The sequence below is a fragment of the Drechmeria coniospora genome, chromosome 01, assembly GCF_001625195.1.
Source record: "Drechmeria coniospora strain ARSEF 6962 chromosome 01, whole genome shotgun sequence".
In the NCBI taxonomy this organism is placed as follows: Eukaryota; Fungi; Ascomycota; class Sordariomycetes; order Hypocreales; family Ophiocordycipitaceae; genus Drechmeria; species Drechmeria coniospora.
Genome location: NC_054389.1, coordinates 626,700 through 1,704,057, shown reverse-complemented (window position 1 = coordinate 1,704,057; position 1,077,358 = coordinate 626,700). Strand labels below are relative to the sequence as shown.

Sequence of the window (1,077,358 nt, the reverse complement as noted above, 5' to 3'; positions counted from 1 at the left end):
TTGGAAAACTCCGTACCAGTGGGATGCGCCGTGCCAAGTGACCAGGAACCCATGACGCATGGCGCGTCGCATAGTGCGCAGAAACGTCGTGGCAGCCGGCCGTGTCAGCCTGGGGGGCGACGACAAGCACGACGCTCGGTAATCATGGCGTGCAGCACGGAGTGCGTACGCATCACGAGCTCGCACTCGTACTTCTCCATACCTGTATATGTAGATTGCGCTTGACGAGCGGGCCAGAACCTTGGTCGGCTGATGTGCCGGCTGCGTCTATAGCTCGCCCTTGGAGTAGGCCAGTCCAGGGCGACCGAGACTGCGCCGTCCATCGCAAGTTGCAGCCAACAGCTCCACGACAGGAGGTTTGGACAGGCAACGGCGTCACCTACGGAGCAGGGCGTGTTCGAGTTCCTGTACGCTGCACCCGTCAGGCTTACCTGGAAGCCCAGGGAGTCGAGGATGTGCACTCACAAGCGTACGCCGTCCGGAAATGTCGACGCCGTGCCCGAACCTTCTTCCTCCTTGCACGATGCAGCAATAGCTGTAAGCCTTCGGGCCTTGAGTAGCATTCCGGCCCATGCATTGCTGCTGACCCCCTCGTCATGGTCATTTCAAAATCTTCATCTCGTGTGCAACCCAGGCGGTCCGGAAAATTAAATCACCAGTAGCTCGGCGGTCATTGGCGGCCCAAACGGAGGCCGCCCGGACCCATGTCGCCTGAGGATGCTCCCGCCTCCATCGGTCCTGTCCCAAGCCAACCAATTGCTTCCTGCAACGTCGAGTTCCGCCAGGGGCACTCTGTCGTAACTTCGAGTTCCGACCGCCTGCCGCCACCTGCCCAATCTGGCAAATTGCAGGTGCGGCATCTGCGTCGAACGTGCTTCAGACCGTCTACCTCTAGCAGCGATTTGGCGCCACGGGCATCGCCACTTGCTTCCTTTCCCTCTCTGCCGGCATGCATGCCGCCTGAGCGGCAGTTGGTTGACTGTCGGTGACTTGATCACGGGCAGCGTCTCCGGATCGGAGATGGGTGGAAGGAAATCCCCGGCTTGCCACCCAGACTCGGGGCCCTAGGCTTAGAGTTGAAAGCCTTCTTGAGCCGGCATCACGCACACCCTCGTTCGGCATCGATGGCAGGGGGGCATGGTCCGGCACCGGGCTTCGACTGTTGACAAATTGCGACATCGTGCAGACGACGCTCGATGACGGCGTGTTGCATCTCGACGGCAGGTACCGCTGCTATGTGTTAGGCGGGCTGGATGAAGAAGCGACATGCGTCAAGTTGCGCCCGTGCGACCCTTCGTTCGCGAACTTGAGTCGTACTGCTTTCTCCAGCGCCGGCAATCCTCCATTACTCATGCGCCTCATTGCATGGTTTCAAGCCGTCATCAAGTGTGGATCGGATCCTGGTCCGGCCCAGTAGCGCCTCGTACGTCGTAGCTTTCTGAGGTCAAAGCTCCGATGGACGGGCATTCTGGTCGCAAAATTGCGGCATCCAAATCCAATCCCACAAGTCAGGGAGCAGCCCCCTTGAGGGCACGCCGAGTCCATGGCCCTCGAGTCTCGACACACCCTGGCTACGGGCTCATGGAAATCGCCGTCGTCCTTGGACAGCCTTGTCACGGAATTTCGCCGAGAGTTCGCTGCCACAGCACACACCGTGTACCAAATACATCACAGCACAGGTCAAGGCAATTATGCGGACGCGACTCCAACCCGATGCTCGTGTAAGTGCCCATGTTGGGGCGCTTTGGAGCCGTGTCGGTCGATGAACCTGCCTTGACCCGATGAAAGCGATTGATGCGGCAAACTTGGCAGAGAGCTGTCATGTTCTGTCAGCAAACGGATGCGAGAAACGGCCGGTGTATTGTACCGAGACATGCAAGCGGAACTCCCGTTTCTTGTTCCTCCTTGCTGTGTGCTAATCCGTGGCAGTGAGCACATGTATGCATGTACGTATCCCGTGCCATGTTTCGTTCGTCTTTGTCCCGAAACTTGGCAGTTGTGACAGCTCGGCAACAGCTTCTCCGTAGAGTGCAACCGGCCAAATAACTCGCCGCCCATTCAATGCAGAGAGACTGCCATCGAACGACGGGACGACGAGCCACGATGTGACTCCTCCATCGGGCCCCTCGGCCAGCGAACAAAATCCCGTGCACGAGACTGTCACAAGCTCCAGCATGCCAAGGATCCAGAGTGGCCCGTCAATGCAATCCGGTACGTGTATGGGTACTCATACTGTAGCCGTCGATGGTGGCGCCTAGAAGCTCCAGCTGCAACTTTCCGTTTCTGCATCAGCCAGAGTGGACCGAGATCCGAAATCGCACCGGTTGCATTCTGGGAGTTGCATTCTGAGGGGAGTCCCTCCCTCCGTAAATGTGCTCGTATGTTGTACCGGTGGACGAGATGGAAAAGTAAAAAGTCCCGAAGCCTGATGAAGGCTGCCACTTAACCACCGCCAGGGGCTTGTCTGCACTCGCCGTCGGTATTGACGAACTTTGCAATCGACCCTGCTCACATCGCGACGCATAAACGTTCGGTCGAGGCTTCCCAACGATTGGAGGGGGAGGGCCCGGGGCCCAAGACATCGAATCGCCGTGAGGGAGGCAGGAAAATGGAGATGACCACAATGCTGGCCGAGTCAAAGTGGCCGGAGAATTTGCTCGCCAGGTAAAACGGCAAAACGCCTAAGTTCGTTTGACCTGGTCAATCGTTGCTTGTAAGGCGAGGCAGGGGTGGCCAGGGACGTCAGCATTACTGTTCGTGGATCCTCGTGTTCGTGCACCATAGCAGGACCATCAGGCATTCCTTGGGCTTGTGGGGGATGGGGGGATGAGGGGGGGGATGAGGGGGGGGGGGGGGTGCCAGATGGCGATTCGATTCTGCCCCAACCAGTTCCTGCATGCATACCGAGCAGGCGCAGTTCAGACTTGGTACCTGAAAACTAAGGCGTTGAAGCTGGTAGCTGGGTGCCTTCCCCGTGAAGTGGCTCAAACTATTGCACAGGATGGGAGAGTAACCAGGGGTGCAACTTGAATGATTTCCAACTCTCCTCGCTTTGCAAGGGAAGACAGCCCTTCAGCATGAGACAGTCCAACATATGTCGCCTCGCTCACGGCGGCCCCATTTGGGGTGAGGCTTGCGATGACGATGATACCATTCCTTGACATATGAACACACCACGTTCAATATAACCAATGCAGTTAGTGGTTTCTGCTCAGGCTTCCGGGGTAAAAGACCCTCACACATTCGACCTCGTACAGTATACGAAGCTGTACTTGAGAATCGTGCAAAGTACACATTATCGCGCCAACGTTCAATATTGTGTCTCCCATCCACGTGCCGATCTCCGAGGAAGTCCTAGCCGAGCAAGATATGCACAAGTGCTCCGTACACGAAAACTTAATGCAAAAGAGGAGTCTTGGGGGGTGGAGCTACCTGGCCGCTCCGGATCTCGAATGTTCTGCGTCGACCCCGTGGTGCGTGTCACGACAACGTTAGCATCGTCGAGTCACAGTGCCAACGACGGTCGCCGAAATGCCCGCCATATTTCCGAAGGGAGAAGTCGTCCGGGTTGTTCAGCAAAGCAGAGAGACTCTCCATGGTCAGGGCTCATGCACCCAAGTCCCGGAACGGCATGTCTCCGTTGCATCGTATCCAACCTCGTCAGTCCTTAGCAGCCCGAAAAGCAGGCTGATCAGCCTGGCAACAATCTTCCAACCCTTGACGAGTCGTGCTCGTACTCGGATGCAGAAAGCTTTTTTAACAAGGATGGATATCGACGCAGGGTTATGGCAAGCAGAGACATAATCAGCAGAGGTGAAGCGATCGGAGAGGGGAAGCGGCTGGACACATGGCCTTGACCAGAATCGAAAATGATGGCCCGTCAGCATCATCATTGACATCGACTTGTTGGACCGTTGACCTCATTCTGGGTTCCATCCAAGTCATGTCTGATTGGCAAGATTGTGCAGATCCAACACCTCAACGAAAACGCAGCCGTTGCTCGCAGCCTCGACGAGCGATGATTCTCTGCCCCGGTGTCAACGCAAGGCCAAAGCTTGCGGGTAATGCGACGTCATTCATGGTTTACAAGTGCTGCGAGCTTGAAGCTACATACAATCTCGGCGGCATCCGGATTCCGCGTTCGAGCAGGAAAACAGCGCGGGAAGAGCCAGGCAGTTGGATGTACTGGTTTATTGGATGAATACGCCTTACAGAATTTGAGTCCTGGATTGCGTGGCAGACTGGACACCCATGCGCAACTGCTGCTCCATCGAATCACACATACAGTACGGAGTACGGAGTACAATCATCAGGTTACCCACGCGCACAAAGCCCCAAGTGGTGTACATGCAAAGTGTGACGCAGGAATGTTCCGGGTATGATCAGCTACCGCCACTGGAGGATGTTTGACGAATGAATTCATACTGGGCTGGCCGCAGCGCAACACCCCTGCACCTATCCGCCGCATGCCCTGCTTGCCACTTCTCGCCGGGGACGGGCGGGGAAGGCATGGGTGTTGCAGGGTCGCACCGGTCAGCTTTACCCGCGGACCGCCCGTTGGCTGGTTCGTCGACCCCGTCGGTGCTTCAAACCCTGGGCCCTTGGGACGGCGCGCCGGATCTTAAATGGCGGGTGGATCTTGGATTCCCGTCGTCGGGACCGCCCTTTGTGCGGTTGCGTTGCGTACAATCCAACTTACACATGCGCCTACCTACAACCTACGTGTAAGTGCTAATTACTACACTACTGCACACTCGTACCCAAGTACATGTATCTGCACGGTACGGAGTGCTATGCGTACACCTAGCACGAAATTGAAGGGTTGCTTTGATAGCTGACGGATCATGACCGACGGGGATGCCGTCAGTCGTCCTCGAGCCAGCTGTCAATCCAGAGACGTGGGCCGTCTTTGCAAATCACCAGTGTTATTACCTACCACTCCATCGACGAGCGCAACGCTGTACATGTGCGAACAAGGTGTCGCTGGCCAATACTCCTTTTCCCTGCCGCCCATGGTTGCGCCTAAACGTTTACCATTCTCATCCTATCTGGGCCAATTTAGGAGGTAATTACGGACTGGGGAGTATCCATAATACTCCTCATCAATCCACCGGAGGCTTGTGGCGTCGAGGGAGTCGGAAAAATATAGCCATACAAACACTCAAATTCGATGGATTGGCGCCCGTCCTTTTTCATACCCGCACAGGCGTTCATTCGGCACGGCTCCTGGCGTGACCATCTGCCGCAGCGTCTGCGTCGTGGCTGGCACCAGGTTGTGCAGGTTGAGCAGGAACCGAGCATGACTGACAGCGTGCTGAGCCGAGGAAACACAAAACTGCCAAGCAATTCTCCCGGGATAAGCGCAACTCCATGCTGCGACGCAGAGAGACGCGAATCTGAGGGGACAAGCCCCCAAACTTTCCTCACCACCTGAACATCTCCGAAACATTCATGCCAAGCTGGACGCGGAGTTTTATAGCAAGCTGCCGGGCCCTGTATCGAGCATGCCACCTCCTGATGCCAATTCGAGACCGTGCTGCCGGGAGCCACGATCATCAGCAACGAGCTCGTCGAAGAAGAAAAAAAAGATCCCTGGTGGAATCGCTCGCCAAATCCGTTGCGTCCAACGTCCCAAACGACACCAGCCTGGAGCCCACCGTGCTGCTCGTTTGTTGGTGTTAGCAAAGGACTGTGCTGTATCATACGTTTTCGCGACTCGGTAAATCCCGTAACACGTCGGTGGCCATTCCACCCAGACTCATTCATCCGTGGAACGAGCTCACACCCCCCCTTCATGTCTTTTCCTTCAGCCGCAAGCCATTCAAGAATAGATAACAGAGTCCAAGCCAACGAGTGGGTTGTGGCACGCAGCCTCGTTCTGGCCCAGATCTACTTACACCTGGTTGAGCAGAATGCCTGCGATTGCCTGAAAGCCACCTGCTTGCTTGACTTTATCATCGCTGGCTGGTTGGCTACCTCGGTTTGTTTGTCGAGGCCAACCCGCGGGAGAGGAGTGGTATGCCGACTGGGCCCGACACACATCGTTCGCAATGTCCACTACCCATGTCCAGGACATCTTTCCTGACTCCTGACTCCATCCTCACGACTCCCCCCCCCCCCGGACCTAGGCCGTCACGCCGATACCTAATTGCCCACCGGATCGCTCCACCAACGGCTGGCGGGTTCAAGGTCCCCTCGGGTCGACGTTTCCCGAATTGACTGTGTCTGTGACAGCCCAAGGCTCTCGAGACGCGTTTTGCAGTGCCGTGATTGGGCTTGTTTGCTTTTGCCAGCCATGGGCGAGCCACGAGTGGGAGTTTGAGTGGACCTTCATCTGAGATGTCTTGTGCTTACTCGGGCAGCCCTGGCTTGAACCTTCATCCACGTCATCTTTTCATCATGTGTGCCGGCCGGTTTGAGCTCGGTGTATCCCACACTTACATACAACTTTGCCTTGGAGAGGCATCCCTGTCGGCACCTACAGTACAAGTACACCTACCGGAGTACATGTATTGTAGACAGACACCTTGCCCCTTGCACGCGCAGCAGCGGCCGCGTCGAGGGCAGTGCGCTGCCAACGCATTGGTAAGGCGAACAAGACGCCGCTGCCAAGCGCATAAGACGGCTGGATGGGCGGGAGATGACTCCAATCACGTCCGCCTTCCAGAATCATTCTCTTCACTTCACCATATCCATTCGGTCCCGGTACTCGTACATGGTCCCGGCATGAGTCTCTGCGACTACCCACCCGGTCGGCAGCCACACCACTTTCCTACATGCGTATCCCGGGACCCCTAGCATGGCAATTCCAACCCATCCATCTACCTGTGCGGAGTACTTGTACTTGCATTCTGCAGATACAATTACTCCGTACACCTCCTTTGCTTCTCGGCTCCTTTGCGGGAGACGTCCGCCGCCGCGATACCTGCTCGGCTCCCGATCCCGAAACTGACACCAGCCGGATCTTTTACGAGCGAGGTGACGCACCTGCACGCGCTCACCCATCTGCTGGGAGCACCTACTTGTCCCGTACGCGGCTCTCTCGTACAGTCTGTGCTCATCCTCGTTTCTATCCACCACGCACACACGCCCCCAGTCATAGCCGCTGCCGCGTGTCTTATTGCAAGCCCCAAATCTCACACCCCAAATTCATCCAACCAACCCATCATCCACGCCCTTTGCTCGAGACAAAACGGAGAATTGTCTGATGGGACGGGCAAGGTATCTCCGTGGCATAACACACTCAATCCTTGGCCATAACCCACTCTGCAGACTGCGACCGGGGCTATCGTTGGCAATTCCGGCGGCCCATGACTAGACTACCTTGCTCGTTCTTCATACAGAAGTCGCACAAAATCCGACCGCGAGCCTCCAGGTCCGAACCGTCGCCTTGACACTTTGTGTTTCGCTGTCCGACTGTCGTCTGATTCGCAGTTTCCGTCGACTCAAGCCATCGTTTCGCCTCCATCCCCGTGAGTTCTCGCCAACTTGCGGTAGTTGTCGTTCTTCGGCAACGCTCAACCGCTTCCTTCTCGCCCCCCGACATCTCGGCAACCACCGACAGGACCGCATGCCGTATCACGACAGTTGTGAAATCCGTTCGCGGTAGTAATACTGTGCTGCATTTTGTTTCACACCAGCTACCGCCAGGCCGGAGTCCGACCTCATCCTATATTCGCTTCGCTGCTGCCCGAGTACTCAACCATCGGTTCTCACTCTTGGCCGTCTTTTCGCTTCGTCCTTCGTCGACTGCGCACAATCTGGTCGAATCGTCTTTGCTCGTACCCTGCATACGAAGCTACTGGGGTCGGGGTGAAGTTCTGCCCAACGAGCCTGGCATTGGAGGTGAGGCGTCCTTGCCTACCAACTCTACTTCCTACACTGCCTCGACTTTTCGATCCTCAATATTCGGACTATTGCATCTACATACGACTTGGGTCGGAGTGCAACGCCTTGGGCTTCCCGCAGGATTATTTTTTCCCTTGGAATCCTATCGCAGCACATCGAGAGAGAGGACACAAGGAAGGATCAAATCAGCATTTCGCACAAAAGCCTAGAACGAACGTTTTGCAGGACTGACATCGTGATCGTGTCGTAACACGCAGCCAAACGACGGAAGAACGGCGGCCGCCAGCGGGGACGAGGGGAGCGCGCAAACCCACCCTGAAGACTTACAGAAACGTTCCATCCATGCTGTCCGTAAGCCAGTCTCTCGATTCCACCTCGCTTCCCCTCGGCCAGCGTCCGGGCTTATCCAACCTGGCTAGCAGTCTGGGCTGGGATATCAAACGAACAGAGTCGGAGGCGCCTGTTCGCTTTCGGGCGTATCCCTCTCCGCCCATGTCAGGCTCGCCCCCTCCTCCGCCCCAGTCTGGTCGAGAAGCAAACGATCGGGGCCAGGGTACGATTCTGTACCCTAGTCCACTCCGTCAGGATGCCTACCGAGAGAGGGCGGTACGGCAACCACAGCTCGACGGCCGACAACAGCTGCCACCGCCACTTCCACCATCGCACCCCTATCCCCGAGAGCCATCACGAAGGCATTTCGACTCTCACAGGCCAGCGGAACCGATGACGCGAGAGTCGTTGTATTCTTCACCGGAACAGCACGGGATGCAGCAGGGAGGCTATCAACAACAGTACGCAGCCATGACTGGACATGTCCCTGAAGGCGCTTATTCGATCACGGCCAGAGCCACGTCGCTCGAAAACCAATCATTCCCCTCCCCAAAGTCTCAGAGGAAAACCAAAGGCCATGTTGCCTCTGCCTGCGTGCCTTGCAAACGGGCTCATCTTCGGTAAGCCACACCGAATTTTCCTCTCATGATTGCCACCTATCCTAACGACATGTCTACTAGATGTGATGGTACGTACTTCTCGTTCGGCTGAGCCTGATTTTATTTTGTTGCATGACGATCTTTTGTCGCCATATTCGTCTTTGCTGTAGACAGGGCACTGGCCAAGCACAGGCCTTAACCGGGTGTTCCGACACCTTTCAGAGCAGGTGCAACAATGTCCCAATCGTTGCCACCAGCCGGCGAGGGTTTTGAGCCATGCGATTTTGTTGAATTGGGATGCCTGGCACAAGCTTGACGTTTTCAGCTGGTACAGAACAGTGTTGCGGTTTGCTGACCACTTGACAGCTCAAAGACCTTGTTCTAGATGCTTGAGCAATGGCAAGGAGGACGCATGCGTGGATGTTCAGCACAAAAAAAGAGGCAGACCCCGGCTGAGAGAGGATCGAGACGCTCGCTACGATCCGCTACGTCCTCATTACCCGGATATATCACATCGAAGACCACCAAACATCTATCCCTCTGGCGCTTCCGGGACGCCGCGGCTCGATGATGGCCAACAACGACAGCAGCTGTATCGACCGCTTGACATGCCCACCGCTGACCAGCTTGTGCACGAACAGCTGGAAAGGGGACAGGGTGCGAACCGCTACGAGTCACAGACTTATACGGCTGGGCCACCGGAACCTGTTGCGTACCTGACGATGGGGATGGAGTTTGCCAAGGCTTCCTCGACATTTCTTGACGCCATTGGCTCCGTGAGCGTACTGGGCAGAAAGCTGAGTGACCTTATCGTTCATGACGAGGTTGAACGGATCTTCCACCTTCAGAACCAACTTTCTGGAGAGCAGAAACGGAGAGAGCCAAACTATCTACCGCCCATACTCGGACACAGCGGCCAGGCAATTCAGGGGGTGGGCTTCAGCACGACCGAGGTGACGCGATTTCCGATGATCATTCAGGAGCAGCTGACGTTTATCGGACCCGACGGATATGCAAGGCCGCATACGCTCCGCCTAGGTCTCGGAAAGGAAGGATCCTTCTTCTTCGTGATCATGCTGCTGAATAAACAACATCGAAATTCGTATCCGCAGACGTTGAATCTTGCAGCGACGTCGTATCACGCGCCTCCGAGTCCTCGAACAGCGCTTGCGCGCGCCCCTAGCTCTGCACACTTCAATCCGGTTCGAAACCGGCTCGGCGAGAGTTTTTCGCAGGGGCGGTCGCCTTTGAGCCTGCAGGACCAGAGGAACCGGCCGACAGGTAATGCGGGTATGGGCGGCCAGACGCATGCGGCAGCTACCGCGTATGGCCCATCGACCGACCGGAATGCATATCAAGGGCCATCTCCGGGCCAGCCATTTCGGGATGTTGGCCGAAGCGAAACATCATGCTCGGTGGGCCAAATGCTATCCCAAAACTATCAGCTACCTCCCATTCGACGGCACTCGGAAAATGAGGCCTTTCAAGGCCAGCAAGGGCGGCCACGGGATGACCGGTATTGTCGAGTCGATATCAGAGGGTTGATTGATAAACCTGAAGAGTCCGATGAGCCTCGATAACAGCCATCGTCTCCTTTTTCGGCTCGCTGAGTTACAAACACGCATGCCTGCGTGAGAGGACGGGCGATTTTGTGCTTGCATTCGAGCTAGGGCGCTTGCGTGTGTCTGATAGACCTGGGCCTACGAATTTGGATTTTACAGCAGCATGAGTCGGACTCAGACCTGCGCATACCGGGCAGCAGCAGCTAGTTCGACCATGAAGCGAGGCGGGCATGACCTGAAACAGTTGACCAGGAATACGATGGTTGGTGCCCTCGATAATTCGCCCGCGTCGATGAGGAGAACATCAAGCCTCAGGCTAGGAGTGCGGTGTCAAGCTACATTACATCCTGGGCATTGGCAGACATTCGGCATCCGTTCGTCTGTGTGATTGTGCAATTGGGTGGTGCAGGGAGGTGTGTTGCGCATTCAGCTATGTAGGTCAAGGCATTGTATTTTCCAAAGCAACATCCTGAAATTGGCAAGCCGCCGCCGCCCATTGGCGCAAGGTTTGGTTGACAGCTCAAGCAACCTCAGTCAGACCCTCCTCCCCTCATATTTGAACTAATGCTTGAATGAGCCTGTAGGCCGCTGCGTAGCCGCCGAGTTCCACTGCAATGACGTGCCCAATCCGTTGGCCGATCGATCTCCAATTCCCCTGAAACGATCGATCGCAGTTGGCAATGTAGCGGCGGTCCCGGCACGGTTAAAACCAACAATCAACTGGAGCCAGTCTACAGATTGGAACTTTATGAGTGCGAACTCTCAACGACATTGTCCTATATCGCCGCTATCCACTGAGTAAATGAGTTGCCATGCGTGATGGGACGAACGACCAAGCTTTCCTCCCCCATCAACCGCCCAATGTACATGTTCGAGTGCGTACCGTAAAACAACTCCGTTTCAACTGCGATGACGGCCAAGTTGTCTGTGCAATAATTTCTGCCTGCTGGTATGTCGCCCGTATCGAAGAGCCAGCATGCCGGCCGACCTCGCCGCACCTTCTCTGTAAGAACTTGCAGCGCTTCCACCCGTACCGCCTCCATTGTTTCACTTGCCGCCGAGCCTGTGCTACGGGGTTGCTGACAATCAAGATCTCTGACAAGCCGTTTGGAATATGCACCTACCTATACGGCTTGAACACCCCATATAAGGACTCTTTCACTCTCCCCAGATGGGGGGAAATTTCAACAGATCTTTCCAATACTTTAACCTCCTTATAACAACACGTATACTTAAATTCACCGAGACAACTGTTACTATGTGTCAGAGCTTCTTTGAACTAACGTACTACCTCTGCATCCACCCCTCCGTATCTGATCCCATACGGCGCTATATATACTGTCCAGGAGTTGAGCAAGGTACGACGAAGATATGTGACCCAATAATTGCCGACCATGATAAAGTCAAAATTGAGGAGACCATGTGTCCTGAATGTCTTCAGGTGAAGTCAGTTTTATATCATAGATCTGGCTTGCACAGTCATGACTAACATCTTCCAGCGGATCCTAATGCTGGTCTTCGATATTACGAGTACTCCATTGTCAGAATTTGAATACGTCTAGAGGCACGCCACTATATCGTGAGCTCTTCGTATAGGCGGACTATTATGACAACCGTTCAGGAAACGCTTGGGAGGACGCCATGTGGGTGGGAAGTAATATACTCTCGTTGAGGACAACTATGCACGTGCAAGATTCAATGTTTCAAACATCTCATCCTCTCAAGTGACTCACGGTCGATGGGGGATCACGTCATACTTTGTCCCCACCGCTTTCCCCTTTGCCAGTCACCCTCACGAATATTGCGTTCTTCCTGTCGTGTAAGCTGTCTAGTCCGGCAACGACCGGAACCCTGACTGGCGATTGATAAAGCAATCTGCTCTACCGCTCAAGATTTACACCAAGCATATAATCGAAATGCTTCGCTAGAGACTTTCGACACAAACTTCAACAAATGTAAATAATGATTCGGCAACTTCCAGCAGAACGGGGAAAATTTATCGTTCGGACACGCCCCTGGTAGGACGAGCCAGGGTAGCGAGCGATTCTCCCGCCTGCGCAGTATTCAGTAATTAGCCATACTGACCGACCGACGAGGAATGCCGTGTTGACTGTGATGATATTCCTCGCACCCCTATTCCGGGGGAGTTTCAGAGTGTTGAATTCTTTCATAATGTCGTTGATAACATCGGCGCAATTGGTTGAATGCTGTCTCGCTCCTCAATACTGATGAATTTGGCCGCAACAAGTTGTCCAGGCTTTCCCGTAGCCTTGTACACATCACCAAGGCTTCCCTTGCCGAGAAGCCCCGATATATGCCTGGAGCGGGCTCTTGGTCAACTTGAGAGAATTATGCGATACGTGCCTGCATCTTTTATGCCAGTGACTGTCCTAGTTTGGTCGATCGGTTTGCGGCATCACGCTGCTGCTGCAACACTCCTGTCGACGTCAAGTGGTTGGGAGTTCGAGCCAATTTGCAAGTATAAATGGCAATGAGATTCAAAGGCAGTGCCGCATCAATGTCGGGCCCGGTATCAAAATCTGATGTGTTCAGTAACGCATACATGTAAAGAGGTATTAGTTGCAAGCATGCCCATGCTCGCTGCAGTTTCATCAGTACGGGTACTGTTGTGCCGGCCTTTTGGCACATTCATTGTACATTCACATTTGCACCTTGAAAGAAGGTACTTAGTGGTTGGAGTGCGCTGTACTCCGTAAATCAGTACCTACCTAGTAGTACACAGTATTACTCCCTACTAGGTGCTATTATGAAGTAAGTACAAGTACATACTTATGTGGGCGTTTAAGCGCAGTAAGTATTCATGTTCTTAATCCGTACTCTCCGTACGTACAAGTACTTGTACTTACAGTACGTACACTTACCTGTACTTATGTAGTTAGTGTTTGTACGGAGTACACCTAAGTACTCCGTAGATTCTACTGTATTACTGTACGTCCTCTGCTTGTACATGTACAGGCTCATTAGACATAATCACGTGACTCCGCGAATGCTTCGTGTCGTTCTACGTTTGGGACTTGTCTCACGAACAACGACAGCTGACGACGTCGCCACATCCGGTTTGCCTCTGCCGTTCGATGAGGTTTGCGTCACCCGATTCACTTGTCATTGTGCTGTGTTCTTGTCCCAGATCACTTGGGCAACTGAAGAGGCAACATCAACCTATTCTGCGTCAAGCTTCGGTACCCAGACTGAGCTGGCACGTCTCGAAGAATGCTATCGAAATAGAATGGTCGACAGCATGGATATCGACAGCCCAGGTGGCAAGAGAAAGGCAGAAGATGAGCCGGAGGATCCCCGGCCCGCACGTCGGATAAGAGTAAAGCTCCTCCGTCTGTCGTTGTGCGATATCGGCGATACTAAATCCCAATTCACAGGCGCTAGACCCCGACGTTGTCAACAAGATTGCCGCAGGAGAAATCATTGTTGCACCCGTCCATGCGCTCAAGGAGCTCATAGAAAACGCCGTAGATGCTGGCTCGACGGCTTTGGATATTGTGGTCAAGGATGGCGGCTTGAAGCTGCTGCAGCTCACCGACAATGGCTGTGGAATTCAGGTGAGGATTGCCTGACATAAATCAAAAGTGTAGCCTCGACGGTGGTTAATAGCGCAAAAGAAAGAAGATCTGTCGATTTTATGCGAACGCCACACGACGTCAAAGATCACCGCCTTCGAAGACCTCACCGCCATCGGCACCTACGGTTTCCGCGGCGAGGCCCTGGCAAGTATTAGCCACATTGCCCATCTGAGCGTCACCACGAAGACAAAAGATTCCGACTCCGCCTGGCGTGCCCATTACCTGGACGGTATGCTCTCACCACCCAAGCCCGGACAACCCACGGACCCGAAACGGGTCGCTGGTCGGCCGGGGACGAAGATTACCGTCGAGGACTTGTTCTTCAACATGCCCACACGACGTAGAGCTTTTCGGTCCTACAGCGATGAGTTTAACAAAATCATCGACATGGTTGGCCGCTACGCCGTCCATTGCGCAGGCGTCGGCTTCACCTGCAAGAAGGCGACCGAATCGTACAGCCTATCGATACCAGCCCAGGCCACGCCTACCGATAGAATACGGCAGATATACGGCGGCAGCGTCGCGAATGAGCTTGTTCAGTTTTCAACATCAGACGACCGCTGGGGGTACAGTGTTCACGCCCTCGTCACCAATGCAAACTATCACATCAAAAAGACGATATTCTTGCTCTTCATCAACCACCGCGCCGTGGAATCGACCAACATGAAGAAAGCCATCGAGCTGGTCTACGCCAGCTATCTGCCCAAGGGCGGTCACCCATTCATATACCTGAGCCTGGAGATTGACCCGGCGAGGGTGGATGTGAATGTCCATCCCACCAAGAGGGAGGTGCATTTTCTGAACGAGGATGAGATTACTCAGCACCTATGTGGCCGGATCGAGGACGAGCTCGCGGCTGTTGACACGAGCCGCACCTTCAAGACCCAAATGCTTCTACCTGGTGCTAAGCCGGTGGATGATTCTCCCGCGGACGATTCCACGACGCCCAAGGTCATGGTCACAGGCAAGCGGAGGAGGAACTCAAACGAACTTGTCCGGACGGACCAGTCTCTACGAAAGATCACAAGCATGCTACACGTCGAACCGGGGGATGGCTTCAAGCCCAGCGTGGGCGATGAGCTGCCGCCTTCGGCCCCCGAAGACATCAAATATGGAGTCAGCGATCGCGAGCCAATCAACTGTCGCCTCCGGAGCGTCAAGGAGCTTCGAAGCGAGGTTCGCGAAGATACGCACCCCGAGCTTTGCGAAATTATTGGATCTCATTCCTTTGTCGGTGTGGTGGATGAAAGGAGAAGACTGGCAGCGATACAAAGCGGTGTCAAGCTGTATCTGATTGATTATGGACATGCCTGCTACGACTACCTGTATCAACTATGCCTCACCGATTTTGGAAACTTCGGCACCATCCGGTTTAGCCCCCCGCTGGCGCTGCGGGACCTCCTGACCATGGCGGCCGAGACGGAGAAGACGATGCTAGGGGCGGCGGACGAAGAGTTTGATGTCGAAGCCGTCGTGGAGAGGGTGCTAGGACGGCTCGTCGAGCGGCGGGAGATGCTCCAGGAGTACTTCTCGCTCGAGATCTCTCCGGCAGGGGAGCTCATCTCCATCCCCCTCCTGGTCAAGGGCTACACGCCGTCCATGGCAAAAATGCCCCAGTTCCTCCTCCGGCTGGGTCCGAACGTCGACTGGGCGGACGAGAAAGGATGCTTTGCTACATTCCTGAAGGAACTCGCGACCTTTTACGTCCCCGAGCAACTCCCGACGGAGTCGGGCGAGGGGTCTGCACCAGACGTAGAGCTCGCGAACGACACCAGGACGAGGAGACAGCATGTTCGCTGGGCCGTCGAGCACATTTTCTTCCCTGCCTTTAAGGCGCGACTGGTGGCGACCAAGGCGCTCATGGAGGACGGCATTCTTGAAGTGGCCGATTTGAAAGGGCTATATCGGGTGTTTGAGAGATGCTGATGTTGCTTCTTAGCGCTGAGCTGTCACGATAGGCATGCCGAATATAGTTTGTGTCATTGAATTGCTACCTAGTAGCGAGAGCAGTTTTTCTTTCCTCCCAACAGGGGAACGCCTAGATTTTGTTTCTCACAGCCCGACCGGTTCGTGTCCTTGTAGCAAGCATCGTTACATCATGGATGGTTTGTGCTTCTTCTTGTACGCCAAGAAGCGATCCAAGTTCTTCAACACCTCGTCGGCTCTGCTTCTCAACTCTGCATTCTTGACCCGGTCGACGGACTTTACCATCGCGCGGACCTTGGGCAGCGCCTCCTCGAGACGCGACATAAAGTTGTCCTTCCAGAAGACATCCTTGTCACAGGCGTGGTTCTCGTCGGCGTAGATGTCCAGCATCTGGTTCAGGGCTTCGACGGCATCGGCGGCGGGCGCGCGGGGCAGATGACCGAGGAGAGTGAGGTAAAAATTGCCGATGTCGCGGTTCCGGCTCGCCGGGGCGGGATCGAGGGCGAGTTGGCCAAGGACGCCAATGCACTTGACGCCGAGGCTTTGGAGGGGGTCTGCTTTGTTGTTGGCCTCGTCCTGAGCCGCTCGATAGTCGGCGGAGCCAGACATGTAGAGGGAGATGAACTTTTTGTGCTCATCGGCGGCAACGGGGGCTTCGGCCCCCAAACTGCGCGAGAGGGCCCATGCAAGGCTCGTCGCCTCCGTCGCGCGTTCGAGGTCGGCCGTATCTCTGGACAAGATAGTCGTGACGGCATGGACCCAGATATTATGGCCGGAGGGCGTCCAGGCCTTTTTGATACCAGCATTCTGCTCGTCCGTGAAGTCAAAGAGAGAGACGGACCAGGCGAGGTTGGTGAGGACGGTGAGGGCGTGACCCTGCAGTCTCATGGTGCGTTCATCGACATCGGACAGGTTGATGATGGAAAGCAGCCCCGATACAGTTTCCTGCAACAAGGCTTTCAGCGCCGGGAAGTCATTGATGCCGTCGTCGTCGTCGTCGTCGTCAGCACCGGTGACCATGGCCATATCGGCTTCCATCTCGTCCTCGTCCATCTCGTCGTCGTCGTCATCCTCGCCCATCTCGTCGTCCTCATCCATCATGTCGTCCTCATCCTCGTCCTCGTCCATGCCGCCGTCGGCCTCGGCCTCCTCGGAGGCATTGCCCCCGTTGGCCTCCCGAGATCCGCCGGGGTTCGCGCTGAGGTTCGCGCAGATTGACGCCAGAGTTTCCAGGGCGAGCTCTTGCTGCTCGACGATGTTGGGCCAATCGGTGCCTGCTGGGGGCTCGGTAATGCTGCTGACAGAGTTTGTGAGGGTGGGTATCAGGGCTGCGTCATCGGCGTTGGGAATGCGAGGAGGGTGTTCCAACGTGTTCAAGGAGGCAAATATGTTGTGCAGGACGGCGCAGGCACGGACACCATCATTTCCTCGGTCGTTTTTCATCGCCATCATGGTCTCGAAGCACTGGTGGCCTCCGGAGGCGATCATCTTCTCCGCAAGCTGCACGTTGTCTTCGCAGAGAACGATGAGGCATCCCAGAGAGTCAGCACGAAGGTTTCGATGGCCGCCACCACGACAGACGAGAGTGAAGAGCAGCTGCAAAATGGTGTCGGTGGTGCCGATGACTTCGAGCATCTCGTCGCCTGCCTCGGCGAGGGCGGTCAAGAGGGAGACGATGGAGGCGGTCATGCGAAGCATAAAGCCGTTCTCTTCGCCTGAGGCTTCGAAGAGCGACGTTCCGCTCGACGGGACCCTTTTCACGAGCTGGTAGGGGCATGGTCAACATTGGGGTCGCCCGAGAATTGGGAGGGAAAGGTAAGGGCGAACTCACAATCTCGGCAGCAGAGGCGATGGCGGTCATAATTTCTTGCCTGAAGAGGTGAACGCAGAAGTCTTCCTCCTCCTCCATGGCAAGCAGCTTGAGTATTTCCCATCCGGCGGCGCGACTTTCGACAGCGGGATGGGCGAGGGTCTGGGTCAAGATGGTGTGGACGACCTGCTCACGCAGAAGCAGCTTTCGGCATTTTGTCTCCCGGACGAAGTTGGAGACGGCGACGGCGGCGGCCGTTCGGGCACCGGCATCGTCACTCTGAAGTTGCCTCATGACGGGCACTATTTTGCTCTCACGCAGAGCAATGAGCTCAGGATCCGACGGCGGTTTGACCTGCCTCGCTTCGAGGCGGTCGCCGTGTGCTCCCCTGCTGCGCCTGGACTTGGCCATGACGGCTGGCTGTGAAATTGGGACCGTGGTCTGTCACAAGTCCCGTCTTGTCGACGGTTGCCCGCGGCGACTTGGGGTTGCCGTTAGGGGGGGGGGGGCAAAGTAGGTACAGGTGCAGGTGGTTGTGCGTGTGCAGGTACGTATGGATGCAGATCTTCGTGCTTGTATCTGTATGTGTAGAGATGCAAACAAGCGTATGTGGAAATAAATGCCGTGTACTCCGTACAAGTAGATGTATTTAAACTCCCTTTCAGAGATGAGGGACCGGAGTTGGAGAAGTTGGTGAGAAGAATGAAATTTTATGGGCCGCCGACGTAAGTAAACAATGCCAGGGACGACGAGCGGGGACAATGTGTAGTTGCAGTTGTGGATACAGTGCAAGTACAGTAGGTATTTAAATCTATTATGGTGTTGAGAATTAATACTGGGCACCAAGTCGTGTACTAGGTAATAATATCCATCCGTTTACTCCGTACTCCGTACACTATTACTCGTACGTACAGTAGTTGTACTGTACTCCGTACTCCGTACAGAGTACTTAGTTAATTACGGAATACTTACTCTACCTGTACAAATAATAAGCAAGTACACGTACGGAGCACTTGTGATGAGGCCTATTGTCCGGTATTTTATTATCGTGCCCCACCTTAGCTCTCGGGCGGTCATGTGTCAAGTCAGTACGGAGTATTAATACTTACTTAGTTGTACTTGGTAGTACATCTTAGTTGGTGTACAGTAAGTACAGGCTTGACGTCGGTGGCTCGCAACGTCGCTGACTGCAGCATGCAGCTACAAGCAATTACTACTTACAGTACTCCGTACTCCGTACGTGCATTGAGGTTGGTAATGGGCCATGCAGGATACATGTACCCTTTACAACGAGAAGGTATTCGGAAGTCTAGGTACAAGTACATTTACAGTACACACATCTACACACATGCCCCTTGAACCTTATGTAACCGCGGGCAGCTAATTAAGGCGTCATCAGCGCTCCATGCTGCAACGCCGTATGGGCGGTTAGCGCGCACCTACTCTGTTCTTGTACATGGATGTGAGGCTGCGATTACAAGCAAGTACTGTACAGTAAGTACCTACACCGTGCACTTGCAGCGCTGCCTACGGCATTCAGTACTTGCATGTAATAGTTGCAACATTGAACTGATACCGAATGGTTTCTCTCTGAAAGCTCAGATGAAGCCAGTTCAGTAGTATTCCTACTCCATGCCGATAATACACGATACTCCGTACATCCATCTCATTGTAGAAACATGTAGTCTTCGTCATATCCAAGCTCCCTCGCTCCGTCTATTGGTCGCATGAAGGCCTATCAATCAATCGCCCGTTCCTGGCCACATCCTGTCCAGCTTTGCCTGCCAACAACTTGCTGTCGTTGTATGGCAATACTTCTGCCCATCAACCACTCCGTCTGCATGTGCCGAGAGTATGAGGTAACATTCCGTAGAAGGCCTGGGTTTCGCTGGTGCGACTGCTGTAGGTGAATGGATGTACTTTCTACGGAGTCATGTGAACAAGTACAATACTGGCACTGTCTAAGGGGTATCTGAAACGTACCTAGCCTACCGCACTCGGTTAGAGAGCTCAAAGAGAGCTCCAAACACCAAACGGAGTACCTACGCCTACGACTTTAGATGTACCAACATATCATTTCTCAAGTACATGTACTAAAGTCGTTATAATGAGAGTGACTTATGCGGGATACTAGGTACATCCATTTTGCCCCCTCGGCCCGCTGTAACTGTTAGGTCAGAAATAATTCACCTACAAGTAAGTACTTGTACGCTACGGAGAACAGCTGCTGAGAAGTAAGTACTATGCGGAGTACATGTACAGTACTTCAGTTAGAATACAGAGTACAGTACTCCGTACTCCGTACAACTACCTCCCAAGGTAGGTACCTCAAGCTACCATCTTCAGCATAGAATAAGTACCATACGGAGTATTATTACACTACGCACCGTATCCGTAGCCATATCCGTCTTCGTCCCTCGGACCTCGTGCTGCACACCTCCTTCTTGCCCAGCAGCCATCATCCTCTGCAACGTCTGTGACTCTCCGTCCAGCCGGAACGCCATCTCTCTCACCTCGTCTCCCACCCGAGCTCGTCCATTTTCGAACCGTCCTCGCTTCCATCCTCTTGCCTCATTCCTTGCGACAGCAACCGCGTCGCGCGATCCCGGCCTCTCGTCTCCCCCAAGACGAAAGCCGAAATGTGACGACGACCTGCCTCGCCGACGCCGCTCTTCTCTCCCCTATTTCTCTTCTTCTCTCCCCTCCTCCTCCCCTCCCCTTCTCCTCCCCTCTTCCCCTCCCCACTTCTTCCCCCCCCCGCCAGGGGGCTATCTGTCCCATGCCGCCCTGGTTGACTCGAAAGTTTTGGCCACGCGCCGACGAAGAAATGGCCAAGAAGGATGATGACCTGAGAGTAACAAGGTTCTCGAAGCGTCCTCCCACTTCCGCCTCATGGAAGGCCGCCCGCATGCCTCGTCGGCGCTGGGTTGTGCGCCTCGTCGCTCTCGCCTTGATTGTTGCCTTCGCCATCTACCTCCTCGGCAGCGCCCTTCGCTTCGGCATCTCCTCCCTTACTTTTCTTCTTCATGGACGGAACAGCCTGGGCGATCCTTTCCAGGAACTGCTCGTCTCGAATGTGCATCCAGAAACGACCGAGCCCGATGCCGCTGGCAAGAGGGGCAACTACAATGGGCCACCGACATTTCCGGAACTGGCCACCTCCCTCCAGTCGCTGTCGACATCGTTTGAGAGGTTCAACGGGAAAGGTGATGTCCTGTTCATCGCTGCGAGCCTCTCCAGTGCAGCGACCTTGCTGCCTGTCGCTTGCCTGATGGCCTTGGAGGACCAAAGCAATGTTCATTTCGCCTTCATGGGGAGAACTTCCATCCCCGTGAAGGAGCTGCTCAAGATTAACGGCATCGACGACACATGCCCAATAAAGATGCACGGTACGAACCCTGGCCGAGCTGAAGCCCTCGACACGCACTAACGCAACTTCCAGATGCCAGGCCTGACCATGCCGACTCCTCAAGCGACGCTCGCATGTCAAACGCCGCCACCCGCGCCTTGCGTAAGCTTCATTCTTATCTTGACTTGCCCTGCCCTGCCCTGCCCTGCCCTGCCCTGCCCTGCCCTGCCTTGAAGTTCTTTGTCTAGGCGCAATTGGTAGTGCGGGTTCATATACGTATTACAGCGCTGACGTCCTTGCCGCAGATCACATTCACAGATACACCCAACCAGCCGCCATCCTCGTCGACTCCACCGCCGCAGAATATGCCTATTTCCTGCAAGCAGCACGTTTCCACGTCCGATCCATGTCGACGACGCTCATCGAGCTCCCAGAGAGACCAGGAAAGCGCCTGTCCTGGATCACAAAGTTGGACGCTTCGGCGCTGGCAGGTGGGAAAAGGCGTCCCGTAATTCCTACCAGAACCGGCTCCTAACCACCTCGCAGCTTGGAACAAAGTTCATTTTGATATTCTCATTCATGCTCCTGCCACCGGAACCGGAAACCTGAGGAGACTGCTTCGGTCCATATCCTATGCAGACCTAGGCGGTCATGAGGTGCCGCATATCACTCTCGAACTTCCGAGTGCCGTCGAAGCACCGCTGGAGTCCTTCTTGGCTACGTACCAATGGCCGCCAGTGGCCCCCGGTAGCAAGCCCGCGCGACAGATGATCACCTTGCGACGCCGCATTCCGCAGCAAAGGCTGACTCCGGAGCAGAGCTCGGTCCGGTTCCTCGAGTCGTTCTGGCCCCTGGACCCTGCTCATACTCACGTCCTCGTCCTGTCGCCCCACACGGAAATAACGCCCCAGTTCTTCCATTGTACGTCGCTCGCCAGTCTCCCAAGCCACTTGCCAGTGACTCTAACGTGCGCCCAGATGTCAAATTCGCGCTCCTATCCCGACGACATTCCAAAAATGCGATAAAACAGGGCTATGTGAACAAGATGATGGGGCTGAGTTTGTCGGTACCAAGCACCTTGCTCGATGGCGTGGAGCGATTCACACCCCCCAAGCCTACGTGGAAGGACCAGAAAGAGGCAGAGGAGACGGCCTTCCTCTGGCAGGCGCCGATCAGTGATGCCGTCGTCTTCATGGGCGAGGCCTGGATTGAGCTCCACGGCTACATCTCGCAGGTGATTGACAGGCAGAGCTCAAGCTCGCCGTTGCCAGCCATGCTGGCCAAGAAGGAGGTTGGCGTAAAATACCCCGCATGGATGGAATACGCGCTGCAGCTGTCACGTATCCGGGGTTACGTTACCCTGTACCCAAGCAAGAAAACGGCGGTCGCTCTGGTCGGCGTCCACACCGACTTACCCGATATCCCAGAGGAGCACCTAGGGAAGGCTGCGGCGAAAAGGAAGGGGGCCAAGGGTCTGACAGACGAGGCCAGCGACATGTACTTCGATGCCGAGTCGCCCGTCGACATGTTAGAAACGCTGCCGAAGAAGGATGAGCAACAGGTGGTCATGAATCTGCCCGTGCTTTCGTGGGATGGAAGTCAAAAGAGCATGGACGTTCTCGGCGTGGATGCGAGCCAATACGCCGAGGAGTTTCGTCGCGAGGTTGGGCATTGTTCCGGAAAGGAAAGCCAAGGAAGCTCGGTCAAGACGGCGGACAAGAAGCTTGCCCGGGATCTGTTTTGTGATTTCCAGGGCAAGACATAGACTGCGCTGTCGAGAGCCGGGTTTGCCATGGCAGCTCGCCTGGCTGGCGCTGTTAAATATTTCTCACTTGTAAATTTTCTCTCCTTTAGGGTGTATTTCGGTATGAGCGCATCATATGGGTCGAGCTCCTAGACACCAGCATGTTTCGTGTTGCGTATTGCGTCTGCCGAGCTGAGTCGGCAAAAGGCGTCGTGTATTCATAATATGTACAAATACTCATCGTCATGGGAGGGCCGAAGTTTGGTGACCACGAGCAGTACGATGCATGTACCAATGATGCACGTGGCCAGCAAGGCCAGAACCTGGACAGGACGTTCGTGCCAGTTAGTGCTTGCTCTCCTTGAGGCTGCACGAGCAAACTCACCAGCTGGGTCCTCCACCCCGACTGGACAATCGCCATCCTCTGGCTGTACTTGTGCATCGTTTCTAAGGGCATACGCCTCGGTCAGCATTCCTGGCTCGCGACAGGCCGCACAAGCAGGTGGTCGTCGACGCGCTCGCTCACTGATGTAGTTCCCGAAGCCCATGAAGAGGGTGACGACGCTCAGAGCCCAGAATATAGCGCCGAGGGGTTTAGCCATGCGGCGTTCGAGGTCGGTGGGCTGGTGCGTGAGGTGGAAGGAGAGAGTGATGGCGATGGCGACAACGGCCATGTAGAGGGCGAGCCGGAGCGAGGAGAGAAACGCTTCGCCAGCACCCGGGTCAGCATCGCTTCTCGCTTCAATCATTACGAAATTTTATTCCCTCCTCCTCCTCATCCTCCTCGTATTCGGGCTTGCAGCTTCAAGCAAGGGGGGGTGAAAACGGGGTGGCATACTTCGCTCATTGGCACAGTGATCACGCGCATCACTAGACGCGTTCTCGACGATCAACGGCGACGCTGCTGGCCATCGCAGATACTCGTAGATGAACGAGGACGGACGACCAGTGGTGGCATCATGGGTGAGAGAGCTGGCTCTGGTTGCGGGTGCGTCGGTTAGCATGAGCTCCTACAGCGTGTAGCCGGCGACCTTGACATTTTGGAGGGGGGGGGGGGCGGCGCGGTACACTACCTACCGTGGCACCGCGTCGGACGAGGTGCGCCCCGTGCGCAGGGAATGTGTGACATCCTCACCCTCGACACAGCCGGTTCGTGACATGGTCCGTCGGCTGGAGCGAGGGAGGGGACTTTGATGTTTGAGGAATGAGGTTGTTGATGATGCACCCAGTTGCGGTGGGTTAGAGAGAGCGAATGGCTGGCTGGCTGGCTTGGCGAGCTGTTACGCGAACACGTGCTTCCTTGGTACTCGGCTCCAACACAATTGTTTTCTGACCGAAATAATTCATTCATTCAAACGAACGAAGGCATCGATGTTGATACTGGGTTCACAAGCGACGAGTTGAACCAGGTATCGCCTGAAGCGGCAGGGTTGAACCCGCCAATCTATATACCAATCCAGTGACCCTCAATGAACATATGCATGCCATGCCAGGTCCTACAATATATGCAGCCACGATATCAACAAAAACGGACCAGATCAAGTCCTTCCTCAGGAAAATGCCCCTCGCAGCCACCTAGGTGGCTCAGAAGAGCCCCAAGCATCCAAGCTCTAAGCTTCATATCTACTTCTGGCTGCTCAGCTAGTCCGGAATCCCCAAACGTCAGACCACCGTCGCTCGCCCTCTCGCAGCGGTCCCTCCAACCGACCAAACCTCGCCGGTCGCCCGGTGTTCGCCTCGGGGAGGCACACCCACTCCCGAACACAATCGGGAACCTCCTCCTTGACATGGGCGATGCAGATGAGTGCTTGCCGATCCGTAAGACCGTGCACAACGGCGGTGCCTGAGCGGCCCAACTCGCTATCCACGACGACGCCGGCGCGGTGCGTTTTCGTCTCGCCTTCGGTGAGGAACAAGGTGCACTTGTCCCGGACGGCATCGTCCATGCCACTGAAGGCCTCGTCAAGGACGACAATTTCGGGGCTCTTGATGACGGACCGGAGGAAGAGTGCGACCCGCTGGGCGGAAAAGGAGACCTCGCCGAAGAGGTAGTCGTCCGCCCAGCGTAGATCCAGAGCATCTCCGCCCGCCGACGCCGACGCAGATGCCGACGCCGACGCAGATGCCGACGCCGACTCTGCCGGGTTCGGGCACAGCTCCGGCGCAAACCAACGCAGGGCCGCGTCAACTCTCTGTCTCGCCACGGCGTCAAGCTTGGGACGGGCCCCAAAGGTATCCGCCCAGGCGTTCTCGACTACCTGTCGGAGGCTATGGCCGCGCGGCATGTGCTCGTGAACCTCGGGACTGGAGTGGCCGATGCGGGATTGGATATCCCAAAACGTTAGCGGCCGGATGCCGGAACCCGGCTCGGGAAGACGATGACGACCGAAGAGCTTGATGGGCATCGAATACGTCTGCGGGTGGTCGGAGCTCAACAACGAGACGATCGTCGTTTTGCCTGAGCCGTTTGGTCCGAAGACACCCCATCGCTCGCCTCGGCGAACTGTCCATACCATGCCCAATTTCGTGCCCTGGCTTGTCTGTTGCGACCAGTTGCCGAGAGCAATCTTGTCGCCGTACCGGACCTGGCAGCCGTCCATCTCCACCAAAGGCTCCGCGTCAGTATTTGTCACGCTAGAGACTTGCGAGAATGATTGTTCTGTCGTCTTCGTTTCGATGTGCGAACCTTTGGTCGACAGGACACGACCAACTTCGTGAAGGGCTTGGCACGGTAGCTTCTCATCCTCGAGGAGCTCTCCCTTGTCAACGCCGCGAAGGTACTTTTTCAGTCCATCGAGCACTTGCTGCTTGGGGCCCATTGATGCCACCTGGCAATCTGTTCTGAGATATACGAGATGCGTGATCCATTCAGGCAATGGGTCTTGGGGTCTTGCACTCAGTATCAGCCGCGGGTTCGCCTTCTGGGCCAGCGACTTGAGCAGAGGGCTGAGGCCGGAGACTGTCGGGGGGTCGAGTCCCATGAAGGGCTCGTCCAGCAACAAAACTTCCGGCCTCGTCAGCAGCGCGCGCGCAATCCGTGCTCGCCTTCCCTGGCCGTTGCTGAGAAAAGAGACGGGCAGGTCGAGCAGATGGTGAAGGTGCAGGTCCTTGACGACCCGTTCCAGGAGCTCCGTCGAGATGGCTTCTTCGTCATTCTCCGGAGGCACCTTGAGCGGGTTGAGCTCCGTATTCCCCACGAGAAAGTCCCGCAGCGAGAAGTCGGTTATCTCTCGCCTCGACTCATACCTCGCAGAAAGGTACGCCGACCCGGTGACGCCTCCACCCGCCAGCCCGCCAGCGCCATTCTCGGCAGAGAATCCAACATAACGCACTGCTTTCTGGGGGATCCTCAGCCGCGGCGCAATCTCGCCCTGGGACAGGTAGGGGAAGGACCTCGCCGTCGGGGGTTCACAGAGCAAACGTCCGCGCAGGAGCTGAAGGAAAGTGGTCTTGCCGGAGAGCGAAGGACCGACGACACACCAGTTGTGCGGCACCGGTGAATGCGACGGAATCTCAAAGGAGAGGTCACTAAAGAGCGGAGGATTCGGGTGAGACGAGGGTTGGGAGCTGGGGTGGTGCCTGTAAAAGGTGCCGTGGGCGATGCGGATGATGGGGAGGCGGGCCATGGTGCTGATAGCGTGCCCGACGTGAGAGGAGTTTTTCACACATAACCATACATGGCGCAGGCCTGCTATCTTGATCAAGTCATGGATGGAAAAGCAAGCAAAGAGCAATGGAGATAAGAATGGTTTGGATGGGCGTTTCAGGAGTGATGATGACTTCACCAGCCTCGTCGGCGTCGTGGGTTGAGGTGGAGCAGAGAGGTTCCAGTGGAGCAAGTAACTACAGTACATGTGCTTGTACTCCGTACATAGGTACGTAAGGAAGTACAGTACTTACAGTAGCTGTATCTGACCCCATCCAAGCAAGTATCCAAGTACTTGTACCCTACCTGGTTAGACGCTATCCTGACGTGGGCCATTGGCAGCCTGGCTCACGACGCGGCCAGCTTCCAGCTTCACCACCAAGGCTATCAACACCATCACCACCACCAACCCCATCTACAGACCATCCATACCCAGCGCTGCATCGCCAAAGCAGGCGCGACGTCCGGTCTCTCCTTACAGTCAATAAACAACGCCCGCTGTCAATTCCTCTGCCTCGCCGCCGTCGACCGCCAAGATGGTAAGCGACGTTCCCCCAATTGCACCGAGTGCTCGCAGCGGCTGACCAAGTCCATCAGTCCATGCGGATCGTCCCCTCGCACGATAACCCGTCCTCCTTCTCGCACAACTCGTCGGCCCCCTCTGCCCCGGGCATCCACGACACTCTCCGCCACGGCGTCGGCCCCTCGCCTCATGACGCGGCCGCCAACAAGCCCGCCTCGGCCCACCCCCTCGAGGCCCGACTCAAGAACTGGGAGGCCACGCAGGAGGCGGTCCGAATGGAGACCCTTCGACGGACCTTTGGCATCGCCGAGCCGGTCCGCCGCGGAATGGAACTGAAGATTGTCCGCGACGGCGAGTGGCGGCCCATGGCCCTCGGCGGCCGTCTGCCCAGCGTCCACGAGGACATCCTGAGGGGAAGGGAGGATACAATCACGTGGGAGGATGTCTTTACCGGTGACGAGATGAGGGGTGTCGTTGGCGTCCACGATGAGATGGAGAAGAAGCTCAAGATATGATGCAGAGCGACACGCTCAGTAACAGTAGTGGCAACAACCAGCGGTTGAAAAGGCAGCCCATGCATACCTGCACATGATCATGCATGTATATCATACAACGAGAATAAGAACCATGGACGGAGCCAATACGATGACGAGAGGCAAAGGGACACTCGGACAGTTCGATGGAATGGTCGGTAGAAACGTGTAAGCGTGATTCTATCCTGCTATGGACATGACTGTCATTTGTCGACAACACCAACCTCCCCTCGGCCCAAAAAAAACCCATTCATGACCGCAAGGGCCTCCAAGAAGAGGCAAAAATGGACATGGTGAAATACATTTGTACAAATCGAGTAGGCGCATATACTGTAGACTCGGCTTCCCTCCGTTCTCGGCGGTCATGCGTGCGTGCGTGCGCCCGCGTGCAAGTGCGGTGCGTGATTCTGACGGTTCCTGTCCATGGCCGTGGCCTTGGTGATTGTGGACCAAAGGAAACTGATGGTATGCATTAGTGAATGCATCGTGGGGTGGCCGCCGTCCGTGTCGCCAGCGTCTCTGTGGTGAAGGGACATTCATTGCTCTCGGCCGTTTTTTCTGCCTTGTCAACGACCCGCCGACGGCCGGGGGGGGGGGGGGTAGAGCCGCGAGGGGTCGAGCTCGAGGTTTGATGAGGTGATTTCGCTTCGGCGGGCAAGGCATCACTTGTCGCGCCAGTGCCCGTGTGAGCGTATGCCACCAGGGGGGGCAACGGCTCATAATATGACGCAGCAGCGGCTCCCCCCGCCAGCACGCTGGCCGTCGGCGCTACCGGCGGCGAGACTCTTGCTGCCGGACTTTGGCTCTTCGTCGTCGAGGTCGGCAGGGCGAATGCTCATGTGGATGACGTTGGGGCTCTCGGTGCCGAACTGATATTCTGCAGGCTCATCAGCACACGAAGGGAAAGATGAAAGCAGGAAGGAGGAGGAAAGCGGGTGCAACGATGGAGGGTCGGGCGGACACTCACTCTTGAGCTGCTCCTTGTCGTCCAACAGTTTTCCGAAGTGGATGAGGCGAATGCTGCTGGGACTCGCCGGCTTGGCCTCCCAGTCGCTCCGCCACTCTCGCAAGATGAGCTCCTTCAAGGTGTAGACGCTGATGCTGAAGGGGTCCGGCCGGCCGCTCTCCGTCTCGTCCGGCACCACGACGTTTCTCCTGGCAAGGTATTTGGCGTCGAGCTTGTACGGGTGACGGCCGCCCGACGTCAGCAGGAGCGTGATGTTGCAGACGGGGCCGCCATCGGTTCCGCCCGGGGCGACGGCTCTGACGTCGTCTTGGGCCGGGCCGATGGCCATGGAATCGCTCGCCTCCTTGGACGGCGGTGGCGGCACAGGCTCGTCCCAGGCGTCGGTCGCCACCGACGGTTGCGATCGTCCGTCCGTCTCCACCTTGACGGGCAGCTCGGAATGACGGGGGGAGCTCCGGTGAGGATTCGCCGTCGACTCGGGTGGCGGTTGTCGGTCGGCGGCGGCGGCGGCGGCGTCGTCGTCGTCCACGTCCACGTCAGGGCGAGCCGGGTCTTGTCGGTTGTCCGTCGACTGGGTCATGTTTTCCATGGGGACGGCATCGGTGGGTTGGCCGAGGCAAGGAGGGCGGCTGGAGGTGGTGTTGCCACCGATGGTTGTCGGTTCCATCGCTTTCGGTGCTCACGAGACCGCCGTGACGGGTTCGCACCAGCGAGGAGGCCGAGGTGGAGGGGGAGGGAGGGGAGGGAACTAAGCGGGCAGACCCGACTCAATTCATGCGTAGCGACGGCAAAACGAAAAGCGGCCGATGCGGAAGAAGGCGACAGGTTACGAAGGAAAGAAAGAGAGAGAGAGAGGAGGATGACGGACGCGGCTGGAAGGGACTCTGCAGCGGAACGAGCATGTATGCACCAGGGCGGACGAGGAGACCTGTCGGTCGTGGATCTCGGCGACGGCACCAGGCAGGCCAGAAGGGAGCCGTACTGGTAGCAGTACGCACAGCACTCGTCGTCGTATCGGGAGCGGCAGGGCGATTGTCAGGTTCTGGCGCATGTAGGTGTAGGCGCAGTGAAGGCAAGTACGTAGGTGTTGGCGTACTAATACCACAGGATGTGTGCAACCTGAACTAATACGTAGGATGTGTCGCAGGGCGAGTCCGTCCAGCAGGACGCCTGGGGCACTTGTTTTGGACTGTTAACAGCCTGCACAGGAGTGGGGAAGATGCACGGGTAGGAACCAAGGTTGGTACCTACTAGTCAGTAGGTACTTGTTACTACTTACTAGGTAGGTAGGTAATACTACCTACTAGGTATCAGTCCAGACTACTAGGGAGGTTGGGTGGTGGAACCACACAGCACCACACACCTAGGCACTGCTGCAGTAGCTGCAAGTACCACACCTACAAGTGCCTGTAGGTACAGAGTACGAGTACAGGCAGTACTTGGGTACAACGTCTTGCAGGGAATAACACCAAGAAAAACACAATTCGCAGGTACTAAGTAAGTAGGTACCTAGTAAGAAAGTACAGCATGCACGCACGTGTTGTCCTTGTACCCCGTCTGCGGATTAAGGTAGAATAACTATTGCAGCACAGTACCTATCTGTACTGTAAGTACACCTACCTGTAGTACTGTCTATGGCTGTCCACCTATAAGTAAGCGGTACTTGACCAATACTTGTATTCCATGCAATACTATTGATGGAGTGCATGTACAACTGCTTCAGCATCAGAACGAACGGCAAAGAGTAGTAGTAACGCGTGCCCGCACCGCCGCAAGTTTGGCGCTACCATTCGGGAGGGCCGCCACAGCGGTTAATGCGTACCATTACCGGTAGGCAGACGTGCCTGCACAGCACTACCCCCTCCATGCATGGACATGTAAGTACATGTGCATGTGTATGTGTTGGTGCAAGGACAAGTGCCGTACATATAGCGGGTGCCCGCACTTTCCACAGGTGTAAGTACGGAGTACATGCAAGACAAATACTTGATAATAGCACATTGAACGACATTTGTACATGTACTGTCCAGTACAACTCCATAGTACAGCACAGTACTTACTTACTACCTAATAGGCACTTATTTACTGTAGTGCAGTACTTACATACTAGGTTAGTACTTACTAGGCACTTAAGTACTTACTTACAGTAGTACAGTATTTGTAATGCATGTATTATTATTATAGTACTCCGTACTCCGTACCTAGGTATGTGAGGATACTACTCCGTAGTACTGTACGAGTACTGCAAGTGCCTTAGGTACTTGTAGTTTTGGGACCCGTCCTGAATGGGGCCGCCGAAGATTGCGAATTAAAGCAGTGATGTGACAAGAACTTGTCCCCTCAAAAGGAGACGAGCATGGCAGGTCATCTTTCGAACAAGACTACAACTACGGAGTACATGCACAGGATGCGTCGGCAAATTTTGAAGGAAAGATGGAAGTCGAGCGATCGAACCAGCAGCCAAGGTCAGGGGGCCGTGTTGCTGGCTGACCTGCTTGTTACTCTCAGCCTCATTGCTCGCGCCTGCTCAAGGCCTCCTAACCGCCTGCAGCGAGGCCCGCCTGCAGCGAGGCCCGCCTTTGTTGCTCGCAGGCGGGTCGGGACGCCGCGTCCAGCCATCCCTGCTTGGTTGAGCGGCTCAAGCACATCGCGACAAGGTGTAGCCGTGCTTGTAGATGCACATATAGGGTGCCTGAGACTTGTTTCGATCCGAATACGGATACAGAAACGGATGGAGGATTGGCGAAATGATGCAGGCAGTAGGGCGAATGGACGGAGGGACGGGAAGGGCGGTGGAGGTTGGGTGGTGTGGGTTGCTGGCACAGGAGAGCGTGGGAAGTGGCAGGTGCTGAAGATTCAACTTGCTCACAGAGCGAGCTAGGGGAGATTAGGCCACCCGTCTCAACTAAATCAAGTATTAATGCAGCTGATGGTAAGGACGGAGTGTTCCGTCCATTTTGACTTGCCATCTGTGCACCTAGCTGTAGGTCTAGTTGTGCATGTACCGTACTCTACCCGTACGTACTTGTAAGCCTACTTGCCTGTGTTTTTAGAAGTCAAGTACAGTAAGTAATACTTAAGTACTGTACTCTGTAAGTACTCCGTACTTGCACTCGCTTTTACCAGCCCTGCGATGAGTGTACAGTACACTCACTGTGCACAGGTATGTACGGAATAGGTGATTAGTACAAATGACAAGGTGTATATTGCTACAGGTAGCTTCCCAGCGCACGTAAATACAAGTATTACACTACGGAGTAAATACGTGTTGGTTTTCTCTGTACTTTAGGTATAGTTGAACTGTAAGTACTGCAAGTAAATACTTACAGTACTTGCAAGTTATACAAGACAGTGCACACCTGCAGGTGCAGTTACATGTACATGTACACCCTTCGACGACCTTGTTCAGTGACCAGTGCATGCTTGGAATGAATACGGAGTAAAACATGCAGGGCTACAATACATCAACTACAGTGTGCTCTGTGTGCTCTGTACTGTACGAGTATGCCGCATGTGTGCGCAATACGTACAACGAAGTGCTCCGTGCACCTCGTCGACTTCCTTCCACCGTCATGGTGCTGAATGGCCTTTTGCATCTCTACGCGAGCCGTCTGCCTTTTCACCATCCATGCCCACCGTGCCGGCCATGCAGCGGCGGCGACCACGATCAAGGTCGGGCGAGGGCTTTGGCCATCATCACGTCGCACGCGCCGCCTCTCCTTCTTCATCCGCCAGCATCAGCACGACGAGGAGCATCCTGGTCTTCGTAATACTCCGTCCGCCCTCAGATACGGACGAACAAATGTGCTTGCCACCTGCATGCACCTGCACGCCTGCTAATGACAAGTCCTGGTATTACTCGTACCTCCCCCTCATCGCCACCCGCCCCTCCCAGTGACGGCGCGTCAGCCACCGAGGGGGAAAAAGGAAAAAGCACGATATCGGTCATCACGAGTCCGTCGTCGCCACCGTCCCACGGCTGGGCGGGCTGGGCGGGCGGCGGGCACCTGAACACATCCTCGTTGCCGCCATCCGCAGCCTGCAGCTAGCGAGGCCATGAGGCCAGCCTGACAAGGGAATGACCGGACCACTTTTGTTTCCTTGCCTATTCCGACGAGCCTTGCAGCGATCGGCCAGGCGGCCAGCCGTGTCTGTCTTCTCCACCGCCCCCGTGCGCGGACGATGGCGCCCCCGTGATGGCTGTTGGCCAAAACGAATCTTCCGCTTCGTCCAATACCGATGGCATTACGTGCATGGGGAGATCGTGCTTGGAACCACAGTCTCCAAGTGTACGTGCAGCACGCCGAGCTGGGTCCTGGTACGTGATGTGATGATGGGATGCGTGCACCAACATCCGCCGCGGCTGACGGTGCCGCACCAGGAACTCGTTTCGACCGCTCTCGCAAGCCGCCACGAGCAAGGAAGCAGCACGTCACCTCACGCTGCCCCCTGGCCTGGTGGAGATTCACCTTCTGGGGATATTTGGAATCGTGGTTGTCTACGTCTCCATCTGCCGTCCGTCGTCACCCGCGCTAAACCTAGGCGAAACCGCTGCTGCTGAAGTGCCGACTTCCATTGTGCAGCAAGCAACATTCAACAAGTTTCGTGAACGTCCTTCCTCTTGGGGACTCCCAGGCCGGGAGCGGCCTTCTTCCCTGACCAAAATTGACTTGCTTCCCAACAAACAACTGCCTTCACCGCACCAGAGGAATCTTCACACTCCCTCGGATGCACCTGTACCCAACCTCACGGCGCTCTGCATGCAGACATGCAAGCATGCATAAGTGTGCAGTACATGGTAATATTCGCAGGGATTCCGCCATCTTGCCTGTTGCGAAAACACCACGCGGGAAAGATGGCCCTCGCTGTCGAGTCCGAACCCTGGCCTTTCTGCCGCCCTTGGCTATAGTTGCCCTGACCGCCACGGAATACGAGCAAGTGCTGTATGTTGGCTGCTGGGCCTACTACTTTGCCTGTAAGGAGCCCACACCAAGTGCGTGTACCGCATCCAGCGAAGACTACGGAGCAGCTGCTCGGAACACGGCGTGAGACGACTGCCATGTATGTTGTCCTTGTCCATGAAGCTTTCGGTGCCGGGGTCGGGAGGAAGGGAACAAAATTGGAACCAGCTCAGAACGTGGACGCCGGGCACGCACGCCGACGGGTATGCCAATCAGCTTCGCTGGCATTCGAATCTCGAATGGCGGACGACGCATCGTGCATCGCACAGAACGAGTGTGCCGTGCGCAAGTATTCCCGCAGCGTTTTAGTATGCATGGTATTGGCAGACGCTGTCCCCCTTCGGCCAGCACTCCATTTTGCATACGCACGTCGTCCGTCGTGCCGCCCGCTCGCTACAGTGTGCTCCTTTCTTTCGACCCCGCGAGAGCGCCGTCTCCTCGTCATCCTCCATCACCCGGAGCCAACCGAAACGTGGCCCCACGGAGATGATCCGGGAACCCCAACAGAAGCGCCATACCGGCAGATGGTGGTGGATGGATAGTCCACGCCGCAGCTCGTCCCCATCGACATCGTGGCCGTTCGGGGTCCCATGCAAGGCCCATGTCACCTTGCGCGCAACAGGCGTGTAGGTGTACACGTACGCGAGTACGTCGTCGAAAGCGGACGAGCCTCGGGTTGCATCCATCGAGCGAGCCCCGCTCTGGGCGCGACCTCGAATCTCCTCTAGCATCGTTTGGCCTCTGCATCCGTCGTGCCGTATCCGTGCCCCGTACGAGCACATGTGCATGTAAGTAGGTGCTCCCCCGTACAGACGAAACCTGCGCGTACCCCACTCGGGACGGCAGCTCCTGATCCATCGCGACGCTCACAACGCCACCAGATCGCCGTTGCTGCCTCCACCCTGGGCCGGCGGAAGGACAGGCTGCGGTGCATGAGCGCTCACGACGTAGCCCGTGCCGTTGCCTCCGCCGCCGCCGAACGCGCCATCGCCCTGATCGATCTGCATCGCCGCCGTCTGCTGCGTGCCGACGGTCGAAAAGTAGGCGTCGGCGTCGCTCACCGCCTGCGAAAGGTTGCCTCCGTCGCTCGACCGGTTGGCGTCGTGGCTCCGCAAGTCCATGTCGGTCGGCTGGCCGCCCAGGCCGAACATGCTGATGCTCTTCTGGTTGTCCCTGTCCGCCAGCGTGTTCGGCTCCTGCAGGGCCGGCGAGTGCTGCAGCTTCCGCGGTCTCGCCGATCGAAAGACGGTCTGGACCGGCTTCAGGTAGACCGTCGCAAGCGTTCCGACGTTGAGGCACATCTCCTCCAACGTCGGAGCCTCGAGTCGTTCCGCTTCCGCCGTGATCGGCGGCTTCTCGCCCATGACAATCTCCTTCGCCGCAGGCATGTCCGTCGACAGCAGCCGCCAGTACATGTAGGCCCGGTCGCGCAGGTCGGGGTTGTCCGTCTCCTCCGTCGCCCACTTCAGCACCTTGGGCACCAGGTCTTGACCTTTGGTCGGCCGTTGGATGAACAGCTTGACCGTCGCCGTCAGGAGTGCCAGCTGGACCTCGACCGGCTCCTCGGCAAAGGTGTAGAGGAAGTCCTCGAGCAGCACGTCGCTGTTCTCGATGCGATCCGCGTACTGGCCGATGACCCAGACCATGGCCGCCTTGGCTTCGGGCTCGTCCAGGGAATCCAAATGCTCGCACAGCGTGCCGATGATGGATTCGTACTGGTTGGGGTACTTTCGGAAGATGTTGCGGATCACGACCGTGGCCTCCTGCACGATGTACGTCACCTTGGTCGAGACGAGCTCCAGCAGCAGGTCGATGCACCGCCGCGCCGCCGGCTCGATCTTAATGGCCAGCTTGCCGATGGCGCGGACCGCTTTGCGGACGAAATGCACGTCAATCTCGGTCGCGTACTCCCTCAGCTCCGTCAAGACCTCCTCGATGTTCGTCTCGTTGGCGAGCATGAAAATGAGCTCCAGCTTGGTGACCTTGACGTAGATGGGATCGTTGTACTTGCAGAAGAAGACGCGAATGTCGTTCTTGAGCACCTCGGGCCGTCGTTGCAGGATGAGCAACGCGTTCCTCAGCGCGAGGTATTGCACCTCCGGACCCTTGGCGAGGAGGGTGACCAATGGGGGCGAGAGCTTCTTGCACAGAGCCGAGATCTGCTTCTCGTCGGCTATGTAGTTCATGAGGTACAGGATAACCCGGATGCAAGTCAGGACGACCGAAGAGTTCGAGTGAGATAGTCGAGGGGAAATTCGCTCCGCCAGCAGCGCGGCCTCGCTGGTTTCCTGCGGCACGTAGGACATCAAGGCCTCGAGGATGTACGTCTGGCCCCATCTGGGGAATCGGTCAGCACGCTAGGACGACGGCGGTGGGGATGTTCCGAGGTACGGTACGCACTCGGAGCAGTCGGGGAGGATGGCCACCATCTTGGAGGCGTTGTTGTAGTCGATGGTGAGCTTGATGGTGTCGCTGCGCTCCCAGATGTCCATCAAGGCGGCGAGGGCGCTGGCGACGACGGTGGGGTTGTCGTCGCGGAGCAAGGAGTTGAGGCGGTCGATCAAGTCGGATCGCTCGACCATCTGCCGGTCGTGATCGTACAGCTTGGCGACGCAGAAAGCGGCCGTTTTGCGCACGTACGGATCGCCATCTTTCAGCATGTGCTTCACTATGGGCACCGTGGCCTGGACGAATTCCTTGACGTGAATGTACGACATGGTCCGCAGGGCCAACGCACGCATCAGGGGGTTGGCGTCGTCCATGTCCTGGGATCCATCGTCAGCGGTGGCGTCGTCGACCGTCGCGTCGGCCGGGACGGACTCACGCGTTCGAGTATGGGAATTGCCTGGGCGGCGATGTCGGGTCGGGCGCGCGCATAGTTGACGAGGTAGAGGAAGCACCTTTCTCCGCGTTATTGACTCGTCTTCTCTCCTCTCCCCTTTCCTTTGCCACTTACATCTTCTTGATCTCGAGGCTCGGGAGGTGCATGCAGGCGATGATGTCGGGGAAGAGGGCAACCATGTCGTTGTTGCTCATCGTCATGTTGGCGACGATCCTCTTGAGGGCCACCTTTTTCATCGCATGGTTCTTGTCCTTCTTTCCGCCGCTGTTCAGCTCGATCCGTAGCTCGGCCACTTTGCCCTGGCGAGTTCTTAGCTTGTCGAACGCCAGCGCCGGCGTGTAGACGGGAAACACGCTCATCATACTATCACACGGTTGGGCCGGACGGCTGAGGAAGTTTCATGTTGGGGTTTGGAGAGCAGAGGGGCGGGGAGGACGACGAGGAGGACGACGGGGAGGACGACGGGGAGGGTGAGGGCACAGTGGCTGGCGAGGGAAAGGGCAAGGCGTGAGGGGAGATGAAATCAGCGGCGAGACGTTTCGGCGAGGTTTGGGCGAGGTTTGGGTGAGGTTCGGAAGAGGAGGTACCGCCAGGTGACGAGCCCATGGAAGGTTTGCGATGACATATGACTTACCCGAGCGAACAGCTTCGAATCCCCTCCACCCTCTTTGGCCGACATTGTCACGGCAAGGTCGTAGCAGGCTCAGAGCTCGGCCGCAGTCTTGCCGTTCGTCTGCCCAGGTAGGATGCTCACCACACGAGGTAACGCTGGTACTAGACGAGCTTTCCGGAATCAGGGACACCTAAACCCCCACCTCGATGTGCTTTCTTTTATCGCCTGCGGATTTGTGAGAGTTTGGCTGCTGGGGTGGTGGCGTGCGTGTAGGTGCGCCCAGGTGCTTGTAGGTGCGTGTACGGTGTGCCCCTCACGCAAGCTAATTGGACGGCAGCAACGTCTATGGTGCGTAGGGTGTGTGGTGTGTGCCCGAGGAGGACTCTCGTCCCGAGGTCCCGAGGAGGGAATCCGTTGCATGAAATGCGAGAAACCGGCAGGCCAACCGTTGCGCCACGGCCAACGAGTCGTGCTGGAGGTGCCGTCGATGGAGAGTCAGCCTCCAGCGCTCGGCTGCCGGGTGGCTTTCCCGCGCACCGACGTCGTTTCGCGAATGGCTGTGGGGTTGTCGACGATGCGATGGAAATGCTTGTCGTGGCGAATGGTGGTGCTGCTTGACAGTGGTTGAAAGGGGAGGTTGATGATTCAGGCTTGTAGGATCGCAGCAGGGGCACATGCTCGCACCAGGAGGAAGGGGGGGGGGGTTCAGCCAAGTCCCGCGAGGAGCTTATCGATGAGACCAGATAAAGATCAGAGGACATGCATTGATAGTGGGCGTGCTCGTAAGTATACAGGTACACACCCAGTAATAGTAGCAGAGAGCTACGCCTGTATAATAGTGCCGAGAGCGTTGTCGACGAGTAGTAGTAGGTACAAGTTTCAGCGTACATGTACTCCGTATTACCTCGTACGCGTCAACACACTGTACCTGAACGGAAGGTTAGCACTCCGTCCATACTAGGTACTAGTATAAGGACTGCCCCAGTGTCCGTACCTAGTACCTAGGTAGTAGGTACTAGTACGCTGCAGCACGTTTACAGTTCAAATGCAAGGCATCACAGCGCAGTTCCTACAGTACTACCTAGTACCTACTCGGTACCTAGTAATTGTATGTGCACATAGCACTTGCACAGTACTCTGCACTGCGGGGAGAAGCCCGTAATAGAACGAGGTACCTAGTAACCTACTAGGTACCTAGTACAGTACTTACTTCTTGCACTCTACCTTAGTACCTACAGTAAGTACCTGTGGTAGGAACCTGGCCATTCAAGTGGGCCAAACGAACGAGCCACTCCCATCATCACCAACTACGTGCACCAGCAAGAACACGATACCCCAACAGCGAACCGTCAAACCTACACCTGACCCGGCCAGACACCGCCGGCCAAGATCAGAATGGCATCCCCCAGCACGCGCGTCCCTGTATGGGTCGCACAGCTAGAATCCCCGGCCCCGGCCCGCAGCAAGGTCCCTGGCATCCCCGATCCCGTCGGCTTCTCTGGTGCCCTCGTCCCCGGCAAGGTGAACGACGCTCTACGGCTTGGCCGCGAAGCAGCTCCGAACGATGGCTGACAGCCGCCGCAGAAGAAGGACGGCAAGCCGCAGGCCCGAAAAGCCCCGACAGCCGATGAGATGGAGACGCTCAAGCTGAAGAAGGCGTGGGAGGTGGCACTCGCTCCCGTCAAGTCCCTGCCGATGACGGCCATCATGATGTACATGTCGGGCAACTCGCTTCAAATCTTCAGCATCATGATGGTTTTCATGGCCTTCAAGAACCCATTGGTGGGTTTGATGAACACCAACCAAGCATTCGAGAGATTCGAGACGGTCGGCGACTCGTCCAAGCTCCTCCAAACAAAGCTCGTCTACGTCGCCATGCAACTCGTCGCCCTGGCTGTCGGCGTCTGGAAAATCAACGCCATGGGTCTTTTACCGTACGTACGCCCATCCTGCCGGTAGGCGCGCGCATCTGCTGACGTGACTGACGCAGAACGACGCGGTCGGATTGGTTGATGTGGGAATCCCAGAGGGAGTCGATAGATCAGGCCTTCACGGCTCTATGAAGCTAATCATATCCTCGTTCCGCGAGTTCGAGAAGTCGCTCACAAAAAGGTGCCTCTCTACCTCCATTCTGCCCAACGCCCTCGCCACACCTGTGCCGTTGTGTAATTGAGCGTAACGTGCGTCCACCGGCTGCGGGCCATTCCGAAACCCCCTCACTTCTCCTGGCAAGTCGCCTTCTTTTCTCTTTGAGACCGCCAACGAGGGCCCCATGTTTCCAGAATCCTCAGCCCTGCAAAGCAGGCTAGCATGACGAGTGCCAGAAAGGTGAAACACCAGCCTTTCCCCATGGCATCGAGCATGTGGTCAACAATGGCCGTCCCGACGGCTCCGAAAGTGCAGCGCACCAGATTGTTGGCAGCTGCGGCCGTTGCCGGAGCATCCGGGTTGAGGTCGACGAGGAGAGTGTTGAGAACGCTAAAGGACGTGGGCACAAGCATGCCGACGATGAAGAGGAGCACCAACGGCACCGCCACGGTGACCTCGGCCTCGAGGGTCCATCCCCAACCGATGAGCGCGGCGCCTCCGACAAGCAGGGCCGGATATACCGGCTGGATGCGAGCCGTTTCAATCGGAAAGTTTCTCAAGTCGTTGCCTGTCGTTTGTCGTATCGGCAGCCCTAGCTTTGCCGCGAGTCTACGGTAGTTCCAGTCGACAACGTACCCCGACACCAGGCTGGCGGCGCAGCAACCAATGCCGTATGGCAAGAAGCAAAGCCCGGTCTGCAGCTGCCCAGGGTCATAAATTTCTTGGAGCAGAGTCGACATGGTGGCCGAGACCAAGATGAAGTTGAGGTAGATGATGGCCGATATGACCAGGATCAGACCCTCTTCCTTCCGAAACACTATGTAGAGGGTCCGCAGCGGATTTGGCATGCGCATCTTGACCTTTGGCGCCGACTCCGGTCGACGGTGGACTCCCTTGGACCGAACAAAGTCAATCAAGGTCATGTTCCGTTTCGGCGGCGGTATCGCGCCGTTACCAACGACGGCACGACAGGTCTCGGGCACGGCAAGAATCCACGGCACGAGCCAGAGGGCGACAAAGACGGCGAGGAAGCAGAAGACGGAGGGCCAGTCGAAGAACCAGGTGAGGACTCCACCAATTACGGGACCGGCGGCCGGGCCAAAGTTGACTCCGGCATTGATGAAGCCCATGTATCGCCCCCTCTCGTCGCTCGAGGCGATATCCGCGACGACCGCGTAGCTCAGGGCAAGCGTGCCGCTGCTGCCAGCCGACTGCAAGCAACGGAGTATCATCAAGGCGGCATAATCTCGCTGCAACGCCAGGCCAACGTTGGCGACCAAGTAGATGGTGAACGCCAGGATGAAGGCTGGACGGCGTCCAGCCATGTCGCCAAAGTCGCCAAATATTGTCGGCGACAGCCCCTGGAAAACCATGTACGTCGTCAGGGTCAAATTGATGAGCGCGACGGAAACATGGAGGCCCTGGGCAACATCGTCCAAGGCAGGGTAGTAGATGTTGGCCGTCATGGGAGACATAATGCTTGCTATGGTGACCATGACCATGATCCACGCTTTGGTTCCCCCAGAGAAGATGGAGTATGCAGGGCTGAAGGAGAGTCTGGGAGCGAGATCAACTGCTTCACCGCACACGGCCAGCACTGCAGGGGCCGTTTCATGTCTCTGGGTGACAGTCGAGTCTCTTCTAGGTGGAATCCGTTCTAGCTCAGTCAGATGGCCCGCGAGTCGGTCAAGGGCTCTCGCTGGCATGGCTATGTTTTGCCCTTCAGGAAGTTGGCCGGTCTCGGCGGCGTCATCTTTCGCCTTCATACTGCTCTGGGTCGAGGCACGGGAGTCGTCGGTCACGAATACGCTGATTACTGACGAGGAACAGGAAAGGGGTACATGGTGTTTCTGACGGGAAGATGCGGCTCGAACGGTGTTGGCGACATCAGGATGACTTGTTGATATGTTGCTTCACGATGAGAGACGACGGCAGGCAGTAAACAGGCCATGCCATCCATCACTCAGGCTTGACAGCGAGAAACGACGGCATTTCGTGGCACTCTTACTCCGTACTACGAGTGCTGATGCGATGAGCTTGTTGCAAAAATAGGTCTCGGTCGACTTCCGCACCCGACGTTGAACGATGTCGACCGGGTGGAGTGGAGTTCGGTCATCAGGGCGGCGTCGGCCTGGACGCACGGTCAGTTTCCGAGCCAGCGATCTTGCTCTATGCGTACTCCGTAGCATGGACCGGAACTGGGGCCAATGCACGGCACTCTCGAAAGCCGTCGAGCGAGTGAGTAGACGAGTGAGCGAATGAAGAGATGACAGCCGAATACCTACGCCGGTAAGCAACAGGGGACAGCAATGTGATTGGGGGAGGAGTTCTTGATGAGGCAACAAGGCTACTGCAAGGTGGCAGTGGGCTTCGGTCGAGTCGGGGCCCCTCGGTCGAGATGGTTGCAAGAGGACAACGATAATGGGTGGCAGAAGCATCATGGAATGGGAATGGAGTCAGCTGGTTACTCTCTGAACGATGAACAGCTTCCCCTTCCCCTCCGCCGCGTCCTCCTCCCTCCCTGGAATGAGCAAGTTTGATGAAGAAGGAGCACACGTGCAGTTCTTTCCCCGCGCTGTCTTGGCTTGGCATTCAACCGTCTACATGTACGTTGTAAGTCGCACCTTCTCGCACCTTCCATCGTAAGGTAGGTATTACGCTTCGATCGGCACCAGCTGGTGGTGGGTGGATGGAGGGACGATTAGACGTAAACAATGCCACGGATATGCCATATCTTCCTTTTCCTCCGGCTGCCTGCCTGCCAATGCATGCGCGTGCCACTATGCAGCCTGTCTCGTCCGACCCCGAGTGGGCAGCACGTCTACCGATTCGCGTGCATATACAGAGGTGAGTGTATGTGAAGTCCTGCGGTGAGGTGATGGCCTGATACCTTCTTTTTCCACGGCGCAGATACGATATACGTGTACGGGAGAGTGAGAATCAATATGTGATTATTGCTCTCATCACCAAACAGCTCTCTCTGACCGCCGGCTGAGTGGCTCGATTGGGGAGAAACGGTTTGCACAGGCTGTCGTGATTCCGAAAAGAAGTCTCATCTGCAGAGGGTTAGGCTGCATTTTCCCTTCCGCTTCCGTTGATCCCCAAGTCGATGCTCCTGTCGCATCGAAGATGCTAGAGAAATTCGTGTAAAGTTCCAGATGCCGAGGCAAATGAGGAGGGTGAGGAACAGCTTTCCCAATGTTGGAGCAGATCGAATCCGAGCGGGACGAGCTGACTACCACCAGAAAATCTCGATACCATGACCGATACCTGCCTCATAATGGCGCTTGAATATTCCATCGTCTGGCCGACGGGTGTCTTGCATCTTGCCAGAAAGACGGAATTGAGCATGTGTCATCCCAGCCTGTTCGAAAGCAGAGCATCATCACCTGATTACCTCATTCTCGAGAAGAAGTGGACGATGAGGCTGGATGGATGTGCAAGATGACTATGGAGACGAATGAGCTTCCTATCAGTAGTCACGGTTCGCAAGGTCATAGCTTGGCCAGGAATTAAGTATGCATCATTTGGGTGCGTAAAGCCTGTATTACCAGGAGCATGAAGTTGGCAAAGTACCTATTGCCCACCAATCCAATCCGCCGAGGCACGTCCAGTACCTGCGCTAGATGGGTGGAGGCGAGGCAAGCTGTGCGAGTGCTCGCGGCAGCGGAAAAGGGGTACACCCGCCGCCGACGAATCATTGGATGGATGCCACGACTGCCATAGCTGGGCTTCGAGCCGAACACCGCAACTTGCGCGACAGCAAACAGGTCAACCCGAGCGCCGTCCCATCCAGCACCGACAAGCTATGGCCCATACACGACCCGCCATCCTGTCGTCGGTCAACATTACATCAGAGTTCAATGACCTCTTGAGCAAACACGGTGCGCCCACTACCCGGGGGAGGGTTGTCCTCGACGTCGACGCCCTCGATGGTTTCCTCAAGGAAGCATACCGCATCGTGAGCTGCCATGCCAACAAGCCGCCCGCGGTGATGGCCGTCACTGACCGTTCTGTCTGTTTCTCAAGAATTCCCACATCGCGAGCCTGCACGAGGAGCTCAGAGATGTGCGGCAAGCGTACCTGTCCACGGCGCAACCCCGAAAGGTTCACGCTGGACATGCAGCCGGCCAACCGCGAGTTCTGACGGACCGCGAACGCGAAGATGTCGACGCCAACGCGAAGCAGATGCTTCGCGAGCTCAACGCGAGCATACGAGCTCTCGACGACGCCGAGCAGCTGCGACGGGAGACGGAATCGGCCATCATCCGGAAAAAATACGCGAGCGGCTTGAGCGCCCTCAGCTCGTGGGCTTCCGGCAGCGACGCGATGAACAAGACGGCGGATCATGCGGCAGCCGAGTCGGGGGCCCAGCAAACTGAGATCCACCGAGACGGCTTGCTCTGGTTCTTGCGGAAGCGGCTGGAGCTCTGCTGTCGAACGCAGCAAGACATGATGGAAGCCAGGCTGTCGCGTGAACTGGAAAGGTCCCGCTCGTTTCGACCCCCGCCGTCGGCAGACTTTGCCGAATTTGTCCCCATGTCAAGCAAGGCACAGCCGGCGGCAAGGTCGTCGGGCGCCGGCGGGTTCAACGAGGCGGCATCCGCGTACCAGGACCTGACCGAGGAGCAGGTCCAGATGTTCGAGGAGGGAAACCAAGATATGATGAAGCACTACGAAAGCACGCTGGACAAAGTCAGGTACGTTTCCTGCAGCGAGGACTTGGGCTCGGTCAGCTCCTGGCGATGCTAACGACGCAATCCAGGACGGCGGAAAAGTCCCTCGTCGAGATATCCGAGCTGCAATCACTTCTCGTCAACAACCTTGCCACGCAGGCGGCACACATCGAGCAGCTGGTCACGGATTCGATGTCGACGACGGAAAATGTCGGAGGCGGCAACAAGGAGCTGAAGAAGGCGGCGAAACGGCCGAGCGCGGCGAGGTACACTTTCTTCGCCGCCAGCGGGCTGTGCGCCTTTCTGGTGATTTGGGACTTGATTATCTGACGGCCAATCATCATCCCCGTCTTGGTCTTGGTCTTGGGGAGGGACAGCAGTGGAAGCAGTTCTGGGGAGGAACCTAGGAGGCTGAGAAAGCGACGGCCGGGACGGCGCAGCATGTGACAGGAGTCGGTTGTACTTTGTTGGCCTGGTCTTTGCGAGACATCCTACTTGACGCCATTGGATCAGTACGGAGTACCGATTCCGACTCTTGCCGTAGAGTACATCATGCATGTAGGTTTATGGGGCAATAGTGCGAATGCAGAAACGAGACGCACTATATTCTTGCACATGTACCCGTGGAGTTTTCTATTTTTTGTGCAAGTATCCGTGGAGTTCTCCTCTGTGCGTGTATTTGTTTGGCTTCGGCGCGGTCCGGCCGGAAAGCCGCGGGGACCGTCCCCCTGGTGAGCGTACGGTACAGTAGAGACGGGCAATAGCTGGCCTTGGGCGAGTTGGCGGTTCCTTGCGTTCACGATAGTACCACTAGGATGCGAACATGAGCAGGTGCGTCGTATTCATGGTGGGCGGCCAGGGGCGGCTTGCTGCCGCTGCACGCCCAAGGAAGGTTGCAAGCAGAGGAAACACAGTGCTAGTATCGACAGTTCCGTCACGGCGACGACGGCACACGAGACAAGGATGTCGCAAGGACAGCTTGTGTCGGAGCAACCACGTACTGTGACGGTGGCCGTGACCACATTGCTGGCCATGTGAAGACCTAGGGCCTCGGTCAGCTGTGCCGAACTTCTCAGTGGCCCGAGGCGCCATGGCAGGGCAGGGCACCATCCAGTACGCAGATGGAATACTTATAAGCCGATGGCCACCAGTAGCCACACACTGCGCACAGGCACTGCGCAGCAGCCGCTGAACTTTGGTGTCCCGACAGTCCAGACGGGAAACTTTCATTGCCCAACGTCAACAAAGAAGGCGGCAAGTCCTATTCGTTACACGCGTCGAGCAACATGTGTTATTAATCCCGAAATCAGTGAAATATCATAATATAAAGCACATAGTTGTACGCAAGCTTCTCCGATTACGCGCTGCACACTGCCATTGTCCCTCTGCGACACCAGACGAAGGAAGGCCTGGAAGACCTGGAGAGTTAGCGGCACGACGGCGTAGCAGGCTATAACAAGGTACCTGTACCTGTTCCCCCACCTACAGTGCAGTACACCTACGTAGTGCCGAGCACCTAGGCCGCCACCATTCCTCGCCCCTGCACAATCGGAGCCAGTAACCGTTGCCGAATTACGAGCGCCGGTTAATACTCTATTATCACTTTCGACAACAACGCTCTCCTTGCCCCACCATCATCCCACCTTGTCTCTCGAATCACTCAACTGGCACACCACCATGCCTCCAGCTTCCTCGTTACCTTCGTCCTCCTCCCTTCAGCGGCTCAATAACATCGCAAGTCACATCTCGCCCGCCATGCCCTTCACCACCAACTTCACCGCGGACCTTGTTCCCCAGGCGCCCGAGGATCCTCTCTTCGGTCTCGCCAGAGAATACAGGGCGGACACGAGCCCGCAAAAGGTCGACTTGGTACGTCTGCCCTGCCCTCGATTCCATCTGCCATTCTCTTCCCTCGTGCGGCAGGACATGCGGAAATCGAGCTAACCATTTCTTGTTTTGATCAAAAGGGAATCGGTGCTTACCGTACTAATGATGCGAAGCCTTGGGTCCTGCCCGTGGTCAAGAAGGTGCGTGCGTAGTGGATGATTGGTGACGTCCCGGGATCGGCGAGGACGAGGTGGTGCGTGACGAGACGGCCAAAGTCCACAGCCGCTCGTCCATGGCACCTCCTCCGCCAAGGTGGAAGCTGACTGGCATCGATCGCAGGCTGATGAGGTTCTGCGAAACAATCCCGAGTTGAACCACGAATATGCGCCCATCGCCGGCCTTCCTGAATTCACCTCCAAAGCGGCCGAGCTGATCCTCGGCGCCGACTCCCCAGCGCTCCGGGAGAAGCGGGCGGCGTCGATGCAAACCATCTCCGGCACCGGTGCCGTCCATCTCGGTGCCCTCTTCCTCGCCAAGTTCTACAAGGGCAACCGAACGGTCTACCTGTCCAACCCGACGTGGGCAAACCACAAGCAAATCTTCGGCAACGTCGGCTTGCAGGTTGCCGAGTACCCGTACTTCTCCAAGGAGACCAAGGGACTCGACTTTGAGGGTATGAAGGCATCCATCCAGGCGGCACCCGAAGGTTCCATCATCCTGCTTCATGCCTGCGCCCACAACCCGACGGGCGTCGACCCCAGCATGGACCAGTGGAAGGAGATTGCCACCATCATGGCCCAGAAGAAGCACTTCCCCTTCTTCGACTGCGCCTACCAGGGCTTTGCCTCGGGCAACCTCGCTCGCGACGCCGCCGCCATCCACCACTTCATCGAGAAAGGATTCGAGCTCCTCGTCTGCCAGAGTTTCGCCAAGAACTTTGGCCTGTACGGTGAACGGGCCGGATGCTTCCACTTTGTGACGAGCCCTGGATCCGATGCCTCTGCGACGATTACGAGGATCGCCTCTCAGCTCGCCATTCTCCAGCGATCGGAAATTTCCAACCCTCCCCTGTACGGCGCCAGAATCGTCAGCACCGTCCTGGGCGACGCCAAGCTGCGCGCCGAATGGGAGGGGAACCTGGAGGAGATGTCTGGCCGCATCATGAGCATGCGCAAAGCCCTGCGCTCGAAGCTCGAGGCGCTCGGCACACCCGGCACCTGGAACCACGTCACGGACCAAATCGGCATGTTCAGCTTCACCGGGCTGACGGAGGCACAGGTTCTCCGCTTGCGTGAGGAGCACCACATCTACATGACCAAGAACGGCCGCATCAGCATGGCTGGTCTGAATACCAACAACATTGATCATGTGGCCAACTCGATTAGAAAGGTGGTGGCGGAGACGCAGTGAATGTTGCCCTGTAGGGCCCTGCCTGCTCACCTAGCATCGACTTTCGTTTGTCCTTGTCCTTTTTGTTGTTCTCGAGGGCCCGAGAATGCAACGGACTGTATTCCACCTGCAAGTTTGACGGATCGGAGGGAGGAAAGGGTACCAAAAATACATGAATCGCAATAAACCAACGGCATGATAGAAATGCTGCGTGCGATAAAACTATGTGCCAATTCCCATCATTGTCTTGGCCGAGTGCTGTTGAATTCCGGCAGTTAGCTTGCAGCACTTGAACTTGCTCTGCGTTTCAGTGGGGCTCACCGCCAACCATCTGGTGACATTTCCCATCTCGACGAGCCCTGCTCTGTTTCTCTCCCCGCTTGCAACACGCCGACGGATATTTCACACGGCCGACGATGGCAAGGCGCCTGCCATGGAAGACAGAGGGGCCAAGCGAAAATGCAAGTCCGAGGCGGACGCCAAAATGCGAGCCCAGTCCGAGGCCGGCCACCACGACACCGGCGCGAGCCTCGATGCCGCCAACAACACCTGCGACGAGCAAGCAAGAACCGCGTAGGCTATGATCCCCTGCGAGCCGCAACCGCGAAGAAGACATGCTAACCGTGCGTTTCACAGGCCCAGACCCCTTCAGCAGTCCCCCAGACTCGTCGCCGCCCGCACCACCACCTCCAGAGCAGTGCGTTCATCCTCCGATCCCCCGTCATTCCCCAGAATTCCATGGGCACAAGGGGAACGAGAGAGGAAGGGGAGGGGTGAAGGAAGGTCAGGCTAACGGCGGGCACAGGCTCATGCGTGCTGGTGAAGACGACCGGTATCGAATGGTCGAGGACGAGCTCCTCCGGACGGCGCAATGCTTCACGACGCGCCTTCACCGTGCCGAGTACGATCGGCTCCGACGTCTCGCCCGGACGCGAAACGCCGCCGCTATCCACGCCATGGAGCGTCCTGTGGTCGTCACCTCGACGCCCGTAGCGGCTGTGGCCCGGCGCCGACGCGACAGACAGCGCGCCCTCGCCATCGCGGCATCCAACGCCGACCCCGACCCCGACCTCGAGCTGCCCTGGGTAGGGACCAGCCTACACGGCCTGATGGAGCGGTCATCGAGTGAGGACCCCCTGGCGTTACCGCCAAGTGCTCCCTCCTCCAGTACGGTGATGCGTGTCAGGCCCGGATCCCGACTGGATTCGATCACGAGCGTAGGCCGCAGCAAAGGTTCGAGCCTCAGAGGCTTGGCGCCTGCGGCCTCTTCCCGAAAGCCACCCGTTCGCGGTGGACTCGTTCCACATCTGTTTTCTATACCGGCTACGGAGAGGACCAGTGCTGCTGCGAGTGATACCGGCAGTGACAACGGCAGCGCTTCGGTCACCCCGGCTCGCAGCACGCGTGCTCTGAACCGACAGCGAGACGGCTCACCGGGAACCAGACACCGACAAGTCCGTCTCTCGGCTGAGGGTCATGAAAGTGATGACGAGGATGACGGCGATGGCGAAGATGGCGTTGAAGATGACCCGTTTGGACTATGCAGGCGCAGGATCCGGCGAGCCAAGTCCAGAATGCAGCCGTGCCGGCCGCCGCCAAAGGCGAAGAAATTGACCCCCGACACGATACCGTCTTTCTTATGAGATCATGATCAAGGAGCAGGCTTTGAACTCGGTCATGGTCCCCAACAAGGTCTACAGAGTCTAAAAGGCTCGGTTCCCGCGTAAGCAACGCAGGCTTCACCCACGCATTCTCACCTACGTGTGCACACACGGCGAGAGCACAAACGGCGAGGGAGAGAGGGAGAGGGAGAGCGGCACAGTTGGGAAGATGATATCCGATGCAACTATTGCCCGCATCGTGCGTGGTTGCAGACTATTTATTGGTCCTGCATCGTGAGTTCGTCAAAGTCATCCAGCAACTCGTCCATGTTCACCTGCGGAGCGCCGTCTTGCTCGTCATCCTCCGTCTCCGCTATGCTCATCTCCTCCTCCTCCCGGGCCTTCTTCTCGCTCTTATACAGCGCCATGGCGGCACGAAGCTCGTCGTCTTCCTCGACGTCCCGCAGGAACATCTCATACTCCTGATCCATGCGATCCTGGTCCGCCTTCTTCGGCAGCAGCTCACCCTCGTCCTTGCCCATGCGCTTCAGCTTCCAGTTGCGGTGGCGGTTCTTCCTCTTGCGAGGGTAGTGCTTCTTGACGAGGACGACGTCCGGGATGGTCGAAGAGTACGTGTGCGACTCTTCGATGGCCTCGAACTCGGGGTTGTTGAACATGGTGCCCGTCAGCAGGTAGCCCATGGCCGAATCACCGGGCTGCAGGTAGTGGCCGAGGTGGGTGCGGGTGAAGTAGGTCCTGTCGTTGGTGCCGAGGTCGGAGGCGCGCGCGACCGTCGCCTCGGACAGGACCCATTTTCCTCTCCTCGTCGGCGTCTGCTCAATGTCCATGACGACAAACTCGACGAGTTCGCGGGCGTCGGCGAGGGAGGTGAAGGGGGCGCGCCAGTAGATGGGCGCGCTGATGTCGGCCGTCTGGAGCGTCTGGGGGTCCATGAGGGACACGGACGTGCCGATCCTGTGGCACAGGACGAGCGGGGAGATGTTTCCCGACTGCTTGGCGAGCCGTATCGGCATGGCGACGATGTCGTCCCTGCATATGGGCACCAGCTCGGCCGAGTAGGAGAATTTGAACTGCTTCTTGGACGTGTGGACGTCTTGCGAGATGAGCTCCTGGGATGCCTTGACCTTGACGGGCACGACCGAGTTGAGGAAGTCGATGAACTTTTCGGCCTGGTTCCTTTGCGAAAAGAAGAAGTCGATGCCGTCCTTGGCCTCCTTGATGTTGAGCGTGTCCCGGTGGGCGTTGTGCTTCATGATGAGCTGTTCGAGGAAGAGAAAGGTGCGCTTGTGCAGCACCTTTTGCCGGACCTGGACGCAGGCCCTCCAAACGTTGGCCGTGTACGACTTGGCGCACTCGGGGCACTGCTGGGTGGCGACGACGTAGACGACCTCGAAGGTCTGCTGGAGCAGCATGCCCTCCTGGACCTCGTCCTGGACCGTGAGCTTGACCTTTATCCGGCGAGAGTGGGGCTCGGTCCAGATGAAGCTCGCGTCGACGATGCGGGCCTTGTTGAGGCCCCTCAGCTTCTTGAGGCACAGCGCCAGCATCTCGCGAGACTCGGGCGTGGCGACGACCCAGCTGGTCGGCGGCATGAGCCATCGGTCGCAGTCGCGGCAGAAGTTGAGCGTCGCCTCACGCTGGATGCCTTTTGAGATGTCGACCGTCGACTTGACGCAGGCGAAGCAGAGGGCACCCGTCGCCGTCGTTCCATCGATGGCGGCGCCGCAGTTGCAGCAGAGAATGCTGTCGAGTCGAAGCCATGGTCAGCAGGCACGTACGGCGGGCATCGAGGTGCATCGATGGCGTATACTTACGTTGCGCGCGTCGGTTGCGACGAAGCCTCGATGGCCATGGGCGCATCATCAAGATCCATGGACATTGTGTCGGCGATGAATCAGGCGCTTTGAGACAATGTTCAAGGTCGAGCGAGTCGTCTCGCCAAAGGCCTGCTGGAGAACTTATGGAAAGTCGGTCGGCGGCCGGCCATATGCGGGGGGTCGAAAAATGTTTACCCCACTGGTTGATAAGCAGCAATCAGGGAAATCTTATCGCCGCACGCCACAGTGAGTCAGCGCCATCAGCCTTGGCAAGAAGTCCACACTAAGGCAGCCGGAGAGACTTTGGTGCGCGGCGATTGGACAGCCCCGTCGGCAGTGGTGACGCCTTGCGACTGTGCGCTATGAGCCTTGCGTCGATGGACGTTATTGGTTATTGGCAGGTGGGATTCTAGCAACCTGCAACGGTCCATACAGTGTACATGTACTGTAAGTACGGAGTACAATACCATTACTTGTAAGTACTTACAGTACTTACTGTACAGTATACAAGTACACTTCAGTGTACAGAGTACGGAGTACAAGTAAGTATTAATACAGTACATGCAGGATACATGGGCGTACTTTGTACGTGCACTGTAAGTACCAACTCCGTACTTGTTGATTTCACGTCGTGCTGGACAACGTACTAGAAATTCTTTGTGATATCATTGATGATACGACAAGTATTGCAAGTGCTCGTAGGCAACCGTTGATGGCTACGGACTTGTCCACAAATCGAACCCAAGACCTGTGCTGCCCCTGTACAAGTAGACACCACACCACCAGACGACAGGAGCATCGCGGCGTGGCCAATGCCACAAGGAGGGACGGAAAACGAGCAAAGTGATCCCCAACACCATGCCATGCCAAATAAAAACAACCTCGGTCGGCGGCTAGAAAATCTTGCTGAGAGCCCTCGTGACGCGGTCCGACTGGTCCTCCAGGCCGGACGCCTTCTGGACCTGCGGCACCTGCTGAAATGTCCGCGGCCTCTCCTCGTTCGGCTTCTCCTCCCCATCGGCAGCCTTTCTCTTCTTCGATTTGGCCTGCATGCCGTCGAGCATCTTGGCGCGCTCCACGTTTCGCACAAAGTCCTTGTTCTCCCTCGTCGCCTTGCTTATCTCGGCCCTCATCCGACTCGTCCTCTCGGCATTCTCCGACGCGATCTGGTCCGTCAGGTGGTGCCACTTGAAGCCCTTGAGGTAGAGCAAATTCCAGAGGTCGTCGTGGTAGTAGCTGCCCTTCTTGCCGCCGATGACGCGGGCGTTGAGCAGCTCGCAGACGGCCTTGGCGTCCTTTTTTCTCACAAACTCGACCCATCCCTCGGTGTAGAGCTTCTTCTTGTTGCCGCCGGCGCGGACGCGGCGTGCATGCGCGGTTGGGTCTTGGGGTGCGAGGAATATGCGGTTGATGGTCCCGTACGGCTGGAGAAGAGACCGCACCTTGTTGGGCTTCATGAAAGGGGGGACGCGGGAGAGGAAGACGACGCCGGATTTTTTTATCGCCTTGTCAGTCGCCACCAGGTTCTTCTTTCCGGCAGGCTTGTTCATGCTCGGCAGCTCGGCCTCGAGCTTCGGCGGCTTCGTCTTCGACTTGTCTGCTTTGGACGCGGCCGCATCCACTTTCGTCTCCTCGCTCCCGCCATCCTGACTGCCGTCGGCGCCTCCGACTTCTCCGTCGGAATCGGTGGCGTCACGGCCCGCGTCGCTGGCTGCGTCGTCCTCGTCCTGGTCACTGTCCACTCTCCGTCGCTTCGCGGTGCGGCCGCCCTTGGCAATCTCGTTGTCGGAGTTGTATCCGTCGGCCTGGTCGTCCTCACTATCCGACGCATCGAGGAACTCGTTTCGCTTTGGCGGTGCCATGATGCCTTGGCCGTGGCAGGCTCCAACACAATCAACAGCGAGTTGGACAAGGCGGGGAAGGTGCTCTTGGTGGACGCAAGGAGCACGTCAAGGAGCCAGGAAGAGCCAAGGTCGAGATACCGCGGCGCGACACGTGCAGATCCTCCGTACAGATGTGGACGATGCAAAAAAAATCCGATGGCTCTATCAACAACGCATACGCTGAAGGAGGTGTTTGACGAAGACGCCGAAATAGTTCGCTACGGAGTTGCTAGGAGTGGAATCTCCCAGCTGCTGAGTAGAATTCATGAAGGGAATTCTGCCCAGTGGGTCCTGCCGGCTTCCTCCATGCAGGGACGGAAGGCGGTGAACGATTGTGGAAGGCGGTGTAACGGCGGACTTGATTGTGCAGCCTGTGAAGATGTCGGCAATACAAAGTATCAGTACGGATACTTACAACATACAATACTTATACATGTGTTGCGGGAGTCATGAGTGCCAATGATGGTTCACCGCTCCATTGATTGGTTTTTCTTGTCGTATATGGAGAGTGATGTCACGCTTTACTTCCACGTTGTCTGCCAACTGCCGGCATTCAAGCCATTGGAAGGGAGCGGGGTATGGAGTGCGCTGTAATACTGAGTAGCCTGCTTAAAAATACAGTATAATATTGCAGATTAGAGGTAGGCACTGCAGCTCATGCCATATTCTCCGAGCTTGCATGCCACAATCGTCTTGCAATATTCAGTTCCAGGAATTCGGATAACCCAAGCTTCGGCCTTGACTTGATGTCGTGTGAATGGTGTGGAGGCTTTCGTCAATGGTCATGCCGTAGGCGTACATGTAGGTGCTACAGATGCTTTTGGCATGTCCGCCGAGCAATGTCAGACATCTAGCCCCAAGAGAAGCAGTGGCAATGCCATCGCAGTAGTCTTCCTCAAGTACACTGCACTTGCCCCCATGCACAAACATTCACATGTGCGACACCTCGGACGAAGTTTGCTGGTGGGCGGCATCTGCTTGGGCGCCGAGGACGGAGCGCGGTCGCGGCAGGCGGCTAAAGGCGACGCTGTGCGTCCAGCGCAGAGCCGAAGGAGCCTGCCGGAGTATGTGACGTGGGGCTGTCGCGACTCCTTCGCTCCATGCCTCCATCAGCTTCGCTAGCTCCCCAACTCCCCTCACCCAGGACCAGGACCGCTTGATCTGAATCCGAAGCTCATCCGCCCCAGGCAAGGCCCTTTTTCTCATCCACCGCCGTCCGCCGTCTTCATCATGTCTGTCGAAGTCATCACGACCATATCGCCCACCACCAACGAGGCCATCCTCACCCGCAATGGCATCTCCGAGGCCGACCTGGAGGCCCTCCCCCGCATCGCCACCGAGGCCTTTCAAAAGTTCCGGAAGACGACTCTCGGGGAGCGGCAGGAAATCGTCAAAAAATTCCTCAAGGGCCTCCTGGAGCACGAGGGCGAGCTCGCCGAGGAACTGACGGAACAGATGGGCCGCCCAATCGCCTACACGGGCAAGGAGGTGGCGACGGCCGTCAAGCGTGGCGAGTATCTTCTCAAGATCAGCGACGAAGCTCTCAAGGACACGGACGGCGAACCGGAGAAGGGATTCAAGCGCTTCATCCGCAAGGTGCCCGTAGGACCCGTCCTCGTCATCTTTGCGTGGAATGTGAGTGGCCGCCACACCCTCGACACGCATGGGTCGCGCCCATGAATGAACAAACGAACGAGCGAATGAATGAATGATGAAGCAACGATATAAATTGCACATCCACTCGTTGCTCGATGCGCGTGCGCATGCGCAGCACGCAACGGACCGCACGTGCCGAGCTTGAACGCTAACTGCCGGCTCGTCTCACCCAGTACCCCTACCTCATCCTCGTCAACTCTCTCATCCCCGCCATCCTCGCCGGCAACACCGTCATCCTCAAGCCCTCTCCGCAGACTCCCACCATCGTGGAGCGAGTCGCCGGCATCTTCTCGGATGCCGGCCTTCCCGAGGGCGTGCTGCAGTACTTTCACTGCGGCTCGCCGACCGTCATGGAGACGATGGTGCGGGATCCCAGGATCGCCCTCGTCTGCTTCACGGGCTCCGTCGCCGGCGGACTGGCGGTCCAGAAGGCGGCGGCCGACCGCATCGTCAACGTCGGCCTCGAGCTCGGCGGCAAGGACCCGGCCTACATCCGGGGCGACGTGGACATTGACTGGGTCGCCGAGGAGATCGTCGACGGCGCCGTCTTCAACTCGGGCCAGAGCTGCTGCTCGCTCGAGAGGGTCTACGTGGACGAGAAAATCCACGACGCCTTCGTCGAGGCGGTGCAAAAGGTGCTCAAGGGCTACAGGCTGGGCGATCCCTCCGACAAGAGCACGCACCTCGGGCCCGTCATCTCGACGCGTTCGAAGCAGATGATCGAGCGGCACATCAAGGACGCCTTGGACAAGGGCGCCAAGGACGCGACGCCGGACAACGAGAGCTTCGCGAACCCCCCTGCCAAGGGCAACTTTGTGAAGCCGACGCTGCTGACGGGCGTCGATCACTCCATGGCCGTCATGACGGAGGAGACGTTTGGTCCCGTCATTCCCGTCATGAAGGTCAAGACCGACGCCGAGGCGGTCAAGCTCATGAACGACAGCGAGTTTGGCCTGACGGCGAGCATCTGGACCAAGGACACGGCGAGGGGGTTCGAGCTCACCGACGAGGTGGAAGCGGGTACCGTCTTCGTCAACAGATGCGACTACCCAAGCCCGGTACGTCAGCTGCGGTGCCGACGAGGACGAAGGAGCGCTAACGGGACCGACTGAACTAGGATCTCGCCTGGACCGGCTACAAGAACTCGGGCAAGGGACAGACCCTGGGCCGATTCGGCTTCGAGCAGTTTGTCAAGTCCAAGAGCTTCCACGTCAAGGATTACCCGAAATAAAGCAAGCGGGAGGGAGACAGGTCACACAGGGAGGGAGGTGCCGCCGTGCGGGTTGGCGCCTGTGCACTGACCTGGCCAGGTGACGGACGGGCTGGCTACCTGGACGGGCTGACGTCTTTTTTTATTGAGACCTTTTTTTTTATTTATTCGACGATTGGCGAGCACCGATGGTCACCTTTTGGCCCACCAGCGGTCCAGCACCCATGGCAGCTTCTTGGAACGTCGTGGGAGGGCGATGCCGAGATCGCGGGGTGCATGCGGCTCGATGAAGCTACGCGGCGGCCGCCTTGCTTTTTCGCCGCCGCCTTGTGCGGTTCATGTGCTGTTCATGCTCCCTCGGGCACCTGGACCCTCGACGCGCCGCCAGCCAGTGATGGAATGAATGAGTGAATGAATGCACGGCGCGCCGAGGCAAATCATGGAGACGGGCATGCTAGTCAGTCGGTACTCGGAAGTAGACGGGTATGATGCATGCTACGGAAGAGTACCAGGTGCCGTACGTGAATGCTGTGACAACTGTCACGAACTGTTCGCTAGTTCGAACACGGGGTGAGACAGAACTGGTTCGTTGGACCCCGGCTCGAACGCAAGGGAGCCAGCTCTCCGTGCCGTACTAATAACTAGTAGGTACGGAGTCCCATACGGGGAGGTAATACCAGCTAGGTACTAGGTAATAGTAGGCAGTGTCTGGTATCGATGTCCGTCGGTCATCAGGGAGTAGGAACGGCCGGCCTGTCGAGTGCCGACGAGCCCATGTAAGTACGAGTACCTACTTACTAGGTACCTACCGTAGTAGTACATACATACAGTATTACAGTGCCTCTACCTCGGAGGATGTATCAGGCACAAACTACAGGTAGCCTGGTGGGGTGGTGCCTGCTAGACTCCGAGAACCCATATGCATTAGCGGGTGCTTGGCGTTTATGGTTCGAGGACATGTGCAAGCAGGTACATGTTCACCCAAGTACAGTAATACATGAACGTGCTGTAGTTTCATGTACAAAGTACATAAATCTAGTCAGTTAAGCATTGTCACGGGCGAGTACTCAATACTACGAATCACTAGTGCCACGGTACGGAGTACTTTGCTGCTCATTCGCTCTACCACCCTCCCGCTCGTAGCCGCTGGTGCTAGCACGAGTACGTCGTCATACTCGGGTGCGTGCAGCAGTCCCTCTGTAATTACCGGGACAACGCACCGACGAGCCCCAGGACCCTGCACAGCAGACCACCCGACTGGCCGTCTAGAAGAGCTCCGTCGCCCTGCAGGCGATGCACGCGCGCGGGTACCGTGAATTGTCTCATCAGCAGGCAAGCAAACGATGCCCCGTTGTTTGTGCAGGTAATCGCGCGTTCCCGACGCCTCTGCCACCCGTTGAAACGACTGCGACTGCCAACGGGCTGCTGCTGCATGACGCATGTGTGGCGGCAACGGCTTGTCTTCTCCCCTTCCTTCCTTCCCAATCTCGTCTCGTGCGGCGTACGTACCTCCCTCGGGACCAGAGCAACCGTACGGAGTACTTACTTACGTGCACCTGCAGGACGGCGCTCTTGTACACGCATGTACTTGCGGTTGTAAGTACTTGTTCGCACTTGCCACCGCATACGTACACCAATACAAGTGCATACATTCATGTTCTCGCACATTCAAAGGACACCTTCTCCATACTCCTCAGCATGCTCAGCACGTGAATTCGACACTGGCAGATTGGATTCCAGCCAGGCCCACCGTGCAGTTGCCATTCCAGCAACGCGAGCTCGTAGGTTTCAACTTTTCATGGCATGGCGCCTCTTGGGGTCTTCCCGGGGCCCTTCCTGCCCTCCCTTCGCGCGTCACTTCCGAAACAAGGCAGCAACAGGCACACCCATTCGTGTCATCGGCCGCCCTTGCCTTGGTCTGCAGAATGGCCAAGGACCATGACCATTGGTCGCTCCTCGCCGCCGTCCCTCCGTTTCCATCGCTGCTGCCCTGCCAGCCCTGCCTGTCCTGCCAACACGCCAGGCGCAGCTGCCTTGCCCGACGCACTAGCAACGTGCAGCAACCCACACGTCGCTCTTTCCTCTACTCCGAAGGACCATGTCTCGCCAACAATGGCGCTTTCCAACATCGCCTTGGCGTCTCCAGGTCGATGCTAGTGGTCCGTACCTGGTTCGTGAACTGTTCTATCGGTGTTACCCAAGAGTGCTGTACGTATTCTACGTACCCTACGCACTCTTGTGTGTGCTGTAGTCTGTACCCGAGTCCATGTATATCCATCCATCGCCTAGGTGTCCTGGTGGTGGCAACCAATGTACAAGTGGACGTCGAGACATATATGATACACGCTCTCGCCGCCTCCAACCGGGTGCCTCACCACCTCGCCGCATCCTCCTCCTCACCTCGTGCGAACAACTGTCTCTCTCTTTCTCCTAGCCAGGCTCTTCGCAGGTCATTGGCGTCCCGCTCTTTACGCAATCCGAGATTCGCTTTTGTCTTCAACCTTCGTTTCCATCGTCGTCATCATCGCTATCGCTTCATCTGAGCCTTCGTCTGAGCCCCATCGTCCGCCTCGTTCGCTGCCCGTTCCTCGCTCATCTCGACCCTTCTCCGTCTCGCATCCCTATTCATCATCTCAGTCATCTCTCCACACGATCGACGCCATCTCCATCGCCTACTTTGTTCTCCCTCGTTTCCCTAGCCCCTCGGCACCACTACATCTCCGTGCCCAGGGTGCTGCTACATCCCCTCATCAGCACAGGCACCCAACGCATCGACCTCTGTCAGGCTTCAGCGACTGATTAGGCAACAATCCATCATCGAACAAGCGTCGTCCATTACATTTATATTTTGCGCGGGCGAAAATATATATTAAAAAAGCACAACCTGTCGATTTCTCATCGAGAGCCTCCCTGTCGTTGCTATCTGGAATAAGCAACAATAGCGGCGGCCTCGTGAACCCGAACCCTTCTTGCGACCATATACGTACGATATCACATAGCCTGCGAGAAGACGCAACTCTACAGAAGCCTCTCTCCTGCCTCGTGAAGAGACAGGGACATGGAGGACAACGTCAAGATGCTCTACTCTCGTGTCCAAACCCTGCTCCAGCGCCGGCGCAAGCAGAAGAGGGCGTTGCAAATCGTATGTTGCTGTTCAACCTACCCCATGCTTCCTCCCCCGCAACGCCACAGTTGACTAACATCGTGGTCCGTCTAGTCTGCTCCTTTCGACTTGAAGCTTGAGCCAGTCTCCCTGCCAGGCGTCTCCGAGGACGAGTACGAATTCCAGCACCATCGGTCATTCCCCTTTGCATGCTAACGATCCGTGGCCAGAATTTCTATGCTCCGCGAAAAGGCAGTAGCGAGCCGCCTCGGCGTCTACGAAACCATGTCCCCTCGAAACCGCACCTTGAACGTGCACAAAATCTCGCGCCCGAAGCGTCCCACATTGCCCACATACCCTGCCATGACTGCTCGATCGGCGTGGTGAAGGGACGTCATCCTCGGCATCGTTCTAGTCGTCTCAGCCGAGAATTGGCCATGACACCTTTGCCGTTCCGTCACTCCTTGGATGGGTTTTCGCGTCTGGCCCAGGACCCTGTACGATGTATGGTTTGCAACTAGGTTGAAAGTTGTTGATGGGATGGATGAATACTGGGCGAGGTACTCGACTTCGGCCACGGCTACCAATGGCAGTGAAAATCGATCTGTAAAAACTGGTCGGACAAAGGCCAGGAAGAAAAAAAGGGAACGCCCTAGATAGATAATAGAAAGCTCAATGCGGCCACTGAATGATGGCGTGAGTTGGCAAAGCCAGTTGGCCCACTCGGTTCATGATGTATTGTCGGTCGTCATCAATGACAACGGAAGCTTACAGCCATCCGGAATAAATATCTAGTTGCTCTTCCCGGACGCCTTCCATTTCGCCGACGACCTCCAGCAGCCTCACAACCGATCCCTTCTCTCGACTCCACTCGGCGAGGCGTGACTCGACACGACGCTTCGTCTCCTCGTCGTCTCGCATGAGCAAGGCGAGGGCGTCGAAGCCGCCGGCACCGGGAACGACTCCGCCGTAGACACCCTCGACGGCGCTGACGGCATCCAGCAACTCCGTCTGGGACTCCGGCTCGATAGGCACTTTGCTGCTCTTGCTCATGTCGCGAACGAGCTCCCGGACGGCAAGGATGGCCGTCGGGAGCGCGTCCAGTTTGCCGTCCCGCAGCGTCGCCGCAAGACTGTCGTTCTTCCGCTGGAGATGGTCCCAGAGCTCCTTGGACCGCTGAGGGTCCTCGCTCCTCCAGGAGAGCACTTTCTTGACCATGCCCACCGTCTGGCTGCCACAGTCGACGTCACACATGCGCAACGCCAGACCTTTGGGAACGCGCAGACCGTCGGTCCGTACCTCGACGTCCCACGCCGGCGTTGGACCGTTGACGACGGCTGCGAGTCGTTCGCCGAAGCCTGGCGACCCGGGTGCGGGGAGCCCCTGGAGGATCTCGGGGGAGAACCTTCTGTAGGTGCAGGAGCCGTAGACGGCGGCGGCGACGTCGAAGCCGGAACCAACCTTGCCCTGGGCCGCGCAGTGGGCCGCCTGTGCGAGGTTGTGCAGCGTACGCTTGCCGTCGGCCGTCGCCATATCGAATGACTCCCTGCTCAGATAGTAGCCGAGCAGGGCGGCGGTGAGGGCGGTGACGAGGGCAGCCGAGGAGCCGAGCCCCGTCTTGTTGGCGCCGCTCAGGGGCACCGAGAACTTTGCGAAGCGGCCGGGCCTCGGGTCGGCACGGGCGGATGGGGAGTAGTAGTCGTTGTCGGCGAGGATGACGAGGCGCACCGAGCTGATCTTGCCGTGCGCCGCCGACTTGGTCGTCATGTGGTCGATGTAGCTGAGCACGTAGCTGAGCGTTGTCTCGACGAAGCTGTTGGCGCTGATTTTGTCGCCCCTGCAATGGAAGAAGACATGGAGGTGAGCGAAGGAGGCGAGACAGGTGTCTGGGCGGAACCGTTACGTACACCTGCAGCTGCGTGACCTTGATGCCGCCGCCGTGGGGAGCGAGGTGATATCCATATCGCCACTGGGCTTCTAGGAACTGTGGGCTCTCGACTACAATCTCGTTCAACTGGACGCCCTCGCTCGTCTCGATCCCGCTGCCGACGATGTTGATCCTGGCGCTCAGCCCCAAGACGAGACCCGTGTGCTGCCGGTCGAGGACAAGATACCCTCCCGCGAGCAGCACCTTGCCCGGGGCGGAAACGGCGACGGTGCGGTTTTGGTGGCCAGCCATGTGCCGATGTTCTCCGAGATCGTCTCAAGTATGGCAAAGAAGATGTGCAACTAGGCGTGAGGTGCGACGTGAAGAAGGCTGCTCGGGAAGTGGACGTTGGTGGTGAGCGAGATGAACGTGGGGTGTACCGTAGGAGAAATGGTGGGGGAGGGGCAAAGCAAGCCTGTAGCTTCTGGAAGCTCCGTGACCGCCAACTGCAGTGCTGCGCTAGAAGGTACGGGGTACTTCCGCTAGACAGTACAGTGTACGCTTCACCCAAACTGTGCTCTGAATACTCGGCACGACTCTCCGTGTCATCGACGGGAAATTGCGTTACATGGACAAGTGTCGACACCTTCACATGGCGGTCGTCATCATGGACTAGTGGCAAACTGTTCGATCGATATGCGTGGTATTATTCCTACACTCGTACAGTACAGCCAGCAGGCTTCCTTGCTGCTCTCGAGACAGCCACCGCCGCCGCCGCCACCGTTCGTTCCGCTTCCATCTGCCATCTGCCCCAGATGCTGATGTTGCTTTTGCTTTTTATGTTATGCCGAGAGGGGATGTGTCTATCGGTGGCCAAACAGCCCATGAATCCATCGCAGCCAAAGCCGGTCGTCGAGGCTGACAAACACCTCGCTCAAAAACTCCCTCAAAAAGGTATGCGCCGAGCAGCATGCAACAAACATGGAAATCTCAAAAGGGTCTCTCGTAGCACGCCCAGCTCCCCCAATCTCATCCAATCGGGTTCCAACCCAGAATAATCAAGAAAGCAAAAAAAACGAGGAAAAAGGGACTGGGTATCACACAATGGGGTTCGCAAAGACAAACACGTGCTCTTCGCCATGCCAATATCGCGCCATCCATGGCCGCGATGCCACCTTAGGACGTGGCCGCTTCCTGCCCACCACCAAGGAGTTCCAGCACCCTGTTGACGACGGCGCTGGGGTATCCGCGGGTGAGCATCTCGGCGACGACGCCCTTCGCTCGCTCCCTTTCGTCGACGGCAAGGGAAGCCCTGGTCATGGCCTCGTACGTGCTCGGCTCGCGATCCTCGCGCGCCACGGCGTCGTAAATCTCCTGCGCCTTGTCGATCTTCCCCTGCCCGGCCCAGCCGTGGATGAGCGTGTTGGCAATGTAGGGCGTCAGCTCGACGCGCATCGCGCGCATTCGCGCCAGTAGAGCCTCGGTATCCGCAACCTCGTGGTTGGCAACCATGGATTCGAAGAGCGCCTGGAACAAGCTCGCGTTGACGGGCACCAATCGGTCCCGGACGACGGCATCGAAGAGCTTGCGCGCACCCTCCATGTCGTGGAGGACGCAGCCCCGGGCGTGGATGAGGGACGCGTAGTGCACCGGCTCCGGTCGCAGGCCCGACGTTCGAATCGCGTCGAGCACCTTCTCGGCGGCCGTCATGTCGACCGGGTCGAGCGTCGCGTGCGTGTCGACCAAAAGCTTGTACGTGTGCGACGTCGGGGCGATGCCCTTGGCCAACATGCGGTCGTAGTAGGCAAGCACCTTGCCCTTGTCCCGCTTCGTCGTCAGGAAGAACTGCATCATGCTGTTGTAAGGCGCAGGCCGGGCCTTGTAGTTCGCCATCGCCTCCATCTCGTCAAACAGCTCCTCGGCAAACTTCTCATCGCTCACGCGGCACAGCGCGTTGACAATGGTCCCGTACGTCACCGAGGTCGGCTTGATCCCCAGCGCCCTCATCTCGGCAAAGTAGAAGAGGCAGTCGTCGATGCGGCGAGCCTTGCCGAGCTTGCCGATGAGCGCGTTGTACAGGAAGGAGCTCGGCTCCACGCCTTCGGTCTTGGCCCGGTGAAAGATGCGGACGGCCTCGGAAGCCTCGTCGAACGTCTTGGTCGAATCTTTGAGCGTCGTGATGTAGAGGCCAAACGTGTTCGCCGAGGGCGTCGCGCCGATTTCCAGAAGCTTCCCATGAAATTCTTCTGCGCGTCCGCGGTTGCCCGTCGTCAGACAGGCACCGACCATGGCGTCGAGAATCGAGGACCAGCCATATCGGACCGTCGCGTACTGAGCCATCAGCGGCATGTCCGTGCGGGCCATGGCGTATATCTCGTTGCACAGCTCCATCTTGCCGTCCCGAGCAGCCGCCGAAATGAGCTTGGCGTACGTCACGTACCGAGGGTGTCGTCCAGCACGGCGAATGTTTCGAAACCGACCGAGCGCCTCGTCGAGGCGGGAGCCCTTGCGGCCGTGGCTGCCTTCGAGATCGCCGGCGATGAGAGACGAGCCCTTGAAGTCGGTGCTCTGAGCGTAAGGGTCGAAGCTGTCCTCGAAGCTAGATACCGTCGGCGTCGACGGGAAGGGTGAGTCGCTCAGGGATTGCGAGCGCATCGTCGAGAGCGGCGATGCCAGCTCGCGAGGATCCGCCAGTTCACGCGTCTCCATGTAACGACGAATGAAGTCGACGCCTTCCTCAATCTCCTCAGCAAGCTGCGTTCGCGACTCGACATCGGAGGCCCGTATGCGCTGGAACATGGCTTCGGACTGGGCCAGTCCTTCGGCCACCTGACCAGAGCCAATCAACGCCACGGCATACATGGCCGTGGGTTCGATGAAGGAGGCCGTGGCGCGAACCTCGGGACGAGTGAGCGTGTGCCAGTACTTTGTCGCGGCAGCAACGTCGCCCTTGCGGATGTTCATGGCGAGAAGGGCAATCGTCGGGCCGACCAGGGCTTGAGCATCCGAGTCGGGCAGGCTGGAGTAGGCTTCGGTGGCCGTCCCCGGCTCATCGTTGTCGGCGGCGACGATGGCTATCCGGGAGAAGGCGTCGGATCGAGCTTCGGCCTCGACTGATTGCGCCCAGTGGAAGGCTTCCTGGTAGATGCCTCGGGATATGAAGCCCTGAACGAAGCCGCCGCCGACGAGGGCATCTTTGACGTCGACGGCTCGGACGCCGTACTCGCTGACAATCTTCTTGAAAAACTTCATGGCGCCCTCGATCTTGTCCGAGATGACGTAGGCATTGATGACGGCGGCGTAGACTTGGTCGTCGAGGCGGTCGTGGAGAGCTGCTCGGCCGTCGTCGTGCGCGACGGCGAGGCTGCGATACTCATTGTAGCACTCCACGGCGCTGACGAGGTCCCCGCGGCGAGCAAAGGCAGTGATCATGGTCGGGAATATGGCGGCAAAGGGAACGCTCTTGCTCGACTCCATGTGCTCAAACAGTCGAAGCATGTCCGACACGCGGCCAGCCTGGCCGCAGGCCGAGATGAGTCGCTGGTAGGTCTCGGCAGAGTAGTCGGCCGCGTCTGCATCGTTGGACTGGTCGAACAGCTTCATGGCCAGGTCCAGCCTATCGTCCTCGCAGAGGATGGCGTGCTCCAGTTCGTGCGAGGCGAACATGAACTTTCCAGGCTGGTCCATGCCGCCGAATCGCAGACGCTTCTGGTCGAGAACGGCCTTCATTTCGGCCACCTCGAGGGATCGCGAGGCCAGAAGGCCGACGATGATGTTGTACGTGTCGCCGTCGGGCGACACTCGACGGCGGACCATGTCAGCATACACATCCAGTGCCTTGGAGACAACCTCGCTCTTCTTGGAGGGGATGTGTATGGCGGCCATGAGCAAGGCGTTGTACGACCTCGCCATGGGCTTCACACCCGTCACCAGCATGGCCTCGAAAACGGCGGGGATTTCCGAGTATCGGGAAGCGGCAGAGAGCTTCGCCAGATGGTCAGAGTACGACTGCGACTGGCTGTCGACCGACGGCGGCGGGGTGCGAACGTCGACTCCGGGAGTCTGCGAGCGCGAGACGGGGACGGACCCCGGTAGGGAAGACGGCGGCACATTGCGAGCCTCAATCTCCTTCTCCAGCGCCGCGTCGATGTGCGCGAGGGCGGCGGCCTCCTCTTCCGAGAAGGCAGCAACAGCCTCCGATGGCTCATCGGCGACAAGTTCCTCGCCAGGGCCGGCGTCCTCTTCCCCGTTGAGGACGGTGGATGAGCTCGGCTTCCATTCTATCCGCTTCTGGAACTCGAACTGTGTCCATTCGCCGTCGACTTCGCCGTCGGCCTCCTGATTCTGCAGGGCTTCAAAGTAGGCATCCAGGCCTCCGTGAAGGTGCCCATGACGCTGGTCAGACGAGAGGCCAGCTCCTGTCCGTTCGGTGAGGAAGGCAGAGTGAAGGTTTAGGCTCGCGAGGCGATTGAGTCGGCTGGCATGCGGCCGGCCGAAGACCGGACGGTTCTGCGAATTTAGAACATGGGGATGGGTGGCCGCTACGACGGATTGTGCGTAGCCGTGGGTGGTGATGGATTTGGCAAAGGTAGATCCTTGGCGGATGAAATTCGTGTATAGTGACGAGTATATGGTGGGCATTTAGATGGCACCTGGAGAGGAAAGGTTCTGCAAGGCCATGTTAAGCAAAAGGTTCCATCATCGCCGCGGCACGCATAATGACGCTTCCAACGTCGAAACAACGAAGAGGCAATTGGTGGTGGAAAGGCGCAGGGCGAAAAGGCGAAGGGTGAGGCAGCCGGTTACTCACGGGGAAAGGAAAGAGTGAATTCGAATGCAGGTTCATTTGACAGCACCGGAGTCCGTCAAACAAACGCGCTGTTCTAGAGGGTAGACGAAGTATGCTGAAGGAAAGGTTGGTGTTCGTGGAAGCAACCAGCAATGCAATGCTGGCAAAGTGACGAAAATGTAATCGGTAGCTTCAGGAGTTGTAGAACATGATGGACCATGAGGGAACGGGACTAGGGGGGAGTCGCTGGTTTTCACAGGACGGGAGATAGGGCCTTGGCAGTGGGCAAGGTACGACGAGGGGCACTCATTACGAGTCATCGGGCAGTTGCGGCTCCGGACGCCAACGGAATTCGGTACAGGGAGGTGGTGGCTGCCGTGGTGCGATGCGATATACCTAAGTACTGATACTTGCTCGGGGCACAAGCAATTGATTGTAGAAGGGTACCTAGTACTCTGTACTCTGTACGGAGTACCTCCCCCTGTAATCCGCACGTTCACTAGTAATACTTGAGTGCACAGCCCATGTACCTACATAGACCAGTACCAACGCCAGCACGCTACAGCTTGGCACTTGAGTTTTCTGCTGCGGGAAAATTCCTCCAATGTACTTGCAAGGACAAGAAAGGTCGCCCGCGCTCATTCTGCTCATTCTGCTGTGCTGGAGGACGATGTACTTGATTTTGATACACGAACGGAGTACACTCAAGTACTTGCAATATATGATATACAGTACTTTGTACGAGTACTGTATGGAGTGCTCCGTACTTGCTTACGTATACTTGCTTACATCTGCTCCCGCAACTACACGTTTCTGTCAGGTCTTACAACACCCTTGCTGCTGACGCGACTCAGCTCATGCAGGTGCGGTATGCAGCTTTCCTACGCAAAGGGAGAGTAGCAGCAGGTAGGTAAGTTGTATGTGCTTTTTGCAGAAACGTCTAGGTATATCTTTCACAATACTCTTTCTGATGGGGGGTTACTGCATGTGAACAATGGTTCCGCACGAGGCCGACTTTGCCGGTGACTGGACGACATGTGCGCAGTTGCTGGATATTAGCGATAACTACTAGGTACCTAGTAGGTTTTACTTGCTCCGTACAGCTTCAGTACTCCGTCACTAGGCGTTCTAGGTGCCGCATGCGCCAGTAGGAGGTACTGTACCTAGGTACTATGCTCCATTATCGTGACGAGGGGAAACCGGTACGGGAACGTCGACTGCTGTCACCTCCTGAGCCATGCGAATGTACTGTACTTACTAGTATTAAGTACAACTACATATAGGTGCTGTAATTACTTGTACGGAGTAATACCCGTCGCTGTATTGCAGTGGAGTCAATGGGCGAAGCCGGAAACATTAGCGGCATCCCCACTCCATTACAACAGCCTGTAACTTTCCCCCCCGCCCCCTCCGAAAAAAGAAGGCAAAGGGCCAGATGCATATTACGAGTTTACCCGACAGGGCGACAAGGATAGGACAATCTAATTACAGTACTCCGTACTTGGAGCGCATACAAGCGCATGTAACTTGTACCCACAGTACAAAAGTAGTATCAGTCTCTGTTCTCGTACGGTGTACCCGTACACTTTTATTACTTCTAGGCGTCATGGATGAGCAACTAGCAAGGTCGTGCAGTACTTGTCAAGTACCCTGCAGCTACCCAGTACAGTAGGCGATACCTAACATGCTTTTTTTTTCAACCATCAACAGGGCTTCATGTTCAACAAACCGCTCAAGCAATAGGAGTATGGGCCCATCAGATCAAGATGCAAGTCGCCTCCTGCTGGACATACATGTACTGTAGACCACATGTTATTCATGTTACTAGAATGCCAACCCACCACCACGGAAGTGATCGGGTGGCGAATGCTCATTTGGCGAATCAACAATCAGCGTCAGCGCGCCCGGCCCGCTCTGGAGGCTGACTGCGCCGTACTGGAGCAATTCCATGTACCGACGGATATCTGTCATTTGGCGTTTGCTCGACGCTCGGGTGAAGCGGAACGTCATCCACCCGTGCCCGACTTTCTCCTCCAGAAGACGGCACGGCACATGTACGGAGTATTGCTCGGCATTATCACGACCCCGGAACCCGATGATTGCTGCTAATTCCCCTGCCAAATTATCCGCATTCCCACAGCGACATAACCCATTAGGCATGATGCAAATACTTGCACCTACTCCTTGCAAGTACGCCAATACGAGCGTATACTTGTACTTGCAATTATGTGTGCTCCGAATGTTCGACTACGTGTCCTCAGAACACAGGAAATGCGGACGCCAGTCGAGATGTGTAGCCGAGCAGATGGATAGGTGTGCACTTACAATACTCGCCTGTCCAAGTCCTCTCTCAAGGCAATTCCACGGAAGATGGATGCACAAGGATTGCGAATACTTCGAGAGTAAGACGAGAAAGTAACCGTAAGAAGTGCCGATGCTTGAATTGAATATTCTTCGTGGGGGGATCAAAAAGTCATGCTGCATTCCACCTTGCGTCATCCAGTGCGTGGTACGAAGTGCCTCGTGCGGCAAGGAAAGGCGCGACAGTGCACACTTCGTTATCGGACTTATCGATACGTGATCCGCCGATAACGATGCTCCTCCAAAAAAAAAAACGCTGCACCAGCAATACGGTTTGCAGCAACCAGCCCCACCATCAATCCCAATTCCGACATCAGCAGCAGCACAGCATCAACGCTTGCTTGCTTTTCACCATGGCCGACGATGGCATGCTGTTGAATTTCGAACTCTCCTCCGAACCCTACAAGGCCGGTGTCAAGTTCAAAGGCGGTCGGTGGCGAGAGAGGAAGCGTGCGGAACGAGTGGCCCGGAATGGACCTTCGATTCCGGCAACCGCGTACAGCGGCGGGGACGAAGAACTGAGGTCGACGAAGCGTCGTCGGGTTGATGAAGATTCTGGTCATCACCAGTCCCACACACCGGGAACCCAATCCAAGAGATTCGAGTCTCTCGCACACGACGGCGGTCCTTCCTCGCACTCCTCACGACCTCACAAGCCGGCCCGAGCCGATGGAGACGCAAGCCGAGGCCCGCGCCAGGTTATTTCACGACTTTTCTCCTTCAACCCAACACAGGCGACCGCGGCCGAGGACGAAGTAGAATGGGTTGCACCAGAGGCGACGAATGCACCGCTCGCCGACGTGGCCAACTTTGGCTCCCTCACACTGTCGTCCCGGCTCGTCGACGAACTGACGAAAATGAAGCTCGAACGGCCGACGGCGATCCAGCAGAAAGTGATACCGCACCTGCTCACCAGCAGCTCGGACGCCTTTGTGCAAGCGGAAACCGGCTCCGGCAAGACATTCTCCTACCTGCTACCCATGATTCATCGAATTCTGCTCCTCAGCAATTCCGGCAAGCAAATCCATCGAGACTCTGGCGTCTTTGCCATCATCGTCTCGCCCACCCGCGAACTGGCGAGGCAGGTTCACACGGTCCTCGAGCAGCTCATACGGCCCTTCCCCTGGCTCGTCTCCACCGCCATCACCGGTGGAGAGTCCAAGAAAGCGGAAAAGGCAAGAATACGAAAGGGCGTCAACTTTCTCGTCGCGACCCCCGGTCGGCTCGCCGATCATATTGACAACACAAAGGCCCTCAACCTGGGCACCGTACGCTGGCTCATCATGGACGAAGGTGACCGTCTGATGGATCTCGGCTTCGAGGAAGACCTGAAAAAGGCCATAACTCGCCTCCGGGACATTCCCATCGTGCAGAGGACGGAGGACGGAACGCCTCTCGACAAGCTGCCAGAGAGGCGTGTCACCGTTCTCTGCTCGGCCACGATGAAGATGAATGTGCAGAAGCTCGGAGAGATGAGTCTGGCGGACGCGACATTTCTGGCGGCCGAAAAGGGCGACGAGGATCCGACCATCGAAATGGCAGTCCACAAGGCTCCCGCGCAGCTGCATCAATACTACACCGTGGTTCCCTCCAAGCTCCGCTTGGTCACCCTCATCGCCTACCTCAAGTCCGTCTTTTCCCGTCGAGGGCGCACGATGAAGGCCGTCATCTTCATGTCTTGCGCCGATTCCGTCGATTTTCACTACGAGATGTTGAGGGATCCGGCCGTGACGGACCCGCCGGCATCGGCGACAAAGGAAGCGGAGCTCGTTTCCAAGACCGTGTCCAAGGCAGCTTACTTTACGACCGCGGCGAGTCCGGAAGTCATGATGCACAGGATGCATGGCTCGCTCAGCCAACCGGTCCGCACGGCAACCATCCGTTCGTTTTCCGAGTGCAAGACGCCGTCGCTGCTCGTCACGACGGACGTTTCGTCGCGAGGATTGGATATTCCGGCGGTCGATCTCGTCATCGAGTACGATCCGGCCTTTAGCTTTTCCGATCACATCCATCGCGTAGGTCGAACCGCGCGTGCCGGCCGTCCCGGTGACGCCTTGTTGTTTCTCCTTCCGGGCCCAGAAGAAGGGTATATCGAGCTCCTAAAGTCGTCGACGCCGCCGTCGTCCCAATCACACGAGTCCATACTGAAGAAGGGTTTCATGGCGAAGTTGGAGTTTCCGGTGACGACGCAAGCAAAGCCTGAAGATGATGAATCATACCACGGCAAGGCAGAGACGCTGCAGCTTCACCTCGAGCAACGGTTGCTCATCGACAGCAAGCGGCTCGAATTGGCACGCAACGGATTCAAATCGCACATCAGGGCATACGCAACCCATGTCAAGGATGAGCGAGTCCATTTTGACATGACGCAGATGCACCTAGGGCACGTGGCCAAAAGCTTCGGCCTTCGAGAGGCACCCGGTGGCATCGGGTCGGGCATCGAACGCAAGTCCAAGAAGGGTCGCCGGGACTCCTCCAAGGCCGACGACACGACGAAGGAGCAAAAGCCAGGAGGAGACGTCATCAAGCGCAAGAGCGCCATGCTGATGCGCGCAGTTGCCGACGAGTTCAACATTGGCTAAGGGAGGGGTCCTTCAGGTCACATCGTAGCGAAGGGTTTGCCTTTGAGGGATGCTAGATATACATTCTAGTTGCTCAAGCAAGTTTGGGGTATTTTTAAGCCTTGATTTCTCGATGAATCTAATCAGAAAGGTCATTCATTCTCTCTTCATCTGTGCACCACCGTCCCTCGTCCATGAGAAGTCTTGTTATGTGCGGGGGTTGAGCTCGTTGGTCGAAACGCACTTGTAGGCCAGCCATGGATGCCTGGTTGCTATTGGCCACGACAGTCGTTGCGTCCCCGTGCTCCGAAATCTGTCATTCCTTGCCTGGCCCGACTTGCGTACCTGATATCCCGAGTGGCTAGGCGACTATGCCGGTCGGCAGAGTATGATTCCCCTGTTTGATTTCGCGAAGCTTGAGGCACATACGACGAAGTTGGCAAGATACAATACAAGGCTACCCCGATCGGAGAGTTTCAAGGGTATCTACAAGGCGGGCTCGGTTTCGCGATGAGCTCCCTCGGCAACACCATCGGCGTCGTCACTGGCGTGGAGTGGGCATCATCGGCATGGGCGATGTACCCCCGAGTTGATGGAGATTGATTCGACGCTCCTCGTGTGATGCATTCTTCGGGGACGGGGGAGGCCATTCTGTGCGGAGCAAAATTGTGTCTCACTCTTACACTATACTGGCACAATACGTCCATGCTGTCGTTTTTTCTCTCCTTCGTCCACACTCCTAGCCATTCCACCTTGACCGATCGATGCTCGCTTCATCAACTCCAAGGCGCCTTCAACAAGGTAGCCCTTTGCTGGCGATGTTGTCAGTTCCAGCTTGCGCCGGCAGCCCCATGCGGTCTCGCGACTGGGGCTGGTCTCGCAGGGGCAATGCACTCGCGGGTTGAAGCCGCTCTGGAGAAGATGCCTAAACCTGCTCGGCGCCCCAGCCGGCGACATCGGCCTCGCGCATGTTGCTCGGGGGCTCTATGGAGGCGACGAACTCGAGTGCAACGTAGCCGATGCCGACGATGCCGACGATGCCGCCGGCAATGTTCTGGAGGATGCTCTTGCCGAGGATCAGGCACCCGATGAAGATGTAGACTGGCAACCGGTTAGGGGATTCTCCATCGTCCTCCGATGCAGAGGGGAATACGTACAGGCGCCTCGCCCGAGGAACGAGAAAAGGAAGGACGCATATCGGGGCAGTTGGGGGGGGATTTGGAACTCTGCGATGCATTAGCCCGGCGCGCCTTCGGTCACGAACCGGCGTAGGGGGGGGATGTTGCTAACCGAGCAAGGCGATGGCGAGACCGAAGACGACCATGTAGGAACCGACGACAATTTTCTGGCTGTCGCGGGTGTCAACGAAGCTCCTCGCGAGAGGGAACAAGGCCATGTCAAGCTCGAGGCGACGCGACGAGGAGGCGGCATGGACCTTGCGGAGCATACGTACAGCTCCAGGCCAAAGATGGAGACGATACCACCGAGGACGGTGATGGCGCCGACGGCGAGGTTAACGATGCGGCTGTAGAGGCAAGGCACATGGCAGGTCAGCTTGCGAAGCTTGGACGCGCGGGTCTCACGGGGCACCTGCGGCACGTACAAGATGTCGGAGAACTCCATGGTCGGCAAATGGTACGCTTCGCCGAGGGGCGGGAGCAAGGTCGGACGAAGAATGGAAGGATAGGGGTTTCGATGGTGCGGCGATGCGGGTGGTGCAGATTGATTCGGATGGACGCGGATTGATGCTGGTTGATGCCGCCGTTTCCAGATTGATGGGAGGTTGGGAAGCTGGCGAAGCGTGTTGCGTGTCGTGTTGCGATAGCAGGGTCGTTGCTCGAGCCCAGCTCCCCAGCTGGCGCCAGGCGGGACGGACGTCGCTGTAGGGCGGCGGCAGCCAGGGCAAGGTTCGCCAAAACCTTGTACCTGCAGGTGCTGCATGTGCTAAATCTAGTGCCTGGTGGCTAGTGCTCAGTGCCTGGAGGTTAGTGCTCCGTGCCTGATGGCCATTGGTTCGAACCTCGTGGCGGCGCTGGAAGCACAACGACCAGTGCTACCCTGCAGTAAACCTAGCACTGACGATGGCGGAAACAGCAGATGGAAGCAATGAACGGAATCGACTGGAGAAGACCAAATATGATTAATTATATCAACATAAAGACGGCCTTTCCCACCAGATATATGCTAGTAGCTGGTGGTTCCGTCATCAATCAACGCATGTGTTTGTTCATCTTCAAACGACAACAACAATGACATGACGATTCCCTGGCAGGCTGCTCGTGATTACTTTTTCACAGCCATGCTAGAACCTAAGTCGCAAATGAAACTTCAACAACAGTCAACCCGAGGTCCCTCGTCATCTCCGATCCAGAAGATTCCGATAGCCGGTCAACAGTTTACGCTGCCATGTTCTCGAAGCTGGATCGCGGAATTCTTTCCACGCATTGTGCATGCGAACAATCTGACCGGGCGTAAATTTCGAGTAGCATTCACTATTGTCTCCGTTAGTCACTTCCCTTTTCTGCTCTTCGTTCATACGAGGGTGACAGACTCCCATAAAATATTCATGAAATTATGCGTAGGGTCCATTCCGGCCTGGCCTGGACAAGAGTCCTGGACTGCCTTGCACCCAACATTGGGATGGAGATGAGCGGGAGTGTCGTCAATCTGATCGCCCTTTCCCGTGCAGTTGTTGCCTTCAAACGTATGCAGCAGGCCCAGCCAGTGTCCAACCTCATGGGTGAGGGTATGACCGAGAGCCTGGTCGACCAAGGCCCTGCGCGGGCCAGGAATGGTTTTGGGGATAAAATCCGCCCTTGGAGTCGTGCTCGCCGTGACGATGGCGCCATCGCGGTTTCCGTTGAGATGACCGGGTAGGGGGCAGTGGCCACGAACACGCTCGTTGCTGGCATCCGTCTGCTCCACGAAATATACGTTTAGGCTATCGTGGTCTCCCTGGTAGAGGGCTCGCTGCATATCTCGTCTGTCGCGTCCCTTTGCCCAGGCGGCGTTGAATGTCCAATCCGCATGCTTTAGGTGAAAGGAGAAACCAGTGGGAGCGAAATCCTTGGAAAGGACGGCCAACTGCTTATCGATCCTAGGTAGCTATGGGGAGGCTAGTTGAATGCTGTCCTCGCCAGTTGCGGGACCCGACCTACATTCATGTTGGCGTAGCTATCAGGCGACGACGCGACGACGTGCACCCACACACCCACCTTGATCCTCGGAGGACGGGTTCTGCGGCGAGCAATGGCCTCGTACCTAGAGGACTCCTCGTGGAAGGCGACAAGTTCGTTCGAAAGGCCTTCCGTGACGCAGGTGAGGTCTGTTGGTTGGCTTGAAATAGTCGTGGCCGTGGCCGTTGCCGCACAAGCCAGTGCGAGGAAAAGTGACGGTACACACGAGAACATGATGAAGGAGGCGAGCAAGACAAAATTGAGCAGGACCTTGCTGGGCCGTAGGACTGGGCCGTAGGAATTTGGGAAAGCAGCCTCGGCTTAAGTATGCACTCATACTTGATTGCATCCAGGTACATACTGTTCTGTCCGTAGGTGCAGGTGGACATGCAAGTCGGTAGTTGTACGCAACGACTTTTACATCCTTACATATAATATGCGCTCATCTGTACGCTTCAGAGAAGGTGTAATACAACCACTGCCAGTAGGTGGAAGGTTAGCACAGTACATGCACTGGACATGTCCAACTAATACAAGGACTACTCCGTCCAAGGTATATTACAAGTATTAGTTGTACGTTGAACGTGCAAGAAGGTCGAAGCCGGCATGCCGAAGTGGTCTTGTCGTGGGTATTAATATTACTACTACCTAGTAGTTATCGCACGGAGGGAGTACACCTAAAGTACGGAGTACGGAATAGTACTTGTGGTTATTCAAGCAGGTAAGTAACTACTTAATTACATGTAATAATTTTAGTTGTAAGCAATTGGAGGTGTACAACTGCTGCAAGTACGTGCAGATACAGTACATCTAAGTAGTAGTGGACATGGCATGGGGATCTTTTTTGAAGTAATTACGTACATGCATGTATTTATTGCGCGGGTATTATTCGTTTGAAACACAGCATGTGCTTCAAAATTTCGGTCAATTGGACCCAAGCACTGCATCTATGCCGGAAAATTGGTTGCAAGGCTACAAACGTGCTGGGCGCTGTATTCATGGGTGAATGGAGCACAATACGGAGTGCAGAAAATGTAGGTGCGAATTGTGCCAGGCTTTTATGCCACCATTGAGTCGCAGTTGTTATGATATGATGTTGATGTATTGTTATATTCATGTACTTTACTTACATGTACTTACTTACCTGTAAGTACTTACTTGCGTGGTGTACATGTACTCGATTACGGGTACTGCACTTACCTACGGAGTACTTACTACAGTATACTGAGTACACTTAAACGCCCTTGTACGGAGTACTGTACGCCTACTGCACAAGTAAGTACAGTAGAAACAACAGATACAAGTACTGTACATGTTCATACCCTGCACGGAGTACAAGTAGGTGTACATGCACTTACGTGTACTCTCAAGGACGAGGTCCCTGTTGGCTACCTATTAATACGAGTGTTGTATACGGAGTAATAGTGCCTAGTATGCACCTGTATGTACAGTACGGAGAGTGTACGGAGTACCATGTACGGAGTACGGAGTACAGTACTGTACTGTAGTCGTACTGTACTGTAATTACTGCACCTACTTAAGTTGTTGTACAGTAATTACCTCATTCCAAGTATTTATGGCTCAATGCGACGGTAATTATTGGACCACTCCACTTCGGAAAGTCTTGCGCTGGCAATGCTTGTACGTTTTTCTCTAATCACAGGACAACCCCCATTGTTCACAAGGCGCCGTATAATTATCCGGCCTCTGGCGGAGCAGCGGCAGCAAGAGTTTATACCCACACCGCCTGCCAAAAGCAGCATTGATGATTCATCATGAGCTTGATTAATTTCATCTCCTGTCCATTCTGCCACATCGTAACTCGGCAACATATGAGTGCTTGCTTGCATGTACGGCGACGGCGGAAGCTTTCTTGCGCATTGCAGCTCGTTTCATGCCCCTCTCTGGCTGGTAATCCAAACCCAGGAGACTCGTGCTTGTTGCTGGCGACATGCGGCGTTCCCGTCCACGCAGAACAACCCCGAGGAGCACACCGTGAGCTCGAGCCGTCCGAGGCATCATGATTCTTTCGCTCTTCCGCACGGCATCCCCTGCGGCGAGGTGCCTCTCGGCCGTCTCCAAATCTCGTCTGGCGTCGCAAGCCTCTCGCGGCCGAAGATGTCTGCACGGCGAACCGGCGGCCGGCCAGGACGGCCAGCTGGAGAGCATCCGCAACATCGGCATCATTGCCCACGTTGATGCCGTGCGCTCCCCCTACCGTCCACGCATCAAGGCCCCCGCTTACGATTGCAGGGGAAAACGACGACGACCGAGCGGATGCTGTACTACAGCGGCGTCACCCAGAGAGTCGGAGGTGGGTGCGAACGAGCAGGAGACGTCGAAAGGGCAGAAAGACGACGCGCTCTGCTGACCCGCCCGGCGTAGATGTCGACTCGGGAAACACCGTCACCGACTTCCTCGAACTCGAGAGGGAGCGCGGCATCACCATCCAATCGGCCGCCATCACCTTCCATTGGCCGCTGCCGCAAAACTGCCGACCTGGGGAGGGACCGAAGACGGTCAACTTGATCGACACGCCGGGGCATCAAGACTTTCGCTTCGAGGTCGACCGATGCCTCCCCATCCTCGACGGCGCCGTCTGCATCATCGACTCCGTCAAGGGGGTCGAAGCCCACACCGAACGAGTCTGGACCTCGGCCCGCGACCTCCGCATCCCCTCCATCGTCTTCTGCAACAAGCTGGACCGCGAAGGTGCCTCGTTCAAAAAGGCCATTCTCGAGATTGGCGCCAAGCTCAAGGGCTGGCCGCTCGTCTGCCAGATACCGTGGTGGGACAGGGAACAGTTCGTCGGCGTCATCGACGTCATCGACCGCGTCGGCTACCGGTGGAGGTCGGAAAGGGACAAGACTCGCTACGGCCCCGCCGAGCTGAGCGATGCGCTCTCGGCATGCAACCGGCCGCTCTGGGAGGAGATGGAGCGGGCGAGACGACGCTTGATCGAAGGCTTGGCCGAAGTCGACGACGCCGTCATGGACGAGTTCCTGGCCGAGAACCCGGCGATTCCGGCGCCGCTGCTGAAGCAGGCCATCCGACGGGCCATCCGGACCGGAGACGGCCGCGTCATCCCCGTCTTCGCGGGCTCCAGCTTCCGTCACATCGGCGTCGAGCTCCTCATGGACGCCATGACGGACTACTTGCCCAACCCGTCGGAGCGGCCCGACGTCGAAGTACGGCTCGGTCCGAGCAGGACCGGACTGGAGAGGCTCCTCGCGGAAAAGGACGAAAGGGGGGGCGGCGGGCGTGGCAACGTGGCCTCGGTCGCCTCCGTGTTCAAGGTGTCGGACCATCCGAAGGAGGGGCTCATCAGCTTCGTGCGCGTCTATCACGGGACGCTCACTCGCAACGCCTCGACGCACAACACGAACCTGCTCGGCCAGGAACGTTCGATGGGCATCGTGCAGGTGTCGGCCTCCAAGGTCGAAGACGTGCACGAGCTTTCCACAGGCCAGATCGGGGCGCTGCGGGGGCTCAAGAAGGCGCGGAGCGGCGACACGCTGGTGACGACGACCAACGGCAAGGCCGTCGTCGAGAGGCTCCGCCACCTGCAGATCCGGCCGCCCGAGATCCCGCCCCCGGTCGCGTTCCTCCAGGTCGACCCGTACGGCAACGTGGCGGCGCAGCAGCTGCAGGCGGCGCTGGAGAACGCGTCGCGCGAGGATCCCAGCCTGCGATGGAGCCGGAACCCGAAGACGGACCAGTTCACCATCCAGGGCATGGGCAAGCTCCACCTCGACGTGTCGGTGCACAACATGAGGCGGAAGCACAAGTTGGACGCCGAGTTTGGGCAGATCGAGGTCGACTACAAGGAGTGCGTGACGAGCCCGACACGGCCGCAGCACGCAGTCTTTGACCGCCCGGTCGCCGGCAAGGCCGGGCGGGCCGCCTGCACGGTCGTGCTGGAGCCGATGGAGGAGCCGCTCGAGCAGGAGGAGGAGGAGAACGGGCGTCGCGGCGGCGGCATCGAGCGAGACGGCAACCTGTTCGAGATCACGGTGCCTGCCTCGGGGGGGTCGGGCGGCGCGGCCGTCGACGTCGAGGAGGCGCGGCACCAGCTCCTGAACGGCGCCATCGCCGGCCTCGCACGGGGCCCGCGGCGGGCCTCCCCGATGCACGGGTGCCTCGTCAAGGTGACGCTCGACACGTCCGAGGGTGCGCTCGAGAACGCCAGCGGGGGCCACCTGAGCGGCGCGGCGCGGGCCGGGGTGCAGGCCGCTCTCCGCGACGCCTTTGACAGGCGGCAGATTGGCGTGCTGGAGCCCATGATGCTGGCGCACATCACATGCCCGGAGGCGGCGGCGGGGACGGTGCAGCACGACATCACGGCCGGCGCCGGCGGTCACATCCTCGAGGTCAAGGACCGATCGGCCGAGTCGGCGGGGGACGCGCTCATCGACGTGTCCAAGATTTACGCGCCGTCGGACCCGTACGATGCGGTGACGTCGCTGCGCGGGAAGACGTCGACGGCGCGCACCGTCGAGATTGTGGCCAAGGTGCCGTACAAGGAGATGCTGGATTACGACGATCACCTGCGCAGCAAGACGGCGGGACGGCATTCGATGACCATGGCCTTTGACTCGTTTGCGAGAGTCGTCGGGCACAGACAAAAGGGGCTGTAGACGACGGAGCAGATGGCGGCGCAGATGGGCGCAGATGGGCACACATGGACACAGATAGGGGTAATCACGTGCACTGCACGGAGTGCGGAGTGCCGTGTGTGCGCGGAGTACCATGCAGCACGTGTGCTCACGCGTCGCACAAGTACACGCACAGCATGACAAGCAAGTAACAATATCCAGGTACCGCACGCGGGTGCAAGTACGGAGCATTGATACATGGTATGCAGAGCAAGGTTTACGGAATACCGAGGGCACGCACTCAGAAGCACGCACGGCCAAGCCAGGCAGCATGACATGCACCGAGGCCGACCTTCCATTGGCCGCGTGGTTGATGAGATGAGATGAATTTCCCGTCGCCCGCCACGACCCGCCACGGCTCGAACCCGAACCCTATGCTTCGGGATGCTCGTCGCATTTTTTTTCTTTTTCTTTCTCGGTTCTGCGGTTCGTCAGGCGCGAGGGTAGCCAGCTCGGCAGCATCCTCGGATGGGTTTGTGTTTTGGGGGTTTGGGGGCGACGAGAGGGAGACGCGGTTCACCGTGAAACAAGCGCTGCTTGGCCTTGGTTTCACCGCGGCCTTGACGAAGGCGCCCGCCCCCCGAGCCGGTCAGCACTCGACCTTTGTCGTCGGACGGGCTCGCCGTGCAGGTCCGGTTACGAGTAGAGAGACTCACGTGCGGCACGGGGACGGCGTTTGCGAAGTCGACGACGCGGCCCGGTCGCTCGGCCAATGGCTGAGGCGGAGCAGAGACGAAGGGGAGCTGAAGGTCTGCTCGGCATCGGAAACTTCCAGAAATCATTGTTTGGGGCGGCCCTTTCGGCGCGTCAGATCGCCTAGCACCGACGCCACGGCAGACAGCCACGGGGGGTGGCAATGGCATTAAGCTTCCCCCGGACAACTGGAGGCGTCCTTGACAGCGGCGGCACAGGTGGCCCAGGCCTTCTGCCTCGGATACAGCGGGACCTCTGGCATGCCCATCGGATCAGATGGGATGACGATGACATGACGCCGCCCGCCAGCAGGTACGCGATGTGGTTTAAGTACATCATGGACGTATGAGTAATAATTTCTTTCATGTAAACGAGCGAGGAGCAAGCGACGCGGACACGTAGGCAAAAGTGGTGCTCGTCGCCCCCCGTAGCGTCCACTGCCAGGACAACTCATTCGTGCTGTAAAGTCAGTAATTTAGTACTGGACAAGTAGGGAGTACTGGACAAGTAGGGAGTACTGGACAAGTACGGAGTACTTGGAGCGTGACCTGCCGCTGGGTTCGTTGGCGCAACGTTGTACGTGCAGGCGGGCAAATATGCGACGCTGCGGGAACCGTACGCGTTACGAGTAGGCAGGTCTACACTGTTGGCAGCGCTCTCTTGTTTGACTTGCACAGAGGGCAACGACACTTGCAGACGCGCGAGTCATGCATCACGGCTCCCGTTGCCACAGCCAAGTGCGTTCACTGACGGTCGAGGAATGGAGCGTTGCCGGGACACGGCGGCCACAGGCCACAACCGCCCCAAAGTACGGAGTACGGAACACTGCACTCTGTAAACGCGCACCTAAGCGGCACCTAGGCAAATTGCTCCGTACCAGTGGCTTGCGGACGACGTTCTACTTACAAAGTACTCCATACAGAGTACATGTACTTGCACCGCGTACTCCGTTCATGTGGTGCTGGTAGGGAGCAAGTACAGATACACTTACTAACGTACACCTGCACTGCCCACCCACTGTACGTTGTACATGTGCAGTATACTGTAAGCAATACTGACAGTACAGTACGGTGCATGCCCTGTAAGTGCTCATGTTGTGCGTGGTCTTAGCACGAACCGTGCTGCTGCGTGTGTCTGCCTGCCACCACCTACAGGTCCAGGCACGTACAGTACGCGTGTGTAAGCAAGCAGGCGTGCATGCTCGTCGTCGCGGCCTTTTGTAGTACCTTTGCAAGGTTGGTTGGCGCGATCCGGCGACGCTTCCGCTGAATTGACAGATGACTGAAGAGCACACAAGCGTACTGTAATTTCCTGTGCACGCCTACAGGTACGTTGGTGCACGTGTACCAAGCATGTGTATGCTGTGGGTTCGTGGACGCTGTGCATACCAGCAACTGACCGTCCAGCAACGGCACAGGCATGATCAAGGTTTCTCGCGAACAAGGCACCCACTTGGCAACGGCGCCAACAGCAGCCAACAACAGCCAACAGCAGCCAACAGCAGCCAACAGCAGCCAAGGGTACCCCCAACCAAGTAATACAACCACTAATTACGGAGCAAGGCGTGCCAAAAAAAACCTACATGTAATACGGAGCACTCCGTACTTCGTACAGGCAAGTAAGTACAGGAACTTGACTTGTACAGAACAGTTCTGGCCCGGCTCGTATGGGTGGGTGTGCCATGGAGGTGCCGGCTGTACCCTGCGCACAGTGCATGCCTTTCCCTCTCGACACTGTGAACCGTCGGCACGTTGGCTCGCACAGCCAGCGCAGCAGCGGGGGGACGCGGCCAGGGGTTGCGTCCTTTCTGATTCCTCGCTAGAGGCCAAGCCAAGAGCCAAGCCAGTTTGCCAAGCGGCGGCCTTGTCGACGACCCAGCCAGCTCGACCGAGACTGTTTGGCCGCCATTCGTCACTCCCGTCCGGCGTGAAGCGTCCCACCAAGAGTGCACAGCCTGGTTGCTGCTCGAACCCCACCGATCGGGTACGATGCAACGCTTAGTCGATTCGTCCCCCCCTCAGCTGCATGGAAGTGCAGTGCATGTACTTACCTGGACTTCGTACAGCGCAGCAAGCACTTGGTATTAATGCGGCTGCATGCCTGGCATAGCAACCAACTAAGTACCTTGGTACTGTACTCGCACGGCTAGGTGCCACACCGTCGGTGTAGCGCAAGTGCTGTAATTAATTACTGTACACGCAAACCTACGGTACCTTGTACAGTGTATGCCAAGTATTACTCCGTACTGCCGATTACAACTACACCACGGCAAGTGACACGTACTTGTACATGTACAGTACATAATACTGGCACCAACGCCGCCGTGCAAGCAAGTATTCACTACGCGTACCGCACCTCCTGGTAGGAATTAGCACGCGCCGCTCTTCCATTTCTGCATCGGCGGCGGTCAAAACACGGACCGTGAGGAACTAGCTCCTCGTCTGGATGTGCTCGCAGATCAGGCTGCCTGTGGAGTTGCTTATTTCGAAGAATGCCAGGTTTCTTGTACCGTGTACGTACTCTGTACTGTAATTGAGTAGGCGTGGGGGAATCTGTACCGAGTAATTACCCGCAGGAGGTGTTCTCGTAGGTGCGCCCGTCTATGGGGTGGTGCCTGGGGAGGGTGGCAGCATCGCGCTCTACTTTACGTGCAATTAATAAACGGAAACTCGTTTGCGTTGGTTGCGGCCATGAAATCCAAATACAGATGCCTCCATGGGGTATTACCGCACCACTGTTTGCCATTCGTCCACACCTGCCCGGCCTGCCAGCGCACACACACACCTGCCAAACGTCACCGCCAGACGGCAGCGCCGAGGTGCCATTGGTGTACGTACTGTAGTTGTACATGTACTTACTCTGTACTCCGTACAGTGCTCCGTAGGTGTGCTCCGCATCCATACCGTCCGGTACTATGTACAAGTACTTACGCTCGCATGTTCCGATACACATCAACATGTACTTTGCTGTATTGCGCGCGACACTCTGCGATGTAAGTACCGTCTGTACTGTACTTAGGTGTAGGAGTTCTTATGTGCGCTATGCCGACCTGTGCCATTCGTCAACTCTGCCGAGAAGCGGCCGATGCAAGTACAGTACGGTACGAGTACTGTACTACAAGTACTCACAGTGCCATAGGTGCAAGTACAAGTACTTGTTCGTTTGTGTCTACCTCGTACTCCGTACTCCGTACTCGCGCAAGTACTTGCCCACTTATACTGCCCGCACATACTTGCCCACTTATACTGCCCGCACATAATACTTACTTACTTGTTATACCTGTCAGCAAAGTACTCCGCACGAGTACGCACAAGCATTTGTTCTTTGAGTTCCCGGTGGAGACTGTTCATTTCGTTTCCACCGACGAGGCACGCTGGATTGGTGGGAGGCAGAGTAGGGGGGGAGGCGGTCGAATGTTGTGTGATGAGCCGCGATTGGGAGACGCAGCCTCTCATTGGGCCGACACCCCCCCCATGATCGACACTAGTACCTTGCATAAAGGGCTAGTCTAACCGTATTCGATCCCTCCTCATTGACATGTTACCCAGGAGGTACTCCTACTTCAGGGAGTTCCGCCGAGAGGGGAATTCTTCCCATCCCGTCCGTCAAAAACTTCCCCCCCTCCTGGCCCGGCGGCTTGTTTCTGACAACAGCATCAACCTCGCTCTCGTTTGACATTCGTTGCTTTTCAGTCGCTCATTCTGGCACCTCGTCGTCCACCACGTACATGCAACAACGCCGCGAGACTCCGGCTCGCCTACCCTCGTTTCGAATAACCCCCTCTGCCGCCGACGTGTCCATCGATATTCGCGCCGAGTTCCTGTCCTTCAAGACGTAAACACCCGCACGCTCTCTCGCCCCGGCCGGTTCGACCGCGCTCCCTCACAACACAACACAAGACGACACAAGACGACACGACACGACGAGACGCATCGCATCCCCGTCGCATCGCATCGCATCACCGCACCTCGCATCTCCTCCCGTCCTGGGAACCAAGCACGATGAAGATCTCCTCTCTCCAGGCCCTCGCCGGCCCGACCGCCATCATCCTCTCCGCCGCCGGCTGCGACGCCTCCTCGGGCCATCAAAGACTACACCAGCTCGAGCGCAGGCTCGACGCTCAGCATGCCCACGGACACGCTCGCGCTCACGTCCGCTCCGAGGGTGGCCTCGTCGTCGAGAAGCGTGGCGGCGGAACCTGCGCCTTCCCGACCAATGACCGCAATCTCCACGCCGTGACGACGGACGCCATGAATGCTGGATGGGCTATGAGCCCCGACCAGCCGTGCAAGCCGGGCAGCTACTGCCCCTACGCATGCCAATCGGGCATGGTCATGGCCCAGTGGCAACCCGGCTCCGTCTACCAGCCCGGGTCGTCCATGGTACGACACCCCTCGCGCGCGCCGACGGCCGCTGCATCGTATGGGCGCTAACATGGCTGCAGAATGGCGGACTCTTCTGCGACGAAAGCGGCGTCATACACAAGCCCTTCGACGACAAGGAAAACTGCGTCCAAGGAACCGGCGCCGTCGTGGCCGTCAACGATGCCAACCGCGTGCTGTCCTGGTGCCAAACTGTCCTGCCAGGCAACGAGGCCATGCTCATCCCGACCGAAATCAAGGCCAAGAGCACCAAGGTCGTTGCCGTGCCCGACCACACCTACTGGCAAGGCACCGCCGCGCAGTAAGTCGCCACCTCCCTCCCTGCTCCGTCCTGAAGGGACGCCCCGGCTGACGCTCGTATCCTAGCTACTACATCAACCCACCCGGTGTCGGCACCGAGGGATGCATCTGGGGCGACGAGAGCAAGCCAGTTGGAAACTGGAGCCCGTATGTCGCCGGTGCCAACACGGTTGCGAACGGCCAAACCTTTGTCAAGATTGGCTGGAACCCCATCTGGATGAACACTCTCGCGCTTAAGAGCCAGGGCGCCGGCTTCAGCCTCAAGATCGAGTGCCCGGACGGTGGCTGCAGCGGCTTGCCCTGCGAGATCGACGGCTCCAATACCGGAGTCGTCAAGGCCAACACGGCTCCTGTCGGCGCCGGAGGTTCTGCCTTCTGCGTCGTCACCGTCGACAAGGGCAAGACGGCCAACATTGTTGCCTATGACGGCTCCGGCGGCAGCGTCAACTATGGCCAAGTCGGCGATGACAGCGCCAGCTCGAAGCCCGTCGACTCCAGCCCCGCGCCTGTGCCGACGACTTCGATGCAGCCGACGACGACGTCGACGACGTCGACACCTACCTCGACCCCGACCCCGACCCCGACCACGACGTCTAGCTCCAGTTCCACCACGACCTATGTGGCGCCGACAACGCACACCACGGCCCTGATGAACTCGACGACCATCCTGCTCTCGACAGGCTCGCCCAAGAAGAATACGACCCGTCCGTCGGTCATGCCTGGCATCTTCCACGAGGACAGCAGCAACAGCACGCACGACCACATGCCCAGCGCCTCTGGCCCCTCCTCGTTGGCTCCCACGGCGACCGGCTCGTCCAACTACGCCATCGTCTCAAACATGCAAGGAGGCGCTGGCCGGCAACACGGCAGCGTCACCCTCGCCGGGCTGCTTGCCCTCTTCGTCGCGACGGCCGTTCTGCTGTGAGCACACCGGCTGTCGTGACGAAATTCTCCTGTCCTATACTTCCTGCGGCGTGACGGCTCGCCATTCCACCGAGCTGAGCCGCCATTGCACTACATTCTTCAACAGTCGGCTCCTTTCCTGAGCCAGACGACGAACATATTGTTTCTCCCGAACCCGTTCGGCTTGGGATCCATGTACCCATTCCGACACTCATCCACGCAACCGATGGCAGCTTCGAGACATGTTCCGTCTATCAATGTCCATCGAGATGAGCTACATTGACGAAACTGTCTGTCGCATCACCACACACGGTCCGTCCAGCCGGCTCTTTGTGCCGATGCTGCGGAGCCTCCAGTTGACCACTTCTGGTTTCCCCTTTTTTTTTTTTTTTTTGGCTACTTGTTCACTGTTGATACCCTGCGCGCAGGACTGGAGTGGTGCCGGCATCGCTAAAACCCTCCGCACCCCGGATGCTTCCTGGAGAGGCTGACGTGCGATGCTTCCAATCATCCAGGTCTCTGCGCCAGGGCAATTGGGTCGTCTCTCGTACGGGGGGCGACCCGTCCGTCTTGGATAGTTTTCTTTTGTCTTTTTTTTTTTTTTTTGATAGATGAGTTTACACGTTCACGAGACATGCTTCCTGTCAAGGAGCATTTTGATCGCGGGCGGTACACGAGCAAGATCGATTAAACGAGGTTGATTGAACCCAATGTCCTCCGTATTCGGTCTCGTGAAAGGAATGTTGTATGTATATTCTGGTAATATAACAATTTCATGTTAACATCACATGGGTATCACAATCTCTTGTTGGTACACAATCGGTTTCCTTCCTATGCTCTTTCAACCTGCCAAGCCGAAGATGACGTGAAGGAAAGAAATGCAATCAGGTCTTGACCCATCCAGGGACTTCGTTGGGGTCGTAGGGCTGATCGTATTTGTGCTCGCAGATGGCCTGCCACACCCCTGGCCAGCCGGCGAGGAGCGGGCCCTTCGCCTTGGCCCCGATGATGGCGAACCTGCCCTGAACGTGGGCGATGAAGCCGTGCATGAAATCCCGCTGTATGAGGGTGGCCACCATCATCTCGACGTCGAGGAGCCTGACGGGCATGTTGCCGCAGACCAGGCCCTCGTTGGCGCGCAGCTTCCGGGGTCCACCGGGGGGTGGGACGAGCGTCGTTTCCGCCGGGACCTGAACGTTGCTCGTGATGGCCTGCATGAAGACGGCGTTGACGTTGGACGGGCGTCGGTCGCGGACGATGCGGTTGGAGGGAAGCCAACCCTCGAGCTGTCGCTGGACGAAGACGGCGACGGCATGCAGGCAGGCGAGGTCGAGGGTGGCGGCCTTGCGCGAGTCGGCCTCGGTCGGCGGCACGTACGTCAGCAGGAACGTCTTGCGCGCGAGGGAGCGCCAGAGGAGAGGGCGAAGACGGTAGCAGAGCTGGGCGTAAAGGCCCTTGGCCCAGAGCCAACGACGGTGGAGTTCCAGATGGCTCTGGAACGCCATGAAGTTGGCGGACCGGACGGCGTGGCAGAGGGGCAGGAAGATGGGTGTCAACGTTTGCGCTTCCGGGCGCTGGGTCAGGACGGCCGAGGGGAAGCGGCCGAGGAGCATGTTGCAGGGTATGAGGAAGGTCAGGATCTTGGTGCGGTGGGACGCGAGCTGCGGCGGCGTCTGGAGATACGCCTGCTCGAGGCAGAGGGAGGCGCGAAGGTAGTGGTTCATGGAGAAGTTGAAACGGCCGAGGTAGTAGAGGTAGGTGACGCGCTGCGAGGCCGGGTAGAGACGCAAGGGTGGGCAGCTGGCCGACATGTTGCGAAAGATCATGGTCGCGAGGTTCGTCCTCTTGCACTGGACGGTTCACGTGCTCGTCAGCACCCCCATCAGGAGAAGCAAGACGAGGAAGGCATGGAGGAACGCACGGCAAAGAGCAGCTTGAGAACAAGGTTGGCAAACATGTAGACGCAGGCCTTCTTGCCCTCGGGTGTCCGGCCAGCGGTGCGGTCCATCAGGCAGACCTTGAAGATCTTCTGGATGATCTCGGCCGAGGACTCGGCGACCGACTTGGAGCCGCCATCGTCGTCGCGGACCCTCAGGCGACGCGTGAGGTCGGGCCGGCGGTTGAGCTCGAGGGTGAAGCGGGCAAGGGACTCGGAGAGGGATTTGCAGACTTGAATGAGCATGGCACCGTACTGAGGGTGCGAGAAGGCCGTGCTGGAGGCGCTGTTTGGGTGGCCTGCGTTAGCCAGCCTTCTTTGGCTCTCGCCACGAGCTCGTCCAATTCTCAGCGCGAGGCGGAGGGATATGGGCATGAAAGAGGAGCAGCATGGGGAGAAGAAGGGGCGAGAGAGGGGAGAGGAGAAAGGGGAGAGGAGAAAGGGGAGAGGAGAAAGGAGATGCTGACTTGACGAGGGCCGACAGCAGTTCGTGGGCGCCGAGCAGGTCATCGTGGTCAATGTCTCGCCACAGGACGAGGTATTCCTTCACAAAAGCCTGAAAGCCGGGCCAGACGGTGGCCTGCCCGTCGGGGACGTCGTCCTCTATGGGAAGATGCGAGTCGATGGCATTGTCGAGTGCCTTGGAGTCGGCAAAGGCGGTCCGAAGCTCGTCGGCGAGGACATGGTACTGCCGTGGTGCGCTGGGCTCGACCTGCAGCCAGGCGGCGAGTCGATCACCCTGCTGTTCACGGACCTGCTGCCGGATTTCGGAAAGGAAACGTTTGAGGAGGGACATGGGGCGAGAGGGAAGGGAAGAGGAGGAAGAGAAGAGGAGGAAGAGAGGAGGAGAAGGGGAGGGGGAGGAGGAGAGGAGGAGAAGGGGAGGGGGAGGAGGGGAGGAGGCGGCGTCGTCCTGGCAGAAACGCAGGAAGGAAGGTGTGTGATGATGTGAGGCTGCGATGGGACAAAGTCCGTGGTGCTGGATGCTACCTACTGTACTAGGTACTGTGTTAGTACTGAATGGTTCTTGAACCACAGGGGAGTACAGTATTATCTACTAGGTACCAGGTACTGTACTCCGTACGTAGTACCGTATTGCTGTCAACCTACCAGCAGCCGTACTGCTAATTGATGGCTCCATCAGTCCCTAACAATATTGGCGGATCAGGACGGCGAAGTATCAGAGCCTGAGTACACTAGAGAGTACATGTACAACAGCGGCCAGCACTACAGTGAGCATTGCAATAGCGCGGCATCCGTTCTCAAGTATAGGTACTCGGTAGGTACGGAGCACGGTACTCCGTACGGAGTACTTGTACTCGCAGTCCAACCCTGCTCCGCACCGTCCATACAAGTAGTACGGAGCACAAGCAATAATAATAAAGACTCATGCTACAACCTCGCTCAGCTTCTTTGCGGAGCGTTTTGAGACCGCTGTTACTTGGGTACGAGAGAATAAAGAGGAGGCCTACCAAGTGTATACTGCACGCGGAAAAGCAAAGGTGTAAAATAGAGGTTTGCTCTCTCGTCGGGAGCGGAGCCAGGTAGATTTTCTTTTTCGTTCTGGAGGGAGTTCTTTCTCTGGAATCAAAGCGAACTGCTTCGTGTTGGTTGTCACCCATGCTGCGGTCGAAGTCAGAATCAGTCACCGCTTTCGGCTACTTCAGCGTACAGGTATCAAGCAACGGACGGACAGGTGGCATCCATCATGCTCCATGACGCTCGAATTGTCAACAAATCAAATGCCCGCTCCCCTACTCGTACCCCGTGCACATGGCGACGCTATACATTGTTGATGCGCTGCACAACCATGGCCGTCGCAGCACCGCCGCCGTTGCAGATGGCCGCCACGCCGTACTCGCCCGGCTTCAGCTGGTGCAGCAGCGTCGTCAGGATGCGCGATCCCGAGCTGCCGAGCGCGTGGCCGAGGGAAATGGCGCCGCCGAGAGGGTTCACCACGGCGCCCTCGAGGCCGAGAATCTTCTGGTTGGCGAGGATGACGGCGGCAAAGGCCTCGTTGAACTCCCAGACGGCGACCTGGTCCTTGGTGATGCCCGCGCGCTCGAGAGCGATGGGAACGGCCTTGGCGGGCGCGACGGGGAAGTCGACGGGCGCGACGGCGGCGTCGGCGTAGCTGCAGATCTTGGCCAGCACGCGAGAGCCGGAGCCGTAACGCTCGGCGATGGCCTTGCTGCCGAGGACGAGGGCGCTGGCGCCGTCGTTGAGCGTCGACGAGTTGGCCGCCGTGACGGTGCCGGTGCCGTCGCGGACAAAGGCAGGCTTCAAGGTCGGGATCTTTTCCATCTTGACGTCGAGGAAGCCCTCGTCCGTGTCGATGATCTTGTCGCCCTTCTTGCCCGAGACGGTGACGGGAACGATTTCGTCGGCAAAGGCCTTGCTCGCCCACGCCTTCTGCGCGTTCTCGTACGACCGGATGGCGTACGCATCCTGCTGCTCTCGCGTGACCGAGTGCGCCTTGGCCGTGTTCTCGGCGCAGTTGCCCATGTGGAACTGCTCGTAGACATCCGTCAGCCCGTCCTTGATCAGCCCGTCCTCCATCTTGACGTGACCAAAGGCGGGGAGGCCGCTGGCGCGAGGCAGAAAGTAGGGAACGCGCGACATGTTCTCCATGCCGCCGGCAACCTGGGCCTCGGCCAGACCCAGCTGGATGTTCTGGGCCGCGAGGGCGACGGCCTTGAGACCGGAGGCGCAGACTTTGTTGACCGTCATGGACTCGACCGACTGCGGGAGGCCGGCGAAGAGGGTCGCTTGACGGGCCGGCGCCTGACCGACGGAACCCTGCAGGACGTTGCCCATGTAGACGTCGGTGATGTGGTCGACGGGCACCTTGGACTTTTCGACCGCCGCCTTGATGGCGACGGCGCCGAGCTTGGGAGCAGGAACCGAGAGGAAGGAGCCGTTGAACTGCCGGGCGAGTCAGCAGCCGCCTTGCCGGACGCCCGTTCGCACGACCATGGGGGGAGGGGGTCGGAACTTGCCTTGGTCGTCGGCGTTCGAGCCGCGCTCAGAATGTAGGCATCCCGAATCTCCCTTCGCAGCGTAGGTCCGGAGGAGAAGTGGCGGGCCGCGTTGACATGCCGCGCAAGCTGTCCAGGCAGCGTGGCAAGCCTGCCCTGGGCAACAGGCATCTTGCAGTTGGTCGAGGGGGCGGCGCTGGGGGAGTCGACGAGGAGGGAGAGGTTGACACGCAGGAGTGCAAGATCTGAGCCGGTGCAGGTCCAGTGATTGGTACTGCTAGGTAGGCAGGTATGCACGGAGTAGTTGTGATAAGTAGTAGGTGTAGTAGGGACGGTATGTTTAAGTACTATTACTACAGTACGTAGTTGGTCGGAGTGATTCAGTAAGTAGGTTGGAGCGAATGCGTACAGTACATGTACTTACTTGCATGGGGAGGAACCAGCTCGGTACGCCTCGGCTATGAGCGGGGTTTGTAACGGCACACGGCAGACGTGGAAGGGGAAGGGAGGGCGACCCGGAGAATTACTAAGGCACCGAACAGTTCGTGGAACCAAGTATTACTGACGGAGTATTACTTACTTACGGAGAAAGTACTAGGTAGTTGTAAGTAAGTACATGTAAGTAAGTACTGTAAGTAAGTAATACTGTAGGTACAAGTAAAGCTTGCGTGCACAAGTAAGTAAATACAGTGTACGGCTACGGAGTAATACAGTCTTGTAATAGCAACCACAAGTACATGTTCAAGTACGCGTACTGTAGATGCATCACTGTGTACTAACACAACAAGCATGCAAAACATTGGTACCCAGAAAAGAGAGCTGCAGCAAGTATCTTCATATTGCGGAGCACTCCTATATTGCATGTGCATACGTACATCTGCGAACATCATGGCTTCTTGGTACAAAGTTAAAGGTATTTGCCAGCAAGTAGGTGTACTCCGCAGGTACGATGCGACAACCACCCGTACTCCTATAAACTACGAGCCACGAGCGTCCAAGATACGGACTTGGGATGCAAGGCACGGCAAGTATGTATTGTCGAGAGTTTGTAATTACCACCTGCACATGCACCACTTCGATTCGACAACCGCCTGGATGGGGTGTCTTCCAGTAGCCGTCAATACACACACTACGCTGGTCCGGCCTTTGCTGTATGCCGAACCTTTCGACATTCACGCTCCCGGCTGATGGTGGATTTTACCAAACCACGTACTGTAGGCACGTTGCTGTCGTCAGACAAAGTCTGCAGTACTCCGTGCAGGACATCGTTCAGTGATGCCATGCTCGAGCTGCAGAACCGACCGAGTCACGTGAGGAGATGACGACCATGAGGCTTCGACTCGTCACTTTGGCTTGCGGCTCGATGATTGGTCGGTATTTTTGCAGCACCGTCATTGGCGGTGGGTGCCCTTTGGCTCCAGTCCATTTAATCCACACCAACATTGCGCACCTCGACGTCGATGACCAAACCCATCCATTGCAACTCCTGCACGTCGCTGGCCACCGGTCTACCATCCGACCTTCCGGAAAGACAGATAGTAGCTCTTCTCGCCAAGATAAAAAGCATCATAAACCGGGAGGAAGCGATTCACTCCTTCCATCCTTGCTCTCAAGACATCCCTCGGCGCGGCAACTCTCGCCACAACCGCCAGCCATCAATCGTCAACCGCAACCCCCGATAGCACCATGTCTACCGCTGCCCGGCGCCGCTTGATGCGCGACTTCAAGGTGCGCGGCCGCCCTGATTTCTGCGCCTTGCCTCGCCGCTAACCGTCTGACCGTCCTGCAGCGCATGCAGACGGACCCCCCCGCCGGCGTGTCCGCGTCGCCGATTCCCGACAACGTCATGACTTGGTTCGCCTTTCCCCTCGGCCCTCGTGCGGTGAAGTCGTGAGCTGACTTTTCGCCGTCAAGGAATGCCGTCATCATCGGTCCGGCCGACACGCCCTTTGAGGATGGCACGTTCAGGCTGGTGATGCAGTTCGAGGAGCAGTACCCCAACAAGCCGCCCCAGGTCAAGTTCATCAGTCAAATGTTCCACCCCAACGTCTATGCCACCGGCGAGCTCTGCCTGGACATTCTACAAAATCGATGGAGCCCCACCTACGACGTCGCCGCCGTCCTGACCAGTATCCAGAGGTGCGCAGCCGCAACCGCCGCGGACTCGTCGCCCCCCCGCCGCATGGTCGCTGACGTTGACGCAGTTTACTTAACGACCCGAACACTGGATCCCCGGCCAACGTCGAAGCCTCGAACCTATACAAGGACAACCGAAAGGAGTACACGAAACGGGTCCGCGAGACGGTGGAGAAAAGCTGGGAGGATTAGGCAGCCAGGAATGCAGCTTGAGTTCTTCGCCGCCGATCTCGGAGTCACGTGGTCTGGCTTTCGTGGGTGCCGACGCGCTTACAGTAGAGGTTGCAGATGTCCCGGGGAAATGGGACCTGGCCAAATGTGGACGCATTGGTAGAGGAGTTGCTGGCGTTTTGGTGCAATTGTTGGACTGATTATACCATGGGTTGCGCTTAGTAGAAAGTCGCCATGTTGATGGTATTGATTTCGAATTTGAGTTCGGCAAGACTTGCCATTGTTCACGAATAATCTGTCGTGCTCGCCCCGTGTGCTCGTGCCTTAGTACTATACTTCAAGTACACGTATACACGTATTTGTTCTTGCACGGCACACCGGTAATGTACTTGTACTTCGTAGTAGGTAATTAGCTGACAACGTCTCATTGCCGTATTATTGCAGACTACTCAATAACTAACCGCAGCATTTGGCTGGCATGCTGTGGTTCCACGTGATAAAACTACGATCCCTGCCCTGCCAAATACCTACTCGGCACCGAATGCCTTGGACCCAGTCCTGCATAGCATAATGCTCTCAAGGATATATTGCTGAAAATGTACCGGAGTAGGTGTAGGTGTATTCGTTGTAATTGTACAAGTACTTAAGCACGAAGTAATAATACACCGTTCGGATTTGAGGAAAGGCGAATGTTTATACAATGTACGGAGTACAGAGTAACTGTACAGTAAGCACACGTAGGGGAGACAATTTGCAGTCTCAACGTGGTCAACCGGACTATTGGCATGTGGGGGTGACGTAAGAAGACTTGATATGACGAAGACGTACTGTAAGTACTCCGTACATGTACTCCGTACGTACTACTAGTATTATTACTTAGTAATTGCTTGTTATTACTTCTTTACAGCGCCTGACACTTGACTTGAGTGGAGGTCCCGTACTGGACGAGAACTGTACACGTACACTTACTTGTACATGTACTGCAGGAACATGTATTACTTGTCCTGCATTTACAGCGAACCTTAGAATACAGGCTACAAGTACGGAGTGCAAGTACATACTGTACTTACCTTAATAGTACGTAGGTACTGCATACAGTATAACTCTTCTCCTACTGGTGCTTGACACCGCGTTGGAAGGGTCCACGAGATTAGCTTTCAAAGCCTTTGTGTACTGTGGGGGTCATTCATGCAAACCGGTAAGACCAACGCACCGTGCAGTGCTGTGCCGCTGTAAGTACTAAGACACGTACGGCACATGTACTTTCAGCACACTGGACAACATCACACTGCACCAATTCACTCTACAAGTGTACGTACATGTACAGTGTACATCCAAGTGTCAAGGTAAAAACATGACTGACAGTCGGAAACCATTTTCTTCCAACGCTTCGCGACATCGTTGCTGTGTTCGATCCTTCAACTCGTGAAGCCATTCCGCAGCTACGAGAGAAACACTGTTGAAACGAGGCATGGGCACCTACGGGTGGTAAAATGGTACGAATCAGGTGCCTGAGACGCGCTGCGGGTTCGTTCCGGTACGTGCGCGGGGAGTACCGATCCTGTACTCCGAGTCACGGGCGCCCTATGATTTTAGTACGACGTGGTACTTGAAAGATACCAAGGCAGAGGTATCGAATCCGAGGTCAAGAGTGCCAGCGCTAGTTCGTAAATAAGCCCCAGGCACTCAATAATATGTACTTGGCCGTTTGGCGGCGGCACATCCCTCCGCAACATCACCTCAATCTGCATCACCAACGCTTCAAGGGTCGCACGCCTTGCTCCTGTCCCGCACCTCCAAGTTTTGCTTTTTCCGCGAGAGAGCGACGGCAGCGGCAGCTTACTTGTGCACAATCGTCGACGGGAGCCATCAATCGATTTTCGTGCCGCCTTTCACAGCTCCCAAACAACCCCCCCTCCCCCCCCCCCCCCCTTCCCCACCCTCCGAGGCTTCACCGTGTTCATCGCGCTGCCTGGTGGCTGGTGTTGGGCTCGTTCCCTCCCCCATCCTCGCGGGCTTCGCGTCCGTACCTCCGGCCATCTCGCTCGTCGACGTCTCGCCGAACTTGACGTCCCTCGATTGCCGGCTCGAACCGCACCTCATGATCGCGACGTCGCTGCCGAACCCACAGCGCCATCATGTCTGCTAATAGTATCAAGGTCGTGGCCCGGTTCCGGCCCCAGAACCGGATCGAGCTGGAGTCTGGCGGCAAACCGATCGTGTCATTCAGCTCGGATGACTCTTGCACCCTTGATGTATGGAACTCTCCGTCCCGGCCTTTCGCGCCCCGGCGGTAGCCTGGCTAACGTTTGCTCGCTCCTCTTCCAGTCCAGGGAGGCCCAAGGTTCCTTCACCTTCGACAAGGTCTTTGACATGGGATGCAAGCAGCAGGACATCTTCGACTTCTCCATTCGACCCACCGTCGACGACATCCTCAATGGCTACAACGGCACCGTCTTCGCCTACGGCCAGACGGGCGCCGGAAAGTCGTACACCATGATGGGCACCAACATCGACGACGACGAGGGCCGAGGTGTCATACCGCGCATCGTCGAGCAGATATTCGCCAGCATCATGTCGAGCCCCAGCACGATAGAGTATACCGTCCGCGTGAGCTACATGGAAATCTACATGGAGCGAATTCGAGATCTGCTGGCGCCGCAAAACGATAACCTGCCCGTGCACGAGGAGAAAAACCGTGGAGTCTACGTCAAGGGCTTGCTCGAAATCTACGTCTCGAGCGTGCAGGAGGTCTACGAGGTCATGAGAAGGGGAGGCAACGCGCGTGCCGTTGCCGCCACCAACATGAACCAGGAGTCGTCCCGGTCGCATTCCATCTTCGTCATCACCATCACGCAGAAGAACGTCGAGACCGGCTCGGCCAAGAGCGGCCAGCTGTTCCTCGTCGACTTGGCCGGCAGCGAAAAGGTCGGCAAGACGGGCGCCAGCGGCCAGACGCTCGAGGAAGCAAAGAAGATCAACAAGAGCTTGAGCGCGCTCGGCATGGTCATCAACGCCCTGACCGACGGGAAATCTTCGCACATCCCGTACCGAGATTCCAAGCTGACGCGGATCCTGCAAGAATCGCTCGGAGGCAACAGCCGGACGACGCTCATCATCAACTGCTCCCCCAGCAGCTACAACGACGCCGAGACGCTGAGCACGCTGAGGTTCGGCACCCGTGCCAAGTCCATCAAGAACAAGGCCAAGGTCAACGCCGAGCTGAGCCCGGCCGAGCTCAAATCGCTGCTGAAGAAGGCCCAGGGCCAGGTGACCAACTTTGAAAGCTACATCCAGAATCTCGAGGGCGAAATCCAGCTCTGGCGCGCCGGAGAAGCCGTTCCCAAGGACAGGTGGGCCCAGCCAGCCGCCGCCGACGGCGTGGCGGGCGCCCGGGCCGATGCGAGATTCCATCGTCCGGCCACCCCATCCCGGCTGATGCCCGACAGCCGATCGGAGACGCCCGGCTTCTCCGATCGTTCGGCCACGCCCAGCCTGCTGCTGGAGAAGGACGAGCGCGAGGAGTTCCTGCGACGGGAAAACGAACTGCAGGATCAGCTCGCCGAGAAAGAAACGATGGCGACGGCGGCCGAGAAGAGTCTCTGCGAGACCAAGGAGGAGATGGCCTATCTCAAGGATCACGACAGCAAGCTGGGCAAGGAGAATGAGCGGCTCACGACGGAGGTGAACGAGTTCAAAATGCAGCTCGAACGGTTGACGTTTGAGAGCAAGGAGGCACAGATCACGACGGATGCGCTCAAGGAGGCCAACTCGGAGCTCACCACCGAGCTGGACGACGTCAAGCAGCAATTCTTGAACGTCACCATGAGCGCCAAGGAGACCGGGGCGGCGATTGGCGAGAAGGAGAAGAAGAAGGCGGAGAAGATGGCGGAGATGATGGCAGGCTTCGACCTCGGCGGCGACGTCTTTGGCGACAACGAGCGCTCGCTTCAGCAGGCGATCCAGCACATCGACGCTCTCCACGAGCACAGCAAGCTCGGCGAGAGCATCGCGCCCGACCAGTTCGACACCCTCCGAGCCAAGTTGGTCGAGACGCAGGGCATCGTCCGGCAGGCAGAGCTGTCCATGTACGGCGCCTCCACCGGTGACATGCATGCCCTGCGGAGACGAGAGCTCGAGGATAGGCTCGAGGCGGTCCAGCGGCAGTACGAGGACGTGTTGACGCGCAACCTCGACGAGAGCGACGTCGAGGAGGTCAAGTCGCGTCTCGAGAATGCGTACACCGACCGCCTGGCGGCACAGGTGCAGCTTGTCGAGCAGCTCAAGGCGGAGATGGCGCAGAAGGCGTCGGAAAACGCACGGATGAGGACGTTGATGGAGGGCCTCCAGCAGCGCATCAAGTCCGGCACCTCGACGCCGACGGCCAACGGCAAGACGGTTCATCAGCAGATTGCCGAGTTCGACATCATGAAGAAGAGCCTCATGCGCGACCTTCAAAACCGGTGCGAGCGTGTGGTGGAGCTGGAAATATCGCTCGACGAGACGCGTGAGCAGTACAACAACGTGCTGAGGTCGTCCAACAACCGTGCCCAGCAGAAGAAGATGGCCTTTTTGGAAAGGAACCTGGAGCAGCTTACCCAGGTGCAGCGGCAACTGGTCGAGCAGAACTCGGCTCTTAAGAAAGAGGTTGCCATCGCCGAGCGCAAGCTCATCGCGAGGAACGAGCGCATCCAGAGCCTGGAGAGCCTCCTCCAAGACAGTCAAGAGAAGATGGCAGCTGCCAACCACAAGTATGCATCACGCCCACCGTAGGTGCGAGCACTCACTGACCGTGTCCCACTAGGTTTGAGGTCCAGCTCGCCTCGGTCAAGGAACGCTTGGAAGCGGCCAAGGCGGGCACCAGCACTCGCGGACTTGGCATCGGCGGCACCGGCTTCAACTTTGCCAGCGCTGGTAGCCGGATCGCGAAACCCCTGCGGGGCGGCGGCGGCGACAACGCGCCAACCGTTCCGACGATCCAAGGCCTCCAGAACGAAGGAGCGTCGAACAAACGGAGCAGCTGGTTCTTCAACAAGGCGTAGATATCCAAGCGTCGTTGCATTGGCATCAATGCCATTTAGACAGCCACATGCCTCACGGTCCGGCTTCCTGTTGTACATCTCTCACCTCCAACAGCCCCGTTTCGCAGGCTCCTTTATACCCGAAAACGGCAGAACAATCTCCCACCGCTCCCCCTCCTTACCCTCCGGCTGTGCCTCTGCTTGCGAGGGTCCGGTGGAACGAGCCATCCCCTACGCTGAAATGGTTGACGACGATTGGATTTACGACTACCTCGAGAAGCGAGACGAAGGCGCTGGGAAAAGACGACGCGTACATACGGGATGTTCATTACGACATGGCGATGACGGAACCGTGCCAAGGGATTACAAGTTATGCGCGCGTTGAGGATGATTTTTAATGTCGCTTGGTCACGGTCCGATGGGGTGCGGAGGTTGTCTGGTGTGGCAGTTACGATTGTAGAGCTCACGCATCCATTAGAAATAGGTCATTTCAAGGCAGTATATTGACGGACAACGAACGTTGCGTTGATGTGGTGAATTGATCTTGCTTGGAAAGCACGAGCTTGCTCTGCATTTCCCGTCTACAGTCTTGACAAATCGCTGGCCGATCAATCAGCTTAAATGGCAACCATGTACAGAAATCTCTCATCGACCGAAGGATAGAGACGCGCCTCCCAAAGCATTCATCAAGGGGGAAGCTATTTCTATCGAACGAAAAGGCATGCTACGGCCGAATGCCATTTGAGCAGGACTCAGTCCACGCGGGTTGAGTGCCTGGCCAGCATGATGGCTTGGGGCACGAGGAGGGTGGCGATGAGAAGCAGGCTGGTCATGGTGACGAAGAAAATCTTGACGTAGAGGAGAAGGAGGCGGCGCCAGGCGGCCTTGCTAAAGGTGGCCCAGGCATCGGTCATGGAAACGTAGCCGACGCCGCTGACGACGACGGGCTCGACCTTGCCCCCGAAGGATCGGTCAAAGGGAATGGTGGTGTCGGCATCGACGGGGAGCAGCGAGGCCTGGACACGGACGAGGATGACGTTGGCGGGGATCATGACGAACAGGGAGCAGACGACGGTGATGAGCATGATGACGGCGCCCTTGGCGACGAAGGCGCCGTTGAGCTCGTCCATGTTCAGGTGCTTGCAGCCGTTCATATTAGGAATGCGTAGACCCATGGCGGCGGCCAGGCCGAGAGGAATCCATCGAGACAGCTCGGCGGCGAACCAGTAGCAGGTGACGGGCCTCCAAGTGGCATGGAAGGTACGCTTGAAGGGTGGGAGGCGCTGCCAGAAGTGGCTGGGCGAAGGCTCGGAGATGACGATGTGAACCCAGGCGGTACTGAGCTGAACGAGGGCGAGGGCGGCGAGGAGGTTGGCGACGGGGGTGAAGCGACGACCGAGGGCGCCGGCGAAGACGCTCATCAGGGCGGAGGTTGTGACAGATTGGGCGAGTGCGCAGCTGAGGCCGCGAAAGTTGGCGAAGAAGCCACCGGAGGCCCTGAGGAGGCGGTTGATGGCCCGCATGGACGAGGTGACGGCGCGGGAGTCTCCGACGGCGGGTTTTTGCGGCTGGGAAATCTCACTGGCGGCAGCGGGTGACTCCTCGTCGAGGCTGGCCACGGGTTCGTAGGCGGGAGGGTTCTCGTTCTCAACCATGGCGAAGACGGGATAGACGGCCTTGAACGTGTAGTTGAGCTTAAGGAGAGATTCGTCAGTAGGTTTTCCCAGGGCAGTGTGCAAGCGGCGACGGCAAACAAGAAGGGCACCGGAGAAGAGGTCATGGCGAAGGAAGAAGAAATGGAGAAGGGCGAGGATGAGGAGTAAACTCACGACAAGGTAGACGGGGACGAGGATGATGAGATCGACGAGGAGGACGAGCAAAGTCCAGCTTGGGAGCTCGTACACGGGGGTGCCATCGCCGACGCCGTTGCCGACGATGGCACGTTGGATGTTCGTGAGCTCCATGGTGTTGGTTTTTTAGTTCACGGGGTTCTGAAGTTCGATGCTACTTTGATTCTATGTCGCCAAGAGTCGCCCGTCGGTCAGTATGGCATCGATGCTACCGGTGGATGGAAGGAAAGCGAAGGTGAATGGAGGATGAGGTGGGATGGGATGGCGAGTATTGGGATGGGATGGTAAGTAAATATACACCCAGACTCCTGTATAATTGCCTGTAAAGTGGTAGCATGAAGCGGCGGACGATGAGGCAGCAGTGGGGTTGCCGCCTGACGTATGAGAATGACGCAGTTCCTGGGAGGCTGAGGGGCAAGCTGACTCGTCCCATCCGACGGGGCGCGTTTCGAATGAGAGGACAATGATTACTAGGTACTTACCTAGTACTGTACTTACAGTACTCGCCCTCGGTACAGGGTACAAGTACTAGCAAGTATGTCAAGATGGAAGCTTGCAGGTGCATGCTAGTACTTTATATCACTTGGTACTTGCTGCACCTGCGAGATGGAGTACCTCGCCGGCACAAACCTGTGAACAGTTCGGAGTACAGTGCAAGTACGCCTAGAATGAAGCCGCAAGGGACTTTGCACCATCGCTGGTGATATACCGGTACAGACACGGGGAAGAAAATAGTAGCATATCATTCGTACTTTCCGACAACATACCGGCAGGCACTTGGAGCAGATGCCTCGTATGTACGCAGTGCGTCCACCTACATGCAGACGTAGGCAGTAGTAGTTGTGTTCAATCAGGAATCTGGCCTCCCTATTCCGTCAAGATACAGCACTGAATCTGAGTCGGCCCACCATTGTCCGTACCCCTACTTTGTTACGTAGCGGTCCGAAAGTAGTGTAAGTTTACCCCCAAGTACTCCGTAATTACAGCACTATAACGCAGCATGTAGGGTGCTGTTCTGGTTCCGTACTAGTGCAGTGCCCTGCTGGTACGTACGTGTGCATGAACTCCCTCCCTAACCCACTGTGTGTCGTACAAGTAATGAACCCCAAACCCGTATCGCGTTCCATGTTCACCTCAGGGTAATGGCCAATCCATTTACCATTTTGAGAGCGTAAACCGTACTGTACATGTATAGCCGGGATTTCATTACGCCTAGGCATTCCACGGATAGGATGCTTGTTATTTCTGGTGTGCAGCTGCAACTTTTGCTAGGTTAGGGCGCCTAGAAACCACTGATGGAGGGACATTGCCCACCTAAAAGTATGTATACTTACAGCACAAGTACTACTAGGTATCCAAGATACCTGCTTATAATACCAACTCCGATAGGACTTATTAGGTACTCCGTACAAGTAAAACCTCCTAATCATCACCTCTGTACCTACCTAGTATTAGCATTAGTACGTGCTCACTAGGTGACAGGTACTAATGCACTCCGTCCTCCGTACAGTGCAGCAGCTGTGCAACTAGCGATGATGTAAGTACTCCGTACGGAGTACATGTACAGTACATGTCCTGCTTGTAGTTGTGCTTACTGTATCTGCGGCACATGTGGGCCTGGGCACTTGTTCAACCAACACGAGCATGGTGCCTAATGTGAAGGTTCCTTGCAATTAATTACCTTGTAGTTGTACTGGAAGTACTCCGTACACGCTCTAAACACCCACTCGACGTCATCTACAGCTCATAGGCGTCCTCTGTAACGCGTCGAGCTTCCCATCCGTGACAACTGCTGCTCTCAGCCTCGCCTTTGCCCGCACCTGGACTCCCCCAAAGGACTGCATCGCTGACCTCGGCTTCAATCACCGATCCGGATCTTCTGCTGCATCCGTTTTGGCGTCCTCGGCATGGCTGCGGCGTCGATACCGAATCTCCTCAGCATGCGAGGCCGCGGAGGCGGAGGCGGACGAGGTGCCAGAGGGCCTCGAGGTGCCGGCCCGAGAGGCGACAGGCCAGACGGTGCCGAGAGTCTCGCCTCCACCGATGCCATTGTCCAGGACACGGACACGGATGCTGCCATGTCCAGGATGAGCGCCGTCGCCGCCGGCTACCTGAAGGATGTGTACGCCAACCATTTCGTCTCGGGGCCATTGACGAGGCGGCTGCCCATCATCAACCGAGGTAGGCGACAACGTCATCGAAGCCAGCCTTGCTTTCTTCTCTCGTCGCTCACTCTCCCTCCCAAGGCACGTACATGCGCACGACCGCGTTGGACATGATCGTCAAGGCCTTCCTTCAAGCGACACCCGACGGCTCGACCGACAAGGCGAGGCAGATAATATCACTCGGCGCCGGCACCGACACGAGACCGTTTCGGATGCTCGACTGGCCTCCCCAAACGCAGTCGTTTGTATACCACGAAATCGACTTCGCACCCACCTGTCGAAGAAAGCTGCAGATTGTTCGATCGACGACGGCCATCGCCAGCAAGATGCAAGACTTTGATGTGGCCGAGAACGGCTCGTGGTCCGCTCTGCCCGTGCGGGGGGGCGAGTATCACTGTCACGCGGCCGACATTCGCAAGCTCGACGACATTTTCGCCTCCGACATGCCGCCGTCGATTCGCACCGACCTGCCCACGCTCGTCCTCTCCGAATGCTGCCTATGCTACCTCACACAGGAAGACTCTGATCGGGTCCTCGCCGTCTTTCACTCCAAGATTCCCCAACTGGCCATTGCCATCTACGAGCCGATGCCGCTGGACGACGCCTTCGGCCAGGTCATGGTCTCCAACTTGAAGGCGCGAAGGATACACATGCCCAGCTTGGCACGGTACAAGGACGCCGACGGCCAAGAGGACCGGCTGCGGACCGCCGGCTTCGAAACGGTTGGCCACGCAACCATCAAGGACAGCTGGGACCGCTGGATCGACGGCGATGAAAAGAAGAGGCTCGACAGACTAGAAGGCCTCGACGAAGTCGAGGAGTGGCAGCTGTTGGCAGCGCACTACGTCGTCGTATGGGGCGCAAAGGGACACGGGCTCGAGTGTTTTGCCCAAGGTATCGACGAGGCAAAGGCGAGGGCACGCGGTGACAATGACGGTGACAACGGCACTGAAAGGGACCGGACCGGACAGGACCGGAGCCAATCGGGCCAGAGGACGGTAACCAAAGGAACCGACGCGCCCATGACGCCGTGAAAGCTCGGGCCCGAAGAGGCAGGGAATGCATGCTTTGTAGCGGAGCCCAAGTACATCACTGATGCCCACATATGTGAGAGTCTATCTGGAGCAGGTGGAGGTGAGGAAACACCTCCTACCAATGCTCCCTTGGCCGTGACGAAAACCACTTCAGTCATCTGTGGCAGTTCTCGTGTTCGCGTTGACCAACGCTGCATCGTGGGCCAACTCGTCTCGCCGGCAGCGCGTGGAGAGAAGCTCGTTTGAAAATGGCTGCGACGCATGCTTCCTTGATTGCCCATCGACAACGTGCGCGAGGACCGGTGCCGGGCAAGTGCAGTTCCCTAAAGTACACTCTTTGCCGGAAGCCAGACACGGCATGACTCGGCTCAGATGATGTTGAGCGCCGAGTGGTAAGTCTGCCTGGTTCCGTTAAGCATCGCCCGCAGCTTCTTGGGCCGCTGCTGGAAGCGCCGGAAGGCCTCCTGCACGTGGCGCGGTTCTACCGGCGTCTTGCCCTCGCTGGGTGGGTCGAAGAGGGCCTGCTGATGCTTTCTTTTCTTGGTGCCGGAGTCGCCGGCGCCGCTCTGCGCGCGCGCCAGGTCTTCCTGTTCCTTCACCTTCAGGGCCACCTCGGTGAGGGTGGCGACCATCTCAAAGGTTAGGAAGCCGAGGATGTCGACAATGTCGTCCGAAGGTTTGCTGTCCGTGACGATGCCGAACCCTGCCCACTCGCGGAATCGCTTGCCCTTGCGCCAGGTGAAGGATGCCTGCCGGTATTCCGACCAGGTGACGTACTCCTCGCGCGTCATTACCTTGGTGCGCTCGTCGGCCTTGCGCAGTCGCTGGAGGGTCATGTAGTTCATCTCGTCCTCCTCCTCGTCATCCTCATCGTCTCGCTCGGGTACCTCGACGGCGAAAAACGAGGCCGGCTCCCAGGGCAGGCCGACCTTGGCCTTCTTGTTCTTCTTCGCCGCCTCATCCACCGGGCCGCCGCCGCCGACGACGCCGCCGACCGAGTCGTCGCCTGCCGCAAGGTCGGCGTCGGCCCCCTTGTCGTCCGAGTCCTTGACGTTTTTTCGCACATCTTTCCACGAGAGAAAGGTGCGGAGACGGGAGACCTTGGCCTGGTCGTGGCGGATCTGAAAGATGAGATCGTTTGTGCTGATGGACTTGGATCCACGTCGAGAGGCGAGTTCGGTACAGTTGCGAAGCTGCCGGACCGTCAACGGACATGCACCGAGGTCAGGTCACGTCGGGCAAGGTGAGTTCAGGTCCAAGGACAAGGGCAGGCAGGGGCAGGTAGTGCGTACCAACTCAATTACCTGCTGGCGCACGATGTCCTCGATGATGCTCGTTGTTTCCACTGGTGCCTCGCCCGTTTCGCCCGACACGTACATCATCTATCCAGAAATCTTAGTGAACTAGCTCTCAAACATGATTATTGGCCATGGGCATGCGCGTGCGTGTACGAGAGTGAGAGGCTTGCCTGGCTAATTTCTTGACGATACTTGTACGCCTTGCTATCCTTGGAATCGGCCATCTTGCCCTACGTCGTTGGGATCGCTCGTCCCACTGACCCTGGGCCACGACAACCGCACTCGTCCCGGCCGAGGGGAAAAGGAGCTGTGCCCAATAATTGAGCCCTGCGAGATGCTGAGGAGTTGTCGTTCAACACGCAGACTTTCTGCAAACCTGAGAAATCAGAGTCGGCGGTCGGTCGGGGGAGTATCGTGTCCAGGTCGATTGCTTCCAGCAGGACCAAAGGCCAACAGAAAAAAAATGTTGAATAATATGACTTTAAAATAGTACACGTAAATATGTATGGATCCGAGGCCTTGAAGTGATGCACGACGCGATTCGCGAGAACAAGCAAGAAAGGCGCCAATGAGTTGAGCGTTGCCAACCAAGGACCGAGTACTCTGTACTGTGTGTATGCGTAGGTGTGCCGGTAAACTTGGTAGTATGTCGTATCAGTTGAGGACCAGCGGAATTGGAGCTACTGATAAGGAGATGAATCGCGAGATGCGGACCTCTTGGTGATCCTATTGATGTTGTTGCATGCAAGTGTGTCGAAGGAGGTCACAGGTGTCCATCGTCCCCGCTGAATCTGGGCGTAAAACGGTCAAAGTGATCAGGCTAGCAAGTACCCGAGCTTTAACCCTTGTCGCTAGGGGCTACTTGGCTCAACACACCGTGCCTGTACTGGAGTGCTGAGTGCTGACGGTAGGTATAAATGGAAAGTGTCATGACAATTAATAATAGTACTTATTTGCATACTGTACATGTAACTTGCACACTACACGAAAGTATAACACCTACTCGTACACATAAGTACGTTGATGCTGAGAATGGTCGATGTGGAAATGGCATTTGGTAGAGTACTTGGATGACATGAGCACCATTTTCGAGCAATACAACTATAAGATGTCACCAAAAAATGCCGGTGACCACCACATCCTTCTGCAAGGAGCCCATGGACTTACTTACATGTATGCTTACTAGGTACTTACATTGTACATGTAAATGTAAGTACTGGACGGAGTACCTGAAGTACTTGAGTATGTCGGTCTGTAGCCTAGTGAAGGTAGAAACTAATACTGGTGCCTACCTAGGTAGTAATTAGAAAGTATGAGTACCATTACTGGACAGAGTACTCCGTACTGTGCAGAGTACTTCGTACTCTACAGTAATTATTACTACTAGTAGTAAGTACAAGTGCACTTTGGTTAGACTACTGCATCTGCTTGCAAAAACCCCCATATTATAATAGTGCCTTGCCAACACTGGGCTGAACGGCACGGGATTGGCCAAAACTTTTGCAATACTGCATGCTGAACGGAGTATTACACTTAGGTCTACCCCGTACGGAGTACAATTGAATAGTACAGTGCATTGATACCTGGTAGTATTACTACCAACTTCAGATCACTCCTTGCGAGCGTCCATGTCATTTCAGCATCATGAATCTGCATGTGCTAGCAGAGTTCATTCGATGAGCATCTGGCTGGGTGCTCATCATTTTGAATCTTGATGACCCCAGGGGTGTTCGCCACTCACTGACCGGTCCATCCCCTTGCCAGCGCCTCCCAAGCATTCTTCGACGCGCCCTCTGGATAGGGATGATTGGGTATGAACAAGCCGGCCCCTGCATGGGCCATGGATGCCTGGTACCGAGCTGCATGCGAGCAAACCGACGAAGCATCTCGCTTGCTTATCGTCACAAGACGTCCAGGGCCCGTTGGAAGACCCTGTACCACGGTTCATGTGGTAACCAAGATGCACGGCAGCAGCGGCAAGTTTGACTGGTGCCTAGCAGTGGCTCCTACTGCCAAGGTAGGGTACGAGCCAGTAACCAGCGCTGCACCGCTGGCTTCGTGTTCGTACGGACATGACTGACTGTATGCACTGTAAGCAGAGTCATACTTGTTATCGCCTGCGACTGCACGGAGTACCATGCAAGTGTGATGATGGCGAGTGTTGTTCAGCTCGGTCGAAAAATTGCGGAGTCGCCCATTCATTGTGACCAACCCCTGGGCTGGGAATGGTTGTAGAGGTACGGAGTGCAGGCTGCAGCACGGTGCAGGTACAAGTACGCGGAACTCCGTGGCAAGTACCCACACCTCCAAGAAACGGCCTGTTGGTGTACTCCGTACACCGTACAGTACATGTCTGTACATGTACTGTAAGTAAGTATGTGTACGAGTACTTGTCCGTGCCTAAAGTTGCACCCGTTTCCGTTTTTCCCAACACTCAACTATCATCACATGGCCTTCCTGTCCATCCACCCCCCCTCGACCTTTTAATTACCCGGCTACAGTCTCTCACTTGCGAAATATCCCCTCCCGTCGCATCTGGATGCGCTGCTACCCTCCGTCACGAGCCCGTTGACGAAGCTGCCGCTTGCTCGTTCAGCCTGGCGAGGCGCATGGAAGAAGATCCCGCATTCACTTGACATATATATATTAAGAGAATCACCGTTCTTTCGTCATCACTCATCTCGCAAGGACGTCCAGCACATTGCTAACCCATCATCTGTCCCTCCCACTCTCGTCATACAACGCATCCGCCATGAATGGTTCGCGAGCCGCCGTCGCGGGCAAGCGAAAGGCACCCACCTCGCCCGACCAGGTGCCGCCTCGGAAACGTCCCGTCAACGGCAAGCTGTCGGCCGACGACAACACCCCCGACGCCGAGGAGATGGACTACGACGATGACTCGGAGCTCGACGAAGACCTCCACGAACCCCTATACATCGGTACCCCGACGAGCTTGGGGGAGTGGCAAGATACGATCCAGAAAGTCGTCCGCAACGTCGTCGCCATCCGCTTCTGCCAGACGTGTTCTTTCGATACCGACCCAGCCTTGACGAGCGAGGCCACCGGCTTCGTTGTCGATTCGGAACGAGGGTTCGCCTCCCCCACCCCTGCGATGCGAGCGCCGTCTATATGTCGTTTGCAGCTGACGTGAGCCCGCCCTCCAGGTACATCCTGACGAACCGTCACGTCGTCGGCGCAGGTCCCTTTTGGGGTCACTGTGTCTTTGACAATCACGAAGAAGTCGATTGCTACCCCGTCTACCGCGATCCCGTCCACGACTTTGGCATCCTTCGCTACGATCCCAAGGCGATCAAGTACATGCAGGTCGAAGGCCTCACTCTGAGCCCCGACCAGGCGAAGGGTACGTTTGAAGAACGAAGAACAGATCATTGTTGCCCCCATCCCCCATCCCCCATCCCTCATCTCCCTCCCCCCCTGCCCCTTTTTTTTCCTTGTTTATTTTCCATCCTGTTCTTGGGCTAACAGGCCCCTGCCGCAGTTGGTGTCGAGATTCGAGTGGTCGGCAACGATGCCGGCGAAAAGCTCAGCATCCTTTCCGGCGTCATCAGCCGCCTCGATCGAAACGCGCCCGAGTACGGAGAAGGGTACAGCGACTTCAACACGTGCTACTACCAGGCAAACGCCGCCGCCAGCGGGGGCAGCTCTGGCAGTCCCGTCGTCGGCAAGGATGGTTCCGCCGTCGCCTTGCAGGCCGGCGGACGCTCCGACGGTGCCTCGACCGACTACTTCCTCCCCCTCGACCGTCCTCTCCGTGCCCTCCAGTGCATCCAAAACGGCCAACCCGTCACCCGTGGCGACATCCAATGCCAGTTCCTGCTCAAGCCCTTTGACGAGTGCCGTCGACTCGGCCTCTCGCCCGAGTGGGAGGCGGCCATGCGGGAAGCCTTCCCGGACGAGACGAACATGCTCGTCGCCGAGATCGTGCTTCCTTCCGGTCCCTCGCACGGCAAGGTTGAGGAAGGTGACGTCGTCATCAAGGTCAACGGAGAGCTCATCACCCGGTTCATCCGTCTGGACGACATCCTCGACTCCAACGTCGGCAAGCCCGTCAAGCTCCACCTGCAGCGTGGCGGCGAGGACGTCGAGGTCGAGATCGAGGTCGGAGACCTTCACAGCATCACGCCCGACCGATTCGTCACCGTCGCCGGCGCGAGCTTTCACAACCTTTCCTACCAGCAGGCGAGGCTCTACGCCGTTCCCGTCCAGGGTGTCTACGTTTGCGAATCGGCCGGCTCGTTTCGGTTTGAGAACACGGACAACGGATGGATGATCCAGATGATCGACCACAAGAAGATAACCGACCTCGACACCTTCATCGACGTCATGAAGGCCGTTCCGGACAGGGCGAGGATCGTCGTCACCTACAAGCACCTGCGGGATCTGCACACCCTCAACACGACCGTCATGTACGTCGACCGCCACTGGTCCTCCAAGATGAAGATGGCCATCCGAAACGACGAGACGGGCCTCTGGGACTTTTCCGATCTCGGCGACCCGCTGCCTCCCGTGCCTCCCGTCCGACGATCGGCCTCCTTCATCGAGCTCGACCACCTGCCGCACACGGGCATCGCCGACCTCATCAGGAGCTTCGTCCACGTGAACTGCACCATGCCCATGAAGCTCGACGGATTCCCCAAGAACCGACGCTGGGGCATGGGTCTCGTCATCGACGCCGAAAAGGGCCTCGTTCTCATCTCGAGGGCCGTCGTCCCCTACGACCTCTGCGACATCAACGTCACCATTGCCGACTCCGTCATCGTCGAGGGCAAGGTCGTCTTCCTCCATCCGCTGCAGAACTATGCCGTCATCAAGTACGACCCCTCGCTCGTCGACGCGCCCGTCCACACGGCGAGGCTGAGCAGCGAGCACCTGACGCAAGGTGCCAAGACCTTCTTCCTCGGCTACAACAGGATCGGCCGAGTCGTGCACGGCGCCACCACGGTGACGGAAATCACAGCCGTCGCGATCCCCGCCAATTCGGGCGCGCCCCGGTACCGCGCCATCAACGTCGACGCCATCACCATCGACAGCAACCTCGGCTCGACCTGCAACAGCGGTGTCCTCGTCGCGCCCGACGGCACCGTGCAGGCCCTTTGGCTCAACTACCTCGGCGAGCGGTCGCCCTGCAGCCAGCGGGACGAGGAGTACTACCTCGGCCTCGGCACGCCCACCCTGCTGCCCGTTCTCGAGACCATCCAGCGAGGCGAGGTGCCCCAGCTGCGCATCCTCTCGGTCGAGCTGCGATCGGTGCAAATGTCGCAGGCACGCGTCATGGGCGTGTCGGATGAGTGGATCAAGAAGGTGACGCAGGCCAACCGGTCGCACCACCAGCTCTTCATGGTCAGCAAGAGGACCTTTGAGCGCGTCGAGCATCCAGTCTCGCTGCTCGAGGGCGACATCATCCTGACGCTCAACGGCAAGATCTGCACCACGATATCCGACTTTGACGTCATGTATTCCAACGAGGTCCTGGACGCCGTCGTCGTCCGCGAGTGCGAGGAGCTCGCCCTGCAGCTACCCACCGTGGCCGCCAAGGACATGGAGACGGACCACGCCGTCTCCTTCTGCGGCGCCGTCCTGCATCGCCCTCACCAGGCCGTTCGGCAGCAGATTAGCAAGCTGCACAGCGAGGTGTACGTCTCGAGCCGAATCCGGGGGTCGCCGGCTTACCAGTACGGCTTGGCGCCGACAAACTTCATCACCCACGTCAACGGACAGCCGACGCCGGACCTCAAGTCGTTCATCGAGGCAACGCGGAGGATCCCGGACAATACTTGTAAGTTGCCCTCGAGAGGACCCGCCGCTGACGGTAGACGCCAGAGCTCGAGCTGACGCAGGATGGGACATGCAGACTTCCGATTGAAGGCGGTGACGTTTGACAGCGTGCCGTGGGTGGTGACGATGAAGAAGAACGACCACTACTTCCCAACCATGGAGTGGAGCCAGGACATGAACGAGCCCTGCGGGTGGCGGCGAGTCACGTACGAGGGCACGAGAGTGTTTGAGGGAGAGGCGACCGACGGCATTCCCCCCGTCATCGAGGAGGCCGAGGCGGAGTAGCTGCCGAGGGCGACTTGACGACTCCCCTCCGGGCCCTCCGGGACCCTTACGACCTGTCCAAATTGTGGTTTTACGACGGAAATTGAGCCGAAAATGCGGGCTTGGCATTGGATTGGGGCGTTTTATGGCTATGAAGGATTTCGTTGATTTTCTGGAGCCGGTTTGCGGCGGCGGCGGCGGCAGCGGCGGCGGTGGGAATACATGCAAGTGCACCTACGAGTCGGCTCGGTGTTGGGCACGACCCTGGAAGGATACCGGCAACGTCGGCAACGGGACAGCCTTGAGTTGAACCGACCAAGGAGGCTGAAGCTGATGATATGAAGAAGCATCGAGAGCCCTCGGCTTCGGGGCGGCGACTGTTGTTTGCTCCTTTGATGAGGCTGCCATACCCTTTTCAGATGAGCATCGCGAGATGTCTCGGAAGCAACATGCTGGGTAGGTAATTCGCAGGTAATTCTGTATCGACTACTACATAGCATATAGACGTATTATGAGACCGTGAACACGATGCAACGAGGTCTACCAGTGTAGCCAGTGCACTGTAGCGCACGTAAGTAAGTACACTTTCATGGTCATACTGTAATAATAATGTATTAATTACAGTATACTAGAGCGGCGGTTGTGCTGATGTTCTGTCGGTGTCAAGATGTGGGTCGGATTACAGGTACCAAGGTCCCAATCGCCAAAGTACATGTACCTACAAAGGAACTATTCTCCCTACAATTACCTATATGAAGCGTTAAGTATGGTGTATGGCGTACAAAAACACCTACATACTGTAGTGGTAGAGTTTGGTGGTATCGGTACTCCGCACCAATGCCGGCTCCATTGGTGCCAAGGTGTCACCTCCATACCTACTTACAGTGCTATAAGTACTTACTTGCAAGCAGTCGGAGGGATTGAACAATGCCATAAACGGCTTGGCTGTCACTGGCCTCGTCGTCCGCTCTTGACAACAACTGTCAACAACAGGTCCCCCAGCAGTCACCCACCGTCTCGTCACATCGCCTTCCACTGCGACCTCAAGAACTCAGGCCAGCATGGCTCCGCAGGCGACTCTCGTGGTACGTCGACGGTCCCTTGGGGGCCAACCCCGCGGTGCTGGGAGACGAGGGAGTGACGCAACAGGCGCTAACGACGTCAACGACGCAGACGAAGCTCAAGGTGCAGCTCAAGCTCGCCATCGCCCGTCTGCGAATGGTCCAGCAGCGCGATGAGCAGCTCGGGAAAACACATCGGAGGGCCATGGCCCAGCTCCTCGAGGCGGGCAAGATCGATTCGGCGACGATCCGGGTGGAGAACATCATCCGCTCCGACATCACGAGCGAGCTGCACGAGCTGCTCGAGCTCTACTGCGAGCTGCTTCTCGCCCGCGCGGGCCTGCTGGAGGGGCCCGTGTGCGACCCCGGACTGGAAGAGGCCATCAAGAGCATCATCTACGCGGCGCCCGGCACGGAGATCAAGGAGCTGGGCACCGTGAGGCTGCTCCTGGCGGACAAGTACGGCAAGGAATTCGTCCTCGCCGCCATGGACAACACGGACGGCAAGGTCAGCGAAAAGGTCATCAAGAAGCTCAGCGTCGAGCCGCCGCGGCAAGAGCTGGTGCAAGGATACCTGGAAGAGATTGCCAAGACGTACGGGGTCGACTGGCCGAAGCGCGAGATGTCGACGCCGCCGCCACCGGACCTCGTCGACGAGGACGACGGCGGCGGCAACAAACCCTCGGGAGGACAGGCGCAGAGGGTGCTGCCGGCGCCAATCACCACGGCGGCGCAACGGAAGCTTTCGAGGGACGAGGAGGAGCTGAGCAAGGCGACGGCACCTCGGGACCTGCTGGGCGAGCCCAAGAGCCCCTTGACGGTGACGCCTCCGCGCATGACGACGGACAACGTGCATCCCAAGGTGACGCTGGGGTCGGTGGAGCTGAAGTCGATGAAGAACATGGATGATGCGTCGGCGAGGACGAAGAAGGCTGCGCCCGACGGGGCCGTGCCAGACATCAGCGACCTGGAAAGGCGGTTTGCTGCCCTCAAGAAGAGGTGATGCCTGAATAGCCTCGCACGCGGGGGGGGGGGATACTAATGGAATTTATTACACTATCGGCCCGCTCACACTCCCTGGTACTTCGAGCGTACTCGTCTCCGGGCGAGACATCAACCGCTGCCTGCCACGGCAGAGCGGTTGGCTGCTGGAGACGCATTTCCATTCTTGCCACCTTGATGCCACCTCTCACGGAGAGGAGGAGACGAGGGCGAGGTGGCCAGTGGTGCCTACGACTCGATACGCTGAATGCACCTTCGCTCAGTACCTCAGGTGACGGGTACTTGGTTGTAGGTGTTTGGTACGGGCACTTGGGAGTACCTGCTCCTTCTAAGAGTCAGTCCATGGCCACGACGAAACAAGCAGATTCGCTACAGTCCGGCTCCCATGCGATGCCTTGTTCTGCATCTTCGTTTTGATGACAAAGTTTCTTGTTGCCTGGGTGCTCCATCTTCCTCACGCACAATCGCGAGCATCGGTACTTAACCATTGTCTCCAACGCAACGTCCTCGCCGAGCATTGTACGCAAACCCCCTCTCTACCCCTCTCTCCTCGTCGTCGGAGACACATCGTCGTTGCCTCTTCCATATCTCTGCATCGCCTCGCTGCCTTTGCCGATTTTGACAAGTGCGTGTTACTGCTTGTTTTCACCACAAGAGACGACGTTTGTTAAGGTTTCGTCCTGCATCGCCCCAAAAATCTTCCATCTTCCTCGGCCGTTGCCAGCATCGAGCCGAGCTCTTCTCTCTTCCCTCCCGCTGAAGGGAAGACGCTTTCGCACACGCACACTCACACACACATACACACACGCACACATACACGTGTACACGCACACGCGCACACGCACACGCACACGCACACGCACAAGACAAAGGCGTCTTCAACCGAGGACGTTTGCAGCGTCTCGCCTTCCGTCACGTCGAGATGGAGTCGTACGAAGCGATACTCGACAATGTTCGCACCGTTGTCGGCTGCAACGGCGTACGCACGCTCGAGGAGATTGCACCGATGCGCCAGTGCACCATCGAGCGTCGTCTCACGGCAGCCCAAGATCGGCTTTCCCCCGATAGCCTCGCTGCCATTTATACCGTCTGGCTCCATGAGCAGATCCTCCGCATCCAAAGCATGCCCCCTCGTCACATCGTCCAGCGCTGGGTGTACTTTCTAGCCCACAGAGGCTATGGTCCCGAGTCGCTTCGGCGCCTCTGGATGCATGCTGCCTTTATCGAGTTGAGGAGATGGACCTCGGCCATGCTCCCCGCCCAGTCTCGCGACATCAGCGAGACGGTTGTCGCCGTCATCAGGGACGACTACCCACCCGGGCTGTGCGGCCCAGCCATCACCGGGCATCTTATGCCTCTGCCTCGCACGCCGAGCCCGCTTGCTCTCAGCTCTCGAGAAGATTGGGCCTCGGCACGCGTTCCCACATCTCGCCAGGTGAGTGACGTGGTCGAGACGCCCCTGACACCTTGTGACAGTGCGGGGGCCGACGAATGTCATGCTTCCGCACGAGCCGACATCGAGTGCGAACTTTGCAGAGCCAGTGGTAAGCACGAACCCAACCCACCCGTCGCTGCGATGCTGCCACCCAAGGACTAATGCGAGCATGGAGCAGACCATCATGCTTCCCACTGTCCGCTCTGGAGGCTGACCGGCCAGGTTCCCGCGGAGGAGTCGGTGGAATGCCGCATCTGTCGCACCTCGGGACAGCACTCGACCGAGAAATGCCCTGAAAATTTGGATCGCTACAGTCCACGTCTGTCCCTTGCGCCCAGAATCCTCGGAGATGGCGACCTCTCACACCTGTCTCTAGAACCGCACCCACCCTCGAGGGGTCCCTACGGAGATGGCTACCACCCGCCACCGCGAGCCACCATGACGCTGCCGCGGAGGTGGGAGGATGTACCCATGAGTGGTGTGCTGGATTCTGCCCTCGAATCCTCCGCCGATGGTTCAGCAGGAAGTGGGCTCTGGCGTGCCGCCGAAAACTGCCGAGCCGGCTTCTTCCAGCGTGAGTCGGGAGATGGAGCTGCGGGAGACGACCGGGTGCACCGCCCAAGACCAGACTTGTCGGCGGGTCGTCTGTCGCCTTAGAAGGACGTCAGTCGGCCGGCCCATTTCGGACAACGAGAGGAGGCAGCTGACATGAGAGCAGGGAGATGATGGTGACCGCAAGACGCATCGGATAAACGACGACGAGAAGGAGGCCCTGCGGCAAGCCGACGAATTCCTCGCGCAACTCTCCGAAGAGATTGCACAGAGGGAGATGCGTGATGGACCTTCACTCCCGCCGCAAGTCCCCCCAACCGAGCTGGCCATCGAGAAGGCGCCGAAGAGGCAGAAATCCCTCGCTGGTGCCCGAATCGACATGCTCGAATCAAGGCATGCCAGTCCTGTCACCCCGAGGAGCTTTTTCGAAGCCACTGAGCCTATCAAAGCCACTGAGCCTACCAAAGCCACCTCGGAGCCAGTCGCGCCAACGGAGGCGGCTCCGGTCGAGATCAAGCTCGGCAAAACTACCAAAGCCGTGGCCGACGACTCGCAGTACTCTGTCGTGGTCGAGACCCTGTTCCGGAACCGGGCCAACGTCTGGGTCAACAACGTAAAAAGGCCAACGGCGCTCGATATGTGGGACAGGCTGCACGGGGACAAGGTCGTAGGGGAGCCGCAGAACGCCGCCGTGGACAAGACTGCGGAGGAGATGCAGCACCGGACGCTTGTGGTGACAAGGCGGTGGGGTGAGAAAGGACAGTCAGATGCCCGAGTGGACAGATGATTGACGATTTGCGTGAGTAAGTGAAGAAAAAAAAGGACAATGCAACTGATTTTGTTCCGCAACGCCCGACGCCGGCCCCCTATAATATGCCTGCCTACCCATGAGTGTACGTTTTTGTCATGGCAATGTTCAAACGCCGCCGCCATTGCTCCGAACTGGTTTCCCCAGCATTTCCCTAGTCGAGCTTGTCGAGGTGCTCTAGCCTCGTCAGAACGACCTGCTTGCTCGTCTCCTCGATCTCGCCAGCCAGGAAGACCTCGTCCAGGATGGCGTAGACTTTGTAAAAGTTGAATACGAGATCGAGCTCGCAGACATTGCCGAAGAAGGCGTCGAGCACCTCGACGAAGAAGTGGATGGCCTCGAGAAAGGCGAGCTCGTTGTCGTTGGTGTCGACGCAGGCGCAGAAGAAGAGGCCGGCGTAGCGACGGTAGACAATCTTGTTGTTGCGGAACTCGACGAAATTGGACTGGTACTTTTGGTCGCGGGGAGCGACGAGCCGGTGGACCTCGCCCTTGAGCTTGATCTTTTGCTCGTCGCTGTAGGGGGCGTACCACTTGGCGAGCCGGGTCTTTCCTCTGTGCAGGCTGTTAGGATCGGCCATGCGTTCACGTAGGGGCTTGGGCGGGTGACGTACTGACGGTTCTGTATGAGGATGAATGATAGCATCGTTGGCCTGGGTGTTCTCCACGTGTCTCGTCCGTCGGTGGTTCTGCAGGGGAGGGACCTTTACGTGCCGTCACGACGAGCGTATTGGGCAGTATGGGAAGCCGGGTGAGAAGGCGAGAGAAGGGCAAAAGGCCCGTGCTGCGTTTGTAGTTGATGGATGAGGCAGGGTGGAGGCTTGTGATGATCGCAACCAAGGTATGGAGTATTATTAATTCTGTAATTACCGACTGATGAGGTTAAAGTGTACATGATAGTGCTGAAGGTGCTGATATGTACTCCGTAAGTACCACTGAGTAGGATGGATTTACAGTGCACTTACGGCGGTAGCGGGGTTCGACGCCACGGTTAAAGTACTTACTTACTGTTGTATGTAAGTACAAGTACTCCGTATTGATGGGAAGTTACCTCATATGGAACACGCTTGAAGTGCACCGAGTACGGATAGTGTTGAAAGATTATTACAGTACATGTACTCCGTAAAGTTGCACTGAATGTACTTGCTAGTACTCCGTACCACTAGACGGTATGTACTTACTGTACTGTACATGTAGACTGTACTTAGGTACTTTGGTGTGTTTGTACTTGTACTTACTTGCACTGTCACCAAACAGGTGCCCACTCTCTCGTGCCCCACCATCCAGCATTTGAACGATTGCGTCAAAATCAAGTCGTCAAAAGTTCACATCGTGCCAACGCCGAAGCGGGCCTTGATGATTTCCTCTCTCATCTCAGAAGCTGCCGCCTTTGACTGCATGTTATGCCTATGCGCATACGCAGGTCATTCATCCGACCATGCATTCATCCAACTACCGTCTCGTCTTCCGGAACGGCTGACATGAAACCCCACGGCGTTCGATTCACCTCCCATCGAGATTCGAATCCCGAGCGTTGATGGAATCGGCCGCATCACAGTACCCGTCATGGCGCCTTCGAATCCCCTTCGGAGGCTCGTGGCCATCATATGGGGTGACGTGCAGGCAAACGCCCCCTGGCAGCGCATCGTCAAAACGTCAATCGGATGCACCGTTGCCATGACCATCGCCATACTTCCAGCCCTCAAAGCCAAGGCTGTCGTCCTCATCCCCATGGTCGCCGTCTTGGCCCACCCCGGCCAGCGCATGGGTGTCATGGTCGAGTCCTTGCTGATGATCTTCTTCGGCGCTCTCCTTGGCCTATCTTGGGCCCTGCTCGGACTGTTCCTTTCGAGCCTCGTTGAGACCAACCCGGCGGCCTCGTACACCATCCGCGCCATTTTCCTCCTCGTCTCCGCACTCGCCCACGGCTTCATCAGGTCGTCGACGCCTCGCCTGTTCCCTTTTGCGTTCTTCCTTCTTATCATCTCCTTGATGACGATTCAGCTCCCGAGCGATGCGACCACGTCGCTCTTCACGGCCTTGTACATCCCCATCCTCCTCGGCGGTGGTGTTGTGCTCGTCGTCAACCTTTCAATCTTCCCCGAGCTCTCCAGCAGCTACCTGGGTTCCTCCACAATCGATGCGTTGTCCGAGACCATCGAGACCTTAACCCGCGCGACCCACTGGTTCGTGACCCCTGGCGGTGACGCCGAGGAGGCCAGGCTGGCCAAGGACCTGCAAGCCGGACTCGGCGCCGCCTTGACGAGTGTGAGCAGCAGGGGAGGCTACGAACGCAGGCTGCACGGGACCTGGCGCAGTGTCCGAAGCTTTCTCTCCCAACTCCCCAGTCCGTTTACGACGCCCAAAAGTCCATCCGCCTATGCCAATGTGCCTCCTCTTCTCACCACATTGGCTCACATGACAGCCCAGAAATCGGTGCTGCGAACGCAGCTCTCTCGCTGCAAAGCTGCCCAGGACGAGATCAACTTCGAGGTGTCTGTATCAGCCTTGCCGCCCATCGGCATGAGACCCATCAGCACGCAGCACATGTCAGGCATGGTGAAAAACACCATAATCCTCATCGGTGCCTGCGAAAACAAGTTCATCGTCATCGGAAAGGGCGAAGACGACGTGGGAGACGACCTTCATTTGGAAAAAGGTCATGAAGCAGGAACGAAGACACCACCCCCGACGCCCATCACGAGACCCAAGTTCAGCAAAAGCGAGAGCTACGCGGCCAAGGTGAACAGTGTGAGACCCGTAAAGGAAATAGAGACGGGCAGCGCGCAGCTCCTCGAATCCATCCTAGCACGCATCAGACCGCCTGTGCAAGACTTTGAGGCCTCCCTGGGCGATGCCGTCAACCTCGTTACGTCCTGCCTTGCCTACTGCTACGACGTACCCAAGCTGCCCTCTGGCGCATTTGCTCCCAAGGGGATTCTACTGGAGGAGGTCGACCTGCGCATCGACCAGTTCACCAACGCCATCGCCGTCTTCGACGCAAGGTCCGCCGAGGAACTGAAGCAAGCTGCCATGGAAACGGGCCAGACCGTGGACTTTATGCCACGCATGGAAACCTTTCTGGTCTCCTCTTTCATACTTGCATTTCGAGACGCCGCCATACAAGTTCTCAACATGCTCCGGCACGCCCGGTACCTCGTCGACAAGAGGCAACGGCATCACGGCCGATCACGACTCTGGCTGCCTCAGTACACGAGCTTTCGCCGCTGGCTCTCCACTGGTGGTGAGTCGGATGGCATGGTCCTTCCGGACAGCGCCAAGAAAGCGGCCCGTACCGGCAAACGCGATCGTTCGTCACCGTCGCAGCATGATGAAACCGCGCCGCCTTACGACGAGAGCGGTGAAAAGAGGACGACGGATGAGGAGTCCTTGACCGGCCGGGACGGAAAATCGGAGGAAAGAAAGGCGGCTCCGACCAAGTTGTCGCGGAAAAAGGCCGAGGCAACAAATTTGGCCTTGCTACCGAGGGTCCGTTCGATGGCTGCCGACGGCATCGAGTGGACGCAGCAGTCGGAAGACCTGCACTACGCGCTCAAGCTTTCCATCGCCCTGTTCCTCGTCACCTGGCCGGCATTTGTATCGTCGTGGAACGCGTGGTACACGAGCGTCAACGGCATCTGGGCCCCGTTGCAGCTCATCCTGGTGTTCGAGGTGGCCATCGGCACCTCGATGTACTCGTTTGTCATTCGACTCATCGGCGTCCTGTTTGGCTGCATAATCGGCTTTCTTGCCGCCGAGATTGGGAACGGCAATCGAATTGCGGTCGTTGCCTTCTTGGTGCTTGGCATCGTTCCGTCCGTCTACGTTCAAGTCGCAACGAAATATGTCAAGGCGGGCATTGTCTCCACCTTCTCCATGAGCGTGGTCGCGCTTGGTACGTTTTCGCATTGTTCGCCTCCTCGACTGATACTGACGTCGCCGTAGCGGCCGTCAACCAGAGCACCCCTGCGTACAAGGTCTTCTACATGCGCCTCGCCGCCTTTCTGATCGGCGGATGTGTCGCCGTCTTGGTCGAGGTTGCCATCGCCCCGGTGCGTGCGAGGGACCGACTGGTCGAATCTCTCTCTGCGTCGGTTCGTCAAGTTCAAAGGATGCAAACCTCCATGGCCGTCGGCATCGACACACCCGATCGTCTCGACATCCGGTCGCATGCACGCCTTGTCCGCTTCAATCACGCCCGAGACAAGGCACAAGGCGCCCTCACGGCTGCGGAAACGTTCCTCCCGTTTTGCCTCAACGAGCCTCGGCTCAAAGGAAGCTTCAAGCCGCTGGCTCCGATATACAAGGAGATTATATACGTGCTGCATCAGATCATCGACCGCATGGACAACGTCGTCCAGCTTCGCAGAGCGTACGGATCGTCGATCCTCGAGGATCTGAATACCCAAGTGTATGCGTACCGGCGAAATGTCGCCGCCAGCTGCGTCTTGATTCTCTTTTCCGTCAACGAGGCCTTGACGACGTGGCTGCCGCTCCCACAGTTCATCCCATCCGCTCGCGTGGCTCTACTGCGGTTGATCAACCGCGTCCGCTTGGTTCTCATGTCGCAAGGCTCGGCTTCCTCCGCCGACGATGACGCCGACCAGCGTCGCGAGACGATGGGCGAACTGGACGAGGAGACGGCGAGCCTCATCACCAAACGCAAGTTCTTGTCGTGGAACGCCAGCACGGCCGGCATGATGGAAATTATTGAATATCAGGAGGAACTCATGGAGCTCGTCAAGCTCCTCGTCGGCGTCAACGCCTTTCGAAGCGGCATGCTCGAACGGCCCGACTACAGGCACTACGTGCGAAGTATCGAATCGAACCAAGCGAAGCTGGGAAAGGTTCGATCGGACGGCACGGATGGGTCGGCGAACGAGCAAGGAGAAAGCAGGACTTCCTCCGAGACGGGCGTGAGGGCTGACCGACTGAGGAAGTTTGCCACCGCCGAGCAGGCAGCGAATCGACCCCTGCAGGCAGGGCCTGCGGACGGCGGTACTGGTGAGGAAGAGGAGGACGGTATCCCGCACAGTTTGCAGCGGATCGGGTCGAGACTCAGGCGAGATAACACCGTCGTTCGGCGAAGAGCCTTGACAGTCGGGGGGGGATTCAGCCGACGATGATGCTGAGACGTCTGGAGTCGCAAGTGTGTTCCCGTTTGCCAGATGGTGCCATAGTTGCTCGATTGATACCAAACATTGCCCGTCACGGCTGTCAAGTGCACCAAAATGACACCGCAAGAACCGCGATGCAAATACTCCGTACTCCGTGCGGTGTGCTGTACAAAGTACATGCAAGTACTTTGTACACATGCATTCTACAACTACAGTCCAGCACATACATGTACACCTACGAGTACAGTTACGCACTGAACATAATCGACACTGAATAAATCTTACAAGACTTTTTCTCGCAACACGTAAGCATCAAAAAATGTGTTCTTTTTTCAGTCACTGCGTGGCCCCAGTGACTGGCCGCCCCTGTCTGTGCCTCCCAGAAGTACCGTACGGAGCAGGTAGGTAATAATAATACAAAGACCAACCAACACAGCCCACTTAGGCAACAGTTGCTGAGCTCCACCTTGACTTCCTCCCAGCAACAACATCGATCGACACCCAAGGTTGGATTGCTCTGATTTCACGGCACAACACACCCGGCTTTGCCTCTCTCCCGCTGCAGAATCAACGTCATTACTGTATACTTGGAAGTCATCCTCCTTCCGGTACGCATTTGGCGAGCTCGCATCATTTGGTAAGCACGACTTCTTCCATACTCTGATTGGGACGAAATGCGGAAGACATGATCTAGAATGTTGCCACACGAGAACTTCTACAACTACTCGTTGCAACGCAATGCTTTCATCTTACCCCTCGAACATGGATGCGCCGAGGTGCCTGCAAGGTGGCCTGCCCGCTTGTTGAAAACAAAACTTTCACCTGATTGTAGAGCGTCCCCGCGACGGGAGCGGTAATCGTTGGTTTCGTCCACGGCCCTCCTGCCGCGAATCGTCTCGACTTGCCCTCGAAATTTGCTTGCTCTTTTTCTTTCCTTCTCAGTTCAGAGCGAGCGCCATTGTCTCGTGTTCTTGCGGCTAACATGCTCGCTAGACAGCCCGTCACTCACTTCGTCGAGAAGAGACTCTTCGATTCACTCTATTCCCACACGAGTCAAAACGACTTCGACGAATCTGACCCCCCCCCCCCCCCCCGGCCATCCACCAATCTCGGACGCGCAAGCCACGTTTCATGACAATCGCCCTGCCTTGATATGGTACTCTGCACGAGGTAGCTGGACGTTTCTTGCGCGCATCCTGTTCCGCCGTCGCTGGGGCCGTGCTATTTTCCCCTAGCCCAGCGATGGCACCTACGAGGGACTACTACGCCGATCTAGAACTGCCGACTACGGCAGACATTCAAGATGTGAAGAAACAGTTCCGAAAGCTGGGTATGTCCTCTTCATCAGCCGCCTAGATTTCTCTAACCATGAGATGGCAGCTCTGAAATATCATCCGGACCGCAATCCTGGCCGGGAGCAGGAAGTCAACTCCAAATTTCAAGTCATACAGTCGGCACACGAGATCCTGTCGGACCCTACACAAAAACAAAAGTACGATGCGACCCTCAGTCGATCGAGAGGGCCTGGCGCCTCCGGTGTCAAAGGCAACCCGTGGGCGAACGTCGGCCAACACTTCCCGCCTCCGCCACGACGCAACACGGCCGCCCGAAATGCCACCTCCGGCACGTCCGGGGCGCAGCGATGGCAAACCCGCTTCTCCCACGGTGTCCCCCCCACGGCGAAGCAGCCTGCGGGATCCGATCCGGAGGCAAAGAAAAATGCCGCCCGGGCATTCGAGAACATGCGGAAGACGCACTCGCAAGGCACTGCCAAGAACCCGCCGCAAGACGGTCGACCTTCGCAGACGCCTCCTGCCCCACCGCCTCGGACGGAGTCTCAAAAACAGCGTGCTCAGGCCTCGTTCGGGGCCCGAAAAACCGGCTATCAGCCACGGTCAGGCGTATCGGGGGACGAACCCCCCGTCTCAGCTTCCAACTACTACTCGAAGATGAACGCGGAGCAGTCGAATCCTCCGCGACCGCCTCCTCGCCCAGCCCAATCCGGCACGATGCCCGACCCCCTGAGCCAATTCAGGGATCGAGACCACTTTTCCGATTCCAGGCAAAGGTCCCCCTACAGTTCCCACGGCGGCGAGAAGACGGACCCGTTTGATGGAGTCCCATTGAGCCGCGCCAAGAGCACCAAAGAGTCATATCGTCGTGACGACTCATCCAGCTCCGACAATGGGTCTTTCGACAAGCATAAGCATCGAAGCTCGAGTGTTCCCAAAGCTAGACGGCAAGATGATGCCGCCTACGGCGTGAATGCTGCACGGGAAAAGGATGGTCGGTCTCGGTCGGCCAACGAGAACACTGATGGCGTGAGCGACACGTCCTTCAAGCACCGCGATGAACCCGCAGATCGATCCAGCTCCGGTCAAAGCCAATGGCAAGATAGTACGAATCATGCCCCCCCCCCCCATCTGACCCTTCTCTTTCTAGCACCACTAACCGGTCGCCGCAGAACGAAATGCGCAAAACAAAAGTGACACTGGACCCTCCATGTATGGCACACCTTGCGATCAGCCGTCTTTGCCTTCCGTTTTTGCTTCGTATCGCAACCATGACGATGGTTGCCTTTCGTCTTGGCAGACGCTTCATGAGTATGACGCCGGCCGTGTGTACAGATCGAGAGAGGACTCGAGTCCCGAACTGGCTCCCAGTGGAAACCAGGATGCACTTCGATCTCTCGCTCCTTTTGAGCTGCGGCAGCACCTGATTCTTGATCGATTGATCAGCAACAAGGGGGCTGGCGTTCCGCCCGATTTGACGACGAAGAATGCTCACGTCATGACTGATTTTTGCCATGGGGACAAGCTTGCTGACATGGACCTCCACGACAGCTTCAGTTACTCGACGGACGATGATGCTTTTCAGAAAGCCTCCTACTCGCCTGAGCCGAAAGGGTTTTCCAGGAGCAGCATCGACGACATCAACACCAAGTTTGGTCACGACAAGGGACCCAGCACATGGCAGTTTAGCGCCAGCAACGGGGAGCAGGATGGCTACACACCTGGTCGATCCCCTTCCGGCAGCCGCGGCAGTCGTTGCTCGCCTCTGAGGTCCGCTGCAACGCCTCGGTCTGATGCTTCCAATCTCGAGCCGCAGCGAGAGGGCACCGCTACCGGCTTCAACGCCGATGGTTGGAGCGACAAGTTTGGTCCGCAGACCTTTGTCCCGCAGCCGACGGCCGGTGTCTCGACTTCGCCCATGCGGCCGAACCGCACCAACTCTAGGAGAGTGAAAAGGGCGACGACGGGAAACGCCGCCATGGTCGATGACGAAAGCAGCGACGGCGAAACGTACGAATGGCGCGGGCGAAACTCGCAGGTGCCACCGCGAGGAACAGACAGCCCGCAGGCGATGGACATTGACTCGCCGCCTTCCGACACGCCGGAGTCTCCTGTCGAGGCCAACGGTGTGAGAAACATTCCGGTAGAGCCTTCCCGACCGGAATGGCGCTCCGGAAATGTCAACGCCTTCACCGGCGACGCCAAGCCGCCTGAGCGACCGGCCAAGATTCACATGGACGCTAACGCCGTCGGTTCGGAAGACTGCGAAGAGTTCAGGGCCACACTCGCCGATCTCAAGAACGTAGCTCCCTTCGCCCACCAGCCGTCCGGACTGCGGTCCATGGACGACCTGAAGGAGAATCTCCCTTTCGACAGCAAGGCATCAGATCAGCTGCCGATGGAGCTGCCCAAAGTGCAGCCTTTGCTCTTCCCGGCGTCGCCTGAAGCACCACGACTACCCTCGGCCATTGGCATGAGCGGCGTCAAGCCTAGCGTCGAAGTTTGGAGCAAATACCTAGACGAGTTCAAGATCTATCTCCAGAAGTGGGATGAGTTCAATGGTCAGGTGGTGGATCATTTTGCCACCCGCAAGGCCCACGTCGCTCGAACACGAGGCTCGAAAGGATACGGCTTCCTGGGCGCTCGCAGCGACGGCGACGTGCAAGAATACTACAACTGGGTCCAGCAAGACGGCGATGTTCGACGGCGTTGGAACGCCGCTTGCGAGGAACACGAGCGGCATTTGCGCGAGTTTATGGCGTTTCGAGAAAAGATGAAGTGAAACGTTTGGCTGCCTTTGCACCTTCTCGAGAACGGTTGCTGGGTAGGACGAAAGCTGGCTGATGAAGTGAGCTGTTTTCATTCATCTTGCCGGCTTAACCCAATCACCTCATCTCCGGCGATGACGATGAGAAGCCATACCCATGGAACGGCTAAGTTATGACGATTGCATGCTGTTTGGACCAGGGGTTTTCGTCTGCAGGAGGCGAAGCAGATCGAATGGAGCATGCAGGCAATGCGACGATTTGAGGCGGGCCATGAAAATCGTGTCGGATTGGGCCTCGAATCGGTTGGAGAGCCTTGCGCGATCCTGGGTACGCGCATCTTCGAAGGGGATTGGGACTCGATTTCTTTCTGATCCATGCCATGGCTGAGTTCTCGCCTCATGTCTCTGCTGGACCGAGATGGATCGGATGGAGGCATGACAGCGGGCGGTCGGTTCATCGTTGGCTGGGCGGCACCGAGGGGAGAGGTTTGAAGGTCACGAGTGCGATCACGGCGACGAAGGAGAAGAAGGTGGCATGAAAATTGTCGGAGACGCATCATAATTTCCAACCGAGAAGCATGACAGGGCAAACACTACGTTGCGATAGCATAATAGGCAGACATTTGGGTTCGAGGTCTCCTTTCTGGGATTGCGGTTCCAAGTGTTCCAAATATCTCGATTTATATCTCTCATAAGTAGATCGAACGTATATTCCAGGAATAACTATAAACACCACACAAAAACCAAATGCGGGTTCGAACGTACCTTATATCGTCGTAGGCACATCAACTTTTGCTCGAATGTCCGCCATTGCCTAGGGAGGTTCTGCCCTTACCGCTATCGTTGCTGTGAGTGTTGCTGGCTGAACAGAACAAGTGCCCCTGCTCTCATTATGAGGCACGCGAGCGGTGGAAATAACTTTCTGTTTCTCTCTCGCTCATCCCCCCCCCTCTCTTCTCTTCTCTGCTTCTCTCTGATTTTTATTCTCCACCGCGACTCTGGCTGTTGTTTTCCAACGACTGCTTCATCCTGCTCTGACTTGCACTTGGCTTCCCTTTCTTTCCATTCCTCGACTTTCTCACTTCCATCATTGCTTCTCGGACTTGAGAATTCACCATGTCTGACGTCGAAGCAACACCCACCACCAAGATCATGGCCTGGACTGATGAGGCCAAGGTGCGTCACCCCTTTTCCTCGCTTCCTCATGAAACGAGGGGGGAGGAGGAGTAACATAGTGGCATGTCTAAGTCGCTTCCAAATCAGGTCCAATTTCTCCTCCGCATCATCGCTCAACTTCGCGAGGACGGCAGGTGCATCAACTGGAACCGCATAAACATCCCCGGCCGCACCATCAAGTCTATGCAGAACATGTGGACGAAGGTGAACAAAGAAATCGCCGAGATCGAGACCAGCGAGGGAACAGTGTCAACCCCAACCAAACGTAAGGCAGCTCGTGAGTCTCACATGCGACACTGTAGACGTTCCCTGCTGACACCAAGGCAGCGCGCAGAGGTCGACCCAAAGCCTCCCAGGCGGATAAGTCCCAGAAGTTCTACAAGTCGGAGGCGTTCGTCCGCCCCGGCGACAGCGACGACGACGATGAAGCAAAAGGGCTGAAAAAAAGGGCCTTGTCAAATACCCCTGTGAAGAGGGAACGCAGTGGTAGGTGGTCTTCCTGGCATGCTAGGATGCTCGCCCATAGACATGATGCTGACAAGCGAATCAGCAGTTCGTGTCGCCAACACCCACGCCTCGAAGAGGATCAAGAAGAATCTTTCCGACGATGACGGTGGCGATGACGAAGCTGCCGTCTCCGTCGATTCGGACAGCAACAGCGCCGAGGTGTAGCGTTGCCCGTGAGGTCAATTTTGCTGTTGATTTCAGTGGGGGGGCTGTGCAATGCTGCTTGCTTGGAAGTGGTCATCCTGACCATGCGGACCGCGTGGTTTAGTTTTTTTGCTTTGCTTTCCTGCCTGTGATTGCTCGAGGACATCGTGGATGGTCTTTGGGGAGTTATGGTGTGTTCTGCAGCTTCCATCTCAGCATGGCGGTGACATCGTTTTGCATTTGTATCAGCAGAGCAGACACATGGAATCTGGAGAGCAATAACTGCTTCGCAACGTCGCTCTGCAGTTTGTTTCGTTGCCACAGTAAAATCAAATGCCAGCCTCTGGCGTGACTGCTTTCTGCATGTGCGCACAATCATCTTCCATGCTCGCGTCCATTATCCTCGCTGGGTCGGTTCGCAGATATGTTTCCGTACGCGCTTCATTAAACTCAGTATGCGTACCTTGGTTCCCGATGATGCAAAGAACGGAGACCCAATCAATTGGCCCTTGCCAGAGGGGGTGAGGGAGGGAGGGAGGGAGGAGGTCAAAGAGTCGGTAAATCCACCATCACCGTCATCACGTGCGATTTAAACGCCACGCAGAGGTAGGTCACAATATATCCCATTAGCAAGCAATCAGCCGCCCAGCGTCGCCTTCTCGGCCGCCATCTTGGCCTCCATCCGCCTTCGCGCCGCGAGAATCATGTCGTCCCGTCTTTGCTTTAGGGCCGCTTGCCGCTCGTCCCGGTCGGAGCTCCACCCCTTGGCCTTTTTCCCGTGCCCCTCGTCGGAGTCCGAAGCAGTCGCGCCAGAGGTGCCGAGCTTGCTCTTCAGATCGTACCGTGCAATAAGATCAGGCTGCGCCGGTTTCTCGGGCTGTCTCATCGCCGACGTTGCGCTACTTCCCGACGTCGCCCGGTCTTGCGGAGGTGGCGGCGGCTGGAAGGAGATGGGGGGCTGCGACGAGGTATATTAGCAGGTTTGGTGCATTGCCCTAGTCCTTGCCCTGTCCTTCCATGCTCATCCATGTCCAGCGAGGAGGGAAAGGGGGTGAAGGGAGTCTTACAGTATCTAATCGACCGGTGAGGATCCGCTCCGTCGTGTTCTGGACGTTCCCGCCGTTTCGTTGAAGATCCCATAGGATGCTCCGCCTCTCGGCCTGAGGAAACATCTGCTGTATCCTCTCGACGGCGGCCTCCCTTGATCGCAGTAAGGCCTCGGTAGACATAGTCGACCGTCGAACAGGAGGCCCCGAGAAGAAGAGATACCGAATAATCAGCCCCGAGATGACAAGGATGACGGCCAGGTACGGCAGCGAGATCTGTTCGTCGGACATTGTGTCCCGTCCGGAGCTGCCGGGTCTGGGATGGATGAAGACGAATAATCGACTATGTCGAGGTGAACACGGTGATTGCAGTGTTTTAAATAACAACTATGGGGACCGGATGGGTGTCCAAGCCTGTTGGCGTTGCACGGTGGCAAGAGGCAGGGTCGTTTCAATGTCGTGAGGTCGCAATCGGCGTTGCCTCATCTCGTGACAACAGCGGAGAGCTGAACCGCTAAGTACTTACTGTCGGCGGGGCATCCTCGGATAAACTATCACCAGGCCCATTCAGGCACAAGTACGGAGTATTACTTGCAGTACAATATACATGTACTTACGGAGCACAGTACGGTGCACATACAGTACAGTTACTTAACTATACATGTACGGAGTACTCCGTAAGTATGTGCTGACTGTATCACCGAGTACTGTACTTACTTGCGGTTCTGTATTAAATATGCACATACTTACGTGCAAGTAAGTATTAATACTCCGTACGGAGTACATGCTCCTGGTTTGGAGCAGTGCAACAAATACCAATACGGATACCGAGCCTTCCACACCTACAAGTAGTGCTACAAGCCACAGCACATGCGAACACCACAGCTCACCAAGGATGTCGCATGTGACAACCTGCTCCCCCTCCGCCCGAAATTCCATGCACATGAAATGAATATACCGTGCATCCTACTCGGCGCAGGGTGCTGGGTTCGGGCAACAACGTTACTGTTTGCAAAGCAGCTCGCCTCGATTTGATGCGCCACACTATCGCGGTGCTGTCGGCCGGCCTGCCGCAAGGTTGATATAAGATGCGTGCATTCCAATGTCCTCTGGCCGCCGGGCCCATTCGTAACGCCGCAAGCGTGCCAGCTTCCCTGCCCCTGAAGGCCGAAGATGCCCATTAGCTCAGAAGGCGGCATCAAGACATCTGTTCGACAAGCCCTGCAAATGCAAACACCTAGAAAGAGGAGCCCAGCCGGTACGAGGAGACAAAGGATGCATCTACGCTCCTTGTCCCAACGACGTATCCAGCTCGACGTAATGCAACGTGAACTCTCTCTGCATCGACACCGTCAGCAGCCGTCAAGCCGGTCAATTGAGCGAGTGAATGAGTGAAAGGCTGGTCCTACCCTATCTTTCCGCCAATTGTTGGTGTCCCACACGATATAGTACCCTCGCTCGTGGCTTTGACTCAGAATTTGGGGCGTCATGTGCTCGTCCTTGGTAAGCCAAACTTGGAGCTTCTTGTGCCACCGCCAGTTCCGCGAATGCCTAGAAAATGAAACAAAAAAAATCAGCGGCCAGCTTCGAGCATCATTCGGGCGTCTTTAACCGTCCACTCACAATTCTACTGCTGCCAGTTGCTGCTTCGTGTCGGCTGGGCAGCTGTAAAATATCCAGAAGAGAGTCTCTTCGTTGAAACTTTGGATTTTGGAGTTGATCGACTGGACGTTGGTGACGCAGTAACAGTCCGGTAACCGAATCCTACTGGACGTCACTGTCGGCCTGGGGGGTTGGTCGTCGAAGAGGGAGTAGATCTGAGGGGAGATGAGTCTGTGGTCGTCAGTACACGCCGACGTCGTGCCCTTCACCTTCAAGATCTTCACAAATTCTTACTCTTGGGATGTCATGTCGAGCCCGAGTGTGTTTGGGTCCATTCCCACCACCATTGCGTGGAAGTCGGGGTAGTTGTTCATCAGTGTCCGCAGGCCCTTTATCCCCCATTTGTCCACCGACGCCATGCCCGCAAGAGGGTCGACGGCGTCCGGTGATTGGCGCGTCTTGCGCAACTTCAACGATTCGCCCGAGCCATCGTGTCCCGCAACACCCAAGGGCAACTCGCCACCGGCTGGTTGGGTCGTCGATTCGCCTGCCGCAGACGTCTTGTTGCTGAAGCCACCGTCTCGAAGCAGCGCAGATTTCTGCTTGGTATCCTGCGTCCGCGAAGGATCTGGCTACGTCAGCGGCCTGGCTAGGTAGCGCGAGGACGGAACGGATTTTACCAGATGCCCCCACTGCGGGTGGTGACCGCGCTTCGTTCGCTCGGCTGTTTGCAGAGAGTGCGTTCAGAAGGCCATTGCCTCTGTGGGCCTGAGCGGGCACCGAGTCGAATCCTAATAACGGCATTGAGTTGGCATCATGCTCCATCGCATTCTCACCGTCGCTGAAAGCGTTCTTTCATGAGGTTGGGGGAGTGGGCGGAGACATTCATCCGAGGTGATTATGACGAACCTTGGTTGGATGGCATCCGTGATGCCCCAGGGTTGAATAAATCATCTTGTTCCGTTTGTTGGGAGGAAACCGAGGTCCCCTGGTTGCGCTGAACAGCCCCGCTGGGATTTCGGGATCCGGCCACCGACCACATCGACGCTTGGTTCGCCGTGTTCTGTTGCGAACTGTTTGATAACGAGGGGAACTCCCTGTCAAGAAATCAGCTGCCCGGTTCCCCCGTAAGATGAGTGTGGGTGGACCATCGGAATGTGAAGTGGGAGCACGGAAAGTCAAGAGCCTTGACCCTCGTGGGAATCGCGGCCATCGATGTGACGGTTGGTGGGGCAGGGAATGAAGCTGGCACATACGAGGGATCCAGGGAAGTCGCAGCTTGTGACCCGCCTAAGCTCTGAGCAAAGCTGACGTTGCCACCCATCTGTCGCGCCTGGCTCTGAAATCCAGCACCTCCCATGGGGATGCCACCTCCGAAAGCCCAGCCGGAACTATTATTTGCTGTCCTCCATGCACCGTCAGCGGCTGTTGACGATCCACCGGGCCAGCTCGATTGCCCCGTTCGATCCCGTACCTATCTTCCCGTTCGGTAACCGGTTTGATGATGATCGGCCTGATTGTTGCTGGGGCGGTTGCTGGCCTCCGAAGCTGCCAGGCATCCCCCGTATCGTTTGCGGTACTGCACCTGCGGACAAAGCACCCAGTCAGCGCCAAAGGTTCGACAACATGAAAGCGGCTGAGCGCAAAGAGGCACGGCAAAAGCAGTGCAATGATTGTCGCATGTCCATGTTCTCAATAATTCCCTGCTCAGATGCCATTTTCGAACGACGGACTGGAGACTGAAGGGCGCTGCGTTACGTAGCTGGGCGATCTGAAATGGTAGGATGGTAACGATAGTCGTGGATTCGTAGTTGACCTTTTAGAGATGGTTCCCTGAATATCGAGCGAATCCGCGTAGTTGCTCATCGCTAGGATGCGTGCCATGCATCTGCGGATGCCATCCAAGTCGCTCGAATCGATTCGTTTTGACGGAATGGCAGTTGAGGGCCGATGACAGAGCACAACGAAGCAAGCCGAATGGGACCTACCTGAACGATTCATGTTTGCTCTGGATTGCGCGAGCGCCGGACCAGTCTCTCTGTGCCGCAGGTTTCGATGGTACGTGGGTATTGTAGGCTATAAGTCGTATTTCGTCGTCGTCGCCGTTATCGTCAGTGGAGTTTCGATGCTGGATACTCTGGTTGGTCGTTGAGGAAGGCTGGTTTGGTAAGGCTCTAATAAGCCAACCAACTGATATTACTTGCTGTCCGGATTCAAGTGGGTCCGTCCCGAAGGGGATTATTTGACCAATCACGTCCACGCGTCATCAACCACTGTCTGTCATTGCTCTCCCAACTACTCCGTACGGAGTATTACTGTACTGTGCAGTGTGTACTTAATTAAGCACCTTGATACTTCAATCGTAGGGAGCATTGAACAGGAACTTGCTACTGCACGTCTACTATGTATGTGCTCCAATTCCATTTAAATAATTATCTAGTTCTCGCTTGTCCCAAGGCCGCTTCCTTGAAAGTTTTTTATGTCCTGAAATCCGAGAGCCTATGTCGACGAGGTCGCACAGATATTCGATGCATGCACTTTGTATCTTTTATTTATTCCATCGCTCTCCGCAAACTTGCCTCAAAATCCACACCCTTCACCTTCCTCCCGATGAAGATGATCTTCCCCTCCAAGGCATCCGTCCCTTCACCATTTGGGGAATCGATAAGTTCAAATATTTCTCTCACACCTTGCAAAATTTTGACGTCGCCATTCTGGAATATCAGGCGACCCTTGCATCGATGAATCTCAAAGTCGCCCTCCTCATCTGCATGAGGAATCTTGCTGTCCCAAAGGACGGATCGTAGCCAGCGGTCGACATGCTCGAGCTGATCTAGGCGAAGACGTGGAACCGGGATAGATATGGTGGATATTGTCTGCAGGCTGTCAGACGAACGGGGAAAAAAGGACATCTACGACAGGCAGGAAGGCTCACCGGATCAAGGTGGCTATGTCCCTTGACTTCGAACTCGGCCTCTTTGACCTGGTCGTAGGCATGCAGATCGAGCAAGAAGCCCTCGAGTTGAGGAACGACGCTCTTCTCTGTCACGTGCACCTTGGCGAGTCCGTTGATGGACTCGATCCTCGCTGTGACTTGTCTCAGCTCTTCATCGCTCACCAAGTCAGACTTGTTGAGGACGATGACGTCGGCGTGCGAGATCTGCAAGTGCGCCGTTGTCATCAGTGGGCCATGGTCATCGTGATGCTCATTCGTCCCGGATTTCCCGCTGGAATCATCAAGACTGCGCAGAATGTTCTTTGCGTCGACCAAGGTCACAATTCCGTCAAGGTAAATGGTGCTACCCAAGCCGTCGTCGACCCAGAACAGCGGTGCAAGGTTGCCGGGATCGGCGAGGCCGGTCGTTTCGAGGAGAATGTAATCAAAGGCGCCCTTCTTCGCCATGAGTGACTCGATGGCGTTGACCCCCGTGTCCCTGGCCATGACCAGTCAGCTCAGGGCATGCGAACATTGCCGGTGACGCACTTGACCGAGCAGCAGATGCAACCGTTGCCAACTTCAAGCCACTCCTCGACTTTCTCATCGCCCGTGTTGACCGTCAGGGACTTTTCGATGTCGAGCGCTACACTTGCCTCAGAACCCTCTTCCCGTGGACATGGACATGGTCCGAAACTCACAGTCTCCAAATTCTGGTCAAGATGTTATCACACGCATTCGGCGACGGCATCACGGACATGCAAACCATTCATAATGACGGCGATTCTCTTGCCATGTTGTGCTGTGAGAATGTAGTTCAACAGCGTCGTCTTGCCTGCGCCCAGATATCCTTTGTGATTAGGTATGCATGTTAGCATTAGGTGCTCTTTCTAGACAGCAGGTCCAAAGAGACTTTATGCATACCTGTCACGATGGTGATGGGCACCTTGACCTTTACTTCTTCATCCTGCAGTCGCTGCGCGGTCTCAACCAGCTCCGGCGGGGCATCGTCATCAAAATCCATACTACTATTGTACCTTGACGACGGTGAGTCAGAGGCACGTCGAATAGACAGGCACAAGGAGCAGCGAATTTCTATTCGTCAGTGTAACAGTACATGGGAGGGGAGAGGTCGCAGACGTTCAAGTTCCCACGCGCGACGAGGCCTGTCGTGAATGTAGATGTACAGTAATTACTGGCAATAGCTACTCCGTACATTTAGTTGTACTCCGCACCTTGTGTGGGTTAATATTTGAACTGCAGTGTGAGGGAGGATACAGTGGGGGGGCTACAAGTACTGTACATGTACTGCACTTAAGAACTTGTACTGGAAGTACATGTACCTACCAAAGGTAAGTACCTACCCATACTTGTACCTCTAGAGAGACGTACTGTACTTGCATGCAATACACCTCGTGTACTCTGTACCGTACACCTACTGTAAGTACAGTACAGTAGAGTACTCCGTACACGTATGTAACTCAAGTACAAGTAATAAGCGCTCCGTGCCTGTACCGGGTTATGCTGCCTGTGCCTGCCTGCTGTGGCATTCCATCGACTCTAGCACGAAACAGGTCAAGATCCGCCCCCGTTAAGCCGATAGAAGGAGTTCGCATGCATACTTCTACCAGGAATTAGTACAACATCTACAGCACAACCACGTACCAAAACGCCCTCCATGCTTGTGCTTGCACATGACTGTCGTGGTATCAGGCACTCGACCAAGATCCCTTCGTACAATCGACCTGCGACAACTCAACCCGAGCCAGCTGTAGCTGGATCAACTCCAACGCACCACAGTCCAGCCTCTTGCGGCCCAAGATCACCGCCCCCTCAGCCATGGCACTGGCTCCGAGCTCACCTCGTTTGCCGAGCCCGCCGCCGCCGGCCGAGATTCAAATCGGCCCCAAATCCCCCTCGGGAAGCGGCAGCACGGTGAACGCGCAGAGCACGCAGGCTGAGCTTACGGCGCTCGATGCCTTGTCCAACAGGCGCATACATCCCGGCACCAAGGCCGCCGACATGGCTGCCGGGCCGCCTCTTGTTCCCCTGAACGAGGTACGTTGACCCTTGACCCGCGACCCTCCCTCTACCTTGGACCTTCTACCGCCCTCGGCCGTCGGTTCTTGACACCGAATCTTCTCCCGTGTCGGCCGTGGGCGATGTGCGAAGGGGGAAGAAGCAGCGCTAACCCAGGCACCACAGCTTGACTCGGCCTTCCAGCTGCAGGAACATCTCGCCGCGTTGCACTATCACCATACGGGGACTGGCACGCATGCTCTCACGCGCGCGACGGCGATGCAGCTCGCACAGCCGCCGGCCGGCATCGATCGAACTCTTTGGCTGTACGAGCTCTGCCGATTCCTCATTTCCAAGTGCAACTCCCTCATCGTCGGCTTCCTCTTCGACTTCCCGCCCTGCAGCGCAATCACGTGCCCCGAGATGCGAGCGTCCGAGTGGCAGTTTCTCTGCGCCGTGCATGAGCAGCCGAAGAGCTGCTGCGCGATCGACTACAGCTGCCACACGCTCGACTGGGCCGCCAACGTGGTGTCCGACCAGAAGATCTTTCCGAGCCGCTTCGCCGTCTTGAACGACACGCAGAGCAACAACATTGGCGTCAAGAACCTCGTCAACGTATTCCGAAGGCTGCACCGCATTTTCGCCCACGCTTGGTTCCAGCACCGTGCCGTCTTTTGGACGGTCGAGGGGCAGACGGGGCTCTACGTCCTCTTCAAAACAGTCTGCGACCTCTACGACTTGCTGCCCGCCGAGAATTACAAACTTCCACCCGAGGCCGAGGGTTTGGAGGGTCCGGTTGCTGAACCGGAGCCAGAGGCGGTGCCTCCGACGATTCTCAAACCGTTGGCACAGCAGCGCGGCAACGAAGACGACGGATTCCACCCTGCACGGACGAACACTCGGCGGCACATCAGGAGCAGCCCTTCGACGGGAAGTGCGGTGACGACGGTGTTGGAAGCTGACGAGGATGAAACGGATCTCGTCTCGAATAGGATGCGGAGTCTCGACATTGCCACCGAGCGGGCCGCCGCCCCGGCGGAGGAGGAGCTGAAAATGACGGAGATGCCGATCCTTGTCGAGGACCTCATTCCGGAGCCAGTGACGCCCCATGCCATATCGACGCCGGTAGCCGCTGGCGCGGGAGAAGTGCCGGGGGAAGTCTTGGGTGACGATAAGACGACGACGATTTTCGACCAGAAACAGGAGGGGGGGAACAAGGAAGTGACCAACAATACGATCAAAGATGACGTCACCGATACAGTGGAAGCCATCGGGCTTGTTGAAAAAGCGAGTCTATCTGACGCTCCCTCTGCCGCTGCAGAATCGAATCCGTACGCGGACCCGGTTCCGAAGTCTGCGCCCGTCTCCGAGACAGATGAGTGGCCCAATGCCAAGTCGACTCCGGCGGGAACAACGGCAAAGGCCGACGAGATGGTGAAAGCCGATCCGGCCGGCAACGACAGCGACAAGTTGAAGGAGCCAATGGCGGCAGAAGAGTTGGCAGAGATACTGTAACGAAGAAACGAATCATACCCCTTATGAACCCCAGCGATGGTTTGGCAAATTCAGGCGAAGGAGTCGTTTGCCACGCCTTTTGTCTCGGTCTCTGGATGAGGCTGCTTTGTATAATACAATTTATTGGACAAGCTTCCTCATGGCTCAGTTTATTCTTTTCGTTTATTTCATGTACCCATAGGACCATTTTGAGGACGAGGAAGCGATAACGTCGGGCTATCCGGGTGCGAGGTTGCCTGCCATGTTGGCGAGATGCAACGGCGATTATTACGTCCACGTTGCAAATTCGAGTTTGCGAGTCGAGCCTTACAGTGCACGATTTCCCCATTGTGACGTCGGTAGGCAGTCATGATAGTTCAAGATTATGTTGTAGGTGCCTGTTGAGCAATGTACTTACAGGTACCCTCTGATGTCATGATTGGATAGCTCCTCATACCGCCGCCACCTCAACTCTTCACATCATGACCTACCCGTGAGCTATTTTCTCTGCCACTGTTTTCTTACTCACGTCGGCTGCTTCAGTCATTCCATCTCCACGCCCGTGCCATTGGGTTTTTTTCCCTTTCTCTTCCGGGAGGACAAGGAAGAGAGTGGCTCCAAGTCAAGCGACTCTGGTTTATCGTTGATCCGTTGTCCATTTCCGAAATCAATGGCTGGCAATGGTGAGGTCAAGACTGAGCCCGAGCACCGACCGAGCACCGAGCCAAGACTCAATGCTGACAGGGGAGTCGATCGTGCCGGGTTACTTGTCAACACCTGTACGTTTCAGGTGGCATGAATTGATAACCGAATCGCGGACAGGGAGAGTCGATAGAGCGAAGCTGTTTATCCACACCTACACCTGTCGGATGCTTTGAATTCATCGATGCCTTCTCCTTTCCGTCTTTGCCACCACCACGAGGCCAGGACTCATCGGCGACGAAAGAACAAGAGCAGGGCCGGAGACAAAGAGGCCGGATAGGGAGGGAGATCGTTTCCCCGCTTGCCATGGCACAACTTCAAGCACCACCGGCCGGCACACCGCTCGACTTCGGCTCCGTCTTCGTCGTACTCGTTACCATCATCGTCTTTTCCATCCCCATATTCATCTTGTTCCCCCCAGTTCCGGTTGAGCGAAGCGACGCCTTGCGACAGACGCACTCCAAACTCGGTGTGCCTTGCCCGAACTGCAGCGACGGCCAGGTTGCCGCTTCGCAACGCCCCGTCATTCACCCTATCGCCTCCTGTCGGGGCATTGAGCTGCCCGACTCCGACACGCGCGCCGGCCACGAGCATGACAGGCTGTACGTCTTCGCCCAGCGCAAACCGGCCGGCGCCGAGGATGCGTGGGAGCTTCTCACCAATGGAGAGGCCCCGCGCCTGGCCAGCATCAAGGTTGATATCTGGTGTCCCGATACGGCCAAGACCAGTCGGCTGCTAGGCCGGGTCGACGGTGGCTTTGTGACCGCCCGCTTCCCTTGGACGGCGACCACGGGCCTGCGAGGCCTTGCATTGCGAGCCGCCGCGAAGTTGAGCCGTGGCTTGCGTGCTGTGCCCGAGAAGGATATCATGCTGCCGCTCGAGCTCCCTTCTCCCGCCGACATAACTGCCCAGGGCTACCAGCTCGTCGACGTCGACGTCGACGTCGGAAAAGACGCATCCCTCGCCCTAAGCATGGATCTCGACCTGCCGCCCGAGTTGGCCTTGTATCTAGGCGTCAAGCATCCACTGGGCTTGTTTCGTCTTCTCCCTGCGTCCAGTGAGAAGCAGGGGACGTTGCCAACTGGTCAATCAATGTAACTGGTACGCCGGTGACGAGTTGAGGCGTACCGCATGCCTCTCCGCTTACCCTGTACCCACGTCAAACTTGTCATGGTATCAGACAATGCGGTTACCGATGTGGGTTTCAGGATATCGAGAGTGTGTCACGCTGGGTGATAACCCTCCACCAGAGGACTGTCTGCATCAAGTTTCTTCTCCAACGGGATGGCCTTGACGGCAACTTGACTCGATTATCACCGTCATCATCGGGGACATCGACTGTCACTTCCTCTCCCGCTCTGGCAACGGTGGCAAGTCCCTCTGGCACAAGTCCAGCCAAACTGCGACTAGCGATGCTCGATATACGCAAATATAAGTACAAAATTCATTCATCCATCATGCCGAGTCATGAACTAAGCCGAATATTCACACCCAAAAACACGATTGCGCGCTCCCTCTCATGCCCGTCAAACCAGTACCAAACACCAATTCGTTCATGCCAGCCTTGGGGTAGCTCATGCATTCGATTTCCCAAGAAAACTTCATCGCCTAGCCTTCAACTCTAGAGTTCGGTGCGACGCCCCGTCCTTTCCGCATGCTTACTTCAGGTCTGCCGGAGTCAAGGCCTGGACCATGCTGGTGCCCTCGCTGAAGCGCGTGCGGAAGATGCGGTTGGCGTTCTGGAACATGCCGTCCTTGAGACTGACGACGATAAACTGTGACCCCTTGAAGCGCGTCTTGATGAGCCGTCCAATGTTTTGCGTATGCGAAAGATCGAGTGCGGCGTCGACCTCGTCCAGGATATACATCGGCGCTGGCTTGAACTGCAGTAGGGCCATGATGAGTGACAGGGCGACGAGAGATCTGCTTCTTGTTAGATGGATTTCATATAAGTGGAGATCGTTCGCGCCTACCGTTGGCCACCGCTCAGCTCCGTCAAGCTCTGCTTCCACACCTTACCAAGACAAACCTTGACCTCGAGGCCGTCGCTGATCGTCTTGTCCTCGGGCGGATCGAGCTTCGCAAAGCTCCCCCCAGGCAGGAGTTCGGAGAAAATGTTACCGAAATCTCCGTTGACCTTCTGCCACGTCTCGTGGAGCGCCTTCTTCTTGTAGTCGTCGAGGCTGACAATCGTCTCCTCAATCTTGCGCTTGTCGCGGATGACCGTCTTGATCATGTGCTTCAGCGTCACCTCTTTCTTTTCGACGCTGTCAATCATGTTCATGACCTTGGGGTTGATCTTCTTCTTCATCCCCTGGAAGCGCTCCGTCAAGTTGCGCAGGGTTGACTTGCATTCGCCAATGTTTTGGCCTTGGAAGTCGTATGGAGTACCGCCCCGGCCAAACTTGTCCTTCTCGTCCTCTATCCATTCGTGATCGGCCTCGAGCCGTGCGACATTCTCCACTGCCCCTTGCTGTTCTTTATGGAAACGCTCGATCTGATGGCCGAGCTTCTGCATCTCGAGACCTTCTTCGGCGATGCGCGCATTCTTGGACCGGGTCGCCTCCTCTAAAGCCCGAAGCTCGTCGTCAAACAGATGCAGCTTGGCTCGCTCGTCGTCGAGCTGTGCCTGGACCTTGTTGTGCGTCTCGCCGAGTTCTACTTGCTGCGCCGCGAGCCCTTCAATGTCCTGCTTCTGTGCCGTTATTCCAAGCTCAACCTCTTGAACCTGGTCCCGGGCACTCGACAGATCGCCGCCGACCTGTTCCAGATCCAACTGCGCGCCTTGAAGCTCTTTCTGCAGCGACTTGACCGCCGCCGAGTTCTTCTCCAGGGTAGATCGGAGCTTGTCGAGCGACTTCTGCAGTTCAACTAGCTTGGCGTCCTTGTTGGTATCAAAGTCCTTCATGTCCTTCTCGATGCGCTTGATGTCTACGCTAGCCTCCGATTGGCGCTTCTTCGCGTCAGATATACTCTCCTGCAGCTCGGCAATCGTCGACTTCATGTTCTCAACTTCCTGAATGATCGACGAGGACGAGTTTCCGCTAATCTGCTCTTCGGCCAGTTTGATCTCGTGCGTCTTCAAGTCGAGGTCCTGCTTGACCCGGCGAGCTTGGTCCAACTTGGACCGCTCCTTGGCGATAATCGCTTGGACTTTCTGCAACGAATGCTCCGCTTCATGCAGCTGCATCGTAATGCTGTTTAGCTTTTGCAGAGTGACCAGGACGCCGCTCGAGTTGGGTGAGCTGCCGCCTGATAGCGTCCCGGAAGGGTCGTAGGCGTCTCCCTCAAGAGTAATGCTCCTCATCCTCACATTAGGGTCGAACGTGACCTGTTTCGCCGTTTCCGCGTCCGCGCAGATCAGCGTGTTGCCAAAGACGTACTCCATCGCCGCGGAGATCTCCTCATCGTAGCCAACCAGAGACAGCGCAAGGTCGACCTTGCCGGGCGCGATGTTTTGTGCTGTCGCAACTGTCTCGGCTGACGCCTTGAACGCTGCAATCTTGTTGAGAGGAATGATGGTCACTCGCTTCCTCAGCTTGCCCTTCTGAAGCAGTTGTGTGCCGGTAACCTCGGAATCGACCACGACATTGTACAGACGTCCTCCAGCACAAATCTCGAGTGCGGTGCCGGCTTTGGTGTGCTCCTTGTCAAGCGTGAACAGCTGCGCTACCAAGCCCTTGACTTTGGATCGATCAAATCCGGGAACGGGATCTGCGTAGTTAAAGTCGATATTGGCAACTTGGCGCTTCAGCTTGTCCGAGTCTTGTCGCAAGTTCCGTACCGATTCTTGCAACGTCGACTCCCGCTTGTACATCTCTTCTTCTTGACCAGGTTCGAAGCCGAGCTTGTTCAGCTCCTTCTCTAGCCGCTGAGCCTGCGATTTGAGACCGTCCAAGTCGCGAAGCAGTCCCGCGTTCTGCTCCTTGGCCTTTTTGGCCCGCGGCTCTTCCTCTTTCAACCGGCTCTGTAGATGAGTAATCTTGAGCTTGGCTTGCTCCTGCTCAGTTGCCGCCGTGGTAGCACGATTCCGCGCGTCCTGCAGCTGACCCTGATACCCATTCTCCTGGCCGTCCTTGGATGCAACTCCTGTTTGCAACGTTTGCAGAAGCTCTTCCTTGGATTCGGCATCCTGGCTCTGCTTTGCAAGTTCGTCCTTGGCAACGTCATATGCCGTCTTGGCGTTCTGGAAGGCCGTTGTTTTGTCTTTCAGAGTCGCTTCCAGTTCGGTGACGGCCTTCTCCACGACCGCCTTCTTTTCCCGTTCCTCTGCCAAACTCGTGTTCTTCAAATCCATGACGGTGGCAAGACGAACAAGTTCATTGGCGTGCTTCTTGACCATTTCTTCAAGCGCCTGAGCTTTGCCGCCCTTTTTGACCTCCTTATCCCGCTGAGCTCGGACCTTGTTGACGTCCTCCTCAAGGTGGGAAATCTCGCCCTTAAGACGGGCCGAGGAATCCTCCAAAGTCTTGTGTCGTTGCTTCTTACCCTCCAGATCCGCCGCAGACTGCTTCACCTTTTCCTGACACCTGATGTAGTCATATGCAACTACCAGTCTCGTGAGGCGCTCGAGATCGTTCTGTGTTTGCTGGAAATCCAGGAACGCCCGTTTTTCTGTGCGAAGCTTCTCGAGCTTGGGCTCGATCTCATCCTTCAGCAGCTCCCTGAGCTCCTGCAGCTTCAGCTCTTTCTTGGCCATCGTCTTCAGCGCCTTGTCTCTCCGATCCTCAAACATTCTCGTTCCTGCCGCTTCCTCGATCATGGCTAATATTTCAACAGGCTTCATGTTCAGGACCTTGGTGATTCGTCCCTGCATGATGAGGAAGTTTGGGTTGTTAATGTTCAGTTGAACAGACTGGAACAGATTCTGGACTGTTTGCTGCTGCGCTCGATGTCCGTTGATGAGGTATTTGGAGGTGCCGCCCAGGACAATTTGGCGGGTGACACTAATTGTGGCATATTCCTCAAAACCGATAGGTGACTTCTTCTTGTCTCGGTTGTCGAACACAATCGTCACGCTGGCCTTGGTGACACCAGCTTGACCGCGCTTGTAGATGAGATCCTACAAAAATTAACCTTGAACCGCGTTGTGAATGCGCGCAGTGGCCTGCCTACCTGAAGGTTCTGCGCTCGAACCGTGGACATGTTGGTGATACCAAGAACAAAACATATTGAGTCGAGAATATTCGACTTGCCACTGCCATTCAGACCAGTGATGGAATTGAAACTCTCGTCCCTGAAGCAAAGCAGGTCAGAATTTGATGCTCATACTCTGGGTAAGCAATGCTGAGCGACTTACCATCCTGAGATCACTGTCCGAACGGCATACGACTTGAAGCCCTGTGCCCCAGATAAGTCAGAGAGGTGACAGCTCACGCAGGGCAGACGAACGTACGTCGATGATAACTTCAATCACCCTCATGGCGACCGCACTCGATGCGCTGATGGTGCCGCTTGTGGTTTGACTGATGCCGGAATTCGTCGTTGGTTGCTCACATGGAGACGCGCGCTGAAGTAAACAGAGGGGGGTTCGTGTTTGGATTCTGATAAGCACCTTATCGGCACGTGCGAGGCTGTTACGGGGTCCCTAGCACATCACGTGCTTACCACCACTACGCGATCTGCAGGGAGATTGAGGACGATTTGACGCTAACCTGATTTGGCCTCAATCAAAACAATACCATGGAATGGCTTGGTGAGAACATTGAAGCTCTCCACCCTCAGCGTTCGTCCTACCTAGCAGTCTGCGCACAGGCACTTCACGGCTTTCCTCATCGCACATTTCCTTGCATTTCCTGATCGAACGGCGGCTTAGATGCTTTTATGATACAACCTGATTTGAGCGAGGCCTTCCGGACACTCTCGGAACACAGGCTGCGCAGCCACTGACAATTCACGCATCATGGCAGCCATGAGAGGACCGCGATTGCAGGTCGGTTCTGCAGCATGGATCGCGGAGGAACGATCTTCGGCTCTGCAGATTGTTCAATCTGAAGTGGAAGAGTTCTCCTTTTCGGCGAGAAATGAGCTGGAGTGGCTCAACGAGCACATGGCAAGCATTTTCGATGAGAACGAAACGTACGCGTCGCCAATCCCTTGAACGAGAGCAACCGAACGCTGATGCTTTGCAGGAATATTGCCGAAACCTTCAAGACCCCCGGAAAACTGCGTGGGAAGACTCCCCGAACGGTACGGAGGAACCCAGATGAAAGTAGAGTTGTAAGCCAAATTGATTCGAGATCACATTGGATGATGCTTACAGCCAGCAGCCTCTTTCAGACGTTTTCGCCCCTACCCTCAATGGAACGACGAATGCTACGGGGTACACTAGTTATGCTCAGTCAAGAACCTTGCCGAGCACAGTCCCGCCGACCATTGCCAGAAAGCCGGTCCCTTCGGAGAGACATCCGGTGACCCACGATTCAGGATATTTTGGAAGTCAGGAGGTTGCTCCCATGAACATTCATCTGGACTCAGACTTTAGCGATACCCAAGATATGCGCAACGACGCCAACTGGCGTGCCGTAACCAATGTACCAACACGAGACAGCCCGGTCCGATCACCCAAAAAGACCTCTCAAATGGCTCGGGAGGAAGTCAAGACGCGAATCCTTGATGAGGCCGCGACCAACTCGACAGAATCTTCCGCACAAGCACACGCAGAAGGTCCCGAAGAAGAGGTAGATGTGATTTTCACGTCAACACCGGCAGCGGTGAACACAGTTGCTCGGCCCGAGGCCATTCAACCGCAACCGCAGGCATCCGAATCCAACGTCGATCAGCATATGGAAGAAGCGCAATCGCCATCAGATTTGTCCAGCCCGGTGAGAACGATGGTTCGAAAAAGCAGCCTCAATTTTGCGTCACTTCCTGCCAGAGAACCGCTCGCAGCTGGAAAGAGTACTGGGGCACGCGCATCAAGAACGAGCCATTTGGACCACATCAGGACAAGCTACTACAGCAGACCAACGGGAGAAAAGAGCTTGGGCAGCCTTGCGAAACCTGAAAACGGCGAGAGTGGAAATGCAGACAAGATGGATGTTGACGAGGAAATACCTGCAGAGCAAAACAGCTTGGTGACGAGCCACACGAAGACTTATACGCAAAGGCTCCAGGATCAGATCAATATGCTCGGCAAGTCACAGCCAACCAACACGAGCCAGTTGAAACCAGTGTCCATTGCATCAGCATCGCAACAACCAAAGACCCCCGCTTTCCAATCCCCATCCCACGTTCAAAGGCCAGCTGTTCAGACCACTCCTGGCGCGTTTCCGGTAGACGATGACGACGACGATTGGATTGAGCCTCCTGCGACAGTCGGTGGCCATTCCGAAGCTCGACGTGGGCTTCCGAAGAGCTACTCTGCAGATGTGATGGAGGATATCCAAGGCAAAGATACGATTGGGGGGGACGACTTTTGCGAGCGCCCCGCGCAGCATCCTTACAGCCTTGGACTCAGCAAGTCTGTATCTGTGTTGACCGTCCCGACCATGCACTCAGCGGTAGATCCAGATTTGCAACTCGCTCCAAGGGCTATCTCTGTTTCCAACCCGACCTTGGTAACGCAATCGGAAATGCCGCAAATCCGATCTGAATCACCGTCCCGACCCTTCCGCGAGAGTCCGCTTAAGCAAGTCAAGAATAAGCTGTCTTCAATACTGAAGATGAAGAGCGCACGAGGTGTGGTTCCTACCGAGGGAAAATTGATGATGTCTCCATCCGTGAAGCGTTCCGGAGTCCAACAAGACGCTCCATCGGCATCGGCTCTCTCCCAGGCGCCACATTCTCACGGTCTGACCGGACCGGCTAGCCCTACAAAGCCGGTCGCGCGACGGACTAGAGCTTCTGTGGAAAAGGAGAAGGAAGAAAAACGTCGCGAGAAAGAAGCGAAGCGTGCAGAAGAGCAGAATGACAAGCTTGAGAGGGTCCGCGAAAAGGAAAGGGAGAAAGCGCACATATTTGTCCAAGAGCAGGAGAAGATTGCGGAGATGGAGCAGCAAGTTGCCTCGAAGAAGAATGGAGAAAAGCCAGTGATACGGGAGACACCGAAGCCGACACGGACGAGCCCCCGAAAAGCCAAGGCGGACGAGGACGAGGCTCCCAGAGCTGTTGACAAGGAGATAGAGATGGAAGATGCACCCCCTACAGTGCCTCTGCCGAGTGCATCTCGGTCTGTCGGACCCAGCCAAGCTGCTGCTCGGAGCAAGGAAATCAAGCGACCTATCAAGCCAAGCAAGGAGGCCCAGACCAGAACCAGGCAGGCCCCCACAGTCATCAGGGTCAACACTGGTTCTCTTCACTCTCAGTACCACCCTTCCAGTAGGGTCTCGGCTGTCTCCCACGAATCTGCAAGTTCCTCCAGTACCCAATCGCAGCATCAATCAGTCAGCAAGTCGAGCAAAGCATCGTTGCACGGGAAGCCATCGACACAAGGTCTGCGTCATGCCATGTCTGTCAGTCGACCCAAAGTTTTGGATTTGGCCGCGAAGAAGAAGGAGCAAGATGAGCGCGAAGCCCAGCGTCGACGCGAAGCCAAAGCTGAAATGGAGCGAAAACGGGCGGCAGCGCAGGAAGAGCAACGGAAACAAGAGCAGCAGCGCCGTCAGGAGGCAGAAAGGCAGAAGCAGCAGCAGGAGCGCGAATTATCCTCTTCCCAGACCGACAGCAAGACTGCCGCCCAGAGGAAAGCGGCGATCGAGAAGGCGAAGCAGACGAGAGCTCCCCCACCTGCGGTTCGACCGCCGTCTCGGATGACATCCAACCTGCAGCGTTCGCAGGATGAGACGAGCCGGCCGGTCAATGCTGTTCTTTCCAACGCCGGAAAAACGGGCACGAAGCGCGCGCTTGGACCGGAGCGAGACGAGCACCAGACGGCCAAGCGTGCCCCGTCGCGAGGGGGTCCGGCGTACCAAGCGACTGAAGCCAAGCGACGTCGGACAAGCGAAGGGTTCGACGGCGATGGCGAAACTGGACACACGCGCAACATAAAGGGACCTCCAGTGCGACCATCCGGTGGCTACATGAAGGTAACCCCCCCTTTTTTGCACCCCCTTGACAAGCAGCGCTAATCGTCTCGTTAGGATATGCCGGCAAAGTCTTTGTACGGCTACACCAATGCACCACCCAGCGCGACCCGAGACTTGTTCAAAGCTACCGTCACTGCGCAGCACAACAGTCATATCAAGGCGGCGCACCCGTTGGACATGGCGCAGATCTCCAAGGGTGCCATTCCATTCGCACCCAGCGCTCCTGCCACTGGCTCCTTCAAGACTCCCGCTCGGGCCGGGGCGTACACGGCAAACACGGCGAAGTCAACAGCCAAGGCGGCACCTCGGTCGTCGCCGCGGTTTCAAAATGGCGAGTCCATTGAGCTTCCCGAGATTGAAACGGATGACGATGACGAGGACGAGGACGAGTCCCACGGCTTGGTGGCTGCGTGGGCAGATTCCCCCGACCTTCGACGGGCCCTCATGCGCCAGGAGACTATGGATCCATCTCAGGTATTTGGGCCACCGGCACCGCTGAACATGGAGGAGGTCTTCAGCAAGAGCAAGGACAAGTGGCACAAGTTCCGTGCCAGGACGTCCAGCGCGAACTGGAGCGGCGCCGATCGACTGACGGAAGAGGATATCAGAAAGGACTTGGCAGCGCGCGACAAGCTGCGACGCGAGGGAGGGTGGTCCTACGATATGAGCCGGGAATTGTTATAAACAGAGTGCCAGCTGTGTGGCGCAAGTGTATTTTTTCTTAGTTGGGCGTCAACGGCCATCTGGGGACATGCTGGAGTCTGCGTAGACGGACGGATCGATTGCAAAGCTGGTTGGTTTTCTGGGCATTCCCATCATCATGATTATCTATTCATTAGCTACACAAACGATGCACATTGAGTGCCAAGCGTCTTTCCAGGGGACTGATGAGATGGTGTAACCTTTCAAATAGAACTTGCTGTATGATGGGGCAAGCAAGCGATATACGTTGTCGCTGTTGCCGTCGGGTCTGCGGTTGATTGGGGAACGGAAGAACCAGAGCGACGTAGATGGGAGAGAAGACTCTCCAATCTCATCGAGCCACTAAACTACTCCGTATATCACTACTTGTAATTACATGTATCGCTCCCTACACCTACCCATTATGGGACAGCTATGCAACATGGCCTCTTTCGATGCTCCATGGACCCTGGCTCGCTACAATTACCCCCTGTCCGTTGCATCCGTGAAATACCTCCCGGGATCCTCCTCTCCACAGCACCATTAAGTAAATGGGGAGCATTAAGTAATGGGGAGAACCTTGTGCGGGCAGCACGCAGAAACGGATCATGGAGCTGGTATGGCTGATGGATCGCCGATTGACCTGGTTCCAACTCGAGCTCCAAGGCAGGGAACTCGAGTTGGTGTAAAACGACATCGGTAGGTGTTTGGCCCAGCGGAGAATCACTTCGACTATCGGCTAGCAGTTGATCGAAGTCATGATACCCAATGGCAAATTCGTTCCTTCAGGCTAGGCATGGCCCCCCCATTTGTTGATCGTCTGCTGCAGCACCAGCCGGCCGATTTACTGCAAATCCCTCCGCGGCGCAGGTCTTGAGCATGGTATGCTGCCTACTAAATTCTACGCTGGCGCGTCTTGTGTCGGCAAGCCAGTCGGCTGCCATACTAATCATGAGGCGTACCATCCGGATTCTGAAACCGTTCTAGATTTATTTCATATGTATCAACGAATAACTGGAAAAAGTGCAACCTGGGAGCATTGATACGCTTACTTGCTATCCGGAACGAAGCAACAGATACTGTATACCCGAAAACAACGACCAAGTGACCTTTAAGGGGTCTTCAGCCGATGGCAATAAAGAAGCTGCTGAAATAGCAGCAGTTATGAAGCCCTCACGAAGCTCTCTCCTGCATCGTCATCTCGAAGGATCTCCTTGTGGGCCTTGTCCCGAGTGCAGTTCCGATGTAATCCTAGTCGGCGATAATATAGCTCTCTAGGTTGTGTGTAGAGGGAGGTAAGAGATGAAGAAAGTGCTGAATGGCCCGGACGGACCAAAAACAAGGGATCTAATCGTGAAGGATGTGGCTTTCGTCCCAGGGTTTCATACGTAACTTGATCAGTGGAAGCAAGCTGCGATCCCTTGGTCTGTCGCACTGTGGTGTTGATGATACCCTCAGATTTGGCACTCTGCCAACATAATCCCCAACTGTCTGTTGCAATATAATCTCTGTACTCCGTACCCTTACAGTAAATTCGTGTACATTCGTGTATTGAGTCTGAAGTGTACGGAGTTCACAAACAACGATTCGAACTTATGCTGAAAGTACTGTACAACTGCAGTACTCTGTACTGTATTGATGGGGTACAAGGTACTTGCTTACTTAAGTACACACCTTACAGTAAAACTCCGGCCGGAATAATAGTCCGTTTACTCCGTACTTAACTGCGCGCTGGTGGGTGGAGACCTGTACTGTACATGTACTCCGTACATGCATAGGAACGAGGTGCAGCTAAGTACTTACATGTAGTACTTGGCTCTACTGTACAGTAATTGTACTAACGTGCGGAGTACGGAGTACTCACTACAAGTACTTACAGTACAACTAAGTACATGTACATGAGGGACTGCCGATGGCCTAGCCCAACTGGGCCAGGTAGTAGGTACCACCGTACCTCCTACTCGACCTAGTAGCGCAACATTCAACATGTGCAGCAAGAAAAGTTCTCCAATCCGTCCTCGCCATCACAATCTTCCCGTCCTGACCCTGCACCATCGCCGTTCTTTTCCTCCCCATCTATTCGGCCCGTGTTCTTTCGCATTCACGTATTCGGCAGTTTTCTTCTTCAATCTTCCTTTAATTATGCTCAGACAAGGATTCCGGCGGTGCGCCGGCCTTGTTGGCAGCGCTGCGTCGACTTCGGTCGTCCGCAGTTGTGCAACATTACCAGCAGCGCGACATGGCATCGCCTTGCTGTCCCGCAACCGTATCCCCTTGAGGAGCATCGCCATAGTTTCCCGAGGATATGGCACTCAAGCTGCCGATGCAGAAGTTCAGTCGAATGAGGCTACCTCGACGACGACGGCGCCAACCGACGCCGAAGAAGTAACGAGATTCGCCGACCTTGGGGAGCTTGGCGTTCACAACAACTTGCTCAACGCCATCATCGACGATATGGGATACGATGTCATGACACCCGTCCAGGCAAAGACGATCAAGCCCGCCCTCAAAGGCACCGACATGTTGGTTGCCTCTTCCTTTGCGCCTCCGTCCGCTCCTGCTGACTCCCCGTAGCGTTGCTCAAGCCAAGACGGGAACCGGCAAGACCATAGCTTTCCTGCTGCCTCTCTTGCAGCGAATGATCGAGGAAGATCCCTCCCTGGCGTTGAGAAAGGCTTCGCGGGCCGCCCGATCCGACGATATTCGGGGCATTGTCCTGTCTCCCACCCGAGAGCTCGCCGAGCAGATCGCGACCGAGGCCAAGCGCCTTGTGCAAAAAACTGGCCTCGTCGTCCAGTCCGCCGTCGGAGGAACACACAAAGGTGGCATGCTGCGCCAGACACAGCGCGAAGGCTGCCATCTCCTCGTTGCCACGCCGGGGCGCCTGGATGACTTGCTGCGCGATCCCGCGAGCGGCATCGACGCCCCGAACCTGGCCGCCCTGGTGTTGGACGAGGCCGACCGCATGCTGGACGTTGGCTTCGAAAAGGAGTTGAACGACATCATCGACCGCCTCCCCAGCCGGGATGAAAAGGTTCGCCAGACCGTGCTGGTGTCGGCGACCATTCCCGACAACGTCATCCGCCTCGCACGTGCCATGGTTCGGCCCGATGATTTTGAGTTTGTCCAGACGATTTCCGAGAACGACACTCTCACCCACGACCGAGTCCCCCAGCACATCGTCCCCGTCACGTCGTGGGCCAACGTTTTCCCCAGCCTGTTCGAGTTCATCGATCGGGAGGATGCCAAGAGACGCGAGGACCGCAGCATGAAGCCCTTCAAGGCCATCGTTTACTTCAACACAACCGCCCTCGTGGAACTCGCAGGCGAGTTGGGATTTCAGAGACGACGCGCCAACCTCATGAAGCTCCCCACCTTCTCCATCCAATCCCAGCTCAGCCAGGTCCAGCGAACGAGAGCCGCCGACATGTTCCGGAAGACACGAGCCGGCGTCCTCTTCTCCTCCGACGTCACCGCCCGCGGCATGGATTTCCCCGACGTGACCCACGTCATCCAAGTCGACACTCCCCGCGACCGCGAGTCGTACATTCACCGTCTGGGCCGTACTGGCAGACAGCAAAAGGAGGGCGAGGGCTGGCTCCTCGTCCCGCCCATGTCGCTGACCAGCGCGAGGAGGCTCCTGAGAGGTCTTCCCCTCCAGCCCGACAAGACGCTCGAGGGTGCCGAAGCCGACATCGAGACGGGCGAGCTGCCCAAGTACCACCAGGAGACGCTCGAGCTTATCCAGTCCATCGGCAAGAAGTCGATTCTAAACAACGCGTACACGTCCCTCTTTGGAGGACAGAAGATGCACCGGGAAGAGCTCCTCGATGACCTGAACATGTGCACTACCCGCGGCTGGGGTTTGAGCATGCCTCCGGCCGTGTCCTCGTCGTGGGCACGCAACCAGGGCTTGCCGCCGTCGAAGCTGAACATCCAAGACGGCCGTCGCGACGACGCAGAGGGTGGTGATTTTGGGCGCGGAAGGCGTTTCAGCTCCGGCTCTCGTTGGTCCGACGACAGGCGGTCGGGTGACAGGCGGTCGGGTGAGAGGCGGTCGTCGGATCCCTTCGCCGAGATGAGTCGCCAGGCCCATCGGGACACCCCTCCCCGCTCCGGCGGCTCCAGCCGCCACTTTGGGCGATCAAGGTGGTAGATCAGCTTGCCACGACCCGCTACGAACGACAGCGCAAGGATCGCTATCGTGAATGGCACGTCGCATTTTGGTTGGATCCTACACCTGTGGCCCTCCAGGTTTCATCGGTGGGATAATCTCGTGTATAATTACGTGAAAATGGGTTGTGTACAACAGGACAGAGGCATCGGATCGGAAGTACTACAGGAGGCGTTTTGCGACAAATCTCCCAGCGGATGGATTTATGACCAGCTATGCAAAATCGTAGCAAAAACAGAACGATTGTCAGGCTTCGAGTACGTTACTCCCATGAGCCGTGTGCTAAAAAAACATGGCGTCGTACATCAGCAGCTTTGTTCAAAAAAATAAATAAGTTCAGTCCCAACCAAAACACCTGCTGTGATGATGCCCCAAATTTCACCGTCGAGAACGAGCTTGCGAGGCACAGCGATTCGTATGCCGAGATGGGATAAACTCAATGCCCTCTCAAGAAGCCGTTGGCGTCCCAGAGCAGGACTCGCTCGTCCCAGCCGACGGTGGCGACCCAACCGCCGGCTCCAAACAGACACCAGTCGAGGCCGGTTACAAACTCGGTATGCCGATTCATGAGGCCAAGCTGGTGGCCTGCTCTGGGACCGACGGCGGGTCCTTGGTTTTGCAGAGAGCCATCGTTCCACAGCCGTACCGTCATGTCGTAGCTGGCGCTGATCAGCACGTCACTCGCGTGCGGGCTCCACGCTAAGCGGCGCACGGCATAATCGTGGCCCTGCATGACGGAGATGGGGCCGGCGGCGGGACTTCTGATGTCAAAGGTCCGTATGAGCCTGTCGACGCCGCCGGTGGCAACGACGGTGCCGTTGTACTTGTTCCAGTCGTGCGTCAGGACCTCTGCCGGAGGGCTCATCGCCGGTTGGCCACCGGACGCATGGACCGGGATGACGGATACTAGATGGTACTTGGCCGAAGGTGGTGTTCGGAGGTCGAAGATTCGAAGGTGGGAGTCGGAGGAGACGGCGGAGACGAGGGCGGGGTTCGAGGGGCAGAAGGCGGCGCTGTACGTGCAGTTGCCGACGGGCAGAGTCTTGATGGAATGGTTCCGCGTCGGCGACCACTGCGAGCATGTTAGCTGAATCTTCTGGCGTCGAGATGGCGGCCGGTGCATGGCAACGTACAATCTTGACCGTCCCGTCCCACGAGCTCGACAGGAAGCTGTCTTTTGTGACGGGGTTCCAGCAGACGGCAAATGCCTCCCGCTTATGTTCGTGAAAGTTCATGACGGGGAAGTCGTGGACACCCAGGTCAAAGAGCTTGAGAGACCCGTCGCCGGCTGCGACGACCAGCTGGTTTTCGTTGATCTCGGACCAGGCCAGATCGTAGAGCGCATCGTTGGTGTTGAACCTGGCAAGCGCATTAGCCGCCGTCGTCCCCGGGGCCACGCGACCGCGTACGTCTTCTCTACCTGAATGCCTTGGGCGGTCAAGCCGAGGGCAAAGAGGCAGCCGTTTCCGACGATGCCAAAGTTGGACGAGGCGGCAACGGCGACGCGGGCGTCGCAATATGGCGAGTACTTGACCGCGTAGGGATTAAACCCTTGGGTGCGGAATTCGAGCATCGCGGCCATGGCTGCGGGCAGGAGCACGCACGGCTCCGCGCTGCGCCCGAGATCGAAGGGAGATGAGAGAGGTGAAGAGGAGGGCGAGGGCAAGCTGTAAACTGCCTACGGAGCTCTAAACATTGTCTTCGCGAAAGTGGTGCTATGCGTCATGTCGCATCGTGTCTTGCGAGAACTGGCATGTGCCTCGGTAATTGAGGGTCCGCTGCGGTGTGGAGAACTTGAGAGGCACGGAGCAAGGACCGTCAAAACGGCCGGCATTCGAGCTGGAGTGGGGTTGTGCAGCTATCGGGATCATTCATCTCATCAGAATCATCACGTGATATCGCGCGTTGTTCGTGCCCTCAACCAAGTATGACAAATACGTCATGAATGTGTGCCGCCACGGGCGTGAAGTCGGGCTTCAAAATATTTGATGCAGTTTTGATTCAGTGAGTTGTACAAGTTGGTCCATGAACACGCTGGTACTGGAAACGAGACAAGCAGAGGAGTACCGCCGCCGACAATCAGCTCAGTCCGTCCTTGGCCAAAACTTCACGCTGGGTGACGGAGCGCTCGGCAATGAACAAGCCGTACGAACAAGCCATGGAGTCGTTCCTGTCGAGGCCAAAGAGAAAACATGAACCGGAAGCGGATTCATGCCGTGATGATGAAGAGGGTGACGAACCCACCGAAGTCAAGCTCGCTCTCTTATCGTCACTGCACCCCGTCGTTGGGCAAGACACCCTCCTGGACGTGTTGCTGGCCCATGACGGATCGGTTCGACTAGCTTCGGCTGCGCTTCAGACTCGGCCAGAGAGCAGGAAGAGGGATGGCATTGTTGGCCATCAAACATCACTGAAACAATACGCGCTTCCCAGCGATGCGGCCTCGCCAGCAACGAAGAAACCGAAAGTGAAAAAGGGCAGGACCCTTCACCTGTACGACCCCGAAGACATAGCGGAGCATACGCCTTGCACGATTGTGCACAATTTCCTGCCTGCCGAGGATGCGGATAGGTTATTGAGAGAGCTTCTAGAAGAGGCAAAGACATTTGAGAAGATCACCTTCAAGTTGTTCGACAATGTCGTGTCCAGCCCACATACGTCGAGCTTCTTCGTCGAGAGCGGCGATGCGATGCAGCAGCAAAAAGCCGACTACTACTATAACGGCTCCAAACTGACGGCAAGCTTCCGCGTAGCGAGCGCATGGGTGCGACTGATCATATGACTAACGCATTTCCAGGACATTCGACGAATCACGCCCGAATTGCAGAGAGTCAAGCCGATTGTGCAGGAGGCGGTCAACAACGAGGTAGCGGAGAGAATCAAGACTCGCTACCCCGGCGGCAAAAAGCTCAAGTACCAGTCCCCTCACGTCTGGGTTCCCAACTCGGCCTTTGTAAACTGCTACGGCGGCGGGCAGGAAAGCGTCGGATGGCACAGTGATCAGCTCACATACCTCGGCCCTCGCGCCATCATCGGGTCCATCTCGCTAGGCGTGGCCCGCGAGTTTCGCGTGCGTCGCGTCCTCCCAAAAGACAAGGAAAAGAGTACAGAGGGTGACGGCTCCGGCTCCGGCGGCAGCAACACGGCGGCCGACGCGGATGCCGAGGGCCAGATCTCGATCCACCTGCCGCACAACTCGTTGCTGGTGATGCACGCCGAGATGCAGGAGGAGTGGAAGCACTGCATCGCACCGGCAGCGTCCATAGACCCACACCCGATCGCGGGCAACAAACGCATCAACATCACGTACCGCGACTACCGGCGGAATATGCACCCTCGACGGACGCCGCGATGTGGATGTCGCGTTCCTTGCGTGCTGCGCGTTGTGCAGCGAACGAAGGAAAACTTTGGAAAGTATTTTTGGATGTGCCACGCCAGCAACGTACCAGGCAAGGCTGGATGCTCATTTTTCCAATGGGCCAATTTCACCGATGACGGGGATCCGATTCTGACAGCTGGGAGCGAGCAAGTCGGCGTTCGTCGCTCTGGTGCAATACCTGGTGACGACGGGGAATGAAGCCCGATGGGCAAACCCTTGCAGCATACGAGGTTCGAGCCTGACGAGATGCCGATACAGACACGCACGATGACGAGAAATCTTTCAGGTTGGTGCAATCGCGTATTTGACTCCGTCCAGGACGAGAGGTTGAGTCGAGGTGAAATGAGGTGGTGACAGAAACGGACGCCGGCAAGCAAAGGCACTAGACACAAGATCGCCTCATTCGCCAGCCGACCCACGGTTTTCCGATTTCTCCTCAAAAATTTACAACGTTCACCATCACCTGCTTGACCACGTTGCCATTTCCGTTGCAGCCTATGCGCAGTTGGACAGAGCCATCGAAACGCTCGAGTCTGCATCGAACCGATTCCAGTCCCACGGTGCCATCGCAGGCGACGAGGGAACAGATCAACATGGCGGAGAAGCTTTCATTCCCCGCCGCCTCGGCCGCAGTCCTCGAGCCTCATCTGCCCCCTCGGAGGAAGGAGTCCGCGGTAACGATGAATGGCCTGCCCTTTGTGACGCTGACGTTTGCGACATCTCTCGACTCGACGCTGTCACTCGCGCCCGGCCTCCGCACCCGTCTATCGGGCGCCGAGTCCAAGGCCATGACACACTACTTGCGGTCCCGTCACGACGCCATCCTCGTCGGCGTCTCGACGGTCCTCGCCGACGACCCAGGACTGAACTGCCGCATCGCCGGCGCCGCGACCCAACCGCGTCCCATCGTCCTGGACCCACACCTTCGTTGGACACCGCACCGCGACCACAAGATCTTGGAGGTGTCTCGCCGCGATGCCGGTCTGGCCCCCTTTGTTCTCACCGGCGTCGCAGCGTCGGCAATCCCAGAGGAGAGCGCTGCGCTGTTGCGGGAGCATGGGGGCAAGTATATTCACCTGACGCCAAGTCGTCGTGACCATGATCGAACGCGCTTTGACTGGCGACACATCTTGGTGGCGCTGCGAGACGAGGGTTTATCGAGCGTCATGGTCGAGGGCGGCGGCACCGTCATCAACACCTTGCTCGCCCCAGTACACCATGAGTTGGTCGACTCGGTTATTGTCACGGTGGCACCCACCTGGCTGGGTCAGGGCGGCGTCGTCGTCTCGCCCGAAAGAGTCACCGATCAAGCCGGGAGCCCTGTGCCGGCTGCGAGGCTCTCCGGCGTTTCATGGCATCCGTTTGGCGAGGACATGGTGCTGTGCGGGAGCCTGCGCGCCTGAGGATTTGCATGCTGGACACACAAGCGCCGCCCGACTGCCGTGCAATTGATCCTTATTCTACGTTTGAACTGGTCATCAGGGGATCGATCTTGTTTACTGTGCGTATCATGACGTACATGCTACGATTGTTTGTGGCCTTCGAACCGCCCTCGAGATCCGTCGACGAGAGACCGCCCGAGGCGATTTCACCCGCTTGTCGGCAGATGAGGATGACCTATTGAATGGATGCATTGCTGGTCGGTACGACAGATGTTGGGTTCCAGCTCGGTGCCCGCCGACGGCCGGATGGGTCCGTCTTGGAGGAACGGGTGCTGACGTGAAGGAAGTGTGGACCGCCAACACCACAACCACCATCACCCGCAGCAGCGTATGCACCTAAAAGTACATCGTCACCCCACTAACGATCACCAGCTGACGACCATCACCAAATCATCATCATATCATCACGACGACCTGCCTTCGCTACGACTTCAATCCGGCACCAGCCAAGCGAAGAAACGGCAACATTTTCATTCACATAGGCGGGCGACACACACACACACACACACATACACCATGGCGCGCCCCCGCATCACCGTTCTCGGCTCCTTGAACATGGACCTCGTCTCGTACGTGCCGCATCACCCGTTGCCCGGCGAGACGCTCACCTCGAGCCACTTTGCCACCTCGCCCGGCGGCAAGGGTGCCAACCAGGCGGTCGCCTGCGCCAAGCTCTCGCGTTCCTCATCCCTCGCCGACCCCTCCGCCGACGTTGCCATGCTCGGTGCCGTCGGCGCCGATGCCTACGGTCCCGTCCTCACATCGAGCCTTGTCTCCTACGGCGTTGACGTCGCCGGCGTCCAGGTCCGCGACGCCACCAGCACGGGCGTAGCCGTCATCATCGTCGATGAACCCTCGGGCCAGAACCGCATCATCCTCTCCCCCGAGGCCAACCATGCTCTGCGTCCCACCGACTTCGCCGCCCTCCCCTCCCCGCGGCCCGACCTCCTCATCATGCAGCTCGAGATCCCTCTCGACACCGTCCTGCAGGCCCTCGCCACTGCCAAGGCCGCCAACGTCCCCGTCCTCCTCAACCCAGCTCCCGCCCAGGCGCTCCCCGATGCCGCCTACCGCGGTCTCACCCACCTCGTCGTCAACGAGACCGAGGCCGCCTTGCTCTCCGGCTCCGACGAGTCCGTCCTCGATGACCTCTCCGGCCTCGAACGCATTGGCGCCCTCTTTGTCGACAAGGGTGTCACAAACGTCATCATCACACTCGGCGGCCGCGGCGTCTACTACCGCACCAGCTCCGGCAAGAGCGCGCTGCTGCCGGCCCTCAAGGCCAACGTCGTCGATACCACCGCCGCCGGCGACACCTTTGTCGGGTCCTATGCGCTTGCAGCCGTTCGCGCTGGCACGGCCGAGTTTGACGTTGACACCGCCGTCAAGGCCGCCAATCGCGCTTCCGCCATTACCGTTTCTAGAAAAGGAGCTCAAGTGTCTATTCCGTGGAAGGATGAACTAGAATAGAGTCGAGATAAAAACAAACCAAAAGACAATCCCTCCATCTGTCGGACGCCACGCCCGCGCACAACTGTGCTACTACTCACACGCAAGGTACCTAAAACCACAAGCCCCAATGCCAGCCCGTCCCCCCCTTGGCCTTGGCCTGGACGGACTCATACTGTTCACCTTCTCCCGTGTCCGTTGATCCGTCTTTGCATGAGGCTGCAGATGCAGATTGTCCTCCGAATCCTACCAGTTCGAACAAGCTGCGCTTGAGACCGACGCTATCCATTGCAGACAGACGAGCTTGCGATTTCATGCCGTTGATGGATCCGTCAAGGCTTGCTTCGCTCGGGGGCGACGGCAATTTTGACTGTCCCGGAGGATAGAGCAGTCTCTGTGCCTTCCTGCCGATCGCCCTTCCCAAAGTAGACGCTTTCGCCGTGCTATCCTTTCCAATGGACGCGTTGGACGCCCATGAACGACAGGTCGATTGCTTTTCGGCGATACTCTGTTCTCGTATGGCACAGGTCGACCGCGCCTTAAGCAACCTCCTCGGAGGCGGTTGATGATCATCGGCTCGTTCCTCCATCATCGACTGCTTCTCGGCGAGACTCTGCTCTCGGATGGCACAGGCCGACCGCGCCATCTTCGACCTCCTCGAAGGCTCCTGATGGTCGCCGATTTGCTCCGCTACCATCGCCGCCTTTTCGGCCCCCCAATAGCGCTCAATGACTTGCAAGAACTGGTCTCGCGATTGACCAGGATACGGTGACCACGGAGAAAGTGCATCGCGCCGCTTCAAAGTCGCCGTTGCCGTTGTTTGCAGACTGCTCCGCATGCTCGACACTCCAGTCGCTTCCGCCTCGGACCCTGCGCGTTTAGGAAAGGCAGAGTGAGAATACGACACGCGCACGTGCATGTGTCCGGCAACACAGCTCCCTAGTTGCAGCTCTAAATCCTCCATCAGCTCGTCCGACTGGTGACGTATGTGTCCGGGCCCACTGCTCCGCCCCGTCATGCCACAGTCGACGCGGATGTGAGCGAGGAGAAAGACGCTTGATCCAGCATAGATTGTCCTGCAAGCTGTCAGTGGAAAGAAATTGTGCGATGTATGCTCGGCTTCGACTCACGTTGGAAAGGCCTGTTCCTCGAACGATTGGACGATACTCGTTCCTGCAGTCGGCACGATCTCGACTGTTAGGTCGTATAGGCATCCATATTCGAAAAATCTATCTGTTCATATTGTTAGCATAGCTGGCCTGAGAGGCTGCCTCCAGAACAAACCTAGCTGATGATGGATAAATGTGCCCGTAGAGGGCTGGCATGTAGAGCTGCTGTCTGACGGTGTCCTGGACGAGGGGATCCGAGACAAGCGCCCCGATACCTCAATCGTTGCCCATATGAACTCGTAGCCCTGTTGCCGACCTGCTGATTCCGACGTGACAGAAATACAAGGGGATAGTACAAACGGTAGCGTAATCCGCCGGTCGCTTGAAGCTGTGGAATAAATGGGAGAAAATGGAGATTTTGCCTGAGTAGGACTGCCATCGAAGGCACGTGGCTTGCTGAACAGGTGCATGCGCTGGTTGATCGCCGGTGCGTCGGACGAGGCCCGTGATGACGCCTGCGTACTCGCGGTGTTCGTGACGAACTCCTCGGTTTCCTGAAAAGCAGAGCCGGTAGAGGGTGTGCGAAAATTGGACGGCCTCCGCAAAGACCACTGATGGCGATCGCCCCCCGACGGCGGCGTCGATTTTGCGAGCAGTCCCCGGCATCGAGTGAAAGTGCCCTCCCACGCTCGTCCCCGAGGTCGGCCGAGGTCGGCAGCGCCGGCCCAAGAATTAGGACGATATCCGGGATTCGAGTCCTAGTCGTTCGAACCGCCGTCATCGTCTTGGGTCAAACGGGGGCTCATACGCCGATTGTGTATCTTGCCAAGCTTCAAGCGAATGTTTCCGTCAAGCGGTGGCTCGGGCGTGCCTTGTGCAGAAATCGGGGCATCCTCCACTGAAATTCCATCGCTGTATTTGTGCTCATCAGGCTCTTTGACGATTCGTAACGGGCTGGGCTGGTCCCTCCTTGCCGCGTGGGAAACGGGGGTAAAGAATTCGAGGACGGGAGAGTCCATTTCGCAGGCGCCGAAACAGCAGCCCAAAACTGTGCTTGCGCTTTCTCGCCGGTGATGGAATCCGTGGTCCAAAAGGTGACCAGCGTCAGTTCGGTGCAGTGCGTATGTCTGGAAAAGTACTGTGTAAAGTTTGGACTCGTTGTCATGCAGAGGGATGCCTCAATGAGCCCCGTGATGCCGTGTCAGACGTGCTGCCGCGCCAGCGAGTGATGCAGGGTTTCACGATGAGCAGGGCGACGAGAGTAGCAACAGAAGATGCAACTATACAAATGGCAAGTACTGCGACGGGATTGTGCAGGATCTCGAGACGATTGTGACCTGTTCCGGGGGGGTTATGCATTGCTGGCTTGAGGCAGTATGGATTGGATGGGATTTGGATGGAAGACGGATGGGAGATTGATGAGAGACGGGCTAGTTTTCAATGGAAAGGGGTCATGAGACGTTGAAGCGGATGCTGTGCGTTCCCACCTCCTCCTGATTCACCGGGTCACGAGGCAGGTAGGCTCGAGGGGAAATATGCTGGGCATGGACGGGCTTGGCAGAACATGGCAGGACCAATCCCATATATGATCTCCTGATGCCATGCAGAAACAAAGGGCGACCTTGTGCTGCAGCTGCCCAAACACGCAACGACCCAGGAAGCCGTCAGGCAGGCGACCCGAATCCGTTGGCTGGAGTTGTCGATAGACTGCGGCGCAAGTTGTCCTTGATCGCTTCCACCTCACCATCCTCCATGGCGAGGAAGGATATCTGTGCAGCACATGTCAGTTGCGTGCGCTCTGCAGCGCAGGAAGCAGCTACGCAATGGGAGAGGGGATGCATCGAGGGAAGGGAAGCTCACAAGTTCGTCGGTTGCGCCTGCACCGCCAAAGAGGACTGGCTCCGAGAGGCTGGCGGCGATGCCCTTCTTTACCCTCGTCTCCCAGACACCATCCCAGCTCCATGCTCCCGGCGGCCTCGCCGTCGCTGGTGGCATGTCGCTCGACACGGACGGCTCACCCTTCTCCAACCCCTTCTCCAGCCCCTTTTCCAGGCCGGTGGCTTCGGGTGCTTCTTCGCACAGCGTACCGCGCCTGCGTCGGTGTGTTTGCCAGGCGTGCCAAGCGCCTGCATTCCCGGCGGCGTCGAGCGGGACGGAGTCGAGGACGTCCGGATCGTCAAAGGTGCTTCGCAGGTACGCCAGGACGTGATAGATTGTCACCTTTCGCTTGCTCGTCTGCTTGTGGCTAGAGAATGTCTCGATGTTGTCCAGCACGGGAGACAGGATGCGTGAAGGCGGTTGCTCCGGGTCGTCCGGACGACGAGCTTGGTCCCCGCTCACCTGTCTGCTACTTGCGGCGGTGCGCTTGCCGGGTCGAAACCAGTCCGGAAAGCCGTGGCGCAGGCTGAAAGCTCCGGGAGGGAGCGGTTCCCCGTCGCGGTCATTGGCGGCTCCGGCGTCTTGGGTGTCGGCGGTTTGCATGTTGGTCGTCAGCGGCGAGATGAGGGGATGGAAAATGTCGGTCGAGAAGAGGATGAGAGGTGGTAGCTCGGGGAAGGAGTCGGGAAAGGACATCTGGAAGCGAAGGATGGCTTGCGAGTATGGCCCTGAAGTCCGGTGAGACGGATGGTTCAAATTCACGCTTGAGGACAGGTTGCTTGCCCACCATGGCGAACGAAGAGGATCGCAGACCACAGAGAGACGTCCCCCGGAGTCAGGGTGACGAAGATGCCCTCCGGACAGGCCTGCTTCAGCCCAGCACTGTCGACTGTGTAAGTGATTGGGGGAGGAACTCTATCAAAGGGGACAGGACAAAGGGTGGGCGTACAATTCGGATAAGAGATGCTGCTTCTGAAGCGACGGCAGCCGGTATTCGAACGGGGACATGGTTGAGGCCAGTGTTGGTAGCGTGCACTGGCGGATCAAAGGAAACGGATAAAGAGTGGCAATGGATGCTGAAGGGCTGCTATGAAGCCCCTTGACATTTCCACTGGTTCATCGTAGCTTGGAAGACGAACGGACAGCTCAGCGAGAAATGCATGAACTCGCCGATGTTGTCATTGAGACGAACCGGTTGGGTTACTTTGTGGAGGTGCAGAGTGGGTGGGGTGGTGTGGGTGGATTGGAGGTGAGGCTACTCCGTAGAGGGGAGGGAGCCGTGGGGTCACGAATTGGGCGGTGAGTGATTCTGCCGGCCCCACCCCAACCTACAGCAAGCACTTGCACAGTAATCGTGCCACGCCCCACTTTTCTGGCCCTCGGATTCCTCGCACCACCAAAGGTGTGGTGCGAGGAATCCGAGGGCCAGAAAAGTGGGGCGTGGCACGATTACAGTACTTACTTCACTGTACAGGAGCACGGAGCGATATTAATACAGTAAGAAATACAGTACAGCACTTCACAGCATGGCGGGGTATGTTTGTCGGTGGTTGGAGTCATCCGTACAGCACTTGTGCACTGAGCAACACGGTAAGAAATACGGCACTTCACAGCATGGCGGGGTAATTGAGTCGGTAATGGGAGTCATCCGTACAGCACTTGTGCACTGTATTTAGGGATGCATCATCGGCGCAGGGATTCGTGCGGCGTAGTTGGCGCACAGCGGCGTCATGGAACTGCCCATCATGCTTGTTTTACATGTACACGAATTGAATTGTCCGCCGCGCTGCATGCTCATACCTCTCTGCGTTCATGGCGGCTCGGAGGCAATCAGTGAGGTCGTGACAATGGCCGACGGTATAGGCAGGCTCCCACCCCATCGAGCACGCGCCATTGTCTCGGCCGGCCAGCGTGTGCGTCAAGACAATCTTATTTGCCCAGCCGGCTCTCAATCTTGGCCTTCTCCTGTGAGCGGAGCTCGCTCATCTCGTCCCTCGTCGCGTTGTAGGCGGCCGTGACTTGATTGAAAGGGTTGTCGGGGTGCTTGTCAAACTCCTTTCGGATCCGCTGCTTGCGCTGGTCCAGGCGCAGTCCGACACCGCTGCCGTCGGCCTTCATTTCCTGCAGCCGCCTCTCCTCGTACTTGGCAAAGGCGGCGGGGAAGCGCCTCTCGGGATGCTTGTCGATCTTGCCGTCGTCCGTCGCCGTCGTCAGCGAGAGCGCGTCGAGGGCGTTGTCGATGCCCGACGCGTTAAGGGCCGTGGCCGGGCCGTGGCTGTCGAGCTGCGACAGATCCAAGCCTCGGGACTTCTTCACCGGCGCCTTGGACTTTTTCGGTTCGGCGCGACCGCCCATGCTGGCCTCCTCCTCCTTCAGCAGCGCATCCTTCTCGGCCTTTTTCCTCGCCGCCTCGGCCTTTTTCGCCTCTTCAGCCTCCCTGCGAGGCCACGGTGGTCAGCACGAGCTGATCGGGTGCAGGCAGGATACTCGCTCACTTCTTTGCGTTGCTCTTGGAACCCTTCTGCCACTTTTCCGCCTCGGCGGCTGCCAGCTTGGCGTCTTCGGCAGCCGACTTTTGGGCCGCCGCCTCGGCCTTGCGAGCGTTGCCCGCCACCTTTTTCGTGTTCTCTTTCTTGCCGGCCATGGTTTGCAGGTCTAGGCCGGTGGTCGGCGCGTGGCTGCTGGATCGACCGTTGTCTTCCCTTGTGGCAGGGAGTCTGTTGTCGCGAAGGTTTCGTCTTGTATCTGCGCAACGGGTCAAATCAAGAACTCGTCTCGAATGCGTTTGCGGCTAATGTCTGGCGGGGCGTTAGGGAACTACTGCGGCGAGTCAGTTTACCAGTCAAACTACAGGTACTTGTGGGTGTTGGTGTATGTACATTTACTTAAGTACTGTAGGTGTGCAAGGGCAGCACTATCTGATCCCGTATTACCTCATGGTATTCGTGAGTCGGTGGATACCTCTACTGAGAGGACATTATTGCCCCTTGCTTGTGCTGTTGAGTAGAAGTGAGTGGCAATAAGAAATAGCAAAATTTCTCCTACCAGTACTGAGTGTTTGACTGGGAGGTGCTGTCACCCTCAAGATACTGGAAACCTGATCGACCCTTCTGGAATGGGCATCATTTTTGTCCAACCCGTTGAGAGCATACTAACTTTGAGCCATCGTCCAGAGGATCAGGTCCTTGTCCATCGATGAGGACCTGATGGTACAGAAACGAGGAGAGGCGTCACTTGAAATCGATGTCTGCAATGCACGAATGTCTGTATATCGTTGTCGACCGGCTACTTAACATCGATGGAGTCAGCAAGAGCAAGGGCCATTGACATGCGATCCAAAGTGTGCACCACCGCGTGGAAGCGATATAATATGTAGGTACCTAGTACGTAGTAAGGGTACTTTTTCAAGAGTTATTGCTTGGCAATTACCTGTAAGTACTCCGTACTGTACAAGCATGTAATATTAGGTACTCGGAACCTACTGTACAAGTATTTACAGTAAGTAGGTGTGCTGTGCGGCGGCGGAGTATTTTAGGTGTAAGTTACGGAGTAGAACTTGCAGTATTATGTACGTTCTCCATAGGCGCATAGGTTAGGTACCTGTATATACTGTTGAATACTGTTGTGTACTGTCATCTATTGTTGTACTCCGTACCTAGTACTTGAACACCTAAGTAGGTACTAAGGTACCTAGTAGCCAGCCAAGGTACTAGGTACCTAAGTTGGTGCCTGGTAATTAGTATGCCCTTCAACACGCCCGTCGCCCAAACGGCCTCCGTCATTGCAATTACTGTAGTTGCAAGTAAGTACTCCGTATGTGTTTTCTGTATACTAGGTATATCAGTACAAGTACTGTACAGAACGCGGGTGTAAGGATCCCTAGTAATTGATTATGTCCGTAGTGCATCTACAGTACTTGTACATACTTGTAGTACGGAGTGGCATGTAATTACTTGGTACTCTGTACTCTGTACTCCGTACACGAACTGCATTGCGTCACCCCACCATCCCCTTTCAAGTAATTAACGCGTTACGTAGCTTCGCAGATACCGAGGTAGTGCAAGCAGCAGTAATATTCATAACATCCTCGGATGCAAACATGCATGTCCTTGCGCATCCTTGCACAACGAAACCTGCAACAACCTTCAACGCAGCAACCATCTGCCGATGGCATCACCCCTCTGCCGCCTGTGAGAATATCCACCCTAGGCAGCCTTCCCTCGCGCCGCCGGAGACGCATCCAATCCAGACCCCTTCCTCCCACCGAGGGACGCACCAAGATGGGAGGCGATTCCTCAGATCCCGAAAGCCGGCGCACGGCCGAGGGAAAGATTAGGGAATGGCTCGAGCTCACGCGGAGCGAAGACGGCCATTACAAGGCAGGTGTATGACCTCGTCTCCGTCACCATTCCCACGGCGATCCGATCCCTCTCCCGCGATGGAGCGTCGTCTCTAAAACGATGGCAGGACTGGATGGCCACCCTCGTGCCCTTCCTCGACGTTGACTCGGCGAGCGCCGCATTCCCCCATCCCTCCGTCACCTTCACCTACACGGTCCAGCCGGACCACTGCAACCGCCTGGGCAATCTCCACGGTGGCGCGGCCGCCACTCTCTTCGACTTCTGCACAACCATGCCGCTTGCCATCATCAACCGGCCTGGCTTCTGGCAGTATCTCGGCGTCAGCCGCTCCCTCAACGTCACCTACCTGCGGCCCGTGCCCGCCGGCGAGGAGGTCCTCATCGAGTGCCAAATCGTTCAGGTCGGCAAGAAGCTCGCCTCCCTGCGCGGCGTCATGATGAGGAAGCGCGACGGTCTGCTGCTGTGCATGTGTGACCACGGAAAGGTGAATGTCGACCCGGACGCAAACTTATAGGCACGGCCGCGCACGTGGGAATGGAACGCGCGAGGAATGGGAAAGGTCCGCCAGGCAGGCAGGCATCGTCGTCGCCCATCTTGTCTCTCCTGTCCATTTCGCCGTCATGGCACGTATGATACACCCCCTGCTTGACAATCGATACTCATCATGGAAATGAAACACACCCATCATCAATCACCCTCGCTTAGCTCCAGCCGTCCGAATGGTCTGCCTGCTGCACCATGTCGGCCACCTCGCGCTCGGCATCCATGAGCAGCCCCGGCAACTCGTTGGAGATGGGTTCCATGTCGAGCTCGTCGTCCATGTCGAGCTCGTCGTCGAGCTCGTCGTCTTCGTAGTCCATCTCGGCCTCGGGGTCGGAATCGTCCATGGACGCGATGGCGCTGTACGTCAGCAGGAAGTCGCTCGACAGCAGGCCCTGTATCGTGTCGGTGGTGCCCTCGGCGTCGCCGGCCTTCCAGAATGCCGTCGGGCCGACGGGACCTTGCGGATCGTAATCCCTATGACGGCGTCAGCTCGGTTCCGAGACTTTCCGTCGTCGTCGTGGAGCGGGCGGCCGGTCGTCGGGGGACGCACTTGTCGAACCAGTGTCCGACGACACCCCGCGCCGATTGGACGCCGCCGATCTGGACGCCCTCGCTTCTCCACCGTTCCTCGCCGTGGAAGATGGAAACCGTCGTCCACCTCACCTCGCCTTCCTTGGTCAGACGCACGGTGCCTTTGGATGTGAATTCTTCGGCATTAGTTAACGCGGCCTGCACCGCCGTGGGGGGGGGGGGGGGGGGGGTCCGTCGCAAGCGATGCTCTCACCTCGGAGGTCGGAACTGGCATTGTCGTCCCAGGAATCGTCGAGGGATCGGGAGGCGCCGACGAAGCGCACCACCGGCATCCCTTGCCCGTCCTCGGGGCCCGGCGGCTCGATGGCCGTGATGTGCGTCCTCATGATGATGAGGCGCGTCGCCTCGCCGACGTTGAAGGCCGGCCTCGGCGTGTCGTCGAGCACGTCGTCGTTGACGGGAAAGTTGAAGTGGAAGAAGTCGTTGTAGTCGAGGAAGCAGACGATCTGGCCTCGGTCAGCACGGGCGCACGCGGCCGTCGGCGGCGAAGCGGCCTGCTCACGCGATACCAGGTGCCCGTGACGCCAAAGGGATCCTCGGCATCGAGGGGCGGGAGAGGCGCTCTCGGCGCCGGCATGTAGCTCTTGGGCCACGAGCCGGAGAATGGAGTGTCCCACACGTCGGCGAAGAGCTTCGTCAGACGCCTCATGGTGATGTTGTATCCCAGGACGATGAGGATGGCCTCGACCCTCTCCCAGTCGACGCGATCGGTGGCGTCGTCCATGAAGGGACCCCACCTCGTCCGGTCCGTGTACTGTCGCAGGTCGTAAACCTTGGAGACGGCGTAGGGATAGGTTCGCGTCGACCGGAGGCGGCCGATGTTGAGGATGGGTTTGCCGTAGAGGCAGTGAAGCTTGGCGCTCTGCTGGTGGTGGAAGGCGGGCGTCGACCCGCGCAGCTTGGGCAGGTGGTGCTCGTTCCGGACCCGTTCGAAGAGAGAGGAGCGCTGGAGGAAGGCTTCGCACGTGCTTTGATCGGCAAAGAGCTCGGCGAGGAAGCTCGCGTTGCGGGATTCGCAGTGCGTGTACGAGTTGTCCGTCGTTTGCCCCTGGGAGGAGGCGTGCCGGAGCAGGCGGTTGACGGTTCGCGATACGAAGTCGAGTTCGGCCACCTGACGGAGCGGGCAGGGCAAGTAAGCGTCGACGAGCGAGAGGCAACGATGGCACGGAACTACCTTTTCTGCCGCCGTGTCGCGGTGGCAAATCGCCTCGAGCTTGGTCAGGTCGTCGAGGGCCGTCTCCCAGTCCGGCTGGGCATCGGCCGGTGCATCCTACGGTTCATCATGATGCCGTCAGCCGCCATCAACAACACCAGGTCTCGTGGCACGCGAGCGACGGAATGGTGGCCAGGGTACGCACGTAGGTGAGCAGATACACATCGCGATGGAGCTTTACGTTTCCTCGAACGTTTCCGTAGAACAGGCGGCAAACGCGGGGTAGCAGGAGAAGATCACGCGGGCAGAGCCAGCGGAAGATGTGATGAAGGATCTCGGGCGGAAGCGACGTCAATGCCGTCATGTCCACTCTCTGTCTGTCTTTGATGCTTTTCGTTGCTGTTCTGGCTCGGTGAACAGGAAAAAGGACACTCTTGCCGTGACGGGGATGGGGGTGGATGGATGAATGGCCTCTCCGACTCGCTCGTCACAGTATGCCAACTACTGTACGGAGCACTGACACGGTGAAGGGACCGTGGACGTAGGAGCCGCTCTCTGCAGCTCCGATCGCGCCGCGCCAGGCCGGCTAGGGAATGGGCCATCCTTGGTGGGTGGACACGGCGAGGTTGCATTGGCCGCCACAGTGCCGATTGCGCTGCAGCTCCCGCCGTCATCAGGGGCTGCGTGCTGTAAGCAAGGTGCTATAATGGCCACCAAGGGGCTGAACCATGCTAATTCGTGCCTCGTTCGCCTGCAGGTGACGCACGAATCGTGACGCGCAAACCCGCCGTCCTTGAGTCTCTCCCCTTTGCATGCACGAGTGCTTGTGCTCCCCAATCCTGTCTCGATGGTATGAAACGTCGGCGTCGGCGACGACGGCGCTGCACGGCGCGCTCATCGTCAGCCAAGCGGACGGCCACAGGGGACGATGGGGACGGCGAAGCAACCGCCCAAGTGGCTCGGCGTGACTCTGCTGATGACCGACAGGTTCAACTATGGGATCAACGATGGGCTCAACTATGGGCTCAACGATGGGCTCAACTATGGGTTCAACTATGGGTTCAACTATGGGTTCAACTATGGGTTCAACGATGGGTCCGTGCAGCAAGTAGCTGCATGATCGGTGATGGCAAGGGGACAAAAGGATGCTTCTCGCTGGTGCGTCTGACGATGCTTGTGCAGGATACCCCCATCGTGACGCCACGTCACGATGCTGCCTTCATCGTCCACCTTGGGCTTGCATCCAGCCATGTCTGATGCTCGCCTCCTACATTGCCTGCAGGCTGGGAAGAAGGGCATGGGAAGAGGGGGTGGGGGGCGATTTTCTTCCAACGGCTCTTGTGAATATCTCGTGCGGTGCTTACATCACTGGGATGGGACATGCTCCCGCCGATGCCATTGCACAAGGGACACGGCAGTGTCAGCAACGGGGCTCTATCGGCACGCTTCCCACGTACATGTGCTTACTTATTATTATCGTACCATGCAGTACGTGAAAGCACTTGACCATTTGTGTGCTGTAGATGCATGTACACTGTAGTTACATATCCCTGTATAGCAGTAAGGTGAGCAGGCCATGTACATGTTTGCACGGGCAAGTGCCTCGGCGAGGGGACAAGACGATGCAGGCAAAAGTACGGAGTACAGAGTACTTCGTACTTATGTAGCTTGAATTTCGACGAGTACTGCAAGTACAGACAAGTTCAGTACGGAGCAAGTACAGTACTTGTATATCCAAGTACATGTAGTTGTACTGTACTGCACAACGTTGTCATGGCTGGGCGGCTACAGCCGCGACGGGCCCGCAGGGTTGCAGATGCTGGCAGGTCAATAGTGCGTCTGCTGTGCCTTAGCGGACGTTCGGAGTATTACTCCGTATTCTTAGTACATGCATTATTAGTACGGAGTACATGTTCTGTACATGTAGGTGTATGGAGTGCCTGCGCGCCGGGATACTGTACGTGTGCCTGTGCAGGTACAGAGTACATGTGCGCTCAGTTGTATACCTAATTACTACAGTAAGTACTCCGTAATGCAGCAAGTAATATTACACCGCAAGTACTTACTGTATGTGTGCTGTAGCCTGTACTCCGTAGATACCCTACGATACACATAAGTACAGCACTCAATACGATACATGTACTCGATACATGCGGGTATAGTCGCAAGTACATGCAAGTGCATGCATGTCATCAAGAACGCGTCAAGGAGGGGTTGGCGGGACCTGTTGCTTATTCGTCGTCACACTGTAATTACTCCGTGCCTGGGCCAAACACTCCGCATCACCAAGCTCCCTGATGCGTACAACTACAGTGCCTCGGCCATCAGGTACGGCCAACGGCATGACGTGATGACAATGGACGAGTGCATCCTCTACACATCTGCATCTTCTACTGTTCGCGATGCGCCCCTCCGATTGCGAAACAAATATTGCCTCTCGTCTCTCCCGCAACTTCTGCCCCGGCACCTCGCACGCAAGGACGGCATTCGGTCACGGTGGAGAGTGATGGGTGGCCGATACTGTGTCATCATTCAACAGTCTATAGTCTCCATCCGGAGGACCGAGCTTCGACCGCTTGTGACGAAATGCTGACCGCTTCGAGACCCTGGCATGCCAGCATTCGATCTCGGCGCCGACTACCTTCCCTCTATGGGGCAAAGACGTATCCGGCAACGCCCTCGTCGCTGTAGCCCAGGCTTCGGACCGCGTTCGCCTTCTCCGCCCCGTCGATGGTGTAAAAGTGATCCCTCGCTCCCGGGCTGTAGGTGCGGTAGAGCGGCACCACCCTCTGGGACCGGGCCCGCGGGTAGATGTAGCCGGCGATGCCCTCGTCGTTGTACCCGAGGTTGCGAATGGCGTTGTCCCGCTCCGGCAGCGACGTGGTGTAGAAGTGGTCGGTTGCGGAAGGCGAGTACATGCGGTAGAGGGCGACGGTGTCGTGGGCCTGCGATGAAAAGATGCGGCAGGCGACTCCCTCGGCTTTGTAACCGAGCCGGTGAATGGCCGTCTCGTACTCGTGGAAGTTGGTCGTGTAGAAGTGGTCGCTCGCCCCGGGGCTGTAGGCCCTGTAGAGGTCGACGAGATCCCGGTGGTGCTGCGGAGCCTGTTAGGAATGCCATCAAGAGCAGAGGGAAAGCAGCGTCCTGCGGTCCCTACCGATGCCGTCTCGGACGGAGCAGCCAGTGCCGCCGCACAGAGCGTGACGAGGGTGGTCAAGAAACGCATGGTGAAGTGTAAACTGTTGATTTTTCCGAACGAGATGTATTCCTTGCGCCTTGTGCGATGGCAAATATCAGCTTGTTCCTTTCCCATGCCTCGAGGAGGCGGCGCATTATATCTTGAATCTTTGGACGCCTCAGGCAGATGCTCGTCCTGAGCTCTACTCGACTAGCCGCGCATCATGCGAGCATGGTTGCAGTCGTATGCACCACCTCCGCGGCAATACGATGCGTTATTTATGTACCTGTCATCTTCAGCCTCTCTTGGCCCGGAGCCTTCGAGCTGCGCCGTAAGCGAGGCATTTCGTCACAGGTTTGAATAGGTCCCAACCCATTGTCCTTCGAGGACGACTCCAAGTGCCCCGAGCAAGATGGCGAAGAGAAGAAGACGACGGTATGGGTACGGAGTCTAACATGTTGCTACACATGTGTATAGTACTATTTCCCATCATGTCCCCGAGTACGTCTAGCGAACACTACATGTACGCAGTGATGGCCATGCTGATGTTGCTTCGCCACAACTGTTGAGATGCCGTCGAACGCACAGATCGATAACTGCCTGTACAATTCCCAGCTTGTACTAGCCTACAAGCATATCTGACTCAAGCATTCGGCATACGAGGACAATACTCCGTGCACCTTTCCAGAATCAATCCTTGCTCCACTGCGCCTTGGCAGAAGACGTGATGAAAGGTGATGAAAGAGAATCCACTTGAGAAATGTGTCGATATGGTCATGGCAGGCTCAAGATCCGGAAATCGATCCTGCCTCGTCAATCTAGTTAGCTATGCCCATTGATACTCGGACCTTTCTCCATCGTCAAAGTCTTTACAATCAAGTACGTCTACAGGGAATGGAGGCAAACCAACCGCAGGTGCAAATGGTGATGGCCGACTCATTGAATTGCGCTCGTAATTGACCACTTTGTTCGAGAATCAGAGCCCGGCCAAAGAGACGCCGATCCCAACCGCGGAGTCTTCCTTGGGCCCGATTCTGGCAGGCCCGGCCAAAGAGACGCCGATCCCAACCGCGGAGTCTTCCTTGGACCCGATTCTGGCAGGCCCGGTAGAAGTGTAAGACGTGCCGTGCCGTCTCTTGGTGCTGTTGATGGTACGACATCAGTGCATTTCGTAATCCTGGCCAGATCTGGGCCTCTACTCAGGGCGCGGAAACTGTCGGAGATGGAAGTGCATCTAACCCAGGGGGGAAGGTATAAGACTACTCCCTGCTTAGTGGAATATAATATTGATAACCCCTGTCCTGTAGCCACCGTGATGATGTCGTGTCGGGACTTGCGGCGGCGGCACCAGACTGCACGCCAACGTGTATAGTGCTTAATAATCAGATTCCTCACTGATCAAGTACAGTATGGAGCAGTAATACTCCGTAGTACCTATCTAGATGTAGTGCATGACTGTGTGTTGCTATCAAGTTATGCCCGCACATTTTCACATTACCACGAGCCATTGCGCAACACGCCCAACATAATCAGCGCTGATACTTTGAAATTATCATCCAACTTTCTCGTGGCATAATGAGGACGCAGCCAGAACGTCTGGATTTTATTCTGTCCAAGTTTGGAACGCCAATATATTGCAATGCTCGTTACACACAAAGACGTTGGCGGTAACACAAGTACCGGCAACCAAGCACACTTACTTTGGTATCGAGGCTGTACCCTATTCTGGCAATGCGGCAACAAGCCATACCGGCAACGAGTCTACAAGCAATGCGGCAACCATTCTCCTTCTTTTATTATTGTTGTTCTTTTTTTTCTTCTCTTTTTCTCTTTTTCTTTTTGGTTTTTATTCATCATGCTATGGAAGACGCTTCGGCATCCATAGTGCCTGAATAATAGGCATGAAAGTAGCTGCATGTACGTACATATCTGCATCGACTCAAGTGCTCGTGGCTAATCATCGCGACACTGCACAGGTACTAGCTCCTTACAAACCAAGTATCTAGACATCATTTTTGTCGAGGATATCGCCAGCAGAACGCCACAACGTCTTCTCTCAATCTCCTCCGCCGTCGGCCACTTGGGTATGCCGTTCAACTGCCACTCCCCTCCCCTCCCCTTCTCTCGCTCCACAACGCGCAGAAAATAAAACAGTCTCCTTTCAGAATACGTTACCCTTGGTCTGCTTCCTGTCGATCGGCCGGTTCTTCCATACGACGACGCAAGCGATGACGAGGGGTAGGATGGCGCAGCCGGCAATCACCATCTCGCGCTGGACGGTGCCGTACGCGCGGATGACGGCGTCCCGGATGGGCGTCCCGATAGGATCCGCCTTTTGCTTCTTCAGATCCCCGTACAGCTGCGCCGTTTGGTTCTTGGCAGCATCCGGCAGCTCCCTGTACAGCTCCCTCGGCAGATGGTTCGTCCACAGCGCACCCGAGATGCCGAAGCCGATCGAGGCGCCGATCGAGGCGAACATGCTGTGCACGGCGAGCACCACGGCCACCTCCCGATGGCTCACCGCGGCCATGAGAGCGAGAGGACCGGTCATGCCCCAGAACGCGCCCGAGATGCCGTGGAAGACCTGGCACATGACGAGGTAGCCAATGTCCTCACCAGGGTGACGGAAGTGGTAGAGAAGGGCGGTGCCGAGGACGCTGAAAGGGATGCCCGAGATGGCGACCCAGTAGTATCGGCCGTACCAACGAAGGAACCTAGGTAGTCTTTTGTCAGTGTCCGGCACGGGCCTCCTGCGTCGACGACGTCGGACTCACAAGCCGACAAAGGGCGAGAGAACCGTCGATGTCAGTGAGTAGGCGTTGAGGGTGTATCCCGAAGTCGATATGCTGAGGTCGTGAACGACCTGGAGATACGAGCCGTAATACGTGTCCCAGCAACTTGCAGCATCATCGCTCAGTCAGCCGCGTCCTCTCGGCATGCCTTCCGCCCAGCCCAACTTACAAGATGGATATGAAGAGGAAAAACTCCAACAGACAGGCCCCGAGAATCGTCCTGTCTCGGAGGTACTTGAAGGGTAGGTAGGGCACCTTGGCGAACCACTTCTCCCACACGCCGAAGCCGACAAGGCACAGGACGCCGAGAACGAGCATGGCGATGATGTACCCGCTTTTCCATCCGTTGGGCGCCATTTTGGCAATCTGAAGCGGCAGGAGTACCAGGGAGAAGCCGGCGATGGTCAGCATCATGCCGATAACTGCACGACCCGTTAGCATCGACAGTCCCTCGAGAATCATGGGCGAACAGCGCGCTGTGAGTACCGTCAAACTCGATAAAATAGTATTTGGTCGCCTCCCAAGCAGTCCTGCTTTCCCTCTGCTCGATGATATGCAGCTTCTTGGCCTTCCTTTCGTAAAAGACGAGGACGGCGGCGACAGGAATGGAGAAGGCAACGAGAATGATGACAAAGGCGCCAAAGGCCCATCGGAAGGAAGACTGCTCGAAGAAGAGCTGGGCGATGCGAGGACCGCCAAAGCTGGCGGCGATGCGAGGGCTCATGTAGATGCCCCACATAATCATGCGGTTGCGGAGAGAGGTCATGTCGGCAAGTATGACGTGAACGACGTATCCGAGGCCAAAATGGCCGATCCAGTAGAATGTCTCGCCGGCGGCGTATGTTTCAACGTTTCTGCACAGGGCTTTCATGAGGATGCCGACGACGATGAGGCCAATCATGAGGAGGAAGCCCTCGCATCGGCCGCGAATATCGATGACCTTGGCGATGGCGAGCTTGCAGGCGCCACCGACGATGCTGGGGAGGATGCGGACGATGGCGAGGAGGCCATGCTTGCCAAAGGACGAGGTGACATAGGGATCGAGATTTCCCGTGACGCTCTGGAATAAGGTGTCGATGAAGGACACCAGGTAGAGACTGGCGTCTCCGTCAGTCCAGCCCACATTACTCGCTTTGAAAAAAAAAACAAAGAGCACGGCCCGTCGGCCCGTCTCTCATTCTCCCCGAGGGTAGAGTTTGACGTACAGAAAAAAGACGCTCCAGAGGGCCGTCTTGGACCAGACCTGGGTCACGGCCTCGACGCGGCGAACACCATCCTGCGTGTACTGGGAGCTGTCATCCGAGTCTTCGCCCTTGTTGGAAACGTCCGTTGCCTTGCGGCCATCCGGACCGAGCTTCTCGGGATCAGGCTGGATTTCGCGCTGGCCCGTCGGCTTGAGAATCGTCGCCATGTCTCGCAGAAGACGGAATGCACCAGGCGAGAAACCGAAGAGGGGACGATCGAGGAGGAAGACTGAGTGCTGCTTCGGCCCGAGATCGGGATGGGATGGCAAGGCAAAGCTTTATACGCAAATCCGTTCCTGTATGCGCCGAGCGAGCCTGCAGGGGGTGTCCCATGCTGGTGTGCAAGCGACGGATATGCAAGCAGCAGACAAGACCCATGCCCATGCCCAGAGCTGTCCGAGCCATGACTGCCGAGCCATGAGTCTACATGCACTTTCTACAGTATGTAGATGTACTTGTACCTTGACCCGTTCCGGGCTGCCGTCGGCGGATTGGATGTGGAGTAGGCCGCCGGAGAAGCAGGCGAAGTGGCAGGCAGAGGCTGGGTATCGACAAGATCGGTGGGCGCGAGGTGAGCCCTATTTGAGGCCCGCAGCCGGTTCATTCCTTTCGAAATCCGCACCGTCCAAAGTATCCAAAGTATGCGTCGGAACGCGGAGTCGGATGAGGGGTAGGGCGTGATAAGGGGAGCGAGGCGGGCCTGACGACGGAAAAGAGGCCAAGGTGATGCCGTTTGCGAGGGTCGCCGTTGTCCATCACTCACCGTCCCCTCAGCAGCTTGTTCGGCGAGCACAAGTAGGTTCGAGGACGAGGACGGTACGGGTACGGCCACTAATGCTTGTCGACGCGGGAAGGGGACGACCGAAAATGGCGCGTCAAGGGCCGGGCTGCCGAGATCAAACTTTTCACCGACGCACAGAGTGAGCGAGGAAGACGGATGGCACATGGCGGGGACAGCACGGGATAGGATGATACCTACCGGATTCGGGCCGCAAATCCCACTCTCCAAGAGTGGAGTAGAACGGACGATTGGTGGTGAGCAGCCGGTTTCTGGGTTGCTTGGTGGGAATCGGCCGAAAGGGCTGGGCGAGCAACCAACAAGGCCACCCGCCAAGATGCTCGTTCTCCGGTCGCTTCGCCATGCCTCCGTACCATCTCATCACTTGGCTGGGCTGGTTGGTCGGCACTCGAAGATCCGGACCAGACTCGGCAGACGAAGGACCCTCGGCGAACCGGACGAGATTTCCAGCCACTATTTCAACTCGGTCGTAGGCACGGGTGCACTCGCAAGATGCGGGGACCTACCGTCGATGCTAGTCGCGGATTGAGCCGGATTCCGGAACAGATTTATGCTGTCTCGGATCGACAGCTTTTGCCACATTTTGTCACCCGCCGTCTGATTGTTGTCTGTCTGGTTAGACATGGGAACTGCAAACCGAGATCCGACGAGGGGGGTTGGCCCTCGCAGGCTGCGAATGCTACCGTCACATCGTCACCAGCCCTTTTGTGAATCCGAGTTACACGTGGTCGGTGCCTGTAGGCAGCAGGAAAATAGAACATGGAAATGAATTTCCTTTGGGAAAATGGTGAGGCGCGGCTTGGAGTGATGCTGCTGCGGTTGCCTGACTTTTATCCATGTTTGATTCGGAGCCAGCAGATGTTGAGGACGCAGGTGGATGGATGGGTGGGCGATTTGCTCGAGAAAGGTACTTTAACTCCGTACTCCGTACAGGTTACTCACGGATACTGTACTGTAGATGCAGTATGCATGTACACCAAGTACTAACGTGTACACACAGGCACCCCTACTACCAGAGCATCATTGATATTGCTTGCATACGTCCTGCTCGTATGCGAGTATCAGTACGTCACTTTCTGCACTGTACACTGCAAACTCCGTACTTTGTACTCCGTACTCCGTATACATGCCATAATACTGCGTATAGTGCTCCATGCTCGGTTATTGCACTGTAAATTATTGTAATCAAGCACATCCTATGCGCATTGCTTCATGCTGAACTCGCTCACGGAAACCATGACAAAAACCGTCATCTGGCTACCAGGTACCTACTGTGAGTCTATGGCTCAAAAAAAAAAAAAGGCTGGCGATGGCGGCTGAATTGTTACCGTCGCTCGCCAGAAAAAGAGCATTGGCGTCCTCATCTTCAGGAAACAGAGGATAGGCGAAACATGGCATCTGCAAATTGCTGTTGAACGGAGCGGGACGACGGCATTCCGAGCTGTCCCGATCAGGTTAGCTTTCTGGCCGTATTCACATAAAACGTTATATTATTTCAGAACGCCATGCCATGTTGGCTCCACTAGCGGAAAATCGGGGTCCACTTCATGGTGGGTATTTTTTACCTTTCACCGAGAATCGGATCAGATAAGGAGCTGGGCCCACCCGCCTGTAAACACCCTTCACATGTCTCTCGTTAATACAGCACCTACAGCACCTACTTACTTAAGTATACAGTGCTGCACCGTAGTGTAGTGTACCGTAGTGTAGTGTACCGTAGTGTAGTGTACCGTAGTGTAGTGTACCGTAGTGTAGTGTACCGTAGTGTAGTGTACCGTACGGAGTAGTGTACTAGGTATTGTAGTGTAGTGTGGTGTGGTGTACTGTGCTATGCCGCTCGGGGCCACTGTGCCTGTGCTGTACAAAGTAATGCATGTAAGCTACCTACTAATACGGTCTCCGAACCCTGGCCAGCAAGCAGCTGACGTTCCACCCACCCTCCCGACTCTCAGCGGTGGTACAGGCCAGGGTCTCAGGGGAGTGTCGTTCGATGCGAGCTCTTCGTTTGCTCCTTTCGGAACCGGTGACCTGAAATATTATTCCCGCATTCACCAGCGTGCACTTTCTCGGCAGAGGAGAATCTACCCACCGCCACTGCGACACGAGTGCTGAAGGGGTTCGTGATGCTGCATGGACTGCGAGTCCAAGTACATGCATCCAAACATGTGGAAGTAAAGGGTATTGCAGCTGCATTCGGGCCTGCACGGGGCATGCTCGTTCGTGCTGTACATGGTACTGCGTGAGGTGCTGTATATAATGACCGGCTTTGGCCCGAATGTGCTGGCCGTGAGATCGGTGCGTCCATACGCATTGGCATCCCTACGGTTCCGCCGTCGCCTTCGCCACCATGATGCGCGCCATCATCGCCATCGCCACCCTCTTCGTGCCCTTCCTTGCCCACCCGTCGCTTGCCCTCGCCGGCTCCAACCCGGCGGCACACGACGATGATCCCGAAAGCTTCGACTTCATCGTCGTCGGCTCCGGCCCCGGCGGCGGTCCGCTCGCCGTCAACCTCGCCGAGGCCGGCTATTCCGTCTTGCTCCTCGAGGCAGGTCGCAACCGCACGGACAAGGTGTCGCAGCAGATACCGGCCTACTTTGGCGCCGCGCAGTTTGACGAGGAGCAAGTCTGGTCCTTCTACGTCAAACACTACACCAACGAGACCCAGGCGGCGAGGGACAGCAAGATGGTGTGGACGAAGCCCGACGGCGCGTACTACGTCGGCAAGACACCCCCGAGAGGATCCCGCCAGCTCGGCATCTGGTACCCTCGGGCCGGCACCTTTGGAGGCTGCGACACCCACAACGGCGGCGTCACCGTATACCCGTCCGAGTGGGACTGGGACAACATCGCCAACGTGACGGGCGACGACAGCTGGCGCCACCGTCCCATGCGAAGGTACTTTGAGAAGATGGAGAGGAACCTCGTCACGCCGTCGGCCACCCCCGGACACGGATACGTCGGATACCAGCCCGTCCGGCTCGGGGACAGGTCAAACTTCGAAAAGGACCCTCAGATGGTCGCCGTCGCGCAGGGGACGTCGGCCGCGTTCGGATTCGACGAGCGAAGCAGGAGCAGTGACTGGGACGTCCTTCTCCACAGGGACTCCAATGGCGCCGTCGAGGGGCGTGATTTCCAAAACGATGCCTACCAGATCTCCTTCAAGATGGACGAGCGCGGCCGGCGATACAGCGCGGCAAACAGGGTCAGCGACGCCGTCGGCAGGCGCCTGCCCCTCACCGTCCGATTCGACAGCCTCGTCACCAAGATCGTCGTCGACCGACACCGCCGCGCCACGGGCGTCGAGTACCTCGAAGGCGAGATGCTCTACGGCGCAGACCCGCGCACGCAGAGGAGAAACGCGACTCGCCGTGCGGGCGTGCCCAGGGCAGCCGCGGCCAAGCACGAAGTCATCGTCGCCGGCGGCACCTTCAACACGCCGCAGATGCTCATGCTCAGCGGCATCGGACCGGGCGAGCACCTCCGACAGTTGGGCATCCCCGTCATCGCCGACCTGCCCGGTGTCGGCAGGAACCTTCAGGACCACTACGAAGTGCCCGTCATCCAGGAGTTCCCCCGCAACTTCACCCTCTTCGACGGCTGCGACGAGACGGCCGAGGGCTCCTTGCCTTGCTTCGAGCGCTGGGCGGCCAACGGGACGGGGCCGTACGCGACCCTCGGCTTCACCCACGTCGCCCTCGTCACGTCGAGCGTCGCGCCCCGTCGAGAGCGGGACTTGATCCTCTACGGGTCGCCCGATGCCATCCGCGGCCACCTGCCGCCCTACACAAACTTCTCCGACTTCAAGACGGGCTCCAACAAGTTTGCCTTGACCGTCTCCGAGTCGCACTCGCGCAACCGGGCGGGGCGCGTCACCCTCGCATCGGCCGATGCTCGCGACATGCCCGACATCAATTTCGAGTACTTTGCCGACGGCGGCGACGACGACATCCAGGGCTTGGTCGACGGCGTCACCTTTGCTCGTCGCATCTTCGACTCCGTGCCAGGGTCAAAGGTGGGCAACCGGGAATGGTTCCCCGGCCGGACCGTGAGCTCGCCCGAGAGCCTCAGGCAGTACGTCAAGGATGAGGCCTACGGCCATCACCCGACGGGAACGGCGTCGATTGGACGGGACGGCGATCCCATGGCTGTGCTCGATTCCCGCTTCCGCGTTCGGGGCATCAGGGGACTGCGCGTTGTCGACGCCTCCGTCTTTCCCGTCGTGCCGGGTACCTTTCCGCTGATTGCTGTCTTCATGATCAGCGAGAAGGCGAGCGAAGTCATTCTGCACGATGCCAAGCAACAGTGCGCTTAGCGAGTGACATGTATGTGGATGGCTAGCATCTGATCCGGAGACGAGCCACGGGAGGTGGACGACGTGGACTTTGGGCCGTCCAAGTGAGCACTGTTGTGCGAGTGCGTAGATGGCCGAGTCCAATACAATTGAGGCACAAAAAGAAGGAAAGGTTGCAGCAGCCATCACCGAGCGAGGAATATTGTGTGTGTGTGTGTGTGTGTGTGCATGAAATCCGTACTTGTATTGTATCATGTATGTATGGAGTACATGTATAATATCTCTGGCACGTAGCACATACTACCACTTGATGCTTGTTGTTCTTGCCAGTACGTGTAAAAGGGCAGACTATTCTCTGTATTACTGTTATCCCAGTACAATGTGCACAAGTATCAAGTACGAGCAATATCTTGTAATAATACTTGCTCTCCGCACAACTTGCTCTCCGCATAATAGTAAGTACTTCCGTCCTCTGGATACACCTGCTTGTACGGAGTGCTCCACACAAGTACATGTACTTGTATTGTACTCTGTACATTCTACAATAGTTGCCTCGGCACCTTGCTTGTTGGTGCAAGTTCAAGTAGGCGCGTCTCAAAGTCATTGACCAATGAAAATCACGCCCGCCGCGGCCACCACTCGTAAGCACTTACGAGTGCTTGTATTCTGCCAAGCGCCCCATTGCAATACTCGGCTCCTCGTCCCTTTCTTTGCCCCTTCAACGGAACGCCAACATCGTCACGGCACAAAACAAGCTCTCGCCATGGCGCCTCCAAAGTCCTCTCGCACCGCCGAGGATGGAAAGCCGGAGCTCGGCAGCTCCAAGGAAAAGACCGGCGGTCCATCGTCGACCAAGATGCGCCGCGGTGCCAGCCACAACGGAGCCGCCCAGAACCTCAAGGTCGCCAGCGCTCCCACGTCTGCTCCTGCACAGAGCACCACCGAAACACCCACCCCCACGGTCCGTCCATGTCGTCGTCTTCTTTTCTGCCCAAGAATTTGACGATTATTTTGCTAACGCTGCGGTGCCGTGCTCTAGCTGCAATGGAACGCCTTCGACCGCAACCACCTCCACTCCTACAGCCGCCAACACCGGCTCAACACCCCTTCCTCCTTCTCCAGCGTGTACCACCAGTGGGTGCTATCCAATCCGGGAAGCATAGGCATATACTCTCCAACCATGGTCCGCAAGCGTTCGGCCCAGAGGCAGAATAAGGAGCAGCTCGCCATGGTGGTGCGGAAACACTTCAACGGCATGGGCGTCCAGGAGAATGACGTCATTGTCGATTTTCTCTACAAGATCCGCAGCGACAAGACCTCAAAAGCCACGGGACCGAACAAGAAGGCTGTTTTTCTGAGAAAGTAGAGCAGGCTCCGCATCTGACGTGGTGGAGATTATCTGACATTGGACGGCGTTTGGCGCGATATAATACCACGGCATCGTGATGCCACCATGGGCACTAGCCCCACGTCTTGGGTTGTTTCTGGGAGCCGGTTGATTAACATCATGTCGAATTTATGGACATCATTGGATACAGTTTGCTTCATCGCGATACACGTCTCCTCGTCGAATGCAAGTCCGCCAGCGAATATCTGGTTGGAGGTGTGAACCCAGCATGCAGTGTCCGGTCTCACACCGAGCCAAAGTATAAATGCTTCCGGCTCTCCGCCTCTGCGCAGTGCCCAGCGTGAGCGCGCAATTCCGGAGCTGGGGTCCTTAAATCAAGGAACATTGTCGCGTCTGTCATCCTCCAACTGAGCCTTCCCGAAGTCGCATCTTCGTCACAAAGTCCATGACAGGGCTGCTTGGCAATCACGAGTCATCTGGTCAAGATACTCATACCCCAATCCTAGTGCTTGGCTAAGAATTTTCTTGCCAAGAGTCAACCCGCTTGAATGTCTTCATCGACGTCGCGGGGGTCATACATCCAACGTGATAATCATCAACACGATTACGAGTTTCAATCTTGAACAGGTTCCCGCACAGTGGACAGGCACACCTCGCCAAGCTCGAAAGACAGCAAAGATGACAGCACCGGCGTCGGCATGCGAATTCTATTTCTATACCTTCGTTGCAGATGAGTGGCTGGAACCCGGGCAATGGAAAGGCGGAGGAAGGCGTATGTGCAGGAATATTCCGGGTCTGGCGAACTGGTCCATTGATTATAAATACATTTGCACAGTAGAACTCGCCCCACTGTCGCGAACGAGCGTCCGGAACCAGATTGGGGTGCGATGATGCGGTATGCAACGCTGCTGAAAATGTCTTCTAGATTTGGTACGGGCTTCTGCTAATTGGCGGTGAAGGTCGTGAGAGCCGATCTAGGGAGGGCATCGATAGTGTCATGCGTGCGCGATTGGATCGAGTCTGAGCTGAAACTCGAGGGAATTCGTCATGATCCGCCCCGACTCTGGAGAAGAACAAACCGGCGCGCAGAGAGCAGTTTCTTAAGATAGAGAAGTGGTGATGTGGTGAGCTCTATACAAATACGTACGCAAACCTTCATTTTGAGTACTGGCAACTCTGTCGCCTTGACCTCTTTATTGGTGGCTCCGATCACGCAGTGTGCGTTGTACTTTTTGTAGTAGCAGGGGTGGGGTTGTCGCCTGAGGCAGAGAGGACTAGCTAATGCTGGCTGGCTAAGACTTGGCAGGAAAAGTCCAGAGCCATCTCGGCCTCCATCGACAGTTATAACGTCAAAACCAAGCGGCAAGAATTTGAATCAGACCCAGACACCTCGACTGCCTTGCAAGCTCTCGAGGCCTGCGCTGTACCAGATGAATTCCATTGCATCACAATGAACTCCAGCCTTCTCACCAAGGCTGCCGCCCCAGTGCGGGCTCTTGCGCAGTGCAAGTTCGCCAGCCATTCCAAGGTCCGAAAATGCGTCGGCAACGGCGCCTTCGTCCATACGACCGCTTCTTTTCAAGCTTCTATCCCAAGGCGCCGACCGGCCAGCACCAGACGGCACACGATTCCGTCGGAGCGACGGGTACGTCGGAGATAGATGTGGCAAGGCCCCTCCGTTCAGTGCTCTACTGACCAGAGGTCGCAGTCATTCCATGCCACCAATTCACTCGCTCAGAAAGACCCGTACAATGCCCTCGGCGTGAGCAAAAGCGCAACGGCCGCCGAGATCAAAAAGGCTTACTACGGCCTGGCCAAAAAGTACCACCCCGACACCAACAAGGACGCGACCGCCAAGGACAAGTTCGCCGATATCCAGTCTGCCTACGAGATTCTCTCGGACCCGAAGAAGAAGGAGCAGTTTGACCAGTTTGGCACCGCCGGTTTCGATCCCAGCGGAGGCGGTGCGCCCGGTGGCGATCCCTTTGGCGGCGCCGGCGGCCCCTTTGGCGGCTTCGGTGCTCAGGGTGGATTTGGAGGGGGCATCAACTTCGAAGACATCTTCTCCGCCTTCACCGGTCAGCAGGGGCCCTTCGGGGGGCGTCGGGGCGGACGGGCGAATCCGTTTCAGCAGGAAATTCTCGTGGGCGAAAATATCGAGGTACAAGCCAGCATCACCTTCATGGAGGCCGCCAAGGGCACGAGCAAGACCATCTCCATCACCCCCCAGGTCGCCTGTGGAACCTGCACAGGGAGCGGCTTGAAGGCGGGCACCCAAAAGTCGCCCTGCAAGGCATGCAACGGTACAGGCACCAGGCTGCACTTCATGCAGGGTGGTTTCCAGATGGCCTCGACTTGCGGCACGTGCGACGGAACCGGCTCCACCATCCCCAAGGGTTCGGAGTGTCGCACATGTTCCGGCAACGGTGTCGTCAGGGAGCGAAGGACCATAACCGTCGATATTCCGGCAGGCATCGAGGATGGCATGCGATTGCGAGTCGACGGCGCCGGTGACGCCCCTCCCACAGGTCGCACGGCGGAGAGCAACGCCAGGGTCCAGCGCGGCGATCTTTACGTCTTTGTTCGCGTCGCCAAGGACCCCAGGTTCACCAGAGAGGGCTCCAACATCCTGTACACAGCCAGCATTCCCTTGACGACCGCCCTCCTCGGCGGCCAGGTCTCCATCCCCACCCTGGACGGGGCCGTCAACGTCAAGGTTGCCACCGGCACGAACACGGGCGACAAGATAACCATGTCAGGAATGGGCATGAAGAGACTTGGTTCCCGAAGGGGCGGCTCCGGCGATCTGAGGGTCGAATTCAAGGTCAATATGCCAAAGTACCTGAGCGCGAATCAGCGGACCATTGTTGAGATGCTAGCCGACGAAATGGACGACAAGAGCGCCAGGCGGGTCATGAACGTCTCGTCAAAGGGGTGAGTGGAATTGTGATGCAAACAACGACCGTCGCTCTAGGCTTGTTTGTTCTAACAACGCATTTGCAGTTCCAGCGTGGACCCATCCAGCCAAGGCTCGCACAAGGACGAGGGATTCCTCAAGTCCATGTGGCATAACCTGACAAACCACCCTGCGCATCAACAAGACGCCGAGAGTCAATCCAGCACCGGTGCAGACCAAGAGAAGCGGGACAAGCCCAGTGGTGACGCCAAGAAATCCGACCCTGCTTCCAGCTGAGGAGTTGGGTGCTCAACTCACATCTTCCGAAAAGATGTCTCTGTATCATAGCGATGGAGGCGGTCATGCTTATAGATGTTGCATCTGGAACGGGATTGCCAGGGGGTGGGTGTTCAAAATTGGGGGCCATCATTTTCACGGCGTTTTTGGTGGATGGACAGCATCCTGAGATTCTTGTGCACATTTCCTTGTTGGCTTTCATGTTCCCGCTGCGCTACTGGTGCAGACGAGAGGCCCGCAGAGCCAACGCATCTCCTCACACATCAATTTCTCGGCAGGAATTCGAACAAGTTTTCGGAATTTCAATTTCAATATTCTGTGACAGCAAAACACACAAGGCAGCCAGTGCACTTGGGTTGCCAGTCGGGGTATTTCAAACTCATTGCCAGCTGTAATGGTTAGATCCCGGACGTCTTGAAGAGCTCATCTCATCAACTCACAAGCCAGTAACGCGCGGCAAATGTATGTGTGGTGAAGAGCGTCCGCAGAGGGGCGTGCCATCCGTCTTTCCGTTGTAGCGAGCATAGCAGCTTGTCTCCTCAGCCAATTGGCTTCAGCTTCTTTTTCTTCTTCTTTTCCGAATCACCCGTCTTGCCCTTCTGGAACGACCTCCAGCTGGAGATGCGTTGATCTCTTGTCGCCTCCCAGTCCTGGTCGTGCTGCCTCTTGCGCTTGCGTTCCTCTACCTCGGTATCCGCCTTGCGCTGCTCGCGACCCTCCTCCTGCATTTGGGCCTTCATCTGCCGACGACGGCGGTGTTCGTTATCGATGAGAACCTCCTTGGCCTTCTCGCGCCACTTCTTGGCAAAGTCGTCCGTTTTGAGCTCCTCACTATCGACAGTCCACTTGTACTGGCGAATGAGGAGCATGCGCGCGTCGGCAATGGCTTCGTCCAGGATCGCGCGTTTCTTCTCGTCCATGAGCTCCGTCTGCGCCTTTTTGAGCCGGTCAAAGGCCTCGGGTGCCTGTGGGTTTTTTGTCTTGTCGGGATGGATCAGAAGCGACTTTTTGCGATAAGTGATTTTGATGTCGGATTCGGGCACTCCGGGCTGAAGATCGAGGATCGCATAACTAGAATTGGAAAGTCAGTGGATGGTGGCTGTCATGGTATAGAGTCAGGCGAAGCGTACGCATCGAGGCGGAAGGCTTTCAGGATTCGATCAATCTCGGCGTCCTGCAAGAAAGCTCAGAGGTCAGCTCGCGAGCGTAGGAAGCCAGAACACAAACCCACCTTGTCGAACTCCTTCGCCTCCAGCTCGAGGGCATTCAAGGCATCTCGATCGTCGATGGAGTCCTCTACCGCCATGGTTCCAGGTGCGCTGCCAACCGCTCGAACGTTTGCCTATGTGGGTTGCGGAGAGGAAGAGAGATCGCGGGTCAATTTGTGGGTAGGCAACGGTATGTCGTGAGTGGTTGTTCGACGTGTCTTTGCTCGTAGTGAGTGGTGATAGTGGTGTCGGCTGAAGCCTCAGGCGAGACGCTAGCGGGTTAGCATTAGCGTCTCGGTGCAATCCGAATCCGACCCACAGACCCCGCATAGATAAGATAAGGATAGTTGGGTCGCCAAAAAAATCATTCAGCGGCGACATCACGCCGACACACACTCACGGCTCATTCCACGTACTCTAAACGTCGAGAGCAAAGCAGCCAACGATGCCCCGACGAGAAGCTTCTCCCGCTCCATCGGAGCCGGAGCTTGATATCCTGGGTTCTCTGTACCCCGGGGGAGATGACAATGGCGGCCCTGATTTTTCCGCAAACAAGGATTTGGATTTTGGTGATATTCTCGATGCTCCTCGGCTGGAGGACGATGGGGATGAGGCCTTTATCGCCCTGCAGCAAGCGGCGGCCAACCGAAAGACCACCAACCTGAAAGGTCGGACGGTGAAGAAGGGGGGCGGCTTTCAGGCCATGGGTATGCAGCTTGATCGACGTGGTAGGAGAATGAAACTGGTCGCTAACTCGTTCGGCAGGACTCAACGCGAACTTGCTCAAAGCCATCACGCGAAAAGGGTTTTCGGTTCCGACACCTATCCAAAGAAAAACCATACCTTTGGTCCTTGACAGAAAAGATGTCGTAGGCATGGCCAGAACGGGTTCCGGAAAGACGGCAGCATTTGTCATTCCGATGATTGAGAAGCTGCGAGCCCACAGTGCTCGATTCGGCAGCCGAGCCCTCATCCTATCTCCCTCTCGAGAACTAGCGATCCAAACGCTCAAGGTTGTAAAGGAGTTTTCTCGAGGAACCGACCTCAAAGCGGTGCTCCTTGTGGGTGGTGACAGCTTGGAGGAGCAGTTCGGATCCATGTCTTCGAACCCCGACATCGTCATCGCCACACCTGGTCGGTTTCTGCATCTCAAGGTTGAGATGAACTTGGATCTCTCATCAATCAAATATGTCGTCTTTGACGAAGCAGATCGACTCTTTGAAATGGGATTTGCCGCGCAGCTGACCGAAATCCTACACGCCCTACCGCCGTCGAGACAGACGCTCCTGTTCTCCGCCACCCTCCCCGAGTCGTTGTACGAGTTTGCGCGCGCCGGTCTTCAAGATCCTGAGCTTGTTCGCCTAGACGTCGAGACCAAGGTGTCCCCCGACTTGGAGAGTGCTTTCTTTTCCGTCAAGGGTGCTGAGAAAGAAGGCTCCCTGCTACATATCCTACACGACGTCATCAAGGTCCCCATTGGCTCTCCGATGGAAGGCCAACAGGACGCTGAAAAGGGGTCAAAGAAACGGAAACGCGGACCTGACTCTGCCGGCGGAAAGCCTACGGAGTACTCTACCATCATCTTCACAGCTACGAAACACCACGTGGAGTACCTGGCCAACCTGTTGCAGCATGCCGGGTTTGCTGTGTCATATGTCTACGGTGCACTCGATCAACTTGCACGTCGCATCCAGGTTGAGGACTTCAGGGGAGGCAAGACGCATATCCTGGTCGTCACGGATGTTGCCGCAAGAGGTATCGACATCCCGATTCTGGCCAACGTCATCAACTTCGACTTTCCTCCCCAGCCCAAGGTATTTGTCCACCGCGTTGGTCGAACAGCTCGAGCGGGCAAAAGGGGCTGGAGTTATAGTCTCGTCAAGGATGTCGACGCACCCTACCTTCTCGATTTGCAATTGTTTCTGGGAAGGGGCTTGTCCGTCGGTCAAGAAGGTCCTGAACCCTCTTTCGCTACCGACGTTGTGGTAGGAGCTCTCAAGAGAGATTCTGTGGAATCTTATGTGGAGTGGATGAACAAGACGCTTGGTGATAGCGAAGACATCGACGCTCTGCGAAAGGTCGCCGCGAAGGCTGAGAAGCTGTACATGAAGACGCGAAACTCGGCCTCTAGCCAAAGCGCAAAGCGTTCCCGAGAGATTGTGGCCTCGGATGCATGGATGCAACTGCACCGTCTCTTTGGCCAAGATGTTGATGGTACCGAGCGCGCCCGTGCCGCCATGCTGGCGCGAATCAGTGGCTATAAACCTTCCGAAACGATTTTCGAGGTTGGCCATGCTGACAAGTCGACATCGGAAGCTGCAGAGGTTATGAAACACATTCGAAAGAGGATCACCCCGAGGAACAGGCAGGTCAAGGCCGATGAGGAGGAGAAGCGAATGGAAGAATCTGGCGGCATGCATGATGGAGAAGACATCATGGTGGATGCCAACGAATCAGCAGATGAAGACGATGACGACGAGATGGAAGTGACAGTCTCCAACACGGGCCGAAAAAGCAAGAACGAGACCAACTGGCAAGATCCGGAGCTGTTCATGTCATACACGCCGAGGAACACCAATGCTGCGGAAGAACGAGGCTACGGCGTGCACTCCGGTGGCGGTTCCAACTTCGTCGAGGCCGCTCGTGACGCCACGATGGATCTGACCAACGACGACTCCGCCAAGTCGTTTGGTATGCCCTCCCGACAAAAGATGCGCTGGGACAAAAAGTCCAAGAATTACGTGTCTCGCGACAATGATGACGACGGCTCCAAGGGCGCCAAGATGGTTGTCGGCGAGAGCGGCGTCAAGATAGCCGCCTCCTTCAAGAGCGGCCGTTTCGACAAGTGGAGGCGCGCCCAGCGACTTGGTCGCCTGCCGCAGATCGGCGAGGCGGAACGGCCAGGCGCTTCCAGGGGAATTCCTTCTGGTCAACGCTACAAGCACAACCAGGAGAAGGCGCCGAGGGAGGCGGACAAGTACAGAGACGACTTCCACGTGCGGAAAAAGCGAGTCGCCGAGGCGAGAGAGAAGCGCATGGGCAGGTTCCGGGATGGCATGGGCAGCAAGAAGGAACTAAAGGGCATGGACGATATGCGCAAAGGCAGAGAGGAAAAGGAAAAGAAGATGGCCAAGAACGCGAGGCCAGCGCGGAAGAAGTAACGGCAGGCCAATGGAGGCGCGCCACCCAATCAATGCATCGCATCATCAAAACCGCCCGTGACTGACTGAAAAGTTTCAAGTTACTGCTTGCCATCAAGTAATACGTCTCTACTCTACCCTATCCATTCTCAACCATCCTGCAGGCCTTGTCTTGCCGCCAGCCATGGGCAAAGGCAAATGAAATAGAGAACCATCCGGTATTCGCTATCAAAGTTAAAGGACAATGCGCGAGGGGTCAAAACTTCCTTTCCCCGCCTTGACAAGTACTGCGTCAGATTGCTGCGCTTGTTGGGTATCGTTGTTGCTCGCAAAGCAAGGAAGAAAAACAAGTAACAGGAAAAGCATAGATGGTACAGTCGTAAGACGAATCGTTGCATGAGATTAGGAGTGGACTGAAGAAAACCGAAGCTCAACGAGTCGTTCAATCGTGCATGTTTCATTCCATCGAATCGAGATTCATCACCCACTGCCGAATCGCGTCGCGCAGCAGATTCGGCCGGCGATGACGACCGTGCCTGTAACTGCCGCTACCTTCGCCATTAAGGTCGCGAGAATCGATGGCCTCGCGAATCATCTCCTCCAGAGTCGACAGAATGACTGTCTTGCACTGCACTCGAGGTATCTCCGGAGGCAGCTCTGCCAGCTGAGTAGATTGCGACAACGTGTCTGGTATTGTCCTGCCGCTACCGGTGCTGCCTTGATCGTTACTGGGGGCTTGGGATGACACGGCCGAGTTGTCCTTGCTGGCCTCGGGGGTGAAATGGACGACCCTTTCGATGGCGTCCCGCAGGGCATCATCGGGACCGGAAATGTCGTCCTGAATCCACTCCTCCTCCAGTTGATGCTCGTAGGGTAAGATGGACGGGGTCAGAAGGATGGAGCCGTTGAAGTTTGACGCGGCCGCATTGCTCGAGCCTGCCTTTTCCGTCGAAGTCGAGGCTTTGGGTCGAACCAGTCGACGGTAGACGAATCGCTTGATGGTGTTGGTGACGGTATTGGCGACGACGACGGAGCTGACGTCGACCCAACGCTCGGACACATCGCCGCACAGGGGAGAGTCCGGAGCCGGAGTGGGCTCGGCCTGAAGAGCGGCCTTGACCTTCTCCAGCAGGTTCTCCTGCGGCGGGAGAGCTTGCAGGGCAAAATCCGGGTGAAAGCGATTGAGCCACCCGGCCGCGTTCAGCGGCAAGTCTCCGTCGATGGCAAAGCGAGCGGCCTGATCAAAGGCCTCGAGGCTGCTAGGCATGCCCGGGGTGGACAAGTATCCGCTGCTGGAGGGCGAGCTGATGGCCGATTCGAAGGAGGCGATGTAGTCGGGGAACGGGATGTCGACCTCGATGACGCCATCGTCGGCATTGATCGACGTCTTCACGGGAGACTCGAAGGCGCCCGTGGGATCAGGCGTCCTGTCCACGACCGGAACGAAGGCCCCCTGGCCGCGGACGGAATCCTCCCGCGAAGCGCCGAAGCTCCGGACGTCGTCCGACGCGGCTCCTTCCAACCGGTCGGACGCTGCGCCGGCAGCCTCCTCGGCGAAGGAGACCTCCTGCACCATCTCGGACAGCTTGTCGGGACGACTAAAGGTCGACTTGACGGGCGATCGGAGTTCGCTGCCTTGGCCAGCGGTTCCGTTGTCGATCGACTCCCTCCGGCGAGAGCTCCAGAGGCCGCTCATGAGAGTGCCCCACTTCAAGCCCTGGCTCGGGACTCTCGTGCCCGTCGAAGGTATCTGCCCGTGGCTCTCGCTGCGCTTCAGGGAACGCTTGAGGTCGTCGGCGGCGATGCTCTCGCAGCTCGGCCGTCGTCTCCGAAGGCTGTCGCGCTGCTGCTGGGCGACGGAGAAGTGAGGGGTCGTGATGGTCTCGGGAATGATGGTCGTCGTCGTCGCGGCGCCGCTCTTGCGGTTGATAAAATCCTGGCCCGGCATCGGATGATTGGTCCGGACGGACGCGGCATCTGACGCTCGCCGCTGGTGCTGGTTCGCGTTCAGCTGGGCAAACTGGGGCGAGACGGCGGCGCTTCTGGCGCTCTGGCTGGCCGTTCTCGAATGGGACGCTCGCCTCAGACCGGTTCGCCTGTTAATCTTGCGGCGCAGAGACTCTTCCCTCAGGATGGGAACGACAACGGTCGGCGGTGAGTTGGGATGCCCCCCCAGCGAGGCCGACGTGCTCGGACGGTGTCCCCTCGCGGCGGCGGCGACCTGCTGGTTCGCCGGCAGGAAGGCGGAGAGGAGAAAGATCATGCGTCGAGCCGCCATCTTGTCATCCGAGACGACAATGGTACGCGCCGGCAACGACAGGTCCTCCTCATTCCTGTTGCGGCGAGCGGCCGCGGCTCGTCTCCTGTGCGAGGGGCCGCAAAGAGCCTGCAGCCAGTCGGTGTGAGTGGCGAGGAAGGCGGTGAGAAGGGTGCAGAAGAATGAATCGCGGTCGACGGATGCGGCCCATCGAGATGTCCAAATGGCTTCGTCGCGCCAGATGCCCCAACGGCCCTGTCCGGTGACGACCCTCGCGGCACCGAGGCCCATGACCACGCGACTCCTCGCGAGCGCCACCTCGGACGCGATATTGACATCCTCGGCGAGGCGGTTCGGCGGGAGGGAGACGAGCTTGGTGGTGCTCTTGGACGGCTTGGGACGTTGCGTTTCCACCCGCCTGTCGGTCCAGGAAGGTGTTCGAGGGACAAGATTTGACGATGTTGCCGAAGTCGAGTGGGGTCCCGAAGAGGCAACATCGGCCTTCCTCAGCAAGGCGTGAATGGTGGTGGCAACGATGGACTGAAGGTGGGTCAAGGTCCTCATGATGATATCCCAGTGCTGGGTGAGAGAGTCGATGCGGTCCTCGATGTCGATGGAACACGCCGAGTCGGCCACGTCGGCGTACGCGCCAGGCCCCGGCGTGTTCCATCCAGCCTTGGAGGAGCTGTAGGAGGACGAGAAGAAATCTTGGTCGCTGTACGATCCAGGCTCGCGGAAGACGGATCGAAGCGGGGTGGAGGAGGCGACCCGGGACGAGGTGCGAGGCAGCTGCACGACGAGGACGACGGCATACATGGGTGTGCGACGCTGCCTCGGTTGGGGCTTTCTCTTCTTCGGCGGCGCCGCATCGTCACCGGCGGCGGGGAAGGGAAAGCTGGGGTTGTCGTCGGACAATCGACCGTGGGCGGCAAGGTTGGCGTCGGCGTCGTCGACGACGACATTGACGGGGAAGAGCCTCGTGATGAGCACCTTTTTCTTGTCCGACTGCCGCGAGGAGGTGCCGGTCGTCGACGGGGGCGGTGGTGGTCCGAGAATCGGCGAGACGGTCTGAGAGGAGAAGGACTGCGACAGCTTGCTCGAGCGGGCGCTCGAACGACCGATGGAACTTCGTCCGTCGCCGACGACGGACGGCGGCGCGTGGTCGGTAGGGCGGGAATCGGTCGGGACGACGTGGACTTTGGTGGACGTGCCTTTGTAGGCCATGAGCTCGGAGTTGCCAAAGATGCAGCTCGAAAAGGTGGCTAGCTCCTCGCGATATTCACGGGCGGCCCGCTGGGCATCGGTCTCGGCGTAGCTGTGGCTCCTGCTGTGCACGGATGCCCGACGGTCAAAGGCGCCCTGGCGAGCTTGCGAGCTGTCCGACTGGATGACGAGCGGGCGGGTAGACTGGGTCTGGCTACCCCTCCGCGGCGACAGGGGCGCCTTCCGGGGCTCCTGACGAGGCGGCGAGCGGTCGGGTAGCGTCTCGGGAAGGGGATGGCTGTCGAACAGGAGGGAGGCATTGGTCGGCCCCAAGGCATCCTGCAGGACGATGACGCGAACGTCGCGGACGTCGAGCTCGATGTCGTCGTTGTAGTCGAAGGCGTTGGTGGAGGCGGCCGAGGGCGTGGCCGGCTCCGATGAGAGGGGAAAGACTTGGTCGTTTCGGTGCTGGTAGAGAGCGTGGGCATCCGGGAAGAGCAGGTTTCGCGTGTGGATGTCCTCCTGCACAGACTCGAGGGAGAGGATGGGGTGAGAGGAGCCGGTGCTGCTGGCCGAAGCTTGAAGGGTCGCCGAGCCTCCGGAGCCCAGGTGGAGGAGGCGGCCGAGCATGCCGGCGGGGAGGGGAGAGGGCAGCGACGAGATGGGGTTGGGGCGCCGTTGCATTTATTAAAGAAAAAATGGGCGAAATCAGTTGAGCCGATTTGCCGTCATCGGCGGCTGCGGGAGCAAATGAACTCGCGCCAAACGCATAGTCGAGCAAGAGGGTGGAAACGAGAGGTCGCAACGGCGGTCTGGGGACGAAGGCACGGCGACGCGAGAGGGATGTTTCCGTCGTCGCAAGGCAGCCAGATGACGGAGACAAAAGGGCGGCCGGACCGGAGCGGTTCGTATGACGATGGCCGGGCAGAAAACGACGGGTTCGACGCACGGCGGCACCAAGACGGGCGACGCAGGCTGCTCGGTGAAGAAGAGTAGGGAGGACAGACTGTCCTCGGGCCGGGTGGCGATGACGGGGCGCGAGGCACAAGGGTCGGATGGATCCAGGCAGTCGAAGGCGAGAGGATGGCGTTGCACAGGTGACGGGAATCGTCCGTCGACGACGGCACACGGCAGGAGTCCAGGATCGTCGTGGAGGAGAAACGGCGGGTGGCGTGACGGTGGCGGGCGGTGGGAGGGCGAGGACAGAGAGGCTCGACAGAGAGGCTCGACAGAGAGGCTCGCGGCGAGAAGGGCAGGGCGACTGAGGAGAGCAGGGAGAGGGCGAGGCGCCAGGTCGAGCTTGGCGGCCGAGGCTCGAAGTGCACGAGGGAATTCGACTGCTCGTGCCGTCGGCCTGCGTCTGGCGGGACAGGCAGACGAACGGGTGGCGGACCGAGGGAGGAGGGCGGTTGTGTGGACGAGAAGCGTAGGAGGAGAGTTGTGGCGGGTGATGGATGGGTCTGGCAGGTGGCAACTCGAGTGCGAGAGCGAGAGCGTCTTCACCGTGAGTACCTACAGTGCAGTACTTGCACCGTACAGCAGTAGCGGCTGCAAACTCGCCATCGGCGGCCGGCGTGATGGATCATTCGCCCCCGGGCGCTAGCGCACTCGTTAATGGGTAGGTAGTAGGCAGGGTCCGAGATCGTGGACACCGGCCCAAGCTGGTCAGGCCCAACGACAAGGCCGGAAGCAGGACGGTAGGTATTATTCCAGCCATCAAGGGGGAGGCAGAAGACCAAGAGCACAGGTAGCCGCCGCGCACGCGCACGTTGGTCGGTAGGCGCATGGGCGAATGGGCAGCCGGATGCAGGAGAACAGAGGTGAGAAGGATCTAGGGAGCACCGGCAGCTGATTCAGAGACGGAGGTTCAGCGGCATCATTCGTTCCAGGGACGGAAACAGGTGCCTGCGCACGGAGCCAGAAGCCAGCAGGACCAGGGCCAGAGTCACGACCAGAAAGCCGGGTCAACGAGGCATGTCGGTGGCACCGAATGAGCAGGCGAGCCAACAGCATTTTGCATTCGTGCTACCGATGCGCACTAGTACTGGGTTAAGGAGTACATGGACTTGGCTGCTGGGGAGTACTTACGTTGCGGTACTTGAGGTACATGTAGGTACTTACAATCACAACCACAACCAAGTACGTGCAGGAAGCGCACCGGCGGTGGAATTTACGGGCATCAAATACCGCGGAGCGCAACACGACTGATGCGTGCCTCGGAGTAACACCAGGTACCAATAGTAGTAACCGTAGTTGTGCGTTGTACGTCGGTGTCATGCTTGCTGTATCCGTACCCGTACAAGTAAGTTTGTGCTTGTATTACGGAGTACCGTACTTGTAAATGTACTTGGGTGCGCACAGAAGTACAACTAAGTACTGTAGCTATTACTACGGAGTACAGTACTGTCAGTACGGAGTAGATGTACTGTAATTGCTAGGTACTACGTAGGTACTTAGTCGCAGTACTGCTTACAGGTCGTTGTAGTTGTAGGTACCTGAGTAGGTACTAATGTACTGTACTTGAGTACATGTAGGTGCACATGAAAGTAGGGCTCCGTACTTGGATTGGACGACACTGTAAATACAACTACTCCGTTCAAGTACCAAGTCCAGCACACCCAAATACTTTGCACGTACGGAGCAAGTACCGGTACACTTGCATGCATAGCAACGCAAGTACTTGCAAGTGTACAAGTACGTTGGAATCTGGTGGCAATACCAGCCATGTTCTGCGAGTCCGGTCCGGAGGGAGCATTACCGAGGTACCATTTCACATCCTGGAACGAAGGATGGTTCTCGGAGTGGAGGGGGCGGCCAGGACCCTGGCAGCGGGGACGTGTCACAGGCCGAAGCTACTACTTACTAGGTACTTGCATGTATTCCCATGATGGCACGGAGAACAAGTACGGAGTTCTCCGTACACCTACCTACCTGTCCATGTACGATTGTTATTACTTGTACAGTAATTACTGGATGGTGTGCCGGTGGCTCCGTGCGTTCTCCGTACACCTATCCACCTGTCCATGTACGATTATTATTACTTGTACAGTATGGTGTGCAGGTGTCTCCGTGCAAGTAAAGCGGTAATTACATGCACGCATATACAAGTATGAGATGTAGTCGTACAGCACTTGCAACCACTGCACTTACAACTACACGTACTTGCAACTAATTACTTGCATGTAAGTACATGTACGGAGTACAAGTAGGTCCAATGTACGGAGTACTCCGTACTAAGTTGTAATTACTCCGTACTCCGTACAGCGAATACCTACTTACAGTACTTAGAGTACCTACCTACCTAGTAGGTAGTGAGGGTGGAGTATTACCTACTGGTACGACAGCGTTCATTGGCACCTGTAGCGATGAAATCGGACCTAATCCACACACATGAGTAATAGTAGGTACGGAGCACAGTACCGTGCATGTGCTCGACAAACCGCTGAGCACGATTACTCTCAGCAGCACCGTGCAGCTGGTGAACACGGTGGGCGTGCACAGCAGCGCAAAGCCAAGTAGGTGCACTCGCAGGGTAGTGGCGACATATGGAGGCACGTATAAGACTCGTACTCGTGCTGAGTACCACAAGAGGACGGTTGCCGCTCCTCGCCAACCCGCACCCATCGGTGCCTGCACACAGCAGGAACTAATTAGCTGTAGGTACCGATTCGGCGAGGTCAACAAGGGAAGGGGGCGTTTCCAGCCATGCGGGATCCTTTGCACCGAAGAACGAGATTGTGCCCACAGCATGCTTGCGTGAGCGAGTGCAGCACTTCCGGTAGGTGTTAGTGCAAGTACACATACTCCGTACTTTGGTGGTACGAAGCACAGGCGCATCTCGTGACAACGACGCCGACGCGGGGACATTCATGCGGTACTCCCACTCATGGATCTGGGGTCCATGGAGGTTGCAGGGATCTACCCAGCAACAACCTTGCCGACTCAGCACCTGTGCTTGTGCTTGTACTTGGGATACGACAACCGGCTGACCGAGGTGCGGACTGCATGCACCGTGCTGTGAGTAAGTACGTGCAAATACAAGCACTGTCGGTGCCCGAAGCAGGAGAGCAATATTGATGAATTACAGTACAGTACCGTAGTTGTACGCTGGCAGCATACGGTAGGTACCTACTAGGTAGGCAAGTATGTACTTGTACGTAGGTGTACTCGTGTGTGTACGTGTGCTGGCATGCTTACAGTACTTAAGTACCGATTCAGCCCTTGAGTACACCCAAGTACAGTAAATACTAGCACGTCATGTTCACTCCCCAGTGACACACTTGCATGTACAGTATGAGCGCCCATGCAGCTGTGCGAGCGTGTACATCCCTTCCTTTGGGGGTGTCTGACGCGCTTCGCGCCTTTGCACCGTCGAAAATGCGGTGAAGAGCTGCAGCGGCTGACCTGAGCCCGTTGGGGGCTGACAGCACGATGCCTGCCATCAGCACAAGCGTTCGGTTGCAGGTCAGCACTCGCGTCCGGCGCAGTGGGAGCTCGCTCAAGGCGCACGCGTGACCCGCCTCGCTCGGAAGGAGGGCCGGGTGGGAGGCACGGCGCCACCAACAGGAGCCACGGCATGGACTGTAGAAGCAAGCAAGCACAAGTGCATGGACGGAGTGGTCCGGCTCTGGTAGGACGGAATGTAATACAGCAGGAATCACGAGTTCGTGGAGTGCCTGCATGGCTCATGTCTGTAAGCATGTGCTGCTCATATGGATGTACAGTACCTTTAGCTTGAAGTACTATTCATCCATGCAAACGACGCACTCTGAGTACCTTGGCGTGCAATGCCTACCAAGCAATAGGTACAGGTAATAATTAGTACCTCTTACTTGTTAGTAGGCTGCAGTGCCTACCGTACCTGGTGTGGCTGTAGGTGCACTTGCAAGTACTGTACTCTAGGGTGCCAACACCATGTACGGACGGCATTGGCTCGCCACCGCGCACGTACAAGTACAGTACTTCCTTGCTTCAAACCTGCAATGCAGCAAGTACCATGGCTGCCCCCACGGGGCAACATGATTTCATTCTCCAGCACAAGGTACTTGTACAAGTACATTCACCCTGCTCATACTGTACGTTCATGTAGGTGTGCATGTGCTCTCGTACGAGGAACGACAAGTGCATCATGCTCCAAAACGAGTAGTTGCACGAGTATTTCGTACAATGATCAGACATTTTTCTTCCGGTGGGCTTAGGCCTGCTGCCAAGTCATGTCACAAGGAAACCTCATGCCACCTTCCCCGCAATGTACTCGATACGGAGGATGCTCGCGAAAGTGCCTACGCTTCCAGGTACACGGTACACCTGCTCGCCGTGATGGGTAAGTACCTACTGCTAGGTACTATACAGTAGGTGCACCTACGAGCACTTGCGCTGTACCTCGACCCATGGTCTTAGTACCGGCACGTTGGCACTCCGCCCTGCCAACGCCAGTCAACACGCCAAGGGTGGAGGAAGCTCGGTCCATGGCCCGCCCATAGGGTCCTCTGCAATGGAAAGTCGGTACGATGCACCTTTGTCGACGGAAGTCGGAGCGACACGGCCATCGAGCTGCCAAGTCGGATGATGGCTTGCGGTGCTGGTACTTTTTGTACTCTCTACACCGTCCCATCTTCCGATGGCTGCAAGTGTGAAGGTGGGAAATACTGTATGCAGATCTGGCTCGTCAAGCTGACCAGTCGCCATCAGCGAAGCCTTTGTCGGCGACTACTTGTACACCTACAAGTACTGCAATACTGAACATGTACTTGCTCGTACAGTACAGTAATACACCGCACGCCAAAGCACATGTACAATTACTACCTACATGTACAGTACACCGTTCCTTGCAGGTAGCACTTTCGCGTTCAAGCACAGTAGTACTCCGTAGGTGTACAGTAATTACAGGCAAGTATATTTACTTTCATTTACAGCACGTTCATGCGCGTATGGAGTGTTGCGCACACCGAGGGCACATCCAAAGTACTGCACTTACATGTGCTTCGACAAACAGCACAAGATTCCGGCGGTCGCGTCGCCTTTATTTCAGAACAAGGAAAACCTTTGCTGCGGCTGCGGCTTGCCATCTACGTACACGTAATTACCTGCACGTAAAGTGCTAAGCTAAGGAATCTGTTAGAGCCAATGGTACGAACGCGCTCGGGCATGATTGGCCAGATTGGAAACCTGGCAAGGCCTCCATCGCACATGTGGTTCATGGCCATTGGTAAGTGGACGTCCAGGTACGAGGCAAGTACTAGTACCAAGTGCACGTACAAGTACTGTAGTCATAACACGACCAAGAACGACGTGGCAACTATTCCTCAACGATTCGCCTGAACCGCGAAAAATTAGTGGCGGATAGCCAAGTCGCTGCTCGAAGCGGCACTGGGACAACTTGCAACGTCTGGCCAAGGTGCCGCGTTGTCGGTCCCTGGCTCTAGAGGACGACCGAAAATCGGCACGTCTTGGTGACGAGCCATCGCCATTCCGGACCCCTATATCAGCCGAGTTGTGTAGAGTACTAACGGGGTACGGAGTATACTGCTCGATCATTGCCACAGTACTACGGCAATAGTAGGCATGCACTTGCGTCCTGGCACCCCTATACGTAGGTGTACTGTACATACATGTACTGTAGAATAATTTGGTGCACCAATTTCCTCAAGTACAGGGACACCCAACTCCACTGAAATAATACTCCATCACATCAGTACGGGGTTGCGGGAATGACGGCACGGCCTTTACAACGCCAAGGGCCAATTTGCAGTGCAAGTAAAAGCACTTACTTAATACTTCCTTCGCAGATAACGATGCCGTAACCTAGTGTATACGAGACTCCTTGGTACCAGTGGGGTGGCAAAGGTGACGATTCAGACTGTGGTTTTAGCGCTGCCCAAACTGAATCGTCAAGTGGCCAGATACAACTACACACACTGTAAGTACAGTATACTGCAAGTACATTCAAGTGTACTGTACTGTAAGCAATTAATACGGAGTACTTACTGTACGTGGTGCACTTACTCTGGAATACTCACTGTATTATGACCAGCAGAACCAAGTACATGTGCTTGACTTGCAAGTAATTGCACGAACTAATAAGCGTACATGTCTCCGTACAGGTACTCACTTACTTACTGTACACTCGCCCTAAGCCACCCCATCACCACTAAAGCGAGCAAGCTATTTCCGAGGTCAATAGTGCAAGTACAGTAAGTACTAGGTAGTCGGAATTATACAGTACATGTAGTTGTGCACGTCCAATTACTTGCTGAGTACTCCGTACCGTATTATTACTTGCAACTCCTATACAGTACGCATGCGCACCCCGACTCAATCTACTTACTGAAGTATCACTGGGACAATCGCACCAATCATGCTCATCGGCCTTTGGTTCCAGGGTGATGGGCCGTTGGAAGAAATGAGAACTCTGCCCGGGGCGCCCGCCGTCTCCTCCGCGTTCAGTTGCGTTGCCGCGCAAAACCCACACCCAGATGCCGGAATACTGTATTAATATGTGGACGGATACTGTACAGACGTAGGAACCAGATGCCTTTGTTGCGGGATTTGTTCAGTCTTCGTCAAGAGCAAATCACACGAACCATGACGTGCAAGTCTGCAGCAAGTTGGCATCTCATTTTGACGATTACCGTTCAATTGAAATTGAAATAGGCAAAAAGTAGCCCTCCCGAGCGATCCCTCGCAGAAGCACGTGTACCTCGTCGAGCAATGCCATGAACCGGAAGAGGTGCAGCGGGCCTGCGTGAGACGCCGAGCAGCCAAGGCAGAATCAAAGCATGCGTTGGAGCAAGTCGAGCGCATCAACCGGGTGCCGCCAACGAACAATGCGCATCCATCGATGCGCGACAACCAACATGCGGCGAGTGGCAATGCCGGCTCGGCTTACGTTGCCGTCGTGTCCATGGATCAGCGGTCCGACAGGTGTTCGACAGCCTCTATTCTCGGCGGGCAGCACCGCATCTCGCCACACGTCGTACCGCAGCCGAGCGCGCAATCCGGCCGAACTCTCCGCATGTGTGCCGGTACGGGAATTTCTGAACCTTGCGCCTCGTATCCATGGCGAGAAGACGAAGCCCAAGTGTGCCCATGTGCGCACCGACGCCGAGCATCCTCGGACGCTGGCAACCCCTCGGGCTGCAATGTGGCCGAGTGGATGCCGTACGCGTGCAGGCACTCCATCATGATCGTCGCCTTGTCCGCGAAGCTCTGTACGTGTCCCTCTTCGAGCACGACGTGGGCCGTGGCCATGGACTTGTGCTGGCTGAGGCGCCAGACGTGCAGTTCGTGGACCGAGTCGACGCCGGGAATCTGCTCGTCTCGCGTCAGCGCTGACCTCTTCCCACCCTGCCGTGCGCCGTACCGATTCCAGGTCGTGCCGCACATCGCGCAAGTCGATGTCGCTCGGCGCCGTCTCCATGAGAATCGCCCCGCTGCGCTTCGTCAACGGAATCGCCGTCAAGAGTATCGTCATGGCGATGAATACCCCCATGGTCGGATCGACGTAGAATCGGCCATCACCTTCCACCTTCCACACGATGACGGCGGCAACGATGACCCCGACATTGTTGACGGCGTCTCCGAGCACGTGAACCAAAACGCCCAGCATGCCGAGGTCTCGACCGGCCTTGGGAGGGACGACGGCGCCGTGCTTGTGCTCGCAGTGGCTCTTGACCGCCATCAGCGTCCTTTGCTTTGATGGGGGAGCCTTGTGACGTACGATTTGAACGCGAGGCTTCCTGTCGCTCATGGAAATGGCCGCCTCTTCCGTGCAGTCGCTTGCATCTTCGCGTCCGCGCCTGTGGCCGGGTCCGTGCTCGCCTTCATGTTCTTCGTCCTTGTCAGCGACGAGGTCGATCCGCAAGTCTTGTCCCGTTGACGCACCGTGGAGAAAGGACATGACCAGGACGTTCAAGACGAACCCGACACAGCCCACGACGAGGACAACCATGGGTTTTTCCATTGCTATCGGGCACGTGTCAGCGTCTTGTAGCACGAGCTTCGAGGCCTTGACCTGCACTCGACCTACGGCTGATGTTGGCGAAGCGCTCGATGGCCTGCACGAGGATGGTGACGCCGAGGGCGAGCAAGAACACGCCGTTGAAAAAAGCGCCGAGAAGAGTGGCTCGCTGCCATCCAAACGTGTACTCCTTCGGTGGCGGCTGTGGTCTCTCGGAAACCTAGTCCGTCATCGTGAGCCTCAGGCCGACCCCTCTGTAGGACAAGCGGGCAACGCACCACGAGTGCGACCAGAGCGACGGCGAATCCGATCAAGTCGCTCAGCTAAGCATTGTTCCGTACGTTAGGACAAGGCCTGCGTCCGGCATTTTGCCACTTGCATCCTTACGTAGTGAAAGGCGTCCGCCACCAACGCGAGCGAATTGGTATACACGCCGGCTGGGCTCGTGTCAGCCGAAGTTCTGACCAAGCGCGAAGCGTCCGACTGACCAACGAGCTCTGCTATGAAGAAGCAGAACGAAACGACAATGGTAGCAATCAGACGCTGCTTGCGCGTGAAGTGGCCCCAGGCCATTTTGTCAAGAGTCGGCCGAGAGGTCCGGTGGAAAGAGTAGTAATAGTCGCTTGGAGGCAAAACAAGTGCAAGGACGGCAACGCAACACTGGCACGTGTACAATTAGCATCGAGGAAAGCTACATCGCATCGGCCGTTGGGCCCGTATCCTTCACGACGTGACCGAGAAGGCCGGGAGGTGGGGGTTCGACCGTGGTCATATCCGAATCATGGAGCATGTTCGTACCGACAGGAAATGCAAGTCCCAAAGACCGTGACTTTCGAGTGTCGTTCGCCGGCCCGGTGCTGATGTTCTCCGTTGATGATGCAGAAGCATGCAATGTCGCGCTTTCGTGAGCTGGGCACCAGTAGGGGTGCATCCTCGGCTGGGAGCAGTTCGTGGCCAGGTCATGTAGTTTGCGAAACGGCCGTCGAAACGAAATGACAAGCATCGCATCGTCGGGGCATGAATTCGTTCAAGTGGCACGAGCTGAAGCTCTCATCCGGATCCAGGGTGACCGCTTCCGTGTCCCAGGCGCGGCTCACCATCGGCGTCTCTTCCAGCACAGCAAGCTGCAATTCGGAGTAGGGACTATCAATCGTTGATCCTCTGTGGTTCGCGAGCTCAACGGGAGTCGAGGTTTGATAATGTCACGTCCCCTTTCGGAGCAATGTCGCCAGTTGCGGCATCACAAGCCGAGGATGTCGCCAAGAATTGGACTTCTCAAGCCGCAGCGAGGGCCCAACGGCCTCTTTCGCGCGTCACGTCGAGCGGTCATTCGACCGTATCCTTGTCGTTCTCGACACACAATAGTCCTTGGCAGCAAACACGGACAAAATTGCACCCGTGCTTGTCCGGGCGCCAGACCATAGGCGATGGAAGCGACATCATTTCCTTCCGCCGTCGTGATGCTTCACCGTTTCCTCGCAGACGTCCGATTCGTTCGTCACGGCTGATGAAGATGCAGCCGCGGCCCAGAGAGGCAAAGTTTGCCGCGTCTCCGCGGGCCAGCACGAAACGAGGCACCTTCACATCTTGCTGCAACGCTCGCAGAGTTGCCGTCGTTCGTGTGACGTAATTGCATCATATTTCATCACTTGAACCGAAACGGAAACGACCTGCCGTGCCTCCATGGTGCATTGTTTCAGGCTTCGCTTCCGTGTATAGTTGTCAAAACAGGCAAGAAGATGAGGCGGCCAAGGGAAATTGCCAAAAGGTTGGAAAGCCTCTGATGATGTTTCGCGTTGTGCCGTCCAGGGATCAATGGTTGCTCCGCGATCCAAGCAAGCTACCACACAGGGCAGGCGGTGTAACCCCACCACCTACCGTTGGTGTACGTGCCGCAGTAGCCTGCCATGCCGCAACTTCATCAAGCAAATCAGTCGTGTTCCTTCACCGAAACTACGACCCTCCCTTGCTTGATCATACCGGCCGACGACGACGAAGAAACTTTGGGAGGCGTCTTGCCCATCCGATTGCCGATCCGACCCCCCTCTGCCTCTGTGAAGCTTCACAATGTGCCAGAAATGAGCCAGCCATCGGATCCATGGCTCGAAATGCCGGAGCAACGCCGTCGGGTCCTCGCAGGAGACCGCGATGGTCTCACCTTCGACAGTTGAGTGCGGCCAGTGCAGGCAGCCATGACCGTCCCGTCCCGGACTTGCTCGGTTCGCCGGGCAGCACCTCGGCGCACTCCACCATCAAAGACGGCAGCCGTTGTCACCGGGAACGGTACTGCCATGCTGCCGTCAACGAGGGCTATGCCCGAGACGAGGTCCTCCTCAACCTCGACCTCCTCGACGGCGAAGTCGTACCCGGCTCCCTCATGTCCATCACGCCGGTGCCAAAGGGTGACTCGTCGAGGTCCAATTCTAGCGCGTACGGCAGCATCAGCAAGCAACCTCATGATCGCTCCGAAGGCTCAAAGGTTGCTTCCGCCAGCCATGCCGATCTCGACTGCCGCCACAATCGATACATCTTCGTTGCCAAGGATATGCCCAAGGAGATCAAGGCCCGCCAACCGGACGTCGAGGTCTACGTCGTCAAGCACATTGCCGATGCTTTTGGCATCAAGAGGGGCACTCAACTCTTGCTTGCCCCGGTCGACAAGGACCACCCGGCCATCGAGGCGACGCACGTGGAGATGACGTTCAAGGATCAATATCTGTCCCGAGCAGACATGTGGAGGTTGACGGTTGGCGAGCTGACGCAGAAAACCGTCTACAAAGGACAATCGATCCTCTTCATGGGTACCATCAAGGCCCAAATCACCGCCGTCTTCGTTTCCGGCCAAAACGTCCATTCCGCCTTCTTCGTCCGGGATACCCGGCCCATCTTTCGCAGCGAGTCGGCTCGATATGTTCTCTTCATCCAAATGTCCCGCGAGATGTGGGATTTCGACTCGGAAAGCTCCGGCGAGATCATGTTCACCAAGGTCGTCAACGGCTTCCTTCCCGCCTTGTTCAAGCGTTGGGCCTTGTTGAAGGTAAAGCATCTCGTCAGCATCGTCCTCTTCGCCCGCGTCGAGTACGACACCGGCCTGTCGAGCGAGCTGGCCAGCACCGCCTTGCAGGCCGACTACTATACCGGCATCCAGCCCTCCGACGGCCGCCGACCCTACAAGGACTTTTATCGCGTCGTGGTCAGCCAGATGGCCAGTGGGGAGTGGACAAAGATCCTCTACCAGCTGAAGCGGGAGCTAAACTTTTTCCGCCGAGACATAAGTCTGCATCATCAAACCGTCGGTGCCTTCCCCGACCTCTGCTGCGACGAACAGAAATTCAAAGATGGGCCCCTCAGTCGCGTCGTGGCCGAATCGTCACTCTCCATCCACGGAAATGTTCTCGAGGCCATCAACCTCGCCGCCTCTCAGTTCTCGCATGACTACATTGACAGGGACCTCATGCGAACGGGCGTCTCCATCGCCGTCATCACACCGGGACCCGGTGTGTTTGAAGTCGACTACCAAACGTTGCGGAGGACCACCGAGGCATTAGTTGGCAACGGCATTGGCATTGACCTCATCTGCATGCCCCGGATGCCTCTGCACTCCGTTCCCCTTTTCAAGTACAAGAACCCGCAGTTTTCCGATGAGAACCCTCTCGGTCACGGTCCGCCTCTCGCCCATCCGTTCCAAACCCACGACAGCACCCCAAACCAGCCGACGCCAGTTGTGGGCAGCTACCAGTCCGTTGTTGAATCCTTCTCCCCGACCAAAGCCTCCGCCGTCGTCCGTCCCGTCGACGCTCCGGCCTCTCTGCCCACCAATGAGGAGTGGTGTTACGCCCTTCCTCAATGGCTGCATGTGTCGTTCTGGACTGGCGAGTCGGACGAAGCCCTATCGTACGCGGGCATCGCTCACTCGGTGTCGAAAAAGGTAAGCCAGGAAAGCGAGGATGAATTCACCGTCAGGTGTCGCATGTACGACCTGCAGATGCGAAGCGTGCTCGATGCCAACGAGATCGAGGCAGCACCTCTGCAATCGGATCCGCACTATCCAATTCACGCCATGGATGGCAGTCCAAATGGCACGAAACGTCGTCAGGATCGTATCGGTGACATCCTGTATCTACCAAATCGGCGTGTCCCGGAAGGTCTGGTGGACAACGTTATTGGATTTCAGAAATTTTCCCCGGACCGGCCTCGGTCCACGGACAAGTCGCTTTGGAAACAGCTGGAAGAGTTTGACGACTCGAGGAGTCGCTATTCGGTAGCCAGGCATCACTCGTCAAAGCACAAGTCGGAGCTGGACACCGTTTCGCGGAGGAATGCAGATGATTCCAATGTCCTTGGAACATCCCTTCCGGAGCGAAGAGCCGTCGGGCACACGATGACTTCCCGGAAGTTCTCCTTGACCACGGCTGAAGTGGAGAAGCCCAGCATGGATGCGACGGAACAGAAACGCAGCCGGCCAGCGATTGCACCAAAGGTTCCCGTGGCTGCAGCGCCGCCAAAGGCGCCGAAGCCATCGAAGCTCATGAGACACATTAGCCTCGGCCATCGTGGTTTTGGTATTGCCGCCCCAAAGGTGGCAGCGGCCGAAGTCAAGGCGGAAACGGTCAGCGCTGCGGTTGTCCCGGCTGGTGTCCTACGCCCACCTTCCACCGCCCGATCCATCTCGGAATTCAGACCGACAACCCCCCGTGCGACCGAGAGTCACTCGGACAACGTTTCCGCGAGGAAGAGTCAATCGGATCTTCGCGATCGCGCCCCCGCGGGTCTGTCATCAACGCCGAGCATCCCTATATCGAGACAAGAAGGTCACCGCAAGTCGGACTCCAAAACCAGCCGGCCGATGCCACTACCTGTCACCGGTCTGCAGCCTGGTTCCTCCCGACGGGAGAGGCGGTTGGACGATCATGACGTCCGGTACTCCACCGTACTTCGGGCGGAAGATGCGCAGAAGGTGTATACAAACAAGCTGCGAGCAGGCGTGTCCGAGCTGCCAACCACCTTGTCCCCTATGACGGCCATTACGCCCTGGTTGACTCTCCTGAACCCGTCGAACCCCGAGAATCACCGGATTGACGATACTGTATTGTATAGCCGATGGCAGCACGTGTTCCCCCGGACGTCGGATATGAAGGTTCAGAAATGGAAGACTCTTTGCTGCCCGGCCGCGGTGCCGCTGACGACGGAGTACTTCCCCTCCAAGGCTCAGTTCGATGCGGAATACCAGAGACATCCGTACAGCGTCGACCAGAATGCCGACGACGACTTGGCCGAAGAACCAAAATCGCGGCAAGAGTTCATGAAGGAGCTCATCAGCATGCGTTTCTCGCAAGGCTTCCAAGTCATCGTCGGACCGCTCGTTGCCAAGGCATTCGGCCAAAAGATCATCAAGGTCGCCGACGTCTTTGCCCGAGATCAAACGCTGGATGACGGCACAAGCGTGTTCATGTCTGTCGGCAACACCATCCATCAGCTCTCCTGCGTCAACGGCACCGAGGTCGAGGTCAACATTTACCTACGGAAGCCGACGGAGCCATCCGCCTCGGCTCAGGGCTTCCCCGCCGTGTACAAACCCGCGATACGGACAGACCTGGACGGCGAGTATGAAACGAGACATATTGACATACTTACGCCAAGGCCGGAGCGAAATTGGAACATGATCGATTCCTACCTCGCCGGTCATCATGAGCAAATGATGGAAAGTCTGAGATTCTGGCGTGCGAGATTCGTCCTCATTCCTCTCGGCCCAAAACACCCATCGATTTCGAGGTGTCAGAGCGGGGACAATCCAGAGGAGCTACGGATCGAAGGCATCAAGCGCCTAACTCAACTCTGGCAGAAGAATCGCTATCTGTCTCCGTACGAGAAGCGTTTTCAATCGTATGATAACCGGCGCAACCCATTGGATATCATCTACAAGACCGACGATCCATCCGTCGTCATTGCGGCCGAGCTTGGAACACTGCCGTTGCTGGAAGGCCAAGACGGTGTTCAAAGAAGGGGCAAGCTCGTGACGAGAAAAGAGCGGTTTCAGAAAAGTCATCTGAATCTTGCGGCGTTGGCAGAGGCCATCCAACAGCCGGTGGAGAATGGCGGCGTCCCGTTGCGAAACCGCAGGTGGCATCTTCGCATGCACAACGCCGCCTTCATTGGCTCGGACATGACCACCTGGCTTCTCGACAATTTTGAAGACTTGGAGGATCGCGAAGAGGCAGAGCAGCTCGGAAATGCTCTGATGATGCAGGACGACGCCAAGGGCAAGCCCAAAGAAGGCACGGACGGCAACAGGGGAGACAAAGAACGCGGCTTGTTTGTCCATGTGGAGAGGCGTCACAAGTTCCGCGATGGAAACTACTTTTACCAGATTGTACCCGAGTTTGCCAAGCTCCAGCCGGGCTGGTTCAGCTCGAGACGGCGTGAAGCTTCAGCGCCGTTGGCGCAAATGTCAGACGGCAGTCGGGGCTCGCCGCACATGGGCTTCTCACGGAAAGCGGACTCCTTCGAGGAGCAAGCGCCCGACTCTCTGTCGGCGACACCCACAATGTCGGCATCGTACGGAGGCAAGAACCGTCCGAGGGTCCATCTTAGCAAGATGATCAAGTACGACGTGGATCCCCGAAGGAGGTCATATCGCCCTGAGCGGATCGACCTGCACTACGACCGCCTACACAACCCAGACAGCTGCTTCCACATACGGATAGACTGGATGAACGCAACCTCAAAGCTCGTCTTGGATGTGATTGAAAGCTGGGAACGTGAAGCGGGACAGTACGGCTTGCGGCTGGTCGAAGTGCCCATCAATGAAGCCAGCATGGTGACGTCCTCTAATCCGTTCCGCAAGCCGTATCTGATCAAGCTTGCGGCACGTCCGCCGGACGAGAAACCGGACGCATTGTACGATCCGAGCTCGCTGGGGTTGCAGACGGCGCCTAGTAAGCATTTCTACCAAACGGCTATTCTGAAAAGCTTCGATTTCGTCCTCGACTTTGAGGCCGCGTCCAACTTCCCCGGCAACGTCGACGTGCGCTACTCTTGGGGAAGGCCCGATTTCAAGTACACGCAGTACATACACCGATCTGGATCGCTTATCGCCCAGATCACCGATGACGGCAACTTCCTAGTCCTCGAAAACCGGCTCCTCAGCAAGGGCCCGACTACCGGTCGTGACAAGGAGTTTCGGTCGCAGGGCTTCGCGGATCAACCCCATCTTGACCGCGCAGGCCGCCTGATGAGCATCGGCGGCGCTCATGGGGCCTACGGTCGCCCCGATCCTGCGGCGGGCGTCTCGCCCACCGTCTGGCCCGCATTCCCTTATTTCTCGCCCGCCGTTCGACCGGCCGATGCTGCGAGCAAGCAGTCACGTCGGGCAAGCGAAGCGAAGGATGTCAAGGATGGGCTCGAAACGCTCTGCCACGACGCCGCCGCTCTCGAGGCCTTCTACGGCGAGACTTTTGACAAGGGTCAGCACGTGCACGATACGCCCTCTTCGGTGTCCACGGCGCCGCATCTCGAGCCCGTTCCCGAGGCAAGCATCCCGTCGCTCGGACTTCCGCCAGGCGTGCTGGGCAACCTCGATGGTGGAGCTGGGGCAGCTGCCACAACCGCTGCGGCGGCACGACTCGGAAGCCCCATGGTGTTTTTGCGGAGGGGAAGCGTTCAGTATGATGGGATGGGTCTGGGGTCTCGGGGCAAGTAGACACCAGCATCAAGTGTGGCCGGGCTGGCTGTGCCTATAACCCCGCCGGAATTTCTGGATTCACAAACACATTGAACACCAGGAATTGAACGAACCAGCGGTGGCATGTAGTGGCGATGGGGCGTATCTCGAGCAGGCTGAAAGGGAGTCGGATGACGCGATAGGATTGACGTTGCCTGCTTCAAAACTTGTGTAAGTACGCGATGGGGTCATCGCCGGAGTACTCGCATGGAAATAAATGACATCAGATGCAATTGCAAGTCTTGGCAAAGCTCCGCTCCACAGATCAGGACAGGATCGTGACATGTTTGGTGTGTTGGAATTATACACGCGTATAAAGATACAGATAATTGTAGATGCATTTGTTGCGCAACTTTCGTTTCCCTAGCCGCAAAGATCAGAAAATCGGAGAAAATCGGAGAAAATCCAGATCGCCATTTTCTCCCACGAACACCTAACACCCCCAGTGAATTAACATGGGCAGATATCCAGATGCGAGATTCTGCAGAGCGATGCCCACATCGGGTAGCGAGGATAAATACAGGGGACTCGGGTTGTCTACAATGTGCGGCAGGGGTTGGGGGAAACCCTCAGCAAGATATATTATTTTGCATCCCAAAGGATGCGAGGAGCGCGATAGAAGCATGCCTGGTGGCTCTGGCACGACGTTAAAAGCCGCCCGTTTGTGAATCGGGATAGTCTATCATGCAGTCAGTTAGCAGCCGAGGGTGAGGGGTGGATTGCGAACGAAGCAACATACAAAAGGAGCAAACGGCGATGATGGCGTAGAGGCAGATGAGCAAGAAGCCCTCGAGCCAGTGGCTCTTTCCGTCGCCAATGAGGTAGTTGGTCAACAAGACGGAGACAAACATGACGGCGACCTGGAAATTGTCGAAACTCAGGTTCATTTCGTCCTTGCCCATGCCCCAGCCGACGACGACGAGCAGGGGGATGAGGAACAGGGCGACCTGCATGCTAGAGCCGATGGCAACGCCGATGGCGAGGTCCATCTTGTCCTTGATGGCAACGGTGACGGCCGTCGCGTGCTCGGCCGCGTTCCCGACGATGGGCAAAAGGATGAGACCGACAAACTCGACAGACAAGGAGCCGTCGCGGGTGATGGCATCGATGGCGTCGACCATGTACTCGGCGCAAAAGGCGATGACCACGGTGGAGCCGGCCAAGGTGCAGAGGGCAACGATGAAATTGAGCTGCGGCTCCTCGTCCTCGTCATCCTCCACGACGTGGCCATCCTTGTTGATGCGCGGCGTGGTCATGAGCATCTTGGACAACCGTTCATTCTCGCTCTGGTCGGGCAAGGCGTGACCCATGAGCGATCCCGGCATTGCAAATCCCTGCTTGACCGCGCCGGGCTTGACGCCCGATTTCCAGGGCTTCGCGGGCACTTTTTGACTCGACTCGCTGAAGACGGCTTGATGGGTCTTGAGCTGGAAGAAGAGGTAGGCGGCGTAGACGACGAGGAGGATGACGGCGGTGCCTCGCGACAGGGCGGCGACCTTGTTCAGGGGCGTATCCTGGACGGAGTCAAAGACGGTGGGGACGATGACGGAGGCGGCGGCGAGGGCGAGCAGGGAGGCGGCGGTTTGGGCGACGGTGGTGTTGAAGAACTGCTCGGATCGTCGTAGGCCGCCAAAGAAGAAGCAGCAGCCCATGACGAGCAGCAGGTTGGAGAGGATGGACCCGATGAGGGAGGTCTTGACGATGCTGATCTTGTTGTCTATGAGGGCGATGAGGGCGACGATGAGCTCGACGGCGTTGCCAAAGGTGGCGTTGAGGAGTCCACCGAGCGTCTCTCCCGTTCGGAGGGCGATTTCCTCGGTGGCGAAGCCGAGCATGGCAGCCAAGGGGATGATGGCGATGAAGTTGATGACGAAGACGATCTTTTTGTCCACCGAGCTCACCTGGGCGAGAGCGATGCCGACGGGGGCGGCGAAGAGCAGCACGTTGATCCACGAGTTGAGAAAGGTCCGCTGCAACTGGTTGGCGACGGTGAAGGGCTCCGTCGGATAGACATGACGGATGATGCCGTTCTGGTAGTTCTTCTTCTGCTTCTTGCCATCCTTGGCATCGCCATCGCCGGGCGTGCTGTCGAGGGCCGCGGCGTCGGGCCTCCTGTTTCGCAGGGACCCGGCCCGGGACCCGGCACCGATGCCTTCGTCGACAGATCTCGTGGCCATCGCCTCATCCTCGGCGCCAGTTCCGCTGAACCGGGGTGCCGATGGCCCCGTCTCCCCACCAGGACCGGCGGCGCCGAGCATGGCGGCTGCGGCGGGCGGGTCGGTCGAGTTGTTGGCCGTGGCCGTCGATGACGATGTCGGTGCCGTGGCGGCGTGTGAGAGACGCTCGCCGCCGGGCTGCTCCTGCTCCTCGTGTCCGGCGTTCCACGTCTCCGCCCGGCCGTGCCTCTGCCCCCAGGCGACGTGTCGGAAAGGGTTCCAGGCTTGTTCGTAACTCGAGCGGCTGACGGTATGCGCCTGGCGCTTGTTTCGAAATTGATTGTCTAGCATTTCCATTCACGAGTCAGCAAATGGTAGCTTCCACCTGCCCCGTGGCATCAGCGACCGGGGCGAACGGGCATCAGAGGTGAGGCTTGGGTATTGGCGAGTGAATGAAGCATGAGCAGGATGAGCATCGACAACCAAGAGCAGCACTTTGCTCCGTCGCTCAGGGACTAGGTTCGTGCACCAGCGTGTCACCGGGCGAGAGACGGGGAGATGGAGGAGGCGACGGGAACGAGGGACAGAAGGGCCAATGTAGGTCCGCACGACGAGGTGTGATGTTGAAAGCAAGCGGCGTCGTTCGTCGCGGATTGAAGGCATCGCCCGCTGCCATGGCATGATCCGTTCAGGCATGGCCGGTATGCATGTCATGAACAGACGGGCTATCCAGGTTGAGGCGGGGGGAGGGGGAAGGGGGGGGACGAGAAGTGACAGAGTCTCAAGACGTGGCCAAGACGTGCTACTCACAGGTCGACATCCCAATGGTGCTTCAGAAGACAGGCCCCCAATCCTTGGACGGCAAGCTGACGACGAGATTTCGGTTTCGGAGGAAGCCAACCAAACCACCGACGATGTTGTCGGCTTGCAGGACGAGCTTTGAATTCGCGAGAGGCAACGGCGGCAGCGGCGTCGTCGATGCCAACTGCTCTGGGTGCCGAGGCTCAATTTACGCTGCAAGGTCGTCAGACTAGTTTTTCATCTCGGCCGACGAGGCCAACAAGGGCAGATGCCAACTCCCGACCAGCCGTCACGTCATGGCGACGAGAAGGACTCCTGGAGGGATGTGCAGAGTCGCAGAGGGCACGAGCTCGTACGTACCTGGAGCTGCCGAATCCAATCAGACTCGTACGAATAGGCCGAGATGGGATGGCCTCTCTCGTGCAAGTTGATGGAGGATGGTGAAGTCGAAGTGGGCGAGCAATCCCCCTGCGGTTGGTTGCCTTCACGGAGGAAGAGATTGGCAAGTTGTCATGCACAAAGGGGCGAAGCGGGCCCCAAACATGCTCGAGAAGCCAGCCGACCACGCGGGCTAGTACGCAGGCACTTGAATTTCGAGGGGACGAGGGGCAGAAAGGAGGACGCGCCGCCGCATGAAACGAGGGCCGCCGGCTCTTGACCGTCACAGCCGAGGGCACACCTACAGCAGTAGCAGGAGGCAAGTAAATTGCCCGAGTGCCAACCAGCCTCGTCAAAAACGATGGCGCTACAGAGCATGGTGGCAAGTACAGCATAGTAAGTACGTCTTGCTAGGGGAAACCCCGTGCACTAAATACCGCCAAGCTGGGTTAGGGTAGCCGTGAATGGCGGGCAAGATGAGATCGAGCAATTCTCCAGCCCATCTGGCGTACCACAAGTACAAGTACCAACCAGGTACAAACACAACTACAGCACAGCAAGTACAGTGTTGTACAGTGAATCAGGCCAGTAATTAATACACCAGCCCCGGCATAGAGAAGTATCGAGCTTGTATTGGACGGTTGGCATGAATACGTGCGGCGTACCAAGCAGCGCCTGTTTGTGACAAACAAGATACTTGTATGCATGGACTCCGGCCTGCAGCACGGTTCAGCAGCCCTTGAAGCCGCCGGCCGAGGCCCCGACTCGTGCGGATCGATGCGTCTTGCTCATTTCCCTCGATTCATGCCACGGCAAAAATCAAACAAACAACGGGGCCGCCAACAGTACGTACAAGCAAGAGAAGGATACACATACGTTGAGCACTGCCCTGCCCCCCCAAGTACCGATCATCGATCGGGACTCGGCACCCGATGCCAAGAAGTACTCGGTACCCAACGCGCCAAGGCACTATTCCCGGCCCGCCATTGGCCATCTCTTGGCCATCTCTTGGCAGACACTTGGCTCCAGGGACACGATTCACACCACGGCCACGGTAGGGAGTACTTGTACAAAGCAAGTACAAGTACTGTAGTTGTACGGAGTACAGTACAGTACAGTACACCGCCTGCTTGCTTACAGTACTGTTGTACGCCAGTACACCTACTGTACTGTATTAGTAGGTACCTAGTACTTAGTGATTACTCCGTACTTGCAAGTAGGCATGCGTGCCAGCACAAATCAGACACAGCCAAGGAAACGTGTTTGTGAAACATTAGAAAATGAAACAAGACCACGCCTCCTCTCGCGCTTCTCACCCCTGCCACCTCGTCCCATCCGCTCGGTCTCGCTTATCGAATGTTGCCGCCGACGAGTTCGTGGCTTGCACTACGTCATGCGCTCATCGGCATGCTGCGTGGTGTTGCTGGCGTTCATGTTGCCAACAGCGGTTGACAGTCGTTCCACGGCATGCTCATACGTCCGATCCATGCCCATATGTTGCGAGTTGGCGCCCATCATGATGGCAGGTCGAAGGCATGTACGGGGTATCTGTACTTGTACTCTGTATTGCTTTGAGTGTGTTCTGTATTGCTCTGGGTGTGCTCTGTATTGCTCTGGGTGTACTCTGTATTGCTCTGCATGTGCCCTGTATTGCTCTGGGTGTACTCTGTATTGCTCTGCATGTGCCCTGTATTGCTCTGGGTGTACTCTGTATTACGTTGTATGTGCCCTGTATTGCTCTCTATGTGCCCTGTATTACTTTGTATGTGCCCCGTTTACTCTCTATATACTCTGTATTACTTTGTATGTGCCCTGTATGTGCTCTGTACGTGCAGAGTACTCCGTGTCCATTAGCTCCCCGATGCTGCCGACAATGACAGCCAGCCAACAGGCACCCCAGGTGAAGCATGCTGGTGCATGCTTGCCAGCCTCGCTTCCCTACTGCTCGGCGTTTCAGGGCTCCACGGCCACTTCCGCACTACCCTGTACCTGTGACAAAGCGCTACCCGGGGCGTCATGCCCACGCCAACACCACCATCTGCCATTCCTCGTTTTCATCAGCCCTCACGTCACGCATCTGTCGCACCGACCATCTCGTAATACTAGCATTATATTCATGTGTATCAATGTCATCTAGCCTGTCTAGCTCATCATATGCGCCGATGCCATCTGGAGGCGATCCTTTCTCTATCCTGACCCCGTCGTGCAGGGTAGCAACAGCCCAGATACGCGTATGCTTCGTCGTCGTCCCGAGTGGGAGACGTTCCAAAACGAGCCCTCCCGTCATGCCGTCGTCGTGCCCGCGCACCAATAACCGTGTGTGAAAGGCCGTCATGACCGACCGTGCCGAAATGTCCGCTGGCGTTAGATCCAGTCCCCGTCGAGCTCGGCGTCCTCGCTCATGTCCACGCTCTGCTTGCGCGGCCGTCCCCGTTTACGCGCCTGCGAGCCGGACCGCGCGCGCTTCCTGCGACCGCCAGGGGGGGCACCGCCCTTCCTCTTCCTGCCTCGATCCGCGGCGTCGTCGTCGCCCTCCCCGCCGCTCGGCGTCGACGCCTCCATCTCCTCGTCCTCGTCGGCCACCTTGAACTCCTTGTCGATGCTCATGAGCTCGACAAACGCCTTGCACTTCTGCCCCATGCTCCCCTCGCTCCGCAGCCCGCTCATGTGGGACGACAGCTCGTCCCAGAGCTTGTCCCCGTGCACGCCCTGCACCTTGGTCGGCGTCCTGTTGAGGTCCTTCGCGAGCGCCTTGGCCTTGCTGTCGTGCCGACTCGTGCCCATGCCGTAGAGCTTGCGGATGTGCGTCCGCGTCTCCCACAGCAGGAGCAGGACGATCGACGCCGTCGTGAGCTGCCGCAGCCTTTGCGCGCTGGAGTCGTCGAGCCGCCGATGGCCGGGCTGGCCGTCCACCGTGGCCGCCACCGTCGCCTCGCCCGAGGCCGCCGGCTGCCCGTCGTCCAGCTCGTCCAGGTCCAAGCGAACGTGAAAGATGTCCGACTCGATGGCCTGCGCCACCGTCGCGCCGGTGCCTGCCACGATCTTTTCCATGGTGCCGACGACCGTCTGCAGCTCGCCGACCGTCTGATACTCGATAAAGGCCAAGTTCTCGACGACGAAGCGTGAGAACTCCATGTGCGGTGGCACGTCGCCCGTGCTGTCGAGCGTGCCGAGGTCGAAGTCGACCTGGTTGCACAGCTTCTCCAGGAACCGCTGCCGATTCTTCATCTTGCTGATCTTGAGCACCTCCATCAGCAGGTGAAGCTTGGGCTGGAACGGGTCCGTCGTCGCGCCGTGCGAGTCCTTCACGACGTCTCGTTGGTAGTTGTACGCCGCCTGGACCGCCTTGATGTACTCCCGCTCCAGCACAGTCTCGTGCTTCTCGTGCAGCGACCGATGCTCCGTGAAGGCGAGCTCGGCAATCTTCCGGTTGGCCGACGTCTCCAGCGTGATGAGCGTCACCCCCGTCTCCTTCGGGTGGGTCAGCCCTTGCCGGTTGATGCTGCCCAGAACTTCCATGGCGAGGAACGCATGCTCGTCTTGGCTTCCCAGCGCGATTCTCGTAATGTTTCCCAGGAATCGCTGCGTCGTGGCGCTCGCGACGTCGTCAAACGACGTCCCGCCCATCACCGTGAGCTCCTTCTTCTTGCCTTCGCCGCCGTCGGCTCCCGCCTCCGATCGTCTTTCCTCCGTCAGGAGAAACTCCTTGAAGGACCGGAGGATCATCGTCTCCAGCATCGGCACTCGGTCCTGGAACACCTGCTGGAAGGCCGTGTAGACCTTGGCCAGCACGTAGTTTCGAGGCCACGACTGGCACACGAGCCCGATGGCCTCGATGCCGGCCTTTCGAGCTTCCAGCGGCTGCGAGGGCACCGTGAACGGCGAGAGGATGTCGATGATCAGCCGGGGAACGGAATCGCCCTGCCATCGCGGAAACTTTTCCTTGAATATGCGCAGCTGCTTGTCCAGGTCGCAATGCTTCCCGACACTCCCCACGATGATGGCGTACGCGGCGAGATGATTCAACCGCTTGCCGTCCAGCGGCACCTTGCTCAACTTCTGGGTGCCCATCAGGCTCGAAGCCACGAGGTTGGCCAAGGGGTTGAAGTCGTTGAGGAGTTCGCAGACGGTGTGGGCGCACGCGATGAGGTCGTCCAACGCTCCGCGGGAGGAAATCTTGCCGATGCTCTTCAGAAGCTGCAGTCGAACTTCGGCAAGGAATTCGGAGTGCACCGCCGGCAGCTGAGGGAGCACTCGCTTGTAGATGATGGTCACGGCTCGGAAGGCCGAGAGCTCGTCGCGGCCCGTGAAGCTGGCCAACTGCGGCTTGAGGAGCCGAATCTGCTCGAAATTGAAAAGCTTCGGATCGGCCTTGGCGAAGATGGTGAGAACTTGGAGCGCATCGCGCCCGGTGGGAATCGTCGTGTCTTCGGAGTCTGGGTCATCTATGAGCCCAAACATGATGCCAACCAGCCGTGAGCAGACGGCAAACGGTCCTTCCAGGGACTTGTTATGGGGCCTCAGTATCGTCTGGAAGACCTTGTCGAGGATTTCCGTCACCGTGCCCGTCTTCACCGTCTGAATGATGAGGGAGACATGCTCCGTGAGGGCCGTCTCGAAGGCGGCGGTATTTTCGTTGGAGTAAAAGGGCGCGAACCAGATCTCTTCTATCATCTGCCTAGCAAGATCGCGCACGCCTTCGTCCGGATCCTGGACGCGGCGGAGCAAGCCGCTGGCTATGGCGCTTCGCAAGCCCTTGTTTCGATTGCGAAGGTAGATGTCTCGAGCGAGCTTCATCGCTCTCTTTCTCACCCCGACGCCGGCGTCCTGAAACCTGTCGATGATCTTCGGCGTCAACGACGGCTCCAGCGCCGGTCGCATGCCGATGCAGTTGCCCAACAAGCCGAGGGCCGAGTCTCTGACTTGTGTCGACGAGTCACTCGAACAATCCAATATGAGCTGGATCACCGTCGAGTCGCCGTCCAATATGGAGGGGTCCGTCTCGAGAACTTGGTTGATGCTCTTGAGGCTCTTGCTTCGAACCGTCGCCTGGTCGCTCGCCATGGAACCCAGCAGAATGTCCAGTATTTTCCCAAACGACTCGCAGAGAGGCGATCGCAGCAGGAGGATGGAGAAGGCAAACTTGGCCTGGCTCGCCGTCACGGCCTTGAAAGAGTACTCGTTGGCGAGCCACTTCCTGTCGTCGACCATCATGCGGAGGCGATAGGCCAAGCGACCTAGTTCCTGGTCTCGCTCGCTGTCGTCCTCCTGGATGGAGTCGTAACCGCTGTGGATTTTGCTCGCCCAGTCCGTGATGAGGTAGGAGACGGCGCTGGACAGATGATGATCCTCGACGCAGCGATCTTGAAGGTACTCCAACGTTGCGCGATACGGCCCGGACCACGCAACCATCTGCTCCACCTGGCTCTTCTGCTCGAGGACATGTGCTGCCAAGTCGGAGAGGTATGGAGACAGCCCGCCGGCTTCGCCTCCCTCGAGGGAGCTGGTGGCCGTTCGCTTCACGTGCGATCGGAGGCGAGAGATGGCAGCGCTCATGGAGCCGAGCAGTTCCAGCGCCATGTTCTTGGCTGGTGCGGCGGTTTTACCCGCCTCGAAGAGCTGCACCATCATGACCATCAAAAGGCGGAGGAGCAGCTCGGCCGACGGCCAATCCGGCAAATCCAGGCACGTCGTAAAATCTTCGACGAAGAGGTCGAGGAGGTTGCGGTAGGGCGTGTCGCCAGACTTTGTGGAGCCGATGGCACGCTTGACGATGAAGTTGATGACGTAGGACGCGTTGCGGCTTGCCGAGTCGTTGAGGGGGGCCGTGGCGGCTTCCAGCTCTTGGATGGCAACCGCGTGCTGCTCCGCGCCCTGCTCCTCGCTCGTAATGGTAGGGATGGCCTGGATTCGCTTCTGGGATAGCACCTCCTCGCCTTCGGCATCCTCATCGCCGTCGATGCTGCGGAGAACGGCTTCGCGGCCGCCGGCGTCATTGCTGTCGACCCTGCCGGAGCTCGCTTGAACCAAGCGCATGATGAGGGCGGAGACGGGCTGGATGCTACCGCCATCGGATAATTTGAACTGTCGAGAGCTCTGCTTTCCAACAGGGAGCTTCTCGAGGGAAGTCAAGATGTCGTCGATGATGCCTTGCCTCTGCTCCGGTCTGATCAAGAAAATCTGACTGAGCATGCCCATGGCGGCCGACCGGATGCCGTCAAACCTCTGAACGCCAATGGCCGAGTCTCTCTCGAAATAGGCATTCTCGACAAAGATGAGCTTGGATGCGCTAAACTCCAGCGTGTTGATGACCGACTCGGAGAGCGTGATCCTCGTGACGAGCTCGGCAAGAACGGAAGAGAACTTTTGGCAGCAGACAAAGACGGAGGCGACGACCTTTTTGTGCTTGTGCACCATCCGGAAGAGGCCGGCGGTCGGACCCGAGTTGCGCAGCTCGACCAACGGCATGATGAAGTCTTCCGTGACGCACTTGAAGAGGGAGACGCACCGGTTGATGACCGCCTCGGAATACAGCTGCCTGTCTTCCCGGCCGCCGGAGAGCACGCGCAGGCAGGTTCGCGCCGCCTTGAGGGCCGTCTCGACTTCGGGCAGCTGTTGGACCCAGGTCTCGACGGCGGCTTCGTCCCAGCCTTCGTCGGCGCGGATTTCTAGCCCGTCGACTTGCTTCAGACCGGCCTCGCTGAGCTTCATGACCTGGACGAGTCCTTCCAGCGGAACGCAGTGAAAGCATTTGAGCCCGATGACCTTTTGGATGGCGCCATGCATCTTCTGCTGCATGGCGGCGGTCATGGTGGGCTCCTGGTCGGTCGTCAACGTCACGACATGCTCCGACCCAGGTTGGTGCGCCAGCGCATCTCCGACGGCGGTGAAGACGGTGCGCATGAGCGAGTCGAGCGCATCCAGGGACGCCTCTCCTCTCTGGCGCTGGTCAAGACTTGTGACGGCGAAGCCTTGACTGTCGGTGGGGTTCTGACCGTCAGTTCGCCGCGTCGAGAGGATCGAGGCATCGGGCGCATCGGCAATCGGCAGGTACTCATCCCTCTTTATGCTCACGGGAGGCAGCTCGACGCTGAAAGATGATGAAGAGGGTTGATTTGGCGTCGCAGGGGACTGCTGCGAAGCCTGTGCCGCGGCGACGCCGGCAGATTTGGGAGTGTGCTCCTGCAACTCGTCGACTCCCGTGGTATCGAGGTAGGATGTCGGGTCGAAGGTCCTCTTCGAGGGAATCGCCACCTCTATCCTGACTGACGGTGATTTTTGTGAAGCGTGGGCTTCCGGGAGACCGTCGTGCGGTTGCGGCGGGAGGCTGGATCTTGATGAGGCATCATCTCCCGTGACCTTTGCAGGCAAGGGTGGGTCGCCATTCGAGAGCTTGGGGGTGGACGTGTTGGACTTTGTCGACTTGAAGAAACTTCCCACTCTATCATATACGCTTTTAGTCAACGGCGAGAGGCCTTGCGCAAGACTGTTGCCGGCGCCGGCGGTGGAAGCTGCGGCGGGCACCGTGGGAAACTTGCTACGGAGGATTAGCACGGCCGGCACCTTCAGACAAAGGAAAATAGGGAAACATACTAGTGTGTCCGTTGTGAAGGCTTCAAATTGTGCAACACATAGTCGGTTGTCTGCTTCAACACGCGAGACCCTTGCGGCTGGTTGGCAGACTCGCTGTTCAACTTGTCGAACTCGTCTCGGGGGAATAGATCGGTGATGGTCATGGCCGGCGAGCCGGACCCGAGGCTCGGGTTCGGTATGATATCTGCCAAGGCAAGGTTAGAAGCTGAGCTCCCGGTGCGGCCACGGCGGCGGCCGGTGCGAGCAGGGACGGACCTGGGAGGAAAGGAACGGTTGATGTCTGAGGAGAGAAGGGCAAGGACTCCTGCAAGGTGAGTGGGCGTGAGATGGACTGGAGGGAAGCTGGATCATGAGCAACGCCGGCTCCATTTCTGGGGCCATTCGCATTGTGATACTGCGCGTGTGCCATATTGTCGCTCACACAATGCAGCCCGCTTCAGAGGGGGGAGTGACGGAGCTGGTCGGACTGCGCATCGAAGGCCTTGGGATGGGGTGAATGACACCGGTCGTCCGACGCAGGGTGTGGGGAGGGCGAAGGAGTCGGAGGCGAGTATCGAAGCACCAGTCGCTTGAGACGACTCTACGCTAGCGATGCGATGTGGGAAATGAATGTTGTCGGTCGCATCCTGTGGATGGCGGTCGGTCGTGAAGATTCGACGAACCATCTGGGGAACCGCAGCCTTGCGTGCCTACCTGGTCGAGCATGCATCAATGTCGAAGTGGGTCTCCATGGCAACACGCAGCCAGTCAACGGTTTTCCCGGAGTGGACACTAGATGGCATGCAAGTTTTCCCGTTTTCGTCTCCGGCAGCCTTCCCCCCATCAGTCCCGCCCACGGCACCGTGGCATTATTCGTGCTCGCACTGTACTCGTGCTGGGGGACGAGGCTACGCGGACCGACGAGACAAAATTCTGGCCATCCTCGCCATCCCGGGTTGACCTCTAGAATCTCAAAAACGCGGATTCCAAGGAGCAACGATGGCTGCCGTAGGGTCCATGGTGTTCTGCACCGACTGCGGAAACCTCCTACCGTCGACAAAGGGAACGGAGAAGAATATTCTCCAGTGCGAATGCTGCGGCCAGTGGAATAAAGGTACGCCGAGCGTCACGGAGCAGCCGGGCTTCCGCAGCGTCGTTTGCTGACGCAGGGTGCCGCCAGACACGGGGTCGAAAACGATTGTGACGAAATCAAAGCCATCGGATTTCCCATCAGCCCTCCGACAGAAACTACACTCGAGCGTGCAGACGGTCGAGCGGCACAACATCCAGACGGAAACCAGCGTTTTCGAGAGGTGCCCCAGCTGCGGCAGGGAAGAGGTCAAATACACAACAGTGCAGCTGCGCGGCGCCGACGAAGGCTCAACAGTCATCTACAGTTGCGAATGCGGCAATTCGTACGTCGTCCGGACTCCACGGCGCCTCCTCCTCCCCCTCCGCTAACAAGTCATCAGGTGGAACGAGAATAACTGAGGCGACGCCAACTCGGCCTCGTTTGACATTTATTCTACGAAGCGGCGGCGCTGGCGGCTTCCGGGATCAACGCGTACTCGGCGTCGGCGCTCTTCTCATAGTCTGCCATGTCGAGGGCGACGATGACGCTCTCCCGAACGACGGTCTCCTTGTCTTGAAGAAAGGCCTTCAAGATGTCCTCGACACCCTCCTCCCCGCCCAAGCTGCCCAGCGCCTCGGCGGCCTCGTGCCTGACCATGCTCGCTTCGTTGACGTCGCTCAGGGCTCCCGTCAGCGCGGGGATGGAGGCAGGATGCGACAGCTGGCCGAAGACGAAGGCGATCTCGTGACGGAAGAGGGCCGACTCGTCCTTGAAACCTTTGGCCAGGGCGAGGACGGCAGGCACGGCGGTGTGGCAGTCTGGCGGCGAGGCGAGGTCGCGCAGAGCGAACATGGCTCGGTACCGCATGAAGAGCGGCTGCTGAACGTCGAGCATTGTCTTCTCGAGCTCGTCGACGCTCCTTTCGGACTCGGGCATGGGGGGGGCGGGGTCGATGGAGGCAAAGTCACTGATGGGCCGTTAGTTCCACCTGCAGCTCCGAGCCAATAGAAGAACAATGTCCTTGCCTCTGTCGCAACTTTTCCTGCAGCCTCTCCTTGGAGTTTTCCCACTCTATGCGGTCGATGGCAATTTCACACGTCTCGGTCACGACAACCTCTTCGCCCTCGCGATCGCGAAAGTGCCGGAGGAGTTGGAGGTTTTCGGCCTTGCCCAGCGCGCCCAGAGCCTCGGCGGCCTCGTGCCTGCACATGGGGTCCTCTTGAAGGTCGGACAGAACCCGGCGCAGAGGCTGGATTGCGGCATCGTTTTTCGTTTGCCCCAAGCAGTAGGCCAGCTCGTGCTTGAGCAAGGCAGACGGCGAAGAGAAGGCGGCGGCGATGGCCTCGACGGCGGCGATGGCGGAGCTAGACTCGGCCGTCGTCGCCACGTGCTTGAGGGAGAAGAGAGCTCGGAAGCGGACGGCGAGGGCGGTCTCTTCGGAGCAGAGAGTCTCTCGCAGACTCGCAACCGAGGCGTTTTCCATGGCGGCTTGCTGCAGCGTACCGTACAAGTTGTGGGAGGAGACTATCGTTGGGCACGCTCTACACGCTCAGCAATTGTTGCACCGTGGGGCGGCGAGAGAAAAATTTAGGTGCGATGACATGCGATAGCATATGGGGACCCCACCAGCTCACCGAAAGTTTTGACCGACCCACCCCAACATCACTGGAAAGGTGATGTGAGTACTCCGTATTCCGTGCGAGTATTCCGTACTGAGTATTACAGTACATGAAGTAAGTACTTGTGCACTTACTGTACAAGTACATGTACAACTAAACATGTACAACTATACTGTGCATGCACTTGTAAGCACTGTAAGTACTTACTTAGGTACCTAGTAAGTAAGTAAGTACCTACAGTAGCACCAAGGTGTGTAGGTATCCGGAGTACTTGTACTTATTGCACCGCTGTGCCGTAAATGCCGGCATTCCAACATCCTTCCATGGAAAATGGTCAGCCGCCGTATCCCTAGTGAGTTTATCGATGAGCGAGCCGTTACTTGTCAGGGGGGCGAGAGTCAGGGAATTGCAACGTAATGTGGGATGCGGAAACCACTCATTCTTTGTCGTCCATAAGTGTTGTTTCTCGATTCGACGGCGGAGATGGGCGACTATTACTGTACAGTAGGTGCTTGTGGAAGCATTGTATACAAGAACTGTACTCTTCTACTAGGTACTAGGTACTAGGTACCTACTAGGTAGGTAGCGAATAACTTGTAATACTTGTGCGTACAGGTGCTAATTACTGTGCTCCTACTAGGTATTATTACTTTAGTACTTCGTTGCAAGTACAGTAAGTATGTGCTCCTCCGTACTCGATATCATGTTCCAAGTACTGTAGATGCTCTTGTAAGTACATGTACTTACGGTACGTTTTCCATGCTGTACAGTCCAAGTATGTACCTTATGGAGTACAGAGTGCAGCAGTACCTGTAAAGAGCAGAGTGCAGCAGTACTTTGTATTAGAGAGTGCATAGTGCAGTACGGAGTAGTACTAAGTAATATTGGAGAGTACCCCATACAGTACTTGTACACCTACAGTACTTACTTGTACTTGAGGCGTGAGTACACTTAATATTACTGCAGAACATGCCGCAGTAAATTGCGTACAGTACAGTACACAAGTACAGTTCAAGTACTGCTTAGATAAGTATTTCCAAGTACGGAGTACAAGTATTACAAGTACTTGTTCTTACTCGAAGTACTCCGTACTCCGTGTTAACCATTACTATTACTTGTAATGCGCCGTGATTGGTAATACTTCTACTTGTACTTTATGACTTCCAGGTTTGATAGCCTTCCGTTTTCCCTTGCACCTAACCAAGCCTGATTCGACGACGACGTTCCATATTTCAAAGAGGCTTCCCTCAGACTCGCGCACTCGCGCACTCGCGCCGAAATCGCGACCATGGCACCCTCTCTCGAGGAGCCGGAGCCGGTGGCTGATGTGCTCGCCAACCCGACGAGGCAGAAACCACAGCTCGTGGCGCCGGAGCCCGAGCACTGCCCCGGTCCCGAGTCGCAGCAGGCTGGCCAGGCCGACTCGTGCGCCGGATGCCCGAACCAGGCAATCTGCGCGTCGGCGCCGAAAGGTCCCGATCCCGACATCCCGCTGATATCCGCACGCCTCGCCGGCGTCAAGCACAAGATCCTCGTCCTCAGCGGCAAGGGCGGCGTCGGCAAGAGCACCTTCACCTCGCTGCTGGCGCACGCCTTCGCCACCAACCCGGACAGCACGGTGGGCATCATGGACACGGACATATGCGGACCGAGCATCCCCAAGATGATGGGCGTCGAGCACGAGACGATCCACGTCAGCGGCTCCGGCTGGTCGCCCGTCTGGGTCATGGACAACCTCGGCGTCATGAGCATCCAGTTCATGCTGCCGAACCGAGACGACGCCGTCATCTGGAGGGGCCCCAAGAAGAACGGCCTGATCAAAAAGTTCCTCAAGGACGTCGAGTGGGGCGAGCTGGACTTTCTGCTCGTCGACACGCCCCCGGGCACGAGCGACGAGCATCTCAGCGTCAACTCGTTCCTCAAGGAGAGCGGCATCGACGGCGCCGTCGTCGTCACAACCCCGCAGGAGGTGGCCCTGCTCGACGTGCGCAAGGAAATAGACTTTTGCAACAAGGCGGGCATCAGGATACTCGGTCTCGCCGAGAACATGAGCGCCTTCGTCTGCCCCAACTGTACCGAGGAGAGCCAGATCTTTCGACCGAGCACCGGCGGCGGCAGGGCCCTCGCCGAGGAGATGGGCATCAAGTTTCTCGGCGCCGTGCCGCTCGACCCGAGGATTCGGATGGCGTGCGACTACGGCGAGAGTTTTTTCGACTCGTTCCCCGACAGCCCGGCATGCCAGGCCTTCAGGAAGGTGGTCACGGGCGTCGCGGAACAGCTGGGACTGGATGCCGACGACGTCTTGCCGGATGCCCATGTATAGACGACACATGATTTACGCCCCGATGAATCCAATATACCGACCCCCTTCCCCCTCTTTTCGTGCCCTGCGTGCTTGTCACTTCACTCGGATGCCAGCCGCGTCGGAAGCTGCTCGAGGTCGTCGACCGACTCGATGTCGAAAATCCTTCCGACCTCGCTCGTGTTCCGCATCAGCTCCTTGGCGCCGGCGTAGAGCATTCGGACGGCGGCGTTGCAGGTGTCGGGAAGGTAGTAGAGCATGACGTAAGGCACCGATGTCCGGCCGTCGGCCTAGTATCGGATCCATCAGTCGAGCCATGTGCAGGACGAACGCACCGCCCAGCGCCGAGGCAGAACGCACCATGGTGAGGGGGTAGCTCAGCAGAACATAGCGTGGGGAGTGGTCCGGTAGATCCTCGGCAAGCTCCTCGAGAGACTTGTACACCGTCTTGTCTTCGTCTTGGCGGATCTCGTGCGTGTTCTTGTCGATCATATCTAGGCATCGAACGAGTCAGGAGGGGCTCACGACGTGACGGCAACCTGCCTCGGGACGGCGACGCCTCGGCGCGGAAAGGACGTACAGATGACTGCTTGGGGTTCCTTGGCGCGCGAGGTCGACAAGCGAAACTTCCGGAGGTGCTCCTTGGTCTCGCCAGAGAATGTGAATAACCTCGACTCGGAAGCCTACAGCCGTGTGTCAACGACGGCGGAATCGCGTGCGGCCACGGTTGGGATTGCCCCACCATTTTCGGACGGAATTTGGATCCGACGGTCGGGTCGATGGAGAGGATGTAGATGTTGGACTACCGGGAGCTCGACGGCGTTGAATCGAAGCTCCTCACCTGATTGCGTTGTCCAAGGTACGAGTACTATTTGTCGCAGCGACAAACAGCTGGCGATGCACACCTGGACGTGAGGAGGTGTAATTACTGTACTAGTCCTCGCGGAGCGGTCAGTCATCAGCCTGTCGTCGAGGCCCCACAGCGAGAGTGCATCCCCCGCCTCGAATGGACTGTTAAGTACTAGGTACTTAATACTTACTGTACTGTACTGTACTTGCAGTAAACCGATTTCAAGTACTCCGTACTCAAGTACATGTACTGTAACGGTGATGTACTGTACGGAGTACTCTGCAGTAAGGAAGTACACCTTTGAAAGGACACAAAAGTACGTACTTAAGTACATTACAGCAAGTACTCAGTACCTAGCACTCGCTGTGTGTGCGAGTGTTATCGCTGTAATATAGCCTACACCGTATAGTAATACACCGTACTCCGCCAGGACCGCACCTGGTAATACAACTCGGAATGGTTTCGTCATGAACCGTTCGGCACACTCACTGACGGGTATTCTCATGTGCACGCTCCCCATTAGTTCCTGCACGTAATTACCTCCCAGGTACCTTCAGGCCTCCATGCTCCCGAGGCTGTCCCAGATTGCCAGACATCTCTCGACGCCGCCCTTGTCCAGCCTTCGCTCCCCTCGAGGTCCCTCGGCCATTGCGAGAATGGCTCCCTCGGGCGAGCGCAACGCGCGAATGATTCATACGGCCGCCTGCCTCGTCATTGGGGACGAGGTCTTGGGCGGTAAGGTATAGCTTTCATCCTCCTCCTCCTCCTCCTCCTCCTCCTCCGTCGGCGGTGCCAGATGGAGCCCGTGCTGACGTATCGCAAGACTGTCGACGTGAGTTTCGTGCGCTCCGGTCGCTCCTCCTGCTGGGCCCGCAATGACTGTGCTAGACAAACTCGGCATACATGGCCAAGTGGTGTTTCTCTCTCGGAATTGTACGTGTCACGCCGCCACTGCCTCGGGCGCACGCCCTCTCGATCCATACCTGCTCATGCCGAGGCAGAACTTGAAGCGCATCGAAGTCATCGAGGATGACGAAGGCGAGATCGTCGAGGCAGTCCGCCGGCTGAGCGGCTCCTACGATTTTGTCGTCACCAGGTGGGGCTCAGTTGCACCGGCGGCAAGAGGAGACGAGATACTGACGACAGTCCATGCAGCGGAGGCATCGGTCCGACGTAAGCAGGACCACGGGAGCTCCGTCGGACCCGCCATGCGTGCTCACGATTCCCAGGCACGACGACATCACGTACCAGTCGATTGCGAAAGCGTTCAACCTGCCGCTCAAGCTGCACGAGGAGGCGCTCGAGAGGATGAAAAGGCTATCCAAGCCTCATCCGTCGCAGCCAACGTTTAGCTACGACGATGCCGAGTCCCCCGCCGTCAAGGCGAAGCTGAGAATGGTTGAACTGCCAACCGACGACTCTCGGGACTTGAGCGCGCAGTGCATCTTCCCGCACGACGAGCTCTGGGTTCCCGTCTCGGTGGTGAACGGGAACGTGCACATTCTACCGGGCGTGCCCAGGTTGTGTAAGTTTGTCCGTTCAAGAACGCGACGGTACATGGTCTGAGACGCCATCGAATCCTAGTCGTGACGCTGCTCGACGGCCTGAAACCGCACGTACTTCCCAGGCTCGTCGACCCAGAGGGCAAAGGGATAACGAGAATACTGATATCGACGCCCTTGGCCGAGAGTGAGGTCGCCGCCTATCTCACCCATCTGGCAGCCCAGGTGGAGCCCAAAGGCGTCAAGGTTGGCAGCTATCCTCGCTGGGGCGAGCTGCGAAATACAGTCACTCTCGTGGGCAGGTAGGAACGGCCCGTCTTCCTTTTCGGCCGAGGGAATACGCCGGTGCTGATGTCAGGTCGCAGAGACGAAGCCTTTCTCGAGAGCCTCGTTGCCGAAGTTGAGACCAATGTCCAGGGCAAGCGCGTCGCGACGGAAGGCGAGGATGACGTCGTTGTGGCGGACAAGGATGCGTAGCACGGCGGAGCGGGCTCCTCCAAACAGTCTGCCGTCCGAAGTGGAATGAGTTCGCACTGCATGAAGGAGCGGGAAGAGACGCCGTCCACGTCGCATGGCCGCATAGGCCATGTACGTGACGACTCCGTAGCGGGGACAACGGCCTCCCAACCCGGCCAACAAGCGGAGAAGCGCCACGGACGGTTTCCTGTCTCTGCCATATGGCCGAACTGATATTTGGCGGCGCAGGAGCCATAGCCCAAGCCTGGCAGTGATGGATGACACACGCATGTGCTCCGTACATGTACATGTAGAGTTGTTTATGCGTCGTGTACGGTGAAGCGGTCGGCTTGGCGAACGGGCAAAAAGGCCGCCGTGTTCTGATATGCCGAGCTTCGTCAGTACCAAGTATCTACCGTGCATGTACGTGCATGTACGTGCATGGTAATACTCAGCAGCATGCTCTTGTGTGGTCCATTGCGGAAATGACGATCATCCACGTTCCGGCGCTCATAGACACACGAGGTCGATCAGCAGGCGTGACATTGAACCGTGCCCTCGTTGCGTTGGTTGGGTCGGAAGCATGCCAGAGGGCTGTGGTGATGAAAATTTCACCGCCGCAGACTGGTTCAGGCAGGAGTGTTCACAAGTACGGACGGATAGGTGCACCTACAGCACAGCAATACTATTTATTAGGTTAGCAGAGTACATGTACTCCGTAGGTAGGTGAATGGAACTTTCGTACCTACCACCTCTAATATCTACTTGTAGTACTCGTCGTTTATCAGCTGCATGGGGCATTCAAGATCCCCCCCTACCCACAAGCAGGTGCATGCATGGTTCGGGTCGCCGAGGTTGACAGGGCCCAGCACTTGCCATGGGCTATGTGTGCATGTGGTGGCCGTTACCACCCAGCACCTGGTAATTAGCGGTGAGTGGACGGACGGGGACGAGTGTCACCTACAGTATACATTTATGAGGATGGAGTACTCATCTCATCTCGTACGAGTGCATGCCCCTCGAGGGTGCTCGAGATCCGTCGTCAGAGCGTCGACTGCTGGTTTCCAACGGGCCGAACAGGTACAGCAGGGGCGAGACGGGTGTGAATTGCCGCCACCGCCGACACAACCAACACAGTGGCAGAGGGTGGACCTGTGTGACAGTCGATTGATCGCAAGTGACGGGTGAAGAGCCGAAATGAAACAGGCAATTTTCAAGCTTCCCACAGGTGTACTCCCTACTCCGGGCAGAATGTCATATTTGATGTAATTGCTGCACTGCACTGGCATGGCTGCACATGCGAGTCCCAGCATGTTGGTGTGCATGTCCTCATTCTCGGTCCGTTCTGACCTGACGAGGAGCTCCGTTGTCGATAGGTTCCAGGTTCCATGCCGTCGATACGACGGCGGAGTCGGACAGACAGTGGAGGGACGTGACATACAGTACTCCGTACAGGCAAGTCCATGCAAGTATGGAGTACTTACTGTACAGTTAATAAAGCAAGTATTATTAATATGCGTAGATGTACTGAAGCAGTGGAGAGCACCATTCTGGAAGGAACCCGGCTGCCCGACTCTTGGCGGGAGAATATTGCACCAATGCTGGTAGCCTGCAGTTGCACCGACCTGGTGCCAAAGACTCTCCGCACAGGCAGCATCATGAGTAGGATCGCCGGCGATTGTGATGCTCGTCAAAGTCAAAAACGGAGAAAAAAAGACGAATCCACACTGGTGGCGACGAAACGGCAGCAGCCAAGCGAGGGTGGCGGTGACCAAGGCCGCCCAGGGCGACTTCTCGTGCACATGCCTGAAAGCTTAGTACATTGCATTCTCTCGGCTGGCCGGTTGCTTGCTGGCTTGCCGTGATAAATACGGGTGCGACGACACGCCGACCTGAACGAGGACGGACGGATGCATCTATGAGGCGGAGGGGCCATACCACGCCGAGCCTGCATAGGTGCGCTGGCCAGTCCGATATCGATCTGGCAAACGCTCGCCGCCCGGTGTGATGTGACGACGACCCCTGAGGGAAACACGAGCACGCGGCCGTGTGCATTGTACCATGCATCCAGGGGCGATGTTCTTGAAGGATACGACCGGGAGCGCAAACGGGGACGTACAGGCCGCAGCAGCGCCAGGGGACCTGCATGGCCAATGTACTCGTCCGCAGCAGCATGGGTTTCTCGTTGCCGAAAGCCAACATTTGGCTGCCGATTCGCCTGCCTGTACGAGCAGCATCAGTAGCAGCATCAGTAGCAGCATCAGCAGCAGGAGTAAACGGCGGCGGCGGCGATCGAGCGAGGACGGCATTAGGCAACAGGGCCATCAACGACAAGGCTGTTACCACTTCATCATCAGGCGACCACGTGGTGCGTGCTGCATCGGATGCATGCCGCCCTCCATCTGCGGGCTTGTGATATTGGGGTGCTGGTAGCATGCAGACACGAGAGCAGGTATGGAGCGAAATACGGAGCGAGGCAAAGCGCTGGCCCGTGTCCCTGTGCATCCCCGTAGTAGTACGAAACCATGACTGCGTTGGGGCACCACCCCCTCCCTCCTGTCTGGTTACCTACCTGTGTCGGTAGGCCATCAGTACTGTAGGCATGGAGCAAGCGGCATGCAGGACAGGACGTAGACAGGCAGGCAGTTGTGGGTGCATACGTAAGCAGTTCAGTTCACCTTCAGGCCGTCTGCCGAGTGCGAATGCCCTGACGAGGCGTTCGAATGAACGAGCACCTACGGAGTATGGAGTGCATGTACTCCGCCTACCGACACCTAGTATTACTCGTTCGCAGACGCGAACTCGTATTGCAACAGCCCTCTCCCCGGGCCACCCCCCCCCAGCGCTTGGAGGGGCATTGGCGAGGGGATGGTGAAGACCCGTTCCGACCCGGCCGATGGAGTCCTCGTCGTTCGTCCCCTATTGCACGTGTACTTGAGTAGGTAGTTGCACCTGCACGTGTCTCCACACTCGTGTGCGATGCTGGCGATACTCTCCTCGTTGTTGGACTGGGATCCAACGAGTGCCGCCGAGATGGAAACTAGTCGTTGTTGTAATGCGAGTGCGTGCGGCGGCACTAAGCGCAGTGCCGTGTGCGTGCACACCAATGTTGTCCACGCACCCTTCTCATCCCACGCGATGGTGGCGTGGCGTGACGCGACGAGCAGTGGTCAGGAGACGGGATGAGAGATGAGCGGACGAGGGGTAACGGCTTGCTTCCTTGCGGGTCGAGGCATGCGCCTCTCCTGCCACTGCCATCTGCAACGGTGATGGGCCAAAGAAAGAAAAGGCCTTGGCCTCGAGAAAAACACTCGCTGGCGAAACGAGTTCCTTCGCGTGCTGTAAGTAGGTGGACGGTGCATGCTCTGTATTCGTTTGACGGGAACGATGCCCCTGGTAGTGCGATAATTAATACTGCGAGTAAGTACAAACAAGTGCACGTGGTAGCTGTAAGTACAAGCAAAGCAAGTACAGTAGTTGTAACAGTAATTAAGTACTTAGTACTCCGTACTCCGTACTTCTTTGAACTGTTTGTGAATGCAATTACCGTGTTCTCGTGCAGGCACTGCACATGTACAAGAACCTAGTAGGTAATTAGCAGTTACAGTGAATGCAGAAAGGCATTCTAGGCCGTATTACAGTATACAAGTAAACTACTTCGTGGCTCGCCTCTCAAAAGTCCATTCAGCGCCGCCAAAATCCGTTCAACTCTCGCCAAGTCCACCAGACGCCCCTCGGACACGCCCCGCGCGCACACCCCAAGGAATGCGCATCGAGGATTCAAGGGAGGACCATCTCGTGGGACACGTTACTCCATCGTGCCGCGATCGATCAGCACCTTACTCGGTTGCACCCGCGCAAGCCGAGCACAGAACACACGAGCGCTTGCAGTACGGACTCATGTCGCGAAGCAGGTGCTGAATTGTACCGTGGTTATATAGGTATGTATGTGTGGTACGGAGCAGTCTAGGTTAATTGGCAGACGCCTACGTCGTACTATGGTCGGGCACAGATGCATTGGCTCCCAATTATTCCCTTCAATTTCTACATTACTTACAGTGCATCTGGAGCCTACCAGGTACTAACCTAATAGTAAATACAAGGGACCTAGTACTCCGTACTAACTTACGTGCAAGTACAGCAAGTAGTGGGGGGTACCGCATTACTTACTAGGTACTACCGACTGTACCTAAGTAGTACAGTACTGTGCAGTAATTACAGTAAAGAATAATACCTTCATACCTGTACGGGGTAGTACTTAGGGAGTAATACAGCGTACAAGTACAACTACTAACTTACTACCCTAGTAGGTATGTAGTCCTTGCTATGCCTGTACATACAAGTACACCAACAGAGAGCCGTCAAGAACCCTTGGAGCATCTGCATGCAAGTGCAAGTAGACTAAGCATGTACCTGTACACCTGCAGAGTAATTACATGTGAGTACCATTTGGAGCTCCTGCATACTTACATGCACATAACAAAACACCAGCATCGAACCTAGTAATAGTGAGTAGCACTTCGTAAGTACTCTGAAACTACATACTGCTGTCAAAACTAGCAGTGCGGGACCCGCAAGTGTTGTGCTGGAGGAGCGAAAGCCTTCCAACTGGAGACGACGTTGATGTTGTTCCCAGGAGACGTTGGAAAAAGCACGGAACAAAGACAAACTACCGTCAAAAGAAGCACGCATGCGCATGCATGCCAGCCTCGTCATCACCACCGTTTCCATCCCTCTCCTCCACCCTGGCCCTCTGGTAGGCGCCGACTTCTTTCTTCCCCTTCTCCGGTGGGACACCGTAGGTACTTGCAGTTCCTACCGTGCTGGCTGGCTCCGACAGGTTCTGGGCAAAAAAAAAAAGCACGGCTGGTGAGGTGCCGACCGTGTCCCTGGGAAATTGCTGTTTTGGGACTAGCCTCTCGCTTGTGAGGTTCTGTTTTGGGTCGCCCCCACTCCCCAGAGAGCGGCACCGAGTATTTGTAGTGCGCATGTACGCTAACTGAATAGGAGTCAGTCATGTAATCGGTACGTACACAAACAAAGTTGCCGTTCTCCCCAAACCCATTGGACAGCTGGTTGGACGGTTGCTTGGACGGTTGGATGTTTGGTTGTAGTTGTATACATGTACTGTACTAGAAGATAACACCAGCAGGAGGTACCTTGGGTAGGTAGCTTGCTGCCAGCGGCATCACCGTGGCGCCACGACAGCCCACCCCCCCCCCCATATTCTCTCCAGCCGCCCAGCTTAACTCCCGCCTTCCACTCTTCCTCGTCCACTCGATTCCGCTATCCCACTTCCGCAGCTCGACTTCTCACCTGTCACCATTCTCGTTTTTCTCCTTCTCCCTGCTCCACGGACACGACAGCTCGACTCTCATCGAGCTCCGCCCTTCTCGGCACCCTCCTTGCCCGGCTGCCATTCAGCGTCGACCTCTCCTCGTCCTTGCAGCGGATTCGAGAGCGCCCCCGATTCGCCGACCCCCATTAGCCAGTTCTTGCGCGAGCCAAGATTGATTTTGTCCCGACTTGAACTGAACCCCTTGACCACCTCCTACGATACCCTCCCCGCGAAGCATCTCCCATCGCCAAGCTTTCACAACGTCGCCCACGATGGCTTCATCGACCAAGGTAAAATCATGACTTGCACAACCATCCCTTCACCTCGACCCCCCCTCCCCCCCTCCCCGGCGTGGACGCTTCGTGTCGCACCTTGTTGCTGACCTCGAATGCTCATCCATTTTAGTTTCTGAGAGAGTACAAGCTCGTAGTCGTCGGCGGAGGTGGTGTCGGTAAATCTTGCTTGACCATTCAATTGATCCAAAGCCACTTCGTCGACGAGTATGATCCCACGATTGAAGGTTTGTCCGCCGCGGCCCGCCGCTCCCTTTCTGCCTAGCTCCCACCCACGTGCCATGGCTATGAATGCCGACTGATACCGGCATTGTCTTGCAGATTCATACCGTAAGCAGTGCGTCATTGACGACGAGGTCGCTCTGCTCGATGTCCTCGATACTGCCGGTCAGGAAGAGTACAGCGCCATGCGCGAGCAGTACATGCGAACCGGAGAGGGCTTCTTGCTAGTCTACTCCATCACCTCCCGCCAGAGCTTCGAGGAAATCACGACATTCCAGCAACAGATTCTACGAGTCAAGGACAAGGACTATTTCCCCATGGTCGTCGTCGGCAACAAATGCGATTTGGAGAGCGAGCGAGAGGTCTCCCGACAGGGTACGATGAATCATTGATGCACCATTCTTGAATGCAATCGCCCGATGGTTACTAACACGCTTGGCTTTTTTGCAGAGGGAGAGGCCCTGGCGAGGTCCTTCAACTGCAAGTTCATCGAGACGTCGGCCAAGTCCCGCATCAACGTCGACAAGGCATTCTACGACATTGTCCGCGAGATTCGGAGGTTCAATCGCGAAATGCAGGGCTATTCCACCGGCAGCGGCGGCAACTCGGGCCTCAATGGCCCTCCGAAGCCCATGGACATGGACGATGGCGACAGAGCATCCCGGTGCTGCTCCAAGTGCGTCCTCATGTAGACTGTCGAACACGGGGAAGACGGCTGGGCGATCAAACACATGCCGGGACGATGTTGGCCAGATGAAAGACACGTCGTACGAGCTCGCCGAATCGAGCGAGGTAGGCGGCGGATGATATTTTTTATTCTTTGGAACCGCCCTTGGCCATCGGCCAGGCTCTGGGAGGGAAGGAAGGGAGACGAGGAAGGGAGGGGGAGGGGTGGAAGGGTCAAAGGTGATCGGCAGCAACGATCGAATATTCCAATAATGGATCGGACGGGAAACTTGGCTGCACACGATACTTTGGCGTTTTACGAAGCGCCGCTGGTAGCGCAGGCGACATCAATCAGGCCAGGAGCCAGCCAAGCAGCTACCTTCGACCGCTGTTCGGCTGCTAGATGGCTGTCGCTTGGCGGTCTGCACAGACCGAGACTTGTCGTGCCACGCGGACAACCCGCTCTGAAGGAGTAAGTAAGAATCATTACGGGGAGGGTTGGGAACGAGCCTGTTTGCGCACGTTGACTGTTTGAGCGAGCGAGACTCGTCAGTCGGAAATATTCGACGAAAGTAGTGGAAATGGACAAGTTGAGAGTATAGGGCCCTGTCGCTGCAGATATCGTATATGCAGACATTTCATCATGTCGAGATCGCTGTTTTCCCTGGGGCGGAGCAGGCAATCATCATTTCCCATCATCTTTATTTTTGGGAGAGGGGGGATGTGAGGGGGGGGATGAGGGAGGGGGGTGTGAGACATGGTCGGGTGTCTGTCACGAGCATTGTGGCTTCCTCGTCGAGGTCGACGGCAACCTTCCGTCGTCGTATCTTGGTGCTGCATTTTCAATCATTGATTCCACCAGGTCCTCCCTCCGATGGCAAAGTCGCCGGCAGTTCACCAGGCTACGGTATCCGATTTGCGAAACGACGTCTACAGTATACGAGGGGATAGATTGCTTGACATCTAGATCTCGCCCGTCATTCCGAACAACAAGGACGTCAAGAGGCCTGCTTTTACTCATATATTTTGCGAATGCGTCTTGCTCGAAGCCGAGTGACTTGGTTGTCACCGCCAGCTTTGCTTCTTCTCTGGCTTGGCGCCAGATAATGCTTGCCTGATCATGATTTCTCCTCCTCCGACGGGAAGCGGACTTGATCATGAGCGCAAGACAGTACCAAGAGGCTCGCGTAACCATCGCCAGGCCATGGTGGAAATAGAGGTGGTCTCGGAGACGGCCATCACAACACGCTGCCTCGGCCCTTTGCGGCAATGGTCTTCAATATCTGCTCCATCGCATCCCACCGCATATCCAGCACCGTGTCGTGCTCTGCGCTCTCCATTGTTGCGCAACTCACCTTGAGCCCCCCATGACCGCCTCCCCTCTCTTCCCGCCGGAAGCATTCCTCCAGCCAGCACGGCCCCTTGCTTCCTACATTTCCGATCATGCTGTCCTTGGCGGCGAAGAAGATGTCGACGCGCAGCTGGGCCGTGATACCAGCGTCCCTCAGCGCAGGCACCAGCCGTGGCACCGCAGCGTCAACGTCTCCCCAGTCGGACCAGCCCACGGCGCCGTCGACACGTCGCAGCAGCAGTTTCGCCTCCTCCGAGATGCCAACCACACCCTCGGCAAAGACGGCCTGGAACATGGTCATGGTAGAGCTCTCCTCGAAGCGCGCCTCGGCCGTGTCGTTCCCGGCTCCGGGAGGATGGTTCGCCACCAGGTCGCCCAGGACCCACCGCTTCGCCTTGTCGAAGAGGTTGATGCTGGAGCCCATGAGGGGAATTACACGGGCGTTGATGAAGCTGGCCAACTTGTCGGTCTGGCCGAGCAGCGAGATGGGCAGGCCACTGACGAAGCCCATGGTGGAGACTGAGGTGTGCGACGGGTGCACCCAGGGACCGCCCATGGCGAGGTACGGCCGGGACGGGTGCAGGATCTGCGGGTTGTGCAAGATAGCATCCAGGGCGTAAATGATGCCGCCGCTCTGGCAGACGATGGAAACATGGCGAATGCCCAGGTGCTGCAAGAGGGCCGGGATGACGTCTGCTGACGGTTAGTTGACAATGGCACTTTGTTGTTCTGACGAGGTACTTGAGCATACCTCGCCAGGTCTCGAGGAGCTTATCGGCCGGCACTGCGTCTGTGCCCCCAATACCGGGCCGGTCCAGGTTCACGATGCGAACGTGATGTCTCTTGGCCATGGCGTCCTTGGTGACGTGTAACATCCTCGTCGCCAGCAGCGGGCCGAAGAACAACAGCACATTTTCTTCCTCGTCCATTTTCTCTTTCTTGTCCCCTTCGTTCTTGTCGCGATCGTCCTTCCCCTCTTCTACCCGTTGCTCCTGGGAGGCTCCGCTGCGCTGGTGGAAGCCAAAGTCGGCATATTTGACGGCGAAGGGCGCATGACGACCACGAGAGGGATCGGCAGGAAGCTGGAAAGTCTGATGGAAGCGAGCATCGGCAAAATACTTCTTGAACTGTAGAATCGTGCGAGGGACGCCTTCCTCCGAAGCGGGCGGGGGCGAGTCTGGCTGGCAAGCGTCAGAAGTCATCTCTCACGGGAAGGCGACGATACTCTAGGTCAAGTCGGCGTAGTGCTGTCTGTCCCAGTAGTAGACGATACTGCCCTCGGCCATGAGTGATGAGTTGCATGAGATTTGGAGAGCAGTGAAGCGAGCCAAAGGAACAAAACTGCGGGGATATCCTTTCCGCCCGGCCAGTGGTTGATGATGTTGGTCAGCTCATCAATTCGCTTGCCAGGCTCCACGGCATTCTGCCTAACGAGGCTATTCCGTCCCGACAGTCAAGTGAACCCTCGACCGTTGTGCCACGTTTGCTCGTGATACTTGCTGCCTGCCTGATACGCCGATCAGACGGCCAGGCGTACAATTTTATTATCATCGTCAATTATCGTCAATCGTCGTTGATCGTCATCGATCGTAATCAAATCTCGTCATATTATTATCCCAAAATGCCGCCAGCTTAGGCGTGACTATCTCTAATTTTTCTGCCATGGTTTTTTTTTGGTTTTGCAAAAATCTCTAATGATAAAGCGATGACCCGTTCCCCCAAAAGAAATAAATATGTTGAGGCCTTGCCTGGCTCCTCCCAACTCCAACAGTCGTAGTACGCCACTAAATCAGACCGCCTCCGAGCAAAGACACCCAAGGCTGGCTTCAAGTTCCATCCACCTTCGATATCGCATACAACTCCATGAAGAAAGTGGAAAAAAGCCAAGAAAAATACACGTCAAACTCAGAGGGGCCAGCTGCGGAATACTTGATTTTCGTCATCTTCTCCTCCCGGTATTGGTATTTCCTCGACGCCTGGCTTCCTGCTGCTGCCGAACGATGGTGTCGAGCTCGCCGGCTTCCAGCACCTCCCCTGAAGCGTCATCTTCGCTCGACGTCTGCTTTGCTTTGCGGGCCTCGGAACTGCTGCGGGCATAGAGGCTCGTGTCCGAGTGGAACCATTCGGAAGGATTGAATGCATCCGTCGTCGGTAGCTCGCGGGAAACCGCTTGCTCGACTGCTGGAGGGATCATCCCCGATGGATGGACCCCCAGTGCCGCATTGTTTCCAGCACCATAACCTATGGCAGGATCGATGGTCATGGTGTTCTGCGCGTCAAAAATGCCGTGTGGCAGGCCACCGAACTGTTCGTATGCGCCCCACGCAGTTGGCCAGGTCGACACCCCTGGCAACTGTCCCTGTGCCGGATCGAGGCCCGGATTGAGGGCCGCGTTGAGCACCGCATCGAGCCCCGTATCGAGCCCCGTGCCGATGCCGGTGTCGAGCGGATAGTATCCTAGCGTCGAGCCATCATGGGCCTGCTGGAAGGGGCCCATGTATAGCGAGGGGGGGTTGAGAATCGGCCTCATCGGTTCGTGGACTTGAAAAGCAGGGCCGACACCATACATCCGTTCCACCGGTTGCCCGTACTCGGCCTCGACTACACCTCGAGCATTGGCTCTCGGTTCAGGAGGGGGCGTGGCGTCATAGATGTCCTCCTCCTCGACCATGTCTAGCACGTTGGCGTCACCGTCACCGTCATCCTCGCCGCCGGCGCCGCCGTCGTCGTCGTCGTCATCGTCGTCACCGTCGTCGTCACTCTCGATGTCGTCTTCAATCTCAATCACACGACCGCTGTCTTGGCTCCTCGTCGCAGATCCTGCCGCCGTCGCCTGGCTTTGGCCCCTGCTCCTGTTTCGATTCGGTCTTGGCTGCCCCAGTCTCGCGCCGCCGCGCAACCTGGCCCTCACCCTCTCCGCTTCCTCGATGGCATCGTAGTAGGACGGGTGAAGGTTGGGCACCGTCGGTCGGCCCACCCAGTTGCGCAGGATCATGGCATCCAACTCTTCGGCCGTGAAGCTGCTGGGCGGTCGCAGCGCCAAATCTCCGCCTGGCCCGCCGTGAGGGGGCACACCGGTCGGCCGAGCCGCCTTCCCGAGCGCCTCGGCAACGGCGAGGATTCCTTTGGCGTTGTCGTCGTGCGTCTCGGTCGCCTCGCGAACGCCAACCATGGAGTATAGCGGAATGGCCGGGCCGATCCAGTGGCACATCCGGCTGCCGTCCTTGACGTCGTTCACACCGTTCGGTCCGTAGCCGAGCCCAAGGTAGTAGAGGCATCCGGGCCAACCGGGAAGACGCCCCGGCAGGCAGTTGGTGTTGCCGGCCGTCTTGTCGCTGTAGTCGTCACATTCATCACCGTTGTCGACGCAGGAATCGCATGGTCGTTGCCGGTCGCAGTTTCGTCCATGCGCAATGCACTTCGAACAGGCCTTGAAGGGCAGGAAGTTACCGAAGCCAACCCGGCTCAGATCAAATTGAGGATACACCGACGTCACCGTGCCATCACCTTGCTCCACCCGGCAGTCGATGCCCAGCTGGAGGCATCGGTTGCACGAAAACAAGGCCGAAGTTCCCAGTGCCCGGCAGTGCGACTTGGCCGCCTGGCAGGTTACGCAGCTCTTCCTCCAAGGCGTGCACCCTCGCAGCTCCGACCAGCCTCCGTCCAGCTTGTGCGTCACGCTCCAGACGGTTGGCACCTTCAGCACCGTCGGGTGCTCGACCACGTAGCTGGAACCCAAGCATGTCAGTTGATTCGCCGAGCACCGTTGGCATGCCCGGTCCCAGGAAAACCGGTCCTGAAGCCAGCTGCAGCCGGGCTGGTTCTTGCTTGGCGTCAAGTTACGACACGTATCACAAGCGTGACGGAACCAGCGGAGCTCGCCTTGTCGAGGGTTTGGCCGCTTTTCAACCAACTGGCCGTTTACACGACATCCGTCGAGCTTGGCGCTCTTGCAGTGGTCGCAAGAGTATCCCAAGGTCATGTCGACGTCGCAGCAGCCCGCGATGCCCTTGGATACGCACCTGTCGCAAGCGGTAATCTCGTAGCCTGCCGGGTGGTTGTCCGCATACCTTCGCCATACCGGTGATTCCAAGTCCCCCTTACCCGAGATATTACACACATGGTCCTTTTCACCATGGTCATGGCGGTAATTTGCGCAATTGGTGCACTCTAGAATGTGAGTACCGTTAACCCAATCGCACTCACGCTTTTCATTCATTGCCTTTCCGATCGGATGGTTCAGGCAGAAGTCGCATTTCTTTCCGACATCGCTTGCTCTCCTGGTCTGCTTTCTTCTCCGGCGAGCCGGCTTCTTGATCGCATCACCATCGTCGTCGCCTGCTAAAGGTTTAATTTGGTCAGCAACATGTCATATGTCGACCGTAAGGAGAACAGATCACTGGCTGTGCGGAGCTTGTTGCCGCCGTTCTGGAAGCTTACCGTCACCTTCCTCTCCGATATTTTCACCTGCTCGCTCCCTCTTCCTCCCCTTGAGCGTTGCTGGTGCCGCTGCCGCCTTTTTTTTTGTCGTTTTCGTGCCCTTGGATTTGGTCCCAGCTGCCACCTTCGTCCGCTTTGTCGACCGACCAGAATTGGCATGGTTATTGATACCGCTATCGCCATTCTCGCCTGTATGATTCTTACATGAGTACCACCACGCCAATTGGAGGAAGATATGACGAGATTCACTTACCGCTTTCTCCTTCGTCCCTCGCCCGCTTCTGTCCTTTAGGCCCTGGCCTTGTCCGTCCGATAGTATTCCTCGTCGCTGTCCCCGCGGTCCGACTATTTGCCGCGTTGACGTTGACGTTTTGACCGTTCAATTTCCCCGGCAACACTACGTAGCACCAGTGTAAGTATGCGGGAAACAGTTGTAGACTCAATTGGGAAGCAAAAGGGTTCAGGGGCTAGTTCGTGACGGGCCACGACGTACAACTATTTTCACCTCTGGCTTTATTCCGGTTTCTATCCTCGACAGTTGGCTTGGACGGTGCGTTGTTCGTGGCTCGCCGAGCGGGAGCTGCGGTCGTTCTTCGGCTTTTGACTGCCCGAGAAACAACTTCGGAACTAGGCTCGTCCTCTTCTCCCTGTCGTCTCTTGCGTTTGCCATCTTTGGGAGGTGGACCCATATGAGTCGCTACCCTCGACGAAGCTTGAGTTGGTCTGGCATTCGCACTGTCAATGACTTCCTGAGCCTCGAGCATAGCCATAAAGCACTCCAATGATTCGGTTGGAAGCTCGGGCACAGCAGGTGCTTCTGTCCTAGCTCGTGTGTTGCGAGGCATATCGAGATTGCCGAACAAGGACTCTGATCTTCGTGGCTATTTCACAGAGATATAAGGGGGCCGGCGTGAACGAGGACCGTCCTGAGAGCACCGAAAATAGAACGGAACAGGGGGAGCACCGTCGACTTGTACAAACTAACGAAGGGTTTCGGAGGCTAGCACAACACCTATCCAATATCAAAGAGAGCGAAGAAAGCTGTCTCAAGAATCAAGAGAGACGAAAATATTGCTTGCCATGCAGGATTCTAATTCGATGAAGAAAAAAAGAGGGAGAGTACAAGTCTCCAGTATCTATGGGATCACGTCAATTTATGGGAGTTTGCCCATAGTGATGAGAGCGCGATGAATTTTGCATTGTTGTGTGTTCTATGATTCCCGCAAAGTTGAAAGGTTGTTGGGGCACGCTCCTTCAACATTCAGGGGCACTCGAATTCGAGTGAATGCGGGCTTTGGACTTCATATTGGCAGTCAAACGACGGTGAATACAGGACGAGGAGTGAAAGAGAACGAAATTTCATAGGTTACTAGCAAATTGGTCTTGTTCGCTGATTTCTTCCACGGGAGCTTGCTTAAGGGGGGGGTGGGGGGGGAGGTTGGGTAAATGTAGGAACGCTTTACATGGTCTTTGCCAGAGAATCTTTGATATTCCTGGGAGGAAGATGGCATTGAGGAGCAAAAGCGAGGGCAAGTTGAAAGACGAAATCGACGCTTCGTACTCGTCCATACTTGGAATTCATGTCCCGAATCTACGACGGCCGCAAAGGAGATTTCGGCTTGCAGATTCCACATATTGTGGCAAACATGCGAACTGGCATGTTCGTTACTATTTCCTATGGACATTGTTATTTGTCTTGCATCCTTTTTTACAGAGGGTGCTTTGTTCATTTTCACTCCCTTTATCGTAGCCTCCCATCTCCAAGCAGCCACGATGCCACTAAGAATGATACGGCCCAAGCGCCGATTTCTCCATCTATTATCCGATCCAGGCGTCAAGCGGCTTCAGGACAGCAGTGCCGTGAAGATTTCCTTGTCTCCGGCGTGAGGCTCATGCCACTCGCTCAGCAATATGCCCAACACCAAGGGCCGATTCTTCTGGAACTTTGCAGGCCCTCGCTGCTCGATCATCCATGTTCCTCGCCTCATCACTCTCGGCTTCATCTCGCATCCAGCCGGGGCGCGTTGTTGCCTCATGAATTCTTCCCATCGCCGTGACGTCTTTCTCATGAAGAGATAGAACCGTCAGTCGGAGCTGTGAGATCCGATCGTTGTCTTGCCCGGCACGCGGCAGGGCACGCCCTATTCCGGCTACATGCAGATCAACATACCTACACCCCTATCTGGAGCGTGTTACCGAGCGACGAATCGGTGCTGTTCATTCAAATGTTTCGTTTTACCCCCAGATCAGATGCCCCCTTTCACCACCCCCCCCCCCCCCCCCCCTGCTGTCAGGATATACTTCTTTCATTGCATTCCATAGCCTCATCTCCGAGGAATTCCGAGTACCGAACCCCCCTGCCTCTCTGTCTGGGTTTGAAATGCTACGTAGTAAACGATATAATCAATCCTCATAGTCGCATGCGACAGGGGAAGGGGAGGGGATCTATTGGAACATAAACAATCTCCAGCGCAACGTCGATCATCTCAGCAGCCCTGTTCACACACCACATGCCGCCTGCAAGTATGACTGCTTCAAGATGCTTCATCAGCACCACGTCCTCTCCTGTACGGTGCTGTGATTCTCTCTCGGCTCGATATATTCTTGGCCAGCGACCCGTTACCCAGCAAACCGGCCTGCCGTCCATCGCTCTCCGTTGTCCGGGCGGCCTATGATTTCGCCTCCAACACCCTGCAATGGTTCGCTTAATCTTTATGACGTCCCTCTCCTCCAAATGTATCTCTGTCGTTTTTTTTTTTCATTCCTGCGCCAGGGAACCAGTTCCCTCACTCATGGTATTCTTGCCCTCACTCAGCCGGAAAACTGGAAGCGGGTGGCCTCCAGCTGGCCGAGGCCATCACGAGGAGCCACGTTCCGTCGACGGTACGAGTTTGTAAAGTCCTGCAGCAGCACCCTGACGTGCCGGAGGCCGCTGGAGTCACCAGATTGCAGCCGTTCCCTGATCTTCGTCACCAATCTCTGGGCTTCCGCTGCCGTCACGGTTCCCGGGGGCAGCAGCTGAATCGTGTGGGACACCCACTCCGTCGTCTCCGCCGGCAGGAGCTCGAACATGGCCAGGAGGACCCCGCTACCGTCGGCGAAGCAGTCTCGCGGGAAGGTGATCATCATTCCGGCCATGACCTGCTTCGTCAGGTTTGTGCCGTGGCTCATCAGGAGGTTCTTGATGATGCCCCGGATCTCTCCCGCGGTCGGCTCCGGTAGGCCCTCGCTGCTGGCCGGATTGTTGCCTCCATACGACAACAAATCTCGCACAAAGTGCAACGTCGACGACAGAGGATCCCGCTGCTCCAGCGTTAGCGCATAGATGGCAGCTTCGAGAACCGGCACCAAGAGGTGCGAGGGCACCAGTCTCTGTGGACAGTACAGCAGCGCATCGATCACGAGGCGGAAGAAGTCGTCAATGACATCCGGCAGCTCCTTAGGCTGGAGTTCCGTCATGACGCGAAGAAAGGCCGTTGTCTGAGCCTCGAAGAAGGTATAAATGTTGTCCCTCGTCGCCTGGTTGACATTCTCGCGATCCTCCGAAAACTCGCGCAGGATGGCCGAGGTGACCCAAAGGAAGCAACCTTCCCGAGCGACGTTGAAGCTGCTTGCCAGCTTATTCGCCATGTCCGGCAGCAGCGGAGCCATGGCGGTGCGGTACGAGATGATCATATTGCGCCAGCATCGGCAAATCCGCTCGCAGATGGGACCAAAGTCCAGGAAGTTGTCTAGGACCGTCGACAGGATGGGGAATACCTCTTGCCAGTACTTGACCGCAGGGTTCTCCTCTCCCGGGTTGACCGATGGCGTCACGTTCTGGGTGAAGATGGTGATGAGTTGAAGGTGGTCTACATTCCTCGGGTCAGCGGTGCCTCTTCGGCTCTGGAAGGAGCTCATGCTTACCTGCGACGGCCAGCTTTCCTTCCTCATCCGTTGCACCGTTGGCCTTGGACATCAGCCTCTGCACAAGAGGGTCGCAGTAAAGCTTCAGGAGCCGATACGTCTCGGCCACAGGCTGGACGGCGACGACATTCGCGACGCCCTCGGTCATCTCCTCCTTGCTGACGTCCGGAAGCTTGTCCAAGGTCTGGTCGTAAAACGCCTGCAGCTGGACGACTTGACCGCTCAGCAGATGCTTGCAGTCGGTGCAGAAGAACTTGATGGACAGTGCGGCAGCTCGCATGATCTCCCTCGAGTCGGACTGGAACGAGCTGACAATATAGTTGAACTGCGGCTCCAGATACTCGGGGTGCGCCGCCGTCCACTCCGTATACCTCCCCAGGACCATGATGGTCGCGAAGCGCAACTTTTCGTGGGTGGGCATCTGGACAAGCAGCGGCATGAGTTGAGGAATGACGATGCTTTCGTCCTTGTCGACCATACGGCCAAGGGCGCGCATGGCAAACAGGGGAGCCTCAAGCTCCTGCCAGTGGGGGACGCTGGTGCCCGAGACGTGACCGGCATACTTTTGCATCCAGAGCTGGACGGCATGGAGCACCTTGGTTAGGCAATCGGTGACGCCCATGACGTCGCAGGCATCCTTCAGGGCATCGCCCATTTGGTGACGGAATTCCCGGAACTTTTCCTCCTGCTCGCGGTCCCCGTCGAACAGGTCTGCTTCATTGCCGGAATCCGGCGTCGGGTATTGCAGGTGTTTCAGGAGGATGTCCACCAACTTTGAATAGACGTCGACCATTTCCAGGCGGCCTTGCATGTATATTTCGAGAACGAGGTACTGCTTGAGATCATACCAGAAGGTAAATGTGTGCTCGATGACGTCTCGATCCGTATCCCGGGCGGCGCATTCGAGAACGGCGTCGACCAGGGGCTTGAACTGAGCCGGTTGACGGGCGATTCCGACGACCCAGCTCTCGGCAGAAGCGGCAAAGACCTTTGTCAAGGACTTGAGCTTTTCCGTATCCTCCTCCTCCGCCGCCTTTGCGATCTGAGGTCGAAGGGCGAGGACGCGGGGGAAGAGGGCGTGAACGACATCTTGACTTTCATCAACGTCGCTCGCTTCCCTGAGAAGAACGCAAAGGCATTCGGACGCTTCCTGGCCACATTCGTCGCTGGAAACACCATCAAATATGACGTTCAGCAAGGGCGAGTTGACGATGTCGGCGACGGGCACCTCCCTCAACCAGGAGGTGATGCATTCCATCAGCTGGGGGTTGCGGGCGGCGGCGGCTGCGAAGTTGACGTCAGCGTCGAGGTCGACAGGAAAAAGCCGGACCAAGCGATTCACAAGCACTTACGCGAGGACTGGGCGTAGTTGATGAGGAGCTGCACAACTTGTCTCGTGCTGTCTCCTAGCAGGGCCTGTGAACGTGCGGCAAGGTCATCTTCCTACATCGAAAACAAGTTAGACCATGCCGAATGACGGTGCCTCGCAGTCGAGAACCTGGTGACTCGAGACGGCGTGCCGGGCCGGAGGTCGCTGGATCCACGTACAGAAAGGGTGATTTTTCGACCTTCGGTCACCTCCTCGGGAAGGACTCGCAGGAAGTCAAGAATGCATGCATGGCTCTCGGGACCGTCGCCAAACGACTGCACGACGGACGCAAGGACATCGTGCCAGTCTTTCATTTGTATAGCCAAGATGGCGAGGCAAACGCAGAGCTGCACTCGGATGGGCTTCGGGCCTGGCGCAAAGTGCTTCAGGAGGAGCAGGATCTGGGTCCGGAGTGCGGGAAGTTCGTCGACGGAGACTTGAGCTGAAAGGTCGTATGTCAACTAGAAGGATAGTTAGCCGCTGGTGCGCACGTCGAGGCAAGATTCTGCGCAGGCGCGACTTGCCTTGCCCCGAAGTGTGATGGCGGCAAAGAGCGTGGCCTCGGGCTCGGCCTTGGCCTGGAGTATCCCCATGACGGTGGCCCATGAAGCTTTCTGAATGCGCAACATGTCAGCGTCTATAGAGGCAGTGCAGTATGGGAATGGCGACGAACGGATTTCTGAAAGCGTTCCAGATATTGATGAGCGTTGATCTTGCTGTGTTGTTCCCCGGTTCTCATGGTCATGACAGCCTCCAAGACATCCGATGGCACAAACGCCTCGTGCGCACCGTTTGTAGCCATCGTGGGAAAGCGGCAAAACTGAGAAGGGAAGCCGGCGATAGCAGGGGAGGTGATGGAGACGGCGTGCGAGCTTCAGCGCAGAGTCGACGAGGCGACACACATGGACCGGACTGGACCCTAGGCGATGGGGGAAGACGTCGTGAGGCGGGCAGGAGGGTGGTGCCAGGAAATGATGCCGTGCGTGGGTGAGTACTTGGCGTGAGTTGGTTTCTGGAAGACTTTGGCCCGAGGCCGAAAAGATGAGCGAGCCGGCTTTTCGTAGATGGCAGACAACCAGGACTGACACTGTTTGAGGAAGCAAAAAGCGTCGACAGAGTCCAGGTCGAAAGTATTTGGGTTTGATGATGGATGCCATGGGGCCGTGGCGTCCTTTGGCGGGGCAATCCTGGGAACGGATGAGGTCCGCCGTCGTTTTTCCGCTCCGGCGCCCAGACCAGATCAGATCAGACCAACCAGACCCAAGCTTGACCAACCATGGTCCGTCGGTTCGCCCGCAACGGCCGCCTGGAGATTTGTCCCTCTGGTTGCGCTTTCATCCGAGAGGCATTTCGATTGGGATAACGGTAACGGTGCGAAGGGAGGTGTCTCGAGGGACATGACCTCAACGGTAGCATCAGCACAATGGCCCACCTCCAGAATGAACAGGGGCAGAATGGGAGAGGGCAGGCAAGCAGGCCGGGCGGTGATTCATTTGTTATTTACGTAGTACCCTCTCCCATGTCATGGAATCCTTTGTTCGTCTCTCGGCTGCTCTTGTTTTCCCGTATCCCAGGGACCGTCTCGTGTTTGTCTCCTCTAACGCCGGCGAGTCGCCTCGGGTTGCGGACTGCACATTTGTACCGCATGTGCCGGCCTTGCAAACAGAGTGATTGCGTGCGCAGTTGTACATTACTAAGCAACTGTGGTGCGGCACTCCGTGTGCTGACCTTGGATATTGGAGACCGGATGGAAGCACGAACTGTGTTGCCTGCAAATTCATACAAGGACCGACAATGGATACCAAGGGACGGCCGGCCTAGTCGGACAATGAGCGGTGTGAGTGCCGATGACATGAGAGATGGCGACGGTTTTGCCTTGGTACATGTTACAAGCTATGGGTAGGAGACTCCCGAATCTCTCCGGTGCCAAGCACGAGGCCATGCAGCCTCCGATCGTGGGGGCCCATGGGGACCTGCTCAGCGGAGGAAGCAGACAAGAGCTGCTCGGTGAGGGCCAGGCCGTAGACGAGCAATGGTGGGTTGTCGACGGCGGCGCCGACCTGGGCCAGATACCTGTTCAGGAAGAAGTCGTAGAACCCTTTGCCGTGGCCGAGTCTCCGGACGGAGCCGGCGGGGTCGAGGTCAAAAGCGACGCCCGGCATGAGCATCAGGTCCAGGGCAGAGCGGTCACCGTCGGAGCCAGGATGACGAGGGGGGCCTCCCAGGATGCGCTGTCGCTCGTGGACGGTGGCGGGGTCTATGCTGGGAATAGACCACCGGTCGAGTTTGAGGCCTTCGTAATCTTCAACGCTGGCGAGCAGGACCATATCCATGACGCGCACGGGCGCATCTGCCTTGGCCAGCTCCGGCGGCGGCGTGTGAAGGTAGGGGACGTAGACCTGCTTTCCGGCGCCGAGGGCGTGACGGACGATGGCGTCGGTCTGGACCTCGCCCGCCGGCATGGAGAGATATACGCTGATGCGGCTCGCATGTTTGTAGGGCGGGAAGTCCTTGAGAGACTCGAATATCTTGCGGCCTGTTCTTGGGCGGTGAGCAGGTGGGATATTTTGCTGCCGTCACGAGGTGCTGTCCGTCATACTTTGAGCGGTGATGGAGTCTGGGGACACCGACGATAGCCTCTCCTTCACCACCATCCTCAACTGCTGCTTGGCAGCGGCGAGCGACGAGGCGGCCATGGTGAGGGCCCGGCGAGGCACGGCAAGGCAAAGATTTGAGGCTGAACGTCGCCAGCGGCGTGTGAGGGACGAGCGTGACCGTCAGGTCGTGCAAGGACAATTGTGGAGAAACTGTGAGGAGGGAAGAATGGCCAACTCTTGAGGTCGGTACCACTACAGTTGGTGCATAGGTGCGCCAGATCCGTACATGATTACTTTCATTGACAGCATAAACGCGTGCCGCAGAAAGGAGGACTATCTATAATAATAATCAGACTTGCAAGTAAGTATGCCAGGAGCTTTATCGTTGGTGTTTTTGAAGCCTCAGGCACAGTAATGCACGTACTTGGTACTCCGTACGCTGAATGTAATCCTCTCTCCGTACAAAGTACAAGTGCTGTACTTGCAACGTTCAGTACTCGCACCCGCACTGTAAGTACTTGTCGGGGTAATGAGTACTTACATGTACGTATTGGGTATCGTATCTACAGTATTGTTCCTATTCCTACATACTGTTCTCCGTACTCCGTGCAGTACAAGCAATGCTACTCCGTAAAAGCACTTCCATGTATTACTAACTTATTGCCAGTTCATGAATGTACAGGAGTCGCTAGGCCTGGTGCGAGCACTTGAGCGCTCACTACGGTGAACGGAGTACTGAGTAATAGTTACTACGTACCTAGTACTTAGATACCTAGTAATTACTATTAACCAATACCCCTGCTGTACATGTACACCGAGGTACGGATAGTACATGATGTGCACCAAACCCACCCAACACATATTAAGTACAGCCAAGTGCTTGCAGTACCACCAACGGCGTTGGCGGCGGTTGGAACACGTAAGTACCTACCTAGTAGTAATTACTAACAGAACGACCAAATCAGTGCCGTAGGTACTTACGCTCTACCCGCCCATGAAAATGCACATCTACCCTACGGACAGTGCAGTGCACATGTACATGTACCTACTTGGTAACAATGTCTTGCCTGAGGCAATGATCTGTTCCGCTTCGGCGGGCCATTCAAGCTGGTAGTTGGCAGGCATATTACCATATGTCTGAAAGTCCCTGTACATGAATACGTACAAGCATAAGTACCTAAGTAAGTGCCTCAAATTTGCATGAACTACAGCAGTACGGAGTAGAACAGCGATTCATCAGGCCTTGCCCCCCCCTCGGCCCCCCTCCCAAATGTAGGTTCCTGCATGTATTATTGTACGTACACGTACAAGTGCTCTGCGTCATTCATCCCTCCGTCAACTCCGAGATTCGGACATGCGACTGCAGGACGCACTGATCAGGTACATGCTACACGTAGCATGTTGCAGCATGACGCTCCGCTTCATCATGGTGCTCGTGACTCCGAAGGTAGTGCTTCTGTTCTGAAACCCCTCATGGCTCTTCATCTAGCAACTCGGGGTCTTGGAAAGGGGAAAAGATGCTGGGGGGGGGCAGACATGGCAAGTCTGGCCGAACATGTGCTGCAAGTAGGTGTACTTGGGTGTACAGTATTTACTACTCACTCGTAACGCATGTGTACATGCACAGGTAGGTAGCCTAAAGTATTGGATACCATACCACGGAGTAATACTAGCATTTCTTCCGTACTCCGTACCTAACCATGTATTGCATGTTTGGCCTCGTCGTTGTCTCATCACTGCAGCACTTCTGCATGATTCACATCATCATTCAGCAGGCCAGACCACCTTCCCGCTTGGATTCGACCCCCTTCGTGGGCCTCGTCCATCGTCACCGCCACCTCCAACCAACCATGCACCCATCGACGCCCGAGCCCCGCCATGAGCCGTCGCCGCACCGAGTCCTATGACAAGCGGTCCAATTCCGGATCCAAGCCCACAACCACCTCCTCCACCTCGACCCTCACCGTAACCTCTACTTCCAACTCTGCCTCCACCTCCTCCCCCAACTCTGCCTCCGCCTTCACCTCCCTTGCCTGCGACGCTGGGGCCTCGGTTGGTGTCGAATCTCAGCGGCAGGAGCACCAGGCAGAGCTCCTAGAGGAGCACCAGGGGAGCTACCAGGAGCAGCACCAGGAGCAGCACCAGGAGCAGCACCAGGAGCAGCACCAAGAGGAGCACCAAGAGGAGCACCAAGAGGAGCACCAAGAGGAGCACCAAGAGGAGCACCAAGAGGAGCACCAAGAGGAGCACCAAGAAAAACGCCCGCCTCGAGAGCAGCAGCAGCAGCAGCAGCAGCAGTACAGGCGGCATCGGGAGCACCGACATCGACCGAGCCATCTCGACGACATCCCGCTTCAACCCCTCGCATCCGCCACCGCCGACGGCGAGGCTCAGGAAACGCCCGAGCCGACGACGGCCGCCGCCCCTGCCCGTACACCTCCTTCTCACCATGCCCACGACGACGGTGCCGAAACCACCGAGGCCGTAGCCGACCTCCCTTTGTTCCTCGATACCATGGCCTCCAAAAAGACGCCGTTCCTGCGGCCGGCCGACGGCTTGGATGGCTCGCCCTACGGCTCCGTCACCCACTCCGTCCCCGCCCGCGTTTCCCCCTCCCCCGATCGAACGCCCGCCGACAGCGACAGCGATCTCGACTCGGATGGACCCCATCGCTTTCGGCTCCTCCGCGCCGCCTCCCGCAGCCAGCGCAGCCTCAACTCCAAGCGCTCCCTCGTCTCGAGGCCCTCGTCCCGCATGTCGGAAGATCTCGACGGTGTCGCCCTCGCCTCTGGCCTCGAGGGACGCTTTGGACTCGCCGACGCCCCCTTTCCAGGCGAGATGCTTGACCGCGTCCAGGACGGTGACGAGACGACGGAGCGTGACGATGACTCGGCCCAGTCCGAACCCGAGTTCCCCGACAACTCCCCCCACGAAGCCGTCCGCGCCTCCGTCCCCCCGACCGACAACACGGCACTTTCCATAAACACCCCGCGCATGTGGTGTCTCTCCGTCCTCTTCTCCGTCCTCGGATCTTCGACGAATCTCTTCTTCTCCTTGCGATATCCCAGCGTTGCCATCACCCCCGTCATCGCCCTGCTCCTCGTCCATCCCCTCGGCCACCTGTGGGACTACCTCCTCAAGCGGACCGACGACCCCGACGAGGAATTCGTCGACGGCCTCCGGACGCCATCCATCCGGGAGCGAGACGACCCCCACGAACCCCTCAACTCCCGTCACGCCCGCACCAGGCTCGCCTCCTGCCGCCTCTGGCTGTCACAAGGGAGGTGGAACGAAAAGGAACACACGTGCGTCTACGTGAGCAGCAACGTCGCCTTCGGCTTTGCCTTTGCCACCGACGTCATCGTCGAGCAGACCAAGTTCTACAACCAAGAGGCCCCCATTCTCTACCAGCTCCTCTTGACCATTTCCACCCAGATCCTCGGCTACGGCTTTGCCGGCATGGCCCGCCGCTTCTTGGTTCGCCCCAGCGGCATGATCTGGCCCGGCACGCTCATGTCGGCCGCCATGTTTTCCACTCTCCACACGCAGGACAACAAGCCTGCCAACGGCTGGACCATCAGCCGCTGGCAGTTCTTCTACATCGTCTGGGCCGTCGCCTTCGCCTTTTACTTCCTGCCAGGCCTGCTTTTCCCCGCCCTCAGCTACTTCAGCATCATCACTTGGTTCGCCCCGCGAAACGTCATCATCTCCAACTTGTTTGGCGTCTCCTCCGGCCTCGGTCTCTTCCCCGTGACCTTTGACTGGGCCCAGATCACCTACGTCGGCTCGCCCCTGCTTGTGCCCTTCTGGGCCGCCATGAACGTCATCGGTGGCCTGGCCGTCATCATGTGGATTATCGCGCCCCTTCTCTACTACTCAAACGTCCTCTACTCCTCGTACATGCCCATCCTCTCGTCCGGTGTCTTTGACAACACGGGCCACATCTACAACGTCACCAAGATTCTGACGCCCGACTTTCTCTTCGACAGGGAAGCCTACGCCAACTACAGCCGCGTCTTCTTGCCCGTCACCTACATGCTCAGCTACGGCGTCCAGTTCGCCGGTCTCGCCGCCCTCCTGACTCATACCCTCTGCTGGCATGGACCTGACATTTGGCGCACGTGGAAACGGTCGCTCGAGGAGGCCCGCCAGGATGGCAAGCCCGTCTACCAACCCGTCAACCCATCCGTCAACGAGTCACGAGCCGCCTCGGGCATCTCGGTCGCCAGCGAGGCCTACACGGCCATGTCGGGATCCGTTCCCAACTTCGAGAACTTGCTGAGCCGCGAGGACGTCCACTGCCGTCTCATGAACCGCTACAAGGATGCCCCGGCCAGTTGGTACCTGCTGACCTTTGTCTCCATGGCCGCCATCGGCATGTTTGTTGTCGAATAGTGAGTTGCCGCCCATCCCCACCCTCTCTCATACCATGCAGAACGTCACCTGCCGCATCTCGAGTACTGACGTTGTTCAGCTACCCCGTTCACCTACCGTGGTACGGTCTCCTCCTGGCCCTTGCCATCGGTGCCGTCTTCTTCATCCCCAACGGCATCATCATGGCCGTCACAAACCAGCACAGCAGCATCTACCTCATCTGCCAGCTCATCTGCGGCGTTGCCTTCCCCGGCCGACCCATTGCAAACATGGCCTTTGTCACCTACGGTTACATCTCCTCGGCCCAAGGCATCAAGTTCGCCTCCGATCTCAAGCTCGGCCACTACATGAAGATTCCACCCCGCATCATGTTTCTTGTCCAGGTCGTTGCCACGCTCGTCTCGTCCATCACGCAAATCGGCGTCCTCAACTGGATGTTTGCCAACGTCAAGGGCATCTGTACCACCGACGCCGTGAATGGCTTCACCTGCCCCATCGCCCGTGTCCACTTCAACGGCTCTATCCTTTGGGGCGTCGTCGGCCCTGGCGAGTTCTTCGGCCCGACCGCCATCTACCGCGCCCTCATCTGGTGCTTCCCCCTCGGCGCCTTGCTCCCTATCCCGCTGTGGCTATACGCCCGCCACCGCCGTAACAGCATCCTACGTAAAGTCAACCTGCCCGTCATATTCGGCGCCATGAGCTGGATCCCCCCGGCCACGGGGCTCAACTTTTCTGTCTGGGCCCTCGTCTGTTACCTCTTCAATTTCCTCATCAAGCGTCGCGCCAGCGCTTGGTGGAGCAAGTACACCATGACCCTCAGCGCCGCCCTCGACTCGGGCCTAGCTTTCGGTATCGTCGTCGTCTTCTTTGGCTTCATATACCCCGGCTGGATGAAAGACTTTCGCTGGTGGGGAACCGAGATCTACAAGCAGGGCTGCGATTGGCAAGCTTGTCCGTACAAGACAGTACCCGAAGGTGGGAAGTTCGGGCCGGATACGTGGTAGGTGTTTGACATGGTTTGACATGGGTATCCATATCTTCAAAGTCACATCGGAGAATGCATAGACAGGAGTTCTTGGGCATATTGATAGGCGTCTGCATTGTTTCATGGTTTTGTTGTTCTTTCTATGCATAGCAGTTTCCAATCACATATGACATGGCCATCATCGTCTTACGTCCCGCCCAATACACGATGCAGTTTCGAATCGCGTAGTGATTACACGCTTGACGATGGACGCCTATCAATGTACACCTCTGGCAGCGGATCCCGTGTCTGGCTTGCGGCGGATTGTATCTTTGCACAAACCGAAACGAAGAGCGCTTGTCACAGGTCGTAGCCACAATTCTAGTCAAGTCACCCGCCTGACTTATTTTCCATCTTCCCATTCGGGGTTCTGTCCATGGCTCGTTAGCACAATTCAACAAAAGAGTCGGCGATTGAAAGCAGGCTGTACTGACCTTCCGCAGGATAACCAAGCCCTCCAAGGTGCTGTTCAAGCTGATGTACTGCTCGTCTTCCAGTTCAGCGCGTTCTCCGTGGCCCAGCAGCACTGGCGTACTCTGCGTTTGCCATCCAGTGATAGTCTTGGGTCGGCCAGCCTGACCAACAACGTCCACGGCTTGGCCAACCCGGACATTCACCTTGAGAGGCGTCAGGTCCTCGTTCAGAGTGACGAGGAAGCGCGGGTGCATGGCGGGAACGAGGAAGTAGAGGAGGTAGTGTGAAGATCCGCAAACAAATTCTTTGGGGTCAATCAAGGCGACAAGCGTGGCCAGCAGGCCAGCAGCGGCCACATGTGAGAGGACTTGGCGGTCTGTGTGGAACGGGTTGATGGACAGCGTGCCCTTGCCCATGTGAAGGAGGCCCTGGGCGATGCGGACCATGAAGAGAGCATCCTGATCGCGGTGGTAGTAGCTCGCCAACTGTCGGAGCAGTTGAGCAAGTCTGGCGTTGTTTGTTCCGGCTCCAAGCATGCCCATGGCGAAGATGGCGTTGATGGCAACCTCGGGGTCGTTGTCGTGGCTGTATCTGGAAAGCGTGTCGTAGACTTTCATCTGAGGGTTGCTCGGGCTTATCAAACCCAGCGCCAATGGCACGGCCTTTCTGATGTTGGCTTCACCGTAGTGCATGAGATGACCAAACTGCCGCAGGACCATCTCCTGTCCCACATCCTCACCCATCGCCACCAATGCAATGCCGATGACGGCGTATGCTTGCAGCAACTCGTCTCCTTTCTTATCTTCGGATTCCTCTTGGTGTTCGTTACAGATATGCAGGAGCTCTTGAATCTTGAGGACGGCGCCTGTGCCGGCCCAAGCACAGATTTCAGCCAGCACCGCGGTGGCCTTGGCCATGGGGTGATCCACAGCCTTGAGCGTCTCTAGGATGACATCGACCTCTTCTTGACGACCAAAGAACAGCAAGCCTAGGCCAAGAGCGAGGAAGCGGGTCCATTTGTCCGTCAACTGACTCTTGCGGTCGTCGTCCATCAACGTCGTCACGATGGCCTCCGATACGTCAGGGTGGGATGAGCCGACAAAGATCAAGCCGCAGGCCAGGGCAGCCATGGCCGAGACCTGCATCTCTTGGGAAGAGTCGCTGATTATGGGAAGTAGGAGTTCCAACAGCTCCTCACGGTTAGAGCCAGCGTACGACAGGCCGAGGCCCATGATGCATGCCGTCCTAATCATAGGGTTCGAGTGGTGAAGCTTGTCTGCATCTCCGAGAAGGGCCATGGCAGGGTCGGAATCCAAGCGAACACCCGAGTTCATGATGCCAATGGCAAGCATTGCACCGGCCGAGATCTCCGGTTCTGCCGAGTAAGTATACTTGTCGATCTTGTCGAGGCCATTCTCGATGTCCCATAGCAGCAGCGTGCCCATGGAAGCAACCGTCGACATCATACCCTCCGCCTTCGTCTTCCACACCCATGCCTCTTTCTCGCCCTCCACCAGCATCATCTTATCGTTGCCGAACCCGGCATTGACGAAAGCGTTGACAAAACCTGCGGCGAGGTTATGCCTGGCGGAGTCCAGGTTCGTCATGCCGGCCACTCGACTGCTTTCCAGGTGGCTCTTGTAGATATCCTCCGTCGTCTTCGGGTCCAGGATATTCAGTTCCTTGGCAAGAGATTTGAAATGTTCAGACAACTTAAGATTCGCGAGGCATTCCGATCGCTCCTGCTCTTCAACTGAAGACTCGGGCATGCTCATGACTATCCTTTGACGCGCAATCAAGAATGCTAGCTGCTTCTTAAGCGCAGGATCCTTGGCTTTGTCAAAGTCGGCCTCGATCAGCTCGACGTCGTGCAACCGAATTGCCAGCACCATGGCCTGTGTAAACTGTTTGTGCTGCATGTATATGTTGTGTGCGGTCCGTAGGAAGGTTTCGTTGTCGGGGTACGTAAGCAGGTTGACCATGCTGACCATGTACAAGCATACTCTGGGATACGTCTCCTCGTCGACAAATTTTGGTATCTCCTCGATAATTTCAAGCTCGCTCATGAGATCAACAGCATCTGCCTCAGCGTTACTCTTGATAAAGAGAGGGACGAGAACCGTGGCCAAGTCGACCAAGTCTTCGGTAGGTTCCTCTGACGTAATCCGCTTGCCGTACACCTCCCCAATTTCGAGGGCAAGATGCCTGACATACTCATGACCCCACGAGCCAATATCGGACGTGGGCGCGAGCAATCTGTATTTCAGGGTGTCTTGTCTGTCCTCGTCCGAGTATGTCATGCCAATCACCGAGAGAACATCTGCCAGCGAAGTCCGGTTGTCGCCATCCGACCAATCGTCGTAAAGCTTTGTCAAGACTTCATAGTGCGGTCGAAGGAATTTGAGGGGCTTTGGCACAGCCGTCATGGACGATGTCGAGGTCTTGATCGACGTCTTCATGGATTCGAGCGCCGTTTTGTGAAGTTCCGTGTTGGACTCCTGCGAGAAAGCACTTAGGACCACATCGTCAAGAACGGAAATTTTGCAAGGCTTACAGTCAACCGTTCCACTATCATGTCCAAATCGTTCTTGAGCTGCTGGTCCTCTTCATTAAGCTCTTCTTCCGTAGCTGCAAGCTGCATCAGTATTTGCTTAGAAGAAGATACGGTGAGACTTGAGTACCATCCTTGTTGGCGTCCTCCTTCGTGCCATTGGCGGCCTGCTTTTCACCTTTAGGCTCATCAGCGACCTTCCCTTTGCCCTTGTCCACCGCCTTCGGGGCGTCGCTGTCTTGGGCCATGATGACGGATGCCGAGCCCAAAAGAACTCAGATGGTGTGGGAACGAAAGAACGTCAACAAGGTTGCACAAAAATCGACTTCCGGTCTTGATTATAATTGAGATTTGCCGTATGGAGTTGGAGAAAAGGATTCGCGTATTTGGCGTCGCGTGTCGTCGAGGGCGATGGATTGGTGTGACAAAGCTCCAAGAGTAACGGTTCTAGCAGTTGTATTGTACGTAGCTCTCCCCCCGTTACGTGAGACGCTGTCGCCTACAGCGACCCGTCCCACTTGGCTCGCATCACGTGCAACAGCCACCCTTGCGCTTTCCGAATGGTTATTCCGCTCTTCGATATTACTCGGCACTCCGTATCGATTGCCACTTATCGATAGATGAAGTCTTATCGGCCTAAATTTCTCGATTCACTCCCCTCCCCCACCTTCACGAACCTCCATGTCCCTGCGTATCCGGCGTTCGGTATCATTCTGGATGTTTCCAAAGGCTAGACGCCAAGAGTGAATTAAATCTATTTGCCATGAAGTTGGATACACGGGCAATGCGCCATTTGGCGTCCGAGGACTGGCGGGTTCTCACGGCGGTAAGTCATGGCACACCCGCAAGCGGAGACGAGATGCCAATTAATGGTCGTCACTTAGGTCGAGTTGGGATCCAAGAATCACGAAATCGTTCCCACGCCGCTGATCGAAAAGCTTTCCCGACTTCGAGGCGGAGTTAGCGGCGTCCACAGGTCTATATCGGCCCTCGCAAAGGTCGGCCTTATCGCCAGGGTCAAAGAGGCAAAGTACGATGGGTATCGACTTACCTACGGCGGGCTCGACTATCTCGCGCTGCATACCTATTCTTCTCGCAAAACTGTGTACAGTGTTGGAAGCCGGATCGGCGTGGGCAAAGAGAGTGATATCATGGTTGTCGCGGACCACACGGGAACACAGCAAGTGTTGAAGATCCACCGACTGGGCAGGATATCGTTTCGGACCGTCAAATCGAACCGAGACTACCTCAAGAACCGCGCTTCGGGCTCCTGGATGTACCTGTCAAAGCTGGCTGCCATGAAGGAATTTGCATTCATGAAAGCCTTGTACGACGAGGGGTTTCCGGTTCCAGTGCCTCTTGCGCAATCCCGCCACACCATCGTCATGACCTTGATCGATGCTTTCCCTCTTCGACAAATATCCGCAATCCCGGATCCTGCATCGCTATACGGCGATCTTATTGCCCTAATCCTCCGACTTGCCAGCCACGGGCTGATCCATGGTGATTTCAACGAGTTCAACATCCTCATCAAGGAAGAAACGATTGTCGAGGACGGCAAGGATTCGATGAAGCTATCGCCTGTCGTCATCGATTTCCCTCAAATGGTGTCGATGGAACACCAAAATGCCGAAATGTACTTTGACAGAGATGTTGAATGCATCAAACGTTTCTTCAACCGTCGATTTCATTTCACCAGTACACAGCATGGACCCTTCTTCAAGGACGCTAAAAAGAGCATGGTGAAGGGCGGTCTAACAAGATTAGATGCATCCGTTGAAGCCTCTGGATTCACGAAGAAAATGCTCAAGGACCTGGAGGCCGCGATCAAGGAGAAGGCTGCGAAGCTTGAGGAGGCTGGAAGGGCTACGGACGAGAGCGATGACGATGAGTTGGACGACGAGGACGACGAAGACGAAGGGGACGACGAGGGTAACGTCGATGAACACGGCCACGTTGTGCTTGGATCTTCAGCGGATGAGACAGGCGAGGGTTCAGGGGAAGGAAACGAATCCAGTGGAAAGAACAGCAACGACACGGCAGCTATCGCGAACGAAGCTCTCTCACAAGATGTGTCCGCGTTAGCCATTTAGTCAACTTTAGCGACAATGATCCGGAATAATTGGTGATGCCCAGTTGCAGGCCAACGGGAAGTCACAATTCAATTTACCTGGCATGGCAGGAGTCTTCTGGAAATGGCTTTCGGGCGTGATTGCATATGAGTTGACCTTCATTACCATGCATGCAGCATACCGCCCTGTCCGCTACAATCACCTTCCCTAAACCTAAAGTACAAAGTGTGTAAAATGGGACCCTTCTGCTCACGCAACTCATCAATAGTATCAGCTATCTCAGACGGACCATAAAAATGATCCGCGACGGCATAACACGGCTATGATGTTTGGGGCGGTCAGGTTCCAAGAAGCGGCATGGGCTAAGAAAGCGGCATATAGTGCATGGCGCAATAGGCCCACGAGGCAATACAAGACAAACGAAACTCATACGACAGTTACTTGATCTCCTTGGACGCATCCTTCTTCGCCGACGGAGACAACTGGACACTCTCGACAGCGACGGCGACGGCGGTGGGATCTGCATGAATCGTAATGCCCTCGTCATACTCCGATGAGTTGGGGGTAGAAACAGCGGCGTCCGTACTTGAGCTCGTAGCCGTCCTGAAGCGAGGTCAGTATGTACTGAAGATGCTTAGACGTGGAGCATACTCGGACATTCCACGACGGGTTCCCGAGTGTCTCATCACGTTGGCGTCGTCCATGGATGACATGGTGATGCCGCTGCAGATCTCGGTCAGCAGGCGACGTTGCCACGTAGCAGCATCACGTACCTGCGCGAAGTGGGCAACGTGCGTCGCCACTGCGACTGCTGGCCGTACAATGTCGGACTCATCCCGACGAGGGGGGTACCATAGGCGCCGATGTTGTATTCGTTGGTGCGGAACTGACGGCGCTCGGCCGTCACGCGCTTGAGTTCCTTCTGCGCCGGGGTATCGGCGTAGCGAATGTTCATAAGAAGGCCTTCCTCTCCAATGCTGACGCCGTTGAACTTGCGGATGACTTCGTCGCAGATGTCACGACCCTCAAATCTAGCATCATTTCTCGGTCAACACCTTGGAGAGGGTGGGTTGTGGTGGGCTACGAAAGGGGGGGGGGGGGGGGGGATTGAAGCTTACCGAGCAAAGCCAACGCCGCGGCTGTTGCCCATGCTGTCGCGGAGAATCTTGCTCGATAGAATGGTGTATCCGAGGAAGATGGTGGCAAGCTCCTGTCGGGATACGGGTGAGCAGGTAATCTTCCCATCGGAGATGGAGGAACCGTCTCACCACTTCAGTCAAGCTCTTGGGCAAGTTGGAAATGTACAGGTTGGTGGATCCGTCATCCCCCTCTGCCTTGAGGCGCGAGTTGAAGGACTCCTGTGGGCAGGTAAGCTTTTTGCCCTGGAGCGAAAGGGACGCTCGCACTCACGCGTGCAAATCCAACCTCATAGCCCAGGCGGTGGAATCCCCGAATGCACAACTCGGAATCATGGACTTCAACGAATTTGGCAAAGCCGAAGCTGAGCTTGTCAGCTTAGTTGTGCCAATGGAGAGATGCAGGTACAGCATACCCTTTGCACGCGCCTGTGTTGGTGTCAATAATCGCCTTGGAAGTCTCGACAGGTCCAAAGCGAGAAGCGAACTCGTAGAGCAAGGTATCGTCCGTTGTCGGGTGAAGTCCACGGATGTAGACGTTGCGGTTGCCGGGTATTCGGTTCTCCAGACTCTGCTCCAGGCTCTTCATCTGACCTGGAGGGGTGAAGACGGCGGGGACGGCACGGGGAACGGCAGGCTCTTTTTTTAGAAGCTCATCAATGGTACGGTCGGATACCGTGGAAATGGCTGGCTTGGCAGGCTCAGCATGGAGGGATGTGAGACCCAGCTGTTGGGGAGATGGCGTCGTGTAGGCGGAGCGATCGAGGCTGGCGACTCGAGGGCCGCCATCGCGGTGAGACACTGCACCATAGAATGGGGTCGCCGGGGTAGACTCCGTCGTCGAATAAGAACCTCGGCGGTTTTCAAGACCTGGCACCTCGGAATTGCCACGGTCGGCACGAGGCTGACTCGCGTTGGTTCGACCGGGAGTGAAAGGCATGAGCGGCATCGGTAGGCCGACGTAGGGGGGGGCATAGCCTCCGGCAGGCATTGTGTAATTGCCGTAGTGGTGATCTTGCGAGTGGCCCATGCCCATGGGCGGAACTGCGGGCATGGGGGCGAGAACGAACTGTCCCTCGGAACCGACGACGAAGTGACCTGGACCAAACGGAAGCGGAGCGGTGTTGCTATGCATGCCCATGCTTCCCAGACTGAGACCGGCAAACTGGCTCATGACTGGGCCCGCGTCAGCGCCAGCATGAGGGCCATGGCCATGGATGTTGCGTCCGGGGTGGAGGTAGGGGGGCGCAAGGCCGGCGCCCGCGTCCATGTTGACGTCGGTGAAAGTCTGATGTTGATAAGACTTGTGCGAGGTGCCTGCGTCAGATTGTCATCAGCGAGGGGTTCCTATGTGTGAATGAATCTATATCGTCATCACGACTGCTGGGGGGGGGGGGGGGGGAGGGAGGGAGCAAACGTCGGTGTTGACTTTGAAACAAATCAGAATGAGGTGGTCACCCTCGGCATTGAATCCATTACCGTCCCATATAATCAGGTAGACCATTTGACGAAGACATGAGCGCGGAACTTACTCCGAGAGCCAGAGATTCGCTTCGAATTTTGGTTGGAGATGGAAACGATCCGATGCTGGAACAGAGATCTGCGTGTATGCTGTCAGCGAGATTCAAGATGCCCGAAAATGCAAGATGGAAGCCCGGACGACGAAAGGGGATGGAAGATAGCCCAAGACGAAAGGTCACATTGTTGAATCGATGCAGAGTTGGGTGAGAGCTGCAGACTCGTGGGCAGTCGACACCAATGGGATGAAGATGCAGAGCAAGTGCAGGAAAAGGCATGCTGCGGAACACCGGATGAAACCAAGCAGAGAATAGGGCAGCCCGACTCACTTTGTCCTGTCTTCCGACTACCTGGCGTGATGGTGCAAACAGGCTCGTAGCCAATGGAGGCAAATGTTTGGTACCAAGACACTTGAGATGAGCGAGAGTAAGTTAAGGTGCAACAAGTTATCGAGCAAGATGAGGAGGCTGCGAAAGAGATTGATCGATCGGCCTGGCCAAAGAATCGAGAGAGCTGGATCTGGGTCGAGTGTCTGATGCTGTGAAGAAAGAAAAGGAAACGAGAAGAGAGGCAGAGGAGAGGAGAAGGGAAGACAAGAAAAGAGAGGGAAAGCCAGCAGAGCAGAGACGAGGGGAGGAGTGAAAGTGCGGAGGCAAGGGGCGGGTGGTGTTGACGGGAGCGAAAGGCTTCGGCGAGGAAGCGAGACGACTTACCTAATGGTGTAAGGCTGCTCTTGAAAAGGTAATTGCGATGATGCGTCGTCCAAAGAGAAGAGGCAGGAGTGGGAAAGCGCGGCTCCAAGGTCTGATGCGAAGTGTTTGATGAGGCAAGCTCGTGCGCGTTCGTTCCGACGTCAAGGTGTAGGTGCGTTGTGAGTGAAGCAAGAGTTGAGCAGAGCGCAGATGGGAGGCAGAGAAGGACAAGGAGAGGGAGAGGGAGAGGGAGAAGGAGGAGAGGCGCGAGCCGAGAAGTGATCAAGCTGGCGGCAAAGGCTTCCCGATTCCCAGCTGGTACCTTCAGGGCCTTCTTGTTCAGTTGCCCCCAGCGGCGCAGTGCAGTGCTGGTGAGGAATCGCAGTTGCAGTGGCCGAACAGCAACGTCCTTCCGCCTTTTCGCTCGGCTCTAGGGTTTCCTACTGGTAAGTATTTGGCTCAACCCAGAAGGCAGTTGCCCTAGAGTTCTTACCCAACCTCGTCGTCACGAGGGAGCAAACAACGATTCACTGTTCGAAACTCGACCTTCAAAGCTTGACCCTGCGAGCTCGATCTCCAGCAGCCACCCCAACGACAGCCTCGTCCTTGCCAACGGATCGTGCCGATGATGCACTTCAAATGCTGGCCAGGGCTCGGAGTCGTTAGATGAAAGTCCAGCGGCTTCTGCAGCAAGGAAAGTCGGGCAAGTTGCTTTGGCGATGCGTCGACGATGGATGCTTGCTCGGTTCCGCAGAACGGATGGTGCGTGCCTGTCTGAATCTGGTCTTCCGCCAGCAGAAAATGTTGGAGATTCGATGAAGCGTTCGAGAAAGCAAATTGGCGTCCCTGCTTTACCAAGGCTTCGAGTCAGTTGCCCACACGGTCGGGTCTTCTTGTCTGGTCTGGATATGGAACCGACCCGAAGGAACCGTCAAGATTCGAATGCGAATGAGGATAAAGACTACGCTGCCACCAGATGCGATTGCCGAACAAGTGCTGGATGAAGGTCCCCCAAACGACACCGGTTGATAACACTGCTGGCCTATCGGCGAATTGCCGTCCCTTCGTCCCGGCGGTCTGGCGAGCGACGATGGATCAACAAAGCCAAGATCGAACCCAGCAACGTTGGGCAGAAAATAGAGGTAAGTATACTAGAAAGAATCGGTGAAGACGATAGAGATGATGGGCTACCCAACTGCCATCTGGTACACGTTGATTTTGCAACGCTCATGATATGATGCGATGCAGGATACGGGGGATGCGTCGCTTCTAAATGGGGCACAACGCGAATCTGTTGCTTCCCACGCCCCCGGCGCCATTCTTTACTTTTTCTGCCTCCCAGACACTGCCGTCCATGATTCGCCTTTCTGCCAAGCTGTCCACATGCAACGTGCAATTCGTTGGGGCGAGTCGGGAGAATGACTTCCCACACCACCCAATCTGGCAGGGGTCCTGATGTTGCTCGAAGTCGAAGAAAGTCAAGACTCTCGGGCCGGCAACTGTCCAGCTCTAGCATGGCCGTGCTTCCGTGGCGCGCACGGTGACTGGGTTGCGTTGAACATGACGGACTTGGCAAGTAATCGCCTTCTTCGTTGCCTCATCGTCTGGACCATGGAACTCCGTTCACTTACAAGCGTTTGAACGCAGGCACACTCGCATCCGTCAGTAACTGTCCCCAAGGGGGTGGGCGAGAGAATGGCTTTCTTTTGCCGTGCTTCAGCACAATGTACGGACGGCATCGTCATGATAACATGACGTTTGACTCCTGAGAACCCGCTCGGGGCATTCCTCCCATGAGACATGATCCAACGTTTGCCGAAGAGCGCCGGCCGGGCGGGACACGGGCATCAGGTCGGCATGCGGAGTGTGGATGGGGTTGCGGAGTAGTTGCCCCTCTGGATGCCGCTGAAACAGAGGCCATTCCCGAATCGAGTCGGTCAGGGCCGCAAGAAGCAACAAGGAACCTCTCGACACCCTTGGATGATGATACGGGTCGATCACGCCTACTCCGTACGTTCCATGCCCATGCTCAAGCCCATGCCCATGGCTGGCGTCGTCCTCTCGGCTGCTTCACGAAGTGCAAGTTGGTGGGGCCGATTGTGGGAAAGTCGGGCATCGAGAAGCCAAAGAGGAGAAGATCTTGCGTCTTTCCCGCGTCGCAAGGGAGATTCTGAGCCCGATTGAGATTGGGATGACCAGCATGACGGAAAAAAGCAATGACGACGGTAGCATAGCGGTCTGGAACTGCTACCCTGAATGACCCGGTACAGAGCAGATTGGGGCCGAGGACAGACGAAGCCACGCGCTTGAGGACTGCATTGAAGCGGCCGGCCTTTGGAATCGGCGAACGAATGCAGTCTTCATTCTGAGTGGTATGACTAGATGTCGGCATCTTGGCATGAATCCATTTCTGTACGATGATGCTGGGGTTGCCGGGATTCTTCTTGAGTGGTCTGGTCTGTGTTATCCTTGTCCGACCCACCACCAACCAATCTGGTTGATATGTGACAATTGGCTGCGGAATAATTAAGGGGACAACGCGCTCAAGACGGGTTACATGTACACCTACATGTACAACTCCTGACGCTGGACAAAAAATCGCCGGTATTAAAAGCCGATTCAGATACGACCAGACTATAGTGTGTCGGGAACTAAAAAATCCATGTGCCGCATGAAGTTGGTCGAACCAAGGACTGCCTCTGCCTGCCACGGTTGAGCAAAAATGCCAGTGTCTACGAATGACTTGTTAATTCTACTCACGGAGTACTCCGTAATTACTTGGTATCAATATCTGCGAGGTGCACGGAGTACACAGCACCCGGGCAGTAAGCTGACATTTGACATGTCAGCGTGCCCACCCAGAGCTGAAAGAAATACTGCCGAGGAACGGAGAGTGTTTATCTGCACTCCGTATTATGTGTAATTACGCTTCCAGTTCTCTTTACCCAACGAGAAAATGATCAAACTCTATTCTGAGACATCAAGACTCATGACAAGTTGCACAAGTTGTACAAAAAGTATGCGCAAGGCGCAGAGCCGTGAGCACGTCACTCCCCTGCAGTTGCCCGACCGCCTCTTTCTCGTCGTAGGTGCATCGTCGTTCTATGTAAATCAGGTGTACAGTACGCATTCGGAATCAGGAATGCCCACCGCCCAGCCTCTCCTCGCCTGGCAGAAACGATGGCTGCCCACTCGGTCGTCAAATTATCCGCTATGTTGGCTACTCAGCCGCGGAGAAAAAATATCGATGTCGTGAATGCATACTTTGGGTTTTCTGTTTCCCGCTCTCTATCGTGCTCTTTATCATCTATGACCAGACATCCTCCTGTGACGCGCCACGTTAGCCTGCGGCGGAAGGTCGGGGGGTTGGGGATGCAAAGGGTACGCACCTGGTACTGGTTGGCCGATCTCATGTGCTTGACAACCTCTTCGCCCTTTTGCTCCGATACGCCGCGTCCCTCGGCGATGATGCGGGCCAGGACGGCGTTGACCTCGCGGGCCATGTTGGCGGCATCACCGCAGACGTAGAAGTAGGCCTTTTGTTGAAGCAGCTCGTTGACCTCCTTGGCCCGCTCCTTGAGTCGGTGCTGGACGTAGACCTTCTTGTTCGATTCCCGAGAGAATGCGGTGATCATCTCGAACTTGTCGCCCAACGCCTTCTTGTATTCCTGTGCAAGCGGATGAGAATCGCTTCAAGCGGCCACCGAGGAGGGTGCTTGGATTGATTGACTTACCGCCCACTCTGACTCGTACATGAAGTCATCGGTTCGCTTGCGGCAACCGAAGAACAGCATGGTTCGGCCCACCTCGACACCGTCGAGAGCCTGGCGGGCTCGCTCCTGAATGAAGCCCCTGAAGGGCGCGACGCCAGTGCCCGGCCCGATCATGATGATGGGCTTGCCCGGGTCGGACGGCAGCTTGAAGTTGGAGTGGCGCACATGGACGGGCACGTGGATGCCGTCGTACTTGTGGCGGGGCCCGCTCAGCGCATAGCTGAGGCCGAAGGATTCGGGTTTGGGGTCTGCGTTCTGCTTCTGCTTCAAGGCAAACAGGTAGTTGGTCGCCACACCTCGGAACGGCTCATCGCGGCCGGGAATCAGCTGAGACTCTACGATGGCGGTGATGGAAATCTTCTTTGGCTGCACGAGCGAGGACGAGGAGATGGAATAGTAGCGGGGTTGAAGCTTGTTGAGGCCTTCGATGAAAGCCGAAAAGGGAATATTAGTCCACTTCGCGCCCTTGCCAACAGAGGCCAGGAGGCGGGCAATGTTGAAGAAGTGAGGGGCAGTCTTGTCGTGGAAGTAATCCTTGTCGTTGCCGAGCCTCATCATCTCGGCCTTGATCTCGTCGCTGGGCGCGAAGGCGGCGAGGGACGAGACAAACTGGCGCGAGACGGGGGCGCAGACCTCGAGGTGGTAGCGGACAATGGCGTCGTACGTCGTGGGGGTCGGAAAGGGAACCTTGGCGGTAGGCTCGAGGGCCTTGACGCTGACGACGTCGTTTCTCCTCTCGGTCAAACCGACGATGTCGAGGAAGCGGTCGACCTCATGACCGGGGTTGGTGGGCCAAACGGCGATGTGATCACCCGTCTGGTAAGTTAGGTTGGAGCCGCTGACGTCGATCTCCAGGTGGATGCAGTTCCTATCCTTGGTGGAGAAAAGCTCGCGCGACTCGCCGATGGGGGCAATGTAGGGGTTGTGGGAGTTGAAGGGACCCTTGGCGGTGCCTTCGAGGTGCATCCTGTTCGGCTCTCCGAGGTAGACCTCGGCGGAGTCGGGGGTCAGGCCCTCGCGCGCGACGAGACCAAAGATGGGCTCGTAGACGCCCTCGCGCTCTTCGAGGCCCATCTTGGAAGCGAGTGCGGCCCACATGGGATCCTTCCAGGCCAGAAAGTCCTCCTCCATGGTGCCGGCACCGTCGTCTCCCTCGCCGGCGTCGCCGATGCGGTGGGCGCCGAGCTTCCGGAGAGCCTTGTCCACGTTCCTCACCATGGAATTGTAATGCTCGTACGTGTTGTTGCCGAGGCCAAAGGCGACGTAGTTGAGGTTGCCGAGGGCAGGGTCGTTGCCTTCGGACAGGGTGACGTCGTCGGCGTTGATGAACTCGTAGAAGTCGACGGCGTTGTCGGTCGGTTCGCCTTCGCCGTAGGTGGCGAGGACGAACATGATGATCTTGTCGGCGGGGACGGTGTCGAGGTTGTCGAAGTCGTAGTCCTCCAGGTCAGCGACCATGGTGTCTAGGCCGAAGCGGCTCTTGCCCTCCTTGGCGAGGCGGGAAGCGTAGTCTTCGGCCGTGCCGGTCTGGGAGCCGTAGAAGATGACGCAGTTCTTGCCGGACTCTTCCATCTTCTCGACGATATTCCTCGTGCGGCCGGCCCTCGCATCGTTGGCATTGGCAAAGGCGGTGGCGTAGGGGTCCTTGACGATGCCCCAATACTTGCCCTTGGTAAAGTAGGCGACAGTACCGAGAAGAATGGCAGCGAGGACGACGAGATCGAGGGTGTCGATCTCGGCCATGATGACGCTTTCACCTCGGAGAGGCTGGTTCGGCGCCGGTTCGGAGCGAGTGGAGATGTAGGAGAGGAAGAAGAGCAAGGAGGAGAAGAGGAGAGGGGAGAGGAGGGGAGAAGAGGGAGGAGAGGGGAGAAGAGGAGAGGGGAGGAGAGGAGAGGGAAGGGGAGGAGAGGGGAGGAGAGGAGGATAGGAGAGGGAGGGGAGGAGAGGAGAGGGGAGGGGAGGAGAGGAGAGGAGGAGAGGAGGATAGGAGAGGAGAGGGGAGGGTGTATTCTCGAAGCCCGGAGTCGCCAGGCCGACAAAAGTCGTGAGTCGCTGACGCGGCGGATGAAACTCTCGTCGGTCGGCAGGAGGAGGAGGAGGAGGAGGAGGCGGCGGAGGAGGAGGAGGTGAAAGGTGGAAAGCGAGAAGTAGTCCGAAGTGGTGCGATGCCGACCACTTTTCGGAGGGGCGGCGGCCGTTGCGGAATCGATCAGTCGAGTGCCTGAAAAATTGGAGCACGTGGAGCTGGCGTGGACGGGCGGGTCACGACTCACCGGCCGGATGACGGAACGAAGCGAAGCGCCCAATTCCGACCCAGCCTTGTGCAGCCGATGAGAGACAGTGATTACTGTACATGTAAGCGGGGGTGGCGGTGAGCGTGATCGCTTCAATTCCGAACACTCCATGCGCATCCGGGAAACGAGGCCTGTATCGAGATCAACAACTCGATCTCTCGCCTCTGGACCATGAAGTTGTTCAATTGACATACTAAACCTACACCCAATGAAGGTGTGCGTACTATGCACGTACGGGGTAGTACCGAGTACATGTACTACAGGTAAATAATACTTTGTTCTTACGTGTTGCCTCCTGCAGATACTACTGGTACTTGAGTCCAAGTACTTTATCCTGCTCCGTAGGTGTGCGGAGTACATGTACTGTAACACATGAATTAATTAGTGCATCTTGAGTGCAAGTACTTACTCCGTACTCCGTACAGAGTACTTGCATGCACAAGGAAGAATCTCTGTTTGGCAGAGCCTGGCTGTGTTTCCAGGGGCGTGGCAGTCCCGACGGCGGCTGACTTGCCGCACGAATAGTCCCAATATGGCTTAGTTGGAAGCATCGTTTCCACCAGCCGAGAGTCCGCTGCGACTGGGGTCGGACTTGTCAACAGGTTTGTGGAGGTACTGTATTTCTGGGGCCCGTGCAAGTTTTTGTACACTTAATTACTTGTACAACTACTTACGGAGTGCGGAAGTCTACTAAACAGTAAACAAACTATGCTTACAAGTAAGTACATTTATAGTACGATTAGTAACACGGCAAGTACCTGTACATGGTTCATTCGTCGCTAGCAGGCACCTACATACAGTAGGTAATAAGTACAGTATAGTCGTAGTAATATTCGTTCGAGGTTGTATTACCTAGGACTAGGGAGCAGTTCCACTGCATACTTTGTGCATGAACAGTTATCCCAACTGGAGTACCTGCTAGTACGGAGTCCATGTACATGTACTCCGTACTTGTACAATACTCCGTACTGTTCGGAGTACCTCCTCCATGCATCTGCCAATAATACATGCAAGTACAGTAGGTGCTGCTTTGCACACCTACAAGTAAGCACTCCCGGGAACAAGCAAGAACCGACAAAAATCCCTTCAACAGGTGCGACGATGCAATGTGGTGTGCTGTGTCCATGATGCTTTGCCATGGTCAATGTCGTCATGAAGGACGGGTTCCTTCGGAGCCGAGCATGCTGGCTCGGGGGCCTACCGGGTTAGCAGCAGTACAAGTGCTACAGGTACTCTACTAGTACTCCATACCCGCAAGCAGGTAAGCAAGGAACCTCAGGAGTACTTGTACCACCTTGGTACGATGCTCCCCGAACTCCTCGAAGCACTGTACTTGGAGCACTCCGTACATGTGCGAAGGTTGACCAACCTGCGGTTCTACATAGGGTATGTATTTAATCTAGTACTTAAGTACAAGTACATGCAGGTATGGGGTCACACGGCGTCGAGAACGAATAGTAATATTCTGCAAGTGTGCTGTAAGTATGTGTTGCTCAGCTGCTGAAGAGCCAGCTGCCATTCCATGATGCCATGTTTGCGGGCCGGCAGCGAACAGGGCAGGCGACTTCTCCAACGCCCGACAACTGGTCATCACTACGTAAGTAGGCGTTACTAGATTATTACCTAACATGTTTCGAATTACGACTTGTGACGTACGAGTACGAGTACGACTACGAGTACGACTACGAGTACGAGTACACATACTGTCACCACAACTTTCTTCGCACCAAATCACGTCAGGGGCAAAGGACGGCAGGTGCTACGTAATGCACGAGTCCCAGCCTAAATTTGGTCATTTATGGACAAACAGCTGTACATGCGCTGCCTTTCTGCATCTACATGTACACCCAAGCACAGTAATACTTGTAGCTGGTTCAGTTGTTGGCTGGGTGGCGGGTTGTATTGATTCGGGTCAGCTTGCGAGCCAGGAGAATCAGTGCCTGACCGGAGATGTGTCTCGGACCAACGCTGACTTTGTAGTAAGTAGCCCAAGGTCAGATCATAACTCGTGCACGTACGGGTGCTGTGCATCCAAGTACACCTACTACGGTGCATGGACATAAAAGTACCGTAGTAATATATACTCCGTGTTTGCACAGATAAGAAGTACTACCGTGGTACCTACTTGTGCTGTACAGTACTCCGTTGTCGTATGTACTGTAAGCAGCGGAACACTGAGGGGAAGGAGGGGCTGGCAGGGTACCTTGTACATGCAATGCATCGCAAGCTATTCCGCAGGTGAGTACGGTATTATTATAGTAATATGCATTATTCCCCGCGTCCTTCCGGGAGTACTTGTACTGTACTTGTCTGTACGAGTACGCGAGTACGTGTATTTGGCCGAGGTCTTGCATGCACCGTGTTACGATCCTTTCAGATCCCTCCCATATGACGCCCCGAGGAGGGCCGCATCCTCGCTTCTCCTGTTCTTGTCGATCCATACCTGCTCCCTCTCAGGTGTGAGCCCTGACTGTTGTGCGCACCGAGGCGCAATGGCATTGCGTACAAACTTGGATCGACGCCAAACAGCCCGATCATTCCGATGGAATGGTCCGAAGGAGTCGTCCATACATCGTGGGCTGACAGGGACAGCAAGAGCCAATCGCTTCTACCGAGACGCTTACTCGGGCAACCCTCCAAATAGTCGCCCGTTCGCTCCGTACAGGAACCTGCTATCCCGCAAACAAGTATACTAGGTATGAAAAAGGTCCGCAGCAGCAGGAAGACGTAAGGAAAATGAATGAACTGATACTAGAAGCAATGAGTTGGTTGACACCTTATTCGAAACAATGTTGACACGGAAGAATATTCCGCAGCCCGCCAAGTTGATCGACGGAGCTGCCCCTGTCCACTGCGCATGAACGCAAAGCGCCGATTCACCACTGAAACTCGGCATAGACAGTGAGGGCAGCCAAGTTATGGCCGTCGGCTGAACTACTTGTACAGTTTGGTGTAGGTGTACAAGTAAATAGAGTTAGCCAAGTCCTAGCTGCGCAGTACGCAGTAGTACCTGGCCTAGCTTCGATTGCGCTAGCCCACCGACGTTCCAGACAGGTACTTGCTATCGTCCTTATGTACTTACAACTACGGAGTACTGTAAGTAAAAGTACCTACCTACTAAGGTAGTAGTAATTAATAACTGCTACAGTAGCCTTTTCGATACCTAGTAAATAGGTACCTAGCTACTACCTAGTACTAAGGTAGGCGCACCATGTTGTACATCCCTGCAGCACCAACAGCGACACGCCGCATCTTGGGACTCGCAACGTCTGCTATTGCTTCGTCCACTGCTACGACTACACCTCGACCTGGCCTTCCTCGCTCGAGGTTTCTCGCCCAACATCAAACGACGTCGCCGCCGCTATTGATATTTCTCATCCGCTGCGATGCAACAGCGTTAGCGGCGAATGCCTAGCCCCATACCATCGGGAGCAGCGCCCCGGCCGGATTCGAGATGGGTACGTGATCTTACCCGTTCGCATCAAGCATCGGTCGTCGAAGTCGCGTCATGCCTTCCGCCGAGCCCTCCCCTCCCTTCCGTCGCTGCCCACCACTGCTGAGAGAACCCATCATCTGTTGGCTACGTCTGATGGATCGCCGTGTTTCCTCCAAACTACGGTCGTCCGTCGCTGACCAAAGTCAGCTCCATCTCAACCGCTGCCGGAGAACGTCCAGGATTCGCAAAAGGTTACCATTCGGTCCGTGTCGCGACTTGAAGATTTAGAGGAACCTGCTTGGGATCTCACGATCCGGCCCCCATTTGCTGCTGGCTCATCACGCTATCCACCACACTCCCGAGAGTCGTCGATCGAAAACCTCCAACCGACGCTGGCGTCGCCTCGAACCCATGGCCCCGGTCCGCGTCAGCCCGTTGCCGGAGGAGGCGTCGAGCCGAACAAGAACACAGTCTATAGCCATCACCGACAGACTTCCATCGTTCACGGTTTCCAGCATTCGAGAAATGGCAGTGCCACGAGCTCGGCCGGCCCCCTCAGCCCCCAGATGATTGCTGCCGCAGGCGCTGGAATCGATCGAGCCGAAGCCCATTCTGCTGCTGCCCGTCTGGATGCCGAATCGGGCAATCCCCCGCGTCCCACGACAGCCTTGGGTGCCCCCTTGCCCAACCACAATGGCATTCCCATGGAGAGGTCGGCCTCGGCCATGGAAATGTCTCCCCAAGCCTCCACCCAGCGCAAGATCGACGCCCGCTCACGCCGCGACCAGCCGGCCCATCAGTCGCACTCCTCCCGTATGCATAGGGATGAGCAAAAGACTGTGGGCGAGTATGCGCTTCACGTCCTCTTCACTTCGGTACGTAGTCCTCATCGCCTCCTTGGACCGTCTGGCCCTCGCTGACTGGCTGGCTCCCAGTTCATTGCCCAAGCCGAAGAGAAGCTTAACGAGTGCATCACCATGCCGTTTGAGCCGGAGCCGCAGATTGACAAGATATGCGGGCCTGGCGTGGATCCGGCCTTTGATCAGCTAATCGTCGCCCTCGGTCACATTGCCAGTCCGAAGCCGAAGGCCTTGATCGACTCCATGATGCTCTGGAGGAAGAGCAAAAGCGACGCTGCCAGCGAGGCCCGAAGCCAACTTCATCAGATACGAGGAAACCACCCTGGCGGCCCGTTGCTACGCAGAAACACCGAGCCATCGCAGGGAGTCTTTTCGGACGCCTCGTCGAGCGGCGCCGTATCCTCGAGACAGGAATACGTCGCCCAGCAGGAGCGTCGATCGACCGTCTCCATATACATTCTCTGCCGAGTCCTGCTCGAGGTCATCTGCCAGAGCAACTTGGCTTCCATCACTCCCGAGATGGAAGACAAACTCGAAAGCATCATATTCGGCCAGCTGAAAATTGCAGACTCGGACCAGCTCATGACTTCGCCCCTGAAAATGGCCAACTGGAATCTGTTCGCCCAGCTGCTGGGGTACATGAGCGAAATCAACTTTTCCGGCGTCACCCGCCGCTTCATCGAAGACCTCGAAGGTTCTGTGCCGGAGCGGATAGTCAAGAGCCCGACCTTGTCCACCGCCCGGGAGGCCGAGAACAAGATCGACCTCGTGCTCGGCGGCATGAAGCATCTGCGGATCAAGATAGCCCCCGAGAGCGCTTGGGAGGAGTCGTGCGACTTTCTCGTCTCCTTTGGCCGCTTGTTTCACAAGGCCCACGGTCCAAGGGTCAAGACGGCCTTCAGCACCGTCATTGACATGCTTATCATGCCCATCGCCGCGAAAGCGAGCAACAGCCATCTCATGCACCCGAAATGGGCCGACGTCCTTTCCGCCATCGGCCCACGCCTCGCGCAAATGTTCATCAAGCCTCGTCACTGGACGACGGCGTTTCCCCTGACCGCGACGATGCTTTGCGTCTCATCGCCCGAGACCTTTGCCTCCCAGTGGTTGCAGCTGGTCCTGTCCTTGCAGGCAAAGGCGAAAGATCGTGTCGCCAAGCCGCTCTGCTTTCAGGTCTTCTCCCGACTCATCTGGACCTATCTCTACCGCACCAACGACAGCTTCCAGGCATCCGTCAGGAAGATGGACGATGTCATGAAGCTGGTTCTGCCATCCTCCAAGCGGAGCCTCGTATCCGTCGACCCGGCAGTGACGGAGCCTTTGATACAGATTATCCGCATCATCGGCTTCAAGTATCCCGAGTACTGTTTTAGGGCCATCATATTTCCCCTCATCAACGCCGAGCTGTTTGGGGCCAGCAAGGAACTGCGGGTGGAGCAGCTGGATCCCGATCGCATCGTCGTCGGCATCCGGGCCTTCCTATGCATCATGTCGGATCTTGAGAAGGGGGAGCAGGGACGGCCGCCTTTCCCTCAATCCTACGACACGCCGGCATCGAACGAGAAGCTACCAGCGTCTCCCATGTGGCCATCACCTAGGCATGGCCCGCTGTCGAACCCTGCGTCAAGCGTCAAGCACGAAAACGTCTCGCGCCCAGTTCTCACTCACGTGTTGAGTGACGGGGTCCGCGAGTACTACTTGCAATTCTGCAAGGTCCTTGGGAAAATCACCATCGTATGCGACAACACCTTTGGCGGTCAGGCGGCCTTGGACGAAAAGTTCAGCAGCACGGGGCCGAAGACGCCAATCACGGACACGTTCAACTTCTCCCGTCGGGATGAGCACCAGAATGCGTCGGACCAGAAGCAGGCTTTCTACGAGCTGCTGCACGTTGCCGTTGAAGCGCTACCACGTTGCCTGTCGGTCGATATCCCCTTTAACTCGCTCATCAATCTTCTCTGCACCGGCACAGCCCATGTTCAGTACAACATTGCCGAGTCTTCGGCAAATTCGTTAAAGTCCATCGCTCGTTATTCTCACGCCCAGCAGGTGACCATGGGCTTTGCCCGCTTCATTTTCAACTTTGACGACCGATACTCCACAATGTCGGACGGTGGCATGCTCGGCCCCGGACACATCGAGAACACGCTGCGGCTCTATGTCGAGCTCCTGCAGATCTGGATAGAGGAGATACGGCAGAAGATTCGAGATGCCGCTTCGAACCAGGCGGATTCGAGTGCTTCGGATAAACGAGCCCTGAACCTGGACTTGTCCAGCATTTGGGCCGAGGTGGATCAGGCCGAGGCCCATGGTCTGTTCTTCCTCTGCTCGCAGTCTCGTCGGGTCCGCCACTTTGCCGTCACGGTTCTGCGTCTCATCACCGCCTTCGACAAGGCTCTCGGGAAGGATGGCGAGGAGAAGGAGTCGCCCCGGCTCATCAACATTCTTGAGAATGAATCGATTCAGGTCATGGACTTCAACGATGAGAACCTCTCTGTGGCCGAGCGCAGCAGGCTTCAGCGAGGATTGCAGACGTCGAACAGCAAAGGCGTCGTTGTCGAGCTTTGCACAAGCGATCTTACATACGACACCACCCTGTGGTATAAGATATTTCCCAACCTCATTCGCATCGCCTTCGACAAATGTCCCTTTGCTGTTGCCATCTGTCGGGACCTCATCTGCAACCGCATTCTTCAGCTGTACAAGCCCATTGTTCTCCTCTCGGAGCCAACCAGAGGCCTGCATTTTGGATCCGATCAGGGCAATGGCCGCTCGCAGACGCGTTCACCAGCAACGCAGCCCGAAGTGTTAATCGAGCAATGGAAGCTGTACCTCATCTTCGCCTGCACGACCCTCGCGGATGCGGGGACCCCGGCACCGAACCCCCCCAAGGATGCGCAGCACACACGCAAGACGTCGAAGCCAGGGTCGACCGACAAGATTGTCACGGCCAGAACTCTGTTCAAGTACTTGATTCCTCTGTTGTCCTCGACATCGGCCTCCGTGCGGGACGCTGTAGTGGTTGCCATGGGCTCCATCAATGTCCACATATACAGGACCCTTCTGGAGGAGCTCCAGGGCCAGGCCTCCCGATGCAACGACGACGCACGCGCCCGAATTCACCAGCGAACCAACAGCGCTCCGAGGAGGAATCGCAAGATGGACTTGCTCCGCACCGAGATAACGCACGTGTTCAAGCTGACGTCGCACTTTCTGAAAGACCCGCAAGTGTATCAATCAGAGTTCTTCCTCAACACGCTCACGTCGTACTCCAAGGATCTGAAGCTATTCCTCATGGATGGGGAGGTGCAGATGGACTGGGAGTTTCAGAGGCTCAGGCGACACTACTGCGGCCTGATGGAAGCCCTGTTCGAGGGAATCAACCGGACCAAGGACCCGTCCCGTTGGATGACATTCGAGTCTCGCAAGTCCGCCTTCTCGCTCATGGAGGATTGGTGTGGTTTCTCCCCGAACCAACCCCAGATACGAGCGAGGGAGGATAGCATGCGGCAATCGCTCATAGATCAGCAGTCGATGGGCGAGCGCGGGACTGTCACTGCTGCCATGGAAATCGAAAAGCGCAACTTGCGATCGGCGGCCCTCAGCGCCATGGCCGCACTTTGCGGCGGCCCCATCAGCGTCACGACGGAAAGCGGCGTCACGCTGCAATTCGATGTTCGTCGGATGCTTGCTTGGATAGAGGCCATCTTCAACTCGGGTAGCGACCGGATGAATGTCACGGGGCGGAGGGCCCTCAGGAACTTGGTCGTGCACAACCAAGAGTACCCCTACCTTCTCGAGCACTGCGTCGCCCGATGCTACTCGGCAGATGTGCCCAAGGTGCTCGAGAGTTACTTCACCGTCACGATCGAGGTGCTGCAGGAGTACAGCTCGTACCCTTGCCCGTTCTGGAAAGCCCTATGCCTCTGCCTCTACACCCTTGGCAACGACCAGAGCGAAATCAGGTCAAAGTCCTCGACGGTCCTCCGCTCGTTGGAGGCACGCCATCAGAGGAACTCTAGGATCCAAGACTTTGACATAAGCATCTCGGACAAGACCCAGGCTGTTTACAAGCTCGCCCAGTTCGAAATCTCCACGCGCTTGGCCAAGCAGCACCCTGAGCTTGCGTTCCACACCTTCTCCGAGTTCACGTACTACTTCAAGGATCTCCAACCGGTGGCACAGAGAAACGTCATCGCCGTTGTCCTCCCTTGGATCCAAACGATAGAGTTGAAGCTGGATCCGAACGGAGGACCCACGGCCCATTCGTATGTCCTGCTGGCCAATCTGCTGGAGCTCACCATCCGGTCCAGCGGCGCGCTTCACAACGAGGTCCAGGCATTATGGCAGGCGCTGGCCGCGGGGCCGTATCCTGGAAATGTTCGCCTCGTGTTGGACTTTATCATGCAGCTCTGCCTTGAGCGACGGGAACAGAACTTTGTCGAATACGCCAAGCAGATCGTCGTCTTCTTATCGACGACAAATAGCACTCCCGGAATCAAAGTTGTCGAGTTCTTGCTCCTGCAAATCACCCCCAAGGCCATGGTTCCCAACGAAAAGAGGGTTGCCATGCCGCCTCCGCCAGACACCAGCAATCTCCCTTACTGCGCCGACCTGAACGAGGCCTTGCCGGTGGGGACCAAGCAAGCCGGTTTTTCGCTTGGCCAGCTTTCGTTGATTCTGCTGGTCGATTTGATGGTATCACCTGTGCATCTGACGCCGGACGGCGTACCGTTACTCCTCCAGGTCGTCACCGTCCTGTGGGATCATTATACGCCGCTGGTGCAAGAACAAGCGCGCGAGATGCTCGTGCACCTGGTCCACGAGCTTGTCATATCTCGCATGGACGACGAATCGCAGAGCGTGCAGAAGAGAAGCATCGAAAATTTGGTCGATCTGATTCGGCGACATGATCGATCTGTCGTCTGGGGATACGAAGACAGCAACGGAAAGGTCGACGACGAGGATAACAAGGTACCCCCAAGCATGGAATTTCTCACGACAGAAGTTGTGAAGACCTTTGAGACAGCTTTCCCTGGCATCAAAGAGCAATGGGGCCGCTTGTCCTTGACCTGGGCAACCTCCTGTCCCGTTCGACACCTGGCCTGTCGATCCTTCCAGATATACCGCTGCGTCCTCACGTCGCTTGACCAGTACATGCTCGGCGATATGCTCGCCAGGCTGTCCAACACCATTGCCGATGAGGATGCCGAGATTCAGTCATTTTCTATGGAAATTTTGACGACACTAAAAACCCTGATTGTCAAGCTCGACCCCGACAAGCTCCTGACCTTTCCCCAGCTTTTCTGGACCGCATGTGCGTGCTTGGAGTCCATCAACGAGCGGGAGTTTCTCGAAGCGACGGAAATGCTCAACCAGCTGGTACAAAAGCTTGATTTTAGGTCGCCGAGCGTGCGGAGGTTGTTGGCGGATGGGCAGCCCGATCGTTGGGAAGGCCCGTTTGAGGGAATCCAGCCCTTGCTTTACAAGGGTCTCAGGTCGTCGTTATGTTGGCAGGCGACACTCGACACCTTGGACAAGGTTGTGAGTTTGCCTGCCGATGGCCTGATCGGCAACGACCATCGGCTCTTCTTTACATTATTAGCAAACATGCCTCGCTTCTTGAACGAGCTGGAACGCGGAACGCCGAGCGAAGAGACGCTTCATTCTGCCAAAATACTCTTGGCCGAGACGGACAAGCAGGGCTTGGAGACGCTGGGATTGGTCCTGGACGACTACATCTCCGGCAAGCACGGAGACAGTGAAGAATTTTTGAACCACCTCTTCATGGCCATGAAAGAATACTACCTGCCCCGGCTGGAGTTCAAAATGATAACCTTCCTTATCGGCTTGCTGACGAACTCGTTGTCGTGGGTCAAAGTTCAAACGATGCGAATTCTCTGCATCGCCATCCCAGAGGTCGATATGCGGAACCCCGAGCTCGCCGGGCACGGGTCGGATCTCATCTCGCCCTTGCTGCGCCTCCTGCAAACCGAGTTCTGCATGGGTGCCCTGGAGGTGCTGGACAACATCATGACCATGTCGGGAAGCCACATGGACAAGCATCATTTGCGAATGAGCATGACTCGGTCGAGCAAGGCTGTGCGAAAGGAGTATGAACGAACGCAAAGCCTGTTTGGCATTCCGGAAGCGTCCGGCTGGGCCATTCCCGTTCCTGCGAAGAAGACGGAAGCTACTCGATCGAACATCCATGCTGCTTTTTACATGTGCCAAAGCACCGAAGGGTCGCACGCAGAGCCGACGCCGACGGCGGAGGTCGAGTTCCACAACGACGATTTCGCCTACGGGTACTTTGACGCCCACGACCGGACGGAGACGATGCTCTCGGACGAAGGGCGCGTCGATATCGGCGGCGGCGATGTGATGACCAAGCTGGACAGTCTCGATGACTTCTTCGACGAACCGTCGAGCCCTCACACGGACGACGATGGGCATTCATCCCGGACGGTGACCGAGTATGCTCCCGAGTCGTTCGAATCGGGCACGCAACTGTATGACGAGCAGATCCTCCCCATCCTTCACGAGGCATCCAGCACCAATTTTTTTCAGAACGGGTTCACGGACCGGCCGGTTGCGATTCCGAGAGACATGCCCTCCAACACGATGAACCCCGGGGCCTTTACTGCAGCGATGCCATCGCGTCCTGGCTTGCATTCACGATCCATCACGTCACCGTCGGCGCCTGCTTCGTACCAAGCACACATGGAGATGACATCGGATGACGAGTACCTATCCGGTGGGTTTTCGGATGCCGATGACGAGCGGCCGGATGGTCGAATGGCCGATATGTCCTTTTCCCTTGCGAGCGTGGGCAAGCTACCTACGCTTCTGTCGCGAAAAGGTACCAGAAGATACACGAGCAAATCGCGGGATGAGAGCCAACGAGAGAGGTCTCTGGCGCCAGCGACGCCCAAGATTCCAACGAATCTACCGCAGCCAAAAGTGTCTGGGCCGGGAGAGGGGCATTAATGGGGAAAGCAAAACATCGGGCAAGCGACGGGTTGTACTGTTTGATTTTGCCTGAACTCAACTATTGAATGATGACATGGAGGGCACCAGCCTCGAACATGCCGAAGAGGGACGTTAGGCTGAAAGTTGACGCCGCATGAAATTATACCCCGGACGACGAGAAGATTTCGGAGGAGGGCAACTCGTAGTGAAGGGGTTTTTACGTCCATAGATAGGCCTCTAGGGGGGGGGGCGGGGTCTGTCTCCTTCCCTGGACAAAGAAGCCGACAGGCTGATAAGATATTTTCTGGCGGATAGGGAGTAGCATAATACGCCTCTCAATATCATGAAACCACCGCCTTGCTCCGAGACTGACGTGTTATTCGTCGTATGATGTCGAGAAGGGCAGCAGAGTGGGAAGGTATAGCGGCGGTACGGTTGCTCTGCTTTAGCGGCGAGAGTCGGGTATCAGGGTGGCAGTCAGTTTCCTGTGCTTCCCAGACGCTGGGGTGTGCTATGTCGTCGACTAGTATCGGTGTCTGGTGGAGTAGTCTAGAAACATGCTGATCAGATGTCTGCCTAGCTCGAGTGGCAGAACTGCATACCTTTGGGGCTGACAACGAGACCACGACCCTTTTTGGCACCACGATATATGGTCTCGATAATATCGATGAGCTCTTGCTTATCCTCCAGTACCCAGTTCAGCTTGTTGTTGTTACCAGTTCCGAAATCGCACATGATGTGTTTGTTTCTGTAAAAGAACATGATGGTACAGGCGTCGTAGAGCTCTGCAGGAGCCGTTGATTGGTTAGTACGCGGTACCGGAGTTGTCGGAGAGGTCAAAGTCAAGGTGTGAAGAGGGGGAGAGGGGGGGAGGCTGGCGAGGATACGCACCGTACATCTGGTTGAAGTCGGGCACCTGGTCAATATCGCAAACATAGATGACTGCAAAGCTCTTGACCTTGTCCGCGATCTTGTAGAGGACCTCGTCTTGTTGCATACACTGGGTATCCCAGTCACGACCGAATCGAATCACACAAATGCGATCCTCCTCGCCGAGGATGGCCTGGTCGACGTGCCATCCCGACTTAAGATGGGGGATGACGACGGAGCCCATGTTCGCTCTATTTGTGGTTCGTGAAGATGAAAGGTGGGATGGCACAGAAAAGCATCGAGGCAGGCGGCGGATGGTGGGGCAGTGTCATGCCAAAGTGCTTATAACGGGGTTAAACTCCGGATAATTGGGTGCTCAATAATGTCCCACTGTCCCACCTGTTTAAGCGGGCCCAGCGGAAACCCTTATACTGTACGGAGTACTCCGTACGGAATACTGCACTGTACGGATTACGGAATACTGCACTGTACTCCGTAGTGGTACTCCGTAGTGGTGTTTGGTTTGCTCACTGCCTGCGAATCCCCAGCACTGTCTGGGAAACAGTGAAGGGATCGGCCATGACGTTGCTTATACCCCGCCACAGGAATGACCGCTTTGATGCATGTACACCTACGGAGTACAGTGCAACTCAATGATATATACCGTACGGAGTACTTTCTCCGTACGCCGTACTGCACAAGTACTTACGGAAAACTCCGTACTCGTATGTCATTTGGTCGCACCTCAACCTACCATCTATCACGAGCAAATAGCAGGGACGGCGGCATGGCAGAGCAATGAAATGCAGTCACATCTGGGGAACCCAAAAAGCACACAAAAATGCCATGCCAGATCCGATACACACAACAGGTGATGTTTCGAATACGCTCAGGTTTTCCTCTGGCGCGCGGCGGCTACCAAGCGAGATGGCGGAGCGAGGGCCAACGTCGACATCAAGGGCCTAAGCTCACAGACGAGGAGCCTCTCCTATACCCAGACTCGCCATCGACTCACCATTCAGATCTTGCCACCTTTCTTGCTCATGCGAAGCGTAGCGGGCTGAACGAAAAGTCGACGGTCTACGTTGGCACCCACTACGAATACACGGTCGCGGCCGCCGTGTCCAAGTACGGCTTCGCCCTCAGGCGCGTAGGCGGCGCATCCGACCACGGAACGGACCTCATCGGCACCTGGGCGCTGCCCACGCTGTCACGGCCGTGGAGGACGCTGGTCCAGTGCAAAGGCGGTGCTGCGCAAAAGGTTGGCCCTCAGCATGTCCGTGAGCTCGAAGGCGCCTTCGTGGGGGCTCCCGTGGGATGGCGAGGCCATGGCGTCTTGGGCATGCTCGTGAGCGAGAGGGCGGCGACGAAAGGTGTGCGAGATTCGCTCGGGAGGAGCCGGTGGCCGATGGCGTACGTTTGCTGCTCCAAGGGCGGCACGGTGAAGCAGATGCTGTGGAATCAACAAGCCGAGGACGGGGGGCTTGCGGGCTATGCCGTTGCGCCTAAATATGCCGCCGATGGCAAGGAACCGGAGCTTGTGCTCCTGCACAATGGGAACATCGTGCCGCCCAAACAAGCGACATGAACGTGTCGGGTGTCGGTTGAAGTCCGAATCTTTCCATGCGCAGTATGTCGGTCGCCGGAGACCTTTCTGTCGACCGTGACTGGCGGCGAGTGCAGGTTACGGGTTGACGGCGGCGCCGCCTCCACGCCGTGGCCCAGCCAACCAAGGGTTTCTCCGGGGGGTTCGCGAGGATTTATCAATTCGGACGCACGAGGTTGGGCGTACGTGTGCGCGTCGTCCACCGAATCGATGGAAGGGTGCGGCAGCCGCACTTGCATAGGACCCCAAATCCGCCTCCCCGCATCATCATTGTTTAACCTCGTCCCCCTCTCCTCCAAGGCTTATGCGGCGGTACCGAGGACCAGCCTGCTAGCTGGCTCGACGATGCCGAAACGATGTAGTCTTGATCGACCCTTTGCTTCACTACCCAGCCGTCGCCATGTCTGTCCTGCGGTCCATAACTCCGACGGGGGATAGGTGTACGTACGAACCGGCGGCGACGAGGAGCCTACCGTCATGCGTGGTGGATGAAGCTAAGCTCGAGGTGGAGGGACTTGTCGGAGGAGGCTGACCTGGTTCCCATACTTGGTTCACGTCGTTGCCGCAGCATCCGAGATGGGCGGTACGGCTCGTGTGAGGGGTCGAAGCGTTCCCCTCCCCCGCAGTGCGCCGTCGACGATGGTCGAGTCGAAGCTGCTCCTCCGTACTCCCTACACTCTCTGGCGTTGGGGCGCTCGTTTGCTTACGGGTCCTCATTCCGGTTCTCGAGCCTGCTTATGCAATTTTTGACGTGTCAGACGTCGAAAAGTAAGGTGAGTCGACCACGGTAACCCTTCTCCTGATTTGGTCGTCTCGGAACGGGTGGTGGAGGTGAGGATGAATAAAGCATCGACGCTATCCCGGGCTGGGCAGAGAGTTGATGCGGCGCCGCAGCCACCAGCGACCCCTCACAGATATTAGTCATTTACCGCGCGCTGCCACGATGGCGCCGTCCATGTCAACTTTACAAATCAACGTCAAATCAAGACCCGGCTTGCTTAGCCCGTCGAGCTCCTCGAGCCAATTCAGCTAGCCGCTCCAATCCATCTCTCTCTGCTTTGTGGAGCTTAACTATGGCAACCTGGATCGATTGTCACGGCACCTTGAGGTATAAAGACGGGAGCCTGCCCGCCTACCCCGCCTACGAGGGGTCAAACCAAGAGTTGGAATAACGAAAGGTGGCATCATCAGTTGAATCGAAGCAGTTCCGAGCAACTTTCCCATCTTGTCCGCGCCATCCATCCATACCGTCATCTGCAGCAACAATGTCTCAAGGCCTGAAGCCGTTCACGGTTTGGATCCATGGTATGCCGGAGTCGCCTGGGCCCCCCTCCTGCGTTTCCATGCTTCGATGCCGTCTTTCTGTCTCACTGGCAAGTTCTAATTCGAATGTGAACGACTAGCGCAGGGTCCCAACCCGAAGAAAGTCCTCATCGCGCTCGAAGAGCTTGGTCTCAAGTACGAAGCCCTGACGGTAAAGGATCCCAAGGACGCAAGCTATCTGGCCATCAACCCGAACGGCCGCCTGCCCAGCATCAAGGATCCCAACAACAATGATTTTATCCTCTGGGAGTCGGGTGCCATCCTCGAGTATCTCGTCGAGAAATACGACAAGGACAACAAGTTGAACGTGACGGACGCGAACGAGAAGTGGCAGGTGAAACAGTACTTGCACTTCCAGATGTCGGGCCAGGTATGCCGCGACACTTGCCTCTACATAGGCGCCGCCTTGTCCCTTGCGAGAGGCTGACAGCGTCGGTAGGGACCGTACTTTGGCCAGGCCGTCTGGTTCCGCCACTACCACCCCGAGGACGTGGCTAGTGCGAAGGCGCGGTACGGGGAGCAGACGGCGCGCGTCTTCGGCGTCCTCGACACCATCCTCAAGGGAAAGACGTATCTCGTGGGTGACAAATTGTAAGTTCAGGCGCCGACGCTCTGCTTGCCGTCCTTCCTGACGAATTACCCGGCAGCACGTACGCCGACTTGGCCTTTATTCCTTGGGATGAGCTGGTCAGGACCTTCATCTCGGACGTTTGGAAGGAGTATGATGTGGATAACAAGTACCCCAACTTTGTCGCTTGGCACAAACGTCTCATGGAGCGGCCTTCGGTCAAGAAGATCTACGGCGCTTAGAGGATGCCCCCTCTGCGTCCAGCCGCCCGTCCATGTCGCGTGGCAACAAGGCACGCACCCTCGGACGCCGGAGATGTATCCGTCATTGCATGGTCGGGACCCCTTGAGGCGGGCCTTGATCCCATGTAGGCATGCCATAGCTAGCTGTCGTCGCTTGCATATAATCGTTGTTCAGTCGTCCCAAACGGCCGCCTTGGCTCTTTCCGCCTCCTCGCGCCGCTTCCGCTCCTGCTCCCTCTCCTGCTCGCGCCGCTTCTTTTCCTGTTCGCGGACGGATCGTTGGTACGCCCTCTGCTCCTCCGTCTGCTTGGGTGCTTTCAGGCCGAGGCCGGCGGCGATCATGCGCCTCGCCACGGCGTCCGTCTTCTCCGGTCTTCTGTCCGCCTTGTCGTCTCTCCGTCCTCCCGCCGCGGGGGCGAGGGACGAGTTCCAATCGGGAACGTCGCTGCCGTCGTACGCGGACGCCGCCGTCGGCCGTGATGGCGCGCTCGGGAGGATTGATTCGGAGCCTGCCGTGGGAGTTTCCGTTCCGGACCCGGCTGTCGCTCTCTTCTCGTCGCCGCGGCAGTCGCGGTCGTCCTTTTCGTCGTCCTCGTTGTCCTCATTGTCCTCGTCGTCCTCGTCGTCCTCGTCTTCCCAGGAGTCGGCCACCTCCATTTTGGCCAGTCGCTCGCCTGCCCTCTTCGGATCTCTGCCTCGGGCCAAGCTGAGACTGGCGAGCTCGGACACGACGTCGTCTTTGGACGTTGCCGACGAGGACATTGTTCGTTCGTGCCGGGTGGAGAGGTCGTTGATGAATACAATGTCGGGGGTGGTGTATGTACTCTCTATCTGGGTCACGACCAGCTGCTATCACCACGTATGACGAGTTAGGTGTAATGACGAGCAATCATGATGCACGAGCAGCACGCCGTCCTATGCTCCGGAAAAGGTGAACGCGTCATTCACTGAGCGTTTCGGCACGTCCACTACTCTCTCTGCGGGGGTGGGGCAATAACTAGAATGCAGACGCTAGAGTGCTATAGTAAGTATGTAAGTACAGTAAGTACTTGCAGCATTTTCTTGCTTGTATGCAATTACCAAGTACAACTACTCCGTACGTACTGCAGATACAGTACGGAGTACGTAATGTCGATTAAGTAGATATGTTCCCGTGCTTGAATACTGTACTTGAATAAGACGTTGTACTTACTTACTTACTTACATGTATCTTATGATAATTACCACATACTCCGTACTTGCGTCTTACTGTATTACAAGTACTGTTCACCTACGGAGTAACTGTGCGGTACTTACATGTACTACTTTACACCTACAGTACATGTACAAGAACGGATATAAAAAAGTATTACTGTTATTTCTTATCTACAGTAGCTGTGCACCTCCTGTACTGGGCGCCACGCCGTCTGGAGCACTTTTTTCTTACCAAAGTTGTACGGCTCTTACTTGTACTTCTCCATGCTTAAGTACAAGTACAAGTACTTACAGTACATACTTACTGGGCTTACTCCGTACTGTAGACTTCATACTCCGTCTTTACAAAGTACTTACTTACACCTAGTGTTATAATAGGTGTACTTACCTGCTTACGGAGTATACTGTACTGACTTGCACTGTACGTGAATGTTCTCTCATGATGAATAATACTCCGTACTGTACTATTGCTCTGTACTTGCATGTACGCCTTACTTGCATTTTACTGCACACCCAAGTTGGCGGGGTGCAGTAACCGTGATGGCAGCCTTGATACTTCACACGACACTTCACACGACACCAATCGTACCACAATTCTTCCCCCCATTCAGACGACTGCAAGCAGCATGGGATAAGACCAAACGGATGACGGGGCAGAAAGGCGACCACGGCTCCTCATCGCCAAACAAGGTGGCAGCGGCCGTTTCGATGGTCTGGTAAGGTTTTAGGGTTTTTTTTTTTTTTACCTAACTATACTGTATGTTGCACAATGGATCGAGGCAGCTGAGCCGGTCATGTTGATTCTCGCCATGGATGAATGCATCTCCACCGGTGCATCGCATGCCGTGCCATCCTTTGTGTCAGGGGAATGTTGAGCTATAGGTGTGTGGACAGTACACGTGTGTCTAGGATTCGAACAAGTACCGGTTGCTTTCGGGCAGACGTAGTACGCAACGTCGGATGAGGCGTGGCAATGAACTCTCGTCCACCACGATGTTCTCGCTGAGATCGACTTCAACCATGGGCCACGATCCACGTCCGTAGTCGCCCCACTGGTCGCCGACGTCGAAAAACCGATGCCTCTCCCGGGGCTCTATCAGCTTCAGCGTAGAGCCCTTCAGTTCTCGGAGTGCAGCAACCGGTCCGAGGGTGAGATATGAAGGCCAATGGGCAAGGGTGCAAAAGAATTCGCCATAGTCCAAGGGCACGTCGGCGATGATGACGAGGCACTTGGTACGATGGCTCAGGTGCGACCACGATCTGTCGATCAAACTGCGTCCACTGGACTCCCACATGGCGTCGGAATCGTACAAGATGAGCCTTTTCAGGTGAGTGAAGGATTTCAACCACGGTTCGGAAGTGACGCTGTCGCGCGAGCAGGGCCTGAATTCATAGGGGTTGATGGAAAGGTTGAACACTTGGTACTGAAACAAGGGGATGGGCAAGTCGGTGTTGTAGGCAGTAACCTGCTCATGGTCGGCCACGCGCAGCATGACAACGTCCAGATACCTGTTGAACCGAACGCTGGCAGCGTTATCAGTCGTTCCCGGACAGAGAGTATGCGGCCAAATGCGCGTTGCCAAGGCGCGTGTTTCCTGGTTGATGGCGAGCAAGAGCCGGCTCTGCATCGTCATCTCCACCAGGGCAATGGAAGGATAGATTCCGAGCAGCACCCGGTTCGACGCACGCGGCAGCCAGAGTCCACTGTAGCCTAGGACGACGTAGAATTCAAGAACACGCGGCGCTCCGGACAGTTGCGGAAAGGCCAACTCCCAGATCGTGAGCCTCAGCTCATAAGGCAAGGAGCTGAAGGGAAAGGTTCTCGAATCAACCTCGCGACTCTCTGCGTCGGCAATTACCGATTCGTCAGCGGCCACTCCGTTCAAGGACGCAACATCCGTCAGTCACCATACCTTTGCGGGGCCAGCTGGAGTTGTGCTGGGGAAGTGGGATGGCATCGAGGGCTTGAAGGCAGATGATGGCAGCGTCCCAGACATCCAGATCGAACCTTTTCCTGTCTCTGATGCACCGGATGAGATGAGCAAAATGTTGAAGCTCTACCATGCCATGCAGCACATGATGCCGCACGTTGTAGAAACGGCGTGCCAGGGTACGGCTGGTGGGAGAGGTGACGCTACGCTCAACGGAGCGCGATAATGCATAAAAAAGTTGGGCGACATCTTGACGTCGTAGCTCAACGGACTCCCTAGTGTCCCACGGTAAGTCTCGGAAGTAGCCAAGGTCATCGTCGGCCGGCATGCGTCCGGGGTTCCGATTTGGGAGAGCCATGAGCCTAGAGAGCCACGAGCCTAGACTCGCATTCCGCCACATCGGAAGAAGGAGGAAAACTGCAAGCAGGCGGAGAGGGAGAAGGAGTTTTATATTATTTCAAGGGACCTTCCCCCGAGGCCGCATCCTGCATGCCCATGGTTCCTTGAGTTTCTTCGCACCTCGGCAGGAGCCGCTTGGCCGAGGTCGAAGCAGTCGGTGAGGAAGCATACATGGCATTCCCACCCATGCAGACGGTCTACTGCCGCGGATTTCATGCGCTCGTGGAGCGAAACATTCTCCATCGCCATCGTAGCGTATACACGCGCCCTTGCGGACAGGATGCTGAAGTAGATGCTCACCCTACCGCAGCGGAGCAGAACTGTTTGCGGCAACATCCAATCCAGGAGACGACAGCCAATGCGGTCGGTCGGATAGGCAAAAATTTCAAAATCACAAAGAGACCTCTCGCTAACCCATCTACCGAGACTCTTGGCAAAGCATGGAGTATTCCACGAAGAAGAAAGCGTTTCAAAGGGCTTGTGCCGGCATCGCGATTGTGACTATGCCATGCTCTGGACGACCGCATGCGTGCCGTATAATATTATTAGTATACCTTGACGCAATTACATGGAGTAACAAATATGCCGAATAGGAACCCAAGTCCTACCCCAACTACGCAAAGTTGTCTATTGCATTCATGAAGACGTTTGCATCTCCCAGGGGCCCTCTGGGGACACCTAACTCTACCCCTGCCTGCCTGTCTGTCTGTCTGCCTGCCTACCTGTCTGCCTGTCTGCCTGCCTGTCCTGCCTGTCCTGCCGGGTACTTTCTCATAGACAGATCCCTTATCTTGTTGATTTTCCATCGACACACTTTCTTCTTGGCCTCATAGGGCACTAAGAGGCACGCACCTTGCAGCGGGAAGCGGCCCACGATTCATTCACTTCATGGACTCCGTACAATGGCTTGATGTAACCGAAAGTATTTGAGAGGAAGGAGACAGTTTTCACGTTCTGGCCACTGGTGTAGGACGTAAGCGCCAAACCTGCTTTGCGCCATTGATAATGAGTCAGGCTGCAACGCTCCTTCATACCTTCGGGTCACCGTGACGCCTCACTAGCTGGAAATTACATACTGGAGGTACATTGCATGCAAGTCCTTTTCTTACATTTGTAGGTGTACTGTATAAGTAGATATAAAGCATTGATACTTTATATCTACTTGCTTATTCAGTACACCTTAGGTCTGCGGAGTCTCCGTACTTGTGCATGTACTCGTTGACATGATAATGGGCAATAATACGGAGCCAACAATTACTCCGTTCTCCGTACTTTGTAAGCAATACTGCATGCGAAGAAGAACATGTCGGTATAGTATTGTGCTTCACATTACTTGAACAGGCACTTAGACTGGGCCACCCTAATCCCACGGCGTCTCATGGCCCAATTTGGCAAAAGCAACTCGAGGTACTTGTAGGCTCTGCAATTGTTTTTGTAAACACAAGTACCTCCCATCCATGAACATTACCGACAATAGACGTACTACAGTACATACATACAGTACGGACGGAGGACTCCGTATAGTACAGGCAATTCAAGAGAGCCGCGTTATACCAACGCAAATCCTCCATAAGCAACAAGACCAACGTCATCAGTCAACGCTTTCCATCTACACCACCAACACTGTCCAATTCGATATCCCAAAGCTTTTCAACTAATTTTGCCGTAGTTGCAATTCTCCTGCAGGAAAGTATGGACGAAATTCGGGAAGGAAATGCGCCTTTCATTCGTCCCGTCCTGCAGTTACAGGGGTCACATGATGCCTCCTAGGTGACATGGCCTACAGTACGGAGTAAGTACGTAAGTACTGTATATAAGTACTGTACTTAAGTACTGTAAGTGCTGTACAGAAGTTGTACAGTGCGGAGTATAGCTGTACTTATTACTGTACTCCGAACTCCGTACAGGTACTTACATGTACTTACAGCACTCCGTATTACTAGCTTAGCAACGAATGTCGCTCCTCCGAAGATTTGCCGCTGAAAGCTCCTTGTCGGCCTTTTTCCTGGCATGTCGTCGTGAAGTTTGCTTCGAAGCTCATGCTTTGCTGCTTGCCTGCCCTCCCCCCCCCCTCCTCCTTACCTCCCCATCGTTCTGCTGCAGCGCAGCGGCGATGCTCCCAATTGGCGATACGACGACACGCAAAACTCTGCCATCGTAAGCTCTCCAACTCAACCACCATTTTCCGCCGGTCCCTTCTCCAGCTCGCCACCATCCTGTGCTTCGGCCGAGCCTCGGCCATCGCGTTGCCGCCTCTCGTTGCCGCCTCCGCCACCCACGTCCCTCTCATCGCTGTCATCCATCCTCAGTCGCTCCCGCCATGATACCTCGGTCCCGTGTTGCCGGGCGTCTACTGGAACGCTCCGCTTCCCGAGCGAATAAACTGCCGCCAGCGCCTACGTCGACCGCGTGGCCGCTGTTGTCACAGACGTCCCGTCACCACGTTTGCTCCCGCCGGCTGCCCGTCCTTCGCCCGCCATTCGCTTCCGCCGTCTTCTCTACGAGCACGAGGCTAAGAAAGGAAAAGGATGATAAAGGAAAGGACAACTTTTTCGACTCGGCCGTCGAGCTACCTACCGAACCCCTATCCGAGGAGGAGGTGAAGGCGAACTCGGAGCGGAAGAAAAAAGAAGCCCCAGAGGCTTGCGGCGCCGACTCGCCCGCCGCCGCCAAGACCGAAGGCGGTGCCCAGTCTCCGGATGGCAAGGCCTCGGCATCGTCGCCCGCCTCCGGCTCCGGCTCGGCGGCGGGAGGCGACGGCGGCGACGGTGGGAAGAAGGGTCGTAAGCCGGCGGAGAGGGCCCTCCAGAAACCCGTCGTGCCCGAAGTGTACCCGCAAGTGCTTGCCATCCCCATCGCGCGCCGGCCACTCTTCCCTGGTTTCTACAAGGCCATCACCATCAAGGACCCCGACGTCGCCACGGCCATCACCGAGTCCATCAAGCGCGGACAGCCCTACGTTGGAGCCTTCCTGTTCAAGGACGAAAACGAAGACCAAGACGTCATCCGGAACGTCGACGATGTCTACGACGTCGGTGTCTTTGCCCAAATCACGAGCGCGTTCCCCATACACGGCCAGGAAGGCGCCTTGACCGCCATCCTATACCCGCATCGCCGAATCCGACTCTCGAGCCTCGTGCCGCCCGGCGGTCACGACGCCAAGAAGGCGGACGAAACGCCGGAGCCCGAGGCGCCGCTGCCGATACCCCAAAAGTCGGCCGAGGAGACGCAGCACGAGAGGAAGGGCGACGTCGTCGCCAGTTTCGAAGAGGGCGCCGTCGAGCGGAAGCCCGACCAGGTGGCGGAAAAGTACGAGCCGACGTCGTTCCTCAAGCGGTATCCCGTGAGCCTCGTCAACGTGGAAAACCTGGTGGACAGTCCCTACGACCCAAAGAGCCCGGTGGTGCGCGCCGTGACCAACGAAATCGTCAACGTCTTCAAGGAGGTTGCCACCATGAACAACCTGTTCCGCGACCAAATATCCACCTTCTCCATGAGCCAGTCCACCGGCAATGTCACCTCCGAACCCGGCAAGCTCGCCGATTTTGCCGCCGCCGTGTCGTCGGGTGAGCAGAAGGAACTGCAGGAGGTCTTGGCTTGCATGAACGTCGAGGAGCGGATGCAGAAAGCGCTCGTCGTCCTCAAGAAGGAGCTGATGAACGCTCAGCTCCAGTCCAAGATCACCAAGGACGTCGAAAACAAGATAAGCAAACGTCAGCGCGAGTACTGGCTCATGGAGCAGATGAAGGGCATTCGCCGCGAGCTCGGTCTGGAATCCGACGGCAAGGACAAGCTCGTCGAGAAGTTCAAGGAGAAGGCGGCCAAGCTGGCCATGCCCGATGCCGTCCGCAAGGTTTTCGACGAGGAGCTCAACAAACTGGCCCATCTGGAAACGGCCGCGTCCGAGTTCAACGTGACGCGAAACTACCTCGACTGGCTCACCCAGGTTCCTTGGGGCCAGCGGAGCGCCGAGAACTTTTCCATCCCGCACGCGACCAAGGTTCTGAACGAGGACCACTACGGCCTGCAGGACGTCAAGGACCGCATACTCGAGTTCATCGCCGTGGGAAAGCTGCGCGGCACCGTCGAGGGCAAGATACTCTGCTTCGTCGGCCCGCCGGGCGTCGGCAAGACGAGCATCGGCAAGTCCATCGCCCGAGCCCTCAATCGACAGTACTACCGCTTCAGCGTCGGTGGCTTGACCGACGTGGCCGAGATCAAGGGCCACCGAAGGACCTACGTTGGTGCCCTGCCCGGCCGCATCATCCAAGCGTTGAAGAAGTGTCAGACGGAAAACCCGCTCATCCTGATCGACGAGGTCGACAAGATCGGACGAGGATACCAGGGGGACCCGTCCTCGGCCCTGCTGGAGCTTCTCGACCCGGAACAGAACAGCTCGTTCCTGGATCACTACATGGATGTGCCGGTGGATCTGTCCAAGGTGCTCTTCGTGTGCACCGCCAACATGACGGACACCATCCCTAGGCCGTTGCTGGATCGCATGGAGTTGATCACCCTGTCGGGTTACGTCGCGGATGAGAAGAAGGCCATCGCCAACACGTATCTGGGCCCCGCCGCCAAGGAAGCGGCCGGCCTCAAGAATGCAGACGTGAACCTCACGGACGAGGCGATCGAGGAGCTGATCAAGTCGTACTGTCGAGAATCGGGTGTTCGCAACCTCAAGAAGCAGATAGAAAAGGTCTATCGAAAGTCGGCCCTCAAAATCGTCAAGGATCTGGGTGAGGAAGCCCTGCCCGAGGAAGAGGCCTTGACGGACGAAGGCAAGGCGGCGGTGGAAGAAGGCCACAAGAAGGCCGAGGAAGCCGCCAGCGGCTCCGTCGACGATGGAAAGGGCTCGGCCGCGAGCGAGATGGGCGAGGCAGAGACGACGGAGAAGCCGCGGAAGGCACTGGACGTTCCCGACAGCGTCCACGTCGAGATTGGCAAGGACAACCTGACGGACTACATCGGACCGCCCGTCTTCACCTCCGACCGTCTCTACGACGTCAGCCCGCCCGGTGTGTCGATGGGCCTCGCTTGGACGCAGATGGGCGGTGCCGCCATGTACATCGAATCCATCCTGCAGGCACCGTTGCGGCCGAGCACTCGACCCAGCTTGGAGATCACGGGCAATCTCAAGTCGGTCATGAAGGAGTCGACGACCATTGCCTACTCGTTCGCCAAGTCGTTCATGGTCAAGCAATTCCCCGACAACCACTTCTTCGACAAGGCCAAGATGCACCTGCACGTGCCGGACGGGGCGGTGTCCAAGGACGGCCCCTCGGCGGGAATCACCATGGCTACCTCTCTCCTCTCGCTCGCGCTGGAGACACCCGTCAACCCCGCCATGGCCATGACGGGCGAGCTCACGCTGACCGGAAAGGTGCTGAGGATCGGAGGCCTCAGGGAGAAGACGGTGGCGGCGCGCCGAGCAGGGTGCAAGACCATCATCTTCCCGGCCGACAACATGTCGGACTGGCTGGAGCTGCCACAGGTAGGTGACTGACTTGACGAAGCCGACATGCCCCGCCCCTCCCTGCTCGGACCAAGGAACGGCGCTGACGATGGAGGTTACAGAACATCAAAGAGGGCATCGAGGGCCACGCCGTCGGGTGGTACAGCGAGGTGTTTGACCTCGTCTTCCCGCACGTCGACCGCGAGCAGGCCAACAAGTGCAAGATTTGCGAGTGGAAACTTCAGCAAAAGAAGGAGGCGCACGAGCGATCCGAGGACGACGATTAGACGAAGCTTTTGCTTGGAGAGAGGGCGGGACGATGGAATGACCGACTGCATGCGAACGGCGCTGCCGGACCTGTGACGTCCCCTTCCTCCTATTCCCGAGGCAGCGGAGTGCGGCATCATTTGGCGTTTTGAATTTTCTGGACATTGGGAGGCGGAGCAGACGCGCTGCTGCCGGCCGGAACACCAAGGGCAACAAACCTCTCCTATTCTCATTTGCGACCCGTTGGTGGCCGCTTGGTAGATTCTGTACTTGTAGATACTGCTGTTCTGGTGCGGACGAGCATGAAGGGCAGGACAGCGTTGGAGCATACATGGAGGATTACGATAGGGGTACTCCGTAGAGACATGCACGATCGACCCGCCACAATGGACATGATTCGCAGCTACCTTGGAGTTCACCATGACGCAGCGCTCACGCGTTCTCTGCGACGTATGTCGAACAGACGCACCAAGGCCATCCAGCTGACGGAGCAGTCGTTCGGTTTGGACATGTGGAAGCCGTTGCCGTGCCCCGTCATTTTGGGACCGGCCTGTAAAGTCGGTTAGGCGGGTAACGGAGTATTGCAAAGAGTACAGCACAAGGGCTGTATGCTACAGAGCATAAGTAGTACAGACAGGGTACAGACAGGGTACAGACAGGGTACGGATAGGGTACGGATAGGACACAGATAGGGTACAAATAGGGTACAGATAGGGTACAGGGTAGGGCGGAGCATGGTGCAGAACATAGTGCAGAGAATAGGTAGTTCAGAAATATCACCGAATAGTACCGAATAAAGTGCAGAGTATAGTGCAGAGATTGCTCAGTACAGAGTGTCGTACAGAGTATAGTGGAGACGCAGTGCAGATATAGTACAGAATAGCAGCGTTTGTGTACAGAGAGGGGGGTCCACGAGTCGCTGATCGTCACCAGTCACCCGCGATCGATGACGACAGCTCGCACGCAGCGCTCCAGTGCCGATAGTACCGACAAGCACCCGCTCGCCGACTTCGGACGTTGGACATTGAGACGGTCAGTTCAAATGAACATCGCCCGTCCAATGAGCCTGGGTCCTGGCTCGGGCATGCGGAATGAAGCCAAAAGTCGGATCCGCCCGGCCCACCCCGTTGGTGCGGGACGGGTCAACGGCTTTTCAGCATGGTGGGGCACGGGATGCGGGACGAGCCTAGCTGAGCCCCGCTGAATGGTTGGCTACCCGTTGCCCGTTCGGACCAGCCGAGGGCAGCGGACTCCGGCTGTGGCTGGGGAATCAACAGCAGCACGGAGCGAGTTCCACGGCTCCATCTGCAAGTTGACGTTGTATTCGGCAACTTCCATATACATGCCTACACCGAAACGTGTTTGACCGTTGTTGGAGTGCCACACACGTACTGTACGAGCACGCCAAAGTACGACGAGCAACAGCACGGGAGGGAGGGGAGGCAACGGGGGTGCGAGTGCGGCTGATGCAGGATGAGCAACCCCCCGGCCAGCATCAAGGTGTGCGTCGCTGGGTTGGAGCCCTGGGTTGGAGCCCAACCTGATGGTATGGAGTCGATGCCTGCCACCCAAGACTCGGGATTCACGCGGCATGACCCATCATTCACGGTCGATGGCTGTAGGCAATCGTGGCCCTGCAGGCTTGAAATGATGCCGGATAGTTGGCCGCTCTTGGAGCTTCCGACACGTACGGACATGCTGCGGAGCCATGCGGCCGCCATGGTGCGCTTTTGTGCTGCAACTGTGCCTAAATCTAGGTGTACGGAGCAAGGGCGTAGCGTGCGCGAGTGCCGTGGCCACCGTGCGACGCCGTCGGCATCACTGGACCGAATGCAGGGTTCGGCGGGGGGTGGACGGCTGCCTATGGGATTTCAGCACAAGAACATCCTCCAGAACGACGGAGCATGAGTGGACAGCAGCACGCCGTGACCGGCGTGCGAGGTTGCCGGGCACGAAGGAGCGGTGCGCACGGAAGGGTTGATGTGCTGGCCCATTCGCTCTTCGTGCCCCGGCGATCCGATTCCCCTCTTATTTGTTACGGACGTCGATGCGGCAGGTGCCGGCTGATTCCCAAGATGATGTTGGCGAATGCAGGTAGGTGGGCGTCGGACGTCAAGTTTGCTGTCGCTTGCCTCGCCATCCTCGTGTCCGTGCCAGTGGGAGACGGACAGAATTAGGCGCCTAGCCTCGTTCGCTCGCGGCCAATTGCGCTTCCACACGTGCTCGTCGGAGGATGATGCCTGCTAGTGCCCATTCGTTTGCCTCATGGATCGAAGGCTGCCGGCCTGTCATCATGGTGCGAGTACACGCACAAAGACACGGACGACGGCGACGACGTGTCAAGGAGTTGAACCGCGCTGCGAGACGGCAAAGGGTACGGATAGGAGAAGCAACTTTTCGATCATGGTCGCGTGATGACGATACGAATAGCATCTGCCGCGAGATGATCATATGACGGACGGGCCAACTTGACAAAGGCATTGAGGGCTTCTGAGGAGATGCGAGCGAGCAGCAGGGGGGATGAATGGGATCGGCATGAAAATTTTCACTTGAGGGGCTTTGTTGGGACCGCCAGTTCTATCCGAGGGGCGAGGGGCGAGGGGCGACGGCAGGAAGCCACGGGTATTATGAGCGGCTACGTATTATTATTAGTATATTAACACTGTACGGAGTACGGGTTTGGTACTACATGTACTCCGTACATGTAGATAACTAAGTAGGTCCTTGAGAAAGTAGATGTAGTTGTACATGTACGTGTTACTCCGTACCGGAAGTCGAAGTGTTCAAGAAGGATGAAACCTTGGTGCTTGCCTCCCAGTGCTAGGCCGGTATATTGGGAGGCACTGTACTACGTACGGAGTACTTGTACAACTACTCATACTAAGTAGGTGCCTGCGGCACAGCTGGCAAGTCTTAAGTACATGTACCTGTACATCTATTAGCGCCGTCTACTTGTACTTACATGTTCATCGTGCTTGGTAATACCTGAGACGTCGTGGTTACCCGACGTTGCCATCACGGTACTTGCTTCGTGGCCGGTACGAAATAAAGAAGCTGCCACTGGAGGTGTGATTGGCACCTCGCTTGGTTCTGCGCTTCGTGTGCCGGCAGGAGGGCCGCAGGAGCGACCAGTTTCGCCGGCCAGCCAGCGGTACGTGGGATGGATGCGGCGCGTGGATTGGCCGCCTTCATAGTCAAGAAACGCCGCGGACCCACCGACTGTTGAATGCGAAGCAACGCTCCTTCCCTGACGATGGGTAATGCTTTTCATCGCTTGTTGTGCCTCGATCCTCCCTCCTGTCCGCCGTGGCTCCTCAACTTGTACGGAGTCTACTTAGTCACCCATCGATGTGGTTCGACATCGATGTGGTTCGAGTGCTTCTCGAGTGATGCTAGCATTTTGTCGAGGTATTTCACAAGCAGCACACTTTTGTCCTGTATGTGCATTGCAAGGCCGCCGCCTGTGCTCGCCTGCCACGTCGTTCGGGAAGGGCGGAGGCGGACGACTGGATGGTTTGGTTCCTGCCGCGAGTAAATGGGAAGAATTGCCTTGACAGTCTTGTTTCAGGTAGGTACAATGCATGCAAGTACACGTAAGGTACACATAAGGTACAAGTACCGTAGGTAAGTAAATCCAAGTAGCTCGGTACAAACTCCGAGACATTGCAACCTGTTAGGTACCTTGATGCCCAACTTCGTCCTCGTCCCTGCAAGTGTACGGAGTCCTTGTGGGTGGCATGTAATCATCGGTGCAAGTACAGTAAGTAATAATTACAGCGTACGGAGTACTTACGTGCATGCAGGTGTACGGAGTACTGTACTTGTGTGTACGGAGTACTGTACTTGTGTGTACGGAGTACTGTACTTGTGTGTACGGAGTGATACTTGCGTGCGAGCCCTTTCGTCCAAAGGTACCGCTAACCTACTTGGCACCCAGGTACTAGTCCGACGTAGCCGCACACCGCAACGTGCCACAGCCGCCAACGCCTGCCGCTAACGCTACGGAGCACAACCGTCGTAATTCCAAGCGTATCGCACATGTAGGGGTACGAGGTACCTGTACGTACCGTCAAGATGCCGACGGCTGGAGCCAGTCACGGCTCACGAACCGCACAGCCCAGGCAGAGTCCGACCACTCTCGTCGACCACTCTCTCATGATCTCCTCCACCTGCCAAGGTGCTTCATGCCTTCTCTCTCCCGCGTGTCACTACCTTTCACTCTCTGTCCTCCCCTCCTGCCGCCGCTCACTTGACCTGAACCGTCATCGCGTCCGAATCCTCCCACCCAAGCCTCTGGCAATTCGCTGCCTCGCGCCGTTCGGAGAAGCTCACTCCCGAACCTGAGGCTGATGTGACCGATCCGCACTCGCACGCGCACCTCGCCTCGTTCCTTGACATCTCCGGAGCCACGACGCGAGACCGGGATTCGTACCGGCCGTTCGATGCCTCCGGTCTCGCTCCTGCAGAGCGCCAGGCCATCGGACGCACCAAGCAAACAAACCGCAAGCCAGGACCGACAGCCTCACCAACACTGACTGAACTCACCTCGTCTCCCTTCACCTCGCCTCGCGTCGCCTCACCTGACCTCACCTCAAGGCTCACACCACCAGCCTTCGAGGACACGCCCCTTGCGTTGGCTCGAGTCCTCGTCGTCATTTCGTGGCCGCCGCCCTATATGTACATGGCCACATCCCCACCTCCTTGAGCGTCCGCCTCTACTTGCTGCTCCATTTCTTGCCTTCTTCTGCGCAACTTCCACCCTCGACTCATTTTCTCGCCCGGTACCAGCCTTGCTGTGAATCATCTTTGTCGTGGTCGTGCTCTTCAGCGCCGTCCCGATTGCATCCGTTCAGTTGCACCCCCAGCTACTCCATCAATCCCGAAATCTGTCAATCCGTCAATCCGTCAATCCGTCAATCCGTCAATCCGTCAATCCGTCAATCCGTCACGACTTTGTTTCATCCTGACGCTTCTTGTCCTGCAGCGTTTGCCCGGGGTCCTGCTATCCATCAAAAATCGCTTGTTTCGCCGCTTCTCACCTGAACTTGCCGCTCGGCCGTCCAGCATGGCTCCATCGGACGGCTCCGATTCCGAGCCTCCTCCTCCTCCTCCTCCTCCACCACCACCACCACCCGGGAGGCCTGCTTTTTGGCGTAAGCTTCTCAGGAAGCAAAGCCCTGCCATTCCTGCGACCGCCACGAAGCTGGATTCGCAGCACGCCTTGGAATGCCAGGAGCAGTCACGGCCAACAGCAGCACCGCCCGGGCGAAAGGTCGTCACCGGTCTCCCCCGTTCGCAGACTTTCCGGAGACAGGTGTCCGAACAGCGGGCCCATCTGTGTCCCACAAAGCCTTCGGCGGATGAACGACGAGCAGCCTCGGTCGACAGGCGTTCTCAGAGTCGACACAAGCGAGCCTCCAACCTAGACCCGCGTGCCAGCGCGCCAGGTCTACTCGCCGCCTCGCAAAACGGCCGCTTCCCAGCCGAGCCGTCGTCTCTCGCGGCCGAAACGTTCGGCAATGTGCCGATTGTGCGGGCGGAAGACGCCGGAACTGCTGCCGAAGGCTACCAGGATTTCGGGAACCCGCTACCTGACGTCGACGCGGCGCTTGATTCGCAATCCGTATCCGCTTCGCAGCTTGAAGCCATCATCAATGACGAGCTGGAGAATAAATGGATTCTCAATCTCAGCATGCACTTTCGAGACCGCTCAAAAAGGGAAAAGTTCTTCGTCACGTATCGTGAGAAGGAACATGTCTGGCGCCGAGTCACCATTTCGCTCGACTACCGTGATGCCCCGCCCAACTCGCTCGAGAGGGACCTCGCCCACACTCGATACCAGAGAGAGAAGAGTGCCAAGATCTACGAAGCGATCCGCGAAAGCCTTCCTGACATTAAATTCTACGATACTGCGACGAACCTGAAACTGGAGACGACGGATGGACGACTTCACGTGCACGTTGTTGAGGATGGCAACGTAAGTTTGCCCTTTTTCCCGTTGATGCATGTTCCAGCACACCTTGTCCGCACCACCTTGGCCGTTGACCACTCTTCGCGCCATTTCCTCTCTCCGCCAGGAGGACTGGGAGCCTTGGTGCCCTGCTGACCCTCGTCAGGAAATCATCGCGTATCCGCACGTGAGCGAGGTGCGACATTTGGGTTGCAGGCGGATTCGAGAACGAGACATCGTCTTTGACTCGCACATGTCTGGCTTCGTGTACAAGGTCAAGGTGCGGGGCGACATGCTCATCAAGAAAGAGATTCCCAGCCACGACACGATTGGAGAGTTCCTTTACGAGGTGAACGCCCTCAACAGCTTGCGTTATTCTCGCCACGTTGTCCGATTCCGCGGCGTCGTCGTCGACGACGACGACAAGGTGGTCAAGGGTCTCCTCATAGACTACGCCTCGCAAGGCGCCCTCATCGACGTCATTTACGAACGCTGCAAGGAACGGGGCGTCGGACTCTCTTGGGCCACCAAGGAACGGTGGGCTCGCCAAATCGTTCAAGGGCTGGCAGACATACACGAATCCGGCTTCGTCCAAGGCGATTTTACACTGTCCAACATCGTCATCGACGACGCCGACGACGCCAAGATTATAGACATCAACAGACGGGGTTGTCCCGTTGGCTGGGAACCCCCCGAAGCGACGCCGCTGGTCGACGCCGGCCACGGCATCACCATGTACATCGGCGTCAAGTCGGACCTGTACCAGCTAGGCATGGTCCTGTGGAGCGTTGCCATGGAAGACGACGAGCCCGAAGCCCTCGGAAGGCCGTTGATTATGGGACCCGAAACCAAGATTCCTGACTGGTACCGGCACATGACGCGAATATGCCTTAGTTCCGATCCTAGAGAGCGCATGCAGGCGACGGCCCTGATGCAGATGTTCCCACCGGAGGTGGTCAACGAGGGAGGAACCGGCGCTCAAGGGCACGCAGTTTTGGTCGACGATGGACATTCGACGACCGAATATCTCGTCGATGGCGGCCGTGCCGATGAGCGGCCCTTTGTCGACACGGTCGAGACGCAAGCCGACTTTGCTTACACGGGCCGACCGTTTGTGGAATCCGGTTTCGTGCCGTACGAGCAGTACTACCCGCTCCGTGGACGCTCTCCGCCGAGCCCCCTCCCCAGCGATTACGATGTATGCGAGTCGTCACGAGACCCCTTTGGCGGCACGTCATGGGCTGCAAACAGGAGCGTCAGACCGTCGTACACGGACGTCGGGGCGGACGAGACGATGGCTGGCGAGGTGCCACCACACGAGTACGAGGAAACGGCGCCGAATCCGACGGCAGCCGGCAGGACCCTTGGGGTTGTCCAGGACGACCGATTGTCGGAACGCATGACTGCCGATGATGCAGGCGCTCTGGACCGGGTCGAAGGACCGACGAATCGCGACGCAGCAGTTCCAGACGATGCGGATCCGCGAGCACAGCCCGCTGCCGTGCCACAGGATCGTGGTTTCACCGAGCTCGACGTGACACCAGCCCCGAACCATGCCAGCGAACAAAGCGTCATGGGGAGGACGCTGCTTGGCATTCCACAAGCCGGTCCAGCGGCCGACGCGCCACGGCCTGCCTTTGATGCAGCAACGGAGCCGAGGTCAACTCGATTGGTCAACGGTGACAAAATTGAACAGGTCGAATCGTCGACGATGTTCGATGTCGACAAGACCACCGAAACGCTCACATCGGCCATCGTCCGCCGACTGGCAGGGCCGCCGTCGAATGATGCAGTTGGCAAAGACGGCGAACATGGGAAAGATTCTCCGACAGCGCTTGAGCATGCGGCCATGCAGATTTCGGCGAAGCCAGCACTCGTGTCGGCCATGGACACGGGCAAGGGAAACGGGCCGGCCGAGTCGGCATTCCGGACCGACCGTGCTGAGAGCACCTTGACGAACGGGAACCACGGTCCAAGTGCGGTTCTCACACACTTCGCCGAGCCCCCACGGGTAGAATGCTTACGGAAGTCGAAGGAGGCAAGCTGTCTGCGGCAGAGCACGCTTCCCGTCTCACTGACAGGAATTGGCGCCGCGCACATGGGCATCGACGAGGAGATGATACGAGAGCAGAGCATCAGTGACGACGACTTCATGACGACGACGGCACCAATGATGGTTTCGGCAGTACTGATAACGACGGATTCAAAAACATGAGCATGCTCTTTGTTGTTGTTTTATCTTTGCCTGTGATTGATTTCATGGCGACGGTTTGCTCGCTTCAAGATTGATGTACTACGTACTTGTAAGGGTAGCGTGCAAGCAAATGATACAACCATTGTTCCGCTCGTGGGCAGCGTGGATACGACGTTTTGAGTTCATGAACCCGTTTTGGAAGCATTGGAATAACCCTTGAGAGAGATTTTGACGGGAATAATGGAAATGATGCGAGTACATGCATGCTGAAAACAACGTCATCCACACCTGCAGGTTATTGTGTTTGTGCGTTTGTGCGTGTGTGTTATTATCCTCTGCACCGGTGGTCGGCATCCGAGGTACAGTGTGGGAGCCGAGAGGCAGCGTCTTGCTACCAAAGCCTCAGGCTTCGACAAGCGGCGACGAATTCCAACTGGGAAATTACTTATTTTGGGTGCTTGTTGCAGAATGATTCGCATATCATGCACGCTGTCCTCTGTACGTACAGGATGACACGAGTACTTGTACGAAGCACACCTATTACCTGTACTTGCAGTGCAGTACAGCACGCTGGTACTGAAGCACTATTGGCACAAGTATACGAAGTAAGTACTTGCACATTCACAAATCGTGGCGGATTGACGGATATTTGCCGGGAAAAATCATCCCGGGTTCTAGAAACCCGGAAGAAGGTTCGGGTCGGCAAGCGGGAGGCGTGGCGGGGATTGGTTGCCAGACGATACACGTGATCTCGGCATCAGTTCAAAGCATGATTGGCCGAGCACATTCATGTTTGTAGGTGTAATTAAGTAAGCCCAGCACAAGTACTCCGTACAGTCCTAAGTACTCCGTACTCCGCACTGTACTCGCGGTTTCTGTTGGGGAGTGAGCAACCACAAGTACTTACCTGTAAGACAACAGGCAGCAGACAACGAGCATGTGACTTATCTTGTACGACCTTGGACAGCTGTCAGCAAGGATACTCATGGACCATGATACATTCATACTCGTGAATTGGGGAGGCGGCTATTGAATCGTTGCAGAAGGAAAGGGGTTTTTTTTTTGGCCACACTGCTGCGATTCAACATAGCAAGCTTGATTCGTTTTCAACTGTACTTGTACTTGGACGAGTAACGGCGGTACATGCACACTTGCTTGAAGTGCTGTAAGTATTATACTGCCAAATGCTTCGGCGTGCAGCAAGTACCTATGTATCAGCATCCATGTACGGAGTACTCCGTAATACTCCATACTTGCTTGCAAGCAAGTACCTACAAGTACTCAACTATATGCTTGTAAGGGTGCATCTACAAGCAAGTACGGAGTAAGCCGTACTTGCATTCGCCCACAACGTATAAAGTACGACCAAGCAAGTATAAGTACTTGAGTACGGAGCACCTACCTAGTAGAGTGATTACAGTGCATTGCCTACTCCGTACTTACCGTATGAATGGATTGTGAATGACACGGTGGCAGGGACATGCAACCGGTGACCATCGCATCATACGAACCGGCGTCCGATGACGAGCCCGGTTTCGCGTCACGAAAACGACTCGGACGCAAATGTTGAATTTCCCAACAGTCGGCACCTTCACGAGTACTATCAACGTGAGCAGTTGCTGGGCATTTGTGTGTGTTGGGCCATGGGTGACGTGACTGACGGACGAATGACAACGACGAGCGGTGTGACTGGCGGATGACAACAGCCGAGGCTTGATGTGACGTAGGTGCACTAATATAGTCTACACCTACGGAGTATACAGTAAGTACCGTACTTAAGTAGATGGATGGCAAGTGGGTTGGTGACGACGTTCCAGCTCCTGGGATGATGTATCAGTACTCACCATCGCCTACAGCACGTACGGAGCACATGCGTACCGTATACGTACACTTGAGTACATGTAGGTGGGCATGCACTACGGAGTACTAAAGGAGGTATTACTATACTTGCATGTACATGTAGATGTACAAGTAGTCCGTCCAATTCACTCTCCTCATTCTGTGTATACCTAGTACTTAGCTGCACCTACCTACGACAGGTACTTGTAAGTGAAAATGCAGTCTTCATGATCCCTACTTGTACGTGAGGACATGTACAGCGCAACGGAGAGCGTGTGCCATACTAGTAGCAGGGTGGGGGCCGAGCCCTGGTCGCTTTTCATTCTCGATCTGAAGAGTCACTCCGGGAAGCAGAAAGCTCAATGAATTCCTGCCTGTTGCTGCGGTTTCGACTGTGCTGCTAGATGGCTTGTGACATGACAAGACGGCTCACCCACATGCGGTCTAGTACCTACATGTACATGTACTTGCCTGCTTGCCTGGTGGCGCAGATACGAGCAATACTCAATACTACTCCGTTCTCCGTACTTTGATTGAATATTGCTGTCAAAGTACCTACAGTACACCTACAGTACAAGTACTATTACGGAGTACAGTACGGAGTACTTACTTACTTACAACTACTCCGTACCTACGGAGTACTAGGTACGTATTGACACCTACATGTGCAGCACAGTAAGGAATTACAGTCTTGCTGCTCTGTCAAGCACGGAGGTGGAAGGTGCAATATTAGTAAGTAGGTGCACGGAGTACATGTACCTACATGTAAGTACAAGCACCTGTACTGTACTTGCGTCAACAGCAGGGCTCTGGTGCCTCGTCTGGCATGCACTACGGAGTCTTACTTGCACAGTACTGTGGACACTAGCATCTTCACCAAATCGCAGGCACACAAACACATTGACCCCATGCTCTTTGCCTGTCGACAAAGTAAGTACGTGCTCAAGAGCAGTAGTATAGTGTTGCTCGTTGCGGAACATTTTCTTCTACAAATAGTTCCCCGGTACTCCGTACGCTCACTTGTAAGTACCAAGTACCTGGATGGCGTCCCGCGAAATGGCACCTTAGCTCGTGTGCCAATCGCCACCCGCTCCTTGGCTCGGCAGGTACGTACTGTTGGCCGTCGCACTAGTACCCGAACAAGGAGGGGCTGCCGGCGCGGCTCTGCCAAATCCAGCAGGCCAAAAAAGTTGTTGGGGAAGAATTAGGTTGGGTCGGAAGAAATTGGACCACTCAGACGCCGGCAATTGCTGAATCGCCGCCAGCACGACGGAGTGCGACTCGCTTCATCCCAAACCCGTTCCGAGTACACGTACATGTACATGTGTGCCGTGATGGAAGAGTTCCGTCGAGAGAGCATCAAGCAAACTGGGAATTCTTCTTCGTGATGCCCAATCGATGTGCGGGGCCCGGAAGGAGGGAGAGAGGCATGTTGAACGAGAGCCAGGCACAATGGAGCGCACGAGCGAGGTAGTCTGAGCAGCAAGTACACACTTGAATTAGCATGGTACAGTAGACGTTCAATGCGCAAAGTCAGGGGATTCAACAATCCCTCTCCCCCCCCCCCCCCCTCTCCTCCCATCAACAAGCGCATGATGCCACCAGACTCCGAGTTTTCCGCTCGACCTGACCTGAGGATCAGGAGACTCGAGAAAAAAAACGGCTGAGGAAGAAACAAATGGATGGGCAGGGAAAATGCTTTCGAGCGGCTTGCACCGGGTGGCGGCGCTGTGCTGTCTCTCTCGATCAGTCTGTTATAGGTACCTACAGTATTAATTACTCCATGAACGGAGTACGCAGCACCAAACTGTAAGTACTTACTGCCTTGCTACATGTACAAGTACTCGCCAGTAGTAATTGATAGACGTGGTACATGTACAAAAAGTCCAACGTTCAACTCAAAGCTTTGGGCCCGCCTCCGTCCGCCCCAACACACAGGCATTCCCCATCCCTACTACGGACGAGTACTTCACATGTACCTCGTTTCGCATACTTGCTACTACCAATGCACTAATACTTACTTACTATTACTGCGAGCAAACTGCTGCTGCTACTTCAACCTTCCTTTCCTTGCCTACTAATTCATCCTTCACCATCCTTTCACCTCCTCCCTCCTCTCCATCCTCCCTCCTCTCCCTCCTCCTCCTCTCCCTCGCATGCCCGTTCTTCCTCAATCGTCCTTTATCCTCGAATTAACCTCCTGTTCACCGCCCTCTCCTCAACGTTAATCGTCTTGGTGCTGCTAGTCGGACCTGTAGCACCTTGGCCGGCACGAGTCCACGTCGTTCCAAGGCAGCATCGAAGTCTCTAGCCACTCTTCCCTCCTCTCGCTCGCCATGTCAGAACCTTCGTCTGCGGCCGCCAAGGCCCAGGCAGAGGCCTTCCCGGACGGGACGACGGAGTACAAGCCTCTCCGGAAGGCCAATTACGCCCTCGACAAAGTTCACATCTCCGACACGCCCATGACCTTGTCGAACTGGCACAAGCACGTCGACTGGCTGAACACGACCTTTATCATCTTCATCCCCATGATTGGCTTCATCTCCGCCTACTGGATCCCTCTTCAGTTCTACACGGCCATCTTCTCCGTCATCTATTACTTCAACACCGGTCTCGGCATCACCGCCGGTACGTAGCGGCGGCCCGGCCGACTCGGTCGATTCGATGCTCAACGCTGACCCTTCTCAGGCTACCATCGCCTCTGGGCTCACACGTCGTACAAGGCCACGACGCCCCTCAAGATCTACCTCGCCGCCGTCGGCGCCGGCGCCGTCGAGGGCTCCATCCGCTGGTGGTCCAAGGAGCACCGCGCCCACCACCGTTACACCGACACGGTCAAGGATCCCTACTCGGTCCGCAAGGGACTCCTCTACTCGCACATCGGCTGGATGGTCTTCAAGCAGAACCCCAAGCGCAAGGGCCGCACCGACATCACGGACCTCAACGAGGACCCCATCGTCGTCTGGCAGCACCGCAACTACCTCAAGTCGGTCATCTCCATGGCCCTCGTCTTCCCCACGCTCGTCTGCGGTCTCGGCTGGGGCGACTGGCTCGGCGGCTTCATCTACGGCGGCATCCTGCGCATCTGCTTCGTCCAGCAGGCCACGTTCTGCGTCAACTCGCTCGCCCACTGGCTCGGCGACCAGCCCTTTGACGACCGCAACTCGCCCCGCGACCACGTCATCACGGCCCTCGTCACCCTCGGCGAGGGCTACCACAACTTCCACCACGAGTTCCCTTCGGACTTCCGAAACGCCATTGAGTGGTGGCAGTACGACCCGACCAAGTGGATGATCTGCCTCTGGAAGTACACGGGCTTGGCCTATGACCTCAAGCAGTTCCGTGCCAACGAGATCGAGAAGGGCCGCGTCCAGCAGATGCAGAAGAAGCTCGACCAGAAGCGCTCCACGCTCGACTGGGGAACCCCTCTCGAGCAGCTTCCCGTCATCAGCTGGGACGACTTCGTCGACGACGCCAAGAACAAGGGCAAGGCCCTCATCGCCATCGCCGGTGTCATCCACGACGTGGGCGACTTCATCAAGGACCACCCCGGCGGCAAGGCCCTCATCACGTCGGCCATCGGCAAGGACGCCACGGCCATCTTCAACGGCGGCGTCTACAACCACTCCAACGCCGCCCACAACCTGCTCTCGACGATGCGCGTCGGCGTCCTCCGAGGCGGCTGCGAGGTGGAGATTTGGAAGCGCGCCCAGTTCGAGAACAAGGACGTCACCTACACCAACGACTCGTCCGGCCAGCGCATCGTCCGCGCCGGCGCCCAGGTCACCAAGCTCGTCCAGCCTGGTGCGAGCGCCGATGCGGCGTAGGGGGTCGATCTCCGACCCTCGCGTGCATTCGAGCACAGCACCTTGAGAGGGTCACGGGGGAAGGCGGATGGCTGGTCGTCCCGTCACGACGTGAGGGGGGGTGAGTGCGGCCCGTGCCGCCGTCACCTATCAACCCACCTCCCCGCTTTCCGCCGCCCTTGACCCCTCTGCGCGCCTCGACCAGACGTCGTGGCCGCTCGTGCGTGTGGCAACCCTACGGCCCCATGCGCAACCCCCCCCCCCCCCCCTAAAATAAAAAATCGTCATGACTGGCGTTGGCTTGGAGTTTGCTTGCTACTTGCTACTTGATTGTTGAATTGGAGCGTCGGGTTTTATGGAGGAAACATTATGACAAGGAAGAATGGGACTATCAGTGGGCAAAACACTTGCCGTGGTTTGATTAGAAATCCCCCCGTATGAAATACATTATTAGTACAGACCGATGCATCACGCACACGTCGTCGCTGCGCGTCATATGTGATGCCGGCGTCTCCTGGTGAAGGCATGGACAGAAACTATGGGTTCATGCTCCTTCGCGCAGTTATCCTTTTGCTTGATGTGGTTCGGCGGCTCCAGTGACGAATCGTGTGGCATTGCCCATGATGGGGTGGCCGATTCGACGATGACCTTTTCGACGATGACCTTGTCTGTCCGCTTGCAAGCCTACGTCGACATCAGGTCAAGTCATCCTTCACACGCCCGATATGCCGCGAGGCAACGTACCAGCCATCAAAGGGCGGCGCATCCATGCCACGCATCAACACGACGCATCACGCACGCGGGGTATCGTCAGGAGCCGCAAAGTCGGCCCCCCATCCGCTCCCCCTCTCCGCTCAAGGGGCCGCCATTCGAGCCTTCATCATGACCAGCTCGGAGCTCTTGGCCCAGGCACCATCGGGCGTCTGGCGATAGCAGAGCAGGCGGCCGTCATCGCCGGTGCTGCCTAGGATCTGGCCGTCATCGTCGAAGCCCACGCGCCAGACGGGCGTACGGTGGCTGTCGAGGCGCGAGATCTCCCGGAAGACGTGCTCGACCTGTCCCGGCTGGCCGGTCCACTGGCGTTCGGTCTGGGCGCCCGACTTGGCGAGACTGGCGCTCAGGGTCGAGGGGTGCTGGTGCTGGTGCTGCTTCTCGTCGTCGTCCTGGCCGACCAAGCCGTCCTTGGCGGGCGGGACGACGGCGGGCTTGAGGAGGTCGGCGGCCGACCAGGACTTGCCGTCGGCGTCCGAGTACGGGGTGTCGAGGCGGAAAACGCGGGCGTAGCCGTCCTGGCAGGCGGTGGCAACCATGTCGTAGCCCCTGATGTTCCCCGGCGCCCAGACGACGTCTCGGACGAGGCCGCGGTGGCCGGGAATCTCCACGGCGAGGTAAAATTCCTTCTGGGTGGAGGAGACGCCGTACGAGGTGGTGACGACGTCGCGCGACCTGTAGACCTTGACGACATCCATGGCGGCGACGACGAGGCCGAGGGCATCCGAGGTGACGCCCGCGCGCAGGGCGGCGTAGCACGGCTCCGGGTTCGGGTCGAAGCGGACCCGATAGGAGACCTCCTCGCCGCGGCTCGGCTTCGGGCCGACGGAGAACTCGTCGATGGACGTGTACTCGGACAGGTTCTCGGGCTGGTCATTCTCGTAGATGGTCAGGCGGCCGTCGGTGGCGAGCAGGGCGAGGTGCGTCTGCCTCGTCTCCTCGTTGTGCTTCATGGAAAAGGACCGGTACGGCGCCCGGCTCGAGCGGGTGTCGAAGGCAGGGCGACCGGTGACGGAGCGGCCGGAGCAGAAGCGGCGCCCCGGGGGGGCCGAGGGGTTCTCGGCCCAGAGCCTGAACCAACCTTCGATGCCGAGGGAGGCGACGAGGTTGGGGTATATGGTGGAAGGCAGCCATTGCAGCTGCGTGCGAGGTGGACGAGCATCACGGTCAGCCGAGGGGAGCAAGATCAGGTCGGGCGTGCTAGCGGGCGAGGGCGGCGCCAACCTCGAGAACTTCGCCACCGTGGGCGGTCCAAGTGTCGCACAGGCGCCAGACGCCGTCCTTGTGCCGGTTGAAGACGCGAATGCGGCCGTCGACGGAACCGGTTGCGCATCGGTCGCCGTAGGTGTTGAAGGCGACCGCTTGGACGAGGTCCCTGTGGCCGTGTTGAAGGTTGAGCTCGAAGGGGGATTTGTCGTCGATGGGCGGCGAGTGCGGCAGCGGGGCCGTCATGGTGCGAGTGACGGACGCAGGTCAAGCTGTCATCGAAGTGAGAACGGGTGCGGCGTGCTGCTCATTGCTGTCGATGACGGCGATGATTCATTCGCACGGCATGCGAGGTTGGGGGAGCTTCAAGCGGGGTGAGGTGTGGGTGATGTGGTGTGTGGTGGACCGTGGAAGTCCTGATTCAGTGCATGTACTCGGCAAAGTGCTGTAGGGTAGCCTGCAGGTGGCTAGGCTTACGCGTGGGTGTGCTGTAATCCGTACCTACTTAGCATTACTTTAAGGACAGTATGTACTGTAAGTACTAGGTACTAGGTACTGTAGTTGCAGTTGTAGGTGTACGGAGTACTTGCACTGTACTTTGAAATACTCCGTAGGTAGTATTACTCCTTACAGGACGAAGTATTACTCCGTACCTGAGTCGATATTGTAAGTAAGTACAATTACATGTAAGTACACCAATGGATGGCTGGTAATTGTTCTCATTCTTGTACTTGCTGTAGTTGTACACCTGTGGAGTTTCATTCAGTACATTCATAAGCGCCTGTCATGTACTCCGTACTTGCGAGAGTACTAGGCACTGTACGGAGTACTGTACTCCGTATTACATGTACAGGTACACATCCAAGTGCACCCTCAGTAATACAGTACATGTACTGTACCAAGTAAGTACTGTACACATCCAAGTGCACCTTCAGTAATACATGTATTACAAGCAAGAAATAATTGGCATCAGACTAGTACGTAAACGTACTAGAGTGTGCTGTATCATACCCGATCTTTACTCCGTAATTACTTAGTGTCGGCATTGCAGTTTATTCGCAGGCAATAAAGCATATTACAGCATTATTTACTTCCCGAACGGGTCGTCTTTTAACTGGTGCGACCGACTCCCGACCACAGCATCACTGCCATGCAAGACGCAGCGGAGTAGGTCAACCCGGGATATCCAACGTAGCCGGCCATCCTTGCGCACGGCTAACTTGGATCGGCAGCTTGATCAATTGATAAGAAGAGTGGTCGCCCGGAAAGGCGAATCATGCCACCATGCGAGCGTGCGGGGGAAGCTCAGGGTGCAGGGTCACCGCGCTGTGCGATGGCTGTCACCAATAGAATGAACGACAGACATCGGTGACGTCCTCTGGCCGAAGCTTCACCTTCCGCTTCTCTCCTCTCTCTTCCATCTCCTCCCCTTGCCGCCGGTTCTGCCGCCGCCGCCACCGCTACTCTGCCCATCACGTCGGCCAAGCACTGTCCCCATCACGGCAAGATCCCCATCACGGCAAATATTTTGCCGCAGAGCTCAGACGGCAGAGCGAGACAAAGTCAGGCGACCGTAGGCACACACCAGCTTTCATCCGATGCCGCTCGTCAACGGCACGGACCTCGGCAAGCCCAATACACTCTTGCCGTTGGCCTGTCATCTCTGCCTCGGGCAGAACGGGAACCTCCACCGCTGCTCGGCTTGCCGAACGGTCTACTACTGCGGGAAGGAATGTCAGGTCTCGGACCGAAGAGCGCACAAGAAGGCGTGCAAGTCGGTCCAGAGGGCACGCGCCTACCACGAGGACGAGGAGAAGAAGCTGCGGTGGATCCCCGGCGACTTCCCTTCGCCCGACAGAGTCTTCGACGCCCACGTCGGCCGCTTCTGGGCCATCACGGAGACGCGCCCCTACATGCGGGCCCGCTACCTTCTCGTCGACGTTCTGCTTCTGTGCTTCGGCCGCGTCGGCGGCAGCGTCCTCGTCGTCGAGGAGGCGCTCGCTCACCTGCTGGATCTCATGCGGCTCGCACGCAAGGACCAGATGCTCCTGCGCCAGCAGGTGCCCAGCCTGTACATCCGCCTCGGCAGGGACCAGGAGGCCTACGACTTCATGAAGTGGTTCGCCACGACGGTCGAGGACCCGGACTACGACTGGACCGACTTGGACCGACCGTTCCTCGACGTCGAAAACGCCGACGTGTTCGAGCCTCTCGAGATGCCGTGGACGAGGACGAGGGATCTGGACCTCGGCCAGGCTGTGGCCATGACGCTCATCAAGATGCGCCTGCTGCTCGACCTTGAGGCGCTGCAGAACGTTCGAGTCGCCCTGCGAGGCACGCTGCCGGCCGAAATCATCGAGATGATCCGCGACAACCTCGTCGGCCGCATTGTCGGCGCGAGGCCCGGCCTTCTCCTCGCCCCGCCCGAGGTGACGGTGGGCCTGGCTCGAACGATGAAGGGCCAGGTCAGGGAGCTGCACGCGGCCGTCCAGGCGAACAGCCCGCATCTGTGGAAGCTTCTGGCCGCCGATCCGGACTCTTGCAAGCTCGAGATGCCGAGGATGCTGCACATGTATCACAAGCACGGGTCCAGGGACGAGGCCATGACGACGTGCTGGTTCAGCTCGGCGGCATGGCACGAGACGCCGGGGGCCGTTGCCATGCTTCGTCGTCTAATTCAGGCCGGCTGACGACGATCGAGTGCACCGTCTTGGAGACCAACCAAAGGCCTGGCAGACTGGCTTGACGGGTTGGCGGCGGAGCGAGCGATTCTCAGTATGACGTTGCCCTTTCAGCACGAGCATTTCCTAATCACGAGAGGGAGTTGTCGGTCAGTTGGTATCGGTGTGCACTCATGGCGTTAAGCTTGTATTCCAGGAGTCATCACGAGAATGTACATGTACATGGATACATGAGCATAAATTATTCCTACGCAGAAAGCAGTTGTATTCGATACTTGTTGCCCGTAAGTATGCACAGCATCCTATTGTATGGTGATTTGTCGACGTAGCAAGTATACTGTACTTGTTGCATCGCTTGTGCACGAATCAAGGGCGATCGAGTGCTTGTAGTTGTACTTGCATGTACTTAAGTAAGTAAGTGATTACAACCAAGTAATTACAACACGGAGTACTCCGTACGAAGTACTCGCAAGTACTTAATTCCATGAACCCCGACCAACAGCAGCGGTGGATGTGCAACGTCGAAACGCCACGACGCCACGCCAACTTGGTATCCGCCAGCCACAGTTCTCAACTTCATGCCCGTCATCTTGACCTCTCACCTTTGGCTTCGCATCGGCAGAGAAACAGCACAGCACCTCTGCGTGCCGGCGCAAGCACCATGTCGCACCTCGCCAACCCGCTGGCGACAAGATCGCAGCTCTACCTCCGGTCCGAGCTCTCGCCGCTTCCGCAGGACGTGGAGGAGTCCGTCTTCATCGCGACCCAATGCCTCACGCAAGCAGCCGGCCAGCTGCTTCGCTACTCGCAGGCCGTGACGGCGCAAGCCAACGTCATCCTCGCGCGGTACTGGCTCGTCGCCTCGCCGATGGAGCACGAGTTCAGCGTGCGTCTCCCCGCCCTCCTGGCTCCGCAGTTCCGTGCCTGCCATGCGCTCTACCCTGCCTCCGAACCCCACGATGCCGTGGCCTTGGGCTTACGTGGCAGCAGGATCTCTCGGCCGCGGCCATCTATCTCATCGGAAAGTTGGGCCCGAAGCCGCGAGCGCCCCGCGATGTCGCCAACGTCTACGCCTACCTTCTCTCCGACGCGCCGGACTCGGCCCTGTTCCGGACGGACCAGTCGGCCAAGGCCGTCGACGCGGAATCCTGCTACTGCGCCGAGGCCGACTACTTTGACTTCTCCAAGAGGCTGATGGCGCTCGAGCACCGCATCTGCGTCGCCCTGTCCTTTGACACGCACGTCTCGCTGCCGCACCCCATCGCCATCACCTACCTCCAGACCTTCCACTTCTTCTCGAGACCAAAGTCGGAGGCGTCGCTGCGCACGATGCAGTACCTCAACACGGCCCTGCTCTCGCCCCAGATGCTGTACCTGACCCACCAGCCGCACGCGCTCGCCGTGGCGGCCATCTACAACGCCGCGCGCGATCTCGGCGCCAAGCTGCCCGAGTGCGCCTGGTGGGAGGTCTTCGACGTCGACCGGGAAGAATTGGGCTTCCTCGTCGTCGCCATGAGGAGCCTCGAGGGATTGCTGCGGAAACGCAAGGAAGAGTTTCCGGAATTCCGGCAACGCATGCTCACCCGCGACATGGTGGAGAAGAAACTCGAGCAGGACGGCCGGCCGCTGCCGAGGAAGGAGGGCGCCATGGCGGACGAGGAAGCTGCCATTATGAGACGGATGGATCAGCGGTAGGGGGTAACCCGTCTTCCTCGCTCGCACTCTCACCCATGCCAATGCCCGATGCGGCGCAGATGCAGTCGACGGGAATCGCCATCGGATGTCGAGATCGTCCTGGTCATGTCCAGTGGCACTGCGGCATGGCTGGCCGCCGAAGGGACGTCTTCGCACTGTACGCCTTCAAGTCTCTCGAACGCCTTTTGGAGTCTGGCGGACGAAAAAAAAACAGGCGGCGAGGGCGGGGGTCAAGGCTTGTTGTTGCCGTCGGAGGCGCGACGGAAAAAAAGAATATCCTCTTCACTCACCATGCGCCTTCGGCGGACCAGTAGTTCGAGGGCACTTGGGTGGGGGTGACGACCTGCAAGCGTTTTCATGGCTTGCTGGCCTGCTTGCTTTTTGCTTGCTTGGTTGCTCAGGTCCTCAACCGATTGATGCGATCCCAACTCAACCCCTAATCGGCCTCCGCTGAAAAGCCAATGTCTGGAGATGCTCGGTGGTGGGCATTTGGGGCTTGTCGATGCCTCGCACGAAATGACATGGAAGCAGAAGAAAACGACGAGGCCTAAATGGTGCGGGCCAGTCGAGTCGGCGTGGACAGAGCTGAACAGAGGGTCGGGAGATGCACGCGTCATGACCTGGGGCAGGGTGGCCGTCCAGCGTGTCCTCGGACCTGGCACTCGCATCGACGCGCAAGTCGCCATGGAGGCGGCATTCAGGGATATGCCGAGTAAGGACGGCCGGCACATGCAACGACTTCGAGGCAGCATTCAGGTCGTTGACTAGGCCGGTGGAGCCGTGGCGTGCGTGCCTCTCCATGTGATGTAGAGACGCTGCGTGGCAGATGCTCGCGTACGTTCGCACCGCGCGGCTTGATGCGTATGGATCACGGCGACCGTGGACTCGAAGAACCAAACGAGATGGCGAGCTGCGTCGAGCGGACGGCCGTGGGTGAGGAGGTGGTCCAACCATTCATGCGAGCTGCCGATGGGCAGACACGACAACCACCCGCTCCTGACGACCACTGCCAAGCCAAGGGAACGAAAAAATGGGCAGAACCGTCGGTCGCCCTGTGTCGCCACCGCAAGGCTACCCAGGCACTTGGTTTCATCGTGGAGGCAGGGCCCGGATGCACGGAGTTGCCAGCCGTGTGCAGTGCAGTTTGCGGCGCCCGACGAGCCTCGAAAATCTCTGCTGTACGCTCGCAGGGGAAATGGCGGTCACGGGTGTTGAGGGCGCTGATGGTGTTGCCTCATGCCCCAGTGCCATCAGTGTGCAGCGTCTACTTGGTAATGGCGTGCAGCGTGCAGCGTGCAGCTCGCGGCGTGCTATGCAGGGGGCGACATGGCCGCCAGGGTGGTGTCGGTGTCGGCACATGAGCCGCCGACCTCGGGGATGAATCATGTTCGACGGAGGGATGCGGCATGTTGGCCCGTACCGCCTGTGAAGTGGAAGCTAAAATAAAACAAAATGCCTGAAACCAAACGAAAAACCCACGTTTGATCGACGGCGGGTTGGCTGGATCGAGCAAACGGCTCGGTACATGGCACGACGTAGCATGCAAGGCATGACTTGACATTGGCATTGTCCGATCGTGATGGTGCCACGTTTTATTCCAAGGACGTGTTCCGATTGAACAAGAGTACGCGGCGAATCGATGGACCCAACGAGTCGCTCGTCATCCCATCTCCGGCATCTACTTGTACACCTGCCCTGCACCGCATGTCTTCGTCTTCATCTTTACTTTTCTTCCCCTTTCTTTTGCACGCCATCCACGCGTTGTCGATTGACGAAAAGCCGTCAAGAGACGGATGCGCAAGGCACGCAGCGACGAGGGAGCAAGCATTTCGTCGTACCTGCCGCTTCGCAGCTCCATCATGAGTCTCTCACGAGTCCCTCACCATCGCCAAGCGAACGGGTGAAGCGAGGGGTAGAAGGTTCTCGGATCGTGGTGACGGCCGTCTCTGCCACCCACCCACCGCACCACTCAACGCGGGCGTCGACGCGTCTGCTCTCGCGCGTCCGCCAGAGCCTATTATAGCATGCCGCAGGGGCAATCCGGCAGCCGGCAAGCAAGGGAGGACGCAGTCGCTCGTTGGCATTCGGCGCACGGGAGGGTGGACTATCGAAAGGCCAAGGTACCTGCTCGGTACAAGGAAATGTACCGGTACCTGCGCATGGCTAAAGTACTCCCAATGTCCTACCCTCTGCGTGTCCTGTCCTGGCTGGAGAACCTTCCCTGGCTGGCTGTATCCTTCCTCGTCTTGGTTGGCCATCCTCGGTAGGGTCTTTCCTCGACTCCAAATGCGAGATGGCGCACCTGCCATCCGACATCCCTTACCTCGCCGCAATTGGCATTCACTCTGCATCCCTCTTGCCTTCTGCCAAGTCGTAGATGCACAGCTGCATGGGGGCTATTCTCCCCCCCCCCCCCCCCCCCCCCCCGTAAAGCAGGTACCTACTACCATGGTGCTCGTAGTCGCCGGCATTACCGGTACTGGGGACCTCGCCTCTGCGAGCTCGACACGCTGGCCTCGTCAACCTTGATAAAATCCCTTCATCGAGGAGGAGACCGACCTTTCTCCTCTAACCCTTGAGCCCTCTCCTGATGTGATGGGGCCATCATATTCCCCGCCCTCTTCATCTATCCATCCCTCTGCCACCACCACCACCGCCGCCCACCACCACCACGTTCGCCCCGACGCGCGACGCGGCCACGATGGCTAGCAGTAGCCTCTACTGACACCACCCTTGACTCGGTCTGGCCCAGCTGGAATGCAATCTCTGGCGGCGTCCGCCAAGCAACGGCCTCGAGTCGTCGCCACCAACGCAAATCGACAATGACGGCCGCTGGGGGTCCAGAACTGGCCATTGTCCGTCTGCACTGCATGTGCATGCAAGCTACTTGGTGCAAGTTGCATTTGCGGTGCAGGCCCATGGTGGTGTTCTGCGCCGGCCACTATACGCGTACACGTCCTTCACACCCCTTCTCACGCCCCTTCTCACGTCCCTGCCCTGTTCTATCGTTCCATCGTCGAACAGCAAGCGGCTCGTCATCCGTTCCTTTCTTACCCTGCCTAGTGCCATGCAACATCGCCCCATGCGGCGTGGCATTTTCCTTCTGGCCCATCTAGATGTGCTGCTGCGAATCGACTGCCTTCTTTTCTTTTGCCTATCTATGACGATTCGGCATCCTTGTCTTTCAACGCCGTTGTCTAGTCGATTTCATCCTTCTTCGTCTTCATCCCATCTCCTCCTCGCTCCTCCACAAACACCGTCTCGCCCCTATTGCTCCATCCAAGCAACAGTCAACGACCCTCCTCCTCCTCCTCCTCCTCCTCCTCCTCCTCCTCCTCCTCCTTCTCCTCTTGTTCTTCTACTTCTCCTCCTCTCCTCCTCTTCCTACCGCTCCTCGGCAAAGCTCAGAGTATTCTTCGGACCGCGGTCCTTTCCGCTTTTCGTCTACCTCAGCTCTCTACAGTTCGCTGGCTCGGGTCCTGTGCTGTGCCTGACCGAATCCACATCCACTGGGGCCTGGATGACTGGCCGGCTTCCTCTCCTCCTTTGGCCATTTCATCCCATCGAGCCTTTCGTCCAAATCCCTTACCATGGATTGCCACCTTCACAGTCCCGCCCCGGTGGCCAGACCGCCGCCGGTGTATTCCCCGGAAAAGTCGGCATACCTGAACTACGTCACTTCCGAATCCTCGACACCCGAACATACCTTCGCCTCGCTTTCATCTTTCCCAAGCCATCACAAGGCCATAAAGTTCGGCCGAGGAAGGTACTCCGATATAGAGCTGGTACCCCAGCCGAGCGATGACCCGCGTGATCCCTTGGTACGTTTTCTCGTCGGCCCCGTCGCCGTTGCCGCCACAATTCTGACCTGCGGCATAGAACTGGTCGCAGTTGAGGAAAAACCTGAGCCTGGCTCCTCTTCTCATCATCGTTGGACTCGTCGGCGCTATGAAGACGGCATTTGTCACGACAGGCGGAGCCATGGCCGCCCACTATCGCGTGTCCTACACGGCCATCGCCGCACTGACGGCCGTTCCCGTCATCATCGCTTCCTTGACCGGCTTCCTGAGCTCGGTGGCTGCGAAGCTATGGGGCAAGAGACCGGTGTACATGGCTTCGACGGTGCTGCTCGTCATCGGTTCCATCTGGAACTGTACGGCTACCAACAGCTATTCCTCGTGCATGGGAGCTCGCGCCCTCCAAGGCCTTGGCTGGGGTGCCTTCGACACCTTGGTCATGGCCTCGATCCGAGACATGTACTATGTAAGCCCATTTGAACATACTCCGCAGCCTCTGCATGCATTCTGACTTGATGTTTTCGCACAGGAGCACGAGCGAAACATGCCCATGTCTGTCTACAACATAGTTTCCATCACCACGACCTGGGGCTTCCCTCTTATTGGAGGCGTTGCTTCACGCAACACCACGTCTTTTACTGTCCAGTTCATCATCATCAGCGCCTTCTTCCTGCCCGCCATTCCGCTTTTCGCCCTCTGCGCCTCGGAGACAGCCTTTGACAGGTCTATGGCCGTAACACCTCCTCCACCTGCCCCTGGATTCGGCGGCGGTCCACCCTGGCGCCCCTGGCGCTTCCGTCACAGGTTCAACAGGGAAACCATCGCTCAGTATGTCAGAGACAACGTGAGACCGTTCTCTTTTGCCGGTCCTAAGACGCTGCCGACGCTACTACAAACCCCGCGCGCCCTCTTCGCCCCCACCACCTGCCTCCTCTTCCTCCTGTCTTCCATCTCTCATGGAACGCTCTGGGGACTGTCCATGTCGAATGCTCTTCTTGTCACCCCCCTCCCCCTTGCTCTGGATGCTGCCAATATCGGAACGCTCATGACAGGCCCTTGGATGGTTGGTGCAGCTGTTGTTGGTGGCTTCTGCTTCTACAACGTGTACTTCCACAAGTTCACTGGCAAGGTCACTTACGCCATTGTCGCTGCCGGCACTTTTCTCGTTCTCATCGGCCTGCTCACATTCGGCCTCGGACTCGACAACTTCATGACGCACCAGGCTTCAAGTCCGAATCGCTTCTTCATATCCGAAGCTGCGAGCCAGATCAGCCTCCCTCTGCTCTCCCTTCAGCTGGGCACTCTTGCGGGCGGCTTGTACACATTCGATGCTGCAATCCGACCGCTGCTCGCCCGCTCGGCATCGTTTACCTCATCCAGCATCGCCGTCGCACAACGCAGCATTGGGGACATGCACGCCGGTGTCGTCGTCTTGCGCGGTATCGCCGCCGGCATCTTTATTTTGTGCATGCCCACTGCCATTGCCCAAGCTGGCGGGCTCAAGGCAGCCACGCTCGCGCTTGCCATTGCGCAGGTTCTGATTGCCGCTGCCGCCGTCTGTCTATGGCGATTCTGCGACGAGACAATCTGGAGAGCCGATGGCAAGGCGATGGGCCTGGTGGATTTGCGCTTGTTGAAGCAGAGCACCAGTTTCTTTGATCACGATTGAAAAAAACCGTCATCACTCGCATCCTCGAATTAGAAGCAACTCATGATCTTCGAAAAATTAGGCGCCGAAGGTCACCCACACTTACTTGCATGAAGGAATTAGGCAGCGGACGAGACCCCCCGCTCGCTCTTTTTCCTTTGGTTGTCAATACCTTGTCACGATGTTATGACGTACATTGCGCATGCTTGTCACAAAAATCAAAAAGTCATATCAATGATTGCATGAATGTATATAGTCTCTGTCACGATAACGAATGAAGATCATGCCCATTTTATTACTTGATTAGCATCGTAACGCTTCGACATCTTCGACATCGTGTTCATTGTTTTATCTGCTTTATTTATTTTTGATATGGCTGACGGTGAACCAGGCTCTTTTTCTCACCATGGGGCAGATGATAAACAAGAGCGTCAACCTCCCGCCGCACCGGAACGAACCTAGTGCGCGGAAGCGAGGCAAACATTGCATCAACTCAGATAGCAGAAACCCCCTGACAAACATTTGCATACTGCCATTCCCTTAAGGCGACGTGAATCCTAACATCTTGGTGGATCGATCTGCCACACGCTGCAACTCGACATCGCTACCCAAGGTTCCAGAATCCGCCTCACCAAATTCCGTCTCGGAGCTGGGGTGGCGCAGATGGTTGTTGGTCCCTCGGTCGCGGTCGATGGTCCTGTCGGCACTGACGTGACCATCTTGTCCCGAGACATCGGTGTTGGATCTACCGCGCATACGCTGCTTGACGACGCTCCAGCTTGTGATGAAGAAGATGAGGAAGTTCCAAAGCCCCTGCAAGGGCAGCACGGCAGCAGTGGCGACGTGGAACTCGTAGGGAGATGTGCCGTCGAGCCAACTATGGATGCGATTGAGGCTGCTGGGGATCCAGGTGACGAGGACGCTGAGTGCAAATAGAAAGCTCGTGCGAAGGTAGGCACGCTTGATTGGATCATCGATGACAAACTTGGAAGCGGCGAGGTGAACGACCGGGACGATGCGTTTCATGGATGAGAGGAAACTGCGGCGGCGAGGTGCCGAAGCCGTAACCGTTGAGTAGTACATGGCAGGGGTGCTCGTAGGCGGCCGTGGAAGCGACGGGGACGAGTCGTTATCAAAGCCGACGGTATGAGCACGCTTGGGCTCCGAGAGGGTGTTTATGGCACTGGAGCGGACAACATGAACCTCGGTAACGACGGTGCCGTAGAAGCCATCGCCGGTCGGGGGATCTACCGTGGCCTGTAGTGAGGTGAAACTAGTGGTCAACTCCCAGCGAAGGTAAAAGGGCGGGAGATGATGGGCGGGAGGGGGTGCGGTTACCTGCTCGCAGTGGGTAGCCTCACGGCTTTTGGAGGCAGGGAAGCTGCGCAGCTGGTTTCGAGAGCGGAAGACATGGTATCCGACCAAGAAATAGCAGAGAATGGAGCCGATGATGCAGATCCAGATGAGCATGTAGTACGTGTAGATGCGGATGCCATCCCACTTAGGGTCGATCCAGCACCATATCTAGCCAGCGGCGGCAACTTAGCCCCGAGTCCGCAGGTAGGAAGTTTAAAGTAAGAGATAAATGCAAACGTACCGTAGCCTCACCGTAAACTGGACCGCGCTTGCTGTTCTTGACTAGGAGCAAGCTGAGGGCAATGACGAAGGGGCCGCCGTAGCAGATCAGGCAGTACACCCACCACCAGCGACGGAACGAGTCGGGGCTTGCGCGGTAGTAGAAGACGAGGAAAACATTGATTGCCATGGCGAGCGACCACCAGGGGTCTGACTGCATGAACCTGTGACGATTTAGCTACGAGTTGGTCGACGCCCGAGGGGTGTTCGAATACATTATTCATTCACTCCCCAGAAGCGACCTACATTTGAAACATGAAGCTTTGCGCTTGGCAAAGAGCCGTCTCTTTACCCGCCTGTAACCCGTCGAGAGCGATGATGCTGGCAACACTGGCGCCGATGTTGGAGACGCTCGCAAAAACGATAAATGTATTCTGAACGTTGCGCACACGGCGAATGAATGCGTAGGCGACGAAGATTAACAAGACGGCAATGAGGCTGACGGACCCTCCTATACGCTCGAGCGTGACCAAGACGTCAATTTGCCTCTGCGTGAGGCGCTCTGCGATGGGCAACGAGCTCGCTGACGGAGTTGAGGGCATCGCGGGTGGTGGGTTGAGTCCTCTTTCGATTGTTGATTCCCTCGAGCACCCTCTTCTGGAGGTTTCCCGACGTGTGCGAGGTAGATAAGCGGTCTGGGATGTGCGAGACTTTGGATGGAGGAAACGATAAGACTGGGCTGCGAGGCACTGTAGAGACGGTGAACAAGATATGCAGCATGTCTAGAGGAGCACTCTCCTGCAACGAAAGCCCATCCCCTCACTCTGCGGTCGGCTAGGAAGAGACGGAGATGGTAGAGAGTGGCGTGAAAAAAGATAATTTCCCGTTGCACACAAGGTCTCTCGTCGGTGCAACCGGCGGCGAAGAACTAGCGAGAAGTTGAGTGAGTATAAAACCAGAGAGAGAAGGGAGAAAGGCTCGTGCTGCACGACCAGGGGAGGACTGATGCAGGAAGCCGTAATGCGCGACAGGGGATGGCGAATATCAGCATAGAAAACGACGGCAACGCCAAAGAAACAAGAGGTGAGGAGCAAAAGCAGATTGCAACGAAGAAAGGACTTTTTGTCCTCGAGGGCGAGTGAGTGTTGGCCACCCCCCCTTCAACAAGACCGACCCGTTGCCGTGCTACACCACACATGTCGCTCTCCCCCCTCCCCTCTGTTTTCAGCGCATGGACTCTCCAATACGTGACCGAGTTTGGACGAAAATTCTCCAGCCAAGTGCTCTAGAAAGGAAAGAAATATACCTGTGCGTTGGTCAAGGTGCACGTGAGAAGGGGTTCAAGGTTGGCTTGACAGTCGGCCTCATCCGCCTCTTGACTCTGCCGACAGCCGCCCTATCTAGGGTTGAAGTTGGACGTCTAAAGGAAAACCTTAAAAAAATAAGAAGAAATACGGGTGGCTACAGTGCGTTCATTTGATTAAAGATCCGGTTGCCCGTCCTGGCGGGCGAAGTTGGCCGTAGCCATTGCGTGCGTCACCTACTCGAGCGGCAGGTCAGTCAGCTACTCAAGGAAGCGAAATGTTACGGCGTAAATTATACATTAAAGTGTACAAACAGTGGTCCAGTGCAATTTTATCGGTCAGTGCGGGACTTTGATGCACCGGGAGTCATCGTTGCACAATTGATGTGAATGGCCCGTTCCGAAGCACAGGTCCATGACATTTTCTCGACAGGGCGAGGACGATAGCCGTGGAATGCGTGTACGAGTATGTTCTGTACATAGTGTGCGTGTATTCACTCACAGGAACGGATGTAGTGCTCATTGATCGTATTCACTGATGGGTTCGATCGATCATCTTGTGTCGCCGAGCCCGTCGCTGAGGTAATGTTTCGCAAACATGGCTATATGGACCGCCAATGGCACAAATTAGTTTCTGGGTACCAGATTTCATAAGGGGCATACCATCGAATGATTCATGTATTGTACATGGATAGAGATCGATCATCGTCCACGGGGCCACCGACCCATGGACAGTGCAATTGCAGTGCACAGGGCAGGGACGGGAACCTTGGCTGCATCACGGCCCACCTCCTCGATCACATGCCCTTGTATTTTCTTGACTCTTGCGTCAGCTTTCCGAGCCTAGAGATGTCGTTTCGTGACTTGCCTTTGCACGCCTGTGCCTACGCCAGTGAAGAACGTTGTGTCGTAAGGAGGAGGCCAAGGAAGCGCGGCCATTCGACAACAATCAGCTGACCAACCACTCGATCCGCTGGCAAGCGGAAGGGCCATCGTTCTTTCCAATGCAGCGACCAGCCTCATCAATCAACCACCTACGGTCTACGGACTAGTCCGTACTTTATTAATTAAATCATATATTGAGCCAACTAGACTGTATTATTTCTTGCCTGAGATGGCTGCTGCCTTCGCTGCGATAGCCTTACATGGATGGCCAGTGCCAGCCGGCGTCCCGTCCCTTGTCTCCTTTCAGGCTACCACACGTCCCCCCCCCCTCTCCCATCATCAGCTCGTCGTGGTGTCTTTTTTTTTCATCATGCTTGAGTGTAAACGCACAGCCGCCAGCAGCATTTTGAGCCGCGAGCCCTGTCACCTCGGTGGGGATAGGCACTTTGTGTTACAACATGTCAATGGCAATAACGCGGTATATATATCTGGACTATTACTCTCCGATATATGCCTTGCCTCTGTCCTTGCCTTTAAGTACAAGCTTCCAATGTTGTGAGTTGAGTCTCTATAATGTGAAGAAAAATCACCACACATCCCAGGGTCGTTCTCTTCGATATAAACTCCTTTTACAAAAGTAAACCACCGCGCCGTCTACGGCTCTATCTTCGACATATAGCTCGGCCCGCGTCCACCGCCCACTTCACTATCGCCATCTCGCTTCGTTATTGCCACCTGTGCCGCCTTGACTGATACAGCCGTGCACCTTCCAACATCACCAGCAAAGCGCCTAGCCAGCTAGAGTAGGTGACGGCACAACACCCTCCCCCCCCCTCCAGCTCAGGGTGCTCCAATGTGGCAGTTGACAGGTGCTGGCATGGTAGTGGCTAAAGCGCGAACCGTCCCCGCAAGACCTTTTCCTGGCCAAGTCACATGATGGATGCAACCGTCTGTCACCCAGACAAGTCGATCATGCCCATGGCCTGTGTTTCCGTCTTGAGAAGCGTGAGAATCAATTGGATACAACACGCAGCCGAGCCTCCTCGGCAAACACGCCTATGGAATAATGCAACACATCCCCTCAAGGCACGCAAGTTTGGTGTTTGAAACCGGCTGGTTCCTCCTCTTCGCATGCTGCCTACAGCCATTTCCTATGTACGTATGCCTCATCGGACAATAAAAAGTACGCCTTCATGAAACGTATGCTCGCTCCCTTGACCCACATTCTCACCCTCGGCGCTCAGAGGGTATAGATGAAGTCGGGTCGCTTGTCGCCGAGCGCGTTGATCTCAGCGTCCGTCTTGCCCTCGATCCAATGATCCCGCTCCCCATTCCGCCGTTTCCTGTTCTCCCTCCCGAGCAGCACCCACATCAGTGCGCTGCCTCCAAACATGCAGACGAACAGATATGCCACGACGGTGCCGTGACCGGCAAAGTACCGGGGCGGGTTGCGGTAGATGTTACTGCTCACCACGCCGTTGAGGTTGCCCCATCCGATGACGAATCCGAGGACGATGCCTCTCTTGTAGACGCCCTCGACGTTGTTGGCCACCCAGGCGATGGTGAGGGAGATGCTGGGGTAAATGCCGCACGCGCCGAGGAAGGTACCCGCGTACTGGACCCCCGGCTTCGTCGTCGCCATGAGCATGATGAAGCCGGTGATGCCGATGGCGGCGCATCCCATGTTGAAAACGCCGCGCCTCTGGCACTTGTCGGACCAGAAACCGACGACAACGGTGAGCAGTGCGGCGAGGGCATAGGGCGGCACGCTCAGGAGTTGATTCTTGACGATCTGCTCCTTGTCGGTGAAGCTCATGTTCTGGATGATGCTGGGAAGGAAGGTGCTGAAGGCATAGAGGGGCATGAGCGGGCCCATGTAGATGAGCATGCCGGCGTACGTCTTCCAGTCCTTGAAGGCAGCCCAGAGGTAGTCCCACTTGAAGTCCTCGTGCTCGGCCGAGTGTTGACCGTCGCGCTTGAGGCGCAGGATAACGCGGGCACGGTCATCCTCGGAGAGAAACTTGGCCTCGTCGGGGAAGTCGTGCACCATCCAAAAGGAAGCCAAGGCGATGATGATGGTGAGCATACCCTCGATGATGAAGATCCAAGCCCAGCCCTGCAGGCCGGCGAGGCCGTCCATCTTTTGGATGGCGGCGGCGAGCAGGCCTCCAAAGGAACCGGAGATGGCGGCGGCCGAGAAGAAGATGGCGGCGCGGACGCCAAACTCGTCGCGCCGATACCAGCAGGACAGGTAGTAGTTGATTCCGGGAAAGAGGCCGGCCTCGCAGACGCCCAAGAACCATCTGCCTGCCATCAGGCCAGACCAGTTTTTCACGAAGCCCATGCCGAGCATGCAGGAACCCCAGAGGATCCTTGCCGTCGGTCAGTCGAATGGGGAAGCCGTCGGGGGGAGGCGGCACCTACATGATGACGGGGATGAAGATGGAAGGACGGAACTTTTTGAGGAGAAAATTGCACAGGGCCTCAAAGAGGGCATACGAGACGAAAAAGATGGTGAGAGTGGCGGGAAACTTTTCCGTGTCCGTCGCGGGATCGATGCCTATGCTCCTTTCGAGGTGGGCCACCTTGGCGTTCCCGATGTTGGTGCGGTCCAGGAAGCACATGAGATACAGGAGAGAAAGCTGACCAAGGTCAGCAACTGGTAGACGGGCGAGCAGTAGCCCCTTGACGGCGTCGGCCTGCGTGCCCGTCGGTGCCATCGTGGTTCATACCCAGGGAATGAGCTGAAGGTCGAGTTTCCAGAGCAGCTTGCGTTCCTGCGCGCTTCCACATCAGTACGCGACACTCGGTCGACGTCACCGCCGACAGGTGGAAAACTAACAGCCTCCTTCCTCTCCTCTTCGGAGAGTCCTGCATCGGGGTCAAGCGTGTGACCGACGTCAGAATTAGACGAGTTGTCGATGCTTTTGTCCATGTGGTCGACGGCGCCCATCTTCTCTGCATCGACGCCCATGGCGACGGCCTCGACCGCGGGACGGGCGAAGAACGGTAGCAGGACGAAATGCTCGGGAAGGATGAGGGGAGCGAGGCGTCAAACGGGCCGGATGCGCAATGGTCCAAAACAGGCGGCAGGTCCGGCGTCGTCTAGACCAAGGCCGACGGGGTCGGGGGGGGCCGGTCGATACGATGCAAGGCCAGCTCGAGAGTCGGAATAGTTGAGACGGAATGAATCACGTCGAAAGGATGTAAGAATGTTTGGAATCCAGAATTCGAGGGACGGGAGGCCCGTGACGGAAAGCGTACGGTCGTTGCCGGCAGGGACCCCAAGTGGTGAGGGTGGCACTGGCTCTGCACTATCCGCATTCAACGGATACAGGCGACAGGAAGGGGAGCACACCTCCAGAACGAGTACGAACATGAGCATGGACGGATGGGTGCGCTGGCCGGCACTCCGTATTAATACGCCATGTGCGGTCTCAACCGTAGCCTGGGGGGGCCCGGGGTGATGGAAGCTGCGGGCAAGGTGAGAAAGCCATACAGTACGGAGAATACGACGCACCTGGACCTATGACCCCATACTGTCGATGCAGATGCGGGGGGAAGGAATTGGGAGGTCGCTCGTCTGCCAGCCAGGCCACCCTAGGACCCAGTAGGGAGCCGGAACGTGCGGGCTTGCATCGTGGGGAGCCAGGGATGTTTTGGGAGGATGGATGGGGATGGGGGGGAGGGATGGGGGCGGATGGGGATGGACGGGGATGAACGAGGATGGACGGGGATGGACGGGGATGGACGGGGATGGACGGGGATGGACGGGGGGATGGGATGGGATGGGATGGGAGGGATGGATGGATGGGTGCCAGGGGGGGCGCCATATAGGCAATGATCATTACTCGTACACGCCGTCATCAGCTCGACGAAGGAGCCCACCTCGGCCGAGACATACAAGTACTGAACAGGAAGCAAGCTGATCCATTCGATTCGTGGGGTTGGTGCAGAGAAGCAAGTATGTCAGAGTCGGTAGGTGTTCCTGTGGGTAGATGGGTTTTCTGCACCAAACTCGGGCGTGTGTCGCCTTGCGATTCTTCCCGCAACGTATTAATACTGCTACGCTGCATTTCGTATTGGCAGTGCCTTCGCACCTGCAGGGGAACGCTCGTAGACGGGCATGTAATGTAAGCATCCACTGCTCTGCGCTACTACGTGCCTGTAGTATGTACCGACAGCGTCCGCCCCAAGCTCGGGGACACCAGACAAGGTTGACGCACGAGCGACACCAGGTAAGCGAGAAGTCGGCTCAGCATTGTCCTTTCCTTTCTTGCGATGGCGTCCGCCTGGCAAACACGAGGCGCCGGAAGGAGTGGAAGGCAGGGAAGTTGCGACGGACTTGGAGAGGAAGGCGTATTGCACACAGTATTGGCACACGACTCTAGGCCTTGATCAACACTTCACCTGGCCCTCGCATGGGGGGGGGGGTTCCGTTGGCCTGCCACAAACAACCAAGTTTGTTGATGCACCGGCCGTTGTACACGTTGGCGCTCTGGGGCAGGGCAGCTGGACGACGCCGGGATCTGCAAGTTGGAGTCGGCGAGGCGGCGATGAAGAGGAAAAATGGCCAAATCAAATGCGCAGCTACCATGCCGTGATGATGTCTTTTCTCTCGGGCAAGGCAGGCCAAAGGTTGGGAGGCGCCGACTCGGTTCAGACACAACCTTCTCGATGCAGCGCGCCAACCAGCTGTTGGTGGCCGCATGCACCTCCCATTCGCCATTCTCGGTGGCCAGCCTGACCGGTCCAGACAGGCAAGTGCTTCTTCTGTATTTTTTCTGGCATCAGCGTTGTTGGAAGCACAACGATGCTTTCGAATCGTCGGACAGATTGGAGGGCTCTTTTAGCGACATGCCCAGGCGGTCGAGGAAATCGTTGCCGTACCGATCCCCACTCGATCAATCCTTCCGGTAATCCTTCCGTCTCTTGACTCGCTTGGCACCTTTCGCAGCATCAGTACCTTCCAGGTGGCACAATGCCTCTTCTTTCTTCTTCCTGCTTCGCTGCCGACAAGTAGGTGTACTTACTTGCATGCACAGGATTCACGTCGGGTTGAATGTGGTTAGAACTCCTCGGGGGCTCTCACCGTACAGGCACGCAAAGTACCACATCATCCACAGTGCTTGCACGGCGTCGCAACGTCCTCGAAGAAATAGAAAAGCGGCGAGGCGGGACTCTTGGCGACCGTCATGTGCGTCGGTGGACGGTTGTGTATTGTACATGTGCCGTCCATGTCTTGCAAGCGTGACTTGCCATGGCAGATTCCACCGCGGGCAGCCTTCCTTGCTGGGCCATCCGAGAAGGAGCAACAATTGCTGCGAGTATTATTACTTGTCCATGCTTGCTACTGTACACGTAATACCTGTAGAATGATGCATACAAGCAATACTCGTACGTGCACATGTAGTTGTACATGTTTCAAGTCGTCACTTCCCTGTTCTTACGTACAGTATGAGCACTATCCAAGACGAGTAGGTGCAATACGAGTAGGTGCATGCACGGGTACGTAAGTACAACTGCAACTATGCTCGTACTCACGGCTATACCTGTAGCTGCATTTTGGATTCAAAGTCACAGGACTTTCCGCTCCGGCGCCGCCTGTCGTTCTGTCCGTCCCATCTCCTAATCAGCTTCTCTTCAGCGGATGCGTCGTCGTATCCGCTGCGCCATTCGCAGTCCATGGTTTCCGGCCCCAAGTCAACTTCCCTGCTCGTAGTTGGATCAACAACAATCCGAGCCGTTGCTCAACTTGGCCACCTTTGGCCAGTGCACGCCCGGGTTGGCATGTTTCTTGGGGTTCGAACCCATCGCAACAATTTACCCAGGCAAAACACCACAGGCAAAAGGTTCGCCGAGCCGGTGGTACGGGGCGGCTGGTCGCAGCGCCATCGCGAGCGATCGATACCGACGCGGTCGATCGGATGAGACCGGGAGGCAGGATAGGGAGCGGCCGAATGAATAAAGGACAGGTTCGTTCGATTCCCAAAGTGACGGATGGGGAGTGCGCTTATGCCGCCAGCCAGGGTGACGTGTTTTTGGTCCCATCAGCTCTGCGCCATTGCGAACCCCGGCCTCTGTGAACGCGGCCGCCGCAAGGACGGCGGACGATACACCTGCAGACGAGTGTCTGTCGAAGTAATTAGACGATACTTGCCTGCACGGCTTGTGCGAGCACTGTGCATGCACATGCTTGCGCGACGATTCGCGAAGTGGGTGGAACTCGCTGCGGCGGCGAGCGGGCATGCATACGGCATCGTCGACGGCCGTGAGAGGCCATTGAACTGAGGTCCTGGACACTCCTATCGAGTGCTCGACTCCTCATCCAAGGAACAAGACTCGCAAGGCGGATCCGCACGGCAACAAAACTCCCACCACGGTCGTTCTAGAGCCCCGACGATTGAGCCCGGCTCCATCACAACACATCACCGTCGAGTCAACCAGACAAGGAAAGGGAAAGGGCGCCACCCCGACACCCCGGGTCTTTCTGGGGTCCTGCTGGGTCGTCCCTCTGGGTCTCTCTGGGCCTCGGTGCCCCCCCTTCCACCGCTAGCATGGTTGCAGCATCCATGTCCTGAACTTGCGTCCCGACCGGGAGGCGTCGTCCTCATCCGTTCAGTTCAGTGGCTGACTCGGAAGCGTTTGCCGCCCACACGCGCCGCTCATTCTCGGCATCAGCCTGCAGGGTTACTGTAGGACTACTCCAAGTACTGACCGTTAACCATACTTACATGTACTCCGCAGTCGGCAGTCGTACAGTGCATGACAGGTGCGTCTGGCCGGTTAGTTGTTGGTTCCCACCGTCCTTCCACTGGAGTGAGGGGGCGAGTGGAGGAAAAACAACGTGCTGCAAGTCGGCAAGAAAACCAGTGACACACCCAGCATTAATAATACCATTACTCATACAGGTAAGTACAGTGCAGTACGGAGTAAGAGCACAACTAAGTAAGTACATGTACAGAGTACTCCGTAGGGATACAAGCAATTCAGAAATAATTACTCCGTACTATACTGTACAACTATACTGTACAACTACACCTAACTACACCTACTTGTACGGAGTACAGGTAAGTACGTGTATAAGTATACTCCGTGCTTACTTACTGTACGTTGTAATAGTTGTACGACGTACTTGCACCTCCACCTTTGACCCGTACACCCACATGCATGCGTACCATAATATATGTGTACATGTAAGTGGGTGTACTTACGCGGGTGTAAGTAGGTGTACAGCAAGTAGTACGTTATTCCTTCTTCACTTTGCTGGCTCACCAGACCGTAGGTTGGTTCGTGTCTTTACTCTTCATCCAAACCGGCCTCGGGCCTTCAGCAGGTGAAGCCCAAGGTGTGGCATGAAGACAGAGTACAATTACACCTTGGTAGCTGTACATGTAGGATGAAGTGCTACTTGAGCATGAGAACTCCGTACCGGCACACTACTTAGGTGTGCATGTAGAAAGCACCCGACACTGCATCCGATGATTCCCTCCGCTCCACTCTACGGCGTGCCAAGAAGGTGTAAGTATTACTTACTTGCATGTACTTACGTACTGTAAGTGCACCTACGGAGCAAGTACAACTTCTTACAAGTACTTGCAGCGAGCGCACTTTCACACCTATTGTACGGACTGCAGTGCTCCATCTACGAACATCAAATGTCAGTGTGCTTGTGAAATTAATACATGTACAACTACTTGTGCATGCTTACACTACAGTACGCTCCGCACTCCGACGTAGTGCATGCATACAAATACAGCGTACGCCATTTGTACATGTACACAACTACTTACACATCATTCATATAATTACCCTGCCAACCCATGACCCTCTATACCTCCGCAGCGGCATAGCACACGACTCGTCACCTTTTCCCCTCCGTCACCTCGGCCGCGACGACGTCATGTAACCGTTTTGGTCGTCTCCAACATGAACCTCCAGCCTTCACATCTCCAGCCCTTGATGCCGGCGTACCTCTTGCCGCCCTTCTACTGAGAAATGCCCAGTAGTTGGGAAAATGCGTCCGACTTGGGCTCGCGACCCAGAAATTCTTTCAGAATCGACATCTCATCCATGCTGCCGCCACGCTCGAGCACAATCTGGCGATACCTGCGGCCCTCGGTGCGGTTCATGGGGTTCGCCTTGAATTTCGCGTCGAACATGTCGGCGGAAAAGACTTTGGAATAGAGGTATCCGTAGTAGCCGGCATCGTAGCTGTGGAAGAATTGACCGATGGCGCCGAACCTGTTGGACCACTCCCTGGACACGTCATGTCAGCACTCGTCAAGATTCGAAAGGGCCATCATGGGGTGACGACGGGAGTGGCAGGAGTCGTGGGAGAAGCGTACTTGGGCTCCACGATGCTCGAGGTTCCCTTCCGTAGATCGAACCAAAGCTTGGGAATGTCCATCTTCTCCAGCTCCTCGGCCGACTGGGGCGTATAAACGGCCATGTCGAAGAGGCTGAGGAAGAGCTGCTGCTGGTGGCCGATCACCGAGTTGAATTCTCTCGACTTGACGAGGCGCTCCGTCATGGCATCGGGGATCTGCGCCTTCGTTTCCCAGTGAGAGGACAGACGGCGGAGGACGCTCTGGTCCCAGCACCAGTTCTCGAGCATCTGCGACGGCGTTTCGAGAAAGTCTTCGGACACGCGGTTGCCGTGGACTTCGCTGTAGCGAGTTTGGCTGACGAGATCCGTGATGCCGTGGCCAAGTTCGTGGAACAGGGTGACGACTTCTCGATGTTTGAGGAGCGCCGGTGTGCTCCTGGTCGGGCCGCTGAAGTTGCAGATGAGCACCGTCACGGGGTAGTTTCTAGCCTTCGTCTTGCCCTCCCCAAGGCTGAAGCCAGGGATGATGCCGGCGTTTGCGTTGTTGCCGTACTTGTGGGGGCGGGGGTGCAGGTCCATGTACAGGTAGCCCAGGAAGTCGCCGCCTGCCTCCTCGTCGTTCCAAACGGCGTACAGGGCAACGTCTGGGTGCCAGACAATGTCTTCGGCCTTGCCCGTCGGGCTCAGCACCGCTCGGTCCCCGGCCTCGACTCGGACAAAGCGGAGGCCGAAGAGATCCTCGAAAATGCTTAGCATGCCGGTCAGGGTAGAGTTGAGGGGAAAGTACTCGGCGATCTCCTGATCGCTGACGTCGTACTCCTCTTCCTTCATGATTCGCGAGTAATACGCGATGTCCCAGACGTAAAACGTGCCATCAAAGGTTTCGTTCCGGCGCTCAAAGTCACGTCGTTTGCACTCGAGGAGACGGTTGGCCTCCTCGGCACTCCCCGGTGCCAGCTTCTTTCGTAGGTCGTTCAAGAAGTCGTAGACGTGCTGCGTCGTCTTGGCCATCTTCGACTCGATCCGCAGGCTGGCATAGTTGACGTATCCGAGCGAGCGAGCCATCTTGTCCCGGATCACGACCATTTCCCGGAAAAGGGGTACGTTGGCGATGGCCTGGTGCGAGTCGAGTGTTAGCATGACGCGCGCTCGCACGTCCAGGCGTGATGCGGGACACGACAGACCTTGTTCGCATCGGCCATGCTGTACCGCCGCCGAGTGTCTTCGCGAGTGGCATACTTCATCAGGGGGACGGAATGGGGGTGCTTGAACGTCAGCCTGAATTTACCCTCGTTCTCTCCGGTGCCATTCTGGAGTTGGCCGAGGTCAATTTCGGCCGCGGGCACGCCCTCGAGCTCCTCTCGCGTGAACCAGATTTCTTTGTTGTCCCCGCCAAGGTTTTTGTGCGCGTCGACCCTCAACTTGGTCAAACGATTCTCCTGCTCTTCCAATTCGAGGCGCTGACGGTCGGAAGGCAGGAGGAGGCCTTTGTAGACACGCTTCAAGTACTCCCTTTCCAGCACGCGGTGCTGCTCCAGCGTCAGATTCTCCGACGACTTCCTGCTGTTCACGGCATCGACGAGCTTGAAGACGTCGACGCGCATCACCATTTCGAGGTGGAACTTGGCCACCAGCTTCTCGGCCTTGCTCGACGCTTCGCGTAGAGAGGCATTGGTGGAGATGTGCTGGTACAGGCACAGCGGTATGGTCCCCTCACGCCAAAGGTTTTGGCTCTGCAGCATCGGCTCCATGACATTGCCAAAGTTGGCATGGTCAGGGTGCACCTCGGCAACGATCTTGTCGTAGACGCCCCTCACCAAGCTCTTGAGCTTCTCCACGTCGGCCAAGATGGATTCGGCCGTCGCGTTGAAGACGGGGGGGCGCTGGGGCGGAACGACAAACCTGGACTCGGCCGATCTCTTGTTCGCCATCGGCGAGCGAGCGACTTGTCCATCTCCGAACGGCCGCCGTCCTGTTTGGGACGCCGCGACCGTTGCGGTGGCGAGGAGGGGGCACAGGAGGGAGAGGAAGAGGAAGAGGAGGGACTTTACGGCACGACGGCTGTCCATTCCGGCTGAACGATTCGGCACCGACCCGGTACCAGGGCGAGTCAAGGAGGGTAGCACTGCAGGCGGCAAGGCTACGCCGTGCGTGCTGTAAGCGTGCCGGCACCTAACAAGCACCAAGGCACAGTAGGGAGGGCTAATGCTGGAAACTGTTAGCGCCGAGAAAATGCAACGCCGTGGCTGGCGACTGTATTTAAGTACTAAGCAGGATGAGTACCATACCGTACAGTGCGTCACCGTGGCCGCGGCTGGCCAGCTCGTTCCCGGCAGGCACCTGTATCGATCTAGTAGTACTTAGTGTTAATAGCGGCGGCGGTGTTCCGTTCGCATGCGCTCGAGCTTGCGAAATAAGCAACGAAGGTAATTTTCGGAACGCTGCCGTGTGGTCGAGTGCCTGAACGGCGAGGCTGGGGGGGGTGGAAGGGGAGCGGGAGGGGAGCGGGAGGGGCGGTTAGGGCTTCGGAGTCCTGGAGTGGGAACTGGTTGAGGAGCCGGCGGGGCATTTTCATCCTCTTGAATCATGTCACCTGCACGGGAGTCCATGTACTTGAACGCAGCAGGTACGCAGCAAGCACTGTAGGTAACTGTACAAGACTTTCTTACACCCCAATGGCCAGGTGATGGTTAACGAGCGGGTCAACCATGCTGTACTGTACAGTACTGATTGGTTGTCCGGTTACTGTTTATACATGTACACCTGCTGTACAAGTGCAACTACTTGGTACCTGTAACGGTGTGTTTCTATTGCACAATTATTACTTTAAGGACTGCTAACTTGTACTGCTAGTACTTGCTGTGCAGTAAGTATTTACGGAGTACTGTACGGAGTACGGAGTAATAGGTACATGTATGTTCTACAGTACTTGGAAAAAGAACTCCTGTACATGTACTTGGTGAAGTCGCATTCGCATGTTGCACAAGTCAGTATGGAGCACGGAGTAAGTACTTCGTATAGTAAGTACACTTGCTTAAGTACTTGCATGTACTTGTTGGCGTAAGGACAGTACTTACAATGCAAGTAGCCTAACCTACAACCAACTGTACTTCAGCACTTCGCATGCAATAGAAGAGAACAGTGGCATGCTACATTCTGGTTACAAGCAGATGTTTAGGGACCTACTTCAATTGGAAACTTGTCATTTTCGTCGTTAAGCAACATCCCCTCGTTAACAATCCTTATACCTTGGGTGTTACTCCTAGTACTGTAGATGTAAATACTTGCAAGACATGTACAATGTACTCCGTAGTGGGATAATACACTGTGCCCCCCACTTACAGTAATGTAAGCGGTGAACATGAACAAGTAATCCTCCGTACTTGATCACAGACATGCGATATTACTGCACTTGTACTGTAAATACTTGTACTTGGGTGCACTCGTACTTGTGCTCAGTACAGTAAGTACTATACAGTACAGTACAGTACGTTCTCCAGTACATGTAGGTACAAGTACAAGTACTTGTACTGTAAGTAGCTGCTGCTGTACAGTACAGCAAGGAAGGAAGCTATTATTAGTATTTATTGCTTATCCGTAATTTCGGAGTACTTGTACATTAATAGCACTTGCATGTAAGTACCGTACGGAGTATTGTATGGAACGTCATTAGGCCTGCAAGAGGGGAATGAGTGAATGTTAATGGTACGCAGAGTATTACTTGTAGCGATACTTTTGCCGTCTGGTCCCTCAAAAGAGCGCGTTAACGATTCATCGCCGCGCGTTAATGGCAATGAAATTCAACGTCTGTCGCAGCGGCTACGACTGTCTCTAGAGCTGGGCATGGCAGTCGCTCAACAATCACAACCATGACTGGCGGCAGCACGGGTCTCCCGCAGCAGAACCTACTCGTACGCTCCTTTGCCTTCCTGTGGCTTGCCGCGGTCGCGAGGGACAACAGAGTCCATCGTCGTGCACGCTGGTGAATGCACGCTGGTAAAGGCAACAAACACAAATGACAACACACCATCGGCCCAGTCCGCATACGACTCTGTTCCGACTCCGTCTCCCGTCGTTGACAACAAAGGTCATCTTCCGTCCGTTCTACCAGAGTGAAGCAGTCAAACACAGCTCCAATTCCTGCTGCAGTGTAAATGTTCATTTCAATTCAAATCAATTCATCTCCGAGGCAGCCAGCCAGCCAAATCATATCCATACACGCGCAAGCCTGCATCGTACCGAGACTGGCTTCCGCTCGTCTCGTCCCCCGAAACATATTCATGTACTTGTGTACGTGCGCAAAAAAAAAAACTCGCCAAACAACGCAAGCAGAGCGCGCCGTACCGTCCCGCAGATGCAAAATAACCGAGAGAGTGTGTGCAGCTCGCTTAATTGGCGAGAATGGTCCGGACAAGTTCTGGTAAAGCGACGGTCATCAGCAGCCCGTTCGCACCTCTGCCGGTGGCGGCAAGCAACGATGCTGCCAGCAGAGAGCGAGGGATGCTCCCCCACCCCCCAAAGCAGGAACGGAAAAGGACAAACGGAAGGCGGCATCTTGCAACGTACCGGTGTAGTTGACCTGGCCGGAGCTCGTATCGACGGCCTTGAGTAGCTCGTCCACCTCCTCGTCCGTCATCTTCTCGCCGAGGTTCGTCAGGATGTACTTGAGCTGGCCGACGCCGATGAAGCCCGTCATGTCCTTGTCAAAGACCTGGAAGCCGCGGCAGTACTCTTCGGGTTCGCCAGGTTCGCGGAAACCGCCGGGGCGGTTGAGGATGCGCTGGAAGGATTCGAAATCAACTATCGCCCAGCGCGAGGCAGTCAGTCATCCGTCAGCGGCGGCTCCGATCCGCCCCCCTTTCGAGAGGCCGGCCACTCACAATCACTGCCCGCATTCTTCTCGAGCTCTTGGATCTCGGCGAGCGTCGGGTTCTGGCCGCAGGCGCGCAGCAGGTCGCCGAGGCTGTCCACCGTGACGCGGCCATTGCCGCGCTTGTCGAAGAGGGCAAAGGCCTCCTTGTAGTTGGTCGAGGCCTGCGAATCGTATTGGTTAGAAGACATGGTCATTGCTCCTCGCTCCAACGGCGGCGTTGCGAGGCGTGCAGAGGCGGAACGAGAGGCGTGGTGCGGCGGCGCGGAGCAGAAAGGAGCAGAGCAGAACGGAGCAGAGCGTTGGGGGTTCGGGGGCTGCGTGCTGCGTGTTGGGCTGTCGGGCGCGGCGCAGGTGGATGACGACGGTTCGTGCGAGGAAATCCGTGGCCAGCAGTTGCATGAGGATGAGGCGTGGGATGGGCGAATTGGGAGGAGGGACGGCGTTGGCGAATCAAGTCGCCGGGCGCCAACTCGCGGGGCACATTGTTTACTGCCTGCTGCTGCGCTGGGCACCGGGTGCTAGGGCAACTCACCATTTCCAGATCGCTGCGGGAAAGGGGGGGGGCCGGCAGGCGACGAAGACGCTAGTTCTCCCTTGGGGTCGAGGGCAACTACCGGTACTTGCTCTCGGGGCGCGCTGGCGAAGGGAGAGGAGCTTGGCCGAGGGTGCGTACCGACAGGTTGAGGCAATGTCGATGATGGAATTGCGGTGTTGCGAGAGGGGAAAAGGAGTTTCCCTTCGGTTACCGCTACGGAAGCAGTGTCCTGGTCAACAACAGAAGCGTAAGTATAGGCAAGTATCGCTTAGTCCCTGCCCAGGTCCCCCGAGTCGCTGGGCCCCACGTCCCTCCTGCCACTGAGCGACCGCCTCGCAGCTTGGCCAGTGGTTGCCAATTTCCCCCCTTGGGTGGGCGGTGCCGTGCTGGGTCCGGAGCTGACGGGGCAACGGAAGAAGCAACGCCGGTACCTTTGGGTACTTGCTTGTACCAACGGCAGCCAACAGTACAGTCGGTGTACGGAGCACTTGCGCATTTAATTGTTCACCACGTCTGCATGCGCATGCATACAAGTAATTATACTTGTGACACAGTACTTGTTCGGAGTATGGATAGTACTCCGTACATGCACTCAGTATTAATCCGTACTTGCATGATATAATCCAGTAGGTTTTCATGTACGAAGCATTGCGGAGCGGAGTATCTGTTTGGTTTCAGGTAATAATTAATGCAGGCTTGGCCCTGGTGCGCTTGGCTTGTATTCAGCCGCCACCACCACCGTGCACAATGTACTTGTACAGAAGTGCACCTACTGCACAATATGAGCAAGCTCCGTCCAAAGGTAAGCCGACGATTTCATTATTCACATGTACACTTTTGTGCATGCTTTCTGCACATGTCTTCACAAAGTAACACAGCTAAGCACATGCACTTGTGCTCTGTTGTCATACGTACTTGCACTCCGTACTGAAACGAAATTTGCTGTACGGAGTAATGCTTGATACTTGGACACTGCATGCAAAGTACTTAAGTAAGTACTGTAAACACTTGGTATTCACAATAGACCTAAGCATTTGTACGGAATAGTAATACGAGACTACGAGTGCACGCTTGGGTGTACAAGTACCTATACACGTAGGTAAGGGTACAGTACGGAGTCCTGAGCCCGCACGAGCTGAGCATAAGTACTGTATGTCGGTTACGAATCGGTTACGAAAGCTGAGCAGTCGGTTTCAAGGACTTGTACTACAACCAGTCATGGAATGAACGAATCATACCGTCCCTCTCGTGCTCGATCCCTTCGGTGCCAAGTGCAGGTACAGCAAGCACATTCGAGGCCGCAAGGCAGTTGCCCTGCCCAACTCAACTGTGTCGCGCCTCGGCACAATCGACAGTATCAAGTCGTCCGTCGGCAGCAGCCTCATTTTCTCGCCTCCCCCCTCCCCCTTCTCCTCACCTCTCCTCGCTCCTTCTCGCCAAGAGAATGTAGGTGCCCCAGACCGTCTCGGCTTCGGCCTCCCTCCACCGCGCCCCCATGGCCTTCCATTCCGGCTCCGACTCGACGATGCGATCCATGAGCATGTCGGCAATGTCTCCCTCGCCACCCTCGTCCCGGCTTCTCGCCTCGGGATGCGCGTCCCGCCAGCCCTGGAAGGCGCTAAAGGTGCGCACGTACGCCTCCAAGGCACCCAGGTTGAGCCGCATCCGCATCCACGCCCTCTCGCCGTCGGGAATCTCTGTCGTGTCGGCGCCGACGTCGTACAGGATACGCTTCACCTCCTGCCACTCCTTCGCCGGCGGCTCCACATCCCGCAGCAGGTTGCGGACCTTGTCGCGCCCCGGCTGCTCCCAGTAGCGATTCAGGCTTTCGACGCCAGCGGCGACGTCGCCATCGCCGTAGCAGAACTGGTCGAATATCCTGTTGGCGCGAGCGTGGCCGACGAGGATGTTGTCCTTGTAGCCCCAGAAGGCGAGCGACCCGCCGGGCTTGACCACCCGAGCGAGCTCCGGCCAGGCCTTGGCGTAATCGAACCAGTGGGCAGCCTGGCCCGAGACGACCATGTCGACGGCCTTGTCAGGCAGGAACGAGAGGTCCTCGCTGCCGCCTTGACGAAACGTGACGTTGGCCTCGTGCGTCGTCGAAGATGCTTGCTCGATCATGCCGGCGCTGGGGTCGAGTCCGACGACCTGGCCGAAATGGGCGCTCATCTCTCTCGCAATCAGCCCGTGGCCGCAACCGAGGTCCAAGAGCAAGCCGGTATCGGTGCGTCGTTGGCCCTGATGATGTGCTAAAATCGCCTTGAAGAGACTGGCCGGATACGCCGGTCTTGCAGCTGCGTAGCCCGCCGCCGAGAAGGTTGCTCTTCTGCCGTATGTCAGAATCCTCTGCAAGCTGTAGGCTCTTGGTCATTGTCCAGCGAGGGGGGGGGAAGGCGGGGGGAGGGAGGCTACAACTTCAAACGGACTGCCCAAGAAATTAGAGACGTACCCAAACAGAGACATTGTGCAGTGGCAATTTGTGACTATGCTGTATGCAATACTACTGACACTGCTACCTGGCCGGTGTAAGTACTACGCAGGTAGTATGTAGATTGTACGATTTCTCTGTTTTGCGTTGTGGTCTTGTCAGGAGTTTATATTGACATGATGATTCAATCATGATGGTCAATTAATCCGCAGGTGAAGTTGGGCTCGCTCGGCCGGTCTCGGGTTTAATTACGCCATCGCGTCGGCGTCGGCAGTAGGCTCGCTGTGCCGTGCCATGCCACCATGCCATGCCATGCTGGGCCATGCCATGCTACGCTCGGAACAATAAACCCCGCCAGTATGACGGAGGTAGTTGGTATTGTCGGAGCGGAGGATGACGTGTGCGCGAACTCACTCATGTGCTCCCACTCCGCACGTACTACGGAAACCGTACTTCAAATCCCTCCTCCTCATCTGACTTTCAACCGTAAAGTTGGCCACGACGGAGGTGTCGTCTACAGTACACTGTACTGTACTATACACGTACTTACAGTGAGTGGTAATTAGTGGTGCATCTGCAATTATTTCTTGCTTACCTTACCTAGCGTCCCACCGTCCGTCCCAGCAGCGCCCAATATATAATACGGGTACAGCACAGCACGCCGTACCGAGTACAAATACATCATCTCCCTGCTTCACAGTCACCCCCCGCGCGACCAACAACCACAATGACCATGGTCAAGGCGACGGATGCCGCGGCACGCAAATTCTTTGCCACGCCCGCGTTCGCCGTGGTGGGAGCCAGCTCCAACCCGGCCAAGTTCGGTCACAAAGGTAACGAATGATGGACAATTATCCAGAATGAATGGCCGCGGCGGCGGAAAAGTCGAGCCCCATTACGCTGACAAGGGCGGCCCAAGTCTACGCATGGTATCTCCATCACAAACTCGACGTGACGCCCATCAACCCGGGCTCGTCTCATGTGACGGTAGGGACCGAAGAGTACCCGACGCTTCCGAACCTGTCGGCCCTGCCGAACCCCGAGAAGACGGCGGTGTCCATCATCACCCACCCAGCAGTCACCCTCGGCGTCCTGGAGGAGGCGAAGAAGGTCGGCGTCCGGTCGCTCTGGATGCAGCCGGGCACGTTTGACGAAGCCGTCCTCGAGGTGGCGCTGGCCGATGGCGCCTTCGACTCCGTCGTTTACGGGGATGGCGGACGGGGGACCGAGGGTTGGTGCGTCCTCGTCGACGGCGAGAGAGCGTTGAAGGATGCGGGGAGGCTGTGACCGTTGCGACGACGAGCGAGAAAACGGAACGCATTGCATTCGTCGCATAGCTTGATGTACCGAGTACAAGTAGCGTGTCTGCCCTTACTAGCAGTTGGACGAGCTCGCAGCCAGCATTGGAAGAATCCATCGTCCCCTACGTGTACATTGCACATGATGCATACCTAGGTAAGTAGGTACTTTGCTCCGTACTCCGTACATGTACGGTACTTGATGGGACATGCCTCACGGCCAATTACTACCAACACTGTACTAAGCGATTCGTATGTATAACAGAAATCTACTGCATGTACAACACCTGGTCCATCGCCTCCTGTTTGGCTGCATTCCTAACCTGCAATGCACCCGTACATACACCGTTTGTCGACTTCAACCAAGCACAGTACTCCGTACTCCTTAATACCTAGTAATAGTACCTTGAGTTACGGCGTGCTGATGCTAATAATAGTAGGAACCTATTTGTACTTGTATCGAATCGTGCCTGCTAACCTAGTGCTGTACTCCGAACTCCGTACTTGTACCTAGTACTTATACAGTAAGCACTTACTTACAGTCGGTGCTTGTGCAGCGCTGTACTTGCAGTACCTGCCGACCCCCCCTTCGTTCTCGCAGGTATTGGTCAGTGCAGGCCAAGGTACTACCCTTAGCACTTGTGCCTACTGTACTGTGCTGTGCAGAAAAGTTCATGCAGATTGTTGCGCATACTTAGGTACTAGGTACCTAGTACGGATACACCTACAGTGCTTGTACCATCAGCCTGGCAGATACAGCTTCTATGGCATGCACATGTACTCAAGCACAGCATGTATTATTACAGTGTACCTGAGTAGGTAGGTATACCTACAAGTACGTACAAGTGCCTAAGTAAGTGCCTCCGTATACTCCGTACAGTTGTGATACTCCGGAATTACTCCGTGCAGACTAAGCACTTACTATAAGTACTTGCACCAAGAAATCGTGCCACGCCCTACCTAAAGGTAATACTCTGTCGCGCCGACGCGCTAACGGGCCTGCAAGGGGGTTAAAGCCCGGGTAGTTAGTTACGTAAGGGGGTCTATTACATCTACGCCTATTTAAGCAGGCGCAGAGGACACCTACAGGCAATAATATCATTAAGAAGAACATTAATAGATTGATTCTGCCCTATCTTACGATCCATAATTCGTTATAGCCCTAGTCCGGGCTTACCCCCTCTTTCCTCTATTGCATCATACTCATGACCGCACCGGGCACATTACTGCTATAGCCACTTTAACAATAGATTTAAATCTAATATCGTTTTATAGTATAAAGACCGCCATTTTTATCGCAGACCTATAGGCACAGGTTAACTACAAACTTTCGCTACCAAAGACTATGCGAATTCATCCAATCTTTTGTATCTTATTATTGGAGCCAGCACGAAAGGATACGGACCGGAAGAAAACACTTGGGAACCGCTCGAAAACCTAACGCCTTGTCGTACACTGCTGCGACAATTCCACCAACAGCGCCTCCACCACTGATCCGGCATTGAGATCTGCGCCCAAACTTTGATCTTGTTATACGAGCCCCTTACTCACAACTGCAACATAGCCTGTTTCGGAATCAGCCACTCAATTCAAAGGATAAGCCCTCAGCGCCTTGGCAGCTCCTTGCGAGTCATTTCCCCTGACAGGGTCCTTCATAAAAGGAAGATCCCGGCAAGGCATTCTTACCAAAAAAGAGAAGGAGAAGAAAGAATATCAATTCTATACATCGAAATGCGATCAACAATTACTGTACTGGTGGCTTCCGCCGCCCTCGCCGCCGCCGCCGATCGCACTACCGTCTCGGTGTTTATTCCCCAGAGTCGTCCCCAGCCGTGCGACGGATCCGTCGTCAATGTCGGTGCCGAGGCCACAACCTACTCTTTCAAGTGCTATCTCGCCGGTACTAGCATTACGGATTACGGAGTGCAGACCTGGCATGTGGCGCAAGGTCCCTCGACATGGGTGTTAAGCGACGACGCAGGTCTAACGGAGGAAGGCAATTGCAAGCTGGACGCCGGTAAAGATGTTGCCAGCTGCCAAGCCACGAGGTCCGGAACTGTCTCCTCGACGGAGATGTTCGGCTATAAGTCGTCTATATACCCCGTAACCATTACCGCCGGTGCCAATAAACTCCCCGCCGCCGGTGCCACCGTTACTGGTGCAACAGCGACTGCGGGGAGTACAGCTAGCACAACGGCCAAGAGTAATGCAGCTGGCATTTTGGCCATACCGGGCGCCGTTATTGTTGGCGTCGCTGCCGTTGCCCGTGCCATAATGCTGTGAGAAAATCGGGACGAGCAAAGGGAGCAGGGAATGATGTCAGACCAAAGGCGTTGATGAAATTTGACAAACTAGCGGCTGAACAACTCGGAAACATTATCACAAATCGCAACAAACCCTTTACGAATTCGACAAGCCGCCTGCCGTCGTTTGAGCGGTATCACCAGGGCTAGGACCGAGAATGAACTCCTCCGGAAGCTCGAGAGAAGCCCAGTCGATGCTCGATAAAGTATCTGTCGGCAGTGCGTTCACTGCCGCTTCGACCTCTCGACGTTCCTCCGCATCCAACTCATCCATACTCTCAACACTACGGGCAACCATTTCAGCGAAGATTTCTTGTTTTCGGATACACTGCAAACGAGCCATAGCCTCCTCTAGGGCCTCTTCGACCTGCTTATATTGACGAGCGAGACGATCCTTCTCTCGGATCACACGATTGTCTAAAAACCCATCAGCAGGGCACGGCAGCCGCCGTGTCTATTCCGCCGACATTGCAACGAGTGTAGCCCCGCGCAACACACTCGCCGCACCGACTTTTCCCTTCCGCAACGAGACAAGTACGTCGATTAACGCGGCAGGATGAGCAAGAGGGCATTTCAAACCCAAATTCTTCGATGAATATCGCTAGGGCTCGACGCGCAAGAGTCTTCCTTGAAGAACCAGACTTCGTTTTCTCGACGCGACTAGACATGATGTGAGCAGGACATCGTGGAAATGAGGGGCTGTCGCACCTTACAGATCAGCGATACATGACTGTATAACGCAAGCAAGGATCTTGAGGACAAGACCAATGGAGAAGGGACATCATGTTACGTCCCTGGCAACGTAGGCCGCATTATGGGTCGTTGCCACCGCACGTAACGGCGCCATCACGGAACAATGGTCGGAGCGATGCGCATGCAGCCGGATCGGATGGGATCAACTGATCCTGTAAGGAGCAACAACCACGCTCAGCCTGAGCAGGACTGGTCCATAACATACAGTCATATATATAAATCTCCTCCATAGTCACTCCTTTAGATAGCTAGCCAGCGTTCAATACAAGTGTCAACTACACGCTTACTTGGTTACGGTTTATTATAACCTATCACCAACGTTCAACTTATTGCTCAGAGACGCCCTGATCTTTCTGCCAACATAAACCCGATCCTAGGTTTATCCCTTGGGAAAGCCCGGACGTCACACCCGGATAGTATAAGGAAGGCAGGTATATATCGACTATCGGCCGGGATAGTCTTAATAGCTATTGCTAATTCCTTGTTCTCAGGCATACTAAATAGATGGGCTCTGTAACACCGTTGTGGTATAATGAGCACCACCTTTAGGTGGGGCGTGGCACGATTACATGTACAACCTATTACCTAAGTACTGTGATGACCACTGTTGCAGCTTGCCCCATAAAAATCCGAAAGTAAACAAACGCGGTCCCCAGTCATGGCTGGCCGTTCAATGGTCAACGGCACTGAAGCCAATGAAGTAGCGCCTGTGGTGCCTGCACGCACGCTGGCGACGTTGCAGCCTCATCGTCAGCTTCATCCTCACCAGCTTCGTGGCCAGCTGCGCACGCCAATCGCTCCCGACACGAGCCTCGACCAAGGCCCAGCCTGCGCTTGCTTGCTCTCCTGCAGTCCCCATCCCGCGTCACAACCCGAAATGCCCGTTTGCATGTCCCTCTGAAAAGGAAATCCCGCCATCGCCAGGGTCGTCGCGTCGCGCCTGCCGCGTCCACATCAGCTTCGACGCCAGCAACAGCCAGGCAGACAGGCAGCCGCATATACACTCGAGCCGATCCAGCGGCCGCGCCCCGTCGATATGGCCCCTTCAAATGCAGATGCTGGCAAATATTTTGCCCATGACGCTCGTCTCGCCTCCTTCCAGAAGTCGCACAAGAAGCGAGGTTCGACAGCTGGCGGCCGAGGCAAGGCACTTCACTGGCCGCACAAGCAGATTGCTCCCGAAAGTGTGCGTCCTCCTCCCTCCTTCCAAGTCGTCCATTTTCCGTCCTCGCTTTCCTCGCTCTTCCCCCCCCCCACGATCCGAGCTGACGGCTTGTCGTTGCCTCTTCACAGCTTGCGAGGGCCGGCTTCTACTTCGACCCGAGACCTGAGAGCACCGACCATGTCGTCTGCTTCCTCTGCGACAAAGGTCTAGACGGCTGGGAGTCGGGTGACGACCCGCTCCTGGAGCATCTCAATCACGTCTCCCACTGCGGCTGGGCCATCGTGGCTGCCATCGAGGCCGAGATCGGTGACCACGCCGAGCAGGACCCCAACCAGCCCTACATGGTCGAGGCCCGCAAGGCGACCTTTGCCGGCAGGTGGCCGCACGAAGGCAAGAAGGGATGGAAGTGCAAGACGAAGCAGGTCAGTTTTCATGAACCCACGCGTCGCAGCTTCTATCCGAATCTAAAGTTTCACGTCCTTGCCTTTCACGTCCTTGCCGCTGACTGAGCCCTGCCCCCCAGCTTGCCGAGTCGGGATGGAAGTACACACCGACAGCCGAATCGGATGACATGGCGACCTGCACCTACTGTCAGCTGGCACTCGATGGCTGGGAACCGTCCGACAAGCCCTAGTGAGTTTCGCTGCGGCTCCGATGCGCATGCCGCCGAGCTTGGCTAACATTGCCGAAGTGACGAGCACTACAGTCGGGCTCCGGGCTGTGCCTTCTTCGCCCTCTCGGCTCGCTTCGGAGTCAACAAGAAGAAGACGGGTCGAGGAAAGGCTGCTCGCGGATCGAAGGCGTCCCGTCTGTCCGTGCAATCCGTCGGCACCGTTGCTTCCGAGACATATTCGCTCGCCGACACGACCGCGCAATTGGACGACAGCATTCTCACCACCGCCTCCATCATGACACAAGGAGGAGGAAAGAAGACAAAGGCCAAGAAGGGAACCGCCAAGGCCAGAGGCAAGTCAAAGAAGAAGGAGCCGGCGGAGACGGCCGCTGTCGAGCAAGCCGAGCAACTCGAAAGCCAGACGTCACCCCCGAAACAAGCAAAGGCGACGCGCGGAAGAAAACGAGGCAGCGAGGCCATGGACGACTCGTCTGTCATGTCGATTTCCCAGGAACCAGTCCCGAAGAGGCGCGCCACACGGACGCGGAGCAGCACCATGACAAATGCTTCTACCGTCATCCCGGACGACGCCGAGATGGTCACCACATCCGACCTATCTGGCCAAACCAGCAGCCAGCCACTAAACTCCAAGTCCCGCGTCATATCGACCGTCTCCACCGCTTCCATGGCCTCCTTGCGCGGCCCCGCGAACGGCTTTCCCGACGACGAGGAAATTGAACGCCAGTTGGAGGCAGACCTCGAGCGTGACTGGTCCGACGACGAGTTTGCTCACGGATCCGGATCCGACTTGGATAGGTCGAGATCCGAACTCGGCGACACCCACAAATCTGCCGACTACGCCATGTTCGACCCGGCTGCGGCCGAGATGGATGATGCCGCCGTGGACGAGGAACTTCGAGCGTTGCAAGAGGAGATGTTGGTCCACGAACCCGAGCCACAACCGCAAGAGTCTGAGCCGGATCAGATCCACGTCCCCAAGAAGGGCCGCAAAGCAGCAACCGGCAAAGTGTCGAAGCAGACAAAATCGAAAAAGGCCAAGTTTGTATCGCCGATGCCCGAGCTGGAGCCTGATGCTCAGTCCGGGGAGGCGCTTGTGGAGTGCATCGACGACTTTGTGAAAGTGTCTCTCGACGAGCGGCAGCCGGTAGATGAAGCGCCTGCCGAGCTCGACGATGCGGGCACCGGAAGCACCGACACCATGGTCGAAAACGCCAATGCAGAGCCCATGCAAACCGCTGCGCCTAAGCGAGGCCGCGGTCGCCCTCGAAAGGTGTCACGGGACTCGCGGGTATCTCTAGATTCTGTTGATGTCTTGTCGGAACCTGCTCCTCTTCCGGCCTTTAGAAAAGGTGCGGGTGCGGGTACACGTCGCTCGTCCCAGTCATCACGGCCCTCTCGGGTTGCTGCCAAGTCTGTGGAGGCGGACGAGGTAGCAGAAGCAGCGCAGCCGACTGAAATGAACACGTCCGAGGCTGCGGTGGTTGGGCCGCCCAAGCGTGGCCGCGGCCGTCCTTCCAAAGCATCCTTGGCTTCCCGGCCTTCCAATACGGCCGATGAAGCGAAACCTGCTGATGCGCCGGTGAAGCGAGGTCGCGGACGGCCTCCCAAGAAACCTAGAGAGTTGCCGGATACCTCACAGCCGCGACAACGACAGGCTTCGAAATCTAACGCCGGCGTGCAGGGAGAGATCGAGATGTCTGACGTTGTCGCTCCTACCCATCAGCCTTCGGCCGATGCCGGGACTCCGTCCACGCCGGCCAAAATGTCATCGCCAGTGGCCTCGGCCAAGCGACCAGCGTTGTCACCCTCGCCCTCGCCCTCTCCGCAGTCATCCGATGCAGAGAATCAGCCTCCTTCGTCGAAACCGGCGACGAGCGCGAAGCCGAAGAGAGTTGCCCTCGCACCGGTTGCAGCCACACCGGTGCGCAGTTCTCCTTCGAAACGCAACGTCTTGGCCGGCCTCCAGAGCAGCACCCCGTGGACGGCGGTGAACCTCGACTCGGTCTTTGGCACGCCGCGCGAGGGAGTGGACAAGGAGAACGTCGTCCGCCGTTTGCTGCACAAGGGCAAGGAGCTGACAAGCCCCGAAAAGCGAATGACCGTCGAGGAGTGGATCTACTTCAACGCCGGCGAGGCGGAGAAGGAGCTGAAGCACGAATGCGAGGCCATGGTGAGCCAGTTTGAGAGGGAGGGCACGAAGGCGATGAACGTCCTCGAGGGACTCTCTGTGGACTGATTTTTTCCTGGAACGGAGCAATACCATCGGCGCTCGGCTGTGGTGGGTGAGCGAGCAAAATTTACGTGGTATGCAGGGTTGAATTGCTTGTTTGGGTACGGAGTATTGGAAGGTCGCTGGCGTCGATCGTCTTGCATTTCTCGTAGAGAAGAAGCCTCAGTGATGTCGACAACTGACAATGCTTGATAGTAACATTGGCTGCCTCTCTCCTTGATCTCATCTGTGTTGTCGGCCCATTCCTGTCCAGCTCCTTGGCAAGGAAGGGATCGACCAGGCGCCCCGTTGCTCGACGTCGGGATCCTGCGCCCAGTTCATCGTGAGATGAATCAGGGCGTTTCTGCCCGCGTTTTCATTTTCATTTAATTTTGTAGTTACGTAGTACAATGATGTTTTCCTTCTGAAAGAGAAGAAATAACATTAAAGTGAAGCCATTTCCAGCCTGACATTATGGCAATGACAACGACCTCTCTCATGGGTCGCCAATTATCTCCAGCCCAGGCCCGTCATCTCGCTCGTTAAGCACCCTTTTCACTACAACTACACAGAGGTAGGTGATTAGGGACATCTACATCTACCATGCCTGTAGTGGTAATTTGTTCACTCGAGAATATGGGCGCCGTTAACGTAGCCAACCCTGCGTTTCTGGTCCATGCCATCCATGGCGTCGCTTTCTAGTCCTCACCGTCTGCGATCCGTCGAAGCATCAATCTTGTGTCTCATGCATATGCATTCATCGCTTTTCCAAGGTCCTATAAGCCTTCGAGTGATCTGCGTTGGTGCGAGATCCGACATAAGCACCTTTAGGAGAGATTGGCGAGCTGGCAAGGGGTCATCAGGTATTACTGAAGAATAAAAGGATGCGTTCCGCCAGTACTGTCGATCGACGTCTGCATGGATGGCGCCCGCCCAAGACCCTCTTCTAGCCTCTTGTAATCTGCTGGTCACACGACACTCTATCAGTTAATGGCATGACTGTAGCAGCCGTTGAGCATTCTGTATGCGATGGAAGGTCTACAATGTTGTATAGTTTCATTCGTCGTGTCCGAGGCCGAGGAAGGCCCATCGATTGTTAGCAAGCACAACGGACGGCAATGCCAGGGCGCCCCAATAGCCTAATTCTGTAGAAATGGTTCAAGCTCAGGCCGAATTTGAGGGCATGTAGGTCCCTAGGATGCAAGGCCAATGGAGGTATTGGGAGCGGAGAAGTGGTCAACTCCCTTGGGAAAGGGGGCAAGAAATTCTCGTCGAAACTCCTAACCATCAAAGCTCCAGAGGCATCTTAAATAAAGGTATCTGCCTCAAGAGAAGAGCTTTCGATATTTCTCTGAGGGTCGCAGGTGAGATGGTCCTGAGGGGAAGAAGAGAAGCGAGGTTCTATATGCAATCAAAGGGGGGCGAGGATGGGTATTTATAGGTAGGAAAATGATGACAGACCCGGCCAACCATGTGCATAGACGATCTCGTGCGTACGACATATAAACACCATGTGTACATGTACTCTTAATATATTGGCGACTAGGAAGTAAGAATAATTCACGCAGGCCGGGGTTCGCTTCTGACGACGGAAGTCGGAAACGGAGCGAGACGTCTGCTCACTCCGAGAGAATCTTGCTCGGGGTGGGAAGCAACGCTGGTGCATTTCAGCTCATGCAGGTATCTGAGACAGCAACCGGGTAACAGAGAATTTAATATGCGTGCCGAATCAAAGGAAAGGAAATATGCATGTTTCATCGTCGAACCGACAACCAAACACAGCCAATTATTTCCATGCGATCCAATCTAAACCAAGCTTCCATTCATGAGGCTGAGGATAAATGTTTTATCTTTTTTCGTCATTCTTCCATACTGTCGAACTGTTCTCGAGAGTCGATCGTGAACTGCTTGCATGCTCGCCATGGGGCAGCAGAGATATGCGCTATTCAGAGCACAATGGCCGCGACGGTCAAAAGCGAGACTACCATGTAGCAGTCGATAGCCATGCCGGAACCAGTTGAGGAAACGACGGTAGGATGAGCTGGGATGGAGGGGCTCTCAGTCCTAGTAACGACTCTCGAGCTGGCGGCATTGTCCAGACCTTGGGGGGCTGAGTGCACGCCGCCCCTTGAACTGCTCCTCGGCCCACCCCCAGTTTGGGTAACACCACTTGAACCTAAAGTAGCCGTTGCATCGCCTCCATTAATTTCCCTTGAGCTTCGGTCACCTCCAGCAGTTGGCGATGACAGTGATTGGGAAACGGTTCCGGATTTGGACACTGATACGGGCCCCGAGGCTGAGGCGGATGCAGAGTTGGACCCTGGGCCAGAGCCAGAACTAGGACCTGGTTCAGAGACCGATATAGAAGGTGCTCCAGTCGCGAGCGCGGTCTCGGTCTCGACGGCATAGGCGGATCTGGACGCTGAGCCTATCGAGCGGGCAGTTTGGGCCAAGGATGGCACGGCTGCAGGAGAGGTTCTGACTGTCAAGTCCGGCCGGACGGAAGTGGGCTCGCGAGATTCCACAACTGTGGTACCTGCCAAAGTGTTAATGTCCATAGTCGGCCCATTCGAACTGGGCATGGTTGATCCGATGAGGGCGAATCCGTTGCGGCTAGTCTGTCCTTGACTGGCCGTTCCCACAGCAGGCTGCGAGCTGACGATGCGCTCAGGCGCAATGACGGACGCGATCGTTGCTGCCGGGCTATTGCCTGCGCAATATTCTAGAAACTGAGAGAACTCGGGACCGACGTAGTCCCGAATGGTGGTCTTCGTCGACTTCTCGTTCTTGGTGATACATTCTGTGCACTGACTCCAGCTGGTCTGGAATGAAGTGCCAGCCTTGCATAAGGCATCTGTTTTTCCAACAGATTGAGCAATTCCAAATGCATTATTACAGTCGTCAAAGCATATTCCAGGTGTGATGTCACGCTTTCCAAAGGTGTGGAGTTTACGGCGCCGACGCTGGCTGCCGTACGGCGGTGGGAAATGTGCAGGGGTAGCGCTGGTGGAGGAACGTGGCCACTCCGACAGGCTGGCCTGCGACTTCCAGTTTCCCGTCGTGATGGTAGTGGCGTGGCCATCCTTGACGTCTTCGTAGACGTAATAGTCGAATATATCATACGACAAGCCAAAAGCCTCCGGGTTCAAGTTGAAGTATCCCCACGACGGAGGGTAGTAGCCTGTCTCATTCTGGCCCCACGCAACGTTTTTAAATGGAGGCGACGGGATGCATAACTGGTATTCGCAGAGGAAATCTTTCGACGGAGGTCCTGGCCATAGCTTGCACCCATTTGGCTTCGGAAGACTGCAAACGAATCCCGGCTTGCAGCCAAACGTGAGGTTGGAGTCAGGTGACAGCGGTGACATTGCGCCCGTTGGTGACGGACAGATCGTGACCGTGACGGATTCTGGAGGCGCGGTGACGGTCGTGATGGCAGGCGTAGCTGTGACGGTGATGACGACATTCTCGCCAGGAATTGCTGTTGTGAAGACTGCCCCATCCTTGGTCACAGTAACGGTTTGCGCCGGGAGCTCCTTCGTGTAAGTTGAGACTACCAGTTTCCCGGGCAATGTTCTCGTCTCCCCGGGAAGGCTCAACGTCGTCTGCTTTCCCGGCAATGTGACTGTATTCCCTGGTATGGTGATGGCCTCGCCAGGTAGTGAAATGGTGTCAGTGACTCTAACTCCTGGCGCAGTTGCAGTGACCGTATTTCCGGGCAGAGAAACAGTGTCCGTGACTGTTTCTCGTGGTGCAGTGACCGTTTCTCCAGGTAGAGAAATAGTGTCTGTGACGGTATTTCCAGGTGCAGTAATTGTGGCTACCTGAGTGACCAGTCTGGTAACCTCGGAAATCACCGGGAAACTCGTCGTCAAGGTAGAGACGGTCGTCTGGTATGCAGTGCTAATGCTAGTCGCGACGACGGTGTGGTCTGAAGTGACGGTTATCGAATATTGGGTCGTCAATGTCGCAATCGTTGTGTACGTCGTTGACGACCAAATGGTCGTGAACGAGGTACGTACGAGTGTCAGTGTTTGAGTCTCTTGCACGGTTGTAGGCAACAATGACACGGTTGGCACCATGACCGTCTTTGTCGTGATAGATGACTCGATGACTGTTACTGGTTTGGTGGCCGTCGTGGTGATCCACTCGGTCGTGGTTATCGTCTCGCACACGCCGTCTCCAACTGTTGGGTAGGCAACGTTCGAAGACGGTCTAGGAGCACAACTGCGGCAGGTCATATTTAGCCCGGGCAAGAAGCATTGGATCAGTTTGTTGGATACATCTCCCTTACCTTTGCACTTTTGTGACCGTTATTGGGTACGACTAAGGGAAGAGATTCAGAAATGAAGTACTGGACTGTCTCCCAAGGATCATTCCTTACCGTCTCGAATGTCAAGGTAGAGGTGGAGGTGACGAATTCGGTCGTATACTCCAGCTTGGTGGAGACGAGATGCTGCGTAGCTGTGACCTGTTCCAAGCCACGATAAGTACATACTCTTTGTCATATGCCGATGGGTCAAGGCAACGAACCGTTTCCGTGACGGTATCCGTAACACTGGAGCAAAATTAGAAGGTCCAACATGACGAATGGTTCAAGCGTACCGGATGACCTGAGGCGTGCACGAGTAGGTGCGAGTGCAACACTGGACACATGGGGCGCTGTATGTTTCCATCAGCGTCGTTTGTGAATAGATTGTGGTGGTCACCAGACTGGTCACCAAGCTGGAGCTGGAGTCTGGCGATACGGGATACGGGCTATTGGTGAGGGAGGCTGAAGGAGTTGGCATAGTGGTCACGGGACCGGAGCTAGCAGCCGGCGGAGCAGGATACGTATCATGGGTGAGCGTGGCCGTGGTAGTCGAAAGGCAGGTTTCCGGACTGGAACTGGGCATCGGTAGGACAGAATACGGGTTGTCGGTGAGGGAGGTCGAGGCAGCTGCCAACGCCGAGGCCCAAAGGGCGAGGTAGCATCGCATCTTGATGCGGTCCAGAGGAGAAACGAATGGCAGTGGACGATCGTCGACGAATGTGCGAGACGCCTGGTCGTGCGTACCATATCAAGAGCTAGTGAGGACGACGTGTGTCGGCAGAGCAGAGGCAGATAGGTGACAAGTGGGTTAGAAGCTCGCACAGGCGGCATGTGCTTCCTAATTTCGTGAGGTCCGAGCTGTGCCTCGCGCAAGATTTGCTATCTGGCTTGGATGCTTGTAGGGCAATACGCAGCCATGCCTGGGGAGGGGGGGATAGAGAATGGAATAGTGCCCAGATAAGTATTTGCCACAACTTGGGGGTTCCCTATTTGAGGAGGCTGGACAGTTTTCCGTCTATCAGGCTTGGGTGTGAGGCTCAAGGAGCTCGTATGGGAACGGTGCAGATCTGCCGACAGGGGGATCGGTCCACCTGGGGGGTTCTTAGGAGTCCAGGCCAGGTCGTTGCGTTGAATGCCGACCAATGGAGTGGATGGAGGCCAGCTTGAGCTTCATAGAAGTCTTCAGATAAACGTCTCTTACGCTCCCTTCTTCATCAGCGAGTATTTCTTCAACAAAAAAGAGGCGCCCGGTCAACTGCCTCGAAATGTGCCTCTGACCTTGACAGAGCACAGCCGCTTGACAGGTGGCAGAATAATCGCGCCTCCATCTCCAGCTGTTGTAGGTTCTTGATATATTTCATCTGGTAGCTACCCATTCACCAAAAATAGACTTTCGACGGGTAAGAAATGGGCGTGCCAGGGATACAAGGGAACGAGAGATGGCATACAGGGAAGGGAGGGCGTCGCTTCGTGGCTACATGGCCATACGGGGCAACCAGAAGGCAAACGCATCGGCTCTCAAATGCGACTGCAACGGCGGCTCTCATGGTGTCCCGTGTTCCATCCTGTTAGTATCAGTGCTGGTGCATGTTTGTGAGCTGGCACCGTTGCAGCGGCTGTGCCGTTGGCCCGGGTGGCTCGGCCTCTTGCACACAGCCAAGGCACATCCGTTGGACAGCCTCGTAGGCAAGATTAACTGCATCGATATGCGCCATGCATGCTCCGTGGTTCTGGAAAAACTGCTGCGGCTGCAGCAAAGACATGCCTGTCATTCAGGTAAGGTTGCCCACAGACGCGCGTGTGACGGCGCAGTGAGAACGCATGGGAGGCAGTTGGCAACAACCTTAGCCATAGCTGCGGCATGGACCCGTATATGCAACCGGCGGCGGCAAGGCATCTTTTCGGACATGGAAGCACCAAGGCTAAACCATCGGGCCATGGAGGCAGCTATGGCGTGTGCAGATGAGGATTAGCCGTGTCCGAAGTGGTTGGTCGGCCTGGGGAGGAGTTGGTCATCACTGGATACATCATGGTTCCACGAACCAAAAGCTGAAGGAGGGAACGCCCGCACTGCACCAGCTCGCAGCAGGCAGTGCTAGCCGTATATATGCACGACGAAAACTGGGGAGATATTTTTGAGGCATGCTGCCTGTGAAGGTTGTTTGGCCATGATGCCAACGACTATGGGGGAGATGAGATTGGATCAGACATTGGCAGATGATCCGAAAGGTGGTCTTCATTGTACCTTCCTTGTTACACACAGTACGCGAACAGGTCACTGCGAAACGATCACCTGTGCATGTACGGAGTACTCCGTATTGCAAGTAAATGTAAGTACAGATACATTACACATACACGTAGGTGTGCATGTAAGTATGTGTACTGTACAAAGAATGGAGAGTAATGCACTCAAGCACGGAGTAACAAGTACTTACAGTAATCCAGGTTCTCGCACTTGCCTGGTTGAGCCGTCCCAGTCTCTGCTGGGCGAGACTGGCAAGAGGTGGCGAAACGAGCATCGTTCGTCGATCGCGAGTTCCACAAATGGTAGTCATGGCGCGCCTGGTATCCTCATTCGTCGGCCTCAACGCGGCATTCCTTGCCGTACGCCGTAACTCGTAAACGCACATGCACGTACGGATACATATGCTGTAGTACAGCGATGGGCTCCTAGGTACATGTACACGTCAACCACCTCCCGCCCGCTCACCCATGATGCACCCATCATGAACAAGCTCCTTCACGTCCGCCTCGACGCAGGCTGACAGGGTGGCAATGCATCAACCTGGTCGAGCACTTGAGATTCTCCCTACGAATACGATTGGCGAGCAGGATTGGGGGCTGCGAACGGAACATTGAACGTTGCCATCCGCAATCCAAATCTCCAGAATCACGCTCAGCCCCCCGCACGCTCACTTGAGCGTTCGCGCTTTCGTCACGGGCCAACACACACTCGTGCAGTACTCATACGAGCTACAGTTTGAAGTGCCTGCCTATCCACATGTGCAGAGGCAAACCATCGGTCCACCCCAGCCCGCTCTTGTTTGGTCTGCTGGCTCCCTCGTCAAGCAGCAACACGAAGGCCAACGACCAGCAGTGAGGTTTCTGCTTTCTGCTTTCTTGGTTCTGGGTGGGTGCCCCATGATGCCCACCGACAAACCCATAGACCCAAGAGCGGCCCGGGCAGCGGAGATGGTCCTTCTTCAAATCAGCAGCCGGCGAATCGACATGCCTTGTCCTCGCCCATCTCCGACTTGCAGCATGTCGGTCTTCGTCACTCTCGAGCGCGGACCAAGTGCTGCAGCCCATCCAACGTTCATGTTGGGGCATCGTGCTGATGCCTGCTTTTCGGTTATACAAAAAGACAAGCATCATGGACGACCTGGTCAGTGCGAGACACGTCTGCCAACCCCCGCAACTACCTAGCAACAACTAGGGTCCCAGCCATCAACAATACAATGAGGCAGTCAATATGCGGTCAGACCCGAATCGGGACCACCCTTCGTCCTTGGGCGCAACGGTCCATCCATCCATCCATACATTCGCTCCTACTTGTCGTACCATGTACGGACGTGCCAACGCCCTCCCGCTTTGGCTGGATGCGGCCGTCGGGTTAAACAGTGCGTTGTTTGCTATCGCACGAGGTCTCGGACATCCGTCCAGTCGGTATTCATCCAGCCCTCTCACGGCAGTGCAGATCACCTCACCATCCAACATAGCACCGTTCTACGCCGTTGCGTCGTCGAAGTCACGCGCTGGCGTAGCATGCGTCTCCGTGCGGTGGCAGGACGCCTCAATTCTGTCATCGGCCGCTCCGGTGCCCCGAAGCTTTCTGGAGAACGTGGATGGCCATCGTCGATGGACGCTTGGCCTTGATCGCCTACCTGTTTTCGTTTTTGTGTAACCGCTGGTCTCGGGGATCATCTACGCTATATACGTCTGGAGTATGGCCGCCAGGGAGGACTGGTGATGGCCAGCCCTCTCCGCATCCTCTGTATTGATTGCCGTGTGACGAGAAACGCACGAGAGCATTTCTCTGCAAACAACTCTCCGGTCAACCTCTTGCGCATGGCTCTGTTCTACCGGCCTGAGTATGCGTGGGGGGCTTCCGAGACGCCAGCTTAGTGGCGACGCCAGCTAGCTCGAACGGCGGATGGCTGTTGCGGGCGAGACAAGGCTCCGGGACGCTGATGACACTCGGTGTGGTGGTCATCATTGGCATCCCACTCCCTTCTTTACTCGCCGCTTTCTGCATGGTGCTTCCACCATCTTCTCGGATCTCACATCCTAGGTCTCTGCCCACCTGTTGTGTGCCCAGTCACGAATGGGGCTGTACTGAGTGCATTATGGTGGCCAGCTCTCGCTCGTCAGCTTTCTTTCACTCGCTGAGGGCGGAGAAGGCAGAGCTGGTATCGTTTGTCTCAGCCCATGATGAACGCCAGGCGGTAGGCGGGGCCCGGAGGTGCCAACACGGATACGACTCTCTGCTTGCTCCAACCAAGCCCTGCACGTCCGTGCCTCCCCTTCCCAAATTTTCACTGCTGGTTTGCATTCGCTCACATCGTACTGTTTATCCATCGCCTCATATCTGTGCCGCATTGTGCATGTTTTTGTGTAGTGTAAGGTAGTCGGCCGTGGCTTTCATGATAGCGAACAGGAACGGGGTTCTCGTCCTCACAGCGGCCTCCCAGCAACATTGGCCGTCGATCTTGGCCATTGATACTCCTTACGTGCCATACTGTTACGACACTTTATCTGGACTGGAATATACAAAATTCGATCCGCGGCACATGGATGGCACGCACTGGTTGTAGGCAACTTGCAACACGCTTTCTACACTTCACACCATACCACACCATACCACAGCAACACCCGAGGCAATGCCAGCCCTGTACCTGTTTCAAGACATCAGCGCCGGATAGGTACTTCAATTATTACGTTGCAGTCTAATACGCTATGTCTTTTTGCTTCGGTTTCCTCTTGGGCCTCTGTATCTTGCTAAGGACTCCGTGTGTTGCTCAACTCAGCAATTGGAAGTCGCATCAGATAAACACGACAATATGCTACTGGAAACAACCGCGCGGTGCGTTTTTCTTTCGTCTTTTCCTGTTGTGGAGAAAGAAATTATACGATAAACTCATGCTGTCAATCATCGATAGCGGCCTTGATACGCGATATCGTTTATCTGGACGGAGGCTCTCTCTGGTGGGTGCCTGGCCTCGACTCAGGGGAACTCGGGGCCATCGTCAACGATGGTATGCACCCCTATCTGCCACTGTCAATGAGGCATGAGACAGACGCCAAATTAAGTCTGCTTAGGAAACCCTGGAGGCATCGTTCTCGCCTACAATCTCAGCGAGCCTTTCTTATCAGACACAAATGTCACCGGCATCCTTCTCAAGCAGAAAATGTCCAAGGCCATCGGTGGCCAGCCGAACGGCCTCAGTTCGAAACCAAACTTTTACGATGGAGCCATGCTGGCAAATGATGCTGAGTTTTACCTATACGGCGGCGTGTACACGAAAAACCCAGAGCTGTACATCAACCCTGCCGCAGACTCCGTTCTCAAGTACCAGGCATACCAGACTTATATGCCTACCGACGACAAGCCCCGTTTCCACCAGGGTTTCCAGGACGCACATCTCGATGACGGCGTCACTCGATACATTTCCTACGGCGCGGCCGCGAATGCCCCCTCTGAAAATAAAGCATGGTACTTCTCAGGCATGACATCGGCAACCCATGGGCCGCTGTATTGGGCTGGTGGCAACGCGTCCGAAAGGGCCGTGAACATGTCCAACACGCTTATTACTTTGGACATGAGTACGCAAATGAGAGAGAAATGGAGCAATTCAACACTTCCGGTCGATATTAAGGCGAGATCCGCCGCTGAAATCGTTTGGGTTCCCGTTGGCAAGCAAGGAATTCTTGTAGTCCTGGGTGGTGTGACATTCCCCGAGTGGGCAACTGTTGGCCACGAGTCAGAGAATGCCAAAGCAGGCGTGAGTGAAGCTTTCCACTGCGTGTTCTTTCCTGTTCTCGCTTCAAACCCTTGAGTCAAACTTCGTGCCCAAAGCTAACAGACGGGGAAGAAAGAGGATGGCGACGAGTTCATGCGTGTCGTGGACATATATGACGTCGCCAGCGGTAAGTGGTACAGGCAACCGACAAAGCAGAGTCCAGGAGGGCGCGCAAGAGGTTGTGCCGTCGTAGCCGTCGCCTTGGATCGTTCGAGCTTCAACATTTATTATTATGGTGGTTTCGATGGGGTTTTGCCAAAGGAAGACTTTTATGATGACGTCTGGGTTCTCTCCATGCCTTCCTTTACCTGGACGCAAATCAACAACGGCACGACGCTGCATGCCCGATCAGGACACAAGTGTTTCATGCCGTATCCGGACCAGATGATGGCGTTTGGTGGCTACGCCGCCGAGGCGGGAGCGATCCCCTCCTGCTTAGACAAGGGGCCGGTTGTCATCTTCAACCTGACAAGTGGCGAATGGATGGACTCGTACGATCCCTTGAAGCACGGTCAGTATGGTGTCCACCAGAAGGTGCAGTCCGTCATCGGAGGTGGTTCCACGGGCGGCGCGACCTTGACGACGCCGGTGCCTTCGGGATGGGCCACGAGTGCGCTTGCCGACGTGTTTGAGGAGAAATATGACATGAAGAAGATGACGACACACTGGCCATACGTCGCCGCCACGTCCACCGGACGGCCTGCACTTGTTAGTGGTAGGAGAGGGGGGGCGGGCGATGACAAGAACTCAGTCATCATCCCAGCCGTGGTCGTGCCCACCGTTTTTCTCCTCGGTGTCGGCCTCATCGCCTGGCTCTGTCTCGTGCGGAAGCGGAGGAGGTCGGACGAAACTACGTCACATGGCTCCAGCCCAGATGATGCTACATTGCACATTCGATCTTGGATTACGGGTCAGCATGCCAAGAAGCCATCGACGGTGACGAGTTCAGAGGCTATCATCCCAAGTCCAGACCTGGCCAAGGCCGATCCAGATGTTGCCATCTCCCCCGAGGCACCCGTTCAACAGCACGAGATGGCGGATACGCAAGTTGTGGAGTTAGGAGGTGATTCCCTCTCCATTCCTTTCATTCCTTCCCCTTCCCTTTCCGCTCTCTTGCTTTTTTTCTCCATATCGATACTTGTCACACACAACCTAACGAGCACCCAACTGCAGACACATCACCACCAGCCGAGCTCCACGATACGGGACTTTCGTCTTTAGATGTGATTCAGAAGCATTCTAGCTTCGCACCGAGCAGCATGCGCTCCCCGACCGAACTCTCGCGTAGCCCCGGATCTGGCACATTTGACAACGCCAGCTTTGTGTCGGGGAATTCTGGGCTGGCTGGCAGTCCCTGCCTAGACTCGCCGTTGCTCGGGGACACGTCCCCGGTTGTTGGCTTCTCGAGGTTTACAGCGGTATCTGCTCTGAAATGCCCCGTTCATGAGCATGGAACGAATCAAGGGAACTCCGGAACGGTACTTTCGATGTCGCCATCGGCTGACGTCGAGGCGGCAAGCTCTGGAGACCAAGACGCGTCGAAGACGAAAAATCGTAATCTGAACTAATATGCCATGCTTATTGTATTTATCTAGCTGCAGAAAATGTCGATATGTGTTGGATTGTTTTGCGAGAACTGCAGAGCTTGGTCTGAGGACGACCCTCCACCTACCTCACTCGACGCAACGTTTTCAGCACGAACAGACACCTGCCCTCTTGCCCATGACGAGCCGATGGAACTAAAACCTCGAAGGCCTCAGCGTCCTACTCCGACGTATAGGTGCAGCATCGTCATCATGGCCAACCGCTCGCCATTTAAAATATTGATCGCCGTTGCGGAAAGTCCCTCTCCCTTCATGTTCCCCGATCCTCATCCGATCTTCCCTTGTCGACGCACATACAAGTACGCATCCCTGCACTCGTCCGGGATTTCGAAGGATCCATCCAAGTAGGGGACGAGGTGCAATACACCACGGTGACGAACCCGCAACGTACTTCCAAGCCAGGTCCATGTTCGGTCGTGCCATGACCCCCCCCCCTCTCTCATGCCCGACACAGGTTGAGTTTCGATTCCGTGTCCCAGCTGCTTACATTTCAACAATCTCATCCTCCTCGTCGGCTTCAATTTCTTTCACTCGCTCATTGATGTCAATATCTTGCCCCTCACCTTCCTCATCTCGCATCAGAACCTGTACCAGCCTGTCGCAGGCCTCCTGGACGCCCTCGTCTCTGACTCGCAGGTGCGTCTCTCGAATGATGGGGTACACCTTGATCTCGCGCATCAGATCACGGCCCTCACGAGTCGTCGTCAGGATAGTTAGGGTCTCGACATGCGTTTGAACGATGCTGACGTCCGAATCGCGTTGCTTATCTGGTGGGAGGAACTGCAGCTCCGGGAGCATGGACATCGTCTCCTCCACATCGTACTCCTCGCTACCGGTGATGGGTAGCAGCACATACGGAAGTAGGTTCACGCCTGTTGACGAAAGGAACTCGCCATGTTTTCCGATGTCAAACGCCACATTTTTGATGGTGCTCGCGACCCCCTTTCGCCGCACGTGAGACTTGTGGTCGGTAAAGACCAGGATCTTGGACAACGGAATCACTCCATCGTAGCCCTGCGCCGTAGAGAAGTGCTGGCGGATCTCTGCGTGCTTGGACAGATCGGCAAAGACGTAGGCGAGGTAGTCAAAGTCGGCCTTTTCGTTGTACGTGCCATCCTGGCCCTTGACGAAGAGGTCCATGAGCTGGTTGAGAACCATATCGTCGGAGCCAAGACCTTCCGGAGCTGGTTGCCGGCGGTCGATGACAGATTGAAAGGCGTCTGATTTGGATATGTTGGCGAGGAGCATGGCCTGAAGATTGGCATTGGGCTCGTCGGCTTTCTGAAAGAACACATCCCGTGAGCATCCCAACGGCAATAAATGAAGGACACGGTACGCACAATAATGTACGAGAGCAGCACGTCGAGAAACTTCTCGTCCTTGGCCAGTTCTTCCAATACCTCCGGATCACCGGACAAATTTATCAGGAGTGTGAGGACATGCTCTGCTATTTTCTGAAAGCTCAACCTTGTTAGCAATCTCAACAACTCAGCCGCGACCATTTGGTCAGACGAATCTCACAGGGTGGTCCTTGATGAGGAACTTGAGGTTCTTGATCGGTTTCAGTCCCTCGGTCTTGAAGATGGCCGGTTGCGTTTCTGCATAAGGCACCAAATGCTCGGCTGCCGCGAGCCGAATCTGAGCGTTTGGGTGGGCGATGAAGCCGACGAGCTGGATCAGGCATTCGCCATGATTAGCTAACTCTGTAATACATCACCGGCTCATCTCGTCACCGACACATCTCGTCATTGCGCCTCACACACCTCTTCGAGTTCCGTCGGCATTTTTCTCCGATTCTCTGTATGATGATATTGATTTCCCTTCTTATAAACCGCTGATGAGGCAGTTGGAGGTCTGTAATTCAGTTGAAGTAATGGGGTTGTCGATTTTTTTATCATGCCTTTTGTGTTAGACACTGGTGAGTGGATCGCAAAGTCTGAAGCCATCGGCGGCGGCGGTGGTGGTCACTGTCACTGTTTGCTGTCACTGGTCACTCACTGGCCACTCGCTGGTTTGGTTCCCACACCATGTACTTGCAGTACTTGCGAGTATTGAATACAGGACTTGATGCTGATTGTTCCCATTCCAATCTCGTTCGCCCAATAAGTATGTCTGCACAACACGGGAACAGGCTCAAACTCCTCCATAAAATTCTCACATCAACATCTTCAAGACAAAAAAATTCCCGATTTCACACAAGAAAGTGACTGACGGGGCGATGGACCTTGGCGACTTCCAGGTACATGTACGTACTTAGTATCCGTTCTCCGTACAGGCTACTGTACTTACAGTAATTAGTACTTACTAGTATGCTGCACGGAGTACAGCAAGTACTTTACTTATGTACTTATTGTACTCACCCAAAGGCGGTGAGCCCTTACTTATGGCATTTTTGTACGCCGTTTGTCGGACCTTGCTGCGCAAATGTCCAGAATGGTGACTTCCCGGCGCTAAACCCTAATGGGTCGGAGGGGTGGCAGATCGATAAGACTCAAATTTTGATTTTCATACCTACGGTCCGCTCTCGAGCTGCCTACGCTTCAGCAAAAGCACGGTGATGGCATGACCATCGGTCGATTTCCATACCACCCGCCGACCTACTACCCATTCCGACGACGAGATGCCCAAGAACGTCACCCCAACGGTCGCCCGTCAAGGAGGCAGGCGCCATAACCCCCTCGAGGATGATATTGTTGCCACCGGCGTTTTGCGCAATAAGCCTGGCAAGAGAAAAGCGAAGAGTGGAGAGGACGCCGACGAGACCTTTGTCGATTCCAAGGCATCCAAGAATATCCTGCGGATAGGCCGCGAGCTGGAAGAGGAAGAAAACTCCGAGAGGGCGGCCTTGGCGCCGAAGGCCACGGTCGATACATTCGGATACGACTCTCGCTTCGACGACGCCGTCGAAGACGGGCCAAAGACCTACGACGACGACGAAGACGGCTGGGGGGACGAGGATGAGGTGGTCGAGGAGATCGAGGTTGACCCCGAAGACCTTGAGACGTATAAAAAGTTCTTGCCCGATGAAGAGGATGATTTGTTGAAGCACGGTTGGGATCGCAAGCCGTCGGCCGACGACCAGCCGGAGGGCGAGAGCCGCAACCTGGCCGACCTCATCCTCGAAAAGATTGCCGCCCACGAGGCTTCCGAGGCAAGGAAGGAAGCCGGTCTCCCCACCGATGACTACGAGCTTCCGCCCAAGGTCGTCGAGGCCTACACAAAGTGAGCATCGCCATGCGCGTCACCAAACCGGTACTCCTCTTGTGCTGACTCACGCTGGCTAGAATCGGGCAGATCCTGTCGCGATACAAATCGGGGCCGCTTCCCAAACCCTTCAAAATCCTGCCCACAATCCCCCACTGGGAGGATATTCTCAGCATCACCAACCCCGAGAAATGGACGCCCAACGCCTGCTTCCAAGCAACTAGGATCTTCGTCTCTCACAAGCCGTTTGTCGTCCAGCGATTTCTCGAAATGGTCATTCTGGAAAAGGTGCGCGAGGACATTTACGAAACGAAGAAGCTCAACATCCACCTTTTCAACGCGCTCAAGAAGGCTCTCTACAAGCCCGCCGCATTCTTCAAGGGCTTCCTCTTTCCCCTCATCGGAAGCGGCACCTGCACCCTGCGAGAAGCACACATCATCTCGGCCGTCTTGACTCGCGTTTCCATCCCTGTGCTTCACTCCGCCGCCGCTCTCAAGGGTCTGTGCGACATCGCCGCCCAGGAGGCGTCCCAGGGGAGCGAGGGCGGTGGAGCGACCAACATCTTCATCAAGACGCTTCTGGAGAAGAAGTACGCCCTGCCGTACCAGGTCATCGACGCCCTCGTCTTCCATTTCCTCCGCTTCCGCAGCGTCGACCCCGCAAGCGTGCTGCAGGGAGATGACGTCGCCATGGAGCTTGCCGAAGGCGACGTGAAGACGAAGCTGCCCGTCATCTGGCATCAAAGTCTGCTGGCGTTTGCGCAGAGGTACAAGGGCGACGTCACGGAGGATCAGCGCGAGGCACTGCTGGACCTCCTCCTCAGCCACGGCCACTCGGCCATCGGTCCCGAGGTCCGAAGGGAGCTGTTGGCCGGCCGAGGTCGCGGCGTGCCCCTCGAGTCGCAGGATCTGGGCCTCGATGGAGATGACACCATGGTCATCGACTCTTGATCCCATGCCGTAGAGCATCGTGAGACGTGATACGAGCATGAAAACCAGTCAGGTCATGAATGGCGTTTTGGCGAAGCGGTGACATCATCACCTTGGTAGCTTTTTCCGTTCGACGAGGATGCGGAGGGATGGATATTCGACGAACATATCTCGAGACAGGCACAATGCGGGAGCGCGCGAGCATTCAGGTATTCGGTTCCATCTAGTTCTGTTTGTGCAACGAAACGATGCTGCTCGTCCTTGCCCGGTTCCGTCCGCCGTCCCTGCCGAAATTGTGTGCCGCGGCGCCTCCTTCCCCCATGCTCATGATGTCAGCTGATGGGTGGTCAGCAGCCGTAGATACAAGGCAGGTGTGGTCAATGTCAAGAGATAGCGGGAATGACGAGTCGATTGAGCCTCAAACCCGTCGCCTCAACACACCCCATCGACCTTACATCTCACCACTCGCATTCTTTCACCATTGAACCTAGTAACAAATGAATTGTCATTGCTTCCCCTACGGGTACGTCCCCTTCCTTGCGAATGAGGGATTGTACTTCCTTGTTATCTACATCTCCCTCGAATACATCATCCGCCTATTCTCACCTCTCACCATTTTCACCCGTAATGTTACCTTCTCGCCAACTTCTCTGTTGCCGTTGTCACGGGCCAAGGAAGCACTGAAGCTGCCGGTACGCCGCCGCCTCCCCAGCAACACGGCCATGTCGGATTCGTTGTTCCAAACGGCCATGCTGAACAATGCGGTGGCGGGCCCTGGTGATAACAGGTGAGTTGAGACGACTCGATCGGGTGCTTGTCCAACTGGCTTTCATTTCATGTCATTAGTGACGTTCGCACCCCTTCCCCTCGCCTCGCTCGTCAGCTCACTCACCCCCTCACTGTGACTTGAAAGGGGGATAAATGTCACGAACATGATTTGCTGATGGCAAACAATGGCCGGTGTAGCCACCACAGCCTCCCCTTGCGCTCCCTTACGCCGCCGCTCCTCCATCTCAACGTCCATACTTCTCCACTACCAGCCAGCTCGACAACGAACTTCGCGGCCGACACAGGCGCCGGGCTCAAGTCTGAGTGGCAACAGCTGATTCTCGAAAACAATGCTGCAAACTCGACGCCTTCTCTCCTTAATGAGGCACGCGCCCATTCGAATCGGCATCAGCACGGTAGCAACATCAGCCCAAGGGGCAGCTCGATTGTTGCTTCCACCACCGCCACCGCCACGATGTCGTTACAAGAAGCGTCCCGAGTATACAGCATCGATCCGCCTCGCCCCGCTTACAAGGGTTCTGAGTAGGTCTGGGATACAACGGGATACTGGGCGGAACGTCAGATTGCCCACCCGATGACGAGCACCGAGGCAGGTTCCGCCTCGTCGTGCCAGGAGAGTCCCTCCAGCATCATCATCAAGGCCTTGAAATGGCGCCCACTATCGGCAAAACCAGGGAGTCACTTTGGCGCTCGCGAAACCTCGTCTTCACTGCCCATGGAAGGTGTCGCCAAGGAGGCGCGTGGCATCGAATCAGCCTTTCACCAGCAGCCAGCGCCGAACCCTTATTTGTCCGAGTGGGCCCATGTGCGTTCACTCCAGAACCCTGAATACACATACACCAAGCCGTCGACGGAGAGTCTCGTTGTCCATCCGCGGCCGAACAAGAGATGGATGAAGCGTTCTGCAGTGCCTGGCTCGAATGAAACTGCACTCAGGACAACATCCACCCAGGCACCTCCCGCACAATCGGCCAACATCTCTCAAAAGACGACCAAGGCTTGGTTCACCCGGGCAATGAAAGAGTTCGAATCCAAATTAATCAGGCACAAGAACCGCAGAGAGGTACGTCTTAGCAGCAGCCCTCTCCTGCGGGCGAGTTATTTTGGTCGCTCACCTTTTTCAAAGCAGAAAAGGCAACGGCGGTCGGTTATCAGCGACGTGGCTGCGCCGCAGAACACGGTGGACGAGGTTTGCAAATACCTCGCATCGCAGAAGAATGCAGGCAAGACCGGGACCTGGGCCGGAGATGAGAAGGCGACCAAATTATCGCGCAAGCGTTTTGGCAAGGCGCCCTGGCAGCAGAATGACTCCGGAAGCTCGTTCATTTCGGTTGACAGCTCGGTTCGAGACCTGTTACTAGGCCCCACGCCGCCTGTTACGCCCACTTCAAGTCATGGCCCAGACCGTAAGTAATCGACCCGTCGGAACCTTGCGTTTCTCTGGGGCATTCCGGTCCGGCCTGACGGCGATGAACGAGGGCAGATAGCTTGAAGTCAGCAAGCAGTCAATTTCCTGGTGGCGTATGTCAACTTCATTCGTTGTATGTCGACATCCATGCGGCTGGCCACAAACGCTGACAATATGCGCACAGGAGGCCGTCCGGATCATGACGCCTACTCCGATGATGAAAACTGATGGTAGTAAGGCGCCTAAATCCTTGGCCCGTACGGAAGCGCCGCGCCTGAAATCCATCAAACCCCGCCATAGCGAGACGAAGCCGCCGCCTAGACCGCCATCTATTCGGCACAATCCACGCCACGGCTGTCGAAGAGCCAGCATCTCAGCCCCGTATCACGAAACACGAAAGTGTTGGGAGCCCATACCCCAGCGTATCAACAGACGGACTGCTATGGCCCTAGAGTCAGACAACCCTCAGTTTGACGTTCCGGGGCATATGTCGGCTTGCACGCTTTGCACAGGGCAGTGTGTCCATGACGAACAGAGGAGACGCCTAGTCCATGCTTCGACCTGGAGCCGGCCAGGGCGTCAGGTAGCAGGGGCGGCTACTGGTAGATAATGAGACAGGCTGAGGAACGATCATCAGGAGGCAATAATTTGCAGTAATCATTAGTATAGAGCTTGAGGTAAATTTTATGCAGTATTATTTAAGTAAGCTTCTTTTTACATGGCCACGCATCGTTCCATTCGAGTCTGAGAATTGTACGCGATATGCGCGAGTCCAGTCGCGCCAAGGCCTTTTTTATACAGGGGATTCTCCATTTTTCTCCGTCGACGGATTGATCGTATTGTAGCTAGTCGGAGGCAGTTCAGATACGCCGCCGATGGTGTCATCACCAATGGCGGGGCGCGCGCGTAGAGCCGCGGATTGCTCTGCTCCGGCGACTTCAACATCGTGTGCGGACGCGACATGCCGCTGCGACTCGCGGTCCAAGCTGTCTTGCTCTCCCTCGCCGGGGGCCCACTTGGACGTCGATGTCCGAGGGAGCGAACCACTTTCGTTTGACCGGTCACCTTGCCGGCGGCGCTTGAAGCGGTACGCGTTGCGCTTGACGCCCTCGCCGTTGATGTGGGTGATGATGAGCACTATGGTCCAGACAAAAGTGATGGTGGGCATTACCCAGGGGCTGGTGAGGAACTGATCGAGCTTGTCTGGACTATACCAGAGCAGGGAGACCAGAGCTGTTCCGAGGGCGAGGAGGAAGATGATGACGAGCCTAATAATGGGCCAAGCCTTCAGGGGCGTGGTACGGGAAACGATGGCAAGTAGTAGCATGAAGATTATGGTGCAGCCGGTCGAAACGTAGCCAGTGACAAACTGCAGGTCATCAAGGTTAGCGTCAATGATGCTACCGGCGTGCGGAGCTCACACGTACCACCAGCCTGTAGCGGCTCTGCGTCTTATCCGTGACTTCAAACTGCAGGCCACTTCCCTTGAGGTCCTTCGCGGGGTCAGTGTTCTTGTTGGCGATTTCGCCATGGACTTCGATTCCAAAAGCTCCAAAGAGCGCGTTGGCCATGGCTGAGACGAGGACGGAAACGATGGCGACAAAGTCGTTGAAGGCGCTCTCGAAGCCCACGGGCAGGTTGGTCAAATCCAACTGGTCAACACCGTTGAGCTTGGGCCAAAAGGCGTCGGGTATTTTGGTTACGTTTTGAAGCGCCTCGTTCACCGTATCCATGGTATTCGCAATCTTGGGGGGGTAGTCGGCGAAGAACGACAGGACCGACTGGTTCAGAAAGTCTCGGACGGCTATGCTCGAGGAAGGGTCGACGATGTTGCCGGCGGCATCTCTAGGATCTCCCAACGCGTTCAACCGGCTGAACTGAACCATGATCTTGGACCAAAGCAGGTATTGGGTAAAGCCCTGCATGAACAAGACGAGGGAGAGGTGGAAGGGCAAGTGCAGGAAGGTCCAGAGTTGCTGCCGCAGCGCGGGCAGGTAGAAGGAGTTCCTCAACCAGTCGAAATAGATCAGAAAGACGAAATAGATTGTCGCCGCCGCCGCAGTCACGAGCCCGATTGTGGTGGAGTCTAAGGGGGTAAGGGGAACAACCACGTCAGCATGTTGTGAACGACTGGGGAGCAGGAGGGGATGGAGGAGAACGCGACCTACCCCACGCATTTGGGTTCTTGACGATGATGACGACTTCCTTGGCCACCTGGACGATGCCATCACCCATGATCATAATGGTCATGAGGGTCATCCGCTTCATGATGTGTGTTTTGGTGATGCTCAGGACGGGAGAAAAATTGGTCAGAAGGAGGGTAGCCAAGGACTCGATTCCCGAGACGATGTACCAGGTCATGTACACTCGGCTCCTCGAGTTCGACGTGAAGGCAAAGGTAACGCCGAGATAGATGGCGGACGCGATGGCGTGGAGGGCAATCTGCAGGTACAGCGGCAGGCGAGCTTTCTTGTACTTTCTGACATGCCACAAGGTGGTGCCATACTCAAAGGCAAGACAGAGGCGCGAGAAGCAGAGGATGAGGGCTGGGAGGGGTTCGGAGCCAGCGTCAGCGTGAGCGTCGATGACCATCGGGCGGGGTGGATTCGAGAGGAGGATGGCACATACACATGGCCTGCATCGTTTCCTGATGCTGCTCCTCCGACGGATTAAAATTCGGCACGACGACGGTGAAGCCGACCAAGACGCCAAGCTGGATGGCCCTCGTTACGCGGGCTCGTCGGCAGTCAGTCAAAGTCGGGTGAGTGGGCAACTTGGCCGAGGTCAGGTGGCCTACAGAAGATGCTGTCGGTGACGTAGCGAACGTCGAACATGGTGACGAGGAACCAGGTCAGCCAGAGGAGGCTAGGGCGCAAGGATGGACCGTCAGCGGCGGTAGAAGGCGAGGCGGCGCTGGGGAAACAAGGTACCAGAAGTAGCCGACGTAGGCCTTGAACTTGCCATGGCTCGTGACGTGCTGGGTGTCGGAAAAGACGTTGTAGTTGGCAGCGAAGAAGAGATCGTAGAATATTTCGAGCAGAGTAGGCTCGAGGTACTGGTGCCGGAGCAAGGGTCAGGACGGAAACATGCACGGATGCCTCCGACACGATGAGGGGCTCCTCGCTCGAGGACAGAGGGGGCAGGCACGTACTCTCTTGAACTTGGGGAGGTCGTCGTCGACGCGACGATGGTCAATCCTGGTTTCGCCTTGGTGGTTGTCGGCAGAATGAACCGAGCTTGGGGACTTGTCGCCGAGACTGCTGCCGGTGTGGCTCATGACGGGGCTCGCGAAGATGCGCAGCTTGTCGGCCGACGGCGGGTGGCCATGTTCTCCATAGTCCGACATGGACATGATGCGGTGCCGTCTGGCTGCCGGTCGGGGGCAGGCGAATGCTTTTCCGCTGCGTCAGGCGAAGTGCGTCTCGGCCGCGACGTGGGGGAGAAGCCGACGGCGAGCGGTGCAACTATGGACACTTTGACCAGAGAATGCTACCATACACAGAGGAATGGTCCGCCTCGAACGAGAGGGCGCGCTCTTGCTGTTGCCCGGCGATGTTGTCTCTTGCCACCGACTCTTTCATGGCATGGCCACGACGAGCCCGGACCACAGGGGTAGGGGTGGTATCGGTAGCGATGGCCGAGACGTCGGGGCCGAATGCAGACGGAGGCCTGACCAGGGTTGGGTCGATGTGAATTGGGTGCGTCAACCCCACCGACGATGTGGGCGAAGAGGAGCGATACGGCGGTCGACGGTACTTTTTTGAAAAGCGTCGATGACGGCTACTTGCCTACCTACCTAAAGAGTAGCAGTGGGTAGGAAAGGCAAGGTAAGGTAAGGCAAGGCAAGGCGAGGCAAGGTCGTGGTGATGCCGATTGACCTGCTCGTTCGTTCGGCAACTGCCGAGACAGAAGCGGCCGGCTGCGGGCTGCGAGTCAAACAACGACTTGGACGGGGGATGTCGTTGTGTTGCATTCCCTGGCCGTCACTGTCCCTGTCGCCGCCGCTGTCGCTGTCGGTTGTTCGGTAGGTGGGTTGCGGTGTGGCGATCTGACGTGAGGAAGGTCGAACTCGAGAGCATTCGTAACCCCCCTGGTTCATCCCAGAACAGTGGAGTGCTGGTGTAATTAGAACGGAGTAGCGTAGCACATGTAAGTACGGCAGGTAGCCCGAGGCGGCTGGAGAGAGACGACGGACGAGAGAGAGAGGGGGTTGGAAAGCTGGATTGGATGGGTTGAATGGACGGATGGGCTGAATGGACGGATGGGTCGAATGGACGGATTGAATGGATGCTTTCGTTCTCGGACACATTGACCGTACATGTACGGAGTACGGAGTACATGCACCTGATCTGGCATGGAGTGAGTATTCGTACGTACAGTAATTACTCCGTACGGAGTATTAATACCTGTCAGTAATGGAGTGAGTGTACTTTGCTGTATTCGTACTTGGATAGCAGGTGTAAAGGTGGACAACTAGGTGTACATGTACAGTACAGTACAGAAAGCACTTGGATTCTGGATCAATCGGCCAATTTGGGAAGCGTTCCTCAGAGTCGCCCCCGCCAGATCGACAGCCGGAACCGTAAGGAGAACAGGGGTACCTACTTGGGCACTAACCTTGTCGCCGCCAAAGAAGAGCCAGAGAGCCGAGAAAAGGGGCCCAGAGCTTTCGAGTGGCGTACCTGTCCATGTGCAGTACGTTGAGCCCGCTGAACTCGTCGCGTAATTGGTCCGATAGGAGGGAGGCCAGCAAACGCACGTACAGTACTTGCAGTACTTGGTTGGTTGTACAACGACAGTACCTACCATTGGTGTACCACACCTAGGTAAGTAGGATGAAGCAAAACAGTACGGCGTGGCATCACGAGTCCCAGCTACAGTAAACGAGCATGAGCAGGAGCACGAGTCCTACCGGTGCCTGACACAATAACGTGAATTCGAAGAGTTGGACGGCGGAGCACGACCCGCCAGGTTCGACGCTGGAGGGCGGCAGTTGAAGTATGGAGGCATCGCGGTCTCGACAGAGGCATGAAGTGCAGGACAAGTACCTACTAGGTAGTAATTAACAATTACTTGCACCTGTTCGAACACGGGCGGCCGTGCAGAGTACTAACGGAGTACTTATGTGTGCTTGAGCAAGGGTACTTGGGGAGTACGGGTGGGCTAATACTTGCGTTACTTGGTGCAGGCGCGGCACGACCTGTACGGAGTAATAGGGTCTGGGGACAAAAATAGGTCGTGTACGGAGTAGAGGTGCAAGGTGTTAGGCACCAAGTCAATACTCCGTAATTACTGTACTTGCATTAATACCCCTGCTCCGCACTCGGGTACGTGTGCAGTCTTGGTACCTACATGTAAGTAAGAACTCGCTGCACTCCACTGCGCGGTCCGGAAGTGGACATGGTGCTAGCAGGTTCAGATGAATGCAACGAACGTCCTTGGTCCGCAAAAGTCGCCTCTCCCGTCGCGCAACCGTGGAACGGTGGATTGTCGCTCCGGTTCCTGATTCCCCTCGTACAAGTTGTACTTTGTAGGTGGCTGTACACGACGAGGCTGGCACAAGGCAGCAAGGCATCAGGGTCTCCCTTGGGCGGCCTCTCCAGCCAAGTCTCTCCAGCCAAGTCTCTCCAGCCCAGGCCATGTCACTACGCGTACCTCTGTAATAGTGCTCCGTACTCCGCTTACACCTACTTACTTACAGTACACTTCAGCCATAAGAATGGCGGAGGTCCTCCGTACTCTGTGCGAGTACAAGTACAACTATGTACTCTAGTCCATGTCGACAATTAAGGACGAGCAGTATGTTACAATTGTCAGCACATGGAACGAAGCATACGGCACTGCAGCATGTGAGCAAGCATCATCGGTTTACCATTTCTAGCTGCCATGGCAATGTACCTGCATGTACTGCAACGCACCGTCGCTCGAGAAGATCCCTCGCCGTTTATCCTACTTTGGTATTACGCTGGACACTCAAGCCTCAGCGCTGCCACGCAGCCAGTGCTCTAGGCCGTAATTGGTGGTACGGAGCACTGCGCACCGTTTCCTGCAGCATGAACTGTGCAGCACACACTTGCATGTACTCACATGGACTAGCGCCTTCAAAGCCTGCGCGCACAGGAACTGCTCAAGTATCACAGTACAGTACCTACAGTACAGTACCTACAGTGCAGTGCCTACAGTGCAGTGCCTACAGTGCAGTGCCTCCTCAGTGCAGTACCTACAGTGCAGTACCGACAGTGCAGTACAACGAAGCAAGCAAGTACAAGCACCGCGTAAAGCGCCAGGTCACGCAGCGACGCGTCGGCCTCGACCTGCTGCGGCTTGTCGTTCTCCACCGTCAATGTACCGTGGACGCGCTAGTGAATTCATCTCCGTTCATTTTCACCCCCTTTGAACCTGGGGCAGCAACGACGCTTCGCTTACCGAGCTCAACCTCAAAGGCTTGGCCACCCACGCATCACGACGGACACACCGCCGACGATGCTACTCATCCCGTGCGAATCCCCCTGACCCCTCTGCCCCTCTGCCGATGGCAATGGATCAGGCGGCCAGCACGCCCGCGAATCGAAAGCGATCCTTGACGGAAGCCGATGTCGAACCCGTTCCGACGCCAGCATCTCTGAAGCGGCAAAGACTAGAGGATGCCGGCGCCGGTGCCGATGCCGGTGCCGCATCGCCGTCGACTCCGAGTGCATTGACCGCCATTGCCTCGGCCATCTCTGGCGTCTTCGGCATCGGCCGCCAGCAGCAGAAGCCAGCGGCTGTCGGCAACGAGGCGGCAACGCTGCCATCGCAGAGGCCCAACGCACCCCCTCCCGCACCGCTTTTTGCCAAGGCACGGCCGGCGATAAAGCTGGCTGCCCTCCGAGGGACTAAATGGGACAAGGGGGATATCGTCGCGCCCAAGCTGCCGAGGAGGCCCTCGACGACGCCGAAGCGGCCGTCGGGTCAACCCCGTGGCCGGGGAGTCGACGGCGAGCTAGATTCGCCCTCCAAGCCGCAGGCGGACGGCGTCGGGACCGGCGACGATCGATTGGCCGCCCGTGAGGCCGCGACCGTCGACCCAACCCCCAACACGCCGACAAAGGGCGGAAAGGCGGCGAGAAAAGGGCCGTCTGCCTCTGCCGGAAAACCGCCGGCTCCCAAGGGAATCCTGACACCTACCAAGAGACGCGGCCGCCCGCCGAAGAGCGTCACCTTCAACCGAGGCCTCGACGGCGAGGTCCACTTCGAGCCTCTCGCCAAGACGCCCACCGGCCGCAAGGGACGAGCACCGAGAGCGAGAAAGGTGGACGAGGACGAGGATGACGACGAGATTCGGTGTGCGATATGCAGCAAGCCCGACTCGAAGGCGCCCAACGAGATCATCCTCTGCGACCTGTGCGACTTTGCCGTCCATCAGGAGTGCTACGACGTTCCGGAAATTCCAACGGGTGATTGGCTGTGCAAGTCCTGCGCGCAGGAAGACGTTATCAAGACGCCGAGCAAGGCGGTCGACGCGGCCGACGCGGCAGCCACGCCTGTGGCCGAGATTCCCGAGATTGCCAACCTCGACCGGCACTTGCGGTCGTTTCAACGAGTGCTCCTGGACCGCTGCCTGGGCCGCCGCCGGATACGGATGTTCGGCCAGGAGGAGACGTACGACAAGGTCCGGCAGCTCGTGGGCCAGACCGTCATCGCCGGCGAGGGCAACTCGATGCTCCTGATAGGATCCCGCGGCTGCGGCAAGACGACGGTGAGCGGCGGCGCGTGATGCCCCCCCCCCCCCCCCCCCCGCTGGACGATGCGACCGGCTAACGCGATCAGATGGTGGAAAACGTCCTCCTCGACCTGTCACGGGAGCATGGCCACCTTTTTCACGTCGTGAGGCTCAACGGCTTCATCCACACCGACGACAAGCTCGCGCTCAAGGAGATATGGCGCCAGCTGGGCAAGGAGATGGACGTCGACGACGAGCTGGTCAAGCGGGTTCGTCATGGCTGCCCCTCCCCACCGGATCATTCATTCACCGGCCACGGGATGGATGGATGGATGGATGGCAAGGCTAACCTCGGGGCAGGCCAACTACGCCGACACCATGGCTTCTCTCCTGGCCGTGCTCTCGCACCCGTCGGAAATCATGGCGACGGAGGAAGGCGTGACGTCGCAGGCCGTCGTCTTCGTCATGGACGAGTTCGACATGTTTGCGGCCCATCCGCGACAGACGCTCCTGTACAATCTCTTCGACATTGCGCAGTCCAAGAAGGCGCCGATCGCGGTGCTGGGGTGCACCACCCGGCTCAACGTGGTCGAGATGCTGGAGAAGCGAGTCAAGAGCCGGTTCAGCCACCGATACGTCTACCTCTCCCAGCCGAGGGCGCTGCCGGCGTACTGGCAGATCTGCCGCCAAGGCTTGATGATTGACCGGCCGGACGTTGCCGGGGAGGGCATCGACGTGAACCTCGAGGGGTACGACGACTTTCACCGCTTCTGGACGCGAAGCATCGAGGTAAGCGGAGCCGGGGCCGGGCGGCGAGGGAGAGACGACGGCGGCGGGCTAACGAGCGTGGGACGCAGGAGCTCTACAAGCAGCGGCCGTTCCAGAACCTGCTGCAGTACCACTTTTACTCGACCAAGTCGGTGTCGGCATTCTTGACCGAGTGGATACTGCCGCTGTCGTCGCTCTCCGACAAGGATCCGACGCCGAAATGGCCGTCGGCGGCGTCGGGGCCGACGTCGCTGGCACCGCCCGACTCTCGTCTCCAGCTCCTGTCGACGCTGTCCGATCTGGATCTCGGCCTGCTCATCGCCGCGGCGCGGCTCGACATTGTGGCCCACACGGACACGGTCAACTTTGCCATGGCGTACGACGAGTACAGCTCCCTCGTGGGGAGGCAGAGGGTCCAGTCGTCGACGTCGGGCATGCTGGCCCTGGGCGGCAGCGCGAGGGTGTGGAGCCGCGGCGTCGCGGCCGTCGCGTGGGAGCGGCTCATCTCGCTGGGGATACTCGTGCCTGCCGGCATCGGCGGCGGTCGCGGCCTAGGGCACGGCGGTCTCGACGGCAAGATGTGGAAGGTCGACGTCGTGCTGGAGGAGATTCCGGCGGCGGTGAAGCTGAGCAACGTGCTGGCCCGGTGGTGCCGCGAGATGTAGAGGGCGGCAGCTGGAAGCCTCTCCCGTGTGCCCCGGCTGCACCAAAGTCGGTCGTCGTTGCAGGAGGCAGGCAGCCAAGCCATCTCTGCCCATCAATGCATCATCACCTTTTGCTATGCGGTGCGGCGGCTCCTTGAGCCTCCTACTCGGGTGTCGGCCAGCTGCCGTAGGACCATCTGGCTGGCGTCTCGGCCGCTTGTTCCTCCACTGGTGATGGGCAGCAGCAGCAACCGACGAGGCGATGGGGGTGGCGAAGAGGCAAGAGAACCCTGGTGGTCTGACGGTTCGGCTCGCCGTGCGCCATTCATTCTTTGGGCCGGGGGCAGGGGGTTCCATTTGCCATTGTTGGTTTGGTCTCGGGGTGCATGGTGCATCTCAGCCCGCCGCCGGCAGGACAGCCGGGGCTCAGGCCGATGAGAGGCTATTCGGGGCAGATGCTGCGGCATGTTCCACTGGAGTGTCCCATGTGCACGATGCATCCCGGAGACGGAAGCACTGGCAAAGCTGCGAGGGCTGTGGATGTCGCAGCCAAGCCGAGCGAACCGGGTCTCGCTGGGGCTCATGAGGAACTGGACCGGCAACTTGAGGCCTGCGTGAAGGCCCTGGCAAATTGTCATGACGATGCCATCTTTGCCGTCGATGATGTCCAATAGAAATTCTTCTCAACACGAGTAGCCGTCTAGCAGGTCGCGTGCCTTTCCTTTGGTGAGGAATGTTCCCTCTCGGTACACGGACCAATCGTTCCAAGTTCGAATGGCGCGCTCCTTGTGGAATGTCTGGATGCGAGAAAAGGGATGGATGATAATAATAGAGTGGCGCCGCGTACGTGGGAGAGTTCTCCTATTACATGTCATCAATATTTGCAGGTAATAAACTCGAGTACACATCTGTGCATCTATGAAGGCTGGACGCGAGCACCATGTATGGCAAGTGCTAGTACGAGTGATGGCCAACGGGCATGGTTCGATGACGAAACGGAGTATGGGAATGCTGGCAATGGTGAGAGTGAAGGCGATGGATAATCCATGCGAATGTATCATTCATTGATTGTCGGGTTCGATTGGCTATGAAGAGCTGTGATTATTGAGAGCTGTCGATTTTGTTGAATTGTTCAAGTATCATGTGAAGAATCCTACAGTGAGTGGGTGTACAAGATACGAGGTATTTTGTCAATATACACATCCAATGATTAACATGATATTCTCCGACTCGTAGAATAAATGAAATAACGCGACACAAAGTACCAGGATTTCACAACAGCATCGTCAATATCCATGTTCATATTTCCGATCACTGCATACCATTCAGCACGAGAGCGAAGCGAATTGAAAATGGCAAATTACGTTGGCAGAGGAGAGAAGATGACGAGACGGTCGCATATAAAAGTGCTACCCTATACCCCAACATTGGAGTACCCTGAGGGCCAGTGCGGGGTAACAGGCAGAATGATAAGGAGGAGCAGGCATGTTCAAGGTACATACTCAGCACATAAGTATTATATATAATACGGAGTACTCAGTACGAAGTACATATAGTATACGGAGCACTCCGTACTGTAAGTATGTAAGGGATGATATCTGAAGGCGCACGTGACCTGATCTACATTCGATGACATGCCGTTGAATGGCAGTCATCCTGTCCATTCCTGGCGCACTTGGCAGTGATACAGAGGCCACGGCATGCATTCGCTGCGCATCACGGAGCAAGCACATACGTACCGGTGGTACGAGTAGATTGGTCGGACCTCCTCCCCGACGGTTACCCGGCCTGCGCCCGATCCCGTCGCCATGTCGAAGCGGACCGTCTTCACGAGCATCACGCCTCTGCCGGCGGGCATCTCTCGCGAGACGGCCATCGGCTTCCTCCACGACCACGTCGAGATGATCGACCTCAACCCGCTCATCATCCGGCGCGAGCGGATCGAGCCACCGGCGCACGCGGCCCCCGAGGAGCGCGGCTGCGTCTGGTACCAGCTCACCGACAGGGTCGCCTACCTGCCGGGGGGCCTCGTCACGAGCGAAGTCTCGTACACGTGCGCCTTCCACGACCTGCCGACGGGCCTGCAGACGCACTGCTACGCCCCGCTCGGCCTCGAGATTCGCGACCGCTGGTCCGTCGCCGGGTCCCTGCCGGGCGAGCCTCACGAGCCGGTCGAGCTCGGCCTCGGGGCTCCGGCCAGCGGCCTGTACCTGCGCGAGGACGTAGACATGCGTTGCAACTTTGTCATGGCCGCCTTTGTCAAGAGGACGCTGAAGAAATCGCACGGCGCCCTCGTCGACCAGCTCGCCGACAAGGCCAGGCGCAGCGACGCCGACAAGGCCACCGCCGGCACCGACGACGGCCAGGCCCCTCGAGAGGCGACATCGTCCCCGGTCGCAGCGGCAGAGATGGCGTCGAACCCGAGCCAGAGTCCTGCGCTGAGAGCGGAGCTGGAATGAGAATAAAATAAAAACAAAAAGAGGACAAGAGGACAAAAAGTCAAGTCAAGTCACAGGCCAGCGATGCTTCGGACACGAGATTCATCTTCGCATGTTTGCATTTTTCCTCGTCGAAATCAAAGTCACGCACCATCACCACCGTCATCCTCCGGTTCGGCCGTGTTTATGCAGTAAATTCAACGCCGCAAAACTCCCGGTTGCCCTCCTCGGGCAGCGTCACCATCCACCGCCATCCAAGGATTATCGTGAATACATGTGCCGGGAACCCAATAAATAGTAAGACCATGGGGGAACGAATCGAAGACTGCGCCTGTGCCCCCCACTCACACACACAGAGGGGGGCGAACAACGAAACTCCCAAGCTCCTTTACAGGATGAAGTATCCGGCGGCGCCGGCGATGGCGACGGCCAGTCCGTAGGCGACGGTGCGGCCATCGCTGCCGGCGACGACGGGAACGTCGACGTCGTGTGCCTTGGAGCCGGACGTGACCTGGGCGGCCGCGGGAGCTCCGTTGTACGCCTTGGTAGGATGAGCTCGGCAGGTGGAGCACTCCTGGGGAGGGGGAGGTGAGCGACGGACGACGAGAAGGCGGCACGCGGCACGGGCGAGAGAAGCAAGCATACCTCGGTGATGGTGCAGGGGCAGTCGGTGATGGTCAGGGTCGTGGCCTTGGTGACGGTGTAGGTCTTGGTGCCGATGCAGACGGTCGTCGGCTCGGGGCAGTAGGTCTCGTACTTGTCGACGACGCGGGTGACGACGGTGTTGTTGTGGTTGGGGGGCCACCGGCCGCCACCCGTGGCCATGGGCCAGTTGGCATCGGCGGCGACGAAGCCGGCCATGGCGGCGACGAGGAGAGTCTGGGCGGAGAGCATCTTGACGGTTGGGGTCGGGTGACGGGAAGTCGTGAGGGAGGGCGAGCGAGTTCTACGACGGCGAGGGTAGATGCTAGCGAGCGACTTTGGAAGCGAATGTGTCTTGTGCGTCGGGAGCGAGTAAAAGAGTGTGAGTGTGTGTGTGAGTGTGGGTGAGGAGAGAGCGTTGGTCCTTGCCGGGCGCCGGACGGCCCTCTTTATCTCCCTCGCCGACGGCGTCACGTCGTCGACAATCACTTGACCGTCGACGGCGGCGGGGGAATAACAAAAGGATGATTCAGACGGACGGGGGAACGGTTCGCGTGCGGCGATCCAATCACGGGCTCGAGCTGGGCGGCGAAGAATGGGAAAGAATGGTAAACAGGCGGCCGACTTGACGTCGAGCATTCCAAGCCGGCGGCCGACCGTGCCAAAACGGCGCCATCAATTCCGCGGATGGGAAGCTAGATGGCTGGACGTGGTACCATCACGACCAAGCCTCGCATTCCCGGGCCCAGCCTGCGCGCACTAGATACGGCAAGGCGGCAACCGGTTGGTGCTGGAGCGGCCGAGAGGGCATACGTCGATCGTCGAGAAGCCGGCGGTTTCGCTGCCGTCGAGAGGTCGGGAGCCAATAGTCTCGCTTCCTCGCTCCGCGCTGGCCATATCTCCCGGCCGCGACCCATGGTCAATAGTGCCTGGCCCATGCTCGACGCTCGATGCACCGTCGTGCCATGCTCCGTCGTCTCCGATCTCTGATGCGTTTGCTCATGCCACGGATGCGCGGCCGGCGATTGTGACGAAGGTGGATGACGGAGGGCCCTGGATGTCGAGTCCCTGTATTGCGGCACACGCGGTACGTGTTACTTGTAGGCTCCAGGGAGCGCTTGGTACGTACCTAGTAGTAATAGGTACTAGGTAGGTACTTAGTCGGACCTCGTGCTAGCCAGTACCGAGCAGCAACCATCTCTACTAGATGCAGCAACTGGGCGGCCACTACAACTTTGAATTCATAGTACTTGGCAATCCTCACCGCGCGCCAATACGATTGTACAGCAGGCTCGTAGGTGCCTACGACCACCGCCAGGCACCAAGGTACTAGGCAGGTACGTAATCAACTGCCAGGCACCATTGCTTAGTGTGCTTGTAGTGTCTAGCATCAACACCTTGGTACCTGTAGTGGAACCCGTAGTGCAAGCTAGCACACATGGCTGCCATGTAGAGTCCTACTAGGCACTAGACCTAGTACCTAGGTAAGTACATGTAGGCCTGTGAGGTATGAACCTGAACAGCCAGCCACTTTGGCACTTGCCGTACACCCACTGTATGAGCAGCGTCCTCCCTGAAAGTGCCTGCAGTACCGAGTACCTACAGTAGTAGTAGGTGAGCACTTGATACCTGAAACGCACTCCGTACTCCGTACCTCCATCATTATTACAAGTACTGGAACGTGGAGGCTACGGTACGAAGAACATGTACAGACAGCACGGAGGCAGCTGGCTAATGCCACCTAAGTGTACTCCGTACTTGCTGCTAGGTAGGTTAGTACTGTACATGCCCGATACATCCATCCATAGTTCTCGCAGGTATTCGTCGTTCCCAACATCCATGCCTGCCAAGGCGGCTCGGCCGCTCAGATCCGCCCCCATCTGGGCCATCTGGTCTCAGCGTATGGAGTATGGAGTAATGCAATAATACGAGCGAGCACTCCATGCTACGAAGCGTACAGGCAATTGCAGTCAACGTTGCCGCATGTACACTTACGGAGTATTACTCTGTATTACTGCGAATGCATGTAAAGTGGGGTGGCAGAAATGTCAATTCAATTTGTAGGAGTAGCGCTACCAAAACTGAACCGTCACTTTTGTCTAGTGACTGCGCATGTATAACTACAACTAGGTACATAATGTACTTTGCACAGTCAGCAGTGTACTTGCTCGTACTTTGCAGGCACGAATGCACACGCGGGCTGCTAGCAGCGTGGGAAAAATGGTGCGCCGACCATGGCCATCATCTAGTCCGTCTACAGTCAGTCAATCCATCTCGTCCATCTCATCCGTCTCATCCGTCTCGTCCATCAAAGTCCATTCAGTTCTACTAGTCCCTCTAGCCCATCTAGGCTCCATTTCTGACGGCGTCGCCCCGGCTCTCTCGCCATCACTCCCTCCCCTCCGTCCACCCAGCCAAGTACATGTAGACCCGCCGCGCACATGTGCCGTACAAGTATGTTTGTGTACCTGCGCACATGTGTTTGTATTTGTGTTTGTATTTGTGTTTGTATTTGTGTTTGTACTTGTGTTTGTATTTGTGTTTGTATTTATGTTTATGTTTGTGCCTCTCTGTGCCCTTGTGCGTGCGGCAAACCCCCAATTCCCTCCCTCCCTCCCTTCCCCTCCCTCCCCTCTCCTCTCATCCCCTCCCCTCTCATCCCATCCCACCCCATCCCATCCCCTCCCATCCACTCCCATCCCCTCCCGTCCACTCCCATCCACTCCCATCCCCTCTGATCCCCTCCCCTCCGATCCCCTCCCTCGCTCCCTTTGCATGCCACCGACGTGGGCGCACGACGACTGCTGTGACCGCCGAGTAGCATAACCCGTCGCTCAAGGCCCGCCACGCTGCCTTTTCAAGTCCCGTGTGCCGGGAAACGGTGTCATCCGAGAGGCACGCAACGTGCCACCGTCGGCCGACAAGCGAGGAGGTGCCGCACGGACGCAGGGAGCGCGGTGCTGCCGCTGCGGCTTGCTGACGGACGGACGCTGTCGAGCATCAAGATCGGAACCGATCGAGGGGCCAAAGCACGGAGATGAAGGAGCCAACGAATCGACGTGTCGGTGAGCGGGGGAGTGTTTGATGGATGCTGGCTGATTTCTTGTCAACCATGTCTCGTAAATGAACCGTCGGGCAACGGACGGCGGAACGGACGAATGATGCAAGAATCAACGAGGTACGATTCGCAGCACATGACGCAAAACACCGGTTGATGCCAAGGTAGGTAAGTGGTATAGGGTGCAGAGCTATGGTGTGTAATCTACCACCTCTCGACGACGCAACGCGGCCAAAGGCAATGCAAACCCGACCAAGGGGAAGGAAAGACGTCATGGTCGGCACGTTCGACTGCTCGAATCTCCGCCTCCGTTCTCTACTCGCACGTATGCATGCACCGTAGGCATCCGTTCACGCATCGGGGCATGCGTCCGTCCAATCGCGGGCTCGTGTCCGAGTCGGGTCGGCCTCGCGCCGCCGTCCCATCCTGACTCGCGACAGGACCGGCCGCTGGCTCGCGGGCTACCGACCGTCTCGCTGGCTCGCTGGCTCGGCCCCCTGCCCCCTGTTCCGCCTCCCTCCTCTGGCCCTGCATGTAACACAGGCCGGCCGTGGTGTGCGTCCGGCCTTTGCGCAGTCGGACGCACCGTCAAACGCGCGCGCGCGCACGCGGAACCGACCCCGGGCACGCCGCCGCCCTACGCACGCTTCGTCGAGGCTGGCGCCAGCAGGTCCGCCACCTTGTCGCCTCGGTTCGATCGGCTCTGGCTCCGCTCGGGTCCGCGCCCCGTCGTGTCGAGCTCGCAACTCCGCAGCTGGTGCTCGTACTTGGCGTTGCGCAGAAACTTGGGCACCGAATCCTGCAGCGGCACGCGTCAGTCAACTTGGTCCCGCCGACGTCTCCCGAGGGTCGCGCCACTTACGCTGGCCATGAGCTTAAAGACGGCGTTCTGCGCATCCTCAAACAGCGCCGTCACCTCCTGCAGCGTGTCGATCATGGTGTGGTCCTGGCCGACGGCCTTGGTCATGCGCGTCGCGAGGCTGTTCCGCAGCTGGTGGTCGATGTTGAGCTCGCACGGCGACCCGGGCGCGAGGAAGGCGTTGTAGATGCCGTACGCCTGGGCCATGATCTCCTTGATGCTGTCCATCGAGGCGGCCGTCGGCGCCTTGCGCGCCTGCCGGATGGCCGTCTTGCAGCCGCCGACAAACTCGACGACGTCCTGGTAAAAGGACAGGTTCTCCTCGCAGTGCGTCTCCCGCAGGTTCTCCCGGAACAGCAGGCGCAGCGCCGGGTCGGCGAGGATCTTGTCGAGCCTCTGCGTGTTGGAGTCGCGCGAGCTGATGCCGTTGCGGTGCGAGCTCGCGCCGCCCTCGCTCTCCGAGGCGCGGCCCCGCGAGGCGGTGCCGTTGATGAGGTCCTTGCCGCGCGGCGAGAGCTGGTAGATGGCGTTCTTGGTCGGCTGGAACAGGCCGAGGCCGGGGTTCTGCAGGGCAAAGGTCCGGTCCGGCAGGATCGCCTCCATCAGCCCGTTCTCGACGAAGAGCGTGGCGATCTCGAGCGTCTCCCGGCGGTCGACGATGGTCGAGCAGTCCATGAGCCAGTCCGTCGCCGCCTTGCCGGTGAAGGAGTCGCGGAAGATGCGCCCGTTGACCTTGCGCTCGGCCGCCATCTTGACGCCCGTGAGGCCGTCGCGGTAGTCGAGCAGCGACTCCGAGTCGGCCGCCGCCGCCGACGGCTTGACGTTGCGCCGGTCGGAGCCGACGAAGCGGCGGAAGATGACCTCGACCGTGGCCGGGTCGCTGAGGAGCTTGTCCGTCAGCATGTCGCGCTCGAGGATGACGAGCTGGGCGGCGTTCATGCTCGACAGCTCGGCCACCTGCTTCTGCTGGATGCCGTTGCGCGCGCAGAAGCGATCCAGCACGGTGACGCCCTTGGCCGTCAGCTGCCACACCGAGCCCTTCATGCTGTACACCTGCTGGTACTTGCCGTCGGCCGACTCGATGAAGCGGGCCTCGACGAAGCGCTGGCAGATGGACCTCGCCATGTCCTTGGCCATGGAGAAGGTGGTGGTGGTGGTGGTGGTCACTATCCTCGACGGGTCCTTGGGATCCGGCATGCGGTTGGACTGGGAGAACTTGAGCGACCCGAGGTTGTTGATGGCGTCCTCGGACAGGAACGTGTGCTCCACCTTGGACAGGCGCACCCGGTGGGCCGAGAGCGGCAGGAGACTGACGATGAGGGTCGAGAAGAGATCTTTGAAGTCCTTGGGCGCAGGTCAGCAGGAGGACGAGGACGAGGATGAGGATGAGGATGAGGATGAGGATGAGGATGAGGATGAGGATGAGGATGAGGATGAGGATGAGGATGAGGATGAGGATGAGGATGAGGATGAGGATGAGGATGAGGATGAGGATGAGGATGAGGATGAGGATGAGGATGAGGATGAGGATGAGGATGAGGACGACAGAGGCGGCAGCCACCTCGAGGCACGAGGAGCGAGGCACGAGGCATGAGGGCATTCGTTGCGCAAACGATGGGAACAACCGATTGCACTCTCGAGGAAAGGTGACAAGGGAAAACGGCCGACGTACCCTCGTGAACGGACGATCATCGTCCGTCATGCGCAGCAGGCGCGATGATGTTTGATGCATCTTGTCGGGGCAGGATGCCTTGATGGCTAGGGGATAGCCGGACAGGGTGTCGGTGATGGACTGGATCGACAGGTCTTTCACCGACTGCCCGTCGTCGACCTTGATGGCGGAACCCAGAGACTGGCTGGACGAGCTCCTGAAGCGAGCGCTGCTTCCCGGGCTCGTCGGCTCCGACGCTGGGTCGTCGACGGTTTGGACGACGGAGAGCCGCGTGAGGGCCGAGTTGGATGACCGGTGGCGGATGACGGGTTCGGAGAAGCTCGCCAAGGCGTTTTGGGTCCTGTCCAGCACGGCAGCCGCTCGGTTGAAGAAGCTCTGCGTCTTGCTCGACGGGCTCGGATGCGTGCTCGTTTGCGTGTGCGTGTGCGTGTGCGTTTGCGTGTGCGTCGGCGCGTGTGCGTGACGCTGCGGGGCAAAGTGAGAGAGGGCCGTCAGGTCGTCGGACGTGGGTTCCGATATCGACGAGGAGCGCGGGATCGAGCGGTGGTGATGAAAGCTCGACGAGGGCGAGAGCGGCGGCAGCTGGTTGTTTGCTTGCAACTGTGTATCAGCAGAGGTTGGCGGAGGTTCCGAGAGAGCGGCCATCTGAAAGTTAAAAAGTTCAGCAGCAACGGGCAACTATTAGTACGGGCAGTTTCAAGAAAAAGGCAAACGAACGAGCAGAAACGGCGTGGGACGAGCTTGAGATGGAGAGAGGGGGGGGTACAATGCAATTACTCGCAGCGGGAAGAAGTCTTTCAGGCGGCGGGGGGGGGGAAGGAGGAGAGGAGGGGGGGTGTGGCTCGAGCATCTTCAGCACGGCAAGTACAGTACGTACAAGTGTTGCACCCTCCGCACGGAGTACGGTGTGTCAGTACTGAAGCACAGCTACGGAGGACAAGCACAGGTACAAGGTACATGTGGGAATGCCAAGGTGGCCGGAACCTCGAGGGGTGTAGGTGTGGATGCAGTGCGGATGGGTGAGGGTCTCGGGGGTGGTTATAGCATTCGTTTGCCGAGCCGATATTTTTTAGCGTACAAAGAATGTACAGTAGTACAGCGTACAACACATGTACAGTACTGTACAGCGTACAACACATGTGCAGTACTGTACAGCGTACAACACATGTACAGCGTACAACACATGTACAGCGTACAACACATGTACAGCGTACAATACATGGACAGCGTACAACTACTCCGTACTGTGTGCGAATGATGTGAAAAGTACTGATTGTTCACGGTACCGAGCAAGTACAAGTCCCTGTACAAGTACTCGTCTCGGCTCGAGTATCAATTACGTGTACAACTACAGCACGTGTACTTTACGGAGTACTCTTGCAGTACTCCGTACCTGTACGGAACAATCAACCGAACTGAACTTTACCCAAGCACAGTAATAAGCTGCACCATCCTGTACGTGCACCGGTGCTTGAAGGCATCAGCAACCACAAGCACGAGCGCTCGCTGTACAGCGCTCGTACAGCGCACCTACTTGTGCCTGGACACCCGCTTGCAAGTACCTTGGGTGTTGGTACTTGCAAGTACCTGTACACATCAACCACGACGTCCACGAATAGACATGGTACCCGCTCGCCGAAGAGGGAATGCTTCTAGTAGCGAGCCAGTGGGGCGAAAGAAGGGGGGGGTGAGAATTCGTAGGGTAGCGCGCCAGGATGCACCGTGGAAGCTTGGAGAGAAGAACACGACCCCAGGACGGCTGGATCAAGAAGAGAAGCTTGCCGTGGAAGACTCGGTGCTCGCGCACATGCCAGCCGCCGTCAAGCCGCTCGCCTGCCTCGCCCGCCCGTGTCGGGCCACGTGCAGGGTGGAATGGGCCGAAGGAGAATGCGAACGATGCGACGGGGAACTCGGTGCGACCGCGGACGAAATCGAGGCGAGGTCCAAGGCGCCGCACGCTCTCCGCGCACAGTCGTGGGGCAGAGAGGGAATTGGGCAGCGGAGCGACGAGGACGAGCCACGACGAGGACGGGGCTCCCTCTCAAGGGGCGAGGAGAGGGCTGGTATGGGGTTTGCCATTGCGGTCGCCTAAGAGGCCGAGCTCGCCGCTCGCAGGTGACGCGATGACGGTGAGAAGGGGGAAGCTCTGCTTCACACCAACTGTGATGCAAGCGTTAATACACCACCTAAGTCTAGTACCTAGTAGTAACTTGAGTGCCTTAGTAGGCAGTAGTACACCTACCCTTTCATGTACTGTGCTCGCACCCTGCAACTGCAGCGCGCAAGTATTATTAATACTTGCCAACCACGCTGGGAATACCATGGGTCGTGCAAACCACGGCACCACGCCCAGGCTGTTCAGGGCCAGTGGATAGGCAAGTACCTAGTACCTACCGTCCCACCACCCACCTACCCGACGGAACACGTACACTGTACATGCAAGTCCTCGCGCATGTCCGTGTGAGTCCTGCAAGTACTTGCAGTGCATGTACTTTGACAGGCTCGTGCACATCCACCCACCGTACATGTACAGTACTCTTGGGTGCGTTTGAGTGCTCGTGCTCGACTCTCGTGCCTACGAATCCGCCATCCCAGGTGCTCGTCCTAGGTGCTCATGGTCCTCCACGTCGTCACGGTCATGATCAGGCCTTGGGGTGTCGGCCGCGGCGCAGCATCCGTACTCGTCGTGGCGGGCAGTCGTGCGGAGCTTGTCCGAGGCCGAAGCGGCCGGGGGCCTTTTTGCTGCGGGCGACGGCTGGCGGCCTGCGAGCTGTCGAAGCCGCCAGAGGGTGGCCCGCGCTGACGTCCAACTCCCACGAGGCAGAGGCGCACGAGCGTCACGGCGCGGCCGTCGTGCCACCGTTTGCCGAGCGCGCTCCTCTGCTCAGCCCGACGGCACTGGGAGCCTGCGCACGCCGAGTTCCGATGGCTCACGATGCGAGGTCGGGCGACCGCAAGGCAAAGTAGGTGCGGCGAGTGCGCATGCCATGATTGCCCGGCGTGCGAGGAACGTGTGCGGGAGCAGGCTCGTCGGCACGCACGCATCGCACGCCGTGCTTGTGCTGCGCATGCTGGGACGGTGTCTTGCCTAGGTCACGGCGCCCTGCCCAGGTCACGGCGCCCTGCCCTTGCGGCGGAGGGACAAGCATGGCGGCGCCGCCGTACGTGGCCACGCGAGCGCCAGCGAATAGCTTCCGGCTCCACGCCTGGTACCTTGGCTGAGCAGGCACCAATTCGGCAGCAGCCGCCGCTTGATATTTCGTCGGTTGAGCGTGGCCCGACGACTGCTCGCATCGGCACCGTCGTGCCGAGAGACGGCCGCCACGGCGTGCAGGGAACCGAGCAGGCCGTCCCTCGCGTCTGCTTCGCAGCGGCTCCCCTGCCGGAGAGGACCGTGATGGATTACCAGGCGAGGGAAGCGGAGGCGAATTCCGTGACGTGCCCCTACTGCGGTCCCACCTCGGTGCCGGCTCGGCGCACCCTGAACTTGAGGCGACAGCACAGCTACAGTACGGGCCTACCGACGGAGCGCGGTGCGGCGGCGGCACAGGTGTCCACCGCAGGCCGCAGGCGGCATCGGGTGGGAGAGGCCGAAGGCTGCACCGCATGTCGCAGCCGCCAAGAGCGCTCCCTCGTGGCGCACGTGTTTCGTCCAGATCAGCATCTAGCTCCAGGCACCCAACCCCGGACGACGACTTTTTCTGGCGTTTTGGCGGTCGAGTCGATGCCGTCGCCGATTCGCCGGGGCGCTGCAGCAGTGCGCTTACCGAACTCGCTCAATGCACCTACACCTCTGCACCCCTACCAAGTGCCAAGTACTATTAGTAGGTACCAAGGTATGTGCTGCGGCTGTACTGTAGTTGTACCGTAGTTGTAGGTGTACGGGGTGCATGCACAGGCACTTGCACCGGCCTCTGCGTCCGTCTTCGGCGCCCCGAACAAAGGCAGCATCCGTTCGCGTCCCGGCGCCGATTCCCATGTTCGTCCGTGACCTCTGCGCTCGCGCTCGCGACAGAGTTCCTGGCCGACGCACCGCGTCGACGCTCCGCTCCATGAATGCACGACGAGCTTCACCGAGCGAGCCGGGCGGGCACACCACTGGGTCATGCGGGCGAGCGAGCATTCCCTGCTCCCTCACGTGCGGTACAAGATTACGAGGTTACGAGCATACAGTAATTATTACATGGAAAACAAAAGGGACCCGTGGCCTGTCTTATCGATCGGATGCGGAAGCTGCAGGCGGAGCCACGGCGTGTCCCCGTTTGTGCGTCCCCGTTGCGCCCACCGTGCTTCGATGCTGCCAACGAAAGCGACACGCACAGTGAACCGAGCCCCGTCCGGTACGTACAGTAATGCAGTGCAGTAATACAGTACAGTACTTACAGTACAGAGCAGTACAGTGCAGCACTTGTGCATGCACGCAGGCGGATATGGACCTCGCCGTCCGTTGCTGCGTCTCCCCGCTCGCAGGCGTCCAAGCCGACGCGAAAACACCATCGGCCAGGCAACTCCAAGGCATGCAACACGGCGCAAGCACCGCGGGTGCACTCGGGCCCGGCACATCGGCTGGCCTACTGTGTGTCTCGTCGGCGTTGAGAATTCCCGCCGCATTTTCAAAGACACGTACAGGGTTACATTCACCATGCAGGTGTAGGCGTACTGTACTTGTGTGTGTGTGTGTGTGCGTGTGCGTGTGTGTGTGTGCGTGCGTGTGCGTGTGTGTGTGTGTGTGCGTACGTGCGTGCGTGCAAGCATCCATACCAGCACTGTACGTGGACTAGCAGTTCGTAGCACCACGGAATACCCAGGCTGAAAGAGGGTCGTTGCCTGCCATTGCACAAGGTACATGTGCGCGGGCGGGTGTATGCTTGCAAGCACAGGTCGAGTAATAGGGCGTGTCCTTACGGCCAAAAGCCTCGTGGGCTGTGGCTCCCGGCATCCCGGCGCTGTCCCGGACGGCACCCCTTTGCGCCTTGACCTCCGCGAAGCCGACTGATGGGCTGGCGCCATGGCGCTGCTCTGCCTCGTCTGCATTTCGGCGCGCACCACAACATGGCTGTCGACCCGAAAAACGACGGAGCCGGCTCGACTCGGTGCCGTCGCTCCTGAATCGACTCGGATGCGCAGGAAATGCGGCGAATCGATGACCAGCGGGTGGCCCCTACGCAAGTGCTTGCGTGCAGAGCATTCCGGTACGTGTGCATCGGCGACTGCGCGTAATTGCGCCGCAGCTCTTGGTCAAGCGAGTCTCCTCTCCTCGTCGGTCGTCGGCATCCCTCCTCATCGCTGGCGGGCATCCGCTCACGCACCTGCACACGTACATAGCATTGCAGCTGCACTCGCCACATGTCAGTACTCGTACTTGCATGTGCTCAAGAATGGTGATGCATGTGCAAGTTCACGTACATGCACATGCATGTCTGGTACGTCGCACGTGTAGGAATCCCTACGGAGTGCGGAGTACAGCGAAAGTAATGATGCTTGCTGCGTGCTCCGCAAGTACGGTACAGTACCTGTAGAGTACAGTGCCTGTCGCCCACAGCACCTGTAGGTGTAGCCATCTGTTTCAAAGAAGCAACACGATTCCCTGCCACGGCGGCCCCCACGCTGGGTTGTCCGACGGGCAACGTGGGCAAGCTCCGTCATTCTCGACTCTTTTCCCCAGCATGCGTGGCTGCACCGTTGGCGAGTAAGCATGCGCCGCACGCACGAGTTGGATGGCGAGCACCAGCAGTGCCTCGCTCGCACGTCGCTTCCTGCGCGCGTAGGGCATTGCAGGCCCTCGTTCTTCTCGGCGCAGGGGTTGAGCTCGAATCAATATTCGTCGGGGGCATGTGTGCGCTTGCATCCCGAGGCGAGAATGACAGGTTACTTTCGACGCGCGACGAAGCACGCATCTGGTGGCTGCCACGAGCGCCGATGTACCGTCGTCTGCAGTCGGTCCCTGGCATCGGTGCAGTGGGGTGGCAAAAATGTCGATTCAATTTGTACGAGTAGCACCAGCAAAGCTGAATCGTCACTTTTGTCGAGTCACTGCACAAGTACAAGGAAGGCCTGCTGGTGCGCATGTGCTCTGTACCGCTGCCGGGCATGCTGATGCAGTGGGGTGGCAAAATTGTCGATTCAATTTGTACGAGTAGCACCACCAAAGCTGAATCGCCACTTTTGTCGAGTCAATGTAGCAGGACCGCGGGAGAAGTACATGTAGTTGTAGGTGCAGGTACTGTAAGTACTTGCGCCTTGCAGTCGGTGGTGCTCGTCCTCGTAATGATTGTACCTACGGAGCACCTGGTAGTAATTACTCCGTAATTGCCCTGTACTTACTCTGCAGAGTCCAGTACAAGAACGTGCCCGGCACAGCGTCCGTGTTCCTATCCGCCGCCGCCCCGCTTCATGGCAGGCCTGTAAAACGGACCAACGCGGCGTGCTGTTGATGCAGCACGAGGTATTGCCGAGTACGGAGCACGACGGCACACCAACATGCCACAAGCATCTCGTACATGCACGTAGGTGCACACGCACAAGCACGAGGGGGTGCCGCGGGCGGGCCCGGCAAGGGATTCGTTCGGCCGTCGTGCCACGTTCGGCGCCCGCCGTAATTTCGCCATGCATCCGCCATGCCCGGACGGACAGGCATGCGACGCAGCGCACGCGGCGGAAAATGGGGGACGCGGCCGAGGGCGTCTTCGTCTCCGGCGGCCTGGGCGCCGCCCGCGTCACCAGCCGGTGCTTGCTCTCGCCGTGCGGAGGCGGCAAGCCACCCAACCACGTGCCGTACCTGCGCTCCTCGTGGCGAGTGCTAGCGGTGCAGAAGAAGGAAAGCTTTCTGCCGCCTCGCGCCGGCGTCGACCTGGGGACGGGCCTCTGATGCGAGGCGGACGAGCACAGGAGCGGCCGAGCTTACGGCCCCGTGATTGTCCAATAGTCAAAACGCCATACGCCAAGGATGCAGCGTGCATCGGGCTGCTTCCACCAAGCCGTCAGGGGCCCATGGCTTGGAGCTACTGTACTGCAAGTAGCTTACAACCAGCGACGAGGGAGGGCAGTCGGACGGGACTTTTGTCGGGCGAACACATGCACTGCACGCGTGCGCCGTGCTCGGTACGCTCGAGGGTAATTTACCGGCACAACGGCATCATTTCGAGCTTTCGATTATCCGTACGGGAGGACGGAGCACCGTACGGAGTAATTGGAGCAAGTAATATCATGGTGCACACCGACATGTACATGTACGCGCAAGCAAAGATACAGGTGAACGGTACGGGGCACGTGAGCGTGCATGTTCCTGGGCAATAGCTGAGCTGGTTGGTTCTAGTCGTTTGCCGACTCCGTACTGTGCCCTGCACATGTACAGTGCTGTAATTGGTTGTAGGAGTTGGTACGTCTGCACTGTCGGTGTGCATGTAATTACAGTAGTAGTACTCCGTACAACGTACTAAGGCACTTCCTTGATCGTTCCTTGGGGGTTCCATTCGTTCTAGCCGTGGGGGAGTTGGGGTTGGTACCTTAGTACCTGGTACTTACTTTAGTACCCAAGTACAGTACCAATGGAGCGTGCACAAGCGGGTAGCACCCGAATGGAAGTGGGAGCACATGTAATTACTGGTACCCCGTACTGCGCAGGTTACTGTACCTACAACTCCTGTGCTCGTTCAGAAACTCTGCTTGCCACGGCGGAAAAGGTTGGTTAAAGGCGCGTGCGTGGAGCGTCCCGATGAAGCAAGCAACGGCAGGGTCGGAAGGTTGAAATCGCCAAGCTCGCTGCGACGAGTGCGCAGAGGTGCTCGATCTAGGGTAGCAGCATCGACAGGGCGGGAATGGACTCGTGGCCGCACTGCTTTCTTGTCGCATGTACGAGTATGTGCGATGTATGCATGTACAAGTACACGTGCGATGTATGCGCGCAGCATTCTGGCATGCCGCTTGGCCGTGCCGCGAGCAAGTACTTGTATGCACGTACTGTACACTGGTTGTACTTGTTTGCCCGTTGCCATGGCCGGCCGAAGCGATAAGACAGCGTCGTGCACCCAATAAAAAACCAATCAGTCACTGGTGAATCTCGTCCACCGGCACCGACTTGACATCCCCGTAGCAGGAACATGCACTGCACTGTACGGCGCTACTGCGTGCACTCCACACTAGCTGCTGACCACTCGCACAACAACAGAGGAGCAAAACCGCCCATGGCTGCTGGCCGGCAAGCAAAGGCATGGACAGCCTGCGGGAATCGACGCATTGCTTCGCGTCCTCCTGCCACGACGGCCGCAAGAGGCTACGGAATGCGCAATGCCCTCCACTCTCTCCTCTCCAGCGACGGCAGCCGTCGACGGAGCGAGCTGACGGGTCCGTCGACAACAGGGTACACAGCATGCAAGTACAGGTATTTGTCAAGTGCAAGTATTAGTTGCAAGTACAGTACATGTTATGTACAGAGTACGCAGAGGCGGGTACCTGCGAGTACAGTACTTACAGTACGAGCTCTACCTCGCCATGCCAACAATGACTACTAACGTCCTTGCACTCGCACACAACTTGTCGCTGATCCCGTTTGGTGCCGACTGGCCCTCGTGGCAAGAGGGTACGGGGTGCGCGCCGCACGTGGTTTGCCGACGCCATGCTATCGCATCCCCTGGCAATAAAGGCGCTTCCATGCCCTTCGTTTGACTCCCCGCGGCAAACCTTTGCGGCATGACCGTGCAGCCCAGCGTCGGTGAGCAGCTCATTCCTCGCGAGGTGGGCTTGCCTGCGCGGAAAAACACACGGTAATTCTCATTATTATTACGTCCTTGCACTGCTCCGCGCCGTGCATGTGCCGCATGCCACTCCGTGCCACCCACGACGCATCCGAGGACGGACGTTGGCGCATTGTCCGGTGTCTCGTTTGCCATGCGCCCAAGGCTCCGCGGTGTTGTGATGGCCGGCAAGGGTCGGAGCCAACGTGCCGGTCCATGCACCGACAAGCCCTCGTCATCACAACCACGCCGTCGACGACGCCGGCGAGTGCACATGCCGCATACCGTTCGTCGGGGTGCGCCTGCACGCGCCGAAGCTTGTCTCGGATCAGCGTGCGTCCATTCGCCGTGGACGCCAGCTCGAGCCCCTCGGCCGTCTCGACGGGGGCCGCCTCATGCGATGGGCGCGCACCATACACCGTCGCAGCGCCGCCCGTCGCGCCCGTCACTCGGCTCACCTTTCCGCTTGCTCAGCGACGCCCTCGTCCAGCCCAAGCACGGTTCCCTTGGGCGCGCGAGCATTTTCCCGCCGCCGTCGGCGCCGTCGGCGTGCACCCGAGCAAAGCATGCTTGCTCTTGCAGGGGCGGCAAGGGACGTGATGACGGTCGTGCGGCGCAGCCTGTGGGCACGACGAGCAGGGGGTGGGCGTGCGTCGAGCGGCACCGCCATGGTCCGGACCGACGAGGCGTGTGCGCCGGCCAGGGGACCCCGCCGGCCTGGGAGCATGCTGGGCGGAGGGGCGTGGCCGGAGGGGGGTCTCGTGGCGCCGGACTGCCCGAGGCGCTCCACCGGACGGAAGTAATGCCACGTGGATTTTGCGGGCCACGCGCATTCTTGCGCCCGTGGCCCGCTGCTGGGTGCAGGGGGTGATGCTCTCCGCTAGAAGTGTGTGGAAGAATGGAAGCATTTGGGAAGCCCACCTATACCCGGCACGGACATGTTGTCGCACGAGCGCTGGAGGAATGTGAGCATTGTAGGGAGTGCAAGTCGACGCACGACGGGCGCAGCGTAGGCGTAGCATACTAGGTACCTACTGCACTTGTTACTTGAGTATAACATGACCACAGTACTTGCACAGTACTTGCTCTGTGGTGGTACCTGGCACATGCACCGAGTACTTGCGGCACGAGTCCATGTAGGCGTGCATGCCAGCATTTGCAAGTACTCCGTGCCCCTTTTTGCGTACCGAGCATGCACTAGACGACGGTTCCAAGCTCGAGGTGGCAGCAACGACCAGATCCGGCACGACAGCGCTTGCCCAATTCCCGTCTCGGCGTGCGGCGTGCTGAAAGGGAAGGAGCGTCCTCTCCTGGTACTCGCGCACGCCTGCTCGCTCCTGCTTCGGAACTGGTCTCCGCCTAGCCGTCTCGGCCTAGCCGCGCGGCGTTTGAGGCAGGCGAGACCGCATGGCAGCAGGAGAGCTGGAAGGAAGTTCCCGAGAGGCAGGGGCAGGTACGACCGGCCGGGTAGGGGGTGAGTGCTGGGCAGATGCCATCGTACTATCTATATCTAATATCTACTAGGTATCTAGTATTGCGCAGCACGGCACTCGTACCGCATTGCACGTGGACTCTTGGAGATGCTCGTACGAGTTCCAGCAAGCACCCGACGGTCCCCTTCACCTCATGTGCCTTGTCCTTGTACTTGTATGGCAATGTCGGCGATGCCGATGACGGCGGCACCACAGCGTCTGGTGCTCTCGGCCATTCGCTCCTTCGTCCTCGTGGTATTATTACCTGGCATGATTTGGCCAAGACGACGGAAAAGTCTCTCCCTGCTTGGGTGGAATGCCGGCATGCGCGGGTGCGAGCCAGGGTCGAGCTCGAATGCGACCCAGCTCTTGTTTTGCTTCTTTGTTCTGGCACTCTGGGATGGACGACGCGGCGCCAGTCCCAGGTCCGGTCGACAGCCACGTCGCGTGGTCGCCCATCGGGATCTGAAACACGACGCAGGGCGGCGATAGGCAGCCGAAGCAGCATTGGCTGTCGGCGCCGCGTCGCTGGGTCGCCGACCGACGGGGGGGTGGCCATGGTCGGCGACGGCGACGGTCATGGTTGCACATCAGCCGCGGCGAAAGCCATGGGCTGTGTCGCATTCAATGTCGACCCTGGCTCGCACGCGGCCACATCTGGTGAGACTGTCGCGGTCGCTGGACACGGTGCGAGTAGTTGTGCCTGTAGGTGGTGAATAGTTAGCCCTCAAGTACAAGCATGGACATGTTGGAGCCAGCACTACTCCGTACTATGTAGGTAGTACCTACCTAGTAGTTAGGTACTAATGCAGGTTTCTTGAGCTTGTGCTTGCGGTGCGGAGTACGTACAAGTATTATTGCAGTACCTGCTACTCCCTAGTCCCTACCGAGCCGCAGTTCGCGTGCGTGCAAGCAAGTACAGTACATGTACAGTACTTGCGGTGCTTGGAAGTGGTTCCCGTGTGCACACGTCCTTGGCAGAGCACTCGTTGCACGACGGCAGATGGCCAGTGTCTGACTCGTCGCTATTCATATCCCGACATGGGCGGAGACTGACAAAGATGGATGATGCATTGGTCATGGATCAAAGTCGATGCTGCGATGTGATGGGTGTCGAGTCGGGGTTGAGATGTGACGGCAGTCGTACGAGCACTGCTCCGCTGCAGCAGGTACCTGTGTAGATGTGCAATGCAAGTTTGAGAAGATCTGCCAGTACGGAGTACAGTGTTTCGTTCGTACCTACTAGGTACTAGAGGTAGGTACTTAGGCAAGTACTAGGTTAGTAGTAGGCTGCTTGTACTGTAGGGAGCCCGGAGTTGTCGCGAGACACCTACAGTACAACTACAGAGTGCTGGTCGCACATTGCTGCCTGGTACGACCCAGGTATGGCCGATTCGACGCGCCAACACAGACAACCAGCTTTGCCATGTGTCCGACATGGTCGGCGCCACGCGGACAAACGCACACACCACCACCCGTGCCGTCCCACGACATGGCACGCACGCATGCCGGCCGCTGGGGGACCCTGGCCGGCATCTTTGGGCCTTGTCATGGCGGCGACGCCACAGGCTGTCGAGGCGGTCTGCGGCGGAGCGTTGCAAGCCAGCGACTGCGATGGTTTGTGCGTACTTGCGAGGACGGGTGCGGTATTACAGCACCTCTACGGCGACACTCTGTGCGTGGCGAGGAGCACTGTATTGCTAACTTACGGAGGTGCTGTACGGAGGGAGCGAGCATAGCTGAGGATGTACTAGGTACCTAGTACTCAGTAATAGTTGCACTCTATACTCCGTGCAGTATATTACTTACGCACTCGATTGGGTCGTCACACCCCAGTGATTCCCACGCACTCACAGGAGCACCTGCTGCCTGCCGGTGCACCCGAGAACCCCGTTTCGTCCGTCTCGGAGCTTGGCAGCAGCTCGGTGCAGGGGAGAAAACTTTGTTGGTGAAGGGAGTGCGGTGCGTGCTTGCGGAGGGGGAAGTGTATGAATAGCTGTACAGCCGATGCACCAGGACATTGGTATGTGCTTGGGTGTGCAGAGTACGGCTGGGTACGAAGCGTAAGCAGTGCCGCGACCGTGTATTTGTACATGCAAGTACATGTGATTGTGCAAGCCGGTGCAAGTTGGCGTCCGAGTACAAGTACTGTACTGTGCTGTGCTGTGATTGCTCCGGACCGTCGTGCACATGCATGTACTTGTATTAATACATGTGCTTGTAATAGAGGTGCAGGTATGGAGTGCTCTCGCGTAGCTGTACCGTACATTTACGGCAAACTTGCAGCATTGGACTTATGCACACCTCCATTTCAGTGTGGGCCAGCTTGCTTACACGCCTACGGACACTGTAAAAGTGCATCACGGCTCGAAATCATTGTGCACGCGCGCGCTGTCATTCCCCACAGGCACTTTGCACACCTACAGTCCGTGCGGGTACAAGTAATAATACTTGCGCATGTATCCGTAATAATACTTGTGCATGTATCCGTACTCCGAACTTAAGTACATTACCTACTAGGTACAACAAGTACATGCACCTACAGTACTTGAGCACTTGCAAGTAACAAGCACATGCACATGCACACGTACAACTACGTGGACGAATGTGCCTCCATCATCGACGTCTCAGTACTCTGCAGTCGCCGTAGTCATGCCCTGTCCATCAGTAGCCTTTACCTCGAAAGATTTCAACCCCTGTTGCGTCTGACAAACGAACCTCGCGCACAGCTGCGTACTGTACCTAGGCATCGAACTCGCCAGGCGTTTGTGACGACGCCTGTGTGCACACAGTACATGTACGGAGTACGGGCAAGTACATCGGGTCGGCCGCAGATGAGCAAGTACTTGGCTGGGTCTCTATCGATTTTCTCGCCAGTTGCCGGGCCCCGACCTGGAGAGCCGTGGTGTTATCGAAGGACGTGCGCGACGCCATGTCCCCGGGGAGGCCGGCTCGAGGGCCGGTGGTATTTTGCGACGTGTAATCCGTATCCATGTGGAAGCAGGTGTACGGTACGGAGCACAACTACTTACGGAGTGCAGTGTTGTTGCTGCACCCTTAAGTATTACATAGACAAAGTACATGGACGGAGAACGGAGTGCCTGTCTTTGTCTCCGCAGCTCCGTGCTGCTGTACTGTAAGTAGGTACAAGTACTCCGTACCCCACGTACTTTAATTACTTCATTACAGTACTTGTACGGAGTACAACTATACTTGCAACTATTACCTTAGTAGTATACAGTACAGTACTTACACCTGCACTTACACATACACTGTACGCCGCTCATCCTCGTGCGCAAGCACGATACTTGTACTCCGTATGCTTGCGCTTGTAACATGTACATGCATGAATGCGTTCAGTACTCCGTACTTGCTCAGCTTCTTCGTCCGCAGCTGTGCCGTGCCTCGTGTTGGCCGCCGATGGCAACCGAGCAAGTACTCTGTACAGCAAGTGCTTAGTAGCATCGCCACTCACCCGCAACGTCTACCCTACTGTACACCTTCATGTCATGTGACCTTGCGACCTTCTTCGCCTCTTGGTGCGACCTCTGCGGCCGCTGGCCACGACGAGCCCAAGTGCGCGGCACTGACCCTCGTCCGCCATGACCGTGTCGATGCCTGCGTCGAGCCCGTCCAACCGTAGCCCGGGTCTCGATAGGTCCAAGGTCCGAGCCGGCGGCGTTGCATCGTCCTGCAGGAACGAAAAAAAAATTAAAAAAGGACGAGCGACGGCCTGGCTCGCCGCTCTGTTCGCTTTCCAGCTTCCCAGAGGGAGAGCACTGCCCACTCGTCAGCAAGTAATACAGCGCAAGCACCGTGCAGGACAGAGATGCCCGGCCCGCCCAGGCCAGGACCTACGGCCTCGGCACCCTTACAGTGCATTTGCAGCACTCAACCCGTACATGCATGCACTGTAAGTCGCTGCACTCGTATGGCACTCGTGCGGCCACGGTGAACATGAACGGAGATGTAGCAATAGATATTAATACCTACCTACCTAGTACGTAAGTTAGCAATAGATACCTACCTAGTACTCCGCAGTACGCAAGTACGTGTTCTCCCCGCTGCCCTCGCTGTATTGCCCCCGTGCGAGCGCCCAAGAGCGCGTATACAGGCACTTTCGATGCCCGCATTCACGCGGCGCCGACGGATTCATGCGCACGTTGCACACCTGCATCGTCGGGTCTCCCTCACTCGCCTCCTTCTTGGCTCCATCATTGTGCTTGCATTCCGAGACGCACCACTATTGACATTTTTATACATACGTACCGGGGACCCGTACATCCTGCGGTGATGCGTCGGCCAGTGCGAAACTGTGACCATCAGCTACAAACCCTCCATCGTCTCCTGCATCCTTTCGTCTCTTGCTTCCGTCCACCTCCTGATTCCGTCCGTCTCCTGCTTCCGTCCGTCTCCTGCTTCCGTCCGTCTCCTGCTACCGTCCGTCTCCTGCTACCGTCCGTCTCCTGCTACCGTCCGTCTCCTGCTTCCGTCTGTCCCCTGCCCCCCCCAAGAGGAAATAAATCATGTCCCAACGCCGTCGCTAGTCTCTCAGTGTCTACCAAAACTCATCGCGAAAAGTAGGGCAGACGAATGGGCATGCGAAGCCGGACGCTCGGTCGGCAGTCTGCGGTTCCCTGCTCTCGCCCCTCTCACGTCGACGTGGGCGCGCGTTTGCCTCTCACGTCGACGCCGGCGCGGCGTTTGCCCTCCAGCCCCTGCCGCGCATGCTGGCCTCGATCGACTTCCAGACCTGCTCGACGACCTCCTTGTCCCTGAAGCGCGAGGCGTCGTCCCCGAGGCCGCCCCGCCAGCGGTCGACGCCCGTCGAGAGCACGCGGTGGCCCCAGGCGCGAACGTTGTCCGGCGCCTGCTCGCCCCGCCAGCCGACAAAGATGCCGAGCGTGTGCTTGAAGAGGTCGTTGGCGTTGCTCCACTTGTAGTTTTTGAACTGCCACGTCTGGCCCGTCGTGAACACGGCCACCACGCGGTTCCAGTACTCGGGCTTGAACTGCTCCGAGCCCTCGACGAGGATGAAGCGGATCGGCCGGTGCGCGTCGATGGAGCCCATGGCGCGCTGCACGTGGAGCATGCTCGCCGTCGACGCCTGCGCGTCCGGCGGCACGAACTTGCCGTCCTCGAGGAACGACCGGGCGTTGGACATGCGGAGCAGGGACGAGGCCGACGGCGACAGCAGGATGATGGGGTCCGGCCGCCGCGCGGGACCCTTTTGGGACGACGAGAGGGCCGCGTGCCCGCCGACGGCCGACGCCGACGCCGACTTCTTCTGGAGGAAGGGGATGGCGAGCGTTCGCACGTGGGAAAAGTCCTGACGGAGAAGCGGTCACTGTCAGCCGAGCCGAGCGCCGCCGCGGGAGGAGGACGGGTCGGTGCCTACCGTGGGCTTGACGCCCCTCAGGATCGTGTTGCGGTCGCCCATGCGCCGTTCGGCGTCGTAGACGCTCGCGAGCCGCGGGTCCAGCGTGCCCTTGGCCGCCCTCGCCTTGGCCGCGACCGAGACGGCCCCGGTCTTGGCCGCCGGGGCGGCGGCGGCGGCGGCGTCGCCGTCCTGCGGTTTGATGTACTCGCTCTCGTCGCTGGCACCCTCGAGCCAGGTGATGAGATCCAGCCGCTCGATGAAGCCGAGGTTCTGCACCTTGGCCGTCGAGTCCTCGTCGGCGTCGGCGTCGGCCGCCGCCGCGAGCTGCTCGTTGAGCGTCGTGGCAGAGGCATTGTACTCGGGGATGGCGAGCTCGCGGTTGAGCCAGGCAAAGTAGATGCTGCGCAGGTCGACGGCCCTTTCGTTGGAGATGAAGCGCGTCGGCACCGTCAGGGGCAGCGCCGTCTCGTGGCCCGCAAAGTGCAGGTGCGTCGCCTCGGCGAGCGGCACCTCGGACGCCCCGGCGTCGCCCGATGGGCAGGGGACCAAGGCTTTGCCGGAGGAGATGGTCAGCCGGAGGAGGAGGAGAGGATCCTGATCGGCAAGGGCCATGGCGACGGATGTGCCGACGGGCGGAGGATGATGTTGGATCCGCCGGCCTTTTGATCGATGGTTGACTCGACCTCTTTGTGCTGCCGCGGGTTGGCCAAGGAGGCAAGTCGGGGTGGGATCGTGGGCGACGTTGGCTGCGAGGAAGAAAAGGCCAAAGAAGAGGACGTCGTCGTCGTTGCTTCAGGAGAGGAGAAGGAGAGGAGAGGAGGGAGGGGAGGAGGAGGAGGAGGAGGAGGAAGAGGAGGAGGACGGTGAGGAAACTGGGGCAATCTGAGCAGCAAAACGCGAGGTGGTTGACGATGCTTCTTGGCCAGTGATGGTACCTAACTGCCAAGGTGTACTCCGTACATGCAAGTACTTGCTACCATTCGTTAGTATTAGTCTACACCTACGAGTACAAGCAAGTACTTGGGCATCTAGGGTCCTGGTACCAAGTTCTTGCACAGTACTGTGAGTAGTTGCAAGTACAACTACATTACATGTACATGTACTCCGTACTTGCACAGCATTGTGCTCTTATCGATAACCGATTACATATGGCGTTGAAAAGGTGCACAAAACTTGTGTGGGGAACTCGAGGCCCACCAGCCAATCAGCATTGCGACTCAAGCTAGCTTTGCAGACCTGCGCCATTTTGCTTTGTGCTCTACTTATCAAGAACTATGCAAGAATTGGGCAAAATTGTGTAGGAAATAGTCTAATACAGTACAGGAAATAGTGCAAAATAGTACAGGAAATATTTTTCAAAGTACAGGAAACATTCTAAAATAGTACAGGTAACAGTCGAAACAGTACAGGAAATAGTTAAAAATGTACAATCCCCCATGCTTTGACGTGCCAGGAGCGACGTGCTTTACGGGAATACGGAGGAACAAGTAATATCAAGAGTTCGCATCGAGCAAGGCGGGTGAGCGGCGTATTTCGAGACGCCATATTTATTCGCATCTTGACTCTATTCGCGATACATGATGCACGCACGCGCAAACGTACGCCCCCGTCACAGCCTCTCTCCCACACGCAAGTGCAAGTATATCCCAAACATGCCGCCCAATGGGTCGTTCACTTTCATGCATGCATCCTCTCGCGCCACCAACGCCGGAATCAAAGACATGGAAAAACATGCCGAGGGCACTGGCGAGACTCGGCCCTCCCAGCTCAAGCCCGAGGCGCTCTAATTAGATGCCCAGAACGAGCTTCATGCGCTCGTAGGTGTAGAAGCTGACGGCGACCATGGGAATGACCTTGACGTAGCCGATGGTGAGGCCGACAAAGAAGCCGCGGATGCCGCGCTCGCGGAAGATGGTCCTCGCCGTCTCGCCGAGCTTCAACCTGCGGCCGTCGCCGACGGCGCCGCCGACCTGCATCCGGCGCCGGATGACTTCGAGCGGGTACGACGCCGTTTGCGATATCAGCCCGGCGATGCCGCCCGCGCTCAGCTCGGCCCAGGAACGCAACGGCGCCGGCTTGTCGGCCGGCCAGCTCGTCGTCCGCGGCAGCGTCGTGCGCTCGGCGATGGAGGGGTGGCGCAGGAGGTCGCTGACGGTGTCGTGCGTCAGGAAGGACATGCCGGCGTAGGGCAGCATGCCGAGGAGGGTCGGCAAGAAGCCGCGGTAAAAGTTGACGAGGCCGGCCTGCCGACTGGTCGCCGTCGTCGTCGTCGCCGCCGCCCCTGACGCCGTCTTTTCGACGGCCGCAGGATGCTCGCGGTAGATCTGCCGGCAGATGGACGTCAGCGACGAGCGACCGTCGCGCTTCGTCTCGAATGCAAGCCGCACGCGGACCACCTCGAGCGGGTACGTGAAGAAGACCGAGGTGACGCCGGCGAGGCTGCCGCTCAGGAGCCGTCGCAGGGGCGTCTCGTGATGCTTGTCGGGGATGAGAAGGGAGCGGATCTGTTCGTAGGCGAGAAACTTGATGCCGGCGTAGGGGAAGATGCGGAGGAGCGTGGCCGAGTGGCCGCGGTAGAGCCCCCGGCCGCCTTCGGAGTGGTAAATGTCCTTGATGGCCGTCGCCACGCCAAAGGATGAACCGGAATATTTGGCAAACTGCGGATTGCTCGCCTGGAAGAGAATCTTGACACGGTCGAGGGGCGCAACCATGGTCTTGGCCTGTCATGGGACCGACCGTCAGCTCGGCCCTCCCCAAAAAGGTACGTGGCCCGCCACGAGGGACGGAGGGGGAACGCACCGCACAACCGGCGAAGCCGCCGGCCAGACCGGACCTCCAAATGTAATCCCAGGTCCTCGTCGTCTTCCTGCGCGGCGTCAGCGCCTCGTCGTCGGTCGGGCAGACGGCCGGGTCCTTGGCGGCGGCGGGCGTCGTCGTCATGGCGGCGCCGACATGCTGCCGTACGTGCTGCACCTGGTCGCGCGCAATGTCCGACATGGAGGCGGCATGATCCACGACGGCCGAGGATGAGGGCATCCCGGGTTTGTCGCCTTTCCCTGGCTGCCGATGGACGCCTGGCTGCTGATGGACGTCGGCGTTGGAGGGAGTCGCTTGATGGGAGTCGTTTCAGGGAACCCTAGGCATTCCGGCGCGGCTCCTTGGCAATCTTTCCCGAAGCTCTCTGTCCGCTCGTACACGTCGAGCGGCGATGCGTCCACGAGGCGGAGGAGGAGGAGGAGAGAGGGCGAGTTTAGTTTCTGGCGAAAAGAATGGGATCGTCACACGTCGATCGTGGTGTCTTGGGGGATGAGAAATGGAGCAAGTTGAAAGTTCCAGCTTAGCCGCATCCGAGGCGCATGCAGGGCATGGCGGCGTGAAACGTCATATCCGGTCAGTGGGGGTCACGTCGGCGGTGATCCACTGATCACACGAGCATCACTGGAAATTCAGTGGCCGCGAGCGCTGGAAACTGGAGGAGCCCCGCCGCTGTTTGACGTGTGCTGCGCCTAAAGGCCTTGTGCTGCGCCTAAAGGCCGTGTCCACGCCCCTAGCAATAGGGCGCCAAGCCGTCAAAGATTGGCCCGGCTGGTGGGTGCACACGCAAGCCGAGGATTGCCGACACCGTAAGCCGAACTTTTGTCACCCTGTGCTGGTTTCGGAGGTACGTCTCTCGCCCTGACCGTCTTAAGCCGAACCAAGTCTACAGTACTTACCACGCGTGCGAGCAGCAGCAGCAGCAGCAGCAGCAGCAGCCAGCCAGCCAGCCAGCCAGAGGAACAAACACTCGGCGTTTTGAGCCGCCCAGGCTGCGACGTCCCGATCCCCCCCATCATGACCGGCCGGGACGAGGCCTCCCGGCTCGGCAGCGGTGACGCGGGCGGTGGCAGCATTCTGTTCGAGACGGCAGACAAGTCCGTCGTCCTCCTCGACATCCCCCGGACCCTCGAGGAGAGCCAGGGGAGGCCGGGCCAAGTACCGGAGCGACGGATCTACTCGGCGCCTCCACCTTTGGAGCCGTTCCCGACGCCGGAGCCGAGGCGGCAGCGACGTGGCGGCCGCTCCGGAGCCGCAGGCGCCGCTCACGCAGCGTCGCATCAGACCCCGGCCGCCCGCATCGCCGATTTGATGACGGCCGCCGTCGTGCGGGACGCGCTGCAACGGCTCGCCGATCAGTACGTCGGCCCGTTCCATCTCGCCCGACGACCGGCACCCCTGGACCCTCTCGGCGAGGACAGCCAAGACGACCTGGCCCCCCTCATCGTCCCTCCTGGAGCCCACCCTCTCCACGGGTCGATCGAGGAACTGCGACCGTGCTTGCTCGCGGACGCGCCGACGTTTGACCTCGTCGTCCTCGACCCTCCGTGGCCCAACCGGTCCGCTCGCCGTCGCGCCGACGGGTACCGGACCGCCGCCACCCTGCCGGCCATGCGCCGCCTGCTGACGAGCATCCCCTTGGCCGGCCGGCTCGGCCCCGACGGGCTGGTCGCCGTCTGGATCACCAACAAGCCCGGCATCCCCGACCTCCTCACCGGCCCGTCGGGCGTCTTTGCCTCGTGGGGCCTCGACCTCGCCGCCGAGTGGATCTGGGTCAAGGTCACGGCCTCGGGCGAGCCGCTCTACGACGTCGACTCCCAGTGGCGGAAGCCGTGGGAGAAGCTCCTCGTGGCGAAGCGGCGTGGCGTGCGCGCGCCCGCTCCGCTGCGGTCCATGGTCATCGTCGCCGCCCCGGATGTGCACTCCCGAAAGCCCAACCTGCGAGGCCTGTTTCGGCACGTGCTGGGCAAGGACGGCGTCGGCCTGGAGGTCTTTGCCCGCAACTTGACGGCTGGCTGGTGGAGCTGGGGCGATGACGTTTTCCGCTTCCAGCACGAATCTCACTGGCAGCCCCCCGAGGAAGTAGACGACTCTCAACGTTGACGTCGGGCGACCGATGCGTATTGGTCATGCCCTGTTGCACACCTGCCGGCCCTGGCCAGTGTGGCTTCATCGCTGGTCTCCGTTGCTCGCTCGCCCTCGTGCGTGCGTGCGCATGATGCTATGATACAATGGTTCAACTCCTCACCCTCGCCGACGTGTGCGTGCCTGCGTGCGCCGTATCTCCCTTGGTGGATGGCGCATCCCCGTCCCGTCCCGTCTGTCCGACCCTTCGCCGCGGCCAAAACTCTTACGGCGGCGGGGCCTCGTCCTTGGCGGCCCTCGTCGCGTCCTTCTTCGCGTCCGTATCCTCCGCCACGGCGGCAGCGACGGGCGTCTTGCTCTTCGCCACCACGTGCTCCCACTTGGGATCCAGCACCACGTCGTTGGACCACTTGACCTCGCCCGAGAGCATCTGCTGGGCCAAGCTCGCCAGCGCCTTCCTGTCCTTTGACGGCGGTTCGTCGCTCTTCATGGGCGTCTTGAAGCTGTGCATGTCCAGCTGCTCTTGGTTGCGCTTCTCCGTGAGCTCCTCGCGCATCTTCCACAGATCGTTGCTCCACGGCTGCAGGTCCGCCGGCAGCTCGGGCCACTGGAAGGGCTTGGCCAGCTCGACCGTCATGATCTTGAGCGACTGCGGCCGATACCACGAGCGCGAGTGCGAGTCGCGCTGCGTCAGCGGCTGCTGCTTCACGTATGACCGCACCTTCTTGACCTCGACGTTGTACAGGTTCCACAGGTAGTCGCGCAGATCGAACTTTGTGAACCGCAGGGGCACCTGGAAGCAGGCTTCGTTCGGCGGGAGGTGCTCCTTTCGCAGGAGAGTGATGACGTGATTCGGCCTTTTTCGGGGGAAACGGATTAGCCGGCATCTCGCGCGGCGGCCGGGCTGCCATTGATTCGCTCGGCATGGGGGCACCGGACTCACAGAAAGACCTGCTTCCTTCCGAGCCTGAAGGCGGGCAATTGGCGTGCAGCTGCCTTGGCTGCTTCCGCCATGATTGTGGTGGTGCGGTGCGGTACGATCAAGTACGGTACGTGACGTGCGCGGCCGGCCGGAAGACGGAGGAGGGAGGAGAGGGCGAGCTTGTGGTGATGAATATGATGAATGGCCTTGACGGACCGAGGCGAAGAATTTCTGGCCCCATTGATGGTGCTTGGATGGCTTTTGGCGGTGTTGCAACGCCAGTCGGACCCTTGCGTGTTTACGTAAGCCAATAGCTCACTTGACTGGGAACGACGACGACGCCCACAGTCAAAGGCCCATGAACTTGACAAGATCATATGCCAATTGTGCCTTTACGCCATGACGATAATAAAAACCCGCTTTGAAATTATCGGGATAAATCACGCATGGTACATGATGAGCTTGCAACTATAAAAATTAGGCAAATGGTGACCTTGGGATGCGAAGCTTACCTTGCCTCGCGGCACCTGCACAGACGACGACTTATGTACTTACTTACTAGGTACTTTTGCAGTAAGTATCTAGTACAGTACAAGTGCTAACTAGCATGTACTGTAATTACATGTATTGATGTGAACTTTCTCCGTACTTACTTACAATCAAGTGAATGTACTCCCTAAATTACTTATTGCTGCTGCTGGCTGGGAGCTTGCACTTGCAAGTTCCGTACAGAGGAATATGATTACAAATAATTATATGATCACGGTACTTGTATTACGGAGGAGGTGTACAAGTACAAGTACGCTTATCACTGTGAGTAAATACATAGCAATTGTCCAATATGGAGCTTGCACGACAATTGCAAGCAGCCGCTTGATAATGCTCCTATTTATGAGAGAGACTCTGCCACCAACTTAAAGGCAACAACTGTGTGCTGCGCCTTCCTCGGCTTCCAGGACACAAAACGTGCTCCAAGACTGATTCTCGGGGCCATTGCACCTTCCCACTTCGTACGCGTACCTACATACTTGCATAGTACTTTGTCTCCTCCCCATCTACCTACTGCCGAGCACCGTTTGGTGCATGTACCTGCCAGGTAGTGTAGACCTGGCACCCCGTGTTCACACTTGTGCAGGGAGTGGAGAGTCATTTTTACCTGGCGACGACGACTTCTTCACTCTTCAATCTGTCTTCCCTCCCCCCCTGATGACCTGAGCAAACGGAGCAGTTCGCGGGTCGGGTGGGGTCTCATCCAGTCTCTTCTGCGTGTTTGCCTCTTCTTCGAATTTTGCCTGCTTGTTCTTGCGTGTTCCGTAACGCTGCCGTTTGCCGTCAACGCCTCTTCTCTTCGTGAGCTCAGTGCCGTGTGCAGATTCCTGGCAGCGAACGAACCTGAACCTGAACCGAAAAGGCGCACCGCTCTGTCAACTCAACAATCCGCGACCGCCCTGCGTCCTCGGCATCATGGACGAACCACCGCTCGAATGCACAGCTTCGGCGGCCTTGCTGAGCCCACCGCCGGCCGCCGCAAGCGACCTGCTAGCTTCTCGCCCCCCGCAGGGTCACGGCGAGCTCGACTCCAAGGATCTCGTGCCAGCCCAGAGCATCGAGCAAGCAGACAAGCACCAATTCAAGTACGATTCGGACGACTCGCCTGAAGACTTGATCGTGGCCCACCCGCCGATAAACTCTGATGACGACAAGTCTATCAGGCAACGCCCTCTCAACCTCGCGGAGCAGCTCGAGAGCGAGAAGCGTCGATATCCCGGCGCGAGCACCTGGGCTGCCGCGGAGGAGCGTCTGTTTGAGATTTTGTTTCTGAGGCAGGACCTGCCCCTGCTGCCGCCGCACTGGGATGTCGACTTTCGCGGCGTGCCCATGGTGGAGAGCATCTTCCAGGCGCAGGAGAATTGCCGACCCATCATCTTTGCCCACTCGAGCAAGGAGTTTCAGGGTATGTTGCATTTCCAACGGAGAGCCGGCCGTGAGAGGGAGAAGCTGTGATGACTGAATGCATGAAACAGCAACCATGGCCCTGCTGAGGCTCATCGATCTCACGGCCAACGTCAGGACGACCTGCCAGTCGGGCCTGCGCCACAAGGCCCCGTCGCTGATCAAGAAGAGCATATCGAAGTTTATCAGCTGGGCCGCCGAGGACGGCGGCTACAGGCACCTGCGCTTCATTCCCAACATTGTCGTCGACACCATCGACGCGGACATGGGGGAGGGCGACATCACCAAGACTATGGAGCGGCGCATGCGCGCCCTCGCCCGTGTCCAGCGCGAGTTCCTGCGGCTCGACGGCGACGGCGAATTCTGGAAAGTCGACGAGCAGCGGGAGAGGCATCCTGGATACTCGCTACGTGAGCTGCTGATCGAAAAGTACATGGCACGCGATGATGAAGGGGAGCATGCCAGCCCGCCGTCGTGCTCACCGTCCGCCGAATGGGCAGCGGACGAGGGCCGGGTGTCTTCCAAGGCTCCAGAGGAGCCCGGGACCTCGCAGGTTGCCGGAGAGCCCCCCAAAGCAGACCTGGACGACGGCACTCGCGTCAAGACCGAGCCAGACCTCGGCGAGGAGGTGCCGCTGCTCATGAGTGACAAAGGTCACGTCCAGCCCGGGCCCCAAGACATGCAGAGCGAAGCAAGATACCGCCGCACGCCACCCGTCGTCTACGGGCTCTTCATCCTTCGCACTGCCGTCTTCCTTCTCACCGTCGACGCCGCCAAAGGCCCGACCGCCTACGTCAGTTATCACGTCGACGTGCACCTCATGGATCGCCACCAAAGCGTCTGGAACGCGCTGACGATTGCCCTCGCCGTCTGCCTCGCGCGAGACGAGATGATGACGCGCGTGGAAGACTTTGAGCCCGAGGACTTGGCCGACGAAAGCGATCCCGATGTCTGACGTGGGTCCTCTGAACCAACGTTGGCACTCGCTCGTGTAGAGTCGTGATTTCAATGCCACCAGCTCCGGCCGCCGAAGCGCCGTCGAGTGGAAATGCACCGTGGATTGACGTCCGACTCCCGTCATGCTGTCTAAACATCTCCCAGGACCAACAGGCATCAGCACCGCCGGTCCGTTCGTCCTGCCCCAACGCCGAATATGCTTGGCCCTGCCGCCGACATGAAAATCCATCTTGTCGCATGCGCGCGCGCTCTCTCTATTTGTCCATGACATATGCATCCCCGGACCGCTCTGGCCGTCGTCTACTTAATACAAGACATGCAAAGGAAAACAAGACAATTACAGATGATCCTTGTCGGGCGGCGAGAGCAGCTCCAGCTGGTGCAGCAGCCTTTGGTACAGGAAGAGCATGCAGCCGCTCTGGATAAAGGTCCAAACGCCACGGGGGCCGACACCGCGAAACCAGCCGGCGAGCCCTTCGGTGCGGTAGATGACCTTGAGCCCGGTGGTGACGGATGACGTCTCGAGGGCGATGGCGCCCGGTTTGGGGCGGTGCGTGCTCGGCGACGAGGTCGATATGTGGCGCTTCTGCGCGTTCACCTCCTTGCTGCGGTTCGCCTGCTCCGCCGGCGGATTGACCTGGGTCTGAAGCCGCGTCTTGACCACGTCGAGCGGGCACGTGATGATGCCGGCCAGGCCACCGGCGGCGGCGCCCGTCAGCAGCTCGAGCGGCACGCCTATCTCGCGGCTCTGCTTGTACGTTCTCGCCCAGGCGTGGAACTGCTCCCAGAACATGAACTGAAGGGCCGAGAAGGGCAGGTCTCGGTAGAGGGTGGCCTTGTAGCCGTAGAAGAGGGCCGAGGCGCCCTCGGTGCGGACGATGGTGCGGGCGGCGTCGACGGTGCCGCGGTAGTTGTAGCCGGAGCGGAAGTGCGGGTTGTTGTAGCGGCCCTGGAGCTGGAGACGAGTCTTGAGCACCTCGGACGGAACGTAGACGACGGAAGCGGCGAGGTCGCCGAGGAAGCCTGTGAGCCGTCAGATGGCGGCGCTTCGGAGGCAGAGCATGCGGGGGACGGGGGGGGACGGGAGACGGGGGACCAGGGGAATCGCACCGGCAGACAGATAGGCGAGATGATGTTGCAAGCCATGGTCGATGAGGAATCTCTTGCTCCACTCGTACGTGCCAAAGAAGAGGACGGTGCCGGGGAATGAGCCCGACAAGGCAGGTATCCAGCCTCCGTACAGGCCTCTCCTGATGCCTTCCTGCCTCCATATTGTGTAGTACGACTGCCCGAGAGAAGGGTACCTCGTGGGTATGTTCGGATCGCCTTGCTGCCGCGTCTTGACGGTATCCAAGGAGTGCATGAGCAAATCACCCGTCGAGCCTCCGATGCCGCCGGCGATCATCGACTGCAAGACGTCAGCTCAGAACGTTGGCCGGGATGGGCGAGCGCAACGAACGTGGAGGTAGGGCGGCCGGTCCTCGACCTGGATATCATCGGGCTTCATGATACGAGCCGGATCGTTGGATTCCGGCAGGACGTGCGGCCGCCTGGGAGCATGGCGAGGGGCCGCTGGATCCGGCGCGAGGGCGACGACGTCGTCGAGGGCGAGGCCAGCGCCCGGAGGGGATGTCGTCGACACCGCCGAGGACGGCGTACTCTCTGCTGATTCGGCGGAGGGGAAGGAGGAGGTCGAGGAGAGCTGGGAGGCCAAGGGCATCGCCTTGTTGTCGGGTCCCTGTTTGCGTCGTGGGCGATCCGCTCGACGACGAACGGGGCGGCGGTGACGAGTGAGAGGAGGAGCAAGGCCGCAATCAACGGGGTGAATGGGGGGGATGGGCTCTCTGCTTGCTGCACCCGCGGGCGTGCGGAAAATGAGTGGTGCGGAGTGGGTAGATGGCGGTGATGGAGGCCCCTGGAATGGCGGATGGAGGAAGTTGGCGAGAACTTTTTGTGATGCTCCGACATAATCCCCGAATCGCAACAGCGCGCGGAAGGGGTGGGCCCGGTTGCCGTTGGCCCGTGCGGGTCTCGCTGTTGGGCACTGTAGGTGCTGTAAGGACGCTGTACTTGCAGTACATGCACTTGTGCGGAGTGCCCAACAGGTATAAGTACTTAGTTGTACAAGCACTCCATACTGAACATGTGCTGTACAACAGAAATACGTACAACTACAGTAAATACGGTGCTGGATACTCCGTATACTTGGGCGTACTTAGAGTACTCACTGTACTGTAAGTAGTTGTAGGAATTAGTACCTATTGGCTACTTGTTCATTACCCCGTACTTTGTATCTGTAACATGTACTGTACTTACTGGCATCTATGATTACTTACGGAGTACTGGCACCTATGAATACTTACCTAGTACAGTATAACCTGTAAGAACTCCATAGGGAGTACTCCGTACTGCATGGCGAATAACAAGTAATGCAACGTGTGGGTAGGTGTGCTTCTGTTCTCTGCGGCGTACTCAAGAAATGTATTACTCCGTAGTTGTACTTTGTTCAACACTTGTGCATGAGCTGAGGTACTATTATTGCTAGCATAATGTATACAGCAAGTATCAATACTTACACTGCACCTGACGCAGGCCAAAGCGTCGAATATTATTAAATACCACATACTCCGTACTCGTCGTCGACTCTATAACCTACGGTATTGTCAACTGCATGTAATGGCAAAACTCCTCTCTGTTCTCCGTACGCATGTGCATGCGTACGTAGCTGTACTTGCACCAAACGGTGACTTGGTCAAGTCAAGGCACGATTCGGAATGACTACTCCTACTCACAGGTAGAGCAGCTGCCGACGTGCATCTACCGGCTTATTGCGGACCAACAAGTACATCTGCCTACGACTTGAAATTATCGTGTCCTAGCACTATTAGTGTCGTCGTCAGCCATCATTGGCAACGTCCGAATTGCCTCATCAGCTCCCAGCCGTGGCCGTGTCTTCTCCTTCCAAACTGGCGCAAAGTTCGAGGTCCTGTGGTCGGTTGAAGAGAACCTGTTCTCCGTCCTTCAAAGCCAATTCGGATGCACAGGGCAGCCGCCGTTCATCTCTCGGCATAGTCGCACCCGCCCAATGGATGGAGCTTGAAATCACTGCGTCGACGCATGAGGAGGTCCCGTGCTTGCATGAAGCGGTGGCAACGGAGAACGGCTCGGCACCTGGGGAAAAGTGTCCTCTCTTGGATGAGGACCTTCCATATCACGACGCGAAGCAGAGGCGCCGGCAACCCATCTCCACGTTCGATAGTCGCTGTGCACATCGCCGTGCTGCCATCCTGTCGACCATCCATTCCTTCGCCGCCTGCTCAAGCTGCCCTGCCGGTGGGACTCAAAGGTGAGCAACGGTCGATGGAGCGAACCGCCGACAAACATGATTGGCAGCGCGGATGGCTACCGTCACCGTTCGGATGCACCGACGCTACGCTTCGCTCGACCAGTCATCGGCCTCTCCCCGTCTCTCTTTTCTTTCCTGTGGCGGTGGCGGCTGTGATGGTTTTGACGGTCATGTAATCGTTCCGTCCCGTCCCGTCGTTGGCACGGCTCGCGCAACGAGTGGACGCCGGATCGGGAAAGGGCATCAAGATCTCTGGTTGAACTTTGCAGACAGATATGTAAGTATGTACAATGAAAAAAAAAAACCATGGCGATGCCCTGTGGCGGGACCAACATCAAGCGGGCCTGGTTGCATGTACATCATGTGCCCTACCCAAGCATGTCCGTGCCGTGTCGTCCGGCGTCGCGCACGCCGTCGCCTCGCTCGTCGACGGTCTACTTGCCGTGCAGCGCGCTCTGGTTGTAGTTCAAGTCGCACGCGTGCGGGTGCTGGAGGCAGTACTTGGGCAGCAGCGGCGTCGCGCCGACGCCGTTGGCCACCAGGTACTCCCGGAAATTCAGGATTCGCTGCGTAAACGTCGTCGTCCTCTTCAGGCCCGTCGCCGGATCCCGGTTGCCGGACCAGGTCAGCTCGGCGAGGGCGGCGGCCCGGGGCCACATCTTGCCGCTGATGACGGTGTCGTCCACCTGCTCGGACCAGAGGGGGGCGACGGCGCCGAGGACGCGCTCGGCCTCGGCCTCGGTCAGGTTGGCGGCAAAGTCGTAGTCGTAGATGCGCTGCCACGTCTTGTAGGGCGCGCACCACGAGCCGCCGGCGCCGCCGTAGTTGAACGAGGGCGTGTTCGGGTCGGGGTTCCGCTGCACGTTGTAGCGGGCGTCGTTGGTCACGTAGCCGCCGAAGCCGCAGTCGAGGTAGAGGAAGTCGGAGCTCGAGACGATGACGTCGAAGCCGGCGCGGACGAGCTTCTTGACGTTGTCGACGCCGTAGCTCCACGACTGCATGATGATGTTCCTCGACACGTTGCGGGCACCGGCGTCGGTCGAGAGGAAGACGTCCTCCCACATGATCAGCCGGCGGTCCTTCTTGCCCGTGACGGCGGCCGACGTGAATATGGGCATGGCGCGGTCGAGCCAGTGCTGGTTCAGGTCAAAGTAGGTGCGCGACGGGTCCTCGGCGAACCAGTGCCGGATGCGGCTGCTAAAGTTGAAGCAGTTGGTCTGGAGCTCGTCGCCGCCGACGTGGAAGAAGTCGTCGGCGAAGCGTCGGGAGAGCTCCGAGTAGACGTTCTTGACGGCCTCGTACGTCGCCGGGTTGAGCACGTCCAGCTGGCCGGGGTTCGGCTGCACGGCCGTGTGCAGCGGCCAGTCGTCGTTGGACCACCAGCTGTTCTGGCAGGTGACGATGTCCTTGTCGATCTGCTGCCAGCCCGAGGCCGAGTGGCCGGGCATGTCGATCTCGGGAACGACGCGGACGGCCCGCCGGCGCGCGTAGCGGATGATGTCCCGCACCTGCGCGGGCGAGTACGTCTCGCGGGCCGAGTAGGCGTCCCTGGTGAGCAGGTCTCGATAGTGGTCGATCTGGATGGGCCAGGACTGGCTGTCGGTGATGTGCCAGTGCAGGATGTTCATCTTGGAGAGGGCGAGCCCGTCGATCTGCTCCTTGATCTTCTCGACCGAGATGAAGTTTCGCGCCGTGTCGATCATGACGCCGCGGTAGGGGTACAGGGGCTCGTCCTTGACGGCGACGGGCTGCTCGACCATGAGCCCGCCGCGGCCGTCGGAGATGACCAGCTGCTGCAGGGTGGTGAAGGCGTGCAGGGCGCCCCACGGCGTGACGGCCGCGATCTTGATGGTCGACGACGACGCCGAGATGGTGAGGTTGTAGCTCTCGTCGACGCCATGCTGCAGGTCGCACGACCAATCGGACACGTCGACGGCGACGGCCGTGAGGACCGCACCTCGACGAGCGGCCGTCGTAGGCATCTTGCCCGCATCTCGTCTGCTCACGCCGCCGCCGGCGGCCGACTTTGGGAAGGGCTCGAACGTCGGGATGGGAAGCTCGATGGCCTGGGGCACCCACTGCAAGGACTTCATGGCCGAGTAGGCCCGCTTCCAGCCATCGGAGACGAGCTTGGACGCGGCACCCGAACGGCTTCCCGCGTTGGCGTGGTAGCTGAGCGAGCCGGAGAGACACTTGGGGCCCGTCGTGCCCCAGGAGATCTCCCGAGGCGCGGGCAGGGGATTGACCTTGACGGTGACGGCCGAGCTGTTGCCGGCAGCACTGGCGAGGCCGAGGATGGCGGCCGAGAGAGGAAGCTGGAAACGCATATTGCCCGGTCCCGTCTGGGGGGGAGGTGCCTGGGCTGCGTGCTGGACGAGAGGAGTGTTGTGAGGATGCCGGCAGCGTGACGTCTCACGTGCCAACCTGTTCACTCCGTATCTGGGCCTCCCGCCAGAGAAGGAGCGGGCGGGAGGCGGGAGACTATGTACTTGCCGAGACAAAGAAGGCGGTCGAGGACGCGAGGGACGGAGGGACGGACGCGCGCGGAGCGGCGGTACGCAGAGGTTACCTGCCTAACTACGAGGAGGCCCTCGGAGAAGCATGTACAGGCAAGTACCGTACGGAGAGCGGCGGCGGCATCCCTACTCTGCCGGCGATGCTACGTGTGACCTTCATTACGCGTGCGAGGTACGGAGTAATTAGTGCGTACGGCAAAGTGCGACTTGTCTTGTCTCGCCTGACTTTAATAATGCCAATGTGGCCTGGCCCTTTGAACCAGGCCTGGTGGTGGCCTGGTGGTGGCCTGCTGGTTGACAATACCACGTCGGGCACTCCCATGCGCCGCTCGCTGTCTCGATGCGAGGGAAATGTAACCCCAACGCTCATATAGTAGGTAAAAGTACGTGGAAGTAGGCATGTACGGTAGCAATATATCGTACTTGCATGCAAGCCCACGGCGAGGGATTGGCGAACAAGGTCGTACCAGCGAACGAGCGCGGGCCGTATGCAGGCTTCGGCAGCACGAGCTGCCTTCAATGCACGCATTCCCATTTGGATCCAGAGCGGAAGTGGTCTTCATTAACAGCGATGCATGTGCAGAGTACATTTACAGCTTCATCCGAGCAGGGGAGCCGTCCGATGTCTTTACTGGTCACGGCTCACGATGATGCACTTGAGGCGGTCATGTTGAGTTGTCCTGCGACGGATGCCACAGCGGGCTCGCGGCGCCACTGGATGCGACCAGGAACGATTATTGAGGTGCCGAGAAAGAGGTACACACAAGCAAGTACTGCAAGTACACCTGTTCCGTATCGTACTGTGTGTGTACTTTTATTTGATGGACGTACAGTACTGTAGCACAGCGGAGATGGCCATGAGTACTTGCACGGGCCATGCACGCAAGTATGGGCACAATACAGTGGCGGTCACCCCCTTTGCCCACGACCGAGTTCCATGTGCAAGTACTTACTCGAGTGCAAGCAGGTTCACTCCGTACAGAAACTGCACTCCGTGCGCAGTACAGACAGGAGCACATGTCCTGCTGGAGAGGCTGTAAAAAGGTCTACTGCAGAGGCGGGACGTTGGGTATCAACGATCGTACTTACTAGTACTTACTCCGTACGGAGTCAGTAGAGTGTACTCCGTAATCATTAGCCCACTTGCTTATAGGCAAGTACAGTACGTACACGGTTAGGTGCGGAGCACTGAGTAATTACCTGGGTACGGAGTACGGAGTACTCATAATCAATACGAGCCACCACGCAGTAATAATAGCAATAATTACGGAATACGGCGTAAGTACAGAGTACGGAGTATATGTACAGTATGGAGTACAGTAAGTACAGCGTTTATCCATGCACATGCACAGGTATTACAGAAATTACACTGTACGGAATACGGAGCACAGCACGGAGGATGGCGAATTGCATACGTAAGTACTTACCTACAGTACAAGCAAGTACTGTACTTGCATGGAATAGTTGTACAGTGGGGTGGCAAAAATGTCGATTCAATTGTACGAGTATTGCCACCAAAGCTGAATCGTCACTTTTGTCGACTGACTGTAGGCTGGGAATGACCCACCTCCCCCGCCCTTGCGACATAAACCGTCAACGTTACTCCGTACTTTATCCATTTTTCCTATAATACTATACTCGCAGCGCTGTGGTTCTGGCCAGCCATTCACTAAACCTTTGCCCGCTGGTTCATCACAACAGGTAGGCGCAGGACGACTTCTTTGGCAGGGCTCGCCTTCGCCACACCCTGCTCTCAAAACGACGTTTGCCGCCTGAACCAGTGGTGGGGGGGCCAGGGGGGGAGGCATCAGGGCGAGAGCGCCTGGAGCCCTAGTCGGGACGGGCCGCGGACAGCCAGTTGGCCACTGCAGATCTACCATCGCTGTGCGCTGCTGACACGCCACCTTCGGGGGGACTTGCTCGTCACAACCTTTGTCACTCTTGCCGTCTGCTTCTCTCAAGGGCCAAGAGGAGAAGAAATAAGATGACAATCTATTCGTTGCCGTCCTCGTGATGTGATGAGTCCAGGAGACGCGGCCTTCCACATGCCATGCCATTCTGCACGCGTAATGCCCAACCCGACGACTCAATTGCATCGCGATGCCTCCGAGCAAGTCGTCTGAGAGTCGGGGATGCCGCGATGGAATCGTGGTGGATGGCGTCCCTGTACAGTATGCCTGCTATATAGCTGTGTTTCGTATTCGCTTGTGCTGTGCTCGCTCGCAACGCCCTTGCGCAACGGATGTGCCGTCGCCTCTCCGTGAGGGCATGTGCCACTCGCATCTTCGACCTCCTGATGAACCATGAGCAGCAACAAGGAGCACGGAGTGCTGGGGTACTGATAGGTGCTAGGTTCTTATTCGATGGTGCACCGGGAACAGACATGCACCTACTGTAGGTAAACCGAGCATCTGTTGTGTTAGCACGTACCTGCACTGCAGGTGCACTGTAGGTGGTTGATGATAACTCTAGCACCCGTCATCCACTACCTTGTAGCACCTGCCGAGTGCATGCAAGTACGTGCCAGCACACGGCGTACCATGCCTGCGTAGCACTACAGTGTGCGGTGGAACCGGACTGGTCATTACGCGTCTTGATGAACACTGGTTGATTCAGCAGCCCACCCAAAATCCGGCCAGTCTGCGGGCCACAAGATGGAATTACGCTTCCTGTCCCGACGCTTTCCCTCCTCTTTGGACGTCGACCTCTCCCTCTTGCCCCTCGCCTGCCGTGGTCCATGTCGATGATGGATGTGTGCTTACATAGGCCTGCGTCCTGGTCGGGAGGCCTTGGCAGCAGTACTGGGCTCACCTTTTTCTCGACACACTGGCTTCTTGGCCGCCGACGACGCTGCTGTCAGACTACCCTTGGCAAGGAGAGATCACTCTTCCGGTCCATGGTACCCGAGCGATGTCCTTGAGGTCACGCGTCACCTCGGACCAATGAGTCCCGCATGGACCTCGATGGGACGATGCCCCAGTCGTCTCCGAGAGGTCGAAAAGCCATGTCCAATGCCCACCCGGTTCTCTCGAGATGACATAAAGCCTTCGTCAGCGACATGTATTGGCGATGGACAAAGTATGGCGTCGTGTTGCTGTCACCAACGCCGCCTGCCCGTCAAGCCTCGCATTCCCATCATGTACGCCAGAAACATCATATTGAATTGGCCATCCGTCGCCACCCAAAGGCTTCTGTGTGGAAGCCGCGGCATTGGATATTGGCAAAGGCCAAGGTCTGGTGATGAATGGGGGGAGAAGATGGACGAGAGAAACAATAGGGGCAGAGTGTGTGGCCTGCGGCACATCGTGCACGGGGCCAGCGGGTATGAGTGTATTCGGAGGAATCAACCTGATTCGCGTCCGTGTCCGGATGGTCCAGGTGGCATCAGAATCTGCCAGAGACGCCCGCGGCTGATTGTATCGTGCATTCCTCATGTCGCCGACGCTCGTCTGGTAGGTTGCCCGAAACGAACGCAAGACGGGCTGACTCGCTCTCGTCTCTCGATAATATCTAGCCGAAAATTCTCCGCTCAGGCGTTGGAGAGAGCCAGTGTTGGATGGGTAGACCGTGGTGAGGGGAGAGTTTGCTCATTCGACCAGCGGCCTCGTTCGATGCTCCCACCACCTCACGGGCCCAAACTTGCGGAACGGGTAGACAATGTGCGTGACCCTCCCCGTGAGCAACCTTTTCGACACCGGGCCGTACGTGTTGCTATCCAGGCTCGATCCCGGCGGTCCATCCCCCTCCACCCAGACGTGACCCTGCGGTATCCTCACCGTCGGCACGGGATACGGCTGCTTCGTCCTCACAACGTCGCCCTCCACGGCGACGACCCTCTTCACGGCCACCGTGTCCGGGTGCGTCGGGCTCCTGTACGCGTGACAACGCCGCCAATGGTGAGCAATCCGTCCCCGTCCGTCGCGTCCGCGCAAGCACGCCGAGGTCCAAGGAAGAGGGAACAGCAGACACACGCACCTCAGCGTCACCACCATGCCCCTCTCGAGCCCCTTCTGCGGCGCCCACTTGTAGTTGAGGATGACATCCCTCCGCAGCGTCGAGTCCCTTTCCTCGTTCATGAACGGATACATCGAAGCTCCGTCCACAATCGTCAGCTCCGCCACGTGCAGGTTGAACCACGCGACGACGGGGATCCAGGTCGCGAACCCGAGCAGCTGCAGCCCGACCGTCCTAGCAGCGCTCTTCTGCCGTCCCTGGCTTCGTAGTCGCGCCCATAGCGACCCGAGAGCCATGAGCCTACGTCGGGGCCGGTTTTCGCGACCGAGTGTTGGGAGGTGTGATGTGGTTGTGCTGTGCCGAGACGTGTTCTGCTTTCGCATGCACGCCTGACGGACGGGTGGGTTGAGTGAGGCCTGGCAAGCTGGAGCCTACCCTACCCTACCCACCTACCTTCTGAACCAGACCGCCTGGAGACCCGCAACCCCCACCTTGGCCGAGTTTCCGACGTCAACGAGCTGTGCTTCCATTACAGTCCTACGCTTAGAAGGACCACTACGACGTCCTTCAGAGTGTCTACCAAGAAGCGAACCCCGAATTTACGGCATAAATGACACCAATGGTCCCATACTGTAGAGTGCGTCAACACGAACAAGCTGCAAAGTTGGCAAAGTTGGCCATGGGAAAAAAAATGCCACCTTATTCCTCGACGCTGGTTCGCGTACACGTGCCACGGAAGTGATGGTGCCAGCATGATTCGGTCCTGCATCTTCATTCGGGCCACGCCCCTTCCAAGAACCTGTTTTCTAGAGAGGCCGAATATGGTGACCTCATCGATGAGGGGTTTGGATCCCGGGACCTCCCAGTCCCTCCCTCGGAAATGGAGTCGAGCGGACGGTTTCGACGACATTTGCCGCTGCCTTAGATGGTCTCGGGAATGTTGTCGTCGCTGTCGCTCATGCTCTCGTCGCCGCTCACCTCGGCATTCTCGCGCTCTCGCTTCTCCATGAGCGCCTGCAGCTCGGCGTCGTCGCTCTCCGTCACGGCCTTGGGCTCCATCTTGACAATCAGGTTTCCGCCCGCCCCCTCGATGCTCTTCCGGATGTCCGCGATGGCCTCCTGCAGCCGGGAGATGCCCAGGCTCTTGTCGAGACAGGTGCTGGTGAGCACGTACAGAGGCGGCGACACGAGCTTGACCTTGACCTCCGTGCCCGAGTTGTCGCTCTCGGCAATGGCGGCGTTGCCCGCCTCGGCGGTGCGCAGGGCGGCCTTGACGGCATCGATGCCCTCGTATCCGAAGCAGGTGACTTCAATGTCCGCTCGGATCTTGGTCTTCTGTGGAGTGAGGCGCTTGCTGATGTAGAGCTTCAGCTCGTCGGATACAGCCTGGCTGTGAAACGTAATGTCGTTCCAGACCTCGGGGTTTCTGCATCCTGTCAGCCGACGAGACCGTCGAACCAAGAAAAAAGGCGCACGCACGTGATGGAAAGCTTGAAGGCATCGATGGCGTGGCCGAATTTTCGGTTCAAAGGCCAAGCAATCGTCTCGTAGAGGGTTTCAATCGGCACCTGCGTCTTCTCGGCAACGTGTCGCATGATCAGGTGCACAGTCTTGCTCTTGTTGTATCGCTCCTCGCACTTGACCATGTCCTCGGGAGACACTCGTCGTTTTGAGAGATCAATGTATCCTGCCAGCCATGGCGCATTAGCGACCCAAGAATCTCGTCGCCGCCGCGAGGCAAGACGTACCCTTCTCCTTGTCGACACGAAGCACGACGACGACCTCGTTGCGCCCGACCCTAATGAGCTTCTGGATGGATCGAATACGTCTTCGGGAAAGTTCGGAGAGGAGAATCATGCCGTCGATGTTGTCGTACTCGAGAAGCTTGACGTAGGCACCCATCTCGGCGATCTGCCGAGGTTAGACGGACGCATCCCACCGTGTGCTGCCGTTGCCGTGACGAACCTGCTTCACGTTGACCATGACGAAGCTATCAATCTCCGGATACTTCTCCTCATAGAAGCGACAGTTTGTTAGAGACATGTTGGCGGTATTTTGGTGGCGGAATCGGAGGTGGAGGATCGTTCGGTTCGGAAAGGAGAGTGACGATGGAGCCCGGGGCAAGCGACTTCTCCGAACGCGATGGCCGGCCTTTGACTGCGATGGAACCCGGGTGCGTTGATGCCGTGGTGGCGGAGCTGGCGGCGCGAAAAACTCGTCACAAGGCCGTATGTCACGTCACGATCGAGAAAGGTCTGGGGTTGAGTTTGAGGGGAACACGCAGTCATTCTCATAATTTTGACATTTTGCACTGGAGCCTCGATGGTGGTGGGGTGTGGCGGGGTGTGGCTGGTTTGCGGGAGCGGTCGGCGACGGCAGAACTCGCGCCAGCTTGACCAGCGATCAATGTACTTACTCAAGTTCCGTACTGACTGTATGAACGAATAGTAGGTCCATTTATCCTGTCCGTCCGTCCATCTCCACGTGACTTGTAGCCTGCCTTGAGCAAGCAAGTACAGTAAACAATTGAAGCTTCCACTACACCTCGTCGCCTTCGACAGCAAATTGGCGATGGCTCCCGGTACGTCCCCTGCCTTTCTGAAGCTCCATGATATGAACATGTTTGCTGACGTGAATTTTTTCCTCAAGCGGTACAATACGAGCTTTCCCCGCCCCCAGGGGACGCGATATCTGCGCTGGCCTTTGCGCCGACAACGTCCACGAAGCTCCTCGTCTCGTCCTGGGACAGGAAGGTCTACAGTTACGATGTCTCCAACACGGACGGCGCGAACATGACGAACACATACGAGCATAGAGCTCCTGTCCTTGATGTGTGCTTCGGCGCCGACGACAACACAGCGTTCACTGCCGGCATGGATTGGGGCGTCAACAAGTACCATCTCTGCCCCCCTACCCCCCACTAGCCGGTTCGGCTTCTGACAGCCCCCCTCAGGATAAACCTCGAAACGGGAGAGATGATGCTGGTGACAAAGCATGAAGCGCCCGTTCGTTGCGTCGTCTATAGCAGCAAGCATTGTGAGACGCCCATCTTGCCCCCGTCGCCATGGGTTCTAATGCCAGGTCCTCAGCTATCCTCGTGTCGGCCTCTTGGGACTGCACATTGCACATTTGCAACATGAAGGACGATTCGAGCGAGCCGATAAAGATTGCACTGCCAGGAAAACCCCACTCGCTCGCCGCCAGTCCGACCAAGGTCGTTGTGGCGATGACGGGCCGAATCATAAACATTTACGATTTCAACACCATCTCGGACCTGTTCGCTTCCGGCAGCTGGGAGTTGAAGCCTTGGCAGCAGCGGGAGTCTTCTCTGCGATTCCTCACTCGTGCGGTGGCCTGCATGCCCAACGACGCCGGCTACGCTACTAGCAGTATCGAAGGCCGAGTTGCGGTGGAGTGGTTCGAAGACACCGACGAGTCTCAGGCGCGAAAATTTGCATTCAAATGCCATCGACAACCTGCGGCTGATGGGGACGGCGACATGGTCTACCCGGTCAACGCACTGGCCTTTCATCCCATACACGGAACCTTTGCCTCGGGCGGTGGCGATGGGACGGTGGCCTTGTGGGATGCCGTGGCGAAGCGAAGGCTGAAGCAGTACCAAAAATTCCCCAACAGCGTCGCGTCACTAGCCTTCTCCAACGATGGAAAGTATCTGGCCATTGGAGTTTGTCCAGGATTCGAAACCGGACAGGAAGACTACAATGGCGAGGGTCAGACATTCATTTTGATTCGGGAGCTTGGGGACAACGAGGCAAAAGGCAAGGCCGCCAAATAATGGCGCACTATGTTGAAGGGATTTCGATTTCCTTCGGGCGTTTGGGTTGCAAAGGGGACTGTTGTACTTGTGAAAATGGCATGTGGCCGCTCGAGGGCAAAAGCTGGCTTGTAGATACCCCGACTATGAACTAGACGTCGATGATAGTACAGGAATCTGCTTGGCGAAGCACATGCTGTGGTTCTATATCACCGACTATCATGCGTCGATCCATGGCTGGAGCTCGGCGTCGATGTCCTCGTTGATATTCCGTTCACTGCTATTGATTTGGCGCCGGCACGCATGGGCTGATTGATTGACTGGTGATGGCTGGGGCAGCTCACCGCCAACGACGGCAGCGGACGTAAAGGAGACGCATTTCGTCGTTGTCGTTTGGACATTGGCCGAGGAGATGAGAGGGTAGTCTCATGGCGTTCAAAGCCATCACGAGCCTGGAATGACATGCTATCGGGAGGCGACGGGCTTCGTTGACGAGGGAGCTTGTAGTCGGCGATGCGCACTCCTCGCCGAAACGTGTATTTTCCTACAATCTCGATGGTACGGGGGGCCTCCCGAGGGACTGTTTTGAACCTCGATACTTGCTCCGGTGGGAAGGTTGCAGCTCGCATGGGTTGATCCGTTCCCATACATTGATTCCGGCGAATGTCATTGCTGCGGGATCGGTGCGCTGGAAAGTCGACCACGCCATCGTCATCGCCATCATCCTCATCGTCATCTTCGTCATCGTCCCCGCACTCCGTGTCAATTATCTGAGTGTTGCTAACCCTGAGCATTGATTAGAGGTGTGCAGGATTCAGGAAACGGAGCGAAGTCTTACGCATCAACGTGCTCGAAGTCGTCGATGGGCGTAAGCGGAATTACCTCCTGGTCCTCGAGGCCGGCTTCTTCAATGCTTGGAGCGCAGCTCTCTCTCTCTCCGTGATAAGGGCTTAATCTGAGATGCGGAAGACTCCACGGCTTCAGCTTCGGAAGAGCCCGTGGTGTAGCTGCCCTCCTTTTTTGTGTGATGAACTTGGGAGGCAGGCTCATTCCGAAGGAAGCACGCGCCTGTTGACTTTGTTCAATTCAAGTGACGAGGGCTTCGAAAGCATATAGGCAAGGCTCAGATTTGTTCCACTGCCATTGGAGAAGATGAAAGAACACAGTATGTTCGGGGCTCTTGGGGGACCGATTCGGCGGCTGCTTCTGAATTGCAGGAGCATTGACGCACCTTCCACAATATCTCAGATCGACGAGTATTTGCCCGGTTGGATTGCCACTGCCGTGAAGTCGAAACACTGAGACCGGCCTTTGCCTTTCAGAGTTGATGCAGTAGCACTATACAAGCCTTACGGCCGCATCTCTCAACCCATCCCATCGGTGGCGATGTTTGACGTCTCGATCGCAATCCGTCACCAAATTGGTCTTGGCGGCAACGCATTCATGTATCCGATGATTCCAAAGAGCCATCAGGTGCAACATTACGGAGGACGTGTGGTTGACGAAAACCGGTTGGATCCAGCTGGCTTGATGATGAACTTGGCATGTTCTAGGCTGATTTTGAAGCATGAAGCTGGATGCTACGAGCTGCTAGCTACGACTCCGTTGCCGAAACGCACCCCCGAGTCCTTCTGAGCTGAAGGTGACGACGACTTCTGCGGGTCAGTGCCTAAATCTCCTGTTTGACGCAGCAAAAGACTCGCTTCCAGGATCCCGCGGTTGGGACTGCGGACGGGAGCGGTACCGAAGCCACCGCCAACGATACGTTCTGAGGTGGGTGCCCTACTCCCCTGACTCCTGCGGCGTAATAGGCTGGGTGTGTGGTCAGCGATGAGGCCGAGGTAACAAACGGAATTGTGGCAGGCAGGGTTGGTGTGAGCTACGAACCTTGGGTTCCTTGACATAGTCATAGGTTGCCGCCGAATTCAGCAACCAGATGTCTTGCGGAGACTCCGGAACATTGCCGCCGATCCAGAGGAAGTTGTGTGGGAATCCCAGATCAAAGGGAACCGCGTCCTCGATCTCCTTGATTTCCTCGTCACTGAGGCGAATCGTGAGCGCCTCGATGTTGCCCCGGAGATGATCGATTTTTCGACCGCCGACGATGGGGAAAACATAAGGCGTCTTGTGCATGACATAGGCGAGTGCGATACTAGTGATGGCCGTGTTCTTGCGTCTGGCGATGGCCTCGAGAGCGGCGCTGGCCTTGATGTCCGTCTCGGCGTAATCCGTCTGGCGGCCTTCCTTGGATTGCCGCTGCTGCTCCGTTTTGAATTTGCCTCCGCCGAGAGCACCCCAGGGGCAGATGCCCATGCCCTCCGACTTACACATGGGGATGATGTCACGCTCAAAGTCTCGAGAAGCGGCAGACCAACGCCCCTGATAGACGCAGAACTGACGAAGGCCATGGTTGCGAGCGTACTCGTTTGCTTTGCTGGAGCGGGCCAGTCAGTCACAAAACGGCAGGCAGAAGGGTGCCGGTTCATCTTGACGAACCTGACGACCCAGGCAGGGGTGTCGCTGATGCCCAAGTAGAGTACTTTTCCGCTGCAAACGAGCTGATTGAGTGACTGCATCATCTCGGCTGCAGAGGAGACGTTAGGAATGAGAAAACATCCGGCCCACCAGATGCGGCCGTTGGGCGGCAACAACGAACCGATGGAGGTGCTGTAGTCCCACCAGTGGACATAGAGCAAGTCGATGTAATCGGTCTGCAGCTTCTCGAGGCTCGCATTCACCGACGTGAACAAGCTCTTGGTGCCGTTTCCGGTATAGTTTGCCATGACGCTGGGTTGGTCAGGGCCGGCCGTGAAGTTGGTGGTGAACTTGGTAGCGATGACTAGGAGGCAGGCAACGGTTAGGCAACGTTCGGGTCATGGTCAGGCAATGGTCATGATATGAAGCTGCTGCCTTCTGCAAGAAGGCAAAGGGCCGACGTACCCATCTGATCACGGTTGCCACGCTTCTTCATCCACTGACCGAGCCATTTCTCCGACTCTCCGAATTGGTAGTTATTGGCCGTGTCGATGAAGTTGCCTATTCGGAACGTATCGTCTTGCTTAACGGCGGCACCTTGCGGCATTTCGGCGAGGGGTAGTAAACAAACCTCCCTGGAACACAGATCAGCACACCGCGGCTACTCATCTGGAGGAGCTGCCCTTGCTCACCTGCTCGTAGAAAAAGTCGAGGATTCCTTCGGCGGTAGCCTGATCACACTGTCCCAAATAGTCGATCCTAGCCGCGTCAATCAAGACGTGTCGTGCTGAAGGGAGGCGCATGCGCATCGAGTTCTGAAAGCTTACCAGGCGTCCCCAAAGTTCATGGCCCCGAGGCAAACGGGGCTGACACGAACGGAAGCAGAGGGCGAGAGGAGGCGGTATCGAGCCAGGGGGGACTTGGCTGGGGGCGCTAGGGGGAGTGCTATACGGCTCATGATGGCGAGACCTTTGATGGTGATAATTCTGCTTGAGGAGGAGGGGATATTCTCGGGTCATACAGCGGTGTGAGTTGTGCTGCGTAGTATATTGGCGATGCGGGAGGCAGTGTTGTGTGACGGTCGGTCAAGAAGAGACGAAGAATCGAGTGTCGAGGGTCCGCGGAAGCTACCTCAAGGCCCGTTGCTCTTACTTTGTCTGAATTTCGGTTGCCGGGTGGCGAAACTGGAGAGCTTCCACCCAACAGCCAAACGCGTGGGTGATGGCGACGGTGATGTTGATTGGTAATGACGGCCTACTCGATTCACCACCATAGCAATCAAAGTTGGTGGCGTCTGGCGTCGGCGTCATACCATCAAGGGAGGCAACGGCGATATCCATTACCGATGATGGAATGGATGCTCGGCCTAAAGACCTCTCACCGCCTGCGAGCCGCCCTTGCCGACCTTCCCGACCTTCCCGGCGTGGGCGGTAGGGAGAGGTCAGCAGCACTCGTGCAGATATCTACAGCATCCCAATGCCTATCTAAGCCAGCTCCTCTCGGCAGTCGTCTGTCCGGGCCTCGATTCTGCGAGCAAGAGGTAGGAGAGGGCGAGAGGATGGAAGCAACGGTGGGACAGCAAGTTGGCAGCGCACCAGTCGTGGAAACTGACTGCTACAGCAGTAGTAGGTGCCGTGTCACTAATTGTGGTGACAAACGCGTCGGACCGATCGAACTGTGCTCAATTGATGGGTCATGGTGTTGAAGCCCTGGCAGAGAAGGCCACAGGGCCTAGGGTTCGGATATGGCCGCCTTTATTGCGTAGCATGCAGCTCGACTTCACTCGTCACCTCGCGTCTAATTGCCTCCGTCTTGCGTGACCTGGAACTGACGATCGATCAGTAATTGCTATATTTTCCTGCAACCGCGCTTTCCACGGCATCTATAACCTCCCCTCTTTCACGTTTGCGCCGTCTGCGGACGCGGAGATATGCTAGCGAGATGCCGTGATGCATCGCGGACGATGTTTGGACTGTTGATGCGCTCAAATGTTGGAGGGCGAGTCTCGCCTCTCTTGCTCAGTCCGAGGCTGGATTAGCGCTGACAGCAATGAATTGCAGTACTTGTTGCACCAAACTACTAAGTACTAGGTACCTAGCATGCATGGAGTACGGAGTAGACCATAACAAATGGGCGCCATAGTCAATGGGGACTTGGTATTAAGTGTTATACTGAATGTTGCGGCAGTACTCCGTACTGTCCTTGTACTGCGTACTCCGTACAGTGCCAAGTGTATGCCCTTCGGTTAAGTGCATACATTAAACTGAATCCATATACGGAGTATACTTTGAGCATACCCAACGGCGCTCAAAGCTGGACACGCTGCGGTCATTCTGAGGCCATTTAACCTACAAGATTGTCGTAATTGGCACCGAAAAGGCGTGTAGAGGTCTCAGAAACCAGTCGGCAATTTTCTTTCCACCATGATGAGTCGGACGTCGTCATGACCTTTGATCTACGACGTCGGCCCCCTGCCCATATGCGTTCCGGATAGGTACATAAGCGCCCGACCAGCCAACCATAGCTGCACATGTGTGTACAGTACTTGTACTGTATAGTAGTAAGCTCTGTACTTACTTAAGTACTTGCAAGTACGGAGAACCGTACGACAGACACATGCGCACCGTACAGTAATTGCCAATGTACCTCTTGATTCGGAAATCTTCAACCTCAGCAGCATCATCAACGCACCTCGCCTCACTCCATCCGCCGCACCGTTGACCGATTGCCAATTGCATATCATATCGCTGCGATCGCCCTGTAGGTCGTCCGCCAGAAAGCATCTCCGACGGTGCTTGGCAACGATGGCCACGCAAGATGCCATCGCCAAAGCCCGTCCCGTCTAGGGCAACTCTCAATGCCCTCCGCGGCGTCGTTCTCACCACCTCCTGTTCCGTCATCGTCCTCGCCGAAGAACGAAGACGCCGACTTCAGATGGCGCGAGCAGCCATCGACAATGCGCGGAAGCTGCATACCGTCAGGAGCAACCGCGGCCCGATCGCGCTGGCGGACGGTCTCGCTACCTGGGAGGCCAACTTCGCCGACGTGGGCGACGGCGTCATGTCCATGCCGTCCCTTCCACGCCCGAGGACGTCGACTCGCCGCCGTCGCCACGGCGCTCTGACAAACGCATCCCCCCCCGATGTCGAGAAATCCAAGAATGCTCGCGATTTGCCGAATGCACCTGCTCGCCAATCGGTTTCAGCCATGCCAACCAACTCCGAGCTGCATTCGCTGCTCTCTGACATGGTCAACCTGAAATCCTTGTTCCAATTCGACCAATCGCATCCGGAAACCAAACATCACAATGCAGGTTGGAAGACGTCGGCGAGATTCACGAAATCCGAACCCGTCGCTCTGGCCAAATCATCTCCGACCGACTTCGGCATCGCTGCTCGACCATCCGATCCGAAAGCCCATTCCAGCAACGTGCTAGAATCCGTCACCAACCATGACACGGCTCAGGTTCCAGATGCTCTTGAGACCGCTCGCTCGTATCTTGCCCGATCGGTGCAAGGCGCCTCGACCTCACCGCCTCGACCTTTCCACAACGACGCGCTGGCCGCCCTGGAGGGCTTGGCTTATCACCTCGAAACTCATCTTGTCGATGGGGCAAAAGTTTCTGAAGGAGTTGACATGGCTACTGCCATTTTTCAGAGACTGGCCTCTTTCGGATCCTCCATTCCTGACGTTGGAGGGCCGACAAGGTCCACGGCGCTGCATCTGCTGAGGCTCACCCTCGAGGCCGATGCGTCCAAAGCAACCGTGCTTCTGGATGCGATTCTTCCCATGTGCAAGGATCCGTCGAAGATTGTAGTGCCCTTCCTCCGCTTCATGCAAGAAAACGAGGCAAGCGAATGCATCATGGCACAGCTGCTTGACCTTCTCTCCGGCCGACAACGCGCACCATTTTGGAGGCATGGTATGCTTGTGCACAGAATACTCAGAAGACACGGCAGCTCCTACGGCAGCTTTCAAGACACCAAGAAGCTGTACAAAGCCATGCAAACCGCCGGCCTCTTTCAGCATTTTGGCATTTCGCATGCCTCGCAATACAACATTCGGCGCATGATGGTTGCCGCGGCCGCCGATCAAGGCGATGACGTCTTCATCGACCTCGAGATGGCGGCCATTCGACAGCTTGAACCGGATGCCAGCCGCTTCGACATGAAGTTGCAGAGCAAGCTGGTGGTCCGGGATGCCGTCCTCGGGAAGTGGAACAGTGTCCATGACCAGATTCGGAGGCTCATGACCGTGGTCGACGTAGCCTGCGTCGAGTTTCAGCGAATGGTCACGAGAGTCACGGACGCCTTCGCGCAAGCACACGCGCCCGATGAGCTGGAAAACTTCCTGCGCACCTTTATGCGAGAATACGGCATCAAGCCGAGGCCTCGATGGGTGTACCTTGTCCTTGACGGGCATGCGGCTCGGCACCAGGTCGATGCCGTTTTTTCGTGGCTGCAGGTGTGCAGCGACGGCGGCTTGTCCATGGACGAAGCCTTCATTCAGCGCTTCTACGGCCGGTGCCGCAAGTTTTGGAGCTTCTCCGACAAGAGCATCGCCAAGCTGCAGATGGCCTTGCCGTCATTAGTGCCGGCGACATCGCGTTCTGGGCCCAACAACGTCGACTCCTGCGGAGGTTCGAATTTAACTAGCACGCGGCAGAGAAGGCGGAGGCACGGCGAGGGGAGCGCTGTCAACGAAGCTCACGCAAAGGGCCCCACGCCATCCGACGACGGCTTGCGTTTGGCCGTCGTCGAGCAGCTGCGGTCCAATGATGGGCCGCAGATAGACCGAGCCATCGCTCTCGTTTGCGCGGCTGACAAAGGGGGGATCGACGTCAGCGCAGCTCTGACGCCATTGCTGCTGGCACGCCTCGAGAGGAGGGAGGAGCCTCGAAGGCTGATCGACGACGCGCTGCGCATGGGGGTCGAGATCCACGACAGTGTGTACAACAAGGCGTCGCAGGCGTTGTCGGCGAGGGGCGACCTCGCCGCGGCGGTGGACATGTGCACGCTCGCGGCGCGAGAAAACGGCGACGGACGGCTGTCGTACAACGAGTTCAACTTTGCCAACCTCGTCTTTGCCTACACCGGTTCGGGGCGCTACAAGCCCCTTCGGTCCCTCCTGTGCGACTTTACGTCGGAGGAGCGGTGGTGGCACGGCAGCCGCACGTGCAAGGAGAGCATCAAGCTCGCCATGAAAACAGCCGCGATGCGAACGGTGGTGCGGACACGAGACAGGGCCTCGCACCGGCAGGCGCTGGACCAGTTGGACGCGGCTCTCGTCCACGTCAAGAGGTGCCGGTCCAACAACGAACACCGGCGAGCGGTGGCGGAAGGGTTCTTGCAAATCATGAGGGCTCCCTCGACGGCCGAGCTGCGAAGCGATGCGGCTCGGGGCGAGGATCACGGCAACAAGCGTCAACATGTCGACGGGCGGTCGTCGGAACGTTTAGTGGCGCCGCCGGAGCCCGCCGGCCCTCTCATCATGGTGGCTGAGGGTTGACGAGGCTAGGTTGGAGCAGATGATGGATCGTGGATTGGATGACTACGGACCGGCTGAGGACACGCCGTCGACGGCATTCTTTCCGAGACGAGAGCACGCCCTGCCGGTAGATGGCATGTCACGATGGGTGCGGATAGAGAAAGCAGGGCCGCATCTTGCAGAAAAACGTTGACCTTGTGTGACGGTGTGTGGTATCGCGTATTCTCTTTGGCGCTGCCCGGCATGGGTCCATTGCGTGTACATGCACGGAGTAGGTGCGCAAGTAATTGTTCCGAGTGTAAACCGGACGAAGGACTCCGTGAATTAATGCTCGGCAACTGCTACTTCGTTGGTGGTCATGCATACGAAGCATACTGTCATTGCACACAATGCACCCGTAAAGCAATAATACCTGTAGAGAAGTTGTTGCTCATATCTGTCTTGCTCGTGGGTGAGCTTGAGTTGTTGTTTACGAATACGAGTACGAGTACGACGACGCGAAATGTTAGTGCACCTGCTGCAAGTCTGCTAGTAGGTACCAGTCCAAGTACTACTTGTAGGTACATGTACAAGTAGTACTTGTACTAATGGCACTCTATGGCAAATACTTGCCGTACTTGTAAGTACCTACTGAAGTATACTTACTTACTGTGCATGTAGAGTACTAATGCAACACGCTATAGTGCAGATATTGCATGTGAAATAAGGCGCTTTTAGGTGGCCATCATCCGATTCGAGTGGTGAGATCTGCGCCGTGCCCATTGGCTACAGGGGTCTCGCGAGGAGCCACAGTGGTACGGTTAGCGGTTGGGAGCCGTAAGACGGTCAGGGCAGGGCAGCGACCTTCCTCTGCGGCACGCCCGCAGCCACCCGTACAGGCATTGCCAGACCCCTGTCGTAGCCGCTTTTTCGCCCCTCGTGGATTTTGATCCTGCATCACGGAAAACTCACCTGTTGACATCCATCTCCACCGCCGGCTTGGCTTCGATTATACTTGCACCGTAATACTTCTATGCGATCGAAGCAGACGTCAGAATGACGTGAGACTGTACGACAGGTGTCGGGCTCCTTAATTTTTATTGCATTTTTTGGGTTCATGGAATCAAACGCCTAGGCCAACGCTTCGTCCATTCATCCTACCGCCGTCTCCTACCGTCGTCTCCTACCGTCGCCTCCTGTCTCGCCATCATCTCGCTTCTCCTCGCCTCACCTCCCTCGCCCGTCCGTCCTCCCACGAGCACCCTCCCGCCGACTCTTCCGCCCACCGAGACCGATGACGACGACTGCCGTGTCTGCCGCGGCCGACGCGCGCGTCCGGCGTGAGACGTACCACGAGGCCGACGTCGTCGTCGTCGGCGCCGGCGTCTTCGGCTGCGCCGCCGCCTACGCGCTCGCCAACCAGGGCCGATCCGTCCTCCTTCTCGAGCGTTGGATGAAGGAGCCCGACCGCATCGTCGGCGAGCTGCTCCAGCCCGGCGGTCTCGCGGCCCTCCGGAAGCTCGGCCTCGGACACTGCGTCGACGACATCGACTCGGTGCCCTGCAAGGGATACAACGTCATCTACCACGGCGAGCCGTCCCTCATCCCCTACCCACCCGTCGACGCCGACGGCGACGTCCCCCACAAGTGGTCCGGCGCCGGCCAGGAGGGCAAGCGGCCCGAGGGAAGGAGTTTCCACCACGGTCGCTTCGTCGGCCGCCTGCGCCGGTCGTGCCTCGCGCACGAGAACATCACCGTCGTCGAGACCGAGGTGACCAAGACGGTCCGCGGCGAGTTCTCGGACGAGGTGCTCGGCGTCGAGTCGCGGACGACGGACCGGCGCACGGGCGAGAAGAAGAGCGACTACTTCTTCGGCCACCTCACCATCATCGCCGACGGCTACGCCTCCATCTTCCGCAAGCAACTCCTCGGCAGCGTGCCCGTGGTCAAGAGCAAGTTTTACGCCCTCGAGCTCGTCGACTGCCCCCTGCCGCAGCAGCACTTTGGCCACGTCATCATCGGCAACGCCTTCCCCGTCCTCCTCTACCAGATCGGCTCCAGGGAGACGCGCGCGCTCTTCGACGTCCCCCAGGGCATCCCCGAGGCAGCGCCCGCCGCCGGCGGCGTCCGCGGCTACATCGCCAACGTCGCCATACCGGCCCTGCCCGACTCGGTCCAGGCCGCCGCCCGGCGCGCCCTCGACGACGGCAAGATCCCGCGCAGCATGCCCAACAGCTGGCTGCCGCCGACGAAGCAGGCGCCGCGGGGCGTCATCCTCCTCGGCGACGCCTTCAACATGCGCCACCCGCTGACCGGCGGCGGCATGACGGTCGCCTTCAACGACGCCCTCGTCCTCGCCGAGCTGCTCCACCCCGACCGCGTGCGCAACCTCGAGGACGGGCGGGCCGTTCGCTCGGCCGTCGACGCCTTCTACTGGCGCCGCAAGAGCTACACGTCCATCATCAACGTCCTCGCCCAGGCCCTCTACACCCTCTTCGCCGCCGACGACCGCCAGCTCAAGGCCCTGCAGCTCGGATGCTTCGAGTACTTTCGCCGCGGCATCACCGACGGGCCCTGCGGCCTGCTCGGCGGCATCATCCACATGCCCTCGGTCCTCGCCTACCACTTCTTCTCCGTCGCCTTTGTCGCCATCTGGCTCAACGGCCTGTCGGTCATGAGCGGCCCCCTCGGCCCCCTGAAGCTACCGCTCGCCATGGTCGACGCCGTCCTGATCCTGCTCAAGGCCGCCGGCGTCTTCCTGCCCCTCCTCTTCCGCGAGGGCTTTCGGTGAAGACCCGACCGTCACCTTTGCGTCCCTTGGCCTCTGGCGCGGGCAAGGGCGATGAAGGAGCAGAGAGGTTGCAGCGACATATGCACCGTGCTGTGCCTGCTGCTCCGCATCGACCGTGATGAATCCTGGTGCTCCCCTCCCCTCCCCTCCCCTCCCACGTCGACGAGGGTTGCCAACGCCACTCCATGTACATAGATAGATGATGACGCGCACAAACGGCCGAAGTGGAAGCTGCAGTTGGTCTGGGAGTTCGATGGCAGCACGACCATCCGTTCAGGCTGTTTGTCGATGGTGACTGCGGCTTGGGATTAAACCTTGTCTGGCCCACGGGCGCGAGATGAAGTCATGTATAATTAAGGAATGAGGGAGCACTACCGGCTTGCTTGCCTCTGTAATACCACGACGCGGCCAGGTCGTCAAATTTGCCCGCTTTCGCGTACAGCCAGTCATCTGTGACCACCGTATCAGTTGCTCGTTGCAAACATGAACATGGGTAGAATGCGCGAAAGGTGCACGCTGCACACGAACTCGTACAGTACATGCATGGGATTAATATCCTCCATGTAAGTACAACTAGTACTACAAGGTTTATAGGTTGCACGAGCAAGTACATACTTGCAATAGGTGTTATTACTGTACTTACAACAGTTGCTAGTACTAAGTACAAGTACTACGAAGAAGCAGCAATCATGCAAGTAATTATTATACATACAACTACTATACAACTACAGCACAACTACAGCACAACTACTGTACAACTACGGAGTACTGTACAACTACTGTACAACTACTATACAACTACTGTACAACTACTGTACAACTACTGTACAACTACTGTACAACTACTATACAACTACTGTACAGCTACTGTACAACTACTGTACAACTACTGTGCAACTACTGTGCAACTACTATACAACTACACAACTACAGTACTTGTCTAATAAGGGCACGTCCCCCATAATCTTCTAAATACTTGCGCTTCCAGGTCACAAGTACTCCGTACAATACATGTACTCCGTACGGAATAGAGTATGCAAGTACAACTACAACTACAACTACCTACAGTACTTGTCTGATACGTGCATGTCCCCAATAATATTCCAATTATTGCTCTTCCAGGTCACAACTACATGTGTACTCATGACTGCATGCAAGTACATATAAGTACTGTACAGTATTTTCAAATAAGTACTTACTGCACTTGCACGAGTAAGTTGGCCTACTTACTACTTGTACATGTACAGTACATACTTGGTTGTGGTTGCAAGTATTAGTTGTAAGCGTTACACGAATTTACGGGAACAACCGGAAGCAATATTTGACATTACGTACTCCGTACTCCGTGTCAGTACTTGTACATACTTCCGTTGCTACAGTACATTACCAACGGTGCAGGTGTACTACTACCGAGTGTACAGTGCACTTGCAGTAAGTACTTACTGTAAGTAAGTAGGTGAATGTTGGATGAGTACGGAGTACTCCGTAAGCACTTCTACGAACAAGTAGAGTAATACTAAGTAGGTGTACGGAGTACATGTACTGTAATAACTTGTACTTATGTCGAATTGATATGACAGGTAACGGTCCGACATCCACTTGGCTACAGAGTATTACATATACTTTTTCTTTCAATTGCCGCCGCTATTATCGGCCCCAAGTCGAAACTGGGAGGGTTTCGTTTTGATTCCATCATCACTGGGTATGATAGCTTTGTGTTGCTCGGAAAGCTTGAGAGCCACGCTGAAGGCGTAGTATAATGGCACCTGGTCTTCATTGCCTCATCCGGTTAGAGCGTTGGCTAGGAGCCTACAGTACTCTAAGTAGACGGTTGGCAAGAAAGTAGAACCCTTTACACTACAGTACTCGGCGTCCTTGAATATCGATAGGACAATCACGACCCAAGAGAATACCAGAATAGAACACGGCAACGGAAGGCTGCTGTTAGGGTTATGCTAGGTGTACAGTATGCCGTTCACTTACGACTCTGGCTGGCCACTTTCACAACGTATAACACGTACTTCATGCATACTGTACTTACAGTCGAATCCATATACAGTGGGATGGCAACAATGTCGATGCAGTTTGCAGGAGTGGTGCTACCTACAGTAAGTAGTTGTAAACTGAATCATCGCTATTGTCAACTGACTGTACGGAGTGCAAGTAGACTATATTACTTGTAATATACTGTGCAAGTACGGTACCGAGAACATGCACACCTACTTACGGCGTACTCCGCATTGCCAATACTGTATGTTTCCTTGCCCAAGTATGCACTTCCCAAGATTGAATCGCCTGTCCCACTTACGGCTACGTACCATTCGAACATGCCAGGTCAGAACTAATAATACATACTGCAAGTACTCGTACGGAGTACATGTAAGCTCTGCACACGCCCAAGTATACTGTAAGTGCAAGTGCTGTGGTTGTGCAGTACAACTAAGTAGGTGTACGGAGTATTACTTACTTAAGTACTTACACTATACTATACACTTAAATAAGTGGAATGCATGCCCTCCGTACTTGGACAGTTGGCAGCAATATTTGCCATTACGTATTCTGTACACCTGAATAAGCTGTCCTAAATTTGCCAACCAACGGTCCTGTGTCCACTACTAGGGCTCTGGAACATGTTTCTGCGAGGGATTTGTCATGGTTCCGAGCACTTGGCTTGCTGAACTGACAGGACTTCAACAGTAAGTAAGCACAACTCTTGGATTGGCCAGGACGAGTGAGTACTGTAAGTACAAGTAAGGACGGTATACATGCAAGTATATAAGTATGATCCTTTAACCACTTGCAGAGAAAAACTATATCTTTCTTCCCGAAATTGTGCAAGTACCTGCTTTTCAATCGGCTACCCTTGACAATGAAGTTCACCAGCGCCATCATATTCGCCACGGTCGCCTCCGTTACGGTCGCTTCCCCCACGGTGGCTCCCCCTACTGTCGCTCCCCCCGAGGTCGCCTCTGCTGGCGTTTCCGAATCAAGCAACTATGCCGTCGTCAAGGAGGCCGTAATGCATATCCACTCCAGGATGAAAATTCTCTCAAGGCAAACAAATGCTTTTAGCAGCGAGAGTGGCAGTCTTACCAATATGTTTCTTACATTTCAGATGTCTATCTATGATAGCATGCTGAAGATTGCTAACACAACCGCTCCTAAGCTTGGACTTGACGATGCCAAAAGCCTTACGCAGGTTTCCGAACTTATCCTGCTAGACAGGGGCAGGACCGTTTTGAATCCTCTGGAAACCAAAATGGCATCTATTATAGCCGCCGAAAATTGCTGCTATATTAACCAAGTTCTCAACCTCTTTGGCGAATGCATCGACGCATTCTATAAGGCTGTTGACTCCAGGCTGGTGAGCTACTATGCTGTTGGCTCTACGGAGGCCAGGAATGAGCCGAAACGTATCCTAAAGATTCAGTACGAAGATTTCAACAGCTACTTGGGTGACATGAAGCAGAAATTCTTGCCCAGCTGCGCATCCGGTCGATTGGAGTACAATGTTGTGGAGAAGAGAGACACTTAGTTTGAGACTTAGTTTGAGTGTCCCGGAATATTTAGATGACGCCTGCAAGTATATTCTCATGGAATCCCAAGACGAATTCTTCACAGAAGGATACTGTACTTAGGGTTCGGATACATGGCAATTCCACACAGCATGTTTGGCTCCTGTACTCCGTGCGCTTAAATGCTCGTATGCACATGAACGGCGTGAGGAAGAAGGGAATACTGCATCTGCGACATGTGCACCAAAACGCTACATGGCAGCCCAAGTCGTGCCAAAGTGCGCAAAGCATCATGTTCATTTCATGAGAGATTTAAATATTTGACTGTCATCAACGGCTCCTTCCATACAATGAGCTGAAGCCAAATGTAATCGAGGGAAAGAAACCAGATTTCAGATTATGACTAGTCGCCGGGGAAGTCGAGCGAGGGATCTTGCCGTCGGCTTGGGCGACGCTCCTTTATCCCTCCCGTGTACATGTACGTCGACGGTTTCGCTGGCTGCTTTGCAACGAAGCCAGGGGTATAGGCGCACACATGACAGCCCTCGAAGTGCATTCACAAGGGGAAGAACATAAAAAGGATATGTTCTCAGATGGTTCATAACTTCCTTTCTGACCATTGTTGAGCCATCTCTGCTTCCAAGTCTACCATCCTTCGTGATGAATGCACTTCAGAATTCCCTTCCTATTCGCCTCGGTCGCTTCCGCTTAAAACGTAGTTCTTATTTCGTTCCGGACGCAGCACAATGACCACTCCACGTCGATGATCATGATACAATGTAGGAAAATGAGGAATTTTGAGAATTCAAGCAAAAAAATCCCACCAGACCTCGTTCAAACGTTTTGTTCTTTAAGTTGAGAACATCGGCCGACGGGTCAAGACATGACGCCTACTCGGTGATACGGAAGCTGTCAAGCTCCAAGAGATTAATACCATGCCCGTCCTTTACTAAGCGCGCAAAGTCACCGTCGTTCTAGAGCCCATGGGCACTAAGTTGTGTCCTGTGGGAATGATATCCAACAGCCCTTTTCCCATCTCAGAACTACATGTGTTGGCCCTTTGAATCTTGTACCAGGCCGCGAATGAGCGGCAAGATGAGACGAGTTATTTTGTTTGGTAAAGTGGGCAGAGGATTCAGTGGGTTATACGGAGTATTACATGATCGAATAACTTACGTTATGCATACCACTTGTACGTGCCCCGTACTTACTTGTCAGGACTGTAAGTACTTGCACAACTACTATAAAGTGTACACCTACAAGAAGATATAGAAAGAAACCAATTACAAGCATTAATACTCTGTATCCAGTAATTACATACAAGATGTTAGGACCATCCCAAAACAGATACAGATACCACATAAAAGATTAACAGGACAGTACGGAGTACGGAGTACCGTGATTGAAATGCCAAATCCTACTGTATACTTACTTGTACTGTACAGTACACGTAGTTGTTACGTACTCGATTATTTTGCAGGCATGTAAAGTATTTGCGCGTACGCAATGGAAACAATTATCCCTACAGTATTACCCTAGGTCTATATCGGTACATGGATTCCTAGTGTTGCTGTGCATGTGCTGCAAGTACTGGGCACTGTAGGGACGCAGTTCTGAACAAGTCTGGGCTTAAGTAGGCATGCGACCCTCGAAACGGATTCATTATTCTGCAAACGATATCTGTACTTGGCACGGTAATCATTATCATCATTGTACAGTACTCTCTTCTCTTAACATCTTTTACAATGAAGTTCACAAACGCCATCATCTTCGCTACAATCGCTTCCTCTGCTAGCATTCCTGATTCGGGCAGCTTAAGCATCTTCAGAAATGCCCTGGCCAGCATCGACTCCGGAATGCAGCTCCATATTGAGAAAACCAGCCCCTTCCAGGGCACAAATAGCACTCTCTTGGGCTTCATGAATGAGTTTGTCTTGTCTGTCAAGCAGAGCACGGAAAAGATGTTGGAGGCCAGCACGCTCGGATACGACGACTCCGTTGCGCTCAAGGCCTTGACCAAGCCCGTTCTGCTAGAAAAGGGCAGGCTCGTTCTCAACACTCTGGATGAAACCTGGTTCTCCATCGTGGAGGCCTGTGACTGCAGAGAAATTCAACAGCTCTTCGACGCCTATGGCGGATCCATCTCGGATGTCTACCAGGCCATTGACGATAGGCTTGTTACGTACGACGTCCAGGTCGAGCCGAAGAATGTCATTCGCCAACAGTACCAAGAGTTTCAGAGCCGTCTGAGTGGCGTCAAGCACGTGTTCTTGAACGTTTGCGTAGATGGCTAGTCAGTATCGAATCGATCATACGCCGTGAAGCAGGCCTCGGCTCTTGGCTTGGAAGTGGGAGGATTCAGAGATGAAGACGGGAGCAGGTAGACTCGGCACTCAGGATTCAATTCAATTTACAACGCTGTAACTAGGAAAGTAGGGGGAGTGCCGGATATCAATGCAGTTTCCGTCAGCGTCCTCGCTGCTAGGTAGTGGTGAACGTGCCCGGCATCCGGATTCGCACGCGTCAACGATGGCCGTGTCTCTACCAGGCGCATGCCTACCTACGGCATGGCCATGATCGGAATGTCGCGTGGCCATGGGCCCATGGCCCACCCATCTCGGCTTCTCATCGCCCCACGAACACACGAACAGAGGGGACGGGCTCTCAGGTCAAGCGGCGACGGTAGACGCCCAACATCCAGCTCGCACGCAGGACGGCGAGGCCGAGGGCCATCTTAAGGCTGTCCTGAATGACGTTGAGCTTGCTGCCGCCGACCTCGTGCCACTGGATGGGAACCTCGGCAACTTTGATGCCGGGGCTCTCACCGATGACGGTGCCGTCGCTGCTCAGGACTGGCGTGGCCGGGGCCGATTCGGCGAGCATGAGCATCTCGATGTCGAAGATCCAACCTTCGGTGTGCATGTACGGGACTATGTGGGGGAGAGCGGAACGCGAAAAGAGCTTGAAGCCGCACTGGGTGTCGCGGATGCGCGACGTGGCCGGCGGAGTGAGGATGGTGAGGACTAGGTGAAAGGAGCGCATGAGGAAGTTTCGCAGCGCCGATCGCTTGCAGAGACATGTCGGTCAGCGTCGCCTTGTCAGACACTTGCGCAGTGGCGGGTGAAGGCGGCGGAGGGGAGGGGAGGGACGACGGACCTTGACGACGGCCTCGCTGCCGACGAGGTGGGCGCGGCTGCCGATGGCGACGCCTCGGTGCGAGCCGTCGACGACCTCCTCGCAGCCCTCGATCAGCTTGGCGACGTCGCTGAAGCGCGAGGCTCCGTCGGCGTCGGCGAAGAGGACGTACTCGCCCCTGACGTGACGCAGCCCATGCGTCACGCCGCCACCCTTGCCCCTGTTCTGGGCGAGGGTCACGACGCGCAGGATGTCGTGGAGCTCGTGCTTGTTGGCAAAATCGAGGGCGACATCGACAGTTCTGTCGCGGCTACCGTCGTTGATGATGAGGATCTCGTATCCGCCGAGGTCGAGGTTCGGTTCGGAACCGTTCGAGTAGTTGCGCGTGTGACGTCGTATCGCAGGGCTGCCCGAGGCCGGGAGGCTCTTGGACCGGCCGACGTGCTCGTCGAGGTAGGCGACAGCCTCCTCGAGCGTGGGCAGGATCCGATCCTCCTCGTCGTAGGCCGGGAAAACGACGCTGAGGCGGACCTCGGCAGGCTCGATGGAGCTGATGTCCGTGCTGGCAGGGTATCCGCGGTGGACTTGGTCTCGCGGGTCCTGCGGCTCGTCGAGACGGCGTTCGGCCAGCCAGCGGTCGTACCAGCACGGAAGCTGCCTCGGGGCCGTCGGCGTCCCGGACGGACTGGACGTGACGTACGTCTTCTCCGACGGAAAGGCAGGCCGCGGCTTGGGGGCGATGACGCGGAGGAGCAGGTAGAGCTGTGAGGGTGCGAGGCGTCAGCAAGTGGACGTGGTCCAAGAGTCGACGGCGAGAGATCATACGGAGAGCAGTCCGAGCGGGACGAGGGCCATGAACAAGACGACAAAGACATGCCACGGCGCCGCGTCAACCCATGCGAGCAAGGGCCCGACGAAGCGAGCCCCGAGATCGGCAAGCTGATCCATCTCCGGCACCGGGACGAGCCTGACTGGCTCTCCGGGGTTTCGTCAAGGCGCTCGCTCTCTCGGGCTTTATGTGCGAGAAAAGGTTTGATTAATTTTGTAATCCAGGCAAAGACCCGGGGATGAGAGAACGAGTGAGCGGCCTTTTGTATTGATAAATTCTTTGCGAGGGAGCCTGACGAGGCAGAGAAGTTGAGCGCCAATGGTGAAGTTGGCGAAGCCACATGTCATGTGAATTCATCGACTAAGTACTAATACGTAACTGCTACAGAGAGAAACTGTGGCGCACGCGGCGGCAGGGGACTTTGGACAGGCACCACCACTTCAACGTGGGACCTACCCCTGACCACTGACGCAATTGACGACACCTCCGGCACAACATGGTAACAATAATTAGGATTCATTCTAGAGTGCATTCAAGTACGCTTGCACCATCTTACTTGCTGTACCGTTTTCGTTACTCGTGCGATAGATGCACACTGCACGTATGCATGTGCGAAATAAAAAGTACAAGTATCTGCAGCAGACTGGACGTACTGTAAGACCCTGCAATACTGTACGTACACTGTGAGTCAGAACAGCACTACAGTACTAGTAGGTGCACTTTGAGTACGGCATCATGCTGCTGGCCTTCTCTACAGTACAGCCGTGTAGACGAACCGTACAGTATCTACTCATCTATTCGTTGCCATGCCAAGTGTCAAATGTAAAAATCGGATCCGTCTCACTACGGCGGCAGAAAAGAAAAAGGGAGCCCCCCCCCCCCAAACAGGCGGCTCCTGTTCATGTCTCCCGAGGCGCCATGACGAAAAGATTGGTCAGCAAAAGGGATCCATGAGCTGCCAACTCGGCATTCCTTGGCCAAGCTTCCAGGCACGGCCTTGTGAAAGGCCAAAAGAGAGGCGAATGGACAAATGCGCAAAAGTCATACAGCGACGGCCGAGGCTTTGGAACTCAACCACCGGCTCCTCTTGACCAGCTTCCCCTCCCTCTTGGACAGCTTCTTGCTCTTGCTGCTCGATGATAAAAACGAACCATCCACTGCCGCTGGTTCGGGAAATGCGTTGAGTATCCCTTCGCCCGGCGCGCTCGGTGGTGTTGGGCCATCTCGACACCGCGGCTCCACGCCGGTGGGCATGGTGCGCTCCGGAGCAGAGAATCGAGTCGTCTTCTCGGCGGGCTCGTCCGTGGCCCTTCTTTTCACCGGATCGCGCCGACTCACCGACGAATTTCTGGATCGTGTGGCGCCAGGTTCGGACGGTGCACCGACGGACCAGCCGACATCCGGGGTTGCCACCGCTACCGAGGCGAGACCGGGTAGCGTGGTGGCAGAGCAGGCGCGTGTGTTCTTTGGGTTCATGCTCGATTGGCATGGGCCATCCATGCTCGGTTGCTTCCACGACGTAGGAGAGGGTATGCTCGTCGTCGGAGGCAGGGCACCGATGTGCATGGTTGGCGTCGCCGCCACCCGGTTGATGGAGGCGAATCCCCTCATCGAGGGAGGGGGGCGAGAATCTTGGCCGTAGCAGGCAGGCGGAGGAGGCCTCGCGGAGGCTGGCTTGTCCGAAGCACCGTCGGATATTCGACGGCGATGGCTCGGATGCAGTCGATGGACCGATTCCGTCGGTGGCACCGCTGGATGGGTAGGCTTGATCTCGAGGTCATCTTGGGAGCTGCTCGAGCCGGTCGAGCTATCCACCGGCGACGGCTCTCCTGTTCCACCATGGTGCTGCAAGTCAGGCAATGGAAAAGCGAGAGATGACGGCGTGGCTGTCGTTGACCAACCTTTGCTAGGGCATGGGCTGATTCGCTGCGGCGAGTCCACCCCTCTGCAAATCTCCTTGCCCTTCCACGATGCCGGCTGCAGGTAGTAGCCATCGTGAACCGAGTAGACGACCTCTTGGCTACGTTGTGACGGGGACGAGATGCCACTGTAGCTGTACGTCCTCGGAAAGCGAGCGACCGGGTCGGCGCCATCGCCGGGGTAGGAGACGTGAGAGAGGCTGCTGCCAACCCGAGGCGCACCGGGCATGTTCATGTGGTGGCCGCTGGCCGCCATGGCGCTTCTCCGCCGGTTGTGCTCGAGGATCCGCGGTCGATCTGCTTCTCTCCAGCCCGGCGGAGCGCTGGCAATGGCGTCGGTGGCGGCATGCGTGGGCACATGCTTGTACGGCACCTTTTCCTCCTCCTCCTTTTTCCTCCGTTCGGCCACCATGGCACTGTGCTCCTTGGCCTGCTGCCGACTCTTCCTGATGTGAGAAAATATGGACATGGCGGGGTTTGCGTAGGTGGAGGAGGCGGAGAAGGAGGAGGCGGAGAAGGAGGAGGCGGAGCAGCAGCAAGAGCAGCAGCAGCAGCAGCAGCAGGAGGAGGAGGAGGAGGAGGAGGAGGGTCGGTCCGCCGCCGCTCGTCGCTAGGAATCACTTCCTGCCGAGGTCGGGCAGGATGGAGCAGTCGTCGGTCGGGCCAAATCGAAGTCGTTGATTGTCGCCAGGGTCAGGTTCTTTGCGAGAGAGGAGGCTCGGTGTCGACGAGGCGACGAGGCAAGCCACGCCGAGGAGCAGCGAGAAGCAAGGCAGCACGAGGAGGGGCCAAGAATGGCATCGAGGCCTGCCTGTTTCCACCACCCAAAGGACAAGCAGGTGAGGGATTCGTGAGGGCAACGGCCGTACAGTGGCGGGTCAAGCGTGGCCGATGCTTGAGAGCGGGTGGAGGGCGTTGTATATGTACCGCACCAACGGGTGCGCCCGTAGGTACGAGGGGCGGCACGGCCTTCGGGTCAGCCTGGATGGGCCCCTAACCGTCCACGATGAAACCCGGCTTGGCTCAGGCCGTCAGACGCCCGACGAGCAGGAAACCTTGCCCCGAGGAGCGAACGAAGGGTACAAGTGAAGATGGACAGTGGACTGCGCCGCGGAGGAGAAAGATGGCTGCGAGGCAGAAAGCACGACAAGCGGGATCGGCTACAATCCTCCGCTGCCTCGGTCAGCTCGAACCCGGAAGTGGGTGGGGGGTGGGACGATCGAGATCCCCTGCTGGCACCGGGATGGAGCCAGCGATATCAATAACTACCAAAGTACGGAGGTGCCCCGTATTGGGATTCCTGGGGCACAGGGTGAAGTGTACTTGAACGTACATGCCCGTGCTGCACCGTACACTTGCTCGTGACGAGTGAAGCAAAGGATCAAACGTCTGTGTGCACGAGTACTCGCAGGCGGTTGGAACAGCTTAATTATGCCCTCGATGGACACTACAGATTGTAGCACTACTAACATGCACTCCGTACAAGTACTTGCAAAAAATGTACCAGGTAATAATACACTCACCCGTACGACGATGAGCAAGTACTGCATTGGTAGGTACCTACAGATAGGTAGGTACCTAGTAGGTACGAATGCAATGAGATAATGCCTAGAACCTCCGCCGAGGGTTCTACGAACGAGCTGACGGCGCCTACACCAGGGGTACGGAGTATAGGGCACGTACATTTATTCTGTGAGAGAAGTGTATCCTATGACAAGGGAGAAGGGGAAAAGGGGAGGGAGGGGGGGGGGGGGGGGGCGGAGGGTGCGCGTCAACGTGCCTACCGATTCTGGAACTCTAGAATTGGTAGGTGCGATGAGGCCGGAAGCCGGAGTAGGTAGGTACCAATGGATAAATAGCAAGTGCCTTCGTATGCAAGGCAGGTAGGGGTAGCACAGAGTATCTGTACATGACTGTTCTCGGTATTTGAGAGTAATCCGAGGTAAGTATACTTGTGCTCGTCAGCGCACACGTGCGTACTTGGGAGTAGGGATGCTGAGTGAAGAGTGCACTACTGTACGGTACAGCTCCGCGCTCGCACTCGATGGTGCGGTGGGCGGACTTCCATGCATGCTTCGATTGTGATTCCGACGCAACTCGACGCCCGTACCACCAGCTGGCCGCGTACGAGCAAACCCAGACATTTCCGAACACGGCCCAAGCTACGTGTCGGCCGGCCCGTCCTTGGGCGAGCCCGACGGACAGGAACCGAAAGTACATGACTGCATGGTGGGCGGATGGGAGACGAGCAGAGAAGACGTCCCAGCCCACTCGCGACTCGACAGCCCGAGGGCCCCTTCATGGTGTGCTCCATTCTACGGTCTCACGGCTCGGGGCCGAACCTGTCCATGCCGAGGCGGATTGGCTTGACGGGATCCCCCTGGACCCTGTGAAGATTGGCATGCCAGAGGTTGTGACGCCAGGCATCGTTGGAGAAAAGGCAGCTTCCAGCCAGTTCATCGCTTGGGCCTTGGCACCTTGGCAACACCGACAGGCGGCCCCCAAACGGGGGCACAGGCAGAGGCTGTCGATGGTGGGTGCGCCGGTGCGCCGATGCGTGGGTGTGGGATCATGGATATTCGACCGGGATCCCTCGAGGCTGGAAAAGAGTCGTCAGGCAGCTAGGCAGGGAATCGTTGGCGGCCGTCGTTCGAAGCTGGGCTTGGCCGTAGCACGACGATACGAGTGCGAGCAGGAGAAACGGCAGGCGTGTGCTGAGTTTGAGTGGCCGCTCGTGCTCGGACCACTACTGTATTACAGTACAAAGCAAGTACTTGCAGTCAATGCATGCGGCAGTGAAAAACGGCATTCATAGATGGCATCGTACGCACCATCCGAGTACCGCATGCACACGCACTCGCACTACTACCACCACGGTGCTCGTACCCGGAAGTGCGTCGATGCGATCAAGAATATTGAAGCGCATGGACCGAGGACGGCGCTGACGACTTGGCAATCAGGGTGCCGCAGCCACGTTTCTCGCATTTTTGCTTGCTTCCCGTTGCGGCGCTAGCGCCCTGCAAAATGCAAGCTACTGCCTGCGTGTAGCGGGCTGTAGCGGGCACTTTGGGGGGACCACGGGCTGCTGGGCTGGGCGGCCGTCACAACAATGGCGCCTCCATCTCGTATTTGGGGCCGACAGCTCGCCAAGGGCCCCGTCAGATCTAGGTACTGACCTGGTGATGCTAACTGAGAAGCTCCTAGTGGATTGGGCCCGCCGATGGAATGGATCGTCCCGTCGGTTCAGTGCTGCCCTGAGTCCTCCCGAGGCTCCACGCCGTCGGTGGCTTGGCCCGTTGGCGGTGGCTTCGCCCAACATCCGCCCACAGCAGGGCTGCCACCTTGACATTCTCGCCCGGATGACGGAGGATTGACATTCTCGCCCGAACGACGGAGGATTGGCGAGCGAGAGGCTCGTTTCAACAAATCAAGCAAACACGGGCGCGCCGTTTGTGTGCCGTGCTGTGATCGTACTGCGATCGTACTGCGAGCGAGCGTGAGGAAAACCCATGTGGCGCACCACGGCCACCGATGGGCTGGGCGTCGAAATCAACCGTCAACGAGAGATGCATACAGCCATCGGGCATCCGACCCCAAGTGTTCATGTACTTTTTGCCCACGCGTATGCACCGAGTGCTGAAAGGAATGCAGATTCAGGTCGGGCCATGCGTCACTCGCCCCCGCCAATCCAGCGTGTCCATTCGCATGCTACGAGCTATTACTGCATACCCAATCGGTACTTTGTTGTAAGCGTGCAACTGAATGGAGGCGGTACACGTACTCGTCGCTTTCGTGGGAATGTGACGAGCATGCACATGAACAGACAAGCAACGACGAGAGAAAAAAAAGGACCAGGATTCAACATGACGACGACTGCTAATGTCGAGCCTCGCCGCCGCCCTTCTCTCGCCGATCGACCAAGAGGAGACGGCAACGTCATCATCTCCGACGTATGACGCCCTCCACCGCTTGGCCGTGAACGCCACAGCGGGACGCATAATGGTGAGGCGCATCATGGTCAGCAGAGTCGACAGGCGCACCGTACAATAGCGACGATTCAATTTTGGTAGCGCTACTGCTACAAAGTGAATCGACACCTTTGCCATCCCACCATGGGAAGCGAGGCACTTTTTTCAGGGGCACTCGCGTCCGTGTCCGTCGTCGAGCGACATCTGAAAGAGCACGAGCCCTGAACAAAGGAAAATCATCCAGGGCCTCGCAAAGGCCAAGGATGCCAAAAAGATGCCTTTCTCTGACGATGCTGAGGTATGCCTCATGTCTACCAGCAGTTGCACTTGGGCCAATCATGGTACTTGTCGTATCGTGGCACACTCCTAATGCTGGCTCACCCTATTCGAGTAGATGGGAGCGACACGCCAGCACAGCACAAGCGGCCAGCGGAATTTACCTTGTGCGAATCAAGGCTGTAGTGAATGCCAGTGAGGAAGAGCAGAAACATATATGTGCATCCTTACCATCGATTCATGCACAGAGTGCAGTGCGTTCCAGCGTACATTGACGCTTGTCTTTGGAAACTTGGTGTATTAATACGTGTGCATGCACTTGTCCTTGCTCGTACCGCAAGTACTGTAAGTAGGGTGTAAGTACTGTAATAATTACCTTCCATGCCCACGAGCTGTACTGTACTTGTACAACGCAAATACTTATTTTCAGAGTGTACTCCGTCCAGTACTGTCCGTTGTACTCCGCTCAGTTAGTACTTAAGCAAGTACTGTAAGTACTTATGTTGTTGCAATCGCACGCTGACGGCAGAGTGGGGCGGAATGAACCAAGATTTGAACAGTGGACACGTGACTACATCGAATGTGTGGCTTGTTTCAACTTGTACAAGTACAAGCGATAACATGTACAGTACGGAGTACGGAGTGCAGATAAGCATCTCAGTACGGAGTACGGAGTACTTGCTGTAATTACAACGTTAGTACTTGCACTTACAGTATGCAAGTGTGGATGGCACATGTACTCCGAAGCTACTGTAGTCAGGTCAGCACATGCACTTGTACTCTGACAAGTACGTACTTAGTTGTACTTCATCCGTGCTACTACAGTAAGTACTTCGTACACAAGTTCAATAGAACAACGTACTCCGTCCAAACTGAGCATGGCGACGAAACTAGCGAATATCGGAAGTGCTTTTGCACATGGGCTCATGTCCTGCACACTGGGTATTAATAATCCAAAGTTCTGGCGCATTTTTCGGATGCCTGCAATGATACAGAGAGTACTGTAGTACATGCACTACTGTACATGGGCAAGCACGCTCCCATCATACTGCAAGTACAAGTACGGAGTACTCAAGTACAGACAAGTATGCATGTGGTACAGTTACTGTGTACTTACTTGTACATGTCCTGCATGTACTGCATGTACAAGGACGAGCACACCGACAAGTGTGGCCGAAAAAGTTTGCACCAGCCACATGCAGCGGGAGTGGCAAGGATTTCATTCATGCTGGAGAAGGAGCGAGTACAAGCAAAGATGTACTCGCTCTCTTGCATGCACGTACAGTCCTCCGTACAGCATCTATGATCCCTTACCTGCTCGCAGCCTACGTACATGTACTACTTGCGGTTCTGGGTGTAAATTCGCATGCAAGCACTTGTAGGCCATGGCATGCTGGTACTGGCTCCGTACGGCACTCCGTAGACACAGACGTGGTACGTCGGAACGAACAGCCCGCGCAAGCACGAACGGGGCGATTGGGCGATTGGGCGATTGGGCGGCCGATTGCACCTGCCCTGCCCCGGCTGCCAAGGGCCGCCCCTCCCCAGCAAGGAAGCCTGCTCCTTCCCCCTCCCTCCCGCGGGCGACTAATCGCTAAAATTAATGCCAACTTCTCCAAACCGGGCACCTTGCGCGTTTTGCCCACCTCTCCCGTCATCAATCCTCACCACCCACCCCAGTCGGTCTCGACAAAACGTCACGCCGGCAGCCGAGTTGCATCCGCGTCCGCGTCCGCAGCCGCCTCTGCGAGCGCCCCGACTCCGTCTCTCCGGCCCCTTCTCCCTCCTTCCCTTCTCCCTCCGACAAGATTGTCCCTTCGCCTGCGAGCCTGGACGCTGCGTTGCGTTGCGTTGCCGTTGCGTCGCGCTGCTGCGCTGCGTCGTGGCCCGTGCGCTTGACCGACCGCCGAGTCCCCCGACCCATCCTCGCCCGAGCCAGGTGTCGGGAACGGTGAACCGCTGCTGCTGCTGCTGCTGCTGCTGCTGCATGGCGCGCTGGGTCTCGTCGTATCCCGTCAACCTCTCCCGCCCGCCCGCCCGCCCAGCAGGCCCGTCGTCGCGCGCAACGCCCGCCGCCGCCTCGTTCGCTCGACGGCCCGTCGATCCCGCCCGTCGCCCGCGTCAGAGTCCTCGTCGTCGTCACCCTCGCCGTCGGCCCCTCTGCCTCGACGCGCCCGGCCTTGCTTCGGGCGCATCGCCGACGAAACCGTGGCGGCGCTCACCGTCCTCGCCCGCAACGAGACCTCGTCGTCCTCCGAACTATCCCTTCAGCAGCATCTCGAACTTGCCCCGGACCTGGTCGCCTATCGCCAGCTCGTCACGGAGGGGGACTCCGAGCCGTCGATGATGGCGCAGCCCGTACCCCATCAGCCGACGGACAGGAAGCGCGTCAAGGTCTACGAGCTGCGCAACAATGACTGGTTCGATCGCGGCACTGGCTTCTGCACCGCCGCCTTCACCACCGTACGTCTCCCTAGTTCTTGCCTTGCCTTGCCTTGCCTTGCCTTGCATCGTCTCCCGCGCCGACCTTGACCTTGCCCTTCCCGCGACGGACAGAACGCTGACCGGCCCTGCTTGCCCATCGACAGACCGAGGACGGCCGCAAAGACCCGCGCGTCATTGTGGAATCCGAGGACCAGCCGGAACGCCTGCTGCTGGAAACGAAAATCCTCAAGGAAGATGGATTCCAGAAGCAGCAAGGCAAGTCTCGCCGTCGGTGGAACCCCTTGCCGCAACCCTTCGCTGACCGTCCGTCTGCCCTGCGCAGAAACACTCATCGTCTGGCAGGAGCCCACGAGCGGCGTTGACATGGCCCTGAGCTTCCAGGAAGCCGAAGGCTGCGCGTCGATATGGTTTGTCAACCTCTCACGAGCTCGAGCAGCGGCTGACCCGTCGCAGGCGATTCGTCAGCAACGTGCAGCAGGCCTTGCTGAACAACACGGCCATCGTGGGTGCGTACAGTACATCCGTCCGTTGCCGTCGAGGAAGACGCGTTCGCCTGGCTGACCTACCTCGCCCTGCCCTCCAGACGATGGCCTCTCCGACGACCTTGCCATGGACGCGCCCGCCCCGATCGCCCTGCCCGCCGCCGAGCTGGGAAACCTGCCGGAAATCGAATCCAGCATGCACATGATGGCGACGAGCCCGAGCGGGCGAGACGCCCTCGCCAAGGCCATCATGGCCGAGGACTACATCGGCAAGCTCATCCCCCTCGTCGAGATGGCCGAGGACCTCGAGAGCCTCCCGGACCTGCATCGCCTCTGCAACATCATGAAGACCATCCTCCTCCTCAACGACACCACCATCATCGAGCATGCCGTCTCGGACGAGTGCGTCCTCGGCGTCGTCGGCGCCCTCGAGTACGACCCGGACTTCCCGAGCCACAAGGCCAACCACCGGCACTGGCTCGACAACCAGGGCCGCTACAAGGAGGTGGTGCCCATCGAGGACCTCCAGACGCGCCAGAAGATCCACCAGACGTACCGCCTGCAGTACCTCAAGGACGTCGTCCTCGCCCGCATCCTCGACGATCCCACCTTCTCCGTCCTCAACTCCCTCATCTTCTTCAACCAGGTCGAGATCGTCCAGCACCTGCAGTCCAACGCCGCCTTCCTGAGCGAGCTCTTCGCCGTCTTCAGCCCCCGCCGCCGGGACGCGAGGAAGCGCAAGGAGGCCGTCCTCTTCATCCAGCAGTGCTGCGCCATCGCCAAGAACATCCAGGCTCCGGCCCGCCAGACGCTCTACAACAACTTCATCGCCCACGGCCTGCTTCAGGTCATCCACTACGGCTTGCGCCACAGCGACGTCGCCGTCCGCGTCGGCGCCACCGACATCATGGTGTCCATCATCGACCACGACCCGCACATGATCCGCCAGACCATCTATCGCCAGATGCACGAGAACCAGCCGTCGCTGACCGACTCCCTCATCGACCTGCTGCTCGTCGAGGTCGACCTCGGCGTCAAGTGTCAAATCTCCGAGGCCCTCCGCGTCCTCCTCGACCAGGGCGTTCCCCTCGACCACTTTGCCAAGGTGAATGGGGAGTACGTCAGACGACCTCAGCAGCCCCAGTCGGCGCTCGATCCGCAGCAGGAGCTCTTCCTCACCCGCTTCTACGAACGATCCGCCGTCAAGCTCTTCAAGCCCCTTCTCGAGCTCGAGGGCCGCGCCGACATGAAGCTGTCGGTCCAGCAAGCCTCCATGTTCACCTACCTGGTCGAGATCCTGAGCTTCTTCATCCGCCAGCACCACCGCTTCAGCAAGCACTTCGTCCTCAACAACAACATCGCCGAACGCGTCTGTCAGCTTCTCAAGAATCCCGAGAAGTACCTGCGACTAGGTAGGCGCCACCGCCACCGCCGAGGCCGATGCTCCGGTCCCCCCTGTCGTACCTGCGAGCGCTGACACGAGCATGATGCAGTTTCGATCCGATTCATCCGATACCTCGTTGCCCTGCAGGATGATTTCTACTGCAAGCAGCTGACGGAGAAGAAGGTGTTCGGCCCCATACTCGACGTCCTCACCGACACCCTGCCGAGGGACAACCTCGTCAGCTCGGCCTCGCTCGACCTCTTCGAGCTCATCAGGAAGGAGAACATCAAAGAGCTCGTCAAGCACCTCGGCTCCACCTACAGAGAACGCTTGGTCGGCTTGAGCTACCTGCCGACGTTTCGGGATCTCGTCCTGAAGTATGACGGAACCCAGGAGTTCCCCACCAACGTGGAGTACTTCCTCGAGAGCGAGGAGGATTCGGCTCGGAAACCGGCGCCGAACGCGAGACTCTTGGAGCCCATCGCCGTCGACCCCGTCGAGGAAGAGTACTGGAACGCCCCGGACCCGGACGACGCGGGGGAGCCGCAGGAGGCGGGCGGCAAGCCGGTCTCGACGAACGGCGCCGCCACCCCTGCGAAGCCTCTGGTCGACTACCCGTCGGACGAGGAGAGCGACGAGAACGCCAACGCGGAGGAAGGAAGCGCGAAGAGCACGGAAGATGCGACGGCCGAGCCTAGCACGTCGACCCAAGACGCCGTCGATGCCGCCGCGAGCGCCGCCGCCGCCGCGGCTCCCCCGCTCGAGAGGCTGGCCGAGAAGCGACGGCGCGAAGACGATGAGGAGGACGAGCTGGACAAGCTCGCGCGTAACAAGCGTCGAAACAGCAGCTCGTCCGAATCCAACACCAGCGCCTCATCTCAACTCAACTCGCGCCGGAAGACGTTTCCCGGTTCGGGGGGGAGCGTCACTCCTAGGAAGATTTCCATCAGCCTGCCCGCTGCGGTGAAGACGGGCAGTGAATCCCGACCGGACGAAGAGCACTGAGCCGGTTCATGCAGGAGTATTCTTTTCGGCGACGGCGTACGGTCATGGCGCTCATTTCGATTCGGTTTCGAGAGGGAGCATGCGGTGGTGACATGAATGGCAACCGCAGGGCTCGGCTGCGCTTCCCCGGCCCGTGCATGCGTCCCCATGGTGATTGGGGGAACCGAGGCGGCGCGCCCATGGGATATGGATGGAACGGCCGCGGGCTAATGTTGTCGTCAGGGGACCCTTGTGAGTGGCGAGCTCGACGGGTCGCCCCGGACGGCAGGAATGCGTTGTTGAGGGCCATGCCTCTTGGATGAGGTTCGTGACGCGCTTAAAAATGGATGATGGTGGATGGCCAGCAGGCACTGTATAATGATGAGTCCATGTACGGACGGTCAACCCCTGGGAGGCATCGGCCGAGGGCTGCGTCCCTGCTGAGGCGCGATGAGAGCGACAGTCGAGGCATCTGCGGTGATGACGACAGTTTTCAGATACCCTGTTGAAATGTTACGCGCGAGTCGAAATACGTGTCATGATGTCTCGCGTGCAAGAGAATATCGAGCCATCTGCTGCGGAACTAAATGATTCCGCATCGGAAGCGAGTTGTTTTATTTATCCGTCACCCTTCTTTAGCCCTCTCACCCTATTTCAACCGGCTTGTAAATTGTAGGTGCCAATCCTCGTAGCTTTCTACCATCTCCCTCGTGATCCTCCTCGGCGTCTTGTCCATGGCGGCGATCAGGTCATCCATGGCGAGCTCGAACCTGGCAGTGCCTGTCTCGTCGTCGTCGTACCTTTCCTCGACGGCCAAGCCGGCCTCGTTTATGATGGCCTTGATCTCAGCGCCCGAGTAGCCGTCGGCGCGGCGAGCGAGCTCGGGAATGTCAATATCGTCCGCGACGGCAAGACCGCGCAGGTGGACGGTGAAGACGGCCTCGCGGGCGACACCATCGGGCGGGCCCACGTACACCACCTGGTCAAAGCGGCCGGGCCGGATGAGGGCCGGGTCGATGGCCTCGGGCCGGTTCGTGGCCGCGAGGACGAGGACGCCCGTGAGAGCCTCGAAGCCGTCCATCTCGGTCAGCAGGGTGGTCAGCATGTTGACGGCGCCGGTGCTTCGAGAAGCAGCCGAGGCGCCGCCGGGCCCGCCACCCCTCTGGCCGCCGATGGAGTCGATCTCGTCAAAGAAGATGATGGACGGGCTGGCGGCTCTCGCGCGCTCAAAAAGAGTGCGGACGGCGCGCTCTGACTCGCCGACATACATGTTGAGCAGCTCGGCACCCTTGACGGCGAAGAAGTTGAAGCCCGACTCCGTGGCCATGGCCTGGGCCGAAAGCGTCTTGGAGCAGCCTGGTGGGCCGTAGAGCAGCAAGCCCTTGGGTGGGTGGCGGAGGACGGGAAGCGCTGCCGGCTGGGTGCCCTTGGTCTTCTTGATCATGCGCTGGAGGACCCTCTTGAGCGGTTCTTGGCCGCCCACGTCCTTCCAGTGTATCGTCGGTGGTTTGAGGTTAATGTCGTGCATGGCGGTGGGACGGGTGATGCGCAGGGCGGCCTCCATATCGATCGTGGTAAGAAGGTGCTCCTGTTTCGCATCGTCCGCCAGCTCCATGTCATCCAGTCGTCGCCGAAGGCATTTGGCTGCATCCTCGATCAGATTGACAAGGTCGTCACCGCTGTAGGCATGCGTCTTCTGGGAGATGCCCACGAGACAGGCTTCCTTCTCCTCGGGCCTGATGGCAGGGTTGTAAAAGCGGAGGATCTCGAGGCGCTCGGAGGCACGAGGGATGGGGAGGGCGATGTTTGTGCGGAAGTAGGGCCTCCTCTGAAGGTCTTCGGGAACCTCGAGCATATAGTCCCGGCAGGTAGCGATGACCACGACCTGCGGAAGGGCCTGAGTGCTCTGTATCTCGGCGGACAGGGAACCGAGCTCCTTGGCGAGAATGTCGATGACAAACTCGCGGTTGGAGCGGTCCTTTCCCGTAATCTTTTCAAGGCCATCGATGAAGATGATACTTGGCGCCGAGGCGCGCGCTAGCTTGAACGTCTCCCGCATGGTCGACATCTTGTCCGTCGGCTCGACCCAGTACGTCTTGCCCCATCTCGTAGCCTCAAGCCGTTTGAGAATCAAGGTTTTCCCCGTGCCGGGCCCGCCGTGTATGACGAGACCGCAGGAGGATCGCTCATCGGGGAGGAGAAAGGGGCGTGTGAATCCGCGGAGGAAGCTGTTGAGGGTGCTAATCTGGGCAGCCAAGCCGGGGATTCCCGTGACGGTGAGTTCGCCGGCCGGCAATGCAGCCTCGTCGACCTCTTCTTCGGCCGGTAACGAGGAAATACGCAAAGCTGTGGACGAGAGCTTGAACTTGGCCACGTTGTTCGTTTGTGCATTGACGGTGAGGACTTTGTAGTTGCGGCGGAATTTATTGATATTTACGCCCTCAAACACCATTCCAGGAAACACAATCTCGGCGCGATCTGCGGGCTGTCAGCGAGAACGGCAAGAGAGCAAGAATAATATGCAATCCACCATCGGCGACGTACTCATGGAGATGCTCAGGGAATGCTCCCAGCATGGAGCATACTTTGTACCAAGCGAGGACTTGTCGTCCTCGTCCGAGACGTCCTCGACAACCACCTCGTCGGCGTCCGGCACCGAGGCGGCAGCGGTCAGGCAGATGCTCAGCTGGTCACCGAGCTTGAAGCCCGAGGCCTCGAGGAAGGCACGGGTCATGAGGACGACGTGAGCACTCATACCCTGGGGGTTGGCGCAGAGGAGGGCTTCCCTCTTGGGCAAGGGTGGCTCCCCGCCATCACCGGGAATCTTGTCGAGAATGCATGGCCTGCTCTCGAGACCGTTGGACAGCGAGAGGAGGGCGTCTTTGGTAACGTAGACGCGGGCGGCGCCGGCCAGGGACGCCTTTTCGAGGCCTGTGTTGTTGGCGAGAGGCCGGACCTTGACGTCGATGCTCTTCTTGACCATGATCCGCGAGGGATTGCCCACTCGCACGGGAGGGAATCGATCAGTCAGGGAGTCGTCCTCGTCGAAGAATGGTAGCGGGCGGAGAAAAGAAGAGAGAGGACAGGAGGGGGGCGTTTCAAAGATTGGATGTTGACGTGTAGATGGGAGCTTCCCAGCAGGCTTCTAGAATTTTTGTCTCTACAGCGCGGGCAGCACCTAGTGGTCTGGCGGCATAAGGATGAGCGGGAGGCACGGCAACCACTGGGGCCCGCACCGGCAGAAAGCGAAGACAGGCCCACGATCGACGCCGTCGTTTTCGAGATGCACCATGGCAGAAGAACGAGGGGGAGCAGTTCAACCCTAGCAGATGATATTGGCGATGAGCGAGAATGTTGGACATTGCTGTCCGTCCTGGAAGTACTTGCCGCAAGTGCAGGACGTACTATACAGTACGGCGTACCTGTAAGTACGGCATTACGGAGTATTGTTGTCGCTGTTCCACTGGGGAATACAGTACAGTGAGCACACAGAGCACGTGGAGGGAACGTCGAAGTGCCGTCCATGGTGGGGCCGCCACAGCAGATGTACGTGCGCCCCAAGTATTAGTACATGCAAGTACTTTTGGGCAATACCGCGAGTAGGGTCGCGGCACTCTGTACTTGCTCACTCTCAAGTACCACCATGGGGGATGTTTTGTATCTGTACTTGCACTTACTTGTATACATGCGCTTGCATGTACGGAGTACGTACAGTAATACAGCACTGTAAGTACTGTAAGTACAGAACATCCACCTGCTGCATTCAGAGAGCAGGCACTGGCCCGAAATCAGGGTCATCAGCGCACCAGCGCCGACCGGTAGCGTAAGAACAACTAAACTGCCAGCATCTGACATCGTGCTATACGTAGTTAGTGCTGTACTCCGTATGCTCGCTGGGAATTTATCATCGTCCTGTCTACACTCCACTGTATATTCGTTTCAAGCTCCATCCTAAGCCTGCTACTACGCCGTCACCATCATTCCTCTCCAGCGCCCAAACTTCCGACGACCTCAATTCCCTTCCACCCGATCGATCGTATGATTTGCCCTCGCGCGTGCGCGTTGCTCTCGGCCACCAAGGCCACGACGATAGCAAAACCGACTGCACCAGCTCGACGTCGCCGCTGCATCTCGACGACGGCCCGGGATGGGACTAGTGACGACGCGCCGTCGAGTCGCCAGACGGCAAGGGCCCGCGGTTCGCGGGAGACGGCGGCCGACTGCGAGGAGGCAAGGCCGCTTCTCGACTCACTCAGCGAGCCCAATGCCTCCCTCAAGGCCGCCTTTGCACCAACCAGCCTGCGAAGCCCGGACGCGGCGACGGCGAGGAAGCGAGACTCCCGCGTCATGCTCATCCTGCACGGCCTCAGCCCCAACCTCAACGCCAGCGACTTTTACCGACTCGCCCCCAACGACCTCTCCGACTGGCGGAGCGTCATCAAGCAGGGCATGCCTCCCCTCCCGACCGGTGATGCGAGACTCGAAGCAGCTCCCTCCCTCCGGCTGACACGTGCGCGCACCATCAGTTCAGCAGCAGCGTAACCCGTCGACGCTCGAACCCCTCGGTCGATACCACGTCTCCTTCTCCACCGCCCAGGCGGCCATCTCGTACCGTGACCGCCTCGTCCGTCTGCACCGGCTGGCGCGCCACAAGCTGAGCGCCCCCAACGACCTTTGGGAGAGCTCCATCCCCGCCCATCTAAAGTCCAGCGCGGGCGCAGACCCGGCCGCCGAGCTCGAGGCCTTTACGCTCGTCCCGGCGTCGCAGCCGACGGTCGACGTCGATCGCAAACGCGTGTCGACGAGGAACGCGTGGGCCAAGGGCCTGGCCGACCGAGTTGGCGGCCTCGGCTACGGCGACAAGCCGCCGGTTGTGCTGCTGGACGTGTACCCGCCTACGCTCTCGGCCGATGACTTGTCCCGCTTCATCCGCGAGGATGGCATCGAGCGGGATTGCGAATGGGAGCTCAGTCCACCGCAGCATCTGGCAAGTCCAGGCATTCACGGCCGTCCGGAGGAAGGGTGCGGTGCCGGGTCAGGGTTCGGATCCGTCACCAAGGATGTACCGTCGTCTTCCGAGTACAGGGACTTTGACACGATGGAGAAGCGCAGGAGCCGGTTCGTCGTCGCCTGCGCGACCGAGGAGGAGGCCCGGCGCTTCCACCGGCACTGGAACGAGCGAGAACTCATCATCGAAGGCGGCGACGAGGACCGTCGCGGGGTGGCAAAATGCATAGTCCATGCGTCAATAATAAACTGGTAGCCGTTCACAACCAACCCTCTGTCCACGTCCATTTGTCCACGCCACGGCGGAAACGTCGTTCTGTGCGAGCGCGGTGACTCGCCGCTCGATCCTCCTGCCCATTCCCCTCCCTCACGTTTCCTCGGCCCTCCAACCTCTCCGCTCGCCGCCAGTCACCTAGGTCCGTCGAGGCCCCCCAAGGTAATAAAGAAAAAAGAAGGCTCGCGAGCTGGGTTTGCCTCGTGTCGCTCGACTCGTTTCCGCATTGGTATCAAGTCCTCCAAGCCGGCCGCGCGCACTGGCACACGGCGAGGATTGTATTAGAAGCCATTTGAAAGTGCAAAATCAAAACTCCGACCGCCATCGCTCCTCATCTTGGTGGCCGGAAAGTGTTGGGGTCGAGGGCGTGATTGGCAAAGGCGGCAAAATAAAAATTGGTAGAGAGGAGCATCGCTCTCGTCGTCGTCGTCGTCGTCGTCGTCGTCGTGCCATGCTGTCGTTCCCCAGCCTGGTGTTTGTCAAAGCACCAGGCGTCCGGTATGTCGTCGTCGCCGCCGCCGCTCTTGCCCCCGACCACGGGCGCCCAGGATCGGAGGGATGGGCCGGTCGAGTGGACGGAGCGATGGGCGCCGCCGGCTCAGCAGCACTTGCCGCCCATGCCGCCGTCGCCCTTGTCGCCGACGTTGATGCCCGAGCCGGCCGACGGGTCGTTCTTGGAGCTGTCGATGAGCCGCTTCTTGATGTCGGCGGCGAGGTTGTAGAAGGCCTTGTCGATGTTGATGTTGCTCTTGGCCGAGACTTCGAGGAAGGGGATGCCCAGCTCGTCGGCGAGCGCCTGGCCTTGTTCTTGCGAGACGACCCTCTTGTCCTCCCAGTCACACTTGTTGCCGATGAGGATCTTGTTGACGCCCTCGGTGGCGTGTTGCTCGACGTTTTGGAACCAGGTTCGGATGTCTGCGGTCCCGTCAGCGTCAGGCCGTCCGCCTCCAGCCTCGGCCCGTCCGTGCATCGTCGGCACGGCTCGGAGGGATACGAACTGTTAAAGGATCGCTCGTCGGTGACGTCGTATACTAGCAGGATGCCCATGGCGCCGCGGTAGTAGGCGGTTGTGATGGTGCGGAAGCGCTCCTGGCCGGCCGTGTCCCAGATCTGCAGCTTGACGCGCTTCCCATCGAGCTCGATGGTCCGGATCTTGAAGTCGATGCCGATGGTGGTGATGAAGGAGGGTGTGAAGGAGTCCTCGCTGAAGCGAAGCAGGCAGCACGACTTCCCGACGCCGGAGTCGCCTATCAGCAACAGCTTGATCTGCGGGTCGTCAGCGTCAGCCGCCGTCGTTGGGGGCCGGGGCGAGGGCGTCAGAGGGCGCCTCCGCCTCCGCCGCCGCCGCCGTCGAGAGGAGGACGGTCGCGGAGGAGGACGGACTTTGTGGCCATCGACGCTGCCACGCACGTGCAGGGAGGGAAGCGGGCGACGTACCAGGAAGTCATAATTGCGATTATTGGGCATCATTGGAGCGGAGGGCTCGGCGTCACCCAGCAGGTGGCGGGACAAGTCTCGTGCGTGGAACGTCGGCCGGTCTGGCGATGGGAGGGGATTGCGATGGCGGAGGAGAGAAAAGGAAGAGGACGGAGGAAAGGTCTCGTCTCTCGGGGAGGGGGGATGTGATTGACGAGATGGTGGCTGCGATCGATCAATCAACTTTCTTCGCTCGTCGGGTTGGCGTTGGCGTGCTTGGGTGGTGCACAGTCGATGATGGGAGGTGGTGTGCACGAGCAGCAATGTGTGAAGTGTGTGTACTCCGTACTCCGTACTTGCTGGCCGTACAGTATGTTGCGAGTACTTGCATGGCGTACAGCGGCACTAGTACCGTACGCACTGTACAGTAAGTACTTACAGGCACACCTAGCAGGTACTTGCAGCACTGTAAGTAGGTACAGGTAGGTACCTACTTAGTACGCAGTGCTCCGTACTGCTCGTAGCCACAGAAGGAAGTTTGGACGGATTCGGTGGTCTCTGGATGCCGTTGACAACGTGGCGGCCGTCGCTTCCCCTGTCGGCCTAGAGCGCGTTCAGTGGGAACAGTGGAGCTTCAGGGGACATGGCGGGGCAGGGGTGCTAGGCAGTGGCGGGCACAAGAAAGTACACCGTACTGAGTGAAGTGCGCTGCAGTGCTCCGTACTGCAAGTAAGTACGGCAGGTAAGTACCTAGAACCTAGTCGCACTCGTAAGCACGCCCCGTATGCCTACAGGCGACAGTAAGTACACTTGCGGCAAGCATCTAATACTACTAGTAGGAGCTGGTACTAGCCACTACAGTAGGTATAGTAAGTACTCGGTAGGTAGAAGGTGTACGACTAAGTGCTTTGTTCATACTACCTAGTACTTAATTAGTGCATTGGTGCCCAGTACTGACACTCGCTAGCAGATTAGCAGTAGTCATTTACAGGTACAGAGTGCTGTGCTGCACACACTCCGTTAACTCCGTAATATTATGGGGAAGCGCGGGCGATGTTATGGGATCATGGGATCATGGGATCATGTTACCGCTACTACTGGCTACGCCCAGCGCTCCTCCGCTGCACCTGGTCGCTTGGTTCCTGGACCCGAGAAAGGGCGGGCGATGGCACGGTAAAGGCCTGGCTTTGTGCCAAGAGGCAGGCTGGGGACTGGACAAAGATCGAGGTCCCGGATCGGTTGGTGCTTTCGTCTGGCGTTCGTAGCCGTTTGTTGCCCAGGGAAGTCGAGCAAAGACTGACAACCAGTGGAGAAGCGAGCGAGAGAAGGGAGGAGGCGCGGCAACACGGTATTAGCGGGTGGGGTGGCTCAGCCATTCCGTGGCTGGAGAACGGGGGAGGATGGGATGACGACGTTCCGCAGACAGGCGAGACCGGCCCGGAGCTGAGCCGGAGCAGGCCTGGAACAGGGCGCGCACTCACGCATGCCACCTATCCGCATTCGGCCAGCGGTGCCTGATGATGGCGCTGAGGCAAAATGGACCCGAGGATATACGGAGTACATGGATAGTACATGTACTGAACGTGTGCGCTTGTGTGCACCCAAGTACAAGTATTAGATCATCGGCGGGGGCACAGTTTGTTGCAAATCGCATCCATGATTGAAGCGAAACGAGGCCATGTCCGTGTGCGACCTATTCGGAGGACGCATAACTATGGGTGCCTTGAAGTTCCTAAGATGGCCCAAGAAAGTCATAATACATAAGTGTATTACTGTGCAGTAAGACGTGCAGCAAAATCAAGATCCAGGAGTGTCGTGGAAGCTCTGGGGATCGTTGTCGTGAGGGGGACACGCTCTGGCTGAGCCCACTATGAACAGGGTGTAGGGCCATTCCCTACAGGCTTCCCTACAGGCTGCAGTGCAGTAATACGGAGTACTATTAATGGAGTACACCGTACAGTACTCCGCACATGCACACGTAGTTGCTTGTATTGATCAATCACGGTCCTTACAGCAAGTAGGTACGGAGTAATTACTCCGTTACTCCGTACAAGTACTGCAGCAGTATTACTCCGTACTCTGTTTGTACTTGCAACTACTTGTACTGTATTGTATGTAGTATGAGCCTACAAGTAAGTCCATGCTCATACCATGCTTGCACAAGTTCTAGTATACAATCAGGTACGGGAGTGGTGCCAGAAGTCCAGTATTACCTCACATGGCACAGCAATATAACTTCGCTGTGCAACAACCTCCTAGCTCGCCGACACATCACCGGTTGCATCGTCGACTCCCTTCTCGACCGTCCTGCGGAAATTGAACGTCGCTTCTCGGTTTGGCGTGCCAGCCGCTGACACGCACACAGTGGCCAGAATGATAGATTGCTACGCTGATGGCGGTGGCGAACAAACATCTCCATGCAATATTTACGAGTAGATGCTGCTTGGAGGAGAGTGAAATTTGATCGAAAAGGGGAGAGAGAAGTAAAAAACGAAGAGAGAGACCCCTTCCTGATCGTAATCGCGCGCTCAAACCTTTTCAGATACCCTGCAATCATCGTCGGAGTGCAAATATCGAACGTCGCCTTTCGCCTTGGACCTCCGCTTGTCGATCGAGATGGCGGCTGCGGCGATTGTCCTTCACCGAGCACCTTGCTTCGGACAGTCTCCAAAACCCGGCTGGCATCCGCAGCCGCAGTATCTTGTTGTCCTCCCACACCAGCCCTTGCTCGAGCAGCAATTGCCATGCACGCTGCCCTTGCACGTCTGCCCCGACGAACCGCCGCACCTCCCGTCCACCGACACCTTGACAGGGTCTGTCTCGGACTCGACAGGAACGGCAGAGGAGAATCCTCCGGTCGAAGACGAACCCGCGACATCGGGGGGAGCAGGGTAGACTGCCGTCGGAAGTGTGCCCACGTATGTGGCCGTCACCGTCCTCGTAGGCTTAGGCGCCGTCTCGTCCTCGCCACCTGGCACGCCAGTGGCCTCTTCCTCTCCGCCCGCGACGCCAGTGGTCTCCTCCTCGCCGCCTGGCACGCTGGTGGAGGTGACTTTGACCAATGTGGTCGCCATCGGCGACGGCGTCGAGGCGACACTCTTCACTCCGTCGCCTGCTCCAGACTGCCCCTTGAACACGTCGTTCCACGGCTGAAGCATCTCGGCCGACACGGGAGTCGTCTTCTCGACACCATCAAACTTGGGTGGGCCCTGCGTCTTCCGAGCCTGGCACGCCCCCTCGATCGTCTTGCAGTAATCCTGCCACAGTTTGCAGTTTGCATCGCCGCTCGGTGGCGCGCTGTCCCAGCACGTCTGGCCCTGGTCGTAGCACGCCTTCGTCGCGGCCCAGCATCCGTCCTCCGTCTCGTATGCCGGCAGCGGCTTGGCGCACCAGTTGGCGTTCTTGACAACGCAGTCGTTGGGCACCTTGCCCTGCTTCTGCTCCTGCTTCGCTCCGGCGCCGCCGTCCCCGCTGGCTTCCGACTTCGCATCCTTCCCGTCGTAGCCTCCGGGAATGTAGACTTTCGGGCCGGGGATCAGGTATTCTCCCTGGCCCTTTTCGTAGATGTTGTAAGTGAGTCCCGGCGTGGACGCGTTGACGTGTCCGGGGATGCTGGCTTCGTGGCCGCTCGGGATCTGGAGCTCCGTCTGCGGACCATCCTGCACAAAGATCTGGGCGCAGCCGAGGTAGAACTGCGGATCACCCTGCGGAACGTTTTGCAGCGCGAGAATCTCCGGCCGCACGAGGTAGTACCCGGAAGGCAATCCGGCCGGGAGCTTGACGGACAGGAGGCCTTTGTTGTCGATGAGCCGGTTGACGCACCATTGACCCGTCTTGGTGTCCAGCCCATCCTCCCAGATCTTGAACCAGCCCGAGCCTGCAGGCTTGTCCTTGTACATGTCCGTGACCTTTTTGAGGTAGACCGCGCAGGGGCCGAGATGGCTTTTGTCTATCACGCCTGGCTTCTCTCCGTTGGACCAGATCCGGAACTGGAACGTGAGCGTCGACGCCCGGGGTGCCGGGCAGGTGAACTTGACGGCGTCACCACCGTTTCGCCCTGCATCATGTCAGTGCCGAGCCATCTTTCCCGTCGTCGCTTTCGATCCGACGATGCCGAGGCACGACGCTTACCGCAAGCCATGTCGTCACCCGTGATGGGATACACCGGTCCGGTCGAAGTGGCCCCGTCAAGGGGCATCCGCACGCATGTGCCATCGCCCTGACTCTTGCCGTTGACGAAGAGGGTCGTAAAGATGGTGTGGGCACTCGCCAGCGAGCTGAGGCCAAAAGCAGTGACTATGAATTTCATTGTGTGCGTTTCTGTGTTTGACGTCGCGCCTTGGCTTCGGCCTCCTGAGCAAGTTCGAATGATGGAGGAGTGTGCGTACGTGCACAAGCGAGAGGAGAGGTAGGGTGTAGGAGAAAGGTGGCCGGAAGCGTCAAACGAAAGAGTGAGCGAGGGAGAGGGAAAATGGAAAGAGAGTTGGTTGTTACAGAATTGAACAAGTCAGTGTCGTCCGGTCAAGGGCAGACGAACCGTTGCTCCCACTTTGTCAGAGGACGTGAAAGAAAGTGAACGGATTGCTGTTCAGTGATTTGAGAAGGAATGTCTTCGACAACGTGCCGAGGCCAGGAAGATGGAAAACAGAGCGGCAAAAAAAAGAGAAAAGCAAAGCGGTATGAATCCACGCGAATGAATGGAACTGTAGTTGCAAGGCTTGAGAGCGGCCATGGCGATTATATACACGCCGAGCCATCACCGTCTTGACCAATATCTGTCGTCACAACGTCTTCTTACCTCGCAGGGCTACTGACCATCAAGTGACGGGACGAGAATCGTCTCATTTCACACAGCCAACTCACCCGGCAATTGACTCGAGCAAGATGAATGTATTGGCACCGACGACCAACCATCCGTCTCGCCCCCACCATTCATCAAACACGAAACGAGTTCCTAGGGTCCGTAATGAATCGGCCAAACGCAACTCGGTCGTCAAAGCGGGCCGGCCTGCATGGGCACGGGCTGACAAGGCGCTTCAGTGCGTGCGACTGGTGAAGTGAATAAAGGCTGCGGCCACGAGTAAGCGCTTGGCCCCTGGAAGCATCTTCCTCCACTATTGGCTCCCGCTCCGATCCGTGCCCCGGTGGAAGTCGTGTCGGCCGAGCTTTGGCCTGCTGATGAAAGGTCCTTGAATGTCTCGGGAGCCAACGAGGAGGAGTCGACAGCCAGTGGAATGGCCCTCAGCTTTCCCCATCTGCCTGTTGCCAAATGGCTGGTGCTATATCCGACACAAATCCTTCGGCGCAATAAACTGCTCTCCATGGAGCAGTCGGAACTCGAATCACCCCCATGTTGTGATACACGACCGCAACACTACTCGACCCGTGGTCAGCCAAGGGAAGGAAGCCTACAGGCAAAGGCCATAGGGGATCGGCCCTGCCTCGAGCCGTGAGCCATCCAGGTCCAATGCTTCCATGTATGCAAACAGGGCCATCGATATCAACAAGGACGGTTGATTGGAGATTGAACATGAACTTGCTGCGAGACTTTTGAGCCCACCCGCGAGCTCACAAAGCTGCCTCGTACATACACAACCGCCCCACGAAGCCTTGCAGTACGTCGCCCTCCCCCTGGTCCATGGAAGAAACCCACACCCATCGCTTAATCTCGACCGTCGGGTTTTCGTATGGTACATTATGGTACAGTCGTTTTTTTTTCGTCGCTTCGACATCTTACTCGTTGATCTTGGCCAGGATCCTGTGAGGCTGTCAGTTTCCCGCCGCACGTAAACGATCGGATCCCACTTACTCGCTGTCGCGGAACAGCTGGTACTCCTCCTCGCCGGCCTTGACGGGCGAACCACCAAACTACCGTTCCGGTCAGTACATGGCCCGGCGAGAGACGGCGGGTCGAGCCAGCTTACCTGGGGGATCAGGACACGGTCGCCGACGCTGACGCCCATCGGCAGCCGGTTGCCCTTCTTGTCCAGGGCACCGGGGCCGACCGCCATGACCTTGGCCTCGTTGAGCTTCTCGACGCTCGACTCGGGAAGAAAGATGCCGCTGGCCGTCTTGGCCTCGGCCTTGACGCGCTGGACCAGGACACGGTCCAGGAGGGGAGCAAGGCTGCGGATCGATCGGATGGAGGTGGCCTGTCACGTTCACGCGTCAGCTCTGCGTCACGGCGTCCAGCACACACTCCGTCTTGCCGGGTACTTGGTGCATCACAATCACCAGTCGGGTGCCACCAGCAGCGTTTGTCGCCGGGAGGAAGGAGAACGGCCTCCACCCTGGGGTTGGCTTGGAAGCAGCAATGAGGGCTTACCATTGTGATTATTTATCGTACAGTTTCGAGGAGGTTGTACGGTTTTTCGAGGAGAGTTGATTAAATGGATGAAGGGGTATGAACAGCTGCCGGGGGTGTTGTTTGTTAATACCTGGAATTGCGAGAGGTGGATCTCTCGATCTTCGAACAGCTTCCATACAGCCCAGCAATTTTTTCGGGAGGTTTCCTCACCGACACGCAGCACCCGGCACCAGATTTCCCCGATTCCGATGCCCATCCAGCACGCTGCTCCTCCAGCTCCACTCACTCTCATTGGGCGCTGTACTTGCGTCTGAGTACTACTCAAGTATTACTTACTTAAGCACTGTAATAGTTGCAAGTACATCTAAGTACTGCTGTAAGCTGTAAGTACGGAGTACAGTGCACTGTACGGAGTACGGAGTACACGTATTATTATTATGTGCCCCGTACCTGTACAAGTTCCCCTCAGTGCAATTTTCACGTATTAATTTTACCTTACTATCAGTACTCCGTACAGTAAACGAACTTGCTTGCAGTTACTGATATTTGTCGGTTAATACAGTATGAGTGAGTGCTGTGGTCTGAGAGGAAATCATCGCTTGGGCGATGTATATTTATTGCAACTATGTACAAATCTCTACAGGCAAAGAGTCTTTTGTCTCGATATGTCACTTGGCCCTGCGACCTTTCTCTAATTGATCGTCAACTGCACTCGCTTCTGCGCCCCTGCAAAGTGTCATGATTCCATCCCCAATGTACGTTGCCCAACAAGTCGCTCCGTCCGTCCTATTCAAACGCCGAGAGGAGAGGAAAATAAAGAAAATGATCCAACGGATCTACATATCGATCGCTTCTCATTCAGCTTTTATTTTGCGGCTGAGAAGCAGGCGGCTCCAGGACATGCGTGTGATCCTCGGCGGATATAACATCGCCATTCTCAAGCTGCTGGCAGATGACCGTATCCGCTATCCATGACTCCTGGAGGATCTCGTCCATCTTTGCACGGGTCTCGGGGTTGATGTCAAGCATGCGGTGAGTAATGTGCCGGCTCTCGCGTGGCAAGAGACGAAGAATTCGCCAAGGGCCACGGATAACCTCCTTTCGCTCTTTCGAAGCGCCCTCCTTCTGCGCCTGGCCGTCATCAGTGGCGGTGGCCGCCGTCGCTTGCTCCGAGTTGTGCGGCTTGCTGTGGTCCTTGGGCCCTTTTGTTTCATCCGCCGGCTTCTCCGCCGGCTTCTCCGCCGACTTTTCCTTGGGAACCTCGTCTTCGGTCAGAAAGTCCCGCGCCGGCGTGCCGGCTAGCTGGCTTGTTGATTTTGACTTCCGAATGAGCTGAACTGGGTCGTGACCGGGCGTCGGGTCGGCGGCGAACAGCTTGTAGGAGTTGTCCGTCAATCGAGGAATCTTCCAGGGAAACCGGCGCAGGGACATGCAGCAAAAGATGATGGCGAGGGACCAAATATCGACAGACGCGCCGTCGTACTCCTTCACGTCGTAGACCTCCGGAGCCAGATAGGGGTCCGAGCCCACAATGCCTGCCGCATGTGTCAGCAAAGCCAAGGTGCAGGGGAGAGCAGAAGCGAAGCGGGAGAGGGAAAAAAACACGCACCTTTGGCCGGGACCATGCCGTTCTCGAACGGATACCTGAAAACGTGGGCGCTTCCGAAATCAATGATTTTCATGATGCCGTTGCCGCTCACGACGACATTATCCAGCTTGAGATCGCGGTGGGCAAGGCCGACGCTGTGCAGGTAGGTGACGCCGTTCAGGATTTGCAGGAAGCAGCAGCGAACTTCCTCTCGAGACATCTTGCCCGTCATGACAATGGCAAACAGGTCAAAGGGCGCATACTCCATGACCTCGAACCACCTGCCCTTTTCCTGCAGGATATCCAACGTCTCGATGATGTTGCCGTGATGCAGAGTCGAGCCGACACAAAACTCGGCCGTCACCTTCTTGTTGTACTCCTTCTCGGTCTCGTACGTATGGCGGGCGCGGAACTCCTTGACGGCAAACACCGTCGCGTCCTCCTTGCGGCGCATGAGCCTGACGGAACCGCCAGCGCCCGAGCCCAAGACCTTGCCGAGCTTGCCATACTTGGAGCTGAGTCCGTGATCGTCGCCAAAGGGAAGCTGCGGAGTCGAGCGCAAGATGGGCGTTATCTTCATTCCCGCCTTGATCGAGGCCGCCGGCGACGCGTCCCTCTTCTTGGTGTGACTGTTCTGTCCCTGCTTTCGGAAGAAGCGCTTCAAGTCGACCATGGATCCGGACTGATGGGCGTGCCCCCCATCGCTCGCCTGATCCTCGCTTGCGTTCTTGGCTCCGAAGAAGCCAGAGGCCCGCTTCTCCGGGAGGCACGTCTTGGATCCACCGGGGGAGCCATGCTTCTTCTTGCGAGAGAAGACGAACCTGGGATCGATGGAATGTCGGTTCGGATGCTGCTGCAGCGGCGGGCGAAGGCCCTTGGCGTAGGGGTCGTTGGCGTCGCCGGTTGGCGTCATGGGCTTCGAGTAGAAGTTGGAAGCCGAGCTCCTCGACGGACTCGATTCCCTCGAGACTGGCACGGAGCCGCCGCCAGCCTTGCCGCCGCCGCCGAACATGCCTCGCCGATGAGACTTGTGGTCCTCTGCCGAGGTTGTCCTCCTCATGACGTGCTCTTCGGAGGCCGGGCGGTGAGCGAGAGGCTTCCTCGCAGCATGGGCCGGCTGCTTCTCGCGAGACGAAGTAGGCTGGGGGGTGATGGGTTGAGGTTCGACGACGGACAAAGATTGGTCTGCGATCACCTTGCCGGGAAGCTTTCTCTCCCCCTTGACCTCCCCCGCGGCCGCCGTCGGGCTCGATTCCGAGGGCGTGAGAGGAGGCGACGTCAAGGCGGATAGGCGGGGACTGCCATGGGGCGACTGGACGCGCGACGAGATTGGCGTGGCAAGTCGGGAAGAGGTGGGGGATCCTTCGTCGCGAGAAGGGACCTGCGACGAAAAAAGTCAGCGAGTGAATCGACGACAGGCGCAGGGTGCAAGACGCATTCGGGTGCGTCGTGTCCGACGTACCCTCGACGGCGGCAGGGAAAAGGCCTCGAACTGAAAGGTGGACATGCGGCGTTCCTGCAGCGGCATGCCGCGCATCGAGTTCCTAAAGGCCTTGATCTGATCGGCGGTGACTTCGGTGAAGCTTAGGTCTTTGCCGGCCATCGGCTGGGTAACGGTGGCGGTGGGTGACATTTCGTCAATGGCGGGGGAGAAGCGGACGGCGGGAACCAGGTTGGCCGGTGCCGGAGCGGCGACCACCTCGTGGGCGGCCCCTCGAGCTGCAAAGGGAGGACAAGGTCAGCCGGGCGTGCCAATGACGTCTCGGTCACGACGGTCGAAGCAGCGTTGCAGCAGCAGGACGGCGAGGTCGGGTCAATGGAGTTGCGCAACACTCTCGTGGGCAAACGATGATTCACGGCGAGGGGCCGGATGGATCGGAGCCAGCCTCGGTGCATGGAACGTACCGTCATTGCCTTGGCTCAGACTCGGCTCCTCCTTGGACGTCGTCGAAGCCATGGGGTGCGGAGGATATCGATATTGGCTGCGACGTTGGTCGATGGGGTTGACGTGAGGAACCGGTAGAGCAAACGACACATGGATCGGGAAGAGAAGTCGGCCAAGGTGAATGTCAACGTGCTGCTACTGTGGTGGGGCAAGCAGTCGAAACGGATCGTACCTACCGCATGGCAGTACAAGCCTTGGTTGGCGTTGAATGGCGGCCGGCAGGAGGCGCGGCTTCACGGAGGCCGTCAGGTTGGCCGGCCATGTGGGGCACGAGAGTACATGGTCTGTCGGCGGACTCTGTAGCAAGTATTGCGTACTGAACAGTACTTTGCACGTACTGTACTTACACCTACGGTACGGAGTAAGTACTTACAGGTCGGAGTACTTGATAAGTACAGCAAAATGCTTTGTACCGAACCGTGCCTAGTGCCCTCTTCAGGTATCGCACACCTACAACTGCAAGTACTTGCACTTAATTACATGAAGTGCATTGCAAGTACCACACCAAATATTAGTGACCTACTTGAACTTGTGCAAGTACAGCAGGTATCTCGTAGAATACTAGGTACTAGGTAGGTACTAATGGAGAGAGAGATAAGACGCAGACATGTACTCCGTAAGTAAGCATGGCAACCAACGGCGGCCCCGCTTCCTACAGCCAGGCCATCCCGACCTTCTACACCTACAGTACTCCGTAGTACTTACAACTACAAGCAATAGTGCAAGTACAAGTAAGTACTTGGATGTACACACACGTCCGTCCGCCTTCCCATCGACAGCGCGCGCCAACAAGGTACACCTCCGCAACGGCAAGGTTCTTACACTATTACTCTGTGAAACAGTCAAGTTTCGAATGTTGGGACACAGTTCTCAAGTAGCTGATGTCTTCCTTACATCTGATCATCATCATCATCATCGAGCTCGAATAGCCGACGGCTGGACGATGCTCATCGGCCGTCTGTTTCCGTCCTTCATCCTCGCCGCCTTGGGAATAGGTGTCCTTGAAAAGGTCTAGGGCCGCCTACCAACGCGAGCCTTTGATCATTAGCCGTCCGTAGTGCTAGTGTTCACGAGTACAAGTGCTGTACTTGTGCGACTTGTCGCGAGTACCAGTGTACATGGTTGAAGGACAGTGAAGAAACCCGTCCGCAGTCGCCCAATCTGCACTCCGTTCATGTCCGCTCAAGTACAAGTATTATTACTGTACATGTACAGTGCTGTACTCCGTACTCCGTAGAGGGGCCAACAATCGCTGTACTTGCAAGTACTTACAACAAAGTGCGCTTAAGCACCTGTTCAAGTACAGTACTTCCGTTACACTTGTACTTACAACAAAGTGCAAGTACCTGTACAAGTACTTCCGCTACTAGCATGCTTACGGATGCAAATGGCCGTTTACCAATGTTGTAGACTTAGACAATGAAAGCAAGTACGTTTACCAATGTTGTATAGACAATGAAAGCAAGTACACACACTATTACTACTAGGCAGCCGGCTTCTTATGCTGTGAAAAAAACGCCCGGCAAAATATGTTCAAAGCCCCGGCCTCTTGCTCCGCGCTGTTGCCGTTGCCGAGTCTCTTGTCCCTGGCGCGCCCTCCATCACCCCAACAACCAACCATGGCCGATACTTTCGATGCAGCCCGGCAGGGTTCCTGGCTCTTGGTCCACCAAAGAGAGCCGTGGGGCCGTCAACACTACAGTACACGTACTTACAGTACAAGTACTTGTACACGCCAGGGAGCCGTATAATTACTTGTACATACGCACAAAGTGCTCACAGCTATTACATGTAAGTACACTATTCCGTGGAGTACTGGAAATGCAAGTAAAACTGTAAGTACTATACTTATAATTACAAACAGTAATACTTCCTGCGCTAGAGCAGTACTGTAGGTTGTAATTACAGTACAATACTTCCGTCTCCATCTCGCACGTGCAGTACAGATTCGTAGGTGTACTGTAGCATACGTCTACCTCCAAGTGCATCTACGACAGATGACTTTCAGTTCACCACGCTCCCTAACTTCTCATCTCCATCTCATCACACGCCACGGTGATTCGCATGTCCGAATGGAAACCCAATCTGTTGGCAGCCATTCTCCATACCATTGTCATGCAAGTAGTTATTTGGTTACGAGAACAAGTGCTTGTACACTTACATGCGCACTGCCGCATGTACGGTATGTACTGTACTTGAACAAAGTTCTGTTCATGTATAGCACTGTACTTACTTATAGTCCTGCCTATGATATACTTGATCCGTCCCATCTATAGTTGGCAATTTTAATCCACCGACTAGTTACCCGACAACCCGATTCCAGCCGGCTTTGACTCAACGTGACGTGTAGCTCGGGCGGCTACTACCCCTCCTAAACGGCGACAATTGCTAACATTGGCCATTGAATTGGTAACGAGAATCTAGCTAGCATTGCCGGCGAATGGCCTGGAAAATTTCCATCCATCATTTGATCCATCATGGGCTCGATATCGCATTGCCCCCGCCCACGTCACCCAAGTTTTGTGCAAGTGTTCAAACAGATGCGCAAAATCATCATGGTACACAATCCGCCTAGGAGTGCGGTGCACCCATGGGTGCCTTGCCGCTCTGGCTTCCGTAGTTGGGTAGGTGGATACATGGCACGGCGGTTGCCTGTTCCGATGGTCCCCTCGGTATCGGACCACCACATGTCATGCCTGGCGAATGGTTGCAGCCAAGATGTGGTCAAGACGATTCCGAGACCGCCACCGTCATACGTCGGCGTGTCCCTTTCGTGCATGAACAAGAAAATTAAAGGCCCTCATGATTTGTACCGAGATGTCATCATCGTGCAACATCTCCTCCAAGCGGCATCGAGTCTCGACACCTCTCCTGGTTGTTCCAGCGACTGTTGTACAAGTAGGTCTGTCTACACATGACCGTGGCCATGGGAGCATCCTCCCGGCCCGCCACCTCACGAGCGGCACGCCTCCTCGGTTCAGGCCACGACGTTGATGCCAATCGACTTGGCTTGGAAAATGACCGACCTACACAGGCCCTCGAGAGACAGGCCGGACAGCCGGAGCTCTTTCTGCTTAATCTTGGCAATCTCGTACACGTGCTTGAGGCTGATGTCGCCGATCGTCTCGTGACCCGGGCTGCTCGCTCCCCTTCTGTTACCCTTCTTGTTCTTGGGCGCATCCACGGCGTTGAGCAGAAGCCAGGATGTTTGCGGTGTCCGGACTTCGAAGTGGAATGTCCTGTCGGGTCGGACCGTCACCCGACAGGGCGTCGGCGTGCCGGGGATGAAATTCGCCGTCCTGGCATTGAACTCCTGCTCCGTGTCCCCGTCAGCTGTCAAGACACGATACTCCTCCTTCTCGGCACCCACGCCCGTGCGGGAGATTGGTCGGTACCTTGCAAAAGTCCATCGACTTGACACCTTTGCTACCCAGCGCGGGACCGACCGGAGGGCTGGGGCTCGCCTGGCCAGCGCCGACGATGAGCTTGACAATCTGGTCCACACCGCCGGCACCCCTTGCCTTGGACATGATGTCGTCTTGTCGTGCTTGCGACCGTGGAGCGACGACGAGGTTGGTGCTTGCGCTGGAGCTCTGCCGCGTCGTTGGAGTCGTACGGTGAGAGAAATTCGGAGCTCGACCCTGACTGGACGGCCATTGGATCGACCCACATCAGCCTCGCCATACCCCTAGAACCTTTGCCATCGCCGGCTGCCCCACATTTCTTGGTGTAGCCCCGCCGGTCTGCTACCAGTAATTTTTTTGATGCTGAAGAATCAAAGAATCCAAGATATCTTCCTTTCATCCGCATCCCATACATTCAACATTCGACATCCGTCATTCGCCACAACGACACAGTTCTGCTGCCAGATCTGGAAAACCTCTCTCTGCCACAAGACTGTCTTGTTGCACGGCTGCCTAGCGTCTAGCGGTTGTCGCTCGTAAAAGGTCAACCAGCGCCCACCATGTCGGCCAAGCAGGCGTCGGACAAGCCGTGGGACACGGACGACGTGGACAAATGGAAGGCTGAGCAGTTCACGGCCAAGGACAACCTCGGCGGCGTCCTCACCGAGGAGTCCTCCTTTGCGACGCTATTCCCCAAGTACCGTGAAGTCTACCTCAAGGAGGCGTGGCCGCTCGTCACCAAGGCTCTCGAGAAGCGCGGCATCGCCTGCACGCTCGATTTGGTCCAAGGCTCCATGACGGTCAAGACGACGCGAAAGACGTACGATCCCGCCGCCATTCTCGACGCCCGCGACCTCATCAAGCTTCTCGCCCGAAGCGTGCCTGCGCCGCAAGCCGTCAAGATCCTCGACGACGGGGTGGCGTGCGACGTCGTCAAGATCCGCAACCTCGTCGGCAGCAAGGAGAGATTCGTCAAGCGGCGGCAAAGAATCCTCGGCCCCAACGGCTCGACGCTCAAGGCTCTCGAGCTGATGACGGAGACGTACATCCTCGTGCACGGAAACACCGTCTCCGCCATGGGACCCTACAAGGGTCTGAAGGAGGTCCGCCGCGTCGTCGAGGACTGCATGGCCAACATCCACCCCATTTACCACATCAAGGAGATGATGATCAAGCGCGAGCTGGCCAAGGACCCCGACCTGGCCAAGGAGAGCTGGGATCGCTTCCTTCCCAACTTCAGGAGGAAGACGCTGAGCAAGCGGCGGGTACCGCACAAGGTGGCGGACAAGAGCAAGAAGGTCTACACGCCCTTCCCGCCGGCGCCGGAGAAGAGCAAGGTGGACAAGCAGATCGAGTCGGGCGAGTACTTCCTCGGCAAGCAGGCCAAGGAAAGGGCAGCCCAGGACGAGCGCAGGGAGAAGCAAAAGGAGCGCAAGGACGAGAAGAAAAAGGAGCGCGAGGCGGAATTCGTGCCGCCCGAGGAGGGCCGGCCCAAGAAGAAGCGCAAGAAGACGTCGGAGGAGTAGCGAGCGAGCGTTTTGCTTCGCTCGCAGCACGGCAGGGTTGGCATGGGAGGCGTTCTTGATACCTCGGAGTTTCGCTCGGTCTGCCGCTGGCGCTTCGCACAGGGCAGATGTTGAATTCAACCGTTCTTGTTTCCGCTCCCCGCTCTCGCCCGTTCGGATGCGCGCGATGCACCATCAAGCGACGCGAACCGTCCCATCCATCACAGCTTCGGCGACGCCCCGCCGTCGTCAATTTCGATGACAAGCTTCCCGAACTGCCTGCCGGCGGCCATGTCGGCAAACAGCTCGTCGATGCCCTCCGTGTTCGCCAGCCCCTTGACGGTCCTGCTGACGACGGGCCGAATCTCCTTTTCCCGGACAAACTCGATCATGTCCCGGAACTCCCGCCTGGACCCCATGGTCGAGCCCTTGAGGTCGACGTTTGCCAGCACCGCCTGCATGAGCCAGTCCATCTTGGGCCCGACCGTCATGCCGTACTGCACGATGACGCCGCCTTGGCGTAGCAACCGCACCGACTTGGCGACGATGCTGCCGCCGGCACCATCGATGACGGCATCGAGGTACGGCCTGTCGGCGGGGAGCATGGCGGCGAGGTCCTTTTCCCAGCCGTCGTTCTTGTAGAGGACGCCGCCGACGGCGCCGAGCTGCTTCGCCTTGTCGACCTTGCCTTGGTCGCCGGAGGAAACGAAGACGCGGCAGCCAAAGGCAACGGCGAACTGCAGCGCCTGCAAGGCGACGCCGCCGCCGATGCCGGTCAAAAGGACGTTTTTGCCGGCCGACGTGCAGGCGGCCTTGGTGACGAGGGCGCGCCAGGCAGTCAGTCCGACGAGCGGAAGGGCAGCGGCTTCGACGGGCGACAGGTGGGCCGGCGCGAGGGCGACCTCGTCTTCGTGCACGACGATGTAGTCCTGGGCGGTACCGACGTCGCACAGCTTGCTGCTGCCAGTGACGGTGAAGATGGAGTCGGGCTCGGGGCCTGCGGGATCCGAGAGCCAGCCGCGCATGGGTGTGAGGACGACAGGCTTGTGGAGGAGGGCGAGGCCGGCGCTCGAGACGGCGGAGCCGGCCTTTTCGACGACGCCGTAGCCGTCGGCAAGCATGGGGTTGCCAAAGGAGATGGCCGGGTACTGGTGGCGACGGATGAAGAGATCGCGGTGGTTCAGGGCCGCCGCTTTGAGCCGCACCAGGAGCTCGCGGGGCCCGGGCTCCGGCATCGCAACGTCGGTAATCTGGAGCCTGCGCGGAAATAGTGCACGTCAGGATCGGTGTCCTGGTTTGGAGAGGTTCGATGAAAACAAACGACGGGTCCGCTTACGGGTAGTAGACCTCACCAGGCTTGCCCTCCGTCCGCCGGAGGGTGAGCGCACGGGGCATGGTGTCGAGAAATTCTGCGTTGAGTCCTGCGTCTCTGTCTTGGAATCGCGTGCGCCGTACAGAGTATTGCGTCGTGTGCTGTGTTGTTCGTGCTGGATGATTCCTTGATCTGATCTGAAGTTTTGACGACGTCGGCAAGTTATGACGTCGGTTCATTGGCTCCTTGATCGGCACGCGGCACAAAGACGCTCCGATGGAAGTGCGGCCCCGCCTTGATAATAATACCTCGGTCCCGGATCGGAATCCCTCCCAACATCCGGATGGCCGGAACGCGCGTCGAATCTACGGACCCATGGGCGGTCGAATGGACGCCTGCTTGTGGAAATAGTCACTTGGGCTCACCATTCATCAGGAATACACATCCCAAACGGCCATGCTCATAGTAAAGCCTCAACGGGCAAGCCGATGGTGTGGAGCGAGGCCTACAACGCATCACCGTCTCATCACACCGCAACCCCTCTTGGCCGTCACCTCGATTTCAATCTTCATCTCCTCCTTCATAAGCCCCGACTCGACCATCGTCGCCGCCGGGCGGACCTCGCCAAACCACTTTCTCAGCACCGGCCACGTCGTAGGGAAATCATTGCGGTCGGGCAACATGTACCTGACGCGGACGACGTCGCCGATGCTGGAGCCCGCCGGAGGGCAGCGTCGATGTTTTGGAGCGCCTGCTCGGCCTGCTCTGCAACGTCTGGTGAGATGGCCCCTGTCTGGTAGTTGTAGCTACGGCGAACGCGTACGTCGTGTCAGCCATTCGACCGGTCGGAAGCGAGCCAAATGGTAGAGAGATACCCTGTAGTTCCAGAGATCTCGATCCAATCGTCGACGATGACCGCTCTGGAGTACCCAATGTCCGCCTCAAATGCAGACCCCGAACTGATGTTGCGCGCCATTTGACCGATGAGTTGTGCTGTCTGTGTGGAATTCGAATACGCAATGCAATCAGCAGCTCGGATCAGACAACGATGCTGTCGAGTGACGAACTGTGTGAGACGAACTGTGTGAGTCACGTAGCAGCTCTGACCTTGTGCTGCGGCGGGGTTGAAGCTCCCGATCACTTGTACTTACTCTTCGCCAGGTGGGGCTTCGGCGAAGAGGCCATGATGAGTCCACCACTCTCAGGTTGGGAGGCTGCGATGAGAAAGCATTCACACCAAGCAAGATAGCCAGGCCCCCACTCCCCGTCTCCAATTCAAAGTGCCTCGAACTCGCCACAGGAGCATGGCCATCGTGACTGGGTTCGTGGAACATCTGAAGCCGCTCTTCCTTGTCCTTGAGCCATCCGCATAGACATTGCGCAGCACAATTACGCGGGAAGATTAAATCTAGAGCAGTGGTCGGGAAGGCTCCATCATACTTGTACAGCGTTGCCATATTCATACACAGGACGACACCAAGGTGCCTTTGACGCTCACGGGCTTGTCAGCTCCTTGACTAGCTTGGCCACCCGTTTCCTGTCCACGTCTTTGCCCTCGAGGGCACTCGTCAGCCGCTTCATGACGTCTCCGACGAGCGACTTGGCCGCAGTGCCGGCGCTCACGGATGCCTCGACGGCATTCTCGACGAGACCCTTGAGCTCAGCCTCGCCCAGCGACTGGACGCCGCTCTCCGAGATGTATGCTTCCAGGATTCGCGCCTGCTCGTTCTCCTTGTCGACAAGATCCTGCCTTCCGACGGCCTTTGCCTCGGCGGCGGCGTCGTGGGCGGCCTTTTGAATTTTTCGTACAAGCGCGACGAGCTGGACGTCTGTCGAAATCGGCGTCGCCGTCTTGGAGGCATTGAGATTGGCAGACATGATGGCCCGAAGGACCGACAACCGGGGCGCATCCTTGGCTCGCATCGCCGCTTTGAGGTCACCCTTGAGCTTCTGGAGGAAGGGAGGCGCCCCATCTTGGGACGCGGTCGAGTAGAGTCGCCATCGTTGCGTCGGTCCTCGTGAGGTAGTCTGTGCCGAGCAGTGGAGCTGCCTCGTCGGCTGGGTCCAGCGCAGGGCCTTCAAGACGGTTTGCGACGGCCGAGGAGCCATCGATTCGTTTGGGCAGGGAAACTGTCGAAAAGATGTCGAGATGGGGTGGCGAGTGGGAATCTGTACAGTACGGACGAGGATGAATGAACCCGAACCAGCTGAGGTTTTTCTGTGAAGCTCCTGATTGGCTTGCGGAGCTACAAGAAGGCTTGGCTGGAAGGGGATCTGGCCGAGCTGTATCAAAAGTACGGAATACGAAGTATGGAGTAATACTCCGTACTCCGTACACTGTACAAGTATTACATCTACACCACCCGTACGGTACTAGTACAGTACGGAGTATAATAGTGGGGTGGCAAAAGTGACCATTCACTTCGTAGCAGTAGCCCTACCAACATTGACTCGTCATTTTTGTCTAGTGACTGTACTTACTTACAGCAGGTGTACAGCAGCCTCAGCAGGTGTGCAGCAGAGTATTACTATGGTTGTTGTACGGTACAGTAGATGTACGGAGTATTACTCCGTGCTCCGTAAATCAATAATAATGCCGTTGGACGCAGCTGGGTCGGTCACCAAAGATACTACTTAGTACACGCAATACTCCGTACGAAGCATGCTGTACACCTGCAGTGCCTGCTACAGTACAGTGCCTACCAAGTACTGTAGGTGCACCTGTCCACATCACATGTACATGTAAATGATGCCCCAACTGTACTACGTACAGAGTACTAGATTAGTACGTAAACTCCATGAGATAGAGCTGTCAAGCGCCGAGTACAAGGCAAGGGAACAAGTACAAGCCTTGAGATCAGTGGAGGGCGTATCCTTCATGGGCGAACAAGTCACTGCAGCGCAGCAAAGTGCGTTCAACACATGCCTCGAAATCGAAGAATGCTGCATCATCTCCCTGTTGGTCCCAGGCCATCGTCATATATTTGATGCTTTTGCTGACCCTCGCTCCGACGCTAACTCGGCGTATACAATACATTTTCCCATGCTATGATCCATCTTTTTTGGATGTTCTTTGTCGCGCGGCAGCCATCACAATGTCGCAAGTATCCCGTGGACAACACCTCCTGATATCTGCAGCTGTTGGAGTTGATGCAATCTTCGTCACGCGATTCCCATGCACCACCAAGTCTGCCGTACGGTCCAGGTCCGCCGTAGATCTCCTTTGGCCTCTGAGCTTGGTAAGCTGCGGGACACTGGAACTGGACCCCAAATCCCCAGAACGGAGCCGTTGACCTCGACCTCCGTCCGAAGCTGCGTCGATCCGTCAACATTACGCCCATGGATGGGTGGTGCTAGAATTTTGTCGTCGTAGTCCTTCATCGTCTGTTTAGGTCGCGCTTCGTCCGTGGCGAGGATGACGATACTGCTCCAGAATGCAACGTTTCCACTCCTTTCTTTCTCTTCCCATACTCGTTTCTGCTCTCCCCACAGCCTACCAGCTCGTTCTGTGACTACCTATTTTCTCATGTTGCGTCACCCACGCCCCTTCAAAGTACGTACCCTGCGAAGATGGACATCTTTCGTTGGCGGCAAGAGCCGTACACCATCACTGCCACTTCCTCGAAACCCTTTCGGACCGTTCGCCACCAGCCCACCCCTCTCTTATTTCCTTGTATTATTCACTTGATTCGAATCTCGACCGACGTTGGCATTTAATTCCACCCCAGAATCCCGGCTTCATGACATCGGACCTTCTCCATAATCAATGGTACGCGGAATCCGTCGACCACGGTCGCTTGAAGTTGCACGGCTGCGGCTCCGCCGCCGCGGTTCGTCTCGTCGGCCTGCGTGGCTCTTATCGCTGGGGCTTTCTACCGATGCAAACGTATCTGAAGGCATGTTTTCAGTGCTTCTGTTGCCGACGTCCCTTCTCGCCAGCCCATTGCCGGATCGATGGTGGAGCACCTACAGTGGAAAGTATGCCTGTGAATGACAAAGCGTCAGCCAACGTCGACAGTCGTCCTCTCCTACTACTTTTTCTGAGTTGCATGAAATTCTCGTGCCTTGAATGAGGGGTCGTGGGCCTCGGCAATGGCCTGCTCGATGAGAGCCTCGAAATCTTCCTTCGTCATGCTGCGGGCGGCCACTCGTCAGCTGCTTTCACCACATCAACGCGACCTGGCTGCGAGGACGTCTCTGACAGACCCTTTCATCTGGGTGAACGGATACAAAGCCAGCGAGCGCAGAAGCCGAGCCACGTTCTCACCGTTGGCCTCGCCGATGGCATGGTCTCGCGCGGCTACGACACCGTCAGCATCACCGTCGAATCCTTAGACGACGTCTCAGCCGAGGGAAGAGTGTGCTACCTTTTGGCCACGCGCACATTGGCATCGTCAGCAGTCTTGATTCGACATCCGTGAACCCGGCGCTCCTCATCCAGTTTGGGATTTGCATCGGCGCTCGAGGGTCCTTTCGAGGATGCAGAGCGCCGAGATAGAGGCTCGACCATTTCGAAAGCGCGTGATCTATCCCTTGCACGTCATCAGCAGCCGTCTTCCTCCCTTCATCAAGTCTTCATCACTGCTCGCCTCGTTCCAGTCTTCCGTTGTCCGACTGAGCGTTGTAGTATATCTCGACTGTCTGGCACCATCCTCCGGGCTGGAGAACGCGAAGAATGTCTCCTATATAATTCCTCCACCGATCCGCGTGGATCCCACCAACCACCATCTGGCTATGTACGAGGTCGAAGTGGTCGGGAGGAAAGGTGAACCTGTCAAGACACAATTAGCCAAACGGCCGTCGTGGCAGCGGACGGGAGGATGCTTTGCTTTTTGTTCAGATCGTCAATTTGTATTTCGAGATTGTTGGGCGTATCGTCTGGAACCATGTGAGGGCTAACGTCGATCCCTAGAACCTGCTTTCGAATCTCAACAAGCTGACGAGCACAACACACAGTCACGAGCCTGGCTTTCTCCCTCGCCGCCCAGCACTTGGTTTTTTCTCTGCCAAGCTAAGGAGTATCTTGAGAGCTTGGCCAGGGAAAGACCCTCGGCGCTGCGGTGGGAGGAGACGCCCAAACCGACCCACGGAACGTACCTCACATTTGGGAAATTTTCTCGCCACCTCAACTGCCCAGCCGCCAGCTCCACAGCCGCAATCGAGTATTCTTCTCGGTGACAAGATGGGTGGAAATAACAGTCGGTTATCGAAGACTCCTCTGAGCGTAGCGTGCATTAGCTCCAGTCGTTCGATCTCATCCTAAAATCCCATCATCAGTTGCCATGTCGACAACGACATTTCGGAAACCGCCTGCAACCGACCTCATCAATTGGCGCAAAGTAGACGTCGTTTTTCAAGGCGTACTTCTGGAATATTCGACCGGAGAATGCGACAGTTTCTGCAAAGGACTCGTCGAGAGGAGCAGTTCCATCTCTGCCTTGATGTCAGCCCCATCGTTCGTTTGGTTCCGCGGAGCCATTTCGAACCCCAAATCCATGTCAATCACGTCTTTGACCTGCAAAAAAAATATGCTGCAAGCTCGGGGGCTGTATTCTTTCGAGGAATGGGCCAAGAAGAGAAACCAGATGTGGTCCTGTCAACGAGTTATTAGCTCTAAACCTTGTTTCGGACGAACCAAATGCTACCCAACCGGCAACCCCAGCACAACAACTCCCCCAGTTCCCGGAACGATTCGAAAATATTGTACGGATGCGACGCTCTGGCTGGAAAACAATCTGCTCTGCGGACTGAAAGAGACTTTCTCGATGAAATACAACGAGAGAATAGGGATAGGCAGGAACCCGAGGGGAAAAAAAAACAGAAACGGAACGGGTCAACTGTGGAAAGTCAAGGCGATGTATTCCGAAAACCACTTCGACTATAAATGGCTCCCTATCTTTGATCCGACAACGTTGCCTCTGGAGACTGCGTTCCCTTCAGAACCACTTCCCAATCAAGCTTGTGTGGTGCTTCAAGCCTGTGGAAAAGATCAACTGGATGTTGGTGACGCATGCATGGGTCTGGTAAGTCCTGTGGTACGAGAGAGCATCGGTGTGTGTAACCAGTGCTGACGAAAGAAGTATCCTTGTACAGATCTGTTGCTGATAACCATGAGTTACGCGCGAGAGGCCCCAGTGTTGACAATGTTGGCCATTGCTGCGGCTAACCGCAGCGACGCTCGATTGCGTGCGATACTGCGCAAAGACCACGAGCTGGCACTCACGGAATAGTCCCCACTCCGGGTTCAATGCACCACCGTTAAGTAACCTGAAACTATGCACGTCAGGCACGTCAGGCATTCAGGCATGCCACCACGTCAGGCACGTCAGGCACGTCAGGCATGCCTCGGGGGTTTCCAAGCTGCAAATTTGGCCCGTGGGCGAGAGAATAACAAGGAAGCCAGGCGTCTCACGCTCAAGACCGCCGTGCCCCATGAACATGGGAAGATCATTCAGGCACAGAAGCCAGCAGGGTATGCAACTTTGGTGTCATGCAGCCTCACACACGGGTGTCCACGTCCAACTCAGCTTGGGCTAAAGAAAACTCCGCTTGGGTTCTGAATTTTTGATTGATACTGTCGATGCCGAAGAACAACGGAACCCAAAACTCCATATCATGATGGATGCTTGGCTGCGTCTGCAATGACGCGCTCAACGACTAGCAAGGACATGCAAACGTTGTGCTGTTCCAAGTTTTGGAACAAAACAACCTGCTCCTTCGCACGATAGCTCATCCCAAATACTAAGAGTGTAGATGGACACTTTCTGAAGGGACATGATCTGATATTCGACTCAGACGACGAATGAACAAAGACTTGAATGCGGAATATTGACGGGGTTGTGTACAGTACAGTACCCGGTCTCGCCATGTCGACCCACTGGTGGGAACTGGCAGTCCTCTACAGCATTGATCCTGACCAGCATCACACCTATGGCAATCTTCTAAACGTACACGCCTTCACACAAAGTTGGAGAGTAGACAAGCCTGAAGTGTCGACAGGCAACACAACCGTACTGTACAGGTGCCCTACAGCCCCCCCCCCCCCCCAACGTTTACCTGAGAGGCGGGCTTCTAGGTTGACAGAGGGTTTTGGTTCAGGGACACCATGATACGATTTTGTTGCCCTGGCCTGTAAAAGGCCCTGTGGTATACCGTATAGGAGAGACGATTACGAAGTATACAGTAAGTAATTACGGAGTACTAATAACTAATACGCCGCCCATCCCCTCCGCACCCCCTGCTAGTGTTTGGAAGTCATGCACGACGGGCAAGGTTCACGTTCAATACTGGAAATGGAATTGCGCGTCGTTGCATGGCACGGTGCGGGGCACACATAGGAACAGCCGTCATTCTTGGCACACGTAGGTGCCCGCTCCGTACCTGTCATTTTTCTTCGGCATTCGATTGTCTAACAGAACAAACAAACGACGGTGTCATAAGTCATGAGCAACAAGTGATCAACCACGTCGTTTTGTCTTACTTGGGGCAAACAAATAAGTGCCATACCGGATAGAACCCATGTTTCTCAGACCCAGCTGGCATTTCAGCCATGTGTCATGTACTCGGCGGGGAAATGCCGGAAATGATTCAGAACTCCGCCGAGCGGTGCTCCTTCGAGAATGCAAGTACGTACGTTATACCCCCCCCCCCCCCCCCGAATGACTACAACGGGTATGTTATGGCACGAGAGCCTGCAACATAGCAAGTGGCTTCCTGGAGCGCAACTAAACGGAGGTTGTGTGAGAATTGCAAATCGCAATATTGCCTGACATAGGGAGGATCCTAGATCTTTTGAGGGACTGATAGCCACCCAGGGCTAGGCAACACTTGGAAGAGTGTGTGGGAGGGCACTGAATACCTAATACAGGGGGAGGGGGGCCTTGTCCAGCCATGTTGTTTTGTCCACCTGGCACCCAAGCTGTCAGGCTCCAGTGCGTGGGGGCCAGAAAGCCAGCTCCGGAGTTTTTAAGCATGGAAGAATCCGCACCAATACCGGAAGTTGCGCTGAAATATCACCGAGGCAAGGGAAGGAGGGTAACAACGCTGCTCGGTTCCGGGAGGGTCGAGACCATGACTGGACTGGAAGTGGAACTCAGCCGGCCATGCTGTGATGAGCCACAGGGAATCAGACGTGTCGCACGATGCTCCTTGGGCGGATTTCTTCGTTGCCCTCATGAGTGATGATGCAAGATACTCCGTATTGACAACCGATCTTGAGCACAATGCGACCACGGTGTTGCACCCCCACAGCAGGCGGTACGACAGTATCGTCACTTCCGGATGTACAAAAGCTCAACGAATGACCAATGGTCACGCCGCTCGTTCTATGAACTTCTGAAAGATGAAAACCCAAACACCTGGCACGCCGACCACAAAGAGGAGGAAACAAGGCGGCCGATTGGCAGATTTTATAATTCCCCATTGGTCTATTGGTCGGGCACGAAAACACCTTGGAAAGGAACGAACTGCCACGTAACGGAAGGAAAGGTGGCTGACGAGTCACATTCCGTCATGCAACTGTTGCCGGAGCCGGATGAACAGTGCCGAAACGAGAGGCAAGTGAGCTCATTTTGTAGAGGAATGCGGGCGGGTAGAGGGCCGCACCGTCGCCGCATCGCATGACGAACGGCGTTGTGACTGGTTGTGAGAGCGGGCGCCGTCGCGGAACTCGGAACCGAGGCCGGGCAGCTGGGGAGGAGGGAGGGAGGAGGGCGAACGACTTTTGCGTCACTAGCACCATGTGAAGACAGGGTTCCTGCTCTTGACGGCCTCGAGTCGCTCGACGATGACTTTGCGCTGGTGATCCATCTGGCCCTCTGCGGCTGCATAGCCGAGGTCTCCCTCAAGGTCGTCGGTGTAGTGGTGATCGTGCGAGTCGGCGCCGTGGAGCTGCTGCGCGATGCTGCCACTGGTGCGACGGGTGGCTGTGGTGGCATACGAGTACCGCCGCTGCTGGCGATTATTGTTTCGGTCAGGCTCGTACACGTTGAGAGCGCGTGAAGGATCCAGCATGCCCGATGGAATCTTGGGCGGCGCGACGAGCTGATCGGCGCCCGCTTGGGCATTGGAGCCGATGTCCGTCGAGTGTTGCTGGGCCTGGGGCGCGTCCAACCCACCGGGACCGAGCGTTTCGAACCGCCCCGAGTGCGGCATGCCAACGGGGGAGTTGGCGAGGCCGAGGAGATCCTCGACCGGGACGTGGCTGGAAGGGGCCGAGCTGGCAATATCAGCCTCGTCCATCGACGGACGCATGTTCCGCGCCCGTCGGAGCTCCGACGACGTCACGCGCATGGGCACGGCGACGGGCACGTCGACAAGGTCGTCCCAGACGCAGACCCTCGGCCGACGCGTGAGCTCGAGAGGTCCGTGGTCGGGCGTCTTGAGCGCCTCAACCACGTTCCACGCCTGGCCTTTCATGACTGCGATCTGCTTTGCAAACATGCGATCCTGAAAGTCCTCATCCATCTGGAAGACCTTCTTGAGCGCCATCTGCGTTTGGCTCCACCATGCGGTGGAGGTGAGGAGTGGGAGGAAGTGGTCTCGCGTCTTTTGAGAGAACGGGCGGCCGATGAGATCGACGGGGAGGAAGAGCCAGCCAAAGGGGAAGCTATCTCACGTTAGAAATTGAATCCCTCCTGGCACGGGACGATGAGAGCCGGAAACTCACCTCCGCCAAGCATCGGGATGCTTCCACGGCCACGACAGCGAGTTGTCGATGGCACCCACCTCGATCTGGGGCACGTTCTTCGCCGTCCGCCCGCTGGAGGCATTCATGGGTTTCTGCGTCTTGTACGGACCTGAGGCCCGCATGGGGGGGGAGGATAGAGGGGACAATTGAACGGGTCGAACACTGTCCTGTTCCGATGCAGGGCCCACGTTCATGTGCACTGGCTCCGACGCGAGCGAGACGGTGCCAGCCTCCCAGTCAACCTTGACCATCCAGTTGTCGAGTCCACGGTCCGTGTTCCTCATGATGTAATCCAGGATGACCAGCTTCTCGAGCTCTTCTCTAAAGGCCTGCTTGAGAGGTTCTGTCCAGGAAAAACGGGGAGGCCCGACCGGCTCGTCTGCCGGGCTCGCCTGCTCGTTCTCGCTGAGATCCGGGTCCTCGGGCGTCCCCGACGTCGAGGGTCGGCAGTTTTCCGTCCACCGTGTTTTCTTGCTCCGATGCGTCTCGTTGGTCCTGAAGCCGGACCAGTACTGGTCCGGCCACGGGTTCTCCCGAAGGAAAACGTTGGCATCTTTGAAACCACGGAGGAAAACTTGAAAACTGCCCGGCTTGGCAGGTAGAGGCTTCTTCTTGCGGGAGAAGCCTCGCCGGTCCCAGAAAGGGTAGTGGAAGGACTTTGACGATAGCCAGACGACCTCGGTGTACGGCACGAGATGGGTTCGAAGCTGGCAGTCTAGTACGTAGGCGGCCGCTTCGCTGACGTAGGACAGATTGGGAATGAGGCTTCGGATGCAGTTAGCAGCCGTCGAGGGGCAAAGGTGAAGGCTGGATCTCGGGCGGGGGATGCATCGTGGACGTAGACTTACCATGCTCTCCCGAAGCAGCATGGAAACAGATTCCGATGTATCCACTTGTTCCATTTGGGATTTCCGGCGGCGTACGGCTCCTCGTCCTTGGGCTTGAAGACACCAACGATCTTACCGTCCGGGTTGCGGGCAAAGTAACTGCCGGAGCTCCCCTGGGATATCATGCTGGGATGAATCTCCTGGCGGATGGCAGACCGTACGCTTTCCACAATCACCTCAAACTCGGCTTTGTTCATGTAGCCATCTTGCGGTTCGGCCAGGGCCTCGGCGGTGATGGGATGGACGCCGTCGGGAGTCTGGAAGACGGAGTGATGGATTTCCAATCGTTCCTCCTCGGCAGCGTGATGCCTGCCCTTGCCACGCTTGAAGCGCGAGGCGATCTCGTCGGCCCAACGCTCGAGGCGAGCGTTGATGGCCTTGAGGTCGACGCCAGCATTGCTGCCGAGCCGCTTACGGAACTTGGGCTTGGTAGCGATGGGACGGGGACTGACCATGCCGGATCGGTGGCGAGGCTGGGAGATGGGCGCGAAGCGAGGAGCAGAGGCGGGTTGGAGCGAGAGGGAGGACTCGGCGAGGGCGTCGTCGTCGGAATCATCGCTGAGCCGGTCAGCCTGAGCGAGTCGCTCGTAGCCCGTTGTCGTGTGCCGATCGCGCGGCATGGTGGCGTGATGGCGGATTGGCGGGAGGATTGTGGTGCTTAGAACAGTTGGCAGTCCATCACTTTGCTCGGTCCCGGTGAAGCAAGCTCGCGGTACGGGAATCCGTGGGAGGATTGTGAAGAAATGAGGCCAACGAGGCGATGGTGGTGCAGGCGAGCTGCCGGCGCGCTGACAGTGGAGAGGCGACAAAGAAGGTGCCCAAGAGGTGCAGGGACGAAAGATGATGCCAGCCGACAGGTGGCAGCGAGATCAATTTTGTTTCCGGGATGCGGGTAAGCACAAGGCCGAACGAAGGAGAAGACACCAGCTCGGAGGCTCGAGGACGAGAGGTTCGCGATGACACGCTGTGACTTGTGATGGCAGTTGACGATTCGTCGGGCCGGCTGAACGCTAAGGAATACTAGTGGAACTGCTTCCCAAGGTGGGTTAGGTAAGCAATTCGCCCTAATGTGCCTCGACGCTAGGGAGCTCCCCATAGTTCCCGGGTTCCCGCGAAGGCCAAGGTGGGAGAATGAATGATATTATCGTCGCCAGCTGCAAATGAGCAGCTGCCATTGAGCATGGTTGAAAATTGGGGGCGATGCATCTAGCGCTGCTTTTAAGCAAAAGGATTAACTACAGAAATATATGGGATTCTCTTCTCTGGGCTGAATTTATGCATGGCATTCCGAAAGTCTACCACAATACCCAATCAAGTGCATCGTCGTCGGGAAGGCTACGTGACAAGTTACACCTAGGCCATCCATCCAAGTTCTCAAGCTCTACAAAGACTACGCAGGTCGCGTCGGGAAAGTTCGCAAATGATGCATGCCACCAGCACAGAAGGCGGCGAAGAATTCACACTCGGCGATGCATTTCGACCAGGGTCGAAGGCGTACCGACTCGACGCGTACCACGAAACGACTTGGCTCCGATTATTCCGGCTTCCAGGCTACGGCGTGAAAGTTTAATAAAATAATTATCAGGCGTCGGCTGTAGGCGCCACTGTCCACTCGGACATGGCTTGCAATTTCTCCAACGACACAGAGGTACGCCTGTCCTGTAGCAGTTCTGAGGCGGCCGGAACAAAGATCAAAGCTCAAACGCCCTTCGCATGGGAACAGAGGCTAAAGATATCGGTGGATTGCAGCCCGCGCTGGAACGAGGCCATTCCTTTCGTCTTCGACTCATCGATGCATGTTGAGCGGAGCCACCCGGCGGCAGCGAATGCGAGTTTCTAGGCACGAGAACGAACAGACCTCGGTGCAGGCGGAAGGCTGAGTGCATGCGCAGAAGAAATAATACGACAAGTGCGGAGTATCTGTACCGTGTATGTCTTTCCCGAGGCCGTACGGTAGTAATACCACGTCAATCCGATCCGTGCAAAGCAAGATGAAAAATACGGATACGATTCCATAGCTCGACAAGAGCACGCCGCCTACGGAGTAACATGCACTCCGTAAGTATAGTGCGTGTGATCCTCCACGAGGTTTCAGGGCCAGTCGACCAGGATCATCCACGTTTTGTCGGTCTCCTTCCAGCCCCAGAATGGGACACGAGCGCACTCCATACGTACTCCGCACAGGACCTAAGAATAACACATAATACCAAAACAGCAGCACCCAGGTACAGTTCTGCTGCTTGTGTATACAGCCACATGTGGCCTTCGGACCCCGAGAGGCCAAAAAAAATCGACACCGAGGCCTTGGCAGCGAGTCGGATGGAAGCCTTCGTTCCGTCCTAGTGCTTTCTTCGGCTGCGAGGTGACGCAGAATCTTTTTCACCATGAACGTGTGGTAGTATCGTGATTACGGTATAGATCCAACGGGGTGAGAAGCGGCAGGGCGACGGAGAGAACGGAGCAAGTCCGTCGGAAGAGACGGACCCATGCGTGCGATGCTCCAACCGTGGAGCCTCGGCATGATGGCATTCTCGGACTTGTGCCGATAGTACGGATTACGGACAAGGATACAACGTACTTACATTCGAGTACGCCATTCTGTGCTTGCATGTAATTACTTACAAGCACTCGTATGCTTACTTACTACACACCCAAGTGCACCTAAGTATGCCTACTGTACTGTACAGTACATGCACACCTCGATGCAGAGTACAGAGTAACACCCCTTGGTGGATTTCGCCGTGAGGCAGGGAAATGCCTGCCTGCCCACCATCCCTGCATGTACAGTATGTGTCCGGACGTGCTTGACATGTACAGTACCGTCGTGTTCTGCAAGTAGGCAAGCATGCGAGCATGGCTGGCTATAATTAGGAGTGCTTACGGAGTACACGTGGGCATGGACGAGTACGTGTGCAGAGGTGCGGATACTGGCAATTCCAGCACACTACGGAGTACTCCGTACACCCATCCGCGATTAGGTGGCCACGCCTGTGTTTGGACATGGCGCACATGTACGTATAAAGAGCACGTAGGGTCGCCGATGCAAACGGAGGCGAGAAGCCATCGCAAGCTGCACACCTCGCCTTCGTCACATCATGTCGCCTTCACTGTTGCAAGATCCTCTTCCGAAGCAGACCATGGATTCGGTCGTCGCCGTCGCCAAGACCGCCTTCCAGTCGGCTCGACTCAAGTACATCAAGATCGACGAGGCAGACGAGCACATCAAGGCCTTCATACCCGACGTCGATGATGACCCGCTCATGCAAGTGCTCGCCTCGCCCGACATGCTGCGACCCAAGGGCAAAAAGGACATCGACCACTACATGGAGCAGCAATCCAAGTCCTTTCTCGGCGTCGCCGTATGCCTGCTGCCCGAGGAGGAGTCGAAGCATGCCGACGAGGAAAGGCGCTCCGGAAGCGACGACGGCGACGAGAACGGCGTCCGGGAGGGCGGCAAGGAGAACAAGACGGAGACGACGACGGCCGGGCCGACCATCATCGGCACCATGTGCCTCGGCTGGGGCGGGCAGCCGCAGTCCATGTCGCACCACCGCAACTCGTCCATCGGCATCACGCTGGCCACCAAGTACCAGAACAAGGGATACGGGCGCGAGGCCATCAACTGGATGCTCGACTGGGCCTTTCGACACGCCGGCATGCACACCGTGAGCATCGTGACCTACTCCTTTAACGAGCGGGGCGCCCATCTCTACCGCGACATTGGCTTCCAGCTCGAGGGGCGCCGAAGGCAGGTTGCCTGGTTCGACCGCAAGTGGTACGATGAGCTGTGGTTCGGCATGATGGAAGGCGAATGGGAGAAGCTGCGCGGGTTGGTCTAGGTCATCTCGACCTGAAGCTGCGCGGGTTGGTCTAGATCATCTCGGCCTGAAGCTGCGAGGGTTGGACTAGATCATCTCGACCTGAAGCTGCACGGGTTGGTCTAGATCATCTCGGCCTGAAGCTGCGCGGTTTGGTCCAGATCATCTCGGCCTGTCGACTGGCGAACTCGGAGTGGAGGGAGAGGGAGAGGAGAAGACATCAGAAAGGTACTGATCGGCAAGCGGTGTGGAATCAGTACTAAGCAAGTACTTGGACGAGTGCGGGCGTTTGGAGTTTGTATCGGTACCTTGCCGTACCAGGTATTGGGTTGCACGAATGTATAGCACCTGCGAGTCCCTTGCCAGTCGGTACCAGAGCAAATAACAGAAACATGTACACCTTACCCCTAGGTACCTATTGTACCTGCACATGACATCTACTTCGTCGGCCGGGACACCATCGCCTGTGGCCAGGGCCTGTTCCACGCCTGAATTCTCTCAGCGAACTGTGCAAGGGCAGGCAGGCAGGCAGGCGGTGGAAGCAAGGGCAAGCTGCCACTGATGACCAACCAGGAACAATGTATGATGAGGCATCTGCAGTTGCTGCACATTGCACGCGTGCGGGTAAGTGAGTGCAGTTTCCGCGGTAGGTGATCGCCTGCATTTCGTACATGTGCGAACAAAGCAACGCGCGAGCGAGTTTGGCGCCGCCCCGGTGCAAGTCCAGCTAGGCGTGAGGAGTGAGCAGGCAGACAGTGAACCGGCGGCGTCGGCCCTCGATGACGCTCGCCCTCGCCCGGTCGGGCTCGTGAATGGCAGCATCGTTGGCGCGACATGGGCATCGTCGGCATCGCTGGCTTCGCCGGTGCGTTTCGTGAAATGAAGCTCTTGCTTGGCATCGGCAGCCAACGTTGCCTCGTCCGATCAGCGTCATGGCGCCGTGGATTTGTCGACTTGGGCCTTGCTTGGCGCACTCGCGCTTACGCTTGACGTCAGCTAGCAGGTAATCAACGGAAGCGTGCCGAGTTCTTACAGGGCATGTATTAGCTGTTGCTGGGGTCTCTGCTTGCCCATCCACCACGAGGCCATCAAGAGGCGCCAGCCCAAGGAACTCCCGCGGCGCCTCCTTCAGCACCCCAACCAACCAGCAGGTTCGTCCGACGCCCCAAGCGCTCCCTGCGACGCCATCGACGAGTCCCCCATTAGCGCACTACAGTTGGGTGGTAGCAGCGCTAAGCAGTTGGGAATTAATGCTCCGTACTCCGTACAGCAGGTACTTGCAACCTCGTATACCAAGATGAATGCCAGTAACCGCATATTTTGCTGCCGAGCTGCCGCACAGTACTTGCACCTACATGTATTTGCGCTGCAGCAGGTGGGTACCCGGCGCCTAGGTACAGTACTAGCTTTCCAGCTTGGCCTAGGTTCCCGTCAGTGCACTGCCCAGGTGACCCTCGTCTGGTGGCTTGTCGAGGTCCAGGAACTGACCTTGAACTGCTGCCGCCCGTTCTCTTGGGGTATTTTCCTGTCTCACATCCTCGTCATTCTTTGTTTTGATTCCTCGTCCGTTCGGATCTCATGTCGTGCATATAACGAACCGAGCTCCCATCGCCATCCCGGCCTGGTCCTCGCCCCGTTCGGATCATCTCCTCACCTGCTCCGACCAACGACCGACGGCCACGCACGCCTCAGCCAACATCGCACATTCCATTGTACCACCACCCCGCACCTTCAAAACATCCCTCCCATCCCATCCCATCACCACGACCGTCGACCGGCCCACGAGCTCTTCCACAATCCATCCACTCTGCAAGCACGCCGCTGCACCTTCATACCATGACGGGACCGGCAGACTTTGAACCCTCCTTCCGACAGCCGACCATCATGCTCACGCCCCCGGTCGACCACGATCTCGGCCGCGGCCGCAAGAGGTACCGAAGCACCACTCGATCGACCGTCAAGGGTCTTCGGCCGGAAGAGTCGAGCACCCTTCGAGGCCGCTCTCCTCGACGGGCCACCTCCCCCTTCCCACCCGCCTCCCGCAATTCCTCTCCCTCGATGCTTTCGTCGGCAACGCAGATGCTCCACGACAACCAGCTGCGAAGCGCCCGCCGCGAGCACTGCCCGTCTCGGACCGGGGGGACTCGCTCCGAGCAGCAACCCCCTCGACGACGGCAGCAGCGCACCCGCAGCCGTAGTCGGGGACCACCACGCGCAGAGCTGCATCGCCATCGCTTGGCCGACATGCCGTCGAGTTCGTTCCGAAACAAGCTGCTGCAGGAGCATCCCTACAACAACGAGGGAGGGGAATGAGCTGCATCGAGCCGAGTTGGACCATTTATATGGCTATATGCATATGAACATGATCATGGACACGGATATGAATATAACCCTACGAGACCCACGGCGTGCGCTTTGTGCATGACCCATGGTCCATGGGCAGGATTGTCAGCTGAAGCAAGCATCGGACCACCTAGGGGCGTTTTTCTCTTTCTGCTTTGTATTATTAACTGAGCTCCAACGGAGTTCAAAAGGGAGCGCCCTCTCAATTTGAATGCCTCGAGAACAGCTATTTCTCTTCCTTTGGATGAAGTGTCGAGACATCCTGCTAGATCCATCGTATCGTCCTACGTAAGTAGAAAGCCATGAACATGCCCCGCCCCACTCCTTTCTCATTCACTCTCAGGAACAAACCGTACAGTATTTGTAAGTAATAATAATTGGGGGCTGGCACGGAAGCCATGAGCGCCCCACAGCCACATGTGTGGCCGCACCTCTACAGTACAGTAGCTGCGCTGAGCACCAAGTACTTGTACGTACCCGAACCGTACAGTACAGTACAGTACTTACTGTACTAACAACTGGAACGAGTACATGTACAAGTACTTATGTACGGAGTACTGTACTTATGTACTGAGTAATTGAACAATTTATTTATTACTCGATTGTCCTGCGTATGGGCAGCGCAGTCGCATCTGTGGACTGCAGCACTGCAGCACAACTTGCTGCACAAGTACTGAAGTACTTTACTGATGTACTCTGTACTTGCTTAGGCGACCCGACCTAACAATTTCTGACCGCTTGCCTTTTTTAGAGTCAACTTTTTCGACCACTCCCATCATGATGCCACTTTCGACCGACTCAAACAACCACCATCCAAAGTCGTTATTCTGCTCTCCCACGCCCTGTACTTTTTCTCCTACCGGCGGCATAGACAAGACAACGCTACCTGTTGAACTATAGCCGGCCCTGCGATCCAAATTCCTCGCAACCAACGCGGTCAACCTTGCACCTGTTTTGGCCATCTGTCAAAGGCAACATCTTTCAAGCATCTGCTGCTGCTCGACGCGAGCATGCGAAGCTAATCGCCACGGCAGCTTTGGTCTAGGAGCTGGCAGCCCGCCTCCTCGTTTACCTCAAGAGGACCAATGCTCGAAAGAACGGCAGCCAGCCTGGAAACATGCAACCTTCACCGCGTTCTCTCCCGACCAGCCCCCCCGTCCAAACTGTGCAAGCCTCTTCGCACAGGCTTCTGGCAGCATGGTGCCTCGGCCATAGAGCTGTCTACTCTATGGCCGCTACCCGCCCGAGCTTCCGATGCCGTTCCTGCTGAGCCCCCCTCCTACCCAACCCAGACAGGCCTCGTGGCCTCTGCCTTCCTCCTCGACTTTCTGTACCCGAAAGATACCCACGCACTGCTCCGTCGCTTGTATCAAACGCTGCCTCGGCCCCAAGTTGGTGGGAGATCGACCGCATCGACGACGAATCGCAACTTCGCATCGTCTCCGGCTGTCGCCGAGTCGCCATCTCAAAAATCCACGATTCGTCTTCCGACTCCAGACGCGAGAGATAGACGACGGGTTGGACGATTGATCGAACAGGCGCAAGCCCTCCGGTGTGATGACAGGAATCTCGTATCCCTGTCCCCCGAAACCGATACCGAGTTTCGCTCATCCTCCGTGGTCGAAAAAAATGAAGCCCAAACAACCCACGCCGGCGACATTGATGGGCCTCGACCTTGTCCGACAGGAAAAGGTGAAATGCTGCAAGACCTGCTGTTGCGGCCAATGCAAGAACGATATCGTGATATCTGGGACGCATACTGCAACCTGAATGCCGGTCAGCAAACAATGTTCCGTCGCGAAGTCATCCTGTACCTATCCAGATCGCGAAGCAGCATCGACACCGAACGAGTGCTGTCCCTTTTGCGACAAATTCCTGGGGATGCCTTGGACAATGACCTTCAGGCTGCTGCAGTGCTCGCCCCGATACGTCTCGGTGATATCGACGCGGCTGTTGCCAAGTTCAAGACCGGACTGGCGCAAAAGGGCCTATCGGGCGGTCTCCATTACCTCATGGCCGACCTGGTTTCCCATGGCCGCTGGTCAGTTTTGCTCAGCGTCTGGTTGGAGCATTTTGCGGCCGTTGGCGAAAAGTCTACCGATGCGACCTCGTTGTGCCAACTGCAGTCCATCCCAGGGCTTGGCATGCTCTATCTATCCTTTGAGAAATACGTCGAGGCACAGGAGCTTGGTTCGATCAGCAACATGATCAAAAACGTCGGCATACACTCTAAACCGAAACCTGGACTTCACGCTCTGCGACGAAAGCTGGTCGAGGCAGCTCTGAGGCAGCCGTGTCCTCCCAAGCAAGCGGCAGTCATGCTGGCGAAATGGGCCGATTGTCAGCTCTACGAATGCTACATCCTCCGAATGCTCGACAAGTGGAAAATCGGATCCGAGTCCAAGGCCAACTTGGTGATGCTTTCCGAGATTTACCAAAAGTACGGGGCTCTGCCTGGCGCCAAACCTTCCATACCTCTCCTTCGGGGCATGTTTGACCTGTACTTTCCTGCAAATGCAGCTGGCCTTGAAGGTATATATCGCGACTGGCACATGGCTTGGGGCGATCTCGACCAGTGGGGGTTTGAAAGGTTTCTCAAGTTTTATGCTCGGGCGGGAGATGAGCAAGCCGTCAGAGACCTTTGGGCGCGGTACGTCACCTGCTTCCCCGACGTCCTCAAGCAGCCACGTGCATTCAGAAGTACGATGAATGTATTTGCTCAGACGGGGAACGTCGACAAGGCCGAAGAGGAGCTCGAGATGATGATGAAGCGATACGGAGTCAAGCCCGACATTGACATCTGGAACACGCTCCTCAAATGCTACACGAGAGCAGAGGACTTTTCGCGCGTCCTCCGTTGCTTCGAAGAGATACGAGCCATTCATCGACCGAACTCGTTCACTTATGCGCATGTCATGGCCATGGCTGCCAAGAAGGGCGACCTCGAGACGACTCTCGATTTCTTCAAGAGATCTCAGAACGATCAGGTTCAAGTGACCAAGGAAATGGCCATGGCACTCGTCATGGCCTACTGCCGCAACGACCGGCTGACGGATGCCGAGAGGATATGCACTGAGCTCGCCGAACGAAAGGCCACAAGCACTGGCATCTGGAATCAACTACTACACTTCAACGGCGTGCATGGCAAACTGAGCAAGTGCTACGAGCTGCTCCAGGCCATGAAGACGTACGGCGTCGAGTGGGATCACCAGACGCACGAGTTCCTTCTTCAGGCTCTAGTCCGTGTCGATCAGATACAACCCGCCTACCACCTCCTGCGAAGCGCGTACGAGGACAAGTTCTTTCCTCTCGGCCCGGAGCACTATGCCGTCGTCATGGCCGGCGCCGTTCGAACCGGAGAGCTTGCCCTAGTCGAAACGCTCCTCTGGCACATGCAGCGCGCCGGGCTGCCCGTGTCCTTCAATGCCCACGTGTCACTCGTCGAAGCGGCCTTCCGGCAGAACCCATCGGCCGAACGCACTAGGAGGCTCGGCAAGGAGTTTGTTGAGCACTTGCGTGCCCTGCTCCCCACGCGGGCAGCAGGCTCGCCCAAGGCATACGGCGACGTGGTGGAGATTCGGAGGCAGACGCAAGGAATTGGCCGTGCCATCATGCTTCTCGTCGAACTGCGTGATTTTGGCACTGCCGAGGAGCTCGTCAACATCTACTCCGAACTGTTCGCCAACCACAAGGGCCAGGCAGGATTCCCGCCAGCGGTCGCCTCCGCCTTGATGTTGGGCTATCTCAAGGACGCCAGGCTCGGCCAGGTTCAAACGATGTGGGAGCGGACTTGGGAGAGCGTACTGGCCCGCAGTCATCGCGTGGGGAAAGGCGCCATCTATCCGGCGCATCAATACGACCTTGCCCGACCGTTTGGAATAGTAGTCAGAGCATTTCGAGAGGCAAACGACGGCATCGGCTTGGTCCGCTGCGTTGAGAAGGTCACGTCCGCGGGTTTCAAGCTGACTCGTAGCAACTGGAACATGGCCGTTCGCTACCTCGCCGAGATGGGCCACTGGGAGCAGGCCATGAACTGGTGCGAGACAATGCTGATGCCCCAATGGCGAGGCTGGAACGCCAAGGGCACATCGCTCCAGGAGAGGAGGGACATGAAGAACACGCGCATTCTTCAAGCATCGAAACCGGCTATTTACGGCCTGCAGAAGGAGTGGCTGAAGCTGCGCAAGCTGGCTGCGTGGTCTGCCCAGATCTCACGCAAGCTTAAGCAAATCGAGCTGCGGCATCCCATGCTTCACTACGCATTCATCACCTCCGACCACGACCAACTCGCGGCGACCTGGGTCCTGCCGAAGAAGGAGAGCCTCACGCAGGCCATCAAGGAATTGTTGAAGCCCATCTCGTACGCCGAGCTCAAGGTTATGAGGAAGGCGCTGGAGAGGCAGTTGCGCCTCCTTCAGACGAAGAGTAATCGGCCACGAAAGTCGCACGGTCCATTTCATGTCGTTACGGGCGGTTCGAGCACGGATGTGCGCACAAGACCCGTCGTGCATCGCGACCTGAGGCACCTCGATGCTGCAGTGCGGAGCAGGTTGATGGAGATCGAGATGGGTGCGAGGCCGCCTGCGGCCGATGCCGATGCTCATGCTGCGGAGAAGGACAAGAAGTGAAGAGCTCATGCGCAATGAATTGCACGCACGGAACGAATGAGTGCGACGTCAACGAGCCCAACGAGAACTCTGGATAGAACTTCGACCCAGCAACTGGCCTGCTGCGCCATGCAAGTTCAACAAGCACCACCGCGCAAGGCATCAGGTACCCCGGGACGGCAAGTCGCTGGCATCAATTATCTACTTGAAGCGGCGAATGGAAGAAGCGAGCAGGTCACGGCAACAGTGTGCACCGCTGCAAATCCTTTCAGCATGCATGGCTTTTTGATTATCGAGAAGGTGGTTGTCTATATACAAAAAGCTTGAACTCAACAAGTCGAAATCTAGGTAGCCGGCGCCCTCCCAGCCAGCAGAAAAGAGAAGCAATTTATCAGGCCCATCGAGACTCCGGTTCCCGAGTGACCCAATTCTATAAATATGTGCGTGATGAGATGGACAATCGGGCGCTTATCCAGCAAACAGCCCGGACCCATGTCAAATTTCATGCCGTAGCATCTCGCAAGACCACCTGTGATGCAAGTCGTCCCGACAGGGTGGCAAGAAGACAGGACAGACTGGAGTGCTCCCCGTCATGCCGGCGTTGGGGCGGCGAGACTTGATGGCCAGAGACCCCGTCTCCACAAGGCTGTCGGTGTGAGATTGCCAGCAGCGAAATCATCGAGGGCAAGTCGGAGAGCAAGGGTCAGCGGTAATGATGTCATCAATTGGAATCGTGAACATGGCCATTACTACCCGAGCCGTGGGGTAGCAGCCGAAACGGAATTCAGCGCTGCGGGGGTGGCGTTGCTGCTTGCGTAGTCTCTCACTCTGACGGGCATTAACCCCATGTCGGCGACGTTGGCCGCGTCAAATGCGCGGGAAGACGCTCCGCCAAATGCTACACCGAGACTCCTCCTTCGAAAGGCCTTCTCGGCAGCCAGGGTGGCGCCAGGTCCAGTGGATGATGAAGCGGGCGGGTGCATGGCCCGGATCGGCTTGTACGGCGTGAAGCGCGGCTCAGGCCAAGTCGTCTCGTTCCGGAGTTTCTCTTTTCCTTCAGGCACTCGGTTCGCGAAGACAACCCGAATGCTCTTGTACAGGTAGAATCTGCCCCTAGACGGACAACACATGTGCAGATGAACGAGATATCGCAACATCGGACGGCTCATGCCATCCGTCTCGCTCGGGTTGGGGATGTTATCAATGATCGGTCCGGCCGAGTAGCTGCGCTGGCGGATGAAGGTCTTTGTGCCCGGCTCCATGCCAGAGAGGTCATAAGGTACCAAGAAGAGCTTGACGGCTGTCTTGTTCTGATTTTTGATTATGATTTGGATCTGACCCTTTTCCGGGATCCTGTAGCTGCCACCAGGAGGTGCTTTCGGGGACACAAACCTCTGCTTAGGGCTCATGCGCCAGCGATCCAACCCGCCACCAGGGCCATTCATCAAGTTCATGTCCATGTCCGTGTCGTCGCCGAGCATCGTTCTGTCACAGTTCCGGTCTCGGGGATCATTCCTGGGCATGGTCTCCTCGTCCGAGGTTACAAGCCCGTTTTCGAGATCAATCTGCCCTACGTACGGGCTTGGTCCGTCATCGGACCGTGACCTCAGGTGCGGCGTGCCGCCGTAGTTGTAGTAGACGGCCGGGAACGGCAGCGTGACATGAGGAGGACACCGCAGGCTAGGCTTACATTTTCCTCTTCCCAAAACGCCAATCTGTGCGAGGAAATCAAACGGCTGAGAAGGCGTCGTCGACATGCGTCCACGGAGAATACTCTCCTCGTACGATCCTACCATGGAAGCGTGCTGGATGGGCGACATGTCCGAGCTCAAGGACGGCCTCCTGGACCGCACCATGGCAGCCGTCTGTGGCGATGTTCCATGCGGCAAGAAACTCGGCGTTGACGTTAACGATCGACGGGGTTGGTGGGCTTGGTACGGTAAAGAGCCATCGCGGCGCTGAGGGGTCCATGAGGCGATCGAATGGCGCGAGGACGGGGACGGAGAGGGTGATGATTTGGACGAGTGAAGGGAATCATCTCCTCGCCGGCCGAAAGGTTCTGTCGAGAGGCTGATGGCCTCGGGAGGCATGGGAAACTCCAGCTCATCGTTCGACTCGGACTGGACGAGTGGGCTGGTTGGTGGTTGAAAGACGAAGTTGGACAACGACGTCGAAAGTGGAGATGCCGCTGCCTGGAAGCTGCGGGCACATTCCTGTAGGGGCGAGCTCTTCCCGTAGTGAAACGAGGTGAAATTCCTAGGGGGGCTGGTCGCAATCCATGGGATTGTCTCGACCGAACCAAACGACTGCCGGGACGGACCACTGCTCGCTTGTCGCTCCGCAGGCCTGTGGCTATGGGCGAAATCTCCACTGTGAAGAGCGGATCCGGGCCTTTCGATGTTGAGGCCGTCCTGCAACCGATCCTCCTTGAAGCCTTGTGCAGGGCTGTCACTCTCCGGCGTGATCTGGGCCGGAGGTAGCAAGCCCGGAGGGTGAGACGGGGAGCGTGGTGGACGGGCGATGTCGACGGTGCCGCCTTGATGAAGCATCGACTCAAGCTATGGAGGCGGATAAAATAAGCATGGAACCAAAAGATGGACCGAAACCATCGGCAAGGCCAATGTACGCACATGTCGGTTGGGGATCCATGTGGGACTCTCCCCTCGCTTCAGTCTCTCGATCAGCTCGCCCCTATCCGACGTGGCACCGTCACCTTCGGCTCGCATGGTCGATGCATGATCCGGCGTATCCAGGACGGGCCCCTCGCAAAGATCGGTGCGGACACTTTCCTCCGAAAGACGCCTGGGAATCGGGAAAGCCCGTTGGGTCGGGACGGCGACGGGGACTGGAGCGGGTGAGCGGGAGCAACGCTCGTGCCCGTGCTCGTGCTCAAGATCAGTCTGGAAGATGGGCATGGTTGAAATGTGGAAAGAACCGCAGCACAGGGCCGCGGCTCCGTATGATTGCTGGTCAAAATGGCGAGCTGTCGAGGAGGCGGGAAGCCGGAATCGTCGTTGATGGGCCTGTCACCGGTCTCGATCTCGGGCTTCGTGGATTGGCAGGAGAGGAGAGCGTCGGTCGTTGGTCGCTCCTCCATGCAGCTCGGCGGCTTGCAGTAACTCTGCAGGTCCGGTGGACTGCATGCGGGAGGTTCTCGTCGGGAGGTGTTTAGAGATGAAGGGTATCGGATGCCATCCTCGGGAACTTTGTTCGGTTGGGCTGGGCGATGGGGTTGTCACAGAATTGTGCCAAACCCGGGACGGAACAATCAGCAGTCGCAGGTGCCATTACGTACTCGAACTAGCACAGTTCGAGGTGGTTCAGTGCAGTGGAGCGCAATCGTCATGGGGCTTGATCAGTCGGGTGTGGGGGGAGGACGGTTGATTACGAGCCCAAGTACGGAGTACGGTGTACGGAGTACGGAGTACATTCTGTAGATACGGAATAGAGTACGGAGTACTCCGTACGGAGTACAACCAAGTAAGTTCAGTACTTGCTGATATGGAGAATGGAGTATTGAGAAGTATTACGGACCGTTTGCACCTAGTGGTACGCCTACACCCACTGTACGGCAGCGATGCCTGTTATTAGTTGTTCCTACGGGTACTAGCACCGCGGCTAACACGTACAACGTTAAGTTGTCTACCCCGATCCCACTAGCACAATCGGCTGTAAGTACCTAGTAGTTGTAGGGTACCAAATTACTAATACAGGTATGTTGGAAGATAGTATGCGTATTAGCCTGCCTACAAGGTTTTTACATGTAATGCACTTGGCATCAGGTATTTGCATGGGTGCACTGTCGGCGAATGGGCAGAGTAATGTACCAGTACTTATACGTCATGTTACTTTATTTACTAAGTGCCAGTATTAGGTGTAGAGCCGGACATTCTCGGACAAGTTAGTACTTACGGAGTACCGTTCAGTACTACGCTGTACTCCCTGATACCTCGCCCCCACAGTGTGCAGTGTGCCTTGTGCCGCTGATTCAACTCCCCCGCTTCAGTCAAAGCAGTGGTAAGGTTCTGGTATCAAAATGCTCCTCGGCAAAGGGACAATCAGAGCTGGTGACGTCTTTTGTGCGTCGTTTGTTTTGGCCCTTGCAAGATGCCACATGATTCTCATAGAGCACCTGCATATCTACGACGGGAACCCGGTGAATGCTATAATTCCCTTGTGTGCTTGTACATGCACTGTCAAGTACTGGCACGTGTGCACGTAGCGTGCTTGCATGTTTGAGTAGTACCAAGTCACACCAACGCTAGCACATCTGGACCCCACCAGCCAGCAAAGTTCAAACCTCGCCTCGAGCAATCGAGGCCAGCACTCCGCGAACGCACAGGCAGAGAACGAGGGTTGTATCGGCTCGGCCTCTGCAACACCATGGCTCCCAAACGGCCGCTCGAGTCGAAGGATCAGGAATCTGTATCCAAAAAGCCAAAGCGCGGCTTCCGAGTTGGCCCGGACAATCTGCCGGACGGCCCCTGGCGACGGAAAGGTTTGTCCACGCTTCTTGCAATGAATCAACAGTGTCAGATAGCTCACACGACAGCAAATGCAGTGACGAAGATCAAGAAGGATCTCATTCACAAGGCCAAGGTGAAGAAAGAATATGCCAAGATCAAGGCGCGGGAGGAGCTAGTAACGACGGCGCCCAGAACTGGGCATGCGGACGACAGCGACAATGACACGGGCGAGAATGGACATGAGGCCGCCGAAGACGAGGAGCCTGCGGCGGCGATCCACCCGACGCGAGAACTCATGCTCAAGGACGAAGAAATGGCCCAGGTTGGCGCCAACGCCGACGGCGCGGAAATGAACATGGCGAGCGACGGTCATCGCCGCAGGACACGACGTCCGGGCTATTACGACAAGCAGTTGAAGAAGGCGGACCAGCTGCGGATGGAAGCTGAGGAGCGAGCCAAGGAGATGCAGCGCCGACGCGAGGAGAGAGAGCGGAAGCTGGCCGAGAGGGAACGCTTCAAGAGAGCGATGGCCAAGACACGGGGCAAGGACGGCAAAAAGAAGCTCGGGCGTGAAAGCACCATCTTGCTGGACAAGGTGAAGCGGCTTGTCGGTGAGGGGCGATAATGGGGGATCAAGGTTGGGGATTCCGTTTGCATCCGCCATGGGGGTGGATGTAATGGGTCGCCTTGACCTTATGGTCACTGGTGCCATGCCGTTATAACGGCCAGTTCAATGGGCGGCATTGGAGCTGGAGATTGGCGCCCATGAGGTACCCATTTCCGCCTCTCCACTCCAGGCACTGGGGTGTTGCCTCTGTCGATTCCCAGCACGATGATCGGTCACAATTGCGTCAAAAAGGCCAAGGCTCGAAGGTTCGACGCAGCGTCATTCACCACCAACTGGCGATGCTTCACCAGTGTCTCGCTGAGGATTACAGACGGAACAAGTTCGAGTTGAGTCGAGTCTGAGTACACCCAAGCGAAAAAGTTAATGGATGAAGAGGGAGAGTGCAGGCGTTGAATCTCCGTCGGCAAAGCGTTGTGTATGATATTGGTAGCACAAGATGGGCACCAGAGGTCGAAAGAGGTCACAACAGCAGTCAACTGCTGTAGAGTTTAGTGTAGAATTCGGTCACACAGCATCAAGCAATGCACTCTTAGGCGCGGTTAAGGAATATTCTGCTACATACGACCATAGGCAGTGGAATATACTGGATCCCGTCTGCTCTCCACACGTCAAGCCACTGACCGGCAGATTAGTAGTTGAGTCGGTGACGATCAGCGAACACCGGCTGTTGTATGTCTCCATCTTTTTTTTGACCTTTTTTTCCCTTTGATGCAGAGCTTTCCAATACAATCCAGAATAGAAGCCTTGCATGTCACGTACGACCATAGGCAGTGGAAAATACTGGATCCCGTCTGCTCTCCACACGTCAAGCCACTGACCGGCAGATTAGTAGTTGAGTCGGTGACGATCAGCGAACACCGGCTGTTGTATGTTCTCTCTTTTTTTGTTTGCCTCTTGCCTCTGCCTGTCTTTGTGTCTCTCAAGCATGCGAGAAAGTACTTGTATTGTTTGCGAATTTGTGCAGTCTGTGTGTGTTGTACGGAGTACGGGTAACAGAATCCATACTGAACGTGGGCATCTTACTCGAATGTTGTATTATCGTATCGACCGAGCCCGCAAAACAAGGAGTTCAACGCAGCATCGCTAGATTACTAATCAGGAAGTAATTGTTTTTTTAAAACTGTACTTGAACAGTTCTACGCAGTACGCTTAGAGCCCCAGTGAGAAATAAGTGTGCAAGGACGAAGCAAGTGTCATAGAGCTCGGGGAGTCCTTCGTTGCGTGGTGGAATGGAGTTCTCGTGAAAGGAGAGTGACTCATGTCTCACCGCTGGTGCTCCACGCGCTCTTGTTCCTCATTGTCAGCCCACGCCTTGGCAGCTGCCACTATGACGCTCAATCCGCAAGGAGAAATAGTCTCGTTCGTCCTCTTGCACAAGCAGGTGTATTCGAACAAATATACTCCGTCCTGCACAGGCCAGGTCAACATGCCCTGCTACCAGCAGCGCAAGACGCAAGTGAAAACGAGGTTGTAGAGAGAACTAGGTAAGTACAGGCGTACAAATGCAGTGAACAAGTATTATTATTAATTAGTATTTTTACGTACTTGCAAGTACCTACTCCGTACACCTACCTACGCACCTAGCATTTTTTTAATACTCAGTTTTGAACGTCGGGTATCATACTGTACCCCTATAGCAATACCGTTTGCGTGTGCAATGATACAGTAAGTACTTACAGTACATGTGCGGGCACATCGCACGTTGATTACAGTACACCACCTAAGTACAAGTACGGAGTACAGAATAGCAAGTATATTCCGCAGAGCAGCAGCTTCCGCGTACCAGAAGCCCTCCGTCATCCACGTCGGCTGCAGGATGACCCCTGCAAGGTCTTCCTTCCGTGGTCCCTACCGTTTGAACCCCTTGTTTCGTCCCTTGAGTGCCCCATCTAGCTGAAACACCAAGGCAATAACATCCAAGTACAGTACTACCTTTGTGAATACTTGGGCCTGGTACTCCGTACTCCGTACCTAAGTATACATGCACTTGCAGGTACTTGCATGTACATGTGAGAGCCCGTACATGTCGGGTAAGTACCAAACAGGTACCTGCGGTAGTGCGAAGGGGAACTAGAAGTACTGTCTGGACATCAGATTACGTTGTAGCCGTTTCCAGCACAAGCACTCACACATCGATGTAGAAATACAACCGATTACTGCGGTAGAAACTTGAACAGGTACCAAGCACTTTAGTACTTTCTTAGGCGCGCGATCTACTGTAGAGCCGTGCTGCATGTTTGATCCTGTTGCAACCATCGGTGGGGCGGTCCTACGCGGGCTGAGTCCAAATATACATTTGCACTACTTGTACGGGGTAGGCTGGTACATGTGGGTGAACATAAGTAAGTACAGCAAGTAGGAGTAGGAGATACATGCCTCCAAGTTGTACGGACTAATACTGCAGGTAGTATGACGGCAAAGGTACTCTGTACCTGCTTTGCTATTTGGTACCTGCAGGATTACTAACCTCGGTACGGCACTGGACTAACAGTACTGAGGGACTGCCGATAATCGTTCGTTGAGCTGCTGACAGCCGAACAATACCGCCCAAGTTCGTAGGTTGCACTGTAATTACTCCGTACTTGTACTGTACTGTACGTGTATTACAGTACTCCGTATGTAAAGCACCCATGGTAAAAGGAGTTTGTGTACCAATCACTGCCCGCCACCCACACTGCAAGTCTTGGCATTAACCGGAGACTCAGCCCTTCGGGTATTTTACTTGCCGCGACTCGCCAATTACTCCGCAATAATCCAAGGTGGCAACCCCAAAAAGTAGTGCACTGTTCTCCTGTCCACTTGCTGCTACCTACCTAAGTACTACCTTTAGTACTTTGTTCATGTACTTGGGTGGTTGCGTGTAATTACGTGTACGACTCGTACCCCGTATTGCAAGTACATGCCGTGCGGCTCTATTCCTCCACTCCAACTTCAAGTAGTTGTAAAGCACTCGTACTGTACACGCACAATCCATGCATAGTAAGTAATGAGTCGGCACGTTTGGAGTGCACCGGCCTACTGTGCTCGAGGAGTGCAAGTCTTCTTGTCAGTGAGTGCAAGTACCTGTATTGACTACAAGTATTCTAGTCAGTGAGTGCAAGTACCTGTATTGTTTCCAAGGCTCCGCACGAATGCACAGGACCAATGCGCACTGCCCAATAATGACGGACATGAGGGAGGGCCACGCTCGCATCTGATACAGAGCGTCTCTGGACTCCCTGGATCCTGGCCCGTGTTCTACTGCGCGTCTCTCGGCTTGTAACACGCTTGTGCAGTAACTGTTGTGCACGTACAGTACACGTGCAAGTGTATGTGCAAGTAATTACTCCGTACGTTCTTACACCGACACGGATGGTACTCCGTACAAGTATCGACAATTAGGTGTACTTGCGGTACTTACTTACTTGTACTCCGTACAGTCCTTGTACTTGCAGCACAGTAGTATATTAGTTATGGAACATTGGAAATGGAGAGGGAGGGGGGCAAGCACCCAGAGAAGCACGGCTACCCTCCCTGTCAGCAAGCCACGTCCCGCCGTTCATCGCGCTTGTGCTTCTGCAGACTGGCGCGGGAGAGAAAGCGGCGCAATGGGACATCGTCAGTAACCGACCAGCATCTCGCAACCAAGGCCATTCGAGCGCTCGTATGATGGCGTGCCCATGCAGGTGGCGTCGCCGATTGATGAGGGGACCGAGCAAGTTGCTCTCATCTACCCGAGTGGCATGCGTACGTAGGCCTACATGTACGGTACACGTATGTGGCAATCTGCGCTGCATGCACCCTCGAAAAATGTCGCGCATTTGGGCTGCCGCCGAGCGCATTAGTTATCATACTAACGTAGCGTTACGACAGCGTATGAGTAAGTAAGCGTAATTCCGTGTGCTCCTACGCGTGCCGTACATGTCGGCGTACGAGTCCTCGTATTATGTGTACTAGGTATCATGTGTACAACTCCATGTACGCATGATGCATCTCCTTGGCTGTCGCGTTACTGGTTGGAGGGTACTGAAGCGATTAGTCCAGGCACCATAATAGTCCTTACACCGAGCGCAGAGAACAACTGTACTGTACTCCCCGCGCACCTGACAGTTCCGTACTCGGTACTAGGTAATACCTACCTAGGTAGTTATATATAACATAAGAAGTACATGCACCGAGTCCAGCATGCAGGCCCAACTACCTTCATGAATGGAGCCAGGAGGCCAAACGCTTCATTCCAGAGCGCGGCGCCCTGGAACTGCTACGAGCATGACAGCAGTCGTTTGAACCTACTAGCCTAGTATAATACTGGCCCGCCGGCAGTGCGAACAAGGGATTCGCGGTAGTGACGCCTAGCGCAGGATGAAATAGCCACCCGAATTGCTGCACATTTTCGCCACCTCCAGCACGAGTTGTCTGTACGCGTACTGCGAGTGCCGTGCACTGATGGGTGCTTTCTAGCGAGGCGCCGGAAGAGCGCAGATGTGCCGTCTGCTGATGCCTACCTAGGCGTGCATGTATCGCCTGTCGGTGGCTTTCTTGCTCGCTGTTCATCGTCCCGGTCGTCGACGAGGCCTCCTCTGGTGAAGGACGGACCTGGCGACTCTGACCCGTGTCCGCCCAGCGCTGTCGACGTGCAACTCACCACCCTTATTTGATTCTTAACCTGCTAGCTGGAATAATCGTCGTGCTTTTGGAGCGCATGTACTCTGTACTTTGCGCTACGAACCCACTGTGGCCAGTTCGCTCCCGCTGCCGCCTGTTCGCCTACACCAAAGTAAGTACTGTAATTGAAGTACCAGGTACCGCCCGTACATGGAACCCGCACGCTAACAAAAGGTACTTGTCCTCCTACAGCACTCGGTCGCGGCACCCCGTGCAATTGGACCCCCGACTCCCGTACCATTCCAAGCTGAACCTTTTCGCGCCTCCCTCACGGTGCATGTACGATTCGTGCCGGTACATGTACATGTACGGAGGCCATATCACTGGTTCTAGTACTCCGTACTCCGTAGGTACAGGACTAATCCTGCTCTGTACCGCACCGCACCAGTCCCTACCTCCCTACTACCTATTATCCAACCATCCAACTTCCAACCATCAACCACCATTTGCCAACAATCCCAGCGCCTCCCGACGAGCAACCTCACAGGCTTCGCTGCTGGTCGACATCACCAGCGTCCTCCAGCCATCGAAGGTCCCCCAGGCCGCTGTCCTTAGGGACGTCGCCTTGCTCACTCGCGTGCCCACCCAAGGGCCTTTCTCTCTGACGAGACCATCCTCCGCCGCTGTCAAAGTCGACCACCACGAGCAGTCACTCCTCCTGCTCCCCTCCTCCCCCCTCCCTCCCTCCTCTTCCCTCTCCCCATCGTCTCGTCCGAATCCGACTTCGTCCTCTCTCCGACCGACAAGTCTCCCTCCCTCCCCCCCCTCTGGCGCGCGCGCGGTCTGCGCTACGCAACCGCCACATCTCCTGCATCGCTGGATTCGTCGGCTTTCCTTCGACTGCCTCGCGCGTCTGTCGGCGAATGCCCTCCTCTCCCAGTCTCTGTACAGCGTTGCTTTCATCATCACGCATCGGGCTCCGACCTTCTGTGTTCTGCCCCATCGCCTCCGCCGAGAGTTGCTGTCGATGACACGGGGAGTCGAACCTCGTCCCACAGATCCGCCCGCCGTCGTACGAATCATCAACGACCCTCCGTTCGCCCCTAGACTTCGAATCCCGCCCGGTTACCTTGACGTCTTGTGACCCCAACGCGCCTTGTGCTGCATCGTGCCCCAATCACCATGACGAGTATAGTCGACGAGTATTTGGACGGTCCCATGGAGAATGACGATGTCTTCCCCTGCAAGGGATGCGGAGAAGTTTGTGCCCTTCACGTTCGCTGCACCGGGTGCACTGGCTGACATGTCTGTCGCCCAGATTCTGGAGGAAGGCAAGGCTTTCGAATTAGGTACGTCGCGTCCATGTCGTCTGCACCTCCGACGAAGCCCTGGGGAGGAGCCGTGGCAAACCGTGCCCTCTGCGAGGCCCTGCACTCGTCCACCTCCCAGCTTTGCTCACCACCACCCCGAAAACACACCAGGATGCTGACAACCACGTCTCCGCAGCGGGCAACCGATGGCACCTCGACTGCTTCCGCTGCAACAGCTGCAGCACCCTCCTCGACTCCGATGCCAACCTGCTCCTCCTCGGCGATGGCTCGCTCATCTGCAACAACTGCACCTACAGCTGCAGTGCCTGCGGTAACAAGATTGAAGACCTCGCCATTCTCACGGGCGACCAGGCCTTCTGTGCCACCTGCTTCCGGTGCCGAAACTGCAAACGAAAGATCGAGAACCTGCGATACGCAAGAACCTCGCAAGGCATCTTCTGCATGGGATGTCACGAGACTCTGATGGCCAGGCGCAGGAAGAAATCCAAAGCGTCGAGCACATCCAAATCCCGCGAAAAAGAACACTCGCCCATGTCGGCGGACAAGATGACGGACAAGTCCCTCCCCGCCTTGCCTCCCACCGCCTCGGCGAGCAACATCCCCCCCCACGCCGATTCCGATGCCCAAGCGCCCCACGCTCATCACAGACACAATGGCTCGTCCTCCAGGGGCAGCTCACGTCCTGCTCCCTCGCCCGAGCGCGACCCCATCCGTGCCGATTCCTTGAGCCTGCCCGCCAGCACCTACCGGAAGAACCGCAACTCGGGCATGTTTGCCATCGCCGACGCCGGCACGGGAGACGCATCCGAGACTTTCTTCATACCCGTCGCGCTCGATCCCAGCCCTGGCTCCCACGGAACGCCGAGGTCCACGACGGAGAGTACGGGTCCGAGGGATTATTTCAGCGTCTCCAAATCGGGTGCCTCCTCCGATAAGCAGCGGAGCGACTCGCATGCCTCGACGCCGCACATCGCTTTCCAGGACAAGGGCCGCCAGCTGTCCATCGACCCCGAGGCCTCCCAAGCCAAGTCGCCGCACCTCCGCAAGGTGTCCAAGGCGTTCGAGCAGGATCCGAGCAAGGCGTCTCCTGACGCATCCAAGCTTCATCATGATACCCCCAACGCCAAGAGAGATCTTGTGTCGCGAAGCAACAGCTCTCACTCCTTCTCCGTGCCGCCAGACGCCACGCCTGTCAGGGCTTCCAACGGCGCTCTTCGAAAAGATCAACCACCCAACTTGTCGGACCTGCGGAGGGCGACCGAAAATACGCCGCTGCCACGTGCGTCGCAAGATTCGAGATGGCAAGAAGACGACGATACGGCCGCTTCGCACGATGCCGGCTCCAAACCCCCCATGCGCTCGGACACAACCAAGTCGATTCCGCGAAAGGAGCTCCCTTCTAGCGCCGCCACCCGAAGCAGTAAGTGTCCATGCACACACATGCTGGGGAGCATCACTAACCTTCACCGGTAGTAAAAGAAGCGACGAGCAGCACCTCGCTGCAGGCCCCCGCGTCCGAGAAGAAGGATAGCCCGGTGGAGGGTCAGCGCCGCCCACGGGTGATTCCAGCACCTATCGACAGCAGCCGTGGCGTGGACGACATCAGCCCCAAGGACACGTCCCCACCCCAGAAGCACTCTCCGAAGCTGCCTAGGTGGAGCAACGGAGGTGAATTCAGTATGGATGAGGACATGGCTAGGATCCTCGGCACCGATGAAGATTCATCCTCCATCATGCGGCGAGTCTCCAACGCCGTTCGCCACGGTCGCACGGCCAGCATCGATTCAAGCTACGGCACCCAGCGGGTTGGGCATACCCGAAGCATCAGCGAGTCGACTCGTGGAATGGCCTCCCCTAGGTGGCCCAAGACGCCCCTGGTGGAGGATCCCAGCGGCCACCCCGGCATCAGCAGCCCTGTCTCGCTCTCGTCCGTCGACGACCCCGGGGTGCTCAAGCGACAGCTTCGGAACTCGGAGCTACGCGTTGCCGAGCTGGAGCGGCAGTTCAACACGGAAAAGGACCTGAAGAATCTCAACAAGAGGCTCATCGAGAAGCGCAAGACCGTGTCCGTTCTGGACACCCAAACCGAGGTTATGATTCGACAGCTCGAGGTCCTAGCCGGGTACGTCGAGCGCGCAAAGGAGACAAAGACGCCGGTTGATCCGCGTGAGTTGGAAGACTCTGCCGTGAAAGAGTTTGTTCAAAAACTCGACAAAGTGAAGATGGCCATGGCGGCATCCATTGAGCAGCTCCACGAAGAGCGGGACCAGTTGGTGGAAGAGAAGAACCTGGCCGTCGCCCACAGAGACAGGGCCCTCATGGAGTTTGAGCAGCTGTCGTCCAAGAATGCGCAGCTTGCCGACATGAACAACGACCTCACCCATCAGATCCAGGAGCGATTCAGGTCTCAAATAAGCGTCGACACCAAGGCTCACAACGGACTCGGCATTTACCCCCAAACCAAGGGGGGTGCCGGATCGTCGCTGAACCTCGATTCCGCCAGCGTGGCGACAACCGGTGCCACCACCTTGGTTCCCGACGAGGAGCCGATTGTCGAATCTGGCCCGACCGTTGTCCATGTCCGCAAGGGCCAGGTCAAGAAGTTCAACTGGAAGAAGGGTTCCAAGACGATGGCGCAGAATGTCGCCAAGGGGGTCAACAGAGCCGTCGTTGCCTTCCAGCAGAATGATCGGGAACGAATGCACCACCCGGTCGGCGACAACATTGGCCTGCCCTACAACATGACCGTTTCGCAAGTGGAAGCCCCCGTCACGACGGTGCCGAACACGCAAGGGAAACAGCACCCGGATGGGCGGCAGCCGTTTGGCTTCTTTGGGAAGAAGAATTCCATGCCAAAGTCGATCTCGGCCAACGCCGTAATGGCCCCTGCTGTCGCCGAACCCCCCTCAACGCTATTCGGATCCGAGCTTGTTGAGAGGACTGAATACGAGCGTCGGCAGATTCCAACCGTCGTCTCGCGTTGCATCGAGGAGGTCGAGCTCAGAGGCATGGATCAGGAGGGCATCTACCGGAAGACCGGCGGCAACTCGCAGGTCAACATGATCAAGGATGGCTTCGACAAGGACGACAACTTCGACATTTCCGACCCTGATATGGACATTACCGCTGTTACCAGTGTTCTGAAACAATATTTCCGCAAGTTGCCAACCCCCCTGCTCACCTTTGACGTGTATGAGAAGGTTTTGGAGTCCAACGGTACGGTAGATCCCTCCCCCCAGGCTGAGCCATCTCTGCTAACGCTCGTTTGTAGCTGTGTCCGATGATACGGAGAGGTGCGATCATTTACGAAAGTCTTTTTCGTTGATGCCCCAGCCACATAGGGACTGCCTGGAGTTCCTGATGTTCCACCTTGCACGTGTTGCGAAGCGAGAGCCCGAAAATCTGGTAAGATGTCGTTGTGCCTGTGCCTTTGGGTGAGCAGCGGCTAACGAATGACGCCTCTAGATGTCCCCGAAAAATCTGGCTGTCGTCTTCGCGCCTACCATCATGCGCGACTTCAGTATTGAACGAGAAATGACCGACATGCACGCCAAGAACATTGCCATGCAGTTTGTTATCGAGAATAGCCACAGGATTTTCGACGATGCATGAAGTTGCTGACGTCACGGCTGTCCGCGGAGTTCATTTGATTCGCTTATTTCCAAGCTCGACCTCTCTCAGCTTTGGCATCTCTCTTGATTGCAAGCGAGTTGCACACCTTGGCTTTTTTCAGTTGAATTTTTCAAAACGGCTTGCCAACGAATCGATATGCTGGAGTGCGACCCGGAATCATCATCTCGGCACCACTCGCATGGATTGTACTTCGGTCACGAGCCTTGTGAACCCTTTGGGGTAAACCGCCGCGCGGTTCATCTCGTGAGGGCGAAGAAAAGTGCTCTGGATCGATCACCTATATGTTTGATCTCGTTGATGTTTTTCTCTTGCGTGGCTTCTGCGTTTGTTTTGCCATCATACTATTCATATTGTGCAGTTTTCAACCATGCCATTGCTGCGGAGTTAGCACCGTCCTGAAGGGGAAGAAGGGAGATGTGTTGAAAACTGATGGCTCTTTTGCCTCCCGGCGCTCCCCTCGGGGGCCGGCACCTGCAGAACTGTGTCATCATTCACTCGTGTACGTAGCGGCTGCGGAGATGGGTGTTTTCTTTCGCGTCAAGGCTGAAGAGGCTGAAGAAACCCGCGATTGGGTCGGCGAGTACGATTTCATGACTGCGACGGACGCTGGCAGAAGGATTTGTGCCGGCAACTGTCGAGATGAGGTCGAAATTGCTTCTTTGCTCTTTCCAGGGGATCATGATACGGAAGGGACAGTGCGTCGATATCCTGTAATTCAAGTCGAATGGAGGCATAGATGCTGTGGCCCAGCCACATCCATTACATATATATAAGTACATGCATACGAGGAACACGTCTCTTTTTTCTCTCAAATCTGACACCACCTCCAAGATTACATCCAAGCGCTATTCATCATCAGTCGTGTACAGCGTGAGGGTCGTCTGCTAGATGCGTAGACGGTTCACGAAGTCGTCGGGGGATTCAGGACGGGCGTGCTGCTGCTGGGCTGCTCGCGCTGCTTCTTGACAATATAATACGTAATCAGGCTTTTGGGGTCCTCCTTGACGTCGCGGAGGGCATCCCAAAAGCTCGCCTCGCCGACACGATCGTGCAGGGAGACGCAAAACTTGACAGCATCCATTCGAACGCCCGAGTCAGCCGACTCGAGGCAACGGGAGGCGAGGGCGGTGAGCTGGGCTAGCTCGCCGTCGGCTGGGGCGAAGTCGGCGCGCTTGTCGAGCATCTCCTTGAGAACATGGAGGCCCATGCTGAGAGTGCGGCAGCCCTCGACAGCGTTGTCGTCACAGGCCTGCAGTTGGCGAGTGAGAACAACGACGGTCTCGGTGCCGTCAGCAATGGTGATGAGCTCATCGGCAAGGAGCTCAAGGCCGCTGACGACGTGCGCGCGTGTGTCGTAGGCGCTGCGCGTTTGGAGGAGAGACTCGAGGCCCCTGGAGACGTGGGGCTGAAAGTTCTCGCGCTCCCTCTTGAGGAGAAGCTTGATGGTGGTGAGAATCTGGGCCTTGAGATCCTGCGCCTTGTCGGCCGTCAAGCTGGGCAGTGGATCCTCGAGGAAGCGGAAGAGGCCGATTAAAAACGCGTCAAACTTGTCATCGGCGAAGACGGTCCTGCTGTCGCGAATGAGGGACTGGAGCTTCCGGAATCCATGGACCTCGAGCGTCTTGGTCTTGATTTTGGCAATTCCGCTGTCGAGCAAGCGCGAGTTCTGCCGGGTTTTCTCTGGGGAATCCATCTGGTCGAGACTCTGCTCCTGGCCGTTGGCCTTTTGCAGGTGCGCAGCGTCCTCGTTGACGGGTTTGTCCTCCAAGACGGGCACGGCAAACGTTGGCTTGGGCGTCGGCTGATCTTCCGTGAAGGGGTCCTCGAATACCTTGAGCGGGCGAGAAGGCGAGTCCGCCTTGACCTCTGACGGGACGGGTACCGGTGATGTTGGCACGTCCACGGGCATCTTTGGCGGGCTTGCCGGCTTCGGCGAAGGTGACCTCAAACTGGATATCTGCGGGACAAGGAGTGTAATGTCCTCGTTTCTAGATGGACTGGACGATGGCATAGCCGATTGGGACTGCTTGAATCTGGCAGGACTTCCACTCGGTGAATCAGCTCTGGCCAACGCGCTCGCCGCCGGCGACATGACCTTGGAGTCGCTGTCGTGGGAAGGATGGCCTGGTCGGGGCCGCGGGGCCGTCCTCCTGGGCGTCGTCTCCTTGGCCTTTGGCGTGACGGTCGTCGACTTGATGCTCTCGGGGCTGTGGACCTCGGCAGCACCCGGGTGGTCGCGAGCAGAGTAGGGACCAGCGGTGGCGGGGCGGGCCGCCATCTCGGGTCGTCGCCGGGCAGGCCGCATGGGAGCGACGGACATGCCTCCGGCGTTGACGGAAATTGTAGGCTCGGGACGAGCTCTCGTTCCGAGTGGCTTTGCGGCCGAAGTGCTGGAGTGGCTAGAGGAAGTGGTGGAGGAGCTTGTCGTCGATCGGACAGGGGAGAGGTGAGCCATGGCGGAACCGGGGCGAAGAGGAAGGTTCCTCGAGGCCATGGCGGTTGCCTTCTTCTGGGCCATCATGGTTTCACGGAGGCTGGGCTTGCCGGCTGCGGTGGTGCTCTTGGAGAAACCGAGACCGGGTCTAGGTGCCGCGGGAGCCGTCCTTTTCGGGGAGTTGGGATTGTTGGGGTCCTTGTTCAGGAGCTTCTGGGCGGTCAAGTCGAGGTCGGCCATGATGCTACGTCGATGTCAGCGACGAGGGCGAGGGAGGTGAGGGGGAGCCGGCGTCTTACGCATCGGCCCTCGCTGGCCAGAGGCCCCAGAATGCCCAATAGGTCGGTCTCATCTTTTCTCTCACGCCAGGGTTGACATCGCCGAGACCTTTCTTGATGCACTTTTCCATCAGGTCAACGCCGCCGGTGTGCTCGACATGGCTCTTGTGATGGGCCTCCTTCTTCAGCATCGTCTTGAGCCAGCCGGTGGCGTAGGTCCTCGGGGCTACGTTCTTGTCCTGGCTGGCGAGCCAGATGTGCTGCATCACTCGGGTGTTGTAGGTGACGCGGCTGACGATGGTGTCGACGGTGACGTTTGCCTGCTGCGAGCTTATCTTCTTCGTGCCGGCCGAGAGCTTGACGAGGGTCTGGAGGAGCAGCTCGACCATGGGGTCGATGGCGGGACCGAGGGTGGCGGCGACATCCTGGACGAGGCCGCAGCCCTCCTTGGACAAGCTCGTTCGCAACGAGGTCATGGCCTTGATGATGCCGTCGAGCATGCCACGCAAGCCGGCAACGAAGGTATCGGCAAAGTCGGTCGAGGCGTTGCCCGCATTCAGCTTGCGCAGGGTGGCCATGCTCTGCTCTCGCTTCAACCAGTTCTGTTCCGTCTCCTTGCCTTCGAAGTAGGAGGCCATGCCGCGGAAGACGTCCTCGAGCTCGCGGTGGGTGTTGACGTACATTGGCTCGATCGGCTCGGCTGGCGTCTCGACCATGGGCGTGGTCGGACGGTCGGTCAAGGAGGAGACGCTGGTGGATAGGTGAGGGCGGCTCGCGAGAGGCGCATCGGCGCCTGCCGTGTCGGTCGGGCCGGCGGCGGTAGCGGTGGGGACGAGGGCCTTGACGATGGACTGTTCGATGGCGGGGCGGACTTTGAAGTTCTTGAGCTGTCTCTTGAGATCCGACTTGGCGGCGTTCGGGGCGGTGCTAGAGCGAGGCGTCAGCGACGGACCGGGCAAGCAGCATGGGGGGAGCATCTGGGTACCTGAACAGCTCGATGACGGTGCTCTTGGCCACGTCCCGGACCATGCCGTCGGCGTCTTCGAGAAGCTCCATGAGGGCCGGGACGTAGCTCCGGAACTGCAGGCCCTGCTCCTTGTGCATCTGTCCCCCGAGGTCAGCGCGGCCGCTCCATCGGGCGAGTCCCCGGGCGGTCATACCTGCAGCAGCCAGTGCATGCCGGCTTCCTTGGCCCGCGGGTTCTTGCCCGTCATGGCCGAGTTCCTGATGGCACGCTCGACATCCTGGGGGGCGACGGCGTAGAGGGTGCCGAGGGCCTGGCCGGCGAGGGCGCGAAACTTGTCCTTTTGGTCGCCGAGCTTGTCGACGACGACGGGCAGGGTGCGGGGCGCCTCCTTGGCGAGCAGCTTGGGGTCCTGGCGGGAGAGGCGGGTGAGGAGGTGGTTGAGGGCGGTGAAGCCGGCGTTGGCGAGGGCGGGATGGGGCGACGACGAGGCGGAGCGAAGGCCGTCGAAGAGCTGGGCGGCGCTCGTGTCGGGGACGTTGTGCTGCTTGATGGCCGACTTGACGACGGTGACGAACTGAACCTTGGCGTCGAGGGAGGAATCGCCGCGCAGCGTGGTCAGCAGGTCGGCGACCTGGTCATCCGAGAGCTTGTTGTCGGCCATGAGCTCGATGCCCATCGAGGGAGGGCGGGGAGGCGAGACGGAGGTAGGTCGTCGGTGGACTGGAGGGTACCGTCCGTCTCTGGTGCGACGAAGCTCGTCAGCCAACCGTTGCCATCGGCAGGCCAGGGTCCCACGGACGAATGGCGGAGGAGGAGGGGAGGGGAGAAGGAGGGGAGGGGGGGAGTCGATGGAGGCCCACGATGTCGTCGTCCGACGTCTCGTGGGGGATGCCAGGAGAAGGAAAGGAGACGGATGCACCCGGCGACTCGCGACGTACCTTTTGAATTTCAGTCACGGGAGAAGGGCGTGATGCGCGCTCGCACGAGCTTGCGATGTCCCGCAGAGAGCGAGGGGGGTGGGTGCGAGAGCGTTGGGGTCGACGAGAAGGACGAGCTCGACAAAGGTAGAATGGCATCGGGATCGACTCTGGGCTGTTGTTTTTCCGCTCTCCGCCTGCCAACTGCTTATCGCCGGTACGCGTTGCTGGTGCGGGGGATGGAAGAAAACAATTGGCAACAATTGCACATATACAGTACGGCGTAGGTGTGCCAGCAACTACAACAGTTTACTGGGTAGGCGGGGAGGAAATAACGCAGGGCTCGACCAGCGATCCGCTCACTGGCGGGCGGGTTGCCGTGGTAAACGTGCGGACGGGGCAGCCTCCCTGCAGCAGCCGGTGGGTGCAACGGTGGGGTTCCCACTCGGGGGGTTCGCTGCGCCGTCGGCCATCGATCCAGCAGCGCCGTGGCGGCACTCCGGCAGCGTTGCAGGGGTTCATCCAGCCTGGGATCGAACCTCGTCCAGGCGTGGCGCACGGGACGTAGCGGACCTACCAGTCGCTAGCGGGTTGGGGCGGACAATTTAGTGCGCGACAGTGCACGGAGGACATGCACAGCGCAGCCAGCGGTAGGTGCCCACCTACTACCTGCTAGGTAGGTACCTAGTACAGTAGGGCCTAGTACTGCAGTAACTGAAGGTACAAGTCGATGCCGTGATGTTACGTGTTCGTACTAGGTGCCTAACCTATCTCAACGCCGTCCAAGTACCGCCTTTGGAGCATGCGCACCTCGACTAAGCATGGGTCGCGTACCTTGCTTGGTCCGCCACTAGGTAAGGCTGCTCTCAACCAAATATGGATCTGGGTATGTAGGTCGGCAGAGTCAAGGTGGCAATAGTTGGTAGCTGGAGAGAGAAGGCAGGGCAGGTATATTCTTGAGAATTTACATGTATGTTGGCGGTGATTATGTAGGCTTGGTACATGGTCGTAGGCTAGGTACATGGTCGGTACGCGAGACGCTGTAGCGCAGTGCGAGCCGATGTGACGTCAAATCACGGCTAGGATGGACGAGGGAAATCAAGTTTATAAGTACTATGGTGTCGGGAAGGGGAGAAAATGAAGTTGATCAATCTAGTGACAGGGCTCTCTCCCCGTCATGGTTCCGTTGTATACTGTATGATGTACTCTGTTCATGTACCCTACCCTAGCAACTATCAAGTACAGTACAGTACAGTATACATGGACGGAGAGTACTTGCATGCTCATAGGACTGACTTGAGTAGTATGCGGCACACAACCCTCGCTCAGAGCCCTACCCGGGACTTTGTCATAGCCTGCGTCATGAACTATTGAATCGATCGATTCCAACACAAGTCTTTGGCCAATCATTCATCCATCGCCTGGAAGCGTCGAGATGGTGAGGCAGATTTCCCATCATTGTGGGACTACTCGGAGGCCAGAGCATGTCTAGTACCTACCTGCCTTGACAGTATCCCCTAGCATGGAATAGTCCCTACAGTATACTGTAGGAGGCCTTGTCACTGACCCATCACCCATTCGTCGCCCAAGGATGGATACAAGTAGCGCAGTATTCATTCCAGTACAGTGTAAGTTCAAGCTGGTAAGGTTCTTAGGTGTGTAAAGGAAGTACTGTAAGTACTGTAAGTACAGTTTTAAGCAGGAATACGGAGTACCTATGACTGTCTGCTAGGCTGCCAGGGTACGTTGCCTTGTGACGTGCTGCTCAATCGGCCCCCCAAAATGCTCGTGATGGGTACAGACGACCGACGACGGATGACGGACGTCCATCGACAAGCCTCAGATGGCATCGTCATCTCTGCCGGCGTCGTCCATCATGGGCAGAAGCTGGAGAGCAACCTTCCAGTTCAAGAAGATCAAGACAGCTGACAGGCTCAGCAAACCCACCACCGACCATGCCAGATGCGGCCGCCGTGCCCCTCCCCCTCCCCTCCCCCCCCCCTCAGGCCACTCGTGCCACTGCAATAATGCAATTCGTGATGGTGTCCTCAACGGTCCCGAGTCCGGAATCGGCCTCGACCGGCCAGCTCGCCACGGCTTAATAGTACGTCGTCGGCCCCCGCCTCCTCCGTTAACCGCGAATTGGTGGCACATCGACGCGTTCCTTGAGCTACCGATAGACACACAGGCAGACGGACAGTCAGGCAGACAGACAGACGGGCAAGACAGACAGACGGGCAAGACAGACAGGAAGGCAACCTTCTGCTTCCACTCGGCTCACCCGTTCGAATCCTTCGTCAATGGCTGTCACGCCCCCGAAAAGCACGCCGACACCGACACCGACGCCGACGCCGACACCGACGGCCACGACCCTCCCGTCCCCAATGCCTCCCGCCATCCGTCCCGCCTCCTTCAAGCCGCAGCACCCCTGCACCGGCGGCAAGTCGGACGACGCGCACGAGGATGCCGCCCACGTCAAGTTCGCCCTCCCGAAGCTGCGGCTCGAGATCCGCGACCTCTCGCACCCCGGCGCCCGCCTCTTCCTGAACTCGATCAACGCGTCCGAGTGCGTGGCCACGGCGGTGACGAACCTCCTTCGCCTCCTCTACACGTCCCCCAAGACGGCGACGACGACGGTGCCGCCCACGCGCTCCGTCACCTTCATCCTCCGCGACGTGCCCGGCGTCGCCTACACCACCGGCTCCGAGCTCGACGACGACCACAAGGAGATTCACTTCTCGCTCGCCTACCTCGAGGGCATCCCCACCGCCCGCGCCACCGACGAGGTGGCCGGCGTCATCACCCACGAGCTCGTCCACTGCTACCAGTACAACGGCCTCGGCACCTGCCCCGGCGGCCTCATCGAGGGCATCGCCGACTGGGTCCGCATGCACTGCGGCCTCTGCCCGCCCCACTGGAAGGCCGACCCCTCGGGCGAGTGGGACAGCGGCTACGAGAGGACCGCCTTCTTCCTCGACTATCTCGAGAGGCGCTTCCAGGGGAAGCTCGTCCAGCGCATCAACGAGAAGCTGCGCATTCAAAAGTACGAGCCGCGCGCCTTCTGGGCCGAGCTGACGGGCCACACCGTCGAAGACCTGTGGAGGGACTACGGCGAGAGCCTCAAGGCCGCCGCTCACGACGAGGGCGTCAAGGCGGCCCACGACGAGGCCTCCCAGACGAACGACGTCGAGATGTAGTCGTCTTTCCGCCACGAGGGGCGAGGGGCACACGCCATGGCGCCGTCGCGTACGTGCAACGCACGGCAGCGTGGGGTTCGTGCTTGTGCGACGGCGAGTGTGAGTGTGCGAGTGCGCTCGCGTGAGGGAGAGTGTGCGTGTCTGTTTGTGCTCGTCTGTGCTCGCGTGCATTCGTGCGTGCATTCATTCATTTCGGTTTCGTACATGGATGGATGGTACTCATAGAAAGACAATGGTTCGAAGTGACAGGACGGTGGGCTGCTAGTAGCCCCAAGAATTCATCATGCGCCAATTTCCGCACCCAAACCTCCCCGTGCCCATGCCATTCATTGATGCCGGGGAATCGGGGGACCGCAACGCCGGGGAGAAACATGTTGGAAGCAGGAGCGGAGCGGCGGCCGGCTCGCTATAGGCGCGCGGGGCCGTAGCTCTCGTTCTCGCTGATGACGCTGCCGACCTCGGACCAGCTCGCGGGCGTGAGCATGCCCTCGCTCACGCTCAGCACGTCGTACGGTCGTCCCGTCTCGGCGGCGCGCGCCGACTCGGCGTCGCCGGCCAAGTCCTCGCCGGACCCGACGAGCGAGATGGAATCCGTCGGCGTCATCTGTCCCTCGTCGAGCAGCTCCGGCTCCGACACGGGCGCCGCCGGCGTCTCCGGCAGCGGCGAGTAAAAGTTGTGGCTCGAGTTTTGCGCCCAAGCCTGGATCGAGGCGTAGGCTTCGTTCTGGTAGTCCTGGCCGGCCGTCACGTACTCGTCGTCGGCGAGCTCGCGCTCGAGCGTGCCGGATGCTCGCGAGCCGGCCGCTTCGGCCACGGCCACGGCCACGGCCACGGCCCTCGGGGAGGGTTCCAGCGTCACGCTGCCGAGGTCGTCGGCGTCGCGCGTCGTGGCGCTATAAATGTCCGACATTTCCTCCTGCCTCTCGTCCGCCGCCGGCACCGCCAAGGGCATGACCGTGGGCCGCCGTTCGGCCGCTCCGTCGTTGTCGATCCCGTACTCGTCGGCGAACGGATTGACGTACTCTTGCCTGGGAAACCAGCGGGCACCGTCGGCGCGGTTTCGCAGGCCCGTCGGGATGGTACCCACGTCGGCGCCCGAGTTGAAAACGTAGGCACCTTGCTCGGCGCCCGCGTCGCGGTGCAGGAAATCATCAAACGACGACCCCCGGTGAGCGGGCAACGGCCGTGGCGGGTCGGCCGACGGCTGCCGCGCACCGTCGGAGGCTTCCCGCCTCTCGAGCATGCGTTGATTCCAATAGAGCAGCTCTTCGCGCTGCCTCCGTCGCGTCTCGTCGTCGGCGTCGACGCCGGGCATGGCCCCTTGGCCGCGACGGGATTGCATGAAGCCATCGGCGTCTTCCGGTCGGTTGAAGCGCGGTTCGCGGTACGGCGGATCGATGCCGTCGCCGATGCAGTGGAGGGCTATGGCGATGCGGCGGCGGATGTCATCGGCGTAGCGCCGCAGCTCGGGATTCTCGTACACGGCGGCGGCGGCGAGGACGACGGAGACGGCGACGACGGCGCCCGAGGCGAGAACGACATGGTTCACGATGGGCATCGTGCTCGCTGATGACTTGGCCGATGACCTTGGCTGATGTCCTCGCTGATGTCTGACGTCAGACAAAGGCGGGGAGGCGGAGGAATGGAGCTGCGGGGGGGGGGGGGGGGGCGAAGGCAGGCGGGAAGACGACAAGTGAGCGAGGCGATGGCGTGCGAAAGGCAACGTCGGGATATGAAGGCGAGTCGACGTCTCAATCACGGAACAGGCTGTAGGATGGAGGAGCTCGAGGGTGGGCGCCGTGACGAGGAGGCCTCATGGCGACGGTCGTTTCGCAGGCCCGACACTTCCTCGTAGGTTTGCCGGTGCGGTTCGCCTTCGCCACAGTCATCAGACGCCTCGTCCCGAAGCGGACAAGACTGAAACTGCCACGTACAGTATCTGCACGGCCACAGCCACGTGACTTTCCCTGCTGCCTGGGCTCGGCAGCGCGCACCGCTCCATCGAGGCCACGGCCGTGGTGAAATGAAGTCTGTTTACGTCGATGCGGAGGTCATATCTCGGAGATGAAGAATGGTTCCGTTTGGAAAGAGAAAAAATTTTTGAAAGAGAAGGAACATGCAGGTCAGCGAGATGGAGGATCAGCAGAATACGCGGGAGATTCGCTAGCTGCAGAAGCCACCGTCTCCCTTGTGGGACGGGGAACTCGTTACCAACCGCAAAGAGGGTTACCTTCCGAAACCCGAGGCCAGGCGCGAGAGTCGAGACTGAGCAAATGCTACGTCGGTCATGGTCAGTGTCGCGAGGGCTGCAGGGACGGAAAACATCGGAGCGGGGAAAGCCACGGGGTCGGCGACGGCAGAATTCGCGCCGCCTGCGTGTCTACCTAGTAATTACCCCGTGGAGAAGAGAGGCTTGCTGGGGCAGAAAAAGCCGCTGGGCGGTAGCGCTGGCTGTACTGAGCTTACGGAATACTCTGAGAGTACGGAGTAATACAACTACAACTACGGAGTAAGTACTGCACAGTATCTACAGTACTAGGTACCTAGGTAATTAGTACTGTACTGTAGTAAGAAACAGTCAAGTAATACTTGGCGAGGAAAAGCGGTGACCGTGTTTCGTACTTACTGTACATGCAAGTACAGTACTTACAGTGCCGAGCAGCGCCTCTGGCTAGTTGCAACCAAGTACAGCTACCTGGTACTGAAAAGTGCAACTACAGTACGGAGCACTTTGCATATTACTTACTGGACTGCACTCATGCAGTACTAGGTACTTACTTACTCGTACCAAGTACACGTTCACTAGGAGGGAGGAACCGAATGATACATCCGTTTGGGCTTGGCTTGGCAGTCCAGCAAATGGACCTTGCGTCGAACCTGGCAAAAATCAACCCATCAGATCAGTGCCGACGCCTCCGCGGTCCGTTTGGTCGACTGTGAACGTGAGCTGATCCTCCAGTACCAAGTAGGTACAGTACTGTAGGTTGGAGTCGGGACGGACGCTCGCTGACCACTAGAGGGGCATGGCAACTGAATCACAACTGGTACGGAGCACAGGACAAAAGAAATACGGAGAACTTGTACTTGCACGTGCAGTGTACGGAGTAAGTACTTGCACCCAAGTACCCCTGCTCCCTACAGTACAAGCGCCTGCACACCTACAGAGTACATGGACAACTAATTGCCATGGCCATCAGCGCAAGAGGGGCCAGCGAGGTCCAACACAAGGTGGGAAGCCGAGGTGGCAAAGAAAAGCTTCAATTGGTATTCGCCTAAACCGAACCGATGATGGGGGAAATAATCAAGGCGCGCCGTGTACTGTACTTGGATGACATCGCTCATTGCAAATGAAAAGGGCATGTCCCTGTCGGCGCGGAAAAGTCCGGCGCGGAGGCAGAGGACAAGGAATCTCCGGAGGGCCGGCGATAAGCAAACTGCTCGGGCTTTTCGCGGCAAGTTGCCTGATGGTGGAGGGGGTGACGGGGCAAGGGGGGGTGCCGCGAAGCCGGAGGGACCACCGAGGCGGCCGTCCGGGGGAAAAGAAGCAAAACGCCACATGGAGGGCCAACGCCGTGTCGGTACGTGTTTGTCATTACCAATCCATGGCACCGGACGCCGGCGCCCATGACAGGTCTCCACGAGGCTGGCGCCAGCGGTGACGAGTGTCCTTTTTTTTCTGTCGAGCGTCTATGCGCTGCCGGAGGAGCTGGACGAGGCGCTCGAGTCGACCGAGTCGACCGAGTCGACCGAGCTGGTGCGGGCAGCCTTCATGCGCTCGCTGTACGCTGTCAGAACACTGCCGGCGCGGAGGAGACGGCATGGGGGCGACAAACTAGGAGACACGGTCCTGCAGGGTGCAGGCCCAGCGGCCGTTGCCAGTCTTGATGTGGAATTTGATGCCCTTGTTGTCACCGAGGCCGAAAGCCGCCGCGGGCTGCGGCTGGACAGGAGAGACGGCGGCGGAGGCGGACGAGCCAGGCATTGTGGTGGTTGTGGTTGTGGTTGTGGGCGTGGGCTTGGGCTTGGAGGTGGTCGTCGAAGAGAGGACACGGAGGACGTGGAGATGGACTGGCTGCGACTGAGAGGGCGAGCGGTTGAAGTAAGAAGAAGAAGAAGAAGAAGAAGAGAAGAGGAGGGCGGTAGACTTGGATGACGAGATTTGTTGAGAGGCAGCTGGGCGAGAGGAGAGGCAAGTCGACGGGGAGGTGGCCTGCGTCTTTATACGGGCGAGCGGCATTCGGTGCGGTGCCAAGTGCATATCGGCTTACCTGGCTCGCCTAGTTGCCGACATTCATTACCTTCCTCCTGGGTTACTCCTGTGCTCGTACTGTACGGGCAAGTACTGGTACGGGCAGGTGTACCTGGGCTGGCGTACTAGTCAGTCGCCGATAGGATTGCTGCTAGTCGGTCAGGACGTAACAATCCGGTACCGATTGCGCTCTGCACGGCGACACGCGTAAACCCGTAGGCAGGGGAGTGCTAGTGCAGCTCGGAGTACCAACAGTACCTCTGTACTTGCCAATGCCGTGCAGAGCAGATGCGAATACTGTACGGCGCAAGAACGGCGCAAAAACGGCGCAAGGACAGCACAGTACCTCCCATGGCAGCCATTACATGTGCACTCGCCAGTACAGGTACTTGCTACTGTACATTCGCACTACAAGTAATCTGTAAGTGCAGTAGCACGACGCTCAGCTTTACAATGTCCGAGTGGTGGGTGAGACCTGCCATTCAGGGCTCCGTCACGGCACGCCCGGACAAAGATGCCATTCGTTCCCATGTCTTGGCCACCCGGTTCAATCCAAGCCCGCCCTTTTCATGACACGCCAAGCAGACAGAGGCGATGGCGAGGACTCGGACTCGATTGATGACGCTTCCTGCAGGACTGCACGTAGCTCGCTGCGAGAGCGAATGGACCGTACGCGAACGTCCACGACGACGAGTTGTGTGCGAACACTCGGGCGTGCGAGAACAATGTTGCATCATCACCAGGTACTAGTAAGTATACCTGCAGAGTACGGAGTACCGCAAGTACAGCACAGTACAGTACAACCCATGCAGGTACCACCACCAAGCCCCTAGGTCCCTAATTACAGCACACACACTTAGGGCAGTGGGAGGCGGGGGGTCGCCTGGGGAAGGCCAAAAAAAAACCGCCCTCGCACCGCACGCCGACGACGAACGCTTCGTATTGAGATGGGATCCGGCGGCGAGCGCGCGTCTGCCCCACGATCTTGGGAGGCCAACCCCTCCCTCCCCCCCAATTCCGTTGGCCCCTCTCCAAGCTCCCCATGGGATGGGCCCCCGGAAATTGGCAAAATACGGATCCTACACCGGCCATGACGACGCTGATTCCATGGTAGCCATCGCTCAACACGACCGACTCGAGCGCCGCCGGGGCCACGGCTATGCGGCAACGGGTTTCTACGACGAGCATTGCGTCATAGGCCCGCGTGCCGCATTCGCATTGATACCTGCGCCCTGGCAAAACCGCCGCGGCGCCGTCCTCGCACGACGTCCCCGGCACCAACGCGCCGTGACCTTTGTGCCCGCTCTCCTTTGGCCATGCTGCAGGGCCGAAGGGGGGGGATGCGATGGCGCGGATGATGCGTGGGCGGATGGGACGGCGACGGCCGACGGGCGCTCGCCTTGCCTGCCTCGCTCGCCCGCCGGCTGCCAGCGTTGCGCGAAAGTGCCTCGACGCATGCCGCACGCCGCACGCCGCACGCCGCACGCTGCCACCTGCACTTGCAGGTGTGCGCCTACTGTACAGTACAAGTGCAACAAGACCTTGTGCCTGCTGCCGTGCTTGTGCTGCAAGCACGCTGCACGCGTCCTCGGGCTGCATGATGCATCCCTGTCGAAATTCCTGCAGCGCCCCGCCTCGACGCACAGAAGGGCTGGCCGCGCTTCTAGAAGGCACCGGGGCGCAACAGGGGCATGGGCATATCATATCGTTGCCTGGTGATTGGCGCGACGTTGCCGGCCAATCTTTTGGCTCTCGGCGCGCACGGGTTGCTGGTGTCGTCCTGCGGCCTCCAGGTACACCTGGTTGTACTTGTGCGTACAAAGTAAGTACTGTACATGCAAGTGCAGTACATGCCGTGCTGGAGGTCCTATGAAGGCAGCAAGTATGGAGCACTCCGTGCAGTGTCTGCACCTGTACTTGTACTGGCACGTATTGCCACCTGCTGTACTTGCTTGTGCTGCGCATTACCTCGTACCAAGTCCGTATTACTGCTTGTACTGTACCTACAACTACTGGTACAGTACTTGTACAATGCTCGTTGAAGGAGGTAATTTAGTGCTGGATCCACCGCACGTTATCTGTTGTCTGTGCTATACATAGGTAGCATACCAGCAAGCGCATGTACCTGTACGGAGTACTCATGCTCGCTTTTACTTGCATGCAAGTGCAAGTGCGTACAATTATTGTACATATACACATCACGGTCCTTGGCAGGTACGGAGCAAATACGTACTTGTACAAGTAATAGTACTTACTGTACTTGAGTACTCGTGGTATCAGCTACCTAGTACTCCGTAGTTGGTATTTTTCAAGTACTCAAGTGCCTACAGTACTCCGTACATGTACCGTATTGCTTGTACGAACTGCAAGTACAGGCAAGTATTACGACCTGTACGGACCCCTACTTGCACACCACATGCCCTCGTACAGCGGCCTAGTGCTAAGCACCTGCTGTGGCTCTGCAATGCTAGCTACTAGGCACCAGTAGCAGGTTCCTGGTAGCAAAAGGCAGTGCGGCTCGGGAAATGTGCCGACAAACCCACCGCTAGGTTTCAAGTCAGGAGGCTTCGCACCTCGTCCGACCAACTCCCTCCAGCAAGGGACGACTGCATAGTACGGAGTGCACTTGTCGCCGCGAGGACAAGGTGAAACGCCCTCCAGCTGGCGGCGACCACCACGTGCTACGTGTGACTACAGCACGAGTGGTCGTTGCCATTTCGTGACGGGTGCCCCGATTTCACGCAGCTGTGCTTATGGTGACACGATGGCCGCGTAGGATCCTTGGTCAAGGCACGCAGGATCCGCCCTGAACCCTGGACCCCGGCGCCGTTGCGTCGGCAGTTGTACTAAACACCTAAGTACTGTAAGTACTGTACAGTAAGTACGTACAGTACGGAGTATGGAGTACGGAGTATGGAGTACGGAGTACAGTAAGTACTAATTATACTGTACGCGTACGGAGCACTTACTTGCTACTGCTTCTTGTGCTGGTGCAAGTACTGCGAGTATTCCTTCGTACAGCACCTGTAGCCCTTCTCCAGTAGCCCTTCTCCCGTCTATGGAGCGTCCTGCGAAGAAAGAAAAAAAGGAGGGCCAAGCGGCGGCGGTGTGACAAAATACTGCACCAAAGCACTTACTTAAGTACTTACGTACTTGATAGCCGTAATTCGTAATGCTATTTTGCTGACCGGCTGGCGTGGCGAATATTGCTGCTGCCGCTTTCCCAATCACTGTGCGTACTTACAGTACGGTGCATGTACCTGAGAACCCATACAGGTCCAGCTGTGTGCGGCAAGGGAAAGATGCCTTCATAGCCGGTCAAGTATCTTCCCACGTCGACAACGAGGAAAGTGACTTCTGGCAGGAGGTATGCCTTTTGCACCCACGGCACTCGTCTTTGCCTCCTCGCACGTACCGTCGGGCCGCGGTGCAGTGCAAGTCCGAGGGTGCAGGTCCTCGCCATTGCGGAACATTTCTTGTCGCATCATTCGTGCACGAGTATTGTTGGATGCCTGTCGGACGACGCCGTCATATGTGACCAGCCTCGGAGTTTACTTTTCTTATTTCCCACTTGCCGTCGCCATTTGGCCTCATTACGAGTACTGTGCGGAGTGCATGTACAACCAAGTACGCCGCACTCTCCCTACTACATAGGTACTTATACTTGGTGGTTGACGACCCCTAGCCCAGCTCGCTGTTGAGCCGTGACCCGCTCGATACTAGGTAACCACCGAGCCAGCGCCTTTTCCGCCTGCATGCTGCACGGGGCGAGCCTTGGCCGGTGCCGGATCTGTCTGGAGGTGCATGTAATTGTACGTTGTAATACGGAGTACTGTACATGTATTACTGTACTTGCAGTACTTGGTTGCATGCCGACAAACTTCGCCTCCGTGCTTGAAACGGTCCATGCCAAGCACGGCCGCTGCTTGGCAAAAATCTTGTTCTCCTTGGCGGATCTCGTCAGTCGACGAAGCTCAGCATGGCCAACACGAGTCCTTTCGGAAGTGCATGTTTTACGGCACAGGTAATTACTCCGTACAAGCACAAGTACTGTACGGAGTAAGTATACTTAAGTACTTGCTTAGAAGTAAGTCGTTGTACTTGCACATGGTGGTACACGTGCCATGAAATTACCGCACACAATATGGAGCACTTGCACGAGTGCGCAGAATGCCAAGAGTGGGATCAAGGTATGGACAATAACGCATCGAGCGTGGACTACAGTTTGTATTTACTTGCTGGACATTTACATGTAATTAAATGTACAGTACAGTACAGCAACGTAAAGTACAGCGACGTACAGTAAGTACAGCAACGTAAAGTACAGCGACGTACAGTAAGTACAGCAACGTAAAGTACAGCTACGTACAGTAAGTACAGCAACGTACAGTACAGCTACGTACAGTACAGCTACGTACAGTACAGCTACGTACAGTACAGCTACGTACAGCACAAATACATACTTACAAGTACCGTACTATGGTCTCCTTGAAGAAAAAGCACCTGTACTCCGTACAGTGTACTGCATTGCTTGTGCAGTACTTGCATGCGCAGAGCATGGCACACGAGACCAACAACACCGTGCTGCAGAAACGGCCACTGTGCTCACCCAATCTCAAGTCGCACGACACGAAGCGTCAGCAAACTCGCTTGCCCCCTTTCTCCTCGAGGCCATACCAAGCCCAAGCCTGCAGGGCTGCGCCTCAAACGTGCCCTGCACGCGACACCCAAAGGTAACCGTGCATGCTGCCAAGGCTCGGCGTGAACGAGTGAACGAGGGAACGAGCTGTCCGGTAAGCCGCCACGCCAGGGATCCACCCCGGCGGACACGGCCATGGGCGGACGGCCCGCCGGTCCCGGTATCCACTCTTTGTCCGGACGGCCCGCCGGCTTTCGGACTGTCAAATGGCCCATGGTCGATCTGCACCGCATTCGGCATCATGGGACTTGTGCGTCGGTCAAGAAGGTTGACGGCCGAGTCGAGTCTCGCTCCGCAAGCGTTCTCGCCCATCGGCAGCCATCGGTGACCAGCACAGCTCCCCCCCTTCCTCCCCGCCGCTCTTGGCGGTGTTCACCGTTTCGCCGCCACCTTCCATGGAAGCCGGCGAATGGTTCAAGTATCCTCGACTCTGGGGTTCCACGTCAGATGGCTTCTCCAAGGAATTGGGGCATCCATCGTCATGATTTCATTGGTGTGGCACTCGCTCGTGCGGCAGCCTGTTGAGTGGCGGCCTACCCTGGAGTGGGCGTTGTCAATCTGGATAGCATCCTACCGAGTTTACGTTGGTGAAAAAAGGGTCGCTCGTAGGAGGAACCCGAATGAGCGATGCCCTGACGCAAACCATTCGTAGGCACCGAGGTGCATTTGCAACGAAAGAAATGGAAAGCCCGTTGTCGTCGCCAAGAGAGGACAGGTAGCAAGAGGGTGTCGTGGAATTGAGCAAGTCAACGCCAAACACAGAACAAGTCGGCATGGCGACGCCACAACCTACCTGCTGGTCGAGGTGACGTAAACCCTGCGCTGCTGCAATACGGACAAGCCACGCGTCCTCACCGACGGCGTATTTCGGCCACCCATTCGACACGCTTCCCTTGCTGAACCATTCGGCCTGGCAACCTACAACGTGCGGTCGAGACCGCCGAGTCCATGACTGCTTTTGTTTGCATATGCATCGTCACCTACCCTCCGCTCTTCTACGTGCATGGCAGTTGCTGAATAGCATGGGAAAGCCCGCGTTGGTTGATGCAAATATTTTCCTTCTTTTCCCTCCTGATGGATTCACAACGGGACTGGCCCTGATGTCGCCACTGGGCATGCAACCGCCCGTAGCTTGATCTCGAGCAGTCATCAGTGCGCATCGACACGCAGCTCCGAGAGGCGGCAGGAAAGGAGGAGAAAACACGGCAATCGACAAGACCAAGAAAAGAGCATCAGCACATGTCTGCCGTTTGAAAAGCATCAAACTCAAAATGCAGGGTGTGCTCGTCGACGCAGGTAAAATTCATCTAGTAGATGTTCTCCGACCGTCGTCGCCGTGCAAGCGGCTCATGGCCACGGCAAACGTGAGGCCGGTGACGAGAAGATGCCAATGGTTGCTCAAATTGTATTGCAACACCTCAATGCAAATAACGCACAGCAAACTCACAAGCGGGTCACTTGAGCGATCAAGGTCGCCCATCAACCATGCGTAATTGGTTTAGTGGTAAAATTCTCCGTTGCCATCCGTGCAACGTCGGGGAGCCCTGGGTTCGATTCCCAGATTACGCAAATGCCGTTCCACTTGGCGTAATTGGTTTAGTGGTAAAATTCTCCGTTGCCATCCGTGTAACGTCGGGGAGCCCTGGGTTCGATTCCCAGATTACGCAAGCAATACATCGCGGACGCATCGTTTTTTTGCATCCCTCGTCCATGTTCCTCCTGACGTGTGGGGGGACGCTCTCTTTTTGCCGCCGCAACTTGGTCGGTTCCTCTGCTCGTTGGGAGCAAGTACAATTAATCACGGAGCACTCCATACAGTGGGTAATATTTCTTGTAGTTGTACGGAGTAGTTGTACTTGCTTGTAATACAGTACTCCCTCCGTACGCGCAAAGGGGGAAATCGACCCACCAACTAATGGATCGGCTGATGTGAAGCTTGCTGTCATGCCATCCACCAACTCGGCCAATGGCAGCTCGGGTGAGAGCGGAATTGGGCAAGGAATTCACGGAGCACAAACACATACCTACCGTATTGCAAGTACTTGTGCCTTTCTCTACTCCCTACGACTCTATGCAAACATGCGTACAAGTACATCTTAATATGGTAGCAGTGGTACTCTCCCGTTGCAATTCAAGACAGCGGCTGGACCACGTGCCTGTAGAACTCGTTGGAATGTCATCCGATGCATCCTTCCAATGGGGTGCGTTCCATACAGCGGCCTGGGCCGTCGCTAACAAACTAAATCCTGCCACACCTTATCTGAACTCGACGAATCGTTTTCTGGTCCGTTGTTGAGTGCCATGGTCGTCCAGCTCGGAGCGGCGGGCACAGCCCACGCACGGGTGGGTGACGTGTGACAGTTCCTTCATCGCCGTAAGCTTGTCGCTATGCTTAAATGCCCACGGTCAAAGAGGGAACCTCCACATGCACGTCATCGCTTTGGCCCCCAAGGCTCTCGGGTGAAGTCGAGTCGAACGGAGCACGCACCACCTTCCCCGTTCGAGTCTAGAGCGGGAGGACAGTCTGGCCGGGGGCGAGACGGCAGCAGATGCATGACGTTGACCCGAGGGGATGCCGACGACGGTCAATGCCCGACTCCCCCCTCTGCCGCGTGACAAAACGACAAGGCCGAGGTGGGCTGCGGCTCGATGAAGGGGGGCCTTGGCGGCGGTGCCCTCGGTACGATTTCTCGCCATCCAAGGTTGAGTTGGTGGGTAGGTGGGTGTCGGGAGGAGGATGGAGGCGGTTGATGGGCATGACGAGGTCGGTGCTGGCCTCTGGACTGACCACGGGTGGCGGTGCAGGTGGCGAGGTAGCCGTGGCGGCTCGCTGTGAGGCCAATGCCCAAGCAGTACCTGCTAACTACCTAGTAGTAGGCAAGTCAGCAACACCTACAAGTAATACCTACAAGTACCAGTAGCGTGGCCAAGCACCTACAAGTACAGCAGTAGCAGCCTGTAGGTATTGATGCCAAAGTAGTCCGCCGAGAAACGAATCTCCATACATGCGAGTCGCTCTGCGGAAGGGGGACTCTCCGGTGCGAACGACGTGAGTCGTCGTGCTGGCCATCGGCTCTTTGCAGCGAGGATCTTGTGTTGCTCGAACAACCGAGATGCGTACGTGCCGTACGGAGCACTCGCAGCATCGAGGTGCCGGTTAGTGCTGCCAATGGTACCGGTAACACGCTGATCGCCGGCACCGTCGTGGCACCCACTCGCCGTTGAAACGTGCGAGTCGGCCCCCTTGCATCTTTCCACACGAACTCGGCAGAAATTGCTTTTCGCCAGCGCGCCGAGGACCAGTGCGATCTAGCACCAGCCCAGGTCCAACCCCCTGCGCTCGCATCCCACGGACGAGGGGGCAAAAGACAAAAAAAAGGACAAGTTCGACAGAAGCTGAATCGTCTCGCGTCTCACTTCGGATCGGCTCCCGCCCAGGCAGCCTCGGCAAGCTCTGTGCCCCAAAGGGCGGCTCGAAGAGCTTCCTTCCATTCCATCGGGCGATGCGAATCATCGGAACGTATCATGCGTCCCGGCCCCGTTTTGTGACGTCCACGTCGAGACGCACGACGGAAGCAACAGAGCTGGCTGGCGGGTGTATGCTCGATGGATGACGTGTTCGCCCAAGAATGGCCCATCCGCTCTGGTATGCGCAAAGAGCAGAGCTTCCGGCCGCATCGATGAGGTGCGGAGAACCGGTGAAGGGAGTTGGGTCAATGGGTGCCGAGAGGAACGTCTGTGTCTCCCTTGTGACGTTGGTTGGACGTTGCGGTCAAGCAGAAGCTGAGGCTGCCGTCCGTAGATGATGAAAGGCGAGAGAGCTGGCCAATTAAGGATGCAGCAGATTGCCTTTTCGAGCCCAATCCATGCCCTCCCACTTGTCGGCGTCGTCTGGATACGTGTAAGCACCTCCCAGGCAGGTACTGAGGAATTCGTAGGTGATGCGTTGGTGAGCAGCCAGAATGATGGGAATGCCAGGGAGGCAAGTAAGTGCAAGTACGGCAGATGTACTCTTTACGTAGTACAGTATTACTTGGTTCTCTGCACTCGGTACTAAGACTTACCACCGAGGTATTGCACTTGTAAGCATTAATAGGTAGCAAGTACCCGAGCAGCAGCAAGTACATTTAATACTACCTACCTAGTAGGTAGTACTCAGTCCTCCCTACGCCTACATGTACTCTAGGTGTAGGACGTACAAGTACAGTATTAGTTGCAGGGCATAAGTTAAAGTACTAGGTACTAACGTAAGTATGTTCACCAGCGCGTGCCAGTACATGTGACTCCATACATTTCCATCAATCATCAAGTACTGTACTCCGTACTCCGTACATACAGACAGTACTTGCAAGTATGCATGTACAATCCCCATCTACCCCCATCGCACTTTGTACAACCATAGCAGTACGCCTACAGATAATGCACCGCAGGCTACTAGGTACCTAGTAATTACTTACCTAGTATACACACTCCGTGCGCAATTTCAGGGAGGTCAGGGAGTGGCGTAGCATCAAGTTGTCATGCGCCCGACAAGGAAGGCATCCGTTGCTCTTCTCAAACCGCGGGCGGGGACAAAAGCATGGCCAGATGGTGACCATTCATGGTGCTGCCTTGATGGGATCGTCCTGTGACGGGAACAAAGAAACACGTCGGAATGGAGCACGTATTCCATGTCCACGTTCAAGACCATTTGCACGAGTGCTGTATGGGCAGAGTGCTCCATCAAGTGGTGCCTGCGATGCGTGCTGGCATGTGCGTGCAAGTGCATGCTCGCCCCCGAGAATGCACGCGCATCGTATTTTTGGCCCATGCTCCTTTGCTTTCCAATTATACTTCATCTCGCATCGGAGCTTCATTTACCGGATGAGATGAGGTCAGATTCTGTTCGCGTGCACCTGCTGCCAGTCCCTCCTCTGGCACTGCCTGGACTTGCATGGCTGTGCAGCGCTGCTGCGAGGTGTGCTGCACCGTACGCCAGTGGAGGCAAGTACAAGTACAACTACGTGTGCATGCACTGTACTTGGCTGTGCTGCCCTGTACAACTACTGTATTGTAGCGTCCAAGTACTCCGTACAGCAGGTACATATGCTGTAGGCTCCGGCTCGGTACCTGACGGGACGGGGTAGGGGTGATGCCCGCCACTACCTCAGTCAGCCCAGCCACGTCCGTGCGCAAGCTTGGGTTTGACATGTACATGTATGGAGCTCGGCACCCCTACGGCGCCGCAGGTACCCTTGATTCGCATGGCAGCCATGGCCAGCGAGGCCGATGGCCCCTTCGTTCGTGCTACCTCGTAGGAGAGGCTGCATTAAATAAACCTCGAGGCCTACTTTGTCGGGCACACGAACCGAAGGGCGCCGTCCGAGATCTTTCCTCCCTTTTCAACCCTCCTCCCCCTCTGCTGTTGGCGGGACAATCAACCCACGCAGCCGGGGCAAGCACAAGCTCGCTTCGCTCGAGGTCCGTCGCCAGCTCTCGTGCGATATCGCCCAGCCTCGATCCGACGCCCGCCTGCTCTTCTCTCATCCTTCCCATCAAACCCCCCTTGACGGTGAAGACGGTGGCAGACGGCGGCAGACGACGCCCGCTTGTTCGTTCTTCTTCTGCCTTTTCCCACCGCAAAGACGACGACGAGCATGCCGCTCGTCTCCTCTGCTTCTCGGACAGTCCCATCCTAACACACCCTGCTCGTCACGCCTCCTCCTCCTCCTCCGACCAAGCACCCGTCATCCCGCAATGAACGCCCGAGGCCTCTCCTCGACGTGTCGACGGCCGCCTTCGGTGTCCGTGGTCGTCCTGTTGGCCCTGCAACTCGCTGCTGGAAATGCCATCCCCCGAGAGACGGGAGCGGTCGAGTGGCCTCGGACGGCCCCGTGCCCGTCGCCGACGCCCACCTGGACACCAAAACTCGGCCGCCGCGCTCTCTCCAACACCGTCTGCGGCTACATTGGAGGAGATCCTGCGCTGCCCGCGACCTGCAGGGAAGGCTCGTACTGCGCCGTCGACGTTCGGCACGGAGCGGTGGGCTGCTGCCCCGATGGCGGAGCGTGCACCACCGGCATCTTTACCGGCTGCGTCGACGGCAACAGCGGGCCCCAGACTGTCCGCAACCCTTACCTCTACACCTGTGCTGGTGGTGACGTCTGTTACAAGAACAACTTCGACGGTGGCTTCTTCCAGTACGGCTGCGGCACGGCGTCCAACCTTGCCACCAACGTTGCCACCGCCGCCCCTGGCCGCCCACCCTTGCGCTTGAGCTACATCACCCTCTCCTTCACGGCTGCGGCGACGTCCACGGCTCCCTCCACGACCGGCGGCTCCTCCGACTCGGCCGTCAAGTCGGATTCGGGCCTTCAAAGCACGCCGCTCTCGCCGCCGGCTTCTGCCACCGACGAACCGACGGCACCCGACAAGGACGGCGGCTCCGTCAACACGGCCGTCATCGTCGGAGGCATCGTCGGAGGCATCGTTCTGTTGGCGGCACTCTTTGCCCTCGCCGCTCTTTTCATGCGTCGGAGGAAGCAAAATGCACGCAACGGACCTGGATCCTCGCAGGACACCAGCTACATCAGGTAAGCCTCCCTGCTGCACCCTCGAGATCCCCTGCTCGTCTGACGCGGGAGAGTAGCAGCCCGATGGCCCAACCTGGACACAACTTTTTGCCTCTGCAGTCGTCCTACCAGGCGCAAGAAGCCGACACGCGGCAGCAAGGCCCTCTGGAATACGGCCACGGCCTTGGGGCCAGCCGCAGCCATGATGACGCCTCGCGCTGGCAAGCACATCTTCACCATAAACCCCTTCCCCAGGTCGGTGTAGAATCCACAAATCGCTACCAAGGCCCGGACCCCGACTGCGTTCCCCTGACACGGGAAGCCTACGACTTCCCTGGGGCCTACAACGCACCGATGCCAGACGTTCGGGACGACATGCATCAACGGGCCAACATGGACGACATGGGAACACATCCCGCATCTCGGAGGAAACGAACCGTGGAAGGAATTTTATGGCAGCAGAATCGACGAAACACTCGCAACGTTTCGTGGCTTTGAGCCGCCCGACTGTCTTGTTTTCACTCTCAATTGCCGCAAGGAGTCTTCTGGCGAGGGGTCTCATTCCAAGCAGTAGCAAGCGTGGAGTTGATTATCATTTTTTTGAGCATTCATCCCCTTATGCCTTTTCTTTTTCTTCTTTTTTCTTCTTTTTTTTGCTTGTTCGATACCCTAGAAAAGGATGGTGGAATGGAAAGGATGTCCTGGTGTGGCCTGGTGCGGTATGAAGAGGTTGAGGTAGCGCTTTGTAGCACAGCTGACTTGGCTTCGACGAGGTCCAGGGTAGTCCCTGGCACATGTATAAGTAATTAGTCAGATAGCTCGCCTCAATGGCAGAGCTTGCCGAAGAGCGAGCGTTGTATTGAGACATGTTACCCGACGACGCAACAATGCATGTACAATTCTCCCTGACAGTCGTAGAGTCTTGATTGCTTATACAATGATGGCGCAATGGACTCCCATCCAGTCATGCTGCACGAAGCGCAGCGGAACCCAGTCTACTTCGCCAAAGCTACCGATGAAAAAGCAGTTCCAGAGAACGGGAGCAGGGCAAAAAGGTCGAGCCGTTTCCAGTCTCGTTCTGGGTCGAAAGACCTCGCCGTCGAGCGCAAGGTGCCGTAGCGTCGCTCACGGCGCTGCCTGTGTTCCGATGGACCATATCTTCAACGACGACTCGTCAAGCGTCCTGGTGGTATGACGACCCGGATGGCGAGCTGGAATGGCACCGTCGTCGGGCGTCTCGGGCGAGTGCACCCATGCTCCGGAGCAGGTGGCGACCACCGACCCGCAGCTGTGCAGAGCGGTGCCCCCAACGGGCGATTGATGCGCATGCCAGTCCCACAAAGGCTGCGCGAGCCCGTACCGAGCCCCGACATCTTCCCACACGAGCACCGAGCCGTCCTGAGAGCCCGCCCAGACCTCGAAGCGGCCGTCGCCGGAGACGTCCCCTTGAAAGACGTCGCACATGAGCTTCTGCTGCGTCGTCGACTGGCGACCGCACAATGCCGCCAAGAGCTGGCCTGTGCTGCGGATATCGTAGACGAGAAGACTGTTGGCGTTCCTTTCGTTGATGACGAGATATCGTCCGCACGGACTCCAAACAACCTGGACGATGCCTTGACCGACCAAGTCAACCTTGAACTCGCCTTCGGCCGCACGGGCTATGCTCCAGTTGGCGACGATCCTATCGGTGCGACCGAGGTCGTAGAGCCCCATCCATCGCGTCCAGGTGCCCGCGGCCACCATGGAACCACCGTCCGCTGCCGGCGGCGACGCGGCGAGCGCGGCGACGGTCCCCCGCATGCCCACGCCGTTGCCCTTGGACACGTGTCGCTTGGAGGGAATGGTCGGCACGGTGAGCATGGGGCCATCGGAGCCATGCCGGGAGACGTCAAAGTAGTCGATGCGATTGGACGAGCCGCAGAGGAAGTGAGTGCCGGGATAGGTCCAGAGGAGCGAGGCCGGCGTGATGTACTGCTCCGTCTCCTTCCTGATGAGTTTATACGTGCCCAGGGGCGTTGGTCGATGCCCCGGACGAGGAAAGGCATGATAGATGTGCAGAGGGTGGTCACGGCAGCCGACAAGATATGTCTGGGTTGCTGGGTCTGCGAGAGAGAAGTAGGGCGCCGGCGCCATGGCCTGGGTCGGTTCCGGAAGTTTCGTCCTCGCCTGCGACTCCAGGAGTCGGTTTGCATCACCAGACTGAAGGAGGTCGGCGGGAAGAACAAAGGAGGAAACGGTGTTGTCGGAGGCCCCTGCGAGAATCGTCGTTCCATCAGCAGTCCATTGGACAGACGAGTAAAAGGGCTGCTGGTCTTCACCGCCAGCAAGCCTCTTGTCGTCGTCGTTTGCCGTCGGCAAGCTTTCCTTCACAGCCGGCGGCGGCGGCTCGCGCCATGCAGGCCATTGAGCCAGGAGCTTCATGTGTGGTGCCTGGCGAGGAGGCTGCTCGTCAACGGCCCCCGAAATGGCCTCCATCGTCGACGCTGGCTCGATGTCTGGCTCCCTGTCGGTCCTCTCGCTGGGGCCAGAGGTGCCAAGATTCTCGACACTCCCCTCGCACGAAAACTGCGGCATCCGCATCGAGCGTCATGGTCTGCCTTCCATTTCTCGTCTTTGGAAGAAAGGATTCAGGCAGTGCCCATGACCTGCTTCGACCTGTCGCTGCGTGAAGGAGTCGTGAACGAAAAGCTAGCGAGTACGTACAGTATTAGTAGCTGGAGGGTTGATGGGGAATTCCGCACTAGGTTACCTTTGTAGTAGCGTGGATCGCCTACCTAAGTACAGTACTTAAGTAGCTGTACGGAGTACTCCGTATGCAAGTACAGTATTAATACGTGTAGTGGCAGTACAGTAGGCACCAAGGCGGGTCGTCCTGATGGCGGCCAGGGTGTCAGTTGATGTTGATTCAGTGCTCAAGAACGGAGTACGGCGTACTGTACTTGGGTAGAATACTGTACTGTACTTGGGTAGTACAAGTACTTGGGTGTGCACGTATAGGGAGGGCGACGTCATGGAGCAGAAGCCAAAAGGCACTTTCATCCTCGCGCATTCCGCTAGTCCCGATCCACTGTCCAGGTACTCTGCCCGCAATTTCTGGCATTGGAGTGACTTGTTGCCCTATTCGCAACTATCAATGCCCGCTGCGCGCCCAGGTTCCTCCCAGACTCACTCGGCCAGTATATGGAGAACGTACAGGTACGTGTACCTCGCCATCCCTCCAACTCCACCACCACCACCACCACCACAAGTACGCCATCACCTGCTTCGCTTTGCACCAGCTGCAGCAGTTCACGCAGTCTACCAAGGCCCTTCCTGCCATCCGTCACCTCCGGTTCTGCTGTCCCGCCCAAGGGCTCGATCATGATGACCCTCCTGTAACCGCTTGCTGACGCCGTCGCCCCGACCAACGACTGTTCGTTTGTGCCTCGCCTTGCCCTTGGCAATTTCCATCGCCCCAGCGGCCGGAACAGAAACTGCGCAGCAACGGCGCACCCTTGACCTGACGTCGACGTCCTTTCCCCGACATATCCGAAAGAAGAGATGGATATCTGGGAGTCGGTCGGCGGCCAATGCGAGAAGCTCAGGACGCCGTCGTATCTGGAGCTCTCCGTTTCCATGTACGACATGTCCCTTCCCCCTTTCCGTCCCAAACGACATGCCGACTAAGCCATGCCGACAGATTCATCCTCATAGGGCTCTTGATATCGTACCTTCCCCAGCACTACCGCATCATATCCAGAGGAACTGCCGAGGGCATATCGCCGTACTTTGTCCTCCTCGGCACGACCTCGGCGACGGCGGGCTTCGCCAACATCCTCACCGTGCCGCCTTCTCGCGAAGTCATCGGCTGTTGCAAAGAGATTGAGGCCTTTGGATGCGTCGCTGGCCTGCTGGGTGTTGCCCAGCTCGGCGTGCAGTGGCTGTGCTTCTGCCTCATGTGGGTTGCCGACGGACCGGTTGTCGCAGGGTGCCCGATGACTGACCATCTCCAGCCTCGTCTTGTTCCTCGTCTTCTTCCGATACAGAGAGGCCAACGTGCCGCAGGAGGAGCTCGGGGGAGAGTCACCTAGATGGCAGACGGCCATCGTGGTCGGTCTCGTCTGCGTGCTCCACGGGCTGATAACCATCATCGTCACCGGCTTCTTCGCCATTGCCCTCCCGACCCACCTCACGACATGGGCCAACTCTATGGGAGTCATGGCCGCCGCCCTCGCGGCCATCCAGTACGTGCCGCAGATCTGGATGACGTACCACCTGAAGCACGTCGGAAGCCTGAGCATTCCGATGATGTGCATCCAGACCCCCGGCGGCTTCATCTTTGCCGCCAGCCTGTATGCGAGGCTCGGCCCGGCGGGTTGGAGCACGTGGGCCATATATCTCCTCACGGCATCGATGCAAGGCGCCGTGCTTGTCATGGGAGTGTACTACGAGATTGCCGCTCGGCGACTCGACGGCGCCGAGCAGGGCGTACACGGTGGCCGTTCGTCGGCGAGCGTCCCGCGCCGGCCGTCGGCCAACAGAACCTACTCCGAGGGTTGGGAACGCGGACTGCCGGGTCCCTTTACGGGACACCCAGAGCGCTATGCGGATACCGAGGAAGATCTAGACCAGATACAGGCTCGCGAGGAGCGGGCAATTGCGCGGGAGAATCAGCCACTGCTGCGACCGGGCGGAATTGGAAATCCCCACAGGAACTACGATGCGACCCGCGATTGATGTAGTTTCTTGTTTGGATCGGCAGGGCCTCGCGAATGGAGGTATTTTTTGCTCAATAGCGAGTTTTGAGGCGACGGTAGTGTACCAATTCATCGGCGCTAGGAAACCGTCGTTTCTCATCAGGCCCTCTTCGCTCACGAAGCCCTTCTCGCACAAAGTACAGCTTTGGTCCATTTTGACGTCCCTTGAAGATGACACTCGCCAACATGCTCGGTGCGGTGGTGCCTTCTGCTCAGTCCACTGCGAGAATATTTTGCGGCAGCTTCGACTGGGACTCTTCTGCGTACATATCGATCAAACAGACACCCATTTTTTTTTTTGGAATTTTTCTCTCGACAAATTCATCCAAGGCGGCGACTGGACTGCCTCTCCATGAACCATTCCCACCGTTCCCGAAGACACGGTTGTCGAAGATCCTCCAGAGATGGCGGCAAAAGCCGAGGACTTGCGTGCTGCGTAGGCGACACAAAAATCAACCGCCTCCCAGCTGCGGCGCATGTGCGTCGACAGTATTTGGCCCTTCTTGAGCAGGCCTCTCTCTATTCATTTCATTTCCAGGGCCTCCATGGCCCGAAGAAAGGTCATAAGTCTGCAGCGCCATTCTCCACGTTATCGCGCCCATCACCGCGCTCAATCCATTCACCTCTAGTCAAGGAATATGTAATAATACATGTGAGGGACATGAGAAACCCTATCCATGCGGGTGTAGCTGGACTGCAGACCTTCGGGCAAGTTTCCTACGCAGTAGAGCAGCTCGCGGCGCCGATCTTCCCGTCTGATAGTAAGCGCGAAAAAAAAAGAAGCGCGGAAGAGAGCGAGAGGCGTGACAGGTGATAAAGAGCTTCCTGTATGCGTAAGCGCAAGGGGGGCACATGCATGGCGTTGTGCAATCGGCCAAAGCCTTGAGAGTCATCATTCATCCCGCAAGTCGTAGAACCTTCCGCCGACTTTGAGCTTAGATATGGTTAATTCTCCCCAAACCATGAATTTCTGGCCATGGGAGCACGGGAAATTCGCAATGTGGCATCGAAAAAGCCGTTGGAGAGTCGTGTGAACGAGGAGGAGATGGATAGAGTAGCAGTTTGTAGCAGACCGACAGGATCATGCGTTGGGTTACATGGCGGCAGCGTCCACGGCCCACGGGATGACACAACCCCGACCGTGTCAGTGGTAGCGGTGAGAGAAAGGAGGATCCTGCTTCGTCATGGATGAGAGCTGCCATGAAAACGGGCAATTTCACGAATAGGTAGCATGGCTCGGGCCGGCTTCGTATGAGGTGGCTATTAAATCAACGACCCGTCGTCCCGCCCCGGAAAAGTCGACATGGTGTGAAGCAAGTATATGGCTGTGCCGGTTCGAGAAAGCAACATCATCAGAATAACATTGGTGCTCGAACCCCCGTCGCCATGGTTTCTTTCCGACTGCACTTGGCGGCGTTCCTGGCCTACTCGTTCTCCTTCGCAGCCTCGGTCTCGCGTGCGGCCCCTCCTTTCGCAGAGCTTCTCGACCGAGCAACGGGCGTCCTGCCCAGCAAGGACTCCTTCTACGCGTTGCCAGAGGACCTCGAAAGCGTCAAGGCCGGAACAGTGCTGCGGCACCGGCCGCCGCCAAATCCCATCGCCGCCTTTGGCGTGCTCCCGGCCAACGTCAAGGCGAGCCACCAGATTCTCTATCGCACGACCGACAGCCTCGGCAACGCGACGGCCACGGTGCTGACGGTGCTCGTGCCGCACAAAGCCGACCTCTCCAAAGTGCTCTCGTACCAGGTGGCCGAGGATGCGGCCTCGATCGACTGCGCGCCCTCGTACGCCTTCCAGCTCGACCATCAGACGGGGCCGGACAAGGGAACGATGCTGACGCAGGCGGAGTTGCTTCTCGTCGGCGCGGCGCTCGAACGGGGCTGGGTCGTCATCGTGCCCGACTTCCTCGGTCCCAAGGGTGCCTTCTTGGCCAACGGGATGGCGGGATACGCAACCCTCGACGGGATCCGGGCGGCCATCAACTCGGGCTCCTTCACCGGCATCGTCAAGAATCCAACCGTCAGCATGTGGGGCTACTCGGGAGGCAGTCTCGCCTCCTTGTGGGCCGCCGAACTGCAGCCCTCGTACGCGCCCGAGCTGGAGATTGCCGGCGCTGCCGTCGGCGGGACGGTGCCGAACATCACGACGGCCGTCATGAGCGTCAACGGCAAGGGCGCCGCAGGGCTCATCCCCTCGGGCGTCGTCGGCCTGATGAATCAGTATCCGGAGCTCGTTCCGGTGGTGGACAAGCATTTGCGGCCGCGGTTCCGCGACGCCTTCTACAAGGTCCGTCGTCAGTGCCTGCGTGCGACGACGGCCCAGTTCCGAAACCTCGACGTCGTGGGCATGTTTGACGACCGCAACCTCATGTACACGAATCCGACGGTCGTGAAGATACTCGAAGCGAACGGATTGGGAAAAGGCGCCATTCCCAAGATCCCCTTGTTCGTATACAAGTCGCTCAAGGACGAGATAAGCCCGATCGGCGAGACGGACGCGCTCGTCGGCCACTACTGCGCAGGGGGGGGCCGGATCGAGTACCAGCGCGACGAGCAGTCGATGCACAACAATCTGGCCATCATTGCCGTCCCCAAGGCGCTTTCTTGGCTCATCGCCACCATGGAGGGAAAGAATCAGACAGGGGAATGTGTGACTCGAACCGTTTTTTCCTCCTTGCTGGATCGGGCGGCGCTCGGGGTACTTCCGAAAATTCTGCTGGATGTGCTGCTTGATCTGCTTGGAAAGCCGGTCGGCCCCCTTATGGAGGAGACGCCCGATTCAGCATAGCATTTGGCCTGTCTGCGAAGAGGTGGGAGGGGGATTGTCGGTCAGCGATGACTCAACCGCTCAACGGAGAGGGAGCTACCAAACCCGTTGGTTCCCTCACCGAGCATTGACGTTCATCTGGACTTTGAGCTGCATGCCGCCCGTGCCCCGCAGTATTTGTCTTGTACCCAGATGCGAGTGTGCAAGAAATAATAGTAATACGGTGCAATGGTATGATGTGACAAACATGTAACTTGACGGAGCAAAATGCCCCTCACGATGTGGTCGAGGTGGAGGAGTGTTTGATGGAGGGAGCATTGGCTGAAAGGATATCCGGATCATGCGTCATAGCTAGTGGAGGGGAGGTCTCAGTACTCGATACAAGTAAGACTACTAGGTAGGCAAGCAAGTACAAGTACTTCGCACAGTAAATCTAGTTGTAAGCGAGTACTGTACTTGTACTTACAGTGGCGACGGAGTATGGACTGCAACTACTCCGCACTATTACAGTACGTACATGCACAATACTAGGTAATACAGTACTGTAAGTACAGACTGTATTGGTTATACTGTAGAGTACAGTACAGTACCTGGCTAGGTCTTGCTATCTCCAGTAGTGACCCACCTCCACTGTGACCAGTCGCATGGGTACCAATATCAGCTTAACGCGCCCCGCGACCCCTCCACCTTTCGTCCCAACCATGTGAATCATCGTCGCCAACCTTCGTCGTCTGCCTGGACGCCATTGTCCCCTCCGCCTCCTCCCCCTCCCTTGCTCCCTTTCATCCTTATTCCTCTTGCTTTTTGGTGACGAATTCTTCCTGCCGCTGCGAAACTGAGGGCCGAGGACGAAAGACTGTCCCTCTCGCGGAGCGTAGCTTCACCTTCGCCCTCCCCCGCCGTCCCATCTCCGTTGTCGTCGAATGGCCATACTCCGCGCCGCCCCTCCCCCCGGGGGCTTATCATCGAGCCAGAGCACGCATCAGAATCAATCATCGGCCGCGGCCCCCACAACCGTCACCAACGGCGCCATCGACATCGATGCCTGGACCGTCTCGGCCCTTCAATCCCTCAGCGTTTCGCCCGTCGCCCGCGGCACCGGCACGCCCTTGGCCATTCCCATCGACGAGCACACACCCGTCAGACACCAGGTCCGCGCTGTTGCTTTGGATACGCCCCAGACGCCAGAGACTCCTCGTCGCCCGCCGTCTCGCCGCGATAGTCAGCGTCACCGTGAGGCGCTCCTGAAAGGGAACGAGGGCAGTCGGCAGCGTCGTCGATGGGAGAATGGTGCGTCTCTGGTGCTTCATGACAGATACGGCCTCCGTCATGGCTGACTTCCCAAACCGAACAGATCGACTCGTCGGCGTGCCCAATGTGCAACCCCCGCTGCCGAGTGACTGGGAGGTTCACCCCAGCCACCCGGTCCATTGCGTCCCGTATCAGGTGGCCCAGTTTTGGGATCGTGGCATCCGCGAACGGGTCCAAGAAAAGACTGTCTCGTTGCAGGCGGCTCGCAAGAAGCAGCAGCGCACGACCGGCAGCGCCACGGGTCTCGGCGCCGGCGAGGTCCCGCGCGACCTGCGCGAGTCGGCCAAGCGCAGTCCCGTAATCCGGGGCTGGGTTCGTGCTCTGGAGGAGCCGGTGAGGCAGTTCATCGTCGGCGAACGGAAGCGCCGGGTGGACATGGAAACTGCCCGACGGAACGACGACAGCGCCGCCGAGGAGATGGACTCGGACGATGAGGAGATCGTCTTCGTCGGCCGCAGCGGCGCCATGCGGGAGCTGAAGGAGAAGAAGGAAGCCATGTACAAGATGGCGAGACGCGAGGTCGAGCAGGAGATTGTCGACTCGGGCATGGTCTTTGACTCGTTTGGCGACGGCGAAAATGCCGCTTTCAAGTGGGATTTCATCTCCTTTGACCTCTTGGCTGGAAATGCTGACCGGGACGACAGGCGCTGGCTTGCCCATTCCATCTCCGACTACTACGGCCTCGCATCTCGATCCGTCACCAAGACCAATTCGTCAAGGGTCGTCTATGTCGGCCTTCCGACAGCCCATCAGCTCACACAGTTGCCTCGGCCTCTATGGGAGCTCTGCTGACGAGTAGGTCTGGCTGAATACCATCAATGCAAGCATACATTCGGCCTACATTATTGCGGGCGTGTGAACCGGCAAGTGACGATGTAGAAGCTGTCAGACGGCTGCCGTGTCGTGTAGAGCTAAAGCCATGGTCATGGCAATACTGTCAGTACCGCGAGCGGCAAAGGGACAAGGGCATGCTGATCCTCACCCAACGATGCGCATGTACGTACGTACCATGGCACCCATGCCTCGAGCAGCCAAGGCACCCTGCACATCAAGTCACTTGGCACGCCCCGATCTCTGTCAATGTAGGCAGCTTCGAAGAGGAGCTTTATTTTGCTGCAGTAGTTGGTGGTAATTCCTGGCCACCTTGGCAATGACGGGGTAGGTAGCGTTGAAGCTGCCGCCGTAGAAATGCAAGTGCAGGTACAAAGTAGTTGAACAGTAATTACACGCTGTAATTACAGTGTGTACCTTAAGTAATTACAGTACGTAATTACTGCACCCATCGCCGGCAAATCCTAGCGCCGGTACCCACGTTTCCCAGTTCTAGGCTAAACTCCTTGAAGAACTCGACCATCACCAAAGCTTCCTCCATGACGCACCGACACATTGCTCATGCCGTGCCGCCGTGGAGGGATGAAGCTGTTTCGATAGCTCTCCTCGAGAGCATCCCGCCCCCCTTCACCTGTCGACTCTGCCTCTCGCGAGGTGGCAGTTAATCGTCATCATGGCCTACGTGGCGCCCGTCCACAAACCGACAAGTATTCGGCATGCGTTGCGCATCCGGTTCCTGTCCCCAGACCATGAAGATCTCGTCGTTGCGTGAGTCCCTCGACCTCCTAACCCTCTCGACCACCCTTCCTGACACTTCATGGCCAGCAAGGTCAACCGGCTCGAGATTTGGCGTCTCAATGAGGATGGCAACGGCATGACTTGCCTCCACACCAAGTTTGTCTTCGGCACCATCTCGATGCTCCAGCGGCTGCAGCCCAAGGATTCCAACGTCGATCTCCTCTTCGTCGGCACCGACCGCTTTCAGTACTTCAACGTCGCCTGGAACCCCGAGACAAACCAGCTGGACACGGTCGAGCAGACGATAGCAGACACGGCCGAGCACTACATGCGTAATTCCCAGAGCCAGAATCAATGCCTTGTCGACCCGACGGGCATGTTCATGGCCATGCATCTGTGGGAAGGAGTCATGAATGTCTTCCGCCTGCCGACTCGAAAGGGTGCCACCACCAAGCTGGTTGCCCTTGACCAAGTTCGCCTCACCGAGCTCTGGATGAAGACGAGCACATTCCTCCACAGCCGAACGGGCCATCCGCGAATCGCCTTCCTGTACAAGACCCAGCTGGACCATGAAGAATCCCGCATCGCCGTCTATCGCCTCACCAAGGATGACAAGGGAGGCGAGGTCTCCAAGTTTGACCCCCACAAGGACCGGGAGCTCGATCAGTTGATCCAAGACCCCTACGCGTCCATGCTGATCCCCGTCCCGGTCGTCGAGGAGAAGAGGTATCATGTGCGCAACAACGAAGGCGCCAAGGCTCACCTCGGTGGGCTCTTGGTCGTCGGGGAGACTCTCTTGACCTACTTTGACAGCCTCAACTATTCGACCGTGTCCGCCCCGCTCCGGCAGCCTAAGATCTACGTCGCCTGGGCCCAGTATGACAGCACCGGCTACTTCCTCTCCGACGATTACGGCCGCATGGACCTGTTGACGATAAAAACGGCTTCGGAATCCACCGGTGTCGTCGTCACGGGCATGAGCGTGTCCCCCATCAAGTTCCCGGACGGCACGACCGTCACGTCGCGTGCCTCGAGCCTTGTCTACATGGGCCGTGATCTGCTCTTCCTTGCCTCGCATCACGGCGACTCGCAGCTGCTCCGCGTTGACGTCGCCTCCAAAACCATGACTCTCGTGCAGACGCTGTCCAACAACGGGCCCATCTTGGACTTTGCCCTCATGGACATGGGGAACAGGGAGGGCGATCGACAGCAGGGGAACGAATTCTCCTCCGGCCAGGCCCGCGTCGTCGCCGGCTGCGGTGCATACCACGACGGGAGCCTGAGAAGTATCCGCAGCGGCGTTGGGCTCGAATCTGTCGGCATCCTTGATGAGATCGGGGGGACAAAGGCCCTCTTTGCACTCCGGTCGTATGACTCGCCCAATGTGGACACTCTGATAGCATCGTCCATCTCGGAGACGAGGGTCCTGCGATTCGACCCGGAAGGTGGCATCGAGGAGGTGTACGCCTTTCAAGGCATGGCGCTCGACAGGGAGACTTTGGTCGTCTCCAACCTTGCCGGTGGACGGATGCTGCAGATATCACCGCAGTCCGTCACCCTGCTGGACGCCGAAAGCCACATCACCGTGACTTCTTGGCATGTACCAGAAGGCAGCACCATCACGGCCGCGTCCGCCAACGAGAAATGGGCGTTGCTGGCCGTGGACGGCACAACGCTTGTGTCGCTGGACCTGTGCAACGACTTGGCTGCGGTGACTAAAGATGCGGCGTCGGATGCGACCACAGGCCAGCCAGATCAGATTTCGTGCCTCCACGCCGCGCGAGATCCTCACAACATTGGCGTCGTCGGACGGTGGTCCTCTGGTGCGATATCTGTCGTGGACCTGTCGTCGTTGCAGCCGATACTTGACGAGGCCCTGAGGCAAGCCGAGGACAGCACCTCCGTTCCTAGAGACATCACCCTGGTGCAGCTATACCCGACGCACATCTCTGGGCCTACGCTGCTCGTCGCATTGGATGACGGAAACGTCGTCAGCTTCCAGCTGTCTAGTGAACCGTTCGCTCTCTCCGGACGGAGGTGCGTCATCCTCGGTAGCAGCCCGGCTCGGTTGCACGCCCTCGCACAGGATGACGGCACGTGCAAAGTATTTGCCACTACGGAACACGCCAGCATCATCCACGCCGAAGAGGGTAGGATCATCTACTCGGCCACGACGGCGGATGACGCGACATTTGTCGTACCTTTCGACGCCGAGGCCTACCCAGGATCGATCGCGGTGTCCACGGACGCACATGTTCGGCTCTGCCGCGTGGAAGAGGGACGACTGACGCATGTGACGTCACTCCCGGTGCAGGAAACGGTTCGCCGGCTGGCCTACTCTCCAGGATTGAAGGCCTTTGGCCTCGGCTGCGTCAAGAAGGAGCTGGTGGGCAACGAAGAAGTCATCACGAGCACGTTTAAACTGGTAGATGAAGTCGTCTTCCGCCAGCTCGGCAAGCCGGTAGTCATGAAAGCCTCTGCTGCGCTCGAGATTGTCGAATGCGTCATTCGTGCAGAGCTACCTGACAGCAACGGCTGCCCAGCCGAGCGATTCATCGTCGGCACAAGTTTCGTTGCCGGAGACGACGTGGCCGATGACAAGGACGTTGGTGGTCGAATCCTCGTGCTCGGTGTCGGCAAGGATCGTCAAGCGTACGAGATCGTTTCGCACAGCCTTCGGGGTGCATGCCGTTGCCTGGGCACCATGGGCGACTACGTCGTCGCCGGTCTGAACAAGACGATTGTCGTGTATCGCTACGACGAAGAGACGACCGTGTCCGGGTCCTTGCACAAGGTTGCCATGCATCGGCCTGCGTCGTTCCCGGTGGATCTGGACATCACCGGGAACGTGATCGGGGTCGTCGACCTGATGCAGTCGCTCTCCTTGCTCGAGTTTGTGCCATCGCAGGCCGACTCTCCGGCAACGTTGGTGGAGAGAGCGAGCCATTGCGAGGTGGCGTGGGCGACGGCCGTGTGCCACCTGGACAGCAACAGGTGGCTCGAGGCAGACGCGCAAGGAAACATCATTGTCTTGCAGAGAAACATGGAGGAGACCCCGAAAGTGCAGGGCCGGGGTGGCCTTGAGGTTGTGAGCGAGATGAACATCGGCGAGCAAATCAACCGGATACGGAGGTTGCATGTTGCCACCGACGACAATGCCGTCGTATCCCCCAAGGCATTTCTCGGATCGGTACGCCGGCCGACCTCCCACTTTGCTGCAGTGACGCTGACGGTTCGACAGATTGACGGCACCCTATTTCTCTTTGGTGAGATTGCTCCAGCGTACCACAAGCTGCTCTTTACCTTCCAGACGAGGCTCAAAGACTACGTGCACGCGCCAGGAAACGTCGACTTTGATGTGTGGCGGTCGTTCAGAAACGAGACCAGAGAAGGAGAAGGACCCTACCGGTTCGTCGACGGGGAGATGGTCGAGCGGTTTTTGGATCTCGACCAGGGGAAACAGGAGCTCGTGTGCGAAGGACTTGGGACGAGCGCGGAGGAGATGAGAAGCATCGTCGAAGCGCTGAGGAGGCTGCACTAACGCCTGCCTGCTGGTCTCTCGACAACCCTTCATCGATGACCAGAACAATTCGTCCTGGTAGACGGCACACCTGACACGGGGCATGCACACAGAGAAGCACACGTTACTCACCAATACTGGGCACCGAAAGAAGCATTCCTTACCGAACTGAGCTCGCACAATTGCGGAGCAGCACATGAACTGTAAGTGGGCGACTGCCAACTCGATGCTGCTCGACAATGAGGGGGCTTTGTTCGTGCCTGCACCGTATCCGCAGCTCGACTCCCCGTACAAAGCAAGAGTATATAGTTACACGTAAGTAGGCGTGCATATGATAATATCCATGTGCCTACATACGGGGTACGACGACGGGCAGCAGGTGAGAGGAAGCACTAATACTTGCACAGCGAGCAAAGAAGTAATACCACCATTATTACATTTACTGTACGGAGTACGGAGTAGATGTAATTACTCCGTACGTAAGCACGTACTATTGCATCCTAGCAGTTGGTCAGGCTGACCCCCAAGAAAAGGGTACGTACCGCGAGTGAGTTCGGGAGAGTACCCACTCACCAATCAGCGCTCGCCAATTTCCGAGCTGTGAGCTGGTTGGCAGCCTGAGGCCACGACCGTCCGCCAAATCTTTCGGTAAAGCATCTCGCAGCCGATCGAGCCACGGAAACAAGTGGTTAAAGTCCTCAACTCCATCAACCACTCTCGCAGCCGCCCCCCCACCAACCCACACGATGACGATGGCGACGTTCTCGACCGCTTCTCGCGTGTGCCTGCGCTCCGCCGTCCGGCAGCCAATCGTGCCGGCGGTGCGTTCGCTCAGCACCACGGCCGTCCGGGCCGACAACAGCGCCACGACTTCGTACACGAGCCCCTTCAAGGGCAGCGAGCACAAGGGCAACAAGATCCCCGACTTTGGAAAGTACATTTCCAAGAGCGCCCCGGCGAACAACAAGCTGTTTTCCTACTTCATGGTCGGCGCCATGGGTGCCTTGACGGCCGCCGGCGCGAAGAGCACCGTTCAAGGTACGTCCGCGTCCGAGGTCGAGTGCATCTGCCATTGAGCTGCTGGGAGGACCGCAGAGTCCCCCGGCTGTGATGGGCGTCACTTGGGGGCGATGGAGGAGATGGTGGACGTGCGCATGGATAGGCTTGCTGACGCGTGAGCAGAATTCCTTGTCAGCATGTCGGCGTCGTCCGATGTCCTAGCCATGGCCAAGGTCGAGGTTGACCTGAACGCCATCCCCGAGGGCAAGAATGTGAGTGCCAGGCCGGTGATGGTGGTGGATGGAACTATTTCTAACGCCCCTCAGGTAATCATCAAGTGGCGTGGCAAGCCCGTCTTCATCCGACACCGAACCCAGAGCGAGATCGACCAGGCCAACGCGGTCAATGTGTCGTCTCTTCGTGACCCCCAGGCCGACGACGACCGTGTCAAGAAGCCCGAGTGGCTGATCATGTTGGGTATGGTCCCCTTGGGCTCTCGGCGCCATGCGCCGTTGATGATCAATGCTGACAATTCTAGGCGTCTGCACGCACTTGGGTTGCGTTCCCATCGGCGAGGCCGGCGACTTTGGCGGCTGGTTCTGCCCCTGCCACGGCTCTCACTACGACATCTCCGGCCGGATAAGAAAGGGACCTGCTCCCCTCAACCTCGAGATTCCCGAGTACGACTTCCCCGAGGACGGTCTGCTGATCATCGGCTAAAGCGGGGGCTACGTACGGGTGTATGAATACGACGGCCGGTTCGGCGCGATAGAGTGTCGAGGATGACAAGCCGGAAAGTTCGTCGGAGGAGAAGAGCAAGAGTCATGTCTTTGGTGGATGCCACTCCTGAATCTCCCATGGGGGGTTATGCGCATTGTATAAAATACAACGTTCTATCAAGCCTACGGCGGAGGAATCCCCGTGTCCGTGTCTCCAGAGCGTTGCCCATGGCCCGGTCTTCGTCACATGCCAAGTGTCCCCATGCCTCCTTTACATGGCCGTGTGCAGGAGAGTGCGCGAATTTTTGCGCGAGTTCTACTGTGCATGCCGCCTAAATACAACCGCCCCATCTCTAATGGTCGTGGCCGTCATCCTGCCTCTGCTCCGGGTCCAGCTTGATGAGGGTATCGATCCGCATGATGCTGATGCAAGCCTCGACGGCGCTCTTGAGCTGCCGCACCTTGCTCATGCTGGGCTCGAGCACGCCGAGCTTCAGCTCGTCCACCACCTTTCCGCGCATCAGGTCGAGGCCGTAGTTCTTGTAGCCCTTCTTCTTGGCGATGATCTTCTCGTCCTCGCTGCCGTCGCCCTCCTGGGTTCGTTGTGAGAGGGCGTGCCGGGATCGCAGCTGGGCGACGAGCTCGGCGCTGTCCTTGGCCGCGTTGACGGCGAGAGTCTTGGGGATGACGAGGAGGGACTGTGCGAACTCGCCGATGGCCAGCTGCTCGCGGGAGCCGACGGTGCCGGCAAACTCCTCGAGGTAGATGTGCAGGGCCGTCTCGACGGCACCGCCGCCGGGAACTATGCTGCCGCTCTCCAGCGTCCTCTTGACGGCGCAGAGCGAGTCGTGGATGGACCGCTCCATCTCGTCGAGCGTAAAGTCGTTGGGCCCGCGCAGGATGCAAGAGGCCGAGGAGAAGGCCTTGGTTCCCTTGACGAGGATGCACTCGTCATCCGAGATGCGCTCCTGGACGACTTCCTCGGCATGGCCCAGGTAGGAGGGGTCAAACTTCTCGTCGCCGTTGAGGTCGGACAGAGTGCTGAGGAGGGTGCCGCCCGTGGCTCTCGCGATGCGTCGCAGGTCCTCCTTCTTGCATCTCCTCACGCCCATGGCGCCGCGCTCGACAAACATCTTCAGGCACAAGTCGTCGATGCCCTTGGTCGTCAGGATGACGTTGGCGCCGGCCTTGAGGATCATGTCGACCCTCTCGAGGACCATGCCGGACTCGCGCGCGCGAATCTGCTCCAGTTGTTGGGGGTCGTCGACGGTGATCTGAACGCCCATCTTCATCCTCTCCTTCTGCAGGTTCATGTCCAGGAGGGCGATTTTCGCGTCCTTGACGATGGTCGGCATGGCTTGCGAGGCGACGGTGCAGTTGAGAGCGTAGCCCTTGATCAAGGTCGACTCGCGGACGCCCTTGCCGTGGGCCTTGAGGATGTTGATGGCCTTGACGGGGTACTTGGTCTCGTTTCGATTGTTGGTCGATTTGACCGCCAGCATGGCATCGACCACCATGCTCGCGAAGAAGTCGGAATCGGCGCCGATGATCTTGCTGGACATGGACGTCTTGGCGATGTTCATGAGCGAGTCCCGCCCGAGGTTCTCGACCTTGATGCTGATGTTTTCGTTGAGGTACTTGACGGCCTCTCGCAGGGCTAATCGGTAGCCGGTGATGATGGTTGTCGGGTGGATGCGGTTCTTCATCAGCTCGTTGCCCCTTCGCAGAAGCTCGGCGGCGATGAGCACGACCGACGTCGTGCCGTCGCCCACTTCCTTGTCCTGCTGCTGGGCGAGGTCGACGAGGATCTTGCCGGCGGGATCCTCGACGTCGAGGAGGCTGAGGATCGTGGCGCCATCGTTGGTCACGGTCACGTCCTGGTCATGTATCAGCACCGTTCATGCCGATCGAGGGAGGGAGGGGAGGAGGGGAGGGTAGGGTAGGGTAGGATAGGGTAGGAGAGGGAGCGGAGGGTAGGAGAGGGAGGGGAGGGGCCTACACCGATGTCGTCGACCATCATCTTGTCGAGGCCGCTGGGGCCGAAAGAACTTTTCACCACATTGGCAATCGCTTGGGTAGCCAGCACTGTGGAGTACAAGGTCAGTGACGGGCCATCCGGCAGAGTTCATGCTGGGTGCCGGTACCGTTTTGGTCGCGAATGTCGGAGCCGGAGATCTTTTGGCCGCCGAGGAACAAGGTGCCGTTCCGAGGCTGCTCAAACATGGACGCCATCACGCAGAGTGTCCAACGCGTCGAGCGACTTGTGCGATGCGGCGACGATGGGGAGCTTGAAAAGGAAGGCGATGATGGTACTGTTTGCTGAGGAATATCGCGGATGCCTCCACAGCTCGTAGCTTCAGGCCGCTTTCTGGAGTTGCACGTTGACACTTTTTCGCCGGAAGCTGAGATTCTTCCAGCTCCGTGGGCCAAATAGACGTGCGTACCGCATTGTCGCTGCAAGTACGGAGTAGCGCAGGTACCTGTACAGCTTATCGTCGTAACGCAGGTACAAGTACACTTACCGTCGTGCTCGTACTTTAGGCTAGACCTGCTGGCGCGACGCCAATCTGGTAAGGGGTACGGGGCGCAATGTACCTGTACTTGCATCCACTGTAGGCGCGCCAGCGACGGTCTTCAGGCACGCCGTCCTGGAGGCTTCCCTGGCCCTGATTGGCCGGTGTTGCTTGTTGCTTCTGAAAATTGTCACTGTGCTTGTGCGCCATCCGCTCCAAGTGCCCCTCCTGACCTCCGATAGGGGGGGTAGCAGGATGGCGGGGCAGAAAACGGCCACAACAACATCGATCTCAATAAGAGTCAGACCTCTCTACCTCCTCCACGCTTGCTCGCGACGACAATTTTCCGTCACTCCAAGGCGTGGCTCTCCTCGGCAAGCTCTTCGACTTGGTCATTTCCCCGATTTCCGTAGAAACGAAGGACCGCAAGAATGGAGGGTGCTGCTGAGCCATCCAAGAGTGCCTTGAAGAAGGCCGAGAAGCAGGCCAAGCTGGCGGCCGAGAAGGCTGCCAAAGCGGCGAAGAAGGCCACCCTTCCGGTCGTCGGCGGCAAGAAGACGGAGGACATCATCGGCATCACCGTGTCCAAGTCGGAAAACTTTCCGGCATGGTACCAGGAGGTCGTCCTCAAGGCCGACATGGTCGAGTACTACCAGGAAATCTCGGGCTTCTTCGTCCTGCGCCCCCTGGCCATGCACATATGGACCGTCATCCGCAAGTGGTTCTCGGAGAACATCGAGGAGCTGGGCGTCGACGAGGTCAGCTTCCCCCTCTTCCTGTCCTCCAAGTCGCTGGAGAAGGAAAAGGACCACGTCGACGGCTTCGCCCCTGAGCTCGCGTGGGTCACCAAGGCGTACGTTTCCAGCTCTCCCCCCGCCCCTCCTGATTGTCGGTGGACATCCTTCTCACCCTCACCCTCGGCAGCGGCGACAAGGACCTCGAAGTCCCCGTGGCGATCCGTCCGACGTCCGAGGCCGTCATGTACCCGTACTACTCCAAGTGGATCCGCAGCCACCGCGACCTCCCCCTTCGACTGAACCAGTGGAACTCGGTGGTGCGGTGGGAAGCCAAGCAGACGACTCCGTTCCTCCGAACGCGCGAGTTTCTGTGGCAGGAGGGTCACACGGCGCACTTGACGGAGAAGCTCGCCGGCGAGGAGGTGCTGCAGATCCTGGAGCTCTACGCCGGCGTGTACGAGCAGCTCCTCGCCCTCCCCGTCGTCCGCGGACGCAAGACGGAGAACGAAAAGTTTGCCGGCGGCTACTACACCACCACGGTCGAGGGCTACGTCCCCGCCAACGGCCGAGGCATCCAGGGCGCCACGTCGCACTGCTTGGGCCAGAACTTCAGCAAGATGTTCGACATCACGGTCGAGGACCCGAGCAACAAGGGCACCCACATGCACGTGTGGCAGAACTCGTGGGGCCTTTCCACCCGTGTCATCGGCGTCATGGTCATGGTCCACGGCGATGACAAGGGACTCGTGCTCCCTCCCCGCGTCGCCAAGGTGCAGGCCATCCTGATCCCCGTCGGCATCAACAAGAGCACGACGGCCGAGGACAGGAAAAAGCACGAGGACCAGATGGACGAGATCAAGCAGACGCTCAGGAAGGCCGGCGTCCGGTCCGATACCGACTGGAGGGAAGGCTACACGCCCGCCTGGAAGTTTAACGACTGGGAGCTCAAGGGTGTTCCGCTGCGGATCGAGTTCGGTCCCAAGGACGCCTCCAAGGAGGTCATCAGCTGGGCGCGACGGGACACGGGCGAAAAGGGCACCTTCCCCATCGCCGAAGTCGGCACCAAGGTGCCCGAGCTGTTGGAGACGATCCAGAAGGACATGTACACCAAGGCCGAGGCCTCCTTCCGGGAGCATCGTCGCAAGATCACCAGCTGGGACGACGTCCTCCCCGCGCTCGACGACAAGAATGTCGTTCTCATCCCCTTCTGCCTCGACGGCAAGTGCGAGGACCGGATGAAGGAGCTGACGACGCGAGTCGACGACCAGCGTGACGTGCCCGAGAACCAGAAGCTCCCGTCGATGGGCATGAAGAGCCTCTGCATCCCGTTCGAGCAGCCGGAAGGAAGCGAGCTCGTGCCGGGCGAAACGGCATGCCTCAACCCCGAGTGCAAGGGCAAGGCGCAGAAGTGGGTCATGTTTGGACGAAGTTACTAGGCGGCCGCGTATGCCGGCGTTTCCAGGCGGCGGAATCACGAGAAGCCTAGGCCCTGTAACTATCTGTCAAATTTTAGCCGCACAGGTTGGGGAGGAGGATGAAGATGGAATGAATGGGACGATGACGATGACGACGACGATGACGGTCTGATGTCTTTTTTTATCTATGCAAGTGATATGATATGGATGGTGGTGATGGTGGTGATGGTGGTGATGATGGTGATGTTGATGGGGGTGATGGTGAAGTATGGATGGTGTACTAGCACCATTCGAAGCGTTCGTTCGCAAGCCACTCGATGTCCGATGCGGACGCATCTCCAAGCCATCGCAAACTGGGGATGTTGTCGTTTTCTCTGACGACCAACTTGGCCTGCAAGTCAGCCATGCCGGAAACGAGGGCCTTGATCCTCTCGTCCGGGTTCCACATGTCGATGGAGGTGCAGAGCCACTCTCGGGCCTCACGCTTCGCCACGTTGACAATGTTCTTGAAGGCGACGGATAGCTCCTCGTCGGAAATGCGCTGGTCCTCGACGACGAACCGCAGAATGTACATGACGTTCTTTTCCGGCTTCTCCTTGCCGCCGTTCTGGGTGGAGGACCAAACAGCCCAGACGCGCTGACCATCAGATGCCCCCCCTGGCGGCGTGTATATGGCACCATGGACGGTGGGCGCCCGAGAGAAGTGGTGCTGGCACATGTGAACCTCACGAGCAAAGTGCCATTGGAATGTGTCGAGATCCGGAATGATGGCGACCCTGGTCTTACTCGGGTCGTGCGGTGGACGGGAGAGCTTCTGATGCAGCAGCTCTTCATCCCGTGCAGCAAGAGCAGGAAGATTATCGTCGGTGATGAGAGTCAGCGCGGTCCGCGAAGCGGAGTCGTCGCCGGTCGTGGTGTTGGTCGCCATGACGGGTAAGGACAGGTGGGCGCTCTCGTATGGTTTCCACCCGAGCGCCGCATAGTACGTTTTTCCGATGTCGGAGAAGAGGATGGAAAAGGCAGCATCTCCGGGGAGTTCGGACTCCTCCCGGGTGAGACGTTGAGTGATGAGCTCGAGCATCGTCCTGGCGTACCCCTGGCTTCGAAATTCGGGATAGGTAAAAACGCTGGCGACGCCGTGGGCCCAGACGCGTTGTACGACACCATCGGCACCTCTGACGAAGGCTGCCTTGCGCAGAGTCTCGCACGACGATAGCACGGGACGCTGGTCGTCAGCGTGGGAGAGGGAAGGATCGGTGAGGATCCACTGGGTGATTCCGCCATCACGGGCGAGGGGCACGTCGAGGAGATGGCGCTCACGCTCGAGGTACTTGTCGAGCGGATACGAGGCTCCCCAGGCAGGATGTGTGCGCGTCCAAGTGCGGATCTGCTCGTCAGCGCTGGGCTGGTCGAGGGTGAGAGTGAGGGACATGGCGGTGCGCCTTGACGTCTAGACCGGGTCGGTTCTGGAAGTGAACTTGCGCACGAACTATGATCTATGACTCTTCGACGAGGTGAAGAGTCGAAGGGAAGAGAGCGTGTGTGTGCGTGTGAGCGAGAGTAGGGAGAGAGCGTACGAGAGAGGAGGGTGTACGCGAGAGAGGGCACGAGAGAGAGGGCATGAGAGATTGAGAGAGCAGAGTGCGGGAGAGCATGGACAGGACCGAGTGCAACCCCATGACGGGGAAGCCAAGACGTCGCTGGATGGGCTCCACTAACGGGCCGCGAGGAAGCCGGCGTCGGTCGGAAGTTCCCGCCCGGTTCATGGGGTTCATGGGACAAGCCCTCCGAACAGAGTGTGGCTATAGGCCGATGAGACGTTGAAAAGGTGGAAAGATTTTGAAAAGAAAAAAAATTGGGAAGATGAGTAGAATAGAATTGATGAGCGGCATGTCTTCTTTCGTGTGCATCATGTCCCGCGTGCCGACTCTACCATGACACATGGCTAGCCTTTTCACCCGTCATTATCATACCCTCATGATATCGCTCCACTCTCCCCATGCGAAAGCGCAATCATTCGTCGAGAAACTCGTCCAGCGGAATCCCGAACCAGAGATGGTCGGCATAGTCCAGTTGACGAGCCTGGTTGGCGACGCACTGCAGCACCCGACGCAGCATCGTCCGCAGCCTCGGCGTCTCGCCCGTGACGTGACGGGGACCAAGCTCGTCCAGGACGCGCTGGCCGCTCTGCAGATGCGCCTCGGCCGCGGCCTCGTCCTCGTTGATGGTCTCGAAGATGACGAAGAACATGGAGCACAAGACGGCCTCGCGCACATCCGTCGGTTTGACGCTCGCCTGCTGTCGCGCAATGCGGAGGGCGCGGCCGTAGCAGGCGAGGGCGCGCTCGTAGCGATCGCTCCAGTCGCTCGCGCAGCCGGCGGCGGGAGCAGGGTCCTTGGCGAAGAGGAGGGCGTGGACGGCCATGTTGGCGCACCGGACGGCGGCGCTGTCGCGGACCAGCCGCGGTAGCGTTTGCTTCCAGAAGACGTCGTCGAAGCCGGCGGCAGACACCGAGGCCGAGACAGGCTCGTCGGCGTGACTCGGCGGGCTCAAGGACATGGTGCTGGCGACGGAGGAGGCGTCGTCTGCCGTGCTCGACGAATCGCCGCAGCAGGCTTGCGCCGCCGGCTCGGCGCGCTTATTCTTGGCAACCTTGGGAGACCGGCTCTGAAGGCTCTCGGCGCTCTCGTAACCGCTGCAGAAGCCGGCCCATTTGAGGCAGTTCTTACAGCACGGCTTCGCTTCGTCGCACTTGACGTGGCGGCGTCTGCGGGGGAGGGTATCAGCAAGGGACCAAGGCCGTCGTAGCGTCCGTCGTCGACTCACTTGCCTTTATCGACGGGTCAGCCAAGACGATTCCCCAGGAGCATCAGGCACTTACACGTTATGCAGCCGGTGCGGACTTTGGCAAACTTGGCCCGCGTCGCCCGCTTCTGCTTGGTCACGGCAAACGTCGTCATCATGTGTTCTCCCGGCTGGGGTCTAGACATGAAAGGTCCGTCAGTGTCATGTTTCGTCCTGCCACGTCATGTCATGCCACGCCACGACTCGTCTCGTCTCGTCGGGTATCAGGGTGCGGTTTGGCCGACTTACAGACCGCCCGTCGTGGGCGGAAACAACCTGCTGCTCGTCATGGTCTATGATTCGACCGACGAGGAAAGATTCTAGTAGGAAGAAGGACGAGTTGGGCCGCGAAGCGGAGGTACACGCAGGCGAGGGTCCTGGATGATGACGATCGGACGAATAGGCAGAGGGATGATCGGGTTGAGACGGATGAAGCCGCGGAGGAGGATGTCGACAATGGCATGGAGGGATGGGTGGCGGTATGATGTCAATATTTGCGTGCAAGAAACAAGCGGCGAGACGAGGCTCTTGTACTTGTATTTACCTTGCTTCATTTCCATGTACTCCGTACCCAGTACACGGATGGCCAAGGCGATGACGGATGGGTCCATCAGCATGAGCGGAGACGATCGGTTCTCGGTAGCAAGGAGGGATGCTTGCTGGTGGAAACGAGTCCTGCTCGACGTACGAATAGGCACCTATTGGTAGGTAAATTGCCTTGTTGGGACGCGTGTAAGAGTAAGACAAGCCGGGTTAGTTCGAGTCGGCAGGTGCTCCGTAATTACACGTACTTGACGGTTCGGTCCTGTATGACCTCCCACCTCCCCCCGGCCCGGAGGGGGCTGAGCCAGCCACGGTCAGGGGAGTCGGAAGGGGGGGGGGGACACACCGACGAAGGCGGCCGTGGTCGTGTGCGAGGGAGAAGAGGCTCGAATCGGCGATACTGGCGGGGTGAGTGGAAGCGGCAGGTAACGTAGCTTTGAGTGACGGCGACGGGCTCGCCGTGGGTGCCGTTCCTGATTGGGCGTGCCGGCGAGGAGCTGGACGCAAAATGCTGTGCTGCAAGAACGGCCGCCCCGGTCAGCCCTACGAGGCGCATCCGGCCCGGTCAGCAGGAAGCAAAGGGTCCCCCGTGCTCGCGAGTACGTACGTGCTTGTCTGAGACCGGATGACGACGAGGGCGGCGGCGGCGGCGTCGTCGGTGGTTGAGTGGTGAGTGGTGAGAGCGGTGATGGTGGTTGGCGATGGCCACCGGTGATGGTGACTCGAGGGACATGAGGCCTGGTGGCGATGGCCAAGTCGTCATCCCTTCCCGGCCTTGAATCAAGCCCCAACTCCGGCAAGCGTTTCGACGGCAACGTTTCGGAGGCAGCATGGCTAATATTCCCAGTAGTCAATCCGGCGGTCGGTCGGTGAAGGTGACGGTGACGGGTGATGCAGCAAAGGACGAGGATGAAGTGCATCCATCCCTGACTGGCAGGCGCACCCGTGAGCTGGGAGCACTTTCCTTGGACGCCTCCGTCGCCCTCTGCGCCTTCCATACAATGGACTTGCCTCGCCGTTGGTACCAAACACTACGGAGTGGCAATAATACCTGACATTGTTCTCCGCCAAACCCCTCCCTGCACAGCACAGTATGGACGGAGCACGGAATACTTGATGCTTGCTCGCCTAGGAATCATGGAGCATTTCCATTGCGTTTCCGCGGCCATTTTTTTTGTCTTTCGTCATTTTCTTCTTCGTTTTTTTTCCTTTTTTTTCTCACCCTTCCCGCGCCCCAGACGGTGCTGATGACATTTTTTCGATTCCTCGTCGGCGCTCCTCGGTCCTGGCCAGGCACGACGGAATTACGACGATGACACGAGATGATGATGCACGACACAGGACAGAGCGGGAGGTGTAGGACGGTCCTGGGCCGTGAAAAAGAGCGGCAACGCTGCCGCCGTCTTGGGGCACGTCAGCTTCCGGTCAGGCCTGCACCCGGCGATGAGCACCTACCTACACCTACAACTACGCCCGTCGTCGGATCCGGTACCTACAGGCAGGTGTGTGCGGGCAGGTGTAGGTGTAGGTACTTGGATGCACACACCCATCCATGCGACCCCTGCCGAAGCAGCGACGCAGCAACGACGACGCAGCCATGGGTGGGATGGCCTCGCTGGCTTCCGGATCGCGTCTGCAGCTCGACGGCTCGACGGACCGTCACCCCGTCCGCCGTTTTGCAGGCCACCAGGGCGCTACCCCGCCGCGGCAGAGCGGTGAGCACTTGTGACTCGTTGACGCAGTGAGCGACCGCTCAGAACCCGCTCAGCAGCCGCTCGCGACCCACCAGACGACGCAGACCACAGGCGTCGGGGACGACGGGACTCGGTAACCCGTTCACGCCGCCTGCGCCCTGCCCTCACTCCCCTCACGGACGGCGACGGCGGTTCGGCATGGCCGATGAACTAGCGCGTGCATGCCCAAGCCCAAGGCCCAAGGCCACGGCGGCGCGTGCTCTACGGTACATGGCAATGATGTTGGCGACGCATCCTCGAGGACCTTGTCGCGCGTGCCGTTTCTCTGCGTGCGCGCCACCGGCTCGTCCTTGCTCGCCTCCATTCCCGATGTGGACGCAACATTCAACTCCCCAGCCGAAAGGAGACGGCGGCCTGTTCCCGAACAGGCACGGTATCAGACACGAGTGTGAGTCTACCGGTGCAGAAGGGAGTGCACCCACGGACCGGACCGGCTCTGCCCGTGGCCGCTCGTGTGCCTGCCATTCGATAAGACATGCTGCACAGTTCCATACGCGGTTCATACACCAGGTCGAAGCTGTACCGTATGCTACTAGGTAGGCACATGTCCAAGTGCTGGGTACCAAGGTGCCTCCAGTAGTGGTCCACGACTACATGTGCTTTTACTGCACTGCCAGCAGTACAAGTCCTGTAACAAGTAAGCAGTGCAGCACTCCGTACCTGCGTAAGAACTGTACGGGGTACGGAGTACACGTCCATGTGTTGTCAATACTACAAGGGGAGTATCAGTGTACGTACTGTCCTCTGTAAAGTACATATTGTTGTGTTACAAGAACTCCGTACTTGGTATTCCGTAATTACTAGTACCTACTAGCTAGGTAAGTAAGTTAGTAGGCATGTACTCCGTACTACTTGCTGTAGAACACTGGCGGTACGCAACTGGGTGCCGCTGCTAGCCTGGCCCGCGGGGCATTCACCGGGGTCCGTGGGGGATCCGAGGCCGTCCGCCCGTCCGCCCGTCCCCCGTCCTAGGACACGTGCGCTCTAGAACGCGAATCCTATTCATCTGCAACGCTGCACAGGTGTTCATATCATGAGCTACTTTGCTGCGAAGCAAGACCGTCGTGGACGGCGACCTGGCTTGCATGGGAAGCAGCAAATCCCGGAATGGACACCGAACCCCGGACATCTGCGTTGCATCGTCGGCCCACCACGACGGGTACTGTACGTGCTGCAAGAAGTACAGTACATGTATCCGACAGCACTGCACAAGTCGTGGTATGGCGCCTTTGCGCTTCGGCAGGCGCCCAATCTTCCCTGCTGACGTCTCTCCATCTACAAGTACACCGCAATCGTACTTGCAGGCACTAGGTCGGTCGGTTCCAGCTACCCTTGCCGTCCAGACGCAGTAATGCACCAACCACATGTAGATATCGTATACTATAGTGGCGTGAGGTATCGTATAGCAACCTTTGCCTTTTATTCTTTACAACTGCCCAAGTACATAAACAGAAGTGTGCTCCGTACTCGCTCTTACTATGAGTGGACGCGCTACTCCAGCGAGTAATTTTACCATGTAATACAAGTATTCATTCGCCGTACTTGAGACGGAAAACGCGGCTTGGCGGAGCTGATTTAGTCTCCGTATTATTACTCTATTCTTCATTGTACCCCGTACGCACTACTCCGTACTGTACATGTAGTACGGAGTACCTACCGAGCCCGTCCATGTAAGTAAGTACTCGTGTAATTACTTAAGACTCTGTGCATCTACGCCGTCCACGGGCTTATACTCGTACGTGACGTGTATGTACATGTGCAGTTCGTACTCGGGAGCAGTGGACAGCAAGTCTAGGTACTGGGGTATTATTCGAAATACCTACTCGGCATTTCCATTGAAACATGAACCGACGAATCCAGTACTCCGTACGGAACACATGCAGGTGTGCCTGTACGTGTACTTGGCTGGTTGTAGTACGGAGTCCCGGGACGGTAGTAATCCGCACGGAGCTCATGTAAGTAGATGTACGTGCAAGTCGGCGTACGTAAATGGAACTCCCCGCACGAAAAAGTACCTACGTGTGACCCCGGTTTTTAGGGTATTGTTTTGGGGGCAGCTGCCAACGAGCCCGAGATCCGGGTCAAGGAGCAAAGGTTCGAACCGTGTGCGCATACGACGTCGCCAAGGTCCATTGCGGAAAGGCTACATACAGCACTTACAGTGAGCGGTCAGTTGGTCGCCGGGAGTCGCCGAATACTAACTTGCACTAATGGCATCAGCACGGATGCATCCATCTACAGTACATGTACTCCATACCTCCATACAGTCCCGTTACATGGGCATGAACTAGGTATATGTAGGTAATTCCGGTACTCGTGATAACATCGGAATGTAATTATAGAAACATTTCCTCTCCCCAAGTCTCCATATCTCAAAAGGGCCTTCGGCAAGTTTCCAACTCGAGCGCAGCATCCACCCAACTGCATGCATTATTACCTAAAATCCAGCGTATTCCTCGTAATACTCGCAAGTGCTCGCGAGCTCTACAGAGGTGTACCATGTTCAATACAAGCCACCACGAGTATTGGCTTACTTGTGCTGAAGTAGATACAAGTACGGAGTACTGTAAGTAAGTATTAATGATAGTTACTTGTGCTTGTACTTGTACTTGTAAGTACTTACTTACTTGTGAGCTCTCCTGTGCTGAGTACCTGTAGCGGATGGTGGGTGGTGGGTCAGCTGTTCGCTCACACAGTTTTTGCTCTCCGCCAAGTCGCTGACCAACCAACCATGGCCCTTTCTCGACGTTCGCGAATAAGGAGTGTGCGTGCCATCACGCGTTGGGACTTTGTGTACATGGTACCTTGTGCAGTATAGCTTCACTTTGCCCCCCTCAACCTCACCTCATCCCGTCTCGCCTCGCCTAGCCTCGCCTCCCTCCGCTCCGCGCCGGTTGAGAACTTTTGTTACCCGCCGAGACCCAGCGCGGCTCTCGCCATGGCGCTGCCTCTTCCGCCGGGCCTCGTTCCTTCAGAGGTCGCCTTCCTCTGCGACATGGAGCTCGTCACCGTCCTTCCTCGTCAGCGCCTCGAGAGCATCGACCTTCTCGCCGTGAGCCCATCTCCTCCCCTCCCGTCCCCCGTCCCCCATCCCCCGTCCCCCGTCCCCGTCCCCCTTGCACCTTGCCCCGTGCCCCGTGCCGTGAGGCTCGCCCCGGCCCATTCCCCATGCTGGCCGCTCCCACGCCTGTGCTGCTGCTGCCCAATGTTCCGTCCTCACCTCCCTCGCCGTGGCGCCTCGGCTGACGCAAACATGATCCGTCCCGGCAGGGCACCACGCCCACGCTCCGACCGCCGCACCGGAGCAACCTGCCTCTCTGGCTCGCCATCTTGCTCAAGAAGCAGCGCCGCGCCAGCATCGTCCCGCCACCCTGGCTCCACCCGGACTCGCTGCGGGAAGTCATCCACCACGAGACCAACGTCGACACGAGGGGGTGGGCTCCTCCGCCGCCCCCGCCCGTCCGCGCCGACGGCAAGGGGAACGCGAGCCGGTACGGTGCCGGCCCCGACCCAGAGGTCGTCCTGTCGCCACCCTTTCTGCCCTCCTGCACCTCCGACGCGCCCGCTGGTGCCCTGCCCTACCATTGGTTCGAGCTCGCCGAGATGCTGCTCGCCCACGCCGCCGACGATGTCCCCTCCGCCTCGGACGTCCGCTCGCTCCTGCGCGACCTGCAAGAGGTCCGCGCCGCCAAGATGCGGGCGAGCACCCAGCAGCTCGAGACGGGCGTCGACGGCGTCATGAGCCTGCGAGGCGTCGGCGCCATGGAGCTGGCCGAGAGCAGGGGCTTCGTCACCGGCGTCGTCGAGGGCGTGCGCAAGATTGGAGCGAGCGCCGAGGCCGCACGTCGCGAGGAGGAGGAGGAGGGTGGAGGACGGGATGACGACGACGACGCGCCCAGCGACGACGACATGGGTCTGTGACGAGGCCACCCCGGACCCCAAAATCGACAGACGGCACAACCCAGTGAGCGACGAGCGAAGGAATAGACAAGGTCAGTGCTATCTTGGCATAATGACCCAGCCATCCTTCGAGTTTCCCTCCCGCCATTACACGTCGGCGCCGATCCTGGCCTCTTCCTTCCGCTGGTCATTGCTCATCTCGTGGCGCACAATGGCATCCCCAACCAAGCCATGATCCCGACGCCGACACTCTCCACTGCCTTTGCCGTCGACTGCGCCTGGCATGCATCGCCGCCGCCGCCAATCACCCACTCTCGCCTCCCATCGGATCGGACGGTTGGCCATCTCCATGGTGCCCCGGGTCCTGCCCGCTCGCCCAGCCTGCGTCGCCCGCTCACTCTCGCCTTGTTCTCCTCAGGATCCGACTGTGGTGGGAAGAGCTACCTGCGGGCGAGGGAGCAGTCGACTTTTTCGTTGCCTTCATCCTCGGACCAGCCGTCGTCGTCCTTCACGTCGACGTTGACGTTGGCATTCACGCTGCCGCCACCCTTGGTTTTTCTGGCCTCAACCTTTGAGCTGTTTCTGTCATGGTCTTTCACCTCGACTTTGGTGTCTTTCGTGTCGACTTCGATGGCCGCCATTGTCGCGCCGCCGTGGTCCACCACGCCTCTCGGAGCCCTGGCTGCGGCGGCGGCCGAGGCCCCATTCCTCCTCCTGCCGACCTGCCGCGCCATCGCTCTCTCCCTGGCGATGCGACCGACGACCTTGAAGAGGGAGAGGCGCTGCGGGTCGCCGACGGGGAGCAGGCGCCGGATCGCCATGGTCGTCAAAGGCTGCGGGTCCATGGGCAGCGGTTCGACCGCTCGCTCCCGATGGTCGAGACCCGACATGATGGGCGGTGCGCCCGTGATCTTGGCCCGGAGGCGAGTGAGACGAACGCTCGTCCTCGTACCCGCCGACTCCTTGGCCATTTCTTTGGCCCTTCGCGACCCCCTCAACTTTGTGCCACGCATCCGAATGGAAGGGAGGCAGGGCCGTGGAAGAGAGACAGCGTCCAGTCGGCACCGTTGCCTTGCGTTGGCTGCTATGGATGGGATGGATTGGGAACGGCAGTGGATGGCTACAGTCGATCCAGGTTGCAGCGGGTGTGGTATGCCTGGAAACCCAAGATGCAAACGGATATTCTGGCTGGAGAGCCAAAGATGGAATGCCTGGAGAGGATGGGCAAACGGTTAACGGTAACAGAGAACGAGGCGGCCAGAGACAGACAGCCTGTTGCTCTCCTTGTCTTGTATGGTATGCCCGTAAATTGGTGCTAGTCGGAATGATTCCTGGGTTCGTAAAGGACCAGAAGAAGTGAGTAACTTGGTCGGAGACCGCCGCTCGTCAACGAATGGCGGACTTGACTTGTCGCTCTTGGAAAGGAGACTCTGCTTACAACCGCACTACAGCAGGAAAGCAAGCGAATGCCACGAATGAAAATGAGCAAAAATGCTGGGATTGATTTTGATTTTGCGACTGATCAAGCAAATGTCGAATCGACTCGGACTGGTCACGGCTAAAAGTCGACCCAGTCTCACGGTTCTCGACGACTCGTCGACGGTGGAACTCGATGGAATTTTGGCCGCTGCTGCCTGCTAGGTTTCGTTGGCCCTTGCCCTTGCCTTGGTTGCGATGATGCATATGCATGTCCTTCCGCATCATCTTCCGAGGAGCGACGTGCGTGTGTTCTCGAGAAGGAGATTTGTTCGCCGTTGAATCTGCATTCGACTCGCCTACCATCGTTGTCGTCCGTCGTCCATATTTGTCTACCCTACCTTTCAATTTCCTTCCTATTTCCGCCTGCCTCGATGCCAGGTTCGTTCCATCTATTCTCTCGTTGTAATGCCTTCTGAAGTGCCGCCTTGCTCAACCTAGTCTTGCTCGGAGCTGTGCCCTCGGGAGACGGCGGACGGCTTTGATTTTCAACCAGCCTACGGACGAACGCAACTTAATGGATGCCTTTCATCGTACTTTCGCTAGCATTCTTGCCTTTGCTTCTGCAGTATTTACCCTCCTGGCCTTTGCGAAGTGTGGCCAGCACGGTTGGGCAGTATTCCATCATGATGGAACGTCCATTGTCAGACAGCCATCGCAAATGATGTCAAATCCTGATGCAACAAATCAAGACCCTATTCTACGCAGATTCGACTTTGCAAGGCGGTCGCCATCACCACTGTGCCAGCATCATCAGCTGTAGATTATCAACAGTCGCTGGATTTTGCTCCAGCCGTCATAGATCAGAATCCAAGAGCGCTCACTAATGTACTTCTCTGATTAGACACAAGCCTTCACTTTTCTCCGCTTCCCATCTGCAAAAGCAGGTTCACACCTGCATGAACCGAGTATTGGTTGCATTCAACAGCTTGGATGCAATGACTGAACCTACTCCGCCACACCGAGTTCCCAACCATGGTTGGTCGCTGTCTTCGTTCAGCCCGACGCTACTCGATGCTGCCAATCCACACGAGGCCGCCCATACGACTAGGACACCTACTGCTGCACGAGCAGGCTGCGGTTCCCACGTTTGCTACCCCTTACCCCCCCTGGTCATCGTCGATGCCGAAGGCAGCCATGCCTGGAGTCCAATGTTATCGGTGCAAAGGCGCCCTGCGCCGTTCTCTTCCAGCACTCTCCTTCTACGTGGTCAAGTGGCGACTGAAGCCTTTTATAGCGAAATCCTTCGGGCGAGTTGGAGAAGAAAGTCAAACCTTTGTTCTATTTTCGACACGCCTCGACGTCTCGCGCTGCAAGAGTTCGGAATCCCTGCGTAAACCCGTCTCGCCTTTGCCGTAAACCCGTCTCGCCTTCTCCGTAGACCCTGCTCCCGCGGCACTCTCCTGCCAACACGCTACAGGCTGCTTGAAGGACGCAATGGTGGACTCACTGCTTCACGAATCGTTCCGAGTGAGACTTGTACAGCGTCGAGCGGTCCAGCAGCTCGCCCGTCGACGACCTCGTGAAGTCGACCTGCAACCTGTTCGCGTCGAGGAAGCGGATCGTCGCGTAGCTAAAGTCCTTGGCGTAGGCAAAGGCGGTGAACTGTGGCCGGCTCACGACGGCGCTGAGGCCCTCGATGTTGCCGGCGCCGCCAGCCACGATGTACATGGGCGCCTTGGGGTTGTTCATGCCCGCGGGGTCGGCCTTGCCGTTGAGGACGGGCATGAAGCGCTGCGAGTTGTGGATGTGTCCGAAGACGGCGAGGTCGACGCCGTACTTGTACAGGAGGCCCTCGAACGCCTCCTGGCAGGGGCGGCAGCCGCCGCCGTCGCCGCCCGTCGTGTACCAGGGCCGGTGGCCGGCGACGACGAGCCACGGGGTGACGGTGCGGTCGACCGAGGCGAGGTCGGCCTCGAGAAAGGCCAGCTGCTGGCCCGGCAAGCCAAAGGGCCCGCCGTTGAGACCGGCGGCGCCGCCGGGTTGGTCGGGCGCGTTGGCAAAGTCGGTCTCGGTGTTGATCATGGTGACGTGCACCATGCCGTACTCGAACGAGTACCAGAACGGCGGCTTCGCCAGCATCCGTGCCTTGTTGGCGAGGATGCGGCCGATGACGCTCTCCGACGTCGAGGGAAAGGCCGTGGGCATGACGCCGCCGAAGCGGTTCATGAAGTCGGTAAAGTTCTTCTGGCCTTCGGGGCAGAGGCCCGTGAGGTTCGGGATCTCCTGGCAGGCCGCCTCGTGGTTTCCCGGGCTCGCCATGTACGGCTTGCGGCCCGAGACGGGCGCCAGCTGGCCGTAGAACTGCTCGAGGATGGCCTGGAAGGCGTTGGCGCCGTCGAACAGGTTGCCAATGTTCAGGATCCAGTTGTCGGCGTAGGCGAGATCGCCCGGGTGGATGATGAACTCGTAGTCGCCGGCCGTCCGGGCGAGCCGCGCGATCGTCGTGTGGTTGAGCGAGGGTGGGATGCCGGGGATGGTGTCACGCTTGGACGCGTCCATGGCGATGGTGTAGCCATCCTTGCCGTAGACGCCGAGGTCGATGATGGCGTTCATGGCAAAGGGCGTCTTGTCGCCGGCCGTGCGGGGGCTCAGGAAGCGCTGCGTCGTCGTGTTGGACGAGTCGATCCGGTAGTGGTACGTCGTCGCCGCCGACAGGTTGCCGAGGGCGACCGAGTGGTACCACGTGCGCGACGTCGGGTACGTGACCGAGCTCGTCGAGCAGACCCTCTGGGTGAGGGCCGTGGCCGAAGTGCCGTACAGGACACATGCCTTGTCGAGTTTGGCGTACGTGTTCCATCCAACAGAGATGGCTGCGAGCACACACGTGAGCATGGGAAGCTTGTATACGGCACCGCCACCCCTTGACCCCTGCGCCGTCATGAGATGGCTGGATATGGAATCACTGACTGTTGGGCCCGTGGATGGCGATACGCTGCTGCACCGGCGTCGTCAAGTCGACCGGCTTGGGCGGGTAGTTGGCGGCCCCGAGAGCGCCACCCGCCAGCAGCGTCGAGAGAAGACAGAGAGAGGCGTGCCAGGAGGCCATTGGGAGATTGGTATCGTATCGTGAGTGGCAGAGTATGCTATGTATTCCTCCTTTGGCGAATCGTCGAAGGCAGAGTCATGGCCCCGGCAACGGATTTGTATCCCAGGCAGTGGACGCCGGTCCATGGCAATCATGCCCGTGGGCTGACTCCGTCCCAACGAACGCAGACGGAGGACAGGACAGGGACCCCTCACCGACCAGCTGTGACCTCGTTGGACGGATTCCCGCACCTGCGAGCAGACGGGGTTGGTTACATTGCTGTTGGCCAAGACAGAGGGACCGACGGTGCCCAGGATGAGAGGTGTGAATATCGTCTTCTCCATTGGACCACACAACCTGCCTAAATGGGCATGAATAGGCCGGCCAGCGATGCTGATGCAGCGTCGACGGTTCCGAGGCTAAGCGTGCGAGGGTCGGAAAAGCCGGGTGCGTGATGAGAGGGATGGAGGATGGAGATTTGGAATGATTGAAATTGGAATTAAGAGTGGCAGTGAGGTCGGAAGTGGAATCGATATTGGAATCGGGCAGAGGCCGTGTCCGCGGGAAGGCTGGAGACTAGTCCTCTCCTCCTGGTTGTCTGTAGGGGGGTAGTAACGATGCAGGCATCTCCAGACGCTTGTTGATATCGGACAGGGCATCGGTCCGGCCTGAGGTGGCGAAGCTTCGTCGGCAGTGTCGTCATCGAAGGATGGGGTGCCGTGGACATGGTGAAACCCGCGTCACGGGGTTGGCTCCGACGTATTTGAAAGAGGAATGTGCGTCGGATACGGCACTGTCTGCAAGGCCAGGTGGGAGCCAAAGCGGGATGCCGTCTTCCCTGTCCAATGTCTCGCTTCATCCATCGGAGAGCGATTTGTAATAAATACTCAAATACTAGAAAAGGGTGTGTCTACCCACGCACGACGAGGCACACCGTCTTGCGCTGTGGTTACCGTCTACTTTCCGGAGGCGATCGTTGCGAGGACCGGCCGGCGAGAAACCGTCATCGCAGGGAGGCAAGTGGAGGGATTCGAAAGGACGGCTGGGCGTTGTACGACTTGATCACACGAATCTCGAAGAGGAATCGGATGCAGTTGCAGAAATCGACAATGTCTGGAACATGATCAGAGAGTGTACCTCGACCGCGATTACTGTTCTGCCGTGCCCCGAGTTGGCTGTCAAGGTGTACTTAAATAAGTACAGAGTACCATGTACAGTAATGATTTACATGGAGTTGGAGAATGTGGGTGGGTGTGACTCCCTACGGTAATACCAGTAAGTACCTGTAAGGATGGAGGAGTATACTGTACAGTAACTACTAGGTACGGAGTACTGTATGCATTAAATACTTATTGTATACTCCGTACTCTGTACTTGTACTGACATGTTCGGAGCAAGTACAGTACAAGTAAGCGTCCTCCGTGAGGTAGTAGTATACGGCACGGAGAACTGAGTACTTGCTTTGTCGATGTCACGGGTAGGCACTACTTTACTTACAAGTACTCCGTACTCCGTACATGTATAGTACTTATGTACGCTAAATACCGAGAACGAGTACTGTACGGAGTATTACTCCATACCCTGTATTACTCCGTACAGTGCTTGTACTTGCAAGTACTGTAGACATGACTAGAGCGCCTCGGCTACACGTGTGGCGGTGTCATCCGGTGTTGGCGCCAGTCACCAGTGATAAACGCCATGAGCCTAGCGCATCTACGCTTACCCGATGGAGCAGCTGTGACGCCGCTCCCGGAAGCATTGTTCACACACGCCGATATAATACTAGCCCTCCTTGTGCTCTGCGTGCCTGCGGTGAGCTGTAATTGCGAGTTCGGAGCCCCTGCTTGATGGATAAAGGTCCAGCTTCCTCACCGTCCTCTTCCATCACCACCACCCTCACTCACCATCGTCGTCGACGTCGTACCATCTCCATCAAACCTCCCTCTGCCTGGCCCTCGGATCGTCCATCGATCTTGCAATGAAATTCTCTCGGGCGTCCCTGCTCGCGGCTTGCGTGCCCGCCGTCTCGGCCCGCTACATCGAACGGGCCGAGGTAAACAGCGTCAACCTCGAGCCCGGCGAGGAACGGTTCCTCGTCGAGACGGCGCCGGGCAAGACGCAATGGATCACCGAGGATGAAAAGTGGGAGATGCGGAGGGTAAGCGACGACGTCGAGCCAGCCGCCGTCCCCGCCATGCTGACGAGACGTAGAATGGCCAGAACTTCATGGACATTACCGAAACGCGCGAGCTCGGCACCCAGCACTTTGCCAGCCAGGCGTCGGTCACGTACCCCAGCAAATGCGTCCACAAGGACGCCGTCGGCAAGCTCGCCCATAGTCTCGACAAGACGCAGATGAAGGCCAACCTCGAGAAGCTCTCGGGCTTCCACACTCGCTACTTCAAGTCCGACTACGGCCTGCAGTCGTCCGACTGGATCCTCGCCAAGGTGAACGAGATGATCAAGGAGGCCGGCGCCGACAAGACGGTCCACGCCAAGTCCTTCCCCCACACGTGGAAGCAGCACTCGGTCATCGCCACCATCCCGGGCCGCGGAAACGACACCATCGTCATCGGCGCCCACCAGGACTCCATCAACCTCTGGATGCCCTCGGTCCTCGCCGCTCCCGGCGCCGACGACGACGGCAGCGGCACCGTCACCATCATGGACGTCTTCCGCACCCTGCTCAAGTCCAAGGACCTCGTCGACGGCCAGGCCCCCAACACCATCGAGTTTCACTGGTACAGCGCCGAGGAGGGCGGCTTGCTCGGGAGCCAGGCCATCTTCCAGTCGTACGAGAAGAGCAGGCGCAAGGTCAAGGCCATGCTGCAGCAGGACATGACGGGCTACATCCAGACGACGCTGGACAAGGGCCTCCCCGAGAGCGTCGGCGTCATCGTCGACTATGTCAACCCCGCCCTGACCAAGTTCATCAAGACCGTCATCGAGGAGGTGAGTCGGTCCCGCGCGGCCATTCCAACCACCCCACCCGACTTGGCCGTCACTAACATGCCTGTCCCTCCAGTACTGCACCATCCCCTGGGTCGAAACAAAGTGCGGCTACGCCTGCTCCGACCACGCGTCCGCCTCCAAGGCCGGCTTCCCCGCCGCCTTTGTCATCGAATCCGCCTTTGGGGACTCGAACAAGCACATTCACACCGCCGAAGACCTCATCAAGTACCTGTCGTTTGACCACATGCTCCAGCACGCTCGCATGACCCTTGGCCTGGTCTACGAGCTGGCCTTTCACAAGTTTGACGACACAACCCTGCAGTTGCCAGGCGATCTCTAGAGTCCTGGTCAATTGATTTTCAGTTTCTCACCCTCCTTGTTTTTACTTTGTTTTGCGTTTCATCTTTCTTCATTTTTTTTGCTTCGTGACATGTCCTGGTTCACTGTCATTCGATGTAGCTGCATAGCAATTCCTAGCATCTTTTATTCAACAAGACATGTGCTGTGCAAATGCCATCTCTTGCTAGCCTCCTAGGGTATCGTGACATGTGACAGTGCATGCCGCTCTATTCGACACAAACCTTTGTGCGTCTCCTGCGCGTGCCGTGGACCGACGCTACCTTCCGCACTACAGGTGATCCTCCAGTACTCCGTACCGAAAATGACGACGGAGAGCCAAACAAGGCGAAAAGCAAACCGAGGCAAGCATCAGGATGACGGAGGGGGCTGCCCACCCCACGGCCGCTGACCGCTTTGCGCCTGCATTTGACTCATCAACGCCGCCAAAAGAGCGGGATCCATAAAGGTGCCGCCGCTCTGCTGGCCTTGTGCCTGTCCGCCCTGAGCAGGCCACATCGGAGGCGGAGGAGGCGGAGGAACCGGCATGCCTTGTCCCTGCTGCGGCCAGCCAGGAAACTGGAAGCCAAAGTTTGGCATCGCCGGGGGCGAGGGCCCGGATGGGTTCGCCCACGAGTTCCCGCCGGCAGGTTGATGCTGCGGCTGTGGGGGGTATTGCTGCTGATATCCTTGAGGGGGAAGGGAGTAACCGTCCCTCGGCTGGCCGTGTCCGCCGCGAGCGCCCCCTCGAAGGTCGCCTCTTCCTCTGCTCCCCCTACCTCCCCTACCTCCCCTGTTCCCCCTATCGCCCCTGTCGCCCCGTCGGCCGCCGCGTTGGGAGCCGGAGCGGGGTGGAAGTTCGATCGAGTCGCCGGACGCGCCACCGATTCCATACCCGGGCGGCCGGGCCAGCGGCTTGTACGGCCCGTCGTCGTCGTAGTTCAAGTCGCCGTCCGGCACCGCCTCCTGCCGCAGCGGATGGGGCCCCCTGGCGCCCCTCGTGCCGCCGTCGGCCGGAGCCTTGTTCCGGTTGCGCTTCTGCTTGAGCGACCGCTTGTGCTCGGCTTCCTTCTCGTCGTCGGAAAACTCCATGTCATCGTCGCCGACCTCTTCGTCGTGGATGTTGCTGGCGTCGGATCCTTTGAGGTTCTTGAGCGGCTCGGTGAATACGAACGAGGCGTGGTCGGGCGGGTAAAAGACCTTTGTGCCGATTTCGATGCCGAGCTCCTTGATCTCGTCTTCCGTGTTGAAGCGCACCGTGTACATGGGCTGCAGGACTTTGCCAATCGTTTCCGCCACGGCACCAATGACGGTGCGCTCGGCGGTGCAGAGGACGGAACCGGTGTCGAGCACCTGGTACTCGCCGGGGGTGAAGGCCTTGACGAGCATTGTGTTTTCCACGACGAACTCCACCACGCCCAGCTCTTCGATTTTCATCTCGGCCGTGATGCTGACGTCGGGTTTCGGGATGACCTCGTCGAGAATCTCATTCTTCGTCCGCAGCTGCGTCGCCGTCGCCGACCGGCCTGCCTTGTCACCCTCGTCATCGGACCCGCCCTCGGACTGCATCAGAAGCCGGACCGTCTCCTCGATGCCGAGTGGCTCGTAGCCCTCATTGTCGGAGTCGGAGTCGGACGAGTCGGAGCTGCTCGAGTCTGACGAGGACTCATACGGCGACGAGTCAATCTCCCACTCGGGGTTTTCTCCCACGTCCGCTTGCAGTTCCGTCGACGCCGTCGGCTCCGTCGCTTCTTGTTCCTGTGCCGGTGCCGCCGTCGTCGTCGCTTCATCGAGTCCGCCGATGGCCGCCTCGAGGGCGTGCGTCAATGACGGAGTGCTGTCGGTTCCGTCGACGAGCATGGCATCCTCTGTCGTGACGGCATCCTCGGTCGCCTTTTCACCCTCGGTAGACTCCAGTCCGTCCCCCGTTCCCACGATTACCCTCGCCGTTGTTGGTTCAGCAGACACTGGGTTCGGCGGGGGCAAGTCCGGTGTCGGCGGATTGGCATCTTGCATCTGCTCATCGGCGGCAAGCGGCGGTAACCTTTCGTTGGGTTTGGCCTGACCAAGGCCGGGAATCTGAAAGCCTGACATGCCTGCCCTCTGCTTGCTCCGGCCGGCCCGCAGCAGTTGGCGGCAACGCGATGCTTGGGGCACTGGTCGACAATGTGCAGTCGGGACGAGGATATTAGTCGGCTTGTTTGTTTGAAACAATACACAGAGTGAAGTTCAAGGAGGCGACTCCCGCAACGTTGATATCTGCCGGGAGAGTGGACGGTCTGAATCCGATAGTCGGAGGGAAAAGGGCATGAAGAAGAAATTTGGGTTGCGCTTCGCTGCAGAAAATTCGAGATCAGAGGCACCAGGCAAGTGGATCTCGGGCCACCCTAGTCCCCAGGGTCTCGGTGACCATCCCACAGTGTCATGATCAAGTCTGCTTATGTAAATTTTCTACTGTAATTTAGCAAGCGACTCCTGCTCCCCGACTATTAATACTCCATGGATAGTTGTCATGATCTCGGGCAATGCTCGAGCAGAAGTGATTAGTCAGGCCCGAAGTGTTGGGGGCCTGACTACAATGGACTCTCATACTGTAGGTTTGGCCAACTGCCTAAAGTGCTGCTTCGTGAAGAAGCTCCCTTGGCCGACCAAGTACTTACAAAAGGGCAGGGCTGCTGGCGCAACGGAGAGTACTGTAGCATGACCACTGCTTTGGCTCTTCTGGGGTCAGCCCGTTACATTGATATACTTATTACCTTTATCCTCATAGCTAGCTACCTATTTCTAACCTTCTAGCTACTAGACCTTATTACTCTCTCTCAAGTAAACCTATCGTGTCTGTCAGGAGTCATATACGGGTCATGTGACGAGGCTGCCTATGCAAAGGGACAGTTTCTCGCCAGAGGACGAGGGGCTCCTGAGAGATCAGCTTCAACACCCCAACAGTCCTACAGCGATTCCCCCGCGCCATAGCCACTATTATTGATAGCACCCATACCTCACTCTACCTCGTATCCCTACCCTACAAAAGTGGTGTCTGTGTTGTCTGACACTGTCTATACAGCCAATCAGCCAATCTCCCCATACAATGCTCTTTAATCCAACGGCATGCTCATAGCAACTAGACTATCCATCAAGGCAAAATCTGCTGCAAATACTACACGGTACATCTCAGGCTCCCACTGTCAGCTGAATCTAGATGTCGCCCAATTGAATCCGATTAGTGCTGGTCCATAGCGGTCAACACTCCAGTGTAAATGAATAATGACGTTGACCGCTTGAGCCGACAACGCAGATTTATCGCTTGACCATTCTTTTTTCCATTTACAAACTTTCTTTTTCCCGCCACAAGGCTTGGGCATCGTCGCGCGTGAGGGGTCCCTGTCCGTCGAAAAGGCGGCGGCGATTGATCCGCTGTAGCCTGTAGGTACAGCGCTGTAGGTGCAGTGGCAGTGCGGTGCACAAGTACTCCGTACTACAGCCAGGCAACAACCTGCCAGCCGCCTCCACGGCATGGCAGCCAGGATCGCGGCGCTTGCCTCGCGCGCTTGGACATCACCAGACCAGACCTGGTCCGTTCTCCACCTGAAACGTCCAACTCCCATTCTATCCCCTCTTCATACCATCTTTCTTCGCCCATGTGCGTGCAAATAATGTCGTCTGGCAGCATCGTTGCATAACGTCGGATCCATCATTTCACTTCGTGATGCCTGTTCGTGTGAAGGTGAAGGCGCAGCTCGCACGAGACCATAGTCCGGTCTCGTCACGGCTCGACTTTGACCTCCCAGACATTGCCGAGGACGATTCGTTCCGCCATGTCATCCGGAAGCTATCTTGGTGCGTCCTCCGTCGACAATCCGAGGTTATGCTGCATCGTTGACTGATGACGCGAGGCAGCTACTTTGTCGATGCCGTGGACCTGCCCAGCACCTTTGAGCAGCTCAGGACGACGTCCGCCGGGAACTGCATTCGCGTCCTCGTCAACCATCTGAACGACACATGCACCAACCCTGCCATCGTCAACGCACTTCTGTACGTTTGTTGCATCGACTCGTGCCCACCTTCCCCTGTGCTTATTTCGTCGACAGTGCTCTCAAGTGGCACTATGCCGCAGAGACGCGCGAATTCTCGGGCTTGGCCGAGACTCGTTCCAACGCCTGCGAGATTGTCGCATGGCGCTTTCTCTCCCGCCTCACCGAGCGGGAGGTGATGAACTACTGTCTCTACGAAATACCGGAACGCCGAGAGGACCAGCTGGATGCACTGTCGCCGTACGACCATGAAGCGGCCGAAACGTCGCCCCTGCTTCCGCGCGTCCTGCCCACTCCCCGACGCCAGCTCGTGGTCGTCGGCAGTTCCTCGACCAAGGCCAATCTGCTCAGCTCCCTCTCGCGACTGACGAGCTCGACGGATGAGGATGCTCCCGAGGAGCTCGATCCCACCATGGCCTTCAAGAACCTCAACGCGCTGGAGATTGCCGCCATCGCCGGCGCCAAGCGCTTTCTCAGCCAGCACGTCGTCCAACGAACCATCAGCGGCATCTGGAACGGTGACATCATTTTCTGGGACAGCTTATCGGTCCAGGCGAGCAAGAAGCATCGATTCTATCACCCGCAGACTTCGGATCCTTACTCGCGCCTTCGCGTCCCCAAGTATCTCAAGTGCTGGGAGGTTCTCTTCTTCGCCGTCTTCCTGTGCCTCTACTACACCGTTCTCATCGTCCGGGATGAGGACCACATTACGAGCACGGAAATTGTGCTCTTCGTCTGGATTGCCGCCTTTTTTTACGACGAATTGAGCGAATGGATGGATGCCGGCTCCGTCTTCTACGCAACCGACATGTGGAACCTGTTCGACATGATCATGATCCTCATCGGCTTCATATTTGCCGTTCTCCGGATCATCGGCATCACTCAGGGTAACGAGCAGATAAACGATCTCGCCTTTGACGTTCTCGCTCTCGAGGCGCTGTTTATGATGCCGCGCATCTGTTCCATCCTGAGTCTGAGCCCGTACTGGGGCACGCTGATCCCTTGCCTGAAGGAGATGGGCAAGGATTTCATCAAGTTCATGGTCTTTGTCGTCATCATCTACTTTGGCTTCCTCACCAGCTTTTCTCTCGTCGGCCGCGACACGTTTAGCCTAGCCAAGATGACGGGCATCTTGACAAAGATATTCTTCGGATCAAGCTACGTCGGATTCGAGATTATGCACCAGATCAACCCGATATTCGGACCGCCGCTGATGATCATCTTCATCACCCTGACGTCCATCCTGCTCATGGGCTCCCTCACCGGTATGCTGTCCAACAGCTTCTCTCGCGTCATCACCCACGCCAAGGAGGAGTATCTCTACGTCTACAGCGTATACGTCCTGGAAGCGTCGACGAGCAACAGGCTCACTCACTTCTACCCGCCCTTTAACCTCCTCGCCTTTGCCATCTTCCGACCCCTGCGCCTCATTTTCCCGCGCCACGAGAAGTTCCGTGCCGGTCGGATCGTTCTTTTGAAGCTGACGCACATGCCTATCGTGGCTGCCATTCAGCTGTACGAGCTCATCCGGCAAAGGATCAACCCGGCCGCGACGTTCAAGGGACCTAGAGAGCCAGATAGAAGAAGGACGCTCTACGAGCTTGGCCGGCCGACATCAGGATACGACCGGCAGTTGTGGCCCCGCGAGGCGAGTGTGCATGACGACGGTCAAGGGGTTGACGATGACGGGGAAGCACCTAGTGCTGTCGAGATTCAAATTGCCGAGCTGAGTGCCAAGATTGACAAGCTGATGGCGATGCAGGAGAAGAGCCTACAGGCCAAAGTTTCCGATGAGCCGAGCGCTTCTTCGTCTTGAGCGAACTGTCGGCGTTGATGCGCGAACAATATTGGAGGGCGGTATGCAAAATCTTTGATGGACCCTGGCATTGTTTCGATTGTTGATGGCAGATGACGAGAAACCGCCAAGCCGGAATTGGTAGTCGATGAGAAGCAGAGGCCGAAACCATAGCAATACATGATGTCTTTTGTGCTTTTGAGGCCTCGAAAAGAGATGCCTTTTTCGCCTCCCTGACTGTGTTCGATACTCTGTGATGGAAAAGTGGCTCGATGGCAGATCTGATCGTCTTCACATTAAATGAATGTCCAATAGGACTGGCACTGTCGCAGGGACTTGTCATTGTATTACCTCCTGCTGGGTTACTTGCATTTTCGCCGTCAAGGTATTATGCCAGCCGATTTCGGAGCCTTGGACTCGGGTATGGCTGACAGCGACTCGGCAGCCGACATGGGGTCTCATATCGACAGAGGGCGTGGGACGATACTCCGTCACCTGCGACACCGTTGGAGTTTTTGCCAATTCGGTCGAAGACCTGGACATGCTCACCAAAGTCTTTCGCCTTGACCCTGATGACCGCCCGCCGCTGAAGGCGGTTTGTCTCAAGGGTGCCAAGGTGGCCATGATCAAGACTCATGTTTCGAACGATGCCGGACCGGGCACACGGGGCGCATGGGAGAAAGCGGGAGCGTTGCTAGAGGGCGCCGGGGCCGTTGTCGAAGATGTCGAGCTGCCCGAGGTGTTCAAAAGATGCCATGAGTGGCAAGATATAATCGTGTCATCCGAGGTCCGAGTGGCCTTTCTGTCCAGTACGTGGCCCCTCGCGGCCCCCCCTCGTAGCCGCATGGTGCTCGTGCGGGTAGTGCTGCGCGGCGTCGGCATGGTCCAACAGTCGACCTAACTCGGCCGTGGTGCCATAAAACTTGTCGAGATTGGCGAGTCACTTCATCCATTTATCAAGGCCTTTGTTCTGAATCAGACGACTCCGAGGGAGGTTTGGAAGCACACGAAATTGGCCGTCTCCGCCGCCAGTGGCATGAGACGACTAGCCGATACAACGTCGTCATCACTCCTAGTGTTGTTGATGTAGCACCGGAAGGGCTGGGTGATACCGGAAGGCTGAGTGATACCGGAAGGGCTGGGCGATAACGGAAGGGCTGGGTGAAACCGGAAGTGCGGTGAGAGACCAGGGCATGGGCATGGCATGTTGGTGCGAGGACAGGACTGACGGTTGCCAAGCAGGTGTTTAACCTCACGTGGACGGTCCTTTATTCGCCGACGCTCAACGTCCGCGGCTTCCTGGGGAACGACGATCTGCTCGTGGGATTGACGGTGGTGGAGGGCCGATATGCAGACATGGAGGTCCTCCGGATCGGTCGAGCCCTTGACGCTCTCTTTTGCGGCCGCGAGGAGAAATGACATGGCGAGCACGCGGGGTTGAGTGCCGGGCATTCTTGGATCGAGCACGATGGAACAAATCAGCGTTTGAGAAGGCGTTTGCTGGCAAATATGACGGATGGCCATCTGACGCTGGTGGGTGATGCTTGTCCCAGGAGGTTATTTCCACGAAACAGTAGCTTGCCCAGCAAGAACCAGCACCTGCCAGACTGCCATGTTGAAGATGGGGAGGTGAGCGAACGGGGAGGGACGGAACGTACATACGCCGACAGCAGCAGACGGCCGATTGTCATCTCTTTTCGTGCCCGTTGTGGTATGCTTCATGGCCTCCCTTGCCGATGAACCAAAGCAGCAATGAATCTTGTGTCGGGTGACTGTCTTGAACAGAAAGCATGGTCAGACGAAGCGGCAAGGGAGAAAGCGCAAGCGATGCGCCTTCCGAAGCATGATATCCACGGCGAGCGGCGGAAGGTACAGCCTGGACGGAGTGGCTGGACGCATGTGGCGCTGTCTCGATGCTGCCACAGCCACTCCTCCGATGTGAGTAGGTGTTGGTACAAGGAGGTGTAAGTAAGTGCAAGTAGGTGTAAGTACAAGTAGGTGTAAGTAGAAGTAGGTGCAAGTAGAAGTAGGTGCAAGTAGAAGTAGGTGCAAGTAGAAGTAGGTGCAAGTACAAGTAGGTGCAAGTACAAGTAGGTGTAAGCACAAGTAGGTGTAAGTTTAGTAGGTGTAAGTACAAGTAGTTGTAAGTTAAGTACTGTAGGTGTATTAACAAGCAGGTGTAAGTACGAGCAGGTGTACAAGTACTCCGTAGTTGTACTCCGTACGTTTACATACACACCGTGCACGTTGGCGAACCAGTACTTGTAAGCGAGTGTACTCCGTACATGTAAATAATATTGTACTTACAGTACATGCGGCCAAGTACATGCTGTAAGTGCTCTGTCGGTGCGTGGATGTCCAGTATATTAGCATCCATTGCCGTGTTCCGTATACCCTAGAGTCCGGCGGGAGGCAAGCGATGGGAACTGCTCAAGGACACCCGCCAAGCATTAATGAGCGGCGACGACTTTGTGAAACACCCCAAGTACGGAGCACTTGTCGCCATGATCAAATACACTTACATGTGCTAGCTCAGCCTTCCTCCAGGTGCTCGGCATTATTGTTCTTACTTGTACGGAGTACAGCGAGTACGGGTTGCAGTATGTACAGTACGGAGCAGGCGCAGCATGAGCTAGGACATCTTCATCCTTGGCCACGTTTGCGCCTGCGCTCCTGTTTCGCAAGCATGCTTCGGCCGCACTCGAAGGCGACAAAGGCTCCGTGCCGGCATGCCAGTGCCAGTGCCCCATGCCCTCGAACAGTTTGGACTCGGGGAGCAAGCGGGGGGCGCACCCTTGGCGGACGACGATCCATCGACACCGCTTCTCTTTTCCTTCCTTTGCACTGGAGCTTGATGGCCTCGGGAATGGACCTGCGCACATGCAAGCATGGGTCCTTGGGTACACTTACTTACAGTACGGAGTACGTAAGTACGCATTATTGCAAGTGCTCCATACTTGCGCGTGGCTAGGTACTTATGTCGGTGACGCCTGCGTCAAAAGACATCATTTTGAAGAATCTTCTTACGAGCCTTACTTACGGAGCGGGGCCGACGTCGTTTCTTGGAGTGTGCGAGGGGAGTCTGCTGGAAATTAATTTCGATGCCGGCCGCTCCACATCTCGTATTGAACACCACCGCGACGAAGTGCGTCCCGAGCAGATTTCTCGACCACGTACGGAGTACTCCGTATCACAGCATACGAATACGTACTGTACTTAGGGCGCAGTGCATATTCCCCAAGTACGGAGTTAGTAAGTACGGGTATTTTGGCAAGTGCAGTACGGAGTACTCTGTGAAATATGCACATGTCCTTGCTGAACACGAAGTAATAACGAGTCAACAAAAGTACGTAGTACAGAGTAATCCTTGCGTAAGTACGGAGCAATAATTAAATATCCGTACTTACGTGGTATTCCAAATGCGCAGGATAAATCGGAGTAGATGGACTCCCTACACCAGCTGCACGCAGAACAGCACGCTGTACTCCGTACAAGTACTCCAATACTACTCTATACGGAGTACTACAGTAATTACTAGGTAGGTACCTACTAGTATTGTAAGTACGGAGTACTAGGTAGGTAACAATGCGTACATGCACTGTACATGTACAGCAATACGGAGTACACCCACCTGTAAGATACAAGCACTCCGTACATCTCCGGAGTATTACTGTACAGCACATGAACACCACTGCATTTACAAGTAGAAATAATACTGCACACTTGCCGTTTTCTTGTGCGCAAACTCTTACACATACAAGTATTTGTACAAGTGACATCTTAGTGGCACACCGAACAACAAGATGGATGCATCACTGACGGGTTGGAATACGGTGCATGGGTTGACAGGGCAGCGAGTATTCTCGAATCCGTGTGTGCCGACACTGCACCCGCTTGCTTGTCGGGGATAGTTGCTCGGCTAGGGTCGTCGACTCCATCCAGTACATGCTCGGTAGCTGCTGCAGGTAATATATTACAAGCACTTTTACGCGAACATACGCTCAATCGTACTTGCATGATCATACCTGATGCATTTGCCTCGTCGTTTACTTGTCGAGTTCCATGTAATAATTTAATTATCCACACCAGAAGTCCTCCGTATTACGGAGTACTCCGTACTTCAATTCAGTACACCTAGTACCTACTACCCAGTGCAAGTACTTACTAGTACTGTAGCTGACTGACTTGCTAGGTACTTTTACGCACGTGTAATAATCAAGTGCTGTAAGCAAGTACTTGTACAGCTCGTCGTACCAATACTTACACCGTTGCACATGTACACCTACATGTACATAGTGCGTCTACTTGGCGGCTACAGTGCTCTGCGGTGCGGAGTGTTGTACTTGTACAAGTACCGGGATCAGTACTCCGTACCACTTACTTACTTACCTAGTACCTAGTAGTAGGTAAGTACCTATACTTGTACTGGAGGCGCTCCGTAATTACAGTACTTATAGTGCTGTACAAGCAATAACCAAGCACTGTCAGTACTCCGTACTCCGTACACTAATTCTTATTATTAATTGCGACGCCAAATTGCTATTGCAGCAACACTCCAGGAGCCAAAAAATGGCCCAATCTCTTTGCTTGGCTCACCTCAAATGATCCTCTCGCCTACGAATCCGCCATTCCTTGTGCAACATCAACTGACCGCGCAGCCACATGTGCGGACTTGAGCTCGCAGCATTCGCGAGAATGTCGGTGTACAATTACTCGCATGCGCACCTGAGGGTGGGCCGGGTTTTCGAAAGTCGAGTCTGTGGACCCGTGATCTGTCTCCATATTCATATCAATATCCATACTTATATCCATTATCCATACCACCATCTCCATACCCATACCCATGCCCATAACTATAATCACAACCATAACCATATACATCCCCATGCTACCTCCTACTTACTTACACGCACGTAAGTACTTACAGCACACCTACCTGTGCAAGTACGGTGCTTGTCGTTCGTACAAGTACTGTGCATGTATATTTCACACGTATAAGTACATGGACGTCGAGCGTGCCCTGCTGAAAAGCCGTCCCATCAGCACGTCGCTCGTCTCCTTGCCAGACTCTCCGTCAGCATGGCATTCATCATTGGCCTTCTCCGGCTCCTCTGCTTCCTCGGCCTGCTGCCATCGTACGAGTATTCATTCGCCGTCGCGGGGCCTGTGGCGGTACGCACCAACGTCACCGATGCCTCCTCGTCACCGCCACGGCCGCTGTTCGTCATCGCCCACCGCGTTCACACCTCCCAAGGCCTCGAGGATGCCCTCCGCCACGGCGCCAACGCCATCGAGATGGACGCCACGGCTTGGCCGGACGGCTGGATTGCTTGCCACGACGAGGGCGTCGTCGAGTCCCGAGGCGACAGCATGAAGGCCATGTTCCGTGCCGTTGCCGACCAGCGAAGGGCGGGCAAGAACATGATCTTTGTCTGGCTCGACATCAAGAATGCCGATCGCTACAGCCCGACCGACAGCAGCAATGGCGACTCGACCATCCTCGCCCTGCGGCAACTTGCCCGTGAAATCCTCGAACCGGCCCAGGTGCGGGTCCTCTACGGCTTTCAGTACCCCGGCGGCGTTGCCTACGACCTGATCCGTGCCGGCCTCGACGACAATGAAGCCATCAACCTCAACGGCAACGCCACCGTCGTCAACCACAGGTTCGAGACGCACGGTCATGTGGACATCAAGCAGCGCATCATGTCCTACGGCTGGAGCGACCTACCGTTCGAGTTTGGCAACTGCTTCGAGCACGCCTACTTCACCTGCACCGAGCTTCGTCAGGCCGAGGAGTCCAAGCGCTTCGGCCAGGTCTACGGCTGGACCCTCGACGCCGGCCAGGAAGAGTACGCGAAGCACATGCTCGGCGATGCCAACGTCGACGGCATCATCTACGGTTTCCGCCAAACCCACTACTACGACCACGAAGATACCCGCTCCGCCATCCGGGACATTACTAGGTGGCTGGAGAATAACCCGGCGCGGCGATATCTGGCGACGGCGCGTGACATGCCGTGGTAGTTTACCCATGGGACCACTCATCCATCTGCCGGCCGGCCGAACATGCATACCCGTAGACACCGGCCCATGTTTTGTTCATTGATACCAATTTCTTTGGCATTGCCAAGCCAAAAAATCGATAAATGACCCATTTGCATCCTGTGCTCGGCTGTGCTGTGTGACTGGTGCGACTGGTGCGACTGGGCGACTGATTGGCGGCCCCGCACCCCCGATCAAACGCCGCTGTCTCCACGTTTAGGCCGGCCGTCGGGTGGCGGCCCCCGGTCCTCCACGGCCCCACTTATGCCCCGTGTCGGTGTCGCCAGATCCGGCCACACCGCCATGCCATATGGCCATCTCGAGCCTCGTTCCTCTCCACAAACGTGCATCTGTCACGAATGACGCTCCGAAAATTCTCTACCGAAAAAGCTGGAAATATCACTGGCCGTGTATGCAGGGAGTGCTTTTTGTGCATTCGTCGCTATCCGGGCCCCGGAGATGTCCTGCATGCGAGAAACATGACTTGGACGACCGTCCGGCAGGGCCATCCCGACGCTCCCGGGAAAGCATTGGCAAAAGTCGCACGTGGGTGGCCGAAGAGCCGGTTGGAGTCTCCCGAATCATGGCCATCGTGTCCGTCCTTTCTTGGCAGGCTTCTGCTGCGAGCCAGAGGACACCTCCGAAGCAATGATGTCGTGACGCAACGACCGACGGAGCAGAATTCTTCCGATGTTCCTCGCCGTACTCCGTACAAGACGATGCCTGTCCTGAGTCGCCGGTTTGTCATCATTGCATGACCGGTTGGGCTACAAGGAAGGAGCGATCGCACCTCCAGGTCAACGGCAGGAGCCTCGGGAGGAGCCTTCCAATTTCCAAAAAGGACTCAACACCTCATGAGAGCGACTTTATGAGGCATATTCTGTTCTTATCTGGCATGCATTCTCTGCCTTCTCTTCCCCTCTCATGCCCGCTCATCGCGCTGCCAAACCGACCCATGTCCAACTCACCCGACCAGACGACGGCGGGCAAATGCTGTTGGCACCCGACACCCGTCCATTCTGTCCAGTCCCAGGACGCAGGTCGCTACCGCAACGTCACGCGGCCACGCGCATTTCAGCCTGCAGCGACGACGGCGGCAACGGGAAGCTGCCTCTACACCGACGCATGCCCGTGCAACATGCTTCTCCCCTTGGGTCGCAATACTCCTCCACCAACCCCCGCCAAAGTCTCGAATCCACACGCGCTCGTGTCCTGCTGATGGGCCCACCGGGATGCTGCGAATGCATGGAAGGCCCTTCGAGTCGTACGGCACGCCAGATGCAAGGGTTAAGCCTGGTCGCCACTTACCGCCGACTTTTTCCGGCCTCGTGAAATAACAAAGTGTGCGCCTCTGCCGTGGACGATTCGCAAGCGAAATATCCGCCTCGTTATCGCACCGGTCAGTGATGGAGCAAAAACCATCATGATGATGACCACGAATATGACTCTGACCGTCGTCCGCACCACCCTGCTTCTGGCGGCCTTGGCGGCCGTGTCCGTCTCCCAGCCGGCGCCGCCTCTGCCTGTCAAAAGCCCGAAGCGATGCCGCAGTCTCGACTGCGCCACGAAACCCCTGACCTTTGGCTTGGACGGCACCTTTCAGCTTTCCATTTTCGAAGACCTCCATTTTGGCGAGAGTATGTCCTTGCACCCTCGCACCATCACTCCTTGCGTATTGGCAGATGGAAACCCCAGCCCAAGCTCCCACTGGCGTCCACTGGCGTTTTCGGAGCATCCAAGTGGTCGGAGGGAACGTTTGCCTGGCCGTCGGCTGATCACACTTCTGACCAGATGCCTGGGACTTTCGGGGACCGGAGAAGGATCGCAAGTCCGTTAGAGCCATGGACAGAGTCCTCGATCGAGAGTCTCCCGATCTCGTCGTTCTGAATGGCGATCTCATCGCGGGCGAGAACGCCTTCCTCGAAAACAGCACCGTCTACGTCGATCAAATCGTCGCCCCCCTACTTCGACGCCACCTCCCTTGGGCCTCCGCCTACGGCAACCACGATCACGAATTCAACCTTTCTGCCGCCGCCATCCTGGAGCGGGAGAGGAAGTGGCCCAATTCCCGGACGGGAAGCATGGTCGCCGGCCGCGAAGCCGGCGTCTCCAACTACTTCCTGCCCGTCTACCCACCGGGCTGCAGCCAAGACGGCTGCGTCCCCGAACTGATCCTCTGGTTCTTCGACAGTCGCGGCGGCTGGTATTTCCAGGAACGAAATCCTGCCGGCCGTCGACGGGCCCAGCCGAACTGGGTCGACGCCACCGTTGCCACCTGGTTCCGTCAAACGAGCGCCGCCATGGCAGCCCGCTTCGGCCGCACCATCCCGTCCCTCGCCTTCGTCCATATCCCCACCAATGCCTCTCGCGCCCTGCAGACGGTGAACGGAAGGGCCAGCGTCAATCCAAACTTGCAGCCGGGCACCAACGACGACTACCCGCTCGCCCAGCAAGGCCGCGACTGGTGCTCCGACGGGCGCAACGGCCCCTGCGCCTACGGAGGCCAGGATGTGCCCTTTATGCAGGCTTTGGCCTCGACCCCTGGCCTCATCGCCGTCTTCTCTGGCCACGATCACGGAAACACGTGGTGCTATAAGTGGGACCGGCGGGTTCCCGGCATGAGCGTCGCCGGCAACGGTGTCAACCTTTGCTTCGGTCAGCATTCGGGTTATGGCGGCTACGGGAACTGGCCCCGAGGCGCACGCCAGGTCCGTCTCTCGCGTGAGAAGCTACGCACGAGCTTAGAGGTCGACACTTGGATCCGGCTTGAGAGCGGTACCGTCGTAGGCTCCGTGAGCCTCAACGCCACGTACGGGAAGGACGTGTATCCATCTACTAAATAGCGTTAGTACGTGAAAGCATGCTCTACAGCACGCATAATCCTGATATCAACCATGCAAACCATATCGCAATGGCATCGGAGAATTTCCCATCCCTCAACGTCCAACGATTCCACGGCATAGATGGCGGCTACATCAGTGCGACTCTTCTTGGTGCATCTCGCGAACTGTCTGATCTTACCTGCCCAGGCACCTAGCCGCTATGGACACGAACCATCCCAAGTCTGTTTGAACAGTCATCCTCACTACTGATACATGTACAGTAGGGATAGCAGCACTAAGATATCTACTTACTGAGGTACAGTACTTGGTGAACCGGCTGGAAAGCACGCACAGCTATTCATAGTGAAGCAGTTCACACTACAACGCTTAGATGCGAACACTAATACCTTTTCCCCCTGTTGATATGATATCGACACTTCAGACGCAGTTGTATAAGGAGATTGCCACCGCACACAGTATCAATACGCAACATTTCACGAGCCCGGCCAAACTTCGGTGTGAGGCACACGCCCGGTGAACTCGGGGTCTGTGCTGCCGATACTCCCCGTGAATATAGCCTACTCTCAACAGAAAGTCGTCTTGTCCGCGCCCGCTGCAGATAGGTTTGGCACCGGCAAACAGTGAAATGGATGCAAAGAATTTTCACTGATTCAACACTATGCTGAAATATCCAACATCTGTATCCGGTTCCGTGAAAGGGGAACTTGTTTTTTATGCCATATTATTTCCCTTTCACATCATGCAAACGGCATGAACAGTGAACACCATAATCAACCAAGCTGAACAGCTTATTTTACAACCTGCCGGCCATTGTCTTCATTCATGATCGCCAGCTATCCATCCAATTGTGCCGGCTATTGGATATTTCAGGAGCATTAAATCAGAAAATCTGAGCTGGGAATTTCGTTGCACGCTGCCCTGGAGCACGAACCAACAGAACCAGCGAGAGTACCAGGTGGGCATGCCATCACGGACGGTGAGTACTGTCAAAGGGCAAGAAACTTATTCGACAGAGTTCAGGTCATTTCGAGCCTCGTATTCGTCTGGTTACCTAACTGCAGATCGACGATCGCTGTCTGCGTTTTGCTCACCGCCTCAGTCGTGTGCTGTTCTCTAGAAATTCTGCTCAACTCTCTGCCCTCGGACCACCAAGGGGATATAACCGTTCTCCTTGAGCAGCAGGTATGAAATAAAAAGTGGACCAGATGGTCATCGATGAATTCGTCACCTGCTGTGTGAGGCGAATGTGCCAGGGATCGACAAGGTGCTGTGATATACCTTTATTGTTACCAACCGCGAGGTAAAGTTCATCATTGATCTGCCAAGTTTGACAGAGTGGCCGAGTCCGATATTGCAGTTGTCAGTGCGCCTCGACTGCTTCCAACATGCACAAGTGGCAAGAATTTCAAGTTGAAAGGATTCTTCACTTTCATCAACCGTGAACAATAAATGTTGGTAGAAATGAAATGGACTTGGGATAACTGCATTACCATGCACAATAAGGCTATAATGGCTTCACGCACATGAACGGAACATGACGACTGTTCATTTATTCCATGGAACGAAGACTAATTCTTTCAGGCCTCACTTCTACCCTGACATGATTCATCCAGCCAAGCTCACGAACCTGTTGCATCCGGTTACTTATAGCCAAGGGGGGAGCTAGCACCATCCGAATCGGTCCTGTCGCGTTCTCACCAGTTGCCTCCCTACTCTTGTTGCTATCTGTCTACCTACTGCTACGCCCCTGCAAAGGCCATCATGGAATCCATGATAGACGCCGACGATGTCGGACTGGACAATGTTCGCAACTATCCTTACTCAACCGTCTGCTGTGCCATATGCGGCACCTACTTGACGTCCAATACGGTCAGCATCTACGCCGAGACCAACGCATCTTCCAACGAAATCGACTTTCTAGCAGGCCGCGAGGATGAAACGAGCTGGCTCGGGCGAGCCTTGGTTGTCGGTAGCAATCCAAGCAGCGAAAAACCACTACAGTGAGTGAGCCTGATCGTGAGCAATCCTCAGCCGGCCAAGCATCTAACCTGGATTCAGTGTCTGGTCTTCAAAAACCGACGACAGGTTCCCAATTGAAGGAAGCTACTTTGTGCTTCCCGAAGCCACACTGGAAGCACTCGGTATACCGGCTCCCCTACGCATGTTTCGAATGTGAGGCACCTCACCGTCGACTCGCCAAAGGGCCCAAGTGCTCAAGTGCTAACCGTATTCACAGTTTCAGTCGCGTCTACGGAAGGCCATTCATCATCCCCATGCACGATGAGTGCCACTACATGCTATCCCGGTACCTTGGCGAGCAGGTACCCGACCCGGAAGTCCTTCATGACACGCTCGCCGGCTTGGCCCTGGACAGTGACGACTTTTCCCTCAGGGATCTCGCCATCTCATACGCCCAGAGCGATTATTCGTGTGCTTTGGGGGACAACGAGTTCCTATCAAAGTACAAACACCTTGCGCTTTCACCCGTCAATATTCCCGAGCTGGATAGGTACTACAAAGACCTACCAAAGCCAGGGAGATGGTCTACTTTCCTGCTGCCGAGCCCGTCCCGGCTGGCAAAGCACAAAGACCCCTTCCGCCGCTTGCCACCCGAGCTCACGCTCATGGTTTCCGACTATCTGGACGTGAACTCTTTGATCAACTGGCGGGCCGCCTCCCAGGTTGCGTTGAGGGTCGTTTTGACCAACGGCTTCTGGAGGCGCCGCGTGCAATGGGAGATGCCATGGCTGTACGACCTCTCCGAGCTTTGGTGCGGCGAGGATGCAGATGCCGTCGCCTGGGCCCAGCTGTTCAGGGAGATGCGGCGGGCGACGAAAGCGGAGGGACCCGACTGCATGCACGCGCTACGCAACCGCAAGTACATCTGGCTGATGCAGTGTCGGATGATTGCAGGCTCCTATCTCTTCAAGAAGGCCAGCAAGAACGTCGCCTTTAGACGACTGATGCCACAGCTGGAGAAGGCGACGGTCGTCAGGACAGCATGCATGACCCGGCCTCGGCCGGTCAAGTCGTCGAGCTACTCGGTGACATTCGTCAACGCCATGTCCGACCTGGCCAAGATGGAGCCGACGCTGGTCACGTCCTGGACGGAGAACGGCGAGCTGCATTCGATCGACGTGCTCAAGGACAATCACATGGAACAGACGGACCACCTATTCATCGACGATCATGTCTTCGCAGGTGGAATCGCCAAGCAGGATTACGTGCTCGTGCCGGCCGACGATTGGATCACGGGCTTCGCCTTTTCCGTTCGCGACGAGGCGTTTGAGCAGCATCCATCGTGCCACGGGGGGTTGATAGTGATGCGTCACGTGGACGACGAATGGGACCGCGAACTGATCTCGATGGACATTCCCGACGATGGCATAGCCTTTGGTCCGACCAAGACGTTTGAGCTCGGTCGCTTGCAGCGCGTCATCACCGGTGTGGAAGTGCGCTTTGCAAAGTCGCCGCCTACGTGGTTGGGCCACTATACGTGGGAAAACCACAGTGTCTCCGTGGCCGAGGGTCATTTCGCCGTCGGCCTAACCATGAACCGCGAGACGAAAACGACAACGGTGGCAGACGTGGGGATTGTCCAGATCCCCCTGGAGGACTATCCATCCATTCGGCGCCTTGTCGACGAATGGACATGAAAGCCAAGGTGGATGGATGGCCACAGGGCAGACAAGAAATCGTCAGGCATTTGCATTTGCATATGCGGACGTCCGCCAGCGAGGAATCAACGTTTCAGCTCGCTCGCTCCGTCTCACGGACGAATGATGGCAAAAGATGCATGGTAATAGATTGGAGACAAGGATTCAACGGCCCTGCCGATCTCGACCAACCCTGGGTAACAGTCCGCTTCGCATGATAATTCCTTTCATTCCATTCATCACAGCCGTCCGGCTAGCCTCAAGTCTCAGCCGCGCCCATCTCGACAGCACCATCTACAACATCAGCCCTCCCGCAACGACGGCGCCGGCGACGTAGAGGACGCCGGCCCCCCGCGTCGGGGCGGCATTGCGACTCGACGTCGTCGACTTTGACGTCTGGACGGCGCCCGCCGAGGTGCCGCCCGCCATGGTCGTCGTCAGCTGATTAGAATCGGTGACGGGCGTTGCCGAGACGCTGATGCTCGAGACGAGACCGGTGGCGGTTGGTGCGTACGTGGTACTGGAGAAACTGCAGGTGGCCAGCAGGCCGTCGATGTCTAGGCATCCAACGTCAGCATTCTCATGGCAGCGCTCGGCAGTCACTCCTCGGCTCGGATGGGGCTGCCTTACCACCGAGGTCGTCCCGGCTGGCGTTGTTCTGGTGCATGCAGGCGGCGCAGAGGGCGGCGACCTTGGCGACGTCGAAGCTCTTGTTGGTGCAGACGCACTGGGCCTCGAGGAGGTCGTTGTCGCGGTCCGAGGTGCCCTTGGCGTCCGTCTCGCAGACCCTCGCCAGCTGGCTGACGGGCCGGCAGATGGATTGACACGCGTTGGGAACGTCGTCGAGATCGAGGTCGACATCGGCACGAACGGCGAGGAGGAGAGGTGCTATGGCGCAGAGGACTCGGAGGGGGAACATTTTTATTTCAGGATGATTGTTGTATCAGGATGATTGTTGTATGTCGAGAAGGACTATCTTAGCCGTTGGGAGAGGCCGGCCTGGGGCGGTATTGATATAGGATGACTTGGAAGTGACTGTTGCGAACGTTCTGCGGGAGCCGAGGTTTGTGGGTTGCGAAGTTGTCGGCACGAGCCAGGGTGAACCATGATAAGGCGGTTGAAGCTGGCATTATATATGCGAGGCAGAGAGGGAGTCTGGCGTTGCATTGCCATGGTTTCACAGCCCCCGTCCCCCGTCCCCCCCCCCCCCCCCCCCCGGTCTTGGCAAAGGAAGGAGAATATGTCGTGCAGCAGCAAGAACGGTAGAGTGGCTCGTGGGGAGCGAGCAGGGAATAGCGGCCCGGTCGTCTTGGCGATCATGGGCTGACTCTCGGGAGGGCGCAATGCAGGAGTCGTGGTTGTGAAGCATGGGCAACGGCGACGGCCAAGGTAGGCGCAGCTGGTACCGCATCGAGGAAGTCCTAGCCAATGATGGTTCATGCGATGTTAATACATTTATTTCATTTTACGCCGAGTCTATATATTCCGACGCTACGCTAACGCTATGAAGCAAATGTTCTACTCAATACGGAGTCTGTCGCAACCGAAATGAGGTGCTGGTGCGCTGGTGTACGCCGACGGACGGTGGCAAAGGAAGTCGCCTCAGGTATCAATCCAGAGTGCCTTCGTGTACGGAGTACTGAGCTGGGTGCATCAGCTGCGGCGAGCCGTCTCGTGCCGCCGCAGCAACGACCAAAATTTTCCTGCTTCGAAAGGACAAATGCGTGCGTGCCGACGAAGAAGAAAGAAAAGTGCATGGAGAAAAGGCCGTGTGATTCACGTCCGCCGCGGCATCGGCTAACTCGGTGCTAGGTGCCCACGACGGTGATCGGGTTCTCGTTGGCGTACCGTCAGCCAGCTCGATCGACCAGCACGACCTGCTCGACCAAATGCATCGCCACTCGCCATGTCATCATCCCGTCCTGCTGCATCTTGTTCGTCATCACTCGTCGCACCGTCCGGCACGCTACCAAGTCGTACCTCCCTTGCAGCACCAGTAATGTCCTCAGCCACCGTGAATTACGTCCTATGCCGGGGCTGCAGACGTCAAAGGCGAATCTGCACGGCCATCCAGCGTTGCCGCCTGTCGTCTGGAGCAGGGAATCGAACAGAAATGGCCAGGTTCGACAAGGCGACGTCGTCCCCGCGATGCAGCCGTCGAGGGGCTGGCGGCACAGACGAATGAGAGCGACGATGGGCACGCAGTACGTACGCGTAGCTTGCTTGCTTCGCTTGTCCCTCCGTCCTACCCGAGCCGCGCCGTGAGCCCACGAGCGAACCGGCCTGCGCTGGCCAGCAACCCCCGTCCGAGACAGCAGCGGCAACACGAGGCAGTGCCCGCGACCCGACGTCGAGCCGCGCTTCTGACGTCAAGCTGCATGTCCACGTACTTGCCGACTGCCTGCACAGAAGAAAGTGGTGACGCAGACGTATGTGGCCGCGTCCCCGTACGCCGAGGCAGGGATGCTGAAACGTGGGCAACAGCTGCAGCAACTCGCGCACTAGTTCGACGTCCTGTGAAGCCGGCGTTTGGGGTAACTGACATTGGATGCCCCTGCCAAGGCCAAGATCAAGATGAAAATATTATGCTCGCCGTCATGATGGCCCATATACTGCCAACCTGATACTGGCCCAATCCGCAGGACGCCGCGATGGCTTGGGAGTTTGGTCAATCATTCGTCGTTTCTGCCATGCTCTTTGCCTCGCATTGCCCATTGAGAGGATGGGGAACCAAAGCCAATCCGTACCATGGAACGAACAGATGATATATTGATGGATGCCCGCATCATTTGCGTCGACGGAGAATTGAACGGCATTCTGCACAGAAAAAAAGGCTAGTTCGTCATCTATTTCGGTATGCCTCTATTTCGGCATGTCTTGTTCAGCACTCGTGGTACGTCTGCATTGCGGAGGACACTGTTGCAGCAGATATCAGGGGATCCGCTCGATAGACCGCACCAACTAGTCAACCATCGTCCCAGGGGTCAGACTTGGTCTCTTGGTGTTCTTCTCCGGCCGGGTTGTTGCTGGGATCACCCTACTCCCACGGTGTCTCGGTGACGATCCCACGGACATGACCCAATTTGGCGAAAGCGACATGCTTCATTTATTGTCTCAGCAGATTTATTAATAGTACATCCAAGACCTTCCATCCATCAACTTCACCGACAATAGCCGCAGTACTTGGTTCTTGCACCGTGCGTTTTACCAACGCAAATCCTCCACAAGCAACCAGATCAACGTCATCAGTCAATGCTTTCTATCTGCAGTACGCAGTCAACACTACCCAACCCGATATTCCTAAGATTTTCTACCATTTTCTTACTAGTTGCAATTGGGAGGCGAAATGTGGGAAGGAAATCGCCGTATGGTGCAGTGCTGCTGTACAGTACGGTGCAGTGCTGCTGTACGGTGCAATGCTGCTGTATGGTGCAATGCTGCTGTACGGTGCAGTGCTGCTGTGGCAATATGCTTCTTGCATGTACTCCTTGACCATGCATACCTATACAGTTGCTGCACATGCACTCTATGCCAAAGGTAAGGCAAATCCATCCCGGGAAGGTCGAGGCTTCTTTGGCAATGTGGTCCTTTTTTAAACGACAGCGCAGGCAGCACAGGAAGCGCAGGCCGCAATGGATTACAGTAGGGCAGCCCGTGGATTTTAGCCTGCTAGCGCTAAAGTTCACCAAACCTCACCAGCCGGAGTGCTAAAGGGTCAGTCAACCACTGTAGGCTATGATCACTATAGTATACTACAGGGACGGGTCCTAACCACCGAATAGTCCGACTATTACTTAATGGCAGTAAAACAGACTGGCGCCATGAACCAACGCAATGACATAATGCCAACCATTACCGACTTAACGCCGGCAACGCCAGCTTGCTCCCCGCAACGACGTATGCAACGATGCCTACGATGCCTCCGAAAGCTGCATCGAAGTGGACGAAGAAGTGGACGAAATGGCCTGTCCGAGCGCCTAGTTGCTTCCTACGCCAAGATGAGGTAGGACATGGCTTTCTCTCGGATACGCACATGCTGGCCAATGCAATTTACCTTTGTCGTCGCAGACCGACAGGGCCGTGCCCCATCGAGCAGGGTTCGATTTGACAATATGATCCTCTCTAAAAGGGCAGCGCAGGCAGCAAAGGCAACGCAGGCAGCGCCGGCAGCAGCAGGATTCGGATAGCCTGTAGGTGTCCACGCACTGTAGATCTCGCTGATGGCGCCAAAGTTCGCCAAGCCAAGCATCACCGGCCAGAGTGCTAAAGCCATATTAATATTAACACAGGATGGACACTAGGCACTTTGATTAGTCACACTTACATGGTAGGTGGGGACGGGTCCTCATACCTGATTGTCCAATCAAGTATTTAATAGCAGTTAACCAGACCAAGGCAATGACAACATACCAACTAAATAATATCACCAGCGGTACGCCGGCAGCGCCAGCTTGCTTCCCGCAACCACGTGTACCACGATGCCTCCGAAAGCTGCGTCGAAGAAGGGGGCGGAAAAGGGTCAATTCGAGCACCCGGTCGCTTCCCACGCCAAGAAGAAGTAGGCGGTCGCTCTCCCTCGGATACGCTCGCATGCTGGCTAATGCATTTCACCTTTGTCGTCACAGACCGAGAGGGCCGTACCCCATCGAGCCCGTCAAAGCTCTGTACATCTTCTTGGCTGCCAACGCCGTGGCGGCCCAGTTCGCGCCAATCCAGGATTGCGATGAGACCTTCAACTACTGGGAGCCTGCCCACTACCTCTCCCACGGCTATGGCCTTCAGACGTGGGAGTACTCGCCCAAGTACACCATCCGCAGCTGGCTGTACGTGGCGCTGCACGCCGTGGTCGGCAGTCTTCGCCGGCTGCTGCCGCAGTCGTCCAAGGTGAGGACATGTCGTTGGCTCCTCTGCTGGCCTTGGCTTACTGGGTCAAGGTGGCCGAGTTCTACTACGTTCGTTTCGTCCTCGGGCTCCTTTGCGCCTTCTGCCAGACTCTCCTGTACAAGTCCATCTCGACGGCGTTGAACGGGAGGATCGCCATCATCTTCTTGATAGCCACAGTCACAAGCCCCGGAAACTTTCACGCGAGCGCGGCGTTTCTGCCGTCCAGCTTCGCCATGTACATGTGCATGCTCGGTGCGGCCTCGTTCATGAACTGGCGTGGTGGCTTGAAGACGTCCCGAGGCATCTTCTGGTTTGCCGTGGGGAGCATTCTCGGCTGGCCCTTTGCGGCCGCTCTTTGCGCGCCCTTTGTTCTGGAAGACGCCGTGCTCAACTTGCTCGGCGACAAGAATGCGTTTTCGGATTTCCTCATCCGCCTCGCTCGGGGCATCGTGTCGGCGCTCCTCATTCTGGTACGTGTGCCGAGACGAAGACTGCACTGCACATTGGTTGACGAGCCTAGCTGTTGGACTCTTTGGTCAACCTCTACTTCTACAAAAAGGTCGCCGTCGTTACCTGGAACATCATCAAGTACAACATCTTTTCGTCCAACGGCGGCCCCGATCTGTACGGCACGGAGCCCTGGACGTTTTACGTTAAGAATTTGGCCTTGAACTTCAACATCTGGTTCCTGCTCGCCTTGCTCGCCTTTCCACTATTCGTCGCGCAGAAATTCATGGCACCATCCGGGCACGCCGGTCCGACGGGACTGCGCACCGTCGTCTTTGTCGCCCCTTTCTACCTGTGGTTGGCCATCTTCACCGCCCAGCCCCATAAGGAGGAGAGATTCATGTACCCGGCCTACCCGTTTCTCGCCTTGAACGCGGCGTTGTCCGTGCACACGATCCTTTCCGCCATCGGCAACGCGGATCCGAAGACGCTCATGGGCAAGATTCCCGCGCGGCTGAAGCTACTCGCCGTCACCGCCGTCGTCCTTTTGTCACTCAACATGGGCCTCGCGCGCATGTATGGCGTCTACTCCGCATACCGGGCCCCGTTCAGCATCTACGAACCCTTGTGGGGGGACGACGACAAGAACATCAAGGCTGTTGGTGGAGAGGGGGACTTTGTCTGCTATGGAAAGGAGTGGTATCGCTTCCCCTCCTCCTACTTTTTGCCACGCCACATGCACGCGAAATTCATCCGCTCCGAGTTCCGTGGTCTGCTGCCCGGTGAGTTCTCCGAGGCCAAGACTGGATTCGGTTTCTGGAGCGGCACCTGGCTGCCGACAAGCGGCTTGAACGACCGCAACGAGGAGGACGCGAGCAAGTACGTCGAGCCCAGCACGTGCTCCTTTCTGGTGGACACGCAGTATCCTGAGCGACAGGATGAGCTGCCGCCCAACGAACCCGATTACATGGAGGATTACGACACTTGGCAAGTTGTCAAGTGTGAGCCGTTTCTTGACGTCGCATCGACACATATTCTGGCTAGGATTATTTGGATCCCTGATTGGGACCTTGTTCCCGAAATGTTCCAGAGAAAATGGGGCCGGCATTGCCTGCTGCAGAAAAGGGCGTGAGAAGCTGTCCCGCCAAAGGCCGCACTTGTCTGCGTCATTGACCGTCATGAGCTCAACAAGACACCGGTGCGAGAAGTCTGATGTCAATAGCTCCGGTCGACCCTGCGCATGACGAAATCGATACACCATACCCTAAACTTACCTTTCAATGTACATTATAGTACCAGTACTTGTACATAGTTGATTATAACATTATACAATGGTCCATCCTTGTCTTGTCAGACAACACTTGTGGGGTAGGATAGGAGGTAGATTGAGGAGGTCTGGGTGCTAGCAGCTATATTGATCCCTGAAGAGCCCCTATTCCTCGAAACTGACTCCTACTAGGGCCTTATATGGGCAGCCTGGTCACATGGCCGGTATATGTCTCCTGACAGCTTTGCCATCACTCTCACGAATAGACGACGGTCACGAGGTAGGCCCGGGCAGAGGACGCGCCACTGTCGGAGCGGCCATGGCTACATGATGCACAGGCATACGCAACTCGAACGACGGAGTCGGAGACGAGGCTGCCTGCTCGTCGGCATCGAGGTGGTGCGGATACAGATGCGGGCGCGGGCTCAGGGACGTCGCTATGGCACCGGCACCGGCACCGGCACCGGCTGCTTCTATTCATGCTCATGCGCTCGACGGCGATAGCTGATCCCTCATCTCGCGTTTGATCCTCGTCACCGTGCCGGCGCCGCCGTAGACGAGCCCCGTGTACACCATGGCGACGCTGGCGCCTGCGTTCAGAACCTGCAAGGCCTGCTCGCCGTTGGTGATGCCCCCCGTGGCGAAGAGGACTTTGCGTCCGCCCTCCCTTCCGGAGAACTGGGGAGAGTCGAGCAGCCGACGGTACCGGCCGACGAGGTCGAGCGTGCGGTCGAACATGGCCGGCCCCGAGTAGCCGCCCGTCTCCATCAGGGCGGACCGCTCCCTCGACGTCAGCTCGACGCCCCGCGGCACCAGGCCGGTCCGTCTCTTGGTCGTGTTTCCGACGATGATGCCGTCCACGCCGCTCGCCTGGACGGCCTGGACGATGCCCTCGAGCTGCGTCTGCTCCTCCTCGTCGGGCGACACCTTGACCATGACCCGCGGCCGCGTCTTCCTGTCGGCGCGGGCCGCCTCGTCGACGACGGCGCTCAGCAGCCGCGTCAGGGGCTCCGTCGCCTGCAGATCGCGCAGCCCGGGCGTGTTGGGGCTGCTGACGTTGACGACGAGCACGTCGGCGTAGGGCGCCAGCCTCCGGACGCAGTAGACGTAGTCGGCCGCCACCGCCTTCTCGTCCCGTTCGTCCGTCTCCTTGTTCTTGGCCATCTGCACCGCCAGCAGCCGGCCCGACTGCAGGCTGCCCGGGGGCACGCCGGCCTCGCCGTCGAGGACGGCGGCCTCGGTGAGGTCGAGCGAGCGGGCGAAGCGGCGGACGCGGTCGCGGAGCCGGATGGCGACGCTGTCGGCACCCTGCGAGTTGAGACCGTACCGGTTCACCATGCCGTCGAGCGCCGGCACGCGGAAGACGCGCGGCTGCGGGTTGCCGGCCTGCGGGAGGGGCGTGATGCCGCCGATCTCGACGACGCCGGCGCCCAGGGCGAAGAGCGGGTCGGGGATCTCGCCATCCTTGTCGAGGCCGGCCGAGATGCCGATGGGGTTCTGCAGCCGCGTGCCGAAGACCGAGGCCGACAGCTCCGAGCAGTCGAGCGAGGGATCGCGCTCGCGGATGTGGAGGTTGAACTGGTGCAGGAACTTCATCCAGCTCGTGCCGGCGTGGTGCGCGTCTTCGGCGTCGGGGAAAGCGGCCCGAAGCACGCGCGGCACGATCCACCGGTGGACCGACGAGCGAGTGTCGGTCGCGTAGAGGTAGGCGACGTAGAGCGAGGCCGCCATGGCGCTTCCGTAGAGAACCAACTTTGCCCGGCCTCCCTCGACGGAACCCTTGGTAGTCGACGCATCTCGGCGTTGACACCAGGGCACGCGTCGTTGGGCGCGCAATCGGGGGCCGGCGCAGAGGCCCTCAAGTCCGGCTCTCCATCGAAGGATTGAGACCGACATGGTGACCGTCTCTCGGCAGCGATTGCGGTGCGAAGGCGGGTGATGGGATGCCGATGGGCGACAAATTTGTCCATAGTTTGGCCGTCAAGCCTAGCACTGTGATGTTGCTGAAGGGCAAGGATGGACGTACAGTGCTAATTGACCGTCACACCGTCCCTTTCACACTGTGGCCACATGTTCACGACGCCGCATGAAGCAAGAAGGCGTTTGTGCACAATCATCAGCCTGCAACGCACCTCCATCTGTCATCTTGTGCCCTTTCTCTGGCGAAATCGTCATGATGTCATTCGAGCTCCCTGGAAGCTCGATTCCTCTCCATCAGCCATGGACAGGTTGCCGCCGCAGAAATCGAGACGACATGGCCGATGAGTGATGGTTGAGGCCACGTGTGAGTTGAAATCGATAGGCCTGCCAGCGTTGACAACCGCCGACGAGCACGCCCTCTTTGCAGGGGAAGAAGAAAATCACGATACGGGAGAAAGCAGGCTGCAAAGAGAAACGAAGACGCTTGTCGTACATGCAGGCATACTGTACGTCCACTCTGTACGGATCGTCGAATCCCGCAACGCATCGTTTCCTCGTTTCAAGTTCCGTACGGATGGGGCCGAGGTCTCGCTATCACGCTCTTCGAATTTGGCAGTGTCGATGCTCATCTATTCCCTCTCATTACAGTCAAGCACATCCTCTCGCCAAAGACCCAGCGCGGATGGGGATAATTACACAGAGACTCGCTCCTCGACGGCCACGCCACGAGGTTGTCTACCTCGACAGCTGCCACGTACCCCAGACGGCGAGACCGATGGCAAGCAGGATGCCCGTCCACACAAGGCCTGCAGTGACAACGATCCTCCTCGCATACGCTTCAAATGCCTGCGCATCATTGGCGCGCGGAAACGGCTCCTTGGGCACCGGCGCGTCCAAGAACTTGGCCAGTGGATCCCAGCCCTCCTTGAGCTCCATGGTGAGCAGCTTCTCCGGCTGGACGTGGGCGCGTACATATTCGTTGTACTTTGGCAGGTACTCTGCATCATGCGTCGTCAACGACTAGCACCGAGGAGAACGGGACTGGCTTGTCGGCGCTCTCAACATACCTGGGCCTAGCTTGATACCGAGTCGTTCACTTTCCCTGCGGAAAGGACAGCACCAGTCAGCGCTCAGCCCACGGCACCGACAACACGCACGTTTGTTCGTCTTTGGGGCCACGTACTTTTCTCCCATCTGACCGAGAACGGTCGGGGTCCAGCGCCAGGTCGGGCACGGAAACAGCAGGGCCTCGAGGACCCACGGTTTCATGCCAATGTTGCGCATGATGAGCTCCATGCTCCGAAGCCAGCGGTGCGGGTCGCGCGTGACGAGCACCACCTTGGCTTCGGGGTACAGCTCGAGCAGCTCCGGCAGGAACATGGTGCCGGGTGCGTCGGTGAGGCCGACGAAGCCGGCCGTGGCCTCGCGCAGGAGCTTCATCAGCACCGGCTTGTTGTTGCGCTGGCGGAAGATTTCGCACCACAACTTGGGGTACGCTGACGACGGCGACGGGTTAGCGCCGTTGGTTCTTCGTTTCGAAGAGTGCACCGTCCGTCACGACGCCGCCGCCGCCGCCGCTGCGGTGCAGAGGAGAGGAGCGGAACCTACCGTCTTCGCGGCCAAAGAGGTGAGTGCCGCCGTGCATGACGGGCCCGTCGAGAAGCTTCTCGAGAGCGAGTGCCATGGATACGGTGCCGGTTCTGGAGTATCCGGCGCCGATGACCTGGAGAGTCCGCGTCCGGTCGGACGGCATCGATGGTACGCCGCCCATTCTTCTTCCTCTCCAAGACTGGTAGAGTCAAGCTTGACGGGGGAAGAACGGAGTGGTGATGGTGAGGCGGCTGCGAAGGCGAATACGCAGGCGCATAGGGTGGTGGTATTCCTCTGTAATCAAGTCGTATTCATACGACTCACCGCTGGTGGGTTGACGGGGACGGGGGCTTGCAAGGCCAGGATCAGGACATCTGGCGGCCCTGTACTTGCACCTGAGACATGGGTGACATGCAGCATGAACCACGGCACCACAACATCACCTTGACTCGGATCGGGCGGGATGGACAAGACGACGGTGAATCAGGAGTCTCATGGAGATGACGATGCGTGCACAAGGGTCGCCATGCCCGTAGGCTCGGCAGCGACTGATATAAGTATACACCGTACTGATATTATGTCCACTTGAGATGATACCCTTGATGATACCCTTGCTCGGATGTGTGCGCAATACTATTATACGGGCTGCTGCGTTCGGATACTGACATCTCCGTACTGCACGATACTCCTCTCGCACTTGTACGGGTAGGGGGCGGGCCGATGCATCCATTCCCCGCGTTAACGGCGCTTGGCTCGTCGACTAGCTCCGGAACTTGGGCTTCCGGGGAGGCGCGGGATGAGATCATGCGTTCCAGCGCACAAGTAGACTGTACATGCGCATTGTACAGGTACTCGAAACGGCGTGCGGGGCGTGTACCTTGTAACTTGGCCTTGTATACGGAGTTCACTTGTACACATAATGCTAGGCTAGTGTAAGTACTTACGGACGGAGTACATGTACTGTAAGTACTAGGTAGGTGAAAGGTGAGCAACTGTCACTCCCTATCATCACCAACAACTACAGTACAGGTAGATACTCCGTACTCCGTACGACATCACAACTACCTGCATTCACCCATGGATATTGAACAAGTACTGTACTTACTACGCAACTCCACTGAGGTACCGGTACGGTGCAGAGTACAAGCGATTCTATCCTGTAACCAATTCGTCATGCCCCGTGCCGGCATTCACCAACTTGCGCACGGATATTGAACAAGTACTATACTTACAAAACGGCCGATGTACAAGTTATCGGCACAGCACTTGTATCAAGTACTTCAAGGACATGTACGGAGTACTTACGTGATGTTGCAGGTACTGTACTCCGTATTCTCCCACCAATACCCCTCCAATGCCCACGAGGATGCGCCACGCCACCGTCTCGATCCACCACCATCATGAGTAACGAAACCGCCGATGTAGGTGTGCCGATTTGTCGTGATGTTGTCATATCCTTCAATGCCCATTTGTCATGAAGCAAGGTACCCACGCCTCACTCTTAGTCAATGGGAATGAAGGTCATCAAGCAAGGTGCCCGTCAATGGGAATCAAGGCCATCAAGCAAGTTGCCCTCGCCTCGCTCCTCGTCAAGAAGGTCATCTCACTTTTTTTTCCACTCTTCATCGGGCAAGGTACAAGCTCAAGATGCCATTAGATTGAATATAGCATGGTAGGTAAAATACAAAGCCATGGTGCAGCAAACGCTTCTATTGCTTTCCAACGTAAAGTGCAAATCCCATCAAACGCCATGTGCCATAAACCCCTTCGACAGCCAAGACGAACATCCTGACACGACCGAAGCAAAAGAACAACGACAAGCACCACCCACTCCTATACAATCGTTCAGAGAGGATTGTTCACCTGGATGAGGGCGGGCCCGGCGAGGGCGCAATCGACGACGGCGTTGGGGTTCGCAATGTTGTTGGCCGTCGTCAGCGCCGCGTGGGAGAAGCCCTGCATGACATGCTCGGTGTAGGGGAAGTTGGCCTTGAAGCTGATGGTGCACCCGTCCCACTTGACGTCGGTGATGGGCACGCTGATGGGCATCTGCTGGCCCGTCGTGTAGGTGAGGAAGAGGCTGCTGCTGCCGACGTACTTCTTGGCCGCCTCGGAGCTCGACAGGTCGGCGCTGAAGCTGAGGGTCTGGTCCTTGGGCTCGAGCGCCGCGACGGCACCGCCGTTGGTCATGAGGCCCGGGAAGATGGGCAGGGCGATGTCGCTCAGGGCGTAGGGGCAGGAGCCGGGCACGATAAAGGCCTGCAGGGCCGACCAGGCAAAGGGCGCGGGCACGGCGGTGAGGAAGGGCGACTCGGACGGAACCTTGTCGAGGAAGACGCGGTAGAAGCCGTTCTGGGCGCCCTCCTGGCCGATGACGGAGGAGACGATCTGGATCGGCGGCACGTTTCCGTCCTGGCCGAAGATGACGTTGGCGCCCTGGAGCGCGCCGAGGACGGCGGCGGTGAAGGTCTCGGCGAGGTTGATGGCATCCTTGAGGTTCGAGACGGGAAACTGGTACTGGCAGGCCGAGGGGGCGAAGGCGTTGACGCCCTTGAGCGTCGCGACGGCCGCGATGGCGTGCTGCTCCTCTTGCTGTCGAGGGGAATCTCTGTCAGCCAGGGACGATGGACGTTGGACGGGGAGAAGGACGATGGTGATGATGGTGGGTGAGTGTGGATGGGTGGATGGGTGGATGGGTGGATGGGTGGGTGAAATGGGTGGATGGGTGGGTGAAATGGGTGGAGATGGGTGGATGGGAGGATGGATCAAGGCCATCAAGGACGATTGCTTCGTGTGCAAGGGGGGGGGGGGGCGGTGCATCGATCGTGACTTACAGCGAGCACGGTGGTGAAAATCTTGATGAGCTCATCCTTGTTCTCGGCCTCGTAGCCGGCCGCGCCGGAGGTGATGTTTGCGAGCAGCGAGCTGAAGTAGGCCGTCTCGAAGAGTTCGTTGAAGGCGATGAGCTGGAAGGCGGTGATGCTGTTGGCGCCGAGCGACGTTGGCGCCGGTCCGTTCGGCAACAAGCCGCCCGCCTGCTGGGCTATGCTGAGCTCCTGCTGCGCGCTTGGGCTCGGGAAGCCGTCATTGGTCGGGATGGCCGCGCCAGCCGCGAGGCCGAGCAGCGCCGAGAGGGGAAGAAGTTGGCCGATCATGATTGAATTGCCAAAGAGCCTGGATCAACCGATCGAGGCAGCGTATTGTGTGTAATGTGCGAGGAAAAGTGCAGTAAGACGAAGAGTGATGTGATGATGGAGTGATGCGATGATGAAGTGAGATGCGATGGTGAGTGAGATGCGATGGTGAGAGAGATGCGATGGTTGCTGGGAGATGTATCAGACCGATCCGATTGTGCGGATGAGGCGGAATTTATCCATCTTGCGAATTCCCACTGGCAGGCGGACGAAAACGAGAGGCAGAAACGTGCAACATGACTCTGACGCATGCATCGTGCGCCACGAGGAAGAGGGCAGAGGACGGATGACAGCTGGTCGACGTCAGACCGGCTCGGATGAGGCGCTCTCCGGAAATCGCATGGCAACGACTATTTTCGGCAGCGCGACGCTGACAGCGCGGCCGGTCCCCTGAAGGGAGGCCCTATGAGATGGCCGCCGTCCCTGTGGCCGCCGAGCCTAGCGCCGTCGCGCCCTGTGGCCCGGCGACGCTCGCGCCCTGTAAGCATGTAAACAGCGTAGCCCTGCGGCGGCTCCGTCGTCGAGGAAGCTGTGGCGTGGTCGAGGGAAGATTCCATCCGGCTGCTAGCGGGTACCTCGTCGGTACCTAGCCGTCACCGGCGGCATCAACCTACTCGCAGGTGCCTTGGCGGTACCTCGCAGCAGCGGGGCTAGCACCATGACGGGTGCTGGCAGGCCAAAGTTGGCTGGTGCCGGTCAAGTCCGGAATGCTGCCGGGGGAAGATGCGCCGAACGGAGCGACGCCACAGGCTCAACGGCCGCAAGCATGTTAGTGACGCTGCCATCCATCAGCAAGGCCGCATCGCCCAAGTGCAGTAACAGCACAGTAACAGCACGCCCGCTAATACCACCACAACCTACCTGTCGGACCTACGCCGGAACCAACAAGGCCGCCGACGCGCAGGTCAGCACGGATGAGCGAGATGCCGGCACGAATGTCGGAGGGGGGCCTATCATACGACGACGACGACGACGAGGAGGAGCTGCACGACGGCATCGACGGCATCCGCAACTGCACCTGCATTCTTGCCTGCTCGAACATGCTGCTGGATGACTGCCATGGTGAGAAATGGCGATGCGACGTGCCGCGGGAAGCCGGTATGATGTCACGTGCACGAGGCCCGTCGACGTCCGCAACCCCCGCCGCCTTGCTGCCTATGGAACTCGTACATCGTCCATCATGGGGTCATGACGCCATTGCGACGGATTCCATCGAACGCGAAGGGGTGTCCCGCGTTGTCCGAACGGGCCTTGGATGGAGACCCTTGGATGGAGACCCTTGGATGGAGACCCTTGGATGGAGACCCTTGGATGAAGGACCCTTGAATGAAGGATCCTTGGATGAGGGACCCTTGGATGAAGGACCCCTTGATGAAAGTGGTACTTGCCGTCAACACCATCCCAGTAGCGTCAATACAGCGCCAGCACCAGTGCAGTGCCAGTGACAGCGCCAGTATCGGTGCCTGACAGACAGGAATGCAGCCGCCTTGTCTCTGCCGAGTGAGCCCGGACAGTCGAGCAAAAGGAAGACAATGGATCGTTCCGAGCAAAAGAACTGGCGCCGACGTCAACGGCGCGATGGCCGGTTGAATGAAGCCGTGGCCATCATCTCATCGGTTCCTCCGGAGTCCGCCTGTTCCGTAGGTGCTTCCGTCCAACGTCTGACGTCGACGCCGCTTTCGGCGAATCCATCAACCTGGTCACGTTCGGAAGATGGCGAGCGACGGCCGGCAACAAGCAACAACGAAGCCTCGCTGCGTGCTAGCGTGCACGGGGTTGGCTTGGTTCAGGCACGCGACCCCGACAAGCACATGGCGTGCAAACTCATCGCGTCGGCCGTCCTTGGCCATGCTGTTGGTGTTGCGCCGCGTGGGAAGGTCGATGATGTAAGAGCAGGAAAGGTGGAGAGAGTGGGCGGCGTGGATGGAGGAGTACTTACAGACGTACTCACGATTACAGCTGCGTACAGTGCGGGATGGGTCAGTGTACAGTATGGCAGCAACCTAGCAAGTATTACTATGAATGCTTGCATGTAGTTGTACTTACTGTAGTAATATTGACATGAATACTCTACAAGTACGGACTGCGAAATACAGACAGTGTGTGTTTGGCTGTAGACGAACTGTACCATAAGTACGGAGTACAGCTAAAGTACAAGTACTGCCATGTTGTACTCCATGCTCCACACGTGTTCCAGGTGTTGGGTATCCCCCAACGGACGACTATTTCTCCGCTGCCGTCAGTTACAGACGGCCGCGTCACAAGGCACTTACAGCACACCTACTGTAGATACCTACTTGCGGGAGAGGGCATCAATACCAAGGCCAGCGCCAGCGCCAGCGCCCGTGCCAGTGCAAGCAGTACCGGTGCCGGCAGTACCAGTGCCAGCAGTACCAGTGCCAGCAGTACCAGTGCCAGCAGTACCAGTGCCAGCAGTACCATTGCTAGCAGTACCAGTGCCAGCAATACCAGTGCCAGCGCCAGTGCCAGTGCCAGCAGTACCAGTGCCAGCGCCAGTGCCAGTGCCAGCAGTATCAGTGCCAGCGCGCCAGCGGTACCAGTGCCAGCGCCAGTGCCAGCAGTACCAGTGCCAGCGCCAGTGTCAGTGCCAGTAGCACCAGTGCCGGCAGCAGCGCCACGGAGCATGCACCCCGTCGACGATCCCATCATCGCCTTCCGAGCCCATCACCCATCACCAGCCGGGCCGTCACGGCCTTTGCCCGTCTCAATTAAAACGTGGTATATTACTCAATCGACAGCAGACAACCATGGACGCAAAACACCTTGCCCGTCGTCGCCCTCCCCGCTCCGCTTCGCTCCCCGCCGGCCGCGCGCCCTCCCTCACTCGAGCGCCGGCTGCAGGCGCGGGCTCGCCATGAGAATCGTCACCGCCTCCTCCCAGCGGCGCGAGATGGCAATCTCCGTCACGGAGCGGCCGAGCTCGTCCCTGACGTCCAGGTTGACGCCCTTCTTGCACATCTTCTTCAGCATCGCCGCGTCGCCGTTCTCGAGCGCCTGCATGATGCCGTTCCAGCCGCGGTAGACCTTGTTCGGGTCGGCGCCGCTCTCGAGCAGCAGGTCGATGATCTCGGTGCTGTCCTCCTGCAGCCGCCGGAGCGACTTGACGATGGGCAGGTGCTCGCCCGGCGCGTTGACGTCGGCGCCGCCCTCGCGGATGAGGTACGAGACGATGTCGGTGCGGTACTCGCGGATGGCCGTCGTCAGCGGCGAGAAGACGCCGCCGTTGCGGTCCTCGACCGAGACGCCGGCGGCGAGCAGCAGCTTGACCGACTCGAGCTGGTTGGCGACGACGGCCATCTCCATGACGCCCTTGAAGGCGCGCGGCTCGGGCAGGACCGAGAGCACGCGCCGCAGGATGTCGGGGTTGCGCACCGCCATGCAGACGGGCCAGTCCTGGCCGCGGACGTTGGGGTTGGCGCCGCGGCCGAGCAGCAGCTCGACGAACTCGACGCGGTTGTCGCGGATGGCGCTCGTCAGCGGCGTGTGGCCCTTGGCGCTCTTCTCGTCCGGGTCGAGGCCGCGGTCGAGCAGCCAGCGCAGCGCCTCGGGGTTGTTGGACGTCACCGCCGTCTCGAGGATGCCCTTGGGCGACGTGAGCTTGGCGCCGGCGGCGACGAGCGCCGGCAGGAAGTGGACCCGGTGGTGCGTCACGCACTTGAAGGCCGGGTACTCGCTCGCCGGGCAGTTGGGGTCGGCGCCGTTGCTCAGCAGCAGCTGGAAGATGTCGCTGCGGTCGTCGCGGATCGACGAGCACAGCGGCGTGTAGACGCCGTCCTTCTTGGCGTTGGGGTCGACGCCGGCCTTGAGCAGGATGCGGATCGACTCGATGTTGTTGATGCTCGTCGCAAGCTCCATGACGCCCGGCGCCTTCTTGAAGTCGGCGCCGTGCTCGAGCAGCGTCTTGAGGATGGGCGGCTGGTACGTCGACGGCCAGAGCATGTGCTTGGGGCCCGGCAGGTTCGGGTTCGCGCCGTGGTCGAGGAGGCTGCCGACGAGGTCGAGCCGGCCGGCCGTGATGGCCTCGAAGAGGGCCGTCTTGCCCTCGCGGTTCTTCTTGTTCGCGTCGGCGCCGTAGTCGAGCAGCAGGTCGACGAGCTTCTTGGGCGTCTTCTTGTTGATGCAGCCGACGAGCAGCGTGTCGCCGTCGGCCGTCGACTGGTTCGCGCTGCCGCCGTACATGAGCAGCAGATGGCCGAGGCGCAGGTTGTTGGCCACGACGGCCACGACGAGCGGCGTCTCGAGCTCGGGGCCCGACGACTGGTTCGGGTCGGCGCCGTACTTGAGCAGGGCCATGGCGCCCGTGAGGAACGACTTCTCCGCCGCGGCCACGAGCGGGCTGACGCCGTCCTGGTCCGTCTCGTTGGCGTCGGCGCCGTAGAGGAGCAGCAGGCGGACGCTCTCGGCGTCCTGGGCGAGCACCGCCTCGTTGAGCGCGTGCAGCTCCGGCCCCGTGTTGGGCGAGACGCCGCGGTCGAGGAGCTGGCCGATGAGCTTGTGGTCGCGCGCGCGGATGGCCGAGACGAGCGCGTGCTTGACGTTGACTTTGTCGGCGTCGGCCGTGGTGCGCGGCCGCTTGCGCGGCATCGTGTACGGCTCGCTCTTGACGTGCACCACCTTGGAGCTGTCGAGGTCGAGGTTGGCGATGTCGGCGAGGAGCGCGTCGAGCTCGCGGCTCGACTCGCGGCTCGGCTCGGCCGCCGCGCTCCGGTGGCTCTCCTCGTAGCCGCCGGCCGTCTTGCGCGACACCGAGTGCGACTGCCGGCCGTCGTACGAGCTGCCGGCCGAGCTGCCCGTGTAGCGCGTGTTGGGGCTCTCCTGGCCGACGTGGCCGGCGTGGCCGACGTGGCCGTGGCCGCCGAAGGCGCTGTCGCCGCTGACCGACTCGTGGCCGAAGGGCGAGCCCTTGGGCTGCATCAGCGGCGGCTGGAGGAGCGTCGGCGACTGCGACGACAGGTCGGCGAGGCGCGTGTTCTCGAGGCTCCGCTGGTGGCGCACGTACGACGTCCGCTCCTCCGACGCCACCGAGACGGCGCGCTTGCGGCGGAGGTCCGACGTCTCGAGCGCCGCGGCGAGGCCGATGTAGCCGATGCCGAGGGCGCTCTCGACCTTGTCGGCGCCGACGCTCCACTGGAACATGTAGGCGCTCATCTTGAGGTCCTCGCGCGACCGCGAGAGGGCGAGGGCGACGCGCTCGACGCTGTTGTCGCCGAACATCTTGCCGAAGCCGCGGCGCATGCGGCCCATGGCGCCCTGGCGCTCGTAGTCGAGCTGCTTGCCGACGATCTGGTCGAGCACCTTGAAGTCGGCCTGGGCGGTGCGGAACTTCTTGTCGAGCACCGTGATCATGTCGAGCGGCAGCGACTGGCCGTTGCGCGCCGCCTCGTTGAGGCCGGCCTCGATGAGGAAGAGCACCTGGCACATGTCGAGCAGGTCGTTGGCGAGGGCGTCGAAGCCGTGGGGGAGGTGCTTGGCGAGCGTCGCGTACTCGGCGAGCCGCTCGGCGACGCGGTCACCGGCGGCGGCCACGTCGCTGCAGAGCTGCAGGCACTGCGTGTGCGCCTTGGACGACTGGGCCATGGCGACGGTCCGCTGCGGGAACGCGTGCGGGACGAGGTGCGGCGCGTGCGGGACGAGGTACGGCGCGTGCGCCGACGAGGGGGCCGAGAGGGGAGGCTGCCGCGGCCAGGCGGACGGGGACAGCGGCGGCGGCGGCGGCGGCGGCGGCGGCGACGTCAGCACCGACACGGACACGGGCTCTTGGTAATGGCTGCGAGGAGGCGAGGCGGCCCGGATCGAGGCGGACCGGGCTGTGTTGGCGGTTGAAGGTGGCAGGCCGAGGGCTTCCTTCAGGTCGAGGACGAGAGGCTCCTTGGGGGGCACGGAGGGCGGCGGTCCCGACAGGGAGTATTCTGACCGGTCGTCGGCCGAGTCATTGAGACGATACGGGTTCATGATGGCAGGTTGCGAGGGACGGCACCCCACTTGAAATATAGAGATGGGCACCCGGAGACTGTGTAATAAAGGAGAAAATTGGCGTCGAGCGAGTACGAGAGGGTGGGCGTTGATGAGCGGACCCGTGGCACCGTCCTTGCCCTTTGACCGATGTCGCCCGTCGTCGTCGTCCGGCGCGAGGACATTATGAAGTTGGCCAGCGGCGACGTGGTATTTTTACCTCGAAAAAGAAACACGCCTTCATCTGGACCAACGTCCGTGCCATCATGCAGACGTCTGCTTTTTCGCTGGAAAGGGCCTAGAAACGGAAGAGACCTCGCGTCTCCGTGGCGGGCGTGAGGCGGGAAGGGGACGGGGAGCGTGGGGAGGGGGGGTTGGAGACTCGACGACGGGTTCAATAGCAGGGTCTCGGGCTGCGAGGCCACCTTGCTAGCGCCCAGATGGCACATTGTCGAGGCGAGGTACGGGGTCGAGGAAGTTTGTCTCCATTCCGGCGGAAGGGTATCGACGGCAAGTCGTCCATGCGTGACTCGTAGCGTCGGGATCCCTGTTGACGATGATGAAGGACGCATCCTTGCCTGGCGCGGTGAAGAGCGCGGGATGAAGTGAAGCAAAAGTACGGAGCACAACGACAAGTACCAGTACTTGGGAGCGGAGAAATCAAGTAAGTACTTGCAGGTAAGTACGGAGTAATTACTTACAGTACAGCAGACGTACATGTAGAGTACTTGCTCGTAATTACTTGAGCACTTGCCAGTTGGTGCGAGTACATGTATCGCACCTGCCCGTAGGCGACATGGAGCGTGCCATATCTGTACCGGTACACGGTGCTGTGCAGTGCGGTGGTAGGAAACCAAGTACGAGTACTTGGATCGTCGATCACCCTCGCTCGGACCTTTTCACGACCAAGTTCACCTACGTCTCCGCTCAGACGTCAGACGGGGTCCAAGCCAAGGAAGGCACCTGGACTCGAGAAGTACGTACCCAGTGTGCCTAGCTAACTATGCAAGTACTGCAGTCGAAGTGCCGTCGAAGAATGCGGGCAAAGCGTGCGTATCTGTGTACGTTCTTTTACTGGCCCGTATTTGATGTATGCGTGTGTACTTGCAAGTACACGGTCGGTTTGCTGTTTGCCGGGGGCAGGAAACGAGACGCCACACCACCAAGTTTCCTTCCCTGCCTCTTTGCCATATTATTCCTTGCTCGCGCACATGCTGTGCCCTACATGTAAGTAATGTAAGTAATGCACATGTACAGTACATGCAGTTGTGCTCCGTACAGTACTCTCTGCACGCAAGTACAGTACAGAATAAGTACCCAAGTACACGTATGGTAACGTGCAGGTACTTTAGTAAGTACTCCTTCATGTACAGTACATGTAAGTAGTTGCACAACTACTATACCCCCAAGTAAGTACTGTAAGTACAGTAGGTACGGAGAACTCCGTACATGTGCTTGTGCACTTATGAATATTAGAGTACAGTACTCCGTACTTGTACTCCGTACTTTCTTATACGGAGTAAGTATGGAGTGCGAAGGGAGTTCTAATTAAATGCGAGTACTTGCTCGTTCTCTCACGTAAGTAGGCGGAGTGCATGCTCCTCACTCACCCATGAGCAGTCATGCGATACCTATATCTCAACATCCTCTCCGCAGCGGAGTTGAAATGAGCAAGCAAATTGAGCCTCTGCATGTGCCCTCCCGCGTCGGCCCTGTTTCGCTCATTCATTTGCTCTGCACTCCGTAGCCGTCTGCGAGATGTCCCATCGTTCTCTTGCAAGTGGCCGACTTGTGGACACAAAAAAGTACGGCCAAGACGGAAACGCCGCGTCAAAGGAAGGGCACTAATTATTAGCAAGACCCCTGCGTCGTCTGGCGCCCGAAAGTTGTCATGGGTTGGTTGTTAGTGGCCAAGAGTTGCTTTTTTGCTCCCGCAGGTACAGCGCCTGTACTCCATGCTCGCAAAGAACTGCGTACATGTAATTACTCCGTAGTGGTACACGAGAGGTAATACCAGCGACGGGTTATTATTACCTCATGCCCCCGTACGGTTGCTCCGTACGGAGACGGAGTACCTCGTTCGTAGGCAGGGATCTTTCGTGGAGGCCAAAAAATCTAGCCGTCATGCAAAGGTGTGACTCAGAAGTAATATCGCGTTCGTTCCCCGTATTCGCTCGTCTGTTCCACGAATTTCCGTCGCAGAAGGTGCATGGAAAGCCGGCGAAAGTCTCTTCTCCCCCGTCGCTCGCATGCCAACGACGGCGCTGGACCGGGATTTGTTTCGCGTCCGGAACATTTCTGACTCGAGGGAACAGATGGCGTGGGTAACGACTTGGTTAGGTTCTGCGCTGTTCTTGCGGGACGGAGCCTTGGACTCCAAGCAGCACTGGTGCAGGTGAGTATTACAACGTTACGGAGTAGTAATGCTGTACAATAATAGTTGCACAGTAAATACTCGCAAGTATACGGATACTTACATGAAAGTAAGTACTTACTTACTTACAGAGGACCCTCGTCCGTACCCCTGATGGTGTGTTGCCGTAACAGTTCAGCAAGTACAGTAAGCAAGTACTTACATGAACATACTTGAATGCAAGTCAGTACGTGCACGAGCACCCTGTCGCGCTGCAGTTGTACGTTGTCCTGTAGGTAGCCTGTTGTTTGGTCTGCGTCTGCATGCAGGCAAGGCAAGTAATAATACTTGCGTGCACAGTACGGACAGTCAAGGCGGACAAAGGCAACCAAGCCGAGCCGCCATGCCATGCCACCGTTGCTTCTTTCTTCCTGCTTCCTGCATGCATCCTGCGGCCGAGGCACGACGCCGGTTGGTTGGCTCGCTGGCCGGCCGCATGCGCTACCATCAGTCAAGGTCAAGAGAAGGGGACGGCCAGAAAGCGGCCTTCATGGCCCTCTTCCACTTCCGCCCGAAGGGGGTTTCGCTTTCGGTTTGTATTTTGTTTGTTTTTCTTTGCTGCCGTACTCTCAACGCCGCGCCGCGGCCAGCCTAGCAGGCTCCATCCGATCCGCGCTTGTTCTCAGCCCTGTGTGCCGCCCGGTTGCTTCGACAAAGGGGGGCCGGTAAAAGGGGCTCGCTTCGTCGAGTTGGTCGGCCCAAGGTCGCATGCCTCGCATCATGCCGCTGCTGCGCAGGCAAGTACAGTACTTGCCTGTACCGAAGGACGCACTGGTACAGTAAGTAGATCCTTGGGTGTATAGGCACGGCAAGTACGGAGCATTACGGTGCTTGTACATCGACATGCCTGCATGTGCATGTGCATGGCCGAGCAGGCCGATCCCATCGACGTGCTTCCTGTCGTCTCGTCTCGGATGCATGCATGGTGCAGCGACGGCGTCGGCATCTCGAGCTGTGACGGTGACATGTCAATTGCAGCTTTTGCCACATGGTTCCCATGCGATGGCGACCATGGTGGACGTGCCGTGCGGCGTGCTCGTACATTGTGCGGCGTTCTCGCGCAGCGGTCACCTGCAGCGTCTGCTCGTCCGAATGCCGTGCCGTACAGCATAGACGAGCACCATAGACGAGCACCGACAAGCGATGGCGTAGGCGGACTGCAACTTCTGTTTGCATGTTCGCCCACGGTACCCCCGTACCGACCGACGCGAAAAAGGATGTCTGCTGGGAAGACATCGAGTGCGCCGACGGACAGACGCACACGGCTATGCTGTCCGCCAGCCTCGCCGAGCTATTCCTCCCATCCTCCCACTGCCCAGGGCCACGGGAGGGAAGGCGACGAGCTCGCTCGGCGGACGGATCGAGCGCATTTGAGCTTCACACGTCTCGCATCGCGTCTCGGCATCCGCTGGTGGCGGGCGCGAGCACTTCAGCCGCGGCCGTTGCTTCTTGCGACCGGCCTGCCTGTTGCACCTTCCATCGCCATTCGCCGGAGAGGTCGGATTGGAAACAGTAGTGCACGAGAAGGCGTGCCGGGCCTGTATCCGGCATCCCGTCTCAGCCGCCCCGGGGTTGCTTGGGGGTCGGCATGTACTTTTGTACCTGCTGCAGGTCGCAGCTGTGCTGCACATGCACTGGCAAGTGCAGTATCGGCACCGCATACATGTGCAGTGCCAATGGCCGCGTGCCGTGTGCGAGCAAGTAATGATCAAGTACTTGGGTGAGCTTGGATGCTGGCCCGGTCTCCGGTCCGACGGGGCCGAGATGGACTGTCGCGACGGGCGGAGCACTAGCAAGTCCTTGGGCGCTTGGGTGCTGATACATGTGCCAAAGGCCATGCGTCGGCCGGCCGTCTCGATGCCGCCTCAGACGACCGACCAGCCGGAAGGCATCCCCGCATCCATGGGCCGCGGACTCCCATGGGGCCGAATATTGTGGCGTCCTCAGCCGTGACTCGTGCCCGCGACACGATGACGCCCTCGGCAGGGATCATGACCGAGGCTATCGCATCGTCGAGGCAAGACAAGCCAAGCCGGGGCAAGCCAAGACAAGACAGGCCAGCCAGCCTCGTCGTGGAAAAGGGGGCCTCTTTCTAGCGTCGAAGAGTGCGTGCACGCAAGTACCGTAGTTGCGTCGCCGCGACGCCGTTGCAGGTGCTGTTTGTCGAAAGTTGGCCCGTCCACTCCCGTCGCCGTCGTCGCTCGACAACCAACCACAGCGTTCTCCGTCGTGGCAGGTGTGCCGTGTGCCCAGGCGTCGACGTGCTGCGCTCGTACGCGTGCTGCGCTCGTACGCATGCTGCACATGCACGCATGAGTATACACGCCTTTCGCTACCCGGCCTTTGCACGTGCGCGGCGGAGCCCATCATGGAACCCATGCAAGTTCGGGTTCACGTCCGTACACGCGGCGAATCGTCCGCTCTGTTCTCTCGAGCGCAGGGGTTCGTCGCCAACCTCGCCAAGCGTGTGGGGAGCAGTCTTCGCAAAGGTCCGGCGACACGGTCCTCCGACCGGCTTGGCTCTCGTCGGCCGAGCCGGGAACGAGCCGATTGATTTTCGGACGGCGCAGGCCAGCCCCCGAGCAGGCATCCTTCAGCCTGAAGGCGAAGAGAGGGAGGATCGAGGTGATGGGGAGACGGATGGTCGGGCCCGTGAGTGTGATGAGTTTGCGTGATCAAAGTCTTCTCGTCGACGGGATGCCATGGTCACCATGTTGCGCGGCGTGCTGCCTGTTATATCGCACGAGCAGACGCACCGCGGACGGTGCCGGCGGGGAACGAGGGAGGCTGCATTGGCCATCGTATGGCCTTTGTTAGACGGAACAAGACGACATGTGACGGGTCAGGTAGAAGTGGTGTGATCTGACTGCATTGGAAGCATTCCACAGGCACATCGAACGGACAAGGCGGATACCATGCCGTGGTTGTCGAGCGAGGCGGCAAACGGGGCAGCGACAGCCGACTCGACACGACTCGAAGGCAAGCTGAAAGCGAGCTGGCAAGGGTGGATGACGAAGCGGTCATGGGTGCCCTCGCCATCGCTCTCCGTCGCTCATCCTTGGAGGGAATGGTGACGACGTGGAAAATGACGAAACGAGCATGTTGACAGGTGTGCGTGGCAATCTGCCGAGGGAAGCATGCGCCTAAGCGGGCAATACACCAGACTTGGTGGCCAACACTGTGCTCGCTCATCCATATTCGCCTCCCCCATACGTACATACATGCCTCTTACATGCACTCTTGCATACAGTACAGTGCACTCTTGCTGCCACTATTAGTACTTATGCCAAGTATGCAATACACCGTATCGGTTGGTGTACGTAAGTACATTATCATTGCAGTACTGCAGTGAAGTACATGTACAGCAGTTGTATGTACTCGATTACCAGCTGATGGTAGCAGTTGGTACTCCGTTCCGGTTACTTGTTCCGCTGTAGGAGCATTGGGAAGCAAACTCGCAGAGGAACACACTTGCACCAAGTATTTCACCATTCGCTGCTATATTGAAGCTGCTACTCCGTACTCCGTACACTCCTATAAGTAGTAGCAGCGGATACCAGGCTGCACACGACAATACGGAGCGCAGTACGGAGGACCAGTTGCGAATAGCATACAAGGACTGTACTGTAGGCGCCGTACTTTGGAACAACTACTACTGTCGATTAGTACGGGGTACTCTGTACTGGGCGCTAGGTAGTAGGTCTAGTACCTAGAATTGTAAATTACAGCGGGTGCACTGCATGTACTTGTGCTGCAGGTGCATGTGCTTCAGGTGCATGTGCTGTGATCCTTTTCATTCATGAGTACTCCGTACTCCGTACTTAATAGGTACAGTACTTACAGTACATGCATGTAAGTACCAACTACAACTGCATCCGCCCCCTAATAAGCACAGTATGCAGGCAAATGTGCAGTTACATACTGTAGTTGTACTGACACATGCAGTACGGAGTACACTTGCATGCATGCATTAACACACGTGCATGTGCAGTCCTCCGTGTGCTATTACTATTTTCATTCGCCATCACATGTGCTCCGTACACTGACACGACACGCAGTTCGCAGTGCATCGTCGGTACCATAATTACCCCTTCTCCCTCACCCTCATGCCAGTCTCTGCCGTCTGCCGACTCCGAGTGCCGTGCCTTGCCCGCTTTGACTCGAAACTTGCCAAAGGACGGGGCGCAACTCGGTGCACGTCCAGCGTGCCGGATGCTCGAGCCGTCCTCCTCGCCCCGTGGCCGTCCGACGGGACACGTGCCGGTGACGGCCTGCTGCCACCCAGGATAGTCGTCGGACGGGCCAGGAAATTGGTGCACCAGGCTCCATCCATGCGACCGGTTCTCGGCATCAGGCCACGGGAGCGGCAGCACTCGACTATTGGATGCCCATCATGACCCCTTGTCGCGTCGGCCGTCTTGTCGTCGGCAGACGGCTGCGCTCGCCGTGGATCATGCTTGTTGTCGGCGTCGGTAACAATCCATCTCCAGCACCCGCTCGCCGCACATGTCAGCTCTCCGTGTCAGGGCAAAGTAAAATGAACCGCTACCATCATGCTTCATGAGCCGCGACGAACGCGGCAGGGCGAACACGGCAGGCACGTGGATCCGTGAGGCGAGCAATGGAAATGATGCGGCAGCGCAAACGGCTGCCAAGCTGATCATGATGGTTTTATGGTGACCGGTAATAATACGTAAATGCTGCATCCGTGTACCCGTCGCTTCCCTCGACTGCCCATCCCACGCTGTGCCGCTTCTGACGTCTGCATCTCGTCGTCCTTGTGTGGTCGAGTATGCCCCCTGTCCTTGAGCAAAAAGGAAAGAAAAAAAAGTCGATGCCGTGTCTGTCCATCGGGGGACGTCAAAGGCGCTCGAGAGGCGAAACAATGTCTAGAATTCCATTCGAGTGAGGTCGCTGAGGGACATGAACTCGGGTCCGGGAATGTACGGCAGCTGTCTCAGCGGGTACGTTCGGACTTTCGGCGGCTGCGTGCGAGCACCAGGCATCGGCGACACCGAGCGCGAGGTGAGGACGGCCGAGACGCCTGATTCGCTCCAGACGGACCCTTCTCGCGTCGTCGCGTACGCGTTCGGCGCCGGTGGTCTGCCGGTGTAGAAGCTCTCCAGCTGGGGCAGGTTTAGGTCGTGATCGAGGAAGCTGTTGCTGCCGACCGAGTCAGGCCGAAGCCCCTGCGAGACGGAGCTCATGGCCGACTTCGTGTCCGCGCTCTGCCCCTCGGCCTCCTTCTTCCTCTTCGATCGTCTGCGGAGACAGAGTGCGACGATGATGGCGACGACGGCGACGAGCACCGCGACACCGCCGACGATGGCCCCGACGATGGTCCCCATGCTCATGCCGCCGTCGTTTTCCTTGGCTTTGGCTTTGGCTTTGGGCGTCGCCGTCGACCGATCCTTGGGCGACGTCACGGATGCCGAGACCGAGGCCAACGCAGAGGGCGTCGCAGCTTCCTCGACGGCCGCCGAGGTCGATTCCGAATCGGGCTCCGCCGAGGTCGGCTCGGAGGAGGAGGAGGAGGAGGTGGTGGTGGCGGTGGTGATGGTGGTGTTATTGGTGGTGGTGGAGGGGGGCGAAGCGGAGGCGGGCTCGGGGGTTTTAGCGGCCGGCGTGCTCTCGGCTCGAGTGGTCGCCGCATCGCCGGTGATGAGCGCCGACGATGTCGTCTTGGGCACCATCCTCGACTTTTGCGTCGGTGTCAGCGTTTTGGTGGAACCGAGAAAGGTGGTGCCGTTCGAGACGTGTGCCGTGCACGTCTCGTCGGTGCAGCACATGGGCTTCCCTCCGGCCGAAGGGATCGTGTAGCAGCGGTTGCCGGCCTCGCAGTTGGTCCCGTCGGGGCAGCAGTCTCCCCCGTCCGGATAGCAGTGCGAGTCTCCGCAGCATTGGGAGCCGGCCGGACAGGCACCGCTCGGACAACAGGCGGCGCCCTTCTTGAGGCAGTAGCCGTGCTGGCAGCAGGAAGTGGTCTCGTCGCAGCATTTGCCAAAGTCTTCAAGCGTTCGTTCCTCGTCAGCCGATGGCAAAAGGGAGAGCAAGAGCGAGGTGGAGCAGGGTCAAGGTGGGAGGGGGATAGACCAGGTCGGCGACGTACCCGCGCAGTAATTCGAACCTGATTGGCATTGCTGCCGACCGCGTAGGAGCACATCGCGTGCCCGCAGGTCCCCGGACCCGGCCGAGGAGCTGTTCATGAAGGTGGCCGCGAGGCCCGCTCCTCCGTACGCCATCTCGACCTTGCCGTGGACGGCGTCATGGTGGGCGTCGGCCTCGGGCTCGCTTGCGGCGGCCAGGGGCGTGAGGAGCAGCAGAATGGTCTCGAGAACGAAGCCGCCCATGGCTCCTCCTCGCAAGCACGTCGTCCTCGTCGTCCCGGTGGTCGACCGAGGCCGGGAGAGGCCGCGAAGCGTTTCCGGCGCCGGTGATGGGGAGGGCCGTCGCTGGCTGCCTGCGCGTCGTGCGGAACCGCCGGCTGCTGAACTGGACACGCAACGGTTACGAGGAGGCGGGGAGCATCGCACAGGGGCAAGGGCGGGCGTCGTCGGCGGCCGGAGTGTCGCTCAAGGATGGAGAGCCTCTTGAATCTTGCTCGAGTCTCGTCTTCGCATCGCCGGGTGCCCGTCGATATGTAAGCACATGGGTGGGAGGAGGCGAGAGGGAAGCCTGCGGCGCGTGCGGCCCATGCAGCTGAGCCAACGTGGGAGGGCCGGCATCTTGTGAAGGCGGCCGAGGGCCGGTGAAGGCTGACGGTTAGTCAACTGATAGTTTGACATACGGAGAGTCCGTCGAAGCTCGCGATTCACGTTCTTGGAGGCAATAATACCGTGGCCTCTGGATTTAGAGTGCGAGCCTAAGCCTCGAAGCGTTAGTGACGGCTACGTGTCATCAGACGCGGACGAATCGGCGCCAGCCGACGGGGTGCTATCGGACGGGTATCGACCGAAGCGGCAAGGCGAAGTGGTGTCGAGCTCGAGCTTCCCTCTCGGCCGGTGCGGTGGCCGGAGCTGGAGGTGATCGTGCCACCGCCATCTCGAAGCCCTAGTTTAGCTCCCACCTTGGCGGGCAAGGTAGCAGAGGCAGCAGCATTCGGAGGGCAGACGGTGGGTGGCGGTTGATGGGGCTAATTCCCAGCAGCACGGAGTGCCTCGGACGCGTGAATGTGCAGTCGTCGACGGAGGCGGCTGGGCGCCGGTTTTGGAAAGAGTTTGGATGCGTGATATCACATCATGCGTGATGCAGGAGTAGAAAAGGATGCCCATGTACGTACATGTGATGATGAAGGTACGGAGTAATTACGGCACGTGGTTAGTGGCCGTTCGTGGTGGTGCCGCGAGTGCTTACGTGCCACTTGTACCTTTGTGCAGGCATGGCCATGTAAGTACATGTACAAGCACAGTAATTACTGTACTGTACACATGGGCTACAAGAATGTGCCGTAACTCGTAGGTGTACTGTACAGTAATTACTGTACTGTACACACACATGTGCTACAAGAATGTGCCGTAGCTCGTAGGTGTACTGTACAGTAATTACTGTACTGTACACACACATGTGCTACAAGAATGTGCCGTAGCTCGTAGGTGTACTGTACAGTAAGTACTTCGTCCTGTTGCGGAGCACATGTACATGTACATGGACGTGCTCTAGGGGAAACGACAACGCGACTCTGGGGTTTCGCAGGGTGGGGGCCGGCAGTTGACCTTGGTCTGCCGGTATTGTGGTTCGTGCCGGGCACGTACTTGTACAAGTACAGTATAGTATAGGTACTTTAGTTGTGCTGTAGTTGTGCTTCAAGCACTCCGCACAGTACCTAAGGTACAACCACTCCGTACGTACTCGTACTAAGTGTTCTGTACATGTACTTGTACCGTGACTAATACTCGGCAGTCTCTAGCTGGGTTCCTTTACTTCGGTAAGTACTGCAAGTACAGTAGTTGTGGTACTTGGTACTCCGTATGTAAGTACTTCTTTGAGTACAGTATGTGCATGTACTCCGTACAGTACAGAGTACTTACTTGCAGTACAGTAAGTACCTAGTACCTAGTAGTTCTAAGAAAGCACAACCAGAACATGTCACAAACACCATTAGGTTCTAATCCTTGCAGTTAACAGCTAGAATATCTCACAAACACCATTAGGTACTAATCCTTGCAGGTATTAAAACTACCTACTTACCTAGTACCTAGTACCTAAGTGATTACTCCGTAGACAACCACTGTAATGCAGAGTACTTACGCGGTCCGTAACCGCGTTACCAACCCAAGCAGTTGACGTCCTCAGCTCGTGCGTGCTAGGCAGATGTACAGCAAGTATCAAGTACAAGTATTTACTTGTACACCTACATTACAGTACACCTACATTACAGTATGCGTGCATGAACTCGGCTGGACAGTGTACATGTGCACCTAGTCGCAGCCCGAACGGAGTACAGGATGTGGAAATACATGTACGCTTCATCGCCCATCAAGTATTATCTTCCTCACGGTAGAGGCAAAAAAGGTGACTTTTGCATTTGGTGGCATAAATCCTTTTTGCCCGCCACTGTACCGCAAGTACATGTTATTACTGTACGTCGTTGTGCGAGACAAGACCTCGCAGTAAATTACAGTACTCACCCTTACTGGTACTTTCAAGTGTACTGTAAAGAACTGCGCACTGTACAGAGTACGAGGAGATGCCTCGTCGTCCACTTCATCACCACTGTCAAGGTTGCGCTTGGAATGGCGACAAACACGCGCAGGGTTACGGAGTGCTATGATCCATGCACACGTGCATCATGTATACTAATAATACTTGCACTCCGTACAGAGTATGTGCAAGTACCATCGGTGCATGCCGTCCTACTGTACGGATAGACCACTGCCGCATGGCGGGTGCTGGGCGCCGCTTCGTCGACACTCGCGACTCCAACCAACCTCCTCGCCGCACTAGGCACTCGGAGCAAGAGGAATGGGCATCCAAGGTGCGAGTACGGCCGAGCCAAAGCCCGAGCGGCGCTTTCGTGTGAGTTCCATGGGCATCGCCATCGCCATCGGCGTCCGCATCCCCCGCTGCAATCTGGTCTTGGCCCGCTCCGCTATGATGGCCGATCGATCGGCCATGCTGAAACGCGCTCTGCGTCAAACCGTCGCTCGGTGCCAAAGTCGCGACCGGGGCACGGATAGGCCCTGCCTCGTTCTACCGAGATTCCAAAACAACGCACAGAGTGCACATGAGGCCCGAATGCAGCACCAAACTCTGAATCTGTGCGCCCCGAGGCCACCCGTACAGCGCTCATTCTGTTATAAGCCCCCAGGACGCGGCCGTCGTGGGGATGCTTCTTGGCTCTCGTCTACTTGCGCGTTGCCACTAGTCGTCGCAGCAGGCTGCCATCCTTCTCTTCTCCATCTTCCATTTTCGCGGCAGGCCTAGATGGCCTCGTCATCATCATGAGTCCACATCGGAGGATATCGGCAACGGGACTGCGGCAGGATCCGAGGTGGCTCAAACCCGATCGAAACAGGACGAGGCTCCGCACTAACATCTGCCTTCTCCCGTCAGGTCATGGAAAGGAGAGGATCGGCAAGGCGCGATTCGCTCTCCAAACCATCGAGGGGATCATGCGACCCACGATGGGCCGGTCAAGAGAATGGCTAGGCCGACGACGACGACGAATCCGTCCGTCGACGGGCTTCAACCTGCCAACACCAGGCCCGCGGCGGCGGCGACGAGTGCTCAGCATTGGGCGCAGTTCTCCGACTTGCCTCACGCCATCCCATCCGAGATCCTCAACACGCGGCCACTGGCGTCGCCGTCGGATCCTTCTCGGTCGGTCCCACCCCTGCCCGAGGCCTTGGTCGTGGCCCCCGACCTTCCCACGCGCCAGGGCATCCCGACCGCCACCGCATCCGCCTCCCCTTTCCCTTCCCGGACACCGACGGCGCAGTCGAGGCAGTCGAACGAGTCCAAAGACACCAAGGCGGGAACGAGCGGGGCCAACGTCGGCGACGGCATCGCGGCCGGCAGCGAGTCGAGCGAACTAAGCCGTGCGGTCGATGTCATCGTCATCCTGGGCGGCTGTCTCGGTAGGTACCTGGACGTGGCCGAGGCGAGAGGGGTTCGACTGAGCTTACCGCCGGATAGGCTTCGTCCTTTTGATCCTCGCCGCTGCCTATCTCTGCCATCGCCGACGTCGACAAAAGAAGCGGCGCATCATGGACTCCGAGAAAGCGGCTCCGCCGCCAGAGGAAGTGGCGGCATCGCACCAGACGTGGCCTCGAACGCAATCGAGCATCCTCGATGATGTCATGACCGCCGCCTACTCGGACAACCCGAGCCGGCCGTGGCTCGAAGCACGAGCCGTCCCCGAGCCGACGCAGGCCCGTTCGCACCTCCACCCGCAGCCCCCTTCCGACGGCCGTTCTGGGAGGATGGCATCTGTCCACCTCGCTCCCGATCGACTGAGCATATACCCCTCCGGTCAGGTCCCTCTCCATCGGCTCCGCAAGCTGTCGGTGGCATCGACGGCCATGACGGACGCCACCGCCTCCTCGTGGCGTACCTGGCAGGTCGATCAAGGGCAGGCGAGCCGTAAGAAGGGTTGGAAGCAGACCATCTTCCGCTGAGTTTCGGCACCGCGTTCGCCTCTCGGCGGCTGCGCTCCACCATTCATGTCCATGTCCATGTCCATGTCCATAGTACGCATCATTTGCCTCGATATTTCGGCTAGCCGGGGGCAGGGGGAGGGGGGGAGGGAGAGGGTGCGATTCGTCGAGGCGTGGAAGCAAACGGCGACGAGCGAGCTTGTTGGTGGCTGCGAGTTAGGAGTTCATTCCGATCGATGCCCACGCGTTCTCTCACCAATGCATCAGCCTTCCGGCAAAGCCACTGTCCGATTCTCTCTCGTCGTGCCACAGCCACGTCTGTTCCACACCGATCGTGGCGCGCTCTTGTGAAGCGAAGCGGCGCGTGGCGCCTGTCAAAGGTACGTAAGCGCAGGTTCCCGCCAGCGCGGATACACCAGGACTCGCGAGGAATAGCCCCTAACGTGCACCGAGGTACAGGGTATGCAGGGCCTCGAAACAGTACTACTGTAATGGTCGGCGGCGGCGGCGTAAACTCTGTAAATTGCTCGCGGTAGAAAGCAAATTGCCGCAACGCCATGCCAAACGGAAGCCCCGTCGTGAGCATGACAAACTCTCTCTCTCCGCCGCTGCGTGTAGTGCAACAGGTGACGCCGTCGAGGCTCGAGCCAATAACGAGAGGGCTCGCTTGGACTTGAAAGCATCCATCGGCGGACGTGGATATGGTTTGACGACCATGGTCGCATCGCTCGCCGCGGGTGCGCCGGCCATGGTGATTGGTGTCACTGTCGGTGATGGCATCGGTTGTCGTGTCATCCATCGTGCCACCGGTCGCGTCATTCATCGTGCGCGAGATGGTCAACGTCGAGACCATGCCATCGGCCGTCATGTCGGCATTGGCCAACAGGTAGGTAGCCGCGTCGGTTGCTGTTGCGCTCGCGAGGTAAAGGCACCCTCTGTCCCGCCCTTTGTAGGAACTGTGTCTCTCTATCCGCGCTTTCGGTTCTGTTCTGCGTATCACGCATCGGTTCCACCGTTGGCATGCGTAGCGGTGCCATTGTCTCTCGCTCTCGCTCTGGCTCCAAACCTGTAGCACAGTTGCCAGCCTCGCCAACTGGCGCCAACCTCACTCGCTCCGGTGCATGCCGCTGGCAATCGTGTCGAAGCACCAGAACCCTGTCCACTTGACCACCTTTCCCTGCCCTTTCCTGGTCATTTGGCTACCGGATGGCCTGCTGTTTAGCAGACTGACCCCCACAAGGACTGACCGCTGCTGGCACCTTGGCCGGACCGGAAGTGGAGCCGCTCGCGCTCGGTGGTATCCGCGTATCGGTCTGTCTGACCTTCAAGCCAGATCATCATTCGTGCAATGACCGCCAGCCAGCCCGCTACCAGTCGACGGCCCAGCCGTTTTCTTCCAGATACTCGTTGCAGGCTTGGCGGAGGGCAAGATTGGGTCGAATTTCCGAAGCCAGCAAGGGCTCGCGGGTCAGGGGGTCGGTAGGATGGCGACGAAGGTGCTCCATGATCGAGGCGCGTTCGTACGACTTCCCCGTCTTGGTCTGGGCAAAGACGCATCAGTTAGCGTTCGACGGCCAATCGGGCGGCCATGATGATTCGGACGCCACCGTGCCGGCCTCGACTTACGACGACGGGGTCAACCATGACGCCGAACGATATGTCGTCAATGGCCCAGTCCGGGACCTGCCTTTCCTGATCCGACCGGCTTCGGGCGCGCTCAAACACGTCTCGGAGGAGGGCGAGCTTGCGGGAGCCCTCCTCCCGGATGGTGTCCCGTTCGACCTCGTCCCCGCTCTCGGCGACGAGCATCTCGTCCGTCCTCGCGGCCAGCAAGTCGAGCAGCTCTCGTTCGAGGTCTTGGGCCTCCCTCTTCCGGGCCTTTTCCCGCTGCTCCCATCGCTTCTTCTTGCAGCGCAGAACGATGCCGGTGACGGCGGCGAGCGAGCGGTCGTTGGTGCTGACGCATATCTCGTGGGCCTTGAGCGCGTTCTCGACGGCCGCGTCGTAGTCGCCGATGCCAAGCTGGGCCTGGCAGAGGTAGTAGTGGGCTTTCATGCTGCTCGGGGCCAGGACGAGGCAGGTGTTGCAGTCCGAGGCGGCCGAGTCCCACAAGCTGAGCTTCAGCCGGGCCATGGCGCGGTTCGTGAAGAGGATGGGGTTCTTAGGGTCGGCGAGGATGCTACCGTCCGTTCCTCGCCGTCAGTATTGATCATGGCGACGGGGATGGAGATGGGCATGAGGCACAGGGTTGGTGGGCGTGGATGGGCGTGGATGAGTATGGAGCTGGAGACGACCACGGGGCAGGAGACGGAGTAAGAGACGGAGAGAGAGGCGGAGCTCACGTACGCCTTGGAATAGAAGCCTTCGGCGCCGATATAGTCGCCCGAGAGGAAGTGGCGATTGCCGTCTTCCTTGAGCTGCATGGACCGAGACATGGCGTCGTGGGTGGTTGCGGTTGCGGCTTGTGCCTCTCTCAGCGTCGACGGTCCGGCTCGCGCGCCTCTGGCCGTAGGATTTCAGTACTCATTCAGGGGGAAAATAGGAGGGCGTCAGGAAGAGTTCAGGCGTGCCATCGCATGGCACGAGGAGTGCGGCAGTACGGACTGGACTGAGCAAGGATCTCGAGGCTGATGTAAAAATCGAAACCGGAACTGTTTGGGCGAAGTTGTGTCAGCGCCCGCACCTGCGCTGGAGTAATGCCTGTTGGGCAAGTGTGTTGCTACTGGAGGTGGCGTGGGCCACTATTACAGAGCACAGCAGCAACCAAGTCTACCTACTAGGTACTATTACCGAGAGGAAGACGGTATGGGGAGCATTTACACCGTACAGTACGGTGCCAAGTTAGCGCTTCTACCAGGGTGACTCACATGTACTGTACTGTACTGGGCAGCGGCATTGCCTGTGCATGTACTGTAATACAGGCGCGGAGTACCTGTACAAGTACCCCCATTTGCGGCCGCGTTCGTATCATTAGTACCAAGGTCGTTGACAATATCAGTCAGTACTACGCACTGTAAAGTCCAAGTCTTTACATGAGCCGTGCATGCCATCTCATTACATGAGCCGCACATGCACACCTTGCAATTGTTACAAGTTCGTGAAATGTACTTGCACTTGTGCGTGCGAGCTCAAGCAAGATGCCACCGCCCTTTGACGAATCTGGCCAGACCAAACGGCCGTACTCTGTATTCAGGCGCCTCTCGCCATAGGTCAGTGAACCAGCCAGCGAGGCTGGAAAAATGGCATCATGATTGGCCCATCGTATTCGCATCCGGGTGGCGTGAAGGGGGACAAAAACGGAGGAACAACAGCGTCTCTCCCATGGGGCAGTGGGCATTGAAACCACCATGGTACGGCAAGACCCCGAATCCCCGCTTGTTCAATGAATCGGAGCGCTCCGAATCTTCCTGATTCATTTCAGGTTTGAAGAATGGAAGATGGAGACTTCAGATTGTCCTTTGGATGCTTGCGACATACTTGGTAGTATTTTCCTCGCCTCCGACCTAGCTAGGTGCACTCATATGCACATGTATGTACTGTAAGTATAAAGTGCAGTACGAAGATGAGCAGTAATACTCCGTAATTACTTTTGCTTTGTACTTAGGTGAAAGTACATGTACTGTACTGCGTGCTACAGTGTGTTGGAGTGTCTGTACGCACTGTACGTACTGAATACAGCAAGTACAGTACTTACCTGCGGAAGTGCGAGCAGCGCTGTACGGAGTAATGGAACAAGCGTGAGAACGAGGTTGGAGCCTGCAGGGTATTTGCGTAGGTGGCATTAACGGAGTAAGTACGTATAGAGTACAAATACAGAGCACGCATTCATGTACTACAACACGTGTTGCACAGTGCGTAGTTACACAGTACGCTCTTCTCTGTGTTGACGAGCTCGTACCAGCCCCACACCAACCTATTGTGAACCCGCCATTTGTCACCCCCGCCACGAGACCCCATCCGTACCCCGGCTTTTGCCGAGAGGCGGCCGGAAGGCCCATCGTCACCAGCTTTCGACGTCACGACAACTTCATTCCTACTCCTCTCCAAACCAATCTCCTCCTGCGACCCAACCTCAAGCGTCACAACTGTACAGAGATCTCCTGGGTATTCGGACCGCAAAGCGTTGCTCCGACGTCCTGTGCTTTCGCGGCCACCATCGTTCACGACGACCACCCGTCCCCACCGCCATCAGATAAGCCGAGCCGACAGGGAGTGTCGACGTCCGCTCGTCCGGCCGGTGCTACCTTGCCGGCACCGTGCTCCTCACGTCATCCTCTCCATCGATACATGTCGTTTTCTGAGCGTGAATTTGTCACGCCCGAGTCGACAATAGACAACGTACACCCCTGACCAGGCTGGACGCCTCGTCCTCCCCTCGTCCTCCCCCTCTCGGGTGCCAGGCCGTCACAGCCGCAACCGACCCTCGCGATGCCGTCCCAACGACCATACTTCCTCTCCTCCTTCCTCTCCTCCTTTCGACAGCAAGGACCGTCGATTCAAACCACCCAACAGCCAAATAAGCACAGCACGCAGGCGCCATCGGCATCCACCGCCGCCGCCGCAGCCGCCGCGGCGTCCGCAACCTACACGCACCACCCGTCCGGCGCTGCGCCGCGTAGCCTATCGACCAACAATTCTGCGTCTGCTTCAGTCTCCGCCTCCGCCTCCGCCTCCGTCCAGAACATCAACCGCTCGTCGCCCATGCACGCCTCCCGCGCCGCCACCACGACCCCGACGACGGCCGTCGGCAACATCCCCATCCCAAACGCCTCAGGCCGTCGTCGTGGCAGCGATAGCAGCAGCGAGGGTTTCCGCGAAGCCTTTGGCGCCGATAAGTGGTACATAGGCGGTCGGACCGCCGCCGGTGATGAGACGTTCTTCAAGCTCGGCGTCGTCCGCCGCGTGAGGAGCAACGACGGCCTGAGCCTCGATCGACTAAGTCTATAGGTGGCCGAGAAAGAAAAGGCGGAATCGCGGTTGTCTTTATGGATATATATATATATATATATATTGCCCTACCTAGTTTACTTTTTGGGGTTGGTTTTGGGCTGCCAACATATTTTGCGTCCTGATTCGCAAGTACATAACATTCATCCCGCATAATGTGCGGGGGTAATTTAGGCGTTTCCGCGGCTGATTACGTCGCCGACATAGGGCGAGGCGAAGCCGAGAATAGTACGCCAGGTATTATCTCGAACTGAATTTTTTTTTTGGATGCGTGCCATCTGTGGCCATCTGTCGACCCCTTCCGGCTTACCACATGAATCGCTGCAGGCGTCCGTCGTCGAGGATAGTCCAGTCCTCGGCCCTCCAAATGTACGGCTTCGCGACGAAGATGTAGCACGTTACCAAGTTGATGGCAACGAACCACAGTGTCTCAAGAACGAGCCGCAAATCATGATGCTTGCATTGTTCCGCCAGCCTCCCAGGTACCGAACTGGCCTTGGTTGCTTCCGAGAGTTTACGGTAAATGCCTTGATCTTGCGGTTGCCATGCTGGAACCAAAAGCCGCCACATAACCCAGGGGACGATAAAGTACCTGGGCTCGACAAGAGGGGCAGATACCAAGGACAGCGCGGTGGCGAGAAGCAGTATCAGGCCGGTGGATGTTGATGCCGGCTCGGACGAGTGCTGAAGGGGGCTGACGGACAACTCCTCCTTCAAGCCTTGATCAACGGAACCCCTTGGGATCGAGGACTCTTTCTGCTCCTTCTTGTCGCCGCAGGATCCTTGGAGTGTGTGACCGCTGGATGGAGTATGGTGCGCCAAGGTCGAGTTGCAGGCTTCGGCCATCCACCCGCTCGACCCTGCCAAGGTGCCCCAGATCATGCAGCGGCTGACGGTATACGGAACGATGAGCAAGTATCGTACCCACTTCCCTCGACGGATGGTGTACCTGAAGACGTAAAACATGTAGTGGCGGTTGTCGGCGAGGGTGAAAGGATGAATTATTGTGTTGTACCGCACCACGACACCGGAGAGGGCGATGGTGCCGAGCAGAGAGAGTATCCAAGCAAAGTACTTTGCGCTCTTGGAAAACCGCAGCGGAGTAGAAGCATTGTGGAATAGAGTACGTGCTGCGAGCTGGTCCGGCTTGGCGTCCGTTGGCTCCAATCCCTTGCTGCTTCCCTGTTGCTTCGATGTTCGACGTTCCAAAGTTTGCTCGTCACGGGCTGGTGCTTTCTTAGACTGCGATGCCGTTGGCGATGCCGCACTCCAGAGGATATTCACCAGCGAGAGCGCATATGGCAACAGTAGTGGCAGAGAAAAAAAGGCGAAAAATGGCCAGATGTAGAGCAGCTGAGCTAGGTGAATGGTGGCGACATGGTTCGACTTGTCGCCGAGAACGACGCCTCCGTTCCACATCACAAACGAGACAAACGAGGCCAGCACCGTCCCGTAGGGCCACACCTGTCGTGCGACGCGGACAGGGTTGCAGATGGCCGCGATGATCAGACTGACGGCGGTGAAAAGCACGTCTGTCCCAGGTCAGGATGAGTTCTATCAACGAGCAGCGATCGTGCTTACCGTCCGGCCAGGCTCGATCCAGCGGTAGGTCATGAACATCTCCAACCGAGTACCTCCAGCAAAAGAATTTGCAACGCTCCCACAAGGTCGTCATCTGTGGCTGATCAACGCCTCGAGGCTTAAGCGTTTTCACAGCATGCACGGCTTCGAGGCCGCCCATGAACACGACGGTCCAAAACACATTCGTTTGCCGCATGAAAAGGGACACGACCCCTAGACCGACAGTGATGAAATCGCTGGGAATGGAGCTTCCATCATGTTCCATACGCTTCAGATGGTTCAGGAATGCTCCGACCACGACGGCGGTGGACACAACGTCGGTGTAGTAAAGGCCCGAGAAGAAGAACAGCAGGGGGAATAGGCCGATGTTAAGGGCGGTATGCAACGCGTAGCCTGAAAGGAGCCTGCCTCGGGTCGAAGAGCGCTTCTCCTGCATTCGCTCCTCAATCTCACGACGACAGAGCAGAGCCAGGTATACCAAAGTGAACAAGGCGGCGACGTTGAAAGCACGGAGGCTGTTGGCGTCACATTCGAATGATCCGTACACACGGCTAGCTATTTGCTGCAGTGTCACGGACAAGAGATATCTGCTTCGTCAGCATCAGACGAACTTGGGCGATTTGATGAAAGGCCTCGACGTACAGCCCCGGAGGAGTCGTAATCTTATCATCCCATTCACGATACTTTCCTTGGCAATACTTTTGCGCCTGCGGGATGTGAAAAACTTCGTCCTGCTTGGATTAGCTGATGAATATCATCGGCATGGTCTACACCTACGAGATATGGCTCCGGCACGGCTCGTTCAACTGCTCCAAGCCAAAGAAGGCAGGCAGATGTCGAGAATGCTGTGAGCGGAACGACCCACTTGTTCGACATCACCGTATGCTTGTGAACCATTGCCAAGAGAGAGAGAAAGAAGACAGGGATGGCGCATATCGCCCAGTAGTTGGATCCAAACTGGCCGAGCCTCGCCCGCGGCACCTCAGATGACGCCTCGTTGACCGTCATCGTGCTCGTCGACGGGAACCAAAGGGGAGGGGATATGTACGGCTGGCTGAGGGCCCCTCCGCACTGGTTCCCGTATGCAAAAAAGTGAAACGATAGATTCAAAACAGTGAAATGATGGACGAAAAATATTTCATATCATGCCGATATTTATTAGGGTCAAGGCACAATAAGTTGTGTTTAGAAGTGAGCCTTGGGAAGGGATGCGTCCTCCACATGGCACTTACTAAATAGCTCCTTCCTCAGCAAAGCCATGGAAAAACACGGAAAAACACGACAGTGCAGTTAACACTGTGTAAACTGTGCTTAGCCTCTCAATCATCTCACTACGAACAGTGTGGGCCATCATCATAAGGGCACAACAGTTGGTCTAGATCTCTATTTCGAGCATCCTATACATGGGGAAATCCCTGTCGCCGGCAAGAGCATTGTACACATTCCACCATCCATCGCCATCGACGCCTAGAAGGGCTGCGAATCGTTAGTCACCGGCACGGCTCCTGGAACTTCCGACCGCAATCACTTACGTTGTCGGACGCAGGAACCTCCTCCTTGATAAAGAACTTTCCGAAGAAGGGGATAGGCTGATGGCAAGTCAACGACGTTTATGCAGTTAACCCGTATCGCAACGTACCTGAAGGATGTCGCGCTGGATGCGGGGAATTCCAGAGGTGTAGAAAATGGCAGCAATAGCGGCGGCACCACCAAACGAAGCGGTCCTGAGGCCTCTGCAACGATGCGTTAGCCCTCATGTTCCTCGAATCCATTGCGTCCGCATCTGCCCTCCCAGACATGCAATCCATCGTAAGCACGGATCTGCCCTCCCAGATATGCAACTGGTCGTAAGCCATATCGCCCACACGACCCTCTCCTCTCCATCGATCTCGTCAAAGTGTGCTGGTCCCACTGGCAATGGGAGGTCGAAATCGTTGGCTGGCGGCCCGAGAAGGCGAAAGGGTTGCCGAATCCAGCCAACGTAATTCCGACCGTCCTAGCCGCTCGCCCATCTCGCCCATTGTACACCCGTTTCTGAAAAGTTCGGAAAGAAAGGAGGTCGCTTACAGTCTGAATAGAGTCGTCTTGTTCAAGCCATTCAGGTTGGGCTCATAGTGATACCTGAATTCCCGTTAACCCATGCCTTCGTGGGGCCTGCGTGGCCGAGAATCGATGATAAACGCTTGCTATCGATTCGATTCGAAAGATCCTCGGCTCGACTCGGGATTTCAAACATACTTGGGGCCGTAGGCGCTCTTGAAGCTCGCAGCGCGGCCGGAGTTCTGCTACAAGGAATCAGCCAATGTCCCATACGCGGCATCAGGCGGCTGGTGACGCGCAGCGCCGGACCGCTCCGTGCCGAGCACTGGAATATTCCATAGGCGTACATTAAAGACCATCTTGACAAGGGAATAGGGGTGGCGGCCGTCAGTGTCCTCAATTGCTTGTCGGGGGCGGAGGGAGGAGTATTATGATGTCGTTTCGTTGCGCTTTGATGAGCGGGAATGTCCGGATCATGGTGGCCTGAGGCGCTACGGGTGAGCTTGAAAATTTCGACCAATTGCGAAGCCCCAATCGCGCCCCACCCAAGCTGCTTCGACAATTCGATCAGCCTCGTGCCGACCTTCTCAATCCAACTCTGACCACTTCTTTCGTCTGTCTGTCCCATTTCATTACGCGAGCCCGCATTGACTTGTTCTGTGTGATGTCATGGACAAGTATATTGATAATCGTTTCGAGAGGCTGGAGAAAGCGCTCTCGAATCTGATCGACTCTGTCACGAAATATCATCCTTCCATCGCACAAGCGCAGGAGCTCAAGGCCGCCGACGATGACTTGACCAGCGGACTCGAGGAAGGTTTGTGCGCTCCTCTGGACGGACAGACGGGCACCGCGCTGACGGTTCAGTTCAAATACATCAAAACAACCACCTTCGCATCCTGCAGCTGCGGCAATCGTCGGCCGCTCTCGACTCTCAAATCCGCGAAACGTTGACGTCCCTTGCCGCGACGCGCAAGGACATCGTCACCACGCACACGACCGACTATCCGGCGCTGCCGAACTATGCCATCAGATACGAAGAACTCCTCAGCTATGCCCGCCGCATCAGCAAGACCACCTTGCCTCCCGCCGCCACCATCAGCGCCGCCGCCGACGTCGCCGCCGCAACGGGCGCGTCTCCCACCCCAGACGCGCAGACGCCCGCCCCGGACTCCCAACCGCAATCTGCCGTGACACCCTCCGCAGGCACGCCCTCGCGGCTGCAGAGCCCCGTAACGAACGGCCCATCGCAGCCGCAGACGCAGCAGACCATGACGTCGACGAACACGACCCTCCCAGAGGGCATGAGCCAGTACCTCAACCCCCTCTCCGGCCAGCTATTTTTCCCCTGGCCCCTCGAGGAAAAGATCCGCTCCGGCGCGCTGGCATCGAACCAGATCTTGGCGGAGCAGGGCATCGACCCCAAAGGCTACGATCCCGTCACGGAAGAGGAGCGGAAGCGCAGCGAGGAAGAGGAGCGCAAGGCAAAGGAGGAGCAGGAGAACAGGGAACGGGAAGTGCGCGAGAAGCAGATGCGCGAGGAGAGAGAAAAGCTTCGACTGGAGCGGGAACGGCAGAGGGAGAGGGAGCAGGAAGCGTGGCGACGAGCCAGCGTCATCGGCCAGGCACGGTCCGACGGCACGAGCCTGGCACGGCCCAAGGCTGGCGCGGGGGAGAAGAAGCAGTTTCAGTTCACGAACTTGGACGACCTAGATGATGACGATGACGACGAGGAAAATTAGATTAGGCACCTCGACAGGAACATGCGAGTACCCGTCGACACGTGCAACTCCTGTCCGTAGCCGATAGGCTCTACGACTGTTGGGGGTTTGACAGCCTTGGTGGCATATCTATTCATTTTCGCTTTTCAACCTCGAAGGCGTCGCCTTCCATCGCGTGAGTGGTACAACATGCACAGCTGGCTCATCGTGTTCAGACCTTGGCCCCGATGAGAGAGCGGTGGATGCAGCTGGTTGAACGAGCATGCTTGTCCGACGCACCAGCTCGGGGGCCGACGAGATGGCGACTCCACGACACCCGCGGTCCAGCAAGACGATGGGCTTAATCGATCTTGAGGGACGCGTAAATCCTTCGGACAAACCACCAACTGGCAAAGTACCCAATGGAACCTGAGGCGCGTTAGACCGGGGTTGATGCGGGGGCCGGGCCGGGAGCAGAACTTACCGGCAAGGATGAAGAACAGGGAGGATATGAGGGCGCTGTAGCCTAGGTACAGCACAATGCCGGCGAAGCCGCTGAGCTTGACCTTGGTGATGAGGTAGAGAAGGCAGTTCAGGAAGATGTAGCCACCGCTCGCGCCGGCGGCGAGGAAGGATCTCCACTGCCAGTTGTAGTTTTCGGCGCAGAGCAAGAAGTAGGTCATCAGGATGGTGACGGCGGCGCAGACGACGATCATGAGGCCGTAGCAGAGGAAGAGAAAGCCGAACATGTAGTAGATGCGGCTGAACCAGATGGAGCTCATGATGAAGTAGAGCTCGACGAAGATGGCACCGAAAGGTAGGAGACCGACGATCAGCATGCAAGGTATCGGCTTCAGATAGGCGGTCGGGGTGGGGATCTGGCGGGGGATCTGGTTCGTCCGCACGGGAGCCTCGATGAGGGGACTGCGGAAGCCAAGCCAGGAGCCGGCGATGGAGAGAGGGATGGAGATGATGAACCAGATGAGGATGATGACGAGCATCGTGGTGAAGGGAACGGCACCCGACGAGCCCTTGGCCCAGAGGAAGAGATCGAGGAGGAGGAAGGCGGCAAAGACGGTGCCGGGGACGAGGATGGGCGTGAGCGCGATGTTCGTCTTCCACTGCTCTCCCTGCAAAGACTTGTAGACCCTGGCGGAGGCGTAGCCTCCGACGAAGCTGAAGATGGTGTAGAGCAGGATCATGAGCGTGCCGAGGGAGCCGCGGTTGGACGGTGAGAGGAAGCCTAGGAGGGCAAAGATGATGGTGGCGCCCGTCATGACGAAGAGCTGGGCGCCGTTGCCGAGCAGCACCGACAGCAGCAAGGGCTGAGAAGGCATGCGGAAGACGTCGCCGTGGACGAGCTTCCAGCCCGAGTCCTCCTGCACGCCGTCCTCGATGGCCGACGTGCCGTTGAGGTCATCCAGACTGATCTGGTCCAGGCGGTTGTATCGCGCGATATCCTTCTTCAAGGTCCTGACGAGCACGGACATGACGGTGAGGACGAGGATGACGACGATGATGGCCGTGTCGACGAGCCAGAACCAGTGGATCTTGGGATCGAAGACGTGGAGGTACTTGTCCCACCGGGTGGCCCAAGCAGTGTTGGACTTCTTCCAGTAGACGCTGTAGGTGAACTGGACCTCTTCATCCCTGCCGCCTTCCTTGAAGAGGATGGGCGGGTGGCCTTCGGCACAGTCAGGCTCGTTGGGGTACGCCTTGGAGCTCGGCTGGACGACGACGTCGACGACGCGGAGCTGGTTCGGGTTGCCGCTGAGCTCGTGGTACTCGATCCAGATCTCGTAGTGGTTGTTGAAGAAGATCTCCTCCTCGTTGAACTCTTCGCCGTAGAAGCCGCCGAGCATGAAGCCTGGGCTGTAGAAGGTGGTGCCGGTCAAGTCATCGATGAGCTTCTGTCCGGCAGGAAGGCCGTCGACGAGCCAGTTCAAGCTGTAACCCTCCTCGATCTTGTCGTTGATGAACGCGCGTGCCTTTTCCGGGTACGAGGCTTTGCAGAGGGTCTTGCACGTCTCGTTCTTGCCCATGTGCAGCTCGAAGGGGGACGTCATTATCCGGTCGCCGAAGAGGATGCTCCCCAGGCTCTCCGAGACATATTTGGGGCCACCGGGGGGCTGGCAGAACTGAAAGGCCGGGTGATAGTAGTCGTAGGAGACGATCGAGTGCAGCCGATAATCGTGCAGGGCGGCGACGGGTTTGATGCTGTTGACGTACAGGGGCACCGAGTCGCCAGGTTTGTAGGAAGTCGGTGCGACACCGGGAAGGTAGAAGGCTGATGCCAGCTGGGGAGCGGCGAGTATCGTCGCAAGAAGCGCCGACGGCGCGGTATCTCTGAACATCATGGTCGACGTCGACGTTTTATACCATGCCAGTCGTCGGCAATGCTGGGGGCAACGTCGCGACGCGTCACACGACTCGATGGCGCCGATGCAGCGCTGGAACTCGGGGTGCCTGGATGGTGAAGTGGAATCTCGAAGACGTTTGGGATGTCGTCAGGACCAAGCACAGCGACCGGGCTGGCAGAATATGGCGGCCTTGGTGAGGTTGTTGGACAGCAATGATGCAAAAAGGACAGCTCTTGCGAGGCGGCGGCCGACGTGCCGTAGGTGTGTGTGTACAGTGAGTAAGAGTGTACGTACAGTATTTGTACTGTACTGTACTGTACTGTACGTGCCGGCAAGTACTTACAGTAAGTACCTAAGTACTTACAAGTCCATTTGTACACCAACCAGTGGCGGGCAGGTGGAGATTTGTCGAGTTGTCCCTCAAGTCCTCGACACAGTGTGGCGTGGCTTCCGCTGCCAAAGGGGTAATTGGTTCAGGTACTAGTCCGCAAAGTCAGACAGGTTGCGCCCCTGCTGAGTACTGTAGGTACATGTATTACCTGTACCTGTACTGCACAGTTCAGGGTTACAGGTACATGCCGTTGTACGGAGTAGGAAGTACAGTTCATGTACAACTACTTATCTCTGGGCAGCTGCACGGAGTACTGTACATGTACTTGTGTCTCCGTACCCGCCGTACAGTACTCCGGAATAACGCCTTAATACTTGTACTGTACTGTACTTACTAGGTACCTGCGTGGTATTAATTCATTCTCGATACTAACCTAGTACTAATCTAGTACTCTGTGCGCCTACTTACTTGTACGCCTGCTGTATAATATTATTTGCCAGCCGTGTGCTACAGAGTGTTCAGCACTGTAGAGTACCTACGGAGTACTCTCCGTACTAGGCAGTGTCCAGTACAACGCTTGTAAGTATAATTCTGTACAGTACTGTAAGTGCTCCGTGCATGTACTTATTCACGTCAGTACTGCATAAGTACAGTAAGTACGGAGTACCTAGAATTGCTTCGCACCGATTTACCAAGTAATACAGTGTTAGTGCGGAGTGCAAGTACTGTACCCTCCGCTTTACGCTATTGACGCAACAAAAACGATCACGGCGACGGTCCTGGGTGATCCCCACTAAAAAAAAAAAAAGTTCACCCAGCGAGCAAGAAGTAAAGGTCGGGCAAGTTTTGCGCCAACGGCTGGAACTTCCATAAGCACAACCTCACAGCAAACCAGGATGGCGGCGCCAACGACCTTGTCGGCTTTGCTGACCTCTCTGACGCAATCTCTGACTCTCGCTCAAGAATCCGCTCCCAAGATTGCCTCGATTGAGCATCCCAAAGATGGCATCTCCCTTCTCGATGTCAAGAACGAGCTGCTCCTCTCGTACCTCCAAAACCTCGTCTTCCTCATCCTCCTCAAGCTCCGAAACGCAAAGTCAGCGTCGGACAGCGATGGACTGGGTGAATCGGTGCGGCTCAAACTCGTCGAGCTGCGATTGTATCTCGAAAGGGGAACGCGGCCGCTGGAGGAGAAGCTGAAGTTCTCCATCGAGCGCTTCCTTCGCACGGCCAACGACGCGCAGCGAGAAGAACAGAACACGATGCCAAATTCGGAGAAGAAGGGAGGAACTGGCGGCGATTCCGACTCGGATTCGGGTTCCGGGTCGGACGAGTCCGAGAAAGAGGCCAGCGCGCGGCCGATGCAACGCAGACCTGGCGGCAAGTCAGCCGGTCCGAATCTCGGCAACATGGTCGACGACGTCACCGTCAGCAGGGCGAAGCATGATGCCGACCCATCCGGCGTCTACCGCGCTCCCAAGCGAGACCGCGTCGTCATGGAGACGACGCGTCCCCGGGAGAAGGCGGAACGTCGGCCAGGCCGATCCCACACGATGGAGGAGTTTGTCCAGTCCGAGCTCTCGACGGCACCCATGGCCGAGCCCAGCATCGGCACGACCATCGTCCAGGGCGGCCGCAAGATGAAGACGGTGCAGGAGCGCAAGGAGGAGGATGAGAGGCGCGAGTACGAAGAGGCGAACCTCGTGCGCCTCCCAAAACTGAGCAAAAAGGAACTTGCCAAGAAGGGCAGGGAGGCGGGCCGCAGGAGCCACATGCAGTTTGGTGGCGAGGAGTGGCACGATCTGGGCGAGGGTGCGGACCGGATCGACCGGCTGACGAAGCGAAAGGGCCCGGCTGGCGGCAAGGTGCAGGCGATGCTGGAGAAGAGCCGGAAACGAGGCTTCGACACGGCCGATGGGCCGCGGGGCAGCGGTCACGGCCCTGCCATCGGAGAGCGGTTCCAGAAGAAGGTGAGGGTTATGGAAGCCGGTCGGCGCGACCGAGGGAAGGGGAGGTAGATTAGGCGTGCTTCGCACCAGAGTAGCGTCAAAGACTAGACGATTTTCATCTTCTTCATGAAGATGGTCGAGGTGTCTCAAGACGCTATGCGGATACAGTGCTCTGTTCCGTTTGCAAGCGATTCTATTGATGGTACATGAAGCGTATCCATTCACCCCCCAAGGCGGACTGTTTGGCAGGGATATCACTCGAAGCTGCGGCCGTGATGCATTATGATGCCGATGTCATAGACAGTAGCGATACCCCTTGCAGGTCTACATCTTCCACTGCGCTTCTCTATTATCCTGGGGAATTGCACGCCGTCATGCCAGCATGACTAAGTATTCGTGGGCGACGAGGGGCCACTTCAGACACGAAGTGGGGAAGGATATTCTGTCGCCGAGATCCGCCGTGCCCGATATTCGCTTCCACCGAGCGGGTTTGATGGCTTCCCTCCCCAGGGCATGGGTCTGCGTCACTGATGGAAGGCCTTCTGATTGAGCAGAAATTTCCAGCGGGAGGCAGAGGCACCTATGCAACGGCGGCGGCAGGCGCAGCAGCAGCAGGAAGAGGAGGGGGAGGAGGAGTAGAAGGAGGAGGGGGAGGAGGAGGAGGAGGAGAAGGAGGAGGAGGAGGAGAAGGAGGAGGAGGAGGAGAAGGGGGAGGAGAAGGTGGAGGAAAAGGTGGAGGAGAAGGAGGCGGAGGAGGAGGATCGTCCACGTCACGAAACAGCTCCTTTTCATACTCGCGCGGGCACAGCTTGTTCCATTGCAGCGTCAACCCCTTGTCCGTGGGGATCCCCTCGACCAGAAGCGGTGCCCCCTCGGAGCGTCTGGCGTCGAGGAGGGCACGTGCCGTGCCGTTCCACCAAGTTTTATCCCACTGGTGTTCGCGCCACCACTTATCGACCGAGTTGTGATGGATCATGACGGGGACGGCGCCGACGCAAAACTCCGTGTACAGCGGCATGGACGACCACCTCGTGTTGGTCGACGGACCGAACGGCGTCTGCTCGGGCAAGTCGTCGGGCATGCGAGCCTTTGGCCGGCAGTTCCACATGTTCAGGGTGCCCATCTGGGGTCCGAGGGGCGCATCGTGGCGGAGGTAGCGATAGTCGAACTCTGCGTTGGAGGTCTGGTGGCCCAGGAGGGACCAGTAATCGAGGGTGATGCCATGCTCAAAGGGCTTCCCGGGCAGGTACGTCTTGTCGTTCCGCTGATGGGTAAACGACGGTTCCAAGAAATCGTCGACGGGGATGTTCTGGATGTGCGACGGCGGAGGTCTCGCACCGGGCCGGCCGGGCTTCAGCCTGTCGAGCCAATCGTCGGCCGAGGTGCGATGATGGCGACGCATGACCTCGCGGTGAAACTCCTGCGCGCCCCACATCTCGTGAAAGATGCTCTGGTCGCTTCCCTTGTAGCAGTTGTCCGACGTGTGCTGGCCGTTGTCCCACTCGGCGTCGGTCCGGTTCCAGCACTCGGCGAGCTTCGAGCTTGCCGTTTCCAAGAGCGGCCTCATGGCGCCGACGGGCCCCATGATGTACCCCGAGTTGAGGTAGCGCGTGCGAAAGCTGCTGAAGGCATTGTAGCCCAGGATGGTGTCCGTGTTGCCGCCGTACAGGTCGTGGGGCAGGGGCGAGTCGGGGATGGGGTAGCAGGCCAAGGTATGGAGCTGATTGGGGCCGCAACGTTTCCCGGCACCGAAGACGACGCGCGAACGGATTCCCTCCCGATGGAAAGCGCGGCCCATGCGGTGGGCGACTCGAGCGTTGTCTTCGGCGAGGATGGCGTGGTAGCGTGCCATCAGGACCTCGACGGGAAGCTGGAACCAGATGTCGTAGCTGTCGATCATGAGAATGAGCTGGTCGTCGAAGCCCGGCTGCCGTCGACGGTCCTCGTCGTTGAGGTAGGCCAGGACGCCCGTGATCTTGCCGAAGTGAGAGCCTCCACCGAGAAGTTTGGCGTCGCCGTCCTGCGTCTTCCACGAGACGACGTGCGGGTTGGGATAGCCGAGGATGGCCAGCGTGAGGAGTGTCTTGCACAAATTGACGTTGCCGTTGGTGGCGGGGAGAAGCAGGTGAAGTTTCTCCTTCGAGCCCGAGCCCACGAACGGCTTGCTTGAGGGAAACAGAGGCTCAAAGTCGTAGGCGCCATTCGACTCGACCAAAGGCTGGCCCGGCCCGGAGAAGACGGGTCTAGATTTGTCTTGGGCGACGCTGCCGTTGGGGGCCATCCGGGTCGAGTTTGTCCGGAGAGGGGGCATCCATGGGCGAAGGAGAAGCCTGGCACTCCTCTCCCGGACGGGCTTGTCAGGCAATGTCAGTGCGCTTCCTTCTCCGCCCTGTTCTTTGGCGCTCGGATGGCATGAGCCACGGCCATGGGGGGGGGGGGGGGGGGGCATGGGACGGGACCTACAGTGACAAGGACGCAGAAGAGAATGGAGCCGACGACGAAGGCAATGACGCCCAAGTTCCACGACCGCCGTAGGAAGCGGCCCAGCAGGGGGGTCATTGTCGGCTAAGGAGACGAATGTCCGGATGATGAAGAGGAAGAGGAGGAGGAAGTGGAAGAGGAAGAAGAAGAAGAAGAAGAAAATGCTGTCAACAGAACGGACGGGATGTGGCCAAGGAGCGAGGCCGGCGGCGAATCTGCCACATGTGCAGGTGCGGACAGGATACAGCACACAGAGTTGCTGCCAATGAGCGTAATGGTCGATGGTGGACGAGGCAAGACAACGGAGGCCGAAGAAATCGAGCGATGGATAGGGGACGAGAGTGGACTGGCGTAGCCAGCTGGTGGATTGGTGGGCAAAAGGAAATCTCGGGCGAGGATGACATTGTCATTTGGTGGCAGCATGGACCGAGTGGCCAACCATTGTATTCGACGTAAGCACTCCGTCCTCTGTACAAGTATTGTGCATGTACGTGCACACATGCACAATGCACGGCAAGTACATATTACTTGCAGCAATCATGGGGAATATACTCGCAGCACTCCGTACACGTACTTGCGTGTCATGTACGCACGCATCCAAGCCTTCTTCGACCGTTCTCGCAGTGACATCCCATTGATTCAGAGTCGGTGCACCTCCAGTAAAGACGCCCCATGCCCATCATGCCCATCATGCCCATCGTGCCCCTCATGCCCCTCATGCCTCTCATGCCCCTCATGCCCCTCATCCTCATGCCCCTCATCCTCATGCCCCTCATGTCCCTTCAGCAATGGGTCAGTGCCAGGCCTGACCATGACCTCTTCCCCGAAACACATCCCCTGCTTCAGAGGTAGGGAGTCCTCCGTACGGTGTCGTGCGTCTCTACATGCACCTCCACCTCCTGCATGGGTGCTGATGGACCATACACCAACGAGGTGAGTGCGGCTTTGTTGAAGAATCATGGTGCCCTTTCCCTTGGCTACCTTCCGAGTCGATGCGCAGAATAACCCGTCCTTTGACTTTCATCCATCTTGATCCCTTTCCCTCTGGAACGAGGGCACCTGCAAAGTGAGCCTTGCACCATTTGGCTATCCCCCCGGTGTAATATCTCCTATCATCGTCATCCGCTGCGCTGCTGCATGCAATCAAACCCCCCTCGCTTCCTAGGGTACCCGAGCATTCACCGCCACGTGCGCGTACATGTACGACGATGAACTGGCGGATACATTCAATATCCTGGGTCCTGTGTGTCCGCCTACCGAAAGGCTGGTATCTCGATACGAGTGGAAATGACCGGCAGCCATAATATGTCTCGTTAATCACTGTGGACGAGGTTTTGGCGGGTACTCGTACAGCGATATGATACGAAGTAATACTCTGTACTCCGTACGTATAGCTACCTAGTACCTAATACTTGGTACATGTGTACTCCTTCCATGTCATCCATCGCCAGGCCTTGACCACGCCACTCCGACGGTGACGAAACATCACTCAATGATCGTTGTGTCCGAGGGTGAAGTGGCACAGTCAACAGGCTGGACAAGACGTGGAAAGCAAGATCGTCGTAAGTAGGCTGACCAAGGTCGAAGTTGCTGTGAGTAATGCGTCGTGGCAGGTGAGTTGTGTGTACCTGTGGCACATACTGTACAAGTATGCCGAACCGTCACTAATGCCCAGACGGATTGTACTGTACGGTGCAGTACTTGGGTGTAACCACTATTCATACTGAGCTGTAACTACAACTAATTCGGAGTACAGTGCGGAATACGGTCAGTACTTAAGTACATGTTCCATGGTATGCAAGTACTAGGTACTTACATTTACTAAGAGGCAAACCATGAGGTACTGTACATAAATAAGTACCTGCGAAGGGTCCTTGCAGTGTTGAGTGTACTAGGTACTGTACTTATTATTATTACTTGCACCGGGGACGGAGTGCCCTTATTATTACTCCGTACTTGTACTGTAAGTATTAGTGCTGTACATTATTAGCTGCATGGAATAAGTACATGTACTTACTTGTGCATATACTGTACTCTGCCATTGTACTCTGTCCGTACCAATCCATAGACTCCTGGACCTGATGGCCGCGCTACCCCACGAACGATAAGATAAGGGGAGCTGCGTCCATCTCCGGAATTTTTACCACCCCTCGTCGTCACAGACCTTTCTCTCTTGCTGGCCGTGATGAATGCCTTTCGTTGAAAAACCCTCAACCGCTCCAACCAGCCATTCCTTGGTGCCCGGTTCAAGTCTGGTTCCGTCCGTCGCGCCCATTCATTCAACGAACCCAGTCAGCAGCGATACAGCATGGCGTCCCCTTCGCCCGACGACACTGTCGAGCGGATGGATATGGATATCGACCCCAACCTGCTGCCGTCGAAAGACGAAGCGGACGACGAAGACGACCCCATCACGGCATCCTACTCCATCTTCCTCAACCCCGCACCACCCCTCGGTCGCCGTCTCCTCGTCCTGCAGCACCCCAACCGCACCGACGACACGCCGCGCCCGCCGCCGACGGAGATGCGCCTCAAGGCTCACTCGGGCATGGTCGAGGTCGACATGCCCATCGACACCGCCGCCGCTTACGACCGCGAAAAGGGCCTCAAATGGGGCCGCACCCTCCACTCTTCCATGGCCACCAAGAACGGTGGCAGCCACGGTCTTGCCGGCGGCTTCGGCTTCGGCGCCGTCCAGCAGCGAGGCCCCGGGCGGAAGAAGACGGCGGCCGACGACGACGACGAGGGCGTGCTGGACTGGAACGACGCCGTGAGGCAGGACAAGGTGCTGAGAATGCAGACGCTTGGAGGACAGTATCCCGACATCGAGGAGGTCCAGTACATGGTCGGCGTCTTTCAAGGCAGTACGTCGACCCCCCCCCCATTCTCTCCCGTCGCCTGCCCTCCCTCGGCTAATCCGCCCCTGAAGAGGAACTGCACCTCACGCCCGTCTCCTCGCTCGTTCACCTCCGTCCCCAGCTCCATCACATCGACGCAACCACCCAACAGGAGCGCAATGCCGCATCGTCCGCCGCCAAGGAGGCCGCGCCCCCTGGCCCCGCTGCTCGTGCCATTCACATGACCATCAAGACCACCACCGACGGGGACACCATCACCACCGAAACCATGGCCGACCGTCTGCGCTACGTCCAGACCGAGCCCTGGCGCAAGCTGCGCTATACCGATGAGAACGATGAGGCCTCTTGGGAGGTCTACAACGACACCCTGTTCCTGAAGCCCAAGCCCGACGCCGACGGTGCCGACGTCCCCGTGGCCGATGCCAAAGGAGACCTCGAGGAAGCCGTTTCCACCTTTGCTTCCAAGTGGGGGAGCAAGCAGATGCTCGAGGCTGTCAGTGACATTGTCTTGCCGGAGCCCGGACCACGGCCGCAAATCAAGCCTGAGCTCTCCGACAAGCAGCAGGGCAGCGGGCTTCATGAGCAAAACGAGACGCCGAAACTCAAGGGCAAGGCCCGAAGTGGAAGCACAGCAGCACCCCCGCGGAAAGGCTCGCGATCCAAGGCGTCCTCTTCAAAAGCTGCCGTCAGCATGGACTGACCGTCCACATCATCGCGTACAATCATCGTTTGTTGGGAAAATTGCATGGGTGGTGTATGGCGTCACGGTAGAGAATCGTCGAATTCTCGTGGAATACATTTCATTGTGCTTTATGGCGCGCTGCATCGTCGTTGCATCGCCTCCGTCATCTGTCTGGACCCCCCTCGCCCTTCCGTTGACGTCACGTGAGCACGTGTATTGCCAGGTCAGACGAGCTCGGGTGGTGCCAATGAGTGTACGCTGTGCTGCGCAGTACGTTTGTCCCACCCTTCCTGGTCATCCAGTAGGCCCATGAGGGGAAACGGAGACGGCAAATCTCCTTCAACGCCGCTGTTCAAGTCTGGATTCCTTTCTCAATGCTAGGGCCGTCTTGTCTCTCGAAACTGGTCCTGTCCAAGTTGTGGTACAAGCGCTTTCACCTTGCCGTTTACTGCTGCTGATGCTGCTGCTGCCGCCGCCGTAGCTTGCTCGCTATGGCATGGAGGAGGGGACGTGACGCCATCGAAATATGCGACGTCTTTGCAAATAGAAGTCTATACGAATACTCATATCAAAACAAGCATCGCCGCGTGTCCAGCAGTGTACATCGCGGCTCGGGCAATCATGCTGTCCCTCAAGCAAGACCAAGATCCGCCAACCAGCATGCTTCCCGATTATCCACCTCGTCATCGCCTGCAGTTTTCCAGGCACAGCCATCGCATGCCCAGAAACCCCGAGATAAGCACTGATATGTAGGTATGCAATTCCGATAGCAACCAGGGTTCCATTACTGAAGCAGCTCCACGTCCAAGCCGATGGAGCGCATGAAGAGGTTGACGCTGCCGAGTCGCTCGGCGGCCATGGCGGGCGGGAGAGTCTTGGACAGCGTAACCGTGTCGAGGACGCGGTCCTTGACGGCGAGGACAAGGCGCGTCTGCTGGTCGTGCGTCGCGCTGACCCCCATGGCGGCCAGCAGCTGCCAGACATAGACGTCGACGCCGGCGTTGACGCTGCCCGGGAACATGGCCGGCAGCGATGGCTCAAGCTTGCTAAACAAAATCTCAAACGTTTGGTCCCTGCACGAGTTAGCGGTCGATGCGGCACCTCGGCGAGGGTGTCGTCGTACCATTTCTCCCACTGCTCGGGGCTGCCGGCGCCGGTTTGCTTCAGAAGCACGGCGCGGCTCAAGATCAAGGTGAGCATGGAGACTCCAATCCTCGTCCTCACAATCAGGTCCACGTTCAGCTTGGTCGCCATCAAGTTGAGGACGCCGTCGACAATGTCCAGGCCCGTGTCGTTGAAGTACTGCATCAGCGACGGCATGACGGTCGAGATGAACAGCTCTATGTTTTCTCGCATCCTCGAGTTGAGATGCGTCTCCCCGTTGCTGACGGCGGCCCCGTCAACGACGTCCAACTGGTCAAGATGATAGACGATCATGGTCAAAATCGTCGTGCGCTGCTCGAAACTGAGGTGCGGGAAGATGCGCGGGATGGCCTTCTTGCCCTTGGCGCAAGACAAGAACGCGATGAAGGGATGGAGTGCCGTCGCGCCGATCGGCTCGTGAACCTTTAGTTCGCTCCAGAGCTTCGCGTTGAACGCCTCGAGCGCGGCGGCCCACTCCTCGTGCTTCTTCTGCAACTCCGCATCCGGGCCGGAAAGCGGCGGCGGAAGCAGACGGACGTGGTCCTCAATCTTCATGAGCGTCGTGTAGACCATCTCCACGTTGCGCAGGATCCTCTTGCGGTCGAGGCCGTTTTGGGCAGCGGGCTTCTTGTTGCCGACCGGTCGGCCCGTCTCGCTCTCGGGTCGTTTGATGTTGAGGAGCGGCTTGGGAGTCTTGGCGTTGCTGAAGGAAATCTTGCCCAAACTGCCGGCGATGACGAGCTGCGGGTTCTTGGGCTTGTTCTTGGCCGCCTCGACGGCCCTCTGGACCTGCTGCTCCATCCTCTGCATGTGGGTCTGCGCCGGTCGACCGTGTCTGCGCATGCCGCTCTGGCGCTTTCCCGTCTGGAGGAGGTACGTCTGGGCAAAGTTGCTCAACGGCTGGCCAGGATTCTGTCGCTGTCCCGCACGGATATGGCTGTACACCTGGAAGTAAAAGTCCTCGGCGAGGGAGTCGTCGATGCCCCGCTCTCCGGAATTTCCCGTGGCCGAAACGAGTTGCTGAAGCTGGATGCGGGTGATGAAATTCTTGTCGTGGGGCGTCATGAAGCCGTTGTCCTTGGACAGCAGCCAGATCTTGTGGTTTCGCTTCGCGCGCTTCATCTCTTGGTCGAGAAAGGCAGCCTTTTCGTCCTCGGACATGTGCATGAGCTGCGGGTGCGCATGCATCTGCTGCATGAGGGGGCCCAACCCCTGAGACTGGCTTGGCTGCTGGTCCAAGCCTACGCGCGCAGCATCCCCAGGAGTGCGGTTCGGGTTCTGGAGAATTTGCATCGGCTGCATGGGGCCCTGCTGGCGTTGCTGCTGCGTCTGCTGCAGAGGCGGCGTCGCCGTCTTGGCGGGGCTGGCCGAAGGCTTCGGCTGCAGGCTTTGAGGGCGCTGCAGAATGGTGACGGGATGGCCGTGGCCAGGATGCGGCTGCGGCTGCTGCTGCTGATGAGCAGCTTGGTACCCCGCCGCATCTTGAAAGTACATGGCCGGCTCGGGCACCGGATGCTGGACAGGGTCTTTCTGGACCGATTGGGCTTGCATGGCCGCTTCAACTTCCTCCAGGCTCATCATCTTCCTGCCCGCGGGGGCGGGGGCGGGGACGACGTGGGTGGCCGGCTGGGCAGCAGGCGCGGCGGTTTTGGCCGGGCCCATTCCCCAGATGCTTTGGTCAACGTGCAGGTCGGGCATGGGCTCGTCGCGATACTTTTCGTACCCCGTACGAGCGGGTCGCTGCTGCTGCTGCTGGTCATAGTATTGATTCTGCTGATAGGCAGCCATCGGATGGGCCATCGGATGGGCCTCAACATGGGCATGGGCATGGGCATGGGCATGGGCCTGGGGATGGGCCTGAGCGACACTGCCCTTGGGGGGCTGTAGGTGGTACCGAAGTTGTTCCTCCTCAATCGCGTCGGATACCTTGGCCGTCTGGCCGAAAAAATCAAAGTCTTTGCCGACCTTGCCGGTGACGGCGGTGTCGCCACCAAAGGTGTCGTCGTTAAAGGCATCGTCAGTCTCGTCCAGCTGGTCGCCGAGCCCGTCGTAGGTATCTTCGAACTCGAGTGCTTCGTCAACAAGATCGCCGCGACCAGCAAGGCTGGCAAAAGGATCGTGAGATTGGGAGAAGCCAGGGGCCGTCGTGTTGTGACGACCACCTGTGGCGTCGAAGCCAAAAAAGGACATTTTGGCTATCGCCGAGAATGCTGTTCACGCTGAGCCCGTTAGCTTGCGCGCAACGAAATGCTCCACAGAAGAAGGTAGATTCGGCGCCATGGGGTGTCGCCCATGGCGGATGGTCACCTAGCTCTTGTGTTCAACGTCCTCGGCCCCGCTCTGCTGGCAGGCAAGCAAAGCTTTCGTGCACGCAGGCTGCCATGGGTCAAGAAGCTCGTCTCGACGCGGCACCGTGGAGACGGGAGACGGGAGGGGAGGGGAGGGGAGGGGAGAGGAGAGGGTACGAGCAGCTTCGCAGGATACTCACCACTAGAAGGATATCAGTTTCGGGAGAGGTGGCAAAGCGCACAAATCTATCATGGTGGCCTCAGATGAGCTCCGAAATACCAAAAAAAGATGAGCAGCACTCGGGGTCCAAAGCCGGTCGAGAGCTTGCAGGCGTTACGCCCCCGCGTTTAGAGGAGACGAGAGAAGCCGGCGTGTCGGAAGACGGGGCGCCGTGGGGATGAAAGCTCCAACTTGATGCGACTTGGGGGAAGTGCGCAGAGGAGTAACTGAGGTCATGACGATCCCCACCACCTTGGAGACAAATCGAGGCCGATCCAGGTTGGGTACATCACGTGACACGAGGGACTGTCAGCTTTGGCTGGCGTTGGCGTGAACCTTGCCAAGTATTTTGCTTGTACGGAATAATACTGTTGTGCATGTACAGTTCCTCCGTGAGAGTATTACTTAATACTCCGTGTAGAGTAAGTTACTTAGTATTCCGTACTCCGAACAGAGTATTTGTGCAAGTGTGCGGACACTATTACAGTACTCCGTACGGAGTACTCCGTAGGGAAATAGCTCTCCATTTGCAGGTAATACAGCTACATGTATCCGTACTCCGTACGGAGTACGGAGTTCATGTACAGCACAGTCCTTGCATTTCCGTAGGAATTACTCCGTACGCCTCCTTGTATAATTACCTGATAGCCGCTGATGCACAGTACATTCATGAGGAGGTAACAGCTAAGTACCTACTATTGCGATAAACACCCGGATTAAGCACCCGGAATAAATGTACATACTTGCACCTACTGTACAGTACATCTACATGCTCGCGAATGCAATTGCGGATAACGGGACTGGCTGTTATGGTCTTGGGCTTTGCCCAAGTACAATGGTTAAGAAGAGCAGCAACGGTCCTTGTAAGCGTGGCCATCAGCTTTGTCAATACGTACCCTTTTGCTGGATGCAATAAGGGCGCGCCGTATGGCGCAACGGCTAGTAGTATGGCCACTGCTTATGCCCTACTGGGGTCAGTCCGTAACACTGGCACTCGTTGACTTGCCATGGAAGCCCAGAATACTGTTTTTGGCTCATGATGCATCCACTCAATTCTGTAGGGAACACAAGGATCAAAGGATAGTATACCGGGTATCTACTTACATATATCAATAGGTGTGCCTCTCAAGGTACTTTGCAGGTAATAATACCCCTAGATGCCTACTTTCTTGGTACTCTTCGGGGTAATATTACTAAGTACAGCTCCGCACGCCATACTGAAAGAACCAATTGTGACAGTGCTGCTCCGTACTCCGTACAGTACATATAGGCCATTATTTGTGAGTAAACTCAAGGATTGGCCCTCGCACAATTTTTCGTAGTGCGCTCTGCCACTTCACGAGACGGCGCTTCTAGAACCATGAGAATACTGTCTGGTACCAAGTATCAGAGGCATGGCAGCTGCCGTTTGCTTCCGCGGCGGCCCTAGTTGGATCGGTGAGGTCTGTGAACGCAATGCATGTCACAACCGGAGTTCAGGCGACACGCTGGAATGTCTCGCATGCGCCCTTCTGAGGGAGGTAGCAGCATGTGTTGTATCGTATAAGTACGGAGTACCCATACTCCGTACATACTCCGTACACCTAAGTAAGTACAGTATGGCTAATACGGAGTACTACTGTAAGTACCCCGTACACCTACAGTATGGCTAATGCGGAGTATGTACTCCGTACACATCGCTCACTGATCGCAAGCGCCCGCGTGTAGCTAGCCGTCAAGGGAGGCGTAAAACCGCACTGGGATGTGCGTACGAGTCTACGGAGTACGATGCCCATGTCCACAATGCGACTTGACTGGAGACTTTCTCGCCCTTTCTTGTAACCAAGTAAGTAGTCACGTTGCAGTCCTGCCGCAAGAAGTACCTCTGCAGTAAGTGCTTGCAAGTACAGTAGGTGTACGGAGTATTACTTACAGAACTGATGCAGTATGGCAGATCCACTTACTTGTACAGTAAGTACATGTGTCCTATGCCGGACTTCTCGCATGAGTGGGGGAACCATGATCATACCATGAGGTGAGTCTCGCATCGAATCAAAGACGGCAATCTACGGTACACTTACAGAGGCCGCCAACAGCTACAATACTGACTCAAGAAGTGTGGGAAGTGCCCAAGTTTCCATGCAGTGTAGCCATCTCTCATCGCCGTGCTCCAAAGGAGACCTTGTTGGTGTTCAAATCTGGTCTCAAGTCAGGGATGCAATTTGGTCGCTCGGTGGCATATTCACCCTGCCAAGGACGCTGGGCCAGGGAGCTTCGCCGTAGAATTGCCCCTGAAACTTTGTAGTTGTACTCCGTACATGCAATACTTACGGATACACCACATTGTGCCTGAGTACTTACTCTGTACTAACCAATCAGTACTTACGAGTGAGTACTAGGTAGTATACCTAAGTACACGTACTTGCTACGGGTCCTCGTGCCGAGCATTACGTTGCAAGTACTCCGTACTGTTACATGTGCTTAGGTGTACTTAAGTTTGCGCTCGAATCAGCTGCACCTGTACTCCGTACAAGTACATTTATGTAATAATTGTACCGACTTGGTGTCGTAGCGAGGCTGTCGTTGATTGGTTCTTTTGACAGTAGGGGGCCAACTTGAAGTACACCCAAGTAAGGACAGATACAAGTGTCAAGCGAGTGCGGAGTACCAGTACATGCAACATGGTGGTTGATACGGACACGGGACAGCTAACAGTCGCCTGCGCTGTAGAAGACGTGACCCGCCAATCTCCTGTGCAAGTCAGTACTGTGCTTACTAGGTGAGCAAGTAATACTCCGTACAGTACTCCGTAGTATCCAAGTGCAATAATATCCAGGTACTTGAGGTGGACGCATAAGTAGTATTACTACTTATTAGTATGTAAGTAATTTGTATGGTACCCTGTACTGTACGAAAGTGAGCGCTTAAGTGGTGTCATTCAACACTCGTAATGTATCGATCGATCCTCGTATGTACATGTACATGAAAAGTACTCCGTACTTGTACTTGAACTAGGAACCCACCGATCCCTGGATTGCAAGGGCGGTTCGTTCAGGCCCCGAGCAGGAGCCCAGGTACGGAGATACCCCCTGCAGCGAGGGCTCGCATTCCACCTCATGTCACTCGTCCAATACGTTCCATCCTTCCACCACCTCTCTGCTCCGCTCCGTTCCGTTCGAGCTCACAGTTCCTGATCAGAGTCATCATCTTCCATCAACGCCGTCGCCACCTTACCTCTAGCTTGTCCGACCTGCTTTTCGGGAAACAAACCATGCTTGTGTACACCTAGAAAGGATTCGAACCTCGTCCCGAGTCGCTGCACTCAGTTTACCGCCATCACCGAAACATCCATCCCCCTCAGGTGCGGCGTCGGTCGGTGCGTTTCGTTCGAAACGGGCTCCCTCGGTCCAGCTTTCCATTCATCGTCGGCCGAACCAAGACGTCGTTTTTCTTCTTTCCCCCGACTCGTCAACTTCTCCTCTCCCCATCCCCATCCCCTTCCCCATCCTTATTCCGTATCCTTTCCGTGACGGGGGACGCGCTCCTCACGCACAGTCACCATGGTTGGAAGTAACGCACGCTATGCGCGTTACGTCGCCATCGCAGTCTTCGTACGTCGCTCGCCTCGATGCAATGCCTTGGCCTCATCCGATGCTTCTGACTGACCCAAAGCCTCGATGAAAGACGCTCGCCATCTTCTACTTCATGACCAGCCCCGATCATGAGACGATCCCCCTTCAGCGCCCGCCCTCGCACCCGGCCAGCCGGCCACCAGGGTCCGAAGTGCCCCCGTCTCACTCGCCGGCCGACGAGATCAGCCCTCCGCACAGAAAGGAGTCGGACGATCAAGTGACGCTTCAGAAGCCGAGTCACGACGACGAAAAGGACTTCCCGCTGGCCATGTCCCCGATGGACCCCAACTGGGACGATGATATCGTCGGCCTCGCGCGCGGCCCTCGCATGAACGCCACCTTCGTGACGCTCGCGCGCAACAGCGATGTCTGGGAAATTGCTCGATCGATCCGCCAGGTCGAGGACCGCTTCAACCGCCGATACAACTACGACTGGGTCTTCCTCAACGACCAGCCGTTCGACGACACCTTCAAAGAGGTGACGACGTCGCTCGTCTCCGGCAAGACGCACTATGGGCAGATTCCGCAGGAGCACTGGTCCTTCCCCGAGTGGATCGACCAAGAGAGGGCCAAGAAGACGCGCGAGGACATGTCGGCGCGAAAGATCATCTACGGCGACTCGGTCAGCTACCGCCACATGTGCCGATTCGAGTCGGGCTTCTTCTTTCGCCAACCACTCATGATGAACTACGATTACTACTGGCGCGTCGAGCCATCCATCGAGCTCTACTGTGACATCCACTACGATCCCTTCCGCGTCCTGCACGAGAACGGCAAGAAGTACAGCTTCGTCCTGAGCCTGTACGAGTACGTCGAGACCATCAAGACGCTGTGGGACAGCACCAAGAAGTTTATGAAGAACCACCCCGAGTACATTGCGGCCGACAACTCGATGAAGTTTCTGAGCGACGACGGCGGCGAGACGTACAACCGGTGCCATTTCGTACGCGCGCCCCCCCTCCCCCTCCCCCTCCCGACAAACGGATGCGGCTCGAAGCGGCGGCTAACGTGGGTGCAGTGGTCCAACTTTGAAGTAGGCAGCCTCAACTGGCTTCGCAGCAAGCCTTACATCGACTATTTCGAGTCCCTCGACAAGGACGGCGGCTTCTTCTACGAGCGCTGGGGTGACGCGCCCGTCCATTCCATCGCTGCTGGCCTGCTCCTGAACAAGAGCGAGATTCACTTCTTCAACGACATCGCCTACTATCACGTCCCCTTCACCCACTGCCCGACGGGCGAAAAACATAGACGGGACCTCCGCTGCCACTGCAACCCCAAGGAGAACTTTGACTGGAAGGGCTACTCTTGTACGTGATCCTTGACCGAGGTGAATGCTCGACGTGGAAACCATCTGACCAGCCACAGGCACCAGCCGATACTTTGAGGTCAACGACATGGAAAAGCCCGACGGCTACAAGGATCAGACAAAGTAAAGGTCACAAGGGCAAGGCCTACCTGGTGTCCATCGACGGAGAAAGGGGAAACGGCAGCCGCCCCGGGGACTGTGGGATAGCGTATCGTGTATATCATTTCCCAGGCTATCTATTGTCTTGGTGCACGATTGGCTACAGAGTCTGTCGCCCTGGCTGGACAAACGGATTGGTCGCAGGACGGAACATGAACATGAGGGATGAACACGAAGGCCTGGTCAACGGTGGACGATGGTTATTCTATCAAGAGAGCAGCAGCTCTCACGGATCAGGAAGCTCGAGCGAGTTCCGTGCGCAAATGTATAGCACCCACTCTTGTTACGTTGCAAGATTTCCTCCCTATGCATACATGGTTCCTTGCCGTCCCGTGATTCATAACATAATGGTATAGTATATAGTACAGTCCCGAGTGCGGTGCCGTGGTGCTGAGGTGGGTAACGAGGCGGGCAGACAGGTGGCAGGTAGGTAGGGCCGTTGCCTCGGCGCTCAGTTGGTGCAAGTGGTAGGAGTTATTCCAGCTCTGCAGCTGATTCTTCGAATGTGTAGTGTAGGTGCCTCCGCCTACGCGTTCGCCTAACCGACGGTGGCTTTCTTTGGCTTTTTCGTACCGTACTTGCTCCGACTCGTCGTCCTGTTCGCCACGCCGCCCTATTATTCCCGGTTAGCCTCGGACGCAGCAGCTTGACGGGCAGTCAACGACGCGGTGCAAGCATGCAGCATGGGTGTGCGTACCAAATCCAGCGCGCCGCGGACCAAATGATACCGCACACCGGGGCAATCCTGGGCCCTGCCGCCGCGGACGAGGACGACGCTGTGTTGCTGAATGTTGTGACCTTCACCGGGAATGTAGGCGGTGACGACGGCGCCGGTCGAGAGCTTGACACGAGCCGTCTTTCGCTCGCCCGAGTTGGGCTTCTTGGGGCGTACGACACCGACGCGGAGGCAGACGCCCTTGAGCGCGGGGCAGCGTGTGTTGGAGAGCGCCGGCGAGACGGCGTGACGGGCGCGCTTGCCCTTGCGGATGCCACGGAGCACCTGGTTGAGCGTCGCGGAGCGGGCGGGCGTGGTCGAGAAGCAGGCAACTTGACGAAGGATGGTGCTGCTCGCGCGTGAGGCTGGTGGTCTCGAGCCCGGCCTCGGTGCTGTTGTCGCCGGTCTCGCCACGACGGCGAGGAGGCTCCGCCTTGCTGGAGGGGACCAAACGTGTCGCAGGATAGAGCCAACCATGGTTGCGGAATTGAGTCGCAAAATGGCCGCCAGCTTCAAATCTACCTGCTTGCGTGGCGATGGCCGACATGAGCTTCGGGACGAAAATCCACCAGGAGCATCGACGGATGGAAGTCACGTGCAGATGCAGGGAGCATCGAACCAACTTGCTTTGGGTCCGGGGTTCTGCCGTTTCGAACAGCGAGACATGTTCACATGCATGGCCTCATTGCTGCCCCACCTAAGTATGTGTTGGAGTGATTTACGGCAATAATTAGGTACTTCGTACTCTGTAAGTAATATAAGTAGGAGGTATTACGGAGTACTGGGTACCTCCTCCGTAAGTACAGTACTTGCAGTACTCCGTACATACAGTATGTATTCGTACTGCACCCGTGCTCCATAGAGCACGGGAAAACACCGGGGAGCCGAGCTCCAGTGCGCGAGCTGGTTATCCTCGGCCCAACGCCACAAGAGTTCGGCCGGCCGTCTCCCGAGCAGCCACGGCGGCGGCCAAGCCGGGGATTGAGGCAAGGGAAGGAAGGGTGTGGTGGCATCTCTCACCTGCCGCCTCACCACCAGCAACCCGAAACTCCCATCAACACGATCCAGCTTCTCTTCCCCTTTCTCGTCCCTTCCCCGAGTGCGTAGCGGTCCGGTTTACGAGTACACAATCATGTCGTCCTTTACAAGGGTTCTGCGCCCTGCCATCCGCAGCGGACGGGGTTTCGCCCAGAGAGCATCGGTCAGCACCGGTGGCGGCATCGGCATCGCGAGACAAGCTCCCAGGATACACTCGTAAGATCTTCCACCCCTCCTCCCTTCGTCGCTTCGGCCGCGATGCTTACAGCTTCAGTGCCAATGCCCGGCCCCTATCGACGTCGACGCCCCGCCGTTCCGATGGCCAACATGCAGACATTTCAGATATCCCCCCCACGCCCATCAGTCATCTCTCCGAGGTCGAGACGGCCATGGCCGAGTCCGTCTCCAAGTTCGCGACCGACGTCATCCTCCCTCGGGCACGCGACATGGACGAGGCCGAGTCCATGGACCCCGCCATTGTCGAGCAGCTGTTCGAGCAGGGCCTCATGGCCGTCGAGATCCCCGAGGAATACGGCGGCGCCGGCATGAACTTCACCTCGGCCATCATCGGCATCGAAGAGCTTGCCCGCGCCGACCCTTCCGTCAGCGTCCTCGTCGATGTTCACAACACGCTCTGCAACACGGCCATCATCAAGTACGCCTCGCCCGCGCTCAAGAAGAAGTGGCTGCCGAAGCTGGCGACCAACACCGTCGCCTCTTTCTGCCTCTCCGAGCCCGTTTCCGGCTCCGACGCCTTCGCCATGGCCACCAAGGCCACCGAGACGGCTGATGGCTTCCGCATCTCCGGCAGCAAGATGTGGATCACCAACTCGATCGAGGCCAATCTCTTCATCGTCTTCGCCAACCTCGACCCCAGCAAAGGCTACCGCGGCATCACCGCCTTCGTCGTCGAGAAGGGCACCAAGGGCTTTTCCATCGCCAAGAAGGAGAAGAAGCTCGGGATTCGCGCCAGCAGCACCTGCGTTCTCAACTTTGACGACGTCGACATCCCCAAGGAGAACCTCCTCGGCGAGCGCGGCCACGGCTACAAGTACGCCATCAGCCTCCTCAACGAGGGCCGCATCGGCATCGCCGCCCAGATGACGGGCCTCGCCCTTGGAGCCTTTGAGAATGCCGTCAAGTACGTCTGGAACGACCGCCGCCAGTTCGGCTCCCTCGTCGGCGAGTTCCAGGGCATGCAGCACCAAATCGCCCAGAGCTGGACCGAGATCCAGGCCGCCCGCGCCCTCGTCTACAACGCCTCCCGCAAGAAGGAGGCCGGCGAGGACTTTGTCGCCGACGCCGCCATGGCCAAGCTTTACTCCTCGCAGGTCGCCGGCAGGGTGAGCGGCCTCGCCGTTGAGTGGATGGGTGGCATGGGCTTCGTTCGTGAGGGCCTCGCCGAGAAGTACTGGCGGGATAGCAAAATTGGCGCCATCTACGAGGGCACGAGCAACATTCAGTAGGTCCCCTTCCTCGCCGTCCGCCTGGATCATGGTGCTAATGAATTTGCAGGCTCAACACGATTGCCAAGATACTGCAAAAACAGTACACCAACTAGACGCCCACGCTCGGTCGGGAAGGGAGGGCGGTGAGAGGTAATAGCAGGCCGGCACGCCCCCCCATTTTCCTATGTACACGCAAAAATACAACACATACCTATTGCGCGCGCATCCCTTGACGACGCATCTTGACTTCAAACAGAATCACGGATCGCCTCGCTCATTGTGTAGATGAATGAGACGGATTATTCTGCATGCTGTTGTCAATCATTGCCCTTTATATTCCTCTTTGGACTGCAGTAACAACTAGACAAGGTCTGACTATTCGGAACCGCTGTTTTCATAACAAAACATCCATATCAACAAAGGTAGCGAGCGGAAAGAACGTTCCCAAGACAGATCCGGTCCCACGGCCCGACAACAAGTGCCAGTTCAACTGCTCCCCACGGTGGCTGGCATGACTCTCTTCAGACGATGAATGTGAGCTCCCTGTCGGATGCGGCCTCGCTGGCAGAAGTCACTACGTGAGTCGGCTTGGCCTCCCTTCGCCTCAGCTTCGCCGGACTCATCGCCGACGTTGAACTCGAGCCCGCTGCCCCCTCCCCCAACAACTGCTCGGATTTGCTGTCTATCTCGTCTCCACGGTCCTTGACCTTTTTCTGCCGGCAAAATCTCCGCCATGAACGGCGGAGGGATGTTCGCCAAGTCCAAATCCTATTCAAAGTCTGCTGTGTAGGAGAATCCGCGGAATTCTTCCTGCATGGCTTGCGACAATACTATTCAAGATCAGCACGGGCCGTGGCAGTAGTGAGAGCATCACACGATACGTACCCGATTGGACGGGCGTGAGCACCGGAGTGACGCTGGTAAATTCCGAGTCAAAGTTGCTCGTGTCGGTCGCGTTCTTGATCGTCGGCTTGAACGGCGGCTGCACACGCTTGTAGTATATATCGTCCCAATTGATGTTTCTGAAGAAAGGCTGGCTCATGACTTCCTGCGCATCCGTCGGTCCGCTTCCCAGCCGCTGGTCAGGCTCTCGGGTAAGCAGCTTCTGAAGGATCGACACCGAGTCTCGAGGCATGTGAATCGGGTACAGAGGCTCATCGGCAAGAATTGCGTCGTAGATCTCGTCCTCGTCTTCGCCTCGGAATGGAGACTGTTGCAGAAGCATCTGGTAAATCAAGACGCCAAAGGCCCACCAGTCAACGGCCCGGCCATACTTCTTATCCAGAAGAATCTAGAAGACGCGTCAGCAACAAACGACGGCAGGCTTCTTGCCACAAATCATCATCGACATACCTCCGGCGCCATGAACTCGGGAGTTCCGCAGAAGGTGCTGGTTGTCGATCCGTACCACATGTCCTCTTTGCAGAGACCGTAATCAGCAACCTTGATGTGTCCGTCAAGCGTCAGCATGATGTTGTCGAGCTTCAGATCACGATAGATGACGCCGTTCTCGTGAAAGTACTTGAGTGCCAGGCACACCTCAGCGGCATAGAACCTAGTCGAGTTAGTGTCAGACTCCCAGTCAATCCTCCCCCAGGGGTGGTTACGCACTGGGCTCGCTTGGTGCCAAACTGGCCTCGCTGGATATGCAGCATCAAATCACCACCGCTGACATACTCCATGACAAAGTACACACGCGTTTCCGTCTGGAAGCAGGCGTGCAAGTTTGTCAGGAACGGGTGCCTCTCCTTGTTTGCGATCAAGAAGACGCGCTTCTCGGATTTTATGCTTTCCACCTCGTCATTCTCAATGATGAACTCCTTCTTGAGGACCTTGATGGCGTAGAGACGCCTCGACCGTTTCGTCTCTGCAAGCATGACTTTTCCGAAGTTGCCTTTACCGAGCACGGCGAGGAAGTTGAAGTGATCCAAGCCGATGCGCTGGCCAGTGCCGGGATCCTGCGCCGAGGGCAGCTGTTTCCGCTGTCCGGAGACTGGTAACGAGGTAGGTCTCTGGACCAGCGGTTCCTGCGCTTGCGGCTTCATCGCGGGAGCAAGCGAGGGGTATGCCTGCTGCTGCTGCGGCGGCGGTTGTTGCTGCTGTTGCTGCTGAGGCACCATCTGCGCAGGCTGTTGCTGCTGAGGCCGCATTTGGGCGGGAGGCTGGCCGCCATAGGGCGCGTTGAGGTTCGCGTAGTCGGCAGGATTGTACTTGCGCTGCTGCGGTTGCCCTGGTCCGTACTGTCCGGCCTGCGCGTAGGGGTCCTCTTGCTGCTGCTGTTGCTGCTGCTGCTGCTGGGGTGGCGGTTGATCGTAGGTGCCGCCATAACGTCCGTAGTCTGATGCCCGGTGGGGATACCCTCCGGCGGCGCCCGACATGGCTGCCGTCGCCGCGGCAGCCGCTGCGGGGGTCGAGGAGATTCGACCGGGGCCGGCTGGACGCTGAGACGAAGGCAGGTTCGCGTACATGAGCTTGGCTGCCTCGGTCGCGTCGGAAGACACGGGGCTGACGTTTGCGGGAGAGGTGAAGCTGGACAAGGAGGCCGAGGCCGAGTGCGTAGTGCCCGACGAGTTCAACTTGTTTGCTCCCGGTCGCAGGGTCCTGTCCGTGAGGGATGTCGCCTTCGCCTGCCGCTGCTTCTGGACCCGTATGCCCTCGAGAATCTGGTTCGCGACAGCCATGGACATGCCACAGAAGTCGGGAACGAGGTGGACGCACTGGGCGTGCGACGTGAGGCCGCACTCTAGGTTGCATTAGCACCAGCGTCTCCGACGGCGCGAGAGAGGAGGATGGTCTTGGCGATGGGGAGGCGGGCATACCTGTGCACTTTCTGCAGTTTTTCTTGCCAAAGGGCAGGATGTAGCCGCAGTGGCAGCACCAGTTGGCCGTCATGTTGGAGAAGGGCTGGAACCTGTGCGGGATGCGGTGGTTGATCTTCTCCTCCTCGGGGTCCGTCTCCGCATTGCTCTTGCTGATGCATTTGGTGACGACGCTCGGGTAACACTTGTTGTGACAAGTGTACTTGCAGTCCTCGCACTGCATGCCGGCCGAGTACTTGAGAAAATCTCCGCAGAGGGCGCAGCGCATGATGTTGTAGAACTGGTGCTGGACAAACTTGTGGCCGTACATTTCGTGGACCTCCTCCTTGCGCTGGCGGACGGCGCCCTTGCGTCCGAGACCCAGGTCGACGTGGCGCGTGTCCTTGTTCTGCTTGACGAAGCTCATCTGGAGCTGTATCTGACCGGTGGGCTCCAGGTTGAACCAGCCGTCGATGGGACCGACGTTGACCTGAGGCTGGGGACCCGGGGCGCCGTACTGGCCGGGCTGCTGCTGCGGGCCCGAGGCGCCGGGGCCAAAGGACGCCTGGGAAGGGCTCATGGGAAACTGGGTGGGGGGCGAGGTCGGATGGCCCATCTGGTCGGCGGAAACCCAGCCGGAAAAGTTCATCTCGGCCTCGATCCTCTTGCGGCGCATCTCCTCGACGATGTCCGATATCCTGATCCAGAGCAGGCCGATGGGGATGGGATGCTCGGCAGGCTTATCGTAGACGGTCACCTCGATCTCGTTGGCCTTGTCAACATCAATCGCATGCTGCTCGTTTTCCCAGCGGTCGTTGCGGGAGACCTTGGTCCGTGCCATGACGGTGTCTTCCACCTTGACGGCGACGAAGGATTCGGGCCCGCGGGCGAAGCGGCCGGTGGCTGCATGATCGACGCCCTTGACGCCCGTGACGCGAATGGCGAGCCGGCCGCTGAGGGGCTTGCGAAGATTGGGCGAGTTGATGGAGTCATCTGGAAGTGCAGGACGTAGGGGTGTCAGCGCAACGGGCAGGTCACGAACGGGGCGGCGCGCGAAGGGACAGGATACGGAGACAGTGAACAAGGAACAGGTGACAGGGGACATGGGGGAGGGAGAGAGGGAAGGGGGGAACTGGGGGAGGTGGGGGGCATTACCATCCTGAGTGTCGGATGTTTCCATGTCGATGTGCAGTTCCTCGTATCTCTTCAACGCCTGCTTCAAAAGCACAATCTTCTGCTTGCTCTCGACCCTACGGGCGGCGGCGTCGGCCTTGCTCTTGCGATCGCCCTCCATGCCATACAGCTGCACCATTTTCTCGACGCCCTTGAGATACTGCTCCTCGACGTTGAGCTTGAACTGGATCTGGGACAGCATGAGCTGGATGCGGGGACCGAGGTAGGGAGTGTCATATTTGATGAGGTCTGGCAGGTCGGTCAGTCAGCATGGATTTATCGTCATCGACCAGCCGGGTCGCTCGCCACCACCGCTCAGAAGCGAGGTAGGAGTGTTTCAAAGGCACAAACCTAGCTTTGTGAAGTTTGGCCGCGCCTTGGGCATGCCCGAACCGGCATCGGGGGATGCATAGGGGTGTCGCGGCGGCGCCAGGTCACCGCCGTACTGGCCGCCGCCTGGACCGTAGGAACCCTCCTGCCAGTTGGCGTTTGAGTCCTTTGGCGGAGGGTGCGGGGCGGAGGCGCCGTCTTCGCCAAGCGACATGCGGTCCATGGATTGCTGAGCCTGGCGTTGCTGGATGGCGTCGAGACGCTCCTTGAAGAACTTGATGTTGCGCTCGTTGTCGCGCAGCTCGCTGTCGATTCTCGAGCGGTGGCCCTCGTTGATGGGCAGGTTCCGCATGCTGATGGCCGCGTTCATCAAGGCCTCCTCCCGCTCGATCTTGGCCTTGATGCTTCGGATGGCCTCGTCATCGTTCATGATGGGCGAGCGGCGCACGCGACTCGCACGCGCACGACGACTCTGGGCGGAGGAAGAGGGGGGAGGGAGGAGGGAGGAGGGAGGGGAAGAGCAACGGGGGGGAGAGCAACGGGGGGAAGAGAGAGGGGTAGGCAGGCTTCACCGAGCGATCCTCGAACGAACGCCGGTGGTGAAGGGAATAATGATACGGGGATGCTGCGGAGGGAGGTCCCCTGTGTGGGTGATTCCGGGGGAGGGGGGGGGGGGGGGGGAGGGGAGGAAACGAGCGAGCGTCCTTTGCCCACGGTGATGGGAGAGGTTTTGGGTAGGGTTGGGGAGATGTCGTCAGTGATGGAGGGGGGAGCTAAAGGCTAGCTAGCTTGGGGCCGTGGCGGGTTTTTTTTGTCGTCTGCATGCCTTGGACAGGCAGAAACACCAACCCCGCGGCGCGCGGCAAGGCGACTTGGCAGGGCAGGTGATGGGGTGGACGGACCAGGTGCGAGGTACCTATACACGTGGCGCAAGCAGCGGGAGGGTTGCTCACATGTACATTTACTTTGTGCCTGCACTTTGTACCACGTGATGTGCATGTACAACTACCTGTATGGCGCAGCAGAGTATTATTGCCAAAGTACGGAGTACTCCGAACTCTGTTCGCCTGCTCAACTGTTTGCACACTACGAGCCTAAAGTACTCTGCTGTACTGTACGGAGTATGTACGGAGTAATTACAGTACCTGTACTGGGTTGATACAAGTATTACACCTAATATCTGCTTGTTATCATACCTGCTTGTTATCATGCCTGCTTGCTATCATACCTGCTTGCTATCATACCTGCTTGTTATCATGCCTGCTTGCTATCATACCTGCTTGCTATCATACCTGCTTGCTATCATACCTGCTTGTTATCATGCCTGATTGTCATCTCCAACGACTTTCCTCGGTTGGAGGGCACGCCAAACGCGTCCCATTTCGGCCCTTCGACACAACAAAGGCAGCAAGAGTGTCTTGACTCTCCGTCCCGTCTGGCACACAGGCATCCAACCAACACAAGTTGGTTGCAGGGGGAGAAAAAAAAACGCCACGGCCATGCCCTGACATGATGTGGGATCGGTGACGCCGAAGGGGATGACGAAAGCCGCCCTCACTCCTCCGCCCACGCATGGCTCACCGAGGCGGATCTACGCTACTAGCAGGTAAATATTGCTGCACCCGTATTCGTCCCAAGTGATTACGACGCCGTCCCGCGCGCTGTACCCGACCGGGCCGGACCGAATCGGACGTGGACAGCGTTGACCGTTGGGCGTTGGAGATGGAAAATTCGTCCCGGACTCGCCGTCGAACATGCATATGCATGTCCACTTTTCCCTGTGCCGTGCCGTCGACGTGCCCTTCTCGTCTCAACGCATGCTGATAGGCGAACCGGCCCCATCTCCACGCAAGATGGTGCGCAAGATGGCCATTTTCAGCGTGAGAGGCTGCAGGATCTCGAGACAAGCGAAGACGAGCAAGAATCCTCGGGAATCGGGCCGGTTGGCAGATCTGATGTCGGTTGTTGCCGTGTGGCCGTGATGGATATTGGAGCTTGATCCGGTTTCTAATGCAAGTATTGTACATGAGCAAATCGAGAGGCTAGGCAAGGTACAAGTACAGGAGAAATTCCACTATTCGCTCGCTGCACAATGCCGTATTTTCAGGTCCTCCGTACATATAACGTGGTCAACCCGCCGGCGATGGCGGCGCCCGCCAAGGCGGCCTCGAGCGCGAGCAGGGAGGCATCCTTCATGCGCACGTCTATCCTCCGTTCGCTGCAGAGGTCTGCCACCACAAGCTGCCACCGCCTCGGGTCGAGCAGCAGGTCCTGCCAGGGGCCCTCGAGCGCGCCGTTGAGGGCCGGTGCCGGCCGCGACTCGGCGTCGTGGGCCGTCGCGGGAAGCGACGCCGGCGCCTCGGCTGCCGTCGTTTGCTGCTCCAGTCTCAGCTTGACGGCCTCGAGCCCGTTGCGGACCTCTTCGAGGACGGCCATCTCCTCGGCGACGACGCCCTTTACGAGCTTCTCCCGTTTCCACGGCTCGGCGACGAAATGCAAGACGATGAAGAGCAAAAAGTTCATGCCCATGAGGCCAAGTGTCGACCACCGGCTGGCCCTCCGTATGCGGTCGCTCCATATCTGCTCCTCGTGATACCTCTTTTGTATGCCCGAGTTGAGCCTCTTGGCAAGCTTCTGCTCCTCGGCCTCGGCCTCGCTCAGCATGTCCTGGGCCTTGGTCGCCTCCGCCTGCAGCACATGGTCCGTCTTGTAGAGGTCCGTGAACCGTTCCAGATCCTGCGGGGACCATGAGTCCTGCCGGGCGAGCAGGGTGGCCACCTCGCGCTTCGCCTTGTCCCGCTTCGTGTAGGCGGTCGTGTGGGCGGCGCGGGCGGCGCGGACCCGGGACTGCGCATCCGCGAGCTTGCCTTCGAGAGCCTCGTTCTCGGCCTTGATGCCCTCGATGTCGGAGTAGCCGGTGATGTCGTTGAAGGTCGTCGCCGCGTTGAGGACGCGTGATTGAATGTCGCCGATGATGTCGTTTACTCTTTGGTTGAGGTTGTTTCGCGTCAGTCTGGACGTCAGCTCCGATGACGGAGACGACCTTTCGGGGGGTTCCTCCAGCCGTGAAGGATTGCCCTCTGTCGCTTCGGAGCCACCAGCTGCACCTTTGCCACCTTTTCCCGCGTCCTCTGGCGGGGGGTTCGTCGAGCCAGGCGTCGAGTACGCTCTCGAATATGGACTCGAAAAGGGCTTTGGCGGGGATGCAATTGGCCGTCGGCGGCGAGAGCAAGAAGCCGGCTTCAGGGCCATCGAGCTTGTGCCGATGGCTGGTAGAAACAACCGGCTGCCGTTTGCCCGCACGGCCATCGCAGCCGAGCGACCCAAGGGCTGCATCGCACTTCCTCTGGTTGCCGTTGTTGGTATGATGTCGGAATTTTTGACCCTTTGCCGTTCTGTTTTGGCCCCCCGCGTAAACAGCGGGGCGGCGTAGCAATTCGGCGAGCGAGAGAGGACTGAACTTGGGCACCGCATTGAATACAGTACAAATACTCCTATTTCTGAAATACGCGATGAGGGCATTGAAAATACAGTACAGTTCTCAGACTACTGTACAGTACTGACGTACTTGCACCTGCAAGTACATGTACAAATACGTATAATAGAGTCTTTCGTACTAGTTACTCGCAGTACGTGTGCTCGCAAGGTCCGGAAAGAGAGTGCACTGTTCGCCGACGATGCGATGCTCAAAGTACAGCATACTGTAAATCCCCCAAGTACTAAATTATCCACCATCGAACTTCAGTTCTAGTGACTACCAACATTGCACCACACATCTTTATCAGCACAGGTCGAACTATGGCACGAATGCAACTGCCTGTACGAGTACCAAGGACAACGGGAATTTCTCGCTCGAGGGCGATGAACAGCATACAAGTTCGGGTGCTCTTGGCTCCCACATGCCAGTATTCCGTACTCCAAACTCTCACGCCGATTACGGACAATAGAGTTGGGAGGCTGAGCACAGGCACCTACGGAATATTGATGCTCAGTGCCTGCTAGGCACCTACAAGCAGGACTGATAGTGGAAGTTGGAGTGGTCATTGCCCTGTATCGCTCACTGTGGCGCCCTTTGCACGTCAGTGTTCCAACCCCAACCTAGTACCATTGAACCCTGTCACGACTCGGGATCAGTGGGGCTAACCTCTTCCCAGGGGCTTCCGCATCCACCCACAGCACAGCCCGACCCTCCATGACGACACGGACGAGGGCGACCAACAGACGACCACAACGGTGAATGGAAGACGTTTGGACCCTGAACATGAGACGCGTAAAGCTTAGTCGGGATGAGAGTCGTCGCAATCCGTTGTGGGAACCGCTCGTGCATCAATTGATGCTTCAGACGGGGAATATACCGCTCTGCCTCGTCATGCTCCATCGACCACTTCATTCCCGAGCGCCTGTTTTATCTGTTTGCTTTTAGCTGGCTCTTTCTGCCCCTCCTTCGTTGCCCCTCATTGCCATTACGCGATACCCTCATCCACCGTCCAGCAGGCCACCAAAGATCGAGCAGCCAACGAAAAGCCAACGAAAAGCCAACGAAAACCCAGCGAACCCCCAGAGAACCCCCCAGAGAACCCCCAGAGAACCCCCAGCCATAACCTGGCGAAAACCTGGCGAAAAGTCATAGAGAACCATCGAAAAGCCATCATGGGCTCCATCAGCAACACGCCAGCGCTCGCCACGAACCCCCAGTTCATCTTCTTCACCGATTTCGATGGCACCATCACGACGGCCGATTCCAACGACTACATGACCGACAATGTCGGCTTCGGGCCCGAGAAGCGCTTCCAGCTCAGCCAGGACGTCCTCCACCGCGGCCGGCCCTTCCGTGACGCATTCCAGGACATGATGGACAGCATCGAGCTGCCCTTGAGCGAATGCATCGCCCTCCTGCTGCGCGAGGTCAAGCTCGACCCGGGCTTCAAGGAGTTCTACGACTGGTCTCGCGAGAACAACGTGCCCATCGTCATCCTCAGCGGCGGCATGGAGCCCATCATTCGCGCTCTGCTCGACAGCCTGCTCGGCCCCGGCTGGGACATTCAGCTCGTGAGCAACCACGTCCAGGCGCGCTCCGGCAAGACGCTCGACGACGTCGCCGGTTGGCGAATCCAGTTCCGCGACGACAGCAGCCACGGCCACGACAAGTCGATCGAGCTTCGCAAGTACTCGTCCCTGTCCCACCGGCCAACCATGTTCTACGCCGGCGACGGCATCTCGGATCTCTCAGCCGCCAAGGAGACGGACCTGCTGTTTGCCAAGGCCGACAAGGGTACGTGTTCCGACAAGTGCGCCGGCCCAACGCCGAGCCATCGTGTGGTTGTTGATTTTGACACTCCTTGCTGCAGATCTCGTCACCTACTGCGAAAACGAAGGCGTGCCCTTTGTCACCTTTCGCGATTGGACGACCATCACGCAGACCTGCAAAGACATCGCGGCCGGCCACCTGACCGTCCAAAAGGCCGCCCTGGGACGGATCTGAGGAGGAAGCATCTTGCCCATTCGCAATGACGGATAGAAGGACACAATCAACCTTTGACGATAGATTCGGACCGAGATGGAGGTGTATGGAATGTATACTTTCTTGTACAGATGGACATTTTTGTGTATTATTCGCCATAGTTTCGGCACCTACATCCGGCATCCAAGCCTCCATTCACAGTCGCCCTCGCTCACTTCACTCGTCCCTCTTGCTCTCCGACGGGATGCCCCACCAGCACAGAAGCATGACGAAAAAGAGGGCAATCACAATCGGATGCAGCACGTACGTGCCGACGGCCTCGGCCAGCAGTCCCGTGACGAACGGCGCCACCGCTCCGCCCAAGCTGCCGCAGGCGCTGATGGTGCTGATGCCGCTCAGGGCGTCGCGCCTCGACATGCCGCGCATGAAGACGGCGGCGGCGCAGGGGTAGACGGGGCCCAGCAGCAAGCCGACGATGGACACGGCAACGGCGTCGCCGACAATGTTGGGCACGAGCCAGACGAGCATCTCAAACGCCACGGCGCCGACGACGAGCCCGTAGACGAAAGTCTTCTCGCCGATCCGCTGCGCCGGCGCCGACAGGCAGAAGCGGCCGAGGGTGATGCCCGCCCAGAAGCCGGCGGAGACGTAGCCGACGGAGCCGGGGTCGCCGCCGCGGGTGTTGATGAGGAAGGAGATGACCCAGCCCGAGATGGAAACCTCGGCTCCTTGGTAGGCAAAGATGAAGACGGCGCCGAGCAAGACGACGCGCAGGCGGAGGGCCGAGAACATGCCCAGCAGCAGGGAAGAGTCGTTCGCCCGGGCCCCACGTTCGCTCGCGGCGGCATCTTGCTCTCGCTCAAAGTGCCAAAAGGACCACAGCGACAGCGCGAGCGTCACCACGCCGATGCCGAGCGTGAGCAGGTAGTAGCGGCTCCAGACGGCGCCTGCGACGGTGACGAGCGCCGTCGCGATCAGCGGGCCCGTCGTGCCGCCGAGGCCGTAGCTTCCGTGCAGCAGGCCGAGCATGAAAGTGCCGTTCTGCAGGCCGCCGCAAAAGGTGTTGCCCATGGCGACGTTGATGGCGATGCCGAAGCCGACCAAGGAGAAGCAGCAGACGACGACGGCAAAGGGTGCCGTGGCGATGAGAGGCACGTAGGCACACGTCATGAGCGTCTGGCCGAGACCCAGCAACTTCGCCCGTCTCAGCTTGGCGTGCAGCAGGTCGAGGACTACGGCGGCGACGACGAAGCCAACGGCTTGGCCGACAAATATGAGAGACACGACGCCGTAGCCGATATCGTACGTTCTGACGCCGTCAGTCCCATCCATCTTGAAGCTTGACCGCGGCGGGACGAGGGACGAGTCGAGAGGGCAATGCCTACTTTTCCATGTACGGGATCAAGGCACCGGCGGCGCTGTCGTTTAGCGCATTCGCCATGTTGGCCAGACACACGGCAAGAAGCCGGAAGCGGTTCATGTACGGATGCCAGACGCTCGACAGCGCTTCGACGGCATCCGGGCTCGACAGAGGCGAAGAACCGGGGCCGCTCCTCTCGAGGTCTTCATCATCGTCCGTCTGCGGCGTGGCCGCCCCCGAGCCGGCGGCGGCCTCGACAAGGGTCGGTGCTCGCCAAAGGTCAATCGAATCTCCGCGCTGAGGTGCCCCGGGATACGTCCTCCTGACAGCCCTGGCGGGCGCTGCGAGAGCAATGGCAGCCTCGTCGGTAGCCTCATCAGTCGACGGCCCAGATGGAGGCGGCACTTGGAGGAGAGTCCGCAGCACGACAGACTCCATGGTGGGTGATGAATCACGGTCGGCGAGGTGGATGTACCGAAATCAAGGTCGGAGACATTGCGCGTAACACGAGAGGCGAGGAGACCATCGTATTCGATTAAATACAGCTAGGTGTACGCAAGTAGGATGAGCGCGAGATATCATGGGTATAATAACTGCGAGGACGATCGAGACGCCATGTCAGATACGAGTGCGCCAGTGGCATATTTCTAAGCAGCGGAATGACCCTTTTAGGCAATCCCAAACAGGCAATTGCGGGCACAGTACTCGCAACGCGCGTACTTCCCCTCCAGATAAGTCTAGGAGAGCATCGTTTACGGGCCGATACAGGAGGCCAGCCATCTCGTTTGGGCGCTACATTGCTCGTTGCACGGCCTCGTGAGCGACCGGAGGGAGTATGGAGCTCGGAAACTGCGGATGTGGCTTTCAACCCGTTCTTTAGTCCATATGGCCCGAGCCAATAATCAATACACCTTGGCGTCTCGAGGGTGAGCCACCCCGTCTGCCGTGTCCCATCGCGGGCGCACTTCAATGCAAGGTCGGGAGAGGGCCGGTCAGCGGTCAGTTGTCGATGGGTGTCGTCGAGGAGGATGATTTCAAGTACCGACACATCTCGTAAAGGTTGGCTGCGCCTGTGGGGACTCGATAGCCACATCCACTCCTGTTGACTCATCGCAACTACGCAATGTTGCCTCGTCCCTCGAACGCCAAGCTCTTGTGTCGCATCCGATGTCCACCTCATGCCATTCCAGGCAAGCCCTGACGGCTGATAAGCAATGCGTTGGTGCTCCGTTATAGACTCAAGACCCACCGAGGGGAGATGCATCGCATCCTCCGTACGGATACGGCACACTGCACATCAAAGCTGTAAGTACTCACTTGGGATGCTGCCTTGATGGAAGCATGCTTACCTGTAGAGTCTGCAAAACGCTCGTTGAACATGCCATCTATAGCCTTGCCTCGGCCATCATGTACTGTAGCTGTCGAATGAGGCGTGTCGTCTGCGCTTGACAGTGTGAAAGTGAAGCCTTGGGCACTCACACGTGATCGCTAGGGTGTGGACCCCAACCCTGGAGGCTTGCTTCCTCGGACAGCCTTGGATCGTGACTCACGCCAGAGGAAAGCCTTCACCTTTGATCTTGACAATTGAACAGCGGCCCATTCGTCGCACACCATCATGACGTCTGTTATTCACTTGAGGGCCGAGACCAAGCCCTTTGAGCGGCGCTCTCCACGTATGCTCATTGTCCACGGCCGACTGCGGGGTTCGCATGCATCAGACTGACAACATCAACCAGTGTCGCCCGAGACGGCCAAAGCTCTCATCGGCGCCGGGTACGTCGTGCGAGTCGAAGTGTCGCCCGATCGCATCTACAATGACGACGAGTTCAAGGCCGTCGGTGCCGAGATTGTCCCTGCCGGGTCGTGGGTCGACGCTCCCGTGGACAACGTCATCCTCGGCCTGAAGGAGCTCCCGGCAGACGGCAGTACGTACGACGATGGCTAGCGGCTGGACATGGTCGCTAACACGGTTCCCAGCACCCTTGCCGCATACCTACATTCACTTTGCCCACTGTTTCAAGAAGCAGGATGGATGGGCCACGGAGCTCTCGCGCTTCGCCAAGGCCGACGGTCTGCTCTACGACCTCGAATTCCTCGTCAACGAGAAAGGTGCGCGCGTGGCGGCCTTTGGCTTCAGCGCCGGCTTCTCCGGCACCGCCTTGGCCTTGTTGGCTTGGGCGCATCAACTTCTTCACCCTGGCGTCCCCCAAGGCGCCGTGCCGGCATTCGACTCGGCCTCTGATCTGATGGACCTCGTTCGATCGTCGGTCAAGGAAGCGCTGCCGCTGAACAACGGCGAGTACCCCCGTCTCATGATCATTGGGGCCCTGGGTCGTTGCGGCAAAGGTGCAGCCGAGTGTTGCGTTGCCGCCGGAATCCCCGAGACGTCGGTTCTCAAATGGGACCTGCCCGAGACCAGCCGTGGCGGACCCTTTCGCGAAATCGTCGACGTCGACGTCCTCCTGAACTGCGTCTATCTGGGGGCGCACCGAGTCCCGCCTTTTACGACACTCGAATCGCTGTCGACGCCCGAGAGGCGGCTTCGCGTCATTTGCGATGTGAGCTGCGACCCGAACAGCGAGAACAACCCGATTCCCGTCTATTCCGGATACAGCTCCTTTGACAAGCCGACCACGGCGGCATCGGGCACGCTGGAGGGACCTGAGCTGCGCATCATCGCCATTGATCACCTCCCGACCATGATTGCTCGCGAGGCAAGCGACGAGTATTCCGGCTTGCTTCTCCCCAGTCTTTTGCAACTGCGGAATCGTGACAAGGATGGCGTCTGGACTCGGGCAGAAAAGACGTATCGGGAGCGGGTGGCAGAACTGCCGTAGACCTGGCAGCATGAGATGACCGTGGCCTCCAAAACCTCGTTTTGCAGGGACGTCGTGAAGACGACAGAGGGGAATGCCAGGCTCGGTATCAGGATATCTCCGGGCAGGACGTCCATTATGAGGGCGGGAAAGTCAGGCTCCTTGCGAAGCCATCGCCGAGCATAGTTGCTTCTTCCACCCAATTTACAGGTTAGCCAGATGACTCCATAGTCTCCCGCAGAAAGGAGGAAATCGACTGCGAGGCCAGGGTGCCATCGACGGCTTGTTTTGCTTCTATCCGCTATGCCAGTAAACAAAAGGAGGCATTCGCGGCCGAGTAGGTGCCTATTCGACACTTTGACCACTTCCGTCTGTTGGTGTCACCGGCGGTCCACGTCTCAGCGTCCGCCCATACTTGAACGCCGTCATCTTGGGAAGGCAAAAGAAGTGTAAACCTGATGACATCCATCCTCAAGGGTGCAGAAGCCTTTTTATCGAAGACGACGACACAACGCTGTAGAGGCTGCCAAAAAAGAAAAAAGATGTCTTCCTTTGGCTGTCAACAGGAATGTCTCGCTGTAGATTCTTTAATTCGTAGCTAAAAAGCACGTCGACGAATTGGCTTTCTCCCTGGGGGGTCCGCTGAGAGACTGTAGTTACGGAAACAATGTTGCATCCTTTTATCTGCTTCCTGGTTTTTTTCCTGTTTCATCAGATTCGACAGATGCCTACCATGGGTCGTATCGAACTTCAATGGAATCAACTAGACCCCGCAGTCAGGAGCCTGGAGAGCACTCCGCCATATAGCATGCTCTCCGTGACAAGCAAAGTTTTACAATCAAAATTCTCAAAATTACTCATCCATGTGCCATTTTGCGACTTTGAAACCCACACCAATTTGGAACATACAAGCATGCCGCTGCCTGTAGGACGGGGAGGGGATGCAGCCTAGTCCCAGATGCCGCGGCAGCTCATGTCCAGGTTATTCTTTCTCCCCACCAAAACTCTCAAGGACCAAGTTCGACGTCATGTTAAATCAGAGCACTGAGGCAAACAGGCGAGCAGTTGCGCCTGCGCATGTGATGACTGGTTTCTGATGAAGATGATGTGAATTGGCTGCGAGATAGCCGCATCCAGACTTCATCCCATCGTCACGGTGGTTCACAACTTCGGGTGTGTTGGACGAGAACGTACGCCAGGTAGCTACTCGGCTTCATATCCATGCTAATTACCTCCCGCCAGCTGACGAGCGATTGATTGGATGGCAGATATAGAGCCGTTGCCGCCGGTGGTACCCTCGAGGGCGTCAGGCCCATCAAGGACACTCGCCGACGTCCTTCATTCCCAACATCTCACGTTATGTCCACCCCCTCGGACCGCAACCGCGACCTTCGACATCTACCAACTGCTCCAAAAACAACCATGTTCTGCTACCGCAGGCCAGATGACGAGGCCAATGGGGCCGGATCCCAATGGGTGCGCTCGAAATAAGAATCCAAAGCCGGCATGACCCGGCGTACTGGCCACGATGAATCACTCTCCATTCATGGCGAGGCCGAAAGCTTCAGTGCACCAACAAGAATCTATACGATCGCAGCCAACGCAAGCGGACCAAGCATTCCGAACTCCATGACAAGCGTGTCGCAGATTGGGTGTCAAGAACAGCCGGGGCTGAGATTGATGGCCGAGGATGGCGCCGTTCCTGGCGAGACCAAGGGCGACAACGCGGAGGCGCAGACCATACTCGAGGAACAGCCATCAGTCAGACGAAAAGACGACATCACATCGGGACGCGATACAGGTTGATTCTTGCAGGTCAAAAAGGCTACTTGAAGAAGTCCGGCTCTGGCATCCCCGACGAGGCCAGGACTCTCTGCACCGATCTCTAAGACGTTCGAACCACTCCCTCAGAACACGCCCCTTGAAGAAGTTGTCTTTGACCCATTCTGCACCGGTCGTATTGGCCGCAATCAGGCAAAGGTCTTCCGTGATCTGTCTCATCTCATCGTGCCCCCTGCAGAGCCACTCGGAACTCAAGTGCTTGGTTGAAGGCGTCGATGAGGTTTGGTGCAACGCTCGACCTCTCACTGGACCTGCTCCGAAACTCGACTATTGCGTCGGTTTCAACCGCAGCGCATTTACAGCTCAACAGTTGCAGAAGCTCCAACCCTTGATCAGCAATGCGTCTAGCGAAGCCAAGTCCGACTGTATGGCGACGTCAAGGATGCTCTTCCCGTTCCTCGCAAGTGAGGTCAAACGCGGAAGGGAAGCACTTGATGAGGCCGACAACAAGAACGCGCACAGTCTGACGATCGCCCTGCGCGACGTGGTTCAGATTTTCCAACTTGCCGGCGGGGAATCGGAGGTTCGCCGTCAAATCCTTGGCTTCTCCTTCTCGCACGACAACCAGAACGTTCGGATATACGGGCACTATGCAGAAGTGGATGGCACGAATATCCAACACTACCGCCATGATATTCGAAAGTGCAACATCTACAACATTGCAGATCATAATGCGTATCCATCAGCAATGGATGCCGGCTTACATCAAGCAGCTTTGTTCAGCTGTCGACGATTTACCGATGGATCGTACTAGCCATTCCATAAGAACTGGCTTTACTCAGGAGCCTACGAATGGGTTATGACGAACGAGACCTGGGCGAACCCGAAGAAACCTGCAGCGGCCTATCAGCGACAGGCTCCAACTCCGATGCCAACGAGACTGCGTCACAAGGGCGCAAAGTGATGGACTGATAAATCGCTGGCGGCTTTGCTGCCACCTTCCATGACAGTCTAACGAGCCGAGTCACGTCACGATGGATTGAACTTCCGGGTATTGATACGCCACCGCTATCTACTGTCGGACCGTTGTCTTGTTTCATGTATCTCTCGTAGCCCCTGGCATGAGAGTGGTGTTCATTCACTGAAAGTTTCAGCTGCTCATTCTTAAGACGAAGAGACAATAATTGATTACTCAATATACGGGTAGTCATTGTTGTAAATACAACGCTGTGCTTGGGTGTATTGTAAATACAGTACACTCAGTATTACTCCATATTCCAGTAATACTGTACTGTACAGTAGTTGTGTAATTAAGTGCAAGTATTAATTAAGTAATAATACTTGCGCGCCGGTGAATGTGCTACTGTAGGTAGGCCATTTGCTGCCCCACAATCCACAATGAGGAAGGTCTCCACTTCATGACCAACTAATTTCTGGCTTCAATCCATGTTAGCTTCTTCCAATACTTATGCCAAAAATCATGACCGCCGACTGCCTGGTTGCTGCTTGATCATTGCCATGGGTCGCCCGAAACGCAACGTCCTCGCCGCCGCAGAGGAGGCCCTCACGCCTCCCGATGAGCTGAAGCCGAACCAGACGGTCGTGCGGGTCGTCAAACCCCAGGGCAACAATCTCTACGCCTGCGAACTGCCCAGCAAGAAGCCCGTCATCCTCGAGCTTGCCCAGCGCTTCCGCAACACGATATGGATAAAGCGTGGCGGTTTTGCTCTCGCCGAGAGGTACGATGACGGTTCGGAGGATACGCGCGCTGCCGGGGAGATTGTCAACATTGTCCGCGACGAGAAGCTGTGGAGGAAGCAGGCTTACTGGTACGGCTGATGATTATTGAGAGGGGAGCATGAGCCCCGGGCCGTGGCTGAGTGGAATCGTTCTAGGCCGAAAGAGTTCACGAGGAACACATACGACCTCGACGACTCCGAGGACGAATCCAACGTCGGCAAGATGCCGCCGAGCGACTCCGAGGAGGAGTGACGGACCGACCGAGTCAGCACGTCGCGTCATTTGTTCTTTGCCTCGGCCGCGGCCGCATCCTTGCCGACGCCCTCCTTTCCCTCCTTGGCGGTGCCAAAGTACAGCAGGACGACGGTGGTGAGGAGAACGTTGACGACGACGGTGGAGCTCGCATCCGTGCTCGGGAACACGTTCCAAGCCCATTCCTGCATCAGCCAGAGTGGAAAGACGAGCAGCGGGTGCGGCGATGCCTTCCACAGCAGGTACGGCGTCGACCAGGCGAGGTAGGCATAGAACTGATAGTGAAGGGAGCGGGCAAAGACAAGGCCGATGACGTTGGCGGACAGAACGGTCGTCAAGACGTAGGCGGGCGTCACCCGGCTGGCCACCTGCTGCTGCTGCGGCCGAGTAAAGGGAGACTCGCCCTTGAGGAGAGCCGGAATCATGACAGATAGTGGCGTGGCCGCCGGTCGGAGCCATCTCGTGGCAATGAATATGACCAGGACGATGACATGTCCAGCGAGCAGCGCCAGAGCCAGCCATCTGCTCAGGAACAGGTCCTCGCCCAGCATCCGCCAGTTGACGGTCCACTCGTACTTGAACTGGCGCGTCAACTCGAAGGCGCGGCCGAGGTAGGCCTGCCAGTTGTGGGACAGGAAGGGGACGGCAATGACGATCTGGAGCTGCACCATCAGCCAGGCCAAGCGTAGGCTGCCGGAAAAGCCTCGTCCGAGAAAGAGGACGATGGCGACGGCCGGGAGGACGAGCAGCAGTGACATTTTGATGCCGAGACCCCAGCTGTAGGCCAAGCTGCCCATGGTCCAGTGCTTCTTCTGAAAGCAGAAGATGGCGAGCCAGAGGAAAAATACGGCAAAGCAGTCGTTGAAGCATCGCAAGACGAATACGCTATGAAGCCGCTTGGACAGGATGAGGAGGGGGAAGATGTAGGGAGGGGCCTGGGCGACGTCGGGTCAGCACGCATCTCCTCATCACGGCCGCCGACGACTGCCTGCTCACCTTGGCCTGCCGGTAGCACAGCATGACGAGCGCCAGCGTCGCCATGTAGAGGATGGCAAACAGCTGCTGGGCAAGCAGGATGTTTTTTCCGCCATCGGTCAGGTAGTACAGCCCCGTGTACGTGTAAACGTGTGCGGCAGGATAGACGAGCGGGCCGGTGCCGCCCTTGATGCTGCTGTAGTCTCGTTCGCCGGCGACGAACTGGGCGACCTGCTCCATGTAGGCGACCCAGTCGATTTCCGTGTCTTTTCCACACCGTCAGCGCACAAAGGATGAATGGCAATCGGGAGGCAGGCTGCGGCCGAGACTCACAGGGAATCTTCCATATGATGAGCCCGCAGAGGGCGGCGTCGAGGAGCCAGAGTATGGGTGGGATGCAGGAGGACAGCGCATGTCGGCCTGTCGCCATGTCGAGGCCAAGGCGCCACGCGTCATGGTACCTGGGCGACGAGGATGCCGACATGGTGGATGAAGCGTGCGAAGCCGACCGGAGGTCTGGTCACGCAGCAACGCCTGTGTCCGAAGTTCGCCTTGGGCCGCGTGTGGCAAGTCGCCGAGATACGGAAGGCTGTTGGCAACCGCTGAGTGTACTGTAAGTAGTGTGTGTGCAGGTCGTATTATAATGCAACAGGTAATAGGGGGGGTACGCCCTGACTAGGGCTATGACGAATCGAGTATTATACGGAGTAAAATAGGTCAGAATCAATATATTGGTGTTCTTTTTGATGTTTAAATAGGCGTAAAAGTGGACACCGTTATGTAAATAACTACCCGGACTTTAACCTGAGGGCCATTGCTGTCTCTTAACCATCATACCTGGGCATAGCCCAAGACCATAACAATTAGCCACGACTCCTTAGAAGAGTGATATGGTCTTGGGCTATGCCCAAGTACTGTATGCTGGTGAAAGAGAGAGATGGCAACGGCCCTTATAAGCGTGGCTAATTGACAAAGAGTCAGCTTTGTCAATACGTACCCTTTTGCTAGTTGCAATAAGGGGGCGCCGTATGGCGGCCCAACGGCTAGGAGCATGGCCACTGCTTGTGCCTTGCGTGGTAGCAAAGAGTATCTTTAATATGTACTGTAGCTTTCGTTAGTAGCTGTTATGGACTTGGGCTAAGCACAAGTATAATGAATGGTTAAGAGATGGCAACGGCCCTCATAAGCGTGGCTAATTGACAAAGTATCAGCTTTGTCAATACGTAATACACGTACTCCGTACTCCGTACCCTTTTGCTGTATAACGCAACAAGGGGGCGCCAGATTGCGCAATAGCTAGTAGCTCGGCCACTGCTTGTGCCTTACTGGGGTCAGTTCGTAGCAACCCAATAGGATACTCATCTAATATATACTGCCCAGGGCCACAGTTATGCGTCCCTACTCCTGCAGTACTGCTGCCAGGCAGAACACTGCCCTTGCACAACCTGCACACACAGTACCAAGTCAGCGTACGGACGGAAAATAGCGGCGGCGTTCCACTCAGCCGCTGAATCAGCCACCAAACCCCCGCCGTGGATATCTTATTGCCACAGCTCCCTTCACCACCAGCACGGCTGTGACCATGATTAGTCAGTCATGCTATTTTCACCTGCAACCGTTGCGCCCGCCACCACTTTGAACGTCAGAGGTAACAGGTCCCGAGCCAAATTTGATCTGCTTACCTAGCCTGATTGCACGCGTATTCTGCCTCTCGGTGCATTATTGTGTGCTTCTAATGCGTTCATATCGAATTACCAGCTGAAATATGCATACTTGCTCCCCCCGAGCGCACCTAGAAAAGAAGCCAAAACATTGCCCTGGCAAATGGCCCAACACTTACCAGCTCCAGTTCGGGAGGCACTGGACTATTCAGCGGAAGAATTCTCAACCAAAGCAACGATTCTTCGTGCTGGGTAAAGCGCTTCATATAATATCTACGAGTATGACGGTCAATTGCCCTCTCGGCACGGCGTGGCATTCAGCAAACCATGGCAATGTGTTCTCTAGGGTAAGCTGCGTGCTGCGATGGCTGCCTGAAGGGCCACCACTCATTCCGTCAGGGATGTGGATAGGTCAAGGGAGCAGGCATTGATAAATGCAGCCAGAGCATGGAAACACTACATGACTTTTTATCAAACCAGTGACTTGGGCTGTTGCATGGCAGTCTGTCCAGCGCTGCTTCTTAGGCATGCGTAATCACGAGCGACCAAAAATACCCACCAACGGCATTCGGCTTCGTCAGGCTGTGTGCTGTTGATTATTGGAAGCTTCCACCGCACATGCCTCCTTGGATTATCAGCAACATGTCATCGCAAACACAGCGATACTCTTCTTTTGGCGCAACTGAATTTTATCGCCATTTTGCTAACGAGGCGTCTTTGTAAACCAAAGGTGTCAAGGCGCGCGTCCAGGATATGTGTGCCATTTGCTCTATTCGCGAGAACCAAACGACGGATGGCGCTCGCGTTCTCCTGCAAAGGGTCAGTATCCCATGGTCAGTATCCGAAATCCACCTTCCTTTTCTCGATGAACATTCTGCGAAGCCACGCCATCGTGGTGTTGCTGTGCCGTCGTGGCTTCGGGTGGCATTGATCCCAGGAGGCAGCTCACAAGGTGTCCCCAGAGGGTAGAGAGGAACCCACCCCCGGCCTCCTCCATGAATATCAATTCGATATCCACGGCGGGGGTTTTGGTGGCTGATTTCGGCTGCCGACAGAGGACTTTCTCCTGCTCACCCAAGAGCTCACGTACACTTTTGCGTCGGATATGCTTCCCGTCTCTCTGTCTTTGGCCGGTCCAACCGGCTCGAGGCGACATCTCGACATACTTGAAGGTCTTCCTTAAGTGCGCACGTTTCGCATTGTACGACATCCATTCCCAACCATTTTCACATATTACTTCGTATCTGTACCTGCGTCGAGATGCATGGCCCTTGACGTACGAGCACCTGAGACCTGAGACCATGCCTTCGTAGCCTCGGCTCCATTCCTGGACGCAAGGGGGTGGGATTCTGGAGTCGGTGGGTAGATCGGCACGGTTGCCGTCAACGCCAGCCAGCCACAAGGGAATGCTTAGCGTGTTTCTTATTCCATTGTATCCGCGGGCAAAATCTAGGTGCCAGCGCAGAGTACCCAGTCCGTCGGCGCCGACTGGTACCTCGTCGCCGAGCAGGCTTGATTCAAGGTGCTTCGCAGAGCACTCTACACGGTCAACTCATGCACCCTCCAGCGAAGCGACCACTTTACACGTATTCCCCTACGTGCTCGGTGGATGGCATGAAGACTTTTCCCCCGCACGCGTCTTTCATCCGCACCATCGGAGGGTGCCGTGGCCCACGTGGTGGTTGCTGCGCAAGCCGTTCAGCGGTACCAGCAACCTTTGCATTCGTGGTTGCGCATGGCGAGCAGACGCGTGCCACTTTACGCGTTCCGTACAACGCCCAACATGTGACCTCCTTCGATTTTCGCAGTCGTGGTTGCGAACGCCGACGGGAACGCGTGCCACTTTACACGTCCCGGACGATGCCGTCATGCGACCCTCGCTTTTACAGTGATGATGGTGACGAGAGAGCCTGCGCGTGCCGCGTCGTATGTATCCTACAATGCCAGCATGGGACCCCGTCTTTCAAAGCACTCGTCGCGAAGCGCGGGCAGAATGCACGCCACTCGACCAGGTGCAATGAAAACCTGGGCCGACGGCTTGGCCAGCACTGACAGTTGTTGCTGATGGCGGCGAGACGCATGCCGCAGAAGATGCCCTCCACCACGCCGTCCGGCATTGCTCTACGACTTGTTGGACATTTCGATGACCTCTTCTTCGCCAGAAAGAATGTAGGCAAGATGGAATTCATTCACTGCTATTTTCACACTACCGTCTGCGCCGGCCTCGCACCCATCCTCGCACCAGAACGTATGCTGGAGTGGCAATGCCAGGTAGGTGGGCCATTTTCGTCGAGTACGGAACCCTGTGCGCATGAGCGGCAGCAGCCGCCAGTCGGACGGCTCTATAGATAGGATTGCTGTCCATTCAGATCCGTGGATTCAAATCTTGACAAGGCTTAGCATCGTGGCATGTGCAAACCGATGCCCTTTTCGCGTGGCTGGCGGAGCTTTTGGGTGTATCTGCACTTTGCAGAAGTGTGTGAGTGGGCTCGGTGAAGATGAACGCGTCGCGATGGTCGTGTAACGCTCGCCCGTGAAACGTGTGAGAGGGCTACAAGCTGGATTGTTTGAAAAGTGTGAAGGCAATTATTTCGTGCCTGGGTTAGCGGGGTTTTGCCCGTCTGCGTACCACAGACATGTACGATACGTACTGCATACTTACCTACTAGGTACCTACATACTGAGGTAGGTATGTAGGTACTCCGTACAGTACCTACACTGCAACTGCAGGTGTACTTTTACTCCGTACTTGTAGTCTGCAAGTATTATTAATTACAGAACTAGGTACTAGGTAGGTGCCCAGGCATGCATTACTATTGCCTGTACTCCGTACTTGAGCATGAACCACTCGCAGCGCAGGTAGAAGTAAGGACGAGCACCGATGCGACAGGTCGGTCTATGTGCGCAACAAAGCAGTGCATACTTGTTCTCCATGCTCTGCCCAAGGTATTAGGACCTGTACTTACATGGACGTGTGCTTGCAAGACAGGCGTATGAAGTCCTGTAAGTACATGAACGGAGCATGTACAGGTACGGAGCATGTACATTTACGGAGCATGTACTCCGTACCAAGTAATCCGAACATGAGCGAGTAACCATGGGCAAGGAAGGAAGGCGCCCACCATCAACCACGATTACGTATACAGACTACAAGTACGGAAGTACTCCGTGCACCTACCTACAATGGATACTTGTACTTACGGCAACAGCGGTGCGGAGGACAAAGTGGCGCGGGGTGACGACTGCGACGGCAACCGGCTTCCATCCCTTTGCATCTTGGGCGGCGACATGGCGGATTCCGTAGAAGGGATGATGGTGCTCACCAATGTACGGCACGGGTACTGCGGACGAGGAGAAAGATGCGCCCATGTACGGAGCACAAGTAAGCTAATAGTGAACCAAGTATCCGTACTCCGTGCTCACCATTATACCCGACTCCGAACTTTGGGATGGCTTGGCTGAGCGTTAGGGAAGCAGCAGGTGGGGCGTGGCGCTGGCCAGATCGGCCCACCTGCCGCCTCAATGCCAAGACGTCAGGCACGTCAGGCACCGGCTAGCCATATTCGGTCCTCCCCACCTTTTCTTCACCCCCCCCCCCCTATCCCTTCGGCTGAGGGACGTCGAGGTCCAGCTTGTCCCAAAGCAGTCTTCCGTAGCACAGATTGAACGCTCAAGACCCTGATCAACCGGTTTCCCGGTTTTCCGATTTCTCGGTTTTCCGATTTTACGGCATCTATCAGCGAGGACGTCATATCTACGTACCCGTACGTATCGTCATGAAGTTCACATAGCTCGTCCGTATTTCCTGGCTCATACGGAGAGCACACATGTCGTTGCCTATCCCGTTGTCCCCCCCCCCCCCCCCAACCCTCCACCCTCATCCCTCAGGTTGGACGGAACATTCGCTCCGTGCGTCTCGACAAACCGAGCCGAGCAAGTTCGAGCCCGTCGTCCAGATTCGGGTTGCTCGCGTCGCTCCGGTCGATGGAAAAAAGAAGAATGCATTCACCATGAGGCACGACGATAGTCGGCCTGCGCGCCTCCATGTGCCGTCGCAAAGGGCGAGGGGATGAAGCGGAGAAGGCCCTAGACCAAAACGAGGAGATCCGATGGAATTCCCGATCTGCTCGTACCTTGCATTCCTCGAGGCGATCGGTGCGAACCAGGCACCTGGTAGGAGCCCGATGGCCGGGGAATACCCCCCCTGGCTCAACTGAAATGTCTGAGACATGTCCGGCCAAAGCTGAAGATCTCTGTCTCAAGTGGCATCTCGGAGCAGCCGCACCTAATCTTCAAGGGCGGCATCGTCGGTAGTGCTGCCCGACGCGGGTGGCAACGGACGTGTACGTGCCGTGTGCTGCTCGTTCTCATCGAATCCATCTGCGCTGATGGACGGCAGGAAGGAGGAAAACCAGAGAGATGGGGATGAGGACCAGTTCGATATCTGAAAGATGGCTACCGAGCTGCTGGAAAGAGTACCGTCACCCTTTTTCAAACTTGTCGCCGGAGCAGCGGCGACCGCTCCTCTGGATGTGCTCGGCGCCACCTGAGGCACATGCATTCCGTATGGGCTGCGGAACGAAGAGCGTACTACCTACCACCAGCATTTCGCGAGTGGCAGTGGCACTTAACGCGTGATGGGCCTGGGACGCACTCAACGCGTACTAAATTCATTCGACCTGCTTGCTCTCGCGAGTTCTTGATCGAATTCCAGGTGCTACGACGTGTAAATGGACTACGGGGCGCGTACGCGATTGCCGCCATGATGCTTCAACCAACTTTCTATAAATCATCGGCCGAGAACTTCGTCATGACCTCTCGAAAAACTCCAACAGCTCCTCCTCTCTCGCACATCGCACGGCGCCGCAAAGAGCACGCTCCGCTCTGTCGGCAGTCTATCCAGTCTCTTCCGCTCCTGAGCTGATACATTCATTTCTTCCTAACTTCACACTCATTCCCTCCCATCAAGACACTCACACACTCTCTACCATATCATACACGTCATATCAGACATTAAACGCTCACTGTATCATCACACACTCTCTGTCATCACACACTCTCTGTCATATCATCACACACTCTCTGTCATAGCATCACACACTCTCTATTTTTCATCTTCACCTCTTGCAAGATGAAGGCCGGCAGCCGTCGGTGGCCAAGTGCTGGCCTCGGCTTGCTCGCACTCCTGAAGCTCTCGGCCGTCGCCGCACACCCTCTCCGGAATGGCGGCACCCCTCGCATCATCTTTGAGACGACAGCCCGTGTCGTACTAGGCGACGACTGCGATGAATCGACGAAGAATGAATGGAACTCTGTTGCCCACGGCAGCAAGCCCTTCAAATCAACCAGCTATTGGCCCCTCCCCGGAGGCGGTGCCGAAAATGGACAAACTATAGACCTTGGACAACAGTCTCCCGCCAGCTGGGGACCCCAAGGGGGCAGCGGCTCGAACCAGAACGGACAAAACGGACAAGGCGTGCAGAACGGGCAGGTTCCCGAGCTGCAGAAGTCACAGTCTCAGCAACAATCTCAGCAACAATCTCAGCAACAATCTCAGAAACAGGCTCAGCAACAATCTCAGCAACAGACTCAGCAACAGGCTCAGGGGCAGGCTCAACAGCAAGCTCAGCAGCAGGCCCAGGGGCAGGCTCAGCAGCAAGCTCAGGGGCAGGCTCAGCAGCAAGCTCAGGGGCAAGCTCAGCAGCAGGCCCCGGGTCAGGCTAAGCAGCAGGCCCAGGGGCAGGCTCAGCAGCAAGCTCAGGGGCAAGCTCAGCAGCAAGCTCAGGGGCAAGCTCAGCAGCAGGCTCAGGGGCAGGCTCAGCAGCAGGCTCAGCAGCAAGCTCAGGGGCAGGTCCAGGGACAGACTGAGACCAAACAACAGGCACAAGGACAGCAATATCAGGGACAACAAGCCCAGGGACAACAAGCCCAGGGACAACAAGTTCAGGGTCAACAGGCTCAGGGCCAACAGGCTCAGGGACAACAGGCTCAGGGACAACAGGCCCAGACCCAGGGACAACAGGCCCAGGGACAACAGGCTCAGGCCCAGGGACAACAGGCTCAGGCCCAGGGACAACAGGCTCAGGCCCAGGGACAACAGGCTCAGGCCCAGGGACAACAGGCTCAGGCCCAGGGCCAACAGGCTCAGGCCCAGGGACAACAGGCCCAGGGACAGCAGCCCCAAGGACAAGGGTACCAAGGCCAGCAGTCTCAGGGGCCCCAGTTCAAGGAGCGACAGTACCAAGGGCAGCAGCAAAATGACCCGCAGTCCGAGGGGGGACAGGGTCAGGAACAGCAATCCGACGGACAGCAGTTCCAGACACTACAGGCTCCGGAACAGCAACCCGACGGAGAGCAGTTCCATACACAGCAGGCTCAGGAACAACAATCCGGCGGAGAGCAGTACCAGACACAACAGGCTCAGGAAATGCAATCTCAGGGAGAGCAGTACCAGGCGCAACAGGCCCAGGGTCTGCAACCCGAGAGAGAACAGTCCCAGCCGCAGCAAGTCGATGAGAAGAAATCTCAAGGCCAAGAGTTTCAGGTAGAGGCACAAGCGCCAGGAGGCCAGTTCGCGGAGCGCTACGTCACAATTACCTACCCTCATGCTGCAAAGGAGGCGATCCCGGAGCCGACGACGCACTATCCCGAGCCTGGATGTGCCGCCTGCTTCGGAACCGTCATCGAGTACAAGCCGGTGGCCACCCCTTACGTCACCGTCAGCGCAAAGGGCAAGGGACCGTACCCGACTGTGTCGATGAGCGAGCCCGAGTGCGAAAAGTGCGACGGCAAAGTGTACGTGTACGAGCCCCAGCAACCGAAAGGAGGATTCCCTATCCCCGCGGCCAAGACGGTCAAGATCAAGGGCGCCCACGCGGCTGGACCGCGCATCACCTTGGCTCCGGTGCTTCCCCTGGACCCTAGCACAGTCGTTCTAGGCCCCGCAGGCTTCGACAAGCAACTCCCGACTTTCTTTGCCGATAGTGCAACAAAGAAGGGCATCGCGCGAACGGTGATGCCGCAAGAACAGGATGCTTCAGGGCCCATCGTCATCATCGGCAAGCCAGTGAAGAAGGGAGACAAGCCGGCCACCTTGTGGCCCTGCGATATCTGCGGTGACAACCAGCGTCCTGCACCCCCGCAGTTGACCATTCCCGGATTCCAGCCTGGCCTCCCGTCCATCGTGGTGAACATCAACGCCGGCAACGGCAACGGCAACGCAAACGGCAACGACAACGGCCACGTCACCGCCGGCAACGGCAACGGAAACACCAATGTTGATACCAACAGCAACGTCAATGCCGGCAACGGCATCAGCGCAGGCAACGGCATCAGCGCAGGCAACGGCATCAGCGCAGGCAACGGCATCAGCGCGGGCAACGGTGTCACCGCCAGCAACCAGGGAGGCGCGACCAACGTCCAGGCTGGCAACGGAATCCAGGCCGGCAACGGCGTGTCGAGTGACAGCCACGGCGGTGATACCAAAATCGACGGCGGCAACTCGAATGTCAGCGGAGGCAGCACCAACATCAACGGCGGCAACACCAACGTCGACGCCGGCAACGGCATTTCCGCCAACGGTCAAGGAGGCAGCGGCCAAGGCGGCAGCAGCTCGGGCGGAAACACCAACAGCAACATCTCGGCTGGCAATGGCATCTCGAGCAACAGTGACAGCAAGGGAGGAGACAGCGGTGGCAACAGCGTCTCCGGCAACAGCACCAGCGAGGGCGGCAACAGCGAAGGCGGCAACAGCACCAGCGGCAACAGTAACTCCCTCGAAAACGCCAGCAGCAGTGGCGGAAACAATCTGGCAAGCTCCAGCGAAGGTGGCAACAGCACTGGCGGCAACAGCGGGGGCAACCAGCTCGATAGCACCAGCTCCGGAGGCAGTGCATCTGGCGGCAACAGCACCAGCACTGGCGGCAGCAGCTCTGGAGGTAGCAGCACCGGCGGCAGCAGCACTGGCGGCAGCAGCACCGGCGGCACAAGCACCGGAGGCAACACGGGCGGAAACGAGCTCGCAAGCAATGCCTCGGGCGGCAACAGCACAAGCGAGGGAGGCAGCAGCACCAACAACCTTGCCAGCACGAGCAGCGGCGGCAACAGCACCAGTGGCGGCAACGACTTGGCAAGCACCAGCGGCAGCACAAGCAACGGAGGCAACAGCACCAGCGGCGGCAACGCCCTCGACAATGCCAGCACGAGCAACGGAGGCAACAGCACCAACGACCTTGACAATGCGAGCACGAGCAACGGCGGAAACAGCACGAGCGGTGGCAATGCCCTCGACAATGCCAGCACGAGCAACGGAGGCAACAGCACGAGCGGAGGCAACGACATTGCTAGCTCCAGCGGCAGCACGAGCAACGGAGGCAACAGCACCAACGCCCTCGACAATAACAGCACCAGCAATGGAGGCAACAGCACGACGTCGAGCAACAGCGGAGGCAATGCCCTCGACAGCACGAGCAACGGAGGAAACAGCACGAGCGGCGGCAACGCTCTCGACAACGCCAGCACCGGCGGCAACAGCACGAGCAACAGCGGCGGAAATGATCTCGCCAGCGGCAGCAGCAGCGGCAGCAACAGCACCAGCAACGGAGGCAATAGCGACAGCAACTCCAACGCCAATGGTGGCAACAGCACAAGCGGCGGCAACGATCTTGCCAGCACGAGCAATGGAGGAAACAGCACCAGCGGCGGCAACAACCTAGACAGCCAAAGCAGCAGCGGAAGCAACAGCACCAGCGGTGCCAATGGAGGCGAGAGCAGCAGCAACAGCACCAGCGGCGCCAACGGGGGTGCAAGCAACAGCAACAGCACCAGCAACAGCGGCGGCAATGAGCTGGACAACGCAAGCGGTAGCAACAGCACGAGCGGTGGCAACGATCTTGCCAGCGGCAGCAGCAGCAACAGCACCAGCAATGGAGGCAACAGCAGCGCCAATGGTGGCAACAGCACAAGCGGTGGTAACGATCTCGCCAGCGGCAGCAGCAGCAGCAGCAACAGCACCGGCACTGGCACCGGAGGCACCAGCGAGAGCAACTCCAACGGTGGCAACAGTACAAGCGGTGGCAATGATATCGCCAGCGGCAGCAGCAGCAACAGCAACAGCACTGGCACCGGAGGCACCAGTGAGAGCAACTCCAACGGCGGCAACAGCACGAGCGGTGGCAACGATATTGCCAGCGGCAGCAGCAGCAACAGCAACAGCACCGGCACCGGAGGCAACAGCAGCGCCAACGGAGGCAACAGCACTAGCGGTGGTAACGATCTCGCGAGTGGCAGCAGCAGCAGCAGCAACAGCACTGGAGGCAATAGCGAGAGCAACTCCAACGGTGGTAACAGCACGAGCGGTGGCAATGATCTCGCCAGCGGCAGCAGCAGCAGCAGCAATAGCACTGGAGGCAACAGCGAGAGCAACTCCAACGGTGGCAACAGCACAAGCGGTGGCAATGATCTCGCCAGCGGTAGCAGCAGCAGCAGCAACAGTACTAGCAATGGAGGCAACAGCAGCGCCAACGGCGGCAACAGCACGAGCGGTGGCAACGATCTCGCTAGCGGCAGCAGCAGCAGCAGCAACAGCACCGGCACCGGAGGTAGCAGCGAGAGCAACTCCAACGGCGGCAACAGCACGAGCGGTGGCAACGATCTTGCAAGTGGCAGCAGCAGCACTGGAGGCAACAGCACGAGCAACAGCGGAGGAAACGATCTCGCCAGCGGCAGCAGCAGCAGCAGCAACAGCACTGGAGGCAGCAGCGAGAGCATCTCCAACGGTGGCAATAGCACGAGCGGTGGCAACGATCTTGCGAGTGGCAGCAGCAGCAGCAGCAACAGCACGAGTGGCGCCAACGGTGGCAACAGCAGTGCCAACGGAGGCAACAGCACTAGCGGTGGTAACGATCTTGCGAGTGGCAGCAGCAGCACCGGAGGCAACAGCACAAGCAATAGCGGAGGAAACGATCTCGCCAGCGGCAGCAGCAGCAGCAGCAACAGCACCAGCAATGGAGGCAACAGCAGCGCCAACGGTGGCAACAGCACTAGTGGTGGTAACGATCTCGCGAGTGGCAGCAGCAGCAACAGCAACAGCACCAGCAATAGCGGTGGAAACGATATCGCTAGCGGAAGCAGCAGCAACAGCACGAGCGGCGCCAACGGAGGTGCTAGTAGCAGCAACAGCACGAGCAATAGCGGTGGAAATGAGCTGGATAATGCTAGCGGTAGCAACAGTACGAGCAACAGCGGTGGAAACAACCTGGATAATGCTAGCGGCAGCAACAGCACGAGCGGAGGGAACGACCTCGCCAGCTCTAGCAACAGCGCTGGAGGAAACAGTACCAGCAACAGCGGAGGCAACGATCTGGACAACGCCAGTGGCAGCAGCAGTAGCAGCAACAGCACCAGCAACAGCGGCGGAAATGAGCTGGATAATGCTAGCGGCAGCAACAGCACGAGCGGCGCCACGGGCGGCGCCAGCAGCAGCAACAGCAACAGCACGAGCAACAGCGGCGGCAATGAGCTGGACAACGCAAGCGGCAGCAACAGCACCAGCAACAGCGGTGGTAACAACTTGGACAACGCCAGCGGCAGCAACAGCACGAGTGGCGCCAACGGAGGTGCTAGCAGCAGCAACAGCAACAGCACGAGCAACAGCGGCGGCAATGAGCTGGACAACGCAAGCGGCAGCAACAGCACCAGCAACAGCGGTGGTAACAACTTGGACAACGCCAGCGGCAGCAACAGCACGAGTGGCGCCAACGGAGGTGCTAGCAGCAGCAACAGCACCAGCAACAGCGGCGGAAACGAGCTGGATAATGCTAGCGGTAGCAACAGCACCAGCAACAGCGGTGGAAACAACTTGGACAATGCTAGCGGCAGCAACAGCACGAGCGGTGCCAACGGAGGTGCTAGCAGCAGTAACAGTACTAGCAACAGCGGCGGAAACAACCTGGACAATGCAAGCGGCAGCAACAGCACGAGCGGTGGCAACGATCTCGCCAGCACCAGCAACGGCGGCAACAGCAGCGCCAATGGCGGCAACAGCACGAGCGGAGGAAATCAGCTTGCGAGCACTGCCAATGGAGGAAACAGCACGAGCGGAGGTAACCAACTCTCGAGCGAGGCACAGGGAGGCAACAGCACGTCCAACAGCAACGGCGGCAGCAACAACGCCAGCGCCAACGGAGGTAACAGTACCAGTGGAGGCAACCAGCTCTCGAGCGATGCCCAGGGAGGCAACAGCACGTCCAACAGCAATGGAGGCAACAGCAGCGCCAGCGGAGGCAACAGCACCAGCGGAGGCAACCAGCTCTCGAGCGATGCACAGGGAGGCAACAGCACGTCCAACAGCAACGGAGGCAACAGCAACGCCAACGGAGGCAACAGCACCAGCGGAGGCAACCAGCTTGCGAGCACTTCCAACGGAGGTAACAGTACCAGTGGAGGCAACCAGCTCTCGAGCGATGCCCAGGGAGGCAACAGCACGTCCAACAGCAACGGAGGCAACAGCAGCGCCAACGGAGGCAACAGCACCAGTGGCGGGAACCAGCTGTCGAGTGACGCCAACGGCGGCAACAGCACTTCGCTCAGCAACGGAGGTAACAGCAACGCCAACGGCGGAAACAGCAGCTCGCTCAGCAACGGAGGCAACAGCGACGCCAATGCCAACGGTGGCAACAGCACATCCCTCAGCAATGGAGGTAACAGCAGCGCCAACGGAGGCAACAGCACGAGTGGAGGCAACCAGCTCTCGAGCGATGCCAACGGAGGCAACAGCACATCGCTAAGCAACGGCGGCAACAGCAACGCCAACGGCGGAAACAGCAGCTCGCTCAGCAACGGCGGCAACAGCAGCGCCAACGGAGGCAACAGCACGAGCGGTGGCAACCAACTGTCGAGCGACGCCAACGGCGGCAACAGCACGTCTGTCAGCAACGGAGGCAGCAACAACGCGAGCGCCAGCGGCGGCAACAGCACGAGCGGTGGTAACAACCTCGACAATGCCAGCTCGGCCAACAGCACGAGCGGAGGAAACAACCTCGACAACGCCAGCTCGGCCAACAGCACGAGCGGCGGCAACGCTCTGGACAATGCGAGCAACAGCACGAGCGGTGGCGGCACTCTGACTGGCGGAAACAGCTCAAGCCAGGGAGGCAACAGCACGAGCGGCGGAAACAGCCTGGACAACGCGAGCATGGCCAGCAGCAACAGCACGAGCGGCGGTGGCACGCTGACGGGTGGCAACAGCTCCAGCCAGGGAGGCAACAGCACGAGTGGCGGCAACCAGCTGGACAATGCGAGCAGCAGCAACAGTACGAGCGGCGGAGGTGTCAGCAGCAGCAGCAGCGGCAGCAACAGCACGAGCGGAGGCGGCACGCTGACGGGCGGAAACAGCTCCAGCCAGGGAGGCAACAGCACGAGCGGTGGCAACCAGCTGGACAACGCGAGCAGCAGCAACAGCACCAGCAACAGCGGCGGCAATGACCTGGACAACGCGAGCAACAGCAGCAGCAACAGCACGAGCGGAGGTGGCACGCTGACGGGCGGAAACACGAACGGCACCATCGTCGGCGGAAACACGAACGGCACCATCAGCGGCGGAGAAACATCGAGCACGGGCGGCCAGACCACCAGCAGCGGTGGCTCCAGCTCCTCCAGCGGAGGCACGTCCGACGCGAGCTCGGGCGCGAATTCGACGTCCCAGAACAACGGCAACGTCACGGGCATCCTTGGCCAGAACGATGGCCATCACGGGCCACCACACAATGGCACCCATGGCCCGCCCCATCCACCACCGCCGCCACCCACAAGCACATCCACTGACGTCCCAACGGGATCACCAACACCGTGACCTCCACCATCTCCCTAAGACCACACCCTCTCTTCGCTCGCGACCGAGCCTGGCGGGCCCAGGACCGGCTCCGAGCGCACGCTCTTTTCGATAGACGGCGAGCTTGAAGGCAGCGTTCTTGCTTTGAAATGATTCACACTCTTTTAGCAGATGGCAGGATTCTAGTATCATGATGGCATCTTTTTTTGTTTCCAAAAGCGAACACTCGTTTTGGCGGATAGTTGGAAGGGACTATTGCAGCATTTGTTTTTACGGTCGCGTGAACGAGAACATTCGTTTGGCAGATGGCATGATTGCATTTTCCGTTTAGTTTTTTTATTTATTTCGAGGGCGAAAAATGAATAGTCATGACCCAAGTGCTTTTTGGCGATAGGACTTGAGACTGGAAGAAGATATAGACTTTTTATCATACACGTTACTCCATGACATGATTCCTTGTGAATTCTTCCAAATGCTGGCTTCGTTCCTCGTCGATGGATGGTGAGTTGGACCTGTATATATCCAACAAGACGCATGTAAGCATGCTTCGTTCCTCGTCGATGGATGGTGAGTTGGACCTGTATATGTCCAACAAGACGCATGTAAGCAAGCTTCGTTCCTCGTCGATGGATGGTGAGTTGGACCTGTATATATCCAACAAGACGCATGTAAGCATTTGCAGAAGTACAAGCCGGTACCAGCAGTAGGAGGCTTTCAGTTGAGTGGAAAGCCAGTCACAAGTACGGCACTATTCATGGGCAGCCACGTTGGGTTGAGATTCATGGCCATTCATCACATGGCAAGCCGTCGTGTCAGCCAACGACGGGATCGTACATCGACTTTGTGCTGGGCGACCCCTTGAGGAACGAACCAGGGCAATCTGAAAGCTGCTAGGACGGAATGACGGACTGGTAAGGATAGATGAGAAATATGCAGGATGACGGTTCGCTGTGCCGCGTCGTGTACCTGTGCTGTCATGCGGGTGTGGAAGTAGGACAATCCGGCCGTCCGTCCCACATGCGAGAAGCGGCGGCGGGCTTATGCATGCTCGTGAATCAGATTTGCGGTGCAATCATGTTCATCTGGGGTTGCAGCTCATACATACAGATACACGTGGTGGCTCGTCAGTCGTCACGCACGCGCTCGCGTCACTTTTGCGCCCCTCTCGGCAGACAGGTCGTCGACAGGTCGGATCTGGTCGGTCCTTGGGGTTTGCTTCTCCGACGAATTGAAGACGCATGTGGACGGAAATCGATCGTTCCGTTGGGACGCTGGCAAGACTATCGGTGATGACGAGGGTGATTGGACGACTCGGCGGTAGGAGGAGGCACTCCCGGTATAGCATGCAAGTGAGCGGCCGAGAGAGGTCCAAGACAAGCAAAGCAGTAGCACACCGCTGCCGCTGCATGAAGGATGAGCGCGCGGAGTAGAGAGCCAGATGGGACTGATTGTTGGTTTCCGCCTGCCCGATGGCCACCGGGCATGAGCGGCCGACCATTCATCGAAAATCCTCATGGCCGCCCGAGCCCTGACTCGAGTGCGCAAAGGGGCTTGGACTTATCGACGGACTCGATATTTCAGCATTAGATTCGGTACGTCTGCCATGCCAAAAAATTCCTCGTCAGCCTTGATTTCTTTGCCATAAGCCGAGGCAGTGGCAGATCAACTAGGCCTTCGGCGGTACGTCGTTCTTCCTGATCATCAGGAGGGTTAGGGAGGGGGGAAAACGCAGAAGCAGAACCTATGATGAGATGGGAAGTGAGATGCGAATTCGACACTGATGGTGTTGACGATGATGTGTTACTGATGGGTTAAATGAAGAAAGGGGGGAAGGGAGCGATGAAAATTTTTCATGCCTTCCATAGTAGTGATTGCTTCCATGGTGGCAAGGAAGGTGATTGCTTCCATGGTGGCAAGGAAGGTGCATAGGGCAATGCGCAACTGCCGACTGTCTGCACTCACCGCTCCCGCTCCGGCTACACCTAATTTTCGGCTACGTCCCTGTGAGTCAACAATCATTACCCGCAATACTCCGGTTGTGATGGCCTCATAACCGTTTAATTCATTCTATATTCATCGAGGAGATTTTGCCCCTCCCCCCCCGGTGGCCTCCATGGACGCTTGCGGCGAGGATCGCCTGCCGTGGGCCCCTTCCCAAACAAACATCACAACAACATCACGATGGCCTGGTTTGACCGACTGCAATCGAGAAAGGAGACGAATATCGAGAGTCTGACCAGTTGCCGGAGGAGTTGTGTGCGATGCCTTGCTGGCCCCCATTGATAGAGCAAAAGCTCCAGGCACTCCCTCATACCTTCAGTTAGGCTACGTCGATGCCTTGCTGGCAGGATTACCATCGTGGCAAGTCGGATGAGCAGTGTTTGCGACACGGTCAAGCAGGAATCGCAGGCCACCTGATTCAATGCCGAACCTCGCCACCGAGGCGGAGTCGATATAGGGGCCAGGGCAGGGAAGTGGATAGGCAGGTAGGCAGAGAGGCCGGTGGGTAGAAAGGCTGTGCTGAGCTGGTGGGTTTGTCGTCATACCGAAGCCTCGGAGCTGGAGGTGCGGTCGCCACCAGCTTGGCCAAGGAGGCTGTGCTCTTCACATCCGGTTCGTACTTTATACCTAGTATGTGCGCATCTGCTGCCAAGTAGAGCGAACAGGTGTGCTCGGGACGGAGTTCAAGCACTCGTACAGTTACTGGTATAAGGCATAAAGGCAATGACTTGGTCAGCTGCTGCTTGCACTGTGGGCCGTACCATGCGTGCATTGTACTTGCACGCAGTAGCCATTGCATTTACTGTACGCGTACATGTACTTACTTGCCGGTGGTGGTGGTCCAGCATTACTACCAAGGTAATAATCAGTACTCCGCACACGGTATTACTACTAGGTGGGTTGACCATATCATTGCCATCGTGTGCATGCCTACCGGGAGGTGATGGCAAATGTTACTTACGTCTGGCCCTATCGGAGCCGTGCGCAGGGACGCCGGGCCATCAGACGCTTGCACCCTCCGCTTGCGCCCTCTCGCAGCTCAGTGAGCGTCCGTGGCCGACGCAGCCCATCAACGGTCAAGGTCGTACGTCATCTCTGCTGCCCGGCATGGAGAGTTGGCCCGAACCGACTTTCATGCCGAGATGCTTGCTGGGCTACGGGCGATGGATCGCTGCAACCGGCACGAAGCCATGACCTGGACTCGGTACGACGATGCTTGCTTGCCACGGCGCTCACGCGGCATGCCGTGCGGTAGAGCGCAGAGCAGCCGCCAGGGCTCGTGCGACAAAGCATCGTCACATGGGGGCGGAACCGAGATGACGGACGGATACGAAGGACCAGGCGGCCGGCGGCAACGGTGACACGAGGGCGCTCGGGTGCCATCGACGACCTGGTCCGCTGGTAGCCGGGAGGATGGACGTGCGCCAGCTGCGCATGGGGTCCATGAGGCACCGCAGGGGGTTCGAGACATTTGTTTCTTGACATCGGCATCTGAATCAGAGGGATGGTCGACCTGGTGCGCTGCCCGAGTCTCGGCTGTTCCTCAAGGGCGCGCTGAGACTTATCGACGGGACGAGCTTCTGATGCCTGACGGACGAGGGACGACGAAATCGAACGACGGGCAGGACGTGGCTCCGGCGAATGCATGCGCGTACAGGAAGCGACGGAAGGTTGGGCGACGGTAGGTTGGGCGGTGCATGAAATACATAGGACTCGGACCTGTGCGACGACGCGGTGAACGTTGCATGTCATTTGGGGCGCCGACAAGCCATCGACTCGCGATGCGCTGTTAACGGCTGCCATGAGTGGTATTTCACGCGGACGGACATGCCACTGGTGCGAGGCGGAAGTTGATGGAGCAGCACACGCCGTGTTTGCGCTGCTCCGGGGCGCGCCGAGTCCCTGTACTTGCCGACCTGCAAAGCGGGTGCTGTAGCCTGTAGGTGTACTTGCTCATCATTCCGTCTGCTTCGGACCCCAAGCATCCATCCCTTCTACCGCTACCAGGAATACAGTATTGGTGTCAGGTGTCCATGTACATGTACACCTACCAGCTGTAAGTACAGTGCCTACTAGGTACCTGTACCTAATTACCTAGTACCTACAATTAACGTAGAATGTGGCACGGAGTGCTAGCCTAGCACTAGGTTCCGCACCGCCACCATGTATTGCTTACTACTAGGTACTTACGACCAAGCACAACTAGAGGCAACCTACTATTATTCATCGCCACACCCGTACCTGTCGGCGCCTCTGTGGTACAGCAGAAAGTCTGCTTGCCTACCATGACGGTACCTGCAGGAACAGCGTAGAGTATTCTGGAGCTGCAGAAACGAACAGCAAATACCATGAACGACAAGCACATGCACAGTACCGAGCATATCTGCGGAGTGTGCTCTTCCGTATCTAGTCCGAACGCTGCTTGTTGGACGACGAGTATTACTGAGCACGCCAGGCGAGAGCGCAGCAACGAAACCAAGTGCTTGCCTGGTGTTGGTGGTACCTAGTACCTACCTAGTATACACGTACTGTACACGTGAGCATGTACAAGCACGCACCGAGTACTACGGAGTACATGTGCACTGGCTGGCACTCTATTCAAGACACGCTTGGGACGTTGCATTGGCCCTTGATGCGGGGAGAAAAAGCAAGGTTGGCCGGCATTCTCTGCCACCATCCCTTGACAGTGCCGCTCGCTCCACAACGGATCGCGCAGGGCATCGTCGGGCCCAGCGGCCATCCTCCACCCGGACCGGGGACCGTCGATGCTGCGGTGTGGCAGAGCTGAATGAAGGAGAATCGAAATGTCTCGCATTGCGATGTTGGAGGCGGTGCTAGCCTGCTCGGACGGGACAAGCGCGATCAGGGTGGAGCAATGGCGAGTTGCCGCTGTTAACCTGTACGCGTCAGTGAGAATGGCTGACCCTCCCTCATTGGCTCCGCACGAGCGAGGAGGTGCCGGAGACTGAGGGCAAGCACGGAGTACGGGGTACAGGTGTACGGAGCACAGGTGTACTGTACGGAGTACATGCAAGTACTTTGGTACGCGTGGTAATTAGGCCGACTACACTTTCTCTGCTGATACGAATCAACGCACCTGCGAATAGGAACCTGCAGCGCAAGTCACGCAGTTGACGCCCGCCAGCGTCGCAGGTACTGCTACTTGTGGCCTTGTACCTCTGTACCATGTGCTCTGGCTGCTAGTACTTAGACACCCAGGACTTGTAGCGGTAGCTCGTCGTCGTGGCAGTACGGCTCATGGGTTGTGCGGGTGCGCATCCAATGGTTGCAAGTATTGGCTCGACACCCTGTCATCTCCTGGCCTTTTCATCGTGCATATCCATCATGGACACGGACGAAGCGATCCCTGAAGATGCCAAACCTCGGGCCAGCCGCCCAGGACCGGCGACGTTGGGGTGTCCAGATGGTACGACTGGAAGTGCCATGGGGAACTGGAACTACAGCATTAGCATGTACTCCGTTCCATTGAAGTACTGGTACATGTACAAGGACGTGCCGTACTCCGTACCCGTACCAATGACTTGGATGCCCAACTCCGTACTTACTTACTGTACTTACTTACATGTGTGTGGAATACATGTAGGCGTACGGTACGGAGTACAAGTACTTGTATATGTGTACACGTGTGCTTAGGAACAGTGCAAGTAAGTACTTTGTTGTACTGTAGGTGTAAGTATAGTATTTGCAGGTGTAAAGTACTAGGTACTAGTAAGTAGGTGCAAGTACGGAGTAGTAAGTGTAAGTTCTGTACGTGTCGGTGGAAATACTTAGAGTACTAGTACTTAGTTAGTACTTGTGCTCAAGCACACCACCAGCGCGGTAGGGTACCGTACATGTACATGCTGGGTAATAGCCTCCAGCTGGCGGGAACTGATACGTGCCCCAAGTATTTCCCGCTCGCCATTGGCGCTGCGCTATTACCTGCGAGCAAGTCGACGGGAGCCACTAAAAGGAGGGGACAGTGACTCCCGTCGCTGTAAATGGTAGCCGAGCAAGCCCGAGACGGACTAGCGGCGGGCGGAATGGCCGCCTATTTCGATGGCATCCTCGCCCCCCCTCTCTCCCCGTCCCGGCTGGCGACGAATCGCTCAGCGGCCCATGGCGCCACGCCCATCCCAACGCTTGCCGGCGCTCTCACGAACCCCCCCCACATCCTCTGAGCCCGCAATAATTAATTACCATCGCCCTTCCGGCACTTCATTTCATTGCTTCCGTGCCCAGCCCTGACTGTGCCTGCGCTGGAAAATCTCTCTCGCCCACATTACTTGGTTGTGCAAACACCGTTGGGGTCCTTGGAGTGCGAACCTTCGCATTCCAACCCGGCCTCGTTCGCTCGTTCGAGCCGTGCGAGTGAGTGGAAAGTACTCTTTGCCCGTACTTGATGCGCCCAGCGTCACACCCAACGCTACGCCTACCAGTGCATTCTTGCACGCTGCCGCCTTTGTGGTGGGTGTGCGGCACGTTACGGATACCCTCCAAAACCCCATCACCGCCCGACGCGGTCTGCCACCACAAACGCATACCTGCTGCGTGCCAGCCGCCGCATTTCTCGACGGCCAATCGTCACCACTCCGCACGCCGCCATAGCACGCGCTTCGCGGATCCCGCTCCTCCTCTTGACGCCCCGGGATCGCACCATCGCCCCCGTTGACTCGGCCTGACCCGTTCGTGAGCCGGCGCCGTCGTCTCGCCGCCGCGGTTGCATAATCTTCCGACACAACCCTTCCGACACCCACACGACGACGATGCAACCACGCAAACGGCCTAACCCCCCGGTTTTACTCAGAATCCTCCCGGCCACGACTCGCGACCAAGATCAACCCGTGACCTGACGGCCGACCATGGCCTTGTGGCTGTTTCAGCGCAAGAGCGCACGCAAGCGCTCCCGAAGCGGTGATGCCCTTTCGGATTGCGAGGGGCCGCGGCGGAGTCAGCTGGACACGGCCGTCTCGAGAGCGTCCTCGAACAAGACGAAGCAGAAAAGCGAGCGGGCGAAGCTGCGTCGCCGCCGACGGAGGTACAGTTTCTCGCCCGGTCGGAACGACTCCATCCGCGTCGAAACCATCATCCGTCTCGACCGACCTGCCGGTCCCGACTCCCAACCGCCGACACAACCTCCCGAGGACGCCCTCGTACTTGCATGGGACCGAACGCCAACCCTGCACCACAAGAAACCTTCGCCGCCGGCGCGAAGAAAGAGCAGCAAGAGAAGGAGAGTCGACGTCGACCGAGAAGCAGAGATCAAAGCCATGAGTGCCCACCTCCCCCACGCCGTGCCGCCCGCCACCCTGTCGAAGCAGAGCAGCAAGCGGGCGAGGATGACGGCCGATTTCAGCCAGTCCCGGAACCTACCCTCCAACCTTTCCCTGCCGACGCCCGACTCGACGCACACGCGGTCGAGCATGTCGTCCGACTCCGACTCCCTCTCCTTCAGAGTCTCCGTCTTTGACGTCCTCGCCCCCAGACCGACGCTGCGGTGCGCGAACCCGACGGCGACCGACGGCGCCCACTGGCGCTTCTCCTACCCCAACCGGTCCAACTCGCTTCGAAAGGCGCTGGCCGAACGTGACGTTCGCACCGAGGAGATGGCCCATTCGCGCAAACGCATCGACGACCTCGCCGACGACCTCGGCCCCGGCGACCTGAGGGAGCTGATGGAACGAGATCACCGAAGGCGAGAGAGGCAGCGCGCCGTCGATCGGCAGCTGGTCGAGAGGAAGCTCGCGCGGAGAGCCGAGTCCGCCGCCGAGTCGGCGACGCGGCCGTACGAGAACTTTGAACGAGGCGTCATGGGCCGGGAACTCGTCGGTCTGGGCATCGACCCTCCTTCGGCCGTCGTCACCTCGTCGAAGCAGCGACAGTCCCTCGCGTCGACCGCCGACGATGCGGCCTCCAGCCCGCCCTTGCAAACCTTTCACCGAACCAGCAGCATTGACCTCGAGGAAGCAGCCGCGCCCGAGGAGCCGATCCCCATCATTCGCACCCAAGGCCCGGCGAAACCCGAGGAAGCGGCCTCGGCGCAGTCGCGAACCTCTTTCATCGCTGGCCTGTTGCCTTCAAAGACGACGCATTCCAAGTCGACGTTGGACTCGGATAAAATCACGTCCGACGACGGAATCGCGCGGAAGAATTCGACAGCGAGCAGCAGCAAGACCAACCGCCGCTCCTTCACCTCCCTTTTCCGCTGGGGGGCCAAGAGTAAGCGGAATTCCGGTCGTTCGTCCTTTTCCAACACGTCGCGCGAGGAGGTTCAGACCGCCGCCCAGGCCCAAGCCGAGGCGTTGGCCAAACTCCAGGGCGATGACAGGCAAAGCCACCACCTCGCCGCCAAGGCTGCCGCCGCTCCGAAGCGGACTCGTTCCCGCTTCCGCGAAGACCTCCCCGATTTCCCGCTTTCCCCGCCCGACTCGCGCGTGCAGTCACCCGAGCCGGAACTGCGATTGCCCATGGTCGCCGAAGTCAAGACGATGGAGAAGGAATCGCCCGGGACGCTCGTTGGCCCGCACGAGGAGGTGGGGGAGGACGTGCCCTCGAAGCCTCGTGCCATCGACGGCGCTCGCCGGACCTCTTCTCCCGGAAAGGCAGTGTTTGGTACCCCGTCGCCGAACCGGCAGCAGTCCATGTCGCTCGCGTCCATCGACTCGGAGGGATCGTGGCTCTCCGGACGTGTTGGAAGCCGTAGGGCATCCGCTTTCCGTGACATGATGGCCGCGAAGCCGTACGAGCTCCCTTTGAGCAGTTCGCGACCGAACAGCTCGGACGGAGAGATGATGATGACGGCCGACGACGGCCACTATCGACGCCTGAGCGGCATGGCCGTTCTCCACCCGTCCAGCGAGTGCTACGTCAGCAGCGATGAAGACGACTTGATGCGCGTCGAGCCGATGCAGGACGGAACCGTCAACTGGGGCGCCGTCGGCGCCAAGCGGCAGGTCATTCAATTTCACCGGCACGACAGGGGAACCATGCGCAGCCGCCAAGGCTTTCTGAACGACGAGTCCGATGATGAGTGTGGTGAAGCTGCCATGTAGATTGGCTGGCAAATGGTCAGCACGCCGCCGAAGGCGTGCAAAGCCATGCCGGAACGAGCTCAGGACTGAGCCGAGTTGAAGATGGTGCCGCTGCCATCGTCCCTCGACGGCCATGGGACTTAATGAGCTAGCGAGCCGGAGGAAGAGTTCCCAGCAGACCCGACGCCGACGTGTTTCGGCTTCCAGTCCCACGACATAGTCTACTCGACTAACCGTATCGATTTTCCTTTGTCATGTCATCGTCACCTCACTGACCCAAGTCGCTCTCTGACCGACCATTTCCTTGCAACACTACCACCAAAGAAATCACAAAAAACATTTGCAAAAGCACATAATATCAAAGACTCGATAGTAGGGATCAGCTGGGAACTCTCTGCACGGCGTGGTTTGTTCCATTTTTTACTCGCTCGGCGAAGAGACAGCTTCTAGCCGACACGACACACCGTGTCTGCAACTTCCGTCGGCATGGTTCAGGACCATTCTTGACCATTCTTTTCTTTTTTTTCACACATGGGCATGGACTGCGTATGATACCCGGGCGCCAACCGAGAGGAGAATCTGATGGGTTTGTTTTGTTTGTACGGAGTACCTGTTGGTTTCATTTTCTATTGCACCTTTCTTTTCGCCGCATTCATGGACCGCTCCACGAACGATGCCTCCTCTCTTGCGACCCCTTGGACGGAAGCAAGACGGGGACGGAATGGAGGACAAGCATTGAGCGAGCGTGCATGCGCCACTTGAAGACAGACACTTGATGCTTCATGCCGGGTGCGAGATAAAAAAGAAGAAACGAACTAGATGGTTGGCACGAGACGGGAAATCGCTTCACCATAATCCATCATAATGCCAAATATGATGACGTATTCAGCAGAACGGCATGATATGTAGCGTCGTACATGGGAGAAAATGCGGACCGTCTATGTGATGTGTTCATGACCATCCGTCCACTTGATGATGATCTGCTATTAATACCAGTACTATTACATGGATGTAGTTGCCTTTGCTGGGCCAGATGCCAAAATATGACAGACGTGCTATGAATTCTTTTGCCGGCTTGGCGTTGGAGTTGTACTTATTTATATGTCGGTCGCTTACTCATCAACAATCCTGCGACCTGACCCATGTATTCCGGATCTTCTCTTTCGTCACTCGCCCACTCATGCACGACAGAGCAGTTGGTCAAGCTTTACCATCCCGCATCCCCCCCAGGCAGCTTGACTATTTCAAATGTCGCTGATGAGGTTTTCGCGGCCAGCAGCGTCGGTATCTCGGCCCAGCGCGAGACTCGTAGCACCAGCGAGGAGAGCCTTTCACCTTTCGCCGACGAGGAGGGTCGTTCACGACGTCAAGAGGCAAGCGAGCGTGGCGCTGAGATTTACCCAAGGTCAGATATGCTGACCTAGGTACTGCTAGCTCGGACGAGTTTCAAAAGGCTGTGTCGAATAACCCCAACGTCATCGTCGATTGCTTTGCCGCCTGGTGCGGGCCTTGCAAGACCATCGCACCGATACTTTCCAAGTAGGATCTTGTCCCCATTGTCGCCGCATATGCACCCCAGTACCTCTCACTGGCTCCATGAAACCGAAAGGGATGCCTTGCTTGAGGTTCGCGAGCAAAGGCGGATCAGAGGCTGAGCTGACGGGTCTGTGGCAGATACTCCGACCAAGCCGAGTTCAAGGATCGGGTGCACTTTGTCAAGTTCGACGTCGACGAGGTACCAGCGGTAACGCAGGCTCTTGGCGTCCGGGCGATGCCAACGTTTTTCTTCTTCAAAGACGGCAAGAGGGTGGATGAGGTGGTAGGCGCGAATCCTCCGGCACTGTTGGCAGCGCTACAGAAGCTCGCTGCGTAGCGGACGGTGTGACAACTTGGCCTTGGGCTGGATGGGAAGAGGGGTTTCGGTTGCATGCGAGGCGCCTTGAACGCGTGGCATCTGCGTTGGCCACTATTGCGCCAAATCGAAATCCACTCCCCTCTATGGCCATGCAGATAAACACCCCGCGTTACTCTTGCGTTATCCCAGAGGACCCCTTCTTCCGTCCGACGGCGAGTCCAGCTGATCCCTGAAGTCGAGGGCTTGCGCCAAATGTGTCGGATGAATGCTGCACGCATAACGTCCAGTTCCATTCCCCTCCCGATAATCACACTGGAATACCCCTACAATCGTGCGAATCAGTCTATGTGCTTGTATGCACTCGCAGCGCATTTTTGTCAATTTTCACGTGCAATGCTCGATAGACGCGAATACGCGCCTGGACTGTACCGCTGCCGCACCGCAACGATTGGATAGCATCAAGAGGAGGGAGAGCAAGTTTGCAAGTCCTCAACCATACAAGTGAAATTGTAATAGACATAGTTTAATTTTATGGCTGGCTGTAGCTTTCCATTCTTTGTCATGAGAACTACCATTCCGCATCGCGTGCGGTGCAGGGAATATAATATCGTGATGGATGGAAAAGTGACCAAGTGGCCTTTGTTCAACACGGCTCCGTTATAAAGCCACTTCTTGTAAACAGTGACAATGAGCGACGCGGATGGAATACGAGTGATTTTTTGTGAAATCTAGTACGATTGCATTGCATCATGTCCAGTCTCAATCTGCCATTAACATTCATTACCTGGACTTGAACCTGCTCGAAGCAAAGGAGATGACGTAATATCAATCATGTGAGTCGAAACGGTGAGTGAGTGCAGTCACGTGATGCCCCGCGACGCAAGATTGTTGTGTTTCCACAGCAACGCGTCCTGGTCGGTCAGTCATCCCGCAGTCGGTATTTACCAGATCGAACGAACCATCAGCGTCGCGAAGCATCATCACATCGCAATCGACTACCGAGCCACCGCGCGCGACGGCAAAGATGGCCTACAATCCGCGAATGAGCATCATCCCGAGCTCGCAGCAGCAGAACCGGTCGCGCAAGAAAGAGGAGGAAGCCGACGCGTTCATGCGCCTCCCCGACCGCGAAATCGTTGGCTGCATCACCGACATCGGCATCAACTTCACCGTCGCCGATCTTCAAAAGCCGAACCCGGCGCACGTGCAGCAGATCTTCGAGTGGTTCGCCGAGCTCCTTCTCAACGCGACGCGGGAGACGGTCGAGCCGGCCATGAGGGCGGCCGCCGAGGACGTCTGCGGCGAGCTCGCCGACGTCGTGCCGCCGGACACGCGCAATCTGATGGGCTTCTACGTGTCGCTCCGGAGGCTGCTGTCCGAGTGCGGCATCACCGACTTCAGCTTCAACGACCTCTACAAGCCGACGTACGAGCGGCTCGTCAAGATCTTCAGCTACCTCATCAACTTTGTCCGCTTCCGCGAGTCGCAGACGGCCGTCATCGACGAGCACTTCAACAAGACCGAGTCGGCCAAGTCGCGCATCGAGACCCTCTACACCCACAACCAGGACAACGAGGCGCGCCTGAAGGAGATGAGGCGGAACCGCAAGGCCATGGAGGCGCTCGTGCGGGAGAAGACGACGCGGAACGAGGAGCTCAAGAGTCGCCTGCTCGAGCTTCGGGAGAACCAGAAGCGCGTGGCCATGCGCCTCGAGGACGCGAAGCAGAGAAAGGGCGAGCTGACCAACACGCTGGAGCGCAAGACGCAGGACATGGTGACGCTGAAGCAGGAGAGCGCCAAGCTTCGGCCGTACGTGCTGCAGAGCCCGTCGGCCCTCCAGGACAACCTCGCCGAGCTCCGGGAAATCCTCAACAACGAAAAGGCGCACATCGACGCGCTCGACCGGCGGGCGCGTGCGCTGCAGACGTCGGCCGACTCCTTCACCGTCGTCTGCTCCGACGTCGCCTCGTGCATCAAAATCCTCGACGAAATCGCCGCCGAGCTGGCCAAGGAGGAGGAGGAGATGGCCAAGAACGCGAAGCAGCGCGACGCCCTCTCCGAGAGGGGCAACAGCGCGCGGGAGGTCGAGAGGGCCGAGGCCATGCTGAAGCGCCAGCTCGCCAAGTGGACGGAGCGGACGGAGAAGCTGCGAGAGCACAGCAGCCAGAAGGCGCAGGAAGCCAAGGAGAAGATGCACGAGCTGCGGGCCGTGCACAAGAAGCTGACGGAAGAGCACACCGACAAGATGAAGGAGATGGAAGTCCGCAAGGTGCGCATCGAGCAGACGGAGAAAAAGGTAAGTCGATGGGCCGATCCGGTCGGCGCCGTGGTTGCGTGGCGGCTAATCCGCGGCAGATGCTTGATCTCAAGGAGAAGATCGAACACGAAGTGCACACAGCCTACGACGAGTACCTCAAGATGGAGGCGCACATCAAGCTGTACATTACGGAGATGGAGCAAACCATATCCTGAGCGTTCTGTTGCGTTTGCGTCGTGCTGTTTGCCACGGCGGTCATGGGGCGATGTACACCGATGAGATACCAAGGCTTGGCGTTTGGGCTGCTTTTCATTCTTCCCTCGTGTGTATATTATGTGCGTGTATATATTCGTGCTTTGCGAATGACGACGGATGACGACATCGCAGCGGTCGTTTGTCATTTTCTCGGTCGAATCGTCAGCGGGTCGTGCCCTCTTCGGCCGTGAACCAGCGAGCAAGGACTCGGTCCACCGGAACCGTGTGACCGCTCCAGGTGCCGTCGTCCCGCAAACGGCTCCCGGTCAGGATGGGAATGGTCTCCGCCATCGTCCTGCGCAGCTCATCGTCGCCGTCCGTCTTTCTCGGCTCCACGATGGTCGGCCGGAAGTCGTGCCTCGCGGCGACCTCGACGAAGCTGGCGGCGGAGGCGTTCAGGCCCTGGGCAGACCACTGGCTGCCGTCGCGGTGAAGCTCGAGGAAGCCGTAGACGAGCAGCAGCGGCGCCGAGGTTAGGCTGCCGGCGACCGGTCCACTGCTTGACGGCGGCGGCGGCGGGATGGCCGAGTCGGATGGATCGAAGGTGGCGATGTAGGCACGAAGGTGGGCCACCGAGGGGATGAAGGCGAGCCTGATGTGACGCGCGACCGCCGTCTGCAAGAGGGATGGTGGCCGGAGGAGGGGATGGAGCAGACCATGGTGGGAAGGCTGGGATGGGGGAGGCATGGACGCGTTTTCAGTCTGTGGCTGCTGAACGATGTCTTGGATGAGCGCCTCGAGGAACTGCTGCCTCGGCCAGCCGATGAGCAGCGTCGTCGGGCATCTGTGGTGCGCTATTACGTAGGCGAGAAGCTCAGATGGTGTGGAGGGTGACAGTATTACGGGCTGCCGCTTCATCGGTCACTGGAGTTCCGGCCTGGTGGAGTGTGTTGCGCAAGTGCGTCGGATGATGGATCGTGGACGCTTGGGATTGGGGATGAGGTTTGGGACGAAGGTGTCGTTACAGTACTTACAGTGCGTACCCAAGGCAGCTATCAGCTATCGGGGGGGCGGGGGCGTTTTGGGCACTCCAGTATTACTTACAGTAGATTCAAACCACACCGTACGTGCTGGTACTGTACTGTAAGTATTACTGCAAGTGCTGTAAGTGTACTCTAGCTTATTGAAAATAGCTGTGCAACTGCGCCGTACCTACAGTCGGCTGGTACTACGAGAACACCTACTTCGGATCGGCATTACTTGCACTCTGCACTGCCTGCTCCGTTCAGAGGATACAATAACTACCAATGCTCACGAATGGACGTACTCGGCAAGAAATGGGGAAATAATATAGCACAAAATTGAAGAGGCAGGCCCAAGCAAGTCGAGATGATAGTCGATGACGGCGGCATTTGTTCCAGCATTCGTTCGTTGGTGCAGCAATGCATTCAGCGATGACGAGGTACCTACTGATAGTATTTTGGTACGGCCGCCATTCTTGAATCAACATCTGGTACTCCGTGCTTGGTGGCAGCAATCCATACCCCGCTGCGTCCATGTCGGAATATATAGGGGCCTATTATTCCCAAATCTGCGGGCACGTCACCTCCTCCGTCTGGCACCCACATCAAAACCATGGTCGAGAACCAGCACGTACGTGTGCACTCTAGATGCGGCGCATGCGGCTTCCTCTTCCATCCTGGTGATTCCTTCTACGCATGTGAGCCATGTTTTCGTTCTTCCAGATTCGGGTACAAGCATCGTTGATGAAAATCACGCTTTAGTTTCGCTCGCTGCCTTCGGAAGCTCGACCTTCCCCGAATCCGGGCATTGCGATAATAATCATGATTATCCATGGAAGTTCTGCCGTCTACCCAAATGCCAACACTGCCATGCATCCCCAGAAAGTGCCATCGTTCACACCGAGTGCCTGCGGATTTTTCGGTCCACTTCCGGGAAAGGGCTGCGATGGCTGTGGCTTTCGGCAACCTGGAAAAGCCCTTGGCAAGGCGCCCTCCCGCTTGATCTGGAACCTTCCATCGCTTTCAGGAACACGAAAGGACTGTTGGAAGATCTACCTCGTCTGTTATTGTTGGCCCCGGAGCTTCAATCGATGATCTGGGATTTCTGCTCGCCATGCCCCCTCGTACAATGTACGGCCGTCCTGGATCTAGGCGAGATGGTGGCGTTGGAGCAATGCAAGCAGCCTTCCGTTCCCCTTCTCGACATTGAGTCATGGTCTCGCGGTGGCAAGGCGCATCATTGCGTTGACGCTGTTGGCCCTTTTATTCGACTGGTTTTCGACTGGCGAGGCCTACAACGTATCGAGAGGCTGCGACGGCCATTGCCGCGGAACGGTCTAGGATCCGACTTCAACGCATTCGTGGTTGAAGAAGCCGAGTGTTTTTCTGGCGTCATCGTTGAGTTTCAAGTGAGTCTCGATGAATCATATATTGCGCGACGACTAATAATAAGGAAGCTCGGTCTTGCCCGATTACGCCTACCCGAGGGAGAAGTAAATGGATTTCGCATTTGGGATACGCCAAGCCCACCTCCTCCCGAGCTCTGCTTTTGCCATCCATTCAATCCACCTACCGGATGCCATCTCGGCACAGTCCAGCTCGGCCGCTGTACCGGTTTAACGTTCTTCATGGCCGGAAGCTCACTCTATGCCATACATTCTCATACAATCCACCGTCCGTCTGCCCAGAGTACATTCGAGTCGCTACCTACGACGCAACGGACGATTGTCTCTTGGCTTTACGTCCCCATAGCGAGCGAAATTACAAGGTTTTGCTGCCGCCTAGTACCAAATTGGGCTGGAGATTGCACCAGATCACAAAGTTTCTTGGTATGTCTCTCTAGCCACCAATTCATTGCACCCAAGTACCAACGGGCCTGCAGCTCAGCACAGGGAACGACAAGGTCTTTATTGGAGACAGAATTCATGGCGTCTACGCGGCAATAGAAAGCCCCACGACACTGATCCACGATAAGCCAGACAACCTGCCCATTGCCGTTGTCGGAGCTTACTCGGAAGTTGGGAACAAGCCGTATAATACCACTCTTTTCCGTGACTTTTGGCCATCGGCAGTTATGAGCCCTTCCTCCTCCTCGGCGCCGCTTGAACGCGTTTCGAGTATTTTGGTTTACTTTGCTGCAGACAGCAAGATCTGCAGAGGTATCGTCATCAACTACGAGTCTGGAGCGCAGTGTGCCCTAGGACAATGCAAACTAGGTCTCGATCCAGTGCTGGAATATGCATCACCTAGGCATCTTTGTTTTTGCAACGCTCCATGCCGACAGCATCAGACATCATCAGATGGACACGAGGGCGTTAGAGTGCTGTGCAACCCACACACGCAACCTCATCTGCACAACGAGACTTGCTGGACATGTTGCGACATGAGAGGTTTTTTACGTTTCAACTATATTCTCGGCAAGTCCCATATCGAGCATTTTGAGAAAAGCGAATCGATGCCGCAAGTAAATACGTAGGAGGCAAACAGTAATATTGTCACCCTCAAGAAGCTTGGCTGTCTAGAACAGCAAAGAAATCCTCTAAGCTGTGTTGTAAGTTGGCTAGGGAGCAAGAATCCGCAACTTCTCGCCATGCATGACTCGCAGTCCGGCATTTGGAGTCGTGTCTGCGCCATTTCTTTTACCCTTTTGCTTTATTTTCATTGTGTACGGTCGGGGATGACTATAAAGCTTGATTTATTACTGAGACTGGTACATACGACCATAGGCAGTGGAAAATACTGGATCCCGTCTGCTCTCCACACGTCAAGCCACTGACCGGCAGATTAGTAGTTGAGTCGGTGACGATCAGCGAACACCGGCTGTTGTATGTTTTTTTTGGCTGTTTTTTTATCTAAGACAACTAAAGAAAGTAACGACCTAATTCAGAATACAAGCCTTAACTAGTACATACGACCATAGGCAGTGGATAATACTGGATCCCGTCTGCTCTCCGCACGTCAAGCCACTGACCGGCAGATTAGTAGTTGAGTCGGTGACGATCAGCGAACACCGGCTGTTGTATGTTTTTTTTTGGATGTTTTTGATCTTATGATAACTAAAGAAAGTTACGACCTAATTTAGAATACGAGCCCTGTAAGGCACATAAGACTACTTATATAGGCAGTGGAATATGCTGGATCCCGTCAAGCTCTTTGAGGCAGTTGAACATCGGTGATTGTTGGCGCTATGGGCCTCCACAACTGGAGTCGCGATACTCCATTGATGGAGGCGATCTTTGCGCCCAATTCCGGCAAAGTTGGATTTGATCGGACGTTCAAAGGACTCAAAAGACGGCGACTTTTGCAGATATCAGCGCAACGGGATGATTAGGTTCTCAGAGCTTAGCATCATTCCCACTCGCAGGATCTCATCAATCCTTCCCACGCTACGCATTTGGAACATCAGCACGCCGTCATGGAAGGCGAAAGCCTTCAGCAACACATCGACAAGCAAGGAGCGATCGCAGGAACCAAGCGAGATGAGATCCCGTCAGAAGTTGGAGGAGCGATCAAGGACAGCAGAAAACAATGCTCGTCCAAGGCTCAGGATCTGGCTCTTCAGCGGCGGTCAGACAATATCGTGGAAAGCAAAGAGAGCAGCCAGGCAGGGCGCAACCTGACGGAGCATGATGTGTAGGGTGTCTTGGGATCGTGACGATCCCTTTCTCTATTGATGAAAAGAGTTTGTTGTTCTCTCAGTGTAGTCCTGATACCATGTCGCATCAGTCATGTAAGCTCCATCAACCGCAGAACCAGGCACAGCAAAAAGCCCAGAGCGCAGGAACCGATTCGTCCGCGATAGAATGAGTATTCACGCACAGGACGCATCGCAACCCACTGAGCAAGATGGGAGGAGGCAGGCGTCCATGCAACCATTGATTGGAGTCCAAGTGACCATGCACCTGCGAGAAATCCAAATCTATTCACCATCTACCCACACTTCTTGTGAGTCATAAAATGGCTTGGGTACCCAACACTCCTTGTGCACGATCCAAGCCAAGGCTCGGGTGCTTCCTCCATGTCGCGCAATCAGGCGCGCTGGATCATGGCCTCACGCTCGGGACCGGTGCCAATGTACTTGATCTGCGGGACGTTAGCAATTGCGGCCTTGGACAGTGTGTGCGCCCACGAACCTTGACTCCCACAAACTTCTCGATGTACTGCTAGATGTTAGCACCATTCTTCGCCATACGAGCCCAATTCGAGTGCTTACCTCCACGTAATCGCGAGCCTTCTTGGGCAGATCGTCGTAAGTCTTCGCGTTGGTAATCGGCGTTTGCCACCCTGGCATCTCATGGTAAACCACCTCAGCTCGTTCCAAGATGTCAAGATCCGCAGGGTAAGAGTCCAATTCCTACCCAGGCGGTCAGCGTCACTATCATCTATTATAATATCGTTGCGTTGGCATCACTAACCTCCCCGTCGACCTTATAAGCGATCGCAATCTTAATCGTTTCGAAAGTGTCCAAAACGTCGAGCTATGAAGTGTTAAGAGTATTTTCATGCATGTAGGAAGCATGTCAGGGCTACCTTTGTCAGATTAAGGCTGGTGTAGTAGTTGATTGAGTTGCTGTATTTGACAACAACAAGGTCTGTATATATTTGTCAGTTGCTTTCCCAGTCCCGTCAATCCCTGAGGTTTTTTTGAAGTTATGCGTACCGAGCCTGAGAGCAGTTAGAAAGTTGATCAGCAGCTTAAGGCCAAAGTGATTAAAGCTCACCATCCACATCGGCGTCTGCGGCCGGTCGACGTGCCCTATGTCTTATCAGCGGTGAATGCTCGAATCCTCCAGGGTGCATGTAGCCTCACCCATTCGCGTCCAATCTCCTGAAGTTTGGTGCCAATCCTGAGGTTTTCAATTAGTCTAGTGTGGCTTCGGGAAAGTAATAAAGACGCACTCTTCCGTATCTTCGGTCTTAAAGGCACCACAACCGACACGGGTGGTGTCTTTTGCCAGTCAGCAGTGAAGGACAGCCTTGGAGCAATGAACATACAAGCCTTGACTACTCCAACCGTCTCGGTAATATTCTTCGGGTTTAGGGTAAGTCCACCAATGATGCCAGCAAGCGTGGTACTTGAGGAAGTAACGAACTGTTTTAATTATAAGCACTGGTGCAAAACGAAGAACGAAATTAACGCAGACTTACTGGGTACGAGCCATAATCAACATCCAACATCAGTGCCTGTTGAAGTCAGCACTTTGGTTTTTGGCATTTGGGATGAGAATATTACGTTTGCGCCTTCGATCACAATTTTCGTGTCGCTCTGCTGTGCGGATGTCATGAAGGACACGCCGTCAATGACGTATTTCTTCATCGTCGTCCTATACTCCTCAAAACGAGCAAGCTCAGCTTTTATGTCGTACTGGAACAGTTCTCCAAAGCGCTTTTGATAGCCATCAGCTAAGCGCTTCACCTTCTTTTCGAAAATTTCGGGATGGAAGATGTCGGTTAATTTAATGCCAGTTCGCTAGGAAAGTTAACGCATAGTCCGACCCCTCGTCAAGCCAACTTCTTACCGCTCTGCTTGTTTGGTAGCATGGGCCAATACCTATGGTGGACGTTAGACCCCGTTTCTTCAATAGAATCGCTACCTCTGCTGTTCATATATGGGAGTGCTTGTAAAGGGGCGAAACCAGCAGAAAGGAACAATCCACCATGAAGTTTCGAGGGTACAGTACCGCGTTTTGTTGTTCCAATAGCTTCGTCTGAGGTTTTCATTAGCTGCTTCTCCTTGGAGAGAGCATCGGAACCATGGGACAAACCTCCAAGCTCCATTTCTTCAAGACCATCCACTGCCATGTGCATGTCCAAGAGGACATTGACCCTGTCAGAAACAAGGATTCGGTCGTATACCGCGGTCAGGCCCTCTGAGTTACGTTAGACATACTGATGCTCAAAAGACTGGGACATGCTGCAACATACTCTCTTCAAGCTCCTTGAGCTCCTTGAAGAAGGTTGGGCTAGAGGGACCGAATCAGTCTTGTTGACTTGTTCAGTTGAGGGGCGCGAGCCAGTCGAGACATCAATATGACGCCTGTCTGACTATCGATCGGGTTCATAGTCGGAGGATTTTGTGATGACGCACATGTGAAAGACCACACCGGAGCCGATGAAGTTCTTGCAGTTCGGGTTCATGAGGCCGGAGGGCAAGAGGTGAAAACTAGTTCAAGTCAGCAACCATCCACAGCTTCGACTCCGGCCTGTTCTTTACCTGTAGGAGACTCCGTCCACCCTTTGACTCATTAGCAAATAACAAGTACATCAATTGATCTATTGAAAGCTTTTGACGAACTTGATCAAGTGACCTGAAACCGTCCTACCGGTCAGCGCTGGCCCTCGATTGAGACCGCTTTATAGTTTCGCCTCGCGGCAGACAGACTGACCTGCATTAGATCCGCCCTTGAGGGTAGTTAGCAGGTATTCCACCGGGAGATGGTCGATTGCGAAGGGATCGTGGAAGCCGTTGGCGGAATTGGTGCATTCGTTGAACTTACAGCAGCTCGGCAACAGAGTTGCGCCTCCCGGGACTGGATATCAACCAGCTTGCCCTTCTGAACACACAGTATCGTTAATTTTCGGATGTCGGGCCGTATTGGGTTCGGATCGAGGACTCACGCCTTCGTCACCTATGAGGGTTTCGTCAGCATCGTGAGAGCCAACCGATATCGGCCGGGCGCAGAGGAAGGGCGCATTCCAGGCAAGGGGGGCAAGGAAAGCTTACCCCATTGGGCCCCGAGAATGACAGTGATAGTCATTTTGTGCGAGATCGAGATTGGTTGTTCGTGGGTGCTGTCGTTGTGGTTGAAGAGCACAAAAGACGATAATTGAGAACGCAGTTCACCTGACAATTGCTCACCCCTGCTTACCTAACAGCGCGCTTACGTGACCCACCCTGATAATATAAATATGGGTCTGGAAATATATTCATATGATGTCAGACGCAGTGGGTTCACCAGAGAGAGAATGGCGAGGTCAAGTAGATAGATCGCCCGGTCACGGGCACCTAGCTGTGAGGACGAAGGCTATGAGTGTATTGATCCCTATCGAACTCCTTCTTCCTGTATCTGGAGAGCTCTCCTAGCTTAAGTCTGTACATAGCCCTCTTCCTTCAGCCAGTCCCGTGCCTAGTCACGTGATGCACGCTCCTTGCCTTGTGTCTCCTGCCATTACGAACACCACTTCATCAACTCGTCGCGGACAACAGCTCAGTTAGCCTTCGGCATCTACTTTGACGTGTTTTCGTTGATTAGGTGTTGGGTCATTATATTCTTGCTGGCTTTGGCGGAGTTGGAAATGTGTGGTACCTGCCCTATTTCCTCGCGGGGATTGTTGTTCTCACAACGACCAGTCTTTCCACCGGACCAAGTTCTCGACTCATTATATCGTCAGCGAACGCTTACCTGGGATATTTCGAATGTTACGCGGTTTAGAAAATGAATCATCCTTTTTGGATATTAACGGACTTTAGATATCCAACATTGCGGATGCAAAAAAAAAATCTGGAAGAGCCTCCCTTTTCACCATGATCATAGTCTGACTACATGTATCTACAATTCATGTCTGGAGAAACATGATATTGTAGCGCATCACTTTGGAGGCATATACACAAACGAGCCTCTTGACAGTATTGCTAGCAGAATGATTGGCTTGTTATTCTACATCAAGTTGGATAGCTTGCCCACCTTTTATGCACTCTGGTGATATTGTGTCGAATATTGCCTGGCAGCGGGGTCATGGACCTTCTCAACAAGCTTCACCAAGAAAGCTCACTCATATCTTGGCGATGAAGTGAGACTAAACCTTGCCACGAACTTCTTTGCACTGACAAGGTCATGGAACGCTGCCATGGCAGGCAACGATTTTCTCGGACAATTCCTGCAAGAGTCTCTTCTCTCGAAACACAATTCAAAATTAAAATTGGAGGCGCAAAGGAAATTTTGCAGAGCATTAGCAATACCCCTCACGGCCTTCGGAGAACTGACCAAAGACCAAGGCCACCAGAACGCCCTTGATGGCCTAAACCGGGATATACGCAAAAAAAACGAAGACTGAACAGCGGCGAACTCGGGACAATTGCACATTGACGGAATTGTATAGACTTTTAGGAACAATCGGGTTTTTATTATTGTAAAAAATCAATCTATGGCACATTAATGCTCCTAACGCGATGGGAATGATGTGCTCGTCCATCATCGTTTCTTTCCATTTCAGCTCCACCAAGTCACATCCTCCGTCCTCTATCGGCCCGGGATTCAGAACCATAACACATGAATCGACTTCGGTCAAGAATGCATTATCAGCAATGGCCCTAGCGGTGAAGAGGGTGACAAGGCAGAGTAATTTAAGCAGAATTACCGTCAAGCTGAAGCGTAAGCTGTATGGTGAAGGGCGCCATCGGTCAGCCATGGGTGACAAGGGAATGGTGCTTGGCTTTGGGCCTTTTCCCGATCTTCGAGTCGCTTTGCCTTCAAAACATTGTGGTCTGCACTTCGCACGAGAGCTGCCCAGATAGAGTTAGACGAGGTGAGTGAGAACGGACATGCAGGAGCAAAAAAAACGGCACGGTAGGCAGCGCACTAGCCATCGAAACTGCCGGTTCTATTCAAGGTACCTGGCCCATCTGAAGGAAAGGGATGGCGAGGGGTGTGCGCGACCGGGGTCGATGTCCGGCGCTTGGAGGAGACCGGGACCGGAGCTTGAGAAAACGGAGGAGCTGGCAAAGGGCCGGTTGTGGAGGCGCCGGCCGGAACGGAGTCATGTGGGGCACCATGACGGGGCGGGAAAGGCGGGGCTTTGGCAAAAGAGCGGTTGAGTTTCATCTGGTCCGTCTGCTCTGCACACGTCAAGCCACTGACCAGCAGATTAATAAGTAGTTGAGCGGAGATGATCAGCGAACACCGACTGTTGTGTGCTTCTTTGTGGATTTTTACCTATTCTTTAGAGAATGGACAAGAGTAGCGATATAATTCAGAATACGTGACTTGAAGAGCACATACGACCATAGGCAGTGGAATATACTGGATCCCGTCTGCTCTCCACACGTCAAGCCACTGACCGGCAGATTAGTAGTTGAGTCGGTGACGATCAGCGAACACCGGCTGTTGTATGTTTTTTTTGGACCTTTTCTTTTGTGAATTGAAGAGTAACGACATAATTGAGAATACGAGCCTTGTCAAGCACATACGACCATAGGCAGTGGACTATACTGGATCCCGTCTGCTCTCCGCACGTCAAACCACTGACCGGCAGATTAGTAGTTGAGTCGGTGACGATCAGCGAACACCGGCTGTTGTATGTTTTTTTTTGGAATTTTTTAGATAATTCAAAGGAAGAAGGATATAACTCAGAACACGAGCCCTGCAAATCACATACGACCATAGGCAGTGGACTATACTGGATCCCGTCTGCTCTCCGCACGTCAAACCACTGACCGGCAGATTAGTAGTTGAGTCGGTGACGATCAGCGAACACCGGCTGTTGTATGTCTTTTTTTGAATCTTGAGGCCATTGATGCCTTTTGGCGTCATTTTACCACGTTGCGAGCAAGCGGTCAGCAGAGTGTACTGTAAGGCCTCCATCTGCGACGCTCCATAAATGTACATGTACAAGTAATTACATGTAGTACCTAGGTGTGTCCTTGTGCGGTCTAGGTGAACTTGCAATTACAGGAAATTACAGTAAATTACTCCATACATGCTGTATGCTCCGTCCTTGTACAAGAACTCACATTGCCAGCAGTCAACTCTCCTGGGCGTACTCCGTACGGAGTAGGTACTTCTATATTTCTGCCCCCCCTCCCCCCTTCCTGGCCCCTATAACAACAAAATGTATTATCTTCAAAGCAATAAAACAAGATATGATCAATGCAATAAAATAAAATAAAATATCCATTGTATCTATTCAAGCTGCTGCTCCAAGCAACGGTCTTCAAATCTACAACTGGAAGTCTCATTTGGTAATAGCACTTGATTAAGTCGGTTAGCACTCGTCTCCGGCTTGGACAGCATCTCGCAGAATATTAAGAAATACTTACAAACCCTTCCGTACCTATGTTACCGACTAGGTACTAAGGCACTTATTAGATGCAAGAACTGTACTTCTATGCAAACACTCGTCCCTATACAAGTGTGTTCGTCATGCCTGCGGGGCGTGCTGTACGTACAAACTCGGACTCCAAACTGTCCTCAACATTCAACTGTCATGCCGTATCATGCATCGGTCGCCAACAACCAACAAGCCATCAGGACTTGGACTTGCCGCACATAAAATTCTTTGTCTGTATGATGTGGAAAGCGATTCAACAAATTTCGAAGCAGAAATCGATATCCATCGCTCGACTCCCTTAGCAGCAGGCTACACCGTCATGGCCGTGTGGGGGCCACAGCAGCTGACCGCTTCACCTGCGATTGCGACTGTCCCGTTTGTAAACAGAAGCCAAAGAGGCTGCCTCTGTGACACCTTTGGTTCAAGCTTTTGCTTCTCTCCGGTCGTCGAACCCTGTTTGCCAGCCCAGCCAAGAGGGATGACCTGGACCTCCGACTCGTTGACAAGGCCTGCACTTGAAACAACAACGGCGGACCCAGACCTCCAAACCAATGACGGCCACGATCGCCTCACCGACGAGGTGCGAGAAGAGTTCTGGGAACAAGGTTGCTTGTGAATGGTTCGTGCGGCTTGCCAAATTGCTTTTGGGCAACCACTGCGGTCGGTCATATCCTGACGTTCATCGACTAGGGCCACGGGTGGCACGAGTCCGTTTCGCCCATCCATTCGTTTGCTGCCCTGATCCCCAGGGCCCCTGGACAGCTTTGACCGATGGACCCTCCTGCGACAAAGGGCGGTGACATGCATCGTCAGCGATGGCCCATGCCTTCCATGGGGGGACTGATGCCTTGCTCGGGGAGCGCATAATTTCGTTTTATACTGACAGAGCGCCATCCCTGGGCCTCGTCTGCCTGCACATTCTCTGCCGGAGGGGTTTCAACGACACTTCCACGGCCAAATCATGGAATCTGATTCTGAAGCCACGTCTGCTGCAAAGAAACTTCTCTTGCCCGCTCCGGCTACTGCTCGCTCGCCAGTGCCACTTGGACATGGGGTGAGTGCATCGATCCATCTTGGCACTGCCGCTGCACCGCCTTTCTTCCTAAAGTTTTGGTAACAAAGCGATGTCAAGGGTAGGCCTCATCAATGGGCTCGAGATCCAGGTCATCCCTCCTGGCCGGGCTGGCGAGCAGGGTTCGACGGCCTCTGAGCGGAGCACGCTTCTCCCGAGAACAACAACCATCGGCATCGTCGGAGACGACGCAGCAACCTACGTGCGAGCAGCAGCGCGGAGAGGCATGGATGGAGGAGACGGCCGGGTTGAGCGCGCAGCTTATGGCCCGGCCGAGACGAGTGCGCATCGCCATCCTCGACACTGGGTGCGATGCAGAGTCCGCCTTCTTCAAGGCACCGTCCCGACGTGCTCAGTTGAAGAATTGGAAGGACTTTGAGAGAGACTCTGCGGTGGAAGGATTCGCACGGACACGGCACGCAGATGGCGTCGGTGATTGCAAGACTCGCCCCCGAAGCAGACATCTCCGTCGCCTGCGTCGATGCGAAAGGAGGTAGTCTGGGGGACGACAGGATCGCCGACAGGGTGGCTGAGGTAATATTCACACGTCCATGTCCCACGCGTTGTCCATGAGGAGTCCAAGCTGAGGCATCAGCAACTTGCTTGCTGCAGGCGATTACCTGGGCGGTCCGACAATGCGATGCCGACATCGTCTCCATGTCTTTTGGATTTGCTCACGAGCGACTTGCAATTTCAAAAGCCATCTCCGCGGCGGTCGTTGAGCGAGACGATCAAATCCTCTTCTTTGCCGCCGCCTCCAATAACGGTGCCAACCACGCAATGCAGTTTCCGGCCCGGCACGATGCCGTCATCTCCATCAACTCGACCGACGCCCATGGAAAATTTCAGCCGACCAACCCTCCGCAGAGTCGGGGGGGAAGCAACGTGTTTGGAACGTTGGGCACCGAGGTCCTCTGTGCTGTGCCGCACGAGCGTCGTGACGTTGCCCAGTCGGGGTCCTCGGTCGCCACCGCCGTCGCTTCCGGCATGGCCGCTTCGCTTCTCGCTTTCGCGGACAGGACGAACGGAAAGGTGGCCAGGGGACTACGCAGGCGTCGAGGGATGGAGGCCCTGTTCAGCCGGCTTTCCCTCGTGCATGCGGACGGAAAGAGGAATCAACTGTACGTCACGCTCGGCAAGCTCAAGGGTATTTCTGACAAGCAACGATTGGCCGTCATGTCGTCTGCCTTGCTCGAGGCTTTCTGATAGTTATTCCGAACTCTAGATACCTACATGTACTTGCCCATCTATGCACAGAAGAAGCAGCCTTTGTTTTCAAGGCAAATGGACAAACTCAATCCGGCCACGTCTATCGTCGAGTTCCGTCTCCACCCATTCCGCATCATCAGCGAGCTGAATTTGGGTCTCTACGACTTCAATGTCCTCGATCCGGAGGTCGATGGAAGAATCGGCTTCCAATCCTGACCTGTCGAGACTCATAAAGGCGTTGGGAGCGAATATGGAGTCCTGCCGGGGCTGCCCTAAGGAGCGTTTGGAGATGTAAATGGCGCTAACCTTGTAGGCGTCGACTTTGAAGGAGTCGTGGTTTGTCCAGAGGACGGAATAAGCCTTGCGGCTATTGAGCATGACTCCGTCGTCGTCGGAAACGACATCGAGTGCCCGGGAGTCGGCGAGTCGAAGGCTAGAATTTGGGTTCAAGAGGAAGGCAAGGCCAGTGACGATGTATATCGTTGGATGGCGGTTTGGGTGACCCTGAAGGTACGATTGGATCTCCTCCCTCTTCATCACATTTCTCGCCACGTGCTTCCGCAGCTGGCCGCGGTAGTTGGAGATGTAGTACCTTTTCTTCTTGTCGTCGTCAGGCTCGCTCACGGGATTTGGCTGCTTCCTGAGAATATTGGTCAGGTCGAGCTGACGGCACATCTTTTTGAACTCGGAAGGGCTCGAGAGATCCGGAAGAGACTTGAAGTACTCCGGGCCTGTTCTCGTCTCAATGTCTGGATAGTCGCAAGGCTGCCTGTACGCACACAGGGCATCGAAGCTACCCCGTTCCTGTGCGCCCGTCATGAAGAGCGGTTCGTCCGGTTTATTTAAGTCATAGAGAATGTCACCAAGAGCGAGTCTCGGCCGGCGATTGCCGTTGTATTTGATGTACTGGCACTTGCGATTTGGCGACATCGCTTTCGGTAGCTGACGATGTTGTTGGGCTCTAGAAATAAAAGTTGGCTGCTCGAGAGGGCCAAGAATCGTCCCACCTAGGAGTCTTTATAGTTGACGAGACGGGGGGGAGGGCGTCCTGGGAAGGAAGGGAAATCCATCTCTTCGCGGACCTCATGACGAGCCTCGAGCGCCATTCGCAACGGCAGATAGGCATAGAGCCCAGTACCGAGCCATCATAGTCGGGAGCGACTGACTTTCATTTCGCATAAGTCCGGACGCAATTGGCTTTCAAAGGCCTGCTGAATATGGCGTGCAGTGCAGAAGCGAGGATGCGCAGAAGCGAAGATGTGCAGAAGCGAAGATGTGCAGAAGCGAGGGACGCGCAGAAGCCGAGATGTGGCCTCGTCGTGCTGAAGTCGAGTCATCCATCGTCCGCAGCCAAGACGGGGATTGACCGTCCGAGGGCCACTCACCGACAGTCCTTCTGGTTGGAAGAAGACAAGCAAGTGCAGCTGCATGTCGGGGATGGCGTTCTATGAGAGCGGGAGCGATGAAATCCTTCGGTTGACATGATTATTCATTGGAGGGTTCCTAGGATGCTGGAACAAACAACACACACACAGGTGACAACTTGCTGTTCGGTGCAGGAATTATTAAACCGATTGGCCAGCATTCCTTCCAAAGTACGATCGAGCAATCAATTGGACTCGAGGACGAGGCGGACGGGAGCTGGCCCGTTGCCGGCCCCTGATGAATAAGTCCTGATAGGCGCTGGGAAGGATGATGATGCGGAGGTGCATGTATACATGCGCGTGCAAGGACTCCGCACATGTAAGTATTCCTCATCGCCTGGCCCTGGTTCATTTCGCTTCTCAACGAATCGTGGACAGCCGTTGGAGCCTTTCGTCTTCTCCTTGGCGGCCTAAGCGAGCGAGGCATGATCGAAACGGACATAAGGGTGCGGCCGACAGAAGAAATATCAGCCTTTGTAGATGGGGCTTCGAGGACATTATCGGACAGCATGGTCCACTGGCATAATCACATCAGCGTCGCCGTCTTGGCTGCCTTGCTCTCCATATTTACCGGCATCATTCCCCCGTCTTCGGCGGCCCCCGTGGTGTCGCGCCTGGATCGCCGATAGATGCTGACGGTGAAGGTGTTTTATTCTTTCATCGTATAGCCGACCCTTTATCGAATCGATTCCCATCCATGATGCGAATCCGGGACCGCTTCGGGAGAGCCGACTTCTGAGGCAAACGTGTGGTTCGATGATGGAAACCGACTTTGGCGTCGGCTCAGCGTGAACATCGACAACATCACCATCACCGTCGCCGGCTGGATATTCCCTTTAGCAGACGCCATTAGTCGTCGCCTTCAGTGATTTCGTGCATGATCCCATCGATGCAGATTCTTCAACGACCACCGTAGGCCGTCGGTACCAATGTGCGACTCGTCGAGCTCCTCTTTGCCCTTTCACGTCATTGACAAGGCACTCATGTCACCAGCCCCTGGACGAATGGGTTCTTTCAAATGATTGATTATCCCCTCGAGTGTTATTCGGGCTCCATGCGTACTTTTTGGGAGGGAGCGACGTTGGTGTCGTCGACGACGAAGCTTCACATGGAGAGAGAGAGAGAGAGAGAAAGAGTGTAGGAAATACGACAGCGTCCATCACCGATCTCGGGCTTCGTAGTGGGCGAGGGGCGCTATTTACAGGCTAATAGAATGCTGTACTTTGGTACAGTGGGAGGGAAAATTCATTTATCCCTGCAGAAGTCGCTCTCCCTATTGCTAACGCGGGAAAGATACTTGATCGGCGATGAAGATATTATGTCCGTTTCCAGCTACTTGTGGTCGTACAAGTAATACTGTACTACCTAGTAGCTAATGGTACTGTACAGTACGTGTACTGTACGTGCACTGAGTCAGTACTGGGTAACAAGTTAGTAAGGAGTACGGAGTACAACTAGTGCACTTATTCATAGCCTAATGCACTGTAAGTAATTGCACCTAATTACTGAATTTCAAGCTATTACAGAGTACTGTACTGTACAGCAATACTCTGAACACTGTACGCCTTACTCTGTACTCTGCACAACCAACAGGCAAGGAAGACTTGGTGGGGTCTCGAGCTCCACCAAACACGACCTCCGTCACTCCTTCAACTTCATCCATCACCATCGTCCGTCAAGGTCTGCTGGTCTGCTGTCGGCGAGCACGCCCCCCCTCCTCTGCAATGGAGTCGATCTCGAGAATCTCGAGTCTCATGGAGACTGGTAGGAATCCCGTCAATCTGCTGGATCGAACAAGCAACTAACTCAATGGCTGGCTAGCGAGAGAGCTGACCATCGACGCCGCCCTCGCCACTCGCAACGGCCGCGCGAGCTCTCGCCCGCTGGATCGTAACCAGATGAGAAAGCTCCTCGACAGCAGAACCGATCGCGATGTTCTCGAGGGCCTCCGTCGCGTCATATCGGTCCGTCCCGCCCGTCCTTGCCGTCTCCTCATCCCACCCTCCTCCCACCCTCTACCACCACCTCTACCACCTCCACCTCCTCGAACCTACGCTGATACAGGCCGGCTCCGCCCAGATGATGTACCGTAACCACAATACGCTACCCTTCTTCTCCTCGGTCGTCAAGAACGTCGCCTCGCCGAACCTGGAGATCAAGAAGCTCGTCTACATCTACCTCATCCACCACGCCGAGCACGAGCCTGACCTCGCCCTCCTCTCCATCAACACGATACAAAAGTCGCTCTCGGATTCGAACCCCCAGGTCCGCGCCCTCGCCCTCAAGACCATGTCGGGCATTCGGGTCCCCGTCATCAGCCAGATCGTCTCGCTCGCCATCAAGAAGGGTGCCGTCGACATGAGCCCCAACGTCCGCAAGGCAGCCGCTCTCGCCATCCCGAAATGCTACCGCCTCGATCCGAGCCAGGCACCCCAGCTCGTCGAGCATCTCTCCACCCTCCTCGGTGACAAGCAGCACTCCGTCGCCGGCGCCGCCGTCGCCTCCCTTCTCGAGATCTGCCCCGACAACATCGACCTCGTCCACAGGCACTACCGAAACCTCGTGAGAAAGGTCGTCGACATGGACGAGTGGAGTCAGCTCGCCCTGATGCGCCTCATGACCTACTATGCCCGCCGGTGCTTCGCCCGCCCGAGGCAGTCCAGGGACGCTCCCCAGGGAGATGCGCCGCAGGCACAAGGGGCGACGATGGATGATTTTTATGCCGAGCCGGCCGCGGAGCCGATGCACCAGCCCTCTTCACAATCCCAATCCCTGCACCCTGATCTGTCGCTTCTCCTGACCTCCGTTCGACCCCTTCTCCAGAGCCGGAACTCGGCTGTCGTCGTCGCCGTCGCGCGATGCTATCTCGAAATCGGCACGGCGGACTACCTGTCGCTGGCCGTCGGTCCCCTGGTCGCCCTCCTGCGAGGCGCCCACGACATTCGACAAATTGCCCTCTACAACATCGTCTCCGTCTGCCTCGTCCGACCCGCCGACTTTGTCAAGTATGCCAGTCACTTTCTCGTCAAGTCGACGGACACGGCGCCCGTTTGGGAGCTGAAGCTCGAGATCTTGGCCCTCATCTTTCCACACAGCCCGACGCAGCTCAAAAGCCTCATCCTCAAGGAGTTGGAGCACTTCTCCCGCGGCTCCAACAAGACTCTCGTCCGTGAAGCCGTCCGCGCCATCGGCCGGTGCGCCCAAACCGACACGGCCATGGCCCCGCGATGCCTGAAGCTCCTCCTTGGCCAGATCACGAGCTTGGACGGCACGCTCGCGGCCGAATCCCTCACCGTCATTCGCCACCTCATACAGCAAGACGCCCAGGCACACGCCGCCACCGTCATCCGGCTCGCGAGGAATCTCGATTCCGCCACGGACCCTCAGGCGAGGGCCACCATCATCTGGCTAGTCGGCGAATTTTCCGGCCTGAACGGCGAGGACAACATCGCCGCCGACGTGCTGCGCATCCTGGCCAAGGATTTCGGGTCCGAGTCGGAGCCAGCCAAGCGACAAATCGTCCTGCTCGCCGCCAAGGTCTACCTTCACCACATCAACCGCAAAAGCGAGAGGGAGACGGAGCGATTCGAGCCCGAGGAAGCGGCCGCCGAGGGGGCCGACAAGCATCCGATCGAAAAGCTGTGGGAGTACGTGCTGCTTCTAGTGCGATACGACACCTCGTTTGAGCTGCGGGACCGAGCAAGAATGTATCGCGCCTTGCTCGCCGTGCCGCAGCTCGCCACCTTGATGCTGCTGGCTCCGAAGCCGGCCCCGCAGGCGCCGAGTCCGTCCGAGTCGAGGAAGGGATTCCTGCTCGGCTCCTCGACGCTCGTCTTAGCCGGCGGAGGCGGCATTCACGGCTTGAGGGGCTACGAAACTCTCCCGGACTGGGTCGAGGCGGGCAAGGAGCCCGATGGCAAGCTGCGCGACCAGGATGGAACCGGTTCCAGGCCCCGCCACGACGCCGACAGCAATCCCATGCCGGTCAGCGCGTGGTTGGATGCGGAGGCGGCAAAGGCGGTGCCGCCCAAGACGAATGGTCTCGGCGAAGGAGTTGGCAAGAAGACGCTGGATGACTGGCTCGCCGAGGAGAGCGGCGAAACGGAGTCGGAGACGGACGGCGAAGAGGAAGACGACGAAGAGGAAGACGACGAAGACGACGACGGCGAAGACGAAGACGACGAAGACGACAGCGACGAAGAAGAAGAAGAGGAGGAGGACGAGGAAGACGAGAGCGATGACGAGACGGGGGGTGATCGGCTTGTAAAGGCATGATACGGCACGGGCAAAAGGTCGGGCGTGTGCGTCGTCCATGCAGACAGGGGGGTTTGATTGGCGACGCTCGCTGTATCGATATCGTGTCCGCAACCACAGATGGCGGGTCACGCAACGCCCGGCAGGCAGAAACCACGACGCACCATGTATAGGTCCCTACGGCATTGCCCTTGACCTGTCCTCCTCTCCCTTCTCGACCTTGGCGTCTCCGGACGAGTCTGCTGCATCGTTTGCCCCGGTCCCCTCGCCATCGGCGACTCCAGAGCCATCGGAAGACGCGATGTTTCCGTTCTTGCTTCCCTTGCCGCCGTTGCGCATCTGCGGGAAGAAGATGCCGGGGTGGAAAATGGTGAGGAGAGAGACGGCGACGAGGACGAGGGTGCTGTCGAGTATGAGGAAGCTGATTTGATCCTGCATGATGTGGTTTCCCCAGCCGCCCGCCATCTCGGCCACTCTGGTTCGCATTAGCCGGCAAAGGCCACGAGCACGGGGAGGGGCGGGAAAACCTGTAGATGCACCGGATGAAGACGGCGAGGTAGGCGCCCGTGACGGCGAAGACAAAGGCTCGGAACCGGGCATCCATCCAGACGGCTCGCTGCTCGGGCCGCACGCCGGCCGAACCGGGTGGGAGACGCATGGCGCGGCGGACGCGCAGCCAGTAGTCGAGGGCGAGCAGGCCGAAGAGGAGCAGGACGACGACCTGAAGGGCGACGCCGGCGACGATGAGCCGGTTGCCGCTGCGTTGGAGGGCGGGCTTCGCGTGACCGGCGGCCGAGGCGACGCCGCCGCCGATGGCCTGAACGACGAGACAGCCGAGGTCGGCGGGCAGGAAGAGTCGCGGATACCAGACGGGCGGCACGCGTGACAGGTTGGGGCCGAGGGCAAGGGCGACGTGCTTGAGCGTCAGGTAGATGGCGGCGCAGATGAAGGTCGGGCCGATGATGATGGCGCAGATCTGCAGCTCGAACGCGCCCTCATCCCAGGGATTCGCGTGCAGCAGTATGCGGCCGACGTAGCCTAGATTCAGGGGTCCGCGGGTCGTCAGCGCCGACTCGCGGCATCGCGTCGGTGGGAAGGGGGGTTTCCGGCGTTGCATGGATCATGATGGGGGGAGGGGGTTTGCGAAGACGAGGCCATCGCCATGGTGTATCGGCCGCATCGGCTGAACATTCGGCATTCTTCCTTGACGACGAACGGAGAGCGAGAAGGGAGCAGAGGTTGGCACGACGTACCGGCCGTTTCCAGTATCAATCCCAGGGTGACGGCCGCACCGTACGTCCAAGTACGCTTCCAGACGGCGAGCGGCACGGCGGCGACGAGACACAGGCCGAAGGCGACGGTGAAGAAGATGCTCGAGCCGAGGTTGGGGTAGTAGCCCAGCACCGTGGCCTCGACGGGGCAGAGGGCCGACACCTCATGGCACCTGTCGATGAGATGGCCTGTGGAATTGCCGGACATGACGGCGGCCTGAACAGTCGCCGCTGCTGGTGTGAATGGCAGGCCCGTCTAGGTCGTTGCGTTGTTGGTCAAGTCGATGCTGAAGGACGGGGACAGGTTGACTCGGCCGCGGGATGGTTGACTCGACCGCGGGATGGTTGGCCGTCGAGACAGGAGTCAAAGTCAGCTCATAGTCAGATAGTCAGTTCATGTTTCGACGTGGACAAACACCGCCGGTCGCGAGCGGGTCCGTGGCCCGAATCCCGACTCACACCCGGCCGGAAGGGGATTAAAGCTCGGGCAGCCCCCCTCCCCGCCGGCGGCTTTCACGAGGCGTCCGGTCCGAAGGCCGACGGCTCGGGTGGTAAATAAATAAACGACTGGCACGGCACCGCCTCGTGGCATGAAACCGGCGTGGTTCGACGAGCTTCATCCGTTTCCTTCGGTCTCCTTCGACTTTGGCTTCGTTTGGGGCCGGCGCGCCTCTGCCAGTTATTTCATTACCTGTACTCCGTACAGCTAGCTAGCTAGATGGCTACGACGACTCTTTTCCACCCAAATACCGATAGACGACAGAAAAGTCGCGGGCCTTGCATTCGTCCCGCTTCTCGGCATCCTCGTAGACGGCAAAGGCCTTGTCGGCCAGCGCCATGTTGGCGCCCACCTCCTTGGCGGCCATCATGGCCAACCGCAGGTCCTTTTTCATGAGCGAGATGCCGAAGCCGCCGCTGTAGTCGCGGCCGGCGGGCGCGGTGGCTACGACGCCCGGGACCGGGTTGTTGACCTCGCTCGGCCAGCAGCGGCCGGTGCTCACGTTGATGACGCCGGCGAGGGTTTTGGGGTCGAGCCCCCAGCGCATGCCGAGGTTCATGGCCTCGGCGGTGGCGATGTTGCTCAGCGCGAGCAAGTAGTTGTTGGCGAGCTTGGCGGACAGGCCGGCGCCCTGGTCGCCGCAGTGCAGGACCTTGCGACCCATGCGCAGCAGCACGGGCTCGACCCGTGGCACCGCGCCCTCGTCGGCGCCGAGCATGAAGGTGAGGGTGCCGGCGGTGGCGCCGACGACGCCGCCGGACATGGGCGCGTCGACAAAGATGCCCTGGCCGGCGGCGGCGACGTGGCCGGCGACCTTGCGCGAGGTCGATGGGTCGATGGTCGAGCAGTCGATGAAGATGCGTTCTCGCTTGGGCAGGCCCTTGCCGAGGATCGAGCGGAAGACGGCCTCGACGTGCTGGGGCTCGGGGAGGACGGTGAGGACGGTATCCTGCATGCGACGCGGTCAGCGGCGACGAGCGCGCCCGAGGGATTTCAAGCGGCGCTCACGGCGTCCGAGGCGGCGTCCGAGGCGCTCGTCACGAGCTCGACGGTCGCACCGGTCGGCACGGCCTTCATCTCGGCCTCGAGCGCCTCGGCGGCGGCGGTGTTGATGTCGAAGATGGACAGCTTGTCGGACGGCGCGAGCTTCGACTGGAGGTTCTTGGCCATCTGGTAGCCCTGCGCAGTGTCAGGTCAGCGGTTCCTTTGCCTCGCCGTCGGCCGTCGGCGTTCATGGCCGCGAGCGGGAGGGGCCAGGGGTTGGAGCACTGGACGGGGACGGGGAGGCCAATTGAACCGACCATCTGTCCGAGGCCTATGAAGCCATAATTGTGGAGGCGACGCGCAGAGCTCGCGAAGCCTCTCGTTTGGACCAGGCCGTGCAGGCGCGAAGCGAGTATTCTCATGATGGCCTGCGTCGATCTCGAGACAGCTGATGGAGGAAGTAGCGGCAGCAACTCGAGGAGAGGGCCAGCCAGCGGGGGGGGATGTGGCGACAAAGCCGACCGTTGCCGTCCCTGGTGCCTGCGCTAGCCCACGCCTAGCCATGGGCTAATACCCCATGTGCGTCGGCACGGTTCGTCCTGGTGCCAGTACAGTACGTGTAATTCTGTACAAAGGCGTAGGTACAGGTACCTTTAGTGCTCATACTGCCCATATTACGGAGTACTCTGGAATATTATAGCGTATTCGAACTCTTTACTTTTCCCTATTCCGATTGTGCCAATGATATGCACAGAGTACGGAGTACAGGACATCCAAGCACATGTACTTGTAAAATTATTGCTCAACGGCCGGGCGAGGACTCGTCCGTTGCATCGAGCAGAGCCGCCGGTGAAGTATCTACTGTAGCGATGAAGCAAGTACCCCGTACTCCGTACATGTACCTACATGGCTGGAACCTCGTAACTCTGCATGTACAGGAACTGGCAAAAGCGAGTACAACGGGCCTGCAGGTACAGAGTACTAAAGTACCATCATCAGCAGGCGTTAGCTAGAACTGTACTCCGTACAAGGCGAGTATTTGTACTCCGTACTCTGTGCAAGGTACAAGACTCGGCGGCATTGTCCAGTTGCAGTATTTATGTGCGTGCCCGCTTAGTACCAATTCTCGTACTCCGCGTATGAAGCATTGGTATTGGTGCGCTGACGGTTGAGCGTGTGCCGAGTAGGCGTACAGCACGTTAATTATACTGTACAGTAAGTGCTCTTGGGTGTGCTCCGTACTGTAAGTAAGTAGGTGCGCTTCAGTGCATGCACATTCATGTATTTACTCCGCAACTTGTTAGCAATGTACAGAGTACTTCGTGCTGTACCCGCTGCGCTTGCTACCCGTCCCGTCAGGCACGGAGCGAACGAGAATGGGGCCAACGGATGGCCTGTACGGAGTACGGAGTACTGTGCTTAGCGCCCCATGGGGGCGGGGAATTAGGCCGCTCGGCTTCCCGAAAATTGCCACTGGGTACCGACTACTTGTAGTCCATGTACGGAGTACCCGCAATTGCAGTCATGGAGTACAAATAGCACAATGTAAGTACTAACTTAGGCATGTATGCAAGTACTTGCACGTAAGTAATAATTACCTACCTGTACTCAGTGGTTGTGATTGCAGAACATGGTCTACCAGCATCACAGATCCCATGCTGTCTGAGGCTGCAACTGAACATCGACATGCGCACTTTCGTTGCCCGCGCGATGGAATTGGATGAGAAAACGACGACACATGATGAACGGCAACCGTGTTCGCACCCGTTGGTGATGAGTGCGAGCACAAAGTACTGTAAGCAGTGGTGCACGCCGGGCAGCGGCGTTAGGCATACCGTACTCGCTACATCAGCATCGTGCCCCCTGTAATTAATTAGCAGTCGCATACTAAGGTACGGAGTACTGTACCTAGTTATTACTAGGTACTAAGGTAGGCAGTATCTCCCACCAACATCCCCTCATCCTGCTAGGTACGTAGTGCATGTACTTGCGTGTACAGCATTAAAGGGAGACCCAACGGACAAGCAGCGCAATCAAGCCAATTTCTACACTTTTCTCTCTCCACCGTCATCAGGCCTTGGTCTCTGCGAGGCCACACCGGTCCTTTCCATCCAACAATTCCGACAATGGACGTCGGCACCATCTTCGGCTCGACCGCCGATCACTTGCCGTACGTGGAATGGTGGTTCGGTGAAGTCGATCGGTAGTTTGTCACGACGATGCCAATACGTCAACGTGTTCGCTGTCAAGACGATGCCAATACGTCAACGTGTTCGCACTGTGCAGTAGTGCACCCACCCACCGTACACCAGCGTCCTGTTTTATACTGGATTATTTCAACGGCTTTTTCAGTCAAAAAGGAAACCCTAGGCGCGTTAACGCGGGCGGAGCGGCGCAGGTACCGTTTGGCGGGGCGCGCGCGCGAAAAGGTACTTGCGGTCGGGATCGTCGAGTCAAAAAGGTGCAGTCAAAAAGATCAACCAATACGCGGCCGCGCGGGTCGGGAAAAATACGACCGTACGGGCGGAAAAGATTGTTCGGCGAATATTACATCGCATTGGCCGTAGGGGTGCGCAGGGCGCGGCAAAACAATCCCCAACAGTAAAAGTTTTCTTGTCGGGAATTTTGGAAATTTCGGTACGACAATGGTTGGGTGGGTGGGGGGTGGGGGGGGGGAAGTAGCGGTGTATTGGTGTTGGTAGGTTTGCGGGCGGGGCTTGAAAAAAAATTCCCATCAAGGTAGCTGGGCCAGACCAATAGTAGACTGGCTTGGGTCAATTGTAGTAGACTGGAGTAAGTACAGTAGTACTCTATCTATCCGTACGTACTTGGGTCAGTTGGATTATTTCAATTGGATTGTTTCAATTGCCTTGCAAACGTATAAGTAGGTACTTGTAGCTAAGCAACAGCAATTAGCAACAGCAATAGCAATCGGGATCAGCAACAGCAACAGTAACAACAACAGCAACAGTAACGGCAACAGCAACAGCAACAGCAACAGTAACGGCAACAGCAACAGCAACAGCAACAGCAACAGCAACAGCAACAGCAACAGCAACAGCAACAGCAACAGCAATAACTATAATGGGGTTTGGTACCTTCTCTTACGATGCAAGCTATCAAGTCGTTATATGCCAGCTATGCAGGACCTGCATAGGGCCAAAGGAAACGGCCATAAGAAGCCATCTCCGAGCAGAACCGCACCGACTCCTCGGCCAAGACCTAAAGTCGACGGTTACTTCCCTTCTAAGCTATAAATGCCGATCTGAAAAGGAACTTCGAGATAATAGGCCAAGCCGGACTATAACCTGCGTACCTATTGAGGGCCTAGCTACATTCCCTGGATACCTCTGCAATAACGGGGATGACTGCGACTTCTGTACAAGGCGGCTGGCTGTAATGCACGACCACCTACCAAGGCACGGCAAGACACGAGCACAACACACAGAAGGTAACCCCCTATAGCGGGCCTGCTGCCTACAGACCTACTTTACGGCAAAGGGTAGGATTGACTACTTTATCGTTCAGGACCAGCAGCAACGCCAAGGGGTACCATTATCGTTATCGGTAGAGGAAAACGCCCTATTCGCCACGTTAAAGCAGGATATACAGCAAGCAACAAGGGACCTAGACGAAAAGGCAGCTACCGTACCGGATACCGACGAGACGGCTAGAACGGAGCGGCAGCCGTAGCTTGTTATGACGGGTTTCCCCAACCACCTACGGGGGCTACAGGATTTAGAGATCCAATCGTCGTATACACTACCTGGGACGAAGAAATATAACAGTAGTAGTGATAAAGAAGAAGACTGGCTACTGCTACAGATTTTGGAAGCAGCAGAAGAGGTACTTCGCAATGCTTATACTGTCTGTAGCTACCGGGGCCTGGGTCAGAAGATTATACAGCAACGGGCTACTATCCTCAGTAACTTTACAGACGGCCAGCCGGCCGCCCGGGGCAATACTATTGCGTTCCGTAGCTTTAAGAACCAGTCTACGTTATCGACCTACTTCCGGAGGATAAAGCAGCTACTTGTCTACTACTTTCGCGTTGTGTATAGCGAGGACGGCCACTTTACAAGGCTAGGTAGCCAGGAAGAGCGTGGCCAGGTAATGCCAAAGGATATAATCCAGCCAACGCAAGCCCAGCAGGAAGCAATATTGGATGTTATTACAGCTATATACGATGAATAGGAAAACAGCAACAGCAACAGCAACAGTAACAGCAACAGCAACAGCAACAGCAACAGCAACGGCAACAGCAACAGCAACAGTATCAGCAACAGCAACAGCAACGGCAACAGCAACAGCAACAGTAACGGCAACGGCAACAGCAACAGCAACGGTAACGGCAACAGCAACGGCAACAGCAACGGTAACGGCAACGGCAACGGCAACGGCAACAGCAACGGCAACGGCAACGGCAACAGCAACGGCAACAGCAACGGTAACGGCAACAGTAACGGTAACTATAATGGGAATAAAGAAAAAGACAATACTATAGTTAAGAAGGCTATACGAAGGCTATATATTGCATTAATCTATTAGGAAATCGGAAGCGTACCCTTTGCATCCCTACTCCTAAGTTTTTGTGCTATGCTTAGCCGGATATCAATCCAAAAGAATGGAATAACTAGGGATGGCCTAGGGGATACAAGGGTATCTATTTGGGCAGATCCAGGTAACTATAATAGTAACCTTTCTGCCCTTATCTGGTGTGCATAACTACTTGTCTTTGATTTTGTTTGCTTTCAGAAGCAGGATAACGAAAATGGGATCCCAGCCCTACTGCAAAACCTCTGTCGACGTATGATCCATGCGGCAGCCGAGACCCCTATTGGTTATATGCTTTAATGGCGGGTATACCTCTTTACTGTATGCAAATCGGCTTTTTCACGCAGCTAGGCCCGCTGGCTACTTAACGGCCAGTCCTTTGACTACCAAGGCATAAGGCTAAGTCTCGACTAAGTCTCCCAACTCCTCGTCTCAGAATACCAACAGGCATATACAATACTATATAACGACCTACTACTTGGATTGAGGGATATAGTACCTATTGAGTCGTAGAAGCTATATGATGACCTTAACGTTAAGGACTATGGGAGTGACTGGCGTACCGATAATCGGAACGCCGAGGTACTAAGCGGTACAGAGCAGGTCCTACTACAGTATATCTTCCAGAACCTATCCCAACGACAGGCATTTATACAAGATAACCCTAGTGGTTCCGGAAGTTCAATTTGTCCCCGTGCTATTGCAAATTATAAGGCATAAGTACAATTATTCCTTTAACGAATGCTTGTTCTTATGTATATCTTACTATGTCCCCCCTTACGGGCCCCTGAGATACTATTTATAACGTATACTAATACGGATCGGCGCCGAAGTATTCTACTATGGGAAAATACTGTTATGCTCTATGTACGGTACCATAAGAGTCTTGAACAAACTGGTGCACAAAAGGATAATATCCACTTTTTACCCCAGCCTATTGGCGATCTACTTCTTACCTATCTTGCTATTATACAGCCGTTACGATAGGTATTCCTTCGTCAACAAAACCCCAATGCATTACTATCCCCTTTTTTGTGGTCTAATCTTAAGGGGCAGGTTTGGAGAGATACTACTGTTTCCCGGTGCCTATAGAAGGCGTGTACCCAGGCCGAGATTCCTTCCTTCCAGGTTGCCTGGTGGCGCTAGGCTGCAGTATCTATTACAAAGGAGAAATTTAGTCCTAAGGATTAGGAAAACTTTGATCTACAAGATATTACAGCAGTAGAGGTAGAAGACAAAGCCGACCTAATTGTTATGGCCGAGGCTAGTAACTACAGCTACCGGACTTTCAACCAGTCTTATGCCGGCAGTACGACCCTGGTTATAAGTACACTACTTGGCCGTGCATACTGTGCATCGCAGAGTTGGCAATCCCTTTTTGGTATCGACAAACGACTTAGACTTTTACAGTTATAGCAGTAAAGGAAGCAACCACAATCTATATCAGAAGCAACAGGGCTATAACTATTGCACAAGAAGACTAGGTACCGTATAAGGCCAATAGCCGACAAGGCTAGTATTCTATCGGTAGCCCGTCGTCTACGGAACGACCCGTCCCTCCAGCTACGCCCCGGGCAACGGGAAGGACTTCTTACAGTAGTAGGTCTACGGGCAGCCGAGCAGGCTATAGTTGTACTTAGTACAAGATGTAGGAAAACACTTATTGTTACTGTTGCTGCTTCCCTAGATAGAGCTAGAACAACAGTCCTTATTTTACCTACAGTGGCACTACGAAACGATATATGTACCTACCTTAATACTATTGGCCTCCGGTACGTTATCTGGCTACAAGGGACAACAAAGACAGCGCCTCTTGTACTTATTTCTGCCGAGGCTGCTACAACAGAGGACTTCCTGGAATACGTTAGCCGGCTGGAAACCCGTCAGCAGCTAGACCGGATCGTTATTAACGAATGTCACTTAACAATTACGGCTAGTAACTACAGAAGATCGATGGTCCAACTTGGCTGGTTTGTACGGAACATTGCAATACAAACAGTCTGGTTAACGGTAACCCTACCGCTATGTTTCCTTCAGACATTTATTCAGCACAATAAGCTTATGCAACCACGGGTTATCCGGGCATCAACAGACCGGCCAAATATACAGTATACCGTTTTACGCCAAAACAAACGGGGTTCCCTACAGTCCTGGGCGGCTAATCTAATACAGTACTGCTGTATAGATGAATTCTTTAATAGCAGTCGCGACCGGATTATTGTATACTGCTAGACAAAGGACCAGGTCTCCGAGGTAGCCGGATTATTAGAGTGCCAAGAGTTTACAGGGGATTCGGGTACAGTAGACGAGAAGGCTGCTATAATTGAGCGTTGGCTATACCCAGGTACGACTACTGGTACGACTACTGGTACGACTACTAGTATAACTACTGGTACGACTACTGGTACGACTGCTAGTACGACTACTGGTACGACTGCTAGTACGACTACTGGTACGACTACTGGTACGAGTACTAGTACGACTACTGGTACGACTACTAGTACGACTACGGCTGCTACTATTGCTGCAGCAACTACAATTGTTGCTACCTCAGCATTAGGCTTTGGATTTAACTACCCATACGTACGCTATGTTTTCTACATTGGTGCCCCGCGCCGTATAACGGACCTTTCGCAAGAGTCAGGGCGGGCCGGGCGAGGTGGTCAAGCAGTAAAGTCTATTACGCTTATAAGTGCAGTATGGGAACCCCCAACCTTGGAGGCAGATAGGGTAGAGGGGGAAGACGAAAAGGCAATCCAGCTATACCTCTTACAGCTATACTGCTCTTGTGGCGTTATAAGCCAGTTCCTTAAAGAAAAGCAGTACTGGAAGTGGTGTATGTAAGGGGACGAGCTCTATAGCGTCTGCCCATATCATTAGACCGAACGCCGACCAGAGAGTACAGTATTCTCCCTACCGTTACGGCAGCCCTAGCAGTAGCTCCAGCAGCAGCCCCAACTTCCTACCCCCCCTACTACTACTAATACCTCTACTATTACTACTAGTACTAGTACTAGTACTAGTACAATGCAGTATACCGGTCCTGCAGAGGTCTTGCGTCAAGACCGGATATCGGAAGCAGAGCTCAACCAGTACGAAAGAGACCTTAAGGCAATGCTTAGCTGCTGTCTGTACTGTCGGATAAGTAAGCGTAACTTCGAGCATTATAGGGCGGGCTGTATATAGCGTTGGGATTGGATTAATACAAAGAGGTAATTCCAAGAGGAGCATAAAGGCAAGAAGTGGATCCAGAAGTATCTTGTCTGCTAGCGTTACTACCAACCGCAGTCTATTTGCCCTAGAGCCGACCCTACAGCTACTGTAGAAGGACAAGGGCTAGAGGAGTGTTGGTACCGCGATATAGTCCTCCCGGCCTGCTACGGTATGTAGAAAAGCGCTAGGCGCGATGCTTGGCTATTACAGTATTTCGGTAAGGTATTTAATACGGAGTATGACTATTGGATTTGGCTAGGGAAGACTGTAAGTATTGGGGGGCGACCCTGTATTAAAGCAAATCGTGTTGCGGCTAGGGTACTGTTGGAGTTTGCTTAGGGGGTTTATTTATACTGCAAGGAACTAAATAGTATAGCCAGGAATGGGTATTTATGTAGCGTAGGCGTTTGAAGATTTTACTTAGGCTATTTAATCTTGCTAGCTGTTATGTAGCGCGGCTTTTTTACGTGTAAGGGTAAGTATAAGTATAAGAGTAGGTGTAAGTATAAGTGTAGGTGTAAGTGTAAGTGTAAGATAAGAGTAAGAGTAAGTGTAAGTGTAAGTGTGGGTGTGAGTGTAAGTGTGAGTGTGAGGGTAAGGGTGAGTGTGTGTGTAAGTATTTGTGTGTATGTGTATATGTGTGTGTGTATGTGTGTGTGTGTATGTATGTGTATATGTGTAAGTGAGTGTAAGTGTAAGGGTAAAGGTGAGTGTGTATATAAGTGTATGTGTGTATGTAAGTAAGTGTAAGTATAAGTGTAAGTGTAAGTGTAAGTGTAAGTGTAAGTGTAAGTGTATGTGTAAGTGTGTGTATAAGTGGGTGTAAGTGTAAGTGTAGGTGTGAGTGTAAGTGTAAGTGTAAGTGTAAGTGTAAGTGTGAGGGTAAGTGTAAGTGTAAGTGAAAGTGTAAGTGTAAGTGTAAGTATAAGTGTTGGTGTTAGTGTAAGTGTAAGTATGAGGGTAAGGGTGAGTATGTGTGTAAGTATTTGTATGTATGTGTATGTGTATGTGAGTGAGTGTGTGAGTTAGTGTAGGGTAAGTGTAAGTGTAAGTGTAAGTGTAAGTGTAAGTGTAAGTGTGAGGGTAAGTGTAAGTATAAGAGTGGGTGTAATTGTAACTGTAAGTGTAAGTAAATGTGTAAGTGTTGGTATAAGTGTAAGTGTAAGTGTGAGGGTAAGGGTGAGTGTGTGTGTAAGTATTTGTGTGTGTGTATATGTGTGTATGTGTGTATGTATGTAAGTAAGTGTGTGTGGGTGTGAGTAAGTGTAAGTGTAAGTGTAAGTGTAAGTGTAAGTATAAGTGTAAGAGTAGGTGTAAGTGTAAGTGTAGGTGTAAGTGTAAGTGTAAGTGTTGGTATAAGTGTAAGTATAAGTGTAAGGGTAAGGATGAGTATGTGTGTAAGTATTTGTATGTGTGTGTATGTGTATGTGAGTGAGTGTGTGAATTAGTGTAGGGTAAGTGTGAGTGTAAGTGTAGGTGTAAGTGTAAGTGTGAGGGTAAGTGTAAGTGTAAGAGTGAGTGTAACTGTAACTGTAAGTGTAAGTAAATGTGTAAGTGTTGGTATAAGTGTAAGTGTAAGTGTAAGGGTAAGGGTGAGTGTGTGTGTAAGTATTTGTGTGTGTGTATATGTGTGTGTGTGTGTATATGTGTAAGTGAGTGTGTGTGGGTGTGAGTGAGTGTAAGTGTAAGTGAAAGTGTAAGTATAAGTGTAAGAGTAGGTGTAAGTGTAAGTGTAGGTGTAAGTATAAGTGTAAGTATTGGTATAAGTGTAAGTGTAAGTGTGAGGATAAGGGTGAGTGTGTGTATAAGTGTAAGTGTAGGTGTAAGTGTAAGTGAAAGTGTAAGTGTAAGTATGGGTGTAAGTATAGGTATAAGTGTAAGGGTAAGTGTAGGTATAAGTGTAAGTGAAAGTATAAGTGTAAATGTAAGTGTAGGTATAAGTGTAAGGATAAGTGTAAGTGTAAGTGTAAGTGAAAGTGTAAGTGTAAGTGTGGGTATAAGTGTAGGTGTAAGTATAAGGGTAAGTGTAGGTGTAGGTATAAGTGTAGGTGTAGGTATAAGGGTAAGTATGGGTGTAAGTGTAAGTGAAAGTATAAGTGTAAGTGTAAGTGAAAGTATAAGTATAAGTATAAGTATAAGTATGAGTAAGTATAAGTATAAGTATAAGTATGTATGTAAGTATTTGTATATATGTATGTGTATATATATGTAAGTATAAGTATAATAGTATAGGATAAGTAGAGTTAAATATATAGGGTAGGTGTAGTATTATAAAAAGGGTTTTTAAAAGTAATAGTATAGGGTAAGTAGGGTTAAATATATAGTATAAATAAAAGTAGAGGTATAGAGAGTAAGAAGGGTTAAATATAGGGTAGGTAAAAGTAGAGATATAGAGTAGATATATAGGGTTAGTAAAAGTAGGGATTTATAATAAATATATAGGGTAAGTAAAAGTAAATATATATAGGGTAAGAGTAAGAGTATAAGGTAGGGTAAAGTATATATATAAAATAAATTTTATAAAGTAGTAAAGAGGAGAAATAGTTTAAGTTATAAAGTTATAAAATAAAGGATTAAAATAAATAGGAATAGTATAAATGGATTAAGAGGAATAAGAAGAATATAAATAGGTATAGGTATTAAAGTAAATATTAATATATATATAAGTATATAAGTATATAAGTAAGGAAAAGAAATAAAATAAGAATAAGAAAAATAAGGGTATAGAATTAGGATAAGTATAAAAAGGAATACATATAGTATTATAAAAGAGGAATAATAAGATAAAAGGTGGTAAAGATAGGGGTATAAAAGAGGATAAGTGGATAAAGAAAGAGAATAAAAATAAGAAAAATAAGGGTATAGGATTAAAATAAATATAAAAAAGGAGATAAATATATATAAGAGTAATAATAGGATAAAGAATAGTAAAGGTAGGAGTATAAAGAGGATAAGTAAATAAAAAAGAGAATAAAAATAAGAAAAATAAGAGTATAGGATTAAAATAAATATAAAAAAGGAAATATATATATATAAGAATAATAATAGGATAAAAGATAGTAAAGGTAGGGGTATAAAAGAGGATAAGTATATAAAAAAAAGAAGAAATATAAGTATAAGGTAATTATAAGTAAAGGGATTAGGTAAGTAAAAGTAAAGATATAGGGAAAGTAAAAGTAGAAATATAAAGTATAAAAATAAGGGAATTATAAGTAGAAGTATAAAAATAGTAAAATAGAGGAATAAAAAGAGAGGAAGAATAAAATAATAAGATTGTATAATAAAGTTAAGTAATAGTAAAAGTAAAAAAGAAGATTAGAATAAAAGAATAGAAAAAGTAAAGGAAATAGGTAAAAGAAAAAGAAGGTAATAGTAAAAGTAAGAAAAAGATAAAAGAAATAGTAAAATAATAGTAAAAGTAAGAAGAAGAGAAAAAGAAATAGTAAAATAAGAGTAAGAGTAGGTATAAGTGCAAGTGTGGGTGTAAGTGTAAGGGTAAGTAAAAGTGTAAGTGTAAGTGTAAGTGTGGGTGTAAGTGTAAGTAAAAGTATAAGTATAAGTATAAGTGTAAGGGTAAGTATAAGTGTAAGTGTAAGTGTGGGTGTAAGTGTAAGTAAAAGTATAAGTATAAGTATAAGTGTAAGGGTAAGTATAAGTGTAAGTGTAAGTGTAAGTATAAGAGTGGATGTAAGTATAAGTGTAAGTAAAAGTGTAAGTGTAAGGGTAAGTATAAGTGTAAGTATAATGGTAAGTGTAAGTCTTGCAATTTGGATGCGCAAGCAGTAGGGGTAGTGGAAGTATATCGTACGGACCAGGGAATCAATCAGGCTGTTAGTAACAGTATAAGGGGTGCCAGTTAGTAACTGGGCAAGAGTGCACAATTGGTAGTACCGAATTATACAAACGAATGCAATTATTCTTCTACTTAAAGTGCAAGGGAAGTACGGCTATTTTATGCCTACAGAGTAGTACCGTGTAGGTCCAGATTGTGGCTGCGCAGTTACACTATAGTTTGATCGTCCGTTTGGTCGCACAATGGTTTAATTACCCATTCGGTCGCACAATAGTTTGATCGCCTATTTGGTCGTACAATGGTTTGATCGCCGTTTCGGTCGTACAATAGTTTGATTGCCCGCAGGAGTACTGTAGGCTGGCAATAGCTAGTAGCGACTGGGAGAGCGGCAATTGTCATTCCGATCAATTGGCTCCTGTGGTCGACTGGCTACTACGTATACAAGTTGTATTGTAGTAGTGAGTTGGCCGGCAGTAGTACTGCCGTCAGTCGTTCCGAGTGGTAGTTCGGAGAAGTAGTATGTTGTATACTATTGGTCAACTCGGTATGCTTACTAATACTCGCAGTATAGTACAGCATCTTTACTAGTAGTAGTACTACTAGTAACAATAGGATAGTATCCTATTTAGGTAGTCTTACTAGTATAAATACCAGTATTTTAACAACTTCAAGCAATGATTAACGAGGTCCTTAAGGAATATATTGATGACTTTGTTGTTGTTTACCTCGATGATATTCTAATCTTCTCAAAAGACCTAAAGCAATATAAACAATACGTATATAAGGTCTTAAGGAAGCTACAAGACGCTAAGCTACTAGTCGAAAAGGATAAATGCAAATTCTATCGACAGTAAATTAAGTTCTTGGGATACAAACTATCACCAGGATATATCCGGATGGACCCTAGTAAAGTCAAAGCAGTAGCAGACTGGCCTTCGCCAACTAACCTAAAAGAAGTCAGAGCCTTCTTGGGCTTTGTAAACTTCTACCGACGGTTTATTAAAGGTTACGGAGGAATTGCTATCCTACTTACTAACCTTACGAGAAAAGAAGAAAAATTCAACTGGACAGATAAAGAAGAACAAATATTTCAGCGAATTAAGAACGAAATTCTCAGCAATCGAATACTCGCTACAGCCAACCCAGAAAGACCATTCGAAGTGGAAACCGACGCCTTAGACTACGCACTAGGCGGTTAGCTAGGTTAACGAGACGAGGAAGGACGACTCTATCCTGTTGCCTTCTACTCAAAGAAGCTCTATGGACTAGAACTCAACTATGCAATCTACGATAAGGAACTAATAGCAATTATCGAAGCATTCAAGGAGTGGAAACACTACCTAAGCGGTACAACAAATACAGTAAAAGTCTATACAGATTACAAGAACCTAACGACTTTTACAATAACAAAGGATCTAAATAAACAACAGATCAGATGGTACGAATTTTTATCGGAGTTCAATTTTGAGATTATTTATTGCAAGGGAAGCGAAAATAGACGAGCAGATGCGCTTAGTCGTCGGGAAGATCTCAAACCTCCGTACGAAGTACAACGGGCTGCTATTCTATAAACTAGCAACCAGAACACACTACAGCTAGGTACCAGACCCCTTACAGAAAAACAAATTAACACAACATAGAAAATTAAACCGAACCAAGAATGGAATCAGCGCATACAATAGGCCTACGCATAGGACGAATTCTCAAAGGACTGGGAAACGAACCCGGTATTGTTAAAAGAATAAGACATGCTCTTGTGTAACAGCCGATATTATGTTCCTATGCAACTCTAAGATGAACTCGTTACGGAATTCCACGAACATGCATTATACGGACACCAAGGGACCTACAAAACCCTTATACGACTACAACGAACATGGGATTTTCCTAAGTTACGATAGAAGGTTCAAGAAATTATTCGGAATTGCAACATCTGTAACAAAGCTAAAGCTATCCGGTATGCACCCTACAGGAAACTACAACCGATTGCACCGCCAGAAAAAGCTTGGGATATAGTCGCACTAGACTTTATCGTTAAACTACTACCTTCAAAAGAACCTATAATAAATGCAATTTACAATAGCATACTAGTCATTACTGATAAGTTAACAAAATACGCCTACTTTATTCCATACAAAGAATCCAGTACAACACAAGATCTAGCATATGCATTTATTCGAGTTATTGCAAGCCAGTACGGCCTACCCAAGAAACTTATCTCGGATCGAGATAAGCTATTTACGTTACGTTTCTGGAAAAGCCTAATGCAATAACTAGGAGTAACCCACTCTCTTTCAACGGCATTCTACCCTTAAACGGACGGTCAAACGGAACAACTAAACCAAACACTCGAACAATACCTACAAAGCTATGTTAATTACGAACAAAACAACTAGGTGGAACTACTACCAACAGTACAATGGGCTTATAATAGCTCCGGTAACGAACAAATTAGTATGTTACTATTTAAAGCAAACTACGGCTATAATCCTAGCCTAGAAATACACCAAACTCAACTGGATAACCCTACGGCTACGATATATGCTATGCATCTTAAGGAAATACATAGCCACCTATAGATAGAATGGATTACCCTACAAAACAGGATAAAGCACTACGCAGATAAAAAGAGATTAGAAGGACTAACTCTAAAGGAGGGAGATAAAGTATATCTTCTCCAACAACATATTAAAACAAAAAGACCAAGTGATAAGCTTGACTGGAAGAAACTAGGACTATTTAAAATTGAAAAGAAAATATTAGAAACCAGCTACCGACTATTACTACCTTGCACAATGAGGATGCACCTAATATTTTATATCTCGTTACTTAAACCAGTACCAGAAAGCGCAAAGCTTGAAACACAGATCGAAGTCGAAGATAACCAGGAATATGAAGTTGAACGAATCCTAAATACTAGGAAAGGTTAGTATGGAAACGAATACCTAGTCAAATGGAAAGGTTACCTACACTCGGAAAATACCTAGGAACCTAGGTTACACCTGAACCACTACCAACAGCTAATACACCAGTATCACAAGAAGTAACTCCCTCGGGTATATTAAGTAAGGGACCAAGATCCTGTAAGTCAGGACCTAAGCCAAAGGATGACCAGTCCGCGTTGTTGGGAACACCTATCGACTGGAGGTTATGGATAACCCGGCCCTCTTAGGACTCTAAGGCAGGAAGGATACTATCCTCCTTATCTAATTCTCGCAAACCCCGGCGGAATAACTTGGAGCTTCTCTCCTTTGTCTTCTTCCTTATTTTTCGAATCCGGCTAAGACGACTAGCTGTAGTTGCCAATTGGGACTATAACTTGGATAACTGCATTTAAAGGGATATAATCTCATCCCCTGCCTTCTCCTTATTGGCATTAAGCTTTCGCTGCTGGGCAATCAAACGGTTTACTATTTAGAAACGAGTCAATAACCTATAAAATATATAAAAGCACAATACCTACAGGATGACGCTACTAAGGTACCATTATAAGAACAACCCCGCCGTACACACTCGGAACAGCGCGAATTATTCTCTATTATACAACAAGGCAGGTCCCGTCGGAAACAAAAAGTACAAGGCATATCGGCAAGGGAACCGTTTAACTCGATAAGGGTCGTAAGTTCAAGGCGCTCTATCGATTTCCGGCTACGAGTCGTAGCTATACAATCCGACATATTGTTAGTATTTCGAACAAAGAACCATAGGTAAAGACTAGTAGAAAGAGGGGTAGGTAACTATACTTATGGCCTTGGGACAAGGCCAGGGGAGGAGGAGAATAATGTTACGAACCAATATGCATGCAGGCTATAACTAAGGACGACAGGGCCAGGGACAAGAAGAGTCAGGTACATATAGCAGAAGTAGTACGTATACAAGAGGGGTTATGTACGCGGTCACGTATTATACGGTAAGACATACACAAGAGGGGTTATATATGCGGTTACGTGATATACGGTAAGTGGATTACTTGGATTACCGTAAGCCGCGTGAGCCAGGATTACTTGGATTACCGTAAGCCGCGTGAGCCAGGCTTACTTAGATTACGGTAAACGGCGTAATCCAGTAAAGAGCAATAAGGGAACGAATAAATATATATAGGACAGTCTTTACCCTTAGCTAAATAGTTAGTTCCTTATTAATGAATCTAAGCAATTACCTTGTGATTGAGAAGACTTTAAAGCTTCTTAACGGACTCTTACGAGACATACTGTTTACGGTAAGCCTGACTTACCACCTAAGTGACAGAACTCTTAGGACGCTTTAAGCATCCGTTACATCCGATTGTCGTATATGGATGCATACAAGCAACTAGTAGAGTAGTAGTTGACGTTCTGTAACCTGTCCCTGCGATTGTAGATATTATTGCGACGTTGGGTAGCCGACGAGACGTTGTACTACTTATTATACTTATTTTATATAGATGTATACAATCCATATAGGGAATAGTACTTGTACTATTTCCCTATTTTTTTAAGTTGGTAGTGCGAGGTTATCTTCTTGCAATTTGGGTGCGCAAGAGGAGGGGTAGTGGAAGTATATCGCACGGACCAGGGAATCAATCAAGCTGTTAGTAACAGCATAAGGGGGACCAGTTAGTAACTGGATAAGAGTGCAAACTTGGTAGTACCAAATTATACAAACGAATGCGATTATATTTCAAAAGAGAAACTATTCTAAGGAATGGCTACTGCCTTATATAGGTGTAGAAGTATAGTAAAGACTGTTCCAGCTTATTCCATAAGGTTCCAGCTTATTCCATAAGTAGGGTAAGCAACATTCCGGCTTATTCCAAGGAGTTCCAGTACATTCCATAAGTGGGGTATGGAATATTCTAGAATATTCTAGAATGTTCTAGAGCGTTCTGTACTATACCTAATTAGGCAAGTATCTTTAACAATAGTTTAGAGAAATAGTATGTTGTATACTATTAGTCAGCTCTGTATACTTACTTATACTCTCAGTATAGTATAGTATATCTGCCAGCAGTAGTACTTCTGACAGTTGCTACTGGTAGTAGCAATAATAGGATAGTATCCTATTTGGGTAGTCTTACTAGTATAAAATCCTAGTATTTTAACACCCCCTCTATTTAGCTAGTATGACTACTGCTAAATAGGGATCCCTTGGAGACCTAGTAGGCCAAGGTAGCGTTGGAAGAGATCAGCAGTAAGGGCCTTAGTAAGACCATCGGCAGGCATAGACTTAGTGTTCAGGTAACTGATTTTGGCTAGCCCATTGGTTGCTTCTTGCCGAATATACCGGAACTTTAGCAGTGTATGCTTTGTTCGGTTATGCTGATTGGGATTGTTGGCGTTAGAGATAGATCCGTTGTTATCGCACAGAAGTGGGATAGGTTTTTTAAGGCCTTTGTCGATTTCTGTAAATAGACCGTCTAGCCATTTAAGTTCCCGAATCGCTTCCAGTAGGGCATCCGATTCTGCCTCTACAGTAGAAAAGAGCAATAGTACTAGCCCTTTTTGATTTCCAGCAGATTGGTCCGCCTGCTAGGGTAAAGAGGTACCCATAGGTAGACTTAGAAGAATCCAAGTCACCTGCAAAGTCGCTATCGGAATATCCTGATAGATTGGGTGTTGTTGACTTAGACCAATAGCATATAGCTAGGTCTGTAGTTCCTTTTANAATTAACACAACATAGAAAATTAAAACCGAACCAAGAATGGAATCAGCGCATACAATAGGCCTACGCATAGGACGAATTCTCAAAGGACTGGGAAACGAACCCGGTATTGTTAAAAGAATAAGACATGCTCTTGTGTAACAGCCGATATTATGTTCCTATGCACTCTAAGATGAACTCGTTACGGAATTCCACGAACATGCATTATACGGACACCAAGGGACCTACAAAACCTTATACGACTACAACGAACATGGGATTTTCCTAAGTTACGATAGAAGGTTCAAGAAATTATTCGGAATTGCAACATCTGTAACAAAGCTAAAGCTATCCGGTATGCACCCTACAGGAAACTACAACCGATTGCACCGCCAGAAAAAGCTTGGGATATAGTCGCACTAGACTTTATCGTTAAACTACTACCTTCAAAAGAACCTATAATAAAATGCAATTTACAATAGCATACTAAGTCATTACTGATAAGTTAACAAAATACGCCTACTTTATTCCATACAAAGAATCCAGTACAACACAAGATCTAGCATATGCATTTATTCGAGTTATTGCAAGCCAGTACGGCCTACCCAAGAAACTTATCTCGGATCGAGATAAGCTATTTACGTTACGTTTCTGGAAAAGCCTAATGCAATAACTAGGAGTAACCCACTCTCTTTCAACGGCATTCTACCCTTAAACGGACGGTCAAACGGAACAACTAAACCAAACACTCGAACAATACCTACAAAGCTATGTTAATTACGAACAAAACAACTAGGTGGAACTACTACCAACAGTACAATGGGCTTATAATAGCTCCGGTAACGAACAAATTAGTATGTTACTATTTTAAAGCAAACTACGGCTATAATCCTAGCCTAGAAATACACCAAACTCAACTGGATAACCCTACGGCTACGATATATGCTATGCATCTTAAGGAAATACATAGCCACCTATAGATAGAATGGATTACCCTACAAAACAGGATAAAGCACTACGCAGATAAAAAGAGATTAGAAGGACTAACTCTAAAGGAGGGAGATAAAGTATATCTTCTCCAACAACATATTAAAACAAAAAGACCAAGTGATAAGCTTGACTGGAAGAAACTAGGACTATTTAAAATTGAAAAGAAAATATTAGAAACCAGCTACCGACTATTACTACCTTGCACAATGAGGATGCACCTAATATTTTATATCTCGTTACTTAAACCAGTACCAGAAAGCGCAAAGCTTGAAACACAGATCGAAGTCGAAGATAACCAGGAATATGAAGTTGAACGAATCCTAAATACTAGGAAAGGTTAGTATGGAAACGAATACCTAGTCAAATGGAAAGGTTACCTACACTCGGAAAATACCTAGGAACCTAGGTTACACCTGAACCACTACCAACAGCTAATACACCAGTATCACAAGAAGTAACTCCCTCGGGTATATTAAGTAAGGGACCAAGATCCTGTAAGTCAGGACCTAAGCCAAAGGATGACCAGTCCGCGTTGTTGGGAACACCTATCGACTGGAGGTTATGGATAACCCGGCCCTCTTAGGACTCTAAGGCAGGAAGGATACTATCCTCCTTATCTAATTCTCGCAAACCCCGGCGGAATAACTTGGAGCTTCTCTCCTTTGTCTTCTTCCTTATTTTTCGAATCCGGCTAAGACGACTAGCTGTAGTTGCCAATTGGGACTATAACTTGGATAACTGCATTTAAAGGGATATAATCTCATCCCCTGCCTTCTCCTTATTGGCATTAAGCTTTCGCTGCTGGGCAATCAAACGGTTTACTATTTAGAAACGAGTCAATAACCTATAAAATATATAAAAGCACAATACCTACAGGATGACGCTACTAAGGTACCATTATAAGAACAACCCCGCCGTACACACTCGGAACAGCGCGAATTATTCTCTATTATACAACAAGGCAGGTCCCGTCGGAAACAAAAAGTACAAGGCATATCGGCAAGGGAACCGTTTAACTCGATAAGGGTCGTAAGTTCAAGGCGCTCTATCGATTTCCGGCTACGAGTCGTAGCTATACAATCCGACATATTGTTAGTATTTCGAACAAAGAACCATAGGTAAAGACTAGTAGAAAGAGGGGTAGGTAACTATACTTATGGCCTTGGGACAAGGCCAGGGGAGGAGGAGAATAATGTTACGAACCAATATGCATGCAGGCTATAACTAAGGACGACAGGGCCAGGGACAAGAAGAGTCAGGTACATATAGCAGAAGTAGTACGTATACAAGAGGGGTTATGTACGCGGTCACGTATTATACGGTAAGACATACACAAGAGGGGTTATATATGCGGTTACGTGATATACGGTAAGTGGATTACTTGGATTACCGTAAGCCGCGTGAGCCAGGATTACTTGGATTACCGTAAGCCGCGTGAGCCAGGCTTACTTAGATTACGGTAAACGGCGTAATCCAGTAAAGAGCAATAAGGGAACGAATAAATATATATAGGACAGTCTTTACCCTTAGCTAAATAGTTAGTTCCTTATTAATGAATCTAAGCAATTACCTTGTGATTGAGAAGACTTTAAAGCTTCTTAACGGACTCTTACGAGACATACTGTTTACGGTAAGCCTGACTTACCACCTAAGTGACAGAACTCTTAGGACGCTTTAAGCATCCGTTACATCCGATTGTCGTATATGGATGCATACAAGCAACTAGTAGAGTAGTAGTTGACGTTCTGTAACCTGTCCCTGCGATTGTAGATATTATTGCGACGTTGGGTAGCCGACGAGACGTTGTACTACTTATTATACTTATTTTATATAGATGTATACAATCCATATAGGGAATAGTACTTGTACTATTTCCCTATTTTTTTAAGTTGGTAGTGCGAGGTTATCTTCTTGCAATTTGGGTGCGCAAGAGGAGGGGTAGTGGAAGTATATCGCACGGACCAGGGAATCAATCAAGCTGTTAGTAACAGCATAAGGGGGACCAGTTAGTAACTGGATAAGAGTGCAAACTTGGTAGTACCAAATTATACAAACGAATGCGATTATATTTCAAAAGAGAAACTATTCTAAGGGAATGGCTACTGCCTTATATAGGTGTAGAAGTATAGTAAAGACTGTTCCAGCTTATTCCATAAGGTTCCAGCTTATTCCATAAGTAGGGTAAGCAACATTCCGGCTTATTCCAAGGAGTTCCAGTACATTCCATAAGTGGGGTATGGAATATTCTAGAATATTCTAGAATGTTCTAGAGCGTTCTGTACTATACCTAATTAGGCAAGTATCTTTAACAATAGTTTAGAGAAATAGTATGTTGTATACTATTAGTCAGCTCTGTATACTTACTTATACTCTCAGTATAGTATAGTATATCTGCCAGCAGTAGTACTTCTGACAGTTGCTACTGGTAGTAGCAATAATAGGATAGTATCCTATTTGGGTAGTCTTACTAGTATAAATCCTAGTATTTTAACACCCCCTCTATTTAGCTAGTATGACTACTGCTAAATAGGGATCCCTTGGAGACCTAGTAGGCCAAGGTAGCGTTGGAAGAGATCAGCAGTAAGGGCCTTAGTAAGACCATCGGCAGGCATAGACTTAGTGTTCAGGTAACTGATTTTGGCTAGCCCATTGGTTGCTTCTTGCCGAATATACCGGAACTTTAGCAGTGTATGCTTTGTTCGGTTATGCTGATTGGGATTGTTGGCGTTAGAGATAGATCCGTTGTTATCGCACAGAAGTGGGATAGGTTTTTTAAGGCCTTTGTCGATTTCTGTAAATAGACCGTCTAGCCATTTAAGTTCCCGAATCGCTTCCAGTAGGGCATCCGATTCTGCCTCTACAGTAGAAAGAGCAATAGTACTAGCCCTTTTTGATTTCCAGCAGATTGGTCCGCCTGCTAGGGTAAAGAGGTACCCATAGGTAGACTTAGAAGAATCCAAGTCACCTGCAAAGTCGCTATCGGAATATCCTGATAGATTGGGTGTTGTTGACTTAGACCAATAGCATATAGCTAGGTCTGTAGTTCCTTTTAGATATCGAAGAAGGTTCTTGCCGGCTGATAGCTGCAGACTAGTAGCCTGATGCATATACCGAGATAGCCATTGGATTGCAAAGGCTATATCTGGTCGGGTCAGTAGCATAAGGTACATTAGAGTCCCTACTATCTGTTGGTATACCAGTTGGTCGGTTGCGGACAAGGGAGTAAGAGGCGTTGCAGTAGCCTGCTTGAGTACTCCTGGCTGTAGTGGTATTGCTACTGCCTTGGCCTCCTTTAACCCAAATCGGGATAGGGCTTCCTCAATATACCCTTTTTGGCTAAGGGTAATACCCTTAGTTGTTCGACTGATTTGTACGCCTAGGAAGAAGGCGGCCTGTCCGCGGTCTTCGATTGGGTAAACCTTATGTAGTTGTTGCTTTAACTTGTTAATGTATGTAAGGTTTGGTCCAATAAGTAGGCAGTCGTCGACATGGCTAACTATGTAAGTACTAGTAGTACTATTATAGTAGATAGCCGGATCAGATACAAGAGGGCTGTATCCGTATTGTTGTAGCAGTTTGGCAAGTGCCTCCTGCCATTCTCTAGGTCCTTGTTTTAGGCCGTAGAGTGCCTTTTTCAAAAGGATGCCTTGTTTGACTGCCGGATTGTAGCCTAGCTTAGCTAGTAGCTTAGCTAAATTATTAGTCTTATTAAGACTAATAAATGCTTCCAGTCCCTCAGGGATTTCAAGATAATTGACTTCAGGTAGCTCACTATTTAGGAAAGCACCAATAAAGTCAATCTGTTCGACGTACCAGTTGTTCTGGGCAGCTAGGGCTAGTAGTATCCTCCAGGTAGGTGGAATACTAGTAGTTGCAAAAGTCTCTAGGTAATCGAGGCCTTCAATTTGCATAAATCCCTTAGCTACTAGTCGTGCCTTGAATTTAATAGGGTTGTTCTGCTGATCCTTTTTGACTCGTAGTACAAGTCGGCTTTTTAGAAGTCGTCTGCCAGTTGGTATTTCTTGAAGGGGGATAAAATAGAATACCCCTGCCTGGATAAGCTGCTGGAATTCCGAGAATATAGCACTTATCCACTGGTCTTTGTTGTCTAACTTAAGTACCTGTTTCCAGTTAGTAGGCTCGCTACTATTTAGTAGTTGCTTGGCCTTAGCTTGGTAGCATAGGTCCTGGATCCAATACGCTAGGTTAAGATCCATTGGGTCAGGGTTGTCTTCTGGTTCTGGTGCATCTGGAAGAGAGGTATCTGGTAGATCCTCTATTGGCTGGGCCAGGACCCCCTCTGTTGTACTAGTCCTAGTAGGACTAGTTGGTCCGTTGGCTCCTTGCAACCTACTGGTCCTAGTAGGACTAGTAGGTCTACTAGCCCTAGTAGGGCTAGTAGGTCCGTTGGTTCCTTGCAACCTACTGGTCCTAGTAGGACTAGTAGGTCCGTTGGCCCCCTCTGTCTCCCTAGGTGTTAGGGGACTAGAGGTGTTTTGCGAGATATAGTCTTCTATCTCAATTTCCCCCTCTGACTCTAGTTCTTGGAGACTAGGACTTGGTAGTCGTTGAAGTCCTTGGGAGATAGGGCCTATACCTTCTAGGATTTTCAGGAAAGTGGTTTTTGTAACTGCCCTCCTAGAAGGTATATACACAAGGTATGTTTTTGAACCTAGCGTTGCTAGTAGCCTTGCTGGTTCTGTGCGTTGTGCTAATTTAGCACTTTGAATCCGTTTCTGATGTGGGATCAGGACTTCGCAGTGGGCACCAATAGCCTTATAGGCTGTAAGGTTTGGTGGTGTTTTTAGCCCTTGTAATTCCTGCTTAAGCAATTGGTAGGGGCTTAAATCCCTGTTGGTAATTGCAGTATAGTTAACTAGGTTGACTATAGCAGGAAGTATAGCAGACCAGAGGAAAAGTGGGAGGCCGGCCCAGATTATTGTTGCGCGTAGTCGGTCCAGAATAACTCGTATAGACCGTTCGGCAAGTCCGTTTTGTTCGGGGGTGTACGGGCAAGACGTATCGAATAGTATTCCTTCGGTACCCAACCAGTCCTGAAGCAATGTGTTGATTTCAGGTCCTCCATCATAAAATAACCTTTTTGGGTAACGGTTATAGTGTGTTTTTAGGCTTTGGAAGAAGTTCTTTATAGCCTGGAGAACTGTTGGTCCTTCCTTATTAGGTAAGATATATACCCAACGGAATCGGGATTTTCGATCGATAAGTATTAGTCCAATGGATTTTCGGTCGTAGGATATAGGTTTAATCCCAAATGTATCCCCTTCGATAGAATCAAGTACACAGTCTGGATCCTCGATTGGATCTTTTGACTGTCGTCTGGTAGATTTTGCCCGTATGCAAGCAATGCATTGAAAATCGGTAGCCTTAATAGACGAGAAGTCAGGCAGCCCGCTAGTAATTTTACTAGTCTTTTTCAAAAGTGGCAGACTAATGTGTCCTAATCGGATGTGCCAGATGCCTGCTTGTTGCAATAGTCCTTGGTAAGACTGGTTGCTGGATTCCGAACTAGTAGTCGGAATAGCCTGTTCCTCGGTACTAACAGTGGGGACTGCCAGTAGGTCTGTTGCCTCTATAGGGATTGGGTCCTCTATAGGGTCTTTGTATAGGGTAGCCTTAGTAAGGTCCCTTGATCCAGCCGAACTAGTAGTTGGGCTAGGATCTAGTCCTGGTATAGGTACTTGACTAGGTACCGACCTAGGTGTAGATCTAGGCACCGGACTAGGCACCGATCTAGGTGCCGGACTAAGCACCGATCTAGGTGCCGGACTAGGCACCGATCTAGGTGCCGGACTAGGCACCGATCTAGGTGCCGGACTAGGCACCGATCTAGGTGCCGGACTAGGCACCGATCTAGGTGCCGGACTAGGCACCGATCTAGGTGCCGTCCAGTCTTCTGCCTCGTTGGCCCAGGAAGGTGGTTGCGAAGGAATTTCCACTGTTATTCCGTAGCTACTATAGTAGCTAAAGTGGGCTGAGTCTGATTTGCTCAGATAGGGCGTATCTTGGCCTTCTTGTTGTAAGAAGAAGCCGTGCCTCTGGAAGTCGAGTAGGCCACATACTTGTCGGTTCGAGTTGTATAGGGATTCCTTAATAAGTGTTCCCCCTGATCCGTAGTGGCGGATTCCACTAATAATATTGACTTCCATTTTCGGAATATATAGTGCATCTTGTAGTACAAGAGTACTATAGGTTGGTGGATCGGTATTAATTAATACCGTAAATTCTGCATTTCCAATTCCACTAGGGTAGATTGGACCACCTCCAGTTGTAATTAGTTGTGCCTGGGATTTTGTAATTGGTCGGAAGGTTGTAAACTTAGACCGATTATTTACCAAATGGCAGGTTGAGCCAGTATCGTAGAGTAGGCCCATGTGGTATATATCAGCGTTAGTAACGTTATATAGTGTACCAATATTACCTAAGTTAGGTAATATTTCCAATTCTTCTGTACAGTTAGAATCGGTATCTAATTCCTGGTAGGAATAAGATAAATCCATACAGCTAGCGGCTAGACTGTAGTTACTAACTAGGAAACTAGTAGTATCCTTTGGTTGGTTGGTCGATTGGTTGGATTTCTTTTTATCAGTTTGGCTTAACTGGTCAGATTTCTTTTTATCGGTTTGATTCGATTTAATGAATTTCCCTTTCTTCTTTTTCTTAGGTACTTGGGAGGCCTTGTGGCTGAATGTATTCGATCCAGTAGTACTAGAGTTTCGATTTTCTTCCAGAAGGTTAACCATAAGGTATTGTAGACCTAGGGTATCTGTTTTAAGTCCTAAGGCTCGGGAAGACTGAATGGTATTACGTTGTATAGTAACCCATTGTGGAAAAACAGGCTTAACTGTTGCAAGGTATCGGTTGGCTTGATCCAGTGGATCAATTGTTACTCCGGCTAGTTGTAGCCTAGTAAGTCGACTGTTAAATTCAGTATTAAATGCCTCGAGTATTCCTTAGTACCCCTTAAATGTAAGGGTGTGGTAAGCGTCGTATAGGTTAGAGCGTTTGGCTTCGTGACCTTCGGAGTATTGTTTTTTCAATAATAGGAAAACCTCAGTTGGGTTTTTAATCCATGCAATAGATGCTAAGGTTTCTTCCGTACAGCTATCCCGTAATAGCATAAGTAAACGGGCCTGATTTCTGCTTGAGAAGTTGGATGCAATTGAAGGTTTATCCAGAAAACTTTCTAGGTCCAGGGCTTGAAGTTGAATTGATAGGGATTGCTCCTATAGCTTGTAATTCTCGGTGCCTTTGAGTTTTGCGTATTCCGGGAATTGGTAGACTTTTTTATTTAACTCGTAGCTGGAGTTAGAATCCTCTGTCTTTGTAATAGTAGTACTATTACTGAGATTGCTAAGAGTTGACTCGATTGTATTTAGTCGATCTTGTATCTGTGGAACAACAGTATTGAGTTGTTGCATAGATTGAGTATGTTGTCGTAAAAGTTTATCGATTTGCGTTTGCTGTACTAGTAGATGTTTTTCGATTTCCGACAGGTTAGTTCCCTGACCTTGATTGGTGGGATCCATTTTCTAGTTAGTAACTAGATTCCGATTTTACCTTACCTACCTAGCTAGTAGTACTAGCAATAGGTCTTCTACTAGTAGTACTAGTAGGAGTTGAAGCTGTAGTTAGATAACCAACAGTTACCAGTAGTACTGGTAAGCAACGTACTAGTAGTACTAGTAGTTGGGGGAGCCGTTGTTTGGTGACCAAGGATTACCAGTAGTACTGGTAAGCAACGTACTAGTAGTACTAGTAGTTGGGGGAGCCGTTTGGTGACCAGGGATTACCAGTAGTACTGGTAGATAACGTACTAGTAGTACTAGTAGTTAGGGGAGCCGTTTGGTGACCAGGGATTACCAGTAGTACTGGTAGATAACTCAGTGAGTTATAGAATTCGACTACAAGTTACCAGTAGTACTGGTATGTAACTTAGTAAGTTGCAGAGGTCGATTCGAAGGTTACCAGTAGTACTGGTATATAACTTAGTAAGTCACAAAGGTCGATCCAAGATTACCAGTAGTACTGGTAGGCAGCTTAGTAAGCTGCAGAGATCGATCCAGGGGGATTGATTGTAGTCCTTCCGGGCTCATAACCTCTTGCAATTTGGGTGCGCAAGAGGAGGGGTAGTGGAAGTATATCGCACGGACCAGGGAATCAATCAAGCTGTTAGTAACAGCATAAGGGGGACCAGTTAGTAACTGGATAAGAGTGCAAACTTGGTAGTACCAAATTATACAAACGAATGCGATTATATTTCAAAAGAGAAACTATTCTAAGGGAATGGCTACTGCCTTATATAGGTGTAGAAGTATAGTAAAGACTGTTCCAGCTTATTCCATAAGGTTCCAGCTTATTCCATAAGTAGGGTAAGCAACATTCCGGCTTATTCCAAGGAGTTCCAGTACATTCCATAAGTGGGGTATGGAATATTCTAGAATATTCTAGAATGTTCTAGAGCGTTCTGTACTATACCTAATTAGGCAAGTATCTTTAACAATAGTTTAGAGAAATAGTATGTTGTATACTATTAGTCAGCTCTGTATACTTACTTATACTCTCAGTATAGTATAGTATATCTGCCAGCAGTAGTACTTCTGACAGTTGCTACTGGTAGTAGCAATAATAGGATAGTATCCTATTTGGGTAGTCTTACTAGTATAAATCCTAGTATTTTAACATATCTAAGAGCTAGAAAAGTAGGGGGAGGGGGAATACGAGTAGAAGTTCCTAGATATATACCTTTCTTCAGTATAGTTGTTACTACTATATCGATCGGCTAGCCAGGAGTTGTAATTACAATAATTATTGTTGTATTAATACTGTTACAGTATTGGCCTAAGCCCGAACGTATAACATAAGACAAGGGAACGATAGACCTACCAAAAGAGTGCGTATAGAAAAAGAAGCCCTAACGAATAAGTAGTCTTTCTTCCTTCCAGACTTTTAATAAACTTTATTAAGATTCCTAGAGCAGCTACCTAGTGACTCCCTAACAGATACGTACAATTTGCTAAGAGATTGGCTATTAGACAGTTTAGTAAGTATAAATACACTTAGTTAAACTATAGTAGTTTTATACTATAAGTAGTATAGTAGATATATTACTAGTTATATCGAACTATTTACTAGCCAAAGAGGCCAATGCAAGCTATAACAGCCGGCCAACAACAGAAAGACCATTACTAGGCTAGATTAATAATCTAATAACAAGGTTATTAACGTCGTTTAGTTAACCTAGTATAGCAACTAACAATAAGATATTCCCTTTCTAGAGTATGCATAAGACTAGTATGAATCCTTATCTTATTAAAATTAGTAGGAATCGTATTTGTTAAAATACTGGTATTTATACTAGTAAGACTACCCAAATAGGATACTATCCTATTGTTACTAGTAGTACTACTACTAGTAAAGATGCTATACTATACTGCGAGTATTAGTAAGTATGTCGAGTTGACTAATAGTATACAATATACTACTCCGAACTATAACTCGGAACGACTGACGGCAGTACTACTGCCGGCTAACTCACTACTATAATACAACTTGTATACGTAGTAGCCAGTCGACTACAGGAGCCAATTGATCGGAATAACAATTGCCGCTCTCCCAATCGCTACTAGCTATTGCCAGCCCACAGTACTACTGCGGGCAATCAAACCATTATGCGACCGAAACGGCGATCAAACTATTGTGCGACCAAACGGGCAATCAAACCACTGTACGATCAAACGGGCGATCAAACTATAGTATGACTGCGCAAGCTACAATCTGAACCTACAAGGTCTTGCAATTTGGATGCGCAAGAGGAGGGGTAGTGGAAGTATATCGCACGGACCAGGGAATCAATCAGGCTGTTAGTAACAGCATAAGGGGTGCCAGTTAGTAACTGGGCAAGAGTGCACAATTGGTAGTACCGAATTATACAAACGAATGCGATTTTTCTTCTACTTAAAGTGCAAGGGAAGTACGGCTATTTTATGCCTACAGAGTAGTACCGTGTAGGTCCAGATTGTGGCTGCGCAGTTACACCATAGTTTGATCGTCCGTTTGGTCGCACAATGGTTTAATTGCCCATTCGGTCGCACAATGGTTTGATCGCCCATTTGGTCGCACAATGGTTTGATCGCCGTTTCGGTCGCACAATAGTTTGATTGCCCGCAGTAGTACTGTGGGCTGGCAATAGCTAGTAGCGACTGGGAGAGCGGCAATTGTCATTCCGATCAATTGGCTCCTGTGGTCGACTGGCTACTACGTATACAAGTTGTATTGTAGTAGTGAGTTGGCCGGCAGTAGTACTGCCGTCAGTCGTTCCGAGTGGTAGTTCGGAGAAGTAGTATGTTGTATACTATTGGTCAACTCGGTATGCTTACTAATACTCGCAGTATAGTACAGCATCTTTACTAGTAGTAGTACTACTAGTAACAATAGGATAGTATCCTATTTGGGTAGTCTTACTAGTATAAATACCAGTATTTTAACACAAGGTACTACTCTGTAGGCATAAATAGCCGTACTTCCCCTGCACTTTAGTTAGAAGAATAATCGCATTCGTTTGTATAACTCGGTACTACCAATTGTACACTCTTGCCTAGTTACTAACTGGTACCCCTTATGCTATTACTAACAGCTTGATTAATTCCCTGGTCCGTACGATATACTTCCACTACCCCCTCCTCTTATGCATACAAATTGCAAGAGTATTAACTGTATATACTTCTAACTAATTGCTGGAGAGTAGGCTATCCAACCTTATTATATCCGTACAATTATATAAGTTTTTAAATCCTTAGTATCCCCTGTAAATACTTTTAACCAATTGCTAGGATATACGCTATCTAACTTTAATATATCCCTACAATTATATAAGTTTTTTAAATCCTTTGTATCCTCTGTATACTTCTAATTATTGCTGGAATGTATACTATCCAACCTTATTCTATCCGTACAATAATATAAGATTTTTAAATCCTTTGTATCCCCTGTATACTTTTAACTAACTGCTAGAACGTAGGCTATCTAACCTTATTCTCTTTATATAACTATATAAGATTTTTAAATTCTTTGTATTCCCTATATATACTACTAACTAATTACTAAAATGTAGGCTATCCAATCTTATTCTACTTTTACGATTATATAATATTTTTAAATTCTTTGTAGTCCCTGTATATACTTCTAACTAATTGCTGGAGTATAGGCTATCCAACCTTATTCTATCCGTATAATTATATAAGATTTTAAATTCTTCGTATCCCCTGTATATACTTCTAACTAATTGCTGGAATATAGGCTATCTAACTTTATTCTACTCGTACGATTATATAAGAGTTTTAAACCCTTTGCATCCTCTTTATACTTCTAACTAATTACTAGATTGTAGGCTATCTAACCTTATTCTACCCGTACGATTATATAAGATTTTAAATCCTTCGTATCTCCTATATATACTTCTATCTAATTGCTGGAATGGAGGCTATCCAACCTTATTCTATCCGTACGATTATTTAAGATTTTTAAATCCTTTTCTGATTAGCTAACCCTATACGTTAGCCCCCCCCACCCAAGACGTACACCCTCCAAGTCGTACACCCCCTAAGACGGGCACCTCCTAAGACGGGCACTCCCTAAGATAGGCGCCCTATTTAGCTCCTTTACATCTATTAACCTAATGCATTACAACTGCGTTTATCTCGTACAGTTTAACTTTAATCGATTTAAAAAAAACCTATAATATCCCCTATGCCTAGGCTACTTACTAATACCGAAGAAGCAGTCCAGATAGTATTATAGTCTTAACTCCGGAAGGGAGCTATATTATGGTCTTGGGCTTTACCTAAGTACAATCGTTAAGAAGAGCAGTAACGGCTCTTATAAGCGTAGCTAATTCATAAAGCGTTAGCTTTATCAATATGTAACCCTTTTGCTAGATGCAATAAGGGGGCGCTGCATAGCGCAACGGCTAGTAGTATAGCTACTGCTTAAGCCCTTCTGGGGTTAGGCCGTAATAGATAGCTCTATATCCTATTTAAAACGTACTAATGCAGCTATAAGCTGCCTGTTAGTATAGAGTTCCGCGTTAAACGCTCCGACGCCAATTACATAGCCTTCCAATTTAAGGTTCAAAAGAAATATTATTCCGGCTCTCTAAGGATTAAGAAAAGTATATATGCAATTGGGTCCTTACCGAAGGTACGTTAGGGCTACCGCCTTTATAGATAGAAACACTAAGTACCAAATATAAGGGCATACAAGCAATAGGACTAACTAGGGAAACCAGAAGGCTAAAAACCTACCATTACGGTATACTAAAGCTAAGTATAACTGGTGCCTTAACTGGAAGCAAATGAGAAGACAGTATAGAATGCAAACTGGTACTAAACATTGGACTAGGGAAGAAACAATACTATATATTAATTGGAATAAAGCTAATAACATTAACCGCTATTATATATAAAAATTGATAAATAAAAGGTCAATGCATAGGCAAAGTAACTCGGATAAGGTTATATAGTTGCAACCTTACGACTGGTTGGGGGATAAGTAGGATGCATTAGTACAAGCTCTAATTTCCTCCCTTCGTACCAATTTAAATTATTAAAAGAGTTCTCTTATTACTACTATAGTTTCCCCTAGAACTAAACTAATAGTAAAGATAATTACTTATCTCTATCTTTTTGTATTGTATAGGTACTTGGCCTTTATGGTAGGGCGTTATAGAGCGTTGGATAAAATTTATATAAGAAGAGAAAACGGCCGTATAAGTAACTAGGAACATTCTGCTTTAATACGGCGTATGCTTATAACAATAGGGAATTAACCCTGCATCCTGCGTAGACGGTAAGGCGTTAAAGAATAGTATAGTATAGCCGGCTAAGGCTAGCGGTTATATTTATTGCCTTACCGTCCCCGAAATCGTTAAGTAGCGCAAGGGAGCTAACTTATCTTTCGCTTACTTCGGTTCATCCTCGCTACGGTACGTAACTTCCGCCTTAATGCGTTAATGCCTTACTGCGTTAGGTCTTAGGTACGATAATCTTTACCTTCGAAGCAAGCCGGCAAACAATGCAACGCAACATCGACCCCCCCTACCCCCTCCACCCGTCGTCCTTATGTAAGCGGCACTATAGACGTACTATAGCTGCGTTGAGGCCCTGCAGTATACGGCTGGGTGCCAGCTTCGCCTCGGCTTAACGGCGTAGTACGCAGCGCGGCGTCGTTACTAAGGCACCGTCCTCAACGTTAACGCTCGCCCCGAGCCTCCTGCAACGGGCAAGATGCCTAGCGGCCGAGCATAACGCCCTTAAGTCGACGCTTGAAGCCTCCTTCGATAGCGCCAAGGCAAAGCGCGTTGGCGAGCTATAACGTATCGTCTCGGCCCTACGGGCGTGGACCGATAGATGCGCTGCCGTTGCCGAGCTCTCGGCCCTAGCTACCGACGGTAAGCAGGATGCCGAGCTTGCGGCTATCGCCCGTAACGAGCTCGCCTCCGAGTTGAGCCGGCTTAAGGCGCTCGAGCGGAAGCTCGCCGCCAGCCTGCAGCCGCATTACGCCTTTACCGACCTGCCCTGCCTTATCGAGTTCCGACCGGGCCCCGGCGGCCTCAAGGGGCGCTACTTTACCAACAGCCTCTTTAAGATATACAGGGCCCTCTGCGCGCGCTGCGGCTACCGCGCTAACGTACTTAAGTACAAGCTCGCCGAGGCCGCCGGCAACCAGTCCTCGCCGGCCGGCGAGCAGCCCCTGCAGGAGGCGGTACTCGAGGTGCTCGACGCCAGCGCTTACGACATCTTCCGCACCGAGGCCGGCATACATTGCGTCCAGCGTATCCCCTCGACCAAGAGCAAGGGTCGCGTCTATACCTTGGCCGTTGCCGTCTGGGTACTGCCCTCGTTCCCCAAGACGGGCGCCGCCAGCTCCGACAACGTCGACGACCCGGAGAGCGACTTTTACCTGCAACCCGACGACGTCCGCAGTAAGACGATGCGCGCCTGCGGCGCCGGCGGCCAGTACGTAAACAAGACGGAGAGCGCTATCCGCATAACGCATGCGCCGACGGGTACCGTTGTGTCTATGCAGGACCACTGGTCGCAGCAGCGCAACCGGGAAGCCGCCTGGAAGGTACTGCGCTTGCGCATCGCCGGCCAGTGCGCCAAGCAGTACTAGCAGGAGGCGGCCCGGCTGCGGAGCAGCATCCTGAGCAAGGCGCAGATAACGCGCGGCGACAAGATACAGACGTATAACTACAACCAGGACCGCTGCACCGACCACCGCGCCGGCCTTAACGTCCACAACCTGCCCGACGTACTCGACGGCGGTAAGACGCTGGACCGCGTTATGGACGCCGCCGGGGAGTGGATGGTCGGCTGGGACCTGGAGGCTATTGTTGCCGAGGAGGAGGAGGCGAGGCAGAAGTAACGGCTAAGCGACGGCGGCGAGACGCTGGACCGCGTTATGGACGCCGCCGGCGAGTGGATGGTTGGCCGGAACCTGGAGGCTATTGTCGCTAAGGAGGAGGCAAGGCAAAAGTAACGGCTAAGCGACGGCGGCGAGACGCTGGACCGCGTTATGGACGCCGCCGGCGAGTGGATGGTTGGCCGGAACCTGGAGGCTATTGTCGCTAAGGAGGAGGCAAGGCAGAAGTAACGGCTAGGCGACGGCGTTAAGCCGGCTGTATATTCTCATCTTAATTCGTACTACCGTAGGCCGTTCCGTACCAGCCGCATAGCCTCGTGTGCGTAACCGTCCTTTGCCCGTCCGACGCCGATGCATGAAAAAGTAAAAATATCTATGCAACTCCTCCGCTTGCGAGTACGAAAGCACGCCGAAGATGCATGCCAAGAAATGACGGGCGCAATGTGCAGGCGCACCCTTATATTAGGCCGCCCAGGACGACCTTGCCGATGCTCGCCACCTCCGTCTTGACGTAGCTCCGGCTGTGCTCCTTAAACTTCTTAACGACGCCGTTAACGATGATCTTGCGCAGCTTGCCGTCGGCCTTGGCGAACAGCTCGGCTACGGGCGTCGTGCACTCGCGGGGCGTCGGGACGAGGGAGAGGAATCGCGTGTAGCAGTCGATGAGCACGTCGCACAGCGTCGCAAACGTCTCGAAAAAGTCGGGCTTAAAGGGCAGCAACGGCGTCAGTAGGTATGTGTACTCCTCGCCGGGGAAGAGCTCCGACTTGGCGGCGGTAAAGTTCATGACGCTCGGCGCACCGCCCGAGGCGCCGGCCGGCGGGAGCTGCTGGCCTTCGTCGGCCGTCACGTCGGCGGCCGACGTCGATCGGCGTATTATTACTACGGCTATCTTTAGCCGGTACCGTACTAGTAGTAGGATAAGCTTAAGGCGCAAACTCTAGGCTATACGTTTACTATTTGCGCTATAACAGTTGTATCCGCAATCGATTTAAACGTCTAAGAAACGGGTAGAATTTTTAAGCATTAGGATAAGGAACGGCGGACTATCTAACTGCGCCTTAATATCCTGAAATTGCTCCCTTTAACGCTTGGTCCTCCTACCTTAGTCCTTATCTATACCGTCTTACCCCCGCGTAAGATTTAGCTCGGGGGCGCTTTATTTTCTAAGAACTAGTCTAAGGATTCCTCTTATACGTTCTCCCTCTCCGTATCCACCCGAAATATCGATAAGTTATGTATCGGTTGTACTGCGGGCTGTATCTTGCAATCCTTAATAAAGTACTGCTTGGATCCGTAGCGTAAATAAGCGCCTTCCTCCTTGCGTGCATTAATTGTACTGCGGGAGACCTAAGTTATACGCTGGCCTAATAACTGCCCTGGGCTGGTCCTTGTTCCTTAGGTTGCTAGGCGACGGCGCCCTACAGTTACTGCATTAATTCCCGTTATCCGTACATTACCGTCCTCGTCCGTTGCGGGTTTTGTTAGGGCCGTTGTGCAGCTATAGCGATTCCGATATTTCTCCTCCAAGGGGTACGATTCAATATCTACCGCAATACTACGGTACATAGTAACGGCCGCCTTATAGCTGTCTCGTAGAATATTGCGTCCAATACTACTATCCCGTATAGTCTTGTTAAGCGCGCAACGTAGCTTGGCGAGTTTAATTTCGTTGGGCTAATTTATCCCCCTAGCTAAAGCTAACTTTTGTTTGAAGCGTACGTAGAATAAGGTAAATGCCTTATTGCTTGCTTGCTCTAGTTGTTCGAGCTCGGTCTGTACTATCTCCGTCCGATAAGGGTCGGCGAAAACGGATTTAAGGTAAGCCAAGAACTATAGCGGGTTGTACTAATACGATGGCCCTGCTTTAAAGAAAGCTATAACGCGGGACTAAATCTTAGGCGCTAAGCACTACTAGATGAATATCCACTGGTCCTTATCGGTACCGATAAACTTACGGTCGGTTACTAACTTATAGGCTATAAGTATCTTCTAGGCTGTAAACGTAGACTTATCTCCATCGTATGGTACCCCTGTCGGTATCGGTTTACGTCGGACTTAGGGGGGCATCGCTAGGCTATTGACGGTTAGGGGCGTCCGTACCGATCCTGGCGTAGTACCGGACTGCGCCTCTCGGGACGCTTAGTGCTGTATTACTGCAGCAACCTACTAGCGTAACTGCTGGATTTCTATAAACCAATCGGGTGGTGGTTAACTAGCGGTAGCATTTTGTTCATTAGGTAGTACGTTGTTGTCCTGTTGATCTATTGTTCAATAGTCTGCGGCCTACTGCTTACCGTAACGAAGGGAGATTTCTTAAATATTATAGAGTTACTAATACTACCTATATCTAGTGGTCGGAAATAGTTGTTAAGAAATCTACGGAATACTAACTTAAGGTACTAGGCATTAGAGTACTTATACTCCAATGCCTGCTTAGTTATAGGATACGAGTTACGTATAGTAATACGTAACTCTGTCCTAGGACATAGCTCTATTAGGCAAAGCCTAATATTATAATACTATCTCTTTTCCATCTATTATTTATCTATATACATATATATTTTACTTTTTTCTATTTTATTTTCCCTATATATACTGCTTATACTTACTTATATTCGTACTCGTACTATACGGCCTAATTCTATTCTTTCCGCTATCCAATCCAATGCAATACAATACAATGTAATACCGTCCAATATAATAATACAGTATACTTACCTATTCTATTTCTTTCTTACCTAATGTAACAATTAAGTTTATTTCTATTTGTATTTCTTATATTGTATACGTAATACCTTATTGTATATATATACTCCCCCCCCCCTCCCCCCTTACTGCCCGTACCCTCCTAGGCCGATTGCCCAATACGGTTAGATTTTATTGTTTTCGCCTATGCGCCTATTCGGCTGCCTAGGGTAGATGCAATACAATTTAAGGCAATCCAAAGTATCCTAATCCAATCCAATCCAATCCAATCCAATATATTTACCTCTTCTATTTATTTCTTACCTAGCGCAATAACTAAATCTATTTCCGTCCGTAACTCTCGTATTGCGTATGCATACCTTGTTTTGTAGTATATTTTTTTTCCTACCGCCCGCAAATACCCTCCCGGGCCGATTACCCAATGCGGCTAGATACAGTTTAATTTGCAAATACTAATACCCCACCCTACGACCCGCCTGTTCGGCCGGCCGCCCGTCAATTCAATCCGACGCGGTGCATTTACCTCGACTATTTATTTCCCGCTCAGCGCAACGACTAAATCCATTTCCGTTTGCGTTTCCCGTATCGCGCACGCACGCCTCGTCCCGTGCGTATTTTTCCCCCGCCGCCCGCGTCCTCCCGGGCCGGTTGCCCGATGCGGTTAGATTCTTATGTTTCGTCGAACAAAAGGTACCGGGGTACCTGCGGGGCCGCGTACCTAAAATTTTCACGTTTCGTCGAAAAACCCACCCAGTATAGGAGCTAGGGCGTAGCTGGAGGGACGGGTCGTTCCGTAGACGACGGGCTACCAATAGAATACTAGCCTCGTCGGCTATTGGCCTTGTACGGTACCTAGTCTTCTTGTGCAATAGTTGTAGCCCTGTTGCTTCTGATATAGATTGTGGTCGCTTCCTTTGCTGCTGTAACTGTAAAAGTCTAAGTTGTTTGTCGATACCAAAAAGGGACTGCCAACTCTGCGACGCACGGTATGCACGGCCAAGTAGTGTACTCATAACTAGGGTCGTACTGCCGGCATAAGACTGGTTGAAAGTCCGATAGCTGTGGTTACTAGCCTCGGCCATAACAATTAGGTCGGCTTCGTCTTCTACCTCTGCTGCTGTAATATCTTGTAGATCAAAGTTTTCCTGATCCTTGGGACTGAATTTCTCCTTTGTAATAGATGCTGCAGCCTGGCGCCACCAGGCAACCTGGAAGGAAGGAATCTCGGCCTGGGTACACGCCTTCTGTAGGCACCGGGAAACAGTAGTATCTCTCCAAACCTGCCCCTTAAGATTAGACCACAAAAAAGGGGATAGTAATGCATTAGGGCTTTGTTGACGAAGGAATACCTGTCGTAACGGCTGTACAATAGCAAGATAGGTAAGAAGTAGATTGCCTATAGGCTGGGGTAAAAAGCGGATATTATCCTTTTGTGCACCAGTTTGCTCAAGACTCTTATGGTACCGTACATAGAGCATAACAGTATTTTCCCATAGTAGAATACTTCGGCGCCGATCCGTATTAGTATACGTTATAGATAGTATCTCAGGGGCCCGTAAGGGAGGACATGGTGAAATATGCATAAGAACAAGCATCCGTTGAAGGAATAGCTGTACTTGTGCCTCATAATTTGCAATAGCACGGGGACAAATTGAACTTCCGGAACCACTAGGGTTATCTTGTATAAATGCCCGTCGTTGGGATGGGTTCTGGAAGATATACTGTAGTAGGACCTGCTCAGTACCGCTTAGTACCTCGGCGTTCCGATTATCGGTACGCCAGTTACTCCCATAGTCCTCAACGTCAAGGTCGTCATATAGCTTCCACGACTCAATAGGTACTATATCCCTCGATCCAAGTAGTAGGTCGTTGTATAGTATTGTATATGCCTGTTGGTATTCTGAGACGATAAGTTGGGAGACTTGGTCGAGACTTAGCCTTATGCCTTGGTAGTCAAAGGCCTGGCCGTTAAGTAGCCAGCGGGCCTGGCTGCGTGAAAAAGCCGATGTGCGTACAGCAAAGAGGTATACCCGCCATTGAAGCATATAACCAATAGGGGTCTCGGCTGCCGCATGGATCATACGTCGACAGAGCTTTTGCAGTAGGGCTGGGATCCCATTTTCGTTATCCTGCTTCTGAAAGCAAACAAAATCAAAGACAAGTAGTTGTGCACACCAGATAAGGGCAGAAAGGTTACTATTATAGTTACCTGGATCTGCCCAAATTGATACCCTTGTATCCCCTAGGCCGTCCCTAGTTAATCCATTCTTTTGGATTGATATCCGGCTAAGCATAGCACAGAAACTTAGGAGTGGGGATGCAAAGGGTACGCTTCCGATTTCCTGATAGATTAATGCAATATATAGCCTTCGTATAGCCTTCTTAACTATAGTATTGTCTTTACCGTTGCTGTTGCTGTTGCTGTTGCTGTTGCCGTTGCTGTTACCGTTGCTGTTACCGTTACTGTTGCCGTTGCTGTTGCTGTTGCTGTTGCTGTTGCTGTTGCCGTTGCTGTTGCTGTTGCTGTTGCTGTTGCTGTTGCTGTTGCTGCTGCTGTTGCTGTTGCCGTTGCTGTTGCTGTTGCCGTTGCTGTTGCTATTGCCGTTGCTATTGCTGTTGCCGTTACCGTTGCTGTTGCTGTTGCTGTTGCTGTTGCCGTTGCTGTTGCTGTTACCGTTGCTGTTGCTGTTGCCGTTGCTGTTGCTGTTGCCGTTGCCGTTGCTGTTGCCGTTACCGTTGCTGTTGCTGTTGCTGTTGCTGTTGCTGTTGCTGTTGCTGCTGCTGTTGCTGTTGCCGTTGCTGTTGCTGTTGCCGTTGCTGTTGCTATTGCCGTTGCTATTGCTGTTGCCGTTGCCGTTGCTGTTGCCGTTACCGTTGCTGTTGCTGTTGCTGTTGCTGTTGCTGACAGTTGCTGGTACAATTGCAGGTGCCGTTACTGTTGCCGGTACCGTTACTGTTGCTGTTGCAGGTGCTGACAGTTGCTGGTACAATTGCAGGTGCCGTTACTGTTGCTGTTGCTGTTGCAAGTGCTGATAGTTGCTGGTACAATTGCAGGTGCCGGTACTGTTACTGTTGCTGTTGCTGTTGCCGTTGACAGTTGCTGGTACAATTGCAGGTGCCGGTACTGTTACTGTTGCTGTTGCTGTTGCTGTTGCCGTTGCTGTTGCTGTTGCCGTTGCTATTATTGTTGCTGTTGCTATTGCTGTTGCTGTTGCTATTGCTGTTGCCGTTGCCGTTGCTGTTGCTGTTGCTGTTGCTGTTGCTGTTGCTGTTGCTGTTGCTGTTGCTGTTGCTGTTGCTGTTGCTGTTGCTGTTGCTGTTGCTGTTGCTGTTGCTGTTGCTGTTGCTGTTGCTGTTGCTGTTGCTGTTGCTGTTGCTGTTGCTGTTGCTGTTGCTGTTGCTGTTGCTGTTGCTGTTGCTGTTGCTGTTGCTGTTGCTGTTGCTGTTGCTGTTGCTGTTGCTGTTGCTGTTGCTGTTGCTGTTGCTGTTGCTGTTGCTGTTGCTGTTGCTGTTGCTGTTGCTGTTGCTGTTGCTGTTGCTGTTGCTGTTGCTGTTGCTGTTGCTGTTGCTGTTGCTGTTGCTGTTGCTGTTGCTGTTGCTGTTGCTGTTGCTGTTGCTGTTGCTGTTGCTGTTGCTGTTGCTGTTGCTGTTGCTGTTGCTGTTGCTGTTGCTGTTGCTGTTGCCGTTACTGTTGCTGTTGCTGTTGCTGTTGCCGTTACTGTTGCTGTTGTTGTTACTGTTGCTGTTGCTGATCCCGATTGCTATTGCTGTTGCTAATTGCTGTTGCTTAGCTACAAGTACCTACTTATACGTTTGCAAGGCAATTGAAACAATCCAATTGAAATAATCCAACTGACCCAAGTACGTACGGATAGATAGAGTACTACTGTACTTACTCCAGTCTACTACAATTGACCCAAGCCAGTCTACTATTGGTCTGGCCCAGCTACCTTGATGGGAATTTTTTTTCAAGCCCCGCCCGCAAACCTACCAACACCAATACACCGCTACTTCCCCCCCCCACCCCCCACCCACCCAACCATTGTCGTACCGAAATTTCCAAAATTCCCGACAAGAAAACTTTTACTGTTGGGGATTGTTTTGCCGCGCCCTGCGCACCCCTACGGCCAATGCGATGTAATATTCGCCGAACAATCTTTTCCGCCCGTACGGTCGTATTTTTCCCGACCCGCGCGGCCGCGTATTGGTTGATCTTTTTGACTGCACCTTTTTGACTCGACGGTCCCGACCGCAAGTACCTTTTCGCGCGCGCGCCCCGCCAAACGGTACCTGCCCCGCTCCGCCCGCGTTAACGCGCCTAGGGTTTCTTTTTGACTGAAAAAGCCGCGCCACATAACGGCTAGATATCATTGCAACTTCGGACTGTTAGGAGTAGTTCTTCGCAATGCCATTGAATAAGGGGAATGATAGGCATAAGTACGTCATAAGACAGGTCGTAGAAATACGCGAGATCTAAGCGGAGTTTGCCCTGCGCGGGTCATTGGAATGAAATGATTTTGGGGAATAGAGTCCAGCAGAGGCTCAGTTTGCTCCTTATACCCAAAGCAGTTCCGCAGCAACAGATTCACCATTGCACCGTTGCCGAACCGCCAGACGCTAGCTAGTTTTCTTTTTCTCTAACCAACGCGTTAGGCGTCTTTGCAGATTCAAATTCATCATAATACAATGTATGTTGTAGTGTAATAGGCCAAGTAGCACAGTACTATAGGCTGACAACCTGTGTTATTATCTTCGCGCACAGGTAACATTGCAGGGGAGTTACAAGTAGGCGCACCTCAACATACTGTAATCGCGTCCATGTCTAGATTGTCGTGGAATATCCACCTTCTCTGCCGTAGCTGCGAAACTGAGCTGTATAGCCAGCATTTGATAATTTGTTGTGCAAAACAGCGCCACCATGTCCGCGGGTCTGGCTATAGTTCAGTCTCGATCGATTTCAGGTTCAACCCCTCATACTGCAAAAATGTAGGCCGTATCTGGCCGTATCTGGATGTTAGCTATTGCTGGCTCTGTAGAAGTCACATTGGGAAAGAGCGACACCTTCCCTGACATCTTTTATTTGTCTCGCAGCAAGATACTCTTGTATGTACTATCGTACGGTACAGTACACGTTGATAACAGATGAGTGTTTCTGGGCAAGTTATCAGTAGTAGACATTGCCGTTTGTCCGCCATCGTTTGTACTGTTAATGCAGGTTTTACGCTGCTAAGAACTTATTGCTCTAATCGCAACTTGTAATCGCTGCATGCAAAACAGTATGGCTCATTCTCAGGTAAAAAGGACCTAACTTTACGGGTGAAAAGCGAGGTGTGCATTTGAAGGACCTTAAGGCTGACGGACTGGAAGAAGGCGATGTTGCTACATACTAGCTAGCGGACAAGGAGTTTCTTGAACCGGTCTAAGCGGCGGGAGAAAACGATAAATTTCATATCCTAATAGCAAGTTATTAAGGGCTGGCTTGAGTCTACCAAGACTCTTCGAAAACTCCTGAATTCATCGGTAGCTATAACGATATTATGTTTCTGGTGGAAATAATCAACTCGCTATTTCTTTAACGAGAGCTGAGAAATGTACTTGGTCGTAGCTTATCAGGACAAACGTAACAGCCTAAAGGTCTAAGTAGACTTCCAGAGGAATCCACCATCTCAACTGTATCGTAGGGAGCGTATTGTCCGGAGTTGCACGTGTATGTCCCATCCGATAAGTAGCAAAGAAAGTGCCATTGTAGCGCCATAGTCAGCAAGACGGGCTTCACTGGAATGACTATTTGAGAATATGTAAAGAGAAGGGACTTTGGTCATCTTGACGGCGACAACGCCATTTTGTATAAGTCGAAAGTATTGATATATAGTTCTGGGACAAGGAAAGAGTGCCAAACGGAAGTTATTTGTGCGCAATAGTCGTATTTGCGTAGCAATAAATCATTCCGGCCTAGAAATTGTCCACTGTAACCGAGTCGGAGCCCTTCCAAGCCAACGCCGATCAATTGCATCGCCGCTCCACCCCAATTGTGAGCCTGCCACCCTTAAATGTACCGGGGTTCTTATTCCTTCAGATTCATCCCCGAAGAGCATTATTCTTCTGTGACTTGGACTGATTGACGTTTAGCTCACTTTTCCCCTTTTGGGGTTATGCGGTCCGCGAATTCTAGTAGTTGTAGCAGTCCAATGTGTCATGTTCTTGCCAGAGTAAACTGCCTTGAATTAAAGCGTCTGCAACACCCAGAGGGGCTCGCCGCCGCAGACTAGCGATGTTCCGTTCCGGGATATCTTGGGCTGGTCGGGGGATGAGGTGCAATGGACAGACAGTACGGCGGACGGTTAGGCGCCGAGGCAGTCACCTTCGTTGTTGTCAGCGGCATGAAGCCACTGACGGGCTCTTGGAGGAGAGATTAGAGAATGTACCACAAAATATTGTAATAGTTGTAGTACGGTGCAAAAGACCTTGGCCGTGGAATATCTTCGTTGCACACGGAGTACACTATTTCACGACAATCTAACGGTAGCGTTTACTGAAGCGATTGATCCATGTCAGGACAACGACGCAGTGAGGACCTGTGGCCGCCTAGAGCATGGATTGCGGCAGAAGAGATGGTCGAGGGAGCGACAGAGTTCTGACCATTGAAAACCGCAATTGCCATGCTCACTACGGCACGACCAGCCGGACATGAGCGCAAATGGAGGAGACAACGGGTACGGCAAAACAAGGTACACACTAACGGCGGACCTGATCTGTAGGGTATCAGAGGAGAAACTTGGTAGACTCCTGCCGTCGCATGCCCCTAGAGAGGCCTGGAGCGCGCAGCGCTCCCGGGGGTTAAATATAGAGTACTCATAATTATACGAACCGTTTCCTCTACTCCTACGATTTTCGCCTAGCGCCCCACAACGCCCCACTATAAAAGTTTAGTGCTTATGCAGTACAAAGAGATACAAGTAATTATCTTGAGTATAATTCTTCTGTGGATATACATAACCTGACCCATGGTCGGGTAGCTGACCTGACCCGTGCGCCCTAAAATAGGAAATTTGTGGGCCGCTAAAAAGCTGACCTGACCTGTGGATCCCTTTTTTTAATTGGCTAAGACTTTTTTAAAAATGGAGCATAGGTCAGTCAGCATAAATCATTTTCGTAAAATTATATCTGTTAAACAAAACTTAACCTCTAAAAATTCTTGAAATCTTAATTCATTTCCAATCAATCAATTCACAATCAATTAACAATGGATTCTGTTATCTGCTCCCCAACCCGCTTCTACCGCGGCTAACAATGTGTTTCTACTTCTATTAAAGAAGCCGCTATTCCGTAGGATAGTTTGGTAAATGAATTAAACCTCCACCCCTCACTTAATGAGCTTCGGGCCGTCATTTTATAAGCAATAATCAATTATCAATCGATTATCGATTACTTACGTCGATGGTCCAGGCGGGGAGATGCTTCTAGCGGTAACCAGGCTTTGCGGGGTTACTTACCGGCAGCGTATGTTTTGTACGCGTCGACGTCCTATAGCGAGTTTCCGGCGGCACGGGGCATAATGAGAATCAATTATTAATTGATTCGAATTGACAATGATAATCAATTATCAATTGATAATGCAGGCGTGGAGGCGGCATAGGATTAACGTATACTGTATAAGGAAGGAAAGAGGGACCGGTTAGAAATTCATTGGTAATAAATTTTGCTATTGCTAACCTGACTTATGCTCCACTTTTAAACAATCTTTCAGCCAATTGAAAAAAAGGGATCCACAGGTCAGGTGAGCTTTTTAGCGGCCCATAAATTTCCTATTTTAGGGGGCACGGGTCAGGTCAGCTACCCGACCATGGGTCAGGTTATCACCACCCACAGTTCTTCTTGTTCCTCAATATCTTCCTCAATGTCTCTCCAGATTCTATCAATACCTCGCCTTATTGGAAGAGGCTGTACAAAAATTACATCAGCCAACTTATTATCAAGGCGGTCGTTTTCAGCCTTATCCCAATCAATATACAACATCATTTCTTCCCAATCTCTAGTACCAGTTTGCATTTTACATTGCTTTCCCATTTGCTTCCAATCTAGGCACCAATTATACATAGCTTTAGGTTTTTAGCCTTCCGGTATTTCTGGTTTGTCCTATTGCTTGTATACTCTTGCATTTGGTACCAAGTATCTCTATCCGTAATGTATCTCTGATATATAGCTAGTGGGTTATTAAATTGTAGGACTGGGGCTACTGTAGGTACAGTAGCTACTGTAGCTGTAACTACTGGAGTAGATTGTTGTTTACCCTTACCTTGTAAGGAACGTTGTTGCTTATTCTCTCGCTGTACTTGTTACTCAATAGTCTCAAATTGCGATAAATTCCTCCGGATACTTGCATGTAGCTTAGTTGTCCTATTGCTTTTGTTTTGATTTGGCTGTTGTAGGTTAGATCTTAAAGGAAGATTACCCTTTTCAGCATTACGGGGCCGGCCTCAAAGGTTCTGTACAATAGCTGGGTTACGAATACGAAGAAGTGGCCCTTCAAGATCAAGCGGCTTATCTAGCTACCAACGTGGGTGAAAAGCTTAGGCTATTACTGTAACTGCTGGGCCCGTTGTTACTAGCCGGGCCGCTGCTGTAACTGCCGGGACCGGCTGTGACTGCCGGGCCGTTGTAACTAGCCGGGCCGCTGCTGTATCTGCCGGGGCCGCTGTGACTGGCCGGGCCGCTGCTGTGACTGCCGGGACCGCTGTGACTGCCGAGGCCGTTGTGACTAGCCGGGCCGCTGTTGTGACTGCCAGGACTACTGTGACTGCCGGGACCGTTGTGACTAGCCGGGCCGCTGCTGTGCGACTGCCCGGACCGCTGTAACTGCCGGGACCGCTGTGACTGCCGGGGCTGCTGTGACTAGCCGTGCTCGATATGAATCTGGATTATGCTATGCGTTCCGCATAGCATAAGAAGCTATCTACTGTAATGCGTAGAATTACTCGTATGTATCTTTTTGTACTGCATAGGTACTAAACATTTATAGCGGGGGGTTGTGGGGCGCTAGGCGAAAAATCGTAGGAATAGAGGAAACGGTTCGTATAATTATGAGTACTCTAAATATATCACCGCAGACTAGCCTGGGTGGGCCTGCGACTTGCCTCTCATTTTGACGAGGGGCCATAGAAATCTCGCTTGTTAACTGGGTCATAGTCAAAGACGTCACCTTTCGACAGGCATCCAGCAAGCAGCTTCGGTAGCTTACAGCAAACAGTAGGGAGCTGGCAAGCCAGCTAGTGCCGGAGCATCACACCACGACGGTGTCAAGCTTGTCATGCCACGCACTAGGTTTTGGTCCCCATACATGAGGCACTTGACACCGGCTGAAGCGACGGACCACAGTCCGAGCACGCAACAGTACGGCGTTCCCGTCAGGGTCGTCAACGCAAGATCACAGTCTTTCCACATCATAAGCGACGGAATTCTACTAGCAACACCTCCAACACGTGCGAGGTCTCCCCTCTACCATAGACACAAGATTGGAACTCAGTACTATATCGCTTGTGCCCTACATTTGTGGGCAACTCTATACAGCAATCTGCCATAGAAGTCATTAGCGGTGAGCGCATTTTCGATACTGCGGAAGAATCTTTGTTGATGTGAATTGGTTTTCCCACCACAAAGGAGCGGGCCATACCGGTGAAAGGTTTTGCCCCCGGAATAAGAGACAAGGCCATTATCGTGACCGGATAGATTGTGAGTTCGGGTGCTGATCGTCTCTCCAACGTGACAGAATACACAGACACCACGAATTACCGCACTATAGGTGCACTGAGTACGATCGATTATTCATCTTTACCGGCAAGAGAGAGTTTAAGTAAAGCACTACACGATCTTCTTACGCAGTGGTGGGTTCGCTTGATAGGGAGCAGCCTGCTGTTAGTACAGAAAACAGAAACATCGACGCCGAGGACAGGTGGGCCTACAATCTCGCGGGAGAGAATTGAGATTGCTAGAATGCGCACGAACTATAGTTCCCTGATTCAAGATCTGCTTCTAGAATGTCGGAACTCGAAACATTATCGACCCAGCAGCACAAGGTTGGATGATAGCCTGCACTCCTTAACCATATTTTCCCATCTGATGGCAAGATACCGATCGCACGAATAGGACCGATATCGACGGTAGCCAACGACGCAGACGTTTGGTATATTACAAAAGATCATGTAGAGAATTTAGAGAGCCTCATGGGCCAACGCTTCATCTTACAGAAACCCACAATGGTGAAATCACGCCAACCGAGACAATGAGGCAAGGGACTGGAATACTTCTTGGAGACGCTAGGCGATAATTTAAAAGGAGGCACCGTGGACGTCCAGGCCGCTAGAGATACGAGCAAAAGCCCCATCTCCTTGCCTGTCTACGAAGTTATCGAGCGAATCAGCGAAGAGACGGACACTCAGGCAGGACAACTTCCAATAAACCTGCTCAACTTAATATTCTGGACATGACCCCCCCCCCCGGCTCCCGCGTTCCCCAATCTGCGTCGGTTCGATGTCGTCCCGGCAATCAGTTCACTCCTGTTGGCGGAGTTCACTGGACGAGCACTGCCGGTAAACGGCGCCACGCTACCCTGGTCGAGGCCAGAGAAGTCAACCTGGATCGCCCCTTAACCTTTTTATTGTTTCCCCAGCGAGGTTCTTTCACAGAATTCCACGTCGATAGCCCAAATGGAACATGGATATGTAACGAGTGGGGTTTAGAGCTTTGAATCTTCGCTTCGGACACGGACGAATCCAACATGGTCAAGATATCAGATAAAGGCGATAACTGGGTTCCCGAAATGTTTACCGCTACTACGTAACATTTACGAGAGTATTACATTGAAGACAGCCCCTTGCATCACTATTTCGATACCACCGACATTGCCCGCCCGTCCTGAATGCCTCCCAACACCCCTGCGACCAAATTCGAATCTGGCATGCCTTGCACCGGAGGAGGATGTACTTCAGTTCTGCGCCGAACTGAGCTTCACCGCAAAGATGTTTTGTTGCAATAACCTTGATAGGAATTTCACCTATTGCTTTTGCAATGGGAACCAAACAATAACAGTCCCAGACATACCGGGGGAGGAGGGGGGATACAAGCAATGCAGAGATGCAAGAGTTGTTTATAAACTAATGTCGGTACAATTTCCCGAGCACTTGTTGACGAAACGTTCGCCGCTGATAATATCGCTGTAGTTCTGAGTGCAAGGACATAACCCACCCCCATAACCGTTTCGTGTCTTTTCTTGGTTGCGTATAGATTTGAGAGAATCTCCGCTGTAATACTCCGCGTGAGAGGAATCTCAGGCAGGTGATCCCGGAACCTCGGCGGGGCGACAGCAGGGTGGGCGAGCTTCTGCTTCTTTGATGCGCAGTTGTCCACATCGTCCATTTGACGCCAAGCTGAAAACGCGCAACGTTTGCGCCGGCCAGAAGTACGTTAGCCTGTTCATGGGCTTTCAGCAACAACCATACTTGAACCATTGGCCACAGGTTTATACCCAATCGCTGCCTTTGTAGTCGGAGAAAGATGAAGAGTTCATGGTCCGTTGTACCTGGCGAATCAAGACCAATGCCATTAGTTTGTTGCCTTCCATATGCTCTATACCCAAAATATAGCCATCAAAAGCAGCTAGCACCAAACCAAAATGGAGGTTGATTTGGGACGCTACCACCGATTCCGGTTGCTGATACCAAAATTGCTGGGCTAGAATTCAAAACATTAACCTTCCATATTTCTCCCGCATGATTTATACCCCAAAGGTAACCATCATTTGTTGCCCAGACGCCACCTTGCCATTGGTTATTTTGAGGAGTAAGGCTGCCTAGCGAACGAACTGTTTCCCATTGTTTTGAAGATATACTCCATCGAACTAAGAGCGTTTCTGTATATGGGCCAACTCCCGCAGGACCGTAGCCAAAAGAGTATAAATAGTTTCCGCCACCAGGGACGGGGGTCCAATCACTAATATGAAATGCGTTATGTAATGATTGGCCGATAGCAACTATAGCTCCAAAGCTAGGGGAATTAATATCCGAAAGGTCAAGTTGGGCCCAATTAAAGCCTCCTCCGGGGGTTGCTGGAGTTGGAAAGCCGAATAAGACATAAAGTTGACCGTCTAAGCTCATACCACCACCAAAGATAGCCCCGAGATTTGTCGGGACAGTTATATATGGGAGAGGCTGAAGAGATCCACCGGCTCCAATGCGAATTAAATTTGGCGCATATGTATATGGAAAGGGAGCATTCGAATATGTTGCAGTAATATTAATTGCATAAATATATTTGTCGATGGGATTGAACCCTCCACCACCAACTCCATACGGAAGACCAGTAAATATAAAGCCATTATTAATATTTGCGTTAATCGTTGTAAGTGTACCAGAGGGCCCAACAGAATAAAAAGGCTGAGGTACAGAATCTTGCATTAAATGTCCCACAATATTACTACAAACAAGGGGGTTAACAGTAGGAACAAGAGGCTTATTGTTACCAAAGCAGCTAGCACCAAACCAAAATGGAGGTTCATTTGGGGTACTGCCTCCTATTCCCGTTCCTGAGACGTAAACAGCTGGGCCTGAAGTTAGTACATTAACCTTCCATATTTCTCCTGCATGATTTATGCCCCAAAGGTAACCATCATCTGTTGCCCAGACTCCACCTTGCCATTGATTATTTTGAGGAGTAAGGCTGCCTAACGAACGAACTATTTCCCATTGTTTCGAGGCTATGCTCCACCGAACCAAGAGCGTTTCTGTATAAGGCCCAACACCCGCAGGACCGTAGCCAAAAGAATACATATAGTTTCCGCCTCCGGGAACAGGGGTCCAGTCACTAATATGAAATGCGTTATGTAACGATTGACCAGTAGCAATAATAGATCCAAAGCTAGGGGAGTTAATATCCGAAAGGTCAAGTTGGGCCCAATTAAAGCCTCCTCTGGGGGTTACTGGAGTTGGAAAGCCGAATAAGACATAAAGTTGACCTTCTAAGCTAATACCACCACCAAAGACGGCCCCGAGATTTGTCGGGATGGTTAGATGTGGGAGAGGCTGAAGAGATCCACCAGCTCCAATGCGAATTAAATTTGGCGCATTTGTATATGGAAAGGGAGCATTCGAATATGCTGCAGTAACATTAATTGCATAAATATATTTGTCGATGGGATTGAACCCTCCACCACCAAGTCCATACGGAAGACCAGTAAATATAAAGCCATTATTAATATTTGGGTTGATCGTTGTGAGTGTACCAGAGGGCCCAACAGAATAAAAGGGCTGGGGCACAAAACCTTGCATTAAATGTCCCACAATATTACTACAATCAAGGGGACGAACCGACGGGGACGGAACATTAATGATAATAGTACCCGTTACGTCAATTCCACTTGGGGGTAGGGTTTGTGAAAATGTCGAAAGCTGCGTACCGGTAGTAGTGATGGTAGTATAAGGACCGGTAAATACACTGCTAGGAACAATAACAACAACAGTTCCAATTGTACCTGTCCCGGTTGGTAGTAGAGTAGCGGTAGATGACTGCGAGCCGGTTCCAGTGCTGGTAATAGTAGTAAATGGACCGGTAAATACGCTGCTTGGAACTACAATAATAATAGTCCCCATAATATCTGTCCCGGATGGTAGTAGAGTAGCGGTAGATGACTGCAAGCCAGTTCCGGTGCTGGTAATAGTAGTAAATGGACCCGTAAATACACTGCTGGGAACTACAACAATAACAGTTCCGATTGTACCTGTTCCGGATGGTAGTAAAGTAGAGGTAGATGACTGCAAGCCGGTTCCAGTACTGGTAGTAGTAGTAAACGGACCGGTAAATACGCTACTAGGAACCACAACAATAATAGTCCCTATTGTACCTGTGCCAGATGGTAGTAAAGTAGCGGTAGATGATTGCAAGCCAGTTCCGGTGCTGGTAATAGTAGTAAATGGACCGGTAAATACGCTGCTGGGAACTACAATAATAATAGTCCCCATAGTACCTGTGCCAGATGGTAGTAAAGTAGCGGTAGATGATTGCAAGCCGGTTCCAGTGCTGGTAATAGTAGTAAATGGACCGGTAAATACGCTGCTTGGAACTACAATAATAATAGTCCCCATAATATCTGTCCCGGATGGTAGTAGAGTAGCGGTAGATGACTGCAAGCCAGTTCCGGTGCTGGTAATAGTAGTAAATGGACCCGTAAATACACTGCTGGGAACTACAACAATAACAGTTCCGATTGTACCTGTTCCGGATGGTAGTAAAGTAGAGGTAGATGACTGCAAGCTAGTTCCAGTACTGGTAATAGTAGTAAACGGACCGGAAAATACGCTGCTAGGAACCACAACAATAATAGTCCCTATTGTGCCTGTGCCAGATGGTAGTAAAGTAGCGGTAGATGATTGCAAGCCAGTTCCGGTGCTGGTAATAGTAGTAAATGGACCGGTAAATACGCTGCTGGGAACTATAATAATAATAGTCCCCATAGTACCTGTCCCGGATGGTAGTAGAGTAGCGGTAGATGACTGCAAGCCGGTTCCGGTGCTGGTAATAGTAGTAAATGGGCCGGTAAATACGCTGCTGGGAACTACAATAATAATAGTCCCCATTGTATCAGTGCCAGACGGTGGTAGAGTAGCGGTAGATGACTGCAAGCCAGTTCCAGTACTGGTAATAGTAGTAAATGGGCCGGTAAATACGCTGCTAGGAACCACAATGATCTTGGTTCCAGTCTGGTCAGTTCCCGTTGGTGGTAGAGTAATTGTCGATAATTGGGTTCCGGTCCCAGTGCTTGTCATTGTACTAAATGGACCCGTAAATACACCGCTGGGAACTACAACAATAACAGTTCCGATTGTACCTGTTCCGGATGGAAGTAAAGTAGCGGTAGATGACTGCAAGCCGGTTCCAGTACTGGTAATAGTAGTAAACGGACCTGTAAATACGCTGCTGGGAACCACAACAATAATAGTCCCTATTGTACCTGTGCCAGATGGTAGTAAAGTAGCGGTAGATGATTGCAAGCCAGTTCCGGTGCTGGTAATAGTAGTAAATGGACCGGTAAATACGCTGCTGGGAACTATAATAATAATAGTCCCCATAGTACCTGTCCCGGATGGTAGTAGAGTAGCGGTAGATGACTGCAAGCCGGTTCCGATGCTGGTAATAGTAGTAAATGGACCGGTAAATACGCTGCTGGGAACTACAATAATAATAGTCCCCATTGTATCAGTGCCAGACGGTGGTAGAGTAGCGGTAGATGACTGCAAGCCAGTTCCAGTACTGGTAATAGTAGTAAATGGGCCGGTAAATACGCTGCTAGGAACCACAATGATCTTGGTTCCAGTCTGGTCAGTTCCCGTTGGTGGTAGAGTAATTGTCGATAATTGGGTTCCGGTCCCAGTGCTTGTCATTGTACTAAATGGACCCGTAAATACACTGCTGGGAACTACAACAATAACAGTTCCGATTGTACCTGTTGCGGATGGAAGTAAAGTAGCAGTAGATGACTGCAAGCCGGTTCCAGTACTGGTAATAGTAGTAAACGGACCGGTAAATACGCTGCTGGGAACTACAATAATAATAGTCCCCATAGTACCTGTCCCGGATGGTAGTAGAGTAGCAGTAGATGACTGCAAGCCGGTTCCGGTGCTAGTAATAGTAGTAAATGGGCCGGTAAATACGCTGCTGGGAACTACAATAATAATAGTCCCCATTGTACCTGTTCCGGTTGGTAGTAGCGTAGCTGTAGATGATTGCAAGCCAGTTCCGGTGCTGGTAATAGTAGTAAATGGACTGGTAAATACGCTGCTGGGAACTACAACAATAATAGTCCCCATTGTATCAGTACCAGACGGTAGTAGAGTAGCGGTAGATGACTGCAAGCCAGTTCCAGTACTGGTAATGGTAGTAAATGGACCGGTAAATACTCTAGTGGGAACTACAATAATAATAGTCCCCATTGTATCAGTGCCAGACGGTGGTAGAGTAGCGGTAGATGACTGCAAGCCAGTTCCAGTACTGGTAATAGTAGTAAATGGGCCGGTAAATACGCTGCTAGGAACCACAATGATCTTGGTTCCAGTCTGGTCAGTTCCCGTTGGTGGTAGAGTAATTGTCGATAATTGGGTTCCGGTCCCAGTGCTAGTAATGGTAGTAAATGGACCGGTAAATACTCTAGTGGGAACTACAATAATAATAGTCCCCATTGTATCAGTACCAGACGGTGGTAGAGTAGCGGTAGATGACTGCAAGCCAGTTCCGGTGCTAGTAATAGTAGTAAATGGACCGGTAAATACGCTGCTGGGAACTACAATAATAATAGTCCCCATAGTACCTGTCCCGGATGGTAGTAGAGTAGCGGTAGATGACTGCAAGCCGGTTCCGGTGCTAGTAATAGTAGTAAATGGGCCGGTAAATACGCTGCTGGGAACTACAATAATAATAGTCCCCATTGTATCAGTGCCAGACGGTGGTAGAGTAGCGGTAGATGACTGCAAGCCAGTTCCGGTGCTAGTAATGGTAGTAAATGGACCGGTAAATACGTTGCTGGGAACTACAATAATAATAGTCCCCATAGTACCTATCCCCGATGGTAATAGAGTAGCGGTAGATGACTGCAAGCCAGTTCCGGTGCTGGTAATAGTAGTAAATGCACCGGTAAATACATTGCTAGGAACAATAACAACAACAGTTCCAATTGTACCTGTTCCGGTTGGTAGTAGAGTAGCGGTGGATGACTGCAAGCCGGTTCCAGTACTGGTAATAGTAGTAAATGGACCGGTAAATACGCTGCTGGGAAATACAATAATAATAGTCCCCATAGTACCTGTCCCGGATGGTAGTAAAGTAGAGGTAGATGACTGCAAGCCGGTTCCGGTGCTAGTAATGGTAGTAAATGGACCGGTAAATACTCTAGTGGGAACTACAATAATAATAGTCCCCATTGTATCAGTGCCAGACGGTGGTAGAGTAGCGGTAGATGACTGCAAGCCAGTTCCAGTACTGGTAATAGTAGTAAATGGACCGGTAAATACGCTGCTAGGAACCACAATGATCTTGGTTCCAGTCTGGTCAGTTCCCGTTGGTGGTAGAGTAATTGTCGATAATTGGGTTCCGGTCCCAGTGCTTGTCATTGTAGTAAATGGGCCGGTAAACGTAGCGCTAGGTTCTACAACGATCTTGGTTCCTGTTTGGTAAGTTCCCGTTGGCGGTAAGGTTATTGTCGATACTTGGTTGCCCGTTCCAGTGCTTGTCATTGTAGTAAATGGGCCGGTAAACGTAGTGCTAGGTTCTACAACAATCTTGGTTCCAGTCTGGTAAGTTCCCGTTGGCGGTAAGGTTATTGTCGACATTTCGGTTCCGGTCCCAGTGCTTGTTATTGTAGTAAATGGGCCGGTGAACGTAGTGCTAGGTTCCACAACGATCTTGGTTCCAGTCTGGTAAGTTCCCGTTGGCAGTAAAGTTATTGTAGATAATTGGCCTCCGGTCCCAGTACTTGTAATTGTAGTAAATGGGCCGGTAAACGTGGTGCTAGGTTCCACAACGATCTTAGTTCCAGTCTTGTCAGTTCCTGTTGGCGGTATGGTTATTGTCGATAATTGGTTTCCCGTTCCAGTACTTGTAATTGTAGTAAATGGGCCGGTGAACGTAGTGCTAGGTTCCACAACGATCTTGGTTCCAGTCTTGTCAGTTCCCGTTGGCGGTAAGGTTATTGTCGACAATTGGTTTCCGGTCCCAGTACTTGTAATTGTAGTGAATGGGCCGTTAAATGTAGTGCTAGGTTCCACAACGATCTTGGTTCCAGTCTTGTCAGTTCCTGTTGGCGGTAAGGTTATTGTCGATAGTTGGGTTCCGGTCCCAGTACTTGTAATTGTAGTGAATGGGCCGGTGAACGTAGTGCTAGGTTCTACAACGATCTTGGTTCCAGTCTGGTAAGTTCCTGTCGGCGGTAACGTTATTGTCGATAATTGGTTTCTGGTCCCAGTACTTGTAATTGTAGTGAATGGGCCGTTAAATGTAGTGCTAGGTTCTACAACGATCTTGGTTCCAGTCTTGTCAGTTCCTGTTGGCGGTAAGGTTATTGTCGATAATTGGTTTCCCGTTCCAGTACTTGTAATTGTAGCAAATGGGCCGGTGAATGTAGTGCTAGGTTCTACAACGATCTTGGTTCCAGTCTTGTCAGTTCCTGTTGGCGGTAACGTTATTGTCGATAATTGGTTTCCGGTCCCAGTACTTGTAATTGTAGTAAATAGGCCGGTGAACGTAGTGCTAGGTTCTACAACGATCTTGGTTCCAGTCTGGTAAGTTTCCGTTGGCGGTAAGGTTATTGTCGATAATTGGGTTCCGGTACCAGTGCTTCTGATTGTAGTAAATGGGCCGGTAAACGTAGTGCTAGGTTCTACAACGATCTTGGTTCCAGTCTTGTCAGTTCCCGTTGGCGGTAAGGTTATTGTTAATAATTGGGTTCCAGTCCCAGTGATTGTTATTGTATTAAATGGGCCGGTAAACGTAATACTAGGTTGTACAACGATCTTAGTTCCAGTCTTGTCAGTTCCCGTTGGCGGTATGGTTATTGTTGATAATTGGCTTCCGGTCCCAGTACTTGTTATTGTACTAAATGGGCCGGTAAACGTAGTACTAGGTTCGAAAATCATTTTGGTTCCAGTCTTATCAGTTCCTGTTGGCGGTAAGGTTATTGTCGATAATTGGGTTCCGGTCCCAGTGCTCGTTATTGTAGTAAATGGGCCGGTAAACGTAGTACCAGGTTCTACAACGATCTTTGTTCCAGTCCGGTCAGTTCCAGTTGGCAGTAATGTTATAGTTGATTCTTCCCATGCGGTTCCAGTACTTCTAATTGTAGTGAATGGGCCGGTAAACATAGTACTAGGTTCCACAACGATCTTTGTTCCGGTCTCGTCAGTTCCCGTTGGCGGTAGTGTAATTGTCGATAATTGGGTTCCGGTCCCCGCGCTTGTAATGGTAGTAAATGGGCCGGTGAATGTAGTACTAGGTTCTATAATCATCTTGGTTCCAGTCTGGTAAGTTCCTGTTGGCGGTAGGGTTATTGTTGATAATTCTGATCCGGTCCCAGTGCTTGTAATTGTAGTGAATGGGCCGGTGAACGTAGTCCTAGGTTGTAAAATAATCTTGGTTCCAGTTCGGTAAGTTCCTGTTGGTGGTAATATTATTGTTAATAATTCCAATCCGCTCCAAGTACTTGTAATTGGGGTGAATGGGCCTGTAAACGTAGCAGTAGGTTGCACAATAATCTTGGTTCCAGTCTGGTATGTTCCTGTTGGTGGCAGTATTATTGTAGATACTTCCAATCCGGTTCCAGTGCTTGTAATTGTAGTAAATGGTCCTGTGAACGTAACACTAGGTTGCACAATAATCTTGGTTCCAGTCTGGTATGTTCCCGTGGGTGGTAGTGTTATTGTGGATACTTCTAGTCCGGTCCAGGTGCTTGTAATTGTAGTAACTGGGCCGGTAAAAGTAGTACTTGGTTGGACAATAATCTTAGTTCCAGTCTGGTATGTTCCTGTTGGTGGCAGTGTTATTGTGGATAATTCCAGCCCGGACCCGGTGCTTGTAATTGTGGTAAATGGGCCTGTGAACGTAACACTAGGTTGGACAATGATCTTGGTTCCAGTCTGGTATGTTCCCGTTGGCGGCAGTATTATTGTGGATACTTCCAATCCGGTCCCAGTGCTTGTAATTGTGGTAAATGGGCCTGTGAACGTAGTACTAGGTTGCACAATAATCTTGGTTCCAGTCAGGTATGTTCCCGTTGGCAGTAATGTTATTGTTGATAATTCCAGTCCGGTACCGGTGCTTGTAATTGTGGTAAATGGGCCTGTAAACGTTGTGATTTCCGTGTTTATGACAGATGTTATCAAGCATTCACCATTTGCTTGTGATCCAGTGGGACCTGTGCCGTTATTATAAATTATTTTATTATGTTCATATGACGTATATTCCCTATAAATTCCATGTTAATCGGCTACCTTGCCAAGCCATTCATGTGGGGTTTAGTTAGTGTACCTGATCCATGTATCCTTAGTAATTGTTTCGGAGCATTGAAAAACCACGGGTTGATTCTCGACGACGACTGTTGCATTGATGCATGGGAGATCAGCTTTGCAAATGGTTATAATACTGATAATGAATGTGGATATGGCTATGTTTCGCATTGAATTGGCCATTTTTGTCATCGTTTTGATACCTGAATGGGTAGTAGGTCTGCTTTATGCTCAGATATTGCGATCTGTGCGGATGCGAATAATGCAGTTTAGTCCTGCGTGGAAAATTCTATAGAATGGAAGACAGCTCGGTACACTGAAGAAAATGAACTTTACTTGATTTATTAATAAGATGTAATTAATGTATATTCATCGAAATTTATTTATATGCGGGTTATAGTTTTGTACTTCAAAAGTTTTATTTGTACCGCATAGGAACTTCTTTCGTTTGAATGGTAGTTTGTATTTGATAGTTTCGGCTTGGTAAGTCTGTTGGGCTTTTCACTTGTACGACATTGTTTACGGGGATAGCCTGGAATTATATAATGTACGGACCGTTTGAAAAAAATGGGGCTGCTATATGGGTCAATTGATGAAATGTACACATTTCATATCGCACTGGGATCTGCTTGTTTGCTTCTTCATTCTCTCTCTAGGACTACACTATTGATCTAGAGTAATGTTATCATACGTTGATATTTGCTACTTGGGGGGGTAGTGGCGGGTGATTTTTGCTGATAATATACTTTTTGACGTATCATATCAATATTATAATTCAATATGTATGTATAACGTAACCTCATGACAACTTTGCACCAATCTTGAGGGATTTCCGTCTTAGCGTAGCGGGTCCCTGTGCAGCGGCGTGACATATAGCTTTAAAGCCAACAAAGAATGTAAATTGCTTTAAGTGCCGGCTTAGGTAAATACCGTCGTAACTGACCCTGCTCAATATAATCCAGTATTTGAGCCAGATTGCTACAAAACGATCATTCCACAGCCGCTGCCATCCCCAGTCTTTGATACATACGAAAAACCATACTCTTTTTTACAGACATTTCATCACGAGAATGGCTCTGTAACTGTTAAGAGAGACAGCAAGGGCCAACATGATTTTGGGAATGGCTATTAGTACACTCAGGGATTGCTTCTATAATCCATCTGCATTGTACTAGTACTGCTATTTGTAAAGTCAAATTCCAATAGTCGTTTTCCTGCAGGCGCTAATCACCAAAAACTTTACCATCGGATTTGGTTAATCATACACGACGCGACATATGCGAATTACTACAAAACGGGTTAAGATATAGAAGCAGGATGATTTGTCAAACTATCGACTAATATAAAGTTGATTACGGATGAGTTCATACTAGTTACACTGCATAGGAATGTACTAAAAGTAGTGTAGTGGATACAATGCCAGCCACAGTGGACTACCATAAGTCTAAATCATACGAGTCGGTTGACAAGTCTGTTTCGAATAAAACACAGCCTCTATATGTAAATATGAAGAATCCTCCAAAAACTATCGTCATCTACAAGCTTTTAGAGTTATTCCATCAGTACTATCGAAACTTAAAAATCAAACTTATAATCAGACCACGTGCTACATCTTCAAAGAGGTTGTAGCAATAATAGCAGTCATTTCTAGTACCCCCCTAACCCGCCGACTAATAAACACAAGTAACAGAACCATTCCAGAAGAATATATTATTCTCCTATGTTACGGAGTCACTAGGCGACTGCTCTAGGACTCACAATGATATTTAGTAAAAGTAGACGACGGACGAGTGTAGTGGCAAGAAGTCGGAGGTGAGGTGAAGTTATTACGTACCCCGGTGCCCTCTCGTCGAGGTGCAGCAACCGGACTTGTATTCTCCTATGTTACGGAGTCACTAGGCGACTGCTCTAGGACTCACAATGATATTTAGTAAAAGACTTGAAGGAGGGAAAACTACTTGGCAACTAGGGCTTCTAGTTGTGTGCGTACTCCCGAGTGGGTCCCTTAGTTCTCTCCATTCTCCTTTATCAGGCTAAGCCCGATACCATAACATCCTACAATCGATCTTGAAACAAATACTATATATCGTTTAAACCTTATTTAAAGTTCAATAATGCGGCAGATAATAGGGGATCCGCTCTGGCTGCGGTACTAACGAATTCAATTTCGTAAGATCAAGAAGATAGTTACTCTCAGGAGTAAAAATGAGACTAGTTTAAGTTCTTGACTTGTTCAGTGGGTAGGGACCGTATCCCTTATATCTTCTAACTAGTTACTGGAGGGTAGGCTCTCCGACCTTACTTTATAAGTACGATTGCAAAAGGCGGGTCAAATCCATTCCTGATTAGTTGAACATATATTGCTACCTTTATTACAGCTGTAGTTGTTGCGAACTGAACGTAGCTGGAGCAGCCGGCCTACTTGATAGCCGGGGCGGTAAGTGTCAGAAGATCGGCTGATCGGCTGTTGTACAGTATTTTAAGTATGAGTTTTTACTATTTAAACTGTATAAGAATATACTAAAAGTCGTGTGGTTGATATAATACCAGTCACAGTAGACTACTATATGTTTAAATCATACGAGTCGGTTATCAATTATATTTACGAGTTTATCAGAAGGACACAGTCTCTAGATATAAATTAAAACAATAGGATATACCCTACCTAACTCAACGAAGACTGGGAAGTAGAGATAAGCAATACAATTAATAATTATATCTATATATTCGAATTTCAAATCTGTTCGATAGTAATAAAAGTTATTGTATTATATATACCAAGCTTCTGACAACTAAGAGTCTCAGTAACGATTATCTATTTCCCAACTAGTATACCTATGCTGCAACGGAAAGAGATTTCAGAATAATAATGTCTACACCAACTGACTATAATAATATCAGACTTACTGGACCAAATAACTAATCCATCTAGAGAAATGCATCCAAATTGATAGCTATGGAATCTACTTGGCGTATTAGAAGACCCAAATTAGCCGGCCATAGAAGACTGTATCCAGAATACAGGAACGCTTGCCCGTACTAATACTTGGGGATCAAGAAATCAAGTAATAGATAACATCAGGGTAGCACCCTCCCAAGTTACAGGTGATAATTTAAAGCTATACCAAGTGGCTATACAATAATATAACGACTATAAAAACTGTTAAAATTACTGGTATTTATACTAGTAAGACTACCCAAATAAGATACTATCCTATGTGTTGCTATTTGCAACATCTGGCAGCAGTACTACTGCTTGCCAATATACTACCACTGTACTGCACGTACAAGTAGTATATCGAGTTGACGAATTGCACTTGCTATGCAAATTCTCCTCGCTCCGACTTGGTACAACTGATGGCAGTACTACTGCCCAGCCAATTTACTACTATTGCGCATCTCGTGCAAGTAGTACTTGGTCGACCAAGCAAGATCATTAATCGGGCCGTCAATTGATGCGCTCCCAACTACTACTAGTAGTTGCCCGCCAACAGTACTACTGTTGCGCGGTAGGACCCACCCAATTGCAACCAGCAGTTGCTTGCTAGTAGTACTACTACTGGCCCACTCAACTACTGCAGTACTTCTGCTGTACTGTCGCGACCGAACCCTAATACTGATCAGCCCTGCCAGTTGCATATACCAACTGTGCAACTTGCAGTATGACTCAACCAGAGTATTTGGAGCTGCATTGAATGCAAGCAGATTGTTCGGAGATGCATTGTATGGAATCAGACAGAATTCCAACACGTACACATTGCACTGATTGAGGTACTACCTCTCAGGTATAAAAAGGTCCTACCTTTCCTACACTCTTAGATAGTTAGGTACACAGAACACACACGCATGCGCGCAAGCAAGCACAAGAAACACAACAGTCTTTCTTTTTGAATCGTCCCTTGGCACTACTATTTGACTTGTTCAAATCTGCATTTCTCGCCCAGTTACTAACTGGTGCACTTCCTACTGTTACTAACAGCCTTGATTGATATCCATTTTGGATAGTCCGTACAACTGAACTTCTACTGCGCACCCTTCCTATTTTACCCCTTTTATTCCAAGAGGTATTTCCCCTTTTATTTTTAAGAAAAACAATACAAAAATAATAACTAGCAGTACGTATTGTAACGAACTGGGTCCGAACAACAATATACCAATATTATACAACCTATTACAATGCAGATAATTTGCTAAGAATTTAGTATATGAAGTTAAGCGGATTAGCAAAGGGCATGCCGTACCAAATATAGAGCTATATACAAAAACAATAAAGGTTGAAAAGGGGCCATTTCCAATACTACACAACCGGGAAACTGAACCTATAAATACTAGGAAACGAAAAATAAGCAACAATACGAGAACCCGACCCGCAAATCTAGCCGTATAAATAAGTGTAACGATAACAGTAATGGTAACGGTAACGGTAGTAGTAAACGTTCTGTAAGCTATGTGAATTACCTAGACACGGCGTTCCTAACTGCTATTCTATAAATATAGACAATGCTCTGGACAGTATGAACCAAGGGAACAGATGAAACTGACTATACAACGGACCTCGAAAATATAGTAGTACGGGAAGAGGTTACAGTATTTAAGAAAGCCTTATCTAAAGATATTCTTGTAAATTTGGGGGAATAAGAAGTATAGGAAAGGTGCGCAGTGGAACTATAGTTGCACGGACTATCCAAAATGGATATTAATCGAAACTGTTAGTAATAGTAGGACGGGCACCGGTTAGTAACTGGGCAGGGAATACAGAATTGAAGAAGTCAAATTGTAGTGCCAAGATGCGATTCAGATAAAAAGGAAGACTTGCTTATTGTTCCTATCTAGAAGTATAGGAAAGGTAGGACCATTTTATACCTGTGAGGTAGTACCTCAATCAGTATAGTGTGCACGTGTTGGAACTCTGACTCCTTCCAAACAATGCATCTCTGAACAATCTGCTTGCACGCAATACAGTTCCAAATACTCTGGTTGAGTCATACTGCTAGTTGCATGGTTGGTATGTGCAACTACTATTGGTTGTAGTTGGGAGAGTCTCAATTGACGGTCCGATCAATGACCTTGCTTGGTCGGCCAAGTACTACTTGCACGAGATGTGCGACAGTAGTAAATTGGCTGGCACTAGTACTGCCGTCAGTCGTACCAAGTCGGGGCAAGGAGAAGTTGCATTAGTATAAATACTAGTGTTGAAAGACTATCTAAATAGGATGCTATCCTATGTGTACTCCGTATTGCTAGTAGCAATACCTGGCGGCAGTATTACTACCTGCCAATATACTAAGTGTCGTCTGGACAGCAGTCACGACACCATCGAACGCGTCAGCCGCGACGCCTATTATCCAGACTACGAGGATAAAGTCAGCATCGGCCTGCAAGGCGATGATGCATTTGTAACGGTTGGGGTGTTTGTAAACGCCTGGACCGTCTAACGGGGGACGACATCGTGGTTCCAGTCGTATGCGTCAAGCCAGTATGTTCGCACCGACAGTGTAAACCAACTGCAGTTCAGTATGGTGCAGTTTGTCGCTGACGAACGGACGAACAGTGTGGTTTGGCCATCAGGGACACACGACGAGATCTTCGCCTATGGAATGTCGGGCCAGCTGCCAGACAAAACGATTCTGGTTGCGAGTCTGCCGAGGCGGCTGCGGATGCCTTGATCGACCGATGGAGTGACGGACCGTGCGAAGCGTGGAATGCCGTGAGCGTATCGCAACGTTGGCCGCCGCACAAGTCTCGGGTCGGAACAGAGTACTCGTCAGGCCGGTTGGCCGAACTGTGCGCTGTTGCGCCGAGCCGTCGCGTGCTGGCAGGATCAGATCGGCACGGAGGCGGACGAGTCGACAGGCGGCGCTGATGTTGTTCTGATCAGTTCGGACGAGACGGGCCACGTGGCTCCAGGGGGCGACGCAGGCAGACGATGGCCATGCACCTCCCCAGCATACCTCCACTCTCGTCTGCGCAAAGTGCATGGTTTTCGGTGATTGCGGTCGCCCTTGCTCGTACTTGTGCACACGAAGCACAGGTTTCGGTGCCAGTACTCGAAAGTGCAACTGGAGAGCACAGTATCGTGCAGGTAACATGGCAGGATTCCAGTTTCTACGTACGGCGAGTGTCGTCGCGGTAAGTACTCTGTATTGCTCTGTACATTCACTTCACTGTAGTAGGTATGACTGCTGTCAGCAAGTGCGCGTATGACTGCTACCTGTCAGTACGAGCCCCCGTACGGTACTGTAAGAAAAGTGCCCCAGGTATTACCTAAGTATACCTACCTATCACGGGGTGCCTGTCGTCGTACCCACAGGCACTGCCAGGTACTGTACTTGGTTGCACGCAAGGTGCTGCCTGCTGCAGAGAAAGTAATACTCTGTGCAACGTACATGTACCTGTACTACGGTGACTCGACAAAGGTGACGATTCAGCTTTGGTGGTGCTACTCGCACAAATTGAATCGACATTTTTGCCGCCCGTTCTCCCCGAGTAAGTAAGTAATACGTACAGAGTAATACCGAGTGCATGTGCTCCGTGCAAGTACTTGGCGCCATGCCTACCCCTGCACAGCTGCTAGCCGTCACGCGTGGAAGCCTCCCGTCGTAAGCGTCCGCGGCGCGCTCAGCCCCCGCTAGCGTGCCGGAGAGTCGCCTATAATTAGCAGTCATTGCATTGGAAATGGAGTCGTCACGACAGACAGCTGCAAGACAAGCATCCGATTATTACCTGTTCCTCGCGAGCAGCAGGAGCACGAGTACGTACATGTACATGCATGGATATGGGTAGGATCAATCCTGTTCCACGTGGCATCGGATCCGGGGACCTGGTGTCTTGTTGGCATGGACGATGCAGCGCAGGCCCTGCCACGACTGGGGAACGAACACGTGCAAGCACAGGATTCTGCATTCTTCTGCCTGTAAATCTGCGTACCGTCATTGGACCAACACCTACAGAGTACCTGGAGCACTTGCGTCCATGCAGTATTGCAGTAGGTACTCCGTACACAGGCACGAAATGCTGGAATGCATAGCGGCATGCCTCGCACCGCAAGCTCCTTGGCGGCGTCCCGTGTATGCGACGGCCGACCCCTCGTCGTCACTGCCGCCGTTTTGCCTTCGGCGCACCCCCCCCCCCCCCCCCATGGGCGGTTGACGGTCAGCGAACTGGCCTCTCGGCCGTTGCCCAGGCCCCGACGCCTTGCTCCGGTCGGCGACGATGCCAGCGGCGAGGGAAGCATCTGAACTGCGGGCACGCGCCCGTCCACCTCGCCGCCCTCGTCCTGCGTGTGCGCCTGCGGCCGTCAAGGTTCATCTTCGTTACCTCAACGTTGATCATCATGTTGGCCGCCGGATTGGCATGGATTCCCGAACCGCCGACCGCCCGTCGAGGGACAGCCCGTCGATGCGAGCCGAGTGCTGACCCTTGCCCGCGGGCGGGCGCGTTTCGGCATCCAGTGCTGCTGGTTGGTCCACCGTCGTTCCGTGGGGCGCCGAGGGATGCGTCCCCTAGCGGACGATGGACGTGTGGCAGCCAAGACCAAGGGGGAAAAGCAACTCTGCGTCGGAGCGCCGGCGGCGGCGCGGGGGATGCGGCGGCGAGGCGGAACCTTGACTGCTGCCATTGTCGCCCGCCGGCGCACTGCCCCTGGCGTCCTGAAAGGGCCCTATTAATGCTCGAGCTCCTCTGCCAGTTCAGCGGGGTGGGGGCGCTGCGAGACCCCGGCGTCAGCCCCTGCGGCTGCGGAGGTCGGAGCACCCGGTGCGGCACCGAGCAAGTAATTACAGCTACTCGTCGCCGCTGCCGGTGCCTCTCCGACCTGGCCTGACCTGACCTACTGCCGCCATGTGCTGGTGCACGTACAAGCACCGCAACATGTAGTTGTGCATGCTCCGCACGGCGTGCATCACCTCGCGGGATCCGCAGTGCTGCGTGCATGTCATCCGCAAGCAGTACCGAGGCATGCATGTACCTACCTACTTACCCTTGCGCCCACTGAAGCACGGTGCGTGGGCAGTACTTACAATGTGCCGCCCGAGAGGTCGGTCATCCTCCCTCGCATCGTCGGCTACCAACCATCACTCCGTATGCCTCCCTTCCCTTCTCCATCTACATGTGCGGACTGCATGTGCGGGATGCCGGCGGCGAAATATTCTTCTCCATGCATCGTCGGCCGCCAAAATATGACCCCGTTGGCCTCCCTTGCCTTCTCCGTCCACACGTTCAGACTGCATGTGCTGCTGGCTGCGGTGCCATCCTCGCAACCGGAGCTGACTCGGCGACGCTGCACAGGCACGACCATCGTAAGCGTCTGCTCCCCTCGCCATGCTGATTGGCGGCCTGCCCGCATTCCCGAGCAGCACTCGTACGACGCGGCCGGTACTACGACCGAATGCATTACTCCGTAGCCTGCTCATAGCTCCGACCGGACTCTACGGAGCCTGTTGGCCGATGCGTGAGCCGACGCTTCGCAACACAAGTATGGAGTGCCGATGCTTCGTACCTTGCTGCGACCGTCCCGCCGCGGATAGGCACCGAGTACATACGTACTGTACCGCAGACTCGTGCTCTTGACGAGTTCAGAGCACAGTACGTGCATTGGGCGTACTCGTTACGCTGAGTACCTGGTACTCAGTGGTACCTACCTAAGTAACGAGTATTACCAGTCAGTAGCTTGCGCACTGTTGGGTGCTGGAGCACCAGTAGCTGTGCGCCGTTCCCGTGGCCATGCCCTGAGCTTGGTACCAGCAGCCGTGCACTTTGGTGCTAGTAGCTGTGCACTGTACTTGGCGTCAGTTGCTGTGCACTGCACTGTACAACCAACCAAGTACTTGGTGCCGTAATATAGCTGTGCACTGTATTCGGTACCAGTAGCTGTGCACTGTGCTCGGCGCCAGAAGCTGTGCACTGTACTCGGCGCCAGAAGCTGTGCACTGTACTGTGCAACTAAGTACTTGGTGCCGTAATTAGCTGTGCACTGTATTGACTTGGCGCCAGCAGCTGTGCACTGTACTGTACAACTACTTACTACCTACTAGGTAAGAACCTACTAACTTGGTGCCAGTACTCCGTAGTCCTGCACTGTATTCGGTACCAGTAGCTGTGCACTGTACCTGGCGCCAGCAGCTGTGCACTGTACCGTACATATACTACTTAGGTCAGAACCTAATTACTTGGTGCCAGTACTCCGTAGTCCTGCACTGTATTCGGCACCAGTAGCTGTGCACTGTGCTTGGTACCTGTGACCTTGGTCTTCCCGCGACAGAGCATCTCGTCGCCGAAATTCGACGACGACGCTGTCCATCTCGCAATCTCGCAGCCAATCTGGAGCGAGGGGACATGGTAGGGTCTCAGACACGCGTGACGTGCAGCAACTGGAGGCGAGTCGACATCTGACCGGTCCCTCCGTCCGTCCCCAGACACAGACCCAGACCTTGGGCCGAACCGCCGCCGCCGGCATCTGCAGGTACCAGCAGTTTCGGGGCACCGAGTACCGAGTACGGAGGTACGTACCTCTGCCAGTCCCCATCTTGCCCTCGCCGCTCTCCGTCCGCTTGCCTCCTTCTTCCCTCTTCCTTCTTCCTTTCTCAACCTCCATCAACCGCCCCTCTTTCCTGGCTCCCTCCCCCCCCCCCCCTCTTCCCCTTACCCCCTATCTTCTCCTCGCTCGCTTCCGACCCCGTCCGTGTCGGCCTCCTTCGCTTTGCTTCCTTCCCCTCCTGCCCGCCGTGCTCCTCTGTCGACTCCACCCTCGCAGCCAGCAGCCAGCCGACCCTGCCGAATGCGAGCGTCGTGGCCTGCGCAAAGGGCATCATCTCCTCGACGCCCCTATCGAGCGACGTCGACTCTGCCGACCCGTCGCCGATACCCTTCCGATTCGGAACCGGGGCCCCGAAGCCCGACGGCGTCAGCACGGCTTCCAACTCCCTAAGACGATCGCCTAAGTCGAGCGAGACGGACGGTCACGGCCTTCGACCCTCCATCCTCCCCTCCCTCTTCGGCCGCCCGTTCCACCCGCCATAGCAGGACCCTCTCCGCTCGCCCCCAAGAACGTCGCCGCCGCCCATCCACTCGCCGCCGCCCATCCACTCGTCGCCCCCGTCCTACCCGTCTTTCCATCCTCGCACGACGGAGAGCAGAAGCGAGCCGCGCGATTGACCGACGCCCTTCTCTCCACCCGCTGCCGACCTGCCGACCGCCACCTCGCCGGCGACCCATCCATCCACCGACCCCCTCCCGCGGCAACCGCAACCTCCCGACGCCGCAACCACCCGCTCGCCGCCTTCGCCCTCCTGCGCGAATCTCGAGCGATTCCCCAACCGAGACGGCCCTTGCACACCCCCCCCCCCCGGCTATGGGCAACCAGGCCTCCAAGGACGGAGGTGCCTCCTCCTCCTCCTCCAAGGGCACCGGCGATGCCTCCTTCCAGTCGTACCCGTCCTTCAGCAGATCCGACACCAAGGAGTCGTCGCGCTCCTTTCGATCCTTGCGCTCCAAGATCCCCGGCACGAGCGCCAAGACCGACAGCCCCAGAAACTCGGCCGTGCTGCCCAACGGAGACTCGACGGCCGATGCTAAGGGCGCCGACGCCGCCTCGGTGCGATCCGGACGAAGCGCTCGCTCGAGCGTCTCCCGAGCCAGCCGCAGCGACCTCCCGCCCTTCCGCCACGGCTCCACCGACATGTCGAGCTCGGCCATCCTCGAGTCCCAGCCTCCGCCGTCGCCCGTCTCGGCCAACGCCCTCCGCGGCGCCCATCAAGACCTCAGCGCCGCCCAGGCCTCGGGCGAGGTCGACCACGTCTCCGACCAGCCGCCGACGGCCAACGCGAGCCTCGGCGCCCACATGCAACCGCCGGGCCAGTCCATCCTCGTCAAGCGGGATGCCGACGCCGACGCCGACCAGAAGAAGACGGCGCCGGCCGACGCCGCCGCCGCCGCCACGTCCGACGCCTCGCCGGCGGCCGGCAACGTGGCCATGGCCGACATCAAGGACATCGACCTCGACGACTTCATCAAGCGCCTCCTCGACGCCGGCTACGCCGCCAAGGTGACCAAGAGCGTCTGCCTCAAGAACGCCGAGATCGTGGCCATCTGCTAGCGCGCCCGCGAGGTCTTCCTCTCCCAGCCGGCCCTCCTCGAGCTCGACGCGCCCGTCAAGATCGTCGGCGACGTCCACGGCCAGTACACCGACCTCATCCGCCTCTTCGAGATGTGCGGCTTCCCCCCGACGGCCAACTACCTCTTCCTCGGCGACTACGTCGACCGCGGCAATATGTCGCTCGAGACCATCCTCCTCCTCCTCTGCTACAAGCTCAAGTTTCCCCAAAACTTCTTCCTCCTCCGCGGCAACCACGAGTGCGCTAACGTAACGAGGGTCTACGGCTTCTACGACGAGTGCAAGCGGCGCTGCAACGTCAAGATCTGGAAGACCTTTATCGACTGCTTTAACACCCTGCCCATCGCCGCCATCGTCGCCGGCAAGATCTTCTGCGTCCACGGCGGCCTAGCTCCTATACTGGGTGGGTTTTTCGACGAAACGTGAAAATTTTAGGTACGCGGCCCCGCAGGTACCCCGGTACCTTTTGTTCGACGAAACATAAGAATCTAACCGCATCGGGCAACCGGCCCGGGAGGACGCGGGCGGCGGGGGAAAAATACGCACGGGACGAGGCGTGCGTGCGCGATACGGGAAACGCAAACGGAAATGGATTTAGTCGTTGCGTCGAGCGGGAAATAAATAGTCGAGGTAAATGCACTGCGTCGGATTGAATTGACGGGCAGCCGGCCGAACAGGCGGGTGGTAGGGAGGGGTGGGTGGGGTAGGTGGGGTAGGGTATTTGCGAATGGATTTACGTCTAGACGTCTGACCGGCCCGGGAGGGCGCGAGGGCGCGGGAAAAAAAAAAAAATTGCGCACGGGACGGGGCGTACGTGCGGGATACGGGAAATGCCGACGGAAATGGATTTGGTCGTTGCGTCGAGCGGGAAATAAATATATACATATATCGCTATACACACCATACGATATATACACCACACGTACAACAACAACAGACGGCCGGTATACGATATGATAGCGATCCAGTACAATGCACAGTACAAAGTTGCAGTATGCACTAAGTGCAGGTTATGCCTCGTACCAAAGGAGGCGGGTTGGATCCGACACCTTCGACGTGAACCTTACCGCCTAAGCGGGCAGGCGCTAAAGGTCAATATTCAACTCATTCGACGGTTCACCCTTCGGTCGGTCGACGAACTAAGAGCCCATACGCCCGTACCAAGCGCACCCTGCGCACCAATCGACGGACTGGCGACCTTCTAGGGCTTCCACTGTCTGCAGGATTGCGGGTTCTGCACTACCTGGCTACCTTCCATGCGCGCACACGTAGCGTCGCACAGCAGGGTGGCTAAGGAACACAAGGTGCACCGGCTGTGGGAGGAAGCTAACTGCAGACGTACTTTACGGGCAAGGGTATGATAGACTACTTTATCGTATGCCCGACGAAAGCACGGCCGGACGACGACTCGGGCGACACCTTGGGTCCGGATGCGGGAATGCTAGACACACTACGCTCCGATATCCAAGAGGCAGCAAACGACCTATACAAGCAGGCGGGATTGGTAGTTAACCTGAGCAAGGCAAGGAGCGCAAGCATACCATGGCTCCGATTTACAGGCTTCCCTACCCACCTGGACGGCCTAAGGGACGAGGAGATTAGTACGGCGGTATCGCTACCTCCCCGGAAGAAGATAAAGATGAAAATAAAGAACAACGTTAGCAACAGCAACAGCAACAGCAACAGCAACGGCAACAGCAACAGCAACAGCAACAGCAACAGCAACAGCAACAGCAACAGCAACAGCAACAGCAACAGCAACAGCAACAGCAACAGCAACAGCAACAGCAACAGCAACAGCAACAGCAACAGCAACAGCAACAGCAACAGCAACAGCAACAGCAACAGCAACAGCAACAGCAATAATGGTAACGACGGTAATGACGGTAACGACGGCAACGACGGCAACGACGGCAACGACGGTAACGACGGTAATGACGGTGCAACGTTATGTTATATTGTAGAGGCTACCGATACCGTCCTCCAGAATGCATATGTACGATGCAGCGATGCCTCGCCGGAGCGGAGGATGACGCCTATTAGGGCTGCTATCCTCAGCCAGTTTTACGCCAACGCGCCGGGACTGGGAGGGCTAAAACCGTTCCGCACATATAAGAACGAAAACACAATTGATAAGTACTTTAGCAAGATAAAGCAGCTTATAGCGTACTATTACAGGGTAGTACGTACGCCCGGGGGGCATTTTATGCGGCGGACGAACAAGTCGAGCGTACCGTCGGATGCAATCCAGGAGTCGGTAGCGCAGAGGAAGAACATAGACGAGGTTATATACGTGCTAGAGACGGAAGGGCCAGCAACGGACGCACTAACAAGGGCGGTACGCAAGCTGCTGCTGTCAATGATATACCATAAGATTGGCGGGAAGCCGTTTAGTTCGGTGGTGCTTAGCTTCTGCGCTATGCTTAGCCGGAAGGCAAGCTCCCCCAGGGGGGGCGGCAAGCAGCAAAACGGACCAGGCAGAGTGGAAGGGACGTGGGCGGAGCCAGGTACGTTTAATAGCTACCTATCGGTGCTGGTCTGGACGGCGCAGATGATGATATTCGACGACTCCTGCGATGCGCCTACCGACGAGCAACAGCTGACGAAGCTGAAGCGGACGTATAAGGAATTCATGTACCAGTCGGGCGAGACACCGTTCGGCTTTATCCTAGCGTGGCGCCTATATAGACCTGTTTAAGGTTTCCGGCGAGATGGTTACGCCCAACCAGTCGCAATAGTCCGTTGACGGCAAAAGCATTATGTATAAGGGCGTATCGCTTCGGATGAAGGACGTAACGGAGATTGTCCGATCCGAGTTTGACTAGGCACAGGCTATCCTCCGCGACGAGCTGCTATTCGGGTGCGGAGCGATAACGACGATAAGGTCGTATGCGGTAGATGACGACCTGGACCTCGATAGCTTCGGGGCGTTATGGCTGGACGACAAACGCAACGAGCCCCTCGTCCGCGGATGCAGTACCGCCCTAGTGGACTGCATACAGCAGAGCGCTCGGCTAAAACGGCTGTTCCTTATTGGGGAGGAGGAGGAGGAGGAGGAGGAGGAGGAGGAGGAGGAAGAAGGGGGGGGGGCACCGAGGAGGGATACGGCGGAAGGGTCGTACGCAAGGATGCAATATGCACGTACGAGGCGCACGTACAGGAATTTCTTAGTCGCCTACTGGTACTGTGCCATATTGCACCCGGCCCACCAATGCGCGCACCCGAGCTCCTGTCGGTAACGTTCCGCAATACCGCCAGGCGAAGGCACGTATTCGTCTGGGAGAAGCTAGTACTGCTATACGTACAGTACCACAAGGGTTAGGAGCAGTCGGGGGGGTATAAGGAGAACGTACGGTTCGTACCGGGTGCCATCGGGGACCTGCTCCTAACGTACCTAGCGTACGTCGTCCCCTTCCGCCAGATGCTCCTCCGCCAGCGGAAGCCCGGGGCGGTACTGTCGCCTTACCTATGGGCCCGGCTGGACGGGAAGGTATGGGACGACGGCAGCCTGTCGTGCGCGCTCGTGCGGGCGTGCAAGCGAGCCGAGGTCCCGGCGTTTAAGGCGGCGTAGTGGCGACAGGTAGCGGCGTCTATTACTAACGAGAAGTTCGGCGCCGATAGGGCCAACTTTAACGGGGCCGACGCGGCCGACGACATAGAGGACGAGGCGGATATAGTCGACCTCGCCAAGATAAGCAACCACTCGTACCGGGTATTCCAGAGGTTGTACGCAAGCAACAATACGCTAACGCCGGCGACACTGCTGACCCGCGGCTTCCGCGCCTCGAGGAGCTGGAGGGGGCTGTTTAAGTTCGACGAGGTACTGTCCGGTAAGCGCCCGCCGCCCGCCGACGGCCCGGCCGGTATTGCCGCCGCATGCAAGAGGGCCAGAGTCCGACAGCGGCCGCACGCGGGCGAGGACGATATACTCGCCGCCGCCCGATATATGTACCGCGACCCTAAGCTTGAGTTCCGCACGCCCGGCCAGCGCGCCGCAGCTATAGTTATGCTAGCGCCCGACTCGCCGGACCAGCTCATCGTCGTGCTCGGCACCGGCTCCGGCAAGAGCCTGCTGTTTATGGTCGGCTCGTTGGTGTAGGACGCCGGGGTAACGATTGTAGTTATTCCCTAGGTGGCCCTGCGCGGTAACGTACAGTCGCGCCTGCAGGAGGCCGGGATCCAATACCATACCTGGTACGCCCAGTCGAGGCAGACGGCGCCGGTAGTGCTGGTATCCGCCGAGCTTGCGTGCACGTCGGCGTTCCTCGACTACGCGCACAACCTCGTAACGAGGCAGAGGCTCGACCGTATCGTTATCGACGAGTGCCACCTAACGCTGACGGCCGTCGATTACCGTAAGTGCATGGGCGAGCTGGGTTGGTACGTAAGCCAGCTAAGGACCCAGTCCGTATGGCTAACGGCTACCCTGCCGCTGTCGATGGAGGCCGCCTTCGGCGAGCGGAATATGCTTGTGCGCCCCCGCGTAGTGAGGGAGTCGACGAACCGATATAAGATCCGATACCGTATCCGCCGCGCCAAGGGGGGCAGGCCGATTGAGCTCGAGGCCCTAAAGTGGATCGGCAAGTACGTTGCGACCCCCGCCATATTCTACAACAACCAGCAGAAGATGGTAGTGTACTGTAGGACGAAGGCTGCCGTCGAAAGCATTACCGGGTAGCTGCAGTGCCCGACCTACGTTGGCGGCAACAACGTAGCCGAGGAGGGCAAGAAGGCCGCCATCGCCCGCTGGCTGGACTCGCCCGACCAACGCGTTATCGTGGCGACCAAGGCGCTCGGCATCGGCTTCGACTACCCCTACATCCGCGTCGTCCTCTACGTAGGCGCGCCCGAGAGCATAGTGGAGTTCTGCTAGGAATCGGGTCGGGCCGGCCGCGATGGGCACCAAAGCGAATCCGTCGTCGTCCTTGAGAGCACGTGGAAGCCCGGGGGACGCAGCGGCACCTACGATAACGCTATGGACCTCTACCTTACTATGCGCTACTGCGCGCGGGCGGTCATCAGCCAGACCATGGACAGGCCCGAGGACTGGACCTGGTGCATGACGGGGGACGCAACGTGCCAGGCCTGCCCCGACGCGCACACGACCCCCCGCCCGCCGGGGCCCGCGCTCGGGCTGCAGGACGCCGACGCCGCGTTCCCCAGCGCCAAGGAGGCAAGGAGGCAGGACAGGATCGACAGCGACACCGTGGAACGCTACAAGCGGGACCTGGAGGGCGTAAAGATAATATACCTGTACTGCAGGGTCGTCGGCAGGCCGTTCGACCACGCCGGCGGGGCGTGCCCCTACCGGTGGGATTGGATCAAGGCTAAGAGCGCCGCAATGAAGGCGTCCAGGCGGAATCCCTGGATGCCGAGCCTAACGGTGTGCTACCGGTGCTTCCAGCCGCAGACAATATGCCGTGTGGCCGACCCCGAGGCGGAACAGGACACGTGCTAGTACCCGGATACGGTGATGCCGCTATGCTACGGTGCCTTTAAGAGGCCCGGGCGGGAAGCGTAGTTCCGGCGCTACTTCGGACGCGTACCCGCCTCCGAGCAGGAGTTTATGCTCTGGATCGGAGAGCGGGCCATGCTTGGTCGCACGCCGGCCACCCAGGCCGTAAGGGTAGCTGCCCTAATTGTAGCCGAGCTGGCGTAGACGGTCAGGGGACATTAGGGGACGTTAGGGGAATAGGGGAACAGGGGACCAAGGCGCATTGGGGGGAATGCAGTTCCTGCTGCAGCTGTATTTCCTTGTTCCTCGAGGCTCTACGGCATACGCAGCCTATACAGCCCATACGAGTCGGTGCATGGCATAGGGGAGGAGAGGGAGGGGGGGGCAGCAGTAACTATATACTAGTAACTATATGAACGTCTTTAAAAATAAAAGGGGAAATACCTCTTGGAATAAAAGGGGGAAAATAGGAAGGGTGCACAGTAGAAGTTCAGTTGCACGGACTATCCAAAATGGGTATCAATTAAGGCTGTTAGTAACAGCAGGAAGTGCACCAGTTAGTAACTGGGCGAGAAAATGCAGATTTGAACAAGTCAAATAGTAGTACCAAGGGACGATTTAAAAAGAAAGACCATTGTGTTTCTTGTGCTTGCGCAATGTGTGTGTATTTACAACGCGCGTGTCTTCTTGTATGTCTGTGTACCTAACTATCTAAGAGTATAGGAAAGGTAGGACCCTTTTATACCTGAGAGGTAGTACCTCAATCAGTGCAATGTGCACGTATTGGAATTCTGTCTGATTCTATACAATGCAGCTCCAAAATACTCTGGTTGAGTCATACTGCAAGTTGCGTAGTTGGTATTATATGCGACTGGCAGGGTTAATCAGTATTAGGGTTCGGTCGCAACAGTACAGCAGAAGTACTGCAGTAGTCGAGTGGGCCAGTAGTAGTACTACTAGCAAGCAACTGCTGGTTGCAGTTAGGTAGGTCCTACCGTGCAATAGTAGTACTGTTGGCGGGCAACTACTAATAGTAGTTGGGAGCGCGTCAATTGACGGCCCGATCAACGATCTTACTTGGTCGACCAAGTACTACTTGCACGAGATGCGCAACAGTAGCAAATTGGCTGGGCAGTAGTACTACCATCAGTTGTACTAAGTCGGAGCGAGGAGAATTTGCATAGCAAGTGCAATTCGTCAACTCGATATACTACTTGTACGTACAGTACAGTGGTAGTATATTGGCAAGCAGTAGTACTGCTGCCAGATGTTGCAAATAGCAATATGTAGGATAGTATCCTATTTGGGTAGTCTTACTAGTATAAATAAATACCAGTAATTTAACAAAGGATACTGCTAAATAGGAATCCTTTGAAGACCTAGTAGGCCAAGGTATCGTTGGAAGAGATCAGCAGTAAGGGCCTTAGTAAGACCGTCGGCAGGCATTGACTTGGTATCCAGATAGCTGATTTGAGCCAAGCCGCTTGTTGCTTCTTGCCGAATGTACCGAAACTTCAGTAAGGTGTGCTTGGTGCGAGAGTGCTGATTTGGGTTGTTGGCGTTGGAGATGGATCCATTGTTATCGTAAGGAAGTGGAATAGGTTTTTGAAGACTTTTACCCATCTCTGTAAACAGACTATTGAGCCATTTGAGTTCCCGAATTGCTTCCAGTAGGGCATCGGATTCTGCCTCTACAGTTGAAAGAGCAATTGTACTTGCCCTTGTTGACTTCCAGCAGATTGGTCCACCTGCTAGGGTAAAGAGGTACATATAGGTAGACTTAGAGGAATCTAAGTCACCTGCAAAGTCGCTATCTGAAAATCCAGATAGACTGGGTGCTGAGGACTTAGACTAATAGCAAACAGCTAGGTCTATAGTCCCTTTCAGATATCGAAGAAGGTTCTTACCGGTTGATAGTTGTAGACTAGTAGCCTAATGCATGTACCGAGATAGCCATTGACTTGCAAAGGCTATATCTGGTCGGGTCAATAGCATTAGGTACATTAAAGTCCCAACTATCTGTTGGTATACCAGTTGGTCGGTTGCGGGTAAGGGAGGAAGAGGAAGAGGTGTTGTTGTGGATTGTTTGAGTACTCCTGGCTGTAACGGTATTGCTACCGCCTTGGCCCCCTCTAGCCCCAAATCGCAATAGTACTTCTTCGATATACCCCTTTTGACTATGGGTAATACCCTTGGTCGTTCGGCTGATCTGTACGCCCAAGAAGAACGCAGCCTGCCCGCGATCTTCAATTGGGTAAACCTTATGTAGTTTTTTGTTTCAACTTATTAATGTACATAAGGTTCGGCCCAATAAGCAGACAGTCGTCGATATGGCTAACTATATAGGTACTGGTAGTACCATTACAGTAGACAGCCGGGTCGGATATAAGAGGGCTGTATCCGAATTGATATAGCAGTTTGGAAAGTGCATCCTGCCACTCTCTAGGTCCTTGTCTAAGACTATAGAGTGCTTTCTTCAAAAGGATACCTTGTTTGACTGCTGGGTTGTAGCCTAGCTTGGCTAACTGCTTACCTAGGTTATTAGTCTTGCTGAGACTAATAAATGCTTCCAGTCCATTAGGCATTTTAAGGTAATTAACTTTAGGTAGCTCACTGTTAAGGAAAGCACCAATGAAGTCGATTTATTCAATATACCAATTGTTCTGGGCAGCAAGAGCTAGTAGTATCCTCCAAGTGGGTGGAATACCTGTAGCTGCAAAGGTCTCTAGGTAGTTAAGACCTTCAAACTGCATAAATCCTTTGGCTACTAAACGTGCCTTAAATTTAATGGGATTGCTTTGCTGGTCCTTCTTAACTTATAGGACAAGACGGCTTTTGAGAAGTTGTCTTCCAGTTGGTATTTCTTGAAGGGGAATAAAGTAGAAAATAACCCTGCCCGGATAAGTTGCTGAAGTTTAGAGAAGAGAATATAGCACTTATCCACTGGTCTTTGTTGTCTGATTTAAGTACCTGCTTCCAGCTAGTAGGATTGCTACTAACTAGTAGTTACTTTGCCTTAGCTTGGTAGCATAGGTCCTTAATCCAGTATGCTAGGTTGAAATCCACTGAATTAGAATTGTCTTCTAATTTAGGTTCATCTGGAAGAGAGGTATCTGGTAGATCCTCTGTTGGTTGGGCTAGGACCCCCTCTGTGGTACTAGTCCCAGTAGGACTAGTCGGTCCGTTGGCCTCTTGCAACCTACTAACCTACTAGTCCTAGTAGGACTAGTAGGTCCGTTGGCCTCTTGCAACCTACTAGTCCTAGTAGGACTAGTAGCCCCCTCTGTCTCCCTAGGTGTTAGGGGACTGGAGGTACTTTGCAAGATAGTAGTAGTTGAATCTACTATCTTAATTCCCCCCCCCCCTCTGACTCTAGTCCTTCAACACTGGGCCTTGGTAGTCGGGGGAGCCCTTGGGAGATAGGGCCAATACCTTCTGGGATTTTCAGGAAGGTAGTTTTTGCAACCGACCTCCTAGAAGGCACATACACAAGGTATGTTTTTGAACCTAGCGTGGCTAGTCGCCTTGCTGGTTTTGTACGGGATGCCAGTTTGGCACTTTGAATCCGTTTCTGATGAGGAATTAGGACTTCGCAATGCGCACCAATAGCCTTATAGGCCGTGAGATTTGGTGGCATTTTCAGTCCCTGCAATTCCTGCTTCAGTAATTGGTAGGGACTTAAATCCCGGTTCGAAATTGCAGTATAGTTAACAAGATTAACTATAGCAGGAAGAACGGCAGACCAGAGGAAAAGTGGAAGGCCTGCCCAAATCATTGTTGTACGTAGTCGGTCTAGGATAACTTGTATGGACCGTTCGGTAAGTCCGTTCTGTTCGGGCGTATACGGGCAAGATGTATCGAATAGTATTCCTTTCTTACCCAACCAGGTCTGGAGCAATGTGTTGATTTCGGTACCTTTGTCGAAAAATAACGGTTTTGGGTAACAGTTATAGTGTCGCTTAAGGCTTTTGAAGAGATTCCAAATAGCCTGGATAACAGTTGATCCCTCCTCGTTGGGTAAGATCAATACCCAACGGAAGCGGGATTTTCGGTCAATTAGTATAAGACCTACAGACTTACGATCATAGGATACTGGTCGAATCCCAAATGTATTACCCGCAATTGAATTAAGAACGTAGTCTGGATTGTCGATAGGATCCCTAGACTATCGTCTAGTGGATTTGGCCTAAATACAAGCAATGCATTGAAAATCGGCAGCCTGAATAAACGAAAAGTCAGGCAGCCCAGTAGTAATGCTACTTAGTAGGTCTTCTTCAAGAGTGGGAGACCAATATGTCCCAGTCTGTTTTGCCAAATGCCGGCTTGTTGCAATAGTCTTTGGTAGGACTGGTTGTTGGATTCCGTACGAGTAGTCGGAAGAGCTTGTTCCTTAGGACTAGTAGTTGGGACTACTAGTTGGTCTGTTGCCTCTATAGGAATTGGGTCTTCTATAGGGTCTTGGAAGAGGGTAGCCTTAGTAAGGTCCCTTGGTGTAGCCGAACTGACAGCTGGGCTAGGTACCGATCTGGGTACCGACCGAGGCACTGTGGAAGGTGCCGACCGAGGTACCGTTGGAGGTGCCGACCAATCCTCTGCTTCGGTAGCCCAGGGGGAGGGGGGGGGGGGTTGGGAGGGAATTTTGACTGTAATTCCGTAGCTATTATAGTAGCTAGAGTAGGAAGTATCTGATTTTGTTAGATAGGTCGTTTGTTGACCTTGCTGTTGTAGGAAGAAGCCGTATTTCTGGAAGTTGAGGAGTCCGCATAACTGTCGATTTGAGTTGTACAGATGTTCCTTACTGAGGGTTCCTCCAGACGCATAGTGGCGAATTCCACTAACAATACTGACCTCCAATTTCGGAATGTACAGTGCTTATTGTAAAACAAGAGTACCGTAGACAGGTGGATTGGTATGAATTAGTACAGTAAATTCAGTACAGCCAATCCCTTTTGGATAAATTGGACCACCTCCTGTTGTAATTGGTTTCGCTTGGGATTTTGCAATGGGTCGGAAAGTCATAAACTTAAGCCGGTTATTGACCAAATGATAGGTTGAGCCAGTATCGTAGAGTAGGCCCATTCGGTACGTATTGTTGTTAGCAATACGGTATGTCATACCAATATTACCCAAATCGGGTAACAGTACTAATTCTTGTTCGGAATCAGAGTCGGTATCTGATTCCTGACAGGAATCAGGTAACCCCATGCAGCCAGTGGATAGGCTGTAGTTACCAGTCATTAAACTAGTAGTACCCTTGGCTGGTGTGTGGTTTTTGGTTCGATTGTATCGTTTGGGTTGGTTGGGTCGATTGGGTGAATTGGGTTGGTTGGGTCGTTTGGGTCGACTAGGTCTAGTAGACTTAGTGTTACTGTTGTCTGGTGTTTTGGATAGTTGAGTTATCCTGTAACTGAATGCTTGGAAACTGGGACTATTAGGATTTTGATGTTCTTCCAGTAAGTTGGTCTGAAGGTATTGCAGGTTGAGGGATGCTGTATTAATCGCCAAGACTTCATTAGTTTGGGGATTGTTGCGTTGTATTGCAGCCCATTGTAAAAAAACAGGACTAACAGTTGTAAGGTATCGATTTGCCTGATCCAGTGGGTCGATACTTACTCCAGTAAGTTGAAGTCGAGTGAGGCAGCGGTTGAATTCGGAATTAAAAGCCTTAAGTGTTCCTTCGTACCCTTTAAGTGTAGGGTTATAGTAGGAATCGTAGAGGTTGCAACGTTATGCTGCCTGGCCCTTGGAGTAATGTTTATTCAGCAACAGATAGGCATCTGTTGGGTTGTGAATCTATGCAATTGATGCTTGCGGGCCCTTAGAACAGCTATCCCGAAGTAGTATGAGCAGGGAGTATTGATTGTGATGTAAGTAAACAATAGCAATTAATAGGTTTTTTAGAAATTCTTCCAGGCGAAGGGAACTAAGTTGTATAGAAAGTAATTATTCCTATAAGTCAAAGTTCTTGGTATCTTTGAGCTTAGCATACTCTAGGAACGAAAATATAAGTATAAGTATAAGTACAAGTGTAAGTGTAAGTATAAGTATAAGGGTAAGTATAAGTATAAGTGTAAGTATTAGCGTAAGGGTGAGAGTAAGTGTAAGTGTAAGTATTAGTATAAGTGGTAGGGTAAGGGTAAGTGTAAGTATAAGTGTAAGTATAAGTGTGAGGGTAAGGGTGAGTGTAAGTGTAAGTGTAAGGGTAAGGGTGAGTGTGAGTGTGAGTGTTAGGGTGAGGGTGAGGGTGAGTGTGAGTGTAAGTATAAGTGTAAGGGTAAGGGTGAATGTAAGTGTGAGTGTAAGGGTAAGGGTGAGTGTAAGTGTAAGTGTAAGTATAAGGGTAAGTGTAAGTGTGTATGTATGTAAGTGTAAGTGTAAGTGTAAGTATGAGTGTAAGGGTAAGTGTAAGTATATGTATAAGTGTAAGTGTAAGTGTAAGTGTAAGTGTAGGTGTAAGTGTAAGTATGAGGGTAAGTGTAAGTGTGTATGTAAGTGTAAGGGTAAGTGTAAGTGTAAGTGTAAGGGTAAGTGTGAGTGTAAGTGTAAGTGTAAGTGTCTGTGTGAGTGTAAGTATAGGAGTGAGTGTAAGAGTGGGTGTAAGTGTAAGGGTAAGTGGAAGTGTAGGTGTAAGTGTAAGTGTAAGTATAAGTGTAAGTGTAAGTGTAAGTATAAGGGTAAGTGTAAGTGTGTATGTATGTAAGTGTAAGTGTAAGTGTAAGTATGAGTGTAAGGGTAAGTGTAAGTATATGTATAAGTGTAAGTGTAAGTGTAAGTGTAAGTGTAGGTGTAAGTGTAAGTATGAGGGTAAGTGTAAGTGTGTATGTAAGTGTAAGGGTAAGTGTAAGTGTAAGTGTAAGGGTAAGTGTGAGTGTAAGTGTAAGTGTAAGTGTCTGTGTGAGTGTAAGTATAGGAGTGAGTGTAAGAGTGGGTGTAAGTGTAAGTGTAAGAGTGGGTGTAAGTGTAGGTGTAAGTGTTAGTGTAAGTGTAAGTGTGAGTCCAAGTGTGGGTGTAAGTATGAGTGTGAGTGTAAGTGTAAGTGTGTGTGTGAGTGTAAGTGTAAGAGTGGGTGTAAGTGTAGGTGTAAGTGTTTTGGTAAGTCTATATACTACCTATTATTCTTATTACTTATATTAGTAGATAGCCTTACTAAAGCTCTTTTATAATACAAGGTTAAATATTTTAGAGTACTACTAAATATAGCAGATAGTACTAAGTTTACGAGCAATAATAGTAACAAATCTAAAGGTATCAGAGGAATAATAGCAATATTTAGCATATTAAAGAATGCCTATTGCAGAAAAGCAAAGCAAAAAACTAAAGAAAACCACACTCATTCTAAAATACCGTTCCAGTTATGTCGTCTAGCCTCCCTTACTAAATAAAGGGAGCAGTACTATAACGAGTTATACTAATCTCGTCTCTCATTATCCCAATTCTCCAATGCAAGCTTTGTAGCAGATCTATTGCGTCTAGCCCCCTAAAAACAGTTAGTATTGTATTGAGATTATAGAAAAGTATATAAACCAATTGATCTGAAGCACAAAGTGCAATAGCCCATCGTCGGGCGAATAAAATAACGGGAGCCGGACTAAAAGTAAATAATTAGTATAGATAATAAAGTAGGATAAATAGGAGAACTTACCAAGACAGACACGGATGGCCGTTATTGTAACAGCTCATGCAGCAAGTGCCGTTTAATTCCACAGCGCAGAGCTCAAAGTTCTCTGCTCCTTCTGCTCTTGCAAGTGCAGCCCGGATGCAGGGAAGACATGGCGGCCAGAGGCAGAATTTAATCTCCTCTGAAGGAGAACGAATCGTAATGTTGGCAGCCGACGAAGAGCGAGCGATACTTGCTAGCCACTGGACGTAAGTCTGGCGAGGAGGAGCAGGGGGAGGGCTTTCGTCAGGAATAACCTAAACATCAATTAGATAAATCCAAAGAATACAACAATTAATAGAGTGTGCAAATACTTACAATAGGGCAATCTGCACGGCTTCCAGAAGACATCTTGAACAAGTGATGATGAAGGAGGAAGAATGAGGGAGGAAGAATGGAGGGAGCAGAACAGGAAATATATAGTCAGTCTGCTGCCTCAACCGCTGCCTTAATCACTCCCTCAATTACTCCCTCAATCGCTACCTCAATCGCCGCCTCAGTCGCTGCCTCAGTCGTGCCTCCATCGCTGCCTCTATCGCTGCCTCAATCGCTGCCTCAATCGCTGCCTCAGTCGCCGCCTCAGTTACTGCCTCCATCGCTGCCTCAATCGCTGCCTCAATCGCTGCCTCAATCGCCGCCTCAGTCACTGCCTCCATCGCCGCCTTAGTCGCCGCCTTAGTCGCTGCCTCAGTCGTGCCTCAATCGCCGCCTCAATCACTGCCTCAGTCGCTGCCTCAATCGTGCCTCCATCGCCGCCTCAGTCGCTGCCTCAGTTGTGCCTCCATTGCTGCCTCAGTCGTACCTCAGTCGCTGCCTCAGTCGTGCCTCAGTCGCTGCCTCAGTCGTGCCTCAGTCGCTGCCTCAGTTGTGCCTCAATCGCTGCCTCCATCGCCGCCTCAGTCGCCGCCTCAGTCGCTGCCTCAGTCGCCGCCTCAGTCGCCGCCTCAGTCACTGCCTCCATTGCCGCCTCAGTTACCGCCTCAGTCGCCGCCTCAGTCACTGCCTCCATCGCCGCCTCAGTCGCTGCCTCAGTCGTACCTCCATCGCTGCCTCCATCGCTGCCTTAGTCGCTGCCTCAGTCGTGCCTCAATCGCCGCCTCAATCGCCGCCTCAATCGCTGCTTCAATCGCTGCCTTAGTCGTACCTCCATTGCTGCCTCAGTCGTGCCTCAATCGCTGCCTCAGTCGTGCCTCAATCGCTGCCTCAGTCGTACCTCCATTACTGCATCAGTCGTACCTCAATCGCTGCCTCAGTCGTACCTCCATCGCCGCCTCAGTCGCCGCCTCAGTCACTGCCTCCATTGCCGCCTCAGTCGCCGCCTCAGTCGCCGCCTCAGTCACTGCCTCCATCGCTACCTCAATTGCTGCCTTAGTCGTACCTCTATCGCTACCTTTAGTCGTACCTCAATCGCTGCCTTAATCGTACTTAAATCGCCGCCTTAGTCACTACCTCATTACTAGTCTCCCCTAGAACTAAACCAACACTAATTAATACTATATATAAATAACAGTACAGATTAGCAAGGCTTAAAGAGGATTACAATACTACTACCCGTTTCCTACTGTAGAAGCCTAGTAGCAGTATGCAACTAAAAGGGTCAGATTCACTAGGTAACCGTTTGAATTTAGCATACGGGCCTAATACCTAGAGTTTAATTACTACAATAAGATAAAGACTATCTTTTTGTCTATACCTTAGTCCATTAGATATATTTACCTTATGCCTAGAGACCTATTTACTAGATTTCTAGGAGTATTATATTATACAAAAACTAACAATCCCAGTAAAACCATACGTTATTGCCTCCAATTACCCCGTACTAAAGTACATTATACTATACAACCTACAATAAGTATATACTTCCAACAAGGATACATAACCTACTTTTCTACTCGCTACAGTACTAGTATAATAAGTTAGAATAAAACTACAACACAGAAAAATAATTAAAAATAAATATAAATAAGAACAACAGTAACTACAATAAATACAATAAATACAATAGATAAGTTAAGTAAATACCGACAGTCGATATCCAAAGACCAAAAAGAAATTATAGTATATTGTAAGGCGCGCCATAGGCGTATAGGCCTTATAAGCGAATGTAAGGTGCAGTACCCGCACTAAGTGCGGATACTGGCGGATCTTTTGACAGTTTGGCTATATGGTCGAACGGTTAACTGGTCTATTGTCCATATGGGCACACCTCCCCATATGTGTTACATATATATTTTGGAAGGTGCAGATTGCAATAAAACAATTGCAAAGCTAGTAAAGGTAGAGTATATCGATATTGACTTAATCCCTAATAATGATGCACTAATACTATTTTTAAATACCTATACTATTTAAGCTATTGCAAGTCACCGACGGAACAAGAAATTAACAATAGAGGCAGTATATATAGATTTCCAGACAGATTTTAAGGACTGGAATATAGATATATTTAAATGTCTCCATTTTATAGTAAGAAAAATACTGCAAAATGCCTTATGCTATAACGGTATATATACAGGCATAATGCGCATAGGTATATTACGTCAGCTAGTACGGGTAATTAACAGTATAGTATTACTAGAATGGAATATTAAAGACCTAGAGAACTGTCTTATGGATTGCTTAACATTCTTTAGGAACGTTATTAATAAAACAATAATAATAGCAATAACCATAACCTATTAACTATTATTATTAACAACCCAATTCGTAATACAGTAAGTGACTTAACTAATAATACAGTACCACAAACCCCCGATTCAAGGGATACAATAAGACAATCAACTATACAACCGACCAAGAATATACAATACAATACTGTACAACTAAAAACACACAATACAATACTATACGACCGACCGAGTACATACAATACAATATATCGTACCGATTCCGAACAGTAGATACTACAATTCCAATAAATCCAGCAAATACTACAATTTAACATAATATAATTCCAGAAAATACTATAAGCAAAGAAAATATAGACATAGTACTACAAGTACTATAGATGTATCGAGAAGAGAATGCACCAGTTAATATCAAGAGTTACTAGTATTTTTTAAAGTCGTAGAAATCGGAATATATAGATTGGGGTGAACTATATAATATATTGGACGATACAGTTAAATAGTTATAGGAAATATGTAAAGAGGTTGGGATATAGCCAAACCAGTATTATGCAGTTTTTAAAAAGGTATTTACAGGCAAGGCACAAATATAAGTTCGAAGGCATATACGATTAAAGTGGATTTTCGGGCAAATATACAATGCAGTTATGCAAGAATGTAAGTTAAATATTACCAAACAGGAATATTTCTACGAATAGTCAATAATTACATTTATAGCAATCAGAAACCAAGAAGAATATGCAAGTGTTAGTATAAGCGTGAGAGTAAGTATAAGTATGAGGGTAAGTATTGTTAAAATACTAGGATTTATACTAGTAAGACTACCCAAATAGGATACTATCCTATTATTGCTACTACCAGTAGCAACTGTCAGAAGTACTACTGCTGGCAGATATACTATACTATACTGAGAGTATAAGTAAGTATACAGAGCTGACTAATAGTATACAACATACTATTTCTCTAAACTATTGTCAAAGATACTTGCCTAATTAGGTATAGTACAGAATGCTCTAGAACATTCTAGAATATTCTAGAATATTCCATACCCCACTTATGGAATGTACTGGAACTCCTTGGAATAAGTCGGAATGTTGCTTACCCTACTTATGGAATGTACTGGAACTCCTTGGAATAAGTCGGAATGTTGCTTACCCTACTTATGGAATAAGGTGGAACCTTATGGAATAAGCTGGAACAGTCTTTACTATATTTCTACACCTATATAAGGCAGTAGCCATTCCCTTAGAATAGTTTCTCTTTTGATATAATCGCATTCGTTTGTATAATTCGGTACTACCAATTGTGCACTCTTGCCCAGTTACTAACTGGCACCCCTCATGCTGTTACTAACAGCTTGATTGATTCCCTGGTCCGTGCGATATACTTCCACTACCCCTCCTCTTGCGCACGCAAATTTCAAGAAGTATGAGTGTGAGTGTAAGTATAAGTATAAGTGTAAGTGTAAGTGTAAGTGTAAGTGTAAGTGTAAGTGTAAGTGTAAGGGTAAGTGTAAGTGTAAGTGTAAGTGTCAGTATAAGTGTAAGGGTAAGGGTAAGTATAAGTGTAAGTGTAAGGGTAAGTGTAAGTGTAAGTGTAAGTGTAAGTTTAAGGGTAAGTGTAAGTATAAGGGTGAGTGTAAGTGTAAGTGTGAGTATAAGACTAGCTGTATGTGTATGTATGTGTGTGTGAGTGTAGCGTAAGTGTAAATATAAGTGTAAGTGTGGGTGTAAGTGTAAGTATAAGTATGAGTATATGTATAAGTCTTTGTGTATGTATGTGTATGTGTGTGTGTGTATGTAAGTATGTAAGTGAGTGTAGGGTAAGTGTAAATGTAAGTGTAAGTGTAAGTGTAAGTATAAGGGTAAGTGTAAGTGTAAGTGTAAGTGTAAGTGTAAGAGAAAGTGTGGGTGTGAGTGTAAGTGAAAGTGTAAGTGAAAGTATGAGTGTAAGTGTAAGTAAAAGTATAAGTATAAGTGTAAGTATGAGGGTGAGTATAGGTGTAGGTATAGGTGTAAGTGTAAGTAAAAGTGTAAGTGTAAGTGTAAGTGTAAGGGTGAGTGTAGGTGTAGGTGTAAGTGTAAGTGTAAGTATGAGGGTGAGTGTAAGTGTAAGTGTAAGTGTAAGTGTGAGGGTAAGTGTAAGTGTAAGTGTAAGTAAAAGTGTAGGTGAAAGTGTGAGTGTGAGTGTAAGTAAAAGTATAAGTGTAAGTGTAAGTGTGAGGGTGAGTGTAAGTGTAAGTATAAGTAAAAGTATAAGTGTAAGTGTAAGTGTGAGGGTAAGTGTAGGTGTAAGTGTAAGTAAAAGTGTAAGTGTAAGTGTAAGTGTGAGGGTAAGTGTAGGTGTAAGTGTAAGTGAAAGTGTGAGTGTAAGTGTAAGTGCAAGGGTAAGTGTAGGTGTAAGTGAAAGTGTAAGTGTAAGTGTAAGTGTAAGTGTAAGTGAAAGTGTGAGGGTGAGTGTAGGTGTAAGTGTAAGTGTGAGGGTAAGTGTGGGTGTAAGTGAAAGTGTGAGTGAAAGTATGAATGTGAGTGTAAGTGAAAGTGTAAGTGTAAGTGTAAGGGTGAGTGTAGGTGTAAGTGTAAGTGTAAGTGAAAGTGTAAGGGTGAGTGTAGGTGTAGGTGTAAGTGTAAGTGTAAGTGTAAGGGTAAGTGTGGGTGTAAGTGTAAGTAAAAGTGTAAGTATAATTGTAAGGGTAAGTGTAAATATAGGGGTAAGTATAGGTATAGGTATAAGTGTAAGAGTAGGTGTAAGTATAAGGGTAAGGGTAAGTATAAGGGTAATTATAAGTATAAGTATAAGTAGTGTAAGTATAAGTATAAGGGTAAGTTAGTAATATATAAGTAGGTAAATAGGTAAGTAAATAGGTAAGTAGGTAAGTAAGTAAATAAAATAAAATTGTAATAAGTAAATAAGTAATTATTTAAGTAATAATATAGTTAAGTAAATAAGTATATAAGTAGGTAAGTATATATATATATAAGTAAGAAGGAAAGAAAGTAAATAAGTAGGTAAATAAGTAGGTAGGAAAGTATATAAATAAGTAAATAAATAGGTTAAGATTAAAATGTATAAATAGAATAATATATGATATATTTATAATAATAGATAAAATAGTAAATGTAAAGTTAGTATGGTTATAAGTATAATAGTAAATAGTAAAAAATATAATTATATAAAGAATAGAATATAGAAAAGATAGTTAAGGAAAGAAAAATAAAATAGTATATAAGTAAGTATAGGAAGAATAAAAGTATATATTAAAGTATATAATAAATAGAGTATATATAAAATGAAAAAGTAAAATAAGTATTGAAGGATATTATTATAGTTTAAGATATAAAAAGAATAATTTTAAAAAAAAGAAAGTATAATATATATAGGGATAAGATAAATAATAATAGTATAAAGAGGTAAGTAATAGTAAGAAGAGTATATATAGTAATAGGTATAGGTAAATAAAGAGGGATAGTAAAAGTAAAAGTATAGGATAAGTAGGATTAAATATATAGTAGAAATAAAAATAAAAGTATAAAGAGTAAGAAGGATTAAATATAGGGTAGGTTAAAATAGAAATATAGGGTAGATATATAGGGTTAGTAAAAATAGGGATATATAGTAAATATATAGGGTAAGTAAAAGTAAATATATATAGGGTAGGTAAGAATAAGAGTATAAGGTAGAGTAAAGTATATTTATAGAGTAAGTTTTATAAAATAGTAAAGAGGAAGAATAGTTAAAGTTATAAAGTATATAAAATATAGGGATAAAATAAATAGTAATAGTATAAATAGATTAAGAGGAATAAGAAAAATATGTATAGGTATAGGTATTAAAGTAAATATAAATATATATATAAGTATATAAGTAAGGAAAAGAAATAGAATAAGAATAAGAAAAATAAGGGTATAGAATTAGGATAAGTATAAAAAGGAATATATATAGTATTATAAAAGAATAATAATAATATAAAAGATAGTAAAGATAGGGGTATAAAAGAGGATAAGTAGATAAAAAAAAGAATAAAAATAAGAAAAGTAAGGGTATAGGATTAAAATAAATATAAGAAGGAGATATATATATATAAGAGTAATAATAGGATAAAAGATAGTAAAAGTAGGGGTATAAAAGAGGATAAGTATATAAAAAAAAGAAATATAAGTATAAGGTAATTATAAATAAAGGGATTAGGAAAGTAAAAGGAAATATATAAGGTAAGTATAAATAAGGATATAGGTTTATAAAAGTAAAGATATAGGGTTAGTAAAAGTAGAAATATAAAGTATAAAAATAAGGGAGTTATAAGTAAAAGTATAAAAATAGTAAAATAAGGGAATAAAGAGAGAAGAAGAATAAAATAATAAGTTTATATAATAAATTAAGTAATAGTAAAAGTAAAAAAAGAGATTAGAAAAAAAAATAGAAAAGTAAAGGAAATAAGTAAAAGGGTAATAGTAAAATAAGAGTAAGAGTAAGTGTAAGTATAAGTGTAAGTGTAAGTATAGGTATAAGGATAAGTGTAAGTATAAGTAAAAGTATAAATGTAAGTAAAAGTGTAAGGGTAGTGTAAGAGTGGGTGTAAGTATAAGTGTAAGAGTAAGGGTAAGTGTAAGTGTAAGTGTGAGTGTGTGTATGTATGTATGTACAAGGCTGTGCCTGCGAATACGTACCTGCCTTGGCACCTCCATTGCCGGCTTCGACGTACGCATCGACACACCCTTTACCAACCTTGGCCTCGGTGAGCATCCCATCCCTCGACACTCTTCGTCACAAAGGGACTCTTCGTCACAAAGCGTCGTCCCTCCGCCATGGTCCGCAAATCGGAAGCGGCGACGTATACCCACGGCCATCATGCGTCCGTCCTGCGCTCCCACACCTGGCGCACGGCCCAAAACTCGGCCGCCTACCTCTTGCCTCACCTCAAGGCCGGCATGAAGATTCTCGACATCGGCTGCGGCCCCGGCACCATCACCGTTGATCTGGCTGCCTACGTGCCCGACGGCCACGTCACGGGGCTCGAACGGGCCGCCGACGTGCTCGTCAAGGCCCGCGAGCTCGCCGAGCAGAGGGGCCTGACAAACGTCGACTTTGTCCAAGGCGACGCCAACGCTCTCCACTTTGGCGACGACACCTTCGACGTCGTCTGCTGCCACCAAGTCCTCCAGCACGTCAACGACGCCGTCGGAGTTCTCAGGGAGATGCGGCGGGTCGCCAAGCCGGGCGCCATCGTCGCCGCCCGCGAGTCCGACTACGGCTCCTTCGCCTGGTACCCCGACCTCGATGGCATGGAAGACTGGCGCGCCCTCTATCGGAAGCTGGCCAAGTTCAACGGCGGCGAACCCGACGCCGGCCGTATGATCCACGCCTGGGCCCGCGAAGCCGGCTTCGATGCGGCGAGCATGGCCTGCAGCTCCACGAGCTGGTGCTACAGCACCAAGGATGAGATTGATTGGTGGTCGGGCCTGTGGGCCGAGAGAACCGTCGCTTCGGCCTTTGCCAAAACCGCCGTCGAGGGAGGCATCGCCACCACCGAGGAGCTCGAGACGGTTGCCCGCGTGTGGAGACGATGGGGAGAGCTGGAAAATGCTTGGTTTTCCGTTCCCTCGGGCGAAGTCATCTGTCGGAAATAGTGACAGGAGTCGTCACCTCGTCCTCCAAAGGAGCATGGCAGTGGCATACGCTCTTGGAGAGCATGACCATGCGCTTTTTTTTTTCATCTACCTTTTGTGTGTTGTTGTGGTCGTCGAGCAATGTTTTCTTCGTCGCTGTTGTTTTGCCAACGTGAGCGGCCCAACACTTGCAGAAAGCGTGCGGAAAGTTGGCAGAGCGCATATCATAACGAGCGGGAAGGATCCATCTCTCTTCTTCTCGTCATGCCATAACCTCTCTTCAATATCCATCGATTCGGCTTTCGAGCAGCATACAGCAATCCATGGGCGACGCATCATCTGGACGTCGAAGCCGGCTTTTGCTGCCGGCACAGTCCTTCCAAGCAAAGCATCATGCAGCTCACTCACTCCACGATTCGAGGATGCCGCACCACGGCGGCCGCATTTTCAGCATGCGCTACCTCGTCATGTTTGCCCTCGGACACATAGTATCCGATTGGCCGCAGAGAAATAATAACGGCTCGGCTCATGGACACGGAGGGAGGAGACGGGTTCGAGGCGCAACATGGCAAGCATGAGCGCCACAGCAGTCGTCAATGGTCTCGTCTCGGACGAATCGACAAGAGCGCAGCGGATATCCGGCGCCAACAAGGTTTCATGCAAGCATATGATACGGTGGTGACAAATGGGAGGGCCGTACAGCCATCGCTTGGCATCGTTACCAATCTTTCGGACCGCAGCCTTCGATGGGGGCTAGAACTGCTCCCTCCAGCCAACGACGACAAGGTTCCCGGCAAGCCAATATATCTCAGCGCGGCATCAGCGCGGCGTATGCCGACATGGTTCACGCGTTCCCGTCACCGACCAGCGTCTGGTTGGATTCAAGTGGACCGGACAGGGTAGTGGCCACAGCTTCTGCAGCCACGAGATGGGCCCATTCCGAGCACACGGGCGACCATGGCAATTCACCGGTCCTTCTCACCCGCGCAGGTGCCGCCGGAAATCGGCTGCAAGACCTGCCGTTTGCTTTCCCAATCGGGACCGGGATGCCGGTACCGGATGTCGTTGAAGGGGGCCAGCATCGCCAGAGCCGGTGGAGTTTTCGCGACGAGCATGAGCGCCAGAGGAGCGGTGGCCTACCGCCGTCTCCCTCGGATGCCTAGTAATATGGATGGCTCGGATGGAGCCACCAAACACAACTTTCTCTGCAGCCACGGTCAGCTGTCGTCTTCCTACTCGCCGTCGGCCCCTCGCCATCGCCCTTCCACGTATCGTCATCCGTTCCCAACCACCATCTCGCCTCGTCTGCCTTGGCCCCCGTTACGCTCGTTGAAGGGGCAAGAAAGCGAAAGGTTCAAGGCAATGCCGATGCCTATTAGGCCGTGACGGGCGGCGCCGCTGCCGAATCCTCTTCGTCTCGTGTGTGGTAGTGGCGGCAAAGAGCGTCGCGACGACGGTACAAGCGATCCAGAAAAAACAGCACCGGTCGATCCTTGCCTCGGATTGAAGCGTGAACGGACGCAAAGTCGAGTGAACCCAACGACACGCCCGCGGCTTGCCTCTCAACATCAGCCCTTGCCATCTCGAAGCCCGGGGCTGGGGTCGACCACATCTCCTCTCTCGGACAGTCGGCAGACTGGACACGAAGCCAGCGTATGCCTGACAGCAGGCCGTGCCATAACTGCCGTCGTCGACGCTTGCGCTGCGATCGCTCATGGCCTACATGCCACAAATGCTCCGTCACGGGGCAGGCATGCCTCGGCTACGGCAAGATCTTTGTTTGGACCCAGTGGACACAGGCCAGTGACGGCCACGAAAGCAAGTGTGGAAGAAGCGGGAGTCTCGGGACGGCATCAAGATCCCCGCCGACAATGGCTTCGACATCGCCGCCGTGGCAACCACACGGCCAACGACGGGCTTGGGATATCAACCTTCATGGCTGTTGCGAGGATCTCGACGAGAGCTCCCGAACGGACGTCGGTGACCATGGATTTCTGGAGCAAGGGGTTCTGGAAGAACGCTCTGGGACGAATGTCGGTGGAAGAGCGTATGTCTTTCTAGACCAAGGAGACTCGGATGAAGATGAAGCTATTGGCGGAAACGCGAATGGGATCGGGATCGGGAACGAAAGCAGGAGCAGGACCGTCGGGGGTGCCAATGCACCTGCCGCTCCCGAGGGTCAAATTCGAGATAAAGGTAATTACGAGTGCAGGCACGACCCGCATGAGGTATCGTTGCAACAGGGGCAGGAGCCAATTCAACTTGAAATCTATCAACACCAGCACCAGCACCAGCAACAGCAACAGCAACAGCAACAGCAACAGCAACAGCAACAGCAACAGCAACAGCAACAGCAGCAGCAACAGCAACAGCAACAGCAACAGCAACAGCAACAGCAACAGCAGCAGCAGCAGCAGCAGCAGCAGCAGCAGCAGGACCGCCGCAAGCATCCCGATGGCAATCATAGTCATAATCATAGCTACAGTCACTACCGTTGCCGGCAAGGTGCCCAACATCCATTGGTGACGCCAACCGTCAGGAGTTTGTGTCCTTCGGCAGACACCTCGTCGAGCACCGACGCAGCATGGCCTTCCCCGCCCTGCAGCAGCTTTCCCATGAGTAACCTGACGGATCCCATCTTCCAGGACCTTGACCGAAACTCACGATACTATCTAGCCCACTGTGAGTCCCTCCCTCTCGGCGCTTCTCCCCCCCCCCCCCCCCCCTGGAACTGACCGTGCCAGTTGCCAATTGTGTCTGCAAGGACCTCGTCGCTCGGGATGCCCCCGGCAGTAACCCATTCCGCGAGCTCATCCCGCTCACCAACAGGCATCCTCTGCTCCTCCACATTCTCGTAGCCACGTCCGCCATCCACTGGTCCAACATCTTCCGGCCCATCACCGCCGTCCATGCGGGACTCAACGACCCTGGTGCCTACCTCGCGCACCTGAGGGCCAAGGACGTCGTTTCTCGTCAGGCCCTTCTCGATGCTCTCATCGCCAAGCAAAAGGCCATGTCTCACCTCCAACGCGTCCTCGACACCCTTGAGCCCGCGGGAAGCGAGGTGGCGCTGGCGGCCGTGCACTTTTTTGTCAAGTTCGACCTCATCGACCTCGAGAGGAACGACGACAAGGGCTGGCAGGCCCACCTCGAAGGCGCAAGCAGCATGCTCTCCCTTCTCGCCCCCGAAAGTGTCGCCGGTTCGTCGGGCAGGATGCTGCGGGACTGCGTCGTAACCGACTGCTTCATGTACGTCACCCCATGTCGTCGCCGCCCCTGGCTGCCAAGATGGAGCTGACTGGCGAATGGGCAGATATCACATCCTCGGCTCCACCCTCGCCTCGCCTTCCCTCGCCGCCCGCATCGCTCGATATGCATTTGAGCTGCTGCCCGTCATGAAGAGGACCGAGGTCAACTGCTATCTCTCTTGCCCCGCCGAGATCCTTCAAGTCATCCTAGCCGCCTCCCGGCTCTCGTACGAAACGCCCTGCACGGACTGGTCCCTGTCGGCCGCCAACGAGGCGCTCTCTCTCATCGAAAAGGCCCTTCTCTTCGACATACCCGCCTGGGCCTCGCAGCTGAGGCGCATGCCCAACGTGTCCGACATCGAGAGTCGTGCCCATGTCGCGTCGGCACACCGTTCGGCCGCCTGCCTGTACATCGTCCAGGCGCTGCCCTTGGCACGGGCCGCCGGTCGAGTAGACACCGACTCTCTCGTGGGGGACATTCTCAGCCACCTGAGCCAGGTGGACGTTGGCGACCCCTACTTCAAGGCTACCTCCTGGCCCACCTTCATCGCCGGTGCCGAAACGCGCGAGGCCGAGAAGAGAGCCTGGTCGCTGAAGCGCCTCTTTGCCATCTGGGAGACATGCTCGTGGGGCTACATCTTCACCGCCATCGAGATGCTCAAGGCGACGTGGAGAATGCAGGATCGCCAGCACGATGACCCAGGCGCCGGTGTGTTAAATTGGTTGCAAGGTCTCAAAGATATGGGGTTTGACTACTTGATCGTATAGGAGGTTCGCAACCGGCCACAACCGTCCCTGTCGATGTTTATATCTCTTTCGATTCTACCCTTTCTCCGTTACGCTCTCCACACAGTCATTTAGCACGGTATGTGGCATGTGGCATGAAGGCGGGCAAACAAAAATTGCATTTCATTATTCCAGATTCCTGGCACCAGATTGGAGGCGGCAAGGAGCGAGGGACATTGAATGATTGCGCTACGCAGGCTTCCGTCTTGGATTGTGAGGTGTTCTCGTGCACGATTCGATTCCTAGGATGAGGTCAGAAGCGGACAATGTTGAAAGCACGTGCAACTGCTTCGCAACGGGACGGCGGAGGGATCTGAAACAGTCGAGAAACATGAGCAGAACGAGGCGATGCCAATACGTATTCGACCTAGGCAGCAACACAGCACAGATTTCAGCAGGGATTTGCAAGAAATGGCTGTCTGGGTACCCATTCGAGCGATATTGCAAAGTATGATTCCGTATCAAGTCATGTCCCTCTGGTGGTGTGATGCAGCGATATTCGACTGGCATGATTCCGCCGCGCGTCGACGGGTTCCTTGGCATCTCCATTGTACCTTTCTGTCGTCGAGAAGGTCCTGGCCTGCGAGGCTGCCGATGGTGAAATTTCCGCCACAGGTCGATGTTTGACAGCAGGAGAACGAGACACTGATAGCCACCGGGTTCGTCCGGCTGAGCCCGCCTACTTTAAAACACATTGTGCAACTTCTGGCCTCTGCTGCAAACAAAACCCATGTTGGAAGACCCGCAGGGCGTCATCTGCACCACATGTCCCCTTGTGCATAGGTCGTTCTTTTTGAACAAAAAAGGGACATTCCGTTGACCTGCCCAGTCGCGCAGCTGGTGATATCGGTGATGCCCCGGCCCCGGCCCCGGCCCATGTGGGGAATGCTCCACCCGGCTCCGGTCTAACCGGTCGCACCGCGTAAGCCACCCCGAATTCTCATGCGCGACTCCACCAAGGCGGCCCGAAAACCGCAGCAGGATGGATTTGCATGGCCAACAATGGCCACCATGGATTTTGCGCACGTCAGTAAATCTCTATACATACACTGCCTTCTGTATTGTGTTTGTCATGAGTCTTCGGAACTGCATGGCCCGTCTGTGGGAGTGAACCAGCGACTTCCGGCACCTTGCAGGTTTCATTATCATGACTCTGCAACGCGACCAAAGTCAGCTTGACTCCACCATGTCAAGTCATGCCGGTGCGCCAGCGACCCCTGACCACCTGTCATCACAGACCTTGCACCCTACCTCCTTCAGAGCACCTCCCTGCTTGTCTCGGCCGTGCGTCCACCCACGGCGAAATCAAGGCGAAATCAAGGTTGAGCACAACGCTCAGGCGGCTAGCCCTTCGGCATCGGCCAAGGCGACACCCTCACGCTCAGACATCTCTCATATGGCCAGCCCTGGCATGCGCATCCCTTCACGGCAGCGAATCCGGAACGTTCCGACAGGAGCGTCTTCACCCTATCCAAACTCCAGGACCCTGGTATCTCCGATCTGTCCTTCTTCAACACCATTGAGTGTATTCTGGATAGCCCGTTTCAGGCCAGTTCGTTTTCGCTTCGCCTCCGCTACTGGTACAGCCTCTAGGTCTTCCTGCAACAGACAAGAGCCTCAAGCAGGGCACCATCATGTATCTGAACTCAGACTTGTCGCATTATCGCGGAAGGAATCCGTCTCGATGGCCCCATGCTGCTCGACTACGGTGCGTTGCGGGCTCCCAGCAGAGCGCCCCTACACAGTCGACATGATACAGAGGGGGGGGCCAGGCCCAGGCCGGAACCGACAGCGAAGACGCTTTGGCATGCTCCTGCTGAAGATGGTCTATATATTTGCCCTTCCTCGCAAAGCCATGCGGTGATTTGCCAGTTACACCACATTCTCATCTTTCAGCACTTCCTCTTTCTTGCAACGTACTCGGCTTCGACGTTGAGACGCTGGTGGCTCGTATCCGCATACTGATAACGTCAGCCGTTGTCCTCTTCAGAATTCTTCAACCATTCCCATCGCCACCATGCGATCCGCCGTTGTATACTCCACCTTGGTTGTTGCCGTCTGGGCTCACGGGCTCTGCACGTCCATGGAGGGCGCCAACGGCGTGTCCATGCCATGTTTTGGCGGTACGAGAAACGACGTCTCCCTGCTGGGTCGAGGCTGACTGCATCAAGTAACGGATGGTACTCCTCGTGATTGTAGCAGCAACGGCTGCGGCTCTCAGGCCGATACATCCATCATCAGGGATCGTGAGATCAGCAACGGCAAGGCCAGTCCCCTCGGACGCACCGAGGGTGGTGGTCCTGTGAGTGCTGCGGCTTCCATCGAGTACTTCATGACTGGTGCTGGTACCGCTCAGAGAAACAAGGGTGCCAATGGCGCCACAGGCCAGGAGGACGACTTATCCGCCCTCGGCCGGTCTCGGCAACGCCGTGAGGAGCATAAGCGTCAAATCGGCAAACTGTTTGGTGGTGCTGGGGCCGGGGCGGGTGCTGGCCTCGGCGGTCTTCTCGGAGGTCTCGGCGGTGCCGGCCGTGGCAGTGCCGCCGGCGGTGGTGGCAAGAAGAGCAACTTTGCTGAGGAGACCATGGTAGCTGACACGGCGGGCCAAGGGGCCACGAGTGGCCTTCCCACCACCAACGACCAGGGAGAGATTTCCATGGTCTTTCGGCAGGTATGTGCACCCCCCCCCCAGGCTTCCAGGCTTGGAGATGTAGCGCTGACGGTTCAAAGATAAACCAGGACGGTGCTGGCCCTATGAGGGCCGATATCGACGCTACGTCCGGAGGCACTGATCCTTCGGCCTTTCAAAGGGCCGAAGTCACCCAGGACATTCCAGGACTCGGCATCGGGGGCTTGTCTCTGGCCACCAACACTGAGTTCCCATTGAAGGTCCAGATGCCCCCGGGCATGACGTGCGAGGCGCAGGTTGGCGGCGCGAGCAACGTTTGCATCGTTCGTGTCCGCAACAGCGCTGCGGCCGGGCCATTCGGTGGATCCGGCGCCTTCACGCAGAGCCCTTCTGCAAAAAAGCGCGCCATCGCCTACCGTCTGAGGAAGCGCTTCCAGATCAGTCGCGTGGAGGATAAGGATGCGCTTGATGCCGCCGACGCGGCTGAGCTCGAGGAAGAAGAGGATGACGATGAGTAAATTGGAGGCATCGTGAAGAGCCAAGCAGCTATCGGTCTCTCGGTCAGTCTCGATGCAGAGAGGAGAGTCAGAAGAAGGAAACAGCCAATTCGCGAACCGTCTGAGCCAACACAACAAGCTGTATCGCTTCAAGCCAGCTGGTACCAGGGTTTGGGAGAGTTCGATTTTTGTTTTGTTGTGTTTCTGCGTAAATGAACGCCCCAAGGTTCGACAAGGCGTCTTCAGGGGTAGCCCATAATACATATTTGCCATGCCGCAACGGGGTGCACAAAAAGCAATGGCCTAGGCCGGCAATGCAACATCAACGGCTCAGCGCTAATAGTTATTGGTGCAGGAGAGGTCTCTTGTCTACCTGATGCGAGGAAGCAGAAAGAACAGGGATGAGGGTTCGAGTGCCATGGAATCATGCCTTCCGACGCGTTCGCCATTTCTCGACGCTGCAACATTCGCTAAAAAAAAAAAAACTCTTGTGCATACGATCCACGCTTGCTTTGTAAATCTTGTCAGAGAAGGAAGAAAAAACGCTAATGCATGCAATGCTTGGTCATGACGGTCATGAGGCCTGATGGTAAGGGGGACTGCCGTAGCTTGCCGCTACGACACAAAATGTGCAATGTACAAACAGAGCATATATGTTGGGGGGGGTGGAACGGAACCAGATGTCCAGACGCACGTAAAATAATGTGTGAAGGGGGCGAAAAGGCAGGCATCGCATTTCGGCCAACCGCGGAGCTTTGCCGCCGTCATTAGACAGCTCGCGTCTACCATCGTCGACTGCGTCCGTTAGCCACGTCCAGCATAGGCGAGAGCAAGAGATGTACCTGTAGGCTGAGTTGGTGTTCGTCTGCCGGCGCTTGGCCATGAACGGGACCACCCGCTCTGGACGAGGACGCGACGACGGACTTGGGGTTTGCTGCTTCTTTTTGGCCGAGCGACCTAGAAGCTCTGCCTCCAAGGAATTGAGATCCGAAGACTTTGTGGAGGCGGATGAAGCAGATGAGTGCCTAGAGCGAGATCGATTGGAGTCTAGTCGCTTGCGATCGGCTTGTCTTGGAACTCGAATGCCTTCCCAGAGGTCATGAGCAACGCCATTGTCGCTGATTCTATCGCTTCTTTGCTCCGGGCTGTACGACCTGGGCTTCTTCAGGTTCCGATGTTTGTCTGCTTCGCTGCTGTGTCGACGTTTGCGTGTCTTTTGGTCATCCAATGGTGGCCAACACTTTTTGGGCTCTTCCGTCGGTTCCCACTTTCGCGCCGCAGGATTGCCGGCTTCTTCGTCGGGAATTTCTCCCTCCTCCGTTTCCACCAACGTCCTAGGCTCGGCAGTTTCGCCATTGACGGTGAAAGAGTCCGAGGTTTCAGCACGGCCCTCCGATGTACCTGCAGTCGACGACGAGTCGGCCTTGACGGCATCAGGCATCACGGGCGTGTCACCGGGGTCGTCTGATCCATCGGCATTGGCCGGTACCTGGAGAGTTTCCATTGCCGCCGTCTTTGGTGTCTCATCTCTCGGTGTCTCATCTCTCGATATCTCATCTCTCGATGTCTCATCTCTCTTGGTGCCACTGCGAAAAGAACATGCGTCAGGAGCTGTGATGGCGTCCTCTCGATTATCCGAGGCTTCTGTCTCAATCACATTGTTCTTCAATGAATCTCGTGGGGGGTTCGAAGCATCCAGCTGCTTCGCGGAGACAACATGGTGAGTTCTGTCGTTGCATGGGCTACCCTGAGAAGACCGCCTTTCCGCAATGAATGCATTCTCCTGGTCCTTCGGGGGTGAGCTCTGGGACGAGCGGCGACTGGTGGATGATGATGGCGGATGCGATGCATCGTGATGTGAACCAAGATGGTGCGATCTGGCGCTGGTGTTTTGGTCTCTACCACGCCTGTCCTGATTGTTGGGTTGACGGTCGAGCTTTCGTCTGCTGCGATTGTCACGCTGGGTCTTGACCTGATCAAGACTTGGCGGCGGTTTTGGAGGCAGCGGGTGACTCATCCTCGAGCCCTGAGGACTCGGCGGGACCGAGGTCGGCCCCGGCGACGCTATTCCGGGACGTGCTTGGTGTCGTTTGGCACGAGCAGGGGGCGAAGAGGAAGCAGGTCCGTAACAGGATGGCGATGGATATGATTGGTTGTAATGCGAGGCCTGGTATTCGAGCGGTGGCCTAGCCGAAGGGCACGGCCGCGGCGGCGGATGCCTTGGCGGGTGAGGTCCTGGAGGGAATGGTCCTAGAGATGCTGGTGGCGGGGGAGCCGGTGCAAGAAATCCCGGCGGCGGCGGCGGCATGTTGCCAGGCGGGCTATACTGTGCCGGCGGGTAAGGAGACGGAGGAGACGGGGGAGGATATCCCGGATTGGGGTACCCGTAGGCCGGGTGGGAGTACGCCGGATAAGGAGGCGGCGTGATGTAGTGATGCTGGTGGTTTGCCGGCGCAACATACACGGCGGGATGCTGCTGACTTGCGGCGGGAGGGTTTTGATAATGGCCGACCCCTGCGCCGTACGCCTGGAGTGGTTGCGGCGGTGGTGGAGGCGCGTATTTGGTGATGATGGGGCCTCTCGGCTTGGGGCCGTGGTTGTGGCCCTTTTTATGCTGGCCTTTGTTCGAAGAGCTCCGCCACGCAGCCAAACCACTGCAACGAATCAGCTTGGCCTCGACGAATGCCATGGTAGGGGCGCCTACGCAGGGGTTGACCTCGTGGGTTCGGGGCAGGCGACTGCCCAGTGCCCTACCGCACCACAATTATAACATTGCGGTTCCTGGGCTTGGCCACCGTGGCCGGGAAACGGTTCTGCCATTCCAACAATTCACAATTTCCGAGAAGTAGAGGAAATGGTGGATGGTGCCAACGGGCCGTGATACGATGACGGGCAAGACGACGACGAGCGGATGCTGCCGACCTAGGATGACGGGCAACGTATCGCGTCGGCAGTCCTCGGGTACGCTCGCCCCCGTCGGGATTTTTCGCCGAGATATAAGCTGAAGGGAGTGATTTTGAGGTGGTGATGCGAGTGGCTGCTGAAAGAGATGTGGACGAAACGCTCGCAATCGGGGCGGTAGCAAACAGTGACTGACGGTGACGAATGAGACGGACGTTGTGGCCCAGGATCCAGGAATCCCCTCCCCAAGCCTGTTGATGACACTGCGGTAACACTACATCAGGCAGACGGACGGGGGAGAGGGGATACGTCGCGAGGCGGCGGGAGGCATCAGACGGAGGAGGGTTCGAACGAGGAGCCGACGGCAACGGGTCGAGTTGCAGCACCTTTGAGCTCGAGCTCGAGATGGATTCGGGGCGGTCGAGGCAGGCTAACACGTGAGACAACGCACGGGCCATTCGACAGCGAGGTGCTCATAAGGGGTGCCGTAGCTTAACCGATCTGACAGGGATCATTGGCAGCACTAACGGAACAAATTTCGTCGTCGTGGGCGAGGCGATGACGAGTTCACCGCCCATCGAGGACGGGAGAATGCAGATGCGTTTACCCGAAAATGTAGTTAAGTAAGTACATGTGCGGGTACGGAGCATGACGGCAACGCGATATGCGGCTATGCACAGTGGCTAGGCCCCTGTACTGTGCTGTGCTTGTACCTATACCTGTTCCTATACCTGTACCTATACAGTACTTGTACCTATGCTTGTGCCTATACCTGTGCCCATACTTGTACTTATACTGGTACCTATACTTGTACCTGTAGTGTATTACCAACCTGCGAGGTACAGCACGGAGTAGCGTATTACTGTACCTAGTACTTACTCCGTACTTAGCTGTACTTGATAGTCGCAGCGAGTACTCGCTGTATCACCTACATTGTTCGCGCAACCAAGGGTCGAGAGGCGGCCAAGAGCCTCGTTTTAAGTTTTATCGTCTCGGTGCATGGTGCGAAACTCAACTCCTTGGGCTGGCTTTAGTTTAAGATGGATCTCTACGAAGGCCTGCTTGTGAAAAATTTACCAAGAAAAAAAGGTCAAGCGCCTACCGAACTGCCGTCGCCCATTGGTAAGTACCTACAGTATTACAGTGCAGCTTCCACCGTTCTCTGGAAGCGCTAGCTCTCCCCTCCTCGGTGGGCCTTGAGCTCGAGCAGCAAAACACCACCAGGCTGAATCCAACTGCGGCAACATTCAACGCGGCAACATTCAACGCAGCGGCATTCAACGCGGCGACATTCAACGCGGCGACTCTGGAATCACCCCCCCTCTCCTCCCGATGATCGCCTGAGAATTCACCGTCCGACTCTCGGCCGCGCCCGCAACCAGTGGTCTTAATCATGTTGGTGCAGGCCTCGCGCGCCCCAGTTCTTGCCCTCGTTCGAAGCCGCCGTCGTCGATGAAGCCAGCGCCCACGGGCCGCCCCTCGTGAAATCCGATTTCGATAGCGCAAAGGCCGGACAGACGGCCCGGCCGAGTCGAAAGCATGCCCAGCCTGCCAGGTGAGCCGCTCGCTTCGTCGTGGGGCCCGTTCGCGGCTGACCACCGTCAGCGTCCGTCGATCTCGACGAGTGCATCGCGCGGCTCTACAAAAAGGAGCTCCTCGCCGAGTCGGTCATCGAGGCGATATGCGCCAAGACGAAGGAGCTGCTCATGCGCGAGAGCAACGTCGTCCACGTCAAGGCGCCCATCACCGTCGTCGGCGACATCCACGGGCAGTTCTTCGACCTGATTGAAATTTTCCGCATCGGCGGCTACTGCCCCGACACGAACTACCTCTTCCTCGGTAGGCGCCAGGCCTCGGCTCGCGGCGGACGGCGCAGAGGTCGAGCTGACAGAGGGCTCCAGGCGACTACGTCGACCGCGGCATGTTCAGCGTCGAGACCATCTCCCTCCTTGTCTGCTTGAAGCTACGATACCCCGATCGCGTGCATTTGATTCGCGGGAACCACGAGTCTCGCGGCGTCACCCAGTCGTACGGCTTCTACACCGAGTGCTCGCGCAAGTACGGCAACGCCAACGTGTGGCACTACTTCACCGACATGTTTGACTTTCTCACGCTGAGCGTCGTCATCGACAACCAAATATTCTGCGTCCACGGCGGTACGTGGCCCCACCCTCGCCGCCCGGCGTCGCGCTGAGCTGACGGAGCAGGCCTGTCGCCGTCGATTCACTCCATCGACCAGATCAAGATCATCGATCGATTCCGCGAGATCCCGCACGAGGGTCCCATGGCCGACCTCGTCTGGTCCGACCCGGACCCCGAGCGAGACGAGTTCTCGCTCTCGCCGCGGGGCGCGGGCTACACGTTTGGCGCCCAGGTGGTGAAGAAGTTCCTCGCCGTCAACGGCATGTGCCACATCCTACGCGCGCACCAGCTGTGCCAGGAAGGCTTCCAGGTGCTCTACGACGACCGGCTGAGCACGGTGTGGAGCGCGCCCAACTACTGCTACAGGTGCGGCAACATGGCGAGCGTGCTCGAGGTGAGCGACGGCGGGGAGAGGTTCTTCAACGTCTTTGCCGCGGCGCCGGAGAACGACGTGCACAAGGACCAGCAGCCGGGCGGCGAGAAGTCGGCCGACGGCAACGCGCTGCCGGACTACTTTCTGTGACGGCGGATGATGGGGCGGATGGTGGTGTGGGTTTGTCATGTATTTAGATGTCGTCGTCCTATGCGAAAATTTGCTCTCCACGGCAGGCATGCATGCTCGTTTTTCTCGTGACGCCAACGACCAGGGCAAATGCCGGCCGGGCGGATCCGGCTCACCAGTCCTTGGCAATGTCGAAGCTCCATTCAAACTCGAGATGCTTCTTCTTGTCGTCGTCGACGAAGCTCGAGATGGCGTTGTAGTGGCCGCGGGCCAGCATGCCCGAGGGGGCCTCCTCCTCCTGGACTGCGGGGGCAGGGTCAGCGCGAGGACGAAGGGGGGAGAGACGACGGAAGGGCACGCCTACACTTTTTGACGTAGGTGGTCTGCTTGTCCGTGTTGGGCGCGTAGCTTCCCTGCGAGGCGTCAGCCGGCATCCCCGCGACGGGCGGCGGGCGGCGCGGGACGCACAATCATCTCCGAGTCCTTGGAAACCTTGATGCCCTTGCGCTTGACCACCTGGACGTAGTGCAGGCCGCTGAGGATCTCGTGCTGGACCTTGAACTGGGCGCTCATGGTGAACTTGGCGCCCTCCTTGATCTTGAACGGCTTGTCCTTGAGCGTCCGTTCGCTGCCGGCCGTGGCGAGGTCGATGGTGACGGCCGGCCGGCCCGGCGAGTCCATGGTGAGGGCGAGGATGATGCAGACGCGGGCGTCGTCGGGGTCCGAGATGTCCTTGCCGCCGCCGAGGCCGAGGGATTCCTTGTACCTCTGGAGGGACTCGTCACCGGCGTCTGCCATGGTCAACGTCGTCTCGGTCACGAGCCTCTCGAGGCCGACGGCTGCTGCATACCCATCTGCTGGTACTCGGCCAAGCTGTGCTTGGGCTGGGAGAGCTTGTAGCCCTGCGTCTCCTCCGGCATCGTATCCTCGTCGTGGGAGGCCATGGTTGCGGTGCTTCGACGGCGCAGAGGGGGGGCTGCTTTGCTTGTTTTGGATTCAACGTGGCAACGGTCAAGAACGGAGGGGAGGAGACGGCGTGCGACGTGATGGGGAGATGGGCCACATCGGATGGAGGAGACGCAGAGGCCAGGAGACGCAGAGACGGGAGGAAGCTGAACTGGTTGCCGCGACGGTAGAGGGCCGCCGTGGGGGGGGGGGGGGGTTGGTGGCCGCCGCAGGCATGATTGGATGGGGCTAGGGCGCTCTGGGTCGGAGCAAACAAGCGGCCAGCTCCAAGTCCACGGCAGCTAATTATACGGAGTACTTGCACGTACAGTACGAGGTTCTCTGCACATACAGTGCTTGTACTGGGGGGCTGCACAGCTGTGCCCACTAAGCAACTGTAGAGTAATTGGTGCCTACTAAAGTACAGTACAGGACGTACACCGTAGTTGGATTTTACTCCGTAATACCGGACGGAGTACCGCGATTAGCCTTTCTGTACGTTCAGTGCTAGGCACGGACGGCACTTGCATGGACAGTGCCGATATACTTGCACCTACGGAGTACTCCGTATCTACATGTACTCCGTTCGCCAGCATCAATACACCTACAACTACAGTACTCCTGCACTGCACGTACATGTGAGTGCTGTAACACACTTGCAGTAATACTCACAACTACAGTGCACGGTACCTACAAGCAAGTGTTGTCGACCCCTAAAACCATGGATGATCCAAGAGGAATCGACACCAATGCTACAACGACCTCGTGGCCAGTAACTTTCAAGCGCATGGTAATCGTAGCCTATCGCTTGTGCCGTAGACTGTAGCAGATCACACCGAGGACAAAATAATCAAGGGATTCCTTGGATAATGGCCTCGAGACACGGTCATATCAAGTTCATTCTTCAAGTGCAATACTACTGGTAGGTACCTAGTGCGTACCTCGCACCGCGCGTGTCCCCTGCCAATTGAAGGCATGAGGCAGGCATACAGTACACTGACGTAGTAATTCAGTGGGCACAACGTGGACCTCCATAGATCAATGCTACCCTATACCTGTCGGCGTCGAAGGAATGGCAAGAAAGGCCACTTTGCTGATGCACCCATACCCTACGGGACATGATCTCGAGAGCTTGCAACGAGTTTATAGTCGTGTGCAGCATAAAGTCTTGTGGTCTTGAAAGGCCCGCGACGTTCACTGGATGCCGTGGGCTGGGTTGGTACCGTAGGTGCCATATTATTAATATCCATTCAGTGTTAATGGTAGAGAGCCAGCGAAAGGGCGGTAGTAACAATGATGGGTGCCGCTGTAGGGCCTGGTGTAACGGATGCTCGAAGCGTCCTAAGGGTTCTGTCACTTAGGTAGTGAGTCGGGCTTGTCGTAAACAGTGTGTCAATAAGAATCCGTCAAGAAGCTTTTAAAGACTTCTCAACCCAGCGTACAATCCAGCGTGCTCCTCTCCCGTCGCGCGGCGTCCTCCCCTTCGCAGACGACGCCCGCGGCTACAGCAGATTGACGAGCCACGGAACGAGTGCCCTGTCGTCCAAGTTAGCGACGGCCCGGATCGCACGCCTTCACGCGAGGCCACTCACCCGACCGCCACCGTGGCGCCTATGCCGAAGAGCGCCCTCTTCTTGGCCCTGCCCACCTGCTCCTCTGCCTCGGTCTTGGTCTTCTTCGCCCGTCGCTCGTCGTCGTCGTCGTCGTCTCGGTCGCCTTCGTCGTCGTCCTTGCCCGCGGCCTTTTCCGACACGGAGATGTCGGCGGCCTTGCGCTTGCCCTTCTTGGCCGATGCCGCCTTGGCCTTGTCCTCGGCGCCCTTGGCCTTGTCCTCGGCCGGCCCGTCGGCGGCGCGGCCCTTCTTCACCATCTCCTTGGCCGTCTCCATCATGCGGGCAATCTCGGCCGCGCTCGGCGGCTGTCCCGCCGTCGGCAGCGGCATGTCCACCTCGGCCGTCGTGTGCGTCACCGTGTTCCCGCCGGCATCCGTCGCCGTCTTCTCGTCGACCTGCACCTTCACCTTGGCCTCGGGCACCTCCCTCGACTCCAAGACGACGGCGGGCTCAAACGTCGACGTCTTCACGACGACCTCGTCCCTGCCCCGCTCGGCCACGCCGTTCACCTCGGCCCCCTCGGCCTTGGCCTTGACGGCGCGCTTCCGGGGCGACGCCGACGCGCGCTTCGTCGTCGGCTTCGTCGGGCTCGCCGACCGGCGGGCGCGGGTGGCGCGGGGAGCCGTCGGCGGCGTCGGCGGCGGGGCCAGCAGCGGCTTCTGGACCCTGCCGACGTCAAACTTGGGCGGCGCCGCAATCTTCTTGGGCGGCGAGTCCGAGGCGGTCGAGACGGGGATCTTGGCCGGGTCGAGAAGCGCTCGGATCCAAGCGCTCACGTCGTACTCGTCGGCGAGGTCGAGCGCCTGCTGCGGCGGGATCCAGATGTTGCCCGCCGTCTCCTCCGGGCTCGTCGTGGCGAGCGACTTGATGTACCTGCGCTCGGCCTCCTCCTCGGCCGCCTCGGCGTAGGGGAAGGTGGCCTTGAACATGCCCGTGGCGGAGACGTAGCCGTCGAAGCTGCGGCGCATGAGGAAGTAGCTGGTCGGGCTCGACTTGAAGATGCCGGAGACGATGCCCTTGGGCAGGGGCGCGCGGAGGTGGGCGTAGTCGAAGGCGCCGAGCGAGGCCACGTCCGGCTTGTCGCCGCCGACCATCCTGTGCGTCAGCTTCGTCTGGCCGAGACGTCGGCGCGCGACGAGGTCCCAATCTGCGACGGTGAGCGCGGTGCCTCGGGGCGCGAGCGGGGAAGACGTACGGTCGGGGACGTTTTCGATCATGAGGGGGTTGGTCCGCGAGGGCAGACTTCTTCCATCCGCCGGCGCCATGGTCGGAGGCCTGATCGCTTCGCTTCGGGGACGGGATGCGCGCGGCCGTCGTTTGCGGAACCTCGGCGAGGCCAAGGCTGTATCGGTCAAGGGGACGCTTCTCGAATGAACGTCTCGCGCGCGACGATGATGATGATGACGCGATGGCCTGGGACGTGGGCGCGCTCGGGGAAGAGGCGGAGTGCGTGGCCTACGGGACGAGGAGGGAGCGGATCAGACGTGGCGTTGTCGAATCAGACGAGAGGCTAAATAATCAAAGTGAGATGAAGACACGATGGCGACGCCCGTGGGACGGTATTGGCAGCGAAGGTGGTGAGCTGGGGGGGGGGGTGGGTTGATTGCCGTGCCGGGGCCAGCTGCGAACGGAAAGGGTGCAAAAGAAGAGTTCGCGACGGGGGGAGACGGCGCGCAAATTGGTGGTGAACGAGCAGTCATCTCCACTGGGTTGGGGGGCGTGGGATACGATACTCGGCCGCCGCAGGCAAGTAATACTGCAACAAGTTACTTAAGTACTGTACTTGTACTGCAAGTACTGTGCAAGTCAAGTGTACAAGTAAAAGTACGGAAAGGGGTGGCTCGGTTGTGACTGGGCACAAGCACGGTTGTTGATGCAGGGGTACTGAGTACGTATGGAATACTTGGTTGCTTGTCATGCTGCCAGCTGCAGGAAGGGCTGTGGCCTGGCCGTGGCCACATCCGCAGACAAGTGGGTTCGGAATCGGAATAATGTAACAAGAACATGCCCGTGTGTCATCCACGGTAAAGGCCGTAGCCTTGTTGCAATGCCGATACTCTGTCTTGAGCGGTGATGACCGCTAGTCGTGCCAATTGCGCCGCCTCCTCCGCCTGCCTGGCCGCCGAGCGCACTTTTGCTCTGCTTCCCTGAGAGCGACTTGAGCGTCCTTAATTGTTAGCCGACGGGATGGTCCTTTCAACCTGCGAATGGGAATGGTCAGCCAAGCTGCATCACCTGCATTGATGAGCTGGTCAATATTCCGGTACCTGCATGTGGGTTTTGCGCGGCAACGCAACTGAACGCGGAGACAACGGCGGGGGCCCCGGGCAGAGTTCTCTTTTGTTCTCAAACGGCCCATCACCCTGAAATCGGTTTGAATCGGAAAAATGTAAAAAGAACATACCCGTGCATTACCCACGGAAGTTTCCAAAGCCTTGCTGAAGTGCAAAGATGGTGTCTTCCGCGGCAATGAATGCTAACCGCGCCAGACGCGCCGCCTCCTCGGCGACGGCGCACTTTCTCGTGGCCTCCTTAAGGACGGCGCGAGCGCCCGCAATCGCGATCCGGCGCGATGGTCCCTTGCACCTGCAAATGGGAATGGTCAGCCAAGCTGCATCACCTGCATTGATAAGCTGGTCAATATTCCGGTACCTGCATGTGGGTTTTGCGCGGCAACGCAACTGAACGCGGAGACGACGGCGAGGGCCCCGGGCAGAGTTCTCTTTTGTTCTCAACGGCCCATTACCCTGAAATCGGTTTGAATCGGAAAAATGTAAAAAGAACATACCCGTGTATCACCCACGGTAACGGCCGTGGCCTTGTTGAAGTGCCAATATTCTGTCTTCAGCGGCGATGACAGCCAGTCGTGCCAATCGCGCCGCCTCCTCGGCTTCCCTGAGGGCGATGTGAGCGTCCTTGAGTGCTAGTCGACGCGACGGTCCTTTCAACCTGCAAATGGGAATGGTCAGCCAAGCTGCATTACCTGCATTGATGTCTTCTGACTACCTACCCATCATGCTAGGAGGAGACATCGACAGCTCAGAGACGAAATAGTTTGGAACATGGTAGACACTGGTAAAGTAAACGACTTAAATATACTGTTTGACGATTTTTACGTTGCTGTTGTTGCTGTTGTTGCTGATGCTGCCGAAAATACTATGGAGGGAGAAAATGAGAATGCAATGCTAGGAGGAGACATCGACAGCTCAGAGACGAAAGAATTTGGAACATGGTAGACACTGTTTGCTGTTGTTGCTGATGCTGTTGCTGATGCTTTCAATGATGTTGAAGGAGGAAAAGAGAATGCAACGAAAGAGGACGATCAGATACCTTATATACTTGTCGGCAATCTAGGCCTTCTTTCGTACTTGCCAGGAGTCCGGAAACAGAAGGAAGGGGCTGCATCGTTATGGCACAGCAGAAGGCGATGGCACCAGGAGCACTTGCCTATGATCAAGAAGTGCAGTACCCCGGTGCTCATGAGGCTCCTTCCTTGATCGTACGAGCCTCGCGTATATTCATCAGCTACTGTCAGAATCATATCGAATATTCATCAGCTACTGCCAGAATCATATTGCTTCGCTACCGCATTGACCTTGACTATCAAGCCAGTCTGGATGCAGCGGGCACAGGTTGCCGCGTCGTCAAGAGGGACTCAGTCTCGACCATGGCAGCAAGAGGAAACGGGCAGCGCTCCATCATCCTCGAAGCGGCAAATCACCTCAGTACGGTAGCAAGCAGCAGCGAACTTGGGCTTGCCATGTTCCACGGCGCGCCTCAGTCCAACTACACCTGCGCTGTGCTGGGGAGGAAACGTATCAGGGTGACGGCGTGATGATGGACCCCCGCGTCACTCTCCGTATCCTCCGAGGCAGCTATACTGGTTCTCCATAAAGAGTCAAAGTACTGGCACGTCTCGCATGAATCCTTGCCTCCTCGATACCTAGCTCGGCGGTCCTCTGACGACGGTGCTTCGACAGCATACCGTAGCGCTCCCACGTGCGCAAGTCAATGGTGCCGTTTGCCTTAAAGTGACGGTCCCACTCGTTTGCCCAGGCCGGTTCGTAAAGTGTATTCGCCATCAGCAACTTGATGTCGTGCGATGTCGCAAGGGCTTCCGCTTCCATGTTGGAAGGGCAAGGTGCAGTCGGACATGGACGAGGAGGATGAGAACCGCCATGTCCTTGCTGCTGTATATGGCATGATTGCGTACACCTGTTCCACGTCCGAGTGGGAATGTGGTGGCTTGGGCCCGACAGTGCAAGAGGCTGCTGCCAGCTGCTCGTAACAGAGCTTGCCGCTGTTGCTTCTGGCTCGAGGTTTTGTCGACAAGACATACGTCGTCGGTCGTCGGCCTGTGCGTGCTGCATAATTATCCGTCCGTTGGCGAGGGCTGAATTAACGGGGTGATGCGAGAGCGAGAGCTTGGTACGGTAATGCCAAAGATATACATCCAGATAAGGATACATACGAATTCTCTATCCTTAATCGTTCCTCCCATCTGTCTATTTTTACGTAATCGTGCATCCTCCCTCACGAACCACACCCTCCATTCCATCTCTGCTTTCAACAACACAACTAATCGTCCTCATATATGTATCAGTACTGTCTATTTTAATCTGTCAACTTCCATAGCCCCGATATTGTTATGAGTTGGCGCCGGAGGAGTCGTGGCGCACCAAGGAGAATACGACTAAGAATTTACTGCTTAAAGAAGTAGTAGAAAGGAGGCTATGGAGATTATTCTTCGTTACCTTGTCGTTTGGATTCACGAAATTCACAGGTGCTATCTTTGCCCCAGGCTAACTATTCCGCATATTCCGAGACTGGTAGCAGAGACTAAGCTATTGGCTTTACACTCCACTCATCATGTGCTCTATCTGAATCTGCCGCAACGAGACGGGGCGAATGACCGGCCTTGACAATTTCAAACGGCATATGGCATCACCATGAGACTTGACCGAAGCACCAGCATCCAGTAACTCCTCGGCAATAGAATGTCCTTGCCCACCATGCCTCCGTGCCACGGAATCCCAAGCCTCTATTACAGGACGTCTCAGGGTCAATTTCCATGTTCCTCTCCAGGTTATCACAGCAGGTAGCCCTCGCTCAGGTCGCCGATACCTAAAGAGCATCGCCAATCCTTTGCCTCCGTTCCATATCTCCATCACTTCGAGATTTGGCATTTTCATGGCCGCCGCCGCTGCTGCCTGGAGCATGTCATCCAACTCCATCGAGCACTCCCCTGGCGCGAGCAGTCGTGAAGTCAGCGCAAGCCAAGTCAGGTTGGGCCACTTCCAGGAAAGCTCTCGGGCGTGAAAAAAATGGCTAGCATCTACTAGAAACGACGCTGAGACGTGTTCGAGCGAGAGACTGGCGTTGGCAACTGCCCGGCTAACATGAGAGGATGGTATTCGCACAGGGTCGCAGCCCATATTCTCAAAACTAGCTGGGTACGCTTGGTTGAAATTCTCAAAGAGTACGAGTCTCCGAAGTCGATTAGACGCGAGCGATTCAAAAAGATATCGTAAAGCTATAGCGACGAAGAGTAGTAGGTTGTTAGCAGCCAATAGTATAACTAGACTATAGAAGTAACCGAGAACAATAAACCGGCGTAGTAGCACTTACCTTGATCTGTATCCCGCTGTATAATGTTATCCCATTCCCTCCAAGGCTCGTAATGAATTTGCCGGAGTCCGGGAAGACGGGCAAACATATGTGCCAACGCGTCCGGCTTCCATCGTCGGCGGTTCTGTTGACGGAGGAGCACACCTGTTACTGCCGGGACTAAAGGCAGTTGCTGCCACCACTTGTATTCTTCTTGTTCGTTATCAAAAGGTCCCTCGCCCATAATTTCGTCAAAGGGTTTGTGGCAAGCAGCATATGAAGGAATGGAAGGTTGACGACCAGTAATCCATCCGTGGTGGTGGTCGCTAGCTTTGAACAACAACGACTGCTCTATGTGTTGAACTCGGCCGTACGCATTGGAATCATTATCAGGCTCAAAGGTCAGATATTTAAACCAATGCTCCGAGTCGCTGAGGGAGTGGACGCTAATATCTAGCAGTAAGTCGCCGTCTGGTTCCCATGCGCTAAGGTGCGAGAAGAGATCTTGGAATGCCGTAATAATCATGGTATTGTCTGCGTTGCTCATGCCTCGCGAAAATGGAAAGTCGCATTGGGTGCAATCATATTTTTCGAGTTCCAAGCAAAGCCAAATATAGCGTACGAGACTCCTATTACGATGAACCATGGAACCAAAATTAGCGAGGCGTGACGGTGTCAGCTTGATCCGGGAGAAGTTGTGCCGCTCGATAGTCGTCTGCCACTCTCGCGACACTGTGGCGAAGTCAGCCAAGCGACAACCGTCCTGCATTAAGACTTCCAAGACCATGTAACGAATCTCGGCGGGAAAGCAGTGCCAAGATGTCATGTTGGCTGTCGTCTGCGACATTGGTGTCGTTATCGTAAGTAATGAGAGGGAAAAGGTCGACAGATGAACGGCGTGCGGAAGAACCGAAGTGGCCGTGACCAAAGCGTAGTGTCCTCTTTATACGATTCGCTGCAGCAGTACTGGCGATGCAGCTTGTCAAACGACTGTAGGCAGATTCCGCTTGATGTGTCGGGTTCGTGGGCAACTGCTTGCTATAAACAATACGATTAAAAAGGAAGGCATACCCTTCCTTGGTGTAAGACCTTGTTTGGCCAATGCAAAGCAGAACTTGACTGTGCGGCGATGAAAAGAGTAGTAGATCGTTTGATGTTGGAGGAAAGTCATATACCCATTTTGAAGTGCCGCTATGCTTCATTAATTTTCTGCTGTGGCAGCAAATTTTGTTTTCGACAGCCTAAGAGTTTGTTGCAGTTTATAGTTTGGCCGCGCGTTGGTGCATCTTATTAAAAGAAGTCGTAGTGGATAGTAAAGGTTCAGATATATTATCTAGAGGATTGCTCCTTGCAAGGCTACGAAGTTCTTTTTGCAAGATAAGTAAACTCTGTTACAGCCTTATTTTCCCTAGCCAATCCCGTTGTCACGATGCAGTATGTGCAAAGACTGTAGAATTTTCGAAATAAGGAGGAAGAAAAGGGGAAGAGAACTATGAGTGTGGGAATGGGAGAAGCTATGTACATGGGGTGGTTGCCGTGCATCACGTAATACGTGATGCAGAGTGTAGGGTAGGCAAGAAAAGACCGATATACAATATCGTTACTGTAACGGGGTTAAAGTCCGGGTAGTTGGTTACGTAACGGTATCTAGATCTACGCCTATTTAAGCAGGTAAAGAGGATACCTAGTAGTTGGCAACAACAGCATTAAGAAGAACACCAACAGATTGATTCTGCCCTATCTCACGATCTTTGATTCGTTGTAGCCCTAGTCCGGGCGGACCCCCTTTTCCTCTGTTGCATCATATTACTCCGTACACCTGCGCGGCACTCCGTACAGTGTACAGCTATCATGTAAGTACTGTCTGCGGGGCCTCTCGTCGGCCCTGCACCACCACAGACAGTACTGTACTGTAGAGGTCCATGTAAGTGCAAGGAATAAGTGCTAGGTACCTACTTAGTACCTAGTAAGCATGGTGTCCTGGCACAGGCTGGCAGTAGGGGACGGCGCTACCCCAGCAGTACAGTGTCTTTCAGTGGCCCGACTGGTGCTGGGAATGGTTCCTTTCTCCTCTGTGGCCAGGTGTTACAAACCAACCAGCACCGGTCAGCTACTATCAAATTGGTTATGTTGTCCATCTATCGCCAAAGTATGCATGTATGTATTGTATGTATGTATGTAAGCTGTATTTGCAAGTATGTAAGCTGGTATATGCAAGTAATGCGCACAGTATGCATGGATAGGTATGTACTTGAATTAAGTCCTAAGTAATACAGAATGTACATGTACCAAGTTGAATGCAAGCAATCAGTACTCCCTCCGTACGCGTGTGCCTGTACTCCTCTCTACATGTACTGTACTCGTATACTGTACGTAGGTGTAGCATTACTTGCTTGTAATGAATGAAGTACGTTCTTAATATCAAGTACTTGCTTTACTTGCAGTACAACTACACGTACTTGCAGCTACAAGTATTTACAAGTACAAGCACAGAATGTAAGTATTTACAAGTACAAGCACAGACATGTGAGTATTTACAAGTACAAGCACAGACATGTGAGTATTTACAAGTACAAGCACAGACATGTGAGCATTTACAAGTACAAGCACAGAATGTGAGTATTTACAAGTACAAGTATAGACATGTAAGTATTTACAGGTAACACTTGCTTAAATCAAGTACAGCCAGCTTACTTTTTCCTTGCGTTGTACAAGTACTTGATTAATGATTGACTACTTACTTACTTACGGAGTACTCCGTACACCTACAAGTATTTATTCAAGCACAGACAGCTGTAAGTAAGTAAGTAGCAAGTAATAAAGTAAGTATTTACTTGTAATTACTGCCAACACTTGCTTACAGCCAACTCCAACTGCTAGTTGCAATGGCATTGTGCCAGCCAATCAAAATCACACAACTATCGCTCCCACGTCCAGGACCCGCCGTAATATATCAGCACCGCTCCCAAATAATAATAATGGGCCGCGCAGAAAAAAAAACCCCACTGCCACCCACACAAAGTGAGTGAAAAATGAACTACACCACCAGGTGTGCGATTCATGATCAAAAATAAACCCGGTAGGCGTAGAGCAGATGCTCCCAGCAGGGCTCGAACCTGCGATCTTCGCATTACTAATGTTCTATTAGTACGACGCTTTAACCAACTAAGCTATGGAAGCCTATCTCGGATCGGTGAAAGGCCGTTTCTTATTTCACCCTATGCAACTGGCGCGTCATGAGGACTCGAGATGATGGAGCCACGTGGAGGCGAACTGAAGTTGGTCCCAGATCGATGACATGCCTTGCGTTGTCGGGAACCATCAGAATGCTGGACGTTTGATGTGTGCCCAACGTACCAAGTTGCTCCGTAGGCAGTCGGGCCTAACTTGCCGGGATGGTCTCACGTACTTGCGCACCCTTGAGGCTTGCGACTATGATTTAGCCATGATGCGGAACTGGGACACGCCCGTCAGAGTGTCCACCAACGGTGAGATGATGGGCACGCCGCCGGGTCTTGACTCCCTGCTCGGCAAGAAGTTGCGCCTTGGCCGTTTGCCTATGCCGTTTGCCTATGCTGGATCACGACTCGGTCCGATCCGCGACGGGCGAAACGTTGGTGACGCATCCCTAGACGGCCGAGCTCGTGAAGCCTGCGTTGAGTTGACTGGATGGAAAAGGGGCCAAGAACTTGTCCGTAGTCACGCAGCAAGGCAAGGATATTGGCAGTGGCAACATGAATACGAAGAACGATGTTGGCAAAAAACAAAAAAGGAAAAAAAACATCTCATCGTATGCCTCCCTGAATTTGGTTAGCGACTCTGCGGCGGCCAAACAGGAAGGTAGGATAGACATACTAACGGAATCGAACCGTTGATCTTATCATTACTAGTGATACGCTTTACCACTAAGCCAAGGAGGCATTCTACGGTGAGGGGTGCGCGATTATGGAGGGTAATGAAGCCATGTGCCGACTTGCTGTTCCTTGCTGGTCAGCGAAGCGGATGAAGCAAGTTGGCAGCGAAGCAAACAGGAGCACCAGGTTCGTGCGACGGTCCCGCTTTCGGAGAACTACACGTGGTCGCGAATTTCCAGTCTCGGACCATGCTTTACGTGTTGACGTCCCATCGTCGTGATTACTTGAGGTGTACAAGGGCCCTCGTTGGTGTTGTCGTTCGCACCGAAGCGTGCTTCTCGCAGCAAACGGACGTTGATGGGGATTGACCATTGCGCCCATTGCTCCCAGCACACAAACCCACGGCATGGACGACGCGCAGTTGCCTCGGATGGATCGTCGCTTGAACATGGGCATGGTCGGTGCGACGGGTTGTTGACGATGCGGTGAGAACGGGGAATCACGTCACAACTGCGGCGAAAACGGGTATCCATTCGTGCCATCACTGGCTCCGTGAGCTTCGAGGTCCGGCCTTCCAGGACATGACGGCAGGAGGAGGAGACATGAGCAGCCGAGACATGCCAGCATCGACGGCGTGAACCTGGGTGGGCATACTCCGTACAAGGATCCCACTCCTGCCACGCGGCGAATGAAACGAGCATGGACGCTGCCAACGGACGATTTGCCATGCTGCGAGGGGGTGGCTAGAGGCGACCGGTGCACGTGGCAGGGCCGTCGTTCCGCCTTGGCGCCTGCGTACACGGTAGAGCTGGTCAGAGCTTGGGAGGAATTTCTTCCCTTGCTTCGCAACGAATACCGGCAGATTCCTTGCGCTTGCAGGAGCTGGCGTGCATGGCCTCGAGGGCGCACAGTGAATGCTGTCCGGAACCACTCGGGCTCCTTCTAGATGGCAGAGCCGGCGATGTACGGCAGAATACTTAATGAATGCACACTAACATGGCAACGTTGCGTACCGCTTGTGAAGTACCTGGAGTGCATGTGCTGCAATTAGTTACACAGTGCAAATTCCCACGTTTTTTAGGTCCCGTGCAGTACCTGCATCCAAGTATTATTACTTACCTAGAGTACTTGCGAATGAAATACCCGTACTTGGAAATAATAAAAGGCTGAAAACTCCTTCGCCCGCCGCCTGGTTGCGTTGTTGCGGGCGGTCCCAGTGGAACTAGCGTCCGACAACTGGCGTCGCTGCGTGATTGGTTCCAAGCACCAGCATATCCTTACCAGTGTCACGGCGTACTCCTGCTGAGAGGACAGGATATAATGGACACGACCATGATGCATTCCTTGCAAACACCGTATGTCCCGCTCCCGACGATGCGGGCCTACTCCGTAAGTAAGTACCTACTATTAATAATACTCCGTATTACTTACTGTACTTGCTGCTTGTACAACTAGGTAGTACTTACGTAGGTACCTAGCAGGCTCGAGAGTATCGTTCGCGGCGGGGAGCAAGACGTACAGGTACCTATTTACCCCCAAAAGAGTCACTTCTTCTCCTCATGATCGCGAGGAAGATACGGAAGGGTGATGTGCACCTGCGCATATTTCCACGTAGGCAAGTGCTGATCATGCGCAGGTAAAAGCACCGTACGGTATTGTACAGCACATGCACGAGAACCTACAGTGCCTGCCTGACCTGTACCTAGTGCCCCAGACCGAGATGGATGGGTAGTACCTAGGTAGGTGCCACAGCACAACCACGGCACAACCACGGCACATCCACAGCACGTTCACACAGGTACTGTACAACTAGGCTCTACCTAGGTAGGCACTAGGTGCTCTGTACCTGAAGATATGTTCCGTCCTAAGTATTACCAAGGTACTCGATCTACCTGTAGGATCCGAGGCATGCGGCATTTCATCGCAGAGGCTGTAATTACAGCACCCGTAGGCGCCCGCCATTTTGGTAGGTGTCCAGCGTGTGCCCGATAGTCACCGGCGTGGGGTGTGTCGTAGGCTACACGTGTGTCACCAACATGCCCGGAATTCGGCCATGATGCTTACCTATACTTGCTTGTACTTGCACGTCCATGACGGGCGAGGCCGACACGGGGCGGGGCCTATCTTTGGCCGGCTTCTGCATCGGCGGACAATGCGGGACCTGCCAACGCGGAGTGCTTCTACTCCGCGCGCACCGTACCGGTAGGAGAGTGCACCTATGCATGCACGCGCACCTACCTCGGAGGATCCATGGAATCCTTCTCGACAGGGACTTTTGGCGGTCGACTGATGCTCCTTCACATCTAGATGCATATGCACAAGCGCAGCACGCCAAGGCATACCTTGCCGGCATGCGGGGCCGAGCCAGGCTCGCACCTCCATCACATGCACGGTGCGTTGGCCGTTCGATTCGGTCAAGAAGAAGATTCGCCGTCGTCCATTTCATCACCTGCGCGGAGCATGTTTGAGATGAAGCAATGGCGCTGCGATTCAGTGACGCTCCGTCACCCTCGGGCGAGTGGGCGACGATGCTACGTAGCTGGCGTTGCGGGGTCCCGGCGCACCTCCTCGGGGCCGGCTCGGCGTGTTGGCTCGGCGTGCCATGATTGATTGTCCACCGACGCACCGTGGAGCACGGCGAACCATCACGTTGGGGAGCCGTTGTTCCGCCGTCCATCTCCCAAACGTCCCGTCGAGGCGGCCGGTCGACAAGGGCGTTCCCCTCGAGGACGTGCTTCGGGTCAAGCTGGCACGAAGCGCCGAGAAGCGTCCATGATGGCGGCGGCACGAAGCTACCCGTTGGGTTGGAGGGAATGGAATCGCCGCCCGAATCGACGGCGGCCGTCCGTCTCGGCCTCCTCTCCCTACGCCGCCTCTTCCGGAGCCATGAGGAACACTGTACGAGCACTGCGTACTTACTTGCGGCAAAGGCTGCCTGCCCATGACGCTCCACACGCGGTGCCGGCCAAGCCGCGACGACGACAAACACGTGCTTCGTGTGCTGCACCGTGCGACAAGTGCTGCAAGTAATTACTTGCAGGCAAGTACAGTCAGTGCTTGCCATTGTGGAGGAGTGGCCACGATGATACGAACGCAGGCCTCTGCTCACACGATGCGGCGCCCCACCTGACCCTGCTCCTGATTTTTAGCGCCTATGCACAACCAAGCTCCTAGTGCTCCGTACTTACTTGCTGGACAAGCTCTGCCGGCAGCTGTTCGGAAGTTCACGGAAGCACTCGTGGTCCTGGCGGGCCTGGTGGACACGATGGCCTGCACAGCCATGATGGCCCCAGCAATGACGGCGGCTTGAGCGGTCGCGGCGGCGGCCTCGGTGGTCAAGACGCACAGCGCAGGTGCAAGTGCTGTAGATGTTAATTGGTGGGCCGGCAAAAGTGTCGATTCGCCATGCGGTGGTGGCGCCAGCGAAATTGAATCGTCGCTTTTTTCTAGTGACTGTACTGGCTGTACTGCACTGTAAGTAAGTCATGACAGCAGCCTAAAAGCACCAACGTCGCAGCGACGGCAACCTGGATCCAGGGCGGGCCCGGCAGTCACCACTGCCCTGGCTGTCCCCGCAGCGGCCCCCAGCAGCCATGGCGCCCTGGGTAATTCCAACTGCCCCCGCTGTCAGGTCAGTTAGTGCCTTGGTAGTAGATGCCGTACATGTACTACAGGTGCAGAATGTTCCGAGTAACCAGGGCATGTGTGCTCCGTGCTCCGTGCTCCGTACACTGCATCTTTGCGTGCATATGTACTAGGTGGTGTAGCGCTGGGTGTAGCATAGTCGTCATGTGCTGTGTAGGCGCCTTGTGTGGTGCACTAACGTTGGCGCCATGTGTGCTGGGCAGTGCATTAAGTAGGCGCTAAATCGCAGTGGTGCGAGGTTGTACGGCGCGCCGCAGCTGTTCGCACAAGCGTGCAGTTGCATGGCGAGAAACGGGTTCGTATCATGATGGATGCCGTGCCGTGTGCTCGTCGTCGACTCGTCAAAGGATTCGCCGCCGCATCTTCCTCGGCGCATCCGTACGTAACAGCGCGGCTGTGCCGCCTGCATCTCTGACCTGGCTCCGTCCCATCCGGCGGCTCCTCTGCTGCCGCTAGCCCTGCTGTCGAGGAAACGCTGCGGAGCCTTCGCTTCGATGCAGCAGCCATGGTTCGGCTCCCTCCAGCTCTCCCGTGTGCTCGGTTGCGCCGTAGGCGCGTCTGCGGCGAGGTCGGCTTCGACGCCGGAACCGGGGATAAATAGTCGACGTCGCCCGCGTCGCGAGGACGGGACCTGCGCTTCATCACACCTCGTCCTCGGCCCGGCAGAATCCGCTCGCGTCCCAGATCCCAACCGTAGGCGAGAGATTCGTCTTCTCCAAGATAAAACGACAGCCGAACCGAAATCGCCACGATGCACCACCTCCTCGCCATGGCGCCGCTTCTGTTGGGAGCTCTCGCCGGCAACTATTGCGTCGACAGACCAAACCTGGATCGTGTCGGCGACTTGCTCGATGCGAACAAGCCCAAAAGCGTCGATGCGACGCTCAAGCACTTGCGTGCCGCGGTTGAACAGTTGCAGTTGGACCTCTGCAAGGATTGTGTCAATTTCGAGGAAAGACCCGTCGGCGAGGTACCGTCCTGCAAGGAAATATACGATCTCCAACTGCACCTGAGGGGGCTGGTCTGGTAGACAAATTCGTCGGCATGTCAGCGAACCCACCACGACGCGAGTGGCCGACCTCGGCGGAAGGCTAGAGCAAGAAAAGGCCGCGGCGTGACGGCCATGTCGATGATCGAAACGGAGGCTACGCCTGGAAGATGGCATCGTCGCCGGGGGGTTGGCATGCCCGAGGCCATCGTCGCCCTTGGCGCATTCCCCTCGGCGCATTCCCCTCGGCGCATTTCCTTCTGCGCATGGCCAGGCGGCGACAAGCTCGTGGCCGCCTCGTGGACGTCGATCGAGTCATGAACGACAGAGGCCGGGTTGTACCCATATTAGTGGCCACCACCGTCACATGCAGAGTTGGAAATTATTACCCCTTCCTACTTTCCAACGTCCCTGTCCGTCCGCTCGAGCATCCCTCGTCGCAACGTAGCCGTGCCCAAACCCCGCAGGCCACGCCCTTGGCATCGCGTACCATGGCGCCGTCGTCGTCGTCGTCGTCGTCGTCGTCGTCGTCGTAGTCGTCAATGCGACGGAGCAAACGGCAACGTGTGCGCAGGCCGTTCCGTCGCACCCGTGCATCCATCCCGCCAACGCCAGTGCCGGTCACGGTCGCTGCACGGATACCCCCACAAGCGGCGTCTTGGCCCGCCTGGCCAGATGCGACGATGCACGGCGACGTCAAAAACCGCCGTCACACGTGCTTCGCGTCCTTGCTCTCCGGGACCGCGACCCTCAACTCGTCGTCGTCGTCGTCCTGATCCCCTTGACCGTCGTAGGCGACGTGGACGACGTCGGAATCCTCGCCCACCTCCATCCAGCGGTCGCTCGTCGCGGGCACGGGAAAAATCTTGCACAGGCCCCAGTACATGAGCGACGAGACGAGGAAGCCGCCGAAAAAGTTGACGTTGTAAATGTACGTCGCCGCCGCCGGCACCTCGGCCCCGACGGCGCCGGCGAAGCCGACGACGTTGATGAGGATGCCCGCGACGTAGGCGGCGTAGGCGCGCCAGTGGACGCCCCACGTGTAAAAGTAAGGCCCCGTCCTGCGGCCGTCGTACAGCTTCCGGACGAGGAGGAACCCCTTCCGGATGGCGTAGTAGTCGGCCACCATGACGCCGGCGATGGAGCTCAGGAAGACGCTGTAGGCCGACAGGTACGTCGTGAAGCTGTTGGCGCTCGTGAGCAGGTTGTAGGGGCACATGGCGAGGCCGACGAGGGCGCAGATGTAGCCGCCGCGACGGATGTTGATGTAGCGCGGCAGCAGCGCCGTCATGTCGCTGCCGGCCGAGACCGAGTTGGCGGCGATGTTGGTGCCGAGCTGGGCCAGGGCAAAGGCGAAGGCGATGACGAAGACGCCGAAGCGCTGGCCCGAGCTGGCGCCGTCGAGCAGCATGTCGAGCAGGTTCAGCGGGTCCCAGATGGTCTCGCCGAAGAGGATGGTCGACGACGACGAGACGATGATGCCGATGAACGACGTCACGGCGAAGCTCACGGGGATGGCCACGAGCTGGGACCAGAGGGCGTCCCTCGGCTTGCGGGCGAAGCGGGAAAAGTCGCAGTCGTTGATGATGAGGGTCGAAAAGTTGGCAATCGACGACATGACGCCCTTGACAAACTCCCACGCGAGGTCGCTGCCGTGGATGGTGTTGCCCTGCTGGACGATGGGGCCGACGCCGCCGGCGCGGACGACGACCCAGACGAGAAAGGCGACGCCCGCCGGCGGCACGAAGAAGGCCTTGACGGTGAAGAGGTGGCGGATCTTGTGGACGGGGAACCAGATGGCCGGCAGCGAGCAGAGCCAGAAGATGACAAAGGAGACGTAGTCGGGCGTGCTCGAGACGCCGGGGGGGAAGGGACCGGGCATCTCGGTGCGGTCCCACGAGGGCCAGATGGAGCGGATCATGATGTAGACGCAGTGGCCGCCGATGTAGGCCTGCACGCCGTACCAGACGCAGGCTGCAAACGTCGGTGAGCGGGAGACGCAGAGGCGGACGGGAGACGCAGAAAAGCAGACGGGGGACGCAGAAGCAGACGGGGGACACGACGCACCCATGGCCGCACGGTTCAGCACGGGCCAGAGACTCCCCCAGATGCCAAACGAGGCCCGGCTGACGACGGGGAAGCCGACGTGGTACACGGCGCCGATGCGGCCGGTGAGGACGATGAAGCAGGCGGCAAAGGCGTAGCCGATCCAGACGCAGAGCCAGGCCTGCCACCAGGAGAGGCCGCCGACAATCATCGACGACGAAATCATCCACGTGTTGATGTTGAGCGAATCGGCGATCCAGAAGCCGACAAAGTTCCAAGGGCCCCATTGACGACGCTCGCGCTCGACGGGTTTGAGGTCATGGTTCGTGAGCTGGTCGAGACCGTGTCAGCCTTCTCGTCCACGAGCGAATCGCCCGACCGACGACGACGGAATGGAGCCTACCATGCGTTGGCTCGACGTGAGGCCCGGCTCTGCCTCGACGGCAAGCTTGCCGGCCCATCGCCTGAGGCGAGCCTTGACGGCCATGGCTCGTCGGCGACACGATGGAATCAATCTCACCGTGCCCGAGGATGTGACGGGATGGCGACGAAGGGAGTCGAGGAGAGTCGAGCATGGTGTAGGTGCATGCCGCTGCCGTCGAGAGGGCCCTGGATGGGAACTTGCCTGGCCGTCGTGGCGTCCACCGTGGCGAACCAGGGGGGAGACGGAGCATCCTGCCGACCAGCCGGATGCGTGCGGCGTGGGGTGGCACGATTCGATGGTTAGATGGTTAGATGGTTAGATGGTTAGATGCTGCTAGTCCCCGTGCCTGGCTTGGGCGGTCCCCTGCCGCTAGGGAGCGGATGTCTTGGAGGAGGACGGACAAGTATCGTCCTTGACGGCTCGCGAGACATACCAAGAACTGGGTACTCCGTACTTGCCTAATATCTAGTATGCAACCTAGTAGGTATTAATACTACTCTGTACTCGGTGCTGCACGGGGCTACAGTGGCTGATTACAGGAGCTGTACGGAATACGGATACTTTTTCTCCGAATAACTTGCAACACCCAAGCGTACTGCACTGTCGGTGTAATAAGTGCTCGTACCGCATGCGTACTGTACGATGTAGTTGTACAAGAACCCTGAATCTGGCAACCGGCCCAAGCCACAAGGGCCCACTCGCCTTGGTCACGACCTTTACCGACACCTAGTTGTGCTACGTACAGGTACATGTAAGTAATAAAGCACATCTACTCCGTACTAGGTACCTACTAGTACCTAGCGGTAATACCTACGCCTGAACCACCGCAGTAGTCATGCTCTGTAGTCGTTCCGTGCTCTGTATTACAGCAATTGCTAGCCAAGTATCCGTGCATGCACTGTACTACGGCCTCTACGGTAAAGGAGTATGCATCTCAGACGACCAAAGTTCGCGTACCTCAGTCGACCACACCAACGCCACAATAAAAAAAAACGGGTTACGGTACATAACCTTTCGCGTAAATACTTTTGGAAAATTAAAAGATACTTCCTAGGAACTGCGGCTCGAACTCCAACTTATATCCAAAAAATAGACTGTGTACCTAGAAATTACAGTGCTTAGGAAAATACAGGGCATCCATTGCGCTAGGAACTAACTGCTAATTACAGTACATCCACTGCGCTGTAAACAACTTTAAGTTATAGTGCGTCCACTGCGCTGTAAACAACTTTAAGTTACAGTACGTCTACTATATTGCAAATTAGTTATCGCTTGGAATTAGTTCCAAACTACTTCCTGTGCGTTTTGGTGGAATTAATTCCGAACCACTTTGCCGTACCTTATTGGAATCGGTTCCAAACCACTTTACCGTACCTTATTGGAATCGGTTCTAAACTACTTCGCCATACCTTATTGGAATTAATTCTAACCACTTTGTATGCGTCTTGGTGGAATTAATTCCGAACTACTTCGCCGTACCTTATTAGAATCGGTTCCAAACCACTTCGCCGTACCTTATTGGAATCGGTTCCAAACCACTTCGCCGTACCTTATTGGAATTAATTCTAACCACTTTGTATGCATCTTGGTGGAATCAATTCCGAACTACTTTACCGTACCTTATTGGAATCGGTTCCAAACTACTTCGCCGTGCCTTATTGGAATCGGTTCCAAACTACTTCGCCGTACCTTATTGGAATCGGTTCCAACCACTTTGTGTGCGTCTTAGTGGAATTAATTCCGAACTACTTCGCCGTACCTTATTGGAATCGGTTCTAAACTACTTCGCTATGCCTTATTGGAATCGGTTCCGAACTACTTTGCCGTACCTTATTGGAATTAATTCTAACTACTTTATGTACGTTTTGGTGGAATTAATTCCGAACTACTTCGCCGTGCCTTATTAGAATTAATTTCGAACCACTTCGCTATATCTTATTGGAATCGGTTCCAAACTACTTCGCCGTACCTTATTGGAATCAATTCTAACCACTTTATGTATGTTTTGGTGGAATTAATTCCGAACCACTTTACCGTACCTTATTAGAATTAATTTCGAACTACTTCGCTGTATCTTATTGGAATCGGTTCCAAACCATTTCGCTATACCTTATTGGAATTGGTTCTGTTAAAATTACTGGTATTTATACTAGTAAGACTACCCAAATAGGATACTATCCTATGTGTTGCCATTTGCAACACCGGGCAGTAGTACTACTGCTTGCCCATATACTACCACTGTACTGTACGTACAGGTAGTATATCGAGTTGACGAATTGCACTTGCTATGCAAATTCTCCTTACTCCGACTTGGTACAATTGATGGCAGTACTACTGCCCAGCCAATTTACTACTGTCGCACGTTACGTGCAAAGTAGTACTTAGTCGACTAAGTAAGATCATTGATCGGGCCGTCAATTGACGCGCTCCCAACTACTACTAGTAGTTGCCCGCCAACAGTACTACTGTTGCGCGGGAGGACCCACCCAACTGCAACTAGCAGTTGCTTGCCAGTAGTACTACTACTGGCCCGCTCGACTACTGCAGTACTGCTGCTGTACTGTTACGACCGAACCCTAATACTGATTAACCCTGCTAGTTGCAACCAACTTGCAGTATGACTCAACCAGAGTATTTAGAGCTGCATTGAATGCAAGCAGATTGTTCGGAGATGCATTGTATGGAATCAGATAGAATTCCAACACGTGCACATTGCACTGATTGAGGTACTACCTCTCAGGTATAAAATAGTCCTCCCTTTCCTACACTCTTAGATAGTTAGGATAATGCACACGCTGAAAACACACACGCACGCGCGCAAGCAAGCACAAGAAACACAATAGTCTTTCTTTTCTGAATTGTCCCTTGGCACTCCTATTTGACTTGTTCAAATCTGTATTCCTTGCCCAGTTACTAACTGGTGCACTTCCTGCTGTTACTAACAGCCTCGATTGATATCCATTTTGGATAGTCCGTGCAACTGAACTTCCACTGCGCACCCTTCCTATTTTACCCCTTTATTCCAAGAGGTAATTCCCCTTTTCATTTTAAGAGGTTCCAACCCACTTTACAGTATCTTATTAAAGTAAAAGATAGTTCTAGTTCCATACCGTATTATTATAGATTCCAAAAGTTATACTCTATTGTATTGCAAATAAATTGTATAGGTACGGTGCCTGTCTTTGTATTTTCTTTGAGAAACGCTACGAAAGGATTATAAGCTATTGCGCTAAGAGCTGTTTATATTTATGGGTTGCTATAGCAAAGTTACTTGCGTAAATGCATTATACGAATATATTGCTATTCTATTCCAAACCAATTCGTATTGTATTTATATTATTATTGCATACCTATCTTCGAATTGTTTTACGTTACGCGCACTACTATCTTATTGCTAGTATTAGGTTAAATTTGCAATTAATCCGTCCATTATGTCCTACAAAACGCATTAAGGATATCTTCGGTACCTTAATAAGGGCCGCCGCCTACCCGACGAAATAATTCCGCCGTTACAATTAAACAATCGAGGAGAGGTAATTTTGGTACTAGGAGAAGTATTTTATCGCTATCGAAGCGATATTGGGCTTTGCGTTATAGTAAAAACTTTATTTAAATTAATTCGTATTATATTTAAACTAACAGCCGTTTAATTTTAGAATGATCAGTTTAGCAGCATATCGTTATTAAAATATTACTATAAACGCGTGCATAAGGTCGATTCAGAGGAGCTACAATCTGGGTTAAATACGTCCGAGTTTAATACAATTATTAACAGTAAATATATTTTCTTGCTCTATATTTTAATACTACTGCTAATCAATTTAGGATAGTATAACGATTTCGCTACTGGTAATATACCGCAGTGGATACTAAGAAAGCCTGCAAGGACAACAATACTAGTAACAAACAGCCGCCCTCCTGTACTCCAATATAACAGTCCAACACAATATACAAGTACAGTTCCTTAGGGCAATAAAATACTAGGCCGTAGGGCTGTATAGATAAATGCACAGCAAACGCTATAACTTCGCAGTATTTATAGCGGCCCCGCTACAGTAAACTAAGTTATTGCAAATATAGAGTCGCTAGCGGTATGTATTGGAATTAATTCGAATATACGTCTAAGTAATACTAACTACCTTACTAGGAACTACTTGTAAATACGCCTATACTAGGAGAGGTATATATATATTCCAAATACGTTTCGAATTAGTTCTAGACTTATTTACTAATTGTATATAGACGGCTATAAGGCCGTTATTTAAATTAATTCGTCGAACACTAGGATCTCCTATTGCGCTAGTATTACGCGTACTACGCCCCCGGCTAAGAGTGCCTCCGTAATAGAGGGTAGCTTTACTATTCCTGTCGCTAAGCTCGATATACAAAAGTTTTAAGACAAAAGACAATATAGGCTTAGATAAGGTATAGTAATTATATTATATTTAAAATAAGGTTGGAATTAATTCTAGCTTATTACTAACGAACTTATAGGATAAAAGGAATAAAATTAATAATAATAATACTACCGATAAGATACAAAGCAAGTTAAGTAAGTCGAACGAGTTAAGCAATACTATATCCGAGGATAAGTATAGATAAATTGCAAAAAGGAAGGGGAAACAAAATATACAAAGGGTAGAAGGCGCCCGAAGAAAAGCAGTAACAAAGTCGAAGATTAGGGCACTAAGTAAGGCAAATGCCCAGAATAAAGCACTAATAAGGGCCGCTGCCTTATAGGTACGTAAAAGTACAGAACTAGTATTATTGTTTTGGAACCGCTTTTAAACCAATTTAGGTCGGTAAGCTAATAAACTCTTACTAAAAGGATAATTGTAATTGTCTATCTAACTCCAACTTTTACAATACGACGGCCAATTCGGACTCTAGCTCGTCTATAAGTAGCTCCTCTACTATAAGCTCCTCTACTGTAACTCCTACCCGTATTGCCTTTAAGATAGAGTCTACCGCCGCAATAGCTAAAAATAAAGTAGGTTACTTCTGGAATTAATTCCATACTAATTCCATTATACTATATATCTATTTTACTTATAATTATATACGCAGATTGATAATAAGCCTACTAGCGGAACGATAATATAGACAATACGGATAAATAAGAGGAAGAGATAAGATAAGTCTGTTTCCTAGGTACGCAATAAATAGTATTTAAATTAGTTACTTAGAGTAATAACCCGCAAAAATAACAGCATATGCAAATACCGCTTACCAAAAAGCAAGCCGAATTATATAACCCTACTATAAGCACTAAAGGAGAGGTATGTTTCGAATGCAAATAAATCCAAAATTATTCCGTACGTATAACTTACGGATTAATAGGGCGAAAGTTCTTAGATAATATCTAGTACTATAGTACCTATAGTACGGAAGGAGATCCTAACGCATTGCGAATTAGTTTAGTTCTAACTCCGCTATATTTATTCGAACTTTAATTACTAATGATACGTAGGAGACGGATAAGTCCTACTGCAATAGACTGTTTTCCAGCCTACTATTTAAGTTCCTACCAAAACAAGAAGCTCCTCTAAATAAGGCAGGCAATAGGTATAACTCAAAAGCAATGCGCAAATTGTTATCGATACCTAACGACATAGATTTCCGTACTAGCAAGTACAAATATACATACTGCAAAGTAGCAGGCGGATGTAAGTAGATTGGAATTGGTTCTATGCGTATTTCGAGTTAGTTTTAATATATTTATAGGTTACTGCCCAACGCAATAATTTTCGAATGGCTGTTATATTTAGATAAACTTCTACTTATTGCTAGAACGGCAGCGGGTCGTACCGTTAAACTAGAAGGATTAAGATTAGGGAGTTTTATTGTATAAGTACTACGATATAGTAGTTTAAGTAAATATAAAGTTTTAATCGGACAATATATTTTAAGATTGTTATAAAATTATTGCGTTATATCTAGTAACAATATTAAGTATTCTTTGGCAGTAATATACAATTACGTTATGGACCAGACTGAAACTAGTTCTAAATTAATTCCAGCTATACTGGTAAAGAACGAGGTTGCAATACATTATGTCTTATTTAAGTTTATTCCATAAAACATTCCGATACTATACAAGATATTTAATATATTTTGCTAAATACTCCAAGGCAAGAAAATATATTACTATAGTACTTAAATACTTCAGGGCATAGTATATATATATATATATATATATAATACATTAAGTTGGGTATTACGTTTAGTAACGTTTTTTTCTACAGTAGGGTACTATTTTTTTTTATATATATCTATGTAAATATAGAGTATTTAAGTATATAAGTATATTCTATATAATTAATTACTCTAGGGTAGTAGATTAATATTCGTACCTAAGATTAAAGATATATTGTATAAATATTATTATAGAATATAGCGTATAGTAACTAGTACTACCAGTAAGACATTAAATACCTAAGCATTTATGGATTACTTATACTATAGAGATTTTAAATTCCAGAATACAAACAATATATATAACGTTAAAGGTAGTCCTTATATACTACTTTAGCTAGGCATTAGCTATTGCTAACGTTAGCTTAATCTATCTCTTTATAATATTTAATTATAAAAGTTTACTAGGATACTAAGCGTATCTTTAGGTAGATTTCCAAATAAATCCTCTTCCTAAGTATAAAGTAATTAATATAGGTAACGTTCTTTATATCTTTATCTATTACTAATATATTATCCTAGGGAAAACTTTTACTTTTCCTAGGCGAGAAGTACTATTACTTCCAAAGTATAGATAGTATTTCTTATACCTTTTATACGCCCTTTAGTTTAATACAGAATTTAAAAAAATATCTTTTACAATACAATATTAATATATACTAGAATCCAATAGGTTACCCCCTACTTAAACGGTAGCTCGATACTGCTAAGTAGTATAAATAGTTCCTTCTATAAGTAAGTCTACTTCTAGCTATCTGCTATATATACTAATAAGTTTAAGCTTACAGAAGATTCTATACTAATACCTTTATAACCTTCTTTAATTATTAAGATTCCGATCCAATAACCCTTACCCGAGATTCCTACTCTAATAATACCCTTACTACCTTATAGAGTAAAAAGGAAGCTACTTTAGGTTCCGTAAACAAAGAATAGCAAAATCTTATACTAAAGGATAAAGGAAGTTGCTAGTATAAAGGGTATATATTGCTAGTATAAAGAAAAGAAGCAGTTATATCCACTAAAGTTAAAGTATAATTTATATTGCACTATATAGAAACGATTTTAAAATCCCTTTTAGTATAGTATAGAATATCTTTATTTTATAATATATAATAGCTAGATTTTTAAAGAATAGTAAAAAGATATTATTACTACTATTATAGTAGTAAATATAGTTATAAATATCTTCTTTTTATAACTCTTAAGTAGCCTAGTCTGTCCTATCTTTAATAACTTTCCTTTTCTCGTTATCTTTAATAACTTTCCTTTTCTTATATATACTCTTTATTTCTATATCTTATTCTTTATTATATTAATTATAAAATTGCATTCTAACTAAAATAGAAACCGGTTAGGAATTAATTCCAACCCAGTTTGCAAAACAAACTATATATATTATAGAGTATATATAATATACTTCTATATCTATATATGTTTCTTCCTTATAAACGGATTTAGTACTAATATTATTATATAATAATATTTACTTTACTTTTATTCCTTGTTTTCTCTATTGCTATACTTTAGGAAACGATTTCGAATATAGCTTTGTTCCCTAGTTTTAAATCTAAATTTACCTTTCCAAGAACTTCTAAAGATATCCTTAATAAATATTTCGTCTAGCAATTTAGAACTTACTTAGTTCTACCTACCCCCTAAGAGCCCCCCTAAGACCCCCCCCAAGAGCCAGTATAGCTATAGCTATTACTACTTATCTTATTATCTTTAAGTCGACAGAATGCACTCTATACTAAAACAATTATCCACTCTCTATATATTCCTAAATACCTAACAATAAGTCCGAATAGTATAGTATATATTATTCCTACTAGTAGTATTTCTAATCTTACAAATAATAAATTAAAGCATAATATAAGAGGTTTTTAATCTTAATTAATACCTTATACTAAAATACCTTAGATTTAGTACAGCTTAAAGACATAATATCCTTAGAAACAAAGCTTAACTACCTTATTTAACTATCGACTATATATACGGGTAATATACAATTATACTAGTAGGAAAGCATACTAGTTCCTTCCAAATAGGTAGCATTACTAAGAATTAACGGCTAAAATAGAGGAGGAAAGAGCAGTATTACGTATATCCCTTCTTACCCGCCTAGATATTCGTCGTACTTAGGCTATTAGGTATAACCTAAACAATTCGTTCTATACTATTATATAACTAATTATTTTCTTAACTAAGTACGTATAATTAAAAAAGTCTTTAATATAAATAAAGCCTGCCTTTCTTCTAAAGGTACTTATTAACTAATACTAAGATTTACAACCGATTCTGTATATATATCCTATCTTCCTCTAGCTATATATTACTAATAATATAGGCTAATATAGGAGGTTCCTTTATATACTATTACTATAGTATATATCCGCCTCCTTCTCGATATACTCTATTAGAAAATCGGTTGCTAAGTTCTTTCTTTTTTAAATAGTATAGCCCTAATTTCTAGCTATTTTATTCCGATATTTATATAACTCTATGCGGTAAAGATATTAAATATATAGAGACCTACTCTAAGTTTTACTATAATTTATAACGAAACTAATTCTATAGTAAGTATACTTACTAAAACTATATACAATAAACACTAAGTACTAAAAGCATTCGATTATATTTTTAGCTAATCTCCCCTTATCTATCGGAATTATAGTATTAAAATAGTATTCCTTATACTAATTAATAATTTAATTCTATTGGTTATTCTTATTAGCTACGGAATCTATTTGCATCCGCCTCTACCCCCAGTAAAAATACTATTAGTAATTGCAGAAGATATCGTTTAATTACTATAGAAAATAAACCAACCTTAAAATATATTATGTATATTTTACTTTCCCTTTCCCTATACCCTATACTTATCTCTATATAGTTCCTTTTCTTTCCTTACTAAGTATATAAGAGCTTTATGCAACCTATAAGAGTAAGACATTAAGCTAAATCTATATAAGCTTATCGAACTATAATGTTATTCAATCGATCCTAAGGAAGTACAAAATATTACACTATCCAATAGGTTTATTAAAATTAGTAGTATTTATAAAGTAAAAGAATAAAATATATAACCTAAATAAAGTAAGTATATTCCTAGTATATAAGTATACTACTAATCGTTTAGTATATCCAATTTATAGATTGTAATAGTAATATTTTTATTGTTATTTGCTTTCTTTAAGAGTAAGTAAAGCTTTTTATAAGGCCAAGCCTAAAAATACTTAAGATTAATATAAATTATAAATATATCTTAGGAAATAAAGAAGTCGAGGCTATTTAGGGTTAGAAATACCTAACTACTAGAAATAGTAAGTATAAATTCGTTCGAAAGCAATACAATAAGCTAATATATATTTAGTTATTCTACTTATTTATATTTATATAAATACGGAGACCGAGGAGCTTTTTGTATTTATATTTCAAAAGGTATTTTCTATTATATATAATAACTATTATATCTTAATTATATAAAAGTATCTATATAGTACTGGATTAATTAGTATTATTATAGACCAGGAAATTAAATACTTACAAGGTAAGGTATATATATTTATATATTAGATCTTTAGTACTAATATTTTAGGATTTAGCTTATATCTATATAGTATTAACCCTAAAAAACGCTTTTGGGACTAGTATACTTAACGATCGGTTCGGTTTTGCTAAGTTTACTTTTAGCGCGGTATTAAACGATAATTACCTAAGTATAAACTATAGGGCTTAGGGTCCCTTTTTGAAAAGATAATAAGCTTGCTATACGCTAAATTAAAAGAAATATACCTCTTAATTGCAGATAAACTTAAAGGTAAGTTATATATAGAATTAATTCGAAACTAAATCTAACGAAAGTATAAAGGTTACTTCTATTCGATATTAGGTAAGATACAAGAAACGTTCTATAATTCGATCTAGCCTAAATCGGTTTTATAGTAAAATTGCACTTAGTAATTAGGAAAAGTTTCCAAGAAATACTAATAGAGTAGAGGTTTTGCATAAGATTTCCTATCGATAGAGTAAGAGGTATATATTACTACTAAAGTATATTAAATCGTAAGTTATCTTTACGTTTAAAGTACTTTATTTACTTCTTTTACTTACTTTACTTACTTAGGTCTACCGAATATAACTGGAACTAAATTGTATCCTATTTTGGATTTAAGCAATATAGGATTGGTAATAACTTTTGCAATACTTCCTTAACTGGAAGGTTCTATTATAAGACAATTCAAAATAGTATGTAAATAAAAAATCTATATCGGAAATTATACTAATATATAATAGTAAAAAAGCAAGAGGTTCGGTAAATATAAAGATAAGCCAGGAGTACAAATCGAATCTTAACGGATTCTAAAAGTAATTATAAACGGTTTTTCTCTTTATTTTAAACTTTAACTTACTCTCGGTCCTTATGCAATTAAAGCCAGTCAATCGTTTATTGTAATAATTCTAATTTATTACGTAGTCGATTAGCTAGAATTAATAATTTAGAAGAGAATAATTTATTCTTAGCAATATCTTTAGGTATTTTATTTTAGAGAGGTATAATAAATTAATTTGGAGTATAACGTACTAACTGTAATTCGGAATAATATATATTGCGCTGTATGTACTGTAGTTTAGAACTAATTCGAAATATAGTATGGAATTAATTTGTAGTACTGTATGCGTACTGTAACTTGGAATTGATTTGTAATGCAATGCGCTGTAATTTGGAAATATACTATAGTACGGCGTACGCGCTGTAACTTAGAATTGATTTGTAGTGCAATACGCTATAATTTGGAAATATACTGTAGTATAGTGTATGCGCTATAACTTAGAATTAATTCGAAAGCAATGTACTGTAATTTGGAAATATACTGTAGTACGGCGTACGCGCTGTAACTTAGAATTGATTCGTAATGCAATATACTGTAATTTGGAAATATACTGTAGTACGGCGTACGCGTTGTAACTTGGAATTAATTCGTAGTGCAATGCGCTGTAATTTGGAAATATACTGTAGTGCGGTATGCGCGCTGTAACTTGGAATTAATTCGTAGTGCAATACGCTGTAATTTAGAAATATACTATAGTACGGTATATGTGCTGTAACTTGGAATTAATTTGTAAAGTAATGCACTGTAATTTAGAAATATACTGTAGTACGGCGTGCGCGCTGTAACTTAGAATTAATTCGTAGTGCAATGCGCTGTAATTTGGAAATATACTGTAGTACGGCGTGCGCGCTATAACTTGGAATTAATTCGTAGTGCAATGCGCTGTAATTTGGAAATATACTATAGTGCGGTATACGCGCTGTAACTTGGAATTAATTCGTAGTGCAATGCGCTGTAATTTGGAAATATACTATAGTGCGGTATATGCGCTGTAACTTGGAATTGATTTGTAAAGCAATGCGCTGTAATTTGGAAATATACTGTAGTGCAGCGTGCGTACTGTAACTTAGAATTGATTTATAGTGCAATGCGCTATAATTTGGAAATATACTGTAGTATAGCGTGCGTGCTGTAACTTGGAATTAATTCGGAATGCATTCCAAAATTATACTATAGTACGGTATGCGCTGCAGTTTGGAATTAATTCGGAATGCATTCCACCATTACACTATAGTACGGTGCGTACTGTAACTTGGAATTAATTCGCAATACAATGCACTGTAATTTGGAATATACTACAGTACGGCGTACGTACTGTAGTTTGGAATCCATTTGCAATGCAATATACTGTATTTCGGAAATTCGCTAGTATTAATATGCAGTACGGTATACGTACTGTAACTTGGAATTAATTTGTAGTATATAATATAGGTTATAGTATAGCTATTACAGTAATACTATGTCTTAGTAACGGTCTTGTCGTTGGTTCGTTTAAAGCTAGAATCGCAGTACGGCTAATAAAAGAGAGAGTATAAGGTATCTAGGGGCAACTCGAGAGGAGATATTGCTTTAAAATCTCGAAAACTTTTACTATAAATACGTTATTGTTTCGTGAGATTATTAATTCCGGTTAAAATATTACGTCCAATTGAAATACTATATCTATTTGGACCACTATATCGTAATACTTATACAATAAAACCCCTTAGTCTCTATCCTCCGTCCTTAACCGTTACGGTAGTCCCATTCTAACGTTAAGTAGAAGTTCGACTAAATATAACAGTTATAAGCATATTGTCGCAATAAATAGTAGCCTGTAAATATATTAGTACTAACTTAAAAGATATGCAGAATTAATTCCAAATTACTTACGTCCGCTTACTACTTTGCAATACGCGCATTTATATTTACCGGCGCGGAAATCTATATCGTCCGGCGTTAATAACATTTTGCATATTTCCTTTGTATTATATCTATTGCCCGCCTTATTTAGAGGAGCCTCTAGCTTTAGGATAAACTTAAATAGTAGGCTAGAAAAAAGCCTATTATAGTAGGACTTATCCGTCTCCTATATATTGTTAGTAATTAAAGTTCGATTAAATATAGTGGAGGTGGAACTAAACTAATTCGTAATGCGTTAGGATCTACTTTAGCACTATAGTGCTAGGTCTTATCTAAGAACTTTTGCCCTATTAATCCGTTAGTTATATATACGGAATGACTTTAGATTTATTTAGATTCAAAACATACCTCTCCTTTAGGGCGTACAGTTAGCCGATATGTCTTCGTTGCACTAAAGGAGGAACTCCTAGACAAGCTCGTATCTAAATTAGTTATTATAGTACGAATATTAGAGGCGGATTGATAATTGTAATTATCTTCCTGCTAAGAGTTTATTAGCTTACTAGCTTAAATTAGTTTTAAACTAGTTTTAGGTTCTATATATTACCTACCTATAAGGCAGTAGCCCTTTTCTTTACCTTCCTGGCCCTCCTTACTGCTTTTTTTTGTACTTTTGCCTTATTTTGTACTTTCTTCTTGGCCTTCTTTATTGCCTTTCTTTAGGTTCTTTTCTCCTTCTATACTTACTTTCTAGCCTTTTTTTCTATAATCTGCCTAGCCTTATCCTCGGACGTATTGTTGCTTAACTTACTGGACTCTCTTGTTTTGCTTTGTATCTTATCGGTAGCGTTATTATTACTAATTTTATTACTATTATCCTATAAGTTCGTTAGCAATAAACCAGAATTAATTCCAACCTTACTCAAAATACAATATAATATTATACCTTATCTATATCCATATTGGCTTTGGGCTTGAGACTTTCGTTACTAATTTTATTACTATTATCCTATAAGTTCGTTAGTAATAAACTAGAATTAATTCCAACCTCGCTTAGAATACGATATAATATTATACCTTATCTATATCCATTTCAGCTTCGGGCTTAAGACTTTCGTTACCAATTTCAATACTATTATCCTATAAGTTCGTTAGCAATAAACTAGAATTAATTCCAACCTCGCTTAAAATACAATATAATATTATACCTAATCTATGTCTATATTGTCTTCGGGCTTGAGATTTTCGTATACCGAGCTTAACGAAGGAAATAGTAAATCTACTACCTATTGCGGATCTACTACCGGTTGCGGAGGAGTTCTAGGGGGGGGGTAGGGCGAGGACGATACTAGCGCAATAGGAGATAATGCTAGTATTCGACGAATTAGTTTAAACAACGGCCTTATGGCCGTCTATATACAATTAGTAAACGAGTCTAGAACTAATTCGAGACGTATTTAGAATATCTACGTACCTTATCCCGTACAGCCGTACTTATAGGTAGTTCCTAGCAAGGCAATTAGTATTACTTAGATATATATTTAAATTAATTCCAATACGTACTGCAAGCAACTCTATGTTTGCAATAACTTAGTTTACTGTAGCCGGGCCGCTATGAATATTGCAAAGTCGTAGCGCTTACTGTGCATTTACCCGTGTAGCTCTGCGTCCTAGTATTTTATTTCCTAATAGAGGAGTGCTTTAGTATTGTTGTAAACTATTGTACTGGAGAATCGAGGGGCGCTTGTCCGTTACTAGTATTATCGTTCTGGTAGGCTTTCTCGGTATCCACTACGGTATATTACCAGTAGACAAATCGGCGTACTATCCTGAATTAATTAGCAACTAGTATCAAAATATAGAGCAAGGAATAATTTTACTATTAACGATTGTATTGAACTTATAGGTATTTAACCCGGGCTGTTGCTCTTCCGTATCGACTTTATGCATACGTTTATAGTAGTTTTTTAATACCGATATACTGCTAAACTGAGTATTCTAGAATTAAGTAGTTGTTAGTTTAAATCCAATACGAATTAATTCCAATAAAGTTCTTACTATAATGCAAATCCCGATATTGCTTTAGTAGTAACAAAAAACTTCTCCCGGTACCAAAATTACCTCCCCTCAATCGTTTAACTTTAGCAATAGTATTATTTCGTCTAGTAGGTAGCAGCCCTCGTTAAGGTACCGAAGATATCCTTAATGCTTTTTGTACAATATAATAGACGGATTAATTGCAAATTTAACGTAAAACTAGTAACGAGATAACAGTACGACAATTGTAAAAGTATATAGAAATATAAACGTAACGATATTAAAACGTAACGCGAATTGTTTTGGAATAGAATAGCAATATATTCGTACAATGCGTTTACGCAAGTAACTTTACTATAGCAACCCATAAATAGCTCTTAGCGCAATAGCTTGTAATCCTTTTGCAGCGTTTCTTAAAGAAAGTACAAAAACAGGTACCGTACCTATATAATTTATTCGCAATATAAGAGTATATAACTACTGGAATCTATAATAATGCGGTATAGAACTAGATCTATCTCTTACTTTAATAAGATACTGCAAAGTAGGTTGGAATTAATTCCAATAAGGTATAGTAAAGTAGTTTGGAACCAATTCCAATAAGATAAGGCAAAGTAGTTCGAAATTAATCTTAATAAGGCACGGCGAAGTAGTTCGGAACCGATTCCAATAAGGTACGGCGAAGTAGTCGGAATTAATTCTACCAAAACGCATACAAAGTAGTTAGAATTAATTCCAATAAGGTACGGCGAAGTAGTTTGGAACCGATTCCAATAAGGTACGGCGAAGTAGTTTGGAACCGATTCCAATAAGGTACGGCGAAGTAGTTCGGAATTAATTCCAATAAGGTATAGCGAAGTAGTTCGGAATTGATTCTACCAAAACGCACAGGAAGTAGTTTGGAACTAATTCCAAGCGATAACTAATTCGCAATATAGTAGACGTACTGTAACTTAAAGTTGTTTACAGCGCAGTGGACGCACTATAACTTAAAGTTATTTACAGCGCAGTGGACGTACTGTAATTAGCAGTTAGTTCCTAGCGCAATAGATACCCTGTATTTTCCTAAGCACTATAATTTCTAGGTATACAGTCTATTTTTTGGATGTAAGTTGGAGTTCGAGCCGTAGTTCCTAGGAAGTATCTTTTAATTTTCCAAAAGTATTTACGCAAAAGGTTATATACCGTAACCCGTTTTTTCTTATTATAGCGTTGGTGTGGTCGACTGAGGTACGCGAACTTTGGTCGTCTGAGATGCATACTCCGGTAAAGCCTACACGGTAAAGCCTACGCGGTAAAGCCTGCACGGTAAAGCCTACGCGGTAAAGCCTGCACGGTAAAAAACCTGCATGGTAAAGCCTGCACGGTAAAGCCTGCACGGTAAGCCTGCACGGTATTGAAAACCTGGACATGAAACCTGGACATGTTGGACGGAATTATGAGGAGCCCGTCGACAGCTCCGTGCTCTACTCCGTGCTTCATGCAGAATCGACACCGTAATGAAAGGCACCAGTTAGTACGGCCCCCTCCTGGACAGAGTCATCAGCCTTCGTACGCTAAATGTACAGCATGTAGATTGCTCACCGTAATGGAACCCACGGCACTGCCGTCAGAATGATGAGTCGATGCCGGGAGAAATGCCCAAACTCGACTGCGTCATCTGGCATGTACGCGTAATGGAACGTCAAGCACGGCACGGCGCTGAGCAGAATGATGAGGCACCCGCCGAGCATAATACCTGCCCTGGCCAGCAGGCGGTGCGCACGCGATGCCACGTAGTTGTACCTGCAGGCAGAGGAAGCCGGTGTTCAGTAATAGGTGATGCACGCCGTCCGCTGGCAAGACTCACGTGCATCACTTACCAGTACCTAGTACCTAGTACTGGGCACCGGTAGGTATTACAAGGTATCTAATATTATGGCATGGCCGGCAAGAGAACAGAGAATAGAACAGAGAATAGAACAGAGAATAGAACAGAGAATAGAACAGAGAATAGAACAGAGAATAGAACAGAGAATAGAACAGAGAATAGAACAAAGTCATAATACCACCACACTGTGTTTGTGCCTTGGGCCGCTGCCATCCTTGTACCGGTACTTGTCCTCGTCTTTACCCACCCACAAGCCACCCCGTGTGGCGCCCCTCGCTGCCCCTCAATTAGTGCCGCACAACCTCGAGTCGTCCCTCCTTCGACTTTCGGTCATCAACACGTACCACGACGCGTGCCACATTGCACATAATTGCACCGCACCCGCACATGCACCCGTACGCATCCTCAACCTCCCTGCACACCACCTCTCCGTCCGAACACGCACGTCGCCGCCGCCTCCTCCCTCCTCCTCACGCGCGCCCGCGTCCTCCGCCACCATGGAGGACCAGCTCGTGTCGCTCCTCGCCAGCACCATGCTGTCCGAGCAGGCACCCCGCCAGCAGGCCGAGCTCGACCTCAAGCGAGCCCGCACGAACCCTGCCTTCGCCGTCTGCCTCGCCAACATCGCCATGCACGCCTCCGTCACCGTCGCCGTCCGCCAGGCCGCCCTGACCTACCTCCGTCAGTTCATCGAGGCCAACTGGGCCCACGACGACCCCGACGTCGTGCCCATTCCCCTCTCGGACGAGGCGAGGGCTCACCTCAAGGAGAAGCTCCTCGACCTCGCCATCGGCCACGAGGAGGACCGCAAGATCAAGGTCCAGTCCAGGTGAGTCGCGACGCTCGCCCCCATCCCCCATCCCCCTCATCGTCCTCCCCGTCGACGCTTTCGTCGCTCACCTCGGCTCTCGTCCGCCCCCGCCGCCAGCTACGCCGTCGGCAAGATCGCCATCCACGACTTCCCCGAGCAGTGGCCCGCCCTGCTGCCCGCCGTCCTCGGCGTCATGTCCTCGGGCACCGACAACCAGCTGCGCGGCGCCCTGAGGGTCCTCGCCGACCTCACCGAGGAGAGCCTCTCCGAGGGCCAGTTCTTCTCCATGGCCAGGGACATCGCCAACGCCCTCACCGACGTCGTCCACAGCCCGCACCGCCCGCCCATGATCCGCGCCCTCGCCATCTCCGTCTTCCGCACCTGCCTCGACCTCCTCAACATGGTCAAGGAGAGCCACGCGAAGGAGGTCGACGCCTTCGCCACCCTGCTCCTCGACGGCGACGCCGCCGCCTCCACCCCCGGCTGGATCCCCTTCTTCCTCGGCGTCCTCCGGGAGCGCCTGCCGGCCGACGACTTGTCCCAAGGCCAGCCCTCGCCCTGGAACAGCATCGTCTCGCTCAAGCTGCAGGTCGTCAAGACGCTCATCCGGCTGCGCCGCGGCTTCGGCAACCTCCTCCTGCCCCACAGCACCACCTTCTTCACGGCCGTCTGGGACGAGCTCACGAGCCTCCAGGAGCCCTTCGAGCGGCTCTACATCCACAGCAGCAGCCAGGGACGCCTCCAGGACGCCGACAACATGCCCTACACGCTCGACTTCCTCGTGCTCGAGGAGCTCGACTTCCTGAACCAGTGCTTCCGCGCCCCGCTCGTCAAGGCCGAGCTCGACGCCCAGCTCCAGGCCCACCCCTCGGCCGACCGGGTGCCATGGATGGCCCAGATCATGACCATGCTCGTCAGCTACTCGCGCATCATACAGGAGGAGGAGGAGATATGGGACATTGACTGCTCGCTCTACCTGGCCGAGGAGATTGCCGTCACCGCCAACTACACGCCCCGCACCGCCTCGGGCGACCTGCTCATCAAGCTCGGCGAGTGGTTCAACGAGAAGACGCTCGAGGGTCTCTTCGCCTACACCAACACCCTCTTCCCCGGCCAGGGCCCCCAGTACTGGCGGAGCCAGGAGTCGGCCCTCTACCTCTTCGTCATGCTCCTGAGCGACTTCCAGGACCTCTCCAAGCCCGTGCCCGAGGCCGTCGCCGTCGAGTACTACAACATGGTCAGCTACTCCATCGCCCGCGACAAGGAGCCCCTGCTGCGCGCCAGGGGCTACCTCGCCGCCGGCATGCTCGGCCGCTCGTTCCCGCTGCCCTCGGTCCAGCTCGACGCCTCGAGCCCCGCCGTGTCCATGCTCGACCACATGATCGAGTCCATCTCGACCGAGGACTCCGAGGTGGTCCGCGTCGCCTGCGTCAAGGCCATCGAGGGCTTGATCAGCGCCGCCAAGGTGCCCCTCGACAAGCAGCTCCCCTTTGTCGCCGCCATCCACTCGTACATGACGGGCAAGGACCCGGCCGAGATGGAGGAGGCCGACGAGCTCATGGTGACGCTCGCCGAGGCCCTCAAGGCCGCCGTCGGCCTCGATTGCAAGATTTGCCTCTCGACGGGCATCGAGCCGCTCGACATGCTCTTCATGCTCGCCAAGCTCGGCGCCGCCAACTTCCAGGTCACCATGCTCGTCACCGAGGCGCTCGAGGAGGTGGTCAAGGCCCTCTCGTGCGACGCCCACGCCTTCGGCGCCCTCTGCACCAAGATTCTCCCCACCCTGACGGGCGCCTTCGACGTCGGGCCCCTGACCGACGACAACCCGTTGGTGACCATCGCCACCGAGCTGCTGGCCGTCCTGGCCGAGCACAGCCCCGAGCCTCTGCCCGCCGGCTTCGTCGCCGCCACCTTCCCCAAGCTCAACCGGGTGCTGATGGAGAGCACCGAGGGCGAGATCCTCCGACCGGGTGCCGAGTCCATCAAGTTCATTCTCATGCACGATCACCAGCAGGTCTTCAGCTGGCAGGACGCCAACGGCGTGTCGGGCCTCGAGGTGTGCCTCCGCATCATCGACCGCCTGCTGAGGCCCGAGATCGAGGACAACGCCGCCTCCGAGGTCGGTGGCCTCGCCGCCGAGCTCGTGGAGAAGGCCGGCCAGGAGCGGCTCGGTCCCTACCTGCCGCAGCTGCTGCAGGCGGTCGCCACCCGCGTCGAGAGCGCCATGGCCGCCGCATTTATCCAGTCGCTCATCCTCGTCTTCGCCCGGCTGTCCCTCACGGGTGCCCAGGACGTCGTCGAGTTCCTCAGTCAGCTCCAGATCGGCGGCCAGAACGGGCTGCAGATCGTGCTCTCCAAGTGGCTCGAGAACTCGACGAGCTTCGTGGGCTACGACGAGATTCGGCAAAAGTAGGTCAACCCCTTTCCTCGGCGGCGCCACGCGAGCTGACCGGCATGGTTTGCAGTGTCATCGCGCTGTCGAAGCTCTACTCCCTCCACGACGCCCGGCTCCCGCAGATCACGGTCAAGGGCGACCTGATCATCAACGACGACGGGCGCATCAAGACGCGCTCTCGCGCGAGGCAGAGTACGTACCCCGATCCGCCACCCGACCTGCCGGCGACGGCGGGCCGGCGCTCCCGGCCAACCAAGCGGGAGGTGGTGCCCAGCTTCCGAGGACAATGGTGCGTGACGTGTTGGTAGGCTGACGGCTTCATGCATCGCAGATCCGGATCAGTACACGCTCATCCCGGCGCCTCTCAAGATCATCAAGGTTCTGATTGAGGAGCTCCTGTCGGCTTCCGGCGTGCGCAGCGCCGCCGACGTGGCGTCCTCGGCCGTCGCCGGCGGCCAAGAGGTCGTCTCGGACGACGAGGACGACGGCTGGGAGGACGACGACACCATCGACCTCGCCCTCGGCACGACCAAGTCGGAGCTCATGTCCTACATGGACGTCGGCGGCCGTCGTTACCGCGACGACGAGACGCAGGCCTACCTGATCGACTTCTTCGTCCGCTGCGGACGCGACAACGTCGGCAACTTCCAGGAGTGGTACGCCATGTTGACGGATGACGAGAAGGCCAAGCTCAGCGAGCTTGCCACGGCAGCCGTGCAGCAGTAGGTCGTCTGTCGCGTCAGGACCGGCGCCAGCTTTGAGCTCGTCTGGGCGATGTCCCGCGAACGTCTCTATCAGCAACAAAAAATGACAGGCTTATGACAAAAAAAGGTGAGCGGATGAGCGGCGGCGCATTTGATGCATTGGCAATTGCGAACCAAACATTGATTCCCCCATGTGATCGAAAATCTTGGCACGGGCTACATGGTACGGTGCGTGGGCACTGCAGTTCTAGACAGGAGTTCTGGGCATAGGCAGATCTTCGGGTCCAATAATGAAAGAACATTATGAGCTGAGCAAGATTCACCTTGGTGGCCCGCACATGAGGCCCTGTCTTTGGCCGTCTTGCTCGCATCCAGACTTATATGATATGGCCGCCACCGCCGAAGCCGCCTCCTCCGTAGCCGCCTCCATCACCAAATTGGCCGTAAGGCCCGCGTCCGCTCCCACTTCCCGGGCCACCCATTCTTGGACCACCACCGGGACCGATGGGATCCCAGCGCGCACCAGGGGGTACCTGCGGGTCGTAGCCCTCGGGGTTTGGCCGGTCGCCGCCTTGCAAGGCAAAGAGGGGGTCGTCAAAGGTGGGGTGCATGCCCGAGAAACCGGGTTGGGGGATGCCTCCGGGGACAAACGAACCCCTGAGAGGATCGTGCGGCCCCAGTCCAGGTGGGTTTAAGTCGTCGTGGCCGATGTTGAAGGGGGATCTGCCGTCAGGTATGATCGGGCCTCGCGGCGGCCGGTTCATCTCGTGCTCGTCCTCGAAGCCTGGTGGTGGGAAGTCCGCCACAGGGGCTCCTGGTCGGGGATGGGCCGGCGGTAGGACTGGCTTCATCGGCTGGTACGGTTCAATGCCTGGTACGGGATCCGAATGTAGAGAGGGGATGCTGGATCGGGGTTTACGGCCGACAGGCCGATTCGGGTCCTGGGCCTCTTGAGCGCGGCGCTCAGCAATGGCGCTGATCTCGGCCTCGGCGTCATCAGCTTCGATGCCGTCGTCCTTTTGTGGTTCGGTGAAAAGATTTTGAACAATCTTTGTTTGGAGGTCCATAATGAATGCTGCCGAAGCCGTTAGCTCAGGATGCTGCCATGAGCAAACGACGGGCGATGGGGGCGAACGGGAGCGTACTGACCTGAAACGGCTTCCTTCGAGAGGAATATCGCCGACAGCTTGTCGGCCAGGTCGCTCCTGTCCTCTTCACCGTTGCTATCGAGCGTGATGCGTACGGGCAGGTGACTCGCCGAGACGACCTCGCGCACGTTGCGGTCAAAGCGATGGATGCGATCTTGGCCAACGGCGAGACCGCGAACCTCGACCTTGGCACCCATTCGATCGACGCGGATTACGAAGCGACTAGATGGTTGTGCGTGGCTGTAGACGAAGCTGAGAGAGCCGAATCCTGAATTCCATTGCGGAGGCATGCGGGGAGCGAGGGATTCGCATTCGGCTGAGGCCTGTCGTTTAGCGCAGACTCGGGGGAAAGGGGCAAGGCCAGCTGGGCCTTACGTAGGGGCTTCTCCTCGTCGAAGCCGCAGAGCTTGAAGTCGAGGGTGCTGAGGTAGGCATGTGCAAGGAGAGCGATGGCCTCATAGGAGCTGGCCAAGTCGGAGGAGTCGTCCTCCTTGGCATGCGTGGGGAGGGCATCGGCCATGCGCTGGAATATGTCCGCCATGCTAGGCGAACGCATGGGGGGCGAGAGCATGATGAGCAAGGCTTTTCATGCGCAGGATCGGATCAGACGGAAGAACGATGATGGAATGTTGATAAATGTGAGGGTTAAGGAAGAGGGTATAAGGTGAGGAAGGATGGTGAGGGAGAGGGTGAGAATGGATACCCGTCGGTGGGAAGGCGCGTTGCTGGAGCAAAGTAGGTGTGGTTCTTCTGATGACGAAGGAGCGACTGACAGCTGCTTGAGTGGCGTCATGGAAGCTGTTGCCTCCTCTGCATCTCCCCGCACTTAGCCTTTGATGTGGGGCAGCGGTAGTTGCAAGTACAGTGTACATACTGTACTTGTACTTTAGTACGGAGAATTAATACTGCAAGTACGGAGTACAGAATGCTTGTAGGTACCTAGCAGTTGTATGTACTTAGTGAGGACCTGCAAAATACTGTACATGCAAGTGAGCAGCACTTGCTTAGTGTACAGTGCGGAGTACGGGTAGGCATAGGTATCGTAGCAAGGTACAACTACAGCACAAGTAAGTACTTGTAAGTGCAAGACACTCCGTACAGTACTTGAAGTATATTCACTGTAGGCATGCTCCAAACTTGTGTCCTTACGGAGTACAAGTACTGTATACTTACGGAGTATTCGCCTTGTAAGTACAGAATTGCACAAGTACTGTATACTTACGGAGTATTCGCCTTGCAAGTACAGAATTGTACAAGTACTGTATACTTGCGGAGTATTCGCCTTGTAAGTACTTACAGAACTTGTACAAGTACTGTATACGCGAGTATTCGCCTTATAAGTACAGAACTTGTACGGAGTACAAGTACTGTATACGGAGTCTTCGTCTTGTACAAGTACGTATACAAGTACCTGCTTATGCATGGAGTGTACCACACAAAGTACTCTGTACTCCGTCCTTCAGTATATCATCACATGCATGCACGCTCAGACAACATCGCCAGCATCGCCACAAAGAACGAAGCAAGATTTACACGCTGCCTGAACCTGTTGATGCACTCACCATGTTCACCCCGCCCATGCTCGCACTGCGGAAGAGTCACGTCTAACTCTTGACGCCGTGCCTCCTTGATTGCGACTCCGAATGCGACGTCGGCTACTACTACGATCCCGACCCATCGTCGACCCGTGAAGCAGCAAACTCCCGGCTGCGTAGGGGCACGATTCGCCATGTCAACGGCAGTCTCCCCCTCGCAGGCATCCGCCGTCCTCACCTCCTTCACCAACTTCCTCACCGTCGCCCTCCACACCCTCCTGCGGCAGCGAGCCCTCTATCCGCCCGCGACGTTCCTCCTCGCTCGCGCCTACAACCTACCCGTTTACCAGTCTCGTCACCCTGGCGTGTGCGCCTGGATCGATGATGCCGTCGACGCCGCCGCCGCCCAACTTCGCTCCGGTGCCGTTCGAACCGTCGCCCTCGTCGTTCACGCGCCGAGTGCCTTCGCCGTCGTCGAGCGCTGGGTCTTCGACCTCGCCGGCGCTCTCCCCGCTCACGGCCTCGCCGTCGACGAACGGCGGAACGAAAAGGCCAAGCAAATCGATCACTCCGATCTAGACGATGGTGCCGTGAATTGGGCCGATGTCAACGAAGCCTTCCGTGGGGCCCTGGCCCGTCTCTCGTATGCTGCCGAGTCGATGCCGCTGCCGCCTGAGGAGAGCACCTTCACCCTCGTGATCGAGCTTTGCGACGATGCCCTCCCTCCTATAGAGGTACGGAAAGCCCATTTCCCCTCGCGCGGGAGCTCGGGGATGAATGAGCCGCATATGCTGACGGTACGCCCTCGCCTTCGCAGCACCCCCAACGCTGGATCGCCTCGGAGCCAAACCTGCAACCGCCCACGCCGTCCAACCCGACCGTAGGCTCTGCCCTCGGGGGGGCTTCCACGACGCCTCTGCGCTCCGTACAAGCAGGTCCGCTGTTTTTCGAGTGCTGGTACGAAAAGGGCAAGCCGCTGTCGGCATCGCCTCCATACGAATCCCCGGATATGCAGGGCAGCGCCGTGCCGTCTGATACGCAGACGCAGTCCTCGTGAAACGTGGCATGTTTACTTATTTCTATACCGAGAAGACGGCGAGAAGACGAAAGCGGTCTTGCTCCAGCGTCCATCCCGTTTGCGTGCTTTCTCGCTTGCAACCCTTGTCAGCCAGACTCCTCCGTCTGCGAGCCATGAAATCATCCTGGCCTCGTCCCAAGTCTTTCCTGTACAGTATCGGAAAATGTACAAGTATGTCTCTATACAAAACCATGACATTTTCCTCCCTCAGCCACTGCCGTCCATCTTGAGCGCTGCCCGCAGGCCCACCATCTCACGCTTGATCCGCGCGTTCTCCTTCTTGACCCGCGCTGCCTCCTCGCTCTGCTCGCGAAGCTTCACCATCAGCTCCTCCTTGTCTTCCTTGCCCTTGCCCTTCAGTGCCTTGACGATCTTGCCGAGCTCGCTGTTGAACTTCTCGTACAGGAGCTCGTTCTCCGCCATGGCCTCCTTGTGCAGCTGGTCGACGGCCCGGAACTTCGACTCGGTCACCCTGACTGTTGCCTCCATGTCGCGCTGCATGGCCGTCTGCTTCTCCATCATCTCACCCATCACCATCGGCAGCCTTTCCTCGAGCGCCTTGACCGAAGCCATGAGCTGACGCAGGTCGGCAGGCGCGGGGCCTGGCGCCGCCTGGCTGATGGCCCGCGCCATCTCCTCCCCGATGCTGGACAGCTCGCCCTGCAGGGAGGCGTCGACGTCGCCCGCGGCCCTCTTCTCCGCCTGCATCCTCTCCCGTAACCTCTGGGGCGACTGAATGCGAAGCTTCGTCGTGCCGTTCCGCGTCGGGCCTGGCGATCGTGGGGGCGAATCACCGCCCGACGTCGACGGCCACATCATCGGCTTCAGCGTCGGAATGCTCGACACGGAGAACGTCTTGGAGTGTCCGCGCCGCTTCACCATCGACCCTTGCCTCGACGGCGAGGCCATCGTCTTGGCCACCGAGTCTTGCTTCTGCGGCGAATCCTGTCGCACCAACGGCGGCCCGACGATCAACGGCGCGTTGGAAAAGTAGTCGACGACATTCTCCTTCTGCCGCGGGCTCCTCAGGACGTGAGCCACGTTGGGGCTCACCGGTATCCTCGAGGACGGCGCGGCCTTGGGGCTCGTCACGGGCGTCGTCGTCCCGTTGACCTTTCCGGACGTCTCCCTCGTCGACTGCAGGGGCTGCACGTCAATCGTCGTCGATGCCATCATGCTGTTCAGGTCGGACAGGGAGCTCCTCCGCTTCTTCTTGCCACGCTTCGAGCCCTTGCGTTCCTCCGACGGCTCCCCGATCGTGCCGAGCGGAAAGTCCTGCCGGTGCGAGCTCCCTGGTCTCGGCGCTTCGTCAAACGCTCCGGCGATCGGCGGCCGCTCCCGCGACCCGGGCCGTCCCGGGAGCCTCTTCGGAATCGTGCTGTCGTCGATGGAGCGTGTCCGGCTCGTCGCCGCCCGCGACAGACTCGACGACTCGCCCATGGCGAGGTTTCGATGCTTGCTCAGGTTGCGCCACATGGATGACCTATCATCCCTTTGATTCTGTCTCAGGAGCACGTCGAGGCCAAACTTGCGACGCAGGGACGACGCATTCGACGTCATCGAACCCGTCGGTGCCCGGGGCCGTCCGGGGCCAATCGAATCGGCGCCGTACGCGTAGTTGAAGGGGTTCATGCCCGGCTCCTCGAATATCCTGTCGCAGTCCTCCACCAGCCGGTCGAGGAGGTTGATGTAGTTGGGCGCCGACCCGTCCGTCACGAGCAGCTCGGCAAAGGCGAGCGTGAGGGCGCCTCGGTCGCTGTCGTTGCCGCACCCGTCGAGCAGGTCGGCCAGCAGCTTGATGATGGCCGTGAAAGCCCTCCGGTTCTGCGGCGCCATCTCCTTGAAGAGGTAGTTTACGAAGTCGGCAAAGTTGCCCGGCACCCTCTTGTTGGCCCTCTCCTGCAGCGTGTCGAGCGCCTGCATCGTCATGACCGGCCCCATCTGTTCGGCCCAGGCGATGCGCAGGAAGTTCTCAAAGGCGACGAAGATGACGTCGGTGGCCAGATCGCCGGCTGCCTCGTAGTCGTAGGGGCTCTCGATGAGCCTGTTGTACAGGTCGTTGGTCGCCAGCTCATCGACGAGCGCCCGGTTCAGAAGGGTCCGGCCGACGATGGCGCCCTTGCGACACTGGAGGGCGGCGACGTATCCGGTAAATGTTTGCTCCAGCCTCATCAGGGGGTTCTCGGGGCGGCCCTCGGCCGACATGGGCAGGTCATCCTTGGTACGCATGGACCCGACCATCGAGTGATGGCTATTCGACCGATGGAGGGACGGCGTACGTTGGTGCGTGCTGCTCGAGACGACCGCCTCCGTCGTGTTGCTGTTGGAGCCGCCACCCCACAGGTTGGAGAGCAGCTTGACGGGCGACGTGCCGAGGAAGGATCGCGTCTTCTCCGCCCGGCTCGACAGGCTCAGCCCCCGCAGGATCTTTGTGTAGTACGACACCATGGCAGGGGCCAACTGCTTGTTGGAGACGTTGAACTGCGCGCCCAGAAGCTGGATGACTGGGCAAAGTTAGCAGGCTGCCAAGCAGGACGAAGGGCTCGAGGGACGCCTACTTCGACGTGACATTGTCGGCAAGAAATCGTCCAACGCCACGTCATCCTGGTACTGCTTGCCGTTCAGTCCTGCGGTGAGCAGCGACACTCGCCTCATGTCCTTGCTCGACACGCCGACCACAATCTCCACGCCGTAGTGGCCGACGGGTGCGCCCTTGGTGCCCCTTTCGTGGTCGACGACGATCCGGATGGCGGCTGGCTCTCGACGACCCTCGATCAGGTGGTGGGCTCCTTCTTCGAAGACTGCCACGTGCAGTCCCAGGATGCTATCCTGCATGCGAACGGTTCGAAGGGTCCAGGAAGGGTCCTCGCGCTCCCGCTCGGAGAAGCGGGCCTCGATCCTGGCCTTGACCACGTCCTCGGCCCACTTGGCCGCCTTGCCCTCGAACGCGTCCTGCAGCAGGAAGCAACGCAAGGTCGGCGACTTGCTCGTCTTGAACTCGCCCGCGTGGACGCCCTTCATGTCTTGCATGGAGGTCATCCAAACGAGCGAACCGTCCGAAGACTCGGTGAACTTGACGTCGGCAAGGTTGTGCCAGCCGGTAAAGGCAAAGTCGTACGAGCGAGGACCGCCGGCCGCGTTCGTCATGGAATTGAGCAGCTCGGCGGCAGACGGCTTGTCGATCTCCCTCAGGAGATCGCGTCCCGTCATGGCCGACCCCGTCTTCTTGAGGACGACGACGCAGTCGGAAAAGAGAATCAGGGCGCCTCCGGATTCCAGCTCGCTGGGGGTGGGCTGGAAGGGCGGGATCAGCTCGATGAAGTCGGCGGCAAGGAGCAGGCGTCCCTGGGGTTCAAAGTCGACGGGCCACGCCTCCACCATGTTTCGAAGGCGGCTGGCGACGTGAGGCTTGCCCGGCAGCGGGTCGTCCATGGAGCAGATGTTGGTGATGATGTCCCTGGCCTTGAGCATGAGCTGGAGCGCAGGATGGGTCATGGGGAGAGAGCCGACGATTTGATCGATGAGGAGGCTGTAGCGGGGTAGTCGTTGGACCGGCTCGATGAGGATGGATCGGATCGTCTGCTCGCCCGTCTGGTGGACTCTCTGCCTGAAGCTCGACTGCCGGTCCAGAAAGGAGTTGAGCAGGACGGGGAAGTGCTGGCTCGCCTTGATGTAGTCCTGGTAGCATTCGGTGAACTTGGGGAACCACTCCAAGAACAGTCGCGCAATGGCCAGCGAACCGCTCGGGTCCTTGGCCCGCGGCGAGCCCGTCGTTTTGGAGCCGACGGCATTGACGTTGACCGTCGTGGACTCCATGTCCCTGACGGCCTCCTCTTCCGTGTCATCCATGATCGAACGTAGTTGGTCGAGAAAGGACGAGTTCAGCTGAAGTATTCGATCGGCGGAATGGGGGAAGAGGCGCTGGAGCTCCTCCTCGGACGGGCTCAAGCTTTCGGCCGGCCGCTTCTTGGCCGACTCTCGAAAGTCGTGAGCGATGTGATGAACGAGCTCGCCGAGCTTGGCGACGTACCGCACCTCCGTGTCGACCAACTCGGACAGCTTCATCCTCAGCTCGAACTTCTGGTCCCGCGAGAAGGATTTGCTCCGGTTGAGCGACGTCGGTTTCGAGGGGGCACGCCGCAGCCTGCTCGTGGGCAGGAAGACGGATTCGCCGAACAGCTTGACGAGGGGGGCATACGCCCCGTACTGGCGCAGGGTCGGGTCGACGAGGTCGTCCTCGTCGTCGATGACGGCTTCGAAGTCGGCCGGCTGGAGGGGCACGATGACGCCGGGCGGCAGGACGAGGTCGACGTCGACGTGGCTCAGGTGCTGCGTCTGCAGCGTCGCGTGCAGTCCGGCGATGACGCTGGCCGTGTTCTCGCTCTTGACCATCGACTTGACGAGGTCGGCGGCGTGCTGCTCCCCGAAGAGCGCGGGCGCGCTTGCCGGACGCTTCCCCTTGGCGGGGTGTGCGTTCTCGAGATGGGTCTTGACGCCATCGGAGAGCTCGGCGAAGTACTTGAAGAGGCCGAATGCGAGGGCGCGGTAGACTTCGTCGCCCTGAAACTCGCGCGGCAAGTGGTTGACGACGCTGTAGTAGGGGGAGCTCGGGGAGATGGTGACGCGAGGGAAGGACTGGAAGCCGGCGGGCGAGACGACGTGGATCTGGACGCGCGAGCTGTTGAGCGTGTAGTTTGCCTTGGTCGAAGCGCCGTGGAAGACGAGGACGGGCAGGTGGCCGAGCAGGGGATCGGAGCCCTGGTAGAGGACGACGCTCTCCGGGGAGAGGGCGAGCTCGTCGGTGACGCGAACCATGGTCTGCTAACGGGCCGCACTCATGCTAGCCTTCCGCTGCTGGACGGGGAGCGCGTGACAACTTGGGTCCTCGGGGGAGGGGGGGGGCCACGGGTGCGCGTCTCTGGGCCGCCGGCTCGTCTCTCGTCGCACAGCTGCGGATCCTTGTGCGGCCGTTTCGTGCGGCGGCGAATCTTGCTCGGGCTCCTTGGCTCTGGGTGCTCTGGGTGCTCCGGGCGAGATGGAGCATCAACGACAGGGCGAGGATGAACGAGGCCGCCGTTGGTCGACCGTCGGAGGGATGCTTCTCGCCGTTGGACGGGAGGAGGTTGATGGTGGTGTTGAAGGTGGCAACAGGGGGGAGGGGGGGCCTGGTCCGGCACGTAAACATGTGCGATGGCTGTCGGTCTCGAATATGCGGCCCCAGAACGTGCAGCGGCCCATGCGCACACCAGAGGAATCTGCCGGCAGCAAATGCCCAGGCTGTGTGAAGATGGGGAGGGGCAGGGCAGATGTCGACGGAAATGACTGCCTAGGTCATGTCATGCACGGTCTCAAGAGGACCGGGGGGTCGTGATGTATGGTGAGAGGGACTGTGGACAGGACGAGTCTGGCGGTCAAGGGCTCGAGGGTGAGAGCGGGAGTGGGAGTGGGAGTAGGAGTGGGAGCGGGAGTGACTCGCTACCTCACATGTACAAGCATAGGCGTGATGTGCCGGACGGATATTATTGTTACAGCGGAAGCCTCAGGCTCAGCGCAGAAACGCGGGGAGCAACGACACGCGCCACAACGCGTGGGTAATCTAGCTGGCGTCCACCATCAATACTCCGTACTAGGTACCTAAGTAACAGCACACCTAGTACTGTACATCATAGGTGTTATGGAGTACAAGTACGCAAAGGTACATGTAGTTGTACACTGTACTTACTTGCTATGTCCAGTACTCGGAACGGGGCCTCGTATTCAGCAAGTGTGCGTGCCTGAAAAGTACCCACTGCAAGGTACTGGTACCCTGCCAGCAAGAACCGTGTTGTGTTCTTGCAAGTACATGTACTTTGTGCAGCCCGGTGTGCTTATCCGAACTTACTGTACGGAGTACTTGGTGTTACGTTGTACGAGTGCTAACAAGTAGTTGTACATGTACTCCGTACATGTAAGCAAGTACTTACACGTACAGTACTCTGTACGTATGCACCGTTATACCTAACTGTACAACTCCACCCCCAAAAAAAGCACAACGGCAACCCCCACTGTAAACAATGGAACAATGAGGCTCTGGCTGCTCAGCGTGGGGCACCTTTCCCGCCACCACTCGCTTTGGACAATCTCCCCGCTAGTCGCCAATACCTCCTGTTGACATGCACTCTAGCTTGTATTGTCATCTATCCGTACATGCGCCACAGCACGCACACTTGCAAGCTGCTTATGGCTGAACCAGGTCGTTACAGTTGAGCCACCACGAGTTGCTCTACCTGGAGGCTTACGCAGGGCATATCGCCGCCACAACGTAGTCTTACCCCCCCATCGCCATCATGTCCAGCCAGAACGAGGGTATCCCCCTCCACCTCCATCCGCACGATGCTGGCTACCGTCTCATCGAGCTTCCCCCAGAGCTCGAGTCCATGCTCGAGTCGGAGACGGCGCCCGTGTCAGTGGATGAGAACCCTCCACCTCCTCTACGCTGACCTCTTTTAGTCTCACCCTCGAGTCCTCGGACACGTCGGCAGTCCTCAAAACACCCAGCAAGTCGTACACCCTCCGCCAAAAGAATACGTCCAATTCTCTCATCCTGCTCTCGTCTCCCTCCTCCTCCTCCTCGCCGGAACCAGGGCTCTCCGCCATAGCGACGATTCATGAGACCGTCGAGTTGGATCCCATCCCAGACACTCCCGCAAATCAGGCTCCTTTGAAGGACACGGGTAGCAGAGGGAAATGGCATGAGAAATTTGGCAAGGGCAGGTGACCTGTCGCCAGTAGCCGAGCATGACATCCGTGCCGCTAGCTCTCATGAATCGGCCAAGCACCATGACGGGTTCTATGCCACCATGAGCTGTGAACAGTTGCTCATCCTCACCTCTAATAGATTATTCATCTTCTTTGTCGTCATCAACGTCGTCGTCATCAACGTCGTCATCGTCATCAACGTCGTCATCGTCTTCGTCCTCGTCCTCATCTGCGACCACCATCTTCTTTCGCCCTCATGGCCGCGCTTTCGCTTGTGGCTCAGTCCGTTTCTTTGTCCTCGATCCGGTCCCCCCTTGTCCCTCGGCGGACAACTGAGTTTGTCGAGACAAGTCTGCAGGTGCATTCTGGTGATCCTCCATGACGAGGCCATCGTCCACCGGTTCACAGCCATCCTCATCGCCGACAGGAAAAAAGCCGGACGATGGCGCCGGCATACCATCCACTTCCTCTTCCTCGTAGCCGTCGGGGATGAAACCGCCGGCCATTTCCTCGTCGTGCATCTCGGCGGCTGCATTGGGCTGCGTCCTAGCATCTTTGTTGTGAGGAAACACCGAGACGCTGTCGTCGATTTCGCCATAGTCTTGCCGGATTCTCTCCACAATCCGCAACCCCATCATGAATTTGCGCCATTGCTTGAGCACGGCCGTCCGTCGCTTCTCATCCTCCTTTCTCTGCCTCTCGGCTTCGGCTTTGGTAAGCTCTTCCATGACTCGGTCGTGGTGTTCCTTGGCGATGACGACGCCTTGAATGACGGGTACGGCCATGCGATGACCAAACTCAAAGTCCACGACGGCCTCGGCATAGTCGATTTGCAGCCGCTTGCAGACTCGCACAGTGCCTCGAAATGGGACATGCACCGCTCCGTCGGGACACATGTGCTCTGCAAACAAATCGATGTTCCTGGTCCACCGTTAGCACAGCACGTCATTGGCACGGCTCGACCGAGCCGTTGCGGGCAACGTTGACGCACCCGTATTCGTTCTTGGGGATGATGCCGTCCTGGATCGGCGGCGGAATAATCCAGTCCGTCTGCTCAAAGCTGTACAGGCCTTGCAGCACCTTCTCTCCCGTCGCCGCTTCTGCGTCGAGAATCTCCCTCTTCCGGTTCAAGGTGGCAGCACGATAAGGCACCCGCTTCAAAGGCTGCTCGCCCGCAAGCGGTGCTCTGCCCTGCTTGTGCCAGGTTTCGGCGCTCTTGACGTTGGTCACGTCCGACCTCGAGTAAACATCTTCCTCCTCCACCTTGCCGCCTTTTGCCTTGCTTTTGAAGACTTTGACCGGAACTGCATCCGGCTTGAGCGCTTCTTCGCGCTTCAAATGTCTTTGAAGCACAAACTCTTTCGACTGTTTGTAGTAGCCAAGGGTCTCCTCGCCTTCCTTGACCTCTTTCCTCTCCGGCTTTGCCGCCTTGAGGTCTGTGGAATCCTCATCCTCGTCGATCTCGGTAACAGGATGCCTTCTGTCACCTCGTCTATACCCAGACATGGCGGATTTGAACCAGTCAAAGTACTCGTACCGCTTTACTTTGCCGTGGCGGTTATAGATCGGAACCTTCTCCGGCTGCATACGCATGCCCTTTGTCCTACCCGGCATTATTTGTCGCTTCAAGTATCGGACGGTCACGTCTTTGGCCGTGCCGTCCTGAGAATAGCCGATGATATACGCCGTCACCTGTCTCGCTCTGTCAGCTTTGGAGCCTCGCGGCTCGAAGGACTCAACAAGACTTCGGTTGGTGGCGATTGTGCCCTTCACTACCGGATCGATTGGGATGTATTTGTTCGATACGGGAGATAGCACCTCCACCCAGTAGTGGGGATATTCGAGGTCCTGGTCAAACCTTTGCGGCCGTGGTTTTCTTTTGGTAAAATCGTCGACGTCCAGAATAGACTCGTCGTCATCCGTGTTCATGTATTCTAGTTGGAGGTGATCTTCACCGTCGTTGGAGGGGGTCCGTCTAGTTGGCATCGCAACGGATTTCGCACCTGAAGCTTGAGACCTCGGCTCCTTTCGCTTCGGCGACGCTTGCTTCGACGAGACCTCCTTGCGCGTATTGATCTTGGTTGACTCGGAGTCTTGGGTGTCTCCCTTTGCCGCGTCCGCATCCTCCAGTTTGCTCCATCCGAATCCCAGGCACTGCAGATTGGCCACCAATCGGGATTCGATACCGAGTCCTCGAAGGAGGGACACGAAAAGTTGGGCTCCAACGTCGCGGCTCCCCTGGCAGTTTTCGGCGCATCGGCGAAATGCGTCGACGCCCGTAATCCGTTCTCCAAACTTGGACCAATCTTCGCACTCGGATGCGTAGGCTTTTGTGATTCTATCGAGGCGCTCCAAGGTCATGTATCCCTGTTTCCTCAATCCAGGGGTCGTGACACGGAAGCGCTGCTTCCACCAAGGTACAAGCGACTGCATCAGTCGAAAGAGCGGGTCGCCAGCGCTCATGTCAACGACACCCTCCTCTAGCCGCTTCGCCGCGGAGCCCCAGTGACGTGATGTTTCTCCCGAATCTCTCGTCGGCTTCTGTTGCCTTTTGGGTCTTCCTTTTCCCTTTCCCTTTGTTGGCTCGGCCTCTTCCGGTTGCGGGGAGGCGTGAACCTGGGAGTGACCGGAATTGAGCTTCCACCGGTCAACCTCCTTCCACATCCTTGGCGGAAGATGAGAAAGCATCATCGCTTGGACTTCCAGATCGCATAGCCACGAGTTCCGGACGGCATTGTGCCATAGAAGTGACAGGACATGCAAACAGTGGGTAGCATGCCGAACCTGTTTCTCACGCTTCGTCGGGCCTTTCTTGTCACCGTAAGAGTTGGTGAGTGATACCCGCGTATCCTTTATTAACGTCAATTCGAGGTCGCCAGAGACTGCGGGTACGGCTGTTGACTGTGCGCTCGGTGCCGTGACGTCCTCGAACTCGACTCCATCTTCGTCGTCGGATTCCTCAATCTTCTGTCTTTTAGCGAGTGGGGGGTCCTCAAATTGTTTGTCCGACAGGGAAGACAGGGAGCTATCGCTATCCTCGTCGAACCAAGGCGCTGCAGTGCCCGATGGTTCCCCGAGAGGGGTCACCGCAGCGTCGAGATCGTCAAAAAGAGTGGCTTTCCGTTGGCTTGCCCTGAATGCTGCGTTTGTTTCCTGCGGCCGGTCTTTGCTCTCCCTTTCAGGTTTGGATGATTCGCGTAGCCGTTTGCGCGGAACATGAGGAGGCATATCGAGGTCCAACGGGTCACTAATGTGTGAGAGGACAGTGGTGGTTGGATACGCACAGTATGTTGCGTCATGGCAGCGCGAGTTTACACGAAAGCACGTGATTCCCATATGTAATTGTAAGGTCTCTCATTGCTGAGTCTCCCTACCCTACAGCATTGTCGCTGCCATGTTAACGAGACTCAAGTTAGTCAACATCGGAGATAACAGCAAAATACCAAAGCCGTAGGTGTAAGGGAGTGTCGGCAGCTTTTACTTTATTCATGGGAGCCAAAAGAAAAGATGTGGCGCTCCGTTCCTCGATAGGAGCCCGCTGCAAGGGAATAGAACCTCCTCCCCATACACAGGACCCGTGACAAGCGTCCTCGAAAGTGAGAAGAATCGTCACCAAAGCTCACGGGCCATTCTCGGCGTGCATTTTGCTTTCCAGGAGTGAATATTGTGACTTTTTGAGATGTTCAAGTCTATATGCAAAGACGCTCAATGTATTGCAATAGCAGAAAAACCGACATGCCCGCACGTTCACATCTCCATCAGGCTCGGCGGCGGCCCAATCCCTCTCAACAATATGACCGTGTTGCCACTTTGCAGGGCTGCCCCAATCTTCTCGCCAAACTCCAACAACCGTCCTCCCTCGACGTGAAAGACGCGCAGTTTATCTCGTTCCTCGGAGCTTTGGTTGTTCATGTTCTGGACCTGAAGGTTCTGGGCGGCATCATCCAACAGCCGGCCGACGACCCAGTCTTTGGAGAAGAAGAACTCCCCCTTGGGCAGCTTGGCTTTGGCCGTTTCAGCTTCCGCCTCCACGTAGAGGTATATTCGCTTCTCCTCAGCAATGTCCTTGCGCCCCTTTGCCGTCTTCTTCAGCTTCGCGACGGCCGCAAGTCTGGCCGCTGCAGAGCTCGGTTTAGGTTTCGGTAAAACTCTCTCTGCCCGTTCCTTCTTGGCGCTACCCCAGGCCCGCAGCTTGTCGAGGGCAGACCTCGTTTTCTGAGCGACGTCCATCTGGAGAGGCCCCGCCCCGATGGGAACGAGGTTTTTGCAGTCGTGATCATCCATTAGACGGTGCTTCAGACAGTAATCCCGCTTGCACGTCTGGCAGTGAACACCGGGCGTGAGCGATGTCCCCACGACGGTCTTGCAGTCCGTCGATGCGCATGGCTTCTGGGAGACTCTGTCTCGCAGCAGCTTGCCCTGTCCGATGGATGGCCGCGCGAGCTGGGCGAGCCTCCTGCGTTCCGCCCACGCTCCAGGGTTCGAGCATTTGTGCGCCGTCTCTGTCCGGTGGTCGAGACAGTATGTCTTGGAGCAGGATTGGCACAGAAAGGGGAGGAAGTCTAGTTGATTGCAGTAATCAAATTGGCAGTGCTTGCCGACCAAGGTCGCGTCAGTCCTGTCACGCATTTCGACATAGCTCGTCTCGCGAGAGCCCGAATCCGATGATGGAGTCATGACGAAGTCGAGAAGGGCAGCCTGATTTTATCACCAACGGCGAGTCGTCCCAGTGGCAGGCAGAATGGTCGTCGTCAGTGCTAGGTGACGGGGCCGATGACTGAGCAGGCAAGGAAGCGTCTGGAACTGTCCACTGTATCTGTGACAGTTTAGGTGCCATTTAGTCGGTATAAGGGATTACTGTGCGGAGCGGAGTATTCCTTCAGGGTACTTACGTACTAACTCTTGTAACTAATATTAGGTGGTACCTCATGAATGCATAACATGAGCGATTCAGATTAATATTGAATCAGGTACGTACACCTGATCTAAGTCATTACTCCGTACCTTGAGTGGTATTAATAGGTACTAAGGCATATGCAAGTAAGTAAAGTAAGCAAGTACTTAAGTAGATGCAATTATGTAAGTACACCGTATGCATGTAAGTAAGTATTAAGTACAAGTACGGAGAGGTCTGAACTAATAATACTTAATTCTCCGTACTACGTAAGTACTTGTACCTGTGATACGTATGCTTCCTTACTCCGTACTTGTACTTACTCTCGATGTTTTTGCTACTACCTAAGTTAGCAGGTACTGAGAAAGGCTGAGGCCATCTGATAGCACATTAGTACAAAACAAAGTAAAGTAGTAAATATTAATCGAACAGTGCAATAATACAGTATGTACTCTGTACGCCTACACACTGAACTATCATTCTTCGAGGGTGATCCATGCATACTATCTTATGTAATTCCCATTCCAGGTAATTTTCATTCAGCACCACAGAAAATGAGCATGCAGGCCGTATCAGGTGCAGCCATACCCAATGTAAAGATCAGTTTGTTTCAATGAATGCCTACGTAGGCTACGACCAGTGTTCAGTTTTCACCGACCGTTTACAGCACACTGTCGATAGGTTTTATATAGCAATTTTGGGGATAGGGATGAGACGGACCAACCTTTGGGGTTAGGAAGAAACGTGTGTTTGTTTATATATTTGTTTGGCAATCCATCCGACGGAAAAAAAGAGAGCAAACGAGGGCGGCACAGTCGAAAGTAGAGTAGCATTCATACAGTGAAGCACGACGCAGCCAGCATTAAGCACTCATGACAGGGCGTGCGCCATCATCGGGCTTCATGTCTGTGATTGTCGAGCTCCGAAAAAAGCGCCGAAAGATAATAAGTTGAGAGGTTACTCCCACTCGTCACCACTCTGCGTACGTAGGGACGTTGGGCCATATGGTGCATATAATCCGCTGGTGTCAAGCGTGATCGAGTATGCATAGCGGGGCTCGGTCGAGCCAAGCACCCAGCCACCTACCCATTTGATTCTCCTCCTTGTGAATACACACGCCAACACGTAACGTTCTTATTCCTCTTTCGTTTTCGGCCGTTTGTCAAGCAGATCCTCTCGGCCTATTGTAGGTGCGTCGCCCACGTATGACTTTCCGCCCGCGGCCGAGAAGCCCTTGTGAAAAGCCCACTCGATCGCCTCCTCGACCGGCTTGTCAAATACGGCTGGCAAGAAGGGGACGACGGCAAGACCAAGGCCGATGGGGGTCCATGTTCGAATGGCCGTGTTCTTCACATTTTTCATGGCCCGTCCAGAGTAGCGGACGACGCTGTGGATTGTGAAAGCAGGGAGTCCCATGCTCGCGACGCTCTGGAAGATGCCTCGCTGCACCATGACCGTTCGCCAGTCCTCGAGGGGTGAGACGACGCCGGGCTTGAGATCCTTCGCCTCGTCGACCGTTAGACCGGTATTTTTTTCTTGATGAGGCATGAGTTGCCGTTCGGGGTGGAGAATTCGCTGATTGTGCCGGTACGCCTTGTAGCCCTCATACGAGACATCGCCCAAGATGTAGATCCAAGAAATCCCGTACGCCGTTCGAACGAGGTGAGGGTGGGCGACGGGACGGAAGGATTCACCAATGTCGGACGTGTACGCGACATAGCGGTGTGCCGACTGGAGGATGGTCCGAAATCTGGTCGCGTAGGCGGCATAACGGAGGTTGCTGTCGGTCGACGGAGGGACGCTGGCAAGATGGCACCGGTTAGCACCCGCCGACGTGGGCGTCCACGATGGGTGACGGCTTACTATCCTTCGCGCAGGTCATCGAAGAAACCGCTGTCGCCATCTGCCTTGTCTACGATGGTTTGCAAACCTTTGGGAAGCCTTTCCCTCTTGGGAAGTTTCTTGGGGTCAAACGAGGACGAGCTATCGGACGTTTCGACCGTTGGCTCTGCCGCCTCGGGCTTCGATCGAGGCTCTTTCGACCCCCCCCACCAAGGCATCGCAAATTTCGTACGAGTGAGATGGATTTCTATCCTTCGCAGCGGCGAGGCGCTTGGTGCGCACGTAGAGTGGCGGAGCAAGCGAGACTTTACCTAGAATTGTCCACTGTTGGCGTTGAGGAGCTGTCGTGGGGGTTCGAACAGTGACGTCGTGTTGGATAGCTCCGCAATGGGCGAGCCTGACATGTGCCGAACTATACCCGGTCCCTGGCTGTGTCGACTCGACTAGAGCGGAAATTGAGCGGCACATTCGTTGTCCAGCCCATCGTCCACCGGAGCATCTCAATTGACACCCGCCTCTCATTCTTTGCCCTTTCTCCCGATCAACATCATCCAAGATGGCTGGCGTCGCTTACTACAACGTTGCGGGCATGCGGCTCGGAAGCCACCACGTTCGTCTCGCTCCCGCCCCTCTCCGATGGTCGCCTCATTTGACCGACCGAACGACTAACTGGTTTGCAAGATTGCCATGGGCTGGCTGGGTGCTCTCTTCGGCGGTGTCTACCTGGCTACCGCTGGTCCCAAGAACCCTGCTACCAAGGCCACACCCCCGATCAATGCCTCAAGCTCCGACGAGGCCGATTTCATCAAGTGCGTTGTGCCTTCTTGCCTCGAGGACCGAGCCATCGCTGACCGAGAGCAACAGGAAGTTTCTCGACGAGCAGGAGAAGAAGCAGTAAGCGGACGACACGGACGACAGAGCCGAGGGTTGTACGACATGAAGGTGTACATATAGAAGCATGATCAGACTGTTTCTCTACAATTGAACTGTCGCGTGTCAATGTTCAAGATGGATGCCGACGACTCGTTCTACGACGTGATTACAGGGTGCCAACCTTGGACGGCATGGTGCAAATCGCTGCTGGCATGGGATCAAATTAAAACAGGCACGCCGAGGGGCCTTTGTGGCCCTCTTGACCGATTCTCTCACAATTGTCCCAATCCATCCATGTGCACTTCCGTCCTGCACTTTTCTACTTGCTTCAAAATGTGCGTCCAGGATGGACGGTGCAGTATGAGTTTCACACGTCTCACTTGGAATTTCTGACGGAATTTAATTACTTGATGAGCCAAACAGCCGAGTTCAAAGGGCAATCGCTGCGAGAATTCTGTGTTGCGGATCTGTCCGCATAGTTGCGAAGCCCGCCCTCGTTGTACAGTACTCAGTTGTAGAGATGGTTCCGCAAATAGCACACTGTTATGCAACGTTCCCTCTATTCCCTTATGGAACCCATCCGAATAAAGATGACCAAGAAAAGAGACAAGCTGATTTGCATTCCACCCCGCGTTCGACATACATAGCTGTGTTTACGCTGCATGCATGGCCCTCGCTTCATCCATCCGAGCTTATTGGGGTGATCACGTGCCACGACGTATGATCCCCGAAAATCTTTCGCCCCGCCACGCCATTTTAGCACCACCTCCTCTTAATCGAAACAATCGCGCGTCTGTTCGGATACAACGATTCCATCCGCCCCGAATCATATCGTCTAAAGGATATATCTCCTGGGGCAACAAATGTCTGATGACATGACGGATGCCACAACTGATCCCGCCCTCGTGGCCGCGACAGCATCACATCTCGCCCAGCAGCCCGAGGAACATGTCCCCGACGATTCACCCGCGACTACACCACCCAAGGAGCGACATTCCTTGACGCTCGATCAACGCCGCACTCTGCGCCGCTGGGCCAACAACCAACCCATCCGCCCCTCTCACAAGGCCTGCATCGAGTGGTTCTTCTCCCAATACGGCCAGAATATCAGCCAATCCACCGTCTCGCATTCGCTCTCCCCCAAGTACTCGCGACTCGACGGCGATAACCCGCAGCTCTCCGGATCGCGACTTCGCTTCGGCAATTGGCCCGATGTCGAGAAGCTTGTTCTTCTCTGGTACCAGCAGGTCCAGGCGTCGGGGCGGCAGCCTACGAACGAGGAACTCGGCGAAAAGGCAAAATCCATCTTTACCCAGCTGCCCCGCTACAAGGACGAGAACGCGCCCGAGTTTTCCCCCGGCTGGATCCACCGATTCAAGAAACGGTACGGTCTGCTTGTGCGCCGACAACGGAGGCACGGCGACGGTGGAATGAACCCGGCCGAGGACATCGACTACCTCGCCGACTGCGTTTCGCGCGTCATGACCATTCAATCCGACACGAGTCCGGCGGCGATCAAGGAACAGGTCCTGCGCGCCGTCGGCGTCGAGGCGACTCTGAATACCTGTGCCCTCGTTCGCGACGAAATCATCCGCAGAATATCGGCAGCAAACGGCCTAGCAGACACACCTTCGGACGGCCAATCAAACCACCTTGCCTTACCTGGCCCTCCAACCTCACCACCACCAGAGCAGCACATGTATGCCGATGATGACCCCGAGGTCGTGCTGCAGAATGCGCTCCGCCAGCTTCAGCAGGAAGAGATGGCCGCCGAGGAGCAGGCCGCTGCCGTGCGCGAGGAACGTGAGCAGCAGGAGAGGGCCGGCATGCAATCTGCCACGAATCTGCTCTCCACTCCCGGAGGCCGATCGTCATCCGACCCGCGATACGCAACGCCCACCCACGACATGGCGGCAGACCTGACTTTGACTCCCATCAATTCCGACGCCCCAGTCTCGTCCCTCGACCGACCCCTGCGGTGCCCGTTCTGCGTAAATCAACGCATGCTGCGAACGATACGGGAAGCGGTTGAGCACATGTCCACCCATGTTATCGTTTGAGGGCCCTTTTCTCTAAATTCTTTTTATTGCCGGAGTATGGCACGAGGCTGCTACGGCAGCACAGGCATTTCCTGGAGTTTGGTATTGGCGCCAAAAACGGTTGAACTACACTGCTTTTACGGAGCGTGCTACTGCATTCGGGTTGGAAATATGCTACGGGATGGCATGTTGTAGGCGGAACGAGCGAGCACTTGGCCGTGCTGCCGAGATTCCTCGAGGGACCAAGGAGCGTTCATGATGAAAATGTCGCCATCTTGCCCCAATCAACATATATGAGTTTCTACTTGAAGCTGGGTCGTCCGCGACCTTGCAGAGATCTGACCTCGCATGCCGGTGACGCCATACCATGCCATGCCATGCCATGTATAAATCGCTGTCTAAACGAAGCCGCTCCCCTTCAGCGATCGAATGATCTCTTCCTCCTGCTGTTCCTCTTTGCTTTTGGGTGGGGGAATATCGCCCGTATCGATGTAATTCTTCCAAAACTTCAGTCCCTCCAGACCCTCTTCGCGACAGAGAGCCCCATTGTCCTCGGCCATCAAGAGCTCCTCTTCCGCCACCCCGAGACTCCACCCAAAGCGCTCGGCTGCCTCCTGTGCTGTGACGCCGCGGCCGAACTCGCGCCAATCCCAAGCGACGTCGCGCTCGGGCGGGAATTCGTGCAAGTCTTGGAGCCAACCGAGAAGAGTGCGGATCGTGATGTCGTCGGTGCGGTCGCGACCCTGAACGACCATGACGCCGCTGCGGAAGGTGCGCAGTCGCACGGGGAGCTTGAGGCTTTCCCAGAGGCCGGCGGCCTTTTTGAAATCCATGGGGCTGACGAGCTCGACACCACCTCTCGCCCGGTTGAACATGGCCCAGAGGTCGACGAGGGTGATGATGCCGCCGGCTTTCTTGAGAACTCCTCTCGAGTCGTCGGCGAGGAACTCGGCCATGTTTCGAGACAGCTCAGAAAGGTAGAGCGACTCCGACGCGCCCCCTCCGACAATATCCTTTGTCGTGATGAGACCCAGCTGGCTGGCCGATTCGGCCAAAATCGCCTTCTCCTCGGCCGAGGCATCGCCATTGGCCGCATTCTGCCGGGCAAAGCGTTCCGCTAGAGCGATGACCTCCTTGGCGGAAGACATCAACGCAGCCAGGTCTTCGAACGCGCTGCCGATGAGAAGCTCGTCATTCTTGCGCATGTTGAGCCCGAGCTGCTCAAGACCTGCTATGCCAGCGGTTTTTGTCTTGCCACCTGCTGTGTCGGAGGATGCTCCATTGCCGCCGTCGTACATTCGGCCGCTCTTTGGCGCCGGTGGTGCGTTCTGCAGCAGCCACTTTCGCTGTGTTATGGCGCCTTTCAGGCGTTCGTAAAAGATCCTCTCTCCGCCATCGCGAAAGGAAAATTTGACACTTTCTGAAACGTGTATCCCATTTGGCCCTGCCTTGCTTTTGCCGTCCAGCACGGGCCCGGGCGATTGCGCTCGTAGAAATTCGTCACCTGCATGCGTTGTCATGGACGGTGACGGCAGGACTTTTAGAGAGGCACCGCAAATTTCACAGGATAACAGTGAAGGATGGTTCGAGAAGGTGCATCTGGGGCATTGAACGGTGGCGGCGTGACCGGCGACTGACGTGGATCCTTTCCTTGGATTCTGCGAATTGGAGACATCTCCCGAGCTCGTCGCCTGCGCAGCAAGGTCGGGTCCCTTGCCCCGAACCGGAAGTCCCGGGCCATTTGACACCCCTGTCGCCGTCGAAGTTCTGTTGCTCGCGTTGGTGATGGCCGCCTTCAGCACGTGCGAGAGAGTAGGTTTTATGCCGCAGGCCAAACAGGGAGGTAGAGGCGTGTGCGCGTTCGCCGCTTGAGGGTCAAAGTTTACCGGCACGGGGTTGGAGAAGCTGCAAATGGTGCACACCCACGTCGCCGTTGTCGCCGGAGGAGGGCCAGCAGGAGGTCGGAATGGACCGTCCCGAAGAGAGGAAGAATGGGGGTCAAGTGCGGATGACGATGTCGAGTTTGGTATTGCGCGGTCACGGATGAATGACCGCTTCGAAGGCTTTGGAATGATGGTGACCTTGGGCGAAGACTTGAGGAATCCTGCGTAGAACTCGTATCGATCAACCTCCTTTAGGTCCAGCGCGACCGAGTTCGCGCGGGGCTCATTCTTGTCGACATAACAGATCCGATGCGATGTCAGGTAGACCTGGCCATTCTGCTGGCTTGGAAGCTTGAATTTGCTGTACACGTCGAAACGTGTGAACACGGTCAGCCGAGGTCGGTGACGGTCTAAACGTGGGGCCTACATACCCCTCGTAGAGGCCGACATTGTCTTGTACAAAGAGAAGCACCTCATCCGGTAAATACGAGGGCCGTAATGCGCTGGTGAGGTCGACGTGTTTTAGAAACATCCGTCATGTCGGAGTAGCAACGCTCAGTATCCCACTGTCGAATCAGTCTGCGATCAGGTGCATCGAGGCGTACGGCGGGGTACCAGGCGAGAATGAATTCGCCTATTGCTGACAGGTTGTTGGATTGCAACGAACTCGAGACAGCTAAATACGGTATTGGAGAAAAGCTAGATGGCTGCAGAATGATCGGGGTTCAGCTCTTGAATATTTCAAAAGCAGAAACGAAGTAACCATGGCAATAGAGATGATGGCGCAACTGCCATGGTTCCGCCGCCCAAGATGATACAGCCGAAGGAGTGCTGATAACCGATGTTTAGCCGTGAAGCAAGTCACGGGACTTCACCGCCTATTCCCTGGCGGCACAGCAGCCTATCCTCCCAACCCAATTAATTACCATTCACCTCCCCATCCATCAAGCCTGAGCCCTCGACACTCGACGCCATTTTCCCGCATCGTCTGCATCTCAGACTTGGATAGGGCTTCCCTCATAACGATCTTTGTGAAACACTAACCTCCCTTCTGGCAGCCGCATCGATAGGATGATGCCTATGTGGCCAGGAACGCCGCAAGCGCCAGGCGTCCCCCCGCCGCCGACGCCTGCGTCCTACGCATATCCTGCCAGTGAGCACCCCTCGTCTCCTCCTCCGACATGGCTCATCGTCCTCTGACATTTTAGATCCCGCCTTTGTCCAAGTCCAGGTTCGACAGGGCTTCGGCCAATACGTGCCTCCCCCCCCTCCACAGTTTCCCGGATTCGCGCCTCCACCGCCCTCCCCCGTGGTCGCCGAGCCGCCGCCTGCCCAAGTTCCAACGGCCGAACAGCCCAAGGGCAAGACGGCATGGCCAGAGTCTGTCCGCCGCTATGTCCAAAGATCCTTCTTGACCCAGAATGACGACGCCACCATCCCCCGCGCCGACGTGGAGAATAAACTGAAGGAGACGATCGGCGTAGCCAAGGACAACGGCACCCTGTATACGATTGACTGGGACAAGGTGCCCCTACCCCAAGCCCTCGTGAAACTCGAACGGGAAGCGCATCTGAACGGGAGCGCCTCGTCCGCATCGCCTCTCTCGTCGGAGTCGGCGACGTCCAAGAAAAGAAAATCGTCCGAATTCGCAAACGGTGACGCTCCTCTGTCGCCCTGGCGCTCTACTAACCCTCGCTCTCTCGAAAGCCGTGTATCGTATCCATCCCTTCTCAGCCGAACATCTGCCGATGAGCCCGTGACGAAACAGAGTAAGTTGCAGAAGGAGGCGGCCAACAGGCGGAAGCGGCGATTCGAGAACGAATATAGAGCCGTCCATAGATCACCAACGCCACCGCCGTCGACGGGGCCCATAGTTGGGACGTCCCAAGTGCTGGAGAAGAGGTATCTGCGCCTCACGGCCCCGCCGGTGCCTTCCAACGTGCGGCCCGAATCCGTTCTTCGCCAAACGTTGGATCTTCTCAAGAAGAAGTGGCGCAAGGAGGCCAACTACTCCTACGTTTGCGACCAGTTCAAGTCCATGCGCCAAGACCTCACCGTGCAACGAATCAAGAATGAATTCACCGTTTCCGTGTATGAGATTCACGCCAGGATTGCCCTGGAGAAGGGGGACATCGGTGAGTATAACCAGTGCCAGACGCAGCTTCGATCCCTCTACGAACTGGGCCTCAAAGGAAATCCCTTTGAGTTCAAGGCGTACCGCATTTTGTATTTCATCCACACCGCCAACCGGTCCGGGTTGAACGACACGTTGGCGGCCTTGACGGCAGCGGAGAAGGAGGAGCTGCCGATCAAGCATGCCTTGGCGGTGCGCTCCGCCCTCGCCCTGGGCAACTACAACAAGTTCTTCCAGCTGTACCTCGACACACCCAACATGGGGGCATATCTCATGGATATGTTCGTCATGAGGGAACGTCTCGCGGCGCTGTGCAACATCTGCAAGAGGTTTGTCATCGGATCCGATCCGTCGTCGTCCACCGCTGACTTTCCGCAGCTACAAGCCTGATGTGAACCTTCGCTTCCTGACGGAGGTGCTTGCGTTCGAGTCTGATGCCGATGCCGCCCAGTTCATCATCGACCAGCAAGGCCAACACCTCCTTGAGGATCGTCAAAGCCATATTTCCTTCCTCACGGGCAAAGCCGGCTCCGTCTTCGAAGCGGCCAAGACGACGGCGTTTCGCAAAGTGGACATCAAGGGGCAGATCTGATTGTCTTTTTTTGCTTTTTCGTTTCCCCCTCCCGTTTCCCCCTCTTCTTTCATTTTCACTCGAGCGAGCCTTGGCTTTGTTGAAGCAGTCGCACGAGCGGTCAAGCCTCGACGACTTACATTGCATGCCCATGATGAAACAGCGCAAGCATATGCCTCGTGATGGGCGGACATGACGTGCACACAGGAATCAAAAACGCCTCTGACAAGACGGGCCTTTGCCCTTGGCGAACGAGGTTCGACCCATCTAACATGCGAACTATGCCACAGTGACGACCTTTCGGGATTGAATATTAATCAGAAACAGCAGTGCTTATCACGGCCAATGGGTCATGGGTACGCACATGGACAGGACACATGCACCGGACCTTTTGTTGGTCGGAGTTTTCGCACTCTATGCTTGAGCGACGGCGTGACATTGCAGCAGGAAGATGCTCGTTCCCGGATGAGATGCATGCCTACAAATTCGGGCGAATGTTTGCGAGGCAAATGCGCCGTATGGGTGCAACTGCTGCACACACCGGCGGATGTCGTTGTGCCGTGAACCGGTGACGGTCGATTAGCTGGCAGTCGGATAATACCCGGCCAACACCATCTACGACATTAGTTACTAGGATAAGCGCCCCCCGTGTGGTTTTTGGTTGGGCGGAGATGGGTAGCCAAAATAGCTCAGGCAGTCTAGTAATGAATTGAACCATGATTGTAATTTCTGCATCGACATTGCGTCGGATCGTTCGTGTTGTGAGTCTGATGACCGGCGGCGTTTGTAAGTGGCCGGTGAACTCGTCAGGTCTACACACCCAAGAACTGATCACAAAGCTTCCCCATTTCAAGCCGCAACGAAGGTTCGGATGGAGGGAGTCCTCTGTGGTCCATCCTATTGGAGACACTCGGCAAGGTCCAACGCGAACTCTTGAGGCGGCGACTTGTAACATGGTCATGATCCACTCGCAGCTGCAGACGCTCGCCGATGACGAGGTCAACAAGCTGGCGGTCGAGAACTACCATGCCTTCCTCTCTGGAGGCGTAAGGCAGCCCAGATCTGCGGCGGCCAAAGCTAAGAAGCCATCTCTCCGCTCCAGGTGTCGCGTGTACTTGCAGCCTTTCGGCAGGTTCCATCGTCGAACAGCGAGGCTCGGGGGCCGCGGCGGCACGAAGCGAAGGGGTCGTCCACGTCAGCTGCAATTTTGTATTTTCCTTGTCCGAGGCGGGATCCCGAGGAACACGAATGGATTCGAGCCAGTTTTAGGGTTTGAAGGAGACTTTTTGGGTTCAACGCACGCGATTTGGACGGCAGGCACAGCAAGGGTCAATCAGAAAGCATACACGGGCGGCGGTCAGATTTGGCTCTGCCACAACACCGTTTGGAATATATTCCGTGGCTTGCATGTCGAGCGCATGTCATCGCTGCTGAGTATGGAACTGGCTCCTTTTGAGGGCTTATTATTTAGGAAATGGGGGGGGGATTGTCAATGTATTGATGGACTTGACAAGACGAACCGCTGGACAACAGCATTTTAAATTGTAGCACCTGCCACGTTACTTGAAGGTGACCAGGGCTTACCGTGCAAAATATGTCACGTCTCTATACAAGCCACCATGTCTGAGGATTTTATTAATTCGCTCACATCATACATGGTGGTGAGAAACTTTTACCAAGGGGAAAAAGTGACGCAGGAATTACGTGTTGTGCTCAACCACCAGGTGGACTGAGCGTTGCCAGTCACGAACACGAAATCCCATGGCTCCAAAATAATGGGGCAAAGAAATAACGGAAGGGAGAAAGGAGACAATGAATGATTTGAAGTAAAAGGTTGTGCGTCATGGCTGATGCTGCTCCATCAACGAATAAAGCTGCACTGCCATGATGGATTGGGAGAGTCGAGGGCAAGGCACGGCAGGGCAAGGCACGGCAGGGCAAGGGAAGAGGGTGGTTTACTGGACAGCAACGACGCCGAAAAAACAGGATCAAGGCCAGAATGCAGTGAGAGGTATAGACCAACGACAGGCTCCCAAGGTGGACTGCTGTTGGCGGCAAGTTCCGAGTGGTTTTCAGACGAGTGTTTGTGCACCAGGGTTGTTGTCCGCTGCCGCCTACAAGTCGTTTTTCGTTTGGAGCAGCAAGACGTCTAGAAGGGAAATTTGTGGCGTAGCGTGCTGGCCATCTATCAGGAGCATGCACGTATGATTCATGGCCTCGTCGGCGCGTACTCCATGTCGTAGGTCAAGGTTGCAAGGAGATGAATAACTGCAAGGTCCTGATCAGCGAGACGCTTCCCTAGAGACGTACCTGTGCCGGAAAGGGCTGAAAGCGCAACACTTGCTGTACCATTAGGCAGGTCTTGGAGGCCGTCCCGCGGGCCGGTCGGCACCATGGCTGATGCATAAGTCAACCGAGGTGGGCGTGTCATCAACGGAGGGGAGGTAGGCGTGTCATCAACGGAGGGGAGGTAGGCGTGTCATCAACGGAGGGGAGGTAGGCGTGTCATCAACGGAGGGGAGGTAGGCGTGTCATCAACGGAGGGGAGGTAGGCATGTCATCAATAGAGGTGATGATCATCAACGGGAACCAAAATTGAGCCGCCTGTTGTTGCCTGAGGCGCTGCGGCGAGAAGAGCGAGTCTAAATTGGTCAACTGACGCTGGCACGTGTGTGGCTTGGAGCTCTGTCCCATGTGCCAGTGACTGCGCTTGTATTATTCACTCTCACTACGCGACGACAAGTACGGGGTACCTGCAAGTACGCAGTACATTGTACTGCACTAGTACTGTACAGCCATAGAGTACAAGCACAATCCAGGGAAGTAAGTACAAGTACGTACAATCCAGGAATTATGCACTTATACGGTAGAGGCAGCTATGGATGGAGGCGCTATTCGGTTGTGCTGGGGTGGCAAGCAAGTCCAGTGATGGCTGTGGCTGAATCGACGACCAAGAGCAAGGGGGCAATCGATTGGATGCTGCCGTGGCAAATGCTCTGGTCGGGCCGCCGTGGCACTCGCTTTGCCGATGGCAGGCCAAAAAGGAACGTACCAATTTCGCTCGCAGAATTCGTGAACAGGTCTGCGGGCGCCGCGCAGGGTGTTTTGGGCGGCAGCGGGATCCCTGGTGACGAGGAACTCTCATGGAGCATGGAAATGCAGTCAGTCCACCAAAGTGGGCGGGATGCTTGTGGTTGAGGCGGGATGCTTGTGGTTGAGGCGGATGCTTGTGGTTGCAGGCGGACGTCCGGACCTGCCTGTCCAGGCACCGCCGTGGCACTCCGCATTGCTGCTCAGCACGTCAATGGCAGTGCAGCCTATTACAAGTGTACGACATGGCATGCGCTCGCACGGCGCTAGATGTTCTTGCTGTGCGGGTGCTAGCTTGCATGGATTACAGTCTGCTCATGCTGCTTTACTCGCTCGTACACGTAGCTCGTACGAGGGCTTGCCGGGTAGGGGCGTCATGCGCATAGACTGCCACGGCACCCTTGGGGAACCGTTGATGGAGGTGGAGGCGGACCGACGGTCTTGGGCGCGCGAGAGGGACGCCGGGGAATCGGGACGAGTGGGTTCGTGGTTTGCCGACCCAACGATGCATGGCGCATCGCGTGTGCAAGACTTGCTCTCAGGAAGCGAAGCGGAACGACGGCGGTGGGATTTGACGATGCGCGTGCGCCGAGTTTGGAGCAGAGTTGGTGGATGGTCGCGGCGACGCGTCGTACAGGCACAGGCACCGTGGCAGTCTGGGTGCTAGGATCCTGGTGCCTGCACTGAAGCGTACGCCGTGAAACCCTCTCGGCGCCTAGTACGTGCATGTGCAAATACAGTGCGTGAAGTCGTCGTACCTGCTACAGTGCACGACGTACTGCCAGTAATACTTACTCCGTACTGTAGGTGTGCTTGGCAGGTTGGGATGCGTTCAATGCATGCCTGCCAATGCACGGAGCACCCTGTAGTGCCGACGTCGCCCGCTGACTCGACGCACCGCCGTCCAAGCCAGTCACTGACATGCTTGCAAGTACTTATGTATGTGCAAATAAGTTAGTACCTAGTACTGTACACCAAAAGCCAGTGCAGGTACTGTAAACGTCTGGGCACAAGGAGCATGTCGTCCTCTGCCCATTCTACCCCAACCTGTGAAGCAAAATCCATACATCGGGCCTGCTATGCCGTACTCGACCCTTGTCCAAAATGCATCGCTGCCGATGCACTTGCTGTGCTGTATTCATACTGCTACTACTAGGGAGCACTGACAACCGACCTTGCTGATTGACGGAGACCTGCACGAGTACCGATACCTCGAAGGACGGCGTACAGCAAGTACTTGTAGTAACGTGCACTCCGGCTCCAATCTGGCGGTGCAGTAATTACGGAATGGGTACATTGTACTGCGGCAATTCTAGCCGGTGCCAGTACTGACTATTTATACGAAGGCGCATAGTGCTGTACTTGTTATTATCAGGTAGGTTCGTACAAGCACAAGGTACGGAGAAGAGCAAGTACCGAGTACCTACCTAGGTACTCCGCAGTAGGCGGTAATAATGCAAGCCAGGTATTATTAGTTGGAGTTCCACACATGTACGGAGTAGCGGAGGGTACGAACGTATACCTGCGGAAATAATACTTGCAGGTTTAGGCAAGCAATCGCACTCGTAGTAGCGCGGATGTTCGTACCGGGTACCCAGTACTTTGCCGTAGCGGGGAGCGGTTGGTGCACTTAAGTAGGTACCTAAGTACTGTAATGTAAGCACTGTAATATAAGTACTGTAATGTAAGCACTGTATCAATATAAGTACCGTAATGCAAGTACTGTAGTACAGGCAAGTACAGGAGACAGCAGCACAACACGCAGTGGCACTCTGTTGTACTCCGTACGTACTGCACCATTGCAAAGCCACCAAGTGCATGCCCAGCACCCACGTCCATGGACATCGTCACATCGCACACCTACCTACCTGTACCGACAGGTACGAAAATGTGCACAAATGCACTCCGTACTTGCTGCATACATGTGTGGTGAGCAGCACTCCGTACTGTCAGGTGGCAACGAAACGCGGAGGAGGGTACGGAGTGCCGCGTCTAGTAGGTACCTCTCCTTCACGTACTTCGTACAGTACCATCTAGGTACTTTTAGCTCAAAGGCCAGATAAGTCCTCGGTTCGGCAGGGTACCATAATTAATAGGCACCAAAGTGGTACGGAGTACAGTACACCGTACTTAGCATCAGACTCTCCCTGTATTCAAGCTGGATTTTGGTGGGCAGCAGTGAGCATTACGGGTACCTCGGCGGCAACACGGCGTGAGCGCGGCCCAGAGCATGCAACTTGCAATGAGCACGGGGGTCGGGAGTCGACTTCTCCAGAACGGTTGTGCAATGAATGACGTGCTGTGCTGACGGTCCTGGTATTCATTCGTACCTCGCCCCTTGCTTGCCTTTGGCCATGTTGGAGTCACGGATCAAGGTGCACACCCCCAACGCTGCGCACGCAATCGGCTCAATTTGATGAACCCTTCCCGCCTTTTAGCGGTTGGGCGCTTGGAAGCGGCCACCTCGGCAGGGCATCGGGGCTTCCTACGGGTGCAGATTACAGGGCTTCCAGCACTAATGCCTGCCAAGTGCATCCATGGCGACGCGGTGCTTTGCTTGCAAGTACATGCATGCGAACCTGCTGTGCTGGCACTGTGCTGTACGTGCACTGTGCCGTACGTGTACAGTACTGTACTGCCGGTGCGGTGGCAATTCTGCCCAGTGCAACGCGATGGTTGATGAATGAATCCCACCGAGTGCTGGTCACGTCACGGCCGACAGGCCATCATCCATCCGCCCGCTCGTTCGTCCGGTCCTTGACGCCCTCATTCGCACACTCGTTCGCCGACGGCTGCGTAGTTGGTCTCGGCAGCCGTCAGCAGCAGCAGCCGGAAGCGCCCGCTGAGCCAACCACGACGGCGCTACCGGAATCAACCAACCTGTCTTCTCGGCGGCCATCGCGCCCACCCCACACTGGCCGCTACCGCGAGCGCTGGGCCCTCCTTGACGCCCGATCATCGAAAACCCCTGTTGGTGGGCGGCCGCCGCATTGAAGTGTGCAATTTTGCTTCCCCTCTTTCGTCGTAGGCCAGCACTTGGTTCTTGCATCACCGTCACCGTCCTCTCTCCATCTTCCCACCCGCCATCCTCCATCCCCCCATCCTGCCGTATGCCGATGACCAGTCTCCGCGGGCCTCGCCGTTGACCCTCGCCGCCGCCTCGAGCTCCCTCGTCCATCGTCGAAACCCGCTGCTCGCACCAGCTAGCCGTGCACACGAAGCGAACCGACCCCCTCGATCTTCCGTTCCGACACCAGCGGGCGCGACTTGCGGCCGTCAACATTGGATATTGGACCGACCCGCCGCCGGCACCACGTCCCGACACCGCATCCAACCTTCACCCAAGGCCCTCCGACGGAGCCTTTGCCTGCTAGGCGCACCCTGCAAGCGACCGAGAGTCCTTCCCCTCCTCGCCGCGACCTGCCTGCCCGCCACGACCTCCAACATCTGCGCCGCCGCCGCCGCTCGCGACCGTTGCCTTGACCGCTCGTCCGACCCAACGTTGCCGGCCAGGTTTTGACCGCCCAACATTGGCGATAGCGCTCCCGCGCCGGTCACGACGGAGACCTCTGCCCCTCTGACCTCTTCCGTCCTACCCCCCCCCTGCCGCCGCCGCCAACCGTCGACGACGGCCACAACCGGCTCGTTCGCAGCTTGTCGGGAAACCTCGTTGCGTCGCCCAAGATGAAGGTTCGTCATTGTCACCCATCCATACTTGAGAAGATTGTCTTGAGGGGAAATACTCGCCCTCGTCCGTCATTCCCTACCCCATCTACCTAATTTTGCCACTGCTTTGCTCTTCGAGTGTCGTCGGTTGCGCGAGCCTTTGTCCCCTCCTCGCTCCCTCCCACTGCATCTGTCCGACCCCTCCCCCCTCCCATCCCCCCTCCCCCTCCCCTCACGCATTCCCAACGAACATCATCGTCTGCCTTTCCGCGAGAGAGCCCCGCCCCTCCATGTTGTTTCGTCGAGTGTCCGGCTGACGCCATGGATCTTGTCCAGGCCCTACGTCGGTCCATGAAGGGTGAGAGGCACAAGACCCAAAACTCCATCAGTTCCAAATCCGCCATCGCCATCGTGCCGCCCAAAAAGGTACGTTCCCGATTCCGAGCCCCAAGTCGACCCCGAGCCCGAGCTCCAATGCCGGCGCCGCCGCCGGCGAAGCGACACGTGCATGCTGACGCGCTGCCTCGCACAGGTCATACGAGCCAACGACGACTACCAGCCCGATGACGCGCTCGTCCAGAGCTTCGCCAAGGCTGGCTACCAGGTCCTAGGCTTCTCCAAGGGCGATTTCTTCCACGTCATCGGCCGCGAGGACGACTCGAGCTGGTACGAAGCTTGCAACCCCTCCCTGCCGGATGCCCGTGGCCTCGTCCCCGTCTCCTACTTCCAGGTCCTCGGCCGCACCGAGCGCGACAGCTCCCAATCCGACGGTGGGGGCAGACCGCCCGCCAAGATGCCCGATCACGACTCCGGCTACGGCGAAGCCTCCCTCCAGCCGGGGAACCGAGCGAGCTCGAAACCATCCAAGTCGGGCGGCATCGTCAGCGCCAAGGTCAAATACTACTTCGAAGCCGCCCCGGGACGGCCGGACGAGTTGACGGCCGACGAGGGCGAGGATCTCATCATCATCGCCCAGTCCAACAAGGAATGGGTCGTCGCCAAGCCCATCCGCAGACTCGGCGGTCCAGGCCTCATTCCCATCGGCTTCATCGAAATTTACGACGACGACTCGCATCGAACGAGCCCGCCGACGCCTGCCGCCGATCCCATCGAAGCCCTCAGAAAGGCCAACGTGCCGACGGTGGAGGAGTGGAAGAAGATGGCGGCGCAGTACAAGAATAGCAGCATCACTCTCGGCAAGTTTGACGGATCCAAAACACCGTCGAGCCAGCAGCAGCCGGCCTCCATCGAGCAGGGCATGCAGCGCCTGAGTGTTCAGCAGCAGGCCGCACGGCAGAGCGGTTCGAACGGCGCCCAGAACGGAGCGCGGGTAAGTCTCGGACCGCCATCTGGAGGCTCCCGTCCGATGCTGACGTTGAGCAGTACCAGTCTGGTTATCAACACCCGGCCCAGCAGGATCAACGCGGCTCCTACGCCCAGGGGGCAGCCCAACTGTACGCACCCAAGTGGGCGCGCATCCCTCGCTACTGCTTTGCCGAGGGCAAATATTGGTTCGTCATCGAGGCCGAGCTTGAGGATGGCCGCATCTGGGAACTCTCCCGGTACTACCAAGACTTTTACGACTTCCAGATCGCCCTCCTCGCCGAGTTTCCCGCCGAGGCTGGCAACACCGGCACCCAGAAGCGCTCCCTGCCGTACATGCCCGGCCCTGTGAGCTACGTCACCGACGCCATCACCGAGGGGCGGCTCTACAACCTCGACGCCTACGTCAAGAATCTCCTCGGCCAACCGACGCACATTTCCCGATGCGATCTTGTCAAGCTCTTCTTCGCACCGCGCGAGGGCGACTACGAGGTCGACGGGAGCGCGAGCAGACAAGAGGACTACAGACTCTCGCAGGGCTCTCGTTCGTCCGCCGGCTCGCCCGCCAACGCCGCCTTGACGCAGTCGAGGAGCAACGCCGACGGGTACGGCTACGGAGGCCTGTCCGCGACACCGCGCCAGGGCAGCACCGCACAGCCGAGTAAGCCTCCCGCCATCCTGTTCTCCGTCATTGCTTACCATTTGCCCAGGTCAATCTCAGGACGCGGCAGCGGTCATGAAGATCAAGGTGCGCTTCAAGGATGACGTTATCGCCATGCGCGTGGCCACCGACATCGCGTACGACGAGCTTGCCAGCAAGATCCGAGAACGAGTCAAGGCGTCTCCGTCGGACGACATGCAGCTGTTCTACCAAGATGACCAAACTGGCACGAGGCAGAGCATGATGAACAATACCGACCTCGACTACGCCTTGCAACGAAACGAGAAGCTCACACTCCTGGTCGAGGTCGTCTGAAGAGGTGGTCCATCTCGACAGTGGTAGTATGGCGGACATCACCCGCCCTCCCCCAGCCGCCTCACCCTCTCCCCCCCTCTCCCCGCTCCCACCGTTTTCGGCAATGCATGGTCGCACGGTCGGGTGCCCGTTGCGCGACCATGTCTTTCGCCTACCGGCGAGGCGACTTCTCTTTTCTCTCTTTTTATTTCTCCGCTTTCTTTGTACATTTTTGTTGCGGCAACGATCGATCGACCCGGACTGGTTACCCTACCACACTGCTTACCCGGGTTCACCCCGGCGAGGAACGGCGTTTTGGAAGCTGGCTATTTTGTGAGATGTTGCTATGACGAGGCATGCGGCGAAGGCTTGATACCTTGTATGAAGAATTTTGGCGGGAGCGAGCACAATGGATCGAATGCCGGATTGATTGATTTACGAGAGTTGATGATTGACGGATTTCGTGCATGGCTTTGACGATGGATGACGTGCCGCAAAGTGGCCGCGATCTCTGCTCCACGTCCAACGAGAGGAGCCATGATTTGTTGGGACAGGTTCTTAGACTGAGATCCTTCCGAGGCCCTTGCCTCGAGGTCGCGGGCAACGAAGCTCAGTCGATGCTGCGTGTCTTTCCTCGCTCCGTGTTGGTGATTCATCCTCCATGTGGGGACAAACAATGTCTACGTGCTCCCGAGAGTCCGATACCGTCATCAACGCGACGGCCAACGGCGGGTGATGGTGTCTACGGCATTCACGTGGGCCGTGCAAACAGCGAGCAGGTTCGCTCATTCCAGTCTTTTCATGAGGTTGTATCGAACTTTGGTATTGACGACCCCTCCGACGCCAAAGGCTGGTACGATGCGACATATCCTCGCTGCCGAGCTCAGCAGCCAGTTGGATTTGACCATGCGCCATCGATGGGCCCACGGCATGACGGGTGGCCGTCCCGGACGATTGTACAAGTCCAGCCCGAGCAGGTGCAACGGCGTGGACAACAGTTGGACGGCGGCAGGGGCGAGGAACTGGGCTGTCGTCTGGCCGGTGACGTGACGGGCCAGCTCGTCAGAGAGCCGCTCGTCTATGTAGGGAGCCAGCAGCGGTGGTAGGTTGAAGCTCGCGAAGATGGTGATGCTGTCGCGCAGCGTGAAGAGGGCGTAGCACGGCAGCGGGACTGGTCTTGGCGCCCCGGCAGCGGTGGGGGTGCCGAACATGCGCACGAAGGCGCGGTCCTTGTAAATGCACAGGGCAACGTTGGCCGCGCTCGAGGAGAAGAACTTGGCCGGGCCGGAGGAGACGGTCGAGGCGCTGACGGGGGGTGAGAGGGACGGATCCCGGGGTAGAGCGGAGGAGACGGTATCGAGAGTGTTTGCCGTGAGATAGGTGCCTGCGTAGAGGAGCAGGATGAGGGCTGTCGGACGGGAGAGAAGGATGGAGCGCGGCGAAGAGACGAGGCTGCGGAAAGAGGAGAGGAGTGAGGCCGGTATGGAGGGGGCACGACCGGATGCGTTTTCCATGATGGAGCTGCCGTGCCATGTTAGGTAGCGGAACGGGCAAGGGAAAGAGGGGTTCACGGACCGGTCGATGATGGATATGAGAGGGGCGATGAGGGCTCCGGCGGTCGTTGCGCTGACGAGATCTGTGCCCAGTCGGGAGGGAAGGTTTTTGACGTTCCACTGCCGCTTCTCGCGCGGGTACTGCCCGGGGAAGATGGAGGTTGTGGAGGATGCAGACGATGACGAGATCATGGGTCGCTGTGGCGAGGCAATGGCAGGTGGAAGACTGGCCGTCGTCGCGGCCGGGAGCCGGGGTTCGTCAGCAGCCATGATGGCGACGAGCGACGGAGAGTGAGGCTATCGTGGGCTGCAGCTCAAGGAGAGAGGGGGGAACAGGACGTCGGAGCGGTCAATTCGATAGACTGGGGGCATTTTCCCTCGCTGCCGAGTACAAGCTCCTCTCGAAACTCAGCTGCTGCGAGGGTGAAGACGTGAGGCGGGCGGACAATGGCGGTGTGAGACGTGTGGTGAAGCTTGAAGGCGGGCCGAGAGTGAATATTATTAATGCCATACAGCAGTGGTGCGATTGGGTAGAGCCCACACATTGAGAGCTCAGCCCGAGATCGGAGATCATCTCGATGTTTTTATTCCGCAGTTCATGGAAGTACCTTTTAGTACGGAGTACATGCATACACGAGTATACTTGTAGTACATTGGAAGTACAAGCACAGCAGGTGTACTTGTAGGCGTATGCACATTGCACGGGGTACTTCGTATTACCTCGTACTCCGTACTGTACGGAGTACTTAAGTAGGTACTTATTCTGTAATACTTGTACTCCGTACTTCTACAGCATGTATACGGAGTACGGCAGTATTACAGAATACCTACTTAAGTACTCCGTATATGTTACTGGCAATTAATGCATGTACTTGTACTCCGTACTTACACCTACAAAGATATAGGCTTATTATACTCCATTCTTAATTAGCACTTGACTTACTTGGAACAATCTGTACGGAGTGCTCCGTACTGTATTTGTAAGCTTACTTGCACACGTACTTACTCCGTGCAGTAGGCAAGTGCTCTGTAATAGAATATATTCCTGTATCGGGTATTGATGCTGCACCCCGATGCTCGAAACTGGCCAACGTAAATAGGCATCTAATCTGTCTGAAATGTCAGTCACCTGCTGCTGCACTGCCTCCTGTACCATCAGAGCAGGGCAAGGTAAAATAAGTGCAGAGGAGTAGGGAAAAGGTCTGTCCAACATCCATCTGCACGCACAGTACATGGACACGAGTAAGCACAGCCGGTTTCGGCTCGTCATGGGAGCAACGGATGGCAGTTAGTCGCCAGCCAACGATGGCCACCTTCCGTTGACTCTTGGGATGCTTGGTGAGCATGTGGAAGGACGCATCGTACACTTGAAAGGAATTCAGTAGCGCGTTAATCTAGCCTTTGACTGGGGACTCGCGTCGGCGAGATGATTGCTTCTTGTCCTCGCTTGGTTTGACACTCCAGTCGCTACACTATATCCAACTTGCAAAGGGAAATGGCTTGGGCTAGGTACCCATGACTCTCAACTCCCGAGCTAACCAATATATAGGGTTGCCAGAGCTCGGCTAGAGTATCTGCTTGTTTGATTGGGATGGGTGACATTCCATCAAGGAATTGAAGGGACATTTGCAGGTGGGCTAGGATAGAATCTCGAGTGGAAGAAAGCAGCTCGGAGAATCCTATTCAATCATTATGAAGAAAAGATTGGCCACCCAGCTACATGATGAATAGGTTCTAATTTTGTGTCGCCAAAACTCATTAAACTGCATTTCCGAGAGACTCGAGGCATGGATGCCGTGTTCCGTTGAGATCAAAAGCACGGTAGACTGTATTTTCCCCTGCAAGCCTTGCAGTCCATGCTAAGCAGGGTACCTCTGGTACCTAATAGGTCAACAAGTGCGTGTCCATCATCGGCTTCGTGACTGGACAGCAACAATAATTGATTCAAGAATTAGAGAGTCGCGATGGCATTAGTTTCAACAAGCCCATCGATACAGCCTTTTCCACATCGGCCAGGCCCGACGTTGCTCCTCCTCTGCGGAAATTGACGGGAGTCTGGTGAAGCTACGCCCAGTATCGATGTCCATGGCGGAGACGCTGATGATGCGCGTTCTGAACCAGATCTTGTGCCCAACATAAAATAGGAAGATGACGGGCACCGCCATGACTTTGAGAAAGAACCCTTTTGCCTTGGCGGCGGGTGCAGGGTCCCCGGGTCCGTCGTCGAGGGGTGAAATTGCCATCCAGAGTTGGGATGACAGAACAACAAGGTTGCCGACCAAGCCAATGTATGAGCCAAGAAGACCCGCTTGCGACCTGAATGGCAGCTGGCTGAGAGTATGGCCAGAAGCTGCCCAAGCCTTCCGAAAGCGGATGTGACAAAGACAGATGCTGCTCCAGGTAAAGAGGGTGGAGAGTCCGACGATGGCCAGCAACCAGTCGAATATATCGGCATAGACCTCGACGCTCGCCAGATACGCAAGCAAGCCGAGGCACAAGGCAAAGACTATGGCCGCCAACGGCCTTCCGCTGCGGTCGACGTAGGAGAAGATCTTGGGCGCGTGAGACTGCTCCGCCAAGGCAGCGAGTGTTCTGGACGAGCCAAAGACAGCCGAGTTGCCGACGCTCAGCACGGAAACCATGATGACAGCGTTCATGACGCTGGGGAGAATGGTCGAACCGACGCCCTCGACGGCGATGACAAAGGGACTCGCGGTGGCGTCGGCGGAGCTTTGGCCACCGAGAAGCCGTGGCTCGTTGTAGGGAACCAAAAGGCTGACGAGGAGCAGTGAAACAAGGTAGAATAGGGCGATTCGCCAAAAGACCTGCTTGATGGCGCTTGGAAGTGACTTTCTGGGGTTGGCCGTCTCGGCGGCGGCGAGGCCGACGAGTTCGGTGCCGGCGTAGGAGAAGGAAGCAATGGCCAAGACGCTGCAGAAGCCCTTGAAGCCGTTGTGGGTGGGACCTGGATCGAGCCAGTACTTGGCGCCGATGTACCCCTCGTTCGGGGTACCGGCGATGTTGATGACGACACCGAGAAGGCTGTGGGCGACTCTTCATTAGACGAGAGCCGATCCGCGGGGTCTGATTCTCACATGAAGCCAATGATGGCGGTGACTTTGACGGTTGAGAAGACGAACTCGGCCTCGCCATATCCCTTGATGCCAAAGAGGTTTATGACGACGATGGCAAGGAGGAAGATGGTGACGAAGATGGCCGGGCTGAGGGACTGGTTCCAGTACTGAATGGTCAAGGCACCGGCAATGATCTCGAGCGGCAGGCCAAAAAGCCATTGCAAAGCATAGCTGGCGGGAAATTTCCATCAGCCGCGCATTCGGACGAGGGGCCTGGAGTGGTACTCAGGCTGGCACGCACTTCCAACCCATGGCAAAGCCCCATGAGGGATCGAGAAAACGGGTGGAAAAGACGGAAAAGGAACCTGCGATGGGAAAGGTGACAACCAGCTCGCCCAAGCTCTGCATGGTGCAAAACTGAAGGGCGCCGGTGAAGACGTATGCGAGCAGCATACAGGCGGGGCCGCTCTCGTAGAGGGCCAAGCCCGAGGTGACGAAGAGTCCGGTGCCTGCGACAGGTGGCCGTCAGCACTCGGGCGAGAGCGAGAGGTTTGCCGGCAGGCGAGACGGCGTACCGACGGAGCCGCCGATGGCAATCATCTGCAGATGGCGGCCCTTGAGTTCGCGGACGAGGGCCGAGTTGGCGGTCCGGGCATTGGCGGCGCGCAGGTCGTAGAATCGATCGCGGGCGTGCGACGGGTCGGCCATCTCGTCACCGGGGCGGTAGCCTTGCTGGGACGAGATGGGCAGGCCGGGGACTCGGCGGAAGCTATCGACCCAGCGGTGGCCGCGTGATCGCCCGCCTGGAGTCTTGGTCGGAGTAGAGACGGAGTAGAATGCGGTCGTGGTCGGGAACTGGCCGCTGGACTTGCCGGCGGACGCGGACAGATCCGTCATCTCGACCACTTCGAAGTCGCGTGTGCAGGTGATGGCATGCTGCACGGCCTCTGGGTTATCATGCTCGTGGCTTGCCATGTTTTGGTTTCGACGTCGTCAATATCGACCGTCCGGTTGCGACTGCCGGCAGGCGGCCGAGGCAAGGTTCATGCGTGTGAAGCAGTCCCGGATGTGTTCACGCAGCAGCGTCGATTTCGGGTTGGGACGCAATGACGGCATGCCATGCGTCCCGGCACGAGGCTACATCTGCGACGTGTGTATGGAGCCGTTTCTCACAAGCACGGCGAGATTTCTGCAACGAAGCGTACAAGTCAGCATGTGTACCAAGGCAACAGAGCCCGCATCGTCATCTCCCGAGCACCTACTCTGTTCTGTGCATGAACAGACTGTACACGCACCCGTTCAGTCCATGAGAATTCGATCATGGAAGCGGCAGTCATGCCCAGGCAGCTCGAGAGCTCTGCTCAATGCTCCGAGTCCGGATCGGGTATCATCGCCGGCCATGCTGGAGCCAGAGCCAGGACAGGGGGGTTCGAGCCTAGGCAGTGTGGCTATGGTTCCCGTGGCATGGAACATTTCGAAGAACAAGAGCAAGGGACAGGGGGTGGGAAACAAGGGAAAAGAGAAAAGAATAGGTGTACGGAGTATTATCACGGAGTATCTTTTCCAGTTCATGCGTGTTCTTGGCGGTGTGGGTAGTTGGGAGGCAGGAACGCTCTTGACATGGCTCGCAATACGGAGTGCTACAAGTATACGGAGTACGCATGTACTTGTATGATCTTCAAAGTGTGTATAAATAAGTACCTAGTACCCCGTACATGCAGTATATTGCGTGTACTTACATGTACTCCGTACTCTGTGAATAGTTGTGCACATTGTATCATACTGCTCCGCACAGTGTACAAGGGCCATAGGTGAGCAGGAAGTAGTCGGTGCGGGTGCCATTTTGTACCTGTCGTCGGCACATTTATTGCAAGCTACATTAGCATAGATGTATTGTCGTAGGGATGGATCTGTATTTCTGAAAATAATTACATGAATAACGAATGAATTTGCAATTGCAGCATTTACTTCGATGCAATGACCCTGCCACGGCCTATGGAGCAGCCGGGACTCGATGCCATCTGCAGGTACGGAGTACTACCTGTAGCTATGGAGTACATGTACAGTACGCCTAGGCACACAAGTACTGTACGGAGTACAGTACTGCACTTTCGCAACTAGTACTAGTCCAGCTACTTGTACAGTGCACTGAAGCATCAAGCACACCAACCCAACACTGTCCTGTGAAGTAATATTAGCATGGCCGTGTCAACTTCTCTACCCCCCTGCTCGCATGACGATGGACAGAAGACGCCAAAACATAGCCCCTCCGAACCCCTGCAAACCTGGGGTTGGCGTCGATTCAAAGTTCCTGTTCGGGCAGCTCGAATCTGCCACTCGAGCTGGACGCGGCGCCACCGATGGAAAGGCGCTCAAGCTAAACGACCATGACATGTTTCACGCCCGGCCGACCGACCAACGAGTCTTGGCCATCATGGCTCGCATGAAGATGAAGCTGCGTTTGCCATGGCCATGTTCGTGTTGGCTTTCATCCTCGTCTCTAGCGTTCCGGCCGTCGGCGTTGAGTCTGGCCAGCATGAAGGATCAAGCGGCTGTCATGTCATCCCATTCCAGCTGGCCCGACACAAGGGTGCAAGTTAGTCTACCGGCGATGCAACCATAGGCCCACCCTGCCGGCGGACAAGACTGGACTGGGCTGTGTGGGCTCCGACACATCGGCAGCTCGAGCGAATGATGCCCGTTTGCCATGCTGCAGCAGCGAGTCATGGCTCTCCGTCGGACTGGGAACCCTGTCGTCGGACGATGGGTGTCGATGTGCAGCTGCGAGTGCCTGCGGATGCGCGGCGCTGGGTTGCAGGTTCTCGTACCAGCTCTTCGTGGTGCCCTCGACCTGCCGCCATGAGGCTGTGCCGCTGCTGCGATGGTCGGGCCGGAACTTGGTCTTCCTCGCCCCGCTGTCGCGCAGAAAGGAGCCGAGGGCGACGAGATTGGCCACGGTGGTTGCCGCCAGGAGCTCGACGGACGCCCACATGGTCCGCGTCACCTGGTCGCCATGCTGCTTGATGATCTGGGGAATCCTGCATAGGGTGACGGCGACGGCAAGGAAGCCGAAGCAGAACAGCATGACCAGAAGGATCTTGCGCTTCGTCGGAATCCGGGTCGACATGATGATGGGCACGGGGAAAATGACGAGGACGGCGTCCATGACGGCGCTGCAGATCCCCACGGTAAGAAGATGGGCAAATCCCTGGCGGCACTTCGGTCCCGGATCAGGGAGGACCTGCCAGGCGTGCGAGAAAGGTTGACACTCGGCAAGAGCGCTGACGACAACGGCGAGAAAGGTCGCGGCCAACATGAGGCGGAGGAAAACGACGAGCCGTTGGTAGACCTGCTTCATCGAGGCGCCCGCCAGCCGAGCGAGAAAGGCGAGCGTCGTCAGCTTGAGAGTCCATAATCTGGCCAAGGTCAGCATTCACTCTGCAATTTTCCGCCTCGCTCGAGGCCGGCCACGCAGGGGACGAACGTTGCGGCGTAAAATACCCTCCCCGCCAGGATCAACTTGCTTGCCGTCACGCGGCGCGAAATCTGGTCGGAAGCAAGAGGCAGATGGGCCAGGTCGGCATTGTTGGTGCCGTAGAGCAGGACGACGTGAACGCAAGCGATGCGGCCGTAGAGGGGCACGAGAGCCAAGGCCATGATTTTGTCCTCGGGGAAGAGCCGCTCGACCCGAATGTATCGTCCCGCAAGGCGCAGCAGGATGAGGCAAGTGCAGAACAGAGTCGCCCACCAGGCCACAAGCAGCGTCGGCTTGACCTCGCTGAAGTCCCTCACCGCCGGCGGCGTCGAATAGAGAGTCATGTTGATTTCGCCGTCGAGGCCGTGGCTGCTTCCGAAAACGACTCCAGCCAGTGAGCTGTCATTGCGGCCGACAGGCGCAGCGGAAGCGTGGAAGAGACCGTCTCCTACCCTCGAACTCGTCCGGCAGACCGCCGTCAGAGTTGTCCGTAAACCAGTATCGGCTTGCGGCTGGATCAAAGATGTGAGTTTGGGACGGACGCTTGGCAGTGTATTGTTGGTTTGTTGTTGGTTTGTGGTTGGTTTGTGGTTGGTTTGTGTTTGGCCAACCTCCGCTACGTACTGTAGCACACGCTGTGCTCGTACGAGTACGTTGTAAATGTTAGGAGATCGTTACAAGTACACCCTACGGCCGCGTTCTCGTACGTACGTGTGGTTGCATGACTCCATGTACGTAGGTGCTAGTAATATAAGCGTACAGATGGGTACATGTCAGCACCGCCCAGGAAGACTCCAAAGTGAGCAAGCTAGGAGGACAACTGGTCATAATAATCACCAGATCGTAGTCCTCCTCGCTGCGCATGCACATGCCAGCAAAACGGACGATGCGAGCACTCGTGATAAGCCCAGGGCGCGACATGAAGCAAACTTGTCGAGCTTTCCTCCAACCAGCCGACGTTGCACGCGTTTGCACTTGCACCCACCGCGACGGGATCCAGAATCTATCCAACCCCTGATGGATTAGAAGTCGTCAACCTGGCTCACTTCTGGAATCCGCTGTGGGGATGGAGTCTCGCCCGAGATGGGACGGCATGATCTCTGATACTGGTCCTACACCTCAGTCGCTTCCGTTCTTGCGAGTAGGTGTCATTATAGGACTTGCGCTCGCACTCGCTCAGATACAAGCGAGTCGGCGGACCATGAACCTCTTCATGCGCCTACACATGCACTCGAGGCTGCTTCCAGCAGCTGACACTGCAACTTGGGTACGTTGACATGAGTATAACATAAACAATGTACGTCGAGAATACATCGATGCATCCTGGTTGACCGTGTGGTTTTCGATAGTTTTACTCTCCGAGTGAGCGAAGATGGTGAGAGGATGTCCGATTTTTCTCGACGGTACCGCATGTCCCAGGCAGATGCATGACGGGGAATGTAAGTACAGTGTACGGTAGGGCCGCTCCAAGTGCAGGTGGATGTGCGTGTATTCACTACAACCCCTCCATACGAACTTGAAAGGCAGTACTCCGTACCTACATGTGGATGTAATAGTAAGGTAACCTACTAACCTACTACTCCGTAACATTAGCAGGTAGTATTACGGAGTACTGTACGCACAATAGAAGGTTCCTTCGGTTAGTACCTAGTACCTACAGTACTATGCACCAAGCTCCAGCACCCATACACTGCAGCGATGAACTAGAACCGAGACCATTGATGTTACTGCGCAGTACAAGTAAAAAAGGGTACTTGTACTCCGTACAGTAAATGTACCCATATGGAATTCCAGAGCGTTGGCACCTACATGTAATAAGTGCCAAGGTACCTAGTAGTAAGTGTTGCTTGTTGCCAATAATTGTGCAAGTCCACTGCGAAACTTTGTCCTTGCTACTGTAGGTGTACAGTAATACAGCAAGTACATAAGCAGGTTGGTACGTGTACTTGTTTGTGAGATACTGTAGGCACGGCACAAGTGCACGAGTAATACGGAGTACTAGAAGGACTAATACGGCTACTCGTACGGATACTCTGCACTCCGTACTCTTGCCTACAATTACATGTAGCACGCCCAATTGCACCTAGAAGGCTCGGTAGTGACGAACCTTGGGCAGTACAAGTATTAGTTGTAGGTATGCGGAGTACAGGTAATAGGTGCAATACTTGTGCATGTCCGGAGTCGGAGTACCTTGTTCAAGTAGGTAAGTAGTTGCATACTTACAGTAAGTACATGGGAAGTATGAAGTAAGCAAGTACTGCAAGTACAGGTACTGTACAGTAAGTACGGAGTACGGAGTAAGTAAACCAGGCCTATGATCCGAACATGTACTAGGCAGGGGTACGTCATCCCAGCGGCCAACCACACAATCAGAGCCGGGAACTTTCCTCTCTTGGGAAAATTTCACATCCCTCCCATCGACGGCGAGTCTTGTGAATTCGAAAAGCTCGTTCCTTGGCTCGAACAGCACGGCACCTCGCAAAACACCTACGCATACCCCATCGCTCACCAACCTTGTCACCTCGTACCATTCCAAAGTCCGATGAACGGCAAACCAAACGGTCGGCGGCCTCCTCGCCGCCGCGGCGGTGGCGGTACAGGACGCCATCTTGATGCGAGGAATCACGACGGGTCAGCAGTCCCGAATGGCGGATATGCCACTCCAAGCATCGACACTCCGAATCGAACCCCGCCCGTCCCGGACTGCCGTCCGCCTCTCACCGAAGCCGTGCCTCTCAACACGCCGAGATTCGCCGAGCTTGGAGGCCAGAACCTCGTGCACGCGAAAATCATCGAGGCCATCACGGATGACCTCAAGTTCGATCACATGATGCCCGTCCAGGCCGCCACCCTCTGGGAGCTGCTGCCTCCCAACAAGAGCGACTGTCTTGTCCAGGCCAAGACGGGCACGGGAAAGACGATTGCCTTCCTCCTCCCGGCCCTCCAGACCATGATCACACAGAACAGGGGTCGCGGCGCCGGCATCTCCCTCCTCGTCGTCTCGCCGACGCGCGAGCTGGCCATGCAGATCGCCCAGGAGGCGACCAACCTTCTCCAACGACTGCCCCACTTTCGAGTCCGCATCGCCATCGGCGGCACGAACAAGGACAAGGAGGAGAGGCAGATCCTCGGCGGCTGCGACGTGCTCATCGCCACGCCCGGCCGGCTCATCGATCACATGTCCAACGAGGACATCCTCTACGCCTTCCGCCACCTCGACACCCTCGTCCTCGACGAGGCCGATCGGCTGCTGGACATGGGCTTCATGCCGGCGCTGAGAGAGATTGTCGGCCGCCTGCCCGACCGGAAGCAGGTGCCCCGCCAGGGCATGCTCTTCTCCGCCACCATCGCGCCCCACGTCAACCAGGTCGCCGGCCTCGTCCTGTGCCCCGGATACAAGTTCATCTCGACCATCCCCGCCGGCGAGGTCAACACGCACGAGCGCGTCCCCCAGATGCTCATCAAGGTGCCCGCCTTCTCCGACGTGGCGCCGGCCATGGTCGGGAGCGTGCGCGAGGAGGCGGCCCAGCAGCAGCAGCACTTCAAGGCCATCGTCTTCGCCCCCACGGCCGCCCTCGCCGGCCTGTACGGTCACATCCTCTCGGCCGTGCCCGGCCTGCCTCCCGTCTCCACCCTCCACAGCCGCATCTCGCAGGCGAAGCGGACCAAGGTGACCAACGAATACCGCGACGCCAAGAGCGCCGTCCTCGTCGCCACCGATGTCATCGCCCGCGGCATGGACTTTCCCGGCGTCACCACCGTCTTCCAGGTCGGCATCCCTTCGGACAAGCAGAGCTACATCCACCGGCTCGGCCGAACCGCCCGCGCCGACGCCGACGGCCGCGGCATCTTCATCGTCTGCGAAGCCGAAGACTTCTTCCCCCGCTGGACCATGAAGGACATCAAGCTCATCCCCCACCCGGCCGATCTCTCCTCGGCCGCCGACGTCTACGGCATCGTCGAGAGCATGGCGGAGGAGGAGGCGCCCAAGATCTACCAGGCGTGGCTCGGATACTACAACAATCACCTCCGCGGCCTTAAGTGGGACAAGGAGGAGCTCGTGAGGCAAGGCAACATCTACGCCCGAGCCGGCCTCGGATCTCCCGAGACGCCGCCCATCGCCAAGACGACGGTCGGCAAGATGGGCTTGCGAGGCGTCAAGGGCCTCAACACGGTCCCTGACCGACCGAAGCCGAAGCGGTCCCAGGGCGGCGGCGGCGGCGGCGGCGGCGGCCGCGGTCGACGGGGCGCCTAGGCGGGTGGTCTGCGTCACGACAGCCTTCGACTGGACTTGAATGGCGTCTGTGCTTCACGATGACGGATGGTTAACTCGATAGACGGATAGATTGGCGCGCAGTTAGACGATGCTTCCGCCTTGGCCTTTTTTTTTTCTTTCCCTCGGCAGTTCCGGGCAATTAGATTACATCACACCATGGATTCTTATGCGTGCTGTCGTCGTGTTGGAAGCTCCCGCACGTACACGTACGCTACTGAAACGGAACGAGCGAGGATGCCTGCTTCGCGAGGAGGCAGGCGATGACGACGGCCATCATGGCCGGCAGCAGCCACCACAACTCGATGGTAAGGTTGATGCGCACACCGTACCGCCAGAGCCCCCGCCGGGTGGGACGATGAGCGCAGGCCGGCGTGCCGTGGACGAGGCATCCCAATCCCGGCAGCGACTCGCACTCGACATGTTCGCGCCGTCGCCGCATCAGCAGGCTGCGGCCGTCAGCATGCAAGGACGGAAGGGGACGACGAGGACGGGGCTGGGTGCATGGTACGGTACGCTGCCCCGGCAGAAGCGGAGGTCGCTCCCCAAATCGCAGCGCTTGTCGTTGGGACACTCGAGGTGCATCCGGCGCCGCTCCATGAGCCAGTCCACCTTGAGCTCGATGCCCGTGTCGACGAGGCCGTAGAAGTGACGGTTCGTGTGCTTGAGCGACAGCGCATCGGGATAGATGAGGAGTTCGGCAATGACTAGATGAAGCTCTGTCGGGAGCGAGAGGAAGCACACTTGGGCCGGCTTGCGTTCGGGAGCCGGTCCGGAGTCGCCGTCCGCCTCGGGATTCGCCTCGGGATTCGCCTCGGTGCACGGCAAACATTCCGCTAGGCGCTGCGGCATGTCATGCAGAGCCGTCGACGAATGACTAGGGATCAAGTATGCGTGGTGAGTGGTGCGCTGGTGTTGCGTTCCACCGTCCCTCTTGCTTTCGCTGCAGCGGCCGAGGCTGGCCTGCGGGGTCTTATAGGCATGACTTCCATGCTGCTGCCTTGGCGAAGAGTGAGACACGCATGACGTTACTGCTCGGCGTAGGAGTGTTCGATGCATGTGCGGTGGGTGCAAGTACCTATACGCTTCATTGCAGCGCACGCACAGTATGAGTTGAATACTAAAACCGGGTGCTAGGTAATAGTCAGGCAGGGTCTTATTAGCCTGTGGCTTCAGTCGACATCAGCCCAGGCACCACTATTAGTTCCGTACTGGCAACTCTATCAACCCTTCGAGTTAGGTGCAGTGTACTGTTCACGATAGCGTGCACCTCCTTCGTCGCACGTCGTATTCGGCAGCGGGCTTGTAAACGGAATGACGTCGTGGCGCAAAGGGAATCTCCGCCAACATCGGCACTAGGCAACGAAACTGATGCTGACGTGGATGGAGACTCGACGACGGAGTCGCTTCTGACCTACCAGCTGCACCCGCCACGTGTTGTGTTTAGATCGCCTCAACCATGATTGCTGATCGTAGTATATGTTTGCTGCCTCCTAGCGTCATGATTCGGTCCAGCAGGCAGCCGTACGCACTCATGATGCCAGGGTCCCATTTACTGCCGCGCTCATTCATCTGCTCCTCGTCACCATGGACTCCACTAGAGTCTTGCTGACGGTCGCCAGAAGCATTGCCAATTGTTTGTCTGTTTCTGTGCTATTCAAGACAATTACGAGCAAGTATTATTACTCCGTACTCCGTACATGAGTGTAGTTGTAGTTGTACGTGCACTGTACTGTACTTGCTGTAATACATGCACGATACTCTTGCAAGCTAAATACTCAAGTACAGTACTTGCACTCCGTAATTATTTACTTATACTCAAGTACTCCGTACATGTACTGCAACAATATTACCTTGCCAGCCCCAAGTAGTTGCAAGTACTTACGGAGTACTCCGTACAGTATCAATACTCCACCAACAGCAGGCACAATCAACCGCCTGCCCACGCCCCCTCCCACGTGACTCCGCGCAACTATCGCGCAGTCGCTGATTTGTACTCGGCACTGTACGCCGAAACCACCGTCAATGACGCAACCCACCACGTCGCCACCCCCGCCTCGACATGCCATCCTCACCACCACCACTCTCTCCGTGCCCTCGCCTGCCACCACCATGAGGAATGCGTATGCCGGACATGACCGCTCAAGATAGCGACAGCGATTACGGCTACGACTTCAGTCCCGAGGACGAACTCGACTTGATCCGGATCGTTTCGGAAGCGACTGCAAGCTTGCCCGTTTCAAGCTCATTCGAGCGTTCGTCGGCGAGCGTGCAAACTAGGGTTGCAGCCCTTCCGGCGCAGCCTCGCAGGGGCGATCGTAGCAACGGCCATGTCACTTCGACGCATTCGGACCTTGATGGGGCCAAGTCGACGAGCGGGAGAACTGTTTCTGCAGAGCCGAGTGCCCGGAGCCCTTCTGTGCCACCAAAATCTGTCGACGTCGGCGCCGACGTCTGCTACCCCGATTGTGTGTATCCTGCCCTCCATGTACCGGCATGTTGCTGACTCCTTAAGCGTTTAGTGAGTCGGGCGTTGTCTAGTGTTGAAGCGGAGGCTTCTGCTCCCGAAACGGGCGACCATGACGTCGACGATCGTCAATCTCCCTTGCAGAGATTTCGATCTTTCCCCAGCAAACTGCTATCCGTCAGCGACTTGACATCTGGAGCCTGGTGCGAGCTGCAGTACTGGTACACGCTCACAAGGCTACCGGGCGGACGTCGGACGGTGACGGCTGCCATGCGCGGAGGCACCAGGATGCACCAGAAGCTGGAGGACGAGGTCCATACGTCGGTCGCAATCGATGTCCTGAGCAAGGAGGACGCCTTCGCCTTGAGGCTGTGGAACCTCATACAGGGCCTCAGGACCTTGCGGGAGACGGGACTGACGCGCGAATTTGAGATCTGGGGCATCGTCGATGACAACTGGGTCAACGGCATCATCGACGGACTAAGCTACGACCACCCCAACCCCGAGTTGAAGGAGGAGCTGTCCCGCCAGGAATCTAGCACCCAAATGAAGCAATCCGTCCTGGCAGACTACTTTCCCCCGCAAAAGCCGAGCTCGAGCCGACCGCCGGGTCCGAAGGTGTACCTGACCGATGTCAAGACGCGCGGCAGCCTGGCGCCCGTATCCAACACAATGCTTCGTCCCGCCAAGATTCAGCTGCTCCTCTACCATCGCTTCCTCTCCAATTTGGCTGCCGACAAAGTTGACTTTTTCAAACTCTTCAGAAGGTGCGGATTGGCGCCGGATGCTCAATTCTCCGACGGCTTCCTCGCTCAGATTGGCGACTTGCATCATGAAGTATTCTACGATGCCCCGTACAGCTCTGCCGAAGCGGACGGGATCCTGCTCGCCGAACCAGGCGAAGCCGCCGACAGTCTTGGGCCGGAATTTTTGGCGCCGGATGACCTGGTCAAGTACAAGACTCTTCGTGAGCTGCTGCCTCTCGTTCGCCGGGAAATCAATATCACCTTTCCCCAAGGCGCCGCATCACTAGGCCACATGCTGCGCGTGCAGTACATACACCGGGATGACGGCCGGCAGCTTGACGTGCACGATTTTCCAGTTTCAAACCAAGCGCTGGATGTGTACCTGGCAAATTACATGGCCTGGTGGCGGGGCGATCGCAAAGCAACAGGTGTGGATATCGAAGAAGCCTTCAAGTGTCGCTCGTGCGAGTTCGCCCCGGACTGCTCATGGCGACGGTCCATGGATGATGAGCGAGTTGCATCAGCACGCAGGCGGATGTCGTCGAGACGGAAGAATGGCGGCTGATGGAGCGAGCAGCGACTTGAGGCATCTCCCAACCATTTACCACATCGACGTCTTGGATGCATGCTGGCGCATACCGCTTTTTGAATATATCTTGCTTACTGATTCATTTCATTGATAACCAATCTAGGTGACCGGCACAGGAAAGGAACCCAAACTCCACTGATGCGTCAATGCCCCCCCCATGCAACGCCGTCCAATGTGGTCCATATGCAGCAATATCTATGACAGCAGGAAAACAAACCCCAGGCCAACACAAGGAAAAATGACGGTGATGAGACAAAAGAAACGGAAAAAGAGAGTTCACAGCAAGCGGCTGTGGTGAAAGAATAACGAGAAACCTAGCATGAGTGGATGAGTCGATGGCCGTCAACTTTGCGAAACGATGGTCCTCCTCGCGGAAAGTTGATTCGAGCCGCCATCATATTACATTTTCAACTGATCGACACGCTCAGCAAGTTGGTCAGACAGAGGCCGTTGAGGCAGATGCAGATTCCGAGGGCGCAAAGGCCAAAGTTTATGGTGCAATCGTTTGTGTTGCCACACTGGCGGGTCTGACAAGAACCGCCCGAGCAGACCTGGTTCGTGCCACACTGAGAGCTGGTCGAGCATGACTTGCAGAGACCACCGCTGCAAACTTGACCAGAGTCGCACTGCGAAGCCGAAGAGCAAGTGCCACACTTTCCAGATGAGCAAACTCGACCCCCGCTACACTGGGTGCTGGCCGTGCATGCGCTGCATCGGCCGCTCAGGCACACTTGACCGTCGAAGCAGGACGAATCGAGGGTGCAGCCTGCTACGCATAGGCTGCCGCTGCAGATTTGGCCCGCCGTGATGCTGCTGCACTGGGCGTCCGTGGTGCAGGCGCCGCATGTCCCCGAGCTGCACACCTGGCCGGAGGTGCACTGTGAGGAGGACGAGCAGGCGATGCAGAGTCCGGCTTGGCAGATCTTTCCGTTGCTGCAACCGGCGTTGGTTGCGCATGCTTGTATGCATAGACCGCCGCTGCAGACGGTACCGGAGGCGCACTGCGTGCTGCTCGTGCAAGCGCTGCACTTTCCGGACAGGCAGACCTGGCCGAGGGCGCATTGCGCGTCCCCGGTACACGGGCCGCAACGGCCGCCGACGCAGACTTCGCCGTTGGAGCAGGACGTGCTGGAGAGGCAACCGGCGGTGCAGAGGCCAACGTTACAGACCTGACCAGCCGTCATGGCACCGCATTCGGCGTCGGTCGTGCATGCGCCGCAGGTGCCGGACGTGCAGACTTGTCCAGCGTTGCACTGCGAGCCCGACGAGCACGCGATGCAGCGACCTCCCGAGCACACTTTTCCTTCCGTGCAGGCGGCGTTGGAGGCGCAGCCTGCGACGCAGACGCCGGCGCTGCTGCTGCAGACCTGGCCGGCGAGGATGGCGCTGCACTGAGCATCGGCCGTACAGGCGCCGCAGACGCCGGCGTTGCAGACCTGGCCGGTGCCGCACTGGGACGAGGCGGTGCAGGCGACGCAGTGGCCGGCCGAGCAAATCTGCTGACCGCCGCCGCAGTCGTTGCCGGACGCGCAGGCGGCGATGCAGAGGCCGTTGCCGCAAACGAAGCCGGACCCGCATTGCGCATCGGCCGTGCAACCCCCGCAGCTTCCGGAGGTGCAGACATTTCCGGTCGGGCATTCGGATGCCGCCGTGCAGCCTCCACAGCGGCCGTTCGAGCAGACTTGTCCGTTGGAGCAGGGCACGCTCTGGGAACAGCCGGGAACGCAGGCGCCGCCGCTGCTGCAGATCTGGCCGGCGACGATGGCGCTACACTGGGCGTCGGTCGAGCAGGCGCTGCAGCTCCCGGAGGAGCAGACCTGGCCGCTGGTGCATTGCGAGCCGGAGGAGCAAGCGACGCAGAGCCCGTCGAGGCAGACGCGACCGCTGGCGCAATCGGATCTCGACGCGCAGCCGGTGACGCAGACGCCGGCGCTGCTGCAGTACTTTCCCGAAGCGCACTGGGAGCTGGCCGTGCATAAGCCGCAGGAGCCCAAGTAGCAGATCCTTGCCGCGTCGCACTGCGAGGTCAAGGTGCACGGCGCGCAGACGCCCGAGGAGCAGACCTGGCCGCTGCTGCATTGCGCGTTGGCCGTGCAGGTGCTCACGCACGCTCCGCCGCGACAGCTCTGTCCGGCACCGCACTGCGCGTCGGCGATGCAGATGGTGCAGATGCCGAGGAGGCAAGCCTGGCCGGTGCGGCACTGGGTGTTGGAAGAGCAGCCGACGCATAGGCCTACGAGACAGAGGCGACCTCCCGCGCAGGTGCCGCCAATGAGGGCGCAGGTGGGAGCGCACAGCGAGGACCTGCTATCGCACGACTGGCCGCTCGGGCACGCGTTGGTGGAGGAGCAGCCGGCACAGAGGCCGGTCGAGGTGTTGCAGAGCTGTCCGGCGTTGCAGTCGCCGCTGTTGCTGCAGGAGCCGCAGGTCCCGTCGGCGCGGCATACCTGGCCCGCCAGACACTGCGAGTTGGACGTGCAGGCGGCGATGCAGAGGCCGGCGGCGCAGACCTGGCCCGTCAGGCAATCCGACTTTTGGGTACAGCTCCCGCAGGCGTTGCCGACGCAGGCGAGACCGGTGTCGCACTGCGCCGTTCCGGTACAGGCGCCGCATCGACCCGTCGCCGTCACGCAAACCTGGCCTCCGCCGCACTGCAGGTTGGTCGTGCACGCGGGCTGGCACGCGCTGGACACGCATACCTGACCGACGCCGCACTCGAGGTCGGCGGCGCAGGCCCCGCACGCGCCGGAGAGGCACGCTTGACCGGCCCCGCAGTCGGCGTTGACGCCGCACGGCACGCAGAGCCCGCCGCCGCACACCTTGCCGCCGCTGCACTGCGAGGTGGATGTGCAGCCGGCGCGGCAGACGCCCGCTTCGCAGACCTGTCCGCCGCCGCCGCACTGCGCGCTGAGCGTGCAGGCGACGCAGAGGTTGCTGATGCATACCTGACCGGTACTGCAGTCGCTCTTTTGCGTGCACGTCGTACAGAGCCCCGTCGAGACCTGACAGACGGCTCCGACGGCGCACTGCGTGTTGGAGGTGCAAGCTGCCACGCACCGTCCCGCGCTGCAGGCTTTCCCGGTGCCGCAGTCGGCCTTTTGGGTGCATGCGCCGCACGAACCGGACACGCACGCCTGGCCGACGGCCGTGTTGCACTGCGCCGAATCGCTGCAGACACCGCAACGACCGTTCAGGCATACCTGTCCGGTCGCGCAGCCGAGGCTTGCTATGCAGCCGCCGATGCAGAGTCCCCCGGCGCAGATCTGGTTCGACCCGACAGCGCCGCACTGGAGGTCGGTCGTGCAGGAGCCGCAGCCGCCCGGAGTGGCGCAGACCTGGCCGATGCCGCACTGCGAATTTTGCGTGCAGGCGGCGCAGAGGCCGGTCGCCGTGTCGCAGACTTGGCCCGCGGCGCATTGGATGTTGCTCGTGCACGCAGCTTGGCAGATACCGGAGGCGCAGACGAGGCCGGCTCCGCATTGGGCCGAGCTCGAGCATCCGCCGCAGGCATGATCGACGCACACCTGGCCAGACGTGCATTGCGAGTTGAGCGTGCAGCCAGCGCATCGGCCCGAGGAGCAGAACAGCCCGGTGGGACACTGGCCGTTGAGCGTGCAGGCCGCTTGGCAGTTGCCAGACTCGCAGATCTCGCCGACGCCGCACTGCGCGTCTGCCGTGCAGGAGCCGCAGACACCAGGCGGGAGAAGGCAAGCCTGACCTGCGAGACATTGGCTGTTGGAGACGCAGGCTCCGCAGAAACCAAGGACACAGGCCTGGCCGGCGCTGCACTGGGCGCCAGATGTGCATCCGGGCTGGCACACGCCCGCGCTGCAGACGATGCCGCTACTGCCGCAGTCGGAGGATTGGGTGCAGGGCCCGCAGACGCCGGGACTGCCGATGCAAGCTTGGCCAGTCGGGCACGGCGCCGTCCCGGAACAGGCTCCACAAGCGCCGGTCGAGGTGCACACCTGACCGGCGGAACACTGAGAGCTGGCGGTGCATGATTGGCAGACGCCCGAAGAGGAGGTCGAAGAGAGGGCGGTGGAAGAGCAAACGAGGCCGTTGCCACACTGCGACGAGGATGTGCATCCGCGACAAAGCCCGTTGAGGCAGATGTGGCCTCCGGAGCAGTCGGAGTCGTGGGCGCAAGGCGGCGTCGAACTCGCGATGCAGAGCCCATCTGAACAGGCACGGCCGGCGCCGCACTGCTCGTCGAGAATGCAGCCGACGCAGATGCCCGAGGGGCAGATCTGACCAGTCGGACACTGAGAGTCGCCGAGACATAAGGAGAGGATGTTGGGGATGCACTTGCCAAGCTGGCAGACGAGTCCTGCTTGGCACTGCGAGCTCGTGGTGCATGAAGCGAGCGTGTTGTCGACGCAGAGTCCGAACTGGCAGCTCTGGGCGGCGGCACAACCGGCGTTGGAGGCGCACCCGGACACGCAGGAGCCTAGCTTGCAGACATACCCAGCAACGGCGCAGTCGGCGCTCGTGCGGCAGCCGGTTACGCAGCTTCCGAACTGACATATCTTTTGCGCACCGCAGTCGACGTCCACGGCGCAGGCCGGAATCGCCGGCACGCAGCGGCCGGTCGTGCAGATCTGGGTGCCGTTGCACTGCGCGGCGGTCGAGCATGCTGCTGGACCGTGGTAGACGCACTGCGCCGAGATGTCAGCGCAGCTGCATAAGCCGACGAGGCAGGTGTCTGCACCGAGGACCTTGCCGACGCAGTCTTCATCCTCACGACAGGACGGGTCTGGAGCGACGCAGACACCACCCTGGCAGGCTTGGCCGCCGGTGCAGTCGTTGTCGGAAGCACATTGCGGCGTGGCCGAGCCGCCGAGGGCGCAGACGCCATCAAGACAGACGCACAGCCCCGGCAGGCGACACATGTCGAGGCCGAGAACGCAATCGGTTGCGCTCTGGCACGCCTTTTCGGCTATGCAGACGCCGCTCTGGCAAGTTTGTGCCGTGGGACAGTCGGTCGTCGATGTGCACCCTGTGAGTGATGGATCCAGGCCGCAAACACCCAGAACGCAGATGCAGAGTCCGAGTCGGCAGAGCCCGACGCCGAGGAGGCAATCACCATTCGTGCCGCAGGATGCCGATGCCATGTCCGGCGTGCACACGCCGACGGTGCATATTTGACCGACCGCACAGCCCGTGTTGCCACTACAGGAGAGCGTCTGCGCCAGGCACACGCCGAGTGAGCAAAAGCGGCCGGAGCCGCAGTCGGCGTCCAGCACACACTCGGGCGGCGGTTTTGGACGGCAGAAACCGAGCGCGCAGACCTCGCTGACAGAGGCGTTGCAGTCGACGTTGTTGACGCAGCGTTGCAACGTCGAAACGCAGAGGCCCACACGGCAGACCTCGCTGTTCGCGCCGTTGCAATCGCCATCGGCTTCGCAGTTGAGCAACGTGGTCGGGATGCACAAGCCGATTCGGCATGTCTCGGAACCGCCACAGTCGATATCGGCGGCGCATGTTGTAAGGCCTGCGGTCATGCATATACCTCCGGAGCATATGGGTGTGCTCGCAGGACAGTCGGCGGCATCGGCGCACTTGTCAAGCATCGAAGGGAAGCAGAAGCCGGCGGTGCAGTTTTGACCACTGGTGCAGCCGCTTTCTGGGCTGCATGTTGGGAAAGACTGTGGAAGGCAAAGACCGGCGCGGCAGACCTTGTTGGCACCGCATTGCGAGTCTGAGGTGCAGAGGACGGATTGGGGCACGCAGAGCCCTCCTTCACACGTTTGACCAGCGCGGCACGCGGCTGTGGAGCCACATGGGATGAGCAGACCGGGAATGCAGGTTCCTAAACGACAGGTGAGGCTTTCGTCACAGTCGCTGTCGATGCCGCAGCTGGGTAAAGCTTGCGGTAGACAGATTCCCGAAGTGCACACCTGGCGACTTGCACAATCGGCCGACGTTACGCACCCATGAATGGAGTTGTTGGGGATGCAGACGCCGGAGACGCATGTCGTGTTTGCTGTTACATCGCAGCTCCCCTCGCTGCAGTTGGGGAACGGAATCGGAAGGCAGATGCCACCGGAGCACGACTGTTCAGGGGCACACTGGCCATCGTTCGTACAGGCCGTCACGTTTCTCGGCATGCAGAATCCTAGCCGGCATACCGAGGTAAATTCGCACCCAGAGTCGTTCGTGCAGGACTTGAGCAGGCCGGGTACGCACACGCCAGCGGCTGAGCAGATCTGATTTGCTTCGGCACATGTCCCATTATCGCGGCAACCGACGATGCTTGCAGGTAGGCAAGTCCCTGAAAGGCAGCTCTCGCCAACTGGACAGGTTGCGTTGTCGTTGCATCCTGGAAAGGCTGTGGGGAGGCATATGCCAAAGGTGCAAGTGCTATCGTTGCCGTCACACTGCGCATCGGTTTTGCAACTCGTCAAGTTGCGTGGTACGCAAACACCGATCCTACAAACGTCCGAGGTGGCACATGCCGCGTCGCTGGTGCATGGTGCAAGTATGTCACCGGGGAGACAGACCCCCCCTATACACGCTCGTCCAACGGTACACTGGATGCTGCTGGTGCAGTTGGACAGTCCTTGAGGGAGACAGGTACCGGCCTGGCAGACCTGTCCTGCGCTGCAGTCTTGCGTGACGCTGCACGGTGGCAACACGGTAGGCAGGCATATTCCAAACGTGCACGTCTTGCCGCCGACGCACTGGCTCGAGGAGGAGCAGACGGTGACGTCGCCAGGCATGCAGACGCCGAGACGACATACCTGGCCAATGCCGGTGCACGTCGCGTCGCTCGAGCATGGCGGCAGCAGGCCGGGCAGACAAACGCCCTCGGTGCAACTCTGACCGTTGATGCAGCCTGCGCTCGTGGTGCAGTTGACGAGCCCGTCGGGGAGACAAACGCCGGTGACGCAGCGGTCGGCTTGGATACAGTCTCCGGCCGATGTGCAAGGGGGTATTGGTGGAAGCAGGCAGATGCTTTCCGTGCAAACGAGCGGAGCGGTACATCCTGCGGTGCCGTTACCGCATGCCGTGAGGACATTGGGCAAGCAACGGCCAAGCCTACAGACCTGAGCGCTGGAGCACTGGACATCCGCTGTGCAGGCGTCGAGCGCATCAGGCAAACAGGCTCCTGAAATGCAGATGTTTCCGACGGCACAGGTGGAATTGCCTCCAGCGCAGGACGGAACCAGGCTCGGCAGGCACACGCCGCCGGTGCAGCTTCGGCCGGCCCCACAATCGGCATCGGCGCCGGCGCATGGCGGATACCTCGGCGGCATGCAGACGCCTGAGACGCACTCTAGACCCGTGCCGCAGGAGCTGCCATCAGCACAGGACGTGATTGTTTTTGGTAGGCAGACACTAAGCCTGCAGATGGTGCCGCTCCCGCAGGAGGTGTCGTTGGTGCAAGCAGGGAGCAGGTCCGGCACGCAGAGACCCTCCGCACAAATGCGGCCGATGCCGCACGAGTTGCTGGCGCCGCAAGGCGGGAAGACGTCTGGGAGGCACCGGCCGGATGAGCACACCAGTCCGGCACTGCAGTTCACTGCTGTGTTGCACGGGGGAAATATTTCGGGCACGCAGATTCCGGCAGCGCAGACCTGGCCCTGGTTGCAAGTGCTCGTCATAGTGCAGTTGGTTGTTGTCTCGGGGATGCAAACACCCAATCTGCAGACTTGGCCGCTTCCGCACTGGCCGTCGTTGGAACACGTGGCTAGGAAGTCTGGAAAGCAAACGCCATCGATGCACATCTCATCGGCATCGCACCCCCCTTGGCTCTCGCATTGCCTTAGTGTGCTAGGAACGCACGTCCCGGACCGGCAATCCAGCCCTTTGGCGCAGTCGCTCTCTGCTTGACATGGCGGAAATGGTTCTGGAAGGCAGAGGCCACCCTCGCAACGCTGCGTCATATCGCACTGCTCATCTGTCTCGCAAAGTCGGACATCTGTCGGGAGGCAGACCGTCTCGCGGCAGACATGTCCCCCACCGCAGTCTGCATCCGCCTCACATGTCAGGAGTGTGCTGGGCAGGCATTTACCAAGAAGACAGATCTGGCCGTGATTGCAAGTATCGATGATCTCGCACGTATCGAACGTCGACGGGAAGCAGAGGCCGCTGGAGCACGTCTTTCCCCTGCCGCAATCTGCGCTCTCGCTGCAGGGCGAGTACAGCTCTGGAAGACAGAGTCCCGCCGTGCAGGCTTGGTAATCACTGCATGAGCTGCTATTCTGGCAGGGTACCAAGGAAGCGGGAATGCATCGCCCGAGCCGGCAGACTTGCCGATTGCCGCAGTCGGTATCTGCGTCGCAATCTGGAAGAGCCGAGGGCAGGCATATGCCGGACACGCACGACTGCTGCGCGGGGCAAGTATCGGTGCAGTTGGAAAAGATGGTCGGGATACACACGCCCTCCGTACACGCCTGGCCTCGGAGACAATCTACGCTTGTTGAGCAGTGCGCAAAGACCTTGGGGACGCAAAGACCGCCTCTGCACGATTCTCCACCATCGCATGCGGATGGGTTGTCCGCCGTGCAGGTGGTTGCCGCGTTAGGGAAGCAAAGTCCGAGACGGCAGACGCGGCCGGCGCCGCAGTCAGCATCGACGCCGCAGGTTGGCAGGTCGCTTGGGACACACACACCAGCGACGCATCTCTGGTCGCCGGAAGCACAAGGCTCTCCACTGAACGAGCAGGCGGGAAGTTTGTCTGGGAGGCAGGTACCGTTGCGACATAACGCGCCTCTACCGCAGTCTCCAGATATCAAACACGGTGGTAGCAACTCGGGGATGCACAGACCGGCCGAGCACCGCTGGTGAGAACCACAATCTCCCGTGGCGTTGCAACTTGTGAGCTCAGAGGGAATGCACCTGTCCTGCCGACACACTTGGCTCGTGCCGCAGTCGCCGTCTGCCGCACACACAGGAAGCATAGGGGGGAGACAGACACTACCGACGCACTGGCGGCCGCCAACGCAGTCCTCGTCGATTCCGCATACCGGCAACGTTTCAGGGAGGCAAGTTCCCGATCGACAGGCGTAGGTGGCATCGCAATCTCTGCTGATGATGCAGGGGGGGTAAATCGAGGGTAAGCAAAGACCTCCCGAGCAGACGAGCTCGGCAACGACACATTCCGTCCCGTTCGTGGTACAGAGAATGGGTTTGGAGGGGAGGCATAAGTCCAGTCTGCAGACCTTTCCTGTGCTGCATCCATGATCGTCTTCGCACGCCGGCAGATTCGCTGGTAGACATCGTCCTCCGACACAAGTCTGGCCTTCGCCGCAGATCGGGTCGGTCGCACCACCGCAAGCTGTGAGATTGCCGGGAAGACAAACACTGCCAGCACAGACATCTGCCTCACCGCAGTTGGCGTCGTCTGCGCAAGGAGGGAGTGCTTCGGGGAGACAGATGCCGGCAACGCACCCCTCCCCGTTTCCGCATTGACTGTCGTTTTGGCAGACGACAAGCCCCTTGGGTATGCAGTAACCCAACCTGCAGATTTGTTCGCTGCCACATGTGGTGTCGTTGATACAAGCGGGCAGGACTGTAGGAAGACAGGTTCCATTCCTGCAAGTTTGATCGGCACCGCATTGCCCATCTGGAACCAGACACGTCTCGAGCCCTGATGGTAGGCACGTCATCCCTGCCGTACATGTCTGCCCCTCAATGCAGTCGTCTTCCTCCGAGCATGGTGGGAACAGTGGTGGGAGGCAGAACCCAGCATTGCAGACCAAGGACCTGTCAACACAGCCTTGATCAATAGTGCAATTCGCCAGCGTACGCGGCAAGCAGACTTCCAGCCTGCACACATTTCCAAAGCCGCACTGTTCATCCGACGTGCAGGACGAGAGGATGTCAGGTAGGCAAACAGCGCCCTCAATACACCGCTGGCCAGCACCGCAGTCAGCATCAACCAGGCAATGCAGCAGTCCGCTCCGAAGACACGAGCCGCCCAAGCATTCCTCGCCGTTATTGCAGTCCTGGCCTATTGTGCATGGCTGGTAAACCTGTGACAGGCATAGCCCGGCAACGCACGTCTGGACCGCACTGCAGTTCGTGTTGGATGTGCAGACAGTAAGGAGGTCGGGGATGCATCGGTCGAGACGGCACACCTGGCCGATTCCGCATGAAGAATCACTCTCGCAAGTCGCCAGCAGCGTGGGGAGACAGACCGTTCCAACGCAAGTCTGATGCGCCGCGCAGGTATTGTTCCGTAAGCAAGCCGTAAGCGAGGTAGGGAGGCAAAAGTCAGATATGCAGGATTCACCATCCGTACAATTCCCTGACAATGTGCACGGTGGATAAACAATCGCTTTGCACCGTCCGGCAACGCATACACCGTCTCCACACTCCCCATCCGATGTGCAGGTCTTGTTGGAGGTGCAAAAATTGTCAATGCAAATGGCGCCGTCAATGCAGTCGACTGCTGCGTTGCACGGTAGCCGGCAGATTCCTCCAACACAGACACTGCTGTTGACACAACTTGGGTAGCAGTTTTCTGTAGGGGTGGAAGCTCCGGCGGTCTCGATTTTGCTGCTCGATGTAGTTTTGTCGCTGTTGCCACGGGTTGTCGTAGTTACTTCACTGGATTCTCTTGAGGTCTGTATTCCCGATGAGACCCCCAAGGTTGTGCTCACTTGGCTTCTTCCACTTGGTGTTTCCCTCGTTTCGGTCTCTGATTCAGTTCCCTCAGCTGCAGTATTTACGGTTTTAGTTGTTGACGAGGCTTCCGATGTAGCTCCGTCAGCACTGCTTGGTGCATCGACCATTTGTGAGGCTGCTGAAGAAGCCGTGCTCCTTAAGGATTCTGTCATTGGTAAGACCTCTGAAGCTGTAGTTTCCGCATTTGTGTGGCTTGAAATCTGGGGTGCTGATGAGGATCCAAGCGTCATGGAGGGTGTGCTGGTATCCCTTGTTGATTCTGTTTTTTGAGTACCTGATGAAGGTTCTTCACCAGTGTCACTCGAGACTGTTGTTTCCATGTCTCTGGAGGTTATGTACCCATTGCTGGAGCCGTGTTGTTTTTTTGTCGTCACATCTCCTATTGCAGTACCACTTGGGGCCTCAGCTGTTGAAGTGAACCCTGTGATAGCGTCCTCACCAGTGTTTGTGCTACTTGATGCTATTCTTGACGCACCCGATATAGTCTCTTCGCTGGTTTCCCTTGATGTCGGCATCATAATTGAGGCACTAGTGGCTTCGTTATTGGTAACAGTGTTTCTTGGCGATTCGTTCGTGGTGTTGATATCAGCACCAGTAGATGATTTTGTCATAGAGCTTCCTGTTGTAGCGTCGTTGCTGGCTCCTCTTGATGTTTGCATCATACTTGAGGTACCATTAGCTACGGTATTGGTAGCAATGTTACTTGGAAATCCGTTCTTAGTGCTGGTATCAGTACCAGTTGATAATTTTGTTATAGAGCTTCCCGTTGTAGCGTCGTTACTGGTACCCCCTGATGTCTGTATTGCATTGGTAGCACTTGAAGATCCGTCATTGGTAGCAATAATACTTGATGATCCGTTCATTGTGCTGGTCTCCGTGCCGGTTGATGATTTTGTCATAGAGCTTTTGGTTGTAGCGTCGTTGCTAATACCACTTGATGATTGCATTGTACTTGAGGTACTAGTATCTTCGGTATTGGTAGCAGTGTTACTTGGAAATCCGTTCTTGGTGTTGGTATCAGTACCGGTTGATGATTTTGTTGTAGAGCTTCCCGTTGTAGCGTCGTTGCTGGCTCCCCTTGAAGTTTGCATCATACTTAAAGCACTAGTAGCTTCAGTATTGGTAGCAGGGTTACTTGGAAATCCGTCCTTGGTACTGGTATTAGTGCCAGTTGATGATTTTGTCATAGAGCTTTTGGTTGTAGCGTTGTTGCTGGTACCCCTTGATGTCTGTATTGAATTAGTAGCACTTGAAGATCCGTCATTAGTAGCAATAATACTCGATGATCCGTTCATTGTACCGGCATCAGTACCAGTTGATGATATTGTCATAGAGCTTCTGGTTGTGGCGTCGTTGCTGGTACCACTTGATGTCTGTATTGCATTGGTAGTACTTGAAGATCCATTATTGGTAGCAATAATACTTGATGATCCGTTCATTGTGCTGGCATCAGCACCAGTTGATGATATTGTTATAGAACTTCTAGTTGTAGCGTCGTTGCTAGTACCACTTGATGTCTGTATTGCATTAGTAGCACTTGAAGATCCATCATTGGTAGCAATAATACTTGACAATCCGTTCATTGTGCTGGCATCAGTACCAGTTGATGATATTGTCATAGAGCTTCTTGTTGAAACGTCGTTTCTGGTACCACTTGATGTCTGTATTGCATTAGTAGTACTTGAACCTTCGTTATTGGTAGCAATAATACTTGACAATCCGTTTATGGTGCTTCCTGATGTAGCTACTTCGCTGATGCCCCTTGAATTATGTGTTATAGTTGAGGCATTAGAACTTGCAACATAGTTACTGGTAGCATGATTGGTTGATGATTTTGTGGTAGATCTTTCTGATGCGGCCTCATTTCTGGTGTCACTGGAGTTCTGGATCGTAGATGTGACATCTGCAGTGGCATCGGTGCTAGCTCCAGTTGAAGACATTGTACTGGGACTTTCTGAGGTAGCAACTTCACTGGAATCCCCGAGAGATTGTGTGGTATATGAGGCTTCAGAGCTTTTGTCATTATCAGTGCCGCTTGATTCAGTTGTTGAACCTCCTGACGTTGCCGCCTCTGTTGTGCCACTCAGGGTTAGAGTCCCAGATATAGCTTCGTCATTCGTGCTGCTCGTTGGAGCTTTCAGTGAGCCTCTCGATGTGGCTTCATTGCTGCTACTTCTCGGAGTCTCGGAAAACAAAGACGCCTCAGTGGTTGTGAATGTTTTGATATAGCTGCCTGGACTCTGACTCGTGGACGATGCGTTGATAGCTTCGTCACTGGAGCTTCTCAGAGTTATAGCCTTGGATGAGAATTCTTGCGTAGCGTCGTTGCTCATAGTGTCAGATCCAAACATTGACGAGTATTCGGTCGCTGTGGTTGCTTTGATTGTGACCTTTGAGATCTGAGCCGTTGAAGTAGCTGATTCCGACATATCGCTGGTAATGCTTAGTGCCCTAGTTGTTACGGTTCTTGAAAAATCATCTTCACTAGCGCTTCTCGTCGTCTCGGGGTTCGGTAATTCTCTTGATGTATTCGCTTCAGTAATGTTCCCTGAAGACTTCAACGTCAACAATGTTGATGTAGCTTCAATGCTGATACTGATTGTTGTGTCAGAAGAGGATGTTGTAGAGGCTGAAAATTCTTCGGTAGTACTGCTTCGTATCTGAGTCGATGAAATTCTTGATGTAGTCATTCCACTATTGCTACTTAGGATCTGGGTCGTGGGGATTGCGAATGTGTCTTGCTCCCTGGTGCTGCTCAGAGCTCCCAGCGTTGATGCCGGTGAGGGGTTTGTTACCACTGCATTAGCGCTGCTTAGAGTCTGAGACGTGGAGGCTCCTGCTGTAGCCTCGTCACTGCTGTTGTTTGGGGTCCGTATGGATGCAGAGCTTGATTTTTCACTGGAGCTCTTTGGAGGCTCATTAGCTGTTGTAGTTCTGGTAGGAGTGACTTCGTCACTTGTGCCGCTCAGAGCTCCCAGCGTTGATGCCGGCCAGGAGTTTGTTACCATTGCACTATCGCTGCTTAGAGTCTGAGACGTGGATGCTCCTGCTGTAGCCTCGTCACTGCTGTTTTTTGGGGTCCGTATGGATACGGAGCTCGATTTTTCACTAGAGCTCTTTGGAGGCTCATTAGCTGTTGTGGTTCTGGTAGGAGTGACTTCGTCACTTGTGCTGCTCGGCGCCCCCGACCTTGATGAAGGCCTGTAGTCTGTCACCACCTTGCTAGCGCTGCTTGAAGTCTGAGACGTTAAGACTCCTACTGTAGCCTCGTCACTGCTGTGGCTTGGTGTCTTTATGGATACAGAAAACGATTCTGTACTGGAACTCTTTGGAATCTCAGTACCTGATGTAACTCTAGTAAGGGTGACGGAGTCATTCGTGTTGCTTGGGGCCCCCAGCGTTGATGAAGACCCAGACGTTCCCACTTCACTAGCGCTGCTTAGAGTTGGAGACCCCACGGCTCCTGATGGGTCCTCTTCACGGCTGCTGGTTGGAGTCGGCATGGACACAGAGATCGATTCTGCACTGGAGGTGGCTGATGTAACTCTAGTAGATGTGGCTTCGTCACTATGGTTGCCAGAGGTCTTAATCATTGAGGTTTTGGTGGTGTTCGCTTCGCCACCGCTTTCAGTTGGGGTTTCCATTGTTGATACCACCCCCGAATAGGTACCACTTGCCGATTGTTTTGTTGAGACTGAGGGTACAGCTTCATCGCTAGTGCTGCTAGGGACCCAAGCTGTTGAAAACTCTTCAGTGGCTGTGGTTTCTTTACCGGGGCCGCTCGTTGTTGAGGGTCCAGACGTTTTGATCCCTTCGCTGATATCACTTGATGCCTCCGACATTGCAGTTTCAATGGTTACCTCAAGGTTAGTGCCGCTTGAGACTTCTGTCATGGAAAACGTAGCGTCAGATTTCATATTGATGCTGCTTGAGGTCTGAGCCGTTGATGGGACTCCAGTTGCTGTGACTGTTTCAGTTGTATCACTTAAAGACCCATACGACGTATTCATAGGCACTTCATTGCTATTGCTTCTTGAGGTCCTGGGTGTTGTGATGTCGTTGTTGCTAATGGGTGTCTCTGTCACAGATACTGTTGATGCAAACCCAGTGCTTGTACCGTACGCCAACTCAGTGGTTGAAAGAAATTCTTTGGAATCGCTAGAAGTGCCGCTTAATATCTCAGTCGTCGAGGTCATGGAGGTTGTGATATTAAGAATGGTGTCTCTTGGGGTTTCGGTCGTTGAGTGTCTGAATGTGCCTTCAGTATTTGCGTTTAACGTTTCAGTTATTGACGTTGTCCCAGTGGTAATAGCTGCGGCTGTGTTATCTAGACTAGCACTGCTTGGGGTTTCAGTTGTTGAAAAGGCCGCTGTAGTTAAAGAAATGGCCGTGCCTTCATCGGCGCTTGAAATCTCTGTTAATGAAATCACGGAGCCTGGAGTTCCAATACTAATATCGCTTAGGGGCTCAGTAGTTGAGGTCCAGTATGCTGCATTGTTGCTAGTGCCAGGTATGTTGTAGGTGGTTGATGAAGTCTCGGTCCCTGTAGTTCCTGAGGTTGTGACCGCTTTTGTAGTGCTACCTGAGTTAGCAATCATTGATGAGGCTCCGCTATTTGCAGTTGTAGTCATGGTTTCACTGGTCCCTCTTGAACTCTGAGTCGGTGATGAAGCTCCGGTGACTGTATCTACTTCGCTAGTCTTACTTGAAATCTCCGTTTCCAGGGGCGTGAAAGTTGCACGATTATCACTATTTCCGCTTGCACCCTCAGTTTTAGACGATAATATGGTTCCCGATTGTGTGGCCTCATTGATGGTGTTATCCTGCGTCCCAGTTCTTGAGGAACCCCCGGTCTCTGTGGCTCTTGAGTTTGTAATTGCTGATGTTTTTGAGTCTTTGTTGGAGCCTCGTGATGTCTGGGTTGAGGATTTAGTTGTAGCTTTCACGTCTGTGCCGCTCACAGCCTCTGTCGTTGACATGGATTCGGCGGTCGGAGTTCTTGAAACTTCATCTCCAGTAATGGTACTGGCTGATGTACTAGCTTTCGAGATTCCCGAGCTCGTGGTATCCATTTCGCTCCAGGTTTCAACCGCGGAGGCTGTTGTAGTCGTGGCTCTTGAGGTTTTGCCTTGTTCACCAGTACTGCCTGAGGTATTGGTTCCTGATGTGTCTCCTGAGGTAGACTCTTCAGTAGAGCCACTTGGAGTCACGGTAGTTGGGGTAATAGATGTAGTTTCCTTGCAATTGCCACTTAAAATCTCAGTCGTCAGAACTTCTGTCCTCGTAATTTCTTCATCATCATTTTTGGAGGTCTCTTTGCCAATAATTGAAGCTGTTGGTTTGGTCCCTGTAACCGTTGCTGTGCCGACAATTGTTCCAATCCCTGCATTGGAGGTGCCAAGTATCAAAGTGGAGACGATTGTATTCTCCCCAGAACCCCCAGTACCTGTTTGTACGTGACTGCGATCGCCAATACTATGTTCTGCTGAGTCATTGATGGTTTCTGTAGTGTGTCTTCTGGTGTCGCTGATCATGACTGTGGTAGAAGCTGCAGAAGTGAATGGAGTCTCTCTAGAATCTTCATCAGTTGTAAAACTCTCACTACTTGTACTAGAAACCTTGACTGAGCTTCTAGCAGTACTCGTGGAGGCACCTGTAATTTGTGTGCTTTCACTAATAGTACCACTTGAGATTTCAATGGTTGAGTCGCTTGAGGCTGATGTTCCAGCAGTGATTGTACCCTCTACTGGCCCTATGTCAGTCGTAGCTCTTTCACTTGTAGTACCATTTTTGTCGAAGCTTCTAGTAGTCTTGAAGAGTTCTTCAGACCGTATAGTACTTGATGAATGCTCAATATTAGTCTCACTTGAGGTTTCAGTAGTTGTAGTTGAATCTGGAATAGCCACCATAGGCTCAGTGGACACACTATGGCCTGTACTTCCTTCACTAGTTGTGCTACTAGTTTGAGTTGTGGTTGCCATGATTTCCGTAATTCGCGTGGCCTTTTCTGACTCCGTGGCTGTCCTGGTTGATTCACTGCGAGCGCTGTTTGTTGATTCGGTTTTTGACTCGCCAGTAGAAGACGTGGCATATTCGGACTCGTTCGCAGTTGTTGCTGTACCACTAGATGTGCCATTATCATCAGCTGAGGGTTTATTGGACGTCGTACTACTCTTGGTGTATGCTTCTCCCTCAATACTCGCGTCGCTTGCTGTCTGAGTGGTTGATGAGTTTGCAGAAATCGTACCGATTTCGGACTTTCTCGCCGTTGTGGTTTCATCACTATTAGAGCTGACCAACTCCACAGTTGTAGTTGTAGACCTGCCCGAGCTGCTGGAAAACCAGTTTCTAGTACTGATTGTTTCACTAGATGCGACGAAAGTTCTACTAGTCATGGTAGGGTCTTTGGGAGTTATTCCACCTTCACTGTTGGTCTCGCTTTTGGTCTGAGTTGTTGAGAACCCGGTAGAAATTGTGTTTTCCTGCGACTGCATGGCAGTTGTAGTCTCCTGACCGGTATCACTGTTTGAGCTTTCAATGATTGAGATTTTGCTCGGAGTTGTTGTAATCTCCTCGGAATCCCCAGTAGTTGTGCTTACATCACCTTGTGTGCCACTGGTTTCGGCTGAATTCCCAGTACTTGTTTTAAACTCCCCTCCTTCCACAAAAGTTGTAGTTCCGATACTGCTCTTGGTACCACTTGTTTGCGCCAGGGCTTCAGTAGTAGTTGTGACCTCATCAAATAGACCAGTACTTGCTGCTCGATCACTCCTGCTTGAAATGCTCCCATCTGATAGTCCATCAGTTGAGGATTCCATAGTACTTAGTAATATCTCTTTGTGACCGGTAAATGACCTCGTGATCGTTGAGATTCCCAAATTGGTTGAGGTTTGAGTAGTCAATGATTCATTGGTGGATACCCCAGATGTCAAATGGCCAGTGGTTGAGCCTTCCGCAGTTGAGTCTCTGGTGGAATACAATGCAGTAGTCAAGACTTCGGTAGATGACGTTTCTGTGGTTGTGGTTTCAGTGGCTGAGGTTCCAGTAGTTAGGTCCAGAGTGGATGCATCTCTAGTAGCCAACGTTCTCATAGATGTGTCTATTGTATCGCCATCTCCGGTAAAAAGTCTTGTAGTTGATGTAGTCGCTGTGATTGAGTCTTCAGTTGGAATGGTTCCAATAGTCGCCTCTCTGGTCAAAACAGTTCCAGTAGTTGAGTCTCCAACGGGCGGTGTTCCACTCGTTGCAGGCGCGCTGGTTGGATTTCTGCTTGTCATCGCCGACTCCGGGGTCTCATACGTAACTGTGGTGCCACCACTGCTAGTTGTTCCCCCAGTTTCCCTAACAGCAGAACTGGTAGTATTGTTTCCAGTCACAGTCCCGGTTAGTTCAGCAGCAATCGTACCGCTACTACTAATTGTTCCTTCGGTTTCCATAATACTGGAGATGGTAGCATCGTTCCCGGCCGCAGTCCTGGTTGTCTCAGTACCTGCCACACCGCTTTTTCTGGTTATTCCTTCAGTTGTCCGAACAGTAGAGATGGTAGTGTTTCCGGTTGTGCTCAAAGGTGTGCCAGTACCTTCAGCGCCACTGCTACTAGCTACTCTATCGGTTTCCCCACGAGTAGAACTGGTAGTACCCATTCCGGTTGCACTTCCAGTGCTATCAGTAAGTTTTGTACCGCTGCTACTAGTTGTTCCTTCAGTTTCCAAAACGGTAGAGATAATAGAACTGCTTCCAGTTGTGATCCCAGTTGTACCAGTAGGGTTTGGATTGCTACGGATAGTTGTTCCTGCGGTTTTCTTGCTTTCGGCCACAGTCCCAGTTGTATCAGTAGCTGTTGTACTGGGTATTCCTTCAATGTCCCGAACAGTAGAGATGGTAGTATCGTTTCTGGTTGTACTCGCAGTTGTATCAGTAGCTGTTTCATCACCATTGCTAGTCATTCCTCCAGTTTCACTAACAGCAGAGATGTTAGTATTGTTTCCGCTCGTATTCCTAGCTGTGTCGCTGGCGATAGTACCGCTACTGCTAGTTTTTCCGTCAGTTTCCCCAGTAGCAGTGGTAGTAGGATATTTTATGGTCGTCATCCCAGTTGTTTCAGTAGTTATCGCGCCGCTACTGCTAGTTGATACTCCAGTCTCTTCAACAGTAGAGCTGGACGTAAAATTGTTTTCAGTCATGGTCCCGGGGGCGTCACTTGGAGCCTCACCGAAAGAATTATGCTGTTGGTTTCTCCTCGTTGTTGAGCTTTGTTCGCTACCACTAGTATTCTCCGTGGTGTCTGTGGTAGTTGAGGTCACGGAGGAGGTTGACGGTTCTCCCGTTTCGCTAGCAGTAAGAGCCGTTTCAATGCTGAAGGTAGTGGTTTCAACAGTTTCTCCAGTCACAAAGGTAAAATCCACAACACTCGTAGACCGTCCGTCATTCAGAGTAACACTCGTCGGTTCATCGTGCTCAGTTGTGGTATCCCCAGTTATAGTACTTGTCAAGAAATTTGTAGCAGAAGTGTTAGTAGAACCTTTCTGCCATGTCGTTTGATTTGCAGTGATTGGAGCATTATTGATAGTGGTTGAGGCCCCTGTCTCTCCAGCTCTGTAGCTGCTGCTCCTATTTGCAGGACCCCCGACTTCCTCAGTGGTACTCAAAATGATATCGGCCGTCTCGATTGTAGAGACGCCAGTAGATGTTGTAGATTCTCCAACGTCTCTGGTAGTGGCTACAAAACCGATTTTGGTGATTTGGACCTCCTTGGAAACGTCGCTTTTTGTAGACTCGTGCTTTTCCGTAGTGGTACTCCTAACTCTGCCATCACCACTCGTGCTACCGTCCTGCGTTGCCGCAGTGGGCAAGTTTGTCGTAAATGTAGACTCAAAAGCTATCTCCCTAGTTAAGGAAGCATCGTTCCTCGTGATAGTTCCTCCGGCATCTCTGGTGGTCAAGAACATACTGCTGGTGCTGATAGACTGATCAGTCTCCGTACCACCAGTCATCTCTTGATTTGCGCTAGTTTGTGTCAATTCCTCGGTCATGCTTGTGGGCCCTTGATCACCACTCCAGGAGTTGAGACTATTGAAAGTAGAAAATTCTCCTGTTGATGAAGTTGGCACTCGAGCCTCCTGGGTTGTAGGTGAGCCACTAGTCCTGTTGATCCATCCTGTTTCGTCAATCAACGTGAACTGGGTCACTTTTGTACTCGTGCTGATTGTCGTTGTGGTTGTTTCGGGATTTTTAGTACTTGTCAGGCTTCCTTCAGTGCGGGTTTGAGCTTCGGTTTTGCTTTCTTTAGACGCATTCGCTTCAGTTATAGTTGAGCGAGTTTCCAATGTGAATATCTCTCTAGTGCTAGATGTCTGGTCGATCTCACTTGTAGTCTTGTTGACTTCGGTATTGGTTTTGCCACTATAATTCGTCTGCAAAGTTGTCCTGCCAGAGGTTCTTGGGGCTCCCTCACGGGTACTTTTGACCTCTCCGTTCTCATTAGTTGCACTGGAGGCTCTTGAAGAGTACTTGGGTAGTTCTGAATCACCAATTGTACTTGGAATGCTGGTAGTAGTACTATTAGACATCCCAGTGCCTGTGGTGGCAATGGCTTCGTTGTTGCTGGTACTCTTGCCGGCTCCAATGGTAGTAGATGTGGTTCCTTCAATATCACTCGCGTTGCTCCCGGCGGCTCTAGCACTAGTTGAATGGCCGATGGTATTCGAAAACATTTCTGTTCTGGTGTGCTGATTGCTAAGAGTGGTGCTCTGACTTCTGATCTCGCCGGCATTTTGCGAGGTGTTCTCGCTCCCGTCGTTCGAATGCGAGAAATCCGTAGCGCCTGTCGTCTCTGGGTCGTTTACGTGCATTGTGCGTATGGACCTCTCACCGCTGGTGGCCGACCAATGGCTACTGAATGTGTGCTGTTCGCCTCCAGATGTGCGCCTACTTTCTTCATTCGTCGTGACTCTCGTTTCGCGTCCGGCATTCGTCGCACTGCCGTCGGTGTTCTTCGAAGTTGAGCCAGTTCCCTGATGTTCACTTAATGGAGGAACGCCACCCTCAGATGTGATCTCGCTCTGTGCTGGAGATTTTGTCGTGCTCTCAGTGTCACCGCTTGACGGAGCTTCCGTGTCTTTGCTTGCGGTTCCTTGCGGCTCGCCGATCCCGTTGCCCGTTGTCAGCCAAGTTGTCGTCCCGTTTCTCTCAGTCCTAGTGGCTTCATTTCCCATCATGCTGGATAGCATTCGGGTTGATACTGGACTATCGGTATCAATGGCATCAGTCCCGTCATTTTGAGCCGAGTTGTTTTGCCGGACGCTCTTGGGAGTGGCAGACTTGATGTCGGTTTCTTCCGTGTACAGGCGCTCGGTCTTGGACGTATTTTGTGTCGCATTGTCTGGGTTAGCTGTCTCGGTGTCTAGAGCTGTATTCTGCGCACTTTTTGCCGTTTTTCCATCAGTGCCTCTGGAGGAAGCAGCTCCTGCACTACCGGCGTCAGAGGTGCTCTTGTCGGCTGGATCTTGGCCACCGACGACGGTGACGGTGACGATCTTGACGACGGCGCAGGAGCAGGCATCATGGCCGCAGTGTACGACATTGGTCCCTGGATGGTGAACGTCGCGGACGCATGCACCAGAAATGCAGACCTCTGCACCGTCGCACTCAGCATGGTCGCCACAGCGGGACGGGTCCAGCCCGATGTAAATGGGGGAGCATCGGTCCAGAAGCTTCGCTTCTCCAACACGACATGCGGCCGAATCCCGGTGCAGAGCATCCTCCTCCGTGATGTTGACCGGCCGGCATGCGCCCGAAAGACATAGCTCTCCTGGTTGGCATCTCGTCCCGTTCGGACCACAGCTGTTTAGGTCGGTGGTAACGCTGATCTGACGGCAAAGGCCGTCTCCGCATGGAAACCCGAGGGGGCAGTCATCGTCGCAGCGGCATTTGGTCGATTTCGTTCCCAGCTCGAAGGGGGTGCAGGTGCCGTTGAAACACCAGTTTCCCGGCTCACAGGCGAATTCGGACTCGCCGCAGCTCTTGGGATCGGCCCCGATGTCGATGGTGACGCAGACGTCGTTGACACAGAGCTGTCCTGGGTCGCACACTCTCTCCTGCGGGCCGCAGCGTCTCGCGTCGAGGGCGATTCGGAGCGGTTGGCAATCACCCTTGCCGTCTCTCCATTGTCCCGTTCTGCAGTCCTCGACTCCGCCAGCTGCCGTTGCTGGGCTGCTGATGTTTAGCGGCAGGCAAGAGCCGACAACGCAGATCTCTCCTGCTTTGCAAGCCTGCCCAGCAGGTCCGCAATGAAGGGGATCGAGGTTGACGACGTTTGTGGTGCAGATCTTGTCGACGCAGAAACTGGCCCCGGGACAGTGGCCGACATGGACTTGCAGGCGAGGAAGGAGTTGCCCAGTTGGACCTTCCATCTGTTGCAGCGGCATGGCCATGGATGCCAGGCTGGCCAGGACAACCATGCAGCCGGTCTTTGCCGTCATGTTCGCGGCAGCTCCATCGATTCAATCGCTGCTTGCTGACTTGGACACAACAGGACGTCTGCTTTTCGACTTACGAGATCAGGTACGCATGCGTGGGAGAGACGCGAGATGCACGGTTTGCGCGCCTTTCGAGTTCGATTCGACCATCCGTACCTGTACATACAGGAATTGCGGTACACTGTACATGGATGCATACAGTATGCATGCGTACGACCGATCTTTGGCGATCGATCGATGCATCCCCATCGATCCTAGCAGGGAACGAAGGATGCTTGGTCCTCTAGACGTACACCCCTTCCCGGTATCCGTGTCGATGGTGTCTACGCCTCGGCAGGCCGCAAGACAATGCGGAATGCCCTGCACCGTCCAGTACTTCAGCATACACTCGTCGTTCGATCAGGCCATTGGCCTCATCATGCGAGCAACGATCCCGTACGGTGCATAACCGTGGCGGGAGCGGGTTCAACACCACCGCTGCACAGGCAACGCTGCTGTGCAATGCCCATACAGCACCGGCAGTCCGTTCATGAATAACAATGCAACTACAGGGGACATGTGCATGCATCATGGGCAGCTGCATACCGTGTACATGTACTGTGCTCCGTCCGTGCAACTTCACCTGCGGGTTGCTCCAGAGAGACAGGCAGGCGTTCAAGTCCAAGCGCACATCGAAAGGCCAAATTCCATTCCTCGACCGATCGGGATTCCTTTCCGAACCATGGACCAAGTGCGGAGCACGGGGTACCGGCCTCGCCAGCGGATTCGTCCCCCGGCTCGTTCCCGCGACATTCCAGCGGAGTTTAATCCTCCAAACTGGGTAAGGAATCGAGTAGGGATACCCGGATGCATGGGAATGTACTTACTTGCCATGTATTTTGTACTATGGTCCGTACTTGATGCCCTCCTGGCGAGTGCCGCATGTCACGCCTCCGGGGCGATCAACGCGCCGTTACTTTACCTTGCGCTCGGATAGTCGCCGAGTCGTGAACGCGTCTCATTTGCGAGCCATACGCAGATGCGTTCTAGTCCTCTTTCTCTCACCCCGTACGGGCATGCCGCGTGCCGTCGTAGCCAGCACAAGGTTCACTGGTCTGAGCCCGGCGGTCTGGCGGTCCAAGACGTCACTCATTGTGTGCAAAGATATCCGACCCGTAGACAATTCTCACATCCCCCCTATGAATCTTAAGGGCACCGGGGAATCACCATGTCGCTTCAGCATGGCTCATGCAACGAACCTGAGCGGGATTCACAGAGTACGAGGGGAGGCGGCGGATACTGCTCCCATATAGAGTCGTGATGTGGGTAGCCGTTGGGGTACGATGATGCAGTATTACTACTTACAAGTACGGAGTTTTACTTGAGGAGTCATTACATGCAACACGTGCGTGCATGCATTACTCCTCGCATCTACATTTGCTAATAAAACTTGCGAATAGTACAGAGCACTGTAGCCGCATGTATGGGATGTATTATTTAAGTACTCCGTACTTGCGCGGGATCAAGTGCGAAGTATTATTACTCTGTACAATACGGAGCAACACAAGTATTTGTACTTCGTACTCCGTACAGAGTAGTAATATCAATACCCCGTACAAGTACAGAGTACACGGAGTAAAACTACTACGCCCCGTACATGTAAATATTATACGAAGTACTCCGTAACCTCCAGTCGTTCCGCCTGCTCCCGCCTCCCTCCCCGGGCTTCCCTTGCCGGAGATGTGTTTGTGAGACATTCGAACGTTGCTTTGACTCGCCACAAACTGTTCTGCACTGAACTGCTCTAATTGCGCTGAACCCACTGGAACTCGGATACGCCACATTCATTAGTCGCAACACCCCTTGCCGTCTGGGAGCTGTTGCCCAAGGCCGAGCACGTTCAATCTCGTTCTCGTTCGTTACGATACGAGAAGGCAGTGCTAGAAAAGACCTCAACCCTGAGTTGAGATTCGACAAGAACAGAAAATGAATGATAATACTAGCTAGCTGTACGGAGTACTTACTGTTGTATGTGCCTGAAAGTTCGTAGGTACAAACTCGGTTGATACCAAAAGTGGGTCCCAGACACCCACATGTCGGTCTGGCACTGTTGCAAGTTTTTAGTGCTCCCACAGCAGCAAGTGTACTCCTTACCATTCCCTGTAATACTGGAGATGCTCGCCCCAAGTCGCTCCCGTCACCAACCCCCACGTGAAGCTCCATTGTGAAATGGGGGGGCCTATGAATGTCGGGGTAGTTTGCTCGTCGGCTCTCTGGATTTCTGCCACTGTCCCACATTCGATAATTCCCACGGCGTTGGCCATTGCTGTCTGGGACTGCAAATCAGAGGCAGAGAGGGGAGGTCTCCGCCAGCGAATCATTGGAAGACGATGTGCGGAATAACGATATGGCAACTTGCACCGTCCAGCCATCGCGCACCCAATCAACAATTACGTGAAAGGTATAATGCATACATTCATGTCGCACCGCGAGTCTTGTCTTGGCGTATCCCTTCAGCAAGCCCTCAATCCTCAGCCTCTCAGGTAAACCGTGTGAGAGTCTCCCGAGAAAAAACGTCGGGGAAAGCCCTGAAACAAAGCTTCAAAGGTCCGCCCTAATATGAATCCGACGCCGATGTTGCCCGGCAGTCACGAGCAAGCAATGATAGGATTCAGCGCTTTGTCACATTCTGAGTTCCTAGAAACTGATATGAGTGTTGTTATGGCTTAGTCGCTACGAACCGATGGACCCCTACCTTGCTTTAACATTGGATGCTGCATCCTTGGAAAGTTCAAACGGCCTACCGGAAGAACGTTTCGGGCTGGTCGCGATCCGCAGTCGCGTGGTCGATGAAGGGGGGAGGAGAGGACGAAGGCTACAGTGCATGGATGGAGCTTCAGCCTTGGCGAGACCCAGGTCAAGTCACCAGTTACCCGGTTGTATTGTTTCATCCCACCCCTCCATTGCCATTCCCATTCCTCCACCGTCCCGCAAATCATGCATAGACATCGTTGGGGGTGTCAAGGCGAAGGACGTAGCGATACCATGTGTACAAGTACACGGTAGAGTACAATATCTACAGCAATCCAGGTATCGGCTGAAGGTTAAGGAACCCGTTTTAGCTTCTTTACGCGCCATGCGAGCCTGAGTTTCCATGCCACGCGAGTTCAAGTTGAGACGCCGCATGAAGCTCGAGCACCTTCAAGCCGACTCGGCTTATCTCGTCATGTTTCTCCTTATGTTTGCGTCGATTTTCAAGTATGGCAAAGCTGCTAGCGAGACACCAAATTACACCGACATCGCACTACGTCATCAGCTGGTAATTCCATCAGGAACAAACGAGTCGAAACTGGCATCTCCCCATTACTAACCCTCTTCTGGAGAACCGCAGAAGAGGACGCTTTGTCATCCACCCCGGAGCCAAACTGCATCTTCCATGAATCCCTCTCTGATCACAGAGGCAGAATGGAAACAGTGACATGGCCAGCCCACGAACGCAAGGTGACAACTTTGTAAGTGCAGAAATTTGAAGTGTTTGATCGAGATAATGCCGTTCCTGTCGAGTGCTCTCTGGCTCAGAATCCTCTCAAAAGGACCGTTCGTACTTGGAGTTTCTGCTTCATGCCCGTTTCTAGGGGTAATGGCAATTGAACACGAATCCCATCAGCTTGGATATTGGTGTAGGGTAGGTGATATTCGTCCATCAAAGTCAGCTATCAAGATTCGGGAGGCAACCCCACTTAGGCTAGAGGTTGGTTGCTAAGCACAACTGTGGTCTCTGATGTGCATGTGAGGTGTCGGTCTGGTCTGTTCTTTGCCCCTCCAATTCCCATCAGCCCCTCTCGGCCGTGACCGTCGCGGTGACAGCATTACCTCATCAACTCTCTCCAGCGCTGGCCTGGCCATCTTCCCACATCCCAACAACCCTCTCGTCACATTGAGCACATTCGCTTGTGACCCAACCCTCCGCAATCAAACAGGATCACGGCCGCCAAACAACCTCCCTACTTTTCCCGACAGGTTACTCGCCTCCGGAATCGGTACCTAGGTCGAGGCTGAGCTCAACCGGGTGCTGATTACGCCTTCAAAATTCCTCCCCCAGCAGAGACCGGAACGCAGGGGAAGCGAAAGCTCTCCGACGGAGCCTCGCGGCCGAACAGTAAACGGACCATGGCGGTGCGTACGATGCCCGGAAGCCTTTTTCTGGACCATACTGACGCCCCTCCGCAGGGCAAAAAGCTTCCCGAGGTCGACCTCACGACCCGGATGCAGGTCGACGATTCCGTCGTAGGCAACACCGACATCGATGAGTCTCTCTACAGTCGACAGCTCTACGTCTTGGGCCACGAAGCCATGAGACGCATGGGCGCCTCCAACGTCCTCATCGTTGGACTCAAAGGCTTGGGCGTCGAGGTTGCCAAGAACATTGCTCTCGCAGGCGTCAAGAGCCTGACCCTCTACGATCCGGCCCCCGCTCGGATTGCCGACCTTTCCTCCCAATTCTTCCTTTCCCCCTCGGACGTCGGCAAGCCTCGAGACGAAGTGACGGCCCCGCGCGTCGCCGAACTCAACGCCTACACGCCCGTGAACGTTCACCAATCACCAGGGTATGTTTCTCGCGTGTTTCTTGCCGTTTCCTGCGAGCGCCTGCCAAATGCTAATCGTACCAAGGCTTGGAAGCAATCCAGAGCAGTTCGAAAAGTACCAGGTCGTCGTTCTGACCAACGTCCCGATATCCTCCCAGAAAGTCATCGCCGATTACTGCCACGCCAAGGGCATCTTTGTTGTCGTCGCCAGCACCTTTGGCCTCTTCGGCTCCCTGTTCTGCGACTTTGGCAAAAAGTTTACCGTCATCGATCCCACGGGCGAGTCGCCGTTGAGCGGCATCATTGCCGGAATCGACGAGGAGGGCCTGGTCTCTGCGCTCGACGAGACGAGGCATGGCCTGGAGGACGGCGACTACGTCACCTTCTCCGAGGTCGAGGGAATGGAGGCCTTGAACGGCTGCGAGCCTCGAAAGGTTTCCGTCAAGGGTCCCTACACGTTTTCCATCGGAGACGTCTCCAGCCTCGGCCAGTACCGGCGTGGCGGCATGTACCAGCAGGTCAAGATGCCCAAGCAGATCGACTTCAAGAACTTCACCGCCGCTCTGAAGGAGCCCGAGTTCGCCATATCCGACTTTGCCAAGTTTGACCGACCCCAGCAGCTGCACCTCGGCTTCCAGGCCCTCGAGGCCTTCGAGGAGTCCAACGGCCGTCTGCCGAAGCCGATGGACGAAGATGACGCTGCCGTCGTCTTGGGCGCGGCCAAGAAGTTTGCCGAGCAGGAGAAGCTTGAAATGGACCTCGACGAAAAGCTGATCAAGGAGCTCAGCTACCAAGCCATGGGTGATCTGAGCCCCATGGCCGCCTTCTTCGGTGGCATCACCGCGCAGGAGGTCCTCAAGGCCGTCTCCGGCAAGTTTCAGCCCGTTCAGCAGTGGATGTACTTTGATTCGCTCGAATCGCTTCCCACCAGCACCAAGCGCTCTCCCGAGCTCTGCAAGCCCATCGGAAGCCGATACGACGGCCAGATTGCCGTTTTCGGCACCGAGTTTCAAGAGAAGATTGCCAATCTGAAGCAATTCCTCGTCGGCGCCGGCGCCATCGGATGCGAAATGCTCAAGAACTGGGCCATGATGGGGCTGGGAACGGGCCCGAAGGGCAAGATTATCGTCACGGACATGGACTCGATCGAGAAGAGCAACCTGAACCGCCAATTCTTGTTCCGCGCCGCCGACGTCGGCAACATGAAGAGCGACTGTGCTGCTCGGGCGGTGCAGCGCATGAACCCCGAGCTCCAGGGCCACATCGAGACGCTGAAGGACCGAGTGAGCGCCGACACGGAGCACGTCTTCAATGAAGAATTTTGGGAAGGTCTCGACGGCGTCACCAATGCGCTGGACAATGTCGAAGCGAGGACATACGTCGACCGCCGATGCGTCTTCTTCCGGAAACCCCTGCTCGAGAGCGGCACGCTCGGCACCAAGGGCAACACCCAAGTCGTCCTGCCACACCTGACCGAGTCGTACTCGTCTTCGCAGGACCCCCCCGAGAAGGAATTCCCCATGTGCACCGTCCGGAGCTTCCCCAACCGCATCGAGCACACCATAGCATGGTCCAAGGAGTACATGTTCGAGAAGTTGTTCGTCAAGACGCCGCAGACGGTGAATCTGTACCTGACGCAGCCCAACTTCCTCGAGGCGACGATGAAGCAGGGCGGGAACCAGAAGGAGACGCTGGAGATGATTCGAAATTTCCTCACCACGGAGCGACCTCGCACGTTCGAGGACTGCATCGCATGGGCCCGCGCCTTGTTCGAGACGGAATTTTCGAACAAGATCCAGCAGCTTCTGTACAACTTCCCCAAGGACTCGACAACCTCGAGCGGCGCCCCGTTCTGGTCCGGCCCCAAGCGCGCCCCCGACGCTCTCAAGTTCGACCCAAACAACGCGACTCACTTTGGGTTCGTCGTCGCCGCCGCCAACTTGCACGCTTTCAACTTCAACATCAAGTCCCCCGGCACGGACAGGAGCCTTTACTTGCGCGAGCTGGACAACGTCATCGTCCCCGACTTCGCGCCCGACGCCAACGTCAAGATTCAGGCGGATGACAAGGAGCCGGTACGTTGGCATGCCTGCGAATCCATCCGTGCATGAGTGAATGCAAGGCTAACCGGACAGGATCCGAACGCCGAGACGAATTTCGACGACAGCGCGGAGCTGGACAAGATCATTGATAGCATACCGGCCGCGAACACGCTGTCGGGCTTCCAGCTTCAGGCTGTTGAGTTTGAGAAGGACGACGACACGAACCACCACATCGACTTCATTACCGCCTGCAGCAATTTGCGTGCCGAGAACTACAAGATTGAGCAGGCCGACCGGCACAAGACCAAGTTCATTGCCGGCAAGATCATCCCCGCGATTGCCACGACGACGGCACTCGTCACCGGCCTGGTCGTCTTGGAGCTCTACAAGGTCGTCGACGGCAAGACGGACCTCGAACAGTACAAGAACGGCTTCATCAACCTCGCCCTGCCTTTCTTTGGCTTCAGCGAACCCATCGCGAGCCCGAAGGTGGAGTACCAAGGCCCCGACGGCAAGGTGTCTCTGGACAAGATCTGGGACCGATTCGAGGTGGACAACATCACGCTGCGGGAGTTGATTGACCAGTTCCAAGAGAAGGGTTTGAGCATCAACATGCTGAGCTCGGGCGTCAGTCTCTTGTACGCGAGCTTCTTCCCCCCGGCGAAGCTCAAGGACCGGTATCCGATGAAGCTCAGCGAACTGGTGGAGTCGATCTCGAAGACGCCAATTCCCCCGCACCAGAAGGAGGTCATCTTCGAGATTGTCGCCGACGACATGGCCGAGGAAGATGTCGAGGTGCCTTACATCAAGGTTCGAGTTCAGTGAGTGGAATGGCAGGTATGGGTGTTTCTGGAGCCGATGCATAGAAGGGGGAAAATATCGTACATTCCATCCTGATAGCGGTAGATGTAATGTCGACTGTCGAGTGTAGGCTTGCATGGGGGAACACGCTCGTCACGAGATTGAATCCACAAAGGTCTCAAGACGGGCACACAGCGCCATACGGAGAACGTATCGATTTGAGGCAGCGGCTCATGCTCGAAGTCGGACAAGCGAGAATCAAACCAGTCAAGATCAAACTAGCGAGCGAGCGAACCCGTGCGTCCGGCGCAAAGACGAGTTGTTTGCCAGGCTGCGTCTCATGGAACGAATGCCGTACGCAGGAAGAAACTCGCTCGACCACTCAGTCGTCACCCATCCACTAGACTATGCAGGTGGCAGCGGTTCACCGAAGCACAGCCCAGGTGCTTGCTGGGCGTCCTAGTATTGCGGTATTGCTGCACTAACACTCAAACTCGGGTAGGCTTGTTCTCTCGACGAATATTACAATATTACACCGTATTAATTAATTACGAGAATACGGCGTGTTCCCGAACCACCCGGCAACGCGACGTTCCAGTGCAACGCTCCCCCGCCTTGCTCACGTTGGTGGCTGGACTGGGCCCCGATTGCAGCCGGTTGCAGCGGGCGGCACAGATTACGTCATCATTACCAAGCCGTCGTTACCATGATGCTCGATTGCCTTCCCCGCACCGCTCCGAAGGTGAACGCAGGCTACTAAGCTGCTCAGGGCCCCAACGATACGGCTCTCTCGGGCCAAGCTCTATTTTCTTGCGTACTTACATCTACAGTGCTGGGCTGGGATAGCGAGATAACCTACGGTGAGCTTGTCAATGAATTCTCTGCGATTGCGAGGAGTACCATTCGTACTCACCCGCACCAAGTTCCATCATCCACTTACACGTTCCATACCCTCGACGACGACAGCTGGTCAAGCAACCCTCAGCCGTCAAGCAGCCCTCGGCCGTCAACCAACCCAAAGACAACAATCGCAAGCAAATCCGAGCAGAATGGTGAGTTTACGGATGAGTCGAATACCTGCCGCAAAGGCCATGATGGCTGACAGTTCGCAGTCGACTAGCGGCAAACTCACCGACTGGGTCAAGCCCGGCGACAAGACGGGAGAGTACAAGCGACAGGTCAGCTCGTTCCGCGACTCGATCTCTCGCGAGAGTGGTGCCAAGTACCCACCCGAGAAGGGGCGTTATCACCTCTACGTGAGCTATGCATGCCCATGGGTACGTCTTCTGCCTCGAGGAATTCTGTGCGTCCCGGCCTCGAGCTGCGCTCGCTAACCATCGCACCCGTCTCCCGCGCAGGCTCACCGCACCCTGATTACGAGGAAGCTCAAGGGCCTTGATGAATTCATCTCCTTTTCCGTCGTGCACTGGCATCTCGCCGAAGGCGGATGGCGCTTCGTGACCAAGGATGAGAAGTTGCCGGGCGACAACGTAGTGCCCGATCCCATGGAGGGGCACGCCACGTTCACCCACCTCCGACAGGTGTACTTTGAATCCAGCAAGGATTACGAGGGCCGCTTCACCGTCCCAGTCTTGTACGACAAGAAGACGAAGACGATCGTGAACAACGAGAGCAGCGAAATCTTGCGCATGCTCTCGACGGAGGTGAGCCGAGGCAGACGCCTCGACCATTCCGCGGCATTTTCGTTTGGCTGACGCGGCGGCTCCAGTTCGACGACTTGATCGACGAAAAGTTCCGCAAGGTTGTCCTGTATCCGGAGAACTTGCGAGCGGAAATCGACGAGACGAACACGTGGACGTACGACCTCATCAACAACGGCGTCTACAAGTCCGGCTTCGCGACGACGGCCGAGGCGTACGAGCGCAACGTCATCGCCCTGTTCGAGGCGCTCGACAAGGCGGAGAAGCACCTGGGCAGGCAGAAAGATGGTCCCTACTACTTTGGAAAGAACCTGACCGAGGCCGACATCCGGCTGTAAGTTGACCGCGACCCCGACCGTCGGCTGCCTTTCCGCTGATGAATGAATTGCGCCCTCCAGGTACGTGACGCTCGTGCGCTTCGACCCCGTCTACGTGCAGCACTTCAAGTGCAACATCCGGGACATCCGTTCGGGCTACCCGCAACTGCACCGCTGGATGCGCAATCTGTACTGGAAGCACGAGAGCGGCGCGTTCAAGGCGACGACGCAGTTCGAGCACATCAAGTTTCACTACATGCGAAGCCATACGCAGATCAACCCGCTGTCCATCGCCACCGTCGGACCGCTGCCGCACATCCTACCTCTGGACGAGGAGGTAGCCGCCGTCGCTGCCGCTCTGGGACCAAAGTAAGGAAGCCAAGATCGAGGCGCATGCGTTGGCTCGTGGCAATTCCCGATGGCAATTCCCGAGTCGCCAGCAGTCAGATTCGTTGGGGACCAGTCTCGTTCATCCCGCACTTGCTATTTCTAGTCGTACCCTTCTTCGTCGCCCACACCAGATAAGTAGCAATGGCAAACCGTGTGAGAGGCCCTTTCCGGTATGGCATGTGACATGACGGCCGCAGCGGCTGCCTTGCCTCGTAGGGACACGTAAGGATAAGGTTCGCCAACACTGTTGCCGAAAAAGCTACAAATCACCAAATGATTCCAAACACATGCACGTCCAAGGAGAACGACAGGGAGCATTCGCATTGCTAGGAACAGGCACATGAGTACTACGGAGGCATGAGCAACTGGCCACCTAGGAGGTGTGTGCAGCAATTGCAGTGCAGCGGGGATCGTCCTCGACTTGGCATATTCCACTTGTTCGTGCATCTGCGCAAGTAAAGTAGCCGTCATACCCTAATAGCCTTTCTTGGCGATGATCAGTACGAAGAAAGAAGGCGAGAGAACTTGCGAACCAGAACTTGCGAACCAGAACTTGCGTACGTAGGGTTGGTGACTGCAGCGGTGGAAAGATGGATGCATCCTCCTATGGATTCCTGCTTCCTACAGTATGTCTTGCTGGCCGCTAGCCCCTCAATGATGTGACCTGCGATGTTGCAGGCTTGGAGCACGCTAATGAAGGCTGCCCTGCGGAGAATTACAGTAGGCCGTACAGGGCTCGTAGGGCGTGTCAAGCGTCCGCCGGAAATTCGACAGAGGCACCTTCGTCGCGAGTGCTTCCCGGCACATTTTTCCGATTCCGAACCCACTTACTTTGCGGCCGCAGCCAGGCCACAGCCCTTCCTGCAGCTGGCAGCCTAACAAGCAACCAAGTATTACCTAAACGTCCGTCACCACACATCATCCTTTCCGACACCTTCTGCTGTTGTGACGGGCCACGTTTACCGATGGGCATCACAGCCTCACCGCCCTGATATGGCCTTTCGATACTCAGCAGATTTTCTGCTGCACCTGCGGGATTCGCCACTATGCACCCGACCAGATAACTTGCCCCCGACGGACGAGTGGATGGGGTGAGTCGGGTCGCCTCGCACCTTTCGCCCAGCCGCCACGGTTGGCTAACGATTCATGCCGCAGTGCACCGCTTGAACAGCTCCGTGCTCAAAACAGAACGACAAATGACAGGTCCCGTACGAATGACGTCTCGCTTCTCGACCAAGGCAACCGACGCTCCGCCGTCGATCGCCAGGTATCGCGCAACACCGGTAGTACGTGCCACCCTGCGGCCAACTCCCACCTGTAGCTTGACGTGCCGTGCTAACCGACCCCCTCAAGACCCCGATGAAATTGTCTTTGGCCCACCCCGCACCGCGTTTGCCTCCGCGCGAGGCATAAAGTCCTCGGACAATGATAAGGGTGGCAAGGAATCCGACGGACAGGGTCGGGCTGGTCTTCGAGTCCGAAGCGGTGAAGTTGATGCCGATCGACTGCGTGACGGACGGACGCCGATCCGCCGCGGCGATGCTGACCAGGACAGCGATGGCTGGAGCACCGTGAAGCCTCGCAAGAGTTTCGGTACCGATGGCGCCGAGCGCTTTCACGGCAAGATGGGCGGCAACTTCCGGGATGACAGACGCTCCCAGAAGGATCGGGACGATAGAGACGCGACGCGAGATCGTCAAACGAGAACCTTGGACGGTGGCAATCGAGACAAGGATGGTGCCGATTCCGACAGCCGCCCACGCAATGGAACGACGAGAAACAAGCTCGACACCTGGCGATCAGGCAATGATGCCAAGGAAGCTCCCGCCGCGACGGAGAAGCGTGACCGCGACCGAACAAAAAGCTGGCGCGATCGTGATCGTGACGCCGACGCCTCGGACGACCGTCCCGCCGGCAGGACCACCGACAGACGCTGGGGCCGTGACCGAGATCAGAGGGTCGAGCGTGAGCCCGAGTGGCTCGACGAGCCTCAGGTGGACCAGCGGGAAGCCCACACGCAGCAAGACTTCCAGAAATGGATGGAGCAGATGAAGGCCGCTAAGAGCGGTAATTCTCCTGCCGCAAGGGGTCCTCCCGCCCCAACCGAGGCCGCCGTCGACCCTTCGAAGCCTCAAGCAGCATCCTCGTCCGCCGCCGACGCACCTGACAAGTTCTTCATGGCCTTTGGTTCCACCCCGAACATGGAAGTCACGAGTCCGCCCGAGCAGACGGACGCGAGCAGCAAAGCGAAGGCGGCCGGCAAGTCCTCGCGCTTCACTTCCTTCTTTGCCCAGCCCCAGCCCGATGGCCGGTCAAGGACCGAGGCCGCCACGCCTCTCGCCGGACCGCCTGCCAGCCTGCTCTCCGCAATGGCCGGAGCAGGTCAGCCGCCGGGGACCGCTGGCGCGCCCGAGGAGGAACGCCAAGCCTTCCAGCAGCTCCTTGCCAAGTTGCAGAAGCAGAGCCTGGCCGCCACACCGCCAGAGGCGCCTCCCTTTTCTGCTCCCCCACAGCGCAACCCTATGGAGATGGGGAAGCAGGCCGGACAGGCGGAGCCTCCCCAGCAGTTTGGCGCCGAGCGACGCGATGGTCCTCCGGCCAACCACCCTCCAGCTCAGCAACCCCGAGATATCCTTACTCCTCAGCCGCAACCCCAGGGCACCCGCCCCGACCAGCTGCTGCAAGACCTCGTTGGCCATCACAACCGGGTTAGTAGCCAGGGGTCGATGCGGGTCGATCCGAACACGGTTCGAAACACCAGCAACACCGAGTTCCTCATGAACCTCATGAGACCTGCCTCCGACCTGCAGCATTCGGACCTGCAGGCACGCCTGCAGCAGGCGCAGCAGCCCCAGAAGCCGCCGCCGCCCATGGCTCCCTACGGCGAACGCGAGCCCGAGTTTCCAGGCAGGGAGAACCGTCAAGCCCCGCGCCAGGGACGACCTCAGCCGCCACCCGGATTTCTCATGGACGAATCCTTCCATGCGGACCCGGATCAGCGACAGGGCCAAACTCCTCAGATCTTGCAGCGGCCTATGCCTCCACCTGGTTTGGACCAGATGCCTCCCGAATGGATGGCAAGAGGGCAGATGCCGCCGCCTCAGCAGCGCCCGCCGATGGGTCCGCCACCTGGATTGGCCGCCGGGCTGGGTCGCAGCATGCCCGTGCCGCACATGTTTCCTCCCAACTTTCCTCCCGGGGCCATGCCTCCTCCGCCGGAAGCCATGAGCGGGATGCCGCCTCGCAACATGCCGCTGCCACCACCGGGCTTCTTCGCTGGCCCGCCACCGCAAGGCTTCATGCCCCCGGGCCTAGCTGGGTTTAATGGGCCTCCCGGCCCAGACTCGCACGGCTTCACCGGACCACCCTTTGAAGCACGTGGCATGCCTCCCCCCGGTAACCGTGGAGCAAGCTATGGCCGGCCTTAGAGGAGTCGGGGCTCTAGATTCACCATATTCTAGAACAGCCATGCTGCGGGTAGACGACAGCAGCAGTTGGGCGTGGAAGGTGGAATCGGAGCGCCAGACATTCGCTTTGTCCCGGTGTGCCAGCACGGCGCCAGTGCCGTCTCAACGAGCTTTGACTTTCACATAGCCGCCCCTGACTTCTACGTCGCTCGGAAGTTGTTGGGCGGATCATGTATTGCTCCCAGAAAGCCAGTGGAATGGTATATAAATGAAAGAGGCCAGCTGTGTGTGCGTATTCGGCTAGCCTGCGGTGATTGTCCTTATGTATGCCATGTTGTAGAGTTTGCTGGCAGCATGACAGGACATTGCATCGATACACTTGTAACCAGACGCCGACCCCCCTTTAGCCTTCGTCCCCCACTATCTCGGGTCAACAACTTTGTAGACGCGCGAGCACATGTCCATAAACGCCACGCTACTCAATCATCGTATTGGATCATCTATTTGAAAAAAAGGGCCAACTCCCTCGTGCAACCTCGCAGCTGGAGTGTGGTTATTCGGCCCCCCAGAGTCGTGGAGACAATTCACTCGCTCAATCTATCCTGAACCGATGACGCCTTCTCTTCTTGGCCTTGTGCGACCTGGAGCTGTCGCGACGAGGAACGCGTATGCCGGGTCGTGCGTAAAGAGCCCTACTTCTTCATACCCAGAAAGTTCCTGCGCTTCTTCTCCTTGTGATTCTTGCCATCATCCTTCTTCACCAGAGTGGGAGGCGCCGAGTGGAGGTTCATGGAAGCCATCGACTGCGTAGGCGGCAAGGCAGGCCCAGGCGGGGGGGCCGGTCGGTTGGGAAGTCCTCCAGGAGGAGGCGGAAGGGTTCGACCCCCTGGGACTGCACCGGCCGCAGTTCGCGGAGGCGCGCCGTGGCCCGGCGACGGATGCCGGACGGGGGGTGGCGCGGGGCGCTCAAAGAGGTGTGCTGGAGCGCGAGGCTTGGGGCGCTCCATGGGAAGGTCAAGATGTCTCTTGTCGCGGCTGAGATCGGCCACCTGACGGACGAAGAGCTGCGGCGTGAGCATGTGTGAAGTGGCGAGAACGATGTCTCGGCTCCGTTCCCTGCTCACTTCGTAACAGGCACGGCTTTCGCTGTAGGTGGCTCCGCCCGCCATGAAGACGATGATGCGCTGTCGATTTTCCGGCGGTCGGCGACCAGCGGCAGCCCAATTCGGCCGACCTGCCCGCAGCGAGCCCCCCTGTGCAGCCAGCAGGTCCTCGTTAGGGTCCAGCGGGGGCTTCACGTATGGGAAAACGACTTGGTCCAAGGTTCCCTTGACGAGGGCTTCCAGCATCGACTTGAGCGCCGGTTCGAACCGAGAGAGGCTGTATTCCTCGCTCGTCTGGGCCGTCTTCGGATCGATGGGAAACAGCGGCTGCAGTGGTTGTCGCGGCTGCTTCAGGGCGTGCGATGTTTTGCCGCCGAGGAGCTCCATGTTGGTCAGCGCCTCTGCGTCATGGGGTGGCAGGGATGCGTGCGTCAGCAGCTTCTGTATATCCTCCGTGATGACACCGCCACGGTAGAGAATGTATGTTATGATGAGACGCAGACGATCGGATGGCATGATGGCGTCGTCGTCCAGCAGGCGCACCGTCGACTCGAGCATGTTCTTCGGTTTCCTAAAATCTTCGTCGAGCCCGGTGGACAGGGTCTGCTCGATCGAGGCAATGTCGAGCAGCTTGTTGTGCTGGAACTTGTTCATGCACTCCTGCGCCATGGTGAGATGGAGCGAGTAGGCTTCCTTCATCTCCTGAAACTGCGGGAGGCCCGCCAGCATGTCCCTGATGGCGCCCAGATTCGTCGCATCGGCGTTTTCGTCGGTAAAGTGGGGGTTCTGGTCAAGGAACTTTTGAAAGTCGCCCATGAGTTGGTCGATGGTGTCCTTCATGTGCCGATGCCGATTATCCACCCATATTTTGTCCTTTTCGCCAAGTTCCATATCCTTTTCCTCCTCCTCTCGCGTGCCCTGGTTGATGGTGGTGTGGAAGGTTACCTTGTCGGCCTCCTTGATGGGAAGGACGTCATGTGCCATGGCCTGGTAGGAAAACTCATGGATCAGAGGGGCCATGAGGTCCATGGAACGGTCGGTGATGATGAGGTTGGCCTGCGGTCGGTTCGACGGTGGTGGGAAATTGGGATCCCACTGTGCATAACCGTCCAGCTCCTCCTGCACGAACCTCGCGAGGTGTGATGATAGAACGCAAGCCTCATGGAAGGCGTTCTTGGGCCGGTAATATCGGACTTTGGGGTATTCACCCAGCGTTATGCAGATGCCGGCAATCTAATGGGCTCCATGGTCAGCGCAAGTGCCGCGGATCTGACGCAGGGCATCGTTTGACTTGCCCGCTGAGCCATGGCTTGCATATGCTTGGGAACCAATGGGTTGCAGGACGGATGGTAGAGCATCGGGAAGCTCCAGGGGTCGCGAAACGTGACGAGGTGAGATTCTCGGGGATAAAAATCGATGAAGAGCGTCTTGGAGCTTGCGCGCAGTTGCCTGATGGCTGGGAAGTCGTCGAGCCGTCTCCGCAGGTTGGGGTTCAGGAGGGAGGTCCACAGCAAGTAGGCCCTGCGGTAGCGTCGACGGTCAAAGTCGGCGAGGAGGCAGTCGACGATGTGAGGCTGCGGGGTGAGCAGGTATATGGCATCCATGTCGGGGTTGGGTTCGCGACGGTCCTCGATGCGTTCGATGGCTGGCAAAGGCAAGTCAGCGGGCGGTCGGCGGCAGAATTGCAGGGTCACCGGGGACAGAACGGACTGGCGATATTGTTGTTGAGGATATCATCTTCCTTGACGGCATTGTCGAGGATCTTCTGGGAGGTCTCATCAATTACCAAGCATTTCCACTGTCGACTTCCCTCGTTAGCCATCTGGTCGTCGGGCGAGGCTGAGCCTGGGGGGTCGGTACGCACGTCGCCTTGCGTGATGTTCTTGATCTCCTGGAGGATGACTGAACGTCGGGGTTAGCCAATGCATGACGCGAGATCGAGACCGAGACCGAGGCTGATGCGGCGTACCATCATGCTGCTCTTGGATCACAGACAGCCCCATCATAGACGGTTTCGAGCCTGCTGAGCGAGCGAGCCGAGGGTGACGGGCGGTCGACGATCAAGGGCAGGCGGCGGGGCGACGAGGGGAGAGGGGGGGAAGCAGCTGCGATATTCTACAGAGAAGATGGGGAGAAGATGGAGAAGATGGAGAGAAAGGATGGACGATGGAGCCTTGCTGCGGCGGCGGCTGCAGGTAGTGAGGTCCGGGATGATGACGTCTGGGCGAGATTTGGCGGGGTCATCACTATAGCGTTGCAGAGGACACCATCAACGAACGGCCAAAGCCGAGACGACGCTCGGTTTGGCGCCGGTGGAGCCGGAGAAGCTCTCTGGCGATGATCTTGGACGTACCATTCATTGTACAGCACATGAACTCGTGCGAGCAGCGTTGCGCAGTGTACTGTACATGTGTGTACATTGCAGAGCACGGTACTTGAGCGAGGTAATATGTACCTGCAGCGCAAGTACGTGTACAGGTACATCAAGACTACGCAAGTTCGGCACACCCACCAACTTAAGCATGGACGGGCAGTAGGACTATTACTCGGCATAGGTTGTACTTATGTTAGCAAGTACTAGTGTAAGTACTGTAATTGCAGTGCATGTAAGTACTGTACTTGCAGTGCATGTAAGTACTGTACTTGCGGTGCATGTAAGTACTGTACTTGCAGTGCATGTAAGTACTCCGTGTGTGCCTAATATGTACTTTACGGTAATTAATACACGTACAACTAATTACGGAGAACATGCGGAGTACAGAGTCCGGAGTAAGTAATTACAGTAAATAATACCTAGTAGTATCTATTACGGAGTACTCCGTACGCAAGTGAAGACTTTCCGCATGCCGACAAGCTATTAAGCTTCTTGCAGGTGTATAATTACAGGCGACCTTGTCAAGCGCACACCAGTCGACTACTATTCCAAATAGTTTGATGCGGCTTGTCTGGTCTCAACACTGAATCAGTTGTCGTGAACTGGCGACACAGCCTCATCCGTTCTTTGACCTGCCTGTTATCTGTACGTGCCCTCGCAGGGCAAGCAGGTCAAGAAGGAATTGTAAGAGTTATTATGGAATTACGCGTTCGACACTCCGAAACCATGCTCTTTTTTTTTTCACACTCCCTGCAGGCCCAGCATCCTCTGCGGCTCAGGACATGGGCAGCGCATAGTGGCGTCTTCCATAGCCGCCGATGAGATTTGTAGGGGAGCCGAGTCCGCTGTTCCGCAGGACCAAGGGCACCATCACCGTGATCTGGCGATTGCCCCGTGGTTCGTCGTGGGGTACTTGCGGCGACGAGAAATGGGCACAAGGCACAGTGAGGCGTTTCCAAGCGACCAAGGTGCATCTTGTAGGCCATCGACGGGAAGAGGGGGGCGGTGGTATCGAGCCAGAATAGGAGAGGAAAAGAACACCGCAGGACAAAGCGCCGGCTGCCTTGGTCCGATGGCGGCGTGAATGAATGAGTTGCTGCAAGCATGACGGGGTATAAAAATTCTAGATGTCATTGTCGGCACCGTTCCCCCGTAGAATGCTCTCGACGTCGAGGCTGCCGTACATCTCGGCTTGCAGTCGGTCGGCCTTTTGCCGCTCTTGCAAGGCCAACGCCTTTCTCTCCTTGGCTGACATTTGCCTCCGTGCTTGCGACACGTCCTGTTTCCCATCGGCCTTGTTCGGAGCCTGTGACGCGGCGCCGATGCCGAGCTGGTCGTCCTTGGCGGCAACCTTGATGGGGAATCGTAATCCATCGCCCTCTGCTCCGAGCCCGCGGCGCGCATCAGGGTCCCAGCCTTGCAGCTGGAGCGCCCGTAGTCCCATACGGCTTCGATCCAGACCGGAGGGCGGGTGTGAGTGCGCTAGGCTGACCTGGTGGGCGAGCGATGCTTCATGCTGCCGGATCGATGTCGTGATCGGGAGCGAGCAGACGGAGCAAACAGACGCCAGTTCCACGCCCGCCGTCGCTGCCTGCGCGTCAGTGCCGGAGACGGAACCGGAGCCGGAGGCGGACCGGTTGCCTAGGACGACTCTGGCATAGAGATCGCCGATGGCGAGTCCTTTGTCCGCCGCCGCCGACCCAGAGGGCGAGATTCCGGAATCAGCATCGGTGGCGGGCACAAACTCGACTCGCTTCCGCTTCAGGCCAGCTCCGAATGGTTTCTTGCGGTGCAGAGGAATGTCATCATCTTCATCGTCTTGCTCCCTCGTCCGTCGCATATCGGAGGCGACGACAGCAGTGGATGGCTTTGGACGAGATGATTGCCCTCGGCATGCACGCACAGGTAGGTGTAGGTGGATGTGCCGTGCGGCGAGGCAAGCGTCTGCCGGGGTTTTATTTGAGCTGGCTTCGGTTGATTGGGTAGCCCGCAAGCTCACCCGCCCGTACCAGTAACAGGACTTGGGTAGTATTTGTAAGTAAGTTCTAGGTGCTGTGCTCCGTAATACCCAGTATACTATATACGGAGTACAGCGATACCAAGAAATTCCTCTGTACCGTACGGAGTACAAGGACGGAGTAAGTACTTGCTTCTACTATCCTAGTACTGTGCGGCGTACGGAGTACATTGATGTACTGTAAGAAGACGAACCGAAAATACTTGGTTCAACTATAACACAGGCTCTCCGTACGGAGTACTCCGTACACCTTCAAGTAATACAGTACGTACTTGTACACTGATAGTCCACTAATATTGACTTTTTAGAATACAGTAGATGGTTCATCCACATTTACTCCGCGCAGTAATTACGGAGTATTACTCTAAGTACTAGTAAGTATATCACCTGCGCTGGCACTGTACTTCGTACTCCTTGCTGCACATGCACACCATGTCCATCGTTCGTCTGCGTACGGTCAGGAGGTCACCCTATCTTGACAAGGACCTACTCATATGTGCGAATGTAAGTGCATGTTGTATTTGCAGCCTGATATTCTCACGGATAAGGGTGAAAGAAGAAGCATCATCTCTTTGCAACCGAGCTCCCACGTTGACAGTTTGGGGGCCGTCGTTCATCGTCGCCATCATTCGCCTGCCAATGGTTCCGCAGCACCTTGGCGGCCAGGCTCAGCCCCAACCCGTATACCAAGTAAGGCGCAAAGACATGTGTCAGTGTCGATATTGCTGGGAAATGTAAGACTTGTATTATACACAGCAGGAATGTCGGCAGCATGCACGTCCAACGAGCTATGCCGTATGGAGACCGTTGATGCACGTTAGGGTATGAATCATATCGACTCAAGGCGGGGCAATGGTCGACCGGTGTGAGAGAGGATGCATCGAAAATACGACACGACGCAAGCAAAATGATTTAAAACCACGAGAGATCGGTTCCGAGCATTTTGACGAGCATGTTCCACGGCGACAGCAACCGAACAACGGGCGGTCGCTTGAGGACACTTGCTAGCCCTCGTGCAGGGCCCAGCCTCCGACGAGCGTTCGAACCTGCACCCAGACTCGACGGCTTCGATTCAGCAGACCACGATGAACGCTTCTGCTCATTATCCCAAACCTCACGGGGTGCACGTCATTGACCGAGATCAGCTGGACCTTCGATCCGAAGCTGAAGTCGACGACGACCTCCTCCATCCCAGACCGGTGACGACGGAAAAGAACATCTGGTTCTTCTGGCACAGCGGCTTTCGGTCCATGCACCCCTACTGCCAACGAACCGTCCGCGCGTGGCACCGAAGATTCTCGAGGCAGGGATGGGCCGTGCGGGTGCTCGATCGCGAGCCCAATTCGGCCCTGAACGTGGCCAACTACCTCGACGTGAACGACCGGCACACCTTTCCTCGAGCCTTTGTCGACGACACAATCGGCGGGGACCACGCCCGGCAGCACACGTCCGACCTCGTGCGGTGGCCGCTGCTGCTGCGGTACGGCGGCGTCTACGCCGACGTGGGCATGATGCAGATTGGCGACCTCGACAAGGTCTGGAGCACGACCGTCGGAGACCCAAGCTCGCCCTTTGAGATTCTCACCTACAACATGGGCGGCATCGACGGCCGCGCCCTGACGAATTATTTTCTCGCCTCGGGCCGCAACAACGCGCTCTTCGCCCGATGCCACAAGCTGCTCCTCCAACTGTGGGATGCCGACGGCGGCAAGACGAGCACGGACGGCATGCACGCGAGCCCGCTGCTCAAGGGTCTGCCGCTCATCCGCGCCGGCGCCCCGTTCGAGGAGGATGGGAAATGGTACGGCATGGACGAGGTCAGCGTCCTGCTGACGGACTACATCATCCAGGGTCAGGTCATGACCATGGTCATGAGCCTCGTCGACGACGAAGACGGCTGGAACGGCCCCAAGTACGCGGCCGAGCACATCTTCGCCATCGATTACATGGCGGGCTCGCAGCTCATCAACGAGATGACGGACTGGAACGGCCCCAGGCAGTTCGAGCTCATGTCGCTGCCGCTCCCCCGAGAGGGAGAGGAGGAGACGGACGAGCAGAGGCAGGGGCGGGAGATTGTCGAGGCGTGCCTGACCAGGAGTTTTGGCTTCAAGCTGGCCCACGGCCTGATCCTCCGAGTTTTGGGCGACACATTGGGCTCGCTGTGGAGGAAACACGAGGGTGCCGACGCCGTGACGGGAACCTACGGCCATTGGCTACGATACGGCATGCTGCATTGGTGCCCGAACGAACTCCCGGCGAGGTTGGAATTCAGGGAGCTACCGGCCGTGAAGATGGGACGATTGCTGAGAGAAGACGATGCTGGCAAGGGGCAGCATGAGGCGAACCAGGCGCAGAGATGAAAGCATAGCGTACGAAACGGACGTTGGAGAAAATATGCTTCGTCCGTGGCTGAAGAGAGTAGGCAACGTGGGAGTCGCTGCATGAGCTTGCTCACATCGACGGAAGAGTATCCAATCACCGCGGCATGATGGAGCGACGAGGAACGAACACAAAACCAACGTATGAGCGCATTATTCAACCACACGGCGCACAGAGCTGACGGGATGCTTGAAGGGTGGTGGCACGACAGATTCTCGTTCTGGAGATCTGCTGGTTCAGAGCCTGGTTTCGGCCGACGCAGCTTCACCGACCGACCTTGAGAAAAGGCAGAGCTCGTCGAGCGAACCCAAGCCCGTCGAGCGAACCCAAGCTTGAAGGCGGCCGGCCGTACTCTGTATTTTCGAGGTATTTATCGATGCCGTCCCCTCACGAGCCATTTGCCGGGAGGCTGGGACAGGAACTCTTTGGGGGCCTAAGGGTAGGGGTCGGCGGTCGAGACTCGGGCCACCAGTGTACTGTAATATCGCCAGCCCCCCTTGCCCCTCCCCTCCCCATCCCCTCTGGTGGAACAAAAGCCAGGGAGGGGCACGGAATGAATTGGCGGCAACAGGGCATTGATTGGCGGCAACAGGCATTGGTTGGCGGCAACAGGGCATTGGTTGGCGGCAACAGGGCATTGATTGGCGGTGCCCGTCCACTGTCTGGGCCTTCGGCCTGCCTAGAATGGGCCCTAGCCCCCTGATTTCGGCTGTCCGGCACCTCCCGACCAGCTGTTGACGTCATGTATTCATGTACTTTTTCATTAGTAAACGCAGCAATAGATGGCGAGGCCAACTTTCGGCCAATATTGATCAACCTCGTTGCTCGCTTCCCTGTGCCCGTTACTCTGTTCCGTCTGCCCAACTTTATCCACTCAGTCTTCGTCTTGCCCGCTTCCCTGCCATCCAGGAAGAGTTTGTAGAATCCACAGCGAATACGAGCCGTCGACCCAAACTGCGTAATACTACACCTGGCCAGCTCTCAGCAACTGAAGACATCGTCAGCATCCAGATCCAGCTGGGCTTTGCTGCCACGTCTCGTCGACTGCACAAATAACCACTCGCCACGCGATAACAGACCTTTTCAATTAGTCACCAATGCGCGACCGAGGCTAGCTCACCAGTAGCAGCCAGATTCACCATGGTCGCCGTCGACGACAGCAATGCATCGCCCACGGGGATGACGCAAGGCCAAAACGGTAGCGGTGAGCCTGCCGAGCACCACAAGTTGCCCTCGGCCTTGAAAGAATCGGTCAAGGAAAAGGCAAACAAGGCAAAGGCAAAGCAGAAACCGCCGGGAGGGTTCGACACGACGCCTCTCCCGGACGCGCCCCCCGGTTACACGGTCCGCTTCTGCTTCTGCGGTGCCTCCAACCTGCCGCCTGCCGACTTCAGCACCATATCCTCGGATCCCTTTCTCACGGCGACCCTGAAGGCGTCGAACCCCAAAAGACACAAGGAGGACCCGGATCTCGTGCACCGGACCCGCACCCTGCGGCGAACAACCGAGCCCGAATGGAACGAGGAATGGATCGTCGCAAACGTGCCGGCCTCCGGCTTCACCCTCAAGTGCCGGCTGTACGACGAGGATTCGCCTGACAAGGACGACCGTCTCGGAAACGTGACCATAAAAGTCCCCCACATCTCCGACAAGTGGGAGGGGATGCCTCCGCCGGGCCAGGCGTTTGGTGCCAAGAAGCGCATGATGAGCAAGCGAGCCTTCCTCGTCAAGGGCGTCGCCACCATCTTCAGCAAAGACGCGCACATGACGCCAAGACTGACGGTCAGCATGGAGATTCTCGGACGGTCGGATGCACCACACGCCCAGATGCATACCCTCGGTCCGACGCGATGGATCAAGCACTTCAGTCCCATGATCGGCCGCCTCACGGGCACAAAGGTCAACACCGACGAGGAGGAGGATCAGAACGGGAGCGCCGGCGAGGGCAGCAAGGGAAATGCAAAGGGCAAGAGCCAGAAATACGAGTACGTGTTCCGTCTCCCTCCTTCCCCTCGGAAGCGGACGAAGGCGAGCTCGCAAGCGGTGCCCCGTTCACTGACAGTCTGCTCCTCGTGCCCAGCTTCCAAGCGAACGAGATGCAGCTGCAAGGCCCCGTACCCCCCGAGCTCTACCACCGATACGTCCAGTTCCGGCCCATCATAGGCGCCATGTTCGCCTCCAAGGGGCTCCGCGGCAAGATACTGAACAAGGCGCTCCACAAGCAGCACAACAGAGTCTACAACTTTGACCCGTCGACCGAGTACGGCGATTTCGAGCCGTGCTCGGAGCAGGCGTCCCTCCAGTTCCTGCGCCTCGTCCACTTCGACGAAGGCGCCCGCACCTTCACCTACGTTCTGACCCTCGACGGCCTGCTGCGCTTCACCGAGACGGGCAAGGAATTCGGCATCGACATGCTGAGCAAGCACACGATGCATTCCAACGTCGAAACCTACATTGCCTGCTCGGGCGAGTTTCTCGTCCGACGACTGCACCACGCCGACCGGCCCGACGACCCGCAGTCGAAGGAGAAGTCGCAGCCCGGGTCGGAGATTGAGGGCGGGCCGCCGAAGCAGGAAGCTCCTCTCGACCCGTCCATGTACCAACTCGTCATCGACAACGACTCCGGAACGTACAGACCCGACAAGTCGATCCTGCCGGAGCTCAAACGCTTTCTCCAGAAGAACCTGCCCGGTCTCGGCATCGTGGCCATGCACTGGGAGGATGAGAAGCTGCAAAAGATCAAGGAGACGCAGCGCGAGACGAAGAAGAAGGAGGGTCGGGCCATCAACCTTGTGATGAACCGCAGCCGCAGCAGCATCAGCTCCGCCGAGAGCGAGCTCGCCGACCGCGACGGTAGGTGGGAGCAGGGGCAGAAGAGCAAGCGCGAGGCAGCATTCGAGGCGCTCGAAGATCCGCACAAGATCAAGGATGCTGTTGCTGCCATTACTCATCATCATTCGCTGCGAGTTCGACGCAGCCAACAGGTATGAGCCGGGTGCGCCAATAGATTCGTCGCAGCGGCCGCAGTCATCAAAGTGGAGGCACATCGTAGGTGTTGCGGCAGGCTGCCCAATATTCCCCTTTATGATTCAAATGTTATATTCAACGTCAACCGGACGCGTTTTCGCCCACGAGCAAGTCTGACTGCGCAGTACAATCTACACACCTGAAGCGTCATGGCGGACCGCCTGCGGCCGTGGTGAAGGGCCAGCTACGTCACGTCACACCTTTGCCCGAACTGCTATCCACACGCTTTCCGCCACGGCCAGCGTCTCTCCCGTAGCACCGACTACCTCTGCCTTGAGTCTCGTCTTGCGACCTTCCATGGCCTCGACCGATGCCGTCACACAGACGGCACCCTCGACGGGAATGGGTCGCAGGAACTTGATACTCAGCGACGCCGTCACGCTGCTGGCGGCGAACAAGCTTCCTGACTTGCCGAGGGCCGTGTTGATTTCGTGGATGACGCCGAGCGTCTCGTCCACCATGGTCGTCGTCATACCACCGTGCAAGATCCCTTCATAGCCGGAGAGGCCCTCGTCGAGCGCCCAGAGACTCGAGATGCACGTAATGGGCCGGCTGGGGTCGTGGAGATGCTCGGCGTCTTGGGGCCGGAAGTAGCAAAGCATCTGCTTGAGACCGCGTGGCGCGTGGGCAAGCGTCGCCCCGACGAACTGGTCGTGCTTCGGGGAGGCGGGGTTGAAGCATTGCGGGATGAATGTGATGACGGCGCAGCTGCCGCCGGGCAAGGATGAGGAATCCGACGACGATGCCGCGGAGGGAGACGATGACGATTTGGTCCCGAGGCGCTCGGCGCACCAGGGAATAGCGCTGAAGTGCGACAAGGCGTCGGCGAATAGCCGAGGCGGCGTATTGTCCGGGATGAGGCCAAGGGAGGGAGAGAGGACGCGGTTGAGGGGAGACAAGGCAATGGACGGAGGTTTCTGACGCATTGCCGGGAGCTGACGGAAATGAAGACTACTGAATATTGATTTGAATTCGCTTGCCCATCCAACAGCGAACAGAACAAGTCGAAAAAAGACGAAATAACCAAGCTTAGCTTGCGATGAGATGTTGATGAGTGAAGGTCTCCAGGAGGGATGCTTCGAATGCTGCGCCATTGTGCGACCCCTAACCCCTTGCAGCGCCGGTAACCCAACGGGCAAATTTCGATGCCATAGGCCAATGACGGGCTTTCGTGTACCAGCCCGGCTCCAGCAATGGTTGAACGCTTGACGCAGAAACAATATATCCAATGCATTCAACATGAAAAACAGTATTCCGTACACTAGGGCAAAATAATAATAATAATGATGATAATAATGATAATAATAATGGATGGGAGGTATCAGCTACCAAACTGGCTGCGGACGGCCAGAAGAGCGCGATATGGTGGGGGGGGGGGGGGTAGAATCCATTAGCGAGCAGTGCATCCGATTGATTATCGTATATAGATGAGAGAAGATGGACTCGTCCGTTTTCTGCGTCAACTGATTATGCCTAGATCACCGTCTGCTGTCTCGCATATTTTCCAGCCCAATCGTTGCCTTCTGTTGGCGACGAGCAGTCACACGCACAGCGAGCTGCGTACTCCGTCCGGGGCCCAAGAGTCTTTTATTGTCGTTTTCGCCGTCCTTGTCCCGTAAAGTACGAATTCCATCCATGAAAGCATTTGCTGCGTCTGTCACCAAAGACCCATCGGCTCCTCCGTCGTCGTTGCCAACAAAGCGAGTGCGTTGCGCCTTGCCTTCATTTCTCGTCCTTGCCTGTCAGCATGGAGCGCCGGCACCTTTGTCGCGGCGTTCCATGACGGAGTCCGTCGACGCGGGTGAGAGTGCAAGACGGCCTCCGTTACGGTGCATGCACCTTCTCTCCCTCGGCTGCGTCGAGACCGTCACGAACGGCGCGCCCGACGGCTGCGTCGACGTCCTCGTCACCGTCGAGCAGATCGAGCCAAGAGGTCCTTACGCCGTCGGCGGCAAGCAGCGCCGCCGCCGTCCGCGCGACCGATATCCTGCTCACTTGGCCCATGACATGCTTCGTCTTGCCAAACTCGATGCCCCCCGCAGGCCCGTCGCTGAGGGTGCCTGGCCGCAGGCAGAGGCCGACGAGCGAAGAGTCTTTCCTGCTCGTCGTCGTGTACAGCACCTCGTCGGCGACAATCTTGGCCCGGTAATAGTCGGCGAGGACGCCTTGGTTGACTTTCTGGTTGTACTCGTCCCATTCGCCCGCGCGCCACCAGGAGGCGCCCGAGCGGCGGGAGCCCGTGTAGGAGACGAGGAGGAAGCGACTGATGGACGGCATCGAGGCGGCGGCGTGGATGAAGTGAATCGCGGCGTCGCGGTCGACCCTGAACGTCTATCGACAGGCCAAGTGTCGGCGTCAGCGTCGGCGAACGTCTCGTCACGCATCACCGATTGCCTACCATTTCCTTGCCACCCTTGCCACCGGCACCTGGGCGGAATGGCGAGAGCCATGGTCAGCGGGACGATCGGCGGCCGAGGAGGATTCGCTCGTCTACGAACCGGCGCTCCAGACGACATAGTCAGGCTGGACCTCGTCGAGGATGCACCGAGCGCCGTCCTGGCTGTCGACGTCGGCGATGCTGCGTACGAGGACGTTGAGCTTGCCGGGAAAGTCGCAGCCAAGCTTCTCGACCGTGGCCTTCTGACTCTCGGTCCGGATGAGGCTCGTGACGGTCCAGGAGCGCTGTAGGAGAAGCGGGGTGAGCAGCTGGGCGATTTTGCCGTGGCCGCCGAGGATGAGGACATGGTGGCGGGACATTTCGTTTGCCAACGGGAGGCTTGCCGCTGTTGCGTCGCTTGCTTCGGGTCGACTGAATTCTCCTAGAATGCCGGTGAAGGTCGGCCACGAAGAGACGAGGATGCAACCGCAGATACAAGCATCATCTGTTGCAGCCACTCATCTCAGCCTGACTGCCTTTCGCCCGGAACAATGCCATGGCCGACCACCCCCTCCTCCTCACAACGGCTAACGCCATGCTCGATTCGATGGCGGGGTTAATACCCTGGTGTGCGGTCGCGAGTACATTACTGGGTGCATCAGCCTAGCTCTTCAGATGTCTCGGAGATGCAAGCTGGTCAATCCATTGGCTGGCTGACTTGGTCGTCTTGGCCATCTTGGCCGTCTTGGCCGTCTTGGACATCTTGGCCGTCTTGGACATCTTGGCCGTCTTGGCTGGCCATCTTGTATCTTGCATCTTGTCTGGTTTTGTGTGCCATGCATGGAGATGCTGTTGGAGCTGCGAGCATCATCCTCGATGAATCCTGCTCTTGGTTTGCAATCAGTCCATCATTCATTTCATGCCGTGGTGAAGGAGCATCAAAAGGCAAGTCGCGGTACGGAGCAGAGGCAGATAATTACTCTCCCGTTGTACTGCACTTGCCGCTGTAGGGTGTGCTGTAATAGCCTTCATACAGTACTCCGTACACATACTGTATGTAATGCTTAGGTGTGCTTGCATATTAATTATGTAATCTCGGCTCGGAAGTTCGCGGCGGCTTGGACCGAGCCAACCTGGCAGCGAATGGCCTGTGCTTGGCCTCGCCTCGGCCTAACCTGCTCCTTTTTCCCCAGGAGGGAATTCTGGATGCTTCCCTCCCATCAGCCTTTCCACTCGTGAGGTTTGGTCCCCTCATCGCCTGGGTTCAAGCTTCTCTAGAGAAAGGGAGGGTTCGTCGGTGACACACCAGTCGGGAAATATCCTCGACAACGCCGTTTCCGCTGCTTCTCCAGAGCCGCCCCCTCCCCCCCGCTTGGCTGTCGCCGATGCCAAGCTTGCATCCTGGCAACACGTTCCCCCGAATACATGTCCCGAAAGTCAAATAAACGGCGGGTCGTTTGCGTTTAATTCCGCCTCGGTTACAGCAAGGGGGTGGCATGACCAAGACTGTGTGCATCGTCGGTGAGCAGCAACCAACTTCGCCGCACCCACACCGTTTGCCCGATTTGCTTCGAAAGGCACAAGCCCGCGTGCTGATCCGATGACCAACAGGCGCCGGTCCTTCTGGACTCGTGGCCGCCAAAACCCTCCTTCACAATGCTCCCAAGGACGCCTTCAAAGTCAGCGTCTTCGACTCTCAGGCCGCCATCGGTGGCCTGTGGCCCGTGTCCAAGACGGACAACGGCCGCTTGATTCACCCTCTCATGATCACCAACCAGAGCAGGCACACGATGCACTTTAGCGACCTCGCCTGGGAACGGGATGCTCCGCAGCTCCCTCGCGCCTGGATGATCGGAAAGTACCTGGAGCGGTACATGAACCGCCATCTCACCGGACAGGCTGGTTTTGACCTTCAGCTTCGCACCCGCGTCGTCGGCGCCGAGCCCGCCATCGCCATGGAAGGAAATCCAGGTTGGCACGTGCGGCTCCGGACGGAGGAGGGGGAAAAGACGGAGAGGTTTGACTATCTGCTCGTCGCCTCGGGCCATTTCGGCAAGCCCATGATTCCAGAGTGTCTCGCCCGGCCGAGCTTGATCCCCGTCATCCACAGCAGCCGCTATCGCGACTTGAAGGACCTCTTGGTGAAGGCGACAGGAAAGGGCAAAATTCTTGTCGTCGGTGGCCAAATGTCCGGCGTCGAGATTGCCGCGACGATCGCCTCGCACCTGTCGTCGGCCGCGCATGCGCCCGGCGAGGCGGACATTCCTCACGTCGACCGGTATACGGTTCATCACGTCTTGCAGCGACCCGTCTGGGTGTTCCCCCACTTCACGACGCCCGAGGTACGTCTCGGCCGCTCCTCTCCGTTGGTCGTCAAAGGCATCTGACGCCGGCACCAGCCCAAGCTGGCGGCTCCGCCCTTTCTCCCCATCGACTTTGCCTCGTACAATTCCAACAGCCGACCCCAGCCGCTGGTCAACACCCAAGGGCACGTCGCCCAGGACGTCGCGAGCGTCGTTCACGGCGTGTACGAAAATGTCCTCGGCACGAACCAATCGCAGTTCTCGCCCCTGCTGCGGGTCGACGGCGACGACAGGACGGCGCCTCCGTACTTGGCGGTGAGCGACTGGTACTGCGACTTCGTACGGTCCGGGCTCATCACCTTGTCCAAGGGCAAGGTCGAGTCGCTCGTCGGCACCACGGCAGTCCTCTCCGACGGCGCCGGCCAGGTGGATGATGTCGCCGCCGTCGTCGTGGCCACGGGCTTCGACCCTTCCCCCTCGCTGGATTTTCTACCCCGGGACACTCTCGAGAGGCTGCAGCACTCGCCGCGGCACACGAAGCAGCCTCTGGCCCTCGCCTTTCACGGCACTCACCATCCCGAGGTGCCCAACCTCGGCTTCGTCGGCTTCTACCGCTCTCCATACTGGGGCATCATGCAGATGCAGGCCCGCTTCCTCGCCGAGTTCTGGTCCGGCCGAGCGGCGCTCGCGGCACCCCTGTCGCGGAGACTGGCCGCCGACGACTCCATCCAACGCACGCTCTCCCTGCGCAACGACGTTCAACTCTCGCAGTTCCCCATGGGTGATTACCAATGGCTCATGCAAGAGTTTGCCGAGGCCCTGTCGATGGAACGAGCGTCACGGCCCTCTCATCCGGAGCTTCCACGCCTCACGCAAAACGACGAGGTGCTGGATACGCTGACGCCGTCGAGGTTCACCTCCCCGACGGACGACGACGCGGCAAGGGAAAGTGCCGCCCTCTCCGTCCAGGACACGCTCGACGTGACGGCAGCCGGCCTCGGGACGCCGACGTTCATCTCCCGCGCCGTCTTCCGCAGCCTGCTCGGCACCTGGAAGCTGCATCGGCAAATCACGAGCAGGCTGCCCTCGCACCCCAGCGGCTCCTTTGGCGGCACGGCACAGTTTCTTCTTCGCGAGAAGAGCACCGACGGCACGTCGGCCGGCGGCGGCGGCGACGACGACGACGACGACGACGACGACGACGGCTTGGAATACCTCTACGTCGAGGCGGGCGAGTTCACGACCGACTCGGGCTTCCGTTTCCCCGCGACGAGGCGTTATGTGTGGCGGTACGACGAGCGCAAGGACCTGCTCAGCGTGTGGTTCACAAAGCCAGACGACGACAAGCGCGCCGACTACCTCTTCCACGAGATCGAGTTTGAGCAGCCGACGGCTCGGGGCGATGAGAGCTGGAGGGCCAAGGCGGGGCATCTGTGCGTCGACGACTACTACGACGTCAAGTACAGGTTTGCCTTTGACGCCGTGAACCTGAGGGACTGGAGCATCGAGTATACCGTCAACGGGCCGAAGAAAGATTACAGCATCCGCGGGGCGTACTCGCGCTAGGGCTATCGAATTGCTTTCCTTCGCGATGCCCCGGCCACGGCTCGACCAGAATCATGCCTGGAGGGTACCGTAGGGTTTACATGGCCGGCATCGCAACGTCTACCCGTCCTCCTCGACTCTTGCTGCCACTACTTTTCATCGACGTAGACGGCCCGATTCGTATAGTCGACTTTCGGTTTCGCATGCTGGCCCATGACAACCTTGGTGCGCTCCTCCGGCCTGAGACCCCACTTGACAAAGTAGTCGACGAGGTTCTCCTTTGCAATATCCGACGCTTGCGTCATGAAGAAATGCTTCCTGTCGGCATCGGTGGCCACGGCCTCGGCTGCGCGGGAGCGCCTGTGCAGCTCGGGGTAAAATTCGTGGCCAAAGACGACGCGGAGCTGCTCAAACATGATGAGCTTGGTGAAGACGTCGGCCGTGTCAAAGTTCTTTTTCCCTCCCAGGGCGAGATAGGCCCGGGCCTTGATCCATTCGTTGACGGTGCCGTGCTCGTAATCGCCCTTCGGACGTCGGATGCGGCGACACTCTCGACCGGCCGCCAGCGCGTAGATGTTGGTGGTCACCTCGGTCATGGCCTGCCAGCTCCAGGTGGTGACATGCTGGCGCTGGTGGCCCAGCTCATGCCATATCTTCCACGAGGCGGCCAGCTCTGGTAGGACCCAAATGTCGCCGACGGCTCCTCGTCCCACTATGATGCAATAGTTCGTCGAGGCTGCCAAGACGCCGGAGTGCATCCCGTGCACGACCATGGGACGCAAGGGGCTGGGTCGGTCGGCCGGGTGCTTGGCGGTAGCGTTGAGACCGCTGATGGCGTCCTGGGCTGCGATGATGTTCTTGTACATGGCGAGAAGTTCCTGCTGGTCGCCGCCGCCGAGCGCGGCGTCGAGGGTCGCGTCGGCCAGCCCGGTGATGATGACTCGTTCGCCGTAGTACTCGGCGAAGGGAACGGTCGTCGACCGCAGCATGTCGATCCATTCTTCGTTGGTCGTGATGCCCTCTCGGAAGAGCGGGAATGGCTGAGCGGCATCGTTGTTCACGCGAACGGTGACGGGGGCCGGGGGTTCGGTTCCGGCACGATAGGTGTGCCGAAAGTAAATGATTCCACCGTGGTCGTTGGAGACAATGTTGTCCCCTTCCTCCAGCTCGTACTGCTTCAGATTACTCCGCATGACAAACTTCTTGATGCGCGGGTTGATCAAGAGCGGTGTTCCGACGACCAGCATCGGGCGCTCACCGACCCCCTTGAAGCCGGACAAGGTGACGTTGAGACGTCTTCGCGGATTGAGGTAGAGCCCGGTGGGCGTGAAGTCGGCCCACTTGGACCGTTGCTTGAGACGCCTCTGCTCGTCCTCGGCGGAGGGGAGAGCGGCGACGACCAGAGCGGAGGGCCGGGTGAATCTGCTGTAGGCATCCGCTTGCTCGTACGTCAGCTCGCACCAGTTCAGCACGGTTCTCACACGTCGCCACCTTTGGAGCTGCTTCGTGCCGGCGTCCCTGATGTACGAGGTTGCGTTGATGGGAATGAGGCAGAGGTCACCGTTCGGACGTTCCTTTTCCCTGACAACGACGGTGCTCCTCGTGCGAGTCTTGCCTGCCGGCAGGCCGTCGAGGTCGCACGAGATCTGCGTCGACGCCGTGCGGGTTTGGTTGCATCCCGCGAGGCTGACGACGGACAAGTTGAAGGCTTCCAAATCCGAGGATTCGACGACGATCTTGTCCACCTTGACGGTCGAATCAGAGTAGAGGCCGATGGTGAACAGGTGCTCGCCGACCACGGTGTTCGATTCCTCGGAGCTCGCCGTGATGGCCAGCCGACCCTCAGCTGTCGGTTGACCACCGACGCGTGGGCCCGGCTCGGTTAGGTTCTGCGCGCCGACGAGAGGCAGCAGAAAGCACGAGCAATAGGCAAGATGCATCCTGACGGTACCAGCACCCGCTGCCGAGGCGAGAACGAGGAGAGGGCCAGACAAGAGAAGATGGCACGATAGGGGAGGGACGAAGCAAGGCCAAAGGACGGCATCTTGAGTATAAGTAAGTACTCGGCTACCATTAATATTTACAATCTTGCGACAGGCTACCTAATAATAGTTGATAGATACGAGAACGGCTCGTACCAAAGGCGGCATCGGCATGACCATTCCCACATACTTGATTACTGACAAGATCCGATGGTGCGCACAAGTACAGACTATAATGGTGCATGTACGTAGACAGTGGTTGCAAGTGCTTGTTGTAAGTAGAACCACTTGCACATGGCGCCACATGCAGAACCTAGGTATACTGTACGGCAAGTGCGCACCTGCACTGTAGAGCACTTGTACCGTGTCGCTGCTCGCATTGTTCGTGCTCGGAATGCAATTTCATTCTGAATAGGAGTGCGAATGCCTGTCGCGGAAGGATTCAAAGCGGGACGGAAGGATATTCGAGATGCCCTCTGCGCAGCCGAGCGGTGACTGGGACGAGTGCCAGTAACACGCACAGGCGGACGAAGAACTGCCACAGGCACACCGTACAGCTAGGCAGCGCAACTATGCGTACAACTCAGTGCCCAAAGTAGGTGCACTGACTGTTCAGGCGCAAGCACTGGGCAGTGAAGGTGTTCAAGTACAGCAGGTGCAAGTACAGCAAGTGCAAGTACTGTACATCTAGGTGCAAGTACAGCAGGTGCAAGTAGTACATCTAGGTGCAAGTACATCTAGGTGCAAGTACATTTAGCTGCAAGTACATCTGGCTGCAAGTACATCTAGCTGCAAGTACATTTAACTGCAAGTACATCTAGCTGCAAGTACATTTAGCTGCAAGAACATCTAGCTGCAAGTACATTTAGCTGCAAGAACATCTAGCTGCAAGTACGTCTAGCTGCAAGTACATCTAGCTGCAAGTACATCTAGCTGCAAGTACATCTAGCTGCAAGTACATCTAGCTGCAAGTACATCTAGCTGCAAGTACATCTAGCTGCAGGTACATTTAGCTGCAAGTACATCTAGCTGCAAGTATACCAGTATCACGAGTAAAAGTACATCAATAGCGGGAACGCAACCACGGTTCGGTGTGCACTAGACCGGGTGTGCACCGGAACATGCTTGCTCATACTGTACTTGCACAGTGCTCGTCGATGTACTTGCTACAGCGGAGTGCACGTAAGCAAGCATCAACAGCACACCGGCGCCACCATGTGCAAGTGGTTCTACAACAAGCACTCTGTAGTTAGTTCTGCAACAAGTACTCTGTGGTTCTACTTTACAAGTCCATGTATTGCGAGTACAGTAGTATCTAGTCGCTATTCAAGAGACGGTGATGTAGGTGTCCTTGGGTGTAATTTCATTCCTCGCTCGTGTACGGAGTACTTGTTCGCTTCTTCCATCGGCACCTGTACCTGTCGCCACTTGGAGCTGGGGAGGCAGAGGGCACAAGCAGTGCAGCACAGTACACCCGTGCATGCAAGCGCAAATAGGTCTACTGTAGTTTACGGTTACGTGCTGTACAAGTACCGAGTGCTGCAAGTAAGTAATACGACGTACTCCGCATTCCGCACTCGTATCAGAATATCTTCTCAGGCCGCAATCCTTCATACTCGGGCGATTTGTAATGAAAATGGCCAACTCCGTGTGCTTGGCCTTGGTTCTCGGCTATGACCGTATGAGTAGCGAACCACCAAGGGGTGGCCATGTATAATCGGATTCCAAAAAGGCTCCAAGTACGGTACAGTACTCGTACGTGCTCTTGCACCGCATGTGCTTGCTTGTAGCTTCGCCAAGATCATTCGTAGTAGCTCGCGATGAACCATCCAGGGATGACTGGCTTTGCTGTAGAAGTCGTCGGCGACATACCTGTACGGTGCACGAGTTGAGTGGGGGAGCGAGATCTACCGTACGGAGCACTGTGGGGAGTACTCTGTATGGAGAGTCGGCGACATACCTGTACAGTGTACGGGGTACTTGCTGCACGGAGTACTCTGTACGGAGAGTACTCTGCACAGACTTTTCCAGTACGGATGCGGCTTGCGGGGGCTTGTCCTGTACTGTACGTATTGCCCGTAATCATACTGTACTTGCTGTAGACTCGTCTGCCGCATACTGTGCTGCACAGTACTTGGTCCAAGACGCGTATGCTTGTAAGCGAGCAGGTATGCTTGTGCCCACCAGTGCTGATTGGGTGTACTATAACGAGTATATGCCAGTACGGAACCCAGCAACGGCAACGTTCACGACACTGTACTTGTAGAGCATTGCTTCATCTGCATCTACACCTACTGCACACCGAGTCGCCGACATCCATGTGCACCTAGCCCGTGCAGTATTTGGAAAAGGTTTCCGCAGAGCACACGCTCTATATGCACTTCGGTAGAGGTGCAAGTGCGGAGTGGTGCTCCGTGTCAACGGTGCACATGCAAGTATCCGTCATGGCGAAGCCCAACCCCGCTTCAACAATCAACCTCGTCCCTACCCCTCCTCTCCTCTCTCCTCCCGGAACGCTCACAGCATTTGTGCCGCATCGACGAGCATCCTGCCACCTCGCCGTACCGACACCTTCGGCTCCCATCCAGGGCTGCTCCCCAACCTTGCCCCATCCCTCTCCCTCTCGCCACGATGAAGCTCGCCGTCTTCAGCGCCAAGCCGTACGACAAAAAGTACTTTGACGACGCCAAGGCCTCGAGACCTCAGTCGAGCCTTGAAATCGTCTACCACGACTTTGCCCTGAGCCAGGACACCGTCTTCCTCGCCGGCGGCTCCGACGCCGTCTGCGTCTTCGTCAACGACGCCGTCGACCGACCCGTCGTCGAGGCCCTCGCCAAGCTCGCCGTCAAGGCCATCCTCCTGCGCTGCGCCGGCTTCAACAACGTCGACCTCGACGCCGCCGACGCCTGCGGCCTGCTCGTCGCCAACGTGCCCTCCTACTCGCCCGAGGCCGTCGCCGAGTTCGCCGTCGCCCTCATCCAGACGCTCAACCGCAACACGCACCGCGCCTACAACCGCGTCCGCGAGGGCAACTTCGCCCTCGACGGCCTCATCGGGCGCACCCTCCACGGCAAGACGGTCGGCATCGTCGGCACCGGCAGGATCGGCGTCGCCACCGGCCGCATCATGAAGGGCTTCGGCTGCCGCGTCGTCGCCTACGATCCCTTTCCCTCGCCCGCCTTTGCCGACGTGGGCGAGTACCGGACGCTCGACGAGCTCCTCGCCGAGTGCGACGTCGTCAGCCTCCACTGCCCGCTCATGGACTCGACCAAGCACATCATCAACGCCGACACCATCGCCAAGATGAAGCCTCGCGCCATGCTCGTCAACACCTCCCGCGGCGGCCTCCTCGACACGAGGGCCGTCATCCGCGCCCTCAAGGCGAATCACCTCGGCGGCGTCGCCCTCGACGTCTACGAGGGCGAGAGCGAGCTCTTCTACAACGATCACTCGGCCGAGGTCATCCAGGACGATCTGCTCATGCGCCTCACCACCTTTCACAACGTCCTCGTCTGCGGTCACCAGGCCTTCCTCACCGAGGAGGCCCTCATGGAGATTGCCGACTGCACGCTGCGCAACTTGGACGAGTTCGCCGCCGGTCGAGGCTGCAAGAACTCCTTGACCAAGAATCCGGCCATCAAGAGACGGGACTCCCTTCCGGTTCGTAACGTCTAAATTCTGCCAATCAATTCTTGCCATCGATCGCTGCTAGTCCCTCCGTCGCGTTCCGAAGGCGCGCATGGTTCGCCACGTAATCATGAATGAAACAAAGCGGCACCGTCGTCCGCCCCCCTTCATCTGGCCGGCCTGCATCCTCCACCCTCCTCCACGTCACGGGTTGCTCACATAGCTCCGCGCCCGTCTCAAGTCGTCATCGCCGTCCTCGTCACGCGGGACGCCGCCGCCCTCGGCACCCCCCTCGGCACCCCCCTTCGCCTTGGCCATCTCCACGTCCGAACCCGACGCGGGCTCGGAGTCGGACTCGCCGCCGTACGCGTGCTTGCTCCGCCTCCGGATCCTCGCGCCAAACGTCCAGAACAGGAAAGGAATCGCGCAGCACGCGAGGCTGACCAACGCCAGCAGCGTCGACGCCCATTGGTCCCCCAGACCGTCGTACATTTGCTCGGTGAAGAGCACGACGGCGGCGCCCCAGAACGACCGGATAAAGGTCTTGGCGGCGAGCGCCGAGGCCGCCTGGTGTTGGTACGAGTCCACGAGGTAGTTGTTGGCCGAGTTGTAGAGGAAGATGAAGCCGAAGCCCACGGGGAAGCCGCCGATGGCCGGGCCGGCCCACGACAGCTCCGGGTACGACGTCCAGGCGAAGATGAAGAGGCCGACGGGGATGAACCAGCACGAGGCCATCATCGGAATGAGCCGCACCTCGGCCGGTGGCCGCCCGTCGTGCCGACGCACCAGCGTCACGTAGTGCTTGTTCACGAGAGGCGAGCAGAGGGCCGAGCAGATGACGCCGACGGCCACGGGGATGAACATCAAGCCCGTCTGGCCGGCCGAGTACCCCTTGCCTTTCTGGTAGACGATGGGGAACGCGATGAAGAACATGTAGAGCAGGCCGTAGAGCACGCTCATGTAGATGGAGATGAGGAAGACGATGAGCTCCCCGAACAGCAGCTGGAACGGACGGACGAGGAAAATGGTCAGCCTCTCCGACAGCGGGCGCATGTCGAGCTCCTGCTCCGTCACGTGCCTCTCATCCCCCGTCGAGGCGCGCATCTTGGCCGCCCGGCGCGCGAGGATGGTGGGTGCGTACGTCTCGGGCACGGTGAAGGTGATGAGAACCCAGACGATGGTGGCGAGGATGAGCTGGATCCAGTAGAGCCAGCGCCAGCCGGTTGCGTCCGACAGGTAACCACCGACGAGGGGACCAACTGATATGCTTCTCTGTCAGCCGCATGCCTTCGCGCTCCGCTTGGGCCGGCTCGACTCACTTGCAGGACCGATAAACGGCGCGGCAGAGAAGGCGGCCATGGGCACGCCGCGCTCCTCGTTCCTCCAAAGATCGGCGAGTGTGCCTCCCACGAGGGTCATGGGAGCTGAAAATGCGATGCCGTCGATGGCTCGGCAGACGAGAAGCGTCGTCATGTTCTCGGCCACGGCGCAGGGGATGATGAAGATGACGGCAATCAGCAACGTCGAGCCGCTGGGACCGCCGTTAACAAACCTCGTCCATCTCTCTCACCCCGGTCGCTCTGCACGACTTACTATATGACTCTCCGGCCGTATATCTCCGACAATGGTGCAAACACCATGGGTCCGACGCCAAAGCCGACGACAAAGAGCGAGATGCTCAACAAGGCCACCTCCTCGCTGACGCCAAACTCCTCCGCCACACCCGGTATGTTGGCCGTGACGACGGCGGACGCAAACGCAACGACGAAGCACGTCAGCGCCACCACCATTGTGCAGTACCACTTGTACGCCTTGGACCAGTTCTTGGGGTTTCCGGCGTCCTTGGGCGTGAATGTGACGAGTTGGTACTGCGGATGCGAGGCCGAAGCAGGCAAGGTGCCGGATGGGATCTCGACGCTGTACTCGGAAAGCTGCGCGTTGCGGATGAGGGTGCGGTAGGGGAGGTTGATGTCGAGCTTCGGGTCGAGTGACTCCTTGTGGCAGCCATGATGCCTGTGCCCTTGGCCGTGCGAGCGTGGGTGCGACACTTGGGTGTGTGACGATGAAGATGATGGACGTGTCTGAAGGGAACCGACATGTTCTTTTGGTGCAACGGGGACAAACTGCGTGCCCGGACTGGCATCATGCTCTGGACTTGATTGATCCATGGCGTACTGGCACCGAGATCATCATGAAGAGGGAGGTCAGAAGACGCCGCTTCGGACGACGAGGGGCCACTTGCCTTTTATATTCACTCTGAGTCACTATTAGCAGCCAAACGCCTCGCCGATACGGCCTTTGGAGCACTTTCCGGCCCACCTGGAACATTGATCAGGGCAATGATGGTCTCTGCACAGCACCGCACGGCATCAAGAATAGTGGATCCCACAGCTCCGTGTTCCCGGACATGAATCGGCCAAGACTCCGCCTGTCCTCCTGCAAAACCAGTCAACGGCCGTGCAGCAAGCCCCGTATCCACGACTCGCCCGGGAATAGCTGACTGCGTTGCGATATTCCCGAACCGACCTTTTTTCATCTCAATCCATCATCTGTGATGGTCGCCGTGATGGTCGCCGTGATGTCGGGGTCAGCGCAGTTGTGACGGAAAATCGCTGGGCTACACAACGAGAGCGTACTCCGTCACGATGCTCCATACATATTGATCCGAGACTGAGAAATATACGGAGAAATATATTGAAAGAAAATTTTAGACATGCCGCACCGCACTCGAGAGTCAACCATGCTGATGGAATCCGCGGCTCGGCATCGTTCGGCGTCTCCACCCGGCGCTGGGTGGGGCATCGGAGAGGCCCCGCGACACACCGGCGGACTCTCGCCGATGCACGGCCCAGCCATATTCGGCATCATTCGCAGAGGGATCCATATCATCAGCACCTCCAATGTTCGAGTTATCAAGTTTATGACCATTCGTCCTGGTATCCACTACAGTGCGCAAGAAACCTTCCTTCTCCATGTCCGCTTTTCCTGGCCCAGCCAAGTTGCCTGTGGCCTCACGATTCCGCTCACATCCTCCACCAAGTCGGCACATGCCATCCCTCACTCTCATCCCGTTTCCGTCGCGAAAGCAGTGGCTATGGAAGTATCTTCTCCACCCCGATCCCACCTCTCGAGGCCTCTTGTTGCAATTCGTGGAGCCGTCAAACGGCAGCCTCCAATGACGGAGGTGATGGCGTGCAACACCGGCAGTATGCATGTGTAGGAGACGTCGTGTTCACCGTAGGTGGAGTTGTCAAGACCAGGATGGGAGATGAATGGGGAGCAGCAAAGTTTAAAGGACGAAAAGAAAATGGAAACAGATGCCCGAACCTGAGCACATGCCCAGCTGGGACTTGCCTCAGGCATCGGGTGCAAGCGGCTACGTGTCGTTTCGAGGTCTGACCAAGGTCGTTGGGGGGTTCCCCTTAGGAAAATGCCGTCTTCTCCGGTCATTCTGCTGCTGCCAAATCTCTATAGTGCCAAACGAAGTCGAGCGCCAAAGGCGTGCTGCTGCATGCTAGGTATATACGTATACGAATTTCACGCCGTCCATCCCCTCCATCGGTCAGTCATTCCGGCCCATGTCCCTCCACACATTATTCTCGCCAATGCCAAGTGAGCTGTCCGCATTAGGGAGTATCATGGCCGGCGGACCCTGAGACCATTCGTCCCCGTCGGTTTCCGTGTCGTCGGTCGGCAGCGGCGGCGGTTGTTCCTTGTAGATCCACGGCTGCTGGAGGCTGCGTCACGAAGGAATGTTAGCACTACGCACGCTCGCACGCGGGGCATCTCGGACAACGTACGGCACGACGAGGCTCGGGTTCACAAACTTCAAGCCCTCCTCCTTCAGCTCGTCCAACGTGCTCCTCCTCCGCATCAGCGCCTGCGACTGCCTCGGCCCCAGCCCGTCGTCGTCGAAAGCATCGTCGTCAAAGGCATCGTCGACGGCCTGCTCGTCGGCGCGTCCCTGGCCCGACTTGATGGCCCGCAAGGCAATGTACTTGGTCAGGGGCTCGAAGCGTTGGTTGAAGTAGTAGCTGTACCAGATAGTGAAGGGGATCAGCGGGAGGATGGCCACCGACTGGACAAAGGCGGCGAGCGAGGCGATCTGCCCGACCATGACGACCTCGAAGACGAGCAGGCCGATGACGATGCGGTAGCAGATTATGCGCCACGCACCGCCGGTGGCGTGCTGGGGCTGATCCATGGCGTAGAGGACCATGTACTTGAAGGTGAAGTAGCCGAGCGCGAAGTAGACGGTTCCGAAGACGAGGATGACGAAGCCCCACATGAGGACGCTGTAGATGATGCAGAGGTTGAAGACGAGGAGGGCCGTCGGCAGGTAGAAGCCGTACTGGAAGACGGGCGGCCTCTGGAGCTCGGCGAACTGGCGGGGCGTCGACGAGGCCATGCGGTACACGGGCGCGAGGATGAGGCTGCCGACCTCGAGGATGCGGAAGGGCATGAGGCCGATGCCCTGGAGCATGATGAGACTGATGTAGAAGATGGAGAGGTTCTCCACGTCGGCGGCGATGACGGCGGGGATGCGGCTCGTGTCCTTGAGAAAGTCGCGGAGGACGCTCCAGAAGTCGAAGCCGGTGCGGGAGACGGCGAAGACGAAGAAGGTGTTGAAGAAGGTGAAGAAGAAGTTCTTGGAGATGACGGAGAGCTCGACGTCGCCCTGCGAGATCATGCCCTGGTTGTTGGAGAGCCAGTGGTAGAGGTAGGGGACGGCGACGTTGAGCAGGGAGACGACCAAGGTGGGACCGCCGTTCTGGAAGAGCGAGTTGAGGATGGGGTGGTCGACGAGCCAGCGGAACAGGGCGGGCATGACGCGCTTGATGGTGCAGATGCTCAGCCACGAGGCGATGAAGGCCGTCGGGAAGATCCAGATGAGGGTCAGGATGGTGATGAACAAGGTGATGGCCCACGACTTGAGCCTCCGGATGCCCCGCATGGCGTACGTGTTCTTCCAGACGAGGTCCGAGGGCGAGGGCGTCGACTTTGTCAGGAGCTGGCCGGGCCTCGGGTCGATGCGGGCCTGGATGACCATCTGGCAGGACGCGACCGAGTCCATGGTGACGAGGGCCATGTCGGTGGCGGGATACTGCTTCCTGCGGGCCGCCGCCACCCTCTGGTCGACGCGCCGGAGCTTCTCCTCGTAGTAGTCGATGGCATCGACCTTGCGGCTGCGGAGGCGGCAGAATCCGAAGCGGATCTTGACCTCGGGACGGTCGCCCTCGGCGACGTGCGGCTGATGGGGCTGGCTCTCGAGGAGGCGTGCGTTTTCGTCGGACCGCTCGTCGTCGTCGTCGTCGTCGTAGGGCCGCTCGCCCGTCACGCCATGACCCATCCGGGGCGTCGGCAAAGGATGGCGGCGCGTCAGATACCTGGCCCAGGACAGCTCGAGCTTTCGAAGAATCTGGTCTCGCAGCTGCATCAGGTCGTCGAGGGATTTCCAGTTGCGGCACAGGGTGATGGACTCGACGAGGCCGATGTCGAGCCCGTCGATGAGCGTCTTGAGCTTTTCCTCGGACCGCAGGTGGAGGGGGATGCCCGTCAGGCGAAAGGTGCGGTCCGTGACGGTGCACTGGGTGCCGAGGTAGTCCTGGCGGAAGCGGATGATGCGAAACGTCTCCCAGTTGACGGAGTAGAGGGTCAGGGCGACGAAGAAGTAGGTGAAGACAACGTATGCCCACAGAAAGCTCTTTTCGCCGCTCTCGTCCCCGCGGCCTCCCTTCAGGGGATCGGCATCCAGGAGGTCGCCGTGTCGAGGTGGATAGGCGGCCATGGTCCGGCGGGATGCGTCGGCGGCCGTCGTGGTGTCGTTGCCGAGGACCGGTTGGAAGTGGCGGTAGTGGGCGTTGATGGGCCAGAGGACGGCCATGGCGAAGAAGGCCATGCTCGCGAAGAGGCGGACGGCCATTCGGAAAAAGGTCAAGAACTGTCGCCGTCGTCAGCGCGAGCACGGCCGAGGGCGAGCGGGGGTGTCGGGCCGACGTACGACGAAGGCGTCAAGGCCGGCCGAGGCCAGGACCTGGTCCTCGCTGATCCTGTACAGGCTCGGGATCCATCCGAAGAAGGAGTCGGGCAGCGAGGGCAGGCCGACGTTGGCGGGGAGGCGACGCTTGCGGGCGGCGTAGAGGGAGGGCCATCGGGGACGCAGGATCTGTCCGGTCAGCTTCGACGGTCTAGCATGAGAGAGGCAGGCCTGAGCCATGGGCGGCATGCACGCGGCAGACGGGGACGTGGACGCACACAAAAGGCGACAAAGGCGGAGACGCCGAGGATCAAGGACAAGGCGAGCTGAACCTCGAGGTCCTTGCGGTTCTTGGAGGGAGGTGTGACGTAGTCCTCGGGGTTGCATCTGACAGGGTCATCGCCTAAACGCATGCTGCCTCATGTCTCTTGTCGAGCGCTTGAGGTCGTGATGGCTGGTGTCGTCAGGCGAAAGCTGCCGGTCGTGGGTGTCGGGATGGACATGGGCGATGGGGAATGACAATAATAATAGTGCGTACGAATATGGAGTGCAGCGAGGAAAGCGCAGGCCATATTCAGACTGGCAAGTCGGGTGACGTCTGAAGTACGCACGGACCACACGAATTAATGCGTGCGACGGCGGAACAACCACGGACGACTATGCTCCGTCCTCCGTCCTCCGTACGGCTGTGGCGGGCACTGCCAGCAGCCTAGGTGCTAAGTTACAGCGCGCATTGGGGTCTGCGAGGGGGCCAACGAGGTCCCTAACGCTCCACCTACAGCACTCGCAGCACTTGGTGCGTTGGTCTGTTGGGCTGTTGGGGCCGTAGTTGTAGGCTTGTAGCGCAAGTGTTTTTACAGGGCAGCGTCCTCCCCAGTATAGGTACTTGACTACAATAATTACAGTAAGTACTTCTACTGTAGATCACTTTTCATCTCGCTGTACGGAGCACTCCGTCTCTGCCATCAGGCACCTCACTGATTCACATGCGCCTACAGTACTTGGTTACCTAAGTGCTTAGTATAATACTGTACTCCGTTCGGAATACTCCGTCCAAGTAATTACGAATGTCGGTACGGAGTATACCTACTGTAGGTGCAAGTACCAAGTATGAAGTACGGAGTACAGTAATAATAATTGGGTACAATTTCAGTACTTGGAATTTTAGTTAGTGTGTTGATACTCCGTGCTCCGTAGGCGTGTTTGGCTCATCGGTTGTCACTACCCTGCACCCCCAATCTGTCTCGACTCGCATCATCCTCCCTCACTGCTACCAGCAGGTGCGCTTGTGCTGGGCTTGTCTTCGACTTGGCCGGCGAATCTTGCCATCCATTCATCCCCCGTCGCATGTAGTTGTCCAATGGGCAGGGCCGTCGGGCATGACGCACGCATCGTAGCCGAGGCATGGGATCGCCATCCAACGACCAGCAGAGACGCTACGCAGGTAGCCGCGCGACCCCTCACGATGCATCATGTGAGCATCGCACCGCTGGTTCGAGACCGAAGATGGCCGGTGGACCGAGGCGAGTTTGGAGGAGATGCAACTCGATGGCGCTCGATGGCGTTTAATCGTCACTTGCCTCCCTGCGGAGGGGAAATGGGAAGCGAAATGCCCAGGCTTGGGCCGGACCGGCGTCGAAGCTCGTCTCCAGACAGTCACGATGAATGCACCATGTTTGCCGTAAGTAATTACATGCTGAGGAACAAAAGACGAACATGGATGACTAATAATGCATGTGAAAGGACACATTGGCCAAAACGAATGATGGCTCCGGGTATCGACGGCCTACGATGAGGGAAGATTGCGCATGGATGATGCACCTCATCGTAGCGGGACACAGGGTAACAGCCGCTACCCCGTACTCGTATTGCTACCCGAGAGACTGCATTGCATTCAGGGCAGGGCTGCAATATCCTTTCGGTGGCAGGGTTGCCTTGTCACCGAGCAATCGACCAGATCTGTCGGTTCCTGACTGGCCTGGTGGGAAGGCGACCTGTCTCGTGATGCCGCCTCGTGGTTGCACACAAACCAGACTCGACATGGACTTGCCAGGGCCGGACCGGCGTCTGCCTCCTTAATCCACACGGTTCTGGCCGTGCAAGGCTGCGGTGAGCTGTCGGACCATACCAGAGATTGCCATACGACGGCGCCGCGACCGACGGCCATCGCTCGGGGTTGCCGCGTGGGTTGGCCCCGACCGAGATGGCGGGCTGATGACGGAACCCAAGTTGGCGGGCGCCCAACGCGTAGTTGCATTGCGCAAGCGAGGAGCAGTCTTTGACGAGGCCGGTGCGACTGGCAGAACGGGTCGTCGACGTCGAGGGCAGAGGCCTGTCATGGTCGAAGCCCTCGCATCGTGGCTTGGAATGGACCAGATGAACGGCCCGTTCGATGGCGCCTAACCGATTGCTGTGCCGTGCGTCATGTGACGATGCTGAGATTCAAGTGAAAGCCGCACCGCGTCGTGCCAGGGTGCAGACCCGAGAACCTTTGGATGTTGGGCACGCCGAACGAAACGACGCTGCCCAGCGTGCCCAGCGATGATGCAACGCTCGGGTCGTGTCAGAGAAGGACGCCACAGGTTGGAGACGGTGGCCACAGGTTGCAGACGTACGCCACAGGTTGGAGACGCACGCCACAGGCCGCAGATGTGCGCCACAGGGTCCTGGCGGCGGCGGCTCTCGACGGCCTCGACGGCCTCGACCCGCACTTGTTGCTCCTCGCCATGTGGTGACCATCTCTAGAGTGGCACGACGGCTGACGACCGAGGCCGGATCCGTGACGGGGGATGGGAATCGTCGAGTGACCACCATAGGACGTTGATGAGACTGGACCCTGCCTGGAGCCGCAAACCGGTTACGAGCTTCGACGCGACGGCGGCATGGTCGAGGGACGCACAGCCAGCGGCCGTGTCCCGTCCTGACGATGTGGACATGATCCGATGTAGACATGGAAATAAAACAAAAATAAAAACAGCAGAGGATACTGCAGGACATGAGGCATCGGGACGAGATGATGAGACGAATGACGGTTAGAAATTCTCGGCCATCTTCGATCATCTTGTCGTCGGCTCGCCGTCCGCCACCAGTGACCCCGACGATGCAGGCACGAGATGGCGCTTGGTCCGCACTTGGACGAGACGAGACAGCACGTGCGATGACCAAGTCGACGTGTAGACCTTCCAACGTTGGTGCCGGCTTGGCCATGCTTCCGGCGTCCTCGACGCTTTCGAGCACGAATCGGTGGGTGGCCAAGGGGACGACACGGCGTAGCCTTGGCCCGGGACGCGGTATGGGGCATGCCCAACCGAGGCGGGCGTCGTGGTAGAGATGCGAATGGTCTCGCTAGAAACTTGCTCAACCTGGCGTCGTCCATGCAGGAAGCCGTCGCCGACGAGAGGTGTCGAGTGTGACGGCAAAGTGAGGCAACTGATGGCCGGAGAGGCTTGCATTCGACGACGACGATGTCTTTGACGACGCACGGAGACGAGTACAAAAGCCGGCCAGCCGGCCGTCGCCGCTCGTGGACGCGTCGACTTTGAACGCAGACGGAGCAAAACAGCAACCGGCAGAGGAAGAAGACGGACAGACGCGCACAGCAAAGAAGACATCATCCGTGGCGATGACGAGCCCAGCCAAGAAAGCAGGTAGGTGCGGGAGGGTCGGTCGGAGGTCACGGCCCAGACGTTTGGCGACTTACTCGACACAGCAACCGGTGCTTCATCCAACTTTGCCATTGAAAAATATGTCGAGTGCACAGGGGGCCCGTGGCACCCACCGAACCTCGTGCCGGTGGAGAAGAAGCCGACGGAGAGCAAGGGCGGCGGCGGCGGCGGCGGCGGCGGCAAGGAGCGGCTGGACGGGCCGTCGACCAAGGCGACGCAGGGCTCGGTCAAGAAGTCCTGACGGGCCGACAAAGACTCGGCCGCCATGGAGACGCTGCCGTGGTTGAGAGCCTGCTCCGGCCGAGCGCCGACGGACGATCGGTCCCTTGCGGGACGGGGGCGCTGTGCCTGCTCGCTCGAGGCATGGTAGGGAGCCGTGACGGCGAGCGACTCGTCGGCCGTCGAGCTGCTGGTGTCTCCTGGCCGTCACGTGCCGCAGGTGTGCGAACGCTGTCGAATGTCGCTGGTTGCCGTCCGTTGCATCTCATGCATGCCGCATCGCAGCTTCGACGGCAGCGACCCGCGACCCAGGCGATGCCGTGAGACTCGATGGAGGAGGAACGTCGACGGATGACTGGTTGAGCATAAGCATACAGCACGGCCCACGCGTGAACACCTACGGGTGTGCGTGCGTTGGTAGAATGGTAGCAGCATCCAGGTGCAGCACGTACATGTACATCTGGCCCGCGGCACTTGCGTGCAGTGCAGATGGACGGACACGGCGCGCCATGAAGCCCGTGCAAACACGAGGCCATCTGCTGCCGATCGTGGCACATTCACGGCATGCCCGACGAAGACGGGACGACGGAAGCACGGCGCGCTCGCTGGCCGACCCGGTCCTCCAAGGGAGGGGACTCGCTGCCTGCTGAAGATGCGTCAGTGCGCTGCTGAAACAGATGAAGAAACATGTCCTTGACGGCGGCGGCGGTGGTGGATGGATCAACACAGCACATTGGCGTTTCCCCGCAGAGAATGAATGACGACTCGGCCACTTTAGAGTTGCTCCGTCAGAACTCTGTACCTGCAGTGCGAAGGTGTGTACACGCACATGTGCATTTTACGGCACGTGAACTCTGCACTTGCACGTGCACGTGCAAGTGAACAGCATCGATGACTGGCAGCAGCAGCCGGTGCTATCCGTGGACGTGGGATGGACGCAGCATTACCGCCACCGCTATTGTACGTACAGTAAGTATTACAACCACCACTGCCGTAGGTGCAAGTACTGTAGGCACATCGGAGGAATGCCTCTTCCGTAGCCTCGTGGCGTTCGGCTGTCACATCATCCGCGCTGGCGCAGGCACTCGGAAGCCACAACAGTTCGACCCAGCCACCGTCCGTCTCGATTACCGTCACCCCGCCACCTCCATCGTGCAGGACGGGCCGCATTCGGCTCGTCCGAGAACCTGTCCCGGCACATACGAACCAAGCAATAAGTAGGTGTGCAGTACGGAACAATAATGCCGCATGTCCTTGTCGGGGCGAGTACTTACTTTCGGTACACTTGCCGGGCTCGCAAGCAATGCGCACAGGGCATCCGCTTGTTGGAATCCAGCCAACTAGACGAGAGACGACGAGGAAGCACTTGCTCGTCAGGTCGTTATTAGTACTAGTAAGTACGGATAATAGGTAGTTGTACTCGGGTGTAGTTGTAGGGATACAAGTTCTGAACATACAAGTACATGTCGGCGTACTCCGTACATATAGGCGTAAATACATGTAGAATAAGTGTACTTACTTACGAGTAATACTTGTACACCTACTTGTACCTTGTACTTGAGTTAGGAGGACACACACCTGCAGTACGCCCTTGTACTTGCGTGTACTTGTGCGTCCCTACTCGGGCACCTAACGTAGTAGGCATTGCAAATGTACACGAATTGTACTTCAAAGTACAGGGTACATGCGCAATGTTGACATGGGGCAGGGTGGAGCGACCCTGGACCAGGTACGAAGGAATAAAAAAGGCAAGTCCAAGCCAACCTAGGGCGTTGATCGGAAATTGCCTTCTTGGATCGGCCTGACAATGCATAGTCAAATACGGTAGGGGAGTACTGGACGGAGTACAAACAACTACGTACTGTATACTTGGGCAGTACTCCGTACTCCGTACCGTACTTCAAGATAAGCTCACTCCGTACGGAGTAATTACCTGTACGTACTTACATGTACTTACTTGTATGACTCTGTAAAGCCCGACGAAGAATAAGAGATCTTGCCCGTGGGAAATTACATGTAATACATGTACATGTACTTTCACTTCCTCGTACTGTACATGCACTTTCTTCTACCAAGTATCTTGTAGTTGTACAACTACATGTACAGTACTCCGTTCTCCTTCACCTTCTCCGTATTACTCTGTGCTGCAAGTACTTGTACTCTGTACAGGCAGGCAATTAATTAAATTGTCCAATTCTCCGTGCAGTACTCCGTACGGAGTAAGTACTTGCATCGGCGGTCAAGTACATGTACATGTACAACTACTTGCAATACTACTTGCTGTACTTACTAGGTAAACATGCACTAGCTTTGCAAGTGGTGCAGCAGGCACATGCAGCTGCACGACTACAGTACAGTAAAAGTACGGATACGGAGTGCAGATAACTGTATCAATAACGTACAATCATGCTTGCCAGTACGTTGTACGCACATGTGTCTCAGTACAGTACATTTGCATGCAAGTATTGTACGGTGCAGCACATTCCCGTAGGCAAAGAAAGGGTGCTGCGTTATTCCCCTGCTCCTTTTCACAACGCTTGGTTTTCCGGTTCCACCAGTCGCCTGGTCACGCTTATTTGGCCATTTTAGTCCGGTGCCCTTGCTCGTGAGTCGAATCCGTACGGAGTCCTCCGCCCACGCCCTCTTGGACTAGCCCAACAACACTCTCCTCGCACCCGCGCGGGCAAGTTGGTTTGCATCTCGCGCCGCCTCCCATAGGTGCACATGCTGGAGCGACCAAACCTTGCATCATCCGCCCGTTTCTCTTCGCCCGCGACGTGATTGCATCGAACCCAAACGGCAACAGCCGCCTCATTGCCTGTTGCAGTCGTGGCTTCCCCCCGACCCGTTTCCATTCGGGGCCGCGCTAGTCCTAAACGTCGTTTCGATTTCGAGAGCAAACATGTATCATGTACTCCGTACGGAGGACAAAGGTACGGCAACTTACTCCGACAGGCATGTACCTGTACCGGCCCTGTACACGTGCCCCGCCGTCGACGGTACGCCTGCGTGGGTGCTCCAGCGCTACCGCCCACGCCTGTTCCGCTGGCCTCGCCGCCGTCCTCGCCGCTGGCCGAGGGACCCCGACGGGGGCGCCTTGTACTCGACGTGTACAGGTACTTGCGGCGCGTGCTAGTGCCGCGGCCCCTGCTCGCCCATGTCCGAAAGCGACGCCGCCCCGTCCGTCCGCCCTCCCGCCGCCCAATCGACGGTGCAAGCTAGCCGTCGTGTCAAGTTCGAGGTACGGGTACTTGTTTGCACCCCGTGCCGAGGGCGCGCTGCGCCGTACCGGTACTTTACGTGTAACCGTGTGCGCTGCCTCGTGTGGCAGGTACAGAGCCCGTGGTGGCGCATGTTCCTTCCCCTTCCCGTCGCCCACGCAGAATATTAGGACGGGACAGGAACGAGCAACTTCTACAACTCTCGCCCCCCCCCCCCCGTCCGTCTCTCCTTGCCATTGCTCACATTCCAATTCACTCCTTTGCTTCCGCCGCGCGTCAATCCAAACAGCACAACGCACGACGTCGCAGCATACCACACCGTGCCCTGCCACGACCGCCGTGTCCGTCGCCTACCCGAATCCGACGCTCTCTCTCTCTGCACCCGCGAGTTGGCGGTGCATGGTTCGCTCCGACCCGACACCATTTTCCTTCGCCGCTGCTTTCGCCCGTCGCTACCGTCACCCTACCGCCGAACCTAGCTCTCGTCGACGCACACTCTGCCCGCGCCGAGCCGACCGATTCAAACGACCGTCATAGCAAACGTCCCGTTCCCGCCCTCGCCCTGCCTCCCCGACCACGCATCGCCGCCGGAGCCGTCGTACGAGACGCACGCCGTCAGCCTCGCCGCCGCCGCCTCGAGCTCTGAACACGACGACACGAGACTCGCCATTCTCTCTTCCACCTGACTGGGACGCCTCATCGGTGCCTTGGCCGATCCGTTGCTGCTTCTGCCGCTGTCGAGAGCCATCCATCCACCCTCGTCGCTTTGCTCTTGCTCAGCCTTGACGTGCATCCGACAACGCCCAAGCTTGACCTTCACAATCGACATTCACCATGGGTATGCTCCTGCCTCGACCCCCTCGGCCTCGCTTCCTTGCCTCGCTAACCTTGGCCAGCCCAACTACCCGTCACGACCATCCCGCCCTTCAGCGATCCCTCGAGGCTTCCCGACTGTGCCAAGCAGTGCGGTCCCCTCTACGATGCCAACGGTGCCTGCGTCCCTCCCGCCGTGGCCCCGGCCAACGCTGGCTCCTACGTGGCCTGCTTCTGCGCCCATGACAAGGTGTCACCCTTCTCCCAAGGAACGGCCGGTGTCTGCGACGAGGCCTGCAACGGCGTCAACGGCGGTCTCCAGTCCGTCGCGGCATGGTTCCAGGGCATGTGCGCGACGCCGAAGACGACGACCGCACGCGCTTCAAACCCCAAAACAACGACCATTTCCGGCAGCAAACCAACGTCGGCCGCGAGCGCAAGTGCCAACAGCAACAGCGGAGGTGGCGACTGGTAAGTGACGCACGCCCGAGACGCACCCCTACTGCCCCCAAACTGTACGGCACGCTGACCAGGCCGCGCCGACAGGATTTCGAACCACTGGCAATGGGTCATCTTCATCGTCCTTCTCGTCGTCGGCATCACCGTCATCTGGGTGGGCGCCTGCCTGTGGCGTCGTCGCTACATCCGCAAGAAGGACCGACAGCAGTTTATGGGCCAGAAGCACTCCGGTTCCAGCTCCCATCCTTCCTGGGGCCCGACCGTCACCGGCTCCGAGTCTGTCATGCCCATGACCTTTAATCCCGATGCCGAGACGGGCGCCATGACCGAGAAGCCCCAGCCGACCAAGGAGAAGACGAAGTGGTTCTCCAGCCGGCGGACGTAGCCGAGGAGCAACTTGCGTGCATCAAACGACGATCCGACCTTTCTACCGTCCGCTCTTCGTTCTTGCGCCGCGCCAACTCGCTTGGCGTGTAATCACTTGCACTTTTTGCCAACGAGACGATGCATCGCGGCTTCTTACCTGGACATACACATAGCTCACCTTTCCTGCTCGTGCTCTCCTCCAATCCGCCGGAGGCATCGCCAGGAACCCTCCGTCATCTCATGACACGTCAACCCGACTTTCTTGGAATCGAAATCTGTGCCTCGTCGCCTTGCGAGCCATCACCAGCATGCGGCGTTCTGCTACTTGCATCACACTTGCATATTTTTGGACTGTTTTGCTTCCGACCTGGGTTGGTTGGTGCTGGGTTCGCGTGCCGCATCAGAGCCTCCAGGACTCCCAATTATGAAAAGTCGTTTGTCGGGCTCAAGTGGGAGGCGCAACGCGGGGTTACGTTTGCATACACTTTATTCATTCACCACTTTCTTCTTTATTTCCTCTTTTTTTTATACTCCGGGCTTGGCAGCCCTTTGAAAAGCATACTATTCCCATCAGGTTAATAGACGTAGCCGAAATGAAACCTTGTCCATCTATGCTGGCTAGTTACTAGTACCGACGTCCCTTCACTGCTGCATCCACCGTCTTGTCCATTCATTATTGTCATGTAACGAGGGGGGGGGGCAGGTGAACAATGGCCCCCCCCGCCTAACGCTGGGCGATGTCGAGTGTTGCCGTCTTGCCGGTGTTGGGCAGACCGTGCAGCATTTGTGCCGAGGCCCTGATCGCCTGCTGCTCCTCCAGCGCGTCCATGTACAGGTCGATGAGACAACCGGCTGACCACGCCTGCGTCGGGCACTGTTACGCGTTAGCATCGACGCCTTTCCCCGACGGTTCCGATCGACTCACCGAGTCGTGGCAGTGCTCCCCGTTCTTCTGCGTCAGCTCGGCCAAGCCCGCCCAGACGCTGTCCCCTATCATTGCCTTGCAGCCGCTCAAGCGCCTCGTCACCTGCTGGAAGGCCTCGACCCGTCCCTCGGACGTCGTGCGCCGCTTGAGGTCGAACTTGAGCAGCGCGCGGAGGAAGAAACCCGTGGGCCAGAGCCACTCGGGCCCTTGGTGGTAGTTGCGTCCCTTGCTCGTGGCAAAGTCGTCGCTGTCTTCGCTGTTGCGGTAGTACGGCCGGTAGTTGAGGTCGGCCGGGTCCAGCGTCGCCATGCCCGTCGGGCCGCGGAGGACGCTGTCGGCGAGGCAGAGGGCGTGCATGGCGTGGTCGGCGTCGAAGAGGGATGGCGCGACGCTCATGGCGATGGGAAAGTTGCACCGCAGCTGGTAATCCTCGTACTCCTTCCCGGACCTGTACAGGTCCTTGTAGATGCCTCGTCGGTTGACGACCCGAGGATTGACGTCGTACCTCGCGTCGTCGTCCGGTGACACTGGAACGTAGTAGCACCGCTCAAAGTTGCCCTTGATGAGCTTCGCCCAGTCGGCGAACGAGACGGCGGTGCCGTCCGTCTTTTTCACGCCCGAGTAGGCGTACTTGCCTTCCTTGTGCAGCGTGGCCAGCCAGGCGACGGTGCTGTATAGGAGTCCGGTGATCTCGATGGCGGCCCCGTCGCGAGGGGTCCCGGGCACTCCCTTGGAGCCGGCGCGTTCGCTCTCGCCCATCTTGTCCATCCAGGTGCCGCAGTTGAATTGATTGCCACCGAAGACGAGGCCCGTGCTCCAATCGACGCTGATGTCCTGGTTGAAGCCTTCGTCGCTCATCTGAGAGTCAATCTGGGGCCCCGCGTTTGCCTCGCGGTATTTCATGCCCGAGGCGTGCCTTTGCAGGGCTTCCTGGATGACGTCCTCCACCGTGCTCTCCTTGGAGTAGGCCCGCGCATCGTCCGTCGGGAACCACGTGTCGTCGTAGGGCAAGAACCTCCGCTTCACCTTTTCCCCTAGCAGGCTCGCGCCGCCGGGGGCGAAGTGAATGTAATCCTGGATCGCCTGCAGGAAGAACCAGATGGAGTCTCGGGCGTTGTAGCGCGGCGCGTCGCCGCTGCTCAACAGGTTGGGTATCATGCCGTGCTTCAGGACGCTCGCAAATGCATGGATGTGCTCCTTGGCCTCGGCGAAGCGGCCGGTGCCGAGGTACAGGCCGCGGATGGCGATGAAGACGTCGCGACCCCAGCACCTCGCCCACTCGACGGCAAAATGAGGCAGGCCGGCGGCGACGCTGGGGACGGGCTTGTTCGGCCACAGCGAGGCCGACTTGACCATGCCCGTTTGCTGAATGCTCACCATGGCGAGGCTCTGCAGAAACCATTGGCCTTCGTTGACGCTGGCGTTCATCAGCTCGAGACCCCTGTTCCAGCTCGCCTGGTAGGCCGTCCGCAAGACGAGGCCAAAGTACCGCGGCAGCAGGAAGCTGGGGATGGTTCGGAGAGCGTCGAATCGCTCCCTGAGCCAGGCGGCAGGCTTCTCGAGCCGCTCGTGGCCGGCCGTCCTGCTCATCCGCTCGACCCGCCCCACGATGTAGTCGAGAGCCCAAGTTCCGTCGCGGAGATTTTGGCACAGGGGGTGGGCCAGGTTGTTGTCCCGCACGATGTTCTTGAGAAGGCTCCACCATCCTTGCAAGCCGGCGTAGTTGAGCTTGCCGTGGCCGGGAATGTCGTACGTGCCGTCGCGGCCACCGCTCGAGTCCTTCTCCTCCGCCTCGCAGCGGTAGAGCAGGAAGTTGAGGTCGATGAGATCGACGCGGCTCCAGGCCGCGGTGGCGCCCGAGGTCACGTACGTGTCCAGGCCGGCCGAATGCTCGGCCGCGGGAATCCAGGTTTCGAAGAGCGCGATGCTCCCCGGGGGGAACTTGTCGCGGACGGTGACGATGGTGTCGTCGCCGTGCAGTTCCATCTTGATGCCGGCCAAATCCACGACGCGACTGGGCAGGCCGCGGAGGTGCTGCTCGTCGGCAAGCGTCTTCCGGGTGGCCTCTTCGCTCGCGTCGACCTCGAGCATCCAGCTTCCCAGATGCCTCGCGCGCGTGCCGGTGAGACGGACCGGGTTGAAGGCGCCGTTGCCGTTGCCGTAGCCGGGGAAGGCCGTGTGGGCGATGAGGAAGTATCCTTTGCGGGACCCGGGATGGACCCTGTGGACGGTGATGTACTCCTCCTCGTGGTGGATGTGGGTTTCGTCGTAGCCGTCCTTGCCCATGAGGGTGTGGATCTGGTTCAGAAGCTTCTTGACGCCGCCGATGCCGTTCTTGCCGCCGCCGATGTTGACCGAGGGCGAAGCGGACGACTCGGACGTGTAGGTCCGCTTCTCGCCGACGAGGTCGACGAGGCGCGGGTAGATCTCGTCGTATCCCATGACGCTGCCCGTCGCGCTGGAGCACATGCAGACGAGGGCGGCGTTGGGCAGCGTGTCTCGGGCGTCCCGCTTCTGGGCCGGCGTTTCGTTGTCGTGCGTGCAGTCCATGAAGAGGGCGTGGACGGGCGTCGGCCTGATCTGGCGGATGATTTCCCGCGAGAGGTGACCGTCCGGACCGGTCGTGGTGGGACTGGTCGGCGGCGAGCCCGTGTCGGACCGGGTGATGTTGTCGACCTCGAAGCTCCCGATGGGTCGGCCGCCGTGGCGGTGGACGAGCCTGCTCAGCTCGGACGTGCTCCAAGCCTGCATGGCCTCGCGGATGAGGGAGCTCAGGCCGAGCCTCTTGACGAAGACGTAGTCCATCTCCTCGGAGCCGGTGAAGAGCTCGGCGACGACGTAGAGGTCCGGCCGAACGCGGCGGGCCTCGTCGAGGATGTGCTCGGCAACGTGCAGCGGCGTGGAATGGCAGTTGTCGATGCGGAATCCGGCAAAGTGCTTGGCGAGGAGGCGGGCGTAGGCCGTCATGTGCCGCCAGAGCCAGGGACTGTCGTCGGGACCGGAGCCGTATCGCAGCTTGACGCAATCGCCCCAGACGATGACCTCGCGCCGCAGGTAGACGCGCGAGCTCGGGCCGGCGTTGTCGACCATGGCGTTGCCGGCCCAAACCCAACCGTTGTTCACGAGGACGAGGTCCCCGGGCTTGTGCTTGGCCGTCGTCGCGTTGGAGGGAAGCCTCGTGAAGTAGGTCTCGATGAGGGGGTTCGCCTTGGTGATGGGGCCGAGCCTGGGGCCGTGCTCGTCGAGGCGGACGTACTTGAGGCGATTGTAGAGCTGCTCGAGGATCTCGTCAATGTCGGCGTCGTACTCCTTGTAAAAGTCGACGTTCAGGGCGTCCAGAACCTGCACCATCCTCGTCCTCGCCGCCGCCTTGTCGGGCGCGGACGGGTTGCCGGCCTCGAAGCGGCCCATGGAAAAGGAGAGCATGGTGGCGGCGACGGAGTGGTCGACGCTTCGCTTGTAGCGCGGTCCGAGGCTTTCCAGGCCGCGCAGGGAAAACTTTCTCATAAAGTCGACCTGAGCGGACAGGTTGCCCGTCTCGAGCCGCTCGACGGTTTCCTCGAAGCCGGCGTCGTCGGCGGCGGGCTGGAAGGTCTTGCCGAGGGTCCAGGCTTCGACGGCGGCGTCGGCGTCGCGGTCGACGTCGAGGGCGTAGAACTCCCAGAGGCGAATCTTGGCGACGACCTCGGTCTTGATGGCCGCCATGATGCGCATCAGATCGTCGGTGGACGCGGGATCGAGGGGCAGGCCCAGGCTTTCCATGCTGTCGCTCAGCTCGAGCAGCTTGGTGTCGAGCACGTAGGCGGACTCGAGCCAGGGCGCCGTCGTCAGGTTGTAGCCGGCTTCCGGGTGCTCCTGGAGCCACATGGTGTTGTTGGCGGTGTGGTTGAGGACAATGTCCGTCAGGCTGAGCAGCGAGTGATTCTTCTCCAGGCTCTCCACCATTCTCTCGACGTCGGCCTCGCCTTGGGGGAAGCAGTCGGCGTCCCAGCCGAGCTGGTCGTAGAGGCTGAAGGGGGAGTTGGATTCGCCGCGAACCTGGAGGGGGGTGAAGTGGACCATGTTGTAGCCCCGGTTGCCGATGCCGGCAAAGTGCCTTTCCCAGTCGGTCGGAAAGCGGCCCATGAGCTTCCCGATGAGCGAGAACATGGAGAGAGCCGGCAGCGGCAGCGGACTGCCATCGAGCCGCAGCCGCGGAGCGACATCGATGTAGTACAAGGGCGTCTTTTCCAACTTTTGGTCCGTCGTCGAGGGCTCGACGGCGAGGTGCGGCTCGAGCTTGGGCAGGCCGGCATAGGTGGTGTAGAAGGCGAAGGCGCCGGGCTGGTAGATGGGAACGGAGATTTCGATGGTACGATTGAAGTCGGGCTTCAGTCTGGGACAGGGTAAGCCTCGAGGACAGATACGGCGCACTCTTCCGGACAGCCAGCGAGCGGGGGGGGGGCGGACTTGAACTCCCGAAAGCTGTCACGACGGAATTCGTGATCCTTGGGGGGGATGTTGACCCAGAGGCTGCCATGACGACATATGGAGGAGGTGCCCTCGATGGCGAAGCGAACGGTGACGGGGTCGGCGGATCGGGGGGCGAGGTAAATGTACTCGCCGGCGACGTTTGGCGAGCCGTCGTCGTTGAGCGGCAGCAGATACACCTCGTTGGACGTCATGGTTCTGGGGCTCATGATGAGGGAGAGAAGCGGAGCGGGCGGGAGGAGCAGGCGAGCTGCTACCCCACGCTCGGCTGGCGCTGCTGGAACCGCTGGAGCTGCTGTCGGGCTAGCGCGAAGGATTGGAATGGGAGTGCACTGGATGCGACGACAAGGGGCAGACGGTCAGCATGGCTATTCGTATTCGCATCCACGAGGCGTCCAAAGCAGCAGAAATGGCGAAGAAATGGATAAAAAAAGACGTGGTCTTGGGGGCGCGCGCGAGGGAAGAATGAAGCGGTGACGATGCTGTGGGCGCTGGGGGAGGAGGGGAGGGGGGGGGGCGAGGGTTTCTCACCAGTCCAGGTATCTACAGTGCACTGGCCGTCTATGCCCGAAGCCTGTATGTCTGGGTGCCGGGTGCAGAGTACATGAGGAACGAGCAAGAAACTTCTGAGAGTAGGGATTCACCGGCAGCATCGAGCGTCATTCGGACAGCAGCCGTCATCACCTTTGATGACACAAACGGCAGCTTACGGCATGCGCATTGGCGGGTGTGGGAAGGAAAGAAAAGTTGACGACGTCAAGGTGTCAACGTCGCCTACGCCATCTGCCAGATGTCGAATTGACGACCTCCCCCCCCCCCCACTAGGCCTCTTGTCCGGAGCTGCCGGAGGGGAAACTCAATTCATACTCTACGGAATATGGAGCTTAGCTCGCAGCCTGACGGATTGGTTCAAACCAAGATGGCTCCTTTGCGGGGGTTGCTTGTCTCTCAATGCATTGCACAACATGGGCGAGTCGAGCTCGCAGATATCTTCATTTCACGTCGAGAATTGCAGGGCAAGGTGTGATTGTGACGTCATCTCCGTCAACACGAGTTTCCAACAGTGCGTGTGCAAGTGCTGTAACTTGCATATGACGTACCAGCCAGCGAGCGCCAAAGAGCGAGTCTAGACAGTAATTACTGCATCTACGGAACACAAGCACTCGAGTTACAGTACGTACAGTACAGTACACGTATCACTTATGGGCTATAGCGGGGTGGCAAGAGTGTCGATTCAACTCGTAATGGTAGCGCAACCAAAATTGAATCGTCACTTTTCTCTACAGTGGTGACTGTACTGTACCAAGTAATAGTCACAGCACGGCCTGCAAGTACAACTATTATTCTTCGGAATCTTGGTAGTACCCAGCATTAATGTCATCGGTGACATGGTAGCTCCCCCAGCTCTTACAGCGGGTCCCATCGGGGGTACCGAGATCAGCGCACCACCGACCGACGTGGGGGTTCCCAGACGGCAACCTCAACCCCTCTTGGGCGGCCCGAAGCCTCCGTCCACCATGGCCAGCGCCCGCCTCGTCGCCTCATCAACGTCCTCCTTTGGCAGCCCGAGCACGTCGTTGGCGAGCCCCCGCGTCGCCTCAAAGTTGCCGCCGCCGTCGGGGAAAAAGGTGCGGGTGTAGAGGCAGATGCCGAAGCCGAGGAGCTCGCCCTGCTTGAACATGTCCATGCCGCGCCGGTACCGCGCTCGGCTCTCCTCGTGCTCGATCTGCCAGTCGGCGTCGGTCGTGCCCGTCACGCGCTGGACGCTGTCGAGCATGTCTCGCTGCGAGAGGAGGAAGCTCGAGATGTAGAGCGGCTTGTCGCGCCACCTCGACAGCGTCGGCGCGTCGTCGTCGGCGTCGTCGGGCAGCTCCTTGAGGCTCAGGAGGGCCTTGATGGCGCGTCCGCACTGGTCCCAGGTCGACGTGTTGATGCGCGTCGTCCCGGCGTCGTTGAACGTCACCTTTTTCTTCCCAAAGTCGAAGCCGAACCAGCCGGGGCCCATGCCGAGCGAGTACTCGTACCAGAAGGAGCAGCACATGGCCACCCACGAGCCGACGCCTTCCCGCTCGACGGCCTCGATCCCCGCCCGCACCCTCGGGCCCGTGAGGTTCTCGTCGCCGAGCTCCCTGTCCTCGACGTCGGTGCCGTAGCAGTTGGGCATGACCCACGGCACGCCGGCCTTGGCCGCCGCCTTGATGAGCTTGTCCTGGGAATCCGGGGGCGCCGTGACGGCCATGGAGATGATGAGGAACTGCTGGCCGCGAAGGGCATCGACGAGCGTCTGCTCGTCGTCGTAGTCCACCTTGGCGGCGACGACGCCCTCGGGCACCTTGGTCTCGCTGCTCGCTCGCGTGACGGCCGTGACGGTGTGCTTGCCGGTCGAGAGGAGGGCTGCCGTCATGGCGCTGCCGACTTGGCCGCCGACCTTGGTTGCTCATCAGCATTGGTGAGCACGACCGATGGGGTGACGGGCCGGGCACATACCCCGACGATGGCAACACGCTCAATGCGGTTGGTGAACCCCGCGGGCTGGTCCTTGGCGTACCGAGGGGCCATGGTGACGGCTTGCCGACGTCGACGACGATTGTGATGTGCAAACGTGAGCAGCGACGATGGCCGAGTCAACGGGTGGTGAGGGTGAGGGTTGACGGATGGCCTTGGTGACGATGAGATGGATGGGCGTCTGCACGTACGGAGTTGGGTGCGTGTTTACGACAGAGGCTCGCCTGCATGGGAAGAGCCCATCATTATATAGGCGAAAGCCTGACGGCATGCTCGGAGGCCAGCAAGCTCGTCGTGCTCCATGATGCGATGATGCAGCAAGCGTCCCGGCTCTGGCTCTCGGCATCCACGGCGGACCGGAGGGGATGGGCCAGTGTACGCTTGTCTCTGAGTCGCGGGGCGCACCGAGCCCAAAAGTGGGCTGGCTAGTATTCATAATCGCCGCCTCGGACGAAAGCGTTATCTCCGCCAACAGCATGGCTTCTCCGTCACCGCACGACGCCTGTGCGACGGAACTCGCTCTTCAGCCGTGTCCGAGATGATGTGTCCGGTCAAGAGGAGCATGTTTGAATTCGGAGTTAATCGCCCCGCGAGTTTGGACGCGAAATCCGGATGCGCACTCGCTCGCTTCGCAGGGCATGCGACGGCATGAGAGGACAAGGTTGACTTTGGACGCCCATTTTCTTCCGTTGCCTGAATTCTCCTCATCATCCGGCCCGCCAGGAGGCTGCCGCTTCGGCTTCGGCCCCGGGTAGAGACTCGCCCACCCATCGTCTCCCCGGGCACACCGTGGCCAACCGTGGACGGATCCTCTTTCGGGGTCGGTCCCCTGTCCTCGGCGGAAGCCGATGCCCACAAGCAGGCCGAGAGCGACGGCGAAGAGTGGCATGGCGACGATTGGCTCGTGCGCCTGCGCAAGCCAGGGTCCCCCGAGCTTTGTCAGCCGCACGGAGATGGCGGGTCGGCACTGGGCGTCTCGCACAGCTTCCACATGCCAAAGGCGAAGCGGACATTTGCCGTAGCGCTTGCAACGGCATGCGCACAGGCTAGATATGGTCAAAGCCATTCTCCGCATGCCAAAAATGGGGACGGACGAGCATGAGGGCGTAGACGATGACGGAGAAGCCCGGCCAGGTGGCCCTTGATGCGGCGGCGGCGGCGGCGGCGAGAAAGGGCCCGACGACGCTGCGAGCGATGCCCTGGTACTTGCCCTCTCGTCGACGGTGACGACGTCGGAGAAAATGACCATGGCCCAGTTCGTGATGCTCGGCCGTCGATACAGGCGAGGGCGCGGACGAGGTAGGAATGTAAAGGCATTGTATGCCGCATGACCTACCGATGTATCCGATGCCGTGTGTTGCGCTACAAGCTATGTCAGCACCCGACTCCTCTCTCAAAGGACGCACCCCGCGGTCGAAAGCTTCGCTCGACGCGACGCTCGACGTGACGCTCGACGATGGACGTGGTCGATTCGGCAGCGGAAGTCGGGGACCAGGCCAGGCTGGTACTCACGACCGCTCGCCAATCCAGGGTCGCCATGCTCCATTGTCGTTTATGCTGGGCAATGGCAATGGGGAGCGAGAAGGAGAGGCCATCAAGAGTGTTGCGTGGAGCGAGAGAGCAGTTCTGGTAAATCAAAGGGCAAGAGCGCTCGCCGCAGGCCGCTGCCACGTCGCACGTGACGTTCCCTGACGTGCTCGTACTTATTCTGCACACATCCCGAGGCTTACTGGTATAGGTAGACACTTGGCATGTTCATTATCAGTACGGAGTACAGATGCACCATGTAAGTACAATAACCTACCTTGTACTTGGAGCCCGGTGCATGTAGGCGACGCACCGACAGGTTTTCAGCACATGTATTTTTTCCTGCGTTAGGAACGAGCGTTCTTCTACACTCACGTCCGCACAATCTTCCACTTTCTTTCGTCACCTATCCACGGACCTTGACATGACGGAATACGCTGCTCCAACTCTGCTTCTCAGGTGCATGTGCATGTACTGTATTGCTCGCATTGCTGTAGTACCAGCTGGGTGAAGTCGGGTTCTTGAGTCTGCTGTGTCGTAAGCAATTGTCTAGCGGCCTTGCTCGACCACCTACCATGAGGAGGAAGCACTGTATGTACTTAAGTAAGTACCTACATTCTTGTACTAGCGGCACCCGGCCCCGGTCCGAAAGGGGGGGCCATATTTTCATTGGTCGGCCGTTCTCGCAACCCCCCGTTTATGACAATTGAATATAATAACACATGTAACACCACCCCATCCACACGAGTTGCAAGGTTCTCATCGTTGCAATTCATCCACACAACGGACGAATGATTTCGTTGAAAGTCAAAATAACAGACCCTCCTCCAACAATCCGTAAGGGCGAATGGTCTAGTGGTATGACGCTTTCTTAGCAAGAGCGATCCGAGTGGTTGCCTCCTTTGGAAGAGGTCCGGGGTTCAATTCCCCGTTTGTCCAGGAAAATCTTCCCCGTTGTGGGGCGAGTGGTCCAGTGGTATGACGCTTTTTTTTTTTTTTTAATTACGAGAGCATCCCGGGCAACTGGTCTAACTTGGAGGCGCTCCAAGGCTCGATTCCCTGGTCGTCCGTTGTCGAGCGAGATGTCCTTTTTTGTCGATGTTGCGGTTTGGCGATTGGTAGGATGGGTGATTCGTCGCCAGTGGCCACACGTCCAGGCGGTGCGGGGTTTAACCGCTGATTATTTCCCCCATCTACTGTAGCTAGCAGTAAAGAGTGTCGCTCCGATATCGGGCTATTCTTCATTTGACTCTGATTAGCACATTTGTGCGGACAACTCACTTTGTGCGGACAACTCACAAACGTCCCCATGATTCTTCATCACCTGATAACGTACATGGCTTGCATCGTGTTTTTTCTCGCTGTGCATCCTCCGTGTTCCGTACTCTGTATTTACTCCGGACGGAGTAGTTGTAGTTGTACGGAGTGCAGGCTCGGCAATTGTCGCCTGCCACTTTTGTTGGTTGCGGCCAGTGGACACGGCGACAGGCCGACCCGCTGGGACAGGGAGTACTTCAAACTATAGGGCCTCTCTACTCCCACGGTGTCACGGTGATTATCTCATGGAGAGATGAACCAATTCGGTAGTATTATTTCATCATTACATAATTCAAGCCATTCCTGCTCCCTACTATTAATATTAATTCTACTCCGTAGATAGTTATATACAACTACGTATAGAGATATACGGAGTACAACTGCCTTTACTGCCTGCGCTGCCTGCGCTGCCTGGACAATGATAATTTGTCGAATCGCTGCCTACGACTACCACCGCTGTATATGAAGGCTTTGCGCCGTCGTTATTGCTGGCGGCTCTTACTGTGCCCCTTGTTACCAGTCTGCCCGCCGCCAGCGGTGCGGCATCAGTGGTACCGGCGGCGGCGGCAGCAGCAGCAATACAGTGAGTGGCATGGCAAAAATGTCGATTCACTTTGTAGTGGTAGCGCAACCAAAATTGAGCCATCAACTCATGTCCTTGACCACCATGCCTCGGTGCCACGGCATCCCAAGCCTGCATCACACGATTTCGCAGGGTCAGTTCCCATGTTTCTCTCCAGGACATCACGGCAGGTCGCCCTCGCTAGGCTGGCTCGTACCGAAAGAGCGGCGCCGATCCTTTTTTTCCTGTTTCGCATCTCCATTGTTTGCATTGCATAGGCCCTTTGCTAGGTCTAGCTAGAGTGCTGCGACCGAAGCGACGTGTCCCTGTGCGATTTCGAGCAGCTGCATGCCATGGATCGGCAGTGCTGGGGGTCCAGCGTATCATTCGCCGGATTTCCCTTGATTTGTCGAGTTGGTGGGCGACTGCCTGCCATGGGCAACCCGATTATTGTATGGCAATGCGGCTAGTCAACTGCACTACGCCATCAAAGTTCTCCATCGCATGAAGCCGCCTGCCGCCCTGCTAACAGTACTGCCTACGGCCACGATGAAGGTTTTGATTCGACGACACCCTGACGAAGAACGAACCGAATTTTTCGTTTCTCATTTTTTCAGATTTGGGCTTGTTAACGACTGATATATTCTACAGTCACCAGACAAAGGTGACGATCCAATTTTGATAGCGCTGATACTAATGCCGAGTGAATCGACGCCATTGCCACTCCACTCCACTAATATAGCTGCTAGCTACAGCTGCCGCAGGAAATGAATAAAGATTTACTCCAATTCTCGAAGACGACGATGAAAAGGAAAAAGGCCAATACAGCCTGTCAACGACGAATACCGGCAAGTGTAGGGTGTCCCCAGTGCCTGTTTAAAGTAATGCTTGTATTAGTTCTACTTCGTACAGTACCTGTAAATGAGTCGACACCATTACGTAACGTACTGCCCAGACTCTCACCTGGCGGCAGGAACTTGACAGAATCCGTTGCATCCAACTGGACCTTTGGTTATGCGACGTAACCTTTGACAGCCAGCTACCAAGTATTTGAAGCTATTCCCTTGCTGTACTTGCTTGCACTGACTGCACACACTGCAGTGCAATCCCACGATTTCCTGCTCAGCACAAGCGGTCCGCGCTTTGCCGCACATGCGAGGAGGGCCGGGGTGAGGGCCGGGGTGAGGGCGGGGTGGTCTCCTTCGATTTCCATTCTCTACTCCATCACGGTCCAATACTGCGCAGTATCCCTCTCCCGCCTCATCTAGCGACGCTGACCGTAACGGGAAAGATGTCTCCGTCGCCGTCCAAGCGGTACGTCGATCGACTGCCTTTGCGAGAGGAATGGATGGTTCGACCGGTCGAGCGATCTGATGTCGACTCGCAGGCCCCGTCGTCACCATGCTCCAGAGGAAATGGAGAAACGGCGGACTCTCAGAGTCGCCCCTTGATGCTCTGGCAGAATGCCTCCGAGCCCCACGGCTCGCACCAGTCCTTCGGCGGAGAGCTGCCTGGCCGCAGGCTTGATCACGATTAGGCAACATCCAGCATCATCGTCGCGGGCCGGATGTGATGCCAAACAAAGCAGAGGCGTGGCTACCTAGCAGGTTGCATGCATTGCCGCCGGAGTCTGTGGGGCGACGATTTCACTTTGCGACCATCAACCATCACCGGCGCTGCAGCCTGCTCCCTCTCCAAAGGCCCTCGCCAAAGGCCCTCGCCAAAGGTAGCATATAAGGCCCGGCCGTCGTCCTGCTCGATCTCGTTCGAGCCCAGCATTCGACTCGAAGAACTCGCATTCTCCATCCAGATCTACGGACCAGAATCACGACAAAAAGGCGTTCGCCACGGCTTCGTGCTGATCGCCGCACCTCCGTCGTGGACTGGTAGAGCTTCCAACGAATGCTGCTTGGCGGTTGGCCTTTGAAGCGCACAATTTCCGCCCTTCGAACCTTGACCTTTTGCCGTCACGACGGTGCCCTCTCCGCTTCAACACCATGCCTACCCAGGGACACGTGCACACGGCCGACCACGATGGCAGACCGCTTTCGATATTGTTTCTCCTGAACAAGCAAGCGGATGTCGACGAGTTACTGCCAGATCTGAACAACCAGGTGAACGTTCTTAGGGCCTTTACTACGGCGTGGAACAGAGGTCAAAGGGTGCGTCCGAGATGCACTCACCATTCCACCTACGCACTGTCGGCTGATGGCGCAAACAGGATGTGTGTGGGTTGAGACCATTCAGCGGTGCCCGTCCTTGCAACGTTTTGGTTGTCATGTAAGAAACGCATGGCCGGTTGCGCACCAGATGCCTCCTCCGACGGCACGCTAACATTCGACAGCAAGCAACACCATCGGTCTCACCTGTCGCCCGAGGAAAGCAAACATTTTACGGTGAAATCGGCGACGTGGGAAATGTGGAATGCCGAACTACCAAGGGCGAAAGGAGCCATACATGTGTACTCGTTTGGCGATGTCGTGGCCAAAGGGTTCAAGTCCTATCGCATTCAATCACACTCGAGGTCGAATTACGGATCACCGGCGATGAGAATGGCTGTTAAAAATGCCTTGGCCAATAAATACACACAGACGAAAGGCGGCGGAAGCAGCAATATCATTCAAGGCGATGGCACCGGAGGCCATGACGATGACAGCAGGAGCCATGGCGATGGCAACATGACCTATGGCGAAGGCAGCATGACCAATGGCGAAGGCAGCATGACCTATGGCGAAGGCAGCATGACCTATGGCGAAGGCAGCATGGCCTGTAGCGAGAGCAGCATGACCTATGGCGAAGGCAGCATGGCCTGTAGCGAGAGCAGCATGACCTATGGCGAAGGCAGCATGGCCTGTAGCGAGAACAGCATGACCTATGGCGAAGGCAGCATGGCCTGTAGCGAGAACAGCATGACCTATGGCGATGACAGCATGACCTATGGCGATGGCAACATGACCCATGGCGATGGCAACATGACCCATGGCGATGGCAACATGACCCATGGCGATGGCAACATGACCCATGGCGATGGCAACATGACCTATGTCAATGAAAGCGGGCTACGGCGATGGCAGGAGGAGCAACGGCAACGGCAACGGGCTATGGCGAAGACGGCAGGCTATGGCAACGGCAGCAAGAGCTATGGCAACAGCAGCAAGAGCTATGGCAACAACAGCAAGAGCTATGGCAACAGCAGCAAGAGCTACGGCAACAACTACGGCAACAGCTACGGCAACAGCTACGGCAACAGCTACGGCAACAGCAGTAAGAGTCATGGCAACAACAGCAGGAGCTATGGCAACAACAGCAAGGGCTATGGCAACAACAGCAACAGCTATGGCAATAACAGCAAGAGCTATGGCAACAGCAGCAAGAGCTATGGTAACAACAGCAAGAGCTATGGCAACAACAGCAAGAGCTATGGCAACAACAGCTATAGCAACAACAGCAACAGCTATAGCTACAACAGCAACAGCTATGGCAACAGCAGCAAGAGCCACGATGACAACAGCAAGAGCTACGATGACAAGACCAAGAGCCTTCTCGACAGCATCAAGAGCCTTCTCGACAGCAGCAGGAGCTATGGCGGTGACAGCAGGAGTTATGGAGGCAGCGGCAAGGGCTATGGCCGCAATGGGAAGGGCCATGACGGCAACGGCAAAAAGTATCCGACATAATCGACGCCAACTTGCAGGCGACAGCCGTGTCGCGTGCCTGCTACTGTTTCCGCAAGTTTTGGATGCCAGTTAAAAGTTGGACACCGGGATTCGGCTGTGTGCTCGTTTGTCATTGTCTGGGCCAGAGTCTCGCACAATTCTTGTTTCGGCCTATTTTTTGTCTTTCACGTCGTGTGTTGCTCACAAAGAATGAGCTCTTGTCATTTTTCTTTGGTCAGTACCCTTACAGCACCAGTATTCTTCAGTAATGATAATCATCGGCATCACACATGATTCCCACTTGGAACCGTTTGCTGTCGGCCAAGGTGCATGCATCGGCACACGCTGCCATGATGTGGTGCATGCACCAATCGCTTCCTCGTCGTACTTTTCGATTTCACTCAGGGGGGCCGGCGATGCTATTTGTTCGTACCAGCTCCCTACCCATGCACCTCGTCACGGCTGCCGATGCCGAAATCAGTTCATTGCTCGGTGCTTTGCGCCGCATGCTTCCATTGAACCCAACTGCGCGCCTTCTCGAGCCGGCCCGGCATCCTGTATGGGCTGGCCAGTTTATGTCGACAACGCCATTCAATCACGGATTTCTCTCATCACTCCCGACACTCGTTGCCTCCAGGAGAGGCCAAAGAGGCGACCGCATATAGGCAAGCAATGCTGATTATTATGCGCAGGGCATACTCGTGCAAGTAAGTACATACTTGAAAAAGTACTTACATATGACTTACATATGCAGTACATGTATAAGCGAGGAATACTGAATATAATGTGCTCGGGTTTTCTGGAGCAAATAACTACATGCTTAAGCAAGCAAGTACTTGCATATTACCGAGCACAGTACGGAGTACTCTGTATGCACTGTTAACAAGTACATGTACACGTACGCAAGTACATACATGTACATGCAGAAGCTGCCCCGGCGCCGGGCCGAGCCGGTGGTATTGTGGCGCAAACACGGGCCCGCCAAGGCCGAATCCCGGCATCGCCTACCGTTCCCTCCGCCGAGCTGAGAAGTCGGGACGGTGCGTGCAAAGGAGATGGACCCGTTTCTGCTGACATGCATCAATAAAACGACAATAAAACCAGGGGTCGTTGCCAGGAATTGTGCCGTTATTTCGAGCACCCCGTCGAGATCGAATGCAAGTGCTCCGCCCATGCACCGGAATGAGTCCGAGACGGGACCGACCAACCACCAACAACCGGCAGCGAGCAGCGAGCAACAGCAAGCAGGAGATTCAAGGCTGGGTAGGGGAGCTCAGAGAAGCTCAGGGCGGCTGGGCACGTCAAGAAAATCAAACCAACCAACCCCCCGCCGTCCCGACAGTTCGGTTCGGCCAACCAGGCAGACCCCCTGTCCTTGTTTCGTCGTCATGCATCGCCCATGGTATGACAAACATGCTCTCCGAGCCCCAAACCGGCTGCCCCTTGCATCGGGCAAACGGCAGGATCCTCAAGGTGTCATGGGAGATTCGATGCATTCCGCCCATCCTTTGCTGATGGACCGCTGCTTCCTCGCCGCCCTCCCGCTGCACGTCGATATCCATTGATTTTGCTTCACTGCATCGGCAACTGTCGACTGACTGTTTGACGCCTCCGCCCATCCCGCCCATCTCTCCAACTGTCCGTCTTGTTCAGCATGAAGCCGACGAGAGACGTCGGACGTCTTGTCTCGCTCGCCCTCGCCCTCGCCGCGGCACAAGCCCTCTCGCCCCAGACAAACACCTTCAACTCGACCTTTGTCCTCTCCGACTCCCAGATGGCCGACAACAACCTCTCGGCGGCCATGGCGCACAACATCAACGTCGCCCTGCAGTTCGAGCGCTCCAACTGGGCCCCGTCCGGTTCCGTCTTCGCCGACGCCTTCTACACCCACCTGCCGGCGAACGCGTCGTCGGCGCCGGTCGGCTCGCCGCTCAAGGTCGAGGCCTTGACCGACACAAACGGCTACACCATCGCCCCGACCTTGGCCCTCTCCCGCATCCTCTACCAGTCGGCGACCCTCAACGGCACCCGCGTGCCCGTCTCGGCCTACATTCTCTGGCCGTACTTGCGTCGATCTTCCCGCCGCGGCCGAGTCCCGCTCGTGAGCTGGGGCCACGGCACGAGCGGCATCTTTCCCGAGTGCGCGCCCTCGCACGTCCGCAACCTCTGGTACCAGTTCTCGGCTCCCTACCAGCTCGCCTTGGCCGGCTACGCCGTCGTCGGCTCCGACTATGCAGGTCTCGGCGTGCCCTTTGACGCCGACGGCGGCAAGATAACCCACCAGTACATCGCCTCGCCCGCCTCCGGCAACGATCTCCTCTACGCCGCCCGCGCAGCCCACGCCGCCTTCCCGGACGAGCTGACGCCGAGCTTCGTCGTCATGGGCCATTCCCAAGGCGGTGGTGCTGCTTGGGCCGCCGCTCAGCAGCAGCGCAAGCTCGACGTCCCCGGCTACCTGGGCGCCATCGCGGCGTCGCCCGTCACCAACGCCATCGAGCTCGGCGCGGCCCGCGGCAGCAACCTCGGACTCCTGCAGATTGCGAGCTCCATCCTCTCCGTATACCCCAGGCTCGCCCTTTCCGACATCCTGACGCCGCGGGGTGTTCGTCTGCTGACGCTGCTCGAGCAGGTGCAGGCCTGCAGCGCCGTCTTCCACACCCTGCTCGCGGAGATCTTGACGGCCGATCCTCGGGCAGGCCTCGTGCGGGACGACTTTGTCCGATCCCCAACGGCCGCGAGATTTCAGAAGCTCGTAGTCGCCGGCGGAAAGGACGTCGCCGATCCGATGCTCGTCCTCCAGGGCACGGCGGACTCGTCCATCCCCGAGGAGCTCACGACGGCATACGTCAACAGGACGAGCCGGGCGTTTCCGAACCGACCATCCGGTACGTCAAGGCCAAAGGTGTCGATCACATGCCGATCCTCTTCGCGACCCAGCAGATCTGGCTAGACTGGCTCGACGAGAGGTTTGCCTCTGCTGGTGACGGCGACGAGCGCATCGACAAGGGAAAGGGAAAGGGAAAGGGAGAAGACGCGGAAGCGGAGGGACGTTACGCCGTGCACGAGGTGGGAGACGACACGCCGCAGCCGCTGGACCACTACCAAAGAAACTTGAACTACTTTCTCGAATACTCCCTCGACGACTACCAGCTGGCATAACGGCATGGCGGCATGGTGGCATGGCGGCGTGACCAGGGAAAGGCTGGCCCCAGAAAGGTGCAGATCGATGCACCCGATCCGAGTGCAATCCGCATCATGAACATGAGCTTGTGCTTCGTGTTGAAAACTATGCAGCAGATGGAATGATAATGACCATGACGCGCAGACTGCGCAATACGTACGTGGCACGAAAGCAGAAAATCCAACCGACCGCCGTGCAGTTGCCGTTACGAGTGTGGCATGCAAACGATGCTCGCCGCCGCCAGCCAACGCCATGCCCGTTCATTCATCGTCGCCCAGAGTGAAATGCGTCCTCGGTCCGTCCCATGCCATGGCCGTCCCCCCGTCCGTCATGGCGTCCACTTCGGCCCGCTCTCAGTCATCCAGAGTGGCGACGAGCTCCGGAATGTCGTCGACCTGCTTCTTGCCCCTGAGGATGTCGTTGACGGCGGTGAAGAGCGGGTAGTCCCTCTCGAGGCCGCGGGCCTTGAGGAAGCTGTTGACCTCGTAGGCCGTCGTCGTTCCCTGCAGCTTCTGGCCGTTGAGCTCCTGCCTCTCGACCTCGTCGACGCTGATGCCCTTCTCGACCGCCTTGCGGGCGCAGCGAAAGTTTCGGCCGCCCGAGCAGGAGGTGATGAGGTCGGCGACGCCGGCCGACGTCTCGGTAAAGGTCGCGCTCTGGACCGTCTCGCCAAAGAACTCCTTGCCGAACCTCACCATCTCCATGAGGCCGATGCGCATGATGGCCGCCTTCGCGTTGTCGCCCCAGCCGCGGCCGTCGACGAAGCCGGCGGCCAAGGCGACGATGTTCTTGAGGGCGCCGCCGAGCGAGACGCCGGCCACGTCCGAGACCATCTGGACGTGAAAGTAGGGTCGGTGGAAGAGGGTGCGGAAGCTGTCGTGGTCGAGCGGCGGGTACTCGGCCGGCACGCCCGTCAGCTTCGTCTTGGAGGCGCGGCCCCGCGCGTCGCGGTGGACGACGGCCGGCACGTCCGTCACCGTCACCGTCGGCTGCGCCGGCTGCGGGCTGTCGGACCGCGGCGTCGGCGCCCTGCTGTCCGTGAGGGGCGGGTCGTAGGCGATGGTCGTCTCCGACCACTTCTCGGCCGCGATCTCGCTCGCGATGTTGGCGCCGCTGAGGGCGCCGACGTAGATGTCGAGGCCGTCGCCGATCCACTCGCTGAAGAGGCTGACGCCGTCGTCGGACACGTTGACGCCCTTGATGCAGCTGATGCCGCGCGCGTACGGCAGGATGTTGCCGCGCATCTGGTCGCAGGCCTTGCCGATGAATTGATGGGGGAGGTTGAAGATGAGGATGGAGGCGTCGCGGACGGCGTCGACGAGGGACGGGTTGGCGACGAGGTTGGACGGGAGCGTGACTCCGGGGAGGTACTTTACGTTTTCGTGGTAGTTGTTGATGATGGACGTGAGCTTCTGGGGCTCATCGTGGCCCGCGGCGGCGTCGTAGTTCTTGGACGTCGATGGGATCGTCACCTCCTCCTCGTACACCCACATCTGGACCTCCTCCTCGAAGAGGTTGCTATGAAGCTTTGCATTCTCCGCCACAATCTTGGAAATGGTCGATCCCCTGGCAGCGGTCAGCGACTGTCGATCAACCCCCGTCTCAACCATTGAAATCCAGGACAGGGGCCAGGGCTAGGATCACCAACCAGTTTCCGGATCCGACGACGGTGACCTTGTGCTTCTTGCTGTGGCCGCCCAGCAATGCAGAGCCCGCCATGTTGCCGGCTGAGGTCGAGAGCCGGAGTTTGGTACGGCGCAGAACGAGGTTGGATGGAAGGCAACGGAATCCCTGAAGGAACATGCAACACGGACGATCGAGGAGGCAGGTGTTTGGATCATATAGTGGCAAGCACGAGGTGGGAAAAAGTCCGACGGTGATGACGATGTTGGGGATCCCCAACACCGCAGCCTCGCAACGGCACGGGCACGGAGCGGGGAGCTTCCGTCCCCTGAACGAACGAAAGGAGGCGGGGCCAACCTGCCAGGGCACACCAGCTCACCGCCTACCTGCAATGGCAACGTTGCAGTATGCGCCACAGCCTGGATGCGCCACACCCAGGCTGTGGCGCATGTTGCCAATGTCCATTGTTTGCTGCAGCGAATCACAAATTACTTGAATAATACAGTACTGTCCAGTCCGGGTACGAAGTAGAGGGTACAAGAATGAATACTGTCCCAGTACAGAGTCCTCGGTACTTGGTACAAGTAATGTTGCTGCATGCTCCGTCCTATATCCACCAAACTGATTCCCGTCATCTTAATTCTCCTCCGTCATCATCCGCACTTGCAGGGACCTGGATCCTCCGTCACGGCATCCCCGAACCCTCGGCTAAGATGCGAGCATTTCACATGATCGCAACGTCATGGTAGCACCTTGTCCGAGTCGGAGGCTATATTTGGCATCGCTTGGCTGCTGCTGCATCGGATCATCGGTTATCATGGCCCTACATGAAAATACAGTAGGCAGCAGCACTGCATGCACATGCGGCAGATGTTCCATCGAATCATCCCCTGCATGACATCGGCTGCAGGCGAGCCTCTCGTCACCCACGTCACTTCACATGCTCGTTCGGCTCTCACCAGTCACGGTGATGACGACTCCCGGCACCAACCTCCCCCCACCAGCCCCCCCTCCCGCCGAAAACGGAAGAACAAGAATGGCACCCCATTGGGGCAGCTGGCCGGTGTCTCGCGCCGTGCAGTCGCAGGCGGGCGGGAACGGCACGGCAACTACGGCCCGGGACCGTGCCCGTTGGACAGCAGCGGCACCCGTTCCTTGTCCGACCGAGGCGGCCCGGCGGTGGTCCTCTCGCCATCGCCAAAGATGGGCTTGAAGACGGCGTCGTAGCTCAGCCACATGAGGTTGAAACTTCCCGTCACGCAGCTGGCGAGCCAGGTCGGGAGCTTGCCCGTCTCGTCGGCGAGCACGTTGGTCATGGTGAGGAAGAAGACGAGCAGGGGCGCCCAGGTGGTGAGGAACAGGAGCTGGCCCGCCTTTTGCCGACGGTGCGTCGCCGTGTACGGCTGCAGGGACGCGAGGTACTGCTGGTAGACGTCGGGGAGGCCGTGCTCCCTCGCGCCGTCCTTGAGGAGCTTGAGGTAGCGCGCGCTCGGCTGGGCGTAGCCGGGATTCGGCCGCTGTCGGCCGCGCGTCAGGCGATGCCACCACCGGCACCTTCCGGCGTCGTCGTCGCCGCCGTCGGGCACGTACGAGGCGTAGAGGGTCCTCGCGAGAAAGGATGGCGGCCGGTTCGGCCTCGCGGCGTCGCCGACGAGCGTGGACCGGAGCGGGATGCAGGGCACGGCGACTTCCTTGTAGCTCGAGCCGGCGCCCTCGGTGCGCATGATGGTTCGCCAATCCTTTTGCGTCACCTCGTAGACGACGCCCATGAGGTGGCCGTCCCACTCGTAGCCGGCCCGCGTCGGGTCCGCGGCCGGGGCCGTCGGTCGGCCGCGCCGCTCGCTCTCGGGGCCGTCTCGGAACCCAACGTTGGCGAAGCACGGCTCGCGGTAGGGCACCCCCGGGAGGTCAAAGGTGAGCTGCAGTATCGGCACCGAGACGTTCATCTGAGAGAGGGGTCGGATCTTTCGCATGCCGAGGAACGTTTCGGCCGAGAGGTTCGACCCGTAGGCGAGGTAGAGGACGGTGTCGGACGCGTCGGCGTCGCCGACGGGGGCGGCATCCTCGGCCGCCTGCGTCAGCCTCTGGACGGAGGTGTAGGGTATGGAGGAAATGGGCGGGTAGGAGCCGCGGCGAGGATGGCGGTTCGACAGATCGGTCTTGTCGAGGGCCGCGACGGACGGACCGTCGTCCGAGGTCGAGGGCGGCATTCTGTCGTCGTTGTTCGGAGGCACGAGGGTACGGTCGAAGGATTCGGATGCGGATGCGGATGCGGATGCGGATGCGGATGAACTCGAACTCGGCGTTGGCTGCGAGCCACAAGCGTGCTGCCGATGCAATCGAGGAACGAGTGCGATGGATGCAACCGACGATGACGAGGGCGCAGGATTATCAAGGATCGGAGATGATCGGCCTGCGGACCTCGCTGCCAGCGGCCATGGTGGGTGACAGGCAGGGGGGTGGGCGGAGTGTGCGGAGGTTGGATGCGTCACCGCGTTACGGCCTCAGGCTGGCGGGCTCTGCTTGGTTAGCGCCAGCCTCTGGCGGAACGTCGGCTGCTGAGAAATACAGTCAGCCCACTCGGTGATTGCCATCGCTCCGCAACAACGTCCGTTCCATCCTCGTCGAACGAGTTCGAGAGAGCACGGCCATCTCTGAATAATCCATCGACATGGCCATGGCCTGGCCTTGGACCTGTCCAGCCGGGCTGTGCGAGGGAGCCGACCGGTCCGATGGACAAAGAAAGGGCGGAACGGGTTCGAACGGACGATGTGGACTGGTGGACGTTGGAGGTTTCGATTTCGACTTTGATGTTGAACTCGGTTCCGATGGAGACTTTTTCTCCTCAACGTCCCGTCTCGGCCTTGTACCCGTGCCTCTGCCATTCGTTGGTTGGGCTTGGTGAGAGTGTCGATTGGTTCGATGCAGGGAACAGTGCCATCATCACCAGCCATGCGGATGACGTGTAGGTGCAGCGGTCTGGTACCTGGTGCAGAACACGTACTGTACTGTAATTACAGTACACCAATGGCAGCACAGGTACGGAGTTTATGAAGTAAGGAATGCTGGTGGCATGCCCTGGTACCTAGCGGGTACACGTGTACCTGCCGTACTTGAGTGTACTGTAGTTGTACTCTTGATGCCTCTCGCAGGTGTAGGTTCCTGTTCACCTCCAAGATCGAATGCGCGACCATCGCATGCTTGATGCTATAATAGTAGGTATGAAGGTACTGTGCCGGGCTAAGGTACTGTACAAGTAGTTTTACCTGTACATTTCTGCAGCACAAGTACGGAGTACGGAGTACATGTGCACAGCAATGCTTGCGTAAGAACATTTACTGTACCCGCCCGTATAACAGCATTGGCACGAAGTACCACCAAGTACATACGTACAACAACTACTTGCAACGGCAATACGGAGTACAGATATCTGATATTTGCACATACTCCGTACTGTACAGATACTTGTAGTATTGCGTACAATAGTTGCACACTTGGGTGAACTCGTGTAATTTCCTGCAAAGTATGAAGTGCTGTACAAGTAATTTGCAAGTGTGGAATGCTGTCATTCAATTGCATGTCACAATACCCCAGAAACGTAAGTGAGCACGGGTCATGACTAACTTGCTGTACCGCAGGACTTGGCACATGCTGACCGTACTCCCTACAACTGCAGAGTACAAGAAGGTGTACTTGTACTTACTCACGTCCATGTGCACGCAATCAAGTACAAATGCATCTGCAAGTACAGTACAGTACGGAGTACACGTAAATTAGAGGTGTACAGTAATATAACTGCACTTGTTGGACACATGTATCAGGAGGTGCACAGTTGCTTATTAGGCATGCGACGAGTATTAATACGGTACTTCATACAGTACCCTGCGCATCTGCCACACTCTCTACACCTACAGGTACTTGTGCCTATGGCTGCCATGTCCATCCTGGCAACTGTTCAATGTTGTACTCCGTCCAGGGTACTTTTCATGGCATTGATCAGCCGCTCGCCTTCTGGGGGACCTACTCGTTGCGTTCTGCCAGGTCCCGTTTAGTTGTGTTCCTATGCGACATGTACGAGTATGACTGACGACTTTGGAATACGAGCGGATGTCCTGCTTTTTTTTTTTTGAACGCTATTATCGTGGTCCAGGTTACCTGTTGGGCTGGCTTGTAATATTATCTTGGCCTCCACGGGGTGCTTGCAAGGGAGAAGGCGCCCGACATGGAGACGCTCCAGTGACAGCCGCTCCACCATCGTCGGCGGGTCCGATGGGGCAATACGCCGCACCGGTACTTTGGTACTAAGTATAGTTCTCCATGCCTCCAAGTACGTACAGCATTACGTATTACTAATAATCCTCCGCACAGATGCACGGTGCCATGAATCTACTCAAGGCACCAGTACTTCCATGTAAGTACGGAGTACTCTGTAAGTAAGTACGGAGTACTCTGTAAGTACTGTACGGAGTATTACTCCGCATACGAGCACCACATGCACATGCAGGGGTACCTCCACAGTACTTGTACAACTACGGAGTACAATTACAGCAAGCATACTCCGTATAAGTACTAGTAATATTACATGCATCCTGAATACCTTCAGAGCATCAACCAATGTCCATTCACCTTTGTACTCATCTTCGCCTCTCCCCCATGACGCCTCGCGGACCGAACTGTGCATATGCGTACATGGTACAACTGAATGGGGTTTCTTTCTTTTGGGTTGCAGACCCATGGAGAGTAATCATCGGTAGATTATTCGTTGCCTTCCGAGAACTGGACTCTGTACATGTTCTTAGGCCTCTTCGGGATACCGGTCCTACAATGCTCCGGGCACGTATTTACTGGAGCCTACTGCCAATGGCCGCCTCGTGGTGTCTCCACCACCCTCGCGCCGATTGAGTTTGTGAGGCGTCGAAACCACGTTCAGACGAGTGCAAGATTGGCTGCGATGGCGTCGACGGCCAAGACTACGAACCAATAGTGACCAGCACGGCTTCCGGACGACATGTCACATTCGGGAGGAAACTCGCGGACGCCATCGTCCTCGGCACAGGCATATCCCACCTGGGTTGTACGACCATGAACTCGGCACGGAGTGCTCGGTGCAAGGACACCTATACATGTACATCTGTAGGTTAGTATAATAAGTCAGGGTGGCCCCCGCTGATGGCCCTGTCCTGCGGCGACGCCGAAAAGGAGAATCACGACAGCGTTTTTGCCCTTCAGATTGGATCGATATCTCCATCAACCAATCCGTTGCCATCCACACCTCCTCCATCGCCCCCCGGCCGACAGCGAGCCACGGCGGCGCAATGAAGCCATCGTTTGTGGCCGCGACCGTCGTCTGCCTCTGGGGCGGTGCCGTCGCCGTGGGAATCCAGAACGAGGCGCGGAATGCCAAGCTGGTGGTCGGTATGGAAGCCGCCATGGCCAAGCGACAGGAGGACGCGGAGAGAAACACGTCACCACCGCTCGTGACGAGGGTCGGCGGCCAAGGCCTTCGAACGAGGGTCCGACCTGCTTAACCTTGCGACGACCTGCACATCAATACAGCACCAGAATGCCAGCGGTATGTTGACGAACAAGTGATGCCGCGCTTGCGTTTGCGTGGGCACCGAACCAAGGATGCCGATGGTGGGGACGCCGTGGGAGAGAGAGCCTCATACTCGCATGCTCGCCCGACGGCAGTCAAACTCGTCAATTAATCAAGAGCTGCGACACATCTACCTGAAGGCATTACATGTGCCATAAATGCATGAACGTGTACTTGCAGGTACAGCAAGTGTAGTAATAGTGTACCCGCCGGGAAGGGCTGCAATCTGGTTTGCCGGCATGGCGGGAATGTTGGGGCATCGTGAGGCGCATGGAGAACGAGTAACAGTTACTGTGTAGGGCGTGTTGCGGTAATGGGTGGTAATAATAATAGGTACTGGTACAAGTCGGGCGAACAGATTCCATGCACACCTACTTACCAGGCATTTACTCCATAAGTACTTGTACTTGTACAGCAGGCGGCACTTGTGGAGGTATGAGAAGCCAACATTACAAGACCACCCACGACTACCACTGTCAGTGCTCGACCATGAGCGTGAAACTGATAAAATACTGTACCGAACGGTATTGCTCCGCAGCAAAGTGAGCGGTACCAGCTCCGTGCCATGCTCCGTACGTGAATGCCAGCCGTTGCATGGCCTTGTACGGAGTACTACTTGGACCATTCTTGAAGTGCTGTAGTAATAGTGCTCCGTGGTACCTAGTAGTGCTCCAAGTCGCTTGTCTGTGCTTGTGCAATAGTTGTATTACGGGGTACCTACCAGTACTAAGGCACTAACCTACCTACCTAGTACCTACTTAGGTGCCTAGTGAGTGGCGGTATGGAGCAATGTACGCCGTACTCCGTACTCCGCACTACAATTCAAGTACTTGAGTACATGTACGGAGTAGGTGCAAGTACGGAGTACAGTACTTGCGAGTACATAAATATCTACAGTAGATGCAAGTACAAGTAGGTGTACGACTAGGTGTAAGTACGGAATATTAACACATGATATTGGGAATTTGGTAAGAAAGACGCGCCCCCACCTGTGCTGTGCTCGCTGCAGGTCCACAGCCAAGGCCAGGGGCGGCGCATCCGCACTGACGGCACAAAACCAGCTGGGTGCACTTATCATGCATCATCTGGTTCGAAAGTAATACGTGCTCCGTACTATCCTCGGCAAGAAGGAATCAATAATACCACAGCAAATACCTGTGCTAGTACGGAGTACCATGGGCGTCCATGCACCCCGGACGTAACGTGTACGGTGCTCCGTACTTGTACATGTACTTACTTGCTGTACTGTACAACGTAAGTGTGGTAAGGACGGAGTATGCCCCGCTGTGCATGAATCTTGGAAAGGTACCAGTACGTACTTGCAATACATGCACGCAAGGAGGTTGTACTTGTAACAGTAATAATAATATTTCCAGATACTGGTAGCGGAAATGAAACATTGATACTTCTAGAAGGCATTCCCGAACATGGATACGGCCAGCGGTAATTACTCCGCACGCTCATCCCTTCAAGCACTCGCATGTATTTTGTAGTTGCACTCCGTACTGTCCGGTACAGTTCTTGCTGGAGGACAAGTACAAGTACTCGCACGTAATCGGACAGCAACTCCAAAGTACATGTCCATGCAGATGCCCAAACGTAACTTGTACCACTCCTACCGAGTTCATTCATTTCCATGTGCTCCGCTCAATACTGCACGGAGCGGTGCGAAAAGCGTCGTCATGATGGAAGATGGCCCATGCCCCGAATGCCACGTCCAAGGCCAACGGCGTCCGGTGTACGCCTACAAGTAACAATACAAGTACATCTACAAGTACTTGTGCCGCGGTGGAAAGTGCACCTACTTAGGTACGGAGTACAGTAAGTACAGTGCTCGGTACTCCGTATACCTACAGCACTTGTACGGAGTAAATACAGTGATAATAAACACTCCCTACTCCGTACCACACTCCATAGGTACCTACAGTAGTACTTAGTCCCCACATGCATGCACATGTACATGTACGTTACCGTTAGTTATGGGTACTAAGTTAGAGTAAGTATGTGCACATGTAAACAAGTACTAATATTACATGTACCGGTAGGTCCCAATAAGCGTCCCGATAAGCGTTTCGACTAGCCGTTCCACGAAGCGGTCCAGGAAGCGTCCCCTGGAGGGTACCCAGTCTTCTATTCACCCACCGTCGGCCCTGCGCCCCCCAATTTCCCGCGCTACTCTTGAAAACGCTTGATGCACATGAGGAACAAAACTTGCATTGTACTAATAACCCTTGCACCTATTTTACTTGCACGTAATTAAGTGTAGTACTTGCTTGTACTTACTCAAGCAATACTTGCTTACTTTGCGCGGCGGGCCATGGCAATGGATATTTACATGCCTAGGTATTCGGCCCAGGGCCCAGGCGGCGCACGCTGTCCGTACAGTGCGGCACGTGGACGATGACAGATGTGCTCTCAGGTGCCTGTACAGCGCTGACACTTGCAGCATTACAAGCAAGTACACGCGCCGTACTGCTGTATTTTCGGCATGTGCTCGTTGCACGCGAGTTAAACTTGCACAGTGCACTCACGTGCCGGACTGTGCGAGCTCGGATACAAATAATGCTCTGCGCGCCTGCTCTCGTTCGCCATCCTTCGACGCAGCCTCTCCGCAGCGGCCACGACGACGGCTTCGATCGGTGAACGGCGTCTTTGTCAACACGCCCCTTCAGCCGGACGCATGCTCGCTCGGTGCGCAGACGCAAGCACATGAGCTGAGCCCGCCGCCCGCCGTGTTTTGCGCGCTATGCCAGCGGATGTTTACCCGCAGCATTGGGAGGTAGGGCCCCGACTCGGGCGCTCGGGCGATAGCGAGTGCGTAGCGGGACTAGCTTTTCATTAGGCGGCGGCATGAAGCTGAGGGCGAATACAGGAAACTAACGGCGGCCGCGAGCCATGCTATCCACCGTCGAGGAGAACGGGCTCGTCTAGAGGGGAACAGGCCGACGGCATCCCCGTCGTCGCCTCGCGGCATCCCCCCAATACCGACACTATAATAGGATCATCGCGGCGCGCCAGCCTGCCCCTCGCTCGAGGCGCTCGGTACGAGTTGCGCGTCAGAAAGCCGCCGCCGACCATCTCAACCGCCCAAGGCGCCCCGTCATTTCCCCCATCGTCCATCTCGAGCAAGGCAGGTACCTGGCGGCCGGCTTTGATGGCTAATTTGGCCGCATCCAACGTCCGGCACAGCAGCACACATCCGCCCCGTTCGGCGGCGACGGCACCATGACGGCCATGGCGAGGGCTCTCCTCCTTCTCCTCACCTTGACCACCTACGCTTGCTGCTACAGCGGCAAGCTCTACGAGAGCATCGAAAAGGCCATCAGGGAGGAGCTCTTGGTCTTCCGAGACTTGAACGGAATAACAGACGACAACGCGTACCTCTCCAACACCAGCCTGCCGTACATGGAGACGGAGAAGATCACGGAAGATACCTGTTTGCTGTATAAAGGCTCGTGCCAGCAAACGACGTTTATGATGTTCCACCAGCTGCTCAACGTGACGAGGGTGACCTTCAACGTCAGCCGCTTCTCCGAGCAGCAGATCGCCACCGAGGCTGGCGAGGCCAAGGTTTCCATCAAAAAGGCCAGGACGGATCTGCGCCAGACCATGGAAGGCTGGCAGATTTCCGTCAAGGCATCGCCGTCCATCAAAAACTCGCACGGCGGCCCCTCCATCAGCGGAGAGGTCGGCTTCCAGTACACGCACGAGACGACGATCCAGCAATCCGTCACGAGCGAGGTGACGCTCGAGCACACGTGCCCGCCGCACTCGCACTGCGGCATCATAACCCTCACCTTCTTCGCCGTCGTGAGCGGCTACTGCCGGACCCAGCCGACCATCATATGTTACAACGACAGGACCGACGCCTGCGAGGACTTTGAGATCATTTCGAGAACGGGCACGAGATGCACGTCGGCCATCGGAGCCGTGGGCAACGGCGGGTCGAGGTCGAACGACATCTTCAAGTGGTCCATGTGCCGCCAGTGCGACCAGTGGCTGCAATACAAGCGGAAGAGATGCAACGGCCTGAGCCGCTACGAGGTCAAGCCGTGCCAGATCAAAACGCCGGTGCTCAAGGATGACGGCACGGCGCACACGCACATCATCTTCAAGGCCATCCCCAAGGAGGAGGAGGAGTCGGGCTGGGGGAAGCGAAACGCGGCACCCGTGTGCGGGAGGAAGGAGAGGCGAGTCTACGTGGAGCCGCTTTTGCGAGACTAACTCGGCAAGGAGGAGGAAGGCCTGTAATTACATTCCCGTCCGTTTCCTGGACACGCGGCATAGCGGAATACCAACGGCGCGGCCTTCAGAATTGCCCAAGGAAAGAAAAAAAAGCCTAATAGAAGGGGCGAGGTTCGAGGCACCCAATGCCACGATGCGACACGTTGACGCGCGCGCTCGCTCGTGTGCTTCTCGGCCGACGGAGGAGACCTGTGGCCTTGTCCCGCAGCACATTATCAATCTCCGGACGACCACCCGAGTGCAGGCCTTGCTCGTTCCAGGTATCCGAGGATGGAAACGACAGCATCATGGCAGGAAACCATTCCCGAAATCAGGCAAGACGAGATGCGGTTCATGCGCCGACACAGCCTCGCCGATTCGTTAGCGCCAGCGCCGGCGCCGCGCCGACAGCATCGCGGGAACAAGCGTCATTGTTGCACCCGCTGCGCATGGACGCCCCCGAAGTCGGCGATGGAAATGACGGCGGACATGCTCGGCAGACGTGCATTGACGGTGCTGCACGAACAATATCGAGCCGGCGTTGGCATCCAATGGTTGCTTGCGTTGGGCGTCGGTACCGCGCGGTCGCAGCTATCATGCGATGCATATGTCTGGCCGCATAATAATACAAGTGCAACTAAACAAGTAATAATTACTCCGTACGGAGCACTCCGTACTAACAATCAATAATACCGGACTCCGTACTCCGTACTCCGTACACCATACTGTACACCACACCAATCACACTTGCCGCTGCTGACAGGTAATACCCGTAATGGCATGCCTAAGTACGGAGTACCTACTTAGTAGTTCCCCCCCCGGAGACAGTGCGCTAATACCATGCTCCCACGAGCACCCAAGTACACCTACATACAGTACAGCAAGTACTCCGTACAAGTACAAGTATTCACTCACACCCACCAAACCCCTACAAGTATTCGGTACATGCACACCTACGTCTGCCCTCCGTACTCGGCAAGTACATGTGACATTGACCGCCATACGGTACGGAGTACATGTAAAACGTACTCACTCGGCGCACCCAAAATCTCGTCCAAGTACTTAACACTGCAGGCACACTGAGCAGGTGCCTCCGTAGGTACTCCGTACTAACAACTAAGTATCAAGTACGGAGTAGATGTGCCGTTCCCGCTCACCATTCGCCTACTTACTGTACTGTACTTGCACCCCGCAAGTAGCGCGTGCGGAATAATACTTGGTGCCTACCGACCAGTACTTGTTGGCATCGTGCTCGCAGGTAAACGCTACTAGGCAATACTTGCTCGTGCAGTACCTGGTACGGGCACCACAATGGACAACCCAACGGCTACCATCTAGCGTGCTTGGGTGTAAAACCTGCGCCTCAACTTGTACCGGTACCCCGAGCCGGGGCGTTGGTGCATGTGGGCGTGCTTGACGACCTGTGTGATTGGTCACCAAATCAACGACGGACTGGTCAAAAGGCGAATTGCGCCGTGCTTGCAAGTACTGCACTTGTATGTTTAAGTACCTGTACTTGCTTAGACCAAGCCAGCGCCGGCATGTCTCGGTACTGGTGCGGTGCAGGTGCATGCAAGTATCAGTAGCTAACACTTGCACTTACAGCACTCCGCACGAGCATGCAAGTAAGTTAGTACTTACAAGCATGCAGATACAGTCATTCGCATGGATGTGTACCTGTACTTGCAGTGCTCGCAGCGTGCCTCGCCGATGCCAAAGGCGCAAGCAAGTATAATAGGACCCTCGCGGCGCCCCAGCCTGCCTTTCGGCACCGGCACTTCCACGCGCCGTGCCAACGCAACGTACTCGCGGCAACCTTCTTCCACTGCCGGCCAGGGTCCATCCCCACACACCAACTCGACCGTCCGTCGACACACACATCGACGGCCTCGCACCCATCCGCCGGCATCGCACCCATCCGCCGGCATCGCACCCATCCGCCGGCCGGCTCTGCTGGTCACGTCGGCCCCCGCGGCAAGTCAAACGAGCGCGTCGTAGCCGCCGCATGGCCATCGACATGATCGGCGCCCTCGTTCTCGTCCTCTTCGCCGTCGCCGTCCGCTGCGAGGGAGGGGCGCTCTATAGAAACATCCAAACGGCGATTCAGAAAGAGCTCAACGTCTTCCGAGAACTAAACGGGCTGGAAACGGACCAGATATTGCTCTCGGGCAAAAAGGGCCCTCTTCCCTATCGCGAGACGGACAGGATCAACGAATCCACGTGCGGGCGAAACCTCAAGTCCTGCCTGACGACGACGTTTCTCATGCACCACCAGCTGCTCGGCATAGACGACGTGTCCTTCAACATCAGCACCTTCATGGATGCCAAAACCACGACGGAAGAGTACCCGGCGCGAATCTCCATCAAGCAGACGAGGTCCGTCATGTACCAGACGACCAAGGGCTGGCAGGTTACCGTCCAGGCCTCGCCCTACCTCAAGAAGAGGGGCGGCGGGCCCAAGATCCGGCCGGGAATCTCCCAGGACGTCGAGGCCAAGTACTTTCGCGGCGAAGCGACGCAAGCGACGGTGGCCAAGGAGTACTCGCTTCATCACGACTGCCCTCCGCAGTCGCACTGCGCCATCATCACCCTGACCTTTCACCTCGTCATCAAGGGCACCTGCCGCATCGTGCCCAACATCATCTGCAACGGCAAGCGGCTCGACGCCTGCGCCGGCTTCGGCATGACGAGGAAGAACGAGACGGGCTGCTACTACACGGACACGCCCAACGCCGCCGGCGTCGGGGGCAAGGGGTACCTGGATTCGAAGCAGATACTCGGCTTCGAGTACGACTGGGAGACGTGCGACCAGTGCGACCAGTACTACCAGTACCGCAAGGGCAAGTGCCGGGGAAGGGCCCGCTATCTCGTCAAGCCTTGCGAGATTCAAACCGTCGTGCTCAAGGACGACTGGACGCCGCACACGCACACCATCTTCGAAAGCATCGGCGTCGGCGAGCTTTCGGCCAAGAAGAAGCGAAGCACGGCACCCGGCTGCGGAGAGACGGACAAGAGGGTGTACGTCGAGCCTCTTGTGAGGGACTAACTCGGGGCGGGGGACGAGGGGGCGTGGAGGGCGTCCACCTGGCTTCTGAATGCACCTGGGTGTGCGTGCGAGGAGAGCCCCGCCAAGGACGACGGCGGCAATGCGCTCGCGCGAGCATGGCATGGATGCCTTGCATCTTGGGACCTTGTCCGATGGTCTGCCGATGAAACATGCCGACGAGAAAGGCAGCTCGGGCTTGGGCCCTTTTCCATCTTGCCGCATCGGAGTGATGACGACGACTCGCACTCGGAAGGGCTGGAGACGGAGACTGCTCTAGGCTGATGGCTACAGGGTGGATTTGCCCGCCGGCAAAGCCCGACGTGTGTGCGCAACCGAATCGCTCACGCTTCCCCTCTCCGTGGAACGAACAAAATCCTTGGCCGTCGCCGGACCTCCGCGGAAGCCGTATCCGTACCAAAATCTGCCGCCAGCATCTCCGGAACTGTCGCCTGCTCGTTCCCGTCGGCCGGCTCGCGTGCGCGCGCGCAAGGGTACCGCGGAGCCGCGCCGGCGAACGAGAGAGACGTGGTGCAATCGCTGCACGTCTTGCACCGGCCCAGGACGTGGCCGGCCCACTGCCGGGCCGCGTGGCCGCCGACATGGGCGCCCCAGCCGTCGATGAGCTGGGCTGGCCAGAGGCTTTTGCCGGCCAGCATTTCATTCCCAGCATTCATATAATCTTAGTACCCGAGGTGTCGATGACGCAGGGAACTGCTAATAATAGCATTACTTGCACACCTTGGAATGCAAAGTACATGCAGTGCTTGCAAGGGCATGCAAGCAGGTGCAGTGGTTGTATGTGCAGTGCGGAGGAAGCGTGTACCAATATAACAATAGGTCGTCGTCAACTGAAGCGAGGCTGCGGAGTACACATGCAGCTATTTTTAAAACTTGTACGGAGAACGGAGTACTGTACACCAGTAATTAACCAAGTACTCCCCATTCCGTAATTAAACAAGTACAACGAAGTAGTACTTGCAGTACTTACTCCTCGGAGGATTCAACCCTCGCCTTTCTCGCCCACAGTTCGTGTACGATAATTATACTTGATTGCAGGTGGACTCCGTACTTGCAAGTACTTGTAGGTGTACTCTGTACTTGTAGGTGTACTCCGTGTTAGGGGTTACACCCTGTATGTTCACTTGGGCGCTGCCCAAGCAACGGCTCGCGGCGATGAAGGCGGCCCCCTACATGAGCAAGGGCGCATCATCACGTGCGGCGCCGCTAAGTCACGTGCGCTGGGGCGCACAAGGGTATAAGAACACGGTTAATATTTGTACATTAATTAGTGGAGGAGACATGGATCGTTGAATATCACAGATGCGTGCGGCCCCTGTCCCTACAGCGCCGCCCCGTAACACTCCGTACTTGTAGGTGTACTCCGTACTTGTAAGTAGTTGTATAAATAGAACAGTTGCAACAAGTATAATTATCGTAGTACACCTACTATCAATACTGTGCATGCAAGTAATACAACGTACAATCACGATACTTGTACCGCCGATGCACAACTTGATCGTATTGGCAAGTGTACTCCGTACTTGTACTGTACATGCACAGCTATTACGCAGGCGTACCGTACGTACCGAGTGAATGCTCGTGTTCCGTACTGTACTTGCTCCTCCTACCTACAACTACTTGCATGTGCTTACAGTACAGTACTTGTACCGACCACCACACCACGTTCAACACGGCGCTATGGCGGTGCACACTGAGTCGTGCATATGGCGGTATTTCATTTTCGACTGGCCAGTGCTGCCAGCACAACGGAGCGCCTAACCACGCGTGCTGCGCCATCGCAGTGGAGAGTACCGGTTGTTGTACATGTACATGCAAGTGCGAGTGCCAAGTATGCATGAGCATGTGCATGTACTCCGTATCGTACTCTTGCACCATGATACCTAGTAGTCACCCGGAGAGAAATGCTCCGAGCAGAGTCACCGCCATGTTCATGCCAGCAACAAAGTACACCGACGCAGAGGTACTTACACGTACGTGTGCAGGACGTGAGGAATACAAGTACAGCAAGCAAGCAAGTACTTGTATTTTCTGCCTAATACCTACTGCACGTGTATGTGCATGTGCGCGTCCTCGTTCCCCGAATGCAATTACTCGCGTAGTGCTGTAGCCGTGTTTCAACACGATCACGAGCCCGTCTCGCTTGCACTCGTAATCTCAAGTCGTACGTTCTGCTCCGCACACATCACTCGGATCCGTCAAAGGATCGCTGCGTGCTAATGAACCCATGCAAGGGCACGATTCTCCCAACACTCTGCCGTACGAATCGGTTGCTCACGCTGCTGCCACGGGTGCCGAAGGATTCGATCCAACCACCAACGCCCCTGGCATGAACGCGTTCGCCGCTTCGGCTGCATCCGCACGCCTGGCCGTATCCGTCCGAGTATAAGATGGCGTCCGCGTACGTGATGCGGCACGTGGCGGCCAGAATGAAAGCACACATATCGAAGCAATGATCATCCGGAGGGCATTCGCGTGCCAAGTCGCCGCCCTTCTTGGAGTAGCCGTCCTCGTCGCAGCCCAGCCGCTGCCTGACGGCGAGTCGTTGAGCGAGGAACAAGGTATGCACCTCTTCCTTCCTCTTTTCCTTCGTGCCGCAGGTGGCAGCGCATGCGGGACGACGACAGGCCGTGATGCCCTTTCGTTGCACCACCTGCTGGGGCGGGAGATGCCACTGCCGTGTGGCGTGCCAGAGTCGGTCGAGCTCACGCCTCTCTCTCCGCCCACCTAGCAGGGAATGGCGGCCTTCAACAGCTCAGAAGAGTGCGCAAGTACATGGCCCACACCGATAGGCTCTTTGCTTCCTCGTCGCCCAACTACGACGGGCGAGACTCTTCTCAGCGGATAACGGCCGGGACGATCGAATTTCTCCGCGTGAATGGAATCACCAACGTCATCAGCCTCAACGGGGAGGCCAATTCCGACCACATCATTCGAGCGCTCGCCGCCGCCAACATTGCCTATACGCCCCTCCCCGTCAAGGACTTTCTTTCCCCCACCCTGCACGATCTCGCACGCGGCTGGGCCAGCTTCCTGCGCCGTCGGAATGGGACCATCATCTGGTGCGGCTACGGCCACGGCAGGACGGGGACCATGGTGACCGCTCTGCAGATGTATTCGCAGCAGCAGCGGTCCGAGTTCAGACCTTGGACGAGGGATGACTACCTGAGCAACTTCGTCGAGAGTGAGTCGCAGACACATACGCTGGACCGGCTGCAGAACATCCTTCAGCGGGGATCCTATCATGAGCCCATGGACGTCGACGAAGAGTCGCCATCGCATTGTCGAAAAATCAAGAATCTCGAGTTCGGCCTCAAACTTGCCGATGAAGATGGCGCCGGAACCTATGATAAAATCGGCGCCGTCATAGCCGGCAAGTCCGGCACGGCCACCTTCGACATCGTGGACGACCCGGGAAGGGGATTCCAGAAATGGGTCTCCGTCGACATGAAGTCTGCATTTGGATCCGACACCATCGACATCGACGTCATCAGCAGTGTCAAGCTGACCGCCAAGGGAACCTTTGCCTTGTTCAAACCTACCTTCTTGATGAATGATAAATGGAAGGTAAAAGGTAAGCAATGTTTCCTTCAAATCCCGTCGTTTGCGCGACAACCTCCTGACGACATCCTCTCCGACCAGGCGTCATGCTACGCGCCAAATGCTCCGAAACGGGCTACGAGGCTTATGAAGATGGCTTCGTCACCCTGGACTCGTGGTTTCAGCATACAGATAGCTGGATTTTCGGCGGCTTCAGTACCGAGACTGTTGCCTCGTGGCAAATAGCCCCCGGAGACTGGAAAGTTACACCTTGCGAAACCATTGACAAGCTGGAGTATGAGTTCAAGTTGGTCGATGGGTTATTTGCCGGAACCTCCGATTCCATATCCTTCACCATCGGAGAGGAGCAAGGCAAGAAAATTAAGATAGGCGGAAACGTCAACCCAGGCTTCAGCAGGACTGATACCGTCAATCTCACCCATGTCTTTGGTTCCGACACGGTGAACACGCACAGGCTGAACAAGATACGCTTGCTGGACGATTATGGCGTAGGAGAGGGGGACAAGTGGCATTTTCAAGGTATGTACAGAATTGGTACCCGTTCGCCATCTGCCCCCCCTCCTCGTTTCGTGTCCTCACAGTTTTGGTTTCCTATTCTAGGCATCACCTTTACCGCATGGTGCGCAGGACTGGAACAGCAGATGCACATGACAAAGTTTGCATCAGAAGATGTCTGGCTCGGACATGACCGTTCAAAGGAAGTTGTTTGGACCGGTGATATTGCAGCCACTGATTGGCACGCTAAAGAGTTTATTCCCGACCCTCCGAAGTGAGTGAGATGAGAGGGCGTCGAGCTGTTGAACACACATGGCCAATGGCATGTGGGAAATACGTACAAACCTGATGAGCTCCCTTGAGCTAATAGGCCAAGGGAAAAGAGGAGTTTTGATTGCCTACATGATGAATGTCGAAAGTATACCAAGAGAGGCATGGATAAAACAAATAGAGTGAGCGAGAAGCGCTCGTGTAAAGCATGAATCATCCATTTACCCATACGCTTACCACCATCGGGCCGAGGCATCGCGGACTGCGTTGGAGCCGCAATGGACCTCTCCAAAGCCGAGATGGTGCGAAAACCAATCGTCCATGAAAGTGACGGTGTAGTTGGCCCTTGCGTAGACGGCAGAGACGGCCGCGGCCAAGATGTCCTGTCCGTCGATGACTGGTCCCCAAGGGTTCGGCGCAACGTACTGCGAGTCGCTCATGACGACGCCGTTGATGACGTTGGGGTAGAAGGCGCCGACCTCGACGGCGTTGGAGGCATGGCGCCGACCGATGGGCCGAGGAGCCGAGACCTCGAGGATAGTGGCCGCTCGAGCAGCTCGGATTGGTCCCAGCAGCTGGCAGCTGGGAAACTGCTCCATCGTGGCGAAGAGGGTTGGTACGCGAATGATGTCCCGGTCAACGATGCCAGTCTCACGCTTGACGACGTTGACATTGGCCTCGATGTTCCTCGCGCTGAACTCCTGGACCTTCGAAAAGTTGGCTTTGCCGAGGATGTCGTCAATCGTCTCCGTCGGGGAACAGCGGAGGTTGCCATCGCTCGACAGCCTCGGGCGAGAGAAGCCGCTGACGGAGCCGTGGCCAGATCTTTGCGCGACCCGAAGGCGCTCGAGGCCGGCGACCGGGTCCGAGACCATCATGAGCCAGCCACGGGCGTTCATGGCTGGCAGGAATTGCAGAAACTCGTCCGTGTGTCCGACCTGGAGCCAGGTGGTGTCAATCTCCACGGGGGCCTGGACTTCCTGGGCGTTGAGAAAGTGGAAGACGAACGGTCTCACACCCTTCTTCGATCCGACGATGGCGCGGCCGGCAGGGTACGACTTGCCATTGTGAGCGTGGGGCGGAATCGTCTCGAGGTTTCCCATCGAGTCCGTCGTGCCTCCGTGGACGTGCTGCTGGACGGCTCCGACCGTATCGGATCGAAGCTCGCGGTAGATGATGCGACCGGAAACGCGACGGCCCTCCTGTTGGGCAGAACGGATCATGATGCGCAGGACAACGGGGCCGTCGGGGCCGGGAATGCTGCTGTAGCCGGGCTCGAAGAAGTCTTGAGTCCAGATGTCGGTCGTGTTGACGGCAAAGAGCGGCAGCCTGACGCGGGCCCGGGCGGACTGACGGGTGAGATCCTGGACAAATTTGTCCTGCACTCTTCCCGTGCCGTCGCCGGCCGAAGCCAACACCTGCTCAGCCCGCTGCCCGTGGTGGTGGGTCAACACCGGGGCAACTCGCAGGGCGACGCGATCCTTGGCCTCGTCCCTCCCGTCTCTGACGGTGAACTCGATCGTCGCCCGACCATCCCAGGCCGTCGTTCGCACTTGGCGGCCGTCGACGCCGAGGTGCAGGCCCTCTCTGAGAGCACGGGCGGTGAACGTGTAGTTTGCAGGTACGTACTCCCAGCCGGCTCTGTCCTTGCGGAAGATTCGGACCAAGGCGGCGGCGGCGCTCTCGACGACAAGCACAGAGCCAACAGCTCCATCGCCGAGGCGTGGATTGGGGACGGTCCGAACAGGTGCCAGGTACTTGGGGTTACGCTGTACATTGTCCGAGGCGTCGTTGCACATGTCGAGCTCCTTGTTGGAGGTATCATCGGTGATCTTGGACGAGCACCGGCCGTTCGTGTCGGCGATGTTGGGGAGGAAGAGGGCGCCGGAGCCGTCGGTCCAGATTTCCTTACCAGACATGTCCGTTTTCCCTTGCACATCGACCTTGCCGTCGCGATTCGTGTCAGCGAGGATCGTTGCTTCGAGGGCGCCGATGCCACAGCTGGCTGCTTCTTGTCAGTTCGTTCTCCCCTCGCCGTTACGAAGTGAGCATACCCAGTGCCAAAACCATCACAGCGCTGAGAGGCCGCATGATACAAGCGGTGCAGGTATGGGCAGGATAGGACAGGACAGGGTAAAAGAATATGTTGGCTCCAATTTGGAATTAACTGCCGGCCAAGTGACGGTTTTCTTGACACGTCTTGCGAGGACAGTCATGAAGAAGACGGCCGGGCTGTATATGGGACGGTCACCGCATCGCCGGGTTGGTAGATATTGCGGCATTCGCGGGACAGGAGTCACCCTGGCCGTGCTGGAGTTGAGCTGGAGTCGAGCGTGACATGAGGATATTGTGCATGAGCTGCGCCATGCCGACAACGGTGCGGCTTGACGGCTTTCGTCCTTGATTCACCGTCACATTGTGCAAGACTTGAGCTTAAACTCGAATCATTGAGCCAGTCATTTCGTCAAACGGTTGACGGTATGAACAAGTCTCCGGCGGCGAAGCCATGGCGGGCCGGATAAAGTCCGTGGGAGTTGAGCTTCCGCCTTCCTGTAGTGGAAAATCGCTCGACGGCGGAGGGCTCACCTGCCCAGTGGCCTTGTTGTGAAAGCTGCTGGCCCCTTGGGACGCGATGTGGCTTTCCGGGCAAGTCAAAGGTGCCACGCCTCCACGTCGACGAATCTCCTTTTGTTCGTGTCGTCTTCCTGGGTTGCATTGTATCGGCAGTTGCCCCTGTCCGACCAATGTTGCATCCGGACTCGCAGGGCAATGCAGCGACGCTCATGAGGTGTCACGCCCGCGTTGTAGCATGGCGTTCCGGCGCCCGTTGTTCGAGATGAGCGAGGTCGTGCAAGATACGGGGGACCTGGACCGGGACTGTTTTGCACGTCTTGATCGTGCTGGTAAAACACATCATCGGAAAAAGTCGGTGTGTTCCGATGAGTTCCCCTCACTCGTTGGGCGTGGCGGCTTTCGTGAGCACAGTGTGCGTGTGCTGTATTGTACTCGGTGCTCGCAAATACACTGTACAGTAACTGAAATATGTGTATGGCATGGGTGAATGTTGATGCTTTCCGAAGCTATGTAAGTACTTGCTTGTACTCCGTACTTGCACGGAGTAATACTGTACGGTACTCATACGGTGCTCATACGGTGCTGCATTTTGTGTGTGCTGCTTCGATATGGAGCTTGTGATGGAGCTTGTGATGGAGCTTGTGATGGAGCTTCTGATTGCGGGGGCCGGACAACTAATGACAGGCCCTGCCGAATAATGCTCCATGGCTCACTCCAGCTGCGGTATTAATGTCCTCCACGAACCTCTTGGCGCAGATCCGATCCGGTTCACGGGTTATTCCGACTCGGGAGTGACCCCCGAGGACACAACCTCCCCCTGGACCCCCCACCAGCGACGGCCGACGAGAGCAGGTGATGCCTGACGGCGTGGCAAACGAACGACAGGCTCGCACGTAGCATGAGCATGGCTCCAGGTTTCACCCGCCCGCGGGGCGCAGCAGCCGACGACGACGACGACCGTGTGCGAATCGACCTCATCCAAGACGCCGGCGACGTCGTGCGGGCTTTCGACTGCGTCTGCGCAGCGTTCGGCCGACAGACCAACGACGGCATCTGGGTGCAGATGAACCCGGCATGGGACACTTTGCAGGGAAGGCAGCGCGCGGCCGACGTCATGGTCGACCGTTGGCGCAGCACGACCCGAGACAACGAGGGCCGGCTCAACAGCATCTTTCTTAAAGCCACGGTTCCCAGCCAGGTTGGCCCACCGGGAAGCGACGGCCATGCCGCCACATCACGCGACATCGTCGGCATCGCCATCTGGCAGCAGGCCTCGGTGGTCCCCGGTCACGGTGACAAGCCTCCTGAGCACCTGGCCGAGGTCGTCAACCTCGAGGCGCTGCACCCCGGGAACGAGGCGGAGCAGCGGTACGCCTGCCAGCTGGATGCCTCCCTGCGCCGTCGCCGGATCGAGGTCGTCAAGGAAAAGGCAACGGCCGCTCCACCCGCCGCCATGGTCCTAGATTTGTGCGCCGTCGACCCGGCCTTTCAGGGGCGGGGCATTGCCACGAAGCTGGTGCGGTGGGGGCTTGACGAGGCCCAAAGGAGAGGGGGCATCGAGGCCATCACAGAGGCTTCTGCCATGGGGAGGCGCGTCTACCAGAAGCTTGGTTTCCGACAGGAGGGGCCCGAGGTGCGGTACGACGTCGACGCCGAGTTTGCCGATCGAAAGCGGCCGTCCAACATCTTTATGCGCACGTCCTCGTCGTTGGATGAGTAAGACTTTGTCGAAAACGATGTCGAGAACGAACGGGGCAGGGAGTACCGGGGGGGGGGGGGGTTGGAAATGGGGTTTGTGAACTGGTCAGCGTACCTGTACTGGCATCCTGTTGTCCATTTCCAAGTTGGCCATGCCGCGTCATCCACCTCCTTCCATTAACAAGTCGCTCTCTTCAAATGTACTTGCGTCTCAATTGAAGGAGGATCGGTTGGCGGTCTCGTATTGTCACCATCAGGACCAGTTAGAACCGATGTAGCTCTTCGTTGGAGAATTGTGCCATACATCACAGCTGCCACACTATGAGGACAGGTTCGCTCCAGCTGATGAGCGAAAGGCACGCAGGAGGAATTGGTGTTCGAGTGAGACTACCAATTAGAGCAAAAAAGGCCATTATAATCGTGCCCAGTCAATGACTGTGTGTGTAGTTGTAGACTCAACACGCCTTTCTGCCTTTTCATGATGCATCTACAGGGAACCAACGACATGTCGTCTACAAGTACATCACCAAACTACACTTTCCCAATAACCGCTACTATAGCGATGAACATGAATCATTGAGAAGTATACTGGAGAGAAGTTTGTGTGCAAGAATTCCCATGGTTTATCATGCACATGCTGAGAACTGTTCCTTCATCAATATCGCACAAGCTGGTTTAATTCCTCATTCAGGGTAGGCAGAATGATGGAGGGGTAATATTAGAGCAACTACATTTGTGGATAACCCCCGCTTTCCCAGAACTAAAGGGTTAGCTTAATAAATAATTATAATGCGCCATCCTTCAACAAGTTGCGGCCATAGATTAGCTGGGAGATCGTCAGACTGAAGTAAAACTTCAATCCTACGGATGCCTATCTGAAGGTCGTGTGTTCGAGTCACACTGGCCGCATCATTCTTTTTTGCCATTTCGCCTGGTTCTTTTTGCAACTCGCGATTCCCGAAATACGGACAACGATACACGAAGGAATAATTTGATTGACGTTGTTTTGCCACTCTGCGAGTATGCGCAATCTAACTATTCCATCGAGAACACTATGGACTTGATTTGCAATACCCAGGCCACGTTGACTGATCCCAGCGTCATTATCGGAAAATGCCTCGATCTTGATGGCACTCGCCATGGCCGTCGGAGATGATGCACATGGGCTGGGCAAAACCGATGCTGCTCTGCCTGCGCCGGTGGTGACCATCCTGGATGTCTGTCATAGCTTGCAGCCAAACACAGTCATCTAGTACGTAGAAAGGCACTTTCTGTCACTGAAAAATGAGGCATGGGTAATTGACAGCCTGCTTAAAGTAAAAGCCCAAGCCTCGAGGGCATCTCTTCCATCGCCCTCCGCCTGGACGTGACGACGGCATGGTGAAAACGCACAGGAAAGGTAGGCGCCGGTCCCCTTGAATTGGCAACAAGGCATAAATGCATTTCAAGCCCGGACCGTCCTGGACACTCTCGCAATAGCCTCAACCGGCTGTCTCTTTTTCTCCTGCGCTCGGGACAGGGGCTACGTCAATCCGCTCAAGCTCACCCTCCCCCCCGGGCGGCGTACTCGGCTTCGTCGGTGCTGTTGAACTCACTTCGCTCTCGCCGTGGGACTGACTCCCAGAGTCAACATCCGTTGCACGCGGAGCCTCTTCGTCCGCCACCTTCAGCTCCATCTTCGCCTTGGTCGGCGCGAACCTGCTACGGGCGCGGATGCGCTTGCCGTACTTGTAGAACATGAAGGGGATGATGGCTAGGACGGTCGCAACGGCGGCGATGAGGCTACCTCCACCGCCAACACCCATGGCGTCAAACATTTGGTGCGTGAAGAGCGGTGCGGCCGCACCACATGCAGAGCGGAAGATGGTGTTGGCGGCGATGGCGGAAGCGGCGTACATGAGGTACGTATCGACGAGGTAGCCGAGGTAGGCGACGAAGATGAGCAGCAGGGAGGCCGAGAGGAAGACGCCTGCTAGGGTCGGAACGATCCAGTGGACGGAACTACGGGGTCGACGTTAGCCGGTGCAACCTTCATATACATGACGGAAACGTACTTGAACTCGGCCGACCAGGCGAGCCAGAACATGGTAATGGCGAAGCCGACGCCGCCGACCATGCCGAGCGGCAGGCGATGCTCCGGCTCCAGATCGGCGACGCTGAGCGTACCGTTCTCGACCTTCTTGACGTGGCGTCGGGTATCGTAGAGGACGACGAGGCTGCCGATGACGGCGCCGACGACGGTTCCGATCAAGGGCAGCTGGCCGACACCGGCGTTCCATCCGCGCTTCTCCTGGAAGACGATGGGGTAGATGCTGAAGAGCATGTAAAGCAAGGTGTAGACGACGGCCAGATAAATGGCACAGAGGAAGGAGATGGGGTCGAAGAGGATAATCCATGGCCTCGTCAAGGCCACCTTGTAGACGGTTCGGAGGGATCGGTCCTGCTCCTCGGCAGGGGCCTTGACGTCCTCGTAGCCGGGCAGGGCGGCCTCGCGGATGCGCTCGGCTTTGTGACGGAGGATGGTTGGGCCGTGCGTTTCGGGTATGGTCAGCATGAGGAGCCAGGTAGCGGCGCCGAGCCAGATGAGAACGTAGAAGCTCCATCGCCAGTTCCTCGTGAGCTGGAGAAAGCCGGAAATGACGGGCCCGAGAGCGGGGCCGATCCAGACCATGGCAGAGAAGCCGGCCATGGCGTTGCCTCTCTCGAGCGGGTCCCAGAGGTCAGCGAGGACGCCGGGAGCGTTACTCAAGGGCGCGGAGACGAGCGTTCCGGTGATGAAGCGGCCGACGAGGAGGCTTGCAAAGGTCGGAGCGAAGGCGCAGAGAAAATTAAAGGCAATGTAGAGGGTGAAGGTGATGTAGAAGATCCAGCGGCGGCCGTAGAGCTCGCTCAAAGGCGCAAAAACGAGCGGGCCGGCACAGTAGCCGAGGAGGAAGAGGCTGATGGTGAGGCCGGCGGCCTCGACGGAGATTCCGAACTCGCCGGCGATGCTCGGTAGGCAGCCGCTCGGGGAGGAAGAAGCAAAGGTGGCGTTCATGACGAGCATGACGGCAGCGACGGTGACGCCCCAGCGGCGGGCCGTCGACCAGTTGTGCGGGTTCTCGACGTCGCCGGGGCCGAAGTCGACATTGCCGTTGGCGTTGAGGTAAGGGGGCACATCTTTGTCGTGCTGACGGAGATGCTTCGTTCGGAACGGCTTGTTGACGGGCCGTGAAAGGATGCGGGTGATGGTGCCCATCGTTTCACCCCCTTTTCCGTTTCTTTCAGCGCAGAGGAGGGCCGAATCTCGATTTCTAGGAAGCTTCTTGGCCTCTGTATTCCATGAATACTCTATATTATTGACTCCTTTTCACGGTCTCCTTTTTACGGTCCGTGAGACGCTGTGGGGTGGTGGTTGCTGTCGTATTCCGCAAGACGACGCAGGATGTAGCAGTATCAGTGGCGACGATCTATTCGGCAACCGTTGTAGATGGAAGGAAAGAAACGAGAAAAGGCGACTCGGCTCCAGTCGCTATATTCCCTATTGCACGTAAATGTACGCATTTTCGCACAACATGACACACAGGCAAGTGGCGCATCGGCATTCGGATCGGCGCTCGCGACTACATGGCTCGGGGATAAGGGGTCAGAGTTGGACGCAAAGGCCCGAGCACGACTCGTCATTCCGGAGAACTCGACACCAGTCTCTGATTGGAACCAAGGCGGACACGTCCATCCTGTGGCTGGCTGCTACTAGAAGGTTAGAACAATTGACTCGGGCGGTGCGCCGGCCCTTGCGTCGCCTTGTCAAGCTCCCCCAGCAAACACCCTGCAAGGCGTTGACTGCATTTATAATCCAACTGGCCATGGTGGAGTATTTCGTCATGGAACCTCGGCTGGTGTCACCTTGGCCACCATTTCCAGCTTATTCCCGGGGACGGCGAAGGGGCGCCAAGCCGCTTTCTCGTTGACTTTCCAAACTTTGAGCCCAATTCCAGACAGCCTGTTCGGGCGTGAGTGAACAGTTTGCCTCTCGACCCGGTAGCCTCCAGTATTCGGACAATGTTTCATGGGAACAAGGCGAACTACGCTGCATGTCGTTGACTCGCCGAAGAAGCTGCTTCCCCGGCATCGCCATGTCCGGGGCCGGGGCCAGGGCCGGACCGGCCTGGTATTCGGTTCGGGCAAGTTCAAGATCGGGAGATGGCGCCGGGAATAAGGGAATTAGCAGCTGGTGTTGAAACACTTGGGGCCAACAGAGGGAAGCTGACACCCTGCCGCCGGCTTTCCGATTTCCGACCGATGCTGCCATGTCAGACGCCCTTTGCCCCTTTCCAGCTTTGCCAAGCGGCGGGCGCACACCGTCGATGATCTCCATCTACCCTGGGCTGCGGCTAGGAGGGGGCATACTCGCTTCTCTTTTCGAAGACACTCCTCCTGCGGCGCTGCGACTGCGTTCTATCGATGTATGAGTTTGCTGTTCATTCGCCGCCTTTCTTGCAGGTCGTGCGGCCTCGACCTCAGCAACGGACTCTTTTTTTCTGCCCGTCTTGCGATGTTCGAACATGCCAATCGGGGCATTGTGTAACTTTTCAACGGCACGAGATCGCATTAGAGCAGACGTAGTGTGCCGATGAGGACCAGCGGACTCGGCCGAATCTGTCCGACAATTGCTCGGAGTATTGGCAAAGGCCTGATTGCTGATCTCGTAAGATTTCCAGACAGCGATCGGCACTGCCGGCAAAAGCTGGGTGTGTGCTGTCATGCGTTTATGCAAGTCCCATAGGCAGCAGGAGAGGACTTTGCCATTGCCAAGGCTGATGTTCGCTCGCCATCAAATGCTGATCCATCCCAACATGCCGCAGACAACTGCCATGAGGATGACGGTCAAGAATCCGGCGCCGACTTTGTCTGCTACCGTGGCACGCCGCGATTCACTAGACCATGCTCCCGGCTTTCTCGTGTCTTCCTTGGAGGTGCCGCCGGTGTGAATCGTCATAGGTGGCGTCGCCTTCTCGATGAGGAGGGCGGAGACGGCACCTAGGACGCTCATCTCCTGGCCGTGGCCCGTGTTGCCGTCATAGACGCCGGTGAGCCACTTGAAACCGCACTGACGGCCGAGGGCGCCGCCTGTGCACTGCTTGATGGCCGCTTGAGCCGACGTCTTAAGTGGTGGCAGGATCTTGGGACCGAGGAAGGGCGCGATCTGGGTGATGGTGGCGTACCACCGGTGGAAGAAGCCCTTGTAGGTGTACATGTCTGTTTTGCAGCCGGTGTTCTCGCATGCGCTCTCGATGGCGATGCCGTCGGGTAGGAATCGGCCGAGGCCGTAGTCGACAAGCCTCTCCGTTCGACTCTTCCACAGTTCCAGTCCCGTCTGCCGCAGAAGAGGGATGCTGTCAGCTTTGGCAATGGACGACCGGCCACAGGACTCGGCCTGGCCATGACCTGGCGTTGGCCTGGACCGGAGGAATACCGGAGGAACTCACAAAGTTGTACATGAAGGCGGCGCCCTCGGCAAAGACGGCGTTGTTGTAGGAAAACTCGGCCTTGTTGTAAGCCGTGCAGTTGGTCGTCACGTTCGCGCCATCGTATATGCCGTACTTTTTGTTCAAGAAGCCAACCTCCTCCATCCAGTCCCAGGTGCGGACGGCCCAGTCGGCGTAGGTCTTGTTGCCGGTGTACCGGGCCAGGCGGGCGCCCATGTTGAACAAGCATCCGTTGGCAATGCCTGACGGGAACAAGGTTAGCAGGCCGTCACTGGACACGCCCGGTCTGCGGGTGTTTATGTTTCGTACTGTTCTTGTAGTCATAGCCATTGTTGGCAAAGGGAATCTGCCATCGCAAGCCACCACCGCAGGTCTTGTCGTGCCTATCCGGGGACGCCTGCGTCTCGAACACGGTCTGGGCGAGGCCTAGCCAGGAGGGCCTGTCGGGCGGCGGATTCGGGAAGCCGTACTCGGCTGCCCTCAGAGCGGCCATGCCCCAGAATGCCTGATCGTCGTTGCCGAGCGAGGCTGTGACGTTGATGGGCATGTAATTCTTCCCTTCGCCGACCTGAAACTGCATCGACTGCATGACGAGGTCGTTGTACGTCGAATCTCCGGTCCAATGCCAGTAATCGATCAAGGCCCCCCACATGGCTCCGGCCTGCCACCAGTAGTAGTCACCGGCGGGCGGTGGTCCGGGGAGGATACCGGGTGTATGACCCGAGAGGTTGCCGCGATAGTACTGCAGCATGTCCCAAGCCAGCAGGCTCGACGTCTTCCTGATGGCCTCTACCAAGGGCAAGTCGTTAGTGCCGTCTCTTCTGTCCTTGCGAACGGGACTGGGGACGCTCCATACCATCTGATTCGATGGAAAACTGAGACGTTGCTTGGGCCAGAGCGGCCACGGAAAGGAGCGTGGCCGCAGCGAACGGCGACGAGAACTTCATGCCGCCGTCGTCACCAACGTCCTCGGAAGCGAGTGTTTGGATAGACGGCCCAGAGGGAGAGGGACAGGGAGAGGGAGAGGGGGGGGGGGAGGGAAAGAAAGGGATAGAGGAAGCAGGGCCGAGAGGGGGAAAGAGAGAGAGAGGTCGGTAAATCGCGTCGCTGCGGTTTTGGTTCTCTAATCACGGTCGTATACGGAGCTAGTGGGTGTAAGCACGCTGGCACTGTGTCATGCTTGGGTGTAGTACAAGCATTAGCGGTGAAAGTACTTACTGTGCCGACGGCCGCCGCTTTCGATAGCCTGAGAGGACGAGGAGCCATTATCTGGCGTGGGTGTGCACTTGTAGTATATTAATGCTCTGTTAAAAGTACGTGAAATGGCTAAACTGCAAGTCCAGCTTCGACGAGGCGATTGCTGACTCGTAGTGGACTCGTGGTGGACTCGTCGTGATGCCTCAAGTGGGGTGCGTTGCGGGCAAAAAAACAAGGTGCTGGAGGCTGAACCTGCCGTGGGCATAGCGCACCAGTCAGTGGCGAGCCCAGCAGAGGCCTCAGAATCCGGTAACGCTCCTACTAGGATGCTGGCACCTCCGATGAGTACTGGCATTCATGACCGAGATTGGAGAGCTTTTGGACCCGAATTCTCGCTCGTGGAGTGGCGGATTCTCACCTACAGTGTGCTCTCGTGCTTACTCGCGCTGTGTATAGCCGGACTTGTAAGCCATGTTATACGGGACGGGAATATTACTCGCACTGTACGGAGTATACTAGTATGAATCATTCGTACAACCCTCACAGTCGTACTTTATGCTCGTTGGCAATACGGAGTACTATGGAGTACATTCTACGAAGTAAGTACAGTTACAGTATGTACTTACAGTACTGAGTACATACTTGCAATACCTAAATGTACAAGAGCGTATTACTTACTTATTACTGTTGGAGTCGGGGTATATAGTGTATGTATACTGTAAGCAAGTACATGAACGTACATCTGCGGGAGCACTACTTACAGTAGAAAGTACTGTAGAGTATAACGGATATTTACTGCAACAAATATTTCCTGCAACAAATATTTACTGCAACACATATTTACTGCAACACATATTTACTGCAACACATATTTACTGCAACACATATTTACTGCAAGTACATGCGTGCTATTAATTACTAGTACTTAAAGGACGAGCATTACGCCTTCGAGTGGTGCCGTGCGTTAGTGCCAGTGATGCCGGCTATGGCAAGTGGGCGGGCTATTACTGTAGAATGTACGGAGTAATTATTAATGCTGTTCCTTGTTGGTGTAGGTGTACTTACAAAGTAAGTACTGTACTTAAGTAGGTAGACCTTGGTGGCACTTCTTTGCTCCCTTTGCGGGTCCGAAGGATGACCCGAACAAAAAACATCATGATGCCTGTGCAACAGAATACACAGTGAGACGTTCCAACCAACATCGGCATCCGAATCCTTGGCCTGAATCCACATCGGTACTTGCATCACCGTGGCATCGGCAGATGATCAATCCTGAAATCGCCGTCCCCGCTTCGTGGCTTGTATCGCTGCGAGTGGCATCCGTTCGTTGGTCTACTGACGCCTGGTACCAGTCGAGATGATTCTTTCCGATGCCAGACCCTACCATGGGCAGTACATGGTCGCCTCAAGCCCAGAGCGCTCGTTGTTGAACGTCATCAATAATCGGATATCCATCCAATAGCCAGCCGTCCTTCGTTTCTTCATCATCGTCTCCCCTCGCCACCATCAGCAGGCATCGAGGTCGAATCGCGGAATGATCCAATAACCGGCCACCCGCTGTCTGCCTGGCCATGTCCCGCCAAGATCTGTCTACCTCCATCGTTCCGCTTGCTGCAATGACGAGTTCACGCAATTATGCGTGCAACGCAGCACAAAGTACGCTGCCCGACCACGGGGAGGAAGCTAACCTTCGATCCGGACTTCCCGCGAGCCACCCGAGTCATCGGCAGCCGGTACGAGATCGAGGATATTAGTCGTCAAGCTCCATCGAGAACTCTACATTGGCCCAACCTGCGCCCTGCCTAGTTGGATCGTCGCCGGGCCGCTGGCACGGTCCGCAGCCAGCAATCGACCAATTACTCCCTCCCGTCGCGCCATGTCTCAGACCGTTGTTATGCCCATCATCCGTTGGTTCGTCACTTCATCTACATCTGCATGCATGTACACGCACTCGCCCATGAAGCAGGCCCAGTCCTCCATGTACACTTGCTCATATCACTCGCATGACGGCTCCTTCTTAACAGCATGAGGGTCGATGAACTGAACCTGAACCGACTTCTGGTCGCCATCCGTTCTTACCTCCTCCCACCTGGACCCCCAACCCATCCATCTCTGCTACCAATTCGAAAATCATCAACCCACCATGCCGCTCAACCTCAGTAAACTCCGGTCTCGACATGCCGCCGTGGCCTTCTTCGCCCTCGCGGCCTTTGCCAACGCCGCTCGGCTGCCTAGCTCTGCCCGACAACCTACCAGCAGCTTGACCTTCAAGTGCGATCTGCCTTCGGCCATTGACCCCTCCATCGATGGCCTGCCGTCCGCCGAGGAGCAATTCTTCTCCTATCATGCCATGATCCGTCAGGTGGAACGCCTCCAAGCCGTCGCGCGAATTCCAACCGTCTGCTTCGAAGACCTCCGTCCCTTTGACGAGGACGAACGCTGGAAGCCGTTTGAAGAGATGCATGCCGTCGTCGAGATGACATACCCGATAATGTACGTCTTGTCCACCTATGAGCATTTGCCATTTCCAAGCCAGAGGGAAACCGCTCCTTCGCTCACGGTGATGACGCAGTCACGAGCGGGCTGTGGTCGAAACGATTAATCGCTTTGGCCTCGTGTACACCATTCACGGATCTGATTCAACGCTGAGCCCCATCCTGTTGACGGCTCACCAGGACGTAGTCCCAGTCGAAGAAGACATGTCCAAATGGGAGCACCCCCCTTTCGAAGCCCACTTCGACGGCGAGAGCCTCTGGGGCCCCGGCGTCATCCAAGACAAAGGCGTCTTGACCGCCGTCATGTCGGCCGTCGAGAGCCTGCTGACCGACTACTCATGGATGCCTGAGCGCACCCTCCTGCTGGCCGTCGGCTTCGACGAGGAATGTTCCGGCTCCCATGGCGCCGCCGAGATTTCACAGTTCCTCGGCAGTCGATACGGCCAGGATGGCATAGCTGCTATCCTCGACGAAGGAGGCCAGGGGCTGCAGTCCCTCGGAGACACACTCTACGCGCTTCCTGCCGTGTACGAAAAGGGGTACCTCGACGTATGGTTCGACCTCGACGTCGTCGGTGGCCCCAGCTCGAACCCCCCTCCGTACACAGCCATCGGGATCATGTCCGAGCTGGTCGTTGCCCTGGAGGAGATCAAGTTCAAGCCCGAGGTGATCGAGGACGGCCCGGTGCACAGACATCTCCAGTGCCAGACTCGTTACTCCCCCGATGCCGACCGCGAGCTCACGGAGCTTGTCCACAGCCATAACCTGGACGGCATGGCTAACCACCTCAGCCAGAGCCATGAGACCCAATACTTGATTCAGACATCCCAGGCCGTCAACCGAATCAACGGTATTGGAAAGTTGAACTCGTTACCGGGCTATGTTTACCTGGGCACCGATTTTCGTAGTGCTCCTCAGGATGACGTGCTCAAGTTGCAGCGTGCCATCGTCGACGCTGCCTCCAAAGTCTCCTCCAAGTATGATTTACAGCTGCAGGCATTTGAAGACGACAAAGCGTATCAAAAGTCAGCAAAAAACGCCGGCTCATCGAAATCCAATCCTCAACGAGACCTCAACCGCAACGGAACCCTCAACCTTCGAGCAAAGCATATTTCGGATGTAACTCCAATTTCACCCACCGAAGGGCTTGTCTGGGATATCTTGGCCGGCACCATACGACACTCCTTTTCTTTCAACGGCACCGTTGTTCCCGTCGGTGAGACCATGCTTGGCAACACGGACAGCCGCCACTACCTCGGTACGTGCTCAAAATCCAGCCGACATTCTCGAGTTAGTTGCTTGCATGGACATGTACTGACCTTGCAGGCCTCTCATCGCACGTCTATCGTTGGGCACCGATCCGAAACGGTGCATTCGAGAACTTTCGCACCGCAAACGAGCGCGTTCGAATGACCGCCCACATGGAAATGGTCGGGTTTTACTACGACTTGATCCGCAACTTGAACAGTGGAAAACGCAGCGATGCAATCTTTTTGACTTCGGAACTTTAAAGGACCAGCGTGGTCGTCGTAGGAATCTGAAGTGCCGTGCTCGCACTCTGCGACCTGCGTCGGTATTTTTCGTGCCCGTTCATCCTTCTGTATTGCCTTGGCTGCAAAGTATAACCATTGTAACTGATACCATGCGCTCGAAGCAGGAGCCTCGAGATGGAATACATGGTGTACAATTTGATTCAACAAGTATCTCGAATTTCAATGTCGAATCGTTAATCGAAATCGGCCATCTATAGTGACATGCCATGCCTATAACATCAAAGTAACCCTTCTATGAAGAAAATGAGCATTATCCCTGCACTTTGGTCGATTTCGCTCACGCAACTCAAGTTCTCGCAGAACCCAATTCGTTTTGCCCCCGGGGGTTTTCGAGCCTCCGGTGATGTTGTCATAGTGCAGGCATCGCATGGTCTATGGGTCGAGGCAGGTCGGATCTGCTGCCGCAGTTGGAATGAGCGTGGGAAGGGGGTTGGACGTCGTACCTCAGCCAACATTGTCCATATCCGTCTGCATGCCCCATAGCCGCGAGTACTTGCCTCCCAGCGCCAACAACTCTCTATGGGTTCCTTGTTCCGCCACTCTGCCGGCGTCAATGACGAGAATGACGTCTGCCGAGACCACGGTGCTCAAGCGATGGGCCACTGTGAAGACAGTGCGGCCGCGGCTCAGCTCTCGGATGGCCCTCTGCACCAGCGCTTCCGTGTCCGAGTCGACGGCGCTCGTGGCCTCATCCAGCACGACAATCTGCGGTTTTCTCAGCATCACGCGCGCGATGGCCATTCGCTGCAGCTCGCCGCCCGATAAACGGACTCCACGCTCTCCAAGACGGGTTCGGTACGCTTCGGGAAACGTCATGATCTGGTCATGGATGCGGGCCGCCTTGCAGGCCTCGATGACGTCCGCCTCGTTAGCGCCGGGTCGAGCGTAGAGTATGTTCTCCATGATTGTCTGGTCGAAGACGGAGGGATCCTGCGGCACGGCGCCGAGGCTCTCGCGGAGGCTGTCGAGTTTCACGTCGCGGATGTCCTGGCCATCGATGGTGATGCTGCCGCTCGTGACGTCGTAAAATCGGTACAGGAGCTTGAGCGTCGTCGACTTGCCGCCACCGGTCTCGCCCACCAACGCAATCGATTGTCCCGGTTTTACCGTAAAGGACATGTCCCGGATAATTGGCCTATCGGGAGAGTATGAGAAAGAAACATTGCGGAACTCGACTCGGCCACCGTTCCAGCGAATTTCGTGGGCCCCGTCCTTGTCCGCCACCGAGGGCTTCGTTTGGAGCAGCTGATAGAGCCACTCGGCGTCGATGACATGGGCAGCCGCCTCGCGCAGCGTCCAAGAGAGACTGACCATGGGCGACCGGATGGCGTCCCAGTAAGAGACGAGGAAGACGAAGCTGCTCAGCTTCGCCGCGCCGGTCGCTACCCTCGTGGCCATCAAGGAGCATGCAGCGATGAGGCCGGCGTACATGACGAAGCTCTCGGTTACGTTGATCCACTCGTAACCGTCGTGATACCGGCGCTGGGACAGCAGAGCTTTCCGTACTGTGCGCGAGTAACGCTCCTGCTCGAAGGGTTGACGATTGTGATAGGCCACCGTCGGCCAGTTGGTGATGGAGTCGTAGAGGACCTCGTTCTCCACCCGGCTCGTCTCGACGAGGTCGCGCTCGTACTTGATTGTATACTTGTTACCTTTGTAGGCAACGAAGGCGTGTGTCATGGCGGTGGCGATGACGATGAAGCCCATGAAGACGTCAAAGGAGGAGGTTAGGTAGACGATGGCAACGGCAAAGTCGACGATCATGGGCGCAACGTTCAACATGCTGTTTAGCACTTGACTCAGGTTGCTGCCCTGCTCGATAGCCTTGGCGACGCGTCCAGAGCTCTTGGCGGTGTGGTAGTCCATGGAAAGGGTCATGACATGGGAAAAGGCGGCGTCGGTGAGCTTCTGGTACGCGTATTGCGAGAGGCGGGTGGAAGCCATGGCCTCGAGAGAAAGGGTGGCTGTCGAGATGGGGAATTGGAGGAGGGCCCAGACGACGATATTTTTCCAGGGCACGGAGCCGGTGCCGGCCATGTGTCCCAGAGATTCGGTCAAGATTCCCAGTTGGCGAGGAAGCATGAGGGTCAAGACGCGCCCGACGGCCATGCAGAGGCCGAGGATGAGCAGCCACAGCTGGGTTGACCTGTCTCTGCGTGGCACGAGGTAAGGCAGGAAGATGGCAAAGCTCCTCAGATAAGACAGCCAGCCGCCTCTCTCCTCGAGTCTCTTCTGCTGCATCTCTTTGATCTCCCTCTCATCCTCATCGTCGCTCGCATCGTCGTCGTCGTCCTCTCCGCCCACGTCAAGGATAGAAGAGCATACCGGAGAGCAGGCTGAGTCGTAGTCGTTCCGAGAGCTAGAGTGTTCGTTGGCCAGCAGATGCGTCTGCTCCTCGATCTTTGCTTCCTCTACGATGGGGTAGGCGAAGTAGAAGGCATAACCGGCAACGGCGAGCAGAATGGCGACGCGTATCGCGTGCACAGTCAACTGACCGATACGTCCACCATCAAGTGGTAGATTCTGGGAGGGTAAGGAGAAAATGGAAAAACAGAGAAGAGTGGCGTCGAGGACGGCGGCCGAAGTCCAAGCTAGAAGGTAGGCGGGCCAGAATGGAGCCTTGCTCTCGTGCAGCGACACGCTCACGATAGACCAGGCGAGAATCGAAGCCAAAGAATAAAGCTGTCTGGCTGATCAGCAACCACTTCCCCGAGCGAAGTCCCGATTTCACTCATCATTCCATCATTTCTCATGTCCCTTCCTGCGAGAACGCTCTGGACCGGGTGCAGAGCGGCGTCGACGACCTGGCCGGACCAGTCAGGATTCATGCCTGCGGAGGGGAGACCGGGGAGAGGACTTGCATGGGTAACAACGAGTGCAAAATTTGCGTATGAGAGTCTGATCCTCGCCGTCCCGACCACGCCGCAGGTTGACCTTTGGCTCTTGGGCAGGGTGACGAAGCGCACGACGGGCAACGCGGCGAATAGTATAAAGATGACAACGGGACCAAGGATATGCAGTACAGGCACGAGATCCACAAACTGGTGGCGGCCAGTATTCATGCCACGTACAGCCTGCATGTCGTCCATATCGTCGTGTTGATTCCGAGGCGATTTGCTTCTTCAAGATGATCGTACTTGACGGAAGGGACGTCAAGCGATTCTCGGTACCCTGCCCAGTACCTACCGTGCAATTGCGACATAGGAAGCAGTGAAAAGATCGAAGATGAGACAACTGCAGTTATTTATGTATCAAAGAGACGTCATGGACGCGAGGGGATTGCTCGTTACCTGGCAGGCATCGTCATCACGGTGGCAGGCACGTGACGAACCATGCAACAGCCCAGGGAAAGCATCACCAGGACACGAACAGGAAAACACAACAAGGCCAAAAGGAAATCGAAACAACGAGTCGCCGAAACAGAGCCAACTTCGAGTCCGAGTACGAGCACGTCGCAACAACGCGGCCGTGAGTCACCCCGAGTTGGGGTCATCAAGTGACCAGGCTGTAGCCAACAGGGACCGAGAGTGCAGACATGGACATCGACACAAACCACGAGTGTGCGCCGCTCTCACGCGCGAGAGAAGCTGACTGCAGGGTCCCGTGGAAGTGGACAGGCTCATTATCCGAGTTATTGAAGCTACAGGGTTAAACTCCGAGGCTTCTCTTCGCCGTTGGACGAGGACCATTGCGTCATCCTAACATGGAGGGTTCCCACTAATAACCGTATCATGTCCTCCCTCTAGGCTCCAGCCTCCCCCGATGACGAGCGCCTCGGTATGCTATACAACCTCGTCAGCAGCATGTCACCCGCAGGTATGCAATCCTAACTATTACTTGTTATTTTCGAACAGAAGTTGCACGAATACGAACCGACTTCACCCCCGGCGAGTCGGGTAGTAACGCAAAGAAAAGTGTCGACAGAATTTGGCGAATGGACAGACAGTTGCCGTGTTGACCCAAGTCTGTCAGCGGTTGCGCTGGCAGACACTACCACGCATGAGAAGGCGAGAACGGAGATGCCGGATGATCCAGTACGAATATGTATATTTATCTGGCATGCAGCCAGCCATCAATAAGCTCTACGATATTTTATTTTGAACGCCGCCGTGCGGAAACGGCCTGATGACGGCAAAGGGAAAGGCCAGGGATTTTGCCCAGAAAAAAGAATAGAAAGTCCCCGACGACCGACGGGTTTGTCGGATAATCTTTTGTATGACGCCAACACCCTCGATGCGGGCGATTGGTCAACGCTGTAAGAAAGGAAGAACCAAGGGTCCGTGGCGAATGGGACGAGAAGCCGGCTTCCTCGTCGATGCAACCATTTCATTCTTCCCGCCTCCTTCCCGCCCTTTTTTTTCTTTTGTCGCCGGAACTAAAAGCTGAAGAGCCCACTTCTTCGCTTGCCGAGCGGATACACGATCAATGCGCTCATGAAGAGGCCGACGCTGATGCCGATGGCCACCTGGATGACGCTGAACAAGACGTTGAAGGCGGTGCCATCGAGGTTGCCCACCGTCTTGGCGCTCGTCTCCACGGCGCCGGGCGTCGAGCTGCTGTTGCGGTTGATGAGGTCGGCCGACGTGATGCCGGCCAGCAGCGACCCGCCGGCGGCGAGGCCCGAAGGGACCTGGACCCAGATGGCCGGGAGCATGGCGGCGGCGGCGAGGCTGTAGCCGACCTTGCGGGGGGCCCGCGTCGCCTTCTCCGACCACGGCGCGCCCGACTCGGTGTCCGTCGTCGTCGTCCTCGACGGCAGCGACCAGGCGTCGGCGTCGGACGACCTCTTGCGGGCGAAGCGGGGTCGCAGCCGGAAGCGCCACCACTCCTCGAAGTCGAGCCAGGCGTTCTCGACGTGGCGCCCGAGGCGCGAGTAGAGGTTCGCGAGGATGCCGACGGCGAGGGCGCCGAGCATGTTGGAGATCTGGCCGTTGCCCTCGAAGTAGCGGCTCGTGTAGCTGTTGACGCAGAAGCCGGCGAGGGCCATGACCGTCATGACGGGCGTCTGCTTCCACTGGGCCTGGTTGATGACGCAGAGGCAGAGGGTGAAGGCCGGGACGAAGAGGAGGTACCAGGGGCTGTCGAGCGGGTCCCGGCAGTGGATGTCGCTCGTGGCGTTGGCGTCCATCATGCCGTAGAGCGAGGCGCCGATGGTGATGCCGTAGCCGAGGAAGAGGGTGTAGATCATGGCGTGCACCATGCGGACGCTGCCGGCGACGATGTTGTGGCTCTGCAGCTCGAGCGAGCTGCAGAGGACCATGTAGCCCGGCAGGATGAGGGCGATGCTGCTCTGGGCGAGGCTGCTGAAGCAGAAGAGCTCGCCGCGGCGGATGGAGCCGAAGCCGCGGGCGAGGAAGGAGGTGATGACGGCGGCCGAGACCTCGAAGACGTGCGCGTACAGCTCGTTGCTCGGCGCGAAGACGAGCTGCAGCAGGCCGACGACGCAGCCGAGGAGGAAGGCGACGGGCAGGTCGATGAAGCGACCCTCGAAGGCGAAGGGGGCGACGCAGGCCGAGGCGACGCCGTAGACGAGGACGCAGAACCAGGTGGGGAACTTGCGCTTGCGCTTCATGACGTCGTCGAGCCGGCTCGTGGCCTCGTCGACGCCGAGCTTGTCGTGGACGACCTCCTTGTAGATGTTGTGCACGTCGCGGAGCTTGCCGAGGTCGATGCCCTGGGGCTCGCGGACCACCTTGACCTCGGTCGTGTGGGTGGTGCTGTCGTCGAAGCTGATGATCATGCACGAGGGCATGTAGAGGAACTGGCCCTCGATCTCGAGGACGCGCGACGACATGGCCATGTACTCCTCGAGCCGGTGCGTCGGCGCGCCGTACATCATGAGGGCGCGGCACAGCTTGAGCAGGTAGCGGTGGCGCGAGATGATGCCGGCGATGTGGACGGTGATGCGGATCTGCTCCTTCCTAGGCTTCGCCGGCGGCTTCTCCCGCGAGAGCTTGTCGGCCCACTGGTCGTGGATCTCGCTCGCGCCGGGGGCGGCAAACATGGACGACGACTTGATGAGCTCGGTTAGGGACGTGGTAGAGTGGAGCGCCCGGTGATTGCTGAACAAACCGGAAGCACGCGATCGGGATCCGCCGGCGGCCGAGGAAGGTCTCGAAGGCGGCGATGAGGAGCGAGAGGGCATGACGAGAGTGGCAGGCGAGAGAGGTGTGCTGCGGCCGCTGCCGCCGGCTCCTCGATCATGGCTGTCGCTGCCGAGCTTGAGGAGGGAGGAGAGGATGCCGCCGCGATACTTGGACGGGCGAGGGACGTAGTCGCCGCCGGCGACCTGTCGGGCGGGCGTGCTCGTGCCGGAGCGAGGAGAGGCTTGGGCGTGGAACAGGTCTCTGTCCCTGCCCCTCTGGGTGTAGGAGCGGACGAGCGTCTCGGCCGCGGCGTGGTCCTCGAGGGTGCGGCCTCGCCGTTGGCCGCGGGGAACGCGAAACCTCGAGCGCGCGTAGCCGGGCGAGTCGAGGACGAGGTCGGGCGAGCGAGCGGCGAGGAGGCGATGCGAGTCGTCGATCAGGGGCTGGAATGGAGCCTCGAGCTCGCTCGAGTTGCGCCTCGAGCTCGAGGCCGACGTGCTCGTGCCGCCGACGGAGAGGGCGAGCCGGCTCGCCCGCTGGCGTGCGTCCGTCATGGAGCGCACCTGGCGCTCCGTCGCTCGCCTCTCCGCCAAGTCGGCCTTTTCACGTTCCTCGGGGGCATCGTAGCTCGTGTTGCGTCTCAGGGCGGGCCTCGGGAGCATGGGAGGCGTCGTGGGGAGGGGAGATTCGACGGCAGGGGCGGCCAGCTGGAGCCGGTGCCGGCGCTCCTCGAGCTCGTCCGAGAGGACCTTGGTCAACGCTATCCTCAGCTCGCGGGCGTCGGGGGCGCCTGGGGCGCCGAGGCGTGCGAGGTCAGGGGTGAGACCAGGGGAGTGGACGCCGTCGTCGGCGGCGGCGGGCGGAGAGCGGAAGGGATCGGCGGCGGGCAGAGAGCGGAAGGGATCGGCGGCTGGGTCGCCGTCGAGGCCGGCTCCTCCACTGCCGGCACCGCTCGAGCGCCATCCCACGCGCTTCTTGGGCTTTGCGTTGGGCGTCGAGGGCACGTCGCTGGCGAGGCCGTTGTCACTGGCGACCTGCGCGGCGGGGAGGCGGTCGGAAGAATCTCGGATCGTCGAGGTCATTCTGAGACAGTCTCAGAGCCGCCATCCACCATTTCGACAGGACGAAGCGGAGAGAGGCGAGAGGTAATAGGAGCCGGTCGGAACAGGGGACAGGACCGGCAGGGCAGGATAAATACCCCGACGGACATGGCGATGACGCATTGTTATCCGCATTTTCTGCGGCGAGAAGCGCAGCGTCGGGAGATTCGGCGGTCCACGGCGGCGCAGGACGCATGCATGGACGGACCCTGTTCTTTGTGGAGGCAGCCGCATGGCAAGTTTGACCCGATATTACCGTACAAACGCAGGCGGCGAGGCAAAGTGAAGAGAATGGGGTCGATGAATGGTGCGTGCGAGTCGCGAATCACCATCGACATGATGAAATGTCTGGCAACTTTAATGGACCTTTTGTGGGTCGGCTTGGTTGAAAGGACCGACCAGACGGCCGATAGCATGCCTTGGTGCGGCAACGATGGAGGCGGCAAGCTGCTGCTAGGCATGGAAGTGCCTTAGCTCCATCTGTGATTCCCACCAGCCTTCTCCACCGGGAAGATGGGATGGCGGTACATGATGCATCCTCCCATCACCGTATCAGGGGACGTTGAGCAATCGTTCGGGCGGCACGGATCCGGACAGCCACGGTGGGAGGATGGCCATCGCCAGATGGCTGCCGTATAGTTCCACAATCTTCATCCGTCTCCCGGCGGCGGCGGCGGCGGCGGCGGCGGATGTTGCCATCGAGGCGGGCGGCCATTGATCGACATTGACCAAGAACGGCGAGGCGGTGGAGAGCAGACAAGGCCAAAGGGGAGGTTGCAGGCGGCAATCGAGGTCCACGGCACCAACGGTTCCATATACTAGATGGGGTTTCCGTCGCCGTCGAGGAAGCCTCGTCGAGGGGCGTGGCCCTTGGAGGGTGCCAGGGTGCCCTCGGGCAGTCCAGCCGAGACGCAGGCTTGAGCGGCCTCGCGTGGAGAAGCGAGTCGAGGGACGAAGTGGATTGGCGGAGAGGCGATCGAGTCCGACGTCCTTGGGGCGGGTACCCCTTTGCGGTTGCAGCATCCGTTTCGAATTCTGCGGCGGGTCAAGGACGCCGTTGCGGCAGCGAGGGCTGACATGGCTCATGGATCCTGGCAATGACGAACGAGGTGCCCGGTGCGAGCAGGATTGATTTGCCGCCGGAGCGGTGGGAGCTGCTCGTGAGTTGCAAGGTGGCGATGTTGACAGCGACCCACCGCCGTGACGTGAGTGGTCCGTAGCAAGGCTCCCCAAAGTACGCGTCGTCATACTCCGTACTTACAGTACTTACATAGTGTAATAAATCACAATCGCAGATCACGTATGATATTCAAGAGTGAGCCAGCGTGACAGGCGACCCGCCCCGTCGGTTCCATTTTCCACAGATGGAAGAGACATGTGCCAGGGACAACAATGCTTGCCTTGCTCGCAAGCACGCAGACGTGCTGCACGTCATGTTTAGGGGTACTGTGTAGGTAAGCGTGCTTGGGTGGAATAGAATGGATGGAGCAGCTTGCAAATTTGCAAATCTGGTCTTTGTATCCGTATCTGGATTCACATGCTTGTAAGGAGTACTTACAGAGTACTTGCTGCACATGTTCTTTGCTAGTACTGTAACAGAATAGGAACTATTAGTACGGAGTAGCACGACCTCCCAATACACCAGTTCGTGCTAATGTCGGCGCTAGTACTCCGTACCTGTGTTGTACCTGTACGCAAGGTGTGCGAGGGTACACAGGTGTGTGCAATTGTCCAGTACCAAGTAGTTGCATGTACTTAAGTACGAGTACCATGTGGTGACATGCATGTGCACCTGCGGCTTGTACATCACATGTACGGAGTACAGTATGGAGTACAGCACGGAGTACAGTATGGAGTACAGTACGGAGTACAGTATGGAGTACGGAGTACAGTACGGAGAACTGTCGAGTCACTTAGAACTATTAGCACCTAATTGATACAAGCACAAGAACACGGCGGCCGCGGCTGCCAACACCGTTCAATTCCCGAGCACTGCCACAAAGCGCAAGGTTGTGCGTTGTCCTCGCACAGTGTACCCTACAGTATTACTCCGTACGGCTACTTCGTACCGAGTACCGAGTATTGTTCGCAGGTGAGCCAATCAAGAACTTTGCAGGGCCAAGCCAAGTTTTTCCTGCTGGCATCCTGCTTCAAAGTTGGCCACGACGGATCGTCTTCCCACGCCGAATGCTGCCAAGGTCTTGCGTCACAAAGAATCGCCAGTTGGTCGGTGATTGATCAGGGGGCACATACTTTTCGTACCTTCACCCGCATCCATGGCCGGTCCCCAAGCCAGCACGTCGTGGTGGCCTGTTGTCGACGCGGACCAAGCTGCCACGCGAGCTTCCCCGGCCAGACTGGATCAAGCGGCTACAATGGCACACAACATGGCACACATTTCGCATTCACGAACAAACTGCCGCTAGTGCCGGCATGGCCGATGGGGAAACTGGGATACCCTACTTCTGTGTTCAACCACCTTGCGGCTGGCTCAACAAGGGCCCCCTCCGACGAGGTTCCGTATTCGTCGATACAGATGACCAAGACTCCCGTCCCGCGTCGCGGATCTGGCTAGAAGTGGTGACATCCAACGAGACGTGAGGGACGGAAAGGGCACCTGAATCTGTCCGACATGACGGGGACAACACGGAGCGGCAGGCCGCAACTCGAAACGACCGTTGGAAAAGGTGACGGCGTTTTGGCCGCAGCCTCGTCCTGGGCAAAGGCTGGTGAGCAGGAGGCAGGCTGATGTCCCGACAAGGGTGACTCACCCACTTCTCTACCTGCAAGCCGCATCTCGGTGTGTGCTTGCGGCGGTGCCCCCCGATTGCTCGGATTTTGTTGCTCGCCGCCAAGTCGATCTCGGCCGTCCAGGTAGGAGCCACGTCTTCGGTTGCACCGCCAGGAGCGGCTCGGTTTCGGACTCTGGTCCGAACTCTGGTCCGACGCTGCCTTTCTGACGGCTGCCACGTCGCCTTCACCATCGGATGCTGGCGATGGAACAGTCCACCGTACCCCGCATCGCCGTCAGCAAAGTCGCATCCGGTGCTGCCTTCACTACCATGGTTGCGAGCTCATTCTGCGTGGCAAGTAGCGGTCGCGACGACGCTAATGCAAGAGCTCGCCCTCTCGCTCCCAACCTCCTCCCCGTCCTCCGCACCTCCTCGGCCTGTCGTGCCGCAGTGCCCGGCCCGTCGGTGAGCGGCGCGCACGACAGGCCGAGGAGGCGCGGCACGGCTGCTGGGGGTCATCCGTTGGCTCGCCGGCTGCTGATGTGCACCTTTCGCAGCCAGTCGACGAGCGCGACACGGACGCACGAGAACGGGGCTCTGGTGACGTCTCCGCCGATGCAATGCATGCACTTATATATCACCATGCCGGGCGCCGTCGCCATTCATGCCCACCCTGCTTGCTTGGCCTCCCCATTCGGCTCACGCTCCTCTCGATCCCTTCTCGTCTCCCGGAGCCGCCTCGCGACCAGGCCGACTCCACCATGGCCACGACGACCAGCAACGCAGCCGTCGGCTTTCCCGACCGCGCCGTGCCCATGCGCGTCATCGTCTGCGGCCTCCACCGGACGGGCACCATGAGCACGCGGACGGCGCTCCGGCAGCTCGGCTTCCACGACTGCTACCACATGGCCACGGTGCTCGAGAACATCGACGACGACCCGCAGCAGTGGGTGCGCGCCTTCGAGGCCAAGTACGAGGGCAAGGGCTCCTTCACGAGGCAGGACTGGGATCGGCTGATGGGCCGGTCCCAGTCCTGCTGCGATCTACCGAGCGCCCTCTTCAGCTGCGAGCTCGCCGAAATGTACCCCGACGCCAAGGTCGTCATCCTCAACCGAGAGGCGGACAAGTGGTACGAGAGCGCGCTCGCGAGCGTGGCCATGTCGATTCGGCCGAGCGGCATCGTCAACATCCTCAAGCGGCTCTACGTCGTCCTTCTCGACCCGCAGACGCGTAACTGGATGCGTCTCAGCCGGGTCATGACTCGGCTCGCGATGCCCTTTGACCACGCCGCCGAGCGCGACAAGGCCATCGCCTGGTTCAACGAGCGCTACGCCGAGTTTCGCGACAGGATCCCCGCCGAGCGCCGCATCGAATACTCGGTCCAGGATGGCTGGGCGCCGCTGTGCGCCCATCTCGGCGTGCCCGTGCCGACGGTCATGGACGAGACGACGGGCGAGATGGTCGAGGCGCCATTTCCGCGCGTCAACGACCGGGCGACGTTCCAGGCCAACGCCAAGAGGCGACGTTCGAGGGCCATTGCGCGGGCCAACGAGAACGTCATCAACCAGGTCGGGCGCGTGTGCGCGGCTGCCTGTGTCGGATACGGCATCTACCTGGCCTGGAGGATGCGTCTTGGCGGCCGGTCGTGAGCCGCGTCGTTGCCGACAATCGCTTCTACCTGCCGGTGCGGTGGAGGCCAGCAAAGGATATGCACACGGGTATGTAAGTCTACGTGCCTATTTGTATATATGATGTTCTAGAACTACACATGCATGTTGGCAGACATGTCGTACATGTATTCATGCAACTCCAACTTGCAGTATTTCATGGGCACTGCGCCGTTACGGGAACCGGCGTGTGTGCGGGGGTATCGAGCTCGAGAGGTGTGCCGCTTTGTCTGGCCGACCAGAAAATGTGCCGATTTGAGCAAAGGTTGGATGATGGATACTGAGCAGCAGCCGGCGCAAGAGCACGTCGCTGTGCAACGATTCAACGCCTCATGCGACCGAATGATGCGACATTTTCTTTGCATACATGCCTACACCCCGATGCGTATGCATATCGGACCAAAGGGGACCAGGTACTGATTGATGTATGAATACATGAGGCACTTTGATGGCTCTGAACCTGCATCCGAGCGGAATTACAGCAAGTGCAGCAAGTAGGTTCCAGTAGCAAATACAGCAGCTTGATATGCAACCTTGAGCGCGACCGCCTCCATCAGCGGCTCTGTTTAATACTGCAGGGCCACGCTTATTCCGTGCCGACTGCCGTTACATTCGGACTCGTACGGGACGCAGTGGCTCGAGATTCCACCAGCCCTTCCGTGCAAGTTGAGCTATTACTTTTACTTTCGTGAGGGGAATTCATACGCAAAATTAATTGTTACCGCCAGTACATACGACCATACAAAGTATATATTATAATAGTATCTATACACCGTTACCGACTCAACAACTAATCTAACGGTCAGTGGCTTGATGTGTAGAGAGCAGACGGGGACTCTTGCTTTCCAATCTTTAACCGAGGGAGCCGTTCACGCCGGCCGTCTCGTGCGTTCCGGGCCGTCTCCAGCTTGCAGAGTTCCGAGCTCCATCGCGGTCGACTGCAAGCGCCGGACATGACCCAACACGAAGCAAGAGATTCGTCGGGACGGCGTGGTTCGGCCTGCTATGGCCAAGTGACAACAAGGTGGCGGACGGTGTTGCTACCCCCCCACCCCCGGGGACGACGGTGAGATGGTCGGGCAATCAGCAATCGGGCGGCGGCGGGTGGTGTGTTGGACGCACTGAAAGGCAGCGAATTAGATGACACGGCTTGGCCTTACCTTGTGCAATCCGTGTGCAGAGAGGTCATGATGCTCGCTGCTTGTGCCGTCCTGGTATCAGCATCACATTCATGCATGCACCCAGATCATGAAGTTGGTGAACAATATAGAGGGTTAGATAATCAATAGTGGGTGTACTCTGAACAGTACAGTACAACTAAGTACAGCGTACTGTACATAACAGTACTCTGTAGGTAAAATTACAGTATGGAGTACACCGTACTCCGTAAAATACTTAAATCTGCTTGCATACTTGTACTGTGCTTACTTGTACATGTACCGTAGCTGAACTGTACTCCGTCCTTGTATATTTTTACTTGCAAGTACATGTACTTGTCATCACAGGTACTTGCGGCAAAGTAATGGACGGAAGCTGGCCTCCGATAGGCCGGGTCGTCAGGTGGAATCTTTGCACGGAAGGCACTGCCGCCTGCCCATGCAGGGCCTCACTCGCGCCTACACCACAGCGGGTAAGACGTCGACCGCATTGGGTTAATGGCTTCGACGATGCGGCAAAGGTCGGGCAGGTCCAACCAACGTCATGACGCGGACCTAAATATGGGTCCGGCCTGTTGTGCCTCATCATCTCAACCTCACATCTCCGCGGACTTGTCGGATTGCCTGGCTCGCCGCTGGCCTCTCGACGGAAGCTCTGTTGTGACGACGGCACTGCGCATATAATGCCATAGCTCCCCCCCTCCGACGACCATCCGACGACACGGGCTAGCCAGCTGGTCGTCGGAAGCACCCGCAAGCGTTGTCCCTGTCCGACGTGTCTCCTTCGTCCCAGGCGAGCTCGACCTCGGTGGCAACGGCTGGCTTGGCGACAGGCCGTGCATGGCATGACGAGACGATGCGGCACCGGACCTGGAACTTTGACATCGACCTCCTCCTCAACCCGCTGGTGCCGCCGCCGCCATGGCGGTTCCTCCCCTACCCCGTCGCCCGCTTCTTCGGCTACCGCAAGGAGAAGCCGACGGAGACTGGCAACCTGATGCCCATCTTCTGGGCCTTCCTCGGCATCTTCTGTTCCCTGCTCGTCATCGAGGCCGTCTCGAAGAGGGTGCCGTCGTTTGAGGCCCGCGGCGCGCCCGTCCTGGTCGGCTCCTTTGTACGTACCACGAGCGACGTCGCGGCGGTCGCGAGCCTGTCGTGCGCGTGCCGAGAGCATGCCGGCTGACGCGGTCGTCACCCGCAGGGCGCTGCCGCCGTGCTAGAGTTCTACGCCATCGAGTCGCCGCTCGCGCAGCCGCGCAACTCCGTCGTCGGCCAGATCATCGCCGCCGTCGTCGGCGTCGCCGTCACGAAGCTCTTCCAGCTGAGCGACCGCTTCCACGAGCTGCAGTGGATCGGCGGCGCGCTGGCCTGCGCCTCGGCGACGGCCCTCATGGCCCTCACCAAGACGGTCCACCCGCCCGCCGGTGCGACGGCGCTCCTCGCCGTCGTCGACGCCAACCTCGTAGCCATCGGTTGGTTCCTCGTTCCCGTCATGATGCTCGGCTGCGCGCTGATGCTCGCCGTCGCCCTGCTCGTCAACAACATCGAGCGGCGCTTCCCCATGTACTGGTGGACGGCCGAGGATCTGCGCCAGACGAAGCCCGTCTTTCTCAGGCGCAAGGACGACGAAGCCGGCACCGACGAGGAAAAGGCCGACGACGGGCACGCGAGCCGGGGAACGGAGACGAGCGTCGAAAGCAACGAGCAGCCGCCGCCCGAGCGGGTGTCGCCACGGCCTGGTCCGGTGTCGAGCCTCCACGCCGGAGAAGTCGTCATCAAGCCGGGTCAGGTCATCGTTCCCGAGCACATGTTTCTGACCCAGGAGGAGCTGCAGCTTCTCGAGACGATGAGCTACAGGTTATGACGCATGACACCCGACGCTTATGGTGAAGAGTAGCATGTACAACGACGTCGACCTTGAACGATTCCCTGACCGAAGAGGGATTGACGCCGGACCCGACATTGCATTTTGGATGAGAAGGGGCAAAGAAATGAACCTGACATTCTGGACGAGCCACTTGACCACCATGGCCAGGTGCACCATTGCCAGCGACGCACGTCTCGCGTCATCGTGACACAGGACCCACCGCAAATGTTGGTGGGCGTGTATCATAAGTATATTACTGCACGCGCGCCTATCTTGTTTCACCCCTCTTCCCTGCGTGAAGTTTCCATGTCTTCTCGCCCCCTCGGGCAGTATAGGTACGCCCCGTGGCCGTCTGGGCAGACCCATTTCCTCAAGGTTATGGTGCGTACAGGCACAGGCATATTCTTGCACGTACCTACCCCCTCCTCCAACGTTGGAGGCGACGGCCCGTCAAGCCTACGTCGTGCCAACACCTCTCCCCTTTCACAATAGGCTCAGCAAGTTTGGGAGGGAGTGTCTTGGGGTCACTTCGTTCAGTGCCCATATAAGCGCTAAGCAGGGTCGTATGCGGCGGCGATGCGAAATGGGGCAGAGAACGCGGCACCGCTTCTGTACGGGACGATGCTGGTGATGCATTCTGCGTGCAGCATACAAGTGTACTATATTCTTCGTCACACCCTCGGCTGGTCGCAAGGTACAATGCCCGTAGGCAGAGTACTGGGCCCGCATGTTGGGAGTTTTGGTGTCGACATCAATCTGAATTCTGGCACCGGCCATGACACGCATGAGGCTGCGAGCAGCCACCAGGCCGTGACGCGTTTCTCAACCGCAGATCAGATGGAGCCAAGCAGGTAAGGCTCGGCTGACAATGCGGCACGCACGTTCCTGAATCGGCTAGGATTTCTACAAGTTGATCTACCCCAATGCTCGTTGTTTCGGGCCGGCCTAGCCATCAAGACAAGGCGCCTTGCAACGTCCGGCGAGGCTGGATCGACGACGAGGGGTTAACCCTGTCTCACTGAGCCGGCACTTGCGGGGGAGCGGAGTCGGCATTTGGCAGAGCATCTGCGATGAAGAATATGATGCAACAGACGATGAAAAGGGGGTCCGTCCGGACCAGTTCTTCTTGATGCTGTTGTTGCCGACCACCAGGTGTCCTCAGCGCCTGCTTAAATGGGCGTAAATGTGGACACCGTTACATAACCAACTACCCGGACTTTAACCCCGGGACAGGCCCGTTGGCGCGTCGGCGCGACAGAGCCAGGTAGCAGCACCGAGCCAGATGAGAACGTAGAAGCTCCATCGCCAGTTCCTCGTGAGCTGGAGAAAGCCGGAAATGACGAGCCCGAGAGCGAAGCCGATCCAGGCCATGGCACAGAAGCCGGCCCAAAAAGAACAGACCGGTGGTTTACCCATTTGATAGTCTTAAACCCACGCTCAGGCGCGGCGACGGCGGCTGCAGCCGCAATTTCGGCCATGAACGCCCGACGCGCCTGCTCCTCTAGTGCCCGGGACTGTTACTGATGTTGTTGCAGTTGTTGTTGCTGCTATTGATGTAGTTATTGATGTCGGGCGGGGCGACCTCGCGGATGCGCTCGGCTTTGGAACGGAGCAAGGCTGGGCCGTGTGCTTCGGGTAGTGTCAGCATGAGGAGCCAGGTAGCAGCACCGAGCCAGATGAGAACATACAGTAGAAGCTCCATCGCCAGTTCCTCGTAAGCCGGACAAGGCCTGAAATAACGAGCCCGAGAGCGGGGCCGATCCAGACCATAGCAGAGAAGCCGGCCCAAAAAGAACAGACCGGTGGTTTTACCCATTTGATGGTCTCTAAACCCACGCTCGAGCGCGGCGACGGCGGCAGCAGCCGCAATTTCGACCATCAACGCCCGGCGTGTCTGCTCCTCTAGTGCCAGGACCGCCGCCTCCTTGGCGGCCGCGTTCTTGCGCCTGGTTTCCTCCAGGTCGTTGCGGGCTTTGCGGGGCAGCAAGTCGGCTCGAGGGGCCCTTTCTGTAAATGGGAATGGTCAGCCAAGCTGCATCACCTGCGTTAATGTCTCCTGACTAGCCATTATGCTAGGAGGAGATGTCGACAGCTCAGAGACGAAAGAATTTGAAAAAAAAAACATGGTAGACACCGGCAAGTAAACGACTTACATTAATGATGCTGTTATTGATGTCGTTATTGATGTTGTTATTGATGTCGTTATTGATACTGTTGTTGCTATTGCTGTTGTTTTTGTTGCTGCTATTGCTGTTGCTCTCGGAGGAGGAAAAGAGAAAACAACAAAAGAGGGAGACGGAATTGTCCGTAGCCTTGTTGAAGTGCAAATATGGTGTCTTCCGCGGCAATGACCGCCAATCGAGCCAGACGCGCCGCTTCGACGGCCTGGCGGGCTGCCTCCTCGGCGGCGGCGCACTTGCGCTCGGCTTCCTTCAGGGTGGCGTGAGCCTCCTGAAGCACGATCCTGCGCGACGGTCCCCTCCACCTGCAAATGGGAATGGTCAGCCAAGCTGCATCACCTGCATTAATGTCTTCTGACTAGCCATCATGCTAGGAGGAGACATCGACAGCTCAGAGACGAAATAATTTGGAACATAGTAGACACCGGTAAAGTAAACGACTTACATTATTCTTGTTGTTATTTGTGCTGTTACTGCTAAAGTTGATGCTGTTGTTGATGTCGTTATTGATGTCGTTATTGATGTCGTTGATGATGTCGTCATTGATACTGTTGTTGCTACTGCTATTGCTGTTGTTTTTGTTGTTGCTGTTGCTGTTGCTCTCGGAGAAGGAAAAGAGAAAACAACGAAAGAGGGAGATCAGACGCCTTAATAGCCTTGTCGGTAATTGCTGCCGGAGACGAGAGTCGGCACACATGCTGGTGGTTTTATCCACGAAAGTCTCCAAAGCCATTCTTGAGGGCGGCGAGCTCGGCTCGAAGAGCTTGGCGTCACTCCTCCCTGGTGGCAGTTCCGTTGATAACCGCGTTGGCGGTGACGATTGTGTGGGCGGCGGCGAGAGCGAGGGCACCGCGGGCATGACGGATGGCTAGTCGACGTGATGGGGCCCTGTAGATTGGAATGGTCAGCCAGCCTGCATTGATGTCTCCTGATTAACCATCATGCTAGGAGGAGACATCGACAGCTCAGAGACGAAAGAACTTGGAACATGGTAGACACTGGTGAAGTAAACGACTTACATTGATGCTGATGCTGTTGTCGTTTCTGTCGTTGTTGCTGCTGTGAATGATATTGAAGGAGGAAAAGAGGAGACAACGAAAGACGACGATCAGAAGCCTTATATACTTGATGATGCTGTTGATGGTACTTGAGGAGGAAAAGAGAATACAACAAAAGAGGAAGGTCAGATGCCTTATCTAGGCCTTCTTTCGTAGTCCGGAAACAGAAAGAAGGGACGGCATCGTCATGATGCAGCGGTGAGCGATTATTCCCGTGTCAAGAGGGACTCTGTCTCGACCACGGCGGGGGCAAGAGGAAACGGGTAGCGCTCCATCATCCTCCAGGCGGCACACACCTCGGTACGGTAGCAAGCAGCGGCGAAATTGATCTTGCCACGGTCCACGGCGCGCCTCAGCCCAATTACACCTGCGCTGCTCTAGGGAGGGGACGTGGTGACGAAGCGAACACCAGCTGTTGTAATTTTTGGACGTTTTTGCCATTCGTCAGAGCATTCAAACAATGGACTATATAATTCAAGACACGAACCATGTAGAGCACATACGACCATAGGCAGTGGACAATACTGGATCCCGTCTGCTCTCCGCACGTCAAGCCACTGACCGGCAGATTAGTAGTTGAGTCGGTGACGATCAGCGAACACCGGCTGTTGTATGTTTTTTTTTTGGCTCTTTTGACGCAAACCATGTTTATACAGTAGGCGTTTGTCAGTAAATACTTGCAAGCACATGTTCTTACGTTGCGCCAACGGGCCTGTAATGGGGTTAAAGTCAGGGTAGTTATTCCGTAGTTGCGTAACGATTCCCACTTTCACGCCTACTTAAGTAAGTATTTAAGCAGGCGTTGAGGACACCTGATGGAGGCAACAACAGCATCAAGAACACCACTATATTGATTCTGACCCATCGCACGATACTTGCTTGATTCGTTGTAGCCCTAGTCGGGCGGACCTCCCTATCATCTGTTGCATCATTCCACGCACGTTGCAGATGGCCCATGCACATATTCAGATGCCCCTCGACCCTCGTTCGATGTGTATTAGTATAGATGGCGAGCAAGGTTCTGCGTAGCAGTTCCTCCCACCATCACTGTTGCTATAGTCATACTGCACATTTGGTGCTCTCTCCGGCCACACTCTTCATTTCTCAGCCTTCCTCACAATCACGTCTCCTCCACCACCAACATCTCATCCGCTTGATCGCTGCTGTTCTCTAAACGTGAGTCCCTGTCTTCGTCCGAGACATCTTCGAAACCCGAAAGGTCTGCACCACTCTCGAAATCACGCCCCATAAAGGCGTCGCTGACGGAACTGTATTGCGTGCCCACATCAAGGCCTGGGCCTTTCTTCGCAGCTCTTCGACCATGCTTGGCAGATGCCTGCCGGATGGCCTTGCTCCGCTTGGTGCTCCGCCTGAAATAGGACCGCACCAATTCTTCCGGTATGTTCTCCTCCGGTTCCCACGTCGGATTCTGATCCGGAGGCCAGTCCCCCTCCCACAAGACTTTGAAGTATCTCGTGAGGCCGCGTCCTTCGACGTTGTAGAGGGCCGCGTCCTGGACGCGCTTCACGACCCAAGCTGTCTCACCACCTTCGTCGACAATCATGTTCTTGTCGACCTTGGGCATTTTTGCCGCCGCCTTCGTCGATGAATCTTGTTTCCTCCGCTGCGAATCGGGGGATTCGGTCTTGACCTTTATCGTGTGCCACCCGTTCTGGTCCGTTTGCGCCGGCGACGTAGAGCGCGTGTGCCGACTCTCGTCTCTCCCGCCGCTCGCACTTCGGGCGTCGCTGGCATTGAACGAGATGAATTGGCCGTTGGCCGACGTAAACGTTTGCGTCCTCTCCTTCTGCGGCAGACGGAGTATGCTGCTGAGCCGGCTCGGAGGACCGGCAGACACGTGGAAGTTCGAGTCGAAGGGAAAGGGTGAAGCAAGTTGACCGGGTGTCCATTGCGAGGACACAACGGGACGGGCTTGATCATTTTCCTCGAGACCTTCCATGGGCGTGTGCCACCCAAGCTCGGGCTCATCCGAGGACGACGTTTGGTCGGCCGCTTCCTCTCCCAGGTCGACATCCTCCTTTCCGTCCGAGCCCCCGCCGCCACCCCCCAGCTTCCAGCCGGACGCGGTTTCCAACCGTCTCGACGGACTTTTGCTCTCGTCGTCGGACAATCCCGCAAAATCTTCCAGCCGAGACTTCTTGGGTGTCGACAGGCTCATGGCGCCCACCTTGGGGCGCTTGGGGCGCGGCTGGGCCTCCATCTCGGCTTCGGCGACGACGGCCGACTCGATGGCGGTGTGGCGGGGCGGCGGTCGTGGCCTTTTCCTGGATGCGCCATCGGGATGCTCCACTGCCGCCATCTGCTGCTCCTCCGCAAGGAGCTTGCGATCCTCGTCCAGCTGCATCTCCATGTCGCACTCCCAAGCCTCGAGGGCGTGCGGCGACACGTATTCGAGCACTTCCATGGCCGGCACGAGAACTCTTGCGGCCGGGAGATCGGTCCATCCGACAATGTATGCCATGCGCTTCGGGAGCGGCTTTCCGTTGGCGGCAAGGCCGGGCGAGGGACGAAGGATGCGATCGACGATGAAGGCGGTGGAATCTTGACGAGGGAGCAGGCGGATGCGCTGCAGGGGGGGACCGCTGCCGGGGACGTAGGCAGGGAGCTTCGATGGTATGTCGACGGTGAGCCTACCATTTCCTCGCCCCGTCCGATTCCGCAGCGTCTTTGTTGGTCTTGGTGGATCGAACCGTCGAGACGCAGGCTCCGTCGGGGCCATCACGTCAAAACGCGGTGCCGCGTTGACGTGACGGTACCTGGTTTGGGCGAGCACCACCTTCGGCAGTACCTGCGGATTTTTTTCTCACGACATGAGAGCAACATCCGATGACGTCTTTCGAGCGCTGAAGCTGGGGGTTGTCGAAGGGTGGGATGAAACGCTGATTTACCAACAGCTTCCTTTGCGGCGTGGGAAACAGGTGTACGGAATGGAAGGCAGCCAAAGCGGTGGAGGCTGCTGACTAATGATGATTGGCAGTGGTTGAGAGTTGGTGCTCGTAAGCATTACTCGTCGCGCCAAAACGGGCCGTTAAAGTCCGGGTAGTTGGTTACGTAATCATGTCCACTTTCACGCCAAAGTAATATTAACTTACTGTACTTGCTTACTTTACTTCAGCATGCATGGAGGTCACCTGGTGGTAGGCAGCAACAGCATCAAGAAGAACACCAATAGATTGATTCTGACCCATCTCACGATACTCGATTCGTTGTAGCCCTAGTCAGGGCGGTCCCCCCTATTTTATACTCTCGTACGGATACATAATATCCTCCCTTGGCAGCGAAATTAGTGGCAGGCACAAAGAGAATATCTCGACCGCTGGTTCCATCGCCATTTACAATAGTACGGCCGCGTAGGATCAATAGCAGATCACCCCCCTCGATCTACGACCTCGCTAGACCAATATCTACGCTTTGGATGCAAAGCGTATCCTCTTTTCGTCGACCATGAAACAGGCCACAAGAAGAGGGCATTCAAGATTCGACTAGGGCGCATATAACACGGAGTAATACATGAAGGATACACTGGATCGGTACTTGCATGTACAAGTACGTCTGGTAACTGAAAATCACAGCCATTCTGCTCCAGAGGTCCAGTCGGTGTCGACGTCACAGTCAACGTTCTCGCCAGAATCCCGAAATAGGCTCGAAGTAATGGATTAGTTGGCAATTGTACGGAGTACTCACTCGCACAATAAACTACTCCGTACTGGCTGTATACTCAAGTATACATATACTGTACTTAAGCACTCGGTATAGTGCTTGTACTTACTTATTTACATGCACTATTATTACTAATTCTGCTACTAGGGACAGTGCGGCAGACCAGGTCAAGTACGAGCAAGTACTGTACGCAGTTGTACATGTAAGTACCAGTGGTTCATGTGCATGTACATAAGTACAGTACGTACTTGTGGCTCATGTCCATGTAAGTACCAAGTAAGTACAGAGTAAGTACAGAGTAAGTACGGAGTACGGAGAGTACTTGTGGCCATGTCAATTTACGGAGTACTTCCTGTACAGGACATGTGCGGAGTACAGTCTGCCTAGCACGGAGTACTTACTTGTACGGGGTGTTGCACCTGTCAATTAATACTTTACTTGCAAGCACTCAGGTACGGACGGTACTTGGTCGCGCTGCAGCCTATGGTGCAAGCTCTTGTACCCCGTGCTAGCAGGCTGATTCCAACCAGTAAAAGCGCCGGGTTATTTGTGCCTGACACCTCCGCCCACCTGCCCGTCCATACCTCAGGCGCCAGCTTTTTGAGGGACATGGGAGCTCGTCAACTTCGCCTTTGCACCCTCACATCCGCATCTCACCACCGTCACCGTCACCGTCGCCTCGCCTCGCCTTGCACGCGTGAGTCAATCAACCTTTGTCATCGCCGGCCGACACGAATCCAACGTGCGGCAAGGCTCAATCAAGCAACGTCCAGCAGAGCCCTGCTCCCTGCGCGTTCAGGTAGCTTCACCGCAGTCATGGCTGCATCTCTCAAGACGCTGGCCGTCCGCTGGCACTCATCCGCCCAGGGCATCGTCCGGTGCTGTCCAAAACCCATGCAGGCCCTGTCGACGACGACCCGATCCGCCTGCCATCTCGCCCGGGCTCCCCGGCAGGCTCTTTTCCGATCAAATCACAGCATCGCCGCCGTCGAGCCCCCTCGCGCTGTGGCTGGCATCGGCCATGCCTCTCGCTGCTTCTCCAGTGCGACGGCCGCCTCGCAAACGGCACATTCTCCCGTCGCCGCCGCCGCCGCCTCCGCCTCCTCTTCGCCCTCCTCCTCCTCCCCATCCCCGGCGAAGCTCGACTGGAACTCCTTCTTCAAGCTGCGCCTGCGCCGTCGCCGAATCCAGCTCGTCTTCTCCGTCACGACGGGCTTGTTCGGCGGCGCCGCCGGTGCCCTCGCCCTGTCGACAGGCGTCGCCGAGCCCGTCGTCATGCAGATCCCCCTCGACCCCTTCGTCACCCTCGGCCTCATCACCTTTGCCTGCGCCGGCATGGGCTGGCTCGTCGGTCCCAGCATCGGGAACCAGGTCTTTTACATCATGAACCGCCGGCTCAAGTCGCAGATGATGGCCAAGGAGAGCGAGTTCTTTGCCCGCGTCAAGAAGCACAGGGTCGACCCGACCAACTCGAGCGCCGGCAACCCAGGTGCGTCGTCGCAAGCCGCGCGCCGCCGTGCATGCTAACCCTTGGCAGTGCCCGACTTTTACGGCGAAAAGATTCAGAGCGTGTCCGGGTACCGGCGGTGGCTCAAGGATCAGCGGGCTTTCAACAAGAAGAAGACGGCAAATTTCGTCTAGTCGGGTGAGGGGAGGGCGGTGGAAAAAAGTTATTCGGGCGACAGACGAGCCCTTTTCTCTCTCGTTGCAGTACATAGGATCGCAGACCCATGCACAACGACCACTCTCCTGTTTTGTTCATCTTGCGGTTTCCGCCACGCCCATGATGCCTTCGCGTCATGCTTGTGCATGATGCCTTGCCCGTCCGCAGGTGCGTACGTGTTAGAGGAATGGCAGCCTGGGGTCGACGGTATCCCGCCACGCCTTGACACCTCCGGTGATGTCTCCGACGAAGCGGTTGCCGTCGTCGAACCCCCGCTCTCTCAGCTTGCGCACCGCCAGCTGCGAATCGTTGCCCAGGCGGCACACGACATAGATGGGCCCGTCCTTGCCCGCCACCTCGGGCAGCTCCTCTCGCCGGTTGAAGCAACTGATGGGCACGTTGATGGCGCCTGGCATGCTGCCTATGCTAAAGTGCTCCCTTTCTCGCACGTCGAGGAGGAGGTGCGGCACTCCCGAGGAGCGAACATTGTCGTACTCCTTGGCCGTGATGCGTTCATGCGGTTCGAGGACGTCCACGGGCCGGGCGACGCCGCAGAACTGGACGTAGTCGATGGATGTCCTGAGACGATCCAACGTCAGCTCGCTCTCGTCCGAGCAGGCCAGGCAGCCGCTTCTCCTGCCTTTTAAGCGGACGGAGCGAAAGGACGGCCCGTCCCCCATGGCGTTGAATATCAGCATCCTCTGCTGACCCTGGCCCTGCTCCGGCCTCTCCACCTTCTCGGCATCGCCGGCAGGCTTGTCGAGCAGGCCATGAACGACGAGCTTGATGGCCTCCAACGCTTGCAGCACCCCCATGACGCCTACGACGGGGCCTACGATGCCACCCTCGCCGCATCCCACAACACTCTCGGGAGGCGGCGGTTTCGGGAACAGGCACCGGTAGCAGGCGCCCTTGCCGGGGGGGTTGTTCAAGACGGCAAGCTGGCCCGATGTCTGGAAGGCCGACGCCGAGACGAGAGGCTTGGAGAGCAGCACGCAAATGTCGGAGATGAGGTAGCGCGACGTCGGATGGTCGGTGCAGTCGAGGACGAGGTCGTACTGCGAGACAATGTCTTGGGCGTTTCGGGGCGTGAGATGCTCTTGGTGGGTTTTGTAGCGAATGGTAGGGTTCAGGCTGCGAACGGCGTGAGAGGGGGGGCGGGTGCCGGACGGGGAACGTGGAAGCCGGCGTACTCTCGAAGGTAGGTCACGGCGCTGAGGACCTTGCTCATGCCCTCGCGGCCGGTCGAGTGGGCGATTTGTCGGTGCAGGTTCGAGGCCTCTACCTCGTCGGCGTCGACAAGACCGAGCGTGCCGATGCCGGCACCGGCGAGGTATGCCGCAGCAGGGCAGCCGAGCCCGCCGGCACCGACGATGAGGACGCTGCTGCGTTTGAGCCGGAGTTGCGCTGCCGTCCGTCGTCAACTCGAGATGATCCCTCGCAGGCCCATCTCCCATCTGGTAGGCGTCTGCAGGGCGAACGTGTCCATACCTTGGAGGCCGAATCCGGGGACGACCATTTGTCGTCCGTACCGTTGATACTCGTCATGCCTCAGCGGCCAGGGCCAAGAAGGGTCATCTTTCGGCTCGAGAGGAGTTGTCCGCGCTGCCTCTGCGATGGCCAGTTGTGACTTGAGGTCTGCAAGCTCGGACTCGCGCCTGGCGATTTCCTCCCGGAGGCGATCGATCCTGTCCATTTCCTTATCAGGAGTGATGTAACGGGAGAGTCTTCGTCAAGTCGTCTGAATTGCAGCACAACTTCATCAGCAGGACCGGCCAGCTCGTGCTTTGGAACTTCCTCACCTAGCCTGGAAGCAGGCGTGAATGGCGAGAACATGGTGCTGGTGGGTGGGAGTTGGCTGCCCCACAGCTCGGTGAGGTCGCTCACCGAAAAAGTTCACCTCCAACCATCACCTCCAACTTCCAACCACTTGCCCTTTTGCCACAACACGCACCGAGAGAAAGTCACCATCCTTGCGCATCAACGGTGGCCGGCAGAATATTGACAGAGTAAATGGCACCCCGGAAACCAGAGAGCCGGCCGTCGGGGCCCTCGGCACGCAGCCTTCGTCATGCGCGCATCGCCGGCACCATCCATCCTCTGCTTCCAGCCAAAATCTTCCGCCCCGACGCCGCCGTCACCGATTCTTTCCTCGAGAACAAGCGCGACAAGCGGCTCATCCGCCAATCGGCCTTTCGGTCGCGCATCTCGGCCGCGGCGACGGCCTCCTCTTCCAAGAATCGGGTCACCCGCCGGCGCAGCGCAAAGCCTTCGCAGTGGAGCAACCTCGACGCCCTCGCCGGGGCCCTGCCGGATCTCGAAGCCGAGGCTGCGCGGAAGGGCACGGCTGGGGATGCGGAACCGGAGGCCGGTCGCATCAGGCACCGCAGCATGAAGACGACCAAGGGCGCGCTGAAGCGCAAGGAGCGCATCGTCCGCGGTGAGATGTACAGATTCGGCGCCAGCATGGCCAAGCTGTCGCAGGCTTCGACGTCCCCGCCCAGGACAAAGACGGAGGAGTGCTCGATGGAGGACTTCGGGGAGGACGAGGCTGCGGCGCAAGAGGCTCCTCCGGCTGCGCAGACGACCAGCACGGCCAACCGGTGGGCTGCGCTTCGAGGCTACATATCCTCCACCATGGAGCAGAACCCTGCGTTTGCGAACAGGTAGTTGCGCATCGCGCGTTTGTCTCGAGGCAACACTGCGACGGGGAAATGGTGGGATTCATTTGCCAATGTCAAACGGAACGACTGCAGGGCGATTGGCGCATGGCGTTGGTATCAAAAATGCCTTTCGGCTCATAAGATTATTGGCAGCAACGCTACCTGTTCATGTACATAATTATGGATGCCAGTGCTGCTTCCGACAAAAAATAAATAAAAACAAAGAAAAGGGCTCGGTCGTCATGGCCATGCTTCATGCTAGGGTACCCTAGCCAGCCGGGCTCTCACCTCGCTCATCCGACGTGCGCTGATGCTCCTCGCTTGTAGCACTATATGTCGACCAAAGAGTTTGTAAAATGTTTCTTGCCGGCATCGGTCCTCCACAGTCACCGTCGTCTTCATCCGTGGGCAAGCGACGCATGTCCACCGCAAGCCATGGCAGGGATGGTTGCATCGCTCCCCAGCTGCTTGGAGCTCTGCTTGGAGCTTGCGCCATATCAGGACCCCTACCGACGTGGGCCGTACATTGCCGAACGTTAGGATGCCAAGTCAAGGCGGTTAAGGCGGTACATGATGCCGGCGGTGCTCGATCATGACGTTGGAAAGCATCCTCTCCGAGGGTTGGGGAGAGCCATTGCCCCTGGGGACCGGCATGGGTGCCAATCGAGACCGTTGCGGGCTCCGCCTTTGGAGGGCGGGCTGCCAACCGGTGCGTCATTGCCGGGGGCGTGGAGATGGCACCGGTCCATTCTGGATCCGGTCGACGCTGGGAGGAGTGGACGAGCGACGACGGCGTGCATGGTCCAGCACCGCACGAGGCGACGGAATCTCGAGGCATCGAGCTTCGTCCGATTCGTGCGACCGACGGGCGGGGGCGTGCGGCCATGGCATCGTCAGCACCGGTGCCGGTGCCTGCGACAGCGGCGGCAGATGCGGCAGAGTCGGTTCCATGCGCTCAGAGTCGGGCACTCCTCGTCAACCTTGTGCTGGACGCAAAGGAAATGGAAAGGGCGCCGCTTCGAGACGGAAGCAGGCTGCCTCCGACCGGACCTGGCCTGGCGCCACCGGAGCTTCTCGCGGGCCAGGCGACTCTTGGTCACCGACGTATCACCGTGCGCGGCCAAGCGACCGCGAATGGGCCCCTATTCAATTCGCGGCGGCGTCTTGTTGCTCGTGAAGGGGCTCGCACTGCGTCGGCGCTCGCCCTCCTTGCGGAGGTTCTCGATGATGCGGAGCATCTCCTTGCGCCCGCCGTAGCTGTCGACCATCTTGCCGGCCATGCTCATGGAGACCTTCTCGCGGGCGTTGGCGCAGAGGAGGCGCTTGACGAGCAGGTGGCGCATGAGGAGGCAGACGTAGACGCCGCAGTCGCTCCCGTTCTCCTGCTGGGGCGTGTCGGCGAGGTTGATGAAGCGGAGGGGACGGGCGAGGATGCCGGCGAGCTTGCGGGCGGCGACGCTCGCCTCGGCCACGTTGCCGCTGCCCATGGAGTCGTAGTGGAAGGCGAGCCCGTCGAGGACGGAGACGAGGAGGAGGGACCAGTGGCTGCCGCCCTCGGCCGTCGACACGCTCGGGTTGTCGTTGATGGGCAGGAAGATGTGGGTGACCTTGGCGAAGTTGGGGAGGGCCGACCGGACGAGACGGGCGTCGGGCTCCTTCATGAGGAGAAAGGTCATGCTCGGACGGAGGAGGACGATGTGGGCCTGCGGGTAGCGAGAGAGCGTCTCCCGCTCGAGGTACTCCTCCCAGAAGGCGATGTTGTTGTCGGTGAGCCAATCGTTCTTGAGCATCTTGACGTCCTCGACGGTGAGGCAGACGTCGTAGTAGCTGAGGTAGGCCTTTTCGGGCGAGAGCTAGGCACGGAACGCACGTCAGCGGCCGCGGCGACGACGACAAAGAAACGGCACGAGGCAGCAGGTCCGTCGTCCGGGGTGCGAGGGGTTGACGAGCGAGAGGGAGGGCCAGGGAAACGGGAGCAAAGGAAACGGCAGCAAAGGAAACGGCAGCAGAGGGAGGGCCAGGGAAACGGCAGCAGAGGAAACGGCAGCATAGGAAACGGCGGCAAAGGAAACGGCAGTAAAGGAAACCTACCGAGTCGCCAAAGTGACGGGCCATGCGTTGTCGGAACGGCATCTTGTCCGTCGTGTCGGGTGCGGCAGCCGGTCTGACGTTGTCTTGGCCGTCTTGCAATTCACGCGGGGCCCTTGGCCTTGGTGAGACGGGCGGTCCGTCGGCCGCGCCGTGGTGTGCAGCAACGGCGGGGTCGAGGCCGTGGGTGACGGTGCGAAGCCGGCGTCGGCAAGTTGGAGACTCGCTCAAAGGTGCAAAGTCGGCGGTCGAAACGGATGGATGGTCCTGATGTCCGGCAGCTGCGGTGGTGCAGTTGTCGCCGGCGGCCGAGATGGGCAGGAAAAAAAAACCGGTGCGAGGGGATTCGAGCGGGTGCAGGTCGAGGAAGGATGGACGAATGAATGGGCGCAAAAAAGTCAAATCATCGGTCGCCTTGTCGGCAGCCGTATCAGGCGGGGGGGGGGGGAAGGGGGCCGCTTGGGGGGGATGGTGGCCTGCGAAGCGTGCACCCGGCAGTGCTAGCGAGCACTAGAAGCACCCCTACCGGTGCGTCGCTAGGCAGTAAGTAATCAATACCAGTGCAGTGCTAAGGTAACCGGTACTGTACGTTGTGCCGCCGACGCAGCGGCCAGCAGGTGTGCGAGGACAAGCACCGCAAGTTGGTGGTGCTCGCACGCCTCGGGGAGAGCACTCGCCCGCACCTCACGGTTGGTTGGTTGCGTTGCGGATGCGACGAATGCACGAGGCACAGCGAGCACGAGTACAGCCCATCGTTCGAATACGTGGTTGACGACGGACCGGCCGACGAGAGGAGAGCGGCGCTGCGGATGGCTGTGGCTGCGACCCGACGCCGTCGACGAGACGAGGGGGATGCGGGCAGGAATCGCGGCAGGAATGCAGGCGAGGCGGGCGAGAGGAGCACGGCGAAGAAGCACAGCCGACAAAGGAGCGGACGGCATGGTCTCGCCGGAGCAGGAGGAGGTGGTGAGCGTGGTGGTGAGACAAATGACGAGTGACGGACGACGAAAACGTACCTCTCGACGCTCGTCGTCACTGGTAGGCGGGGCCATGGAACGTGGGAGCATGGCCTCTCGGCGCCTTCGCCACCGGCAAGCGGCGATGAAATAAATGCCACGGCATCCACCGCACATGGCACCTGCGTGCGTGCGATGCGCGGCATGCAACTGCGTCGTGCACAGCATGCTTGTCTGGTGGTGCCAGGGACGGACGGCGTCGACGAACGGAATGGCGACGTTCTGCAAGCAGTCACGGAGGCCCGCCATGAGCAAGGCAGTGCAGCGCCAGGTGGTGCGCTCTGCGACGCCGAGCCATTGGGCAGTGGGCGCTGGGAACTTTCAGCTGTGCCAGTACTTTGCGGAGAGCAAGTACCGTACTTGTGCTGCGCATGCAAAGGCGCATTTCTTCGCTGCTTCGTAGGTGCTGGACCTAGTAGGGAGCAGCAGCTAATACTGAGGAGCTAATACTGAGGAGCAAATACTGAGGAGCAAATACTGAGGAGCTAATACTGAGGAGCAAATACTGAGGAGCTAATACTGAGGAGCAAATACTGAGGAGCAAATACTGAGGAGCTAATACTGAGAAAGGTGACTTTTCGCTGCGGCGCAGACGGGGTTATTACCAGGTACTGGGTTTCGGCGGTAATATTGCAGATCATTCGTAAGTACGGAGAACTAGGAGGCACCTTTGTACAGTACTTGTCTAGCACTGTACACTAATTACTAGGTACCTAGCTTGCACTCCGCATGTGCACCTACTAATTAGGTACCCAGTGCTCGAATTCCTGCCACGCCACTGCTGTGGCTGCGCGTCGCCGTGGATGACACGATGACGCTGCGGCTCGCACGACAGCGAGGGGGGCCCAACTACTAGGCACCTACCCAAGCACGGCACCTACTGCAGTACCAACTACCAAATACTAGGTACTAGGTACCTGGGTATTACCTGTAAGCAGGGACCCGGCGACGAGTACGGTGCTCCGTACGCACTGTAGGTGCAGTGTCGTACCATGCATGTCACACGCGGTGCAATCCACGCCGGCCAGCCAGTGTGCGGCACAACCCTACCTGTAGTTGCAGCGCAGACACGCCCTGACAACAACGCCATGACAGCGCATCCCCCGCAGCGAACCCCTATGACGTCGCACGAGGCGGAGCGTCTGCTCATCCCCTGCGACGAGACGAGGTTCACCGCATCATCCACCGTGCAACACTCCAGGTCGTTCCGTCGAGTCCTTCCGGAGCACGCACTTGTGCATGATCCCCTGCACTTTGATGTGCGCCAGGGGGGGGCGAGAAGCCGGCAGCCTCGGGGCAGGTGCATGGAGGTGCGCGCAGGAGCATAATGTTGCGTTGGAGACGATGGACAAGGCAGCGGAGCATCATCTTGCTGCCCAGCCATGCGAGCAGTGCGCATTGCGCGAGAACCGTCATGGAGCTCTCTGGCACTCAACGTTCCATCGAGTATTTTTAGCTGCCATCCTTGGTTCCATCTTTCGGCAGCCATCAATGCATGTGCTTTGGCTGCTTCTGGCCGACGTCGTCGGCCGTCCCATCGAACATACGACGCTATGCCACGGCGTCCATGCGCCACCATCAACTGGAGCTGCAACTGCGGAGTGCGGCGTACTTTTACGTGTAATTACACCAAGTCGGTAATACAAGTGATTTACTCTGCGCATCTAGTTGTAGGTGCAAGTATTACACCTCCGTACATCTACCTAGTACCTAGTAGTTATAGGCGCAAGTACACCTCCGTACATCTACCTAGTAGTTGTAGGCGCAAGTACTCCGTACACCTCTGTAATTATAGGTGTATGTAGGTGCAGGTACACCTCTGTACATAGTTGAATGTGCAAGTAATTACACCTCCGTACACATATAGCTGTACAGTAACTACATAGGTAGGTGCAGGTACACCTCTGCACATCTAATAGGTGCAGGTACACCTCTGTACATCTAGCAGGTGCAACTACACCTCTGTACATCTAGTAGGTGCAGGTACACCTCTGTACATCTAGTTGTAGGTGCAAGTATTACACCTCCGTACATCTACTAGGTAGTACCTACTAGGTAGTAGTTATAGGCGCAAGTACACCTCCGTACATATAGCTGTACAGTACTAGGTAGGTGCAGATACACCTCTGTACATCTAGTTGTAGGTGCAAGTAATACGCCTCCGTACATCTACCTAGGTAGTAGTTGTAGGCGCAAGTACACCGTAATTATAGTGTACAGTAGGTGCAGGTACACCTCTGCACATCTAGGAGGTGCAGGTACACCTCTGTACATCTAGGAGGTGCAGGTACACCTCTGTACATTTAGGAGGTGCAGGTACACCTCTGTACATCTAGTAGGTGCAACTACACCTCCGTACAGTGCCATCTAGTCAAGTACACCTACATGTCCTGCAATGCAACAAGGAAAATACGCCGGAAGAAAGTCAGAAGCAAATGCTCCGTATTGCATGCTACTGTCCATTGCAATATAGAGCGCTACCCGTTTCCTCTTGCTGCCGTAGTCGAGACGGAGTCCCTCGTGACGCAGGAGTAGGTGCCTGCTGCATCCAGATGGGCTTGATGACCCCGAGGTATTACCGCGCCGAATAGCATAGGCAAGTGCCCCAGCTGCCATCGCTCACCGCTGCGTCATGACGATGCCGTCCCTTCTTTCTGTTTCCGGATTCCTCGCAAGTAGGAAAGAAGGACTAGACTGCCGATACGTATATTAAGGCGTGTCTGATCTCCCTCTTTCGTTGCTTTCTCTTTTCCTCCTCCAAGAACAACAGCAATAGCAGCAGCAACAAACAACATCAATAACGACATCTACAACAGCATCTACAACAGCATTAACGGCATCAGTAACAGCATAAATATCAACAACAAGAATAATGTAAGCCGTTTACTTTACCGGTGTCTACCATGTTCTAAATTCCTTCGTCTCCGAGCTGTCAATGTCTCCTAATGGCAGGCTCTTGCCAACCTCGCATCGCACATGACTTGTGGTCTCTTCTGGTCCCAGCAGAGTTGCCGACCCAAGTGTTTTTCGCTAACCATCGTTGGCTACCTCAGACCTCCAAACGACCTCCAACTTGTGCCCCGTCTATCCATGCAGCTGGAGGCCATTCCAAATCATCTGGTGCCTCACCTTCGAGGGTGCATGTGCCCAGATGACCCGAGAGACGAGATCGAAAACGAAAGCCCGACAGGCCAATGCTTGCCGACCGTCAAATCACGTAGCAAGCGAGGCTGGCCATCTCGAGACGGCGCCGGCCATTCGACCACATGCTCCTGCTAGCGGCAAACAAAAAGTCCACGAGCAGGTGACGCGAGAGCACGATCAAGGGACGAACCTCGGTCATGGCACCGCCGACTTCGACTTGGATCTAGCAGATGGGGGCCTTCACGACGCCACCCCAGCCGCACGACAGCCGCCGAAGGGTTCGCGATTGGGAGCTCGATCCGTGGCAACCACAAGTCCCCCGTTGCATGCAGGAAGCGATTCCGTAAGACGCCGAAAATCGCACGAGAACGCACTGCCCCCGCTTTCCTCTGGGACGTCCGGGGGAGACAATCTTCCCGATGCAGTTTCGCTGCCTCTCGGACCGACTCTTGAAGATACCCTTAGATCATGGGACGCTTCGGGGACCGACACGACGGCCCAACGCAGCTCACCCTTCCCCACAGATCCCATCGACGCTTGCTTTGGATTCTCCGCCGGCAGGCTCCGTGGACGAGCCCAAACTCCATGCACGGGCGGTGCTTTGCCGGGGTCACAACTTCCAGCGAGGTCGAACCAAGGCACCCCGCACCTACCCATGGACGAGATCTACGACGCCACGCCACCATGCCGCGGAGGAACGCGTGATGAAGCGACGACGACCAAAGCCTTGACGTGGCCGGCACCGTCACAGGTGGCCGACATGCCCTCATCCGTGACACTCACCGAACCTTTTCTGATCCAGAACGAGTCGAAACCTCCTGCCAACCCCACCGGCCAGGGTCCATCTCGGACCAGACATGATCGTGCCGCAAAGTCGACGGCGAGACGGGACAGCTCCCAGGCTCTTGGCCAGGCATCGGCAAGACAGCGCCGAGCCGGCACGTGGCTGCCATCGTCCGAAGCTGTCCAGGATCCGTTCAAGGCATCGAAAGCGGTCGGAGGAACAAAGCGAAAGCAAAGGCCAAAGTCGAGCTTACCATATGATGAGAGCACCGGTTTGTTCATGCCAAAGCCTGCAAAGGTTTGTGAGCAGGTGAAGGCTCACGGAGGCTCGCTTCGATGGTCAAACTCTCCGCCCGCCGTTTCTCGGCAACGGGCGGCCCCGACAGATGGAGACATGGCAAGAAAACGCAAGAAAATAACAATAGACGAGTCGCCAAGCGGACCCTGCCATGCAGTCAAGGCCAGCCCAAGTGCCGGCAACCCCTCGACGCGCTCGGCACAGGCATCGAGCAGGGGCAAGCAAGCGAGGCAGCAAGGTAAACAGTCTCCGTCTCACACGCCGCCGGACCCCGAGCCAAAGCGTGACGTGTATCTGGATGCCATACTCTTTTCCACCGACAGCAGTTATTCATCGTCTCCGAAGACGGTGCCGGCCGAGGGGATCCGAAAGAATGGCGTTCGCAGAGGCTCCACCGAAGAGCGGGCGGCAGAGTCGACGACGAGAAACGACATGACCTTTCTCCAGAGACTTTGCAGCACGGTCAAGTTGGCCAAGATGTTTGCCGGGATTTTCGGTTCCGGGGACTCGCTGGCTGCCATGGAGGACATTTCGATGAAAATGAAGACGGTGAGGTGGGGCGACGTGGCTCCATCGGCGGATGCATCCCCGGCAACATCTACGGGCGGAACAAACGAAGGGAAGCATGCCGGGAGAGACAATTCGACGGATGACAAGGCCAGCAGCCCTTTGAATCTCGTCGTGCGTGACAGCAGTCCCAAACCATGCCGGTCAGCAGGCGAGGCAGCAAAGCCTGCGAGGCGAGTTGGGCGCCGGGAGCAACGCCAGCCAAGCGCGGATGGCTCGTACATGTTGGTGGAAGAGTCCAACGCGAGCTTGAAAATCCTCTCCCCGGGATGGCATGTGCAGGCACTCAACATATCCCTGTGTCGTCCCACACGGGCCTCCCAGGCGGAAGGAACAGCGATGGAGAAGACAGTCGAGGACTGAAGGCGTTGGAGCAAGGACTGAAGGCATTGCCGGGAGCAAGGATTCATGCTAGCCACCCAGGCGGAAGGAACAGCGAAGGAGAAGACAGTTGATGACTGAAGGTGTTGGAGCAAGGGCTGAAGGCATTGCCGGGAGCAAGGGTTCATGGTAGCCACCCAGGCGGAAGGAACAGCAAAGGAGAAGACGGTCGAGGACTGAAGGTGTTGGAGCAAGGGCTGAAGGCATTGCCGGGAGCAAGGGTCCATGTTAGCCACCCAGGCGGCTTACTATTATACTTGATGTTATTATTACGGACTGACCCCAATGGTGCATAGGCAGTGGCAATACTATTAGCCGATGCGCCATTCGGCGCCCCCTTGTTGCATCCTGCAAGAGGGTACGTATTGACAAAGCTGACACTTTGACAATTAACCACGCTTATAAGGGCCGTTGCTACTCTTCTTAACCATCAAGCCCAATACGATGACAGTTGACGCGAAAAGAACTACCTCTAGAGATGATAAACAAGGTAGTTGTCACACAATGTAGGATCTCAACTCCGCACTTGGTGTGGCGTCACATTTTCAAGTGCGACAGTGGTACAGGCATGTCAATTCCTTGCCCTTTTCCTTTTGCGATAGAAATGCACTATTAATGTCCAATAACTGTGTAGCAGCAAACAGGTGGGTAAATGCATTGTTGCAGATCATCTGCTGGCGTGTTGGGGTAGTGGCGGGCAGTTGTTGCTGCAGCTGGTGTATCTGGGTTGCGGCGGGGGGGCCCTATTTGTCTCAATCGTCATATAGTAGGTAGTCCTGGTCTTGATGTTACGGTTTGACATGACTGTCACCCATATGCACACGAACATTAGTACCGTTGATTTCCAACATCTTGTATGGCCCAGTCCATGCTGCCTTTTCTGTTCCTTTAGTTGCTGGGTATACCAGAACGCTACTTCTGATAGGTAACGATGGAGGCAGCACCGCTATCATATCGGGACCGTTACGGGCTTGTAGTGCATTGTTGATTTTCCTTTGCGCAATAGCCCGTAGTTCTGCCATGGCTGCTTTAATTATACGCATGCGTGTTAATGGTAGAGAATCCATATGTAGCGCACCAAATACCAACAGTGTTGGTACTAGACCATTTGGTCCTGCAGTACTATTAACAGCCTTTACGGCCATCTATGGCCTTTGTTGCATGTCCGCTGATTTCATTTGGTCCTGCAAGATTATTAACAGCCCTTACAGCCGTCTATGGCCTTTTTTGCATGTCCGCTGATTTCATTTGGTCCTGCAAGATTATGAACAGCCTTTACAGCCATCTATAGCACTGCCTCCTTTGCTGCATGTCCCCTGATTTCTTTGCTGATAATCCGGCATGCTTAAGGTAGCGGTCGATGGTACTGTTTGACTTTACCTACTAACCAATATACTTCCGTCGGCACTTGGCGGCATATAATTCCTGCAAGGCGCGCCATAGGCGTAGGCCTTGAAGCGAACATGAGGTGCAGTGCCCGCACCAAGTGCGGATACCGGCGGATCTTTTGACAGGTTGGGCCATTTGGCCTAACGGTTGACTGATCTATTGTCCATATGGGCACCCCCCCATATGTGTTACATCTAGGATATGACAGAGCGATGAAGCCAACGTGGGGAGGTCAAGATGAGTCTATTCGTCGTCCATCGCTGTGCATTCGTAACGGGCTGCGTGTCGTCATGACGGCTGCGAAGCCTGGGTCAGGTGCCGGAAGGAAGGCGGCTAGAGCTGGTGTAGAACCTCCCGCAGCCACCAAAGATGGATCCTCGGGTCCGTCGTCAGCTCGGGATGGAAGCTCATGCCGAGGACGTTGCCTTGACGGACGGCGATGACGTCGCCCGAGTCGTCCCTGGTGCTCGCCTGCGAGCGGCCCGGGCTCGCCTTGTCGAGACGACCGGGCAGCTTCGCGAGGACGGCGACGCCACCCTTGCGGCCCGGAGCGGCGGGTGACAGGATGTCCTCGACGACGGGGGCGCGTATGAAGACACCCGGAAACGGCACGGCCCCATCGTCGCCGAGGAAGGGCAGGTCGAGGCCCTCCTCGAAGCTCTCGATCTGGCGTCCGAAATGGTTCCGGTGGACGCGGACGGCGAGGCCGCCGATGAGTTCCTGGCCGCCCTTCTTGGTGGCGTTGGCCTCGTCGGACAGGAGGATGAGGCCGGCGCAGGTGCCCCAGACGGGCTTGCCGAGGACCTTGACGAAGCGCCTCAGGGGCTCGAGGAGGCCGGACTGGGCGGCGACCAAGGAAATGGTGGTGCTCTCGCCGCCCGGGATGATGAGGGCGTCGCAGCGGTCGAGCTCGGCGGGCGTGCGAACCTCGACGGCCTGGACGTGGGCGGCCGACTGCAGGTGCGCGGCCGCTCTGCGGACGAGGTTGATGTGCTCGGCGAAGCCACCCTGGAGGGCGAGGACGCCGACGACGACGGTCGGGGTCGGGGGGTTCGCGAGGCGAGAGTGCGCGGTCATGGCGACGAACGATGACGGCACGGCAAAGGATCGATCGGTGGCGAGCCTGGACCTTGGCTAAATTAGGGGACGGAGCGGTGCGAAAGGAGAGCAGGTCATGGTAAAGGATGAAGGAATGCGGAGAAGAAGAAAAAAATTGGCAAGCCTGCAAGGCGTATCGGCACAACGGCGGTGGCGGTTCCGGCGGTCGGAGTTGGGTAGAATGACTGACTGGTAATACTTGCTCCGTAATTACTCCGTACCAATACCTGAAGGACAGCGAGGACGGAGCATTACTTACTCCGGACCGGTACGCGCGATTGGCCTCTTACACTGTAAGTGCTCCGTACCGAGTGCCCTGTAGCGCACCAAGCATGATTACACCTAGGTACTATTACCTACCTGGTAGTAGGTACTAAGGTAATATGCGTTACGAAACCCCGTAGGGTCGGTGACAGTGGCACCAGGAATCTTACCGTGGCAGAATGCAGACAGAAGTAGTTGTGCTGCTTCGAGTGCATGCAGTTGTATACTTGAATGTACAAGTATTGCACTTCTAAGAGGTATGTTCAGGGCTGTTCAGGGCTGTTCAGGGCTGTTCAGGTACTCTAATGCGGAGTCCAGTACGTCAATATCCAGACCACGAGTGTTCTCCGTACATGCAGAGGAATTGCAGCAAGGAACCTAGTAAGAAAGGTTATTCACCTACTCGGTACAGTGGACAATGCAATTAATTCACCTTTTTGGTACGTGGATAATGCAATTAATTCACCTACTTGGTACAGTGGACAATGCAATTAATTCACCATTTTGGTACAGTGGACAATGCAACAAGTATGTTCATGTCATGCGGGGCACGTCGCACCAGCACAATGCCAGCAAAGCACGCCTTTCGGATGACGACCGCCACTGGCGCCACTGGACCCCGCTGTAGTCGCAGGGCGCAGGGGAAGGCGACAGGGCCACCAGGCACGGAGTACATGTACAGTTACATGCTCCGACCGCCTGCACGGAGCGAGAGCGAAGCGGTGCCGGGTACCGGTGAAGGTGTCCTCGTGGGAAGTTGAGCGGGAGTGCACTCGAGTGTACATGTGCACACATGCGAGTCTCGGGCGCTGTACGGAGTGCCGCTGTACCGGTACATGTTGCGGTCAGTTGATGCGTGGCTGGACAAGTACCTGGACAAATTGCTTGGTACACTGGCGCAGGTGCAGCTTACCTACTGGGTACCTACATACTTAGGTATGTACAGTGTGCCTGACCGCAAGGCGAACCATGCGTCTGCCGGTGTTCGCATCGGACCCTGAATCTCGATGCGAACAGGAGGGGGAGTCCCGAGTCCTACTCTTCTCTCGGCCAGGCCGGTTCCTCATCCCCTGCTCCAAGGCTGCGTGGCATCCTGAAACCGTGCCGACGATTGCCGCTTCGCCGTCATCCAATCAACGCGCTCGACGAGATCGGCGGGTCCAAGGGCTGGTGGCTGGCCGTGAGGCATCATGGTGGGGGGCTGCGGGATCGAGAGGCCTGCAAGTACTCCGTACCGGCACTGTACCATCCGGTGCAACGCCTGTAATACTTGCCTGCTAGGTACCTACGGAGTACCTACGGTGGATGTACAGTACAGTGCATGTACAGTCCACCCACGGTATTACCATCTGCATGTGCTGGTAGCCTCGTGCAAGTATTACCACCCACCGCAAAGTACTCACAGTGCTTGGCCCACGCCCGGACTCGGGAGGGGCAAGCAAGAAAAATCGGCCGGGCTCAGACGCTCCGCTGTCGCAACCACCGCTCGTTCGGCTTTCCAACCTCCCTCCCCGCCGTTGCCTGCTCTCCCTGCCGCGACGTCTGACTCATTGTTGGCGCCTCAAGCTGCTGCTCAACCGATACAGCTTCATATCAGATCGGCAGACGCTCGCCGCCGCTCGCCGCCGCTCCTCGTCCCTCCCTCCCATCTTCGCCTCCCACCCGTCCGAGCCTCCCTCCCTCCCTCCCCCCCTCCGCTCCGGCCCGTCTGTCCAGCCAGCCAGCCAGCCAGCCAGCCAGCCAGCCAGCCAGTCACCGACATGGCCAACGACACCAACGGCACAAAGGCCACCTTCGCCGTCAAGGCCGGCCTCGCCCAGATGCTCAAGGGCGGCGTCATCATGGACGTCACCTCGGCCGAGCAGGCGCGCATCGCCGAGGAGGCCGGCGCCTGCGCCGTCATGGCCCTCGAGCGCGTGCCGGCCGACATCCGCAAGGACGGCGGCGTCGCCCGCATGTCCGACCCGTCCGTCATCAAGGAGATCCAGGCGGCCGTCACCATCCCCGTCATGGCCAAGGCCCGCATCGGCCACTTCGTCGAGTGCCAGATCCTCGAGGCGCTCGGCGTCGACTACATCGACGAGAGCGAGGTCCTGACGCCGGCCGACGACGAGAGCCACGTGGACAAGAGCCCGTACGGCGTGCCCTTCGTCTGCGGCTGCCGGAACCTCGGCGAGGCCCTGCGGCGCATCGCCGAGGGCGCCGCCATGATCCGCACCAAGGGCGAGGCCGGCACCGGCGACGTCGTCGAGGCCGTCCGCCACATGAAGACGGTCAACCGGGACATCGCCCAGGCCAAGGCCGCCCTGGCCGAGGGCGGCATCGTCCGCATCCGCGAGCTCGCCCGCAAGCTCGAGGTCGACGCCGAGCTCCTGCGCCAGACGGCCGAGCTCGGCCGGCTCCCCGTCGTCAACTTTGCCGCCGGCGGCGTCGCCACGCCCGCCGATGCCGCCCTCATGATGCAGCTCGGCTGCGACGGCGTCTTCGTCGGCAGCGGCATCTTCAAGTCGGGCGACCCGGCCAAGCGGGCCAAGGCCATCGTCCAGGCCACCACCCACTTCAAGGACCCCAAGGTCCTCGCCGAGTGCAGCACCGGTCTCGGCGAGGCCATGGTCGGCATCAACTGCGACAGCATGAAGCCCGAGGAGAAGCTGGCCGGCCGCGGCTGGTAGAGGCGACGACGCGACGACGCGACGAAGCCCGAGCCCCCCCCGGCTTGCGAGCCGCCTTTCTGCATTTTCTCTCCGTCCCATGTTCCTTTCTTTTCGGAGGCTGTTGCGGGAATCCAGCCGGCTGTTGTTTGCTTCTAGGAATGCTCATCCGAGGACGTGGACGAACCGCCGTCTGTCTTGGGGGTGAAAACGAGTGCACATCGCCGTCGGCGGATATCTGTCGGCGTCCGGTGGGTGGGGAAAAGCGAAATCATACCGACGAATAGGTAGAATTGCAAGAACATGCCACTTCTCGCATGCGAGTGACGGGCGCACGCCTCCCTTTCAACTCCGTTCACGTAGACGGAAGTGGCCCAGCGGAGCCACCAGGAGCTTGCCGGCCGGGAACCTCGTCAAGAGGACTGGAAAAGTCAGCCCGCGTTCGACCCGCTCGGTGGACCTCGACTGGCAGGCAGGCTGGCACGTCTGCTGCTGGGCCGTCTCCCCAATCCAATCGCTCTGTTCCATCATTCCTTACGTACTTGCGGTGCGCTTCAGAACGAGCCTGGAACCAAACGAGTTCCCCATACTTGTAGACGCCGACACTCCGGTGCAGTCCATCCGTCTCCTGCCGTCCCGCATCTAATATTGTATTCCGTATTGCATCGGGTGGGTCGGAGGATTCGATCACCGTCGACCATGGTTGACGTTTGTGAATAATGACCCGTCGGCCTCTCGGTCGATTCTTGACGAAATCTCGGGAAAGAGCTACTCCTACCATCGAGTTCGATGAATCGGAGAGAAAAGTCGTAAGTTTGACAAGACAAGGCGATGCTTTCGACATGGTAGCGACCGTTCCCCTCAGGCTTTGTTGTGGTTGAGCTCGCTCTGCCGACTCGTGGTAGGCATTCGGGTTCCCTGGCATTCGTTAGCACAGTCCAGGGCCATTTCGTGCCAAACGCTTCGGTGCTTGAAGTCAGGGTCTGGAGACTGACGGTAGCGCTGACTCCTTTCCAGCTCCAATTGAGCTGAGCGTCTTGTGCTGCATCGGATTCCAACGCTGCGACGGCTGCGGGACAAGTCGGTCCCTTGACACGAGCCACGAAACTCGTCAATGGTCACAAGAACCAATGTTCCATGGCGCGGATTAGCTGCCTCTTGGGAAGAAGAATATTGTACTGGATCCGGAAATGATGGGCATCCATCCACCCTCGTTGGTTTGGCTTTCGGCCAACGCATTCTGTCGATGGTTTGCGAACCAATGTCGCAGCCCGCAAGGGTCTCCATCTTTGCCCATCTCCAACTTTGCCGGCATTTTTCTCCTTTTCCGTCGTTGCATTTTACCTCTTTGGAATCGTTTTCCTGCTGGCAGTGGGCTGGTGAGTTGTGCAGGAGTCAAGGCCAGGTAGGTCTCGCGTCCAGTGGAGGAGGGAGGTGGAGGCGGTGTCGAGTGGTACGTCACTTCCAGCTGCCAAATATTATCGCCGGAGACTTTCCAGCATCAGTCAAGCATTCTGCTTCCTTGCTCAATATCGCCCATTTCGTTCGAGTTTTCAGGTCATCCAGCTTCATCTTGAGCGGTTGCCCTACGTTCGTCCTACAATCGAACCGGCGACATGTCACTCCATCAACCTTGTACCTTTGAATGCGTAAGTGTTGCAGTCCATGCTCTGACATCTCATCCAGATCTTTGAATCCGTTGGCAACAAATATTCGTCCCATGATACATCCGTCAACACACCCTCAGCCGTTGTGGCATTGAGCCATATTTGTACAGGTCTCTTTTCCACAGCCTTGTGATGCTCCTTTGATGTGTATCTTTCGATTAGACTTGCTTCATCCGGATCCCGATAGTCAAGCCCGCTGGAAGAACTCTGCATAGCTGCTACCACATATAATTTGGAGACGAGGAATGCAATTTTCAAATCAGAACGAAACAGAAAGAATAAGGAAAATGAAGGACAAGGAAAATGCCTTCCAGTGCATCAACTTGTTGCCGAGGCCCGAACGAATAGCAACAACGGAAATGTTATTTTCACCCAACCATCAGCAAGTTCCATTCTCGTGCGCCGCAGTAGTCGATGGAAAGAGTAATGATGGTTCTATGATGGTTCTATGATGGTTCTATGATGGTTCTATAATGGTTCTATGATGGTTCTATGATGGTTCTATTTCTACAGTGTCACAAGGACATTTTATAGTAGACAAGACAAACAGTCAATCATGTTGTTCAGATGCAAGTGCTGGGGATCAACAAACGCACAACTCGATACTTGCCAAAGTAGAAGGACCAAGGAATGCAAGGAAGCGCTTCTGTCATACAAGTCGAATTTCAATGTCCGGATCAGAACAAACTACCGAAGGGATCCCGTTTGTCAGGGATGTTCCGAGTTTTTCATCACGTCCGGGGAGGGTCCGGAACCTATGGTGGCAAAACGTGAAGTGAGTGATGCAAGCAGGAGAGGGAGGAGGGACGTACCTCAAGCCACCCACCCTCCCAACACAGCTCAAGACTACGATCATACGTTAGCGAGGCACATTCATGACCCGGCGGGGAAGACGTAGTTCTGACTGAGGGCGAATCGTAAAAGGAAGCCTCCGATGAATCACGTCAGCAAGGGGTGGGAAGTGAGGCCCAAGGAGGACTTAGCTCTGTATGGTGGAGAGGAGCGGTTCTTATGGATTTGGGGTCAGCAAAGCACGGGAAATGGAGCACCAGGAAAACTTAACTCTGGATGAGGGGGAAGATCACAAAGTAGTTCTGGGGGAAGCAACTTAGAATGGCAGACAGATGAGATATCGGATTAAGGGGGACCTAGCTCTGCCAACGTTGCATTTATGAGAAAAGACTGGCACGGAAAATCAGTAAAGTGAATAAGTCAATTGAGGCGTTGGAAAGACTCAGCATTTTGCTCACCGCCGGAGACGGTGGCCAGGCATCCCACCCGCTTACCCACATGGCCATTGAGGTCTAGATTAAGGTAGCCTTCACTGGAATAGTCAGAGAACGTAACAAACCAAGTTGCCGGTGGCCATGTATCCCGGCCACTTACCCACGCATGGCCCGAAAGTCTTGGAGAAGTCAGTGATGGGTACGTTGAGTTGAATAATTAGTATGATGATGATCCAAATTCCAAAAGTCCACCAGTGGAGTCTGGTAGAGCTGTTATCAGCTGGTGAAATTGGCAGAGTTCTCACGAAACAAGTGTTCGGGGTCTCATATCCCACCCACTTGCCCACGAGACCAGTTCTATGCTGTGTTAGCGAGCGGAGGGAATTGGAAAGAGTTACTGGTAGTATGTGCCCCAGTTGGAGAACTAGATGAAGGTCGTGATGGGGTGGAGCCTTCGACAGGAGTGGAAGAATTGCCAGTTTGGGAGACAATCTGCACAAGTAAACCTGCTACCGTTAGCGGAGGCAAAAGAAGGGAAGAAGTTGAAGCAGCAGAGTGCACGGCCTGTCTGTCATGATAGAATTGCTAAAGTCAAGTTGCCATTTAATTCCGGTGGGAGACGAGGCAACGATGAAGATGAAGATGAAGATGAAGATGAAGAAGATGAAGATGAAGATGAAGATGAAGAAGAGGAAGATGAAGATGAAGAGGAGGATGAAGAGGAAGATGAAGAGGAAGATGAAGAGGAAGATGAAGAGGAAGATGAAGAGGAAGATGAAGAGGAAGATGAAGAGGAAGATGAAGAGGAAGATGAAGAGGAAGATGAAGAGGAAGATGAAGAGGAAGATGAAGAGGACGATAAAGTGATACGGGTGGGCGACCCGAATGAATGGAAATGGAGAAAAGAGCTCACCCAAACTGGGAGGAGAAGATGATACAAGGAGGTACAAGGATTGAAGCTGGGCCTTTGGTTATACATGTTGCTAGGAGTGATTTCAAGCCAACGGCAATAGCCCCAGATCAGTTCCTAAGGCATACACGCTCAAGTGAATCGATCGTTTGACCTGCATCAGGTGGACCAGGTGACGTCTTGGGTGGATCTTCCACGTCCTGTGAGTTAACCGGAAGTAAATTGGAGGCATCTTGCATGAAGGAGAAAGAAGAGGGTGTGCTTTTTGAACCAGAGCGTGTCCTGGGCTCCAGTAGGTTGGTGCTCTTGCCAGCCTTCAGAAACCCCTACACCTTACACTTCTTGGTCTCCATGTCCCATGTCATCAACTTCATAGAGTAAACGTCATTCTCCTTGATGCACCATTACTGACCACGTACGCTGTTGGACGGACAGAAAGCTCATGTCAGTCAGAACGAGAATGCGGCATGATCAGTCATGCTCACCTGAGAATACATTCATGTAGACTTCTGCTAGAACTAGGGCTCCTGTTGTTCTTGGCTCGATTTTTCCTGCTCAAAGCTTTCAAGCTCCCTGGATCGTCTTATCTGCAAACCCACTGTGCATGGTTTTTTTCACAAGTTGCTGTTGTCGGGACGCCTTCAATGAGTAGGACTGGCATTGTAACTTCCTCATAATATCCAGCAACCTCGTCACCACCATCATTCGATGCGAAACATCTTTTAACTTTTTTTCTGTTCTTAAAGACTGTCTTGAAGGCATTATGAATTGCGAATATCCTGCCCCCAGTTCTACCAACATTGGGTCCTTGAACTCAGGAGGTGCCTGAAGTTCCGGTGCCGGCCAACGATCTCGGCGTTTTGGACGTTTTGGGTGTCTGGTGATTCTCTACATCCGATATGGGCATCGAAAAAAACGTGGACGGCGCAGAGTATTCTCAAAGAAATGCAGGCCATTTTGTTGAACGTGTTTGGACTCGAGGCATGTCATGTTGTCCAAAGGGGCTTGAAGGCAGAATAGCGGTGATGAAGGTCTATTATGTTGCCCTTGACCAAACATAGTTCACGAACGCCTCACCTAGGCGATATCCGAGAAACAGACACCACAATATACAATCGGAGGCCTGACAGAGCGTGGAGGTTGATTGGGTTTGTCGGGATAGAATTTTGCACTCCTCGAGTAGATCTGCCACTGTACGTTAGTGATGTTGATTTCCAGGCGAGGAAACGTACGCCTGACGAAACGAATATGGCAAATCAGGCCTTCTGAGCTAGGCGGACGCAAGCTACTTGTCTCTGTCGAGATCGGGTATTTGCCCATGTTGGTAGGCTTGATGGATAGAATGATCGATTCGTTGCAGATACTGCAGTATACCCCGGCGCCTTGGGCGGCACCAGTTGGATGAGTACACCTAGGTGAGAGACAGGAGCCGTTTATCCGTGGCGGGTTGGCCTGTACGACGGAGCAGAGTTGCTGAGTTGAATACGTTTGCTTAGCGAGGTCAGGATTGGTGGACGTTTGCCCAAGGTTCATTACGCCAATAAAGAGCTCAGGGGTACGAGCGTACGTACCTTCAGGGAGGCCCAATCTCCCATCGTTGTTCGAACCTACGCAATTCAATTGGAGAGGCAAAGGGAATAGCAGCTGAATACATATGCTGCCTACTCCGTATTTCAATACTGGTTCCATACGTGGGCACTCGAATCTGCTGTTCTGCGTTCATCACTATGGCAGGTTGAATGTTCCCTCTCACCGCCCAGCGGGGCAACTGTTTTGTTTGTATTATTCCAATCTCAAACAGACAGCTGAAACCTTGTAAGTTTCATGCCTGGAGTTGGAGTCAATATTGTCTCCTAACCTTGGGCTACATCACTCTTCCCACGACCCGTACCGCCTACGATTACGAATCGATACGTCGCA

The 1,077,358-nt window shown here is 56.1% G+C and overlaps 322 protein-coding genes, 14 non-coding genes and 3 pseudogenes across 336 annotated transcripts; 165 read left to right on the top strand and 174 right to left on the bottom strand.

The window, feature by feature from the left end:
- Window positions 1-670: 670 nt before the first annotated feature.
- Window positions 671-955, bottom strand: DCS_00472 (uncharacterized protein; the record flags this gene model as incomplete). Its single annotated transcript, XM_040797811.1, has 1 exon — window positions 671-955. One exon carries the CDS (start codon window positions 953-955, stop codon window positions 671-673), a length of 285 nt encoding a protein of 94 aa, XP_040658694.1.
- An 8,430-nt stretch (window positions 956-9,385) lies between these two features.
- DCS_00471 (uncharacterized protein) lies at window positions 9,386-10,357 on the top strand (the record flags this gene model as incomplete). Its single annotated transcript, XM_040797810.1, has 1 exon — window positions 9,386-10,357. The coding sequence occupies one exon, from the start codon at window positions 9,386-9,388 to the stop codon at window positions 10,355-10,357; it is 972 nt and encodes a 323-aa protein (XP_040658693.1).
- Window positions 10,358-13,346: 2,989 nt separating this feature from the next.
- DCS_00470 (MutL-like protein) lies at window positions 13,347-15,861 on the top strand (the record flags this gene model as incomplete). The annotated part of the gene is made up of 3 exons (XM_040797809.1): window positions 13,347-13,676; window positions 13,735-13,914; window positions 14,020-15,861. 3 exons carry the CDS (start codon window positions 13,347-13,349, stop codon window positions 15,859-15,861), a joined length of 2,352 nt encoding a protein of 783 aa, XP_040658692.1.
- A 165-nt stretch (window positions 15,862-16,026) lies between these two features.
- On the bottom strand, window positions 16,027-18,082 carry DCS_00469 (uncharacterized protein; the record flags this gene model as incomplete). Its single annotated transcript, XM_040797808.1, has 2 exons — window positions 16,027-17,625; window positions 17,693-18,082. 2 exons carry the CDS (start codon window positions 18,080-18,082, stop codon window positions 16,027-16,029), a joined length of 1,989 nt encoding a protein of 662 aa, XP_040658691.1.
- A 1,696-nt stretch (window positions 18,083-19,778) lies between these two features.
- On the top strand, window positions 19,779-22,785 carry DCS_00468 (uncharacterized protein; the record flags this gene model as incomplete). Its single annotated transcript, XM_040797807.1, has 8 exons — window positions 19,779-19,784; window positions 19,896-19,905; window positions 19,953-19,990; window positions 20,070-21,060; window positions 21,114-21,182; window positions 21,326-21,511; window positions 21,567-21,941; window positions 21,998-22,785. The coding sequence occupies 8 exons, from the start codon at window positions 19,779-19,781 to the stop codon at window positions 22,783-22,785; spliced, it is 2,463 nt and encodes an 820-aa protein (XP_040658690.1).
- A 197-nt stretch (window positions 22,786-22,982) lies between these two features.
- Window positions 22,983-23,924, bottom strand: DCS_00467 (uncharacterized protein; the record flags this gene model as incomplete). Its single annotated transcript, XM_040797806.1, has 3 exons — window positions 22,983-23,503; window positions 23,603-23,742; window positions 23,842-23,924. The coding sequence occupies 3 exons, from the start codon at window positions 23,922-23,924 to the stop codon at window positions 22,983-22,985; spliced, it is 744 nt and encodes a 247-aa protein (XP_040658689.1).
- Window positions 23,925-24,401: 477 nt separating this feature from the next.
- On the bottom strand, window positions 24,402-26,390 carry DCS_00466 (ABC transporter domain containing protein; the record flags this gene model as incomplete). The annotated part of the gene is made up of 1 exon (XM_040797805.1): window positions 24,402-26,390. One exon carries the CDS (start codon window positions 26,388-26,390, stop codon window positions 24,402-24,404), a length of 1,989 nt encoding a protein of 662 aa, XP_040658688.1.
- A 620-nt stretch (window positions 26,391-27,010) lies between these two features.
- Window positions 27,011-27,448, top strand: DCS_00465 (proteasome maturation factor; the record flags this gene model as incomplete). Its single annotated transcript, XM_040797804.1, has 1 exon — window positions 27,011-27,448. The coding sequence occupies one exon, from the start codon at window positions 27,011-27,013 to the stop codon at window positions 27,446-27,448; it is 438 nt and encodes a 145-aa protein (XP_040658687.1).
- A 734-nt stretch (window positions 27,449-28,182) lies between these two features.
- DCS_00464 (uncharacterized protein) lies at window positions 28,183-29,100 on the bottom strand (the record flags this gene model as incomplete). The annotated part of the gene is made up of 2 exons (XM_040797803.1): window positions 28,183-28,343; window positions 28,434-29,100. The coding sequence occupies 2 exons, from the start codon at window positions 29,098-29,100 to the stop codon at window positions 28,183-28,185; spliced, it is 828 nt and encodes a 275-aa protein (XP_040658686.1).
- Window positions 29,101-34,260: 5,160 nt separating this feature from the next.
- DCS_00463 (AP-2 complex subunit beta) lies at window positions 34,261-36,598 on the bottom strand (the record flags this gene model as incomplete). Its single annotated transcript, XM_040797802.1, has 4 exons — window positions 34,261-35,731; window positions 35,795-36,159; window positions 36,219-36,294; window positions 36,351-36,598. 4 exons carry the CDS (start codon window positions 36,596-36,598, stop codon window positions 34,261-34,263), a joined length of 2,160 nt encoding a protein of 719 aa, XP_040658685.1.
- Window positions 36,599-38,244: 1,646 nt separating this feature from the next.
- Window positions 38,245-39,022, top strand: DCS_00462 (ER membrane DUF1077 domain protein; the record flags this gene model as incomplete). The annotated part of the gene is made up of 3 exons (XM_040797801.1): window positions 38,245-38,370; window positions 38,434-38,787; window positions 38,840-39,022. 3 exons carry the CDS (start codon window positions 38,245-38,247, stop codon window positions 39,020-39,022), a joined length of 663 nt encoding a protein of 220 aa, XP_040658684.1.
- Window positions 39,023-39,065: 43 nt separating this feature from the next.
- Window positions 39,066-40,703, bottom strand: DCS_00461 (uncharacterized protein; the record flags this gene model as incomplete). Its single annotated transcript, XM_040797800.1, has 1 exon — window positions 39,066-40,703. The coding sequence occupies one exon, from the start codon at window positions 40,701-40,703 to the stop codon at window positions 39,066-39,068; it is 1,638 nt and encodes a 545-aa protein (XP_040658683.1).
- A 2,042-nt stretch (window positions 40,704-42,745) lies between these two features.
- On the top strand, window positions 42,746-43,943 carry DCS_00460 (syntaxin; the record flags this gene model as incomplete). Its single annotated transcript, XM_040797799.1, has 3 exons — window positions 42,746-42,898; window positions 42,967-43,637; window positions 43,703-43,943. 3 exons carry the CDS (start codon window positions 42,746-42,748, stop codon window positions 43,941-43,943), a joined length of 1,065 nt encoding a protein of 354 aa, XP_040658682.1.
- A 1,347-nt stretch (window positions 43,944-45,290) lies between these two features.
- DCS_00459 (aspartate aminotransferase) lies at window positions 45,291-46,850 on the top strand (the record flags this gene model as incomplete). The annotated part of the gene is made up of 3 exons (XM_040797798.1): window positions 45,291-45,482; window positions 45,581-45,640; window positions 45,780-46,850. 3 exons carry the CDS (start codon window positions 45,291-45,293, stop codon window positions 46,848-46,850), a joined length of 1,323 nt encoding a protein of 440 aa, XP_040658681.1.
- A 593-nt stretch (window positions 46,851-47,443) lies between these two features.
- DCS_00458 (uncharacterized protein) lies at window positions 47,444-48,472 on the top strand (the record flags this gene model as incomplete). The annotated part of the gene is made up of 1 exon (XM_040797797.1): window positions 47,444-48,472. The coding sequence occupies one exon, from the start codon at window positions 47,444-47,446 to the stop codon at window positions 48,470-48,472; it is 1,029 nt and encodes a 342-aa protein (XP_040658680.1).
- A 236-nt stretch (window positions 48,473-48,708) lies between these two features.
- On the bottom strand, window positions 48,709-50,330 carry DCS_00457 (nonsense-mediated mRNA decay protein 3; the record flags this gene model as incomplete). Its single annotated transcript, XM_040797796.1, has 2 exons — window positions 48,709-50,194; window positions 50,266-50,330. The coding sequence occupies 2 exons, from the start codon at window positions 50,328-50,330 to the stop codon at window positions 48,709-48,711; spliced, it is 1,551 nt and encodes a 516-aa protein (XP_040658679.1).
- Window positions 50,331-51,161: 831 nt separating this feature from the next.
- On the bottom strand, window positions 51,162-52,130 carry DCS_00456 (U3 snoRNP-associated protein Esf2; the record flags this gene model as incomplete). The annotated part of the gene is made up of 1 exon (XM_040797795.1): window positions 51,162-52,130. The coding sequence occupies one exon, from the start codon at window positions 52,128-52,130 to the stop codon at window positions 51,162-51,164; it is 969 nt and encodes a 322-aa protein (XP_040658678.1).
- A 955-nt stretch (window positions 52,131-53,085) lies between these two features.
- On the top strand, window positions 53,086-55,038 carry DCS_00455 (betaine aldehyde dehydrogenase 2; the record flags this gene model as incomplete). Its single annotated transcript, XM_040797794.1, has 4 exons — window positions 53,086-53,215; window positions 53,302-53,786; window positions 53,981-54,865; window positions 54,925-55,038. 4 exons carry the CDS (start codon window positions 53,086-53,088, stop codon window positions 55,036-55,038), a joined length of 1,614 nt encoding a protein of 537 aa, XP_040658677.1.
- Window positions 55,039-58,075: 3,037 nt separating this feature from the next.
- DCS_00454 (uncharacterized protein) lies at window positions 58,076-58,507 on the top strand (the record flags this gene model as incomplete). Its single annotated transcript, XM_040797793.1, has 3 exons — window positions 58,076-58,159; window positions 58,235-58,293; window positions 58,351-58,507. The coding sequence occupies 3 exons, from the start codon at window positions 58,076-58,078 to the stop codon at window positions 58,505-58,507; spliced, it is 300 nt and encodes a 99-aa protein (XP_040658676.1).
- Window positions 58,508-58,888: 381 nt separating this feature from the next.
- Window positions 58,889-60,299, bottom strand: DCS_00453 (phosphomevalonate kinase; the record flags this gene model as incomplete). Its single annotated transcript, XM_040797792.1, has 2 exons — window positions 58,889-59,957; window positions 60,028-60,299. 2 exons carry the CDS (start codon window positions 60,297-60,299, stop codon window positions 58,889-58,891), a joined length of 1,341 nt encoding a protein of 446 aa, XP_040658675.1.
- An 864-nt stretch (window positions 60,300-61,163) lies between these two features.
- On the bottom strand, window positions 61,164-64,628 carry DCS_00452 (pentatricopeptide repeat protein; the record flags this gene model as incomplete). Its single annotated transcript, XM_040797791.1, has 1 exon — window positions 61,164-64,628. One exon carries the CDS (start codon window positions 64,626-64,628, stop codon window positions 61,164-61,166), a length of 3,465 nt encoding a protein of 1,154 aa, XP_040658674.1.
- Window positions 64,629-67,490: 2,862 nt separating this feature from the next.
- On the top strand, window positions 67,491-69,719 carry DCS_00451 (ATP-dependent RNA helicase DBP7; the record flags this gene model as incomplete). The annotated part of the gene is made up of 1 exon (XM_040797790.1): window positions 67,491-69,719. The coding sequence occupies one exon, from the start codon at window positions 67,491-67,493 to the stop codon at window positions 69,717-69,719; it is 2,229 nt and encodes a 742-aa protein (XP_040658673.1).
- Window positions 69,720-70,623: 904 nt separating this feature from the next.
- DCS_00450 (Golgi apparatus membrane protein TVP15) lies at window positions 70,624-71,321 on the bottom strand (the record flags this gene model as incomplete). Its single annotated transcript, XM_040797789.1, has 4 exons — window positions 70,624-70,799; window positions 70,856-70,924; window positions 70,989-71,047; window positions 71,152-71,321. The coding sequence occupies 4 exons, from the start codon at window positions 71,319-71,321 to the stop codon at window positions 70,624-70,626; spliced, it is 474 nt and encodes a 157-aa protein (XP_040658672.1).
- A 909-nt stretch (window positions 71,322-72,230) lies between these two features.
- On the bottom strand, window positions 72,231-73,108 carry DCS_00449 (uncharacterized protein; the record flags this gene model as incomplete). The annotated part of the gene is made up of 2 exons (XM_040797788.1): window positions 72,231-72,803; window positions 72,857-73,108. 2 exons carry the CDS (start codon window positions 73,106-73,108, stop codon window positions 72,231-72,233), a joined length of 825 nt encoding a protein of 274 aa, XP_040658671.1.
- Window positions 73,109-74,894: 1,786 nt separating this feature from the next.
- On the top strand, window positions 74,895-77,511 carry DCS_00448 (translation elongation factor G2; the record flags this gene model as incomplete). The annotated part of the gene is made up of 3 exons (XM_040797787.1): window positions 74,895-75,077; window positions 75,128-75,188; window positions 75,260-77,511. The coding sequence occupies 3 exons, from the start codon at window positions 74,895-74,897 to the stop codon at window positions 77,509-77,511; spliced, it is 2,496 nt and encodes an 831-aa protein (XP_040658670.1).
- Window positions 77,512-82,223: 4,712 nt separating this feature from the next.
- Window positions 82,224-83,829, top strand: DCS_00447 (uncharacterized protein; the record flags this gene model as incomplete). The annotated part of the gene is made up of 3 exons (XM_040797786.1): window positions 82,224-82,604; window positions 82,667-82,905; window positions 82,971-83,829. The coding sequence occupies 3 exons, from the start codon at window positions 82,224-82,226 to the stop codon at window positions 83,827-83,829; spliced, it is 1,479 nt and encodes a 492-aa protein (XP_040658669.1).
- Window positions 83,830-84,691: 862 nt separating this feature from the next.
- DCS_00446 (PCI domain-containing protein) lies at window positions 84,692-86,539 on the bottom strand (the record flags this gene model as incomplete). Its single annotated transcript, XM_040797785.1, has 3 exons — window positions 84,692-85,657; window positions 85,729-86,029; window positions 86,076-86,539. The coding sequence occupies 3 exons, from the start codon at window positions 86,537-86,539 to the stop codon at window positions 84,692-84,694; spliced, it is 1,731 nt and encodes a 576-aa protein (XP_040658668.1).
- Window positions 86,540-87,525: 986 nt separating this feature from the next.
- On the bottom strand, window positions 87,526-89,611 carry DCS_00445 (acetyl-CoA acetyltransferase; the record flags this gene model as incomplete). The annotated part of the gene is made up of 5 exons (XM_040797784.1): window positions 87,526-88,668; window positions 88,714-88,966; window positions 89,146-89,247; window positions 89,302-89,315; window positions 89,597-89,611. The coding sequence occupies 5 exons, from the start codon at window positions 89,609-89,611 to the stop codon at window positions 87,526-87,528; spliced, it is 1,527 nt and encodes a 508-aa protein (XP_040658667.1).
- A 796-nt stretch (window positions 89,612-90,407) lies between these two features.
- DCS_00444 (Ubiquitin-conjugating enzyme E2) lies at window positions 90,408-91,049 on the top strand (the record flags this gene model as incomplete). The annotated part of the gene is made up of 4 exons (XM_040797783.1): window positions 90,408-90,449; window positions 90,511-90,575; window positions 90,636-90,860; window positions 90,926-91,049. The coding sequence occupies 4 exons, from the start codon at window positions 90,408-90,410 to the stop codon at window positions 91,047-91,049; spliced, it is 456 nt and encodes a 151-aa protein (XP_040658666.1).
- Window positions 91,050-93,166: 2,117 nt separating this feature from the next.
- Window positions 93,167-96,070, top strand: DCS_00443 (kinesin; the record flags this gene model as incomplete). The annotated part of the gene is made up of 3 exons (XM_040797782.1): window positions 93,167-93,283; window positions 93,357-95,779; window positions 95,833-96,070. 3 exons carry the CDS (start codon window positions 93,167-93,169, stop codon window positions 96,068-96,070), a joined length of 2,778 nt encoding a protein of 925 aa, XP_040658665.1.
- Window positions 96,071-96,801: 731 nt separating this feature from the next.
- Window positions 96,802-98,013, bottom strand: DCS_00442 (uncharacterized protein; the record flags this gene model as incomplete). Its single annotated transcript, XM_040797781.1, has 1 exon — window positions 96,802-98,013. One exon carries the CDS (start codon window positions 98,011-98,013, stop codon window positions 96,802-96,804), a length of 1,212 nt encoding a protein of 403 aa, XP_040658664.1.
- A 1,793-nt stretch (window positions 98,014-99,806) lies between these two features.
- DCS_00441 (Leucine carboxyl methyltransferase superfamily) lies at window positions 99,807-101,098 on the top strand (the record flags this gene model as incomplete). The annotated part of the gene is made up of 2 exons (XM_040797780.1): window positions 99,807-100,080; window positions 100,146-101,098. The coding sequence occupies 2 exons, from the start codon at window positions 99,807-99,809 to the stop codon at window positions 101,096-101,098; spliced, it is 1,227 nt and encodes a 408-aa protein (XP_040658663.1).
- Window positions 101,099-101,466: 368 nt separating this feature from the next.
- DCS_00440 (SAGA-like transcriptional regulatory complex subunit Spt3) lies at window positions 101,467-102,480 on the bottom strand (the record flags this gene model as incomplete). Its single annotated transcript, XM_040797779.1, has 2 exons — window positions 101,467-102,291; window positions 102,391-102,480. The coding sequence occupies 2 exons, from the start codon at window positions 102,478-102,480 to the stop codon at window positions 101,467-101,469; spliced, it is 915 nt and encodes a 304-aa protein (XP_040658662.1).
- A 2,668-nt stretch (window positions 102,481-105,148) lies between these two features.
- On the top strand, window positions 105,149-108,477 carry DCS_00439 (Peptidase cysteine/serine, trypsin-like protein; the record flags this gene model as incomplete). Its single annotated transcript, XM_040797778.1, has 4 exons — window positions 105,149-105,486; window positions 105,561-105,757; window positions 105,896-108,193; window positions 108,269-108,477. The coding sequence occupies 4 exons, from the start codon at window positions 105,149-105,151 to the stop codon at window positions 108,475-108,477; spliced, it is 3,042 nt and encodes a 1,013-aa protein (XP_040658661.1).
- A 1,040-nt stretch (window positions 108,478-109,517) lies between these two features.
- DCS_00438 (uncharacterized protein) lies at window positions 109,518-110,520 on the top strand (the record flags this gene model as incomplete). Its single annotated transcript, XM_040797777.1, has 2 exons — window positions 109,518-109,541; window positions 109,630-110,520. 2 exons carry the CDS (start codon window positions 109,518-109,520, stop codon window positions 110,518-110,520), a joined length of 915 nt encoding a protein of 304 aa, XP_040658660.1.
- A 921-nt stretch (window positions 110,521-111,441) lies between these two features.
- DCS_00437 (uncharacterized protein) lies at window positions 111,442-113,906 on the top strand (the record flags this gene model as incomplete). The annotated part of the gene is made up of 4 exons (XM_040797776.1): window positions 111,442-112,063; window positions 112,133-112,528; window positions 112,677-113,281; window positions 113,496-113,906. 4 exons carry the CDS (start codon window positions 111,442-111,444, stop codon window positions 113,904-113,906), a joined length of 2,034 nt encoding a protein of 677 aa, XP_040658659.1.
- A 973-nt stretch (window positions 113,907-114,879) lies between these two features.
- DCS_00436 (uncharacterized protein) lies at window positions 114,880-122,504 on the top strand (the record flags this gene model as incomplete). Its single annotated transcript, XM_040797775.1, has 5 exons — window positions 114,880-117,208; window positions 117,259-118,363; window positions 119,666-119,760; window positions 119,811-120,827; window positions 120,895-122,504. 5 exons carry the CDS (start codon window positions 114,880-114,882, stop codon window positions 122,502-122,504), a joined length of 6,156 nt encoding a protein of 2,051 aa, XP_040658658.1.
- Window positions 122,505-123,605: 1,101 nt separating this feature from the next.
- Window positions 123,606-124,337, top strand: DCS_00435 (uncharacterized protein; the record flags this gene model as incomplete). The annotated part of the gene is made up of 4 exons (XM_040797774.1): window positions 123,606-123,665; window positions 123,753-123,942; window positions 123,993-124,151; window positions 124,216-124,337. 4 exons carry the CDS (start codon window positions 123,606-123,608, stop codon window positions 124,335-124,337), a joined length of 531 nt encoding a protein of 176 aa, XP_040658657.1.
- Window positions 124,338-124,953: 616 nt separating this feature from the next.
- DCS_00434 (AMFR protein) lies at window positions 124,954-125,653 on the bottom strand (the record flags this gene model as incomplete). The annotated part of the gene is made up of 2 exons (XM_040797773.1): window positions 124,954-125,274; window positions 125,384-125,653. 2 exons carry the CDS (start codon window positions 125,651-125,653, stop codon window positions 124,954-124,956), a joined length of 591 nt encoding a protein of 196 aa, XP_040658656.1.
- A 990-nt stretch (window positions 125,654-126,643) lies between these two features.
- Window positions 126,644-128,523, bottom strand: DCS_00433 (NOT2/NOT3/NOT5 family protein; the record flags this gene model as incomplete). Its single annotated transcript, XM_040797772.1, has 8 exons — window positions 126,644-126,700; window positions 126,772-126,913; window positions 126,986-127,195; window positions 127,259-127,592; window positions 127,645-127,755; window positions 127,874-128,061; window positions 128,221-128,389; window positions 128,439-128,523. The coding sequence occupies 8 exons, from the start codon at window positions 128,521-128,523 to the stop codon at window positions 126,644-126,646; spliced, it is 1,296 nt and encodes a 431-aa protein (XP_040658655.1).
- Window positions 128,524-129,516: 993 nt separating this feature from the next.
- On the bottom strand, window positions 129,517-130,923 carry DCS_00432 (COBW domain-containing protein; the record flags this gene model as incomplete). Its single annotated transcript, XM_040797771.1, has 6 exons — window positions 129,517-129,840; window positions 129,900-130,398; window positions 130,449-130,545; window positions 130,601-130,612; window positions 130,666-130,749; window positions 130,824-130,923. The coding sequence occupies 6 exons, from the start codon at window positions 130,921-130,923 to the stop codon at window positions 129,517-129,519; spliced, it is 1,116 nt and encodes a 371-aa protein (XP_040658654.1).
- Window positions 130,924-131,738: 815 nt separating this feature from the next.
- DCS_00431 (Mob1/phocein family protein) lies at window positions 131,739-133,433 on the top strand (the record flags this gene model as incomplete). Its single annotated transcript, XM_040797770.1, has 2 exons — window positions 131,739-131,957; window positions 132,105-133,433. 2 exons carry the CDS (start codon window positions 131,739-131,741, stop codon window positions 133,431-133,433), a joined length of 1,548 nt encoding a protein of 515 aa, XP_040658653.1.
- Window positions 133,434-134,420: 987 nt separating this feature from the next.
- On the top strand, window positions 134,421-135,212 carry DCS_00430 (MOSC domain containing protein; the record flags this gene model as incomplete). Its single annotated transcript, XM_040797769.1, has 1 exon — window positions 134,421-135,212. The coding sequence occupies one exon, from the start codon at window positions 134,421-134,423 to the stop codon at window positions 135,210-135,212; it is 792 nt and encodes a 263-aa protein (XP_040658652.1).
- A 560-nt stretch (window positions 135,213-135,772) lies between these two features.
- DCS_00429 (condensin complex component SMC2) lies at window positions 135,773-139,536 on the bottom strand (the record flags this gene model as incomplete). Its single annotated transcript, XM_040797768.1, has 5 exons — window positions 135,773-136,037; window positions 136,088-139,176; window positions 139,230-139,350; window positions 139,414-139,454; window positions 139,510-139,536. The coding sequence occupies 5 exons, from the start codon at window positions 139,534-139,536 to the stop codon at window positions 135,773-135,775; spliced, it is 3,543 nt and encodes a 1,180-aa protein (XP_040658651.1).
- A 480-nt stretch (window positions 139,537-140,016) lies between these two features.
- Window positions 140,017-143,824, top strand: DCS_00428 (inner centromere protein; the record flags this gene model as incomplete). The annotated part of the gene is made up of 4 exons (XM_040797767.1): window positions 140,017-140,192; window positions 140,246-140,333; window positions 140,384-143,140; window positions 143,195-143,824. 4 exons carry the CDS (start codon window positions 140,017-140,019, stop codon window positions 143,822-143,824), a joined length of 3,651 nt encoding a protein of 1,216 aa, XP_040658650.1.
- A 2,139-nt stretch (window positions 143,825-145,963) lies between these two features.
- DCS_00427 (ATP-dependent RNA helicase mss116 precursor) lies at window positions 145,964-147,977 on the top strand (the record flags this gene model as incomplete). The annotated part of the gene is made up of 2 exons (XM_040797766.1): window positions 145,964-146,343; window positions 146,396-147,977. 2 exons carry the CDS (start codon window positions 145,964-145,966, stop codon window positions 147,975-147,977), a joined length of 1,962 nt encoding a protein of 653 aa, XP_040658649.1.
- A 454-nt stretch (window positions 147,978-148,431) lies between these two features.
- On the bottom strand, window positions 148,432-149,577 carry DCS_00426 (peroxisome targeting signal type 2 receptor; the record flags this gene model as incomplete). The annotated part of the gene is made up of 3 exons (XM_040797765.1): window positions 148,432-149,067; window positions 149,129-149,354; window positions 149,405-149,577. 3 exons carry the CDS (start codon window positions 149,575-149,577, stop codon window positions 148,432-148,434), a joined length of 1,035 nt encoding a protein of 344 aa, XP_040658648.1.
- A 552-nt stretch (window positions 149,578-150,129) lies between these two features.
- Window positions 150,130-152,777, top strand: DCS_00425 (GRF zinc finger domain containing protein; the record flags this gene model as incomplete). Its single annotated transcript, XM_040797764.1, has 3 exons — window positions 150,130-150,744; window positions 150,793-151,530; window positions 151,869-152,777. The coding sequence occupies 3 exons, from the start codon at window positions 150,130-150,132 to the stop codon at window positions 152,775-152,777; spliced, it is 2,262 nt and encodes a 753-aa protein (XP_040658647.1).
- A 555-nt stretch (window positions 152,778-153,332) lies between these two features.
- DCS_00424 (ribokinase) lies at window positions 153,333-154,286 on the top strand (the record flags this gene model as incomplete). Its single annotated transcript, XM_040797763.1, has 1 exon — window positions 153,333-154,286. One exon carries the CDS (start codon window positions 153,333-153,335, stop codon window positions 154,284-154,286), a length of 954 nt encoding a protein of 317 aa, XP_040658646.1.
- A 91-nt stretch (window positions 154,287-154,377) lies between these two features.
- On the bottom strand, window positions 154,378-156,393 carry DCS_00423 (uncharacterized protein; the record flags this gene model as incomplete). Its single annotated transcript, XM_040797762.1, has 5 exons — window positions 154,378-154,440; window positions 154,516-155,341; window positions 155,396-155,498; window positions 155,550-156,062; window positions 156,183-156,393. The coding sequence occupies 5 exons, from the start codon at window positions 156,391-156,393 to the stop codon at window positions 154,378-154,380; spliced, it is 1,716 nt and encodes a 571-aa protein (XP_040658645.1).
- A 645-nt stretch (window positions 156,394-157,038) lies between these two features.
- Window positions 157,039-158,260, bottom strand: DCS_00422 (uncharacterized protein; the record flags this gene model as incomplete). The annotated part of the gene is made up of 4 exons (XM_040797761.1): window positions 157,039-157,143; window positions 157,235-157,980; window positions 158,040-158,134; window positions 158,202-158,260. 4 exons carry the CDS (start codon window positions 158,258-158,260, stop codon window positions 157,039-157,041), a joined length of 1,005 nt encoding a protein of 334 aa, XP_040658644.1.
- Window positions 158,261-159,181: 921 nt separating this feature from the next.
- Window positions 159,182-159,896, bottom strand: DCS_00421 (DUF1014 domain protein; the record flags this gene model as incomplete). Its single annotated transcript, XM_040797760.1, has 2 exons — window positions 159,182-159,689; window positions 159,748-159,896. The coding sequence occupies 2 exons, from the start codon at window positions 159,894-159,896 to the stop codon at window positions 159,182-159,184; spliced, it is 657 nt and encodes a 218-aa protein (XP_040658643.1).
- Window positions 159,897-161,532: 1,636 nt separating this feature from the next.
- Window positions 161,533-162,127, top strand: DCS_00420 (thioesterase family protein; the record flags this gene model as incomplete). The annotated part of the gene is made up of 2 exons (XM_040797759.1): window positions 161,533-161,637; window positions 161,720-162,127. 2 exons carry the CDS (start codon window positions 161,533-161,535, stop codon window positions 162,125-162,127), a joined length of 513 nt encoding a protein of 170 aa, XP_040658642.1.
- Window positions 162,128-162,314: 187 nt separating this feature from the next.
- DCS_00419 (F-box domain-containing protein) lies at window positions 162,315-164,264 on the bottom strand (the record flags this gene model as incomplete). The annotated part of the gene is made up of 5 exons (XM_040797758.1): window positions 162,315-162,630; window positions 162,707-162,863; window positions 162,941-163,193; window positions 163,250-164,017; window positions 164,106-164,264. The coding sequence occupies 5 exons, from the start codon at window positions 164,262-164,264 to the stop codon at window positions 162,315-162,317; spliced, it is 1,653 nt and encodes a 550-aa protein (XP_040658641.1).
- A 564-nt stretch (window positions 164,265-164,828) lies between these two features.
- Window positions 164,829-165,020, top strand: DCS_00418 (uncharacterized protein; the record flags this gene model as incomplete). The annotated part of the gene is made up of 1 exon (XM_040797757.1): window positions 164,829-165,020. The coding sequence occupies one exon, from the start codon at window positions 164,829-164,831 to the stop codon at window positions 165,018-165,020; it is 192 nt and encodes a 63-aa protein (XP_040658640.1).
- Window positions 165,021-166,548: 1,528 nt separating this feature from the next.
- Window positions 166,549-167,126, bottom strand: DCS_00417 (uncharacterized protein; the record flags this gene model as incomplete). Its single annotated transcript, XM_040797756.1, has 2 exons — window positions 166,549-166,995; window positions 167,058-167,126. The coding sequence occupies 2 exons, from the start codon at window positions 167,124-167,126 to the stop codon at window positions 166,549-166,551; spliced, it is 516 nt and encodes a 171-aa protein (XP_040658639.1).
- A 2,113-nt stretch (window positions 167,127-169,239) lies between these two features.
- On the bottom strand, window positions 169,240-172,060 carry DCS_00416 (uncharacterized protein; the record flags this gene model as incomplete). The annotated part of the gene is made up of 6 exons (XM_040797755.1): window positions 169,240-169,792; window positions 169,853-169,975; window positions 170,040-170,292; window positions 170,357-170,967; window positions 171,076-171,390; window positions 171,576-172,060. 6 exons carry the CDS (start codon window positions 172,058-172,060, stop codon window positions 169,240-169,242), a joined length of 2,340 nt encoding a protein of 779 aa, XP_040658638.1.
- Window positions 172,061-174,260: 2,200 nt separating this feature from the next.
- Window positions 174,261-176,228, top strand: DCS_00415 (putative choline dehydrogenase protein; the record flags this gene model as incomplete). Its single annotated transcript, XM_040797754.1, has 1 exon — window positions 174,261-176,228. The coding sequence occupies one exon, from the start codon at window positions 174,261-174,263 to the stop codon at window positions 176,226-176,228; it is 1,968 nt and encodes a 655-aa protein (XP_040658637.1).
- A 742-nt stretch (window positions 176,229-176,970) lies between these two features.
- On the top strand, window positions 176,971-177,573 carry DCS_00414 (uncharacterized protein; the record flags this gene model as incomplete). The annotated part of the gene is made up of 2 exons (XM_040797753.1): window positions 176,971-177,168; window positions 177,247-177,573. 2 exons carry the CDS (start codon window positions 176,971-176,973, stop codon window positions 177,571-177,573), a joined length of 525 nt encoding a protein of 174 aa, XP_040658636.1.
- A 712-nt stretch (window positions 177,574-178,285) lies between these two features.
- On the top strand, window positions 178,286-180,748 carry DCS_00413 (mitochondrial DnaJ chaperone; the record flags this gene model as incomplete). Its single annotated transcript, XM_040797752.1, has 4 exons — window positions 178,286-178,327; window positions 178,862-179,200; window positions 179,264-180,489; window positions 180,559-180,748. The coding sequence occupies 4 exons, from the start codon at window positions 178,286-178,288 to the stop codon at window positions 180,746-180,748; spliced, it is 1,797 nt and encodes a 598-aa protein (XP_040658635.1).
- Window positions 180,749-181,287: 539 nt separating this feature from the next.
- Window positions 181,288-182,054, bottom strand: DCS_00412 (DnaJ domain-containing protein; the record flags this gene model as incomplete). Its single annotated transcript, XM_040797751.1, has 3 exons — window positions 181,288-181,819; window positions 181,879-181,922; window positions 181,980-182,054. The coding sequence occupies 3 exons, from the start codon at window positions 182,052-182,054 to the stop codon at window positions 181,288-181,290; spliced, it is 651 nt and encodes a 216-aa protein (XP_040658634.1).
- A 347-nt stretch (window positions 182,055-182,401) lies between these two features.
- DCS_00411 (ATP-dependent RNA helicase dbp10) lies at window positions 182,402-185,117 on the top strand (the record flags this gene model as incomplete). Its single annotated transcript, XM_040797750.1, has 2 exons — window positions 182,402-182,663; window positions 182,722-185,117. 2 exons carry the CDS (start codon window positions 182,402-182,404, stop codon window positions 185,115-185,117), a joined length of 2,658 nt encoding a protein of 885 aa, XP_040658633.1.
- Window positions 185,118-185,553: 436 nt separating this feature from the next.
- Window positions 185,554-189,186, bottom strand: DCS_00410 (uncharacterized protein; the record flags this gene model as incomplete). Its single annotated transcript, XM_040797749.1, has 1 exon — window positions 185,554-189,186. The coding sequence occupies one exon, from the start codon at window positions 189,184-189,186 to the stop codon at window positions 185,554-185,556; it is 3,633 nt and encodes a 1,210-aa protein (XP_040658632.1).
- A 7,278-nt stretch (window positions 189,187-196,464) lies between these two features.
- Window positions 196,465-198,088, bottom strand: DCS_00409 (uncharacterized protein; the record flags this gene model as incomplete). Its single annotated transcript, XM_040797748.1, has 5 exons — window positions 196,465-196,866; window positions 196,919-197,520; window positions 197,585-197,735; window positions 197,794-197,838; window positions 197,903-198,088. The coding sequence occupies 5 exons, from the start codon at window positions 198,086-198,088 to the stop codon at window positions 196,465-196,467; spliced, it is 1,386 nt and encodes a 461-aa protein (XP_040658631.1).
- Window positions 198,089-199,301: 1,213 nt separating this feature from the next.
- DCS_00408 (Vacuolar membrane-associated protein iml-1) lies at window positions 199,302-205,214 on the top strand (the record flags this gene model as incomplete). The annotated part of the gene is made up of 1 exon (XM_040797747.1): window positions 199,302-205,214. The coding sequence occupies one exon, from the start codon at window positions 199,302-199,304 to the stop codon at window positions 205,212-205,214; it is 5,913 nt and encodes a 1,970-aa protein (XP_040658630.1).
- Window positions 205,215-205,882: 668 nt separating this feature from the next.
- DCS_00407 (putative calcium proton exchanger protein) lies at window positions 205,883-207,742 on the bottom strand (the record flags this gene model as incomplete). Its single annotated transcript, XM_040797746.1, has 1 exon — window positions 205,883-207,742. The coding sequence occupies one exon, from the start codon at window positions 207,740-207,742 to the stop codon at window positions 205,883-205,885; it is 1,860 nt and encodes a 619-aa protein (XP_040658629.1).
- Window positions 207,743-210,934: 3,192 nt separating this feature from the next.
- DCS_00406 (sister chromatid cohesion protein Mis4) lies at window positions 210,935-216,572 on the bottom strand (the record flags this gene model as incomplete). The annotated part of the gene is made up of 3 exons (XM_040797745.1): window positions 210,935-216,107; window positions 216,164-216,347; window positions 216,419-216,572. The coding sequence occupies 3 exons, from the start codon at window positions 216,570-216,572 to the stop codon at window positions 210,935-210,937; spliced, it is 5,511 nt and encodes a 1,836-aa protein (XP_040658628.1).
- A 569-nt stretch (window positions 216,573-217,141) lies between these two features.
- Window positions 217,142-217,633, top strand: DCS_00405 (uncharacterized protein; the record flags this gene model as incomplete). The annotated part of the gene is made up of 3 exons (XM_040797744.1): window positions 217,142-217,256; window positions 217,323-217,557; window positions 217,615-217,633. 3 exons carry the CDS (start codon window positions 217,142-217,144, stop codon window positions 217,631-217,633), a joined length of 369 nt encoding a protein of 122 aa, XP_040658627.1.
- A 34-nt stretch (window positions 217,634-217,667) lies between these two features.
- DCS_00404 (deoxyhypusine hydroxylase) lies at window positions 217,668-218,697 on the bottom strand (the record flags this gene model as incomplete). Its single annotated transcript, XM_040797743.1, has 2 exons — window positions 217,668-218,181; window positions 218,252-218,697. The coding sequence occupies 2 exons, from the start codon at window positions 218,695-218,697 to the stop codon at window positions 217,668-217,670; spliced, it is 960 nt and encodes a 319-aa protein (XP_040658626.1).
- A 1,424-nt stretch (window positions 218,698-220,121) lies between these two features.
- DCS_00403 (ATPases NBP35) lies at window positions 220,122-221,156 on the top strand (the record flags this gene model as incomplete). Its single annotated transcript, XM_040797742.1, has 1 exon — window positions 220,122-221,156. The coding sequence occupies one exon, from the start codon at window positions 220,122-220,124 to the stop codon at window positions 221,154-221,156; it is 1,035 nt and encodes a 344-aa protein (XP_040658625.1).
- Window positions 221,157-221,236: 80 nt separating this feature from the next.
- On the bottom strand, window positions 221,237-221,627 carry DCS_00402 (GMF family protein; the record flags this gene model as incomplete). The annotated part of the gene is made up of 2 exons (XM_040797741.1): window positions 221,237-221,425; window positions 221,496-221,627. The coding sequence occupies 2 exons, from the start codon at window positions 221,625-221,627 to the stop codon at window positions 221,237-221,239; spliced, it is 321 nt and encodes a 106-aa protein (XP_040658624.1).
- Window positions 221,628-222,548: 921 nt separating this feature from the next.
- DCS_00401 (molybdenum cofactor synthesis domain-containing protein) lies at window positions 222,549-223,964 on the top strand (the record flags this gene model as incomplete). Its single annotated transcript, XM_040797740.1, has 8 exons — window positions 222,549-222,725; window positions 222,782-222,817; window positions 222,874-222,918; window positions 222,987-223,081; window positions 223,141-223,158; window positions 223,215-223,510; window positions 223,570-223,789; window positions 223,853-223,964. 8 exons carry the CDS (start codon window positions 222,549-222,551, stop codon window positions 223,962-223,964), a joined length of 999 nt encoding a protein of 332 aa, XP_040658623.1.
- Window positions 223,965-229,553: 5,589 nt separating this feature from the next.
- Window positions 229,554-230,488, top strand: DCS_00400 (Ras-like protein; the record flags this gene model as incomplete). Its single annotated transcript, XM_040797739.1, has 4 exons — window positions 229,554-229,571; window positions 229,687-229,801; window positions 229,896-230,171; window positions 230,247-230,488. 4 exons carry the CDS (start codon window positions 229,554-229,556, stop codon window positions 230,486-230,488), a joined length of 651 nt encoding a protein of 216 aa, XP_040658622.1.
- A 1,212-nt stretch (window positions 230,489-231,700) lies between these two features.
- Window positions 231,701-233,015, bottom strand: DCS_00399 (uncharacterized protein; the record flags this gene model as incomplete). Its single annotated transcript, XM_040797738.1, has 2 exons — window positions 231,701-232,506; window positions 232,565-233,015. The coding sequence occupies 2 exons, from the start codon at window positions 233,013-233,015 to the stop codon at window positions 231,701-231,703; spliced, it is 1,257 nt and encodes a 418-aa protein (XP_040658621.1).
- A 737-nt stretch (window positions 233,016-233,752) lies between these two features.
- On the bottom strand, window positions 233,753-237,098 carry DCS_00398 (uncharacterized protein; the record flags this gene model as incomplete). Its single annotated transcript, XM_040797737.1, has 4 exons — window positions 233,753-236,154; window positions 236,254-236,442; window positions 236,507-236,650; window positions 236,747-237,098. The coding sequence occupies 4 exons, from the start codon at window positions 237,096-237,098 to the stop codon at window positions 233,753-233,755; spliced, it is 3,087 nt and encodes a 1,028-aa protein (XP_040658620.1).
- A 1,966-nt stretch (window positions 237,099-239,064) lies between these two features.
- DCS_00397 (uncharacterized protein) lies at window positions 239,065-242,330 on the bottom strand (the record flags this gene model as incomplete). Its single annotated transcript, XM_040797736.1, has 6 exons — window positions 239,065-240,104; window positions 240,160-241,443; window positions 241,512-241,602; window positions 241,708-241,989; window positions 242,053-242,142; window positions 242,202-242,330. The coding sequence occupies 6 exons, from the start codon at window positions 242,328-242,330 to the stop codon at window positions 239,065-239,067; spliced, it is 2,916 nt and encodes a 971-aa protein (XP_040658619.1).
- A 1,084-nt stretch (window positions 242,331-243,414) lies between these two features.
- Window positions 243,415-244,224, bottom strand: DCS_00396 (5-formyltetrahydrofolate cyclo-ligase; the record flags this gene model as incomplete). Its single annotated transcript, XM_040797735.1, has 2 exons — window positions 243,415-244,064; window positions 244,128-244,224. The coding sequence occupies 2 exons, from the start codon at window positions 244,222-244,224 to the stop codon at window positions 243,415-243,417; spliced, it is 747 nt and encodes a 248-aa protein (XP_040658618.1).
- Window positions 244,225-246,003: 1,779 nt separating this feature from the next.
- DCS_00395 (uncharacterized protein) lies at window positions 246,004-249,503 on the top strand (the record flags this gene model as incomplete). The annotated part of the gene is made up of 2 exons (XM_040797734.1): window positions 246,004-248,519; window positions 248,600-249,503. The coding sequence occupies 2 exons, from the start codon at window positions 246,004-246,006 to the stop codon at window positions 249,501-249,503; spliced, it is 3,420 nt and encodes a 1,139-aa protein (XP_040658617.1).
- Window positions 249,504-249,866: 363 nt separating this feature from the next.
- DCS_00394 (26S proteasome regulatory subunit rpn1) lies at window positions 249,867-252,736 on the bottom strand (the record flags this gene model as incomplete). Its single annotated transcript, XM_040797733.1, has 4 exons — window positions 249,867-249,893; window positions 249,958-252,435; window positions 252,492-252,565; window positions 252,619-252,736. The coding sequence occupies 4 exons, from the start codon at window positions 252,734-252,736 to the stop codon at window positions 249,867-249,869; spliced, it is 2,697 nt and encodes an 898-aa protein (XP_040658616.1).
- A 515-nt stretch (window positions 252,737-253,251) lies between these two features.
- Window positions 253,252-254,581, top strand: DCS_00393 (RIO1 family protein; the record flags this gene model as incomplete). Its single annotated transcript, XM_040797732.1, has 2 exons — window positions 253,252-253,314; window positions 253,373-254,581. The coding sequence occupies 2 exons, from the start codon at window positions 253,252-253,254 to the stop codon at window positions 254,579-254,581; spliced, it is 1,272 nt and encodes a 423-aa protein (XP_040658615.1).
- Window positions 254,582-254,997: 416 nt separating this feature from the next.
- Window positions 254,998-256,966, bottom strand: DCS_00392 (RNA binding protein MSSP-2; the record flags this gene model as incomplete). Its single annotated transcript, XM_040797731.1, has 7 exons — window positions 254,998-255,163; window positions 255,212-255,283; window positions 255,334-255,591; window positions 255,679-255,770; window positions 255,829-255,918; window positions 255,971-256,061; window positions 256,113-256,966. 7 exons carry the CDS (start codon window positions 256,964-256,966, stop codon window positions 254,998-255,000), a joined length of 1,623 nt encoding a protein of 540 aa, XP_040658614.1.
- A 2,969-nt stretch (window positions 256,967-259,935) lies between these two features.
- On the bottom strand, window positions 259,936-260,298 carry DCS_00391 (uncharacterized protein; the record flags this gene model as incomplete). The annotated part of the gene is made up of 1 exon (XM_040797730.1): window positions 259,936-260,298. The coding sequence occupies one exon, from the start codon at window positions 260,296-260,298 to the stop codon at window positions 259,936-259,938; it is 363 nt and encodes a 120-aa protein (XP_040658613.1).
- Window positions 260,299-261,130: 832 nt separating this feature from the next.
- On the bottom strand, window positions 261,131-261,541 carry DCS_00390 (uncharacterized protein; the record flags this gene model as incomplete). Its single annotated transcript, XM_040797729.1, has 1 exon — window positions 261,131-261,541. One exon carries the CDS (start codon window positions 261,539-261,541, stop codon window positions 261,131-261,133), a length of 411 nt encoding a protein of 136 aa, XP_040658612.1.
- A 57-nt stretch (window positions 261,542-261,598) lies between these two features.
- DCS_00389 (cytochrome P450 oxidoreductase) lies at window positions 261,599-263,422 on the bottom strand (the record flags this gene model as incomplete). Its single annotated transcript, XM_040797728.1, has 1 exon — window positions 261,599-263,422. The coding sequence occupies one exon, from the start codon at window positions 263,420-263,422 to the stop codon at window positions 261,599-261,601; it is 1,824 nt and encodes a 607-aa protein (XP_040658611.1).
- A 4,008-nt stretch (window positions 263,423-267,430) lies between these two features.
- Window positions 267,431-275,262, top strand: DCS_00388 (transcriptional activator leucine zipper; the record flags this gene model as incomplete). Its single annotated transcript, XM_040797727.1, has 3 exons — window positions 267,431-267,434; window positions 267,620-268,287; window positions 268,348-275,262. 3 exons carry the CDS (start codon window positions 267,431-267,433, stop codon window positions 275,260-275,262), a joined length of 7,587 nt encoding a protein of 2,528 aa, XP_040658610.1.
- Window positions 275,263-275,721: 459 nt separating this feature from the next.
- Window positions 275,722-276,358, bottom strand: DCS_00387 (mRNA splicing factor, thioredoxin-like U5 snRNP; the record flags this gene model as incomplete). The annotated part of the gene is made up of 3 exons (XM_040797726.1): window positions 275,722-275,780; window positions 275,847-276,029; window positions 276,136-276,358. The coding sequence occupies 3 exons, from the start codon at window positions 276,356-276,358 to the stop codon at window positions 275,722-275,724; spliced, it is 465 nt and encodes a 154-aa protein (XP_040658609.1).
- A 597-nt stretch (window positions 276,359-276,955) lies between these two features.
- On the top strand, window positions 276,956-277,702 carry DCS_00386 (conserved fungal protein; the record flags this gene model as incomplete). Its single annotated transcript, XM_040797725.1, has 1 exon — window positions 276,956-277,702. One exon carries the CDS (start codon window positions 276,956-276,958, stop codon window positions 277,700-277,702), a length of 747 nt encoding a protein of 248 aa, XP_040658608.1.
- A 1,283-nt stretch (window positions 277,703-278,985) lies between these two features.
- On the top strand, window positions 278,986-279,853 carry DCS_00385 (glutathione transferase 1; the record flags this gene model as incomplete). Its single annotated transcript, XM_040797724.1, has 4 exons — window positions 278,986-279,025; window positions 279,124-279,413; window positions 279,483-279,634; window positions 279,691-279,853. The coding sequence occupies 4 exons, from the start codon at window positions 278,986-278,988 to the stop codon at window positions 279,851-279,853; spliced, it is 645 nt and encodes a 214-aa protein (XP_040658607.1).
- Window positions 279,854-280,024: 171 nt separating this feature from the next.
- On the bottom strand, window positions 280,025-280,615 carry DCS_00384 (uncharacterized protein; the record flags this gene model as incomplete). Its single annotated transcript, XM_040797723.1, has 1 exon — window positions 280,025-280,615. The coding sequence occupies one exon, from the start codon at window positions 280,613-280,615 to the stop codon at window positions 280,025-280,027; it is 591 nt and encodes a 196-aa protein (XP_040658606.1).
- Window positions 280,616-281,952: 1,337 nt separating this feature from the next.
- Window positions 281,953-283,336, bottom strand: DCS_00383 (uncharacterized protein; the record flags this gene model as incomplete). Its single annotated transcript, XM_040797722.1, has 2 exons — window positions 281,953-282,890; window positions 282,961-283,336. The coding sequence occupies 2 exons, from the start codon at window positions 283,334-283,336 to the stop codon at window positions 281,953-281,955; spliced, it is 1,314 nt and encodes a 437-aa protein (XP_040658605.1).
- Window positions 283,337-285,697: 2,361 nt separating this feature from the next.
- Window positions 285,698-289,119, top strand: DCS_00382 (uncharacterized protein; the record flags this gene model as incomplete). Its single annotated transcript, XM_040797721.1, has 2 exons — window positions 285,698-288,871; window positions 288,955-289,119. The coding sequence occupies 2 exons, from the start codon at window positions 285,698-285,700 to the stop codon at window positions 289,117-289,119; spliced, it is 3,339 nt and encodes a 1,112-aa protein (XP_040658604.1).
- A 5,045-nt stretch (window positions 289,120-294,164) lies between these two features.
- On the top strand, window positions 294,165-297,264 carry DCS_00381 (serine/threonine protein kinase; the record flags this gene model as incomplete). The annotated part of the gene is made up of 2 exons (XM_040797720.1): window positions 294,165-295,076; window positions 295,114-297,264. 2 exons carry the CDS (start codon window positions 294,165-294,167, stop codon window positions 297,262-297,264), a joined length of 3,063 nt encoding a protein of 1,020 aa, XP_040658603.1.
- Window positions 297,265-301,418: 4,154 nt separating this feature from the next.
- Window positions 301,419-302,909, top strand: DCS_00380 (acyl-CoA desaturase; the record flags this gene model as incomplete). The annotated part of the gene is made up of 2 exons (XM_040797719.1): window positions 301,419-301,710; window positions 301,771-302,909. The coding sequence occupies 2 exons, from the start codon at window positions 301,419-301,421 to the stop codon at window positions 302,907-302,909; spliced, it is 1,431 nt and encodes a 476-aa protein (XP_040658602.1).
- An 833-nt stretch (window positions 302,910-303,742) lies between these two features.
- On the bottom strand, window positions 303,743-305,111 carry DCS_00379 (putative nuclear pore protein; the record flags this gene model as incomplete). Its single annotated transcript, XM_040797718.1, has 2 exons — window positions 303,743-304,798; window positions 304,884-305,111. 2 exons carry the CDS (start codon window positions 305,109-305,111, stop codon window positions 303,743-303,745), a joined length of 1,284 nt encoding a protein of 427 aa, XP_040658601.1.
- A 1,352-nt stretch (window positions 305,112-306,463) lies between these two features.
- On the top strand, window positions 306,464-307,555 carry DCS_00378 (uncharacterized protein; the record flags this gene model as incomplete). Its single annotated transcript, XM_040797717.1, has 1 exon — window positions 306,464-307,555. One exon carries the CDS (start codon window positions 306,464-306,466, stop codon window positions 307,553-307,555), a length of 1,092 nt encoding a protein of 363 aa, XP_040658600.1.
- Window positions 307,556-308,030: 475 nt separating this feature from the next.
- DCS_00377 (uncharacterized protein) lies at window positions 308,031-309,241 on the top strand (the record flags this gene model as incomplete). The annotated part of the gene is made up of 2 exons (XM_040797716.1): window positions 308,031-308,432; window positions 308,534-309,241. The coding sequence occupies 2 exons, from the start codon at window positions 308,031-308,033 to the stop codon at window positions 309,239-309,241; spliced, it is 1,110 nt and encodes a 369-aa protein (XP_040658599.1).
- Window positions 309,242-312,831: 3,590 nt separating this feature from the next.
- On the top strand, window positions 312,832-314,707 carry DCS_00376 (major facilitator superfamily transporter; the record flags this gene model as incomplete). The annotated part of the gene is made up of 3 exons (XM_040797715.1): window positions 312,832-313,062; window positions 313,121-313,504; window positions 313,568-314,707. 3 exons carry the CDS (start codon window positions 312,832-312,834, stop codon window positions 314,705-314,707), a joined length of 1,755 nt encoding a protein of 584 aa, XP_040658598.1.
- A 519-nt stretch (window positions 314,708-315,226) lies between these two features.
- Window positions 315,227-316,863, bottom strand: DCS_00375 (G-protein coupled receptor; the record flags this gene model as incomplete). The annotated part of the gene is made up of 3 exons (XM_040797714.1): window positions 315,227-316,210; window positions 316,284-316,485; window positions 316,568-316,863. 3 exons carry the CDS (start codon window positions 316,861-316,863, stop codon window positions 315,227-315,229), a joined length of 1,482 nt encoding a protein of 493 aa, XP_040658597.1.
- A 2,826-nt stretch (window positions 316,864-319,689) lies between these two features.
- Window positions 319,690-321,169, bottom strand: DCS_00374 (MFS transporter; the record flags this gene model as incomplete). The annotated part of the gene is made up of 2 exons (XM_040797713.1): window positions 319,690-320,821; window positions 320,874-321,169. 2 exons carry the CDS (start codon window positions 321,167-321,169, stop codon window positions 319,690-319,692), a joined length of 1,428 nt encoding a protein of 475 aa, XP_040658596.1.
- Window positions 321,170-321,175: 6 nt separating this feature from the next.
- On the bottom strand, window positions 321,176-321,423 carry DCS_00373 (uncharacterized protein; the record flags this gene model as incomplete). Its single annotated transcript, XM_040797712.1, has 2 exons — window positions 321,176-321,226; window positions 321,292-321,423. 2 exons carry the CDS (start codon window positions 321,421-321,423, stop codon window positions 321,176-321,178), a joined length of 183 nt encoding a protein of 60 aa, XP_040658595.1.
- Window positions 321,424-326,437: 5,014 nt separating this feature from the next.
- DCS_00372 (metallopeptidase MepB) lies at window positions 326,438-328,847 on the bottom strand (the record flags this gene model as incomplete). Its single annotated transcript, XM_040797711.1, has 3 exons — window positions 326,438-326,708; window positions 326,798-327,894; window positions 327,963-328,847. 3 exons carry the CDS (start codon window positions 328,845-328,847, stop codon window positions 326,438-326,440), a joined length of 2,253 nt encoding a protein of 750 aa, XP_040658594.1.
- Window positions 328,848-331,166: 2,319 nt separating this feature from the next.
- On the bottom strand, window positions 331,167-332,050 carry DCS_00371 (uncharacterized protein; the record flags this gene model as incomplete). Its single annotated transcript, XM_040797710.1, has 4 exons — window positions 331,167-331,258; window positions 331,345-331,578; window positions 331,659-331,812; window positions 331,862-332,050. The coding sequence occupies 4 exons, from the start codon at window positions 332,048-332,050 to the stop codon at window positions 331,167-331,169; spliced, it is 669 nt and encodes a 222-aa protein (XP_040658593.1).
- Window positions 332,051-333,599: 1,549 nt separating this feature from the next.
- On the bottom strand, window positions 333,600-334,649 carry DCS_00370 (uncharacterized protein; the record flags this gene model as incomplete). The annotated part of the gene is made up of 2 exons (XM_040797709.1): window positions 333,600-334,539; window positions 334,636-334,649. The coding sequence occupies 2 exons, from the start codon at window positions 334,647-334,649 to the stop codon at window positions 333,600-333,602; spliced, it is 954 nt and encodes a 317-aa protein (XP_040658592.1).
- A 692-nt stretch (window positions 334,650-335,341) lies between these two features.
- DCS_00369 (uncharacterized protein) lies at window positions 335,342-335,901 on the top strand (the record flags this gene model as incomplete). Its single annotated transcript, XM_040797708.1, has 2 exons — window positions 335,342-335,447; window positions 335,534-335,901. 2 exons carry the CDS (start codon window positions 335,342-335,344, stop codon window positions 335,899-335,901), a joined length of 474 nt encoding a protein of 157 aa, XP_040658591.1.
- A 1,742-nt stretch (window positions 335,902-337,643) lies between these two features.
- Window positions 337,644-338,195, top strand: DCS_00368 (uncharacterized protein; the record flags this gene model as incomplete). Its single annotated transcript, XM_040797707.1, has 1 exon — window positions 337,644-338,195. The coding sequence occupies one exon, from the start codon at window positions 337,644-337,646 to the stop codon at window positions 338,193-338,195; it is 552 nt and encodes a 183-aa protein (XP_040658590.1).
- Window positions 338,196-338,312: 117 nt separating this feature from the next.
- DCS_00367 (uncharacterized protein) lies at window positions 338,313-338,883 on the bottom strand (the record flags this gene model as incomplete). Its single annotated transcript, XM_040797706.1, has 2 exons — window positions 338,313-338,632; window positions 338,727-338,883. 2 exons carry the CDS (start codon window positions 338,881-338,883, stop codon window positions 338,313-338,315), a joined length of 477 nt encoding a protein of 158 aa, XP_040658589.1.
- Window positions 338,884-340,004: 1,121 nt separating this feature from the next.
- On the top strand, window positions 340,005-343,323 carry DCS_00366 (Inhibitor of Apoptosis domain containing protein; the record flags this gene model as incomplete). Its single annotated transcript, XM_040797705.1, has 5 exons — window positions 340,005-340,154; window positions 340,262-340,555; window positions 340,657-340,766; window positions 340,840-342,937; window positions 343,267-343,323. 5 exons carry the CDS (start codon window positions 340,005-340,007, stop codon window positions 343,321-343,323), a joined length of 2,709 nt encoding a protein of 902 aa, XP_040658588.1.
- Window positions 343,324-344,922: 1,599 nt separating this feature from the next.
- Window positions 344,923-347,955, bottom strand: DCS_00365 (uncharacterized protein; the record flags this gene model as incomplete). Its single annotated transcript, XM_040797704.1, has 5 exons — window positions 344,923-346,907; window positions 346,999-347,191; window positions 347,271-347,447; window positions 347,510-347,534; window positions 347,582-347,955. The coding sequence occupies 5 exons, from the start codon at window positions 347,953-347,955 to the stop codon at window positions 344,923-344,925; spliced, it is 2,754 nt and encodes a 917-aa protein (XP_040658587.1).
- Window positions 347,956-352,696: 4,741 nt separating this feature from the next.
- Window positions 352,697-354,529, top strand: DCS_00364 (Galactose oxidase/kelch, beta-propeller; the record flags this gene model as incomplete). The annotated part of the gene is made up of 2 exons (XM_040797703.1): window positions 352,697-353,290; window positions 353,372-354,529. 2 exons carry the CDS (start codon window positions 352,697-352,699, stop codon window positions 354,527-354,529), a joined length of 1,752 nt encoding a protein of 583 aa, XP_040658586.1.
- A 38-nt stretch (window positions 354,530-354,567) lies between these two features.
- Window positions 354,568-354,876, top strand: DCS_00363 (uncharacterized protein; the record flags this gene model as incomplete). Its single annotated transcript, XM_040797702.1, has 1 exon — window positions 354,568-354,876. The coding sequence occupies one exon, from the start codon at window positions 354,568-354,570 to the stop codon at window positions 354,874-354,876; it is 309 nt and encodes a 102-aa protein (XP_040658585.1).
- Window positions 354,877-355,395: 519 nt separating this feature from the next.
- On the bottom strand, window positions 355,396-356,696 carry DCS_00362 (HGH1 protein; the record flags this gene model as incomplete). Its single annotated transcript, XM_040797701.1, has 4 exons — window positions 355,396-356,193; window positions 356,253-356,366; window positions 356,434-356,583; window positions 356,676-356,696. 4 exons carry the CDS (start codon window positions 356,694-356,696, stop codon window positions 355,396-355,398), a joined length of 1,083 nt encoding a protein of 360 aa, XP_040658584.1.
- Window positions 356,697-357,532: 836 nt separating this feature from the next.
- DCS_00361 (rRNA processing protein Bystin) lies at window positions 357,533-359,067 on the top strand (the record flags this gene model as incomplete). The annotated part of the gene is made up of 2 exons (XM_040797700.1): window positions 357,533-358,134; window positions 358,197-359,067. The coding sequence occupies 2 exons, from the start codon at window positions 357,533-357,535 to the stop codon at window positions 359,065-359,067; spliced, it is 1,473 nt and encodes a 490-aa protein (XP_040658583.1).
- A 476-nt stretch (window positions 359,068-359,543) lies between these two features.
- DCS_00360 (uncharacterized protein) lies at window positions 359,544-361,471 on the top strand (the record flags this gene model as incomplete). Its single annotated transcript, XM_040797699.1, has 5 exons — window positions 359,544-359,833; window positions 360,013-360,313; window positions 360,362-360,898; window positions 360,962-361,241; window positions 361,428-361,471. The coding sequence occupies 5 exons, from the start codon at window positions 359,544-359,546 to the stop codon at window positions 361,469-361,471; spliced, it is 1,452 nt and encodes a 483-aa protein (XP_040658582.1).
- A 565-nt stretch (window positions 361,472-362,036) lies between these two features.
- Window positions 362,037-364,595, bottom strand: DCS_00359 (Low temperature requirement A; the record flags this gene model as incomplete). Its single annotated transcript, XM_040797698.1, has 7 exons — window positions 362,037-362,612; window positions 362,671-363,329; window positions 363,412-363,789; window positions 363,872-363,979; window positions 364,041-364,108; window positions 364,174-364,298; window positions 364,395-364,595. 7 exons carry the CDS (start codon window positions 364,593-364,595, stop codon window positions 362,037-362,039), a joined length of 2,115 nt encoding a protein of 704 aa, XP_040658581.1.
- Window positions 364,596-367,781: 3,186 nt separating this feature from the next.
- DCS_00358 (uncharacterized protein) lies at window positions 367,782-368,999 on the top strand (the record flags this gene model as incomplete). The annotated part of the gene is made up of 1 exon (XM_040797697.1): window positions 367,782-368,999. The coding sequence occupies one exon, from the start codon at window positions 367,782-367,784 to the stop codon at window positions 368,997-368,999; it is 1,218 nt and encodes a 405-aa protein (XP_040658580.1).
- Window positions 369,000-369,539: 540 nt separating this feature from the next.
- On the top strand, window positions 369,540-370,378 carry DCS_00357 (uncharacterized protein; the record flags this gene model as incomplete). The annotated part of the gene is made up of 2 exons (XM_040797696.1): window positions 369,540-369,734; window positions 369,803-370,378. 2 exons carry the CDS (start codon window positions 369,540-369,542, stop codon window positions 370,376-370,378), a joined length of 771 nt encoding a protein of 256 aa, XP_040658579.1.
- Window positions 370,379-372,165: 1,787 nt separating this feature from the next.
- Window positions 372,166-372,816, top strand: DCS_00356 (uncharacterized protein; the record flags this gene model as incomplete). The annotated part of the gene is made up of 1 exon (XM_040797695.1): window positions 372,166-372,816. One exon carries the CDS (start codon window positions 372,166-372,168, stop codon window positions 372,814-372,816), a length of 651 nt encoding a protein of 216 aa, XP_040658578.1.
- A 367-nt stretch (window positions 372,817-373,183) lies between these two features.
- DCS_00355 (uncharacterized protein) lies at window positions 373,184-373,689 on the bottom strand (the record flags this gene model as incomplete). Its single annotated transcript, XM_040797694.1, has 2 exons — window positions 373,184-373,369; window positions 373,441-373,689. The coding sequence occupies 2 exons, from the start codon at window positions 373,687-373,689 to the stop codon at window positions 373,184-373,186; spliced, it is 435 nt and encodes a 144-aa protein (XP_040658577.1).
- Window positions 373,690-377,132: 3,443 nt separating this feature from the next.
- On the bottom strand, window positions 377,133-379,671 carry DCS_00354 (regulator of G protein signaling pathway; the record flags this gene model as incomplete). Its single annotated transcript, XM_040797693.1, has 4 exons — window positions 377,133-377,294; window positions 377,358-378,698; window positions 378,724-378,915; window positions 379,027-379,671. 4 exons carry the CDS (start codon window positions 379,669-379,671, stop codon window positions 377,133-377,135), a joined length of 2,340 nt encoding a protein of 779 aa, XP_040658576.1.
- Window positions 379,672-380,647: 976 nt separating this feature from the next.
- On the top strand, window positions 380,648-381,118 carry DCS_00353 (uncharacterized protein; the record flags this gene model as incomplete). Its single annotated transcript, XM_040797692.1, has 1 exon — window positions 380,648-381,118. One exon carries the CDS (start codon window positions 380,648-380,650, stop codon window positions 381,116-381,118), a length of 471 nt encoding a protein of 156 aa, XP_040658575.1.
- An 838-nt stretch (window positions 381,119-381,956) lies between these two features.
- Window positions 381,957-382,634, bottom strand: DCS_00352 (uncharacterized protein; the record flags this gene model as incomplete). Its single annotated transcript, XM_040797691.1, has 1 exon — window positions 381,957-382,634. One exon carries the CDS (start codon window positions 382,632-382,634, stop codon window positions 381,957-381,959), a length of 678 nt encoding a protein of 225 aa, XP_040658574.1.
- Window positions 382,635-385,687: 3,053 nt separating this feature from the next.
- On the top strand, window positions 385,688-385,894 carry DCS_00351 (uncharacterized protein; the record flags this gene model as incomplete). The annotated part of the gene is made up of 1 exon (XM_040797690.1): window positions 385,688-385,894. The coding sequence occupies one exon, from the start codon at window positions 385,688-385,690 to the stop codon at window positions 385,892-385,894; it is 207 nt and encodes a 68-aa protein (XP_040658573.1).
- Window positions 385,895-389,382: 3,488 nt separating this feature from the next.
- On the bottom strand, window positions 389,383-389,811 carry DCS_00350 (uncharacterized protein; the record flags this gene model as incomplete). The annotated part of the gene is made up of 1 exon (XM_040797689.1): window positions 389,383-389,811. The coding sequence occupies one exon, from the start codon at window positions 389,809-389,811 to the stop codon at window positions 389,383-389,385; it is 429 nt and encodes a 142-aa protein (XP_040658572.1).
- A 4,100-nt stretch (window positions 389,812-393,911) lies between these two features.
- On the bottom strand, window positions 393,912-395,222 carry DCS_00349 (Pol II transcription elongation factor subunit Cdc73; the record flags this gene model as incomplete). The annotated part of the gene is made up of 2 exons (XM_040797688.1): window positions 393,912-394,559; window positions 394,629-395,222. 2 exons carry the CDS (start codon window positions 395,220-395,222, stop codon window positions 393,912-393,914), a joined length of 1,242 nt encoding a protein of 413 aa, XP_040658571.1.
- A 1,175-nt stretch (window positions 395,223-396,397) lies between these two features.
- On the bottom strand, window positions 396,398-397,646 carry DCS_00348 (mitochondrial carrier protein LEU5; the record flags this gene model as incomplete). Its single annotated transcript, XM_040797687.1, has 2 exons — window positions 396,398-397,330; window positions 397,410-397,646. 2 exons carry the CDS (start codon window positions 397,644-397,646, stop codon window positions 396,398-396,400), a joined length of 1,170 nt encoding a protein of 389 aa, XP_040658570.1.
- Window positions 397,647-398,441: 795 nt separating this feature from the next.
- On the top strand, window positions 398,442-399,527 carry DCS_00347 (uncharacterized protein; the record flags this gene model as incomplete). The annotated part of the gene is made up of 1 exon (XM_040797686.1): window positions 398,442-399,527. The coding sequence occupies one exon, from the start codon at window positions 398,442-398,444 to the stop codon at window positions 399,525-399,527; it is 1,086 nt and encodes a 361-aa protein (XP_040658569.1).
- Window positions 399,528-399,774: 247 nt separating this feature from the next.
- On the bottom strand, window positions 399,775-400,523 carry DCS_00346 (uncharacterized protein; the record flags this gene model as incomplete). Its single annotated transcript, XM_040797685.1, has 2 exons — window positions 399,775-400,366; window positions 400,453-400,523. The coding sequence occupies 2 exons, from the start codon at window positions 400,521-400,523 to the stop codon at window positions 399,775-399,777; spliced, it is 663 nt and encodes a 220-aa protein (XP_040658568.1).
- Window positions 400,524-401,895: 1,372 nt separating this feature from the next.
- Window positions 401,896-403,339, top strand: DCS_00345 (uncharacterized protein; the record flags this gene model as incomplete). Its single annotated transcript, XM_040797684.1, has 2 exons — window positions 401,896-402,385; window positions 402,456-403,339. The coding sequence occupies 2 exons, from the start codon at window positions 401,896-401,898 to the stop codon at window positions 403,337-403,339; spliced, it is 1,374 nt and encodes a 457-aa protein (XP_040658567.1).
- Window positions 403,340-403,678: 339 nt separating this feature from the next.
- On the bottom strand, window positions 403,679-405,663 carry DCS_00344 (mitochondrial carrier protein; the record flags this gene model as incomplete). Its single annotated transcript, XM_040797683.1, has 5 exons — window positions 403,679-404,364; window positions 404,452-404,749; window positions 404,801-405,385; window positions 405,511-405,573; window positions 405,658-405,663. The coding sequence occupies 5 exons, from the start codon at window positions 405,661-405,663 to the stop codon at window positions 403,679-403,681; spliced, it is 1,638 nt and encodes a 545-aa protein (XP_040658566.1).
- Window positions 405,664-407,121: 1,458 nt separating this feature from the next.
- Window positions 407,122-409,014, bottom strand: DCS_00343 (N-acetylglucosaminidase; the record flags this gene model as incomplete). The annotated part of the gene is made up of 1 exon (XM_040797682.1): window positions 407,122-409,014. One exon carries the CDS (start codon window positions 409,012-409,014, stop codon window positions 407,122-407,124), a length of 1,893 nt encoding a protein of 630 aa, XP_040658565.1.
- Window positions 409,015-412,790: 3,776 nt separating this feature from the next.
- DCS_00342 (uncharacterized protein) lies at window positions 412,791-413,687 on the bottom strand (the record flags this gene model as incomplete). The annotated part of the gene is made up of 3 exons (XM_040797681.1): window positions 412,791-413,073; window positions 413,179-413,457; window positions 413,611-413,687. The coding sequence occupies 3 exons, from the start codon at window positions 413,685-413,687 to the stop codon at window positions 412,791-412,793; spliced, it is 639 nt and encodes a 212-aa protein (XP_040658564.1).
- A 391-nt stretch (window positions 413,688-414,078) lies between these two features.
- DCS_00341 (eukaryotic translation initiation factor 2 alpha subunit) lies at window positions 414,079-415,200 on the bottom strand (the record flags this gene model as incomplete). The annotated part of the gene is made up of 4 exons (XM_040797680.1): window positions 414,079-414,583; window positions 414,637-414,844; window positions 414,906-415,068; window positions 415,123-415,200. 4 exons carry the CDS (start codon window positions 415,198-415,200, stop codon window positions 414,079-414,081), a joined length of 954 nt encoding a protein of 317 aa, XP_040658563.1.
- Window positions 415,201-416,221: 1,021 nt separating this feature from the next.
- Window positions 416,222-416,953, top strand: DCS_00340 (uncharacterized protein; the record flags this gene model as incomplete). Its single annotated transcript, XM_040797679.1, has 1 exon — window positions 416,222-416,953. One exon carries the CDS (start codon window positions 416,222-416,224, stop codon window positions 416,951-416,953), a length of 732 nt encoding a protein of 243 aa, XP_040658562.1.
- Window positions 416,954-417,141: 188 nt separating this feature from the next.
- Window positions 417,142-417,726, bottom strand: DCS_00339 (uncharacterized protein; the record flags this gene model as incomplete). Its single annotated transcript, XM_040797678.1, has 2 exons — window positions 417,142-417,432; window positions 417,532-417,726. The coding sequence occupies 2 exons, from the start codon at window positions 417,724-417,726 to the stop codon at window positions 417,142-417,144; spliced, it is 486 nt and encodes a 161-aa protein (XP_040658561.1).
- A 988-nt stretch (window positions 417,727-418,714) lies between these two features.
- On the bottom strand, window positions 418,715-420,365 carry DCS_00338 (aldo/keto reductase; the record flags this gene model as incomplete). Its single annotated transcript, XM_040797677.1, has 8 exons — window positions 418,715-418,744; window positions 418,820-419,366; window positions 419,429-419,516; window positions 419,589-419,771; window positions 419,873-419,968; window positions 420,039-420,042; window positions 420,100-420,166; window positions 420,235-420,365. The coding sequence occupies 8 exons, from the start codon at window positions 420,363-420,365 to the stop codon at window positions 418,715-418,717; spliced, it is 1,146 nt and encodes a 381-aa protein (XP_040658560.1).
- Window positions 420,366-420,555: 190 nt separating this feature from the next.
- On the bottom strand, window positions 420,556-420,747 carry DCS_00337 (uncharacterized protein; the record flags this gene model as incomplete). Its single annotated transcript, XM_040797676.1, has 1 exon — window positions 420,556-420,747. One exon carries the CDS (start codon window positions 420,745-420,747, stop codon window positions 420,556-420,558), a length of 192 nt encoding a protein of 63 aa, XP_040658559.1.
- Window positions 420,748-422,224: 1,477 nt separating this feature from the next.
- Window positions 422,225-424,915, top strand: DCS_00336 (uncharacterized protein; the record flags this gene model as incomplete). Its single annotated transcript, XM_040797675.1, has 1 exon — window positions 422,225-424,915. One exon carries the CDS (start codon window positions 422,225-422,227, stop codon window positions 424,913-424,915), a length of 2,691 nt encoding a protein of 896 aa, XP_040658558.1.
- A 1,252-nt stretch (window positions 424,916-426,167) lies between these two features.
- Window positions 426,168-427,664, top strand: DCS_00335 (uncharacterized protein; the record flags this gene model as incomplete). Its single annotated transcript, XM_040797674.1, has 1 exon — window positions 426,168-427,664. One exon carries the CDS (start codon window positions 426,168-426,170, stop codon window positions 427,662-427,664), a length of 1,497 nt encoding a protein of 498 aa, XP_040658557.1.
- Window positions 427,665-430,533: 2,869 nt separating this feature from the next.
- On the top strand, window positions 430,534-431,199 carry DCS_00334 (uncharacterized protein; the record flags this gene model as incomplete). The annotated part of the gene is made up of 1 exon (XM_040797673.1): window positions 430,534-431,199. The coding sequence occupies one exon, from the start codon at window positions 430,534-430,536 to the stop codon at window positions 431,197-431,199; it is 666 nt and encodes a 221-aa protein (XP_040658556.1).
- Window positions 431,200-432,924: 1,725 nt separating this feature from the next.
- On the top strand, window positions 432,925-433,473 carry DCS_00333 (uncharacterized protein; the record flags this gene model as incomplete). The annotated part of the gene is made up of 1 exon (XM_040797672.1): window positions 432,925-433,473. One exon carries the CDS (start codon window positions 432,925-432,927, stop codon window positions 433,471-433,473), a length of 549 nt encoding a protein of 182 aa, XP_040658555.1.
- A 370-nt stretch (window positions 433,474-433,843) lies between these two features.
- DCS_00332 (dolichyl-phosphate beta-glucosyltransferase) lies at window positions 433,844-435,262 on the bottom strand (the record flags this gene model as incomplete). Its single annotated transcript, XM_040797671.1, has 3 exons — window positions 433,844-434,245; window positions 434,336-435,076; window positions 435,140-435,262. The coding sequence occupies 3 exons, from the start codon at window positions 435,260-435,262 to the stop codon at window positions 433,844-433,846; spliced, it is 1,266 nt and encodes a 421-aa protein (XP_040658554.1).
- Window positions 435,263-436,184: 922 nt separating this feature from the next.
- DCS_00331 (uncharacterized protein) lies at window positions 436,185-437,531 on the bottom strand (the record flags this gene model as incomplete). Its single annotated transcript, XM_040797670.1, has 1 exon — window positions 436,185-437,531. One exon carries the CDS (start codon window positions 437,529-437,531, stop codon window positions 436,185-436,187), a length of 1,347 nt encoding a protein of 448 aa, XP_040658553.1.
- A 5,077-nt stretch (window positions 437,532-442,608) lies between these two features.
- On the top strand, window positions 442,609-446,622 carry DCS_00330 (suppressor of Mek1; the record flags this gene model as incomplete). The annotated part of the gene is made up of 7 exons (XM_040797669.1): window positions 442,609-442,740; window positions 443,218-443,769; window positions 443,895-444,006; window positions 444,074-444,158; window positions 444,205-444,257; window positions 444,335-445,645; window positions 445,727-446,622. 7 exons carry the CDS (start codon window positions 442,609-442,611, stop codon window positions 446,620-446,622), a joined length of 3,141 nt encoding a protein of 1,046 aa, XP_040658552.1.
- A 628-nt stretch (window positions 446,623-447,250) lies between these two features.
- Window positions 447,251-449,584, bottom strand: DCS_00329 (uncharacterized protein; the record flags this gene model as incomplete). Its single annotated transcript, XM_040797668.1, has 2 exons — window positions 447,251-449,079; window positions 449,146-449,584. 2 exons carry the CDS (start codon window positions 449,582-449,584, stop codon window positions 447,251-447,253), a joined length of 2,268 nt encoding a protein of 755 aa, XP_040658551.1.
- Window positions 449,585-450,639: 1,055 nt separating this feature from the next.
- On the top strand, window positions 450,640-451,864 carry DCS_00328 (uncharacterized protein; the record flags this gene model as incomplete). The annotated part of the gene is made up of 2 exons (XM_040797667.1): window positions 450,640-451,069; window positions 451,128-451,864. The coding sequence occupies 2 exons, from the start codon at window positions 450,640-450,642 to the stop codon at window positions 451,862-451,864; spliced, it is 1,167 nt and encodes a 388-aa protein (XP_040658550.1).
- Window positions 451,865-452,480: 616 nt separating this feature from the next.
- Window positions 452,481-453,352, bottom strand: DCS_00327 (RAB/GTPase protein; the record flags this gene model as incomplete). Its single annotated transcript, XM_040797666.1, has 3 exons — window positions 452,481-452,797; window positions 452,881-453,148; window positions 453,320-453,352. The coding sequence occupies 3 exons, from the start codon at window positions 453,350-453,352 to the stop codon at window positions 452,481-452,483; spliced, it is 618 nt and encodes a 205-aa protein (XP_040658549.1).
- Window positions 453,353-455,553: 2,201 nt separating this feature from the next.
- On the bottom strand, window positions 455,554-457,607 carry DCS_00326 (endoglucanase; the record flags this gene model as incomplete). Its single annotated transcript, XM_040797665.1, has 4 exons — window positions 455,554-455,648; window positions 455,729-456,021; window positions 456,086-457,355; window positions 457,430-457,607. The coding sequence occupies 4 exons, from the start codon at window positions 457,605-457,607 to the stop codon at window positions 455,554-455,556; spliced, it is 1,836 nt and encodes a 611-aa protein (XP_040658548.1).
- A 1,424-nt stretch (window positions 457,608-459,031) lies between these two features.
- On the bottom strand, window positions 459,032-459,626 carry DCS_00325 (uncharacterized protein; the record flags this gene model as incomplete). Its single annotated transcript, XM_040797664.1, has 4 exons — window positions 459,032-459,056; window positions 459,108-459,166; window positions 459,223-459,450; window positions 459,498-459,626. The coding sequence occupies 4 exons, from the start codon at window positions 459,624-459,626 to the stop codon at window positions 459,032-459,034; spliced, it is 441 nt and encodes a 146-aa protein (XP_040658547.1).
- An 837-nt stretch (window positions 459,627-460,463) lies between these two features.
- On the bottom strand, window positions 460,464-463,400 carry DCS_00324 (uncharacterized protein; the record flags this gene model as incomplete). The annotated part of the gene is made up of 5 exons (XM_040797663.1): window positions 460,464-461,140; window positions 461,215-462,574; window positions 462,656-462,912; window positions 463,099-463,175; window positions 463,315-463,400. The coding sequence occupies 5 exons, from the start codon at window positions 463,398-463,400 to the stop codon at window positions 460,464-460,466; spliced, it is 2,457 nt and encodes an 818-aa protein (XP_040658546.1).
- A 2,715-nt stretch (window positions 463,401-466,115) lies between these two features.
- On the bottom strand, window positions 466,116-466,668 carry DCS_00323 (60S ribosomal protein L19; the record flags this gene model as incomplete). The annotated part of the gene is made up of 2 exons (XM_040797662.1): window positions 466,116-466,451; window positions 466,534-466,668. 2 exons carry the CDS (start codon window positions 466,666-466,668, stop codon window positions 466,116-466,118), a joined length of 471 nt encoding a protein of 156 aa, XP_040658545.1.
- Window positions 466,669-467,102: 434 nt separating this feature from the next.
- On the top strand, window positions 467,103-468,068 carry DCS_00322 (putative KRR1 protein, required for 40S ribosome biogenesis; the record flags this gene model as incomplete). Its single annotated transcript, XM_040797661.1, has 1 exon — window positions 467,103-468,068. One exon carries the CDS (start codon window positions 467,103-467,105, stop codon window positions 468,066-468,068), a length of 966 nt encoding a protein of 321 aa, XP_040658544.1.
- A 200-nt stretch (window positions 468,069-468,268) lies between these two features.
- DCS_00321 (uncharacterized protein) lies at window positions 468,269-470,544 on the bottom strand (the record flags this gene model as incomplete). The annotated part of the gene is made up of 5 exons (XM_040797660.1): window positions 468,269-469,304; window positions 469,384-469,534; window positions 470,047-470,165; window positions 470,235-470,439; window positions 470,511-470,544. The coding sequence occupies 5 exons, from the start codon at window positions 470,542-470,544 to the stop codon at window positions 468,269-468,271; spliced, it is 1,545 nt and encodes a 514-aa protein (XP_040658543.1).
- A 309-nt stretch (window positions 470,545-470,853) lies between these two features.
- On the bottom strand, window positions 470,854-471,468 carry DCS_00320 (uncharacterized protein; the record flags this gene model as incomplete). Its single annotated transcript, XM_040797659.1, has 1 exon — window positions 470,854-471,468. One exon carries the CDS (start codon window positions 471,466-471,468, stop codon window positions 470,854-470,856), a length of 615 nt encoding a protein of 204 aa, XP_040658542.1.
- Window positions 471,469-478,089: 6,621 nt separating this feature from the next.
- DCS_00319 (phosphatidylinositol 4-kinase) lies at window positions 478,090-480,554 on the bottom strand (the record flags this gene model as incomplete). Its single annotated transcript, XM_040797658.1, has 3 exons — window positions 478,090-478,966; window positions 479,027-479,812; window positions 479,896-480,554. 3 exons carry the CDS (start codon window positions 480,552-480,554, stop codon window positions 478,090-478,092), a joined length of 2,322 nt encoding a protein of 773 aa, XP_040658541.1.
- Window positions 480,555-483,029: 2,475 nt separating this feature from the next.
- On the top strand, window positions 483,030-483,773 carry DCS_00318 (Acyl-CoA N-acyltransferase; the record flags this gene model as incomplete). The annotated part of the gene is made up of 1 exon (XM_040797657.1): window positions 483,030-483,773. The coding sequence occupies one exon, from the start codon at window positions 483,030-483,032 to the stop codon at window positions 483,771-483,773; it is 744 nt and encodes a 247-aa protein (XP_040658540.1).
- Window positions 483,774-485,588: 1,815 nt separating this feature from the next.
- Window positions 485,589-486,065, top strand: DCS_00317 (uncharacterized protein; the record flags this gene model as incomplete). Its single annotated transcript, XM_040797656.1, has 1 exon — window positions 485,589-486,065. The coding sequence occupies one exon, from the start codon at window positions 485,589-485,591 to the stop codon at window positions 486,063-486,065; it is 477 nt and encodes a 158-aa protein (XP_040658539.1).
- A 1,115-nt stretch (window positions 486,066-487,180) lies between these two features.
- On the top strand, window positions 487,181-490,723 carry DCS_00316 (pentatricopeptide repeat containing protein; the record flags this gene model as incomplete). Its single annotated transcript, XM_040797655.1, has 1 exon — window positions 487,181-490,723. The coding sequence occupies one exon, from the start codon at window positions 487,181-487,183 to the stop codon at window positions 490,721-490,723; it is 3,543 nt and encodes a 1,180-aa protein (XP_040658538.1).
- Window positions 490,724-491,451: 728 nt separating this feature from the next.
- DCS_00315 (uncharacterized protein) lies at window positions 491,452-493,617 on the bottom strand (the record flags this gene model as incomplete). The annotated part of the gene is made up of 2 exons (XM_040797654.1): window positions 491,452-493,260; window positions 493,333-493,617. 2 exons carry the CDS (start codon window positions 493,615-493,617, stop codon window positions 491,452-491,454), a joined length of 2,094 nt encoding a protein of 697 aa, XP_040658537.1.
- A 1,468-nt stretch (window positions 493,618-495,085) lies between these two features.
- On the top strand, window positions 495,086-495,793 carry DCS_00314 (uncharacterized protein; the record flags this gene model as incomplete). The annotated part of the gene is made up of 2 exons (XM_040797653.1): window positions 495,086-495,200; window positions 495,264-495,793. 2 exons carry the CDS (start codon window positions 495,086-495,088, stop codon window positions 495,791-495,793), a joined length of 645 nt encoding a protein of 214 aa, XP_040658536.1.
- A 563-nt stretch (window positions 495,794-496,356) lies between these two features.
- Window positions 496,357-496,472, top strand: DCS_r4. Its single transcript, XR_005881889.1, has one exon. It is a non-coding gene; the product is annotated as a 5S ribosomal RNA (ribosomal RNA).
- Window positions 496,473-496,553: 81 nt separating this feature from the next.
- On the top strand, window positions 496,554-496,669 carry DCS_r8. The gene has a single exon (XR_005881893.1). It is a non-coding gene; the product is annotated as a 5S ribosomal RNA (ribosomal RNA).
- A 4,075-nt stretch (window positions 496,670-500,744) lies between these two features.
- DCS_00313 (uncharacterized protein) lies at window positions 500,745-501,524 on the top strand (the record flags this gene model as incomplete). Its single annotated transcript, XM_040797652.1, has 1 exon — window positions 500,745-501,524. The coding sequence occupies one exon, from the start codon at window positions 500,745-500,747 to the stop codon at window positions 501,522-501,524; it is 780 nt and encodes a 259-aa protein (XP_040658535.1).
- An 87-nt stretch (window positions 501,525-501,611) lies between these two features.
- Window positions 501,612-505,323, top strand: DCS_00312 (RhoGAP domain-containing protein; the record flags this gene model as incomplete). The annotated part of the gene is made up of 5 exons (XM_040797651.1): window positions 501,612-501,729; window positions 501,887-503,131; window positions 503,185-504,927; window positions 504,983-505,116; window positions 505,177-505,323. 5 exons carry the CDS (start codon window positions 501,612-501,614, stop codon window positions 505,321-505,323), a joined length of 3,387 nt encoding a protein of 1,128 aa, XP_040658534.1.
- Window positions 505,324-506,245: 922 nt separating this feature from the next.
- On the bottom strand, window positions 506,246-509,699 carry DCS_00311 (HEAT repeat containing protein; the record flags this gene model as incomplete). The annotated part of the gene is made up of 4 exons (XM_040797650.1): window positions 506,246-508,022; window positions 508,078-508,983; window positions 509,042-509,160; window positions 509,217-509,699. The coding sequence occupies 4 exons, from the start codon at window positions 509,697-509,699 to the stop codon at window positions 506,246-506,248; spliced, it is 3,285 nt and encodes a 1,094-aa protein (XP_040658533.1).
- A 2,541-nt stretch (window positions 509,700-512,240) lies between these two features.
- DCS_00310 (Basic Secretory protein) lies at window positions 512,241-513,137 on the top strand (the record flags this gene model as incomplete). The annotated part of the gene is made up of 1 exon (XM_040797649.1): window positions 512,241-513,137. One exon carries the CDS (start codon window positions 512,241-512,243, stop codon window positions 513,135-513,137), a length of 897 nt encoding a protein of 298 aa, XP_040658532.1.
- A 406-nt stretch (window positions 513,138-513,543) lies between these two features.
- Window positions 513,544-514,695, bottom strand: DCS_00309 (uncharacterized protein; the record flags this gene model as incomplete). Its single annotated transcript, XM_040797648.1, has 1 exon — window positions 513,544-514,695. One exon carries the CDS (start codon window positions 514,693-514,695, stop codon window positions 513,544-513,546), a length of 1,152 nt encoding a protein of 383 aa, XP_040658531.1.
- Window positions 514,696-516,824: 2,129 nt separating this feature from the next.
- DCS_00308 (uncharacterized protein) lies at window positions 516,825-517,395 on the bottom strand (the record flags this gene model as incomplete). The annotated part of the gene is made up of 2 exons (XM_040797647.1): window positions 516,825-516,915; window positions 516,971-517,395. 2 exons carry the CDS (start codon window positions 517,393-517,395, stop codon window positions 516,825-516,827), a joined length of 516 nt encoding a protein of 171 aa, XP_040658530.1.
- A 6,177-nt stretch (window positions 517,396-523,572) lies between these two features.
- On the top strand, window positions 523,573-523,654 carry DCS_t37. The gene has a single exon. It is a non-coding gene; the product is annotated as a tRNA-Gly (tRNA).
- A 16-nt stretch (window positions 523,655-523,670) lies between these two features.
- Window positions 523,671-523,752, top strand: DCS_t38. Its single transcript has one exon. It is a non-coding gene; the product is annotated as a tRNA-Gly (tRNA).
- Window positions 523,753-527,821: 4,069 nt separating this feature from the next.
- On the top strand, window positions 527,822-529,134 carry DCS_00307 (uncharacterized protein; the record flags this gene model as incomplete). Its single annotated transcript, XM_040797646.1, has 2 exons — window positions 527,822-528,657; window positions 528,714-529,134. 2 exons carry the CDS (start codon window positions 527,822-527,824, stop codon window positions 529,132-529,134), a joined length of 1,257 nt encoding a protein of 418 aa, XP_040658529.1.
- A 627-nt stretch (window positions 529,135-529,761) lies between these two features.
- Window positions 529,762-531,216, bottom strand: DCS_00306 (WD repeat-containing protein 79; the record flags this gene model as incomplete). Its single annotated transcript, XM_040797645.1, has 1 exon — window positions 529,762-531,216. The coding sequence occupies one exon, from the start codon at window positions 531,214-531,216 to the stop codon at window positions 529,762-529,764; it is 1,455 nt and encodes a 484-aa protein (XP_040658528.1).
- A 960-nt stretch (window positions 531,217-532,176) lies between these two features.
- DCS_00305 (uncharacterized protein) lies at window positions 532,177-533,352 on the top strand (the record flags this gene model as incomplete). Its single annotated transcript, XM_040797644.1, has 3 exons — window positions 532,177-532,253; window positions 532,316-532,573; window positions 532,629-533,352. The coding sequence occupies 3 exons, from the start codon at window positions 532,177-532,179 to the stop codon at window positions 533,350-533,352; spliced, it is 1,059 nt and encodes a 352-aa protein (XP_040658527.1).
- A 1,406-nt stretch (window positions 533,353-534,758) lies between these two features.
- On the top strand, window positions 534,759-536,159 carry DCS_00304 (Secretory lipase family protein; the record flags this gene model as incomplete). The annotated part of the gene is made up of 1 exon (XM_040797643.1): window positions 534,759-536,159. The coding sequence occupies one exon, from the start codon at window positions 534,759-534,761 to the stop codon at window positions 536,157-536,159; it is 1,401 nt and encodes a 466-aa protein (XP_040658526.1).
- Window positions 536,160-537,061: 902 nt separating this feature from the next.
- On the top strand, window positions 537,062-538,241 carry DCS_00303 (uncharacterized protein; the record flags this gene model as incomplete). Its single annotated transcript, XM_040797642.1, has 2 exons — window positions 537,062-537,428; window positions 537,493-538,241. The coding sequence occupies 2 exons, from the start codon at window positions 537,062-537,064 to the stop codon at window positions 538,239-538,241; spliced, it is 1,116 nt and encodes a 371-aa protein (XP_040658525.1).
- Window positions 538,242-538,953: 712 nt separating this feature from the next.
- Window positions 538,954-542,559, top strand: DCS_00302 (DNA damage-binding protein 1; the record flags this gene model as incomplete). Its single annotated transcript, XM_040797641.1, has 3 exons — window positions 538,954-539,048; window positions 539,106-542,208; window positions 542,260-542,559. The coding sequence occupies 3 exons, from the start codon at window positions 538,954-538,956 to the stop codon at window positions 542,557-542,559; spliced, it is 3,498 nt and encodes a 1,165-aa protein (XP_040658524.1).
- Window positions 542,560-543,284: 725 nt separating this feature from the next.
- On the top strand, window positions 543,285-544,257 carry DCS_00301 (ubiquinol-cytochrome c reductase iron-sulfur subunit; the record flags this gene model as incomplete). The annotated part of the gene is made up of 4 exons (XM_040797640.1): window positions 543,285-543,576; window positions 543,721-543,809; window positions 543,864-544,014; window positions 544,076-544,257. The coding sequence occupies 4 exons, from the start codon at window positions 543,285-543,287 to the stop codon at window positions 544,255-544,257; spliced, it is 714 nt and encodes a 237-aa protein (XP_040658523.1).
- A 352-nt stretch (window positions 544,258-544,609) lies between these two features.
- Window positions 544,610-546,488, bottom strand: DCS_00300 (T-complex protein 1 subunit alpha; the record flags this gene model as incomplete). The annotated part of the gene is made up of 3 exons (XM_040797639.1): window positions 544,610-546,133; window positions 546,256-546,341; window positions 546,401-546,488. The coding sequence occupies 3 exons, from the start codon at window positions 546,486-546,488 to the stop codon at window positions 544,610-544,612; spliced, it is 1,698 nt and encodes a 565-aa protein (XP_040658522.1).
- A 712-nt stretch (window positions 546,489-547,200) lies between these two features.
- On the top strand, window positions 547,201-548,942 carry DCS_00299 (prolyl-tRNA synthetase; the record flags this gene model as incomplete). Its single annotated transcript, XM_040797638.1, has 2 exons — window positions 547,201-547,728; window positions 547,845-548,942. The coding sequence occupies 2 exons, from the start codon at window positions 547,201-547,203 to the stop codon at window positions 548,940-548,942; spliced, it is 1,626 nt and encodes a 541-aa protein (XP_040658521.1).
- A 259-nt stretch (window positions 548,943-549,201) lies between these two features.
- Window positions 549,202-550,353, bottom strand: DCS_00298 (uncharacterized protein; the record flags this gene model as incomplete). Its single annotated transcript, XM_040797637.1, has 1 exon — window positions 549,202-550,353. One exon carries the CDS (start codon window positions 550,351-550,353, stop codon window positions 549,202-549,204), a length of 1,152 nt encoding a protein of 383 aa, XP_040658520.1.
- A 581-nt stretch (window positions 550,354-550,934) lies between these two features.
- Window positions 550,935-552,055, bottom strand: DCS_00297 (uncharacterized protein; the record flags this gene model as incomplete). Its single annotated transcript, XM_040797636.1, has 3 exons — window positions 550,935-551,688; window positions 551,799-551,939; window positions 552,015-552,055. The coding sequence occupies 3 exons, from the start codon at window positions 552,053-552,055 to the stop codon at window positions 550,935-550,937; spliced, it is 936 nt and encodes a 311-aa protein (XP_040658519.1).
- Window positions 552,056-556,793: 4,738 nt separating this feature from the next.
- Window positions 556,794-557,983, top strand: DCS_00296 (putative DNA replication complex GINS protein PSF2; the record flags this gene model as incomplete). Its single annotated transcript, XM_040797635.1, has 3 exons — window positions 556,794-556,826; window positions 556,881-557,114; window positions 557,333-557,983. The coding sequence occupies 3 exons, from the start codon at window positions 556,794-556,796 to the stop codon at window positions 557,981-557,983; spliced, it is 918 nt and encodes a 305-aa protein (XP_040658518.1).
- Window positions 557,984-558,109: 126 nt separating this feature from the next.
- DCS_00295 (uncharacterized protein) lies at window positions 558,110-558,313 on the bottom strand (the record flags this gene model as incomplete). Its single annotated transcript, XM_040797634.1, has 1 exon — window positions 558,110-558,313. The coding sequence occupies one exon, from the start codon at window positions 558,311-558,313 to the stop codon at window positions 558,110-558,112; it is 204 nt and encodes a 67-aa protein (XP_040658517.1).
- Window positions 558,314-558,402: 89 nt separating this feature from the next.
- Window positions 558,403-558,975, bottom strand: DCS_00294 (uncharacterized protein; the record flags this gene model as incomplete). The annotated part of the gene is made up of 1 exon (XM_040797633.1): window positions 558,403-558,975. The coding sequence occupies one exon, from the start codon at window positions 558,973-558,975 to the stop codon at window positions 558,403-558,405; it is 573 nt and encodes a 190-aa protein (XP_040658516.1).
- A 1,909-nt stretch (window positions 558,976-560,884) lies between these two features.
- On the bottom strand, window positions 560,885-562,321 carry DCS_00293 (acid phosphatase; the record flags this gene model as incomplete). The annotated part of the gene is made up of 1 exon (XM_040797632.1): window positions 560,885-562,321. One exon carries the CDS (start codon window positions 562,319-562,321, stop codon window positions 560,885-560,887), a length of 1,437 nt encoding a protein of 478 aa, XP_040658515.1.
- Window positions 562,322-564,444: 2,123 nt separating this feature from the next.
- DCS_00292 (uncharacterized protein) lies at window positions 564,445-565,758 on the top strand (the record flags this gene model as incomplete). Its single annotated transcript, XM_040797631.1, has 3 exons — window positions 564,445-564,624; window positions 564,678-565,418; window positions 565,492-565,758. The coding sequence occupies 3 exons, from the start codon at window positions 564,445-564,447 to the stop codon at window positions 565,756-565,758; spliced, it is 1,188 nt and encodes a 395-aa protein (XP_040658514.1).
- Window positions 565,759-566,126: 368 nt separating this feature from the next.
- Window positions 566,127-567,848, bottom strand: DCS_00291 (snoRNP assembly factor Naf1; the record flags this gene model as incomplete). The annotated part of the gene is made up of 1 exon (XM_040797630.1): window positions 566,127-567,848. One exon carries the CDS (start codon window positions 567,846-567,848, stop codon window positions 566,127-566,129), a length of 1,722 nt encoding a protein of 573 aa, XP_040658513.1.
- A 1,612-nt stretch (window positions 567,849-569,460) lies between these two features.
- On the top strand, window positions 569,461-571,601 carry DCS_00290 (uncharacterized protein; the record flags this gene model as incomplete). The annotated part of the gene is made up of 3 exons (XM_040797629.1): window positions 569,461-569,591; window positions 569,652-569,786; window positions 569,843-571,601. The coding sequence occupies 3 exons, from the start codon at window positions 569,461-569,463 to the stop codon at window positions 571,599-571,601; spliced, it is 2,025 nt and encodes a 674-aa protein (XP_040658512.1).
- Window positions 571,602-572,121: 520 nt separating this feature from the next.
- On the top strand, window positions 572,122-572,481 carry DCS_00289 (uncharacterized protein; the record flags this gene model as incomplete). Its single annotated transcript, XM_040797628.1, has 1 exon — window positions 572,122-572,481. One exon carries the CDS (start codon window positions 572,122-572,124, stop codon window positions 572,479-572,481), a length of 360 nt encoding a protein of 119 aa, XP_040658511.1.
- Window positions 572,482-572,555: 74 nt separating this feature from the next.
- On the bottom strand, window positions 572,556-573,032 carry DCS_00288 (uncharacterized protein; the record flags this gene model as incomplete). Its single annotated transcript, XM_040797627.1, has 1 exon — window positions 572,556-573,032. The coding sequence occupies one exon, from the start codon at window positions 573,030-573,032 to the stop codon at window positions 572,556-572,558; it is 477 nt and encodes a 158-aa protein (XP_040658510.1).
- A 3,627-nt stretch (window positions 573,033-576,659) lies between these two features.
- DCS_00287 (uncharacterized protein) lies at window positions 576,660-577,604 on the top strand (the record flags this gene model as incomplete). Its single annotated transcript, XM_040797626.1, has 1 exon — window positions 576,660-577,604. One exon carries the CDS (start codon window positions 576,660-576,662, stop codon window positions 577,602-577,604), a length of 945 nt encoding a protein of 314 aa, XP_040658509.1.
- Window positions 577,605-579,048: 1,444 nt separating this feature from the next.
- DCS_00286 (uncharacterized protein) lies at window positions 579,049-580,659 on the top strand (the record flags this gene model as incomplete). Its single annotated transcript, XM_040797625.1, has 3 exons — window positions 579,049-579,259; window positions 579,414-580,431; window positions 580,494-580,659. 3 exons carry the CDS (start codon window positions 579,049-579,051, stop codon window positions 580,657-580,659), a joined length of 1,395 nt encoding a protein of 464 aa, XP_040658508.1.
- A 1,567-nt stretch (window positions 580,660-582,226) lies between these two features.
- Window positions 582,227-584,121, top strand: DCS_00285 (uncharacterized protein; the record flags this gene model as incomplete). The annotated part of the gene is made up of 3 exons (XM_040797624.1): window positions 582,227-582,465; window positions 582,524-582,637; window positions 582,702-584,121. 3 exons carry the CDS (start codon window positions 582,227-582,229, stop codon window positions 584,119-584,121), a joined length of 1,773 nt encoding a protein of 590 aa, XP_040658507.1.
- A 294-nt stretch (window positions 584,122-584,415) lies between these two features.
- On the bottom strand, window positions 584,416-585,040 carry DCS_00284 (uncharacterized protein; the record flags this gene model as incomplete). Its single annotated transcript, XM_040797623.1, has 2 exons — window positions 584,416-584,678; window positions 584,752-585,040. The coding sequence occupies 2 exons, from the start codon at window positions 585,038-585,040 to the stop codon at window positions 584,416-584,418; spliced, it is 552 nt and encodes a 183-aa protein (XP_040658506.1).
- A 3,559-nt stretch (window positions 585,041-588,599) lies between these two features.
- On the top strand, window positions 588,600-590,584 carry DCS_00283 (glycosyltransferase family 22; the record flags this gene model as incomplete). Its single annotated transcript, XM_040797622.1, has 4 exons — window positions 588,600-588,679; window positions 588,747-589,005; window positions 589,056-589,475; window positions 589,526-590,584. 4 exons carry the CDS (start codon window positions 588,600-588,602, stop codon window positions 590,582-590,584), a joined length of 1,818 nt encoding a protein of 605 aa, XP_040658505.1.
- A 618-nt stretch (window positions 590,585-591,202) lies between these two features.
- DCS_00282 (uncharacterized protein) lies at window positions 591,203-592,615 on the bottom strand (the record flags this gene model as incomplete). Its single annotated transcript, XM_040797621.1, has 1 exon — window positions 591,203-592,615. One exon carries the CDS (start codon window positions 592,613-592,615, stop codon window positions 591,203-591,205), a length of 1,413 nt encoding a protein of 470 aa, XP_040658504.1.
- A 759-nt stretch (window positions 592,616-593,374) lies between these two features.
- On the bottom strand, window positions 593,375-594,410 carry DCS_00281 (NAD dependent epimerase/dehydratase; the record flags this gene model as incomplete). Its single annotated transcript, XM_040797620.1, has 4 exons — window positions 593,375-593,637; window positions 593,707-593,741; window positions 593,823-594,135; window positions 594,248-594,410. 4 exons carry the CDS (start codon window positions 594,408-594,410, stop codon window positions 593,375-593,377), a joined length of 774 nt encoding a protein of 257 aa, XP_040658503.1.
- Window positions 594,411-596,074: 1,664 nt separating this feature from the next.
- Window positions 596,075-597,384, bottom strand: DCS_00280 (late sexual development protein; the record flags this gene model as incomplete). The annotated part of the gene is made up of 2 exons (XM_040797619.1): window positions 596,075-596,821; window positions 597,064-597,384. The coding sequence occupies 2 exons, from the start codon at window positions 597,382-597,384 to the stop codon at window positions 596,075-596,077; spliced, it is 1,068 nt and encodes a 355-aa protein (XP_040658502.1).
- Window positions 597,385-600,264: 2,880 nt separating this feature from the next.
- Window positions 600,265-603,396, bottom strand: DCS_00279 (uncharacterized protein; the record flags this gene model as incomplete). The annotated part of the gene is made up of 1 exon (XM_040797618.1): window positions 600,265-603,396. One exon carries the CDS (start codon window positions 603,394-603,396, stop codon window positions 600,265-600,267), a length of 3,132 nt encoding a protein of 1,043 aa, XP_040658501.1.
- A 7,302-nt stretch (window positions 603,397-610,698) lies between these two features.
- DCS_00278 (uncharacterized protein) lies at window positions 610,699-612,159 on the bottom strand (the record flags this gene model as incomplete). The annotated part of the gene is made up of 2 exons (XM_040797617.1): window positions 610,699-611,816; window positions 611,919-612,159. 2 exons carry the CDS (start codon window positions 612,157-612,159, stop codon window positions 610,699-610,701), a joined length of 1,359 nt encoding a protein of 452 aa, XP_040658500.1.
- Window positions 612,160-615,449: 3,290 nt separating this feature from the next.
- Window positions 615,450-616,425, top strand: DCS_00277 (uncharacterized protein; the record flags this gene model as incomplete). Its single annotated transcript, XM_040797616.1, has 2 exons — window positions 615,450-615,885; window positions 615,944-616,425. 2 exons carry the CDS (start codon window positions 615,450-615,452, stop codon window positions 616,423-616,425), a joined length of 918 nt encoding a protein of 305 aa, XP_040658499.1.
- A 100-nt stretch (window positions 616,426-616,525) lies between these two features.
- On the bottom strand, window positions 616,526-617,272 carry DCS_00276 (uncharacterized protein; the record flags this gene model as incomplete). Its single annotated transcript, XM_040797615.1, has 1 exon — window positions 616,526-617,272. The coding sequence occupies one exon, from the start codon at window positions 617,270-617,272 to the stop codon at window positions 616,526-616,528; it is 747 nt and encodes a 248-aa protein (XP_040658498.1).
- A 499-nt stretch (window positions 617,273-617,771) lies between these two features.
- DCS_00275 (U-box domain-containing protein) lies at window positions 617,772-618,839 on the bottom strand (the record flags this gene model as incomplete). Its single annotated transcript, XM_040797614.1, has 3 exons — window positions 617,772-617,945; window positions 618,031-618,583; window positions 618,751-618,839. The coding sequence occupies 3 exons, from the start codon at window positions 618,837-618,839 to the stop codon at window positions 617,772-617,774; spliced, it is 816 nt and encodes a 271-aa protein (XP_040658497.1).
- Window positions 618,840-620,832: 1,993 nt separating this feature from the next.
- Window positions 620,833-621,351, top strand: DCS_00274 (uncharacterized protein; the record flags this gene model as incomplete). Its single annotated transcript, XM_040797613.1, has 1 exon — window positions 620,833-621,351. One exon carries the CDS (start codon window positions 620,833-620,835, stop codon window positions 621,349-621,351), a length of 519 nt encoding a protein of 172 aa, XP_040658496.1.
- A 306-nt stretch (window positions 621,352-621,657) lies between these two features.
- On the bottom strand, window positions 621,658-623,940 carry DCS_00273 (Dol-P-Glc:GlcManGlcNAc-PP-Dol alpha-1,2-glucosyltransferase; the record flags this gene model as incomplete). Its single annotated transcript, XM_040797612.1, has 4 exons — window positions 621,658-622,883; window positions 622,933-623,519; window positions 623,575-623,663; window positions 623,710-623,940. 4 exons carry the CDS (start codon window positions 623,938-623,940, stop codon window positions 621,658-621,660), a joined length of 2,133 nt encoding a protein of 710 aa, XP_040658495.1.
- Window positions 623,941-624,399: 459 nt separating this feature from the next.
- On the bottom strand, window positions 624,400-625,331 carry DCS_00272 (uncharacterized protein; the record flags this gene model as incomplete). Its single annotated transcript, XM_040797611.1, has 6 exons — window positions 624,400-624,408; window positions 624,465-624,521; window positions 624,572-624,665; window positions 625,000-625,053; window positions 625,171-625,217; window positions 625,320-625,331. The coding sequence occupies 6 exons, from the start codon at window positions 625,329-625,331 to the stop codon at window positions 624,400-624,402; spliced, it is 273 nt and encodes a 90-aa protein (XP_040658494.1).
- Window positions 625,332-625,641: 310 nt separating this feature from the next.
- Window positions 625,642-626,714, top strand: DCS_00271 (Mediator of RNA polymerase II transcription subunit 4; the record flags this gene model as incomplete). The annotated part of the gene is made up of 2 exons (XM_040797610.1): window positions 625,642-625,789; window positions 625,840-626,714. 2 exons carry the CDS (start codon window positions 625,642-625,644, stop codon window positions 626,712-626,714), a joined length of 1,023 nt encoding a protein of 340 aa, XP_040658493.1.
- Window positions 626,715-627,033: 319 nt separating this feature from the next.
- Window positions 627,034-629,026, bottom strand: DCS_00270 (endosomal integral membrane protein; the record flags this gene model as incomplete). The annotated part of the gene is made up of 2 exons (XM_040797609.1): window positions 627,034-627,101; window positions 627,157-629,026. The coding sequence occupies 2 exons, from the start codon at window positions 629,024-629,026 to the stop codon at window positions 627,034-627,036; spliced, it is 1,938 nt and encodes a 645-aa protein (XP_040658492.1).
- A 1,233-nt stretch (window positions 629,027-630,259) lies between these two features.
- On the top strand, window positions 630,260-631,381 carry DCS_00269 (Sas10/Utp3/C1D-like protein; the record flags this gene model as incomplete). The annotated part of the gene is made up of 1 exon (XM_040797608.1): window positions 630,260-631,381. One exon carries the CDS (start codon window positions 630,260-630,262, stop codon window positions 631,379-631,381), a length of 1,122 nt encoding a protein of 373 aa, XP_040658491.1.
- Window positions 631,382-631,892: 511 nt separating this feature from the next.
- DCS_00268 (uncharacterized protein) lies at window positions 631,893-633,593 on the bottom strand (the record flags this gene model as incomplete). Its single annotated transcript, XM_040797607.1, has 1 exon — window positions 631,893-633,593. One exon carries the CDS (start codon window positions 633,591-633,593, stop codon window positions 631,893-631,895), a length of 1,701 nt encoding a protein of 566 aa, XP_040658490.1.
- Window positions 633,594-636,101: 2,508 nt separating this feature from the next.
- On the top strand, window positions 636,102-637,351 carry DCS_00267 (DNA-directed RNA polymerase III subunit rpc5; the record flags this gene model as incomplete). Its single annotated transcript, XM_040797606.1, has 2 exons — window positions 636,102-636,638; window positions 636,773-637,351. The coding sequence occupies 2 exons, from the start codon at window positions 636,102-636,104 to the stop codon at window positions 637,349-637,351; spliced, it is 1,116 nt and encodes a 371-aa protein (XP_040658489.1).
- A 766-nt stretch (window positions 637,352-638,117) lies between these two features.
- Window positions 638,118-640,666, bottom strand: DCS_00266 (topoisomerase II-associated protein PAT1; the record flags this gene model as incomplete). Its single annotated transcript, XM_040797605.1, has 2 exons — window positions 638,118-638,375; window positions 638,435-640,666. 2 exons carry the CDS (start codon window positions 640,664-640,666, stop codon window positions 638,118-638,120), a joined length of 2,490 nt encoding a protein of 829 aa, XP_040658488.1.
- A 3,857-nt stretch (window positions 640,667-644,523) lies between these two features.
- DCS_00265 (putative mannosyltransferase involved in N-linked and O-linked glycosylation) lies at window positions 644,524-646,028 on the top strand (the record flags this gene model as incomplete). Its single annotated transcript, XM_040797604.1, has 4 exons — window positions 644,524-644,574; window positions 644,648-645,538; window positions 645,614-645,902; window positions 645,961-646,028. 4 exons carry the CDS (start codon window positions 644,524-644,526, stop codon window positions 646,026-646,028), a joined length of 1,299 nt encoding a protein of 432 aa, XP_040658487.1.
- A 648-nt stretch (window positions 646,029-646,676) lies between these two features.
- DCS_00264 (37S ribosomal protein S12) lies at window positions 646,677-647,252 on the bottom strand (the record flags this gene model as incomplete). The annotated part of the gene is made up of 1 exon (XM_040797603.1): window positions 646,677-647,252. One exon carries the CDS (start codon window positions 647,250-647,252, stop codon window positions 646,677-646,679), a length of 576 nt encoding a protein of 191 aa, XP_040658486.1.
- A 655-nt stretch (window positions 647,253-647,907) lies between these two features.
- Window positions 647,908-649,374, top strand: DCS_00263 (uncharacterized protein; the record flags this gene model as incomplete). Its single annotated transcript, XM_040797602.1, has 3 exons — window positions 647,908-648,029; window positions 648,088-649,275; window positions 649,329-649,374. 3 exons carry the CDS (start codon window positions 647,908-647,910, stop codon window positions 649,372-649,374), a joined length of 1,356 nt encoding a protein of 451 aa, XP_040658485.1.
- Window positions 649,375-650,029: 655 nt separating this feature from the next.
- On the bottom strand, window positions 650,030-653,164 carry DCS_00262 (protein kinase C; the record flags this gene model as incomplete). Its single annotated transcript, XM_040797601.1, has 5 exons — window positions 650,030-650,091; window positions 650,147-650,552; window positions 650,615-650,816; window positions 650,873-652,004; window positions 652,081-653,164. The coding sequence occupies 5 exons, from the start codon at window positions 653,162-653,164 to the stop codon at window positions 650,030-650,032; spliced, it is 2,886 nt and encodes a 961-aa protein (XP_040658484.1).
- Window positions 653,165-653,210: 46 nt separating this feature from the next.
- DCS_00261 (uncharacterized protein) lies at window positions 653,211-653,992 on the bottom strand (the record flags this gene model as incomplete). Its single annotated transcript, XM_040797600.1, has 3 exons — window positions 653,211-653,309; window positions 653,369-653,481; window positions 653,584-653,992. The coding sequence occupies 3 exons, from the start codon at window positions 653,990-653,992 to the stop codon at window positions 653,211-653,213; spliced, it is 621 nt and encodes a 206-aa protein (XP_040658483.1).
- A 1,673-nt stretch (window positions 653,993-655,665) lies between these two features.
- On the bottom strand, window positions 655,666-656,898 carry DCS_00260 (mitochondrial inner membrane protein; the record flags this gene model as incomplete). The annotated part of the gene is made up of 1 exon (XM_040797599.1): window positions 655,666-656,898. One exon carries the CDS (start codon window positions 656,896-656,898, stop codon window positions 655,666-655,668), a length of 1,233 nt encoding a protein of 410 aa, XP_040658482.1.
- A 1,314-nt stretch (window positions 656,899-658,212) lies between these two features.
- On the top strand, window positions 658,213-659,044 carry DCS_00259 (uncharacterized protein; the record flags this gene model as incomplete). The annotated part of the gene is made up of 2 exons (XM_040797598.1): window positions 658,213-658,834; window positions 658,911-659,044. The coding sequence occupies 2 exons, from the start codon at window positions 658,213-658,215 to the stop codon at window positions 659,042-659,044; spliced, it is 756 nt and encodes a 251-aa protein (XP_040658481.1).
- A 195-nt stretch (window positions 659,045-659,239) lies between these two features.
- On the bottom strand, window positions 659,240-660,355 carry DCS_00258 (MFS efflux transporter; the record flags this gene model as incomplete). The annotated part of the gene is made up of 1 exon (XM_040797597.1): window positions 659,240-660,355. One exon carries the CDS (start codon window positions 660,353-660,355, stop codon window positions 659,240-659,242), a length of 1,116 nt encoding a protein of 371 aa, XP_040658480.1.
- A 49-nt stretch (window positions 660,356-660,404) lies between these two features.
- On the bottom strand, window positions 660,405-660,821 carry DCS_00257 (uncharacterized protein; the record flags this gene model as incomplete). The annotated part of the gene is made up of 1 exon (XM_040797596.1): window positions 660,405-660,821. The coding sequence occupies one exon, from the start codon at window positions 660,819-660,821 to the stop codon at window positions 660,405-660,407; it is 417 nt and encodes a 138-aa protein (XP_040658479.1).
- Window positions 660,822-661,998: 1,177 nt separating this feature from the next.
- DCS_00256 (saccharopine dehydrogenase) lies at window positions 661,999-663,220 on the top strand (the record flags this gene model as incomplete). The annotated part of the gene is made up of 3 exons (XM_040797595.1): window positions 661,999-662,056; window positions 662,120-662,308; window positions 662,361-663,220. 3 exons carry the CDS (start codon window positions 661,999-662,001, stop codon window positions 663,218-663,220), a joined length of 1,107 nt encoding a protein of 368 aa, XP_040658478.1.
- Window positions 663,221-664,705: 1,485 nt separating this feature from the next.
- On the top strand, window positions 664,706-665,795 carry DCS_00255 (uncharacterized protein; the record flags this gene model as incomplete). Its single annotated transcript, XM_040797594.1, has 2 exons — window positions 664,706-664,960; window positions 665,220-665,795. 2 exons carry the CDS (start codon window positions 664,706-664,708, stop codon window positions 665,793-665,795), a joined length of 831 nt encoding a protein of 276 aa, XP_040658477.1.
- A 632-nt stretch (window positions 665,796-666,427) lies between these two features.
- On the top strand, window positions 666,428-666,973 carry DCS_00254 (uncharacterized protein; the record flags this gene model as incomplete). Its single annotated transcript, XM_040797593.1, has 2 exons — window positions 666,428-666,810; window positions 666,877-666,973. The coding sequence occupies 2 exons, from the start codon at window positions 666,428-666,430 to the stop codon at window positions 666,971-666,973; spliced, it is 480 nt and encodes a 159-aa protein (XP_040658476.1).
- A 26-nt stretch (window positions 666,974-666,999) lies between these two features.
- DCS_00253 (Glycosyltransferase, ALG3) lies at window positions 667,000-668,432 on the bottom strand (the record flags this gene model as incomplete). Its single annotated transcript, XM_040797592.1, has 3 exons — window positions 667,000-667,908; window positions 667,970-668,214; window positions 668,282-668,432. The coding sequence occupies 3 exons, from the start codon at window positions 668,430-668,432 to the stop codon at window positions 667,000-667,002; spliced, it is 1,305 nt and encodes a 434-aa protein (XP_040658475.1).
- Window positions 668,433-674,740: 6,308 nt separating this feature from the next.
- Window positions 674,741-682,459, top strand: DCS_00252 (uncharacterized protein; the record flags this gene model as incomplete). The annotated part of the gene is made up of 1 exon (XM_040797591.1): window positions 674,741-682,459. One exon carries the CDS (start codon window positions 674,741-674,743, stop codon window positions 682,457-682,459), a length of 7,719 nt encoding a protein of 2,572 aa, XP_040658474.1.
- A 6,842-nt stretch (window positions 682,460-689,301) lies between these two features.
- DCS_00251 (uncharacterized protein) lies at window positions 689,302-691,491 on the top strand (the record flags this gene model as incomplete). Its single annotated transcript, XM_040797590.1, has 1 exon — window positions 689,302-691,491. The coding sequence occupies one exon, from the start codon at window positions 689,302-689,304 to the stop codon at window positions 691,489-691,491; it is 2,190 nt and encodes a 729-aa protein (XP_040658473.1).
- A 1,121-nt stretch (window positions 691,492-692,612) lies between these two features.
- DCS_00250 (uncharacterized protein) lies at window positions 692,613-693,343 on the top strand (the record flags this gene model as incomplete). The annotated part of the gene is made up of 2 exons (XM_040797589.1): window positions 692,613-692,875; window positions 693,145-693,343. 2 exons carry the CDS (start codon window positions 692,613-692,615, stop codon window positions 693,341-693,343), a joined length of 462 nt encoding a protein of 153 aa, XP_040658472.1.
- Window positions 693,344-694,349: 1,006 nt separating this feature from the next.
- Window positions 694,350-695,797, top strand: DCS_00249 (kinetochore protein nuf2; the record flags this gene model as incomplete). The annotated part of the gene is made up of 2 exons (XM_040797588.1): window positions 694,350-695,621; window positions 695,681-695,797. The coding sequence occupies 2 exons, from the start codon at window positions 694,350-694,352 to the stop codon at window positions 695,795-695,797; spliced, it is 1,389 nt and encodes a 462-aa protein (XP_040658471.1).
- Window positions 695,798-695,999: 202 nt separating this feature from the next.
- On the bottom strand, window positions 696,000-696,695 carry DCS_00248 (uncharacterized protein; the record flags this gene model as incomplete). The annotated part of the gene is made up of 1 exon (XM_040797587.1): window positions 696,000-696,695. One exon carries the CDS (start codon window positions 696,693-696,695, stop codon window positions 696,000-696,002), a length of 696 nt encoding a protein of 231 aa, XP_040658470.1.
- A 2,820-nt stretch (window positions 696,696-699,515) lies between these two features.
- Window positions 699,516-699,631, top strand: DCS_r13. Its single transcript, XR_005881872.1, has one exon. It is a non-coding gene; the product is annotated as a 5S ribosomal RNA (ribosomal RNA).
- Window positions 699,632-699,709: 78 nt separating this feature from the next.
- On the top strand, window positions 699,710-699,825 carry DCS_r16. The gene has a single exon (XR_005881875.1). It is a non-coding gene; the product is annotated as a 5S ribosomal RNA (ribosomal RNA).
- Window positions 699,826-700,828: 1,003 nt separating this feature from the next.
- On the bottom strand, window positions 700,829-703,557 carry DCS_00247 (adenylosuccinate synthetase; the record flags this gene model as incomplete). Its single annotated transcript, XM_040797586.1, has 22 exons — window positions 700,829-700,882; window positions 700,933-700,959; window positions 701,013-701,153; window positions 701,215-701,277; window positions 701,330-701,391; window positions 701,460-701,464; window positions 701,521-701,555; window positions 701,610-701,646; window positions 701,699-701,747; window positions 701,795-701,891; window positions 701,948-701,983; window positions 702,033-702,269; window positions 702,319-702,350; window positions 702,394-702,669; window positions 702,725-702,762; window positions 702,888-702,962; window positions 703,014-703,034; window positions 703,095-703,131; window positions 703,186-703,201; window positions 703,297-703,353; window positions 703,418-703,428; window positions 703,524-703,557. The coding sequence occupies 22 exons, from the start codon at window positions 703,555-703,557 to the stop codon at window positions 700,829-700,831; spliced, it is 1,440 nt and encodes a 479-aa protein (XP_040658469.1).
- A 2,239-nt stretch (window positions 703,558-705,796) lies between these two features.
- On the top strand, window positions 705,797-705,912 carry DCS_r23. Its single transcript, XR_005881883.1, has one exon. It is a non-coding gene; the product is annotated as a 5S ribosomal RNA (ribosomal RNA).
- A 72-nt stretch (window positions 705,913-705,984) lies between these two features.
- DCS_r3 lies at window positions 705,985-706,100 on the top strand. The gene has a single exon (XR_005881888.1). It is a non-coding gene; the product is annotated as a 5S ribosomal RNA (ribosomal RNA).
- A 72-nt stretch (window positions 706,101-706,172) lies between these two features.
- Window positions 706,173-706,288, top strand: DCS_r17. Its single transcript, XR_005881876.1, has one exon. It is a non-coding gene; the product is annotated as a 5S ribosomal RNA (ribosomal RNA).
- A 1,519-nt stretch (window positions 706,289-707,807) lies between these two features.
- On the top strand, window positions 707,808-709,124 carry DCS_00246 (uncharacterized protein; the record flags this gene model as incomplete). The annotated part of the gene is made up of 4 exons (XM_040797585.1): window positions 707,808-707,900; window positions 707,984-708,225; window positions 708,281-708,452; window positions 708,531-709,124. The coding sequence occupies 4 exons, from the start codon at window positions 707,808-707,810 to the stop codon at window positions 709,122-709,124; spliced, it is 1,101 nt and encodes a 366-aa protein (XP_040658468.1).
- A 69-nt stretch (window positions 709,125-709,193) lies between these two features.
- On the bottom strand, window positions 709,194-710,057 carry DCS_00245 (uncharacterized protein; the record flags this gene model as incomplete). Its single annotated transcript, XM_040797584.1, has 1 exon — window positions 709,194-710,057. One exon carries the CDS (start codon window positions 710,055-710,057, stop codon window positions 709,194-709,196), a length of 864 nt encoding a protein of 287 aa, XP_040658467.1.
- Window positions 710,058-712,483: 2,426 nt separating this feature from the next.
- On the top strand, window positions 712,484-714,826 carry DCS_00244 (uncharacterized protein; the record flags this gene model as incomplete). Its single annotated transcript, XM_040797583.1, has 1 exon — window positions 712,484-714,826. The coding sequence occupies one exon, from the start codon at window positions 712,484-712,486 to the stop codon at window positions 714,824-714,826; it is 2,343 nt and encodes a 780-aa protein (XP_040658466.1).
- Window positions 714,827-714,982: 156 nt separating this feature from the next.
- DCS_00243 (RTA1 domain protein) lies at window positions 714,983-716,284 on the bottom strand (the record flags this gene model as incomplete). The annotated part of the gene is made up of 3 exons (XM_040797582.1): window positions 714,983-715,280; window positions 715,345-715,843; window positions 716,059-716,284. The coding sequence occupies 3 exons, from the start codon at window positions 716,282-716,284 to the stop codon at window positions 714,983-714,985; spliced, it is 1,023 nt and encodes a 340-aa protein (XP_040658465.1).
- A 514-nt stretch (window positions 716,285-716,798) lies between these two features.
- Window positions 716,799-717,981, bottom strand: DCS_00242 (uncharacterized protein; the record flags this gene model as incomplete). Its single annotated transcript, XM_040797581.1, has 3 exons — window positions 716,799-717,524; window positions 717,584-717,754; window positions 717,877-717,981. 3 exons carry the CDS (start codon window positions 717,979-717,981, stop codon window positions 716,799-716,801), a joined length of 1,002 nt encoding a protein of 333 aa, XP_040658464.1.
- A 20,270-nt stretch (window positions 717,982-738,251) lies between these two features.
- Window positions 738,252-739,946, bottom strand: DCS_00241 (uncharacterized protein; the record flags this gene model as incomplete). Its single annotated transcript, XM_040797580.1, has 1 exon — window positions 738,252-739,946. One exon carries the CDS (start codon window positions 739,944-739,946, stop codon window positions 738,252-738,254), a length of 1,695 nt encoding a protein of 564 aa, XP_040658463.1.
- An 8,872-nt stretch (window positions 739,947-748,818) lies between these two features.
- Window positions 748,819-750,171, top strand: DCS_00240 (putative translation releasing factor RF-1; the record flags this gene model as incomplete). The annotated part of the gene is made up of 3 exons (XM_040797579.1): window positions 748,819-748,867; window positions 749,186-749,874; window positions 749,920-750,171. 3 exons carry the CDS (start codon window positions 748,819-748,821, stop codon window positions 750,169-750,171), a joined length of 990 nt encoding a protein of 329 aa, XP_040658462.1.
- A 454-nt stretch (window positions 750,172-750,625) lies between these two features.
- On the bottom strand, window positions 750,626-750,955 carry DCS_00239 (uncharacterized protein; the record flags this gene model as incomplete). The annotated part of the gene is made up of 1 exon (XM_040797578.1): window positions 750,626-750,955. One exon carries the CDS (start codon window positions 750,953-750,955, stop codon window positions 750,626-750,628), a length of 330 nt encoding a protein of 109 aa, XP_040658461.1.
- A 4,239-nt stretch (window positions 750,956-755,194) lies between these two features.
- Window positions 755,195-756,654, top strand: DCS_00238 (uncharacterized protein; the record flags this gene model as incomplete). Its single annotated transcript, XM_040797577.1, has 3 exons — window positions 755,195-755,203; window positions 755,244-755,784; window positions 755,975-756,654. 3 exons carry the CDS (start codon window positions 755,195-755,197, stop codon window positions 756,652-756,654), a joined length of 1,230 nt encoding a protein of 409 aa, XP_040658460.1.
- Window positions 756,655-766,275: 9,621 nt separating this feature from the next.
- DCS_00237 (uncharacterized protein) lies at window positions 766,276-770,150 on the bottom strand (the record flags this gene model as incomplete). Its single annotated transcript, XM_040797576.1, has 2 exons — window positions 766,276-766,316; window positions 766,400-770,150. 2 exons carry the CDS (start codon window positions 770,148-770,150, stop codon window positions 766,276-766,278), a joined length of 3,792 nt encoding a protein of 1,263 aa, XP_040658459.1.
- Window positions 770,151-778,477: 8,327 nt separating this feature from the next.
- Window positions 778,478-778,891, bottom strand: DCS_00236 (uncharacterized protein; the record flags this gene model as incomplete). The annotated part of the gene is made up of 1 exon (XM_040797575.1): window positions 778,478-778,891. The coding sequence occupies one exon, from the start codon at window positions 778,889-778,891 to the stop codon at window positions 778,478-778,480; it is 414 nt and encodes a 137-aa protein (XP_040658458.1).
- Window positions 778,892-783,261: 4,370 nt separating this feature from the next.
- Window positions 783,262-784,005, top strand: DCS_00235 (uncharacterized protein; the record flags this gene model as incomplete). Its single annotated transcript, XM_040797574.1, has 1 exon — window positions 783,262-784,005. One exon carries the CDS (start codon window positions 783,262-783,264, stop codon window positions 784,003-784,005), a length of 744 nt encoding a protein of 247 aa, XP_040658457.1.
- A 111-nt stretch (window positions 784,006-784,116) lies between these two features.
- On the top strand, window positions 784,117-784,449 carry DCS_00234 (uncharacterized protein; the record flags this gene model as incomplete). The annotated part of the gene is made up of 1 exon (XM_040797573.1): window positions 784,117-784,449. The coding sequence occupies one exon, from the start codon at window positions 784,117-784,119 to the stop codon at window positions 784,447-784,449; it is 333 nt and encodes a 110-aa protein (XP_040658456.1).
- Window positions 784,450-785,461: 1,012 nt separating this feature from the next.
- Window positions 785,462-789,481, top strand: DCS_00233 (uncharacterized protein; the record flags this gene model as incomplete). The annotated part of the gene is made up of 8 exons (XM_040797572.1): window positions 785,462-786,205; window positions 786,855-787,164; window positions 787,422-787,513; window positions 787,631-788,104; window positions 788,180-788,378; window positions 788,511-788,653; window positions 788,708-788,881; window positions 788,954-789,481. The coding sequence occupies 8 exons, from the start codon at window positions 785,462-785,464 to the stop codon at window positions 789,479-789,481; spliced, it is 2,664 nt and encodes an 887-aa protein (XP_040658455.1).
- Window positions 789,482-790,834: 1,353 nt separating this feature from the next.
- DCS_00232 lies at window positions 790,835-791,167 on the bottom strand (annotated as a pseudogene).
- A 5,953-nt stretch (window positions 791,168-797,120) lies between these two features.
- On the bottom strand, window positions 797,121-797,486 carry DCS_00231 (annotated as a pseudogene).
- A 7,081-nt stretch (window positions 797,487-804,567) lies between these two features.
- On the top strand, window positions 804,568-805,389 carry DCS_00230 (ubiE/COQ5 methyltransferase; the record flags this gene model as incomplete). Its single annotated transcript, XM_040797571.1, has 1 exon — window positions 804,568-805,389. The coding sequence occupies one exon, from the start codon at window positions 804,568-804,570 to the stop codon at window positions 805,387-805,389; it is 822 nt and encodes a 273-aa protein (XP_040658454.1).
- Window positions 805,390-806,207: 818 nt separating this feature from the next.
- On the top strand, window positions 806,208-806,531 carry DCS_00229 (uncharacterized protein; the record flags this gene model as incomplete). Its single annotated transcript, XM_040797570.1, has 1 exon — window positions 806,208-806,531. One exon carries the CDS (start codon window positions 806,208-806,210, stop codon window positions 806,529-806,531), a length of 324 nt encoding a protein of 107 aa, XP_040658453.1.
- A 708-nt stretch (window positions 806,532-807,239) lies between these two features.
- Window positions 807,240-809,384, top strand: DCS_00228 (uncharacterized protein; the record flags this gene model as incomplete). The annotated part of the gene is made up of 3 exons (XM_040797569.1): window positions 807,240-808,050; window positions 808,113-808,617; window positions 808,682-809,384. 3 exons carry the CDS (start codon window positions 807,240-807,242, stop codon window positions 809,382-809,384), a joined length of 2,019 nt encoding a protein of 672 aa, XP_040658452.1.
- Window positions 809,385-811,419: 2,035 nt separating this feature from the next.
- Window positions 811,420-812,549, top strand: DCS_00227 (cell surface protein; the record flags this gene model as incomplete). Its single annotated transcript, XM_040797568.1, has 3 exons — window positions 811,420-811,505; window positions 811,602-812,073; window positions 812,133-812,549. 3 exons carry the CDS (start codon window positions 811,420-811,422, stop codon window positions 812,547-812,549), a joined length of 975 nt encoding a protein of 324 aa, XP_040658451.1.
- Window positions 812,550-813,102: 553 nt separating this feature from the next.
- Window positions 813,103-815,217, bottom strand: DCS_00226 (uncharacterized protein; the record flags this gene model as incomplete). The annotated part of the gene is made up of 1 exon (XM_040797567.1): window positions 813,103-815,217. The coding sequence occupies one exon, from the start codon at window positions 815,215-815,217 to the stop codon at window positions 813,103-813,105; it is 2,115 nt and encodes a 704-aa protein (XP_040658450.1).
- Window positions 815,218-816,968: 1,751 nt separating this feature from the next.
- DCS_00225 (uncharacterized protein) lies at window positions 816,969-818,094 on the top strand (the record flags this gene model as incomplete). The annotated part of the gene is made up of 4 exons (XM_040797566.1): window positions 816,969-816,984; window positions 817,035-817,268; window positions 817,331-817,585; window positions 817,637-818,094. The coding sequence occupies 4 exons, from the start codon at window positions 816,969-816,971 to the stop codon at window positions 818,092-818,094; spliced, it is 963 nt and encodes a 320-aa protein (XP_040658449.1).
- A 151-nt stretch (window positions 818,095-818,245) lies between these two features.
- Window positions 818,246-819,017, bottom strand: DCS_00224 (uncharacterized protein; the record flags this gene model as incomplete). The annotated part of the gene is made up of 4 exons (XM_040797565.1): window positions 818,246-818,376; window positions 818,438-818,486; window positions 818,542-818,864; window positions 818,924-819,017. The coding sequence occupies 4 exons, from the start codon at window positions 819,015-819,017 to the stop codon at window positions 818,246-818,248; spliced, it is 597 nt and encodes a 198-aa protein (XP_040658448.1).
- A 1,503-nt stretch (window positions 819,018-820,520) lies between these two features.
- On the bottom strand, window positions 820,521-821,848 carry DCS_00223 (uncharacterized protein; the record flags this gene model as incomplete). Its single annotated transcript, XM_040797564.1, has 2 exons — window positions 820,521-820,554; window positions 820,611-821,848. 2 exons carry the CDS (start codon window positions 821,846-821,848, stop codon window positions 820,521-820,523), a joined length of 1,272 nt encoding a protein of 423 aa, XP_040658447.1.
- Window positions 821,849-824,506: 2,658 nt separating this feature from the next.
- DCS_00222 (uncharacterized protein) lies at window positions 824,507-824,758 on the bottom strand (the record flags this gene model as incomplete). The annotated part of the gene is made up of 1 exon (XM_040797563.1): window positions 824,507-824,758. One exon carries the CDS (start codon window positions 824,756-824,758, stop codon window positions 824,507-824,509), a length of 252 nt encoding a protein of 83 aa, XP_040658446.1.
- A 1,451-nt stretch (window positions 824,759-826,209) lies between these two features.
- DCS_00221 (uncharacterized protein) lies at window positions 826,210-827,085 on the bottom strand (the record flags this gene model as incomplete). The annotated part of the gene is made up of 1 exon (XM_040797562.1): window positions 826,210-827,085. One exon carries the CDS (start codon window positions 827,083-827,085, stop codon window positions 826,210-826,212), a length of 876 nt encoding a protein of 291 aa, XP_040658445.1.
- Window positions 827,086-829,333: 2,248 nt separating this feature from the next.
- DCS_t2 lies at window positions 829,334-829,418 on the bottom strand. Its single transcript has one exon. It is a non-coding gene; the product is annotated as a tRNA-Ile (tRNA).
- Window positions 829,419-830,086: 668 nt separating this feature from the next.
- Window positions 830,087-830,158, bottom strand: DCS_t1. Its single transcript has one exon. It is a non-coding gene; the product is annotated as a tRNA-Thr (tRNA).
- A 2,798-nt stretch (window positions 830,159-832,956) lies between these two features.
- Window positions 832,957-837,258, bottom strand: DCS_00220 (uracil permease-like protein; the record flags this gene model as incomplete). The annotated part of the gene is made up of 7 exons (XM_040797561.1): window positions 832,957-832,988; window positions 833,281-833,564; window positions 833,823-833,861; window positions 833,917-834,760; window positions 835,125-835,392; window positions 835,441-837,102; window positions 837,175-837,258. 7 exons carry the CDS (start codon window positions 837,256-837,258, stop codon window positions 832,957-832,959), a joined length of 3,213 nt encoding a protein of 1,070 aa, XP_040658444.1.
- Window positions 837,259-854,033: 16,775 nt separating this feature from the next.
- On the top strand, window positions 854,034-857,468 carry DCS_00219 (Importin subunit beta-5; the record flags this gene model as incomplete). The annotated part of the gene is made up of 4 exons (XM_040797560.1): window positions 854,034-854,365; window positions 854,465-856,756; window positions 856,813-856,934; window positions 857,074-857,468. 4 exons carry the CDS (start codon window positions 854,034-854,036, stop codon window positions 857,466-857,468), a joined length of 3,141 nt encoding a protein of 1,046 aa, XP_040658443.1.
- A 355-nt stretch (window positions 857,469-857,823) lies between these two features.
- DCS_00218 (uncharacterized protein) lies at window positions 857,824-859,165 on the bottom strand (the record flags this gene model as incomplete). Its single annotated transcript, XM_040797559.1, has 3 exons — window positions 857,824-858,521; window positions 858,596-858,910; window positions 858,970-859,165. The coding sequence occupies 3 exons, from the start codon at window positions 859,163-859,165 to the stop codon at window positions 857,824-857,826; spliced, it is 1,209 nt and encodes a 402-aa protein (XP_040658442.1).
- A 1,158-nt stretch (window positions 859,166-860,323) lies between these two features.
- Window positions 860,324-861,186, top strand: DCS_00217 (HORMA domain-containing protein; the record flags this gene model as incomplete). The annotated part of the gene is made up of 2 exons (XM_040797558.1): window positions 860,324-860,863; window positions 860,947-861,186. 2 exons carry the CDS (start codon window positions 860,324-860,326, stop codon window positions 861,184-861,186), a joined length of 780 nt encoding a protein of 259 aa, XP_040658441.1.
- A 274-nt stretch (window positions 861,187-861,460) lies between these two features.
- DCS_00216 lies at window positions 861,461-866,022 on the bottom strand (annotated as a pseudogene).
- A 1,511-nt stretch (window positions 866,023-867,533) lies between these two features.
- Window positions 867,534-867,964, top strand: DCS_00215 (Sister chromatid cohesion protein DCC1; the record flags this gene model as incomplete). The annotated part of the gene is made up of 2 exons (XM_040797557.1): window positions 867,534-867,649; window positions 867,697-867,964. The coding sequence occupies 2 exons, from the start codon at window positions 867,534-867,536 to the stop codon at window positions 867,962-867,964; spliced, it is 384 nt and encodes a 127-aa protein (XP_040658440.1).
- Window positions 867,965-868,085: 121 nt separating this feature from the next.
- DCS_00214 (uncharacterized protein) lies at window positions 868,086-871,173 on the bottom strand (the record flags this gene model as incomplete). The annotated part of the gene is made up of 3 exons (XM_040797556.1): window positions 868,086-868,174; window positions 868,403-868,866; window positions 868,937-871,173. The coding sequence occupies 3 exons, from the start codon at window positions 871,171-871,173 to the stop codon at window positions 868,086-868,088; spliced, it is 2,790 nt and encodes a 929-aa protein (XP_040658439.1).
- Window positions 871,174-871,692: 519 nt separating this feature from the next.
- DCS_00213 (zinc finger protein) lies at window positions 871,693-872,622 on the bottom strand (the record flags this gene model as incomplete). Its single annotated transcript, XM_040797555.1, has 1 exon — window positions 871,693-872,622. The coding sequence occupies one exon, from the start codon at window positions 872,620-872,622 to the stop codon at window positions 871,693-871,695; it is 930 nt and encodes a 309-aa protein (XP_040658438.1).
- Window positions 872,623-873,973: 1,351 nt separating this feature from the next.
- Window positions 873,974-874,899, bottom strand: DCS_00212 (Mitochondrial 18kDa protein; the record flags this gene model as incomplete). The annotated part of the gene is made up of 2 exons (XM_040797554.1): window positions 873,974-874,640; window positions 874,703-874,899. The coding sequence occupies 2 exons, from the start codon at window positions 874,897-874,899 to the stop codon at window positions 873,974-873,976; spliced, it is 864 nt and encodes a 287-aa protein (XP_040658437.1).
- A 338-nt stretch (window positions 874,900-875,237) lies between these two features.
- DCS_00211 (uncharacterized protein) lies at window positions 875,238-875,579 on the top strand (the record flags this gene model as incomplete). Its single annotated transcript, XM_040797553.1, has 3 exons — window positions 875,238-875,291; window positions 875,363-875,490; window positions 875,546-875,579. 3 exons carry the CDS (start codon window positions 875,238-875,240, stop codon window positions 875,577-875,579), a joined length of 216 nt encoding a protein of 71 aa, XP_040658436.1.
- An 838-nt stretch (window positions 875,580-876,417) lies between these two features.
- On the top strand, window positions 876,418-877,614 carry DCS_00210 (uncharacterized protein; the record flags this gene model as incomplete). The annotated part of the gene is made up of 1 exon (XM_040797552.1): window positions 876,418-877,614. The coding sequence occupies one exon, from the start codon at window positions 876,418-876,420 to the stop codon at window positions 877,612-877,614; it is 1,197 nt and encodes a 398-aa protein (XP_040658435.1).
- A 377-nt stretch (window positions 877,615-877,991) lies between these two features.
- Window positions 877,992-880,008, bottom strand: DCS_00209 (uncharacterized protein; the record flags this gene model as incomplete). Its single annotated transcript, XM_040797551.1, has 2 exons — window positions 877,992-879,837; window positions 879,908-880,008. The coding sequence occupies 2 exons, from the start codon at window positions 880,006-880,008 to the stop codon at window positions 877,992-877,994; spliced, it is 1,947 nt and encodes a 648-aa protein (XP_040658434.1).
- A 542-nt stretch (window positions 880,009-880,550) lies between these two features.
- DCS_00208 (SAC3/GANP domain protein) lies at window positions 880,551-882,202 on the top strand (the record flags this gene model as incomplete). The annotated part of the gene is made up of 3 exons (XM_040797550.1): window positions 880,551-880,629; window positions 880,685-881,939; window positions 881,989-882,202. 3 exons carry the CDS (start codon window positions 880,551-880,553, stop codon window positions 882,200-882,202), a joined length of 1,548 nt encoding a protein of 515 aa, XP_040658433.1.
- A 7,056-nt stretch (window positions 882,203-889,258) lies between these two features.
- On the top strand, window positions 889,259-891,236 carry DCS_00207 (polarity protein BemA; the record flags this gene model as incomplete). The annotated part of the gene is made up of 4 exons (XM_040797549.1): window positions 889,259-889,363; window positions 889,470-890,267; window positions 890,321-890,921; window positions 890,971-891,236. 4 exons carry the CDS (start codon window positions 889,259-889,261, stop codon window positions 891,234-891,236), a joined length of 1,770 nt encoding a protein of 589 aa, XP_040658432.1.
- A 764-nt stretch (window positions 891,237-892,000) lies between these two features.
- On the bottom strand, window positions 892,001-893,038 carry DCS_00206 (sequence orphan; the record flags this gene model as incomplete). The annotated part of the gene is made up of 1 exon (XM_040797548.1): window positions 892,001-893,038. One exon carries the CDS (start codon window positions 893,036-893,038, stop codon window positions 892,001-892,003), a length of 1,038 nt encoding a protein of 345 aa, XP_040658431.1.
- A 1,706-nt stretch (window positions 893,039-894,744) lies between these two features.
- DCS_00205 (amino acid permease) lies at window positions 894,745-896,817 on the bottom strand (the record flags this gene model as incomplete). The annotated part of the gene is made up of 4 exons (XM_040797547.1): window positions 894,745-895,810; window positions 895,864-896,073; window positions 896,144-896,351; window positions 896,418-896,817. The coding sequence occupies 4 exons, from the start codon at window positions 896,815-896,817 to the stop codon at window positions 894,745-894,747; spliced, it is 1,884 nt and encodes a 627-aa protein (XP_040658430.1).
- A 1,422-nt stretch (window positions 896,818-898,239) lies between these two features.
- On the bottom strand, window positions 898,240-900,040 carry DCS_00204 (integral membrane protein Pth11-like protein; the record flags this gene model as incomplete). The annotated part of the gene is made up of 4 exons (XM_040797546.1): window positions 898,240-898,369; window positions 898,449-899,258; window positions 899,327-899,952; window positions 900,029-900,040. The coding sequence occupies 4 exons, from the start codon at window positions 900,038-900,040 to the stop codon at window positions 898,240-898,242; spliced, it is 1,578 nt and encodes a 525-aa protein (XP_040658429.1).
- Window positions 900,041-901,859: 1,819 nt separating this feature from the next.
- On the top strand, window positions 901,860-903,572 carry DCS_00203 (ATP-dependent RNA helicase MSS116; the record flags this gene model as incomplete). Its single annotated transcript, XM_040797545.1, has 1 exon — window positions 901,860-903,572. One exon carries the CDS (start codon window positions 901,860-901,862, stop codon window positions 903,570-903,572), a length of 1,713 nt encoding a protein of 570 aa, XP_040658428.1.
- Window positions 903,573-904,031: 459 nt separating this feature from the next.
- Window positions 904,032-904,649, bottom strand: DCS_00202 (F-box domain protein; the record flags this gene model as incomplete). Its single annotated transcript, XM_040797544.1, has 1 exon — window positions 904,032-904,649. The coding sequence occupies one exon, from the start codon at window positions 904,647-904,649 to the stop codon at window positions 904,032-904,034; it is 618 nt and encodes a 205-aa protein (XP_040658427.1).
- A 1,066-nt stretch (window positions 904,650-905,715) lies between these two features.
- DCS_00201 (defects in morphology protein 1) lies at window positions 905,716-907,368 on the top strand (the record flags this gene model as incomplete). The annotated part of the gene is made up of 2 exons (XM_040797543.1): window positions 905,716-906,058; window positions 906,113-907,368. The coding sequence occupies 2 exons, from the start codon at window positions 905,716-905,718 to the stop codon at window positions 907,366-907,368; spliced, it is 1,599 nt and encodes a 532-aa protein (XP_040658426.1).
- A 359-nt stretch (window positions 907,369-907,727) lies between these two features.
- DCS_00200 (uncharacterized protein) lies at window positions 907,728-913,097 on the top strand (the record flags this gene model as incomplete). The annotated part of the gene is made up of 8 exons (XM_040797542.1): window positions 907,728-907,946; window positions 908,364-909,363; window positions 909,439-909,585; window positions 909,637-911,388; window positions 911,875-912,041; window positions 912,090-912,371; window positions 912,411-912,598; window positions 912,695-913,097. The coding sequence occupies 8 exons, from the start codon at window positions 907,728-907,730 to the stop codon at window positions 913,095-913,097; spliced, it is 4,158 nt and encodes a 1,385-aa protein (XP_040658425.1).
- Window positions 913,098-913,644: 547 nt separating this feature from the next.
- On the top strand, window positions 913,645-914,507 carry DCS_00199 (uncharacterized protein; the record flags this gene model as incomplete). Its single annotated transcript, XM_040797541.1, has 2 exons — window positions 913,645-913,654; window positions 913,696-914,507. 2 exons carry the CDS (start codon window positions 913,645-913,647, stop codon window positions 914,505-914,507), a joined length of 822 nt encoding a protein of 273 aa, XP_040658424.1.
- A 1,622-nt stretch (window positions 914,508-916,129) lies between these two features.
- DCS_00198 (uncharacterized protein) lies at window positions 916,130-929,507 on the bottom strand (the record flags this gene model as incomplete). Its single annotated transcript, XM_040797540.1, has 6 exons — window positions 916,130-916,987; window positions 917,703-919,275; window positions 919,340-919,400; window positions 919,451-919,563; window positions 919,628-919,688; window positions 919,838-929,507. The coding sequence occupies 6 exons, from the start codon at window positions 929,505-929,507 to the stop codon at window positions 916,130-916,132; spliced, it is 12,336 nt and encodes a 4,111-aa protein (XP_040658423.1).
- Window positions 929,508-933,653: 4,146 nt separating this feature from the next.
- On the top strand, window positions 933,654-936,936 carry DCS_00197 (uncharacterized protein; the record flags this gene model as incomplete). The annotated part of the gene is made up of 4 exons (XM_040797539.1): window positions 933,654-933,659; window positions 933,714-934,090; window positions 934,155-936,144; window positions 936,220-936,936. The coding sequence occupies 4 exons, from the start codon at window positions 933,654-933,656 to the stop codon at window positions 936,934-936,936; spliced, it is 3,090 nt and encodes a 1,029-aa protein (XP_040658422.1).
- Window positions 936,937-937,961: 1,025 nt separating this feature from the next.
- On the top strand, window positions 937,962-942,708 carry DCS_00196 (uncharacterized protein; the record flags this gene model as incomplete). Its single annotated transcript, XM_040797538.1, has 9 exons — window positions 937,962-937,964; window positions 938,025-938,189; window positions 938,271-938,576; window positions 938,642-938,907; window positions 938,972-939,259; window positions 939,846-939,906; window positions 940,172-940,371; window positions 940,436-940,566; window positions 940,634-942,708. The coding sequence occupies 9 exons, from the start codon at window positions 937,962-937,964 to the stop codon at window positions 942,706-942,708; spliced, it is 3,495 nt and encodes a 1,164-aa protein (XP_040658421.1).
- Window positions 942,709-943,379: 671 nt separating this feature from the next.
- DCS_00195 (uncharacterized protein) lies at window positions 943,380-945,793 on the bottom strand (the record flags this gene model as incomplete). The annotated part of the gene is made up of 4 exons (XM_040797537.1): window positions 943,380-945,023; window positions 945,065-945,435; window positions 945,501-945,692; window positions 945,760-945,793. The coding sequence occupies 4 exons, from the start codon at window positions 945,791-945,793 to the stop codon at window positions 943,380-943,382; spliced, it is 2,241 nt and encodes a 746-aa protein (XP_040658420.1).
- A 1,494-nt stretch (window positions 945,794-947,287) lies between these two features.
- Window positions 947,288-948,004, bottom strand: DCS_00194 (G-patch domain protein; the record flags this gene model as incomplete). Its single annotated transcript, XM_040797536.1, has 1 exon — window positions 947,288-948,004. The coding sequence occupies one exon, from the start codon at window positions 948,002-948,004 to the stop codon at window positions 947,288-947,290; it is 717 nt and encodes a 238-aa protein (XP_040658419.1).
- A 609-nt stretch (window positions 948,005-948,613) lies between these two features.
- On the top strand, window positions 948,614-950,541 carry DCS_00193 (uncharacterized protein; the record flags this gene model as incomplete). Its single annotated transcript, XM_040797535.1, has 2 exons — window positions 948,614-948,685; window positions 949,201-950,541. 2 exons carry the CDS (start codon window positions 948,614-948,616, stop codon window positions 950,539-950,541), a joined length of 1,413 nt encoding a protein of 470 aa, XP_040658418.1.
- A 1,159-nt stretch (window positions 950,542-951,700) lies between these two features.
- DCS_00192 (C2 domain containing protein) lies at window positions 951,701-953,550 on the top strand (the record flags this gene model as incomplete). The annotated part of the gene is made up of 2 exons (XM_040797534.1): window positions 951,701-952,545; window positions 952,623-953,550. The coding sequence occupies 2 exons, from the start codon at window positions 951,701-951,703 to the stop codon at window positions 953,548-953,550; spliced, it is 1,773 nt and encodes a 590-aa protein (XP_040658417.1).
- Window positions 953,551-953,781: 231 nt separating this feature from the next.
- DCS_00191 (thioesterase family protein) lies at window positions 953,782-954,513 on the bottom strand (the record flags this gene model as incomplete). Its single annotated transcript, XM_040797533.1, has 1 exon — window positions 953,782-954,513. The coding sequence occupies one exon, from the start codon at window positions 954,511-954,513 to the stop codon at window positions 953,782-953,784; it is 732 nt and encodes a 243-aa protein (XP_040658416.1).
- Window positions 954,514-955,411: 898 nt separating this feature from the next.
- On the bottom strand, window positions 955,412-956,780 carry DCS_00190 (uncharacterized protein; the record flags this gene model as incomplete). Its single annotated transcript, XM_040797532.1, has 5 exons — window positions 955,412-955,918; window positions 955,986-956,014; window positions 956,086-956,406; window positions 956,483-956,613; window positions 956,683-956,780. 5 exons carry the CDS (start codon window positions 956,778-956,780, stop codon window positions 955,412-955,414), a joined length of 1,086 nt encoding a protein of 361 aa, XP_040658415.1.
- A 680-nt stretch (window positions 956,781-957,460) lies between these two features.
- DCS_00189 (pyridine nucleotide-disulfide oxidoreductase) lies at window positions 957,461-959,833 on the top strand (the record flags this gene model as incomplete). The annotated part of the gene is made up of 3 exons (XM_040797531.1): window positions 957,461-957,485; window positions 957,576-958,306; window positions 958,364-959,833. The coding sequence occupies 3 exons, from the start codon at window positions 957,461-957,463 to the stop codon at window positions 959,831-959,833; spliced, it is 2,226 nt and encodes a 741-aa protein (XP_040658414.1).
- Window positions 959,834-959,961: 128 nt separating this feature from the next.
- DCS_00188 (uncharacterized protein) lies at window positions 959,962-961,752 on the bottom strand (the record flags this gene model as incomplete). Its single annotated transcript, XM_040797530.1, has 1 exon — window positions 959,962-961,752. One exon carries the CDS (start codon window positions 961,750-961,752, stop codon window positions 959,962-959,964), a length of 1,791 nt encoding a protein of 596 aa, XP_040658413.1.
- A 2,559-nt stretch (window positions 961,753-964,311) lies between these two features.
- On the bottom strand, window positions 964,312-965,493 carry DCS_00187 (uncharacterized protein; the record flags this gene model as incomplete). The annotated part of the gene is made up of 1 exon (XM_040797529.1): window positions 964,312-965,493. The coding sequence occupies one exon, from the start codon at window positions 965,491-965,493 to the stop codon at window positions 964,312-964,314; it is 1,182 nt and encodes a 393-aa protein (XP_040658412.1).
- A 132-nt stretch (window positions 965,494-965,625) lies between these two features.
- On the bottom strand, window positions 965,626-967,589 carry DCS_00186 (multidrug resistant protein; the record flags this gene model as incomplete). Its single annotated transcript, XM_040797528.1, has 3 exons — window positions 965,626-966,680; window positions 966,741-966,952; window positions 967,015-967,589. The coding sequence occupies 3 exons, from the start codon at window positions 967,587-967,589 to the stop codon at window positions 965,626-965,628; spliced, it is 1,842 nt and encodes a 613-aa protein (XP_040658411.1).
- A 1,394-nt stretch (window positions 967,590-968,983) lies between these two features.
- Window positions 968,984-971,811, bottom strand: DCS_00185 (DUF221 domain protein; the record flags this gene model as incomplete). The annotated part of the gene is made up of 4 exons (XM_040797527.1): window positions 968,984-969,158; window positions 969,222-971,362; window positions 971,423-971,587; window positions 971,677-971,811. The coding sequence occupies 4 exons, from the start codon at window positions 971,809-971,811 to the stop codon at window positions 968,984-968,986; spliced, it is 2,616 nt and encodes an 871-aa protein (XP_040658410.1).
- Window positions 971,812-974,139: 2,328 nt separating this feature from the next.
- DCS_00184 (uncharacterized protein) lies at window positions 974,140-974,334 on the bottom strand (the record flags this gene model as incomplete). Its single annotated transcript, XM_040797526.1, has 1 exon — window positions 974,140-974,334. The coding sequence occupies one exon, from the start codon at window positions 974,332-974,334 to the stop codon at window positions 974,140-974,142; it is 195 nt and encodes a 64-aa protein (XP_040658409.1).
- A 120-nt stretch (window positions 974,335-974,454) lies between these two features.
- DCS_00183 (uncharacterized protein) lies at window positions 974,455-975,330 on the bottom strand (the record flags this gene model as incomplete). Its single annotated transcript, XM_040797525.1, has 1 exon — window positions 974,455-975,330. The coding sequence occupies one exon, from the start codon at window positions 975,328-975,330 to the stop codon at window positions 974,455-974,457; it is 876 nt and encodes a 291-aa protein (XP_040658408.1).
- A 3,109-nt stretch (window positions 975,331-978,439) lies between these two features.
- On the top strand, window positions 978,440-979,149 carry DCS_00182 (uncharacterized protein; the record flags this gene model as incomplete). The annotated part of the gene is made up of 2 exons (XM_040797524.1): window positions 978,440-978,523; window positions 978,793-979,149. The coding sequence occupies 2 exons, from the start codon at window positions 978,440-978,442 to the stop codon at window positions 979,147-979,149; spliced, it is 441 nt and encodes a 146-aa protein (XP_040658407.1).
- A 188-nt stretch (window positions 979,150-979,337) lies between these two features.
- On the top strand, window positions 979,338-980,160 carry DCS_00181 (uncharacterized protein; the record flags this gene model as incomplete). Its single annotated transcript, XM_040797523.1, has 3 exons — window positions 979,338-979,341; window positions 979,400-979,787; window positions 979,863-980,160. The coding sequence occupies 3 exons, from the start codon at window positions 979,338-979,340 to the stop codon at window positions 980,158-980,160; spliced, it is 690 nt and encodes a 229-aa protein (XP_040658406.1).
- A 705-nt stretch (window positions 980,161-980,865) lies between these two features.
- DCS_00180 (glycogen debranching enzyme) lies at window positions 980,866-985,745 on the bottom strand (the record flags this gene model as incomplete). The annotated part of the gene is made up of 3 exons (XM_040797522.1): window positions 980,866-981,015; window positions 981,067-985,441; window positions 985,516-985,745. 3 exons carry the CDS (start codon window positions 985,743-985,745, stop codon window positions 980,866-980,868), a joined length of 4,755 nt encoding a protein of 1,584 aa, XP_040658405.1.
- A 1,271-nt stretch (window positions 985,746-987,016) lies between these two features.
- Window positions 987,017-988,095, bottom strand: DCS_00179 (uncharacterized protein; the record flags this gene model as incomplete). Its single annotated transcript, XM_040797521.1, has 2 exons — window positions 987,017-987,964; window positions 988,024-988,095. 2 exons carry the CDS (start codon window positions 988,093-988,095, stop codon window positions 987,017-987,019), a joined length of 1,020 nt encoding a protein of 339 aa, XP_040658404.1.
- Window positions 988,096-988,564: 469 nt separating this feature from the next.
- Window positions 988,565-989,580, bottom strand: DCS_00178 (uncharacterized protein; the record flags this gene model as incomplete). Its single annotated transcript, XM_040797520.1, has 2 exons — window positions 988,565-989,373; window positions 989,448-989,580. 2 exons carry the CDS (start codon window positions 989,578-989,580, stop codon window positions 988,565-988,567), a joined length of 942 nt encoding a protein of 313 aa, XP_040658403.1.
- An 829-nt stretch (window positions 989,581-990,409) lies between these two features.
- Window positions 990,410-990,507, top strand: DCS_t39. The gene has a single exon. It is a non-coding gene; the product is annotated as a tRNA-Ala (tRNA).
- Window positions 990,508-993,444: 2,937 nt separating this feature from the next.
- DCS_00177 (uncharacterized protein) lies at window positions 993,445-995,124 on the top strand (the record flags this gene model as incomplete). The annotated part of the gene is made up of 3 exons (XM_040797519.1): window positions 993,445-993,609; window positions 993,669-993,727; window positions 993,792-995,124. The coding sequence occupies 3 exons, from the start codon at window positions 993,445-993,447 to the stop codon at window positions 995,122-995,124; spliced, it is 1,557 nt and encodes a 518-aa protein (XP_040658402.1).
- Window positions 995,125-996,757: 1,633 nt separating this feature from the next.
- Window positions 996,758-998,262, top strand: DCS_00176 (uncharacterized protein; the record flags this gene model as incomplete). Its single annotated transcript, XM_040797518.1, has 2 exons — window positions 996,758-997,894; window positions 997,957-998,262. 2 exons carry the CDS (start codon window positions 996,758-996,760, stop codon window positions 998,260-998,262), a joined length of 1,443 nt encoding a protein of 480 aa, XP_040658401.1.
- A 375-nt stretch (window positions 998,263-998,637) lies between these two features.
- DCS_00175 (Glycerol-3-phosphate dehydrogenase) lies at window positions 998,638-1,000,003 on the bottom strand (the record flags this gene model as incomplete). Its single annotated transcript, XM_040797517.1, has 2 exons — window positions 998,638-999,850; window positions 999,933-1,000,003. 2 exons carry the CDS (start codon window positions 1,000,001-1,000,003, stop codon window positions 998,638-998,640), a joined length of 1,284 nt encoding a protein of 427 aa, XP_040658400.1.
- Window positions 1,000,004-1,001,016: 1,013 nt separating this feature from the next.
- DCS_00174 (gliotoxin biosynthesis protein GliK) lies at window positions 1,001,017-1,002,117 on the bottom strand (the record flags this gene model as incomplete). Its single annotated transcript, XM_040797516.1, has 1 exon — window positions 1,001,017-1,002,117. One exon carries the CDS (start codon window positions 1,002,115-1,002,117, stop codon window positions 1,001,017-1,001,019), a length of 1,101 nt encoding a protein of 366 aa, XP_040658399.1.
- A 2,872-nt stretch (window positions 1,002,118-1,004,989) lies between these two features.
- DCS_00173 (uncharacterized protein) lies at window positions 1,004,990-1,005,435 on the top strand (the record flags this gene model as incomplete). Its single annotated transcript, XM_040797515.1, has 2 exons — window positions 1,004,990-1,005,044; window positions 1,005,137-1,005,435. 2 exons carry the CDS (start codon window positions 1,004,990-1,004,992, stop codon window positions 1,005,433-1,005,435), a joined length of 354 nt encoding a protein of 117 aa, XP_040658398.1.
- A 3,293-nt stretch (window positions 1,005,436-1,008,728) lies between these two features.
- On the top strand, window positions 1,008,729-1,009,727 carry DCS_00172 (uncharacterized protein; the record flags this gene model as incomplete). The annotated part of the gene is made up of 1 exon (XM_040797514.1): window positions 1,008,729-1,009,727. One exon carries the CDS (start codon window positions 1,008,729-1,008,731, stop codon window positions 1,009,725-1,009,727), a length of 999 nt encoding a protein of 332 aa, XP_040658397.1.
- Window positions 1,009,728-1,011,732: 2,005 nt separating this feature from the next.
- Window positions 1,011,733-1,012,773, top strand: DCS_00171 (uncharacterized protein; the record flags this gene model as incomplete). Its single annotated transcript, XM_040797513.1, has 1 exon — window positions 1,011,733-1,012,773. The coding sequence occupies one exon, from the start codon at window positions 1,011,733-1,011,735 to the stop codon at window positions 1,012,771-1,012,773; it is 1,041 nt and encodes a 346-aa protein (XP_040658396.1).
- A 341-nt stretch (window positions 1,012,774-1,013,114) lies between these two features.
- On the bottom strand, window positions 1,013,115-1,013,429 carry DCS_00170 (uncharacterized protein; the record flags this gene model as incomplete). Its single annotated transcript, XM_040797512.1, has 1 exon — window positions 1,013,115-1,013,429. One exon carries the CDS (start codon window positions 1,013,427-1,013,429, stop codon window positions 1,013,115-1,013,117), a length of 315 nt encoding a protein of 104 aa, XP_040658395.1.
- A 1,814-nt stretch (window positions 1,013,430-1,015,243) lies between these two features.
- DCS_00169 (uncharacterized protein) lies at window positions 1,015,244-1,017,125 on the top strand (the record flags this gene model as incomplete). Its single annotated transcript, XM_040797511.1, has 4 exons — window positions 1,015,244-1,015,352; window positions 1,015,523-1,016,365; window positions 1,016,434-1,016,871; window positions 1,016,980-1,017,125. 4 exons carry the CDS (start codon window positions 1,015,244-1,015,246, stop codon window positions 1,017,123-1,017,125), a joined length of 1,536 nt encoding a protein of 511 aa, XP_040658394.1.
- Window positions 1,017,126-1,017,350: 225 nt separating this feature from the next.
- On the bottom strand, window positions 1,017,351-1,019,208 carry DCS_00168 (putative peptidylarginine deiminase; the record flags this gene model as incomplete). Its single annotated transcript, XM_040797510.1, has 2 exons — window positions 1,017,351-1,019,122; window positions 1,019,172-1,019,208. 2 exons carry the CDS (start codon window positions 1,019,206-1,019,208, stop codon window positions 1,017,351-1,017,353), a joined length of 1,809 nt encoding a protein of 602 aa, XP_040658393.1.
- A 1,387-nt stretch (window positions 1,019,209-1,020,595) lies between these two features.
- DCS_00167 (uncharacterized protein) lies at window positions 1,020,596-1,021,411 on the top strand (the record flags this gene model as incomplete). Its single annotated transcript, XM_040797509.1, has 1 exon — window positions 1,020,596-1,021,411. One exon carries the CDS (start codon window positions 1,020,596-1,020,598, stop codon window positions 1,021,409-1,021,411), a length of 816 nt encoding a protein of 271 aa, XP_040658392.1.
- A 789-nt stretch (window positions 1,021,412-1,022,200) lies between these two features.
- Window positions 1,022,201-1,022,298, top strand: DCS_t40. The gene has a single exon. It is a non-coding gene; the product is annotated as a tRNA-Phe (tRNA).
- A 572-nt stretch (window positions 1,022,299-1,022,870) lies between these two features.
- DCS_00166 (benomyl/methotrexate resistance protein) lies at window positions 1,022,871-1,024,627 on the bottom strand (the record flags this gene model as incomplete). The annotated part of the gene is made up of 2 exons (XM_040797508.1): window positions 1,022,871-1,023,390; window positions 1,023,444-1,024,627. The coding sequence occupies 2 exons, from the start codon at window positions 1,024,625-1,024,627 to the stop codon at window positions 1,022,871-1,022,873; spliced, it is 1,704 nt and encodes a 567-aa protein (XP_040658391.1).
- Window positions 1,024,628-1,026,202: 1,575 nt separating this feature from the next.
- DCS_00165 (Glycoside hydrolase, family 76) lies at window positions 1,026,203-1,027,804 on the bottom strand (the record flags this gene model as incomplete). Its single annotated transcript, XM_040797507.1, has 4 exons — window positions 1,026,203-1,026,805; window positions 1,026,858-1,027,099; window positions 1,027,167-1,027,646; window positions 1,027,714-1,027,804. The coding sequence occupies 4 exons, from the start codon at window positions 1,027,802-1,027,804 to the stop codon at window positions 1,026,203-1,026,205; spliced, it is 1,416 nt and encodes a 471-aa protein (XP_040658390.1).
- A 2,393-nt stretch (window positions 1,027,805-1,030,197) lies between these two features.
- On the top strand, window positions 1,030,198-1,032,060 carry DCS_00164 (uncharacterized protein; the record flags this gene model as incomplete). Its single annotated transcript, XM_040797506.1, has 3 exons — window positions 1,030,198-1,030,547; window positions 1,030,627-1,031,807; window positions 1,031,876-1,032,060. 3 exons carry the CDS (start codon window positions 1,030,198-1,030,200, stop codon window positions 1,032,058-1,032,060), a joined length of 1,716 nt encoding a protein of 571 aa, XP_040658389.1.
- Window positions 1,032,061-1,032,546: 486 nt separating this feature from the next.
- On the bottom strand, window positions 1,032,547-1,035,191 carry DCS_00163 (uncharacterized protein; the record flags this gene model as incomplete). The annotated part of the gene is made up of 2 exons (XM_040797505.1): window positions 1,032,547-1,034,784; window positions 1,034,874-1,035,191. The coding sequence occupies 2 exons, from the start codon at window positions 1,035,189-1,035,191 to the stop codon at window positions 1,032,547-1,032,549; spliced, it is 2,556 nt and encodes an 851-aa protein (XP_040658388.1).
- Window positions 1,035,192-1,036,477: 1,286 nt separating this feature from the next.
- On the bottom strand, window positions 1,036,478-1,039,270 carry DCS_00162 (DUF1212 domain membrane protein; the record flags this gene model as incomplete). The annotated part of the gene is made up of 1 exon (XM_040797504.1): window positions 1,036,478-1,039,270. The coding sequence occupies one exon, from the start codon at window positions 1,039,268-1,039,270 to the stop codon at window positions 1,036,478-1,036,480; it is 2,793 nt and encodes a 930-aa protein (XP_040658387.1).
- A 570-nt stretch (window positions 1,039,271-1,039,840) lies between these two features.
- DCS_00161 (uncharacterized protein) lies at window positions 1,039,841-1,040,374 on the bottom strand (the record flags this gene model as incomplete). The annotated part of the gene is made up of 1 exon (XM_040797503.1): window positions 1,039,841-1,040,374. The coding sequence occupies one exon, from the start codon at window positions 1,040,372-1,040,374 to the stop codon at window positions 1,039,841-1,039,843; it is 534 nt and encodes a 177-aa protein (XP_040658386.1).
- A 1,910-nt stretch (window positions 1,040,375-1,042,284) lies between these two features.
- Window positions 1,042,285-1,043,669, top strand: DCS_00160 (uncharacterized protein; the record flags this gene model as incomplete). Its single annotated transcript, XM_040797502.1, has 2 exons — window positions 1,042,285-1,042,485; window positions 1,042,578-1,043,669. The coding sequence occupies 2 exons, from the start codon at window positions 1,042,285-1,042,287 to the stop codon at window positions 1,043,667-1,043,669; spliced, it is 1,293 nt and encodes a 430-aa protein (XP_040658385.1).
- A 2,031-nt stretch (window positions 1,043,670-1,045,700) lies between these two features.
- Window positions 1,045,701-1,046,708, top strand: DCS_00159 (HPP family protein; the record flags this gene model as incomplete). The annotated part of the gene is made up of 2 exons (XM_040797501.1): window positions 1,045,701-1,045,958; window positions 1,046,046-1,046,708. The coding sequence occupies 2 exons, from the start codon at window positions 1,045,701-1,045,703 to the stop codon at window positions 1,046,706-1,046,708; spliced, it is 921 nt and encodes a 306-aa protein (XP_040658384.1).
- Window positions 1,046,709-1,048,212: 1,504 nt separating this feature from the next.
- DCS_00158 (uncharacterized protein) lies at window positions 1,048,213-1,049,750 on the bottom strand (the record flags this gene model as incomplete). Its single annotated transcript, XM_040797500.1, has 3 exons — window positions 1,048,213-1,048,718; window positions 1,049,009-1,049,249; window positions 1,049,337-1,049,750. The coding sequence occupies 3 exons, from the start codon at window positions 1,049,748-1,049,750 to the stop codon at window positions 1,048,213-1,048,215; spliced, it is 1,161 nt and encodes a 386-aa protein (XP_040658383.1).
- Window positions 1,049,751-1,050,450: 700 nt separating this feature from the next.
- On the top strand, window positions 1,050,451-1,050,566 carry DCS_r24. Its single transcript, XR_005881884.1, has one exon. It is a non-coding gene; the product is annotated as a 5S ribosomal RNA (ribosomal RNA).
- Window positions 1,050,567-1,051,069: 503 nt separating this feature from the next.
- On the bottom strand, window positions 1,051,070-1,052,689 carry DCS_00157 (uncharacterized protein; the record flags this gene model as incomplete). The annotated part of the gene is made up of 1 exon (XM_040797499.1): window positions 1,051,070-1,052,689. One exon carries the CDS (start codon window positions 1,052,687-1,052,689, stop codon window positions 1,051,070-1,051,072), a length of 1,620 nt encoding a protein of 539 aa, XP_040658382.1.
- Window positions 1,052,690-1,054,446: 1,757 nt separating this feature from the next.
- DCS_00156 (uncharacterized protein) lies at window positions 1,054,447-1,055,271 on the top strand (the record flags this gene model as incomplete). The annotated part of the gene is made up of 2 exons (XM_040797498.1): window positions 1,054,447-1,055,119; window positions 1,055,168-1,055,271. 2 exons carry the CDS (start codon window positions 1,054,447-1,054,449, stop codon window positions 1,055,269-1,055,271), a joined length of 777 nt encoding a protein of 258 aa, XP_040658381.1.
- A 201-nt stretch (window positions 1,055,272-1,055,472) lies between these two features.
- On the bottom strand, window positions 1,055,473-1,056,989 carry DCS_00155 (uncharacterized protein; the record flags this gene model as incomplete). The annotated part of the gene is made up of 3 exons (XM_040797497.1): window positions 1,055,473-1,056,427; window positions 1,056,487-1,056,700; window positions 1,056,785-1,056,989. 3 exons carry the CDS (start codon window positions 1,056,987-1,056,989, stop codon window positions 1,055,473-1,055,475), a joined length of 1,374 nt encoding a protein of 457 aa, XP_040658380.1.
- Window positions 1,056,990-1,057,306: 317 nt separating this feature from the next.
- On the top strand, window positions 1,057,307-1,057,963 carry DCS_00154 (uncharacterized protein; the record flags this gene model as incomplete). The annotated part of the gene is made up of 1 exon (XM_040797496.1): window positions 1,057,307-1,057,963. The coding sequence occupies one exon, from the start codon at window positions 1,057,307-1,057,309 to the stop codon at window positions 1,057,961-1,057,963; it is 657 nt and encodes a 218-aa protein (XP_040658379.1).
- Window positions 1,057,964-1,059,098: 1,135 nt separating this feature from the next.
- Window positions 1,059,099-1,061,445, bottom strand: DCS_00153 (NEDD8-specific protease 2; the record flags this gene model as incomplete). The annotated part of the gene is made up of 4 exons (XM_040797495.1): window positions 1,059,099-1,059,809; window positions 1,060,048-1,060,458; window positions 1,060,629-1,061,371; window positions 1,061,421-1,061,445. The coding sequence occupies 4 exons, from the start codon at window positions 1,061,443-1,061,445 to the stop codon at window positions 1,059,099-1,059,101; spliced, it is 1,890 nt and encodes a 629-aa protein (XP_040658378.1).
- A 2,766-nt stretch (window positions 1,061,446-1,064,211) lies between these two features.
- DCS_00152 (uncharacterized protein) lies at window positions 1,064,212-1,066,215 on the top strand (the record flags this gene model as incomplete). Its single annotated transcript, XM_040797494.1, has 1 exon — window positions 1,064,212-1,066,215. One exon carries the CDS (start codon window positions 1,064,212-1,064,214, stop codon window positions 1,066,213-1,066,215), a length of 2,004 nt encoding a protein of 667 aa, XP_040658377.1.
- Window positions 1,066,216-1,067,955: 1,740 nt separating this feature from the next.
- Window positions 1,067,956-1,068,699, bottom strand: DCS_00151 (Pyridoxal biosynthesis protein PDX2; the record flags this gene model as incomplete). Its single annotated transcript, XM_040797493.1, has 1 exon — window positions 1,067,956-1,068,699. One exon carries the CDS (start codon window positions 1,068,697-1,068,699, stop codon window positions 1,067,956-1,067,958), a length of 744 nt encoding a protein of 247 aa, XP_040658376.1.
- Window positions 1,068,700-1,070,744: 2,045 nt separating this feature from the next.
- DCS_00150 (uncharacterized protein) lies at window positions 1,070,745-1,071,656 on the top strand (the record flags this gene model as incomplete). The annotated part of the gene is made up of 1 exon (XM_040797492.1): window positions 1,070,745-1,071,656. One exon carries the CDS (start codon window positions 1,070,745-1,070,747, stop codon window positions 1,071,654-1,071,656), a length of 912 nt encoding a protein of 303 aa, XP_040658375.1.
- Window positions 1,071,657-1,071,990: 334 nt separating this feature from the next.
- On the bottom strand, window positions 1,071,991-1,072,560 carry DCS_00149 (uncharacterized protein; the record flags this gene model as incomplete). The annotated part of the gene is made up of 1 exon (XM_040797491.1): window positions 1,071,991-1,072,560. The coding sequence occupies one exon, from the start codon at window positions 1,072,558-1,072,560 to the stop codon at window positions 1,071,991-1,071,993; it is 570 nt and encodes a 189-aa protein (XP_040658374.1).
- Window positions 1,072,561-1,074,968: 2,408 nt separating this feature from the next.
- Window positions 1,074,969-1,075,463, top strand: DCS_00148 (uncharacterized protein; the record flags this gene model as incomplete). Its single annotated transcript, XM_040797490.1, has 1 exon — window positions 1,074,969-1,075,463. One exon carries the CDS (start codon window positions 1,074,969-1,074,971, stop codon window positions 1,075,461-1,075,463), a length of 495 nt encoding a protein of 164 aa, XP_040658373.1.
- Window positions 1,075,464-1,077,358: the final 1,895 nt, after the last annotated feature.